Source organism: Chiloscyllium punctatum, chromosome 25, assembly GCF_047496795.1.
Source record: "Chiloscyllium punctatum isolate Juve2018m chromosome 25, sChiPun1.3, whole genome shotgun sequence".
NCBI lineage: Eukaryota > Metazoa > Chordata > Chondrichthyes > Orectolobiformes > Hemiscylliidae > Chiloscyllium > Chiloscyllium punctatum.
Window position 1 is genome coordinate 65,693,969 of NC_092763.1, and position 923,299 is coordinate 66,617,267.

At 42.0% G+C, this 923,299-nt stretch overlaps 3 protein-coding genes and 1 pseudogene across 9 annotated transcripts; 3 read left to right on the plus strand and 1 right to left on the minus strand.

The window, feature by feature from the left end:
* The first annotated feature begins 63,263 nt into the window (after positions 1-63,263).
* LOC140496019 (insulin receptor substrate 2-A-like) lies at positions 63,264-168,705 on the plus strand. Of its 2 annotated transcripts, none has more exons than XM_072595451.1 (2): positions 63,264-66,897; positions 168,575-168,705. In XM_072595451.1, exons 1-2 carry the CDS (start codon positions 63,294-63,296, stop codon positions 168,601-168,603), a joined length of 3,633 nt encoding a protein of 1,210 aa, XP_072451552.1. In that variant the 5' UTR covers positions 63,264-63,293; the 3' UTR covers positions 168,604-168,705. The 2 variants fall into 2 exon arrangements, with proteins under 2 accessions (XP_072451552.1, XP_072451553.1); XM_072595452.1 differs by lacking the exon at positions 168,575-168,705 and adding an exon at positions 158,962-166,322.
* Positions 168,706-207,729: 39,024 nt separating this feature from the next.
* col4a5 (collagen, type IV, alpha 5 (Alport syndrome)) lies at positions 207,730-474,117 on the minus strand. Of its 4 annotated transcripts, none has more exons than XM_072595460.1 (53): positions 473,963-474,117; positions 472,828-472,980; positions 373,399-373,458; positions 370,076-370,165; positions 367,555-367,599; positions 365,467-365,511; positions 363,522-363,584; positions 363,378-363,431; positions 359,157-359,183; positions 358,971-359,051; positions 355,922-355,984; positions 355,364-355,399; positions 355,227-355,268; positions 352,125-352,214; positions 350,898-350,951; positions 350,736-350,795; positions 348,302-348,346; positions 347,356-347,409; positions 338,190-338,231; positions 332,436-332,526; positions 332,299-332,334; positions 331,260-331,424; positions 328,808-328,900; positions 327,254-327,343; positions 321,993-322,063; positions 321,405-321,596; positions 316,081-316,249; positions 314,371-314,463; positions 311,092-311,196; positions 308,442-308,539; positions 307,294-307,444; positions 305,531-305,644; positions 291,986-292,153; positions 290,297-290,386; positions 288,364-288,510; positions 282,090-282,188; positions 276,980-277,069; positions 271,770-271,909; positions 266,785-266,911; positions 266,166-266,246; positions 263,929-264,027; positions 262,456-262,506; positions 261,330-261,515; positions 245,044-245,177; positions 240,017-240,089; positions 237,722-237,793; positions 234,768-234,896; positions 234,511-234,609; positions 232,904-233,116; positions 230,552-230,729; positions 228,720-228,834; positions 212,370-212,542; positions 207,730-209,052 (listed from the first exon to the last, which is right to left on the minus strand). In XM_072595460.1, the coding sequence occupies exons 2-53, from the start codon at positions 472,921-472,923 to the stop codon at positions 208,971-208,973; spliced, it is 5,061 nt and encodes a 1,686-aa protein (XP_072451561.1). In that variant the 5' UTR covers positions 472,924-472,980; positions 473,963-474,117; the 3' UTR covers positions 207,730-208,970. The 4 variants fall into 4 exon arrangements, with proteins under 4 accessions (XP_072451561.1, XP_072451560.1, XP_072451559.1 ...); XM_072595459.1 differs by lacking the exon at positions 473,963-474,117 and adding an exon at positions 473,175-473,311; XM_072595458.1 differs by lacking the exon at positions 473,963-474,117 and having other exon boundaries at positions 472,828-473,296.
* On the plus strand, positions 474,024-892,194 carry col4a6 (collagen, type IV, alpha 6). 3 transcript variants are annotated; one of them, XM_072595456.1, is made up of 47 exons: positions 474,024-474,140; positions 474,331-474,379; positions 599,889-599,972; positions 720,287-720,421; positions 721,923-721,967; positions 726,658-726,774; positions 730,908-730,976; positions 734,957-734,992; positions 736,914-736,976; positions 738,508-738,543; positions 741,449-741,490; positions 747,631-747,723; positions 751,870-751,923; positions 753,165-753,227; positions 760,272-760,316; positions 762,659-762,712; positions 763,782-763,851; positions 767,572-767,682; positions 771,129-771,269; positions 774,281-774,382; positions 780,500-780,660; positions 784,360-784,432; positions 788,631-788,737; positions 791,671-791,854; positions 794,826-794,879; positions 798,154-798,225; positions 798,701-798,808; positions 804,362-804,583; positions 806,711-806,872; positions 814,946-815,116; positions 818,521-818,664; positions 820,132-820,245; positions 830,955-831,136; positions 834,994-835,057; positions 839,345-839,419; positions 842,092-842,199; positions 843,082-843,189; positions 845,742-845,813; positions 849,508-849,633; positions 855,099-855,215; positions 864,872-865,033; positions 868,684-868,782; positions 872,280-872,426; positions 877,075-877,191; positions 880,824-881,015; positions 882,202-882,488; positions 885,875-892,194. In XM_072595456.1, the coding sequence occupies exons 1-47, from the start codon at positions 474,130-474,132 to the stop codon at positions 886,133-886,135; spliced, it is 5,109 nt and encodes a 1,702-aa protein (XP_072451557.1). In that variant the 5' UTR covers positions 474,024-474,129; the 3' UTR covers positions 886,136-892,194. The 3 variants fall into 3 exon arrangements, with proteins under 3 accessions (XP_072451557.1, XP_072451556.1, XP_072451558.1); XM_072595455.1 differs by lacking the exon at positions 747,631-747,723 and adding an exon at positions 748,272-748,373; XM_072595457.1 differs by lacking the exons at positions 747,631-747,723; positions 794,826-794,879 and adding an exon at positions 748,272-748,373.
* On the plus strand, positions 491,137-491,426 carry LOC140495671 (large ribosomal subunit protein eL36-like; annotated as a pseudogene).
* Positions 892,195-923,299: the final 31,105 nt, after the last annotated feature.

Sequence of the window (923,299 nt, forward strand, 5' to 3'; positions counted from 1 at the left end):
TAAAATATTTATTTTTCCAGTACTGGAACATGTAAATTGTGAGTGAGATCCTGAAGTATTCCAAAGATCTGCTGCATGATTCTGCACAAATTATCTTGAAAATACATCAGTGTTGCATCCTTGACTGAAGATTTGAAATAGGGAATGACTACAGCAAACATGGCAGAAAAGTAGATTGCCATGGACTGAAGCAAATTTGACAGAAACAAGTACATTGTGTTCCCCAGCAGTAACAAAACACAAGATAGCTATCAGGCACACTATAAAGACCACTTGTTCCCAAGACAATGTGTCAACAACTTGTCTTTCCAAGGACAAGCCCACAGTTGAACAAGCTGACAGAGGAAACTCGAAAGCTTCAAGATCCATCTTTAGATTATTTACATTTATATGTTTTACATTATCAAGACTACCATTTCAGCAGATCATGTGTGGTTCAACAACCTGACCATACAAATGCTGGGTGCCATGTTAGTCTGTCATGTCAACAGAGCCAAAGTAGAGGTTGAACGTTTGACTCCAATTCCAAATGTCCTCTGAAGTAGACTAGCAAGTACCCAGTTATATAGAAGATGATGGTCATGGGATTAATTAGAGATAGGCAATAATTCTGAGCTTTAGTAATGATGTTCATATCCTATTGTTGGATAAAAATGAGCACACAAAGTTGAGGTGATAATTCCCAGTGATAATTTTCCATTGTTGATTCCTTTGTAATGTCAAAGGATAAAGTACAAAGAAAAGTGTGGGATATTTTCTATGTAGGAAAAGACAAAAAGCAGAGGTGATTGCAAAACCATTATCGTACATCCCGTCGAGTTGTTGTAGGATGGTTTGGCAGACATCTTACAGCAGATTGCCTTGCTACCATCTCCTCTTATTGTCAGTGGTAAATGATGTATGAAAATGCAGAAGATATGGCCAATAACTGCCTATGTTAATGTGCAGTTAAAATTCAGACACTGTTACCTGCTGCAAGTAAGATGATACAACCATTAGAATTTATATTCATGAAAAGCAATCTTTAAGTCAATTATATGTCAAGAATGATCCGAAATAGAGCGTGCAGAGACTGTGCAATAACAGTGACAGATTGGAACAAGCTAAATTATTGCCTTAATGCAAATCAGATAAGATAAAAAAGAGATTGCAAGACAAAAAAAAATGCCAGTCTGCTCTAATCTTTACAACTAAATATTGTCATTGTAAACCTTGAATAGGAATATGCATCTTTTTTATTGCAGTTAAACAAAACTGTCATTTATTTTCAAAGTGAATATCGATATTTGAAGGTATTGAATGATATCATTCAAATTTTCTCAAATTTGTCTCTTAGACATAAATGGTGATGACTCACACTTATTTTTGACAGACATTCAATAAACTTCAGTAAGATGATTAAATACTTATGCCAAAGGTATCAAGCTCTCATACATACTCTCTGATATCCAGAAAAGTTTTAGCTCACATCTAAATGTAGTGAAGTGAAACTTATTTCTGGAAACTTTGCATTTAATCCATTTAATATATCTGTAGCCATAGTTAGTTCAAACACAAATCCTAGATGCCACTAGTATATGAAGATTGATGGGAAAAGAAATCACAGAACCATAACATTAACTACATTTTATTTTGAAATAACAACAACCTTACTTAACCTGTAATTAATTTGTAGAACACAGATTACTCCCTGGTGGTCTTCTGTCAGTATTATTGCAAATTGGTTGATAAACAGGAAGTTAATTAAAAAGTTGGTCCCTTGTTGGACCATGATCGTTCCTGACACTGCATAACCAATGAGTAAATCACTCCATCAAGATTTACAATGTGATAATAGATAAAAGAGATCTGTTTAAATGAACCCCATTGGGACCGATGGAAAACCATTTGCTTCAAAAGTGACTGTATAAATTGGTGGTTTGATAGTTCAATGAGCAATAACAAAAATTTTTGTGCAGTCCACTACACTAAGAAATACAAACTAAAGGTAGTTTTGCATTCATTAAAATGTGATGCTGTGAGCATATGAAATCCTGAAATTAACATTTCCCACCCATCACACATATATAAATAACAGTTAAACATGAAGCAAATTCAGGAGCCAAACAATTTGCTTGTTCTACAATGATGAATTTCTAAACAGAATGTCTTTGAGTTGGATTTTACTTTTGTTTAAGCAGGTAAGAGATGTACTGCCTTTGGATCAGTCAATAGATTGTGGTAAATGCACTGTTCCATTGAAAAGTTCCCTACGGGCATCACGCGTTGGAAAGAGGAGGTAATAGCATAGCGATAATGTGATAATGGCTGAGTTATTCAGAACCCTGGACCAATGTTTTGGGGACATGGGTTCAAATCCCGCCATAACAAATGGTGAAAAATGAAATTTATTGAATTGAATCCAATGAAATCTGGCTTTAAAAAGGTTTTTTGAATTGTAGCTACATATCTACTGTCACTGTTTGAAAAAGCCCACCTTGGTCACTAATGCCCTTCAGGGAAGGAAATCTGGTCTTATCTGGTTTAGTTTACATACAATTTCAGACCCACAAAATGTGGTTGACTTTTAACTACATTAAATGGCTCAGCAAGCCACTCAGTTGCAGGACAATTAGGTTGAGCAATAAATACTAGCCTAGCCAATAATGCCCACATCCCAAAAATGAATTTTAAAAAAACTTCAGAATGTCAGAGTCTAAAGGAAATTTAGCAGAGAGAAAATGAGTGATGCCAGTTATGTGGAGGTTAGAGAACCTGGGATCGGCTTTGTTCAAGATCAGAAATTTAAAGGGCAATTTAATAAAGATGCTTGAAATTCTGTGGTTCTGTAAAACCTGATCCTCAGTCATGGAATAAACATTCTAACCAGGATCAACAGTCTTTCAGACTTTGTGCTCCAGAGAGCAGTGCCATTGAATATTTTTAAGACAAAGGTACATTTACTCATTTGTGTGTCAAGAATCTACAGTTAACAGGAGTTGGAAGGAAGTTGGAGTTGACTGAACAATCAAATCAATCATAATCTAATGGAATGGCAGAGCAGGGTCAAAGGGCCAAATAGTCTACTCCTATTCTAAATTTGTTTGTTCATACCTGTATGTAAGAAAATCATAGTGCTAGAAACTTAGAATACATTTTGACATTAACAATTTTAGCTAAGCATTTGATAAACTTCAACACAAGAAATCACTAATTAAAATGAAGACATACTGAAATGCAGGCAAACCCATTTATTGTTTCAAAAAATCATCCTGGTACAGTTGCTAGCAATCCAAGAGAAAAGAAAGATGTGTGCATCTTAGCCTTCTCTAACTGTCACAGAAGGAAGTGATCATTCTTTCACATTATCTTCAGAGTAAATGCTTGATGGCTTCTGGAATTGACTTTGAGTAATTCACAATACAGGTCTTATATGGTTTGGAACTGATAATTTTTAAACAGCATGAACCCTATCCTATATAAATGATTTGCTTGAAAAGCAATACTTGTCTGAAGAGAATAGACAAGTTCAATTTAGCAACTAATGGGAGCAGTGAAATGACAAAATGTTTATCTGCTTTACTGTACAGTGACTATTCTTCAAATGTGCTTCACTGGCTGAGAGCACTTTGAGACATCTTGAGATAGTGAAAGGTACTATATAAACTTAAGTCTTTATTTTAATTTTACTCAAATTCTGTGCATGTTTGCTGAAAATGTAAAAAGTAATTTGCATTGTAGTTAAACCATACATTACAGAAATTTGTGAAAGAGTAAAATCTTACCCAATTTTATTTAATTTCATAATATGTAACAATGTTATTATTATCACAATTTTAAAAACAGTTGTTTACTCAGAACAAAAGTGCTTAAATGTTTGCGCCTTCGAAAGGGTTTGTTAACACAACTAGGAGATATAGAATGAATTCAGAAACAGTATGGGTTGCAATATGTAATTTTCCCCCAATGAGATTTGGCTTAGCTTGTTGTGTTTGGTTTTCTTCTGGTGGTGAGTTACGGAGGGGGTGGAGGTAATGGCCTCAAAGTAAGTTCAACAGCCAAGAATAAGTTAACCTCAATGTTGTAGCGGGCACCATTTTGAAAGGAACCTACCATTGGACACCCAAAGAATTCTCTTGTTTCAAAAAGGGCTGTCAATTTACCCAATAATCTGAAGACTCTCAGAATAAAGGGTTCCTTTCCCAAACACTCTTCTGCTCTTTAGGTTGTTCAAACCATAGTAACCAGCAGTTCATGCTCCATCCACTTCTGTCTGACTTCAATATTGGATTTGGGAACAGTATCACAGTCACAAGGTCTGCTGCAGACACAAAGGGTGGAAATTTTATAAAATAACTAGGAAGACAATAAAGATTTGAAGAAGACATAAACGGAATGGGCAAATGCAGTTAAAAGATGTAATGAGAAAGTATGAATTAATATGTTCCAGGCAGAAAATAAGGAATTGGTTTTGACACAATGAAAACATGTTGAATGTTGAAATATATATTTCTCTGAAGTCCAAATGCTGAGAAACATGGTAATAAAAAAAGTAATAACAATGAATTTATGATTCGGCCCGCAGTGTGATCAAAAACCATAATAAATTTGGACAAGAGAAAATAAGCAATAATACCAAGCAGAGTCAGATGAGTAGTGACTGAAAGCAGCTGCACTTTGTCATGCATACTGTATGATGGTGAGATTTCAGTGAGAAGCGACAAGAGTGCAAGATAGCCCAGACATTACTGGAAGTTCCTTCAGCCTCGCTACATGCCTTGCCCCTGAAGTGTGTTCTTTTTGAATGGTGAGAGGAAGTATCCTCTCCTCCTCTTGACTATTGTTTGCAAATTAGGCCTATAATAAAGAAAGGTGAGTGTTAAAATATTGTGTTGAGTATGTGCATAAATATAGATAGCACATAGCCATATATCTTGGTAAATAGATTTCCAAAAATAGCCTCCAATATTTCTTAAAAGTATAGTATAAGTCACCATAGTCACAGAGGACCATAGAGCTGTCTTATTAGAATATTCTTCATTGTCACGTGTACTCAAGTACAAAAGTACAGGAGTACAGTGAAAAGTTTTACAATGTTGCCTTTTATGGCACCATCTTAGGTACAAATACCTAGTTGTAATTCTTAAATATGAAAAGAGAAATAAAAAGAAAAGTAGTTGCATTACTTTACAGTGATTCATAGCATAAGTTAGAAATCAGACAAAGGTACCAATAATGATCCATAACAATTCACTGTGAACTGTATTCTAGTTTGACCACCAGGAGAAATATTTAAAGTTAAAAATCAAAAAATACCAGGGTATAGTCCTACAGATTTGTTTGGAAGCACTAGCTTTCGGAGGGCAGTTCTTTCATCAGGTAGTTGTGGAGCAGGATTATAAGACACAGAATCTATTGCAAAAGATCACAGTGTCATGCAACTGAAAAGATATATTGGACAAAACCAGATAGCTGTTAACTTTGTCCACCACAGTCCAACACTAGCATATCAGGGAAATATTTAAATGACTGAGCTACTGTACAGAAGAATTACAAGGCTGATCTCGAACATCAAGTTAATGATCGACAAGGAAAGATGGATTACGCTTTGGAAGCCTTTTGAAACCAAGGTGAAACCAAAGGTAAAATGAAAATGCAGTACAATTTTAAGACATCAGCAGTAAGGAGTACTGGTTTGAATTAGTGAAGGAACAATGTGAGATGCATATCGTGGAGAACCTTTTGAATTGATCTTCAAGTTAAGATAGGCAATATTAGTATAAAGGAGAGAAGTGTACATTTTTTTTTCTTTCCAAAGGTGAAATCAGTATTATTTAAAATTATAAAATGAGATTAAGTTGGTAAAATTATTCCACAATAATCATGTTGAGAATGTGGTGGACCTTGTTAAAGAAAGCCAGAGATGCAGAAATAAGTAAACACAACACAGGTGAGGTGCCGGAAGACTGGAGGTTGGCTAACGTGGTGCCACTGTTTAAGAAGGGTGGTAAGGACAAGCCAGGGAACTATAGACCAGTGAGCCTGACGTCGGTGGTGGGCAAGTTATTGGAGGGAATCCTGAGGGACAGGATGTACATGTATTTGGAAAGGCAAGGACTGATTAGGGAAAGTCAACATGGCTTTGTGTGTGGGAAATCATGCCTCACAAACGAGATTGAGTTTTTTGAGGAAGTAACACAGAGGATTGATGAGGGCAGATCCGTAGATGTGATCTATATGAACTTCAGTAAGGCGTTCGACAAGGTTCCCCATGGGAGACTGATTAGCAAGGGTAGATCTCATGGAATACAGGGAGAACTAGCCATTTGGACACAGAACTGGCTCAAAAGTAGAAGTCAGAGGGTGGTGGTAGATGGTTGTTTTTCAGACTGGAGGCCTGTGACCAGTGGAGTGTCACAAGGATCGGTGCTGGATCCTCTACTTTTCATCATTTATATAAGTGATTTGGATGCGAGTATAAGAGGTACAGTTGGTAAGTTTGCAGATGACACCAAAATTGGAGGTGTAGTGTACAGTGAAGAGGGTTACCTCAGATTATAACAGGATCTTGATAAGTTTGGCTAATGGGCTGAGAGGTGGCAGATGGAGTTTAATTCAAATAAATACAAGGTGCTGCATTTTGGGAAAACAAATCTTAGCAGGACTTATACACTTAATGGTAAGGTCCTAGGGAATGTTGCTGAACAAAGAGACCTTGGAGTGCAGGTTCATAGCTCCTTGAAAGTGGAGTCGCAGGATAGTGAAGAAGGCGTTTTGTATGCTTTCTTTTATTGGTCAGAATGTTGAGTACAGGAGTAGGGAGGTCATGTTGTGGCTGTACAGGATATTGGTTAGGCCACTGTTGGAACATTGTGTGCAATTCTGGTCTCCTTCCTATCGTAAAGATGTTGTGAAACTTGAAAGGGTTCAGAAAAGATTTACAAGGATGTTGCCAGGGTTGGAGGATTTGAGCTATCGAGTGAGGCTGAACAGGCTGGGGAGCTGTTTTCCCTGGAGCGTCGGAGGCTGAGGGGTGACCTTATAGAGGTTTACAAAATTATGAGAGGCATGGATAGGATAAATAGGCAAAGTCTTTTCCCTCGGGTGGGGAGAGTCCAGAACTAGAGGGCATAGGTTTAGGGTGAGAGGGGAAAGATATAAAAGAGACCTAAGGGGCAACTTTTTCACGCAGAGGGTGGTACATGTATGGAATGAGCTGCTAGAGGATGTGGTGGAGGCTGGTACAATTGCAACATTTAAGAGGCATTTGGATGGGTATATGAATAGCAAGGGTTTGGAGGGATTTGGGCCGGGTCTGGCAGGTAGGAGTAGATTGGGTTGGGATTATGTTCGGTATGGACGGGTTGGACCGAATAGTCTGTTTCCATGCTGTACATCTCTATGACTCTATGACTCTAAAGGATTGAATTTACATGTATTTGGAAAGGCAAGGACTGATTGGGGATAGTCAACTTCGCTTTGTGCATGGGAAATCATGTCTCACTAACTTGACTTAGTTTTTGAAGAAGTGACCAAGAGATTGATGAAAGCAGAGCAGTGGACATTGTAAATACGGATTTCAGCAAGGCTCATCACGGTGGACTGGTTAGCAAAGTTAGATCATATCAAATACAGGGAGAACTAGTATGGATAAAAACCTGGCTCGAAGGTAGAAAACAGAGGGTTTGTGGAGGAGGGTTGCTTTTCAGACTGGGCCAGTAGCCAGCAGTGTGCCACAAAGTTTGGTGTTGGATCTGTAGCTTTTTGTCCTTTATATAAATTAGTTAGGTGTGAACAGAGGAGGTACTGTTAGTAAGTTTGCAGATGATACCAAAATTGGAGATGTATTGGACGGCAAAGAAGGTTACTTCAAAGTGCAATGGGATCTGGATCAGATGGGCTGATGGACTGAGGAGTGGCAGATGGAACTTAGTTTCGATAAATGTGAAGTGCTGCATGGAAAGGCAAATCAGGGCAGTACTCATACACCTAATGGCAAGATCCTGGGAAATGTCACTGAACAAAGAGACATTGGAGGACTTGGGAAGGTCCTGGGGAATGTTGCTGAACAAAGACACCTTGGAGTGCAGGTTCATTGTTCATTGAAAGTGGAGTCACGATTAAACAGGATAGTGAAGAAGGCATTTGGTATGCTAGTTCTTTTTTCAGTGCTTGGGAGGTCATGCTGTGGCTGTATGGGACATTGGTCAGGCCACTTTTGGAATACTATGTTCAATTTTGGCTTCTCTGCTATAGGAAGGATGTTGTGAAATTTGGTAGGGTTCAGAAAAGATTTCCAAGGATATTGCCAGGGTTGGAGGGTATAACCAAAAGGAGAGGTTGAATAGGCTGGGGCTGTTTTCCCTGGAATGTCAGAGTCTGAGTGGTGACCTTATAGAGATTTATAAGGTCATGAGGGGTATGGATCTGGTAGATGGACAAGGTCTTTCTCCCAGGATGGGGGAGTCCAAGACGAGAGGGTATAGGTTTAAGGTTAGATGGGAAGGATTTAAATGGCACCCAAGGGGCAACCTTTTAATATAATGGGTGGTGTGTACATGGAATGAGCTGCCAGAGGAACTGGTGGAGGCTGGTACAATTACAACATTTAAAAGACATCTCGATGGGCATATGAGTAGGAAAGGTTTAGAGGGATATGACATGATGCTGACAAGTGGGACTAGATTAGTTTAGGATACCTCATTGGCATGGACAATTTGGATTGAAGGGTTTGTTTCCAATACTATACAACTCTATGGCTCTTTCACTCTAAGTAACAGTATCAAGAATATAGAGAAAGATCAAGAAATTGGGATTAAAAAATAAAGAACTGCCATAGTTAGTGAAATTACAGAATAGATTTACTGGGCCAAATATCCTAGGCAAATTTACATTGCTGTGTTCAAAGCCAATAAACTATAACTTATTAGATAACACAAAATATCAAACATCATTCTCTCTGCCTAATTCATTGTGAATTGCTGAATGACATGGAAATTGTAATTAACGCCTCTTACGTGGGATACAGAGCTCATGAGTGTAGTGGGTGTGAGTGTGTGTGCGTATGTGTGTGCGTAAAAGTGGGAATAGTGGCATAAATAGACTCCTAGCAATCAGCCTGTACTTTTATAAGACATAGTTTCATTAATATGTGGACACAGAAGCAGGAGTAAGCCATTCAGTCCCTTAAGCCTGCTCTGCCATTCTAGATAATCTTGATAATATACCTTACAGCCTTATTCCTACTATCTCCATATCCTTTGATATCATCAGTAACTGGTAATCTATCAATCTTGGTCTTGAATTTATTTAATGACTGATCTGCCACTGCCCTCTGGGGTAGAAAATTTCAAAGATTCACCACCCTCTGTGTGAAGAAGTTCCTCCTCATCTCAGTATTAAATTTATTCTGAGAATGCATCCCCTGCTGTGGAAACACTCTAAGAATTTTGTGGATTTCTATGAGATTGCCTTTCATTCTTCTAAACTCCAGAGAATACAGGTCCAACCTCTTCAATCTCTCCTCATAGGTCTGTCCCACAATCCCAGGAATCAGTCTGGTGAAACTCTGCTGCACTGTTTTCTTTGGCAAGTATAACCAGCCTTAGGCAAGTGGACTAAAACTGCACACAATATTCCAAGTGCAGTCTCACCAGTGTTATGTACAACTGAAGCAAGACTTCTTTGCTCCTGCATTTTAATTCTCTTGCACTAAATAATAAAATACTATTTGCCTTCCCAATTGCTTTCTGTAGTTGCATACTAGCTTTGAGTGACATCTGAACAAGGGCACCCAGGCCCCTTTGAATATCAACTTATGCCACCCAAATCTTTGTAGTGGTTAAGAATACTAATATCATAGTCAAAAATTGCTGATTTAATTTGACACTGAAAATTGACCTGTTATATTAAAGGTAGAGTACGTCTTTGCTTTTTTTTTTAATACTTTAAAAACATCTTGCTTACAAGGACTGCAAGAAACTCATGTTTCCATGAAAACCTTTTACTACATAAAATTATGCAGACTAAGTGTGTCGGACAAATTTAAATTTGAAACAATAAGCACTGGCAGTTGATTTATTTTGCAGATGAGATTTTGTAGTTAGGTTGTTAAGTTACAAAATAATTTTAGGAGGGTTATTACTGGTATTAAAACAAGTCCAACTGGAAACTATAGGGTCTGGATTTTACAAACATATAGTAGCACAGCCACTGGCTGGCAAGACAGAGGGAAACTATCTCCCTTGGCTGTGGAATGAACAGGCAGATTTTATGGTGGTCAGGCAACTCATTGCTTGAGGTTTTGCCTTTCCACCATTCCCCATGGTGGAATGATGGAGGATGTTCTATCTGAACAGCAGCCAGCCAATCAGCTCTCCAGCACGAGCAATTGCCACCAGAAGTAGTGGCGACTGATGAGACTGCAGTTAGTTTATAAGCAAGAGCAGTCACAGAGCTAGAATTCGAAGTAAGTTGGAACATCTCATGAGGGTCAGACAGGTGGCCATTAGCAGTGCAAGAAGGGTCGTGGCAAATAAGAATCTAATGGAATTCAAGTAGGGGTGGTCTTTTGTTGGCAGGGCTCCCCTTCAAACACAAAGTGTCTGTAAAGTAGATCCCACCATTTCCCAACCCTGGAGTTTACTTACCAGTCTTGCAATGTGATGTATCCATCCCCTATTAGATTCAAAGAGTCATAGTGATGTACAGACGCTTTAGTCCAACTTGTCCATGTTGACCAGATATCTCAACCTAATCTGGCCCCATTTGCCAGCACCATATCCCTCTAAACCCTTCTTATTCATATACCCATCCAGCTGCCTTTTAAATGTTGCAATTGTACCAGATTCCACCATTTCCTCAGGCAGCTAATTCCATACACATACCATCCTCTGTGTGAAAAGGTTGCCCCTTAGGTTCCTTCTGTATTTTTCCCCACTCACCCTAAACCTATGCCCTCTAGTTCTGGACTCCCCCAGCCCAGAGAAAAGACTTTGCCTATTTATCCTATTCATGCCCCTCATGATTGCATAAGCTTCTATGAGGTCACCCCTCAGCCTTTGACAGTCCAGGGAGAACTGCCCCAGCCTATTCAACCTCTCATAGAGTCATAGAGATGTACAGCATGGAAACAGACCCTTTGGTCCGACCCGTCCATGCCTACCAGATATCCCAACCCAATCTACTCCCACCTGCCAGCACCCGGCCCATATCCCTCCAAACCCTTCTTATTCATATACCCATCCAAATGCCTCTTAAATGTTGCAATTGTACCAGCCTCCACTCCTTCCTCTGGCAGCTCATTCCATACATGTACCACCCTCTGTGTGAAAAGAATTGCCCCGTAGGTCTCTTTTATATCTTTCCCCTCTCACCCTAAACCTATGCCCTCTAGTCCTCGACCCCAGGGAAAAGACTTTGCCTATTTACCCTATCCATGTCCCTCATAATTTTGTAAACCTCTATAAGGTCACCCCTCAGCCTCCGACTCTCCCTGTAGCTCAAATCCTCCAACCCTGGCAACATTCTTGTAAATCTTTTCTGAACCCTTTCAAGTTTCACAACATCTTTCCGATAGGAAGGAGACCAGAATTGTACACAATATTCCAACAGTGGCCTAACCAATGTCCTGTACAATCACAACAAAACCTCCCAACTTCTGTACTCAATGATCAGATCAATAAAGGAAAGCATATCAAGTGGCTTCTTCATTATCCTATCGACCTGCGGCCCCACTTTCAAGGAGCTATGAACATGCACTCCAAGGTCTCTTTGTTCAGCAACACTCCCGAGGACCTTACCATTAAGTGTATGAGTCCTGCTAAGATATGCTTTCCCAAAATGCAGCACCTCGCATTTATTTAAATTAACCTCCATTTGCCACTCCTCAGCCCATTGGCCCATCTTGTCAAGATCCCGTTGTAATCTGAGGTAACCTTCTTCGCTGCCCACTCCATCTCCAATTTTGGTGTCATCTGCAAACTTACAAACTATACCTCCCATGTTCATATCCAAATCATTTATGTAAATGACAAAAGGTAGTGGACCCAGCACCGATCCTGCTGGCACTTCACTGGTCACAGGCCTTCAGTCTGAAAAATAACCCTCCACCAACACCCTCTGACTTCTACCTTCAAGCCTGTTCTGTATCCAAATGGCTAGTTCTCCCTGTATTCCATGAGATCTAACCTTGTTAACCAATCTCCCATGGGGAACCTTGTCGAACGCCTTACTGAAATCCATATGGATCACGTCCACCACTTTGCCCTCATCAATCCTCTGTTACATTTTCCGAAAAACGCAAGTTTGTGACACATGATTTCCCATGCACAAAGCCATGTTGACTATCCCTAATCAGTCTTGTCTTTCCAAATACATGTACATCCTGTCCCTCAGGATTCCCACCAACAACTTGCCCACCACTGACGCCAGGCTCACCGGTCTATAATTCCTGACTTGTCCTTACCACCCTTCTTAAATAATGGTATTACATTAGCCAACCTCTAGTCTTCTGGTACCTCACCTGTGACTATTGACAATACAAATATCTCAGCAAGGGGTCCAGCAATCACTTTCCTAGCTTCCCACAGAGTTCTAGGGTACACCTGATCTGGTCCTGGGGATTTATCCACCTTTGTGCGTTTCAAGACATTCAGCACTTCCTCCTCTGTAATATGGACATTTTTCAAGATGTCAACATCTATTTCCCCACATTCTATATCTTTCATGTCCTTCTCCACAGTAAACACTGGTGCAAAAATCCTCATTTAGTATCTCCACCATCTCCTGCAGCTCCACACAAAGGCTGCCTTGCTGATTGAGGGGCCCTATTCTCTCCCTAGTTACCCTTTTGTCCTTCATGTATTTGTAAAAACCCTTTCGATTCTCCTTAACCCTGTTTGCCAAAGCTCTCTCATGTCCCCTTTAGGCCCTCCTGATTTCCCTCTTAAGTATACTCCTACTGCCTTTATAATCTTCCAAGGATTCACTCAATTTTTCCTGGCTATACCTGACATATGATTCCTTCTTTTTCTTAACCAAACCCTTAATTTCTCTAATCATCCAGCATTCCGTACACCTACCAGCCTTTCTTTTCACTCTAACTGGAATATACTGTCTCTGGATTCTTGTTATCTCATTCCTGAAGACTTCCCATTTTCCAGCCATCCCTTTACCTGTGAACATTTGCACCCAATCAGCCTTTGGTCAAATATCTGCAGTGATGGGAGGTGGTTATATTTGGCCCAAAGTGGCGAGAGGGACAGGTTAATTACCACTCAACATCTGCCTTGCCACTTTGTAAAATATTAATAGAGACAGACAGTACAATTTGGATACAAATTTATAAGTCCTCTCTCCAGCCACGACAGCCATGCCTGCAGCCTACTGACTGGTATAGGGACAAGCGTGGGGCACAGCATTGGGCAGTGTGATGGTACTGGATCGAAGTTCCACCCTAGATTTTGATAAATGAAAATTCAATCACCTAATTTAACAAACTTATGCCTGAATATGGAATAAGATATGAGAGCTCATCAATGAAGTGATGTAAATTGTGATAAACAGTGTTGTCAAGCAGTACCTGCTCAATAATAACCTGCTCATTGACGCCCAGTTTAGGTTCCACCGGGACCGTCAGCTCCTGACGTCATTAGAGACTTGGTTCAAACATGGACAACAGTGCTGAAAAGAGGTGAAGTAAGAGTGAAGCCCTCAAGATCAAGGCCTCATTTGACTGAGTGTGGGATCAAGGAGCCCAAGGAAAACTGGACTCAGTGGGACTCAAAGGGAAAAATCTTCACTTGTTGGGGTCAGGCCTGACACATAGAAAAATAGTTGTGGTTGTTGCAGGCCAGTCACCTCAGCTCCAGGACATCTCTGCAGTAGCACCTCTGGGTAATTAAGCTGCTTCAGCTCCTTCCATCACAAGACCAGAAATGGGGATGTTCACTGATGCTTGCACAAGGTTCAGCATCATTTGCAATTCCCCAGTTGAAACAAATGCAACAAGATCTGGACAATATCAAGGCTTGGGCTGAAAAATGGCAAGTGACACTTGTGACACACAAATGCCAGGTAATGACCGATAAGAAACAATCCACCCAATATCCCTTGACATTACAATCACAAAATAACAAACTATCAACATTTTGTGTATGGGGCTGAGGTTACCATGAACCAGAAACTCAACTGGACTTGCTATTTAAGTGCTGTGGCTCTAAGAGCGGCTAGAGGCTAGGTATACTGCAGCAAGTAACTCGCCTCCTGAATTCCCAAAGCCTGTCCACTATCTACGAGGCACAAGTTAGGAGTATGATGAAATATTCCCCAGTTGCCTAGATTAGTGCAGCTCCAACACTCAAAGGCTGGACACGAACCAGGACAAAGCACTCTGTTCAATTGATATCACATCGAACAATATCCACTCCATCACCAATGCTTAGTAACAGCAGTGTCTACAAAACTACCTACAGTAATTTGCCAAAGATCCTGAGACAGCACCCTTTAAACCCCCAAACACTTCCATCTATAAGACCAAGAGCAGCGCATACACAGGATCACCACCTGCAGGTACCCCTCCACGCCACTCACAATCCCGACTTTGAAATATATCACCGTTTCTTCCATGTCACTGGATCAAAATTCTGAAATTCCCTTCCTGACAACATTGTAGGTCCAATGGTTTCAGTGAAAAATGGTTCTGTAGGATCCCTACTATTTCTTCATAAGTTTTGGAACCCGGCTTCTCTGGCTGTATCCGAATCCTCAGGAGTTTCAAATGTTTTCCCCTCATAATACTGAGGAATGCAAGGACAAAGACATCTCCTACAATTTTGTTAGCTTGAACAAAATAATGGAACCTCTCATGTAAGTATTTCAGCTCTCTATATTTTCATCATACGGGCCCACAGCACCACAACTTCCCATTTTTTTTAAAACAGGAAGTGCCTGCACATGTACCATGCACATGATGTACTACCTTGTTTAGCACTACTTTGCTTTTCCCATTTAAAACAAAGTATTTCTGAAGTGGTCTTGTTTCCAAGTCTATCTCCCTAGCTCAAAACATTTCCTTCCATGTAGGGGTATTCATTACCCACAGTGTTCCTTCAGGGTGGAGCACATAGTGAGCTTCTTCTGTACTGTTCACTTCTTCCCTGGGGTGAAATTCATGACTGTGCCTGTCTTTTTTTTTTCAAAGTGCCTCTGAGATCTGTAGTGAGGATCATGACTTTTTTTTTGTGAATCAGTGGATCACCCCACTGGATCTCAAAGCAGCTTCTGTCCTCGTTGCCAGATTGTTTCTTGTGTGAGATTTCAAGGAGGATTTGGGGCCACAGTGTTTAAAACAACAAGTTTTTATTCAGGAGGTGTTCACTCTAAAATATACCAGCCTCCAAAACAGCTCACATCACATGATAAACTCTACCCATCAGAATATAAAAGACTACTTCTGGGGGGAACCAACTAGTTTCTGAATTCCAAACTAAAAGTCTATTCAGTTACTATGTAATAAACTTATTCTGTTTATCAAGATTGAGCCAAAGTACTGCCAAAGATGTAAGGGAATTCTTCCCCAAATAATGTCAATGACAGTAAAACAACACAAGGTACTTAGATGGTTTTGCCGGCCACCTTCTCAGGACAACAGGGGATGGGCAATAAATGCTGGCTCAGCAATGTCACCACATCCCATGAGCAAAACAAAAACATATGCCACGCTTGCAGTGGTGTGAATTTCTTAATATATACCAATGGTAAATTTTGCAAATTGGACAACAAATTCCCTTATATCTTTGCCAGTACAATAACAGAAAATGCCCAAGACAATTAATAATGTAGTACAGTATAATACTTTTACACAACATTCTTAAGTTTTTCAGTACAGCTAAACAGAAAGAAAAATAATACACAACTTATACAGAATCTTTTAAGAGAACAAACAGTATTAAATAATTAGGTACATTAGATTCCTGCAGTATTAAAGCATAGCACTAGAGGATTATTCATACAAAAGAATGTGTCATCATGAATAACAATCTTTTATATATCAATGCTGGGCTTTATTTAAATATCAATTATATTTAAATAGCAACTATCAATTACACGAAAAAAATGACTGGCTGGATTTGTTGAGCTCAACAGCTCCATTGCCAGAAGTGCCAAGTGGATGAATTGATTTGAATTAAATTGATTTAAATGGGCTTTATTGTTACATGTACTCAAATGCGTACAATGAAAAATTTATACGTCGCTACTTACAGCATCATCTTAGGTACAAAGGTGCCTAGGTACAGCTTCTTCAGTTACAAGATTAGTTACAGTGTTACCAACACACAGAGCCGTCTTAGATAGTACCTAGGTACAGTCCTTTGTCAGAGAATAGAGGACTGAAGAAAATAAAGTTACATTGGTTATACTGTGTTTAGCTGTAAAGGACAGAAAAACAAGAAGCAAAGTTAAAAAGACAATTATCACAGTCTCCCTCAAACGGCTTTCTGCAGGAGATCAGTGCAGGGGAAATCCTCGTAGTCTGACTGCTGTCTGCAGTCTCACTTTGCACCAGGCCTTAAGTTGTTGACTTCCCACTTAAGACATGCTTGTCACTGGTGTCCCTGCTTCTGGTCGCCAAATTAAAAGCACAACAGAGAGGAAAAGAGGGAGAAAAATAAGAAAAGGCCCAGTGGATGAGCTCCGACTGAAGCATCCTACTCTGCTGACATCTTACTAGAAGTATCAAATAGCCCATTTGATCTCCTCCTCAGGTAGATCATAGAAGCCAGGTTTCAACCAATCTGAATCACTTCACTGAAGAAACAGCCAAAGGTGTTGGATACAGACAAGTCTATAACCCTTGGATAGCATCCCAGCAATACTGCTGAAGATTTATGCTCCAGAACTAGCTGTGCCCCTAGCCAAGCTGTTTCAGTATTGCTACAACATGAGCATCACCCAATGATATGGAAAATTGACCACAAAAAGTACAATAAAAAGTAGAACAAGTCCAAACTGACAATTTACAACCCAATAGTTTCCTTTCAAAGTGATAGAAGGCAACTTCGACAATGTTATTCATCAATACTTGCACAGCAATATTCTGCCCAATGATTATCATCTGGGCTCCATCAGGACCATTACACCTTTTACCCAATTACAGCCTTGAACAAGACAGCTGAACCCAAGAGAAGTGAGAATCACTGCCCTTAACACAGAGGCAACAGTTGAACAAATGTTATATCAAGGATCCCTAGCAAAACTGAAGTCAGCAGGAATCTGGGGAAAACTCTTTGTAGATTGGTGTTGCGCATAACACATAAATTGTGGTGGCTGGAGGTGAATTACCTCGGTATAATTGTTCCTCCAGTTAATGTCCCAGGCCCAACCATCTTCAACTGCTTCAACAATAACTTTCTTTTTATCATGAAATTTGAAATGGCAATAATTGCTGATACTTTCTCCATGTCAGCACCATTTGCAACTCCTCAGACTGAAGCAGTCTGTGTCCATATGCAAAACCTGGACAACTTTCCGGCTTGAGCTGGTAAATTGCAAGTAACATTCAGGCCACACAAGTGCCAGATAATGGTTACCACTAACAAGAGAAAATCTAACCATCTCCCTTTGAAATTCAATGGCATTACCAACATGCTATCTCCTGCTATCAATATCCTTGTCTTAGCATTGACTAGAAAATAAACTGGGCCAGCCACATAAATACTGTGGTTTCAAGAACAGGTCAGAAGTGGGAATTCACCTTCAGTCTCCCCAGAGCATATCTACCATCTATAAGGCACAAGTCAAAAGTGTGATTTAACGCTCTCCAATTGCATGAACAAGTGCAGCTCCATAAACACAAGAAGTTCCACATTGTTCAGGACAAAGCAAAATGCTCCATTGACATGCTATCCACCACTTTAAGCATTCACTCCACTCACTACTAATGCACATTAACAGCTGTGTGTACAATCTACAAGATGCACAGCAGCAATTCACCCACATTCCTTTGCAACTTCCAAACCCATAATAACTACTACTTCGAAAAGCAGCAAACACATGAAAACATAAATAAACTTGTAACTTATTTTCCATGCCACACACCATCCTGACTTGGAACAATATGCCACTCCTTCACTGTTGCAAGGTCAAAAACCTGGTGCTCACTTCCTAATAGCATGGATTTAATTACTATACCCCAAGGACTGTTTAACAGTTCAAGATGGCAGCTCATGACCAGCTTCTCAAGGGTAATTAAGTGTGGGCAATAAATGCTCATTGAGCTACTGACATTGACATCCCATTAATGACTAATAAAACAAAACTGTAGCTCTTAGCTACTATACTCTGATAATAAATACCAACATATCATTTGACTTGATTGCTGACTGTAACTGCATGTTAACATTCAATAACTCATGAACAAGTACATCTAAGTCCCTTTAAAGTTTAACAATGCTCAAGCCTTTTGCCATTAAGTAGTCCGTAGCTCTGTTGTTCCTACTAAATTGTATAAACTTATAGATCTCCACTCTATATTCCATCTGCCAAATTTTTGCCCACTCACTTAGCCTCTCTAACTTCCTTTGAAGTGTCTCTGCTTCCTCCTCACAACTCCCACTCTCATCTAGTTTCATAACATCTGAAAATTTGGAAGTATTTCATTCATTCACCATATCCAAATCATTGATATAAATTGTGAATAGCTCAAACCCAACCACTAATCATTGCAGTACTCGGCAAGTTGCAGCCTGCCAATTTGAAAATGATACTTTCTTTTCCTACTCATAGTTTTCTATTAACCAGTTCTCAATCCATGACAGTATATTTCCTCTAATCCCACATGTTGTAATTTCATTTCCTAACCTCTTGTGTGGGAATTTACCAAAAGCATTCTAAAAATCTACTCATACAAGTTCCCTTTCAAACCACTCACCATCCTGATTTGGAAATATATTGCCCTTTGGTCAAAATCCTGGAATTCTCTCCCTAATGACACTGTGGGTCAACCCACAACAGGTTCAGGTAGGCAGCTCACAAACATCTCTCAATGGCAACTAAGGATGGGAAATAAATGCTGGCCAGCCAGCAATGCCCACATCCCATGAGTGAATTTAAAAAAATACATCCACCTGTTCCCCTTAATTTATTCTCATAGTTACATTTGCAAATACATCAACAAGTCTGTCAACACATGACTTCCTTTTTACAATCCATATTGACTCTGCTTAATCCTACCATTATTTGCAAAGTGCTCAGCTATCATATTCTTTATACAAACAAAGAATAAGACTTGGCCCTTTGATCCTGCTCCACTATTCAATAACATCATGGCTGATCCGATTTTAACCAGAACTCTATATCCTTTCATATCCCTGATAATCTTTCATGCCCTTGGTAATTAGAATTTATCAACATTTGCCTTAAAAATATTTTAAAATTCTGTTCTCATACAAGAGGTTACTAAATGAAATTAGAGCACATGGGATTAGGGAAGAAATATGTCATGGATTGTGAGCTTGTTAATAGACAGAGAAAAGTAGGAAAAAATGAGTCATTTTCAAATTGGCAGGCTGCAACTTCTAGGGTACTGCAATGATTACTGCTTGGGTTGCAGCTATTCACAATCTATATCAACAATTCGGATACAGGGAATATGTATGATATTTCCAAGTTTTCCTTTTGAGGAAGAGGATTCCAAAGACTCACAACCCTCTGAGAGAAAAAAAAGTTTCCTTAGCTCTGTTTTAAAAGGGTGCCCTTTATTTTTAATGTATGATACCTCAGTTCAGATTCTCACACATGAAGAAACATGCTTTAAATATCCACTTGATCATTCCTCTGGAATCTTCTAGATTTTAATTAAGTCAACTCTGACTCTTCTACACTCCAGTGGATACAGGCATAGGTTGATTAGCATTTCCTCACAAGGATTTCCTCACATTGTCTTCCTCACATTGTCATCTTTCCATAAGTACAATGACCAGCAATGTACACAGTACTCCAGATTTGGTCTTACCAATACCTGCATAACTGAAGCATAACTTCTCCACTCTTGCATTCAATTCCCCTTGCAATAAACCTTAAGGTTAATGTAGAAATATATAACTTAGGCGCAGAGGTAGGCCACCTGGTCCTTCAAGTCAAGATTAGAGTGGTGCTGGAAAAGCACCGCTGGTCAGGCAGCATCCGAAGAGCAGGAAAATCAAAGTTTCGGGCAAAAGCCCTTCATTGGAAAAGGCATTCTTGATGAAGGGCTTTTGCCAGAAATGTTGATTTTGCTGCTCCTCGGATGCTGCCTGACCTGCTGTGCTTTTCCAGCACCACTCTAATCTTGACTCTAATCTCCAGCATCTGCAGTACCCAATTCCGCCATCTGGTCCTTCAAGCCTGCTCTGCCATTCAACATGATCATGGTTGATCATCTAACTCTGTACCCAGTTGCAGCTTTCTCCCCCACATCCTTTGATCTGATTAATCCCAAGGACTACATTTACATCTTTCTTAAAAGTCATAATTGAATCATAGAATTCCTACAGTGTGGAAACAGGCCCTTTGGCCCAACAAATCCACAACAACCCTCTGAAAGAGTAATCCACTCAGACCCATTCCCGTCCCCTCTTATCCTATATTTACCCCTGATTAATGCATCTAACCTACACATCCCTGATACTGTGGGCAATTTAGCATGGCCAATTCACCTAACCTGCAACATCTTTGGATTGTGGGAGGAAACTAGAGCACCCAGATGAAACCCACGCAGAAATGAGGAGAATGTGCAAACTCCGCACAGGAATTCGCCCGAGGCTGGAACTGAACCCAGGTCCCTGGCGCTGTGAGGCAGCAGTGCTAACCACTGAGCCACCATGCCACCCCTGCTTTGGTCTCAGCAGCTTCCTGTGACAGAGAATTCTACAGGCTCACCACTCTTTGGGTGAAGAAATTCTTCCTCATCTCCATCCATTCTGTTTTTTTTGTCCTTATTTCCTTGCCATCTGACTCTCGAAAGGTTCCCATCCCCCTGCCATTTTCGTTGAAATTTTCTCTGACTGCACTCGTAAAAACATTCCCAAGGACATCAGTTCTGGTCCTGTCCAGGTGCAGAACTGCTTCCTCAATTTTAGGTATTGGAATATTGCCTTGGCGCTTAAAGCTATGATGAATCAATGCCTCATTGCACTTGCAGTTTAATTTGTCATCTTTCCAGACCGTAAAGTTTAAAGTTATTTCTGTCAGCGTTTTTCATTTGAAAAATGCAGAAAAGCTTTTGTCACTGCTCTTAGTTGGTATACAATGAATGAATGCAGAGTGAACACAAATGCCTACTGATGACGGAAGTGTTCTTCCCTGAAAAAAGAGTTAAATTAACAATTTTAAATCTGAGATTGACAAGTGATTATTAGTACCTTATGGTTTTATACTCTTACAAAGGCATAAAAGAATATGCCAAAACAGGTCGAAGAGTTAGGATGCAGGTTAGAGATAATCTAATTAAATGGTGGATCAGGCTCAAGGAGCTGAATGGCATATCCTGTTTCTATGTTATTCTTTCTAAATATGGTTGATTTTTTATTAACTTTCATATGTTTGTACAGAACCAAATTTCAGTTAGTAACCCACTCTCCAATTGGTGACGGCCATGTCTACTATCATTAAGGATTCCTTTATTGGTCAGAGTATTGAGTACAGGAGTTGTGAGGTCATGTTGCGGCTGTACAGGACATTGGTTAGGCCACTGTTGGAATATTGCATGCAATTCTGGTCTCCTTCCTATTGGGACGATGTTACGAAACTTGAAAGGGTTCAGAAAAGATTTACAAGAATATTGCCAGGGTTGGAGGATTTGAGCTACAGGGAGAGGCTGAATAGGCCGGGGCTGTTTTCCCTGGAGTCAGAGGCTGAGGGGTGACCTTATAGAGGTTTACAAAATTATGAGGGGCATGGATAGGATAAATAGACAAAGTCTTTTCCCTGAGGTAGGGGAGTCCAGAACCAGAGGGCATAGATTTAGGGTGAGAGGGGAAAGATATAAAAGAGATCTTAGGGGCAACTTTTCACGCAGAGGGTAGTACGTGTATGGAATGAGCTGCCAGAGAATGTGGTGGAGGCTGGTACAATTGTAACATTTAAGAGGCATTTGGATGGGTATATGAATAGGAAGGGTTTGGAGGGATATGGGCCGGGTGCTGGCTGGTAGGAGTAGATTGGGTTGGGATATCTGGTCGGCATGGACAGGTTGGACCGAAGGGTCTGTTTCCATGCTGTACATCTCCATGACTCTATGTCCTAGATGGTTTAATAAATACCAGTCTGTCTTAGATGGAATAAATAATATGAAAATAAAATGTCTAAGTATGACATGAGTCAAATATGATGTTAATCTTGTTCCTTAATAACATTTAAAATTTGTAATCCAATAAAGGAAGGGAAATTGTTATTGGGTTTTTGAGGCACACCACCCCTTAATTATTTTCTTTTTCCCATTATTATCTACTTGGGTGGTGATCCTTAGTCATATTGTTAAATGTGAACTAGTATTAGCTGTACAGAAATTAACTAATTACATCTGGGCACCAAATACACCGAAGGGTAAATTGTCCAAAATGTTTAATCTGATTAACACATGTGTTCTGATAGTGAAATGCTAAAAATGGGGTGTCCAAATGTAATTCTTGGAAATTAAGTAAAACTCATGATAATACCAACCCCATACCCCACTTTATTTCCAAACTATAATTGTGTCTGCAGTGCAGTGAATGTCCAAATAATGCAAGCTAATATCTTCTTAGTACAAATAATCTCCTTATTGTTTTATAGCTGCAACTTGTCTTAAAGATAGGTATAATTCCACTAGACAACTTCATGGTAGGTTCAGAAAATGTTTGTAACTGTAATGGCCCTTGTGCTTTTGGGGGAGAAATATGTATTTTAAGCTGAGGTGATGTTCCTTTAAGAATTATATTTCTCTGCAAGATATTTCTTGTAAAAACAACTTTTTTTCTAGTAACTGATATTGTGACCAAACTGCCTGGAAAAATAAACAATAGTAAATCAAATGGGACAAACAAGAAGTTACAAGGGAGAATAGATTCCGGTGTATGGTTATGTTTTCAAGAAGTTTAGTTCCGAACAAGTCTACTTTCTTTAAAGTGGAACTCAGTTGAAATCCCATGTGCCAAATAAAAAGTTTTAAAACTCTGAAGAGCTCTACCTGAAGAGCTCTATAGAGAGCTTAATTTCAGCGCTAGCCAAGATAAGGAAGAAAGGAAGAGTTTCTAGGTGCAAGAGTTCAAAGTTAAGGAACATTGGAACCATGAAGTTTTTGTCACAAGGTCGCTAGCATCACAAGAATCTAGCAGTACTTAGGATGCTTGTGACACTTATGATGAATCATGAGCTAGCAATCATGGGGCATTACAGGGAGATTTGAAGAGTCAACCTTACCGGAATTAAGAAGACAGCCTAAAAAATTTCAACGCTTTGAAGAATCTTGAAATGTTCCTCAGACCAAATGATTAATTTCCTATTTCTGATAACTATCTAAATTACGTTTTTGTGGGAGGGTGCAAAGCAAATCTTAGAAAAAGGAAATATGAGCAAATAAATTCATTTCAGAACATAAGCAGCTGTATTCATTGTACTTTTAATATATTTAAGAAAATCAAAGGTGGCATAGATTTTAGCACTGTGCCAGGGAGCCAGGTTTGAATCCAACCTTGGGCAACTGCCTCTGTGGAGTTTACACGTTCCCCCGTGTCTGTGTGGGTTTCCTCCGGTTTCCTCCCACAGTCCAAAGATGTGCAGGTCAGGTGGATTGGCCACAGTAAAAATTACCCCGTAATGTTCAGGGATGTGCAGGCTAGGTGAGTTAGCTTTTGGGGTTACAGGGATGGTGTATAGGGTGGGGAGGGTGTGGGTGGGATGCTCTTTGGAGGGTCAGTGCAGACTTGATGGGATGAATGCCCTCTATGTGCACTGTAGGTATTCTATGATTCTATAACATCCTTGAAGCATTCCGTTTGCTCTTCTGGTGAATGCATGCAGTGATTGCGCTTTCAGAGTAGACGTTTATTTTGGATGTCTTCTGTCAAGTATACTCATGGCATGGTCCACCCAATGCATCCAATCGACCATAACCAATGTTTTGATGTTGGGGATGTAGGCCTGACAGAGGCTACTAATACTGGAGCGCATTTTCACTTTGGGATTTACAGGATTTTGTGGAGGGATGCTATTGATACTTCTCTATTAATTTGAGCTCTCTGATACACATTGTCCATGTCTCCAACACATACCAAAGGGCAGATGACATTGTTTCCTGTAGACCACATGCTTGTTCCCTTAAAAAATGCAACAACCCCACTGACTCGTGGAATCTATTGCTCTCCAACCCAAACTGAAGGAGAAGCATCTGCAAAAATACCAACCATCTCAGAAAGGCCCAGATGGAGGCCCAATGTAAAGACTAGGATCACATGAAAATCTGAACATCCCACCTGTTCACCTCATCAAACAACACCTGCCTCACTTACAACAGGATGTGTGAATTCAGCACTGGGCTACTTAGTTCAGACTTAACACCCACAACATCTGAGTGGAAAAAAATCATCCTAGGTCCCAAAGGAAAAGAGCAGATTTTTAACATAACTACTTAATATAGAATGCACTTATTCATGTTCATGTTCTTTGATTTTTGTGCAGCATAACTCTTATGTTTCAAACAATAAGCTTTGCGGCTTTGTTCATTTTGAATTTCCAAAAAAAAACGTTCCTGATATCTACCAAGATCATAATATGAGAAAAGTGAAATGGTTTTAAAGGAACAATTTAGCTAATCCCTTATTTTATTTTTCATTTTTTTATTTTCATTACTTGTTTAAGGTCAAACACTAAATAAGTACAGCTAGAATTGCAACTGTCAAAAATTATCAACACATCTGTACACACTTCTGCCTTATGTTCATGTGCAACCAATAGTCAAAAGAGGATAACAGCTGATTGTGATTACTTGTAACAGTCTTTGGGACTATCATCCAATCAGCTTGTTTGATACTGACAACTTCAAATTTCAATGATAACGCTGTTTGTTTCTTGCAAAATGTTAACAATTCTATGGGTTAAAAGATGGCCAGCAGCTTAAAAAATGGATAATTTGTTTACTTGTTTCAAATCTCTGTACATATCACAGTTGGAAAGATAAGCAGGCTGATAATCAACAATTTGTAAATCACACCATGAATGCTCCTTCTGATGTAAACTGGTATGTGTAAAGTATGCTCACGTACAAGACTCTCAAGTAGCATGAGGAACAAGCAGATCATGATACAGCTGATTTGACGCCATGCTGCGAGTTTGGACTTTCACACCCCAGCTCACACCCTTGCATAACCTCAAACAGCTGAACCAAGCAATGGTTGAGGCTTGTAATGTAGTTGTAGGATATGGTATTTGAGGATGCTTTTATTGCTATAGATTAATTTTGTGAATTAACTGCACTCTTTGTAGATAGCCTAGGTCATTGCAACTGTACTCCTGCATTACTTCTGCAGCTATCTATCTGCCTTCCCATCATGTATCTGGTACGTCTCTTGCACCTTCAGGCAGGAAAATAGCTCTCATAATGAAGCTAGACATCATTTTAGGACAATAATATTGTATAATAACCAAACTCATACAAAGTACTTACTTAACTGTTGAAAATTAAAAGAGAAACCAAATTCCTTCTAAGCAGTTTCCTGAAAGGTTGGAATGGGCGGCACGGTGGCACAGTGGTTAGCACTGCTGCCTCACAGCGCCAGAGACCCGGGTTCAATTCCTGCCTCAGGCGACTGACTGTGTGGAGTTTGCACATTCTCCCCGTGTCTGCGTGGGTTTCCTCCGGGTGCTCCGGTTTCCTCCCACAGTCCAAAGATGTGAAGGTCAGGTGAATTGGCCATGTTAAATTGCCCATAGTATTAGGTGCAGGGGTAAATGTAGGTGAATGGGTGGGTTGCGGGTCGGTGTGGACTTGTTGGGCCGAAGGGCCTGTTTCCACACTGTAAGTAATCTAATCTAATCTAAACAAAAAACCTTCATGGAGTGCTGAAGACTGTTTAACACTTACATTGGCACATGTAATAGCATAACCTAGAAGAATCTATGCCTCTAATAGCCTACATAAATGTGCTGTACTCAACTTATTGTAGCTTGAAAAATAAGCAAATAACAGTAGGTCCAATAAATTTGTTGGAGTGCTAGACATTCATTGCCCATTTAAAATAAGCTATGCAAAGCATATCTTTCCAATCATGCTATAATTTGGTTTTACTTCTTTGACTCCTTGCAAATAGTTTGCTAGATTTATTTCCATCTATTTAGATGCCATGGTAGGATGACTTTCATTGTATTTTTACTGTTAAAGTACATATGACAATAAATTCTAATTCTAATTCTAATTCTAACCATTTCATTACTGCTTTGTTGATTAGTCTGTTGGTTTGAATCCAAGAGTGTTGATAGCTTCTCAAGGCTTTGCATTATCTGTTTGCCTGTTCTTGAAGGAGCTGGTATTTGACCTGGTACAATGTGATACATTTAGCTTGCAGTTAAAGAGCAACCCTATTTCAGGTAATAAGATCCAAATTTGCACAAAGTCGTTACTTTGCTGGGATGTTTTCAACTGGCCTAGAGCTCTGTCGACTTTTACATTTTTTCTTTTTTCTGCTTTAATAAAATGTTTCTGGTTGTTATAATTATTATCAAGATTCATCCCATCTTCTTTAAACGGCTGTGGTGGAAGGCTTGTCCCAGACCAGTGAGGTAGCTTCCAGCAGTCTGGCGTGGAAGTCTTGACCCGATGGGGAGGTCTTCTTCAGCATTGGCTCCCAAGTATTCCAACAGCCAACAGGTGGTGTTGTCCAGGAGTGGCTGTCTCGGCCTGGTATGGCGGTCTCAGCAAAGACTTCCATCCCAGTATTCCAGTGGCTTGGCATGGTGGTCTCGTCCCAGCTGCATCTTCAAGGTATTCCATCATTCCTTAAACAGCTTTCCCAAGGCCAGGAGCAGTTAAACTGAACTGCGATGAACTTTGTCTTAATTTTATGTTTTCTTTTAATTAGTATGCTTAACTTCTGTCATTCATATAGGTGTTGTGACAGGGCAACTCACGAAACATTTCACTGTATTTTTCATTAAAAATACACATGAAAATAAATTTATATTCTGTTCTCTATTTTAAGATTAAAATGCAAGATGGGTGTGGTTGGACCTGAAGTGATTGAGCAGTACTTGTCCATGGATATATCCAGGGCTAAATAATTGTACCTTAACATGCTTTAAGATTTAAGGGGGCTGAAACTAGCCTATACTAGCAGCACAAAACAGACTCAAAGTGAATTGGAAGCCTGGGTATTCACTCCCACAGCCATGACAACCCCGTCATGGTACTTTCATTATTTCAAAGCTGAAAAGGATGTATGAATGGCTACTAAGTAATCGTTGTCGCTCACCCTTTTGGAAAACACAAGCCTCAACACCTAAATACTAAATAACAAGACACAGGAAAAATAACATATCTTCCTGTGCTAATTCTCAATATTAAGCTGATCAATCACTGACAATCAATGGCTTCCTAGTGACTTATGTTTAGTTGCAATACAGGGAGAAAGTGAGGACTGCAGATGCTGGAGATCAAGCCTCATTCCTGATGCAGGGCTTATGCCCGAAATGTTGATTCTTCTGCTCCTTGGATGCTACCTCTCCTGCTGTGCTTTTCCAGCACCACACTCTCGACTTAGTTGCAATAAAGCCAAGATATATATTCAATGTTTTGAAGATATTTAAGGAAAAATTCAGTTAAAAATTTATTTATCTTAACTACATTAAATAATTGACCTTTAATCAGCAAGATACATTCCATAGCATGAAAAGAAAAAATATAGATAAGAGGAGCAAAGATGCTATGTCATAGGGTAAACATCGGGGGAGATAGTTAAAATTTTTATCAAAAAAGTAAGTTTTGAGAAGAAGACAAAGATTAAAAGACAGCATGGTAAAGGCAGGGAATTTTAAAAGATTTTCAAAAGAAAAATATCAGTCATTGTGTACTATTTTTAAACTTTCAACTGACCTCGATATCTGCTTTTAATTGGCACAACAATTAGACACTATGGCTTTAAAGTTATATAATCCACCCAAACAGCTGAATACATTGAGCATTCCGTGTTATACGTTATGAAGCAAAGGATCTGTCACAGGATCTTCCATAGCAATGCCATAAAAGATGCTTCCCATTATTAAAATTTCAGATGTTTTAAATTCCAGTGCACATTACCATCTGACAGCTTTTGTAAATTACAGTAGCAGAATCACCCTAGATATCCTTAATCTAGATTTACTGTAGATCATGGCACAGCAGCTAACACCGCATTCAAAATAACCCAATTTTCTGAGTGCCAAAATGCATGCTTAGGTCTATACCTGGCAAAGAAGTCAAATCCCACTGATATTTTCAGCTCATAAATGCATATTTAGGATGATGCTCATTGGGAGTCAGCTTCAATTTTTCAACTCATAAGTACATGTAGAGGATTATACTTGCTTTGTTAGTTGAGATCAAGGAGGTTTGAGATTTTGGACAAGACTTGTAGCTCAGGTTGTGGATCAGGTTGTAAGTTTGCTCGCTGAGCTGGTAGATTTGTTCTCAGATGTTTTGTCACCATGCTAGCTAACATCATTGGTGAGCCTCTGGTGAAGCGTTGGTGTCTTGTCCCGCTCACTGTTTACCTGTCTGACCAACTATCACTGGTATCTATACACACACAGACAAAGAGGGACAACCAGTTCAGTTGTGACCATACATCCATCCTGGGACAAGCTGAACAAAGACAGGCACGGGAATTCAAACCAGAACTCCATTAACAAACATGTAGGTTTGGACCCCATTTGCCAATCTCTCAGAAACAGAAGCGGAAATGATATTACCTTCCACAACAAACTGAGACAGATAACTAGCAAGCAGGATATGATACCAACTCTTCACCGGAGGCTCACTAATGATATTACCTAGCATGGTGATGAAACATTTGAGAACAAATCTACTAGTTTAGCGAGTAAACTTCCAAACTGATCAAGGAGGTAACATGGGCCATGATGCAAAGACAATGTACTAGAGTCTTAGTTCACACAGGGTAGACTGCACATGACAGGTTTGAGTCCACCTGCAAAATGAATGAAGTATAAAGTTGGCTTCAAACTAAGTATCATAATATTTGTGAACTCATCAAATAACTCGTATGTTATTGAAAAACTATTGTGAAAATTATTTTGGAAGAAGGAATTTTCCCAAAAGAGGGTGCATAAGACCAAGTGTGCTACGATAACAGGGACCAATTGCCAACCTGACCTGGAGAACCATAAATGGGAATGGATCCTCAAAAATGATGGAATGGTTATATTATCACCAGAAATGTCATATATATGTATATATATTCACTGTGTTCCAAATCAAACCCTAAATCCACCAAAGATTTCACAATAATTGCAAATTGGTGCAGGCACTTTACAGAACAAAGATATCTTGCATTGCTCAGAGTCAAAAAGACACTGATGCAAAAATCTCTAGCAATTCATCATCAACAGCTGCAAAACATAAGCAACAATTATGTCACATCAGCAACATATATTTTGATATGGCCAGGAACTGAACTGCAGAGTGGAAAGGTTTTGGAAACAGCCCAAGTGAAAACTAACTTGTATCAGATCTGAAGTTGATGAATTTGATAGATTTTAAAACATTATCTTTGGAGTTGAAACAATTTATGCTTAATTATTTAATTAAATAAGACATACACGTTGATTTATTTTGAATCACTGGTGTTTTGCTCTTTTAATCACATTCCAAAATGGTGACCACTTATGCTAATACTGCTGGTTTACATTTTATACTTTGCAGGATATTTCAAAGCTTCAAAGTTCAAATTATGAGCTACAATCTTTAGCAACAACAAATGTTTAACTTGTTTTTATAAATGTATTAAGTGTCATCTTGGAATTGATAAATCATGCCTACATATGTAAGTTCTGATTTTTCAGTACGTACCAGGTATGCAACTTCTTGTCTGACTAATAACTACAAGACAAAAAGCTGATTACTCAGCAGGAAGCAACTAACACGCCTACAAATTAATTAGCATGATTGGCCAATACCTATTATAAAACTGGTGGAAATGAACCCATTGCACACAGAACAATCTTGGAATCTTACAAAAAAAAATTACACTGTACATTGTACACATGGGCTCTTTGAATGAGGTATTCCATCAGTTTCACTCTCCTGATCATTCTCCACAGCTCTGCAAATTTTCTGAAAGTTGCTTCACCTTTTCAGGCAATGCATTTCAGAAAATGAAATAAAATGACAGTAAAACATACTATGTTCAGAAAACTGTTTTCATTGTAGTTTATTTACTTTGATCGTTGTGCTATTCATTTTATTATCTACTAAACAAAATCAACAAATACTTATATTAAAAGAAACTCTGATCTCACTTATCATTCACTGTCTAATGCAGACCTAAAACATATCTATTTTAATGAAGCAAAAAAGTTTAAATTAAAACAAACAGCTCATGTTGATCACTTCTGTAGTTTTGAGAGTTAATGAAACATTCACAAGTAAAATGACATGCAAGGAGCTTACAGTTAGCAGTAATTCACAAATTGCTGAACAGCCGGACATTTATCTGCCTCACTTAACACATTAAACAAATTGTTTACAAACAATTGGAGCTCATCTGTAAATCTTGGTATCCCTGCCATGGCAGGGCTGACATTTCAGCTGTTGAGATTGGTATACAAAACAGACCAGTAAAAATATGAAATCTTGATATTGTGGTCCAAAATCTTTTAGATTAGATTAGATTATTTACAGTGTGGAAACAGGCCCTTTAGCCCAACAAGTCCACACTGCCCCGCCAAAGCGTAACCCACCCATACCCCTACATGTACATCTACATCTACCCCTTTTAGCATGGCCAATTCACCTGACCTGCACAGCTTTGGACTGTGGGAGGAAACCGGAGCACCCGGAGGAAACCCACGCAGACACGGGGAGAACGTGCAAACTCCACACAGTTAGCCGCCTGAGGCGGGAATTGAACCCGGGTCTCCGGCGCTGTGAGGCAGCAGTGCTAACCGCTGTGCCACAGTACCGCCCATGAATTTCATCAATAATTAATTTCATCAATACTACAGTTTTATTCTGAAATAAAACAGAAAATGTTGGAAAAATTCAGCAGGTGTGGAAGCATCTGTAGAGAGGAAAACAGTTAATGTTTGAGTCCAACGTGACTCCTCTTCAGAACTGCAGTCAAAACATTAACTCTGTTTCTTCTTTTAGTTTTAATGTGAAGTTAGATTTTGGACATGTTAGCTTTAGTTTGTTACACACAGCAAAATGATAGGAGCATTGTTCTTGCAGCCTTCAAACAGTTTGAAAAATAAAATCTTAACCTCTCATGCACATCCAACTTTGAAGTCTAGCTCATAAAACCTTTGTAAATTCTATGTAAGTGGTAGCGTACCTAGAAAAATGAAAATGGGATTTGAAGAGTACATACCTCTGCCATTTATGTTCACTCATTGTTATTACAATTGCACATCCTTTCCTAGAAGCGTTTTGGCTACCTGGTTGAAGTTCTGTCACTACAAAAAAGAAACCTTTTTTGATGAATCTCCATCTCACTGAGAAAACTTCAGGTCAATCCAGCTTGCTCTGAAAATGCTCACATCTTGTGACAAACTGCATACAGCAATTAAGTCGATCCTCAACTTCCTAAAACAGTCAACAATAGTCGAAATGATACACCCAAACACAAAACATTTTAAAAGAAGAATCAATTCATCACATTCTAATTCTAAATTTAATGTTAATGATGCCTTTAAATCTGATCCTGGATCTGTATTTGCATCTTTGTCAAAAACATCAGTTCTTCCTTGGCACATACCACATCTGTGAACCAAATGTTTTCTTGAAATGTGTCCATTCGTCTTGGAGATATATTATGAACAACAAACAGACTAACAAAAGGAGCAAAACCCTTACCACACCTTCCAAAAACATTGATTCCTGTACATATTAAGAGTTATGTTCCGTGATCGTAATATTGGAAGGAAAATGCAAAGAGAAAGATATGCATTTCTATAATTACTTCCATAATCTTGGGTCTTCCCAAGCACTTTGGAGTCAATGAAGTGTAGTAAACGGTGGGAATCCAGGAAATATTGTAATTTTCTCTCTGTTCCTATGGGAAAACAACTGAGCCCAGGTAATCTGGCTGAAATTAAGTGTTTTAATTCTTCAATGAACTCAGTATTCTCAAATTATATATTTCAATTATAACACCATCAAATAACTTAGCGATAGTTGCTTCGTGGTACAGAATTTGAATATTGCTGAGAAAAAGAGGTAGCTGTTGAAGAGAGCAAGTGTTCCACTAAAATGGAATATGTGTAGGTTAAGATTTGTTTCTGCTTTGGGTAACTAGGAACGGGCAACAAAGTAGCCTGATCAGTTTCTAGAAACATTCTAAAAAATGTTTTTAAAATACTGCTTTTGCAATTAATGACCGGCAGTTTAAAAGAAAAGCATCAGTGTAATCATAATATACAAAAACTAACCACCTTAGCTCACAGGGTTGTTGGCTGGATGTTGGCAAGGTTGGGGGATTTGAGCTACAGGGAGAGGTTGAACAGGCTGGGGCTACTTTTCTTGGAGCTTCGGAAGCTGAGGGGTGACCTTATAGAGGTGTATAAAATCATGAGGGGCATGGATAGGATAAATAGACAAAGTCTTTTCATGGGGTGGGGGAGTCCAGAACTAGAGGACATAGATTTTCGGTGAGTGGGGAAAGATATAAAAGAAACCTAAGGGGCAACTTTTTCAAGCACAGGGTGGTACATGTATGGAATGAGCTGCCAGAGGAAGTGGTGGAGGCTAGTACAATTGCAACATTTGAAAGACATCTGGATGAGTATATGAATGAAAAGGGTTTGGATGGATATGGGCCAGGTGCTGGCAGGTGGGACTAGATTGGGTTGGGATATCTGGTCGGCATGGACAAGTTAGAGCGAAGGGTCTGTTTCCATGCTTTACATCTCTGTACGTCTATAATCTCCTCTGCAGATGACATTGTACTGTAACCAGAAAACAACTGTATTTCACACTATCAGTGAAATGCAGTATACACACGCATATAAATGAGGTTCTCCATAGTAAGTTTTGAAGAAGAGTCACAGGATTCAAAATATTAATTGTTTTCTCACCATAGATGTTACCAGACCTGCTGAGTTCCTCCAGCAATTACTAGTTTCAGACCTCCAGCGTTTACGGCTCTTTGTTTTATTTATCTCCATAGTGAGTTATTAATTATTCACTTCATTCAAATATTGCATCCTCTTTAGTCATAGGAGAGGTCCAAAATGTTGGAGAATAGTCAACATTGCTCTTCTATTTAAGAAGGACAACAGGGATAATCAGGGAAATTACAGGCTGGTGAGCCTGACATCAGTGGTAGGGAAATTCTTAGGGATAGAAATTAATCACATTTAGAAATATTTACTCTTATTAGCAAAGGGCAGCATTGCTTTGTGCAGGGGAAGTCATGTCTCATGAACTTGATTGAGTAATTTGAGAAAGTTAGGAAGATGATTGATGAGAGCAGAGCAGTAGACGTTGTCTATATGGAGTTTAGCAAGGACTTTGATACAGAAGTCAGGGAAAGCGGTTGAAGAGTATTTTTTTCTGACTGGTGATCTCTGACCAGTTGTGTTCCACAGGGATTAGTGCTGGAACCCCTGTTGTTTGCAATATATATTACTCATTGCAATATATATTACTCAAAGAGTGGTAAGTACTTGGAATGTGCAGCCAGAGGAGGTGGTGAACATAGCAAGGGTTCAGAAGCATCTTGACAGATACATGAATAGGCTTGAACAGGAACAGAGGATTATGACTGCATAGAGGCTATAGGTTTTTCATTTAGAAAGGCATCATGTGTTGCTACTGTCTTGGTGGGCCAAGATGTCCATTCCTGTACTGTGTTCTTTATTATTCTAAGAGAAAGTGGAACTTGTTTTGGGGAGGAGGGGGGTGGGGTGTGGGGGGGAAGGGGTGGGATGGGGTAAAATGGCATTATGGTATTGTTCTTGAATTAGTAATCTAAACACCGAGGTAATGTTCTGGGAATCTGAGTTCAAATCTCACAATGGCAAATGGTGGAATTTGAATACAATAAAAATCTTGAATTAAAAGGTTATTGATGACCATTAAACAATTCTCAATTGTTGTAAAAATTTAGCCGGTTCATTAATGCCCTCTAGGAGAAGAAAACTGCCAAGTCTACCCAGTCTGGCCTACATGTGACTCCTGATACATAGCAATGTGGCTGACTCTCAGAAGTAGCCCAGGAAACCACTCAGTTCAAAGGCAATGAGAGCTAGGCAACAAATGCTGACGCAGCCAGTGACTCCCACAACCTAGTAATGACTTTTTTTTGAAGTATGCATATTTCTGGACATTACAGGACAAGTGCTGCTAATTTTGGAAGAATCATAGAATCCCTAGTGTGGAAGCAGACTATTTGGCCCATTGAGTCCACACCACCCTGCCCCACAAAGAGCATTTTGCCTAGACTGAACCCCCTACCCTATCCCTATAACCCTGCATTTCCAATGGATAATGCACGTAGTCTGCATATTCCTGCACACTGCAGGCAACTTAACATGGCCAATCCACCTAGGTTGCACGTCTTTGGACTGTGGGAGGAAACTGGAGCATCCAGAGGAAACCCACACAGACAAGGGGAAAAAGTGCAAAATTCACACAGTCACCCAAGGGTGGAATTGAACCTGAGTCCCTGGTGCTGTAAGGCAGCAATGCGAATCACTGAGCCACCATGTCACCCCATAGACCATGAAAATATCACCTCTTTCAATCAAATCACCAAATACCTAATCATATGCCCTGCCCCGCATGTCTTTTATGAACGTATCAAGATACTTCAACCCTGTCCATTATAATTTATACGTCTGCTTTTCGAGCTCCACTTCCATCCAGAACCATAATAAGGCCCCATTTTTCTTTAATTCCACTCAATTAGCGTTGGTGTTCAATGGATCATCTTCTGCTATGTCTGCAACCGCAAAAACATTTCTTACAATCCCCTTTCAGTATTCTGAAGGGACCATTTCTGCATTATATCTTGTAGATAGTACACACTGCTGCTACTGAGCAATGGTGATGGAGGGAGTGGATAATTTGTGGTAGTGGTGCCAATCAAGCATATGCTTTGTCTTGGATGGTGTCAAGCTTCTTGAGTGAGTTGAAGCTGCATCCATCCTGCAAAGTGGTGAATATTCTATCACACTCCTGACTTGTGATTTGTAGATCGTGGACAGGCTTTGGGGAGTCAGGAGGTGAATTACTCTCCGCCATATTCCAAGCCTTGTCACATATTCTTGTAGCCTTGTTCCTGAAGAAGGGCTTATGCCCGAAACATTGATTCTCCTGTTCCTTGGATGCTGCCTGACCTGCTGTGCTTTTCCAGAAACATACTTTCAGACATGTTCTTGTAGCCAGTGTGATTATGTAGTGAGCCCAGTTGAGTTTTGAGTCAATGGTAACCACCAGGCTGTTGATAGTGGAGATTCAGTGATGGTAACACCATTGAATGTCAAGGGGCGGTGGTTCAATTGTCTCTTATTGGAGATGATTATTGCTTGGCATTTGTGTAGCTTGAATGTTACTTGCCACTTGTCAGCCCAGATCTGGATAATGCCCAGATCATGTTCCATTTGATCATGGACTGCTTCAGTATCTGAGGAGTTGTGAATGGCGTTGAACATTGTGCAATCATCAGTGAACATTCCCACTTCTGAGCTTGTGATGGAGGGAAGGTCACTGATAAAGCAGCTGAAGATGGTTCGACCTTGGACACTACCCTGAGGAATTCCTGCAGAGATGCCCTGAATAACCTTGATCAACCACAACCATCTTTCAATGTGTTAAGTATGACTACCAGTGGAGAGTTTGTGCCTGATACCTATTGATTCCAATTTTCCTTGGGCTCCTTGAAGCCACACTCTACTGAATGCAGCCTTGATCTCAAGGACTATCAAAAAACAAAGAAAATTTACAGCCCAGGAACAGGCCCTTCGGCTTTCCAAGCCTGAGCCAATCCAAATCTACTGTCTAAACCTGTCGCCCAATTCCAAAGCATCTGTATCCCTTTGTTCCCCACCTACTCATGCACCTATCCAGACACATCTTAAATGGATCTACTGTGCCTGCCTCTACCACCTCTGCTGGCAATGCATTCCAGGCACCTACCACCCTCTGTGTAAAGTACATGCTGCATGTATTTCAGAGAGGAGGTGAGACTGTCAAACTCACCTGCCCTCTGGAATTCAGCTCCTTCATCCATGTTTGTAGCAAGGTTGTAATGAGGTCAGGAGCTGAGTGGCCCTGGCGGAACCCAAACTGGGTGTCACTGAGCACATTATTGCTGAGCAAGTACTGCCTGATAGCACCTTTGATACCTTCCATTTCTTTACTGATGATCAACAGCAGACTGATGGGTTGGTAATTGGGCAGGTTGGATTTGTCCTACTATTTATGTACAGGATGTACCTTGGCAATTTTCTACATTGTCAGGCAGATACCAGTGTTGTAACTATCTGGAACAGCTTGGAGCATAGGTCTTTGTTATTATTGCCACAATGTTGGCAGGGCCTACAGCCTTTGTACTATTCAATGCCTCCAATCGTTTACTGATATCATGTAGAGTGAATCGAATTGTCTGAAGATTGGTATCTGTGATGCTGGGGACCACTGGGGGTGGCAGAGATGAAACATCTACTTAGCACTTCTGGCTGAAGGTTGCTGTGTAAGCTTCGGCCTTACCTTTTGCTCTGATGTTTCGGCCTCTTCCATCATCGAGGATGGCGATATTTGTGGAGCCTCCTCCTCCAGTGAGTTGGTTCATTGTCCACCACTGTCAATGACTGGATATGGTAGGACTGCAGAGCTTGGATCTAATCCATTGGTTGTGGGATTGCTTACCTCTGTCTATCACTTACTGCTTATGCTGTTTGACGTGCTTGGTAGGTTCACCAGGTTGACACCACATTTTTAGGTCTGTCTGGTGCTGTTCCTGACATGCCCTCCTGCAATCTCCATTGAACCAGGGTTGATCCCTTGGCTTGATTTGGTAATGATTAAAAGGGGCATATATTGGGCTATGAGATTGCTATTTGTGCTGAAGCATAATTCTCCTGCTGTTCATGGCCCACAGCACCTAATGAATGCCCAGACTTCAGTTATTGGATCTTTCTGAAAGCACAGTATAGTACCTCAAATCCAAAAATATGCAGGTTAGGTACACTGGCTATGCTAAATTGCCCATAGTGTTTAGGGATGTGTAGGCTAGGTGCATTAGTCAAGGGTAAATGTACAGCAATAGTAATTTTTAGGTGAATGGGTCTGGGTGGGTTACTCTTCAGATGGTCGGTGTGGACTTGTTGGGCCGAAGGGTCTGTTTCCACACAGTAGGGATTCTATGATTCAATGATGTTGAAACATGGAATATAGGAGTAGGTGTAGGCCATTCACTCCTTTAAGCCTCCTCTGCCATTCAATGTGATCATGGCTGATCATCCAACTTAGTACCCAGTTCCTGTTTTCTCTCCATATATTTTGATTCCATTTGTCAGAAACTATATCTACATCTTTCCTAAAATTCTCCAATATTTTAGCCTCAACAGTTTCCTCTGGCAGAGAATTCCATTGCTCACCAGTCTTTGGATGAAGAACATCTTCACCTTTGTCCTAAAAAGTCTACTTCTTATCCTTAGCTGTGACTCCTGGCTTTGGGCTCCCCAGTCAATGAAAAGATCTTTTCTGCATCTAGCCTGTCTAATCCTGTTGGAATCCAATAGATTTCTACACATTCTTCCCTCATTCTTCTAAACTCTAGTGGATACAATCCTAACTAATCCAGTCTCTCCCCATACATCAGTCCTACTATCTCAGGAATCAGTCTGGTAAACTTTGTTGCACTCCTTCAATATCTGAAGAAGGATGTTCTCACCAATGACCAAAACAGTACACAATACTTCAGGTGTGGTCTTATAAATGTTCTGTACAATTGTAGCAAGTCAACCTTGTTCTTTTACTTGAATCCCCTTGCTATGAAGGCCAACATACCACATACCTTCTTCACTACCTCTTGCACTTGCATACTTGCTTTCAGCTTAGTGTACCCAAATCTCATTGTGACTCCCATTTTCTCAATCCATGCCCATTCAGATAATAATATGCCTGCTTGTTTGTACAATCAAAGTGGATAAACTCACATTTATCCACACTATGCTACATCGGCCATGTATTTATTCACTTAAGTTGTCCAAATTGTACTGAAGCTTCTCTGCATCATTGTCATGGGATACCCTTCCACACAAATTTTTGTCATCTGCAAGTTTGGAAATATGACACATAATTTTCTCATCAAAATCATTAATATATTTTGTGAATAGCTGGCGTCCAAACACTTATCCCTGCAATACCCCAGTAGTTGCTGTCTGCCACTGAAAAACACCTATATAATCCTACACTTTATTTCCTGTTTGTTAATCAATACTCAGGCCATTTCAGTACAAGACCTCCAATCCTATGCACTTGAATTTTGCATGCTAACCTCTTATGTGGGACCTTATCACAGTCTTTTGAAAATCCAAGTAAACCACATTCACAGATTCTCTCCAATCTACTCTACTGGTCACATTCTCAAGAAAATCCATTAGATTCATCAAGCAGAACTTCCCCTTCAGAAATCCATGCTGACTCTGTCCAATTCTGTCACTTTCTTCCAAGTGCTCTGCTAATACATCTTTCATAACGGACTCTAGCATTTTCCCCACTTCCAATATCATGCTAACAGCTCCATAATGTGCTGTTTTCTCTTGCCTCTCTTAAAAAGTGCGGTTACATTTGCTTGCTTCCAATCAAAATAAACTGTTCCAGAGTCTGCAGAATTTTGGAAGATGAACACTACACATCTGTTATGCCTTTGGCTACTTGCTTAAGTACTCTGGGATGAAGGTTGTCAGGCCCTGGAGATTAATCTACACCTAACCCTGTTAGTTTCCCCAATATCAATTCCTTATTAATTAAATTCTTGCAATTCCTCCTTGTCAATCGACCCTTGAATCCCCCATGTTTTTGTGATTTTATTTGTGTCTTCCTTTGTGAAGGAAAAACTAAGGCATGTATTTTATTGGCCTGTCATCTCTTTGTTCCTCAGTGAAAATGCCCTTATTTCTGAGTCTAGGGCATCTATATTCACCTTTACTAAGCTTTTTCTCTTCACATACATAACGAGACTTTTACAATCGGATTGTATGTTTCTTGCAAGCTCACTCTCATACTTTATTTTCTCCCCTCAATCAGTCTTTTGTTTCCTTTTGCTGGAATCTAAATTGTTCCCAATCCTCAGGTTTGCTTTTTTTTGAAGCGACTGGTGGAATTACCAGTTTAAATATCATCACATTCCTCCTATCACAGTCTTAATACTAAGGATGAAGAACTTCAGTTAAACAGATCTAACATCTATACTAATCCCACACTAGGCCCATAACCTAGAATGTTATGATATTTCAAGTGCTCATAGAATCCCTACAATGTGGAAGCAGGCCATTTGGCCATTGAATCCACACTGAACCTCCAAAGAGCATCCCACCCAGACCCTACACCTTACCCTAACCCTGCATATCCTATGGTTAATCTATCTTGCCTGCACTTCCCTGGACACTATGGGCAATTTAGCATCGCCATTCCACCTAACCTGGAATCTTTGGACTGTGGGCGGAAATCCATGCAGACATGGGGAGAAGGTGCAAACTCTAAAGGTTGGAACTGAATCCAGCTCCCTGATGCTATTAGGCAGCAGTGCTAGCCACTGTGCCACTCTACACACCTTTTAAAAGGTTGAGAAGTTTTCCCCCTCTACTGCTCTCATCTATGCATTCCAGATTCCCACTACCCTCTGGGTGAAATTTTTCATCAAACCCCCTCTAAACCTCCTATCCTTGTTGCTTCATTATTGACCCTTCAACAGTGTACATTTAAAGACAGGATCTTTAATGTTATCTTTTATTCTTTTTGTCTTTTCAAGAAGGTTGAGAAGAGATTTAATATAGCACTTCAAAAGCATGCAAGAGCTGGATAGAATACTTGGCTGGGAAGCGGGGAAGTATCAAGAAACATGTCACAGATTTATGGTGATTGGTAAAAAGAAGTCATAGCAAAATGAGGCAGGTTCAATTGAAATATTCAAAAAGAAATTAGGTTATTTTTAAAATGGAAGTGTGCAAAACTAAAGGAAATAGCAAAGAGTGGCTTCTTTTAAATGGCCAGGACTGAGTCAAAACTGGTTGATTGACCCCATTCTGTGCTCTAACTTTATGCTTTTAAGATTCTACATTTCAAGCATTTTTCAGTTTCAATGGTTAGGGTTAATGTAGAGTAATAAGGTAGGGCAATGGGTCTAGGTGGGATTCTGTTTCAAAGGGTCGGTGTGGACTTGTTGGATCAAATGTCCTGTTTGCACACTGTAGGAATTCTATTCTATTCATTATTCATTGAACAGTCTTGCAAACCACCATAAAGAAATTCAACTGAGATATCTTGCTCTTACTGTTAAGTGCTAAATTTGAATAAAATGCTTAGGTTACGGAAAGAGTCTATAATTTCACAGAACACATCCATATCTTTCACCTTAAATTTATTCAAACTTCTTTGAAGAAACTCAAGTAAACTTCAAAATCTTTACTCAGATATAGGTTATGTTGAGTTTTTTTTTAAAAAAAGAGCGAGGCTATATATGTGGGAGTTTGCAAGGAAGAAAGTGGCTATTTAGAAAACAGCTGCTTTTAGTACATGTACTTGAAACTTTGCAAAATGTTTAAACTCATTGAATTTTCAACCTAACTTAATTCATTTATCACCCATGTCGTTTTGTCTACTAAAAAAAGTAAACCTTCCAATTACAAGCAAAACCATAGACCATAGAAAATCAGCTTGGTCAATAGCACAGGAAAATTGACAGTAAATTCACTTTCAGCATGGTTTTCTTTTCAAAAGAAAAAATGACTGTGGTGTAAAACAAGACTGCTCATTACTTGTCCCTGTCAGCCCACCCTATGCTCTATGTCTTTTTTTTAAAAAGAGAATTTTCTGGAGCTGAAATTTCTGAGCTGAAATTTGGCAGGTTTTATCAGTGTTACTAAATGAGAAGTGATGCATTTTTTTGGCAAACAGTCATGCCAATGGCTCATAACTGCAGAATGCTGATAAGTGTTCTTTTTAAAGAGGACTGCTACAGCCAAACAAATGACTTTAGATGTAAATTCTATGGCCACCTGGGGGAGGAAGCTGTTGAATTTCACACTTGGTGAAGTGTCAAGGAAATGGCGGCACGGTGGTTAGTACTGCTGCCTCACAGAGCCAGGGAGCCGGGTTCGATTCCAGCCTCAGGCAACTGTCTGTGTGGAGTTCGCACATTCTCCTCAGGTTTCCTCTGGGTGTTCCAGTTTCCTCCCACAATCTAAAGATGCGCAGATTAGGTAAATTGGTCATAGTGTTCAGGGATGTGTAGGTTAGGTGCAATAGTCAGGAGCAAATGTAGGATAATAGGAGAAGGAAATGAGCCTGGGTGGGTTACTCTTTGGAGGGTCAGTGTGGACTTGTTGGGCCTAAGGGCCTGTTTCCACACTGTAGGGATTCTATAAAATGTCAAAGGGACCGAATGTAAAGGCATTACAAACAGAATTCTAATTTCCTGGGAATTCTATCAGACTGCGAACATTTGGAAATGTTACTACATGAGATAAACCCCTCTGCTAATTTAAACCCGACATATAGAGAAGCTAACCTTCTGCTGAAAAGTTAAATTTCGGGAGGCAAAGAACTATCCCAGTTGTCACTATTTAAAGTAAAAATTAGCACTTTTATTCTTTAAGTCCAACAGAGAACATTAAAACACCAGCTATGTACAACTCCTTTTTCTTAAACCTATCTTTTTTCTCCCACTCTACAAAACTGGCCCAATATTAAAAAAATCCTGATTAAGATTTACACAAAAATAATCACATTTCAAAATCAGTCAGCTTTGTTGATTCATTGTAGATTTTCCTCTGTTATTTTCCTGGATCATCTCTTCTGCTGCACAACTTTTCTTATGGTCAGGTACCTTTCAGAGAGCTATTTGGCTAGCAGTATGTTTTGTTGGTGCTCATTGCAGTTCTCCCCCTAACTGTTCAAAATGTTTGGTTTTATACCGCAAAAGATCAGATCATTAATTGGTTTGAGGTCATCCCAAATAGTAAAATTCAAATTCAATTGGATTTTGGTATCTGGGGCATAATTTAAACTGATTGGCTGAATTTCAATTTGTTTTTGTTCCATGGCAACACAACTCCAGCTATTCGTTTCAATCAAATATTGCATTTTTAAATTGTTCAGCACTCTCTGTGCTTTCAGTCAGTCCTTGCTAGCTTCCTCTCTCTCTTAAAGGTACAGTGCACACCGACACCTTCGTAACAGAAGAAAAGACAATAGTTTGGGCAAGAGACATGTTTTGCATCTTCCTTTTTCAAGAATACACAAAAACAAGAATTAAAAGCCATCATCTGTGTATGCTAGCTGAAGTAGGTAAGATGGTGAGCTGAAGTATTCATGTGGAGTAAACTGAGTTCAAGTGCTGTGTGCTGTGAAGTTTAAAGTTGAAGCATCACCCATTAATCATCCCTATGCTGTCGTTAAATGACTTCTTTTGCTCTAAAAGCTGCAACTACTCACCATCAAAAATAACAGTCAAAAGAATTAGGATCAAATACAAATCCAAGAATATTAATCAATTGCTCAACTATCTACTTTCCACCATGTATTGTTCATGAATGACCCAGAGACTGAACTACTTTTCCCTTTAATAAACTTTTATCTTTATTCCTTACTCACTTCTGTGTATGTACGATGCATTAATATTTATTCTCCCATTTAGTAACTAATAAATTCACTCTTTTGTTAACTCAAAAAAGCTAGGTCAAATTGGCTCCTTTTAAAATATGAATTCATAGATCTGGGAAAAAGATATTCACAGAGAGGGGAACCTCCCTAAACTAACCTTCCTGAATTAACCCATGACCAAATGAGGGAACAGGTTAAAAAAAATCAGTTTCTCCCTCCTCATCCAGAAGCTTGACAACTTGCGAGGCCTGCGACCAGTGGTGTGCCACAAGGATCAGTGATGGGTCCACTGCTTTTTGTCATTTATATAAATGGTTTGGATGTGAATAGAAGAGGTACAATTAGTAAGTTTGCAGACAACATCAAAATTGGACATGTAATGGACAGCGAAGATTACCTCAGAGTGCAACAGGATCTTGATCAGATGGGCATGGAGTGGCAGGTGGAGTATAATTTAGATAAATGTGAGGTGCATCATTTTGGAAAGGCAAATCAGGGCAGGACTTACACATTTAATGGGAAGATCCTGGGGAGTGTTGCTGAACAAAGAGATCTTTGAGTGCAGGTTCATAGTTCCTTGTAAATGGAGTCACAGGTAGATAAGATAGTGAAAAAAGGTGTTTGGCATGATTTCCTTTATAGTCAGTGCACTGAGTAAACGAGTTGGGAAGTCCTGTTGCAGCTGTACAGGATATTGGTTAAGCCAATTTTAGAATACTGTGAGCAATTCTGGTCTCCCTCCAATATGAAGGTTGTTGTGAAACTTAAAAGGGTTCAGAAGGCCAAGTGCTGGTAAATGGGACTAGATTAGGTTTGGATATCTAGTTGGCATGGATGAGATGGACTGAAGGATCTGTTTCCGTGCTGTTCATCTCTATGACACTTTGACTCAAAATGATTTACAAGGATTTTGCCAAAGTTGGAGGGTTTGTGCTATATATAGGGAAAGGCTGAATTGGCTGGGGCTGTTTTCCCTGGAGCGTCAGAGGCTGAGAAGTGATCTTATAGAGGTTTATAAAATCATGAGGGGTATGGATAGGGTAAATAGACAAAGTATTTTCCTTGGGGTGGGAGAGTCCAGAACTAGAGGGCATAGGTTTAAAGGTGAGAGGTGAAAGATTTAAAATGGTCCTAAGGGGCAAATTTTGCAGAGGGTGGTGATTGTATAGAATGAGTTGTCAAAGGAAGTGGTGGAGGCTGGTATAAGGCATCTGGATGGTTATATGAATAGGAAGGATTTAGGGGGATATAGGCCAAATGCTGGCAAATGGGACTATATTAGGTCGGGATATCTGGTCGGCAGGGACGAGTTGGACCGAAGGGTCTGTTTCCGTGCTGTACATCTCTATGACTCTATAACTTACAAAATTTCATCTGGAACCACGAGAACTTGGGAATCTTACTTAAGGTCTGGTTGTAAAATGTGAAAGCTGTTATGACAATGAGTAGAAACAGAGTGATGAAAGGGCAAAAGGATTTGAGGGTATTTATTTACTGAACATTAAAGGCTGTATATGAGATTGCTAAAAGTGTGAAAAATGGTGATTGAAACCTACAACAGAATCTTATGGTCCCAGATCCACTTTGCTTTCCCACCTCCACCCAAAATAAAAGTGGCCAATCAATGACCTCTTATATTCTATATCTCAAAAAATTAAGCCCAGTATTTAATTAACCATCTTTATCGTCTTGGCTCATGATACGTTAATAATTGCAGTATTGACATTCTCAGATCCCTTTCAATCTTCACTATTTAGATAGGAATCTGTTCTATCCACTTTAGGTTCAAAGAAGATAATCTTATATTTTCCTACACTGAAATCCAATTCATCCATAAACTTAATCTGAATCTGAAGAAGAAATGTATTGGACTTGAAACATTATCTTTAGTTCTCTCCCCACTAGTGATATCAGACCTACTGAATTTCTCCAGCATTTTCTGCTTTTACTTCAGATTTCCAGCATCCACAGCACTTTAGTTTTCAATTAATATAACAAAAAAAGTCACCATTTGCAATTCTATTTTTCAGTCATCACTAAATTTAGATATATAGATCTTAATCTAAAAACCTAAGTGATTAATACAAATATTGAATAGTTAATGCCCCAACTCAGACTCTTGCCAATCATAGCACATATCTAGTAACCTACTTTGTCATTTTCGCCTCAGCCAATTTCCCAAGCAGGTCAATACTGTAGCTATGGCACCTGCCACACTCTCAAGAACCTCCAAAGAAACCCTGAGACAAAATCACCCAGACCTGGAAATTTGCCACTGTTTAGTGCCATTATTTTCTTAATTACTTTTTCGCATAAATTAATTTTGATTTCTCTTTTTTCAGATTCAATAATTATTTCCGTGGGATAGTCAGGACATTGTACTTTTAGTTCAGAAATAAGATAAACACAAAGTAATGATTCATAATTTTTAGCATTTTCTTATTTTCGTTGACAGTGGTAATCCAAGATGGAGGATGGGAAAAATTTCTGGCTGTAACAACTGCTCCTTTTTTGAGGTATTTTAGTTGTTGGAGGGGATTTCCTCAAATTCCAGGAGCAGCAATTACTGTTTTATATGCTGTTGCATTGTTTTGGGACTTTGAAGAAAACAAAAGTCAAAACAACAGCACTTTTAAAAGGGAGAAGAACAGACAAAGGAAGCACATGGTGAGGTCAGTGCAAGAAAGAGAGAGAGAAAGAAACCCACATTGCTAACTGATAGAGTTAGCAGTTACTGCCTTTGCTGTTGAATTCAAATATCACTGGACATCGGTGTGCGTCTGGGAAAATTTTAAAAAAGTGAAATTCACAACTGATCTTGGAGGAACCTGTCTGGGAGATTTTAAGCGGATTTTAAGCGCGGACTTAAAATAAGTCTGCAGTAGTGAGTAGAGTGGGTTATTTCTTGATTATATGTTTTATGAGCTATGTCTCTTGCTTAAATTTAAAATGTAAGCCATAAGTATTCATTTAACCTGGATGCAGTGTTTTATAGAGGAATAAGTCAGTGCTATTTTCTGGGTCTGAAGACTGAAAGAAGCAAAAATGGCCCTTAGTAGAGCGATATGCTCTTCTTGTAGGATGTGGGAGTTTAGGGAGAGTTTACGGGTTACTGAGGATTATATCTGCAATAAATGCCATTGGTTGCTAATCCTTTCAGATCGAATGGATCGGTTGGAGAGGCAGTTAGACGTAATGAGGAATTTACAAGGGCAAGGGAATGTGATGGATGGCAGTTATATGAAGGGGGGGAAAGTCACCGATACAGTTACATAGATGGGTTAACTCCACGAAAGGAAAGAGAGGTGGGCAGGTAGTGCTGGGGTCTTCTGTGGCTATCCCCATTTCAAACAAGTATGCTGTTTTGGAAAATGTATGGATTCTCAGGGGAACACAGCACGAACAGTCATGTTTCTGGCATTGAGACTGGCTCTTATATAATGAGAGGTACGTCAGGTTCCAAGCGATCGATTGTGTTAGGGGACTCTCTAGTCTGAGGTGCAGACAGACGTTTCTGTGGCCAGCAGCGAAAAATCAGAATGGTGTGTTCGCTCACTGGTGCCAGAATCAAGCATGTCTCAGAGAGGGTGCAGAATGTTCTCAAGGGGGAGAGGGGCCAGCAGGAGGTCATGGCTGGGGGTTGCGCTTCGGCGGGTCAGTGTGGACTTGTTGGGCCGAAGGGCCTGTTTCCACACTGTAATATAATCTAATCTAATATCCGGTCGGCATGGATGAGTTGGACCGAAGGGTCTGTTTTCGTGCTGTACATCTCTATGCCTCAATATCATCATTTGTTTTACCAGTTTTCATTCAGCCCATGTTGAACCTGGCCATTCTATTTTTCTATTGTAATTGTCAACATTTGTATGATGCCTTTTGGACCAGACCAAACCCCCTTCAAATATCTAAAGGAAATAGCTTGGACACTAAGCTTAAAGGCAAGGTGCTGTCTTCCAAAATGTAATTCAATCAGTCACGCTACTGGGCTTTAAGCAAAACACACTTTGTTCTTACACCCAGTTAAAAATAAACAAAAAGAAAAAATTTGGTATAACTTCAACTCTATTGGAAAACTTAACAGAGCAATAGACTACTTAACTACCTATCAGCAACTGTTCAAATTTAGTTACATCCCATAAACAAACCCTTGCAAAGCCAAATTCGGTAAAATAGATTGTCTCACATGCAATGTTCTCCAGTCCAGGAAAAAGAACACCAAGAGAAAACACTGTCAGAGACAGAGAACTCAAGTTTTTTGCCATAGCCGAGTGAAGTATATTAGCTTCAAAACAACCAACTTCAAAACCCTAACAACCAAAAGCTAAACTAAAACCCTGGTTCTGTGGGTGTCTGACTCCACCCAGTCATGTTGCTTCTATTTTTCTAATTTAAAAAAAAGAACCTAGGCCTTCACAAGCTGTTTACTTTATTGGCTTGGAAGAGTCAACACATTACCTGTCTCAAAATCTCTCTTCAAAGAAAAGGGACCAAATACACCTCTTCCAGCTATAGTATCATCATTGTTGATTTTGCACATTCATTTTAATACACAAATTTTTATACTTCTTGCCAGCTGTTTTCCCAGTTTTCAAGATTTTTGCATCTGTCAGGATCTGTGCTTTTTGTTTTGCATTTCACATGCATTCCATTTAAGTTTTGTCTTGACTTTCTTGCAAACACAGCTCATATCCTTTGGGGTACAGAACTAGTTTATACAACAAATGATTTATTGAACATCTTCCAGTGATCATCTTTTCTAACCTATTAATAGATTTGTCCAATTTACTACAGTCTTTGCCACATCACATCAAAGTCAGTCTTACCAAAATCTAAAAGCTCAAACACGAGTTGAGCGCAATCATGTTATTACTGCTATTTAGTTAAATATTCCCTTATTATTAAGCTGTTATCAATGTCAAATTTGGCATGCCTTGATGGATTAGGCCATATTGTCTCAGAAAAGTATCCTGGATACACTTAAGAAATTTGCCACCTTTCTGAAGTCTGCTTGCTTGCTTATTCCAATGTAAAAGTTAAAATTGCCCTTATTAAAACTATCCAGCCTTTGCTAGATGCTGGTCTGTTCTCTGCATTTGTATTATCGACCATATCACAGCTGGTCCCAGGAGACCAATAAAACGGCCTACATTTTAAGTTTTTTTTATTTCTACTCATTGTCACCACTACCTACTTAACTTGAATTTTGAAAGTTCTAATTAGCACAGCTTTATCGTATATTTGTGCATGTGTAATAGGGTAAACGAGTGAAATTAAACATGCGCAGACATGCTCAAATGAGAAAAAAGCAAATACATACCCAGACTCAACCACTAAACACCAAGCACAGAATTCCTTGAGAAGGCACAAGTCAATGCTTGTGGGTCTGTTTCAGCATGCAGCCCCGCCTTCTTCTCGTGTGCTGACTGATATCAGAAACACACCAGTAAGCAAAATTTCAACTAATTCCTCGCTAAATAAACTGCAGTGCAGCTCTGCATTGCATAGTTCTCCCAAACCCCAGATTTGCCCTCCATCGGCTGCCAAACTCCAGCATTTCTATTGAAACCTATTTAACAATGTTGCCAAAGCCTAGTTCTGTCTCTACTTCTCTGTAGGTTATGACCTCAAATGGTTTCTTTTAAAATCAAATATCTAACTCAATTATTGCATCTTGTATACGGTTTAAATAAAAAAGGACTCTACATTTTCAACATTAAAATAGTTAGGAGTAAAACTTATAGTACATAAAATATGAATATTAACCATTCATTTATGGTTTTCACAAATAATGGCAGTATTGTTAAATTCGACTCTCGGAACACTGAAAATCACAGAATATGTTTAAATAACAATGGAATTTTAATTGTTCAAATACTGTAAATCAGTGCTTCAGGTAATATCTCTGGATTTGTAAGTATTCCTAAGCTTCTAAAACAGCGAAGCCTCTGAGTCAGGCAATGTCATGGGCGATCCTTTTGTAACATATCGAAAACCTTCACCTGTCTGTCTGCTTTTTCAAGTCAAGTATTGCTACAAAAATAAAGGCAAGGATAATCATGCTAACTATTATCAATGCGCTGATCTGACAACAACTTCTGGTTGGCGCATTTGTACAATTAAACTTTAAAACCCAGAAATTCTTCTTGTATTGATATGATTATAGATTGTCTTGTTGTTTTCACAATTTGCTGAGATTGTTCTTGTGCTAATCAGAAAGGTCTGAAGGTTACTCACAGTCTCATTCTTAGCCCTAAGCTGTACAGCTACTTGAGAATCAATCAACTGTTATTGGCAGGCAGAGGGTCTTTGTCATCAATAACTGGTCATGAGTCCACATGTGAATCAGCTACTTGCTGCCAGCTGAATCTCCAATTATGTACACGCCTCAGCTTATCAGCAAACTGCACAGCAATGATGTTTGCCATTTTTCTTCTGTCCATAACATGCTTTTTTTCCCCTTTCTATGTTCATGTGTGTATGAGTGTGTGAGACAGACAGACAGACAGAGAGGGAGACAGAGACAGAGAGAGGGGGGATGTTTATAAAAGGTTTCGCTTTTTAACTAGTGGTTATATGTCATCTGTGACTAGAGTCTATTTATTTTTAATAGTCATTCTTGTTAAGTACAGAAACACGGTTTGTGTTTCCGTTCAACCTGATCTGAAAATCAGCCACATTTGGGAATTTTGCAAACTTTTGTGATAATTCTTGGAAAAGCGGGCCTTGATTTCCACTGTGGTACGCCAGTGAGCAGAACAACATTCAGAGCATCGTCATGACAAACAGGTGTCCATTTCGCACCTGTTGTATGATCTTTGTGCGAGACTTAAGCATTTGCAGATTGAACAGGATGCTGTCTGTCATGTACTTAATATGTACTCCTATCTCAACATCTTTGAATGCATACAAGAGCATGGCCACAAAATAGATGGCAAACTAAACTGAAGCCATTATGCAATCTTGCTGGGTGCCACTCACAGACAATGAGAGAGATATCTGTTCATGCACCATTCTGCATCATGTTGGCCATCATCCAATCATTAATTGAACAAATGATACCAATCTTATTCTCAGGGCAACCATAGTCCACAGCCCAGTTTAAACTTTCTCAGTTTGCTATGTCATGTATTTGAACTGTTTGCACACTTTTGCTTGAATGTTACATGCATCAAGCACCATGTCAATTATTTCTCATGTAGCACAAATGCAACATTGCGTTTCTGGGACTGCTCAGTCCAGAAGATCAATGACAATCTTGTTGAGCATAACTGCAGACAAAAGTGAAATATCACTATGCTTACCATAGATGGACTTGTTTCTGTAACTCATCTGTAAAAACCAAAAGGAAGCATCACTGTAACCTTGGGATACAAGACCCTGATTTTAGATTAAGCAGGAAAGGTTAGTGAGCTTCTTAATAATGCAAACCCACCCTTGAATATTTTGCATGGAATGTCATCGCTTCCCATAAAGTTAACCTCAGACAGCTGTTTAGAGTCATAGAGATATACAGCACAGAAATAGACTCTTCGGTCCAACTTGTCCATGCCGACCAGTTATCCTAAATAAATCTGGTCCCATTTGCCAGCAGTTAGTCCATATCCCTTGAAACACTTCCTATTCATATACCCAGATGTCTCTTAAATGTTGTAATTGTACCAGTCTTCACCACTTCTTCTGGCAGTTCATTCCATAAACGCACCACCCTCTCTGTGAAAAGGTTGCCCCTCAGGTCCCTTTCATATGTTTCCCTCCCACCAAAAACCTATGCCCTCGAGTTTTGGACATCCCCCATCCCGGGGAAAAGACCTTATCTATTTACTCTATCCATATCCCTCATAATTCTATAGACCTCTACAAGGTCATCCCCTCAGCCTCTGACACTCTAGGGAAAACAGACCCAGCCTATTCAGCCTCTCCCCATAGCTCGAACCCTCCAACCCTGGGAACATACTTGTAAATCTTCTGCCCCACTGCCTCCAACCTAGTAGTCTACCAACACCAGGCAGCCCACTTCTACCTCCTTCCCAAAATCCACAAACCTGACTTTCTCAGTAGCCTGTTCCTGCCCCAGTGAGCTCATTTCCTCCTACCTTGACTCCATCCTCTTTCCACTTGTACAGACTGTGCCCACCTACATCTGCAATTCCTCTGATGCCCTCCATCATATTGACAATTTCCAGTTCCCTCATCCTAACTGCCTCCTGTTCACCATGGATGTCCAATCCGTCTATACCTCCCTTCCTCACCAGGATAGTCTGAGAGGTCTCAGCTTCTTCCTTGACCAGAGGCCCGAACAATCCCCATCCACCACCACTCTCCTCTGCTTGTTCTCTCATTAAACAATTTCTCCTTTAATTCTTCTCACTTCTGCCAAGTCAAATGAGTGGCTAAGGGTACTTGCCTGGGTCCCAGTTATGCCTGCCTCTTTATGGGATATGTTCCAGAGTTACAACGGCCCCCTCCCACAACTTATTTTTCAGTACATCGATGACTGCTTCAGTGCTGCTTCATGCTCCTGCTATGACCTTGAAAACTTCATTCATTTTGCTTCCAATTTTCACCTTTATGTAATTTTTACATTGTCCATTTCCAACACTTCCCTTCCTTCCTTTGACCACTCTGTCTGCATTTCCGAGAATAAACTGTCCACTGCCATCTACTTAAAGTTATGGATTCCTATAACTACTTTCACTGCAGCTCGTTACACCCCATGTCCTACAAGGACTTCATCCCATTCTCCCAATTCTTTCACCTATGTCGCATCTGCTAGGATGATGCTTTCTTCCAAAACAGCGCTGCTGACATGGCTTGTTTCTTCCATGACCCTAGTCTCCCACCCACTGTGGTTGACAGGGCCCTCAACAGCATTCAACCTATCACCTGTGTTTCAGCCCTTGCTCCTTCCCATCATTCACAATAGTGTGATCAGGTTCTGCTTTGCCCTCACTTTTCATCCCACAACCCTCTGCATTCGAAGGATTATTCTCTGCCATTTCAGACAACTCCAGCTGAATGCCACCACTAAACATTTCTTCCCCTTACTCTCCTATCCCCACTTCACAGGGATTGTTCCCTCCGGGACACATTAGTCTATTCTACATCCACCAACACCACCCCCACCCACACCCTCTTGGTACCTTCCCATGTAATTGCAGAAGGTGCAACGACTGCTCCTTCACCTCCCCCCTGCTCACCATCCAAGGGACTAAAAATACTTTTCATGTGAAGCAGCATTTCACCTGTACCTCCTCTAATCTTGTGCATTGTATTTGCTGCACCCAATGAGAATTACTCTACATTGAAGAAACCAAACACAGACTGGGTGACCACTTTGTAGAACATTTCCGGTCAGTGCACAAGCAGGACCCCAATCTTCCCATAGCTGGTCATTTTAACACAGCGTCCTGCTTGTATTCCCACATGTCTTTCCTCGGCATGTTGCATTGCTCCAGTGAAACACAGTGCAAATTGGAGGAACAACATCTCATCTTCAGATGAGGAACTTCACAGCCTTCCAGATTTAATATTGAGTACAATACCTTTAAATTGTGAACCACCCATTTTATTTTGTTATCATGTCCTCCCCTCCCCAATCTCATTTATTGTCCTCAAGTCTGGCAGATGACTCCTTGTTCTGCCATTCTCACATTTGATCACCTAATGTGAACTACCTGCACTTTACATCCACTATGCCCACCACCACCCACCTGAACTATAGCATAAATGCTGTTGCTCCACACTTCATTCCAGCCCTGATGAAGGGTCACCTGGACTTGAAACATTAGCTACTCTCTCTCCATGGATATTGCCTGACCCACTGTGATCTCAAAAACTTGTTGTTTTCAGTACAGATTCCAGCATCTGCAGTAATTTAGTCCTACTCATTGTAAATCTTTTCTGAACCCTTTCAAGTTTCAACATCCTTCCTATAGCAGGGAGACCAGAATTGCACATAATCTTGGAAACTTCAGCTTGAGATAGATCGAGGGTGAGCTCCGTGGATTCTTAGATTCAGGAACTTGATAAAGTGCTTTGTTTAATTAGACAGAATGCCATACTTATTCATCAGGAGCTGATTTATGTCTAAGAGGCATCATACTGTTTTGGGAACCATGGGAAAACCAGAGACCTTCATGGACAGCCTTCAAGTCATATTTATCAGTTGCTTCATGAAGTTTTGTAGCCTGGTTCTCATCATTTGTTTTTCATATCTCTTAGTTTGGCCTGTAGTATCTGTTTTTCTTAATGATATCTGGCTTCTCTAGTTGGTGACTTTTTTAATCCAATAAATAGGTTTTGCAATCATTGTATACATCTAGTGGTAGTTGGATACATCTTGGTGCTTGTGTTTAATAAATTCAAATATCAAGGATGCCATGATATGTGTTACATCACAACTTCTTTTTCAATAATTTTCAATGTCTATGTTATGTTCTGAAATGCCAGCAAGCTTGACAGCTAAGTTTTGTACCAGTTCCCATCTTTTGGTCAAGTCATTTAGGATAGTTAACTCAAGCATCCTCTGTGGTTTGACTGTATCATAGCATTTTATTGATGTTAACTTCAAGGACATGATGCTCCTGACAAGCCAATGATCTGATTACTCAAAGGCTCTAAGGCACCCAGGTACAATGAAAGCATTTCCTTGGTGTCACAAAGCGAGTCCCTCTTTTTCTTAAAAGCAGTCCCTCGGCTCAAGGAGACTCTGTCCTTGATTTTTTTCAGAGAGGCAATAAACCGGGACGGGCTCCAATCAGTCTGGTGTGGTACAGAAGTGAAAAGGATTTTGAGAGGCTTTTTGTTTCCATGTAAACAGATGAGACTTCAGGCCAAAGCGGTCATGTTTTATAAGTGTTCTGTATAATGAAAGGGGAGTGGTCAGCTCTCTAGCAGTTTTAGTTCCATCTTGAACCGGTTGTAAATTCAACAGGGAGCTGTGTGGAAACTCTCTCTCTTTTCTGACCTTCAACTTCAACCTGTAAACTTGCGTTCCAGTTATACGGGTTTTTAAAGGGAGAGTGCTTATTGGGACTGTTGTGTATATTCGAAACAGCATAGTTAAGTCAAGTTGGATAGTAGTCAACTAGCTTACTCCAGATAATGTTCACTGTACACTTACTGAAACAAATTGCAAAGTCATGGCCTGGGGCTGTCTGCTTAAGAATGTTTTGAGTGGTCTGACGTAGTCCATAACATTGGTGTGTCTCTGTTGTTTTGAAGATGTGGGTGAACTATACCTTTTCAGAGAGTTAAAAGCTAGCAGCAACAGCATCAAGTGTTCTCAATCAGACATGATGTAATATGTGCTTCAGCTACTGGAGTAGCTGGTTGCCTGGAAATGACAAAAAAAGATTTAAATTAGGCCGATCAGTTTAAATTATTCCCCGAAAAAATACCAATTTCCAATCAAGATTGAATTGAGATACTGACAATCTTAAAAGCAAATGACACAATCGATGCTCTTGGGTATAAGACCGGGGAAAATTGAACAGTTGGGAGGAGAACTGCAAAGCCACAGCAGGTAGAAGACTGCCTGAAAATTAGCTCTCTTAAAAGTGCCTTTTTGATCAGCAACCTGTGAATCAGAATTCCTAAGAAGAAAAGAAGATACAAGAAGATCCAAATAGAAGAACCAAAAGCTGCCTAGTTTCGAGATAAGAAGTGTGGTTTTGTAAATTTTAATTGAGAGTTTTATCAGACTAGTATTATAGAAGGGAAGGTAAAAGATAGGTTAGAGTAAGGACTTGTACATAGCTGTTAGTTAATTATTCTCTGTTATACTTTAAGAAATAAAGTTGTTAATTTTTACTTTAAGTAGTTCTTGGCCACTCAAATTTTAACAGATAAATTCCACAGGATAAATCTTTTCTGTGTTGCTGGTTTTAAAATAAGCAGGAGAATTTACCCTGTGTCGTAACACTGTTGAAAATAATGTAGTTCAACATGTGCCAAAGTTTTTAGCATACGTGCATTCACGTTGTTTTCAGTTTGAAGCTTGTTGTTTTATCACTTTGCAAGGATATTAGTGATTGACTCATGGTACTTTGAATAAGGTTTTTTAGAAGCCAGTATGCAATACTCAGCAGTGCCTGAACGCCAACAATGACATGCAGAGATGATATCAAAAATTTACATTAGCATAATCAGAGGAGCATCTCACCAAAAAAAAACTCATCACTTTTGATGATTACAATACCTGTGCCGGTATAAGACAAGTAATGGAACACTATAACATTGGTAAACTGGACAAAATCACCTTTCTGTAGTGAGTTTGATTTTTACCATCTTATACACAGGGGAGAAGTTTACAAAATGAAGGCAGCAGGATGGTGGTGTGGGGAGTGGTGTGAGATAGTACAATTGTGGGGATCTGAATTGGATTGGCACCCTGACGGGTTTTGTTGCCACGGAGTTTGCCAATGGCAGAAAAAGGCCACAGTCAGACATCCTGCTACTGGGGAGATGTGGAAACATATCTAAATATCCAAATGCCCTTGAAAGAGCATTTAGTATGGTTGTTGACATTTTGCCAACTGACCCCTGTCAGTTGGGAGGCCAACAGTAGGTGCCATAGTAGCAGCTCAGGGTGACAGGAGACATGTTTTTGTCCAATTGGTGCAAGGATTTCCTGTCCAACAAGTTAAGTTTTAATAAATTTGTCCACCCTACCTAGAGATTGCTGCAGGATATGCCTTAGTAGGGTCACTACTTCTAGTGGGATTGATGAATCAACCCTTTGATTGGGTCAGCAATTCAGGGAGGCAGGCACAAATTCATATATAATTACAAATGTTCTTAATATGGCTATTTAAATCCATGCAACATTGGTTCAATTTATTCCAGTTTTAAAAGGAGAACCAGTGTATAATCTTAAAGGTTAAAAGCAATACCATGAATGTTGAAATAAAAACAGTATATGCTGGAAAATGCACCAGTCCAGTCAGCTTTCAAGAAGACATCTCATACTTAAGGTAGAACTGTCACTCAGGAGTGGACAGAATTCTCTACACAAAATATTAAAATTTATTTCCTCTTTCTGAATCCTGCAAAAAAGATTCTTTCTTTTTAAAACAGTTTATTTAGAATGAATTATCCTACTTTTGGTTTTAGGAAATAATATATCACTTTCTTAGTGACATTTTCTAAAGAGAACAAATAGAAATATGCGGTCTGAGGCTTGTTTGACTCAGAGTGCACAATAATGGTTATTGTGACCTGTCTAGAGATAAAGCCTTGTCATGAAGCACATTACTACCACTATAAAAGGAAAATTGGGAGAAGTACAGTTATGGAAATGGCACTTCTATATTTCATAATATCTCTAAAGTAAATTACTTCTCAGCCTAACTACTTGGCCACTTGGCCAGCATGCTCAGTCAGTTCAAAAGAGAATTAGATGATAAGTTGAATAGAAACAATGTACAGGGCAATGGGAAAAAGGCAAGAAAATGGCACTAAGCGATCATATTCATTTGGAAAGCTGGTATACCCATGACTGGACAAATGGCCTCCTTTAGCACCATAACAGTTCTGTGATTCTGCATGATTCACACCTATTTGGTTGCTTCCTGACCCAAATAATTCACAGCCCACCTGTTTGTTCCCCATCTCAATCTATTTTCTTGCCCACACATTTTACCAAGATATGAAACAGGGAGTTGGAAGATGAATCAAAAGATGTCTATCAAAATCTTAAATGTGGAAGGGAAAGAAATGTGGGGGAGAAAAATAGAAGTAGAAGAGGAAAAATATAAGTGTGTTGGAAGGGACAAAATAATTAAGTGAACAGCAAAAATTGTATTTGCAGCCTTAACAGTATATTATCCTTATCAAGTGGGACATTAGCTTTTGGTGAAATTTTCAAGTGAATAAAATTGTTTTTAAGAGAAAATTATCAACAAGCGTAGATATGTAAAAAAATAACATATCTTCTCACAATTAAATGTTGGTAAATTTCCCTGATGAAATGCAATGGCTAAACACTAATTGGCAAGACACCAACACTGAAAATCTGTTCTCTACCTATAAACTCTTCACTATCTCCTCACCTACATGTCTGCTAATGCACTTCTTGCCTACTAATTAAGCAAAGTTCAGAGTCTTGCCACGAACTAGAGCACTGGATTAGCACCTTCATTGTATATGCTCTTAGCACTTAACTCAGTTCCGAGCTTTAGTCACGTCCAGATCAGGACATGAGCTTGGAACTTGGTTGCGTATTCAAGACTGCTTTCCCACTCTTCATGCATTCAACTCCAATTTTTTCCCTTCAGTATCCACACAACACACTACTTAGCCATGCACTTGCACTTGATGCTTTCATCTTAACTCATTTCATGCTCCAGCTACCCTCACTAGTCCCAGTTTTCAACCTGAGAGCCCAGCAAGAGTACAAAAAAAAAGTTTAGCTTGAAGACATATCTTGTATTTCCAAATGCTTTGAGACAATCACATTGAAATTGCATTCAACTCAACAGTTTGCAGTGTGAAATACTCGACACATACTCATCGACTATTCTTATTAAAAATCTTACATCTGCAAGTACTTGTTTACAAAAACATTTGCCTGTTGTTGCACTATTGCCTCAGTTTATAAACTCCTATATCCACAATTATGATGGAAACCGTACCGGGCACTCAGTAATTACATAATATCATCACCAGGTGGCACTGTATTAATTTCCTCTTTCCTATCGTAACATTTTTGACTTTTTTTGTCATTTCTATTTTCCTTGGTAACTGAAATTTCTAAAGTCCAGAATGAGAGTTTATCTACATGTTCAACAATAACACAAATACATTTGTTCTTTGAATTTCCTTTTATGTAATTATTACTTTTGATAAATGATCCTCTTGAAGGCTCACTTTGTTTCAAAAGCTGAGCTTGAACCCGGTATTTATGCCAGGAGTATTGATGCTATTAGATAAGTGTTAAGTGTGCAGTCTGAACATGTGGAGACTCCAGAGTAGTCTCAGCAGACTGGAGGTTAACAAAAATAACACCACTATTCAAGAATGAAAGCTGAGAGAAAACAGAACTATAGGTCAGTTAACTGTCCTCAATCAACATAAAAATATAATATTAAGGAACTCTTACATAGTGGTATTTTGGTATCTTATTTGAGAAACATTTGCACCTCAAAAGCTGAATTGCAGTGTAAGTTGCATCTAAAAATTCATAATGTATAAAAGTTTGCAGATGATACAATAAGTGAGGTGTGAATGCAAGCTGTGAGGAGGACCCAGAGAGACTGCAAAGGGATATAGACAGGGCAGATGAATAGATGACAAGGTAGCAGATAGAGCATAATATGGGAACATGGGGTTGTTCACTTTGAAGTTAGAACAAAAAAAAGCAGATTTTTTTAAAGGCATGAAATTTGTAAATATTGATGTTTAGAGGCATTTTGTGTACTTGTTAGTATGCGGGTACAGCAAATATTGAGAAGGCAAATCACTTGTTGGCCTTTATTACTGGGGAATGGAGTACAAAATTAAGGGAGTCTTGCTATAATTCTACAGGCCTTTAATTAGATTATGTGTGGAACACTGCATGGAGTTTTGGTTTTTGTATTTAATTGAGTCCATTATTTCAATAGAGGCTGAGAGGAGATTTGAGGAAACATTTTTCAATCCAGAATACCCTGAGGGTAATAGAAGTGGGAAACCTCACAACCTTAAAAAAGTATATGGATGAACACTTAAAATGCTATAATATACAAGGCTATGGACCAAGTGCTAGAAAGTGGGATTAACGAGATAGATTGGCACAGACTCGAGGGACCAAAGGACATTTTCTATGCTGTATGACTCTCTATGACTGGATTGATTTCTAGGCTGAGAACATTTTTGATCTATGATAGCAGCTGGGTAAACTGGGCCTTTACACTGGAATTTCCAATGATAAACAAAGGTACAAAAATTGGCTTAGTGGGAAGAGACAAGGCTATTTGTGTGACTGGAGACTGGTGTCCAGTTGCATTCAACAGGGATCAGTGCTGGATCTCTTACTGTTCATGATATATATAAAATATATAGATGAGAATGTTTGGGAGATGGTGAGTAATTTAGAGATGACAAAAAGATTGGCCAGGTGGTTAACAGTTAACAGAGGATGAATGTCTTAAGTTACTTGTATGGTAGATACTGAGGTTGTTTCTCATGGTTGGGGCATCTAAAACATGGGACCACTGTATCAGGATAAGGGGCCAGTCATTTAGGACTGAAATAATAAATTACTTCACTCCAAGGATTGTGAAATTTTCAAATTCTTTACCTCAAATTGTGATACCTATAATTGAATAATGGTGAACTGAGCAGAGTTTGGTTTCTCAGTGGATGAAAGGATGTGGGGAGTGGACAAAAGTAAAGTTCTGGTTGAAGATCAGCTAGATATAGTGAATAGCCAAGCAGGTTCATTGGGTCATATGACCTTCTCAAAGAATCACATCGTGGAAAAAGACCAAGTGGCCCATTGAGTCCACACCAACCCTCCAAAGAGTGTCCCATCCAGATGCAGACCCACCTTATCCCATAACCCCACATTTACCAAGGCTAATCACCTAGCCTGCACATCTTTGGACTATGTGGACAATTTACGTAACTTGCATATCTTTGGATGTAGGAGGAAACTGAAGCATCCAGAAGAAACCCACACAGACAGGGGGAGAACATGCAAACTCCAAACAGACAGACATCTAAGGCTCTGGATTAGTGGTTGTGGGAGAGCACAGCAGTACAGGCAGCATCCTGAACTGCTGTGGTCTTCCAGCACCACTAATCCAGAATCTGGTTTCCAGCATCTGCAGTCATTGTTTTTACCTAATAGACATCTAAGGCTGGAATTGAACTTGGGTTCCTGGTGCTGTGAGGCAGCAGTGCTAACCGGTAAGCTACCATGCCACCCTTATCCAAGTTCTTATGCTCTTAAGTTTACAAGTGAGGTGTTGATAATGCTATTTATAATCCCCTTCACTATTCTTGTTCGTCGCTTGGCTGTCCATCATAATTTGCAGAAATGCCAAGGCTTTTGAATTTTCCTTTGATCCAACAAATTTTATCTAACAAATTTGTACCTCATTCTAGTAAATATTTTGTGTTGCTTTTGGCATTTCCTTGTAAAGTTTTCAATGAACTAGGAAAAAAAATCTTGGTTTTTAGATTTTCCAAAAGTGAGATAAAGGACAAATAAATTACAAAATTTGGTGGCAATCCATTACTGATAGCCATAGCGCTTTACAAATGTTCAGCTTCAGGCTTCTGGATATGTTCTTAGCTCATTCTGTGTTATATAATGAAGGTCAGTTAATATGGTAACAAAATTTTGTTTTTACAGTTACTCCTAACAATCCATGAATGGACAGATTTGCCTATCACAGATGGGTTTGCAAGCACAGGATTATTATGGACTGGATCAAACCCTCTCAAAATATATCAAGGACATAATCTAGACCCTGACTTTTAGTTAGAGGCAAGTGTAAGGCACTATGATTCCAGATATGGTTTGACTGTTCAAACTACTAGGTTTTAAGGAAAATACTCATTATTCTTACAGCACAGTTAAAATACAAACAAAAAAGACTTGGCATAATTTTATTAAAATACTTAACAAAATAATATGTTATTTAACTACTACTCATCAACTGTTCCAATATAACACCATCCAATAATCACACCCTTGCCAAAGGCAAATTCAGCAAAACAGATTTCCTTCATTTATTGTCTTTTTCAGTCCAGAAGAAACATGAACAGAATGAATCTAGCAGCAGAGAGAGTGGGCTCAAGCTTTTGTAACAGCAGAGAGAGAGAGATGTATCTAGCAGCTTCAACTCCAGAAACCCCAACTTCAGCAATTGAAAGCAAAACTGTGTGAGCCTGACTCCATCCACTCATGTTTCTTTTGTCTAATTTTAAAAAAAACTAGAGCTATTTACTCTGCTTTCAATGGAGCAGATACCTTGGCACCAGGTTTACAATACAGCCCTTCAAGAGAACCAAGACAGCCAAATCTCTCTTAAACACATATCGTCACAGGATCAAGTAGTTTACTTCTTCATTACTTCACAGTGCAAAACGGAGTCTCTCTCTTTCAGGATTTGGCCAGAGGTCAAACTACTGGTCTATTCACTGTTAAGGATAAACATCAAAGTGTGCCAGGCCACATACATCCTGCATTACTGCTTTCCTAAAAGCTTCCTCCAGGTGATGTTAAACATCTAAGAATAATGCTTCATCTTTTTTTTGGGGGGGGGGAAGCAGGTGACATAAGATATAGATCAGATAGAGGTTTTCCTGATCTTGATTAACCTGAAACTGTACAACTTCATGGTATGTCATCAAGCTTGAAGAATCCTGGGAACACACATACCTGATTGTTTACTACTATTTAACCATAGATCGATCTTTCAGGTTATGTGGCAAATACTTACTTCTCATAGGTTGTAACTATTCATGGGTATTGATTGTTTTTATCAAACCTCATTTTTGTCATTGAAAAAACAAATAAGTGATATCATGACATACAAGTTGATATAAGGACTGACTGTTACACTATTTGTGTTGAAATATGATTGCTATCACATAATTTTTTTGTGCGCATAGGATAACTAATGCGTTTTCATCAATCCATTGGTTAGTTTCCCACTTTGGAGAAGGGTCGTTTGTCCTTGAGGTAAACGAGTGAAGCAATATTTCTTTAGTATTGCATTTATGCACACATTTTAGGAGTTAGGAATATGGCTCTTATTCAGTAAGATAACCTTTATTTTAAGAATCACAGATCTGGAAAAAAAATTCCAGATGGTTTATCTTATCAACCTAGTGTTTCTTTAAAAGAAACACTCGGGAACAACGGCTTATAAATAAGTGCTGTCCAAGACATATTTAAAGTTATCAATGAATCAATAATGTCAGAACAACTCGTGTAAAGGTAACACCCATTTATCCACCCTTTTCCCTGTTAGTAGAAGGAAGCTTAAAAAAGCGTGAAAAAAAATTCAGAGTAAGAATATACAATAAGCTGTGGTTAGTAATGTAGACATGATTCATCGTCCTGATTTCTAATAGATCAAAATACGCAGGCAGGGAGGCGACAGCATCTCTTTTTCATTGCATACACGCACCAAATGCTTAATCATCTTGATTTTTGGTGTAAACAACACATGCATGCGGAGGGGGTGGGAGAAATCAGCACGCTTGCGCTTGCACTGCTTTCTGGCAAATGCAGTTTTCTCAAAGGATTCCCTTCCGCGGAAAAGAAACGTGTTTGTCAACTACAATTCCCGGGTGGGCTTATCACAGTGTGTCGTCCTATTTATTCAAACAATGCACCAAACAAAATTAAACCGAAATATATTATACAGAACAACTTAATTAAAACTATACATAAAGCGAGAGATGGTGATGATGATGCTACGCTACGCCCCACCAATTGATAGTTAGTTCTGCACCCCTCACACCACATTTGTTTACCTTTCATTCCCTCCATTAAGTAAATCAGTCGTCGATGGTAAGAGAAATGGGTACGTGCTGGATGAATATGAATGAGGGAAGTTTTTTTTAAATGAAACGTGTATTCAAGCTTCAACATCGCCACTTGCCTCATGGCCAACAAGAAGCGAAATTGCACAATCTGAAACTGATTTACACAATACCTCGCCCTCATCAGCAAAGCTTTGCGGGTCCAACTAACTTGGCACAGGGAGAGGGTTAAGACACACAGAAAAGATACACACCAGACACAGGTCCCGCCCTCCTCTCAGGCCATTGGCGCGTCACGCGCCCTCACGGAAGCGTCCCGCCTTCTCCCATGCCTAACTGGCCGTCGGCGCTTGACTGGCAGCTCACCTGGCGGAAAGCCCGCTTGTAATTGGCCGGTACTCTTGTCCGTCAATGGCAGCCTCCGCCCTCCCGCGTTAGGACCAGCGAGTACGGTCCGCTCCATTAAGGGTACGTCACAGGTTGTTTTTTTTACCGTGATTGAGAAAGGGGAGTGTGTGTTTGTGTGTGTGAGTGAGTGAGTGTAGATGTGTGGGGTTGTGGGGGGAGGGGAGGGGTAAAATCGGTCCATTTAGATGTTTGTTTTCTCAACGGGCAAGTCAGAGAGATGTTTACGGAGCCAGAGCCTTGACGTGAAGAAAGAGAGAAAAACACCCCACAGACAGCCGCGCGGTGAAGAGGTGGCGGGGTTTCCTTCCATCCGCAGGCGGCGGCGGCGGCGACGGCGGGGGAGGGGGTTGGGAGGGAAGCACCCGGTACAATGGCGAGTTCGCCCAATTATTACCACCAGGAGCAGTTATTACTACACCGGCACTACAACAACAGCGGGGACAATGAAAACGACCGACGCGCCGGGGATACGGCTACGAGGAGAAGAACGACGGCGACCAGGACAGTAACAACAACAACAACAACAACGGCGGCGGCGCCAGGATTATTACCAGCAGCGTCGTCGTCGTCGTCGTCAACGGTTAGAAGCGGGCACGCGACGACGGAGCTGGCACAGCGCGAGATTCCGGTCGATCAGCAGCCCCCGGCACGGCTGGAGCGGGGGATTAACGTTACACAGCCTTGCAATGTGCGCGATGCCGCCGTCAGCGACCACCACAACAGCAGCAGCGCGCGCGAGCCGGCGGTTGGCTCCATGCAGCGCGAGACGGTTGCCCCCGCGGGGCGCGAGGTCTCGGCGGCAGCGGCGGCGGCGGCCAGCACCACCGCGACCGCCACCACCTCGACCACGATGGATTGTTACGAAGACGTGAGGAAGTACGGCTACATGAGGAAGCAGAAACACGGCCACAAGCGCTTCTTCGTCCTGAAGGGGCAGAGCCACCTGGGTCCGGCCAGGCTCGAGTACTACGACAGCGAGAAAAAATGGAGAAACCGATCGACCGCCCCCAAGAGGGTCATCCTCCTCTGTCAGTGCTTTACGGTCAGCAGGCGAGCCGATGCCAAAAGTAAATACCTCGTAGCCCTGTACACAAAAGATGAGTACTTTGCCATGGTGGCAGAGAACGACCAGGAGCAAGAGAGCTGGTATTTGGCCATAAGTGAACTAATGAATGAAGGGAAGAAGGCACCGCTGGAGCCCGACGAAGTCGAGAACTATAGTAATTTAACTCCAGGCACCGTCTTCAAAGAAGTGTGGCAAATTAATGTGAAGCCCAAAGGGCTGGGGCAAACCAAGAACCTGACGGGGGTGTACAGGTTGTGTCTTTCTAGCAAGATGATCCATTTTGTTAAAATCAATTCTGACGTGCCTTCTGTGCATTTGCAGCTGATGAACATCAGGAGGTGTGGTCATTCTGAGAACTTTTTCTTCATTGAGGTTGGCCGTTCTGCCTCTATTGGGCCTGGTGAGTTGTGGATGCAGGTGGACGACTCGGTAGTGGCTCAAAACATGCATGAGACGATTTTGGAGACAATGAGAGCTTTGAAAGCTTTTACTGAGTTTCGTCCCAGAAGTAAAAGCCAATCCTCTGGAACAAACCCCATATCATTTTTGACTCGAAGACATCTTGGTAATTTACCACCAAGTCAGACTGGATTGCAAAGGCGCTCCAGGACTGAGAGCATGACTAGTGCCTCTGCATCAAGAAGTGAAGCATATCGTTTTCGAACATCCAGTGAAGGTGAAGGTACAATGACACGACCTTTTGGATCTGTAACTGGAAGTTTAATCCACTTAAATTCCGCAAGGATGGGCATAAGCAGGGGTGACGGAGGTGGACGATATGTAAAGCCGCCTTTTGGTCCCTCGAACCATAGTCGGTCGGTGTCTCTGCCTGTGACATACCTACCATCTACAACAAGCCCTGTAAGTGTTTCTTCCAGCAGTGGACATGGTTCTGCATCTGATCCTCTTACACGACCATCTAGTTCATCCATTTGTGGTTCTCCAAGTGACGGTGGATTTATTTCCTCTGATGAATATGGATCAAGTCCTGGGGACTTTAGATATTTCCGTGTACGGAGTAATACACCAGATTCACTTGGTAACACGCCACCTATTCAAGAAGAAAACTGCTTGTGTGATTATATTTCAATGGACAAACATTTAAATGCTGTAAATCATGAAGGCAGAGCAAGAGATGATTATGTGGTTGCTGAGAAAGGGTACAGAAAGAGAACCCATTCTCTGACCAGTTCCGGTGCCGTCGTAATGCATCAAAAAACAACACAGACAACTTCATCTTTGGATGAGTCTAATGTTGATTCAAATGGTGTGGTTATTAATAGCCAATTGTCATGTTCTGCCTCACCAAAGTTGACCTGTAATTCTTACCATGAAGATTACAGTGATGTTGAAATTGGGCCATCAGTAAACCAAAACCAAAGTAAAGCAGGAGGTGATGGTTATATGCCAATGATGCCTGGTGTTGCATCTGTTAGCCATAATAGAAGCCACGATTATATGCCAATGAATCTTAAAAGTATTTCTGCTCCAAAACAAATTGGTTCTTTGTCACCAAGTCAAATAGACTCCAGGGGATACATGGTGATGACCCCCAATGATAGCAGCTCTCCAGTGCGATGCATGTTTACGGAGTACAGTTCTAAACTCGGGAGCAACAACGAAAAATTATCTAGTGAATATATGGATATGTCCCAGAGAAATCTGAATACACAGAAATTATCCAATGATTGCTTCTATAGTTTCAGTGGACCTGATGCTTCTAAATCCTACAGCTCATATTATTCGTTGCCTCGATCATTCAAAACTCCTTCAGAGGAAAATAGTGAGCATGATGAGTATGTTCCTATGTGTTCACCAGGAAAGTTGATGTATGGTGAAACATCAGTGTTTACTGGCACTATTGGTAACAGGGGTTTAGTTCATGATACTTCTCAATCTTCAAGGACACAAAGCCAAGATGAGCGTGTTTTACAGAAAGGAAAGGTTGAGAGACCAACAAGATTGTCCCTTGGTATGCCAGAAGTAAACACTTTGCCAAGACTGTTTGAGCATAGTTTGCTGCCAGAGCCAAAAAGCCCAGGGGAATATATTAACATTGCTTTTAATGAAAAAGCTAGTAATACACCATATTCTCTATCAGCTGAAGGCTCCCCCTCTTCACTTGGCTCCAGTAGTGAACACCGAAGGTCTCCGTTGTCAGACTACATGAGTGTTGATTTAGATGTACTATCACCAAAGCCAGGTATTCTTTCCTCCAATCCTTTGACTAGTATGACCATTGCTTCAGGTTCTAGTATAACCAGAAGCCAGCCAAATGATGCCTACATCAGTGTTCCTCTTGGTGCCACAAGTGTCAACACACCTGCTGAGGTGGATGATTACACAGAAATGACATTTAATTTGGCAGTAACAGCCTCTCATCCTGTTTCACCCAAGTCGAACAGTGTAGAGGTGACAAGCCCTACAGCCATTGTGAAGAGGTTGTGCATTATTGATCAATATCCCAGTATAAATACATTTCCTGCCTCCAAACCTCCCTCTGATGCCAGTCACGGTCCGAAGGTAATCCGTGCTGATCCACAGGGAAGAAGGCGGCACAGCTCGGAGACATTCTCATCTACGCCCACAATGGCACCCTCTTCTCCTTTTTTTGCTGATGGTGGCAAAAGACATAGTTCTGCTTCATTTGATAATGTTTGGCTTAAGCCAAATGACTGCCTTAGTGATGAGCATCGGAGTACCATGTGCAGAAATACGTCTGCTGGATTTCAGAATGGATTGAACTATATTGCATTGGACTTGAGGGAAGATCACGGATGTTGTGAATCAAATGGAAGTGTGCAGACTTCAAATCCCCTCCAAATTGCCAGCAGCGCAGACTCTAGAGGTTATGCCAGCATAGACTTTACCAAATCAGATGGGCTGAAATATGCATCTACAACTGAAGGTTTGTTCTGTTTTTTGTTTTCTATATTTCAGGTGATCAAAATGCAAAGTTGTGTGAGGCTAAGAAATATTAACTGGACACCTAAATGGTAGGTGGAGGTTTTGTAGTGACTTGGTAGGTTGTAGGAAGTGAAAAAGTAGTTTTTCATCCTGATGCACTTTAAACCTTATTTATAACGTTAAATACTATTTTTGATGGGAGGGGCTAGTATCAAGAGGGAAGAAACTAAATTTTAACTTTCTCCTGTGCTAACAACATTTTCTTTGCCATTACTGACCATCTTTTTTTTTGAAATAATTTTCTGGAAGTAATGAATTAAACTTAATTTGTTATGAGTGTGTACATTATATAAATGAATGCACTATGTGCTGATACTGGCTGTGGGTTTAATGTGAGTTTGCATGACTAGTTCATTTTTCTGCAATGCATACCTACATTGGCACACTGGACAGCCCCTTTGGAGTTTGCAAGAGCAAGCTGGAGATCTAATTGTGGTTATATTGTTCTTTGTGGAAGTAGTAAGAGTGAATAGTTACAGTTAACAGGAAACCATCATTACATGTTTCATATCTTTCTGGAATCATTACTTGCAGTAGTGAGGGTGTGATAAGTAATTTTAAACTTGTGAAGTCAGGTAAGTAATGTAATGTGTTTGCAAATGTTAGAAATACTCTTCAATATGTACTGACACTGGTTTCAGAGACAAAAGTTTGGTGGTCTGCAGGTGATTTTGTGATTTTCAAGGAAAGTAAGCACATGTTGACTTTAGATACTTATTTCAAATTAATTGACCATATTTTAGTAAATAGTTTCATTTTCCAGTGGCTAGCCAAAAAGGCATTTAACCCAAAATGGCAGGAAGAAATTGCTTGTAGCCATATGTTTCACATAAACAAATGAAAAAAGCATGGTCTTGAAAATGTGGATAGAAGATTGTCATACTGTTGCTTTTTTTTAATGCTCTACTTATTCAAGTTAAAATTAGTTGCTGTGACATTTTGAAGCTTTGACATATCCATATTTTCAAGATTTGAATAAAGTTCTGATTTGTATAAATGACTGGGATTCTTGGGTAACTGCAGACTGTTGCTAATGAGATGTGTTTCTGTTAACTTTTTTAAAAAAAAATCTATTGTCTGCTGAATTAATTGTTGTCTGGATCATGTTGAAAAAGCTGACTTGGCAATCTGTTTGCTTATTGATCCATGAGCTCAAACTGCATGAAGAGGTCAAAAGCTGTGGATTTAGTGATAAATAAAAAGAGAGCAAATGTTGCATAATTTCTCAACTTATTGAAACAGTACGTGCATTAAAAGAGGAGGGTTATGAGTTGTCATGTACAGAGATGATTAAGGTGAAATGTTCAGTTTTCTTGTTAAGAATTTTTAACTTATTCTTTCAATATACTTTTAGGTATTTTTATTATAGAAAAACTTTATTCTACTTTGTCTAATTTTTAAAAACTGTATATAGGGCTGTTTAAATGCTTGACACATCAGTATGTGTTTCTGTAGAAGGGAGGCAAATTATGAAGTCAGTGTCATAAAGCTTGATGTGGTATTGCTTTCTGGCTGTGAATAATACTATTTGACAACAAATATATCATTGTTTTATCAACCTGGTGGAAGGCTGAATTTAATTTGAATATGTGAATAAGTTTCCTACTTTTGGAATCTTGTATCCAGTAGCATTACATAATAGATGTCTTTGAGTTAATCAGCATAATGGTTGAAGAAAAGGTGAATTTGAAAAAAAAAGTTTCCTTTATTAGAAATGATTACTGAAATGCAAAGATTTATTTCCCCCTTTTTATTAGTACATGGCAAAAACAAGTGATTGAGAGGATAAGTGAATGTTGATTATGAGCAAGCAAATGACATTTTAAAAAAAAAAGACATTTTCCTGCAATTGTATAAGGCGTTGATGAGACCACATCAGGAATACAGTATAGAGTTTTGGTTTCAACTTCAGAACTGGTATTATTAGAGGCAGTTTAAAGAAAGTTAATTCTACTGATTCCGAGAATGAAAGGAGTATCTTTTAAGGAAAACTTTGAGGAATGGAAGCGAATAGAGTCATAGAGATGTACAGCATGGAAACAGACCCTTCGGTCCAGCTCGTCCACGCCAACCAGATATCCCAACCAAATCTAGTCCCACCTACCAGCACCTGGCCCATATCCCTCCAAACCCTTCCTATTCATATACCTATCCAAATGCTTCTTAAATGTTGCAATTGTACCAGCCTCCTCCACTTCCTCTGGCATCTCATTCCATATACGTACCACCCTCTGCGTGAAAAAGTTACCCCTTAGGTATCTTTATATCTTTCCCCTCTCACTCTAAATCTATGCCCCCTAGTTCTGGACTCCACAACCCCATGGAAAAGACTTTGCCTATTTACCCTATTCATGCTCCTCATAATTTTGTAAACCTCTATAAGGTCACCCCTCAGCCTCTGGCCCAGGGAAAACAGCCCCAGCCTGTTCAGCCTCTCCCTATAGTTCAAATCTTCCAACCCTGGCAACATCCTTGTAAATCTTTTCTGAACCCATTCAAGTTTCACAACATCCTTTCCATAGGAAGGAGACCAGAATTGCACACAATATTCCAACAGTGGCCTAACCAATGTCCTGTACAGCTGCACGATGACCTCCCAAATCCTGTACTCAATACTCTGACCAATAAAGGAAAGCGTATCAAATGCAGCCTTCACAATCCTATCTACCTGCAACTCCACTTTCAAGGAGCTATGAACCTGCACTCCAAGGTCTCTTTGTTCAGCAACACTCCCTAGGACCTTACCATTAAGTGTATAAGTCCTACTAAGATTTGCTTTCCCAAAATTTATCTGAATTAAACTCCATCTGCCATTTCTCAGCCCATTGGCCCATCTGGTCAAGATCCTGTTGTAATCTAAGGTAACCCTCTTCGCTCCACTATACTTCCAATTTTGGTGTCATCTGCAAACTTGCTAACTGTGCCTCTTATGCTCGCATCCAAATCATATATGTAAATGACAAAACGTAGTGGACCCAGCACTGATCCTTGTGGCACTCCACTGGTCACAGGCCTCCAGTCTGAAAAACAATCCTCCACCACTACCCTCTGTCTTCTACCTTTTGAGCCAGTTCTGTATCCAACTGGCTCGTTCTCCCTGTATTCCATGAGATCTAACCTTGCTAATCAGTCTCCCATGGGGAACCTTGTCGACCGCCTTACTGAAGTCCATATAGATCACATTTACGGCTCTGCCCTCATTCTTTGTTCTTTGTTGTCAAGTTTGTGAGACATGATTTTCTCATGCACAAAGCCATGTTGACTATCCCGAATCAGTCCTTGCCTTTCCAAATACATGTACACCCTGTCCCTCAGGATTCCCTCCAACAACTTGCCCACCACCGAGGTCAGGCTCACTGGTCTATAGTTCCCTGGCTTGTCCTTACCACCCTTCTTAAACAGTAGCACCACATTAGCCAACCTCCAGTCTTCTGGCACCTCACCTGTGACTATCAATGATGCAAAGGTCTCAGCAAGGGGTCCAGCAATCACTTTCCTAGCTTCCCAGAGAGTTCTAGGGTACACCTGATCAGGTCCTGGGGATTTATCCACTTTTATGCATTTCAAGACATCCAGCACTTCCTCCTCTGTAATATGGACATTTTGCAAGATGTCACCATCTATTTCCCTACAGTCTATATCTTCCATATCCTTTTCCACAGTAAATACTGATGCAAAATACTCATTTATTATCTCCCCCATTTTCTGCAGCTCCACACAAAGGCCGCCTTGCTGATCTTTGAGGGGTCCCATTCTATCCCTATTTACCCTTTTGTCCTTAATGTATTTGTAAAAACTGTTTGGGTTCTCCTTACTTCTATTTGCCAAAGCTATCTCATGTCTCCTTTTTGCCCTCCTGATTTCCCTATTAAGTATACTCATACTTCTTTATACTCTTCTAAGGATTCAATCGATCTATCCTGTCTATACTTTTCATGTGCTTCCTTCTTTTTCTTAATCAAACCCGCAATTTCTTTAGTCATCCAGCATTCCCTATACCTACCAACCTTTCCTTTCACCCTAACAGGAATATACTTTCTCTGGATTCTCGTTATCTCATTTCTGAAGGCTTCCCATTTTCCAGCTGTACCTTTACCTGCGAACATCTGCCGCCAATCAGCTTTTGAAAGTTCATGCCTAATACCGTCAAAAATAGTCTTTCTCCAGTTTAGAACTTCAACTTTTATATTTGGTCTATCCTTTTCCATCATTATTTTAAATCTAATAGAACTGTGGTCGCTGGCCCCAAAGTGCTCCCCCACTGACTCCTCAGTCACCTGCGCTGTCTCATTTCCCAAGAGTAAGTCAAGTTGTGCACCTTCTCTAGTAGGTATATCCACATACTGAATCAGAAAATTGTCTTGTACACACTTAACAAATTCCTCTCCATCTAAACCCTTAACACTGTGGCAGTCCCAGCCTATGTTTGGAAAGTTAAAACCCCTACCATAACCACCCTATTATTCTTACAGATAGCTGAGAACTCCTTACAAGTTTGTTTCTCAATTTCCCTCTGACTATTAGGGGGTCTATAATACAATCCCAGTAAGGTGATTCTCCCTTTCTTATTTCTCAGTTCCACCCAAATAACTTTCCTGGATGTATTTCCGGGAATATCCTCCCTTAGCACAGCTGTAATGCTATCCCTTATCAAAAATGGCACACCCACCAACCCCCGCCCCCCGTACACATTAGTACATATCACTCTATTAAAGGCCAGTTCTGCTCCTTCACAATCTACAGACCCAGAAAATAACACTGTCTTATTCCTCCACAAACACTGCCCCAGGTTAAATTAATTGTTGTGGCTTATATTTTAAGTTTAATCAAGAGACATATCTCCAAAAGCATATAATCAAGAAAGAACCTACTCTACTCCCTTCTGCAGATTCTCTGTGTCCACACTTAAGTTAATCGTTGTTTTATCTGATTCTGTGCTGTGAGCCCAACAGTTCCTCCAAGATCAGTTGTGAATTTCACTGTTTGATCATTTTCCCAGATGCACTCCGATGTCCAGCAATGCATGAATTCAAACATCAAAGGTGTTCCCCCTCCACCTCCCCATGTGCTTCCTTTGTCTGTTCTTCTCCCTTTTAAAACTACTGTTGTTTTGACTTTTTTTTTCCAAAGTTCCAAAGCAATGCAACAGCAATCTTGAAATATATAAGATCCTGGGAAGAATTTAGAGTGAATGCCACAAAAATGATTTTTCCATTTGTGGGAGAGCCTGGAACTATGGAACAAAGCTCATATTTTAATGCTTAAAAATGTGTTGCTGGAAAAGTGCAGCAGGTCAGGCAGCATGAAAGGAATAGGAAAATTGATATTTCGGGCATAAGACGAAGGGCTTACGCCTGAAACGTCGATTTTCCTGTTCCTTTGATGTTGCCTGACCTGCTGCGCTTTTCCAGCAACACATTTTTAAGCTCTGATCTCCAGTATCTGCAGTCCTCACTTTTTCCTCATATTCTAATGCTTCTATTCAAGACTCTGAGAAATTTCTCTGACAGTTGTTGATTTGTGATGCTCTCCTCGGAAAGCAGTCAAGATCATGTCACTGTTTTTAAGGCTGAATTAAATTCTTGATTACAACAAAAACAAAGGACGGGGGAAGGAGGTAGGAAAGTGAGGTGAGATTTTAGTCAGATCAATCATGTTCTTATGGAATAGCAGAACAGGCTTGAGGAGCAGAATGGGTACTTTTCTGATCCTATTTCATATGCTGTCATGTTCTTCATTGATTGTGGTAGAGAACTCCTTTTTTGGTTTACTGGTCAACTGCATGTTAGAACAAAGATACTAACAACATAAAAGTAACATGCAATTACATAGTGCTTTAAGAATCTCAAATTTGAAGTCATAATCCGACTAACATAAATACTTACACTGCAATAATGGGAGTGATTATGTAGAGATTGGTCAAATATTTGGGTGGTAAAGATGACCTTTCGAGGAGAAGAGGTAGATGGAGATCAGTGTGCAGAGACGTCTTGAGCAGGGACACAGGAATGTGGCTGGGAGAAAGGGGGCAACAAACCTTCAGTAAGAACAGTCTGCTGGGAATCTTAAAGGGCTTGGTGCTTGGAGGAGATGGGGTATGATAATGAAAATATTTGGACATGAAAATGAGAGTTCTTTTACATTGGAGTGTTAGACAGAAGAACAGGTCAGCCAGGCCACATTGTCGCAAAGCCAGACTTTGTGCAGAATAAAACTACAGGGAGCAAAGCATTTGATAGTGAAGTTCATTGTATCTGGAGTATGGGAACCTGAAATTCATTAAATATTGATTTTCTTAGTTGTTAGAACACTGTTAATGGGTATTACTACATGAGTTTTGTATTTTGTAATTTTACTTAAAGAATTTCTCATGACTTGTATCATATGATCTTCTAACGTACAAACTTATAACTAATACTGTTACTTATTGTAGATTGCTCAAAGGAAAAGTTTTGTAAAGTACACCTATGTGCTGTACAGATATCATAAATGTGCACATAATCTGATTTTCAAAACAAAGGAAGACAATATGGATTGGACTCTTGAGATCTTGTGGTTATTACATATCTTCTGTACTTCAGCACCCATCAGTTTTTGATTCATTATGGGCAAGGAGCACGGTCACCAGCATATTAATGACCAATTATATTGGTCCACTGAAAACACTGGGCATCAAAGGTTGAGCAAATCCTGTAACGAGGCACAAACATTATTCTATCTGTTCCTCGTTGCCAACAATTTTTGACTATTCCTCCATCCTAGTCAACATGAATAAATCTACATCGATGAGCATATGTTTTTCAAATTTACTTAATTGATGTGCTGTGTTGAGCAATGGTGTAATATCTTTTTTAGCTTTGTCTTTTTAAACCTGTGGCTTCGTTTGGCAGTTTTATGTTTCCTTCCATGTTGGCCTGGAGTTTTTGCTGGGGTCAATTTTTGCACTGTGGTTTTGACTGTTTTTGGCCTGCAAAAACATTTTTAAAACATTAAGAACACTTGTCTTCAATGGGGTTTATTTTTTCTGAAATTGAAGTGGTACTCACTCCCTCTGTGTTGATCGTGTTTTTCTTTCACACTCCGATTCTTTCTTCCTGATGTGTACAATCCCTCATTTTGAATCATTTTCATCATTTATATAAATGATTTGGATGTGAGCATAAGAGGTATAGTTAGTAAATTTGCAGATGACACCAAAAGACAAAGCTAAAAAAGATATTACGCCACTGCTCAACACAGCACATCAAGTAAGTAAATTTGAAAAACATATGCTCATCGACAGCAAAGAAGGTTATTTCAGATGACAACGGGCTGTTGATCAGATGGGCCACTAGGCTAAGAAGTGGCAGATGGAGTTTAATTTAGATAAATGTGAGGTGCTGCATTTTGGGAAAGCAAATCTTAGCAGGACTTGTATACTTAATGAAAAAGTCCTCGGGAGTGTTGCTGAACAAAGAGACCTTGGAGTGCAGGTTCATAGCTCCTTGAAAGTGGAGTCACGGGTAGATAGGATAGTGAATGGCAGGCGATGATCAGTGGTGTGCCGCAGGGATCAGTGCTGGGACCGCAGCTTTTTACAATGTACATTTAATGATATAGCTGAAGGTATTAAAAGTAATATTAGCAAATTTGCTAATGACACAAAGCTGGGTGGCAGTGTGAAATGTGAGGATGTTAGGAGAATACAGGGTGACCTGGACAGGCTAGATGAGTGGACGGATGCATGGCAGATGCAGTTTAATGTGGATAAATGTATGGTTATCCACTTTGGTGGCAAGAACAGGAAGACAGATTGCTACCTTAATGGAGTCAAATTAGGTAAGGGGGCAGTGCAACGAGATTTAAGTGTTCTTGTACATCAATTAATGAAAGCCAGCATGCAGGTACAGCAGGCAGTGAAGAAAGCTAATAGCATGCTGGCCTTCATAACAAGAGGGATTGAGTATAGAAGCAAAGAGGTCCTTCTGCAGCTGTACAGGGCCCTGGTGAGACCGCACCTGGAATATTGTGCGCAGATTTGGTCTCCAAATTTGAGGAAAGACATTCAGGCTATTGTGGGAGTGCAGTGTAGGTTCACGAGGTCAATTCCTGGAATGGCGGGACTATCTTATGCTGAAAGATCGGAGCGACTGGGCTTGTATACGCTTGAATTTAGAAGGCTGAGAGGGGATCTGATTGAGACATATAAGATTATTAAAGGATTGGATACTCTGGAGGCAGGAAGCATATTTCCGCTGATGGGTGAGTCCTGAACCAGAGGACACAGTTTAAAAATAAGGGTTAGGCCACTTAGAACAGAGATGAGGAGAAACTTCTTCACCCAGAGAGTGGTGGGTGTATTGAATGCTCTGCCCCAGAAGGCTGTGGAGGCCAAGTCTCTGGATACTTTCAAGAAAGAGTTGGATAGAGCTCTTAAGGATAGTGGAATCAAGGGTTATGGGGATAAGGCAGGAACAGGATACTGATTGAGGATGATCAGCCATGATCATAATGAATGGTGGTGCTGACTCGAAGGTCAGAATGGTCTAATCCTCCACCTATTGTCTGTTGTCTATTGAAGAAAGCCTTTGGTGTGCTTTCATTTATTGGTCAGAGTATTGAGTACCGGATTTGGGAGGTCATGTTGCGGCTGTACAAAATATTGGTTAGGCCGTTGGTGGAATATTGTGTGCAATTCTGGTCTCCTTCCTATGGGAAGGATGTTGTGAAACTTGAAAGGGTTCAGAAAAGATTGACAAGGATGGTGCTAGGGCTGGAGGATTTAAGCTATAGGGAGAGGCTGAACAGGCTGGGGCTGTTTTCCCTGGAGCGTTGGACGCTGAGGGGTGAACTTAGAGGTTTATAAAACTATGAGGGGCATGGATAGGATAAATAGACAAGGTCTTTTCCATGGGGTTGTGGAGTCCAGAACTAAAAGGCATAGGTCTAGGATGAGAGGAGAAGGATATAAAAAATGACCTAGGGGGTAACGTTTTCACTGAGGGTGGTATGTGTATGGAATGAGCTGCCAGAGGAAGTGGTCGAGGCATGTACAATTGTAACATTTAAAAGGCATCTGGATGGGTATGTGAATAGGAAAGGTTTGGAGCGATATGGGCCAGGTGCTGGGAGGTGGGATTAGATTCAGTTGGGATATCTGGTCGGCATGGACGAGTTGGACTGAAGAGTCTGTTTCCATGCTGTACGTTTCTATGACTATATGATTAATTGGGTATGCTGCTCTCCTTATTTCAACAGTTTTGGAGTAAGGTGATGTAGTGTAGAGCGCACTACTCGGAAGATCTTGCCAAACTCCCACATCCATAAGGTTGAAGTAGGGGGAAAATGTGATGCACCGACCAGAAGTACAAGTAACAAAGGAGTCACTAGGGCTTTGCTGACAGGATAGCTCTGACTTGCAGGCTGCATGTTGAACTTGCACCATAGTCTGGTTATCTTCTAAACTTTAAAAATTGCAAAAATACTCTTTATTCATGGAAGCAAGTCTTTATATGCATACTAAGTTGGTAAAGCAATTTGGTTCTGTATAGTCTTTGCATATGAAGAAGATTGGGTTTGACTTTCTCTACAGTTGGCAACAAGCCCAAAGCCAGTTCTTACTTATGCAGGATACTATTTACATGTATTTGAGGCATTGGGAGGGTCTGATAACTGAATGGACCCCCATTGTACTTTGGTACTAAGGCCCTAGATGGTGGCCATGGCAGCAGCTGCCCCAAGCTTTAGTGTGTCCCTTAGGACGTTGGAATGTCCCTTAGGACGTCTGTAATACTTAGTCATAGATTCACACAGCACAGGAAAGGCCCTTTGGCCCATTGAGTCTGCAACAACATAATTACCACTAAAGGCATACTAATCCCAATTTCCTATACTTGTCCCATATCCTTAAATGCTATGATGTTAAAACTGCTTTACCAAATATCTTTTACAATTTCGGCCTCCACTACCTTCTCAGGCAGTGCATTCCAGATGCCTACAATCCATGAAAATGTTTTTTCAGATCCCCTCTGAATCTCCTGCCCCTTACCCTAAAGCTATGCCCTCTCGAGATTGACCCCTAAACTAAGGGGAACAGCTTGTCTTGATTCACCCTGTCCATTTCCTTCATAATCTTAAACACCTCAGTTATGGAGATATACAGTACAGAAACAGACCCTTCGGTCCAACTCATCCATGCCGACTAGATATCCCAACCTAATCTAGTCCCATTTGCCAGCACCTGGCCCGTATTCCTCAAAACCCTTCCTATCCCTATACCCATCCAGATGCCTTTTAAAGAATGCAATTGTACCAACCTCCCCTTCCTCGAGTAGCTCATTCCATTCATGCACCATCTTTTGTGAGAAAAAGTTACTCCTTAGGTCCCTTTTATATCTCTCTCCTCTCACCCTAAACCAATGCCTTCTAGTTCTGGACGCCATCATCCCAGAGAAAAGACTTTGCCTATTTATCCTGTCCATGCCCTTCATGATTTTATAAGCCTCTGTGAGGTCACCTCTCAGCCTCCGACGCTCCAGGGAAAACAGCCCAGCCTATTCAGCCTCTCTCTATAGCTCAAATCCTCCAACCCTGGCAACATCCTTGTAAATCTTTTCTGAACCCTTTCAGGTTTCACAACATTCGCCAGAAAACTCGAGGTTGGCTAACGTGGTACCAGTATTTAAGAAAGGTGGTAAGGACAAACCAGGGAACTATGGACCAGTGAGTCTGACATCAGTAGTGGGCAAGTTGTTGGAGGGAATCCTGAGGAACAGGATGTACATGTATTTGGAAAGGCAAGGACTGATTAGGGATAAGCTGAAAATGTGTTGCTGGAAAAGCACAGCAGTTCAGGCAGCATCCAAGGAGCAGGAGAATCGACGTTTCGGGCATGAGCCCTTCGGAAGAGAGCTTCTTCAAGGAAGGCATCCTTGCAAGAGGATTCGCAGTAGGTTAAAATCTTCTAGGAGAAAGTGAGGACTGCAGATGCTGGAGATCAGAGATGAAAATGTGTTGCTGGAAAAGTGCCGCAGGTCAGGCAGCATCCAAGGAGCAGGAGAATTGACGTTTCGGGCTCAATGTTGATTCTCCTGCTCCTTGGATGCTGCCTGACCTGCACTTTTCCAGCAACACATTTTCAGCTCTGATCTCCAGCGTCTGCAGTCCTCACTGATTAGGGATAGTCAACATGACTTTGTCCGTGGGAAGTCGTGTCTCACAAACGTGAGTGGGTTTTTTGAGGAAGTGACAAAGAGGATTAATGAGGGCAGAGCAGTTGACCTGATCTATATGGACATCCGTAAGGCATTCAACAATATTCCCCATGAGAGACTGGTGAACAAGGTTAGATCTCACGGAATACAGGAAGAACTAGCCATTTGGATACAGAACTGGCTCGAAGATAGAAGACAGGGTGGAGGTGGAGGGTTGTTTTTCAGACTGAGACCTGTGACCGGTGGAGTGCCACAAGGATCTGTGCTGGATCCACTGCTCCAGGACCTGATCAGGTGTACCCTGGAGCTCTGTGAAGCTAGGGGAGTGATTGCTTGGCCTCTTGGTGAGATATTTGTATCATCGATAGTCACAGGTGAGGTGCCGGAAGACTGGAGATTGGCTAATGTGGTGCCACTGTTTGAGAAGGGTGATAAGGACAAGCCAGGGAACTATAGACCAGTGAGCCTGACGTCGGTGATGGGCAGCTTGTTGGAGGGAATCCTGAGGGACAGGATGTACATGTATCTGGAAAGGCAAGGACTGATTAGGGATAGTCAACATGGCTTTGTCCATGGGAAATAGTGTTTCACAAACTTGAATGAGTTTTTTGAAGAAGTAACAAAGAGGATTGATGAGGGCAGATCAGTAGATGTGATCTATATGGACTTCAGTAAGGCGTTCGGCAAGGTTCCCCATGAGACACTAGTTAGCAAAGTTTGATCTCACAGAATACAGGGAGAACTAGCCATTTGGATACAGAACTGGCTCAAAGGTAGAAGACAGAGGGTGGTGGTGGAGAGTTGTTTTTCAAACTGAGACCTGTGACCGGTGGAGTGCCACAAGGATCCGTGCTGGATCCACTACTTTTCGTCATTTATCTAAATGATTTGGATGTGAGCATAAGAGGTATAGTTAGTAAGTTTGCAGATGACACCAAAATTGGATGTGTAGTGGACAGCGAAGTGGGTTACCTCAGGTTACAACAAGATCTTGTTCAGATGGGCCAATGGGCTGAGAAGTGGCAGATGGAGTTTAATTCAGATAAATGTGAGGGGGAGCTGCATTTTGGGTAAGCGAGTCTTAGCAGGATTTATACACTTAGTGGTAAGGTCCTAGGGAGTGTTGCTGAACAGAGACCTTGGAGTGCAGGTTCATAGCTCCTTGAAAATAGAGTCGCAGGTAGATAGAATAGTGAAGATGATGTTTGGTATGCTTTGCTGTATTTGGTCAGAGCATTGAGTATAGGATTTGGGAGGTCACGTTGCAGCTGGTTAGGCCACTGTTGGAATATTGCATGCAGTTCTGGTCTCCATGTTACCCTTCAGTCATCTCTGCTCTAGAGAAAACTATCCAAGCCTATCTAGTGTCTGCTGATAGCACAATTTCTCCATCGCAGGCAATATTCCACTGTGTACCTCCTCTCATGCTGTTATATCTATCTTGTAGTGTAGTGACCAGCGCTGCACACTACTCCAGCTGTGTCCTGACCAATGCTCTGTGCAACTCCATCATTACCTCATTGTTCTTATACTCTATGCCATATGTGATGAAAGCAAGTGTCCCATATGCTGCCCTAACTGTCCCATTCACGTGTTCTGCCAACTTCAGGGATCTATGAATAATTACCCCAAGATTTCTCTGTTCCTCTGAGCTATCCAGTGTCCTGCCATTCATGAAATACTTGCTTGTTTCTTCCAAAGTTGCCATCTGCCTCTAGTCTGTCCACCTGACATACCCATCTACATCTTCGTGTAACCTATAATCATCTTTGATGTTAACCAGTCTACCAATCTTCGTGTCATCTGCAAATTTACTTAACATCCACATCATCATCATCACCACCACATTTTCATCCATAACATTTGTGTATATGTAACAGACAATAAAAGTCCCAGTACTGATTCTTTTGGTGCACCACTGGACACTGCCTCCAGTCACTCAAACAGACTCTACCAGTACCCTTTGTGTCCTATTACGAAGTCAGTTTCAGATCCATCTTGCCATGTTTCCCTGAATTTCATGTGCTTTAACCTTCTCAATTAATCTCCCATGTGTGACCTTGTCAAAACCTATGTTAATATCCATACAAACTGCATCAACTGAATTTCTCTCATTCACCCGTTTGATCACATTTTCAAAAAGTTCTAATAGATTTGCTAGGCATGGTCTCCCTCTGTCAAAGTTATGCTGACTATCCCTAATTATCCCATGGCTTTCCAAGTAGGTATTAATTTGCTCCTTCACAATTTTTTCATATAGTTTCCCTACCATTGATTTGAGAGTCACCAGTCTATAATTTTTTTTGTTCATATCTACCAACCCTCTTTAAAAAGTGGAACCACATTAACCGTCCTCCAGAAGGCCAGAGAGGATTTAAAATTTTGCCTTTGAGAATGCCTCACCTCTCACAGCAGCCTGGGAGGCAATTCATCTGGACCAGGGCATTTCTCTGTTTTCAAGCCTAACAGAACCTCTGATACCTCCCCATTTTCTCTGTTAAACTACAAGTTACTCTTAGACCATTTTCCTGAATTCCGTACCAATACCTTCCATTTTCAGAGTGAAGACTGAAGAAGTGTATTTATTCAGCACCCTTCTAATATCCTGCAGTTTCATACACAGGTTGTTCCCTTCAGTCCCTCAGAGGCCCTACTCTTTACCTGGTTAACCTCTTCCCTTTTTAACATATTTATAAAATATTTAAAGATTTTTCCAAATCCTATTTGCAAGTTCTTTTCCATACCCCCGTTTTGTTCTTCTGATTGCTTTAAGTTCCCTGCTGCACTTCCTGCATTCTGCTCTGGCCTCGGCTGAATTGCTCCCTTTATTTTGTGAAAAGCCAAATTCTTCCTCATCCCGATCTGAATTGTCCCAGACATGCAGGGTTTTCTGAAGTTGTTGCTCCTACATTTCCCTCTAAAGGGTACATGTTGGACCTTGTATTCTCCCCCAGCTCTTTTCTTTTAATGCTCCCTATTGCTCTGCTGCAGACTTATCCACCAGGACCTGTTCCCAGTCTACTGTGACCAAATAGTCATACAGCATGGAAACAGACCCTTCCGTCCAACTAGTCCATGCTGACCATGCTCCCAAACTAAACTAGTCCCATTTGGTTGTTTGGCCCATATCCCTCCAAACTCTTCCTATTCATGTAATTATTCAAATGTCTTTAAAATGTTGTAAGTGTACCTACATCCACCACTTCCTCTGGCAGTTCATTCTATACACAAACCACTCTGTGTAAAAATAAAGTTGCCCCATCTATCCTTTTTAAATCTATCTACTCTCACCTTAAAAATATGCCCCTAGTTTTGAACTTGCCCACTACAGGGAAGAGGCCCTTGTTATTCACCTTATCTATGCCCCTCATGATTTTGTAAACCTCTAAGGTCATCCCTCAACCTCCTATGCTCCAGTGATAAAAGTCCCAACCCCTCCAGCCTATTTTTGTAAATCAATACACTCCATTCCCAGCAACATCCAAGCAAATTTACTCTGAACTGTCTCCAATTTCATAATATCCTTCCTGTCTCAGGGTGACTAGAAGATGCCTCCTCAAATGTCCTTGACAACCTCAACATAACACCTGCTTTATTTTAATACAATTTGTCATACCCCAGTCCAAAGCCGTCTTTTTCCTTGTCCAAGTTGAAGTCAACTCTTTGCACTTGAAGACCAACAAGTCCCAGGCAGACCAAAGAACATCTTTCAGTGAGCTGATGATCTCTCGGACACAGTCAACATTTGTCTCTGTGTGATTCCGGGAAACCGCCTGTAGAGTTAAGAGTCCTACATGACAAAGTTGACAAATCTCAACAAAACACCTGAACCTGCCTTCAGAGTGCCTTTTGCATCGGTACCTTCCAGAACACACGCGCACACACACACACATATATATATACATACACACACACACACACACACACGCCTTCTGTTAAGTGCCTCCGATATCTGCTCAGCGCACACCTGGACGCGATGGGGGAGGTGCTAAATGAGTATTTTGCATCAGTATTTACTGTGGAAAAGGACATGGAAGACAGAACATGTTGGGAAATAGATGGTGACCTCTTGAAAAATGTCCATATTATAGAGGAGGAAGCATGTCTTGAAATGTATAAAAGTGGACAAATCCCCAGGACCTGATCAGGTGAACCCTAGAACTCTGTGGGAAGCTGGGGAAGTGATTGCTGGGTCTCTTGCTGAGATATTTGTACCATCACTAGTCACAGGTGAGGTGCTGGAAGACCAGAGGTTGGTTAACGTGGTGCCACTGTTTAAGAAGGGTGGTAAGGACAAGCCAGGGAATTATAGACCAGTGAGCCTGACGTCTGTGGTGGGTAAGTTGTTGGAGGGAATCCTGAGGGACAGGATGTACATGTATTTGGAAAGGCAAGGACTGATTAGGGATAGTCAACATGGCTCTGTCTGTGGGAAATCATGTCTCACAAACTTGATTGAGTTTTTTGAGGAAGTAACAAAGAGGATTAATGAGGGCAGAGCAGTTGACCTGATCTATATGGACATCCGTAAGGTGTTCAACAATATTCCCCATGGGAGACTGGTAAACAAGGTTAGATCTCATGGAATACAGGGAGAACTAGCCAGTTGGATACAGAACTGGCTCAAAGGTAGAAGACAGGGTGGAGGTGGAGGGTTGTTTTTCAGACTGAGACCTGTGACCAGTGGAGTACTGGGTCCAGTACTTTTCTTCATTTTATATAAATGATTTGGATGTGAGCATAAGAGGTACAGTTAGTAAGTTTGCAGATGACACCACCAAAATTGACGTGTGGTGGATAGTGAAAAGGTTACTTCAGATTACAATGGGATCTTGATCAGATGGGCCAATGGGCTGAGAAGTGGCAGATGGAGTTTAACGTAGATAAATGTGAGGTGCTGCATTTTGGGAAAGCGAATCTTAGCAGGACTTTATACACTTAATGGTAAGGTCCTAGGCAGTGTTGCTGAACAAAGAGACCTTGGAGTGCAGATTCATAGCTCTTTGAAAGTGGAGTTGCAGGTAGATAGGATAATGAAGAAGGCGTTTCGTATGCCTTCCTTTATTGGTCAGAGTATTGAGTACAGGATTTCCGGGAGGCCATCTTGCGGCTGTACGGGACATTGGTTATACCAGTGGTGGAATATTGCATGCAATTCTGGTCGTCTTCCTATTGGAAAGATGTTGTGAAAGATGAAAGGGTTCAGAAAAGATTTACAGAGGAACCTCGATTATCCAAACACCAATTATCTGAAAATCAGATTATCCGGAGGAGATCTCGAGGTCCTGGTAGAAACATTGCATCAAAGATGTGTTTCCAACAGTGGTGGCGTCTTTTGTTTACAGTGATTAAACAGGCAGTCTCCAAATGACTAACCTCCCACCGTCTCTCTGTCTCCACACTTTTTCCCTGAAGTTCTAAAGAGGGGTGTACCCTAAACTCCTTTCCCAGCTCACCCCCAGATAATCTGATCAACATTATCGTGTACAGGGCAGAGGTGGAACCTGTCAAAAAGTTGTGTGTAAGGCTGTAGCTGTGTGTGAATTGTTGGTGTCCAGTCTGGATGCCCTGGAGAAGGGGTGGGGGCAGTGCTGGATGTAGATGGGGGTGGGGGGGGTGTTTGACAGATGAGGATCGGGGGTGGTGTTGGACTGGGCTGGGAAGTGGGGGATGGTGTTGGGAGGGGGGTGCGGGGTACCGTGTTGGGGGTTGTGCCGGGAGGGAGTGGGGGAAGCAGGGAGAGGTGCTGGGGGTGGGGGGGGGGTGGAGGTGAAGGACAGGTTGGGGGACAGAGGTAGGTGTCGGGGGCAATGTTGGACTAGGCTGGGGAGCGGGGGATGGTGTTGTTGGGGAGGGGGGGGGTTACAGGGGCAGGTGCCGGATGGGGTGGGGGTGAGGTGCTGGACGGGGTTGATGGGAGGGGTGGTGGGATGAGGGGAGGTGCCGGACAGGGTTGGGTGATGTGATGGATGCTGTTGGGGAGAGGGGAGAGGTGCTCGGGGACGGGGTTGAGGGGGCATGGGGAGGTGCTGGACGGGTTGGTGGGGGTGGGGCAGTGCCAAATGGAGTTGGGGGCGTGCAGGACTGCGTGGGGGTAAGTAATAGACGCGGTTGGGGGGGGCGTGGGGATGTGCCGGACGGGGTGGGGTGGGTGCCGGATGGGGTGGGTGGGGCGGCGGTGCCAGTGTGTGGCGGAGGTGATGGACTGGGTAGGGAGACAGGGGCGAGGTGACAGGGGCTGGTGTTGCACGGGGTTGGGGGGCGGGGGTGCAGTGGTGCCTGGGGGCGGGGGAAGATGTTGGACGGGGTTGGGGGGAGCTGTGCTGGGGGTGGCGGGGTGATGTGTTGGACTGGTTTGCGGGGAGCAGTGCCAGGGGGCTGGGTGAGGTGACCGACAGTTGGGGGCGCGGTGTTGGACAGGGTGGGGCAGTTTTGGACGGTTGGGGGACAGGGTTGGCTTGGGGCAGTGTTGGACGTGGTTGTGGGGCCAGAGGAAGGTGTTTGTGGGGGGGGGGGGGGGGTTGGATTGGTGGCAGTGGCGGTGATGTGGGGTTGGTGGGGTGGGGGGGGGGGGGTGCGGTGATGGAATGTTGGGGGGGGGTGACTTTGGACGGTTGGGGTATGGGTTTGGCTTGGGGGTGGCGTTGGATGTTTGGGAGGCAGGGGGCGGCGGTGTTGGTCGGGGGAGGGGTCGGTGGCGAGGGCTCGCGCTCCATGTGCTGCTGCTAGTCTCCTGAATGGGGAGCAGACTTTTTAAAAACTCGGAGCCCCAGAGGAAAAGCATTTAGTCAATTAACCGAATAATCGATTATCCAAACGAAACAGTGCCCGCCCATCCCGTTTGGATAATCGAGGTTCCTCTGTACATAGATGTTGCCAGGGTTGGAGGATTTGAGCTATAGGGAGAGGTTGAATACGCTGGGGTTGTTTTCCCTGGTGCGTCGGAAGCTGAGGGGTGACCTTATATAGGTTTATAAAATCATGAGGGATATGGGTAGGACAAATAGACAAAGTCTTTCTTCTGGGGTGGGGCAGTCCAGAACTAGAGGGCATAGGTTTAGGGTGAGAGGGGAAAGATATAAAAGAGACCTAAGGGGCAACTTTTTCAAACAGAGGGTGGTATGTATATGGAATGAGCTGCCAGAGGAAATGGTGGAGGCTAGTACAATTGCAACATTTAAAAGGCATCTGGATGGGTATATGAATAGGAAGGGTTTGGATGGATATGGGCCGAGTGCCGGCAGGTAGAACTAGATTGGGTTGGGATATCTGGTTGGCATGGATGGGTTGGATCAAAGGGTCTGTTTCTGTTCTATACATCTCTGACTCTAAGATCCACCCTCTTTTTTTTTTTTTCCCCCCCCGCATGGACTTGATGCTATGTGCTGACCGTTGCTTGATGACCATGTGGTCAAAGATGTTTTCTTTCATTATTTTTTTTCTGAGAGACAGGTGATGGGGAATGCTCCAACTACTTGGAGTGTTCCTTGGCAATGAGGTCAGGCCCATCCTTTGTAACATTGGGGGCATGGACAACTTTAGTTATGTGTTTATGTACTGAGGGTCGATACACAACCTGATGCAGCCACACATGAAGGTGCTTATCAGGATGAGGGTGGCATCTGGGACCTTTTTTCTCTCCTTCCCTCCATGTCACATTCTTCTCTCCCCACCACCTCTCAAAATAAAATAAGCAGCAAGTGCAGGTGAGTGTAGAATCTGTCATTGAACAAGCTGGAAGAGTTACTCTGGCACGTCCATGGTAACATGACAACAGGACGCCAGGCTGTTCAGAGAGATGTGTACTAAATATCCATCAAAAATGGATGGTTGGCAGTATCGTGCAGGGCCCAGTGTACCTTTGATCTCTCCTTTTATTTTATCTCTGCCCCCAATACAAGATTCCTTCACTGGTACTTGACCTTACACTTTCCAACATTAAATTCCATCTGCTAAGTCTTTGCCTGTTCGTTCCACCTATCGATATATCCTTGTAGATTCCTTATGTCCTCCTCACAACATGCCTTCCCCAGTGTTCTGTATTATCAGCGAATTTAGATATATTACACTCTGTCTTCTTCTCCAAATTAATCATATAAGTGGCAAATAGGACTGATCCTTATGGTACTCCAAAAGATTTTAAAAAGACAATTAATCCTAACTAGTTAATGCACAGAGGGCATTCTTCAAACCACAATGGTCTAAGGGCGCTCATCATGTACATTAACATTTCCCAATCTATCACCATATAAGTAAGTAAAAAAACCGTTCTGTTTTTTTTCCACCAAAGTAAATAACTTCACATTTATCCACGTGTACAGCTACATATCCGCCCACTCATTCGCATCTATCATTTTACAGCTTACTCACCATGCACAATTCCACCCAGCTTTGTGGCATAAAATTTGGAAATATTATTATATTTTACTTCCTCATCCATTAATACCTGTTGTGAACAGGTGGGGTCCAAGCACTGGTCTCTGGTATCCTGCTAGTCTTTCACTGTCTTTTACTCAAAGGACCTTTTTTTTTCTTGCTCTGTTTCTACCTATTAACTAATTCCCATTGTATACCAATGTGTTACTCCTAATCTCAGTGCTTTAATTTTGTCAGCGAACCTATTAGATGGAACTTTATCAAAAGCTTTCTGTAAATTCAAGTACACTACAATGCAACGTCCAGATTATGCATGTTATACCAGAACTGATCACAATAGATCACCATTACAGCGCAGTACAGGCCCTTTGGCCCTCGTTGCATCCACTGTGCAATTGGGCGGCACGGTGGCACAGTGGTTAGCACTGTTGCCTCACAGCGCCAGAGATCCGGGTTCAATTCCCGCCTCAGGCGACTAACTGTGTGGAGTTTGCACGTTCTCCCCGTGTCTGCGTGGGTTTCCTCCGGGTGCTCCGGTTTCCTCCCACAGTCCAAAGATGTGCAGGTCAGGTGAATTGGCCATGCTAAATTGCCCGTAGTGTTAGGTAAGGGGTAAAGGTAGGGGTATGGGTGGGTTGCGCTTCGGCGGGTCGGTGTGGACTTGTTGGGCCGAAGGGCCTGTTTCCACACTGTAAGTAATCTAATCTAATCTAATCTAATCTGATGCCCATCTAACCTACACCGTTGCATTATTATCCATATGTGTGTCCAATGCACTTAATGCTGGCGAGTCTACTACTGTTGCGGGCAGGCCGTTCCATGCCCCATCTACTGAGTAAAGAAACTACCCCAATATCTGTCCTAAATCTTATCACTCTGCAATTTAAAGCTATGTCTTCTCGTGTTAACCTTCACCATCTGAGGAAAAAGTATCTCACCGTCCATTCTAACTAACCTTCTGATTATCTTATACATCCCGGTTATGTCACCTTTCAACCTTCTTCTCTCCAACGAAAACAGCCTTAGTTCCCTCAGTGTCTCCTTGTAAGGCCTTCCTTCCATACCAGGCAATATCCTGGTAGATCTGTCTAAACCCTTTCCAAAGCTTCCACATCCTTCCTATATGCGGTGATCAGACCTGCACGCAATATTTCAGGTGCAGCCTTACTAGTGTCTTGTACAGCTGAAGATGACTTCATGGCTCCGAAACTCAATCCCCCTACCAATAAATGCCAACAAACCATATGCTACTTTAACAACCCAATCAACTGAAATCCGTATACACCATATCAACTGCTTTACCTTCATCCACCTATTTTGTCACCTTCTTGAAGAACTGAATAACGTTAGTGAGGCACAATCTACCATTCATAAAACTATGTTGACTATCCCTAATCAAATTATTCCTTTCCAGATGATTATAAATCCTATTTCTTAACCTTTTCCAAGACTTTACCCACAACCGAAGTAAGGCTCACAGGCCTGTAATTACCAGGGTTGTCCCGACTCCCCTTCTTAAACAAGGGAACAACATTTGCTATCCTCCAGTCTTCTGGCACTATTCCTGTCAATAATGATAACGTAAAGATTGAAGCCAAAAGCTCTGCAATCTCCTCCCTGGCTTCCCAGAGAATTTGAGGATAAATCCCATCCGGTCCAGGAGTCTTATCTATTTTCATATCTTCCAAAATTATTAAAACCTGCTCTTTGTCTACTGCAATCCCATCTAATCTAGTAGCTTGTATCTCTATATTGTCACAAACATTGCCCTTTTCCAATGTGAATACTGACGAAATGTAGCGCTTCCCCTATGTCCTCAGATTCCACACACAACTTCCCACTACTATCTTTGGCCCTAATCTTACTCTAGTCATTCTTTTATTCCTGATATACCTATAGAAGGTCTTAGAGTTTTCCTTGATCCTATCCACCAACAACTTCTCATGGCTCTTCTAAGCCCTCTCTTTAGATCTTTTCTGGCTAACTTATAACGCTCAGCCTCATATAAGCTGCCTTCTTTTTCTTGACAAGAGCTTCAATTTCTTTAGTAAACTCATGGCTCCCTCTCTCGACAACTACCTCCCTGCCTGATAGGTATATACTTATCAAGGACCCGCAGTAGCTGTTCCTTGGATAAGCTCCACATTTCAAGTGTGTCCATCCCTTGCAGTTTCCTTTCCCATCCTATGCATCCTAAGTCTTGCCTGATCGCATGGTAATTGTCTTTTCCCCCAGTTATACGTCTTTCCCTGCAATATACACCTATCCTTGCCCACTGCTATTATAAACATAACCGAATTGTGGTCACTATCACCAAAATGCTCACCTATCTCCAAATCTAACACCTGGCCAGGTTCATTCCCCAGTACCAAATCCAATATGGCATCATTCCTTGTTGGACTGTCTACATACTTTGTCAGAAAACCCTCCTGCACATATTGAACAAAAACTGACCCACCTAAAGTACTTGAACTATAGTATTCCCAGTCAATATTGGGGAAGTTAAAGTCCTCCATAACAATTGCCCTGTTACTCTCGCTCCTGTCGAGAATCATCTTCGCTATCCTTTCCTCTATATCCCTGGAACAATTTAGATGCCTATAGAAAACTCCAATAGGGTTACTTCTCCTTTCCTGTTTCTAACCTCAGCCCAAACTACCTTGGTGGATGAGTCCTCAAATGTTAGCTCACCTGCTGTAATACTACCCTTGATTAACAATGCCATATCCCCTCTCGCCTTTTACTGTTTTCACTGTTCTTACTGAAACGTCTAAATCCCGGAATCGGCAACAACCATTCCTGTCCCTCCTTTAGCCATGTCTCTGAAATGGCCACAACATTGAAATCCCAGGTACCAACCCATGCTGCATGTTCACCCACTTTATTCTGAATACTCCTGGCATTGAAGCACACACTTTTCAAACCAATATCCTGATTGCAGGTACTGTCTCGCGACCTTGTAAACCTATCCCTGACTTCGCGACCCTCAACCTCCTGTACATTGGAACTACAATTTAGATTTCCATCCCTCTGCTGCATTAGTTTAAACCCCCACAAACAGCATTAATAAATTTCCCATATTGATGCCCTTCTGGTTCAGGTGAAGACCATTCTGTTTGATAATTGGAGCTGTTTCTGGGGAAGGTAGGACCTGTACAAAGAATCCAAAACCTCCCTCCTGCACCATCCCTGCAGCCGTGTGTTCAGCTCCGCTCCGCGCTCTTCTTGTTCCTTGCTTCACTAGAATGTGGCACGAGCGACTAACCAGAGATGATTACTACATTTGTTCTAGCTCTATAAGCTTCCACCCTGGGTCCCTGAATGTCTGCCTAAGATCCCACCTTTCTTCCTACTTCTGTCATTGGTGTCTATGTGGACCATGACTTGAGGCTGCTTCCCCTCCCCCCCTCAAGAATCCCAGAAACACTATAAGAGACATGAACTCTGGCACCTGGGAGGCAGCACACCAATCTTGAGCATCTGTTATTCCCATAAAACCACCTATTGTCCCCCTAACTATGGAGTCTCCAGTGACTAAAGCTCTGCTCCTCTTACCCCTTCCCCTCTGAGCAACAGGGATAGACTCTGTGCCAGTGACCTGTGTCCCATTGTTTACCCCTGGTAAGTCCCCCAAACAGTATCCAAAGTGGTATATTTGTTGTTAAGGGGAACCACCACAGGAGATCCCTGCACTGTCTGCCGGTTCCCTTTCCTACCCCTGACGGTAACCTATCTGCTTTCACGTGGCGGTGGAATAACTGCCTGCCTGTAACACCTCTCAATAACCCCGTCTGCCTCCCAAATGATCTGAAGTTCATCCAGCTCCTGCTCCAGTTCCCTAATATGGTTCTCGAAGAGCTGGAGTTACGTGCACTTCCCACTGTTGTCCCATTCTCCATCCCCGCCCTCCACCCACTCACCCTCTTAGTCAAAGCAAAATGCTCTGTGAGACAGTAGTTTTACCTGCTTCATCTTTATTCTGGTGCCTGGAGGGAGAGAGAACGATCACCCACGTATGCAGGGACATGAGTTTATGGTCTTCGCTGGAACAGCAGTTTCTCAATGAACTATATAGTCATTTTACAGGGAGGAGCATCCAGATAAGGCAACATGCATATTAATTGAGTGACTGTTACAATTTGCGAGCATCAACAGTAAAGATTAAGCCATTTGCTGTTATACAATGAATAGCTGGCTTCACACACTGAATACTTTTCACCTTGTTAAACTGACCTCAGATACTAAATGCTACCTCATCTTGTTAAATGGCTGTACATAATGAATGCTTTTCCACCTTGTTAACCCACTACCCTTGCCTCCAGCACTCCATTGTTAACTGTAAGTTCTTATCTGAGTCATGTTCAGCTGAACATCTTGTTTCATAAAACTCAGAACATGACTCTTCCCTACCTTCTCATATCTGATACACATTCTCACCACAGCTGAAGTCAGCAGGGCCCTGGAGGGTGACCCTTACCTCCCACTTTACTGCAAGAGGAACATTCAACTGTCAAAACCTCCATTCCCACTATTCTAAGTTCCCATATAGACCACTGAAAAAAGGAAACCTAGAAAGAAAACAGTTGTCACCTTTCCAACCGACGCACAACTTTTGTTTTGGTTAGAGGAGGAGGATGGGTGGGAGACACTACACAAGTAGAGTTTTGGGTAAAGCAACTGCCCAAATACGTAACCTCGTGACCTCTCCGACTGCCTCCAGGAACTGGTCAACGCCCGGGCTAAAAGTAAGTCATTTATTCCGTATTTTCACGTATCCCACCAGGCTCCGCTGCTCCTTGGTGACCTCATGACCTCTCCAACTGCCTCCAGGAACTGAACCTCTGATCTAACTTTCTCCCTCCTATACCTTGTCAGCAGCCACGTACACCTCCATCTATTTTCCTATTCCTGATCTCACTAGCACATGGCTGCTTGAGTTATCCTGAAATTGCTACCTTTTGAGATTTTGCATTTTAATTTATTTCCTGAATCCATATGTTCTGCTTGCTGGACCTCATGCCTTTCTTTACCTATGTTGTTGATACTAATATGTTGCAATCTTTGGGTGTTTACCCTCCACCTTCAGGATGTCCTGCAATCACTCTGACTTTCTTTACCCTGACACCAGTGAAGAGCCATATCCTGTTGGTGTTACATCTAGGTCGATAGATATATGTATGTGTTCACCTCCGGATAGGATCATCTATCACTGTTGTTCACCCACTACCCCTACCCAATCAGTATCCAAAACTGATCATCTGTTGAGTTGGAGAAGAACGTAGACGGTTCCTGCAGTACCTGTTAAAGTGATCTTACTCTGTTTGGTAATTACCAAACACTCCTATTCTCCCTGTGCATTCTTACCTGCTATATGCACTATCCATAAAGATCTCAGTGTTGCTGATGCTCAATGGAGTCTAGCTGCTGCTCCTCATCTAAAATGTGATTTCCAGTTGTAGATGCACCCTATACATTTGGTCACTTTGGGCTCTTGTGGCACAGTGGTAGCGTTCTTCCCATTGCCTCCCTGCTCTGAGCCAGGAGGCAAGTCCTCCATTCAAGTACCACCTCTTCCAGAGATGTCTAATAACATTTTTTTAACAGGTTGATTTAGAAAATATCATCCTGAGCACTAGAAGTGTGCTTGACTTCCTGTGTGTGAATGGAGGAGACTTTTGTGTGCCTGAACTGTCCTGTTGTGACTTGGCCTTAAATTACTCATTTGCTTCATCTAGTTTAAGGAATATTAAATAAATAATAGGGACTTACTTTACTACTATTCTTTAACCGCTATTTAATCTAAACTGGAGTTCAATTTTTACTTTAAAGACTGAATAGTAGAAATAATCACTTGGTTCTACTTACCAAAGCCACTGTTCTATTCATCACAGCTCCCAGTCTAACTCAAACTTATGTTTCCACTGTGGTATCACTTTAGAATGTTTCCTAAAAACATTTCCCTTATGCAGCTTTTAAACGTCTGGCCGTTTTTGTTTCTCTTTGATATTACTTTTTCTTTTTCCAAATCAGGTCTACTCCCAGACTGAGCATCAGCTCCGCTCTTGGGCCATTCTCTCAGACTTCTGTTTTCAAGCTGCAAGATTCCTTCTCATCTGTACTATTCTGTTTTGTATTAGTCACTTATGTGCAGCTTCTTTAAACTAGCTCAAAAGTCCACTTATAAAACAGTGCTGTATTTCTGCTCCATTCACCATATCTGTCACATTTTGTGCAAGAACTTTGACCAGGCTGGCCACATAAAATATTCCTATTTGCATTCTGTGTTGGTGTTGACTATTTCTAGTTCACTTAATTTTAACTTAAATATTTTGTCACTTTCTGTGATGCACTTGTTAAACAGACTATTATTCAGGTTAATTTTATATTTTGGCATACTTTTAAGAGAATAACTGGACTGGAATATTATTTCAAACATGGGCACCATGGTATTTTTATTGAATGTGAAATGTTGTTAGAGACTTAAGTATTATGTATTTATGTGCTGAAAATCTAGAGAAATTGTACTGGTATCCAACTGGGTAAGCTGACTTTCTGTACCCAAGTGCAATTCTTTGAAGCTGTAGTTTAGCAACTGTGTACCTTTTTATAGTAATGACAGATTTTCTTTCATATTGTGTGTTTTATCAACCAATAAAATACTTTTGAAGTATAGTTACTGCTGTATTATGGAAAGAAAGATTCAGACAGATTACATAAGTAGCAATTACTTGAAAACTTTGTTTTAGTGATCTTGATTGAAGGTAAACAATTGACCAGGATAACCTGCTTTTGTTCAAAATAAGGCATGGGATCTTTCTCTTGCATGTGAGATAACTGGTAGGACTACTGTTTGAAATTTGATTTGAAAAACAACTCTGGCAGTAAAGTATTCCCTCAGTACTGTGCTATGTTGTCAAATTTGACTTTTGTGCTCCAGTCTTTGAAATTATACTTGAAGTATTAAATGTATTTTCTGGAAGAGTATGACGTTACAAGAAAATCATTTTATGAAGTTTAGTAGCTCGGATTCTACCCCGACTCTTCTGATTGATAAACAATATTAGGCTATAGCAGTAGTAGCAACACTCTGTCTTTTTCTATGAATGTGGTAATCTTGCTTTAATACTAGCTGTTTGGGAGCTATGTTGCATTTCTTTGTAACCACTGGCCCTTATTGGGAGAGATTTTTGAATCCGCCTGTTCAGAGATGTTATTACACCCCTCCAAAGCAGGTGGGGCTTTAACCCGGCAGGGTCTCCTGGTTCAGATGTAGAGATACTATCATTGCATTCTAAGAGCTCTTTCAAAGTTGGCTAAAGAACTGTTTAAATTCAACAAACAGCAGGAATGTTCTATTCGGGGTGTAATGGAACCAAAAATTGATGAGCACAACCAAATAGAACGTTGGGTGATCTTGGAAGAAGAGACACTTCAAGTACAAGCTAAGAACATGACATGACTGCAAAGCTCATACCGCATGAGTGTATAGAAAATAAATAACTTTATAAAATGTACATTGCATGATGGATGAATTATTCAAGTAGGAACTGGGTCAAGTACTGTAGGCTGAGGGTGGACATGAAGAAGAGAGACTGAGAATAGAATGACAATAAAAAAAAACGCAAAGATCCGCTACCAGTATCTTAATAGTAAGCCCATACTAAGAGGTGGAGTGGATCTTACATGCCACGTATGATCACGACCTTTGTCCATAGTGTGAGGGAGAGGACATGGTTTGAATTCGTGGCTATTGAGGAAGTAGATGCTGACAAAATCTATGAGAAATTGAGGTTGTAGAAGTATTGGATGAGGTATTAAATTATTAGTCAGCCTTTCCAGCACATCCTGTCTAAATCACCATTTCTGAATGGTTTGTATTCCCGGTTGCAAAAGAAGTCAGACTGGAGGTAGGGCAAGGGCTTGCCACAACGTTCCAGATTTCACCAGGCATTGGGAGGTATCAGAGGATTAGAGAGTGACAAATGTGACACCCTTACTCAAGAAAAGGTGCAAGGATAATCCTAGTAACTACAGTCTGGTTAGTTTAACATTAGAGGGTGGGTAAGGGTATGAAAAAAAGACTAAAAATCAATAGGTACTGGAAAGAGGAGTTAGTTAAGAGCTGTTAACACCAATGTGGTGGAAAGGCCAGTTCCTAGTTGCCTAATTGATTTTTTAAAAATTGAAATAATATTATAGGTGGCTGGGGTGAATGCAATGGATGTTGCATGTATAGATTTTTGAGGAAGTGTTTCATACAATACCAAATTAAAGGCTGGTTAACAAAAGTATGGCTGATGGAAAGCGAGGGTCAGTGAATGAAAAGCATTGGTTTAAGGCCAGAAAACAACAAATCACAGCTTATGTTGGTTATCTTTCACGTTGAAAGAGTGGTGTTCTCCAAGGATCAGTTGACAGTTGCTTTTTGGTTGATAATCATTACTTTGATATTGGAACACAATAAAATTTCCACATTTGCCAAGAAAACTAAAATTGAAGGAGTGCCAAATAGTGAAGATGATGCAAAACAAGAGCAGCAGAGTATTGGTTAGTGGAATGGACAGACAGGGAACAGGTGAAATTTAGTAGGGGAGTGTGACATGGTCATTTTTGTCAGTGTCAATAGGGATGGGCATTCAAAATACTCAGGGGTGGTGGACAAATTTGCAGCCGAAATGTCAGTCACAAGCAATCAATTTTTCTTCCCCACTCCTCCATACCTTCTCACCTCTTGACTAATAAGCAGTATCCACTGACACTCCCTGTTTAATGGACAACCTGATTTATGCGAGTTTCCTGCTACTCTTGTATGTTGAGAATGTAGTGAAGCAACAGGTTTTGGCTAAAATCTGAGCTTTCCAGGAGGTGGGGAAGGTGTGATGAGCAATGATGAGATTGGGTGGTAAGACAGCCAAGTTCTTCCTTTCATTATATAATATTTAGAAAGGTTAGTATTTACTCTTTAAAAGTCTTAACTTCCCATGAACAATAGCAAGGGAATTAACTATTCAGGTATAAACAAGCTTTTACAGCTCTGTTGAGTCCAAATAAAGTTGGCTGGTCAATACAGGTTGGTGGGTTGGGTTGGGGTGGGGGAAGTTTAATTGGATCAAAACATGTAACTAACTAAGAGAAACGTGGGAAATATGGCTCCATCAGGTTTGGATTTTGTATAATGTAATTAAATTCTATATAAGACTTTGATTTTTGTTTTGTTGATAGTTGAACAAAATTTACAACTGTTTGAGAAGTAGAGAAGTGGTTCAAGCAAAGAATGTTTTCTTCTGGTTAGACTGAGGAACTAGAAAATGCAAAACTTTAGCAGCTGCTGTGTTTAACCAGTAGAAGGGTATAGTTGTGTTGTGGCAACTCTACATAGATTCTTGTTATTACAAAATATGGGTATAGAAATTGCTAATACAAAATGTTAACATGTAATAAAACTGTAACAAGAAGTTAAATTTATGACTGCAGATGTAAATTGGATGCAGAATTATATTCATACACCTGAAGTGCTTTACTATCATTTAAAGCATTATTAGTCCAGATGTTCCATGGCATCCTTTCTTTATGGATGCTGCACTGGAATTGAATTGGCTGGAGTGATGTTGGTGGGGCTCCTGGCTTCGTAGGCCTGACACATGGACTCTTGGAATGGCAGCAGGGCATTGGCTGCAGCGATGGCAGACGAGGAAGTCTTGGCTGCAGTAGTCCGGAGCGTGGACTGTTGGTGGCGGGGTCATCGACTGCATCAGTGTCAGTGCCTGGAATGGGGTCTCCTGGCTGTGGTAGACCTGAGGTGGGGACATTTTCAGATGTCCTGGAGCCATGTTTGTGAATCCAGCCAATGAACATGAACTCTATTTAGTACGTTCTCCTCCTCTTGTATGTCAAAATGGCTTAATATTGTGGCAACAGAACAGTTTTCACTATCTCCATAGATATGTGACGATAAATAAATCATTCATCATCATAGTTTTGCCAACGGTCAGAATTATTAATTTTTAATCTACAGAACCTCTTTTCCAAAGTATTCCAGCTCAAGCATAGATTGTCTAGCTAATTGGATGATAAAACTATTCATTAGATTTTGTTATATATTAACCAGTGGAGCTAGATGTTAGGTAAGTGAACCAAGACAATCAAATTTCTCAATTAATAAGGAAGCAGGAAAACTCAGCAGCAATTGTCCTTTCTCCTCTGTTTAGTTTGGCCTCACTGTCGAAGAGTTCTTGTTTTTACTCCTGTGTATTTGTGTGTCGTCTGACCCCCTCAGTCCCCTGCCAACACATCTTCGTGTACATTACTATTTCTATTCTGTGCATCTGAATGATGACCTCCTAATGCTACCATGCACTGCAACTGTATGCATCAATGCAGATAAAGCTTGTGACACCCTTTTTGAGAAATGTCACTGCCGTACTTGTACACATTATGTCTTTTAATATAGGTGCAAAACATTTTTTTCACCTTTTTAAGCTAGCGTTGCTACAAGAAATATAAAATTCTTGATCACACATTTTGTATTACGGAGTAAGTGGATCACATTAAGATCTTGCTTAGTAAATTTTGTGAAAAGGTTTAATTGCCATTTTCTAGTGTTGTACATGCTTATGACAGTTGAATATAGGAACTGTGCAAGCTGCTCATCGCATTGCATCTGCCTAGTCATGGTTGATCATCCCTTCAATGCCATTTTCGAACATATATCCCTTAACGTCGTTATTCTTCCTTATAGACAAGCAGGAGGCTGGAAGAAAACAGCAAGCCGGGCAGCATCCGGATGTGGAGAAGTCAGTGTCTCTGGTGTAATCCTTACTCTTCGTTAACCTATCAATTTCTGTTTTGAAACTGTTCTGTGATTGAGCTTCCACAGTTTGCTGCTGTAGAGAATTTTAAAGACTCATCGCCCTCTAAAGTGAAGAAATTTTCTCCACATCTCAGTCTTAAATAGCCTCCTCCATATCCTAAAATTATGACCATGGTACTAGAGTCACAAGTGAACAAAAACATCTACAGTATATCCAATCCATTTTGCTCTGCAAAAATTTTGTAAGTTTCAATGAGATACCTTGGGCAGCATGGTGGCTCAGTGGTTAGCACTGTTGCCTCACAGTGCCAGAGACCCGGGTTCAATTCCCACCTTAGGCAACTGTCTGTGTGGAGTTTGCACATTCTCCCTGTGTCTGTGTGGGTTTCCTCCGGGTGCTCCGGTTTCCTCCCACAATCCAAAAATGTGCAGGTTAGGTGAATTGGTCATGCTAAATTGCCTGTAGTGTAAGGTGAAGGGGTAAATGTAGGAGAATGGGTCTGAGTGGGTTGCACTTCAGCGGGTCAGTGTGGACTTGTTGGGCCGAAGGGCCTGTTTCCACACTGTAAGTAATCTTTAAAAAAACTCTAGAGCATTTGGACCCAGTTTCCTCTGTCTCTTTGCAAGACATTCACACCATCCCAGGGATTAATCTGGTGAACCATCTCTTTTGGCAAGTGTACAAATTTTTTCAGAAAAGACCATAATTACAGTACTTCAGGTGTAGTATACAAGTTATGTACTACTGCAATGAGATACCTTTATTTCTGTACTCAAATCCCCTCAAAATGAATGCCAGCACACAGTTTGCATTTCTAATGCCGTACTGCACCTGCATGCAGCTTTTAGCAGCTCATGGATACCCATATCTTTTGCATTTCACAACCTCTCAACATTTAAGAAACATTCAGCTTTCTGTATTTTCAACCAAACTGTGTAACTTCACACTTACTCAGCCTATTCTAGCCAATTCACTTAGCTTGTCCAAATCACCTTGAAGCCTTAATTGCATTCTCCTCACAGCTTGTGTTTCCATCCAGTTTGGTGTCATCAACAAATTTGAAAACATTACAGTTGGTCCCAGCCCCACATCCAAATCATGTGTATAGATTGTGAACAGTTCTGGACCTACCACTCACCCTTGCAGTACCCCACGAGTAACAGCCTGCTCTCCCAAGAATGATCCATTTGCTCCCACTCTGTGCTTTCTTTCCAATAACTAATTCTAGAAGCATGGCATTCCAACAAGAACTCTATCAACAAACACATTGAGTTAGACCCCATCTACCACCCCCTGAGAAAAAGAACAGGAAGTGACTTCACCTCAGGAAATAACATCACCAAAGGAAATTACATCACCAACCCAAACATATAAATAGAAAGCAGGAAGTTTCAGTATTGCTTTGCATAAAGTCCACTGAAGATGTTACCCGGTAAGGTAATGAAACGTCTGGAAATGAACCTTTCAGCTCAGGGAGTAAACCTACATCCAAAACCTCAACCTGAGCTACAAATCTTCTCAAAACTCACTAAGTAATTCTCAATCTGTACTAATATATTGCCCCAATATCATGTGCTCCAATTTTATTTGCTAATCACTCCTTTGTGACTATCAAAAGCCTTCTGAAAATCTAAATAGACCACATCATTGGTTTTCATTTGTCTATTTTAAAAGTAACACTTCAAAAACTCCAAGAATATTATCTGCATAATTTCCCTTTGATAATCTCTAACTCCGCCCAATTTTGCCATTTTTTATACTTTTCAGCTATCATATCCTTTTAAATAAGATGCTAACATTTCCTCTACTACGGACCTGTTAGTATGATCTCTACGGATCACCACTCTCCCTCTTCCTCCCTTCTTTAAAAAACCCTAATCCTTCTTAAATAGTGGGGTTGCATTTGCTGCCTTTCTGTCAGCAGGAACCTTTCTATGGTCTGTAGAATTTCAAAAGATGAACCATCAACACTTTCACTATCTCTGCTGTTTCTGTCAATACTCTGATGAAGCTGATTTGGTCCAGGAGCTTTATCAGCCCTCAATCCAGTTAATTTTTCAAGTGCTATTTCTTGACAAGTTTTTAGCTTTTCTTTTGCTCAAGTCCCTTGACCATGACTATTTCTCGGAGACTTTCTTTATTTTCCATGAAGGTAAGCACAAATTAACTTCTGTATGGCGACCATTTTTCTGTTCACTGCAAATTCTCCTAACCCCAAAAATTATACACTCATGTTTATCCTTGCTAATTGCCTCTTCCCCTCTCCATATATCAATAGGAGCTATAACTATCTGTCTTTATGTTCCTCACTAGCTTGTGATCATATTCTTGGTTATCTTTTACTGTTTCTTATAGGCTTCTTGAACCTTTTTTTGGTCTGCAGCCTGATTGGCTCCAATTCTCAGGCTTACCATCATTTCAGGCATTTTTATAAGCTCTTTCCTTTTAATGCACTTTTCAACCATAAAAAAACTGAGAACTGTGGATGCTGAAAATCGGAAGCAAAAGCTGAAATTGCTGGAAAAGCTCAGCAGGTCTGGCGGCATCTGTGGAGAGAAATCAGTTAACATTTTGGGTCCAGTAACTCTTCAGAACTCTGTTAACTCTAATTTCTCTCCACACATGCTGCCAGACCTGCTGAGATTTTCTAACAATTTCTGCTCATATTATGGTTTTCAATTTCTTGTGTTAACCGTACCCTTTTCCTTTTGGCTGCTTATGGCTTAGCAGGAATATATATCTGTTATAGACCTTGTAGAATTGCTTTAAAGATGAGTCATTGAGTGTCTACGGTAAAATCCTTTTGCATCTTTTCCAAATCCAACTGAATCAACTTGCCCCTCCATATATCCTCATTTCCTCAGATTTAAGACCCTAATTTCAGAATTAAACTGTTACATTCAGACTTCAGAACTGCACTGTTTCTGTAACTGGATATGGTTCAATAACCTGAAGAAGCTTTCAGTTGTTGCCTCCTACCTTCCACATTAACCGTAGATAAATCTAAAGAACATTTTCTTCAGGTATTGAGCTTTGCTTGTGTACATCAGTAATTGTTTTGACTAAGGATATCGCAATTGTGTATTTCTGGTTACAGTGTATTGCGAATTCTTCATTTTCTTGATTTGTTAATTCATAGGTCTGAGTTTGGACCTCAGAAAGCTTATTGTTTTTTATGAAGAAATACCCATCGATAGCTGCTCATTGCATAGGAACAGGAAAGGACATAACGTGTCGAAGCTGAATTAAGCCATTTTGAAATGACTGATATATTTCTCAATCCCATTCTCTTGCCTTTTCCCCTTACTATTCAAGAACCTATCTATCTCTTGTCGAAAAGACACTCAATGGCTTGGCCTCGATAGCCTTCTGCAGCAACAAGTTCCACGGATTCACCACCCTCTCAGTTTTGCAATTTTCAATTGATTTAACCTCAGCAACACTGGGGAGAGAATCCCAGTATTTATATGCTTAAAGTGAGCAAGCCCTTACTAAAGGAATCAGCTTTAGTAAGCCTTTACAGCTTTAGTCAGCTGTAATGCCTTTCCAATGTAAGGGAAACTGGTGATGTTGTGATTCTGTCATTAGGGTAGTAACCCAGAGGCCCTGACAAATTATGTGGGGATACTGGTTCAAATCCCAACAAAGTAGTTGGTAGAATTTTAATTTATAAATCTGGAATGTAAAGCTATTGTCAGTAATATTGCCACAAAGTTACTGTTGATTGCTGTTTTTTTTTAAAAAAATCTTGTTCACTAATGTTCTATTGAAGAAGGAAATGTACCATCCTTACCTAGTCTGGCCTCCTTTCAAAAATTAATACAAATCTGGAGGACACTGTTCAGCCCTTGAGCCTACTTTTGTCATTCAGTAAAATCATGGATGATCTGATTGTGACTGCAAATTTACATTCTTGCCTATGTATAAAACCTTTCACTATTTAATATAAATCTATCCATTAGCACAATTCATAAAAATGGTCAAGGTTTTTGTTTTGTTTTTTATTCATTTCACTGGCCAGGTCAATATTTATTGCCCATCCTGAATTTCCCAGAGGGCAGCTGAGTCAACCATATTGCTGTGGGTCTCCAGGAATAAGTAAACTTTTGAACTTTGTCCACAAAATTGCACTTAGTGGCATAATCTTGCACGTAAAAGAAGAAACAAAGTTGATACAAAAGTAGGTGGAGGGGCAAGTAGTATTGACGAGGTCCAGAAGCTGCAGAAAGATTTAGACAGGTTAGGAGAGTGTGCAAAGAAGTGGCAGATGAAATACAGTGTGGGAAATATGAGGTCATGCACTTTGGTAGGAAGAATAGAGGCATGGACTATTTCTAAATGGGGAGAAAATTCAGAAGTCTGAAGTGCAAAGGGACTTGGGAGACCTAGTCCCGGATTCTTAAGGTAAACCTCCAGGTTGAGTCAGTAGCTAGGAAGGCAAATACAATGTTGTCATTCATCTTGAGAGGGCTTGAATACAAAAGCAGGGATGTACTTCTGAGGCTCTGGTCAGGTCTCATTTTAGAGTATTGTGTGCAGTTTTGGGCTCCATACCACAAAGGATGTATAAGCCCTGGAGTGGGTGCAGAGCATGTTCACAAGAATGGTCCCAGGAATAAAAGACTTATTGTTTGACGAACACTTGAGAACTCTGGGACTATACTCTAAAGAGTTTAGAAGGATGAAGGGGGTCTGATTGCAACTTACAGAATATTGAGAGAATGTGTTGCTGGGAAAGCACAGCAGGTCAGGCAGCATCCGAGGAGCAGGAGAATTGAAGTTTCGGGCATAAGCCCTTAATCGGGAAAAGCTTGGACAGAGTGGATATTGGGAAATTGTTTCCATTAGCAGGAAAGATGAGGAACTGCGGGCATAGCCTAAGAGTAAAGGGAAGACCCTTTAGAACTGAGATAAGGAAAAACTTGTTTGGCCAGAGAGTGGTGAATCTGGAATTTGTTGCCACAGAAGCCTATGGAGGCCAGGTAATTGAGTATATTTAAAACAAGATAGAAAAGTTCTTCATTGCTATGGAGATTAAATGTTATGGGGAGAAAACAGGAAAATGGAGTTGAAAAACCTATCTGGTATGATTTGAATGGCAGAGCAGACTTGATGGGCCGAATGGTCTAACTTTTGTTCCTATGTCTTATGGTGTTAAGATAACTTTTTAAGGTCAATTTTACTTTTACTGAAACTGAACAGAGGTGCAATGTCCACTTCATTCATTCGTCCACAGGATGTGGGCATTACTAGCTAGGCCAGCATTTATTGCCCATTTTTAATTGCTCAGAGGGTAGTTAAGAGTCAACCACATTGCTGTGGGTCTGAGTCTCACGTTCGCTAGACCATAAAGATGACCGATTTCCTTGGCCAAGGACATTAGTAACCAAATTGATTTTTCTGATGATTGGCAACAGTTTTGTGGTCATCATTAGATCCTTAATTTCAGATTTTTATTTTTGGTTGAATTCAAATTCCAACATCAATCGTAGTGGGATCTGAACCTGAGATTAATAGTTTAGTGATAATATCACTCAAAGGCCATTGCCTCCTCTAATTCCACCACTTTCAGGAAGAGAGCTTCAAAGGTTCACCATCCTCTGAGAGAAGAAACTCATCTGTTCAAAATGATACCTGACTTTTAAACAGTGACTCTAGTTCTAGATTCTCCCATAAGAGCTAATGTCCCCTCCATATCTACCTGTTAAGATACATCAGGATTTTATTTGTAATCAAGTCACTTCTTTCTTGTAGAAGCCTAAGCTTGTCCATCCTTTCCTCACAAGACAGCCTACCCATTATCGGTATTAGTCTGGCAAAACTTCTCTGAACTGCCTGCCTATCATACATTTACATCTTTACCTTTAAATAAGGTGACCAATATTGTATGCAGTACTCCAAATACAGTCTCACTGGTGCTTGTGTAACTGAAATTCAAAAATGCTACTTTTGTATTCGGTTTCCTCATGATAAATAATGTTGTATTAGCTTTCATATTTACTTGCTGTACACACATACTAAACTTTTGTCATTCATGAATGAAAACCCCAGATTCTTCTGCATGTCAGAGGCCTGCAATCTCTCATTTAGTTAGGAAGAATGAAATGGCATACTATCATAATGGATAAATTCACATTTTTTAAAGTTATTATCCACTAGACACATTTCGTCCACTATTTTGGAACCTCATCATCATCATTTACATTATTATGTCTTAAGCAAATTTGGCAACGATACTTTCATTAAAGTCATTTGTATAAATTGTAAACAGTTGCAGTCCCAGCAATAGTCCTTGTGGCTTACTACTCATTACATCTTGTCAAAAAATCGAGAAGACTGTGAATATTGGAAATCTGAAACAAAAACAGAAATTGTTGGAAAATCTCAGAAGAACTAAAGAAGGTGTGAAACATTAACTTTGATTTATCTCCACAGATGTTTCAGACCGCCTGAGATTTTCCAGCAGTTTATGATTTTTGTTGCATCTTGACCTACTCTTCTCTTCATATTAGTTAGCCGATCTTCTCTCTTATCACTCTGTTACCCCATATAGCATGAGCTTTTATATTTTTGATATTACCTTTGTGGTACCTGATCAAATGCCTTTTTGGAAATCCATTATTCCCCTTTTATCCACAGCATGTGTTACCTTCTTAAAGAACTTCACCAGACTGATCAAACGTGGTTTAAATTTCACCAAGCCATGTTGACTTTACCTGGTCAATATCATAGACAATAGATGCAGGAGTAGGCCATTCTGCCCTTCGAGCCTGCACCACCATTCAATATGATCATGGCTGATCATCCTTAATCAATATCCTGTTCCTGCCTTATCTCCATAACCCTTGATTCCACTATCCTTGAGAGCTGTATCCAACTCTTTCTTAAATTAATCCAGAGACTGGGCCTCCACTGCCCTCTGGGGCAGAGCATTCCACACAGCCACCAGTCTCTGGGTGAAGAAGTTTCTCCTCATCTCTGTCCTAAATGGTCTACCCCGTATTTTTGAGCTGTGTCCTCTGGTTCGGCGCTCACCCATCAGTGGAAACATGTTTCCTGCCTCCACAGTGTCCAATCCTTTAATAATCTTATATGACTTAATCAGATCCCCTCTCGGTCTTCTAAACTCAAGGGTATACAAGCACAGTCGCTCCAGTCTTTCAGCGTAAGGTAGTCCCGCCATTCCAGGAATTGACCTCATGAACCTACGCTGCACTCCCTCAATAGCCAGAATGTCTTTCCTCAAATTTGGAGACCAGACCTGCACACAGTACTCCAGGTGTGGTCTCATCAGGGTCCTGTACAGCTGCAGAAGAACCTCTTTGCTTCTATATTCAATCCCTCTTGTTATGAAGGCCAGCATGCTATTAGCTTTCTTCACTGCCTGCATGCTTACCTTCGTTGACTGGTGTACAAGAACACCCAGAACTCTCTGTACTGCCCCTTTACCTGAATTGATTCCATTTAGGTAGTAATCTGCCTTCCTGTTCTTGCCACCAAAGTGGATAATCATCTTTAATAATAGCTTATGACATTTTATCTATGACAGATGTAAAGTTAACTGGCCTGTAGTTTCCTGCTGTCTGTCTCCCTTTTTGAATAAAAGAGTTACATTTCCAATTGGGAATGGTCCAAATCCAGGGAACTTTGTAAAAATTTAAAACCAGTACATCAGTTATCTTAAGTATCTTTAACATTCCACATTAATCAAGGATGCTGGGTCCAATCATGAAAATGTTCTTTGCTTGTCGGAATGTATCTGTTCTGTACGTTACATAATACATTGCTTGTCATTGCAACTCTACTGACCTACCCTTTAGCCTAATCTGCCAATTCACTTTAGCCCCTCTGCTTTTGTGACTCCATAATTGCCCTTATTAAATTTTTGAACAGTAGCCTACTACTTCTGTTGAACTGAATGTAAAATTCAATCATATTATATTCACTGCTATCTGTGGTGCCTTCACTATGAGATTACAAATTCAATCTCCTTGCACAATGTCAGGTCTAGTATAACCTTGCTAGTTAGGTCCAGAACATACAGTTCTAAGAAACTATTCTGAAAAGATTGTATGAGCTCCTCACCTAGGATGCTTTTGCCTACCTGATGTTCCTAGTTGGTATGTAGATATAATTATCACTGCACCTTCCTGACAAACTCTTCAGTTTTTTCCTTTATGGTCCATTTTACTATGTGGTTACTGTTAGGGAGTCATATGTTAAAGTACCTATTCGAGACAGCTCAGGGATTCCCTGATGGACTCTGCCTGTAAGCCTCTCTTGGTTCATCTGGAAATCGTACTCTGTGGTAGTCTGGAATATAAAACTCTTACAGGCAGTTTAGTTTCAATTATTATCTTTTTATTTACCATTGGCATCAATGTTACACTATAACAGAGCTTAAGCCTGGCTTGTAGGTATCTAAGTTTCTAAAACCATTAGGCAGAATAGTGGCGCTAACTCTTACCCCTAAGAGCTCTCTCAAGCTACTCGCCTTCTTGCTGCAAACAAGCTGCCTTTAAACAGAATTTGGTATTAAAATTACAAAAACGCCACGTGTCCTTAATCGGATAAGCAGCATTAAAATAGCACAAGTTTACAGAGGAAGAGAAACTCATTGCCCAGTCTGAATACGCTTGACTAATTAAGCTACATGCATATCAAAGTGGATGTAGCTTAATCAAGCTCTGCCAAATGGTCAATTGCTTTGGCTAGTACATCATAACGAGAGACTTGTCAAGACTATGTGGAAAAGGTTATGGGGTAACCTTGCTCAACTAACATGTCCAGTATCATTGTCCTACAAAATGGCTTTTTCTTTTAAAATCATCTTAAATTCCCAGAATGTAAATTAAATTCCCAAATCTCGAGCTCCAGGGAACAACACACAAACTTTCGATCCATGATAAGCCAGTGTTCACTCAGATCAGACCACAGAGTTGATCTTTTCATCAGCTTCTGTTCTCGCTCTCTCGCTCTCGCGCTCTCTGTCTCTCTCTCCCTCTCTGTGTCCCTTGAACCCTTTGGTCAATGAATGTAATTTACAGAAGAATGTTTTCTCTCTCTGACTCACACATGAATATCTTCAACTTCCTTACTATGTCAGTTTCAGCATTCATGTTTTCCTAGCCTGTAATGAGACATTCATATTCCGGAACAGTCAAGATGAGGAAGCTGAGCTTCATGAATTCAAATCTGTTCAGTGTGGTGTATATGAAAATGTATCAGGATTGTTCTATTACGTGCATATTCCAGTCAACTTATTAAATTACAAGTTCTTTTCCTATTGAGTATGAGTTCTGTTAAGAGTCTTCGCTATAACCAGAAATTTCTAACCCATTTTAGGATAACACACTGCATTCCATAATCCTTATAAAATGAATCATTTTGTGTTCCTTAGATTATGAGGATTCCAAGCCCAGGTTTTAATGCATTGTTGGACTGTAAATGCCAATTTGTATGGGATACCAAATTGCAGCCTGTTGTTAGTGAGGTGGGAGGAGTGCATTGAATTTTTTCAGTTCCACTACTCAACACATCACAATATGAACTTAATTGTTTAACTTTAATTCTGATATAGATAGTTGTGCATTTTTCTCTGTTCAAATTTAAAAAGATTCATTGGCTAAGTTTATTTAATAACCACACAGTTATTCATTTATTAAAGAAATTTATAAAATGATACAAAATTGAACACTCCATATGATAATATAAATGTTTACATCTTTAAGGAACCGAACAACTCAAAATGTCCATCTACGTGCATGAAATAAAGGGAAAGAACAGATTTTTCCTTGCAGTGTTTTACAATGGGGTAGGAAAAAAGGCACTTTAAACAATAAGCCTGAGTTCATGAAGGTAGAACAAAGAGGATTAAATTCAGGAATTGTAAGTCTGGCATTTTGGCACCCAAAGATGGATATCACCAAATGTATGCAGTTGTCTCTGGGATCTTTCCAGACGAAGGGCCTGTGGACCTGGAACATTGACTCTGACTCTGCTGTGTCACCACAGACACTGCAAGGCTTCCTGAGTTTCAGCAGAAATTTCTATTTTTGTTTCAGATTTCCAGGATCTATAGTTTTGTTTTGTTCTTTACCCAGCTAATTTGAACTTCCAAGATTCACTATTGTTCTTTCTCAAAATTTAAACTAGGTAGCTATATGGTTAATCTAAATTCAATTAACAAAATAATTAATCACTAAATCATTTGAATACGTGGATTTTCTTCAGGATATCAAGAACCTGAAAATTTTGGTTAAGTCATGAACGTGAATACTCTGATTTGAATCCTAGAGCATAATAATAGTGACCTTGCTATTTGCCTTGTAAACTGTGCTGAAATAAAAACTAAATAGTTGGAGCTGCACAACAGAGTTTTCCTCTTTCAAATGCTGAGAGATTACTGTTTCACATATGACTTTTTTTTTCATCAAAACTGTAGGCCATGCTACTTGGTCTTCCATGAAAGTCAAATTGTGTCTTGGACTCAGTAGATAATTTGTCTATGAAAGAAGCTTCTACCTTCCCATCAGCTTATATTTATATTTTTTCAACAAGGAGATTATTGCTGTGTTCAAATGCCAGAAGTGCACATTGGTTAATTCACTTACTTGCAATTTCTCACTGTCATTATTATTCTGTTAATTGAAGACTGGCTTATGCCCGAAACGTTGATTCTCCTGCTCCTTTAATGCTGCCTGACCTGCTGCGCTTTTCCAGCAACACATTTTAAGTTCTGTTAATTGGTCTCAGTTACAATTGTGTTGTGGTTGTAATACAGGACTAGTAATCTAGAGGCCGGGATAATTATCCAGAAAATGTAAATTGAAATTTCGCAATGAGATTTGAACTTACTTTTAAACTTTTTTTTAGAAATTAAGTATTTTTAACAGTTAAAATAACTAAAGTTGTATTGTTGCTTTAAAAAGCCACCTGGTTTTAGAAGTCAAATTTGGGTTAAATCTGACTCCAGTATCAAGCTGATGTGGATCAAACTAAAGTGCTGTCTGAAGAGGACTAGCAGACTAGTTTGTTAAAACAAACTGCAACAAAGATGGTTGCCCATTATCTCCTTCTCTGCAATAGATGTAGGTGTTGATTACAATATTTGGGCATCCACTATAGGATAAAGGTGAAACACTGGAGATAGTGCAGAAGTGATTTATAAGAATGATTCCATGAATGAGCATAGAGTGAAGATGTTCTTCCTGGAGAGAACGTGGCCTGGAGGAGAGTTGATGGCATTTTTCAAAATCATGGGCGGACTGTAGAATAGATAGGCAGAAGCTGTTCCTGCTCATTAAAAAGAAATGGCTCATTAAAAGGAAAAGAACAAGAGGGTGTTGATTTAAAGCGATGTGCAAATGAAGAAAGGGTAATGTGTGACAAAAGCTATGTATGTGTGGAATGCATTACCTGGAAGAGTGTTGAAAGCAGGTTAAATTTTAGGCATTTAAGAGAGCATTGGGATGGTTATTGGATCGAAAAAGTTTGTGGGGATGTAGGGGCAAGGCAGGAGATCGGCACTATGAAATAGCTTGTTGTAGGTACAATGAGCCAAGTGGCATCTTTCTATAGTGTAACAATTCTGTGAAATTACAGCCTTGCCAGTAATGCATGTGTCCCTAGAAAGAAGCTTATTAAAAATTTAACTGAGTCTTGAACTTTACAAAAGCTACTTCATTAACTATTCTTCCTCCATTTCTCCCGAGGGTAGCATATCTAGCTAGGGGAGAGAGTTATGCCTAGAAAAAAGGGTGTTTCTCAATACCATTCAGCTTTTTAGTTCCTATAAAACTTACTCATTAATTGTACTTCATGGAATGGGGCAATCAGAGCTGCTGATAATGCAGATTATAATCCACTTGATTCCTGAACTACATAGAATGAAGTATGATATCCAGTTGCAAGTGGTAAGTTGTTGATTATCACTTAGTAATATCGGGCCGATAGTGATTGCATCTGGTCAATCTACAGGTATTATACAATTGTTATGTTTTAAAACAATTTCTTCATTGGGTGTGGGCTTTGCTCTATCGCCCAGCATTCATTGACCATCCTTAATTGCCCAAGAAAGTGTTGTTGACCCATCTCCTTGCAGTTTGTGTGTTGTGGGAGCACCCACAGGGCGATTGAGAAGTTTCAGGATTTTGACCCATGACAAAATTGAAGTCAGAATGTGGTGTAGATTGAAGGGAGCTTTTAGCTGGTGGTACTTCCATGCAACTACTGCACTCCTAATTCTAGTTATTGTAGGTTGTATTTTTTTAAGATGTATTGAAGGAATTTTGATAATTTGCTTCAATACATCTTGCACCTGGTACGCACTGATCTCATTGTGCATTGTTGTTGGAGAGATGAATGTTGGAGGTAAATGGGATGCCAGTTAGGTGGACTGTCTTGTCCTGGATGGCACAGAATTTGTTAAATTTTGTCGGCTGCACATATTATGTGGACTGTCTTTGAACAGGAGGTGTGTTACTCACCACAGAATTTCTTGTCTTTGACCTCTCTTAGCTACAGTATTTAACAGTATTTTTTCTGGTCCTGTTCAGACTCTGATCATGATGTTGATCAGCAATGGCAATAGATCGATGGTCAAGGAGTGATGGTTATGTTGTCTGCCACTGGAGTGGCATGATTTTTACTTGCCATGTATCAGCTCAAGCTTGTATGTTGTCAGTTCTTGTCATAATGAGTCATAGAGATGTACAGGATGGAAACAGACCCTTCGTTCCAACCCATCCATGCCGACCAGGTACCCCAACCCAATCTAGTCCCACCTGCCAGCCCATATCCCTCCAAACTCTTCCTATTCATATACCCATCCAAATGCCTCTTAAATGTTGCAATTGTACTAGCCTCCACCACATCCTCTGACAGCTCATTTCATACACGTACCACCCTCTGCGTGAAAGTTGCCCCTTACTGATTGCTGCCGTATCTGTGGATTCGCAAACCATGTTAAACTTCGACTGAACGTCAATGAACAGGTCATACAGTCATAGAATAATAGATATGTACAGCATGGAAACAAGCCCTTCACTCCAACTCTTCCACGTCAACCAGATTTCCTAAAGTTATCTAGTCCCATTTGCCAGCATTTAGTCCATATACCCCTTCATATACATATACCCATCCCGATGCTTTCTAAATTTTGTAATTGTACCAACCTCCACTACTTCCTCTGGCAGCTCATTCCATACGTGCACTGCCATCTGCATGAAAATGTTGCCGCTTAGGTTCCTTTTAAATCTTTCCCCTTTCACCCTAAACCTATGCCCTCTAGTTCTGGACTCCCCCACCTCAGGGAAAAGGCCTTATCTATTTACCTACTCCATGCCCCTCATGGATAGGGTAAAACTTGAATAAGGTCACCCCTCAGCCACCTCCGCTCCAAGGAAAGAAGCCCCAGCCTATTCAGCCTCACCTTAGAGCTCAAACCCTCCAATCCTGGCAACGTCCTTGTAAATCTTTTCTGAACCCTTTCAGTTTTCATAGCATCCTTCCTAAAGGAGGGAGACCAGAATTGCGCACAATATTCCAAAAGTGGCCTAACTAATGTTCTGCACAGCCACAGCGTGACCTCCCAACTCCTTTACTCTGTTCTCTGACAATAAAGGAAAGCATACCAAACGCTTTTCTCACTGACCTATGAACCTGCATTCCAAGGTTTCTTTGTTCAGCCACACTGCCTAGGACCTGACCTTTGCATAATTCTTGCCCTGATTTGCCTTTGCAAAATGCAGCACCTCACATTTATCTAAATTTGAACTCCATCTGCCACTCCTCAGCCCATTGGCCTATCTGATCAAGATCCCATTGTACTCTAGGGTAACCACCTTTGCTGTCCACTACACCTCCAATTTTGGTGTCATCTGCAGACTTGGTAACTATACCTCTTATTTTCACATCCAAACCGTTTGCATAAATGACGAAAAGCAGTGGACCCATCACCGATCTTTGTGGCACACCACTGGTCACAGGCCTCCAGTCTGAAAAGCGACCCTCCACACCACCTACTATCTTCTCCTTTGGAGCCAGTTCTGTATCTAAATGGCTAGTTCTCTCTATTTCATGTGATCTAACCTTGCTGACCAGTTTACCGTGAGGAATCTTGTTGAGCACCTTACTGAAGTCCATTAGGGTCATGTCCACCGTTCTGCTCTCATCAATCCTCTGTTCCATCTTCAAAAGACTCAATCAAGTTAGTGAGATGTGATTTTCCATGCACAAAACCTGTTGATTATTCCTAATCAGCCCTCGCCTTTTCAATTAAATGTAAATCCTGTCCTTCAGGATTCTCTCCAAGAACTTGCCCACCACCGATGTCAGGCTCACCAGTCTATAGCTCCCTGGCTTTTCCTTACCACCTTTCTTAAATAGTGGCACCACAAATATCTCAGCAAGGGCCCAGCAATCACTTCCCTAGCTTCCCACATATTTCTAGCATGCACCTGATCAAGTGTTGGGTATTTATCCACCTTTTATACGTTTTAAAGCATTCTAGTGCCAACTCCTCTGTAATCTTGTCCCTCAGGATTCCCTCCAACAACTTGCTCACCACCAAGGTCAGGCTCACTGGTCTATAGTTCTCTGGCTTGTCCTTACCACCCTTCTTAAACAGTGGCGCCACATTTGCCAACCTCCAGTTTTCTGGCACTTCACCTGTGACTATCGATGATACAAATATCTCAGCAAGAGGCCCAGCAATCACTTCTCTAGCTTCCCACAGAGTTCTAGGGTACACCTGATCAGGTCCTGGGGATTTATCCACCTTTAACCGTTTCAAGACATCCAGCACTTCCTCCTCTGTAATCTGGACATTTTGCAAGATGTCACCATCTATTTCCCAACAGTCTATATCTTCCATATCCTTTTCCACAGTAAATACTGATGCAAAATATTCATTTAGTATCGCCACCATTTTCTGTGGCACCACACAGAGGCCGCCTTGCTGATCTTTGAGGGGCCCCATTCTCTCCCTAGTTACCCTTTTGTCCTTAATATATTTGTAAAAACCCTTTGGATTCTCCTTAATTCTATTTGCCAAAGTTATCTCATGTCCCTGTTTTGCCCTCCTAATTTCCCTCTTAAGTATACTCCTACTTTCTTTATACTCTTCTAAGAATGCTTCCTTTTTCTTAACCAAAACCTCAATTTCTCTAGTCATTCAGCATTCTCCACCTACCAGCCTTGCCGTTCACCCTCATGGGAGCATATGTCTCTGGACCTTCGTTATCTTATTTTTGAAGGCTTCCCATTTTCCAGCTTCTCCTTCATCTGCAAACATGCACCCCCAATCAACTTTTGGAAGTTCTTGCATAATACTGTCAAAATTGGCCTTCCTCCAATTTAGAACTTTAACTTTTAGATCTGGTCTATCCTTTTCCATCATTATTTCAAAACTAATAGGATTATGGTTGCTGGTCCCAAAGTACTTCCCCCACTGACACCTCTGTCGCTTGCCTGCCTTGTTTCCCAACAGTTGGTCAAGTTTTGCACGTTCTCTAGTGGGTACGTCCACCTACTGAATCACAAAACTTTCCTGTTCACACTTAACAGATTCCACTCCATCTAAACCTTAACACGATGACAGTCCCAGTCTATGTTTGTAAAGTAAAAATCCCCTGCCATGATCACCCTTTGAACAGATTTAAAAATCTCTCAATGCCAGGTTATAGTCCAAAAGGTTTATTTGGAAGCACTAGCTTTCAAAGTGCTGCTTCTTCAGGTGATTGTGGAGCAGGACCATAAGACACACAATTTATAGCAAAAGTGTTATATGGCTGAAATATAGTAAACAAACTTAAATTATATATTTCAGCCGCATGACACTATAACCTTTTGCTGTAAATTGTGTCTTACGGTCCTGCTCCACAACCACCTGATGAAGAAGCAGCACTTCTAAAGCTAGTGCTTCAAAATAAAACTGTTGGAGGATAACCTGGTGCTGTGATTTTTAACTTTTTGTCTACCCCAGTCCAGCACTGGCTCATCAATCATTCCTACAGATAACGGAGGTCCCTGTCATCAATAGTGAAGGGCTAATTCCCTTGTGATCATGCTTTTAACTTGTACTAACAAAATGTAATATAATTAAGGTATTGAATTTCAACTGGTGATGAGGCACAGGTTGCTGTAGAAATGAGAGTTTTTAACCTCAAATGCTTTTCTCTCGCCAATCAAATATTCAGTTTAAAATCATTTTTCCAGTCCTGTGTAATGCACAGTACAATTTGATAAAATTGACAAGTTTATAGTTGTGCTATTCCACTTCTGGGTCTTTGTAGTATAGAAGAATGACCTGCCCCATTTCACTTTATTCTGCAGTTGAGGCATCTGTCGATTATGGTTTCCACAGAAGATGTGAAGAGCAAAGTAGCTTTCGTTGTCATGGGTTCTAGTCCTGATCTAATTTATGTTGGGACAATTCTCAAGTCCGAAAACATAATTAGTATTCATTTTAAATTTATCAAAAGATAAGTACCTTTGTCTTCAGTTTTTTAAAAATTAAAACACCAATAGCATTAACCTCTACATATTTGTCCTAGCTTCTGAATGCCTCGATTTTCCTTCATTTTTAGAGTCTTGAGTGTTTTAAGACCATAAGAGACAGGAGTGGAAGTAAGGCTATTCGGCCCATTGAGTTCACTCTGCCATTTAATCATGCCTGGGCATTTCAACTTCACTTACCCACGCTCTCCCCCATAGCCCTTAATTCCTTGTGAGATCAAGAATTTATCAATCTTGGCCTTGAAGACATTTAATGTCCCGACAATGAATTCCACAGGCCCACCACACTCTGGCTAAAGAAATGTCTCCTCATTCTGTTCAAAATTAACCCCCTCTAATTCTAAAGTTGTGCCCACGGGTCCTAGTCTACCCGCCTAACGGAAACAACTTAACAGCATCCACCCTTTCCAAGCCATGCATTATCTTGTAAGTTTCTATTTGTTCTAACCTCCACCTTCTGAACTCTAATGAATGCAATTCCGGAATCCTCATTCGTTCATTCTATGTTAGGCATACCATTCCAGGGATCATCTGTGTGAATCTCTGCTGTACAAGTGCCAGTATGTCCTTCCTGAGGTGTGGGGCCCAAAATTGGACACAGTATTCTAAATAGGGCCTAAGTAGAGATTTATAAAGTCTCAGAAGCACAACGCTGCTTTTATATTCCAATCCTCTTGAGATAAATGACAACATTACATTTGCTTTCTTAATCACAGACTCAACCTGCAAGTTAACCTTTGGGGAACCCTGTTCTAGCACTCCCAGATCCCTTTGTACTTTGGCTTGATGAATTTTCTCACTGTTTAGAAAATAGTCCATGCCTGTATTCTTTTTTCCAAAGTGCAAGACCTTGCATTTGCTCACATTGAATTTCATCAGACATTTCCTGGACCACTATCCTAAACTGTCTAAATCTTTCTGCAGCCTCCTCATCTCCTCAATACTACCTGCCCACCCAACTAACTTCACATCATCTGCAAACTTTTGCCAAAGTGCCCCCAGTCCCTTCATCTAGATCATTAATATATAAAGTGAACAGTAGCGGCCCCAGCACTGAACCCTACGAGACACCACTTGTGTCACAGCTGCCATTCTGAAAAATAACCTTTTATCCCAACTCTCGCCTTCTGTCAGACAGCCAATCTTCAATCCATGGCAGTAGCTCACCTTGCACACTATGTGCTCTCCCCTTACACACTATGTGCTCTCCCCTTACTCAGCAGCCTCCGTGAGCCACCTTATCGAAGGCCTTTTGAAAGTCTAGATGGATAACATCTACTGGGTTTCTCTGGTCTAACCTACTTGTTACCTCTTCAATGAATTCTAACAGGTTAGTCAGGCATGGCCTCCCCTTATTAAATCCATGCTGACTTGTTCTAATCTGACCTGCACTTCCAAGAATTTAGAAATCTCCTCCATAACAATGGATTCTAGAATTTTACCAACAACTGAGGTTAGGCTAATCGGCCTGTAATTTTCCATCTTTTGTCTTGACCCTTTCTTGAACAAGAGGGTTACAACAGCAATTTTCAAATCATCTGGGACTTTCCGTGACTCCAGTGACTTTTGAAAGATCACAGCCAATGCCTCCACTATTTCCTCGGCCACCTCCCTCAGAACTCGAGGATGTAGCCCATCGGGGCCAGGAGGTATATCAATTTTTAGACCTTTTAGCTTTTCTAGCACTTTCTCTTTTATACTGGCTACCATACTCAACTCTGCCCCCTGACCCTCCATAATTGTTGGGATATTACTCATGTCTTCCACTGTGAAGATTGACACAAAGTACTTAAGTTCTTCAGTTATTTCCTTATCTCCGAGCACTAGCCTTCCTGCATCAATTTGGAGCAGCCCAATGTTTTGTTTTGCCTCTTGTTTGTTTCTTATGCATTGAAAGAAATGTCTACTATCATTTCTAATATTACTGGCTAACCTATCTTCATATTTGATCCTCACCGTCCTTATTTCTGTCTTTGTTATCCTCTGGTTGTTTTTATCGTCTTCCCAATCCTCTGATTTCCCAGTGCTCTTGGACACTTTATAGGCTCTCTCTTTTTCTTTGATACATTTCCTGACTTCCTTTTGTCAGCCATGGCTGCCTAATTTAGCCCCCGCCCCCGGATAATATTTCTTTTCTTTGGAATGAGCCTCTGTACTGTGTCCTCAATTATACTCTGGCACGAGTTTCTTTGTTACTCTACTGTCTTCCCCACTAGGCTCTGCTTCCAGTCGATTTTCATCAGTTCCTCTCTCATGCCCCTGTATTTACCTTTATTCAACTGTAACAGGGAGAACTGTACAGGGAGAACTAGCCATTTGGATACAGAACTGGCTCAAAGATAGAAGACAGGGGGTGGTGGTGGAGGGTTGTTTTTCAGACTGGAGGCCTGTGACCAGTGGAGTGCCACAAGGATCGGTGCTGGGCCCTCTACTTTTTGTCATTTACATAAATGATTTGGATGCAAGCATAAGAGGTATAGTTAGTAAGTTTGCAGATGACACCAAAATTGGAGGTGTAGTGGACAACGAAGAGGGTTACCTCAGATTACAACAGGGTCTTGACCAGATGGGCCAGTGGGCTGAGAAGTGGCAGATGGAGTTTAATTCAGATAAATGCGAGGTGCTGCATTTTGGGAAAGCAAATTTTAGCATGACTTATACACTTAATGGTAAGGTCCTAGGGAGTGTTGCTGAACAAAGAGACCTTGGAGTGCAGGTTCATAGCTCTTTGAAAGTGGAGTCGCAGATAGATAGGATAGTGAAGAAGGCATTTGGTATGCTTTCCTTTATTGGTCAGAGTATTGAGTACAGGATTTGGGAGGTCATCGTGCAGCTGTACAGGACATTGGTTAGGCCACTGTTGGAATATTGTGTGCAATTCTGGTCTCCTTCCTATGGAAAGGATGTTGTGAAACTTGAATGGGTTCAGAAAAGATTTACAAGGATGTTGCCAGGGTTGGAAGATTTGAGCTATAGGGAGAGGCTGAACAGGCTGGGGCTGTTTACCCTGCAGCGTCGGAGGCTGAGGGGTGACCTTCTCGAGGTTTACAAAATTATGAGGGGCATGGATAGGATAAATAGACAAAGTCTTTTCCCTGGGTTTGGAGAGTCCAGAACTAGAGGGCATAGGTTTAGGGTGAGAGGGGAAAGATATAAAAGAGACCTAAGGGGCAACATTTTCTCTCAGATGGTGGTACGTGTATGGAATGAGCTGCCAGAGTATGTGGTGGAGGCTGGTACAATTGCAACATTTTAAGAGGCATTTGGATGGATATATGAATAGGAAGGGTTTGGAGGGATCTGGGCCAGGTGCTGGCAGGTGGGACTAGATTGGGTTGGGATATCTGGTTGGCATGGGCAGGTTCGACTGAAGGGTCTGTTTCCATGCTGTACATCTTTGACTCTCTGACTCTATGTAACGCCGTTGCATCCGATTTTTGCCTTCTCTCTTTCAAACTGCAGACTGAACTCTACCATATTATGATCGCTGCCTTCTAAGTGTTCCCTTACTTTAAATCTTTTATAAAGTCTGGCTAATTACATAGCACTAAGTCCAGTATAGCCTGCTCCCTTCTGGGCTCCATCACAAGCTGTTCCAAAAAGCCATCTTGGGATCCACCGGCAACATTATTCACCCAGTGTACCTGCATATTGAAGTCCCCCATTATCACCGTGACCGTACCTTTCTGACCTGCCCAATTTATTTCCTGGTACATCATGCGCCTCAGGTCCTGACCACTGTTAGGGGGTCTGTACACCACTCCCATTATGTTTTTTTTGCCTGTTTGGTTCCTCAACTCCACATCATCTGGTCCTATGTCATCCAGTGCCATAGATTTAATCTCATTCGTAACTGATAAGGCAACCTTCCCCCTCTGCCCACCTCCCTGTCTTTCCAATAAGTGGTAAATCCTTGGATGTTTAACTGTCAGTCCTGAATCCCTGCAACCACGTCTCTGTGATGCCTGCCACATCATAATCATTCACGATGATTTGTGCCATTAATTAATCTACTTTGTTACAAATACTACGAGCATTCAGATAAAGTGCCTTAATGCTAATTTTCTTATCCTCATGATTTCCAAAATCTCTAGTAATATGTCCTGTTATCCATCCTTTTTTTTGCTTCATTCCTAGTCTGCCTTGAACTTAAATCCTGAACAAATGCTAACCTGCTGCTTATCTTTCTACCTGACCTCACACTCCATTGCTTCCCTTTCCCTCTTTTCCCGCTCCCCCCCCCGCCACCCCCCATCCCCTCCCAGACTCAGAAGTTTAAAGTCCTAGTGGCCACCCTATTTATCCATTTCGGTAGAACACTGGTTCCAGATCGGTTCAGGTGGAGACTGGCATCTGTACTAATGGGACAATGTCCCAAGAAATGGAATCCCTCTTTCCCGCACCACAATCTCTTAGCCATGTGTTTACTTCCCTAATTTTCTTATCCCTATGCCAATTAGCACATGGCTTGGGCAGTAATCCAGAGATTATGATCCTCTAGGACCTGTTCTTCAGTTTCCTTCCTAGTGCTTGATAATCCCCAAACAGGTCCTCCTTCCTAGCCTTGCCTATGTTGTTAGTGCTAATGTGGACCACAATAACTAGATCTTCCCCCTCCCGCTCCAATATCCTTTCAAGGCGGTTGGAGATGTCCTGCACCCTGGTACCAGGTAGGCAACACACCATGCTGGACTCCCGATCCGACTGGCAAAGGGCACAATCTGTCCCCCTAAGTATAGAATCCCCTATAATAGCTACTCTTGTCTTTTTGCTCTCCCCACTTGAATGGCCTTCTGCATGATTTCTGATTGGTACAACTTTTAATTGTCATCAATTTTAAATTTTGAATAGAAGTGCTTCATTTCTCACATTCACCTTAAAATTCATAATGAAGAAAAAAAGTACATGTTACACCTACATCAGGGGCTCACAGGTTAGCACAGCTACCTCACAGCACCAGGGACCTGGGTTTGATTCCATCCTCAGGTGACTGTCTGTGCGCAGTTGGCACAATCTCTCCATGGCAGTGTGAGTTTCCTCTGGGTACTGCAGTTTCCTCCCACAGTTCAAAGATCTTCAGGTTTGGTGAATTGGCCATGGGAAATGCAGGGTTACAGGGGTAGAGTAAGGGTAGTGTATCTGGGTGAGATGCTGTTCAGTGGGTCGTGTGGACTCTGAGCCGAATGACTCCTTTCCACACTGCAGAAGTTAAACAGAAGTCTCTCATTTTCTGCTTTATTTTTGAGCATTTGAAAATAATTTCTGATTGGTACAACTATTTTAATTGCTTGAAATTCAGTTTTAAATAATGAAGCGATTGAAAACTCTCATTCACCTCAAAATGACTAAAGACAGCAACTACATTTATAAGAACAGGTCAAGTGTTGGGCTTCTAAAGACCTGGACATTTAACAGCCATTTATTCAATTGAACAAGGAAAGCTTTCTGCTAATTATTATCTTCTGTGTTCCTGTTCTCTCTCTGGATGCCTCTAAATGACATTGCATTTGTATTCAGCACGAATAAATATAAGATGGTACATTTCAGAAGAGAGAACAGGGAGGTCACATGTTAGTTGAAAAATGCTAGTATTGGTGGGGAGAGGAAAAAGGACCCTCTGTATACAAATGCATACCGAGTAGAGTTATAAAAAAAAGCAAGTCAAACATCAGGCTTTATTTCGAAAAGGAAAGAAGTAGAAAATAGGGCAATGACATCAAACTTTATATAAACCTTGGTTAAACGACACTTAAAATTCTACACATGGTCATGGTCACTATTATTACAAAAATGGCATAGAAAACGTGGGATGTGGGGAAACTGCACAGAAGGTTTACAAAAATAATAACTATTGGGAAAGAATGGACAGACTAGATCTCTTACGACAAAAAGCTGAGATTGGCTGAACAGAAGTCTTTAAAATTATGAATTAGTTTTGATAGATTGGATTTTAAAAATGTTTCTTGCAGCAAAGAGTATAACGAGAGGCCGCTAAAATAAGGTAATCACTGAGACGTCTTAACAGAATTCAGACGGAACATCTTTATGCAGTAAGTGACAGGAATGTGCAACTCCAAAGGGTGAATCAAACCCTTTGAACTCCAGTTGGACCAAAAGTGTGATACATTTAAGTGGAAACTAGAAAAGCATGTAATGGAGAAGTGAGTAAATGGGCTTACAATGATCTAAATAAGAAAAAATGGGCAGAGGCTTGAATTGTGCCTGTTTAAAATGGCATGGACTGGTTGGTCTGAACGGTACTTTTGTGCTGTATATCCTGTGTGTATTTATCGGAATCACTTCTCTGAAATGGGTATAAGAGGGCCACCCTTCTGAAGGACAGCATTTTGATTCCTCTGAAGATATCAAGAAAAGAAATCTGCTTTGTATAGAAGCTTATACTTGTTGATGTTTGCAAAACATTTGAGTTACATCAGCAGTAGCTGGTATTGGATGGCTGCCAATGAAGGTTGAGATGTGCAGTCTGATGAGTGATCATCAGCTCAAAGTGTTAACTTTTTCAATCCGGGGATCATGTCAGATCCATTAAGTATTTCCATCATTTTATTTTCATTTCAGATTTCCAGCACTGCAGTTTTTTGCTTTCTGGAATGTGCCATCTTGTCAAGCCAGTGTAACTCAAATGTGTTGAACCTTAATCTTAACAGATCTGTTGAAATGAGCGTTTGAAAGGAATAGGAACTATTGGCGTTAAAAAATGGATTACAGAAAGTTGACCATGAGCCAAACATCTAATGAATGTCCAGACATTGTGTTTGGAAACGGTAGGCGACAGAGTGTAAATAAAGCAAAAATCAGAGTAGGAGCCAATATGTAAAGAATCGTCAATTATTTTCCCTCTGCAACACTCCTAATGCATCAATTTTAATAAAGTAAAAACTAATTACTCTTGAATAAATTGTATTTAAAATAAACTTGTATGTTGTCCAAATTGGAACACACCAGTATTACTTGCTCACCAATTCATCTCTTCTTCCCACCTACGCCCCCCCCAAAAAAAAATGAGGTTACTAAAAGCAGGTTTTGTTTTTTGAAGCAGTTGGATTGCTGAAGTCTTCTAGGTGTCTCACTGGCTCTCGGTCATTAATCAAGACCAGTACACTGACAATTTTAAACCTTAAACGTATTTCCAAGAAAGGTGTATTAAATGTTATTAATGTTGCCATATATTATATCAGGGGACAAATAGTGTAATCCTGATTTGTCACAAGTTTCCGAGCAATTGAAATCCACTTGGACACACTAATTAAGACAGTGTAGATGGAGGGAAACCGTTCCCATTGGCAAAGGGTCAATTATTACAGGATAATGTGAATGGCAGAATAAGCAAGGGCAAAGTGGGGAAAAAAAACTTTTTATGCAATGAATGTTTAAGATCCATTTTTGCTTTCTGAGGAATTGGTTGAAAAGATGCAAAAGGGAAGAGTCTTGTAAGAAAAGAAAAGGGCAGGAGAAATTGGGACAAGTTTTGTAGCCTCCTGGTCTATAACCATTCTTTTGGTTTGAATTTGTGCTCTTCCTGGCATCAAATGATGATACTGGATTAGTGGTGCTGGAAGAGCACAGCAGTTCAGGCAGCATCCAACGAGCAGTGAAATCGATGTTTCGGGCAAAAGCCCTTCATCAGAAAATAGTATATCAAATGATGATATACTATTGCCACTTTAAGAAGGTCCAGTGCAGGCCTTACTTTCAGTCGTCTATACTGAATCAGCTGCTGTGAATTACCTCAAAGGAGGACAAAGTGATTTGCTGTATTTTTTAATTTGATCTTTTAATTTTTTTTCTGGCTGAAATGGAATACTGGACGTGAAGAGGTTTTTTTTTGAGAATATATGCTATACTGTAAAATTTCATTCTCACTTATAGAAGGGAAGATAGTGGTGTAGTTCCAATTTTATTTTGCATGTTGCAGCTTGAAAATTGAGACTATGAATATGCAACACAGGGTGTCTCTAATTGACTTCACAGTAGAAGGAGGTAATATTTTAGTGCTAATACCACTGTGTTAGTAACCCAGAGCATCGAACACAGTACAGCATAGGAACAAGCCCTTCAGCTCACCATGTCTGCACTGGATATGATGCCATTCTAAACTAATCCCATCTGCCTGCATGTGGTCTGTATCCCCTTATTTCTTGCCTGTTCATTTTTCTGTCTAAATGCCTTTTTTAAAAATTGCTGTTGTATCCAGTTCCAGTACCTCCCCTGGCAGTGCACTCCTGGCACCTACCACTCTCTGGGTAAAAAAAACTTGCTTCACACACCTTCTTTAAACTTCTTTAAACATCCTGGGGAAAAAGACTCCTCCTATCCACCCTATCCATGCCTATCGTAATTTTGTGTACTTCTATCAGGTCGCCATTCAGCCTCCGATGCTCTGGCAAAACAGTCCAAGTTTGTCTAACCTGTCCTCGTAGCCAATATACTTCAATCCAGGTAACATTCTGGTCAACCTTTTTTTTTGTACTCTCTTCAGAGCCTTCATATCTCTCCTCAGGTGTGGCAACTAGAATTGCACACAATACTCCAAATGTAGCCTAGCTAAAGTTTTATACAGTTGCAACACCCTGACTGATGAAGGCATAATGTCATTATAGACAATATCCACCACTCTGTCCTCATCTATTTGTCAGTTCCTCAAAAAACTCAATCAAGTTTGACAGACAAAATCTTCCTGTCACAAAACCTTGCTGACTACCCCTAACAAATCCATTATTTTCCAATTGTGAATAAATTCTCACCCTTAGATTCTTCTCCAATAATTTCCCTACTGTTGATTAAGCTTTACCAGCCTATAATTTCCTGGATTATGCCCTTCTTAAGCAAAAGAACAACATTGGCTATTTTCCAGTCTTCTTGGACCTTACCTGTGGCTAAAGAGGATACAAAAGTTTTGTACAAGGCCCCATAAATTTCCTCCCCTACTATCCTGGGACAGATCCTATCAGGTTCTGGGGTCTTGTCTACCTGAATATTTTCAAAACACCCAATACCAACACCTCCTTAATATTGACATGACCTGGAGTATCAATATACCCTCTGCCCTAATCTTAGCAACATCCATGTCCTGCTCCGTGAATGCCAATGTGAACTACTCATTTAGGACCTCATCCTCAAATTCACCAAAGATCCTCAGACAGCACCTTCCAAACCCACGATCACTTGCATCACGAAGGACAAGGGCAGCAGATACCTGGGAATGCCATCACTTTCAAGTTCCCCTCTAAGCAACTCACCATCCTGAATTGGAAACCTATTGCCTTTCCTTCTCTGTCACTGGGTCAAAATCCTGGATTTCCCTCCCTAATAGCATTGTGGGTCAACAAATGACAAGTGGACTGAAGTGGTTCAAGAACACAGTTCACCACCTTCTCAAGGGCAATTAGGGGTGGGGAATTAACACTGGCTGGCCAGCCAGCAACGCTGTCATTCCACAAATTTAAAAAACGTTTGTCTGACTGGATGCATAAATTCTCTCCTTTGTCCTTGAGTGAGCCTACCCTTTCCTCACTACCCTCCTGCTCCTAATACACATATAAAATGCTTTGGGATTCTCCTTAGTCCTTATTTCCTTTAGCTTGCCAAGGATATTCCATGAGGTAAAAACAATGACTGCAGATGATGGAAACCAGATTCTGGATTAGTGGTGTTGGAAGAGCACAGCAGTTCAGGCAGCATCCAAGTAGCTTCGAAATCAACGTTTCGGGCAAAAGCCCTTCATCAGGAATAAAGGCAGTGAGCCTGAAGCGTGGGGAGATAAGCTAGAGGAGGGTGGGGGTGGGGAGAGAGTAGCATAGAGTACAATGGGTGAGTGGGGGAGGGGATGAAGGTGATAGGTCAAGGAGGAGAGGGTGGAGTGGATAGGTGGAAAAGAAGATGGGCAGGTAGGACAAGTCCGGACAAGTTATGGGGACAGTTACTGAGCTGGAAGTTTAGAACTAGGGTGAGGTGGGGGAAGGGGAAATGAGGAAACTGTTGAAGTCCACATTGATGCCCTGGGGTTGAAGTGTTCCGAGGCGGAAGATGAGGCGTTCTTCCTCCAGGCGTCTGGTGGCGAGAGAGTGGCGGTGAAGGAGGCCCAGGATCTCCATGTCCTCGGCAGAGTGGGAGGGGGAGTTGAAATGTTGGGCCACGGGGCGGTGTGGTTGATTGGTGTGGGGTGTCCCGGAGATGTTCCCTAAAGCGCTTTGCTAGGAGGCGCCCAGTCTCCATGGTTCCTCCTAATTCCTTGGTTAAGTTTTTTTTTCCCTTCTTCCTTTATATTACTTAAGGGGCTTTCTGATTCCACTTGCCTAAACCTTACATATGCTTCCTTTTTCTTTTTGATTAAACTTTCAATATCTCTTGTTATCCAGGATTCCCAAATCTTAGTCATCCTTGTCTTTCATCCTTCCAGGAACATGCTGGTCCTGAACTTTGATCAATTAGCCTTCAAAAGATTCCACATGTCAGATGTGGTTTTGCCCTCGAGCAGCCATGCCAATCTAATTACTCAAGTTCTTAATATTATTGCAATTAGCACCCCTTCCCCCCCCAATTTAGCACTTTCATCCAAGGACCAGTCTTATCCTTATCCATAACTATCTTAAAAATTGCAGAATTATGATCACTGGACCCAAAATGCTCCCCCAAAGAAACTTCGATCACCTGCCCAGATTCATTTCCCAATACAAGGTCTACTACAGCCTCTTATCTATTTGGATTATCTACGTATTGTTTCAAGAAGCCCTCCTAGGTGCACCTAACAAATTCTGTCCCTCTAAGAATTTGGCAGTAAGTGAGTCTCCGCCAATATTGGGAGAAGTTAAAATCACAAAATACAACAACCCTGCTGTTTTAGCATCTTTTCAAGATCTGCCTACATATCTGTTCTTTCATTTCTCTCTCGCTCTCGCTCTCTCACTTTTGGAAGGCCTATAGTATCACCCTATCATACTGATTGCATGTTTCTTATTCATGAGTTCAACCCGTTGCCTCACTGGATTAGCTTTCCAAGATGTTCTCTGTTCGTAGAGCTGTGACATTCTCATTAATCAGTAACGCAACTCCTCCACCCATCTTCTATCCCCCTCTATTGTGCCTTAAATGTCTAAATCCTGGAACAAGGAGCTGCCAGTCACGCCCTCTTCTCAACCAAGTTTTTGTAATGGCTACAACATCATAGAGCCTGAATTAGTACCTAGAACTAAGGTCATCTACCTTACCTGTTATACTCCTGGCATTAAAATAAATGCATTTCAGATAGCTAGTCCTTTTCTTGATAGACTTACTTGACTTGACTTGACCTCTAATTTCTCGTCAATCCCTCCACATGCTGACCTACTACTCTGGTTCCCATCCTTTGGCAAATAGGTTTAAGGCAAATCCAAAGAGATTCTGTAGTACATTAAGGACAAAAAGAGAGAATAGGGTCCCTTAAAAATCAGCAAGACCACCTATGGGGGAAGAGACTAAACAGGTATTTTACGTCAGTGTTTATTGTGGAGAAGGATGTGGAAGTTAGAGAATGGGGGGAAATAGAAAGTGACAACTTGAAAAATGTCCAGATTACAGAGGGGTGGTGCTGGATATCTTAAAACACAAAGGTAAATCCCCAGGACCTGATCAGGTGTATTTGAGACCTCTGTGGGAAGTTAGGGAAGTGACTGCTGGCCCCCTTGCTGAAATATTTGTATCATTGGTAGCCGTGGGCAAGGTGTCAGAAGACTGGAGGTTGTGGTCCCACTATTTAAGAAAGGTGATAGGGAAAAGCCAGGGAACTATAGACTGCTGAGCCTGACATCAGTGGTAGGCAAGTTATTGGAGAGAATTGAGGGACAGGATTTACATGTATTTGGAAAGGCAAGGACTGATTATGGATAGTCAGTCAGTGTGGCTTTATGCATGGGAAATCATGTCTCACCAACTTTATTGTGTTTTCTTGAAGAAGTAACACAGGAGTGATGAGGGCAGACCGGTGGATGTGATCTTTATGGGCTTCAGTAAGGCATTTAACAAGGTTCCTTATTAGACTGGTTAGCAAGGTTAGATCACATGGAATATAGGGATAATTAGCTACTTGGATCCAGAACTGGCTCGAAAGTATAAGACAAGGTGGTGGAGGGTTGCTTTTCAGACTGGAGGACTGTGACTATGTGGTGTGCCGCAGGGTTGGTGATGGTTACACTGTGTTTTGCTATTTATATAAATAGTTTGGTTGTGAATATAGGAGGTACAGGTAGTAAGTTTGCAGATGACACCAAAGTTGGAGATGTAGTGGATGGCAAAGAAGGTTACCTCATTACAACTGGATCTTGATCAGACGGGCCAATGGGCTGAGGAATGGCAGATGGAGTTTAATTTAGGTAAATGTGAGGTGCTGCATTTTGCAAAGGCAAATAAGAGCAGGAATGGTAAGGTCCTGGATAGTGTTGCTGAACAAAGAAACTTCGGATTGCAGGTTCATAGCTCCACGAAAGTGGAGTCGCAGGTAGATAGGATAGCGAAGAAGGTGATGGCATGCTTTCCTTTATTGGTCAGAGTACTGAGGACAGGAGTTAGGAGGTCACGTTGCGGTTGTACAGGACATTGGTTAGGTCACTATCGGAATGCTGCATGCAATTCTGGTCTCCTTCCTGTCGGTAGGATGTTGTGAAACTTGAAAGGGTTCAGAAAAGATTTACAAGGATGTTGCCAAGGTTGAAGGGTTTGAACTGTATGGAGAGGTTGAATAGACTGGGGCTATTTTCTTTGGAAATTCAGAGGCAGAGGGGTGACCTTTATAGGCGTTTATGAAATCATGTTGAGGGGTTTGGACAGGGTAAATAGACAAGGTCTTTTTCCTGGGGTGGGGGAGTTCAAAACCACAGGGCATAGGTTTAAGGTGAGGGGAAAGATTTAAAAGGAATCTAAGGGGTGACTTTGTCACACAGAAGGTGCATGTATGGAATGGGCTGCCAGAGGAAGTGGTGGAGGCTGGCACAATTCCAACATTTGAAAGGCATCTGAATGGGTATATGAACAAGAAGGGTTTAGAGGAATATGGACTAAATGCTGGCAAATGGGACTAAATTAATTTAGGATATCTGGTTGGCATTGAAGAGTTGATCCTAAGAGTCCATTTCTTTTTTGTATATCTCTAAGATTCTATGACTCTGCCACAATTAGTTTAAACCATCTGGAGTGGTCCTAGCAAACCTCCCTGCCAGAATATTGGCATCCCTCCAGTTTAGGTGCAGTCTGTCATCTTGTACAGGTCCCTTCTGCCCTGGAAGAAATTCCAATAATCTAAATATGTGATCCCAATATCCCTCTTACACCACACATTTAATTGTATTATCTTCCTATTTCTGACCTCACTAGCACAGGCACAGGGAGTAATCCTGAGGTTACAGCCCCAGAGGTCCTGCTGTTCAACTTTCTACCTCACTCATTAAATTCCCTTTTGCAGAACCTCTTCTATCTTCCTCTCTGTGTTGTTAGTACCAACACTGCCTATGACCTCTGGCTGCTCACCCTCCCTTAACAGAATATCCCTGTGCCCACCCAGACATCCCTTTCACCAAGGAGGCAACACCCTATCCTAGAGTCTTGCTCGTGACCACAGAAAGCCTATCTGTTACCAACTGTAGAATCCCCTATCACTACTGCTCGTCTGCATTTCGCCCCTCCTTGCTGTACATCAGGGCCATTTGTGGTGCCAACCACCTGACTGCTGCTGTTAGAACACTGAACAATACAGGCGCTTCGCCCCTTGATGTTGTGCCAGTCTTTTATCCCAGTCTAAGATCCGATTAGCCTACATGCCCTTCATTGTACTAACTTCCATGTAGCTATCCAAGAGTCACTTAAATGACCCTAATGTATCTGACTCCAATAGCACTGCTGGCAGTGCATTCCACACACTCGCCACTCTGAGGAAAGGATCTACCTCTGACATCTCCCCTAAATTTTCCTCCAGTTACCTTAAAATTGTGCCCCCTCATGATAGACATTTTTGCCATGGGAAAAAATCTGTTGCTTTACCAGAGATGATATCCCACCTCCCCCAGCTTCACTACCTCCCTCCATAACAGTATCCAAAAGGGACCTAAGGGGTGACTTTGTCACACAGAGGGTGCATGTTTGGAATGGGCTGCCAGAGGAAGTGGTGGAGGCTGGCACAATTCCAACATTTGAAAGGCATCTGGATGGTTTATGAACAAAATGACATACTTGTTTGAGAGGTGAATAGCCATTCTGGGCTTCTGTACTGCCTGCCTGCTGCTCCTGGTTGGACCTTTGATGTGACAACACCCCTGAAGCTCCTAGTTAGTGAGTCCACCTGTCACTCCAACTGATCCATGCAGTGTGAGAGGAGCTGCAGGTGGACACAGTGCCTGCAGGCATTATTGTCAAGAACATTTAACTTCTCCCTGATCTCCCACATCTACAAGGAAAAGCATACCATTCCTCCAATGGCCATTGGTACCCTTCTGGCAATTGTTGGATGAAAAACAAAGGTAAAGACCTTGCCTTGTCTTGTCTTGTCTTAATGCAGCTTGCTTTCCTCAATGAAACCTGACACTTACCAAAGTCTGGATTTTGACCTCCGCAGTACTTGACCTCTCTACCACTTCATGGACCTTACCTCCCTTTTATATGCTTTTCCTCCCTTTTCTTCCTTTGATAAGGAGGAAAACACTTCACTTCTCCCAAAATTATCCTTCGTCTCTTCTCACTACTGCACTCAGTTGACTGCTCTTGCATAATTGCCTTCCCCTTTGGGTGAGTGAGCTGACTTCTCCCAGAATCTTCCTTGGTCACTTCTCACTCCCACCATGGCAGCGAATGAAATTTTATCATAAAGGAATGTTAAATCATAGAATCCCTACAGTGTGAAAGTGGGCCATTCAGCCTATCAAGTCCATATTGACACTCCAAAGAACATCCCACACCTCATCCCTACGAACCCTCCATTTCCAATGACACATCCACCTAGCTTGAACTTCCCTGAACACTGGGCAATTTAGCATGGCCAGTCCACCTAATCTGCACATCTTTGGACTGTGGGAGGAAATTGGAGTACGGAGGAAACCCACGCAGACATGGGGAGAATGTGCAAACTCCATACAAACAGTCAACTGAGGGTGGAATTGAACTGTGTCCCTGGTGCTGTGAGGCAGCAGTACTAACCATTGAGCCACTATGCCACCACCGTTTTAATTCATCCTATAAATCTATAATCTAATGATGACAACAAAACCATTGTCAATTGCTGTGGGGGAGATAAAAGAGCCCTGTTCATTAATGTCATTTAAAGGAAGGAAATCTGTCATCCTTATCCAGTCAAACCTGCATGTAAATCCAACTTAAATTGTTATTGAGACTTAACTGCCTTCTAACATGGCCCTGTGCTACCAAAAGATGCCATAAAATTGAAAGAAAGGATTGAAACTGGATGGACCACCTGACATCAGCACTAGAAAAGAAGATGACAAGCCAATCCCTTTCAGCCCTGAAAAGTCATCCTGACTAAAATCTGAAGGCTTGTGCCAAAATCGGAAGAGATGTTTCACAGGTTAATCAAACAGCCTGATATATAATGAAATTGCATCTTGCAGACCATCTCCAGGATACCACCATATGTTCTGCCCCACCAGCGATGGCAGCACATTGTTATGTAATCGGTAAGGAGGACTTTGCTTGTCTTCAAAATTGACTCCAGATCCCCGAAATCTCATGGCATCATGTTAAACATAGCATGATAACCCACTGCTGATTACCAACAACGGGCTCACTTTGATGTAGCAGGTGGCAAGGGCAAAGAGCGTACTCTAGGTTGGGAAGTGCAACGTCTGTCACAAAGAGTGGCTAGATAGCGCCACAGGGGGAAAATGAGGACTGCTGATGCTGGAGATCAGAGTCGAAAAATGTGGTGCTGGAAAAACACACCAGGTCAGGCAGCATCGAGCAGCAGGAGATTCAACGTTTCAAGCATAAGCCCTTCATCAGGATTGTGGGGAGGGGAAGGGGGCTGAGAGGTAAATAGGAGGGTGGAGCTAGATGGGAAGGTAGCTGGGAAGGCAATAGGTAGATGGGGTGGGGGTGGTTGATAGGCCAGGGATGGTGGAGCAGATAGGTGGGAAGGAAGATGGACAGGTAGGACAGTTCAAGAAGGCAATGCCTAGTTGAAGGGTTGGATCTGTGATGAGGTAGGGGGAGGGTGGATGAGGAAACTGGTGAAATTGACAATGCCACGTGACTTGAGGGTCCCAAGGTGGAAGATGAGGCGTTCTTCCTCCAGGCTTGGATTTGGCAATAGAGGAAGCTCAGGACTTGCATGCCTTTGATAGGGAGGGGGCCGCAGGTCGGGGAGGGGTTTGTTTGGTGCACATGTCCCAGAGATGTTCCCTGGAACATTCTGTGAGTTGGTGTCCCCTCTCCCCAATATAGAGGAGACCACATTGGGAGCAACGGACACAGTTGATGCATTGTTTGAATGTGCAGGAAAATCTCTGCCAGGTGTAGAAGGATCCTTTGGGGCCTTGGACCAAGGTGAAGGGGTAGGTATGAATGCAGGTTTTATACCTCTTGCGGTAGCAAGGGAAGTTGCTGGGAGTGGAGGGTGGGTTGGTGGGGGGAGTAGACCTAACAAGGGAGCAGCAGAAGGAGTGGTCTTTGCAGAATGCTGATAAGGTTGGGGAGGGAAATATTTAGCACCGCAACTAACCAAACCTGAAAGAACATTGGATCCCTCACAGATGTAGCATCAACAAAGAAGAAAAAAATGTACTTGACCTTGTACTCATCAGTCTGCCTGCAGCAGATACATCTGTCTATGGCTATATCAGTAGTGATGACTGCTGCAATGGTCCTTGTGGAGACAAAATTCCATACTCGCATTGAAGATATTCTTTGTGTTGTGTGTCACTACGACTGTGCTGAATGGGACAGAACTGCAAATTCAAGACTACAGCTATAACGTACTGTAAGAATGTCAATGGTGTTCAACCACAATCTGTAACTTTATGGCCCAGCATATCTCACTGTCTACCATTATTATCAAACCAGGAGATCAACCCTGGTTCAATGCAGAATGCTGGTGGAGGGCATAACAGAAACAGCACCAGATTAGAGTGTGCTAGAAAAGCACAGCAGGTCAGGCAGCATCCGAGGAGCAGGAAAATCGATGTTTTGGGCAAAAGCCCTTCATCAGGAATAGAGGCAGGGTGCCTGCAGAGTGGAGATAAAGGAGAGGGAGGTGGGGCTGGGGAGAAAGTAGCATGGAGTACAATGGGTGAATGGGGGTGAGGATGAAGGTGATAGGTCAGAGAGGAGGGTGGAGGGGATAGGTGGAGAGGAAGATAGGTAGGACAGGTCATGAGGGCGGTGCTGAGCTGGAAGGTTGGAGTTGGGGTGAGGTGGGGGAAAGGGAAATGAGGAAACTGGTGAAATCCACATTGCCATGGGGTTGAAGTGTTCTGAGGCGGAAGATGAGGCGTTCTTCCTCCAGGCGTCGGGTGGTGAGGGAGTGGCGGTGGAGGAGGCCCAGGACCTGCATGTCCTCGGGAAAGTGGGAGGGGGAGTTGAAATGTTGGGCTACAGGGTGTTTGGGTCAATTGGTGCGGGTGTCCTGGAGATGTTCCCTAAAGTGCTCTGATAGGAGGCGTCCAGTCTCCGCAATGTAGAGGAGACTGCATTGGGAGCAACGGATACAATAAATAATATTGATGGATGTGCAGTTAAAAGTTTGGATGTGGAAGGCTCCTTTGGGGCCTTGGATGGAGGTGAGGGAGGAGATGTCAGCGCAGGTTCCTTACCACCCGTTGCCTAGAGGGACAATGTCTCATCTTCCGCCTCGGAACACTTCAACCCCATGGCATCAATGTGGATTTCACCAGTTTCCTCATTTCCCCTTCCCCCACCTCACCCCAACTCCAACCTTCCAGCTCAACACTGCCCTCATGATCTGCCCTACCTGCCTATCTTCCTTTCCACCTATCCACTCCACCCTCCTCTCTGGCCTATCACCTTCATCCCCACCCCTATTCACCCATTCTACTCTTTGCTACCTTCCCCCCCCCCGCCTTTCATTTATCTCTCCACTCTGCAGGCACCCTGCCTCTATTCCTGATGAAGGGCTTTTGCCCAAAACATCGATTTCCTGCTCCTCGGATGCTGCCTGACCTGCTGTGCTTTTCCAGGCCCACTCTAATCTAGACTTTGGTTTCCAGCATCTGCAGTCCTTGTTTTTACCTAGAAACAGCACCAGGCAAACCTGAAAATTGAGGTGTCAACCTATTGTAGTCGTATCAGAACAACTTGGTTAGGAACACCATTTGTTCCAGAGTACAAGTCTTCACTATGTTTTCATGACCCATTGCCAGTGCCTTTAGCCTTTTCTGAAATCACATGGCATGAAATGAATTGACTGGAAACTCTATGCTGGGGACCTCAGGAGGTGTTGGAGATAGATATCTGTTCTACTTCTGACAAAATGGATGCAAATGCTTCAACTTGGTCTTTTACACTGATATGCTGACTTTCCCCATCATAGTAGAGATTCACAAATATTCCTATCTATGATCGGTTGTTCAATTGTTCATCACCAGTCACAACTGGATGTGACAGGACTATACAGCTTAGATAGGTTCAAACCATTGCATAGGTTCAAACCATTCCACAACCAATGCTGCTCCTTCTGGTTGCCTCAAGCTATAAACTTCAAATGTTTAACTCTAATATATTTTAACTTCATGCGAAATGCCAGAAATCTTCTGTGGCGAAAGGGCAAAAATGACCAAATGTGGCCTAAGTATTCCCATGCCATTACTTTCTCTCTTAGGATAGAGAATGTCAAGTCCCTCATGGTTAAATAAGTATTTGCAGCCATATTTGAAGTTTTACTACCTTTTCTGCACATGAACATAGTTTTGTGTGTTGAATTTTAATCCATCTCAAAAATAGTGTGCAATTCTTATGGATTTGGTGGGGGTGAGGGGTGGAATTAATGGGACAAAGAGAGGCTCATTATTAATTAGGAATCTGTGATGGCAGAGGTCCTTTGGTATTTCATTTTTATATCAGAAAAGATGCTGGCAATGATGAACAATAATGGAAGTGAGCAAATTAGGTTAAAATCAGTTGGTGAAATCCAGATTTTGAGGCTAGATTACAAAGGATAGCAGAAGTCAGATTATAACAATTTGTATCAAAATGTTGTGCAATTGTGATAAGCAATAAATGCTGTTTATATGGATAGCTTTAATGTGCAACAATGTTACAGAGTGAAATTCAAAGTAGTTTTAAATGCAGACCTTTAATATTGCAATTCTACATATCAAAAGCGCAATCATAGTTCTGCACCCATGCCATCTCTTCTTTCCCCAACCTGAGGAGGTTTAGAGAATGACTTTGCTGTATAAGAGAACAAGGTATAGGATTTGACCTTGGTTTGTACTTTGCTAGCTAATTGCCACTGGATCTTTTCTGGCATAAGGTTTTTCAAAGTGTGTCTTTGTTAGGAAGGAGAAAGTCTACCACTCGTTGCATCAACCACCTTAGTTTATATGGTGGCTTTATTGGAGTAAATGTTGTTTGACAGAAGCATAATCAGACTAAAATAACATTACAACAGAGATATTAGACAGTTTAAGAATTAGGTCAGCAAACACACATGATAGGTGAACATGTTGGTTTTGCAACAAACGGATACATATATCATGTGGTTGAAACGAGTATGAGCAGTATCTGATTTAACTGGTAATTTTTCTCCAGGTTCAATATCTGTATTTATTATTGGGAGTGAGGATCTTAAATTACGCAAACCTACTTTCATTTTGGAAGGCCTTGCATTCACAAACTATTATAAATCATAAGAATTTGTCAGTTTTACACTATTCAGAGTATAAGATCAATTGGATATTAATAACGAGGAAATCCCAGTCTGCTGTTCTTTTTTGGTTTAAATCCGCGTCCTTCTAGAAATGGTGGGCTGTTGCTTAAGGAATCTTGCATAGGTGCTTCAAAGGATGGTTTCTGTTTTAAAGTGAGTTATGGGCTTCTAAATTTTGAAGGGCACCCATGACTTTGGGGAATTTCAGGTGGTTAAAACAATTAAGGTTTGTAAATTGAAGGACATTTTCTGAGGCAGGAGCTTCTCCTCACATTGTCCTGAACCTTCTCCAACTTAATTGCTTTCTCTCCCTAACACTGTTTCAGGCACTTCTTTGAATTCATCTTGCCTTTCTCTCTTCTGTCTTGTCCTTAGGAAACATGATTAATCTGACTGTATTTAACATCTGAAAATGCATCCTGCAGCCTGGATCACTGCTCCCACTCAAAGAACTGCTGCCTATGACCCAAAAGGTTCTCTGTCTGTCAGTGACTCTGACATCTTCCTTTTCTAACCCGGCTGCCATACCCATTTTAACAAGAGCACATCAAGTATTTGTCCTTCCTGAGTTTTCTTTCCTAACAGTTTACAACTCTGCAATGAAACAAATGCTCATCAGCATCCAATAATGTTGAGAGATATGCAGCCAAAATGTGGTTGCAGTTGGTCAGTGAAATAAGTTGCTGAAAGGGCTATTGATCACCATTTATTAAATTTGCTGCAAGTTATAATCACATTTGAATGGCAGAGCAAATTCAGTGGCTGGATTGGCCTAAAGACACAGTACAGGTTGTTCTGCTAGAATGTGACAGTTGTGTTCCTCTTCAACCTTGTGCTATGGAAAACTGCTACTGAAAATTTCGCTGTAAAAGATCGCTAATAAAAAATTGCTGTACCCATTCAGTAGAAAGTTTGCATTCCAAACTGTTTGTCAATCTCGTTATAGTAAATTTGAGCTGTTGAAACGCACGTTATAGCAGAGTGACACATACAGTACAGGACCAGGCTTTTTGGCCCACCAAGTCTGTTATGACACATGACTCCTTTCAAAACTAAAAAAGCTTTTGCATCCAAGCAGTCCATATCCCTCTCTTCCCTGCTGATCCATGAATCTGTCAAGATGACTCTTAATTGTTGCTACTGTATTTGCTTCTATAACTTCCTCTGGCAGCACATTCCAGGCACTTAACAGCCTTTTGTGTTTTGAAAAAAAATTGCATCAAACACCGCCTTTAAATTTTCAACCTTTTGTAGTAATTGATAATTCTACCCTGGGCGAAAGATTCCAACTATCCATTTTTTTTTCAATGCCTGTCATAATTTTGTAAATGTCCACACCTAAGTTCTGCTATAATGTGGTCGTTCTGTTCTTGTGTAATCCTGTATCATAAGAAAATCTCACAGCAGCACCATTTAAACTAATGGGGCTGAAATCATGTTATAATCAGTACACACTTTAAAAGTTTGTGTTATGGAAAGTGTTTAAAAATGTGTTGCTGGAATGAATGGAGAAGGGCTTATGCCCGAAACGTCGATTCTCCTTCTCCTTGGATGCTGCCTGACCTGCGCTTTTCCAGCAACACATTTTTAAGCTCTGATCTCCAGTATCTGCAGTCCTCACTTTCTCCTTGTTATGGAAAGTGTCCCCAGTTCATCACTTGCGTTAATGAAGCATGCGTTATAGCGTAACGACCTGCATCAGATCACCGTTCAGCCTCCAATGTTCAAATGAAATAAACCAAGTTTGTCTAATCTCTCATCATAGCTAATACCATCTCAAACTAGACAACGTCCTGGTACCCCCTCCGAAGCCTCTAGAACCAGAACTGTATACAGTATTCCAAATAAGGCCTTTCCAAAGTTCCATACAGCTGCAATGTGACTTGCCAATGTTTATACTGGATGCTGCAACCAATGAAGGCAAGCATGCTATGTGCCACCTTAACCATTTATTCATTTATGTTACCACTTTCAGGCAATTATGGACCTATACGCTTAAATCCTTCTATGTCAATCTACCTAAGAATTCTGCCATTTATTATGTACCTCTCTCCTGCATTAGACCTTCCAAAACACATCACTTAGCATTCATCCAGATTAAATTCCGGCTGTTAAGTCTCTAGCCTATCTGTACCCGGCTATATCCTCTTGCAATCCTCCTCACTGTCCACAACTCTCCCAACTTTGGTGTTACTTGCAAGCTTTCTAATCAAGCTACCTATATCGTCTTTCAAATCATTTCTATATCTCATACAACAGAGATCCCAGCACTGATACCTGTGGTAGATCACTGATCACCGATCTCTAGTCAGGAAAATACACTTCCATCACTACTCTTTGTCTTCTGTGACTTGGCCAGTTCTATATCCATTTTATCAGCTCACCATGATTCCCATGTGACTTTACCTTCTGCATCAGCCTGTTATGAGGGACTTTGTCAAAGGCCTTGCTAAAGTCCATATAGACAACATCCACCACTCTGTCCTCATCTATCATCTTTGTCACTTCGTCAAAAAGCTTAATCACATTTGTGAGACAACCCCCTCCCCCTCAAACAGCCATGCTGCCGGATATTAGTAAGTTCATATTTTTCCAACAGTGAATAAATCCAGTCCCTAAGGATCCTTACCATTGTCATAGGGCTCACTGGCCTGTAATTTACCTGATTATCCCTGCTGCCTTTAAACTAAAAAACAACATGGCACCTCACCTGTGGATAAAGAGGAAACAAAAATTTCATACAAAGTCCCACTAATTTCCTCCCTTGCTTTCCCCAGCATTCTGGAATAGATTCTATTAGGTCCTGGAGACTTGTCTACCTTTAATACTTTCCTAAGCAGCCAACACCACTTTTTTTTTATTTCAGTATGCCCTAGAATCTCAACATATCCCTCTTTCAACTCCAAGATCCTTCTCCTTTGTGAACACCAATGCAAAGTATTTGATAAGAACTCACCCACACTCTTCAGCTCATTATATTAATTTCCTCCTTTCTCCTTGATGGGCCTCCCCTCTCCCTAGTCCTCTTCATGCTCCGATGTGCATACAAAAAAAGACTTGTGATTTTCCTTAATCCTGTTTGTCAATGTCATTTCATGGCCTCTTTTAGCCCTCCTAACTCCTTGTATAAGTTATTTACCGCTTCCTCTATATTACGCAAGTGCTCTGTCATCTTTTATTAAACCTTGAGTAGCATCCTTTATCTTTTTGACTAAACTTTCAATATTTCTTGAAGTCCAAGGTTCCCAAATCTTGTCACCCTTATCCTTTGTTTTCACAGGAACATGCTGGTCCTGAACTCTAGTGAGCTGGCCTTTGAAAGATTTCCCACATGACAGATGTGGATTTACCCCTAAGCAACAGCCCCAATTTACAATCCTTGGTTCCTGCATAATATTGTGGTAGTTAGCCTTCTCTCAATTTAGGACTTTCACTCACAGACTACTCTAATCCTTATCCATAAGTAACTGAAAACTTACTGAATTATGGTCATTTGCCAAAGTTTCCCCCCACCCCCCAAGGAAACTTTGATCACTTGGCTGGTTTCATTTGCCCAATACCAGGTCTAATATGGCTCCTTGCTTGTTTGGATTATTTACATATTGCATCATGAACTCACGTCAGTCCATGCAACATTTTATCTTTTTCGACTTTGGAAATAGAACCAGTCTGACTCTAGGTTAGGATACAGACAGCCTCTAACCTTACACCTTTTAATGCATTGTCTGAGCTGAGATGTCACTTTTTTAAATAAAATCTTAAGTTATCTCGGAAATGTGACTTGAAGTAAGTTCTGAGATTTACTTAATAATGAATCAAAACCTGAAACCCAATTCTAAGTGATGAAAGACTTCGCAATCTAGGTTTGTTCCATACTTCATATCAGTTGTATGACACTTTGATCTTTTACTGTAAATTCTGTGCCCTATGATCCCAATAGCTACCTGACTAAGGAGCAGCGCTCTGAAAGCTTGTACTTCCAAATATACATTTTGGACTATAACCTAGTATTGTGATTTTTAACTCCCTCTGGACAGTTGCTTTATTCTCCCTAACGAATAATGCAACTCATCTGCTGGTTTGACATCCCCTCAGTCTGGCCTAAAACATCTAAATCTTGGATCATTAAGATGCTTGTCTTGTACCTCTTGCAACCAAGTCTCTGTAACAGCTATAGTATCTTAGTCAAATGCACTAATCCAAGTTTTGAAGGGTCACCGGACCCAAAAAGTTAAATCTGATTTCTTTTCTCAGATGCTGCGAGACCTGCTGAGTTTTTCCAGCAACTTATGTTTTTGTTTCTAATCCAAGTTCATTTGCCTTACCTGTCAGGCTCCTCATGTTAAAGCAAATGCCTGCTTCTCTTAGTGACCTACTCCTGATGAAGGGCTTTTGCTCGAAACATCGATTCTCCTGCTTCTCTGATGTTGCCTGTCCTGCGCTTTTCAGCACCACAATCTTGACTGCTTCTGCTCCTATGTCCTTATGATCTCTGATGTGAGATTCCTAATAATTTCTGATTGAACAATGACTAGTTTTATAAGTATCATCACATTATAATCATAATCTTGTCTAATTTAAAAAAGGAACAAGATGTAGAGAATGAAAGGGCATGTGGCTGCAAGTAGAGTATAGGGGGAGGAGTGGGGGTTGCCACAAGACAGTGGATGTGGCAGTATTTCAATAGAGGGAGAACTACTTTAAACATATTAATTTAAAAAAACAACAAAATGGGATCCAAGAAACATTTTAATCTCTGAGGTAATTAATTTCCTGAAAATGAATGTGGCAATTCTAGTTAATTGTGTACGTTCATAAACCATAAAAAAAAGCCTTGATCATGCTGTAATAAAGAGTTGATTATTAAATTAGATCTGCGGTACAATTAAAAACAGTAGTAGTTGCTTAGTTAAAATGTTGCAGCTTTGTGTATATGCGATGGAAGTGCATCAGTTGTGACTATTTCAATCAGTCAGTTTAGAGGAAAAAAAGTCATCTTATGCGAGTTACTTTATATCTAATTAAATATAGTTGTATCTGGGAAATTACTGTTTTCCTGTGGCTTCCAGTTTAATCGATCCTTGGTTCTTATAAAGTATGTTGATGACTTCTTTTTAGTTCTGTTTGTGAGGGTGCAATATCCAGTATGTCAACATAAATGTGAAAGGTATAGAGTATTTACCCTACTTCTGTGCCTTCTGTCAGCGAAAAACATTACTTTTATGGTTTTTAAAAATTTGAACACCTCTATCAAACCTTCCCTTGACTATCTCTGCTCTAATGAGAGAACCTCTAGCTTTTTCTAGTCTTTCCATAAACAAATTTCTTCAACCTTGGTGTTATGATCCCAGCTGATGTTATTACTGGGCAAGTCCAATCCTAAAATAAAGTCTGGCTTGATGGATCCTATGTTTTGTTTCTTTGTTACTTTTATATGGTTGTCTTTCACTGAAACAAGGTAGCATAAGGCATCTTAAATTCTTAAGATAGAATAAGAATAAAATTCTATCTTTAGAATAAAATAGAAGCTTATTGGACAATATAATGCTGGAAATCAAAATTCAATTTGTTCTCCAACACCACTTTAAGTTTATCAAAATCCAAAGAAATTATTTTCCTATTAAATCTGTTCTCTGATCCAAACCAGAGAGCTATGAAACCATTTCCTTGATAGTGTCACAACTGAAATCTTAAAGTTGCTCAACTTTTAATAACCATTGCAGATTTCTAAACCAAAAAACACTTGGTGTGGAAGTTTCACAAACTGCACTGTTTCCCTGAGGTAACTTGTTTCTTTAACTGCTCTGAATAATCTCCTTTATGCAAGGAAAGCCTTTACTTTTGATCTCAGTCAGGTCTCTTTCTGACAGCCTAAAAACCTTTGAACTAAATTAAGGACAAACTTGCTCATCTTAGATTCTGTGCGAAAATAACAGGATTAATGTTTTCTCTCTCAGGTTGTAAACATGCATTAACTCATTTTAACACTCCGAGAGTATGGTTCCAGAAAGACTGACTTAGTTACTTTTTAAATCCTTTCACTAAAATAGATTAATACGCATATGTCACTAGTTTGAAATCCAAACTTTAATTTTAAATGATATTACGGTATATAAGTAGCACATTTTTCATCACACTAGTAAATTTATAGTAAAGTTTCTCTATACCATTGAATTCTTACCTAAAATAAGGTGTGTAGAATTGATCATGATACTCCCAAAACACTTAACCATGCTTTTGTACTCTGTCCCATTGTAAAGTCGAGGATTTTTCTCCTCCGATGTCTTAACTTGTTCTGCTACCTTCAAAGACTTGTGTACGCACACCTTCGAGGCCTCTCTGTCCATGCACAATTAAATTTGCACCATTTAGGGAAATGGTAACTGATAATAGACCCTACTAAAATGAAATACTTCACGCTTGAGTTATACGTCAAATGTCTGCCATTTTGTCAATGTCTATCTTCCTAAGCTTTTTTACTACTATCCTTTCACTGTTTACGGCATTTGAGTTTCATGTCAACTGTAAACTTGAAGTTATGTCTTTATATCCAAGTTCATATCATTTAGAACAGGGAAGGTAACATTACATGCTTGCTTTCAGTCTGAAGAACTGTTTGTGAATTCTGTTCTTTCCTGTCCTTTCATCATAGAACATAGAACATAGAACAATACAGCACAGAACAGGCCCTTCGGCCCACGATGTTGTGCCGAACTTCTAACCTAGATTAAGCACCCATCCATGTACCTATCCAAATGCCGCTTAAAGGTCGCCAATGATTCTGACTCTACCACTCCCACGGGCAGCGCATTCCATGCCCCCACCACTCTCTGGGTAAAGAACCCACCCCTGACATCTCCCCTATACCTTCCACCCTTCACCTTAAATTTATGTCCCCTTGTAACACTCTGTTGTAACCGGGGAAAAAGTTTCTGACTGTCTACTCTATCTATTCCTCTGATCATCTTATAAACCTCTATCAAGTCACCCCTCATCCTTCGCCGTTCCAACGAGAAAAGGCCGAGAACTCTCAACCTATCCTCGTACGACCTACTCTCCATTCCAGGCAACATCCTGGTAAATCTTCTCTGCACCCTCTCCAAAGCTTCCACATCTTTCCTAAAGTGAGGCAACCAGAACTGCACACAGTACTCCAACTGTGGCCTAACCAAAGTCCTGTACAGCTGCAACATCACTTCACGACTCTTGAATTCAATCCCTCTGCTAATGAACGATAATACTCCATAGGCCTTCTTACAAACTCTATCCACCTGAGTGGCAACCTTCAAAGATCTATGTACATAGACCCTAAGATCCCTCTGTTCCTCCACCTGACCAAGAACCCTACCATTAACCCTGTATTCCGCATTCTTATTTGTTCTTCCAAAATGGACAACCTCACACTTGGCAGGGTTGAACTCCATCTGCCACTCCTCAGCCCAGCTCTGCATCATATCTAAGTCCCTCTGCAGCCAACAACAGCCCTCCTCACTGTCCACAACTCCACCTATCTTTGTATCATCTGCAAATTTACTGACCCACCCTTCGACTCCCTCATCTAAGTCATTAATAAAAATTACAAACAGCAGAGGACCCAGAACTGATCCCTGCGGAACTCCACTTGTAACTGGGCTCCATGCTGAATATTTACCATCTACCACCACTCTCTGACTTTGACCGGTTAGCCAGTTTTCTATCCAATTGGCCAAATTTCCCTCTATCCCATGCCTCCTGACTTTCCGCATAAGCCTACCATGGGGAACCTTATCAAATGCCTTACTAAAAATCCATGTACACTACATCCACTGCTCTACCCTCATCCACATGCTTGGTCACCTCCTCGAAGAATTCAATAAGACTTGTAAGGCAAGACCTACCCTTCACAAATCCGTGCTGGCTGTCCCTAATCAAGCAGTGTCTTTCCAGATACTCGTAAATCCTATCCCTCAGTACCCTTTCCATTACTTTGCCTACCACAGAAGTAAGACTAACTGGCCTGTAATTCCCGGGGTTATCCCTATTCCCTTTTTTGAACAGGGGCACAACATTCGCTACTCTCCAGTCCCCTGGTACCACCCCCGTTGCCAGTGAAGACGAGAAGATCATTGCCAATGGTACTGCAATTTCCTCTCTTGCTTCCCACATAATCCTAGGATATATCCCGTCAGGCCCGGGGGACTTGTCTATCCTCAAGTTGTTCAAAATGTCCAACACATCTTCCTTCCTAACAGGTATCTCTTCTAGCTTATCAGTCCGTTTCACACTCTCCTCTTCAACAATACGGTCCCTCTCGTTCGTAAATACTGAAGAGAAGTACTTGTTCAAGACCTCTCCTATCTCTTCCGACTCAATACACAGTCTCCCACCACTGTCCTTGATCGGACCTACCCTCGTTCTCGTCATTCTCAGGTTTCTCACATACGCATAGAATGCCTTGGGGTTATCCTTGATCCTATCCGCCAAGGATTTTTCATGCCCTCTCTTAGCTCTCCTAATCCCTTTCTTCAGGTCCCTTCTGGCTATCCTGTATCCCTCCACTGCTCTGTCTGAACCCTGTTTCCTCAACCTTATGTAAGCCTCCTTCTTCCTCTTTACTAGACATTCAACCTCCCTCGTCAACCAAGGCTCCCTCACACGACCATTTCTTTCCTGCCTGATCGGTACATACATATCAAGGACACTTTCTCTTTCATTCACCTGCTGCTGTTTTTTTTAATCCCATGAATATTTTGCTAACAGGTTTATTATGCTTGACTTAATAACTGATTTTTTGAAAACTTGGAGACAATTGTACACCCATTTATTACTACTTTAAAAAAGCTAAGGTTACATGATTAAGTATCCATTGTCGAGGAAGTGTAACACTTATTATGTATTCTGATAAGATGGGCGTGTATTGGCTAATCGCCAACATGTCTAATAGATGGTTTCTACTGATAATCGCAAAAGATTATGGGCGGCACGGTGGCACAGTGGTTAACACTGCTGCCTCACAGTGCCAGAGACCCGGGTTCAATTCCCACCTCAGGCGACCGACTGACTGTGCAAACTCCACACATTCTCCCCATGTCTGCGTGGGTTTCCTCCGGGTGCTCCGGTTTCCTCCCACAGTCCAAAAATGTACAGGTTAGGTGAATTGGCCATGCCAAATTCCCCGTAGTGTTAGGTGAAGGGATAAATGTAGGGGAATGGGTCTGGGTGGGTTGCGCTTCGGCAGGTTGGTGTGGACTTGTTGGGCCGAAGGGCCTGTTTCCACACTAAGTAATCTAATCTAGTCTAATTTGAATGTGATTGTTTACTGTTTTGGTCATTTGCTCGCATTTGAAAAATAATTGACTTATTCGGGATAGTCAGTATGGCTTTGTGCCAGAAAGGACTTGTCTCTCAAATCTGATTTGCGCTTTATGGAAAAAATGACAATGTGATTGAGGGTAAAGCAGCAGATGTTGTCGATGTGGCGTTTAACTAAATCATTAGATAAGATCCCTCATGGTAGGCTGATCCAGAAGATTAAGTCATGTGATGAGTTTGCAAGTTTGATAGAAAATTGGTTTGGTCATAGACAGAGTAGTTGTGGAGATGTGTTTTTCTGACCAGAGGTCTATGACCAGTAGCCTTCCTCAAGGATCACTTCATGTAACTCCGTTTCTAATATATTTAAAGGATTTGGATGAGATTGTATGTGGTCTGATTAGTAAGTTTGCAGATGACATGAAAATTGATGAAGTTCAGGATAGTGAGAAAGTTGTCAAAGGATCCAGCAAGGTATAAATCAGTTAAAAGGTTGGGTGGAGAAATGGCATACTGTGTTTGATCAAATGTGTTGAGGTGATGCGTTTTAGGAGGTTAAATGCAAGGGGAAAGTATACAGCCTTTTATCTTAGCCTGCTTGGCACATCCTCCTCATTCCTGAAGAAGGGCTTATGCCCAAAACGTCGATTCTCCTGCTCCTTTGCTGCCTGACCTGCTGTGCTTTTCCAGCAACAGATTTTGAAGTATATGTCAGGATCCTTAGGAGCATTGTGATGTACAGAGGGATCTTGGGGTACAAGTTCCTGAAAGTGGCAACAAGTAGAAAAGGTGGTGAAGTCGTATGGTAAGCTTGCCTTCATCGGTTGGGACGGGAGTATATAAGTTGGCCTGTCATGCTGCAGTTATATACGACTTTAGGCCGCATTTGGAGTACTGTGTGCAGTTCCGATCGCCGCACTGGAGGAAGGATGTGGAGACTTTAAGGGTGCAAAAGAAGTAGAGTTCCCGTTTGGAATATGAAGATCAGTTTTTCAAAACCTTTAACATTCAGGAGACAATGTTTCACTGGAGCAAGCCGATTTTAAAGCTCTAAATTATAAGAACAGCCTGAGAAAGGAATGAATGGCTTTCACTGGGTAAAACAAACCAACTTATCATAAAACTGATGCGGAAAATTGGCTAATACAACTTTGCCATTAATCTTCACAGGATTATGAGACATAAAATTAATCCCCTCTGTACTTGTGAAAATAATTCTATTTCACATGTTAAGTGTACTCTGATAAACATATTTTTACCTTGTGGCCAGCAAGCAAACACTAACCTGAAAGTGGGATTTGTAGCCTTATATTTGCCCATTAACACTTGCAATGTGGAGACATCATTTTAAAGCTGACCTACTTCTTGGTGTCCAAAACACCTGTCTATTTTAGGCAATGGATTTATTTTAATATTGAAGTTGGAATCCTGTGATATAAGTAGGACCCAGATTGTTGTTCAAAGAAAGAACTGGTCAGAGTCTCAGCAGAATGTGTAGTGAATGTAAATGAGGCCAGAACCTCAATAATGTGGTCACGTCAGAAATTAGCCCAGTCAGTCAATATGAACTTCAGCCAATGCTGATTCACTGAGTTCCTTGCAAAAGTTGAGGCTTTTTTTTAAACATATAAGATTCTGAGGGAACTTGACAGATCCAGTTATTGAATTGTTTCCATTAAGGAGCATAGTTGCAGAATAAGGGGATATCCGTTTATAACTGAGATGAGAAGGAATTTCTTCTCCAGGAGGATAGTGATTGTTTGGAATTTTTACCCAAGAGAATTGTGGAGGCGAGATCGATGAAATGATTGGAAGTGAAGATGAATTTTTAAAATATGGGGGAGTTGAGGGCTGTAACGAGCTGGCACAAAAGGGGAGTTGAGACTTTAGGTTGATCTGAGAATGTATTTAGGGTATAAGCAGGTAGGAAAAGAGTTAAGTTTTGAGTTTTGTGAAATGAGATTCAGCTGAGCATGACTCAGATCAGATAAGAACTTCCAATTAACAATGGGGTGCTGGAGGCAAGGGTGATGGGTTAACAAGGTGGAAAGGCATTCATTATGTAGAGCCATTTAACAATATTGAAAGCATTCCGTATACAAGGTCAGTTAACAAGGTGAAAAGTATTTATTATTTGAAGCTGGTTAACAAGGTTAAGAACATTTATTGTGTCACAGCAGATGGCTTAATCTTTACTTTAGATAAGTTAATTATAACAGTCACCCAATCAGTATGTATGTTGCCTAATCTGAATGCTCCTCTTTGTAAAATGACGAGATAGTTCATTGAGAAATTGCTGTTTCCAAAGAAGACCATGAACTCCTGTCCCTGTGCACATAGGCGATTGTTCTGTCTCCCTTCAGGGCCCAGAATAAAAATGAAGGAGGTAAACCTACGCTGTCTGTCTCTGAGTGACTGTGCAGGATGAAGTGCTGAATGGCTTACTCCTGTTCTATTTCTTATGTTCTTATGGCAGTGTGTGTGTCTAAGCGTACTACCTCAAATTATTGAGGCAAAGTTATGAGAACACTGTTCAGTACATGATTAAGGTGGAAACTTGTTTTGGCCCTTTTACAAAGTTTTGTCTGATGTATTAAACTAAGCTAAGAATTTTGGATTGGCCCATCTGTAGTTTAGAGTCAAAGTGTGGCACTGGAAAGGCACTGCAGGTCAGGCAGCATCCGATGAGCAGGAGATTCGATGTTTCAGGGATAAGCTGTTCTGTAGTTTATCCATGACACACTGACTCAAGGGTCTGACTCTTAATTGTGAGTCAGTGGTCCATTCAGCATGTCGATTCTTATGTGCCTTTTGATAAGATCATGGGTGTTCTGATTGTAGCCTCAACTTTCCTACCCTATCAAAAACATTCCAAACTTCACGTGAACATGTTCAGAGACCCAGTTAGAAAAAAAATTCCATAAACTAACAAGCTTTGGAGAAAGTTTCTTTTTCACTGAGTTCAAACTAAGACAGTGTTCCCTTGTTCTAGACTCCCCCACAAGGGAAAATATCCACTGACAAAATATTGCAGGTAGTTGCTATGTTTCAATAACATCACCCCTCGTTTTTTAAACTCCAGTGGATACAAGTGCAGTCTGTCCAACCTATCCTCATAAGACAACTCACTCATTCCAAGGATCAATCTTGGGATCATTGTTACATTGAAGAGAATTGACTTTGTGAGCTGAATGGCGTTTGAATGGTATCCTCCTGTTTCTCATCAAAGATTTTAATTTCAAATAGAAATGTTTATTTGGGTCTTCCTCTTAGTTTCTTTCTCGAGACTTTGTCTCTTTCTTCAATTTCATGATTATACAACCCTCTTTACTCCTCCATAACTTTCCGCCTATACTTTTCTACAGCACCACTCCTTCATCTTTTCACGTGGGACTTTTATGTTGATGAGCATTCATTATTGCAGAAATCTACTGTTTTAAATGGGTGCTTGGGAAGACCTGTAATAAGATTGCATAACTTTCAAAGGCCCAGATCTTCTGATATGGGTTGGAATTTCTGATAGTTGTCTTTGGAGAGTTCTTTTATACTTAGGTTTCCCAACAGAAGCAGCCTAATCAAGCCTAACCATGGAGCAGATAGGCATTGAAACAATTTTCCTTTTTCAATGCTAGTTACAAATTTCTGAGTCGTAAAAGTTAAAAATCACATAATGCCAGGTTATAGTTCGACAGGTTAATTGGAGGCAGTAGCTTTTGAAGTGCTGCTTCTTCAGGTGGTTGTGGAGCAGAAACATAAGACACAGGATTTATAGCAACAGGATTGCAGTGTCATGGAATGTAATATTAAACAAATTTAGATTAAGTCTTTCATTTTCTAGAATGACCATGTTAAGACCATAAGACCATAAGGAGCGGAAGTAAGGCCATTCGGCCCATCGAGACCACTCCGCCATTCAATCATGGCTGATGGGCATTTCAACTCCACTTACCCACATTCTCCCCGTAGCCCTTAATTCCTTGTGACATCAAGAATTTATCAATTTCTGCCTTGAAGACATTTAGCGTCCCGGCCTCCACTGCACTCTGTGGTAATGAATTCCACAGGCCCACCACTCTCTGGCTGAAGAAATGTCTCCGCATTTCTGTTCTGAATTTACCCCCTCTAATTCTAAGGCTGTGTCCACAGGTCCTAGTCTCCTCGCCTAACGGAAACAATTTCCTAGCGTCCACCCTCTCCAAGGCCTGTATTAATCTTGAAAGTTTCTATTAGATCTCCCCTTAATCTTCTAAACTCCAGTGAATACAATCCCAGGATCCTCAGCCGTTCCTCATATGTTAGACCTACCATTCCAGGGATCATCCATGTGAATCTCCGCTGGACGTGCTCCAGTGCCAGTATGTCCTTCCTAAGGTGTGGGGACCAAAACTGGACACAGTACTCCAAATGGGGCCTAACCAGAGCTTTATAAAGTCTCAGTAGCACAACAGTGCTTTTATATTCCAACCCTCTTGAGGTAATTGACAACATTGCATTCGCTTTATTAATCATGGACTCAACCTGCATGTTTACCTTTTAGAGAATCCTCAACTAGCACTCCCAGATCCCTCTGTACTTTGGCTTTACGAATTTTCTCACCTTTTATAAAGTAGTCCATGCTTGTATTTTTTTTCCAAAGTGCAAGACCTCGCATTTGCTCACATTGAATTCCATCAGCCATTTCCTGGACCACTCTTCCAAACTGTCTAGATCCTTCTGCAGCCTCCCCACTTCCTCAGTACTACCTGCCTGTCCACCTAACTTTGTATCATCGGCAAACTTCGCTAGAATGCCTCCAGTCCCTTCATCCAGATCATTAATATATAATGCGAACAGCTGCGGCCCCAACACTGAACCCTGCGGGACACCGCTTGTCACCGGCTGCCATTCCGAAAAAGAACCTTTTATCTCAACTCTCTGCCTTCTGTCAGACAGCCAATCCTCAATCCATACCAGTAGCTTACCTCGAACACCATGGGCCCTCACCTTGCTCAGCAGCCTCCTGTGTGGCACCTTATCAAAGGCCTGTTGGAAGTCTAGGTAGATAACATCCACTGGGTTTCCCTGGTCTAACCTGCTTGTCACCTCTTCAAAGAACTCCAACAGGTTTGTCAGGCACAACCTCCCCTCCCTAAATCCATGATGACTTGTTCTAATCCGACCCTGCTCTTCCAAGAATTTAGAAACCTCATCCTTAATGATGGATTCTAGAATTTTACCAACAACCGAGGTGAGACTAATTGGCCTATAATTTTCCATCTTTTGTCTTGATCCTTTCTTGACCAAGGGAGTTACAACAGCGATCTTCCAATCATCCGGGACTTTCCCTGACTCCAGTGACTTTTGAAAGATCTCAACCAACGCCTCCGCTATTTCCTCAGCCACCTCCCTCAGAACTCTAGGATATAGCCCATCGGGGCCAGGAGATTTATCAATTTTAAGACCTTTTAGCTTTTCTAGCACTTTCTCTTTTGTAATGGCAACCATACTCAACTCAGCCCCTGACTCCCTTTAATTGTTGGGATCTTACTCATGTGAAGACTGATGCAAAGTACTTATTAAGTTCTCTTGCTATTTCCTTATCTCCCATCACTAGGCTTCCAGCATCAGTTTGAAGTGGCCCAATGTCTACTCTTGCCTGTCGTTTTGTTTCTTATGTATTGAAAGAAACTTTTACTATCATTTCTAATATTACTGGCTAGCCTACCTTCATATTTGATCCTCTCCTTCCTTATTTCTCTCTTTGTTATCCTCTGTTTGTTTTTGTAATCTTCTGATTTCCCAGTGCTCTTGGCCACTTTATAGGATCTCTCTTTTTCTTTGATAGATTTCCTGACTTCCTTTGTCAGCCATGGCTGTCTAATCCCTTCCTGGATAATCTTTCTCTTCTTGGGGATGAACCTCCTGTACAGTGTCCTCAATTTTACCCACAAACTCCTGCCATTTTTGCTCTACTGTCTTCCCTGCTAGGCTTTGCTTCCAGTCTATTTTTGTCAGTTCCTCTCTCATGCCCTCATTAGATTAGATTAGATTACTTACAGTGTGGAAACAGGCCCTTCAGCCCAACAAGTCCACACCGCCCCGCTGAAGCGCAACCCACCCATACCCCTACATTTACCCCTTACCTAACACTACGGGCAATTAAGCATGGCCAATTCACCTGACCTGCACATCTTTGGACTGTGGGAGGAAACCGGAGCACCCGGAGGAAACCCACGCAGACCCGGGGAGAACGTGCAAACTCCACAGTTAGTCGCCTGAGGCGGGAATTGAACCCAGATCTCTGGCGCTGTGAGGCAACAGTGCTAACCACTGTGCCACCGTGCCACTCATAATTACCTTTATTTAACTGTAACACCATTACATCCAATTTTGCCTTCTCTCTTTCAAAATGCAGACTGAACTCTACCATATTATGATCGCTGCTTCCTAAGTGTTCCCTTACTTTAAGATTTTTTATAAAGTCTGGTTCATTACAGAGCACTAGGTCCAGAATAGCCTGCTCCCTCTGTGGGCTCCATGACAAGCTGTTCCAAAAAGCCATCCTGTAAGCATTCCATGAATTCCCTTTCTTTGGATCCACTGGCAACATTATTTACCCAGTCCACCTGCATATTGAAGTTTCCCATGATCACCGTGACCTTGCCTTTCTGACATGCCTTCTCTATTTCCCGGTACATGTTGCGCCCCTGGTCCTGACCACTGTTAGGAGGTCTGTTAGTTTCGGTTCGTTCATATGTAAAGCCCACAACTTTTTTAAAGTTACATTCTCAAGATAACAGCTTCCATTTCATTACTGAGAGATAGGACAGAGGAGTTCTCACAATTGCTCAATGAATTTCATTTTTTATTTTTAAAAAAAATCTGCTCATTTAGCTATTGCTGCTTGTGATATCTTCAGGTGTACAGATCGACTGCAGTGTTTCCTGCATTTCAATTGTTATTAAACTTCAAATGTACTTAATTGATAATAAAGTACTTTGGGACTTCATGAAAGGCATTATATTAATGCAAATTACTTTGTTATTCCCTTTCCTCTAATTTTACATGAGTTTCTATGGAGGATGTTATTAAAATGTACTGATTGTAGATATCTACTAAACCAAAGTTGTTGTTCAACAAAAACAATGCTATTTCTTTATCGCTATTCTGGGCAAACATTCAGCCACTGTTCACCAGTATCAATGAGTAAATACGATGTGTGGGTTTATAATACTTGTAAATTTGGTGACCAGATTAAAAGTGTTGGCCATAATACAGAACATTAATAGAAAACAAGTGTACGTTGCAAAACCTTCTTGCCTTAGGCAATAAACAAAGATTTTTCACGTCTAGACTGCTGCAGTAACACAAACTAGTTCAGTAAAAATTAATCTCTACATGGTGAACTGTCAAATTTGCAGAGCCCTAATTTTTCAAAGTGACATTTATTATCTGGGTTTTCTGAGTAGGACTGTTCCTGCTTAAGTGTAGGATCATGTGCTATTATTTAGTCAATCTTTCCTGCCCTGCAGTAAATTACTCAATCAAAACTTCCTGTTTTATTGTGCCAAATGTGTGGATTAGCCACTTCAATATCAACATACCAGCATATGAATTTCCTACACTATAAGCCATTTTGTTAGCTCAACATAAAATGTTGAGATCGTGAGCTTAATTCTGTTCTGTATTGTATTTGTCATGAAATCTGATTATTGTTGTTACCATAGTATAAAAAGGAAGTCTGGGAGTAAAACCATTCTATGGCAGTGACAACAGTTGGAACAGATTTGGCTCAAGCCAAAATCAATTTGATCTATCAAGGAGATGGCTGGTATCAGAAATTGGAATACCCTATACAATAGAAGATGTGATTTAAGGTTGTGTTTGGAAAACATGTGGCCTTGAATCTAGATATCTTAACCGCAAAATGCATATTCCACATTGATGCCCTTCTCTTGATTGAGTACTAATGTTAATCTCAAGATACAGAAGCAGAATTAGACCATTCAGCCCATCAATCTGCTCCACCATTCGATCATGGCTGATATCTTTCTCAACCCCATTCTCCTGCCTTCTCCCTGTAACCCTTGCATGTCCTCCCTTATGTCTTTGTAGTTACTTTTAGTCAATTGTAATACTGTTACATCTGATTCTATTTTCTCCACGTGAAACTGCAAGGTGAATTCTAACCTATTATGGCTACTGCGCCCTCAGGGTTCTTTCACCTTGAGGTTGCTAATCAAGTCTGCCTCATTACATATGACCAAGTCCAGAATTGCCTATTCCCTAGTGGCTCAATACACGCTGCTCCAAAATAAAATCTTGTAGACATTCCAAGAATTCCTTTTCTTGGGATCCGCAACCAATATGATTTTCCCAGTCCACCTGCAAATTGAAGAGCCCCATGATGATTATTATAGTGCCTTTCTTACATGCTTTTCTAACTCGTGATTTATTTTCTGACAACTGCTAGGCAGCTTGTACATAACTTCCATCATGTCTTTTTCCTTTGCACTTCCTCAATTCTCCCCATATAGATTTTACACTGTCAGTCTATTTAACTTTTTGCAATTGGTTTAATTTCATTTCTTAATGACAAGGCAACCCCACTTCCTCTGTTCGTTTACCTGTCCCTTCGATAGACTGCAAATCCTGGGTTATTTAGTTCCCAACCCTAGTCGTCTTGCAGCCATGTCTTTGTGACATCCACAAAATCTTACTGACCAATTCCAATCTGTGTTACAAGCACATTTACCTTGTTTTGTATATTGCGTGCATGTAAGTAGAGTATCCTCATTCCTGTGTTTCCATGACTGTGTCCTCTTAGTCTGGAAACTTTCAATAACTTCTGCTGAGGTCAACCCCCAATTATTTTCCCGAACACAACCCACTTCACCCACTCCCCCACTATTTTGTTTAAAGCCTATCAATGGCCCTAGTTATCCAATTCAACAGGATCCTGGTCCCAGTATGATTCAGGTACAGCCCGCCCAAATGGAATAGCTCCCTCCTTGCCCAGTGCTAGTGCGAATCCGTTCCTCCCACACCAATCTTCGAGCCAATGTTTACTACTTTGATCTTGTTTACTCTGTGCCCAATTTGCTTATGGCGAAGTTAAGAATCTGGAGATTAGCATCTTTTTGGTCTTGCTTTTTAATTTAACCCCTAATTGTCCTGTTCCCTCATCAGAGCCTTTTTACTACATGAGGTAAACTCCCTCTGTTAATTTTAAACCAGCAACACAAAAAAGTTTAGGGTGTAGGTTTGCTCGCTGAGCTGTAGGTTTGATATCCAGACATTTCATTACCTGGCTAGGTAACATCAGTGGCAACCTCCAAGTGAAGCAAAGCTGTTGTCTCCTGCTTTCTATTTATATGTTTGTCCTGGATGGGGTTCCTGGGGTTTGTGGTGATGTCATTTCCTGTTTGTTTTCTGAGGGGTTGATAGATGGTATCTAGATCTATGTGTTTGTTTATGGCGTTGTGGTTGGAGTGCCAGGCCTCTAGGAATTCTCTGGCATGTCTTTGCTTAGCCTGTCCCAGGATAGATGTGTTGTCCCAGTCGAAATGGTGGTTTTTTTTCCTCTGTGTGTAGGGCTACGAGGGAGAGAGAGTCGTGTCTTTTTGTGGCTAGCTGGTGTTCATGTATCCTGGTGGCTAACTTTCTTCCTGTTTGTCCTACGTAGTGTTTCTGGCAGTCCTTGCATGGAATTTTGTAGACTACGTTGGTTTTGTCCATGGGTTGTATTGGGTCTTTTTAAGTTTGTTAGTATTTGTTTGAGTGGGTTTGTGTGCTTCTAGGATTCCGAGGGGTCTTAGTAGTCTGGCTGTCATTTCTGAAACTTCTTTGTTGTATGGTAAGGTGGTTAGGATTTCTGGCTGTGTTTGGTCTTCTTGTCATGGTTTGTTCTTGAGGAATCTGCGGACTGTATTTTTTTGAGTATCCGTTCTCCTTGAATACGTTGTATAGGTGGTTCACTTCTGTTTTCCGAAGTTCATCTGTGCTGCAGTGTGATGTGGCTCGTTGGAATAGTGTTTTGATACAGCTTCATTTGTGTGTTGGAATGGTTACTGGTGTAGTTTGGTCAGTATTTGTCGGTTTTCTGTATACGCAGGTTTGTAGTTCTCCATTGTCCGTTCTTTCGACTGACTTGCAGGAATGCGAGTTTGTTGTCGGTTTCTTCCTCCTTGGTGAACTTTATGCCTGTGAGGGTGGTGTTGATGATGTTAAATGTCTCTCCTATCTTGTTTTGTTTTGTGATGACAAAGGTGTCATCTACGTAGCAGACCCAGATTTTTGGTGATGGTTGGTAGGGCTGTTTGTTCTAGTCTTTCCATTACCGCTTCCGCTATGAATCCTGATAGCAGAGATCCCGTGGGTGTGCCGTTGGTTTGTTTGTAGATTATGTTGTTGAAGGTGAAGTGGGTGGTGAGGCACAGGTCCACTAACTTCATGATGTTTTCGTTGGTAATGTGATTGGTGGTTGGGGTCTATGTGATGGTCTCTTCTAAAAGTGTGGTAAGTCGATGTTGATGAAGGTGAACAGTGCTGTTACATCGAAAGAGATCATTGTTTCATCTTCCTCTATTTTGGTGTTTTTGATTATTTTTGTGAATTCCTGGGTGGAGTGGATGGAGTGCTGTGACTCTTCTTCTAGGTATTTCAGTCTTGCGTGTAGTTTTTTGGCCATTCTGTAAGTTGGTGTCCGGGTAATGAGACTATGGGTCTGAGGGGGGGGGGGGGGCTCCTTGTTTATGGATTTTTGGTAGTCCGTACAATAGTCCATGGACAAAACCAACGTCGTCTACAAAATTCCATGCAAGGACTGCCAGAAACACTACGTAGGGCAAACAGGAAGAAAGTTAGCCAACAGGATACACTAACATCAGCTAGCCACAAAAAGACATGACCCTCTCCCTCGTAGCCCTACACACAGGAAAAAAAACCCACCATTTCGACTGGGACAACACATCTGTCCTGGGACAGGCTAAACAAAGACATGCCAGAGAATTCCTAGAGGCCTGGCACTCCAACCACAATGCCATAAATAAACACATAGATCTAGATACCATCTATCAACCCCTCAGAAAACAAACAGGAAATGACATCGCCACAAACCTTAGGAACCCCATCTAAGACAAACATATAAATAGAAAGCAGGAGACAACAGCTTCACTTCACTTGGAGGTCGCCACTGATGATGTTACCTAGCCAGGTAATGAAACGTCTGGATATCAAACCTATAGCTCAGTGAGCAAACCTACACCCTAAACCTCAACCTGAGCTACAAACCTTGCACAGAAAAAAGTTTTAAGCCATGCAGTAATCTGAAATTTCGGGAGACCAAGAACTAGTTAAAGTAAGAAGTAGCAATTTTACTACTTAAAGTACAACAGTGAATAATTAATTAAAAACTATTTACAACTCCTACCTCTAACCTATCTTTTACTCTCCCTTCTATAATACTAGTCTGGTAAACCCCCTGATTAAAATTTACTAAAATTCAAATTTCAAAACCAGGCAGCTGGTGTATCTTCCCTTTGTATCTTCCTCTGTAGATCATTTTTGTAAGATTTCTCTTTCACAGGTGGTTGATAGGTAAATGTACCTACAAGAGAGCTATTTGCTGGGCAATCTGCAGATGTTGGTTACTTGGCAGTTCTCTTAACTGTTCATGGTTTCCTGGTCTTATACACCCAAAACATCGGATTGTATCACTGGTTTTTCATATTGTCAATATAATAAATTCAATCTTGGTAGGAGTTTGGTAATGTTTTGGGGTATAATTTAAACTGATGGGCCTAATTTGAATCTGTTTTTGTCTCCTGGCAACCAGCTAACTAGCTGCTGGATCAAAAGGGTACATTGTATCTTGTTCAGAACACTTGGTGCTGTCAGGTACTTCTGCTAGCTTTTAGCTTTCTTAAAGGTAAAGTACACCCACATCTTCATAAGTCTGTTTCCACCCATACCATTGGTACCTATGTGGGCCACAACAATTGGATTTTTCCCCTACCACTGCAAGTTCTTCTGCAGCCCAGATGAGATATCCTGAACCCAGGCAGGTAGCACAGCCTTCAGGGCTCTCAATCCTGGCCATTCAACAGTGTCTATTTCCCTGACTATACTATTCATAATTACAACTAGATTTCTCCTCTTTTTTTTCTCTTGAATGGCTTCCTGAACTATGGTGCTATCAGTTTGCTCATCCCTCTACAACCCCACTTTCATCCACATGGAGCAAGAACTTGACATCTGTTATGATAAGCGCAAGAGCTGAGGCTCCTTCAGCACTATCTTCTGAATCCCTTGACTTGCCTCACCAATAGTTGCAAACTCCTGTCCCTGACCACTGACTGAATTAGAGGTAGATACTCGAAGGGGTCTGACTGCCTCCTGAAACAGCCTCCAGATAACACTTTCCCCTTCCCTGATGTGATGGTGTTTCAAAATTGATCGTCCAGCTCATCAAGCAACCAGCACTTTTACTGATGTGGTTCTTACAACCACAATGGGCTCCATCAACTTCTATATCATGCAGAGACAACAAATCACCTGGCTGTACATTTCTATTTACTTGTTAATTTGATTTTTAAAAATTTCCAACTGCTTGTTTAATTTTTAACGTGAATATTTCCCCTTTTTACCTTAAGTTTGAAAGTAACCTGGAATAGTCAAATTTGTAACTGTTGCCAGCCAATGAACTTTTTTCCTGATGTGTCCTCCTTTCATTTGTTTTGGGCCCACAATCCTGAGCTTCAATTTATCCTTTTAAAGACCTCATAAACTATGACCCGAAAAAGGAAACAAAAAACACCTCTTCCCCTCTACATTGAATTGCCACACTGCCTCAAAATTCTCTGAACTATGTACAGAGGAACATCAATTATCCGAAAGACAGGCGGGGGAGTATTTTGTTCGGTTAATCGAATGCTGCATAACATAGTTTAGCCAAGCATTGGGACTTTGCGACCTTGCCAGATAATCCGATACTCGGATAATGCCCAGATGTGCATCGGTCTTTTGAAGGTGGCACCATTATCAGGACTGTCAATATATTTCAGATTCTTCTGATTACAATGGGTGATGAGAATTGGGCTAGTATCAGACAAGAAGGATGCCATGAAGACGTGTGTAGCTACCGAGTTGGATTTGTGGACAGTTGTTTGAGAGAAATCTCTAGGCTTTACAGAGCCTCCATGAAACCCTGTCAGTCTGTGTCAAATGGCTAATAAATGTATAGTGTATTGCAGAACATTAATATTTTTCAACATTTCTTTAAATTCTAAAGTTATGAAAAATAATACATTTTCATTGGGTTTTTCGATTGTTGAAAGAGAAAAGCAAACTTTGTTTGCCAAACTATTATTAGTTACAAAAATGCTCATACGCATTAAACCAAATTAGTTTGCCTTGTGTATTATGATTGAACGATTCATCAATGATTGTAGGAGAGGGCGATGAAGAGTTTTAGGGAGGAAATTCAAGACTAAAGTCTAGGTGACTAATGGAATGGCATATCGTGGTGTGACTGAATAGAAGTTGCACAAAAAGTTTTCTGGGGTAAATGTACCAGTGGGAGAGGTTACAATAATGAGCTGGGAAGTTGCAAGAGCCTAGGCCATGAACAGAATTTTGCAAATCAATGACAGTTTTAACTTTGAGACATTGAGGGACGTGGAGCTATAATTGGTCAGCAAGGTGAAGGAATCATGGGTGAGTGGAATTGAAGCAGGATAGGATACCAGAAGTTGTTATAGATGGACTGAAGTGTATTGAGACAAGTGGTGATTGAAAGCTTTGAAATAATCTACTCTGAAGGAAACAAAGGTATGGATGATATCATCATAATAGATGCACAATGTTATGAATGAGGAGGTAATCAATATTTGTGGTAGAGAGTGTGAGATCCACAGTTCAACTGAAGTTTAAGTCTGTTATACAAAAAACTGAAAAAACTGCGGATGCTGAAAATCTGAAACAAAAATAGAAATTGCTGGAAGATCTCAGCAGGTTGAGCAACATCTGAGTGAAATCAGAGTTAACGTTTCGGGTCCATTGACCCTTCACAATATAATAGATTTTTGTCCTGAAGAGAGGCTGAGTCTGAGAGGGTTGCAGTTGAGTGGTAGAATCAGCAGGAATTTTACAGGGATTACAGTGGAAGCCAAAAGCAGATTTTTCTTTTTGCTTCACCCTACAATCTTTTGGTGGCATCGTTGTTTATCCAGAACTGCTGAGCTAGCAAATTTTACAGTATAGGCAATGAATGAGTTAAAAATTATAGCATAGAGATCAGCATTCAAGCAGAAGCCAACCTTGTCTATCATTAACTTGGTCAAGGAAAAGTATGGGACAAGTCATTTGAGGCAATGACGCAGGGGCATGAAGCCAGACAGTATGCTAGGTTCACAATTGGGTATGTAAAACTACTGTTTGTGTCAACTGTTCACAACTTGAAATATTAGACCGTGTACTGTAAAGGGATGGAAATTTATCACATGTGGCACTAAGATCTGGAGTTCAAATTTGTGTGTGTACTATTCATTCTGGATGCAGCGCTGTAATTGGCTTTAATACGAATATATAATGCGAAATATGGCTGTCCACACTTGGTCCATGTAGATTTGCCATAAATCTGTTTGCATTAATTGTAAAAGAAAATCATTAATGCCTTTAAAGCTCAAAAAGTCAGCTGATATTGTCCAAGTTTTTCTCTGTAAGCTCTGAGATAGAAAACTATTTCTGATGCCCATACTGTTAAAGTTCAATTAATACTATTAGGAAAGAGCAAGGGATGCAAATGTAAGCATAACGCATTTTAGGATGAGTGTGTGACAATACTATGGCTTTAAGAGGTGTATTTTGTCCTTCTGTTTTTGGAGAGGTTTTACGACCAATAAACAGCTTGTGAGGACTTTTTTTTTCCCCAAGTTGAAACAATAGAAGCAATCTGAATGGGTGGGGTCAAGCTCCTCGAGAGCCACGATTTTTAGTTTTAGTTTCTCAGCAGTGTCTGGGCTCTTGAAATTGGGTTTAGAAGCTGCACTCCATCTCTCATTGTTACTTTCTCTGTCAGTTTTCTCTTGATGGTTTTCTTCCTGATTGTCTCGGGCAATTCTCCAATCTATTTTACTGAATTGTCTTAGCCAAGGGTGTAGTTAGGGGATGTTATTCTGTTGGAACAGTTACTGTGTAGTAGTTAAATATTTGATTATTCTGTTAAGTTTTCCAGTAGTGTTGAGTTTTCCAAATGCTCCTTTCTTTTGTTTTAACTATGAATAAAGTATGTTTTGCTTCAAATATGATAGTTTCACCAATCAATTTACATTCGGAATGCAACACCTGGCACTTGCCTTTAAAATAAGAAAAAGTTAGGGTCTAAATGATCTTAATAAATTTTGAGGGTTTGATCTGGTCTGTAATAAGTGTAGCTAGATATTTTCTAATCATCTGTTACATACTTCTGAAGCAGGTGCAACTTGAACCCAGCCTCCTGGCTCAGGCTAAGTGTAGATATGCTGTGTCAGGAATAATAGGTGTTGATAACTACTGACAATCATATAATTGTAAAGATATGAAAAGAGTTATCCTGGGGCACTAGTGTGAATCACCTGCAGGGTAATTTCATAGTTTGGGAAAATAATGTAAATGTTCTGCATCAAAAGAAGGCAAGTATTTTCTTTAACACAAAAATAAAATTTTGCAAAAACTTACTTGGGAAAATTGAACAAAGAACAGACCACACTTACAGAGCAGTGCTTTGTAATCAGTCACTTGCCCAATTTGTGTTGGAACAGTGTTATTCAGATTTTTAGATCATGAAACTGATTTGTATCTGGAATATGTTTGATATTCAAATTAGACTAGAATATTGAATTGAACAAGGCAGAGTTTGCTGCTATACTAACTTCTATAGTATTAAGTTTTAACTATATAAATATTCTGTTTTCCCACAGACTAAGTACATCAATGTGGTTTAAATCCGTGTCCACAGAGGAAAGGGCTGAATGCACCTTTTTCCCATGGTACCTACCATGCAGTTTTAGAACTCGCTGGATGGAATTGGTACTTTCTGAAACAGTCACCTTATTGTAAGAATACACAAGACCTATTTCCCGTGAGGACGAATGGGAAAAGCCAACGTGAATCTCAACAGAAACACAAATTGCTGCCTTTTTGGTACTTCCTTCAACAAAGACACCACTTCCTGCAAGTTTCAGCTGAGCAAAAAAAGAAAAAGAGCCATAGCTAATGTGAACCTATTTACCGAAGTGTTTTCAATTTAATTGCATGTAAACAAGTAACATTTAAATGTTTTTTTTCTAATACAGCTGTTCATAAAAATACCTGCTATTGATCATCTTTAAAATGTTCCCCAGGACAAACAATGAGCTTTTTTATTTTGACTAGTGCTATAAAGGTAATCAATTGGTGTGACTGCTATCCATTCCTGATGGAGCATGAAAAGTGTTTCTCAAGTGGTTTGTATACAATGTTGCAACCAATCATGGAACATCTATATCCCATGCCATACTTTAAAGTATATTCTGTTTTGCTCTGTATCCAGACTGGAGTATTTTGGAGTGGTAGCAGATTTTTAAATTAACTCTTACTAAGGACTAGTGGGTTTACTAGCCCCTTAAGTACATGCATTGCACCTTTGAAAAACCAGAGTCCCAGAGTATTAAGCAGCTTTTCAGAAGAGTGTACATAGTTCTTTGCTTTCTTTAACTTGTAAGTTTCAAGCGGTCATTTTGCAATTCTTGAGGCCAGCAGCCAACTCGGCCAAATTGTTAAACCTCAAGTGTGAATATAGCATAGGCTGACTTAAAGTTTAGATTTTTACAGGTGAGTTATCTTCTCCTTGAGGTTACAAACAACAAAAAAAAAATTGGCACTTAAGTTTCACATATTAAATATTTGACGGATTCACTGCCAATTATGCCTTGGTGAATTTCCTTTTTCAGGATATATTTTTGTTTAAGAAGCTGCTTAATTTTGCATTAAAAGCCAGGTTGTTGGTTCCTGATCCACATAATCATTATTTAAATGTAAACGAAATTCCACTTTCAGTATTCCCAACTACATGGCATGTCACACACTGGTAGAATTATCCTTACTTAACTTCTGGGAGAATAAAATTTGTATACTTATCATGGAACATGACTTTAAAATTTGGTCATTAACTGTTAGTGTTCCTTGGAGCTGTCTTTTGTAGGGTTAATTAACTTTGTGTGACACTGCATTTGTGATGTAATTGATATATCTCCACATCCTCTTCGGCACAGCTGCAGTGTGAATGATGCCAAATATCTATCAATATGGTTTTTCTTTTCCATACTCCCTTCATTCTGTTCGTTCACAACGTACATCTTAAAGATTAAATTTGATCTGTGTGTGAGAAATGTCATTTCTGTTTTTTTTGTCAGAAACAGTTGCTAGCTATTTTAAAGGTGCATTTCTTTTCACGTTGGGTGTGGTTTTGGGCAGTTGAAGCTGCAGAAAATACTTCTTTATGTTTAAAACTAAGAAATGTGAGAAGACTTAAGCATTTTGCATGTATGTATTCTGAGAAAGGTATAGTGCAGATAAAATACTTGTGCAGAATGGACTATATTTATTCTAGGTTTAGGAAATTAATTTTGGTTCCAAATGAAATTTCACCCAAATTCTATTGCCACTCTCAAATACTGCTTAAGAATGCGCAACAGCAGTACATGAGTTTAATCAAAACACAAGTTAAATGGACTGTTCTGGATATAATCACAAATGATATGGTGTGTCCAATACAGAAAATCCCACTTTTTAAAAGCTTAGTTTTTCAAAAGGTTTCTTAGTTGGTCATAACTTGCAAATTTTTTTTCCCTATTGAGTAGATCTATTTTGAGTGACTAAATATTGTTGTTTTCCCATCATTTCATGTTCCTCTTTCATTGAAACATAGTTTATTTTTATGAAGATCATGGACTACAATGTTGCCCTTCAGTAGTGTGTTGATCTAGAAGGAAATATGAAATCCCTGGCTACTTTTAAAAGGTACACTAATGCTCATGTGTAAGCAATCAGTAAAGCTCCCACCAAGTACAAATTAATCCAAGCTGTTGGGTGTAGTATTCATTTTGCACTGTTATTTGTAAACTTATAGTTTGTATGTACAAAATCATCCAGCATTTTGTGTGGTTTCTATAAATTGTATAAAAATTTTGAAAATCAAATTAATCAAAGTTCTGAAAAGCTACAAGATTAGATTTCGGCAGAGCCAGCTTGCCTCTGGAGGCTATTAAAAATGGTGGGTGGGACGTTTTAGAGATTCCCAGGCTGGTAGTTTTGTTGGTACATAATTCACTTCCATCCGTAGCTGGCTCCATTGAAAGCACAAGCATCTCATCCTCGTCCTCCTCCACCTCGCCCCCACACCTTTGAAATTTTTTCATAGAATTGGACTAGCTTCTCAAAGAGATGTGGTTCACAGTCCCTCAGCGGACTTGTTAAACTATTGTCTGGATTCTGCAACTCTTTTTAAAATATATGATTAAAAGGTCTTACCCACATTGCCTTTGCATCCTATATGCTCATCTGGAGAAATGGATACCTGGCCATTTGTTCCAGATAACATGGCTCATAGCCGCGTTATGAATGCTTAACTGAATCTAAGGCTTCGTATTTGATCAGTTCCGCAGGGGCCTGTTTTCACAGTTGGGAGTGGAGTCTGCTTTGATTAAAAGACAACCAATTTGTTTGTTCGTTTTGATTTATTTCTTTCAGTATTTGTTTATTTGGATAAAGTTAAGTGTGAAATAAGGTAAAGTTTATTATTTGCTTTTGTAAGTGCAACAATTTTTTTTCAAAGCAGATTTCTGAATGGGTGATTTTTATTAGTGTACTTTAAGACTTGCCATTGCCATTATATGTCAAGTTGGTGCTATACTGTACCGGGTGAGTGGGCATAAAGGATGTGGGGTCTCATGGGAGAGTCTGAGGGCTGAGAGCTAGAGGAACTTAATAGTCTTTGATACAAAATCCCTGAGAAGCAAGGCCAGCCTTATAAACAGTCTGTTTCCAAAGAGGCCTCCCTATAGCAATAAAATAGTGGTCAAGGACCCATTTTAAAGACACATCTGTTGAGTTGGGAAAGCTGTTTGGAAATCTGACTCCTGGTTTCACAAAGTCTGATACACAATAAATAAAGACTGTTGCATAAGCAAAATACTGAAATGCTGAAAATCTGAAATACATGAAAATTTTGAAGCAGCAAGTTTGACAACATCTGCAGAGATAGGAGCAATTAACATTTCATGTTGTCACATTTCGGACCAAACGGGGAAAGTTTGAACAGTAAAACTTCTAAGTGATACAGGGGGATGTGTGGAAAATTTCAAAAGGCTAGGTCTATTGTGAGAAATTAATTAATGAGAGTTGATGTGACAAAGCTGAGGCAATTGGTAATAGGGGAAGATAGGCACGTGCAAAGAGAAGGAACCAAATGGGCCACAGAGATTACAGTCTAAGTTATGGAATATAATCTCTGGCTCACATTTTTGTTTCTTTTACTTTACAAATATCAATCTTGTCTTTCCAGTCAAACACCCTTTCACTGTTCTGCCATTTGCACTGATCTGGACCCCACTTTTTTCTTTTTGTTCCATTACCATTACCTTTGGTTCTTCCCCCACAAATATTTTTGGCAGTTGATATCTCTTGTCTTTCCACCTTATCACAGACATTACCTTTTGGTTAGTTTCCTACTGTTCCCCCATTTCACCTCGTAAAAGCTCTTACAGTTCTAGGATTTCCCAGTTCTGATGAAAAGCCATAACCTGAGGCATTAACTTATTTTCTGTTTCCACTGGAGTGTTTCCAATATTTTTAGTTCGAACACACTGTTCTATATTTGCACCATAATCCTTGCTGACAGTAGGCTATTTTCATTTTGATATATAGTTCAGTTATAATGAAAGCTCATCTTAATTGGGAAGGGAGGGCATACAAGGAAGGGGTTGAGATGCTGACCTTTTATGGTGTAAGATGGGTTAGTTTGTCATGCCACAAAGTTATAGGAAGTTAGTTTGATTATCTTTTTAATACTGTATCGCCCCCTGCTCCCCACCCAGCTCCGATTGGGGGGGGGGGGGGGGGGTGAAGTGAAGAGGGGAGGGTTCATGGTCTTGCTATCGGATGCTGCATTGAATGCCTGGTAAACTGAATCACTTCCCCTAGATGTAGACTAAGACAAGAGTGGAATTTTGTTGGATTCTTTTTGCACCTTAGTAGTACATGCAATGCATGCATTTCCCTGCTTGCTTGCTCCCTTGGTTTGAGAATAATAGTTCTGATGGAAGACAATATTTATTTGAATTTATGTAGAAAACAATTTGGGTGATTGGCAAGGGATTAAGTAACTGATCTCTATTCTATCTGCATGCAGAGAATTGGCTATCTTGTTTTATCTACCTTTATTAAGTATTGTTCTGACTGTATTGATACCCTGATATCTATTGAGACAGTTAACCGGTTTGGTGACTTTCTGTAATGAGGCGTGTTTCAAAATACGATCAGTCAGGTTTTAATACAACAATATTTATTGCAAGAGATACTGCAAAATAAGTAATTATTAAGGTGAAATAGTTTCTTCAGCCGTTCAACTCTAATGTCATTAATTTCTGATGATAATTGGCTACACTTTCTGAATTAAATTTTCTACAAGTGCGTCCCACCCCTTTCCTAATTACAGTACTCTAATTTGAATAAATATGTTTTCATGTAGGGTAGATCCAAAAATATTTAACTATTCTCACCTTCACCTTTTTCAGTAATTATTATAACTTCCGATTAAAGGTTGCTCTTTTAAGCTTTACAATTTAAATGGGATTGTACTGTTTGAATGGATACTCCAGTTGGGGGTCTTTATTATGTTCAGTGATTTTTAAAAATGCCCCTTTTCTTTGAGGATTTCTTTGGATTTCTTTGAGGTGCCTTGTATTTTCTTCTTTTCATTTGAAATTGGAACACGTGAATGATTCAAGCAGATGCTTTTAGTGTCTTCATTTTCTAACATTGATGATTTTGTGAACTGAGACTGATTGCTGCCCATCATATCTTTTAACTAATGTGGATGGAATGGTCTGAGAGTAGATTAATTGCACCAATTTCTCTATTAGGAAATTTGGATATTTCAAGCAATTTTTTGGCCTATGTTACAATGCCAATCTGCACTACTCTTTTGAGTCCACAACATCTAAATTTTAAAAAAAATCACTTACTACAACTCAAAAACTGCACAACTGTTTAAAGAACAAAATTATATCTCAGCCACAATAGAAATCGAAAGTTTATCATCGCCCACTTTTCTAATTCAAGCTTCAACCAACCCCATTAAAAATGTTGTAAAGGTGATCTGCATCAGTAAGGATATATATATGTTTTATTGAATTGTGACTCACATTTAATTGACCAGTGATATTATAGTTGAGAAAAGTTTCAATTAATATCAGCAGTACCTGACACTTGTTTACTTTCTTCAACTTCTGGCTACACATATTTATGTACTAAATAATTTTAAAACTGTGATGAGGCTGATGATAGAGACCGGCCATGTTCTTGAGAGGTAGTAAAGCTGATTGTCATAATTATAATGTAGTGCAACAAAGTTAATTGTTATTTTCTCCACATCATATTACTGGTAACTTCTACAGTAGTATGTTGGTACAAATAACTGACCATATACTTGTACCCAGATAATGCAGCTCTGTCGTTTGTACCATTGTCTGCAGATTGTACCAGTAGTAACAATAGTACAAATATACATGCTCGCTTCGTAACACAGACAGCACTTTGTGGAATGCAATAGATACAAATTCTAGATACTGACCCATCCCAATGAGTACTTTGTGATTCCGTGATAATTGTAGACACCAGATACTGCATGAATCTGGAATAATAGAGATAGGAATACCACACTAATTAAGAGGTCTTTACTGGTTTTCAAAAAAAAAGGTTGGAGGGTGATTCGTGGGGTTCATGCTACGCATTCACTCTAAGCCCACAATAGTCCTGACTTGAGGATTTTGAAACCTATATAGTCTCCTAAATTTAGTATAGCTAGAGATAATATAATACACTGGTACCAGTAGGTACGGAATGAAAAATGTAGCAGATCTATGTAGACTGGTACATTTTGGTACTAATTTTTTTTTTGGTTGTTTTTTGTTAATCAAGAAATAGTCAACACATGCTGAAACAGGACTACCAGCATCATCATGCAGTTTAGATAATAAACACCTAGGTACTGAAGGCTACTAGTGTACGAAACTGAGCACTGACTACCTGTGTTATGATTTTATACAGTAACCTCAAGCCAAATTCTGGCTAAATGGGTATGGCATACACAATATGCAATTTCTCTTTTTCTCAAACTATTTGTAGCTTATGAGTTACTAAATTATTTCAGTATTGTGCTGGAAGTCTATTTCCAGATAAAAAGAATTTACATATCATTTGATAGGTACAGAAGAAATTATTTCTTAAAATTAGTAGTGGAAGGCAACCTAAAAACAAATGAGGGCAGGTACCTGCTTCCATGTTTAAAGAAAAAGTAAATTATGAAGTTAGTAACTTGTTGGTTTCGTCGGACTTTAGTAAATATGTTGCATCTTTTTTTTCATATTGATCAGTAGTTCTCAAACTTGTGCATGGAAAGGAAACTTTCATTGTCCTTTTTCTTTCCATCATGGTTGGAAATTACACACACACCCTGGAAAAGCAAATGGGAGATGTGGAGAGGGATGAAGTACAAATCTCAATAATCATCAGGTTTTTATTCAGAAGTGATTGTCCAAGTTATTGTCACTGCTATAAAATACACTTAATTTGAAAAAAGGACAATTCCGAACCATTGGCAGAGAGATGGAAATGGAGAATTCCTTTCTAGTATTCCATGTGCAGGTACCTTTCCTCATCTCAAAGTAAAAGTTGCATCTTCCAGACGATAGTATGCTGCTGTATAATAAAAAAAAACAAAGGTGGAACAATTATATTCCTTCTGTAAATTAATTTGACAAATGGACATAGTTTTTTTTGGCTGTACAGAAAAGTAGACGGTTGATGCTCTATATATTGCAGTTCCTGCACCACACATGACAGAAGGTTTAAAATATCTAATTTTATCTTGCTGTGTCTTCCACTGTAAATATTGTTTAGCAGTTTAATGTTAATCCACCATGTATGTGAATGGGAGACTGGCTTAGAGTTCTGTATAGTGTTTATATTTATCACAAATGCTTTCCATAGAGCTACATGCAATAAAATTGTGTTCATGTTATTGCCAATTTACCATGCTTTCTTCATTTCTACGTTGATTTTATTTTCACAAATTCCACAGGTTGATGGTGTGAAAGTTAACTTCTCCCAAACCCCTCATGATAAGAACACGAGTCAACCTTTTCAGTTTGTACAATAATAACTCTTGATAGTCTACTGTGTGCCCTGGCCGCTTGTTAATATACTTCCTTTACTCATTTCATAGTAAATGCCTCTCTATCTCTGACATAAGTAAGGTCAAAGTTCTTGTTTTGCAATGCAATTATGTAAATCATTGAAACATCACACGTTTGGATTGAACTCGACAAAGTTTCAAGTGTTCTGCAGCATAATAACAGACACACACTTGCTCATTTCTGTGTTCAATAGGAAATGCTATTTTAGTTTTTCTTAACCAGCTTGTAGAGTGTGGAGCTTGTATTAATGTACAAAGAGAAATTGGCATTCCTATATTGGTCATTTTCACTATCTGGTGCTTTAGACAGGTTTCTCCACCTTGTTACCACAGGGCTAGAAATTAGAAGTAGGCCATTGAGTCTGCTTCATCATTCAATGTGAATATGGTTAATCTGACTCCACATTTCTGCCTTATTCCCTGGACTTCTTGATTCCCTGTACAGCGTATTTTTTTTGATTAACTATATGCAGGCTGTGACAGAGATTTTTAATGACCCAGCCTCTACTGCCCTCTGTGGTAAGGAATTCCACAGATTTATTGCTCTCAGAAGAAATTCTCATGGTCTTAAATGGGCAGCGCCGTATTCTGATATTATGCCGTCTGGTCTAAGACACTCCCTCAAGAGAAAACAATTTTTTGCGTCCACTCTGTCAAGTCCCCTAAGAATGTTGTTTGTTTCAATAAGCTTGTGCCTCGTTCTCCAACAAGTACAGATCCAATCTCCACAACTAAGGCAGCCCCTCCATACCTGAGATCAGACTAGACAATGTTCTCTGGACTGCCTCAGTATATCTTTCCTTAGATAAGGAATTATTCACAGTATTCCAATGCTGACTAGCAGAGTCATAGAGATGTACAGCACGGAAACAGTATAATTTTAATCAGACCCCCTTGTTTTATACTCTATTCTCTGTAAAATAAAGGTCAACATTTTTTGTTTACCTTTCCTATTATCTGCTGAACTTGTATACAACATTTTTGTATTTTATGCACAATATCTGTCTACCAGCTTTGTACAACAAATCTATCACCTCTGTATTTTGATGCTTCCATCCACAGCAAAATCTTTACTGTCTTCCATTGTAAATATTTCCCCTGTTATGGTCCCCATCTTCATTTCTCCCAAGTTCAGCAGGTATAAATGTGAACATCTGCCACAAAACTGGCTTGACTATTCATTGCTCTTAAGCCAACTGGTGCTAAGCCATTGAAAGATGGAACATCAGAAATAAATGCATGGCTTAAGTAGTAACAATAGAGTGCATAGTAGTGATTTGCAGTACAAAATTCCTATTTGTGTCTGTTATTTGTGATCACAATGGGTGGCAGTAGTACACAACTGACTTCTCCAGTGGTGACCAAGCAGATTTAACTACATATGTTAGTACTGCTAAAGGTTTAAAACCATTCTCCCTAAATATGAAGTTGCGTTGAAGCACATCTTGTACAGTATTGTTTTGTAGTGTGCCACTTGTGTTTATAGAGCTTTATGCAATCATGTAATTTCTTTTTTGGTTTGTAGGACGTGCAAAGTAACAGCATGTTATCTAACAAACTCAGTCACCAACAAGGAACTGATGTCATATCCTTTGGAGACAAACGTTTTCTTTGTTTCAGCACAAACAGCAGGGTAAAGACTGGCCTCAAGTTCTGGAGAAATGAAAGTTACAACATCCTTTTTTTACCTCCCACGACAGTAATTGAACAAATAAAAGTTACCAAATTACTAGTTTGCTGACCTAAGCTGTTAAAACAGGTCAACTCCACAGATATTGCACACATGGTATATGAGCCTCAATGTTGACTTCATTTTAAAGTTTTTTTTTGCACCCTGATCTTGAAATCGCATCCTATATAATTATGATTGTGATAATCTACTGCTCCTAATTCTTCTGCATAGCCTTTTTTTTTGTACTAGTGACTCATCTCACCTGGCTTTATTCCTAACCAATTATAGCCAGAGAATCTCCTACAAGAACATTCTACTCCTGCACTATTTCCTCTGATGTTTCTTTCTCCACACTTTAACCCTCCCTCAAAAAAATGTAATTTTGGATTGTTCTTGTTTCTCATAGACCTGCTACAGTTCAATAACAACATTTGAAAACACGACACAAAAAAGCAAAAAACTGTGGATACTGGAAATCAGAAATAACTGTTCCTGAAAAAAACATCAGGTTCAGCAGCATCTGAAAGCAGAATTTACTGGATGTCGGTTTGCTCGGTAAGCTGGAAGGTTCATTTTCAGATGTTTCATCACCATACTATTTAGCATCTTCAGTGAGCGTCTGACGAAGCACTGCTGATGTTTTCTGCTTTCTATTTATATGTTTGGGTTTCTTTGGGTTGGTGAAAGTGAGGACTGCAGATGCTGGAGATCAGAGCTGAAAATGTGTTGCTGGAAAAGTACAGCAGGTCAGGCAGCATGCAAGGAGCAGGAGAATCGATGTTTCGGGCATGAGCCCTCCTTCAGGAATGAGGAAAGTGTGCCAGCAGGCCAAGATAAAAGATAGGGAGGAGGGGCTTGGGGGAGGGGCGTTGGAAATGCAATAGGTAGAAGGAAGTGAGGGTGATAGGCCGTAGTGGGGGTGGGGGCAGAGAGGTCAGGAAGAAGATTGCAGGTTAGGAAGGTGGTACTGAGTTCGAGGCTTGGGACTGAGACAAGGTGGGGGGAGGGGAAATGAGGATACTGGAGAAATCTGAGTTCATCCCTTGTGGTTGGAGGGTTCCTAGGCGGAAGATGAGGCGCTCTTCCTCCTGCCGTCGTGTTGCTATGATCTGGCGATGGAGGAGTCCAAGGACCTGCATGTCCTTGGTGGAGTGGGAGGGGGAGTTGAAGTGTTTAGCCACGTTGGTGTGGGTGTCCCAGAGGTGTTCTCTGAAACGTTCCGCAAATAGGTAGCCTGTCTCCCCAATATAGAGGCGGCCACATTGGGTGCAGCGGATGCAGTAAATGATGTGTGTGGAGGTGCAGGTGAATTTGTGGTGGATATGGAAGGATCCCTTGGGGTCTTGGAGGGAAGTAAGGGGGGGGGATGTGAGGGTGCAAGTTTTGCATTTCTTGTGGTTGCAGGGGAAGGTGCCAGGAGTGGAGGTTGGGTTGGTGGAGGGTGTGGACCTGACGAGGGAGTCACAGAGGGAGTGGTCTTTTCGGAACGCTGATAGGGGAGGGGATTGAAATATATCCTTGGTGGTGGGGTCCGTTTGGAGGTGGCGGAAATGATGACGGATGATACGATGTATATGGAGGTTGGTGGGGTGGTAGGTGAGGACCAGTGGGGTTCTGTCCTGGTGGCAATTGGAGGGGCGGGGCTCAAGGGCGGAGGAGCGGGAAGTGGAGGAGATGCGGTGGAGAGCATCATCAATCACGTCTGGGGGGGAAATTGCGGTCTTTGAAGAAGGAGGCCATCTGTGTTGTGTGGTATTGGAACTGGTCCTCCTGGGAGCAGATGCGGCGGAGACGAAGGAATTGGGAATATGGGATGGCATTTTTACAGGGGGCAGGGTGGGAGGAGGTGTAGTCTAGGTAGCTGTGAGAGTCTGTCGGTTTATAGTAAATGTCCGTGTTGATTCGGTTGCCCAAGATAGAAATGGAGAGGTCTAGGAAGGGGAGGGTGGAGTCGGAGACGGTACAGGTAAATTTGAGGTCTGGGTGGAAGGTGTTGGTAAAGTGGATGAACTGTTCAACCTCCTCATGGGAGCATGAGGCAGTGCCGATACGGTCATCGATGTAGTGGAGGAAAAGGTGGGGGGTGGTGCCAGTATAGCTGCTGAAGATGGACTGTTCCACATAGCCAACGAAGAGGCAGGCATAGCTGGGGCCCATGCGGGTGCCCGTGGCTACTCCTTTGGTTTGGAGGAAGTGGGAGGATTGGAAAGAGAAGTTGTTCAGAGTGAGAACCAGTTCAGTCAGTCGAAGGAGGGTGTCAGTGGAAGGGTACTGGTTGGTACGGCAGGAAAGGAAGAAGCGGAGGGCTTTGAGTCCTTCGTGATGGGGGATGGAGGTGTACAGGGACTGGATGTCCATGGTGAAGATAAGGCGTTGGGGACCGGGGAAGCGAAAATCACGGAGGAGGTGGAGGGCTTGGGCGGTGTCTCGAACGTAGGTGGGGAGTTCTTGGACTAAGGGGGACAGGACAGTATTGAGGTATGCAGAGATGAGTTCGGTGGGGCGGGAGCAGGCTGAGACAATGGGTCGGCCAGGGCAGTCAGGTTTGTGGATATTGGGCAGGAGGTAGAAACGGGCGGTGCGGGGTTGTGGGACTATGGGGTTGGAGGTGGTGGATGGGAGATCCCCTGAGGTGATGAGGTTATGGATGGTCTGGGAGATGATGGTTTGGTGGTGGGAGGTGGGGTCATGGTCAAGGGTGTGTTGGTCTTCTCAAAGCTCGCTAGTAGAGTTTACATTTTGAAAATGTGATATTAGTTTCTATATGTAAATTAACCCCTGACTCTGGACTCTACTGTCTGATTTATCATGGCTTGTCCATCATACAGAATTGGGTGACAAATTTCCTGTAATCAATAATGAATAACTGAAACAATTGGTTTAGTTCCCTGGCAGAAATTTGGTGCTCTCATTGCCAAACCCAATCATCTCATTGGCCACTATCTGGGACTGAACTGATTATTTAAATCCAAGCATCCTAACTCCAGCCACAAGGCAAATCGAAATGTCCATTTTCACCATATTCTAACTTTCAGTGGAAGAAAACCAACTAGTTCTGGAATGAAAGATAATTGGGATGCTGCAATTTAAGCCCATTTTGTGGCATAGTGAGTTATTGATTCCTGACCCTTCCTGATTTAAGCATTCATCACTATTGGGAGAACAATGAAAAATAAATACTTTTCTCTGTATTGTTGAATTGTTTTCTGTAAGATTTCACCTTCCAGTCTACAAGGGTCAGAGTTTTGGACAAAGGAAGCTTTCCAGTCACAAGTTGCAGTGTCCAATATTTGTCTGAATTTAGTAATGAGTTGCTGAAAAGCTGTTGATCACAGAGGTTAACACCTAACCCATATGTTCCCTGAAATTATTTTCGATATACAGTCCTGAAGATTGGAAAGCAGAATACTGTCAATGCTGAAAATCTGGCATGAAAGCAGGAAATGCTTGGGTCAGGCAGCATTTGTGGGGAGCGAAACAACCAATATTTCAGGCATGTTTTATTTGAAGTGGGACACATTAGAAATGTAATAGGATTTGAACAGGAGATGGATTAAACAGTGTTACAGGGCAAAAAGCAGGAGGGATTGAAATACAAAAGAGCTAGCCTTCCAGGGACAAGGGAAGTGATGAGGGGCCAACAAGTAACAAATTATGCACCTAGAATAGGTATGCTGCTGACTGAAAGCAAAATGTAAGGGAAAACCAAACTCTGCAAATAGGGAAAAACAAAATGGGGCAGAGATTATAGTGGAATTGTTAACTGCAGAAGGCTGCAAATGTCTAATTGAAAGATGAGGTGCTACACATTAATTCTTACATTGTGTTTCAGTAGGCAGAGGACAGAGGGGCTGAGACAAAGTGTTAAAATAACAAGTCATTGAAAACTTGATATCATGCAGCCAGACAGTATGGTCATGCTCCATTCATTTGAAATTGTACTTGGTTGATCACTGGGATGGTGGGGGTGGGGAAGAGAGGTGGGCAGGCTATCATGAGGAAAGGCTGAACATGTTCCTTTATCCATTGGAGTTTAGTTGAATGAAAGGCAATATTATTGAAATGTAAGATTCTGAGGTAACTTGATTGGATGGATGCTGAAATTATGTTTGCTCTTTTGGGAGACAGACCTAAGAGATCGTGTAAAAGTAGGCTCTCCCATTTAAACAGAGATCGGGATACTGCTTTTCCTCCTCCTGCTGTGAGTGTCATGAGTCTGCAGCTGTTTTTCCCATACAGCAATGGAAGCAAGTTTGAGTATTTTTAAGGCTGATTTGGATTGACCTTATTAGTCAAGAATTCCAAGCTATCAGAGGTTCTAGATTCTATTTTGAAATTTGGTGACAAATGTGTCTCAACAGAAAAACATGAGTTTGTATGATATCTTGACTTTTAAATATGTTATTTCTTCATTGTTCAACGATGAAAATTATAGAACTCCCTACTTAGTGACTTCACTACAAGTTGCAGCGAATAAAGCAGACAGTTTTCCCTACCTTCTCAAACATAACTAGAAATAGGCAATAAATGTTTGCTAATGGCCACATTGCAAAAATTGTTGTCAAATGTGGTGAGTTTAAGCTGCTCTTATGATATGAGTCCTAGGCTGTGGACTTGATTCTAAGCAATTATATATACCAGCGTGTAAACAGCAACTATTCTACAATGTAGCTACCTAGTAATACATTGAAATACATTAGTACAGTGTGACCTGTGGGAGAAAGAATACTTTCCACTTTATTACATTCATCATTGCTGTAATGCCTGCTTTAAATTGAAAAACTTACTTTAAAATCAGATTTTGTTGAAAATATCAGTTCAGCTGTCATAAAAATTCCAAGAAAGCAAAACAAGATTAATCTGAACTCTTATCCAACTACATCTAGGAAATTTGGTGTTAGACTAGAATTAGGCATGTGTAGGTTTACTCTCAGAAATATAGGGAAAAATATTCTTATCCATTTTCTTCACATACAAGATAGTTCTGTGTTTATAATATTCTGGGCATGTGTTCCTGGTCTTTATCGCTGCAAATCATTGTGTGCCGTGGTGCTGTTAACAATCCCGCCACCTATTGATATTAATTAGAATAGCAGCTGTGAATTGCTGTACCACTTAATTCTGTTGATGTAAAATCTAAAGTTAAAACCATAACTTCATGAGTGTTATAATATTAGCATTTTAGGTGTAGAATGAGGTATGTTCACAGAATTGTTTTGCTGTAGAAGGAGACCGTTTGCATAATTATGCCGACAATAGTGGCAATCTTCTGCCTTTTCCACTTCTCCCCGCATCCATTTCTATCCAAATAATCATCCAATGCTCTTTTGAATGCAACAGTTTAACCTACCTCCACCGTATTTCCAGCCAGTGCATTCCATGCCCTAACTACTTATTATATGAATGAGTATTTACTCTCATCACCATTGCATCTTTTGCACGTGGATAAAGTAGATAGCTTCTCTCTATCTACTTTATCCAGCCTGCTCATGATTTTGAAAACTTCTATCAAAACATCTTTCAGCTGCCTTCTTTCCAAGGAGAACAACTCAACTTCTATATTCAATGCTCATGACTGAAGTTTTTAGTTCCTAGAACCACTCTTATAAATCATTTCTGAACACCCTCCAATGCATTTTCCTCTATAATAAAGTGCCCACAACTGTACACAATATTCTAGCTAAGTGTTTTGTACAAGCTCAACATCATCTCCCTGCTCTTATACTCCTGTGCCTCTATTAATAAAGCTGAGAACACTGCTTTATTAACTATTCTCTTCACCTGTCCTGCCACTTGCAATGATGTGTGCACATATATACCCAGGACCCTCTGCTCCTGTACCATCTTTAAAATTAAACCCCTATTTTATATTGTCTTTCAATTTTCTGCCTCATACATCTTTGCATTGAACCTTATCTGTCACCTATCTGTCAACTTGTCAATGTCCTTTTGGAGTCTCACAGTTTACAATTCTTTCAAATTTGGTGTCAACTGCAAACTTTGAAATTGTCAGTTTCACCATGCTAAAGGAAGAACTGGAAATGGGGCCGAAAAGATTTAAAAGGATGTTACTAAGACTGGAAAGTTTGTGTTATAAGGATAGGCTGGCACTTATTCCCTGGACTATAAAAGACTGAGGATTGACCTTATAGAGGTGTATAAAATCATGAGGGGCAGAAGTAAGATGAATTACCAAAGCCTTTTCCGCAGGGTAGGGGAGTTCAAAGTTAGAACGCATAGATTAAAGATGAAAGGGGAAAGTTTAAAAGGAACCTGAAGGGTAACTTTTTCACAGAATGAGCTGCCAGAGGAAGTGGTAGAGGTAAGTACAATTACAACATTTAAAAGACATTTGGACAGATACACAGATCGGAAAGGTTTGGAGGAATATTGGCCAAACACAGGTAAATGGGGCTAGTTCAGTTTAGGAAACCAGGTTGGCATAGAGGAGTTAGGCTGAAGGGTCTGTTTCTGTGCTGTATGACTCAATGATATTGTCACATGGCTAGTAATCCAGAGACCTAGGCAACTGCCAAAGGGACTTGGGTTCTAATCAAATGAAGGCTGTGGTTGGATTCAATTCCATTAATGAAGTAGCAAGTAGTCTCAGTAATGGAAACCACAATGACCATTGTTTGGTTGTTGTAAAACTTCTTCTGATTCACATATGTCCTTTAGAGAAAGAAATCTGCCATTCCACCTCACCTGACTTTCAAATTTCTTGAGATTTGCAGCAATATTGAAGACTTCTGCAATAGCCCAGCAAGCCACTCAGTTCAAGGGCAATTAGGAATGGGTAACAAAAGCTAACCTTGAATTTAAAATAGCCCCCAAATATGCATAGAGAAAGATGGGCACATTCACAGAAATGGAATATCCATCTATTTCCACTTCTATGAACATCATGTCCCAAATAAAATGGTCAAAGTATATACTCCAACATTCAATATGCACTCACTTCTATATGTTATACAGTAGTCAGCAGCATCAGGCTTTCAGTGGTTGTAAAGTCTTGTGATACTTTCAATTTGCAATAAACAAGATACAACTAGCAGTCTGGCCCTGGCAAAGTTCTCTCTGGTATCTTGTAAAGTGATAATTGTATCCTGTGTTCTGCACTCCACTTCAGCTTAGAGCACACAGGGAAGTCATTGAGTGCTGGAACTCCCTTCCTGTTCCCATTTAGCAAATTGAGTCAATCTGATTCGGAAGTTACAGCTCAGCCAAGACTAATTTGATTGTAGATGGCATTGTGCCTGGAGTTAAGTAAGTCTAGCCAGATTAGTTTACATTAAAGGGAAACTGTTTTAGGATTAAATGTTACCACTTGTCTTCAAAAGTAATGAAAGAGGAATGCTACTTTTTTTTTGAAACCTGTTAATTGTGCCCTTTATCGCAATGTTCAACCATCCGCTTGACAAAGTCAAGAAAGTGATAGTTTACAAATGAAACATACTGTCATTAAAAGAACAGAGCAGTTGCCTTGGAAATATGACTTGCCCAATAGGGACCTCTTTCGTTTCTTTCAAATTAGAAGTTTCATACAAAAAGAAGCCACACTTCTAACTGATTCTTATCAGTCTGACATGGAGAAGAGGGTGTTGAGTGCTGAGGGTACGTTATCGGTTAACAACATTTATCATTTTGTGGGGAGAGGGTTCCTCAGGTGAGACCGAATGGCTCTGTAAGGTATGAGATAGGGAGCTTGACTCTGTGATCTTTTCTGAGAAATGGGAGGATAGCTGGGAAAATGCAAGAAGGATCTTGATTTGCAACAGGACCCATGCCTTGCAATTGAAGATTCTCCACAGAGCTTATTTAGCCCCAGACCGCCTCACTAAATTTACAGGGGGAGCATCTCCAATGTTCCTAAATGTAAAGTGATCATGAGAACACTTACTCATTGTCTTTGGTCCTGCTACAGACTGCGAGCATACTGGAGCACTGTGGTAGGCGAAATAGAGAAGGCCTTGGGGACGGAGGTGGAGATGGACCTGGTATCTCCTCTTCTTGGCTTTGGTAATTCACTTTCATTAGATGCACACAAAAAAGGCTTTTCAGCATCCTCACTTTTTATGTAAGAAACAACATTCTATTAGGGTGGGTGTCAGAAAATCCCCTGGGGCTAGCAGGCTGGCATAAACTAGTCATGGGGCATATCCCCTTGGACTTTCTTACAAGTATGGTGCACCATAAAACTGAGAATTTCTATAAGATGTGGTGGCCCTTTTTGGACTACCTGGGTACAGATTTGTCTGCCATACTAATAAAGCCTTTATATAACCATAGTAATTATATTAAATGAATCTGGTATCCAGAGAGGAGGAACTACACACCTATGGATATGTATAAACGTATGCGCTCGATGATCAAGGGCTATTGCTTTGTTTCCCTGAGCTGTGTTATGGTCATTGTTATTGTTAAGATTTTCATTTTTTAGCTTAGCTAATATTTATTTATCTATGTAATTAATGGGTTTGTTTTTTAACATTAGTTTGAATGGTTTTGTATTTGTACTATTCAAAAGAAAAAAATTTCCTTTTTTAATAAAAATACAACAGAGCGATGTGACATGGAAGTATCAAACTAAAAACTTTATACAGTGGTTGGTTTGTCATCTTAGCTACCTGTTTTTCAACATTGCCATTCCTTATGGAGGGAATGAATTAGTCGCGTTGAGATTTTTTTTAATTTCAAAAATATACTTTATTCATAAAATTATTTTGATGTCTATACAATTAGTGATGCCATACATATATATACATTCCATTTCTTTACGTACAGAGATCGGAATTAATCATTCATATATACAAGTCTGTACATTGACCATCCAGATATTTTGCTGAGATGTCAGCGGAGCCAAACTACTGAGTGGGCCCCTGTTGTTCTTAAGCAGACAGACTTTACACTGTGGTCTTTCCCCACCGCGCCTTGGCGGCAGCTGCCCCAAGCTTCAGCGGGTCCCTCAACACATAGTGCTGGACCTTGGAATGTGCCAGTCTGCAACACTCAGTCGGGGTCAACTCCTTCAGGTGGAAGATCAACAGGTTTTGGGTGGACCAAAGAGCATCTTTCACCAAGTTGATGATGCTCCAGGCACAGTTGATGTTCGTCTTGGTGTGCGTCCTGAGGAGCAGACCGTAGAGCACGGAGTCCCGCATTACTGAGCTGCTCAGGATGAACCTTGACAAATTGAGGGTGGCACGGTGGCACAGTGGTTAGCACTGCTGCCTCACAGCGCCAGAGACCCGGGTTCAATTCCCGCCTCAGGTGACTGACTGTGTGGAGTTTGCACTTTCTCCCAGTGTCTGCGTGGGTTTCCTCCCACACTCCAAAGATGTGCAGGTCAGGTGAATTGGCCATGCTAAATTGCCCGTAGTGTTAGGTGTAGGGGTATGGGTGGGTTGCGCTTCGGCAGGGCGGTGTGGACTTGTTGGGCCGAAGGGCCTGTTTCCACACTGTAAGTAATCTTAAAAAAAAAACACAACTGCATTCCTCTCCAGACTTCCTTTGCATAGGCACATTCCAGAAGATGTGTGACAGTCTCGTCTCCTCCATAGCTGCTTCGAGGGTAGCATGTGGTGCGGCAGAGAGTCCGGGCATGCATAAAGGATCTCGCAGGCAGAGCCCTTCTCACCACCAGCGAAGCCATGTCTTGGTGCTTGTTGGAAAGTTCTGGCGATGAGGCATTCTGCCAAATGACTTTGATAGTCTGCCCAGGGAACCACTCGTTAGGATCCGCCCTGTCCTTTTCCCGAAAGATCTCAAGGATACTACGTGCTGACCACTTCCTGATGGACTTTTCGTCAAAGGTGTTTTTCTTCATAAACTTCTCCACGAAGGACAGGTGATACGGAATGGTCCAACTACCTGGAGTATTCTGCGGCAACAAGGCCAGGCCCATCCTTCGCAACACCGGGGACAGGTAGAACCTCAGTACGTAGTGACACTTGGTGTTCGCGTACCGGGCATCCATGCTCAGCTTGATGCAGCCACACACAAAGGTGGCCATCAGGGTGAGGGTGGCATTGGGTGTGTTTTTCTCCCCCCGTTGCCCAGATCTTTATACATGGTGTCCCTTCGGACCCGGTCCACCTTTGATCTCCACATAAAGCGGAAGATAGCCCGGGTGACTGCGACAGCACAGATTCTGGGGATAGGCCAGACCTGTGCCACATATAACAACACTGACAGTACCTCACACCTGATGACCAGGTTTTTTCCCGCGATAGAGAGCAACGTTGCTCCCATCTGCCTAGTTTCTGCCTCACTTTACTGATACGCTCCTCCCAAGACTTGGCACACCCCCCAACCCCTCCAAACCAAATACCCAGCACCTTCAGGTGATCAGTCCTGACAGTGAAGGGGATAGAGGATTGGTTGGCCCAGTTCCCGAAGAGCATGGCCAAGCTCTTGCCTCGGTTTACCTTGGCCCCCGAGGCCCGTTTGAACTAGTCACATATGCACGAGTCTGTGCACGGACAGCGGATCCGAGCAGAAAACAGCAACATCATCCATGTACAGGGAGGCCTTAACCTGTAGGTCCCCGCTGCCAGGAATAGTCACCCCTCTCAGGCTCGCATCCTTCCTGATGGACTTGGCAAATGGCTCTATGGAGCACATAAACAAGGCAGGAGAGAGAGGGCAGCCCTGCCTGACTCCAGATCTGACTGGGAAACTATCTGATTCCCACCCATTGATGGAGACTGCACTGACAATGTTGGTGTAGAGCAGTCTGAGCCAATTGCAGATTCTCTCCCTAAAGCCCATTTTGGAGAGAACATCCCTCATATGTGTGTGATATCCTGTCAAAGGCTTTCTCCTGGTCCAGACTGATGAGGCAGGTGTTTGCCCCCATGTCCTGCACATAGGCAATCGTATTCCTGAGGAGTGCGAGACTCTCAGTGATCTTCATGCCTGGTACAGCACAGGTTTGGTCAGGGTGAATCACCGATCCCAGAGCAGACCTGACCCTCATGGGTTGGCGATGACCTTTGACAAGATTTTGTAATCTCTTGGACCAGTTAGTTACAAATGCAAATCAGCCATTGACTGAGGTTGCCATGAAGGATTTTCTTCCTCTCCCTTTGTCCTCATCTGGGACGTGGTGACCCTCACGTTCAACCACCACCAGTGGTCTCTCTCTTCAGGAGAGAACAGCCCTATGGTCCAGAAGGGCTTAGCTGACTTTACAAATGCAGACGATAAAGTTCATTTTTAACTCAGATGACTTACTGTCTGATTGTACAGAGTATTATATTAGTTGTATGTTGGTGTGAAGCATTTTAACTGGTGGTCCTGTTTGTGAAAATTCAACTTAAGTTTGGAGTTGGGGCAATGTGGAGTGAGACTTCCTAAGGAAATGGACTTTAACACTGCCTTTGTACCATGCAAGCTGCTTCATACCACTGTTATATTTTCTGGATTATCTTGTGCAAGATTCCTACCTGTAGCTGGAAGGCTGTCATCAATGATCACTGGTTGGATCTAAAAGGGCAGGTAGTCTTGTTCAAAATAAATCCTTGTACAAATGTTGATTTGATAATCCATTGTGCTATAATTATTTTATTCCCTGGACATTTCCCATGTAAATTGTTGGTTCTGGTTTATATTAAAACTGCCGGGTGTCTCTTGTGTACAGATGGTGTTGACAGGCAACACCATCAAGGCAGCAATGATAGAACATGTGTCCCTTCATCATGTCTTTAAAATATGCATTTCCAATTTTAGGTATGATCTTCCAAAACAGCTCTTACTCCTGGTGGAAAATCAAACACATTTGAATATGGTATTAAAAGTGGTCTTTCCAGAAATCTTTCATTGGTGTACCCTAACAGTTCAGTGAAGTCATGCAATCGTAGAAAGATCTGCAGATTAGCACTTTATAAGGGCTGGCAACACTCTCACCACATTAAGAGAATCAGTCAGAACTCATGGCTGTATGAGTAGATGCTTTAGAACACAATATATTGTAGCTATTAGCTTCTGCCTCCCTGCTCAACCACTCTATCATATCAAAGTTCAAGATAATCCAGCTAAAGTACACATCTTCCCACCTGCTATTCAGCTATTAGCCTGCTGAATGTCAGGTTTGTAAATAAATTTTTGCTACCCTTAACCCATTTGTTGCTGAAACATCTGCCTTCAATACCTCCAGACAACGCTGTCCTGGTCAGGCACCAATCCCAAACTGTATGCTTCAGCCCACATTCTCCATCACAGCATTTTATCCTAGCTGATGCTTTTAATTTACAATTTTATGTTCTTACCCTTGCCAAGGATTTTCCATTTTGGAATTGAAGATGGTTGGTGGCCATCTTAGAGGGTGTCGCATCCACCATGCCTTGCTGAGTTTTCTGGAGCAATAGTTTTCTAGACACTCGACACTCATTGGGAATGATCAGCCATGATCATATTGAATCAGTATCCTGTTCCAGCCTTATCTCCATAACCCTTGACTCCACTATCTTTAAGAGCTCTATCCAATTCTTTCTGAAATGAATCCAGAGACTGGGCCTCCACTGCCCTCTGGGGCAGAGCATTCCACACAGCCACCACTCTCTGGATGAAGTAGTTTCTCCTCATCTCTGTCCTAAATGGTCTACCCCGTATTTTTAAGTTGTGTCCTCTGGTTCGGCACTCCTCCATCAGCGGAAATATGTTTCCTCCTGCCAGAGTGTCCAATCCTTTCATAATCCTATACGTTTCAATCAGATCCCCTCTCAGTCTTCTAAACTCAAGGGTATACAAGCCCAGTCGCTTCAGTCTTTCCGTGTAAGGCAATCCTGCCATTCCAGGAATTGACCTCGTGAACCTACGCTGCACTCCCTCAATAGCCAGAATGTCTTTCCTCAAATTTGGAGACCAGAACTGTACACAGTACTCCAGGTGTGGTCTCACCAGGGCCCTGTACAGCTGCAGAAGCACCTCTTTGCTTCTATACTCAATTCCTCTTGTTATGAAGGCCAGCATGCTATTAGCCTTCTTCACGACCTGCTGTACCTGCATGCTTGCCTTCATTGACTGGTGGACAAGAACACCCAGATCTCTCTGAGCAGCCCCTTTACCTAATTTGATACCATTGAGGTAGTAATCTGCCTTCCTGTTCTTGCCACCAAAGTGGATAACCAGACATTTATCCACATTAAACTGCATCTGCCATGCATCTGCCCACTCGCCCAACTTGTCCAGGTCACCCTGTAATCTCCAAACATCCTCATCACATTTCACCCTACCACCCAGCTTTGTATCATCAGCAAATTTGCAAATGTTATTGCTGATACCATCTTCTATATCATTTACATATATTGTAAAAAGCTGCGGTCCCAGCACGGATCCCTGCGGTACCCCACTGGTCACTGCCTGCCATTCCGAAATGGAGCCGTTAATCACTACCCTTTGTTTCCTATTAGCCAACCAATTCTCTATCCAATCTAGTACTTTGCCCCCAATACCGTGTGCCCTAATTTTACTCACTAACCTCTTGTGTGGGACTTTATCAAAAGCTTTCTGAAAGTCCAGGTACACTACATCCACTGGATCTCCCTCATCCATCTTCCGAGTTACATCCTCAAAAAATTCAAGAAGATTAGTCAAGCATGATTTCCCCTTCATAAATCCATGCTGACTCTGTCCTATCCTGTTACTATTATCCAGATGTGCCGTAATTTCATCCTTTATAATAGACTCCAGCATCTTTCCCACCACTGAGGTCAGACTAACTGGTCTATAATTTCCTGCTTTCTCCCACCCACACTTCTTAAAAAGTGGCACAACATTAGCCGCCCTCCAATCCTCAGGAACCGACCCCGATTCTATTGAACTCTGGAAAATAATCACCAGCGCATCCACGATTTCCCGAGCCACCTCCTTCAGTACCCTGGGATGCAGGCCATCAGGTCCCGGAGACTTATCAACCTTCAGACCTAACAGTCTCTCCAACACCAAATCCTGGCAAATATAAATTCCCTTAAGTTCAGGTCCTTCAGCCACTGTTACCTCAGGGAGATTGCTTGTGTCTTCCCCAGTGAACACAGATCTGAAGTACCCATTTAATTCCTCTGCCATTTCTTTGTTCCCAGTAATATATTCCCCTGTTTCTGTCTTCAAGGGCCCAATTTTTGCCCTAACCATTTTTTTGCCTTGGACATACCTAAAAAAGCTTTTACTATCCTCCTTTATATTCTTGGCCGGTTTACCTTCGTACCTCATTTTTTCTCTGCGTATTTCCTTCTTACTAATCCTCTGTTGTTCTTTAAAAGCTTCCCAGTCCTCAGTTTTCCCACTTATCTTCGCTAAGTTATACTTTTTCTCTTTTAACTTTATATGTTTCTTTACTTCCCTCGTCAGCCACGGCCGACTTGCCTCTTCCTGGGATCTTTCTTCCTTTTAGGAATGAACTGATCCTGCAACTTCTGCATTATACACATTGTCTCATTTCATATGTATGAAATTTCTATGGTGGCTTAAATAGCAAGTTGCATGTGGATGGTAGGTGGACGTTCTCATCCTTCACCAGCACCTTTCAGGACCAGAGGTTCTGCTGTTATATTTCAAGGTCACCTGAACAACCTTCACATCCTGCAATCCAGAATTCTAAAACAGATAATTGCTTTTATCAATATGGAAAAATGGCTTTAATGTCTCATATGAGCTTCTGCCCCAGACCATCTGCCCAGAAGGTAAAGAAAAAGAAACCCTCCCCAGTGGACCCACTCAGCCTGGGCTCATGGCACACAGGAGGTCAACACCTCCAATACACATCAATGCAGAAAACTCAAGGCAGAAAGAGGATGAAAGATCTCCTAAACTCTGCAAAAGTAAATGCCACCAACTTCACACTGAAACCTTGCACTCACAAAGCCATCAGCCAGTCTGAAGCTGCCAATATGCAATAGAATGATCAGTGGCTGCTGGATCTGAACACAAACCTGTACTCTGTCATCATAGCTATGTGTGTTTAGCATCAATGACAAGGGACCTTAACCTCACTGCAGGACGCCTCTAGGAAAGGGTCGCACCACATAGGCCCACCACGAGCTTCGTCTCAGCATACTCCAGAAGGGCCTTGCCTCTACACCTCCCCTCTATCAATGGCACATTTACAACAGCAAATTGGGTTAAGTAGGCTGCAGTCAGGTAGATAGGTTATCTCCAGGAAAGGTAAAGGGTGTGGCAAGTAGTGCAGGAGTCTCCTGTGGCTATCCCCATTTCAAACAAATATGCTGTTTTGGAAAATGTAGGGGATGATGAGAATGTAGCAAGAACAGCCAAGTTTCTGGTAATGAGACTGGCTCTAATGTAATGAGGTGTACGTTGGGTTCCAAGTGATCGATTGTGAAATGGGACTCTCTAGTCAGAGGTACAGTCAGACATTTCTGCGGCCAACAATGAAAAATCAGAATGGTATGTTGCCTCCCTGGTGCTAGGATCAAGGGTGTCTTGGAGAGGGTGCAGAATGTTCTCAAAGGGGAGAGGGACCAACAGCAGCTCATTGTACACATTGTAACTAATGATATTAGATTCTGAGGGAGAATATAGAAAGCTCGGCAGGAATTTAAAAAGGAGGTCCTCAAGGGCAATAATATCCGGATTACTCTGGTGCCACAAGCTAGTGAGGGTAGAACAAATGAATGCGTGGCTGAGGAGCTGGTGTAGGGGAGAAGGGTTCATATTTCTGGATCATTAGAATCTGTTCTGGGGTAGATTACACCTGAATTGGAAGGGGACTATTATACTAACAGGGAGATTTGCTAGACCTTATTAGATTCCCCTTAGTGTGGAAACAGGCCCCTCGCACCAACCAGTCCACACCAACCCTCCGAAGAGTAACCCACCCAGACCCATTTCCCTGTGACTAATGCACCTAACACTATGGGCAATTTAACATGGCCAATTCAATTGGAATGCACGTCTTTGGACTGTGGGAGGAAACCGGAGCACACCCACGCAGGCAGGGAGAATATGCAAACTCCACACAGACAGTCACCCGAGGCCAGAATCGAACCTGGGACCCTGGTGCTGTGAGGCAGCAGTGCTAACCACTGAGACCAACTGCTCAGGAGAATTTAAACTGGGTGGGGGTGGGGGTGGGGGGTGGGGGTGGGGGTGGGGGGTGGGGGTGGGGGTGGGGGGGGGGGTGGGTGGGGGGGGTGGGGTGGGGGGTGGGGTGGGGGGTGGGGGTGGGTGGGGGGGGTGGGGGGTGGGGGGTGGGGGTCCCAGGGAAATAGGGAGGAAGGAGATCAATCTGAGATTGGTACATTTGGGAAAAAAGAGCAAGGCAAACATTCAGGGCAGGCAGGAACAAAGCAGAGAATAATGTAGGACAGATAAATTAAACTGCATTTATTTCAATGCAAGAGACCTAACAAGGAAGGCAGATGAACCCAGGGCAGGGTTAGGAACATGAGACTGGGAGATCATAGCAATTATAGAGATGTGGCTCAGGGATGGACAGGACTGGCAGCTTAATGTTCCAGGATACAAATGCTACAGGAAGGATAGGGAGGCAAGAGAGGAGGGGGAAGTGGCATTTTTGATAAGGGATAGCATTACAGCTGTACTGAGGGAGGATATTCCTGGGAATACATCCAGAGAGGTTATCTGGGTGGAACTGAGAAACAAGAAAGGGATGATCACCTTATTGGGATTGTATTATAGAACCCCTAGTAGTCTGCGGGAAATTGAGAAATAAATTTGTAAGGAGATCTGAGTTATCTGTAAGAATAATAGGGGATTTTAACTTTCCAAACATAGACTGGGACTGCCATAGTGTTAAGGGTTTAGATGAAGAGGAATTTGTTAAGTGTGTATCAAAAAATTTTCTGATTAAATATGTGGATGTACCTACTAGGGAAGGTGCAAAACTTGACCTACTCTTGGGAAATAAGGCAGGGCAGGTGACTGAGGTGTCAGTGGGGGAGCACTTTGGGACCAGCGACCATAATTTTATTAGTTATAAACTAGTGATGGAAAAGGATAAACTAGATCTAAAAGTTGAAGTTCTAAATTGGAGAAAGGCCTATTTTGACAGTATTAGGTAAGAACTTTCGAAAGCTGATTGGAGGCAGATGTTTGCAGGGAAAGGGACGGCTGGAAAATGGGAAACCTTCAAAAATGAGATATCGAGAGTCCAGGGTGAAAGGAAAGGCTGGTAGATGTAGGAAAGCTAGATGAGTAAAGAAATTGAGGATTTGGTTAAGAAAAAGAAGGAAGCATATAAAAGGTATAGACAGGATCGATTGAGTGATTCCTGAGAAGAATATAAAGGCAGTAGGTGTATGCTTAAGAGGGAAATCAGGAGGGCAAAAAGGAGACATGAGATGGCTTTGGCAAATAGAGTTAAGGAGAATCCAAAGGGGTTTTATAAATATATTAGAGATAGAATAGGGCCCCTCAAAGATCAGCAAGGTAGCCTATGTGTGGAGCCACGGGAGTTGGGGTTGATACTAAATGAGTATTTTGCATCAGTGTTTATTGTGGAGAAGGACATGGAAGATATAGATTATGGGTATAGTTGAGAAATGTTAATATTTATGTATCTCATGATATAGGAAGCACCCTCATTGGGAGCGTGTAGTCATTGCAATGGTACAGTTTAGGATCCTAACATTTCATAGGACTGCACTGTAAGATAAGACAAGACAAAGGACAGAAAGGGATTAATGTAATTGGGAAGGATATCACAAAGTGGACTGCTCCAGGATCAGCCTTCTGCTTAGTTTGTGGGCTGGCCCTGGATATCATGGGCCTCTATGATATCCTGGTCGTAGGTGTACCCACTGTCAGAGGCATGCAGTTAATACAGACCTTAGAGGTTTCTCGGGTCTCTTCCTACCTTAAAATAACCACATCACATGAAGATAGAAGAAGATCCTCATTTTTATTCCAAACACTGGTGCAAAATGAAACCTTCCTATTCAAAGGTATATTGAAGAGGGTGCAGTAACTTCCCAGCCAGCTGGTCGATGACAAACAGAACAGTTAAAGAAATACATCACTGTAGCTCAGTCCTCTCGGGAAGAGGGCGGCTACAAGATTGTCACATATGGCTTGTCGGACCTTAGCCTTTCAGCTTGGTGTCCTTCAGGACAATCCTATACTATCACAGAACACTCAGGCGAGATCTCTTGCTCTTCTATCATGTCCGATCGCAAGACATCCCCCTTTAGCCAGGGGTGCAGCAAATAACTATGATGGTAGGGTATGCTGCCCCACCTGACTGGTCTAGGCATCTCAATCTCACTGTGTGGTATGGTCCTCTAGCCTACTCTACAGTTTTCCTTGTGGAATCTTGAACAATGTCATATCTTGATATCAGTCTGTGGATTCTTGTCAAGTTTGAATGGTAGCCCTTGTCACTGACCAACCTTTCTGTGTGTGCCAAAGGTATTGGAAGTTACAGGCACCTGTGAGTGTTCCAGAATGAAGGTGGTGTGACAGCTCCTTGGATAACCTTCACCGATCTGTAACATCTGGCTGGTGCGGTCATAGATGATCTGAATACTCGTGGAGTGGAAGTATTCTCTATTCACGAACATGGCTAGTTGCTAATAGTACACTTATGTGGCAACTTGCGCAAAATCAATTGCAGCTTGTATTGCACAAATCCTGCAATGACAACACAGAGACTGCCCTGACACACATCATCCAAGGGGAAATGAATCATTGGATTTGATTTAGCAAACAGCGCACCAAGATCTCTGATACATTTATGAATCGATGCCTGTGAGATTCCACAGAGGTCTCCAGGATCTTCCTAAAATGACCCACTGGCATAGAAATAACTGGCATGTGATTTCTTCCAAGTCCGTGAGCAGCTGCTAGATGTAGGAGATAACCTCCCAGGGTATCCGGAGACCTTGTCAACATTGATAATCTGTCATAGACGGTTAGCTACATTGAACCCTGGGAACTCTGGGCTTACGCCCGAAACGTCGATTCTCCTTCTCCTTTGATGCTGCCTGACCTGCTGCGCTTTTCCAGCAACACATTTTTAAACTCTGTTTTGGCCCACCACATGCCATCTTTTGTGCAAATTAATATCACCACCTCTGTCTCTTTATCTAGTTATCATATTGTTATGAAACACTTTGGGTAGTTTTGTTGTACAAATGTAGGCTGTTACTGAATTTAAGCAATTGTTCACTCATTTTCACTCTTGCTGACTGGTTCTGTTTCCCATTGCTCTGGCTTTAACTTTGCTTTTCAAGTCCAGTTACTTTCTCTGCGCCACTCCCAAACACATTTCTAGGCATCAGTGTAGAAAAACTACTAAGATTGTTACAGTCTTAAGATGACAAGTTTAGTGAACAATTGAAGCTTCCTTATGATAATAAAGATTTTTTATTGATAAATAAACTGTCAGTATCAGAAGTTGACCCCATTGTTTCTTGTTATGTGAAAATAAATCTGTTTAATACGTAATATAGCTGGATCCATTTGGTAACCCACGCACAATTTCTGGAGTCAGACATTAAACTGATGGTGTCAAAAATGAATAAAATATGGTTGCACTCAACTAAAAGTACAAATTTGATTTTCATTAAGGGAGCCTTCCTATTTAGTATAGCTGAGCCCTGCACTTTATTTACAAAGACAATTGAAGTGGATTTGAGTTTATTGTTATACATTGCAATATTGACAAACTACTTGATCTCCTTCCTCCTAATTCAAACTTTTATTTTTCATTCAGTCCATTCCCAAATAAGATCACATATCTTATATGCAGTGGACTCATGATTTAACCTGTAGTTTACATCAATTTCCTGTATTCAATTTCGAAAAGTTAGTTCGTTCACATCAAGGTGGAAACCCAGCTTCTCCAAACATCAGGTGTATTTTTTTGCCATCCCTGTTTGTCACCCATGTCCTGTGAATGATAAATAGATGTAAGCACTTATTCTCTATGTCTCTGATCTTTGTCAGTGGTACCAGCAAAAGATATGTTCCAATTGCTAGTGAAGCTGGAAGCTTGCCTGATTAACATTGGAGTGTGCAATCATTTTTAGGAGTAGAACACATTCTTTCACTATTAATGTAGAGGTCAAGAAATGGGCACCACATTAACAGAAGTTTACCTTTTGCTCTGGGAAATGAATAGGCAACTTTGTTCCTGTGACATTAGCTGGCAAATCTTCCTGATGGTGGTGATTAGAATTGGATTTCAACAACCTCCAACCTCAATTATAATCTCCATTATAATCTAAGCAGAAATCATAAAACCTTTCTTGGAAAGATAAGGGGAGGCATGGTGACTCAGTGGTTAGCACTGCTGCCTCACAGCGCCAGGGACCCGGGTTTGATTCCTCAGATGACTGTCTGTGTGGGTTTCCTCCGGGTGCTCCGGTTTCCACCCACAGACCAAGGTCAGGTGAATTGGTCATGCTAAATTAGCCATAGTGTTAGTTGCATTCGTCAGGGATGAATGTAGGGGAATGGGCCTGGGTCGGTTACTCTTCGGAGGGTCAGTGTGGACTTGTTGGGCTGAAGAACCTGTTTCCATACTGTAGGGAATCTAATCTGATCTAAGAATATCAATCTTTTGTATAGCCCACAATACTGCAATTAAGTAGTTCAATTCCATCTCTCTCCAGCCATATATCTAATTGTGACATGGGATCCATTTCATTGTGTGCTTCAACTGTTTTAAGAAATGATGTGGAGGTGCTGGTGTTGGGACAAGGGTGGACAAAATTAAAAATCACACAACACCAAGTTATAGTCCAACAGGTTTATTTACAGCAAATTCTGTGTCCTATGATCCTGCTCTACTCGGTACCTGACAAAGGAGTAGCACTCCAAAAGCTTGTACTTCCAAATAAACCTGTTGGACTATAACCTGGTGTTGTGTGATTTTTAACTATGTTTTAAGATACCAAAACTTATCTTTGTTATGGGTAGAGAGTGAGGATGACAATTCCTGGTAATCTCGTGTAACACTGGACAGGCTACTGTAATGTCCATGGGGACACAAAAATACAGGTCGTTCTGCTGTAATGTGCATTTCGTCAACATGAATTCGCTGTAACGCAATTGACAAATTGGGGGTGCTGTTTCTAAAGCACAAACTTTTCAAACGTGTGTTGGCTGTAACACAATTAAATTGCCAACACTTTAAATGCTGTTTCTAAAGCGCAGTATTGCACAAAAATGCAACTATCGTGTTATAGGAGAAATGATTGTACTACAAATTGTTAAAAACTATAATTTCCTTTTAGATCCATAGAGTCATAGAGTCATACAGCATGGAAACAGATCCTTCAGTCCAACCAGTCCATGCTGAACATAATCCCAAACTAAAGTGTCACACCTGCTTGCTCCTGACCCGTATCTCTCCTGGCTTCATGACTTAACCCTTTAATCCTGGCATCATTCAGGTGAACCAACACCACTCCAAAGCCGACATGCCTGAGGTGTGGTACCCAAAACTGAACTGCACTCCAGATGGCAGGAACAGGATCTGCAGTTTGAGAAGCACTGGCCGTTTAAAAGTAAAATACTTTGGATTTCCTCATTGAATTTATGCACTGTTTTCATCACTTATGTTATTTGAGACCGGGCTCACATGCCCAGGTTGAATACAGACTAATCTGGAAGTATGGAATTTACCAGATCTGTTTTTCTAATTTTTTGTAAAATTATTAGTTTACAAGTTTATTTAGTGTTTACATACTTATCCCCGACTGGCAACAATTAATTTACATTAACTCTAGGTATTCCTAGTTAAGTTACCAATTAAGAAATTTCCTCTCTATGTGTGAGCTGTCTGTAAAAAATTGTCTTGCTGAATAATTGGACAAAATCAAGATTAGATATGTACAATTCCACACGTGCAAAGAATCACTCAATGGGGTCAAAATAAGAACTAAAAAGATAATATTCGAATGTGATTGATGGAACATGTGTGGCATTATTTGCACAAAATATGTGCCAAAGTAAAAAAAAATTCCCTTAAACTTGACCATTTTCCTCTGATTTTTGAATATCTCTGCAGACTGGCTTAAAACATGCGAAATGTGTCTTCCAGTCTGTAAAAACAAAAACGACTGACAAAGAGATGCGTTAGAGCTGAAGAGACAAACTAAAACCATCTCAGAGAAAAGCCCATTGGAGTGGCAATGAAATAAATTTTATTTCAATCAAATTCGAATGCATTTCTGTCCTTCCTGTTTCTCTTCCACATTTTGATGACAAAGGTCTGAACACACTACATCAGTGGCCTTCAAGTTGCCTGGGTAACGTGTATATCTTGCTGACAACGACAATTACATGCAACACAGGTACAACAATTTAGAAGAATGGTTTATTTTGTCGTCTTGTTTCTGGTAATAAGGCATTTATATTTGTTAGAACTTATATCACAATTAGCAGTCTAAGGTTTGTGTTAAAGATTTTCTGATCGCAGATAAGGGAGGCACTGGATTTTTTTTTAAGGGTGACTCCAACTGCTGTAATTTAATCTGAAATCTTGGTTCTGCACACACATAGGCTAAATTACTGCCAGGTTTTCACTAAAGTTACAGCACTGGAGAATATGAATGAGGAATGTACCACAAACTGTTAGGGGAGGTGAAAAATTAAGGTCAAACATTTCCTCAAAGGGAGAGGAAAATGCCTGAAGATAATCATCTTGGATGATGCTTGGAGCTGGTTATATGAAAGTACTTCTAGAGAACTGAGTGAAAATTTTCCGCTGTGTTTTAGAGTAGGGTAAGTATGTGTACAAGAAAAACATTGAGGGAGAAATACCCAAATAGTCTAAGGCATCAGACGTTAACTAGTGGGACATTAAAACACCTACACAGTTACATCCCCAAGTGTGATACTCATCCACATATGGTAAGATGACATCTACATTCATCAGATTTAACATCAACAGGCTTTAATAAATGTTGCTATTTACGAGGGATAGTAAGAGAGGACATGTTTTGGATTTATTTCTCTATTTTCTAAGATCTTGTAACTAAAGAAGCTGTACCCAGGTACCTTTGCACCTGTACTAATTTGAGTACATGTGACAATAAAGCTAATTCAATTCAACTTTGCTGAATCAAGCTCCAGTTCCATGAGATCTGATGTTACAATGATCTAGTTTCTTTTGCATATGCTCAGATTAAGGGTACATTGCAGGTCATAATTGGCCCACGTTTAATCACTAATCTATAATATGTTAACTGATCTTGCCAGTGAAACATCGGAAGTGTTGCAATTGACAGAAGCACTCAGACGAGAATGTAGAAACCATACGTCACAGATAAGAACTTTCAAAAGCTGGTTGGGGGCAGATGTTTGCAGGTAAAGGGACGATTGGAAAATGGGAAGCCTTCAGAAATGAGATATCAAGTGTCCAGAGACAGTATATTCCTGTTAGGGTGAAATGCAAGGCTGGTACATGTAGGGAAAACTGGGTGACGAGAGAAATTGAGAGATTGGTTAAGAAAAAGAAGGAAGCATATGTCAGGTATAGACAAGATAGATCGAATGAGTCCTTAGAAGAGTATCAAGGCAGTAGGAGTATACTTAAGAGGGAAATCAGGAGGGCAAAAAGGGCACATGAGATAGCTTCGGCAAATAGAGTTAAGGAGAATCCAAAGGTTTTTACACATGCATTAAGAACAAAAGGATAACTAGGGAGAGAATAGGGCCCCTCAAAGATCAACAAGGCGGCCTTTCTGTGGAGCTGCAAGAAATAGGGGAGATACTAAACGAGTATTTTGCATCAGCGTTTACTGTGGAGAATGACATGGAAGATATAGAATGTAGGGAAATAAATGGTGACATCTTGAAAAATGTCCATATTACAGAAAAAGAAGTGCTGGATGTCTTGAAACATATAAAGGTGGATAGAACCCCAGGACCTGATCAGGTGTACCCTAGAGCTCTGTGGGAAGCTAGGGAAGTGATTGCTGGGCCTCTTGTTGAGATATTTGTATTATCGATAGTCACAGGTGAGGTGCCAGAAGACTGGAGGTTGGCTAACGTGGTGCCACTGTTTAAGAAGGGTGGTAAGGACAAGCCAGGGAACTATAGACCAGTGAGCCTGATGTCGGTGATGGGCAAGTTGTTGGAGGGAATCCTGAGGGACAGGATGCACATGTATTTGGAAAGGCAAGGACTGTGTGCAGTTTTGGTCGCCATACTATAGGAAGGATGTGGAGGCACTGGAACGGGTGCAGAGGAAGTTTACCAGGATGTTGCCTGGTATGGTAGGAAGATCCTATGAGGAAAGGCTGAGGCACTTGGGGTTGTTTTCATTGGAGAAAAGAAGGTTTAGGGGTGACTTGATAGAGGTGTACAAGATGATTAGGGGGTTAGATAGGGTTGACAGTGAGAACCTTTTTCCACGTATGGAGTCAGCTATTACAAGGGGGCATAGCTTTAAATTAAGGGGGGGTAGATATAGGACTGATGTTAGGCGTAGGTTCTTCACTCAGCGAGTCATAAGTTCATGGAATGCCCTGCCAGTAGCAGTGGTGGACTCTCCCTCTTTATGGGTATTTAAGCGGGCATTGGATAGGTATATGGAGTATAGTGGGTTAGTGTAGGTTAGGTGGGCTTTGATCAGCGCAACATCGAGGGCCGAAGGGCCTGTACTGCGCTGTATTCTTCTATGTTCTATGTTCTATAGTCAACATGGCTTTGTGCGTGGGAAATCATGTCTCACAAACTTGATTGAGTTTTTTGAAGAAGTAACAAAGAGGATTAATGAGGACAGAGCGGTGGATATGATCTATATGGACTTCAGTAAGGCATTCCACAAGGTTCCCCATAGGAAACTAGTTAGCAAAGTTAGGTCTCATGGAATACAGGGAGAACTAGCCATTTGGATATAGAACTGGCTCAAATGTAGAAGACAGAGGGTGGTGGTGGAGAGTTGTTTTTCAGACTGGAGGCCTGTGACCAGTGGAGTGCCACATGGATTGGTGCTGGGTCCACTACATTTTGTCTAAATGATTTGGATGCGAGCATAAGAGGTACAGTTAGTAAATTTGCAGATGACACCAAAATTGGAGGTGTAGTGGTCAGCGAAGAAGGTTACCTCAGGTTACAACAGGATCTTGATCAGATGATACTGAGACGTGGAAGATGGAGTTTAATTTAGATAAATGCGAGGTGCTGCATTTTGGGAAAGCAAATCTTAGCAGGACTTTTACACTTAATGGTAAGGTCCTAGGGAGTGTTGCTGAACAAAGAGACCTTGGAGTGCAGGTTCATAGCTCCTTGAAAGTGGAGTCGCAGGTAGATAGGATAGTGAAGAAGGCATTTGGTATGCTTTCTTTTATTGGTCAGAGTATTGAGTACAGGAGTTGGGAGGTCATGTTGTGGCTGTACAGGACATTGGTTAGGCCACTTTTGGAATATTGCATGCAATTCTGGTCTCCTTCCTATCGGAAAGATGTTGTGAAACTTGAAAGGGTTCAGAAAAGATTTACAAGGGTTTCTTCCCTGGGTTGGAGGATTTGAGCTATAGAGAGAGGTTGAATAGGCTGGGGCTGTTTCCCTGGAGCATCGGAGGCTGAGGGGTGACCTTATAGAGGTTTATAAAATCATGAGGGGCATGGATAGGATAAATAGACAAAGTCTCTACCCTGGAGTGGGGGAGTCCAAAACTAGACGACAGAGGTTTAGGGTGAGAGGGGGAAGATATAAAAGAGACCTAAGGGGTAATTTTTTTCTTGCAGACGGTGGTACGTGTCTGGAACGAGCTGCTAGAGGAAGTAGTGGAGGCTAATAAGATTACAACATTTAACAGGCATCTGGAGGAGTATATGAATAAGAAGGGTTTGGAGGGATATGGGCTGGGTACTAGTAGGTGGGATGAGATTGGATTGGGATATCTGGTTGGCATAGACAATTTGGACCGAAGGGTCTATTTCCGTGCTGTACATCTGTATGACTCTCTGACTCTATCTCTTTTGTGGTCACTAACATGATCAAAACCCCTGCTGTAACACAGCTGTAATGTTTGTGGAATCGACTGACATCATGAATTAGCATCTTCAGCAACAACAACAAAAATGCATTTATATAACACCTTTTCACATAAATAAAGTGTGGCAAGAAACTTCACAGATGCGAATGTAACAAAGAGTTTCAGACTGGATGGTGATGGTATTTGCAGGAGGTTACGGGGATCGAGAGGGCCAATGTCATTAATGGCTTGAAATTCAAGGATGAGAATTTTGAATCTGAGGTCTGGATGACTCAAACGTTAACATAGATGTGCATGCACTGAGTGAGGTGGGGGAGCTGTGATTTGATGTTGTATTAGGGAACAGGGTGGGAGAGCACTGGGGGAACAGGGAGGGAGCGCACTGGGGGAACAGGGAGGGACACACTGGGGGAATAGGGTGGGCCAGCACGGGGGTGCAGGGAGGGACAGCACTGGGGAAACAGGGTGGGAGCCCACTAGGGGAACAGGGAGGGAGAGCACTGGGGTAACAGGGAGGGAGCGCACTGGGGGAACAGGGTGGGACAGCACTGGGGGCACAGGGAGGGAGAGCACTGGGGGAACAGGAGGGTCAGCACTGGGGCAACAGGGAGGGAGAGCACTTGGGGATTAAGGGGAGACTTAATAGAGACGTACAAGATAATACATGGCTTGGAAAGGGTGGACACTAGGAAATTGTTTCTGTTAGGCGAGGAGACTAGGACCCGTGGACACAGCCTTAGAATTAGAGGGGGTAAATTCAGAACAGAAATGCGGAGACATTTCTTCAGCAAGAGAGTGGTGAGCCTGTGGAATTCATTGCCGCAGAGTGCAGTGGAGGCCGGGACGCTAAATGTTTTCAAGGCAGAGATTGATAAATTCTTGTTGCCTCGAGGAATTAAGGGCTACGGGGAGAATGCGGGTAAGTGGAGTTGAAATGCCCATCAGCCATGATTGAATGGCGGAGTGAACTCGATGGGCTGAATGGCCTTACTTCCACTCCTATGTCTTATGCTCTTCTGGTCTTATAGGACGGAAAGAACAGAGTTTAAGGCAAACTGAAGTTTATAGAGTTTGTATTGAGAAACCGACCAGGAGGACATTAGGATATTGAAGATTAGAAGTAACGAAGCCTCAGACAAGGGCCCCCAGTAGATGGATTGAGGTAGTGATCTAATCCACGTAATGTTTACAGGTTGGGATAGATTTTGTTCCTGCCTGAACGTGAAGAACTTAGAGGCAAATCAGGAAAGAAGGATTGTATGCTTATAGAGGAGCCTGCCAGGTTTTCACAAAGGAAATCCTTTGTGCCTATGTACAAGTAGAAAGAATTCTGCTCTATAAAACTTTATCTTACACTAGAACAGCAAATGATTACAGGTGGATTTTAAATATTTTTCTCAAAAAACATTTTTCTTTAAGCTTAAATCCATTAATTCACCCTATATTATTAAGATATAGGACATGGTGCGATACTGTACATTGTGTTCAGACATGCAAAAATGTTTTTGTAACATTCCTTACAATTCTGCACAAGTTGCCATAGAGATTTGCTTGCTGAAACAAGTAAAGGCTAACCAATAATACTGTGACAAATCTGTGTGGGTGATAGTGAGAGTAAGGGCCAGTATGACTCATGGCATTGCACTTGTTCACTCAATCTACTCTGCACGTGATTTATTCCCTCCCTTCTCTGCAAGGAATGAAATGTGCATTATTTCCGAACAGCAACTATTCTTCCATATAAAGTGGTGAAAATTCATTTGTTCCCTTACATTTTGGACTTGAGGTATAAGTTAGAGCCAAGTTTGACAAAGTTAGTTTACTTCTTTGAATGAACATCTTTGAGTCAAAGCCACATTCTCAATGGCAATTAAGGATGGTCAACAAACTCTGACCTTGCCAGCAAAGCTCACATCCTACACATGGATAAAAACAAAATTATCCTCGCCGGTCCGTAAATGCATTCAAGAAAAAAAACATACATATATCTTGCTCATTCATATAGTCAATTCAGTTGTGGAAGCTTTACTTTACAGAGGCCCATTTGCCGAGAGCATAAGCAAACTATTCAGCCCTTAGAGTCTGCTCCGCCTTTTAATGCCATCATGGCTGATCTTTAATCTTCATGTCCACTTTCCTGCCTCTGACCTATAATCTTTGATTCCCTTACTAATTAAAAACCAGTCTATCTCAGCCTTGAATATACTAATGACACAGCCTCAATAGCCTTTTACAGAAAAGAATTCCAGAAACTCACAACCCTCCCTGAGAAGAAATTTCTCTTCATCTCTGTCTGAAATGGGCAATCCCTTATTCTGAGATTATGCTGTCTGATACTGGACTCTCCCAGAAGGGGAAACCAACCTCTCTGCATCTACCCTTCAAGTCCCCTATGAATCTTGTATGTTTCAACAAGGTTATTCTGAATTCCAATGAGTAAAGGCTGACCTATTCAACCTCTCTTCAGAAAAAAGCCCCTCCACACCTTAACCTCCATACTTTACTGCACCGTCTCTGAAATACCTCCTATGCCAGTGTATCTTTCCTTAGGTAAGGGTAGTATGATTAGTATTTCATGAGACCAAGTAAAATACTGCACATTTAGGAAAACTAAAGTAAAAAACACAGAAAATGCTGGAAATATTGAACAGATCAACCACACCAATGGTGACAGAAACATTCAAACTTCAACATACTCCTGACTTGTGCCTTTTAGGTAGTTGACAAGCTTTGTAGAGATGCCCTGAAATATTTACTATGTTTGTTCCTCCACAAATGTCTGACCTTCTGTGTATTTTTAGCTTGGTAAAGTGGATCAGGAAAGCAGTACAATATAACTTTGTGACTCCAAAATGAAAGTTTAAGGTCAAAGTGATGATTGTGTGCCACAAATATTGAAGTTTTGTGGTTTAGAGATTTGGAAGTGTTTTATTTCTCAGAAAACCATTGTGGAATGAATGCTCACTATGCTAGGAGAAAGTGAGGACTGCAGATGCTGGAGATCAGAGCTGAAAAATGTGTTGCTGGAAAAGCGCAGCAGGTCAGGCAGCATCCAAGGAGCAGGAGAATCGACATTTCGGGCATTCCTGAAGAAGGGCTTATGCCTGAAATGTCGATTCTCCTGCTCCTTGGATGCTGCCTGACCTGCTGCGCTTTTCCAGCAACACATTTTTGATGCTCACTATGCTGTTAACCAAGGCTGTGCTTTCTTCCAGTTCTGGTGTTAGTTGCTTTTGACAACTGTGCTAAACCTTCCTTAATGTGAAAAGACACAGTATTTTCCTTCTGCAATAACTTCAGGTTGCTGTGAGAACTGATATAGTACTCAGTCTTTTTTGGTTTCATCCAGCTTGTCAAGCAATTTCTTCCACACAAAGTTTAACTTTCCATTTGGCAGACAGGAGAAAAGGCTGGATAGTTTTCATCTTCACCATCTCAGTCGTATTGTCAGCATCTGTTGACAAGACAAGGTAACCAACTCTGAGGCCCTTGACTGTAATTGTTCAAATAACATACATGACTAAGTCAATGACATCTCCATCACATCAGGTTGAGCCTGATCATGTTGCATAGCATCGTGGTGGCTTGGTTGCAAGGGCTGATAGCTGGTGGCATGGTAGCATTGTGGACCATGACCATTGACTATGTTCAATATGACAGCTGCTTATCCAAAGACTGTCTGCTAGGTTGGACTGGGAACAATGTCATATCCTGCTGAATGCCTACACTCTTGCTACAAGTAAAATGGTAAGTAAGATATGAAGGTGGTTGACATGGACACTGATAGCTTCGGGACCTCCGCAGTTTGAGTGCTCGGAGTGGCATTAGAAGAGAACTGAAAAGCTCAATCAAATGAGAGGAGCACCCCCCCCCCCCCCCCCCCCCCCATCACCACCCCCCCAACAAAAAAAAGATAATGCACTACCTCTACTTACTAACTTCTTCTGGAGAAAATGTGACAGAAACTGCAATTCTAGAGTGATGTTCCTGCATCACACCAGGTTAACTCAGACTTGATCATCAAAGTGCAAGTTATTGTAACACGATACAAATGGTTGCAAGAGAGGTATAAGAAAGCTTTCAGAAGAAAGGTCATTGACCAAAACATTAACTTTCCTTTCTCTCCAGAGATGCTGCCAGAGCCACTGAGTTTCTCCAATAATTTCTATTTTTGTTTCATATTTCTATCATCCACAGTTTTAAAGAAGAGAAAGACTTGGATCCACAAGGTATAATTTCAAAGTGGGTAGTTGATATGACACTTAGAAACATAATAAACAGTGATTGGGATACTGACAAATATCAGAAGGACATACGCTGCTGAAATGGATAGATACCATTAACAGATGCAAGTTAACCCAAACAAGTATTAAATATTTCATTTTGGTAGAAAGAATGAAGAGAACCAATGTAAATTAAGTAGCACAATTTAAAAATGTTTACAGGAACAGAGAAACATGGGTTGTGTACACTCAAGTCTTTAAATATTTTGGGGAAACTTGGAATGGTAACAGATCTGAAAGAACCTATCTACATGCAGGAGCTGAAGTACCTAGGAATGACCTCTTGCAGGGAAAATTTGATTGAGGTGTTCAAAACACTTTAATCAAATGTTTTATTGAGTAAATAAAGATAAACTGTTTCCATTGGCAATGCTCACTAATCAGAGGGCACAAATTTAAGTTGAATGGTGAATGAAGCAAAAGTGACACGAAGAAAATAAATGTTGAAAAGAATTGTTATGATATTTGCACTAAAGGGTGGGGACACCAACGTTCAAGAATAACTATTAAAAAGAAATTGGATAAATACTCTTGAAGAAGAAACATTTCCAGGGCTAAGAAGAATGAGAAGGGGTGTAGGACAAACTGCATATAACTTTCAAAGAGTCAATGTAGACACAATGGACACAATAGCCTCCTTCTCTACTGTATAATTTTAGGACTTTGTCTGTTATATCAGTGGAATCTGGTAGCACATACATTGTCTTGTTCACAATCATCTAAAAAGTTCTGAAAATTCACCACATAGGAAGAGAGAATTGATAGCTAGAAAGAAAAACATTGTTCAACTGCCACACCTCCCCTGGGTTTTTCAGCTTTTCCAGCCATCTGTAATGTCATGTTTTTGCATTGCTGGAAGACTCAAATTTGTAGGTGAGTAGGTCAAGTTACCAGCTCTGAGGAGAAAGTGAGGACTGCAGATGCTGGAGATCAGAGCTGAAAATGTGTTGCTGGAAAAGCGCAGCAGGTCAGGCAGCATCCAAGGAACAGGAGAATCGACGTTTCGGGCATAAGCCCTTCTTCAGGAATGAGGAAAGTATGTCCAGCAGGCTAAGATAAAAGGTAAGGAGGAGGGACTTGGGGGAGGGGCGTTGGAAATGCGATAGGTGGAAGGAGGTCAAGGTGAGGGTGATAGGCCGGAGTGGGGTGGGGGCGGAGAGGTCAGGAAGAAGATTGCAGGTTAGGAAGGTGGTGCTGAGTTCGAGGGATTTGACTGAGACAAGGTGGGGGGAGGGGAAATGAGGAAACTGGAGAAATCTGAGTTTATCCCTTGTGTTTGGAGGGTTCCTAGGTGGAAGATGAGGCGCTCTTCCTCCAACCGTCGTGTTGCTATGGTTTGGCGATGGAGGAGTCCAAGGACCTGCATGTCCTTGGTGGAGTGGGAGGGGGAGTTGAAATGTTGAGCTACGGGGTGGTTGGGTTGGTTGGTGTGGGTGTCCCAGAGGTGTTCTCTGATACGTTCTGCAAGTAGGCGGCCTGTCTCCCCAGTGTAGAGGAGGCCACATCGGGTGCAGCGGATGCAATAGATGATGCGTGTGGAGGTGCAGGTGAATTTGTGGTGGATATGGAAGTATCCCTTTGGGCCTTGGAGGGAAGTAAAGGGGGAGGTGTGGGCGCAAGTTTTGCATTTCTTGCGGTTGCAGGGGAAGGTGCCGGGAGTGGAGGTTGGGTTGGTGGGGGGTGTGGACCTGACGAGGGAGTTACGGAGGGAGTGGTCTTTTCGGAACGCTGATAGGGGAGGGAAGGGAAATTTATCCCTGGTGGTGGGGTCCGTTTGGAGGTGGCGGAAATGACGGCGGATGATACGCTGTACATAGAGGTTGGTGGGGTGGTAGGTGAGGACCAGTGGGGTTCTGTCCTGGTGGTGGTTGGAGGGGTGGGGCTCAAGAGCAGAGGAGCAGGAAGTGGAAGAGATGCGGTGGAGGGCATCGCCGACCACGTCTGGGAGGAAATTGCAGTTCTTGAAGAAGGAGGCCATCTGGGTGGTACGGTTTTGGAACTGGTCCTCCTGGGAGCAGATGTGGCAGAGACGAAGGAATTGGGAATATGGGATGGTGTTTTTACAGGGGGCAGGGTGGGAGGAGGTGTAGTCTAGGCAGCTGTGGGAATCGGTTGGTTTATAGTAAATGTCCGTGTTGATTCGGTCTCCCGAGATAGAAATGGAAAGATCTAGGAAGGGGAGGGAGGAGTCTGAGATGGTCCAGATGAGTTTGAGGTCGGGGTGGAAGGTGTTGGTAAAGTGGATGAACTGTTCAACCTTCCTCATTCCTGAAGGAAGGCTTATGCCCGAAACGTCGATTCTCCTGCTCCTTGGATGCTGCCTGACCTGCTGCGCTTTTCCAGCAACACATTTTCAGCAAGTTACCATCTCCTACTCTATAGCTTGTGAGGGGAGATTTTACTCTTTGCTGTGTCTGAGGAGCTCTTAATTTCTTGTGGCAGTGACAAGGAATTAAAACAAAGTCCTGCAGTAGCAGGTACATGGCTATAATATTGCGAGGGATATATCATTGTTTCTGAAGTAAGCATAATTGCACAAGTAGGAGCAGTTAGCGTGTAAAGCAAATGGCTGTCTCATTCTTAGCCTTACACTTCATTTATGTGGCTAGTGTAGTCCACCAAATGGAGGTCCACTCCAAAAAGCTGACTTTTCCATTTGCACTATTGCATCTACATAATGCCCCCAAAACAAACTCATCTGACTGCAGATGAGTTCAGTACCCATCCATCCCATCCTGTGAGGTATATATCATTTGGGTCTCTGAACCTGGCATATACCAATAGCTACAATGTGCCTGCAGATGTCTCCAGGTTGAAGCTCTTGTTCAGTGCATTGTCTGGACCTCGTTTCAAGTTATGACTTTATTGATACAATGCATCTCACTTGCAATATACCCAGCAAGATGTTTCCAAAGAAAACTTGGCTCTTGGAAGCTTTATAGTGTGGAACTCTATATAACTTCTTTGTCTGCTTTCTCCTTTACAATTCTCATACCATTGATTTAAGTGTAAATAAGTGCAGCACAAATGTGGTAAATTTATTTTGTGAAGTCACCATATGTGAACTGCACATAATTACAAACAAAGAATAATTTTTAAATTGTGATGTGGCCAGGTCATCCTAATGTGTTGGAACGTATCACTCAAAGATATTCCTTACACAAAGTCTAAGTATCTCTGGAATGTGTTCACGTACACAGTGAATGTTAATAATCAAATAATAGGGCACATCTCATGACTTGTTATACATTGGAATGTTTGAGTGAGGTTACTGAATTGGAATTCTGTGTTTGAGTCTGCTTGTACTCAATTATATCAGAAGTTAAAATTTAGACAAATCACATTTCACTTTGAAAATGTCTTAATTCTCTAGAACAAAATCATGTTTAGTGTTTACTGCAGGACAAATGGCTCTTGCTATTTGAATATGTGATATTGGAGGCAAATGATATCACTCCACAAGAGAGATAGAAAACACTTTCTGAAAAAGTTTGAATTTCTGCTTTTCAACGTTTCAGCTCTCTTTTGTAAGTGCTGATTCTCACAATTTTGCAGACTCTTGTTGTGGTTCTGTTCGCCGAGCTGGGAATTTGTCTTGCAAACGTTTCGTCCCCTGTCTAGGTAACATCCTCAGTGCTTGGGAGCCTCCTGTGAAGCACTTCTGTGCTGTTTTCTCCGGTATTTATAGTGGCCTGTCTCTGCCGCTTCCAGTTGTCAGCTCGAGCTGTCCACTGTAGTGACCGGTATATTGGGTCCAGGTCGATGTGTTGTTGATAGAGTCTGTGGATGAGTGCCATGCCTCTAGGAATTCCCTGGCTGTTCTCTGCTTGGCTTGCCCTATAATGGTAGTGTTGTCCCAGTTGAATTCATGTTGCTTGTCGCCTGTGTGTGTGGCTACTAAGGATAGCTGGTCGTGTTGTTTCGTGGCTAGTTGGTGTTCGTGTATACGGATCGTTAACTGTCTTCCTGTTTGTCTGATGTAGTGTTTTCTGCAGTCCTTGCATGGGATTTTGTACACTACATTAGTTTTGCTCATGTTGGGTATCGGGTCCTTTGTTCTGGTGAGTTGTTGTCCAAAGTTCTACCAAACTTTGCAGATTCTTGTTACCATTCATTAACTTGAGTAAAGTTCATCTTTCTTACCAGGTGATAAAGAGCAGGACCACTGCAAAGGTTTGGCTAAGTGCTGAATCATAAAATGTTAAGAAATCTACATGGTAACACCCCACAACATTTAACTCTGAATGCAATAAGGTTTTGATGTTGCTGGTATATTTTTTGTAATCTTCTGAATGAGTCAGACAGATTACTCATTTACTAGAATTCCTTGGAGGGGTGTGCTTGAATACTGTTTATATCAAAGTCTAACTTTTCTGAGGCAATTCTGTTGATTGGGCAACTTGTTGGAGTATGCTTGAAATGTTATTATTAAACATTAGTAGCTTTGCAGATATTATTACTTCAATTCTGGAATTCTTTTCAAATGTGATTCTCCAACTATTGATAAACATAGATAAAAAGTCATTACCAGAATTGAAGGAGAAATAAATCAGTAAGCAATGATTAAAGAATATAGAGCTAATCTCTTGTAGATTTGAAAATTCTAAAGGAAATAAAAGACAAAGAAGTTGTTTTGAGTTTTTTTATTTGCTCATGGGTGTCGTTAGCTGAGCCAGCACATAGAAACTAACAATTAAAAAAAAACGAAATTTAACTTCTAGGTGAAAGAATGGCATGGCAAAATCTCACATTTTTTCATGTTTTCATTATAATAAATGACTATAAAGCACTATAAACTCTTCTGTAGGTAACTTATCTTTAAACTATAGAAAGAAACACTCATTAAGAAATTTTTTTAACTTGTCAGCTTCTACAGAGATTACAAGTTGAACATCTTTGAATCACTCAAACGGACCAAGGGAAAATAGACAATAGACAATAGATGCAGGAGTAGGCCATTCTGCCCTTCGAGCCTGCACCGCCATTCAATATGATCATGGCTGATCATTCCTAATTAGTATCCTGTTCCAGCCTTATCTCCATACCCCTTGACTCCACTATCTTTAAGAGCTCTATCCAATTCTTTCTTAAAAGAATCCAGAGACTGGGCCTCCACTGCCCTCTGGGGCAGAGCATTCCACACAGCCACCACTCTCTGTGTGAAGTAGTTTCTCCTCATCTCTGTCCTAAATGGTCTACCCCGTATTTTTAAGTTGTGTCCTCTGGTTCGGCACTCCCCCATCAACGGAAATATGTTCCCTCCTGCCAGAGTGTTCAATCCTTTCATAAGCCTATACGTTTCAATCAGATCCCCTCTCAGTCTTCTAAACTCAAGGGTATACAAGCCCAGTCGCTTCAGTCTTTCCGTGTAAGGCAATCCTGCCATTCCAGGAATTGACCTCGTGAACCTACGCTGCACTCCCTCAATAGCCAGAATGTCTTTCCTCAAATTTGGAGACCAGAACTGTACACAGTACTCCAGGTGTGGTCTCACCAGGGCCCTGTACAGCTGCAGAAGCACCTCTTTGCTTCTATACTCAATCCCTCTTGTTACGAAGGCCAGCATGCTATTAGCCTTCTTCACGACCTGCTGTACCTGCATGCTTGCCTTCATTGACTGGTGTACAAGAACACCCAGATCTCTCTGAACAGCCCCTTTACCTAATTTGATACCATTGAGGTAGTAATCTGCCTTCCTGTTCTTGCCACCAAAGTGGATAACCAGACATTTATCCACATTAAACTGCATCTGCCTAGTGGGAACAAACTGATGAACTAAAATGACAGAAGACTGAAAACTCAGGATGCCTGTGAATGAGCAAAAGTGATCCGTCTGTTTTGGTCTTCCTAATGTGTAGAAGACCACATCATGAGAAAATAAGTAAATCAAATTGAAAGTACAAGGAATGCTATTTTGGCCAGAAGGAATGTTTGGAGTTTTGGATAGTGCTGAAGGTGCTGCACCTCCCACTTTTGCACGAGTAGGAAAGGGAAGAAGGTGACTGGGAGTGGATCCGGGTCTTTTAAACAGCCACTTTATAATTGTGAGAAGGAGGGGAAGATGTATTCAGTGGTGATGTCACACTGTAGGTGACAAATTAGCAGCAGATGATGCATTGAAGATGTAGGCTGGTGGAGTGGGAAGCAAAGTTCCCTCAAAGCTACGTGGCTGTGCCACTCCGATCAGTTTTGGCACACAGATTGCAGCATTAGCTTCCCATTCTGGAAGGTGTTGCTGTGCCCAAACCTCAGAGGCTCGCCTGACCGGTAAGGAAATGAACAGGAAGTGAGGTTAATGGAAACCCTATCATGATACTGGGAGGAGAAGGGGTGATAATGGAAGTATGTGAAATGGGATGGTCATAGATGAGAGGCCTATCAACCAGAATGTATGTGGAGCTCCCTCATTGAGGAAGAAAGAAGCACTAGCATAGATGGATGCATATTCATAGGAGGTTTTGTAGGAGGTCAGAGCATTACTGCAGAATTCTGATAGATATAACCTTACTCAAGATATGAAACTTGAGTCAGAATTTCCAACAACTTCAAATTTCCAATACCTTCAGATTTCCAATCGCAAATTCTTCTTTATAAATGTTGTACTTGATCCAAAGGTGGACATCTTGCTGAAGAATGGAATCTCCTGTTTTGCTTAAAAATCTGATGTTGTATTGAAGCTTTTGAAAATATATACACTTCACAATACAATAAAAAAACCTTAATGTATCTAGAGTTACAAACAGTCATAGGAAAGTGGGAAACAGTTTAGTCAGTAACAATTAGAATGTAGAATTACTAAGTAAAATGTAAATCACAAGGAAGTCTTATTGAGAAAGCATGTCCTGGCTCTTGCAACATTTGTTTGCAATAGCAGCTACTAACAGCCTCATTGAACGGTTTCTTTGGGTGGATAGATGAATAGTGAATTAAAATCTCTCCACCTTGCTCCCTTTTCTCCTGTGGAATGTGTACAATGTCAGTGTAGTGAACCATGTCCACACCTGCCTTCAATTCAGTCTAGTAGCCAAATAAACGAAAATGGCATAGCTTTTGATTCTCCTCTTGCAAGTTTTCTCAAATTGGTTCCACAAATTTAGCGTGATCAATCAACCACACTCAAATGATTCTTTTCATGTCATAGATGTGCTGCCTTAGGATGCTGCGAGGCAGGTAGAAATTCAATAATATCATGCCGAAAGATTCACCAATAATCAGAACAGCAGCAGATGATGAAACACATGTCTGGGTTCACACCCTTCCCCAGCCAGCTTTCCAGTTTCTCCCAATAACGTAGGTCAATTGAATAACAATCTGTTCCTTTCTGTGGAATTGTATCTGTGCAAACTGTATTAAAACGGTTTCAAGTGGGGTGACACATTAATATACGAAGGACTAGATTCACCCAATGTTGGGAAGCTTTAAATTGCAAATATAGAAGAAACTCAGATGAGAACAGCGCCATGGTCTAAATATCATTTCAGAATTCAAGCTGAAATAAAACTATAATCATGGAAAGCATTTTCAAATTAAATCGTTTTTTTGTAAATCAGGCTTTTATGAGAGAGGTATTCATCACTGTAGGAAAACAACCCAGAGGAGAGTTGGGTATAAAGTTTTGTGATGTCACATGCAACCAGCCTGAAGTTACTTGATCTGCATGATCCTCCTGTAACAGTCAAAACACCGACATAATAATTGGATATAATGACATGCAGAATTGTTTACACAATTTTTCAAGGGCCTTTTAAAATTGAGTGGAAGGATAGCCGTGGCTGTGCATGATATATGAATCATAGTCATATTTTAAGCATCTCCTGTGGCTGCAATAAGTAGACATTTGGTCCCTATGCAAGTTAATGAGAAGCCTATCACCTATTTTAAGGCTCCTGTGCTACGTCAGATAGTTTAATGTAGAACAGGAGCCACTATTCTGGAGACAGGGGTGTTCCCAGTGATTTCAAAGTATTGACAATCAGTTCATTCCATTGCTGGTCCAGCCTCAGCTCTATGCAGCTTTGCAGAATCACAGAATTGCTTTGGTCATTCGGCCCATCGACTTACCTTCGTACTGTTGCTGGCAAGGCAAAGGCTCGATATTCAATAATGTAAATGGGTGGATGTACCTGAGGAGGTGTGGAAAGTGCTAGTAGCTAGTCCAAGTAATGTCCAAGTGAACCAAATTTCAGTTGATAACCGTCAGTGCACCATCATTGGTTGTGTGCGCAAGAATGGACCAGAACAAATTTCTAGGTTACAGTCAGCTAAATGAAGAGAGGCAAAGGGTCTCCAACAGATCAGTAGCTGTATGGCACCATTTTTTAAGAGCTGGAAATAATAGTATATCTGGGCAAGCACAGGATACAGTAAGCAGGCTGTGCAGCTGGCACATGGACTGGCACTGTATGTTTTGTGTTGTAGGAATTTGGATTACTGTTGTCATTCATCAAAAGGCTGCAATCAATGGTGTTATGAAGGTGTGAGGGGTACTGTACCTTTAAGAGTTAGAAGCTAGCAGACTACCTGACACAGCACCAAGTGTTCTGAATAGGGTAACAATGGAACATTTGGTTGAACAGTTAGATTAGTGGGTTGCCTGGAGATGACAATACGAATTCAAATTCAGCCAATCAGTTTAAATTATGCCCCAAAATACCTAAACTCCAATCAAGTTTGAATTTAGTATTTTGACAATGTTAACACCAATGAACTGATCCAATGCTTTGGGGTATAAAACCAGGGAAAAAAATTGAACAGTTGGAGGAGAATTGCCAAGCCACCAACGTATGCAGACTGCCTAAGAATAACTCTCTGAATGGTACCTTTATCTATCAATGACCGGTGAAACAGAAATCTCTTAAGAAGAAAAGAAGACAGAGGAAGATACCAAGAGAAGATTCAACAGCTGGCTGGTTTTGAAATTTGAATTTTTCTGTAAATCTTAATCGGGGGAAAGTATTGTAGAAGGGAAAGTAAAAAATAGGTTAGATAAATGAGTTGTAAATAGTTGTTAGTTAATTATTTCCTGTTAGACCTTAAAAAAATAAAGTTGTTAATTTTTTCTTTAAATAGTGACTTTTGGGATAATTCTTTGCCTCTCAAATTTTCACAGATTATAGGACGGGGTGAATTTATTTCTGGGTGTTGAGTTTAAATTAGCAGAGGGGGTTTACCCCGGGTCATGACAGTGGGGCCATGAGACATATGGTCTGTGAAGGTGGGAGATGATATATGGTGGGATGTGATGTGGATGAGAATGGAAAATTTGAACTTGCTTAGAGAAGAGAAACAAATTATTTTACGAATCACTTTTATAAGTTAGTAAAAAGAATAGTTAGACAATGCAACTTTAAGTCAATATTTCCTTTATTTCAGATTTGTGTATTTTTTTGTATTTTTTGTTTTATAAAGTTGTTTGGAACTGTTCTGGATAATATACAAGAAAGAACACTTTTGGAGAGAGACACATCTTGGCTGAAATAAAACAAAAGAACCTTTGGTAACCTTTTTGTGTTTGCTGTATGGTAACAATGCCAGGAGGAAGGCAGAGTGCTGAGATACAGTGGGGTATGATTTGATTGCAAATTGTTTATAAACACAGTTCGGTCTCTCTTCACAGGCACTTCTTATGGCTAATCATTTTACATAATTTCAGACAGTACAAAAAAGTATATTAAACATTTAAAGGCCTTTTAGGAAAGCTGTAATTGTGTAGCACAGTGTATATTTTTCCATTTTAAAAACCCTGATCATAACTACAAATACAACTTTTTACAATTTCCAGAAAAGTTTTATTAACTGAAATCTGCAGCCTATAATGTTTTAAAAGGACAAAGGGGTGGGAGGAGGGATAATTTTCAAATTGTCTTTAAAAAGCAAAAAAAAATCAGTAGTTTGATAGTAAAGTGGGAAATCCCGTAAAGTGAATCCAATAGTATAAAATACTGCATTTTTTTCCACAATTCTGCTACTTTTAACAAAAATAGATAAAAATGCTAATTGAGCCGGTAATATGTGAAGCATAAGTTGGTGTTATTGGTGATAATTGTGATGCTGAAATTCTTCAAGTGATTAAAGCCTGGATACATCATATACACATTTTCAGTACTTACAAAAAAAAACAAGGAAATAACAGGTTGATTATTAATTATTAATATTTAAGAACCTGGATGCAGTAGTTGGTTAGTAGCACCATGAGAAAAAGTTGCTTTCAAAAACAAACAGAAATATAACGTTGGTGTAAGCAGTCTTGTTGTTGTAGTGTTTTCAGTGCATTACTCTTGAAGAAAGTGCCATTACGGGGGTCACCTCTTCCCACTCAGAAGAATAGGAGGCACCACTGTTTCTCATTCCACAACACTGCAGTTTCTCGCTTGTTCCTTTCCAAAATGCACTGATTACTCTTTACATGAGGTACGTATAAACAAATATTATGTATGAACAGTTATTTTTTTTTGTGTTTGTTTTTGCTTCGCACAGTAGCACCATTGTAAATGGAAGACAGAGCGCCCTACAGTTTTTACTTATTGAGCTGGATTTCTTCTTCTCAGCCGATTTCACTTGTTGTCTCAATGCCGGAAGCCAATGCATTACGTCCTTTTCATACATACTTGACAGCGGCTCACACGTGTTCGGAGTTCGCCAGCTTTTAGAGTCTCCGACTGCGGTTTACTGTTGTAAGAAAGAGATAAAAGCAAAAAAAAAATCCTGAATTTCTCGAGAGGCATCTGCACAGAAAACTCACCCTTCTATACATCCCAGCATTAACACATCTTCCTCCCCATAAGGCACTTGCACAAACTAGAAGACATGCCCTGAAGTTTTGCAGGCTGTTCAGTTGCAGCCACAGTAGGGGGAAGATTATAACATGCCAACTTGTCTAAATATGAACAAAAGAGCTGAATTCAAGAGGTGAGAGTAACAGGGCTCACAATCAAGGCAGCATATGATCATGTGTTGCATCAGGTTCTGGCAAAGTTGAAGTAAATATAAATTGGAGGAAAATTGCCCACTGGTTGGATTCACACCTAGTACAAAGGAGGATGGTTCTGGTTGTTGGAGACCAATCATCTCAGTTCTCAGGCATCACTGCAAGAGTCCTCTGGAGTGTGAATTTGTGTCCTTGGCCTAAAACCCTTCAGCTGCTTCATTAATGACCTTCCTTCCCTCCAACACAAAGTTAGGACTGAGAGGATTGGTTGATGATTGTACAGTGCTGAGTACCACTTGCAAGTTCTCAGATACACAAGCAGTCTACACTTGGGGGCAGCAAGACTTGGATAACCTTCAGGCTGGGGCTGATAAATGGTAAGAAACATTTCCATCGTAGAACTACTAGTTAATGACTATCTCCAGGATGAGGAATGAATCTGATCATCTCCAATTAACTGCAATGCCATCACTTAGTTTCCCACCATCAACAGCCTGAGGCTTGCAATTGACCAAAATCCCAACTGGACCAGCAATATAAATAATAATGCTACAAGACCAGTTAAGAGGCTGGTAATTCTGCAGTGAGTAACTCACCTGACTCCTCAAAAGCTGTCCATCATTGACAAGACACAAGTCAGGAATGTTAAGAATATTCTCCACTTGCCTGGATGAGTGCAGCTCCAATGACATTTTAGAATCTTGGCACTACCCAGGCCAAAGCATCCTATTTGATTAACAACCGATCCACCTCCTTAAACATTCTCACTCTTTCACCACCTGTGCCTTGATCCAACAGAGTGCATGTCTACAGGTTACACTGCAGCAATTCACCTAGGCTCCTGTGACAGCACCAACCAAACTCTTAACCTTTACCAGTAAGGAGAATAAAACAGTAGATTTATGAGAAATCTCCACCCACAGGTTTCCCACTAAGCCATCCTGATTTGAAACTATATCCTTTGTCCTTCATAGCCAAAGTCCTGGAACTCACTTCCTAACTGAACTGTGGGTGTTCCTCATCACATGGACTGCAGCAGTTCTAGAGTACATTTCACCACCACCTTCTTAAAAGTAAGTGTAAATGGGCAACAATTGAGGACCTTACTGATGAATAAAAAAAGTAGAAATAGTTGAGACATTGCAGAGTCAATTTTCAGGACTGTGCACAGACATGGGAGACAGTGGCTTGGTTGGGGGTTGGGGAGTACGTGGCAGGTTCAGCCAGCTTGGAGAAGCAGTGGCAAATGTAAGGAACATAGAAAACAGGAGCAGGAGGAGGTCATTCAACCATTTGAGCCTGTTTCACCCTCCAATATGATCACCTCTAGAGTCAGTTTAATTTTATTCATGGCAGTACAATCTCATTTTCAAAATTATTTGTACTGGGGAGTTGGTGGAAAATAGCTGAAAATGTGTTGCTAGAAAAGCGCAGCAGGTCAGGCAGCATCCAAGGAACAGGAGAATCGATGTTTCGGGCATCGATGAATCGATGTCCAGCAGGCTAAGATAAAAGATAGGGAGGAGGGACTTGGGGGAGGGGTGTTGGAAATGTGATAGGTGGAAGGAGGTCAAGGTGAGGGTGATAGGCCGGAGTGGGGTGGGGGCAGAGAGGTCAGGAAGAAGATTGCTATTGCAGGTTAGGAAGGCGGTGCTGAGTTCGAGGGATTTGACTGAGACAAGGTGGGGGGAGGGGAAATGAGGAAACTGGAGAAATCTGAGTTCATCCCTTGTGGTTGGAGGGTTTCTAGGTGGAAGATGAGGCGCTCTTCCTCCAACTGTCGTGTTGCTATGGTCTGGCGATGGAGGAGTCCAAGGACCTGCATGTCCTTGGTGGAGTGGGAGGGGGAGTTGAAGTGTTGAGCTACGGGGTGGTTGGGTTGGTTGGTGTGGATGTCCCAGAGGTGTTCTCTGAAACGTTCCGCAAGTAGGCGGCCTGTTTCCCCAATATAGAGGAGGCCACATCGGGTGCAGCGGATGCAATAGATGATGTGTGTGGAGGTGCAGGTGAATTTGTGGTGGATATGGAAGTATCCCTTGGGGCCTTGGAGGGAAGTAAGGGGGGAGGTGTGGGCGCAAGTTTTGCATTTCTTGAGGTTGCAGGGGAAGGTGCCAGGAGTGGAGGTTGGATTGGTGGGGGGTGTGGACCTGACGAGGGAGTCACGGAGGGAGTGGTCTTTTCGGAATGCTGATAGGGGAGGGGAGGGAAATATATCCTTGGTGGTGGGGTCCGTTTGGAGGTGGCAGAAATGACGGCGGATGATACGCTGTACATGGAGGTTGGTGGGGTGGTAGGTGAGGACTAGTGGGGTTCTGTCCTGGTGGCAGTTGGAGGGGCGGGGCTCAAGGGCGGAGGAGCGGGAAGTGGAAGAGATGTGGTGGAGGGCATCGTCGACCATGTCTGGGGCTAAATTGCGGTCCTTGAAGTAGGAGGCCATCTGGGTTGTACGGTTTTGGAACTGGTCCTCCTGGGAGCAGATGTGGCGGAGATGAAGGAATTGGGAATATGGGATGGCGTTTTTACAGGGGGCAGGGTGGGAGGAGGTGTAGTCTAGGTAGCTGTGGGAGTCGGTCGGTTTATAGTAAATGTCCGTGTTGATTCGGTCGCCCGAGATAGAAATGGAGAGGTCTCGGAAGGGGAGGGAGGAGTCTGAGATGGTCCAGGTGAATTTGAGGTCGGGGTGGAAGGTGTTGGTAAAGTGGATGAACTGTTCAACCTCCTTGTGGGAGCACGAGGCAGCGCCGATACAGTCATCGATGTAGCGGAGGAAAGGTTGGGGGGTGGTGCCAGTTGGTGGAAAATCTCATCCAATCTCAAAATGTAAAACACTAGAGTCTTAACATTTACTGCCAAGATTTACACATAAATACCGACCATTGAAGTGAGTTGCCAGAGGTTTCTTGGTGATGTGGAAATGCAACTTGACGAAAGGCAACAGCTTCATTTATGAACAGCAGCAGTAAACAGTTCAGCAATTGTACCATTAGCTAAAGGCAGATAAGTCGTTTGCACTCAAAGGTGCACATAACTCATTGCTCCAAGTTAAGATATTTCTTACCTGAACATCTCCGTTGTTTCGACAGTAGCTAGCCAGAAACTGTACGAGTTGGCATAATAGTTGCAAGTGCCACGACCATGGCATTCGATGAATGGTGCAGATCGGAATTCCTCCAGGCAGGAACCAGGAGAAGCTAAGGCTTGGCCTGATCCTTCAGCACCAGCACTGGTGTGCTGTGAACAGCAACAACACCAAACAGAAAACATTTCAACTCATTTAATAATTAGATGTCACAATATTATTGTCATTGCCCTTAGAATGAAAGTTTGGGTGTAAGCTAAGTATACCATCGGCAGGCATGGAAAATATGTCCACACAACTGCCTCACATGGGTGGTGTGTTCCAAAATGTTTCACAGGAGTTTGGCAGTTTGGACTATCTGGCAATTTCAATTCCAACAACATATACGCTGTTTAAGAAGGGCGGTAAGGACAAGCCAGGGAACTATAGACCAGTGAGCCTGACCTCAGTGGTGGGCATGTTGTTGGAGGGAATCCTGAGGGACTGGATGTACATGTATTTGGAAAGGCAAGGACTGATTAAGGACAGTCAACATGGCTTTGTGCGTAGGAAATCATGTCTCACAAACTTGATTGCATTTTTTGAGGAAGTAACAAAGAGGATTGATGAGAGCAGAGCAGTAGATGTGATCTGCATAGACTTCAGTAAGGTTTTCGACAAGGTTCCCCATGGGAGACTGATTAGCAAGGTTAGATCTCATGGAATACAGGGAGAACTAGCCATTTGGACACAGAACTGGCTCAAAGGTAGACAACAGAGGGTGGTGGTTTTTCAGACTGGAGGCCTGTGACCAGTGGAGTGCCACAAGGATCGGTGCTGGGTCCTCTACTTTTTGTTTTTTACATAAATGATTTGGATGCGAGCATAAGAGGTACAGTTAGTAAGTTTGCAGATGACACCAAAATTGGAGGTGTAGTGGACAGCAAAGAGAGTTACCTCACTTTGCAACAGGATCTTGACCAGATGGGCCAATGGGCTGAGAAGTGGCAGATGGAGTTTAATTCAGATAAATGTAAGGTGCTGCATTTTGGGAAAGCAAACCTTAGCAGGACTTATACACTTAATGGTAAGGTCCTAGGGAGTGTTGCTGAACAAAGAGACCTTGGAGTGCAGGTTCATAGCTCCTTGAAAGTGGAGTCGCAGGTCGATAGAATAGTGAAGGCGGCATTTGGTATGCTTTCCTTTATTGGTCAGAGTATTGAATACAGGAGTTGGGAGGCTGTACAGGATATTGGTTAGGCCACTGTTGGAATATTGCATACAATTCTGGTCTCCTTCCTATCAGAAAGATGTTGTGAAACTTGAAAAGGTTCAGAAAAGATTTACAAGGATGTTGCCAGGGTTGGAGGATTTGAGCTATAGGGAGAGGCTGAACAGATTGGACCGTTTTTCCTGGAGCGCCGGAGGATGAGGGGTGACCTTATCGAGGTTTACAAAATTATGAGGGGCATGGATAGGGTAAATAGGCAAAGTTTTTTTCCCTGGGGCCGGGGAGTCCAGAACTAGAGGGCATAGGTTTAGGGTGAGAGGGGAAAGATATAAAAGAGACCTAAGGGGCAACTTTTTCACGCAGAGGGTGGTACGTGTATGGAATGAACTGCCAGAGGAAGTGGTGGAGGATGGTAAAATTGCAACATTTAAGAGGCATTTGGATGGGTATATGAATAGGAAGGGTTTGGAGGGATATGTGCTGGGTGCTGGCAGGTGGGACTGGATTGGGTTGGGCTATCTGGTCGGCATGGACGGGTTGGACCGAAGGGTCTGTTTCCATGCTGTACATCTCTATGACCCTATGACTCCATATAAAGCAGGGTCTAGTTATGGTGAAAGAAATTCCGAAGCCTCACCAGGGTTTCTCAAATACGGAAGAGGCTCAGTAGAAAGTTGTGGGATCTTCAGTCTGGACAGGAAGAATGCACGTCAGAGTTAGGCCCACAGCCCCCCAAAAAAAACCTAAGATGGCCTTAGGATTGGCCAAGTGTCAGAGAGGCTGGTTGAAAGGTCTGCCTTTGTTCCCTAGGATTTCTGTCCCAGTTGTTTGATTATATGTTTGGCCCTTTAGCCCTCACGTGAGAGGAGGTGATGGTCCAGAGCTAGTGTGCAATTCAGAGTGGTGCTAACAGCATGGGTTAGATCCCAATTCCAGTTAAGGTTGACTAGGGGCCTGCCTTCTCACCCAGCCCCTATAGCAAAACCACTCGACAACTCTCACATTTGAGGATTTCAAATAGAGAGTGGTAATCCTTCACACCTGTCGCTCTTTCAAACCCCATCCACCTTCACCTCCTCCATGCTCCCAAGCAAACAGATGAATAGGCATGTCAGGCCAAGAGTTAGTTTGGAGAATTTGATGGGCAAATGGAGTATGTGGAGTGGGGAGGGTGGGCAAGCGTTTGCAATGATTTCACATAGAGGCTGTAGAGGGCATGGGTGAGGGCGGAGGAGTTGATTTTGAGTTGTTATGGAGGGTAATGGGTCAAACATTTTGAACATATCTTTGAAACATTGTCAAATCCATGCTAAGGTTTACAGTTCCTCTGAGGGAGAGTGAACCACACTATGGAGAAGCTGGACAAATTTTATGAAGACTGTGCTTCCCATTATCTCAATGTTTGGATGGAAATTATATTAATGGGCTCCTTGCACACAAGACCATGATCATAAGACATAAGAGCAGAAATAGGCGACCCATCGAGTCTGCTCTGCCACGGCTGATCTGATAACCCTCATCTCCAGTTTCCTGCTTTCTGCCCCATAATGGCAGGAGATGAAGTTTTAGGAGTTTGACCACATGGAGAGGTCGGTGAATGGATCTAGAGATCAACAAGAATACATGAAAAGAAACAAGCAGTGAACTTTCACAGCTGACTGACTGTGAAATTACAAACATCTTTGGAGATCGGTCAAAGGAAAACAAGTGCAGTATAATAGTTGACCTTGGGAGACCTTATTATCAAATCCCCACTCCACACAGCAGCTGGGAGTGATCAGTGACCTCAAAGCCTGATCAGTTTAGTGTTTTATTTTAAGACTTATAAAACACATAAATCTTAATCTGTTGGGGTTTTTTGTAAATCCACAATAGCAGGTAGGAGGTTTTTTAAAAATGTTTTACTGAGATTTGTCTCTTGATTAATTTTTAATATAAAAGAAATGCATTTAGTTATCCCTGGGCAGTTTTTTTGAACAGTAAGACTGTGCTAATGCTGAGTTTTTGAGAAGCGAGTTGTGATTGTTTTTTTGAGTATGTACTTGGTCTGTAGATTTTTTTAAGACACAGAGATGGGTTTTAATCGAGTAATGTGTTCTTCCTGTTGGATCTGGGAAATTATGGAGAATTTCAAAGTTCCTGGAGGTTATGTGTTTGGTTGCAAATCCGATTGGATCACATGGATCAGTTGGAGCTCCAGTTAGAGGCAATGAGGAATTTACAAGTGAATGGCAGTTTCAGGAAGATTGAAAAACTGCAGATACAGTCAGGTAGATGGGTTACTAATAGGAAAGGTAAGAGGGGTAGGCAGATAATACAGGAGTCTTCTGTGGCTATCCCCATCTGAAACAAGTATACTGTTTTGGATAATAATGGGAGTGATGGCCTCTCAAGGGAATATAGCACTGACAGCCAGGGTTTTGGTACTAAGACTGACTCTACTCTCATGAGGGGTATGTCAGGTACCAAGTGATAATTGTGATAGGGGACTCTCTGGTCAGGGGCACAAACAGATGTTTCTGTGACTGACAGCGAGACATCAGAATGGTATGTTACCTCCCTGGTGCCAGGGTAAAGGATGCCTCAGATAGGGAGCAGAATATTCTCAAAGGGGCAGAGTGACCAGCAGGAGATCATTTTACACATTGGTAGCAATGGCATAGGAAGAGAAAGGGACAAGGTTCTGCAGAGATAACACGGGAAATTAGGCAGAAACTTAAAAAGTCAGTCCTTGAGAGCAGTAATATCTGGATTACTGCAAGTGGGTTAGGGATAGAAGGATAGGGCAGATGAGTGTGTGGCTGAGGAACTGGTGCAAGGAACAGGGATTCACATCTTTGAGTTATTGGGATCTCTTCTGGGGTAGAAGTGACCTGTATAAGAAGGACAAATTGTGCCTGAATTAGAAGGGTACCAATATCCTGGTGCTAGTGCTAGTCAGAAGGCTTTAAGCTAGTAAGGGGGAAGGGGAGACTCTAAGAGATCATGACAAAAGAGATAGGTTTGCAGCTGATACAGTAGGGAAGAGGAGCAAGTTACAAGTCAAGGCAGGCAAGACATTGGCAGAGAATGAGGTAAGCCTGATAAGTTAAACTGCACTTACTTTAATGCAAGAGGCCTGACAGGTATGGCAGATGAACTCAGGGCATGGTTGAGAACACTGGACTGGGATATCATAGATATTACAAAAATGTGGCTCAGGGAAGGGCAGGACTGGCAGCTTAATGTTCAAGGGTACAGATGCTACAGAAAGGAGGGCAAGAGAGGAGGGGGAATGATGTTTTTGGTTATGGAAAACACTAAACCTGTACTCAGATTAGATTACTTACAGTGTGATAACAGGCCCTTCGGCCCAACAAGTCCACACTGACACTCCGAAGAGCAACCCACCCAGACCCAGTCCCCTACATTTACACCTTCACCTAACACTACAGGCAATTTAGTATGGCCAATTCACCCTAACCTGCACATCTTTGGACTGTGGGAGGAAACCGGAGCACCCGGAGGAAACCCACGTAGACATAGGAAGAATGTGCAAACTCCACACACTCAGTCGCCCAAGGCGGGAATTGAACCCGGGTCTCTGGCACTGTGATGCAGTAGTGCTAACCATTGTGCCACTGTGCTGCCCACGGAGGATATACAAACAGAAAAAGTACTGAGGAAGGGTCACTGGGCCTGAAACGTTAACTCTGATTTCTCTCCACAGATGATGCCAGACCTACTGAGTTTTCTAGTAATTTCTGTTTCTGTTGGGGAGATTGTTCCTGGGCGATGTCCAGTGACTTAATATGAGTGGAACTGAGAAATAAAAAAGGGATGATCACCTTATTGGTATTGTACTATAGGGCTCCCCCAAAATAATCAGCAGAAAACTGAGAAGCAAATGTATACGGAAATCTCAGATATGTATAAGAATAATAAGATTATAATGGTCGGGGATTAAACTTCCTGAATGTAGAATGAGATTACTGTAGTGTTAAGGGAGAGGATGGATGGAGACGAATTTATTAAAAGCGTACAAGAATATTTTTTTATTCAGTGCATGATATACTTACTGGAAAAGGAGCAAAACTTGACATTCTCTTGGGAAATAAGGCAGGACAAGTGACTAAGGCATCAGTTGGTGAGCACTTTAGAGTCAGTGATCATAATTCTATTAGTATTAAAATAGTTATGGAATAGATTAGACCTGATCTAAGAGTTAAATATCTAAATTGGAATAAGACCAATTTTCACAGTATTAGGAAAGAACTTTCAAAAGTTAATTGTGAGAGGCTATTTGCAAGTATAGGGGCAGTGGGATACTGGGAGGCCTTTGGAAATGAAGTGACGAATGTTCAGATGCAGTATGTTTCTTTTAGTGTGAAGGGCAAGGCTGGTAGGTACAGAGAATGCTAAATGACTGTAGAAACTGAGGCTCTGGTCAAGAAAAAGAAGGAGACATATGTCAGGCATAGACAGCTTGGATTGAATGAATTCCTAGAGAAGTCTCAGGGCAGTCCGAGTATATTTATGAGGGTTATCAGGGAACTCAGGCAGGCAAAAAGGGGACACTTGATATCTTTGGCAAATAGGGTTAAGGAGAATTCAAAGCAGTTCTACAAATATGTTAATGTAAAAGAGTAACTAGGGAGAGAATAGGGCGCCTTAAAGGTCAACAAGGCTATCTATGTGTGGCAGCACAGGAGATGGGTGAGATATTTGTAGTGATTGTAATGAGGTCGGCCAGGTAGACCTGTATAGATTGTGAGTTCCCTGACTGTGGCTATAAATCTGATCCAATCAGGGAGCCCTGTATCAATGTCAAGGACTCTCCACATAAAAATAAAGGATGACATGGTGCTGGCATTTCAGCCTCTATCAAGTTATTTCAATAATAAATGAGCATTTCACTTCAGTAGTTACTGTGGAGAAGGAGATGGAAGGTAGAGAGCTTGGGGAAATAATTAGTGATGTCTTGAAAAGTATCTATATAACTGAAAAGTAGGAGCTGGACATCTTAAAATGCATAAAGGTAGATTAATCCCAGGACTGATCAGGTGTGTCACAGAGCTAGTCCCTTTTTTTCTAAACGCTGTTCCTTGGCTCAAGGAGACTCTGTCCTTGATTTCTTTCAGAGGGGCAATAAACTGGGCCGGGCTCCGATCAGTCTGGTTTGGTACAGAGATGAAAAGGATTTTGAGAGGCCTTTTGTTGATGTGTAAACAGATGAGACTTCAGGCCAAAGTGGTCATGTTTTAAATGAGCCCTGTATAATGAAAGGAGAGTGGTCAGCTCTCTAGCTGAACTGAGCAGTTTTAGTTCAGTCTTCAACTGGTTGGAGGTTCATCAGGGAGTTGTGTGGAAACTCTCTCTCTCTCTTTTCTGCCCTTCAACTTCAACCTGTAAGCATGTGTTCCATTTATACTGGTTTTTAAAAGGAGAGTGCTTATTGGGACTGCTGTGTATTTTCGGAACAGCATAATGAGGTCTATTTGGATAGGTTGACTTCTGTAGGGGCTCTTTATTCTGTTCTTTGTGCTGCATTGTGTAATTTTGTGAGTAAATTTTTGTCTGTTTTAAAATCTAGTAGTCAACCTAGCCAGCTTACTCCGGGTAATTCTCACTGTACACTTACCAAACAAATTGTAAAGTTATGGTCTGGGGCTGCCTGTTTAAGAATGTTTTGAGTGGTCTGGCCTAGTCCATAATAGATGAATCCCAGATTTTTGTGGGAAGCTATGACAGAGAGATTGCTGGGCCTATTCCTGAGATATTTGTTATCATCGATAGCCACAGGTGAGGTGCTGGAAGACTGGATGGTGGCTAATGTGCTGCCATTATTTAGGAAAACCCAGGGAACTATAGAACAATGAGTCTTACATCAGTGGTGGTTAAGTTGTTTGAAAGGATTCTGAGGGATGGGATTTATATACATTTGGAAAGGCAAGGACTGGTTAGCGAGATTCAGTATGGTTTTGTACATGGGAAGTTGTGTCTCACTAACTTGATTGAGTTTTTTGAAGAAGTGACAAAGAAAATTGATGAAGGCAGAGTGGTAGACATGGTCAACATGGACTTCACCAAGGCATTTGACAAGATTCTGTATGGTAGACTGGTTATCACATGGGATCCAGGTGTAGTTACCAATTGGATACAAAATTGACTTGTAGGTAGGACACAATGTCAAGGAGGGCTGTTTTTTGGATTTGAGGCCTGTGACCAGTGGTGTGCCACAAGGATCGGTGCTAGGTCCACTGCATTTTGTCTATTATATAAATGATTTGGATGTGAACACAGGAGGCATGGTTAGTCAGTTTGCAGATGACACTAAAATTGGAGGTGTAGTGGACAGTGAAGAAGCTTACCTCAGAGTATGACAGAATCTTGATCAGATAGGCCAATGGGCTAAGGAGTGGCAGATGGAGTTTAATTTAGATAAATGTGAGGTGTTGCATTTTGGGAAGGCAAATCAGGACAGGGCTTATACTGTTAACTGCAGGGTCCTAGGGAGTGTTACTGAACAAGGGACCTAAGGTGCAGGTACATAGTTCCTTGAAAGTGGAGTCACAGGTAATTAGGGTGGTGAAGAAGGCATTTGGCATGCTTGCCTTCACTGGTCAGCATTGAGTATCAGAGTTTGGATCAATGTTAGAGCTGTAGAGGACATTGATGAGGCTGCTTTAGATAAGATGTTGTGAAACTTGAAAGGGTTCAGAAAAGATTTACAAGCATGTTGCTGGGATTGGAGACTTTGAGCTACGGGGACATGCTGAATAGGCTGGGGCAATTTTCTATGGAATGTCAGAGGCTGAGGGGTGACCTTCCAGAGGTGATAAAATCATGATGGGCATGGAGAGGGTGAATAGCCAATGTCTTTCTCCCAGTGTAGGGAATCCAAAATTAGAGGGCATTGGTTTAACATGAGAGGGAAAAGATGTACAAGGGACCTGAGGGGCAATTTGTTTCACACAGAGTATGTATGGAACAAGCTGCCAGAGAAAGTGCTGGAGGCAGGTACACTTAGAACATTTAAAAGGCATCTTGATGTGTACATGAATAAAAAGGGTTTAGTGAGATATGGGCCAAGTCCTGACTAATGGGATGAGGTCAGTTTAGGATATCTGGTCGGCATGGACAAGTGGACCAAAGAGTCTGTTTCTGTGCTGTATAACTCTATGACTCTATGATTAAGGATCTATCTCCTGCATAGTGATAGGGTTTGTTTTGTATTATAGGATAGGTTAGTAGTTAGTAGGCAGTTGTTGTGTTGTAATTTGTTTTTTTTTATTATAATGATATTATAATGATATTTGTTATTGATTGTATTTTTCAATAATTTTATATGTTTGTAAAGTTTAAAAAATTTGCTAATGAATATATTTACAAAAAGAAAGAATCTATCTCCATCTTGAATAGACTTAATGATCCAGCTTCAACAACTGAACCCTGCAACTGAGCAGGTTGGTTAAAAGTTCAGGTTGTGGGCTTCCTATTTGCATTCTTCTCCCATGCAGGAGAAAACTGCAGGTGTTAGAAATGGGGCAACGTGTCCCACAGTTGTGCTCTACCACCATTTTTAAGTGTCTCTGGAGTCCTTTTGGCTCTGAGAGTAGCTGGCCAGCCTTGTAGCTCAACTGAAACCCTTGTCCCTTTGTCCATTGCACAGATAGTATTATCATACTAGCTACACCAGGATGCTCACTTTTCTTCCTCTAGGTCTGACAGATGACTTGAAGTGAAAAAGAGCAAGATACAGCATTACTCTTTCTGTGGAGCAGGTATTATTTGTAACGTCGATGCTGTATATTTACAAAGACCATTTTGCAACACTGTTACAATGTGAGCGGTTAGCAGACATTGCACAATGGACACAATAACAGTTGTCTCTGCCATTTTATTCACATCCTTTCCCTTAGAAAATTTAAGGACTCTGACATTTCCGCCTTTCACCTTCCATTCCACCACCACGAATCAGGACTCCTGCACAACCAACTTATATCAATGATTCAGCTCGAAGACAATTGCACTCAACAGCAGACATAACTCTTTGCTCCAAGTTAAGCTTTTTCTCACCTGAACATCTCCATGATTAGGCTAATCAGAAACTGTATCAGTTGGCATAACAGTTGCAAGTGCCTCGAACTGGCATTTGGTGAATGGTGCAAATCGAAATTCCTCTGGCACCTCCATGTGTAGTCTGCGTCTCACATGCAGTACAACACAATTATACATAACACTTTGGCTTAGCTATACCACAGGAAGTCTCATATCCATATTAGCATTTGAATTGTTGTTTTACAGATTTTTATCACATGCTTAATTCTAAATTGGGGTGAGGGTAAATGCTGACATAGAATAGTCTGGTTAAATTACCTGTGTTGTAATTTCTATTGGGTTGCTCACTATGGACCTTATAGTTGTAAATCAGTGCTCACATACATATACAAGCTCACACACACATTCTCATGAACACACTGCAAGCTCTGCTTGGCAATGCATTATTTACTATTGTATTGCATTGTATTAATCCCATTGAATTTTGTAATTGTTCTTCACTTTCATAATAATAGATATAAGCTGGTTGTGCAGGAATCCTGTCTGATGATGCTGGAATGGAACATCAAAGGATAAATTGGTACACTTGCTGATGAATTGCATTGTGGATTTGAGAAGATAAAGGCAGAATGGGCAGTATTGGTAAAGCCACAGACTTGCTTATTTTTAAACTGTTCTGGAACTAGGAGGGAACTGTGACCCATTATTTCTATGATGATAATAATGCCTTCTTCACTCAACATTGGAAATTAATAAAGATGTCAGAGATAACACACCAGATGATCGTTTCTATTTACTTCAGCATAGCCTTGAAAAGAGGCCCAGGAAATGTACATTTGGCAACAGCTTCAAAGTAGTTGAAAACCAATTAAAGGATCAGTAACAGGTATTATAAGACACACAGTCATCACCAGGGAAAGGTGGAAAGTAAGAAATATTGGAAAACAACAATGTTGCTGCAGTCAGCTGAGCAGTTTGGTCTCCTGCTCCAAAAATGTACCTGGAGATCTGCAACTGATTAACAACCTGACACAGATCCAAGCTTGCAGGACTTTCAAGCAGCTGTGAGCATGTACTGTTGTTTAGGAGTTTAATGAAAATATACCACATTGAATGGAATAGCATGGAAGTTACTGTGTGCCATTGATATCTGAGTCAGAAACCTTGGACTAAATAAAGAGGTCTGACATAGTGTCTGTGTTGACAAGTATATGTGGATGCTACACAACTGTCATAAAGCTGACCAATAGTAGAGCCCAGAGATTCAATCTTGCACTTTTCTTTTCCAAGTTAAACAAAGGAGAAATTGAACGCAAGAATGTAATAATAGCATCATGACAATAACAACTTACTTGGTTCTGTGTGCGTAAATTACAGACTGATGCGCAGTACCTTGCAAATCTGGAACACTTGCAGTCAAGCATGTTCAATCAATGATGCTTTGATCATTGGGGTATTATACAATCTGAACAAACATCGTCAAGCTCTTTGTAGGTGTTGAATCAAAAAGTGAGAAAGCCATGTACTCTTGTGCAAGGCATGATGCTTCTAAGGATTGCAGATTCACCAAAATTACTGCTACTTCAGGGGCAGTCTGGAAACAGACTGGAACAAAGATTTACATGGCTGCAATGAGCATTATGACAACAGGCTGCTTGCCCTGGAGGTGGACTGCAAACATAGAAAATAGATGCAGGGTTAGGCCATTCGTCCTTTGAGCCTGCACCACCATTCAATATGATCATGGCTGATCATGCAATCTCAGAATCCTATTCCTGTCCCTTCCCCATACTCCTTGATCTCTTTAGCTGCAAGGCCCATGTCCCGCTCCGTCTTGAATGTATCTGATGACCTGGCCCCAACAGCTTCCTGTGGGAGACAATTCCACAGGTTCACAACTCTGAGTGAAGAAATTCTTCCTCATCTTAGTCCTGAATGGCTTTCTCCTTATTTTTAGACTGTGACTCTCAGTTCTGGAATTTTCCAACATTGGAAACATTTTCCCCACATCTAGCTTGTCCAGTACCTTCAGGATTTTATATGTTTCTATGAGACCCCCTCCCTCATTCTTCTAAATTCCACCAAATACAAGCCCAGTCAATCCAGTCTTTCCTCATATATCAGTCCTGCCATCCCGGGAATCAGTCTGGTGAACCTTCGCTGGACTCCCTGAGTAGTAAGAATGTCCTTCCTCTGACTAGGAGACCAAAACTGCACACAGTACTCAAGGTGTGGCCTCACTAGGACCCTGTATAATTGCAGCAAGACATCCTGTCGCTATGAAGGAGAGCATGTCATTAGTTTTCCTCACTGTCTGCTGCACCTGCATACCAACCTTCAGCGACTGTTCCACCATAACACCCAGGTCTTGTTGTGCCTCACCTTTTCCTAAACTGCCACCATTCATATAATAATCTGCCTTCCCATTTCTGCGACCAAAATAGATAACCTCACATTTATTCACATTATATTGCTTTTGCCGAATATTTGCCCACTCAGCCAGCCTGTCCAAGTCACCCTCTTAGTATCCTCCTCACAGCACATACTGCCACCCAGCTTAGGATCAGCTGCAAATTTGGAGATATTGCATTCAATTCCTTGTACAAATCATTAATCATCTCTCAAGCTGGCATCACATGCTCGTTTGAAAAGCATTGCTTCCTCCTACGTAGGTTGTTAGGCAAGTGCAAGGTCTCAAATTTGCAGATTGTAAAGAAAAGAAGTTCGAACAGGAACAGGCCTTTCAGCCTCTTGAGCCTGCTCCATCTTCGAGTAAGATCCAGGCAGATCTGGTTATCACCCTAACAACACTTTCCTGCTTGCTGTTCGGAACCCAATACTTTCTTGTTGATAAAAAAATCTGAACATATTTAAGGCTGAGTTGCATAATGACCTAGCCTCCACTGCTCGTTGTCAAATATTTACACCCCTCAGTGAAATAATTCCTCATCATTTTAAATAGGAGGCACCTTATACTGAAACTATTCCTCCTAGTATTAGACTCCTCTATGTGAGAAACAGCATTTCATTTTAGATTAGTGTAATTTTGATTTTCTCTTGTATATTTTTGCATCTAACATTCTACTTTTATAGAAAATCCTATCTGGAAATTTGATTGCAATGTTACTTAGATGCAGACTGAGGTTAGTGTATACCTCTTGAGCATAAGGGTATAAAATATAGGACAGAGGCTGAATAGTCTGGGGCTGTTTTTCAGGGAGCATCGGAGGCTGAGAGGTGACCATATAGAGGTTTATAAAATCATGAGGGGCATGGATAGGATAAATAGACAAGGTCTTTTCACTGGGTTGGGGGAGTCCAGAACTAAAGGGCATAGGTTTAGGGTGAGAGTGAAAAGATTAAATCTTTTAAAGGGACCTAAGGGACAACTTTTTCATGCGGAGGGTGGTGCGTCTATGGAATGAGCAGCCAGAAGAAGTATGGAGGCTGGTACAATTACAGCATTTAAAAGGCATCTGGATGGGTATATGAAAAGGAAGAATTTGGAGGTTAATGGGCCAATTGCTGGCAAATGGGAAGGGATTAGGTTAAGATATCTGGTCAGCATGGACGAGTTGGACCAAAGGGTCTGTTTCCCTGGAGTATATCTCTATGATTCTAGTCCTCTGCAGTAAAGAATTCCACAGATTTACAACCCTCTCAAAGAAGAGATACTCCCTCACCTCTCTTAAGTGTACAATCCCTTATTCTGAGGTTATACGCTCTGGTCCTAGACTCTCCCACAATGGGAAACAACCTTTCTGCATTTACTCTACCAAGTCATATAAGGATCTTGTATTTTTCAATAAGGTAGCCTCTAATTCTTTTATATTCCAATGACTATCAGCCCAATGTACTCACTGCTCCTCAAAGACATCCTTCCACACCTGATATTAGCCTAGTGAATCTGGTTTGTACCACCTTGAATGGCAGTGTAGCTTTCCTTAGAAAATGGACCCAAAACAGTCCATAGTATTCCATCTGTGGTCTGACTAGTGACTTGTACAGTTTTAGCAAACCCTCCCCACATGTATATTCCATTCCTTCTGAAATGAAGGCCAACATTCTACTTGCCTTCCCTATTACCTGCTGAACTTGGATGCTAGCTTCTTGTGATTCATGGACAAGGGCTTCCAAATTGCTCTGCTCTGTAGCTTTCTGAAGTCTATCTCCTTTTAAATCTATTCAGTTCCTCTATTCTTCCTACCAAAAAGCATAATCTCACATTTTCCTACATTATATTCCATCTGCCAAGTTTTTGCCCCCTCACTTAACCTATCTATATCCCTGTGTATCTTTGTGACATCTTCACCAGCTGCCTTCCCACTTATTTTTATGTCATCCACAACCCTGAGCATAGTATGTCCACTTTTCTCATCCAAGTCATTAATACAGGAAATGATGTTGGCCGCAGCACTGATTCCTTTGGTACTCTACCAGTTAGCCATGTGATCTCTGACATGGGACAATCACTACAACCTTCCACTTTACAAATAATTTAATAGAGGGAGAGAACAATCAAGACTGTTTTCCCAAGAGGTGGTAACATGGTACCAGAATGGCACTGAGATTGAATGTTGAAGCACAGCTACTAAAAGTAGAGTCAGGAACGTTCAGATCTGCTGAATCTACTGCAGGTCACAAGAACCCACAGAAAAGGAACAGAGAAGCAGGTTACTGCAGGAAGACTGGGCAATACCTATCGGTTCTTCTCTTGGTGTCTCTTGAATTTAAAGGCAATATGAGCCCAAACTGCCATTTTGCTATGAGATATTGACAGATTTAATTAACAACCCAGCACAGCCACAACTGTTATTACTGTTGGAGAGAGACTGTTAAAAAGCATTTTCCACTTTAATCACTTCAAAGAGCAGAAAAAAACGTTGCAGGAATTTTTAAAGCCTTGAAGGCCCCCTTTGAACTTAAGTTGAATGCAACATCTGAACAGAATGCGTTCACTAGTAAGCTGTAAGTGAACAAGAACCCACATTCTACAAAAGGTTCATTGAGCTGCTGCATCACTGCCTGGTTCAGGAATTGCACCGTCTCGGATCGTAAGACCCTACAACGGATAGTGAGGACAGCTCAGAGGGCCATCGCAGTCTCTCTTCACTCCATTACAAATATTTATACCACACGGTGCATCCGAAAGGCTAAGAGCATTGTGGAAGACCCCACCCATCCCTCACTCAACTCTTCTCCCTCGTGCCATCTGGCAGAAGATACCAGAGCATTAGATCTCTCATGCCAAGACTGTGCAACAGTTTCTTCCCCCAAGCCATCAGGCTCCTTAAATTAGGATGATCAGACTCTCTTCCATCTGAAGCTCTGCATGACTTCAAATTGCTACTAGAACAATGTTTTATTAATTATCATTCTTTTATTACACTGTAATTTATACACCATTGTGCCTATTGTCTTGTCGTGTCAGGAATTACTGTGCTGTCTTGTGTGTTTTGCACTTCTTATTCACTTTATGTCACCCTGTGTATGATCGTGTAGTTTGCACTGTCCATGTAGCACCTCTGGTCCTGGGGGGATGCTGTCTCGTTTTTACTGTATCCGATATATATGGTAGAAATGACAAAGCTACTCTTGACTTGACTTGACCTTTTCATAGATATATGACTCCATTAACATGGCTCACCAAATCTTGTGAGTGTGGACACCCATCTCAGGCACAAGAGATTGATGGACAACTGCTTAGAAAAATATCTCTCCCTTGAAGAAGGAGGTATAAACATTTGCAGAAGCTCTGAGCTTTTAAGTCAATGGCAACAAAGCATACATGCAACAACAGACAGGTTTGTCCACAATGTGGAGAAACATTTCAGACCTGTGAGTTATTTTGATAAGCAGCCCAGGCCTACACATTATGTTGGACCTTTCAAGGACGACAGTATAGAGAAAAGCAACAAATAACCACAGAAGGGCCAGCAGAAAGATCAAGGTCAAGAGGCAAGTTACAAATATTGTGGAGGTCAACACGTAAAACAGAAGGAAGAATGTTCAGTGTGAGTAAAATACTGTTTTAACTACGAGTTTTGAGATAGGAAGACAACAAGTAAGCCTACAGAGACAATTGCCACAGAGATGGCAGAAGACAATTCTGTCAAATCAATCATGGCTACAGGAGAGAGTCAGATGAAGGTTCAATCTTCACTTCAAGCAGATTAACAGTGTCAATTCTAAAGGAAATGAGTGGTTTGTAACCTTTGTGACAAACAGAGCAGAATCAGAATATTGAATGAATATGAAATGCCATACTGATGCTAATGCTTCCTACATCTTTATGAGCTTTGCAGACCATGTATAGTTACACTGACGGCAACTCAAAAATGAAATTTTCAGAAGTAAAGTTGATGTGTTGACATGGAACAATGCTCAACCGAGAGGACAGATTAGTCTGACAGCCCAATGCAAGACATGACTGCTAGGCTTCATTGACTGACAAACAGACAAACAAACAGCATGAGACAGAAAGCTGCAGGAACATAAAGGAAATTGATACCAAAACTAAAAAACAAAAATGACAGGAAATGCAACTAAAGGAACGAGGTGGCAAATATAAATTGGAAGGGTCAACTGAGAAGATTCTGAAACAAAACCAGACAGCACATCACACAATAGAGCAAAAGTTGACACCCTACATGCTGTAAAGAGACTGACAAAAAACAGACTAATGCTAATAATGTATGGGGTTTTACTAATGCATGAGAATAATTGATTGGGCACTGGTAACTTGGGTAACTCGGTGTAAAAGATAGTCCAAGTATCTTGTTTTATTTTGTTTTTCATGAAGGAGGAGAAAGTTTGGTTGGAAATCATACCACGGGGTTTCCTGGCTTGTGACAGTCATGTGACTTGTCTTGAGGCACTCACTGCCAGCGTTCATCTGACAATCAGTCCAATAGCAGGAAGTACATGCAAGACTGTTATCCTCTAAGTTCATAACACTTAGCAACTTTGGACTGCTTTGAGGCCTGTCTGTCTCACAGTCTTTGTAAAGATGTGTTGAGTATCCTGGAAAAAGGAATAATTGAGATAGATAGACAAAGAAGCAATAAAAAAATGCCTACCATCATGAAGGAGTATCCAATCCACAGTGAGTTCCATCCCTCTGGACACGGTGGGATCTGAATAGTCTGACTATGAACTGCTATTACTAAGGCTGGGGCTTCACAAACAGTGCACCTATAACAAGTAACATCAAGATTAACATTTATATTACTGTTTTTCTCTTTTCACTTTAGTTTCTTTCTTTAGCTATGGCATCACAACCAAATTGGCCAACATGTCTGAACGAAAAGTTAGGCCTTTGCTTCTACTGTTTGTATATTCGAGTGAGGAATGATTATGTCTGAAAATGTTCTTTATGATCCACAGTCTACAACTAAGTGGTATTCCAAATAAGGAAGAAAAGATCAATCTCAAAAGTGTTAGTGAAGATTGAATCTACTGTGAGTACATTTAATAGCAAGCAGCCAGCCAGATCCTTCTGGCTGGAGACCCATTCCATTTAAAGGGTTAGGACACCTTTAACATGTAAGTGGACTGAGTTGCAGGAAAGAGGTTGCTTGTTGGTTTCAAGCTGCTGTGTTATCAATGGCATAGAACCATTCTGGCTGCCAGAAATATTTTGGTCCATTGGGTGGGCGGAGTCTGGAGCAGCAGCAGTTCTCACTCTTCATGTGGAGGCTGAATCACTTGTTCATCCTTTTCAGATCTCTTTACTTTACCAGCATGCTTTCCTGCCTGGGTGTTAACAACATCTGGGCCACTTGGGATCTTGCATACATTGTCGGTCTACTTAGAGCCCTAAGGGTCTTGCTTATTTTGGGCAAGAATTTTCAATGGTGTTTTTGAAATGCGAGATTTACTCAGTAGATTGCAATGGTTTGTTTCTGGTCCTGATGTGTTTTCAACACTAATAATTATTTAGCAGAGTTTGGAAATATTAGACAATTGAATATAGTACAACACTAGACTTGGCCAAGGTAATTGAGTTGTGCAGAGCATGAATGACTCTGACAACAATATGTGTTGCATTATCTGATCTCAGTTTAGATGACAATAACAGAACTCTCAAGTGTCCACAATGTGACTGGGTTGGTGGGGATAAAATATTGCAACAGTTCCCAATTCTGATCATTAACCAAAGGTCCCCAGTGAAATACATGGAAATTGGACGTAGATACAACAGGATTTAATTTTTATTTATTCATGGGATGGACGTATCACTGGCTAGGCCAGCATTTATTGTCTATCTCTGAAGGTGGCCAATTAGGGATATGTAATAAAACAGGCCCAGCCAGTAAAACCCTATAGAACTGTTGATGTCTTGAGGAGTCACCCACAGTGCTATACATCTAAATGACGATCTCACTACAGTCAACAAGACTGTTGGCACTTAGTGTAGTAGCCTCACATATGGAACAATGAGTAGTGTCCTGAACACATGGAAGTATACTTTAACATGAGTCAACACCTTCAGCAGAGGAAAGGAGATGATTGGATTAGGAAATAAAATACATTAATGGTGTTGTTTACTGAAGTACAAAGGAAGTAATCTAACAGTCTACCAAGTTGTGAACCTCAGCACTCTGTAGAAGAACACCTGAGGACTGTACAATTTAGAACAACATTGTTGGAGACTTTCATCAGTCCCAATTCTCAGACTCATTAACTAAATGAAGAACTACACTTGGAATCTGATAAAACAGAAGAGGAGGAACATCTTTTTAAAAAGCTTCATACATATTGTGGAGCAGTATGATGGGAATACATTGTGTGCTGTATAGCATAAGTGCATCTTCCATACCATGCAGAAAATGATTGGATTAATATTAAAATGGTGAAGTGCACTATTCTTTTTCCCATTATGCAGGGTAGTATAGGTATATAGGCTTACCTGCTAATGAAGGGTCGGATGTTCTCCCCATTTACTGGGGCCATACTCATTGGCATTGGCTGAGGTGTTGAGAGCCAGTAGGAGTAGTCATTCCTTGAGGCAAAGTTACAGACGTTGTTGATGTTACAGAACATAAATGGCATAGTACTGAAACGCCGCAGACAGCTCCCAGCAGTTCCTGAAACAATGCAATGTTATACATAGAATCATACAGAACAAAAGCAGACCATTCATCCCATTATGCCATTGTCAGTTCTTTGGGCAAATTATTCTTTTAGTTGCACTCCTCTGATCTTTCTGAATTGCTCACCAAATATTTATTTTTCAAGTATCCAATTCTCTTTTATGAGATAGTCTTGAATCTGCTTCCTTACTCTTGTAGGTAGTGCATTCCAAATCATAACAAGGTGTTGCTTAAAAACATATTGATTTAAATCTGTGTCATCTGGTTACTGACCATGACCATATTGTAATGGACAAGTGAACATTCAACTCAAGTGTGAATAGAATCCCTAGTCAGTTTATCAGTTAGCTTTGTCCCCTATATAGATGAAGGTTCAGGATACTCTTTTACTTTGCACCTTCCTCCCATTTCAACATTGCAATCTTTTTCTTTTTAAGCCACCGCATTTGGCTACGCAATTTCTCATCATCAGATGTTTCCGCAAATGTTTACCTAACTAACCACACCTTGGCTAGTCCTGCTAATGCTTGTTATTTCTGCTTGGATCTGCCTCATACTTAGAAAAATATTCCTGAAATGGTCATGTTAAATACACTATGAAAGTGTAATGTTCTTATTGTGATAGCCTCATTAGATTCCATTAGACGGATATATTTGGTGCAATGGCCTTTTCTTTATCATAACTTGTTCTGGCTCTTACTATTTTAATGATAAATAATGTAATTAGAAACATTCAAATAGAACCCACATGTTTAAGTAGCCCCGTTTAAAGCACATTTGAATAGGGTGTGCTCATTTCAGCATGGTTACTGCTCTGTCTTTTAAAACTAACTTCTACCTCTCACTTTCCCACACCCCTTCAACACCTTCCCATGCAATTGTGGAAGGTGCAATGCTTGGCTTTTATCTCCTCCCTCCTCAGTACCCATGTTGTAGATATACCTTCCAGATGAAGCAGTGATATACCTGCACTTCACTCAATCTAGTCTACTGCATTTGCTGCTCACAATGTGTGTTGTTACCTCTATACTGGAGAAATGACATGCAGACTGGGAGTGACCACTTTGCAGAGCACATTCTGTCCATAAAAATGACCCTGAGATTCCAGTTGCCTGCCACTTCAACACATCACTGTGGTCTCTGGTCAGCATTTCTGTCTTGGGACTGCTGCAGTGCTCCAATGTGCAAGCTGAGCAGCATCGCATTTCCAACTGGGGACTATATGGCTTTCAGGACTCAGTGTTGAGCTCACTAATTTTCAAACATGAACACCACTTACCCTGTCTTTTACTCAGCCTCATGTCCCAGGCCCTGTCATGTGACATGTGCTACTTTTAGCACAGCCAACCCATTTTCACATACTCATGGTCTCCATTATCAGCTTTTTTTTCTCTCTGGCATACCACCATCTATGCCTTTGTCTCCTCTCTGAGCTCTATCTCTGCCTATTTGCTCACTTCCAACATACAAATACACACACACACATACACAAACACAATCTCTCCTTTATCACCCCCAATTCCGCCCCAATCCTAACCATTCATTACAGTTCACATTAAAGCTCACCACTCCCTCGACCCATCCTTCCAACCCCAATACTCCAGCTCACCACGACTCTTCCTCAACTCCTGCTCCCTCCCCAACCCTATTGCTCACTGCTACTTGCCCTACTCCTCCACTCCCCTCACAGTGTGACTTGAAAATGAGGTGACTAGTTAAGGTGAGTAGGAACAGCAGGGGTTGGGGAGAGAGAAGCAGGTGGATCGATTGGAGTAGCATGTGGACGTGTTAGAGAGCAAAGCAACAAGTGAGATTGGGAAAGGAAGTCGGAGATTCAAAGAGGGTTGTGGGAAGTGGGAGGAATGGGGAAATGGGAAACAGTTGGCTCTAGATGAGTAGTAAGAGTTGGAAGCTAATAAGAGCGAGCAAATTAGTACAGGGACTTTGGGCCAGATAGGTTCAAGGCAATAGGTTATTAAATGTTAAAATGACAAGTCAAGAAAATTGCCTGATGTTATTAAATTTTCTTATAAGAATCACTTTTTGTTTAACACACTAATTTTTCAGAACACATTTCGAGTACTAAAGGAGGGATAGGACTGTTCATTAAAAAATAGTTCATTGGGATAACAGCTCCTCATTGTCATATTATATGATTTAATTCTTACCCAAATCTTGACCATGTGCTCTCTCATTCCCTTGTACATAAAGCAGAGAGTACCCATCGTAGATGTTTAAAGTTCCAGGAGGACAACGTGGCACTTCTGTTGACTGACTGTGTCGGGTAATCAAGAATCCGTGAGCTACAGAAGCAGATCCAGGAAGCCCTGGCACTCCAGGGGTACCGTCTGGACCTGGTGGGCCTGTAAATCCTCTGTCACCTATTTCAAGAACATGCTGATATCAGGTACATTTGGCTGACTGGAATACTAATGCAACATTATTAAAGAAAAGTATAGGATTTCAAAAGGCTGCATGCATGAGATAATGGGGATACAATTTAACTTTGATTAAGACAAAAAGAAAGAAGAGTTAGTAGTTAAAATGATTTGCAGTGTTTTGCGTCATGGTCAAAGTTATTTCCAAGCTGTAAATACGTAACAAAATTGTAATTCTTATTGAAATTGAGGAGGTGATGGCCTAGTGGTATTATCTCGGCTATAAACCCACAGCACCTAAGGTAATGTTCTGGAGGCCTGGGTTCAAATCAATGACAGATGGTGGAATTTGAATCCAATAAAAATCTTAAATTAAGAGTCTAATGATAACCATGAAACCATTGTCAGTCAGGAAAACACACTTGTTTCACTAATATCCTTCAGAGTAGTAGAGGTGTGTGTGAAACAGCCTTCCTGCAACAGTAGTAGACTCACCAACATTAAGGGCATTTAAATGGGCATTGGACATACATATGGATAATAATGGAATGGTGTAGGTTAGGTGGGCATCAGATTAATTTCACAGGTTGGTACAACATCGAGGGCCGAAGGGCCTGTACTGCACTATAACGTTCTATGTTCTATGGTACCAATGACACTTGCTAACATTTGTATCGATACGGACATTCTAAGGATAGTACATTATCCATGACTGAATTGTCTGCTGATATTTTTTAGGCTGATCTGTGAGGAATGGCTATTTGTTGCATGTAACTAAGTAAGTGTTCATTATATCCACTGTAGCCAGGTCAGAAGATTTGCATGGGAAGTACACAGCAGTGGTATGATTCAAACCCAGAGAATGCTGGAGAAACTCAGCAGGTCTGGCAGCATCTTTGGAGAAAGAAACACACTTAATGTTTTGAGTCTGGTATGAATCTTTCTTAGAATCAAGAAGAATCACATCAGACTTGAAACATTAGTTCTGTTTCTCTCTCCACAGACTTGCTGAGTTTCTCCAACATTTTCAGATTTCTAGAATCCACAGGTATTTTGCCTTTATTACAGCAGTGTGATTGATTGGATTTGATATAATAGGATCAGACCTATATCCTGAGTAACAGATTGCCTCAGTGGGCCATTATGGAAAGGCACTAACCAGACAGTGGTGTTTCCCTATTTTAGTGGAAAGTGGAAGGACAATATTTCCACAAATTGCTGTAACTACTCACACACTTCAATATTACAATCATCAAGGTGCTGGAGGAATGAAAGTAGATGAAAGTACTCACCTGGGTTGAAAAATATTCAAAATTACACTGAAATATTGGAAGGAAAAATAAACCAGCCACACCCCCATAACAAATGATGAGAATAAAATATTCTTCTCTTCTTACCTGGGCCCCCTGGAAAGCCTCTATCTCCCTTTTGTCCACTTGGTCCATTAAACCCAGGAATACCATCTTGACCTGGGTCACCAGGGGGTCCTGCTGGACCTAGACAAATGAAAATACATTAAAGAAAGGAATGTAAACTTTTCAAATACTACAATTACTGAACAATGATCTTAAGCTGGCGAGAGAATTCCGGTAAAGTCATGGGGTCTACATCCCAACAAACAAAGATCTCTTTGTGCTATTTGCTGATGTCTTACCTGGAGGCCCTGGTGGACCAGTCGGACCAGGTAATCCTTTATGGCCAGGCAGACCTGGTGGTCCTGGGTAACCCCGTTCTCCTTTGACAATTCGAGCTGGTACTGGTGGACCAGGTTGACCAGGTGCACCTAAAAAGCAAAGATTGTAGGTTAAAGTGGGGAGTTCCAAATCAAAAACATTCCTGTTCTACTATTTATAATTTTTTTTCACCTCTTCCAGCATGCAATGCAATTGGACATAGCATTTTTTCTCAATTAGTTGGCAAATGTTTGAATTCAGAGTGGAGATTTTCAAAAATGTATTTGTTCTTGCAATGTGGGCAACACTGGCAAACCTCACTGCCTGTGAGAAGGTGGCAATGAGCAGCCATCTGTACCTACTGTGTCAGACCTCCTCACCAGGTTTTCAGATAAATTTGTGCATTCTTTGCCTGAAAATGCTATTACGGGTTCTTTAAAGCCTGATCAAAATGATTATAAGAACACACGTGCACTTCAATATATAGTTCATTAATTGGGTTAAAGTACTTAATTATATGAATTAATAATTGTTACTTTATACTATATAAATTAAAACTAAATGATTTGATTAAACTACCAAGATATATATTAAATAAATAAGTCTCACATTGCCTTTCTGCTGATCGGGTACTTAGGTGACAATGGCTCTTAGATCTCTATCTTAGATTCCATGGCACAATTCTTACAAACCCCAGCCCGATAGTGAAAAATCCAATGAGTGGGACAAAGTCCGTGGTATTATTACTATTCCCAAATCTAAGGTGACATGCTGTATCACCATTTTGTACTACTTTCAGTACTTTTCCATTGTGCAGGAAACAACTTGAAAACACCTCCACGTGGCTCTGTGTTAACTGCATAAAAGAATGGTTCCAGCCCCTGCCCACCACTCTGTGCAGTTTGTCCAGCCAGAACAGGCCGTGGCTGCACTCAGCCGGATTCTGTGTCATTTTCTACTTTCTTCAAATGCTCATTGTCATGTTCAATTAACCATAACAATGCACCCTGAACGGTCTGGTTTGGAGGTATCATCTTTAATCCCAACATCATAACATGTTTAAACCTTCTGCCTAGCCACCTAACATGATGACAAGCTGCCCTTTCTGCTTCTCCACCACCTTCATCTGAGGTGTTGGTACGGTGGAGTTATTCACCCATGGTTCAGGTGCACGTGCATCTCTGTGCGTCCTTTCTATATGAAAACAATGAAATGAAAATGGGATAGCCTCCCCAAGGGGCATGTTTGGAGTTTGAAGTTGCCATTGATTCAGTTTCATTTAAATGTCAGATTATTTGAAAATCTTCATGAAATTGTTTCAGACATTTCAGGCAGAAATCTGCGTTTTTGTGAATTTTTACTTTCACAGCGTGCATCTTTTGCACTTGGTGGAGTCATAGTGTCATACAGCAGGGAAACAGACCATTTGGTCTAACTCATCCACACCGACCAGACGTCCCAATCTGACCTAGTCCCATCTGCCAGCATTTGGCCCATATCCCGCTAAACTCTTCCTATTCATGTACCTATCCAGATATCTTTTAAATGTTGTAATTGTAGCCAGCTCCACCACTTCCTTTAGCAACTTTCCATACACGCATCATTCCTCTGTGTTGTAAAGTTACCCCTCAGGTCCTTTTTGAATCTTTCCCCCCTCACTTTAAATCTATGTCCTCCAGTTTTGAACTCTCCAAACCTAGGAAAAAGGCTTTGGCTATTCACCCAATTCATGCCTATCATGATTTTATAAAATCAGTATAAGATCACCCCTCAATCTCCAAGGAAAACAGTCCCAGCCAACTCAACCTCTCCCTATAGCTCAAACCCTCCAATCCCGGCAACATCCTTGTAAATCTTTCATGAACCCTTTAAGTTTAACAACATTATTCCTGTAGAAGAGTGACCAGAATTGTATGCAGTATTTCAAAAGTTTCCTCATCAACATCTTGTACAGCTACAACGTGATATCGCAGCTCTTATACTCAACGTTATGACCAATGAAGGCAAGTATGCCAAATGCCTTCTTCACCATCCTGTCTACCTGCAACTCCACTTTCAAGGAACTACACACCCGGTCTCTTTGTTCAGCAACACTTCCTAGCTCCCTACTGCGTAACTCCTGACCTTATTTGCCTTACCAAAATGCAATACCTCACATTTATGTAAATTAAACTCCATCTGATACTCCACAGACCATTGGTCCATCTGATCAAGGTCCCATCTTACTCTGAGATAATCTTCATTGTCTACTACACCACCTATTTTGGTATCATCTGCAAATTTACTAACCATGCCTCCCATATACACATCCAAATCATTTATATAAATGACAAAAAGCAGTAGAATCTGTGATAATACCACGAGGCCATGCCTCCTCTCCCTTTTAACCACCCATTTCTGGCAATGTGCAAGGCAAGCATTATCACAGGAAATTTTGCACTCTTACCTGCAACACTCGACATTACCCCATATTAGGCAATTTTAAAACAGATTTTGTTGTGAAACCGGTGAATGGATATCCAATGCTTTACACCTGTGTCAGTAGGCCAGATGCTAACACTTTATCCTTTGAGGAGTTGCTGGGGATCATGTGTCACCAGTGACCCAGTGAAGCTAACCCCTCATTGATCATTGAATCCTCCTGGTCTTCATCCCATGGGATCCTGTCAGTCCGTGGTCTCAGCCTTAATGGAAGGGAATGTTGGTGGGCTGTGTAATAGTTGATTGGTTCACCGCTGCCTACTTTCAGCCCAATGTTTAAATAACCCCTATATAACATTTACGTGCAGAGTTCACTGGTTCATTTACGCAGCCATCTCTATTAAACATTAGCAAATATTAAACAGCTGCAGTTCCACAACTGTATCAGAGATGTTAATTTTCGAGAGGAATGTAAGAAGGCCAAGAGTGAATATTCAAGAAAATCAAAACCTACCTCGAGGGCCATGTGGGCCCCTATCACCTGGCAAACCCTTAGCACCAGGAGACCCAGGAGATCCTTTCATTCCTGTGAAGTAAATGAGAGAATGGATGAAAACTAGCCTTCTGATGGGAGTGAATATTTAATTAGTATATCATACATTGTACATACATATGCATAGCACCTCAACAGCCAATTACAATGAGATCTCAAGTTGACTGCTACAAATCTTTTAACTTTGTGAACAGACAAGAAAGGTCCTCCCAACTATGACCATCAAAGCTCTTGGTCATGTGAACCTTCCTGGTGACTGTTATTCAATGACCATGTTGTTTCTTATTTTTCAGGACCATATGCATTTCATAACATATGCGTTAGAATTGGCTAGAAACACTCAGTAGATCAAAAAACCACTGCAGAGAAAGAAACAGAGTTATAATCAATCAGTGCATCAGTTCTGATGAATGTTTGTTGACCTGAAACACTGGGCAGTTTAAGGGAGGCAACAAGGGTTTTGCTCATTGGATGCAGGGCCAGCAACAGAAGACCCACCGAACTAAGCACCATTTAAGCCGCAATATAGGTAGCAGTGGGCTTTCTGTGGGATCAGTGCCCAAGTGAGAGGCAAAGGGTTGGAGCCGCAGTCTCCAGCTGATACTACATCCAACTCAAACCCAGATACAGGCAAATGATGGAAGAGGGAGTATAATGGGAATCAATAGCAAGGATAGTGATGTGGCTCTCGAAGGACAGTCTCTTTCCCAATGTTTGGTCCCTCAGTCAGGCCCTTCTAAATGAGGAGTAACCCTGGAAGTGAGCAAGCAACTCTTAAAGGTTTTGGTTTTGCCCATGGTAATCCTCTGCCTGCCACTGAATAAATGCCAGAATGAAGTCCCTAAATAGATATTAATTGCCTTCCACATATTTCCTGGGGCAGTACTGGGAGGTAACACACTATCAGCCTCCCACCTGATAAATATCCTCACTATCAATCTTGCCACAGAATAGAGCATTACAATTGTCCTATTAATTGTGTCCCTCTCTCCACAGATCCTGCCTAAACCAATGACAGCCTCCAGCATTTTCTGATTTTGTTTCAGATTTCCAATCTCTATCTTATTTTGCTTTAATCCCACTCAATAATGCACAAGGTTTCAAATAAAAGACTTTGCCAGCCCTGCAGCTAAGAGCCATTTTATGAGCTAGTTGCTATGGGAGTACATACTGGAAATTCACATTGTTGTGCCATAATTTTCCACAGAGTCATGGACAACATGTACCCAATCTTTCTGTAAGGGCAATTACTGGCCAAAGCCTCCAATGGAGCACAAGCATAAAATTATCACCAATACTTGATTCTGCTTATCCCAATTCCAATCCTCAGGATGTTTATTTATATCTTTTCACTGAGCACTTAACATTCACCACAAAGAGCTTTATATTTCTTAAACAAAAATTCAGCAAGAATAGTCACGTGTCAGATTTGGACCAATTAAATGGTTCAGTGTAAATTGAGGTTAGCCACAGTTCACTGACTGTGTGTGTGTGTGTGTGTGTATTTGACTCCCACTCCAGAATCTGAAGCACATAATTTAAGCTGATAGTTCATTGTTGGGCTGCACTGTCACTGGTGCTGTCTCTCAGATAAGATGCAATAGCAAAAACCTGTCTACCCTCGCAGATGAATGTAAAATATCCCCACTGCAGTATTTTGAAAAGAAGCAGGAGAATCCTCCCCAGTAGCCGGGCCTGTATTAATCACCACATCAGATTCATAGGATCTCATAGAATGAGTGCCGTGGCATTTCATAGAATCCCTACAGTGTGGAAAGAGGTCATTCAGCCCACCAAGTCTTCACCAGCCCTCCAAAGAGCATCCCACCCAGATCGACCTTATTTCCATAATGCTGCATTTCCCATGGCCAATCCACCTAACCTGTACATCTTTGCACTTGCAGGAGAAATCTGGAGCACCTGGAGAAAACCCACACAGACAGTCATCCAAGGCTAGAATCAAACCCAGGTCCCTGACTCTGTGAGGCAGCAGTGCTAACCACTGAGCCACAGTGCTGTGATTACCTTGCCATTATCTTAACCTGATTTTGTGACCTTGCAGTGTGCAAACTGATGATCATCTTTCTTCAATAACAAGATGAATATGATAATAAATTGCCTTCAGCAGGTGACCCCCACTGTTGGGGTGGCGTATGCTGGGGGACCTCCACAGCTCCAGGGGCCTAGAGGCCCCATTGAGGTCAAACTTTCTGCCCCAAATAAGGTCAGGGAAGATGTTGGTGTCTCCACTCTTACCTGGAAAGCCTGGCAGGCCTGCTGGACCTGGGTCACCTTTTTGTCCTGTGAAGCCTGGTTGTCCTGGGCCACCCTGAAAGGAAGACAACAAACAGTTCTAACAATGGAAGGGATAAGCAGTTAAAATGGGCTGGATTTTTATCAACCCTTTGGACATAGGCTAGGAAATGGGATGTGGAGGGGCTTATGGGGGAGCAGAATGCAATGGTGAATGAGGGGTGGACTATCCGTCATCTTCCATCCGACCATTCTGAAGAAGGGTCACTGGACCCAAAATGCTAACTCTGCCTCTCTCCACAAATGCTGCCAGGCCTGAGTTTTCCACCATTAACAACTGAGGCCTCCGCCACGTAAGGGAGAGACTGACTAATGAATTGTGGTGGCCCTCCTGTGGACGCTGGAAGGGGAAACCTTGATCTTAATTTGGGACTCATGGCACAGGAGTGGGTGGACTAAGCCATGGCAATATGTCAACCCTCCCTCACCGACATTCCCGCCTTCTGTGAAGTCCTATTGGCCCCAGTGCCTCCTGAATCCCACTTACCTGGCCAGAAGGAGCCTGCTCCAAAGGCACCCTATTAAATGAAGGGGGAGGTGTGTGTGTGTTTGTGGGGGGGGGGGAACTGGGTGGGGTGGGGTGACAGCCAAGGTCACATGATGCTTCTCGTCTGCTGGCCCTCAGATTGGACAGCCCCCCTTAAGGTGGGCACTGGTCTTTAACGGGTTGGGAGGGTCACAACAACTGACTAGTTGTAAAGACAGCTGTAAAATTGTGGCTGAGGAAAGTATAACTGACAACGAGGGAGCCGTCCCAAGCTTTGAGGATTGTTCTTTGGCTCCACTGTGCCAACTAAATTCCACATTGATGAAGTCAGAAGTTGCACTTATTTAATATGATTGTGAGTATGTTACCAATACCATGTGTTCAGAGCAGCTTATTTTCACGAAGGGAGCATAAAACAGGTGTGATGCAGCTCACTAGCATATAAGGCCCTTGTTGCCCCTATGGACATCTAAATGAAAAAAAGGCCCAGTCATGATGGGAATAAAATAAACTGTGTAGTTGTCTGTAAGAGCACTTCTGGATATAAAAGAACTAAAGAAAAGACTCTGTGAATATGTTGGTCAGACTGGGTGCAGACCATCTGACACGCAAAATAGATAACTTCACTCTTGCAACTCATAACAGCTACTAAAGCTCTTGGTTTTTATGTTGCATTAATCATTTTCTTCATTTTATTAATTCCAATGTTTTGCATGAAAATTAATTCAAACAGAGATGCCACACTTACTAATATACACCAGTAGAATTGTGATATTAGGATATTGGTTAGTTTATAAATATATTCAACAATTTCTCCATTGGGAAAGATTTTCAAAGTCACAGAAACACAGCACCGTGGTCACTCAGCCCATCATGTCTCTGCCAGCCCTCAGAATAAAGCAATTCGCTTTGTGCCAAATCCATCTTCTCTCTGCAACTCTGCACATTCTCACTTTTCAGATGACAGTCTGAATTGTTCAGTTGAACCTGCCACCATCAACCTGCCTCCATCAAATGCTCAGGCAGTACATTCAGATCTTAACCACTCCTTGCATGAGAAAAAAAATCTTCTTCTGGCATTTTTGTTTCTTTTACCGATTACTTTAAATCTCTTGTTCTTTACCACTGCATGAGTACAAAATTTCTTCCTATTTGTTCTGCCCAGACTCATCATGACTCTGAAAATCTCAATCAAATCCTCTCTCAGCCTTCTTTTCTCCAAGATGAAGTTACTTTGGAGAAGTTATCTTCATAACTGAATTTCTTGATCCATGGAACTTTGCTCGTGAATATTTTCTAATCTGTCTCCAGTGCTGTTCTATCTTTAATAAAGTGCAGTGCCTGAAGTGAGACCAAATACTCGCTGGTTCAGCATTGTATACATATTCACAATATAGTATGTACATAGAATAGTACAGCACAGTACAGGCCCTTCGGCCCATGATGTTGTGCCTAGCATTTATCTTAATCTAAGATCAACCTAACCTACACACCCTTCCATTTACTGCCATCCATGTGCTTATTCAGCAGTCGCATAAGTGTCCCTAATGTCTCTGACTCTACCACCACTGATGGCAGTGCATTCCACACTCACCACTCTGCATAACGAACCCACCTCTGACATCTCTCCTATACCTTCGTCCAATCACCTTAAAATGATAAGCCCTCATGACAGCCATTTGTGCCCTGGAAAAAGTCTCTGGCTATCTACTCGATCTATGCTTCTCATTACTTTGTACACCTCTATCAAGTCACCTCTCTTCCTTCTTCACTCCAGGGCAAAAAGCCCGAGCTCACTCAACCTCTTTTCATAAGACAAGCCCCCAGTCCAGGCAGCATCCTGGTAAATCTCCTCTGCACCCTCTCTAAAGCATCTACATATTATAATGAGGAGACCAGAAATGTATGCAATATTCCAAGTGTGGTCTAACCAAGGTTTTCTAGAGCTGCAGCAAAACCTTGCAGGTCTTAAATTCAATCCCCCTGTTAATTAAAGCCAAAACATCATACGCCTTCTTAACAACTCTATCGACTTGGGTGGCAACTTCGAGGAATCTATGTACGTGGACCCCAAGATCCCACTGTTCCTCCACACTGCCAAGAATCCTGTCTTTAACCCTGTATTCAGCATTCAAACTCGGCATTCCAAAATAAATCATTTCGCATTTATCAAGGTGAACTCCATCTGCCACTTCTCAGCCCAGCTCGGCATCCTGTCAATGTCTTGTTGCAGCCTGCAACAGCCCTCAACACTATCTACAACACCACTGACCTTTGTGTCATCGGCAAACTTACTCATCCACTCTTCCACTTCTTCATCCAAGTCATTTATAAAAACTAAACAGAGCAGAGGCCCAAGAACCGATCCCTGCAGGACACCAATGGTCACCGCCCTCCAGCCAGAATACTTTCCATACCACTTGCTATCTTCTTTCGGCCAGCTAATTCTGTATCCAGACAGCCAAATTTCCCTGTATCCCGTACCTCCTAACTTTCTGAGTGAGCCTACCATGGGGAACCTTAACAAGTGCCTTCCTGAAATGCTGTATTAACTGGGTTCTTCCACCTTAAATGGTTTATATATATATATATATATATATACACAAATGCCTCTTTGCTCTTTCATCAGTTCCATTGGTGTCCATTGCTGTGTAGGCAGTACAACTAATTTATGATCTAGTTGTGATAATTTGGCCTCTGATATTTTCCCTCTTTCTGAGGCGGAAGCCTATTTTAAATAAGTTTGTAATATCATATTGAAGATTGGACGGTTAGTGTGTGAAGAGCATACACAGTCTGGTTTCCCACCTTGGACTAGTGTGAAAAGATGTAAATATCATTCTGAGCACTTTTTAGTAGATTCTGAGGAAGTATATTACAAATTGTTAGATATTTATGTTTACTTTCATATCCAAACACTGCACTTCCATATGCAGGAAATTATTTGTTCTTCCCATTTAGCTCAGTAGGAAGGAACTGACCATTTCACTGTTCTCTAATCTTCCACTCACATTCTCTAGCAATTTGGCAATTCAGCCTTAATCTGAAGCTTTTCTCTTATTTTTATTCACTTGTAGGATGTGGGCATTGCTGGCTGGCCAACGTTTATTGCCCATTCCTTGTTGCCCTTGAGAAGGTGATGGTGAGCTGCCTTCTTGAACAACTGCAGTCTACCTGCTGTGGTTACACCCACAATACCATTAGGGAGGGAAGTCCAGGATTTTGACCCAGCAACAGTGAAAGAACATTTTCAAGTCGGGATGGTGAGTAGTTTGGGGGGGAACATGCAGGTGGTGGTGTTCCCATGTATCCACAGCCCTTGTCCTTCTAAATGCATGTGATAGTGCATTTGGAAGTTCTGTCTCAGGATCTTTGGTGAATATTTGCAGTGCATCTTGTAGATAATATAGACTGTTGCTACTGAGTGTCAGTGGTGGAGGGAGTGAATGCTTGTGTGTGGTGCCAAACAAGCAGACTTCTTTGTCCTAGATGGTACCAAGGTTCTTGAGTTTTGTTGGAGCTGCAACCATCTAGGCAAGTGGAGAATATTCCTGACCTGATCTTGTAACCACTATGTTTCTGTGACAAGTCCAGTTGAGTTTCTAGTTCATGGTAACCCCTAGGATGTTGACAGTATGGGATTCAGTGATGGTAACACCAATGAATGTAAAGGGGCAGTGGTTGGATTGACTCTTATTGGAGATGGTCATTGCCTGCCATTTGTGTGGTGCGAATATAACTTGCCACTTGTCAGTCCAAGCCTGCATATTGTCCAGATCTTGTTAAATTTGAGCATGGACTGCATTTAAATCTGAGAAGTCATGAGTGGTGCTGATCATTATGTAATCATTGGCAACATCCCCTCTTCTGACCTTATGATAGAGGGAAGGACAGTGATGAAGCAGCTGAAGATGATTGGGTCTAGGACACTACTGTGAAAAACTCCAGGTGTCCTGGAGCTGAGATGACTGACCTTCAATAGCCATGACCATTGCAAAACAATGATGTCAATCATCATGGGGCAGTACGGTGGCTCAGTGGTGTGGGGTGGCACGGTGGCTCAGTGGTTAGCACTGCTACCTCACAGTGCCAGGGACCCCAGTTTGACCCCTGCCCCGGGCGACAATCTGTGTGGAGTTTGCACATGCTCCCTGTGTCTGCGTGGGTTTTCTCCGGTTTCCTCACAAAATCCAAAGATCTGCAGGTTAGATGAATTGGCCACGCTAAATTGCCCATAGTGATAGATGCATTATTCAGGGATAAATACAAGGTAGGGGAATGGGTCTGGGTGGGTTACTCTTTGGAGGGTCAGTGTGGACTTGTTGGACTGAAGGGCCTGTTTCCATACTGTAAGGAATCTAATCTAATCATTTTGTTGAAAGTTTTCCTCAGCTTTTTAACCAAGAGTTGAAACAAGAGAAACTTACACAAGGTTCAGTGATCATGGTTAAGAACACACATATACATCAAATTCTTCACTTACTGGCAGTCCTGATGGTCCAATTTCTCCTTTTATTCCAGGGAACCCTGGTGATCCTGGAAGACCAGGATTGCCTTTTTCTCCTTTGATACCCCCAAATCCTGGTGGACCTCGTGGACCCACTGGACCCTGTGGGCCTTGAAATCAGAAAATAAAATGTCTTTAGATATTAATATAGCTGCATTAACAGTCTTTAGTTAAGTTTCGCTCTAGTCTCATATTGGACAGTTATTTCACCAAACTATAATTATAGTTCCCAGAGTTAGGTACAAGATAAACAAAGGTTATATCCAGATTGCATCTTATTAAAAGTCAAATCCACCACACAGGAGCTGTAAACTATTTGCATAGGACACAATTTTCCTCAATATTCTTCTGAATTGACAGATCTTTCCTTATCCTATTTGTACTAGCAATCCTTCATTTACTAATCAAACAGACCATTCTTACTGTGCTAATGTAAAGTCATTGCAAAAGAGGAATGAAGTTCCAAGTCTGACCTTTTTCTTAGCTAGTGTATATTCTCTCGCAGGGAACACTGCATTATGATCAGGAGATGGAATGCTGTGTGGCTTTTCATATCCAGGACGCCGAGCTATTGAGGTCAGTTATCACTCCCAATGCAATTACAGGGAATTGTGGAATGACACGACACATTAAGAAGTTGTTCAACTCGAATGGCTATGCTGGCTCTTTGAAAGAGCTATCCCTTCCCTCATAGCCGTGCAAAACTTCTCCTTCAACTACTCATCTAATTTCCTTTCGAAGATTTGAAAAAATGAGTTATAATGGTTGATATCATTGATTATACCTCTGTACTTCACATGTAAATATCATTTGTTCATGTAATTGCTCTCATGCAAGACCAGATTATTATTGGCAGATCTGCAAAAATACTGGCACATATATAAAAGTGATACTGTAAGTGTGAACTTGTCATGAAGTGTAAATGGTAGCTGCTCCAGGTAAATGGGGTGCAGCTACAAAAATGTCTGATTTTATAAGTAACCTCCCTTCCTTCACTCATCCATTAACTTCTGAAATAATCACAAATTTCTTTTTATTGAATGTACTTAATGATGATGCAAATCTGTGGCTCTGTAGCATAGAGAATTCCAAAGATTCACATTCTTTTAATTGGAGATTAGATTCTCAAACATTCACTGAAACTAATCATTGGCCACATATGATTATGAAGTCATGTCAGGGCTCATAAGCAAAAGGCTACACCACACAAGCCACCATTACTTCTTTCTCCATCATGCATTTGTCCTTTTCCCGAAATCTTCCCGCTCTAATTTTCCACCTTCCCATGACTGATGCTGTTATTTTCCCTTCTTTTTCTTTGTCCTTCCACCCCTTCCCTTCATGTGGCTATTAGACTTTCCCTTCTTCAGTCCTCTGCCCCAGTGCCAATCCCTGGTGCTCTCTTTCTCTACCATATTTTAATTTTCATATTTTAATAGAAGATTCAGAGCAAATGCAATACATTACAATGGTCCACACATTCATCAATGAAGCAGAACAAAATATATCAATGAGATATTTACTTGTAAAGAACATAATTACAATCCAAGTTAAGAATTCTTATCGCTTGGCACACTTTTCAATTCAGAATAATGTTTATAAGGAATCTGCCCAGATATTAAAAACGTAATGGGTAATAGCTTCATCAATTAAGCATCTTGTATAGCCTGACCTTTTCAAAAGTATCCTGCACAGTGTTAAAACAATCCATTTCACAAAGTTGTAGTACCTTGTTTTATAAAAGAAGCATTAAAACAGAAGTTATTTCTAAGAAATCTGTACACAGATGGCAAGACTTTGAGAGAGCCTTGAGTATTCATCATAAGTAAATTCTTAAAAGGGGTAATCACTCAAAAGTCAGAATCAAGGGCAAAACATATCCACTGTTCTTCTCCCAGTGGGAAAATTATAAACAAAAACTCTTGATCCAGTGTATCTTAGCTAGTTTCACCCTTCCAAGTTTGTTGAGTGACAGAAACAATATTGAAGCTACAAATGCTTTTTTTTTGCCTGGGGAAGTAAAGTCAGTGGCAATTTTCACATGATTGAAAACATTCAAATGAAGGTGTTTTTCCCAATTGGTGCAAGATGTTCTTAGGAGTCCTTCACCATTTCTATTGTCTTAAAAATGGAAGATGTTTAATTGGCAAATAAAAGTATAGCAGTACTGTAACATTAATGATTTTACCAGAACAATTAAGGCAGATTGTTCTTTCTTAATATTTCAATGCTTTCAATTCATTAGTCATTACTTCTCCACATGGCATTCATCATAATTGTTATTCCCCCAAGAGTTACATGGTTAATTCCACCACCTTGAAAACACTCACAGTATGCCAAATAGCAACCACTTACAGAGTTAAAAATCTAACCTTGAGGACCTGGGAAGAGTCAAAGTTTAGTAAGATCCAGGGCCATCGTTTGGTGAGTCAGTCACATCGCACAATACAGAACGAGAATGCTGGTTAGAAACTTCATTAGCCTGTTACAGGACTATTTCAAAAGCAAAAATCCTCGTGGTTTTAAGCAAAGAGAGTAACATTTTTGCTTCATTTATCATGACAAGAACAAGGTTAACCTTTCCACACCTTCTACAAGATTAAAGCTGGCCAATACTTTCTCTACAAAGTGAATTTGCAGCATTTTTAAAGAAGATAGCAAAACCTTGTTTGAGCAGGAAGGAATTAAACAAGGTTAGTCAATAGAAATTACCAATCCAGTTATCTAAGGAATTTTAATTTTAATCAACATTTTTTTAAAAAGCATGCAAATAAAGCATTGCTGAAACAGTAGTATATAATATTATAATGTGAGAATTATATATAGTATAAAGATTTGAAATAAAATTAGTGATAAAAGTAGGTATGCCAAATAACATTACAACTTTGATGAATATATTAAAAACTAGGGTAGGTAGACAGAGTTTTAGTCTCTTGGCGAATCAAGGGAAGTCGGGAGAGGATATGAAAGGTGGAAGTAAAACCCAAGATCAGACATGATCATTTAGAATGGCAGAGAAGGAATTATGAACTGAATGATTTATTAGAGCTCCTAATTCTTGTGTTCTTGTGTTAAAAAAGATCAGCTTCAAATGATAGGACCAAAATTCAATTACCCTTATTGTTAACTGCCACTTAAAACATTTCCTTCGAGTTGAATTTACTGTTGATGACTTTGTCATATCAAGACTTGAGTTCCTCTTTCCACTGTTTTAACAGTGGCATTCCTGTATATTTTAAACAAATTTGTGTTTCTATTAAAATAACAGAGTGAGGAATTAGCTGCTTTTGTAAATGAATATTGACGGCAGTTTCTACGTATAAGATAATGGACTAGCTGCACTGAATGCCAGCTGTTATTGGGGCAGACGATGCATGACAACATCTGTCACTGTAGAGGGTCAGTTCCATGTACTCTTCTGATGATCAATGATATGATTTTCACACAGGCTATTGGTTGGATCAGAATGGTGTTTCTTCATGTCATTGTGGCTTATTGCAGTACTTGCACCTTTAAGCTAGAATAGAAAATATAAGCTAACCCTTCAGGTCAGTACTGAGGGAATGCAACATTGTTGAAGATGCCTCCTCTTGGATGAGGTATCAAACCGAAGGCCCATCTGCCCCCTTAACAGGACATTAAGGATCTCATTGCATTGTTTTGAACAAAGAGCAGTGTATCTCAATCTCCTGGTTAAGATTTATAGATCAATGTTATGATTAAAAGAACACATGCAATTATCAAAATTGGCAAGAAACTTCCCTACATTTCCAACCCCCCCCCCCCCACTCCTGTCATTGTTCCACATCTTTCCTAAAAACATGAATGCTCATCAGGGCATGGTTCCCTGTGGCGTCACATCAGAATGCAATTGGTTTACGTGTGAGTAACAAATAGGGAGACAGCAAGGCTAAATTTTCAGGAGACAGAAGCCGACCAACTCTCCCCTTATTCACCCATGGCACCGAGTCGACTGGACCACTCTGACTACTGTTGAAAGCAAGATTAATGCAGCAATTAAACAGCTGACTAAAGTGGGGCATATCACTGTCAAAGAAAATTGTCAGTGGAAAACTCTCAGCATCAGACTGTTCACAACCTGTCTGATTTTGGAAATTAAATCTTATAATATCGTAGAATTGCAGAATTACTATGGTGCAAAAGAAGGTTGTTTGTCCTATGACAACTGCACCAGATCTCTGAAAGAACATTATAACTTTGATTCATTCTCTTGTCTTTTGCCCAAACCCAAGCATATTATTTCTATTCAAATAATAGACTAATGTCCTCCTGAATGCCTTAATTAAACCTGTCTTCACCATATTTCCAGGCATGACATTCCCAAGCCAGCTGAAGTGAGAGGAACATTTTTTCTCACATTGCATTTTCTTCTTTTACAAATTGCTTTAAATCTGCACCCTCTCATTCTCAATCATTTTATGAGTGGGAACTGCTTCTCCCTATCTAGTTTGTCCAGACCCCTCATGTTTTTGAAAGCTTCTATCAAATCTCCACTTGGCCTTCTCTTCTCCCAAGTAAAATCATCCCAACTTCTCTCAACTATCTTCCAAATGGAATTTACATCCCTGAAACCATTCTTGTAATCTCTCCTCCACTCTCTCCAATGCATTCACATTCATGTAGCTTGGCGCCCAGAATTGTACACAGTATTCCAGCTGAAGTTGATTCAGTTCCTTATACAAACAGATGTTTTCCTGCAGATTTCTTTCTTGGTTTTCCCGCAGCTGCCAAGTGACCCCAACTCAGCTACATTTAACTTTCTTTCAGCTTTTTGTCTCTTTTGACAAACTTCCACTGCACCACACTCCCAAGACCCATCTACTCATCACCCATCAACTTTGTTGCTGCTGAATCCATCTGTCTTACTTCATCTTTTGATGGCCTTGTTCTTGTCAAAGTGTCCTATCTTGTAGTCACTCACACTGACCTTGCTGCTATTCACATCAGCACTTCTGCTGCAAGTGTTGCTAAATCAATCTGACTTTGGAATAAAATATTCACAAGCTTGGGGTGGCATGGTGGCTCAGTGGTTAGCACTACTGCCTCACAGTGCGAGGAACCCAGGTTCAATTCCAGCCTCAGGTGACTGACTGTGTGGAATTTGCACATTCTCCCTGTGTCTTATTTTGATCATGAAAACTGTACAAAATTAATTTTCCAGAGCTGTAGGATCTGAGAGAATGTGTTTCATGGAAAGAAGCTCATCAAGGGCAGCCAAGCAGCTGCTGTGCCTCCATGATTAGAGGTCATGGGATCAAAACTAAAGAACAGCATTTGATTTTAATGATTAATACAGAACATTGGACAACTGATACCAACAGGTGACTGCAGGAGGTCTAGAACCTTTTTTGATTTTACTGGAGAATCTCCATTGAAATGACACATTGCAGACTCCCACTCAATAGTTGACCAGATTTCAACCTTTAATGATAGACTCATTCGTGCCTGTAAAATGATAGATGGGCAGGGAATGGTTAGGCTGTCTGATCTGAAATTCTGCATCCCACCTGTCAAGACCCTCTCCCCGCCGTGCTTAAAATCAAGAACTATGTTTTTGACATTAAGCCTATGTCAAGAACACAGTCTAGAGGTGTTTACATCAAATCAGTTCTATGAGTCCACACTCAGTCAGTTGGCATACCGAAAAAAGTGCAAGTTATCCATTCCTGTGCCCTTTGCTCTGCCTTCAAAGCTCATACCACATTTATTTTTACATTCCTCAGTGGTGCAATCTTATTTTGTTTAAAAATTAACAGAAAGGTACAATTTAGGAAGAGAATGGCCCACTCTTCAAGTTGATGATTCGACTTCAAATTTCATAGCATTAATTTTGGAGGAACAATATTGTGTACTATTTGCAAAGTGTGCAGGAATAGTTCAGCTTTTGCTTTAAAAGGAAATGAATATTCACATTATAGTCTATTGCTTAATGCTGTATACATTAGTGCTGTTATAATCCCAACTCATCCAAGTTAATTATTGCTGAAAGATCTAACCTGGAGGACCTGAGGAGGGTCAAGGTTCAACCAAAGGTCATCATTAGATGCGTCAGATATACCATATCACAAAACAAGACTGTTGGTTAGAAACTAAATACAAGCAATTAAAGTACAACAGCAGTATTCCCAATTTTAGGGGGAAAGGAGGACCCAGCCATCTCTAAATTATTGTTTAAGGTGTTTGATCAAAAACACAATGTTCCATTTCATATTGAGAATTCTGCAACTTGAATCCTCTTCAATCAGCAAAGATCTTCCCTTTAGGTTATTGAAGTGTGTCCAGCAGTACTCACCTGAGTGGGTGTCATTCTACGTGGCTGTGCATGGCGTACTACACAGCACTGTTTTCCTCAGGGAATGGCCATGTCACCAACTATCAGGTGAGAAGTTCAACAGCAGCAGCACAGGAGGGAGGTATAAGAGAAGCAAGAGGAAATGGGGCTTTCTAAAAACTAGTTCATAGGATGTAGACACCTCTGGTCAAACCAGCACTTACTGTCCATTTGGCATTTGTGAATGAATGATGATATAGTTTCAAATCAGGATGATTTTTGTGAGTTGGAGGGAAACTTGCAGGTGTGTGTTAAAATGAATTTACTTTTGTTGTTCTTCTAGCTGGAAGGAGTCATGGGTTTGGAAAATGCTGTTGCAAGGATCTTGAAGAATTAATGCAGTGTATCTTGTAGATGGTGCATACTGTTGCCACTGTGTGTCAGTAGTGAAGGGAGTAAATGTAGAAAGTAGTGGATAGGATGTCAATCTCCTGGATGGTATCAAGCTTCTAGTATTATTGGAGCTGCACCTAACCAGGAACAAGGAATGTATTCCATCACACTCCTGTCTATGCCTTGCAGACACTACACAGCCATTGGAGAGGTAGGAGATGAGTTACTCGCTGCAGAATTCCTAGCCTCTGACCTGTTTTTGTAGCCATTGAATTTATATGGCTGTTTCAGTTCTATTTCTGATCAATGGGATATTCCTTGATGTTGGTAATGGGTGATTCAATGATGATAGTGTGATTTAATGTCAAGGGATGAGGATTAGATTCTCTCGTTTGAGATGGCCGCTGCCCAGCATTTCTGCGGCCCAAACATTACTTACCACTTGTCATGGCAAGCCTGGATATTGTCCAGATCTATCTGCTTGTGAAACCTGAGCTAGTTCAGTATCTGGAGAGTTGTGAGTGGTGCTGAACATTGTCCAATGATCAGCAAATAAGTCCACTTCTGAATTATGCTGGAGGAAAGGTTCTTGATCACACAGCTAAAGATGGTTGACCCTAGATCACAACATGGAGGAACTACTGGAGAGATGTACTGGGGCTGAGATGATCGACTTCCAACAGTCCACAACTATCTTCCTTTGTGACTGGTATAACTCTAACAATGGAGAGTTTTCTCCCAGATTCTTTTTAATTCCAATTTTGCTCAGGCTCCTTGAAGCCATATTCTGTAAAATACTGCCTTAATGTCAGGGGCAGTGACTAGAGTCTCTGGAGTTCAACTCTGGTGGCACAGTGGCTCAGCGGTTAGCACTGCTGTCTCACAGCGCCAGGGACATGAGTTGGATTCTCGCCTCAGGTGACTGTGTGGAGTTTGCATTCTCCCCATGTCTGCATGGGTTTCCTCTGGGTGCTCCGGTTTCCTCCCACAGTCCAACGACGTACTGGTCAGGTGAGTTGGCCATGCTAAATTGTCCATAGTGTTAGGTACATTAGTCAGGGGTAAATGTAGGGTATGGGTGGGTTACTCTTTGGAGGGTCAGTGTGGACTTAGAGTCATAGGGGAGTACAGCACAGAAACAGACCCTTCGGTCCAACCCATACATGCCAACCAGATATCCCAACCCAAACTAGTCCCACCTGCCAGTATCCGGCCCGTATCCCTCCAAACCCTTCCTATTCATATACCCATCCAAATGCCTTTTAAATGTTCCAATTTTGTGTGGATCTGCAGAAAATAGGAAGATACTAAACGAGTATTTTGCATCAGTATTTACTGTGAAAAAGGATGTGGAAGATATAAACTGCAGGGAAATAGAGTGTCTGTATTATAGAGGAGGAAGTGCTGGATGTCTTGAAACGCATAAAGGTGGATAAGTCTCCAGGACCTGATTAGCTGTACCCTAGAACTCTGTGGGAAGCTAGAGAAGTGATTACTGGACCTTTTGTCCTTAATACATTTGTAAAAAACCTTTGGATTTCCTTAATTCTATTTGCCAAAGCTATCTCATGTCCCCTTTTTGCCCTTCTGATTTCCCTCTTAAATATACTCCTACTTCCTTTATACTCTTCTAAGGATTCACTCGATCTATCCTGTCTATATCTTACATATGCTTCCTTCTTTTTCTTAACCAAACCCTCAATTTCTTTAGTCATCCAGCATTCCCTATACCTACTAACCTTTCCTTTCACCCTGACAGGAATATACTTTCTTTGGATTCTCGTTATCTCATTTCTGAAGGCTTCCCATTATCCAGTTGTCCCTTTACCTGCGAACATCTGCCCCCAGTCAGCTTTTGAAAGTTCTTGCCTAATACCATCAAAACTGGCCTTTATCCAATTTAGAACTTCAACTTTTAGATCTGGTCTATCCTTTTCTATCACTATTTTAAATCTAATAGAATTATGGTCGCTGGCCCCAAAGTGCTCCCCCACTGACACCTTAGTCACCTACCCTGCCTTATTTCCCAAGACTTGTTGGGCTGAAGGGCCTGTTTCCATACTGTAGGGAATCTAATCCTTTGTCCATATGTGAACCAAGGCTGCAATGAGTGCAGTAGGCGAGTGACCCTGGCGGAACCCAAACTGAGCAGCAGTGAGCAGGTTTATTGAGTGAATGCTGCTTTGAAAGTACTGTCAATGATCCCTTTTGTTACTTTGCTGATTAATGTGAGTAGATTGATAGGATGGTAAGTGACCAGCTTTGGGTTTGTTCTGCTTTTTGTGTGCGAGACATTCAGGGGTGATTTTCAATATTGCTGAACAGATGCCAGTGTTCTAGTTGCACTGGAGTAACTTGGCTAGGGGTGTGGCAGGTTTTAGAGAATATGCCTTCAGCAGTCTTACTGGAATTGGCTCATAGGTTTGAGGAATGCTACAATAATGGAGCCCCTTTCTGCGTGGGAAAACTAATTTAAGTTTGTGCCAGTAACCTCGACCCCAATTCTCCATGCACCAATAATTCCACACTTCATTCCTTCACTTTATCGCAGACCTTCAGTGTCCACTTGGCCCCAGTTCAAATATTAGAGCCTTACATGATGCATATTTTAGAAATAAATAAACACAAAATGAAACTCGTCGCCCCAGTTCAACCTCTTGCCTGTCTTCCATGTGCCTTTTGTTTACCTTACTAATTCCCAAACAGTGTGATCCCAGTGATGCAGCATAGCTAGTTGACGGCTGCTGACTTTCAATGGAGAGATCATAATGCTCTTTGAGGATGACCTTGAGAAGCATTGAGTCTCAGAGGTTTTGATGTCACATTGAATTGTCTTAATATGGGCGATAGTGGTCTGGGCTGGCAAATGGAACCTGGTAGAGAGGTAGGGCTGGAGTAGAAATGCTTTCAGCCTGAGAGGAGCTGGACTGCACTGCTGTGATACCTTGCAAGTTCCTTTGAAAACTGGTAAACATCACCTTGATGGCAGTAATCTGAGTGTGCATGGTGACAGGTCGAGCAGGCCTGTGTACAAGCTGTGAAGTATGGAGGGGAGACTTGTAACAATGTGTAAAGGTGAGGCCATGAAGATATGAATGTTTCATATGAGTCTTGATTGTTAGAAGGTTGTAGGTGCGTGAGTGATTCACATGTGGTGAATTGAGCAGTAGGTGAGACAATGGGTGCCATTGGTGTAATATGGCATCTACTCACACCTTGACTACTCATGTACAGTCATTAAATGTCTTCCAGCACTGCAGACAGGTCCTTGGGACTGCATTCCTGGCAGTCACTGTCTTGGCTATTTGCCCATCACCTTTTGACACTTAGTATGAATGACCTCTTGATCCTCCGCAGATACAGGACATCTCTCCTTCTTTCTATCTCCATCACTATAATCTTCAATGCAGTGTCTGAAAAAAAACTGGATACTCTTCCTCTCTCATGTTCAGCCATTCATCTCTTTGGTCAGATTTGGCTGACAAAGCATGTGCTCTGGCCACAGTACAACTCCTCTTTAAGAGGTACTGGCTAGCTTTAATTCATATTAATGCACTGTATCTGAGCTGTCTGTGGAAGTGTGGAGCTAGTTGGGGAGAATTATACTGGCTGCACACAGAGATCATGCTAATAAGCAGCAGCACAAATGCTTGTGGGTCACTTTAAACTGAAAGAGTGGGCACTTAATTTGACATTTTGATCCTCTTCCCTGTTCTGTTTATTGGATAGCGGGGGGGTGGCAGAAGCCACTTCAACTCCATGTACTTTCTCAAATCCAGCAGTGTTCAGATCAATTCTAACTTCCAAAATCTAACTGTGTTTCAGGTGAAGTCATTGGGCAAAATATTCAGTCCTCTATTGAGGCATGTTTTAGTGATGGTGGACCATTTGATTGGGTTGGGCACCACCCTCAGAAGACACATTTCACCAGCTGAGGCCTATAAATGGGCAATTGATGGCCATTCAAAGATCTTTCCCACCACTGCTGCTATTAATCTTTTGCCGAGCAGGAGACATGTGAAGCAGGGAGCACAACAGGTCAACTCCAGATTGTTTGCTTTTAAGTTCCTGGAGTGGAATGTCTCTCACTCGGGAGTGCTCAGTGCCTGACGGACTCCTGACATCAGAAAGGGTCAGCGGTGGGGCAGTGCAGTGATTGTAAGGAGACCAGCTAGGTGGACTTCATAAAATGAGTTCCCCGCTAACCTAGTCCAATCAGGGAGCCCTGCCTGACAAATATAAACAGGTTCCGTTCACTCTGAAAACTAGCTGTGAGGAAACTGGACCAATGTCAGGTACTGTGCACATAAATGATGATTTGGTGATGGAATACCAACCTCTGTGGAGTTATTTCAGTGGGAAGAGAGTGGCAACGCTTTACAAGGCTTACCCAAGGTCATTTATCTTGATGATGTGCTAATAACAGGGAAGACCAATAAAGGTCATTTAGAGAATTTAGAGATAGTCCTTAGATATTTCTCCAAGATGGGCATATGCCTTAAAAGAGAAAAATGTGTGCTCCAGGCACCTGGGCTACCTGGGCTACAGAGTCAATGAGACTGGGCTATCCCCATTGGAAGATAAAGTGAAGGCAATCAAAAATGCCCCAGCTCCCACATCTGTACAAGAGCTTAAGTCTTTCTTTGAATTGGTGAACAATTATGGAAAGTTCATAAGAAACCTGGCTTCCATCCTGGCACCCTCAGTATTGATAAAGGATCCACCTTGGAGATGGTCTCACAGCCAAAATGGAGCCTTTAGGGAAATGAAGACGTAGCTAACATTGTCTAAGGTGTTGGCAATCTATGATCCCAAGCGAGATCTGGTGTTGACATGTGATGCCTCCCTGTACGGTATCAGGTTGGTGTTGGCTCACAGGTGGCCTAATGGAGAGGAATGCCTGATAGTGTATGCTTACAGGACTTTGGCTGATGCAGAGCGCAAATACACCCAGATAGAGAAGGAAGATTTGGCGATCATCTTTGGTGTGAGGAAGTTCACCCAATATCTTTATGGTCATAAATTTGTAATATTAACAGACCACAAACCCCTGTGAAGGCTACTCAAAGAGGACAAAGCTGTGACGCTATAGTTTTAAGTCACATTCAGTGGGAGGCCATCATTCTGAGTTTGTACGGATACAAGTTGGAAGAAATGGAGATGCCTGGAGCTGCCTCCTGGTGGCAGATACCCCACCAGTGGTGTCACTGTTGGAGGAATCCATTCAGATACCCCACCAGTGGTGTCACTGTTGGAGGAGTCCATTCAGATATCCCACCAGTGGTGTCACTGTTGGAGGAGTCCATTCAGGTTTTAAACTTTCTGGACATCCTTCTGGTCAGCGCTGGCAATATCAAACTGTGGACACAAGAAGATCTGGTGCTGGCGAAACTTAAACAGCTGGTGCTCTTGGGAGAAACAAAAGAGCCATTGCAACCAGAATTGAAACCTTTCTCAGCCCGGCAAGACCAGATCATTTTATTTTGGGGAGCAAGAGTGAGTATTCCGAGCCACATACTGGCTGAACGCCAAAAGGGTCATCCAGGCGTGTCCAAAATAAAGATGTTGTCGAGAAGTATGTCTGATGGTCAGGACTGGATGCAGATATGGCCACATTGGTGGGGCAGTGCCCAGAGTGCCAACAAGGTCCAAAATTATAGCCAAATTCGTGATAATGGCTGGTTTAAAATGTTAACGATGCCAGCCCCTTCACGGACTGAGCGTTCTTAGTCATTAGTGGATGCTCACTCAAAATGGCTGTATGTTTATAAAATTCATTTGTCAAACATGGGGATGACAGTAGAAAAGTTGCAATACATGGGCTCCTGGAAGCGTTGGTCACAGACAAAGGGCCATTACTTACCAGCAGGGAATTCAAGTATTTCCTAAAGTTGAATGGCATTCGTCACAAAGGATGACTCCATACTATCGTTCAGTGGTCTGAGTAGCCCAAACTTTGAAGGCAGGCTTAAAGCAACAGCCCACAGCTTCACTTGATACCAAAGTGTACCTATTTGATTAATGGACCATCCCTCATGCAACTACAAGGATAGCTCCAGCAGAGCTGCAAACAGGGAGATGACTTTGCACCAGGACAAATCTGATTTTCCTGGAACTGATGGTAGTGGTGTTGGGGGTGTGGGGGTGGAGGTGAAATGGCATCAGGAACACCAATGCCAGGCAGAAAACTCTGTTAAGTGAGAGAGAGTTTGCTTCAGGGGATGACATTTGGTGTCAAAACCTTGGGAATAGCCCTGCATGGGTAAATGGCGTGGGTGACGCGAGGTCAAGTCCCATGACATACAAAGTTTGGGGAGGTGAGGCGATCCTGAACAAGCACATGAAACTGCAAACTTGCAAATAGGGCAGGAGCAAAACATACCCGCTCCCTCAGAACAGCCAAATAGGCTGTTGGAACCTGTAGGTGCTCCCCCTCCATCCAGTGTCAAAGATATCTCAGAGTCTGAGATAGACCCGGGAGATGTTGCAGCCATGACACCTTTACTGTCTGAAGAAGAGGATGAATTTATTCCAAAATGCACCATATGTGAGAGATAGTCTATGGTCCGGTACACGCCTCCCATATCTGAGGTTGAGTCGACGGAACTGGACCCAGTGTGAAAGCGCCCCAGGAAAGAACAAGTACAGGCCTACATCCCTGAACCTAGAGAGGGAAGGATGTAGAGATTGTAATGAGGTCATCCAGGTGGGCATGATGGAAAAGGATTCCTGACTGGGGCTGTTATCCTAGTCCAATCAGAGAACCCTGGCTGACAGATATAAACAGGAGTGTCAGAAGTTCTGTTCACTCAGAGCTGGCTCTGAGGAAGCCACACCAGTGTCAAGTACTATGCACATGTAAATAAAGGGTAACTTGGTGAAGGGATACCAGTCTCGATGGAGTTATCTTAGGGGACACTAAGAGACAGCCCCTTAAGCAGCCCTTGAACCTCTTATCATACACCTCTAACCTGGCATCCTGGTCATTGTATGTGTCTGGTACCAGCGGTGGCCATTGCCTCTGAGGTGGTGCTGATGTTTAATTGAGCTGATTGGCCAGCAACTCTTGGCAAAGCAGCACTTCTACCACCCAAATCCTTGATCCTAGTGGAAGGCCCATAGATGGCCTGTAAAGTGCCTGATTGGCACACGATGCAGTGGGCTGTCCAGAACAGAGGCACTGTGGGGCTCTGTAACCAGTAGCCAAGACATTCATCTCTTCCCGCAATGTTCCATCTATTGAACTCTGTGAACAAAGCATGAGTCTTTAAAAAAGGTTCCATTCCATCTTGGGCAGGAGAGGGAATTACTTGTTTGGACACTGTGGGAGCTAAAATCATATTCTTAAAATAGGTTAAAAGCCTAACAGCATATCTTAAAGGCAAACAGTTTGAACAACTTACTAAAATGGAATGTCTCCCAATAAATTAAGGAATTGAATAAAAATCTTAATTTCAGGCTGGGTTCCCCTTTGCATATTAAGAAGGCAAAACAAACTCAATATTTCACCTTAGGTTGCAGGAACTATAATGATGTTAGTCTATAAAAAGCCAGCCATTCAATTGAAGCATTTTTTAATTGCATTATCATGCAACAGATATGCAGATGGAATTAACTTGCTGAGCAAATATTTATTGGAATCCCCGACCTACTATTGGTTCAGTTCTGTTTTTTTTCCCATTAACTATGAGGAGATTTTACTCAGAAGTGAGGTTGAGCATGCTCAGCTATTTAATTTTATTTCTCTTTACTACTTTCAGTATTGAGCTCCCTCTACTGTTCTCCAAGAAATCTTCCACTCAACATTTGGAGAATGTTGCTCCCATGTGATATTTGCATTTCCCCAAACCAGCTTCCCTTCATTCTGCTCAATAAGAGCAGATTTATATGAGGATTGATGTCGACTTCATTCAACTTTCTACAAACGCCTGGTCCTTTCACCTCAGCAGACTGGGCTGAATCCTCAACTCCTCGGGTTTAACTCCATATCAAAATAACACAGCAACATAAAAATAATCTTCCTTTTGAAAAACGGACACAGAATAAAACTGCAATCTTCAAACTCAGGCCCACTGCTTTTACCAACATGAGTTTGTTAACAAAAGAAAGCACAAACTTGCTTCTCTGTCTAAAACCAGAGAATAAGGTTATTTTTAAACTTTGCGCGGGTTCCCAGGTAGGTCTGGGTGTGGTGTGTAATTTTGGATATGGTCTGATTGAGAGATTGGCTCGCTGTTGGGTCTTTGGCACAAGGATGTAGCCTGAGACAGGGATAGGGAAAGGACTGCGGCCTGGTACGTTGGGGACAGGAAGCTTGGCAGAAACGGAAAGCAATCTCTGATTTGAAGCAGGTGGGGGATCAAAGCCCAGAGGCAAACCTGGGAGGGGCATACCACAAGGAAGATCCGAGGCAAGAGGGGAGATTAGAAGCTAGGATCGGGTCAGTTGGAGACCTCCTGCTAATGATCATTTAAGATTATTTGAGTTTGTGTGGGTATCAGGTTGTTGGGGGAGGGGAAGAGGAGAGGACACTGGGGCTAGGGGGATTGATGAGGACATTGTCAGAAGGGAGTGCAGAGAAATCAGAGAAGTTGGTTAATGAGGTGGGATGTGAGATTGAAGCGTCAGGAATGGGCAGATTGAAATTGCCGGATGGGGAGGGGGGTGTGTGGGGAAGATTAGAAACACTCCTGTCGGGTTTCAATCCATGAATTTGGCTGGTTCCCCATGCAGCCCCCTCCATCCCTCCTCATAAACATCTCAACCTCTGCATTCTGTTGGCACATATTTATAATTCTAATATAAATAACAAGCTAAGAAACTGCCCTCAAATATATTTATGAACACATCACACAACTGAATCAAATGAATTCTTAACCTGGTGTTTCAACTTCAAACTCTTAACCTTAAACTTTGAACAATCACCCCAGTGACCTTCTCCTGCTTAAGGTATTTATTTCTCTGTAGTTTTACAGAGGAAATAGTCACTTCTTGCAAAAATGCATGAGGCTTACTTAGTGTTCAGATACAGGTGCAGAAATAAAAGCTCAAAACTGACTACAGTACTTAAGCAAACATCTTTCTTATTTGAATATCGACAAAGATTGATGAACTGCCCTTGTGCTGCCACCAGTCCCACAATCTTTTTGTTTAGCTAACTGATCTGCTAACTGATATATTAAAAGAACAAGAACTATTGTAGTAGAAGCTACAGATGCTCAAAACATTTAGAATAAAAAAATGCCCCACTGATCTGCCCAGGGATGGGACAGTCCCCCCAACGAGATGACCTGAATTGAGACTGCGCCAGCAAGCAAAGTGAAATGAAATGAGAACACAACATTGTGAAGATGCTCTACAAGGATGATGTAGAATAAACAAAGACAAATGTGACTGCATTTGCCATTAAGAATGTTTGACGATGAATGACACTGTGCTGTCTGTGATCTGTGACTCACATTAAGCAGGTACATTCTATACATGCGGAACAGCTGAATGAAAATAGTGCAAAATGGGTGAGGCAACACGTTAGACTCTTCATCCACTTTGGAAAGAAATACCTTTTTTCTGATCTTACCTGGTCTTCCTGGCTGCCCTGGAGTCCCTGGTGATCCTTTTGGGCCCTCAAATGATTGCCCTGGTGGTCCAGGAGGTCCTGGTGGGCCTTGCTGACCTGTGAATCCTGGAAATCCAGGATCACCTTTAAGACCTGGAGCTCCAGGACCCCCTGGGTTACCTGGAACTCCTGGATCTCCTTTTGGTCCTGTCATGAGGAACACATTAAATGGTGAGTGGCTTGGAATCACCCAGTAATTGAAATACATTTCACAAGTCGACAATAAAGGTCATTCATGAGCATTTTTCTCATGATAACCATTATCCTTTCCACCTTTAGATAGCTTGGACAGAATTTTGATATATTTCATTTTATCTAATTAGAAACAATAATGGATTTTGGAGAACTGAGGCAAAAAGTTAAAAATACTTCTGTAAACTCTACAGTATGCAGATGACAGTCATAAGTCACTAAAAATTTGTTCTCACAATTTATGCTTCTGAACCATTGTATTAGGGGGGAACCCATGCCTATTTCTCAGGAATTAATTATTTTGATTAGATTCTGTTTGAACTATTGGATTCCATTGCACAAATATTACTCCTTGACATTTGTTATTCAACAAAACTATCATTTTGAACATTCAGTTTGGTTGTACACTACAACTCACTCTGGAAATCCTTCTCTCGGCATTATAGCCTCTTCTGAATAATACAACAGAACTCTGCAAGATGACCTTACAGTAGCCTCAGTGTTTGATCAGTGCTGCTTCAGCTTCACTTTTAGCTGTCATTACAGAGGATTTCATTTTACTGAATCAGCAGTATACACTATGTAAAATGTATGATGCATGAGAAAGGCTAAAGGGCCATATTGAATTTCAGGGCTCAGATTAATTTACAGCTTTGTTATTCACTTTTGAACACATATATAGTTCTGCATTGTCAGCAGATCCTGCATTACAGCATTTATCACTACAAGTCTAAAATTAATCTTCACTCTGATTATTGTTGGATTAAAAGGTAAATTCAATGGCAATGAAATCTTTGAATTGAAAATTAATAAGACTGCACAGTATTGCTGCTGTAAAATTAAAGAGATGTATCTTTCAATTTTGAGTTGAAGATTTTTCTAATTCATTATTTACCTGGAATTCCTGAAGGACCAGGGGGTCCTGGACGTCCTAGACCTGGAGGACCTACAGACAGACATCACAATCATGAGGGCAACGAAAAGAAACACTGGACAAAAATGAAAGCACACAGTTTGACCTTTAATAGCTCAGATTTTCTTTTAATTGTTGACACACCTGAGACAAAAGCTGCTTTGGGGAGAAGCGAACTTTACAGCAAAACTGACCTAACAGTGATTCTTCCAGGAACTCTAATTATCTGCTAAGATGGTATTTATCTCCCCTTGAAATGCTTGACACCTGGAAAGTCACCTTGAGGAGGAGACATAGATTTTTACATTTCCTCTTCCTTAAATCAGACACCACAAACTTTTGAAGCTGCCAGGCCCCACAAATGCTGTTCTATATAAAAGGCGATTCAATCAATGAAGCCTTCTTTGAATCTTGCCAATTTTGCTCTTTCTGTGATTCTGTTTGACACATGTAATCTCCGTAAGATTCTACCAAGTCTCCCTGTGAACTAACAATGCACTGTTTGCTTTTGCTTATAGGTATGTTATTTAGTCTTGGAAGAATGCGTCATAATGGGCCAGTGTGTTGCCATATCCCAAGTCATATTACCCATTTTGAGGGTATCCTTAAACAAGAGGCTGGAAGTTACAGGGGCATGAGTGGATGTACCTCACATGGCCCCTCTACACCTGAAAGAAAGCTGGCAGCCAGTTGACTCTGAAGTCATAAAGTACTGCTGGTGTGCTAAACAAGCTCCTTGAGAAAGCCCCATTCTCTCTTGTCAATATGTTTGCTGGCAACTCCAACAACGCCAACAATGCTAGAGTTGAGTGGTGGCCTTTGTTGGGATTGCAGTCAGGCTCATGCAAGGTGGTTCATGGATTCTGAAGGAAGGTAAACCTGGTAGCTTTGAGTGGGATGGAGTGGGAGTTGAGCAAGTGAGTTTTGTACAATGGGTAGACAGGAAGGAAAGAAGGGTGTTTACATCTTGGGGGTGCCCCAGATTGGCAAGGAAAGCCCTCCAATGATAACATTCCATCCTTCCATTCTGCTATTTCAACATCTTGGAAAACGAAACCATGATTGCCCATCTGACAATGCCAATCATATTTTGGCATGGATAGAATAATATTATGGTCAGCTGACCTGTTAACAATCTCAAGTGACCCTTAATTATTTCATTACATATGATGGGCGGGCTATTGGTTTTGGGGCCCGTTTATCCCAAGTGTTATTGGGTTGAGTTTGGGATTGGGTGGGAAGTTTCCCAGAAATCCCTCCATAAACTTCTTTGCTTCCTTGTCCTTTACAAAATTGGACCTTTTCATCAAGCCTTTGGTCATCAATCCTAACCTTCACAAGATCTGGTCAACCTATCTGTAAACCACTGTAGTATTTCTTGTATAAATGCATATTGTCAGAGAGTCACAACATCGATTCACACTCAAATCCATTCATTTTAGGAAGTAACTGAACCTGAATCTCCCTTTGGACCAGCTCGGCCTGGGATACCATCGCGGCCTGGTTGTCCTTTCTCTCCTGGAATCCCTGGAATTCCAAGAGGACCTGGTTCACCTGAAAACAAAATAATTGATTAAAGCTGTTACTAATCATGATATTTACAATGATTTTGGATAATCCAAAATAAAAATCAGAAACATGAATCAAATAACAAAATTTAATGAAAAAAGTTGAATTTGTTTCTGGTCTACTCCTTTTATCCCTCCACACCCACCTAGGGCCAATCGTCAATGTAATTGGACGTGTAGTCTCCTCCCAAATCCTGTACCAAAATACTTTGTTCCTAGTCACTGAGAGAGATTTATGAACATTGCTGTCAAATGCCTTTAGATTTTCCCATTTTCCTTCAGCATGTTTGACATCCTTCCATCTGCAGGATGATGATGTAATGCATCCTCAGAGCAAGGAGGCCAGATGAGATTATCCACTATACTGCTCTTGATGGTTAAATAAGACAATTCTGGAACAGCAAAATTTGCCACAAGTACTGTACATGAAGTTGTCCCTTGTTGGAAATGCAGAACAATCTCTGCTGATGTGTTGTTTACATGATTGACATGTGCTTTGAAGCTTCTGAAACCACACGTCAAGATGGTGGTAAATTACTGCTCATAGCTGATGTTGCAAATTGGATTGACCATTGGCTATTATTTTAAAATAGTCATCACTGATGTTGAGGGCTTTTATGTCTCTTTGACAACATTCCTGATTTGGAATTAGAGTGCCCATCGCACTAGCTACCTTCCTGTATCGCATATCTTTGGAAATAGAGGCATCTTCTAACTTCTGCGCATGCCAGGCCAGAAAATTGACTTGGCTCAATTAGTACCAGCATGCAAAGCATATTTGCCTTAGAAAGGGGTGCTTCATAGGTAATTTTGAGGTGAAGGTTTCTAATTTAATGTTTGAGATTCTAAGGTTGAGGTGAATGGGCTTTTGCTTTTCAATTTTGTGGAGGTGACTTTTATTTAATTGTTAGAAATTTACCATCACCTGAGATCACAGCACTTTTGTCTTTCAAGGTGATATCAAGTATGTGTGGTAGATGGAGGAGATTAAAGCTATTGAACTTTTTTACTTTGCAAATGTAAGCTGTTCAGCTTTTCATGTCACTTGATGATGTGCTGAGGATGTAGACATTCTAGAAAAGAAGGTTGCGTGGTCAGGTTGCTGCTTTTCCATGCTTGCTATGTTAGTCAGCCACTGTTTGTAGCTGTTTCTCCAAGGTCTGCTGAACTCGTCATCATGAGACCAAGGTGCCTGTCACTGTGGATCAATGGAAGTAAAATTTGCTGACTCTCTCCAGTGATGTGTTATTAAGTGTGTTCATCAGAAGATATACAGCATCTGATCCCATAACTATGGTTTTCATCACACTAATGGTGAAGGAGAAAATGACACAGGCATACGATGAATGAGCTATGAGCCTTTGGAGATGGTCTACTGTCTGAGCAACCAGTGTGATATCATCAGCATAAAGTTCTCTGATTATAGCATGTTGCACTTGGGTTTCAGCTTTCAAACGTGATAGGTTGAGAAATTTCCCATTTGATTGTGTATGTAGAGGTAAATCCTTCCATGTTAACAGAAAAACCATAGTCATGAAGACAAAGAAAAAAGATTCCTAACAGAGTAGGAGTCTAAGACTATATCACCCCATTGTTGATCTCAAAAGGCAGGGGTAGCACATCGAACTGATTGGTGCTGTGTTTGTTATCATCAAATCAGCATGAGACTGCAAAGTTTGGGATGGCAGCCAATTTTCTCTGTTCCGAGGTAAAGGCTTATCCTGCTCACCAAACAGGGAGATGAAATGATCGATTACCTTGATTTTTCCTTCTGCCAAACACCTGTCTCTAATCAAGATGTTAAGTAAGATACCTGTTCCTAAGCCTCATCTGATGTTTCTGTTGAACGTGTTAGTATGGGATACATATTTATAGAAAGGCATTAGGCACTACATGACAATGTGGCCAAAATTATGGGACATAAATCACACATCACTTACTTGCATAGCATTTCAGAGTTTAAACCAACTGCCATTTGGGGGACTATTTTTCAGTTGGGTTATTAATTCTGAGTCAGAATCAAACTGGCATTAATGGTCTGTGTCCAATGCTAACAACCTGATTAATGAACAATTCTACCTAAGTTTCCAAACCATGGTTTACTTTACATTGTCCTCAACGTACCTGGTGAACCAGGTGGTCCAGTAAGGCCAGGAGGACCTGGGAAGCCATCAATTCCCTTGGGACCAGGAATTCCAGGTGTACCTGCATGTTGGGAAAAAAACAAGATGTGGCTTGCATTCACATATTTAATTGGTCCACCTTACTTTTGGACTAATACCAATGAGACTTAAAAAATTGATAAAGATAGGTACCTCCAAAAATATGGTCTGAAACTTAGCCCAAAATTATATACATTCCAGCAAATTCTTTCTGTTCTCAAACAGTACTCTCAGTATTTCCTTGCTATTTCAGACATGTCCTAACATTACAGTTCCTCATTTCCCAAGTATTGATGCTAGCGCCCCTAAATTCAAACCCACGCCTCCCACAGCAAATCTTAAGATACACCTTCCGTTCTCTCATTTTATTTACCTTATGCCAATTAATTTACAGCTATTCCTTACAATCTTATTTCTTTTTGGTAAAATTATCTAGCATGCAAATCTGTCGCCAGTTAAAGATCACATTGCAACTTTTCTTCCAGCCCAGCTGACATTTCAGTTGAACGCATTTAATTTTTCTCAGTTTTAAACACAAGGTATCAAATTCTTGTGGAAAGCAGTTATTTCTTGGGACTTACCTGGGAATCCTGATTGACCAGCATCACCTTTAGGACCAGGCGCACCAGGCAAACCAGGAAGGCCAGGGCTACCTGGTACACCCTTACTTCCAGGGTTACCAGGGAAACCAGGAGAACCTGGTTCACCCTTGATTAAGAGAGAATCAGAGTGTGAGAAAATAGAGTGATAGAAGATAAAGGTATCAATTAACATCTGTCACAGGAACACCAGGGTTTCAGATTAATATACCCAACTTTATAACAGGTAAATCATGCACAAACAACACCGACTTTTTTATTGCATGTCAACTTGAAGTGTGAGAAACATCCAATTATTAAATAAATTATGTAGATTGCCATTCGAAACATGTACAGTATCTGGAATGAGCATCTTGCATTTAGTTAAAGTGATTTTGGTTCTAAATCTTTTGCTGATGGTGATAATGATGGAAGCATTTGGAGATTAAGCATGAAGTGTACAATACAGACTTATCATCACAAACTTATACCATACCAAGTGAACCAGTATATCTTTAAACTTCTTCACACACAAAAAAAGATTAATTCAAAAATTCGCAAAAACAGTCAGAAAAAGCTCTGCATTTAATTTTTAAATTATTTATAATTGCCTTAGCTCCAGTGCCTGCCATAACCAAACTCACTTATATACTCTGGGTCCCAGCCCAAATCAGTCCCATGGTTATTCATGAAGAAAGGCTCACAGCAGATGCAACTTCCTTCACCCCCACATTCTGTTTTGGCTTAAACCATTCTGCATTCTCCTGCTTACTCAAAGATGTGACACTTTGCTGTGGCCATCCCAGTAGCTTATAACTCCTATCCTTCTATAGAATGATCCCGAGGATAAAAGGCTTGTCATATGAGGAGCAGTTGAGGACATTGGGTCTGTACTTGATGAAGTTTAGAAAGATGAGAGGGAATCTGATTGAAGCTTACAGAATACTGAGAGGCCTGCTGGAGTGGACATGGAGAAAACGTTTCCACTTGTAGGAGAGACTAGGACACAGCCTCAGAGTGAAGGGACCACCCTTTAGAACTGTGATGAGGACAAATTTCTTCAGCCAGAGGATGGTGAAGCTGTGGAGCTCATTACCACAGATGGCTGTGGAGGCCAAGACATTGAGTGCACTTAAGACAGAGATAGGTTCGTGATTAGTAAGATGATCACTTGTATCATTGATAGTCACAGGTGAGGTGCCGGAAGACTGGAGGTTGGCAAACGTGGTGACACTGTTTAAGAAGGGTGGTAAAGACAAGCCAGGGAACTATAGACCGGTGAGCCTGACCTCAGTGGTGGGCAAGTTGTTGGAGGGAATCCTGAGGGACAGGATGTACATGTATTTGGAAAGGCAAGGACTGATTAGGGATAGTCAACATGGCGTTGTGCGTGGGAAATCATGTCTCACAAACTTGATTGAGTTTTTTGAAGAAGTAACAAAGAAGAGTGATGAGGGCAGAGCAGTAGATGTGATCTATATGTACTTCAGTAAGGCGTTCGACAAGGTTCCCCATGGGAGACTGATTAGCAAGGTTAGATCTCATGGAATACAGGGAGAACTAGCCATTTGGATACAGAACTGGCTCAAAGGTAGAAGACAGAGGGTGGTGGTGGAGGGTTGTTTTTCAGACTGGAAGCCTGTGACCAGTGGAGTGCCACAAGGATCGGTGCTGGGTCCTCTACTTTTTGTCATTTACATAAATGATTTGGATGTGAGCATAAGAGGTACAGTTAGTAAATTTGTAGATGACACCAAAATTGGAGGTATAGTGGACAGCAAAGAAGGTTACCTCGAATTACAACAGGATCTGGACCAGATGGGCCAATGGGCTGAAAAGTGGCAGATGGAGTTTAATTCAGATAAATGCGAGGTGCTGCATTTTGGGAAAGCAAATCTTAGCAGGACTTATACACTTAATGGTAAGGTCCTAGGGAGTGTTGCTGAACAAAGAGACCTTGGAGTGCAGATTCATAGTTCCTTGAAAGTGGAGTCGCAGGTAGATAGAATAGTAAAGAAGGCGTTTGGTATGCTTTCCTTTATTGGTCAGAGTATTGAGTACAGGAGTTGGGAGGTCATGTTGTGGCTGTACAGGATATTGGTTAGGCCACTGTTGGAATATTGCGTGCAATTCTGGTCTCCTTCCTATCGGAAAGATGTTGTGAAACTTGAAAGGGTTCAGAAAAGATTTACAAGGATGTTGCCAGGGTTGGAGGATTTGAGCCATAGGGAGAGGCTGAACAGGCTGGGGCTGTTTTCCCTGGAGCATCAGAGGCTGAGGGGTGACCTTATAGAGGTTTACAAAATTATGAGGGGCATGGATAGGATAAATGGACAAAGTCTTTTCTCTAGGGTCAGGGATTCCAGAACTAGAGGGCATAGGTTTAGGGTGAGAAGGGAAAGATATAAAAGAGACCTAAGGGGCAACATTTTCGCACAGAGGGTGGTATGTGTATGGAATGAGCTGCCAGAGGATGTGGTGTAGGCTTGTAAAATTGCAACATTAAAGATGCATATGGATGGGTATATGAATAGGAAGGGTTTGGAGGGATATGGGCCGGGTGCTGGCAGGTGGGAGTAGATTGGGTTGGGATATCTGGTAGGCATGGACGGGTTGGACCGAAGGGTCTGTTTCCATGCAGTACATCTCTAAGATTCTATGACAAGGAGAAGGCAGAAGAATAGGATTGAGAAACATATTAGTCATGATCAAATGGCAAAGCAGACTTAATGAATCAAATACCCTATTGCTGCTCCTATATCTTATAGTTGTATATCTCCAGTTTCTGAAAGAGTAAATTTGAGAGAAAAAGATGCTGCAACTGATAACAGATGAGAGAGCAACATAGATGAAAACATAGAAGAAGAGGAAAGCAAAAGGTGTAAGGGCAGTCAGAAAAAAATACAAAATGAAAGGCAGCACATCAGTGATCAAAAAAAAATTTAGAATTAGAAAAGCCAAAGGCTTAAACTTTGGATAAGATCTGATTATAATTTACAGAATACCGAGCAACTTGGATAGCGTAGGTGTGGAGAAGATGTTTCCATTAGTAAGAGAGACTCAAGAAACAAAGTTGAGCAGAATATCCAACTTTTCATATAAACATACAAACTAACTGCTAGGGTCATCAATGCACAAAGGGCAGCTAGATGGTACCATGAAGGATATGCAAACAAGGTTTGAGCTAATGGAGACACAGAAACATGCACTGGTGCTCTGTTGCTCCAAGATAGCTCAGGGCCCCTAGTTTTTCACAGCCTCCTCTAAAAGGGGCAGGATTTGAGCAGAAGTGGGTACCGCTACAGTTTTGACTTTCTATGGCATATATGCTAGTGGAGTGCCTTTGATATGATCAGAATATTAAACTAAAAAGGCTGAAAAGCAAAGTGGAAGGAGAAAGAAATGAGGAGGGTGGGGGAGTGGGGAAGTGGATAGGAATTCTTCCAAAGGCCCACAGACCCTTTGAGCCAACACTGCACAACATCTGCCGACAAGACAGGCAAAATGTGTCTATAGAAAATTCTGCCCAATTCTCTGAAAATTTTGGAAAATCTTCACCACTGGAATTAGTTCAAATTCATCTTCATGGCCCAATTCTAACCTTTGGGTTTTTCTCAGTCTCTACACTTAGTTCTGAAAAACACAGTGGTGGGGTGGTGCAGTGGCTCAGTGGTTAGCACTGCTGCTTCACAGTACCAGGGACCCGGGTTCAATTTCACCCTCAGGCAACTGTCCGTGTGGAGTTTGCACATTGTCCCCGTGTCTGCGCAGGTTTTCTCCGGGTACTCTGGTTTTCACCGACAGCTCAAAAATGGTAGATTGGCCATGGGAAACATAGGGTCACAGGGATAGGGTAGTGGGACGAGTCTGGGTGGCTTGCTCTTCAGAGGGTCGGTGTGGACTTGTTGGGCCAAGGGACCTGCTTCCACAATGGAGGGATTCTATTCTAAAAGAAGCTTCTCTAAACTCTCCAGAAGCTTTGAAAAACAATAATAGGTCTTTGATCACAAAACAGTGACAACAGTAATTCAGCAGAAGTAACATATACTCAGCACACAGCTCTATAACCCAACCTAACTGTCCGCAACTTAAATGTCATAATATCAGGCCTTCTTAAAGTTTTGTGACAATGATAGTGAGTGTTCAAAGAAATAAATACCAAAGGCACCAAATTCCACAGACTGCGATTACAGCAGTTATGGTGGAATTGTCTTAACAGGTGTATTTTAACTCAGACCCAAGCAGAGTATGCAGGGTCAGATGGATGGTATCAAGACAGCACAGGACCAGGAAACCTCAATGACACCATTCAGACAGCTTAGGCGCTTAGGAACCCTCCAACCACAAGGGATGAACTCAGATTTCTCCAGTTTCCTCATTTCCCCTCCCCCCACCTTGTCTCAGTCCCAAGCCTCAAACTCAGCACCACCTTCCTAACCTGCAATCTTCTTCCTGACCTCTCCGCCCCCACCCCCACTCCGGCCTATCACCCTCACCTTAACCTCCTTCCACCTCTCGCATTTCCAACGCCCCTCCCCCAAGTCCCTCCTCCCTACCTTTTATCTTAGCCTGCTGGGCACACTCTCCTCATTCCTGAAGAAGGGCTCATGCCCGAAACGTCGATTCTCCTGCTCCTTGGATGCTGCCTGACCTGCTGCGCTTTTCCAGCAACACATTTTCAGCTCTGATCTCCAGCATCTGCAGTCCTCACTTTCTCCTACACATGTGTATAGCTGTGCAGCTTAGAGGGAACACTGTACCTAAATTGCCCTCAGAGCAAGATATTGGAATGCACTATGAAAAATAAACTTGCACCCAAAACACCTGAATCGAGTTACAAATTGAATCAGCTTCAGCAACATCTAAAATATTTTACTGCTTATTTAAATGCTGGTTAAAGCCTATTAATTTGCATTTACTTTCAACTATAAATAAACCTAGCTTCTCATAATAATTATGTTGCCTATTGCCAGAAGAGAAAGTCTTACCTTTTGACCAGGGGGGCCTGGAGACCCTAGATCTGGTAAACCTGAGTCACCTTTATCACCCTTTAACCCTGGACGACCTGGAGAACCTGGCTGACCTGGACGACCAGGATTTCCCGGAGAACCTTTCCCGCCTAGTGGACCTATCCGGTACAGAGCAGAATTATCATGATTTCACTTGCCATGAATGCAAAAGATGAATTTTCAACTCACAGATTTCATTATTAATATTGGCTGGATGAAACAACAAAGCATAGGTTGCTTTAGTATTAGCTCTGTCTGATATGCTGTTTAGTTTTCTTTATTTTAAAACATTGATGATGAGTCTTCAGGGAAAGATTTTAACATGAGGAAATGCATGAATTTCTTATTACTTAAATAATGCAATCTCATTGCCTCTAGGGTCAAGTACAAGTTAGATACACCAGAAAGCTCCCTCCATTTGGCTATCCAACAATGCACGAATGGTAATACTTTTAAGACAGAGCAGACGTGTGCACTGCTGATACTGAAGATTAGAGTCAAGGTTAGAGTGGTGCTGAAAAAACACAGCAGGTCAGGCAGCATTTGAGGAGAAGGAAATTCAACGTTTTGGACAAAAGTCTGATGAAGGGCTTTTGCCTGAAATGTCGATTTTCCTGCTGCTCAGATGCTGCCTGACCTGCTGTGCTTTTCCAGCCTTACTCTAATCTTGACACATAGACACTCCACCCACAAAGATCCAAGGTTAAATTCCAAGCCCATGTTGAGATGGCTGATTTTAGCAACTTTAGGAAATGGAGAACTAGCCAGGATGATGCATACTGGAATTTTGCAAGTCAGATGAGTAGCAGTTATGATTATTCTCATGTTAATTGATTAGGTGTCACTAATTAATAAAATCCACTTTGGAGAGGCATCGAACAGAAATTGCAGTCTTTAGCACCCATCTCTGTAAGTCCATATGGAGTCACAGAGTCATAGAGATGTACAGCATGGAAACAGGACCTGCGGTCCAACCCATCCATGCCGACCAGATATCCCAACCCAATCTACTCCCACCTCCCAGCACCCGGCCCATATCCCTCCAACCCTTTCTATTCAAATACCCATCCAAATGCTTTTTAAATATTGCAATTGTACCAGCCTCCACCACTTCCTCTGGCAGCTCATTCCATACACATACCACCCTCAGTGAAAAAGTTACCCCTTCGGTCATTTTTTATATCTTTCCCCTCTCAACCTAAACCTATGCCCTCTAGTTCTGGACTCCCCGATCCCAGGGAAAAGACTTTGCCTATTTAGCCTATCCATGCCCCTCATAATTTTGTAAACCTCTACAAGGTCACCCCTCAGCCTCCGACGCTCCAGGGAAAACAGCCCCAGCCTGTTCAGCCTCTCCCTGTAGCTCAAGTCCTCCAACCCTGGCAACATCCTTGTAAATCTTTTCTGAACCCTTTCAAGTTTCACAACATCTTTCCGATAGGAAGGAGACCAGAATTGCACGCAATATTCCAACAGTGGCCTAACCAATGTCCTGTACAGCCGCAACATGACCTCCCAACTCCTGTACTCAATACTCTGACCAATAAAGGAAAGCATACCAAACGCCTTCTTCACTATCCTATCTACCTGCGACTCCACTTTCAAGGAGCTATGAACCTGCACTCCAAGGTCTCTTTGTTTAGTAACACTCCCTAGGACCTTACCATTAAGTGTATAAGTCCTGCTAAGATTTGCTTTCCCAAAATGCAGCACCTCGCATTTATCTGAATTAAACTCCATCTGCCACTTCTCAGCCCATTGGCCCAACTGGTCAAGATCCTGTTGTAATCTGAGGTAACCCTCTTCGCTGTCCACTACACCTCCAATTTTGGTGTCATCTGCAAACTTACTAACTGCACCTCTTATGTTCGCATCCAAATCATTTATATAAATGACAAAAAGTAGTGGACCCAGCATCGATCCTTGTGGCACTCCACTGGTCATAGGCCTCCAGTCTGAAAAACAACCCTCCACCATCACCCTCTGTCTTCTACTTTTGAGCCAGTTCTGTATCCAAATGGCTAGTTCTCCCTGTATTCCGTGAGATCAAACCTTGCTCATCAGTCTCCCATGGGGAACCTTGTCGAATGCCTTACTGAAGTCCATATAGATCACATCTACTGCTCTGCCCTCATCAATCCTCTTTGTTACTTCTTCAAAAAACTCAATCAAGTTTGTGAGACATGATTTCCCATGCACAAAGCCATGTTGACTATCCCTAATCAGTCCTTGCTTTTCCAAATACATGTACATCCTGTCCCCCAGGATTCCCTCCAACAACTTGCTCACCACCAACGTCAGGCTCACTGGTCTATAGTTCCCTGGCTTGTCCTTACCACCCTTCTTAAACAGTGGCACCATGTTGCCAACCTCCACGTCTCCGGCACCTCACCTGTGACTAGCAAGAGGCCCATCAATCACTTCTCTAGCCTCCCACAGAGTTCTCCAGTACTTCTTCCTCTATAATTTGGACATTTTGCAAGATGTCACCACCTATTTCCCTACATTCTTTACCTTCCATATCCTTTCCACAGTAAATACTGATGTAAAATACTCATTTGGTATCTCCCCAATTTTCTGCGGCTCCACACAATGGCTGCGTTGCTGATCTTTAAGGGGCCTGATTCTCCCCCCTAGTTATCCTTTTGTCCTTAAAGTATTTGTAAAAGCCCTTTGGATTCTCCTTAATTCTATTTGCCATAGCTATCTCATGTCTCCTTTTTTCTATACGGATTTCCCTTTGGGGTGGCATGGTGGCTCAGTGGTTAGTACTGCTGCCTCACAGCAGCAGGGTCTCAAGTTCAATTCCAGCCTTGGGTGACTGTCTGTGTGGAGTTTGCACATTCTCCCCGTGTCTGCGTGGGTTTCCTCCGGGTGCTCTGGTTTCCTCCCACAGTCCAAAGATGTGCAGGTCAGGTGAATTGGCCATGCTAAATTGTCCATAGCGTTAGGTGCATTAGCCAGAGGGAAATGGGTTACTCTTCGGAGGGTTGGTGTGGACTTGTTGGGCTGACGGGCCTGTTTCCACACTGTAGGGAATCTAAAAAAAAGTATACTCCTACTGCCTTCATGCTCTTCCAAAGATTCACTCGATCTATTCTTCTTTTTCTAAACCAAACCCTCAATTTCTTTAGTCACCCAGCATTCCCTATACCTACCAGCCTTCCCTTTCACCTGAACAGGAATATACTTTCTCTGGATTCTCATTATCTCACTTCTGAAGGCTACTCATTTTCCAACCATCCCTTTACCTGCAAACATCTGCCCCCAATTAGCTTTTGAAAGTTCTTGCCTAATACTGTCAAAATTAGCCTTTCTCCAATTTAGAACTTCAACTTTTAGATCTGGTCTATTCTTTTCCATCATTATTTTAAAACTAATAGAATTATGGTCGCTGGCCTCAAAGTGCTCCCCCACTGACATCTCAATCACCTGCCCTGCCTTATTTCCCAAGAGTAGGTCAAGTTTTGCACCTTCTCTAGTAGGTAATCCACATACTGAATCAGAAAATTGTCTTGTACACACATAATAAATTCCTCTCCATCTAAAACCCTTACACTATCTCAGTCCCAGTCTATGTTTGGAAAGTTAAAATCTCCTACCATAACCACCCTATTATTCTTACAGATAGCTGAGATCTCCTTACAAGTTTATTTCTCAATTTCCTCTGAGGGGGTCTATAATACAATTCCAGTAAGGTGATCATCCCCTTTTTGTTTCTCAGTTCCATCCAAATAACTTCCCTGGATGTATTTCGGGAATATTCTCCCTAAGTACAGCTGTAATGCTGTCCCTTATCAAAAACACCATTCTCCTCCTCTCTATTCTCCCTTTCTATCCTTCCTGTAGTATTTGTATCCTGGAACATTAAGCTGCCAGTCCTGCCCATCCCTGAGCCATGTTTCTGTAATTGCAATGATATCCCAGTCCCAGTCCCATGTTCCTAATCATGCCCAGAGTTCACCTGCCTTTCCTGTTATGCCCCTTGCATTGAAATAAATGCAGTTTAATTTATTAGTCCTACCTTGTCCCTGTCTGTCCTGACTGTTTGTTTCTCTTCTGTTCTCAACTGTACTAGTCTTAGATTGATCTCTTTTCTCACTATCTACCTGGGTCCCACCCAGCACCCCCCTCAATAACTCCCTCCTCCTCCCCACCTTCCTAGTTTATCTATTGAAATTTTGAAGAATTGGGAGTGGTAATAAAACTAAGGCTGACCCCATTGTTTCTGCTGACTGTTGAAAGTGTTCACTAATTTTCCATGTAGTCATATATTTCCTCATTTTCCTCATTAGTCTCTGAGAAAAAAAAGACTAAATTAGTGCCCATGCTCTCTGGTTACTGGATTGGGATCAATCACATTCAGTTCATTGAATTGGTACTGATGAATGTTAGAGATATTCATTCCATCAGCATGGTACTAGAGGTGAAAGAACTACAACACAACCCTATTTTAGTGACCATTCCAGCCCCAGGTGTCAGGGTGCATATGATGGGTGCAGGTTCACATCATTACTTTTTACTTAATCTGTTCTGGAAGGAAATTTATGCTGCCTGTTTTCACTCCCAGACATACAAGCCAGAGATACATCTTTTAGACTACTCCAAAGTGTCTGGGATAGCTGGGGACAGGCAGAGCTGAGTCTAACCCTGCAGCAGATGTAGGCCCACTAACCCCATGGCAGTCAGAAAGTAAGGGAACACATTTCTTCCTCTCTTTTCTCTGTGTTTTGTACCAAGAACTATGCATGATTTGTGGGACTCTCAGGAACAGCTTGAACAAAGAAGCTGACAATAAGCTATGTTGTTTCCTGGTTTTCACTAATACAATCTCCAGGCGTTAGGGTCGCTGGCAGTTTCCAGTGGCCAGGAATATAACTGCAAGCTTGTAGCTGTAATGTCTTTACTTGTCCTGCTTTCCAGCATGCAGCACAACAGGAACTATGTTCCTAGTCAAGCAGAAGAAACCTCATTGTTCGCAGACGAGCAAAATTGGCTTTATTTCATGTAAAATCATATAATGTGTGTTGTGCTACATCAGCAAATTAATACCTCCTTACTGAAGGGGCAGTTTGTATAAAATACAATAATTATTGGAAGCATAACATTGATCAAGTTGGAGCTCTGTTATGTGTTTTATTGCTATTGATAAATAAAATGGCTTTGATTCAAATCTGTTCTGAACTTACCTGGAAGACCCATTTCACCCATTGATCCTTTTGGTCCGGGTAATCCCGGAGATCCTGGTTGTCCTGGGTACCCTGGGTCTCCTTTCATCCCTGCAAAAGTAATGTATTAAAATGTATCATCATAAACATTGCATATGTTCTAAAACAGAATCCTAACAGTGAAAACTGTCCCCATTTGATTAAGAATGCAAAGAAATTAGTAAGTTTTGAGACGATTTGTAGCTCAGGTTGAGGTTCTGGATGTAGGTTTGCTCATTGAGCTGGAAGGTTCATTTTCAGAAGTTTCGTCACCATACTAGGTAACATCTTCAGTGAGTCTCCAGACGAAGCTTCATTCAGAGGCTCACTGAAGATGTTACCTAGTATGGTGACGAAACATCCGAAAATGAACCTTCCAGCTCAGTGAGCAAACCTACATCCAGAACACCAAGGAATCTGACCTGTGATAGCTCTAAATACCTGATTTAGCATTGCACATTATAATGTCAATGTTGCAGGATTTGGTGCGGTGTGGAGTTCCCCTTTACTGATGTTAATTTGAAGTTGGGGCGTGATAATGGGTATCTCCTAGCCCCAAACATGTTGAAAAGACTTTGTACACAGCAAATCAGGAAGTAACAAGCACAAGATTATCATTCAATATCAGTGGACTTTACAGGGAAAAAATAAATATAGGGTCATACACATTAAAAGCTGAGGGAAGTCTGGAAATTTCTCCTCAGTAACGTATTCTCCACCTCAGGTTATATGGTGTTGCGTTCATGAGCTGAAGAAGATGAGACAATGCAAGTTCTTAACTATTCAGAAGTTTATTAAAGAACTAAACACACAACTCTCGGAGGCAATAAATCACAGGATTAATAGTTCTTGGGAAAGGCAGAACATACAATCTATTTCCAGTGGAGAATCCAGTTTTTATATTCAATTATTGTTACAGTAAAATATTTAAATAGAAGATCTATCACTCAGTAAGATAATATTTACTTTAACTCCCCAAGTAAAGACCACAGAGATAATAAGATGACTTTGTCACAATTAAGGAGAGAATTACCATTGCCTTGGAGCAGGGCCAGAAATCACAGACTCTGGTACTGTTCCTGGTATGAACTACTGACTCTGGATGAGTGGTGCTGGAAGAGCACAGCAGTTCAGGCAGCATCCACGGAGCTTCGAAATCGACGTTTCAGGCAAAAGCCCTTCATCAGGAATAAAGGCAGTGAGCCTGAAGCGTGGAGAGATAAGCTAGAGGAGGGTGGGGGTGGGGAGAAAGTAGCATAAAGTACAATGGGTGAGTGGGGGAGGGGATGAAGGTGATAGGTCAGGGAGGAGAGGGTGGAGTGGATAGGTGGAAAAGGAGATAGGCAGGTAGGACAAGTCCGGACAAGTCATGGGGACAGTGCTGAGCTGGAAGTTTGGAACTAGGGTGAGGAGGGGGAAGAGGAAATGAGGAAACTGTTGAAGTCCACATTGATGCCCTGGGGTTGAAGTGTTCCGAGGCGGAAGATGAGGCGTTCTTCCTCCAGGCATCTGGTGGCGAGGGAGCGGCGGTGAAGGAGGCCCAGGACCTCCATGTCCTCGGCAGAGTGGGAGGGGGAGTTGAAATGTTGGGCCATGGGGCGGTGTGGTTGATTGGTGTGGGTGTCTCGGAGATGTTCCCTAAAGCGCTCTGCTAGGAGGCGCCCAGTCTCCCCAATGTAGAGGAGACCGCATCTGGAGCAACGGATACAATAAATGATATTAGTGGATGTGCAAGTAAAACTTTGATGGATGTGGAAGGCTCCTTTAGGGCCTTGGATATAGGTGAGGCAGGAGGTGTGGGGGCAGGTTTTACAGTTCTTGCGGTGGCAGGGGAAAGTGCCAGGACGGGAGGGTGAGTTGTAGGGGGGGCGTGGACCTGACCAGGTAGTCACGGAGGGAACGGTCTTTGCGGAAGGTGGAAAGGGGTGCGGAGGGAAATATATTCCTGGTGGTGGGGTCTGTTTGGAGGTGGTGGAAATGTCGGCGGATGATTTGGTTTATGCGAAGGTTGGTAGGGTGGAAGGTGAGCACCAGGGGCGTTCTGTCCTTGTTACAGTTGGAGGGTTGGGGTCTGAGGGCGGAGGTGCGGGATGTGGACGAGATGCGTTGGAGGGCATCTTTAACCACGTGGAAAGGGAAATTGCGGTCTCTAAAGAAGGAGGCCATCTGGTGTGTTCTGTGGTGGAACTGGTCCTCCTGGGAGCAGATACGGCAGAGGCGGAGGAATTGGGAATACGGGATGGCATTTTTGCAAGAGGTAGGGTGGGAAGAGGTGTAATCCAGGTAGCTGTGGGAGTCGGTGGGTTTGTAAAAAATGTCAGTGTCAAGTCGGTTGTCATTAATGGAGATGGAGAGGTCCAGGAAGGGGAGGGAGGTGTCAGAGATGGTCCAGGTAAATTTAAGGTCAGGGTGGAATGTGTTGGTGAAGTTGATGAATTGCTCAACCTCCTCGCAGGAGCACGAGGTGGCACCAACGCAGTCATCAATGTAGCGGAGAAAGAGGTGGGGAGTGGTGCCGGTGTAATTATGGAAGATCAACTGCTCTACTTTGCCAACAAAGAGACAGGCATAGTTGGGGCCCATACATGTGCCCATGGCTACCCCTTTGGTCTGAAGGAAGTGGGAGCATTCAAAGGAGAAATTGTTAAGGGCGAGGACCAGTTCGGCCAAACGAATGAGAGTGTCGGTGGAAGGGTACTGTTGGGGACGTCTGGAAAGGAAAAAATGGAGGGCTTGGAGGCCCTGGTCATGGCGGATGGAGGTGTAGAGAGATTGGATATCCATTGTGAAGATGAGGCATTGGGGGCCGGGGAAATGGAAGTCATGGAGGAGATGGAGGGCGTGGGTGGTGTCTCGAACGTATGTGGGGAGTTCCTGGACTAGGGGGGATAGGACAGTGTTGAGGTAGGTAGAGATGAGTTCAGTGGGGCAGGAGCATGCTGAGACAATGGGTCGGCCACCAGGCTTGTGGATTTTGGGAAGGAGGTAGAACCGGGCAGTGCGGAGTTCCCGGACTATGAGGTTGGAAGCTGTGGGTGGGAGATCTTCTGAGGTGATGAGGTTCTGTATGGTCTGGGAGATGATGGTTTGGTGATGGGGGGTGGGGTCATGGTCGAGAGAGCAGTAGGAAGATGTGTCCTCGAGTTGGCGTTTGGCTTCAGCGGTGTAGAGGTCAGTGCGCCAGATTACCACAATGTCCCCTTTATCCGCTGGCTTGATGGTGAGGTTGGGATTGGAGCAGAGGGAGTGCAGGGCAGCGCGTTGTGAGGGTGAGAGGTTGGAGTGGGGGAGGGGGGTAGACAGGCTGAGGCGGTTAATATCCCGGCGGCAGTTGGAAATGAAGCGGTCGAGGGCAGGTAATAGGCCAGCGCGGGGTGTCCAGGTGGATGCAGTGTGTTGGAGGTGGGCAAAGGGGTCCTCGGAAGGTGGGTGGGAATCCTGATTGTGAAAGTAAGCTCGGAGGCGGAGGCGACGGAAGAATTGTTCGACGTCACGGCGTGTATTAAATTCATTGATGTGTGGGTGGAGGGGGATGAAGGTGAGTCCTTTGCTGAGGACTGATCGTTCGTCCTCAGTGAGGGGGAGGTCTGGTGGGATGGTGAAAACTCGGCAGGGCTGGGAGCTGGGATCTAGTGTGGGTGTAGAGCTGGGAGTGGGGGCGTAACCTGTAACTGGAGTGGGTGTGATGGGGGGAATGGGGGTGGAGTCATGAGCAGGCGTAGTGTTCCCCTCGGGGTTCTGGGGGGGTGGGGATAGTGACAGTGGGGTCTGTGGGAGGCATGTCAGCAGAATGCAGGTGAGTGGTGCTGGTCGGGGCGGAAGTGGTGGTGACCACGGCAGTAGGGGTGGCAGAAGTCACTGAGCGTGTGACATCAGCGACATGGGGGCGGAAGTGATGTCACGTGTGATGCATGAGGAATTGTGAAGGGTGGAAGTGGTTGTGGGAGTGGCCATGATGGGGGCGGAAGTGACGTAATCAATCAGCGTGGGGGTGGCAGCTGCATCAGCCGCATGGCTAATGGCGTCTGAGTAGATTGTGAGGCCAGGGGAATCTTCTGGAATGTTTGAGGAGCGCTGGTTATGGAGGTGGGTAGATAAAAGTTTGTTGTACTTACAGTTTTTGATATTTGAGATGGACTCTGCCCAGGCCAAGTGGCTCCACCCCTGAACCAAGTATGGCAGGCCCCATAAAGACTGAATTCTGGTTACTGGATCTTGATGTGTACCTTGACCCAGCCCTCACCATTGCCGAGTAGTCTTGTCTTTACTGTGCTAAATACTGGACTGAATCTAAAAATCCAGGGTGTACTTTCAATATTTGTTGTTTCTTGTTTACGTATAACTAATTTCTTATATATGCAGTTGCTGTCTTAATTATAATTGCATTTGGTCCCTTTATATGCCAAATATAGTTGTATTACTGTTATTGATTTTCTTTATTATTCATCCAGCTCTGCTTTGAGATTATAAAGTAGTTTGTGCTGGGTTAGCTCTTAACAAAATCAGCTATTTGTAGTTTAAATCTATTGGCATAAAACCACTTTAACAACTATTACACTGTTGTAGCTCTTTGTGACAATTTGCAGGAAAAAAAATGGATCCTTCTTATTACTCTTGTGACTATAAAAAGAGGAAAATCTCTTAACATAAGGAAGATTAATTGATCCTTATTATGTTTTCAAAGATTTCATTCTTGGAAAATGACTCTTTAAGCCTATAACTATTTAACATGGAAAGATCCCTTCACCCCGTTCATGAGGGGTTCCACAGTGATGCCTCTGGAATTCTAATTTTAATTACGCACGCGTGAACACCTGATGTTGCAGTCAGTTTTCGAGGTTAATGTCAGTGAATGCTGACAGTTGGGCCAATTATTATAACTATAAAATCCAGGCCAGAGGAAATATGAACATTCAATCTGAAAAAGTATGTTACTTGTGAATCTACAATGGAAAATTCAACAGACAAAACAAGCATCTTCACTAACTTCACCTCAGGGGACATGGATACCCCCAGTGTTGTCTCTTGTCCATTCCTTCCAATCATAATCCTAGTGTACTCTGGAGCAGAAGTGCTTTTTTTTTGCCCTTACCTGGACCTCCTGGCAATCCTGATAAACCATCTTGACCTGGCGCTCCTGGGTCACCAGGTAGTCCTGTGAAACCTTTTGCGCCTGGAAGACCTGGTGAACCTTTGAGATAGAAGCAAAAATTGAAGATTCATTCATGAATCCTTAGAAGTGGTTAACCGATCAATTAAATAACTGTTTATCAGACAGTCTTATTCTCATAGAGATAGGCTTTGCATGTATGTTAAAATTCTAATCAATTCCGACAGCTTATTATAATATTCCAACCAACTTCATTATAGATCCTACCAACCAACATGGATCACTTTCAAGAACTAGTGTAACACAGTTTGATGGAGGAAGATATTGCCCATTCTTCATTGACTTAACTTCAACAATGTACTTCTAAGTGCAACAGGACAATGCTATATACCAGATGAAAATGTAGGAAACTATAAGATTATATTTTGATTATATTCCCTAGTGTGGAAACAGGCCCTTCAGCCCAACAAGTTCACACTGACCCTCTGAAGAGTAACCTACCCAGACCCAGATCCCTCTGACTAATACGCTGAACACTATGGGCAATTTAGCATGGCCAAATCACCTGACTGCACACCTTTTGATCGGGGGAGGAAATTGGAGCACCTGGAGGAAACCTGCGCAGACACAGGGAGAATGTGCAAACTCCACACAGACAGACAGTCACCTGAGGCTGGAATCAAACCTGGGTCCCTGGTGCTGTGAGACAGCAATGCTAACCACTGTGCCACCCTCAAACTGATATATACATGCTTGAGCCATGGGGACTTCATTTACATTGTGGCATTTTCTTTCCTGCTGTCATATGCCTTTAGTTCAACCTCAGAGGCTACGTGCTTATTTATTATCCCGCTTTGCTGGAGGTTATTGATAGTTTCACATACCAGGAGGTAAGGCTGAACAGCTTTCACTTTTTCTGTCTCAAGACATATCCTTTGAAGCTCTTAGCAGCACAAGAATACAAATTCTGAGGTTCAGGGTATGCAAATATCAACAGCATACACTCATTGCTAAGCCAATGACATTTGCACTAGATCAGCTATATTTATTGGATGATTATGATTGTAAAGGCTAAACAGGTTGGGACTCTATTCATTAGAGTTTAGAAGAATGAGAAGTGATCTTATTGAAACATATAGGATTGTTAAGGGGCTTGGCAGGGTAAGTGCTGAGAGAATGTTCCCCTCATAGGAGAACCTAGGAGCAGAGGACATAGTCTCAGAATAAACGGACACCAACTTAAGACAGAGATATGTAAGAATTTCTTCTCTTAGAGGGTTGAATGCCTATGGAATGCCTTGTCATAGAAAGCTGTAGGGATAGAGTCCTTGTGAATATTTAAGTCCTGGGTTAGATAGATTCTTCATCATTCAGGGAATCAAGGGTTACAGGAAAAAGGTAAGGTATGTTGGATCAGTCATAATCCTATTGAATGGTGGAGCAGGCTTGAGGGCCTACTTCTGTTCCTATTTCTTATGGTCTCAAAACCAATGTCCTTCCATATAGTGAATTGGCTGCTGTATCACAACCTACCGTGTATCCACAACTCCACAACAAGGACATCTGAAAGTGAGATATGAGGATGAATTTTGACACTGACAGTTGGAAGACAGTCTCTGATAGTCATGATTGCTCATGTCTGACTGTTTAGAGGGGCATTGGAAGAGGTGAGGAGAAATGGAAGCTCATTTGGCTGAGAAGAGACCCTAGAGGAAACGGGAATTACGTTTTGTGGACCTTCTCTGCTCACTTTCTTTGTCTGCAGCAATGGAACTATGTAAGACACTGGTTAGGCCACAGCTGGAGTCTGGTCACCACATTCCAGGTAGGGCATTAATGCTTTGGTGAGAGTACAGAGGAGATTTACAAAAATGTTGCCATGGCTCAATAATTGCAACTTTGAGGAAAGATTGGACAGGCTAGAGACATTTTCGTTAGCACAGTGGAGGCTGAGGGGTGACTTAATTGAGGTGTACAACATAATGTGGGGCCTGGACCAAATAGCCAGCAAAGACCTGTTTCTACTAAAAGAGAAGTCAGTTATCAGAGGGCACACAGTTAAGGTGACGGTGGAAGGATTAGGTGGGTTGTGAGAAAAATCCCCGCCTCAGGTGACTGACTGTATGGAGTTTGCACATTCCCCCCATGTCTGCGTGGGTTTCCTCCCACAGTCCAAAAATGTGCAGGTTAGGTGAATTGGCCATGCTAAAATTGCCCATAGTGTTAGGTGAAGGGGTAAATATAGGGGAATGGGTCTGATTGGGTTGCGCTTCGGTGGGTCGGTGTGGACTTGTGGGCTGAAGGGTCTGTTTCCACACTGTAAGTAATCTAAACAGGCAGGTGTCAAACGTTACCTCACACACAGGGGCAACTAATAATAAGTGCTTTGATATTCCAGTTTGGTAACAAATGTCCCTTCAACTTTATTGTTTGAGAATAGATTTCGAAGACAGAACGCACTAAATGCCAGTACCACCAACCTCCCACAGATGGGCAAAATGAAAATGATGAAGGTCTGGAGGCTCATAAAACTGCAAGGTTGCCAAGGAGCACAGAAGTAGTAAAGGCACAAAACAAATCACATTCCAAATGGCCATGGTATGCCATGCTATGGAATTCAAGAGCATAACCTAAATACTACGTCCCTACTGAAATGTGCTGCATGATTGAATGAAGGGAAAGAAACAAACTAGTAGAATCTATATAAACAAGAACAACAATCTACACCTGCTGTGTCTCGTTTCATGTATTGTCCTTGCTGACTGAAGATTGCTATTCATGGCTTAAGCTCACATACCACTAAATGGCAAAGTGAGGAGACTCTATCAGCTGTACTGATAGAGTCATAGAGTCATAGAGATGTACAGCATGGAAACAGACCTTTCGGTCCAACCTGTCCATGCCGACCAGACATCCCAACCCAATCTAGTCTCACCTGCCAGCACCCGGCTCATATCCCTCCAAACCCTTCCTATCCATATACCCATGCAAATGCCTCTTAAATGTTGCAATTGTACCAGCCTCCACCACTTCCTCTGGCAGCTCATTCCATACACGTAACACCCTCTGTGTGATAAGGGTAATATGTTTAAGTAATGCACATGGACTTCAACAAGGTTTTGATAAGAGTCATAATATTTAAGCAGTATCGAGATATTCACTTACATTGCCATAGTAACTGGAACAGGGGATCAATGTGATCGGATCTTTGTGGACAAGTGTGGACACAGTGATAGGCTGAAAAGCCATGATGTTCTGTAGTGTCTATGAGACTGATGAGGAGACAGGTCCCAAGAACTACCTCAGCAGGTAAAAGCACTGAACCCACAATGTTGGCATTATTCTACACAACACATTAGCAAACCAAACTACCTGATTTCCCATGTTTATATAGCACCTTTTAATAAAATAAAATGGCCAAAGATGTTTTGCAGGAATGCTATAAAGAACTAAAGCAAAATGCTGTGGGTGCTGGTAATCTGAAACAAACATAGAAAATGCTGGGGAGATGTGGCAATGTCTGTGGAGAGAGAAACAGAATTAGCACTTCGAGTCTGGTATGACTTCTTCAGAACTCAAAGGAATTGGAAAATGTGTTAAAGTGTCACATGTGATGACATTCGAGCAAGTGATCAGAAGTCTGGTTATAAGGGAGGCCACAAGTTGTGACTGAAGGAGTAAAGAGAGACAGTGAGGCAGTCAGGTTTTTGAAGGGAACTCCATTGACTGTGCTCCCATCAGTCGAAGACCTGAGACATGGTCACAAGGATGCAATGATTAATACTGGAAATGCTCAAGAGCCAGAACTAGATAAATGTCGATATCTTAAAGAGCTGAGGGTCTAGAGAAGATTACAGTGTTGGTGATAAGGTGGGGAATAAGGTGAAGAGGTGTGCTGGTGGTCAGGCAAGGCAGGACATATGGAGACTAGGGGAATTTCCAAAGACATCAGTTTTAAAATTGAGGATCTAATATCAAGCTGTGAGCACAAGGATGATGAGTGAATGGGATTTAGTGTAAGGATGTGTGTTCTAGGATGACTTCAGGTTTATAGAGGTTACAGGAGGGGAGGCCTGAATAGGATATGCTGGAATAGTCAAGTCCAGAGATAAAAAAGGGAATGATGAGGATTTCAGCAGCACATCAGCTGAGTAAAGGGCAGGGTAGGACAATGTTACAAAGTGGAATGAGGCAGTCATAGTGATGCTGCGAATATATCATCGGTAGTTCATCTTAGGATCAGTTATGAAACTAAGGTTTCAAAATCTCGAACAGCACTGCTTTGTATTTCTTGGTGCCATATACACACCATGTATGTAGTACTGTTACTTACTCAATGGTTGTGTAACCTGAAACCTGACTTTTAGTTTCAAATTCTGGAAGACAATATAAAGGGAAGAGGAAGGATATGAACATACTCAACAATATTAAGAAATAAATATACAGAAATCACCCAAACTCCCTGGGGAGAAGTCAATCACTCCTGTTCCTGTTTGCAAATGATTCATAACTATTAAGGATGATTAGTCTTTTCACCTCCGACTTCTCTGTCGAAATCTAACTAGGCAGGTGCAAGTTATTTTCCATGAATTTCTTGTTGCTTATGCTTTGAGGTAGTAAGGAGACAAAAAGGAGTCATCTACCAGTAGTCTCCGACTCAGACACAACAGTATTTCATTTTGAGAATTTAACTGAGAGTGTTGACAATGCTGTGATTCTAAACTAAAAGCAGAAAGAAAAATAACCAATCGGAAGTGATCACATTAAACACCTTTGAATATTAGATATTTCAAATGAGCTTTTGAATTCCACTGATAAATTACCGCCTCTGGGGAAATCGATGAAAACTAACGTCTGATTCTGATTTGCTGAAGTTCGGTTCCTCCTGGTGTTAGATGTCAATATATGCACATGCTGCGTTAGTGATTTCATCACTATGTTCTTTGAGGGTATATATACATAATGATTTAGTCTACAATGATATAACTTATGCAAAGTTTGCATATTCCATGACTTGACTATTGGATCTGAATTCTGGAATGGATGTAATTTGAGGAAAATTTCTCCTTTAGAAGTTAATAAGAGAGAATTTCAATGTTGTTCATACCTGTGACACCAAAGGATTAATGCTGGTGATTCTAGAGGCACTAACACAAGTTTAATAAGTTAATACACTAAACATTGCAGGTACTAGCCTCAAATCCAGTGATCAACATACGGAAGATTCAAACAAGGTGACAACATCTCTAATTTAGAAATGAAGAAGAAAGGAATGAAACATGTATCAATGTCCATCCATTCAGAGCTTTCATATTGGCAAAGATAACAGACCCCAAAGCAAAATTTACAAAATGATGCATATATGAATAACTTTGATTCTGATTACAGCTAATGTAACAAAATAGGTGGACTACATATAATGGTAGCAATATACTACTCTTTGCAATTGTAGAAAATACAATTTTAATATTTATTCTTTCATATTTGTTTAGCTTTAGAAATATAATGGCACTATGCGCTGTTACAAAAATACCCACAGTGTAGATTCACAAACACTATAGATTTTACTGATAGAATATCTTGACAATGATTGAAATCATGGAAACTTATATGACATCGTCAACACTTGTATCTCATTTCGAATAATGTTCAGGTTAAAATGGGGTTTTATTTTACCATTCTTGACAGTCAGACATATCAAAAATCCCCTGCTTTTAAATTGCTAATTAAAACTAACAATAGAGGTCCTTATCTACACCTTTGTGCTTCGATATCAATTTTCTGCCAAGTCACCAGCATTGAAGACTACATACTGAATTTCATCAACAATCAATGACACAACAGCCTTCTCAATCTGTTTTGCAAGTGCACAAATCAGGGTGTATTATAAGTATGTATATTTGTGTACTGGAGCTTGTGGTACAAGGTCACATGGACAGAAGTTCGGACACTGATTGCATAATGGATTTTAGGCATTTGACATATACCCACACAGATGCTGAAGAAACACATTGGCAGGACAACTCCAAAGCACATTACTGGAAGACAGACAAGGTGTCTGAAGTTGGATCTGGTATTCACAAGCATTGTGAATATGATGATACCATTGTCAGGGTAACATTTATCAACATTCAAGGGGCTGGATTTGTATTCCAAAGAAAGAGAGATATTTTTAATCCTTCTCTCCTGCACTGGTTCTCAAGCTACACGTGCTGGTTAAGTTCACACAGCCACTCCACAAAGATAATCCACATACCTGGGATACCCGGCTCTCCTTTCTGTCCTGCAAAGATCTGACCTGGCTCAATTGTTCCTGGGGCACCTGGAAGGCCAATGTCACCTTTGTCCCCTTTATAGCCAGATCCGCCTGGGTTTCCGGGCCTACCTGGGATGCCGTCATTACCTGGAACAGATAGAACAGATTTTTTTTTATTAGAAAGCCTGGGAAATAAAGTTACTAATTGCTAAAATTCACCTGGACAGTTAATTTAAAACTCAAGTTTCTTGCAAAGATGAGCCATATGAGACAAGTAGTAAATTATTAGGGAATAATTTAAATTAAAGCAGTTTGTTGGTGTTATTTATGTTTATCCTCAACTCCATCCAATGTGACCCAGATACTGAATTCTACTTTGACATTTTGAAGTGGAATTTCCTCCCCGTGAGTGTCATGTGTTGAATTTCTTGGGAGTTTGAGACCCATAAGTAAAAGCTTTCAGGTGCTGCTGAAGTTGGGTCTGGAGATGGATGAAGCTTGAAAAAGCCAGAGAGGGCTGCTGTGCCAGGAACCCATGCCTAAGGCAGTTGGTGAGGCAAGTTCAGATTGGGCAGTGAATTGGGCATGCAAGCCTTATCAGGAGTATGTGATGGAAGCTAACTGGGTTTTTCAGCCATGCTCTAGTTTCCTACTGCTGTCAGGACGTGGTTGTGGTGGTTGTGAATTCAACATTAGACAGAATGACAGTGCTCCAGATATACCTTACAGGCTCTCCTTTCCTTCCACAGTCTGGGTGAAGCCAAAGGCTGTCCCCTTGAAGCATTTCTGCACCACATCACAGTCATACCACATGCCTTACCCCCAAATGGTGGTTTGGCTGCTTTTTACAATGTTAAACTGAAGCTTAAAACTGTTCAGTATTGCAGCCAGCTGTTCCTCTGTATTCAATTGCCCTTCCAGTCTCCAGGGACTGCTCAATTCTGTTATTTGAACAGGGTACCCATTTCTCTGCCAATTAAGTGATCACCAAGGTCAATATCTTAATGGGATTTTATTTGTCACCTTGGAAATGTTACAACTGGCCCCAAATCACTGATTCTTGTGACCAGGCACAATGTGCACACCAATACAGGATTGGTTTAAAATGCTGTTGGGTTTCATTTAGGTATTGGGACATCAATTTGCAGTTATTAATAAGGCTCCCAGCAGGGAATGAATTGCATTAAAATTATAGATTGGCAGGAGCAAATTGGGAACTGCAAATACTATTTTTTCTCCCGTGCTACTTACCTGAAAGTCATGGAGAGATGAGCTGCTGATTGCAGGTTTTTTTTTCAGAATGGAGACTAATCTTTTTATTTGCCTACTTTGGATTTGACCAGCTTCACTCCCCACTTCTGACACAATAGCAGCTCCACCTCCAAGCTTATGGACACCTCAAAACCCCACTATTTGGCAGTCTTGAGACAAAGTTAAAAACAGAACACAGGATCCATCCATCCCTGAATTCTAACCTTCAACATTAAAATTAGCATCATTCTGGTAATCACCAGAGCCTGAACATCGCCATAATTTGTGCAAATCAAAAACTGGGCATGGAGTGTTTGGTGGGACCAAACCAAAGTCTTATACAGGGTAGGAATGATATTTTGAGTTTGCTATGTAATAGTTATCTAAATATATATCCTCATGCAAGATTTCCTCATCCCTCCAATACTGGACATCATCCATGTGTTTCATGAACCATGACCACTCTAGGTCCATCTCTTGTTCCATGACTATAAATAGTCATTGTGAATCATACACACATAAGTGGTACTGTGCAAATGATAGAAATACAGAAAAAAAATAGAAAAAAATGCAAGTATCATACTCAATTGATTGAATTTGAATGCTTTGTGTCTCTGGGAAGCTACTGCTGGAAGAAGGAAACCAAACTAACAAATTCCAGAACTAGTGTAGCCGTGCTAACCTTTTGCTCCTTGAAAACCTGGAGCACCTGGAGGACCAGGAGAACCTGGAGGGCCTGGTGTTCCCATTACACCCATATCACCCTTAGGACCTAGAAACAGACAAGAAATTAAGCATTAAGTCTAAATAACGAAACTGAGGAATATCACAGTCCTGTAAATTAATCTGTAAAACTGTTTAAGTTTAGAAGTAGAGTAGGGATGGTAAACTGGGCAGCTGGATTTCATCATAATACTTGCCAGGAAGTGCCAGCAACGTTGTTTGGGTGCTCCATCTTAATTTTCTGCTGCATGCCTTTGGTCTCTTTCACATTCCCACTCTCTCTTATAACATGAAAACTGCCTGATTCACTCCTTACTGATTGCACTTCAAAACTGTGGCACATGATGCTGGATAGTTTTGTGAAAGGTTTTAAAAATAACCAAGATTAGGGTAGTGGTGGAAAAGCACCGCAGATCGGGCAGCACCCAAGGAGCAGGAAAATCAACGTTTTGGGCAAAAGCCCTCCATCCTGATGCCTGAAACATCGATCTTCCTGCTCCTCAGATGCTGCCTGACCTGCTGTATTTCTCCAGTTCTACTCTAATCTTGACTCTAATCTTCAACACCTGCAGTACCCACTTTCGCCTAGTTGATTTTAAAAATAACCAGGTCATTCAAGTCCTTCTGATCAAAACATTGATCTAATCCAGTAAATGGCAGAAAGCAGGTACTTCTCGACTATTAATGGAAGATTGTTAATATTGTGCTGGGTTTATGACAGGGCATGTAAACATTGAGAGCCATAGTCTGCTTTTGATTAAGGATAATCAAGCACTGATTTCCGGAAACCCAGAAATTGGAAGTTTTTGAGCAGTTTAGAGGAGTACTGACTGGGGCCCAAGGTACAATATAACTTTCCTCCTGGAAAGAAAAATGTGGAACAGTTTGGATTAAATTACCTTGGTAGAAAGTTAGTTTGTGTAATTACTGTACCAAAAGTGTTTGGTTAGAAATCTGCAGGCAATTGAAAGCTCTCAGTTTTGTCAGTATTCACATAAGATGACTTCACAACTTACAAGAAAGATTTGGATCAAATTTAAAGATTTGAGATAAAGGAATAATCTCTCGAGATTTCAATCACTGTAAAGTGATGGCAGTGTGAAATAAATGAAACCTTGTTTTGGTGTTTATTTTAAGATCTTTTAAACTGTATTCTACATTTAGGTAGTCTGGTTTGTTTTATCATTTTTCCTTCTTTATAATAAACTTCTATTTTATTGTTAAAGGACGTCTGCAGTCTTGTATGTTTATGGCTCAGTGACTCCCATGCTAACTAAAATAACAGAAGAAAATCTATCTATCCAGGTTTCATTCTGCAATCTGACCTGTGCAGTAGTAACATTAACTGGGATCACTTTTATCAGAAAACACCATGTGCATCCTATCAAACCCTTCCCAATCTATCCATCACACAACCAACTAAATGGATCAGCCATTTCTCTTTGAGTAAAACATGTGAAAGGCAAGAACTTATTCCATCACAATGGAAGAAAAATTCAATGACCAACCATCCCATCTAACTAAAATTTGAAACACTGTCCAGCAAGAGAACAAGAAACAAAAAGATGGCTTAGTTAAGTATGCATTCTTCAAATTGGAAACCATATCCAGCTTCAAACGTTGCTTCTCACCTTTAGTTTTGTCTTACCTGGTGGACCTGGTAACCCATCCCTTGCTGGTATTCCAGGTGTTCCTGGAGGGCCAACTGGACCTGGACTGCCTGGGAATCCTGTGTTTCCCTTCTCACCAGAAGGGCCAGGGATATCTAATCCTGGAGGACCAGGATCTCCCTTTTCACCAGCGCGACCTGGCAATCCTAATTGACATCAAAGAGCAGATTAGCACCAATGTACATAACGGTAAACTCATGCCATGACACCATGAATTCAAAACTTCAGTGAACAATTTGGATTCTGCTGAATATTTTCTTTACTAACTGATTCTATCTTGCGGTATCCTGTTACGCACTAAAGTCATTATTACCCCTCAGTATTCCAGCGGCATCTTATCTATTTGCTTGATTCTGGAGACTCTGGGCCCACTGTTGGTGTTCTCTGCAATAAACTCTTTCTATGTACCAAGGAACTGTATTTGCAAGGAACTGAACCAAGACTGGACTTCAAATTGATATCCTGTAATAGATTCTGATACTGATTTGTTAATACAACAGTTAAGGATTTAGTCCTAAACATAAAATAATGAATTTACCAATCCCACTCTTTCCGTTCCAATAGGAAACAGCTTGGAAACAGCAAGACCTGCAACACCGCAGTGCCAATTCTCTGACCCTTGTATACTCCTAACACACATTTCGCTTGGATGCATGGAATCAATGGACTTACCAGCATCTATCCATAATATAAAAATATGAAGGTTTATGTAACTATCATGTTTAGTTTCCAAAGACTTGAATGTGAATACACACATGGATAATTATAGATTGACAATCTCAAATTGCGATATTTACTTTCTCCTCTGATGATTCAATTTGATATTGAAATGATCAAACAAATCAATGGAAATCCACATGTTGTGAGAAAATGCACTAAAAGAAAACCGACACAACTTCACAGTGAATAAAGTGGCAGATGTTCATTCGCCCTGCCTTAATTTACTGATTAAGCAATACATTCTACATAAGTAACACCTTGATATGTAGCAAGATGCTGTTTCATCTGATCTTCCCCTTCCTGTTTTTCCTGTGAGCACTGTGGGAGCTGTTTTCATGCTTATTGTGACACAGGAGAGCAGTGTCCTCTAATGAAATATTTTTCAACAAGTGCCAAGGGCTGGCACTTCCAATTTAATTGTAGCATGAATCAGACAGATTGAGAATAAAGCTTCTGGTGCCCTGCTCCAACAATGCACATAACATCTGTCTTAATGGAGCACCAATGTGTGATGTTCACATTTCTTTACGAGACGTCCTTATGAGTTCTCCGACTGAGGCTTATTTCCCTCAGTACAATGCCTTGAAAGCTGAGGAACTTTGAAAATAGCATTTTGCATCCAGAAAGATAATTTGCTTATTCTGAAGTCAGTGCTCAAAGGATTGCAGAGTAAGGTGCAATTCAGACTGAAACAAGATTAAGACAAAAGCAATCAGTTAACATATCCCCAAAATAAATTCAATGGTAGACCATTAAACCGCAGACACGTTACTGATGCAAGTACCTGGTTGACCTGAATGGATTCAAGATTCACGGCATTGGGGCCACCAGGGAGACGGGAGTCACCAAGCAGTTACAAGTTGCGTATAAGAGGAAAGCCAGTCATTAATTAGAAAAAAGAAACCAAGCAGGTTGAAGTTAAACTTCAACTTCAAGTACATGCTAATAAAACATTTTAGATTTCTGCAACTATTTAAAATAATTCAATAAATCTCAAGTATCAATACTGATGTTTTACATTTTGAGGAAGATCAGATAGCTTCATTAAGTGTTGCACATTCAGACTGGCATTGCTCCTGTGTAGTAGCTCAGTTGGTAGCAGTTGTACCTCTGAGTCGTAAGGTTCTCAGTTTGAGTCCCACCCAAGAATTTGAAAACAAAACTTAAGGCTGATTCTTGAGTGCAGTAAAGAGGAAGTGTTGCCTTATAGAGCTGCTGTTTTTTGGATAAGACATTAATCAATAGCCCAGCCTTCCCTCTCTGGTGCACATAAAACAATATACAGTACTATTTGAAGAAGAACAAGGAAGTTTCCCCAGTTACATAGCCAAGATTTATTCCTCAATCAACATCTAAAAAATGGATTATTTACTCTGGTCCATTTCCCTTTGTGGAAGCTTGTTGTGTGCGGCATTTTCTGCACTCAGTAGGGGTGACTCAATGGCACAGTGTTTAGCACTGTTACCTTACAGTGCCAGGGACCTGGGTTCAATTCCACACTCAGGCAATTATCTGTGTAGAGTTTGCACATTGTCTACGTGGGTTTCAGCTAGGTGCTCTATTTTCCTTCCACAGTTCACTGATATGTAGGTTAGTTGGATTGACCATGGGAACTATAGGGTGGGATGCTCTGCACAATAGGGATTCCATCATTCTGTTATAATGGTGACTACAATTCAAACGTACTCCATTGCCTATAAAATGCTGTGACGTGTCTTGTTACTGTGAAAAGTACAACATATATGAAAGTTTTCATTGCTACACTTAAAACCATAGAAATGCCAGGGCACAGGAAAAAGCTATTCAGTTTATCATGTCTGAGAAAGCTGCTGCTCACTTTAATCCAACCGTCCAGCCCTTAGTTTGTAGCCTTGCAGGTTACAGCTCTTCAGCTTCATATCCAGGACATTTTTAACTGAGTTGAGGGTTTTTACCTCAATCACCAATCCAGGCAGTGAATTCCTGACACTCACCACCCACTGGGTGAGAAGGATTTTCCTCATATCCCATCTAATCCTTCTACCACCACCTTAACTGTGTGCCCTTGATAAGTGACCTCTCTGTTAGAGAAAACAGGTCTTTCCAGTCTACTCTGTCTGGGCCCCTCATTATATTGTACACTCAATTAAGTCACCCCTCAGTTCCTACTGTACTAAGGAAAATGACTCTAGCCTATCTAATTTTTAAGCTGACAAAATTCTTAGAATTCTCTGTAGTCTTTCCAGAGCAATCCTGTAATGTGATGGTGGAAAATTCCATCTGTGGTCTAAGCAGCATTTTACAAAGTTCCAGAATTACACCCCTGAGTTTATATTCGATGAATTTGTTTGCTTTACCATCTTTCCCAACTGACCTGTGAACATGCACTCCAAATTCCCTCATTTCTTCTACCTCTCTCATCCTATTAATTATACATTCTCTCGCTTGGTTTGTCCACCTCAAATGCATTGTCTTGCAGTTTTCCAGTCTGAAATACACTTGCCACTTTGCTGCCTACTCAATGAAACCATTCTGAGTTAACAGCTATCCTCCAGTTCATCAATTTTTGTCTCAACTGCAAATTTCTCTATCATAACCTCCGTATCACTAATATGTGCAATGAAGAGCAAGGCCACCAACACTTGTAAACGTATGTCAATGACATGATCAGTGCTGCTACCTTCTCTCATTCTGAACTGGAAAAGTTTGTCAATTATGCTTCATTCAGTCCATCTCTGACTCCTCCCTTCCTCAACATCTCTGTTTCCATTCCTGCGAATTGCCTGATCACCAATATCCATTACAAACTGATCAACTCCCACAGTTATATGAACGATATATCCTCACAGGGAGAAAGTGAGGACTGCAGATGCTGGAGATCAGAGCTGAAAATGCATTGCTGGAAAAGCGCAGCAGGTCAGGTAGCATCCAAGGAGCAGGAGAATCGACATTTCGGGCATGAGCCCTTCTTCAGGAAGGGCAGATATATCCTCACACCCTGCTTCCACTAAGGACTCCATCCCATTCTCCTAGTCTCTCTGTCTCAGTTGCATCTATTCTGACAATGTTACCTTCAGCAGGGGGCCTCAAAACTGACCACCTTTTTCCGTACTACTGTGGTCAACAGGGACCTTAGCCATGTTTACCCATCTCTCGCACTTCTGCCCTCACCCCTTGATTTCCCTCCAGTTACAATGATAGGGTTCCCTTGGTCCTCACCTATCACTGCACCAGCCACTGCATTCAAAGGATTGTGAACCACCATTTCTGCCAGTTCCATCACCTCCAAAAGGATGCCATGACCAGACACATATTCCTCTCCCCTCCCTCATTGGCATTCCATAGGTAATCTTCTCTCTAGGACATTCTGGTCCACTTCTCTTCCATTCCCAACACTTCCCCACACCCCCAAGGGACTTTCCCATCACCTTAACTGTGTGCCCCTGATAACTGACCTCTCTGTTAGAGAACGTATAATACCTGCCTGTTTATATCTTCCCTCCTCACTATCCAAGACCCCAGGTATACCTTCCAGATGACGCAGTGATTTACCTGTACTTCATTCAATCTAGTCTACTGTATTCACTGTTCAATGTGGTTTCCTCTACATTAGGGAGATGAAACACAGACGAGGTGATTGTTTTGCAGAATACCGACGTTCTGTTTGCAAAAATGACCCCGAGCTTCCAGTTGCTTGCCGCTTCAGCACACCACCGTGTTCCCTGGCCAATATTTCTGTCATAGACCTGCCACAGTGTTCCAGCCTCAGCCCCAGTGCAAGCTCAAAGAACAGCATCTCATTTTCCGCTTGGGGACTCTGTAGCCTCTCGGACTCAACAGCGAGTTCAATAACATTAGAGTCTGATTCCATCCTTTCAGACTTTTTACACATGCCACACCCAGTCCGCTTACGACATGGATTGTTTTCAACAGTCACCCATTATTATGTATTTTGAGGCCTTTTATATTGGTTGCTTTCAGTACAGCGCACACATTGGCTCCTACTCTTAGCTCTGATTATTACTTATTCAGCTTTTCTTCTGCCTTGGCCTGCTATTCATAATCTCTATATTTACCTATCCCTTTCATATCTCTATTTGGGCTCCATCTGCACTTATTTGCTCACTCCTCCTTCCATCCTCCTTCCCAACCTCATCTTTGGCATAAATGCCACTTTTTTCCTAGCTGCTGACAGTTCTGATGAAGAGTCACTGCACTGAAACATTAACTCTGCTTCTTCCTACAGATGCTGCCAGACTTGCTGAGTTTCACTAGCAATTTCTGTTTTTGTTTCAGATCTCCAGCATCAGCACTTCCTCGTTTTATTCTGGTAACGGTCTCACCTTCCCAAGAACTGGTCCCAATGTTGCACAAATCTGATGTGTGTCCTCACCAACTCCACCCCCTCCCATCCCCCACAAGTCCCCTCCACCCCCACCTCAATACCAACACACCAGCTTACCAAGCACACATTCACTCACTTTATTTCTATTTTCAATAGTATATTGTATTTGGAATAGTCTTCAGATCATCACTTTAGATGCCCTTTCCAATCAAGTGATTTTCAATCTCTTTCTATAAAACCTGCTTTCATGACCTCATCGCCATTCTCATATGAGTTGAGTAGCACAATGGCTCAGTGGTTAGCACTGCTGCCCCATAGCACCAGGGACTCAAGTTTTATTTTACTCTCGGGTGACTGTCAGTGTGCAGTTTACACATTCTCCACATATCTGCATAGATTTGCTCCCACAGCCACAAAAATGTGCAGGCTAGGTGGATTAACCATGGGAATTGTGGGGTAATAGGGTAGAGGGGTGAAATGCTCTTTGGAGGTTTGGTGTGGACTTGATGGGCTGATTGGCCTGCTTCCACACTGTGTGGATTCTCCGATCCATATTGGTACCTACATGGGCCCCAACCTCTTTCTGATCGCAATCTCCCAGAAGAATGTCCTGCAGCTGTTCTGTGGCATCTTTGACCCTGGCACCAGGCACACAACACACCATCCTGGAGTCTTGTCTATACCAACAGAAGGACCTCTCTGCACCCCTAACTAGTGTATCACAACTGCTCTTTTCCTCTTTTTATGAACCAAGGCTTGTCAAATCCTCAGGGGAAACCAAATTACTTTATTTGAAATACATTATTAGCCCTGTATCTGTAGCAGCCAAACAATTTACATCAAAACAACAAGTTTGGATAAATACCAGTTAATTTGGTTTTTGTTCCAGTGATTTTCGTAGAGGAGAACAAAATGTTTGCTAGGCTAAATGAGAGAACTTACATAATAATATTATCGCTTGAAGAGGCTGATAGGGTCATGAGGGTTAAGATACAGTCTGCTATAAGCCTCTTCTGTCCATTAGTTGATGGATAAGGATGTCTACTGCAACGAGTCCAACCTTCCCCCAATAGCCCTCTCTGCAGAAAAAGTGATTTACAGTCTCTATTTCCATTATAAAAACTTACTTTGTGTAAAGGTCCCCTTTATGTCCCCTTTCAGTATCAGTACCAACGCATTTTATTGCAAAACTAGATCCTCTTGATCAGTATTTTGGTGAGATGAGTAAAGTAACAAGCAGCTCATGTCAAGTGCCCTATCACTTTTGTGTTTAACAAGCCAAAGGAAACTGTTATGAAAGTAGGATCTGATGACGATTGTCTGCTAAATCCAATCCACCAAACCACAACAGTATTGATACTTGAACATTTTTCGACTATTGAACAAAACACACTATAAATTAAGAGGAGCATGGAGAAGCAAAAGGTTTCTGTTAGCAAGTGCAATATATTAGATGTCCAGCTGAAGCCATGCATCCAAGTGTACACTGTTGTTGGGAAGGCTCTTGTGATAGTGACCCAGATACAAGTCCCAACTGCTCCAGAGGTATGCAATAATATCTGAACAGGTTGATTAGAAAATTATACTGTTGTTGGTAGTTACATGCATTAATCTTGCAGTGCACATCGCTTTTAGAACTTTAATAGGGATCTGCTCTTTAAAGATCTTTGTACAAGGTGCAATGGTTTGTTACTGTTTGTTGACTCAGATTCTGTGGCTGTGCATCAACACATCAATCCAGCACATTCTCTTAAATTCTTGACACATTCTTAAACAGTCTCTGATCGTAACTGTAAACTACAACTGATTGATATGTAGATATCTTTACCATGCAATTTATATGTGATAATTAGGATTTAATTCTGACATAACTGATATAATAATTTCAGCCATGCGCACAGATAAGCAAATGACAGCTACAAGACAATGATTTATGTACCAGGATTAAAAGGGTGGTGATTTTCATGTCTGGCAAACTTTACTCCTGAGTTCAAGTTCACGTAGATGTTTACAAATACATCATACACATCCACCTCATGCAGCAAGATTGCTATATTCTACACACGGCTTTGTGAGAGTGAAAATTCTGTTCTCTCTCCACACACACAATCAAAGTTTGCCAAACATCTCAGGACATGAGTGCTCCATTATCACAATCAACTTATGGCAGTTTAACATCTCAAACACCATTCTTAACAAAACACAATAATGGCAAATTACATCATAAACAAAATAGTAACAAACCTATTTCTCTAACTTGTTCTTTTTACAAAAATCTAGGAAACTGCGTGACAGCTTGGGACGAAAGCAGATTTTGCACACCGCACTGGACAAGACAGACTAATTCCCAAGTTCATGACACCTTCAAAAATCACAGTTGCAGTTTCATATTATTCCTCTTTGACTGTCCTCAGGGGCTGTTTGCAGCATATGATCAGTAAGCTTCGCACATGAGCCATTGGGAGAGAGCACATCCTGAGTGAGTCACAGCCAGAGTGAGTGCATGTATCAGGGAATTTGGAGTGCAGTGGGAATTGAACTGTTAACTGTTACTTTTTCATTTTTTTCCCAGGTATTCTTTAAAGTTAAGTACTCCAGTTAAAAAGGTTAATAAGATAGCTGATCAACTGTCAGTCATCTGAAACAGAAAAAGAGCCTCAATAGGTGTTGATTACTATTAAAGCTTAATTGGCATGAGCCACCTTAGCTCAAGTTAAGAAAGGGATTGTTGGAGGTGTAAGATCAGTAAGCCTCATGCTCAAGCATTTGGGAGAGAGCACATACTGAGTGAGATGCAGCAAGAGTGAGTGTGTGTATCTGGGAATTTTGAGCACAGTGGGAATTCAGTGCAGTCGGGGAGAGATAAGTTTTGCTTTTCTTTTAGCTTATAGTTTGTAAGGTTTCTTTTGTGTTTGATAAAATGTACTTTATTCTGTAATAGCAAGGACCAGGGAAGAATGACCCGAGAGTAGGTGATTTCACTTAGTATCAAGCATCTTCCAAGAGGTTTAATTAAAAAGGGGTAAGTCATTCGAGGAGAGCTCAAAGCTGTGGTGTGCTCTTCCTTGCTCTTGGTGAGATCATTTCCAGTGCCTACAACCAACACAGCTGTAGCTCCTGGTTTTGGAGTTGCAGCAGTGGCTGGTTACACTGTGGAGCATCTGTAATATGGATAGTATTGTGGATAACATGTGGAGACTCCACAGAAAGGAAGGGAATGGATGATCACGATGCAGAGCAAGAGGACTAGGCAGGCAGTGCAGGAGTCTCCTGAAACTACTCCCTGTAAAAACAGATATAATGCTTTGGATATTGTTGAGGGAAATGGTGTCTCGGGGGTAGCACACCAGACAAATTTGTTGCACCACAGTCGGCTCTGCAGCACAGGAGGGGTGTTAAAAGTGTGGGAATGTAATAGTCATGTGGAATTCAATTGTAAGGGGAATAGACAAGCATTTCTGTTTCCACGAATGAGACTCCAGGTCTCCCTGCTGCAAGGGTCAAAGATGTCTCAGAGCGACTACAAGATATTCTGAAGGGGGAGGGTGAACAGCCAATGGTTGTGGTACACATTGGTACAAACGACACAGGTTAAAAAAAAAGGATGAAGTCTTGAAAGCAGAAGAGTTTAGGAAATAAGTTGAAAAGTTAAATAGCTGGGGATAATTTCTCTGGTGCTGAGGAATGACCTTACAGAAGTTTATAAAATCATGAGGAGCATGGATATGGTGAATAGTCAAGGTGTTTTCCCCAGGGTAGGGGAGTCCAAACTTAAGAGGGCATAGGTTTAAGGTGAATGGGGAAAGATTTAAAAGAGATGTGAAGGGCAACTTTTTCACATAGAGGGTGGTACGTTTATGAAATGAGCTGCCAGAGGAAGTGATGGAGGCTGGTACAATTACAACATTTAAAAGCCATCTGGATGGGAATACGAATAGGAAGGATTTAGAGGGATATGGGCCAAGTGCTGGCAAATGGGATGAGATTAATTTAGGACATCTGGTCGCCATGGACAAGTTGGTCCCAAGAGTCTATTTCTGTGCCAGGCATCCCTATGACTCTAAGTTGGATCTCAAAGGTAGTGATTTCAGGATTACTATCTGTGCTATGTTCTAGGCAGAGTAGAAATAACTGGATATATGACATAAACGTATTGCTGGATAGATCATGCAAGGAAGAGTGTTTCAGATTCCTGAGACTGGTTGTGGGGGAAGTGGGACCAGCACAAAATGGAGAGATCACATCTAGGTGTGAGGTACTCAGGGAAGTATTTGCTAGAATGTTTGGGTAAGCTTTATAGGAAAATAGTAAGGGATGGAAACCAATCAAGGAGTCAGAGAAAGAGGAATCAAGGACACAAGCAAAAGACAAAAAGAGGAATAAGAAGAGTGATCTGCAGAGAAATCAAGACCAGGGTGAAACAGAGCCAGTAACAATAAAATAGGAATGGGACAAGTAGTGTTAAAAAGACAAGCCTTAAAGGCTTTGTCCCTTAATGTGTAGAACATTCGCAATGAGTGGATGAATTAACTGTGCGAATAGATGAAAACAGGCATGATATAGTTGTTGTTATGGACATTAGTGTGGATTGTATATAGACCCCAAAACTGTAGGGGTGATGTTGAGAATGACATTTGGGAAAATTGAGGCACATGTAATAAAGGAACATCTGTAATTAGGGGTAATTTTAAGTTGCTTATAAATTCGGTCAATCAAATTAGTAACAATACCGTGGAGGAAGAATTCCTGGAGTGTGTATGGGATGTTTTTCTGGCCCAATATGTTGAGGAACCAATGAGAGAACAGGTCATCCTAGACTGGGTGTTATATAATGAGAAAGGAATTAATCAGCAATCTAATTGTCTGAGGGTCCTCGGGGATGAGCATGTGATGGAATTCCTCATCAAGATGGAGAATAATGCAGTTGATTCTGAGATAAGGGTCTTCAATGTAAAGAGAGGTGACTACCATGACACGAGGAACAAGTTAGCTATGATAAATTGGGGAATATTACTTAAAGGGTTGATGGTGGAAAGGTAATAGCAAACATTCAAAGAGCACATAGGTGAACTTCAACAATTGTTCATTATTATCTCACACAGAAGTAAAATAGGAAAGATGGTCAAACCATAACTTACAAGGGAAATTATAGATTGTATTATATCCAAGGAAGAGGCATACAATTGGTGAGAAAAACAATGGACCTGAGGATTGGGAGTGGTTTAGAATTCAGCAAAAGAGGACAAAGGAATTGATTAAGAAAGGGAAATGAGCGTAAGCTTGTGAAGAACATAAACACCGTCTGAAAAAATTTCTATTGTTATCTGAAGAGAAAAGTATTGGTGAAAAATATTGGTAGGTTCCTTATAGTCAGAAACAAGGAAATTTGTAATGGAGAACAAAGACATGCAAAATACATACTCTGGTTCTATGTTCACAAAGGACTACACAAACAACATTCCAGAAATGTTAGGGAACACAGGGTTTAGTGAGAGGGTGGAACTGAAGGAAATCAGTGTTAGTAGGAAAATGGTGTTAGGGAAATTGATGGAATTGGAGGCTGACAAATCCTCAGGGCCTGATAATCTATATCCCAGAGTACTTAAGGAAGTAGCCTTAGAAATTGATTTTTGATTTGATTTATTGTAGTCATATGTATGTAAGTTTTGTTTTGTGAGCAGGACAGGCAGATTGTAGTAAGTAAGGACATACAGTTCATTGGGTACTTATAGAGAGTGAAGCAAACAGGTTACACTGCCAAGGAGGTGCACAAAGGAAAATTAATATCAACAAGATTAACATTTATTGAAATTAGAGAATCCATTCATCAGCCTAAGAATGGCAGAAGCAGCTGTTCTTGAACTAGTGGTAGTCTCTATTCTGGAACAGTTCCTACAAATTGAAAGTAGCTAATGTAATCCTTCCATTTACAATGGAGTTAGAAAGAAAACCAGGGATTATAAAACAGTCAGCTTGACATCAGGAATGCGGCAAATGCTGGATTCATAAAAGATTTAATAGCAGACCATCTAAAAACAGTAGGAAGATTTGACTTCCGCAACATGAATTTATAAAACAATTATGCTTGACACATCGACTGGAATTTTGAGGATTTAACTAGGAGAACTGATAAAGGGGAGCAAGTGGATGTGGTTTATTTGGACTTTCAGAAGGCTTTTGATGAAGTTCTATGTAAGGGATTAGTATATAAAATTAAACTGCATAGGATTGGGCAGAGTGTACTGAGATGCATAGAAGACTGGTTGGCAGACAAGAAAGAAAGAATAGGAATAAACGGGTCTTTTTTGAAGAGTAGGCAGTGACAAGTGGCATACTGCAGGGATCAGAACTAGCACCCCAGTTATACCAAAACTATATTAATGATTTAGAGGAGGGAATGAAATGCAATATCTTTGAATTTGCAGATGATATACAAAGCTGGGTGGGAAGGTGAGCTGTGAGGAAAATGCAGAGATGCTTCAGTGTGATCTGGAAAGCTGAGTGAGTGAGCAAATGCAGGGCAGATGCAGGATAATGTGAATAAATATGAGGTTGTCCAATTGATAGCAAAAATAAGAAAATGGATTATTATTTGAATGAATGCAAATCAAGAGAATGGAATGTGCAGCATGATCTGGGTACCCTCGTATACCCAGTCACTGAAGATAAGCTTGCAGGCAGAACTGGCAGTGAAGAGGACAAATAATATGCTGGCTTTTATAGCAAGAGTATTTGAGTACAGGACCAAAGGTGTCTTGCTGCAATTGTACGGAGCTTTGGTGAGAGTTTACTTAGAATATTGTATTTAGTTTTGGTCTCCTTAAGTGAAGAGGATGTTCTCACTACAGCAGGAGTGCAGTGAAGGTTTACCAGATTGATTCCTGGGATAGCAACACTGACATAAGGATTATATTCACTGGGGTTCAGAAATAAGCAGGGGGCATCTCTTTAATAACCTATAAGATTCTAACAGAACCAGACAAAGTGGATGCAGGAAGGATGTTCCTAATAGCAGGGGATTCCAGAACCAGGGGTCACAGGCGAAGGACATTGAATAAACCATTTAGGACTAAGGCGAGGAGAAATTTCTTCACAGAGTGGTGAGCCTCTGGAATTTACTGCCACAGAAAGCAGTCAAGGCCAAAACATTGTAGCATGTCAAGAAGGAGTTGGATACAGCACTTGGAGCACCAGGGATCAAAGGATATGAGGTTAAGAGAGACCAGGCTACTGAATTGGATCATCAGCCATGATCAGATTGAATACTGTGTCAACAGGCTAAATGGCCTGCTCCTATATTCATGCATTTTAGGATTTTGTCAACAAGTAGGGATTAGGCTTACCATAATTTGATATTTAGTCCCACTGGAAAAATCATGAAGCAAATACATTAAGGTCCTGAATTTCCTTGAGAGAACTCACTGAACACTAGCCTTAGATTTGGGTTTGGTGGGATTAACTAGTTAAAAGCCAGCTTTATGTTGGTCCAAATATTCATAAGATGCATAGCTGAAATTCTCCAAGGCTTCTTAGACTGCACCCTCAGAACCCAAAACTACTACAATTTAGAGCGACAAGGTCAGCAGATATGAGAATACCACCACCAGCAGGTTGCCCTCCAAAACACTCACCATCCTGACTTGAAAATATGTCACTGTTCCTTCACTGATGCCAGGTTAAAATTGTGGAACTCTCTCCCTAACAGAATTATCGGTTTACCTACACCAGTGGTACAAGAAGGCAACTCACCAAAAGCCTTCTTTGGGGAAGCTAGGGATGAGGAATGAATGTGGACCAGCGAATGACTCTCATGTCCCATGTGAGCATAAAAAAGACCCTTGCACACCATTACACAGCCAATGGCTTCTGGTGATTAACAGTGGTGAAACATTCATTGAACTACTTCCATCCATGTGGCCTAGGCACACCCACAGCACTGTCAGGGAGTGTGTTCTAGAATTTTGATCCAGCAACAATGAAGGAACAGGGCTGTAGTTCCAATTTAAAATCGTATGTGGAGGAGGAGAATTTGCAGAGTGTAATGTTTGCATTTGGCTGCTGCCCATGTTTTTCTAAGTGGTAAAGGTCATGAGTTTGGAAGGTGCTGTCAAAGGAGCCTTGGTGAGTAATTGCAGAGTACCTTGTATACGGTATATGCTGCTGCAATTTAATGGAGGAAGTGAATCTATAAGGTAGTGGTGGGGTCCAATTAAGTGGATTACTCCTTTTTGGATGATGTGGAGCTTCTTGAGTATTGATGGAGCTGCGTTCATTTACGCAAGTGGAGTTGTATTCCATCACATTCCTGACTTGTGCCTTGTAGATAATGAACTGGCTTCGTGTGCCAATATAAGGATGATCACACGTACATAAAAATTACATGGTTGGCACTAGCTAACTGAAGTAACACCTTCAGAGTAGGGGAGATTTCATTTCAACCTGGGAGGGTTGAATGACTTGTACCTATCAGAATTCATACCTGGTTGACCTGGAAGCCCAGGTGGGCCTTGTGGACCCGGGACACCTCGCCCACCTAATCCAGGGGGGCCGACTGGACCAGGAGGACCTGGAGCGCCAGTGAAACCTGGATCACCTGAGAAAGGGAAGAAAAAAGTTACAAAACAACCTGGGATTTTCTGACAATCAATGTTCTCTCTAGCACAGACTCCCAACCCTTGAAGTATTTTCATTTGCCCACGGCTCATCTTAAGGCAAAAGCAGCTGGTGGTTTCTGATTGAGATGTCATGTTTTGAAACTCAGACAGGCAAAACAGGTATAGCTTGTATAAAAGGAAGAGAGTTACAATGAATCATCAGTCTATCCTTTCCTGTCTGGAAGATTCAGCTTAATGGATTTGGTATGGGTAGTCCTGATCTGTCTCTGGTTCTGTCTGGTCCAATCCTCTCTGAGGCCATATACAGGCAACTGGCATGTAGACAAAGAAAACAAGAGTAGAGTCATTTGCATATTTGAATGATGGAAGTTGGGATTGACTATTATCATTCAATGTTCAGATGTCAGCACAGGATTAAATAGAGAGAAGAGACCTGTATAATTGGACAGCCGTAATTGGACAGGTGGTAAAATTGTCAGTTTGCTTATGATTTTCCTCCCCATGCAGAAAAATAGAAATACCACCCTCCAGTCATGACAGATACAACAAGTTTCTGTAGGCAGACTGGCACAATTGTCAGGTAAGGTGAAGGAGGCCACTGTCTACATGGTAATGGTAACAGGGTCAGTAATAATCAGTTTCAGAACATTTGCAGTGTAGGTGGAACTACAGTCCCTCAGTGCTATACTGGAATGTGTCGCAGTTAAACAGAGGGATGCAAATAGCCTTTGGCAAAGGGATGACTGAATATAGGCAACAATTAGATCACTGTAGTGCCAATATTTTTGTTTGCTTGCTCTGTATTGTCTGCTTGAAGCACTGCATAGTTCTTTAAAGACTACTGCACAACGTCTTAAAGGAAAGGTTAGTGGTGCTTGGCGGGAATGTTGCAATGTACAGATTGCTGTACAACTGTGCACCCCAAAGGAAAAGACTGAGCAATACAATTGCTATGATGGTAATCAAAACTTAATGGGGATGAGAAGACTAACATGAGTCACTCTCAGTTGTGAAAGATACTCACTATGTCATATTCTGGGATTGAAACTACATGGCATTGTGCAACAACTATTCACATAAGTAAACTGTAGAGCCTTGTATCTTACTAGGACTCATCTTAATTTACACTTAAGATTCTATCTGCATACTGAGTGGACTATGTTTGCTAACGTGTGTAAGGGAGATGGCCATTAATATTTACAAAATATCAAACTGATTGTGCCAAAAGTAACCTGACATGGAAGGTATATGCTGGAGTGTAAGGCAACGTAGGTCTCTGGCCTTTTCCTGCAATGTCAGTTGGTAGACGAGTGTTGGACAGCCACAAATTTACAGGAAAAGTGAAAGGACAACTTAGTAAATTAAAATCAAAAACACAGTTATGTGTGAAATAGTGAGTAGAGTTCTACATTCCATCATTCTGCAGGATTGGAGGTGGAAATAGTCTCAAGAGTTGTGATTGACCAAGTCACTGATTCAGACTAAGTGAGCAATGCTGCTGTAACTCATCAAGAAAATACCACAATGATCTCATCTGACACTCACTGCATTGCCTTTATAGTGTCTCTATAAAAGACAACCAAGACAGTTTGTGAGATTCTTTCAGGCGATATGTCATGTACAGTACCTTTTGATCCAATTGTGCCATCTATTCCTGGTCGCCCTGGTTGGCCTGGTAATCCAGGGGTTCCTGGATCACCTTTATGACCTGGCAGCCCATTGATCCCTTGTGGACCAGGTGGACCTGGTGGTCCAGGAAGCCCAAAGCCAGGATCTCCCTGTTTGGAAATGGCAAGAGTCATAAGGTAGCTCTTATGAGTTACTTTTCTATGTTTATTTATTATACAACCAAATTTTACAGGTACAGTATACAGAAATGATTGTTCAATATCGAAAGAGAGCTGAAACAAGTTTCGATCAAATTAAATAGTGAAAAATTCAGAAGGGAATCAAGGAATCCTAAACCTCACATTGAGGATGTCACAGAGCGTCAAAGGACTTGATTAGATTCCCTACAGTGTGGAAACAGGCCCTTCGGCCCAACTAGTCCACACCAACCCTCCAAAGAGTTACCTACCCAGACCCATTTCCCTCTGCCTAACACACTTAACACTATGGTCAATTTACCATAGCCAATTCACCTGACCTGCACATCTTTGGAATATGGGAGGAAACCCACGCAGACACAGAGAGAATGTGGAAACTCTACAGACAGTTGCCCGAGGCTGGAATCAAACCTGAGACCCTGGTGCTGAGAGGCAACAGTGCTAACCACTGAGCCACCGTGCTGTCTTTGGAGGGTGTATTGCTTTTGAAGTATATTCCTGCTGTCACCAATCACTGCTTGAAACAAGACACCAATAAGGTATGTGCTGCATGACTAGGTTCGAGGAATCTAATATTCGATATAAAACTTTACTACTTTTAGTTCCTCACCTTCAGTCATGATTGAGAGATAATGCAGCAAAGTTCCCCAGTGAAGGAATAAATGATTGTGACATGTTTTCCAATGACTTCAAGGGCACTTTTGGGAAATGTAGCAATTTGCTTGGAAATCAAATTATAGTAACAGCTGTGGATGATGTATGAAAATTAGCTTAATCATTCAGGAAATCCCCGAACAAGAAATGTCTGAATAAATAGTGGGTTACATCTGCAAGCATAGATTACCAAGCAATTCTACAATTCTGAAAGCACAGATCTTGAAATCATTGCACTAGCACTGGGACTGGACCATTCTGAAAGTCAATTGTTCACCCAATTGTAAATACATACCTTTGGTCCTGGGATTCCCGGTTGACCTGGAGTCCCATCACGACCTGGTCTTCCCGGACCTCCTGGAGCACCTGGTGAACCTGGTAATCCTGGCAAACCTGCAGAAATATAAAACAAGCAGCTATGAAATTCCATAAGGCCTTTACACCGTCTAAGTTGTTTTTGGATCGCTACAAAAATGGCAAGCTAAGAGGTTGGATTTTTGTTAATTAGACAAGTAGCTTGTATCAGGAATTTTCTAACTTGGCAGAACCTGTCTCGATTAAAATGGTTGCATTGAACCCAACCTCAACTCCAGAGATTGGGATTGTGTTGGACCCACTGACTCTAGAAGAAGAGCCCAAATGGCCATGGTGGGCCAGGGAGGTGGCAGCTGATGATGCATTATCCTTAAGGTAGCTGGCTCATTTGCCTGCCTCAGTCCTCTGGAGCTTCACCACTCATGACACCCACCTACTCTCCATGTTTCCTCCATATCCTCAATTTCGCGAACACGCCACTTTCATTCTCATTCACCCAGTAGGCAGAAAAGAATATCACCTTTTCCCAGCTGCTTACAATTCTGATGAAGGATCACCAGAGTCGAAACATTAAGTCTGCATTCTTCCCACAAATGCTCCTGAGCTTCACCAGCACTTTCTATTTGAGGCAGAACAGGACCCCTGCTTAGTTCATGGATCTGTGAGACTTGGAGTTCAGCCGCGCATTAATAGTGAGGCCATCTGGAAAGTATTTCAGTCTAAACAAAATGGTCAGGTGTTACCTATGGAGGAATGGAGGGTGGTGGAGGGGGCTTAAAGCTGAACCAGGGGGACACAGAATTACCAGGGAGGGGATGAAGGGAGCGTGGAGGGAATGAAGATGGGATGGGGAATACATAAGCAGAGCCGGTAAGATATTTTGAGTTTACCTTTCAAAGACTCCGGAATTCATACTATTGTTCATGAATCCTCCGTGGGTTCATGAACCACATATCATGGAAACGTTGCTCTGACTTTATGAAAATTGTAGGGGCGGAGACAGTAAATGTCCGCTTTCCTAGTGGAGCATGTTGGGGCAGAGTGTGGGTTCACTACTAACACATTTCACCCAATCCAGTCAAACTCAGGGACTCAGGGAATGAGGCTGATAATCCCAGAATCAAGTTCTGCCTGTTCTTTCTTTCAATGACTCTGCAAAATCTAGGTCACTCACAGAGTTTCTTGCAGAAAAATAGGGAAATTGGGAGAAACAGATTTAATTTTACAGTTATTTTTAGTCAGGTCACTTTAGCATTTCACAATTTCATGTCCTCTTTACTCTCAACTTCAATTATCAAAGACCCTGAAGCCTCTTCAAGCAGCAATGGGCTGGTGCTAACCAATATTCATCTCTCTCTAGAAAGGCGCTTAAAATATTATAATCTGTAGAGTTTGGGTAAAACCATGATAATAGTTTTATGAGCATAAACACTATTAATAAAACCAATTTTCCATACATACAATCTTAATAACACTGAGTTTGCAATCTTCACAGCCAGCTGATGATACACCTACAATTATTGTGACTGCGTTTGGCCATATCCCTCCAAACCTTTTCTATTCAAGAACTTATCCAAAATGTCTTTTCGACTTCAGAACTGTGTCTGTGTCCATCAATGCTGCATTTCAATCACTGACCACTGTGTAAAAATCTTACCCCTCGTGTCCTTTCTAAATCTTTCACTTCTCACCTTAAGAAATGCCCCCTGGTTTTGAACTCCCCCAAACAAAAGTGACGACTGCAGATGCTGGAAACCAGAGTTTAGATCAGTGTGGTGCTGGAAAAGCACAGCAGGTCAGGCAGCATCTGAGGAGCAGGAAAATCGACGTTTTGGGCAAAAGCCCTTCATCATGAAGAGAGCCTTCAGGGCAGAGGAGATGACCTGGGGATTGCAGTGAGAGAGAGACTCACTGAGATTCTTGTGGAGATGGGAGGAGAACTTCTTCAAGGTAGGCATTCCTGATGAAGAGCTTTTGCCCGAAACGTCGATTTTCCTGCTCCTCGGATGCTGCCTGACCTGCTGTGCTTTTCCAGCACCACTCTGAACTAAACTTTGAACTCACCCACCCTAGGGAAAAGACCTTTGTTATTCACCAAATAATTCCTAATATAATCATTACAGTGGCAAAGGAGATCATTCAAGTGCAACAAGTCAGTGCCATCTCTCAGTAGAGCAATACAATCTGTCGCATTTCCTTGTTCTAGACCTGTAAGGTTATTTTGTACTACAGCCAATTTGATTTTCTTCAGAAATAATTCATTGTCTTTGTTTTCATCACTCACTTAGTCGTTGCAGATCATTACTGCTCACTGCATAAAAATTCTTCCTCACGTGCTGCTTGCTAACAACTCTAAAGCTGTGTCCTTTAGAGTGTATACCAGCAGCTAATGCTAACAGCAGTATTCCAAAGAACAGGGATCTCACCTGACAATGACCTTGTCAATATCTCGACTAACCATAAACAGTTAGCTGATGACTGTGTCTGGAGCCTTGACATGAACAGAGTCATTGGTTAAAAGGAAACGAGGCACTGAACACTTCAGTGATGTGGTAAAGGGCTACATGAATGCAAGGTTTTTCTATCACTATTACAATTTCAAAATCTATTATCAGTGGATAGGCGCCTACCTTTTGTGCCTGCTGGACCAGGGAATCCAATGCCTGGTGTTCCCCTATCCCCTTTTGGTCCCTGGAGTCCTGGTAAACCTGGTTGCCCTGGTTGCCCTGAGTCACCTTTAGAAAGGAAAACATATTTAATACATTATTGAAAGCACATGAATGGCAGGAGAGCTTTTTAAATTATTTTTCCATCATCCCTTTCATAATTTGAAGGACTATGCATGGCTACTAACAAATGAATATATTAACACACTATTGGGAATTAATAAATAAGTAATTTTAACAGAGAGAATCTCATTCCTCAGTGCCACCAAATCCTTTCACTATGCTACAAACATTATGTCATAATTACTATCATATAATCCATTTTTCCTACTGACTATGCATTTAAAGCTATCAACTATGGTCAACTCTTTTTTCATATTTCTCTTGAAGAGGGTGACAACTATTGAAAGATTGGCAACCTTAAAATATCAAGTGATTCTTTTGAGGTGGCTTGGGTCTAATCAACATTTTAAGTATGAGAAGCATAACAGCGAAAGTGGAGCAGGTCCTTTATCAGGGACACACTGGTGCACACACTTCCAAACATACTTTCCAATGTACTTAACACAAATATATGTGCCATATGATTGTGTACTGTAGCAAGCAATACTTTTAACAACTCAATCTGCATTCCTGATGAAGGGCTTATGCCCAAAACATTGCCTTGCCTGCTCCTCGGATGCTGCCTCACCTGCTGTGTTTTTCCAGCATCATTCTCTCAACTCCTCCTCAATCTTCAAATAGGATGCTTCAAAGTATAAAAGACTTGGCCATGATTGAAGTCAAGTCTCTTCAAAGATCTTGGAATCTCAAAAACCAGATAAGCGTTGATAGCAAAGATATTGCAATGAACTATTTGCTGGGTTCTGAGATCATTATGATTGGACAATACAGTTGTGATAGATCAAGAAGCAGGGGCTCACCCACAGATTTGTGTTAAGCATAATTTTGAGATAGTAACCTGGTTGGACTCAAATGAAAACACAGTAATGTAGTCAATCTGTGAAAAATGTCTACATTTTTCCATTTTTTTCACACCTTAAAATGATCTGGCATCGTACAGTAAAAGACAGGGTAAAAGATTGCGACATAGCTCTGGAAAACTCAGTAAACTTTTTCAGCTCAGCTCTGAAAGACTGTGATACAGTCCGCTATGTTGTCAATAAAGTAAGCATATTTTCCACATTTTCCAAAGCTGCTTCATTAAGGACATGTATTGTGCGGGTAATGTCCTGGCATTTGCACTGCAACACAGATTCTTAGATTTTCCTATCACTGAAAGCCGAAGCTTTTCAGTGTCATCATGTTGGCAGCATATTCTTTGCTTCACTTTATTCATCATTACATGTTTCATCTTTAGATATTGAATAGCAATGTTGCAAAAGATAGTGTGTAGTACCTCCCCAGACTTTGAACCAAGTGTGCAATTCTGAGTCAGTTGTTAAGATTGGAAAAATAAGGTGGTCAACATTGGGAAAACGTTTCCACCAATGGTTAACAGCAAGAGGAGTATTTCTCCATTGAGTTGGGAGGGGTCCCTTAATATCTCATTATTACCTATTCTTGTCTCATTTATCAGCAGCTTCCTAGTCTCTCACATGGCAGAGAGGAACTAAATAGATTCAATATAAAAGTGGGTACCCAGGCACCTCTGAGCTTTCACCTTTGCCAGCTGTCTCAACATCACAGGACGTGTTCCATGGGTAGCAACTGAGGGCACCCCATGTACAGATATTGGCATTGGACACAGGGCCAGACCTACTTCATCAACATAGCCTTGAACGGTGATTCCTATTAATCGGGAACATTCTATCTGCATTTACTCTGTCTAGTCATGGGCATGTCTAAAAGTCAGAAAATGAATGAACCTCAGCTACGTCAAAGGATCTGTTGTCAATCTGGATGGACAGGGTGTAGCTCAAGAGCATCATGTGATATCAGCCCAGGGGCTTCAACACAGTCAGTCAGCTGCTTGGTATGTTCACAGCCAGACATTCTATCCCATTATAGTCCAGAGCGTGGGCCACAGACAGTCCTGCATGTCTAGTTATTCACCTTTTTCCCACATTGCTGGGCACTCCCTGGGCAGTGGGCACCTCACAGACCAGGACGGCAACTTCAGATCAGGCTGGCAGGGTCTGGTGCCATTGTCCCATCTGTTATCCTGAGGAACGAGGATGGCCCTCCTATCCATCAGCCCATCCACCACGACTACCAGGACCCTGCTGGTGAAATGGGATGCCAACTTCACTTCCTCAGCTACAACCTTAGAACTGTGCAGCATTGACAATAGTATATCCTTGCCTTCAGCAAACTAGCAACAGATGTGATGCACAGTTAGCCTTCAAACATGGACAGAAGTCTCAGAAGTGGTGAGTATGTCTGTTATCGTTGGGCAGAAGGCTGGAGGCTCCCTGTCTTCATTCCTGATGAAGGGCTTTTGCCCGAAATGTCAATTTTCTTGCTCCTCGGAAGCTGCCTGACCTGCTGTGTTTTTCCAGCACCACACTAATCTAGATTGTTGTTGTTGGGTGTGAGTTAGTACAGGAGCAGCATCATCGAGGTGTGATTATTGAAATTAGCAGCAGATATAACTGATAACATAGAGGGAAACTCTCCATGAAACCCACTGAGACACTGAGGTGACCTTTGGTCATTTTCAGCGCAGTAAAACAGTTTGGTTCCATCAGCATTAGAAATGTTTTTTGGTACGTTACTGTCAGGACACAGGCAAGACCATTTTGCAGCCAATCATCTGTCATTGCCATTGTAACTGTCCCTTGTGCACTGCATCCTGTGCAGAAGATGTTGCCATGCCTTCTCCTGAACTGGCCCAACCACTCATTGCTGAGGTAATCATCTTGTGGTCTGAATCCCTTCCCTGCAGTATTGTACAGGAGGTGAGAACATTCTCTGCTCAAGCTGCCATCAACCATGTCAGCAAGGCTTCTTCAATGGCAGTAAAGGCAGCTGTTCTTAGTTGCTGGAGAGGTTGCCTGCTTGACAAACTGTTCAAGATATTTAGCTTCCAAATGCTTGACAAGTTTTACCTCCCCCTCTTTATCGACACCCATTATTCACTTTACAGCACAGATTTCCATTTGTTGTATCAACTTCACTCTGTCTCCAATCAGAAACATTTTTAACTAGCATAAATCCCCCCCCTAGTTAATTTGTCCTGGCAAAGTAGGCACAAGTAGGGACAAAGTTCTTCATCTTGTACAGACAGCTGAAGCATCTTACCTGGGCGACCTGCCAATCCAGGTTCACCTGGTATCCCCGGTGGACCTCTTGGACCAGGCTCAGAGACTGTTTGACCAGAATCACCTTTAGCACCTGGACAGAATGGCAAAGGATTAATGATGGTTCCCACAAACACCAAGTGCGATAGAACATTAGACAACTCTGCATGGGCTAAAAAGCACTAACAACTCATGATCGCTGAAAAGGTGGTGGACACTGTCACCATGCATAATTTAATAAGGAATTTTGATTGGTACTTGACAATGAGGGAGTTACAGAGTCTGGACAAAAATGGAGTATGGCGCTAACTACTCTATCATTGAGACAACATGGTCATGATAGTCCAAATTATCTCAACATGAGCTCTGTGATCTCAGGTGAAGCTTTTAGAAAGTTGGAACAAATTAAAGATGCTTGGCAAAAATAAAAACAGAGGTGACATGAGCAATCATGCAGTAAGTGATTTGTGTTTGAAGTCAATGTCTGATAACATGGTGGATTTTGATTCAAAAAGGCATTTGGAAAAATTAATTGAAAGAGAAAACATTTCAAAGATATAGGGTAAGAATACGGGACTGCTGCAAACTTGATGGATTAAATGGCCTCCTTCCAGAGGGCAGTGAATCTGTGGAACTCATTGTTGCAGAGGGCTGTGAAGGCCAAGTCATTCTATACACTTCAGACAGAGATAGATAGGTTCTTGATTTGTAAGAGGATCAAAGATTACAGGGAGAAGGCAGGAGATGGGGGTTGAGAAACATATCAGCCGTGATCCGATGGTGGAACAGACTGGATGGGTTGAATGGCCTAATTCTGCTCCTATATATTGTAGTCTTAAGCTATTGTGTAATGATTTCATGAATTTGGTGAACAATATCAAATAAGTTGGATCCCAACACACACCGGTTACATTAGTCAGAGGAAGGGGTGCATCAATATTCGAATACTGCATGATTTTGCTCAAAAGAGAGTTAAGGAGTTACAGTTGGTTTAGTTCAAAGGATGAAAATGTTTTATTGATAAGTGATAGTTCGAGTATAGCACAATCAGAATAGACAGCAGACATAACACCCAAGGCTGGTGTCAAGTTTTAATGGTGACTAGATCACATGTGTAGAATTCATTGGCCCTGTTGTGTGCTGGAACAATTTCTTCTTTAAGCTGATAGATGTTGAGTTAAAGCTTGTAAACCCTGAATAATTCCCTCCCTTTGTCCACCTTCCCATTCAGTTGCCTAAATGTCAAGGGGCAGTTGGGAATGGTGAGACCTTTATCACAGCCTCCTTTTCCCTCTGAGATCACCTTGTAGCAAGAATATCTTGTCCTTTCACAAGTACAGGCTCTATCCTATCAGGGACAGGAATGTCTTCATAAAGGCCTGTGCCTGAAGGAGCTGTGTGCCCAATGTAACACCCATCTAGAGGATGTTGGACAATTGACTGTGCTGTGTCTTTAATAAGTTTCTCAACTTGGCACAGGGAGAGAAACTGAAGGCTAACAGATCACAACCATTTAACACAACCATTCCTTTCAAACTGCTTTTTTCTTATGTTAGTAAATGCAGCATTTTATTAAAGCACCTACCTTGAGAAGGAAATTATCATGGACTTTCACAAGCTATTTCTAAGTTATGAGCTCATTTTCCTAATCTTGTAATTGAGAATGTGTCTAACATAGCAGAGTGAAGTTAATAAGATATTGTTGACTTACCTGGAGCTCCAGGGGCTCCAGGGCGACCTGATACTCCCTGAGCACCTTTCTCCCCTGGATAGCCTGGTGGACCAAATCCTGGTGGGCCTGGGGGACCTCTCTCTCCTGGAAATCCAATTGGGCCTGGGTCTCCAGGGAGTCCGATTGCTCCTTTGAAGGCCAAGCCACCCTAAAAAAGTTCCATGTACTTATTAATACCGAGGGGAGGTAGAAGATTCCACCTTCCACAGCCAGCACATTCCACAAAAACAAAAATCTGAACACCCATTTATTTGGAATAAAAATCACAAAAGCTTTCAAGTAATGATTAAAATGAAAGATTATCCACTCCATTACAAAAGCATGCTGATTATCTCTATTTTGGGCGGCACGGTGGCTCAGTGCTGCCTCACAGCGCTAGGGTCCGGGGTTCGATTCCAGCCTCAGGCGACTGACTGTGTGGAGTTTGCACATTCCCCCCTTGTCTGCGTGGGTTTCCTCCGAGTGCTCTGGTTGCCTCACACAGTTCAAAGATGTGCAGGCTAGGAGAATTGGCCATGCTAAGTTGCCCATAGTGTTCAGGGATTGTAGGTTAGGTGCATTAGTCAGGAGTGAATGCAGAGTAATAGAGCAGGGGAATGGGTTTGGGTGGGATACTCCTCAGAGGGTCGGTGTGGTCTTATTGGGTTGAAGGGCCTGTTTCCACACTGTAGAGTTTCTAAGATACTTAACTCAAAACCCTTCAAGTGTATGTTGATTATTTCCCCCAATTGATGTTGCTCTTACCCTCTACTGATGTTGAACAGAGCTTCGAAAGTCTCTAGATACAGTAAGAGTAGTCTGACATCCAGCTCCAGATAGCTCTCTTTTCAGTAACATTTCAGTAGCAGCGATGCACACCAACTATGAGACAGACTACAGAAATTCACCAGAGATCCTGCAACAATACCTTCCAATCCCACAAACTCTTCCAGCTGGAAGGACAAGGGCAGCAGATACATGGGGACATCACATGTGAGTTCCCGTTCAGGCCATTCACCATCCTGACTTGAAAATATATTGTTGATCCTTCAGTGTCACTGGGTCAAATTCCTGGAATTCCCTCCTTAACGATGCCATCAATCCCCTTATCCCATGTGCGAAGAAGAAAAGAGTTTTGGAAACATGTCTGGATGGCAATAGTGTGCTGAAAATTCAAATCCTCAGGCAGTTTTCTAGGAGCAGTCGTTTGAGCCAACACAACCACAGGAAATTGATGGTCAGGAAAACACAAACTGACCCACCAAGCCTATCCATATTACAGTGGCTCGTGCACCATGAAGAGAAACATCTTTACCTCTTAAACCTTCGCTGCACACTTCACTTCTATAGCCTGTACTCACCTGGAATATGACAAAAAGGGAAATACCCAATGGACATTAAAGTAAAAAGATAACCTCTGTTCATCAAAACTAAGACCATAAGACATTGGAGTAGAAGAAGTAAGTTTTTTGTCCAATCGTATCTGCTTTTATATTCATTGAAAATATGGCTGATGAGATCATCCCCAACATGATTTTGCTGCCTTTTCCTCATAACCCTTGATTCTCCTACTAATTAAAAATCTGTCAATCACAGCCTTGAACTTAAACCAACCTCAAAGGATCTCTGTGGTAAAGAATTCCATCAATTCACTAGCTTCTGAGACAAGAAATTTCATCTCATCTCTGACTTCAATGGGTGACCCCTTACTCTATGTTTATGCCCTATGACCTCGACTCTCTTGCTAAGGGAAACAACCTTTCCACATCTACCCTGTCAAGTACTTGATGAATATTCTATTTTTTTAATAAGGGTGCCTCTCATTCTCTAAAATCCATTGGTTACAGGCCCAGCATACCCAACCTCATATGACAATCCCTCCATGCCTAAATCAATCGAGTGAAACTTCTCTGTACTGCCTCCAATGCCTGTATATATTTCCTTAAATAGGGGGCCCATAACTGTTTACAGTATTATAGCTGCAGTCTGACCACTGCACTGTATAGTTTTAGCAGAACCTCTTTATTTTTCTACTCCCTTCCTTCCAGAACAAAGATCAACAGTCCATTTGCCTTCCCTATTACCTGATGAACACGGATGTTCGCTTTTTGTGATTCATACAATGAAGACCTCCAAATCCTTCTATGCTGTAGCTTTCTACAGTCTTTTTCCATTCAAATAGCATTCAGTTCTTTAATTTTTCTTGCCAACGTGCACACCCTCATAGTTTTCCACATTATATTCCACTTGCAATGTCTTTGTCCTCTCATTTAATCTGTTTGTATTCCCCTATAGACTTGATGGGCTGAATATTACGTTTTTATGGCTACATGCAAGTTGTGATGGGTTTTTTGAAGTGTTTCTTGTTGTGAGGCCAAGTTTTTCCACCTTATCTTATAAAATATATCCCATTAGTTACCTACCCTGCACCTATGGCATCCTTTTCATCCAATTCAAGCCCCATCCTAATGCACACCGTTCTTGGAACAATTCACTTCTGCCCCCATATTCTAGAATTGAACAGCACCCCTGGCACTAGTGTTATATTTAAAAGGCTGTTGCACCTCTGTGAGTCCAGAACTTCCCTGCAGGATTCCTGACAGTTACTCCAGACAGGAAGAGTTCATCACCCCACTTTGTGGGCAGGGCCCTACTGGATGAGGTGGTGTACAGGTGGGATTTCCTATTTCCCAAGGAGCAGCAGATTACATCAGAGCATGCTAAGGTCACCCCAAATTACCTCCTAGGTCAATACTTTTCTTAGAATCCCAACAGTGTGGAAACAGGCCCTTTGGCCCAACAAGTCCATCATGACCCTCCAAAGAGCACCCCACCCAAATTCATTACCTTACCCTACTAGTCTACATTCACCCCTGACTAGTGCACCTAACCTATGCATCTCTGAACACATGGGCAATTTAGCACGGCTAATTCGCCTAACCTGCACATCTTTGGACTGTGGGAGGAAATCAGAGCACCCGGAGGAAACCCACACAGACACAATGAGAATGTGCAAACTCCACACAGACAGTCGTCTGAGGCTGGAATTGAACCTGGAGTCCCTGGCGCCATGAGGCAGCAGTGCTAACCACTGAGCCACCGTGTCGCTGTGTCAGCCAATTGGCTGAATGTCCAGCAACGTAAGAAGAAGGTCAACAACCTTCCTGATGCCACCAGAATGAGTGCCACCATCTCCTTTCGGATACCTGTTACCCACTCGATCTCTGCTACCATACTCATCTCCTCTTCAGGCTCACCCTCTATCATACTCACTATTGTCTACAATATCTTTCCACACTGCTGTCATCTACCTCAACCCTGACAACACTAACCCTGTAGGTCCTCTGTGCTCCCTACTCACTCACTCAGGGCAAATTCCTAAAATTAACATCTGTGCCATCCACTTTCATCTGCTATGGTACCACCCTCTCTCTTATTCCAGATGGAAATTGACACCATCCCCCTCCCTTGTCTGCTCCCCCTCCATCAGGGAAGACAGAGTCAAGTCAGGTGATAGGCTGCAGGGCATATAGCTCCTCGTCTGTTATCAGAACTGTATCCTGAATCTGACCACCTCAAACGGCTGACCCTGTCCATGTCCCTCATGATTTTATAGAGGTTTAAAAAATCATGAGGGGCATAGATAGGATAAATAGACAAAGTCTTTTCCCTGGGGTGGGGGAGTCCAGAACTAGGGTGAGAGGGGAAAAATATAAAAGGGACCTAAGGGAAACTTTTTCACACCGCGGGTGTTGAATGTATGGAATGAGCTGCCAGCTGAAGTGGTAGACGTTGGTACAATTGCAACAGTTAAAATGCATCTGGATGGGTATATGAATAGGAAGGCTTTACAGGGATATGGGCCAAGTGCTGGCAGGTTGGACTAGATTGGGTTGGGATACCTGGTTGGCATGGATGAGTTGGACTGAAGGGTCTATTTCTGTGCTGTACATCTCCATGTCTCTGACTGACTGAGTGAACCCCAGGACTGGTATCAGAGGCTGCCCTTGACTTATTTGGGAACCTACTTGCCGAAGACTATTCCTATTGACTTGACTGATGACTCTGACAACTATGACACGCTTGCCGGCTTGGTTTGTATCATAATGCATGGCAATACAGCAGTCCTACGTATCTGGCTGATGGGGAGAAACATAAAAAGTCAAGACAAAACAATGCAATCCAGGGATGCTGTGAGCATTCGGGTAGGCTCAGAGTGAATGTGTGACTGTATGCCAACAGCCAGGAGGTGGCCCAACCCATGAACTGGGTGCATGTCCTAAGCACAGCACCCTTCCTGCAATATTACAAGGATAGTTGCTGGTGCTGCCCAAGATGTCACTTTGAAGTGCAGAAGTGGCCTGCAAGTGGATCAGAAATGGACCATATAGGCTGTTAGAGGCTGGCACGTGTCGGAAGCCAATGTCGGTTAACACGGGGTACTTGTGGCTGGTAACTATGATGGAGCATGGTGTACAGTGTCTAACATAGTCTTTGAAGCAAGTAGTAAGCTGATTGCCAAGTACCCACTCTAACTTCCAACTGGAGAATTCTCAGTCTCTGGTTTCTTTGGCACATTGAGTAGCTAAACATTAATGAGGCAAGTTATGGCATTAATAAGGCAAGTTGTAATGCCGCTTAGTTGGCAACTCACCACTACCTCGTGAGGAACTCACCTTATTGCTGGCAAATACATAAAAGATGGTGTGATGTTTTTTGAGATAAGCCTCATTGGACTAATCACACTATTCTGCCACAATTCACCCATGTCATTCGGCCCCTGATGAGTGGCTATCCTTTGTGTCATCTACACTACTCGCTTTCCTACTTTTTCCATGAGATGACATGGATAATGCAAGAACTGCTCCAGCTTTGTTTCAAAGACATACTGAACTCATGACACTAGACTGTGGTATGTTTCTGAGACTCATTACTCTTTGGGAGTATTCAAAATATTCCGACTCTTAGCTTGTTTAAACTCATATACCCTAGCCTTCCCTAATAGTATTAACCTGGAATAATCTACCAAAATGGATCGCATCAAGCCCTTTAGCAGTTTTCTACACCTCTACCAGGTTGGCTGTAAGTTCATGTCTTTTTAAACTAAATAGCCAAAAGCCACTAAACCTCTTTGAATAGTTAAATTTCTATAAGCCGGGAATCAGTTTTGCAGCTCTCTTGTGGATCTTTACCAAGACCTTTATATAAATCCACCATGTAGGAGAACAGTCAAAGATACTCAATTATCCTCCCCTGACATAGCAGATCATTGTTAGTCACTTTCTTTAAGAAATCTGAACTGAAGTAGCAGAATAATTACTCACGGGTACACCTTTAGGACCAGGTGGACCTGGCAGGCCGTTTCTTCCTGGGGTGCCATCTAATCCTGGAAGTCCTGGGGGTCCTGGGAAACCAGGATTCCCTCGATCACCTTTTGGGCCTGGAAAGCCAAAGCCGTCTCCACGGTCACCTTTCGGGCCACGGGCTCCTGGAATACCAGGAGGGCCTGGCAAACCCTAGAAATGGGGAAGACAGAAAGACTGGCTGTGAAGTTAGATACTTCCATTAAGAACTGAAAATGGTCTTTAATGGCCACAGGATTATTAACCAAAGCCTTAGATTTTCAAAATGTATATGACTGAATTGAGGAAATTTAAAACATGCATCCAAGATCAAATTCAAAGAAAGCAAGGGAGAAGTGGAACATAAGTAATGCACAAAGGTGCAAATCCTTTTAGTTTTAGAGGCCATAATACTCTTTATTGATCCTTGACTATAGGTCTCTAGCCTGGAGCCCATATTGTCAATTAGATCAGCCAATGGACATCTAGTGTTACCATGATAGGCAATGAAGATCCATTCTACATCTTCTCCCACCCCCCCCCCCCCCCCCCCCCGCCCCCAGCACTTACAGGCGGTCCCAAAGTTCCAATTGGACCAGGTAGCCCACGATCTCCTTTCATTCCTGGCAATCCTGGTTGACCTGAAATCCAAAAGCAGACGCCTACTAGTTTCTACACAAAAGCTACACAACAGTTGAAATAGTCAGATAGACTAGAGATGATGCATTATATCGAGAGATCCAGATTGTATAACTGCAGTCAGCTGTCATTTCTCTTTCTGCCCTGGACAGTCTGAGGGTCTACACAAAAGGCTCGAATTCCAAATTGCCACCAATTGTTGCTTAGAGCAGTGAGATTACCATAGCAGTTATCCTTGTGTAAAATCAGAGAGATAAGGAGTCAGGAAGATGAGTATAAAAGGTTAAGTCTGACTGCGTGATATGCTAATGAGTCAAGATTATGTTGCTGGAAAAGCACAGCAGGTCTGGCAGCTTCCGAGGAGCAGGAAAATCGATGATTCAGGCAAAAGCCCTTCATCAAGAATTCCTGATGAAGGGCTTTTGCCTGAAATGTGATTTTCCTGCTCCTCGGATATTGCCTGATCTGCTGTGCTTTTTCAGCACCACACTCTCGACTCTAATCTCCAACTGTTTGCAGTCCTCACTTTTGCCTGATATGCTAATGAGACAAACTGTACGTCAGAGGAAGTGATACAATGTCACATGATTTCACTCTGTTACGCAGCCCTGTGGCAAGATGAAATCACAGAAAAATCCTTCAATAAAAATCTTATAGAGTCATAGAGTCATAGAGATGTACAGCATGGAAACAGACCCTTCGGTCCAACCTGTCCATTCCGACCAGATATCCCAACCCAATCTAGTCCCACCTGCCAGCACCCAGCACATATCCCTCCAAACCCTTCCTATTCATATAGCAATCCAAATGTCTCTTAAATGTTGCAATTGTACCAGCTTCCTCCACTTCCTCTGGCAGCTCATTCCATACATGTACCACCCTCTGCGTGAAAAGGTTGCCCCTTAGGTCTCTTTTATATCTTTCCCCTCTCACCCTAAATCTATGTCCTCTAGTTCTGGACTCCCCAACCCCAGGGAAAAGACTTTGTCTATTTACCCTATCCATGCCCCTCATAATTTTGTAAACCTCTATAAAGGTCACCCCTCAACCTCTGATGCTCCTGGGAAAACAGCCCAAGCCCGTTCAGCCTCTCCCTGTAGCTCAGATCCTCCAACCCTGGCAACATCCTTGTAGATCTTTTCTGAACTCTTTCAAGTTTCACAACATCTTTCCGATAGGAAGGAGACCAGAATTGCACGCAATATTCCAACAGTGGCCTAACCAATGTCCTGTACAGTCCCAACTCCTGTACTCAATACTCTGACCAATAAAGGAAAGCATACCAAATGCCTTTCTTCACTATCCTATCTTCCTGCGACTCCACTTTCAAGGAACTATGAACATGCACTCCAAGGTGTCTTTGTTCAGCAACACTCCCTAGGACCTTACCATTAAGTGTATAAGTCCTGCTAAGATTTGCTTTCCCAAAATGCAGCACCTCGCATTTATCTGAATTAAACTCCATCTGCCACTTCTCAACCCATTGGCCGATCTGGTCAAGGTCCTGTTGTAATCTGAGGTAACCCTCTTCGCTGTCCACTACACCTCCAATTTTGGTGTCATCTGCAAACTTACTAACTGTACCTCTTATGCTCGCATCCAAATCATTTATGTAAATGACAAAAAGTAGAGGGCCCAGCACCGATCCTTGGAGCACTCCACTGGTCACAGGCCTCCAGTCTGAAAAACAACCCTCCACCACCACCCTCTGTCTTCTACCTTTGAGCCAGTTCTGTATCCAAATGGATGGTTCTCCCTGTATTCCATGAGATCTAACCTTGCTAATCAGTCTCCCATGGGGAACCTTGTCGAACGCCTTACTGAAGTACATATCGATCACATCTACTGCTCTGCCCTTATCAATCTTCTTCGTTACTTCATCAAAAAACTCAATCAAATTTGTGAGACATGATTTCCCACGCACAAAGACGTGTTGACTATCCCGAATCAGTCCTTGCCTTTCCAAATACATGTACATCCTGTCCCTCAGGATTCCCTCCAACAACTTGCCCACCACCGAGGTCAGGCTCACTGGTCTATAGTTCCCTGGCTTGTCCTTACCACCCTTCTTAAACAGTGGCACCACGTTTGCCAACCTCCAGTCTTCTGGCACCTCATCTGTGACTATCGATGATACAAATATCTCAGCAAGAGGCCCAGCGATTACTTCTCTAGCTTCCCACAGAGCTCTTGGGTACACCTGATCAGGTCCTGGGGATTTATCCACCTTTAACCGTTTCAAGACATCCAGCACTTCCTCCTCTGTAATCTGGACATTTTGCGAGATGTCCCTACAGTCTATATCTTCCATATCCTTTTCCACAGTAAATACTAATTGCAGAATATTCATTTAGTATCTCCCCCATTTTCTTTGGCTCCACACAAAGGCCGCCTTGTTGATCTTTGAGGGGCCCTATTCTCTCCCTAGTTACCCTTTTGTCCTTAATATATTTGTAAAAACCCTTTGGAGTCTCCTTAAGTCTATTTGCCAAAGCTATCTCATGTCCCCGTTTTGCCTTCCTGATTTCCCTCTTAAGTATACTCCTACTTTCTTTATACTCTTCTAAGGATTCACTCATTCTATCCTGTCTGTACCTGACATATGCTTCCTTCTTTTTCTTAACCAAACCCTCAATTTCTTTCATCATCCAGCATTCCCTATAGTTACCAACCTTCCCTTTCACCCTGACAGGAATATACTTTCTCTGGATTCTTGTTATCTCATTTCTGAAGGCTTCCCATTTTCCAACCATCCCTTTACCTGCCTCCAATCAGCTTTTGAAGGTTCTTACCTAATACCATCAAAATTGGCCTTTCTCCAATTTAAAACTTCAACTTTTAGATCTGGTCTATCCTTTTCCATCACTATTTTAAAACGAATAGAATTATGGTCACTGGCCCCAAAGTGCTCCCCCACTGACACCTCAGTTACCTGCCCTGCCTTATTTCCCAAGAGTAAGTCAAGTTTTGCATCTTCTCTAGTAGGTACATCCACATACTGAATCAGAAAATTGTCCTGTACACACTTAAGAAATTCCTCTCCATCTAAACCTTTAACATTATGGGAGTCCCAGTCTATGTTTGGAAAGTTAAAATCCCCTACCATAACCACCTTATTATTCTTACAGAAGGCGGAGATCTCCTTACAAGTTTGTTTCTCAATTTCCCTCTGACTATTAGGGGGTCTATAATACAATCCCAATAAGGTGATCATCCCTTCCTTATTTCTCAGATCCACCCAAATAACCTCCCTGGATGTATTTCCGGGAATATCCTCCCTTAGCACAGCTGTAATACTGTCCCTTATCAAAAATGTCACTCCCCCTCCTCTCTTGCCTCCCTTCCTGTAGTATTTGTATTCTCGAACATTCAGCTGCCAGTCCTGCCCATCCCTGAGCCATGTTTCCGTAATTGCTATGATATCCCAGTCCCATGTTCCTAACCATGCCCCGAGTTCATCTGCCTTCCTTGTTGGGCCCCTTGCATTGAAATAAATGCAGTTTAATTTATTAGTCCTACCTTGTCCCTGCCTGCCCTGACTGACTCACTTCTGTTCTCAGCTGTACCCATCTCAGATCGATCTCTTTCCTCACTATCTCCCTGGGTCCCACCCCCCCATCTAGTTTAAATCCTCCCAAGCAGTTCTAGCAAATTTCCCTGCCAGTATATTAGTCCCCTTCCAATTTAGGTGCAATCCGTCCTTGTACAGGTCACTTCTACCCCAAAAGAGATTCCAATGATCCAAAAATGTGAATCCTTCTCCCATACACCAGCTCCTCAGCCATGCATTCATCTGCTCTATCCTCCTATTCCTGCCCTCACTAGCTCGTAGCACTGGGAGTAATCCAGTTATTACAACCCTTGAGGACCTCCTTTTTAAAATTCTACCTAACTCTCTGTACTCTCCCTTCAGAGTCTCAACCTTTTTCCTTCCAATGTCATTGGTTCCAATGTGGACAATGACCTCCTGCTGTCCCCTCTCTCCCGTGAGAACATTCTGCACCCTCTCTGAGACATCCTTGTTCTTGGCAGCATGGAAACAACACACCATTCTGTTTTTTCTCTGCTGGCCACAGAAACGTCTGTCTGTATCTCGGACTACAGAATCCCCTAACACAATTGATCTCTTGGAAGCCGAAGTACCCCTCGTTGCATTAGAGCCAGTCTCAATACCAGAAACTTGGCTGTTTGTGCTACGTTCCCCTTAGATTCCATCACCCCCTACATTTTCCAAAACAGCATACCTGTTTGAAATGGGTATATCCACAAAAGACTCCTGCCCTAGGTGCCGACCTCTCTCATCTTTCCTGGAGTTAACCCATCTATGTGACTGTATCTGAGACTTTCCCCCCTTCCTATAACTGCCATCCATCACATACTGTAGCTGTTGCAAATTCCTCATCGCTTCTATTTGTCTCTCCAACCGATCCACTCGATCTGATAAGATTCACAACCAACAGCATTTATGGCAGATATAATCCGAAGTAACCCTTAAACTCTCTTTAAACTCCCACCTCTGACAAGAAGTACATATCACTGCAAAGGCCATTTTTGCTCCTTCACAATCTACAGACCCAGAAAATAACACCGTCTTATTCCTCTACAAAACAGTGCACCAGATTAAATTAATAGCTATGGCTTATATTTTAAGTTTAATCAAGAGACTTATCTCCAAAAACATATAATCAAGAAAGAATCCACTGTACCCACTACTGCAGCCTTTCTATTGGACAGATTTAAAACAACAATTTACTTATCGGATTCTGTGCTGTGAACTTCACGTAACAGTCCCTCCAAGATTAGTTGTGAATTTCACTGTTTGTTAATTTTCCCAGATGCACTCCGAAATCCAGCGATACACGAATTCAAACAGCAAAGGCGGTAACTGTGCAGGTTTTCTCTCTCTCTCCTGCACTGTCCTCACCATGTGCTTCCTTTGTCTGCCCTTCTCCCTTTTAAACGGCTGTTGTTTTGACTTTTTTCCCCAAAGTTCCAAAACAATGCAACAGCATATAAAACAGTAATTGCTGCTCCTGGAATTCGAGGAAATCACCTCCAACACCTAAAATACCTCAAAAAAAGGAGCCAGAAATTTTTCCCATCCTCCATCTTGGATGATTTCCTTACTTTAGCAGCACAACAAAACCAAGAATATTCTAATACACAAGTTCCTCGTTGCTCTGATGTCGTACCTGGAAGTCCATGTGGTCCTGGAGGTCCTGGTAGACCAGTAGCTCCGTTGCCAGTACCAAAACAGTTAAAGCATGTGTCTCCCTTATCCCCTATCAAGTCAAAGGGGGAAAAGAGAGTGTTAATAATGTGTAAATGCTATTGAAACCTCTGGATCTCTAAAATCTTCTATCACATCATAGATAATTCTCTGAAATAAATGAAATGGTTAAGTGTGTGAAAGTTTCATACATTGTTCTTTTTAACTATGAGGAACACCATGCAGTTGGATTAGAGATTCTGTATTTATGACACTTGGGTTACATGTAGCGATACATTTTGAACTCCTGGATGAAACATATTTAGTTACTGGTGGCGTGATCAATTTGAGGTGGCATATTAAAATGATTTCAAAAGGAACATGTTGCACACTATTAAAGGGCAATAGTACTGATTTGCTAAATAGTCCTGCTGGCAAAACCTATACAAGCCATGAGTTCAAGACACTCAGTTTAAGCATATCATTGTTATAATGTTTAAGATTCTGATCCCTCTTCCTTCGTATCTGTATGATTTTTGAACAATGAACTTTACTGATAGATGCACATATTATTAACAACTAGGCCCTTCATTTGATAAAGGTGGCAGCAAATTCAATGAAAGGAATAAAAAACTTAATTTATACCATCTACAAGTTGTGATTACTTTCCTGAATCATCAGTGAATACACAGTGACATAACATTTAACCAATTGTAGATTGTGCTAATCCAAAGCAAACAAAAATAATTCCCATTATGGAATGGACAATCACAGCCCCAATCATGAGGAACTGCTTAGACTGCTGGCCATCATGCAGTATGGTAAAACATGCTAATAATGTCAAGGTCGCAATGCAATTCCTGTACTGGCCAACATTGTTGGTTTCCAAGCCCAAGGAAGTGGCAGCATTGTAGCAATGTCACTGGACTAGTAATCTAGAAACCAATGCCAATGTTCTGGAACATGGGTTTGAATCCCACCATGGAATATGACTGTAACAGATGGTGAAATCTGAATTCGGTAAACAGCCAGACCAATGGCAAACATGTAATTGCTGCTAGTTGTCTGTAAAATACCCGGTAGTTCACTAATGTCCTTCGAGGAAGGAAATCTGTTGTCCTTACCTGGTCTGGCTGACATGTGACTCCTGACCCACAACAAAATGTTGACTCTTACTAGCCCACTGGGCAATATGAGATGGGCAAAAAGTCTAGCCTAGCCAATGACACCTGCATCCCAGGAACACACAAAATACAATACATATTATCCATGCATTTCTAACACAGTAAAAACAATATTAGCTTGATATTACTCCTACAGGTGGATCACAATCAAGGGCCATAATCACCAATGTTCACAAGTTCTAGAAATATAGCAATTGGGCAATGCTTGGGTACACCTGTTTGTAAACTGCATTTTACTTTTACTGCATAGTGTCCAACTATAGATTGGTGTGACCTCATGTGGTAAATACAGTCTTTCTATGGTAGAAGCTGACTGATCAGAACAATGCAACATGTGCATAGGAAAGTCTTACCTTTCAGTCCTCTCTCTCCTGCAAAGCCAGGTGCTCCTGGTAAACCTGGTGGTCCTGGCTGCCCTGGCTGACATTGCAACCCAATGCCTGGACCTAAATAAATTAAAGGATTAATTTGAAACTACTGTTGGACTGAAAATTCATGAAGCAGACATTTCATAGATTTGACAGCCAAACCTATTTTAGGATATGAACTGTATCCTACAAATTGAGTTGTAAGGAACTGTCTAGTAAAATGTGTAAATTGGTTTTCAATCACCTATTATAATATTATAAAAATTGCACAGAGGCTCTAGAGAAGGGTTAAAAACATGATTTGCAAGATTAATACAGATATGTAATACCAGTCAAGAACAGGCTGAGTTGGGAGGTAGGGTCATTTGACCCAAAACGTTAACTCTGATTTCTCTTCACGGATGCTGTCAGTCTTGCTGAGTTTTTCCAGCACTGTCTATTTTTGTCTAAGGACAGGCTGGGATGTTAAAACATGAGGAATTACCAAATAGTGTCATTGAAAATTTGGAAACATTTGACAGGGTGTTTGCAACTGTAAAGGATAGAAAACCCAGTGGCAATTAATCGAAGATCACCACTGAAGAATCAATTTGGGAACTGATGTGGAACTTGCTACTGCAGGAACTGATTGAAGTGAATACTGTTGATATATTTAAGGGGAAGCTGGATAACATAAGGGGAGAAGGGAATAGAGTGAAATTTTCTCACAGTTATTTAAGGACTGGAAAAGGTTTAAATCACAGTGACCTTGGTAGCTCTACCTTAATTTACAGGAAAATTTGCAACTTGCCCCGCACAGCCTCTTCAGCAAATTTCTGAAGTTTCACACTGTTTTTTTTCTGGCTGCATTTCTTGTTTAGAGACATCTTTCAAGTCTGGTTAGATGTTTAGTGCAGCAGGTAATAGATCTGATGTTCCTTTCCTTTGGTCAAAACTATTGTACTTCAATACATTTACGCAAATCTGTTAGTTGCCTTCAATGTTTCTTGGCATATTAAATCATTCATCCTTCTCAAAAAGAAGTGTCATATCTTTCCTGATGAAGATTCATGATCAGCAATCAATGGGATATTATTACGAGATAGAACTTTCATCAGGTTTCTTCCATTGTAATTTTACACATAAAACATGTCAACATAAGAACACAGGACTTAGGAGCAGGAGAGGGCTATTTGGCCCTTCTAGCCTGCTCTACCTTCAATAATACAGTAGTTGATCTGGTTGTTGTATCAACACCATTTTCCTATCTGCGCTCCATAACCTTGGACTCCTTTTTTTATCAAAACTTCACCAATAGCTGGCAGCATTATCACCCCCTTGCCAGAAAGAACTGTCTTCAAGTCTCACCGTGAGACACATCTAAACTGACTAACCGGTGCCCACACCACTCCCCTCACCTCAGTCCAAGACCCCAAGGGATCCTTCCACATCATGAGAAATTCATCTGTACCTCTACCAATGTCATCTACTGCATCCGTTGCACCCAGTATAGTCTCCTCTACATTGGGGAGAGAGGACGCCTTCTTGCGGATCGTTTCAGAGTACATGTCTGGGACCCCCACACCCACCAATCCCACTGCTGAACACTTCAACATCCCCTCTCACTCCGTTAAGAACATGCAGGTCCTGGGCCTCCTCCGCCGCCAAACCATTACCACCCGACGCCTGGAGAAGGAACATCTCATATTCTGCCTTGGGACCCTGCAACACACAGGATTATTGTGGATTGCAACAGCTTCCTCATTTCCCCTCCCCCTACATTATCCCAATCCCAAGCCTCCAACTAGGCACCGTCCTCCTGACCTGTCCATCAATCCCCCTCTGACGTATCACCTTCTCCCTCACCTTCATCCATCTATTGCTTTCCCAGCTACCTTCATCCCATTTATCTCCCAGTCCTGACCCATAAGCCTCGTTCCTGATGAAGGGCTTATGCCCGAAATGTCAATTCTCCTGCTCCTCAGATGCTGCCTGATCTGCTATGCTTTTCCAGCACCACACTCTCGACTGTGATCTCTAGCATCTGCAGTCCTCACTTTCTCCAAATCTAAACTGATGCTTTAGTGCAAGAATGAAGGGTGTTGCCCTGTCAAGAGTCAGAAATTATGCTAAACTTAAGCTCCAGCTGCCTGTTTAAGCTGACATAAATGATCACATGGGATTATTTAAAGAGGAGAGCGTCTTTGAACAGTCAACATCATCCACAAATTGGTCATTTTATGTAAAACAATCTCTTGTTTTGAAATTGAGCATTGAATGCAGAATATAACTGATTGGTTGTGAGAGCCAATAGGATGCCCTGAATATTGACTATCTGAAAATACAACTGTTGTCTTCTCCAGAGGAAATCTTCCTTTATGTTGATCTGGTATGGAATGTATATAATTACTTATTTTAGCCCATGTGTGACTAATAATAACGAAGTATGTAAATTTACCTAAATGCCCTGGTAGACCAGGAGGGCCTGGAGGACCACTGGGACCTGGACGACCAATTGCTCCTTGTGGACCGGGCAGTGCAAATCCAGGAACGCCTTCTTCCCCTTTCTGACCTCTTTCACCTGGGAAACCCGGGGTGCCTGGTGGTCCTATACTGGGCTGACCTGGTATCAATGATGAGAGGAAAAAAAACAGGTTTAATTTTCACAGTGTCAAAAAAATCTTTTGATCTCCATCTTGAATATCTTTAGCCACTATAATATCGAGAGCCTTTTGGGGTATAAAACTGTAAAGTGTGTGAAGGAATTTATCCTCTTTTCAGTCTTAAATGCTGATCTCTTATCCGATGGTAGTGACTATAGAGTTTACGCTAAGGGAGCCATCTTCAGGCCATGCTATCAAGAAGCGTAAAGTTGAGAAAATGGAGTTAGTACCAATTAGCACTGATCTAAATGGATGGCAGAGCAGACTGAAGGAGCTGAATGATCTACTCTTACTCCTATTGTTGTATTGATGCCAATCTGCATTCATAACAGCAAGTGATGCCACGCTCCTTGGATGTATTAAAATGTGAAGCTATTTGTACCAAACATGTTCTAATCTCCTTTCTCAGTCGGCCCAGGTTCCTACTGGAAATTTAGGATTTGCAAATATACCCATCTGAATGGTCCTCGCAATGTAGCTAGTGGCAAAACAACAAGATTCTGTTTTGTTTGATGTTACTAAGTACTCACTGGAAAACATAAAGTTTAGAACAAAAAGAATTCAGATCGTTTAGTGGATAAATTTTAAAGTCTTGTGTTCTACCAGATCTGAGCATATCTTGGCATGGATCTCAGCTTCAGTGTTGATGGCAATGTCTATGGCTGGCAGGAATGATTTGTTCTTTGTTTGAAAGTATTAGTGTCATCAGCTTCTAGCTTTTTCTGTAAAGCATGTGACAACCATTAGAGTTTGCATGCACTCTTTTGAGTATGAGTTGGGAAAGCAAGAGATGTTCCTTTTCAAGGAAATGTCCCAATGATTGCTGTATTTCACCTGGAGGACCTGGTTGTCCTGGTATCCCTGGAAGTCCTGTAAGAAAAGAACCAACAGGATAGGACACAGTCATTTTGAAGGAAAACTTTCAATGGGAAGAATATGCATGCTTTGCAGTATTAAAAATGTTTAGTAACCTGGGGAACCTCGATCGCCTTTTTCTCCAGAAGCACCTGGAAAACCTGGGTCACCTTTTTGTCCAATTGTAACACCCGGTCGTGGAAATGTCTGCAACAAAAAAAATTACAATAATTAACAGCAATACTGCATGAAGATTTAAGAATTTAGCAACCCAATGTCATCAGCTGGAGTGAATGATATCATGGGTTAAATGCAGCAATAGTGTTACCCCAATAAATGTGCGTGAAAATTATATTTTGCTGCTTCTAACAATAGTTAATCAACTGTCTAAACTTCTGTGGTGACATACGAAGTGAGGATTCAGTCAACTTCTCATATTTTCTATTGGTTCAGCTGGACCTTTCTTCCAGCCATTTGGAAAGAACTTAATCCACATTGTTATACTTGTTGCAACATTACAAGATCTTGAATTGATTCCCTGGGGTAGTCAGACAGTCTGCACTTTTCATTGGTATTGGGATAGAATGTGCATGATGTCAATGTATTATTTAGGTGTCTTTTTGGTTATTTTTCATTCAGTCAGGGTCTCTCTGGCTGGGCCAGCATTCATTGCCTGTTCCTGGTTGCCCTTGAGAAGGTAGTGTCGGGCTGCTTCCTGAACCACTGCAGTCTGTGCTGAGGGTAGATCCATAATGCCATTAAGGGAGAAATTGTAGGATTTTGTCCCAACAGCGTTGAAGGAACGACATTATGTTTCCAGGTCAGGATGGCGAGTTAATTGATGGGGAACTTACAAGAGAGAGGCGATGGCCTAGTGGCATTATTGCTGGATTTGTATTCCAGATTTCCAGGTAATGTTCTGGGGACCTGGTTTTAGAACATAGAACATAGAACATAGAACAATACAGCACAGAACAGGCCCTTCGGCCCACGATGTTGTGCCGAACTTCTATCCCAGATTAAGCACCCATCCATGTACCTATCCAAATGCCGCTTAAAGGTCGCCAATGAATCTGACTCTACCACTCCCTCGGGCAGCGCATTCCATGCCCCCACCACTCTCTGGGTAAAGAACCCACCCCTGACATCTCCCCTATACCTTCCACCCTTCACCTTAAATTTATGTCCCCTTGTAACACTCTGTTGTACCCGGGGAAAAAGTTTCTGACTGTCTACTCTATCTATTCCTCTGATCATCTTATAAACCTCTATCAAGTCACCCCTCATCCTTCGCCGTTCCAACGAGAAAAGGCCAAGGACTCTCAACCTATCCTCGTACGATCTACTCTCCATTCCAGGCAACATCCTGGTAAATCTTCTCTGCACCCTCTCCAAAGCTTCCACATCTTTCCTAAAGTGAGGCGACCAGAACTGCACACAGTACTCCAAATGTGGCCTAACCAAAGTCCTGTACAGCTGCAACATCACCTCACGACTCTTGAATTCAATCCCTCTGCTAATGAACGATAATACTCCATAGGCCTTCTTACAAACTCTGTCCACCTGAGTGGCAACCTTCAAAGATCTATGTACATAGACCCCAAGATCCCTCTGTTCCTCCACCTGACCAAGAACCCTACCATTAACCCTGTATTCCGCATTCTTATTTGTTCTTCCAAAATGGACAACCTCACACTTGGCAGGGTTGAACTCCATCTGCCACTCCTCAGCCCAGCTCTGCATCATATCTAAGTCCCTCTGCAGCCGACAACAGCCCTCCTCACTGTCCACAACTCCACCTATCTTTGTATCATCTGCAAATTTACTGACCCACCCTTCGACTCCCTCCTCTAAGTCATTAATAAAAATTACAAACAGCAGAGGACCCAGAACTGATCCCTGCGGAACTCCACTTGTAACTGGACCCCATGCTGAATATTTACCATCTACCACCACTCTCTGACTTCGACCAGTTAGCCAGTTTTCTATCCAATTGGCCAAATTTCCCTCTATCCCATGCCTCCTGACTTTCCGCATAAGCCTACCATGGGGAACCTTATCAAATGCCTTACTAAAATCCATGTACACTACATCCACTGCTCTACCCTCATCCACATGCTTGGTCACCTCCTCAAAGAATTCAATAAGACTTGTAAGGCAAGACCTACCCTTCACAAATCCGTGCTGGCTGTCCCTAATCAAGCAGTGTCTTTCCAGATACTCGTAAATCCTATCCCTCAGTACCCTTTCCATTACTTTGCCTACCACAGAAGTAAGACTAACTGGCCTGTAATTCCCGGGGTTATCCCTATTCCCTTTTTTGAACAGGGGCACAACATTCGCTACTCTCCAGTCCCCTGGTACCACCCCAGTTGCCAGTGAAGACGAGAAGATCATTGCCAACGGTACTGCAATTTCCTCTCTTGCTTCCCACATAATCCTAGGATATATCCCGTCAGGCCCGGGGGACTTGTCTATCCTCAAGTTGTTCAAAATGTCCAACACATCTTCCTTCCTAACAGGTATCTCTTCTAGCTTATCAGTCCGTTTCACACTCTCCTCTTCAACAATACGGTCCCTCTCGTTCGTAAATACTGAAGAGAAGTACTTGTTCAAGACCTCTCCTATCTCTTCCGACTCAATACACAGTCTCCCACCACTGTCCTTGATCGGACCTACCCTCGTTCTCGTCATTCTCAGGTTTCTCACATACGCATAGAATGCCTTGGGGTTATCCTTGATCCTATCCGCCAGGGATTTTTCATGCCCTCTTTTGAATTCTGACACAATAGTTCATGCAACTTGAATTCAGTAAAACATCTGGAATGGAATCTAATGGTGGACAACGATGAGGGTTACCTCAGATTATAACAGGATCTTGACCAGATGGCCAATGGGCTGAGAAGTGGCAGATGGAGTTGAATTCAGATAAATGCGAGATGGTGTATTTTGGGAAAGCAAATCTTAGCAGGACTTATACACTTAATGGTAAGGTCCTAGGGAGTGTTGCTGAACAAAGAGATCTTGGAGTGCAGGTTCATAGCTCCTTGAAAGTGGAGTCGCAGGTAGATAGGATAGTGAAGAAGGCGTTTGGTATGCTTTCCTTTATTGGTCAGAGTATTGAGTACAGGAGTTGGGGAGGTCATGTTGCGGCTGTACAGGACATTGGTTAGGCCACTGGTGGAATATTGCATGCAATTCTGGTCTCCTTCCTATCGGAAAGATGTTGTGAAACTTGAAAGGGTTCAGAAAAGATTTACGAGGATGTTGCCAGGGTTGGAGGATCTGAGCTACAGGGAGAGGCTGAACAGGCTGGGACTGTTTTCCCTGCAGCGTCGGAGGCTGAGGGGTGACCTTATAGAGGTTTACAAAATTATGAGGGGCATGGATAGGGTAAATAGTCAAAGTCTTTTCCCTGGGGTTGGGGAGTCCAGAACTAGAGGGCATAGATTTAGGGTGAGAGGGGAAAGATATAAAAGAGACCTAATGGGCAACTTATTTCACACAGAGGGTGGTACGTGTATGGAATGTGCTGCCAGAGGATGTGGTGGAGGATGGTACATTTGCAACATTTAAGACGCACTTGGATGGGTATATGAATAGGAAGGGTTTGGAGGGATATGGGCCGGGTGCTGGCAGGTGGGACTAGATTGGGTTGGGATATCTGGTTGGCATGGACGGGTTGGACCGAAGGGTCTGTTTCCATGCTGTACATCTCTATGACTCTATGACTAATGGTGACCAAGAATCCATTGCTGATTATTGCCAAACACCACTTTTTTCACTGAGGTCCTTTAAGGGAAGAAACTGCTATCCTTTCCTGGTCTGGCCTACATGTGACTCCAGACCCACAGCAATGTGGTTGATTCTTAACTGCAGCCTGTGATAGGCAATAAATTCTGGCTTAGCCAGCAATACCCTCATGCTACAAAAAAAGAGTGGTATTCGCCTTATAGATGGAAGTGTCCAACATTTTGGAAGGTGCTGTCTATGGAACTCTGGTGAATTTTTGTAGTACATCTCGTAGATGGATGAACACTGCTGCTACTGAGCATCAGTGGTGGAGGGAGTGAATGTTTGTGGATGTGGTGCCAATCAATTGAGCTACTTTGTCTTGGATGGCTTGGATTTCGATTCTTGAGTGGGAGTTTTGTGAGAATAAGTTTTTTTTAACAGGTCAGAATGTCATTTGGAACGCTGACTTACATGCATAATTTCCAAGAAAACATGATGCTGCAGTTAAATGCTTGGCTTGACCCCTGTACTGGTAATGCAAGGAATGTTCGTACTGCTGAGTTTATAACTGATCAGAAAACTACCAACATAGCTTTTGAGTTCATTTCAGAAGATTCAGGAGTTCTGTTCAGGAGGGAGAACAATTTGTTTCTAGCAGGCGAATCAAGCTTTCATTTCAGGGAGCTGGTCACTGTAACTGAAGGATTTTAGCTTGTGGAGCCTTCTTAGAATTGAGAACATTTCATCCTTCAGAATTCTGAAAGGTTATTGCAGTAGACTTGGGAAGGAATCATAAAACTGTCTCAGCATTCCAAGGAAAGGGAACTGGGATGAGTCATTTAAATTAAATCTTAAAGAGCTGAGATAGCAGTGAAATCTCTCTGGAATTAAATATCTGTAAAAAGATAGTGTTGTGGAAAAGGCAGACATGTCGTTTTGCTGTTTATGTTAAGATCTTTCAAACTATCCTATTTTTAAAACCTTGACCCTTTAAAATTGTTTTGCAAAATAAACTCATTCTCTGTTGTTAAAGAATATTTGTAACCTCTTGGGAATGTTTCAGTGACTAACCACCATAGCAGAGAACTGCAAAAGTTAACCATATGATTGATCAAGCCAGGTTTCATTCTGTGATCTGACTTGTCCATATTACCACCAGCTAGAATCATAATAATACTATTAATGAACCCTTTGCAGGTCAGACAGGTTGCAGCATGTGTATCTACCCTGGAGGATGAATGGAGTCTGTGTAGCACTGCTAGCTGTGACGCTAGGCCAATTAATTCCTCTTCACATAAACAGTGTTCACTGCCTCAGAGCAACACCCGACCTTGCTGCATTAAAAGTAGACCTTTCTGCACTCAATGTGATTCAGTGTAAATCTGTCAAATTGCAAGCATTTCTCTGCTGCAGGTTTGTGACCCATTAGAATCTGCTCTTGCAACTGAAGAAGAAAAGGTCACAAAACCCATTACCCTGAGCCAGACTTAAATGCAGATTCTGGAAATGAAAAGGTACTTTATTAGACCAAAATTCCTACACTCTCATTTCTCTTTCGGTTTATATCACATCCTTGAAAACTGAAGGTTTGCTCATCCTGCTTTATGCTACATTTTCATTCCGGGGCTTGGTAGATGGTCTCAGCAACTATCTCTGAAACTATAGAGACCAAGCCCAATCCTTTAGTGATACTCTGCACTACTCGCTAGCTTATTGGGCTCACTGGCCTCGCTGCTCTTGGATTTTGTTTAACAGAATAGAAATATTTCTAATAGCTGCTAAAATACTCGCACCAGTTGCCACTGCTTCTAATTTATAACATAAATTTGATCATTTATTTGGTAATGGATAAATTGAATATGATTGATAAATGGTTTATCCTTGCATGAATTTGCACGACGCGAGACCCCAAATTGCCATGGAACGAGGGGCTTCCATTATTCTGTAATTCCGTCAATTCTTGCCTGAAGTAAAACTTAAATTTCAGAGCTTTGTGAAGTGGTTAACGAGATCGACATTGTCCATTTGAGTTCACTAATAAAGTATCAAGTTATGACGGCATAATTTTTTATCTTTCATTAAGCATTTAAGGCAACTGGAAGGCAGATATTGAATATTCAAACTTGGATACTCACAATGCCTGGAGGACCAGGGAAACCACGTTCTCCTTTCTGACCCTGTTTACAGATTAAATAAGACAAGGATATAAAAATTCTGATAGAAAACATCAGTTTTTGTTCATGAAATATCCACTCAGTTGCTATATACAAATGTGCAGATTTAAAGTGTAATTATTTTTAATGAGGTTGTTCGTCGGTAGTTGACATCTTTCAATTCTGTTCATTCTCATAAAATCCATCAACAGGATGGCATGGTGAATCAGTAGTTAGCACTGCTGTCTCATAGTGCCAGGGACATGGGTTTGATTCCACACCTGAGGCAGCTATCTGTGTGGAGTTTGCACATTCTCCCCATGTCTGCATGGGTTTCCTCTGGGTGCTCCGGTTTCTTCCCACAGTCCAAAGATGAGCAGTTCGATGAATTGGCCATGCTAAATTGCCCATAAGGTCCAGGAATGTGTAGGATTGCTGGACTAACCATGGAAAATGAAGAATTAAAGGGATAGGATGGGTCTGCATGGGATGTCTTTGGAGGATCAGAATGGACTGCTCTCACACATTAGGGATTCTGTGATCAAACCATTAACTTACTGCAAATTGCTATTTCTTTCATTAGCTCAATCCTCCACTCCAATCCATTGTGTGTTTTTAATCAATTTGTCATTAAATACCAGACAACAATCTTTCTCCATTTCCGATATCAATGCTTTGTGCCATGGTATTCATGGATCACCCAGTCAGAGAGTGAAATTTGATTTAAAAAGGCAGAGCAGTGATTTCCCTTTCCTCACCTTTTTGGCAGAAAGGTACTTCATTCCAGTGTTGGCCAAAAACCAATGAAGCCTGCTCAACATTGACTGAGTTACAGACAACCTTGACCTAGAATATTCAGTTTTTCATGACATTCTGAAACCTACAACTTCCAAAACGCCCATTTATATTTGAAATGTACAATGTGAGAAAATAAACACGAGTGTATACTTCAACACACAATTTGAACAAAATATTTTAGATTCATTTTGACTAAGGATGCTGTTGTCAAACTGGTACCCACATTAACACATTCCATTATCTGTTTTAAAAGCCAAATGCTCAGATGTTTCAGGTTGAATCTAGAACTCAGTCCATTGTAGTCTAGCCACCAACTAGCCACGAAACGACACGACCAGCTATCCTTAGTAGCCACACACGCGGATGACAAGCAACATGAGTTCGACTGGGACAACACTACTAATATAGGACAAGCCAAACAGAGAACAGCCAGGGAATTCCTAGAGGCATGGCACTCATCCACAGATTCAATCAACAAACACATCGACCTGGACCCAATATACCGGCCACTGTAACAGACAGCTGGAACTGACAACCGGAAGCGGCAGAGGCAAACCACTATAAATGCCGGAGAAAAGATCACAGAAGCGCTTCACAGGAGGCTCCCAAGCACTGAGGATGTCACCTAGACAGGGGACGAAATGTCTGCAACACAAATTCCCAGCTCGGCGAACAGAACCACAACAATGAGCACCCGGGCTACAAATTTTCTCACAAACATTGTCCTGACAAACAGCAGGGATAAAACAAACAGCCAGCATGTCCACTCTAGATGTCTATTCCATAATTTCTGTTGGAAAGTGCACGAGTGTGGAACTGAATTGGGGACAGACTGAGTGATAACCTCATGGTGAACAGCCTGATATGCAGACTGGCCAATTAGGGAACACTATCTCCCCGAAACAGCTAGCCCAGAAGGATTAAGCATCTTCAGATACAAATAACCATAAAGTATTTTTTAACAATGAGGAATTTTGACATCAACATTCTGACAACATGCTGTTCCTACTCATGTTGTCCCTGACTCTTACACTTGCAAGAAGTGCGTCCATCTGCAGCTCTTGTTTGACCACATGACGGCTCTGCAGCTGCGGATGGACTCAGTGTGGAGCATCCGCGATGCTGAGGAGGTTGTGGATAGCACTATTAGTGAACTGGTCACACTGCAGGTTAGAATTGCTGAGGGAGACAGTGAATGGGTGACCAAAAGGCAGAGAAAGAGTAGGAAGGCAATGCTGGTGTCCCCTGCGGTCATCTCCCTCCAAAACAGGTGTTTCGTTTTGGATACTGTTGGGGGAGATGGCTCACCAGGGGAGGGCAGCAATTGCCAGGATCATGGCATCGTGGCAGGCTCTGCTGTTCAGAAGGGCGGGAAAAAGACTCGTAGGGCCATAGTCATAGGGGATTCTATTGTAAGGGAAGTAGATAGGCAGTTCTGTAGCCAAAAACGAGACTCCCGGATGGTATGTTGACCTTCCAGGTGCTCAAGTCAGAGATGTCACCGGTTGGCTGCACAGCATTCTGAAAGGGAAGGGTGAACAGCCAGTTGTCGTGGTGCATATAGACACTAATGATATAAGTAAAAAAAATGAGATGAGGCCCTGAAAGCAGAATTCAGGGAGCGAGGAGAGAAGTTAAAGAGGAGGACCACAAAGGTAGTAATGTCAGGATTGCTACCAGTGCCACGTGCTAGCCAGGGTAGAAATGAAAGAATAGGCAGGATGAACATGTGGCTTGACAGATGGTGTAGGAGGGAGGGGGTCAGATTTGCGGGACGTTGGGACCGGTTCTGGGGAAGGTGGGACTATTACAAATTGGATGGTCTACACCTGAACTAGACTGGAACTAGTGTCCTTAGGGGAGTTTTTGCTACTGCTGTTGGGGAGGTTTTAAACTAATGTGGCAGGGGGCTGGGAACCAGAAGATAAGACTACTAGACAGTGAGGTGGAAACTGGAGACTGTAAGGATCATGAAGTTAGCATTACCAAGGGGAAGAGTAGGCAGAGAGCAAATGAACGCAAAAGAACTGGCGGCCTGAAATGCATATATTTTAATGAAGGAGTATAGTGGGTAAGGCAGATGAACTTAGTGCTTGGATTGGTGCCTGGGAGTATGACGTTATTGTGATCATAGTTTGAAAGTTGGAGGAAGGGTATGATTGGCAACTAAATGTTCCAGGATATGGATGCTCCAGACAGGACAGGGAGGGAAGTAAAAGGGGGGGAGGAGTTGCATTGCTGGTAGGGGATTATATCATGGTTGTGCTAAAGGAGGACACTATGGAGGGCTTGAGCAGTGAGGCATTATGGGTGAAGCTGAGAAATAAGAAGGGTGCAGTTACATTGGTGGGGCTGTAGTACAGGCCTCCCAACAGTGAACATGATTTAGAACAAATAGGTAAACAGATTATGGTAGATGTAGAGGCAACAGGGTGGTGGTGATAGGAGATTTTAATTTTCCCAACATTGACTAGGATACACTTAGCGTCAGAGGTCTGAATGGGGCAGAATTTATAAGGAGCATCCAGGAAAGTTTTCTCGAGCAGTATGTCAATAGTCTGACAAGAGAAGAGGCCATATTGGACCTTGTGTTGGGGAATGATCCAGGCCAAATAGTAGAGATTGCAGTGGGGGATTTCTTTGGTAATAGTGACCATAATTCTGTAAGTTTTAGAATACTCGTAGACAAAGATGAGAGTGGTTCTAAGGGAAGAGTACTAAACTGGGCCAAGGTCAATTATATCAAAATTAGGCACGAGCTGGGAAATGTGAATTGGACACAGCTATTTGAAGGAAAGTCCACATTTGATATGTGGGAGGTTTTCAAAGATACATTGAAGATGGTGCAGGATAGGCATGTCCCTTTGAAAACAAGGGATAGGAAAGACAAGATTCGTGAACCATAGATGACAAGAGAAATCGTGCAGCTAGCCAAGAGGAAAAGGGAAGGGTACATAAGGTCCAGGCAGCTAAGAACAGAACGGGCCTTGGAGGAATATCGGGAGAGTAGGACAAGTCTTAAACGAGGAATCAAGTGCATTAAAAGGTGTCACGAAATAGCTTTAGCAAGCAGAATTAAGGAGAATCCCAAGGCCTTTTATTCTTATATAAGAAGCAAGAGGGTAACCAGAGAAAGGGTTGGTCCACTAAAGGATAAGGAAGGAAGGTTGTGTCTTGAACCTGAAAAAATGGATAAGATTTTCAATGATTACTTTGAATCAGTGTTCACTGAGGAGAGGGACATAAGGAATGTTGAGATAAGAGATAGAAGTTTGTTTACTCTGGATCATGTTGACATAATGAGGGAAGATGTGTTGGGTAGGCAAAAGGATATTAAGGTGGACAAGTCCCCAGGACCGGATGGGATCTATCCCAGGTTGCTGAGGGAGGCAAGAGAGGAAATAGCTGTGGCCCTGACAGGTATCTTTGTAGCATCCTTAAACACAGGTGAGGTGCAGGAGGACTAGAAGGTTGCTTATGTTGTCCCCCTGTACAAGAAGGGTAGTAGGGATACTCCAGGTAACTACAGATCAGTGAGCCTGACGTCAGTGGTGGGAAAATTGCTGGAGAAGGTACTGAGAGATAAAATCTATTTATATTTGGAAAAGAATGGGCTTATCAATGATAGGCAACATGGTTCTGTGCAGGGTCGATCGTGCTTTACCAACTTAATAGAGTTCTTTGAGGAAGTGACCAAGTTGACAGATGAAGGAAGGGCAGTTGATGTCATATACATGGACTTGAGTAAGGCATTTGATAAGGTTCCCCATGGTAAACGAATACAGAAAGTGAAGTCACATGGTGTGCAGGGTGTTCTAGCTAGGTGGATAAAGAACTGGTTGAGTAACAGGAGACAGAGAGTAGTAGTTGAAGGGAGTTTCTTGAAATGAAGAAAGGTGACCAGTGGTGTTCCACAGGGATCAGTGCTGGGGCCACTGTTGTTTGTAATATACATAAGTATTCTAGAAGTGGGCATTGTTGGTCTGATCAGTATGTTTGCAGATGACACGAAGATTGGTGGAGTAGCATATGAGTAACAAAAAGCTGGGGTACTGGGTTAATGGTCAGATACTTGGTAGTGTGGATGAGCAGAGGGATCTTGGTGTCCACGTACACAGGACTCTGAAAGTTGCCACCCAGGTAAATAGTGCGGTGAAGAAGGCATATGGCGTACTGGCTTTTATTGGTAGAGGAATTGAGTTCCGGAGTCCTGAGGTCATGTTGCAGTTGTATAAAACTCTGGTGCGGCCGCATCTGGAGTATTGTGTGCAATTTTGGTCGCCATACTATAGGAAGGATGTGGAGGCACTGGAACAGGTGCAGAAGAGGTTTACCAGGATGTTGCCTGGTATGGTAGGAAGATCGTATGAGGAAAGGCTGAGGCACTTGGGGCTGTTTTCATTGAAGAAAAGAAGGTTTAGGGGTGACTTGATAGAGGTGTACAAGATGATTAGGGGTTTAGATAGGGTTGACCATGAGAGCCGTTTTCCATGTAAGGAGTCAGCTATTACGAGGGGGCATAGCTTTAAATTAAGGGGTGGTAGGTTTAGGACAGATGTTCGGGGTAGATTCTTTACTCAGCAAGTCGTGAGTTCATGGAATGCCCTGCCAGTAGCAGTGGTGGACTCTCCCTCTTTATGGGCATTTAAACGGGCATTGGATAGGCATATGGAGGATAGTGGGCTAGTGTAGGTTAGGTAGGCTTGGATCGGCGCAACATCGAGGGCCAAAGGGCCTGTACTGCGCTGTATTTTTCTATGTTCTATGTTCTATAAAGCACAGGGGATTGTCAAAGAATACAGGAGAATATAGATAGGCTGGAGAGTTGGGTGGAGAAGTGGCAGATGGAGTTCAATCCGGGCAAATGTGAGGTGATGCACTTTGGGAAGTCTAATTCTAGAGCCAACTATACTGTAAACGGAAGAGGAATGGGAAAAGTTGATGAGCAGAGAGATCTGGGAGTTCAGGTCCATTGTACCCTGAAAGTGGCTGCACAGATGGATAGAGTGGTCAAGAAGGCATATGGTATGCTTGCCTTCATCGGACAGGGTGTTGAGTATAAGAGCTGGCCGGTCATATTAAAATTGTACAAGACATTGGTTTGGCCGCATTTAGAATACTGTGTACAGTTCTGGTCACCACATTACCAAAAGGATGTGGACGCTTTGGAGAGGGTGCAAGAAGGTTTACGAGGATGTTGCCTGGTATGGAAGGTGTTAGCTATGAAGAGAGGTTGAGTAGGTTAGGTTTGTTTTCATTAGAAAAAAGGAGATTGAGGGGGGACCTGATTGAGGTCTACAAAATCATGAAGTATATAGACAGGGTAGGTAGAGATAATCTTTTTCCCATGGTGAGGGATTCAATAATGAGAGGCCACGCATTCAAGGTGAGAGTTGAAAAGTTTAAGGGGGATATACGTGGCAAGCACTTTACACAGAGGGTGGTAGGTGCCTGGAACATGTTGCCTGCAGATAGTAGAGGCAGGCACAGTAGATTCATTTAAGATACATCTGGACAGATGCATGAATAGGTGGGGAGCAGAGGGATACAGATGCTGAGGAATTGGGTGATAGGTTTCGACAGTGGATTTGGATCGGCTCAGCTTGGAGGGCCGAAGGGCCTGTTCCTGGGCTGTAAAGTTTTTGTCCTTCTTGCTCTAAAATATAACTTAATGAGATCATTGCTGAATGGCCTGTTGTTGAGCTGTAAATGTCTCTGCTATGTTATGTCGGCACATAGAGTCATAGAGATGTACGAGGAGAAAGTGAGGACTGCAGATGCTGGAGATCAGAGCTGAAAATGTGTTGCTGGAAAAGCACAGCAGGTCAGGCAGCATCCAAGGAGCAGGAGAATCAACGTTTCGGGCATGAGCCCTTCCTGAAGAAGGGCTCATGCCTGAAACGTCGATTCTCCAGTCCATGGATGCTGCCTGACCTGCTGTGCTTTTCCAGCAACACATTTTCAGCTCATAGAGATGTACAGCATGGAAACTGACCCTTAGGTGCAACTCGTTCATACTGACCAGATATCCAAATCCAATCTAGTCCCACCTGCCAGCACCCAGCCCATATCCCTCTAAACCCTTCTTATCCTTATACCCATCCAGATGCCTTTTAAATATTGCAATTGTACCAGTCTCCACCACTTCCTCTGGCAGTTCATTCTATACACGCATCACCCTCTGCATGAAAAGGTTATCCCTTAGGTCTCTTTTGCATCTTTTTCCCTCTCACCTTCAATCTGTGCCCTCTAGTTCTGGACTCTCCCACTCAGGGAAAAGACTTTGCCTATTTACCTTATCCATGCCCCTCATGATTTTATAAACCTAAATAAGGTCACCCCTCAGCCACGACACTCTAGGGAAAATAGTCCCAGCCTGTTCAGCCTCTCCCTATAGCTCAAACCCTACAACCCCGGCAAAATCTTTATAAATCTTTTCTGAACTCTTTCAAGTTTCACAACATCTTTCTAATAGGAAGGAGACCAGAATTGCACATAATATTCTGAAAGTGGCCTAACCAATGTCCTGTACAGCCGCAACATAACCTCCCAACTCCTATACTCAATACTCGACCAATAAAGGAAAGCATACCAAATGCCACATCCTATCTACCTGTGCTCTACTTTCAAGAAGCTATGAACTAGGACGAGGAGATATAAGCCATTTGGTCTTCAAGCCTGCTCCATGATTTCATAAGATCATGTCTGATATGGTTGTCTGCCCCTCCCCCAACCCTTGTTTATCAAACATTGATACAACTTTAGCAAGGCCCTTGATAAGGTTCCATACGATAGACTGGTTATTAAGGGTATGTCACATTGGACCCAGGGAAAGCTAGCCATTTATATTCAAAACTGGCTTGATGGTAGGAGGCAGAAGAGGATGGTGGTAGAGGATTCAGACTGAAGGCCTGTGACCAGCAGTGTGCCACAAGGATTGTTGCTGGGTCCAGGGTTGTTTGTCATTTATATAAATGATTTGGATGAGAATATAAGAGGAATGGTTCCTAAGTTTGTGGATGACACCAAAATTGGTGGCATTGCGGGAAGTGAAGAAGGTTATTTAAAAGTACAATGAGATCTTGATCAACTGGGCCAGTAGGTGAGGAATAGTAGATGGAGTTTAATGCAGGTAAATGCAAGCTGTTGCATTTTGGCAAGACAAACCAGAGCAGGGCTGAAACAGTTAATAGTAGGGCACTTGGGAGTGTTGTCAAACAGAGAGACCTAGAGGTACATAGTTCCTTGAAAGTGGCTTCACAGATGGACAGATTAGTGAAGGCAGCGTCTGGCATGCTTGCCTTCATCAGTCAGAGCAGAGTATAAAGGAGATGCGTGTCATGTGTCATGTGGGCGGTATGGTGGCACGGTGGTTAGCACTGCTGCCTCACAGCGCCAGAGACCCGGGTTCAATTCCCGACTCAGGCAACTGACTGTGTGGAGTTTGCACATCCTCCCAGTGTCTGCGTGGGGTTCCTCTGGGTGCTCCGGTTTCCTCTCACAGTCCAAAGATGTGCAGGTCAGGTGAATTGGCTATGCTAAATTGCCCGTAGTGTTAGGTAAAAATGGGTACATGTAGGGGTATGGGTGGGTTGCGCTTCGGCGGGTCGGTGTGGACTTGTTGGGCCGAAGGGCCTGTTTCCACACTGTAAGTAATCTAATCTAATCTAAATTAGATGTACAAGACATAGGTCAAGCCACATTTGGAATACTGCATATAATTCTGGACTTCCTGTTATAGGAAGGATGTTATTAAACTAATAATGGCACAAAAAAGATTTACAAGGATGTTACCAAGACTGGAAGGTTTGACTATTAAAGAGAGGCTGCATAGGCTGGGATTCAATTCCCTGGAGTGTAGGAGGCTGAGAGGTAACCTTATAGAGATTTATAAGATCATGAGGGGCATAGGTAAGTAGAATAGCCAAGGTCTTTTTCCTAGGTTAGGGGAGTCAAAACTAGAGGGCACTGGTTTAACGTGAGAAGCTAAAGATTTAAAATGGACCTGAGAGGCAACTTCTTCACACAGAGGGTGGTGTGTATATGAGCTGCCAGTAGAAGTATAATAGGTGTTTACAATTACAACATTTAAAGACAAATTTTCAGGCATATGGACAGGAAAGGTTTAGAGGGATATGGGCCAAATGCAGGCAAATAGGATTAGTTCAGTTTAGGAAAACTGATCGGCATGGACAAGTTGGGCTGAAGGGCCTGTTTCTGTGCTATACGATTATGCCTCTATGACTCAGCTTTGGATAAATTTAATGACCCAGCCTTCACTGCTTTCTGGGGAAGAGAATTCCAGAGGTTAAAAATCTTCTTAGAGAAATAACTCTGACTTAAATCTTACCTTGGATCCATCTCTACCTGGAATTCCTGGTTGACCTGCATTTCCTGGAAGACCCTACAAAACAAATGATAGAATGCATTCACCTAGCAGCTCCTGGAATGGTCCTGTTAGCAAACGAATGAAGAACTGCTACTTCTTGCAAAGATGCCAAGTTGCCACTGACACAGGTCATAAGGTAAAGGTTCTGACAAGGCAGCCAGGAGAGACTGCTGAAATTTACTACCAGAATCGCAAAGGAATCTCATCACTAAATAAATCCAAAATGTGGTCAAAAAGGTTTTCTTTGTCCAAAATTCTAACAGAGGCTGCTGTGCTGAGAAAACTGCAGGGCGAACAATTCTGTACTATCCCAAACAACGTTCCTCACCCTACCTCCAGCCCAGGACTGGCCTGCATGATAGAGGAGGGGTGTATACTAGGGAGGTATGCTGCCTCCAATGGTATTTTCACATCAGCCTGGTAGGGAGGAGGGCCCCACACCTCATAGAGATAGGACCCATGCTCAGTGCCAGTGGTTCCTCCTGTACTCAGGCACCCTGTACTCTACGGAAGGACACCTAGTGACAAAAGAAACCACCGTTGCCCATCCATCCCTGTAGCTAGTCTCACGATTATAACCCTTCCTCCCCATTCCCCAGACAGACTTACCAGACTGGTCTGAGCTAAGTCATCCCACCATCATGGTTGTCCCAAACCATCATTGTTCCTCAGTAGCACTGCTACCTCTCTGATCAGTTGACAGGTCTTATAGGTGGGGCATCCTCACACATGGTGCAACCCCCTCCCCCACCCAAAACACCGTTAACACTGGACCATCATAAAATGTAATCATGCCTCCTCCAGCCCGAAAATGCCAAGCTCACATCCAACTTCCCAGCCAGTGGACAGAGCCCGTGTGATGAACTGTGGACACAGACTCAGTATTATTAAGTATGTAAATACTTACATCAAATCCAGGGCTACCTGGTTCTCCGTCCTTTCCTGGTTTACCCTGTTAAGACAGAAGTAAGAGATGGGTATGCAGGAAACAAATGTTTGAACATTGGCAGCTACACTAACCAGAGAAAGATTAACCAAAAGTGCCTTGCTGTTACAATCTTGTTTTTGAGCAATTTATGTACAGAATCATATACTGTTACTTAATGTCAAATTATAAAATATAACCAGCCTTTTTGACTCTGAAATTTACTTGTTTTCTGCAGAGGGAATCTTTCTTTGTTACGTCTTACGGGAATTATAATCTTGGGATGCTTTGCTACATTATAGTAGAAACCTCCTATTTTCCAGTTGAGAAGAACTCTATCTGCATCTACTGGAGAGTAAATGTCAATGGACATCAAATAATGGCTCAAAACGTAATGTGTCCAGTTATCACTTCATCAAATTAGTGCGACCATGAGTAAGGTGATGGAAAGTGTTGTCAACATCCAAACAGCATTTACACAATCACAATCCGCTCACCAAAACTCAGTTTGGATTCCATCAAGGCAACCCAGCTCCTGACTTCATTATAGCCTTGGTCCAACTACGGACAGAGAAACTGAACTCCACTGGTGAGCTGAGAATGACTGCCTTTGACTTCAAAGTAGAATTTCACTGAGCATGGCCTCAAAGAGCCCAAGCAAAACTTGAGTTCAATGGAAGTGAAGGGGAAACTGTTCAACTAGTTGGGGTCAAACTTGGCACAAAGCAAGTTAATGAAGCTAATGATCTAAGCTCCAGGTCATCATCAGAGGGGTTCTTCAGGGCAGTGTCCTAGACAGAACATTTCCAGCTACATAAGCAATGACTTTCCCATCTTACGGATGTTTATTCATTCCTCGTTTACTTTAGTAAACCATATACAAATGCAGCAAGACCTCCAATATCCCAGTTCATGCTGATTAGTGGCAAGGAACATTTGTGACACACTAGTGCCAGGCAATCACTGAGTCCAAGAGAAAATCTAACCATCATCCACAGGACCACAACTATTCATATTAAAAATTAACAATCTGGCCAAAGGAACTTAAGGCATCATTGCTAGGTTTGCAGATAACAGAAGGATAGGTGCAGGGATAGATAGTGTTGAGAAAGCAGGGAGGCTGCAGAAGGACTTGGACGGATTAGGAGAATGGATGAGGAAGTGGCAGATGGAATACAGTGTGGGAAAGTGTAACATTATGTACTTTGGTAGGAAGAAATCAGACATAGCCTATTTTCTGAATGGAGAATGGCTTCAGAAATCTGAAGCATCGACAGATTTAGGAGTCCTAGTTCAGGATTCTCTTAAGGTTAACATACAGATTCATATGCAAGTTAGGAAGGCAACTGCAATGCTAGCATTCATTTCAAGAGGGCTAGAATACAAGAGCAGAGATGTACAACTGAAGCTGTATCTGTCTCTGGTCAGTCTGCAATTGGAATATTGTGAGCAGTTCTGGGCTCTGTATTTAAGGATAGACATTCTGGCATTTGAAGGTGTCCAGAGGAGGTTTGCAAGAATGATCCCAGGGATGAAGAACGTGTCATATGAGGAGTAGTTGAGGACCCTGGGTCTGTACTCAATGGAGTTGAGAAGGATGAGAAGAGATTTGATTGAAACTTACAGAACATTGAGAGGCTTGGACAGAGTAAGATGTGGAGAAGATGTTTCCAATTGTAGAAGAGACTAGGACCCAAGAGCACAGCCTCAGAGTAAAGGGATGATCCTTTAGAACTGAGTTGAGGAGGAATTTATTCAGCCAGAGGGTGGTTGATCTATGGCTCATTGCCACAGACAGATGTGGAGGCCAAGTCATTGAATGTATTTCAGACAGAGGTTCGCAAGATGTCTTCTGAGATAGTCTGCCAATTTCTCAGCAACAAACCCAAACAAGCAGACAAAACACGTTCAGAAACCCTAGCCACTCTCCCCTACATTAAAGACATCTTGGAAATGATTGCCAGACTACTCAGACCTCTTGGCATCATGATAACCCACAAACCCACCAACACATTAAAACAGCAGCTAATGAACTTGAAAATCTCTATACAGACAACAATAATACCACCAGTACTTCATCTGGAGACTCACTGATGATGTTATCTAGTATGCTGACGAAACATCTGAAAATGAACCTTACAGCTCAGCGATAGGTTATTGGGATCAAGGATTACAGAGAGAAGGTAGGAAAATGGGGTTGAGAAATATATCACCCATGATGGAATGGTGGAGCAGACTCAATGGGCTGAATGGCCTACTTTTGCTCCTATACCTTATGGCCATTAAACTGCATTAGTCTGGATGTACCACACTAACGTTATCCAGCTGGAAACTTCTTTTTTAGCCCAGTAGCATTAGCTGAGCAAGTTCCATCTGAAAAGCTCTTCATTTGGTTCTGTTCGATTTCCTTACTTACTCTCTTTCCTGGATCTCCAGGCTCACCCTTCTCGCCTTTGCCGCTAAAGCCAGGGGGGCCCTGTAACAAATAGAATAGGGACTGAGTGGCAACCTACCAGAAACATTGTGCGCAAGCAATGCTTCAAACACATTCTGTCCAAAATCTATAGATAATACTTACAGGAGGGCCGGGGCTGCCCCTCTCCCCTCGCAAACCAGGCGGTCCTATCTCACCCTAGTGAGAGCAAAATAGAAATTAAACTCAAGGCATTGCCTGCCAATATATTATTATAACAGGAAGGAAAAACAGACATTCTCACTTTGTGTGCAACTGTTGGATTGTTACTGAAGTGCAATCTGTAAGATATAGAAAGATTCAGCAGCCAATTGACCCTACAGTGAGGCTGCACAGACAGGATATTAATGCACTGTTGACTGGGTGAGAAAATTTGTCTGAAATACCAGGAGGACTCTTTGCTTTTCATCCAAAAGCTTCTGAATGGATCTCTCAAATTTTGAAATTTAATGTTGATCTTGTTTTTTGTGCACCTTCTTTGCTGTGCAGCTTGTATTCCTTGTTCTGTTCAGTCACCCTATGATCTTTCTATGCAATGATTTGCAGGCAAAACAACACTTTTCACTGTACTTAGGCACACTTGACAACATTAAATCAAATCAAAAAAAAGGAATTGCATTTCTACACCCACTTTAATGGGTAGAAGGGGATGTTAGTCACGGGAATAACTGAATCTCCAATAACTCCTTCAGCACAGTAATGACATTTCAGAAGAGCTTAATACTCTGTATACTTTATCTTTTTTCTTTGCACGTTGTATCTGAAATTAAATTGAATGGGATCATCCAGTTGTCTCAATTAGTAAATATCTTCCTAATTTCCTGTGGTGGTGTAAGTCAAAAAGGCTCCAGTTCCATCGCTGGCCTGTGTTGAAGGGATGGTAACAGGATTGAGAGCTTTGGCTTTCACACTTTCATCATAAGTTGGGCTTTGGGAGGTAGTGGGAGATGTGGGATAGGGACAGTCAGGGGTTAGATTAGAGTGGTGCTGAAAAAGCACAGCAGTTCAGGCAGCATCCGAGGAGCAGTAAAATCAACGTATTCCTGATGAAAGGCTTTTGCCCGAAACGTCGATTTTACTGGTCCTTGGATGCTGCCTGAACTGCTGTGCTTTTCCAGCACCACTGTAATCTAGACTGTGGTTTCCGGCATCTGTAGTCATTGTTTTTACCCGGATAAGGAGAGTCAGTCAAGGAAAGAGGTTTGGAAGTAAATCCTCTTTTTGGTCCACTGTTGGGTGAATTCTTTCAATTGCCTCACCTTGGGTAGCAATCTGATGTCATTTGAAGGTTGGTAAAAGCCCACAATCTATGGCAAGTGATGAAACAGTTACCTTTTCTCCTTTCTGGAAATCAACACCAGGAGAATTCAGCTGTTCCAACTGTCCTGGGGGACCTGGGGGACCTTGAAGACCTGGATCACCCTGGAAAAGATGGATGTATGATTATTAAGCAGAAGAATAGCCAAGATCACACTTCATGCTATTGACAGTTCTCTGATACAGTGCTTGACTACAGGTAGATTACTCATATTTTGCAAACAAATATTTTATGCAGGATTCTGGAAACTACGGCCTAGATTTTCATCGTCGAGTTGGGCAGTGGGAGTAGGGACAATTCTAGGCTTGCCTGGACCACCTCGGGGATAACGTGGCTCTGGAAGCGCAAACTTGTTTTTTTGTTTGTTCGGAAGGGTGGGGGTGGGCATGAGCTGCAGTTGGGGCCAGCTGACTGGGAAAGAGTTCCAAGGCAGTTCCAACGCTGAGATGGCCTGTTTGTAAGGTCAGCCTCAGTGTTGCAAGACTTTACTAAATTATAATGCAAAATGGCCATCATTCCTTTGCGGCCTCTCTCCACAAATCCTCCATGATCCTACTCCCATTCATGATCCTACTCCCATTCATCTCCATGGACATTCACAGAACCCCATGCCAAACTATGCCAACAATTACAGCCCCTCATACCCACATGTCTGGCCAAGGCACATCACGTCTAATCACCATGACACATTGTATAAAAGCAATAAACTCTTTAGTAACAATAGGATAAAATAGTCCAACAAAAAAGCTTCTCCATTCACTACTTCCTAGATTCTTGAAAATAAATTAAGTGTGAGTCATTCAGACCCTTTAAAATATCAATAGCAGAGACTGCACTCACTTAAGACTTGTTAATTTCATGCAATAAAGAAAGTGTGTAACTAACAAAATAGATAAAAGATTCAACTGTTTTGAGAAATTAGTGGGTGTTTGGGCTCTCAGCCAAGAAAGTCCAACAAGGCTTGGTTGACAGCTCAGATGTTCATGAGCCTATTGAAACAGGTGAGTCCCAGGAGCAACATTGCCTGATTGAGTGCTCTAGCTCTCTGATCCACTCATTAATTTTCAAATGTTTTCTTACAAATGATGAATATATTTGCAAATTTCTGCTGGATATTTTAAAGGCTCTGGATGATTGACACTTCTATTTTCTAAATTCAACATGGGATGTGGCTGCTGTTTACGAAGCCCTTATTTAGTGCACACCCCTGCTTATTCAGAGGTAGTTTAGGGGTGCTGTACTGATGTGGGTCTGGATGCCAGACCAGGTAAGGCTGGATGATTTCCTTTCTAAAGGACATTAGCAAACTAGATTTTTTTTTGACAATAGATAATGGTTACATCAGCACCATCCCAGATTTGTGTTCAAATTAAACCACAATCTGCGATGCATGGCCCCACAACATTACATTGAGGTTCTGGATTATAACATAATAATGGCTTGCAGATAAAAGGCATTTTTCAAAAGGAAGTGTGGAGCACTGACTAAATGACTCAATTTTGTAACAGATCCCATTGTCACCAAAAGGTTTAATGCTCCTATATCATGTACAGTCAGTGAATGGGCATAGTTTAACATGGGTGCATGAGGTGCCACTGAGCAGATAGGCATGTGTGGGGTAATGGCAGGCAATGGGGAGTGGGTGAGGCATAGCCTGGTATGAGGAGAAACTTTTGAATTTATCTATCCAAAGGTTTTCTCGTGCAAATTATGGTTCACAGCACCTCTGAGGTGCATTAAGAAATTATTCTCTGTAAAGCTGGCCAGACTCCATGAAACGTGCAGAGGAGTAGGTCGCAATATCTTTGCAATGGAGCCGGCCTGTTCCAGAATGCCCTTCTGAAAATCAGAAAACATGGCAATAGGGTCAGCAATCCTCGAATTGAGACCTACCTGCCATTCTTAAAGTTGTCACTCTAGGGTGCTTTGCTTCTATACCATGTGTGGCCAGTGAACAGGCATAGTAACATGGATGCATGAGGTACCATTGATTGGATAGGTGGGGAGCATAGCCTGGCAGTTATGGGGAGTGATGTCATTTGGCAAACGTCTAGGCTAATGTTAATCTTAGCGCCCACATTGGCCCTTCATCAACAATCATTTACAACTGACTTTGTCCGCATTCCAGTGATGAAAGTCATCCTAACTGCAAAATCCTTATCCTTTGCATATGAACCCATGCTCTCATCATCATTAGCCACCTCTGACGGCTCTCTGGCTTCTGACAAGGTGACTTCTCATATGCTTGTCCCTGCTAACTGAGTAATTCTCTCCAGTGACACTACAAGTTTTCACCTTTCTCGTCTTCCAATCTCAAGTTACAGGTAGTTCTGCCATAGAACATATAGAAGCAAAGAACCCGAGAGTGACAACTTTATGAATGGCAGGTAGGTCTCAATTCTAGGATTGCTGACCCTATTGCCATGTTTTCTGGTTTTCAGAAGAGCTTTTTAAGGTTCTAAGTGGCTTTGGATTGCAAGCTCCCATCTGGCACTCCGGAACAGGCCGGCTCCATTGCAAAGATAGTGCAACCGACTCCTCTGCACGTTTCATGGAGTTTGGCCAGCTTTACAGAGAATAATTTCTGAATATTTTGTCAACATGAACTGGCTGTAATGTGACTGATGAATAGGGGACACCGTTTCCAAAGTGCAAACATTTAAAATGGGTGTTAGCTGTAACACGATTATATCGCCAACACTTTCAGTGCTATTTTTATTGCACGATTTTTAGATACGGTGGGCTTGCACAAGAATGCAACTATTGCGTAACAGCAGAACTACCTGTACCACTTATTACCAGGAGGAGACTTTTCAGCCATGAGGTCCCTACCTCTTGCATTGTAAACACCATTAAAAAATGAATCATTCTGAAAGCCCTTCTCTCTCCAAGGTGACGTTGCTCCAGATTCCCTCATTCCTTGTTGGAGGCTCATTGCTTGCATTCTCAGTTTCCAAGGTCTGATATTAATTGTATGTTACAATCCTATAAAGCAAACACTGAACCAGACATAGGCAGGAACTACAGCCATGCAGCGACAGACCACAATGCAAGGATATGAATACTGAAGGTACCAAGTCTTAATCACCAATAGGAATAAATAAGCACGTTCTCACCTTCTCCCCTTTGGGTCCTTGGAAATTCAAGCCCATGTTTCCCTACAGCAAAATGGAGGAAAGGAAAAGCAGTGAATCTTTGGATGCAAATCCTCCATTTAACAAACAAACAGTCTGCTTTCCTTCCGTGAGCTTACCTTTGGACCAGGTGGACCGGGAGAACCTGGAAACCCCTGCAAAAGATGAAGCAGTTTCACATGAATTTAACAAGGTACGGCTGTAATGGCTCCACTCTGATAAACAATGTTTAGGCCTGCAAATAACCAAACCCTCCAGTTCTATCAGGATACTTGATAAACCTTGCCTGCCCCCACCTACTCTTACAAACCCACTGTCCTCTTCAATGCAGGTTCCAGATATCCTGACCTTTGTTACTTAAATGTTTGTGAATCTGATACATTGAATAACCTAGGGAGTTCTGAATTTGCTGCAACAGATACCATCCTCATCTTCACAATGGCTTTTGTTATATTTCTACAACGAGATGTCTTAGCGTCATGGTGCCCATTGACTATTGTGCTGAGAATTGCAAACTCTAAGGAGCGGGGAGGAGACCTTTTATATTGCCTCTGTGTTTGAGGTTCTGAGAAAATAAATGTAATCGCTCATTTGTGATGTGAGATGTGCACATTGCGGTAGGTAGGGCGATGAAAGCAATAGTTTGTAACACCTAACTTTGCTGCAACTTTACTTACCGGCTGACCTGGTGGACCGAGTGGACCAGAATTACCTGGTGCTCCCCGTGACCCCTGGGGACCCTGTGAAAGACAGAAATTTGTTAGCTTCATGCTTAAATCTTATGTCAAATGTAGCAATAGTTTAACAGATCGTTCAAGTTCATTTGGCTAATGTCGACTTCAAACACTCATGTCAGCCTTATTATAACTGAGTATTACAATTTGCACATTTGTAAAAAACGTCCTGCTGCCTTCAGTCGCCTGCTAACCACAAGCAGTTTGTAATATAAATTTTCTTATTTTTAAAAAAATACAGTGGAATACACATCTTCCACTTCTTCTGATGGTGGACTTTTACTTTATAAGATCTGCCGTAACACTTCGATAAAGTTAAACTAGAAGTAGGGCTTATTTCACACTCTTAGATGCAGGGAACACTTTGCAAACACAGGCACACTTGCAAACAAGTACATTGAGAAGGAATTCAAAAGGTTAAAGAGATTATTCAATTCAAGTAAACAACGCAATAGAAGAATATCAATTTAACAATGCCCTTGCTTTTAAAATGGAGTCCAAAAGTTCAAAGCTGGGGCCAGGAGTTTGGAAATCCTTTGTGGTTCTGGTCGATTGCCTGTTTTCATTAGCAAATTCTGTGGAAAGGAGTTTTGGGATGTCTTGATAATTTTAAAGAAAGGGGCTTCCTATGATCCCCAAAAAAATTGGCAAATATAATTTTAGAATCTCCTCTTTGTGGCTCCTCCATTGCCAAATGCAACTTTAGTTAGCCTCAGCTGATGTAAAACTTTCCTTACTCAGGACACTGGTTAAAGTAGCAACAGAAACCATTGAAGCTATATTTGCATATTTAAAGGACCCTACAGTTTCCATAGGTATCACTCCTGATCTACTCACTACAATAAGTTAACTCTCAAAGGCTGCAGAAATAGAGTGGATCAGTGATCAGGAAATATCCTGGATGATTTTAATTGCTCAGTCTTCAGGTCTCTCCTGAGCTGATTGACTTGCAATTGTCCTCTTCTCTCAATCTCAGAGTAGCACCTCTTATTGCTGCTAAAGAGAAAGATGTTTCTGGTGTATGCTGGCTGCACAGTGGTTCGAGGAGTCACAGTGCGGCAGATGTACGTTATGTAGAATTGATTGTACAAGTCACAAGCCCATTCTGACTTTGATGGCAGGTTTCGCCCTTTCACTGCAGCTAACAATTGCAAACAAGGGAATCCTCGCTGTAATAATCATATTCCACTCACACCTGTCACCAGGTTCCTATCCTAAAATGATTACCCATTTTATATTCAAATCTGATGAAAAGACATTCAATCAAAACATTCACATTTTTCACCCTCCACAGATACTGTGAGGCTTGCAGATTGTTTCCAGAAATTCAGATTTTTAGCAAACAGTTTTTAGTCATTTCCTCTCTCCAGAACCAGTCGCAATTCTAGTTTAAAAAACTAGCAGTTCAGCCAGTCTAGTTACTGAGGCTTCCCATTTCTCATCATTCCTCTCCAAGTAAAGCCAACAGGAACCTAACTATACACAGGGCAGAGAGAAGCCTGCTTGTAAAAATGTTATCTACTCAGACAAATCAAGCATCAAGTCCCATTTTGTCCAGAGCTAAGTGTTGCTGAATTATAACAGTTCTAAGAGGCAGCTATTTTTATTGAACTTGTACCTGATATAGAACCATCGCAGCACTGACAGCAGCAATGGTTTACCATGTCTTAAAACCCCTTCATCAGCCAAATACAACATTTACAACATGCTAGTCTCCACAACTGATCAAATATTAAAATTATTGAACTGCATAAGAGAAATCTATTCCAAATGCATTTCATTTTGTCAATAGTCTCATTTTTAAGAGTTATTTTTGTGGTGCCATTTCACCTCATTACAAACCAGAAATCAATCACATACCCATCAATCATATTTATGTCCACTTAAACATTACAAACAGGCAGGAAAACCAACCTGAAACTGATTGTAACGAACATAGACAAATGGATACAAAATTAGTTTGATGGTAGGAGACAGAGGTTGGTGGTGGTGGAGGGTTATTTTTCAGACTGGAGACCTGTGACCAGTGGTGTTCTGCAGGGATTGGTGCTGGGTCCACTTTCATTTGTAATTTATATAAATGATTTGTATGAGGATTTAAAAAGCATGGTTAGTAAGTTTGTGGACAACACTAAATTGGTGGTAGTGTGGACAGTGAAGAGGATTATCTCAGATTACAGAGGGATCTTGATCAATTGGACCAATAGTCTGAGGAGTGGCAGATGGAGCTGGAGGTATTGTATTTTGATAAAACAAACAAAGGCAGGACTTTTACAGTTAATGGCAAGGCCCTAGGTAGTGACAGAGAGACCTGTTTGACACGGACACAGATCGTTGAAGGTTGCATCACGGGTAGACAGGGTGGTTAAGAAGGTGTTTAACATGCTTGCCTTCACTCTCAGACCTTTGAGTAAAGAAATTGGGACGTCATGTTGAGGCTGTACAGAATGTTGGTCAGGCTATTTTTGGAGTACTGGGGACATTTCTGGTCGCCCTCCTATAGAAAGGATATTATTAAATTGGAGTGGATTCAGAAAGATTTACCAGGATATTGCTGGGAATGGAGGTTTGAGTTATAACGAGAGGCTGGGACCTTTCTCACTGGAGCATAGGACATTGAGGGGCAGCCTTGTAGAGGTTTATAAAATCATGAGGGGCATGGATAAGATGAATAGAAAAGGTCTTTTCCCTAGGGTGAGGGGGTTCAAAAATAGAAGGCATATTTTTAAGGTGAGAGGAGAAAGATTTAAAAGGGACCTGAAAGCCAATTTTTTCCACAGAGGGTGGTTCTTTTATGGAATGAATTGCTAGAGGAAGTGGTAGATGCAGGCACAGTTACAACATTTAAAAGATATTTTAACAGATACATGAATTGTAAAGGGATATGGGCCAAATGCAGGCAAGGAAGACTAGCTTAGCTTGGGAAATTTGGTTGGCATGGATGAGTTGGACCGAAGGGTCTGTCTGGGTGCTGTATGACTCTGTTACTTACTGGTAAACCAGGGACACCGGGCATTCCTGGATCTCCTTTGTACCCAAACGCCTGTGATGACAGCACCTCACCTGGTTCACCCTAATGCAGGAAGAGAAGAAACACAGAAAAGAGAAGTTAGACAAGTGAGCGTGGAACTTTTACATAAAGAAGAAACAGATGAACAAGTCATATTTTAGAGCTTACCTTTTGGCCTGGAATCCCAGGGGGTCCCTGAAAAACATTCACAGATTATTAAAATGCTCTTGAGATTTACTTGTCAACTGCCACAGAATTTAATGCAATCAAGATTTTCTGGGTACATGTGTCTCAAAGAGTTTAAACAGTACTTGGGTGTTACATCTTTAGGGAGCTTCCTTTCCCTCCTAGCTTTCATCCTTTCTTTGCAGCAGGGATTGACTTTTGCTGGGTGGACACACACACACACACTGCACAGACAGACAGACAAGCAAACAAGACATATCTGTCTGCAGTTAATGGTTTGGGTCTTGCAATCCATCATAGATTTATTGATCATGGTCTGGGGAAAACGGCAAGTCCAGCAATTAAAAAAAGGGACAAATAGTCTAAACTGTCACTTGGGGTTGTTCTGATGCCTCTCTCAGTGACAGTTATCAATGAGATGTGTGAAGTCTATACCTGGCTGATTTATTACCCAGAGACACCAAGGTGAAGAAAATAACTAAGAAAGAAGTCTGTTTATCACAAATAAGTAAAGAAGCGTTTGGGCTGCACTTATTGCAGGTGGCAGGAGATACGGCTTTTGCCCGAAACGTCGATTTCAAAGCTCTTCGGATGCTGCCTGAACTGCTGTGCTCTTCCAGCACCACTAATCCAGAAGCTGGAAACAGGGTCTAGGAATGCTGAGCTGAGCAATCATATATACATACTTCATAAAAATCTTCATGCCATGGTTGAGATGTGCAGACAACTACTGCTCCCACTGAATTAATTCAAAGTCACTCCACCTCTGCTCCCAAAGTTATCACAGGATTCATTTTCACACTGCATTCACAAAAGTAAGCTGGAAAATCACCCAGCTGTTCAGTTATTGACTGCGTCCTTCCAATTTGGAATTGTTTCTGGAGGAGGCACTATCTATCTAATGTTGGGTTGATGAACAATGATCGCAATGGAGGAGTACGGAACAGTCTCGATTATCCGAATGAGATGGGCGGGGAGTATTAGGTTCAGATAACTGATTGTTCAGATAACTGATCTGATCATAAGCAAAGGAAGCATTTACGGGACCCTGAGATCTTGTTTGGACAATCTGAAATTTGGATAATTGATGTTTGGCTAACTGAGGTTGTTTTGTAATTTCAATCAAATAAGGATCGCAGAAAAAAAATAAATTTACTATTAAAGCATGAGTTTCTCCCCCTTTGGAATGTCAGCAACATGTCATCTTTCCAAACACAAGTCATTGCCATGTGACAATCATTATATGGGGGCACTAGCTCATGACACTATGCATGATGAAGGTTCCTATGATTATCCTTAGTAAGTGGAGTAAAGTACTGGGCTGTTTGGCCGATTGTGATCACAAAAAAATACATTCTGGACTTTTCAATACAAAGGTGGTCTTGAGGTAATGTAGACTGAAGTTGCACATCACTAACAACTCTGATCTAGAGTCAGAGACTACAGTTTGGCAAACACGTTCCAAGTGCATTGAGGAAAATCTAAAACACAGTAAAGAGATTTATGATGTTTGTTAGAAGAAGTTTGTGTGTAGGGATGCATCGTAAAGGACTGGAACCTCTACTGTTTACCATCTGAAATAACTGCACAGAGGCTGGTATCCTGTCACCAATTCACCCTTCATTTGCTTGGCCAGCCAGCACAGAAGTCAGTTCCTGAACTGATCCAACAGCAGCAGCAGCAGTTACACACTGACTGTGACCCAGCCAGCACAGTCAGTTCCCTAATACTGAGGAGATTCTAACTCTGCTAGTTATATATTTTGTTTTTTCTGAGGGAACTCTAAATCTCCTCCCTACCCCCACTAACACCGAACTGTGGTAGTGCTTATAGTTTCCCCAGCACCCATGTTGTGTGTGGTGCAGGTGTGAGACACAGTGAAAGACACAAGGTACACAAATCTTTATTCAGTTTCCACCACCAGGAAGCAAAGAAACACCCGAGTGGCCAGTGACAAGCAGTGCCCTTCACATCAAAGGGCAATGTTGTGTGACCAAACAGTGAAGGGGAGGGCAGGGATTAAATCAAAATAGAGTCTCTCCTGGTTATATTGGTCAGCCAGGGCTTTCCTGATTAGCCCAGGTTAACAACCATAATCAATGACCTCATCTTCAATGATGTCAACCTGGTTCCTATCTCTATAAGAAACTGAACTGGACCAGCCATGTTTGTATAGTGGCTATAAAGGCAAGTCATAGGTTAGGAAATCTATAGTAAGTAACTCATCTGATGGTCCCCAGTGATTGTCCACCATCTACAGGCACAAGTTTGGAGTGCGATGGAATACTCTCCACATGCTTGGGTAAGTGCAACATTCAAGCAGCTGTTGAGGACAAAACAAGCCATTTGGCCAGTATCCCATCCACAACCTTCAACACTCGCTTCCTCCACCTCCAACATAGTGGCAGCAGCAGTGTGTCCTGACTACAAGGTATACTACAGTAACTCATTGATACTCCTAAAAAGCACCTTCCAAACTTGAGACCTCTGCTACCTAGACCATCAGAGCAACCAATGCATGAGAACACCACCATGTACTAGTTCCTCTTGTCACAAAGCTGGTCTTTTTTTTCTAAAAACTGTTCCTTTTCTCAAGGATACGGTGTCCTTGGTATTTTTCAGAGAGGTCATAAAACAGACCAGGCTCTGAATCAGCTGGTTTAGTATAGAGATGATAAGGGTATTCTGAGGCCTTTTCCTTTTGTACATAAACAGGTGCGACTTTAGACCAAAGCCTTTATGTTTTAGTAGTGATCTGTATAATGAAAAGGGAGTGGTCAGTCTAAAAGCTGAAGTCTTGTTTGAGTTAGTTCAACAGTAGGCTGTGTGGAAACAGGCTGCTAGACTCTCTCTCTTTCTGCCCTTCTAACTTCAACCTGTAAGCCTCTGTTTTAGTTTTACTCTGTGTTTAAGGGATTTGTTTATTGGGGCTGTTTTGTATTTCTGGAACAGCATTATTAAGTCTAGTTTAGATAGATTGAGTTCTGTGGGTATTCTGTAGTCTGTTCTTTATGTTTCATTCTATAATGAATACATTTTTGTCTGTTTTAAAACCTGGTAGTCAACCTAGCTAACTTACTCTGGGTAATTTTCACTGTACACGTACCAAAACAAAATGCAAAGCTACCTGCTTAAGAATGTTTCAGTGGTCTGCTCTAGGCCATAACACTCTCCCAGTTACAAACCATCCTGGCATGGATCTCACTGTTCATTCACTGATGCTGGGTCCGAGATCTGGAATTCCCTCCTAACAGTACAGTGGGTGTTCCTACATCCCAAGGCCTGCAATAGTTTAAGAAGATAGTTCACCAGCACCCAGCCCAGGGCAATTAACAATGGGTAATAAACACTGACCAAGCTAGGGCAATTAGGGATAGGTAGTAAACATTACCAACTAGGGCAATTATTGGTAGGTAATAAACACTACCAAGCTAGGGCAATTAGGGATGGGCTATAGACACTGACCAAGCCTGTGACACCCTAATTTCTTGAGCAAAATAAAAACTTTGACAGAGACATCATCAGAATGATGCTGATTTTTGATGATGATACCAAATTAGGAAAAAGAGCAGCGACTAAAGGAGAATGTTGGAGGTTAGAAGACAGAGTTTAACAGAGCAGGTGTGGAGATAGCTGATACGAACATAAGAGAGAGGGAGGAGCAGACCCGTCTGTCTTTAAAGTTTGACAGAAATGGAGCTGTGTTTCCTACTCCACCAACCCCTCACCCCCTAAATAAAAGCAGCCAGCAAATTATACCTAAAGGGAACACCATCTAAGACACATTGACTTGACTGAATTTAAATTGGTCAATAGTTTCCCTTATTATTCCTAAGTATTGGTAAATCCCTTCAGCTGGGAATAAGGGAACAGCTGCAGGAATATGTTGCTGAGGTCTACAGTAATCAAAAAAGCTGAAGCAAGATTCAAAGGAATATGATATCAAAAAAGATTGAGAGATTTTCACTGAGACACGGTTGATTAAAGGGAACACAGTCAAGGTTTTCAGTATCTATGTCCCTCAGCGCTTTGAAGCTTTGGATCAACTTGCTGTTTTAGATCAATATTTCCTATTCTCTGGGATAAACAGGATCGAAGTTAGGACCACCAGCCACCTTAAGCTGAATGCAGTAAAACAAACACATCAGAGTCCGTGTGCAGTTATCTTATTTAACAGTGCAGATGATGTTTGGATTCACTTACTGGACGACCCTGTGCCCCAGGATGGCCAGCACCACCTGGAAATCCTCGTTCGCCCTGTGCAACAGAAATAAAAATCCACAGGCATTAGAAAATGTTTAAAAATATGAAATGAGAAATGGCTAAAATAACTTGAGAAGAATGTACCTTCGTTCCATTACAACCTGGGATGCCTGGAGGACCCGGAGGACCATCCTGACCTGGTAACCCCTGGAAAATAAAATGGAAAATAAATAAATGATACGTTACTCGTGGCTAATTTAAAAAAAAGAGGGCAGTGTGTGCAGAAAAAAAAGGAAAGGACTACTTTTCCAGACAAGATCACATGTTTTAATTCAATGTTTTCCAGTCAGGGATGGCATGGCATAGCAAGAAAATGAACAATGTCAGTTGGGCCTTATGGAGCAAAAGGACCAGTGAGGAAATAAGCTGCCTTAAATGTTTATTTGTGTTTGCATGAGGCTATCCCAGACTGAAAAACCTCAGTTTACTTCATTCTTTTACAGGGCATGCACACTGCTGGCCCATTGGCTACCCATAGTGCTTTGAGGGCAGTTAAGAGTCAACGACCTTGCTGTGGGCTTGGAGTCAAAAATAGGCCAGACCGGGTAAAGATTGCCTTCCCTCGAGGGCATGAGTAAACATGACAAAGCTGATGACAATCCATGATGGTCTCATGGTCACTTTTACTGAAACTATTTTTCTTTCTTTTTTTTCTGATTTATTAAGAGAATTTCACTTTTTAGAAGAATATATTCCTCTATGGGCATTGCCTGCTGGTCCAGAGTTTCTTGCCCATCCGTAGTAGCCCTTGAGAAGGTAGTACTTAGCTAACTTTTTGAACTGCTGTTACAGAGGGGGTTCTAAGATTTTGAGACCACACCCCATCCAACAGTGAAGGAATGCCAATACAATTCCAAGTCAGGATGCCTTGGAGGAAACCATTCCAGGCATGATTCATCTGTGTTTCAGCTCCTTCACCTTTCCAGGTGTTGGAGGTCACAGTGGGATTCCTGTAGTGGGATTTGAACCCTGGGGATTATCTTTGGTATCTGGATGACTAGTTCCATGACTTTAACACTATGCCCACCGTCTCCCCGAAAAATATCTGATATTTTTTGATGTACATGGGCTCTTTTCAAGTAACTGCAATCATTGGGCTAATCTCTTGATTTTTGCATTGCTGATTTTGTGAAACTAAATGAAAGGGACAAATATCACCTGTGTTACTATCCAATTGGAAAATGCATGCTTGCATTGTCAGGTGAGAAGCCTTTCGGTAAAGGTGCCATTTGATACTGAGTCACACAGTTCACAAAACAGAATACAAGTAAAATGGCTCCATAAATTTGCTGTGAAAATGAAGCCAAATTTGCTACTGCAAACATTTGAAGCAAACTTTGGACATTTACATTTAAAAGGCATCTGAATAGCAAAGGTTTAGAGGAATATATGGACCAAATACTGCAAATAGGACTATATTAATTTAGACTGTCTGGTCAGGCATGGAAGAATTGGACCAAAGGGTCTGTTTCTGTCCTGTACAACTCCATGACTCTGAGTGGTGGGATATACGTAGCCCAACTCTTAGTTTCCTTTTGCTGTTACTCCCACATTCCCCATGTGAAACCTTAGCGATGGTCCCAGATTCATCATCCTGCACAGTGCCAGAATTAAACAGAATCAGTTGGACAGTATGTGAACCTGAATAGGGTGGATAAATCTGCCAACAAAAAAACAAATCAGACGATAGCTGTATGGATGGAAAACCAAGGGTCTATCAGAGCCTACGGCTTTGAGGTCCCAGTAAACATGAGATGAAACAGTGCAGCAAGTCTTCAGTTCACCATATTCAACGGGGGAGGAACTAAAAGTACACCTGGACCTGAGGAGGCACAAGAAAAGGATATGGAGGGAGCTATGAGCAAACCAATATCCTGCCCTGTTACATTTTCTGAAAAGTTTTTATTTCATTAAATTGGATCCTAAGGCCAATTTAAAAAAAAATTAAAACATTCTCATCAGATATCATTACTTTTAAAATCAATGAGGAAAGCACACAGTGAGACATTGCAAAAACTTTCATACTTACTGGAACACCAGGGGTTCCGGGAAAGCCTGGAAGACCTGGAGGTCCCTGTCAAACCATGAAACAAAGGTCAAGTGAACAGGATAAACTCACGCCAGGATCATTTTGATAACCAGCTCATGAAGAGTCAACAAATGAACAGTTGTAAACGAGTCACTTGGTTATGTGGTGCAGCATCCCCTCTAATCAGATGAAGATATGACCTTCACCTTGTAGTGCCCTCAGTGATGACATCACTGCCAGTGCAGCAATATTCCTGACACATGTTTAGCTTTCAATTTGTGGGTACAGCCCCTCTAACTCTCAAAGGTAGAGCCATATTAACTCAATATATCCATTCACAGTGGGTAGTGCTAGCTGAGACCAACATTTCACACAGAGGGGGGGGAGCTATAAGAGCCCAACTTAGTCCATTGACAGATGGGGTACTCCTCGTTCACACTATTATTTAATAAAAGACAAGTATCAAGATTACACAAATCAATCACCAAAGGACAACTCAAAGGATACAACGGTACATTCACAAAGAGGGCATGTCAGAGAAGACAGCAACTCATTTACTAAAGGTTAGGTCCAGTGTACACAACATCCATACGTGGGAAGGCAGAGTACTTATCCAGACATACAGAACATACCAGGCCTTCACCAGCTTTGTAAATATCAAAGTCAATGTTCTCTCTTCAGGACGCTGACCTCTGTGTCATCACTCTGACCTTCCATTCCTCACCCATCCGATCGTGTAGAGAAAAGAGACTCTCCCAACATACCGTCACTGAACTGCACTGTTTCAAATTTCCATGGAGGTCAGAGAGTCACTGACTTTTGGCCTCTGTCTGACAGGTCAGCTGGAATGAGGAATTCAGTCTGGTTTTATCTATCCATGAGTGACAAGCAATTTAAACAGTTCTAGCCTCATTCCATTGTGAAACACAGCTGATGACTGTGCAATAAAGCCTGCACTATAGTGGATGTTCTGTGATATTTTCCGTGACATGGTACAATGTTTGTGTGAGAATTACATAGGGCTTAGCGAGTTTTGAGAAGATTTGTAGCTCAGGTTGAGGTTTTGGATGTAGGTTTGCGCGCTGAGCTGTAAGGTTCATTTCCAGACGTTTCATTACCTTACCGGGTAACATTCTTCAATGGACCTCATGCAAAACAATGCTGAAAATTCCTGCTTTCTATTTATATGTTTGGGTTTCTTTGGGTTGGAGATGTCATTTCCTGTGGTGATGTTATTTCCTTGGTGAAGTCACTTTCTGTTCCTTTTCTCAGGGAGTGGTAGGTGGAGTCTAACTCGATGTGTTTGTTGATAGAGTTCTGGTTAGAATGCCATGCTTCTAGGAATCCTCGTGCATGTCTTTGTTTGGCTTGTCCTAGGATGGATGTGTTGTCCTTCCTCATCCGTATGTGAGGATACTAGTGAGAGGGGGTCATGTCTTTTTGTGGCTAGTTTGTGGCTAACCTACATCCATTACATAGGGCGTGTAACACCAGTGAGGCAGCTGGATGGTAACATGTTAAACTTATAGTAAAGCACAGGATGTTATGGAGCCACTACAATATGCCAACAGGCAAGTGGCAAATCCTAATGCCCATTTCAAAACCTTTCTCACACTATGAATCTTTCAAGTGGAACAGGAATTAAACCCTTTCCTAAACAGAATGTATTGCATGATTACTGTGAGGTTGAGCTTCAGAAAAGCTGCTGGTTTGGTGCTGGCTCCATTCTAACCTAGCTGATGTGGGCACTGCATCTTTTCTACAGGGGCTGAGTGCTTCCCCACAACAGGCTAGACACTTGTCAGTGTACACACATGGTATTGGAGAGGTTTGGTGCAGTAATAGTAAAGTCCTGTGGGCCTGAAGGTCAATTCAATCCCCTCCCATCATGAAATTGTGTGATAAAATGTCCAAAGTCATGGGTTAAAGAACCCTTTACTTTCCACATAACAGGTGGTATAGTAACACAATGGAACTGTGGGACTGTCGGTCACCTCCCACATTGCATAACTGTGGTAAACCTTGATGTCAAAGTGTTTAATTTGGCACCACCTGAGGGTCAGCCTCTCCCAGGTCTCTGTCACTTACTCTTATTCCTTTAGGTCCTGAAAACCCAGGTGGTCCAGTGTCACCCTGAAACAAAAAGAGAAAATTGAAACATTTCTTGGTCCACAGATTGAAGTAATAACATGCCTCATGCCTTTAGCAGATCCAGGCAGGAATCAGGCCTGGCAGTCTACCGCCAATTGGAATCTAGTGCAGGCAGCCCGCCACCAGTCAGATTCAAGGCCTAGCAGCTAACTGCCAATCAGACTCCAGCCTGATGACAATCAGAATCCCAGCCTGGCAGCCAACTGCTAATCATCACCTGGGCCTAGCAGCCTGCCGCCAAGTAGAATCTGGGCCTGGCAGCCTGCTGCCAATCAGAATCCAGGCCTGGCAGCCTGCTACCAAGCAGAATCTGGGCCTGGCAGCCTGCTACCAAGCAGAATCTGGGCCTGGCAGCCTGCTGCCAATCATCACCTGGGCCCAGCAGCCTGCCGCCAAACAGAATCTGGGCCTGGCAGACTACTGCCAATCAGAATCCAGGCCTAGCAGCCTGCTGCCAATCAGAATCTGGGCCCGGCAGCCTGCTGCCAATTCAGAATCCAGGCCTGGCTGCCAATCAGAATCCAGGCTTGGCAGACGGCTGCCAATCAGAATCCAGGCTTGGCCAGCTGATGACATGACATGGACTTTTAGATGAAGAATGGCTAAAGGTATGGGAGTCAGATGGCTACCAGGACCTGTGGGAAACAAACATCTGCGCTCCACTCCCCCTCCCAATTCAAAAGACGATCAGAAAAAAAACAAGATTATCAGTTCAAATAACACCCGTCCCTGAGTTAACAACATTTTAAGAACAAAAATCACAACTTCATTCATTCCCAGAGGTGTTCATTTGGTTGTATCTGAAATAATTCCACAGAGGCCAGTATCCATCACCAAGTTACCCTTTAGTCACATATGGAGAGTCTCTGATACTGATCCAGCTTCCTCAGAGCCAGCTCTCAGAATGAACAGAACCCCAAACTCCTTTTTTTCCCCCTTTTTTTGTCCTTTTTTAACAGTGAAGAACAACAAGTGTGCAAATCTTTTTTTTATATTCCACCACCAGCAAGAAAGGAAACACCAGAGTGGCCAATGACGAGCAGTGCCCTTCTTGAGAGAGGGCAATGCTGCGTGACCAAAAAAAAAGTGAATGGGAGGGTAGGGATTAAATCAAAATAGAGTTGAAGGGGGAAACACTCCTGTTTTTTTTAAGGCAGCTTTCAGAGTGAACAGAAACACTCTTGTTTAGTTAGTTTCTTTTTAAACCCCCACACTAACGCCTAACTGCGGTAGTGCTTATTTTTTCCCCAGCACCCATGTTGTGTGTGTGTGCAGGTGTGAGACACAGTGAGAGACACAAGGCGCACAAATGTTTATTCAATTTCCACCACCAGGAATATATGAAAAACATCCAAGTGGCCAGTGACAAGCACTGCCCTTCACATCAAAGGGCAATGATGTGTGATCAAACAGTGAAGGGGAGGGTAGGGATTAAATCAAAATAGAGTTGGAGGGGGAAACACTCCTGTTCTTATCTGTCAGCCAGGGCTCCCTGATTGGACCAGGTTAACAACCCCAATCAGGGAACTCATATTCCAGGAGGTCCACCTGGATGACCACATTACAATCACTACAATACCAGACTCTTATGTACGCATTAAACCCTTGCGCACCCATTGACATTGAATGATCCCGCTAAGGTTGTGAGACAGAAAAACATCAAGCAACTCAAATACTTTCAGGATCTGGAACTTTCGAAAGTGAACTAACATAATGAGCAAAGGCTAGGCTTTTGAGTAAACCTTCCATGTCAGGAATATTGGGAAAGCTGTCAGAAGGATGTAGGTGAAAACTCAATTTGCTATTGCATAAGTAACGAGAGAGTGCATACTGATGTATGCTGTGGTACCAAATATTAGTGTCCTATGGTCAGGGTGGAGCGTTGACTATTATAAATAAAACAATTGATGCCACAAAGTAGGATTTGCAACCCTTGAAGAGAACTATAACAAAAATACAAATCACAAATAAAATGTACAAATTTAAATTAACATTCCACTTTGGTTGGAGTACTGATACACTGCAGCACCCCCAAGGCAATCATTGGTCAGATGAGGCATGAAGCGTACTAGAGGACACAGTGTGCTCCCTTATCAAGGATACTCTGATGTGGACGTAACACCAAATGGGAGGCAGGCAGGCAGTGCAAACATCCCCTCTCTGCCTGATAAATCCTCTTCTCTACTATTGTGATATAACCAAATTAAACTACGTTATGGTGAAAGCCCCCTGGCGAGCACTGCAAGGATACATTCAGAGGATACTTCAATTAAACTATCATTACGGGTTCTGGGGTTAAATGATGATGCACTCCAGCCCCTGTGGTGCCCACCAAACTAACAGTGTGTTTGTAAAACTAACCTCAGTTGGAGATTTGAATTTGATTTTAAAAACAGAATTAGTCTCAAGCACTGCCCAGAGTGAGCTGAGAGTGCAACAGTATATTCCTTCCTCCTACCTTAAGGCCTCTTGGTCCCGGTGGCCCCTCTGGCCCTGGGAAACCAGGTAAACCCATGTGGCCCTCCAGTCCTGGCAGACCCCTCACACCCTGTAAGGAGAAATACCATGAAGTTCACATTTGCCCATTGGTTTCATACTGCATACTGAAACACAATCCTTCAATCACACAACGAAACGCCTGCTATTATTTGGTTCATTATGCCCTCTGTTGTTTGGAACTGACTCCAATTTCTGACTGCATTCCACCGAAACAGCAGAGCGCGGGCAATTGATGAGCGACTTGTTCACGGGGACTGACGGCAGTGGCACATTTGGACAAGTTGGAGTTACCATCGGCTGCTGCAACGTGCTGCTGTGTGATCTCATTTCAATTCAGTGCACAGTTTCTCTCTGTAGGAGAGAGCTGTGCGGAAGAGGGGGAATCCAGGAATTCTGACTGTACACACAGCTTTATGTCTGGATATGAAATCTCCGGTGGGAGATAGGTGCAGTGGGATAAAAGTTAAAAATCACACAACACCAGGTTATAGTCCAACAGGTTTAATTGGAAGCACACTCGCTTTCGGAGTGACACTCCTTCATCAGGTGATAGTGGAGGGCTCGATCGTAACACAGAATTTAAAGTCTCCTTTAAGCTACTCTTCACCTGGTTGCTAAGAGACAGCAGGGAGCCATGACAACAGCCTACTGAGCCTTCTCCCACCAAGACAGTGACGATGACTGAGAATTCAGCTAGGGAGTGGAAGAGGACGCAAAGTGTTCTGAGGAATATGTGCTTCACTCTACCAAGATGTCCCAGACAAACAGTGGGGTACAAACCTCCCTCGGGATTTAGAAAAACAAGCACTTCTGCCAGAATTACTCTTCCAATCACTTCGAAAGACTTCCAGACTTCATTAACTTTCATTCATTGTCCATCTGGGACTGGTAGAAAGTGAGAACTGCAGATGCTGGAGATCAGAGCTGAAAAATGTGTTGCTGGAAAAGCGCAGCAGGTCAGGCAGCATTCAAGGAGCAGGAGAATCGACGTTTCGGGCATTAGCCCTTCTTCAGGAAAGCCCTTCCTGAAGAAGGGCTAATGCCCGAAACGTCGATTCTCTTGCTCCTTGGATGCTGCCTGACCTGCTGCGCTTTTCCAGCAACACATTTTTCATCTGGGACTGGTGATGAGCAGCTGAGGTTGGTGAATGATTCAGTAGTAGTGAAGTCATGGAAACGTCACGTGAACTGGTGTTATGCAACCTCAGGGGGAAGTCAGGGCCACTTGATATTGAGGGAGAGGTTCAGAGAGGAGGAGAGGGCACTGAGATCACCAAAGTCATTCAGTACTAAGGCTGAGAAAAGGAGGGCAAGGGAAAATCTCTTGCTGGGGTTGGGAAGATTTTGAACCCGAGACCACTGGATGGGCTAAGGTGGAGTTATTGAAGGTAGACCAGGAGTTTGGGGAGAGACCAGGGTGTTTCTTTAACCAATCAGGTCAGTGTTACCCATTTGGGCAGGGCAGGTGGTGGAAAGTGCAGCCAGATGGACATGAGACAACATGGCCACGCAGAGTGGTTTCATCTTTATTGGGAGATTACTGCCACATGAGTGCCATCTGGTGGAATATGTCTGCACTGCACTGTATTGGAGCCTGAGGGTTCAGACAGTCTGTAAAAACACAACACTCAAGGCCTGTATGATTTTACAAACACTATAAGATATTACCAAGCAGCAAGTAATATTGCGAGAGAGGCAGATGACTGCATTAAGCCCAGGGATGAGTCAGTTTGTCAGCAAGTTGGCTATCCTGCTAAGTTTCTGCTCTTGTGATTCATTGCTGATGCACACATGATGGGCTGAAGGGCCTCCTCTAAACCATGATAGTTCTGTGATTCTGTAACTTTCTGGGGCAGACATGGTGGCAAAGCAGCACAGGTTGAAGTTTAACGAAGTAAAACTGGTGACAACAGGTACTCCGAACAAGAAAATGCCAGGCACCTTCTCAAAGAGATGGAAGAGGAGACTTTGTCATATGACCAGGAAGCACTTGGCCATTGCTACTGTAGCTTGGACCCCAGTGCAGGCTGAACTTATAGCAGGTAGCGAAGAAAGAGTGATCGTATCAAGGATGCGTGGTCCTGATTAACTCTCTGTGCTGGACATTGGCTCAAATGGCCTGACCATATCTCGCTTTTCAACCAACACAAAGAATGGCCACTTCTGAGGGACTGAGGAACTGTCAGTGTGGAATGAGAGGGGCAGGGGAAGCATTCTAAATGAACCCTGCTTCATGAGCAAGAGAATCTCAAGGACACATCAAGTACTTTATGGTGAAAATGTGCAAAAACGTAACATCCTGCAGTCTGAGAATGGAAAACTATTAGAACAGCAGAACTGTCCGTGGTCTTACACGCAGGAAGGTAAGTATATTTAAATCAAATTCAAGCCTGCACTTGTAGTGAGAGATTCATTTCAATTAATCCACTCCTTAAAACTCACACTCCACTGATTACTAGCTCCCCATTTTTATACACCCAATTGGCACCCAATATGCCCATAGCCTGCCAATGACAACATGGGTGATTTACTGGTGGCAATTATTAGATGAAAACATGCCACAGGTGATTGAGGGAAAAAAACAATCATTTAGCTGTGTAACAGATAGAAAAAGGGCTCCTGTTGTGTTGTAGTAGTCCCTACCTATGAGCCAGGAGGCCTGAGTTTAAATCCCACTTGGTTCAGGTGTGTGTAACAACATGGCTGAATGGGTTGATTAGAAAATACCTGTTGCTGTCACCTGTTCCCACATTCTGTCAGGTCTCAGGCATTCCTTCAGATACATTTGACGATAACACCCTGTTGTACTGATTCACAATGAAGGGGAAATCTTCCTCTGGTCCCATGCCAATTCTGACAGAGCTGCCCATGGGAATGCTCCACCTGGTGGGCAAAGCCTGTGTCTGCAAGTTCAGGACAAAACTGACTTTGGAAGGTATTCAACTACTCAATCAGAAAGACATTTGGACAATATATGAAGGAAAGAAGAGAGAGGGGACTGTGATCCAGAATTAGCTGACATTATGATGGTGAGGTCAAGTTTACTGTGACTTTCACAACATTACAATGTTTTGTCTGGAAGAAGCTTAACCATAGGATACTAATGTGTTCATTCAATATTGCATCTTGATTGTCCCTTTCCACGATACATTCAGTGGGGGCTGCTTTTCTGAAGAGGTGGATGCTTCAGGTCAGTGAAAAGTGGTGCACTGTTTTCCTGGGAAGAGCCACCTCCAAACTCACGTTACTTACCTCCCCAGGAACAGGGTTTTAGAAACCTACCTTTTCACCTTTCACTCCACTGCAGTCGCAACCTGAGGCTGGCGCACACCCATGACAAGCCTGAAAAAGATAAATAATAGGTTTTTTAATGACCATAACTGCAGAATGCAAAAAAGCTGTCATCTCAATTCAAACAATTCTGTCGATGTGAGGAGTGAGCATCATCATTTATTGATACAAACTGTTAACCAACTCCTATTGAACAGATCAGAAAACCTGTATGCACCTGCTACTTAGATTTCCTTGCTAATGCTGGAATGTTTTGACTTTGGTAAGTACTGTACCTGTCAGAGATTCCCTTTGTTATGACCCACTTGGGAAAGTGTTCTGCTTCTCAAGCCTCATTACTTGCACAGCCACTACAAATGTTATTGATTCAAACGAAGCTTGCAGATATCCCTATTTCCCTCTGTTGTAATTAACAGACATCAGTCACCAGCTCCCTGTACTTAACAAGAACCACTTTTTGTTATAAATAAGCACATTCTAATCATAAGTAAACTGCTATGAACCATCAAAAGGGTCATAGAGTTATGCAGCACAGAAACAGTCCAATGAGTCCATACCAATAATAATCCCAAACCAAACTGGTCCCACCTGCCTGTGCTTGGCCCACACCCCTCCAAACATGTCTTCTTCATGTAATTACACAAATGTCTTTTAAACTGCACCCACATCCACTACTTCCTCTGAAAGTTCATTCCACACATGAACCACTTTCTGGATTAAAAAAACTGCCCTCAGGTCTTTTTAAAATCTTTATCTTCTCACCTCTAAAATATGCCCTAGTCTTGAAATCCCCCAAGCTAGGGAAAAGATACTTGCCATTCATTTTATCTATACTCCTCATGATTTTATAAATCTTGATAAGGTCCCCTCTCAATCTTCTATGAAAGAAGTCCCAGCCTATCCAATCTCTCCTTATGATTGAACCCTCCATTCCATTCAACACCTGATCCTACTGAGATGCTGTACATATACATACAGACAGACACAAACAAAAAAAACCCACTGGTTTTATGGGTGGGGAAAAAAATTGAGAAACACAGTTCAATAGCACCAGTCCACAGGGCTCATTTACATGCTCCTTCTGAATTGCTGGGACTTACTGTTTTGCAATGTCCATTTCTCTTATCTCTTTCAGTTTTTTGCACAAAGTAGAGGGTGATTGACACATTGTTAAGAAGACATTTGGTGTTTTAGCTTTTATTGGTCGAGGGATAGAGTTTCGGAGCCTTGAGGTCATGTTGCAGCTGTATAAAACTCTGGTGCGGCCGCACTTGTAGTACTGCGTATAGTTCTGGTCACTGCATCACAGGAAGGATGTGGAAGCTTTGGAAATGGTTCCGCGGAGATTTACTAGGATGTTGCCTGGTATGGAAGGAAGGTCTTATGAGGAAAGGCTGAGGGACTTGAGGCTGTTTTCATTGGAGAGAAGAAGGTTGAGAGGTGACTTAATAGAGACATATAAGATAATCAGAGGGTTAGATAGGGTGGAAAGTGAGAGCCTTTTTCCTTAGATGGTAGTGGGCAGCATGAGGGGATATAGCTTTAAATTGAAGGGTGATAGATAAAGGACAGATATCAGAGGTAGTTTCTTTACTCAGAGAGGAGTAGGGGCGTGGAAGGCACTGCCCGCAACAATAGTAGACTCGCCAACTTTAAGGGCATTTATTTGGTCATTGGATAAACATATGGATGAAAATGGAATTGTGTAAGATAGATGGGCTTCAGATTGGTTTCAGAGATTGGTGCAACATCGATGGTCGAAGGGCCTGTACTGCGCTATAATGTTCTATGTTCTGTATTAACTACAAAGTTCATTAGCTACTGGTTAAGGACAACAGCTTACAGCAACTGGTAGGAAGAAAATTTAACATCCTTCAGGCTTCAAGTATTTTTACTTCAGAGAGAGACATAACCTACCATCCAAATAGTCCGAAGGCTTCTCACTCTATCTTTCACACCCACACACTGTCTGTTAAGCAGGAACCAATCAAGGAATTGTCATCAGGCTGATGACTATGGGGGTCTACAACTGGTCACAATTGCATAAACCAATCAGCTACTTGATGCAGGACAAATAATTCTCTGCACACACCCCTCTCTGCCTTGCTGTCTACAAACATCTCTCCGTACAGCTTGACGAAAGCAGTACCCACACACAATGAACTTTAGTAACTGATTTTGAAAAGTTCAGCATTTTCATCCACAATCCCGGTTTTTAAAATAGTCTTTTTTTTTCCATTTTCGTCCATCATCAAAAAATACAGCAAGTAAACGATATGGTCTCATTACAATGGCCTTTCCATCTTATAGGTGGACATCCAGGCAATGAAATGTTTAAATGCAAAAAATGGTTTAACATAAAAGCTGAGTACATGAAAGAATCTAAATATTAGTTTGTGTTCTACCCCTGATTCTTGCTCCTCCTCTCACAAAGCTGATGCTTCATTGCAAGCCACTGGTGCCAAGGTACAAGCACCCTCAGGTACCAAGGGGTCTGAGTTTCATTGCTGAGCCTGGCAGAGAGCTTGAGGGAAGCAAGGCAGCAACACTGATTTAGCCTTTGCTCAGTTTTAATGTTTATACACTATCAGCCACTCAGGTCACTGGAGCTCAATTGCAAGTTACAAACAAGCAAAAAGACTGGCAATTGTACAGCACCTTTCACTACCTCACATTGTCCTGAAACACCTTCCAGCTAATGAACTGCTTTATGGCCAATGACTTTTGGATTGTAAACTGCAGCAAGCAATTTGCACACAGCAAGCTCCTTCCCAAAGTGAGATTGACTAGATACTGTGTTTGTGTGATACTACAGTCGAGGAACCAATGTTGCCTGCGACACCACAGAGAACACCTTTTCTTTGAAATGCTGCAACTATTTAACATCAAGGAACAAATGGACCCTCATTTTATTATCTCATCTGAAAGACAGTGCCTCTGTTGCTGTGACACTTGGTCAGCGCCGCACTGGAGTGCCAGCCTAGACTGTGTGCTCAAGAAGCGAGAGTGGGACTTGAACCTAGAGCTTCTTGGTTCAGAGGTGATGATGCTAACCAAGGAACTTATTACTGGCTTTCAGAGGGATGTTATCCATGCCCCCCTACACATTTACAGCACAAAGGTGGAATGAATGGAGAGTGTCAAGCTTCTGGGAGTGGTCATCCACAGGTTTTCTTGGACTCTTCATCTGGATGCACTGGTTACAAAGGCCCAACAATGTCTCTTCTTCCTCAGGTAGCTGAGGAAATTTGGCATGGTGGTGAATATCCTTGCCAACTTTTATAGATGTGCCATCGAGAGCATTCTGTCTGGGTGTATCACTACCTGGTATGGCAACTGTACCATTCAAGATCAGAGACTATTACACAGAGTGGTGAACTCAGCCCGGACAATCACAAAGGGCAACCTCCCATCTATAGAATCCATCTACCAGGCCCACTGTCAAGGAAAGGCCGCCAGCATTCTCAAAGATCCATCCCACCCTGGCAATGTTTTTCTACAACCTCTAACATCAGGGAGAAGGTACAGAAGCCTGAACACACACACCAACTGGTTTCAAAACAGTTTCTACCCTACTGCTGTTAGAATACTGAATGGACTCACAAACTCTTAACATTCAACTGTACCTGTGTTTTTGCTTTGTCGCTGTTTACCTATTATTTACTATCTATGCTACTTAACTCTGTGATCTGCCTGTATTGCTCGCAAGACAAAGCTTTTCACTGTGCCTTGGTACAGTTGACAATAAATTCAATTCAATTCAATTCAATTCACTGGAGCATCAGAGGCTGAGGGGTGATCTTACAGAGGTTTACAAAATCATGAGGGGCATGGATAGGATAAATAGACAAAGTCTCTTCACTGGGGTGGGGGGAGTCCAGAACTAGAGGGCATAGGTTTAGGGTGAGAGGGAAAAGATATAAAAGAGATCTGAAGGGCAACTTTTTCACAGTGGTACGTGTATGGAATGAGCTGCCTGGGGAAGTGGTGAAAGCTAGTACAATTGCAACATTTAAAAGGCATCTGGATGGGTATATAAATAGGAAGGGTTTGGAGGGATATGGGTCGGTTGCTGGCAGGTGAGACCAGATTGGGTTGGGATATCTAGTCGGCATGGATGAGTTGGACTGAAGGGTTTGTTTCCGTGCTGTACATCTCTATGACTCTAGTTAACACTACCCTTGCCTCCCATGGCACAGCAACAGATAAGGAAGAACACTGGGTGGGACTGGTTAATAATTATGGACTGTGGATGGATCTGGGATCAGCAAGCTGAGTCAGCCACTATCCAACCGCACAGTGGAATTACGCACTGCATTGTCAAACCAGTGATTTAGCAAATCAGAGAACAAGGAGGATCATGACTGATACCAACCTCAACTCCACATCGCGTTTCATCCCCATATTCCTCAATGCCCTTAATGCCCTCAAATTTATGGCCTCTCCTTGAATATACTCAAAACTAAGCACACACAACTCTTTCAGCTCGAGAATTCCAAAGATTCTTTGCCCTCTGAGGAAGAGAATTCTATTCATCTCAGTCCTAAATGGCCACCTCTTATCCTTTGACCCCTAATTCTAAACTCTCCAGCCTGGAAATAGTTTCCTGGCCTTGACTCTTATCACACTGTTGTATGTTTCAATGAGATCACTTCTCCAGAAGGGATAGGAGCAGAATTAGACCACTCAGTCCATGAAGTTTGCTCCACCTTTCGATCCTGGACGATAAACTTTCCTTCCTTCTCTAAACTCCGGAGTAGAGAGCCCAATCAATTCAGCCTCTCTCCAAATCTCAGTCATCTCATTCCAGGAATTAACTTTGCAAATCCTTGCTGCATTCTGTTTGGATAAGGACACCAAAATTGCATGTAATATTCAAGATGTAGCCTCACCAAAGCTCAAAATAACTGCAGCAAGATCTCCTTTACCATTATACCACAATCTGACAAGTTAATGCTTCTTCAAAAGACATGGATATCTCTGCAGCATCTTTACAATCTCCTCACGGCCTACTTGTTATCATTAACAAACTTGGACACATTACAATGGGCCCCATCATCAAAGTCATGGATTATCGATTGTGAACAGCCAATGATCTTCACAACTCTGCATTGCTTAATGTGATCTACTAATTCCTGCTCTGTTGTCTTTCCATTAACAATCCTCAAATATTACCCTCAATCCCATGAACAAACCTGGTCATCAATGCCTTCTGAAAATTAAATTACACTACATCCTCTACTCATTAAACCTTTAAAAACCTTAAGGGGTGCGTCAAGGAAGATATTGTCAGTGCCAGTTACATTGTGTTGATTAGAAAGGGATGAATTAGGATTGAAAGTTTAATGAAATGTCTTGCTTTCATTTCCCCAGTTATTCTCACTGATGAAGGAGGAGGATGTAGACAATTGCGCCACCCAGTGGACGGAGGGATGATTGAAAAGTTCTTTCATGAATGGACACCACACAACAATCAACAGACAGGAGTGTTCCCTCCCAGTTGGAGAACACTTCAGCGGTCCAGGACATTCAACCTTGGATCTTTGGATGACCATCCTCCAACACGGACTTCAGGACATGCAACAGCGAAAAGTGGCCGAGTAGAGGCTGATAGCCAAGTTTGGTGCCAGCGGGGATGGCCTCAACTGGGACCTTGGGTTCATGTAACACTACAGGTGACCCCATTGCACTGTACACACAGACAGACAGACACAGACACATAGACACTCAAACACACACAGAGACTCCTACACACACACATACACTCCTACAGACACACACACTCTCCTACAGACCCATACACTCACTCTCTCATACGCTCACACATACACTCCCACACCAACACACACACACACCCTCTCACAGACTTATATACTCACACTCACACACATACACACACTCTCTCACAGACACTCATAATCCCCCCCCCCCGCCCCCCACACACACACATACATACACACACTCCCACATGCACACATACACATATAAGTTGTGGGGTGAATTTGTACTTGCAGAATTACATTTTACTTTGCTCAAAAACTGCATGAATCCATGCAAGATTCCGTAAATACATTTCTTAGACTAGAATCAGTCTGAACATTGTGGCACAGACAGTCTCACACAAGGAAGCGCACACCTTAAATGCATTATCTGGGCCGACATGACACCAATTGTTAAAGTTCACTTGAGAATGTAACGTTTAATGTTCTGTGATTTACATATGAAAGAACTGAAACCAGCATGTTCATTCTAAAAGATGAGAGACTTAACAAACAATCCAGGTCTTTTTCAATCTACGATTTCAGTTACATCACACTGTAAACATTTGCTATAAATTCTGTGTCTTATGATCGTATGCTCCACAACCACCTGATGAAGAAGCAGCGCTCCGAAAGCTAGTGCTTCCAAATAAACCTGTTGGACTATAACCTGTTGTGTGATTTTTAACTTTCTCATCAAAGTGTTCCTATGGGCAGCCTTGTGTGGCAGTTTATTCAGAGACACCCCTGTCTGGATGAATAGCGGTCACACATCGCTTGGTCATCATATCCTGGAGTATGACTTGAACTTGGAGTTTCTCAGAGGCAGAGATGCAATCCATTGTACAACAAGATCTCCCTCACCGCAGACATATTACCAATTAATCGAAGTGATGGATCATTGACAATGGAGCTCTTAGCTAATGTCAGATCAGCACAACAGTTCGTAGTGTACCTGGAGTGCACCAACATTACCACCATAACCACCCTTATAGTCACAGTGTTGCCTGGATTCAGTCACAGGCTCAGAGATAAACAGGTAGCATGTTAACCCAGTGGTCCAGTGCTTTGGTCAAATGTAATCAACATTTTAAATCAACATCTAAAAGATTAGTCACTTTAAGCTCTATCTCACAAATGCTTTGCTGTCAATGCAGTGTAGATTTGACATTTATCTTTGCAACTTGTACCACCTGGTGGTCACATGCTGAAGTGCAACATGACAACACTATCAGAAATGGGTGAATAACCTTAGCTTCTAATTCCAGTGTATAATATGTCAGACAATTGTTGTCCATGGTGATTTCAGGCAAAACTAATGTTTTCTAACCTGACAGAAGACACGCACCTTTCTGTCTCTCTCACTTCCACTCTAAGATATCCTGGCACCAACCGAGTGTCATGTATTTGGGCTTCTCTATCAGGTTAATGGGACCTTTTACCTTTTACCTAGGTTAATGGGACCGACAACTTTGCTGTTTCAAAAGGTCTAGAATTGCAAACGTATCTTCTGCTGTTTATTCTTTCATGGGACAGGCAGCATTCATTGCCTATCTTAAATTGCTCTTGAGAAGGGGGAATGAGCCACCTTCTTCCTATGATGAAAAGGTCAACTACAACAGGGCACAGGTGCAAGGTGAGAGGGGGAAGGTTTAGAGGTGAAATGCAGAGAAATGTTTTTCACAAAGAGGGTGGGTGCCTGGAATGCCAGTGGAGGCAGGCACATTAACAATGTTTAAGGTGTATCTTGATAGACAGGTGAACGGAAGGTGACCAGAGGGATAGACACTGCGCATGAGCAATTATTAGAGGGTCTAAATAAGGAATAAGAATCAGCAAGGTTTGATGGTGTATTGTTTTCTTGAGGTCTTCATGGTGCAGGTATACGTAGAGTGCTGCTCGTAGGATTTTGCCCCAACAATAGTGAAGGAATGACGATGCGGTATTCCGTCAGGATGTTTAGGAATGTGAAGGACCCAGAAAAGAAGACAAGATAACAAATAGGAGAGGATAATACAGGAGATAGAGGATTTCGAATGTCTGAACTTTTAGCATGAGATGTTTAATTGCTTAAACACTTAATTGTTTTAATTTTATTAAGTTAAGCAGATTTTATATTTATCTTTATGAAATCTGAAAGAATTGCTTTACCTTGTGCTTTAAACCTACATTGAGACACTGCAGTACCTTAAGCCGTCATGTCTGTACATACACTGTACATGAGGCTGCTTGTCTGTAAGTAAATCTTTTCAACTCCTTTTATTTTGTAACACTCCCTCACTTTACACCTGTACATAGCAGGTTATCCAACTCAGCTCTCTAGTGCAATGTGGAAGGCCTCTCTCTTCACATGCTTATTCTAAATTGGTGTCTCCTAATCTATTGATGTCAAAGTTAAGATTATTGCCATCACCAGAATCCCATGATATCACAACCATCAGCTGTGAGATTTTAACCCAAGCTATATTTTTGCTTCACTGACAGTTCAATTCCCAGATACATTCTCCGCGGGACACAACTGCTTATCTTTCCTTTTTTGGGTAGTCTGCAGTTTCACCTGGATGACCACACTCAACTTGTGGAATCTGAATGTCCAAGGACATAATCACAGATAATCAAACTAATGCTGTACAGTTAAAAGTAACATGGGAAAACTTTACAGCAAATGATTCATTTTTATCAGGTCTGGGAAATCTTGCTCCCATTACCTTCCTCCCAAACCAAAACAAACCACTGGTACACTCAGGAAGTTAATAATTGCTCACCTGGACTAACAGAAGTGCAAGCTATAATTAAATGTAACATATTGAAAGAAGTAGTTAACCACAGCTGCCTGTACTCTGCCCACTGAATTCTGTATCACGTAACAGGCTTGTTACTTCGACGCTTTGTAGCTTCAATGGTCTTTGAAGAAGGAGGAAGAAGGTGAGACAAAAAGAAAGAATGAACGAGAACAAAACAGGAATGGAAGAGAAAGAAAGAATGAAAGTGAGAAATCAAGAATAAATAGAAAGAAAGTGAACTGCTCAGTTCAATCTAAGTGACATTATACAATGAACTATTTTATAAAGGTGATTCAGAGACAAAATGAAAGGTACCTTTGATGATTGGAGAGAGTGACTGGTTTCTGGCATTCCCCCCTGTTTCTTGTTAAATACTCAAAACTATACAGAGATGATGTAGATGATGACTTGCTCCTTGGTAAATATTGCTACTGAGTGAGCATGAGGATTTTTACATCCTCAGCAGAATTAGCTCTTTTCTAGTCCTATGAACCTATATGTCCCATCGTTGAGCACATTTAGACCATTTATTAAACCTTGTGCCCCATGTGTGAACCTGTTCAGATTTGCTGCAGTGTAAGTAGGCTTGAACACACAAACACTAAAGACTCATTAGATATCTTGATCTGTTCTCCTCCCTTTATTATCTCATGGGCCTCAACTGTTTACCATTTCTAGTTTCGATCAAGGCTTTTTGTATGGTCAATGTTGCTTTTTCTGTCCTGATCTGATTTTGCAATTGACAAGTCATTTTTTTCTCCACTTCAAAATCAAAGTTTCAGCTCAAGTCCCACAAGCAGCACGTTGTAGTACAACCGTTGAATTGATGCGGGAGATGTTGGTGTATTTACTCCAGAATGGTCTTGAGTACTGATCCTAGATTACACTGACGTAGCCAGTCATGGCGAGAGCCAGCAACAGGAGATTGTCGATTCTTCAGAAAGAACAGATCCGCTAGCATTCCTGCTCTCACCTGCTATTTAATTAAACTTGCTGGAACTTGCATGTTTTAACAAGTGAGGGAAAGACTGGTTTAATTGTGAAGTCCCCAGTGATGAAACAGACAATGTATTCAATGTCTGGGGACATAAATAATGATGAGGCAAGAGCGCTGCAGCAAAAAGACTAAGATCAGTTTTATTTTTATAAAATAACATTTGACGATACAGGTATTTATTAATACATAGCATATTGATCCCTGATTAAACAGTGCCTTAATTTTAAGTTTTCATTCTTGTTATCACATCGCTCCACTTTCTTGCATTCACTATTGCTGTATTCACCTCCAGCGCTACAAATATTCCCATCTCCAACAATCAGGGGGGCCCTGTACATCAGTGCAACAGACAAGGTTGAAACATTTGAATCCTTCTTCAATTCCAAACACTAGATCTATCTCAGTGTCGGTCCTGTGTCCCCCAGTTTCACAGATGCCAGACTTCAGTCATTTTCATTCACGCCAGATGATACAATGAAACAGCTAAAGATAAAGCAAAATGCTGCGGATGCTGGAAATCTGAAACAAACACAGAGAATGCTGGAGAAATTCAGCAGGTCTGACAGCATCTGTGGAGAGAGAAACAGAGCTAATGTTTCAAGCCTGATATGGCTCTTCCTCAGAACAGACTGGCTGATGTAAATGGATATTGTGAAGGCTATGGGCCCTGTGAACATTCTGGCAATGGTAGGCAAGACCTATGCTCCAGAACTGGCGGGTCCCCTCACCAAGCTACTCCGGTACAGTTACAATACTGCCACCTAGCGGGCAATGTCTATAAAAAAGCAGATTCAATTTCCTACAATGTGGAAACAGGCCATTTGGCCCAACAGATCCACATTGAACTCCGAAAAGTAACCCACCCAGATTCATTTCTCTCTGATTAATGCACCTAACACTAAGGGCAATTTATCATGGCCAATTCACCTGACCTGCACATCTTTGGACTGTCAGAGGAAACCCACACAGACACGGGGAGAATGTGGAAACACCTCACTGACAGTCACCCAAGGCTGGAACTGAAGCCAGGTCCCCGGTGCTGTGAGGCATCTGTGCTAACCAGTGAGCCATCGTGCTGCCCAAAATCAGTTTAGAAACTGCAGCACTGCAATGGCCAGGAATCAAATCTGGGTCAACTGATTGGAAGGCAGCTGTGCTCACCACTATAACACCAAGACAAATCCAATCTGAGAATTACTCCCCTTGTCCATCTACTCTCAATCAGAGGCAAAACTGATAGAAGGGACTGTCCGCTGAGCGATCAAGCAGCATTTACTCAGCAACTTGATCAGTGATGCCCAGTTTGCATCGCCAACAACATCCACATCCTGTGAAAGAAAAAAATAACTAGATGGATATTTGTCTCTTTTCTGTTGGCAGTTCCTATGATCACTCGTGAAACTGCAGTCCAATAGACAGCTGTGTTTTCAGAAGGAGTAGTTGAAATTTAGTTCTTGAACAATAATCTGAACTTGTAAAATACATCCAACCACCAGAGGGCGGTGAAATATTTTTCTGAAAGGCTTCATCCAACTCCTATGTCCTGAGAGGGAAATGTCCTGCACTACAATCAAACAACAAACTGTTCTGGCTACAATAAGAGCATTCGAGCGACAAAACATCCTAGTTTTGCTGGGACACTCTTGGATTCTTAACAAAGTTCCATTTACTTGGGTTGAAATACCATGGTGTATAAGTGTTTGTTCTAGTTTCCCATAGTTATATGATCTCTACTATGAGGAACACACCCTGTAGGCAGACGTCCTAAGTTTCACTTCAATAGAGTCCTCATGCTGAGCACACTACTGTGTTGTATACTCAAAACATGGTGTCAGAAGTGCCGAGTGTTGAGAGCTGAAATAAAACACAGCTGTAGAACTGAAAAAGAAAAATAAAACCCAAAGATCACAGTGAAAACACTGCTTGAGTGAAAATGGCTACAGCTTTTTCCCTACTAGGTCCTGTTGAAATGACTGAGGACATGTGGCAAAAGCTGGGTATTATTCCTCAAAAAAGGGCAAAATTAGGTAATAGCTATGGAATTGTTGAATAAATCAGAACAAGTACAAGTTACTGCACTTTTATTGCGGTTAGGAAGTTATTATTCAAAATACATTCCACCTTAAATCTCTCCAAAGAGCAAAAAAAAGACAGAAATTTTAAAAGCACTGAAGGTACGCTTCAAGCTGCAATTGAATGTTATATATATGAGTGGTACACATTGAAAACTAGAGAACAAAGGCAGAAAGGAGTTTATTAATCAATAATGAACACAGATAACTTGTCTTGCAGTAACTTGTGAATTTGCGCAATTAAAGGATGAACTAATTAAAGGATTACATTGGGAATCAGGGATCCAAAAGTGAAATTATGTCTACTGAGAAAAGACAAACTTGACTGTGAATCAACAGGTACAGCCTATTCGTGGTAGAACAGACCAAGGCTTGCATGATGCTCCAGGCACATGGCAGAACAGTCACTGAATAAAGGGCAGGCTGCAAATACTGCAGACATCATCATCCAAAAGGAAAGAACCGTGCCCTTCTACCTACTTGGAAGTGACAGGTGAGTCTGGCCACAAGCCACTACAAAGCTTTCATCAAGCCACTACTATCTGCTCCAAAGAGTTTGCAAATAATGTTGTTCCAGTTACAGCGATATCATCAGGACAGAGCATACAAGCAACACGATGTGTTTTTCAGACATGCTGTCAAGAGCAGCCCTCCTAATGAAGAAATTGAACGATGATAGGGCAGAGTGTGAACTCTTCGAGATTCCGCAGCTTGTTATACTTTGGAAGTCATCAACCCAGCAGAAGCACTGCTTCATGGAAGATTGGGAAATTCAATACTATACCTCATCTCCACACTAGTCAAATGGGAAGACTAAGCAAGCAGTGGAAATCACAAAGAAGCTAAGCAAATCCTGTTCAGGTGTTTAAATCCTCAAGTGGAGAAACACACCTACTGAAGGCACAGAACATAGCCCATTACAAAGACAAGCATCACTCTGCATGCTACCCTTCTAATTAACAGAAAAAAGACAGAAGTAGCAATAGGTGCCAATAAAAACATCATGGTGAACTGCAGAAAGCCAAATTTCATTGTGACAAGATTACTAGACCATTGCCAGAGTTGAGTACTGGCGAGACAACCAGGGTACAAACATTCAACAATCTCATCAGAAGCGAGTGTGGAGCAGTTGATACCTCGATTGAATGCCACAGAAGTGAACAATCAGATACACCCTCACAACCTGCAGGCATACATGCCCAATTGCAGAAGCTGCTCCTCAATTGCAGGCAGCTAATCAGAAAGGAGTTAGCACATCACCGACAGAGAACTACATAAACCACAGAAAACCAACATCAGAAATAGAACCATAGCTACACAGCAATTAGGAGTGACAGAGGAACAGTACTCCCAGGAGAAATAAAGTCAAGCAGGTGAACAGCTAATGAGAACAATACAGGCACCAATCACAGATCAGCACAATTTAACAAGTATGTGTGCACACTGAGATTGATGGGACAAAACATTGCAAATCAATACGAACAGTACTGCAATATTTGGTAACTTGGGTAACTACAAATGAACATGATAATACTTATTTTTTGTATAAAAAGGGAGATGTTTGGATTGAAATTAGATCTCATGGAATACAGGGAGAACTAGCCATTTGGATACAGAACTGGCTCAAAGGTAGAAGACAGAGGGTTGTTTTTCAGACTGGAGGCCTGTGACCAGTGGAGTGCCACAAGGATCGGTGCTGGGTCCACTACTTTTCATCATTTATATAAATGATTTGGATGTGAACATAGGAGATATAGTTAGTAAGTTTGCAGATGACACCAAAATTGAAGGTGTAGTGGACAGTGAAGAAGGTTACCTCAGATTACAACAGGATCTTGATCAGATGGGTCAATGGGCTGAGGAGTGGCAGATGGAGTTTAATTTAGATAAATGTGAGGTGCTGCATTTTTGGAAAGCAAATCTTAGTAGGACGTATACACTTAATGGTAAGGTCCCAGGGAGTGTTGCTGAACAAAGAGACCTTGGAGTGCAGGTTCATAGTTCCTTGAAAGTGGAGTCGCAGGTAGATAGCACAATGAAGAAGGCGTTTGATATGCTGTCCTTTGTTGGTCAGAGTTTTGAGTACAGGAGTTGGGAGTCATGTTGCGGCTGTACAGGACATTGTACAGTGTTAGACCACTTTTGGAATACTGCGTGCAATTCTGGTCTCCTTCCTATTGGAAGGATTTGTGAAACATGAAAGGGTTCAGAAAAGATTTACAAGAATGTTGTCAGTTTTGGAGGATTTGAGCTTTAGAGAGAGTTTGAATAGGCCCAGGCTATTTTCCCTGGAGCTTTGGAGACTGAGGCGTGACCAGATAGAGGTTTATAAAATCATGAGGGGTATGGATAGGATAAATGGACAAAGTGTCTTCCCTGGGGTGGGGGAGTCCAGAAGTAAATAGCAAAGGTTTAGGGTGAGAGAGCGAAAGATATAAAAGAGACCTAAGCGGTAACTTTTCCACACAGAGGGTTGTATGTGTATGGAATGAGCTGCCAGAGGAAGTGGTGGAGGCTGGTACAATTGCAACATTTAAAAGGCATTTGGATGGGTATATGAATAGGAAGGGTTTGGAGGGATAAGGGCCGGGTGCTGCTAGGTGGGACTAGATTGAATTGGGATATCTGGTCGGCATGGACAAGTTTGACCGAAGAGTCTGTTTCCGTGCTGTACATCTCTATGGCTCTACGACTCTATAAATGCAAGTCATTTACAAGATAGTTGTCCTAGATAGTTGTTGTCATGTGACCTTGATGATGAGCCAGGCATCTCAAACTTCATTTCAATAAAACCTTGGTGTTGAATTGTACACCCGATAAACCAGCATCTCAACAATAACTTCAGAATGTAATAGATGTCCCATTATCTGCTTTCCCACTAATTCTGCAGGAGCAAAAGGTGTCTTAATTAAAGTTAGGAAAAAGTGAGGCCATCAGATGCTGGAGATCAGGCAGCATCCGAGGAGCAGGAGAATTGACGCTTTGTGATGAAGGGCTTTTGCCTGAAACTTCAATTTTCCTGCTCCTCGGATGCTGCCTGATCTGCTGTGTTTTTCCAGCACCAGACTCTCAACTCTGAATTAAAGTTAGGTCTGTACATGCAGTCAGACAACCCTACCCGGGCCCTACCATTAATTGTGTAAGTCTTTTACCCAGCACTCTCTATGTTCAACACTCCAGGAATTCAAGCAAAAGCTCCCAGTTTCACCTTGCATGCATCAAGTCTAACAGTGACACTTCCAGACAAGAAGGGATTTCCCGAACTGTTGTTTAAACCTGTTCTCCACTCCCTACCCAATCCTCGCCCAAAGCTCTTCCTTCTTAAATCAAGCATCACTGCAGATTATTGATTTCAAAAATACAAATAAACCTTAGTGCTATCTGTGCTAAGACCAACTTGGTTGGCAAACCACCAGACAGCTGTCGGCAGAACCTCACAGGAACAGACTTCCACCTACTGTAGAACCTGGCACCCACTGCTCGTACTTGGCACCCAGCCCACAGCCGTAGGACAGCTTCAATTACTAGCTTGTACGGCTAAAGAGCAGAGAGCATGCAACACTCTTTTAAAAACCGGCTAATCCCAGTGTAGTTCAATGTGCCAAGTAATTGATACCATCACAACAGACTGAAACACACATGCACCAAACCATTCTGTGGCTGTAATAATGAATAGGATTGTGGTGGCATTGAGTTGGTAGAACACTGGGTGGAGCTCCTTCCTACTTGCTGGAGGTAGGAGGGATACCCATCTCAATTGCAAGGGATTGCAGAGCGCAGAAATGATACTTCGACATAATGTTCTTGTTTAACATCACAAACAGAAGTGGTCAATTTCTAGTCACGCATTTGTAAAAAGAAAGTGACACAGCGCTGTCCACACTTTATTATTGGGGAAAGAAGACTCCGTGATTGAGGAACTTTCACTTAGGTCAACACAACTATACATTGCAATTGTGTTTGAATGCATTGACATTAGTTATAAAACCTGCTTTGTGTATGGTAGCCCCTCAGAACAATTATGACACTTCCTCACGATGGTGTCTGTACTGGCACGGCCAATAAAGGACTCAGAGTGATGAGGGCATCGATAGTGGTGAGATGGTGCTGAATAATGGCAACTTTCATTTCAGTGACAGCAGCACAGCAAAGGGGACTCGTATCTGGCCACCAGGTCCCTGGCCCACGGCCGAGCAATTAATATGAAAGATTGTAAAGTTCAACACTTTTTCTTTGTTTCCTTGTTTTTTTGCCTTTATATTCTATGTTTCAGTTTATTTTTCTGTGTTTATTTTCTACGCAACACTTTACACTGAATTTTGTAACAATATATGCGTATATCCTCAATCTGAATGCAAATCCTTTGGCTAGGAGATATGATACTACACTGCAGCAGATAACTTCCTCATCTACTTGCTATGTTCCTGTACCCAGGCTTGTCCTGTTAAATATCCACCTAGAAAATGCAGACCAGCTCACCACGTGCTTTTTTCAATCAATCCAAAGGCATGTAATTTTGCAAAGCTAATCCCTTATCATGTGAATACATCCTAAATTCATCAATTGCAAATCAGTCTCAAATGACTGATAATTTATGGTTCTAGGTCAAAGGTTTCTTCCACAAATTTGGAAGCAATATAAAGATGATAATGGGTTGAACACAGAAAATTCACAATTTCAATGCTACATTTGGATATACCCCCTCCTATATCATTGGACCAGATCTCCTTGAAAAATAACAGCAAGTTTACAGCAAACATCCCTCAACCTTATGAAGAACTTGCTAAATTTGTATAATAATATACATTAAAAACAGCTAATTAAAAGCGTAAGTATATTTTTTAATAAATGTGTGAATTGTTTCAGCAGTGTTAATCAACCTCTCTGGTCTACAGTAGGAACAATGCAAACTGTAAAATCTTATTCCAATATACGATCAATTATTATGCAATTTCAAAGGAATGACCCCTAACTTCCTACACCCCCCCCACATATTTCTGATGGCTATGCTCGCTGTCACCCAAAAGCATAGATCAACAAAAACCTATTTTCAATGTTTCTAGAATGAAAATCAAATAATGAAAGGGTGCACCAGTTAAGAGAAATGAAACATTAAAGAAAGTAAAACTTTTATTCTCTTTTTAAAAATTGGTTTCATATTGTTGGAAATTATCTGTAGGATGCATTTAAAGTCAGCAATTATCATCAGAACATTGGTGTTAGCAAAACCCATATCCATATCATTTATTTATCAGAAATTGATATGATTGCTATATATAAATCTATATGTACAAATTTCTTCACAGATCCTAATGGGTTCCTTTTCACTATTGAAGTGGAGCATTCTAACAAGCTCCTTTTCCTCAATGTATGTTTGATATTTGAGCACATTTCAGCTCCAGGTCATCACTGAAAAAGTTCCTCAAAGTAGCGTCCCAGGCCCAACTATCTTCAGTTACTCCATCAATGACCTTCCCTCCAACATAGAGTCAGAAGTGGGATGTTTGCTGATGGTTCCCCAACATTCAGCACCATTTGCAACTCCTCAGAAACTGAAGTGGTCCGTGTTCAAATGCAGAAAGACCGAGACAATATTCATGCTTGGGTTGGCAATGGACAAGTAACATTTGTGCTTCTCAAGTGCCAGACAATGACCATCTCCACTAAGGGACAATCTAACCACTGCCCCTTGACATTCAATGGTCAATGAATCTCATACTGTAAACATTTTTGGGGTTACCATTGACCAGGAAATCAATAGGATTCACCACACAACACAGGTCAGAGGCTAGGAATAATGTGGTGATTAAATCACCTCCTGACTCCCCAAAGCCTGTCCATCATCTACAAGGTAAATGTCAGGAGTGTGATGGAATACTCCCTACTTATCTGGATGAGTGCAGCCCCAACAACACTCAAGAGGTTTGACACCATCCACTTAATTGGCATCACATCTACAAGCATCCACTCCCTCTGCAAGCTGTACTCAGTATTAGCAGTGTGTACTATCTGCAAGATGCACAGCAGAAATTCACCAAAGATCCTTAGACAGCTGTTTCCAAACTGACAAGCACTTCCATCTAGAAGGACAAGGGCATGAGATACATGAGAATACTACCAGCAAGTTTTGCTCCAAACCAGTCACCATTCTAACTTGGAAATATTTTGCCATTCATTCAGTGTCACTGGGTCAAACTCCTGAAATTCACCCCCTATTGACATTGTGGGTCAAACTATGGCACATGGACTTGGTGGTTCTGGAAGGAAATAGTTTTTTCTTAGATTCCCTACAGTGTGGAAACAGGCCCTTCAGCCCAACCAGTCCACACCAACCCTCCGAAGAATAACCCAGCCAGACCCATTTCCCTCTAACTAATGCACCGAACACCATGGGCAAATTAGCATGGTCAATTCACCTGATCTACACACCTTTGGGCTGTGGGAGGAAACCAGAGCACCTGGAGGAAACCCACGCAGACACGGGGAGAATGTGCAAACTCCACACAGACAGTTGCCTGAGGCTGGAATTGAACCTGGGACCCTGGTGCTGTGAGGCTGCAGTGCTAACCACTGAGCCACTGAGCCATTGTGCCACCCATATCTTTCCCTGCTAACACCTTGAAGACTTTGACCAGATCACCCCTTAATCTTCTAAACTCTAGAGAAAACAGGCCTATTTTGTATAATCTCTCCTCATAACTTCATGATTTGGAGATACTGGTGTTGGACTAGGGTGGACAAAGTTAAACATCACACAACATTAGGTTATAGTCCAACAGGTTTGTTTGGAAACACTAGCTTTTGGAGCGCTGCCCTTTCATCAGATGGTTGTGGAGAATAAGATTGTAAGACACAATTTATTGCAGCGTGATGTAACTGAAATTATATATTGAAAAAGAGATTTGTTAAATCTCTCATCTTTTAGAATGGGCATGTTGGCTTCAGTTCTTTCATATGAAAATTACAAAACTTTCTTAAAGTTACATTCTTAAGTGAACTTTAACAATTGGTGTCATGTCGGCCCAGATAATACATTGAAGGTGTGAGGTGTCCTGTGTGAGGCTGTCTGTGTCAATGTTCAGGCTGATTCTAATCTAAAAAAAGGATTTACAGAATCTTACATGGATTTAAGCAGTTTTTGATCAAAATAAAATGTAATTCTGCAAGTACAAATTCACCCCACACAATTATATATGTGTGTGTGTGTGTGCGTGCGTGCGCGTATGTGGGTGTGTATATCGTCCTTGTGAACCTCCCAGGTGAATAATTCCTTCCTCACAGTCCTCCAAGCAGGGTCTAACCAGGGGTTTGCTGCACTGGAACTTCTGTATCCTTATATTCCAGTACTCTAGATATGAATACCAGCATTCGATTAGCCTTCCTGATTATTGTCTGCACCCGCTCATGACATTTAAAAATCTATGCACTTGAACTCCCCAAGTGTTACACCAGAATTTCAAAGAATCAGCTTGCAGAGTGACCATCACCAAAGAGGAGGTGCTGGGGAAGCTGAAAGGTCTGAAGGTGGATAAATCACACAGGCCAGGTGGACAACACCTCAGAGTTCTGAAGGAGATAGCTGAGGGGATTGTGGAGGCATTGGTTGTGATCTTTTAAGAATCACTGGAGTCAGTGAGGGTCCCTGGGGCCTGGGAAATGGCTAACATAACACTCCTGCTCAAGAAGAGAGGGAGGCAGAAAACAGGAAAATATAGGCCAGTTAACCTGACCAGGCTTTGTGGGTAAGAGTTTAGAGTCGGTTATTAAGGATTACATTGTGCAGTACTTGGAAGTGTATGGGAAAATAGAGCTGAGTCAGCAAGTGAAGGTCATGCCTGACAAATCTGTTTGAATGTTTTGAAGAGGTAACAAGCAAGTTACAGAGCCAATGAATATGATCTACTTGAATTTCCAGAAGACCTATGACAAGGTGCTGCACAGGAGACTGTTAAATAAGATATGAGCCCATGGTGTTAGGGACAAGGTATTAGCATACATACAGGATTGGCTCACTGGCAGAATGCAGAGTGTATGGATAAAGGGATTTTTTTCATGATAGCAACCAATGACTAAAGGACTTCTGCAGAAGTAAGTATTGGGGCCACGCCCATTTCAGGCTATACATTAACAATCCGGACAAAGGAACTGAGGGTATTGTTGCTACGTTTGCAAATGACACAAAGATACATGGATGATCAGATAGTATTGAGAAGGCAGGGAGACTGCAGAAGTATTTGGTTGGCAAATGTGGTGCCACTGTTTAAGAAGGGCGGTAAAGACAAGCCAGAGAACTATAGACCGGTGAGCCTGACCTTGGTGGTAGGCAAGTTGTTGGAGGGAATCCTGAGGGATAGGATGTACATGTATTTGGAAAGGCAAGGAGTGATTCGGGATAGTCAACATGGCTTTGTGCATGGGAAATCATGTCTCACAAACTTGATTGAGTTTTTTGAAGAAGTAACAAAGAGGATTGATGAGGGCAGAGCAGTGGATGTGATCTATGTGGACTTCAGTAAGGCATTCGACAAGGTTCCCCATGGGAGACTGATGAGCAAGGTTTGATCTCATGGAATACAGGGAGAACTAGCCATTTGGATACAGAACTGTCTCAAAGGTAGAAGACAGAGGGTGGTGGTGGAGGGTTGTTTTTCAGACTGGAGGCCTGTGACCAGTGGAGTGCTACAAGGATTGGTGCTGGGCCCTCTACGTTTTGTCATTTACATAAATGATTTGGATGTGAGCATAAGAGGTACAGTTAGTAAGTTTTCAGATGACACCAAAATTGGAGGTGTAGTGGACAGCGAAGAGGGTTACCTCAGATTACAACAGGATCTTGACCAGATGGGCCAATGGGCTGAGAAGTGGCAGATGGAGTTGAATTCAGATAAATGCGAGGTGCTGCATTTTGGGAAAGCAAATCTGAGCAGGACTTATACACTTAACAGTAAGGTCCTAGGGAGTGTAGCTGAACAAAGAGACCTTGGAGTGCAGGTTCATAGCTCCTTGAAAGTGGAGTTGCAGGTAGATAGGATAGTGAAGAAGGCGTTTGGTATGCTTTCTTTTATTGGTCAGAGCATTGAGTACAAGAGTTGGGAGGTCATGTTGTGGCTGTTCAGTACATCGGTTCAGCCACTGTTAGAATATTGCGTGCAATTCTGGTCTCCTTCCTATCGGAAAGATGTTGTGAAACTTGAAAGGGTTTAGAAAAGATTTACAAGGATGTTACCAGGGTTGGAGGATCTGAGCTACAGGGAGAGGCTGAACAGGCTGGGGCTGTTTACCCTGGAGCTTCGGAGCCTGAGGGGCAAGCTTATAGAGGTTTCCAAAATTATGAGGAGCATGGATAGGATAAATAGACAAAGTCTTTTCCCTGGGGTCGGGGAGTCCAGAACTAGAGGTCATAGGTTTAGGGTGAGAGGGGAAAGATATAAAAGAGACCTCAGGGGCAACTTTTTCATGCAGAGGATGTTATGTGCATGGAATGAGCTGCCAGAGGATATGGTGGAGGCTGATACAATTGCCACATTTAAGAGGCATTTGGATGGGTATATGAATAGGAAGGGTTTGGAGGGATATGGGCCAGGTGCTGGCAGGTGGGACTAGATTGGGTTGGGATATCTGGTCGGCATGGACGGGTTGGACCGAAGGGTCTGTTTCCATGCTGTACATCTCTATGACTCTATGGCAGGCTAGGAGAGTGGGCAAAGAATTGGCAGATGGAATTGGTAAAGTGTAAGGTTATGCACTTTTGTAAGAAAGTAGAGACATAGACTATTTTCTAAATGCAGACATTTATGAAGCGCAAAGAGACTTAGAAATCCTAGTTCAGGGTTCTTTTAAGGCTAACATGCAGGTAGAGTTGGCAGTTAGGAAAGCAACGTTAGTACTCATTTCAAGAGGGTTAGAGTACAAGAACAGAGATGTATTGCTAAGGCTGTATAATGCTCTGGTCTGACCATATTTGGAATATTGTGGGCAATTTTGTATCTAAGGAAGGATACGCCAGACTTGGAGGGGGCCCAGAGGAGGTTTACAAGAATGACCTTAGGATGAAGGGCTTGTCATATGAGACACAGTTGAGGACTCTGGGTCTGTATTCAATTGAGTTTAGAAGGATGAGGTGGGGATCTGATTGAAACTTACAGAATACTGGGTGGATATGGAGAAGGTGTTTCCACTAATAGGTGAGACTAGGACCCGAAGACAAAGCCTCAGAGTGAAGGTACATCCCTTTAGAACTGAGATGAGGAGGAATATTTTCAGTTAGAGAGTTGTTAATCTGTGGAGCTTGTTGCTGCAGATGGCTGTGGAGGCCAAGTTATTGATTATCTTTAAGACAGAGACAGATAGGTTCTTGATTAGTGAGGGGATCAAGGGCTTCGGGGAGAATACAGGAGAATGGTTTTGAGAAACATATCAGCCCATGATCGAATTGTGCAGACTCAAGGGATCAAAGGGCCGAATTCTTGTCCTATATTTCATGGTCTTATCGAATGAATGGTCTTTGATGGGAGAAATAGACCGTGGTATCCAGTTTCTGTCAAAGAATTTCAAATAATGCTCATAAGAAAACTTGGTCTGTCAATGTAAAAGCAGATGGATATCAATTCTCATGAACACCACACAGCACCACCGGGGAGCCCAAAAAAAGCAACTTCTAGAGCATGGCCACTTGTTAAATGGTGGAATCATGCATTTCTTTGTAAATTAACCACTTTATTTATTTTCCACTCTCACGAGCTAGGGGAACGCAGGGAAACATAAAGAAAATATCAAAACATCCAAGTAGTCTCACAAGAAAATTCTGCCCATTAATTGTGATCAGTTATTTTGTAACATAATGTCTCACACAGTATGTCCGTAGCTTTCCTACGTGAAGATTCCAAATTAAAAGTAGCAGTTCTGGCTCTTTTGTTGTTCAGAGGGAGATTGAACCAATCTTAATACTGATTGATCTTCAGGAGTACTAAGGTGACTGACAGAAAATTAAAAGAAATAAAGTATATTCAGATAAGAGTTCCAATATTGATCACTATCTATTGACCTCTGCCGCAACAGTATGCTTGTGTGTGGGATTACATGATGGCTCTAAAGTTGAATAGTCGAGCAGGACTTAAAATTTACATGATTTGGAGATGCCGGTGTTGGACTGGGGTGTACGAAGTTAAAAATCACACAACACCAGGTTATAGTCCAACAGGTCTAATTGGAAGCACACTAGCTTTCGGAACGCTGTTCCTTCACCACATGATGAAGGAGCAGTGCTCTGAAAGCGAGTGCTTCCAATTAAACCTGTTGGACTATAATCTGGTATTGTGTGATTTTAACTTTAAAATTTACACTGTAGGTGAAGAATGTCTGCTTATGCAGAACACAAGAAGTTCCATTGGCTGAAGTACGCCCCAGCATAACATTGTGTTGAGAGGACGGAATTAGTGTGCAGAATATAGTACTTTGGGAATTAATCAAGTTGCCCATTATATGTCTCTCTCAATTTGCATTTCATCAGTTAGGTGAGTTGGATATTGAGGGGTGAATCAAAATTTCCCATTTTTCACTATCGTGCCAGCTCAGAACATCACCTTTAATTTATGCTCCAACTTGAAATGTCCACACCCAGGACATTTGTAGATTATTTATGAGTAACAATTAGGTTACTAGGCCAAACTCAAAATAACCGGGATCACAAAGTTAAAGCCCTGACAACATCTGGGACAGAACAAAACAAACATACATGAATGGAGACCAACTGTCTACAGATAGTCTTCCTCTGTGGAAGATGATCATTTCCACTGGCACTGAAAGTGATCAGCACCTCACCTGTGTGGATGGCAAGCATATTTCAGTCAATGTGTGAGAGTGGCGAGGGAGGGGGAGGAATGAGGAGTGCAGGACATCAAAGTAAGGGCTGCACTGGCCCTCAAAACATCTACCAGTGATCAGTGAATACTGATTGTTGGTTTATACTGAATGTCCCCTTTGAACTCGATCACTGAACACAACTTTCGCTCGTCCTTCTCCTACCACTGTAAATGTTTTAAAAGGCAACAAAATACTGAAGAGAAAGGAACAAATAAACTGTGAGGGTAAACTAGCAAGTAATAAAGTGGACAGTAACAGCTTCTTTCAGTATATTAAAAATAGACATCAAATGAACACCTGTCCCTTAGAGAATGATGCAGGGAAAATAATGATGGGAAACCAGGATATGACAGAGCTGTTGAATAAATATTTTGCATCAGTCTTCATGGAAGAGAATACTAATAACATTCCAGAGATACTAAATCATTAAGGGGCTATAATGGGAGAGGGAGAAACAGATACAATAACTATCATTAGAGAGAAAGTAAAGGAGAAACAATGAGGGCTAAAGGCCATCAAGTTCCCTGGACCTAACTGGGTGCATCCTAAGATATTAACGGAAGCACCTACAGAGATAGTGAATGTACTGGTAGTAATCTTCCAGGAAACCTTAGATTCCTTGAAAACTGTTAATGTAACACCCCTATTCAAAAAGGAAGGGAGACAAGAAAAACAAGTAACTGTAAGACAGTTTAACATCTGTCATGGGGAAAATGTTAATGTCTATTCTGAAGGATGAAATAGCACAGCATTCAGTGACATTTAATATGATCAAGCAGAGTCAGTATGGCTTCATAAATGAGAAACCGTGCCTGACAAATTTATTACAATCCTTTGAGAAGGTACAATAGATAAAAGGAAACCAGTAGAGGAAATATATTTGATTTTCCAAAAGGTGTTTAATAAGGTACCGTACATAAGAGCACATAAAAATGGGGATGGTGTAGTAACATGGATAGAGGATTGGCTACATAACAGAAGACAGAGCTGGGTCAAAGTGACATTTACAACATGGCAATCTGTAACCAAAGGAGTGCCACAGGCATCTTTTCTGGGGCCAAAATTTTTCACAATATAGATTAATGACTTAGATGGTAGAAGTAAATGTCACTGGTCAAAATCCTAGCCTTCCACTGCTAATGGCATTGTGGATCTACCTACAGTACGTAGACTGCAACGGTTCAAGATGGTACCATCCCCTCAAGCAGTTAGAGACAAAAAAAAGACTGCAGATGTTAGAATCCAAGGTAGACAAGGAGGAGGCTGGAAGAACACATCAAGCCAGACAGTATCAGGAGGTGGAGAAGTCAACATTTCATACTTTCATCCCAAACTCACCTCATTAACTCGGTACCACGCTCCTTTAGTAATTCGCTTTCCCAAGTCCCCCTCATTTACCTAAACCGTCATCTGCCTAATTTAACCCCCTCCCCAGCCATAGGTACTTCAAGTCGGGGGGTGGTTCTGAAAAAGAGTCATATGAGAATTGAAATGACAACTGTTTCTCCTTCCACAAATGCGGACAGACCCTGCTGAGTTTCTCCAGCATTTTCTGTGTTTATATTGATTAAACATGTCAGATCCAGTAACTCACTGTTTCTGCATCGACACCAGAGCATTGCTGTCTGTTGATGAGCCCCTCTGAATTACCCCTTTCACTTCAATGTCCTTTTATCTCCACCCCTTATTGATTAAGCTCCCCATCACAATTGTAATCCTCTCTGCAACCCAGCATCTGCCTCCAATCCCAACAATTATGTCCCCTGATTCCCTGCTGTAGCTGTGGTCCCTTACAGTCCTCCTTGATTTTTGGTGACCGCGGACTATCCATGACACACCCCTGACTGATATTCTTCAACTCTTTGACTGTCTTCCCTTGACATCCCGGATTGTTGCACTGGTCTTGATCTGGAGGAAGGATGGCACATGTTGGGTGCGTATAACATTGGGCACCCTGAATGTGTTAAAACGTCCAACTCCTGTCCCATCCAGAGGTCTTTTACCCACAGTGGAAAAGGCCTCAGGCAACCCGCATGCTCTTGTTTCTTCGGAAGCCCTTAAGTGGCCAACTAATGTCATTCTATTTCATTAATTAACAAATAACTGCTCGAGTCCTACCTGTGGCAGGGGAGGTTGGTCTAAGGGTCCAACTTTGCAGGTAAAACGCGACACAATTCTGGCTGGGTTTGGGGATGTGTCTCCTTTCTCAGGCACTTAATGCACATTGGTGACCCTGCATGACAAATTGTTTCTCCACCCCCATTTCTGCAATCAGACTCACACTCCCCCAAACCCATCCCCATCAGGATGATGCGCACATAAAACACAGTCTCCAAGTTGGGCCGAAGGGTCTGTTTCCGTGCTGTACAACTCTATGACTCTTAAGTATTGAGAGCCAAGGAGCTTGCAAGGCCATTAGAAAGGATTGTTAAGAGTCGGCTCCATTGACATGAATCTACAACCATGATCTGACCAGATCGGATACGAATGGCAGGTTTTGTTCCCGAAGAGATTGGGATGAAGTAGTTTTCTTTTGGAAAAATCTGATAATTTGTTCGATTGATGAACAACCACTTGAAAAGGGTATCAGATGGCAGTTGACTCCCTTGAAAACACTCTGTGCCCTTGAGAAACAAAGCTGACAGAAAATAGGAGAATGGAAAAGACACAAAATGTATCAGTTGAGAACAACACAGACTTATCATTTACTGCTTAAGCATCCTGACCACTGGCAGGTGCAGATGTAGAAAGGACTGGAGTGGGGGCAGAGGGATGACACACAATAAGTACCATCCTTGTTCAAGATCAAAAAGGACCGATTACATTCCTAATTTCACCAGAGGCCAATAGATTTAACTACAATGTACTGGAAGAGAGTAAACTAATCTCCATTATTATTACTGAGAAAAGGCCTCCAGGCTGCATTCTTCAACGTTAAAAAGATTTTGTCTCTCTTTCTCTCTCTGTATGGGCAACAGTTACTGTATCTGGGAATCCTCCCAATCCACATTCCTGACATTTATCCATAGTTAGGTGATCATATTAAGCTGCAGCCTTGGAACACAAGGAAGAACTCATTTGTTACTTCCCCTTCTCATGTGCAATAACCTCCTGAAGAAAACGACCAGGAAACACTCAAGAAGCATTCCCTATATAAATCTGACCCCAGCACAGTCACCACAGGGGCCGGCTATAGCCCCTGGGGTCAATTACTGTCACTGTGAATGCAATGCTTGTCCAGAGGCACTCAGCGCTAGCATGGCAATGTGAAAGGAGCGATTTCTCTTCCTCTTTTTTTTCACAAGCACACAGACACAGATGCAGAATCCACACAAAATCTCAAAACAACCAAAGCATTGGGAAATAGACTGTTATTTATCAAGGCAAAAACACTTGTATCCACATAAAGTGTTTAGAGTGAGAATGGAGCTGTGAATAAAATCCGCCTGGTTTCAATTTTATAAGGCTCTAAGATTTATTTCCTTCCTCACCTTGCTTTCTTGCTCTCCAGAAGGATGTAGCTGGTTCTGAACTGTGGTTCTAAAGCTTACTTTGTATTCAAGGCCAGCAGTGAATGCCTGCAGGCAATGTGACCGTGACACTCGTAATACCAACAGACCTGACCTCTGGCCTCGCCCAACAGCGAATAAATTTGCAACTTCCCCACTGGGATTGCTAGTTAGCAACCAAGCAATTGTATTGAAGCTCATCATTAACAACCTGCTGACTGAAGAGTCTACATTTGGGTGGAAATCATAGTCTCAAGATAAGGGCCATATGAGCACAGAAACATACAAATAGGAGTAGACTATTTTTCAAGCCTCAATGTAACTTTCTTGCCCAAACCTGATACTCTTATTGTGATTTGGAGATGCTGGTGTTGGACTGGGGTGTACAAAGTTAAAAATCACACAACACCAGGGTATAGTCCAACAGGTTTAATTGGAAGCACTAGCTTTCGGAGCGCCGTTCCTTCATCAGGTGGTTGTCAGGAAGACTATAACTTGGTGTTGTGTGATTTTTAACTTTATTTTTATTGTGATTGTTTAAGACTAACTTAGAGTCATACGATACAGAAACAGACCCTTTTGTTCAACCCGTCCATGCCGAACATAATCCCAAACTAAATTAGTCCCACCTGCCTGCTCCTGGCCATATCCTTCTAAACCTGATCCAAATGTCTTGTAAGTGTTGTAATTGTGCCCACATCGACCACTTCCTCAGGCAGTCAAGATTAGAGTGGTGCTGGAAAAGCACAGCAGGTCAGGTAGCATCCGAAGAGCAGGAAAATCGACGTTTTAGGCAGAAGTCCTTCATCATTTGCCCAAAATATTGATTTTCCTGCTCCTGGGATGCTGCCTAACCTGCTGTGCTTTTCCAGCCCTACTCTAACCTTGACTCTAATCTCCAGCATCTGCAGTACCACTTTCGCCCACTTCCTCAGGAAGTTCATTCCACAGGCAATTCACCCTCTGTGTAAAAGATCTGCCTCATGTCGTTTTAAGTCCCTCTCCTCTCACCCTAAAAATACGCTCCCTAGTCTTGAAATCCTCTATCCTAGGGAAAAGACACCTACCACCAACCCTATCTATACCCCTCAATATTTTATAAACTTCTACCAACTTTTGTAAATCTCCGGTGAAAAAAGTCCCCATCTATTAAACATTTCCTTATACCTTAAACCTTCCATACCTGGCAACATCCTAGTAAATCTCTTCTGAACCCTTCTCCAGCTTAAATAATACCTTTCCTATAACTGGGCATCCAGAACTGTACACAGTATTCCAGAAAAGGCCTCAACAATGTCCTGTACAACCTCAGCTGGTGAAGGAGCCTTGTGAACCTTTAGAATTTTCAAATCCAAAGGGTTTGTATCATTGCAAATAGTCCAGCTTGAGACAGACACATGTTCAGATCTAGAAGAGCGAGAGGCCATGGTGTTTGGTTGTTAAGCTGGTATTGAGGTCAGGGGTTGGCCTTTACTTTATACAACAGGGGAGCATGTTCAAGGAGCTACACTGGTGATCTACACTGCCATAACCAAGACAGAGTTCCTGTGATAAAATGAAGAGTCCTGGAAATTTCATGCTCGTCCTGTGATAAAAAATGCTGGTAATATTCAGGTGGTTTTTACACGGTACCTACCAAAATCACCCACATAAAAAGTAGCCCATTCACCATGGATACAAGAGCAGTAAAGGTCAGAGATGCTACACCATCAGCAACCAACTTACAAATTAAGAGCAGAAGCAAGCCATTTGGCCCCTCAAACCTGTACTGCTATTCAATTAGATCATGGCTTAGACCACATTCCAATCTACCCCCAAAAAGCCTTTGCCTCCCTTGGCTAATAAGACTATCTACCTTCACTTAAAAATATTCAATGGCTCCACCTGCACTGCCTTCTGAGGCAGTGTGTCTGAGGGAGGCAGTGGCACAGAAGTAATGCCACTGGATTAGTAACCCAGAATCGCAGGCAACTGCTCTGGGTTTGAACTCTACCATGGCCCATGCTGAGATTCAAATTCAATAAAAGAAGACTAAAGCCAAATGGTGGCCATGTAACATTTTTGGCTTTTGTTAAAAAACCATTTGGTTCCCTGCAGTTCATTATGGGAGGATATCTGCCATCTTTACCCAATCTGGCCCACGTGAGACATCAGACCCACAACATGGTCATAGAGTCAAAGAGGTCTCCAGCATGGAAACAGACCCTTCAGCCCAACTTGCCATGCTGTCCAATTTTCAGAATTAAACTAGTCTCACTTGCCTGCGTTTGGCCCCATCCCACCATAGTTATCCCATCTATGTACCCGCCTAAATGCTTCTTAAATGACAAAATTGTACTCGATTCCATCACTTCCTCTGGCAGCTTGTTCCATACACTAATCACCCTCCGTATGAAAAAAATACCCCTCTGGAGTCTTCTGGGATATGGATGACTCTTGAGGATTGGCAAAAAAATGCTGCCTTAATCAATAATGCCCACATCCTGTGAATGAAATTTTTTTTGATTGAAAAGAATTTCCCCTCATCTCCGTTCTGAAAGGGTGATCCTTAATTTTTAAACAATGTGTTGCACTCAACCACAACATGAAACATCCTATCAACATCCACCTTGGCAAGACAGTTCAGGATCTTTTTTCTTCAATCAAGTCACTCCTCACGCTTCTAAGCTCTAGTGGATTTATGCCCAAACTGTCCGATCTCTCTTCATAAGACAAGCCGTTCATTCCAGGTATCAATCTAGTGAACTTCCTCTGAACTGCCTCCAAGAGAAGGCAGTGAAGCAGTCAGACATAAGACAAAGTATAGAGCCAATAAATGTGGAAGGGTGGCAAGTGATTTCCTACTGCAGGCTATCTCTGTATATCTGCCCAGCAGGACAAATATGAACAGCTGACTCCAGTGGAGATAGAATGAACAGCAGACTGCAAACAATGGAGCACTGTTTATTGAAAAGGCAGGGGTCTTTTTTTATATATAAAGTACTTTGCCTCTTCTCCTCCTCAAAGGGCAGGGAGTATATTCAGTGCACACAGTTTAAATAGATTAACATGACAGGAGAGCTCAGGGGATTAAGGGAAAAAAAGGTTTGTTGCATTCAAAAATAAGATATAAAAAGAAGCTGCTGTACACTGCATTGCAACAAAGACAGTTTCCATGGCGATTATCTGTCCTGTGGATTTTAATTTGAGTTTGGTGTATCTCTGAATAGCATGATTTGTTTGTTACAATGGGAAGAGAATGCTGGTGATTTTTAGATATAATCAGGCTACATTGTGCATTGGACAGAAAGAGGCATGCAGCATTTGGAAGGAAATTAGCCAGAAAAACCCAGAGGACGCACTGTGTAGTTAATTTGATAGCGTTTGGACCTTGAGAATTTGCAAGTGTATTAAACCTGATGGGCATTCACATCCTGCTTGAGCAGGAATTAAGAAATATTCACTTAGCTCTGGGAAGCGAATTAAGAAGGAAAAGGACACACTGTTTGGATCCCTGTTTGTTTCAGAGTCTGTGGTTTTCAGATGCTGCAGCAGTGCAGGATGTTGTAATTCACTGCAGTGCCTCAGACTTGGGAGAGACCCCTACTGCCAGGGATACCGAATACTGCAGGAAGGTATAGGTGTGGCAACAGTCAGACAAGGACTGGGCTCACACGCACACATACATACACATGCACGCACACACACACACACACATTAGATTCCCTACGGTGTGGAAGCAGGCCGTTCGGCCCATCGAGTTCACACTGACCCTATGAAAAGCACACGTGAGATTTTGGCACTGGTGACATCACTTCGACTCAGTGTGCAGAGCAAAGTATCTTCCTACGGCACAGGAAACTGTAAACTGCTGAGTTGTTCAGTTTGGTTATCTGCTTTAGGAATCCTTGAGATAGGCAATAAAACAGAACTGGGTAGAAAGTGTAACTACTCTTCTGCGGTGATTCACTCAAGGTCATAACTGTTTATAGAGTAGCTCCGAAAAAAAGTAACCTTCAAATTCTTGTCAGGTTAGATTAAAGACCAGGGGTTAGACTAAATGGGGCACTCACTCGACCCAATTTTCTTTATGATGAAAGTGGTTCTGTGCACGGTACGTGGGTGTGACACTTTGAATCTGGAATTTTCTTCTGGGTGTTTTACTGTCTCACTCTCATCTAAACTTAGTGGGTGAGGGTGACTAAAATTCCACAATCCTCCAGAGTGGCCACATTTGGGAAACAAAATAGAGTCTGAAAACCAAAATAAAAGTAAGCCTGAAGCACTGCTTAGTCTGTCTTCGAAAATGAAAAGAACAACATCAGTTCAGCTCCCTTATTAGATTGGATGACTTACAGTATCAACATGCCACTTCTTAAAGGCTCACTTTCTAAAACCCACTTAATATGAGTGAATAAGCTGTGTATCAGGCGTACAGACATGACCAAGGAGCTACCTTAATTGTGTCATGCTTTAAAAGTACTTTTACTTTCTAAAAGCTCCCATTCTGCAACCTCACTGTGACCTTTCACATGCATTTTCCATTGCCCTCACCTGACTGTTAGCAGCCATGCTTTTAGCTGCCCAGGCCTCACACTGTGGTATTCCGTTCCTAAACCTCTCCACATCCATGTCTTCTTCAGAACCTTCCTCCAAGCCTTTGGTCACACAACCTTATGTGCATTTAGATTAGATTACTTACAAGGTGGAAACAGGCCCTTCGGCCCAACAAGTCCACACCGACCCGTCGAAGCGCAATCTACCCAGACCCATTTCCTTACGTTTACCCTTTCACCTAACACTACGGGCAATTTAGCATGGCCAATTCACCTAACCCGCACATTTTTTTTTGGATTGTGGGAGGAAACTGGAGCACCTGGAGGAAACCCTTGCAGACACGGGGAGGATGTGCAAACTCCACACAGACAGTTGCCCGAGGCTGGAATCGAACAAAGGTATCGAGGTAAAGAGTCTTAAGTCTTAGGGAAGAAGAAATAGAAAAATAAAGAAATAAAAGTCCAGTGTTACAGATTACTTCAGTCAAGTTGAATACCTTATTTCTGCTCTTTACACCCCAGAATTCTTTTGGTTTTATGTCTAATTTTCCTTATGCTTGAATTGTCATGAGATGTTTGTCTACAGTAAATGTATGTTTCTGCAATAAATTATGAAAGAAAATGCTCTGATTTGATGCTGTCCATTCATGCCATTGCTAGAAATCCAGTGAAAGGTAACAGACAATTCTCTGATGTAAGTTTGTGTCTGTTAATAGGAGAGCTAGAGTGACATTACTATTACATAAGTTTCAACACTCAGTTGTCCTTCTTTCAAATGGAGTAAGTCTGCGCACATTCCTGTGAATATATTCCTGTTTTACATTCAAAGATTTACCAGGATGTTGTCAGGAATGGAGGGTTTGAGTTATGGGGAAAAGCTAAGTAAAACAAATCCAGCAGCCATCTAGCCAAATGCGCTGACACTTCTCACAGCCTCCTGACTATGACAGTGGTCTCATAATATGAGACTTTCAGTTGAAAGTGTTGAGAGCGTGGTGCTGGAAAAGCACAGCAGGTCGGCAGCACCTGAGGAGCATGAAAATCGACGTTTCAAGCCAGAGCCCTTGATCAGGAATGACAGCTGAAACCTTGCTAAGGCAAGATCAAAAAATGAGTTCAGGAAATTTGTGGGCAAGAAATGACAACAAACTTGGTTAACTTCTTATTTAAAATATGAATTTAGATTAGATTACTTACAGTGTGGAAACAGGCTCTTCGGCCCAACAAGTCCACACCGACCTGCCACCCACCCAGACCCATTCCCCTACATTTACCCCTTCACCTAACACTACGGGCAATTTACCATGGTCAATTCACCTGACCTGCACATTTTTGGATTGTGGGAGGAAACCGGAGCACCCGGAGGAAACCCATGCAGACACGGGGAGAATGTGCAAACTCCACACAGAGAGTCGCCCGAGGCGGGAATTGAACCCGGTCTCTGGCGCTGTGAGGCAGCAGTGCTAACCACTGTGCCACCGTGCCACCCACTGTTTGATTTGTACACTTCGGGGGGCGGGGGAAGCCAAGCCAACTCTGACATATCTGATCTCCAAGTAACAGTCATCCCCCACAATGTGGTTGACTGTCAGGGTTGGGTAATTAATCCTAACTTGTCATTGTTTAAAACAAGCTTAACTAATGGAGGAGAAAGTGAGGACTGCAGATGCTGGAGATCAGAGCTGAAAATGTGTTGCTGGAAAAGCGCAACAGGTCAGGCAGCATCCAAGGAGCAGGAGAATCGACGTTTCGGGCATGAGCCCTTCTTCAGGAATGAGGAAAGTGTGTCCAGCAGGCTAAGATAAAAGGTAGGAAGGAGGGACTTGGGGGAGGGGCGTTGGAAATGCGATTGGTGGAAGGAGGTCAAGGTGAGGGTGATAGGCCGGAGTGGGGGTGGGGGCAGAGAGGTCCGGAAGAAGATTGCAGGTTAGGAAGGCGGTGCTGAGTTCGAGGGATTTGACTGAGACAAGGTGGGGGGAGGGGAATAGAGGAAACTGGAGAAATCTGAGTTCATCCCTTGTGGTTGGAGGGTTCCTAGGCGGAAGATGAGGCGCTCTTCCTCCAACCGTCTTGTTGCTATGGTCTGGCGATGGAGAAGTCCAAGGACCTGCATGTCCTTGGTGGTGGGAGGGGGAGTTGAACTGTTGAGCCACGGGATGGTTGGGTTGGTTGGTGTGGGTGTCCCAGAGGTGTTCTCTGAAATGTTCCGCAAGTAGGCGGCTTGTCTCCCCAATATAGAGGAGGCCATATTGGGTGCAGCGGATGCAATAGATGATGTGTGTGGAGGTGCAGGTGAATTTGTGGTGGATATGGAAGGATCCCTTGGGGCCTTGGAGGGAAGTAAGGGGGGAGGTGTGGGCGCAAGTTTTGCATTTCTTGCGGTTGCAGGGGAAGGTGCCAGGAGTGGAGGTTGGGTTGGTGGGGAGTGTGGAACTGATGAGGGAGTCGCGGAGAGAGTGGTCTTTTCGGAACGCTGATAGGGGAGGGGAGAGAAATATATCCTTGATGGTGGGGTCCGTTTGGAGGTGGCGGAAATGACGACAGATGATACGATGTATATGGAGGTTGGTGGGGTGGTAGGTGAGGACCAGTGGGGTTCTGTCCTGGTGGCAATTGGAGGGGTGGGGCTCAAGGGCGGAGGAGCGGGAAGTGGAGGAGATGCGGTGGAGGGCATCGTCGATAAACCGACCGACTCCCACAGCTACCTAGACTACACCTCCTCCCACCCTGACCTGCTGCGCTTAACTAATGGAGGCCCTGAGAAGCATAGGATTGTAAGTCGGCTGAAGACCACAATATTGGGGAGAGAGCAAGGGACCAGAAACAGACCCACACTCATTCCGTTTTCGTATCAGAGAAATCAACTCTTTCAGTGGTACAGTTCCATACATTCTAGCAATTAAATCACATCTCAAAGATAAACTGGGAGATGTCACAGCACCTCTGTACTTTCTAATATGCATATAATAGCCTAAGCCAGAGGCATCATTACTACCTTGTAATCTGAATTGAAAGCTCATCCCATTCACATGTATATAACTTCAACTCTCTTAATGTAAGTATTAGCTGAGACAAGTTAAGATCCCAGTTGTCAAACTGCTTTATTTCATAGCGAGTTGACAGAGGTCAATAGTCATGATCTTATTCAATGATTCACAACTTGCATTTCTCTTAGACCACAGAATAATGAACATAGTGATCATCATATCACATCAGTGTCTCGTTTTGCTTTAATTTAAAGTAAGTCCTAAACGGCCCCCAGCATTCTAATCTTCTCACAGCCTTTGCTACCCCAACTGATTATTCATATCTCAGCCTTTGTCATTTGCATTTATTCTGTTCACAGCTGGGAAAGAATCAAAGTCTAATCACAAAGTTACACGTGAGGTGTTATTGTCAATTATTGGCAATACTGTTGGATTGGGAGGTGGCGCTGAATAACAGCAAAGCTTAAGGGTTGAGGGAAAGGGTGAGAGCAGTAACAAATTAAAAATTCTATATATGAATGCACGAAGCATTAGACACAAGGTGGATGAGCTTGAGGCTCTTTTGGAAATTGGCAGATACGATATTGTGGGGATAACTGAGACGTGGCTTCATGGGGACAGGGCCTGGGAAATGAATATTCAAGGCTACATGTGCTATCGTAAGGACAGACTGACGGGCAGAGGGGGTGGGGTGGCCTTGTTGGTAAGGGAGGATATTCAGTCCCTTGCGCGGGGGGACCTAGAGTCAGGGGATGCAGAGTCAGTGTGGATAGACCTTCGAAACACTAAGGGTAAAAAGACTCTCATGGGAGTCATCTACAGGCCCCCAAACAGTAGTCTGGATGTTGGATGTAAGTTGAATCAGGAGCTGAAATTGGCTTGTCGCAAAGATGTTACTACAGTTGTTATGGGGGATTTTAACATGCAGGTAGACTGGGAGAATCAGGATGGTATTGGGCCTCAAGAAAGAGACTTTGTGGAGTGCCTCAGAGATGGATTTTTAGAGCAGCTGGTGCTGGAGCCGACCAGGGATAAGGCGATTCTGGATCTGGTATTGTGTAACGAACCTGAATTGGTCAGTGACCTAGAAGTGAAGGAGCCATTGGGAAGTAGTGACCATAATACAATAAGCTTCAATCTGCAATTTGAGAGGGAGTGGGTACAATTGGAAGTGACAATATTTCAGTTGAATAAAGGGAAATATGGAGCTATGAGGGAGCAACTGGCCAAAGTTCAATGGTGCAATACCTTAACAGGGAAGACCGTGGAGGAACAATGGCGGATATTTCTGTGTATAATGCAGAAGTTGTAGGATCAGTTCATTCCTAAAAGGAAGAAAGATCCCAGGAGGAGACATGGGCGGGCGTGGCTGACGAGGGAAGTAAAGAAACATATAAAGTTAAAAGAGAAAAAGTATAACTTAGCGAAGATAAGTGGGAAAACTGAGGACTGGGAAGCTTTTAAAGAACAACAGAGGATTAGTAAGAAGGAAATACGCAGAGAAAAAATGAGGTATGAAGGTAAACTGGCCAAGAATATAAAGGAGGATAGTAAAAGCTTTTTTAGGTATGTCCAAGGCAAAAAAATGGTTAGGACAAAAATTGGGCCCTTGAAGACAGAAACAGGGGAATATATTATTGGGAACAAAGAAATGGCAGAGGAATTAAATGGGTACTTCAGATCTGTGTTCACTGGGGAAGACACAAGCAATCTCCCTGAGGTAACAGTGGCTGAAGGACCTGAACTTAAGGGAATTTATATTTGCCAGGATTTGGTGTTGGAGAGACTGTTAGGTCTGAAGGTTGATAAGTCTCCGGGACCTGATGGCCTGCATCCCAGGGTACTGAAGGAGGTGGCTCGGGAAATCGTGGATGCGCTGGTGATTATTTTCCAGAGTTCAATAGAATCGGGGTCGGTTCCTGAGGATTGGAGGGCAGCTAATGTTGTGCCACTTTTTAAGAAGGGTGGGCGGGAGAAAGCAGGAAATTATAGACCAGTTAGTCTGACCTCAGTGGTGGGAAAGATGCTGGAGTCTATTATAAAGGATGAAATTACGACACATCTGGATAATAGTAACAGGATAGGACAGAGTCAGCATGGATTTATGAAGGGGAAATCATGCTTGACTAATCTTCTTGAATTTTTTGAGGATGTAACTCGGAAGATGGACGAGGGAGATCCAGTGGATGTAGTGTACCTGGACTTTCAGAAAGCTTTTGATAAAGTCCCACACAAGAGGTTAGTGAGTAAAATTAGGGCGCACGGTATTGGGGGCAAAGTACTAGATTGGATAGAGAATTGGTTGGCTAATAGGAAACAAAGGGTAGTGATTAACGGCTCCATTTCGGAATGGCAGGCAGTGACCAGTGGGGTACCGCAGGGATCCGTGCTGGGACCGCAGCTTTTTACAATATATGTGAATGATATAGAAGATGGTATCAGCAATAACATTAGCAAATTTGCTGATGATACAAAGCTGGGTGGTAGGGTGAAATGTGATGAGGATGTTAGGAGATTACAGGGTGACCTGGACAACTTGGGTGAGTGGGCAGATGCATGGCAGATGCAGTTTAATGTGGATAAATGTCTGGTTATCCACTTTGGTGGCAAGAACAGGAAGGCAGATTACTACCTCAATGGTATCAAATTAGGTAAAGGGGCTGTTCAGAGAGATCTGGGTGTTCTTGTCCACCAGTCAATGAAGGCAAGCATGCAGGTACAGCAGGTCGTGAAGAAGGCTAATAGCATGCTGGCCTTCATAACAAGAGGAATTGAGTATAGAAGCAAAGAGGTGCTTCTGCAGCTGTACAGGGCCCTGGTGAGACCACACCTGGAGTACTGTGTACAGTTCTGGTCTCCAAATTTGAGGAAAGACATTCTGGCTATTGAGGGAGTGCAGCGTAGGTTCACGAGGTCAATTCCTGGAATGGCAGGATTGCCTTACACGGAAAGACTGAAGCGACTGGGCTTGTATACCCTTGAGTTTAGAAGACTGAGAGGGGATCTGATTGAAACATATAGGATTATGAAAGGATTGGACACTCTGGCAGGAGGAAACATATTTCCGCTGATGGGGAAGTGCCGAACCAGAGGACACAACTTAAAAATACAGGGTAGACCATTTAGGACAGAGATGAGGAGAAACTACTTTACCCAGAGAGTGGTGGCTGTGTGGAATGCTCTGCCCCAGAGGGCAGTGGAGGCCCAGTCTCTGGATTCATTTAAGAAAGAATTGGATAGAGCTCTTAAAGATAGTGGAGTCAAGGGTTATGGAGATAAGGCTGGAACAGGATACTGATTGGGAATGATCAGCCATGATCATATTGAATGGCGGTGCAGGCTCGAAGGGCTGAATGGCCTACTCCTGCATCTATTGTCTATTGTCTATTGTCTATTAACTCATTCCCATTTTAACCATTGATCATGGTCACTTTTTGAAAGTGCCATGTTTTAAGACACATACAAACGTTATATCAAATTCTTTGCTTGGGAAAAGTAACCTGAAAATAATAACAGGCCATTTGCTTGTAGTAAAGTATCATAGATTCATAAGAATTTTATAACACAGAAGGAGGCCACTCGACCCATTATGTCTGTACCTGTCTCCTGAAAGAGCTACCCAGCTAATCCCATTCTCTAGACCTATCTCCAAACGCCGCTAACTTCCTCATTTTCAACTGTATATCCAGCTCTCCTTGGAACTTTGTCTAGAATCTGCCTCCATCACACTCCCAGGGAGGATACTCCAAATTCTAGCAACTCTGAGTAAAAAGATTTCTCCTCAGCTTACTTGTTGCTGTCTTGAGATTGAAACTGTGACCCCTTCATTACCAACTAGTGGAAACAGAATATCATAGAATCTCTACAATGTAGATGGAGGCATTGAGTTTGCATCCCACGTACTGCAATCCACCCTATCCCCGTAACCTCTGTAACCCCACATTTCCCACGACTAATTTACCTAGCTTGCACATCCCTGGACACTATGGAGTAATTTTTTAGCATGGCCAATCCACCTAACCTGCACATCTTTGGACTGTGACAGGAAACTGGAACACCTAGAGAAAACCAACACAGACACGGTGAGAATGTGCAAACTCCACACAGACAGTTGTTCAAGACTGGAATTGAACCCAGGCCCTGGTGTTGTGAGGCAGTAGTGCTAACCACTGAGCCACTGTGCTGCTGTTTCCTTCTTTTCCCTGTCAAAATTGTTCATAATTTTGAATACGTCAATTAGGCCAGCTCTTAATTTTCTCTGCTTCAAGGGGAATAAGCCAAACTCTCTAATCTTTCCTTGTTTCTAAAATCCCTCATTCTTGGTAATATTCCAGTACATATCTTTTGCGCTGTCTCCAGGGCTTTACATCTTTCTTCAGGTGTCCAAAACTGAAAAGAACACTCCAAAATGTGGTCTGACCAATGATTTGTAGAGGTGTAGCATCACTTCCTTGCTTTCATACTCAGTGCTTCTGTTTAAATACCCAAGAGTCCTGTAGCACTTCTGCCTCACAGAGCCAGGAACCCAGGTTTGATTCCAGCCTCGGGCAACTGTCTGTGGAGTTTGCACATTCTCCCAGTGTCGGCATGGGTTTCCTCCGGGTACTCTGGTGGATTGCCCATGCTAAATAGCTCCATAGTGTTCAGGGATTTGTAGGTTAAGTGGATTAGCCGTGGGAAATGCAGGATTACAGGGTTAGGATAGGTCAAGTCTGGGTGGGAGACCCTTCAGAGGGTTGGCGTTGACACAATGGGCCAAATGGCCTGTTTCCACACTGTAGAGATTCTTAGCCTACTTTGGACATCGCTTGATTGATTAAACCCAGACAGGGCTTTTGCCCAAAACGTCGATTTCACTGCTCCTTGGATGCTACCTGAACTGCTGTGCTCTTCCAGCACCACTGATCCAGAATCTGGTTTCCAGCATCTGCAGTCATTGTTTTTACCTCCCAGACATGTACACACCTACTCCTGTGTGAGCAGGGATCTTTGCCTAGTATACACTCTCTAATCCAGGGCTAATCAGGCTAAATGTAGTACTTACAATGGAGACTAATATTGCAACATAATAGCGACTGAATGCGAGACCTTTCCCACTCTGATGGGTCAGTTCCACACCGGATTAGCTGCATGAAGAGCTTACATCAAAACTTACAAGTAGCATTGGTATTGTAACGTTTCTCAAACCAGGCTGTTCCACAAAGATACAACTTCTAAATATAATCTGAGGTGCTAGAGGAAGGCCCAACCTGATTCCTGTACTTTGCAGCAGAATATGATCTCTGTAATATTGCCAGAATTCTATTCCAGATACACAAGAGAGATTTATAATAATGTGCATCTGAGCTCATGTGAATCCTGTCTAGACAAGTACAGCACAGGTGTGGGTTAATGTCAGCTTTATCAACAGCTGAGTTATTATCCACACAACTTACTTCAGTGATGTGTATCGTTCTTTACAAGACTGTATACAAATTAACCCTGTTTTGATTCACTCAAGCCAAGTTCCAGGCCATTCCCACATACACTTTTCCAGTTGCTTCAGTTGGAAAACATTTGTGGAACAGATCAGGCTTAAATCAGAAATCTTCCCCCATAGTTCAGTAGGCACTTCCTTAACTTGACTTTGAACTAAACACACAGACCATGTGACACTTAGGCTTGATTAGCAATCTTTACCAGGTTGAATCATCTCGCAGGTTGAGTGGTTAGGACAATCCAAAATAATTTAACTGCTCTGTCACACAGTATATCAAATTTTTGACTGACCTTTCCTGGAAAGTGTGCAGGTTAAAATAGCCTTGGCTACGTTGCCCCTTGCTCTCTGCAAGAGACAGTTTGATATTAGGCCAGACAGATGCAATTATCTTTTTGGAGTTGAGGGTTCTCTACAAGCATGGGCTAATCCACCCTTGAGAAGAGCAGCGTCTCACACTGAAACCATCATCAGCAGGTGCTCAAGAACAGTGCTGTAGGGAGGAATGTGATTTTCTCTGGTGTATAAGGATATTCACTAAGTCCAACAATAGACTTAGGTTGTTCAACAGGTTGAGGTCATGTGTATACCTCACTTCTTTCCATAATGCAGCAGGTAACTTCTGTGTTGAACAGGGTGGCACTGGAAACACACAGCGGGTCAGGCAGCATCCGAGAACCAGGAGAGTCCACGTTTCGGGCATAAGCTTATGCCTGAAACATCGATACTCTTGATATTCAGATGCTGCCTGACTTGCTGTGTGTTTCTAGCGACACACCTTTTGACTCTGATTCTCCAGCATCTGTAGTCCTCACTTTTTCCCAGTTAATTTGTGCACCATACCTGCCATCCTGAAAAAAAATGGATCATTTAGAACTCCCATTTAAAATCTGCTAAACCACAGGATTTCCTTTTTCTGTGGCATTACCTGAGTCATAAAGCCAGGTGTATGGTGATTGGTACTGTCATCTTTAGAAAAGATCAAGCGATTATGGTAACAGCTGGTCAGAAACCTGACCAAGATTCCACTGTAAACCGTGCTGTAAATCTTACTTAACCAGTATGCAATGTGCCAGGTGGTTATTTAAGATTTCCTGCCCTTTCTCATTTTGATTATTTATACATTTAATCATACTGTACACCCAGACATCCAGGGACAGATGACAAATGCCTCCAAAAAGCCCACTCAATGCAGTTTGTTTAACCTTTTATCCTTTTGATTTACACAGAACATTCCAGCACTGGTCAATCATTTCAACATGAGCACGCAAGCACTGCAGCTGTTAATGCCCCAATAGTTCTGTTCAAGGTTTATTAAACTGAGCACATCATTACATTCCCCGAAAACTAAGACACACACGCAACCATTTGATTCATCTATCTGAGGGCCAGACTGTGAAAGACTCAGCTGATTTTTGAACACGTATTTCAGCTGGTTCAACCTTTGGATTCTGTCCACTCTACACATTTTTGTCCAAATCAATTTCTTTCCGTCCTTACGAGATTGGCTTATTTAAGTGAAATGGAATCTGATGCAGTTAAATGGTTAATGGCCATCTTTTTGAATTTGAAAATGAGCCCAAGTCAATGGGTGAAGACTGGTTAGGATGGTGGTAACTAATCAGTATTTGATACAATTGGAATTCTCTCTCAGCTCCAAATTGGAATGTCAGGGATTTTTTTGGACTACTTCTGTTTGGTGAGAAAGACCTCCCTGGTAGAAGTGAAACAATTCCCTCTCCAGGGTACTCATGGTCAGCATCAAACATTCTCAGGTCAGGTCACAAAATGATCAGGAAATAACATTCAGGGGTGAGAGGCTGTTTTATCGAGGTGAGCCATTCAAACACATTTCCTGCTGTTCCTTTAATTCACTTGGTTATTAAATACTATCAGAGCACAATTCAAAGAGCAGTGTTCCCTCAGTGTAGAGGCCAACACTGAATGAATATTCTTGAATGAATATTACTAAATAAAACACAAGGAGAATCTTGCTGCCCTGTGCTTTATCATCCACCAAAACCTCATCCAACTAAGTCCCCTATCTGTTACTTAACAGGCAGCCTCCAGGCTATGCGTTTCCAGACACTAAACAGGACCCTCCTTTTGACTGTGGTGGGCGGGAAGCTGACTGGTGAGATGTAAATAGAGTAAAGGCACAAGGGTTAAAATAGCCTGGACCTCGAATTGCTCAGTGGAGGTTTTTAAACATGCTTCACCACACCTGAAATCCACTTCCAGTTAACAACTGCTCTTAAATCTTTCCTTTTGAAAGCTTTTGTGACAAAGGGTAGGGACCAAAGTTCCTCAGGGGTTCCACTGCTCTCCTGGAGCTGTGCCTCTATTGTCTCTGTGACTTCACAATTTATCTTGCAAGGTACAGAAGCTGTGCCTACTCCTTTACAAAGTTGACACTGCCAAAGGGGAAGGGCTAAGAGCATGATGTATCTGTGGGGGAGCAGTGTGTTCACTAAATTGAGGTGTAGTGGTAATCACGTGGAAAGTTGTGGACCTAATAAGTTAAAGGCAGTGGACTACACAAGTCATAGCCACTTTCATCACACAAAATTTCCAAATTTCTCCAATAATTTCATCCATTTCACAAGTACAATTTTAACTGCAGTTCAATGGGAAGATAATTGAAATACCTTCCACCATGCCGGCAACTTTTATAAATCCCTGACTTTGGAGTTGTGGATATTGTAACTGGGCAACACAGATGTCAGTGGCGATGTATACATGATCAAACGCACTGCAAGACAACCCTCTCACCTGTAAGTGCCAGCATGAAGGAACAACTGAAGTACTGTATCAACAACTTGTCAGCTTTGCTCAAATGAGTAATCACCCAGCCTAGAGAAATGGAAAATGTTCTGGAGTTTATCAATTAATCATGCGTGTATGCACCAAATTTGGTCAAGTCAGCCCTTTGCTCCTGAGAGACAGGTATTTCCTGGGAGAGAACCACACGTTTTGCCCGGTTCACATACAGCCCACATTCCACTCACTGTTGCATGACTTTCACTGTATCAACAATGTACCGCAGGCATCAGGCAGGTTAAAAACTAACTCTTCAAGCCACTTCATTGTTTTTTGAGGCCATCTTGAATTTCCATAAAAAAGGAGGACATGAGTGACACAACAGAAAACTTCCTGAGTGAACACATTTGCAGTAAAATTGTTAAATCACAGTTTCATCACTGATAACAAAAGGTTGCTAATGATCTTTCCACAGCAATTAATGGCTTCATTCAGTGAATGGAAAACATTTACTACTGTTACTGTGATACTGTTACTTGATCTAGTCAATTTCATGGTGTTTGGTGTCTGAGAGGCTAAATTTGGCCTCCCTCTCCCAGCAGCTGATGTAGAAATTGGATTTGTGGTTTAAAACTCTCTGGATTTGGACCTGTTTGGCAGTCATAAGAGACTAAGTGGCTAATATTAGGACAGGCTACAGCATGTGTGCCCCACCTGTCTGTTGGTAAAGATCCTGTACAGGCAACTTGTACCTGGGCCTTAAACAAACACTCAGCCTTTTGAAAGCACAACAACTTGTTTGATGTGTCCTTCGCAAAATCAGTAAGTGAATACTGTTCTCAACAGCAGTCCCAACACTCTCAGCACCCCGGCTAAACCAGTTTCTTTTGACCAACATGAGCTCTCGTAACATTATAATACAGATGGCCTAACTTTAAAGGGCATTTCAATAAAATGTTGAGTTTCAGTGATTTTTCAGTAGTTTTAATAATATTAGGAAGCAGACATCAAACCTATGAAATGACAGCTATTAAGAATCCATATATTGTAATAGTGTAGCCTAGCTCAGCCACTTTCTCTACAAAGAATTTAAAAAAAGCGGACTTTATTACAAGATCATGGAGATATCCTCCTTGGTGATGAGAACTCCAAGTAACATTGCTGACTAATATGTTGTGATATTTCTCATAATTCTAAAGAAAGACAGAATTATACATAGCGTAACCAATGTTGCAATTTAGGAAATTAAGGCATTGCAAAGTTCAGGAACAGAAAAATAAGACCAGATACTTGTTTTTTGGTGAACAGTTGAGGGATAACAATTGGCCAGGATATTGGGGAGAGCTTTGCTGCTCTTTTTCAAAGATTGGTGTTGTTCTTTTACATCCATTGGAGGGGCAGCCATGGCTTTGGATTTGTTGTCTCATCTGAAAGGCATCCCCTACCACAGTATTGCACTGATCATGCAAACAAAGCTTGGAAGAGAGGTATCAACTCAAAACCTTCGGACTGTGAAGAGACAGGTCTATTGGTCTCTTCACGTTAGTAGAGCTATCATATGACTGATTGAGCTATGGCAAGAAAGGGCCGAGTGCTAGGGCTCCACTCTATAGGTCTCTGTGTCCACAGGGTGGATGCCAGAGCTCACAATCTTGGCTATCCAGCAACCATCCATAAAGAGAAATGGGTATGGGATGAGCACTGGGTCAGAATTTGGGCTGCAATGGATTCTCACATCATGAAAGTATCAATATCTTCGGGAGACCTGGGGAGAAAACTGAAAAGAACTTCCTTGAAAAATTGCTGCCTATGTTTTCTTTAGAGTACTGTACCTGCTTTTTTTGTGGCTGTAGAACAATTGCTCACAATTAAGCCAGCATACAAAAGAAATAACATAAACACCACAGCTTTGAAGCAGATAGCAGTTCTGGAGTACTGACATTTAAAAGAACACAGAACATACCCACAACATGTAGCATTGCCATAGTCTTTTGTGTAGAGCAAATTTGCCCTGCCCATAGCCTCAAGGTGGAATATAACAGCTCACTGGGCTAACTAAGCAACATTAGTACTGACAACCCTCGCCAAAACACAGACACAGAAATCTAATCTTGAGGAATGTCAATTATTTGCTTTTTCTTTGATAAAAGAGACAACAAGCAATGTTACAGTAATCACTGTGCCTATTTTTCTATCCCGTCCTTCCTTCCTTCCTCTTCTGGAGAAGCTGGGCTATCGATCTATAAGTGCTGGTCACTACCAGTTTACCAGTTGCCATAGGACCAGTTACCATACCCAACCAGTTTAAGTTAGCGCAAGGGAAAACCCTGAGATCTCAAGCCTGGTCGTGCACCAGCAGGAAAGTGCAGCTGGGGCTGGGGAGAATCAGGCTGGGATGCACTGACAGAAGAGTTGAAAATGAGAGGTCAACAATTTAAGGTGATTAACAAAAGAACTAATAGCGACACGAGAGAGAGAAAAAACTATCTTTTGCTGCAAGTGGTTAAGATTTTGAATGTACTTTTTAATAGGATAGTGGAGCCAGATACAATCACGTCTTTCAAAGACATACTAGATAACTATCTGAAGAGAAAGAATTTGCAGTACTATGAGGAAAGGGTGAATGAGTCAGACTAGCTGAGTGGCTCTTGTGGAAAGCAGGCTTGGACACAGCAGGTGAGTGGCCTCCTCATTTACTGTAAGCTCTCAATGATTTAGATGGAATGCCCTGCAAATACCCAAACATAGAGAACTGTCATTGGACTTGGTAAACAGGGATGACCAGCTCACATTTATACTGCAGCATAACTATGACTTTGAATTGAAATGCAACTGTGAACAAATGTCTCTCCTGATCTGCTGCAGTCATGTGACCACCATCATGTCTCACACACACACATAGCGAGCCAACTTACAGACAGTTCAATAAAGAATTCATTCTGATAAGAACATGATGTCAGAAGTGCAGCTGAAACTTTTTTTTAATTTACTCTTGGAATGTGGGCATTGCTGCCCTAGCCAGCAATTTATTGCCCATCTCTAATTGCCTTTGAGGAGGCAGTGGTGAGCAGCTTTCTTCAACCACTGCAATCCATTGAGTGCTTAAAAAATAACATTACTCACAGGGCAACATAAGAATGTTCAGGTTAAGAGTTCTGAAAGCAGTCATAAGCAACTGAAATAAACTAAAATACAACAAAGAAACAGTGAGAAAATTGGCTGCGCTTATCTACTCTCTCAGAAACAGTTGGAAAGAACAGTGACATGAAACAAAACTAGCAGTTTTTTTCACATAAGGTGGGAAATTATAAAATTGCAACAGAGAAGTTACACATCACTGCACTCTTGTCAATGTTGGAAGGAGACTGTTTCAAAGTGTATTCCACTCTCAACCTCTCTGAATAGAAATAAATAGACAGTAGAAATTTTGAAAGTCTTGAAGACATATTTTGAACCCAAAATGAATATAACTTATAATAGCACCTGTCATTTATGAAGGCCAAGTGTGCATTGGTGAATATGTGATCTGATTAACTACGTTTGCAGACTCCAGTGGATTTTCAGAATTAAAAGATGATCTAATTAGAGACAGGATTGTATTTGGTAGAAAAAAATCCTGCATTGAGAGCACATCTATTGATTGAGTTCACTCACAGGACCACAATTGATATGTGCAGAACTGCTGAGGGTGTAAATCTGCATCGTGAACATATTCATGCTGGAATTGACCAATGTTTGCAATTTACAAAGCCTCTGGGCACAAAGGGGAAGCAATAGCAGGCAAAAGGAAAGAATGCAAATGCTGCAAAGGAATAAGGAGAAAAAGACAAGTGCGCGAGGGGAAAGCAGTGTCCTTATTGCAAGGAACTGAATCATTTTGCACACAAATGTATACCTAAAAGGAAGCACAAAAAACAAGTATAGACAGCCACTGGGGAGATATCAGCTGAAGATTCTGAGAGATCACTTGACACCATACAACAGTTTGGTTCAATTAGGGTGATAGGTGATATATGACCAATGATTGTTGAAATGATGGCTGCAGAAGGTGGACATCAAGTCAACATTAAATGTCAGATGGATCCTGGTGCTTTATGCAACATTATCACCTTCACACGCTTGTGCGAAGCTGCTCAATATGGCTCAGAAATGAAAGCCTCAAAAGTAAGTTTAATGATGGAACTGTGCACAGGATGAGAGGACAGATTACTTTGTGAGTCCAATGTGACAGCACGAGCTGAGATCTGGAATGCCAGATCATAGGTGGTGAGCAAATGCCACTTATCTCAGCTAAAGCAAGTCTAAAGCTTGGTCTGGTGACCCTCAACATGCCAAATGAGATTTGCAATATGTCACAGCACACTCAATTATTGACCGTGGAACACATTCAAGATGATTACAAAGATGTACTCAGACAGTTAAGATTCTTTCAGGAGTATGTCATCTTGAAATAGACCAATTCAGCATCAGCCAAGAAAAGTTGCAGGTGCCCTTGAATAGTAAGATGGAAGAGCTCAAAAAGTGGGTGATAACCCCTACAGAATGGAGTCGCAATGCAGTAGCAGTGAAACAACTTGAAATCCAAGAGTATATATTGAACCAAAGTATCTAAATAAAACTTTGAAGACAGCAAACTAACCCAGGCCAACCATCAACTAGCAAACACATAAGTCTTCACTAAACTTGATGCAAAGGTTAGTTAATGGCAAGGGAAGCTTGATGAAAGCAACTGTTTTGGAAACACATTCTGGATGGTCTTTGAGAGATATTAATACTTGTGCATGCCTGGAGGACTCTTAATATGCACAACATTAGAGAATTGGTGATCTTCTGGAGTGGAAGCTGTAGTGGATGATCTGCTATTCTATCAATGTGGCGACACAATGGAACAAGCTGTTGCTGAAGCTGAACAAGGAAAGACAACATTTAAAGAATCCTGAAATCAAGTACAGGGGTCATGTGATAGCAGTAAAGGATCCCAAAAAGATGCGAATTATGGCAGCAATATAAAGACCAGCCAATATAAAAACACTACAACAATTTGTTGGGTTCTCTAAGTATTTGGCAAAAGACTTGGTCAGTTTGTCACAATAGTGTGAATCATTATGCCAACCACTGGCCAAGGATGTACAGTGATATTGGCTCTAGAACATGAAGCAGCATTCACAAACACCAAGCCAGTCATTAGTGACAGTAACACCAGTGTTGAAATATATCATTCTGCAGTGTGATGCCAGCAAGACAGGACTTGGATTAACATTCATGCTGCAAAGGACATCTGTTTGTATTTCCATCCAGGGCATTAACATATGGAATAATGTTATGCTCAGATTGAGAAAGAGTGTTAGGCCACTGTCATCGTGGGAGACCATTTTCATCAACACCTACTTGAAAGAGATAAAGTGCCAGTCGAGTCCAACTGTAAGCCACTTCTTCAATCTTCTGGTAGCTGATCCAAAATGCCTTCAAAGAATGTTATTCAGTTACAGAGATACCACCAGGGTCTGCTATACAAGCAAGAGAAGCAGATGTACGTTGCAGATGTACTGTCAGGAATAGCTCTCCTAATGAAATCCACAACCTGGAAGCGGCACTGAATATAATCAGCATCACGGTGGTTCACTGGTAGTGGGTAGCACAATGGTTCAATGGGTAACACTGTTGCTACACAGCGCCAGGCTTCCGGGTTCGATTCCACCCTCAGGCAATTGTCTGTGTAGACTTGGCACATTCTCCCCATGTCTGCATGGATTTCCTTCAGGTGCTCTGGTTTCCTTCCACAGTCTAAAGATATGCAGGTTAGGTGGAGTGGCCATGGGAGATGCAGGGTTACAGGGATAGGATAGAGGGGTGGGTCTGGGTGGGATGGACTTCAGAGGGTCAGTGTGGACTCGATGGCTGAATGTCCTATTTCTGTAGGGATTCTGTAACAGGCATACACCTTACTCAAATCAAGCAAAGTACCCAACAAAATGCTACTCTCCAAGTGTTGCAAAAAGCAGTGATAACAGGATAGCCTAAAAGTATCAAAGACACATCAATTACTATAAACAGCAAGTTAGGCTTACAGAGATTAACTGACAATCCAGTATGGCATAATCCCTCTGGAGCTGAGAGAAGATTGCTAAACCTTATCCATCCAGGCTGGCAAGAAATTGAGTCAGTTTTGGAAAGCAGGAGATGCGCTCAACTGGCCAAAGATGAGCAATGAATTCAAGAACCACATCAGCCAGTACAGGGCTTCTAAAGATTAATAAGTTAAACAAGCTGGAGAGCCACTGATGACACGTGACATCCCAAAAGATCATGGATGAAGCTAAGAGTTCTTCACTTTTGCAGGAACTGACTATTTTCTCACAGTAAATTACTATCCTGACTATTAGGAGGTAGATAAAGAGCTTGTCAAGAGCCTGAAGGCACACTTAGCCATTCCAGCTATCCAGACATTATGATGAACAACAACAGCCCTCAGTGAAGAAATCAGATACATCATAAATGATTGAGAAATCCAACACAACACTTAATCTCCACACTCTTCCCCATCAGATGAAAAGGCTAAGGCAGCAATGAAAATTGCCATAAGAGTTATAAAAAGCATCAAACAAATTTCACACAGATATAAAGAAGGCAATCCTCAAATGGAGAAACATGTCAACAGAAGGTATAGAATGTAGACCTGTACAAATACTAATATCACATTGCTCCCAAAATGTTCTTCCAGTAACAATAATGGTAGATGTAGCAACAGGTCTGAATGACTAAACTAAGGGGAAATGGCAGAAACCAAACATAATTCAGTGTTTATTGCTTAACTCTTGCTGGAGTTGAGTATTTGAGACTAGATTAGAGTGGTGCCGGAAAAGCACAGCAGGTCAGGCAACATCTGTGTAGCAGGAAAATCGACGTTTTGGGCAAAAGCCCTTCGGTATTGGAGACCCAGTCAGGGCACCACACTCAATACTTCCAACATAGGGGCAGTGGATACATTGGAATACTGCTACCTGCAAGTTCCCTTCCAAATAATATATCATCCTGATTGGAGCTATACCATCATTCCTTCAGCGTTGCTGGGCCAAAGTCCTGCAACTCTCTCCCTCATAGTAATATGGAAGTCTCTTCAACCTAAGGACTGAAGTGATTGAAGAAGGCAGCTCGCCAATACTTCCTCTAGGGTAATTAGGTATGGGCAATAAATGCTGGCGTGGCATCGCACAAACTAATAGAATGAAATGAAGCTTGAGCTCATCGCAACAGCAAGTGACTCTTAACAGATTTACTGATGCATATAAGATCTTATTCCACTGGTGACCTGAACAAACTTGGATGAGGTTGCTTCAGTGATGTGGTAAGTAGAATGAGACCCATTCATTGGGACCATAACAACATGAAAACTCCTTTGCTGGTTTTACTCAAAATTTGTCCAACCCTTAGGGAGTTAGATGAGCCAGAATTTACAACAGTTTGAGGAAGTCTAGTTTGTGATCTCTTGCTCTGTGGGAAACATGTTTCTTCTAATCTCTCGTCATGCTTACGGCTTGCCAACTTTCTACTCAATACTTTGACTTCAACAAGCAGACTTGAATATTAAGTGACATGTTCACAATCTACATGAGCTATTGTCACCTGACACAATTACTTTAATCAACTCTAAGCAAAGCAAGGGACCTCTTGTGTATGGTGTTTTCAATAAAATGATACACAGCTTTGCCGGCTAACTTATATTCCCCACAAGAACAAAAAATTGCTTTACCATTCAATGTCTCACATAGCTGCCAAATACAAGGACTTGGAACAATCCCCCACTCAATCTCCCTTTTCTCCAAAGACAACAAACTCAGCTCTGCACATCTATTTTTACAACTGATGCAGTTTTATTTTTGTTGTGCAAGAGCTCACTTCACTGTCCTGACCATTTGGGGCGAAAAACACATGTAGATTTTGAATTTCAGCCTGGAATAGGGCTCAGGCTCATATAAGGACTGAGCTAGGATCCAGAAGGAGGTGGATCCAAGCCTTCCTTGAGATTTGGGACCCTGTTTAAAAGTTGCCAAATGAGCAGGGCTGTGAAGGTGTGGGGGTAGGGAGGTGGGGAGGGGTGGGGGGGGGGGAGGTGTGGTGGTGGGGGCATGATTCTCAAGAGCGGCTCGAGCATGAGCTAGTGTCTGGTTATAATATCTTCGCTGTATCAAAAACTCTCTTGCTGCCTGAGCTACTTACGTCTGGTCATTTACATTTTAAACTCAGCCAACAATGGGAGCTTATCATCTTGTGACCGATCTGTTCTAAATCTGACCAATAGAACCAGGATTTATTGCCCATGCCTAGTTGTCTATGAAAAGATGGTGATAAGCCATGTCGTTGAACTGCTGCAGTCTCTTTGGTCCAGCCACACCCATAGTGCTCCATTCCAAATATAGAATCCCGAGAAGTCAGAAAGAGGAAAAACAACCCATTATAATTTTCATTACATTGCTTTGAAGAAACACCTAGGTTGAAATCAAGGTTCAAGCCCCACCCCAGAAACTTAGGCACATAATTGAGACTGACCCTCTCGGGCTCCACTGTAGACAGTGCCACCTATCAGAAAAGATGGCTGAACCCTATATGCCCTCTCAGTTTGCACAAAAGAAACTAGAGTTCGGACTTTAAAAAGCAGAAGAGTGACTTTCTTCACAAATTGACCAACATTTACCACTGAATCAAGATTGCAGAGACAAATTATTTGCTTATGTATCTGTGGGTTATTTTTGTGGAAACTTGCTGTCTGTCCAATTAACTGGTGTATTTCCACATATTGCAACAGTGTATATAAGTACATAATTTGTTCTAATTGCTTCGGACATCATGAGATTCTGAAAGGCACTATATGAATGCAAGTTCCTTCTAGTCCTTTCCTTTCTATTAGCCTTAATAGTGAGCCTTAATAATTAACAATGGAAATGAATGATTGCGGACTCCGACTGTAGGCTGGGATAAATTCATTACGGATGCACCCAGCACCCTGGGGAAAGGGAAGACAGGCAGACATAATTAAACATAAACATCCAGCAGGAATTCAACTATTTCCAGATTAAAACCTCCTCCCACCCAGAGCGGGCTCAAATAAAAACAGATCATTACACAGAATGGCCAAAGATTGCCTGTCAAAATGAAAGAGAGATTTAAATCTGTCAGCTAATAGTTACAGTTTAAACAGAATGTAATTTTGCAAAAGCAATTGCTCTCTTCTAATTGATGTAAATCTTGATACTTCTGTAATTGTTAACAAAAGGACACAATCATAACTACCAAAGTCATTTTGTTGTAGGGAAAACAGCAGAAGTATGAAATTTTGCCCTGAGGTTGGACTTTATTCCCTCTTCATTTTTTCCCTTTAATCTCCTTTCTCCACAGGGCAGTCTAAGCACTGGTCATCCTCAGCTATGTGGGCCAAGGTGGTCGTTATCAATGCATAATCTTGACAATAAATTTGGAGAGACTGACAGCCCATCCTAATCTCATTGTATTCAGTGTCCATGTTCTTTAATTGGGGCTCCATCAGAAATGGGAACTGAAACCAAACCTTCCCCTCCTTACCAAAGTGGTGCTGAAACCAACTGTCGAGCCCTCAGCACAACCCAGGCCAAAAATGAAGCAATTTGGCCCAGACTAATGCTTGGATCTTTCAGATTGGTAAATCCCAGAGCCTCTCAGCATAAAGCCAGTCGAAGCACTTTTGGTCAATTAATTTGACAAATAATTCTGTCTGGCTTCCACATTCAAAGATTCACTGAAGCAGAGGTGGTCCATTTGGCACATCCAGATAACATCTTCCGTAGACATCTTTTGTCCCTGTCTGCCAATTGTCCTGCATTCCCTCTTCCCTCCCACCAGTGCGACATGTTCCATTTTCTAAAATCATTTTCCTTCGCTTCAAGATAGTTGCTGCTCAGACCCTGTTTATAGCTTTCCACAAGTACATGGTGCACTCTTGCACAACAATGAAATAACCCTTGAAACAATGGAAGACAGAGTGTTAAATGGTTATTTACAGTATTAGCCAGTACGTTAAAAGTTCAGAAACAATACAGTCAAAGAGTTTTCAGCAAACTTAAGGCCTTTTCACATTATCTCCAGCTGCAATGCTAATACTGTGCTGTGTTTAATAGGTAATGCTAGTAGTATGGCTGCCTGGTGGGCTGGTGAGGAAATTGATAACTCACGGAGACAGTGGGTCACCTGGGCCAGACAATGCCAGTTCTGCTTTCTGCCCCGATTGCTATTCGATATAAAAACTATGTTAGAAAATGTACAGGTAACGATAGGGTACGTCCTGGCAGTGATCATCCTTACAGTGCATTGGTGAGGCAGTGACCTAGTGGTATTATTGCCGGACTGTTAATCCAGAGACCCCAGGTATCGTTCTTGGGACTTGGGTTCAAATCCTGCCAGCAGGCAGAAGGTGGAATTTGAATTCAATGAAAATCTGAAATTAAGAGTCTAATGGTGACCATGAATCTATTGGTGATTATCAAGGGAAAAACCCATTTAGTTCACCAATATACTTTAAGGAAGGGAACTTCGATCCTTACCTGGTTTGGCCTACATGTGACTCTTAACTACCCTCTGGGCATTAAATACTGGCCCAGCCAGTGACGCCCTCATCCTATGAACGAATAAACAAAATAAAATTCTACCAACAATCATGGCTACGCTCAAGAAATGGAGAATTGCCCATACTCCAGCAGCTTCAGAGAAGGAGAGGGATACCAGAAAGATCAGTGTTAGGGGAAAGTACAGTTTTTAGTTGAACTAGTGAGATAGCTGCCTTCCTTCACTTCCCCACCATTCCAAGAAACGGCACTGACTCTTGAATGAACTACAAACCTGTAGCTCGATTTTTTGTCTCTGTGTAGATAACCAAAGTTTCAACCTGCAGCACTTCTGAGTCATTTTCAGCATGACAAGATTCACATGCCAATTTTACTCCATTCCATTTTGGAAGTAATTCCACAGACTGGAGCTCCCCCCTCCAGATATCAGTGTACCTGATGCACTCTGTAGCTGAATCAAGACCCTACTCTCCAGGATTTTAGCAAACTGTGTGGTCAAAGAGTAAACAGTCACGGGAATGAATCCTGCCTGGGTCATTAGATGGCAATTGGAATCCTGAGAATATTTCCCTTCAATTTGCTAAGGGATACTGAAAGTCAACTGTGGTACTTTATCTTAGGAACACAGGAAGTAGAGGAGAGATTTTACCAAAGTGTCCAAAATTAGGGCATGTGAGAGAGTGAGCGAATTTTAAAGCCCTAGTTCTGTTAGAAGAACTCAACAACCAGGGAGCTTAGATTTAAATTAATTTACAGAAGAATTAGAGGAGAAGTTTGAAGACGGTGATGGAAATCCAGATCTGGCTGTCTGTAACCTATACATAATGAAACAAGAGCATGGAAGTGGGATTAGATTGAATTGCTCATTCTCATCTGGCACTGACACAACTGGCCAAATGGCCTCCTTCTCTGCAATACATTTTTGTTGCAAGCTATACATTAGCCCCTGATGCATTCAACAACACAAGATTGAGAACGCAAACTGGATGCGGTTGTATTGCAGTGAGTTACCTATGAATTCAGAACAAACAAATTTGTATATTGCCATGAATTTATTTGTAGGCAATGAAGCAAAAGCATAAAAGCATGGATTTTAACACTAGGTCTATTATTCCCAGACTATTTACTATCATCTCTATTCTAGCCAATTCAGTTAATCCCCACAAGGCAAGTTCTTCAAACGTTTCTGTCTTTTTCCTCCTCCTTGCTGACTCAATTGATCACTTTGGACCTGACTTAAAGCTATTCTAGTTCCAAGATTACAGAAGAGCCAGAGGTAAATATTAGTTTTGAAGGACTGTGTCTGCACTGTCATTTTATCCCAGTTTAAAGGAAGGTACCTCAGGGTAGGTTTAAATGCTGGGATCCATCTGGATTCATGGGTGGTCTATGTATCTCCTGCTCCTCTGGTTTCAGAAACCCACACAGGCATTGAGCCCACAATCCCTCCATTTCCATTTTGCAAGTTGAATGCAGACTTTTATGAGGCAATATAGATATGCTACTGATCGTGTGCTTAATCCTTTAGTCTTTAACTACTTTGGTTAAACATTGTAGTGGCAGACACATGATTGCATAAACGCTTCATACAATAAAAAGTAGCACCAGCAATAATCGTATCAATGATGAAGTCTAAAAAACACATACAAATAACTAAAAATGCACATGCTCCCCAGTGTAAAACTCACTGTTGTTAAGATCCTGTCAGACAAGCAGCAATTAGATGTATGGAACGCATGGAATTACAGGGCTTTTGAATCTATACTAATCTATTTTTAAAAAGTTGATACAAACAAATCTTGGACGATTATGTTTATAATGTTCCAGGAAACAACTCCTAAAGGCATATGTTTACAATGTGCCAAGAAACAAAGTTTACCTTTAATTTTTGGATAAATAACTTGCTAGTGATGGGTTCCATTCTGTGTTGAGTGGAGTTATGTGTAAATATTGGCTAAAACTCTGGCAAAGACTTCTAAACCACTAATCCACCCTCAGCCTAAATTTACTATCCAAATTTACAAGAGTCCTAATCACTTGGCTCATGTCAACACAAAGACATCATGTCATCTGTTCCACCACAATAAATATCACTATCTTACAGTGAACAAAAGAGCATAAACTATGATTTAACCAAAATGGTGAAACAGAAAATTTGCTTCCTTTCCTCCTCCAGTCAGTGGTAGCTTAGATTGGAAACATCACCTTGCTGGTTGCCCACACAGCTGGTCATTCTTTTTGCATAAGGTTCACTGGGTCAGGGTACTCAAGAGATTTCATGATCTGTGTTGATTCATACTATATTGCACAGTGCAACACCACAAGGGAAATACAGGTCAACTTTCCATTTTCCATTTTTGCTCCTGTCAGACATTCCCCTTACACTTTTCTGTGACTATTCCTGATCACTATATCAGTGAGTACTGCTGCTGTTTAAGAATGTGGTTTTGTGTGTGTGTGAATAAAATTTAGTGGATACATGTGAGTATTTCAGCACACGTATTTATCCTTTCATGTGTACACGCTTGTGCTTAAATGCATCCTTCTGTGATTGTGTGCATTTGCTGCATATGTATGTGTGTATGTGCATCTATGCATTCACTTCTTCTGAGTCTGTGTAGAGAGCGAGGCATGTAACTGCATGAAACTAAGGATTTGTGTGTGATACGCATGTACATCAAGTGAGAACAGTGTCACATAGTGGCCTTACCAGCAACCCTCTAATCAGCTAGGTACACAGATGAGAGACCTTTCACACCTCCTTTGGAATGTGACTGTTCCAAAAGGAAGGCCGATCAGAGAAGTGGAGCTGCAATATTCCCGCTGACCTCTGCTTCTTATATGTGGGAGCTCGGACTGGATCCATAAAGATCTGATGATAGACAGGTGATTACTGACACCACTGTAACTATGCTCTTGCAGCAATCACTGCCTTCAAGGATAAAGTTAAAAATCACACAACACCAGGTTACAATCCAACAGATTTATTTGGAAGCACTAGCCCTATAACCTTGTGTTTTGTGATTTTTATCTTTGTCCACTCCTGTCCAACACCGGATCCGTCACACCATGTCTTCAGGGAAGCAGAGAAAGTAGCTTGAGGGGAGAGGAAAAAAAACTACCCATTTCTTTGGAACTGATGTGATCACCCTGCAGGCTCCAACAAGCCATCAGCACCTTCAAGTTATGCAAGTGATTCAAATCCAGTGCCAAAAAAAAGGGAGCCGTTGATATCTGCAGGCTGTGTTCTGCACGTGGGGGACAGAGTGAAGCAGTTTAGTCTCAGGTCTCTGCCTGGACAAGTTTCAGTGAAGCGAAGGAAATGAAATGCCAAAAGTGCAGATCTTGCAACAATGAAACCAATCTATTCACACTCCAAGAGTCTCCAAATTTGACACCGACTGCCAATTTAAAAAAAATATTTCTTTGTCAAGTGATAAGTCCCTTTAAATCTTTGTAGGAGAGTTAAGCCAGACCAAGACAAATGCCACCAGCTCATATGTCAAGGATTTTCACGCATTTTGAATAAAATACTGAAAACTAAATAAAACCATTTCTCCTCAGCCCTAAACCTGTTAAGCAAAAACAGTGTCCAAATTGGCTGGAATGAGAAAACTCAAGACTGCAGCGAAATCTGGATTTTTCATTGACTTGAAGTAACACTTAGTTAATTATTTATGAGAATCATGAGTTGTTCAGGAATTCCAAAAAATCTTTTCTATTTCATGCTCCAATATCAGCAGATGTAACAGACTCCAAGGTCGTCTGTCATTCTATGTAACATGAAAGTCTCATTATAGGGCCATTAAGTGGTGAAAGGAAGAGTGACTAATGACATCTGCGGTAGTAGAATAATACAATTTTTACATGTTAGTTTACTTCAGAGGCCATTACAGATCTAGTCACCAATTTGAAAGTTGAATACCTTTCTCTAGTGGCACACTGCTACAATGTGGATCATGAAGGGGCATTGCAACAACTCACACAGGCTACTAAATCAGAGCCTCCCAAACTAACAACCTTTTTCAACTGGAAAGACAAGTGCAACAGGCTAACCTAACCCTCAGCACTCCAGTATCATTGCTAGACCAAACTTCTAGAATTCCCTTATATGGGAGCAAGTTCACCACATGAACTGCGATGCCATAGAATCATAGAAATGTACAGCTTGGAAACAGACCCTTCGATTCAACTCGTCCATGCCGACCAGGTAACCTAAATTCATCTAGTCCCATTTTCCAGCATTTGGCCCATATCCTTCTAAATCCTGAAAACAAAATAATGCTAGAAATCACAGCAGGAGTGGCAGCACACATGGAGAAAGAGCAAGCTAACATTTCGAGTCAAGATGCCTCTTTGAGATTTGCTCCGCCCGCTAAACCCTTTCTATTCATGGACTTATCCAGATGCCTTTTAAATGTTGCAATGTTTTAAGACAGCCTTCACCCATCACTTCGAGTCACAGAGTCATAGAAAGCTACAGCACAGAAACAGATCCTTCAGTCCGACTCCTCCATGAAGATCACATATTCTAAATTAATCTAGTCCCAGTTGGTCCATATCCCTCTAAACCTTTTCTATTCATATATCCATCCAGATGCTTTTCTCAAGGACAACTAGGGATGGGTAATAAATACTAGCCTTGCCAGTGATGCTCACATGCCATGAATGAACAAATGAAAACAATTAATGTGAGACTGCATGAAGTCCAAACTGTATATGGATAGCAGGTTTTCTGTTGTGCAGGAGATTGTGAATCAGATGATATTTTATGCTAACCAGATGTCCTGTAGGCAGCTGTTCTGGTGCTAACCTACAAATTACTAGTCTTACTGAATTCAATTTGCAATGGGGGTTCTTTAGATGCGTAAATCCCAGGTTGCTAATGCAGTATCATACATAGCTTGGAAAGGGTGGACGCTAGGAAATTGTTTCCGTTAGGCGAGGAGACTAGGACCCGTGGACACAGCCTTAGAATTAGAGGGGCTAAATTCAGAACAGAAATGCAGAGACATTTCTACAGCAAGAGAGTGGTGGGCCTGTGGAATTCATTGCCGCAGAGTGCAGTGGAGGCCGGGACGCTAAATGTTTTCAAGGCAGAGATTGATAAATTCTTGTTGTCTCGAGGAATTAAGGGCTACGGGGAGAATGCGGGTAAGTGGAGTTGAAATGCCCATCAGCCATGATTGAATGGTGGAGTGGACTCTATGGGCCGAATGGCCTTACTTCCACTCCTATGTCTTATGATCTTATGGTCTTATACCCTGGAAATGCCAGGCAATTGGCATTCTCAATTGAAAGGGAGGGGTTTTCCTAGCATCGCAGATAACACACTTTCTTTCACAAATATCACCAAGAACAAAACAGATTAACTGGTTGTTAGCACAGTCCTGGTTGTGGGCTACTATAAAATGGCTGCTGTATTTACCAATTATTCACTGTGAGAAACACTTAAGGTATTTCAACAATGTGATAAGTTCCTCCATGAATGCAAACATTTTCTTTCTTCCACACTGATTAGAACAAAACACTTGTGAGAACATTCTGAACTAGAATATTTCAGTTAACTTTGGATTTAGGGGAATCAGGGAAGAACTGATGTATGAAGTCTTCAAAAAGTATCATACAAATAGAACAACTTCCAATTGAGTGGTCAGGTACAATATCAACAAATGATATTGCCCAAAAGATGTTGCAATCAACCAATTTTAACTGAATATACTTCTAAAATGTGCCCCAAATTGTAACACGCAAGCCATGCCAGATTTAACAGCGTGAAAAATGCCTTTTGTTTAATAAGCTAACTTATCAATTTCAAATAAAGATACAAGTTATGAATATAACAGTCCGTAAGGCTGCATTTATATTTCTCTTTACCCATAATCACACTTGTCAGTGCATTCAAAGTAACAAAACAGTACACTGGTAGCTCTGTATATAATTATTAGATGACACCAAGTTTTGGGAAGTAGATAGGGCTCAATTAGTATGGGGAGATGGGAGACAGTCACCCATCTGATCAGGACTCAATTGAAACAGGTAAATCGAGGACAAATTACGTTTTTGAGATAAATGGCCTACTCCTGCTATTGTGTTCCTAAAATTACACAAAATATGAGCTTGAGTGAATTTCACTTTCTTCAAACAAATGTTCCCTTCAACATAAAATATTGCATGACTTGAATTACTGATAGTGTTGCCTCAGAGGATGGCCAATCACTCTAGGGTTAAATAACCAACCAACACTGTCTGTCTCCCATCTCCCCATGGCAAATATTTAACTAACACCCACTGTCTCCCATCTCCCTATGGCAAATACCCAAACAACACCCACTGTCTTCCATCTCCCCAAGGCAAATAGCCAACCAGCATCCACTATTTCCCATCTCCCCTTGGCTAATACCCAAACAACACCCACTGTCTCCCATCTTCCCAAGGCAAATAGCCAAACAGCATCCGCTGTTTCCCATCTCCCCTTGGCTAATACCCAACCACCACCCACCATCTCCTATCTCCCCATGGTAAATATCCAACCAACACCCACTGCTTTCCATCTCCCATTGGAAAGTACCTAACTAACACCTACTGACTCCTATTTTGCTATGACAAATATCCAACCATTGCCCAAAATCTCCCATCTCCCTATGGTAAATACCCAACCAATGCCCACTGTCTCCCATCTCCCCACAGCAAATACCCAACCAACACTCACTGTCTCCCATCTCCCCATGGCAAATACTCAACCAACACCCACTGACTCCTCACCATCCAGTGACCAAAGATAAAGTCAATACACATTAACTTTATTCACACATAAATAATGAACACTTGACACAGAACATGATGTAAAAACAATGACTGCAGATGCTGAAAATCAAATACTGGATTAGTGGTGCTGGAAGAGCACAGCAGTTCAGGCAGCATCCAACGAGCAGCGAAATCAACGTTTCGGGCAAAAGCCCTTCATCAGGAATAAAGGCAATGAGCCTGAAGCATGGAGAGATAAGCTAGAGGAGGGTGGGGGTGGGGAGAGAGTAGCATAGAGTACAATGGGTGAGTGGGGGAGGAGATGAAGGTGATAGGTCAAGGAGGAGAGGGTGGAGTGGATAGGTGGAAAAGAAGATAGGCAGGTCGGACAAGTCAAGGAGGCAGTAACTGAGCTGGAAGTTTGAAACTAGGATGAGGTGGGGGAAGGGGAAATGAGGAAGCTGTTGAAGTCCACATTGATGCCCTGGGGTTGAAGTGTTCCAAGGCGGAAGATGAGGCCTTCTTCCTCCAGGCGTCTGGTGGTGAGGGAGCGGCGGTGAAGGAGGCCCAGGACCTCCATGTCCTCGGCAGAGTGGGAGGGCGAGTTGAAATGTTGGGCCACGGGGCGGTTTGGTTGATTGGTGCGGGTGTCTCGGAGATGTTCCCTAAAGCGCTCTGCTAGGAGGCGCCCAGTCTCCCCAATGTAGAGGAGACCGCATCGGGAGCAACGGATACAATAAATGATATTGGTGGATGTGCAGGTGAAACTTTGATGGATGTGGAAGGCTCCTTTAGGGCCTTGGATAGAGGTGAGGGAGGAGGTGTGGGCACAGGTTTTACAGTTCCTGCGATGGCAGGGGAAAGTGCCAGAATGGGAGGGTGGGTCGTAGGGGGGTGTGGACCTGACCAGGTAGTCACGGAGGGAACGGTCTTTGCGGAAGGCGGAAAGGGGTGGGGAGGGAAATATATCCCTGGTGGTGGGGTCTTTTTGGAGGTGGCGGAAATGTCGGTGGATGATTTGGTTGATGCGAAGGTTTGTAGGGTGGAAGGTGAGCACCAGGGGCGTTCTGTCCTTGTTACGGTTGGAGGGGTGGGGTCTGAGGGCGGAGGTGCGGGATGTGGACGAGATGCGTTGGAGGGCATCTTTAACCACGTGGGAAGGGAAATTGCGGTCTCTAAAGAAGGAGGCCATCTGGTGTGTCCTATGGTGGAACTGGTCCTCCTGGGAGCAGATACGGCGGAGGCGGAGAAATTGGGAATACGGGATTGCATTTTTGCAAGAGATAGGGTGGGAAGAGGTGTAATCCAGGTAGCTATGGGAGTCAGTGGGTTTGTAAAAAATGTCAGTGTCAAGTCGGTCGTCACTAATGGAGATGGAGAGGTCCAGGAAGGGGAGCGAGGTGTCAGAGATAGTCCAGGTAAATTTAAGGTCAGGGTGGAATGTGTTGGTGAAGTTGATGAATTGCTCAACCTCCTCGCGGGAGCACGAGGTGGCGCCAATGCAGTCATCAATGTAGCGGAGGAAGAGGTGGGGAGTGGTGCCGGTGTAATTACGGAAGATCAACTGTTCTACATAGCCAACAAAGAGACAGGCATAGCTGGGGCCCATACGTGTGCCCATGGCTACGCCTTTGGTCTGGAGGAAGTGGGAGGATTCAAAGGAGAAATTGTTATGGGTGAGGACCAGTTCGGCCAAACGAATGAGTGTGTCAGTGGAAGGGTACTGTTGGGGACGTCTGGAGAGGAAAAAACGGAGGGCTTGGAGGCCCTGGTCATGGCGAATGGAGGTGTAGAGGGATTGGATATCCATGGTGAAGATAAGTCGTTGGGGGCCAGGGAAACGGAAGTCTTGGAGGAGGTGGAGGGCGTGGGTGGTGTCTCGAACGTAAGTGGGGAGTTCCTGGAAGAGGGGGGATAGGACAGTGTCAAGGTAGGTAGAGATGAGTTCAGTGGGGCAGGAGCATGCTGAGACAATGGGTCGGCCAGGGTGGTCAGGCTTGTGGATCTTGGGAAGGAGGTAGAACCGGGCAGTGCGGGGTTCCCGGACTATGAGGTTGGAAGCTGTGGGTGGGAGATCTCCTGAGGTGATGAGGTTCTGTATGGTCTGGGAGATGATGGTTTGGTGATGGGGGGTGGGGTCATGGTCGAGGGAGCAGTAGGAAGAGGTGTCCTCGAGTTGGCGTTTGGCTTCGGCGGTGTAGAGGTCAGTGCGCCAGACTACCACTGCGCCCCCTTTATCCGCTGGCTTGATGGTGAGGTTGGGATTGGAGCAGAGGGATTGGAGGGCTGCACGTTGTGAGGGTGAGAGGTTGGAGTGGGGGAGTTGGACGACAGGTTGAGGCGGTTAATGTCCCGGCAGCAGTTGGAAATGAAGAGGTCGAGGGCAGGTAATAGGCCATACTCTATGCTACTCTCTCCCCACCCCCACCCTCCTCTAGCTTATCTCTCCATGCTTCAGGCTCATTGCCTTTATTCCTGATGAAGGGCTTTTGCCCGAAACGTTGATTTCGCTGCTCGTTGGATGCTGCCTGAACTGCTGTGCTCTTCCAGCACCACTAATCCACAGAACATGATGTGTCTCGGGGTACAGTGGTGCTTTATTCAAGGGACAGTCACCATCTTCAGGACAGAGGAAGATTAAAAGCATTAAATCTGACTGTCCTTTTTTAAATTATATTTCATAAGTTTCCTGACTGCAAACTGTCCTTGAATTTGTGAAAAGATTCCAGTATGCAATATCCCAGAGATAATGCCACTTCAGAAGCTACTGGCGTATTTGTAGCATATACACTCAAAATAGCTACTTAGCATTCTAGCAGTGATTTCCCATGTCCATGAACCATGCCCTTCTTTTTTCACCTTTAATTTTAACTCTCTATGTATTTGCATACCAAAAATGTTGCACCACCGTATGATGCTGCTCCATGTGGATGGAAAGAAAAGACCTTCCTGTCTTAGGTTTGCATAAGCAGAGCCTTCTCAGGAACTTCACATCCATTGTCGAGTTTCTGTCAACAGTCAACATTGGGAAATGTCCCTGCGCAAATGTAAGTAACTGAGTCATATAGCAGGAAAGTGCATGAACTGGTGTGGTTGAGGAGACAATCAGTCAGGCATCAGCAGGATTATTATAACTGACCTCAGTATCTTGAGGCTAAGAAAGGAGGAAGGGGAAATTTATTTTTTCCATTGATCCTGGCTAGAATGTGTGCATGTGTCAATAACTTGATAAAGAAATGGAAGAGGAACTATGTCTGATTTTGTCACACGTGATTTTTCTTCCCTTTGAAAGGACCAGTTGCAGAAAAGCTTACTTTAGAAGGAGTTCAAAACCAAGTAGCTGGTGGGGAAAAGTTAAGGGTTTGAGGGAACAGTCATGGAGACTGGAAACTTTGCTGCTAATATTAAGGAAAAGGGGGATATTGCCCAAGAAACCAGTTTTAGAGGACTGCAGTGTGTGGAAAACTAAAGAGGTTTTGTGAATTAAGCAGGAATGAGGCTGGAGGGACTTGAAGTGGCTCAGTGGTTAGCACTGCTGCCTCATAGCTCCTGAGACCTTGGTAATAGAACAGATTGAGGGATACGTTGTTACAGCTGCAGAGAGGATCCACAAAGACTGAGATCAACATTTAAATTTAAAACTTGAGAGGATAGCATCCAGACGCTTTGGGCTTGGATATAACTTCCAACCTTGTTGGCTGCAGAACGTGTGTTAGCAACATGGCCAAACAAGTTGATTACCAAACCTTTAAATCCTTCTGATACACCAGTGGCAGGTACTTCAGTATGAAATAATCTCGTAGTCAGCCATACTTTATGTGGAGTGGTGTCCTTCAGGCTGCATTTGTTACAGGAAAAGTCTAGCTATGAAAAGAAACATAAGCACATTCACTGTTGAACTCATACACCACCAGGCGAGACAAGAGCACAGGAGTTTGGTGGGACAAAAATGTGGTGATGCATTTAAAAAAATACAGAGGCAGGACATTTCCAAAACAATCTATAAAAGAAACTCTCTTGTCAAATCTTTCCTTCAAAATTGAATCAATGCCTTGTGACAGTGAACCTAATTTTAAGTTTTTCAGCTTATCAGTTAAAATCACATACCATTGTGACAGCAACCAGGAACAAACAACAACTGGCCTAATCTGTGTTACCAGACTCATACTTGCTTTGTTCCTTGTTGAGATCAGGCCAATCATATGGATATGTGGGAGTCTGCATCTCTCTTTTCTTTGACATCACACCCCCCACCAACCCACTGACCAATTTTCTTCCCATCACAAACAGATAGCCAAGTCTGATTCTGTTAATGTTGACAAAGGTCTTGACCTTTGTAAGATTTCCTTCAATGGCCACATTATAAAACCTGACCTGCTTGAAGAGCAAACATTCACAAAGCAATTCGAGAAAGTAAATACAGGACACCATAGAGAAGAAGCTCAGTGCCTTTGTGAAATGGCAAATTATATCTCATTCACATGGCAGGGGTTCCTGCTGCCTGGGCAAATGTTCAAGAGAGAAAAAGATGGTATTATCAACTCCCATATCATTCAATCTCCTTATTACGCATTTATTTACTTTCTGTTTTACAAAGCACATTTAAGCTGCTGGAGATGAATGTTAAATCAGGTCTCCACAGCGGTTAATACACAAGGTGGACAAAGTTAAAAATCACACAACAACAAGTTATAGTCCAACAGGTTTATTTGGGAGCACTTCAAAATAGACCTGTTGGACGACATAATATGGTATTGTTTGATTTTTAACTTTGTCCACTTCAGTCCAACACCAGCACCTCCACATCATAAATACTGCAGGATGTCACCAACAAGGGAAAGCATCAAAGGGCCAAACTGTTAGAAACAAGCAATTTAATTAAAATAAGATAGGCTTTCAAGCAGGAAGACAAAATAAGGAAGCACATTCTGTTAATCCTACATGGAATCCATACTGTGTCGGAACGTCACTGGTTACAGATACATAAGCACTAATTGAAATGAAGAACAACAGATTCCTAGCAAGCATTCAGAGAGACATAACAGAATCAAGGTAGAAGAAAGAATGAAAGACATTATAAATTAGAAACTATAATTATAAAATGTGCGCAGGGACAAAGCAACCTGAGGTTTATGCACATAAATCTTTGAAAGTGGCAGGGCAAGTTATGAAGGCTGTTAAAAACAGAAAAGCATAAGGGATCCTTGGCATTAGAAACAAACCTTTATATATTACTGGTTAGGTCTCAGCTGGAGTAGAGTCCTGTTTAAGGCAATGAGCCTTACAAAGGAAGTCAAGGCCTCAGCAAATGAGTTGAAGAATTTCAATTATAGGGAAGCTGGAAATTCTCTCTTTACAGTAGAGAAGATTTAGTTCAGATAAATGTGAGGTGCTGCATTTTGGGAAAGCAAATCTTAGCAGGACTTATACACTTAATGGTAAGGTCCTAGGGAGTGTGCTAAACAAAGAGACCTTGGAGTGCAGGCTCATAGCTCCTTGAAAGTGGAGTTGCAGGTAGATAGGATAGTGAAGAAGGCATTTGGTATGCTTTCCTTTATTGGTCAGAGTATTGAGTACAGGAGTTGGGAGGTCATGTTGCGGCTGTACAGGACATTGGTTAGGCCACTGTTGGAATATTGTGTGCAATTCTGGTCTCCGTCCTATCGGAAAGATATTGTGAAACTTGAAAGGGTTCAGAAAAGATTTACAAGGATGTTGCCAGCGTTGGAGGATCTGAGCTACAGGGAGAGGCTGAATAGGCTGGGGCTGTTTTCCCTGGAGCGTTGGAGGCTGAGGGGTGACCTTATAGAGGTTTACAAAATTATGAGGAGCATGGATAGGATAAATATACAAAGTCTTTTCCCTGGAGTCGGGGAGTCCAGAACTAGAGGGCAGAGGTTTAGGGTGAGAGGGGAAAGATATAAAAGAGACCTAAGGGGCAACTTTTTCACGCAGAGGGTCTTGTGTGTATGGAATGAGCTGCCAGAGGAAGTGGTGGAGCCTGGTAGAATTGCAATATTTAAGAGGCATTTGGATGGGTATATGAATAGGAAGGGTTTGGAGGGATATGGACCAGGTGCTGGCAGGTGGGACTAGATTGGGTTGGGATATCTGGTCAGCATGGACAGGTTGGACCGAAGGGTCTGTTTCCATGCTGTACATCTCTATGACTATGACAGTCTGCAGCCAAAGATAATTGGCAAAAGAATTCAAGGTCCAATTTTAGTTTAGCTGAGTGAGTTGATGTAATTGGGAATGCATTGCCTAAACAGGTGACTCAGTAGTAACTTGCAAATGAGAACTGGATAAAAACGGAAGTATAAAAGGTACTAGGGCATAGGGAAAAGCAGGGCAGTGACATCAAGTTGATATCTCTTTTGAAAATCAAGACCATAAGCTTGATTCATTTCCTGTTCTACAAGACACTGCTCAGGATTCAAATAAGGTATGAGGCAATCTGGGAAATGTCATGTGGCTTCATATGTAAATATGAAAAAAAAATTTAAAAACTGTTTGTGGGCATAGGGACTGAGAACACTTGTTCCACACCTCTAAGTGTTGAAACATTGGATGTCAAGTCTGAGAAGCTTCATGACTTAAACTCTTTGGAGGCAATTTTCTGGCAGATTCATGACCCGAAGTTCAGAGGCTTTGAACCCTTTTATCAGTGGTATAACCAGGGGAAGTGGCTTCCTATTTGATCCATGTCATGTTCTTACTAACAACGAGGCTGTAAGTTCCATTAGAGGTACAAAGATACTATCAAGTCACCGGTCTCCCTGGGAAAAGTGGGTGCTTTTGAGGTGGAGGTATCCACTGTTGCCCTGTGTTGAAGTTCTCAAACAAAGAGCTCAGACACTGATAGGGTTTTAGATTAAAACCCCTCCCCTGTAGTGTTACGGCCTATTATCCTCACGACTCCATTCCTGGGTCACAGAGTCTCTGGCTAGCCTCTGGGCTCCTGCTTAGGTTGAAAACATGCAACAAGAAAAGAGTCACTGTTGGGTGCAATGGCTTCATGCCTCCTGATTTGAGAACTTCAATGCAGATAACTGATGCAGTGGCCTGCTGACTCAGCAGTGTCCACCTCTTCCTGTAGATTTACCAACCTGACAATGTTACTCATCCTGTGATTGGGCCAGTAGCCTCAGGAACACAACTGAGACACTCTGATGGCAGTGACTGGCAACACCACTGCAAAAAAACAGTCCCCTGAGTGGGGTTTTAATTGGCAACCTCTCTCTTGGAAAAAGGCAGCCAAAACTGGTTGCTCACCCACCTATGTCTTGTAACAGCAGAAAAGCATCAAAGTTGCATCACAACACAGCTCCCCATTACTTTCCTGGTCCCCAACCATGTCCCTATATTGCTGGGAAACTTCAACCCCACGATGATGCTGAAGCTATGGGAGAGATTGTGTCTGAATACTCCTAATAACTCAGAGAGATAAATCAAATACATGAACTAAACAGATCAAGCTGAATGCCTTGTCGTTCAGCTAACTCAACTCAAAAGAAGGGCTATTACAAATTTCAGTATCCATGGGCTAGGGAGGTAGAGTTGTTGGAGGAATGGAAACAGTCAAAGTTTCTTTTCCTGATCATTGGAATCTGCTGGCAAGTACTGTTGGAAAAGGACAGGATGAGGCTGTATACTCCAGCAACGATCCGTACCACCAGAATACGAAGGGAAAATGAACAAAAATAATCATTGTAATAGAGGTTGGTGACTGGAATCTGCCTGGGCAACCAATGAGGTAGCACAGACAGTAAGGAATAAGTTACTTAACAACGCAGCGGCTGACAGGATTGTATTATGCTTCAGAGACTGAGTGCGACAACAAGAGAGCAACACATGCACTATTACAACAAAGGAGTTCTCCAGGCACAGTAGCTACTCAGCATAGTAAGTATTCAAAGATATATGTGCCAGTATCAAAGATGGCAGTACCACCATAAGCTCTGTTTTCATTTGACTGCTTTTAATGGCAGGGAGATCAGCAGACTGATCTCAATGCCAGACTGATGGCAGCACCAGATGGCTCAAAGCACTGTTTCTGGTCACAACCATGGCATAGAGCTCAGAACTTTGAAACATTAATGCTGTTCATAGTTCCACGGAAACCACTGCATCCACCCACACAACCTTTTTAGTTGCTCTTTAAAGAAGGAGCATTTTATCATTACAGAGATATTACCAAGGTTACAGGAATAGGGTGGGGGTGGCTCTGGGTGGGCTGCTCTTTGAGGGTCGCTGTGGATTCATTAGGCTGAATTTCCTGCTTCCACACTTCGGGGATTCTATGATTAACCTATCTGGGTATTCTCAATGTACACATGAAAGTTGATTACATAGCTTTAGATGATTTCACAAATGTGCTAGCAACAAGTGGAAGGTGTCAAAGATGAAGCCTTAAGGGATTTTCTAGGTAAGGGTTCTGAATGGGAATGGAATGGCTTTGTGTTCACATTCATATTGTTTGGGTGACAATGATATGAAGGTTCTCAGATGTTGTGCTTTTCCAGTGCCACCCTTTGAGATTCTGTCTCTCCTGCATCTGCAATCCTCACTTTTGCCTCTCTCCTTTGACAATGATATGCTGCTACTGAAAAATGAGATTTCATTTCTATCTTGTTAGTCCATCCATTCCATTCCAGTTTTCCAATGAAATAAAAGCTAGATCTATGGTACTGGCAGTATGCGATTTCTAACTTGTGTCAGATAGTTCAATACTGTCTAATCTAACAGTCTGATTGCTTAATATTTTTAGAGAAGGGATAATGTGAATATAGCTCCGATACTCCTGTGGGGATTACAGTCTAAGCAATCAAATTCATTGCTGGTTAAGATGAAAAAACAGAAAGCATTGCGATAGTTCCTACCTCATTTGTTTAGGTAGTGTAACCACTGGGTACCTCACAGTGTAATGTATAATTATACCACCATGTTACAGGTGCACTCTAAGAGCACAGATTTCAGAATGTTATCGCTTATTTTTAGAAACAGAATTAAGGCCAGGACATATGCCCACAGATTCTTATTCCAGAAACTTTACTGGATATCAAAAGTCTGACATGACTGAGAGAAACAAGGGGATAGGAAGATGGGCATGAGTGAGTTAACTTCAAATACTACTCACGCCACATAGCTAGGCCTTGCAGTTACTAAGCAACAGTGAAGCTGACACAATAGTGATTTGGGAGTAGCCATATTTTGCAGGCTTACTTCACAGAGAGGTGAGTTTCTACAGCTGTCATTACTGAACAGTGCATTACTTTACAATAAATAACTTTTATTAGGATTGCTATTTGACAATGAAATGGCAAACATAAAAGTTGCAACCTAATTTTAATCCTAGTGAAATCTTAGTTGAAATGTGATTACCAAATATGCTACTGAGCAATAACTACTATATAAATCCCTTGTTCTACATCCGGTCCAACTGACCTCAGTGACAGGAATACTACAACTAGCCTCAGCATCCCTGAAAAAAAATAAGAAGTCACATTTGAGATTTTTGAACACGTCACAAATTAATTATCAAATTAACTATAAATTAATAAATCATCAATTGTAATTTTCTTTTTTTTAAAAAGCACTAAACAGCAGTTAAATGTCATGTGCTATTTTTGCAAAGATAGTTAGTATATAGTGGAACACGAGGTGCATACATTCTTAGGTGCAATTGATACACAGTCCAGGTCTCTCTTGTTTTGCCTAATCTCCAATGTTTTTCCTTAAAAGCTATTTATCTGTAAACTCTGAATAAGGATTTATATCAGAAACACCAATATAAATGTTATCTCAACCCTTGCTGTGTGACCTGCTGAGTGTTTCTGATAGTAACCAGTGCCCAGTATGTTCATTTATTGTCCATGAAATAAAGCAGCTTTATGGTTTGTATCTGGCCACATCTTTCTAAATGTTTGCTTAACCTTCCTTTCAAGAGAATGGAGAGGTGCATGTGCAGGTAAGTTTGAAACATATGCTTCAAACTAGAAGGAGTAACACTCCTAGGTTATGCAACTGTAGACCACCGGCCCGGGTCACGTGCACTGTTGGAGAGGTGGAGCACGAGGTGCACATGTTAGGACCCAAAAGGTAGTGAAGTATGCCTGGGCAGGGTGAAGCCAGAGGAAACTCTGGTGGAGGCCTGTAGCAGTCCTGATTTGCAAAATCAGTTGTCCAACCTTGGGATGAGGTGAAAGACTAACCAAACCATCTGGTTCCCTCCGAGGTTTCCCTCAGGAAAGATAGCTGGGAAGGCCATAGGTAAATGCAGGTGGGGGGGCTGATGGTGATAGGTCGGAGAAGAGGTTGGAGCAGATAGGTGGGAAAGGTGATGGACTGGTAGGTCAGTTCAAGAGGGTGGTGCCGAGTTGGAGGGTTGGATCTGGAATAAGGTGGGGGGGTGGAGAGATAAGGAAACTGGTGAAATCAACATTGAATCCGTGTGGTTGGAGGGTCCCAAGGAGGAAGATGAGGCGTTCTTCCTCCAGATATTGGTGGCTAGGATTTGGTGGTGGAGGAGGCCCAGGACTTACACGTCCTTGACAGAGTGCAGGGGGAGTTCACTATCTCCTAGTCTCTGACTGAGACATTGCCAAGCTCAAATAGCAATTAGCATTCACCATTTAATTGCACACATGGACAACAATCCACGAGCAACCTTACTTTCAAGGGATTGGGGATGAATTGAAAGGAGAGAAAACTGTGAAATAATTTTTAAAAACTAAACAAATTTACCTTTTGAATTCCATCATCCTGTTGTTTACAGCTCTTACAAAATGTTGAGGAGTATTTTCAGTGTTTTGCTGAGAGATTCATAAGAACTTACAGTGCTGCAGAAGATCCAGTCAAAGACCCTCTGCAAATCCAATCTCAAATTTGGGAATTTGTGTACAGAATACATATATGCTTCTGTGCAGGCCACCTATTATTGAAAGGACGAGATAGAAAGGCAATCTTCCGTTTGAATTGTACACAATCAAATTGGTTTGGGCTGGCGATTTTGGCACCTCATCCTCACCAGCTGTTTGCTGTTGGGCAAGGACCTCTGACAGAATATAATTAAAGACTAGACGAGAGATACGTAGTCTAGACCAGATAATTACTGCCATTCTGCTACCAATCACAAATATGCTAGTTACCTTTTTCAAAGATCACATTCACTTTTGTTAACTGGACAAAACAATCACAATCCTTTTTATGAGACTGAGTTGCCTAGTTATCTTGGTTCAGATCAGGGTTAACATATTTTGCAATAAGAGGAGCTTTAGCAAAATCTGATCGAGTTTTTAAAAAAAATGAGCTTCACATTTCATGACAGAGATTAAAAGACACATACCCACTGGCCAGACTGAGACATTCAAGATATCAAGAAGAAGTATTCTGTGCCCTAACATAAATTTTGTTGCTTCTCCCCCTATTTTCCTCTGAATCACACTGTTATCTGCAGACGCAGACTAATGAAATTGTAGTGCGATGACAGGAGTGCTGGTAGGCAGATCGCTGTTATCTTGTCCAAGTAACAATTCACCAGGTAGAAGCCAATGCAGTGAGTGCCTGCAGGTTGTTTGTATGTAGTGACATAAAAGGAATAACAATATATGTCTAAGACTGGATGTTGTGTTACTTGGAGGTGATTGTGTTCAAAAGCATGGGTCAAATTGCTGGAACTATCTTCCTAACAGCACAGAGAGTGGACCTACACCTCATGGAGTGCAGAGCTTCATGGTAGTAGCTCACAAAGCATCTTCTCAAGGGGCAATTAGGGATGAGCAATAAATGCTGGTCTCGTCAGCAACATTCACATCTCATGAATAAATACATCTTAAAAACAGTAATGGTATATATCCTGACCTTATATACAATGTTTAAAACTGATAATATAGACCACATTGCAAAAATGTACACAGCTCCTCTAAAAGTCAGGATGAACTGTAGGAATCAGATTGCTATCTTCTACAAAATATGTGTTTATGTCATTTTCCTAAGGTTATGCTGACCACACAAAGTTACAAACACCCTGATCTCTTCAGATTTCATCAACTTTACCAAAGCAATTCACTGACATTTCAATTTGCTTCTCTTTCCCTGTTCATGTCTCATCCTCATATAATCACCATGAACCAGCCCAAAATCCTGCATTTACCATCTTGTTGGAGATGTTATAGTCAACCTCAATGTACCCAGTTTCAGAACAGTGAATTCAAGTAGAATTCCAGCTTCTGGTTTCGACATATGACCACTGTTGAGTGTGCATTTGTGTGACGATCAAATGCAAACAGTTCGTACAAAAATCGACTCACCACTCTCTGCACATTAAATGCTTACAAAAATCCTGCATCATCCACCATTATTATATGTACTATCCCTTAAGTTGTTCCCTCTCCAAGAATCTGACACTTCCTACTTCTTGTGGTCAACTTTATGTTTAGATTAATGCTTTTATTAGGAGACACTACAGCAACATACTTCAACAAATGAACTTAGCTGCATGCATATAGAACATAGAACATTACAGCGCAGTATGGGCCCTTCGGCCCTCGATGTTGGGCCAACCTGTCATACCAATCTGAAGCCCCACCTAACCTACACTATTCCATGTACGTTCATATGCTTGTTCAATGACGACTTAAATAGACTTAAAGTTGGCGAATCTACTACCATTGCAGGCAAAGCATTCCATACCATTACTACTCTCTGAGTAAAGAAACTACCTCTGACATCTGTCCTATATCTATCACCCCTCAATTTAAAGTTATGCCCCCTCGTGCTCGCCATCACCATACTCTGAAAAAGGCTCTCCTTGCCCACCCTATCTAACCCTCTGATTATCTTATATGTCACTATTAAGTCACCTCTCAACCTTCTTCTCTCTAACAAAAACAGCCTCAAGTCCCTCAGCCTTTCCTCATAAGACCTTCCTTCCATACAAGGCAACATCCTAGTAAATCTCCTCTGCACCCTTTCCAAAACTTCCACATCCTTCTTATAATGCAGTGACCAGAACTATACACAATATTCCAAGTGTGGCCGCACTAGAGTTTTGTACAGCTATAGCGTAACCTCATGGTTCCGGAACTCGATCCCTCTATTAATAAAAGCTAAAACACTGTATGCCTTCTTAACAACTCTGTCAACCTGGGTGGCAACTTTCAAGGATCTGTGTACCTGGATACCGAGATCTCTCTGCTCATCTACACTACAAAGAATCTTACCATTAGCTCAGTACTTTGCATTCCTGTTACTCCGACCAATGTGAATCACATCACACTTGTCCGCATTAAACTTCATTTGCCACCTCTCAGCCCAGCTCTGCAGCTTATCTATGTCTCTCTGCAACCTACAACATCCTTCGTCACTATCCACAACTTCACCGACCTTAGTGTCATCTGCAAACTTACTAACCCACCCTCCTACACCCTCATCCAGGTCATTTATAAAAATGATGAACAGTAGTGGACCCAACACCAACCCTTGCGGTAGACCACTGGTAACTGGACTCCAGGATGAACATTTCTCATCAACCACCACCCTCTGTCTTCTTTCAGCAAGCCAATTACTGATCTAAACTGCTATGTCTCCCACAATCCCATTCTTCTGCATTTTGTACAATAGTCTACTGTGGGGAACCTTATCGAACGCCTTGCTGAAATCCATATACACAACATCAACCGGTTTACTCTCATCTACCTGTTTCGTCAACTTCTCAAAGAACTCAATAAGGTTTGTGAGGCACGACCTACCCTTCACAAACCATGCTGACTATCCTTAATCAAATTATTCTTTTCTAGATGATTATAAATCCTATCTCTTATAACCTTTCCAACACTTTACCAACAACTGAAGTAAGGCTCAGTGGTCTATAATTACATGGGTTGTCTCTACTCCCCTTCTTGAACAGGGGAACCACATTTGCTATCCTCCAATCTTCTGGCACTATTCCTGTAGACAAGGACGATTTAAAGATCAATGCCAAAGGCTCAGCAATCTCCTTCCTGGCTTCCCAGAGGATCCTAGGATAAATCCCATCTGGCCCAGGGGACTTATCTATTTTCACACTCTGCAGGATTTCTAATACCTCTTCCTTGTGAACCTCAATCACACCTAGTCTAGTAGCCTGTATCTCAGTAATCTCCTCGACAACATTGTCGTTTTCTGGAGTGAATATTGTCGAAAAATATTCATTAAGTGCTTCCCCTATCTCCTCTGACTCCACACACAACTTCCCACTACTATCCTTGATTAGCCCTAATCTTACTCTCGTCATTTTTTTATTCCTTAAATACCTATAGAAAGCCTTAGGGTTTACCCTGATCCTATCCGCCAACAACTTTTCATGTCTCCTCCTGGCTCTTCTGAACTCTCTCTTTAGGTCTTTCCTGACTACCTAGTAACCCTCAAGCACCCTAACTGAGCCTTCACATCTCATCCTAACATAAGCCTTCTTCTTCCTCTTGACCAGAGATTCCATTTCCTTCTTAAACCACGGCTCCCGCGCTCTACAGCTTCCTCCCTGCCTGACAGGTACATACTTATCTACGACACACAGGATTCTGGATTAGTGGTGCTGGAAGAGCACAGCAGTTCAGATGGCATCCAAGGAGCTTCGAAATCAACGTTTCGGGCAAAAGCCCTTCATCAGGAATGAAGGGCTTTTGCCCGAAACGTCGATTTCGAAGCTCCTTGGATGCTGCCTGAACTGCTGTGCTCTTCCAGCACCACTAATCCAGAATCTGGTTTCCAGCATCTGCAGTCATTGTTTTTACCTTTTAGGACACACAGGAGCATTTCCATGAATAAGCTCCACATTCCTAATGTGCCCATCCCTTGCAGTTTCCTTCCCCATTCTATACTTCCTGAATCTTGCCTAATTGCATCGTAATTGCCTTTCCCCTAGCTGTAACTCTTGCCCAGTGGTATACACCTCTCCCTTTCTATCACTAAAGTAAACATAACAGAACTGTGATCACTATCACCAAAGTGCTCACCTACTTCCAAGTTTAACACCTGGCCGGGCTCATTACCCAGTACCAAATCTAATGTGGCTTTGCCCCTTGTTGGCCTGTCTACATACTGTGTCAGGAAGCCCTCCTGCACACACTGGACAAAAACTAACCCATCTATAGTACTCGTACTATATAGTGTTCCCAGTCAATATTTGGAAAGCTGAAGTCCCCCATGACAACTACCCTGTCTCTCTCACTCCTATCGAGAATCATCTTTGCTATCCTTTCCAATGGGCATTGACCCTTTGATAACATGTGACATTAATAGTTATACCTCATCTTACAGTCAGGTAACATCTATTTTCCTTAATAAATATTGCTATGGACCAAGGTTGACCACATCAATACATTTCAAGAAAGTAGCCTGGATCTTAACTTGGTTAGTTGTTTTAAGCAGGTGTAGAGTGGATATTCCAGGAGGGATGCAACTGGCCCAACCATGTAAATTTAAATAAAGCAGAATTTATTTGCAGCATTACAGAATGAAACACAAACAAAAGGGAACAGAGTATAGAATAACTCAACCTATCCGAAAACCCAACAGATTATCCCAACTTAATGATGATGTTCCAAATTCCTGCAACAATCCCCAATCAACACCCCTTGGCACAAAAGGTAAAATTCTAAACATAGGTTCTTACAGGAGAGAGAGAGAGAGATGGCAGAGAGAGTCAGCATGGAACACCTTCTTCCATGTCGCTGTTTCTTTGACCAGCAGCCTCAAAACTGACTGACTACGTTCTCTGAACAGCCAGACTGTTAAAACCCAAACCAAACCAGAGAAAATCTGAGCTGGGAGAACTGTCCACATCCCTTTCATTGTACAAATGTTTTTTTTAAACTTAAAAGCTTCTTCAAGTAGATCAAGCCAGACATTTTGAAATCTGTGACACATAAAACTCTTTTCAAAAAAAACTAAGGACAACACAACCTTGTTAAAGGAGTAGCATCATCACAATATCACTAAACCATGAACTGTTGCTGGATCTCTATCTAATTTTTTGTTGCCTAATCCAGGGTACTGAGGACAATGGAATCGCATCAACTGCTGTCTGTCTATGATAAACTGATTTGTCCACGGGGCTCCATATCTCGTCATGGAGTACTCCCTTAATCGCAAGTATAAATATACCAAACAAAAGCTGCTAAATCTAGGAGAGCTGGCACAATCCTGTCTGAAATCAACAGATGAGAAATGTGTCGTTGCATTGGGAGTAAGGGAATAGAACTAGTCCAGATCTTCTCAGGAAAGGATCTTTTGTGAGAATGGTCCCGAGTGGAAGAAAATTGCTTTTGAAGTGCAGAAAGATGATCTTATTGAAAACGTATATGATTTGGAGACAATTTGACCAGATTTATGCTGCAAGAATATTTCTCTTAGTGGGAGAGATTAGAACCAGGACACAGTGTAACAATAAGGGTCTCCCACTTAAGATGGTAAGGGGAGAAATGTTTTCTGTCAGAGGATGACCAGTCCACATAGCAGGGGAGGCAGAGTCTTTCAACGTTTTTAAGGCACAGATAGATAGATTCTTGATGAACCAGAGATTCAAAGGGTACTGGATCTTAAGGGAAGTAGAGTCGAGGCCATGATTAGTTCAGCTACAATCTGACTGAATGGTGAAGTTTTCCAGAGGGGACGAATGGCCTGTTCCTGTCTGTAATTCATACAGTGGCATACTTGTATGTATAAGAGGGTGCTGGTGTACAGAACATTTGACAACCATATTGTGTCCAGGCAACAATGTGCCTCACATCACATTGCATTTAAAAACGTATTTATGCAAGACTTATACAACATCATTTACTTTCAGTAAAAATTTGAGTTAATGCAACGAGATGTTCTGTTCAGTAGCTTGTGATACCTCTCTTTTCCTCATCTGCATGTCAACGTTCACTTGACCAAAGCCAAATCTCATTTAAAAATGCTGATTCAAGACATAATAGCTGTTTGACATTGACATCACAGGAGTCAAACAGATTGACCGTATCACTGTTTTAAACATGTATGACAGTCACTGAGCAGTAGCGGTAGACTAAACATATTTTCTTTTTCAAAGCCACAGTAACACAGAGATTGTTTTGAAAAAGGCAACAGGAATTTTACATTTTGTTCAAAAGCATGGCAGCAGCACTACTCTGTTGCAAGCCCGCCCCTAAAGTTTCCTAAACCATGGCAGGGGACACATTGGCCACCTTCACTTGTTTGTGGGCTGATTGAGAAATTTATGTGGTAATTTAAGGGCTACTCCCATTGGCACTGAGATTTTACCCATGGCAGGAGAGGGAAGCACCAAATGCCAAACAACAACCAGATGAAACTTGGTGGCATGGTGGCTGTGCCCAAGGTTAGGCTCGGGTTTCTGTGCAGGCAATCAGTGCTGTCTGGAAGTGCCCCCACAAGGTACCACAAACTTCCCCTTCTCCATGGTCCTGTTGATCCCAATCCTCCAGCTACTCCCCTGCTCATACGCTGGGGACCTGCCAGCTTGACTCTGGTGAAATACCTGGTTACCCTCTGTCTGGGCTCCTGCTTCCACTACTTCAGGTTCCAACAGTTGGCCACTGCTCCTGGTGTCAGTGAGATCAAGACAGCACCTGGTCATTTTCTCGAGCTGGAAGGCCCATCTCAAGTCAATTAGAGGTCTATCAACAATTAAATAACTGCAGGATGAGGCAGACAAGTGCAGGTGGGCTTGCCCCCAATGTTTACACTTGACCGTCTGTATAAAATTCAGTCTAAAAGTTCCCTTCATCCATATTTTCTGCAGTTGTATAGTGCAATAGTGAGACTCTACCTTGAATACAGTCTCTGGCTTTCATCTCTTTATCTGAGAAAGAAATTCATTGGATTAGAACAGTTCAGCGAAGGTTTGCCCAATTGATTCCTGTGATGAGGAGAGTATTTTATGAGAGATTTTGACGAGTGAAAGGTGATCTTGTTGAAATGATTGTGATTCTGAAAGAAATTGATGGTGTAGATGCAGAAAGAATGTCATAGGATCATAGAATCCCTACAGAGTAGGAGCGGGTCACTCAACCTATCGAGCCCACATTGACCCTCCAAAGTTCATCCCACCCAGACTCAACCCCCTCTCCTATCCTTTCAACCCTGCATTTCCCATGGCTAATCCAACTACCTGCACAGCCCAGGTCACTATGGGCATTTTAGCATGGCCAATCCACCTAATCTGTACATCTTTAGACTATGCTTGTGGTGAGAATAGAACATGGAACAGAGTTTAAACACATGGGGTCTCTCATTTGAGATGAAAAGGAAGAAAAGCTTTTTCTGCTAGCCAGCAATGAGACAGTGGAATTCTCTTCGCCAGAGAGCAATAGAGGCAGGGTCCTCGAGTGTTTTTAACCCACAGGCGGATAGAATTTTGACTAACAGAAGAATCAAAGAGATTTGGTGAGAACAAAAGTGGCGTTGAGGCCACAATTAGTCGTGATCTTATTTAATGGTGGCAGAGGCTACAAGGCCCAATGGCTTAGTCCTGCTCCTAAATTACATGATTATACATTTGTACGATTGCATCTGAGGAGATGGTGTTGATAAGAGACCATTGTGACAATCATATTATTTCCAGATCTTTGTAAAAATGTCCTTCATACAGTAGCGCACTAATATATCTATTTTTTGCAAAATTCATACTGTATAGAGGATCCAGAAAATGTATCGAATAAATGATATAAGTATTTTCTTTCCAAGATCTGTTCAACGTAACGTTGCCTTCTTGGATGAAGTGGTTCTAAAATAGAAAGGAGAAAGCAAAAATGCTAAAATTTCAGAAAGTATGGCTATTTGGAGAAACCAAAGAGAATTAAACGCAAATAATACCTGCCATGAAGATCTAACTGGCAGAAAACTGCTTCTTCTTGGAGAACTTTGTGGCAAAGTGAATTAGAACTCTCACACATCAACTCTGGGATCTGGATTTTAGAGTTAACCTTAACTGCTTTTTTGGTGATAATGTGGTTCTCTTTTGAATATGTGGAGTCAAGAAATTGTCAATTCACACGTTATTCATACAACAAGCCCTTGATTACTTTTTTTCACATTGTATAATTTAGATTACATGGAGTTCTTGGCTGTTTGGAAGTTAACGTCCGAATCAAAGTTAACTATTGTGCGCCTTTTCAATGGGAGATCTTTGACAGATGCAATATACAAAGTGACTAGATTTTCTAATCTGTTTTATTTAACAGCAGGGTTAACACATTTTGAATTAGTGGGTTTATGCCAACATTAAAATAATTCCAAATTGAAACAATTGTCTACATCTTTAGGCATGGTACAATTGTAATTGTAAACGATCTATACTTCACATTGGTATATGGCCAGTATTTTCATTATTCATATCAGAAAATAAATATTGTGGCCGTCATTAAATAGATAATTATGAATGGATTGTGGTTCATAAATTTGTTTATCCACACCTATTGCTCAAATCTAGCATCTGATAAATGGTTTTGGAACATTTAGCGTTGATTGTACAAGTTTTCCTGCAAAGATTTCTCACCATTCTTAAGGACTGACTTGGTTAGCAAGGTTAGATCTCATGGAATACAGGGAGAACCAGTCATTTGGATACAGAACTGGTTCAAAGGTAGAAGACAGATGGTGGTGGTGGAGGGTTGTTTTTCAGACTGGAGGCCTGTGACCAGTGGAGTGCCACAAGGATCAGTGCTGGGCCCTCTACTTTTTGTCATTTACATAAATGATTTGGATGTGAGCATAAGAGGTACGGTAGTAAGTTTGCAGATGACACCAAAATTGAAGATGTAGTGGACAGCGAAGAAGGTAACCTCAGATTACAACAGGATCTTGACCAGATGGGCCAATGAGCTGAGAAGTGGCAGATGGAGTTGAATTCAGATAAATGCGAGGTGCTGCATTTTGGGAAAGCAAATCTTAGCAGGACTTATACACTTAATGGTAAGGTCCTAGGGAGTGTTGCTGAACAAAGAGACCTTGGAGTGCAGGTTCATAGCTCCTTGAATGTAGTGTTGCAGGTAGATAGGATAGTGAAGAAGGCGTTTGCTATGCTTTCCTTTATTGGTCAGAGTATTGAGTACAGGAGTTGGGAGGTCATGTTGCGGCTGTACAGGACATTGGTTAGGCCACTGTTGGAATATTGCATGCAATTCTGGTCTCCTTCCAATCAGAAAGATGTTGTGAAACTTGAAAAGGTTCAGAAAAGATTTACAAGGATATTGCCAGCGTTGGAGGATCTGAGCTACAGGGAGAGGCTGAACAGGCTGGGGCTGTTTACCCTGCAGCATTGGAGGCTGAGGCGTGACCTTATCGAGGTTTACAAAATTATGAGGGGCACGGATAGGATAAATAGACAAAGTCTTTTCCCGGGGGTCGGGGAGTCCAGAACTAGAAGGCATAGGTTTAGGGTGAGAGGGGAAAGATATAAAAGAGACCTAAGGAGCAACTTTTTAATGCAGTGGGTGGTATGTGTATGGAATGAGCTGCCAGAGGATGTGGTGGAGGCTGGCAGAATTGCAACATTTAAGAGGCATTTGGATGGGTATAAGAATAGGAAGGGTTTGGAGGGATATGGGCCAGGTGCTGGCAGGTGGGACTAGATTGGGTTGGGATTTCTGGTTGGCATGGACGGGTTGGACTGAAGGGTCTGTTTCCATGCTGTACATCTCTATGACTCTATATGTGTTGATGAGCGAAGAAAAGAGATTTACGATGAATACGCTTCTTTAAATTGTGTTTCATTTTCGATTTTCTGACCTGTCTGCTCTATAGCACAGGGTCAAGTAGCCTTTCCATGATTCCACATTCTGCAAGTTGAAACACATCCAGAATAGGTCGTACGAGGATAGGTTGAGAGTGCTATGCCTTTTCTCATTGGAACGACGAAGGATGAGGGGTGACTTGATCGAGGTTTATAAGATGATCAGAGGAATAGATAGAGTAGACAGTCAGAAACTTTTTCCCCAGGTACAACAGAGTGTTACAAGGGGACATAAATTTAAGGTGAAGGGTGGAAGGTGTAGGGGGGATGTCAGGGGTAGGTTCTTTACCCAGAGAGTGGTGAGGGAATGGAATGCGCTGCCTGTGGGAGTGGCAGAGTCAGAATCATTGGCGACCTTTAAGCGGCAATTGGATAGGTACAAGGATAGGTGCTTAAGCTAGGACAAATGTTCAGCACAACATCGTGGGCCGAAGGGCCTGTTCTGTGCTGTATTGTTCTATGTTCTATAATATCGTGGTTTACACCATTTGGAGATAGACTGTCACTCACAATCATGAGGAGTTTGTATATCAGGCTGTGCCCTTCAAAAGACCTTCTGTCAGATCACAATCTTCTATTGAGTTACATCCTAGAAATGACCTTCTGTATCTTTACTTACTAATCCAATGACCTACCTCTGTCCTCCTTTAACTGTAACTCAACTTATGTAGTTGGACAGGTATGGAGACTGGAACCAGCTGGATTGTGTTGATGACATCCTTGATTGGGATTGTGAACATGGACCAATCAGGAAAGCTAATCAGAGTTGACACACCATTGGAATTTTGGAACTGATTAAACTGAAGAGCATGCTTTCCCAGCTTAAACATGCACTCAGAAGTGGTTGCTGTATGGTGGCTAGGGGCTGCATTTTAGAAGCTCATACAGAAAACAAATCATTTGGAAATTGGTTAAGTTATTTGGGTGGAACTGAGAAATAAGAAAGGGATGATCATCTTATTGGGATTGTATTATAGACCCCCTAATAGTCAGCAGGAAATTGAGAAACAAATTTGTATGGCGATCTCAGTTATCTGTAAGAATAATAGGCTGGTTATGGTAGGGGATTTTAACTTTCCAAACATAGACTGGGACTGCCATAGTGTTAAGGGTTTAAATGGAGAGGAATTTGTTAACTGTGTACAAAAAATTTTCTGATTCAATATGTGGATGTACCTACTAGAGAAGGTGCAAAATTTGACCTACTCTTGGGAAATAAGGCAGGTCAGGTGACTGAGGTTTCAGTGGGGAGCACTTTGGGGCCAGTGACCATAATTCTATTAGTTTTAAAATAGTGATGGAAAAGGATAGACCAGATCTAAAAGTTGAAAATTGGAGGAAGGCTAATTTTCATGATATGAGGCAAGAACTTTCGAAAGCTGATTGGGGGCAGATGTTCACATGTAAAGGGACAGCTGGAAAATGGGATGCCTTAAAAAATGAGATAACGAGAATCCAGAGAAAGTATATTCCTGTTAGGGTGAAAGGCTGGTACGCACAGGAAATGCTGAGGGTTCCCTATGCTGAGAAATTGAGGGTTTGATTAAGACAAAGAAGCATATGTCAGGTACAAACAGGATAGATCGAGTGAATCCTTAGAATATAAAGGCAGTAGGAGTATACTTAAGAGGGAAATCAGGAGGGCAAAAAGGCAAAAAATGAGATAGCTTTGGCAAATAGAATTAAGGAGAATCCAAAGAGATTTTACAAATACATTAAGGACAAAGGGTAACTAGGGAGAGAATAGGGCTCCTCAAAGTTCAGCAAGGTGGCCTTTTTGTGGAGCCCCTGAGAATGTGCAAACGCCACACAGACAGTCGCCTGAGGGAGGAATTGAACCCAGGTCCCTGGTGCTGTGAGGCAGCAGTGCTAACCACTGTGCCGCCCCTTTTTGTGAGGCTGCAGGGGGTGGGGGAGATACTAAATGAGTATTTTGCATCAGTGCTTACTGTGAAAAAGAACATGGAAGATATAGAATGTAGGGAACTAGATGGTGACATCTTGAAAGATGTCCATATTACAGAGGAAGAAATGCTGGATGTCTTGAAATGCATAAAAATGGATAAATCCCCAGGACCTGATCAGATGTACCCTAGAACTCTTTGGGAAGCCAGGGAAGTGATTGCTGGGGCCCTTGCTGAGACATTTGTATCATCATAGTCACAGGTGAGGTGCCAGAAGACTGGAAATTGGCTAACATGATACCACTATTAAAGAAAGGTGGTAAGGACAAGCCAGGGAACTATAGACCAGTGAGCCTGACGTCGGTGGTGGGCAAGTTATTAGACAGAATCCTAACGGACAGGATGTACATGTATTTGGAAAGGCAAGGACTGATTCGGGATAGTCATCGTGGCTTTGTGCATGGGAAATCATATCTCATGAACATGATTGAGTTTTTTGAAGAAGTAACAAATAGGATTGATGAGGGCAGAGTGGTAAACGTCATCTATATGGACTACAGTAAGGCGTTCAACAAGGTTCCCCATGGGAGACTGGTTAGCAAGGTTAGATCTCATGGAATACAGGGAGAACTAGCCATTTGGATACAGCACTGGCTCAAAGGTAGAAGACAGAGGGTGGTGGTGGAGGGTTGTTTTTCAGATTGGAAGCCTATGACCACTGGAGTGTTACAAGGATCAGTGCTGGGTCCACTACTTTTTGTTATTTATGTGAATGATTTGGATGCGAGCATAAGAGGTACAGTTAGTAAGTTTGCAGATGACACCAAAATTGGAGGTGTAGTGGACAGTGAAGAGGGTTACCTCAGAATGGGCTAAGGAGTGGCAGATGGAGTTTAATTTAAGTAAAAGTGAGGTGCTGCAGTTTCGGAAAGCAAATCTTAGCAGGACTAATACACTTAATGGGAGTGTTGCTGAACAAACAGACCTTGGAATACAGGTTCATAGTTCATTGAGAGTTGTAGGTAGATAGGGTAGTGAAGAAGGCGTTGGTATGCTTTCCTTTATTGTTCAGAGTATTGAGTACAGGAGTTGGGACGTCATGTTGCAGCTGTACAGGATATTGGTTAGACCACTGTTGGAATATTACGTGCAATTCTGAACTCCTTCCTATCAGAAAGATGTTGTGAAACTTGAAAGGGTTCAGAAAAGATTTACAAGGATGTTGCCAGGGTTGAAGGATTTGAGCTATATGGAAAGGTTGAATAGCCTGGGGCTGTTTTCCCTGGAGCGTAAGAGGCTGAGGGGTGACCTTATAGAAGTTTATAAAATCATGGGGGGCATGGATAGGATAAATAGACAAAGTCTTTTCCCTGGGTTCGGGGAGTCCAGAACTAGAGGACATAGGTTTCGGGTTAGAGGGGAAAGATATAAAAGGGACTTAAGGGGCAACATTTTCACACACAGGTTGTGTGTGTATATGAAATGAGCTGCCAAATGAAGTGGTGGAGGCTGGTACAATTGCAACATTTAAAAGGCATCTAGATGGATATATGAACAGGAAGGGTTTGGAGGGTTATGAGCTGGGTGCTAGCAAGTGGGACTAGATTAGGTTGGAATATCTGGTCGGCATGAATGAGTTGGACCGAAGGGTCTATTTCCATGCTGTACATCTCTATGACTCTACGTTATGCCATGACCAGTGCTCATAAGGGCGGAGTGGGACATGCACTCCCCCTCTGTTGAAGGAAGTATTGACCTTCTGAAGCAGCGCCAGTGCCTAGTAGTGGGCATTGCTGGAACTGCATGAAGATCAGCCCATGGATATCGAGGGTGAAAGATGCAGGATGTCGTGGACAGGGAAGGAAGGCATCTTTGGAAGTCAGTGTTGGGGCATTAGGGTTGTTGGTTTTGCAGTGCAAGCAAAGAGGTAAGGGGTGTACTAATTCCCAATATGGGTACTTTTCTGGCATAGCACCTTACTTTCTTCCGGTCATTTTACAAACATTTTTAACGTTTGGTTGCACAACCATCCATGCCAAATATATTGTTGCATGACCATGGAAATACTGGTCAGCTGAGTTTTCAACCACTTCGTGTGACCTTTAATTATTTATTTAAATATGTATGGCTGAATTGTGGCTGTTCTTTTGCGCTTCCCTTGGGGCAATAACAGCAAGTTCAATTACAATAGCCATCCAACTTTAATAAAGCAATCTTCTGTAGCTAAAGAAAAATGTTAGTTAGGCCACATTTGGAGTATTGTGTGCAGTGCTGGTCACAACATGATAGGAAGGATGTGGAGGCTTTGGAGAGATTTACCGAGATGTTGTCTGGATTGGAGCGTATTAGCTATAAGGAGAGGTTGGACAAACTTGAATATCACTGGAGTGTCAGAGATTGAGCAGCGACTTGATAAAGCTATACAAAATTAAGAGTGGCATTGATAGGATAGATAGAGACTTTTTTTAAAGGTGGAAAAGTTAAACATGAGTAGGCATAGGGTAAAGGTGCGAGGGGAGAAATTTAAAGGGGATGTATGAGGAAGGTTCTTCTTACACTGAAGATGGTAGGTGTCTCAGAGGGCATTTTGACACGACACAGGCAGGGAACAGTGGGGTATGGACCACTTGCAGGCAGTAATAATGAAATTAGTTGACATTGGCATCATATTCAACACAGTTAGGGTGGGCTGTATGGCCTGTTCCTATGCTGTACTGTTCTTTGTTCTATGCTTTCTTAACTGCACACAAAGCACATGAAGACCACAAATCTCGTAGGAATGGTGGAATTATTACAGTTCTCAAAGAGTCAATTAAAAAGTATGACAAATATGAACTTGGTCTCTTTCAGGCATCATCATTTCACCTTGTCTTCTCCCCTATCCCGTGAAGATACAATTGACTTTGGAATTCCCTCAGAGATTCTGAAATGATGCAACAAGGCAACATAGACAAATTTATCAAATGCCATCACTGCATGAAAGAGATAAATGAACAAGATCACTAACCGAAAGAAAAGCATTGTGCTTTTGGATTTAATCCCCAGAAGATAACTTGTTCATTTACTGTTGAATGTTTTGCTTGTCTCCAAGCAGATTTATTTGCCACACATGAACAAGTCAAATCAGCAAGGAGGATTACTTTTATATGGGAAGGCATGCGTGAGTGGCAGTGTACACACATTGGAAAGATAATCTGATTCACTCAACACACAGTTGTGGTAAATGGGGGTTATAATACCACTTTTTAAAGTCTGTTCATTTATGGGATGTGGGCTTTATTGCCCATCGCTAATTTCTTTCGAGATACTGGTGCTAAGCTATTTCCTTGAACTGCTGTAGTCTATGAAAAGTACGTATGCCCAAAAATGCTATTAGGAAGGAAATTCTAGCGGCTTGACCCAACAACACTGAAGGAACTGTAATTTAGCTCTAATTAAGTATGGGATTTGGCTTAGAGAGCAACTTGTCATCTATCTGCTGACCTTATAATTGTAGTTGATAGGGGTTGTGGATGTGGAAGGCACGATTCGTGAATTATTGCAGAGCATCTAGTGGAGAGTTCATACTGTTTGGTCGGTGATGCGAGGGAGTGAAAGCCATGTTTTGATGGGTATCAATCTTCTTGAGTGTGTTGGATCTACACTCATTCAAGCAAGTGGGGAGTATTCCATCACACTCCTGACTTAGGCCTCATAAATGGTGGATGGCATTCGGGGAGTCAGGAGTTGAGTTGCCCACTGCAAGATTTACAGCCTCTGACTTGCTCTTGTAGCCATGGCCTTTATAGGATTGGTCCAGTTCAATTTCGAGTCAATGGTAACTCCCAAGTTGATGATTGTGGAGACTCAACTATGTTAATGGCAAATGGTTAAACTTTTTCTTATTGGAGATGGTCAATAATGGCAATCTTGTGCCATGAATGCTATATGCGACTTATTAGTCCAATCTTGAATATTGTTCAGGTCTTACTGCATATGGGTATGGACTGTATCAGTACTCAAGGAGTCACAAATGATACTGAACACTGTCATCATCAGAAAACCTCACCACATCTGACCTTATGATAAGTGGAAAGCAATTGATGAAGCAGCTGAAGATGGTTAGGTCTAGGACTCTTCCCTGAGGAACTCTGTAGTGACATTCTGGAACTGAGATGACTGACCTCCAACAACCACAACCATCTTCCTTTGTGCTAGGTATGACTCCATTCAGTGGGGAACTCTCCCCCCTAATAAACCCCACACCACCTCAGTTCCCACTGACTTCAGTTTTGTCAGGTGTAGTTGATGTCACACTCAATCAAATGTTGCAGTCACTCCCACCTCACCTTGTGTGCTCAGTTCTTTGGTCAAAGTTTGGCCCAAGGCTCCAATGAGGTCTGGAGCCGATTAGCATTGGAGAAATCTGCACAGAGCATCATCAAGTAGATTATGGCTGAGTCAATGTCACTTGGTAGCATGTAGATGGCTCCATCACTTTGTTGATGATCAAGACTAGACTGACAGGGTGGTACTTGACCTGATTGGATCGATCTTACATTTCATAGACAGGGCATCCGTGGGCAATTTTTCACATTGCTGTGTTATGCTAATGTTGTATCTGTACTGGAGTAGCTTAGCTTGTTCTGGAGTACAAGGCTTTAGTGCTACTGCTAAAATATAGTCAAGGTGAATGACTTTGCAGTTGCACTTAATTTACTTCCAACTTTTTGGGAGTGAATGTTTGTGCTGAATGAATTAAGACACATTAGCATTTGGAAGCATAGTTCACATTTGGCACCTTAAGATAACATTGAGTGGTCACAGGTCAGATAACCTGGCTTTAGAGTCACATTTGAACATCTTAAACTTAGGAGAACGCAGTTCATCAAGTATTCATCATGTAGGAAAGGGAAGTTTTTTTTAATCTTCTGGGTTTATTTTACAATTTAGTATAATTTGCAGCATATCTTTGATATCAACATTTCAAAGTAGCAATTCAGGGTTTTTTTTTGCTACACAACAAAACTTATTAAGCCAATATATTTTAACGGTGCATTGATGCAGACGTGTAAAACTCAATTTATCATGTTGAATTACTACTGGAATCAATTACCTCTGTTTAACCTCGAGTATTTTTACAGTTTAACCTGCTCTCATGTGGCACAATTTGAGTTTGAAAGCTTGAAATCTTGAGGAATTTTCTTTGTTCAAGCAAGAAATGTATGGACTTCCCACATACAAATGATAATGCCTAAGTAAAATCCTAGTGATACAGCTGATCATATGTAAAAAAAAAGGCTGGTATTGTTAAGAGTATCTCATCATATTACAGAGCACGTAAAGGTATAAGGCTAAATAGATCTCACTGTTCAACATATCTCAAAAGGATGCTGCAAACATAAATTTAGAAAGCAGACATCTAGACATATATCACCTGCACTTCTATTCCCCTTCATTACAATAATAGTAAATATATATACATTTATATTTATATTTAAAGTAATAAAATGGACAAGAGATACTCCAATGGCATATTATTCGACAACATTGAAGCACATGAGTTATTAGCATAAGTAACCAAAAACGTGTTCAAAGAGGGAGGTTTCAGGCAACATCTTCAAGAAAAAGAAGGTTGACAGGCAAAGATATTAAGGGAGGAAATTTCACAGCTTAGTACCTTGGCAGTTGAATGTACTACTGCCAACAGCAAAGTGATGGAAATTGGGACTGTACAAACCAAGAGGAATGCAATTTTCTTGGATGGATACAGAACTGGAAAAAGCTCCAAAGTCAGAGAGTGGTGAGGTCAGAAGGAATTTGAAGACACTGATGAGAATTTTGAATTCAAAGCATTGCTGAAAGAAAGCTAAGCAGTGATGGAAAAACAAGAGGTGCGAGTTGAGCTCCAGACAGCTGCATTTTGAATGAGTAGGTGTTTATGGACAGTGCAAGTTGGAGGCTAGCTTATTACATATTGGAATAGTGAGTTTCAGCAACTGTAGATCGGACAAGGCAGGGTGGAAATGGTCACTATTCTGGTAGTTGGTACCATTGGTGTTAAGGTGGAGATGGGGTCAGAAGCTCAGCTCAGGACAAAATGGAGCATGAGACTGGGATCAATCTCATGGCGTTAACACACGCTTGGACATGGATCAATGGCTGAATTGTGAAACTTCTTTGATTCAAAAGATTGCCAATTTTCACTGCCTGCGATAACATAATGATGCGGGTGTTACAGTGTAGAATGTTTAAGTTATTAGACTAATAATCCAGAGGCCTGGACCAATGTTCCAGTGACATGAGCTTAAAATTGTTAGAGAAATTTTATCTGACTCTTTAATGTCGTTTAGCCAAGAAAATTTGCCATTCTTACCCAGCTTGGTCTGTATGTGAATCCAGATCCACAACATTGAGGTTGATCATTAATTTCCCTTCAAAGTGGGCTATAAAATCTCCCAACTGCACTTATTTTTCAAAGGTAGTCAAGGATTCACTGTAAGAATCATAGAATCCCTATAGTGTCGAAATAGGCCCTTCTGCCCAACCAGTCCACATTGACTCTCCAAAGAGTATCCAAGGAGCAGCGAAAGCCCTAGATTCCTGATGAAGGGCTTTTGCCCGAAACGTCGATTTCGCTGCTCCTTGGATGCTGCCTGAACTGCTGTGCTCTTCCAGCACCACTAATCTAGAATCTGGTTTCCAGCATCTGCAATCATTGTTTTTACCTTTCCGAAGAGTAACCCACCCAGACCCATTCCCCTATCCGATATTTACCCTTGACATACCTGTGTGCAAACTCCACACAGACAGTTGCCCAAGGTTCGAATTGAACCCAGGCCCCTGATGCTATGAACCCAGGCCCCTGATGCTATGAAGCAGCAGTGCTAACCACTGAGCCACCATGCCACCCCACAAATGCTGACCTTAGCAGTGACTCCCACCTCTTGAATTTAAATTAAAAATGGTTACTTCGAAAAGATACTTGAAGATAATACTGTCTGTGGAAATAGATCCAAGTATAAATCACCCTGTGAAGAGAAGGAGGAAAATAACTCCTCCCTCAAAAGACATTATATTCTCACAAAATGATTACTGCACAATTGAAATAATTATTTCCACATTATTTAATACACTTACACTTCACATAAACAGGAACACCAAAACGTTGACTTTTTATCTCAAGGTTGAGGAAGAATAAGATGAAAGGAGCTTTTAATCTTAAATATTGCAAACATTTCTTTTGATATAGTCAATTCTTATACATGCTCAGCAATCCATTGAGAAAGCTGTGGCATTGATACTCATGCTGAGTAAGATTGTCAGATGATCAGCAAGGGGAATGACGCACAAAAGATCTGATCAAGAAAAAAAACCAGACATGTACACCACCATTATCATTAAAAAAAAACAAGATAAGGGCTTTGTTGCACTGAATCAGAACATAACTCTTACAGCTCCTTGCAAGATCATACAGATGGAAAAGGGGCACCTCTGCTTTTCCTTTGAAGATTTCACAAATTTGAACAATTTATCTTTAATTGTGAATGTAAATTCAGACTACAAGTTGCATGTGCTTATGTACGAATTCTCATCATTCTCCAACAAACCTTCAAACCAGACCAAAAGCCCGCACCTAAAACAAAAAAGTTCCTGTTTACTTGAGCTATGATCAATATAATGAAAACAAGTTTAAGCGCTTGGCTCCTAAAAATAACTGGTATCAAATATTTTAATTTCCATTAGTGATGGATTAACATTTTTAAAGATCCCCATTCCCTCTTCTGACATGTTAATTCAATCAATTATTTGTTTCCAGAAGTTACCTATATCAAGGTTGGGACTACAAACTTTAGTTGCTAGCTTTACATTTTGAATTTCTCCTAAGATCTTGCAATTAGCAAGATATTATTCTGATAATTGCTTCCTGATTAGTTTATACAATACAAATAACTTATGACATTTCTATGTTAGTTAATGATAGGAGATGTTGTTAAGAATATATACATTTATAAAGTACTTTTAGCAAATTGCACGATGACCTTAAGCATTTCATTTGCCATAGAAATAAATGTGTGTGGCTAAAGCTGCATTTTCGTACCCACATCTGTGCCTTAGAAGGAAATCCTGTTGCCCAACACTGCGCGAAGTTATAAAGGGGTCGATCAGTTTGTCCTGCTCTGTCTGGAGGAACTTCCCTCCATCCATGCAAAGTCAGGAGATGGTACACCTGAACTTTTACATCCTTCCTTCTCACTGTCCAAGGCTCTTAATGTGTCTTCCAGGTAAAATTATTGGCATAATGTAATGCTCCTCAAAGTAGTCAGTTTGGAAGCAGAGGTGGACAATTTGTTGGAGGGAGCACAGCAGATACCTGCCTCTAGCTGATTAAATTTGGAGTAGAGAGTCTTGTGCATGGCCTTTTTAGTCTAGTTGTTAACTGAAGCCCGTCAGTGGGAAACGATTGCCCACCTTAGCACTTCACCCACCAACGGGTGGTAATCAATCAGTGGTTGAGACAGAACTAGCCACGTGGAGTGATCAAATAAAAGGTTATTGAGTAGGCTGCAGGGTGTTGCTCGTCAAGCACACTCATTACCTGAACTGGGGACCTGGTATTAGGAAGAGGATAGGATGCTTGTTGAAAGCCAAACTGTCTTGTATTCCACACTGTTCTATCCCAGACAGCTCTCCCCTCCTCGTGACCCATATCACTGATCAATGGCTTGGTTCTTGAGCTGTTCTAGGCCTCTTCCTAACAACTCTACTGCCAGGAACCACTGCTTTGGAACCACAACTAATCAGAAGCCAGCAGCGCTCAGCAGGCAGGACTTATGTGCCTGGTGTCCAGAGACCCAGAGAAGACCCGATGCTGGCCAGTTACGTACCTGACAAGCACTCAATTCCATTGGACCCTTCCCAATGGGGGCCACATCAGACTCCCACCGCTTCTCCAACTTGCGGATGAGATACTTATTGCCATTTAAATCAAATTAAGTTCCATCTTGGGATTTACTTGCAATTAGTTCAATTGAGTAAATTGTTTACACCTGTCCATTTTGCAGTCTCCGCTATATGGGAAGGTGAAAAGCAAATGATGTGAATGCTTTAAGGAACACCTTCATGCAGTCTGTCAGTGTAACCCAAGTTCCCAATTAACTGTCACATTTAATTTTCCATCCCATTCCTGCTTTGACTTCTTGGTCCTCACTCATCTGCTATTGCTCTATTTAAGCTCAAAGTAAAAGCCTGAGGAGGTCCTTACAGCCTTTTAGGCACTGAATGTTGGGTACAATAATTACAGATTATAAATTCCCCTTTGCTGTTTATGCAGCTGTTGGTGAGGATTCTGTTCTTCCTATTTACAATTCCTTTGGCGCAATCTTTTATTTCGTTCTTGCCTTACATCATCATCTCTTTTCTCACATAATCTCTCCAGTTCTCTACACTGTCATGGACACCACCTTTTGTTCCCTCCAATCTTTCGCTGCCTCGGGAAACAGTAGGTCAGATGGATTCAAGCTTGATAAAAGCGGAAGTGTTTTTAAAGAGCAATGTAGGAGATAAAATAAATAGATTGACGGATGGAATTCCAACGTTTGGGGCCCAAGGACCAGAAGGCACAGTTGCCAATGATGAAAGGGTGTAAACTGATGATGTGCAACAGATCAGAGTTGGAATCACAACTTTGTTAATTTTATTGTCTTGTGCAATTAAGCACAGGAAGCTTTTCCAGGGGAGTCCTCTTTGATTAAGTTTTTACTATGCAAGATTTAGAGATGCCAGTGTTAGACTGGGGTGTACAAAGTTAAAAATCATACAATACCAGGTTATAATCCAACAAGTTTAATGGGAAGCACCACCTTTCGGAGCACTGCTCCTTCATCAGCACTCTGAAAGCTGGTGCTTCCAATTAAACTTGTTGGACTATAACTTGGAGTTGCGTGATTTTTAACTTTACTGTGCAAGTTTCTGATTGTTTGATTTTGCCTATTTTTTCTTAGATTTGTGCCCACACACTTGTGCAGACAATATATATATATATTTGTACATGCATCCCCAATTGTCAATCTTGAGGGCAGACAATTTGTGTTCTCAACCACTGGCCAAGATGAGCTGACAGTTTACCTCAGCAGTTCAACTTGTTTCTGCTCAGGATTAGTGGTGCTGGAAGAGCACAGCAGTTCAGGCAGCATCCAAGGAGCAGCGAAATCGACGTTTCGGGCAAAAGCCCTTCATCAGGAATAAAGGCAGTGAGCCTGAGGTTTCTGCTCAGCACCACCCAACTATTATTTTCAGTTTGATCCTTGGTATCTGTTTTTTGAACGTTTATCTATTCTGAGTAATGCTCCTGCATTGACTTTGCCAATTCTTTTCCATTATTCGGAATGCTTTAATTCAATCTCCTCAAATCCTTCTCACCCCTGTCTGAAGAGAACTAACCAAACTTCCCTAACCTTTCTTCATAAATCACAATTTTTGATACCTGGAATCATTGAGACTATTCACCTCTGAATCTCTCCTTGCTCAACAGAAACTTGTTCAAGAACTGGGATTGCACATTGGCAAAATGAGGAATTACATAAATTACTTGGGTTTCACACAGTTAATTAATAAAAAGTTCAAGCGGCCTAACCAGAGTCCTGTAAAGCTGCAACATGACCTCCCTACTCCTATACTCAATGCACTGACCAATAAAATTAACAAAATAAGGAAATAATAGGTCAGATGGATTCAAGTTTGATAAAAGAGGAAGTGTTTTTAAGGAACAATAAAGGAGAGAAAATAAATAGATTTATGGATGGAATTTCAGCGTTTCAAGCCCAGGGACCAGAAGGCACAGTCGCCAATGAAAGGATGTAAACCGATGATGTGCAACAGATCAGAGTTGGAGTCACAATGTTGCTAATTTTATTGTCTTGCGCAATTAATCATAGGAAGCTTAATTGACTAAGCTTGAAATGAAAGGTGTAAAATATATTTTGCTGCAAATCCAGAAGAAGTTCTGACCATCTTCTTATATTTCTGGTTAGCTTTCTCTCATTCTCTAATTTTGCCCTCTTTATTATCTTTTTAGTCATTTCTTGCTTTGTTCCACATTCGGTCTGATTTTCTGATCTGTCACAACTCTTTGAAGAATCACATGCTTTTTCATTCAATTTGATATTATGTTTAATTTAATTTGATAGCCATGGGTGGTAATTCCTTCCCTTGGAGTTGTCTTTTCTTATTGGAATGTACCTTTGCTGAATGCTATGAAAATGAACAGACAATTTAATATTTCTGTGATGTTGATAAAGGGATAAACATAAGCCAGAGCACCAGAGATAACTCCATTAATCTTGTTCAAAATGATGGACAGTAGACCTCTCACATCCATACAAAAGGGCAGATGGTTCCTTGAATTTGACAGGCAGCATGCCCTCAGTATTGCATTGGAGTATCAGTTGGACTTTTGTGCTCAAGAACTGGAGTTTAGACATGAACCCAGATTCTTGGGTAAGATTGTTACCCCCTGAGATGGTACCCCCAAACAGTTAACATTCCATATCTCTCTCCTCTTTAAAAGCTGTTTAACATCCATCTGATCAACCATTTGGTCACATGTCCAAGTGTCAGCTGGCACGGTGCCAATTTTCTTTCTGTCTGATTAGGCTCCCTTGATATGCCTTAAAATGTTTTACTATGATAAAAGCACAGAAACAGTTTGGTGTTCTTGAATAACACTAAATCAAAGTTACGAGTGGTGACAGGTCTGTTATTCCTGCTGTTCGTGGTGAGGACAATTTCAGGTGATGAATTAAGAGGACTATAGAAGATGAACATTACACAACTTTAATAGGCATGGATTAAAGTGTGGTTGTTTTTACAATGTACTGGTAACAGTATCCTAACTGGGTCAAGCAGACTCTCAACAGTCAGTGGTACTTTTTTATATACCAGCATTGATGGCTTTTTTCAATTGAAGAACTGACTGACTTTTCTTCTGAAGTAGTCTATTTTTCTTCTTTCCCTCCAATTCCTCCATAATCTAAACTGACACCTGAACTACTTCAAAATGATCCCACAACTGATCTCTGAACAATTGTAACCCTGTAGTTGTAAGTTAAAAGATAACTTTAAGGAGTTAGGATAGCAAGTACATGCAGTTGAGCAGTGTAGCTGAACTAAGAGGTTTGTATTCTTCAGCTGACTATCTCAGCTGGTAGGAACACAATAATGAATATTCACTATCTCAGCTGTTGGGAACACAATATTGAATATTCACTATCTCAGCTGGTGGGAACACAATATTGAATATTCACTATCTCAGCTGTTGGGAACACAATATTGAATATTCACTATCCCAGCTGGTGGGAACACAATATTGAATATTCACTATCTCAGCTGGTGGGAACACAATATTGAATATTCACTATCTCAGCTGATGGGAACAGAATAATGAATATTCATTATCTCAGCTGGTGGGAACACAATATTGAATATTCACTATCCCAGCTGGTGGGAACACAATATTGAATATTCCCTATCTCAGCTGGTGGGAACACAATATTGAATATTCACTATCTCAGCTGGTGGGAACACAATATTGAATATTCACTATCTCAGCTGGTGGGAACACAATATTGAATATTCACTATTTCAGCTGGTGGGAACACAATAGTGAATATTCACTATCTCAGCTGGTGGGAACACAATATTGAATATTCCCTATCTCAGCTGATGGGAACAGAATAATGAATATTCACTATCTCAGCTGGTGGGAACATATTCACTATCTCAGCTGGTAGGAAGACAATATTGAATATTCACTGTCTCCGCTGGTAGGAACACAATATTGAATTACAGTCCATACTCAAACAAAAATTCAAAATGCATAACTAGTGACCGACCTGCATTTACAGGAAAGCAGCAAAAATGTTGCACTTCTGCAAAAAGCACTGGATTTACTGTGTTACAACATTTTCACTGCCATGTAATCTGGAATTACAATATCGAAGCTTAGTAGCAATGTACAGATTTCCTAAAAAACCAACCTACTCAGACAGGTTATGACGCATCTCTGGAGCAAGTGGGACTTGAACCTAGGACTTACCAGCTCTAAAGTTAAGGACACTGTTACTGAACAACAACACCTTCCACCCCAACCTCAAATTCACCTGGACCGTCTCAGACTCCTCCCTCTCGCGCGACCAAATCAACACGGACATTTACTATAAACCGACCGACTCCCACAGCGACCTAGTCTACACCTCCTCCCACTCTGCCCCCTGTAAAAATGCCATCCCATATTCCCAATTCCTTCGTCTCCGCTGCATCTGCTCCCACGAGGACCAGTTCCAAAACCGTACAACCCAGATGGCCTCCTTCTTCAAGGACCGCAATTTCCCCCAGACGTGGTCAACTATGCCCTCCACCGCATCTCTTCCACCTCCTGCTCCTCCGCCCTTGAGCCCCACCCCTCCAACCGCCAACAGGATAGAACCCCACTGGTCCTCACCTACCACCCCACCAACCTCCATGTACAGCGTATCATCCGCCGTCATTTCCGCCACCTCCAAACGGACCCCACCACCAGGGATATATTTCCCTTCCCTCCCCTATCAGCGTTCTGAAAAGACCACTCCCTCCATGACTCCCTCGTCAGGTCCACACCCCCCACCAACCCAACCTCCACTCCTGGCACCTTCCCCTGCAACCGCAAGAAATGCAAAACTTGCGCCCACACCTCCCCCCCTTACTTCCCTCCAAGGCCCCAAGGGATCCTTCCATATCCACAAATTCACCTGCACCTCCACACACATCATCTATTGCATCTGCTGCACCCGATGTGGCCTCCTCTATATTGGGGTGACAGGCCGCCTACTTGCGGAACGTTTCAGAGAACACTTCTGGGACACCCGGACCAACCAACCCAACCACCCCGTAGCTCAACACTTCAACTCTCCCTCTCACTCCACTAAGGACATGCAGGTCCTTGGACTCCTCCATCGCTGGACCATAGCAACATGACGGTTGGAGGAAGAGTGCCTCATCTTCCGCCTAGGAACCCTCCAACCACAAGGGATGAACTCAGATTTCTCCAGTTTCCTCATTTCCCCTCCCCCCACCTTGTCTCAGTCAAATCCCTCGAACTCAGCACCGCCTTCCTAACCTGCAACCTTCTTCCTGACCTCTCCGCCCCCACCCCACTCTGGCCTATCACCCTCACCTTGACCTCCTTCCACCTATCGCATTTCCAACGCCCCTCCCCCAAGTCCCTCCTCCCTACCTTTTATCTTAGCCTGCTGGACACACTTTCCTCATTCCTAAAGAAGGGCTCATGCCCGAAATGTCGATTCTCCTGTTCCTTTGATGCTGCCTGACCTGCTGCACTTTTCCAGCAACACGTTTTCAGCTCTGATCTCCAGCATCTGCAGTCCTCACTTTCTCCACTGAATCCCAAAAGCCCCATTCATTGCAACTTACAAACTTTTTGACCCAAATTTTTACACTTGGAACTCACTATGTTAATTTGTTTCATTTTATATTATCAGTTTAAAAATTACTCCAATTTCCACCCAATGACCAAAAACATCACATTGCTTAGCACCAAATAAAACATTGACAAACTGGTTAATGTCAGGGCTGTTTCATGCTTTAGATACATTGGCAAATCTTCCCTGTTATTGAAAAGAACTCAATTCACCATTCATCACTGTCGATTGTATTTTCACAAAATGAAATATTGAGTTCTGGGGGAATGTGATACACTCTAAAATACTGCATTTGGAAGAAAAGTCAGTGAATATGGTGACATAATCAATTTTCACAAGTATGTTAAGGCAACTAATTCTCCCTCTCCTCTACCTCTTAATATTTTACTGTCTGTGTATGGTCCCTTCACATTGCCAGGATTGTTTGTCTGACATCCAGTGCTGAATAAGCATAAATTTCCTTCAATAATTGGAAAACTGAAGACATTATCTCTCGTTCCTGCCACAGTTTTCTAGTCATTGGCTTAATTAGTCTCTATCTCTTGGCAGTTGCTGAGCAGTTACTTTCAAACATGCTGTCCTATCTGACACTAAGATGAGTTTCTGAGCACATATCGTCATTACTGTGTGCTGCGTATTTCTACCTTAGAGTCATAGAGTCATAAAAATGTACAGCATGGAAACAGACCCTTCGGTCTAACCCTGGATTAGTGGTGCTGGAAGAGCAGAGCAGTTCAGGCAGCATCCAAGTAGCGGTCCAACCCGTCCATGCTGACCAGATATCCCAACCTAATCTAGTCCCATCTGCCAGTACCCAGCCCAAATCCCTCCAAACTCTTCCTATTCATATATCCATCCAAATGCCTCTTAAATGTGGCAATTGTACTAGCCTCCACCGCTTCCTCTGGCAGCTCATTCCATACACGTACCACCCTCTGTGTGAAAAAGTTGCCCCTTAGGTCTCTTTTAAAATTATTTGCTGCTACCTCTGCCTCAGGTCATCTGCTCCCGAAAACTTGCAAATGTTAGCCTGGATCTGACTGTTTCAATGCACTGCTAACTGGTCTCCTCTAGTCTACCCTCACTAGACTTGAGGTGATGCAAAACTTAGCTATGCAGGCTAACTCACACCCATTCCCGGTCACCGTCACCTCTGTACCTACTCACTAACTTATATTGAATTTTATAAAGTCTCGTTGTCATTTTCAAATCCCTCCACGGGATTCGCCCTCCCAAACCTCTGCAATCTGCTCCAGCCACATAACTTTCCTGAGATCTCTGTGCCCCTCCACTTCTCGACCTTCCGTTTTAATTGCACCCTCGCTGATGGCCATGCCGCCAGCTGTCAAGGCCTCTTTCTCCCTCTCCAGCCGGCCTTCCACTTTTAGGATGCTCCTCAAAATCCACCTCGTCGCTCAAGCTCAGGCCATCTCCCTTAGCTGCTCAGTGTCAGGTTGCGTTTGTGAAGCCTCCTGGCTCCTTTTTACTCCAACCAAAGGCGTTAGACAAATGTAAGGAGCTGGTGCCATTCCTGGATGTATAGAGGACACACCGAGCAGAGTGATGGGTGTGGATCCAAGGAAGAGGAATCTTTTGTCATTCGTACCTTTGAGCAAAAAGTTTTCTTGGGCAAAGTAGCGGAGATGGCAATGTAAAATGCAAAGGTTGATTACCCCTTTAGCACCTAATAGAACTCTGCCTCTCTCCTCCCGTACACACTCTACTGAGAAGTTTGTACAACGATTCTAACTTTAGATGAAAACACACGGGCTTTATTTTTAAATGGGGGGGGGGGGGGGGAGTGGACAGAATACGGAGTTCTCACCGACAGTTCGGCCGGCTCATAATGTAAGGGACTCAGTTCCCACTCACTGTTACGAGTTCCCACAAGTAAGACAGCAACCCAGACGCTCTTCAGAGAACATCAGAACCGTCCGTGAGGTGCACTTCTATTTGCAAAGGGGACAACTTAACGCCACAGTTGGAATCAAACCAGTCTTGCACTCACTAAAAAAAAAGACAACCCTTCAAACATCTCCAGCAGCCCGTAACAAAAATAGCGACTACAGATCTGCAGTTGCAGTTATGTTTAAACGTAAACAATTTTCTGGCCGCCGCTGTTTGTATCTCAATGATTGTTAGAAGGGGGGGGGAACAAAACCCAGAGGGGTAAAGAGAAAGAACATATCAAAATGTAATACTCACCGCTGCTTCGGAGTTCTCCACCAAAAGTGTTAGCGCCGATAGCAGCAAAAATATCCGAACGCTAAGTCGGTCGAAGGAGGAATACTTAAGCCTCATTTTTTTTCCTCCCAGGCTCTTTGATCAACTGTTTGAAATTGCACATCCACACATGTTCTATTCGGAAATAGAGAAAAGGATTGATATTCCGTAAAGAGAGAGCTGTGGTGAGGGGAGGTGGTGGTGTAGAAATTTACTGAGAATGTGCTGCTATAGCCTGTATGTGTGTAAAGACAGTGAAAGAGACAGAGAGAGAGCGAGAGCGAGAGGGAGAGGGAGATTGCAATAGCCAGTGACTCTATGCCTCTCACCTCACTATCTAACAGCCCAGGCACTGTCTCCTCCCTCCCCCTCCAATCTCCACAATCCGGCAGCACTACTTCGCAAACTGTACCACTTCGCAAAGGGGGAAGAAAAAGAGAATAGCTTTAACCTGCTGTGTTCAGAGTTGGGGGGGGGGGGGGGGGGCGCGGAGCTGAGAGAAATAAATCAAAGCACCTCCAATAGGAGCTGCCGCCCCGCCCCGCCGTCCTGACCCCTCCTTTGTTTCCTCTTGGCTTAACTTTATTTTCTAAAAAAAAACAAGAGGGGGAGTGGAAAAGTTGGCAAACTTTCTTTGAGGGACTATTTTACTTTAGCGGTTATGAATGCAACTGCGCTTGCAAAAGGGATTGAGAGACATTGCTGAACACTCCGGTGAATTAAGGGGGAGCAAACATTTCGATGCTAAATGATAAAAAAATGGAGCAGCTTGTGAGTATCGCCTTTCATGTATATTGTTACATCGCTTCATTTAAACCGTTTAGACAGCCCGGTGGCGTGATTCTGATGGTGCTATTAATGCACTTGCCTGTGTTATTTTTTTGATGGGAAGCTTGTAATATTATTGATTGGGAGGGGGTTAATTGGAGTGGGTTTTTTTGTCTGACCCAGAGCTCTGAAAACTCCGCCCCTTGCCCCTATCCCCCGGCTTTTTATGGATCAGACTACAAGGAGAGGGAACAGGGATCACCCTCAGTTCATTTCTCAAAGCCGCCTGCACTTCCTCCGTTCCTAAAAATAAAACAAAACACGAAGTAGTGTTTATTCTCTAACGCACCGATTGTTTTTCTGCTGTTTCCATTTCTGCTGTTCTCACTCTCACTCTCTCTCTCCCGAAGGCGGTGGTCTTTCAATGACCGGAGTGACACAGAAACAAGAGATCTGAAGCCGGTTGTGAGACTCGCCCCCAGTACCGTTGATTTGTAGCAGAACGAATCCACCAGGATGACCGATTGGTATGTGAGAAACTCTCCCTCAGCCTCAGAGCGAATTGAGTGTCGGATTTTACTGAAGAGTCATGTAACAGACACGACAGCAGAGAACGCGACCTCACTTGTAACTGTGATATCAGAATCTCTTGTGCTCTGAGCTCTTGCTGGCGCAGAATGGAGCCTCTTTTAAAAAGAGAATTGCTTTTTCTTTCAGGATCCTACTTGTGGTCCTCGGCTCTTTGGCTGCTGACTTGGTCCGAGCGGTGAGTTGCTGGGGAGGTGTGTGTGTGTGTGTGTGTAAATGTCATTCCCATGTTAAATTATTCAACTGCATTTTGTCCCCTCTGTGTTCGGGGATCCATGGACATGCCTCATCTTTACAAAACATGGCAAAGGTCTGTCTTCAAAACAAAAATCCGTGTAACTTGAGTTTCAAAAGGATGTAATTGTTGCTGCTATTAATGTTCATCATCTCGAATATTTACTCTATGGCTCGGTCTAAGGAAATGCATTTGAATTTAGAACTGTGTATTTTTAAAAAATAATTAACAATTTTGAAACAAAAACCTCAACAACCGCACGATGAAGGCTGCGTGTCCCGCTCAATATGATGCGGATTAAACTTAATTAAAAATGAATCATTTAAAAAATAATCGTTGCATGTTCAGTGTGAATTGTGCCCCTCAGTATTGACGTGCTGAGGAGCTGGGCAGAAGTGTGTCACAACTGAGTTCGGTTTTGCCCTTTCAGCCTGTAACGAATGCAGACTTTCGTGTTAAATTCAAAGCCTTCGCTCGATTTGACCCACTGGCAGTAAGCGGTGGGATCCGCACTTGAAACATTGCAGCAGGATGTAAGGTTTAGCTTTCTGTTGAGGAGCAACTGATTGAACTGGGCACCAAGTTAGCCGCCGAGCCCATGGCAACAGCTTGCAGGAACCAATGAGTTTCAGAACCAGATTCAATTGAAGGCCCGGGTAAAACACAGCGTTGAAACGTGTCTGTGTTCGAAGAGTTCAGATTGCTCGACTTAGCCCAACACAAAGACTGCGCGTTTATACCTGAGCAGATAAATGTGCTTTATAAATTGAACCTTCTGTGAACTGCCATTCTCTTCGTCTGAGCCCCGAATGGAACTCTGTTTTGAGAAAACAGCAGTGGCGCATCTGAGTGTTAGAAAAACATTGATGCACCTGCCAATCATATAGGTATCCCATTGAAACAAAGTGGGTGTGAAAACGAGGACAAGTGAATACAAAAATGAACACACCAGTCCTGCCCACATATTGGCCAATGTAACAGTCTCAGTTTTTCACTTACAGCATAAGTGACTGGTATACCTGACTGACTCCCCACCCCCCATCAATCCCATGTTATGTTGATAGAGCACCCACTGACCCCAGCTATGATTTCATCTGCAGTTCTCACTTTTGCCCAGTTATGATTAGCCTGTCCAGACTCAGCAAGGACAGAGTCTGGACATGGTCTCCAGGGCTAAATGACAGAATAGGCAATGCTTTCGCTAAATGAGCAACAGGAGTGGAGTGAACCTGGATTGGGTGCAGCTACTAGTGATTATTGCATCCTTCCATTTATAAAGTCTATGGAATGTCTCAATTGCAAGACTATTTCCCATGATGTGTTGGACAGGAAAAGGACAATCTTTTTTGTACTAACAACTCATGGGTCAAGTGGAACAAAAAACAGTCAATCTTTAAACATGGAAAACTGGAAAGAATGGTGTAAGTCAGTTTTACTTTATCTTTCCTCCTTTCCTGAAGGTGCTGATCGTGGTGAGGTATTTATTTGGGCACCAGCTGCTATTCAATGTATTGTCAAAAGGGTTGGCTGTGAATCATCATGAGAGGTAATGGCTGAATTGGCAACTGGCTATAATTTCCAATGGGGTCACTGGGTAGCAGTTAGGAGTATTGGACATGATGTCTGATTTATAGCCAACGTACGGAGGGTTGTCTGAGCCAACTGTTGTCACCCTTCCAATAGTTTGGATGATCAACTCATTTCAGACAGACTGGACAATTGGATTTAAACGTTCTCTTTACTACATGGCTCAGCTCAATCATAGCAAGTACATTTATTTATAGAGGTAGCTCACTGCACTATCATGTAGTCACAGTCAGATTTTTTGTGTAAGCATCCATTCAGTAAGAATCCATAAGGATGTAGGAAGAAACTTACTTTGTCTGAATTTGATATATTTTTTAACTATAAAAATTGGCCCTATTGAAGAAGTGATTGCATTTGATTAATGTCTGGGTCACACACCTTTGAATAAAGAGAATGCACTCACTGCTTGTGAGATAATGCAGATTAAAGAACAGTTACATGGGCTGATTATAGTTTATATAGGCAAAATATGTTGCTACTGTGAAAGGTATTTGACAGTAGACAATACATTCTAATTAAAATTGAGTGCTGTAACTGGATCAACTTGTACACATCAGGCTTGTTAAATAAATGATCTTTTGTGCTTGTACATGGTTCCAAAATGTAGGCAAATAAGCAGCTTTGCTATCACATCTCTATAATTATTGAAATAAACTTTAAAAATAGACTTCAGTATCGGCATTGAAACTAAAGGCCTTTATTATATAAAATCTACGCCACGGAGCAGGTTATTCAGTTCAATGTGTCTATGACACTATTAATTCTCTATATGAGCTTTTTCCCACTCTTCTCATCCAGCTGCATGTTCTTCTGTTCATTTCTTCATTATGTTCTTATCTAGCTTTTAATTAACTGCATCCATGCTCGTCACCTTAATCAATCCATTAAGTAACAAGTTCCACTTTCCCATCACTGGCTGAGTAAAGAGATTTTCCCTGTTGAATTTATTTCTGATGTAAATATCTTGAGATAGTGTTGGTCTAGAGTATGATGAACAGCAAAAATTCCAAACAGCTACTCAGTACATATTTCAGTTGAATTAGAAATGAATTACAGACAATTATCTTATTCCTAGGTTCCAATGACAGGTCTGATTTAAATTTTTGTCACTTCTGCTTCTTTTATTGACTTGTTTCAAGGGACTACCATTACTTCAACTGATTAGTGCAGGGAGTACCACCATCACATCTGTTCATGGTGGTGTAAGAGCAGTTGGAGCATGGAAGATGATGTTACTGAATATTATATTAGCCTTAGAATTAGAGGGGGTAAATTCAGAACAGAAATGTGGAGACATTTCTTCAGCCAGAGAGTGGTGGGCCTGTGGCATTCATTACCACAGAGTGCAGTGGAGGCTGGGACGCTAAATGTCTTCAAGGCAGAAATTGATAAATTCTTGATGTCACAAGGAATTAAGGGCTATGGGGAGAATGCGGGTAAGTGGAGTTGAAATGCCCATCAGCCATGATTGAATGGCGGAGTGGACTCGATGGGACAAATGGCCTTACTTCCACTCCTATGTCTTATGGTCTTATGGTCTTATAAGCCTCTGAGGGAGCTTGTCAAGGAAGATGTTGAGAAGATGTTTCTCCTCATGAGGGAATCATTGTCTAGGCTCATTCATGAGATTAGTAAGCATTCTGAAGCAATGCATGCTCAGTTGATGTGGAAGAGGTACAAAAATTTGAAACAGATCTGTCATAGGAACCTAGAGCTAGGGGACATAGTTTCCAAATAAGAGCATCCAATTTAAGACTGAAATTAAGGGGAATTTATTTACATGGACCACCATTAATCTTTGAAATTCTGTACTTTAGAGAACAGTGGAGGCTGAGTCATTGAATATATTCAAGGCTTGGTTAGGTAGATTTCTAATCTACAGGAGAGTTGAGGATTATAGGGCGGCCAGTGGGAAAGTGAAATTGAGCCATTGATCAGATCAGCCATGACATGTGGAGCATGAAAGCAATAACTTTTTTTGTGCTTCACTTTTTATTACTCTTAGGTTCAAACTGGAATTGAAATTTTGCATTATTTTTCCTTCCCTAACACAGTAACAATGATGTCAGTAGTATCACTGCCTCCCTGAGTGAGACCTATTGACTCACTTTGGACTAAGAATGAGACCTGGGATCTTCTCATCTGTCTGGCTAAGTTGAACAATGCTTCCATCAACTGAGTCACCAGACGACTTTCAGATACAACTCAGAACCCATTCTCTTGATTGTTCAAATCTGCAAGTCTACTGAAACCTGAAATTTCACTCTAGGTGTTTAATCTTTATCAGACAAACTACTTGACTTGCTGGATTGGTTTAGAACAGTACCATACATTACTTTTCACTATCAGTTTTACGTTTAATTAGAATAGGAGCCAAATCAGTGATTAAGTTCTCACTGATCTCATGAAACAACTCCATGGGAGCTACATGGCAAAATGGTAATTTGTTTAGATTTAGATAAGCTGCAAATTGAGTTTTCCATTAACATGAACTCCTCTGGGTGGTCCGGAAGTGCAGGAATTTCCATCTCCCCATATAAATTGCAATGAGTAATGGATGCAGTAAGCAATTCATTTTAAAAAAAAGGTAACTTCTAAGAGTGGTGTTAGTGGGATATAACTGACAAGAATTTGGGAGAGAAGATGCCAGGTTGAGTTACTGATCACCCTTATCATGGTCATCAGCAAGTGCAAGGAAGAGATTACTTCTCTGGCCTGAGAATTTATGGAAATGGGAAAAAGAAGGAAGTGGAATTTTTAAAAAAATAACCAGGTTAAAAAGAAATGGTAACCATGAAAGAATGTGAATAAATTTGGTAAGATGTAGTAATGAGAAAATCATCATTTGTTAGTACAAAACTTGAGGATTGCTGAAAAAAGATTTGTTTTGACAGGGCTTATTATCTTCCACTCAACAAGACATTTACAAGAATACCATTGTAAGCTGGAACAACATTTAACACTGTGTGAGAGGAGAGTGATGATTGCTTGGGAGGTGGACTCTGATTGTCATGGAAATGCACTAGTTAGATGATGACTAACAGTTAACAGCCAAACCTTGTTTTAATTTGATTTATATTCAAGCAAAGTTTGGCAGTTAACTGTCAGTCATCATTTAATGGTTGGCACGGTGGCTCAGTATGGGTGGCATGGTGGCTCAGTGGTTAGCACTGCTGCCTCACAGCACCAGGGTCCCAGGCTTGATTCCAACCTCAAGCGACTATCTGTGTGGAGTTTGCATACTCTCCCCGTGTCTGCGTGGGTTTCCTCTGGGTGCTCCGAATTTCCTCCCACAGTCACAAAGATGTGCAGGTCAGGTGAATTGGCCATGGTAAATTGCCCATAGTGTTAAGTGCATTGGCCAGAGGGAAATGGGTCTGGGTGGGTTACTCTTCGGAGGGTTGCTGTGGACTGGTTGGGCCGAAGGGCCTGTTTCCACACTATAGGGAATATAATCTAATCTATTCTAAACTGATGCCTTTTCCTTGGAAATCTCTTCTGACTAATGTCCATTTGCCAACCAAACAGCAGTAATTTCTCATGCAGTATTAAAATGTTGTTTGCTTTCACAATGTGTAAAAAGGAAGATATTGCTTTAAACCAAGAAGACTGTAAAGAGCTGGCTGTTTTATATATATATAGAGGATAAATTATGAGTTGTATACAATGTTGACTTGGAGCAATGAGAGCAAAAACAGACAGTATGGAGCTGATTGGTTCTGAATGAGGAGGCAATGGCTTGACAACAATAATCTGATTGGTACCTGACCAGGAGAACATGACTTGTGTGGAGTCAGAACAGCAGAAATGCATCTGGAAAGCCTACAAAAGGACAATGTCAAAAATCTCTCTGCACTTCTCTCTTGTGTGGTATTATACCACAGAGTCTCCAGGCTAATTGTCTTCTGCAGATTTTTCCTGCAATCCCCCTGTTGAAAAGGGATAATTACTTAAGTGATGCGAAAAGGGCCAAATTCTCAACCAGTGAATGAAAGACAGCATCAATCTGTCAACCACTTTGTTTTGTCAGCAAAGAATTAAAATGGAATTAGAAGAAACCAAAAGAAAATAATTTACCTCCGGTCCAGCTTGGTGCTATTGAACTGTGTTTCCGTAATTACTTCCCTTTCCCACTCTTAATTTTCATGCCTTGTCACTCTCTTGTGTGTCTGTTTGTGAAAAGGGGAATTCAAAAGGGATATACAGACATATTAGTCAGCAAGTCATGTTTCTTTCCTGCCACAATCTGTTTGCAATACATGGCTGTTTAATTGTTAAGGCGAAAGCCCTGGTGTTTTCGTTGGCCTGTGTTCATCTGTCAGGTAGACTGGGGACTTTGGATAGTTTTTTCACACATTGGTGATGACTCCAGGAATAGTGGGGTGTGATTTCCAGCACACCAGCCCAGTAAGTTATAATAACTAGCATTCTTATGACTATCCTGATGAGTGCAAGACAAAAGCTTCAATAAGTGTATCATTTTTCAGTAATATGAGGAAATGATAGATACATAGGGATCAACTTGAAGAAATGGACCGCTGTTTTTTTTAAAGAGTTATGTAAGTCAAGATTAATTCAGTCAAAGTTAATTTGACTGATTCCTGGGATTAATGTATTACCTTGTGATGAAGGTTTGCGCAGATTGGGCTGATAATCTTTAGAGTTTAGAAGAGTGATCTTATTGACATATACAAGATCCTGAGGGGACTTGACAAAGTAGACACTGAAAAGATATTTCCTTTTAGATGAGAGACTAGAACTAGGTGCTCAATTTAAAATCGAAGGGACTTCCATTTAAGACAATGTGAGGAGTATGTTCTCTCTCAGAGGATCTTGAGTCTGTGGAACTTTTTCCCCCACTGTGAGTAATGGAGTCATACAGCAAGGGAACAGACCCTTCAGTCCTACTCATACATGCCAGCCAGACATCCTGATCTGACTTAGTCCCATTTGCCAGCATTCGGCCCATAACCCGCGAAACCCTTTCTATTCATATACCCATCCAACATTTGCCTTTCAAATGTTGTAAGTGTATCCTCCTCCACAACTTCCTCTGGCAGCTTGTTTGTTCCACACTATCCTCTGCTTGAAAAAGTTACCCCTCAGGTCCTTTTTAAATTTTTCCCTTCTCACCTTAAACCTATACTGTCTAGTTTTGGACACCCCCCACCCCAGGAAAAAGACCTTCACTCTATCCATGCCTCTCATGATGTTATAAACTTCCATAAAGTCACCCCTCAGCCTCTGACACTCCAGACATATCCAGCCTGTCCATATAACTCAACCCCTCCAGTACTGGCAGTATTTTTACAAATCTTTTCTGAGCTCTCTCAAGTTTAACAACATCCTTCATGAAATATTTAGGAGATAGGTTGACTCTTGGCTAACAAGGAAATCGAAGAGTATCAGGAGTCGGCAGGAATATGGCTTGTACCACAAAGAGAGCAGCCAAGCTCTTTTCAAATGATGTGGCCAACCACAGCAGCCAAGTTACCTGCTGCAACTCCAAAGGCATATCATCACGTATGTTAAGATCTGTGATATTATTATAGTGAATGAGTATAATGCACTTGTTGGGATATTAGCCAATCTCCAGTGGTGATGAGGCAAGACAAAACGTAAGTCCAAGTGAAAATGTGAGGATGATATACGACAAAGAATGAGAGCTGATCTCATTCAAATGTTTAGGTTTCTTGATGGGCTTGACAGGATTCAAACAGAGAGGACGTTTCCCTCATGGGAGAGTCTAGGACCAGAGAGCATTGCCTCAGAATTAAAGGGCACCAATTTAAGATTGAGAAGAGGAGGAGTTTCTTTTCTGTAACGGTTTTGAGTCTTTGGAACTCCTTGCCACAGAGAGCTGTGGGAATAGAGTCCTTGTGTACATTTATGCCTGAGATAGATAGATTCTTCATCAGCAAGGGAACCAAAGGTTAATGGCAAAGGGTCGGAAAATGGACTTGCGGAATGTCGGATTAGGAGTGATCCTGTTAAATGTTGGAGCAAGCTTAACAGGCTGAACAGCCCATTTCTCTTCCTATTTCTTATCGTCTTTAACAAATAAATTACATCTCCAGTATAAGGTGTTATGCCTTGCTTCAGTTACACACACTCACCTTTTGTGGCACAACTGTGCAGGAGGATGCAGTTATAGTATGACACATTTACCAGGACAGTTTTTACCAGTTATGAATTGTAACAAGTTGACAGTCATTAGATTTACCACATTTGTTCAGATTTGGAATGTAACTTTTGTGTAGTTAACTCATAAATTTCAGAATAGAGGGGTAGGTGTAAAAATTCAGGCTGGCCATGTTTGCACATTCAGCAGGTCCTTTTGCTGTTCCGGCTGGTTTACTTGTGTATTCACTTCAGTGTGAACTAAATTATGGAAGAAATCACTCGATCTTTTTACCCAAATTTTGTTAACTGGTGGATCTTTTAGAGCACTGTGAGACATCGACATTGCTCAGAAAAAAATTTGTTTGTTCTATTGCATATCAGCTTTCTTCAAATTCTCACTTTGCCTGAAGTATTGATTCTTCTCACACGATGACACCACTGACACCTGCACGTCTTGGCGAACTGAGACAAAAGATTTAAGCATTTTGGTCATCACAGCTGCTTTTTAGCCAGTTCCCAACATGGCCACACAAACAAACATACATGAACACACATAGATGTGTGTATCATACACACACGCACACACACACACATTTTATTCTTCTTTGACCAGAGCTTTGGGACACCTCTCGTGTCATTCTTTGGCAAAGATCAGGAACTTGGCATAGACAAGATATTAAAGTGATTCCATCTCTATTCAGTTGCTTCTCAGCTCTGTGCTTTCAAATCAAGAAATCTCTGAACACAAGTACAGTGGAATGTTAGAACATTATGATTATTTAAACATCTCACTGGTACTCAATCATAGCTTCCTCTTAGTCACAAAGGTTGAGTTGTAGAAAGCTTGACTGTAGTGGACAGCGAAGAGGGTTACCTCAGATTACAACAGGATCTTGACCAGATGGGCCAATGGGCTGAGAAGTGGCAGATGGAGTTGAATTCAGATAAATGCGAGGTGCTGCATTTTGGGAAAGCAACTCTTAGCAGGACTTAAACATTTAATGGTAAGGTCCTAGGGAGTGTTGCTGAACAAAGAGACCTTGGAGTGCAGGTTCATAGCTCCTTGAAAGTGGAGTCGCAGGTAGGTAGGATAGTGAAGATGGCGTTTGGTATGCTTTCCTTTATTGGTCAAAGTATTGAGTACAGGAGTTGGGAGGTCATGTTGCGGCTGTACAGGATATTGGTTAGGCCACTGTTGGAATATTGCATGCAATTCTAGTCTCCTTCCTATCAGAAAGATATTGTGAAACTTGAAAGGGTTCAGAAAAGATTTACAAGGATGTTGCCAGGGCTGGAGGATCTGAGCTACAGGGAGAGGCTGAACAGGCTGGGGCTGTTTTTCCTGGAGCGTCGGAGGCTGAGGGGTGACCTTATAGAGGTTTTCAAAATTATGAGGGGCATGGATAGGATAAATAGTCAAAGTCTTTTCCCTGGGGTTGGGGAGTCCAGAGCTAGAGGGCATAGGTTTAGGATGAGAGGGGAAAGATAGAAAAGAGACCTAAGGGGCAACTTTTTCACGCAGAGGGTGGTATGTGTATGGAATGAGTTGCCAGAGGATGTGGTGGAAGCTGGTACAATTGCCACATTTAAGAGGCATTTGGATGGGTATATGAATAGGAAGGGTTTGGAGGGATATTGGCCGGTTGCTGGCAGGTGGGACTAGATTGAGTTGGGATATCTGGCCGGCATGGACGGGTTGGACTGAGGTGTCTGTTTCCATGCTGTACATCTCTATGACTCTATGACTCTAAAACAGTTGTTTTGCTATTGACGGAAATTAACTTTGATTTCAGTTAATTTGATATACCTGCATGGACAAATGGCATATCATTGAGATAGTTCCTAATCTCTTCACTGGCTGCATGCTGACTGTTGGTCAGTTTTAGTCTTGTAGCTACTAACTGTCTTAAGCACCTCACCTGAGATTATTCTCCAAATTTGTAGCTGACATTAAGGGTGGAAAATGATTAATTCATCTGATGCACTCCTTCACCAATTCTAAAGGGAGACATTTGGTTGAAGTGTAGATATGTTGATCTCAGCCAAACTGTGAGATTCTGCTGGGCTTTGGAAGGGACCAGAACTTCCAATACTGGGAGTTTCCAACTGGACTCCAAAAATGTACCTCCCCAATGCAAGCCTAAGTAGTGCCTGAACATTTGAAGATGAGAAATCCATAAGTACTTTGTGGTGGTGGACTGTGGGAGTGGTTTAAAGTACATAGGCATCATGACTGATCTAGACTGTAAACCAGATTGTCAGTCAGCTACTGCTGAAGTCTTTGGTAAAGTGAAAGCACTACAGGTTTGTTCCACCTGACTAGTGAGAACTCTTCACTGCAGAACCCATTGGCCATGGCTGGGTGCAAGAGCAGTTCTCACCCACTAGGAAATCTCAGCCCTGAGGTTTGATAATGAAAATGGATATGGTAATAGCTGAGCAGTCCTGACTTTGCATTCACAGGTATGCACATTCCACCCGGACTCACCACTTTGTGATCAAGGCTGGGAAGCCTGACTGATTTCCTTTTTCCCCAACTCAAAGGTGGTTCGATCTGCTGTCATCACCATTGACATCACTTAACCTAGAAGAAAGGGAAATACCAGAAGGGCTCAGCTACAAAAATGGGCAATGGGCAGGGAACCAAGTGAGCCATTGCGAATGTCAGCCTGTCTTTGGTGAATTTGATTGTATTGTAACTTTGCATTTGTATTCCCTTGACAGAAGATAACATTATGGTAGATGAGGTAAATGTCATGATAAATAGAACCTGGAGAACCAACAATAGTCTGGTTCAGATCAAGAAATACTTTATGGGTGAAACAATTACAGTTTTTGCAGTGACTGATGCTTAGCTAGGAAAGTGAGTGATTTTGTCTGGGCACTTTAAAAGCAGTCCTTGAACTCATTTAACTGTTCAGGCCTTCGATGGGAACAATGTGTCAAGTAAACAGAAAAGCTGGGTATCAAATGTTGCTGACTCATCAGGAGAGCAGTGAAAAATGACATAAACAAAAATCCAGCACCATGTATGTGAGCTCGGAGAATTAAACTATCAAGAAGGTGAAGGCTGTTTCAATTTATCTGATTATGGAACACTCTACTTCTTCCAATATCCTACCTCCTTAAGTCCATGGAACTGAAGCAGAGCTTGACAACAGTAAGAGCTTTGAGATAATCACTGTGTGTGAGTTATTGTGAGTGTTGAAGCAGCTAAAACTCATAGCTTACTGGGCAGAGTACTGGTAAACATCCTGTTATTCTCCAGATAAGACTCATTGAGGCCTTGGCTTGAGGGACTAAATGATGTTGAGTGATAGGAATTAACCACATGATTATTTCTCTAGTCAAATTAATGGTCCAAGTGACTGATCAGTCCTTAGTATTATGTACCTTCCTGGTTTAGGTATTGTGTTACCATGCTGCAGTAGGTGGTTGACTTGGCTTCAATCTTCCAACACTAAGATTGTCATCTTGGAACCTTAAATAGCAAAATGACCATGCTGGCCTCCTCATATTACCAAATAACATAATCGCTGCAGAATAAGCATAATCTGCCATTGCCTTGCTTGGCTGGGTTTATTATAACACGAACCTTGATGATAGACTTTGGCTTCAATCCACAACTAAGGTGAAAGATAACAAGTCTAATGGACGTAATGATTCATTTAAAATTCTACACATTGCAGAACAATGTAACCAAATGCAGACTGCCTGGAATAAGCACACACAACACAGCTTTTGCTTGTTCTGTTGATCATTTCAAGGAGGGTTTCATATGAAAACAATAATATTCCACACCCAGCTACTCTTCAGAATCTGCAATTGTTCTGAGGTTTCTTGTTGTCAGTTGTTTGCTTTGATCCACTCACAGTCACACAGCTGGGCTTGCTTACGGATCTTTCACAATGCAGGACTGTCTGCAGGTGCACCTTAACTGTCTGCATGCCACACATTGCCACGCACAAAAACACAGGCTACCATTTACTCCTGAGGCAAAATCTGGCAAGTGCTGGTATGCAAATTAACACTTATTTGTTTCACTCTTTTTTTTTGTTTGCTTGTGAAGTTTGCTGCTAGGAAAGGAGAGGAACACTGGATGCTTTGAATTCTCAAAACCAGCTCTGAGCATCCCATAATTGGTAGGTCATTTTTGCACAGCACCTTCTACTGCACCGGTGTGGCATTACCTGTTTTCCCCACCCACCAACCTGTGCCTGGCTGAATGGCACTACCAATAGCCATCAGTCAGTGAAACATCAGGCCAGTTTTGTGCTGCAGATTGGGACCTCTTAGAATTGGATTGCCAGTGGCCATCAGACAGAAGGGTCCTTTAACTCAACTGCTGAAGTGCCACAGTTAAAAGGCTGTGTGTTGAACTAATCCCTTACCAGCATCAGTACATTTAGAATATTATCTGAATGGTGGCAATTTAGGAAAAGGTGAGGTGCAACAAGACCTGGGTGTCATTGTGTACCACTTGTTGAAGGTTGGTATGCAGGTGCAGCAGGCACTGAGGAAAGCTAATGGCATGCTGTCCTTCATAGCCATGATGTAGAGGTGCTGGTGTTGGACTGGAGTGGATAAAGTTAAAAATCACACAACACCAGGTTATAGTCCCAGAGATTTATTTGGAAGGACTAGTTTTTGGAGCGCTGCTCTTTCATGAAGTAGCTGATGAAGGAGCAGCACTCCAGAAACTAGTGCTTCCAAATAAACTTCCTTCATAGCAAGAGGATTTGACTGTCGGAGTAAGGATATCTTGCTGCAGTTACACAGGGTTTGGTGAGACTAACACCTTGAGTATCATATGCAGGTTTGGTTTCCTAGTCTGAGGAAGGTCATTCTTGCTATTGAGGGAATGCAGTGAAGATTCACCAAGCTGATTCATGGGGTGGCAGGACTGACATATGAGGAAAGACTGGGCTCGTATTTGCTGGAATTTAGAAAGTGAGGAGGGATCTCATAGACACATTTAAAATCCTGATGGAACCGGACAGGCTAGGTGTGGAAGAATGTTCCCAATGTTGGGGAACCCCAGAACAAGGGATCACAGTCTAAGAAGAAGGAGTAAGCCATTCAGGACTGAGATGAGGAAGACTTTCTTCACTCAGAGAGTTGTGAGCCTGTGGAATTCTCTCCCACTGAAACAATTGCGGCCAGTTCATTAGATATATTCAACAGGGAGCTAGACTGTTGCTCGTGAGGCTAAAGGCATCAAGAGGTATGGGGAGAGGACAGGAATAGGATGCTGGAATTGCATGATCAGCCATGATTGTATTGAAATGTGGTGCAGGTTCGAAGGGACGAATAGCCTACTCCTGCACCTTTTACCCAGGGTGGTAATAAATTGGGAAAGGAAGAAGTACATTGGAAATTTATGATGAAGTTAATCTTAATGTCAGGATTTAAAACAAAGGGAAACAAGAGGGTTTTGCATTGATAGTGCTTTATTTAATCATGGCACCTTCCCAATGGGACACTGAAAGCGCAAGATGGGAGTAAGTGACAGGCCTGTAGATCAGGAGAGGTGGGAGGGTGCTAAGATAGATTTCAATGTGGGCTGAAGATCCTGCAAAAGTTGAATAAAAACACTTTAAAAAATGCTCTCAACCTTGAAGAAAAAACGTGGCAGAGTAAAGAAGAGAGAGAATTCTGCTGTTGGTGGCCATCTTCATGTAAACCTCTTTTGGTTTGTGGAGGTTTCTCTGATTCTGCCAATTCCACATGGTAGACCACTATTCCCTCCTTGATCTGTGGCAAGGGAGGGGAGACAGTGTGGCTCCACCTCACTGTAGTGATGGGCTTGCTTGTCCATGGACATTCTATGCCCTGTGGTAGGAAAGGATGAGAAGTATTCTTCCTTGGTGAAAAAGGTAAAGATACTGCCGTGTGTATCCCCACCTGATTTTCCCCTACTCTTTGTCATTCGCTACAAAACAAGAGAGGATCAAGTGAGGAGTGCCACCAACAACAAAATTCTGTCCCTCCCTTAATCTGTCATATTCTTTAATGTTTAATTGGCCCACTTAGAAGATTTTTCAAAATACTTTCTCCAACTCTTGCAGTATCTTCAGCCCACATTGAAGTCTACCACTGCACCCTTCCACCTCCTCCTCTGACCTTCTGCTGCAGCCTTGTCACTTCTTCCTACCTTTTGCTGACAAGGTCCTTATGGTAATAATTCACTGTCATTTTGTTTGATATAATGGAGGCAAACACATCCTTCACTGTGTTATCATCATACAGGAGCAGAATCATTAACTCTGTACTTCCAGCAGTTAGTCTGCCCCAGGTTGATAGGTGACTGTTGAGGTTTTACAGAGATTGGGCCACAACACACATTGGTATTGGATATCTGAGCTATGATGACCTTGTGTGTGGCTGTCCAAAATCAGTGATCTTATCCTATTAAGAAAGTCTACTCATGAATGACCTCAAAGTATAGCAGAAACCTTCTGGAAAGGATGAGGGAAAGTTGCCTGGATGTCATGATTTGGAGATGCTGGTGTTGGACTGGGGTGTACAAAGTTAAAAATCACACAACACCAGGTTATAGTCCACCAGGTTTAATTGGAAGCACTAGCTTTCAGAGCGCTGCTCCTGATGGTCACAACCACCTGATGAAGGAGTAGCACTCCGAAAACTCGTGCTTCCAATTAAACCTGTTGGACAATAACCTGGTGTTGTGTGATTTTTAACTTTGCCTGGATGTGAAGAAGTAAACAGAAGATTATGAAGTTAGCTGTAGTTTGTTGGAAATGGTTTGATTGTGAAAGGTGTTGAAGGTTGAGCTGCTGAGATCTTTGAGCTCCATTAGTGACCAGAAGACTCACAATCCCAATCCAGTCTTTTGGCTTGAAATTATATTTTGACACAGGAAATCCGAGGATATCTTTTTAATATACATTTTAAAATAAAACTCTGAGATTCTGGGATATATATCCTTTGAAACTGCATTTGAAAATCTAATTAAAAACCACGCCAGAGTATACAGGAACCATTCAGATTAGTGCAGCCTTTCTCCGTTCCTTATGTAAGGCTGTAATGGGGGATGACAAAGCTTTAATTCGAAAAGCTATTATTTTCTCCAATGAATCTACAGTATTCCAGGTGCTGCAGGTGCTCAGCATAAGACATCTGTACAGATCAGGTTTATAAAGGTAAGATTGGGCAGGAGGAGAGCGTAACTGATTGCCGCAGGCTGGAGCCAGAAACAGTGTTAGACTTCAGTCATTTTCAGAAGTTTGGGGTCAAAGAGCAGGATGCTGCGTGCCCCTCTGGGTATGGTTTTGGCTGGGGGTGGGCATGTAAAACGTGTGTGATGCTCAGCTTGCCACATTCCCACCCATCTGCCATACCTGCACCCACCATATGTAAACAAATTATTACATATCTAAAACTGACTTCTACAATAAAATGTCTGTGCCAAAATACGTTGTGGGCAGTTGAGTTGCCGTGGGCAACACAGATGTAAAATTCCTACATGTACAAAAGCAGGAAGGAAGAGGCTCCACTCATCAAGGTGTTTACTGCACACATTGGGGCAGTGCCCCAGCCCAAGTTGCTTCTTTAGCCCTCCTTGGAATGAATCACTTGCCCTAAAGTCCTGTGAGTTGCCCATCTGGGGCAGCCATGATCCTCTTCAGACTGGCCTTCGTTGCTTCTGAACTCTGGTGCTGCTGGGAATGATGGAGCTCCCTGGGCCCTCATGTTGGTAAACACGTCCCAAGGGCAGTACTTGTTCAAAAGTAAGAGGTGCAAGTCCCATAATTAGCCACGTGATCCCACCCACAGCTTGTTACATTTGTAAGGTAGGCTCCACTAAATGAGCTGCCTGTTTTCCATTACCCGATGTCCAAAGTGTATTTCTTTATTCTTCTTTCCCCTAAAATAATTGAATAAATTTGAATTTAATTTTGGGTGTGCTTTTCAATGTCGGGAGCTTATTTATGATTTCCAGTCACATATCTCTTCTTCCATCCATTCATTTATTGTGTTCACTGCCCGATCTCTGACAGTAATCTGAACAAGTTCTCTTGGTTCCTCTGTCCACGTTTTACTTCCATCCCTCACCTGGCTTTCTGTCTGTCTTTTACTCATCGCTTTTATGTTTTGCTTTTTCTTGTTCTTCTCTGAATCACTACATCAGTGAGAGCTCAGAATGTCAATGTTCAGACATGTATCTATTTCTCGGCTTCCTCCATAGGAAGTGAACAACTTTCACTTCATATCTCATGATGGGTCACTAGAGATTTGGAAGTCGATCTTCTGAAACCACCTACTTATTCTTGGAGTTCAGTTCCATGAACAACAGCAAGCTCCTGTACCTTGCTAAGCTTTTATAACATCACAGGCTCTGACAGTAATTGTTAATGTAGGCTGTTGCTCATAAGAACATAAGAAGCAGGAGGAATGGAAGACTATTCAGCCATTGAGCAAAATCATGGTTGATTGCTTATCTTTCTGTACTATCCCTATACCTCAGTATCTATTGATCTCTGTGTCGATAATACAAGAACAAAAGAATTTTGACCAGCTCAATGACCACAACACACAATTCCATAGACTCACAATCCTTCAAGTGAATACATTTCTGGTCATCTCTGTCTTAAATGGCCAACCCGGTGTCAGAGTTGGAAATACAAATCCTTTCAAGGCTCAAAGGGATTTTGTTTTAATCAGACTCAAACAGAAGAGCTTTCAGAGATGTTTGAGAGCAGCTGGCACTTGTGAGATGTTAGTATTTAAAAGCTGGGTTCGACACGTTATTTAATAAGCTGAAAACAGGGGTGATTTAGCGGTGATGGATAATAAATGAAAAGTCCCATGGGTGATTTGGCAGTGGGAAAACAGACAGTTGGTTGTGTGTGATAACACTGTTGGATTTAGCAAAGCTAAAGAAAAAAAAATAATAAAAGAAAAAAAAGAGAAAAAAAGGATAAAACAAATGATCTGGATTCTCCCCATCTGCTGCTGATGCTGTAGGAATGGTAATCAGATGTCCTATGGCATTTGCCCTGCACAAAAAGATCACTGTGTCACCAAGAATGAGACTGACCCAAGAAACTGCCATTGGAAAGGGTGCCTAACTAAGCACACCCAGTTTGTCAGAGTTCTGAATCGCAAGGCCTATGGCTTTGCTGGTGGTCTCTAAAGACAAATGTGTGCTCAAATTAATCAAAAAAGGGAGTTGGTGCTCATATCGTGTGAAGAGGAAGTGAGAAGAACTCAGCAAGTGCTGGTAGCAAAGAAAAAGGCCGCTATGAAGAAAGATTAATCTGGACAAAACTGTTACATTTAAAGTTCTTAAGTTGAAACAAAAGGTGCATTTTGAAAGGAAGGCATCACAGGGGCTAGAGACTCCATTTTAATTTGGTCCTGTCCCTCTCTTCCTATCCTCCCAAATTTTGTTGTTCTGGCACTGTCGATGCTGGACAACGCTTGTAGTTTGTTATTGTTTCATTAGTTAACTGGATGGTTTGGGTGGTGACTTTTTCTAAATTAATAAGAAAACCTAGATTTTTATCTTTGGCTTACTCTTGGGCCTGGCTGAAGAAGCCAGCAATGGGCACAGGCAGTGGGTATCTTTGGAATGTTTTTTTAGGAAAGGAAGACAAAGCACAGCTGGATTCTGCAGAGGTGGCCTTACAGGCGGATTGGAGGACATTCCCTTTGGCCTGTTTGTGGGCCCTGTCTACTTCAGGTAGTGGGCCGTGGAGATAGTTATAATTCCCGACTGCCTGCTTCTCTTCTGCTGCTGTATTCGTGCCTGAGTGTCCTTTTAGAGGGAGCACCCTCAATACTTTCAAAGAGAGATGGGCACCGTATGGGCTGGAGTGCATTATCTTCCCTTCCGAACACTATTTAGTCCCAGCCTTGTTTCCTTCCCTTTTGTTTTCATTTTTATTATTGCTACACTGCTCCTGCTGACAGTGTTTATAATTTGTTAATTGGGTGTTTAGTTTAATTGGTGGTAGGTTTCTAAAGTAAAAAAAAATGAGCTGGCTTCTTCCCTGGAGGGGGTTGATTTTGGTACAGGGAATGGGTCCAGAAAGGAGAAGTGAAACTTTATGTTGTACTACACTGTGTATTTACAATAAAACTCTTGTAAATTCTTGGAAAATCTTTTGCCATCTAATTTGCTTTATCGATATCAGTATATATATATATATACATATATATAAAAAACCTGTGCTGGGAAACATCTTCCTGCCACCTACCTTGAAGATTTTATATGATTTAATCAGCTCTCCTTCTACCTTCTATGGGATATGGTTTGAGTTCATTAAATCTGTTCTTAAAGGACAGTCCCTTCACCTGAGGAATCAGATTTGTAACTTTTGGTTTTACTCTGTCCAAAGTAAATATGTTCTTCAGAGGCTAAGAAGTACAAAACTGTATAAATAGTGTTTCAAGTGTAGTTTCACAAATGTTCTGTACAATTGCTGTGTGAACAAACAAACAAGGAGCAGATGTAGGTGTATGGCAGATGTATGGCTTTTTCAGCTGGTTCCATATTTTAATATGATCATGGGTGAACTGACTGTGATGGCAAATCCACATCCCTGTCTATCGTGATATCCTTTCTCCACCTTAATAAAGAATCTATCCACCTCTTCATTAAAAGAGTTCAAAGATACTGTCTTTTCAGGAAATTAATTCCAAATCCTCCATGAGCAAGATATTTCCCTCATATCTATTTTCAATGAGTGTAATCTTATTTTTAAACAGTAACCCTCTAGTTATAAATTTTTCCATAGTCCTCATAGTGCCAAGAGTCTTGAGGACCTTATATGTTTCAGCCAAGAGTTGCTCTTAATCAGGGAATCTGTTCAGCTCAGTTGGCTGGATTGTTGGTTTGCAGGGCAGTGTGATGCCAGTAGCATGGGTTCAATTCCTATCACTGCTTTGAGGTTACCATGAAAGACTCTCCTTCTCAATCTCTTCCCTTGCCTGAGGTCTGGTGGCCCTCAGGTTACAATCACCACAGTTGCTTCTCTTCAATAACAGAGCAGCCCCATGGTCTGCTAAGACTATGGCAACACAGCAGGTCTTATTCTTCTCAATTCCAGCAGATACAAGCCTAGACTATTCAATCTTTCTCATAAGACAACACGGCATTCCTCCCCTCCAATTCAGTCCAGTATCCTTCCCTGAAACGTTCCAACACATTGGCATCCAATACTATACACAGTACTCCAAATGTGGTATCTGAAGTCCAACTTTTATATTAAATTTCCTTGCAATAAATACTTCAATTCCATTAGTATTCCTAACTACTTGCGGTACCTCCGTGTTAGCCTTTTAGGAATCATGCAGAAGGATTCTCAAATCCCTAGGAATCTTAGCTTTGCAATCTCTCATAATTAACAGGACAGCAAGTGTTATGATGGGTGACCTCAGGCAGAATGAGGCCAGCTGGGGTATATTGAAATAGTCAAGTCCAAAGGTGACAAAGGCATGGATGAGATCTTTCTCAGCACATACGCTTAGGAAAGGATGGTGTCAGGGATGTTACAGAGATGGAAGTAGACACCTTTAGTGATGGTGTGGAAATATAGCCAGAACTTACTTTATAGAGTTCAAGAGTGATACCAAGGTTGCAAGCAATCTCTTTCAGCCCCTGACAAGTTGTGAGGCAGACAGATAGAGACAGACAGAAAAGGGTTTGTGTCAGTGATCAAGAAATGCGGTCGCAGTCATCCTAATATTAGAGGAAATGCTGCTCATTTAGTATTGGCGATCAGATGAGCATTGTTACAATGTAAAGACAGTGGAGGGGCTGACAGAGCTGGGCATCATCAATATGCAAGCAAACATTGACATTAGGGCAGCATGTCGATGAGAAATAGAAGGGGGCCCAGGATAAATCTTTGGGATACTCCATCTTAGGTGCAAAGATAAGTAGGAGAAAGTGAGGACTGCAGATGCTGGAAATCAGAGCTGAAAAAGTGTTGCTGGAAAAGCGCAGCAGGTCAGGCAGCATCCAAGGAGCAGGAGAATCGACGTTTCGGGCATGAGCCCTTCTTCCTGAAGAAGGGCTCATGCCCAAAACGTCGATTCTCCTGCTCCTTGGATGCTGCCTGCCCTGCTGCGCTTTTCCAGCAACACTTTTTCAGCAAAGATAAATAGGTTCAGATTCCTGAGTATAAATTGTCAGGGAAAAACATTTAGAAAATAAAGAAATAAAAATAAATACATAAAATGGTGGAGCAGTTATAATTGGGAATATTCAAGAAATCAGATGGATGGAAATATCGGAGATTAGAGGGGAGAGGAATTTGTGAGAGGCACCGTGACCACCATTCCCAGTTCAATCACATTCAATCTTGGTGAAGAATTGCAAAGATCATTGGATGACCATCATGAAACTCATCCCTGATGAATTTATTTTCTCCATTCCTGAACTTGAATACTGTGGACAATCAGAGCAGCCTTTCCTGTTACATCGCTGATTCAATCTATGCTAGATTCGGTATCATTTCCACAGCACAATGGTGTATTCACTCACTGAAAATCCAAGGAAGTCCCTTTGTCTATTTTAAATGGAACTAAATATTTTTACAGTGCTTTTGGACAATGCCCATTGTTAATTCTTGCCAGATATGGAATATAGAGGCCATTTTGTTCACTCTAGGAGTAGTGTTTTAAACTTGAATAATTTTCTTTTGAGCATCCTATCTGTTGACATAGCAACTGTGAAGCATTATCATAGTTTTGATTGTGGTAGTCTCTATGTGCATTGATCATTGTAGCTTCTCTTTCTTTTACCCGAATTGTTGGCTAACGTCTACGTTACAAAGTGCTGAAGGTTAACTTGTAAAATGTGAGGCTGAAGGTTGCTGAGCCTCCCAAAGACATTGAAAGTGAGAGGTCTGGTTGGAAGCACCTTGTCAATCTCACATTCTTGGCATACCTGCTATCTCTGTCTTCTGATGTTGTCCAGGTGTTCACCCTTCACTCTGAGATATGCTCAAACACAGTGGAACAGGAGCTTGGGTCAGTCTAAGCTGACTCAGAAAAGAGACAGAAAACAGATGCTGGTCACGTTATTAATCTTCTGTTCTGCAGGATATGCAGTGGCATGTGGTTCTTAATTTGCTTTTCCTGAGGTGACTCATGCTGTATGCTGTATGTCAAACTATTGCACTGCACCAATGCCTCCAGCTACCTGGTGCAAGTGTATATTGACACTTGCCCCAGCAATGTTTGACTGTGAAGATCATTATAGCTGAGTCTGGATCAGTCCTTATCCAATATTTTCATGTGTACTTCCAGGTAATGCTACCGGGAATTGCCAGGTTTTGGGAAAAGACAGGGGCAAATCCAGAAATGTTGCTGCTCTCTGGCCAATGGAAATTGGGGATCTTTATGTTGATTTACTCACAGAATGTGGACATCATTGGCTTGGCTTATGTTTCACCATCCTTTACATCATCAGTTGACTGAGCTATCGGTGTTAAAGACGTGCTGTATTGGCTTGATTCTGTTGTATTAAGGCATTAATGATTCTCCTCCTCTTAGTGCTTTTAGTAATAATAAACTTGTTTCCTTCAAAGATACTGTTCCCAATTTATGAACAGTTATTCAAATATAATTGCTGACCATGCGATATTGTTTCCTATGTGAAGTAATTAATTGCTGATTTTTTTAAACATAGTTTTACCAAAAACGCGATAGCCAGCAGAAGTTAATGCAACATAGTCATCATAAGTCTGATGGGAAATTCAGGAGAAACATTTTCATGCGGGGGAGTGGCTAGAATTTGGAACCTGTTACCACATAGATTGGTGGAGGCAAAAAACATTGACAGCTTTTAGTGGAATATAAGTACATGAGGAAGAAAGGAATGGTATGTTGGTAGTTTGATGTGAGGAAAGGGAGGGATGACATAAACTCCAGTGTGGATCTATTGGGCTGAGCGGCTTTTTCTGGAGGTTATTTGTAATTTTGTGAAATGTTCACTCATGGGAGAATGCTTGGAGTTTGGTGAGATAACTAACAATTGAAATGTTTGTTGCTGCATGGGGAATTTGGAGTACACCATGCAGGAATTCTGTCCTTAATTGTGTTGTGAGATTACATATAGCAAAAGACAGCTCATTACCACCTTCTCAAGGGCAACTTGGGGCAGGCAATAAATACTGGCCTGTCAGCGATGCCCATATCCCATGAGTGAATAAAAAAATGACCCTGACTGAGTATGTCTTTCAAGCTGCAGGGTTGTAGTATACTTGGGATTTACCCAAGTTCAATGTTGAGATGCTGAAAGGCACATGTATGGACTTTGCTGTTCACAATGTAAGACATATACAATGGTTTCACTACAAGTACCCAACTTCAGGAGCCTATTACATTAGACAAACATTTTCTTGATTTGAAATTGTGGACAAGAATAGAAACAGTTTAAAATGGAATATTCTAAAATAGGAAGTGTACTTCAGGAGCCCTCCAGTAATAACTTTTCCATCCTTCTAAAAATAAAATAAGCACCAAGATGCTGGGTAAAGATCCTGTTTGTTGAACAAAGTTACAGGTTGAGCTTCCCACAGGAAATGTATTCCATGTCCTAAGGTTTCTTGCTGCCTCTCTATGAACCCAGAATTTGGTGTAGTCACTGTTATTTTTAACTTGCTAAGAGGATGCTTCATGAGCAGTTTCAATTTGTTTATATTCCCACGGGTAAGGCTGACCTGTCACCTCTACAATAGTCAGAAGTGAGATAATGTAACAATGTGCACTGTTCCTGTCCTCACTCACTCTTTTACAAGTCTTCAAAACTGTCAAGCTCCCTATTGCCCAGTGTCTGGCTCCTTCTTCCAATAGTCTATTGTCATTTTTTAACCCAAGCTTGATGTCACCAACTCATTACTTTGTTTAAGAGTCATGTCTTCTGTCCTTTTCAAAATGCCAATGGCATTTTGGAATATGAGATTTAGCACTTGTTTTAAGTTAAATTGCGAATTGCTTGTGTCATCTTTCTGTTGCTTGTGATATTATTTCTTTTTCATTAATCAATTGTGCATGTCTAATATGAAACTATAAATGCAGCATATTCATGACTTGGGCTGATAAAATGCATCAAAATGTAATGTGCGAACCATCAGTTAGTTCTACATCACTGTCCTCTCTGTCAGCCATTCTTACATTACCACAAGAAACAGCTGTAGGCTTCGATAGGAACAAAAAACAGTTAAGCAGCAAGTTTCAGCTGGTGACTTTGATCATCCTGGTTATGCTGATGGTTGATAATCAATGCACTACCTTTTGATTTAACTTCCAAAATGTGCATCAAATTCAGGAACTAGTGTTGGTGTCACTACATGCATCCAAGATAATAACTCACCTGCATTAGTGGGCGGCATGGTGGCACAGTAGTTAGCACTGCTGCCTCACAGCACCAGAGACCCAGGTTCAATTCCTGCCTCAGGTGACTGACTGTGTGGAGTTTGCACGTTCTCCCTGTGTCTGTGTGGGTTTGCTCTGGTTTCCTCCCACACTCCAAAGATGTGCAGGTCAGGTGAATTGGCCATGCTAAATTCTCCGTAGTGTTAGGTAAGGGGTATGGGTGGGTTGCGCTTCGGCGGGGCGGTGTGGACTTGTTGGGCCGAAGGGCCTGTTTTCACACTGTAAGTAATCTAATCTAATCATATATATATATAGTCTTCCAGTAAAAATGAGTAAATCTCTCTGCAATCAGAGGTATTCCAGGAGGAGTCTTTACCAGGTATGTTGCAACAATATACAGAAATAAACCTTTTAGTACAGCTTCTTTTATATAGTTCCTGAAGACATTGACTATTGGTGTGTGGTTTCATGGGTATCGGTTTTGCCAAGTGTCCACTTGCTATGTGTGAGCGCGGATAGTGAGCGATGGCCTCCCATTAATCTTAGAGGGCTCGACACAAGAACCTAATCTTGTCTTCATTTGACATCCACAGATGTATGCTTCTCTGTGGAATAACTGTTTTTTTATTGGTCTTTAAGTAGGAGATGTTGAGGTTAAAATCATTGCTTCTGACGATAATGAGGTGAGCTGATTTGTCACAAAACAGACATCAAACTTGGCACTTTCCTGTCCTATAGAGCTCAATTCCATGCTAGGCCACACAGTTACAATTGAACCATTTCGCAGACCAGCTCCTTAAAACAGCTGTTGCTTCTGTGTACAGCAGTAGGGGATTGACATTTTAAATTTTGATGATTACAATAGCCAGATGTTAGTAATCACAGCCAATGAATAGCTTGTTCCAAGCAATATTTGGTGAAGGAGAACTGCTATTATCCTAGCGATTGAATGGATTGCCTACACCACTACCTTCCTAAAGGCATATTACTCCAAATGGATACTCACATGGAAATATTATTTAATCCATTAAGTTTGTTTAGTCAACTATTGACAACTACCTGCTCATAGATGAGCTACAAGTTACTTACAATGGAGCTTTCATATTTGAATGTAATGTTGAGAAATTCTCCCTAAAGTTATTCCTGAATGAAGGCCTTTGCCCGAAACATTGATTCTCCTGCTCCTCAGATACTGCCTGACCTTTTCCTGTGCTTTTCCAGCACCACACTCTCGACTCTAATCTCCAGCTTCTGCAGTCCTCACTTTCGCCTGAGAAATTCTCCAGCCTGCTCATTGAAATGTTGGATAAACAAGAATACTTAAATTTTACTCACACTCCTATCGCAAATTCAGTCATAGGTATATAGACAAACATAATACATATACCACAAAGTAAACGTAATCCTTCTCGAGAGATGAGATTAATGTATATCAGAAAGGATGAAGTTAGTGTTCGTGGGCTGTGCAATGAAGCAGAGTGCTGCACAATACTTTGTCATGTAAAAATTCGGCTGGACAACCAAAGAAGTGGATAATTAGAATCATAGAATCCCTACTATGTTGAAGCAGGCCATTCAGCCCATTGAGTCCACACTGACCTGACAAAGAACATTCCACCCAGCAGACCTACCCACCACCCTATCTCTGTAACTCTGCAATCCCCACCCTGCACATCCTTGGACACAATGGGCAATTTAGCATGGCCAATCCATTCACCCTGCACATCTTTGGACATGATGGGCAATTTAGCATGACCAATCCATTCACCCTGCACATCTTTGGACTGTGGAAGGAAGCTGAAGCACCCGAAGCAAACCCACGTAGTCACAGGGAGAATGTGCAAACTCCACACAGACAGTCGCCCAACTGTGGAATGAAACCCAGGTCCCTGGCGCTGTGAGGCAGCATTGCTAACCACTGAGAACCATCCTATTTCTAATGAAAAAAAAACAAGCATTTCAAAAGGTTTTCTATGTCCTATAAAGATAATTGAGTGAAAACAATCAATCAAATATGTCCATCTATGTTCTCCAAAGTTACAAAGCTATTTGACAACCCCATGGGTCCAATGTGATTGGAAAGGGAAAGGAACTTGCATTTCAATTGTACTTTTCAGTAACGTTTCAGGGTAGACCCCCTCAAAACATTTTGAGAAAGTAGCCCAGACCCTAACTTTGCTAGTTGTTTTAAGCAGGTGTAACATTGATATTCCAGGATGGATGCAGTTAGTCAAACTACGTAGCTTTAAACAAAACCATTTTTTTCACAAGATTACCAAATAAAACACAAACAAAAAAGAACAGAATACTGAATAGCTTAGCCTCTCCGAAAACCCAACAGATCATCCCAACTTAATGAGGCTGTTCCAAATACTTGCAACAATCCCCATAAACACCCCTTGGCACAAAAGGTAAAATTAAAAGGGTCTTACAGGAGAGGAGAGAGGAGAATCAGCCTGGACCTGCTTTTTTGGGTCCAGTGGCTTTTACATCACTGCTAAAAACCAAACCAAATCAGAAAAAAAGCTGACATGGGAGAACTGGCCACTTCACTTTCATTGTACAAGTTTTTTTAAAAACTTGTAAACCTGAAGCTTCTGCCTGAGGTAGTATCTGTTAGCTATAATCAAATTGGATCTGAAAATCTTCATCCCCAGACTTTTCGAAGTCTGTGTCTTTTACGACATCTCTGGAAAAAAAACCAAGGACAACATGACCTTTATTAAAGGAGTAGCATCATCAGAAGGTTAACATTTCTTTTAATTTTTGCATATTCCTCCATTGTGCTTGCCCCTCCTTATCTCTGTAATCTTCAACTCTTTGATTACATTGCATACCTCCAATTCTGGTCTCTTGTATGTTCCCCACTTTTTTGACCTTACTGTTTGTGGTTTGCCTTCAACAGCCCAGGCTCTAGACTCTGTAATTCCATCGCTGTGTCTCTGTTGTGCATCCCTCTCTCTATTCAATTGTCGCTTTAAGTATACTGCTTTGATCAAATCTTTGGTGACCCATCATAAAGATTCCTTATATTGACTCAGTCTCAATCTTTCTTTTATTATGCTCCTTTGGTCTGTGTTCTGATATTTTACTACATAGTGCAGTTAAGTTATGCTCATTGCTTTTGAAGTGCTACTTATCTCAGCATGTTTCATTGAAAGAGTCACATTTATGCTTGTGTTACAATCTGTGCCAATAATACCAGCTGGTACTGGGTTTGGGAGCCAGGAACCATAGCAGTATGGAGATATTTGGGATGCAAATTGAATGGCCAGCAATTAAACTGCTTTCCATTGATGTATAAGTAGCTCTTATGCGAAAATTAGTCAAGCACCAAATGTAATATTTCGATTTTATTTGAACTATAGAATTGAATCATTAATGCCAAGATACAAAAGGCTTGAAAGTGATAACTTCAGAAGTGGTTCAATCCAGTTTCTAGAGCATTCAACCAGTGGAATAGAAACTCTAAATCATCATAATCAGTGTACTTAAAAGGTGGCTTGTAGTTCAAGTTCATGAGTTAAATGGCTGGTTTTCCATCTCTGCCCTGAGCTGTGTCCGGAAGATTACATCAAAGATTACGCCTTCAACCAGATGCCATTAACTTTCCTAGCCTCAGGGCAATTGCTTCTTATCAACATATAAGTGACATTGCAGCTGTCAGCTCAAGTGTCAGGATTGACATCTAAACTGAATCAGGATTGCAGTAGATTAGTATGCTATAATCTACAACGTTTCGCCAGTAAAGAATCTTTAGTATAAATTCAATTAAGGAACTGTTGGATCTCGAAAAGCTTATTTTGTTTCACACAAGAAGAATGGCTTGCCAAAATGAAGTGAAAATCAACAAATCAATTATAGGAATAATACTCGAGTATGAATATATGGCTTTTGTAAGCTTTGCATAGAGGAATGTGAAGTCACTCAGGATTGGATGTGGGTTGTACACACTTAAAACAGAGGGAGTGACTGGATTAATAAGGATGAGCTTGATCACATATTGTCATAATTTAGGTGGAGCCTAGCCTCACTTCTTTGGATCTTATCACTGAGGGGCTGCATGTGGATGATGTCCTGCATGTATGAAAGATATTATATAAATGTAGCCATGATTTGGAGGTGCCGGTGTTGGACTGGGGTGTACAAGGTTAAAAATCACACAACACTAGGTTATAGTCCAACAGGTTTATTTGGAAGCACTAGCTTTCAAAGCACTGCTCCTTCATCAGGTGGTTGTGGAGTATAAGATCGTAAGATACTGAATTTATAGCAAAAGTTTACTGTGTGATGTAACTGAAATTATATATTGAAAAAGACCTGGATTGTCTGTTAAGGCTGTCATCTTTTAGAATGACCATGTTGATTTCAGTTCTTTCATATGTAAATTCTAGAACTTTTTTTTCAAGTTACATTCTCAAGTGAACTTTAACGATAGGTGCCATGTCGGCTCAGATAATGCTTTGAAGGTGTGAGGTGCCCTGTGTGGTTCATTAATTGCAGGATGGCTTAGCTCTGTCTATCATTTGTTGCTTCTATTGCTTGGCATGCAAGTAGTCCTGTGCTGTAGCTTAAGCAGGTTGGCATCTAACACATAGTTATAGGATAGTTCTGCTCCCAGTCTGCCCTTCTGCACTCTTCATTGAATCAGAGTTAATCCTCCGGCTTGGTTGGAATGATAGAGTAGGGTGTGCTGAGCTCTGAGGTTACAGACTGGGGATGAATTTGATTCAACTGCTCCTGATGGCCCATAGCACCACAAGAGTAACCAGTTGTTAGATGAGTTGTTAGATCTATTTGAAATTTGTACCATTTAGCACAGTTGCTGAGCCAGACAACATGCTGGAGAATATCCTCAACATGAAAGAGAGTATTTTATTAATAATGTTATGGGCAACTGCATCTGCTACAGAGAGATAGGTAAGAATGAGGTCAACTAGATCTTCCTTCTTGTTGATTGGTATTCCCTCTTGTTCCCTAGACTTGTAACTATGATCTTCAGACATGAGACTTAATGGGTTTCAACATTGAGGGGTTGAGGAATTGCAGGGCAACTCCCTCCTGACTGTATACCACTGTATGATCACTGATGAATGGTCTCCCTGTTAAAAGGACAGGACGGACTCAGAGATGGTGATGCTGCTGTCTGGGATATTGTAAGGTATGCTCCGTCAGTATGACTATGTCAGACTGTTGCTTGACAAGTCTGTGAGACAGCTCTCTCAGTTTCAGCACAAGCTGCCAGATGTTAGTAAGCAGGGCTGTGTTCCCCCCTTGTTCAATGACAGGTGATCACCTGGTCCAATGAATCTGAGCCCAATTGAAAAGCTGCCACTAGCTCCCATATTGAGGTCACCCAATTCAGTGCAGCCAAGGAATCGCATATGTTTATGAAAGGAGCAATTTTAACTTATCCCGCATGCCGGGAAGTTTGAAAGGATTTGTTTCTCCATTGGTTCTGGTCCTCCCACCCTCACCCCCAGTTGATTTTACTTTTGTTTACTCAGTGAGGTATCAATGATCTCTGACTAGTTTTGTCAAAGTGTCCTGGAGCTCACAGTTTGTCAATGACTGTACTGGAATCTATGATCTGCAGTCTGCAGCGCCAGTGAGAGCATATGTGAACTGTTCTCTGAACAGATGACTTGTTGAATGCTCTGTTGAGTGCCCTGACCTTGATTTCAGTACTTGTATTTTTTGGAGGCAGATCCTAACTAAAAAGCAGATTTCATATTACATGAAACAGAAAATAACGTTTGTCGCGAAACAGAAACTGATTCAGGGCAGCACGGCAGCTCAGCTGCCTCACAACGCTGAGGACCCGGGTTTAATTCCACTCTTGGGCGAGGGTCTGTGTGGAGTTTTGCACATGCTCTGTGGGTTTTCTCTCACAGTCCAAGGATGTGCAGATTAGGTGGATTGGGCATGGAAAATGCAGGATCGTAGGGTTAGGGTAGTGTGGGTGGGTCAGGTTGTGGACTTGATGGGTCGAATGGCCAGCTTCCACACTGTAGGGATTCTATTACTGAAACCATGCAACGATGTCACTCCCTGGTACAGTGCAGACTGGCTGAGGAGCCAAGGACTCAATCCAAGAGGTGGCAATAGGTAAATACAAGCCTGCTGTAGCTGTTTTTATAACTTCAGGCAATTGACTGAGAAGGCTGACCGTGCTCAAAGTTGTTACTGAGGGTTCAGATCAATATAACACTGATCAATATCATGGATACCGTTCTGAGCAGAGCTAAGATGGTTCTGGAGAAGTTTGCTGTTTTGTTGAAGAATTTGTGTTGACTGTCCGCTGCTGTCAACCAAGATTCAGTGGCAGAATCCTGGAAGAAAAGCAATTAGATTTCTACCTGAGGAAGATTAAAGTCTTGAAGGACTTTGTGGCCAAATTTGGCACCATGTCTGCAGAGTGGACTGCCCAAAATCTGCTACTTTATATATAATTGATAATAGACATTAACTGATGTTTGTCTATCATTTGATTTAACTTTTAAACTAGTTTTAAAGAGAAAATCCAGTCTACTGTTTCTATTGGGCACAGAAGTAAATTTGGTTGTTTTGATTTGTTGGGAATTGTAACAGTGGTTACAGTTGGAGAGAATGATTAAAGTGATACCATTTCCCCCACATTGTCATAAGTTTATTGAATTTCTGAAGATGATAATGTACATTAACAGCTCCCAGTAAGCATGTGGCCTATTGCTACTGTTGTGGTAAGGTAAGGCTCATCGCTAAAATAATTGCAATCCAAATAAGACAGCACAGCTCCTTCCACATCCCAGAGGAACATACTGCAAAACTGATATAGCAAGCCATAATGAAACTCTCCATGCAAAGGCTTGCCTGCCAATGTGTTTCACATTTCCGACTTTAGGTGTGCCTGCCTGTCTGCAGCGAATTTCCACAAGTTGTTTTGTGGTCATTAAAAGTTTCCTTGAATGAAGAAACTGTGATCTCAAGGGGAAGTCACTGAAAGGGAGGCAGCCTGCCTTTGTTTAATTCTGTTTAATTGGTAAGCAATTAGGGAGTGGTTTTCTCAGTGGTTAACCATGACCATACCACAGCTTCTGGTCATTTTGTGGAATGATGTCATGTGTAGGTAAGAAAGGAGTGTGGAATTTATAGATGAGTAACAAAGCAAGCTGGGAGAGCTGTTTGCAAAATGGATCTTTTAATAAAATCAAAAATAGTTGCAGTTTGACTGTGCCGAATAATGGCATACATACTGCCTGGTGAAACTGTAGAGGCAGTGCCCACTATTGTAACTGCACCAAGTTAGAAAGAAATATTGATTAGTTTACAGCTAAGTTTGGGATTTTAAAACAAAGAAAGTGATTTCCTCTGAACAAAACACAAAAAGTGCTGGAAAAACTCAGCAGGTCTGGCAGCATGTATGTAGAGAGAGATAAGGTTAATTATTTCCATTTAGAATGACTTCTTGTTTGCTTGCAGAGTCATCTTATGATTTCTGTAGTACAGACACATCCAACTTTGTGTGGTAAATAGGTGAGATAAATTCTGTGTTAAAATTAAAGATATTTACCTACCTTTTGCCTATTTGGGAAAGAATCAGATAATTTTTGTTTCTCTTTTCCTTCCTCTAATGTCCATTTTGCCCTGTTTTTAGATTAGATTACTTACAGTGTGGAAACAGGCCCTTCAGCCCAACAAGTCCACACCGACCCATTCCCCTATATTTAACACTACGGGCAATTTAACTTGGCCAATTCACCTGACCTGCACATTTTTGGACTGTGGGAGGAAACCAAAGCACCCGAAGGGGAGAATGTGCAAACTCCACACAGAGTTGCCTGAGGCAGGAATTGAACCCGGGTCTCTGGTACTATGAGGCAGCAGTGCTAACCACTGTGCCACCATGCCACCTTTTGAAAGGTCTGGGTTTCTGCTGAGATTTGTAAATGCTGTTTTTCATTACCACACTTATAGAACTACTCATGGTGAATTCTTGATTTCTCCATTCTGACTTGATATTTATTAATGTTTACAGCTCATAAGGAGGCCATTGGGTCAATTGTGTTTGTATCAGCTAACAAAGATCTGACTATTGAGAGAAAGTGAGGACTGCAGATGCTGGAGATCAGAGTCGAGACTGTAGTGCTGGAAAAACACAGCAGGCCAGGCAGCATCTGAGGAGCAGGAGAATCGATGTTTTGAGCATAAGTTGTTCATCAGGAAGAGCTTATGTTCTTCCTGATGAAGAGCTTATGCTCAAAATGTCGATTCTCCTGCTTCTCAGATGCTGCCTGACCGGCTGTGCTTTTCCTGCACCGCACTCTTCGACAAAGATCTGACTACACTAATTCCATTTTCCAGCTTTTAGCCCAAAGCTCTGGAGGCTATCTATGGCAATGCAGGTGAATACTGCTTAAACCCCTCAAGAGTTTCTGACACAATCGTCCCTTTTAGGCAATGAGTTCCAGACTTCTATCACCCTCTTACTTAAAAACTTCTCCTCAACTCTCCTCTTAGCCTTCTACCTCTTATAGTAAATCTATGCCCCCCAACCCCGCCTCTGGTTATTGACCCTTTTACCAATGGAAGGAGTGGCTTCTTATCCACCCTATCTATGTCCCTCATACCCTTATACACTTCAGGTCCCCTCACAACCTTCGCTCCTGTTAGGAAGACAGTCCTAACCTACCCAGTCTTTCTGCATTACACAGACCTTCCAGCTCAGGCAGTGTAAATCCTCTCTGCACCTTCTGTAATGTGTTATTGCATGCAGTACTCTAGTTGGGCCTAATCAGCAACTGTGCAGGCACTAGCATAACTTCACTATTCTTGCATTCTGGGTTACCGTTAGTAAAGACAATGATCCCATATGCCTTCTTGAACACCCTACCTACACTGCTACTTTCAAAGATTTGTGGAAATGTGCACCAAGGTGCTTCTGATCGTTCGTACTTTCCAGGGTCCGACAATTTACAATATAATCTTTTGCCTTGTTAGTCTTCTCCAAGTCCATTACCTCACACTTTTCCAGACTGAATTCCACTTGCCATTACTCTGCCTGTCTAACCAGTCCGTTGATATTGTCCTGCAATCCACAGCTGTTCTCCTCATTATTTACTGCTCTACTATTTTTTGGGTCATCCATAGACCTCTTGATCATATTTTATATACATTTAAGCCCGAGTCATTGACATATACTACAAACAGCATGGACCCCAGTACAGAGCCCTGAGGAAATCCATTGAAAACAGATTTCCAGTTCCAGAAATTTCACTCTACCATTAGCCTCTGCTTCCTGCCAAAGAAAATACATTGATTGTATAAAAATGATAATCTATTCTAAAGGAAAAATAAGCTTTATTTCCAAACCAGTTAAGTATGATTGACAGTCAATGTCAATGATAAAATATACCAAATATAAATAAAATTATAAGATATCAGAATTTAAAATGTGAAATCCCATTTTTGGCCAAATGATTTATCAATGTCCCTTAAGGAAGGAAAACTGGAGTCCTTCCCTGGTTTGGTGTACATGTGACCCCCAAATTCAAAACCACAATTGTTGTCTCTTAGCTGTCCCCTAAAGTGGCAAAATAAGTCAGTCAATTGTACCAAGCCTAATATTTCAGGGGAAGATGGGGGTCAGTTAGTTCAGTTGGCTCGACAGCTGATTTACATGGAAAAGTGGATGCCAACCACATGGATTCAATTCCCATACCAGTTATAGTTACCATGAAAGACACTCTTTCTCAATCTCCCCCCTAGACTGAGGTATTGTGACCCTCAGGTTAAGCCACCGCCAGCCATTTATTTCTAACGGGAGGGAGGACCATGGTCATTTCCCTTCATTTAGAGATGTGTGACAAATGTTGGTCCTGCCTTGCCAATGATACCCATTTAGAATCATGGAGTCATAGAGATGGACAGCACAGAAATAAACCCTTCGGTCCAACTTGTCCATGCCGACCAGGTATCCTAAATTAATCTAGTCTCATTTTCCAGCACTTGGCCCATATCTCTTTAAACCTTTCCTGTTCATGTACCCATCCAGATGCCTTTTAAATGTCGTAATTGTACCAGCCTCTGTCACTTCCTCTGGCAGCTTACTTCACCAGAATATTGTTTTTTCAAAAAAAGTAATAACATTGTTTGTCTGTACTGACTAGGTAATGAGTCATCACAGGAAGACTAGATCTACTGAAATGTAAAGGGGTAGATAACTTAACTTACTCTTAATTTAAGGGTGATGAAATCAATTGTAATTTAAACATGACACTTTTGGATATTTCCATTCAGCCAAAATCACTCTGTTTGGACACATTTATAGTGATTGGAACCAGGAATGAGATCCTTGATTGGGGTTGTTAACCTGGTCCAATCAGGGAGCCTTGGCTGACAGATATAAACAGGGGATTCAGAGAGTCTCCTGACTTCAGGGAGTGACTCCAAGCTGGCTGGCCACAACCAGTGTACTGTGCACATGTAAATGAAGGGTGACTTGGTGTCAGTATATTAGCCTCTGTGCAATTATTTTGATCAACTTTTAAATTCCTTAGGGCAGCAGCAGTCTGAAGTTATTTTATGCAGCAAGGTACTCCTGCTCTTTCCAACTCCACAAATCAAATCAACCTACTCTCCACCCCATTCCATCTCTACTCCAGAGAAGAGAGAAACCTGGGTGTCTGGAAGTCTCTTGAATCAATTATGTGTTGGGCTTGTCTCTCGGAGTTAGTCACAGACAAGAATCCTGTTTTGTCCATTTCATGCCCAGAAAGCAGCTGATTTGTTGTTGGATGAGATAGTAAGACATTGTAATGATCTGCCACTATCATGCTGTGATACTTCTGTTAGCCCCATATGAAATGTGTGTCACATAGTACTGAAGAATTCAGTGACCTTTTATTGCAGCCCTTGGCATTTACATATGTATTCTACAATTACAGGCACTTGCATGTGAGGCCTTAAACTAAGCAATTTGGATGTACTACAGCAAGAATGTCATGCTGCAAGAGGACAGAGCTCAGTAAGATGCAGACTGAGAACTTTGTATCATTAGGCCACATCCCATTATATGATACTATTGTTATGAATATATTCCTTAAAGGAATACAATTGCTGCAAGACATAACACAACATTGTCTTCTTTATTTTCCTTTTCTTCATTGAATTCTCAGTGAGATCAGAAAAAGTAATCCAACTTTTATCTTACTCTGCACTATCATCTTGCAACATTGCTAAAGCAACAACCAAAAAGTTAGTTGTGCTCTGACTTATGATAAAGTATACTTTCAAACTTATGTACTGACAATTCCACATACAAATAAAACTCAAATACAGGCAGCTAAACAGTTTTTCAGCAAAGAACGATTTAATGTTTATCATTATCCCCACACTGACCAAATGTAGTGCAGAGGTGGGCAAGCCAGCGATGTTTGCAGTGCCGTGTCAGGGTTGGTGATTGCTTTTGGGTGGCACGGTGGCTCAGTGGTTAGCATAGCTGCCTCACAGTACCAGAGATCTGGGTTCAATTCCCCCCTCAGGCAACTGTCTGTGTGGAGTTTGCACATTCTCCCTGTGTCTGTGTGGGTTCCCTCTGGGTGCTCCGGTTTCCTCCCATAATCCAAAGATGTGGAGGTTAAGTGAATTAGCCATGCTAAACTGCCCGTAGTGTTAGGTGCATTAGTCAGGGGTGAATGTAGGGGAATGCATTTGGGTGGGTTGCTCTTCGGAGGGTCAGTGTGGACTTGTTGGGCCGAAGAGCCTGTTTCCACACTGTAGGAAATCTAATCAAAGCTAGGAGATAGATCCTCTTCATTCTGTAGAATGAGTTAATCTTGTTGGAATGCCAGAAATGTTGGCCTGCACACCTGCCTTTGTTTCAAGCAGCTCAAGACTGGGCAGTCTGACTGGATAAAAAGATTGTAGTAATTGATATTACTGTGCTTTCAGCAAATTATTAATAGGAGAATGAATGAGGCTACTTTCATTTCAGTGCTTGGACGGAAATGTTGATTTCTGATGGTTTTTGGTACTGTTTCAAGGTGTTACATTGCAAATGTGGAATGAGGAAGGCAGGAAACTTTACAACCGATAGTGGTGGGCTGAGGAGAACACTGCAGTAAGTTGGAGAGAGGTGGGAGGAAGGAACCCTTCATTGTGAAACCCCTTTCTGCTGTCTTTTTCAGTTGAGGGTGAGTACAACTGCAAGAGAATAGGTGTGTAGTACTCTCACTCTCCTCCCTGTGTTGTCATCAGGGAACATGTCATGGTAACATCTGCCAGAAACCCTGCTCGTTCTACTACATTTATCCCAGCACAAAATATCCCTACATCTTGCAGGAATAGATACTTGTGTGACAGTCTAACATTCTAGTGTAAGTGGGTCTGCTTTGCCAATTCTATAGCCGAATGATTGCTTTCAGAAAAGCAAAAGTGCTCAGTGGAGCAGATTGTTAATTCAATAAAAAGCAGTAATGTTCATTCAGACCACTGTTAGGACACCTCACTCTCCATATGTCCCTTGCCCCTATTATTGTCTCTATTGCTTTCTATTATTCAGCAGGCATTTAATCCATTTTTAATATTTGTCCTCATCCCCATGAATTCAACTCTAGGAAAAAATTCCCACGACAGCACCACACCAGGTTATAGACCAACAGGTTTATGTGGAAGCACTAACTTTCAGAGCAGTGCTCCTGCTTTAGGTGGTTGTGAAGCAGGACCATAAGACACAGAATTTATAGCAAAAGATTACAGTGTCATGCAAATAAAATGATATATTTAACAAACCTATATTGTTGTTAGGTCTTTCATCTTTTAGAATGAGTTACAGGTTTCAGTTCATTACTATGTAAATCCCAGAACTTCTTTTAAGTCACATTCTTGAGATGACTTAAAGTTTTATGAAAAAAGGTGACACCTCAACTCAGATAAAGTATTAAAGGTGTGAGGTTAGAGTCTGTCTGTATCCCAATCTTGCGTCAGACTGATTCTATTTCCAAAGTGGAATTTACAAACCATGATATGGTTTGACAGTCTGCATTGACTGTCTGCCGATTGTGCATTTTTTTGAGCAAAGTAGAATGTATCTGCAAATATAATTCTGCAAATACAAATTCAGCCCATAGACTTATATGTGTATGTGTGTGCAGGAGAGAGTGAAAGAGAGAGAGAGAGAGAGAGAGAGAGAGAGAACGAGAGAGAGAGAGAGAGAGAGTATGCATGTGAGTATGTGTGAGTATGAGTGCACGTGAGAGTATATGTTTGTGTGTGTGCAAGCTTGGTAAAGTCTGTGTTTGAGTGGGATGGGCTGTAAGCCTGTGAGAGGGTACGTGCGTGGGGGGTGTATGTGTGTGTATGTAAGAGAGAGGGTCTGCATATGTATAAGTATTTAAGAATGTGTGTGTGTATATGTGCGTGTGTGTGTCAGAGATTATACGCTCTCTGACATACACACATTCTTACATACTCACACACTCATGCAGACCGTCTCCCATACACACACCTCCCATGCACACACAGTCTCACAGGCTTATAGCTCATCTCACTCACACGCACACTTTACCAAGCTTGCACACACACAAGCGCGCACTCTCATGTGCACTTATACTCACACACACTCACATGCTCTCTCTCTCTCTCCCCTGCACACACATATACATATAGGTCTATGGGTAGAATCTGTATTTGCAGAATTCTATTTGCAGATACATTCTATTTTGCTCAAAAATGCACAATCTGCAGGCTTTCAATCCATGTAATATTTTGTAAATTCCACTTTGGAAATAGAACCAGTCTGATTTAAGATTGGGATACAGACACTAACCTCACACCTTTAATGCTTTGCCTGAGCTGAGATGTCACCTTTTGTTATAAAACTTTAGGTTATCTGGAGAATGTGACTTAAAAGAAGTTCTGGGATGTACAGCTTAATGAACCAAAACCTGTAACTCATTCTTAAAGATGAACGATTTAACAATAATCTAGTTTTGTTAAATATATCATTTTATTTGCATGACACTGTAATCTTTTGCTATAAATTCTGTGTCTTATAGTCCTGCTTCACAACCACCTGGTGAAGGAGTAGTGCTCCGAAAGCTAGTGCTTCCAAACAAACTTGTTGTACCACACTGGCTCCTTCACATCATCCCACAACTAGTTCAAGCTGCAAGAGGGAAACAGTTTTTATTTGTTTTGTGCTCGGCTTTCTTGTTGTAGAGTGTGTGTGCTGCCATTGCCAAGATGGTTGCTGGAACATGTGCAGTTGACTGCAATAACAGCACACAGGGTTTGCCCAATGTCCCCCGCCACGCCGCCCTGACAACCCCTTATTGCACACTTTCCTCTTCATTCAGTGAGTGAAGCCTTAATTTAGGTGGTGGCTGAAACACCGAGCACCCTTTCTCCAGGTATGCATCTGGATCAACAATTTTCCAATTCATTTCAGAGGCACCTCTTATGTAGGTACTTCAGCGGCACACACTGACAGGTCAGGTCTGCCAAACAGTAATGTCCATAGTGAGTTGTCATCCGACAGCAAAGCTGTTGTTTCCTTGTGCGTTTGGTGCTGTGCCAGTTATTGGTGGCATTGGCAATATACATGGCCTTCTTGTCGACATCTGCCAGTGCATTTTGGAATCTAGGCACATCACATCATCAGTATCTCCAGAATCTACATAGGCTGTCATTTCCTCAAAACAAGTGGGAAGATTGATCGATCACACATGAAGTCCCTCTCCTGAATTCATGTGGACTGTGTAGGTTACTGTTTTATAAATAATTAGATTAGATTCCCTACAGTAGGGAAACAAGCCCTTCGGCCCAACAAGTCCACACCGACCCTCTGAAGAGTAACCCACCCAGACCCATTCCCCTACTCATGCACCTATCACTATGGGCAATTTTGCATGACCAATTCACCTAACGTGCACATCTTTGGACTGTGGGAGTAAACCGGAGTACCCGGAGGAAACCCACGCAGACACGGGGAGAATGTGCAAACTCCACACAGACAGGAATTGAAGCTAGAATTGAACCCAGGTCCCTGGTGCTGTGAGGCAGCAGTGCTAACCACTGAGCCACCATGCTTCCCATAATGTTTAAATTTAGAGCTGACATGAAATGTTATTCATCTCATGAAACTGAAAATATGTCTAAAAGTTTGACTTTCACACCAGCTGTCCGCTACCCCTATCTGAGTCTTGTGCAACCTTCCTGTGCATTTATCTTTGTGAAAAAGGAGGGGAGAAAGAATGCGAGTGACGTGAAAGAATATTCCTGCCAATACCCGTGCTTGGCGATTGAGTTCAGGGTAAAGGTAAGCATGGGAGAGACTTGATTAAAGTTGGGAGTTGACTCACTGAGCAGAAAGCAAGAACTTCAGAAATGATTTGAATGCTGTAATAGAAGCACAATGTCGATATCTTTTCTCTCTGACCCGTGTCCTTCTGTTTCCTAAGCCAGCAAAATGCTCAACCAGCTGAAACTGTGGTCATTTAATAATGGGGTCTGCACAGTAAGGGGAGCGCAATTGTTTTTTGTGAATGCATTTTCTTTGAAAGTCATGACAGTAACTTTGATTTTATAATCACAGCCTTTTTCTATTCTGAGCCAGTGATTGATGGCAGGGCAGCATTCTGAAAGTCACATGGGGGAGGATTGTGGCAGCATTGGCAATCCATCTCTTGAGGTGGCTCTCTGTGCTGCCAAGGGCAACAGTTTCCTCATTAATACTATAGTGTTACTGTTGAAATGTTACAGCTCCATTTCTAGAGTGTATTATAGTCTAAGTAACATTGATGTTCATGAGTGCAGCACCTCTGTCAGATGGAGGCTAGATGGATGGTAAACACCCTGTGATTGCAAATGGAGATGGAAGAGACAGCAATGCACATAAGCAATTTATTGTAAAAGTTAACCCTGTCTTTTAGCTTGGCTATGGTTCAAGGTATTAATCTCAGTGTCTAAATGTGATCCAGAAGTAATTGATAAAAGGTGGGAGGAAGTAATTGTGACTCCCCTGCAAAATACATATTCCCTCCCTCTGCATGACCAGTGGTTGGTGTTGTCTTGTTAAAGGAGTGGCTGCATTCCGGAAAACATAAATAGCAAAGAATTCAAACTTCTGCCTCGCCCTCTCCTCCTAACATATATATTTTAATTTTTCATTTCTAAAGGAAGGACAATCTTTGTGGTTTGAGAAAATTTGGCACAAGGTTTTATATTAGTGATTTATTAAAACTGTACTTATAAATTGTCCATGAACAACATTTTGCTTCTGACTATTGGCGTGTTGGCTTTACCGATCAGGTAAAATGGAACATTGTTGTTCTGATTCCAACCTGTTTGTATCTCTTTAAGGATAATCAATGGTATTAATGTAAACATTCAGTTGTCCACAAAGAGATGGCAGGAACACATTGTCTATATATAATTTAATTTCCCTACCAATTTCCTCCCTCTGCTGCTGAAGTTGCTGATTGACTCATGGTCCAATACAGTAACAAACTCTATCTTCTCTCTTGTACCTTGCTCAAATAACTATTATCCATGAACTACCTTAAGTGGTGAAAGTCACCAGTCTAATCAAACATGCATCCATTTTCTAGCTGCAGTCTCTATGAATGAGAATTGTAATGTGGTCAATCAATTAAGGAGGCAATTTCTCCCAGCATGCAGCTGATTCAGGAATCACTTCAATTAATCCAAGTTTTATTTGAAGTGCATGTTCCAATATTCCACAATAGTCCAAATTGAATTCCATCGGAGGGTCTGAAATCCAAAAGCGTCTGACTCACTCGGCAATAGAACAGCTTCATGACAAAATCCAGGACTTTTAAAAAGATAAGATTCTTTTCCATACCCATTTGTCAGTCAGTACTGAGCACATTTAGCCAAAAAGATTTGAATTCATGTTCAACACAAGCATATTTTAAAAATTTGTTCATGGGTATGATTGCCATTGCCGAACTATTATTGCCTATCCCTAATTGCCCTGGAGTTTGGTGGTGTGCTATCTTCTTGAACCACTGTCGTCTTTGAGTGGAGGGATGCCCACAATGTTGTCAGGAAGAAAGTTCCAGATTTTAACCCGGTGACAGTGAAAGAATAGTGACATAGTTCCAGGGTCGATGGTGTGAGGCTTTGAGCGAAACTTGCTGGTGATGGTGTTTTATGTTCCTGCTCCTATTTTCTATGTTACTATTCAGACTGAAATGAGGAGAAGTTTCTTCATCCAGAAGGTTGGTGAGACTGTGGAACTCTCTGCTGCAGAAAGTGGTTGAGGCTAAACCATTGAATATTTTCGAAGAAGGAGTTAGATATAATTCTAGATACAGAATGATGTCAAAGGTTATCTGGAGAAAGAAAGAACAAACTACTATGCTGGTTGATTAGATTGAATAAAGGAGAAGGCTTGAAGAGCTGATTGCCCTACACCTGCTTCTACTTTTCATGTTTCATATCTGCAGCCCTAGTCCTTTTATGTGGCAGTGGTTGAAAGTTTGGAGATGCTGTTGGAGGGACATGGGTGAGTAGCTGCAAATGCATTTTCTAATTGGTACACATTGCTGTGACTGTATATTGATGCTGACGGGAGTGAAGTTGAAAGCTGTGGGTGAGGTGCCAACCAGGTGGGCTGCTTTGTTCTGGATGTTTCTTGAGTGTTGTTGCAGTCACACCTGCCAAAGAAATACGGAATATTCCATCAGGCACTTGATTTGTGCCTTGTAAATGGTGGATAGGCTTTGAGGAAACAGAAGGTGAGTTACTTCCTACAGGATTCCTAGACGCTGACCTGCTCTCGTAGCAACAGTATTTAAATTGCTAGTTGAGAGTGTAGTGCTGGAAAAGTACAGCAGGTCAGGCAGCATCCGAGGAGCAGGTGAATCGACGTTTTGGGCATAAGCCCTTCATTAGGAACTTCCTGATGAAGGGCTCATGCCCGAAACATTCATTCTTCTGCTCCTCGGATGCTGTCTGACCTGCTGTGCTTTTCCAGCACTACACTCTTGACTCTGATCTCCAGCATCTGCAGTCCTCACTTTCTCCTATTTAAATTGCTAGTCTAGTTCAGTTTCTGATCAGTTCTAACTCCCAGGAGGTTAGTAGTCAGGGATTCAATGAAGATAATGCACAAAATAACCGGGGGGGGTGGTTAGATTTTCTGTTGTTATAGATAGTCACTGTCTGGCACTTATATTTTGTGAATGTTACTTGTTACTTGTCATCCCAACACTCAATATTATCAAGGGCTTGCTGCATTTGGGCATGAACTGCTTCACTATCTGAGAAGCTGTGAACAGTCAAAGAGTTCAAACAGCACAGAAACAGGACCTTCAGCCTATTGTGTCCAACAGATATCTATCTATTCTGTTCATTGTGCAATTCTCAGTAAACATTCTCACTCCTGACTTTATGATGGAAGAAAGGTCATTATTGAAGTCACTACAGATGATTGGTCTTAGGACCCAATCCCAAGGAAGTCCTGCAGAGATGTCCTGCAGCTAACATGACTAACCTCCAACAACCACAATCATCTTCCTTTGTGCCAGGTACGACTTCAATGAAATCAAACACAAAAGACAAGTCTGAAAGTCCAGCGCAGGACTGAGGGGATGCTGCTTTGGTGCGGGTGCTGCTCACCGTTTCACCTGATGATGAAGTTTTCTGGGCAATATTTTGAAGAAGAGCAGTGCTGTTCTCCCTGTTGTCTTGCCCTATATCAATGAGCAGCGCAAAATCAGACCATCTGATCATTATGCTATGATCCCAGCTGATGTTATTATTGGACAAGTCAAATCCCAGACTGCAATCTGGCTAAAAGATCATATTTTGTTCATTTTTCATTTTGATGAAGAAAATTTCACTGAAACACAAACATGCAGTGCTATAGTTTTCATTTCAGCAATAAACAGAAGGTTATAGATTAGATTACTTACAGTGTGGAAACAGGCCCTTCAGCCCAACAAGTCCACACTGACCTGCCAAAGCACACCCACCCGGACCCATTCCCCTACATATACCCCTGCACCTAACACTACGGGCAATTTAGCATGGCCAATTCACCTAATCTACACATCTTTGGACTGTGGGAGGAAACCCACGCAGACACAGGGAGTATGTGCAAACTCCACACAGACAGTCGCCTGAGGCGGGAATTGAACCCAGGTCTCTGGCGCTGTGAGGCAGCAGTGCTAACCACTGTGCCACCGTGCTGCCCTTATCACACAAAAGAAATGAAGATAAAATAGAATAAATCAATCTATTTGCAAATGACACACATTTAAAGATTTTAAAACACATTGTATTTTACAGCATGACTTTGCAGTATTTACATCAGTAAGGTAGCACATAATACTAGAGAATTGAATCTATAGCTAAGCCAAATGTCTTAAGAATCTATTGTAGAGTTTTAACCAAACACATCTGGTCTAGAAATTAGTTTAAAACTAAATCCCTTGCCCTGTGGTAACTTATTTCTTCATGGTTCCAAACTACCCCTGTCTCTCAAGAATGATTGTTTGACACATCCAATTTCAGACAAGACTACGACAAACCCAAAGAGAAACCCAAAAGTTTTTCCAAGGGTGTGTCTCCTAATCAAATGATAGGAAAAACTGAAATGTTAATGCACAGCTATTTACTTTGTTCATTCATAAATCTCTCCCAATGTAAGCATACTCAGATTAGCCCTCAAGAAGGATAAATCCTTCTCATACTGTATTTTCCTTAAAAAATGGTCATAGCTACAGAAATGCTTACAAGTTAATCATTAAACCCTTCAGACACAGACCAAAACTCACATGCTACTAGCTCAAATCCAAAATCTTAAACTAAATTATATAAAAATAAAGATAAAAACACCTGGATGGATGAATGAATAGGAAGGGCTTAGAGGGATATGGGCTGGGTGCTCGCAAGTGGGACTAGGTTAAGTGAGCAGAAGAGGTATAGTTACAAAGTTTGCAGATGACACCAAAATTGGAGTTATAGTGGACAGCGAAGAAGGTTACCTCAGATTACAATAGGATCTTGATCAGATGGGCCAAGAGGCTGAGAAGTGGCAGATGGAGTTTAATTTAGATAAATGTGAGGGGCTGCCTTTTGGGAAAGCGAGTCTTAGCGGGACTTATGCACTTAATGGTAAGGTCCTAGAGAATGTTGCTCAATTTACTTCACAATTAGCAAACTACTGTTTGTGGTAGCTTGCTGTGCTCAAGTTGAATGTCATGTTTCCTGCATTGCAACATCAACTGAACTTTAATATTATTGCAGTGCCTTCAGAAAACCTTGGAATGTTCTGAGGTCAGGAAGGGCACTACATAAATAAAAGTATTTTTTTTGAATGCTGATGGACAGTGGGTTTTTTTTCTGACTTTACCATGACAAAAGCTCAGAAGGAAAAATATTCTGAATATCTGACCCATGCTTACACTTAAAGAACAGTTACAGGGCCAAAATACCATGTGCTTGATGATGCATCCAGAAAATCATAACAGTCAGCACAAAAGATTGACAAGAATGTTGCCAGGGTTGAAGAATTTGAGCTGCAGGGAGAGGCTGAATAGGCTGGGGCTGTTTTCCCTGAAGTGTCGGAGTCTGAGGGGTGACCTTATAGAGGTTTATAAAATCAAGAGGGTCATGGACAGGATAAATAGAGAAAGTCTTTTCCCTGGGTTGGAGGAGTCCAGAACAAGGGTGAGAGGGGGAAGATATAAAAGGGACCTAACGGGCAGCTTTTTCATGCAGAGGGTTGTGCATCTATGGAATGAGCTGCCAGAGGAAGTAGTGCAGGCTGGTACAATTGCAGCATCTAAAAAACACCTGGATGGATGAATGAATAGGAAGGGCTTAGAGGGATATGGGCTGGGTGCTCGCAAGTGGGACTAGGTTAAGTTCAGATCGAGGGAAGTGATTGCTGGGCCCCTTGCTGAGATATTTGTATCAATGATAGTCACAGGAGAGGTGCCAGAAGACTGGAGGTTGGCTAACATGGTGCCAGTATTTAAGAAAGGTGGCAAGGACAAGCAGGGAACTATAGACCAATGAGCCTGATATCGGTGGTGGGCAAGTTGTTGGAGGGAATCCTGAGGGACAGGATGTACATGCATTTGGAAAGGCAAGGACTGATTCAGGATAATCAACATGGCTTTTTGTGTGGGAAATCATGTCTGATAAACTAGATTGAGTTTTTGAAATGACAAAGAGATTTGATGAGGACAGAGTGGTGCATCTATATGGACTTCAGTAAGGCAATTGACAAGGTTCCCCATGGGAGACTGGTTAGCAAGGTTAGATCTCATGGAATAAGGGTGAACTAGCCATTTGGACAGAACTGGCTCAAAGGTAGAAGACAGAGGGTGGTGGTGGAAGGTTGTTTTTCAGACTGGAGGCCTGTGACCACTGGAGTGCCACAAGGATCGGTGTTGGGTCCACTACTTTTCATCATTTATATAAATGATTTGGATGTGAGCAGAAGAGGTATAGTTAAAAAGTTTGCAGATGACACCAAAATTGGAGTTATAGTGGACAGCGAAGAAGGTTACCTCAGATTACAATAGGATCTTGATCAGATGGGCCAAGAGGCTGAGAAGTGGCAGATGGAGTTTAATTTAGATAAATGTGAGGGGCTGCCTTTTGGGAAAGCGAGTCTTAGCAGGACTTATACACTTAATGGTAAGGTCCTAGAGAATGTTGCTTATCAAAGAGACCTTGGAATGCAGGTTCATAGCTCCTTGAAATCCTTTATTGTTAGAGTAATGAGTACTGAAGTTGGGAGGTCATGTTGCGGCTGTACAGGACATTGGTTATGCCAGTTTCGGAATATTACGTGCAATTCTGGTCTCCTTATTGGAAGGATGTTGTAAAGCTTGAAAGGGTTCAGAAAAAATTTACAAGGATGTTGCCAGGGTTGCAGAATTTGAGCTATAGGGAGAGGTTGAATAGGCTGGGACTGTTTTCCCTGGACTGTCGGAGGCTGAGGGATGACCTTATAGAGGTTTATAAAATCATGAGGGGCATGGATAGGATAAATAGACAAAGTGTCTTCCTTGGGGTGAGAGAGTCCAGAACTAGAGGGCATGGGTTTAGGGTGAGAGGGAAAACTATAAAAGAGACCTAAGGGGCAACCTTTTCATGCAGAGGATGGTATGTGTATGGAATGAGCTGCCAGAGGAAGTGGTGGAGGCTAGATTTAAGAGACATCTGGAGGGGTATATGAATAGGAAGGGTTTGGAGGGATATGGGCCAGGTGATGGCAGGTGGGACTAGATTGGGTTGGGATATCTAGTTGGCATGGACAGGTTGCACTGAAGAGTCTATCTACGTGCTGTACATCTCTATGACTCTATGACTTATGGTCGGCATGGACAAGTTGGACCGAAGGGTCTGGTAATCTTCTGTACATCTCTATGACTCTAGGAAGTGATGCAAGAATGTTCAGGCATGGAGCAAAGTAAAGTGAAATGGCACCTTTTTGGTGTCACTGGGTGCAGCGTTATTCAAGAAAGACACAAGTTAGTTTAAAGTGTGTGCCCTTTCATTTATGAATTGTGCATGTGGCCATGGAATAGCTGCATTTCCAAATGCCTTCAGGTGTTGACTGCAGAAAGTAACCTTGCTGCTGTCATCTTGAATGATTCCCATTCTATTCTCATTGTTTGCTTTGTAAGGTGTAACATTACATGACTTCCTGACCTGATTCTGTTACTGTTACACAGTTTACTGTCCTGTGACACGTTTGTCTTAAAAAAACACACACAAAAAAAATGGCCTCGTGGGGTTGAGAGGAATGAACCTTGCCAGAATTGTGTACTGAAGAGATTTGAAGGGTGTAATTTTAATACTGTATAAATTAAAATGGAAAAGCATCACTAAGGAAATGGTTAAGAAAGATCAATGAGAAGGAATCTTGCTTCCAAGCTGCATGTTTTCAAGAAAATTAGCTCACGGCAAAAATAATTGATTGTGAGCTGAAAGGTGCTTATTAAATTGGAAATTAAGATAAACCAGAGGAATTTGGCTCAGGATGGGGTAAATAGATGCCCATTGTTCATTGCCAGACCTGTCAGTTAGTTTTACAAATGAAAGGCAAGATATCAAAACTTTAAACTGAACACAGAAAGGAATAGAAAAGATTTGGGTTTGGGAGTGGTTGCAGCATATTACTCTTATTAACTTGAGTCAAACTGACAACTCCAATCAGCAAACGTTGGATCTTCAATGGGATACATGTTGACATCAAAAATCTGGGCACATTTTCTCAAAACTAAACCACACGATGGTTGGCTTTGCTCCTTTTATAAAACCATTGTGCATTTTGAGCATGCAATGCAATGGCATCTCTACATTCCGGATTCAACTGTTTCATGCTTGGATCTACAGAACAAGATTACCGTTCTAAGTAGTTTGCTTAGAAGCATTTCTGTTGACATTTCTCTCTGTTGTTTGCAAAAGTTAATGGTGTACCAGAAATGATCAAAGAGCTGGGCAAACAATGAATGAGTCTCGGAACCAGATTAACTATGTAAGCAATCAAGAAGGACAGTCTAATGGGAATGCTCTCTCTCACTGATGAGATTAAATGGAGGCATATGAACCATTGAGCTCTTTGTTTAAGATCAAGTATTTGTCATGCGTTTCATTTCCAGGTTGGCTCTACTTGATTAAAGCAGACATTTATTTTTCTGAGGGACTGTTCTGTGTGTTACAGAAGAATCACAGGAAAGTTTGGTGCCAGAAAACTTGGACTAAAACATTAATTTAGGTTTGCATTACCCAGAATCTTTTAACTTCCATGGAGAAGCATTCATCCAGAAAATATCTTTAAACTCCATTCAGTGACCTTAGTAGAGCGTAATTTTAAAAACAACATTAGCTGACTTTCACTGTTATGGACATGAGACAAGACACTGAGAATAAAGTGGGTTTTTCCTGTTTATTGCCTTTTTTTCACGGAGTCTGTTGCAAACATCTCTTTCCCATCTCTGGATCTCATTCAATGTCTTGGCCTTATGTGACTTTCCTCTGTCAGTGCTAAACATCTCCCAGCAATGTAACAGTTATGAGACCTCTGAAACATTGACATTTCTTGGGGATGTTGACAGGATAAATGAGGAGAGGCTGTTTTCCTATATGGGAGCATCTGGGAATGAGGGGATATCCTCAGAGTTAAGGGTTGTCATTTAAGACAGAGATGAGGAATTTCTTATCTCGGTGGGTAGTGAAACTATGGAATTCATTACCACAGGATGCTGCAGGGGCTGTGTCTCGAAGAACATTCAAGGCTGAGGTAGACAATTATTTAATCGGTAAAGGAATCAGAATTCTGGTAAAAGACAGGAGAGTGGAGTTGAGGGCTATCAGATGAGCAATGATCTCACTGAATGATAGAGCAGACTCAATAGTCTGTATGTTCCACTTCTGCTTCTAAGTCTTTTGGTCATTGCTAATACAATACTGAACTGTATAGCCAGAGCCAGAAAAAACTTTGTCCTGATCAGAACCCACTGCAAATAGTGCCTTTAGTTCTGGTCACTGTGACACACAGTGCTACAAACAAGACTGAGCAGAGCCATGACAATGCTTCCTACTGTCAAAGGCCTGAGTAATGAGAAAGTATGAGAGAACTTAAACTTTGCATTTAGTCAGTAGATCCAAGGTTTGTGTAAGGATTTGTAGCTTGGGTGCCAGTTGCAGTTGTTGTGAGTATGTTCGCCGAGTTGGGCATTTGATTTGTCGACATTTCGTTCCCTGTCTAGGTGACATGCCCAGTTCTGTGGAATCTCCTGTGAAGTGCTGCTGTACTTTGTCAGTTGGAATTTATTTGGTTTAATTCCCACTACTTTGGTTGCGGTTGCCAGTTGTTCGTTGCAGTTGTCAGTATATTGGGCCTTGGGTCTTGGTCAATGTGTTATTGGTGGAGTCTGTGGATGAGTGCCATGCTTCTAGGAATTCTCAGGCTGTTCTCTGTTTGGCTTGTCCTATTAATGTTGTGTTGTCCCAGTCAAATTTGTTGTCCTTGTCATCTGTGTGTATAGATACTAAAGACAGCTGGTTAAGATCGTTAGTTATCTGCCTGTTTGCCCTATATACTGTTTTGTGCACTCCCAATCTGCAAAAGGAAGAATACCTCTACAAAGTTTTTGCCAAAAATGGATATCCCCAGAATTTCATTCGCAGATGCCTGGCAGACAAACAAAACGAGGGCATGCCATGACCCAACACACTAATCACAACCTTATATAAGAAACATCTTGGAACTGACAGGCAGACTTCTTAAACCACTCAGATTCATGACAGCACATAAATCGACAGCCAAGCTCAGACAAGAAAGCACCAGAAAAAAAGACCCAATATCCATCGTGTGCAGGACAAATATGGTGTACTAGATTCCATGCGGAGACTGCACGAAACACTGTATTGGACAAATAGGCATTCACGAACATCAATAAACCACTAAACGCCATGACCAGCTGTCCCTAGTATCTATACACACAGATGACAAGGTCCACAAATTTGACTGGAACAACACAACAATAATAGGACAAGCCAAACAGAGGACAGCCCGAGAATTCCTTGAAGCATGACACTCATCCGCAGACTCCATCAATAAACACATTGACCAAGACCCAATATGCCAACCACTGCAACGAACAACCAGCAACCGGAAGTAGCGGGAACGAAACCAAATAAATTCAAATCAACAAAGAACAGCAGCGCTTCACAGGAGGCCCCACAGCACTGGGCACGTCACCTAGACAGGCGATGAAATGTCCACAAACCAAATTCTTAGTCGGTAGGTGTCTGAGACATTATCTTATTGCAGTATATATGCAGGGGGTCAAATAGCTCAGTTGGCTAGAAGTCTAGCAACATAGGAACTGGAGTAGGCCATTCAGCCCCTTGAGAAAATGAGGACTGCTCCTTGGATGCTGCCTGACCTGCTTTGCTTTCCCAGCAACACACTCTCAATTCAGCCCCTTCAGTCTATCCCACCATTCAGTGACATCATGACTGATCTATGGCCTAACTCCAAATACCTGCATTGGCCCTTTTCCCTTAATTCCTCTGCATAACAAAATATTATCTACCTCAGATTTAAAATTAACAACTGATCTAGCATCAAGTTCTGTTATTGGAAGAGAGTTCCAAACCACTAGCACCCTTTATGATTGGAAGTACTTCCTAACATTTCTCCTGCGTCAACTATGCTGCTTAGTTCTGGAATCTCCAAACAGCAGAAATAGTTTACTCTGTCTTTCCCTTATCTTGAAGACTTCAGTCAGAGCGTGCCTTAACCTTCTGGTTTGTGTTGCAGAGTAATGGCAACACCACAGGACCAATTCCTGCATTAGCTGAAGTTACCATTGAAGGTCCTGCCTTCGCAACCTCACCCTTCATCTGAGGTATGGCGACGCTCAGGTTAAATTCTTCACCAATTGTCTCTCTATAAAGGAGGAGCAGCCCTATTAGTCTCTAGGACGATGGCATCTTAACTAACTTTACAGCTAAGGTTGTAAAAGAGATAGATCTAGAATTACCTTTGCTCTTTCCCTTTACCTCATCTGCTAAAGATGTTGGCCACTTGTTAAGATGCAGTTCCTGGACACCTTCAGTTATTTTGGGAAACATCCTTGGGTGGTTGTTCTTAACTCTTCTAAGCCATCTTGTCTCATTAATGCTGTTGCTGAAGTCAGGATTGCTATTAGAAGTACTGTAATCTAGAGGGAGAATGAAGTTGGAGTATCTTCACATCACCCCACTCTACTATATATCTTAACTAAGCCAATCAGAACAATCAGTGAATAGTAAACCCACAATCTGTACTGTTTCTGTGTGCTGTATGAACAAACTAAGAAATGAGATTTGTTTTGAAAAGACAAAATTGGCACTTTAAAAATGTTATTGAAATTGTTGTTTGATGACTTGTGTCATGAATTAATGGCCTCAATTGGCCCATATTAGAGCTAACATAATAGAGGATCGCTTGTTTTTTTTCTCAGCATTTCATATCTACAGTTTGCAGTTTTAGTACCACAGTGTGTGCTTTACCTTTGGACTCAACTTCAAGAACATCTGCAGATCCCTCCATTTCTGTCAGTGGGAAATGGGAGACAGTAAATAATTAGCCTGTGAGAACATCTCATTTTTCCCATTTTAGAGAGGGTGCCCTGAACAAAAACAGCAGGGATAATTATTCCCAAGGTGGTGAGCTCTCTCCAAAGGCAGGAGGGAGAGGACATTTTGGCACTGTGATGTGAAACTCATGCAAGAGCTTAAATTTCTAAGCAGAGTCCTTGACAAGTTTAGTGTGACAGTCAAATCTTTATGTCCAAGCTTTGTCCGCAAATTTTTTTCAGCGGCATTAACAAGAGACAAAGTGCTCCAAAGGCCTATTGAGTTCATTTTGGGAGTAACTCTGCCATCAAGGATGGTGCATTCATAACCTGGCCAAATAGGTTTGCATCGACTTGTAAATCTTTCTGACATATGACAATGGCAGATGGTAGGAACAGAAGAGACTTCTGGTCAAATATTCACAGAAGGCAATAACAAAGAACCACTGTAGCTAGCCAAGTGTAACTATGTGCCAACGCAGAAGTCATGGGTGCAACGCCTTTTCAGGGAGTCGAGCTTGAAGAAAGAGGGAGTTGAGCCATACATACCAAGTTCACTCCCCTTACTGTGTTAAGTTAGTCATTGCAATTTATCTGTGGTAGAAGCTGTTCAATTAGTTCTTGGGTTAACAGGAGAAAATTCTCAAAGATTCCTGAAATATTTGCAATGATTCTTACTGGATGTATGCATTACAGAATTCAGATGAAGGCAGTGATACCTGTTTCACCACCCTGCATCATGCTGTTTTTGTCTGCCATATCACCTGTCGCTTGCCTTTTCTTGAGAATGATTACTTGCTCCTGATCGAACAAGTGTGGAAGTTGACTATCCTCCTGTAGCTCAATTCTCAAGGTGCGAGATGCTGTCTGTGAGCTATTGAATAGATCAAATTTGATTCCTGTATTCCACCAAAATTTGCACATGCACATATTTCAATCTTTTACAGAATAATTGAGAGAATTAGGAATCCTGTTTTTTTCCTAAGCCTGGAATGCTGGAGATTGAACAGAAAGATTATTGATTACATTCTTGGGACGAGGCGGCTGCTTTGAGGAGAGATTTGAGTCAAATGGGCTAATTTTCTTCTATTAGAAGAATGTGAGATGATTTCATTGAAACGTATGAAATATTTAGAAGTCTGGTTTAAGACAGAGATGAGGAGGAATTTCTCATCTCAGTGAATAGTGAATCTGTGGATTTTTTTTACCACAGAAGGCCAAAGAAGATGGGTCTTGAAATATATTCAAAGCTGAAAAAGACAGATTTTTTTTATGAGTAAGGGAATCAGGAGTTATGGGGAAAAGGTGGGAAAATGGATTTGTGGATTATCAGTGATCTCATTGTATGGTGAAGTGGATTCAATGAGCTGAATAGCCAACTCCTCTGTCTTTCTGGTCTTATGTTTAGAAGGCGAATGGTTGTTTCCCTCAGCTGGGGAGTCTAGACCAAAGGAACAGAGTCTCAGGATAAAGGTTTGGTGATTTAGGACTGAGATAAAACTAAATGTTCCCATGAGTGGGTTTGTGTATGTTTGGGATTCTTTGCCTCAGATGGCTGTGATCAATAATTGATTGAAGATTGATGGATTTTTGTGCACTAAAGAACTCAAAGAATGGGGATAGTGCGGCATTGTTGATTAGATGTAAATGTTTAGATATGATCCTAATGAATAATGGAGAAGTCTTGTAGGCTATATGAACTCTTATTCTGATAATCCTTTTGTATTTTTATGAATATAAATACATTACTGGCTTGTCACCTTTATTCAATGCCAAGAAATACCCTAATAATTTTTTCTACACAAACACCACTCTGTTTTCTCCTCTGTTCCCAGTCTTGTCAATCTGTGGCAGCTGGTGGGACACTGCTTCTGGCTTTATGCTAATACTGCTCTGAGGCAACTACCTGGATGCATGTAATCACAGCCAGGAATGATTGTGCTTAAATGTATATTCACCTCCATCCTTGTCAGATCAGGGGTTCCTGCGATAACATGGAAATGCCTATAAATGTGCAAGTCACGATGGAATATGGCTTGGAGGGGCATTTGGAGGCTAATGATGTTCCCATGTCCTTGATGCAGTTGTTATTAACAGGTGAAGAGATGTAAGTTTGGGAAGTTGCAGGTGATTCAAATGTCCTTTACCTTATGTAAACTGAACACATTTTAAGGAGATCGGCTTTTGCCAAATGGTTGTCTGCGTTGAGATTGGTAGAGATTGGCAAATGATCTATTGCACACACCTGGCAGAACGGGAGGAAACCTGGCATAGAAGTGCAAAACATCTGTCAGTAATAACTCATGTTAAAATCCTCAATCACAAAGGAGGTAAAGGCATGTGTTCAAACTTGTTCCAGATAAGGATGCGGTTGGACTTCTACTTAATGTGATGTTTGATTTTGTTCTCCCCCACCAATTAATGCAATGAGTTCATTGTAAGTGCAGTAACTGGTACACTGTGAAACTATGTATATTTAACACAAAACATATTTTTTGTAGTCAACAGAGTTTCCACGTTGAATTAGAGCCCTCATTCCTTTCACTGTCTGAAGTATTGTCCACTCCATCCCTGTGACGTTAATGAAAAATCATGCCAAAAGTCCAATCGATCTTTCAGAAATGCAACTTAACTCTTTCTTGGCTCCTCAATCTCTTGATTATTAATATGTGCAGAATGACTTATTGTCATTGAGATCCTAAAACGATAGCGTCTTCAAAGTGAGGCAAAGCCCTAAAGTAGGAGTTGCAAACAGTTAATTAAGAGTTGCTAGACACTATGAAACTTGAATATTGCAGAAGAAGGAGGCAGTGTTGTTGAAATGTCTCGTTTTGCACTCAGAGTGCTGCATAAGCCTGGTTCCCCATTCAGTTAGATCCTGCCTGGTCTGATGACCCCGCATTCCTGCCTAATCCCAATAACCTTGCTTATCAAGAATCTATCTACCTCTGCCTTAAAAACATTGAAAGACTGTGCATCCGTTGCCTTTTAAGGAATTGAATTCCAAAGATTCATGAATGTCTATGAGGAGTGCTCCTCTTGATTCCAACTTCCAGCTGTAGATGTGGATGTAGATAGCTGAGCTTCCTTATATGTTCTATGAATTTTTTTTCTGGTGAAGCTGATGACTTTTCCACAATTCCCCTCAACCCAATAATTCCATAGCAATGTTGTAATATGAATGGTGCTGTCCACAATATAAGTGTGAAGAACCATGCTGCGAAAAGATGTTTATGACTTATTTGATCAAGATTCCACAAGGAAATGCTTTGTTGATTGAAAGCTAATTTAAAGGCTCCAGTCTCTGATAGACCCATGACTAAAGACCCAGGGCTTGACTCCTGATGACTGCTAAGTAGACTAATTGCAGTAGCAGGAGAAAGTGAGGACTGCAGATGCTGGTGATCAGAGTCGAGAGTGTGTTGCTGGGAAAGTGCAGCAGGTCAGGCAGCATCCGAGGAGCAGGAGAATCAATGTTTCAGGCATAAGCCATTCATCAGGAATGAGGCTTGTGCACCAGGGACTGAGACATAAATGGGAGGAGTGTGGGGTTGGGGGGAAGTAGCTGAGAAAGCAATAGGTGGATGAAGGTGAGGGAGAAGGTGATAGGTAAGAGGGGAGAGTGATGGACAGGACCGGAGGGCGGTGCCGAGTTGGAGGCTTGGGACTGGGATAATGTGGGGGGAGGGGAAATGAGGAAGCTGCTGAAATCAGTATTTATCCCGTGTGGTTGCAGGGTTCCAAGGCAGAATATGACGCGTTCTTCCTCCAGGCATCGGATGGCAATGATTTGGCAGGGGAGGAGGCCCAGGACCTGCATATCCTTGACAGAGTGGGAGGGGGGGGTTGAAGTGTTCAGCCATGGGGCGGTGGGGTTGGTGGGTGCGGGTGTCCCAGAGATGTTCTCTGAAATGATCCACAAGAAGGCGTCCTGTCTCCCCGACATAGAGGAGACCACACCGGGTGTAACAGATGCAGTAGATGACATTGGTAGAGGTACAGGTAATCGCAGTAGCAGCTGAGACTTGTTACTTGTTCTCAGAATATCTCTCTAGGAATGGTAAAAATGACCTCCTGCCTCTGAGTATTGTGCAGTGATTCTTACTGGAAATTGAGGAAAAGCTAGATTTTGGATTTGGGGGCCTCAATTTTTCAGAGTTAATGAGAAAGAAAGACTTGCTTTTCTTTGGAAGTTTGCAACCTTAGGATGTTCTAAAATGCTTTTCAACTGAGGATGCACTTTCGAAGGTTACTTCTGTGTGTAGGAAACACAGAAGTCAACATTGAGCTCCCACAACCATTAGATAAGGTTCCGATCCACAACTTTTAATACTCTGACAGCTCCATTGGTCTGCTTCAGATACTGGCATGGGACCGTTTGGTCCACTTGAGAGAGTGGATGGAGCCTTGGTGTACTGTCTCATCTAGTTGGCAGAGGGAGCAGGAAAGAAATGAATTACAATCTCCTTGCAGGCATGGGAGATGTCACAACTTAGGGTGCACTTTGGATTCTAAGTAGACATGCCCTTAGAGTGCAGGATAGTGAGAGTAGGCAAACTGTGCCTCCTTTCTCACTGCAGACGGTGTTGTATTCTGTAATTTGAGTGTCCAGCAAAACAGACAGTCACTTTGACAGCTCCTGAGAAAGAGCACATTTGTCAGGTAAATATGAGGCTATGGTGTCTTGTGGGAAGGTTGTGAGGTTGGAAGTGTGGTAGGGTGCCGAGTGGGTGAAGTGCCAGGATGCAAAGTTGGAAACATGCCAGGTGATAAGTCATTGATTCTAGTAATTCAGAGTGGGCAGGAGATATATGATCCATTAGGGAGGGGAGCATGCAGTGTCATGTCTGAAAGGGAGAGAGCATGTCCGAGGTCCTGGATAGATGTGGAATGGATGGGATTTCCCTCACATGGAGAAGGGCTGTTGGGATGCATTGGGAAGGGCAGTTTCCAATTTGGTGATAAGACATTGTTGGAAGGGAAAGGGACATTGTCTGATTCAGGGATGTGGGGATGGGGGGAGATGATATTAGGTCCCTGGGCGGAGAAGGAGGTGTCAAGTCCATAGAATCATAGAATAATGGAATCCCTACAGTGCGGAAAAAGGTCCTTTGGCCTAACAGGTCCACATTGACCCTCCAAAGAGTATTCTACCCAGACCCATCCCCTACCCTATATTTGCCCCTGACTAATGCACCTAACAATATGGGTAATTTAGGATGACCAATTCAACTAACCTGTACATCCTTGGATGGTCAAGTGCTGGGGATTTCCCAATTACCAATAGGAGGCAGAAGCAGGGTGTCAGCTCAGTGCTAAGGGATGTAAGGATTCAGAGAAGGAATTAAGGAATAATTGAGGGTGTGTGAGGTACACTGGGGGCTGTGATCCCATTAATTTGCTTGTCTTCTGCACAAACTGCATGTGCAGCAATGACTTCCAAACTTTAGTAAACTACCTCATCTGCCGCACAGCTTGGAGGATGTCATTAGTTTTGAAGTGTGGTTGTGTGGGGTGGTGAGTTTAACAGCTAGTAAATAGTAAAGGCGTTTAATTGTCTAACTTTTCCAGAGTAACAATTTACTTAACTGCAGCAGAACCCTCTGAATTAATTCTCTGACTGAAATGGATACATTCGGAGGCACAGGGATATTGCCCACTGGAATCTTCAAGCTTCCAAGTAAGTCCCTTACAGTCTGCAAAATCAGAGATTCCTCAGGGTCCCAATCAACTCTACAGAGATGACTTACCATTGGAAAATCCAGGTCACTATTCCAGGAGAACTCACACAGGTGGAGATCTCTCCAGAAATTGCTTGAGGGAATTAGGGCATTTTGGATTTGTATTCTAATCGTCAGATTCCTTACCCAGACAGGCACCGATGTTGCACATCTTTCGAAGCTACTCATCCCTTTTCTGTTCATGGTTCCATTCCTACAACTTGCAATGTGGATCCTTTCCTGTCACCCTTGTGGCTGTGGAATACTGTAACGAGGAGATAAGAAAGGAAAACTGGAAATGACACAAAGAAATATAATTCAAAAGGTTGTTGCGATTGTTTGTATAGACCAACATGAAGGGAGGAAAGTAAAGCACATGTCTCCTTATTTAAGCTGCTTTGTTGAAATTGTGAAGCTGGTGACCAGGCAAAGAAAATCATTGATCGTGTGAGAACTGGTGTGTTAAGTGAGTTTGCTGTTTTCAGTGTGCTAGCTGACCTGAGAGTAATGTTGAGGGTCAGGCATTCAATGGGCTACTTAGCTACTTAAACTGATTACTTCTGATTGGATAGAAATTCCACACAAGTAGACTGTAGGAGCCTTTGTACTTGCTGCTCTGATTAACTGGAGCAGGTAGGGACTAGTTTATCCCCTACACTGGATATGGCAGGTGAATGCCTCATTGCAAAGTGACTTGGTTCGGCATTTTTGGAGGATTTTTCAACATTTTTAAGAACAGCATCACAGTGGATTACTATCACACACTAAAAGCACAGCTCACTCGACAATCTCATTCCACACATAGATTTGTTCCACATTCCATGATGCAATAAAATGGCACGACTGTAACTGGTTATGTTTCTCCCCTCCTGCCCTGAAGGCATGGATTCATTCTGTGACGTAGTTCAAATGGCTCCTTCTGGTCTCCATTATGACACACACAAGGCCATCCATATGGTCTCCCATATTGAGTGTTTCAGTGAGGAACAAGGGAGAGCTGGCCATGAAATATTGAATGCACAGCCAGTAATGTTCAGTCAATTTAAATTAATGTCTTGACAGATCATTGGTGGTCATTTCATAATCTATACTCCCTGCCAGTGCCACTCACACCCTACTGAGCTTCTTTCAGTGTTGGCAGATCACTTGGCATTACAGCCAACCCTAATATTCTCTTATAGCGGACATCACTGAGTATTGATTAGAAAGTGAACAGGAATTCCCCTGCTGAGCACAATTTGGTGGTGGCTGATGGGGCTGGACATTGGGGTATATCCAGGCACTAGAGTTGGTGCAGTAAAGCTCTATTGGTTGTTAGATGCGATTAAGGAACTTGGTTATCGTAATCTGCAGACTGTGGTTCAGAACCTTCATACTGGAAAACAGAAGGTAGAAATGCTGAGGATCCTGAGGGAAACTGACAAGATCATTTTCAATGTTTCTCCAAATCACAAACCTACACAAGACAACACTGACTCAAACCCGTGAAGACCCGTGATTGGAGATGGTTGGGGGTTGCTGGTGAAAGTATGTTTAGATTTAAATGCGTTATAACCGAGGTTGGTGAATATCAAGAAAGGCCTGCCAAGGAAGACAGTGAGGGTTATTATAACAACAAATTCCAGACATTATTCGATCAACACAGAATTGGTAGAGGAGAATGAGATATATATTTTGAGATATGATCATTTTTAGGAGTTAAGGTTGGCTATTCATCCCCTCAAGCTTGCTCTGTCATTCTAGATCATAATTGATCTTAATGTCATATATTCCTGCATTATTCCCATATTCCTTGATATCATTAGTGATTAAAAGTGTAAATTTCTGTTTCAAACTTAGTTAAAGACCGAGCTTCTACAGCCTCCTGGTGTAGACAATTCCTACCTCAATCTATGAATTTTAGCTTTTTATTCTGAGATTGTGTCCCTTGATTCTTAATACTACAAACAAGAGAAACATCTTTTGTCCATCTACTCCATATATTGCTTTAGGATTCTTGTAAGTTTCTAGAGAATACGGACCTAGTTACCTCAATCTCTCCTTATTGGAAGTTCCACCATCCCAAGAATCAGTCGGGTGAATCTCTGCTGCCCTTCCCCTATGGAAAGTCTATTCTTCCTTAGTCACAGTGACCAAAACAGCACAAAATGCTACAGATTTGGTCTCACCTGTGTTCTATGCAATTTATGCAAAACCTCTACCAATGGAGTTACCTATCAGGGGAACGATGCCACCTTTTATTAAGGAAAGGCGCAACTCACTTTTCAATGAAACAAGCCAAAAACAGCAAGACAACGAGACCAGCAGTGCAATGGGTCAGTCAGTGCTGGCAGGAACCCTAGTACATAGCATCAAGTGTCTGAGGATACACGCTGTTCTTCAGACCACCCAGAAAATAAAGTAATCAGTCCAAAAGGTGATTGTCAAATCCTGGTTTGTTTGTGTATTTGTGTGTATTACTGCAAGTCACATTTAAGAAATTGTTTAGGACTTAGACAAAATTCCATGTGAAGTGAAACCATCATATGTAAACAGATACATTTCATGCATGCATTGACATGAGGCCAATGCTAATAAATGGAAGTGGGAAAACAGGAGTGGAGAACATTCCATTTAATAAGAATGTAATTTTAACTATCTTGATATTTACTATTATTTAAAGTATTATTTAAATTTCCTTTCTGTGACTAGAAGACAGAATTAATGTTCATTTGACTGGTCTAAGATTTTATTAATTCTGCAACAATGCCTGCAAATGGAATGTAATCCCACTGATTAAGAAAGGAAGGAAAGAGAAAACAGGAACCTATTTGAATAATGTCAGTAATAAGGAATATACTAAAATGTCTTATAAGGGATCTTACTACTGAATATTAGAGAATTGTCATCTGATTAGATAGACTCAGCATGGATTTATGAAAGGGAAATTATGTTTGTAAAACCAGTGGAGTATTTTGAAGATGGTACATGCAGCATTGAGAAGGGGAGTCCAGTCTGTAGTGATTGTAACGAGGTCAGTCAGGTGGACCTCATAGAACACGAGTCCCCTGATTGGGATTGTTAATCTGGTCAGATCAGGGACCCTGGACTGACAGATAAGAACAGGAATGTCAGCCTGGGTGTCCTTGGAGAAGGAGCACGCGGTGTCCACCAACACCCTGGAGTCGTTCAGGGAGAGGTGGGCGCCGCAGGGAGTGGAGTGCATCATTTCTCCCTCCAACTCTATTTTGATTTAGTCCCTACCCTCCCCTTCACTGTTTTGCTCACACAGCATTGCCCTTTGGTTTGAAGGGCAGTGCTTGTCACTGGCCACTCGGGTATTTTTCATATCTTCCTGGTGGTGGAAATTGAATAAAGATTCGTGCACTTTGTGTCTCTCACTGTGTCTCACACCTGCACACACACACCATGGGTGCTGGGGAAAAAAATAAGCACTACCGCGATTAGGCGGTAGTGTGGGGGTTAATTTAAAAAAGATAAAAAAAGAAAGAAAAAAAAAACCTCCCCTTGATCACACAGCATTGCCCTGTGGTTTGAAGGGCAGTGCTTGTCACTGGCCACTCGGGTGTTTTTCCTAAAAAAAAAGAAAAAAAAAGAGAAGAAAAAAGAAAAAAGAAAAAAAGAACAGGAATGTCAGACATTCTGTACACTGTGAGAGTTAGCTCTGAGAGAGCTGAGTCAGTGTCAAGGACTCTCTACATCTAAATAAAGGGTAACTTGGTGACAAGGTATTTCACCAGCATTGCCCTTCATATTAAGAATGCAGCTCCAAACCTCCATCTGGTTATGTGGGACCAATGTCTCTTTTTCAGAGATCTACAATGATCTATCTTTAAATCAGTTGGAACCAATCTCAAAGTAATTTTTAATAAGCCTGCACCTTCAATGTATAATTGCTCAGAAGTTGCTGCTGACTGACACCAAATTGTTAATCTGCCTATCAGTGAAAGATTTCCTGTCAGAATTGGAATTAAAGGTGATTTTGTTTCGAAATCACATATTTCTAAAGTGACTGAAGTGTTTGGCATTGCCTTTAGTTTTTATTGTGTCTTCAGTCAGCTTTTGTAATGACAGCTTAAGTTATACAGACTGGGAAAGAGTAGACTTTTAAATGGTAGATTAAAGGTTTTCCTCAATTGTGATAATATCATGAAAGGCCTCTATGTCTTGTGTGGTGAGGCAAACCCGGTATTGTCACTGTTGGTGCACATACTTCTTTCATCTTTATTTAATCCAGATGCTGAGGCTTTGCCAGAATCAAAAACACGTCTGTTACATGGGACTGTGTTCTTTCTGGAGGAGGGAATTAAGGGTGAAAAACATCCCCACATTTATGAAGAATAAGTGGTAAAAGGTGATGAAATAATGAGAAGCTTTGTGGCATATTCAGATGCAAGTTGTACCTTTATTCTCATTGATCATATAGAACTTCGTACATGCCTTAGACTTCCTTTCTCCTGTGAAAACCAAAGCTTGGTGTCATATAAAACATTACAGCACAATACAGCCCCTTCAGAACTTGATGTTGCGCTGACCTGTGGACCAATCTGAAACCAATCTAACCTACACTGTTTCATGTTCGTCCAAATGCCCGTCCAATGACCATTTAAGTGCCCTTAAAGTTAGCGAGTCTACTACTGTTGCAGGGAGTGCGTTCCATGCCCCTATTACTCTCTGAGTAAAAAAAACTACCTCTGACATCTGTCCTATATTTAAAGCTATTCGTGGCGGCACGGTGGCACAGTGGCACAGTGGTTAGCACTGCTGCCTCACAGTGCCAGAGACCCGGGTTCAATTCCTGCCTCAGGCGACTGACTGTGTGGAGTTTGCACATTGTCTGCGTGGGTTTCCTCCGGGTGCTCCGGTTTCCTCCCACAGTCCAAAAATGTGCAGGTCAGGTGAATTGGCCATGCTAAATTGCCCATAGTGTTAGGTAAGGGGTATGGGTGGATTGCGCTTCGGCGGGGCAGTGTGGATTTGTTGGGCCGAAGGGCCTGTTTCCACACTGTAATGTAATCTAATCTATGTCCCCTCGTGCTAACCATCGCCATTTGAGGAAATTGGCTCTCACTGTTCAACCTATTTAACCCTCTTATTATCTTATATGTCTCAATTAAGTCACCTCTCAACCTTCTTCTCTCTAATGAAAACAGCCTCAAGTCCCTCAGCCTTTCCTCGTAAGACCTTCCCTCCATAGTAGGCAACATCCTAGTAAATCTCCTCTGAACCCTTTCCAAAGCTTCCACATTTTCCTATAATGCGGTCATCAGAACTGTACTCAATGCTCCAAATATAGCCATGCCAGAGTTGTGTACAGTTGCATATGATCTCATGGTTCTGAAACCAATAAAGGCTAACACACCGCATGCCTTCTTAGCAACCCTATCAACCTGGGTGGCAACTTTCAAGGATCTATGTACCTGGACACTGAGGTCTCTCTGCTCATCGATGCTACCAAGAATCTTCCATTAGCCCAGTACTCTGCATTCCTGTCACTTGTTCCAAAGTGAATCACCTCACACATTTCTGCATTAAACTCCATTTGCCACCTCTCAACTCAGCTCTGCAGCTTATCTATGTGTCTCTGTAATCTACAACATCCTTCATCTCTGTCTACAACTTTACTGACCTTAGTGTCATCCGCAAATTTACTAACCCATCCTTCTATGCCATCATCCAGGTCATTTATATAAATGACAAACAACGGTGGACTCAAAACAGATCCTTGCAGTACCCCACTGGTAACTGAACTCCACGATGAATATTTCCCGTCAACAGCCACCCTCTGTCTTTTATTAGCTAGCCAATTTCTGATCCAACTGCTAAATCACCCTCAATCCCATGCATCCGTATTTTGTGCAATAGCCTACCATGAGGAACCTTATCAAACGCCTTACTGGAATCCATATACACCATATCAACCACTTTACCCTCATCCACCTGTTTGGTCACCTTCTCAAAGAACTTAATTAGGTTTGTGAGGCACGACCTACCCTTCACAAAACTGTGTTGACTATCCCTAATCAAATTATTCCTTTCTAGATGGTAATAAATCGTACCTCTAATAGCCCTTTCCAACACTTTATCCATAACTGAAGTAAGGCTCACAGGTCAATAATTTCCAGGGTTGTCTCTACTCCCTTTCTTGAACAAGGGGGCAGCATTTGCTATCCTCCAGTCTTCTAGCACTATTCCTGTAGACAATGACGATACAAAGGGCTCGGTAATCTCCTCCCTGGCTTCCCAGAGAATCCTAGGATAAATCCCATCTGGCCCAGGGGACTTACCTATTTTTACACTTTCCAGAATTGCTAATACCTCCTCCTTGTGCATCTCAATCCCATCTAGTCTCGTAGCCTACATCTCCGTATTTTCCTCGACCACATTTTTTTTAGTATGAATACTGACGAAAAGTCTTCATTTAGCGCTTCCCCTATCTCCTCTGACTGCACATACAACTTCCCACTACTATGCTTGATTGGCCCTAATGTTACTCCAGTCATTCTTTTATTCCTGATATAGCTAAAGAAAGCCTTAGGGTTTTCCTTGATCCTATTGGCCAATGACTTCTCATGTCCTCTCTTGGCTCTTCTTAGTTCTCTCTTTAGGTCTTTTCTAGTTAACTTGTAACTCTCAAGCACCCTAACTGTGCCATCACCACATTGCATCCTAACATAAGCCTTCTTTTCCTCGTGACAAGAGATTCAACTTCCTTAGTAAACCTAAGAGTAGCTTCTCAGTTTTGTTTGTTTTCTCTCTTATTCTTTTTCAATGTTGCTCATTGATTCCCTCCAAATTAATAAAAACAAGATACTTTTCTGAGCATCACTGTAATAGTCCTACAGATAAATGAGGATGTGTTAGTCATGGAACAGTGAAGTACAAGATGAAAGAATATCAGAAAGGAGCAAGCGGTTAGTTGGAACCATTAGTAACTAGATGAGCAATTGGACAAAAAAAAAACTGGTCACCCATGCTTTTAAATGACTGCGCAAATCCACTCGGTTCAAGAATGCGTTTGTCAAACAACAGACAGGCTTAGCCTGATGTCGTGGCAGAACAGAGACAACGGTGCAAACTGAAGTGATTCATCCAGATAATAATCAGTTTGTGTCATTCATGAGTTCCAGACTTTGACATTTGTTATGAGGAAACACAGCCATCCTTTTTGATAATCAATGAGATAAAATAGTTTAGTCTAGGGAGATCACTCCTGCATATATAGTGGGGAACCCATGCATCTACCATTTGTGAGGTAAGTAGTGGGACCTATATGTTTATTAACAAAGCAACCCACAATTTGTTTTTTAACATAAGCTGATTAACCAAACAGGAAAATTAATGAAATCTTTGTAATTGAGTCCTGCAAGGTTTCTGCAACAGTATCAATTTTTGCAGTCCTTGTCATATTAGTCTTGATTACCAGAAGCATCTCTTCATGCTGTAGGAATGAGCAAGAATGTATTTGCATGTGAACTTTATATCATAGGGTATAGATTTGGTCACACAGAGCTATAACTTCTTGCATTAGATTGTGGAAAGTCCACTGATGGAGGAATCAAAGTAATATTTGTTCTTGGGTGACTTTTCCTTTATTTTCTCACTTGCCTCAGTGGTGCAGTTTTGATTTTGTTCACCGCAAGATATTGATTTCTCGCAAGGTCAAAATTACAGACTGATCACCAGCAACCAGCCCTCATGACAATTAATTTGTTTAGACCATGAATGTCAGCCCGAGGGTGGGGGTCATAATCGCACTCGCTCTTCAGGCAAATGTTTTCCAACATGGAGCACCGGACAGGCTAGGGAACTCTTGTATTTCCACACCAAATATCTAACCTAACATTAGGTATAATATTCCAGCTCACTTTAGCTAACTAAACAAAGCCTGTCCAGCTCATGAGGTAAAAATGTGAGTACAAACTGCTATAAAAGCGTTTTGTTTTGAACTCATCAGGACAGCAGCAAGAGTGCAAAATTACTCTGTAATGGCTCTACTTTCCAATCAATCAACGCCCTGCTTTTGGTTTCCTGTTGAAATGCAGTATTCTTGCAGCTGTCTTGATGAGAACATGAATAAAAACTTCAGAATTGTGTCTCATTTCTTCAATGGAAGGTTCTTTAGAGCAGTAATTAATTTTAATTTAAATTTCAATTATTTCCAGGGTGAGTGTCGGAAATATTATCAGTGAGAACACCACCTGCACGAGTTGCGATCTTACTGGTCTCCTTTGCATTTGTTTTATGCCCTAAATAAAGGGGAGCTACATATACAGATTTGTGTTTCTTTTATTAGGCTGCTACATGAATGCACGAGTACATGAATTTTGCATTGCCACTGATGTCTTTTGAATAAGTTGTCATATTGTTCCATTGATTCAGCAAAAGGGCACCATTCTACTATTCAAAGATGGAATTGGATCTTTTTTCTCATGCCCTAGATGACACATCCAACACCACTGAAGTAAGTTAGTTGTTTGTCATTGATTGAAATGGAAGCATGCAATGTTAAGTGGAACGTGGTAAGGAAGTTCATTTGGTGTTGAAGGTCACTGCAGCTCTGCATTAGTTGATGCACCAATGGAATACGTGTGAAAAATGGCATCGGGGGAATTAGAGACCATGCATCCACATCCTTCATGGTTCAACCCCCTTGGCTGATACACACCAGCATAACGAAAAATCTGTACATTCTTAACTAATATGGAAATGACACTATTGAATTGCAAATTATTGTCTTTGGGTCACAAATCAGGCTCAGAAGTGGACAAGCGCAAATGCATAAATGGACAATACCTTTGAAGAAGGTAGTTATTTTCTAAATTCCTTGCCCCGTATGACCGTACGCCAGGAAATAAAATGACAAAAGCGAGATGAAAGGTGCTGGGATAAGCTGAAGAGATAAAACTAGCTGCTGGCCAAGAATTTAGTGTTGCAGTCAAAAAACACCTGGTTTCCCCCAACCCTGTTGCTACAGAGACAGCTGTTTTCATTCCTCTGTCTCTAAGTTAATGATAATGTTTCAGCTACCCTGAACACGGCCCATTTCTTCAAGATGTTTTGAAGTCACAGTCTATGCTTGTGTCCTGTACCTTTCGTCTCTTTACCAACTACTACACAGCCATGCCCTTACCTGTATTAATCTTACCCTTTAATGTTACCCCCCTCCCCCCACAAACATTAGAAAGGACAATGAAGGTCTATTCATGAATGCTTTCCCAAGTTCAATCTACCTTTCCTTGATCAGCCTTAATGACAATGTGCAATTCAGGAAGAAAACCCTTACAAAAGAAAATAAATCACAAGAGGTTGGAACAAAGTAGAGAGGGTGAAACCATTCCTATTTGTAGCAGGATCAAGAACCAGAGAACACGGATTTATTGTGATTGGGAATAGAACCAAGAAAAACGACTTGAGTGGGTGAAGTCTGGGAATACACTCCCTGGAAGTAATGATGGTCCAACTTGCTGGTATTCAAAAGAGAAGTGAATAGTTATCTGAAGAGGAAAATAAATGCAGGGAAAATGCAAGGAGATTGGGCCTACGGTAACTCTGGAAGTGAGCCTGCATGGATCTGACTGGCTGAATGGCCTTCTGTGTTGTAACCATTCTAGGATTCTGTGTCTCATTTCCACACTCCAACCCCTTATCCCTCTACCTTCTAACCAAGCAAAGATCACAACTATTTCCTTTGATGATGGACAGCAATCTGTTAATGCTCCAGCAAACTTAAGGACTGCAGATACTGGAAGTGTGAGTCAATAGATGTGAAGCTGGAGAAGCACAGCAGTTTAGACAGCATCCGAGGAGCAGGAAAGTCAGTGTTTCAGGTTGAAAGCTGGCAGTCCCGATGAAGGGTTTTGGTCAGAAACATTGAGTTTCCTGCTCCTTGGATGCTGTCTGACCTGTTAATGCTTATTTATGTTTCAAATTACTATTGGAAGCAGATTGGCCATTGGTGACTTCATGTGAGGGGCTGACGCCCTCCGTTGACAAGACTGTTTTGGGCACAAAGGGATGTTGTGGAACTTGATATAAAAAAATGATGTAGATATTTCCCTAGATGATGTGAATGAATTCTGACCTGCTTAATCAAGGTACTTTCACCGGCTGGTTCAGTGAATGTGGGTGGCTGTATATGGATTTGATAGGCCAAATGGCCAATTTCTACACTGTAGGGATTTTATGATTCAATGATCTGGTCTGTCAATACTCGATTTGGTAATTGCTTTCAGTTCTCTTGGTGGCCTTCCCTCTGCCTGGGAAGAATATAATAGTGGGATTTATGGAGGTTCTGGGATGCGGAAGGATCAATATCTACATTGACCATTACAGTATAAAACATAGGAGCAGAAATAAGCCTTTTAGCCCACCGAGTTTGCTCCACCATTCAATGAGATCGTGGCTGATCTGATAATCCTCAACTCCTCTTTCCTGTTTATCTTCATCTCTGTCTTAAATGAACAACCCCTTATTCTGAGATAAAACTCTCTGATCATAGAATCACAGAGTCATAAAGCTCAGAAACAGACCCTTCGACCCAACTCATCCATGCTGACCAGGTTTCCTAAACTGAACTAGTCCTATTTGTCTGTGTTTGGTCCATATCCCTCTAAACCTTCCCTATCCATGTACCTGTCCAAATGTCTTTTAAATGTTGCAAATTCCATTAACCTCTACCATTTCCTCTGGTAACTCATTCCATTTGTGTGAAAATGTTGCCACTCAGGTCCCTTTTAAATTTTTCCCTCTCACCTTAAACCTATGCCCTCTAGTTTTGACTCCCCTAACATGGGGCAAAGATTTTGGCTGTTTCAGCTTATCTTTGCCCCTCATGATTTTATAAAGCCCTATAAGGTCATCTCTCAGCCTCCAATGCTCCAGGGTAAAACTTCCAAGCCTATCCAGCCTTTCCTTAGAACTCAAGTCTCCAGTTTCCCTTATAATTTTTTTCTGTACCCTTTCCAATTGAATAATATCTTTCCTATAGCAGGGAGACCAGAATTGGATACTGTATTCCAAAATCGGCCTTACAAATGTCTTATAAAGCCATTGCATGATGTCCCAACTCCAATACTCAATGACTAATGAAGGCAAGCATGCTAAAATAACTGCACAGAGGCTGGTATCCCATCACCAAGTCCCCCTTTATTTACATGTGCACAGTACACTGACTATGGCCAGCCAGTTTGGAGTCAGTCACTTGAAATGAGGAGATTGTAATCTTCTGGTTTTTTAAATCTTCTATTCTTTTCTTTTTTTTTCTAATGTGGGAAGATGGTAGATATGGCATCTATCCTAGTTTATTCGACTGTCACTGAAATATACCTGGTATGGACACATAAATTCCAACCCATGGTTTGCTATTCAGACAGCTTTTCTTGTTGAAATAACTGCACTGAGACTGGGTCCCACCACCAAGTACCCCTTTATTTACTTGTGCATAGTACACTGGCTGTAGCCAGCCAGCTTGGAGTCTGAACTGAGGAGATGCTAATCTCCTGGTTATATATTTTTTCTTTTAATTTTTTTTAAGTCGGTCTCCTGAACTGAGGAGATTTTAATCTCCTGGTTATATATTTTTTAATTTTATCAAACAAAACAGTTGACAAAACAACTAACATTAACAGCTTTATACAGAGAAATAGCAATTCACAAGGGAGAGGAGTGGCAAGGCCTGGCCCCAAACCTCTCCTGGTTATATTTATTTATTTTTTTTACCCCTACACTATCACCTAAGGGTTGTAGTGCTTGTATTTTTCTCAGCAGCCATGTTGTGTGCGTATATAGGTGTCAGACACAGTGAAAGGCACAAGGTGTACGAATCATTTTTCAGTTTCCACCACCAGGAAGAAAGGAAACACCCAAGTGGCCAGTGACAAGCAGTGCCCTTCACAAAAGGCAATGCTGTGTGATCAAACAGTAAAGGGGAGGGCAGGGATTAAATCAAAATAGAGTTGGAGGGGGAAATAATGCACTCCACTCACTGCGGCGCCCACCTCTCCCTGAACAACTCCAGGATGTTGGTGGAGACCGCGTGCTCCTTCTCCAAGGACACCCGGGCTCTAACGTAACCCCGGAAGAGGGGCAGGCAGTCGGCCCTAACAACCCCCTCCACGGCCCGCTGCCTGGACCTGTTTATGGCCAGTTTAGCCGGGCCCAGGAGCAGACCCACGAGAAGGTCTTCAGACCTGCCTTTCCCCCTCTGTACCGGTTGCCCGAAGATCAGGAGCGTGGGACTGAAGTGCAACCAAAAACAGAGGAGGAAGTTTTTGAGGAAATCAAAAAGGGCGTGCAAATGCCCACACCCCATATATACATGGTCCACAGACTACACAGCACCACAGCCTCTCCTGGTTATATATTTTTTTTCTTATTTTTTCTTTTTCTTTTTTTTCTAAACCCCCACGCTACTGCCTAACTGCGGTCGTGCTTATTTTTTTCCCCCAGCACCCATGGTGTGTGTGTGCAGGTGTAAGGCACAGTGAGAGAAACAAGGTGCATGAATCTTTATTCAATTTCCACCACCAGGAAGATAGGAAAACACCCGGGTGGCCAGTGACAAGCAATGCTCTTCACATCAAAGGGCAATGCTGTGTAATCAAAACAGTGAAGGGAAGGGTAGGGACTAATTCCAAATGGAGTTGGAGGGGGAAATAATGCACTCCACACCCTGTGGCGCCCACCTCTCCCTGAACAACTACAGGGTGTTGGTGGATACCACGTGCTCCTTCTCCAAGGACACTCGGGCTCTAACGTAACCCCGGAAGAGGGGCAGGCAGTTGGCCCTAACGATCCCCTCCACGGCCCGCTGCCTGGACCTGTTGATGGCCAGTTTGGCCAGGCCCAGGAGCAGACCCACGAGGAGGTCTTCAGACCTGCCCTCCCTCCTTCGTACCGGGTGCCCGAAGATCAGGAGCGTGGGACTGAAGTACAACCAAAAGCAGAGGAGAAGGTTTCTGAGAAAATCAAAAAGGGGAGTGCAAACGCCCACACCCCATATATACATGGTCCACGGACTCCACAGCACCACAGCCTTTCCTGGTTATATATTTTTTTTCCCGAGTGGCCACTCCCCTGTTTTTTTTTTGTTTTTTTAATCTTATCCCCACACTACCGCCTAACTGCGGTAGTGCTTATTTTTTTCCCCAGCACACATGGTGTGGGTGTGCAGGTGTGAGACACAATGAAAGACACAGTGCACAAATCTTTATTCAATTTCCACCACCAGGAAGATAGGAAAAACATCCGAGTGGCCAGTGACAAGCACTACCCTTCATATCAAAGGGCAATGCTGTGTGATCAAAACAGTGAAGGGGAGGGATCTCCTGTTTATTTTTTTAAATTTTGTTTTCTTTTTTTGATATGAAAAACACCCGAGTGGCCAATGACAAGCACTGCCCTTCAAACCACAGGGCAATGCTGCGTGATCAAAACAGTGAAGGGGAGGGTAGCGTTTCCTGGTTATATTGGTCAGCCAGGGCTTTCCTGATTGGCTCATGTTAACAATCCAAGTCAAAAATCTTGTAATCAATGAGGTCAACCTGGTTCCAATCACTACATGCCTCTCACCCTAAGTCTAGGGATGTAGCTTTTCCTGTGATGTTTTTGCCCCAAGTTCAGTTCCTCTGACGCGGGCGGCGTGAACCAGACCATTTCCTGTTGTTTGCATCCGGAGCGTCTCGGGAGAGTTTCCTCCTCTTCTTCCAGTGGTAACAATATTGAGGCTGCATCCATCTCAGACTCTGAGGTTTCCTGGACACGAGAAGGAGGGGAGAATCTATGGCTTCCTATGGGCCTTCCTCCCCACCTACCCCCACCCCACACCCCACCCTTCTCCCCACCCCAGCTCCAGGTCTGGGAATATCAGATTTAACCTGGCGCAGTCTTTTCCCCATCAACAACTCTGCTGGAGCTATCCCTCTTGATACATATGGGGTGATCCTATAATTGAACAGGAACCTGGACAATTTGGTATCGAGTGACTCTGTAGGCTGCTTCTTTAAGCCTAGTTTCAACATTTAGACTGTTCTTTCCATTGCACCATTGGCTGATGGATGGTACAGAGCTGTCCTTATGTACCAAATGCCATTTGACTTTAAGAAATTTTCAAACTCCCTGCTGGTAAATGATGTTCCATTGTCCGTGACCAATACTTCTGGAAGTCCGTGTATTGCAAACGGTACTCATAGCTTCTCAATCATCATCCCTGAGTTTGCCAAAAGAACTTTATGCATGTCCAGCCACTTTGAATGGGCACCCACAGTGACGAGGAACTTTGAGCCCATGAACTGTACCTTCCTGCTGGAATCATGGAGTTAGAATTGCAGCTCGGTTCTGATATCATGGTCTGATGTGAGGCATATAAAAGGATCCCATTGGCTTTAGATGTGTGTCTTTCCTGCTGTATTGTTGAGCTGGACAGCACTGGTTCATGAGGGCAGTACAACACCAACTAGGGCAACTAGAGATGGTCAAGAAATACTGGCCCAGCCAGTGATGCCCACATCCGTGAGTGAATAGAAAAAGGGTTAAGTTCAAGATCTATCAGCTTCCTGGTGTGGGCAAGTAACCTGCTGCTCAGTGATGGTCTGAGTGGTCTCTTTCTGTACTCTAACGATTCTGTGATACTGGCCAGATTGGGTTTCAGTCACGCCCATTTGGTCAACTGATGCTAAGAATGTTATGATGTGGAGATGTGGGTGTTGGACTGGGGAGGAGAAAATCAGAAGTCGCACGACACCAGTTCATAGATCGACATGTGGCACAGTGGCACAGTGGTTAGCACTGCTACCTCACAGCGCCAGAGACCTGGGTTCAATTCCCGCCTCAGGCGACTGACTGTGTGGAGTTTGCACGTTCTCCCCGTGTCTGTGTGGGTTTCCTCCGGGTGCTCCGGTTTCCTCCCACAGTCCAAAGATGTGCAGGTCAGGTGAATTGGCCATGCTAAATTGCCCGTAGTGTTAGGTAAGGGGTAAATGTAGGGGTATGGGTGGGTTGCGTTTCGGCGGGTCGGTGTGGACTTGTTGGGCCGAAGGGCCTGTTTCCACACTGTAATGTAATCTAATCTAATCTACATGTTTATTTGAAGTCACAAGCTTTCAGAGCGCTGCTCTTTCATCAGTGACTTCACCTGATGAAGGAGCACTGCTCCGAAAGCTTGTGATTTCAATCAAGCATGTTGGTCTATAACCTGTTATTGTGTGACTTCTGGCTAAGGATGTTAGATTGAAGAAAACTGGAATTGTTTTGTAGTCTGTGAACTTTCTCTCCTTCTTCTACCGCATACAAAAACACATCTTGCACACCTATCTTGTGCAAAACCCCAACCTTTAAGTTCTCATGTTGTCTTGGTAACGAGGGGTTGTGAGTAGGCCGGATGTGCCAATGTGACCTTGGCTTTAAAACAAAGCAAGGACAAGAAAGGTTATTATAGAATAAATTGGCCTTAAAGGCATGCAGTACATTTAAAAGGAGGCCATTATTCAAAGGCTGGAAAGCATATATTGCTAAGGAAACAGCTTTTTTGTTCAATTTGGATATTTCTTGTAATTTGTGAGCTTTGACGTACAGTTTTTTTTTGGTCAGAGCAGCATGATTAGTTCAGTGGTTAATTTTTTAAAAATTTTTTAAAATTCAGGTGTCAATATTCCTGAACTGTTACTAGGCCTGTAGAACTTTCCTGTTCCTGAGGCTTAAATGCTACTGACTGAGCTTCTTGCCTTAATACATTTTATTCATACCTCAAAACCTTTTGTCATAAAGGCCAGTTCTGTTCAATTCCTCTCTACATCAGTATACATATTACTTTGGTGTAAAGAGGTGTTGCTTGCTTATAGCACTCCAGGCACAATCCTTGATGGGTCATTAGCAGGGTCACAAGGAGCTTGTGCCAGAAGCTGTGCTGTTACTCAGCAGTCTCCTCACTTGAGCGGTCTTTCCCAGTCACTCCCAGTTTTGGCTGTGATGAGAATGGACCTCACATGTAAGTGATGCGGGTTTGCTTTACACGGTGTTAGCCTTATATGATGTGCTACCCCATTCTCAGCCTTGCTCCCAGTCATCAGTCAGAATCAGACATAATAATAGTTGAATGTTGCAATCCTAGTAATGAGTAAAATGGGGTTTGTGTCCTTGTATCAGGAGGAACAGAGGTATGACAAATTGTGTGTCATGATTTCAATGCCCATTTTCAGACACTGCAAAATTGTGCCCTCTGTGTCAATAAAAGCCAAAGACTGCTGAGGGGACTATCTCTGGAAATTACTCCCAGCTCTGGGATGGAGCTGATGGAGCTAGGGGCTACCATTAAAAGGACGGGAACAGCAATGATTGCATCTTCGGGTAAGGTTTGGGAAATATTTTAATGCAATTATTTCTAAATGACTGAATGTTATAGATCTACTGTTTCTCAAATATGACTGACATTCTATTATGGATTTGAATTAGGAGAAAGTGAGGACTGCAGATGCTGGAGATCAGAGTTGAGAGTGTGGTGCAGGGAAAGCGCAGCAGGTCAGGCAGCATCCGAGGAGCAGGAGAATCGACATTTCGGGCAAAAGCCCTTTATTAGGAATGAGGCTTGTGATCCAAGGGAGTGGGGAGATAAACGGGAGAGGGGGTGGGCCTGGGGGGGGGGGGGGGGGGGAGGTAGCTGAGAGTGTGATAGGTTAATGGAGGTGGGGAGGTAATGGTGATTTGAATTGTACAGCGCAACGTTTTTCAAGTTCTTCCACCATGCCACTACCATATCCACTCCCACCCTCAGCAACTTCTTTTCGTAAAGTTGTAACATTGTGGAAACTTGGAAACATAGAAAAAATGGGCAGGTATCCTATTTTATTCCTGCACCCTGTTGTGGCATGTAATCTATAGAAATGCTGTCCCTCCAAGTACCTGCATTAATTCATCATGCATTTGACACAGAGCTATCAATACTTGATAAAGGTCTTTAGATTGCTGCGGTTTTCTCTCTTCATCCTCATAGAAATATTTTTCCCTTGTCGTGCAGTTTACTTGGTGCCAATAATTCACCCAAGTAGCTGATCTTCATTCCTACTGAGGCAGAGAGGGGCAGGAGCTACTTGACAAGGGCAAGAATCAAACCTGGATTGGGCTTGACCACATCCAGTGTTCACACAGATGTACTTCAGTGTGGATAGTGATCTAAAACAGGAGGCCTGAATGAGTGAAAATTAGGAGTTGAAGGAAATTAGTCATTGTAAACAGTTTCCACTGGAAAGACCTTTGGGCCTGAAAGTTGGTTAGTTCCGTTCTGATCATTTACATCCCATAGTGTTGAAGAAGGTGGCTATAGAGATAGTGGATGCACTCAACTAATCATAGAATCCATAGAAATGTACAGTGTGGAAGTAGACCATTTGGCCCATTGGGTCCACACCAACCCTCCGAAGAGCAATCCACCCAGACTCAGCCCCTTGCCCTATCCCTATAACCCTGCATTTCCCATGCTCATTCCAACTCGCCTGCACACCCCTGGTCATTATGTCCAATTTCCCATGGCCAGGCCACCTAATCTGTACATCTTTGGACTGTGGGAGGACACTGAAGCACCCAGAGGAAACCCACGCAGACATCGAGGAAGAGTGCAAACTCCAAAACAGATAGTTTTGGACTCCAAAACAGATAGTTTCCAAAACAGATAGATATCTGAGGGTGAATTCAAATCCATGTCCCTGGTGCTGAGACAGCAGAACTAACCACTTAGCAACCGTGGTATGATTGCACACGATCAGCAATTTGTGAACAGAACGGTGTGTTTGAAAAAACTCATAGTTTTTTGAGGATGTCACTAACAGATTAATAAAGGGAGTTAATGGATTTATATATTTTGATTTTCAGGGTTTTTAATAAGTTGTCACACAGGATTCACAATTCACAAAAGAAAAACATATGGTCTTGGACATAATAATGTACTGGCATGGATTACGAATTGGCCAATAGATAGAAAACAGCAAACAGGAATATAAATGCCATTCAAACATCGGCACACTGTGACTAATGGGGTACCACAAGGCCCCAGCTGTTCATAATGTATATCAATGATTTGGCTGTGGGGAGCAAATGTAAAATTTCCAACTGTGAAGATAATACAGAGTTAAGCAGATGGTGGTGGTAATGGAGGAGGTTGAGAAGGTCAGTTGTGAATTATATACAAGTTCAAGAACCACACCAACCACAACCAGCCCGGCAAGTGGCACACGATAGGGATCCAAAAGCCCAAGACTTATTGAATTGAACCCCTGGAAGGAGTTGATCCCAAGTTCCTGAGGAACATACAGTTTGCCAATAAAGTAGCTGGCAAGGTTTATTTTCATTCATTGGATGAGGGCATCGCTGTCTAGGCCAGTATTTATTGCACAACCCTTATTGCCCAGAGGGCAGTTAAGAGTTAACCACATTGCTGTGGGTCTGGGGTCACATGTAGGCCAGACCAGGTAAGTTTGCTTCCCTGAAGAACATTAGTGAATCAGGTGGGTTTTCCCCCAATAATTGACAATGGATTCATGGTCATCGTTAAACAATTAATTTCAGATTTTTATTGAATTCAAATTCCACCATTAGCCATGATAGGATTCAAACCAGGATCCCCTGAACATGACCTGGGTGTCCGGGTTAACAGAGCAGCAATAATACCATTAGGCCATTGCCTCCCCCATTTTTTGTTGAACACAAAAAATAAAGTAGCAATTTCTGTTAGAGTGACCAAGAATCTTAATTATTTCACAGCCTCTGTTCTTGAGGATTGTATCCATGTGGCGTTCCGAATTTCAAATTGCTTATTTCAAATACAATTCAGGATGGAACTTCAAAACTGAAGCAGGAATGTGTGTTATGAGGAAGATTTAAAACATTTTAGGAGGATTTGGACAAGCTTACTGAAGAACATGCCAGATGGAATGTAATGCGGAAAAATGTGAGGTTATCCACTTCGGGGTAGGATGTACCAATGTACAGAATATTTCTTAAATGATGAGAGGGTGGAAAGTATAGATGTGCAAAAGGACTTGGGTATCCTTATCAATTAGTCATTGAAGACTTACGTGCAGTGTGTAGCTGCAGTAAGCTATTTGGAAGATGAATAGAATGTTAGATTTTATTGTCAGAGAATTTGAGTACTGCAGTGAAATTGTTGTGAAATCTTCTTTAAATTTTGTAGGAGTTTGATTAAACCATTCTGGGTGCTGTCTTGGTCTCTCTGTCTCAGGAAAGCATTGTCACTCGAGAGGGAGTGCAATGTGTGTTCACCAGGCATGTTCCTGGGATGGCAGGACTGTCCTATAAAGAGAAATTAGGGTAAATAGGACACACCATAGATTTAAAGAATGAGAAGTGATCTCATTTATACCTACAAAATACTTAAAGGGATACACAGGGTGGAGGCAGGTAAGATGGTTCCTTGGTTAGGGAGAGCAATACAATTTAAACATTAGCAGGCATGCCATTTAGCACTGACATGAGGAAAACATTTTTTACTCAGAAGGTGAACTCTCTGCAGGCTGTGCAACTCTCGACAGGCTGGGGAAGCTCAGTTTTTGAGTATTTTTAAAGTGGAGGTTGTTAAATATTTTGCTTACCAATGGCGTACATGGTTGTAAGGATAGTGTGGATTGAAGGTTTGATCAGCCATGATAGTGTAAATGGCAGAGCAGTCTTGGTGGCTGTGAACAGAATGGCCGTCTTCTGTTCCTATGTTCCTAAGATTCTTTCTGCAATAACCTCAATGTACCAAGATGATTTTGAGCACTTTGTTGTTGCTTTGGCCTGAGAGTAATTGACTCAGACTGTACATGAAATCTTGCTCATCTTGCTGAGCTCCGCAAGTTACTGCTTATCTGCTCTCTGGGTGTGTGACAAGGCGGCAATTTTACTGTCCAACTCTCATTGCCTGAAGGAGATGGTTGTGGACTGACTCCTTGAACTGCTGCAGTCCTTGCGATTGAACTCTGTGGAAATGTTACCTTGTTGCTGGAAGAAGTAAGTTGATGCATTCCAGTGATTCCTTCAGCTAAAAATGCCTTAGGTCACACTTCTGGCATCTGGCTCCTTTAATTCAGCATAACACACTGTCTTCTGGGTAGCTCAGCTCAGGTACGACAGTGGGAGTTTTTAGCTTCTGGACATCACCCAGCATTTCCCTATTTAAATACAGTGCTCTGTTATTCAATGTTAGTTATTTCAGTTACTTGTTCCTTTGTTTAACATTTCTCAACGGAGGACAATACATCACATCCTTCTTGTCGTCATGGTTTTAATCCAGCAATATATTGGTGAAATTGGAATTCATTCTGGGCATTAACACTAAATTTACAAAAATCTCTTCTTATTTTCTCAACTAATGGTTCATTCCAGCTGGTCAAATTGTCATCAGATCAGAGGAGATGTTGGATCTGATGGAGGTATCATTTGCTCATTCTGCTTTAGTGGATAGGCTTATCCTGTGTTGTGCACAGGAAGACTCTAACCCATCTGCTTGATTCCTAATCAAGGGGATTATTTTTCCCTGTCTGCTCTCTGGGCATGTAGGAGGAACAGCCACGCTTAGATATGGTGAGATTAAAGGCTGTGATAACAGACCCTTTTGAAGTGGTTACAGGTACACAGGTTCTGATCAGTCATTTTTGAGAGCATATCCCCTCCCCTCAAGAAAAATTCTCATTCTGATAATTGCATGGATACTTTCCTGTGACATTCCATTCAGAGACATGGTCTTATCATTCTCTTTAACAGGTTCAAAACAAAAAGCAATGATTGTATAATCCTCAGAAAAGCTTTTACCCATATTCTCACCCCCTCACAATTTTACTTAAAAGGTACAAGGTAAAGGCTAGAAATACTCATTAGCATCTATGGAAAGAAAATTGGATTTCACGGCCCTACTATGTAGCCGGGAGATTGCAGGGGAGACTGAGGATGCGTGGATCTTGACATTCTTTCCAGCATGGTCTCCCTTTATGAACTTGTCACGAGCTCCCAGCAACAGTCAAACTAACGGAGTCCTCAGGGGTTGGGATGGGCAGAGGAAGGAGAGGAGTCATATAAGAACAAACATGGAGCAGGGAGACTCAGCTAGGAGCCTGTGGGATGACCCAATGTACTAAGTGGGAGATTTGGTTGCATTTCGGAGTGGGAGGGCAATCTGGCTATGACTTGGAGAGTTGGGTGCAGCCATAATCAGGAGGGGAGGATGGTTGTGATCATGAAAAGATCTGGCTGTGATTCAGAAGTCATTGCCAGTTGGGTTCAAGGTTGAATTAGCCCGGAGCTAGGAAAGCCCACGGCATTCTTTCCTTTTAGAGTTCAGTTCTGCTTTAACCACTTCGAATCATTGTATGCTTTTGGAATGCAGATCTGAATTAAATGAATCAATGTAGAGGCAAGATTGGTTAATGTATAAGCAATCTGAAAAATGACCAAACCATCAAAGGTTGAAGGCCAGATTTTCATGAAGTTAGAAATTTGAATCAGGAAATTTACTGGCCTGGCAGACCAGTCTCCAAATAAAGGGTTTTAAAACAGAAATTGCTGAAAATGCTCAGCAGGTCTGAGGAAGGGTCACTGGACCTGAAATGCTCACTCTGATTTCTCTCCACAGATGCTGCCAGACTTGAATAATTTTAGATGGAATTTGATGGAGAGTAGGTAGGAGCGTAGGTTTGAGTTTACAATCAGACCAGCCATGTACTTATTGAATGGTGTAGCAAAGAGCAGCATCGTCTATTCCTAATCCTCATTCTCATGTTTGTGTGTCTACTCTGGATGTTTACATCTCAATAAGATCATTTTCATTTTACTAAACTCCAACATAGGACTAATTTGTTCAACCTATCTTCACAAGATAATCTCTGTTCTGGAAGTAACTTGATCGAAACCTTTATACTTTCGATTTCCAATGTCTTTTAGAGGACCAACTTTTCTTCCATTAAAATGCACATGGAAACTGAAATAACTCCACAGAGTCTGGTTTCCTGTTACCAATTTACACTTCAACAGTCCTTGACTATAGTACTGCCTTACACAGAAAGTCAGTACCTCTGACACTCATCCTTTTTATTTGTCAGTCAGGGCTCCCTCATTGGACCAGAATAGCAGTCCCATTTAGGGAACTCATATTCTATGAGGTCCAGTTGTCTAACCTCATTACAATCACTACAGAAACTTTTACTATCTGTTTTTGTATTACTGGTTCACTTGCTATCATGCTATCTCTCCACTCTGCAGGCACCCTGCCTCAATACCTGATGAAAGGCTTTTGCCCGAAATGTCGATTTTCCAGCTCCTCGGCTGCTGCCTGACCTACTGCGCTTTTCCAGCACCACTCTAATCTAGACACTTGCTATCACATTCTACTTTTCCCTCCCTTTTTCATCATTCTTAGCGAGTTCTTAAAGTAACACCAATCTTCTGATCTACCAATAAACTACATTTTCTTTGAGCAAGCTTGAGCAAATAAGCACACTCTGTCCATATTATTCCCCAAATACACAAATCCTTGAAATGGTATCTTTAGAGAGCACAGATTAGGAATGGATGGGTGTGGCAGAAATGACAGCGACAAGCACATTCTTGTTAGTCCAATTCTTAAGCCACTTTATTCTGTTATGAGTTTCTTTTCTCCTCCTTCTTTCCTTCCATTGTGATTAACCATGCTTCACTGGAAGATGAGGGTAGATAGGTTACTCAAAGTCTTGAAGCAAAGTCAGAAGGCAGAAACCTTCTTGTTAGGATATACATACCCTACAGCTCTACATTCCTTATGCTATTGAAATTTGAGAGGTAGAATTTGAAGTGAAAAGATCACTAGCTTCAGGGAATGAATGCTTCACTGCTTTGTGTCACAGTACCCAAAAAAAAACAAGTACAGTATTGAACCTAGAAGATATTATAACATCCAATGAATTAACCGTTGTTACATTCCCATCATCAAGGTAATGCTGCAGATTCCTTGTTATAAGATAATATGCTGCCACAACCCTGCTCCGAGTGTAAGACCTTGTCCCCATTAATTAAATATCCTGAACTCTTGTCAATTGCAGCAGGATTTTTTTTTGTTCATTGTGAACAATAACTTAAATTTGTACAATGTTCTTAATGCAGTGAAGCATCCCAAGATGATTTACTGGAACATTATAGAAGAAAGATGTCACTGAGTCACATAAGTAGTTACTGGGTTGGAAAGGCTCAGTCAAAGATATAGGTTTTAAAGGGTTTCTTAAGGAAAGAGAGGTGGAAAGCTATGGGGAGGATATTCCAGGATATGAGATTTAGGTAACTGAAACCATAGCCACTAATTTTAAAGCAAATACAATTAGGAATATGCAAAATCCAGAATTTGAAGGCTGAAGATAATTCAGCAGGTTATGAGGGGATTACAGAGAAGGACAGGCATGAATGGAGGAATTTGAATGATGAAATGTTTAAAATCGAGATGGTGCTTGACTGGAGTCTGTTTTGGTCAGTGAGCATGGACGTAATAGCTAGCGGCACTTGTTTCAAGTTAAGACATGAGCAGCAGAGTTTGGAATAATCTCAGATTTACAAAGGGCAGGATGGAATCTTCAAGTCATAGAGTCATACAGCACAGAAACAGACCTTTTTGGCCAAACTTGTCCACATCGGCCAGACATCCCAATCTGACCCAGTCACATTTCCCAGTGTTTGGCCCTTATCCCTCTAAATCCTTCCTATTCATATACCCATCCAGATGCCTTTTGAATGTTGTAGTTGTACCAACCTCCACCACTTCCTCTGGCAACTCATTGTGTATACTCCCATTCTCTGGGCGAAAAAGTTACCCCTCAGATCCTTTTTAAATCTTTTCCTCTCACTTGAAACCTATGCCTTCTAGTTTTGGAGACCCCCACCCTAGAGAAAGAGCTTGGCTATCCACCCTCTCCATGCTGTCTATGATTTTATAAACCTCTATAAGGTCACTCTTGGCCTCTGACACTCCAAGGAAAAATGCCCTGGCCTACTCAGCCTCTCTGTATAACTCAAACCCTCCAGTCTCAGTGATATCTTTGTAAATTTTTTCTGCAATATCCTTGAAAATCTTTTCTCAAGTTTAACAACATCCTTTCAATAGGAGAGCAACCAGAATTGTATGCAGTATTCCAAAAGTGGCCTTAGCAGTGTCCTGTACAATCACAGCATGACATGAGAGGGCAATTGGGTGATCATTGAAATGTTCAAAGCTAGGGATAATGAAGGCACAAATGAGCATTTCAGGAACAAATGAGCTGAGGCAGAGGTGACTTCTACAGTGTAACGCATGGAATTTTACATTGGGATATGGTCCTCAACTATTAGCATTAAACCCTGCAGTCATTTAATGGTTATCAGGCTAGTCAGGCCTTCAGCTGCCATTGGTATTTAATGGCTATCGGTCTAGTTGGATCTTCAGCTGCCATTGGCATTTAAAAGCCTCAATTAACTTGATGCCTAAACCTTTGCAGGTAAAATTATGACGGGTGGGTCAATACAAGAAATGTCAATCAAGTGTGGTGCTCAACCTTACAGCTCCGTCACCTTCCACTGCCTCCAATGTCATCCGATGATTCTTCCAATCTCTAAATGGCTTCAGGATTGGCCTTTTCACAAAGTTATTGCTGTCTCTGAGTTGACCAGCTATGTTCAACAGCTGCACCTTAGCAGCAGAATAATACATTGTGCAGAATGTGGTGTACATCATGTGTGATTACTAGATAACATAGCAGTTGATTTATTGTGAGGGATGCCAAGGGATATATGTTACATTTTGAAAAGTGAGTGAGACATGAACCAGGCAGTTACAGGGCAGATAGTTTGATGTTTGCTATTGAAGGTTTTTTTTTCAAAATGCTGTGAGTATTCAGATTATAACAATCTAGTGAATCAACCAAAACAGCAAAACCCATGCAATCATGTTGCACATTTGACATAATTAAATAGCCAAGTGCCTCACTGGAATCGTACCTGGCAAAATCTAACACCAAGCCACTGAAGGAAGCTATTAGGAACAGATGATGAAAAGAGGTGATTTTAAGGAGCATTTTAAAGGAGGAGAGAGGTTCAATAAAGTGGATTGGAAAGTGAATTCCAGAGTTCATGTTCAAATGTAGCTAAATAGATGGATTTCAGTGAAGTTACATTGAAAATCTGAGATGGCCAGAAGAGCTGACGTGCAGAAATTGTGGAGATACTGAGGTGAATAAGGAACTTGAAAGTAAGCATGAGAATTTTAAAATCAAGATCAAATGTATTTGGAACCTTGATATGATTCTACATTTCTGACTTTTATAGAAAATAAAAAGAAATTGCTTCATTGATAAATTGACAGCATTAAGAGATATAAAACAAGCAAAGAAAACTATTTGGGAGTCACTGACCTGTGCAATTCCACAGGTGTCTGTTATGGATCTACTTTTGCTTATACTGTGAAAAGAAATTGTTAGTACTCATAACATTCTATAAGTTAGTTTCACTAGAAAAAGGAAGATTAAGATGTGATAATATTCACGTCTCGAGAAAGATGAAAGAAATGGACAATAGAGATGTAAGGAAGCTTTTAAATTCTGTTTGCAGTCATGAGATAAGAACATGAAAACATAAGAACTAGGAGCAGGAGTAGGCCATCCAGCCCATCAAGCGTTCAATAAGATCATGGCTGATCTTTTTGTGGACTCAACTCCATTTACCCACCATTATCCTTAATTTCTTTACTGTTTCAAAAATGTCTCTATCTTTACCTTAAAAACCTTCAACATCAAACATTTAATGATGCTAGTTGTCAAAGCCACAAATACATTCCCAAATCTTTGTGTAAAACTCCCATCAGATTTCATGTTACATAAGTACTTGACTTGCTTTTAAGACTAATACATTAAAGAATCTACTTTTTACTGTAAGGAACCACAGAATGCAAACTCTGAGACAGCATAAAAATCAGGAATCCCACACAACAAACGTTGATCTCAATCAGTCATCATTAGCAATTAGATTACTTACAGCATGGAAACAGGCCCTTCAGCCCAACAAGTCAACACCGACCTGCTGAAGCGCACCCACCCACACCCAACACTATGGGCAATTTAGCATAGCAAATTCACCTAACGTGCACATTTTTGGACTGTGGGAGGAAACTGGAGCACCCGGAGGAAACCCACGCAGACACGGGGAGAACGTGCAAACTCCACACAGTCAATCGTCTGAGGCGGGAATTGAACCCGGATCTCTGGCGCTGTGAGGCAGCAGTGCTAACCACTGTGCCACCGTGCCGCCCACAAATTGGCCATGGTGATGGTGATTCTCACAAGAGGCTCAGAAAGTGCACGGGAATGCTTTTCTAGTGATTGCCTACAATCAGAGCTTATTAGTGTTAATTCATGAGCTGCTCTTAAAAAAAATAACTATTGTGCATGAAAGGTGCATTTTTAAAGGATATATTTAGGTCGAAGGTGAATCTCAAGTTTATGGAACACTTTGACATATTCTTTGGCATCTATTAAAATTCGAGAGTGTGGTGCTGGAAAAGCACAGCAGATCGGGCAGCATCCAAGGAGCAGGAGAATCAACGTTTCAGGCCTAAGCCCATTCCTGAAGAACCCAAAACATTGATTCTTCTGCTCCTTGGATGCTACCTGACTTGCTGTGCTTTTCCAGCACCAATCTCTAGACTCTGATATCCAGCATCTGCAGTCCTCACTTTCTCCATGTATTAAAACTGTCCAACAATTTTTACCTTGCTTTGGACTCAATTATGATTCTCCTGCTCTGAATGATTTTCCAGAAGAATTTGGAGATGATGGCATAGTGATTATGTCACTGAGCTAATTATCCAGAGACTCAGGCTGATAATCTGGGGAGACAAGTCAAGTTCTGGCCAAAGCAGTTGATGGCATTTAAATTCGACTAATAGTTAATGGAATTGAAAGCCAGTCTGAGTTTAACGGTCACCATTTTGGCCTGCCATCCACTGTCATATGTACCTATCCGGCTCACTCATGTCCTTTAAGGAAGGAAATCCTTTGCTCTTTACCTATTCTGGTCTGCTTTAGACTCCAGACCCATAACAATATGCCCTCTGAAATGCCCTAGTGAGCTTTACAGTTCAAAGACATTTTGGAATGGGCAACTAATTCTGGCCTTGTTGGCTACACCCAAATAAAAGAATAGCAAATAAATTAATACTTTTCACAACTACAAAACATCCCAAAGCAAATGTACTTTTGATGTGTAATCATGGTGTAATGTAAGTAAAGGCAGCTAGCGATTTGCGTACAGCAATGTCCCCCTAACATCGAGGCACCCCTCCATGCTCATTTTAAAAAAATGCTACCGGTTGAGTGTTCCATTTTGACCAAGGTCTTCTTCAAACTGTGCCAGCATCTCGGAGTTACATTTCTTAAATACGAGGGCTTGCACCCAAGATCTTCTGATTCAGAAATAGTGTGCAACGTTTAGAGAATCTAGCACCTAACATTGGAGGGAATAGGCTTGAAGGGCAAACTGGACTACTCGGGATACTCAGTAGATTTGCATGTGCCCCAACAGTTGTTCCACTACACCAATTTTGTGACCGTTGTGAATTTTCCAACTTCATACCAGAAAAGGTCACATAGACTGATATTCTCAAGGAGGCTTTGCATAGAATACTTCATTGCCTTGAATTTGGCTGCTACTGAAGGAAAATTTCTGGCAGGCATTGACTGCCACTCAATGATGTGCCAGTGTCAAATTCTGGGAACCTTTCCTGCAAAGGCAAGAGGAAGGCATTTAAATGAGGCAACATTCACATGGGGCATTCTGAGGCAAGTTGGATCTGATCAGGACTCAGCACAAGCTGGAAATTTGTAAATTAAATGCACGGATGTGCCCATTAAGGACAGGATCAGAATCTGTCTGATGTCCTCTCATGTTTAAATGGCATGCCAGTCCTGATACCTGAAGAATGATGTTGGGGTCGAGAGTGTGGTGCTCAGGCAGCATCCGAGGAGCAGGAGAATCGATGTTTCAGGCATAAGCACTTCAACAGGAATCTGAAGAATGAAGAATGATCCCTTGGTGTGAAACTGTGGGGTACTCACTGCATGTGATCTCTGAGCCCACCTGACAGGGCAACTTTAATGTGAGGAGAACAGAAAGCAGAAGAATCTATTGGTCAAAAAGTTAAAAGAAAACTGTATGCACGCTAAGTAGTACAAACCTCTCCCATGTGACATCCTGATGTTTTCTCTTGTCTGAATTGATGCGTGAAGTTAAAAACTGTGACTCAATCTCTACTTCCACTGGCCATGAATGGAACAAATGACATTGAAAGTGGAGATGATATCTTGATTTTCTTTTCCCTTGATGGTTTTTTTATATTTTGCTGAAATTTAACTTCTCTTAAATAGACAATAGACAATGGGTGCAGGAGTAGGCCATTCTGCCCTTTGACCCTGCACCAGCATTCATTATGATCATGGCTGATCATCCTCAATCAGTATCCTGTTCCTGCCTTATCTCCATAACCCTTGATTCCACTATCCTTGAGAGCTCTATCCAACTCTTTCTTAAACGAATCCAGAGACTGGGCGTCCACTGCCTTCTGGGCCAGAGCATTCCACACACCCACCATTCTCTGGGTGAAGAAGTTTCTCCTCATCTCTGTCCTAAATGGCCTACCCCTTATTTTTAAGCTGTGTCCTCTGGTTCGACACTCACCCATCAGCAGAAACATGTTTCCTGCCTCCGCAGTGTCCAATCCTTTAATAATCTTATATGTCTCAATCAGATCCCCTCTCAGTCTTCTAAACGCAAGGGTACACAAGCCCAGTCGCTCCAATCTTTCAACATAAGATAGTCCCGCCATTCCAGGAATTGACCTGATGAACCTACGCTGCATTCCCTCAATGGCCAGAATGTCTTTCCTTAAATTTGGAGACCAGAACTGCAGATGCGGTCTCACCAGGGCCCTGTACAGCTGCAGAAGAATCTCTTTGCTTCTATACTCAATCCCTCTAGTTATGAAGGCCAGCATGCTATTAGCTTTCTTCACTACCTGCTGTACCTGCGTGTTTGCCTTCATTGACTGGTGTACAAGAACACCCAGATCTCTTTGTACTGCCCCTTTACCTAACTTATCTATCTTTCTACTCTCACTCTAAACCTATGCCCTCTAGTTCTGGACTCTCCCAACCTATGGAAAATACCTTGTCTATTTACCCTGTTCATGCCCCTCATGATTTTATAAACCTCTAAAAGGTCACCCCTCAGCCTCCGATGCTCCAGGGAAAACAGCCCCAGCCTATTCAGCCTCTCCATATAGCTCAAACCCTCCAACCTTGGCAATGTCCTTGTTAATATTTTCAGAACCCTTTCAAGTTTCACAGCATCCTTCCAATAGGAAGGAGACCAGAATTGCATGCAATATTCCAAAAGTGGTCTCCTCAAAGAATTTTAGTAGATTTGTCAGACATGACCTCCCCTTGATGAAACCATGCTGACTTTTCCCTATTTTGCCATATACTTCCAAATATTCAGAAATCTCATGCTTCACAATGGATTCCAGAATCTTACCATGACAGAGGTTAGGCTGATTGGTCTGTAATTGTCTGTCTTTTGCCTTCTTCCATTTTTGAACAAGGGGTGTCATGTTAGCAATTTTCCAGTCCTCTGGGAACTCTCCCTGATTCTAGCCAGTACTTGGCCCATATTCCTCTAAATCCTTCCTATTCATGTACCCATCCAGATGTCTTTTAAAATCTATATATTTTATCTGTAAAATAATTCCAAAAACAATTTGGTGTTATGGCCGATGTCACACAGCAAGTCGGCCAATTTTGAACCGAAGGCTAAGAATATTCCTGGCAAGCTCTGCTGCCTTGGGACTGAGTTGAGGAAGAACTTCTTCACCAAACTGTTGTGCATTTGTGGAATTTCCTTGCCCAGTGAAGCAGTTGAAGCTGCCTCATTGAATGTGTTTAAGGCAAGGATAGATTTTTGAACAATAATGGAATTAAGGGTTATGGTGAGCGGATGGGTAAGTGGAGCTGAGTCAATGTAAAGATCAGCCATGATCTTATTGAATGGTGGAGCAGGCTCAAGGGGCCAGATAGTTTACTCCTACTCCTAGTTGTTATGTTCTAATGCCTTAACACTGTCAATGAGTCACCAGAGGCCAGTGCAGATTCCTGGTTTACGCACTCTGACGGTGTTATTCTTGAGGAGTGGTAGCAACTTCAATAAAGTTACTGACTGGATTGTGCTTTCCACCATAATGTAGTTACTTCAATGAAGTCAATGAGATGGTTGGAAAATAAAACAGGAAACCTTTGAGCTGTACTCCTCTGCAATAGGCACCCTTATGGGACCCACTGCCTGAAGTAATGGGAAGCCATTGAATGTTCCCAATAAGAACACGGATAAAGGTGGATCAAAGTAGGCAGTAATAAGAAAATGAAATAATCTCACATTCACCATGATTACCACCAAAGCGATATTGCCTGCAACACGACACTGATGTTCAGTCCTGTTCAGGGCAATTGGACAGCTGTGTAAAATATCGTTTAGCCCCCTCCAGCAGCAGGATCAATTTCAGCATGATCCATTTACTCCTTACACCCTGTTAAATTTAATTTGTTTTAAAAAGGGCCTGAATTAGCCCGCAAGCAGCCATTGCTGCTGTAACCATTTACCAGTCCCTTGTTGGGTGGGCTACCTGATGCAGGTGGGATTCTGACCAGGTGCAGATCCACAGGAACTCAGGGCAGGAGCAGGCCTTTCAGCCCTGGAGCCTGCTGTTCCTTTCAGTAAGGTCGTGGCTGATCTGATTGTATTCCTAAATATCACACAATCTTTCATCCCTTTTCTTCACGAGAACCTATATGCCTCTGCCTTCAAAATATTCAAGAATTCTGCTATCACTATATTTTGAGGGAGAGGGTTCCAAAGACTCACAACCCTCCCAGAGAACGAAAAAAATTGCCTCATCTCTGATTTACATGGGTGTAAAACATTGAGTTTTGAACAACAACCCCCAGTTCTAGATTTTTCCGTAAAAGGATGCATCCTCTCCAAATCCAGCCTGTTAAGGCACTTTGTTTCAGTGCCTGCCTCAAACATACAGATTCTGCTGTGGTTCTGGAGTCACATATAGCGCAGAACAGATAGGGATGACAGATTTCCTTCCCTGAAGGATATAGTGAACCAAATGTTTATTTGCAACAGGTAACCGTGATTACATGGCTGCCACAAAGCTAGTTTTTTACTGCACATTTTAAAAAGATAATTCAGATTTCACCATCTGTCATGGTGGAATTCAAACCCCAATCCCCAGAAAGTTAGTCTGGAGATTTGCATTGCTAGTCCAATGACACTATCACCATCATCACTGCACACCCAAGGCAACACAATGTATAGTTTCAGCTGGTGGTACATTCCCTCTGATTCAGAGATTCTGGATTTAAATCCCACTCCAGGTATTCAGCTATCAATCAAGCTGACACTCCAGTGGAATTAGGCGAAAGTGACGACTGCAGATGCTGGAGGTCAGAATCAAGATTAGAGTGGTGCTGGAAAAGCACAGCAGGTCAGGCAGCATCTGAGGAGCAGGAAAATCGACGTTTCAGACAAAAGCCCTTCATCAGGAATCGAAACGTTGATTTTCCTGCTCCTCGGCTGCTGCCTGTCCTGCAGTGCTTTGCCAGCACCACTCTAATCTTGACTCCAGTGGAACTGTTGCACTATTGTTGCTGGCGTGTTATGTTTGAGAACAATGCCCCATTTGGTTAGATGCAGAAGATCTCATGGACCCTGCAGTATATTGATGAAGAGCAAAGTGTTCACCTCAATGTCGTGGTCAATATTTATCCCACAGTCAACACCCCAGAAACTGAAATTTTGTCATTATCGTGTTGTTGATGGTGTTAGTTTGTAGTGTGCAAATTCTATATTGTGTGACATTGCCACAATGACTGACTTCAATGCTTCAAGTAGTTACAAGGTGCTTCAAGACATTCAGTGGCTACTCAAAGCACCATCTAAATGCAAGTCTTCCTTGTGTTTTTCTTTATTAAATCTATTGGGGTCTGTGTTTGGAATATTGAGTGGACAGCAAATCCTGTAATGCCATTTTTACTCTACAATTTTGCTAAAATGACAAATTGCAGTCATTATTTGTTGACTAAGTGTTGTATCATGAAACAGGACAAATTCTGAGTCAAAGCAGAATCGTTTAAAAGTAATGATCAGAGCTTGATAGAAAAAGGTGGGGTTTAAGGCATGTTCAAGACCAGGAACTAAGGAATTTAGGAGAGGAATTCCAAAGAATGGGACCTCATGGCTGAATTCCAAACACAATTGAAATAAAACACCTTCAAAATTTATATATGACTCGGGAATAGAAGGATTGAGTTTTCGGGAGAGTTGGATAGGCTGGGACTTTTTTCATTGGAGAGTAGGAGATTGAGGGGTGACCTTCAATTTTTAAAATCATGTAGGGTATACATAAAATGACTGGCAGGTATCTTTTCCCTAGGATGGGGGAATTTCAAGTCTGAGGGCACATTTTTAAGATAAGAGGAGAAAGGACATGAGAGGCAACCTTTTTACACAGAGACTGGGTTTGTGTGTGGAATGAACTTCCAGAGGATATAGTTACAATGTCTAAAAGATATTTAGATAAGTACATGAATAGGAAAGTTAAAAATCACACAACACCAGTTAAACCTGTTGGACTATAACCTGGTGTTATGTGATTTTTAACTTTGTACACCCCAGTCCAACACTGGCATCTCCAAATCATGAATAGGAAAGGTTTGGAGGGATAAGGCCAAGTGCAGGCAGGTGGGACTAGTTTAATTCAGGATTATGGTCAGCATGGACTGGTTGTTCCGAATGGTCTGTTTCTGTACTGTATGGCTCTATGACTTGAATCCATAAATGAATAAACTTCCAGAACAATTGGGATTAATGAAAGTGATTTTTAGGGCTCCTTATAAAGATACAGTTGGATTTTCATGAACAAGTGCTAAATAAATTGTTCTATCTCATCTTTAGAAAGTAACGTGAGTGAACAGGAAAGGTATTTTGTCAATGAATAATGAGCTGAGATTAATCAAGAGTTTCCTACACCCAACATCTGTTATTAACAGGAGGTGACCCCCAGGACCCTTTGCATGTATCTGATTGCAAACCAACCTGTGGAGTGCAGTGGAAGTGAAGCCATTCTTTGACTTGACAAAGATTTTGGGGGAAAAAGACAAGCAGGAAGCAAGTGCTTTGCCACCAAAGCACTATCCGAGAGATGATTTTAATGCCTTTGAATTACACATGTTTGGAATGCAAAGCAAATTCCTTATGAGCTACGTGCTAAGGTGCTGCCATTTTAATTGGTGGTGTCCCGCTGGTAAGGTCTTTTCCCAGAGAGGTGAAGTTAAGTTCTGTCTGTTAAATAACGGTGACATTGAAGCATTTCAGAACAACTGATTGTGATCAGATCCCCACAAACTAAAATCACCCTCACCTTGTTGAACACAGACCCTGGGATCTATTTTCTCATATTTAAAAGAAAAGTAAGTGTTTTTGTTGCTTACAAAAGACTCGCTGTCAAGACTAATGAAAGGGCATCGTTGTCACCTGCACTGTTGTATCCCATGAAGAAATGGCTAAAGGCTAAGAGAAAATGCAAATAATTTAATGGCTATTGCAGAGTGGGCCTTGTCTTTTGCAGAATGGGCCTTGCCTTTTGCAGAGTGGGCCTTGCCTTTTGCAGAGTGGGCCTTGCCTTTTGCAGAGTGGGCCTTGTTTTTTGCAGAGTGGGCCTTGTCTTTTGCAGAGTGGGCCTTGTCTTTTGCAGAATGGGCCTTGCCATTGTTCCATGTCGAAGTACTGTGATGCTGCAGTCCCGGGACAGTGACTGAAGCAGAAAATCAGGACCACTGCAAGTCAGACCTATTTGATCTGTGGCTCAGATAAAGTCCTCTCTGTACTTTGGAGTGTTTGCTCACAACACTTAAAGTAATTCCTGCCAGATATTCTCCTGAAGTAAAAAAAAAAGCTGCTGGAGAAACTCAGCAGGTTTGGCAACATCTGTGGAGCAAGAAACAGAATTAACATTTCAAGTCCAGGATAACTGTTTTTCAGACTGGCTCTGGAACATTAACCCTGTTTCTCTCTCCACTGATGTTGCCAGACCTGCTGAGTTTCTCTGCACTTCTTGACTTAGTTTCAGATTTCAAGCATCCACAATAGTTTGCTCACATATTTTGAAGTATTATTTTATTTATATTTGAGGTATTCTCCTGATCTTTATTGTAAATTCAGCAATTTTCCAAAATGCCTGAGCAATAGCCTGTGGTGTCTTTACTTCTGGGATTTATGCTCGATTTTGAGTTCAGAGAGTGGGGAACTCCTCTGGAAATGTAGCTCAGCAAGTTTTTAGAGATGGCGCCACAAATCACCGTGAATCTGTCAATGAACCAGGCTTTCTGTAAGTTTATGAGGTGATAAAAATCTGTAGAGTGAAAATCAGTATCGTATACATTAAAATCGTTTATCTAATGCGTTAAATAATGTCTTTTACCAACTTTTCTGTCTCTTAAAGTGTTTCCACTGCCACGCTTTTAAGACTTTTACTACAAGCTTGTGAAAGATGCAATTTTCTGCCACCTTCACCCAAGCAACAAATTCCTGCTGATGTTCAGGGCTTTAAACTTCCCTCTGCATTTGTAACAGAGTTCATCAGCTCTCCCTTCCCAGTTGAGGGATAAGGCTTTTAAGCTGTTCAGTGGCCTGAGACCACACAATCAGCAATGCTCCCAGGAGACTCTTTGCTTATGTATTATTACAAAGTGAAAACATATGAGACCTGAACAAATGGTTCATGAACATGAAAGCTCATGTGACATGTCAACATCTCTTCATAACCTCACACTTATCCCATCACCGCACACCTCGCAAACACTACACTTTTTTTCACCCGCTCTGCTGGGAGTGAAGGGAGTGCCTCATATTGGGGTAATATTCAAAGCTGGGCTCAGTTCTCAGCTGCCAAGTCAAGTGAATAATATTCAGCTGTGAAGACAGAATAAAGCCTAAATTCTCCAGTCAGAATTTCACAATTTGCTGTCATGCATTGATCGGAAAAGTTGCTTCTCTACTCTACCTCAAGTTACTTTGCATTATTGTTTCTGTAGAAGGGCCGCTGGATTTGAAACATTGACTCTCCACAAATGCTGCCAGATCTGCTAAGGTTATGAATTTGTTTCTGGTTTCCAGCATCCCCGATTCTTTATTTTTTTTCATGTTGCATTATACACAGTTTCTCATGAAGAAGCAATGTCAGTGAAGAATAGCTGCTTCAAGCAGGATCAGCATTAATTTTAATACAATTGGATTAAGGTGTGAACAAGGCTTTTGGTGCATGCCAACACCTGGATTTCAGCTGTAATAGACTGCTGTCACCAGTGGCACAGTGGTTAGCTCTGCTGCCTCACAACACCAGGGATTCAGGTTCAATCTACCCTTGGATGATTGTCTGTGTGGGCTTTGCCTGTTTTCCCTGTGTCTGTGGGGATTTCCTTCGGGTGCTCCGGTTTCCTCTCACAATCACAAAGATGTGTAGGTTAGGTGGATTGGCCATGCCAAATTATCCATAGTGTTCAGGGAAGTGCATTAGCCATGGGAAATTCAGGTGTAGAGAGATGGGTCTGAGTGGGATGCTGTTTGGAGGGTCGGTGGGGATTTGTTCAGCTGAATGGCCTGCTTCCACACTATGGTCTGCCATTCTCACCTGTCTTTAGCCATCCCCACGCATCCACTGAAGCCTGTCTGAAACAGTGGAGATCCCTCCAGGAAAACCACTTTGCCTGCCCACCCTCGCCTCCTTTTTGCTTTGACAGTTACCCTCCCTCCCCTTCTACACTCAAGTGCATTCAGAATGATATCTGTCATTGTTTCATTTGTGTTCAACCCTCCTTTATAAAATGGGGAAGATGTAGAAAAGATTGGGATGCTTGAAGTGATTGCATAATGTATTGGTGCCGAGGGCTTTCTGAGTGCCAAGGCAGCAGGGGGCATGAGATCAAACGATGGAACCCCAATGGCTATGGACTTTAAAAGCAGAGGTGGAGAAGATTGAGTTGTCATAAGAATTTTGGAGCTGTCAGATTTGTTTGAAATGGAAACCAAAGATAACAGTTGCAAGAGTGATGACTGTAATGTTGGACTTCTTGTTTTTTTTAAATTTCTTAAGAATTTGGGGCTCAGTAATATGTAGCTCAGCACCTTTCTACCTACGGTGGTGCCGTAAGTGCCAACTTGTAAACTTTTTATTGTCCTCACATGAGTATAAGCAACAAGAAAGCTCATTTAATTCAATTCAAGAATACCTCCCTTGATCTGGCACCTCCTTTATCTGGGGTGGGCGTGGGAGGGGTTCAATCTGCGGTTGCCAAATTGCTGTCAGCCTGTTAAAATGGCCCGGACTGGGGCAGATTTCCCAGTTCTGATTTCACTGCCGTTAGAATTTCCTGCCAGTGATATCCCAACCCATCTCCCCGTGTCCTCACAATGACTGGGGACTTTAGAATCCATTTGTTTGTTTGCTGAAGCAAAGAACTGCAGTGTGCCTTTTCTTGTGGTGTAGATGTGAGTGCTCATGATGGGAAGTATTAACTCATGCAAATATGCCGCTGACTCAGTCTCAGAATGACCCATCATACCTCCCAATCAATGTATTATTCTCAATGATGCCAGCTTGCTTTTGCAGGGAGGTGCAACAGCCAATTTGTGCAGAGCAAGATGTCACAAGCAGGGAATTAGATGGTTTGTTGGCTAGGTAGGGGGAGGGAGGTGGGGTTGGTGATGGAGACAGTGCCTGTCAGGACAAGTCTCTCTTCACAATTTTACACTCTGGCTGACCAGGCAAACAAGCAAATCTTCTGCCTCGGAACCCTTCAATGCCAGGGCATTAATGTGGATGTCACCAGTTTCCTCATTTCCCCTCCACCCACCTTACCGCAGTTCCAAACTTCCAACTCAGCACCATCTTCATAACCTGTCCCGCCTGTCAATCTTCCTTCCCATCTATCTGCTCCACCCTCCTCTCCAACCTATCACCTTTACCCCTTCCTCCATCCACCTATTGCACTCTCAATTACCTTCTCCCCAGCCCCACCCCTCCCATTTATCTCTCTACCCCCAAGGCTTCCAGCCTCATTCCTGATGAAGGGCTTCTGCCCAAAACGTGGATTTTCCTGCTCCTCAGCTGCTGCCTGACCTGCTGTGCTTTTCCAGCACCACTCTAATCTTGTCTCTAATCTCCAATATTGCAGTTCTCACAGGCAAACAGGCAGGACTGAAGAAGAGTCACATTAGACTGGAAATGTTAACTCTCTTTCTCGCTCCACAGCTGCTGCCAGACCTGTTGAGTTTCTCTAGCAATTTCTGCTTTTATTCCAAATTTCCAGCACCCACAGTATTTTGCATTTACATAAAAAACGGGTAGGATCTCAACCTTGGATCGAATCTGAGATCCAGCACTTGTGACAGTATATACATTCCTCAGCATAGCACTGAGCCACAGTCCAACTTGTGCACTCAGACCGTCTAGCTGTGCTTAAGCCCACAACCACTTGCCGCACAGCTGCCTCTGAACCAAGCCGACATTTGAGTCAGATCTTGCCTCACTGTTTGGTATTGTCTTGTAAAAATGGAAGGAAGGGTCAACAAATGTCTCAGTGAATGTCCTTTGACCTGCTGTGATTTATAATTTCAGCACAGACATCCCGCTGTTAATATCACGTAAGCAGAAACTGAGGTTTCTTTATGTAATTTCAAATGATTAAAATTCCTACCAAAAACTCAGTAGGCAACAGCAGTCTTGGACTTGTGAAGATTACATATTTCTTTCCCCACTGCTGCTGCCTGCCCAGGGTTGCCTGGGAGCCTGAGCTCTTACTCACTGCTGCATTCACATCTTTCCCTGGAGAAAAGGGAAAGATTTCTAAATTAATTATTCTCATGGATATTCTGGCATTTATTGTCCATTCCTTCTTGTCCTGTAGCAAGATTGCTTCAGAGGGGAGTTATAGGTTAATGTGTTGGCGCAGGATAAGAATCACATATCAGCCAAGCTGTATGAGGATAGTAATTCTCATTCTTGAAAGGATATTAATGATACCTGTTAAGTTTTGTAACAATCTGACAGCTTCATGATTACCTTTACTGACACTAGAGTTTTCACTTGCTGATTTTATTTTGGAACTGAAATCAAATTAAGAGTCACAATAAGATTGGAACTCACTTTTTTATTGGCTTAGCTCTTTTGGCAAGTTATTAGTTCAAGTCGCTAGACTGCTTGTCCTTTAGTGTAACCATTGCGCTGCCTTGGTGAATGGAAACTATGCTGCAACCAGTGATATGAGACAGTGAACTGCGGGGGCCAAATCAGAGACCTGCAGCTCTGTTAATTAAAATGTTATGAATATTTCACTTTGGTCTGAAACACCCAGCATTGTTTCTTCCGATAGGATCCTGACAAAATGGCTTGTTGAAGTGGGTGGGGGGGGGGGGGTCACCATTTTTCTCAAGAAATTGTAACAACCAGAGGACTTGTGCATAACTTTTTCGCCATATTGACAACACACAGTCAGCAATGCTGCTGTTATAAAGGTGACTGCTTGCTGACGTGAATTCTGCAGCACCTTGGGCTTGTGACACACTCCTGTCAAGTAGACTCCTGCTTGTAGAGATGCTACGTGCAATCAGTGCACAGCATGGTGGAAGTTTGTGTTCAGATTCTCCCCAAGCCTTATCAAGGGTTCCAGTTGCCAAGGTATTTGACAGATCAGGCCCAAAAACTTATGGTCTGGGATCCAAAAGATTGCAATGTTATCTGACTGCGTGAGTAGTGCTCCAACTATTTGCTAGGTAATTTGAAAGCTATTTTCATTCATTGTAGGTATTTATTTAATTTTCTTCCCAGGCATGTTATATTGGTCACTCATCATTAAAACTGTCCAATTTTTATTTCCAGTGAAATGACTTTCAGCACAGGTGCAACTGGTCCTGTTTTGTTCGTGCATTTTTGCAGTCAGTTGTTTGTGTTCATAGTCTCAGACTTTGTATAGGGCTGATTCAGTGATGTGGAGGGCAGCCCTATTAACACACATTGGAAAGTGAAATATAGGTGTGAGATGCGGTGAGGTAGATCCATTGAGAACAACATGAGGCTTTCAGTTATGGTGCAGTTGCTTATTTTCCCCATCCTTTAAAATGGCAAGGTAAATCTGAGGCACTGAGGGGAAGAACACTGGAATCAATGTACATGTGACAATGCTGCCAGGTTCTATTTACAATCCTGCTTTTTCACCTGCAAGCTGCAATGTCAGGCTAGTTAAAGGCAGCAGTAAATGGTAGCCCAACACTTTGAACTAATATCATTTGCATCAACAAGTTCCAGCACATAGACTTGCTTTTGTCAACCCTGGTCCAGAGATCTGGATCTTGTCAGTTTATGTCCCAAGGCAGAGCACATAATGAGACTGCCAGTCTTGTGCAGTGCTGAAGGATTGCTGCTTTGGAAGAGATGACACCTTCTGGATGATATGTTAAACCAAGATCACATGTGCCTCTCTCAGATTAACACTGTGGCAATACCTGATGAGGAGCAGATGAATTCTTCTGACCAACATATACCTTTCAATCAATTCGGAAATACCAGACTATCTGGTTGGTCATGTTATTGTGTGTGGGAGCTTGCTATCTGCAAATGGTTGCAATATTTCCAACATGTCAAGTAACCATATTTCAAAAGTACTCATCAGCAGAAAAGCACTTTGGGAATGTTCCAAGGTTGTGAAAGTTGACAAATAAATGCAAATTAATTCCATCTTATTCTTCTCATATATAGATCAAGTGCTTAAGAAGGCATTTAGCACTCTTGCTATCATTATTCAGATCTTTGAATATAGGAGTTGGGATGTTATGTTGAGGTTGTACAATCCGTTGGTGAGGTCTTTTGGAGTACTGTGTTAATTTCTGGTCTTATAAAAAAGACATGTTTGGAAGGATTTGAGTCAATTGCAGCAGGTGGGAATGGTTTAGTTTGGGATTATGGTCAGCCTGGTCTGTTTGGACCGAAGGGTCTGTTTCTGTGCTGTATGGTTCTATGACTCTCACCCACTACTGAAAAACATCATATTTTGTGAATCCCCTGTGGCCAAAGTCAATCTAGCAAGACTATATTTTATTAAACCCATTATTACCTCTATTTCTGTTTCTCCTGGTGGCACTGGTTTTGTCTTATTTAGGTCCTTGCCTCATTCACTGATTGGCAAGACTAAGGCTGGATCAGCTGTGAAAAGTCATAGTAGGCAGTCTCAGGGGAATGCTGGGTGATCTTAAATGTGTGGCTGTTGTCCAAACAAATGCCTTATCCTAATGTACTGGAATCTTGGCAACACAAGTACTGCTTCTAAGAAAAAAAACAATGTCTAGTCTTTTTGCTTCCAGCTGTGCTCAACCTGTCCTTGATACTGGTCAGTGTTTTGAGGAATAATTGCCAAACCCAGAGTTATGAGCCAACTGGGCGAAGTTGAGCTAATTGTGGAAACAGAAAAGCATTGTAAAAAAGACAGCCTTTTAAGGATGGCCTCTTGTGCATTCAAAATAAACAAAATGAGAGAAAACCACTGATACTGTTGGCAGCAAGGCACGATATAGTTTTCCCAAGAACAAGAGCTCTCTAAACCAATTAAGACAGATGAAAGGTCAGTCTTGGAAGTACCCAGTTCCAATTTATGTCATTTGTTGAATTAGTAGGTCTCAGGAACAGTTGTCAAAATAATTGTTACAATTGACCATGACTTCCTGAGAAAGAGATAAGAAAAATTGGCATGTGACCATAAGCTTGTGATCCCTGCTGGAGTGTGTGTATGTGTGTGGTAGATTGGGCTCATTCCTGAGGTCTTGCACTGTGTACAGTTTTAGCCTCTATACGTAAGGACGAATATAAATGCATTAGATATAGTTCAGGAACGTTCTCTCAACTGATTCCTAGAATGAAGAGGTCAAATAGCTTGGGTCCATACCCATCAGAGATTAGAAAAGTGAAGGGTTATCTTATTGAAACATATAGCATCCTGAAAGGACCTGCAGGGTGGATGCTGAGAGGATGTTTCGCCTTGTGGTGGAGTCAAGAACTAAGGGATGCTGATTTTAAAAGTTTGAGTTTCCCATTTAAAACTGAGATTAGAAGAACTTTTTTTCCCTCAGAGGGTTGTAAAATTTTCATCCCCAAGTGTATTCAAGGCTGAGTTAGATAGATTTTTGATCAACAGAGTGGAACGTGGAGTGAATGTCGCAATCTGATCAGACTGAACGGCGAAGCATGCTCATGGGACCCAAAGGCCTCCTCCCCCTCCTATCATATTTGGTATTCTTGTATTGTCCCAGAACAGGCAAAAGATCACACTCACATACCAGGTTCACACATGCAAAGTAGTGAGGACTCCTAATGCTCATGGAGCTATGCTTGGAGTCAAAAGAGAAAATATTTAACAAATAAAAAAGAAGTTGCAGGTCCTTTAATTCAGTTTTGTTTAACAGCGTGCAAACCATTGGCCTGTGACTTCTGTTGAATTCTTTTCAAAGAGGATGTCAGGGCTTGATGCACAATCCCCTGGCCCATTGTCAAATCTCACTGTTTTGGGGTTCAAGTAAGAAGTTAAGATTTTGTTCTGGTTCATAGTGATCCTCTGAGATAATTGGGAAAGGTTTGAAGCGCTGCACACGTCAGATAAAGATGAATGGATCTTTCTCTTCACGATGAAGCAGATTTGCTCTTTGAGTCCGACCAAAGATTTCCCAGGTTCAGTGATGTCAGTAAATTTTATGTTGATTCACATTTTGTGATCTCATTGAGTCACGGAAACAGACCCCTTGGTCCAACTTGTTCGTGCTGACCAGATATCCTAAATAAATCTAGTCCAATTTCCCAGCACTTGGTCCATATGCCTCTAAACCCACCCTATTCATAAACCTATCCTGGTGCCTTTTAAATGCCGTTCTTGTACCAGCCTCCATCACTTCCTCTGGCAGCTCATTCCATACACACACCACCCTCTGCGTGAAAAAGTTGCACCTTAGATCCCTTTTAAATCTTTCCCCTCTCACCTTAAACCTATGCCCTCTAGTTTTTGACTCCCCCACCCCAGGGAAAAGACCTTGTCTATTTACTCTATCCATGCCCTTCATGATTTTATAAATGTCTAAAAGGTCACCCCTCAGTGTCTGACACTGTAGGGAAAATAGCCCCAGTCTATTCAGCCTCTCCCTATAGCTCAAACCCTCCAACCCTGGCAACCCTGAACTCTTTCAAGATTCACAACATCCTTTCTATAACAGGGAGACCAGAATTGCATGCAGAATTCCAAACATGGCCTAACCAATGTCCTGTACAGCTGCAATATGATATCCCACTCCTATATTCAATGCACTGACCAACAAAGGAAAGCATACCAAATGCCTTCTTTACTATCCTGTCTACTGTGACTCCACTTTCAAGGAGCTATGAACCTGCACTCCAAGGTCTCTTTGTCCAGCACCACTCCCATGCACTTTTGTTTGACCGTGTGATTAATCTGAAACAGCTGAATCAAAGAAAAATCCCACATGACAAAATCTGCCATACATTTTATTGTGATAGTGTTGGTGCCTGGGACAGAGTTACAATCTGTAATCTAACTGAGGAGCTGAGGTAATTTCCCAGTGGCTCTCAAAGACTATTTTTTGTGGCCAATCCTTGTGGGGTCCAAGGACGAGAAAGTATGTCATTTTTATTGTCTTATTGTGGTGGGACGGACTCTGAAACAAGCGACTGGGATGCAGTCAGATGTAAAGGCAAGGTGATGGCTTTCAGAAGCTACCTACCTGCAGCTTATCCATGTCCCCAATTGCCTCCAGATTTAGGTAATGGGAGGGTCTTCCTTGCAACCAGATAGGCAAGTAGCATTAGATTCCCAGTCAGGAAACTAGCTACCTTTCTTTCCTACTTGATAGACAGGTATATAGGGAAGTGATAAATTGAAACCCAAAAGTGGCAATTAAATGTGCTGGATCAAGAAGGTCCCCCATTGGCTTCCTTGTCCATAACCTAATTGACAAGGTGAAAAAAAAGTCAAATATCTCTCTAAGCCCAACTCGTTCAATTATTTTGCCTTCTTGTCATCTCCCGGGAAAGGAAGCTCATCCCCATAGGTCTCACCTCATCTCGATTCTTCTATAGCTCTGCCCCTTTTATAACATTGACTTCTGTTTGTATGACCTCCCCACAGGAAATTATGCTGGAGTAAATCTCTGCCGGAATTGTTATAAAGAAAAGGTTGCCTTAACTTTAAAGGCAACCTTTTTAGTTCGTTTTGTTGCACAGATCCTGTAACAGGATGAGTGTGACATCAGCAATAATGTTAATTGAGGAGCATAAGGAATTGTCAGAGGAGAAAATCAAAGGGTCATCCATTTTACTTCCTGTCATCCTGATACCTGATGATAATAGAGTTGTTGATTAATTGTAACAGTTGAGCTTGTTTATCTAATTGACATGAGGAAAAACACAAATCAAAATCATCTCTTTTTCTCCCAAACACAATATTTTTACTTCATATTGCACTCAACTTATTTTACAATGCACCAGAATGTTGTTTTTTGATTCGTTCAGGATCATAATCACTTCTATACATAGTCTTCTCCAAGAAGTGAAAAATTGGAAGTTTTTTTTGACTGATCTCCTCAAAGTTGGATAGCTTCTTCATACTGTTATGACAAATTAAAAATAATCTTTGAAATAGTTTTGTGCTTTCAACCAGCTATAAATGGGAAACAAAACGAATACTCCAATTAGGAGGCATTTTGGACAAATTCCTAACTGGTCTTTTAAGGCATGCATTAAAAACAAGGTCAGGATTGCCAAAGGCACATTGGTTAAAAGCATTGGGCACTAAGCTACGCTGGTAAAATCCCACAGCTGTGTAGTGGTATGTGTTGCTTTGCTAGTTTCAGCCAGGGCACTTTTGATTATGATCACCTCAGGCAAAGAAAGAAATAAAATTAGCCATGTTTGGGCAGGATTTCCATCCAAGGTCACTATTTAATGATAACTAAGAAAGTGTACCTTTTTTTGGGAGAACACAAGGTTGTGAGACCATTTAGACCCACACGTGAAAAGTTCCAAAAGGCTGCTGTCAGCACACGATCCATGACTTAAAGGAGAGGAGACAAATGAGGGTAAAACCTCAGAAACGACTTGTGGTCAGAGGGCAGTTGTTAGTAGTTTCTGTTGAATTAGTCTATATCTGGTGTGGTTTTGGTTTCAGGACCAAAGTTATACAGTCATCTGTGTGGTGATTTGCATCATCAGCCACATTGCATGTTGTTTAAAACAACCACATGAAATGACTCTTGCATAACGGTCCAGTTAAACTTTAGAAATTGCACTGCAGAAATAAAATTGTGAGACCTTGTGGACTGGTGAAAATAGGGCAATCATTTAATGTTAATAGCAATCACTTTCAAACAATATTTGCTCATTAAAGGAAGGTGGAATTCTTTTATTTTATGCATTGCAACCCCTTCCTTCCCAATCAAAGAACCCTCAAGAGGGTCGGAATATAAAAACACCATTGTGCTACTGAGACTTTATAAAGCTCTGGTTACTGTGGAGTATTGGAGTACTGTGTCCATTTGGAGTACTGTGTCCAGTTTTGGTCCCCACACCTCAGGAAGGGCATACAGGCACTGGAACGTGTCCAGTGGAGATTCACACGGATGATCCCTGGAATGGTAGGCCTAACATATGAGGAATGGCTGAGGATCTTGGGATTGTATTCATTGGAGTTTAGAAGATTAAGGAGAGACTTAATAGAGACGTACAAGATAATACATGGCTTGGAAAGGGTGGATGCTAGGAAATTGTTTCCGTTAGGTGAGGAGACTAGGACCCGTGGACACAGCCTTAGAATTAGAGGGGGTAAATTCAGAACAGAAATGCGGAGACATTTCTTCAGCCAGAGAGTGGTGGGCCTGTGGAATTCATTGCTGCAGAGTGCAGTGGAGGCCGGGACGCTAAATGTCTTCAAGGCAGAGATTGATAGATTCTTGTTGTCTCGGGGAATTAAGGGCTACGGGGAGAATGCGGGAAAGTGGAGTTGAAGTGCCCAGCATCCATGATTGAATGGCGGAGTGGACTCGATGGGCCGAATGACCTTACTTCCACTCCTATGTCTTATGGTCTTATGGCCTTATAGTTTAGATGAGCATGGATGGAGCGTTGCGTGACCAAAATCATTGACAGGAATTTCTCCAGCTCCATGGAGGTTGACAAGGGTAATTTGGGATACAGTGCATTTGGTCAGCTCCCCGGTGTGTTTCTGGTACTGGACAAATATCTGCCTGTGAGTAAAACCACATGACCTTTATCACAGTGACTACTGCCCAGGCAATGAAGATGAGAATGAACCCCCCTTAGTGCCAGCATCATTGATGATATGTGCCTTTACCTATATTAGCATTGGTTTTAAATAGAGCTAAATGTTGAGGATACCTAAACTCTAGCATAAAAACAGACGATGGTGGACTATGTTTAAAAGGTTAGGCAGCACATGTGAAGAGAGAAGCCAAGTTAGAGTTTCAATTAATAACTTGCCTTTGGAACTGGAAGCAGTTAGAGCTTTAAGATTTATTCTTGTATCTTTGAGTTCTGATAGAAGTCAAAGACCTATAGCAAGGGCCTGGGCAATAGATGCCCCTGCCAGCCACGATTTTGGTGGGTGGAATCAGAGGTAACGCCAATCCAGCACCCATCCCTAAGCATGCCCACATAATATGCAGTGTGGATAGGAACCAAAAGCAACAGCCTGCCAGCCAGATGTTAGTAAATAATGAACGGTCAATTGAATGTGTTAATGTTCTGCACATGCCCAAATGCAGTTGGCATTGATGGGTGGGGCTGCCCATTGTTTGGCAAGTATTTTTAAAACAATGGGATTAAACAGAGTACAGTCCTTGAGGGGTTCCCTTTGCATTTCAAGGCTCCAGAGTTTAATAGCTCCCCTTTATTCTTGCCCACTTTCGTTGCAAATTCCGCACCCCCATTTCCCCCGATCCCCCTCCCTAAATCACATCCCTGGTGTGTGACTGCCTACTTTCAGTGCCAGCAGCAGCCACTGCTGAGCTCTGAACCTCCTGACACTGCATGAACTTTGACTGGCAACTCACCCACTGAGAGTCAGGAGGCTCACTGTCACCTTGTTCATACTAGCCATAGCATACCATCCCTGTGGCTGGATTTGGTTTTGATTGGTCATGTTTCTGCCTGATATCTGTTCAGGTCAGTGAGCATTCCATTCCTTCAGTAAATGCAGACCATGAATTGCTGTTGACCAATTTCCAGCACTGATTTTTTTTTTTGTTAATTGCAGCCTGATTCTATTTATGATTGGGAATGTCAGATTGGAGATCTGAAAGTTAATAAAACTTCAACAGTGCAATGCAACCTCAACAATGAATGAAGAAATTTGGCAATGTATTTGTCAAACTGACTTTTTGCAAGATGGGTCATCTTGACCCCGTGTTAATCCCACTGCCTGAGACACAAATTCTGTTATCTTGGCTCTAACACCATTCATATTAGTGACTTCCTAGCTAACATAAAGGCACTCCTTATCCGAACATTGTCTTCTTCTGAGTCCCGCAGGGAGTGATATGGAAGGTGAACTGTCAATGGATAAAATTTCCATTTCACCACCCCAGCACCAAATAATACACATGTGCTCAAGTACTGATTTGCAAGAACTTGAGCACGTATACTTTTTATATATGTGTATGTTGCATCAGAATTCACAGGATGAGCTAACTACACTGTGTCACACATTTCATATTGCAATGTACAGCCAGGCTTCCTGCTAACTAGCAAATGAATGAGTCCACCATTGCAGCCATCTACTGAACAGCAACCTTTTGGTCAGTTCCTACATGTGGGGTAGTGACTTGTGACATGTTGCACTGTCACTATCACAGCTACCACAAAAGAGTTGTAGGTATTTTAATCAGCGTTCTGGACATGTTAGGACACACCTCCAGAGCAGGTTACACTTAAGCCGAGAGGTAGGGACATCATTGTTGCACCACAAGACCCCCCCCCCCCCACAAAATGCGAGTTCTTTCAGTATTTGAACCTGGGATTGCTTCCATGTTGTTGTACAACACATCTCAAAACAGGAATCATACCCCTCAACTGATGAACCAATGGTTGAGTAGTAGGTATATACTGGTCCAGGCAGTCAGGAAGACACAGTTTAATAAGGAGACAAGTCTTGCTGGCTGCAGAAAATAAATCTGATAGATTTATTTGGAAATGGTAGATAGTTGTAAGTTATCAAGGATCAACATGAAAGCTGCTAAATTTGATCAAAGATAGGGATATAATATTTTTTGTTATGACTTAGATAACATTTTCCATTCGATCTGTTTCAGTAAAGCCTAATCAGTCACAACATAATTTCTTCGAAACTTCTCCCTTTCTCCTGACCCAACTTCATCTCCTAACCTCCTCCAATCCTGCAAGCCTCTAAACGTTCTACATTCACTTAAACTCTGGCCACTTGTACATCTTCCACAAGGAATTTTAAACAATTATTGGCTTTGTGCTAAGATTTATCCAAGTAAGGTAAGATGCTTTGTAACATATGTAAACAAATGGTTATCCAACATCTGTAGAATTTGGAAAATAATCATATTCAGTTGATGAATTTGCTCTCATTATGGGAAACAGCCTTGTTTTACTGTGTCCTGTGTTTTACTTTGACAAATACAAAGATGTATATCTTGGCCAGCAAGCATTATGTTGGAAAACCCTGTGGATGTTTGACTGAAAAATGAAGTTGCACAGCTACATTTAAAATTATTTTGAGCCCGGTTGAACTTCAAAGGCAAATCAAGTATATCATGGAAAATCCTGCTCTAGTTCACTGGTTTTATTGAAGCTCTTGAGTTATGAATGGTGATTTGTTGGACCCAACAAAGCTCAAAGTATGCTGAAGACAAAAAATGCTGGAGATCACAGCAAGTCAGACAGTACCCGTGGAGAGAGCAAGCTAACAGAGCTCTGATGAAGAGTCATCTCGACTCGAAATGGTTGCTGCCACCCACTGTGATCTCCAGTATTTTTTGTTTTCAGTACAAATTCCAGCGTCTGCAACAATTTGCTCCTCAATTCAAAGTATAGGTTGTGTTATGCATCCTGATATTCAATTAGCAAAGATTATATTGCTATCTTTGTGTAAAGGAATGAGAATTGTTTTTACGACCACTTGCCCTTTACTTTGAATCAACCTGTTGTGTAGCTTATAGCCTGAAGTAGTGTCTAGGGGTCTAGAGATGACATCTGGCTCCGCCCATTTCTCTTCTGCCAATCCACCTTTTCTTTACAGAGCAAACTTGTACAAGGCACAGAATGCTGGATGCTCTGTCTTGTGGTTCCTGCAGAGCTCCATCTGATTGGTCCCAGCAGCAGAACCACTTCTTGAGCAGTCCAATAGCCTGCCGTATTGCAGCTCTGGCTGAGCCATGAGTAGCATTGGAGCTTTGCTTTGTCCTGGTTTGTGGATTACATTGAAGACAATAATCTGGTTTTCCATAGCTTTCCCCTACACCAAGGAGCCATCCATAGGTGATGAAAGGAGAGTGCACTTCTTCAAACACTTTCTAAAGGCCAACACATTGCATGGGGATTTGAGTCCTAATCTACTCACAAAATACAGGAATATGGATTTGGACTTGATCTGCACACATTACAGACTGTGTATGTAAATTCACACACTGATTTATGAATGTAGAAAACAGTATATCCGACAGTAGGCATTCATAAGGTGGGTTCACTAACTTCTGGAGGTCTGGAGAGACTTTCTTGGAGATCCATGCAGTGAGGTTACAGTGTGAGCAGGGAGTGGAATGTGACCTGCACATGGGCTGACTAAGCAAGGATTTCACTGAGAAGGAGGAATATCTGAGAGTGAGATAACATCAAGTATCTGTATTGTGAAAAGAATGATAAATTACTCATTGCGGCCAGTGCTTTAATGTCATAAGTATTATAACTTAGATAGGGTTGGGGTGAGTAATGAATGTAGTTTGATTGTCAATCAATGTGAGGAAATTTCATAACCTTTGGCAAACTATTTTCTAAACGAATGCCTCTGGCTATCAAGGATATTTAGGAAAGGTATGAACTCTTGTGTATCTGCTGATGTCTCCCTATATCCTGCCCACCTCCCCAACACCCTCCAACTTCATCTTTTCCTGCCCACCTCCCCAACACCCTCCAAGTTCATCCTCCCCTGCCCACCTCCCCAACACCCTCCAATTTCATCCTTTCCTGCCCACCTCCCCAACACCCTCCAACTACATCCTCCCCTTCCCACCTCCCCAACACCCTCCAACTTCATCCTCCCCTGCCCACCTCCCCAATACCCTTCAACTTCATCCTCTCCTACCCACCTCCCCAACATCCTCCAACTTCATCCTCCCCTTCCCACCTCCCCAACACCCTCCAACTTCATCCTCCCCTGCCCACCTCCCCAACACCCTCCAACTTCGTCCTCTCCTGCCCACCTCCCCAGTACCCTCCAACTTCATCCTCTCCTGCCAACAAACACATTATTTTGTTAAAATAAACTTCCTTTCAGCTGCCAAGCATGGCACTTTGGAATAATTTCATCTCTAAAACTCATTGCCAAGATCCATGATAAAACTGGCAAACTATTGATAACCATTCCTAATATCTCCTTATTTGTTTGGCATCCCTCATATTTGAAATTCTGACAGTTCTGTTGGAATTTGTTTTTCTAAATTAACAAAACTACAAGTACAGATTGTTGGAACAAGAAGGGGAGCTTGGCTGGAGTGGAAAAGGTGCAGAGGAAGAGGGTAATGCTCCTGTTCAATCCCAGTGCAAAATATTTATACTGATAAAGGACATTAAGCCAAGGGCCTGTTGACGAGAAGGAGATGGATGCAGTTTCCACTATAAGGCAGTAGCTTTCATTCAGATGGCTGGTAACATCATGAAAAGTAACATCAGATCATGTGACACCTAGTGTGCAGAAATACTTACTCCAACACTGTGGTGCAGGGATGCCACCCTACTCTGTACACAGTGTATATAGTTCACTAAACAGTTTAGATTATCAAGATTTCCTCCATGCCCATCTCTAAGCACATCAACAGCAAAATTCCATGTGGAGAAATGGATTGTTTTTTGGACAGACACAAAACAATCCATTTGGCAAATACACCTGGGAGGTGTGTAATGACTATAAACATTTTAGCTTTTATTTAACATCAGATGGCCCAAGTACTTTATTAGCTAATGCAGCACTATTGAAATGTAGTCACTGATGTAAGGTATGGCATTCAGCAATTGGCTTGCTCCTATAAAAAGCAATGTATAATAACCAAATAATTTGTTTTTATGGTGTTGAGTGATGGACAAATATTGGCTACGGATGACTCAACTGGTCTTATTTGAAAAAGAGCCATGGAATCTTTGCGATCCGCTTGAGAGAGCAGCGTGAATCCTTGATTTAACACCCCATTCAAAAGACAGTGTCTTCAATGGTGCCATACTCTCTCAGTACTGCACTTGAGTCCCAGAATGAAACAACGGTACAACTGCTGAAGGAGACACACTGGTCCAACTTGTATTGTATACTTCAAAATGGAGTGGTAGTGCAATCAGTGCATTTGTTTCCATTTTATACAGTGCTACATCAAGGTTCGTGGAGTAGGGTATCATATTGGCATGGATTGAAGATTGGCTGGCTGACAGAAAGTAGACAGTAGGTATAAATGTGTCTTTTTCAGGTTGGCACAATGTAATGAGTGGTGTCCCACAGGGATTGGTGCTGGGACCTCAACTGTTTACTATTTATATGAATTTACTTGAATTAAGAGATGGAAGAGATGGTTGGCAAATTTGCTGACAATATACATTCAGGTTAGTTATGAAGAGGTCATAAGAAAGGTGCAAAATGATAAAGATGAAGTAAGCAGGCAAAGATCTGACAAATTAATATAATGTGTAAAAATGTAACATAATCAATTTTGGCCGGAAAAAAATAAGAAAAGAAATATCTAAATGGTGAGCGATTTCAGAGCTCTAAGATACAAAGCGATCTGGATGTTTGTGAATCGCAAATGTTAACTCTGATTCCTCTCCACAGATACTGCCAGACTTGCTGAGATTTTCCAGCAATTTTTGCATCAAATTTTTCGGAATTGTGCCATCATGAAGGCACACCTACAGTATTTCATTATTTTGCTGTTTTATAATCATTATGATAAATCTCTGTTCCTCTTGGAGTAATGTAGCATCCATTCACTCAGTCATTGACGGTCCCATGCAGATGAGGATGACTATCTTCCACTCTCAGGATGACTCCTTGGGTTTGGCTACTGCGGGCTCTGTTACCCTTGGGGCATAAAAGGTCCACGTGGACTGGATGGGGCACTGGTGTCACTGTTTTCACCTGGCTTCCACATTTTCCTGAATGCAAGTCTTGAGATGCTCCTCCTCCTCCTCCTGGATGCTCCTCCTCCACTTTGGATGGTCTTGGGCCAGTGATTCCCAGGTGTCAGTGGGAATGCCACACTGTGCCAGTGAGACCTTGAAGTGCTTCCTCTGTCCACTGGGGGCTCACTTCTGGTTTTGAAGCTGTGAGTAGAACACCTGCTTGATGAGTCATGTGTCAGTCATCTGGCATGGCAGCCATGATTACCAGAGTTTAGGTTCGCACTCTGCATGCTGAAGAACTGTGACAGGAATCCCACTGCAGTAATTTTAGAAACCATTATCATAGTATTTCTTTTAGAAAGAGTAAGAAATGGTTTTCAGTACTTTGAAACAGCTGCAAGACTTTGACATAAGAAGAGCACATAAGGTGAAGCCAAATGGATAATAAAAATATGTAACTAGTAGAAAGAAGTTTGTCTACGGAGTATAGTGACTTTACTGGTTTTGGATGAATCTGATCACCACTTCAGTTTCAAAGAAAATTTCTCATCCTGTCTGCTAGCTAAACATTTCACAGCTGTCGTGATTCTCTGGTTATTCCATAACGTTCAAAAATGCTAAACAGAATAGTTTTCTAGCCTTCTGTTTTTCTGTTTCTTGAGAAATAAACACTCCAGGTTTGCAAAGTCCTTTTTGAGGAGCTGTTTGTTAACTGCTTTAACCTAGGATGGAAGAATTTTCAAACTGCATAACTGGCCAAAATGCATCATTGTGTTGATGAGCTTAAGTAACTTGATGATCTTCTGATATAACAGGTGATGTGTGATCCTTAAAAATCATCATTTGATGGTTTTTTTTGTTAGTAGCAGATACTATATGATAACTAATTTTTTAGCAGCTTAGGGGTTTGTTACCTGGATGCAGAGTGATGCCCAACAGCATGGATTCAATTCCTGCACTAGTTTGAGGTTACCACGAAGAACTTTCTTTGAAAAATGGTGAAATAAAACAATTTGTAACATTGGCCACAAAAGGGGAGACTTGCCTTAATTGTGGTTTAGATTCCCAACAGCATAGAAACCGGCCCTTCAGCCCACACCAACCCTCCAAAGAGTAACCCACACAAACCCATTTCCCCCTGACTAATGCACCTAACACTATGGACAATTTAGCATGGCCAATTCACCTGACCTGCACATCTTTGGACTGTGGGGGAACTCCATGCAGGCACAGGGGGAACGTACAAACTCCACACAGACAGTCACCCAAGGCTGGAATCAAACTCATGTCCCTGGTGCTGTGCAACAGCAGTGCTTACCACTGAGCCACTGTACCTTCGCATAGTCTTTAAACACTCAGTAGCCTCATTGTACTCACATCAGGCTTCCTTGCATCTCAGGTTTGTCATATTTGTTAAATCAATACCAACAGCACAAGTGGGAAAATGACATTTGGCTCTGAGATTTTTGTTGAAGCTTAGTATAATATTCCCTACCCCTGGACTGAGGGATCCAAGTTCAAATCCCACCTGTTCCAGAGTGTGTAATAACATCTTATGATAAATTTGGAAAAAAAAGAGTTTCCCTTTCCTATCAAAATCAATTGTGTGGTTGTATGGCACATTTTCACACCTCAGAGTGTCTTTATTCATTGTCTTAGTTGACTTGGATGGCTCTAGCTACAAGTTATAGATCACTAGTACTAGAGTAGATTTATAGGTACTCAATGCAATGGATCAGTGTGAGGAATAAATGTAACCTTTTCCCCTCGACTGTGTTTTCAATTTGAGCTACGTATGCCTGGGTGAAAAGGAGAGTAAAGAGGAAAACTGAGCCAATGACAGTCCATGCGTACAAATGAATTTGGAGTAGATGTAGGTGATTCGGCCCATCGAGCCTGTTCTGCTATTCAGTGAAATCATAGTTAATCTGTTTGCATTTCCAATTACAAATTCCCATCTACTCCAGATCACCTTTGATTCTCCTGACTCTCAAAAATCTGTCTACCTCCAGAGACCTGGACTAAATTTCTAAAGGAGCTGGTTCAAATCCCAACACTCATGCTAGGAGAATGTGAAATTCCGTTAAGTAATAAATCTGGGATGAGAAGCTCCTCTCAGTAAAGATGATCATGAAAATCCCAAACTGCAGTTAAAAAGCCATTGGTTCACTCATGTCCTTCAAGGGAGGGAAATCTGTCATCATTATCTAATCTGGACCGTAGGTGACTTGAGATCCACAGCAATGTGGTGGATTCCTAACTGTCATCTGAAGTGGTCAAGCAAACCTTGTAGCTGAGGGAATTGGGGATGGGAAATAAATACTGGTCTTGCCAGCAATGCCCACATCTCAAGTATAAATATATAAAAAAGTTAACACTCGCCACAGAGAATATCAGGATTTTGCTCTGGAAATGGACTTGTCAGTACAACATATCCGAGCTGTAGCAATCATCGCCTCATAGCAAACTCAGAGATATGTGCCAAAAGATGAGGAAGAATGGAAGGAACATTAGCTGTGGGAAAAGGTGAAGTTACCATTGTCCTACTAGACCATAGGGCTGTTCTGTCCTTACAGAGAGATGACTGGTGATGATTTAACCTGAAGGTCATCATGCCTCAGGCAAGGTGGAAATAGATTGAGAAAGTGAGTCTTTCATATTAACCTCAAACTGGTGCAGGAATTGAACCCATGCAGTTGGCATCACTCTGCATCCAGATAACAAACACCTCAGCTGTTAAAAAATTAGTTATCATATAGTTTCTGCTACAACTCGCATTGTATTCAGAATACTCAAGGTAAGTGTTCCCAATACACTCGTGAAAGGTGTGAATAAAAACGTTACCTATTTTACAAACTCTTTCATTGAACTGTGCTTGGAATAGCTTTTGGGTTTGGCTGCAGTGCTTATAGCAACAGTTCCTTTAGGCAGTGCTGAGGTTATTTACTTTTTGTGGTTTGGGTGTAGTAAAGGTGCTCATTTTCTCAAAGTAAAATCTGCACCTTCAGGTTATGAAGCTTTTGCTGACTACACACCAAAAGCTGATCAAATCTAACTAACCAAGTAGCTGGAAGGCTACTAGTCTACAAGACAGTAGAGACTACTGCTGTAAGGTATAAAAACATAATCTTGTGATAATTAATTCTCTGGGCGCGGTCCCCACATATTAGTATAGTTGGCATAGTTGACTGAATGACAGCAGAGGAATAGGTTCCTTTGTGCTGGAGGTTTTTCTTTTATTTTGCATCAAAGGAATCTATCCTGAGATAGATCTTTAGCCCAATAAGGGTAACCAGTCTCCCAGTGTGGCACTGTTTAAAAGCCAAAATAGAAACCACACACACACACACACACACACAAAATATATATATGCAAAAACCACACAGCATCTTTCACAATTTCTGGAACTCTCAAAGCACGTTGCAACCAATGGTCTGATAGTTTTGAATTGTACTCACTGTTATATTTTTAATTCAATCATGTGGCTGGGTCAACATTTATCATTCATCCCCAAATGCTCTTGAGAAGGAGGGTGGTGAGCTGCCTTCTTGAACTGATGCAGTCCCTGTGCTGTAGTTAAACCCTCAATGCCCTTAAAGTGGGAATTCCAGGATTTTGACCATCGACAATGAAGGAATGGCGATACATTTCCAAGTCAGGATGGTGAGTGGCTTGGAGAGGAACTTGCAAGGTGGTGGTGTTCCCATGTGTATGGTTCCCTTGTCCTTCTAGATTGAAGCACTCATGGGTTTGGAAGGTGCAGTCTAAGGATCTTTAGTGAATTTCTGCAGTGCATCCTGTAGATAGCATATATTGCTGCTACTGAGCATTGGTGGTGGAGGGAGTGGACGTCTGTGGATGTGGTGCCATCCATGCGAGCTGCTTTGGTGTGGATGTTGTCAAGCCTTTTCAGTGTTGTTGGAGCTGCACCCATACAGGCAAGTGGGGAGTATTTCACCACACTCCCAACTTGTGCCTTGCATATGATAGACAGGCTTTGGGAAGTCAGGAGGTGAGTTATTTGCTGGAGTATTCTCAGACTCTGCACCCAAACTGCCCCCCTCACCTCCGTCCAAGGCTCCAAGGGATCCCTCCATATCCAACAGAAAGCTACCTGTACCTCCACCAATATCATTTACTGAATCTGTTGCATCCGATGTGGTCTCCTCTGCATTGGGGAGACAGAACACCAACTTGTGCATCATTTCAGAGAACATCTGCTGGACACCTGCACCCACCCACACCACTGCCCCGTGGCTGAGCACTTCAACCCCCCCCCCCCCCCAACTCTGTCAAGGACATGGAGGTCCTGAGCCTCCTCCATTGCCAAACCCTAACCACCTAACCACCATGCCTCATCTTCCACCTTGGGACCCTGCAACCACACAGGATAAATGTGGGTTTCACAAATTTCCTCATTTCTCCTCCCCCCACCTCATCCCAGTTCCCAGCCTCCAACTCATCACTGCCCTCTTGACCTGTCCATCAACTTTCCCATCTACTTTTTTTATTTTCTCTAGTTGTTATGCCTAAGATTTGTACCTAAATACCTTGTACCTAAGATGACACCATGAGTTGACGATGTTGTACACTTCTCACTCCTGTACTCGTGTTCTGTTGTAACTTGAATATATGTGACAATAAAACAAATTCTAATTCTAATTCAATGAACTGTGGCTGAAGCAAAGTCTATTGGCTACCTACCTAGACTCATAAATGAATATAACTTAAAGGAACAATGTTTAGTCAGTGCTCTGTGATAATACCAACCATGAAGATGAAAAGTAGAAAGTAGTGGAGACTGGTACAATTATAATTTTTAAAAGGCATATGAATGCCTTTTATATCTTTCCCTTCTCACCCTAAACCTATGCCCTCTAGTTCTGGACTCCCCGACCCCAGGGAAAAGACTTTGACTTAGAGAGAAATGGTTTCTGTGGTGCACAACTCCATGTCTTCGAGTTTTCAGATCAATCCATTATGTGTTTCCAACATCTTCCAATCATGAAAATTTCCTTTCCTCCTCACTTTATTTTCTTTCATCCCATGGCCGTCTTTTCAAAATAAAATGCTTTTTAGCTGTCAACCCATTTTTACTCTAAGCTGAAACTCCCCTGCTTCCCCAGCAGACCTGTATTTCTGTTTACAGTGGTTGGGGGAGGGAAGGAGCTGCTATATTTGGCCGTCAAGAATTCAAGCCTGAGAGATAAGGAGCATCACTGTCACCAGGGCAAGCCGGCACTGGAGTCATTTCTGGGCATTAGTGTACCGGCTATTCAGATCTTAAAGATGTCAACAGTGAATTGCTAAGTATATTACAAACATGCAGTAGGAAGTAGTGAGAATCATGACACTGAATATCTGTTTCAACCCTTCAAAAAACATAGATTAGATCATCTCTCATAAATCTTTGTGAGAATTCCTTGCACACCAGGGTTGCTACAGCTACAGACTGATGCTTCTGTGACAAATGAAGAAAATGATCTGTGTTAAATAAAATTTAAGATTGATTGCTTCGGGCATTATTTTTGGTGGTAGTTTAAGATAGTACCTGAACTGTTTTGTTGTCACCAGCTCTAGAGTATCTATTGCAGTGAAAGTGCATGCTCAGCATTTTAGATAAAAGGTCAGCATTTGGGGGTCAAAGACTCATGAGTGCAAAGGTTGTTTTGTTCTGTTTTTGGAAACTAGTATCATGGTTAGTTGCAAAGAAAGTGCTCACTCGATGTTTATATTGGGGCCTTTGCTTTAAAACAGCACATGAAAACTTAATTTTAGATTGCTCCACAACAGGAAGGGCTTATGCCCGAAACGTCGATTCTCCTGCTCCTTGGATGCTGCCTGACCTGCGCGCTTTTCCAGCAACACATTTTTCAGCTCTGATCTCCAGCATCTGCAGACCTCACTTTCTCCCACTACAGTACAGTAAACCTATAGAAGGAGCATGGTGAAAATATTAAACCTCCATCTGCCATTTAATTAATAATCACACTGGCAATGACTTCTTGTTACAGCATAAAAACTGTCTATTTATGTTTAAACAACGCACCATAAAATTGCAGCTTGTTACTAGTTTGTTGACAAAATTTTTCTAAAAATTTTCAATTGTTTTTTCTTGATTACTGCCACTCCCAGTGCAGTGAGAAATGAACTAAAAATAAATCCTCCAGAGCTGTAGGGTATGCAGTCGGTTTGATCTTATCTGCTTTTGCTTTCTGGTAACAAGTAAAGTAGTGTTAAAGTGGGTGCCAGGTGTAAGTTACAGCTGTCTTACATTCACTCTACTGCCTGAAGCCTTGTAGTGCCGTGGCAGTGTTCCTACCTCTGAACCAGGATGGCTCAGGTTCAAGTTCCACTTGCTCCAGAGATGCGTGATAATGTATCTCTGAGCAGATGATTAGTAAAACATCAATTCCCCTTGCTTGGGAGGCTAGCTTAGGTTAGATTAGATTCCCTACAGTATGGAAACAGGCCCTTTGGCTCAACAAGTCTACACAGACCCTGGTCTCCTTCCTATCGGAAAGATGTTGTGAAACTTGAAAGGGTTCAGAAAAGATTTATAAGGATGTTCCCAAGGTTTGAGGATTTGAGCAATAAAGAGAGGATGAACAGGCTGGGAGTGTTTTCCCTGGAGCGTTCGAGGCTGAGGGGTGACCTTATAGAGGTTTACAAAGTTATGAGGGGCATGGATAGGATAAATAGTCAAAGTCTTTTCCCTGGGGTTGGGGAGTCCAGAACTAGAGGGCATAGGTTTAGGGTGAGAAGGGAAAGATATAAAAGAGGCCTAAGGGTCAACTTTTTCATACAGAGGGTATTGCGTGTATAGAGTGAGCTGCCAGAGGAAGATGTTGAGGCTAGTACAATTGCAACATTTAAAAGGCATTTGGAATGGTATATGAATAGGAAGGGTTTAGAGGGATATGGGCCGGGTGCTGGCAAGTAGGACTAGATTGAGTTGGGATATCTGGTTGGCATGGACAAGGGTAGACCGAAGGGTCTGTTTCTGTGCTGTACATCTCTATGACTCTTTGACTCTTTGAAGAGTAACCCACCCAGACCCATTCCCCTACCCTATATTTACCCCTAACTAATGTACCTAACACTATGGGCAATTTAACATGGCCAATTCACCTGACCTCCACATCTTTGGATTGTGGGAGGAAATCTGAGCACCCGGAGGAAACTCACACAGACACGGGAAGAATGTACAAACTCCACACAGACAGTCGTCTGAGGTGGGTATTGAACCCTCTTCTGTTGAAGTGGTAGTGCCCCTACCTTAGTACCAGGATACCTGGTTCAGGTCCCACCTGTGCCAGAGGTGTATAACAACATCTCTGAACTCTTCTTTAGCAAAATAACTTGCTATGTTTACTGAGTAAATGGGAAATAAACTTGCTAGAAAATATTAGATCATTCTCCGGCCCTAACCTTTACGACAATAACTAGCCCCATTCTGGCATATAAGTTCCCAGCCCTTTGGGACTACATGGATCTCTCAAATGGTGAAATACTGGGTTTCCTTGAGACCATCTGACCAGGAACACAGATTAAACTCGGAGCTGCATGATTCGCATGTGGTGTCCAAGCTGCCAGCAAAAAAAGCAGCATTGGCGGAGAAACACATGGGGAGGCTTGTAGCCTTTTAAAATCCCTGGGTTTTTGAGTAGTCTAGAAGGTGAGAATGCTGTCAGAGCCTGGTGAGAATGCTGAGATTTCTGAATTATTTATTATCACATGTATTTTCTCACAAAATGCAGTGAAAATATTGGATAGTGTTGTTACACTCTGGCACCAGCTTAAAACACCGAAAAATAAACCAAAACGTAGACTACAAAGGCTGAAGAATAATGAAATAAAGAAAATGTGTTCATCTTTACAGTCCTTTTTGATAAGTGCTCAGGCATGGGTCTGGTGGTTAGACAGGAGTCCCCTCTGCTGTGCTGCTGTCACTAGAACAGAAGTCAGTTCTGTTCGGCACCATCTTGCTTCCATTGATGCCCTCACCACTACGGGTCCTCGATGGACTGCGCCAAAGCAGACATCACCAGGTACCACTCCGGCCCAAACCCAACTCCACCACCGCCATTAATCTGCTTCGGGCCCACTTCGCCAATGCTGCCGATACAATGAGGTCTCGTACTGGACCCAAACTCATCTTTGCCGCTGCCTCCATGAATCTGTGCAAACAAGCTCAAACTCACCTCCGCTGCCATGTGTCTGCGCTGGGCCCTGAGGGCGCACTGGGCTCACTCACTGTTGCCGTCACTGTAACCACCCTCTTCAACAAGAAGTAAGTCGGCTATCAGAGAAGAGAAAAGAGAGGGAAAAAAAGAAACAAAAAAAAAGTGGACAGAGCAGACGAGCCCCGGGCACAAAAGCCCTACTCCATTGCCATCTTACCGGAACCAAAGAGTGAATCACTCCACCAGCGTCAGGTGGAGAAAAAAATAGAGGCAATGAGCTCTGGGTGTCATATTTGTTGGAAGTCTCGCAGGTCAACATGGATGGTCTCTACATTTGGTTTCTACGTGGTGTGTAAGGCTAATGTCCGATCTTTTTTTATTTCTCCATTTGGGAAGGTGCACCATTCAATTGTTCTTGCGACTGTGTGGCTCATGTGGGTTTAACCCTGAGAGTAATCATTAGGATCAGGATTCTCTTCAAAGTTGTTCCGACATTTAGCGGCCTTCTTCACCATTTCCCAATGGGTGACATGTACTTTCAAAATCAGTCCAGTCACCCTCTATTTTCTTGCCTGTTTGGTGGTGAAGATGTTGGTTTTGATATGATTTATGTCAAGTGAGGAGTGCTTTGGTAATGATCAAACGCACACCTGTGAATGACACAACCTCTCTCCTACATGGATGGGGAAATCTCTTCCCTCTGTACTTGTATCAACAAGATTGTAACTCTGATCTCTAACTGTGTGTCTATACAAGTTCCAGTGCTCCTGTACTGAGAACTTCTGAGCAATGCCCAGTGGGCTCTGCTACAAAATACGTGAGTGTCTGCGTTACGTGAGAAGATGGTTGGTGGCTGCCTGGTGTTTTCTGGTCTGGAGCAATCAGTAATGGAAGTGTGAGTGGCACAGCGCCAAGGTTGATGCAACTTCCAGGATTGGCATCATTTATATTTTACTGGGCAGATGCCAAAAGATTGTTATAGCATCTTTTATGGCTCTGATAACCTAGAATTTCGAAACACTTTAGAACTGCCAACCAATTGCTGACTCTACCTGAGACTATTTAATCCTCCCTAAGCATGTGATGTCTGTGATACAATGGTAATAGCCCTACCCCTGAGCCAGAAAACCCAGGTTCAATCCCTGATGTAGGGCTTATGCCCAAAATGTCGAATCTCCTGCTCCTCAGATGCAGCCTGACCTGCTGTCTTTTCCAGTGTTATACTCTCGACCCAGGTTCAAATCTTTCCTGTTTCAGAGATGTGCAATAGGTTGATTAGAAAATAATTCTCTCTTACAGCCATGAGGGGTGATCATGTACTGGAGCTCCAGTGTTACCATGGTGATCATGACGAATGTGAAAACTGGGTTTAGATTAGATTAGATTACTTACAGTATGGAAACAGGCCCTTCGGCCCAACAAGTCCACACTGACCCGCCGAAGCGCAACCCACCCAGACCCATTCCCCGACATTTACCCCTTCACCTAACACTACGGGCAATTTAGCATGGCCAATTCACCTAACCTTCACATCTTTGGATTGTGGGAGGAAACCGGAGAACCCGGAGGAAACCCATGCAGACACGGGAAGAATAAGCAAACTCCACACAGTTCTTTCTGCCCCTTCGAGTAATATTTTGAGAGTCTCTTCAGGTATCTCCCTTCTCTTCCAGCTCAAAGTTCAGCAGAACTGGTTGAACCACAATTAATAATTTTGCCAAACTGTTCAATGCCAGGATCATTAATAAAAAGTGACCGAAGCATCGCACAGTAGCCTGACTTTACTGTCTGTGTTTGCACACTCAGAGAAAGACAGCTGAAAGAGTTCCCCGCAGGACGGCCAGCACCTGTTCAGCTATAAATCAGCACCTTCGGGTGGCGGGGGAGGAAGTAAAGGGGAAAAGAAGATCTGGTTTAATCCATGAATAGTACACTGTGGTGGGCTGGGCCTCAGAGGGTTAATACAATCACACTGCTTCCTGCCCAGGCCCATTCACATCCACAGTCCTGTTGCAGTTTCAGGGCGAGTGCTGTTACTGAGCTCGACTCGTTGAATGCAGTCCCACTGACAAATGGGCTGCTTCCATTTCCTCCAGATCACATTTCCTGGCTGCTGCCAGGCTTTGTGCAGGGGGCATACGTCAGTGGCATCTCCATGTGTTGGCATTGATTCAGCTGCCTGAAGTGAGCCTGAGATCAGAGTGCACTGTTACCTCAGAAAACTGCTGCTACATTGACGTCCCCACACACTCCCTCCTCCCCAATCAGTTGAGTGATTAAAAGAGTCCATGGGGAATTACTTTCTGTGACCAAAGCATGTCCTTTTAAAAAGTTCTTCTTTCCAGTTTTATCTGTTCCTTTCTTGAAGCAGGGAACTTGTGTAGCTGCATGCTTTTATGAAGTGTGATTTGAATGCCGACATTGAGTTCTGTTTGTTAACCTGCGGCTTTTGGTAGAATGTGTAATATTCTCAGGATTTCTTTCAAATTGCCAATTTATTTATTCATGAGTGCATTTTGGACTGCAGAATCTCACTTGGGTGACCATTCCTGCTATGGTGACCAAATCAATGGATTCAGAGAGGCCCTCTGAAATTCAGCAAGGTTGTTTTTATTTTAGAGAGACCTTATCTGTGAATGTATAAACCAGGTGATGTTTTTGGGTCTGTTCCACCATTCAATCAGGGCATGACACTTTGCCTACTACACATTCCTGCTTACTTCCAATAGCATTTCACCCCATTGTTTATCAAGAAACAATATATATCTGCCTTTAAAATATCTAAGGACTCTTCCTGTACTGCCTTGCAAAGAAGGACATTCCAAGTTTTTACCATTCCCGATGAGAAAATAATTCTCTGCATATCGCTGACATAAATAGCTGACCCCTTATTTTAAGTGATGGACTCTATAGTTCTACATTCTCCAACAGGGGGATGCATCCTCTCTACATGATTCAAGACTCCTCAGAATTGTATGTTTCAATCTAGACGTCTCTTACTCTGCTAACTCTTGTATACACAAGCCCAACTTGGACAACTTTTCTTCAAGACAACCCAACCTATTCCTGGTAGTTAGTCTAGTAAACATTCTCTGAATTACTTCTGATGTGTTTACATTTTCCATTAAAGAATGAGTTTAGTACTATACACAGTATACCAGATGTGGTCTGTGGCCTGTTTAACTGAAGTGTAATCTCTCTAATTCAGTATTTAATTCTCCATGCAATAAACAATAACATTTATTAGCTTTCCTTGTTACTTGCTGCATCAGCCCTCTAATCATTCAGCAGAACTCCTAGATCCTCTGCATTCCAGAACTCTATAGTTTCTCACCATTTAAAGTCATAAGGTCAGAAGAAGAGGCCCTTTGGCACAGCAAGTATGTGCCAATCTAACTACAGTAATCCCACCTTACAGCATTTGGCCCATAGCTTTGAATGTTATTGCATTTCAAATGTTCATCCACATTTTGTTTAAAGGTTGTAAGGTGTCCTGTCTGTATTACTTTCCCAGGCAATACATTCTAGATTCCTACCACACTCTGGATGAAGGATTTTTTTTCTTCAAATCTCCCCTTCACCTTAAAATTATGTCCCCCTCATTAAGGGGAATGCCTGCTTTCTGTCCACCCTGTCCATACCATTTATAATCTTAAACACATCAATCAGGTTCCCCCCTCAGCCCTTTCTGCTCTAAAGGAACTATCCTGAGCCTATCCAGTCTCTCTTCATAGCTAAAATGCTTTAAGAGCATTGATAGATCCTTTGCCCACTCAACCAGTAAGCAGCCCATCATGTATTCGCATGTCATTCTCTCTACGTGGTGAGGCCTCCCACTCACCACTGGGTTTATACCATTGGCTGTGGATGAGACCCTTGAGGGTGGGAGAGCATCTACAGGCTTTCCTGATGTGGGCTTACTCGGGAGAAACAGGAAGGCGGTGAGGTGCTCACTTGTCACTGGAACATAGGATATAGAACATCACAGCGCAGTACAGGCCCTTGGGCTCTTAATGTTGCGCTGACCTGTGAAACGGATCTGATGCCCATCTAACCTACACTATTCCATTATCATCCATATGTTTCTCCAATGACCATCTAAATGCCCTTAAAGTTGGCGAGTCCACTACTGTCACTCTCCCATCTTAATAAGTACTCGCCCCACCACCACAAATTACAACCCGGGAGGGAGTGAAACTCCACCCCATGTTGTAGATTGACCCATTTCTCCAGTCTTATTCAGGTGAATTGTTGACATTCTGGATATTCTCAATAATTGAACTCAAATTAGTACATTTCACTTCACCTCCTCTTCAAATTCTGCCCATAGAAATATTCCAGTACTGCTTGCATGAGGGGTAGTGAGAACAATAGTAGGTGTCAGCATTAATTAATGATTTAGACAGCAAGTCCTGTTGTATATTTGGCAGGTCTCTGCAAGCCTTTGAATCAGAAGAACATTCATACAGTTCAAGGAATCAATCAGTCTTAATCTCAGTGTGATTCAGAATGGGGATTGGAGGAGAGAAGGCTGGGTAGAGAAGGGCATTATTCATAACTATAAGTAAATGTCAGATACCTGGCTAAATTATACGCACCTTTCCCATACTCAACAGGTGGTAATTTGTTGGTTTGAAACAAGTTTTTGTTAAATTTGTGCGTAGGCAACAAAGTTATAGATAAAATAATCTAAAATGAACTGAGCCAGTGTCTCTAGGAAAGTGCTGTTAGCAATTTATCTCCAGAGTATTTCTGAAGCCACAGTTGGTCCATGGGAGCCCTCTTGCTGTCATCTTCAGTGGGTTCACTAAGCCCTTAGAGAAGAAAAATGCTTTTATTTATTTTTCTATCAGCACTTGAAGACACTGCAACCCTGTGGATGTATGGGACCCTGAGTCTGTCGAGGTTTGGTGATGTGGTTAACAATCTCAATTGTAACGACGAAGGATCGCCAATTAAATTTTAAAACAAATGTATCCAGCTGTTGTCTTCTGATGGAACAGTATTTGACAGTGCTGTCAATCAACCGGTTTGATTGGCAAACATCCACTCCCTCCATCACTGGTGCTCAGTAGCAGCAGTACAAAAGACGCACTGCAGACATCCACCAAAGATCCCTAGACAGCAGCTCCCAAACACATGACCACCTCCATCTAGAAGGACAAGGGCAACCGATTCATGGGAACACAGCAGCCTACACGTTCCCCTCCAAGTCACTCACTTGGTGACAAACACTTTGTTTAGATTTATTTTTCTTTCAGAAATATAAGGCACACAACTGTGCACGTGAAAATAAACTCACGAGTAGTTAAGTATCAATACATTTTGAGAGACCAGGAGAAAGTTCCTAAATTGTGAACGTGAGTCACAGAACTGACACTTTTCTAGTGAGGCTGCCCATTGGGATGTTTAACTTGCAACATTGAACTAGCAGTCTTGCCCAGAACTGCTTCCAGCTCAACTCTGCCCCACAGGCTTTGTACTTATTCATTCCTCCTAAATACACTAACACTCTTTCCCTTTCTGAAGATGCCAAGTCATAATACCTTAAGTAGGAGAAAGTGAGGACTGCAGATGCTGGAGATCAGAGTTGAGAGTGTGGTGCTGGAAAAACGCAGCAGGTCAGGTAGCATTGGAGGAGCAGGAGAATCAACGTTTCAGGCATAAGCCCTTCAACAGGAAATGATGAAGGGCTTAGGCCTGTAACATCAATCCTCCTGCTCCTCAGATGCTGCCTGACCTGCTGTGCTTTTCCAGCACCACACTCTTGACAATACCTTGAGTGAATTGCTTTTTATGTATGAATCTAGTCATTTGAATCTGGCAGCTATTTGATCACGATACTGTTGTCACAGAGCGCAGCCGTGACAGCGGGGATTAAAAGGCAGTAATCAGAAAGTATAAACCTGGCTCTTTTTTTCTTTTCACCTTCTTGTGCATGATCAGGTTGTTGGCACCAACTGTCACAGCCCAAGTATAACATTAGCTGAGAATTCAGCACAGAAATCAGGTGAATGCAAACCATTCTGGTCTGATGATCTTAGTTCTGCATAAACCTACTACGTTTATTTTCTCAGCCATTGAGGAATGGCCCATTTAAAAAAACATCAGGTGCTGCAAAGATGCACAAACCTACCGAAACTCTTATGGTGTTGTGAACTGTCGCATACGTTTGCCTACGTAAACATCAGTGAACAGATATCTGGTCATTATATCATTGTTGCTAGTGCATGCTTGCTGTGGCCCCATTTTCTGCTGTTCTTCCTACGTCACAGCAGTGGAATGACGTTTCAAGATTATTTAATTGCCTGTAAAGCAATTTGTGAAGTCCAAAGGCAGTGAAGGTTGCTATACAAATAAAAGGTTGTTTCTTTGTGGTGTGACCAAAGATAGAGGTCAACAACCTGCATTTAGTGTTGATGTGTTCATATGAATTTTGAGCTCTCCTGAATAAGTTGTGATGACTAAGATGGTAGACAGGCACATGTTTGAGTTTGCTCTGTAGCTGAAGATGCTGACCCAGTTGGAGGTCGGTGGAGCTTCCTGGATAGATTGAATTGTTTGATGTCTCCATAGGTTTTCTTGAGAGTCATAAATGTGAATGAATCACCAACCAGATAACTCTTTTTTTGGTTCAAGAAGGAATGTGGACCAGAATACGAGGAGGTCAACCAGTTGTTGGAGATATCAAACTGATCTGAACTGGCGAATGGGATCCATGTGGTTCAGTGTAAAGTCAACTGAAACATAATGCTTATTCAGAACTTGAAATATATAGTAGCTCATGAGGCAGAATCATCTATTGTCACTGGTGGTGAGCTTTAGACGCAGGTAATAACCTGACATTCACACTTCAAGAACAAACAGTTAATTTGGGCCAATAATGACATTTTTTAAAAATCCATTCATAGGTTGTAGGTGTCATTGGCAAGGCTAGCATTTATTACCCATCAGGCAGTTGAGAGTCAACCACGTTGTTGTGGTTCTGGAGTCACATGTAAGCGAGACCACCAGGTTCTTTCCCTAAATGGCATTAATGAACCAGGTGGATATTTCTTGACAATAGTTTCATCGCCATCATTAGCCTCCTAATTCCAGATGTTTATTGAATTCAAATTTCACCATCCACCATGACAGGATTTGAATCCACATCTCCAACGCATTACCTGGGTTTCTGGATTAATGGCCAAGTGATAATACCACTGCGCCTCCCAGTTTGTCACCTTGAGATTACAGGAAAACAAGAAGAGAAAAAAGGCAGAAAAATGTTGAGGTTCCAAGGAAGTATTTGTATATCATGGATGTCTAGCTATAAGGTGTTTGATTGAGATGGATTTCTCCAAGTCAGCATTTTTTTCCCTTAACCTTTAAAAGCAACTCCTGTTTTAACTCCCTTCCCCCAGTCTGGACTGTTTTGAGTTTGCTGCAACCTGCCACTTATCCACTTTATGAGCAGCAGGTATTTCAGATTGTGCGTATTTTTTTCAGAGGCTTTTGAGACACAGTGGTAGTGTCCCTACCTATGAGCATGGAGGCCTAGTTTCACATCCCATCTGCTACAGAGGTGTGCCATAACATACCCAGATACGTTGATTAGAAAAGAATGTTTGTGTATTTAACTGATACTGGGATGTCAGAATGATTTTAATATTTTTTTAACTGACGATATAAAATGAACACGTTTTGCACAGACCAGGAATTGCAACTGAAACTCCTGATTCCGTGTAGCTCAGTACAAAAGCAGTAGGTTCATTTAGTAGCCAATCATATTTTTACACTAAACCTCTTTTCATTGTTTAAAAAACATACTTGCTTGTGAATGTTGGGGCTCACATTATTTGAAAGTTAAAACACCAACTTAACTTCCTTAAGAATATGACCAAAGGTGACTTTTACTGCACATTCTCATTTCTTACACCAGTCACCTTTGAACTTTGTTGCCACTTCGATACAGAGATTCTTGTGTTAGGATTTGATAACAGTGACACTGATGCAGAACTCTATCCAATGACACAGAGGGTGGAGCAGCCTAGCCAGTGGTCCTTAAAGGGACCACAAGGGTACTTCTGTCCTTTTCTTTATTAATTCACAGGATGAAAGTGTCGCTGACTAGGCCAGCATTTATTGCCCATCCCTAATTGCCCAGAGGGCAGTTAAGTGTTCGCCACATTGCAGTAGGTCTGGAGTCACACATAGGCCAGACCAGGTGAGGATGGCAGTTTCCTTCCCTGAAGTACATCAGTGAATCTTAAAGAGTCACTGGGGATTGTTGATCAAAGAGCTAAGTTTTCCATTAGTTACATGTTTTTGTGCTTCCCCACATACTGGTGAAACTTGGACCTCAAAATGCCATCAGATTATAAAGAACAAAGAAAATTTAAGCCCAGGAACAGGCCCTCTGGCCCTCCAAGCCTCAGCCGATCCGAATATACTGTCTAAATCTGTCGGTCAACTCCTAAGCATTCTTATCCCTCTGCTCCCCACCTACTCATGCATCTGTCCAAATGCATCTTAAATGAATCTACCGTGCCTGCCTCTACCACCTCTGCTGGCAATGCGTTCCAAACACCCATCACCCTCTGTGTGAAATACTTGCAATGCGTATCCCCCTTAAACTTCCCACCTCTCACCTTGAAAGCATGACCTCTCGTTATGGAATCCTTCACCTTGGGAAAAAGCTTGTCTCTATCCACCCTGTCTATACCCTTGATGATTTTGTAAACCTCAATTAGGGCCCCCCTCAATCTCCTTTTTTCTAATGAAAATAAACCTAACCTACTCAACCTCTCTTCATACCAGGCAACATCCTCGTAAACCTTCTCTACACCCTCTCCAAAGCGTCCACATCCGTTTGGTAATGTGGTGACCAGAACTGTACACAGTATCTGCCATCTTACAATGGATGAATAGGGTCTCTTGGCTCAGGTCTCTAAGTCACCGCCACATTGTTTTCTACTTAAAAATCAGCTCAGATCCCTAAGTAGAAAGTAATCAGGAGTAAAAGAAAAGACCAGTTCTTGTAAAGAAACTTTTATGACCTTCGGATACCCCAAAAGTGTAGTCTAGCCAATTAAGAACTTCTGAAATGTTTGTTGCAATTTAAGAAACATGGCAATCCATAGGTGCGCAGCAAGATTCTTTGACACGTGAAATGCTTATGACCAGGTAATAAAGTATTAAATAAGTGGAGATTAAGGGTTCAGTTTTGACACCAGTGAGAACTATTCTTTTAATTGGTGCCATGGAATCATGTAAGTCCATCTGAAAAGAGTAGATTTCTGCTTGGTTTATTGAGAACTGGTGGGGATTAAGGATTGAATGATAAAGAGACAGAGTGACTGATATAATAATGGTGTAGACTTGACTTGTGAAAAGATCTACTCCATTTCTTATTTTTTCATGTTGGGTCATTGTCTGCGTTGACTGGCATTTGTTGCATTGTTGTAAAGGTGTTGCGGTTAGCTTTATTGAAGCTTGGCAAAGTGTGTGCGGTGAGGAGAAATTCAGCGAATATTTTCATGTGATTGCTATCACATCCCAAACATAAATATAAGTTGAAGATAGCCCGGCTTTTCCATCAGGCATTACTGTGCAACAGCCGATTGATACCTCATCTTAAATTTTCCTTCTAAGCCCAATTGTAACTCTCACTGCCAATGCAGCTCCATCCCCTACCTCGGTGTAAATCAGTATCGAATCAGGATCTCTATGGCTCATTACTGTCAGATGCAATACATTTAATAACTGGATCTTCAAGAGAAATGTAGTTGCAACATTAATTTTTGGAAAAAACATTGTTGACCAAACGTTGATAGAAATCTTGTTTTGCTTTTGCAGGGGGCGAAGAATGCTTACACCGGGCCATGTGCGGGTCGAGACTGCAGCAGAGGTTGCCAATGTTTGCCAGAGAAGGGGGCAAGGGTGAGTAAGAAGAAAACATTTTGGGGAAAAAAATTTGGCTTCTGTTTTCATGAATGCCCATGTTGGACAGGGTGGTGCACAAAGTCTTTTTGAACGCAAGATAGTCCAGTTTTCAATCTTACTGAGCAAGCATCAACCAGATCCAAACAAAAGCTGTTTTGGAAAGATATTTGAATGTTGATAGCTGGCCCGATAAAAATCCTGATCAGTCTGATGGGGACTCAACATCAGACAATTAACTGACATGTCAGTGCTGTGAGAAAGCCTCTTTGTTCTTGTCTTCTGTGCCAAACTTTGCACATTGAGCTACAAGACTCTGAAATGTTGATGGACAGTTCAGAAAGAGATGGTGTAGTTGCACCTCTTAAATAAAGATGGCAAATGATAAAACAACAAATGCCTGTAAAACAATCTGAATAAAGCGAAATGCTTCACAGCGACCAAAAAAACAAATTCCTCTTCGTTTTGTTGAAAGACTTTTATTCCTATTTGTTTCTCTGTTAAAACCTTAACTCTGTAGTCTTTTAATACCATATCCAGAACAACACAAGGCTCCTTGTACAGGTGGTGACCTTTTGTTAGGGAGATGCAATAGCCTAGTGATGCTATTGATAGACTATTAATCCATGAACTCAACTGATGTCCTGGGGACCAGAGTTCAAATCCCGCCATGGCGGATGAGAGAATTTAAATTCAATAACATGTGTTGAATTAAGAGGCTTCTGACGATGGTGATTGTCAGGGGAAAGCCCATCTGGTTTACTAAACCTCTCAAAAAACTGTTTTCTAATCAACTTGTTCAAGAGATTTTATTATACACCTCTGGAAGAGCTGCAACTTGAACTTGGGCCTCCTAACTCATAGATAGGGATACTACCAATGCACCACAACAGCCAATTGCTAAATCTCTATCCTGACCTGGTCCAGCTGGTCTGGCCTACATGTGACTCCAGACCTACAGCAATGTGGTTGACTTCCAAATGCTGTATGAAATATAAAAAATCACTACAAAGTTCAACAAAGAACAGAAACTGGATGGACCTCCTAGCATCGGCCTAGGCACCAGAATGGACAACTGCAAAAGCAGCCCTGCCAACACTGCAAAGTCCTCTTACTAATAGTTGGGGGCTACTGCCAAAAGCAACAGACCAGTCAAGCAACAGCCTGACCTAGTCAGACTCACGAATCAATGTCCCAGGCCCAGCAGAGTTGGTGCATGGTAGTATACAGTCAGGAGGTAGTTTCCCTGGGAGTCCTCAATATCAACCTGGACGTGATAAACTCTTATGGCGTCAGGTCAAACACACGCTTTTGTGAATAAAGGCATAGTAAACAGAAATAAACAAGTCATTACAATTTAGTACTACAGCCTATAGTTGATAAATTACACTGTAGCTTTGGCAGCTATATTGAAAGAATATTAAAAGCATCAGAATACATTCCAGGGTGATGGCAACTGTAGTTAAGAGGAACTGTTTGTAATACTAGGTGTACTTTCACTTTGAATGTTTAGAATCATAGAATCCCCACAATGTGGAAGCAAGCCATTCTGCCCATCCAGTCCACACTACCCCTCCAAAGACCATCTCTCCTAGACCCAATCCCTTAATTCCCATGGCTAGTCCACCTAGCCTGCACATCTTTGGATTGTGGGAGGAAACCCACTCAGACATGGGCAATTTAGCATGGTCAATCCACCTAACCTTCACATCTTTGGATTGTGAGAGGAAACCCACTCAGACATGGGGAGAATGTGCAAACTCTACACAGACAGTTGCCCAAGGGTGGCATCGAACCAGGACCTTGGCACTGGGAGGCAGTAATGTGCCAGGATTAAGGGGCATCCTACATGCATGATCATAATTCTTGGCAAAAGCCAGAAAAAGATTACTTTTCTTGTTGGATAAATAGAGTCAGTAGTTGGTGTAGGAAATATAATGAACAGGAACAATTTTTAAAGCACATGTACTGAGTCTGGGGAGGGGATAACTGTAGCAAACAAACTTTCATTTTTTATTGCTGTCAGTCAAGTGCTTGTCAGCTTGTGAATTCCTTGGACACAGGCCTCACTTTATAACCAGAGATCTCCAAGATACTGATGAAGAACATGAGCCTTGACAAATTGCCTGTGTGCTACCACAGTGCTATTGATGTCTACTGTAGAGCTTCTCCTCCTGTTTTGACTGTGTAACTCTGTGCACTTTCAGGACTGCAAAGCAATGTGCTTGTGGCAGATTTTCCCACTGAACCTTTGTGTCTGGATGCCCCTGTAAACAATCTTTTACAAATGAAAGAAGCCAGTCAAACAGTCATAGCAGACACACTGGAAGCCTTGGCAAACATAAAGCTTCCCTTTATAGACAAGTGATTGTTCACTTCAGGCACTGATAGACCAGTAGCCTCAAAAAGAAGAGGAAGTGGGAGTGACATACTTCCTGAGTGAAAACAGATAAACAGAAATCTTTCTTGAAAGGGTGTTGTCAGAATTGACTACTAATGTCAAAAACATGAACAAGAAGGAATATTGCTACCACATGACCTTAAGTGTCATGTTGAAGCTTAAATAATGCCATATCATATTCCCTATTTTAACATAGCTATTTTCATTGGGAATGTTTCCTTGGTGTTTTAGGCTCAGGTGGTTTATATCATAAAAACAGCTTTATTCACCAATGCTGGAAAACCAGCTATATTTCAAATTACCTGTATAGTGAGAGGCTTTGTTAGATTGGATTGATCAAATCTAAGAGAATCTGACATCTTTAACCACTGAGGTGGATTAATATTAATAGATATTGGAATTTTGACTAACTCTTCATTCACATTCTGACCAACTATAACATACAGAGGGTATGCCAAGCAGCTCTCTTTAACTTGGAGCACAGTTGACTTTATTTAATGCTTGAGAACTTCCCAATTATTTTGTAATGAACATTAGAGTGAACTGCAAAGCACAGGAAACAGCTAAGTGGTGATCCAGGAACCCCAGATGGAGAAACTGAGGGTTATGAAAGAAAGCAGAAAATTAATAAGAAAATTCAAGAAATGGAACCACATAATCAAGGCTGGATTTCTGATTTGTTTAAACAAAATATTACAGCATGGAAAGACAGCATGAGTGGTTCAGTGGTTAGCACTGCTGTCTCATAGCCCCAGGGACCTGGATTCAATTCCAGTCTTGGATGACAGTATGCAGTTTGCATGTTCTCACCGTGTCTGCATGAGTTTCCTTCGGGTGCTCTGGTTTCCTTCCACTTTCCAAAGATGCGCAGGTTAGGTGGATTGGGCATGCTAAATTGCCCAGTGTGTCCACTGATGTGCAGGCTAGTTAGATTAGCCATGGTCAATGTGGGGTGATGGGAATAGGATCTAGGTGGGTTGCCCTTCAGAGGATGGCCTTTATTTACACTGTAGGGATTCTAAGAAGATTATTTGAACTGTTGGAGCTCTGCTCCATCTTTGACAAAGCTATCCAAATAATCCCATCCTGTGTCCTTTGCCTTCTCCTGAAATCTCTTCTCCAAATTCAGCCTATAACTAAGTACCTTCAGAAAGCTACTGTTGAATATGCTTCCAAATCAAAGTAGTAGATTACAGATCGCAACAATTTGCAGTATAATGTTTTTTTCTCAAGGCGGCACGGTGGCTCAGTGGTTAGCACTGCTGCCTCACAGCACCAGGTCCCAGGTTCAGTTCCAGCCTCAGGCGACTGTGTGGAGTTTTCACATTCTCCTAGTGTCTGCGTGGGTTTCCTCGGGGTGCTCTGGTTTCCTCCCACAGCCCAAAGATGTGCAGGTCAGGTGAATTGGCCATGCTAAATTGCCCTTGGTGTTAGGGGCATTAGTCAGAGGGAAATGGGTCTGGGTGGGTTACTCTTCGGAGGGTTGGTGTGGACTGGTTGGGCCGAAGGGCCTGTTTCCACACTGTAGGGAATCGAATCTAATCTAATCTTCCCCTTTGTTCTTTTGCCAATTTAACAAAAAATGCATTCATTGTTTGTCGATCCTGCTGCCAGTGGAAAATGCTCGTCCTTATCTACTCTAATAGAGTTAGCCTGCAAAAAGTTACCACATGTCAATCAAAATGATAACAGGCACTGCATCTCTGTGTTAGAGGCTTCTTATTTAGCACTGTGATCACCGCTGAAGAATAAGAAAGAATGTATGGACAACAGGTAAGGACAGAATCAAACTTAGCTGTTACCTGCTCCTGCGCAAAGAGCCTATCAGCACACTGACTTCACTCAGAACGGACCACTAGCCTTTTGGAGGCATGATGACATAGAATATCAGCAGACTACAGCCAAACAAGAGTCAGCACCTTTGGAGTTAAAGCAATTTAAATTTGATACATTGTTTAAAAATGAGAGTGGTTATCTCATGGTGGATCAAGAGTGTCCCAACCTAGCCACTGAAACTAAATTTATAATCAATATGACCTCCACCTCCCCCTCTCTATTTATAAAGCCAATTGCATTGTTACGGGTTTAGCTCGGTTCTGGCCTCCTAATGTGGAATGCCCAATCCACATGTATAGCCTTATAACCTAGCCTTGTACTAGTCTCACGGCTGCAGACTAATCCTCCTGCAAGGTTTTCATTTTGCATTATTTTCAAAGTCAAACCATTGGTTTTCATTCTGTGACTCACACTTCACTCCTCTTCCAGAATAAAGCTATCTGACCATCTAACTGCTTGCATCAGTATATTAAGGGGTAACACAAGGCGAGGCGAACTCTTTCAGGGAATAGAGTCAAATTTTTAACTGCTGATCTTAGATAATGTAGATCACAACCAATCCCAGCCTGACCTGGCAGGTTTTAGTGACTTAAATTAACCCCAGGCTGATACTGTGTTCTCATTACAATCATGGCTCTTCAATAATGGTTATCCTATCAGCTTTTAATGCTATTTTCTCTGCAACCATGGGTAAGAGGAAATCCAAATTTGAGCCCAAAGCAGCTGAGCAATGCCTGCCACATCCAAGAAAATAATCATGCACATAAATTCTACATTCCACTTGAGCTTCAGGCAGTAAAGTATTAAAGACAAGATGGCATCATGGGTTTCTTTAAGGCTCTGTAGTCAGGGTGAGGGCAGTTTAAAGGAGTTCATCATCTAACAATGTCAATTAGTTTCCAACAGACAGCCCCACTTACAATAATGGGGGAGGGGGATTGGGGTGAGATATTTGAACTTAGAATTGTGTAGTGCTACAATAATGTAGGCTGCCAATAGAGACCACAGGATTGTGAGAACACCCTTCAAAATGGATCTATTTGAGGGCAAGTTATATGCTGTCCTACATTATAATTCCACTCTCGTTTTGATTTCCCTCATCTTCCTTCACCCAAAAATGGAATGTCCGTGAGCCACATTCACCCTTTGGCATAAATGTAATTTCAATCAAGGCCTGCATAACGACTTTTTTTTAGCATCTAATAGGTTCTGTTCATCAATATGATACACATTGCAGCTTAAGATAACAAGTTAAACAGGTATTGAGTATTGATTTGTTAATTTTACCTAAATGAATGTAAAAAGACTAGGCAGCCAGCACTGGGGAGTGGGATTGTTAGAGCGGAGTTAATTAAAAGATCTGTGGCAAGCAACAAAGAGTTCCCATCACATCATGCTGATCGTTGTGTACAATTCACAATAAGTTTGGAAGTCCTCTAACAACCATCAGAAGACTCTGCAAGCTGGCTACTTCAATTCTATCCTGCTGTGATGTCCACTCTCTAGCAAGAGTTTATTGGTTAGCATTCAAGAGCAGCAAAGGCATTGTATGGCGTGTTGGCGGAGTCCCTATTCTGGGCCAAAAGACTCTGGTTCAAGACACGTTTGCCTTGCAGTGTATCATAATAAATCTGAACAGAAATATTCTCTGTGATCTTGTGGTGCAGTGGTGGTATCCCTATCCCTGAGACAGAGGTGGAGGTTCAAGTCCCACCTATCACAGACATGTGACATAACATGTTCAAACAAGTTGATTTAACAAAAACCTCTTGTTTTTTTTAGACACTGTAATTTGGTGGTTTCAGCAGCGTGCCTTGAATTTGTATTGCTCAATTCTTGGTCAGTTGAGATTTGCCATTTCAGCAAAGACTAGAAGTTGAACTTGAGTCCTTTTAGGCTATGATACATTACATCTTTGCCAAATGGAGTACTAGCCCAACTTTATTGACATAGGTTAAACCTATGATAAGCCGATGGCCAGGAATGCTAGCTTCATTGCATTTATAAGATCCTAAGATATAGGAGAAGAAGTAGGCCAATCGGCCAATTTACTTTGCTCTGCCAATCAATGAGATCATGGCTGATTTGATAGTCTTCAACTGCACTTTCCTGCCTTTTTTCCCTATAATATTTGATTCTGATTAAAAGTCTGTCTGTCTCAGCCTTTAATATACTGAACAACCCAGCTTTGGCAGCATTCAGTGGTAAAGAATTGTACAGATTCACACCCTCTGTGAGAATAAACTTTTCCTCATCTCTGTCTTAAGTGGGAAACCCCTAACTCTGAGATTATGCCCTCTGGTCCAACACTTTCCCAGAAAGAAAACAACCTTGCTTCATTTACCCTGTCAAGTGCCCTAAGAATTATTTATATTTCAATAACATCTCATTCTTCTATGTGTCAATGAGCATAGGCCCAAACTATTCAATCTCTCCTCATAAGATGTCTACACTTGGGATCAGCTTGGTGAACCTTCTCTGGACTGCCTTCTGATGAAGGGCTTTTGCCCGAAACATTGATTTTCCTGCTCCTTGGGTGCTGCCTGACCTGCTGTGATTTTCCAGCACCACTCTAATCTAGACTCTGATTTCCAGCATCTGCAGTCCTCACTTTTACCTGTTGACTTCCAATGCCAGTCAATGTTTCCATAGATAAGGGGAACAAAACTGTTCAGAGTATTCCAGATCATGTCTAACTGCTGCTTTGTATAGTTTTAACAAGACATCCCCATTTTTTATCTTCCATTCTCTTTGAGATAAAGGTCAACATTCCATTTGTTTTCCCTACAATCTGCTGAACTTAACTTTTTGAGGTTTATGCAGGAGGACTCCCGAATTCCTCTGTGCTATAGCTTTCTTCAGTCTTTCTCCATTTAAATAATATTCAGCTCTTTATCCTTCGTGTATAACCTCACATTTTCCCATTTATATGGAATATGGGGAACCACCCCAAGGTATTTACAGAAACACTGTGAGACAAAAGTTTACACTCAGATAAAGACAGAGCCATAGAAATGTACAGCATGGAAATGGATCCTTTGGTCCAACATGAGGATGTTCCAGTGAGATCTGCATCCAAGGAAGTAATTCAGTGAGGGTCTTGAAGATGCTGAGGGAAGAGGATTGGCAAAGATATTTATGGAGACAATTGCACAGTTTAGGGTCTGAAGGAATGCTATAATGGTTTCAGAGTCATGGAGTCATAGAGATATACAGCACAGAAACAGACCCTTCTGTCCAACTTGTCCATGCCAACAAGATGAGTCCCATTTGCCAGTATTTGGTCCTCATCCCTCTAAACCTTTTCTATTCATATACCCATCCAGATGCCTTTTAAATGTTGTAATTGTGCCAGCCTCCACCACTTCCTCTGGCAGCTTATTCCATACATTCACCATTCTCACTGTGAAAATGTTGGCACATAGGTCCCTTTTAAACCTTTCCTCTCTCACCTTAAAACAATGCCCTGTAGTTTTGGACTTCCTCACCCCAGGAAAATACCTTGTTTATTTACCCTATCCACAAACCTCAAGATTTTATAAGCCTCTATAAGGTCACCCCTCAGCCTCCAACCTTCCAGGGAAAATAGCCCCAGCCTTTTCAGCCTCTCCCTATAGTGCAAAACCTCCAACCTTGGCAACATCCTTGTAAATATTTTCTGAACACTTTCAAGTTTCGCAACATCTTTCTGATAGCAAGGAGACCGGAATTGCATTCACTACTCCAAAAGAGGCTGCAACACAGCCTACCAACTCTTATACTCAATGCAGTAATCAATAAAGGGCAAGCATGCCGAATGCCTTCTTCACTGTCCTATCTATCTGTGACTCAATTTTCAAGGAACTGTGAAACTGTGCTTCAAGGTTTCTTTATTCAGCTACACTCCCCAGACCTTACCATTAAGTATACAAGTCCTGTCCTGATTCCCTTTCCAAAATGCCATTATGTGGAGGAACCAGTGTTGGATTGGGGTGGATGAAGTTAAAAATTACACAACATCAGGTTATAGTCCAACAGGTTTCTTTGGAAGTATAAGCTTTTGAGTGCTACTTTGTATCAGTGGTATGACATTTTGATCTTTTGCTATAAATTGTGTGTTCTATGATCCTGCCCCATGAGCAACCTGATGAAGGAGCAGTGCTTTGAAAGCTTGAACTTCCAAATAAACCTGTTGGACTATAACCCGGTGTTGTATGATTTTTAACTTTTTCAAAATGCAGTGCCTAACATTTATCTAAATTAGACTCCATCTGCCATTCCTTGGCCCACTGTCACATCTGATCAAGATCCCATTGTACTCTGACGTAACCTTCTTCGCTGTCCTCTACACCTCCACTTTTGGTGTCATCTGCAAACTTACCAACAACACCTCCTATATTCACATCCAAATCATTTATATAAATGTCAAAAAGCAGTGGACCCAGCACCGATCCTTGTGGCACACCACGAGTTGGGATACATAAGAGGCCATGCTTGTGTAGAATTAGTAGGCATGTTATAATGCTGGAGAAAATTACAGACAGGGAAGGATGAAGCATGAAGGGATTTGAACACAAGAATAGAAGAACAGAGAATTGGAAACCACATGAGGTGAGATGAAGATGGATGATGAGTGAATGGGGTGTGATGTGGCATACATGATTGGTGAAAGAGTTTTTGGATGACTGAGAGTTGGGAGGTCCACATTGAAATGATTGGATGTGGAGGTAATAAAGGCATGAATGAGAATTTAACCAGCAGATGCACAGAGGCAGGATCAGACTCAGAAGGTGGTGGTGAGCATGATGAAGAGAATATTAGGTTGGAAACTCAGATCAGGGTCAAATGGGATGCCATTGTTTGAATGTAGGGCAAGGATAGAGAAGAATGGAATCAGAGACAAGGGTATGCAGTTTGTGGCAGAGTCAAAAATGATGTGTTTGGACTTCTCAGTGTTAACTGGGTGAAATTACAGTGTAGACCGTTCCAATATGTGGCTGTGGGATTCCTCATAGGGTAGTCAAACTTTAGGAGCAATGTAGCAGAGAGGCAGGGCAGCAGTGGTGAGTTAGAGCAAGGGTTATGGCATTGATTTCATAAAAAAGAATGATCATTTACTGCCTTGATATTGATGTTGACTCATTTGCTGTCAGCTGCTTGTAAATGCTTAAACAGGTGACTAATTGTATCCTGTTTTTCTTAGTTAAATTGAATGCAGCTTGGAAATTTTCAAAACTAAAGGCAGCCAACCCAAATGTGTTTTTTCATTCGACCCACAGTTTGTGTTAGCCATCTGTGAAACCCCAGCAACTTGTGGGAAAACAGATTGCTCTTTGATAAGAGTTTGGAAACCTTAAAGGAGTCCAAAGGACAATGTTGTGAAATTTTCAACATATATTTCTTCCTACTGATTTGCCTGATTAAAATAACCATGTATTTAAAATCCCAAATTTAGTCCAGACTGCTTTCTTAAAGGTACAATTTATAGATTGTGATTGTAAACCAAGCAGAACCTTTTCTGCATTGTCATACATACCAGCTTTCTGCTGAGGCATTAAGACAGGGCTCTCATCTGTCAGTTCCTAGCATTCAAGGGGACATTCAAGATCCTATGGAACTATTAGGAGAAGGCAATCGCGATCTTGTTTGTCAGTCACCATTCTTACTAGGGCGAGTAGAACATAGAGTTGAAGATTTCCTGAAGAAGGGCTTATGCCCGAAACGTCGATTCTCCTGCTCCTCGGATGCTGCCTGGCCTGCTGTGTTTTTCCAGCACCACATTTTCCAACTCTGGTCTCCAGCATCTGCAGTCCTCACTTTCTCCTAGTAGAACATAGAACATAGAAAAGTACAGCACAGAACAGGCCCTTTGGCCCACAATGTTGTGTCGAGGATTCATCTTTATGTAAAATAAAATTACTTAACCTACACACCCTTCAATTCACTGCTATCCATGTGCATGTCCAGCAGTCACTTAAATGTCCCTAATAACTCTGCTTCCACCACCACCGCTAGCAACGCATTCCATGCATTCACAACTCTCTGCGTAAAGAACCTTCCTCTGATGTCCCCTCTAAACCTTTCTCCTAATATCTTAAAACTATGACTCCTAGTGCCAGTCAACCCTGCCCTGGGGAAATGTCTCTGGCTATTGACTTTATCCATTCCTCTCATTATCTTGTATACCTCGATCAGGTCACCTCTCTTCCTCCTTCTCTCCAGACAGAAAAGTCAGAGCTTAGACAACCTCACTTCATAAGGCAAGCCCTCCAGTCCAGGTATCATCCTGGTAAACCTTCTTTGCACCCTCTCCAAAGCCTCTGTATCTTTCCTATAGTAGGTCGACCAGAACTGGACACAATATTCTAGGTGTGGTCTCACCAGGGACTTGTAGAGCTGTAGCAAAACCTCGTGGCTTTTAAACTCAATCCCACTGTTCATGAAAGCCAAAACGCCATATGATTTCTTAAGAATCCTATCCACTTGGGTGGTAACTTTGAGGGATCTATGTACTTGAACACCAAGATACCTCTGTTCCTCCACACTGCCAAGAATCCTGTCTTTAATCCTTTTCTTCAGTGTTTGAGTTCGACCTTCCAAAATGCATCACTACGCATTTATCCAGGTTGAACTCCATCTGCCATTTCTCAGCCCAGCTCTGCATCCTGTCTATGTCACGCTGCAGCCTGCAGTAGCCCTCTATACTATCAACGGCACCTCCAACCTTTGTGTCATCTGCAAATTTACTAACCCACTCCTCAACTCCTCATCCAAGTCACTTATAAAAGCTACAAAAGCAGAGGCCCAAGAACAGAGCCCTGCGGGACCCCACTCAACACTGACCTCCAGGTAGAATACTTTCCATCTACAACTACTCTCTGCTTTCTGTCAGCCAACCAATTCTGAATCCAGATAGCTAAATCTCCCTGTATCGCATCCTTCCTGGCTTTATGAATGAGCCTACCTTACCAAATGCCTTGCTGAAGTAAACACCAGAGTAATTGCCAAACAAACAAATAATGCGCAATAACAAAAATTGCTGGAAAAGCTCAGCAGGTCTGGCAGCACCTGTGGACAGAAATCAGAGTGAACATTTCATTAACTGAGTATCTGAGTTCTGAGGAAGGGTCACTTGACCTGAAATGTTCACTCTGATTTCTCTCCACAGATGCTGCCAGACTTGCTGAGCATTTCCAGCAATTTCTGTTATTATTTCTGATTTATAGTATCTGCAGTTCTTTTGGTATTTAAACAAGTACTATGTCTGGGGGCTCAGTTTGCTTGAATAGAGCTTAGTCAATTTCAAACTAACACATTGTTAATAAATGTGTTGAGCTGTTTCTGAGGTGATGAACACTGTGTTAATGCAAGTCCTTTTTCTTTATTAATATTAATATAGCTTTATGAGCATTAATGTAACTTTATGAACATACAAGTAGCTGAACCATACACATGATGCACTGAACCCAAACTGTCACTTCCCATGACTGTTATTACCAGGGAGGCTGTGAATTGTGTGCGAATTTTACCCATTTTGCATATACCTTACAGGGATCTTACCCTGTAAAATTTAACTATCTAACTTCCTCAATCTCTTCGCTTGAGTAAAGCTGGGTGCAGTTCCATGCATACTGCCTAATCTCTAACCCAAATGGCCATTCTTACTTTGTCTATGCTAGATCCTGGAGTAGTTACAGCACAGAAGGTGGTCCTTCACTTTGCTGTGTCCATGCCTGGTCACTCTCGAAGAACAGTTCAGCAATTGTCATTCTCCTGCTTTTTGCCCAAAGCCTGGCAATGTCCTCTTTCCAAGAGTGATGCAGTTTTCTTCTGAAATAGAATCATAGAGCCATAAAAATGTACAGCACAGAAACAGAACCTACTGTCCAACTTGTCCATGCTGACCAGATATCCCAACCTAATCTAGTCCCATTTGCCAGCACTTGGCCCATATCCCTCAAGCCCTTCCTATTTACATACCCATCCAGATGACTTTTAAATGCTGTAATTGTATCAGCATCCACCACTTCCTCTGGCAGCTCATTCCATATACACACCACCTTCTGCGTGAAAACGTTGCCCCTTAGGTCCCTTTTATATCTTTCCCCTCTCACCCTAAATCTATGCCCTCTTGTTCTGGACTGCACCACCCAGGGAAAAGACCTTAGCTATTTACCCTAACCATGCCCCTCATGATTTCTTAAACCTCTATAAGGTCACCCCTCAGCCTCCGACGCTTCAGGGAAAACAGCCCCAGCCTATTCAAATCCTCCAACCCTGGTAAAATCCTTGTAAACCTTTTCTGAACTCTCAGCATCCTTCCAATTGGAAGAAGACCAGAATTATACGCAATATTTCAAAAATGGCCAAACCAATGTCCTGTACAGTCTCAACATGACCTCCTAACTCCTATACCCAATGCTTTGACCAATGAAAGAAAGCATACCAAACGCCTTCTTCGCTATCCTATCTACCTGTGACTCTACTTTAAAGGAGCTATGAACCTGCACTTCATGGTCTGTTTGTTCAGCAACACTCCGCAGGACTTTACCATTAAATGTATAAGTCCTGCTCTGATTTGCTCGTCCAAAATACATCACCTTACATTTATCTGCCACTCCTCAGTCCATTGGCCCATCTGATCAAGATCCCATTGTACTCTGATGTAACCTTCACTACACCTCCAATTTTGGCGTCATCTGCAAACTTACTGATCCTCCATCAAATCTCCCCCCATCACGCTCTTTATGTGTCAGATCCTAACTACTTGTGACAAAATATGTTGTGTTCATGTTACTCTTTCTATTGCTTCTTTCACCATATTCCCCTCATACAGGTGTTCCCTGATTCTGAATTGTTTCAATACGTGTAGTTTCTCACCAACTATTATACCTACAACTCTCATGACTTTTTATTATTCACTCTTGTGATGTGGGTGCTTGTGTCCAGGCCAGTATTTATTCTCCTTCCATAATTGCCCAGGGAACAGTTAAGAGTCATTCACATTGCTAAACAAATCTATCAAGTTACATTAGAATTTTCCCTTTTTTAAGGAGAAGGGTGGTATCGTGGCTCTGTGGTTAGCAGCGCTGCCTCAAAGCTTCAGGGACCTAGGTTGAATCCCGCCCTGGGGTGATCTCTGTGTGGAGTTTACATATTCTCTCTGTCTCTGTGTGTGTTTCTGCCAGGTGCTTCAGTTTTATCCCAAAGATGTGCAAGTTATGTGGATTGTCCATAATAAATTACCAATGGTGTTCAGGGATGTGTAGGTTTGATGCATTGGCCTTGAGGAGTTGCAGGGATGAGTCTGATGGGATGCTCTTCAAAGGGTTGGTGTGGACCTGTTGGGCCAAATAGTCTGTTCCACACTTTTTCTTAAAAAACATTTCCAGATTTTCAAATCAATCTGAATAACTGAACTCTCTTATCCCAGGAACCACTCTTCTATATCTTTTCTGCACACTCTGTATTGCATATTGAAATAACATGCATCAGATTTTGCATTTGTTATGTATGTTAGCAGGAAATGTATTCCTCCCTGGGTTTCAGTTACTTTTTTCTCTAGGATGTGGCTTTGCCTTCAACAAAGATGAGTAGTGATTGTCTCCAGCTATGCCCTTGAGCTATCTGGCCATTTCTTAGAGGTTGTGCTGCCTCAGTAACAATCTGGAGGTGCCGGTGTTGGACTGGGGTGGACAAAGTTAAAAATCATGCAACTGCAGTTGATAGTCCAACGGGTTTATTTGGAAGCACTAGCTTTCGAGGCGCTGCCAAAATAAACCTGTTGGACTATAACCTGGTGTTGTGTTATTTTCAACTCTGCCTCAGTAAGTCCACCTTGCACAGGTGTCCCACGTGAACCTCATGCAAAAAGTATCATAATTTTTCTCATCAATCAGTTTTGTTCATCGAAGATGGTTCCCATGCTGCACCTTCTGAATCATTTTGCCGTCTTTTGTTTGAAAAAAACAGTGTGCTAAGATGCATCATTTTTAAGCAACTTCTTCCTACAAATCTTTTTAAATCATTTTCTGACAACTGTAAAATTCTCTGTCCTGTTACCAGTGGCAACAGTCCAAAGTATACCAACTACTCTCCATTTTAAGACATCTCTGTCATGTCACTCATTATGAACTATACCAAATATGGCAATTATACATGAGTGCTCGGGTGGATGGATTCGAGTGACATTCTGCTGAGGTTGGGATTTTTAATAAATTGTCATTCTAACGTGGGAGCTGAATGTTGCATATGTGGCTATTTTGGGTGGAGTGACTGGAAGGTATTCATAATTCAGAATGGGTTATCTTCCATGAGGTAAGGAAAAGGAGGACTTTCATTTATTTAGCACCATTATGAGCTGAGGACCTTGCAGCTAATTAAATACTTTAGCAAATTTTTGTGAAAGGTGGGTGCCCATCTGCAGGTAGCAAAGGCTAACAAACATCAACATGATCATGACTGATCTGTTCTGGAGATGGTGGTCAAAGGACAACAGCTGGTCAAAAGTACTGACAAAAACTATTGCTGCGCATCTTTGAACTAGGGTCGTGGGATTTCACACATCCACCTCAGAGAGCAGATAAGGCATCAGCTTGAGGTATCATCTGTAAAATTATGCCCCCGTCAATGAAGCACTGGAGTAGTGGGCTACACCATATCTTCAAGTCACTGATCATGAAAGCACAAACTTCTAACTTGGATGTAAGAGTGCCCTTAACTGATCCTCAGCTGACACCTCAAACTCAACCCCTGCCTGGGTACGTGCACGCATTGTACTATTCTTGTGCATTTTTCGGTTAGCAGCATTGACTTGGCACTGGAACCAACATTGGCATCAGCCCTGTCTACCCTGCAAGATCCTCCTTTGTAACAGGTAGAGACTTGTGCCCCCTGCCCCCCAACACTCCTCCATGTTGAACTCCAATTGGAAGAAGCATTGAGGGTGGCACTGATGCAGAATATACTCTTGGTGGAAGTCTATTCCCAAAACTGGCGCAATGGCAACACTTATGACTGAGCTGGCTGAGTCCTAGAGGATATAGCTGCTAAACTGTGCTTATAGTAATTGATGAGAAAACCAACAAGAGGGAAAAATCTACTTGACCTCATCCTGACCAATCCACCTGTCACGGGTGTGGCCATCCATGGCAATACCCATCAGAGTGACTGCTGTACAGTCCATTGTAGAAATGAAGTCCTGACTTCCCATTGAGAATTGGCACTACCATTGTGCAAATGGACAGGCTCCAAATCACATCAGATCTGAGCTCTACAGATCTACCACATCCAGTTATGAGTGGTGGTGGACATTTAACCAACTAACAGGAGGTGAAGGCTCCACAAGTATCCCCCTCTTCAATGATGAGGGATCACACATGGCAGTGCATAAGTCAATGCTGTAGCATTTGCATTCATCTTCAGCCAGAGTGCTGAGTGGATTATCCTTGGCTTCCTCCTGAGGTCCCAGCATCACAGATACCGATATTCAACACATCTGACTCACTCAGCATGATATCAATAAATGCCCGAATACTGCAAAGACTATAGCCAACATCCTGACAATAGTACTGGAGACTTGTTCTCTACAACTTTTCACACTCTGTACTAGTAGAGCTACAACACTGGCATCTATCCAAACAATGTAGAAGATTTCCCCAGACATATGCTGTACTCAAAGAACAAGACAACCCAAAGCTGGCTGCTAGTGCTGTATCAACGCACTCTGAATTATTTATATATTGATGAAAAGGGTTATCTATATATTGATGAAAAGGTGAAAAACCAGAGCAAGATTGTGACAGCAATGCAACAGTCAAAAAATCGCACAGACAAGAATGTCCATTTCCAGGTCCTTTAGGTTATTATTTTGTATGTCTGATGTTTGTAAATTGTCTCCCCGAACTCCAGCTTCCTTTTAATCTCCAAAATCCTGAAATGTGCTGATGCGTCCCTTTCCTGTAATTGATGTTTGAATCAATGATATCAATTGTGCCTTGATGTTCAATGTCATTACCATCACTGAATTCCTGACTAGCAACGTCCTGGGACTCACCATTTATCAGAACCTGAACTGCACTGGTCATATGAACATTATAAGAGCAGGTCAGAGACTCGAAATTTTGTAGAGAGTAATTCAGCTCCCATCTCCCCATACCTGTCCACCATCTAGGGCATAAGTGTAGAGGGTGAAGAATTGTCTGGATGGTTGCAGCTCCAACAACACTGAAGAACCTTGGCACCATCCAGGACAATGAGGCTTGTCTACTACCTTCAGCATTCACTTTCTTTAGCACCAAGACATGGTAGCAACAGTGTGTTACCATCTGCAAAAAATCACTGCAGCGATTCACTAAGTGATTCTGACTGCACCTTCCAAACCCATGAACTCCACCACTTGGAAGGACAAGGGCACTAGATGCAAGTTCCTCACTAAGCTACACATCTTGATTTGTAACCATATCACCATTTCTTCACTAATATGTTATGCCATGACTTTGCTGCTGGTAAAGATGGTGTTGGTGCTACAACAAAATGCATATGCATTTTAGGAACACCCCCTTCGATTGACAAGACTTCTAAGCCATTGTTTTGAAAAAAAACCTCAACCAGAAATCCCTTAATGGTACTTTAACCCATTCCTAAATTAGATCAATAAAAAACTTATCATTCTGTTGTATGACAGAATCAAACACTACTACAGTTAAATTCTAGGTAAAGTTAATATATTGTCATTGTAATAAATCCCATGATCATGCTCATGAGAAATTCAGTAGATTTTCTAATCTACCAGATGCAGCCTGATATTGCCTTTCTGTAATGGTGCTTACAAAATGTTCACCCAGAGGTGAAAAAAGGAATTGGGCAAAGTTGATCACTTGTATCAGTGGCTAAAGTACAAAATAGGACCATGCTAAAAGTCATTCAGAGATTGTATGTTTTAGAAATCAGATTATGCCAGAATTGGGCCACAGCACGTATTGCAGGACTCTGCTTAGGCCAGTACAAAATTGGTTATTGAGCCTCAATTGGTTTCTTGCTCTGAACTGCAGAAGCTAAGTGCAGCCCAAGAGGTAGCTCCAGGACCAGGAAGTACCAAAATTAGCCGGGTCAGAAGCTGGTTGAGGTGACTGGGTCTGCTAATGACATGGAAGTTAATAAGGAGAAGGCTGCGTGGTTGTAGGATAGATGGCAGAAAGTGATGGAAAAACTCAGCAGGTCTGGTAACATTTGTGGAGAGATAAGCAAAGTTAATGCTTTGAGTCCCTTGACTTCTTTGGATCCATTTCTCCAGCACTTCCTGTTTTTACTTTGGATCTTCGGCATCTACAATGTTCCTTCTGCACAGTAAATAAACTAAAAAACTTACAGCTTACATTGAAGGAAGCAGCATCCAGAGATCTCTTAAAGGCTATTGGTTTGGTTACGAAGTGCCTGAGAATGCTAACTGGCACATTCTGCAATAAATCACTAGCATATTTTGTCAGTCACCCAAAACAATAGTTGTGCCCTTTTACTCAAAGAGTCTAATGCCTCTTTCAGGTATGGGTGCTGAGACCTATGCAAGAGCTTGGAGCAATACAATGGACACGACTCATTAGGCACAAAGTACGCTTACTCCTAGCTATTGCCATGTTCGATCTTTATGTATGCAACTTGAACTTGTTACAGGGCACATCAAAATCTCTGGACCGACACTTTGTAAAGCCTCACTTCAAAAAGGCAATATCAAGCTGCATCTTGGAGATTTACAGATCCACTGAATTTCTCATATGTGTGGGCTTGGGATATATTACAGTGACAAAATACTAACTTTACCCAGAATTTTACTGCAGTAGTGTCTGGTTCCATCATACAATTGAACGATAAGTTTTTCACTGATCCTAATTTAGGAATGGGTTAAAGTACCATTAAAGGATCGCTTGTTCAGATTCTCCTCAACGCGTTCTGTGACAGAATGGAATTTGATCTAGTAGGAATGATTAGAAATTTAATCGGGTGGGTTGGGTGGGGTTTGGGATGTGTGGGGACAGGGAATCACATTGATTTAACAGAAGCTTCCAGTTCAGTGTGTGCAGGGAATGAATTATGCATGTGTGGACAAGAAAGCCAAGCAGCTCTTGACTGAACTGGAAATCATTGAGTTCATTTAAAAAACTCAGCTCTGCCAAAAGTGAAAAACCAGAGCAAGACTGTGGCAGCAATGCAACAGTCAGGAAATCGCACAGACAAGAATGGCCATTTCCAGGTGCTTTAGGTTATTATTTTGTGTGTCTATGTTTGTAAATGGTGTCCCCCAACTCCAGCTTCCTTTTGATCTCCAAAGTCCTGAAATGTGCTGTTGCATGCCTTCCCTGTAAATTTGTACTTGAATCCCTGCAAAACGGTTTTCTGCTCCATCGCACCATCAAAGCAATACTTAGCAAAATCAGCAGTGACATCCTTTGTGACAATGACAGAGGTGAGCTATCCTTTCCCATCGTTCTGAACCTGTCTGCAGCCAGTTGCAAACATAAGACATCAGTCAGATAGAAGAGGCCACTCAGCCCATGTCGTCTGCTCTGCCATTCACTGAGATGCAAACATTCTAGATGCTTGGGATCTGGATAATAGTGAGTGTATTTGTAATTGAAACGGAAAAATGGATCAGAAGCTTTATTAAAGCTAATCTAAGACTTACCTTATCAATAAATATAGAATTAACTATCACAGCCAGCTTTACCGAAATTTTTTAGTGATCCTGGCTGCTCATTTTCAAATTGCACATTTATCCTGTGGCAGTGAGTACTTCCAGCTACCCCTAGTATTTCTCACGCAACAGGCAGATTCAGCTAATGGGCACTATCCATTCCTTGTGTATACTGGACACCAAGGAGATGACTATACATTTCATCTGTCAAGTTTTTGTCCATTCACTTAACCTACCTATATCCCTTTGTGAATGTTATTCTCACCACTTCCATTCCCACCTACAGTTGGGTCATCTGAAAATTTGGAAAATTTGATGATAGTACATTCATTCAGGCCATTGATATATATTTTGTAAATAATTGTGACCCCAGCACTGATATCTGTAAAGCACTGACTCCATGACAGATTGCCATCATCAAAATGTCTCCTTTATCCTAACCCTCTGTCATCTATTAGTTAGTCAATCCAGTATCCATGCTAATATACTATTCCAATGCCATTGCCTCACCTCATATTAAATAGCCTTATGTATAGAACATAGAACATAGAACAGAGAACAATACAGCACAGAACAGGCCCTTCGGCCCACGATGTTGTGCCGAACTTCTATCCTAGATTAAGCACCCATCCATGTACCTATCTAAATGCCGCTTAAAGGTCGCCAATGAATCTGACTCTACCACTCCCACGGGCAGCGCATTCCATGCCCCCACCACTCTCTGGGTGAAGAACCCACCCCTGACATCTCCCCTATACCTTCCACCCTTCACCTTAAATTTATGTCCCCTTGTAACACTCTGTTGTACCCGGGGAAAAAGTTTCTGACTGTCTACTCTATCTATTCCTCTGATCATCTTATAAACCTCTATCAAGTCACCCCTCATCCTTCGCCGTTCCAACGAGAAAAGGCCGAGAACTCTCAACCTATCCTCGTACGACCTACTCTCCATTCCAGGCAACATCCTGGTAAATCTTCTCTGCACCCTCTCCAAAGCTTCCACATCTTTCCTAAAGTGAGGCGACCAGAACTGCACACAGTACTCCAAATGTGGCCTAACCAAAGTCCTGTACAGCTGCAACATCACCTCACGACTCTTGAATTCAATCCCTCTGCTAATGAACGATAATACTCCATAGGCCTTCTTACAAACTCTATCCACCTGAGTGGCAACCTTCAAAGATCTATGTACATAGACCCCAAGATCCCTCTGTTCCTCCACCTGACCAAGAACCCTACCATTAACCCTGTATTCCGCAACAGGAAGACAGCGATCTGCATCCATGAACACCAACTAGCCACGAAACGACACGATCAGCTATTAGATTAGATTACAGTGTGGAAACAGGCCCTTCGGCCCAACAAGTCCACACCGACCCGCTGAAGCGCAACCCACCCATACCTCTACATTTACCCCTTACCTAACACTACGGGCAATTTAGCATGGCCAATTCACCTGACCTGCACATTTTTGGACTGTGGGAGGAAACCGGAGCACCCGGAGGAAACTCATGCAGACACGGGGAGAACGTGCAAACTCCACACAGTCAGTTGCCTGAGGCGGGAATTGAACCCGGGTCTCCAGCGCTGTGAGGCAGCAGTGCTAACCACTGTGCCACCGTGCCGTCCCATATAGTACCTCTTTGACTTTTAGAAATCCAGATCTGTTACATCTATTAGTTCCCCTTCATCTATCTTGCTTGTTGCCTCCTCAAAGAACTACAATGAATTTGTCAGGCATGATTTCCTCTTCATAAAACCACATTAGTTCTGTTTCATTATTTATGTATTTCTAAATTCTCTGCTATTGCATCCTTCATAACAGTATCTGACATTTACTCAATGACAGATGTTAAGCTAACTGGTTTATTGTTGCCAGTTTTTGTCTCTCTCTCTTTTGAATATAAGTGTTACATTGTCAGTTTTCCAAGCCTCTGAGACCTAGAAGATTACGACCAGTACAGCACTCTATCTGAAGCTACTTCCTTTAGGATCCCAGGATGCATCCTATCAGGTCCAGGAGTCTTATCAGCCTTTAGTCCCATTTGCTTCCCTTGTCCGTTTTCTCTAGTGATACTTCTTGTATTTATTTCCTTTCCTCCCTATAGTCTCTTGGTATTTTTGGAATGCTATTAGTGTTCTCCATGAAGACTGCTATAAAGTATTTATTCAACTCCTCTGCCATTTACGGTTCCCCATTATTATTTCCCCAATCTCATTCTCTAATGGCCTGAGTTCACTTTGGCCTCTTTTTTCCTTTTATATGCTTAAAGATGCTCTTACTGTTCATTTTAAATATTACTTGCTAAGTTTGCTCTCATAATTTATTTTCTCCCTCTTCATTATTTTAATGGTCATCTTTCATTGTCTTTTACGACTTTTCCAAATCTTTGATTCGTTATTAATCTTTGTGTGTTTTTTTTCTTTTATATTGATGCTCTTTTAGCACAATCCTTGTGTAATAGTAAAATTGCATTGCTAAATTAGTTTTCTCAGGCAAGAACATGCATTTATGTAGATCCTGAGTATTTTCAAGATGTCCTAAAGCAAGTGACCTCATAGCCAATGCTCATAGACAAATGTAGTAGCCAGTTTGTGTACAGCTAGGTCTCACAATCAGTAATTAGATGAAGAACCAATTAATCTGTTTGGATAGTATTGGCTGAGGGATTTTATTTTAAGAAGTGCATTTTGGAAAGTAAAATTGGGCAGCATGGTATAACATGTGACAGATCCCAACTGCGCTTTATTCATGTCGATGGGTACAGTCCATCTCCATCAGCTCTCCAACCTGAGGACTTCACGGAGAGTATTTTTTGCCACGTGAAGTTATGAAATCGAGATTTCTGTAATTTGTACAAGCATTCAAAAGATTGAAGGACATGTTCTTCTCTAAATTTTTTCACATGTCAGTGTCTCGCCTTAATGCTCAAGCGTTAGCATGTTTGGTTGCTTGAATAGGTGCAGTTTACTCTTGTGAAAAGGTCGCATTCCCCAGCCCCCAAAATGTACAGAATGTAACTTAGCTTGTCTGCCAAATAGCTAAAGGCAGTTTATTAAGATTGTTTATCTTCACTGCAAAGGTTTTCTGAAACTGACTATAAGCCTGGACTTGTGTGTCATTCCAAGCTTGTATGAGGTGCAAAGGTGTTCAGAGATGTTGGCTTTGTATTAGATTAGAGATGGAGCTTATAATATCCAAGCCCACAATTAAACAAGTCCCTTTCCCAAACCTTCAAGAATTTCCTCAAAGTATTGACATTTCCTTGGGTACAGGCATCTTACACAAATAGTTGTGCAATGTTCATGACTTGAGACAGCTAGAGACAGTGTAACTACATTGCTGCAGCCTAAGTCCAGACATTGGCAGGACTTGAGCTGGTGAGTTATATTTGTCAACAGCTGTAATAATACAATACGTGGGATTTCCCACTGCAAGAAGGGATGAATATTGATGCCTACCCAAATGCATGAAATACATATTCAAATCCTGCTCTATTGATTGGAATATGTGAATGCAAAGCACATTTTGCCAAAAACACTCATCAGTATTGGGTATCAGAAATGCTTGTATGTTCCTCCAGTACTGCAAAGACACTAGATGTTGAAAAAAAATATAAGAAGCAGCTTGCCCAGTGCAGCCAATTGCATAAAGCATAGTTGATAGATTTTTTTCTGATAAATTCAATACTGTAAATGGCAATGTGTTGGAAACAATTTTTCTTACAACCTCATCTGAAACAAATGAACTAACAACAGTTTCATATCCCAGTGACCGCTGCCAGTACTATCTGAGGTGAGACTGAAATGGAAAATTGACTGGAGTCTGTACTTCGTAGATCAGATGTTTGCAAAATGGTGTTTGCCTGTAAAGCATCTAAACACAGTCATGAAGCTGATTCCTTCCAAGGCTTGTATACACTTTTCAGCAAGGGTACTGCCAAGATGATAACCAGATTTCCCTTCACAGTATCACGTGCATTGACATTTATTGTAGTGTCCCTCTGATGACCCTGGCTGAAATTAGCTCACTCATTTCCGTGTGCTCCGGTTTCCTCCCACAATCCAAATATGTGCAGGTCAAGCAAACTCGCCCGTGGTGTTCAGGGATGTGTAGGTTAGGTGCATTAGTCAGGGATAAATGTAAAATAGGGTAGGGGCATTGGTTTTGGGTGGGAATCTCTTCGGAGGGTCAGTGTGGACTTGTTAGGCCAAAGAGCCTGTTTCCACACTGTAGGGATTCTATGATTCTATGACTACACACCAGAAAATTAATCATGACATTTTGAATGAAAAGATTCAATTATGTGTTTGATTAGATATTGTGAAAACTTGTTACTGCGGAATTGGAACTGAGAAGATTAAGTACTCTGCATAAATTTGCCAAATGCCAGTATTCTCCCGTTGCACATCTCCAATCCAACATCCCAGGGTAGGTGCACCACAGGTACTGTGTAAAGCTCCTTCTGGATGATGTGATCTCCTGAGAGAAAGTTGAGAGAAAGTCAGATAAAGGTATTCAAAATCCTGAGATCTCTGGGCAGTATAGACAGGGAGAAACTGTTCAGATTGTAAGAAAACAATAAAGAATTAGAGGATTTGAAGGGATTGGCAAAAGAACCAAAGGGGCTGTGAGTGAGTTAGCAAAGTATTTTTTTAACAGCAGGCATTTAAGATCTGGAATGCACTGTCTGAAAGTGTGGTGGAGGTAGATTCAATTTACAAAGGGTATAGAGTAAGGGCTTGAAGAGAGTTTTTGGGGGAAGTGCATGGACTATGGGACAAAAGAATGCTGTTGGCTGGATTGTTTTTGCTAAGAACTGACATGGACACAATAAGCTGAACTGGCTTTTTCTGTGCTATGGCCATTCTAAGATTCTATAGCATAGAGCCAGCAAAGGTGATTGAACAAATCTATCCAATCGCTTAAACCAAAATATCCAAGCAAAACACAGTTAGAAACACAAGATACAAATATGCAAAGATCCTTGGATTCACAGTGAGCTGCAGTTGGAGAATATTGTAATTGGGCAAGATCATATAACGTATGCATTAAATGGAGGTAACCTTGGATGAGTTTTTCTGTGAGTTGTTTCAGGTTTCACTTCAGCCATGCAAGGTCTATTATTGGAAGGGTGGGCTAATAATCTGCCCAGGTACATTTGGAGTCAATTATCTGCATCTGCCCAAGAAAGATGAAAGATGTGGGGGCAAGATTTAAAAGGGACCTAAGGTGTAACTTTTTCACACAGAGAGTGGTGCAGATATGGAATGAGCTGTCAGAGGAAGTGGTGGAGTCTGGTACAATAACAACATTTATAAGGCATCTGGATGGGTATATGAATTGGATGTGTTTAGGGGGGTATGGGCCAAATGCTAGAAAATAGGACTAGATTAATTTAGGATATCTGGTTGGCATGGACGAGTTGGAGTGAAGGGTCTGTTTCCGTTCTGTATATGTCTATGATTCCATGACTCTAAATGTCACCACATGTGAACTCCTGAGCTTTGGAGTATTGTCTGTATCCTGCAACTAATTTTGTGTTATGGTAAAGTTGGCATTTTTCCATCTTGATTTATAATAACAGCACTAACAACTTACCTCCTTTCTCCTGACCTTTTGTAAATACTTTGATTCTTGCAACAGTGCAAAATGTTTTGCCAGTCCTTAATAAGAGGGCCTTGAAAAGTGAATTCCCATTGGTTATTCAACACGAGAGACCTCACAGCAGGGCCCAGTGTGGTCATCATCCAATGGGCACCAGTATGTCTTTTTTGAGTCCCCTCTTTAGAAAGCAATAAGAACTGGAAGGCGTGTATGAAATTTTCATCAAATCAGAAAGGTGCATAAGTCAGAGTTCGACCTTCTCAAGAACAAATCATAGAATCCCTACAGTATGGATGCAAGCCATTTGGTCCATTGAGTGCACACCGACACTCCAAAGAGCAGCTCAGCCAGACCCATCTCCCTACCCTATCCATCGAATCCTGCATTTCGTCTGACGAATCCACCTAGCCTGTGGGTAGAATCATATCCAGTCCCTGGTACTGTGAGCTGGCACACTGAGCCACTGTGCCACCATTTAGTTAAGGGCCAGTTAACTAAGCAATACCAGTATATTTGGATCTGAAATCGTGAATGCAGATGGGCAAGAAATATTGTTCTTGCTGTGATGCTCTGAGCCCATTAATTAATTATGAAAACTGTTTCAGCTTGTTACTGATCTCTGGGGGTAAGAGAGACAACAGCAAAAGCCAAAGTGGCCAGGGGTCTCCTGTCAAGCCCTATACATTCACTGATGCTGGCCTGTGCACATAACAAGTTCAGCATCAGCTGTGATGCCCCCTATTGATAAATTCTGACTGGCAATATTTACCCAACGGAGTCTAAACAGAGGTGAAAGTAACTGAGATGAACTCCAGAGAACAAACCTGAATGGTGAATTATTGCTTTGGTCAGAAAAGAGAGCAAGGTCTTAGTTAAACTGGATTACAAGACAGATGGAGCCTGCTGCTCAGTTAAACAATCCATTAAAACCTCTATTTTCGCAAGTCCTCGTTAGATGATAATAGCTATGCAGTGTCTTTAAAGTGCAGAATGACTTAATTTGTATAATTTGTAGAATCGCAAGTATTCCTTTATCATTATCAATCTGCTGGTTTGAAAATGTGTAATTTTCTGATTATGTTGTTTCCTGTTATGAATTTGAAGGTTGTTACTCAAAAACCTCAGCAATTTTGTCATCGCCGTTTTTTTTATTCTTCTGTGTAAATTTCACCAACGTCATGAGACAAACCCGCTTTATTGTTTGGTCTGGTCCTCTTTGCTGTGCATTAATTCCTAAAAAACATCTGAATCTCAAAGACACTGGGAAAATTATCTGTATTTTTGCCATTTTCCCAGGGTTTCTAACACTCTTCCACCTCTGTTACAGTGGACAATTGTGCCCACGAAACGATCTCCCCAAATTAGATTAGATTAGGTTCGATTCCCTACAGTGTGGAAACAGGCCCTTCGGCCCAACCAGTCCACAACGACCCTCTGAAGAGTAACGCATCCATATCCATTTCCCTCTGACTAATTGACCAAAACTATGGGGCAATTTAGCATGGCCAATTCACCTGACCTGCACATCTTTGGACTGTGGGAGGAAACCCACATAGACACGGGGAGAATGTACAAACTCCACACAGACAGTCACCTGAGGCTGGAATCAAACCTGGGATCCTGGTGCTGTGAGGCAGCAGTGCTAACCACTGAGCCACCATGCTGCCCCAAGTAGAAGTGCATTGAAGTGATTTCAAAGTGGCATCTTATCTTGAGAGACTGAAGATGCTCAGTGACATTAGTGGAACATCTAGCTTCCTCCTTCCCCAGTATTTTCCACTTCTGCCCCCAGTATAACTTCTGGAACCTGCCTTATGATGCTGTATGCTTCGAGCAGTGATTGTGTGGACTTCTGATCTGAATATATTGGTATTGCTTAGTTAATTGTTTCTTAACTAAAGAAAGGGCTTCTATTAACAGTGGCACAGTAAAACAAGTAATTTTCTCATTCAAGCTTGTGACATTTTGCTGTTTCCTCCCTCAGTCACTGTTCAGCTATTCATAAAACTCTACAATCTCATTGTGGCTGGGTGAAAATCTTGGATCTCTCGATTCCACAGCATACTGAGGGCAACTGCATCACACTGGCTGCAGTGACTTAGAAAGAAAAGGGAACAAATTTGGGCCTTGCAAAAGATATTCATGTCACTCAATTCATGAACACAATTTCACTCCAGTTATTCTAGTAGGAAATCGGACTGGATCAGATGAGAATGAATCCAACAGAGTATGTAAGTATTAAGTGGGGGTAAAATTTTACATTGAAACATGGTGAAAAAAATTACGTTTTCCATATCAAATTTAGATACTTGCTGTTTGTAGAACATATGAGATACTGGCTGGAATCTTCCATTCTCTTGTAGAAGTTTAATAGTGAGAGTGAGCATCATTTCTGCTCTGGTATGGCTTAGCTTTTCTCACATGATAACAAGGTTGGCGCCATATTGCATGTGGAAGCATGGGATTTTCTCTGTCTCTCATTGCACCTCAATCCCTTCTCTCTCTCCAACTCTGAATGTATTTTCCCTGTCGCCCAGTGTGTGGTACATAAACAGAGAAGACTTGCCAGGAACCATTCATGCATTGGTCCACCAGTACGCAAAATATTTCAGAGTAAACATCAAAATGAAATCTGCCTACATTTCATTGAAAAAAATGTTCAGGCTGCCTTCCACATTTAATTAGTCACTTTTTTCAGATTCATTGTTCTTTCCAATGTTAAATCAACTGGAGGTGCCAAATGGATTGTTTAATATCTGCGAGACTGCTGGACACTAACAAGCAATTTTTGGTGCTTATAATCAAATTTGAACTAAGGCAGCAGTGGTTAGCCAGAGTTAGCCTTCATAACTTTGGCAGGTGACAATTTAGTCAAAGACCTGGATTTTGTTTGCTCAGTAGCAGGTTCTGCCAGGAAATGTGGTACTGAAGACTCTCCCTGATGGTTTTAAGCAAGCTTTTGGTTGGTACTTTCCTAAAACTGTATCTCCTTAAGTGTGGGGGTGTTACATTTTGTTTGATAATGGCCTGGTGAAGCACCTTGGGGTGTTTTACTATGTTAAGGCAATATATTGTTCTTGGAAGAAAGTAAGACCAGTGTTAGCTTTACATATATGTTCTCTCTTGATTCATGTGTTCAGACTGGGTTAACTATCAGCTAGCCTTCACCAGCACAGGTTAGTATGTGTGAGGAAAGCAACAAACACGACATAATGAACGGCATTTCTGGCACTGCAAAATCTGCCCATTTTCAAAAGCAAAGGGTGGTCAATCCACCAGAGGCAACTGATTACGTATTTCCACCAGTGATGCTGCCTCTGTTGGCAGAGGGTAAACATCATGTGATAGTCTCTATTCCTTTGGCACAATGGAGTTCACCAAATCGGGGCTATCACCAAAAGGGCATGCGGGGAAATAAGTGTAAACATTAAAAAATATTTGCAGCTGTAGAAATATCTTTTCACAGATTACCATGTTGCAATGGTTAAGTTTTTTTAATGTGCTTTAAAAATGTACATCTGGGAAAAGCATGCAAGCATTCAGTGTAGCATTAACCTTTTTCGCTGTTTAGGCATGTTTAAGCAAGTGTTTATAGAGTTACTGTAGAGAGAACCTTTTAGATTTTGCAATGCAATTTTTAAAACTAAAGGTACATAATTTTATTATGAAAGATTTAGTTCATCAAGGCCACAGTGTTAGATTCAAGTTGAAACTCTTTTCATATACAAAACTTGTGACATTGGAAAAGCACAGCAATTCAGGCAGCATCTGAGGAGCAGGAGAATCGATGTTTTGGGTATTAACCCTTTAGGTCAGGGGTTACACCCGAAACGTCGATTCTCCCGTTACCTCGGATACTGCCTGACCTGTTGCGCTTTTCCAACGCCACACTTTTCGACTCTAATCTCCAGCATCTGCAGTCCTCACTTTCTCCTTTCATATTGTGTATTACTGGCCCTGCATTGCTGGACATGGGATCAATGAATGGTGGAGGCAGCGTTGATCTACTGTAACTTAATCAGGAGATGAATAAGAGCCCTCGAGAATGACAGAAAAAATATGGTTTTAGTTGTTCACTTCATTTTACAAGGTTTTCATTCAAGTAAGAGAACCACTTTGCAATTTCTGTGTTAAAGTGTCTGAAATTAATCCTCCATGAATACGGAAACACAGGTCCCCAAGGTGACAGGACTATACACTCCAGTCACTCTTTGCAAATATTTCAATTTAATCTGAAATTGATCAGTAGTTTTTTTTTATATTACCTCCTCTATTGATACTTGAGCAATAGGATTGTTCATGAGGACCAGAGGCTAACACACCTTAATTGTGCTCATTTTCAGGTTAATGTCAATCTGTTCTGTGTTATAATTTTCCTTCCCCATTTCCAGTAAGAACGTTCAGAACCTTAAAATTACTAGTCTTTGTTCTGGCTATTTTTTCTTTGACAGCTCATAATTTCTGAGGTTATTCTTAGATTCTTTGCTCTCTTTTTAGCATTTGTTCCCTGTGCCAAACATGTTGGCTATTAATTACTGACTGAATAGCTTCCCAATTATCTAGTTACCTATTGTGTTAAAGCCACACAGACCAGAGGGTCTTAATTTTAATGCAGCAGCTGCTTAATTCATGGCTTTAGGGAGGTAAGGATCAGGCAAATTTTCACTCATAGAAAACTCATAGGAGCTAATGGGACAGAGGGAGGCCATTCTGCCTACGTTACCAAGCTGCATTTTGAAAGACCTATTTAATTAATCTCATTCAACTGCTAACTACTTCAAGGCTGTTTGTGTGGAACTTGCACATTCTCCCCATGTCTGCGTGGGTTTCCTCCGGGTGCTTCAGTTTTCTCCCACAATTCAAAGATGTGCAGATTAGGTGAATTGGCCATGCTAAATTGCCTGTAGTGTTCAGGTATGTGTAGGTTAGGTGCATTGGTCAGGGGTTAAATATAGGGTATGGGAATGTGTCTGGGTATGTTATTCTTTGGAGAGTTGTATTGGACTTGTTGAGCCAAAGGGCCTGTTTAGACACTGAAGCAATTCAATGATCTATGATTCTATGAAATATTTCCTTCTCAAATATTAAAAAAGTATTTTATCTCCTTCTACCAAAGAAATATTCCTAATCTCCCCTCTGATGCTCTTAGTACTTTCTAGAAACTCGTGACAGAAAATCACATTAGCGAGTTTTGAGAAGATTTGTAGCTCATGTTGAGGTTCTGGATGTAGGTTTGCTTACTGAGTTGGAAGGTTCATTTTCAGACGTTTCATCACCCTACTAGGTAATGTCTTCACTGAGACTCTGGATGAAGCACTGGTGGTATGGACCACTTTCTATTTATGTGTTTAGGTTTCCTTGGGTTGGTAATGTTATTTCCCGTGGTGACATCATTTCCTGTGATAATGCCATTTCATGTGGTGATGTTATTTCCTGTTATTTTTCTCAGGGGGTGGTGGCTAGGATCCAAGTCAATGTGTTTGTTGATAGAGTTCCAGTTGGAATGCCATGCTTCTAGGAATTCTAGTGCATGTCTCTCTTTGGCTTGTCCTCAGATGGGTGTGTTGTCCCAGTAGAAGTGGTGTCCTTCCTCATCTGTATGTAAAGATACTAGTGAAAGTGGGTCATGTCTTTATGTGGCTAGTTGATGTTCATGTATCCTGGTGGTTAGTTTTCTGCCTGTTTGTCCAATGTAGTGTTAGTTACAGTTCTTGCAAGGTATTTTGTTAATGACATTAGTTTTGCTTGTTGTCTGTAAGTTCATTAGCTGCTATTTTAGTGTGTTGGTGGGTTTTTGGGCTGCCATGATGCCAAGAGGTCTGAGTAGTCTGGCAGTCATTTCCAAGATGTCTTCAATGTAGGGGAGAGGGCTAACGTTTCTGGACATGTTTTGTCTGCTTGTTGGGGTTTGTTGCTGAGAAATCGGCGGACTGTGTTCATTGGGTACCCGTTCTTTTTGAAGACACTGTATAGGTGTATCTTCCTCTGCTCTGCACGGTTCCTCTGTTGAAATAATGTTCGAATGCAGCTTTGTTTGTGGGTGTTGGGATGATTGCTTCTGTTGTTCAATATTTGGTCAGTATATGTTGTTTTCCTGTTGACGCTAGTTTAAAGTTCCCCATTGGCTGTTCACTCTACTGCGACATCTAGGAATGGCAGTTTGTTGTTGTTTTCCTCCTCTTCAGTGAATTTTATGTCAGTAAGGGTAATATTGATGGTCTTGAAGGTTTCCTCTAATTTATTTCGTTTAGTGATGACAAAGGTGTCATTCATGTAGTGGACCCAAAGTTTGGGTTGGATGGTTGACAGAGCTGTTTGTTAGAGTCTGTGCATTACTGCCTCAGCTAAGAACCCTGATATCGGAGATCCCATGGGTATTCCGTTGGTTTGTCTGTAGGTTTTGTTGTTGAAGGTGACATGGGTGATAAGGCATAGGTCCACTAGCTTGATGACATTGTCCTTGCTGATGAAGTCGGTGGTGCTTGGTGTATGTGTCTTTAGGTCTTCTAATAGTGTAGTCAGTGTTTCCTTGGCCAGGTTGATGTTGATGGATGTGAACAGGTTGATGTTGATCGATGTGAACATGGTTGTTACCCCTATCGGTCTGAGGCAGGCTCCTGGTTTGTGAACATCAACTAGCCACAAAAAGACATGACCTACTCTCACTAGTATCCTTACATATGGATGAGGAAGGACACCACTTCGACAACACATCCATCCTAGGACAAACCACACAGAGACGCGCGCAAGAATTCCTAGAAGCATGGCATTCCAACCAGAACTCTATCAACAAACACATTGACTTGGATCCCATTTACCACCATCTGAGAAAAAGAATAGGAAGTGAGATCACTACAGGAAATGACCGCCAACCCAAGGAAACCTACGTGCATAAATAAAAAGTGGACCATGCCACCAGTGCTTCATCCCAAGGCTCACTGATGATGTTACCTAGTACGGTGACGAAACATCTGAAAATGAACCTTTCAGGTCAGCGAGCAAACCTACATCCAGAAAACTACATTTCATGCAGTTATAGATGGATGAGATATTTGTAGGCAAATTGAAGTTTCTACCCTGAGTTTTGGGATGATTAATGAGAGTTAAAGAACAAAAGAAATGAGCAATGAAATGATTTTCAATCTTTGAGGTCTGATTTGGACAAGGAATACTTTTGTTTTACTAGTGAGGGGAACAGGCAAGAGCATCTGTGTTAGAGACAAAACAAAACTGCAGATGCCGGAATCCAAAGTAGACAAACAGGAGGCTGGAAGAACACAGCAAGCCAGGCAGTATCAGGAGGTTGGAGAAGTCAATGTTTCGAGTTTAATACCCGATTCCTGAAGAAGGGTTTATACTCGAAACGTCGATTCTCCTGCTCCTTTGATGCTGCCTGACCTGCTGCGCTTTTCCAGCAACACATTTTTCAGCTCTGATCTCCAGCATCTGCAGTCCTCACTTTCTCCCACCTCCTAATGCTGCCTTGCTTGCTGTGTTCTTCCAGCCTCCTGCTTATCTCCAAGAGCAGCTATGTGCTTGTTAATATTAACCATATTATAGCAATGATACCTGCCACAGATGTTTTAAAATAAATTAAAACTCTTTATTTGTGTCCAAATGCTGTCAACAAGTAAAGGCCAGTTAACAAGGGCTAATGTTCTCAATTCACGTCTCAATTAATATTTCTGAGTTAACTGTCTCGTAAGTGAAGGCAAATTTATTTAGCTTCACTTGCTATTGTTCAAGTTTCTTTTAAATTTCATACAGTGTTGCTTTTCTCACACAGACATTTGAGGATAAGGCCAGGTAGGGTGTTAGCATAAAGATTTTCAATACTTATTGTCTTGAGTCCATGTAAACTTTTTCCAGAGGGAATTTCCAAGCTACACCTGCGACCTTTGACTACAAAGGCCTGGCTATGACCACCTGTCGGGTTTGTTTGTGAAGTGCATTATTAGAAGAAGGGCTTAAGTTTTCAAAACCAACCTTATTGTTATATTTTACAAATTACCTATATGCACTTAAATTCAGTCGATGGGAAATTAGTCTTTCATTAAGATTCAGGGCAGTCCCCAGCAGATTCTATTGCCTCACCTGCAGAAAGAATTTTACTTCAGCTGAAGGGCTTGTCCTGTCCTTTCAACATTGGAATGCATTCAACCTGCGAAAAGAAGTGGCATGTAACCAAACGTTTCTGGTACAGGCAGGTAAAGAGGACTAAAATTCCAATCGAATGAAGTAATGATTCCCTGCTCTATTTCGAAGGATTGTTTGTATCATTTTTCTGTGCGAAAGGTCGCACTGTCAAACAAGCATTTTCTGGAACTTTACTGTGGTAATGCAGTTTATTTGCGTACTCAGTAGTCTCATTTTTTAATAGCGTCGTTCCTTTTCACCGTTCTCACCCCCCCAATCCCCCACCCTACTCTGTTCCAACATTCTTTGAGTTCGTCTTGCTAATGTTCATTTCCACAAGCTGCTACTGTCTTTAGACCAAGGTTCAAACCTTCACCTGAAGGTCTACGCCATTTGTAGCTCTCTAATTGTGGGGACTACAACAGCATGGTCATGTCAGCATCCAATGGACACATTCATTCACCTCCCAACAGGTCAGATCAGAGATGAAAGTCCTTCATTCTTTTCTGCCTTTGAAAGCTTGGCACACTGAAACCAGTTACAGGCTCATTTGCTCCTCTGATTTTCAAAAAAAACTTAATAGAAACATCAAAGCCATTTGGCCCTTCAAATCTATACTTTCATTCAATATGTTCATGGCAGATTATACAATGCAGTGATCGGTCCCCATGTTCTCCCATAGCCTTTGATCCCTTTCGCTGTAAGAACTGTCTCTAATTCCTTCTTGAAAAGGGGAATGTGGTGTACAAAGTTAAAAATCACACAACACCATGTTATAATCCAACAGGTTTAGTTGGAAACACTAGCTTTCGGAGCGCCGCTCCTTCATCAGGTGGTTGTGGAGGACACAATTGTAAGATACAGAATTTATAGCAAAAGTTTACAGTCTGATGTAACTGAAATTATACATTGAAAAATACCTTGATTGTTTGTTAAGTCTCTCATCTGTTAGAATGACCATGTTAGCTTCACCTCTTTCATATGTAAATCACAAACCTTTTTTTAAAAGTTACATTCTCAGGTGAACTTTAACAATTGGTGTCAGCCCAGGTAATGTGTTGAAGGTGTTAGTGCTGCTGCCTTTGCCATATGTTTAGACTGATTCTAATCTAAAAAATGAGTTAACAGAGTCTTACTGGATTCATGCAATTTTTGAGCAAAGTACAATGTAACTCTACAATTTCAAATTCACCCAACAAACGTATTTTGTGTATGTGTGCATGTAGGTTTTGTGTGTGTGTGTGTGTGTGTGTTTGTGAGAGAGAGAGGTGGGGAGTTGTGAGTGTCTGTGAGAGAAAGTGTATATGTGTCTGAGTGTAAATGGGGTCTAAGTCTATAAGAGGGTGCATGTGTGAGTGTGTATTATATGTGTCTGTAGGAGTTTGTGTGTGTATAGGAGTGTCTGTGTGTATAGGAGTATCTGTGTGTGTGTGTCTATGTGTATAGGAGTGTCTGTGTGTGTACGTAGGAGTGTCTGTGTGTGTGTATAGTGCAATGGTGGTCACCTGTAGTGTGACACGAACCCAAGGTCCCAGTTGAGGCCCTCCCTATTGGTACCGAACTTAGCTATCAGCCTCTGCTCGGCCACTTTTCGCTGCTGCCTGTCCCAAAGTCCGCCTTGGAGGATTGTCACTCGAAGGTCCGAGGTCGAATGTCATGAACTATGGAAGTGTTCTCTAATTGGGAGGGAACCCTCCTGTCTGTTGATTGTTGTGCGGTGCCCATTCATCCATTGCCGTAGCCTCTGCTCAGTTTCCCCAATGTACCATGCCTCAGGACATCCTTGCCTGCAGCGTATGAGATAGACAACATTGGCTGAGTCACATGAGTTGAAAATGTGTTGCTGGAAAAGCGCAGCAGGTCAGGCAGCATCCAAGGAGCATGAGAATCGACATTTTGGGCATGAGCCCTTCTTCAGGAATAAAGAAGGGCTCATGCCCGAAACGTCGATTCTCCTGCTCCTTGGATGCTGCCTGACCTGCTGCGCTTTTCCAGCAATACATTTTCAGCTCTGATCTCCAGCATCTGCAGTCCTCACTTTCTCCTTTATGCAGGTCAGCTCAGATAAGAATGGCAGACTTGCCTTCGATAAGGAATTGGTTTGCTTTTTACAACAGTCACTGAGATTTGTCATGATCACCATCACTGAGACTAATTTCTTATTCCAGATTGTTTTCTTAATTGAAATTAAATTACACCAGCCACAACTCGGGGACAAGAATTTGAGCATCGGTGCCAGGATTGTTAGCATTGTGTATTTCCCCTAGAACCGACTGCTGGAGGTTTTATTTTGTTAATCACAGGATGTGCACTTTATGAACTGCACTTATTGACCATCCATAACTGCCCTGGAGAAAGTGGTTGTGAGCTGGCTTCTTGAACAAAGACCAAAAGATGTAGGAGCATCTTTATGCATTATAGTCTATCTGCAGGTTTTTTTGCATGCTTGGTTAAATTGTCTACTTCCCTCTGCAGACTCTTTGTGTCATCCTCACCACTTACCTTCTCACATATTTTGTGTCATCCGCAAACTTGGCGATAGTACCCTGACTTTCCTCATTAAAGTCATTAAATAATATATAGTAAATAATTGTGACCTAAGCACTGATCCCTGTGGCACTCAACTAATTACAGGTTGCCATCCTGAAAATGCCCCCTTATCTGAACTCTCTGCCTTGCGTTGGTCAGCCTGGACCCGATAACAATATGCTACCTCCAATACCATGAGGTCTTACCTTATTCAGGAGCCCAATCTTTGGTATCTTGTCATGGGGTGTTCCTACACCCAAGGTGCTGTTGGGAAGGGAGGTCCAAGAGTTTGACCCAGCAACAGTGAAAAAATATCTACATAGTTTCAGGTCAAGACAATGATTGGCTTTGAGAGGGATTTGCAGTTAGTGGTGATCCCATTAATCTGCTATCCTAGTCCTTCCAGCAAATAAACACAACATGTTTGGAAGAATGCTGTTTAAGAAAATAATAGTGTTGAGCTTCTTGACTGTTCTCCAGATTTTCTGTAATTTGGCAAAAGACAGACAACACGAGCCTCTGGGCTCGGGTTGACTTTGGCTGGGGCAACAATAGGAAAGCAATATTTAACATCAAACACCCTGAAGAAAAGTCATGCCAGACTCAAAAATGTTAATTCTGTTTCTCTCTCCACTGAGGCTACCAGACTTGCATTTCTCCAGCATTCTTAGCGTTTGCATGTAAATAAGCACCTTCATTCTGTGGGTCAGCTTATTGGGTTTTCCAGGTCCATGTCCTTTCCAGTGTGTGCGCTTCATCAAGAGACAGATGGATTGTCATGGTGGATCAAAGTTAGAAGGATCTGTTGACTGCTATGTTCTTGGATCTAATTTCCAGAAGAGGAAGAGAAGGTTTGGCAGCTTGTGGGCATTTCTATACTTGAGTAGCTCAGCTTGTATTCCACCCTTTCCTCAAGTTTTTCTTGCTTCATGGCATTTTTCAGCAAGTTGCTCTACCTTATGGCCCATTTGATTTCTCCTCAGTGCTAACTTCTGTTTTGATACCACTTTACATAGCATGATGGTTACTTTAATCACATTTTTATTTCTTCACATGGATTGATCTAATATTTGCTCCAGACCTCATCTGCGTTGATCAGAGTGCCTTATTTTACCTTGCCCAAAGGTGGTAGGCTGTCTCAAAACACTTCTTTTTTTTTTAATTACTTCTTGCGATGTGAATGACCCAAGTTGCCCTTGAGACAGTGGTGGTGCACTGAAGGAGTAGGTACTCACAAAGCACTATCAGTTAAGAGACTTCCAGGATTTTGACTCAGCAACCATCAAGTCATGTCCAAGTGAGAATGGTGTTTGGCTGGAAGGAGAACATAGAGCTGCTGGAGTAACAGAGGACCCAGTGAAATGTTGTTGAGGAATTCCAAAATAACAGATCGTACATGGCGTCATCACCCATAGCTTGAAGTGATCTTTGACTTTGAAGTGGTCATGAGAAAGGTAACAGGAAGACCAGTAAAGAGGATTAGAAAATGCTGAAGGTAAAATTTGAAAAGTAATCGTGAATGATACTTTCAATTTGCATTATGTCGTTCACCCAATTCAGAGAGGATTAATAACTTCAAAAAGAAAGTCAGATTTACTTGAGAGATATCAGAGTTAATGTTTCGGGTCGAGTGACCTTCCTCAGTTCTGAGGAAGGGTCATTCGACCCAAAACATTAACTCCACTTTCTCTCTGCAGATCCTGTGAGACCTGCTGAGTTTTTTCCAGCAATTCCTATTTTTGTTTCTGATTTACGGTATCCGCAGTTCTTTTGGTTTTTTTTTAAGTCAGTTTCATTATTGCATTCCAATGATGTTTGTGCAAAATTTAAGTCATCAAAATGTTTCTCGATCTTTCGAATGTTTCTCCGTGAGTCTCAACAACTTATGGAATTCCTGATAGCACTGTACACATGCAGCTGGAAGGCCACCTACCATTTAACCAACTCAGACAGCTTGCTAAAATGTTGGTTGGACACTGTGTAAACAGATCTTTATTCAAATGTTTTTTTAACCTTCATGTTTCCCTTTCCATGACGATGCTCCTTGTTGGGAGTAATCCTGTACAATGCAAAGAGGTCATCCAGCCCATCATGCCTGTGCTGGCTCTTTGGAACAGCTACTCAATTTGTCCCAATCCCTGTTCTGTTTCCCTTTTCAACATTTATGCAATCACCTTGCTTCCGCCACACTTTCAGATGATGCAACTACATCATAAATTTCTCCTCATCTCCTATTAACCCACCCATTCCTCAACGAATGGCTGTTTTTTTTTGATTGAATGTAGACTGTGAGTACCAGCAGGCGTTTTTATCAGGTAAACTATCACTACTGACAGTACTGTACTGTGACAAAGACGTAGTCATGTCAAGTATTATTTCATAACTCATCGACGGAAGACAAATGTTGACATTTTAAGAAGACAGTTTTTGACTGAAACTGGGGTAGGATCTTCCCAGTCTCTGAACAATGTGGGCATCCATTGATGAGAAAGTTAGGAGGATTGTTTGAGATGTCCAGCAAGGAACTTTCCGGCCGTGAGAGCAAAAAGTTCAAGTGTTGGAAGGAGAGATGCGATTCTCTTGAGTGAGCAGAGGCTTACATTGACATCCTCATGATGTTGCCATCTCACCTCATTGACTTGTAGTTCCAATTCTCTCACAGTCTGAGGACTGCGGGCATGTGACTGGATGCACAACTGAGCTTTAAAGATGGTGACAGTGGCAGGAATCCTGGGATATCCCAGCAGTGTTTAGTACTTCAGTCCAAGGCAAATGTGAGAATATCATGTGCAGGCCACCATAGGGGTGTTGTGTGTAGCTATTGAGGTGAGTTTGGGAAGTTAGCTTGAGAAAACCCTTCGAGCTTGCAGACTGAAAGTCTCCATGAAACTCACCAAAATTAACATTTAGGTGAAAATGAAGACTGCAGGTGCTGGAGACCAGAGTCGAGAGTAAGGCGCTGGAAAAGCACAGCAGGTTAGGCAGCATCCGAGGACCAGGAGAATCAACGCTTAGGGCAAAAGCCCTTCAGCCAATTTCTGATAAAATTCAGACCAAGGACACTGTTTGAAACTAAGAATGGCTGCCATAATTTTCAATATTATGCTGTCCATGTTCCATTCATGATTTGGAGATGCTGGTGTTGGACTGGGGTGTACAAAGTTAAAAATCACACAACACCAGGTTATAGTCCAACAGGTTTAATTGGAAGCACTAGCTTTCGGAGCACTGCTCCTTCATCAGGTGGTTGTTCCATTCAATTGCAATGGAGATACAGCCTCACCAGGGAGAAAAAACACCTGATCAAGTGTAAACAGCTTTCTCTCTGTCCTATCAGAATGAAAATGTTCACAGGTTATCACCGTGGAAGAATGGACCTTTCAGAAGTTCATTGTGTAGATAAAGAGCCTTGACTGCACAGTTGTGAGCTATTAAAAGCTAACTTTTGGAATTTATAGTGGATTTTTGATTGCAATTAGAGAGAAGTCAAATGACTAAACAAAGCTTTTTCTGTGGGCTTTGCAGAGTGTATCAACAGCAATGAGGAAAAGCTGATCTCTTCTCCCTTTCTATCATCATCTAAAACAGGACCATGTTTTACAAAATTAGACTGTGGGAAGAGAATAGAGCATATCACAAAAAGACTTATTCAATGTTTGGAAGAAGGCCACAGCTATGACATTAAAAACAACCTCAGCCAAGGATCAAAGTCTCCAGATGTAATGAAATGTCATTCATCATTTTTTTATTCGAATCTTGGGTAAAGTTAATCCCTTGAATTGTGTAACTTGTATTTTTTTGTATGCTTGGTTCGTACATGCATGTTGCACATATTTCGTTATTTTTGATACTTCAGCTAGTTTGGTTTGAGCAGAAGAAAATTAACCTTTTATTTGCTTAATTATAGAAATCCTGCCTGACTAATTCTTTATCATCTGCATGTAAACAGATGATTATGTACTGAATTGACAATACATCCATAAAAAATTAGAATCTTTATTATGATCAAATGAGGAGTGGGAAAAGAGGGGAACTGTTCCACTCCTGCACACCTGGTCATAAAGGCTGAATGCATATGCATTTCCAATGCTCACCCAGGAAGCCATTTGTCCCATTCTTACTGCTGTTCGGAGAGGTGACTTCAATGACGGTGCCCTCTCGGTTGCTGCTAGTGTGTGACATGATAATATTCAGAACTAATAAGAAAAATCATGGTAATTTAGATTTGGAGGTGCCGGTGTTTGATTGGGGTGACAAAGTACAATTCTGGCAATTTACAGTTCTGTAGTGATGCTGACATCCACATAGCCATCTTAAAGTAGTAAACCTCTTTGGTTCGAGTGGAACAGTAATCAAAGATTTCACCTTATCAGTATTATAATATTGTATAATACTCAAAACATGAAAGTGCCACATGTAAAGATTGCTTTAATAATACTTTGAAGAAAACAGAAATTTATTGACTGACAGATTATTGACTTATTGCTTACAGATATTGCAAACTCTCTGCCACTCTCAGTGTTTCTCTATGTGCGCTGAGCTGAGTTAGTTAGCTCACAATATGCTGTGTTTCTGGCAGCCAGACTCCAGCCACCCAACTCTCATCAATTTGTCACCACTTACTCCCATTAGCAATGTGCATTAGTCTGCACATCCTGTGGAAACTGTCTTTAGACACCCAAGGTTTGCAGACCCCAATCTGATTATAAAACCCGGGCAAGAATGGAATGTTTAAATTGGGTGTATGTAGAGATGTGTGACTAGAATATGTTTGCAAAGGACGGAGCATATATGTGGATGTATAACTGCACTCAGTCTAGAGATTTATGAATGGAATTTGCAAGGGAGAGGTATGAATGAATTGTTTGAGGATATATGATTGAATGGCTATGTTTATGTTTGTACATGAAATGCAAGCATTGCTGGCTAGACTAGTATTTACCACTGATTCCTAATTGCCCTTGAGAAGGTGATGATGAGTCACCTTCTTGAATGGCTGCAGTCTGGGTGGTGTAAACACACCATAGTGCTGTTTGAAAGGGGCTTTGATCCAGTGACACTGAAGGAACTGTGGTATATTTCCACGTCAGGATGGTAAGTGTGACATAAAGGGAAACTTGCAGGCGGTGGTGTGCCCATCTCTCTGCTGCCCTTCTCCTTCCAGGGTGGTAGAGGTTATGGGTTGGATTGGTGGAAAGGAGTTAGAGTGGAAGGATTTGAACAGGGGCATTAGGAATCCAGAAGGCATGCAGGCTTTTTGGTAAGTGAGAAAACAGGCTGCTGAGGTCTAAGTGAGTTGGAACTTGTGAGGCACAACCCAAGGATCACTCAGATGCAGAGAGAAGGATGGCAAGCATTTTAAATTTTTCTGATGCATTGTTGTCTTTTGCAGGATTTCCTGTCAAAGTGGGGGTGTTCTGGAAGTCTTCAATCTGTTCAGACAACAGGAGGATTTGTTTGTTCAGCGTTAAAGATGCTTGGTTTGTGAGAAAGGCAAATCACAGACCGGCATATGGTTTCAATCAGTGTCGAGTTTTGTGATGACTGTTGTGGCTTCTTGTAAACTAATTCATTTATGTTGTCAGGCTATTTTATAGCCAACAAGAGGAAAACCAAAAGGAAAATGCTGCATGTAGTTTGTGTCAGACTTAGTACTGTATCTGGTTGCTCTTCATTTAACTATACAACCATTTTGAATACAATAAACTATTCAAAAAACAAGTTTGGTGCACCACCCACTTGGATATGTATGTGTGTGGCACTTCTATACTTTGATTAATAAAATAGACTGTTATCTGTGTTGAAGATAATGGGGATTATTTTATTAACTGCAGAAGGGGGAAATTGATTTATTCTGATGGATTAGTGCCAGTTTCCCGGTGTTGCCTTTTATGGTCTGATAATGGTAGTCCCAGGAATCAGCATACATTGCAAATACCTTGCAGATGGTTTCCAGTGCATTTTTAGTAGGTGGTCTTCTGTGGCCTTATGCTCGTTTTCCTTGTGTCTTTAGTCACAGCTGGGTCAATGAACTTAACTTTGAATGTGCCCTTATCTTTACATTTCATTGCCATGTCACGCATCATATATAGCAACTGGATGAAAAAGTATGTAACATACTGTCTGACTTTATCTATACAGCTCTGACTGTGAATAATCCTTAAACATTTCTCCTCTATCCTCAAAATTTTCTTCCCCACCCTGCATAGGCAGTTGTGGAATCATAGGCTCAATAGCAATACGCATGGGTTAGCATGTGCATCCTCAGTCTTTGATGAGCCTAAGGGTGACAGGAAGGCAAACAATTAGAAATCACCTTGCAGTATTCAGCTCTCTTGCTAATTATAATTTGCACTTTGAATGTTTCCTCAATATTGATTGCTTTTCATAAGGTCCAAAACCTGAAAGTATAAGGACAAAGTATTCACCACTGTGGTACTGAGCATGTCAATGTACTCTTTCTTAGATGTAACTGACTTAAAATGGTCCGAAGATGTTCAGTTCTCCCTTTAAAATGCATTTACCTCTTTTTTTTCTGGCCCCATTTTGCTCCTTATACGCAAATGCTAGAGAGCAAAAGCTAGACAACTGGATCCCAAAATCTCAAATGTACTGTTCATTTTTTTTTGTTTAGTGGACAATGGGGCACAAAATATTTCTTTTCAATGAGTCTTCAGCCTTATTCAGGAGCTGGGTTACTGTTTGGTTTGCAGGTCCTCCTTTTCCATTTTTACTCTTTTATTAGCTGATGCAGACTTAGTAATAATATCTCCTGTACTGGTGTTCACAAATGAAGTACTTACACTCATACAGAAACAGATATAGATACATTACATCAAAACTTCCAATAAGCTGTACAGGACATTGGTTAACCACTATTGGAGTACTGGGCGACCTTACAGAGGTTGATAAAATCATGAGAGGTCTGGATAGGGCAAATAACAAAGTTTTTTCCCTGTGGTGAGAGAGTCCAAAACTAGACGACATAGGTTTATGGTGAGATGGGAAAGATTTAAAAGGGACCTAAGCGGCAACTTTTTCACGCGGAGGGTGGTGCGTGTATGGAATGAACTGCCAGAGGGAGTGGTGGAGGCTGGTACAATTACACCATTTTAAAGGAATCTGGATGGGTGTATGAATAGGCAGGGTTTAGAGAGATGTGGGCCAAATGCTGGCAAATGGGACTAGATTTATCTAAGATATCTGGTTGGAATGAATGTGTTGGACCGAAGGGTTTGTTTCTGTGCTGTACATCTCTATGACTCCATGACTCTAATTTCAAATCCTTTACTACATACAAGGAAAATATTAATTTCTCAGACAGCGCAGTATTTAAGTTGTGGGAAGTCAACAGGCATAAGTTAATGACATTTTCTTTGACAAAATAGCCATCGCACACTTCTACACAAATGATCTATAACCTCAAGCATGCCTTTGACAGACAGAAGAGGTAACAACTGGTGTGTTTCCATCGCAGATGTTTAAAGCTGAAACACTTTAACCAGCCAGTTACATATCTTTATATTGCACCTCAGATCTCAGGAATTTTAAATTTAATGATTGACATAGTGTTCATTGAAATAGTATCCCTACGTTTTTCTCTACACAGTAACTCCTCAAAATATGGAGCTCTAAGCTAGAGGTTTCACATTCATTTGCAAATAACTTGTTACATAAATTTTCCTGGCCCCTAGGTAGCTGAGAATTCCTTTTATGACAGGTTTAACACGGTTCTGTCTCCTTGGCTGTCTCCTTCTCTCCCACCTCTGCCCATCATGCAGTTTCTTCTTCTTCTCTACCTGCAGCCTCCTCCACCAGCCCCCTTCCCCAATGCTCCCGCCTTCCACCCCTTAAAGCCTCATTTACTCCCTCCACTCCAGATTGAGCAGACAGACCTCCTGCATCACCTAATGTGCCACTTCCCATTGCCTTCCCCTCTCCAGCCCCAGCCCCTTTCTGGCTGAAGACTGACCAGCGTCTTGCTCACTCACTTGCCTGTCTTTCTTTCTCACTTACCCCAGCTCCCTGCCACTTCAACTGGAAGATCAGTTCTTAGAGCTCCTGTCTATTCTACCTTTCCTTTCCTTTCCTTTGATTGTGACTGAATTTTCTAAGGCATTTTTGGGACTATGGGGGCAAGTTTGCCTCCATTTGAGCACTGGTGAATGAGTAGACTAGAGACATAGGAAGACGTAAAACTTACATCAAAGAAACAGAGCATTTATCCTCACCAACCTATGCCAGTATTTACCCACCATACAAACAAATAGTACTATTGAAAATTACCACCTTGCTGATCTCCCCCTGCATCCTGTTATTCATCACCTTCTCTCTGCCATTTGCACAGTTCTTGTCTGAATGTAAATGCAAGAGCAGCAACTCCTGATAGATTTGTCTGAGTGCTGCTGGATATGTTAAGTGCTCTTTGCCATCCTTCTTTTGCAGGTGTGCTCTGTGGGTGGTCTTTCTCTTTCACTATCTCATCAATTATTATCCAGTAGTTTGAATGAGTGAGCAAATATGTAATGATAGCTGTTTATTCGGATTTGTATTCACTGGAAGATCCAATTTAAACGCTTATTCAACTGGTGATTCAGGGAACTTGCCTCATAGAATCACTTCATTGACCTTTGTCCAAGTAAGTTAAAATGAATCACTTTAAAAATTGGAACCCCCTCCAAGCCCCAGCCCAGTCAGTGCCTTCTCTGAATACACACTATACCTTCTTCGTTTGTTAAGCCAATCAAAACTAAGGTCAAAGGCTTCTTAGTAAACACCATCACTGTTCTGTTTTTCATAAGATAGTTATGTTTCTTTTGCCAAGGGTATTGTGTTTGTCCTTCTCCAAAAATAAGTGCCTCACTGCCCATTTATATATGCTGATTGGCTGCTGATTTTTTTTTTCAGCAGGAAGTGTACCGATCTTGAAGGTTCGATGCTGAGCTAATTATTTTCAATCTCGGTAGCAGGAGAGTGAATGTTGACTTTAGACTTCCGCGCCCTCTTCGGTTATATGGAGAAAACGTGTAAGGAATTCTCACTCCCATCACTGGCACAAGGGCATTCCTCGTGACTTGTGAAGTTAATCAGTCTGTGGCTAAATCTAAGGCAGAACTTAATAGGTTCATTATGACGCTGACAGCTACAATTTACAATACATTCTTCATATAGTTTTCCTTAATATGATATTTCTTATACTTTTGAAATTATTTTTAAAAATTTTTGTAAGGAAATCGTTTTCAGGCCTTGATTTTACCAGCATTGCTTTTTTTTTAAAAAAAGTGTCTCAAATGGTGCTTCGCTTCTGTAGAAGTGTAAGAAAGAAGCATATGTACCAGGGTTACTGGATATTAGACCACAATGTGTCATGAACTAGAGTTACCTGCTGCATCTTGTTCAGATCCGCTAGAATACTGACTGTATTAACTTTTGCCGCATAGTATGGATACTCAGGTTGCAGTATAGGGGTAGCACTGAAAATGGTTATCAGGCACATTATAGTTTATGGTTCATTTGCAACAAGCATCAGATCACCTGCATAATTACACACGTATCAAACAATTGTTCAGTGCGGTGGTCACCTTTGTATAAGGTAATGGTTCTGAAGAGATTAATGTTTATGTTACAAAGACTCCACCTATTCTGCTAATGTTACACACAGTCTGTGGACGAAAGATATTCCTGAATCAGGTCCTAGTGATCACACCCATAGTTTTACTTTATGTGCAATAAACATTCTTACTATCTAAGGACAGTGTCTCTTCAGTAACTATTCCATGGTAATATATCCAGAAGCACAATGAAAGCTAATTAACAACAAGTAGCTTCATCAAGCAAATACCTTTGCAATTTTTTCTGAACTCTAATCTTGCTCAGGTACATCTCGCAAATAATGTTTGTGTGCTTTTCAGTCCGCACTCTCAGATGTCTGGAACTATTTATGGCACTTGGCTTCTTCTGAGCCCCCCCCCCCCACACAGTTCTCAGGATGTTTCCAGGCCCAACATTGACTGCCTCCTGATTCATAGAACCGCTACATAGGTTCTAACAGTACACAGATATTGAGCTCTTGACTTATCACTGACTCCCTTATGTAGAATCTATGTACAGTAGTTCAATTGCCTCGCCAGCAATACTGTCTAAAGCTGCAATGCCTAATATGGAGTTTACTTTTTCCTCTCAATCTTTCATATATTCACTGACTTTTCCAACCGCTGCAACCTTTGAACGGCTCTTCAGTGGATTTTGAACTGCCCTGAATGATCTATTGTAAATAGTCCACCTCCTATTTCTAGGCAGAATTGCACGAAACTAATATTTTGGAACAACCGAATGGAATAACTCTTGGAATTGACTGTGCCTTGAATGGTATATTCTCACAGAATTCTGGCTACCAGAGCACAGAAAATGTTTACAAAAGAAAGATTCATCATGCTTTATGGCAGTGGATCCTCTACCACTAATTATTAGATAGGCTTAACACAAAGGAAGAAGTGCTCAACAGGCAGTGAACTACTCCAGTACCATTTATTGGTAGATGTAGTGAATATGCCATGACACCGGAAATGCTCATCTGGTAAAGTGCTCATCATGTGTATCAAACAGTTGGCTGGTACATTGGTCAAACTTTAGCAATATTTACTTTTGTGTCCATGTTGAATAACATGACAAGACTTTCCAACATCTTTTAATTAAATCATGAGATATGCACATTGTTGAAAAGGCCTGTGCTTAGTGTCCATTCCAATTGTCCTTGAAAAGCAGTGGTGGTCTGCCATCTTGAATTATAGCAATCCATGTGCAGCTATTTATTTTAAATCTGTTTCGGGTTGTGAGCATTATTGGATAGACCAGCCTTTATTGCCTGACACATTCTTGCAGTGCTGTTATGAGGGAGGGTCCAAGGTTTTAGCTGAGTGATGATGAAGGAACCAAATCAAGATGGTGTTAAACTTGACACAGAACCTGCAGATGTTGATGTTCTATGGTCCATTGGCCTAGTCTTTTGGGCTGCAAGAACACATGGATTAGTCGCGTTGCTGTATGCCTTGACGTGCAAGAGCTACCAGTAAATTATATCACCCATAACTTGATGTGCAAAACCATCGCATGATGAGAATTAAGGGATTTAAACTGCAAGTTGCAATTCAAATATGATTCCTTACTACTTATACGTTGACAGACATAAGGTTGCAATTAAAGAAATACCAGATTATGTGAGGGTTTGGCATGGATAAGCAGTAATTTCGGAACATTTTGTAATGTGAAATCTTCGGATCATCTACAAGTTACATGATGCTCTTCAATGCCCTCATCTTGCCAGGTATTTTAAAGTGTGCAGTTTTCTCCTGTTCCATGCTGCTATACAGAGAGTACGCAGCACTGGGTCTGTGATGCTTGGCCACATCATGGGGAACATAACCTCAAGTATGAAACCATTCAGTTCAATCAGTACACGTTCATAACACAACCCTAAAACAGAGTGCCATAAGCTGCGGCATCTGCCACTTGACCATGGTTCCGAGCTTCAAACATTCGGTTTATCTATCCTTGCTTCTTTCACATGACTTCTTTTCTCCCTTCATGCAGATTGGTGCATTGAAAAGCAATTTTGAGAGTTTCAAAAGGCTGGAAGAACCCCTGTCGCTTTCCCCAAGCTCCTTCTGACTTACTGCCATTTGTGTAAGGCACTGTGGTTACTGATGCTCATAGAACAGCATCCCTGAAAGAAACAACCTCTGGAGGGCATGGGAAGAGAGAGTTGTAACATAAAAAAGATGTTTTTTTTCCCCCTCAATCAAAACTTAAAGCCTTGTTGAACATGGAAAGTAAAAGTTGAGCAATGTGAGATTTGAGCAGGCAGATTCTGATATGGTTGAACTGGTTCAAGAATACTGAGCAGGAATCGTGATTAAGTCTCAGCAGTCAGCTGTTTTTACAAAAGTCCTCTGTTTCCTTGCCAGCATTTTGGTTGCTTTTGTGCATGGAATTGGCTCCTGATAAATCCTAATGTTTATTCATCACTGGTATCTGGCTTCAAGAGAGAAAATCAGCCGTGGATCCTGATCATAATCTGTGTGTGACGTCTGTGCAAATGTGAGAATAGAGTGTTTCGCAGAAGTTCCTTAGATATGGAACTATTGCCTCGTACATAATTCATTATACCAGAAGTGGAGAAAATAAAGAATGAGAGAAGATTCACCAGAATGTTGCCTGGGTTGGAGTGATCCAGCTGTGAAGAGGGACTAGAAAGGCTGGTATTATTTGCCATTGAGCAGAGAAGGCTGAGGAGGTGGGGGGAGGTGGGCTGAGGAGGTAGATAGAGAAGAACCTTTCCTTTTAATAGAGGGGTCACGCAATCTAATCCGTAGTTTTAAGGTAAGGAGTTGGAGCGTAGAGGGCATTTGAGGATTTTTTTTCTCATTCGCGGGTTGGTGGATATCTGGAACTCACTGCCTGAAAAGCTGATAGAGGCAGGAAAGCCCAAGAAAGATTTCGGAAGGATTTGGATGGATTTGACTTCATGGCTTCAAGAAGGTGCTTACTTACAGGCAATGATCTCCTCTTCTGGATTGTCCTATGCCCATCACACTTTGCCAGTAAGGAAATGTGTTCCGGCACCTCTCTAACATGTCTCCATGAAGCCCTCTTTAAAAAGTTGATTTGTTCAAGACCCATTCCTGAAGCTGACTAGCTAATGTAGTACTGAGTCAAAGATGCTGTATTGGAATAAACATTCAGACAAATTAATCCAAAACCCCATCTGCCTTTTCAGCTGAACATGAAAGAGCCTGAGGTATTATTACAAAGTAGAGCACCAGTATTTCCTGGTGTTCAAGTTATATGTTTATTCCCTTAACCAGTATCATGAAAAGTCATTATCTGATCATCTATCTAATTTTTTTATGGGAGCATGTGTGTAACATGGCTTCCCTATTTCCGACTTTACAGCATTGACTGTGAAAAGGTGCCTTGAGACATCCTGAGGCCACAAAAAACACTATTTCACATTAGATTTCTTTCTTTCTTTGTTAAGAGTACCAGTCACTGGAATGGGTTTGAGAACAACCTAGACATGAGTCCAGCTCCATTTATTTCTAATCTTCATTATTCTCACTTCCACCTTCATAGAATGGTGCAATGTGCGTCAGTAGATTCTGAAATATCAGCATCTCAGGAGTTACCATTGAACAGAAGCTAAACTTCCCCAGCCTTATAAATATTGTGGCTACAAAAACAGGTCAGAGGCAGGGAATTTTGCAACAAATAATTTGCCTCCTGATTCCTCAAAGCATGTTCACCATCTACAAGACAAAACTGTGATGAAATTCTTGCGTAATGCAGCCTGCTTGATAGGGACCAGAACCAACACGTTCAACATTCACTCTGTTTACTACCGATGCAAAGTGGAGACTGTGTGTGCCTTTAAGAAGATGCACTACAGCAACTTATCAAAAGTCCTTAGACAACATCTTCCAATTCCATGACCTATGCTACCTCAAAGGACATGGGCAGCAAATGCATAGGAACACTGTCACCTGCAAGTTGCCCTCCAAGCCATAAACTGACTTGGATCTGTATCATCATTCTTCCATAATCATTTGGTCAAAATCCTGGATCTTCTTCTAATGGCATTTACGGCAAATGGACTGCAGCGGTTCAAGAAGGCAGCTCACTACTATGTTCTCCAGAGCAATTAAGGATGGCCCAACAAATGCTGGCCCAGCCAGCAGGGCCCACATCTCACAAATAAATATTAAAGTAATTAGTTGCCCACAAGTAAGTAGCAACAGAGTGGAATATTATTCCTGTAAGTGTTAATCTGTCTTGAATCTTTTGCCACATTCATCTGCTTTCCCCTACTAATCCTCAAGAGTCACTAGTGGGACAAACTTGCTTTCTGGCCAGTGATGAGTCTTTAACTACTTGCACTGTCAATAAAAGTGACTATTTCCAAATACTGTAACAACGGTCATCGCTGTCCCACTGCCTCTGTTCTTCTGCTGATGAATCTTGTGTCTGTACCTTGTTTTCAACAGACTTGAGGAAGTGCCTTCCTGACCACTTCCAACGTTCTACCCTCTGTAAATTTGAGATCATCCAAATAGTTGCCTGTCCTAACTAGCCCAAATTCCATTCACCCATCACCCCTCTATTTAGGGACATAGAGGCATAGAGATGTTCAGCATGGAAATAGACCCTTCGGTCCAACACATCCATGCCAAATTCCTCCAAAACTTGCTTCGCCCTGCAGGGAGGCACAGTGGCTCAGTGGTTAGCACTACTACCTCAAATTGCCAGGGATCTGGGTTCGATTCCACTCTCAGGTGACCGTCTGTGTAGAGTTCGCACATTCTCTCCGTGTCTGCATGGGTTTCCTCCCACAATCCAAAGATGTGCAGGTCGGGTGTATTGGCCACACTAAATTGCACATAGTGTTAGATGCATTAGTCAGATGGGTTACTCTTCAGAGGGTTGGTGTGGATGTGTTGGGACAAATGGTCTGTTTCTACATTGTCGGGAATTTAATCCAATACCCTACAGCTGTAAGCCCTCCTGAATAACTGCAGGTCTGGCCTTTTGGTCATGCCTTGATTTTACTGGCTGCACCACTGTCAGTTGTGCCTACAGCTGCTTAGGCCTTTGGTTTTGAAACTTCCCTCACTAACACTCTTTGTCTCTTGATCTCACTTCCCTTCTATAAGCCACTCCTCATAATTTACCGCCTTTATCCATCTATTTGGTCATGGTCATGGTCATGGTCATCTGAACTAACATCTTTGTGTGACCTGATGTCATACCATGCATCTTGGAAGCACCATCGGATTTTTTTTTACATTAAGAATGTTACATAAATAAAACTTATTGTGAACTATGTTAAAATATATTTTGTTTGCTGCCCTTCTGATTTTTGTCAGCCTCCCATCAGCATGTGGTGCAGGGAGAAAGAGTAGGCTTATCCTTATTAATATCCGAAAAAGGTGAAGAATAGTGCCCCCTTATTTCAGGAATATATGTTCAAGTGACAACCCGTGGAACTGACAGGAATTGTATGTTGTGCCATGGAGGATGTTATTGAGTTCAAGTCCAGGAACAGAAGTAAAATGCATTCCTAAAAGCTTTACATTGTCCTTATTGGTCCTCCAATTGCATTTACCAACTGTTTATGAGACTTTTGAAATATAATGACATCTATTTCATCACTGTAGGGAATCTAATCTAACTATATTTATGATATGGGAAGACTTAGTGGTCTGGTCCAGAATCATAAATATCTAATACTTTAATATTTACGGGAATAAATGAGCAGAAATATAGTGACATTGTGTCTAGTGGCCTGTGTGGAATGTGTTATGTTAATATTTAGTAGCTGTAAAAGTTGGTATTAAAGAGTGGCAAGAGTATTATGTAATTTAGTTTGATTTTTTTCCTTTACTATATCCCTTTCCAAGAGTTGTAATATTCTGATGTATATCACAGATATGCCTCTGGAAAATGCTTTTTTTTTGCACAGACTAACCACAGCTGCTGTGATTGTATAGATGAAGTGCTCCCACCAGTCAACAGTTAGTTCATTTGTTCTCACATCGGGAAGACAGGCCATGTAGGTAGCTTGTTGGATTGCCTTAATTAGAGCACACTGGTGGTGCTGCTCAAGAATGTTATTCCTGTTAGAATGGGTACCTGCATGGACAGTGCAGACATGAGTAACCCATCAACCTGCCAACAGGGATTGTGGTTACAGCTAATCATGAGACAAGCTGTAACATTGAGTGAGGAAGGAAGTGTCATTTAACCCCTGGGTTTGCAGTGTGCTGCAGTAATGTCTATCATCATCAGCTAGGTGAGAGTGACAGGTAGACAGCTTATCATGATGAAATGTAGCCTTCCTGTTTTCCTCAACATGGCTCCATGCCCTGAAATGGTTGATCAATATGGTTGGGTTTTCAGTGTTTGAAACACAATTCAACCAACCTGCAGTTTTTTAAAAACATAGATTTTCCGATCAATCTGTTCGGAGATGTCATGACGCATCTCTGCAGCAGGTGGGACTTGAACCCAGGTCCACTGGGAGGTCCCCAGAGGAAGGTACACTACCACCCTGCAATTCTTTCAGAGAATTGTTTATTGGTAAACAATGAATAAAGGGAATTGAAAAGCAGGGACAAGAAGATAGGATTGACCACCTGATGATGAACCGCAACAGGAGGGAATTCATTAACTAATTAGATAATGACCAACATATGGCAAACTTGGGATTAGAAAGATAGTAAGGATTGTAGAGAATCATACTTCTGACATTGAGATGTTCCAGTTAACAAAACACAATAGAAATGTGGGCAAGAAACACCCATAGTATTTTAATTTTAAAGGGTAAAAATAAAGCTTTTTTTAAAAAGAAAGCAAGTGTCAATAATTTGATATGATTAAAGGTTCAATTAAATCTAGTTAGGCCAGTAGAGTTTCCACCAGCTGGTTGCAATCCAAGAAAAAAACCAACACGACCTTACTTGTGGAATTTCAGTAAGCTGCTCTATTGGAAGGGAATTTTCAAGCCTCGCTTAATACCTTTGGGAAGCACACTGAATAATTGGTCTCAGCTTCAACCTCAAGTAGATCAAGTACCATCCCATAACAGGCCAAGTTCCAATCTGTCCTTCCATTAAGATTTATGGAGAAATCCTTTCAAACATGGAACATTTCTCCTATTCAGGGAGGCACCTTTCATCTCAGGCTGACATAATGCAGAGATTCAACATCACATCCAATCTGCGATTGGTCCCTTTGGATATCTAAGAATGCGAGTCTTTGATGTCCGTGACATCTGTACTGATACCAAGCCTCTTGTGTACAAGGCAGTCTTCCTTGCAATTCTTCAATATGGCTCTGAAACTTGAATTACACAAAGATGCCATCCCAAAGCCCTTAAGAAGTACCATCAACGCACAGTGAAATGGATTTTCTGCATCAGCTGGGAGGACAGGTAAGCTAACATCAGTGACCTTGAAGCAGCTAATCGCACCAGCATTGATGTCATGATGATCTGAAACCAACTTGCTTGGGACAGCCACATGCTCAGCTTGCCTGAGTTCTGACTTCTTTTTCAAGCTCAAAGAAGGCACTTGAATGAGAGGAAGACAAAGGAAGTTTTTCAAAAGCTTGCTGAAAACTTCCCTCATGAAGTTTCATAAAGATGAAATTGACACTCAAAATGTTAATATTATCTCAGACCCCACATAGAAAGAGGTGTGGGATTAAGATGGGCAAGTTCATTATTCAAAACTTGCCATGCCTGGAATGCTGTCTTGTTTTATGATCTTCTTTAATTTATTTGCTGAGGGGTTTGGCAACAAGGTGTACGTTTGTAGACAGAAGAACATTGCCATAAAAGGTCTCCAGTTTGACAGTGCAGTTAAAATGCTAGCTTAAACCAATCCATTCCCATGATTACTTGGCTGTTGCCAAAGACCCATTGTTACGATAATAGATAGCTGTCATCTCAATGGTAAGGAATAATATCGAGAGTCAAAGCCTGAGATATTGAATATGAGAATATGCTCGTTTACCCTGGGTACATTCAACAGACAGCCTGAGAAGACTAACCGCAAGGAGTGTCACCTCAATCACTTTTATTTGTTTGCCTGAGGAAAGTGAATTACCTTTCCAAATTTAAGAAGAGCTTTTATGAACTAGACTCCCCTGAAAGATATTATTTTCTATTGATATTTTCTCTGTGGGTAGCTTCCCATAATGATTCACTTGCTTTGTGTTCTACCCAATATGGAATTGAGCCATGTGCATTTGGAAGAATCCAGGTTTAATCCCTAATTAGAATCATGGAACATTGCAGGTTAGAACTTGGCTTTTTAGCCCACCAAATGTGATTTTTAAAAAAAAAACATCAAGTATAACACATGATTACTGACCCCTGCATCCTTCCTTAGCCTTTGGCTCCCTTTTTATGTAATTAATGACAATGGCTTATGACAGAATATTTTGATTTTTTGATCATCCTCTTTGTAAAAGTAGATTCTCAAGCCACTTTTGAAGTTTCTATGTGGTGTTGAGGGTTCAGCTGGAACAATCACATTGGGCAACAGAACTAGCTACAGAGGCCTTGTGATTTGGGTGAAAAAAAATCATTTCGATTCCAGCTTGCTATATTTCCAATCACTCTGTGTGAGCTTGATGTAGCTTGATGAGCAGTAACTGAATTGTCTGAAAAGTACGCATCATGTTGAGATGATGACAGGATCAGGTCGAGTTGTTTTGAATAGCAGGCCAACTCTCATTGTCAGTTGAAATGAGGGGGAGGAAAAACACAGAACAGTACAACATGGGAACAGGTCCTCTGGCCACCATGTCTATGCCAACCATGTTGCCATTCTAAACTAATTCATCTGCCTGCACATGGTCTGTATCCCTCTACTTCCTGCCTGTTCATGTGTTTGTCTAAATGCCTCTTAAATGTTGCTACCGTATTTACTTCTGCAGCCTCCTTAGCAATGTGAAACAGGCACCTACCACCTATTTGTAAAAACAAGACTTGCCTTGCACATCTCCTTCAAACTTATGTCCTCTCACTTTGAAACAATGTCCCCTAGTCTTTGAGATTTCCACCCTGGGAAAAAAAAGACTGTGACTATCCACTCTATCCATGCATCATTTTAGATACTTCCATCAGGTCACCCCTCAGCCTCCAATGCTGTGCTGAAAACAATCCAAATTTGTCCAACCTCTTCTAACAGCTAATACACTCCAATCCAGGCAATATCCTGGTAACCCTCTTTTGCACGCTCTCCAAAGCCTCTTCCTCCTTTATATAATGTGGCGACTAGACTGCACAGACAATTCTCCAAATGTGGCCTTACTAAAGTGTTATACAGTTGCAACATGACTCGGCAACTTCATAACTGAATGCCCCAACCAGTTACGGCAAGCATGCTATATGCCTTCTTTACTACCTTTACCACCTTATTTACCACCTTATTTACCACCTGTCATTTTCAGAGAACTGTGGGCTCGGACGCCAAGATCTCTGTATATTAATGCTCCTAGGGGTGGGTCATCTGAGTGAGGTACTGGAGATACAACAGCAAAAATGAATTTAGCTTATTCAGGCTACTCACTTGTTCGCTGTCTTTGATCTGCACCTTTTTATCCTCTTCTTAAGAATTTGCAACATGCAATGTATTTGTTGCTTCCTTTTGAGCTGGTGCCAGTTTCTGACATTGGTGGTAACCTGGTAGGATAAACAAAACAGTACAATTGCGCTCAGGATATACCAAGATCTTACGCAATTTCATTTGGCATTTATGCAGCTGATGGTTCCGTGGCAGCAGTCCAGACCTCATCAAAAGTCTATGCCAGGAGAAAGCTCAAAAAGGAGTAGCCTTTAAGGACAACTAAATGATGCCTCACAGACATTCCTCAAGATACTCACATGATTTCTTTTTAAAGTATTGAGGCTGTTGCTATGGAGGTAAATGATCAACAATTTCCATTTAGCAACATTCCTTAAGGACCATGTCGTGTTTTTGGTAATGGCGATTGGAGCTCTATAATTGTCCATTTGATCAGGGAGAACATGTAAGTTCAACACCTCGCTCAAAAGATAAGAGATGATCGATAAGACACAAGTGTTTTGTATCTGTCTTTACAGTTGCGAACATAAAAAACATCCCAATAGTTAAAAAAAAAACACATTAAGATGTGAGTGGATGCTTAAAACAATTCTGATGATGAGTGAGACATATTAGAAAACTAATAGGCCCACTCCCCCCCCCCCCCCCAACCCCACCCCCAGCTGAACTTGATGCCCTTTATCTTCAAATTGTAGTTGAAGTGGCTGTGGAGACAGCGCATGTATCAGTTGTAATCTTCCAAAGTCACCAAGGTTTTGCAAAGATCTTCGTGGATTGGAGAATTTCAAACATGACAGCTCTACTGAAGAACGGAGGAAGTCTGAAAGCAGAAAACCATAGGCCGGATCACCAAATACCACATATTGGGTTAATGCTAGAATCCTATATTAACGACATTGTAGCAGGGTAGTTTTAAAAATAAAGTCACAATACGATCAAGAAAAGTCAACAAGGTTTTGTGAAAAGGTAATTATATTTGACAAGTAAGTACCTCAGTGCCAACTGTGGATCATAAATTAAGAATGAAATGGAAGAGGGTGGGGCTCCATGTTATTGGCCAGTTTTCTCCCTTCCTCTTTCTCAAGGTGTTGATTTATGCTTGAATACAGTTGCGTGTTAACTGGCCACTTTCCAGTACCATTTGCTTAAACAGCTGTAATTCAGGCATGACCACACAAAGTAAATGTCAGGCAGCACAATCCTAGGCCCATTCCTGTCCATACTTGATATTCAAAATTGGTAGGGAGTTTTGGATAATTAAATTCTGAAAGAGGATTGATTTTGTTTTTCTCTCTCCATACCAAATTTAAGTAGTCGTTGTTTGCCTTTTCCATGGTCCCAACTGGTATTGGTAAATCAGTGAAGGTCAAAACTGAGACGTTCCCTCTCAATATGTGCTTGTGTGGGCAAGTCCATTAAAAGGTTTTTTCTAGGGGTTCTGTCAATTTAATTATGTGGTATTTATAACACAGAAACAGACCATTCAGTCCATCAGATAGTTTTTACTGTTCATGTTCCACAAAAGTATTCCCCCTCCCCAAACTGCTTCACCTAACTCCATTAGAAAACCTTCAGATTGGTTTTCCTTAATTGTCTAGCTTTGATTTAACTATGTCTATGCTGTTCACCTCATTCATTCCTGGTTGTTGTGAGTTTCACATTCTAAGTAGTTGCTGGTTTATGAGATTTCAAGTCAATTCACGACTGGACTTATTTGTGATTATTTTATATTTATGCCCCCATCCCAGTTTTGAACTCTTCCACAAGTGGAAACATGAACTCTGCATCTCCTCCATCAAACCCCTCATAACAATCAGGACATCTACAGGTCACTTCATAGTCTTGTCTTTAGCCTGGTTGGGTTTTCCATATAGCTTTGATATAGCCCTTTTTTCCCCCTTTATTCCAGTGGCTGTTTATTCTTTTTATGGTGTGGAAATGAGAACACTGTATACAATGTTCCAAGGAGGACATGTTCATTCCTATATGCAGGCTTCCAAATTTTAATTCCTGTAATTATAAAGTGGGCTTACTTGTGACAAATTGTGCAATTCTAACTAAACTATTATTACACAGTTGAACTTTAAGAACAGAGTTCCTGTACATTGGTGAGAATACTAAGCAAGCTCATATTTCAAAGGTTTAGTTGGCTACAACAAATCTCATGGAAACAATTTTGAAAATAATGCAAAAGCTATTTGAATCCCAATGCAAGGAAGAAATGTAACTTTGGTTAGGCAATAGAGGAATGCAATTCCATTTTCAGCAAAAATTATTGCAAGGCACGTTCCAACTGAGTTGACATTAATCATTATCAGACACCTCAAATTTGATGCAGTTCTTGGCATGTCAATGATAATTTTGAGCAAAGCACAACTGAATTGAAACAAGTCAGTTCTATACTTGAGATTGTACTTGAAATGTGCAGAAAATGGGCCTTAAATGTTTGGAACCAAGTTGTCACATGTTTAATTTTAAACCTTGGGCCCAGCCATATAATTTGCAACTCTCTTTTTACAATTCTTTCCAGTAGGTATTGTCGTTTGTTAGAGTGCAATCCATGGAAACTAGTTCCCAACAGATTTCCTCATGCAGAGTCGTGGATAGTCAGTTTGCATTGTTATTTAGCATTGTTGAGCATTGTCCATGTTTCACCAAATATCCATTTCCATAAGCACGAGGAAGCCTCTCACAGATTGCTATCAGAGTGCCAATATCAAGTTCGATACTGCCCTCACCAAGGTATACTGCCTTATCTAATTAAACCATGGATACCTGTGTTTCCAGGACTTTGTAAACACATAGCAGCTCAAGGGAGACAAGAGCAGATCTGAGAAGACGCTAAATGCTTTCACAGGAAGAGTACAGTGCTTCTCCATTGGACCCATTCTCAAGCGTCCTACCCATCAGATTACATCCTTCGTACATATAAAGATCATGGATTTGTCCACACCATGATCCTCTGTGCTTGACTGCTATTTATACAAAGACTGGTCAAGTTCCAAAGACAAATGTTATTGAGATAAAAATGTACATTCTAGGGTAGGGTGGACTTGTTCTTTTCCTGTCCTCGGCTCTGCCCCACTAATGTAGCCTATCCAGGCTATGTACTGTACACACATTTTTAATTATGGATTGGACCATGATCATTTTAAATGGACATGAATTCAAGTTGATTTTTTTTTATGTGCAGTCATTATGGAGAAGCACTTTTAGGTTACTAATATTTGCATTGAAGTGATGGTCTCTGATATCTAGTTCAACAGAAATAAATAAAGCCTGAAGCTTTTCATTTTGCACTGCTCCACAGGAATTCAATTTAAGGGGGAAACCAACATTTTTTTGCATGAAATGCAAGTAGTAACTGGTTTGTAAGTGCACTTTATTATTAGAGGCATTGCTGTGGGAAATGCACCAGATTGTGATGACTGACATTTAACTGTCAAGCTTATTGGTAACTTTGAGAAGTGTCCTGATGTATGCAAGGTGAATGTCTTGGACAAAATGCATCTTTTACCAGCAACACACTCGTTCTAAAATACCAAATGCTTGTAAAAATAGATAATAGACAATAGGTGCAGGAGTAGGCCATTCTGCCCTTCGAGCCTGCACTACCATTCAATATGATCAAGGCTGATTATCCTTTAATCAGTATCCTGTTCCTGCCTTATCTCCATAACCCTTGATTCCACAATCCTTGAGAGCTCTGTCCAACTCTTTCTTAAATGAATCCAGAGACTGGGCCTCCACTGCCCTCTGGGGCAGAGCATTCCACACAGCCACCACTCTCTGGGTGAAGAAGTTTGTCCTCATCTCTGTCCTAAATGGTCTACCCCATATTTTTAAGCTGTGTCCTCTGGATCGGCACTCACCCATCAGCGGAAACATGTTTCGTGCCTCCAGATTTTCTGATCCTTTAATAATCTTAAATTGAACTAAAAATTAAATTCAATAAGTAATTAGCGGGCTCTTGTGGTGTAGTCACAATGTCTCTATCTTTGAGCCAGGAGGCCCAACTACTTCAAGTAACAACAAATGTAACAACTTTTCTGAACAGTTTAATTTATAAAGAAAGAAAAGAATGAACTACTATATTCTCAGAAACCATGGTGGCCATGCTTGTGGCACTAATATTGTATTGTCTGTACAGTTGTTGAACGAACTTGAGTAGAGTTAAATCACACAGAGTTGGAAAGTTAACTTCACCCGATGATACATCTGGGAAGTAATCAATGTTCTTTGACAGTGAGGAAAAAGCTTTCTTGGTCCTTAAAGGAAGTAAAGAAAACTGTCACCAATTCCAATTGCTCAAAATGATTATTTATATTGCATTACTTTGCTTGTGTGTTGGGGGGAATGTGTGCAGCATGTGAGGGAAGGATTTGTTTTTTTGGCAATCAGTATTCACGATAGAGTAAATGTTGGAAACGTGCAGTACCTGACATTGATGCATTTCGAGATTGTCTGGACAGGTCCAGCTTGCAGTTCAAGGAAAGTCTAATCATTGTTCCCAAACCATTCACCTGCCAGCCAGTCAGTTTTTGCAGTTAAGCATTTATTGAAAGCCCAGCTGTGCTTGTATTGTTTCTGTCAGGCAGAATTCCTTTTGGAGTTTTATTTTGTTTGTTTTAGTTTGAATGCTGATTTTATTTGACTCTTCTGAAAAGAAATGATGATTACGTTTGGATGTTCCCTTTTCAGGCAACATCAAGCATTTTGTATCTTGGAGTGCAAGTTAGATGCAGGATAAAGTTACCTCAGTTCTTCTTGAATAAACTTTAAATTAGATTAGATTAGATTAGACTCCCGATAGTTTGGAAACAGGCCCTTTGGCCCAATAAGTCCACACCGATCCTCCGAAGAGTAACCCACCCAGACCCATTTCTCTCTGACTAATGCACCTAACACTGTGGGCAATTTAGCATGGCCAATTCACCTGACCTGCACATCTTTGGACTATGGGAGGAAACTGGAGCACCTGGAGGAAACCCACGTAGACACGGGGAGAATCTGCACACTCCACAATCACCATTTTTGCTCTTGAAGGAGATTACTAATTTAGTGTAGATTTGTGCTGTGTTCATGCCCCCTTGGTGGTTGGCACATGAGCTTGCAAAGTCACTGTATACAAGGAAGACCATCGTAGTTAATCAGGGCTAACTCTTTATTGTAGTATTGATGGAGTGCTGCATTGTCATCTTAAACTGAGGCTCTTGCCTCGATGATTGGGTAGATGTAAAAGATTACCATGCATGATTTCAAAGTGCATGGGAAATATCCTGGCTGACATTTATCCTTGAATCAAAACAAAAAAAAAATCAGCATTGAGTTCAATAACTTTAAAGCATGAATGCTGTTCTCCACTTCAATAACACTCCTTTCCCACCCACTTTGCTCTAATTGCATGTTTACAGGGATTTGCTTTAATCAGAATTGACCTGTTTTCTATCTGTGAGTGAATCTACTATTAAAATCTATTCTGTATCTATAGCTTTATGATCGTTGCACTCCCTTTGCCTTTTGCTCTGGGTATCTGCACCAGTTGTTCCACTTGCTCCTCCTTCCCTTTTGTCAACAACAGATGATACAATACAACACAGCACAGGAACAGGCCCTTCGGCCCACCAAGCCTGCACCGATTCCTATTCCTTATTTAGACCCGCAACTGATTACTCATGTGTGGTTCCTATTCCTCCCGTTCATGTCCCTATCGATTTACGCCTTAAACGTTCCTAGCATGCTTACTTCCACTACCTCCACTGGCAGTTTCTTTCAGGCACCCACCACCCTCCTTGTGAAAAAGTTTCCCTGCAATTCTCCCCTAAACCTTTCTCCTCTCTAGCCTTGAAACTGTGCCCTCTTGTCGTTGACCTTTCCATCCTGAGAAAAAAATCCTCTGACTATCCACCTTATCTATGCTTCTCATTATCATGTAAACCTCTATGAGGTCATCCACCAGCCTCCATTTTTCCAATGAAAACAATCCTAGTTTACCCAACCTCTCCTTACAGCTAAACCCCTCTGACAAGGTAACATCCTTGTAAGCCAGGGGCGACATGGTGGCTCAGTGGTTAGCACTGCTGCCTCACAGAACCAGGGACGCGGGTTCGATTCCAGCCTCGGGCAACTGTCTTTGTGGAGTTTACACATTCTCCCTGTGTCTGTGTGGGTTCCCTCCGGGTGTTCCAGTTTCCGCCCACAGTCCAAAGATGTGCAGCTTAGGTGAATTGGTCATGCTAAATTGCCATTGTGTTAGGTACATTAGTGAGGGGGAATGGGTCTGGGTGGGTTACTCTTCGGAGGGTCGGTATGGACTTGTTGGGCCGAAGGGCCTGTTTCCACACTGTAGGGAATGAAATCTATACAAAACCTTTTCAAAGGATCCATGATCTTCTGGTAGTGTGGTGACCAGAACTGCATGCAAATGTGGCCTAACTAAAGTTTTGTACATAACTTGCCAACTTTTATATTCGATGCTCCAGCTGATGAAGGCAAGCATGCCTTTTTGGCCACCTTATCCACCTGAATTGCCCCTTTCATGGAGCTGTAGACCTGTATCCCCTGTATGTCAGTGCTTTAAAGGGTTGTGTCAACTTAGTGTATAATTCACACCCGAGTTTGATCTTCCAAAATACACTCACCTTGCATTTGTCCAGATTAAACTCCACGTGACATTTAGTCATGGAGTCATAGAGCTGTACAACATGGAAATAGACCCTCGGTCCAACTATGGGCGGCACGATGGCACAGTCATTAGCACTGCTCCCTCATAGCATCAGAGACCCGGGTTCAATTACTGCCTCAGGCAACTGTCTGTGTGGAGTTTGCACATTCTCCCCGTGGGTTTCCTCTGGGTGCTCCGGTTTCCTCCCATGGTCCAAAAAGTGTGCAGGTTAGCTGAATTGGCCATTGCCTGTAGTGTTAGGTGAAGGGGTAAATGTAGGGGAATGGATCTGGGTGGGTTGCTCTTCGGAGGGTCGGTGTGGACTTGTTGGGCTGAAGGACCTGTTTCCACACTGTAAGTAATCTAATCTAATGTCCATGCCGACCAGATAGCCCAAATATGATCTAGTCCCATTTTCCAGTATTTGGCACAAATCCCTCTAAACCCTTCCTATTCATATACCCATCCAGATGCCTTTTAAATATTTTAATTGTACTAGCCTCCATCACTTCCTCTGGCAGATCATTTCCGTAAACACATCGCCCACTGCGTGAAAAAGGTGCCCCTTAGGTTCCTTTTAAGTCTTTCCCTTCTCACCTTAAACCTATGCCCTCTATATCTGGACTCCTCCACCCCAGGGAGAAGACTTTGGCTATTAACCTTGTCCATGCCCTTCATGGTTTTATAAATCTCTACAAGATTACCCCTCAGCCTCCGATGCTCCAGGGAAATTAACCCCAGCCTATTCAGTTTCTCCCAATCGTTCAAACCTTCTAACGCTGGGAACATCCTTGTTAATCTTTTCTGAACTCCTAGAAGTATCCCAGAATCCTTCCAATTGCAGGGAGACCAGAACTGCATGCAGTCTTCCAAAAGTGGCCTAACCAATGTCCTGTACTGTCGCAACATGACCTTTCAACTCCTATACTCAATGCACTGACCAGTAAAGGCAAGCATACCAAATGCCTTCTTCACTATCCTATTTACCTGTAACTCAGCTTTCAAGGAACTATGAACCTGCACTCCAAGATCTCTTTGTTCAGCAACACTCCCTAGGACACTTACCATTAAGTGTATAATTCTGGATTAGTGGTGCTGGAAGAGCACAGCAGTTCAGGCAGCATCCAAGTAGCTTCAAAATCGACGTTTCGGGCAAAAGCCTTTCATCAAAGTGTATAAGTCCTGCTCTGATTTGCGTTTCTGAAAGGCAGCACCTCGCATTTATCTAAATTAAACTTCATCTGCCCATTGGCCCATCTGATCAAGATTCTGTTGTACTCTGAGGTAGCCTTCTTCGTTGCCCATGACACCTCCAATTTTGGTGTCATCTGCAAACTTACTAAGCATACTTCCAATATTCACATCCAAATCATTTATATAAATGACAAAAAGCAGTGAACCCAGCGCCGACCCTTTGGCACACCACTGGTCACAATCCTCCAGTCTGAAAAGTAACCCTTATTGATCACTCTCTATCTTCTATCTTTGGGCCAGGTCCGTATCCAAATGGTTAGTTCTCCCTATATCCTATGTAATCTAACCTTGCTAACCAGTCTCCCATGAGGAACTTTGTTGAATGCCTTCGTAAGATCCATATTGATCATGTCCATCGCTCTGCCCTTATCAGTGTTCTGTGTTACTTCTCCAAAAAATTCAATCAATTTCGTGAGACATGAGTTCCCACGCACAAAGCCATGTTGACTATCCCTAATCAGTCCTTGCCTTTCGAAATACATGTAAATCCTATCCCTCAGGATTCCATCCAACAATTTGCCCACCACTGATATCAGGCTCACCGGTCTATACTTCCCTGGTTTTGCCTTTGTCACATTTCTTAAATTGTGGCATCACGTTAGCCATTTCTCTGCCCAAATCAGCAAACTATCTATATCTTGCTGTATTCTTTAACAATCATCCTCACTACCTGCCAATTTTAGTGTCATCCACAAACTTACTAATTAGACCATTTACGTTTTCCTCCAGATCATTGACACATATATTCCAAACAACAAACGTCCCAGCACGGATCCCTGTAGAACAGGAGAAGTTACAGATCTCGATTCCAAAGACTACCTTTCCACCATTTCTGTTCTTCCCCAACACTGGACTTGATCTCTCTCCCCACACTGGGCTCGATCTTTCCCACACTGGGCTCGATCTCTACCTCCCACACTGGGCTCGATCTATACCTCCCACAACGGACTCCATTTCTCTCTCCCCACACTGTGCTCGATCTCTCTCTGTCCAGTACTGGGCCCAATCTCTCTCCAGTACTGGGCTCGATCTCTCTCCCCACACTGGGCTCGATCTCCCTCTCTCAAATTGGGCTCGATCTCTCTCTCCCACATTGGTCTCAATCTCTCTTTCCCACTCTGAGCTCAATCTCTATCTCCCACACTGGGCTCAATCTCTCTCTCTCTCTCATGCTTGGATCAATCACTCTCTCCCACTCTGTCCTCAATCTCTATCTCCCTCACAGGGCTCGATGCCTATCTCCTAAATTGGGCTCAATCTCTCTGTCTCACACTGGACCTGAGCTCTATCTCCCACACTGGGCTCGATCTCTATCTTCCACAATGAGCTCGATCTTTCTCCCAGATTGGTCTCAATCTCTATCTCCCACAATGGGCTCAATCGCTCTCCCACATTGATCTCAATCTCTCTCTCCCATTCTGGACTCGATCTTTCTCTCCCCCACACTGGGCTCGATCTCTCTCTCCCACATGGGGCTCAGTCTTTCGTTCTTCCACGCTTGGCTCAATATCTCTCTCCCACACTGGGCTCAATCTCCCCTTCTCCCACACTGGGCTTGATCTCTCCCTCCCACACTGGACTCGATGTCTATCTCCTAAACATGGCTTGATCTCTCTTCCACACTGGGCTCGATTACTCTCCTGCACTGGACTCAATGTTTCTTTCCCACACTTGGCTCAATCTCTCCCTCCCATGCTGGGGTCGATCTCTATCTCTCACACTGGGCTCGATCTCTACCTCCCACATTGGTCTCGATCTCTATCTCCCACACTGTGCTCAAGCTCTCTGTCCCACATGGGGCTTAGTCTGTCTCTCTTTCACACTGGGCTTGATCTCTATCTCCCAAACTGTGCTCGATCTCTCTCCCCAGTTCTGGGCTCAATCTCTCTCCCTTCACTAGGCTCTATCTCTCTCTCTCTCCCCACACTGGGCTCGATATCAATCTCCCATGATAGGATCGATCTCTCTCTCACCGGCTCGATCTCTCACCCACATTGGGCTCAATCCCTCCCAGATCGCGCTAGATCTCTGCCTCTCCCACACTGGGATCGATGTCTCTTTCACATTGTACTCGATCTCTATCTCCCACACTGTGCTCGATCCCTCTTTCCCACATTGGGCCTGATCTCTCCCTCCCACACTGGGCTCGATCTCTGTCCTGCACTGGGCTCGATGCATCTGTAAACTTGGCTCGATCTGTCTCTTCCACACTGGGCTCAATCTCTCTCTCCCACACTGGGCTCAATCTCTCTCCCACATTGGTCTCAATCTCTCTTTCCCACACTGGGTTCAATCTCTTTCTCCCACATGGGGCTCAGTCTCTCTCTCTCTCTCCCACACTTGGCTTGATCTCTCTCTCCTGCACTGGGCTCGATGTCTATCTCCTAAACTCGGCTCAATCTCTCTCTTTCACACTGTCCTCGATCTCTATCTCCCACAGTTGGCTAAATCTCTATCTCCCACAGTGGGCTCGATCTCTCTTTCCCATACTTGGCTCGATCTTTCCCTCCATGCTGGGCTTGATCTCTACCTCCCACACTGGACTCCATCTTTATCTCTCAAAGTGTGCTCAATCTCTGTCTCCAGTACTGGGCTTGATCTCTCTCTCCCATTCTGGGATTGATCTCTCTCTCCTCACACTTGGCTCGATCTGTCTCTTCCACACTGGGCTCGATGTCTATCTCCTAAACTTGGCTCGATCTCTCTCTTCCTCACTGTGCTCAATCTCTGTCTCCTACACTGGGCTCAATCTCTCTCTCCCACACTGGGCTTGATCTCGCTGTCCCACACTGGACTCAATCTCTCTCTCCCACACTGGGCTCGATCTCTCTCTCCCACACCGGGCCTGATCTCTCTCTCCCACACTGGGCTCGATCTCTCTCTCCCACACCGGGCCTGATCTCTCTCTCCCACACTGGGCTCGATCTCTCTCTCCCACACCGGGCCTGATCTCTCTCTCCCACACCGGGCCTGATCTCTCTCTCCCACACTGGGCTCGATCTCTCTCTCCCACACCGGGCCTGATCTCTCTCTCCCACACTGGGCTCGATCTCTCTCTCCCACACTGGACTTGATCTCCCTCTCCCACACTGGACTCAATCTCTCTCTCTCCCACACTGGGCTCGATCTCTCTCTCCCACACCGGGCCTGATCTCTCTCTCCCACACCGGGCCTGATCTCTCTCTCCCACACTGGGCTCGATCTCTCTCTCCCACACTGGGCTCGATCTCTCTCTCCCACACTGGACTTGATCTCCCTCTCCCACACTGGACTCAATCTCTCTCTCTCCCACACTGGGCTCGATCTCTCTCTCCCACACCGGGCCTGATCTCTCTCTCCCACACTGGGCTCGATCTCTCTCTCCCACACCGGGCCTGATCTCTCTCTCCCACACTGGGCTCGATCTCTCTCTCCCACACTGGACTTGATCTCCCTCTCCCACACTGGACTCAATCTCTCTCTCTCCCACACTGGGCTCAATCTCTCTCTCCCACACTGGGCTTGATCTCGTTGTCCCACACTGGACTCAATCTCTCTCTCCCACACTGGGCTCGATCTCTCTCTCCCACACCGGGCCTGATCTCTCTCTCCCACACTGGGCTCGATCTCTATCTCCCACACTGGGCTCGATATCTCTCTCCCACACTGGGCTCGATATCTCTCTCCCACACTGGGCTCGATCTCTCTCTCCCACACTGAGCTCGATCTCTCTCTCCCACACTGGGCTCGATATCTCTCTCCCACACTGGGCCTGATCTCTATATCCCACACTGGGCCCGATCTCTATCTCCCACACTGGGCTCGATATCTCTCTCCCACACTGGGCCTGATCTCTATCTCCCACATTGGGCCAGATCTCTCTCTCCCACACTGAGCTCGATATCTCTCTCCCACACTGAGCTCAATCTCTATCTCCCACTCTGGGCTCGATCTCTATATCCCACACTGGGCTCGATCTCTATATCCCACATGGGGCTAAGTGTCTCTCTCCCACACTTAGCTCGCTATCTCTCTCCCACACATGGCTCGATCGCTTTCTCCCACACTGGGTTCGATTCCTACCTCCCACACTGTCTCTCCAGTATTGGGCTCAATCTGTCTCTCCCACAATGGGTTCGATCTCTCTCTCCCACACTGGGCTTGATCTCTCTCTCCCACACTGGGCTTGATCTCTCTCTCCTGCACTAAGCTCAATCTCTCTCTCCCACACTGGGCTTGATCTCTCTCTCCTGCACTGAGCTCAATCTCTCTCTCCCACACTGGGCTTGATCTCTCTCTCCTGCACTGAGCTCAATCTCTCTCTCCCACACTGGGCTTGATCTCTCTCTCCTGTGCTGAGCTCGATCTTTCCGTTCTCGCACTGGGCTCGGTCTCTTTCTCTCTCTCTCACATTGGGCTTAACCTCTCTCTCCCACAATCGGCTCGAAATCAATCTCCCACATTTAGCTCAAACTCTCTCCCACACTGGACTCGATCTCTCTCTCCCACACTGGACTCGATCTCTCTCTCCCACATTATGCTCGATCTCTGTCTCTCCCGCACTGTCCTCGATCTCTCTCTCCCACATTGGGCTTGATATCGATCTCTCTTTCACATTGAGCTCGATCTCTGTCTCTCCCACACTGTCCTCGATCTCTCTCTCCCACACTGGGCTCGATCTCTCTCTCCCACATTGGGCTTCAAATCAATCTCTCTTTCACACTGAGCTCGATCTCTCTCCCACATTGGACTCGATCACTCTCCCACACTGGGCTTGATCTCTCTCTCTCCTCCCACACAGGGCTCGCTCTTTCTCCCACGCTGTACTCGATGTCTCTCTCCCACACCAGGCTTGATCTCTGTCTCCCACTCTCGCTCAATCTCTCTCTTCCACACAGCGCTTGATCCCTCGATCCCTGTGCCTCCATGCTGCCATGTCAACTCTGTGTGCCATCTGGGCTCACCAGAATCCCTCTGTGGTGCTGCCCCAGGTGCCCAGCTGTTTCCACTGTGCTCTGTACCACCTTCCCCGTGGCTGTCCCCCACTACCCTCACTCTGGGCACCACCCCTCCAGCCACTAAGTTTGCTGCCACTGCATCTATAAATGTGCTTCTGCAGAAAGTCAGTAGAGAAAAAAACACCAACAAAACAAAATAAAATAAAGAAGAAAATAACAAAGAAAGAAAGAAATCTGATTGGAGTGGATGATCTCCAGCACAGAAGCCCTACTCTGTTGCCATCTTGTTAGCCTCATGGATTGTCCAATCCCAGTGTGATAAACTGATGGGATTGTGTTGAGCGGTCTGTATTGGCACAACAATGTCATTTGTCATTTCAGTCCATTTTCACATCGGGTGCCCCTTTTAATGGGGATGGGTTTTCCTGCGCCATTGCTACCATCTGACAGCAGCTACCTTAGCAGAGTGAACTCTGATTTTGGTCTGTTCTGGTCTGGATAGTTTCAATTCTGCAGGAGCTAAGATAGAGTCATAGAGTCATAGAGGTGTACAGCATGGAAACAGACCCTTCGGTCCAACTCGTCAATGCTGACCAGATATCCCAACCCAATTTACTCTCACCTGCCAGCACCTGGCCCATATCCCTCCAAACCCTTCCTATTCATATACCCATCCAAATGCCTCTTAAATGTTGCAATTGTACCAGCCTCCACCACATCCTCTGGCAGCTCATTCCATACACGTACCACCCTCTGCATGAAAACGTTGCCCCTTAGGTCTCTTTTATATCTTTTCCTTCTCACCCTAAACCTATGCCCTTTAGTTCTGGACCCCAGGGAAAAGAGTTTATCTATTTATCCTATCCATGCCCCTCATAATTTTGTAAACCTCTATAAGGTCACCCCTCAGCCTCTGACGCTCCAGGGAAAACAGCCCCAGCCTGTTCAGCCTCTCCCTGTAGCCCAGATCCTCCAACCCTGGAAACATCCTTTCAAGTTTCACAACATCCTTCCGATAGGAAGGAGACCAGAATTGCACACAATATTCAAACAGTGGCCTAACCAATGTCCTGTACAGCCGCAACATGACCTCCCAACTCCTGTACTCAATACTCTGACCAATAAAGGAAAGCATACCAAACACCTTCTTCACTATCCTATCTACCTGTGACTCCACTTTCAAGGAACTATGAATCTGCACTCCAAGGTCTCTTTGTTCAGCAACACTCACTGGGACCTTACCATTAAATATATAAGTTCTGCAAAGATTTGCTTTCCCAAAATGCAGCACCTCGCATTTATCTGATGTGGATCCTTGCTGTGCAAGAGCCTTGAGGTTAGTTCAAGTTGAAAAGTGTGGCACTGGAAAAGCACAGCAGGGCAGGCAGCATCTGAGGAGCAGAAGAGTTGCCATTTTGGGCATAAGCTCTTCATTAGGATTGGGTTGGTTAACCCAATTTGGGGTGTTGTCTTTTTGAAATGAAAATGATGAGTTCTGTCTTGCTCTCTAACTTCTGTCTATTAGGGCTGTATTCCCAAAGCATTAGCCTGATGCTCTGGATATTCAACCAGTTACTTTTCCAGTGTGCAGTTATCTCCTTCACCCATCTACCCATCACTCCCAATATTCCACCAGGAAGTTACCTTCTCATGGTTTATCGGCCAGTATCTCTTATGCATTTCAATTAGCCCCTCAATGAACCTTCCCAAATTGAATTGCATGTTTTCATGTTCATTGTTTGTGAAATAATGTTTCAAAGAAGCAAGCATTGAACAGGCCCAGTTGCTTTAGGCTACCGCACTGACTTCTCAAGCAGATGTCTGAACATTTTGGTCCGGAGGCAACCTGCCACTCCCAATATGCCTGTTTCCAATTGGAACAAGTTTCTACAGTTCTAAGCGTGGCTACTATTATGTAGAGCAAAGGTTTTCCTGTAATTTTAACACACCTTCACTGATTAAACTCATAAATGCACCAAAGCAAAATGTGTACCTGACAAAGAGGACTATTCTAAGGTCTTTTGCTAATCGAGACTCTTAAAATAAACATTTTTACCATATCAAATGGCTCATTGCTGAATTATAATGTTTACTATTTGATAGATGACAATAAATATGCAATCATAAACTCTACATTGAGCCAGTTCTGTTGTTTTGCAGCTTTTTCACACAGGGACTATTGCAATGAACTGCCGTATTAGCAGTGGGTACAATTACAGCATTGAAAATATGCTTGGACAGGTACACGAATAGGAAAGGTTTAGAGGGATATAGTCAAATGGGGTAAGTTCTGTTTGGGGTACCTGTTCGGCATGGACGAGTTGGACTGAAGGTCTGTTTCTGTGCTGTGTGACTGTGGTTCTATGACATAAACCATCGAACCTTATTCCACCACCTGCTTGCTTCTTGTGGTCCTTAATATCATACAATAGCTGTAAAACATTTTGGTATGACTATCTTATGACCATGATAGGTATAATTTAAATGTTATTTCATTTTCTTTTCTTTCTTGAAATTAAAACTATTCTTTCTGAAATCCAATTCAAAAAGCAGAATTCTGTGGCCAATAAAAATCTGAAATAGAGGTAGAAAATTCCAGAAATGTGCAGTAGGCCATGGCAACTCTCCCACACCCTGCTTCAAACCTCTGGGATTTCTCACCTGTCTCAGTTCTTATGAGAGGTTACAAACCTGAAACCTTAACTCTTGTGCAATCTGTAAAGGTGCAGCTACACCAGCTGAATATTTCCAGCATTTGATAATACTGTACCTCAATTATCATGTCCTAAAGCAATGCAAATACATTGAATTATTTTGAAATGCATCTAATCTTGCTGTGTGGGTGAACAGGATGTACAAAGTTCCAAACCAGAAAGAAAAAGGCACAGATTAGATTCACTATAGTGTGGAAACAGGCCCTTTGGCCCAACAAGTCCACATCAAACCTTTGAAGAGTAACCTACCCAGACCCATTTCCCTCTGACTAATGCACCTAACACTATGGGCAATTTAACAAGGTCGTTTCACCTGACCTGCACATCTTTGGACTGTGGAAGGAAACCGGAGTACCCAGAGGAAACCCACGCAGACACAGGGAGAATGTGCAAACTCCACACAGACAGTCACCCAAGGCTGAAATCAAACCTGGGACCTGGGTGCTATGAGGCAGCAGTGATAACCACTGAGGTGTGTTTGTGCAAGTTTGTTGGTGCAAGTGGGAAAGCTGTCCAGGATATCAGTGGAACATCCTATACTTCTTTAGATACTAACATGAAGTTCTCAGTATCAATAAGATTCGGCACCTTATATCCGAAGGACAACACCTCTGTTCAGTGCAACATTGTACGTATAAACGACAGCATAGGATATGTGCTGATCTCCTGGAATGGTGCCTTAAATAAACACAATCAGAGCTATCCCAGGCTGACACAGCAATTACTTGGATTTGATTCCAGCCTTGGGCACCTGTATGCGTGGAGTTTGCACATTCTCTCCGTGTGTGTGGGTTTCCTCTGGGTACTCTGGTTTCATCCCAGAGTCCAAAGATGTGCAGGTCAGGTGGATTGGCCATGCTAAGTTGCCCCATACTGTCCAGGGATGTGCAGGCTAGGTGGATTAGCTACAGGAAAATGCAGGGCGATGGGCTGGGTCTTCGGAGGGTTGGTGTAGAGTTGATGGGCCAAATGACCTGCTCCCACACTGTAGGGATTCTTTGATTCAATATTTACAAAGTGAAAACTGAACAAGGATTTGGAAGGACGATTATAAATGTATACAAAAAGAGTGGTCACTCCACATCATGACAGGCAGGCAAGGAGGCATGTAGAGATAGCAGGAGAGACCATTCATCAGAAAGAAATGAGACAGCAAGTCCAGGAAACCCAGGTCTTCTTGGAGCTGTAGAACAGGTTGATATCTATTTAGTAAGCAACCCAACTGAGTCAGGGATGGATAACTCGAGGGAGAACCACAGGACCATGGTGCACAAGGCCACACTGGGAAAAGAGAGGGAGGCTGGTGGGCACATTGGAAAGGTGGTTGTAGTGGGTGACTTACTAGTTTGAAAGATCGACAATCTCATTTGTAGCCAATCTGGTGAGTCCTGTATGGTTTGCTGCCACTTGTGAGATATATTGAGCAGCTGGATAAAAGTCTAGAATGGGACAGTGAACAGCCAGTGGTTATGGTTGTTGTGGAACCAAAGACATAAGGAGGGACAGCTTGGACGACATTCAGGATCAGTTTCAGGAGTTAGGGAGCAGGTTGAAATGCAGGACCTCAGGGCAGTAATCTCAAAAATGCTCTCTATGCCACAAGCTTAGCCACTTAGGCAAAGATCAGGGAGGTGTAACTACCTAGATGAGAGATTGTCCCCGAAATGTGCTGATGTGTTGAACTAAAACTATGAGTTATAGTTCATAGTGGAGTGTGGATCCATGACCATCTGACTCTGTAGGAAAATTGCCATCAAAGAAGATACAGATAGTTTATTTTCTTCAGCCATTCATGAATTTATTAATGTAAGCCCACTCAACCTGAGAGTGTTGTGAATTTTGTAAGGCACGTAAATCATCAGCAACTCACCAAGCCATGTCGACAGCATCTTCCAATCTTGTCAGCTTGTCCAAGAAGAGAATCAAGTCACTACCACCTGCAAGTTCCCCTCCAAGCCCCTCACTCTCTTGGCTTGGCAATATGTCAGCATTCTTTCGGTGTTGCTGGGTTAGAATCCTAGAAAACCCTCCCTTAGGGCATTGTGCCTGCGGCACATGGAGTGCTGTGTTTCAAGAAGGCAGCTCACCACCACCTTCTCAAAAGCAACTAAGGACGAGCAATAATGCATGTCCAGCCGACGAGGCCCACATCCCAACAGCAAAATAAAAAAAAATCCTTGGAATAGTCAATTATGAAACCCACATATGTGGCACTTGAAAGGACTTGCGAACCAATTTGTATCTGTCCTGCTATTCCTGAAAACATGCACTGTCTCTGATAGTGAAAGCTCTTGCCCAGCATTGCTGTCCTACCTCAGGGAGTGTGTAATGCTGACTGGGCATTGTCTGGAGTTATGTCCTTGGGTCTTGCTCAAATTGTTTGGCTGAAATTGTGTTTATTCTATTCAAATCATAACTTCCCAGGCTTACTGAACAACATGTGAATTCATAGAGGAAGTGTTTATTGTTCCAAGGTTGACCTTTTTTCTCTTTATTTTTAATGAATGAGAGTTTGCTGGCTGCTCCTGGAAGTTCTTTTTAGGGAACAACCTTTATTGTATATTCTGGATCAGATTTATCACTAAGGTTCCTTTGGAAAAGTGAGATAGCATCTTGAGTTTGTGAGTGCTGCTCAACTGTAGGTCCCTACCCAGTCCAAGGTTCTATCTCCCTAGTTTCTGAGCTTTCAGGTTGCAAGTCAACTGTGATTTCTTCCCAATGATCCTCTGAATGCAGCTGCCATAGAGTCGTACACGATGGCTGAGTGGTTAGCACTGCTGCCTCACAGCGCCAGGAACCCATGTTCGATTCCAGCCTCGGGTGACTATCTGTCTGGGGTTTGCATGCTCTCCCTGTGTCTGTCTGGGTGCTCTGGTTTCCTCCCATACTCCAAAGATGTGCAGGCCAGGTGAATTAGCCATGCTAAATTGCCCGTAGGGTATTATTTGGGGGTAAATGTTGGGTCTGGATAGTTTGTCCTTTAGAACAATATAGCACAGAACAGGCCCTTCGGCCCACAATGTTGTGCCGAACATTTGTCCTAGCTTAAGCACCCCTCCATGTACCTATCCAATTGCTGCTTAAAGGTCACCAATGATTCTGACTTTGGAGGGTCAATGTGGACTTGTTGGGCAGAGGGGCCTGTCTCCACACTGTAGGGATTCTAATTCATACAGCATTGAGATAGGCCCTTCTGTCCAGGCTGTCAATGCTGACCAGGTTTCCTCAACTAAACTAATCCCATTTGTGTGCATATCCCTCTCAACCTTTTCTATTCATGTACCTGTCCAAATGTCTTTTGAATATTGTAATTGCATTTGACTCTACCACTTCCTCTGGCATCTCATTCTATACACGCACCACCCTCCGCGTGAAAACGTTACTCCTCAGGTCCCCTTTAAATCTTTCCCCTTTCACCATAAATCTATGCCATCTACTTCAATAACATTGCAGGAATTGATGAAGGATTTGCTCGAATTTGGCTTCTGTGTGGCTCATTCTTTTGGGGTGCTGGAAGTTAATGCCTTGAGTTTATACATTTTCAAACATCTGCTAGTCTGTGCTCATTTTATAAAGAGTGAAATCTTGCATTAACACCTTATCATATCTCTCAGGGGAAAAGCTTTTGTGTAATATCTCTCAAAATCTCAGGAAGTCTGAAACCATTTCCTTTCCCATTATTTTTTAAGTGTATTAACTGTGGCAATCTGGGATAGTGTCAAGCTTCCACCAACAAGATTATAAAAAATAACCATGACAAATGGGTAAATTCAATCAAGTATGTGCTACAGAATTGTGTCATGGAGTCTTTTATATCTATCGGAAAGGGAAGACAGGGACAAAACTTAACATCTCATCCGAAATGCGGTAGTTCTGACAGTGTGGCAGGCTCTCAGTATTGCATTACAGTCTAGATTTTGTGTTCAAATACCAGGAATGGGTATTGAACCCTCAATCTTCTGACTCAGAGGTTGGTTTGATCCTAATCAAAGCACAGTGGACACCAAAAAGATCCGCAATGCAATGTAATTCTCAATCCAGTCATGCAAATTAGTGTCTTTTTGGGTTTGGAAGGGAGCTCTAGTCCATTAGAGCTGAACTATACATGCTGACTGAAGAGATCAGATATCTTTATTTATATCAACTTATGCATGTCTACTTCCATCCTTGCACATCAAAAAATAGATGATGCTATGCCAGTAACTTTCCAAAACAGTTTGTCATCATTCTATAAACTGAACATTGATTCCATCAGCCATTTAACAAATTATAAGCATTAAGTTAGCTTCATTAATTTTTCAGTACGCAATATATTTCCAGTCTGTGTAATCTGGTACAGACAGACTGTTTTTGTCTCTCAAATCCCCCTGTACAAAAGGGTGAAGACAGCAGGCTTTAGAGACCAATGGCTATCACCCTGAATTTGGTTCACTTCCTGCTTGCCAGTTTCAGAATGTCATTACCAGACAGATTCCCAAATTAGCCACTAGGCTGGGATTTACAGGAACCCTTTGTCTGGAACTGTCTGTGATATGAGGGGAAGAATTTTCTTGTCACACAGTGTGTTCATCGGGGACTGATGGGTGTTTAGAAGGAAGCATTTCTAGTCTAGCTCACAAATGCTGGCTTCTGATGATCAGTGATGTGAACACGATGATCTAATACCCTTTCATTATAGTCCCACATCTGCAATCTGTGCCAAGAATGTAATAGCAACAAGTTGCCAGAGCCACGCTATGTTTTTTTTAAAATTTGTTTATGGGATGTGAGTGTCGTTGGCAGGGCCAGCAATGATTGCCCACTCCAATTTGACATTGAGAAGGTAGTGGTGAGCTGCCTTCTTGTACTACTGTAATCTGTATGGTGTAGGAGCACCTACAATGCTGTGAGGGAGGAAGTTCTCAGTTTGTGACCTGGCAACAGCAAAGGAATATTGATACGTTTCCAAGCCAGGATGGTGTGGAAGGGAACTTGTCGGTGCTGGTTTTCCTAGTGTATCTACCAACCTTCTCCTTCTTATTGAGGTCACATCCCGCCACTGTCAAAGGGGCCTTGCTAAGTTTGTGGAATGCTTCCTGTATATGGTGCACACTCTGCTGCTGTGTGTCAATATTGGAAGAAATGATGTTGAACTGGTAGATGGGGTGCTGATCATGTGTTTGCTTTTCCTGGATAGAGAGGAGACTAGCTGAGTAAACAGTTGTTCCTTTTTGGGGACTTAACTTGAGTTTTTGGAGTCTTATCTCATGTTCAAGTGTTATCATTGAAGAAGGCCATCAAGTTACAATCGTAAAATAATGCAGCATACAACCTGTCATGCTGTTATCCAATAAGTCTCAGGCCCCTCCTCTATCTTTTTAAAAGTATACCTCCACGTCTGTTTTTGAAAATTACCCATTTCTCTCCCTCTGCTAGTTTTACAACCAATGGATTCCAAATCATGACTGTTGGTGCTCATTGAGTTTATAAAAAAGGTGAATGCAGTTGTGAAGAATGAAAGAAGCATCATTCTCTATGTCTGAATGTTGTAGGAAAAGAATGTGATTTATATACCCTGTCCATAATGCCGCTCAGCTATATGTAGTATCTGGAATCAATAATTCATTTGTAATACTGAAAAGTAAGTATTGGACGTTTCACTTTCAGTTGAATCATTGAGCAGCTCCTGCCTAGTGTGGTATGAGGCGAACAGATTTGAGAAAGCCTCAAATTCACTTCATGCTTTCTGCTACACTAGTTGATCTCAGCTGGGGTGGTCATTGGCATGGGAATGTCTTTGGGTGCATAAGGAATAAAGCAGCCAGGATTCCTAACTCCTATAGTGTTGGCACACGTATTGAAGAATGTCAGATGTGACCAGTCTCAGCTGTGACATTCCTCATGTTGGGAGACTGTTTCCATTTGGCTTTCATTTGAAGGATAGCTGCTTGAGCTCAATACGTGAGGGTTGCTGATGCTGAAAGAGCCACAATCCAGTTAGACTCCATGGTTTTATCAGAAGAATTATCTGGTGTGGGGGTGAGTATTCCCCTCACTTCACTCTACACAATTTTTTCCTGGAGGGTGTTGGAGGCTGAGGGGTGACCTTCTAGAGGTTTTATAAAGTTATGAGGAGCATGGATAGGGTGACCAGTCAGGGTCTTTTTTCCCAGTGTGAGGGAGTCCAAAACTAGATGGCACTGGTTTAAGATGAGAGGGGAAAGATTTAAAAAGGACCTGATGGGTAACTTTTCCACGCGGTGGGTGGTGCGTGGGGGGAATAAGGTGGTGGAGGCAAGAATAAATACGACATTTAAAAGGATGGGTACTTGAATAAGAAGGGTTTATAGGGCTGTGGACCAAGAGCTGGCAAATGGCAGTAGATCAGTTCAGGAAAACTGTCAGCATGGACAGTTTGGATTGAAGGCCTGTTTCCATATAACTCCATGACTGTATGTCACAGCATACAAGGATTATACAGTATAATTAGTGTGGAGTGTACTGCATGGCCACTCTCCCAGACTGATCCAAGCTTCAGAATCTAACACTTCACCAGACTCATTGTCTGCTGTATGATAACTTTAGTTGAAGAAAGAGCTGCAAAGTATTTGAACTAAGCTGCATTCAGAGCGTTGCATAACCGAGCCATCGGACATGTTCACAGAGGTGGCCCTTGTTTCCCAGAAACCTACCTTGAAAGACTTTTGAAATGAAGCAGGAATATGAGAGCTCTCAAGGATTGAGGCATCATGGCTACTCCACACGGTATGGGCACAGAAGTCTGAGATATGGTACCAGTGATCACACGGAGCTTGCACGTTGATAATGTTTAGAGCCTGGTATGATTTTTTTTCAGAACTGTGTAACAACAATCTTTCTTCCCAAGGAAAATCTCATAATGGAACAATGTCAAAGGAAATGGTCACAGCCCCATCAGTTCAAATCTCATTTTTAAGTTATTTCCATTTAAATGTTTTAATTACAAGGATTACTGATTCAGCATGTCGTAAAGCGTTTATTTTGCCCTGCGCTTATAAATATTGGAGAAGATAGATATTAATCTGTGATTCAAGCACAGCCAAAGCAGAATCGTTTTTCTGATATGGATACTCGTACATTTTTAGTTTGATGGCAATATGTTGACAAGTGAATCCATTGAATGTTCCAACATAGACAGGCCCAGCTCTGACCAAGCATAGCAGGTCAGGCAGCATCCGAGGAGCAGGAGAATCGACGTTTCAGGCTTTGGCCCAAAGCATGAATTCTCCTGCTCCTCAGATGATACCTGACCTGCTGTGCTTTTCCAGCAACACACTCTCGACTCTGATCTCCAGCATCTGCAGACCTCACTTTCTCCCAGCTTTGACCAAGTCTCACGCTATGGCTTGCTTAGAGTTAAAAGCAACTATTCAATTCCTGAACTTTTCCATTGTTAATCCAAGGGCATAGATTATTTTTCCAAACTCGGTTTGTAAAGCAATGCCATTCTGTCCTTTGCCAATATTTAGTTACTGAGTTGGACGACGAGTTAATGCCCTTTTATCCTTGAAATTTCATGAGAAATTGCATCCTGAATTTTCAGCTTTTATACTATTAGATTCACAGATAAATACCAGCACATTCGTTTGAAAATAAAATGAAAAAGAGTTGTTCCTCCTGTTCCCTTTGAAATGTTTCCTCACCTCCTTTCCTGAAAGCCCTCATTGGCTGCGATCCATTCCCATGAACACCAGCTGCCCCTGTGTCTCCTCACTTATTTTCTCAACCTTGTTAGTTCGTGTCATGTGACAGACAGATGGGGAGTCCGTGTCAAAGAAAATAAGTAGTCGTGCAAAGATAAAGACGTCATAGGACAACATCGAGATGTCTGTTCTTGTTCTTCTGGATAAATGACTCACGATCATTCTGATTCATGATGAGGAAACAGTGTCAAGTATTTGGCAGCAGCAAACACTGGCTTGAGTGTGGTAAAGTGCAATTATCTTGTCTTCTGTGGCTGTTTGTTTTACCTGGCTATCCACACGCAAGTTCGGGTCAGAATTGTTGTTTTTACAGGAAAGGGACTTTCTGACGATAAGCATTAGACATATGTGTAGCTCTTCAATCAAGTGTATTTTTTCTCCTACACCTCTTTCTGCTCTGCACAACATCCCTGGTGAAATGGATAGCTTACCTCTGCAATTGTCACTTGTCAATAGGCGTGAAAGCTCTGTAGTGAAATCTCTTTGTTTTCCCGTGTTGTGCAGAGAATTATTTGCCTTTTTGTCAGAAACTATAAGTATCTCCTCATGTAGCTACTTTATATTATAAATGAACCTTGCTAGTGGCTAGTATGGTCAGAGCATTGAGCAATGATGTTATTGCCTGACCAATATCACTTGGAAAATGATTCTCTGGTCATGAAGGGGAGACAATGGTCTAGTTGTATTATTGCTGGACAGTTCATCCAGGGACCCAGAAAATGTTCTGAGGACCCAGGTTCAAATCCTGACACAGTAGATGGTGGAATTTGAATTCAATACATATCTGGAATTAAGAGTCTAATAATGACCATGAATCCATTGTTGGAAAAACCCATCTGGTTCACTAATGTCATTTAGGGAAGGAAACTGCTATCTTTGCCTGGTCTGGCTTTCATGTGACTCCAGACCCTCAGCAATGTGATTGATGCTTAACTGACATCTAGTAGTTGATGCCAATAAATACTGGCCAGCCAGTTATACCCACAACCTGTGAATTAATTAAAAAACAAATGTATCTCAGTGCTATCTGTGGGACCATGCTGTGTGCAATTTGCCAGTCTCGTTTCCTACATTACAGTAGGGACTAAACCTTTGTACTTGTATTTTTACTTAGAAACGTATGGCTTTGTGCATGGGAAATCATGCCTCACAAACTTGATTGAATTTTTTGAAGAAGTAACAAAGAAGATTGATGAGGGCAGAGCAGTGGATGAGATCTATATAGACTTCAGTAAGGCGTTCGACAAGGTTCCCCATGGGAGACTGATTAGCAAAGTTAGATCTCATGGAATAAAGGGAGAACTAGCCATTTGGATACAGAACTGGCTCAAAGATAGAAGACAGAGGGTGGTGGTGGAGGATTGTTTTTCAGACTGGAGGCCTGTGACCAGTGGAGTGCCACAAGGATCAGTGCTGGGCCCTCTACTTTTTGTCATTTACATAAATGATTTGGATGTGAGCATAAGAGGTACAGTTAGCAAGTTTGCAGATGACACCAAAATTGGAGGTGCAGTGGACAGTGAAGAGGGTTACCTCAGATTACAACAGGATTTGGACTAGATGGGCAATATGCTGAGAAGTGGCAGATGGAGTTTAATTCAGACAAATGCGAGGTGCTGCATTTTGGGAAAGCAAATCTTAGCAGGACTTATACACTTAATGGTAAGAACCTAGGGAGTGTTGCTGAACAAAGAGACCTTGAAGTGCAGGTTCATTGCTCCTTGAAAGTGGAGTCGCAGGTAGATAGGATAGTGAAGAGGGCGTTTGGTATGCTTTCCTTTATTGGTCAGAGTATCGAGTACAGGAGTTGGAAGGTCATGTTACACTGTACAGGACATTGGTTAGGCCACTGTTGGAATATTGCATGCAATTCTGGTCTCCTTCCTATCGGAATGATGTTGTGAAACTTGAAAGGATTCAGAAAAGATTTACAAGGATGTTGCCAGGGTTGGAGGATCTGAGCTACAGGGAGAGGCTGAACAGGCTGGGGCTGTTTTCCCTGGAGTATCGGAGGCTGAGGGGTGACCTTATAGAGGTTTACAAAATTATGAGGGGCATGGATAGGATAAATAGACAAAGTCTTTTCCCTGGGGTCGGGGAGTCCAGAACTAGAGGGCATAGGTTTAGGGTAAGAGGTCATGCAGAGGGTGGTACGTGTATGGAATGAGCTGCCAGAGGATGTGGTGGAGGCTGGTACAATTGCAACATTTAAGAGGCATTTGGATGGGTATATGAATAGGAAGGGTTTGGAGGGATATGGGCCGGGTGCTGGCAGGTGGGACTAGATTGGGTTGGGATATCTGGTCGGCATGGACGGGTTGGACCGAAGGCTCTGTTTCCATGTTGTACATCTCTATGACTATATGACTCTATGACACAGAAACAGGCCATTTGACCAAAACAGTCCGTGGTGGTGGTCATGCTTCGCTCAACCTACTCTGTCTTTCCACCAATTCTATCAATATAATTGACTATTCCTTTCTCCCTCAGACGTTTATCCAGGTTCACTTTAAATGCATCTATTAGTCACCTAAGTTTCTCCTTATAATAGCAAATTCCACTTTCTCAGTACTTTCTGTGTAATGTATTCCCTGTTTCATGTTTCAGTGACTGTTCTGTAATGATGGGTTCCACAAGTAGTTACTTCAGAAGAGGTAATACCCTTCCTTTGTCCACTGTATGGTGTCATCAGTGATTTTAAAGATATCTGAGGTCACTCTCAACCTTCTTTGTTCAAGTCAGAAGAGCTAGGTCTAACTTTTCAGTTCTGATGCCATCCTTGTAAACCTTTTTGCCTTCCTTTAAAATGTTCCGACTTTTTTACATCAATAAGAACAGAAATCCAAATGTTGTCATAGAGTCATAGATGTACAGCACAGAAACAGGACCTTTGGTTCAACTTGTCTATGCTGACCAGATACCCTAACCTAATCTAGTCCCATTTGCCAGCACTTGGCCCATATCCCTGTAAACACCTCCTATTCATTTCCCATCCAGATGCCTTTCCAATCAGAATATAATACATAATCCGTATATAACAGAAAACTTTCAATTCTATATTTTCAACAAATTGTTTTTCTGTACCATTTTGTTTTCACTCTCTTTCTTTGAAATGGATGGTGGGAAAATATTTGCATTTAATTTTATCCAACACATGTATGCTTATTTCACCAATTTGTCTTGTCCTCCTGAAGACCGTTACTACCCTTCTCATTTTTAACTACTGGTCTACTGATTTTGAAATATTGCCTTGTGTATGTGAGGCCAGACCATTAATGTGCATCAGAAAGGGCAGTGGTCTTTATACTGATTCCTGAGGAACATCGAAACAAAACAAAGAACTGTGATTGCTGGAGATCAGAAATGAAAACCTCAGGTGAAGAGTCACTGGACATGAAGCATTAACTCTGTTTCTTTCTGCACAGAAGCTGCCAGATGTGTTGAGTTTCTCCAGCAATTTCTGTCTTCGTTCCTGAGGACCATCACTGTACAGCTCCATTCACCCAACTGGAAAAGCAATCATTTGTTAGTTGGCGAGCATTTTGAAATGTCTTGAGACCACCAAAGATAGAAATTTTCTTTTTTACATTTTTTGGTGCAAACCTTTTCAGCAAATTTTTCTTTTCTACTTTTTGACATGGTGTTAGTATTTAGTAAAACTTCACCCAGTCAGTCCACCTGACAAAATTGCTTCTTTTTAAAAAAATCTCAGTAATATGTGCAGGCATTGCTGGTTCAGCCAGTATTTATTTGCCTTTCCAAAGGCAGTGGTGAGCTGCCTTCTTATTTTTCATAAATATTTTTATTGAAAAAAGATTTTGAATTTTTTACAAAATTATAAAATTACTACAAAATCGTATAACAATCTTATAGTATAACAGCATAACAATAAATGAACTACGACTCTACTCCACAAACAGTTTAAAAGGAAAACAAGATTTTAAAAAACTACCCATACTACAATGCAAAAAATAATTAAACAAAATAAATCAAATTGGGTTGAACCAAGGTAAATTAAATTAGATTAAATTACAACACTCAGCGCAAGGCATACCCGTATTTATTTGGGATTCTTCCTCTCAGGGGCCCCCAGCCTGCCAGACACAGTCCCCACAGCTGCACAAAGGCCTTAATCAATATAGTTGGTAAGGCTGCGTCTATGTAGTTCAAAAAGGGCCACTACATTCTATTAAAAAGTTTCATTTTCTAGTGCACCATACTTGTAAGGAAGTCTCGGGGGATATGCTGCATAACTAACCTACGCCACCCCGAAATTCCTGGGGGATTTTCCGATATCAGGCTCATCAGAATGTTCTTACTCGCTCAATACCTTCCCTTGCGCATCTAAAGAAGCCCGATTCAGCAAACCCAAGAGGAGGAACACAGGATCTATCTTGACCTTGGTTCCCAAGACCCCTTCCAAAACACTCGTTATAGTGCTCCAATATGTATGAAGCTTGTGGCATGACCACAAGCAATGTGCAAGAGGACCAATATCTGTCTTACATTTGGGACACATTGGACACATGCTCCTTATTTAAATTTCGCAAGCCTCTCCAGTGCCAAATAAGCCCTGTGAAGGACCTTCAGTTTCATAGCCTGTGTCCCATTACAAACTGAAATCTTCCTCACATTCTCCCAAATATCCTCCCATGCCTCTGATGAGATCTTCACCCTCAATACCTAGGTCCAGATCCCGTTCAATGTCCTTCAAGAAACTGCCTCCCAATAAATGGCAGAGAGTACTGATTGAGAGAGTACCTGTTGACTGAAGTGCTCTCCTCTCCACATCAGACTTATAGGGATTAACCAATAATGTAGTCTTTTTCTGTATATAGTCCCTAATCTGAATATAACAAAAGAGGTCCATACTAGACAGTTCATATTTCTGGTTCAGCTGATCGAAAGACATCATGACCTCCCCTTTGAATAGGTCTCCCAGACAGGAAGTTCCTCTAGACTCCCAGAAACTATAGCCAGAATCCATTGATCTTGGCTGAAATCCTGGCATTCCTACTATGGGAGTAAACAGGGAAGTTTTATATAAATTGCCCTCGCTTTGTCACATCATTCTCCATGCTTTAACTGTGTTAAGGACAATCGGGTTTCTGCAATGCTCCATGACAGTCCTCATCTTGTCCATAAACAACAAATAAATGAGGGGGCTTTTTGCTTGGAAAGCCTCAACGTCCAGCCAAGTTGACCTTGAGTCCCGGCAAACCCAATCAGCCGCATCGGATAATAGGCAATTTAATTGATATTTCTTAAAATCATCCCCCATGCCCTGTGGAAGCTGCAATTTAGCAAGCTTAATAAGCGATCATCTGTGATACCAGATGAAATAACCAAGCCAGCTGTTAAGCTTCCGCAGTGCTTGCCTCGGTAGCATCAAAGGGAGCATTCACATGGGATATAAAAAACGAGGAAGAACATTCATTTTCACCAGAGCTATTTTACCCAACCAAGATATCAGAAGATTTTCCCAATGCCTTACCTCCTCTAGCAACTGCACAAAGTTAGCTTTGTATAATTGATCAAAGGCCGGAGCATCAAAAATGCCTAAATACAGAAAACCTCCCTGTGACCACTTGAAAGGGAATTGGACTCCACCCCCAAGATCGGGTACTCTGACAAAACCCCCCACAGACGTGGCCTCCGATTTCATAAAGTTGATTTTTATACCCCGAGAAAGAACCAAATAAATTAATCGTTTGTATTAAATGAGGCAGAGATATTGTTGGGTTAGTTACATTTTATGCCCCCCCCCCGAATTCCCACGTCCGGAGCAACAGTACTGGGGTCCCTCCGGATAGCCTCTGCCAACAGCTCAATTACGAATGGAAACAGGAGCAGTGAAATGGGGCACCCTTGTCGGCTGCCTCTACCAATACTAAAATTGTCAGACCTTATGCCATTAGTGAGAACTGCTGCCTTAGGGACACTACATAACGCTGCCATTCACCTGGCAAAGTCCCCCCAAGACCAAACCATTCTAGGACATAAAAGAGGTATGGCCAGTCCACCCAGTCAAACTCTTTCTCTGCATCCAGGGAAACTACCAAGCCTGGAATTGACCCTTGCTGGCTTACCTGGACCAGATTCAGTACTCTTCTAATGTTGTTAGAGGACCTGCAACCCTTACTAAAACCTGTCTGGTCCTCCTTTACGATAGAGGGCAAGACCTTCTCCAAACTCAACCCCAGCATTTTCGACAAAATTTTGAAGTCCATGTTTAATAGTAATATGGGCCTGTGTGAGGCACAATCCTCTGGGGCTTTCCCTCTCTTGAGAATAAGGAGATATTAGCCTCTCTCAAACAAACAAACAAACAATTAGCCATAACCATCCACGACAGCCCATGATCCCCCCCGCGCCGGAGAGGAAGAACCCTACTCATAATGCGCCGAGTGAAAACAGTAAAACATTCGTATAAAGTAGAAAATACATCTACAAAAACTACCAAAGCAAACTTCTAAAACCTACTTCTACAATGAACCAACACATAAAACAAATAAGAGGAGACTTTCGCCCTTGCCCACAGGGGGCACTCACACTACCCACTAGCCCCTCCATGGCTCCTTTTAGCTGAAGCCATGCCCCAAACCCAGGCAAAGCAAAGTGAAAAAAAATGCATGTATCTTATGACAAGAAAATTAGCAATGGGCCTACAACCCGTCCCACCCATACTTTGACCCCAGTCAATACTGATTAACAAAGAAACCCCAAATCGCTCCCCCCTCCCCAATCCCAGACCAAGAAAGAAAAAAGATCATGCAATAATAGAAAAGAAGACAATGGGAGGGGAGAAAGAAGAGAAAAAAAGGACCCCCACATATTAAAAGAGTGAAACCAAGTTAACAAGGTAAACTACAGAGAAAACAAAGAAAACATATTACTTGAACGCGTATTACTTGGGCAGCACGGTGGCACAGTGGTTAGCCCTGCTGCCTAACAGTGCCAGAGACCTGGGTTCAGTTCCTACCCCAGGCAACTGTCTGTGTGGAGTTTGCACCTTGTCTGTGTGGGTTTTCTTTGGGTGCTCTGGTTTCTCCCCACACTCCAAAGATGTGCAGGTTAGGTGAATTGGCCATGCTAAATTGCCTGTAGTGTTAGGTGAAGGGGTAAATATAGGGGAATGGATCTGGGTGAGTTGCTCTTCGGAGGGTCAGTGTGGACTTGTTGGGCCGAAGGGCCTGTTTCCACGCTGTAAGTAATCTAATCTAGCCAGTCTATCTTAAGGTGTCCAGGAAGTCCTCTGTCTTTTCTGATGAGTCAAAATTATGCATGGACCCTCTGTAACTAAAACATTGCACTACCGGATATCTTACAGAGTATGGAATATTTAAGTCTCTTGGCCTCTTCTTCACCTCAGCAAAGGCTGAGATCACCTCTTGTGATCACAACCACAGAAAACTCCTGGAAGAATCTAATTTTTGATCCCTTGTATATTAGGGCCTGTGGAACATTCCCCAGTCCTCTGGAAGCTTCCAACACCATTTGCTTATCTCTACATTGCTGGAGTCGCATTAGGACCGGGCGGGGGCACTGGTCTGAGCCAGGCTTGCACACTGCGACCCGGTGGACCCTCTCGATTTGCATCTGGTCTGTCTCAACCTCTAGCTCCAAGAATTGCAGGAGCCATTGCCCCATAAAGCTGAATAACTCGCCTCCTTCCTCCCATTCCAGCACCCCGATCAGACATTTTTCTAACGGCCCTAATTTTCGAGGTTGTCGACCTGCTCCACTAAGGCCCATGGCTGCCTCTCCAGGGCCTGAACCCAACCCACTGAGGATTCTGCCGCGGTCTCTGAAGCTGCAGTCCACTGCTCCACCTTCTCCATGCGTTGCCTGAGATGCTGGATCTCCTGCTCGTGCTTTTGCAGCATGGCTGAGATCGGTTCCAGCCTCGTCCGGGTCTCCTCCATTGGGGAATCGATCTTCTCTCAGAGTTTCATGAACTCTGAGACCAAGCTCTGCTGTGTAGGTAAGTCCACAGGAATGTTCGCGGAGGCCGACACTGCGGCCGTGGGCATATCCGTTGCTGTAGGGGAGTGTCCTGCTTGTTGCGATCCATGCGGCCCCTTTCCTTTCATCATCTTCCCTGATCAACAAAACCAATACACAGCAATCCTAGGGAAGACTGCTGACTTTTGTCACAATAGCTAGAAAAAGGGGGGTAAATGCACCACCTTGCCTGGTTATGGTTCAGAGCTCAGCAGGGCAGACCTACTAGATCGCCGCCATCTTGGGTCTCCGAGCTGCCTTCTTAAATCGCTGCCTTCCATTTGATGTGGGAAAACCAAAATGCTGTGAGGAAGGGAATTCCAGAATTTTAACCCAGCGACACTGAGGGAATGGTAATGTATTTTCAATACAAGATGGTGAATGGCTTGGGAGAGGATGTGTTCCCATCTGTCTGTTGCTCTTGTCCTTCTAGATGGTAGTGGCCTTGGGTTTGTAAGGTACTGTTGGAGGAGCCTTGGGGAATTTGTGCAGTACTTCATGCAGATGGCACAAACAGCTACTGTGGATCAGTGGTGGTGAGATTGAATGATTATGGATTGTGATGCTATTTCAGCATCTGGGATGGTGTCAAGCTTCTTGAGTGTTGTTGGAACTGCACTCATCCAGACAAATGGCGAATACTCCAACACAGTGATTTGTCCCTTGTAGACGGTGGACAGGCGTTGGGGAGTCATGAGGTGAGTTATTCACTGCAGGATTCATAGCCACTGTCCTGTTCCTGTTCACCATAGACTTTAAATGGCCAGACAAATTGATCAATGGTAATCCACAGAATGTTTGTGAAGTGTCATAGATGCTTTTCCAGCACCACACTCTCAACATAGATTATCTGGCCCAAGGTGTACCACAGTGGAATCATTCATCTTCCTTGTTGTCTCAGCAGAAGCCATGGGAAGCAATCAGGAGCAGGAACCATTTGAAATAGCCCTTCTTGGGCTCTTTAACATTGGAAACGGTGCAGAGGAGATTTACCAGGATGTTGCCTGGTCTGGAGGGAAGGTCTTTTGAGGAAAGGCTAAGAGACTTGGGTCTGTTCTCTTTGGAAAGAAGAAGGCTAAGAGGGGATTTGATAGAGACAGACAAGATGATCAGAGGACGTACAGTGAAAGACTTTTTCCTAGGATGATGACGTCAGCTTGTACGAGGGGGCATACTTACAAATTGAGGGGTTATAGACTTAAGACCGATGTCAGAGGCAGGTTCTTTATGCAGAGAGTGGTAAGGGCATGGAATGCCCTACCTGCTAATGTAGTCAACTCAGCCACATTAAGGAGATTTAAACATCCTTAGATAAAAATATGGATGATTTTGGGACTGTGTAGGGGACGAGCTGAGAATAGTTCACAGGTCGGTGCAATGTCAAGGGCCAAAGGGCCTGTTCTGCGCTGTATTGTTCTATGTTCTATGTTCTTTCTGGAGAAGCTTAGGCCACTTCTGGTTTCAACCAAACTCAACTGCTTCTGCAATGAACCCTTCTCGTATGCACATTCCATTTCCACACTGAGAGGAAAGCTCAATGATTGAGTTAAGTGAGGAACCGAGATATTTCAAACTTACTCCGGATTTATTTTGCTCTTATTGCCTCTAAAAATTAACAACCTTTGAGAACCGAATCTGAAAGTAGTTGCTATGTACATAAGAATCTAGGATACCTTCAGAGACAGAAGCGTTTGATCTAATAAATGAATCTTGCAGCTGTCCTGTTCACAAGTGACCTATCAGCAGTTGGGAGTGTGTAGCAGAGGTCCAGGGCACTCTCTAAATGAAAGGATTTAAATTTCAGTGAAAGGAACCTATTTATTAAAGATTGGTAGGAAGCCAGATATGCAACATGTATTAATCTCTGCGCTGTACTGATTATCATACTCTGAACCAGAGCAGCCGTTGTAGCATCCAGAAAGCTTTGGTGACTGCTCAGAGCCAATGTTCCCACTTCTGACAGTCCTGACTGACTTCACTGGAAAGGACAGGACAATGCAGATGGACATTGATACCTCATCCAGCTTTCAGCTATTGAGGACCTAAGTGCTGGAATTTCCATCTTAAACCTCACATAGAGTCATAGTCATAGAATTGGAAAGTGCAGAAACAGACCCTTCACTCCAACTCATCCATGTCGACCAGATATCCTAAATTAATCTCCCTTTAAACCCTTTCTCTTCATGTATCCATCCAGATGCCTTTTAAATGTAATTTTAACAGCCTACACTACTTCATTCCATACACAAACTACTCTCTGCATGAAAATGTTGATGCTTAAGTCCCTTCTAAATCCTTCCCCTCACCTTAAAGCTATGCCCTCTAGGGCTCCTATCCTGGTGAAACAACCTTGACTATTCACCCTATCTATGCCCCTCATGATTTTACAAACCTTTATAAGGTCATCCCTCAGCCTCTGACGCTCCAGGGAAAATAGCTCCAGTCTATTCAGCCTCTGACTGCAGTTCTCTTCCCATCTCTTTCTCAATCATTAAGACCACCCTTAAAACCTACCTGCCTTGCCAGGCTAATTCATTTCTCTTGGTTCTTGGTGAACCTTTGTATGATTACCATGCTGTAAAATGCCTCTGGATCTTTCCACCAAGTTAAAGGCATCATGTAAATGTAAATGTAAATGGTGTATGTGAATTTGGAAAACTGGAGAGGGGAAGAATGTGAGGAATCCTTTGACTCACTGCTGGCTTTGATACGTGGCGGGAAGGTTTTTGCTGGGTACATAGGAGTCTGAGACTATTATAGTAGTGTTTACAAATTCTGTCGTAAGAATCCTGCTCTCATTCACCACAGATGTACCTTCTGCAGCTGCTTATTGTAAACGAATCCTTTTTATTGATTTCTCGCTGAGATCAGTATATACAGACTTGAGCAAATCTAACAATAATTTATTTGGATGACTGTATACATGTCACGCTAAAGGCCATTTTCTGCAACTGTTAGTTTTCCGTTGATGCTCTTAGAGTGAGTCAGCTGTGTCTCGCTGCTGACACTTGTGTCTGTATTGGAGGGTTACAGTTAAATCCTTGCTTTTGAGATCTGAACATAAAACTTGATGTTAACATTTAAATGAAGCAACTCCCAATACTGAGGGAGTGCTGTGCTCCTGTTTAGGAGACGCTGAACCTGTTAGCCCTCTCAGACAAACATTGAAGATTCCCTGGCATTCTTTGAAAAAGAGCTCTTCACATCAACTTCTAGCCCTGAATCAACATCACTGAAATAGATTCTGAAACAACCTGACAGGGTAGTATTGTGTTATCTCTCACAGTCCGTATGCCTTTGAGAGAGATGTTCATGGTAATCACTGTATCATAGCATGTGACCAGAGGGTATAAGGGTTTGTACTCCATCTTTCCATGGATCAGTTGATGCTTGACACACTACTGGAAGTATGCTCCTGTATTGTAACCTACTGGTTTAATGTTAGCCCAGGCAGCTGTGAGCCTGAGGAGTGAAATGTTTGCACATACTGGATAGTTGTAATAGCTGTCTGTTGGATTCACCGTGATATCTGCAGCCACATCAGGTAAGCTCACAACATTCCCGGGCCGAGGAGTGCAGAATGTGAGGGAGAAACCTCAGGATAAGGACCCTTCGTTTAAGACAGAGATGAGAATTTTTTTTCATTCAGATGGTTGTGAATCATTGAAGTTTTCTCTCTCAGAGGGCTGTGTAACAAAGTACTTTCAAGTCTGAGGTAGACAGGTTGTCAATCTCTCAGGGAATTGAAGGAAATGGGATGGGCAAGGTCGTGGAGTTGAGGCAAATAATCAGCCATCATGTTAGTGGTAGAGCAGGCTCGGGGAGGCACATAATCTACTCCTGTTCCTATTTCTTATGTTCTTACTTTGACTTTCTCAATAAGCATTCAGCAAGAAGCTTTATCAGGGTTTATTATTATGCTTGGGACTGAATCACCAAGACTAGGAATCCTGGCTTTTAGCCTGTCTAGCCCAGGGACATTGATATAAATTGCAGCATCCCTAATGCTGTAATCTGTTGGGATGCCACAACTCCCTGAGGTAGTGGGACTTGTCACATGAGGACTCTGGGTCTGTACTTGATGGTATTTAGAAGAGTTGCATCCACTAGTAGGAGTAGCAGAGTGAAGGGATAAAACTGAGATGAAAGAGAATGTCTTCAGCCAGAGGGTGTTGAATCTGTGGAATTCATTGCTGCAGCGGGCTGTGGAGGGCTATCAATGAGTGTCTTTAAGACAGAGGTTGATAGGTTCTTGATTAGTAAGGGGATCAAATGTTATAGGGAGAAGGGAGGAGAATGGGATTGAGAAACATGTCAGCCCTGATTGAATGGTGGAGCATACTCAATGGGCCAAATGGCCTCCTTCTACTCTTGTATCGCATAGTTTCATTCATAACTAAACTATTTTCAGCTACACATGGCCTTGGAAACCATTTAATTGAAGTGTCTAATTCTGCTCCTAAATCTTATGGTCTTATAGTGCACTGAAAATCAAGGTCAGAAATCACACAACATCAGGTTATAGTCCAACAGGTCCAAACTCCACATCACTGACAGTCAAGCCCAACTATTTCTGGAGCTGTTACAGATGTGTAAAGATTTAGTCAAACTAACCAGATTTTCCTGAGTCACAACCTTTTCAATGTAAACACTCACCAGGTTTCTGTACTTCACAAGAAAATAACTGTTTATTCCAAATACATTGTTTATAACCAGTGACAATTAGGAAATAAGAATTGCTAACTTCAAATCTTCCACTTAACCAGTTGACTTTGAAGTGGGGTGACCATTATTAAGACATTCGTCTAATGTTCCTCTCCCTCCCTGCAGTTATTTAAGATTTGAAGGAGATGTGTGCTGTGAGTTACTATTTTAGATTTGCCATTCAGGACTTAGAGTGATTTCCAGTATTGCTTCATGAGGCATGATCTCAGCCCACAATCTTGCTGAGCTCTCAGCTTAGCTTTACCTGCCTGTATGTATTCTCAGTTGCTCTAAGAAGTAGATAGTGCACTACTTTTGGCTGACTGTTTTACAGTCCTGTTTCACTGCATGATTAATGACCTGAAACATTATTTCGCTCTCTGTAGATGCTGCCAAACCAGTTGAATAGTGCCAGCAGTTTTTGTTTTAAAAACTGTCCGGTTCACTGAGCTAATGTTGCTATCTTTTCACATGTACAAGCTTAATGGAACCAAAATAAGGGAGAAAGAATGGGTCCACAGTGCTGGTGTTTTCATTTTCCCTTTTGAAGATGTTTCATTGAAAAAATTTAATGCTTCCACATCATAGCGCAGAGATAAGTTTATTTTCAAAACAGACTTTTGGTCTCATATTCCCATTTTTAAAATTTCTGGACAGGTCCCAGCTGAGCTAGACTATCCGGTCTGAAAGGATGTGTTTCAGCCTTAAACCACAGAGTGACTGGCGCCTGTGTTTGGGAAATGGTGCAAGATGGCATCCAATATCATGGTGATTTGTTGTGGTGGAGTATTAACTGGGAATGGCTTCTTAGCAGGTGGGAGATGAGACTGTGTCAAACACTTCTCGCATAATTTTGAGTTTGAGGCTTGAACTATTTGGATTTTCAGACCTTATTTATATTCCCCCAACCAGTTGTGCGTCCAAAATGGTTGTCGAGTTAACTAGCCAACTAACGATAAAGATTTAGCTTTCTGCCTGGCGCTGGGTTAATTTAGTCATGCAGACATAGAAATGTATAGCATCTTCAGTCCAACTCGTCCATGCCGACCAGATATCCTAAAATAATCTAGTCCCATTTGCCAGATTTAGCCAATATCCCAATAAACCCTTCCTATTCATGTACCCATCCAGATGCCTTTTAAATGTTGTAACTGTGCCAGCCTCCATCATTTCCTCTGGCAGTTTATTCCAGACACACACCACCTAATACGTGAAAAAGTTGTTCATTAGGTCTCTTTTAAATCTTTCCTTTCTCACCTTAAAACTATGCCCTCTAGTTTTGAACTCTCCTACCCTGGGAGAGACACCTTGACACATCACCCTGTCCATGCCCCTCATGATTTTATAAAGCTCAATAAGTTCACCCCTCAGTCTCCGACGCTCCAGAGAAAATAGCCCTAGTCTATTCAGTCTCAAACCATTCACTCTGGCAACACCCTTGTAGATCTTATCTGAACCCTTTCAAGTTTAACAACATCTCCCCTCAAGCAAGGAAACCAGAATTGAATGCAGTATTCCAGAAGTTACCAAAACAACATTCTGTTCAGCCACAACATGACCTCTCAACTCTATACTCAATGCAAGGACCGATAAAGGCAAACATACCAAACATCTTCTTCACTACCCTGTCTACCCGCGACTCCACTTTCACGGAACTGTGATCCTGCACTCCAAGGTCCCTTTGTTTGGCATGGAAGACCTATGGATTTTGACTTAAATCTTGGTTCAATTTTTGAAATCCTGCACACACACTCTATTCCTGTAAGATCAAGCTTCTTACTGATTTTCTCTTTTCCACTAAATGTTGACCCTTCATTTAAACATTGCCATCCTGCCCTCTCCATTCAGTTTTCTCCATGCTCTCTGATTTAATAAAATGATTTCCCAAAGCACCTTTCTTTTATTGGGGTTTTCCTTTCCCAACCTGCTGTTTATTTTTACACCTTCTCCCCACGTAGTTCCTATTATTTTGCACTCTTCAGTGAGCTGAGTTCCTTTGTAACGAGTACTGTAGAAATGCAGATGGTTATCTATTGGTAGTGCTTTTGCTATTGTGTATCCTACACTAACAGTAACTACATCTCATAGGTACCAAATTACCTGTTGAGTACTTTTTGCAATTGTGAAACAGCTGTTAGAAATATAAGCCCTTTTTGAGAGCAGCAGGTCAACCGTATATTGCACGAAGAGCAGAGCTGTTCCCTTAAGTTGGGAAATGCAAGTCTGGCTATTTCCCGAAGTCATGGTCCTGACTTCTGAAAATTAGCCCATTCACCTCGAGTTTTCATCTTTCAGAGTTGGGGCAGGCTAGAGTCATAGCTACCACCTCCCAACGCAGATGTGATGTCCAGTTCACAGTTCTTTTTGTTTTATTCAGATGCTCAGTAGCGTTTCAAAGCCGTATGTCAATGCTGTCAAAGATATTTTCAGTTTCAACAAATCTCTGGATCTCAAATTAATGTAAAGCTCAAACCACAGTGTCTAAGTAACCCACTTAAATCAGATTGTCAATGCTCTTGAATGCAGAAGAGAATTTTATTCATTAAATAAAGCATTCTGGTCGATGTGAACACTAACCCAATGTTCACCAATTTAATGGTCAATAATTTTTAAAGGATAGAGCTATACAATCAAATATTGCATTACAAATACATCAATCTTCATTTACCATTAGATTATGATATTTTAAGTTGGCATTACTACTCTGCAATATTGTTTGCTCAGTTCCCCCAAGGTTCACAAACTGACTTACCCATGTGTGGCACCCACAGTCTTCAGGCACATATGCACCTCAATCAGAAAAAAAATCAATAGCAAGGAAAATTGCATTTGTAATAAGCATTGACGTGGTGCCACACCATCCCCTATGTCACCTTAAATCTGTGTCAATGTGCTGAAATGGTAAACAGAACTTTAGCTTTTCCAGAGTTATTGCGACAGTTAAGTCATTGCTGAGTTATAGCACTCAATTGAAACACATTCACATTCTTTTAACAAAACACAGAAACACATGAAAGCCTGTGACCTTTCTAATCATTAGGACATCACCAGACTTCATTCACTTTTTCCTCGTTTAATTAAATGTCGCTTAACTTCATTTTGATAACTCAGCTAATTTTAGGTAAATATCGATACATGTTCCTTGATATATAAGAGTTGCCTCTTCTTTTGTAGAGTCATAGAGTCATAGAGATGTACAGCATGGAAACAGACCCTTCGGTCCAACCCGTCCATACCGACCAGATATCCCAACCTAATCTAGTCCCACCTGCCAGCACCCGGCCCATATCCCTCCAAACCCTTCCTATTCATATACCCATCCAAATGCCTCTTAAATGTTGCAATTGTACCAGCCTCCACCACATCCTCTGGAAGTTCATTCCATACACGTACCACCCTCTGCGTGAAAAAGATGCCCCTTAGGTCCCTTTTATATCTTTCCTCTCTCACCCTAAATCTATGCCCTCTAGTTCTGGACTCTCCAACCTCAGGGAAAAGACTTTGCCTATTTATCCTATCCATGCGCCTCATAATTTTGTAAACCTCTATAAGGTCACCCCTCAGCCTCTGACGTTCCAGGGAAGACAGCCCCAGCCTGTTCAGCCTCTCCCTGTAGCTCAGATCTTCCAACCCTGGCAACATCCTTGTAAATCTTTTCTGAACCCTTTCAAGTTTCACAACATCATTCCGATAGGAAGGAGACCAGAATTGCATGCAATATTCCAACAGTGGCCTAACCAATGTCCTGTACAGCCGCAACATGACCTCCCACCTCATGTACTCAATACTCTGACCAATAAAGGAAAGTATACCAAATGCCTTCTTCACTATCCTATCTACCTGCGACTCCACTTTCAAGGAGCTATGAACCTGCACTCCAAGGTCTCTTTGTTCAGCAACACTCCCTCGGATCTTACCATTAAGTGTTTAAGTCCTGCTAAGATTTGCTTTCCCAAAATGCAGCACCTCGCATTTATCTGAATTAAACTCCACCTGCCACTTCTCAGCCCATTGGCCCATCTGGTCAAGATCCTGTTGTAATCTGAGGTAAAATGGTGCAGTTGACGTGTCTGATGGATGTCTTTACTAGAGAAGAGGAAACCAGGGGCAGCCCTTCTGTTGTGGTCCCAGATCAGTTCAGGGCGAGCAGTATTTGTCATCTGCCAGGCATTTCAGAAGTCTTTAAACCAGTCAAAAGACACAATTTCAGTGAGAGTACCATTCCTTCCAAGTTTTACTGTCTGTTTAAACATTTCTAAACTATATCCTTTTAAGTTTACTGTGTATATATAACAACATTGTTCAGGTTTTCTTTCCAGCTATTTGAGGTGGTCTGTCTCCCAATGGTTCATTTATAACCTTTCAAAATGAGCCAGCAAGAAAATGATCCCTGTCATGTTTTGGGACTTCATTTCATTGAAGTCTGCTCCCATTGTTACAGCTGGAAATACATTACACTTTTTAACACAATACTTTCTGAATCTCAGCACAGTGCCAATATGCAGTCATGACTGAGATTATTGCAACTCCACAATCCACTAACTCAAATACAACCATTTGGAAAAATGCACCCAATTCCCTCTGTATATTAGATCGAGACTGGTAGATGCCATAGATTAAGAATCCTGCTGCATTGTTTTCCTCCGATCAGCTACTTTTCAATCTGAAACTCCTATTATTGAGTATCTTCATGTAGTTTGCTCATCAAGATGTAAAAATAACTCCAGGGAGTGGTTCAATTCATTGTTTCAGATATCATTTCTAGATATGCTCACTGAGATCTGTATTTTTTCTGTTAGTTATAGCTTTCCTTAACTCAATTCACCATCCTGGTCTAATTGTGTCCTTTGTTGGGAAGAGCTATAGATTTGATGCTTGGTTGGTGAGTTAACTAATCTCGGACAGGGACTAAACCAAAAGCAAACTACTACCGAGACTAGAAACTTGAATCAAGCACAGAGAGTGCTGGAGAAACTCAGCAGGTCTGGCAGCATCTGTGGAGAGAGAAGCAGAGTTTATCACCACGACTTTTCTTCAGAACTGAAGATCCTCTCCAGTATTTTCTGTCTTTGTCTCAGACAGGACTAGCCTCACGGCCCCTGCAGTGTAGAGAGTGGGATAAAATAAATTATCGTGCAAGATTTCTGCTCTTGACTTCCATGTATTGACAACATACTAGAAAGTAGATCAACAGTGACTGGGGCTTTTCAATCTGCAGGGGCTTCTTCTGTCTACAAATGTTTTCACAAACATGATTACATTTAAGACCCTCAGTGTGGCCGTGCACTGAGGACAAGGTAAAGTCTGACAGCTCTCATGTTTGAATACTCCACTCACATTTGCAGGTAGGTATCTCTAAAGGCGGAGGAGAAAATTGGTGGAATGACATTCCACTTTGTTCAATTTAGATTTAAATTAGCCTCTATACACAACCAAAATCACAAACTCCATGTTGAGGTGAAGATCAGACAGTGAATCATGTGGACAAGATGAAATTACCACTCTGAAGAGCTTGTCATGCAGACTTTTATAACCGTCAGAAGCTCAGTAAGTGCAGATCAAACATTTCCCTCATTCATGCTTATTGTTAAAGAGCATCCATTGGCAATCAGTAATAATCTATTGTAATACTGTTTACATAATTGCACAATTGTCTGAGTATTTCGAGTCACTTTTTGAGTTTCCTCAGGTTGGTTTCAAACAGCAGGAGAAAAGTATGCATGAAATGTGCTTGTGATCATGAAGCCTTTTATGATGGTAATTGTGCTGTCAAGCAAAGGGCTTGACTTAGAATTGGCTGATCCTCACAACTGGGTGATGCTAAGAAAGAATTCAATGTTCATGCATTGTGGTATGTGGCAGACTTTGCATAATTTGGATTGGCTAAGGAACGTGCTGCTGTCCTGAGAAATACTCCAGTTTGGATAATTATCAGTCCCTCTAAAGTTTAGATATAAAACTCCATGAGTGTCTCCCTTGATTGCCCGTGCTTATTCATTTCATAGCTACTTGCAGTCAAGGCCACAGTAGAGGGGCAAGTTGACTTCAGGATTAATGTCCATACTGCATTTAATGAAGTTGGTGAACAACTGGCATAAATTGTTACATTGGATTAAGACATAGTTGCGTTAATGGAGACTTACCATCCAGGAAACTGTCATTCTTACTTGGTCTGGCCTACATGTGACTCCAGACCCACAGCAATGTGGTTGACTCTTAACTACCCTCTGGGCAATTAGGGATGAGCAATAAATGCTGTCCTGGATAGTGATGGCCTCACGCCATGAATGAATGAAAAAAAAACCTCAGACCAGGCCAGGAATCAGTACTTAAATATTCCTGATTACCAGGTAATCAGATAGGGAAGAAGAGAAGGGTAGTATTGTTTAAGGATAATGTTACAGTTCTAAATAGAAAGGATACACTAGATGCTACTAGGATTGAATTAAGGCCTGAGTTGAGAAACAGTGTGGGTGTTGTCAGCACTTTTTTTATAGAGCCTGCAAAGAGTGAGAAGGAGATACAGGAGCGAATTTGTGAACACATTTCAAAGGCATGTAACAAAAATAGCGTAGTAATATTAGGAGACTTTAATTCCCTCAATATAGACTGGGAAAAAGATAATGTTAGATTTAGATTTATTGTCACATATGTATAAAAATACAGTGAAAAGTATTTTTCATGTGTTACACACAATGAGTTGCCATGCTCTGGCACCATCTTAAAACAGTAAATGTAATGCAAGATTTTAGTGCAATAGAGTTCAGCTTTCTCTCTTCTTGTTCCTCCCCCCTGCTCCTTCAGTTGTTGCTTGACATTAGCTGGGCTCTCTGTAATGTTCTTCTAGGTTTCTGTAACAGGCTTTGGGGTCTCAGTTACGGACCTCTGCATCTACCCCAATTGTGACTGCCTGGGGATGCGTGGGTTCTATCCCTCCTGTTCCCCATCTGACGCTCGACCAGATACTGCTACCAGTCATGGGTCCTCATGGCCCTCCACTGTTCCTTTCACTTCACATTATTGCTCTTTCAGGTGCCTGGGGCCTAGCTGCGAACCTGGGAGCCTCAGCTCAGCCTGAGAGTCCAGGTCGGGGGAGCCAACTTGGGATCTGCTCCTCACTCACTGGAAGACCCCCAGGCTAGATTGGAGCCATGCCTGGAATATCCCAGCATTGCTGCCACTGTTTCTGCAGGCTTCCTCCTTCACCCACCAGTCTGCAGGCTTTAAAGAAAACATGCAAAAGCAAAAAGAAGAAAAGAACAAGAAAGAAATTCAATGAGCCCTCAGCTCAGCCCTGCTACTCTGCCACCATCTTGAACTGGCTCAGGCTGGGGAAGGGGTGGAATTCCTGATATATGTTAAAGCCAATTTTCTCAAGTCTACAGAGCAGCAAAGTAGGAAGCAGCGTTAGAACTGGTTTTGAGAAATGGAGGGTGAAGTGTGCTTCGGTACGAAGTCATATAACTAACAGAGACAACAACATAATTCTGCTTGAAGTAATATTGGAAAATATTGAAAATGAAAAATCTCAGTGGGGATGGGCTAATGGCAGAGAATGAAGCAGGTCCAAGGTCAGGTGGATTATAAAAGGAAGTGGAGGGTAAAATGATGATGAGGGTTTTCTTGATACTTGTTCGTGGGATTTGAGTGTCACTGGCTTGACCAGCATTTATTGCCTGTCCCTTGAGAAGGTGATTGTCATCTGTCTGAACCATTACAGTCCATTTTGTGCTCCAGATAGATCCACAATGCACTTCAGGAGAGAATTCCAGGATCTTGACCCAATGACACTGAATAACTAGTGACATATTTCCAAGTCAGGATGATGAGTGTCTTAGAGGGGACCTCGCAGTTGGAGGTGTTTTTATTGTGTCTGCTGCCCTCATCTTCTACATGGAAATGGTGGACTTGGAAGGTGCTGTCTTAGGAGCATTGGTGAATTTCTGCAGTGCATCTTGTTGATAGTACACAAGATGCTGCTACTGAGCGTTGGTCTTGGAGGGAGTGAATGCTTGTGATTGTGGTGCTAATCAAGTGGGCTGCTTTGTCTGGATGGTGTCAACTTCTTTGAATGTTGTTGGAGCTACAGCCAGCCAGGCAAGTGGGAGTGTTCCATCACACTCCTGACCTGTGTCTTGTCGATGGTGGACAGGTTTTGGGGAGTCAGGAGATGTGTAGTCTCTGACTTGTTCCTCTATTTAAATGGATAACGTAGTTCAGATTCCCCAGGATGTTGATAATGGGCGACTTGGTGATGATACTGCCACTGAATTTCAAGGAACAATGGTTAGGTTATCTCTTGTTGGAGATGGTCATGACCTGGCATTGTATATGTAATTTTGCCACTTCTCAGCCCGCACCTGGACATTGTCCAGGTCTTGCAGCATTTGGACTTGGACTATTTCAGTATCTGAGAAATCACTAATGGTGAAATTTTCAACAAGTATCTCCATTTCCGACCTTACAATGGAAGGAAGGTAATTGATGAAGCAGATGAAGATTGTTGGGCCTCAGACAGTAACCTGAGGCACTCAAACACAAATGTTCTGGAGCTTAGATGACTGACCACAGCCATCTTCCTATGTGCCAACTATGACTCCAAACCAGTGGAGGGATTTTTACCTGATTTGCATTATCTCCAGTTTTGTTGGGCTCTGTCATGCCACACTCAAGTGAAGCCTAGATGTCAAGGGCTGTCACTCTCATCTATCCTCTGACATTCAGGATCTATTGACCATGCTTGAACCAAGATTGAAATTAAGTCAGGAGCTTGGTGACCCTGACAGAACCCAAACTGAGCATCAGACCAATGGGTTATTGCCTAATCAATAAGCTTGACAGCGCTGGGGATGACACCTTCCATCACTTCACTGATGGTTGAGAGATTAAAAAACACATATGGATTACTTTGGGATGTAAATAACAGAACAGAATGTATCAGCTAAAAGAAAGCCAACACTTTATAAATCATGGTCCAGCTGGAGAGTTGTAGACAATTCTGGCCACCACACTTTACGGATTAGTGAGAATTTAAGGAGAATTTCCAAAAGATAAGATTGCTGTCCTTGGAATAGAGAAGGTTAAAAAGTGACCTAATGAAGATTGTCGGATGCTGAAAGGTTTTGATAGTTAGAGGAAAATAAGTTCTTCTTGACAGCGGGGCAGTAACCGTACATCATAGTTTCAAAATCAGTAGCAAAGAACCTAGAGGGTCGATGGGGGTGAGTCTTTTTCACTCTGTTATTGGGATTGGCATTGACAAGGTAGCGGAAACATACAAAATTTTAAAAGGGAGTTAAAAATGTACCAGAGGATGAAAAAAAGGTTTACGTGCAAAAAAGCAGGGATTTGGGAACCAAATACATCTGTTTTTTTCAAAGTTCTGACAGAGTAAATGGTGCACTTGTGTTCTGTAAGTTCTATAAATTTGGCCACGGTTCCTGCTCCGGACTGCTGCTGGTTATTGGAAGTGAATTTTGGATGAGGGACAAGATCAAGTTGTAATTTGTTTTACAATCAATTTCCTTTCCTCTCTTTGTGCTGGCTACAGTGTTTGGAAACTTAGCACAGCATAATCACTGTTACTCGATTTAATCTGTAGCCCTTCCTTTTCGTACTGGGTGGTGTCCTGGATTTCCTCTTGGCCCTCAGTTATAATTTACACTCGCTTCAGCAGTGCCTGCAGTTGGCATGACTATTGACAGTGCTGTAATATGGGATGGCACTAGTTCATCCAATGATTTGGACGACCAGTTGAATAGATGGCCTCATCCCTGTACTGGAAGCTGGAGTGTGGTAATAGTATACATTGCTACAAAAAAAATCATGACTTTCCGCCTGCTGGTGAGTTCAATCTACGATCAGGCCAGTGAAGGGTTCTGTTGGTACTGCCCTGGATAGATAGCCATCATACCACAAGGGACTTCCAGTTGCTATGATGCAGTTGCACACGTATTAGCACAATTATCTTTTATTTAGTAATGATACTGGATGTAGCAGTTCTCCTATCAGGGAGGACTGCTCTTCCCAAGACTGCAAGAAACCACAGACTCATGGTTTCAGTCTGTCATGCAAACCAGTCTTCTATCGGTCGACTCCATCTATACTGCCTGCTGCCGCGGGACAGCAACTGACATAATCAAAGCCCCCTCCCACCCGGGTTATACTCTCGTTCAACCTCTTCTGTCGGGCAGGAAATAGAAACGTTTGAATACACAAAGAGTCATAGTCATACCATCATTGAGGGCAGAAACAGCCACTTCAGTCCAAACAGTCTATGCCAACTTTAATCCCCCAAAAGCCTCGTCCCATTTGCCTGCGCTTGGCCCATATCCCTCCAAACCATTCCTATTCATGTACTTGTCCAAATGTCTTTTAAATGTTGTAACTGTACCCGGGTCCCACCACTCCCTCTCACAGTTCATACCACACTCAATCCGCTCTGTGTAAAAACGTTACCCTTCATGTCCTTTTTAGATCTTTCACCTCTCACCTTAAAAAATGCCCCCTAGTTTTGAAATCCCTCACCATAGGGAAAAGACCGCCCATGTGAATAGCTTCTTCCATGAAGTTATCAGACCCTGAAATGTTAAATCTGATCTCTCTCTGCACCTTCTCTGTGGCTGTAACACTGTCTTCTGCTCTCTGTTCTGCTACCTTGATGCACGTTGTATGGTACAGTCTATTTGTATAGCATGCAAAACAACATTTTTCTCTATCTCAGTACATGTGACAACAATAAATTAATTAATCAATCAATAAATTATAACAATCCATAGTATTCCTTTCAACCGATATTCTTGCAAAACAAGAACCCTTCACAACTTCCAGAGATGTCTGTTAATTATCTGGTGTTATCCTGGTTTAACACACACATACATGGTAGCACACTAATTAACTGTATGGACCGTAACTGATTCGGTTTACCTTGCATGACACGGGAGGCTGAAGGAGATTATCGGCCACTTGCGCCAGTAACTGCTGTTAGTTAATTTAGCAGACTCAGAAGCTAAAACTGTCCATATCTCTGTAGCTCTGTTTTAAGGTGGACAGTGAGTTACCTTGGAAGTATCTGTTCGAGTTGACCAATAGACCTTTGCTCTCTTGAGTGCAAAGGGTGTGACATTATGCTAGCCTAAAACATCAATGTCTAAAGGAACTGTTGGAAGCATTATGTTTGAATGGAATATCATTCCTGCTGATCTAAATAGATGTAATATTGTTTGAAAGTAGACTGACTACCATATCTCCCTCAAAGTGACATGGTTATCTGGTCTTTTAGTTACTGGTTGTGAACAAATGTTATGTTTTCTAACATAACGGCAGCTCAAGTTAATCTGGGATGTGATAAGATGTGATAATATTCATTTCAACTAAAGCTTCATGTGTGATACAAGTTTCTATGCAAATTCTTTAACTGGTTCAATTTGATAATGGGGTGGGGGTAAGTCAAAAGGTGAAGAACAAATTCGGCCATTTTGCTGGGATAAGTTTACATAGTATTCATTGTTGTTTGGACCAGGTGGTTATTTCTGATGCGGTACTTGTGTTGATTGGAATGGATCCTTTTCTAATGACGTTGCCATTATTTTGAGGTGGCTTATTTTAGATACTCCGAATAAACCTAATGATAGAGTGGCGTTATGAGCATTTTTAAGATATCAACTGGTCAAGTGCGGCACCAGAGCAAACCAAAAGAGAGACATTGACAAAGCAAAGAGAAAATAATCCAAGAATTTATGCAGAGATCTTGTAGAGCAGCCTGCACCACACCCTTTAGATTGCATTTTAATATTATTTACGTTTGTTTGTAGCCAAAGTGCACTTCATTTTAAAAAATTCTATCCTGTGCTTAATTGTGTGCAATATTGAGTTGGAAATGCATTATACAACATTGACTGCAGTAAAATGGATAAGGCGGCAAGTTGTATAATGAGCAGTTAAATGCGTGGTGCAACATGATTGGTTATCACCTGGATTAAAAACTACTCCCAATTTTGGCAAATTTCATGTGAATGATCATGCAAAGAGGAGTGAGAAGGTCATTTGATTCGAGATTAGAGTGGTGCTGGAAAAGCACGTTTGCCCGAAACGTCGATTTTCCTGCTCGTTGGATGTTGCCTGACTGGCTGTGCTTTTCCAGAACCACTCTAATCTAATTTCCAGCATCTGCAGTCCTCACTTTTGCCGAGGTCATTTGATTCTGCCTCTTCTGTGCTTTCTTCATTTCTTTTCAAGTAAACCAGGTCTTTTAATTTTAGAATCATAGAATCCCTACAGTTTGGAAGCTGGCCATTTGGCCCATCACGTCCACCCCGACCCTCTGAACAGCCTGCCACCCAGACCCACGCCCAGCCCTCCCTCACCTACCTGATCCTCGTAACCCTTCATTTCCCATGGCTAATCCACCTCGCCTGCATATCCTTGGACACTATGGGCAATTTAGCTTGGCCAATCCACCTAGTCTTTCAACTATGGAAAGAAACTGGAGCACCTGGAGGAAATCCACGCAGACACAGGGAGAATGTGCAAGCCCCACACTTAAAGGAGGTGCAAAAGAAAAACTCCTCCAAAAATGTTTGAATAAAACAGACTTGTCGACAAAATGCGAACTTTGGAATTACTTAATTTTTTTTAAAAACTGGCCTCGAACAGGAGTTCTTGGGAGGCAATGAATAATATCCCTACCTCTGAGCCTACCTGAGTCCTACTCCAGGACTTCATGGTTACGAAAGTTTTATGTTCATAATTTGACCAAACAATTTGGGAATCAGCTCATAAATCCATCCAGCACATGCCTGTGGCTGGTGGTAATAGTGGAAAGGATTCCTGGTCAGCCATACGCTGGAAAGAAATGGGAGACTCCACCATCACTGTAGCTCCAGGCTACAACATGCATGTCAAAGTGTTTGTTGCCACAGCAACTTGGTGACCTCAGGCAGTCAGTTCACTGGCTGCTCCACCTTGGTGCTAAGGGCACTGGTTTTGATCACCATTTGTCTAGAGGGTGTGTTCTATAGTTTGGACCTGCCTTTGAACAAAAAGACCTGACAACAAGTAGGCACAGCACATCATCTGCTATGGATATCTCTGAGGAATTTCTTCACTCAGAGGGTTGTGAGTCCTCCAGCTACTCCAGTCTCCTCCCACAGTCCAAAGATTTGCAGGTTAGGTGAATTGACCATGCTAACTTGCCCATAGTGCTCAGGGATGTATAGGTTAGGTGCATTAGTCAGGGGAAATGTACAGTAATAGGGTAGGGGAATGGGTCTGGGTGGGATCCTATTTGGAGGGTCTGTGTGGACTTGTTGGGCCAGTAACAGCAGTGTGTACTATCTACAAGATGCACAGCAGAAATTCACCAGAGATCCTTAGATAGCAACTTCCAAACCCACTACCACTTCCATATAGAAGGACAAGGGCAGCAGGTACTTGGAAACATTACCATCTGCACGTTCCCCTTCAAGCCATTCACTGCACTGACTTGGAAATATATCGCCGTTCCTTCACAGTCATTGGGTCAAAATCCTGGAATTCCCTCCCTAATGGCATTGTGGGTCAACCCACAGCAAGTGGACTACAACAATTCCAGAAGACAGCTCACCACCCCCTTATCAAGGGCAAATAGGGATGGGCTATCAATGCTGGCCAGCCAGCGATGGCCAGATCTCACAAAAGAATTAAAAAACGCCCTGTTTCCACACTGTAGGGATTCTATGATTCCTTGCCACAGAACTGTTGTGTATATTTAAAGCCGAAATCAATCTTTGATCATCAGGGAATGAAGGGTTATGGAGAAAGAACAGGAAAGTGGATGGGAGGAATGTCTGATCAGCGTGATCTTACTAAATGGTGGAGCAGGTTTGAGGGGCTGAATTACCTACTCCTGCTCCTATTTCTTATGATAGCACATCAGATCAGATTTTAGGAGTTCCATTTTCTCTTCCTTTCCATCCATTTGATCCTTCTTATGCCTCCTCCCAAAAAAGTTTCTCTGGATGAGTTAATTTGATCAGCACCTGGGAGCTTTGAATTTTACAAGCCGGTGTTTATCACTGAGTAAATCCGAGGAGCTACTTATTGGACATTTCAATTATGTTTTATTCATTTACGGGATGTTGGCATTGCTTATTATCTATCTCTAATTGCCCAGAAAACAGTTAAGAGTCAACCACATTGCGATGGGTCTGGAGTAACATTTAGGCCAGGCCAGATAAGGATGACAGATTTCCTGCTCTGAAGGACAGTCGTGAGCCAGATGGGTTTTTCCAACAATCTACAACAGTTTCATAATGTTACTCTGTCCTTTCTCAAAGGATAGAATTCCAGGGGGCCGAAATGTTTTCTATTCATTCTCATTGGATGGAAAACATTCTCTATCCAAGCATGGTAATGAAGGGCAACAATGAGATCCACATGTTATTTGTTGCTGGATTTGTAGCTGTAATACTCGGCATTAAAGCAATCACATCACATCCCAGCTTATTCCAAGGTATGACCCCAACTGAAGGTAAAACTGGACTAGTTAAATCCAAGAGTGAAACTTGCCTTGAGAGATCATGTTTTATTTTTGACTTTATTCATTCTGATGGTCATCGCTGAACGTACTCACAAGAAGCTGCCATTGCACATTTAACTACAGAACATCAAATTGAAATTGAATTAGCTATATTGTCAAATGTACTCAAATGAATACAGTGAAAAGTTTACAAAGTAGGGAGTGGAGGAGGTGTGGAACATGGTGTCCCAGAGGGAATGATCCCTGCGAAATGCTGTCAGTGGTTGGCAGGAGGAGAAGATGTGTCAAATGGTGGCATCCCACTAGAGGTAGTGGAAATGGTGGCTAATAATCCTTTGGGTATGGATGCAGATAGGCTGGGAAATGAGAACTAGACGGCCTGTGTTGGTGTTATGGGAGGGAAAAAAGGGGTGAGGGCAGAAGTGCAGGGAATGAGTTGGACGCAGTGAAGAGCCCTTTCAGCCACAATGCTGAGCAAACCTTGGTTGAGAAAGATGGACATTTTTGAGGTTATGCATTGTCCACTTCACTTTAATACCCAAGCTTCCAAAAAATATTAATAATCATAAAGAAATAACTTTTATCACATTAGTGACAGAAGTGACACCTTTTATAAATGGTTTGTATAAAAAATTTTTTTTTTCTGTCTCTCCTAATTTACTGATAACACATTGTGCTGTGAATGCTTGCTGGTCAGCTGTACCCATCCTGATGAAGGGCTTATGCCCAAAACATCGATTCTTCCGCTCCCCGGATGCTGCCTGACCTGCTGTGCTTTTCCAGCACCACACTCTCGGCTCCGATCTCCAGCATCTGCAGTCCTCACTTTCTCCTGTACCCATCTCCAATTTAATGTGGGAGATAAACTAAATAAACCATTTCTTAGTTAAACATTTATCAGATTGTTAAAATATTTTGCACCACCCCTGAAAACCCAAAGCTTATGATTCACTTTCAGGTACAATTCTACGCATGCTGCCTGGTTTGTGGAATCTCATTGAAATAGGCATTTCTCGGGAACCAGTCTAACACCCCACCTTGGGGCCTCACCGATGGGCGCCAGTGGTTTTTGCCCCACTCATTTTTCTTGGATGTTCCAAACCGTTGGTAGGTCAGTAGTTCTCAGGAATGGAATATCCAGCTGAACATCAGGAAGTCCAGAGGGAAAGTACACCCAGTGGAGGCAGGAACCCGGATGGCAGCCTAATTGGGATTTAATCCCAACGAGGATGACAGAAAAATGCACAGTTGGTTTGGCACCAGATATTCAGCCACTGGACAGAATCATTGAAACAATCATTATCTTCCATTCATTAGCTTTGAAATTCAACCATTTGAAACAAATGTACAGATACTTCACACAATTTTCCTGTCTGTGCTTTAGCAGGGGCATTCATTCACTAAAAAAGACAGGGGCTTAACATGGAGATGGCGGCCATAGTAGCTTATGACCCTTTGGATGTGGATGCAGATGGGATGGGAAATGACGATCAGGGAAACCCAGTCAGTGTTGTGCAAGGGAAAAGAAGTGGTGAGGGTCTAGGGTCCCCAACCAGGGGTAAGTTTCTATGCAAATAGGAGGGAGGGATTTCAGAACCAGTTAGGTGCCAATACATCTGTGTCCACAGCACCACTCCAAAGTCATAAAGTCTTTTTGAGCTCTAGACAGGTTGAGTGAAAATTGTAAAGTTCTGAGGAAGGGCCACCTGACTGGAAATGTTAACTGATATCTCTCCACAGATGCTGCCAGAACTGCTGAGCTTTTCCAGCAATTTCTGTTTTTGTTTGTGAGTGAAAATTGAATTCATTTCTCCAGACTTTGTGTTGACCAAGCTGCCTACAGACCTTTTTATTCATTATTCCTGAAATATATAAGTAACAATTAAATTAATTGCATTATCTTTGGGTTAATATTGTTGTAGTTTTCTGATGCGTAAACCAATAATTCTGGAGTAAGGTGTAATCCCCACACCCATGACTGATAGCTGAAGGCTATGGTGCACGGCAGCTCTACCTATTATGTTACATTTCCCTCATCAGTCATTTACCTCATCAGTAATCTACTATCCAGGACACCAAAGTTCAGTTGAGCAAGGTTTCTGAAATATTAAGCAGAAATGCAGATGGAATTATGTCGCTGGAAAGTTACTTTCTCAGGAATGTAGACTATCTTACTTATCCTTAACTCTGAATATAGGGAGTCTGCATTATATCTTTGAAAAGCTTGTTTATTTTTCCTTATTTAGAGTTGTAGGGAATAGGACTGCAACAACCAAATTTGGTATAGCATGTGAGTACACCTAGTAACTTTCCTTAAAACCTTGGTTTTGATGGAAAATAAATCCTTGGTGATTTCTGTTGATGTTTGATCTGTAATGCCAGCTTTATGTCCAGGCAGCAAGTTCAATGGAACAGAGGAACAGCACTAGGCCATTCATCCTATCAAGCTTTCTCTTCAATTCAATAGGTTCACCTTGATTGCACTCTTCGATAGGGGTTAGGTAGCTTAGTTGGCAGGATGGCTCATTTGCAATGCAAAGTGACACCAATAGCATGTATTTGATTCCTGCACCAGCTAAGGTTACCATGAATAACTTCTCAACCTTCCCCCTCATCTGCAGCGTGGTGACCCTCAGGTCAAACCACTGTCATTTGTCTCTCTCTCTCTCTCTCTCTCTCTCTCTAATGGGACAGCAGTTCTGTGTTCCTCTGGGACTATGGTGACCTTACTCTTTAATGCCTTTTACCCAGCCCATCCCCAAACACCTGTCATCCATTGATTATCAGAAATCTCTACCTTGAACATTCTCAAATACTAAAGTTCCACAGCCCTTTATGGTAGAGAATTTCAAGTTCCACAACCTTCTGGGTAAAAAGAAATTCTCTTCACCTCAGAGTTTCTTTGTTTTAAAATTGTGTTCCCTGATTCTAGGTTCTCCAACCAGGGGTAATGTCCTTCCAGCATCAACCCTGTTTGTACCTGCAAGTATTTGGAAGCTTTCAATATGAGATCACTTCTCAAACTTTCCTTAGTTGCTCTCCCTCAGTGGCAATGATATCTTCTCTAAGATGAGGAGATGGAAACTCTGCACCATACTCCAGGTGTCGACTAACCAAGCTCCCCCTATACAACTGAAGCAAAGGTTAACCACTCCCGGACTCAAATCCTCTTTCAACAAAGGATAACATTCCATTAGCCTTCCTAATAGATTGGTGCACCTACATGTTTGGGACTTGGGTGTCCTTGTCAATAAGTCACTGAAGGTGAACATGCAGGTGCATCGACACTTTCCAACCTCCCATCGTTTAAGAAATATTCTGCACGTCTGTCCTTCTAATTAAAGTGATAACCTTGCATTTTTCTACATTATATTCCACCTACCATGTTCTTGCTCATTCACTTAGCCTGTCCGAATTCTCCTAAAGCCATTTTAAATCTTCCTCACACATGGGATGGGGGAACTCGAGGCCGTAGGCTTAGGGTGAGAGGGGAATGATTTAAAAGGGACCAAAGAGGCAACCTTTTCACACAGAGGGTGGTGCTTATATGGAATGAGCTGTCAGAGGAAGTGATGGAGGCTGGTACAATTACTTAATTTATAAGGCACCTGGATGGGTATAAGAATAGGAAGGGTTTAGAAGGATATGGGCCAAGTGCTGGCAAATGGGACTAGATTGGGTTGGGATATCTGGTTGGCATGGACGGGTTGGACCGAAGGGTCTGTTTCTGCGCTGTACATCTCTATGACGCTATGTATCCCACTTAGCTTTGCGTCATCTACAAATTTGCAAATATTACATTAGGTCCTCAGCTTCAAATCAATATATATTGTGAACAGCTGGGCTTGAGTACTGGTGCTTGTGATATCCCATTAGACACAGTTTACCAATGCAAGAATGACCCATTTATTCCTACTCTCTGTTTTACGATTGTTAGCCAAACATTAATCCATGCCAGTATATTAATGTTGCCTGTAATTTTCTTTCTGGCTGCTAAGATCCATACAAGGCAGTGACATTCAGAACCAGAAGTCAATACTATAATCACTGATGGCAATTGTCATGTGCGGGCACAATTTAGAGGAAACGTTGCACCTATTCCACATGCACTAGTTTTTCTAACCAGCCTCCAGTGGGGGCCTTTATCAAAAGGCTCCTGAAAATCTAAGTCTACTGGGTCTGTTGGCTCTCCTGCATCAATTTTGTTAGCAACATCCTCAAAGGAATGTAACAAGTCCGTCAAGCATAGTTTCCCATTTGCAAGTCCACACTGACCAAGTCCAGTTAGATCATTACAATTCAAGTATCTATTTATCACATCCTTAATCAGAGTCCAGTATTTTCCTTACCACTGAGGTGAGGCTATCAGGTCTGGAGTTCCCTGTTTCCTCTCTTTCTTCCTCCTTAAAAAAAGTGGGGTGGCATTTGCTAGCTTCCAATCTCAGGAGTCATTCCAGAATCCAAAGAATTTTCTGTGCACATAGTTTACCCACATTGTGACAATTTTGATGGAGACCACTACATTTGTTCATTTACGACAGAGTATATTTATGGTGCATTATACTGGTGGAGATTCTTTGAGTTGGATTAATCAGTATTTACTAATTCACGATGCACACTGCCCTCTAAGGGTAAAGGTTTATAATCTTCTGGACAATTGCTTGATTGTCTTCAACTAAGGCTGCAATGATAGAGTCTATCCATTATCCAATTTCCTTCCATACAATCCTATTTATAAACACTTTGCTCTAGGTACAGTGCAATCACATAGAGGTTGTGTATGGTGTTTCTGGATATATGAAGCCCATGTGATGATCCAGTGTTTCCACACACCACACTTTCCAATTGGTTGAATATGGAATGTGACTTCCTTTTCCTTGCCTATGCCAATATGACTGATGGTTCACACCAATAGGCTGGGAATTCACTTCCTTCTTGTATTTCAGACTCTCGCTGCGCTGAGCAACACTGATAAAAGATGTGCAACCACTGGTTCACACAGCTGGTAATGAAAGGGAAGGCGAATAGGAGATGATTCACTGAGTCACTCAGGGAATAGAGTGGCAACAGCTTAATAAATCTTCTCCTTACCCTGTTTACTCTGACCACTTCCTTCGTGTAACATGGAGAAAATTCTCTAGCTGCTGTGTAACCTGTGTTTCGTACAGTTCCAGCATAATCTTCCTGCCATTATGCTCTAGACCTCAAACAGTTCAGAGAAATATCCTGTATGCTTTCTTAATGACTTGCCCTAATACATTCAGAGGCCTGTACTTCACACCCCTAAGTTCCTCCACATTTTTCAATCTTCTATTATTTATTGTGTGTTTCCTTGCCTTACCTAAGTCATTGATAGGAGCATGAACAGCAACGACTGTACTGACTCCTGCAGAATCTCAGAAAAATACATGTTGATTGTAACTTGTTGCTCCCTGAGTCAATTTTGGATCCAACTTGCCAACTTTCCTTGGATCCCATGGGCTTCAGTCTGTCATATGGGACCTTGTCGAGAGCCTTGTTCAGATTAATGTACACCATGTCAAACATGCTGCTCGCATTGACCCTCCTTCAAAAGTAAAATCAATCAAGTTAGTCAGGCACAACTTTCCTTGTGCAAGTCCATGTTGATTGCCCTTGGTGACAGAGTAACTCTCCAAAGCATGGACTAATTGGACTGAAGGGTCTGTTTCCATGCTGTACATCTCTATGACTAAGTGACAATTTATACTGTCACTCAGAATTGTTTTCAATAACTTGCCCACCATCAAGTTTGATGGACTTGTAATTATTTGGATTATGCTTCATATCTTTTTAAACAATGTTAGCTATTCTCCATCCTCTGAAGCTGTGCCTTTGTCTAAAGAGATTTTGAACGTAATGGCTGGAAGTTTCACTGTTTCTGCCTATTCACAGCCTATTTGCACTTTTTTCTGTTCTGACCTCTCAACTTGTCTAGATACTAAAATTCCTCCCTCTCTGTGTTGAACCAATCCAATATGTCACACTCCTTATTCTTAACTATAACATCTGTATCAGCCCTCTCTCTTGTGAAACACATTCATCACAACCACACCCATAGTTTATACATCCACACACAAGTTATCTTTCTGGTCTCTAATTAACTCCACGCTTTCTCTGTTGTTATTGTTCTTTTTACATATATTAAAAAAAAAGCTCTCTGATCCCCGATGTCCTTCCTGAATCCTCTAGACAACTCCTACTCCTTTGACTCCAAAAACAATCTTACCATGCGCTTATCTCATTAATATTCATGGGACCCTCTTCTGCGCAAATTGACTTCAGTCGAAGACCTCGGAACAATAGTAGATGTTGTTTACTTTACACAAAACACCGCAAAAGTAATTTCTCAGCTTTGCAGTTCGAACTGTGGGATAGCATAGCGACAGATGCTAGGCTATATGCATGCATGTATATTGTGTCTTCAAAGTAGGAAAAGAGATTGGTGAAGCTGTAGATGAACAATTTGTTCTTGTGTTTCATTGTTGAAACATGATTGGCAACCAAACAAGATATGGAAGTTGTGGCCAAATATTGATGGGTTGGTCCTTTGTGCAGGGTGAGTAAAAGAAATGATTGTGTAGCCAAGAAAAGTTGAGGAAACTCGGAAGTTAATAAAAAGCTGAAAGAATGAAAAATTCATCCATTTAAGAATACCTTGGGTCCAACTTTTTATTTTGGAAAATAAGTTGACTGTGGAATCTGAGCAATTGCAGAGCACTGAACATCAAAAATAAATGTTTACACTTGGAGCTCTATCCAACTGCAGGCAATAACAAACATGGACAGTGCAATAAAGCAAAGGGAAGGAAAGTTCAGTACTCCCCAGGCAGCCTCTCTGAGGCATTACTGTGTGGAAGCATTGGCTTAAGATCATTCAGACCATCATAATGATTAGATTAGATTACTTACAGTGTGGAAACAGTCCCTTCGGCCCAATAAGTTCACACCGACCCTCCGAAGAGCAATCCACCCAAACCCATTCCCCTACATTCACCCCGACTAATGCACCTAACACTATGGGTAATTTAGCCTGGCCAATTCTCCTAACCTTCACAGTTTTGGACTGTGGGTGGAAACCTGAGCACCCGGAGGAAACCCGCGCAGACACTGGGAGAATGTACAAATTCCACACAGACAGTTGCCCGAGGCAGGAATTGAACCCGGATCCCTGGCGCTGTGCTAACCACTGAGCCACCGTGCCACCCCGCTTGGATCAGTAAACAGATTTCAGTGACTTTTCATCGATAGGTCATGAATGTTGTCATAAAGTGGATAAATGCATCATCCGTTCTCAGCCCACAATAAAAAAGTTGCTCAATTGTAGTGATAATGTAACAAAAATTGACCGAGAATTGATCATTGGGAAGGATGCAAAAATATCCAAGTGGCTAACTTTGTCTAGGGTGGTGGTGTAAAACATACATTATTGTTTGGAGTCATACCTAGCAGAAATGGTAATATGGTATGGTTGTTGGAAATCAATCAACTTAGTCCCAGGTAATGATCATCTGCAACAGAGAACCTAACTATTGACAGTCAGTGGCATTTTTATTGCTGAATTTTCCTCAATCGATATCTTGGGGTTACAAGAAAATGACCTGGACCTGCAAGGGCAGGTTAAGGCTGAGGGATTTTTGGCAAGCAACTTGTCTTTGAACTTGACAAAGTTTATCTGTGCCCAAAACATCGATTCTCCTGCTCCTCGGATGCTTTCTGAGCTGCTGTGCTTTTCCAGCACCATGCTCTTGACTCTGATCTCCAGCATCTGCAGTCCTCACCTTCTTTTAGAAAGTTTATGTCAAGAATGGGATGGAATACTCAGTCCTTTCCTGAATGAGTTCAGCTTCAACAACACTCAAGAAGCTTGACACCATCGAGGGCAAGCATCCCATGTAATTGAACACTACATCCTCAAACATGTATCCCTCCAAGACTGACATTCAATAACAACAGTGTGTGCTTTCTATAAGAGCACCAGATACATAGAAACACAATCACCTGCAAGAAACCCGTCCAAGTCAAATACCATTCTGGCTTGGAAATATATCGCCATTCTGACAGTGTCATTAGTTTAAAATCCTGGACCTCTCTTCATTACAGCCCCATGACAGTCCCCACAGCCCAAGATTTGCAGCGATTCAAGAAGAGAGCTACCACCACCTCCAGGGAAAGTCTGGAAGGGTGATCAATACAGATTTTGCAAACAATATCCACATGAAAACAGTTTACAAAAGTACTGCCTGTCTTAGATCTAATATTTATTACCATCAAAGCCGACAGACACATTTATAGAGTCATAGAGATGTACAGCATGGAAACAGACCCTTCAGTACAACTTGTCCATGCTGACCAGATACCCTAAAATAATCTAGTCCGATTTGCCAGCACTTGGCCCATATCCCTCTAAACCTTTCCGATTCATATACCCAGCCAGATGCCTTCTAACTGCTGTCATTGTACTAGCCACCACCATTTCCTCTGCCAGCTCACTTCATACACACACCACCCTTTGCATGAAAAAATTGTCCATTAGGCCCCTTTTAAATCTTTCCCCACTCACCCTAAACCTATGCCCTCCAGTTCTTGACTCCCCCAACCTATAGCTTCAATAATTTGCATTTATGTAGTATCAACCACACTGTAAAACTCCATAAGGCAATTCACAGGAGCACCAAAAGCAGGAGACTGAAATCTTGGTCAAACTATCTGTGTTAAAGAGTGACATACAGGGCTTGTGAGGTAGACAAATACAAGGAGAGAATGCCAGAACTTGGGGCCAAGACAGCTTAAAGCATGGCAACCAATGTTGGAGTAGTGGAATATGGAGAATGCACAGGAGATCAGAACCAGAGGAGTACAGGTATCTTCAAAGATTGTAGGGATGGAAGAGGTTACATGGATAAAGAAGTTTGAGACTGCAGAAATTTTTGGTAACTACCATTTCATCCAATCACCCAAAGACAAAATCATCTGGGGTGGAGCGGTGGCTCAGTGGTTAACACTGCTATCTCACAGCAACAGGGACCCAGGTTCAATTCCAGCCTCGGGTGACTGTCTGTGTGGAGTTTGTACATTCTCCCTGTGTCTGCGTGAGTTTTCTCCAGGTGCTCTGGTTTCCTCCCACAGTCCAAAGCTGTGCAAGTCAGGTGAATTGGCCATGCTAAATTGCCCATAGTGTTAGATGCATTAGTCAGAGGGAAATGGGTTTGGGCGGGTTACTCTTCGGAGGGTTGGTGTGGACTTGTTGGGCCAAAAGGCCTGTTTCCTCACTATAGGGAATCTGATCTAATCTAAAAAAAAACCCACGGACTCCTCGCCCACCGTGGCAATTAGAAGATGGTAGACTATTGGTAGAATGGGGTGCTTATTCTGACCTTGAATGAGAGAGTTCAAGTCAACATGTGTTTGAGGTGTATGGAAGAAGTGAAAATGAACTAGCTTGAAATACTCTCTTCAGGGTAATCTTCAAAATATTCAAAAAGTTTAACTTAGTGCAAAACACTGAAGGCTTCTAATGCAGTTTTTTCAGTGACCATCTCTTATTGAACCTTCCAGATTGTTGTCGAAACACTTACTTTGTGTCACTTGCCCTCTGTCCTCAATGCCTGGCCTTACTTGTGGAACTGTTACGTCAGCCACTGCGGTAACAACTCATTCCCACCTCTTGCACCCAGTTCCCTCTCCACGAATCTGCTGTACATCTCCAGGGAATGGATCTCAGATATTTATATGCAATAGGCACTGCCACTGGATTAGAGAGGCCTGTCAGTCATGGTTTGTTTGATTCCATGGTGAAACTGTACTGGAGTCAAAAAGAGAGGGTGGGCAACTTTACTACTTAACTACTGTAACTGACTTAACTACTTGCTCTTCCATTAAACCAATTATCAAGAAGGTTCAGTCATAGAGATGTACAGCATGGAAACAGACCCTTCAGTCCAACCGTCCATGCCGACCAGATATTCCAACCCGATCCAATCCCACCTACCAGTTCCCTGCCCATATCCCTCCAAATCCTTCCTATTCATGTACCCAGCCAAATGCCTTTTAAATGTTGCAATTGTACCAGCCTCTACCACTTCATCTGGCAGCTCATTCCATACACATACCACCCTCTGCATGAAAAGGTTGCCCCTTAGATCCCTTTTGTATCTTTCCCCTCTCATCCTAAACCTATGCCTTCTAGTTCTGGACTCCCCGATCCCAGGGAAAAGACTTTGTCTATTTATCCTATCCATGCCCCTCATAATTTTATAAACCTCTATAAGGTCACCCCTCAGCCTCCGATGCTCTAGGGAAAATAGCCCCAGCCTATTCAACCTGTCCCTATAGCTCAAATCCTCCAACTCTGGCAACATCCTTGTAAATCTTTTCTGAACCCTTTCAAGTTTCACAACATCTTTCTGATAGGAAAGAGACCAGAATTGCATGCAATATTCCATCAGTGGCCTAACCAATGTCCTGTACAGCCACAACATGACTTCCCAACTTCTGTACTCAATACTCTAACCAATAAAAGAAAGCATACCAAATGCCTTCATCAATATTCTGTCTACCTACGACTCCACTTTCAAGGAACTATGAACCTGCACTCCAAGGTCTCTTTGTTCAGCAACACTCCCTAGGACTTTACCATTAAATGTGTAATTCCTGCTAAGATTTGCTTTCCCAAAATGCATCACCTCACATTTATCTGAATTAAACTCCATCTGCCACTTCTCGGCCCATTGGCCCATCTGGTCCAGATCCTGTTGTAACCTGAGCTAATCTTCTTTGTTGTCCACTACACCTCCAATTTTGATGTCATCTGCAAACTTACTAACTATACCTCTTATGCTCGCATCCAAATAATTTATATAAATGACAAAAAGTAGAGGGCCCAGCACCGATCCTTTGTGGCACTCCACTGGTCACAGGCCTCCAGTCTGAAAAACAACCCTTCACCACCACCCTCTGTCTTCTACCTTTGAGCCAGTTCTGTATCCAAATGGCTAGTTCTCCCTGTATTCCGTGTGATCTAACCTTGCTAACCAGTCTCCCATGGGGATCCTTACTGAAGTCCATATAGATCACATCTACCACTCTGCCCTCATCAATCAACTGTTGTCTGATTTACTTTTTAAATCCCCAGACATAGCTTGTGGACTGCAAATTTCAGCTGCAGATCATATACTGAGATGCTGAGAAAACAATTATATTACAGTGATTACTGTAATCGGCCAGCCATCACAAATCACATATATTACAATGACATATGAAGTTGCTAACATTAGAAGCCAATGTTTCCTGGGATGTCCAGGACATCCTCCTCACTATCCACAGCTTCCCCAATCTTTGTGTCGTAGCAAACGTAATAATCAGACCTCCTACCTTCTCTTCCAAATCATTCCTGATTTACTTGTCCCCTATCTAAATAAACTGCAGGCAAAGTTGTTAGAACAAAGAACAGTACAGGACTGCACCAACACCTGATGCCTTTGTAAAACTAAAAACCTTTTACTTCTACATGGTCCATATCCTTCTACTCCCTGCCTGTCATTTATCTGTCAAGATACCTCTGAAACATCGCTGTTGTATCTGCCTCCATAACCTCTTCTGGTCGTGTAATCCAGGCACTTATCACCCTCTATGTGAAAAAAAATCTTGCCTCTCACATCCCCTTCAAACTTTCCCCCTTTTACCTTAAACCTAGGTTCCCTAATAACTAACATTTCTACCCTGGCAAAAAGACTTTGACTGTCTATTCTATCCGCAGCTGACAAAAGTTTGTGAACTTCTATCAGGTCGCCTCTCATCCTTTGATGTTCAAACAACAACAACCTAGGTTTGCCAAATCTGTCCTCATAGCTAATACCCTCCAAACCAGGCAGCATCCTGGTAAACCCTTTCTGTACCCCTTCCAAAGTCTTTACATCCTTCTGATAGTGTGGTGACAAGAACTGTGCACAATACTCCAAATGTGGCCTAACTTGAGTTCTATTCAGTTGTAACGTAACTTGCCAATTTTTGCAAACTATACCCCAGCCAATGAAGGCAAGCTTGCCATATACTCTCTCAATCATCTTATCCACTGATGTTGCCACTTTCAGGGAACTGTGGACCTGTACACCTCAGTCCCTCTGTATGTTGATGCTACTAAGGGTTCTACCATTACTGTATAGTTCTCTCCTGCATTGGACCTTCCAAAATGCATCACCTCCCATTTGGTTGCATTAAATTTCATCTGCCATTTCTCCAGCCTATCTATATCCTACTGTATCTGCTGTAATCCTCCTCACTATCCACAGCTTTGTGTTACTAATTACCAAGCTTACTAGTTAGACCACCTCCCTTCTCTTCCAAATCATTTCTATATATCTCAAAACAAATTCAGGGGTCCCAGCGCTGATCCCTGCAAAACATCACTGGTCACAGATCTCCAAGTCAGAAAAACATTCTTCAATGATTGCTCTCTGTCTTCTATGTCCAAGCCAGTTCTGTATCCATCTTACCAACTCAGGTGTGATTTCACATTTTGTAAGAATCTGCCATGAGGGACCTGTCTTTAGTCTTGCTAAAGTCCATGCAGACATGTTTCTGTGCCTTTTGGGATGTTTGCAGGCACACTAATGAATGAGCATTCTCCAATATTGGGTAACAGTGCTAATCCTGGCGATACCTATTCAGCCGCTTTATATACATCAGACCCAGTCTTTTGTAAAACTTAAATAAGGATGCCACAGGGATCAGTACTGGAGCCACAAGGATTTATAATATGCATTAATGACTTGTCTAAGGAACATGAATGTACATAAATAGATGTGTGAAGGCAAGTAGTGAGGACTCGGGGCAGAATCCTGTGCAGGTATGAACAATGTGGACTACCTCATACAGCCATAGAGATGCACAGCATAGAAACAGACCACTTGGTCCAAGTTTCCCATGCTGACAAGATTTCGTAACATAATCTAGTTCCAGTTGTCAACACTTGACCCATATCCCTCTAAACCCTTCCTATTCGTATACCCACTCAAATGCCTTTTAAATGCTGTAATTGTACCAGCCTCCCCAATTCCTCTGGCAGCTCATTCCATATATACAACACCCTCTGCATGAAAAAGTTGCCCCTTAGGTCCCTTTTAAATCTTTCCCCTTCACCCTAAGCCTATGCCCTCCAGTTCTGGGCTCCCTCACCCCAGGAAAAAGACCTTGTCTATTTAGCCCATCGATGCCCTTCATGATTTTATAAGGTCACCCCTCAGCCTCTGAAATTCCAGGGAAAACAGCCCCAGCCTGTTCAGCCTCTCCCTATAGCTCAAATCCTCCAACCCCGGTAACATCCTTGTAAATGTGGGCACTAATATCTTGGAAAATGCTCCATGAGCACCAACACACCAACTGTGCCACATCCTGGCAAATCTGCCTGAAATTTTCCCCTTTGGCACAATATATATAAAAAAAAATTCTTTAAACGAGAGATTGCAAAGCTCTGAGAGGCAGAGTGAACTGGATGTCCTAGTGCATGAATCGCAGAAGGTTAGTACACAGATAGAGCGAGTAATTAGGAAAGCACGTAGAATGTTATAAATTATAGCATGGGGAATTAAATACAAAAGTAGGGAGGTAATGCTTGATTTATGTACAGCGCAGATGAGACCACACTTGGTACAGTTTAGTTCACCTTATTTAAGGAAGAAAGTAAGCATTTTGAAAGCTGTTGAGAGAAGTTTTACCAAACTGATACCTGGGATGGGCAGGTAGTCTAATGAGGAAAGATTGGACAGGGAAGGGTTATATCTACTCGAGGTCAGAAGAAAAAGAGGTGACCTGTTTGAAACATGTAAGATTCTGAAGAATCTTTCCAGGGTAGTTTTGGAGAGAATGCTTCCTCTTATGGCAGAATCCAGAAGTAGGAGTCACTGGTTAAAAATGAGACAAAAGTATTTTTCTCAGAAGTTCATGATTCTTTCAAACTCTCTTCCTCAAAGTTGGCAGGAGCAAAGTCTTTAAATATTTTTAAGGCAGAATAAATGAAATTCGTGATAAGCAAGGGGGCAAAGTTTATCAGTCACAGAGAGGAATGTGGATTTGAGGTTTCAAACAGATCAGTCATGATTTTATTAGATGGTGGAGCTGTCTCAAGGGACTGAATGATCTACTGCTCCTTGTTTTATGTTTGTTGTCTACATGTAGAATTCATGTATCATATTCACAGACTGAATTGATATCTGGAACAAATTACTGTAGATGCTGGAATCTGTATTGAAAACAACAAATGCTGGAGATCACAGTGTGTTGGGCAGCATCCACTGAGAGAGAGAGAGCAAGCCTAGCGTTTCGAGTCTAGATGATGCTACATCAGAGCTGATGGAGAGTCATCTAGATTCAAAACCTTAGCTTGCTGTCTCATCTTGGATGTTGTCTGACTCGCTACGATCTCCTGAATTGATGTCGCCTGTTTCACACTTGACCAAAGTCAAAATTAAATTGGTAAATTATAATCTGTTGCGAAGTAGACTGTTAGTGATACGCGGTAAAAACAATGACTGCAGATGCTGGAAACCAGATTCTTGATTAGTGGTGCTGGAAGAGCACAGCAGTTCAGGCAGCATCCAAGGAGCGTCGAAATCGACGTTTCAGGCAAAAGCCCTTTTTATTCCTGATGAAGGCCTTTTGCCTGAAACGTCGATTTCGAAGCTAATTGGATGCAGCCTGAACTGCTGTGCTCTTCCAGCACCACTAATCCAGAATGTTAGTGATAGGCGATCGCATATAGCTGTTATGGATTCATATAGGGCTAGACAATGCTGGATCATTCAGGGTTAATACTGACACTCATAAAATTTGACTTTATTGATACAGAAGGACAGAACAACCTGATAATGAAGAAACTCAAAACCATAAATTATCATGTACTATGTAACCTGTGAAAAGGACTCAGTGGATGCTGTGTAAAATGTTTTGTTAATCAAATTTGAAGTCGAGACTCATTTCTGTGACAGCCTGTTATTGTCAGTCTGGCTCATGACAAACTACAATTGATTAATTGTGTCATTGGGCAAACTCTCCTCTGGGCATGGCACAGAACCACATGGATGAAAAAGGTTTGAATTTAATTGCTGAGTGAGCCAGGTATTCCTTGACTTGTGTTTTGGAGCAGATTACAGTGGGTCAGGCAGGTTCTGATGGTCTTTCAGTGATTCCTGCTGTCCAGTTGTATTCTGTGCCCAGTGACTGTGATGCTCCTCCTTGTCAAATAGTCTGCTGGCTCAGGCCGGGGGGATGATCCACTTGGTTCAGGTTTCGGGGGAGTGGGGGATGGGGGTGGGGGTGGGGGGTGAGTTCCTGTGAAATGGTCTTGGAAAAGGAGGGGAGAAGACAGGGAGAATTGTCCTGTGTTGTTATCTCATGCGCAGTGTGGTTTCTTTTGAAATGAATTTGTTCTCTTCAGTGTCCATTTTCCTTTTAAATCTAGGGTCAGCCTGGACTGATTGGGCCACAGGGACGCAGTGGGCCTCCAGGGTTTTCTGGACCAGAGGGATTAAGGGGACCGAAAGGTGAAAAAGGTAACCCTGGTAACCCGGGAGCTGGAGGCATGAAGGGAGAAAAGGTGAGTCCAGGTCAACCTCCAGCATCAAGTCATTGCTTGATGTACCACATAATCCCTACAGTGTGGAAGCAGGCCATTCAGCCCATCGCCAACCCTCCAAAGAGCACCTCATCCAGACGCAATCTAACCCTGTATTTCCCACGGCTATCGCACAAAGCCTGCACATCCCTGGATGCCAAGAGCAAATTAGTGTGGCCAATTCACCCTAAACTGCACATCTTTGGACTGTGGGAGGAAGCCGGAGCACCTGGAGGAAACCCACGGGGAGAATGTGCAAACTCCACACAGTCACCCAAGGCTGGGATTGAACCCCAGTCCCAGGTGCTGTGAGGCAGCAGTGCTAACCGCTGAGCTACCATGCCTTAAAATGAAAAAGGGAGGGGGGTGGGGAGGTTCACTGAGTTGGTTAGACAGTCAGTGTGTGGTTGAGAGTGACGTTAACAATGATAAGGTTGATTTCCTGTACTGGCCGTGGTAGACCTGGAGCGATCCTGGATAAAAGTCACTGCCTTAGCTGTGATTCCATGCCCCCTTGTGTATACCAGGAGAAGGAAGTGAGCCACAAGACTCTTTAGGGGTCTCTACTCTTACATTTCTCTAACACAATCTCACTGCTTAGAGTGACTCCAATGTCCACACCTGATCCCATCCCAAATATTAATCATTTTTTTCACTCAGGACATTTTTGGATGTCCATTAAATAAAAAAGGAGAAACAGAAACTCTTTCAGATTCAGTATTTACAAAGAGAAAAAGCAATTCAGGACTGGTCAGATGAGTGAATGTGAGACTGAGCTGACTGGATTTTTGGATATCTCAAGAAATTTCAGCATACACTCTGATACCTGCCCTTCAGTTGTTCTTCCCAGCGTCATGCCTTTTGTCAAAATGTACCTGAAAATCTTTTTCTGGGTTTGTACTTCCAAACCAATCAAGTAGGGACCCTATTGTGACAGCCTTTTCATGTGTACAAAACACAGACACACACACGTAGACACAGACACACACACGCACACACGCACATATGCATGCACAGAGACACAGAAACACAGACACACACACAGAGACACACACACATGCAGAGACACAGACACACATATACACGCATGCACAGAGACACAGAAACATACAGACACAGAAACTCACACACACAGACACACATATATACACATGCACAGAGATACAGAAACACACGCATACACAAAGACACACATGCAGACACACACACACACACAAAATCAGTCTGATAAATGTTGGGGAATATTTAATGCCTTTCAGTTTGGAGGCTGTTTCAGTTCCACTCACAACTAACCCCGATAGACTGGCATCTATTTAACTCCATCTCTCAGTGGGCTGTGTTACATTGAACCTCATTTCCACCATTTGTACAGCCAACTGGGACTCAACAGGCAGCTTAATTGTTGTTGGGATGATGTCATTGTGATGATGTCGCTGTGGGTTGCCAGTTTTAACTCCTGTTGTGATGTTGTCTGTTCCTCCAGGGTCCAATCGGTGTGCCAGGATTTGTCGGGATGAATGGGATTCCAGTAAGTATGATCTCAGTGTTAAATATTTCTAATCAGCCTGTTCAGGCATGTTATGAGAGCGGGATTTGAACCCGGATCTCTTAGCTCAGAGAGTGGGAAACTACCATGCGCCACAAGAACCTTCCATCCAATCGCAGAGTTATTCCATTCTTGTTGGTGGTAATCACCTGCTGGAGAAACCATTCATTTAAAATCACTGAATTTGACAGCAGGAAAGGAGGCTATTCAGCCCATTATGGCCAGGCCGGCCCTTTAAAGGAGCTTGCAAAGTCGTCTTGGTCTCTTAGCTCTCCTCCCACAGGCTGTGTCTGGTCCCAATCCTAATGTAGTTTGACATAGGTTGAACATTATATTAAAAAAATCTGCTCTCTACAATGAATACTGATGTCATGTTATTTTTTTCTCATAAGCTTGATCTACTTTTTTCTGCAGCAGAAATAAATTCGATTCATCCTGGTCAATCAGGTGGGGAAATTAATTGAAAGTTTGGAAGCTGCTGAACAGAATTAAAAAGTAATCTGTTTGAAAAGATGTAGACTTCTTTTATTCATGGGTGAGTTGGGGAATCAACCATCCATTCCAGTCTTGTCCCGCTCATCCCAAATCCTGACACCTCCACCCCGTCCGACCCCCTGCTGTCCTGCCCTCTGCCCTACCCCAGTCACGCCCTCCCCACCCCTAACTCCCTCCAACCCATCCAACCCTCTCCCCCCCTTTCCAACCCCCTGCACTCCTATCCAACCCCCTCCACCCCCATCCAATCCCCTCCACCCCCATCCAACTTCCTCCACTCCTATCCAACTCCCTTCACTCCTATCCAACCCCTCCCCATCTAAACCCCTCCCCCCAACTAACACCCTCCGCCCCATCCAACTCCCTCCCCATCCAACCCCCTTCACCCCTATCCAACCCCCTCCACCCCCATCCAACTCCTCTACCACTATCCAACTCCCTCCACCCCTATCCAACTCCCTCCACCCCTATCCAACCCACTCCCCATCTAACCCCCTCCCCATCCAACTCCCTCCACCCCTATCCAACCCCCTCCCCATCTAACCCCCTCCCCATCCAACTCCCTCCACTTCTATCCAATACCCTCCCCCATCCAACTCCCTCCACTCCTATCCAACTCCCTCCACCCCAAGCCAACTCACTCTATGTTACTGCCCCCTCCTCCTCCCCACCCCCCCCCCCACCCCCCACACCAATGCCACTGCCAATTCTACAGCCCATTTCCCCTTTCCACACTGTCCTTGGTTCTCCCATGATCAGCTATTCTTATTGGAGAAAGGGATGGCTCAGTATTCAAAATGCAGCTGGAGCCTTTAACTGCATTTACCTTGTATTGAACATGAATAGCTGAGGCCAGTTCTGACACTCCCCCATCTCAAGGAGGAGAAATGAGGACTGCAGATGCTGGAGATTAGTGTCTTGCCCGAATCATTGATTCTCCTGCTCCTTGGATGCTGCCTGACCTGCTGTGCTTTTCCAGCACCACACTCTTGACTCCCCATCCCACTTGTCATTTCAGTACCCTCTCTACTACTTCATGAAGCAGTAATTTTTTTAAATTTCAAAATATACTTTATTCATGTAAATAAATCTTTGGTACTTGTACAATTTTCCATGTCGTTCATAGTTATATACATTGCATGTCTTAACATTACAAAAGAACAAATTGAATTAATCGAATTCACAGTTATCCTATTAACAGTTACCTTTATTAACTATCCAGTCTCTTGGTATTTGGCTGTGGCTTCAGTGGAACCCACCTACTGAGTGGGTGCCCTGTTATATGAAAGCAAATGACACTTCTTCAACCCCCAGTTTATGGGGTTACCATTGTCCATTTGACTGTCTTGTCTCTGGGGTAGCTTGTCTACATCCCCATCGTAAGCACGAACTGCTGGACCTTCGCTTGGCAGTAATATCAATATAGCAGTTAGTTATAGCAGAGAAGGAACTCATTCAGGTCAACCTGCCTCCCACTTCCCTGATCTGTCTCATACACTAACAGTTTGTATTGCCCTAATAATTTCTATTTAATTTCAAATAGATTTTGTTTTGAACATTACTATTCAGTCTGCTTTCATCTGCCTTTATGGAAGCATAGTCTAAATTAGCAACTTGCTACAGAGAAAGAAAAAGATTCTAATTTCTCCCAGTGTTTTGTTGCCAATGACCTGAGTTCTGTGTCCTATCAGTGGGAAGAGCATCTCTCATGCATTGAGAATGCTTCAGTTTCTAACTGCTCCCCCATTGTCAATATATACATGGAGCAATACCACCCTCTGCTGGATTTCAGGATGTAGCACAGCAGCTGAAAAGAAACCTTTGCTGCTTTAACAAAACGATGGAAAATACACAGCAATTTGGGGAGCAGCTGTAAAGTGGAAAAGGAAGTCTCATTCTTCTTGGGTTCCCTACATCAGAATTACTAGCTCAAAGGGAGACACTTTCTTCCAGCACTTGGCCGATAGCCGTGTATTAGATTAGATTATTTACAGTGTGGAAACAGGCCCTTCGGCCCAACCAGTCCACACTGATCCTCCGAAGACTATCCCACCCAGACACATTTCCCTCTGACTAATGCACCTAACACTATGGGAAATTTAGCATGGCCAATTTACCTGACTTGCACATCTTTGGGCTGTGGGAGGAAACCAGAGCAAACCCACACAGACACGAGGAGAACGTGCAAACTCCACACAGATGTGAGGCAGCAGTGCTAACCACTGAGCCACTGTGCCATCCTGCACTTGTCAAGTTGCAAACAATAAGTGGGTCAGGTCAGAGGATGGGGACAATAGAGACCCCTTTAATTGAGAGGAAACCATTTTGTTGAGCAAACTGCATGCTGTGATAAAGAGTTGTGAGATGATATATCAAGTCGATATTAAAAAAAAATCATCTCAGTGGGTGAATGGAAATACATCAAAATGTACAAATAGTATTATTGAGACCCCTGCACTCTCATTACCCTCAATAGCTTTTGCTCCAATGTGCATCTCTTATTCATTTCTCCATTTTCTTCACCAAGGCAGTCTCCCAAATCACCTAATGGTTTTCTATTAAGCAGATAACTGGGGCAGATGATAATATATTTGCTAAGGTCAATGGGTTTGTAATCCATACATCCGAAGTAAAGCTTTGGGATTTGGATTCCCGTCCTATCATGGTAGGTAGTGGAATTTGTATTCAATTAATAACTCTGAAATGTAAACCTAATCAAATCAATTAGATTTGAATTCCAGACTTACTCACTGAACTCAAAATTCCAAAAGCTGCCTTGGTGGGATTTGATCCCATGACCCTGTAACATTCAAAACCAAAGTGCTGCAGATGCTGGAAACCTGACACAAAAAGAACGTAAAATGCTGGAGCTTACGCTGGGTCTGACAGCATCTGTGGGGACAGAAACAGAGTTAATGTTTCAAGTCCAATGTAAGGTTTCTCCTCTGAAGGGTCTGTTTCTGTGCTGTATGACTATATGAGTCATATTGGACTCAAAATGTTAACTGTGTTTCTCTCTCCACGGATGCTGCCAGATCTGCTGAAGCACCATCATTTTCTAATGCCAAAAGCCCAGACTACTAACCCAGTGACATTACCATTACACTATCTATGCCTCTTAACTGCCTTCTAAAGTGGCCGAACAAGCCACTGAGTTGGTGCATGATCGTGGACAATCCCGTGAATGAATAAAGAAAAACATTCTTTGGTCATTGGAAAGATTAATAAAGGTTTTCTTTCAAGTTGACACTAGTCATCCAAAACCTGTGTATAGACCTTATTGTTCCAAACCTTCAAGCTGTTCATAAATAGAGTCAGAAAGTCATACAGAACTGAAAGAGAGAGTGGTAAGGGTGTGGAATGCCCCCACCTGCTAATGTAGTCAACACAGCCACATTAGGGAGATTTAAACAATCCTTAGATAAGCACATGGATGATTTTAGGATAGTGTTGGGAACGAGCTGAGAATAGTTCACAGGTCGGCGCAACATCGAGGGCTGAAGGGCCTGTTCTGCACTGTATTGTTATATGTTATATGAAACAGGCCCTTCAGCCCAACGTGTCCATGTTGACCAGGTTTTCTAACCTGAACTGATCCCATTTGTCTGCATTTGGCCTACATCCCTCTGAACCGTTCCTTTCCATGTGTCTGTCCAAATGCCTTTTAAATGTTGTAATTGTACCCACCTCAACTACTTCCTCTGGCAGCTTGTTCCATTCACACACCAACCTCTATGTGAAAAAACTACCCCTTAGGTTGCTCTCACCTTAAACCTAATCAAGCCCTCTAGTTTTGGACTCCCCTATCCTAGAGAAATGACCTTTGCTATTCACTCTATCTGTGCCCCAATGATTTTATAATATTCTGTAAAGTTGCACCTCAGCCTCCTACACTCCAAGGAAAAAAGTCCCAGGCTACCCAATCTCTCCTTATAACTCAAACTTTCTATTCCTAACAACATCCTGGTCAATCTTGTTTACATCCTTTTCAGTTTTATAACATCCTTCCTCTTGGAGAGCAAGTAGAGTTGTGCGCAGTATTCCAACTATGGCCTGACCAATGTCCTGTACAGCTGTAATAACAGGAAAGTGACAAATCCATGACACATGAACATACAAAAAAATTAAAGATTTTTCCTCTAAATTTCATTTCTGACAAACTGTTCTTGTTTCAAAGGGTCACCCAGGTCAGCAAGGTCCTAGAGGACGCCCAGGTCTGGATGGGTGCAATGGTACCATCGGATCTCCAGGTTTTCCTGGCAGTGCAGGTTTTCCTGGGTCTCCAGGATTCCCGGTAAGCAGAGAACACAATTTGGGATTTGTTGGGGGTTTTAAAAATCGAATTTGTTTTGACTAGTTTGAAAAAAAGGCAGAAAGGTTTGCATTGATATAGCGCTTTCACAATAACTGGCCGTATCAAATTGTTTCACACCAATGAAGTATGTTTTGAAGTGTAATCAGCTGTGTAATATAGGAAACTTATTTGCAGACAGCAAACTCCCACAAACAATGTGCCAGTGATTCAACAGATCTGATACACGATAAACATTGTCAAGGTCACCAGGGAAACCTCCCTTGTTGATCTTTATAACAGTGGACAAAAACAACACTGTAACATCTCAGTTTAACATCTCCCCAAAAGGTTGCCAACTTCAACAAAAGCTCCCTCATTTCCACTCTGGATTGTCAGCCTCGATTTTTGTACTCAAGTAGTTAAAGTGGGGAACTTGGACCCATAACATTTGAGTTAGAGGCTAATGGTGCTACCAGCTGAGGCACATATCACGCAGAGGTCAATCGGTGATTCCACTGTCAATCAACTGGTGGCAAGTTTGTTTCCCCACATAAAGTAAATAAGGATCCATCTATTGGACTGTCATCACAGAGAAAATTGTAGCTGAGTTCAAACTTATTCACGTTCAAAAGGAATAGAATGTCATTGTGTCATGAGACAGGAACTGAATGCTTGAATCAATACTCCTTTACTTTTCTTGTCTTAAAAACTAACACAAACTTAATTTTTTAAAAAATATAATGGGAGAGGACAAACTGGATGTTTAAGAAGGAAATTAAAGGATAAGTTAGAACAAGGGAAGTCAAGAAAGACAACTGTATCAATGAAGCAGAAAACTCAAAAAGAGAGGTTGAGTGAAATAGGGGTTGAGTGAAATAGGGGTTGATAGGAAGGGTGAGGGCAGTAACAAATTAAAAGTATTATATATGAATGCACAAAGTATTAGAAATAAGATGGATGAGCTTGAGGATCTTTTGGAAATTGGCAGCTACGATATTGTGGGGATAACTGAGACATGGCTTCAAGTGGACAGGGCCTGGGAAATGAATATTCAAGGCTACATGTGCTATCGTAAGGACAGACTGACGGGCAGAGGGGGTGGGGTGGCCCTGTTGGTAAGGGATGATATTCAGTCCCTTGCACGGGGGGACCTATTATCAGGGGATTAGAGTCAGTGTGGATAGAGCTGAGAAATTCTAAAGTTAGAAAGGCCTTCATGGGAGTTATCTACAGGCCCCCAAACAGTAGTCTGGATGTCGGGTGTAAGTTAAATCAGGAGCTGAAATTGGCCTGTCACAAAGATGTTACTACAGTTGTTATGGGGGCTTTCAACATGCAGGTAGACTGGGAGAATCAGGATGGTATTGGACCTCAATAAAGAGACTTTGTGGAGTGCCTCCGAGATGGATTCTTAGAACAGCTGGTGCTGAAGCCGACCAGGGAGAAGGCAATTCTGGATCTGATATTGTGCAACGAACCAGAATTGATCAGGGACCTCGAAGTGAAGGAGCCATTAGGAGGTAGTGACCACAATACAATAAGCTTCAATCTGCAATTTGAAAGGGAGAGGGTACTATCAGTAGTGACAGTACTTCAGTTGAATAAAGAGAATTCTGGAGCTATGAGGGAGGAGCTGGCCAACATTCAATGGCAGGGATGACAGTGGAGAAACAATGGTGGATATTTCTGTGTATAATGCAGAAGATGCAGGATCAGTTCATTCCAAAAAGGAAGAAAGATCCCAGGAGGAGGCATGGGTGGCGTGGCTGACGAGGGAAGTTAAGAAACATATAAAGTCAAAAGAGAAAAAGTATAACATAGCAAAGATGAGTGGGAAAACAGAGGACTGGGAAGCTTTTAAAGAACAACAGAGGATTACTAAAAAGGAAATACGCAGAGAAAAAATGAGGTACGAAGGCAAACTGGCCAAAAATATAAAGGAGGATAGTAAAAGCTTTTTTAGGTATGTGAAAGGGGAAAAAACGGTTAAGACTAAAATTGGGCCCTTGAAGACAGAAACAGGGGAATATATTACGGGGAACAAAGAAATGGCAGAAGAATTGAATTGGTACTTCAGATCTGTGTTCACTGGGGAAGATACAAACAATCTCCCTTTGGTAACAGTGGCTGAAGGACCTGACCTGAAGGGAATTTATATTTGCCAGGAATTGGTGTTGGAGAGACTGTTAGGTCTGAAGGTTGATAAATCCCCGGGGCCTGATGGTCTACATCCCAGGGTACTGAAGGAGGTGGCTCGGGAAATCATGGATGCGTTGATGATTATTTTCCAGAGTTTGATAGATTCAGGATCAGTTCCTGCGAATTGGAGGGTGGCTAATGTACCACCTTTTAAGAAAGGTGGGAGAGAGAAAGCAGGAAAGTATAGACCAGTTAGTCTGACCACAGTGGTGGGGAAGATGCTGGAGTCAATTATAAAGGATGAAACTACGACACATCTGGATAGCAGTAACAGGATTGGTCAGAGTCAGCATGGATTTATGAAGGGGAAATCATGCTTGACTAATCTTCTAGAATTTTTTGAGGATGTAAGTCTGAAGATGGACAAGGGAGATCCAGCGGATGTAGTGTACCTGGACTTTCAGAAAGCCTTTGATAAAGTCCCACATAGGAGGTTAGTGAGCAAAATTAGGGCGTATGGTATTGGGGGCAAAGTACTGACTTTGGATTGAAAATTGGTTGGCTGACAGGAAACAAAGAGTAGTGACAAACGGCTCCCTTTCGGAATGGCAGGCGGTGACCAGTGGGGTACCGCAGGGATCAGTACTGGGACCGCGGCTTTTTACAATATATACCAATGATATGGAAGAGGGTATTAATAGTAACATTAGCAAATTTGCTGATGATTCAAGCTGGGTGGCAGGGTGAAATGTGAGGAGGATGTTAGGAGATTACAGGGTGACCCTGGACAGGTTAGGTGAGTGGTCAGATGCATGGCAGATGCAGTTTAATGTGGATAAGTGTATGGTTATACTCTTTGGTGGCAAGAACAGCAAGGCACATTACTACCTAAATGGAGTCAAGTTAGGTAAAGGGGCAGTACAAAGAGATCTGAGTGTTTTTGTACACCAGTCAATGAAGCTGAAAATGTGTTGCTGGAAAAGCGCAGCAGGTCAGGCAGCATCCAAGGAACAGGAGAATCGACGTTTCGGGCATCAGCCCTTCTTCGGGCTGATGCCCGAAATGTCGATTCTCCTGTTCCTTGGATGCTGCCTGACCTGCTGCGCTTTTCCAGCAACACATTTTCAGCTCTGATCTCCAGCATCTGCAGTCCTCACTTTATCCACCAGTCAATGAAGGCAAGCATGCAGGTACAGCAGGTAGTGAAAAAAGCTAATAAAAAGCTAAAAGCTAGCCTTCATAACAAGAGGGATTGAGTATAGAAGCAAAGAGGTTCTTCTGCAGCTTCTGGAATATTGTGTGTAGTTCTGGTCTCCAAATTTGAAGAACGACATTCTGGCTATTGAGGGAGTGCAGCGTAGGTTCACGAGGTCAATTCTTGGAATGGCGGGACTACCTTACGCTGAAAGATTGGAGCGACTGGGCTTGTATACTCTTGAGTTTAGAAGACTGAGAGGGGATCTGATTGAGACGTATAAGATTATTAAAGGATTGGACACTCTAGAGGCAGGAAGCATGTTTCCACTGATGGGTGAGTCCCGAACCAGAGGACACAGCTTAAAATACGGGGTAGACCATTTAGGACAGAGATGAGGAGAAACTTCTTCACCCAGAGAGTGGTGGGTGTGTAGAATGCTCTGCCCCAGCGGGCAGTGGAGGCCCAGTCTCTGGATTCGTTTAAGAAAGAGTTGGATAGAGCTCTCAAAGATAGTGGAATCAAGGGTTATGGAGAAAAGGCAGGAACAGAATACTGATTGAGGATGATCAGCCATGATCATAATGAATGGTGGTGCATGCTCAAAGGGCAGAATGACCTACTCCTGCACCTATTGTCTATTATGATAACATTTATTTATTAGTATTGGAGTCTGAGGTTCGTTCCCTCTTTGAGGTAACTTCACAGAATATGTAGCCATTCTGCAGATCACTCTCCATGCTGCTAACTACCCATGAAGAGACTAGTTAACTATTGATTTCGATCTTGCTTACTCCAGGGTGAAACGGGTCTCAAAGGAGCCAAAGGAGAGCCAATCCAAATCTCAGGCAACCGTGATGAACTCAGGGTGAGTATGTCATATTGCTATTCTGATTCAGTTTTTTGAAGAGGAGTGGGAAATATTAGTACTAGGAAGTTGAACTAGGAGAAGGAGCTGGAAGTTCAAGTTTGAGCCCACATCCCAAAATTGCTGTTACTTACTATGTCCACATGATGGCAAGCTTTGCAATTATATCAGACATTGCTACTCCAATAAATGGTGGGATATTGTACAATAGTATTAAGAACTTGCAGCATATTCACACAGGAAACAAAAGTTGTGTTTGCATAGCACCTGTCACAACTTTGGCACATCCCAAAGCCTTTCCAGCCAATGAAACACTTTGAGGTGAAGTCACATTGCAAGCATCTGCACTCCTTCCTTTCTCAGTGCAAGAGTGTAGCCAATATGTGCACAGCAAGATTTCACAAACAGCAGTGTGAGCCACATCTAATAGCAGAGCTCTCAGAGTATTCCTAGTTCCACTCTCACATATCATTCCATGCAGAATAATGTTAAACAAGCTGTCATACCCACCAATCATTGACCTTGTTGTCACAACCTTCTCTGCATCATTGGAGTGTCACAACTGGATTGTTTGTTAATTTGGGTCAAGTCAACTCTCACAAAAGCGAGTTACTGTGAATGCTGAAGAACTGAAATCAAAAGATGGAAATGCTGTTTGAGCCTGACAGTATTTGTGGAGAAAGAAACAGGAAACTATTTTCAACCAATTTCTGATGATGCGACTTTCAATACAAGCCCTTCAGATATCTCTCCGTTTGCCTCTCAAACATTTCATCCTTCCTGATGAAAGGTTCCTGCCTGAAACAACAACTTGTCCTGCGCCTCTGATGCTGCCTGACCTGCTGTGGGTTGTTTTCTCCAGCTCCACACTTTATCATCTCTGACTTCCCAGTACCTGCAGTCCTCACAATCTCCACGTCAGTCAAATATTTCCACCATAGTCATTGACAGAACTCGCAACCCATGTCCATCCTATTTTCCAGACTTCTACTCACTTCTTCTCTTCCCTCCTGGAAACAAGGAAAGGTTCCCCTATTCCTCATCTCCTGCACCTCCCCCCCCCCCCCCCCCCCCAGCACTCACTATTCAACAGACCATTTTCTCCATGTGTTGCCACTAGCAAACACTTGCCTCCTCCCTCTCAGCGTTTGGTTGGGACTGTTCCCATCTTCTGGCATAGTCCACTCCTTAGTCACCTTCTCGTGGCACCTTTCCATACAAATGCAGGAGAAGCAAAATTTGTCATTTTACTGCTTCCTTTCTCACCAGCTAAACCCAAATATTCCTTTTGGATGGAATTCTCTTGACACGTTGTATTCTCTGCTCCCTGCTGTATGTCAGGGAGACTGAACACCGACCCCAGTGATCTCTCTCCACAAACATTGACCCTGAGCTTTGGATGTTGTGTGATTTTAATTCTCTCCCCTTGTTCTCATGTTGTCCTCTCTGTCCTTGATCTGCCTCACTCTCCCCAAGAAGCTCAACACAAGCCCAAGAACAGGATAACAACACAAAGGACTGTGGGTGCTGCTGATCTGAAACAGAAGTTGCTGGCAAAACACAGCAGGTCTGGCAGCATCTGTGGAAAGAGAAACATTTCAAATCCAGTGACCCTTCTTCAGAATAGAACTTCATCTTTCAATTCAGCACTTACACCCTTCTGGACTCAGAATTGAGCTAAAATGTCTATATTGTAACCTCTTTCCCTACTTTGTTCCTTTCGCTTTACAAGTTTTGATTTTACTCTAGATTTTATCTTGTTTTAATATTGTTTTTCAGCCTGTAGTTATTCATCATTCTACTATTTACACCTGCTGAAGGCATATTTTTAAATGTATTCTTTCCCTGTTCCATTTCCACTCCTTGTTGTGGTTGAATCCCTACACTCTCCCACACCATTGCCGGCCTTCCCATTTGTTCTTTTTCCAGCTCCTGCCTTATGCCGCTTAAAATCTATTACATGTCTAATCTTTCCACATTCTACTGAAAGGTCACCAAAGCTGAAGTGTTAGAAGGAATCTTCTGCTCGCTGTAATATTTGGGTTAGAGGCAGGAGTTTGCTGGGTGGAGGAATACCCAAAGGCTGCTCCCTTCCCACCTCCACCGTGGTTAAGTTCTGGGTTTTGAAGTCCACGATCACCTCTCCTGCTCCACTAACCTTTTTGCTGCCCGTTCAGAACCTCAGTCTGCCATTGCTCAGATTGAGCTAATTATTTGAAAGTGAGGACTGCAGATGCTGGAGATCAGAGTCGAGAGTGTGGTGCTGGAAAGGCACAGCAGGTCAGGCAGCATCCAAGGAGCAGGAGAATTGACATTTCAGACAAAAGCCCTTCATCAGGTGAGGGGGTGGTGAGATAAATGGGAGGGTTTGGGGCTGGGGGGAAGGTAGCTGAGGGTGCAAAAGGTCAGAAGGGAGGGTTGATTGGATAAGTGGGAACGAAGATGGACAGGCCAGGAGGATGGTGCTGAGTTGGAAGGTTGGGACTGGGGTAAGGTGGGGGGAGGGGAAATGAGGAAACTGGTGAAATCCAAATTGATGCTGTAGGGTTGGAGTATCCTGAGGCGGAAGATAAGGCGTTCTTCCTCCAGGCGTCAGGTGTTTAGGGAGTGGTGATGGCACATTGATGCCATGGCGTTGGAGGGTCCCGAAGTGGAAGATGAGGCATTCTTCCTCCAAGCATCAGGTGGTTGGGCCACACCCTTAAGCTAATTATGGGTTGGCCTTTTGCCATCTCCTCACACCCTGATAACTGCAGCCCTGTGGAAAGATTGTCCCCTCAGCGGGTGAGGGTTGCTTAAGACAATCAGCACCTTATTGAGGAACTGGGCATTGAGTAGGGCTTGCCTGCTGGATGCAAATTCCTTGCTTCTATGCACCCCCCTCACCCCGACCTTTGAAACCTCTCCCTCTCCTCCCACATCCAATTACCTTTAATCTGGATCCACTTCAATCCTGAAACTGAGTGGACGTCCTTCTTTCAGTATCCTCTATGGGTGCAAGACCCACGAACTTCAGATTGGCTGGCAGCTCTCCACTGACTAGTATACTTCCTTCCCCAGGATCTTGATTCAAGCTGAAGACCCACAGTCGGCCCTGTTTCTGCCTGATTGGCATGTGGTTCATCAGGCCTGCCTGGCACGAGGTCGCACCGATCTCCATTTGGCCGTTGATACTTGGTACACCTCAACATGATTCTGCCCAAGAACTCTGTTTCTCTCTCCACAGACACTGCAAGACCTGCTGAGTACTTCCAATGGGTCCTGTTTTCATTTCTGGTCAACAGTTACCTGCAGCTAAGGCAGGCTGCTGGGTAAGAGCCAGAGCGTCATCTTATGGCATGCTTTGCCTTATGGGTAATCCTGCCCTTCTTCATCCAAACAGCACAGACAGAGAAACCTCTGTTTCTTCATTCTTGATGAAGGGCTTTTGCCCGAAATGTCGATTTTCCTGCTCCTCGGATGCTGCCTGACCTGCTGTGCTTTTCCAGCACCTCTCTAATCTTGACTCTGATCTCCAGCATCTGCGGTCCTCACTTTCGCCCTGTGACAACTTTTACCCCATCCCATCTATTCACTTCTTTACCATTTAACCAGCAACAAAAGCAAACATTGCTGGAAAAACTCAGCAGGCCTGGCGGCATCTGTGGAGAGAAATCAGAGTTAATGTTTCAGGTCCAGTGACCCTTCTGCAGTGAGGATTGTAGCTGGGAAAAGGTTGTTGTATATGGTAGAGATGGGTTTGGGGGAGGGGGAGGGAGGAAATGGTAGGTGGAGATGAAGCAGAGAGAGAGACAGAGAGACAGTCGGGCAGCCAGAGGTTTGGGTAAATGTTAGCCTGGGAGAATTAATCGCTGCCAATGAGGGTTGTAAAACACTTGTTGGTGTTTCTAACATCTCCTATTTTGTTTGTTGATTAACCCCGCATGCCAAATATAGAGGTGTGTATTTTCATTTGATCTTTCTCCCCAACTTTCCCACAGGGTGAGCCGGGCCTACCAGGTTTGGACGGAGTTCCTGTGAGTATCTCAGGTGGAGGGATTGACAAAGAAAAGCTATTCTGTTAACTCATGTTGCACACTCACCTTGTTTTCACATTGAGTTTCTAGCAGTGGGAGGAACTTTGATTAGAATCATAGAATCCCTACAGTGTGGAAACAGGCCCTTTGGCCCAACAAGTTCACACTGGCCCTCCGAGGAGTAACCCACCCAGACCCATTCTCCTACCCTATTGCTCTACAATTACCCTGACTGGAGCACCTAACCTACGCATCCCTGAACACTATGGGCAATTTAGCATGGCCAACCCACCGAACTTGCACATCTTTTGCTTGTGGGAGGAAACCAGAGCCCCCAGAAAAAAACCCATGCAGGCGTGGGGCGAATGTGCAAACTCAGCATTGACAGTCACTCCAGGCTGGAATTACAGAGTATTACTGGGAAATATCCAGGTCGCCCAGTCAGGTACACTTATCTCTCATAGAGTCATAGTCATAGAGATGTACAGCATGGAAATAGGCCCTTCTGTCCAACCCATCCATACCGACCAGATATCCCAACCCAATCTAGTCCCACCTGCCAGCACCCGGCCCATATCCCTCCAAACCCTTCTTATTCATATACCCATCCAAATGTGTCTTAAATGTTGCAATTGTACCAGCCTCCACCACTTCCTCTGGCAGCTCATTCTATACACTTACCACCCTCTGCGTGAAAAAGTTGCCCCTTGGGTCTCTTTTTATATCTTTCCCCTCTCACCCTAAACCTATGCCCTCTAGTTCTGGACTCCCCGACCCCAGGGAAAAGACTTTGCCTATTTACCCTATCCATGCCCCTCATAATTTTGTAAATCTCTATAAGGTCATCCCTCAGCCTCCGACACTCCAGGGAAAACAGCCCCAGCCTGTTCAGCCTTTCCCTGTAGCTCAGATCCTCCAACCCTGGCAGCATCCTTGTAAATCTTTTCTGAACCCTTTCAAGTTTCAATAAAGAGCAGGAACTGTGTCCAGTGGCGTCTGAATTGATATTTTAAATTGGGGTGCTATAGTTTCTGGATTAGTAATCTGGAGACCCAAGCCAACTCTGTGACCAGGGTTCAAATCTCACAACAGCAGCTGATGGAATCTAAATTCTGTGAATTCCTTCAAGCTTGGTAAAAGTGACCAGGAAACTATCAGCGATTGTCATGAAAACCAAACTAGCTCACTAATAAACTTTATGAAACTTCCTTTAGGGGTGGAAGCTTGCCATCCTTACCTGGTCTGGTCTGGGCCTACATGACTCAAGATTTGCAGCTCTCCCTCTACATTAGCCTGGAAAGCCAGTGAGTACAAGGGATGGCCAACCAATAAAACAAGTAAAAAACAAAATTACATTATTGCTGCAAGTCAAAATTTTAAGGTTGTAAGCCCTGGCGATCCCAGTGCATCAAGCAACCCCAGATCCCACCTGGTATAGCATTGATAGCAGAGAGACACTCCCTCACTCCACTCTTAAACATTTGTCCCATTGCTCCCACTGCAGTGTTCCAAGTGTGCCTACTTCCTTGTGAATTTGCTGAATTATACACTGCTTAAGAGTCTGATAAATAATGGTGCACTCAGTTTACATAAGAAAGCTACTGAGTACAACTCTTAGGCTGTGCTGATGATTAGGCTTCAGCAGGGGCATGTAACCTGACACTGAATATTTAATGAGCAAAGGCATTTCACTTGGCATTTGGAGAAAATGGTCAAGTTAATTCAATTGAAGGGCACAACATCTGGATATGAAAAGGTGTGCAAGTTTTATCCTTCGGATAGTTGGTGTCTGAGTGTTATATATTTGGACTTTAAATATTCAATGACAGCCTGAAAGCCCGCTGAACCCTAATTACCAGCCTGACCTACCTGTTCAGATTTAATCTGGTCCATGGATGAATTGTCTCTTTTTGCCTTACAGGGTCCAGCGGGCTCTCCTGGATCAGATGGTGCTGTGGGTCCCAGAGGACAGCCGGGTCTTCCAGTAGGTATCCCTGAGAGGACCACCTTGTGTCTCATTCCACCTACCTGTGTGGTCACTGATTTGATTTATTTATTGTCACATGCATTTTGTTCCACAATACAGTGGGAAGTGTTGTTGTATAGTGTCACTATTCTTGGCGTCATCTTAAAGCACAGAAAAATAAACTAAAACATAGAATATCAAGACAGAAAAACAAAGAAATAAAGAAAAAGTGTTCAACTTCACAGTCCATCTTGTTAAGTGCTGTTTTTAAGTGCTTAAACTCCTCTGTTTTTCTGATAAAGCAAATAGAGTCATAGAGTCACAGAGATGTACAGCACGAAACAGACCCTTCGGTCCAACCCGTCCATGCCGACCAGATATCCCAACCCAATCTACTCCCACCTGCCAGCACCTGGCCCATGTCCCTCCAAATCCTTCCTAATCATATACCCATCCAAATGCCTCTTAAATGTTGCAATTGTACCAGCCTCCACCACTTCCTCAGGCAGCTCATTCCATACGTGTACCACCCTCTGTGCGAAAAAGTTGCCCCTCAGGTCTCTTTCATATCTTTCCCCTCTCACCTTAAACCTGTGCCCTCTAGTTCTGGACACCCCGACCCCAGGGAAGTGACTTTGTCTATTTATTCTATGCATGCCCCTCATGATGTTATAAACCTCATCCTCCGACGCTCCAGGGAAAACAGCCCCAGCCTTTTCAACCTCTTCCTATAGCTGAAGGAAATCCTCCAACCCTGGCAACGTCCTTGTAAATCTTTATATGTAAGTGATTACCTACACATCACAGTTAACAGAATCTCTTACAATATTCTGCTGACCTCAGACTCAAGTATTTAAACTATTGATGGGGCAGATCCAGGCATGAAATGTTCAGGAATCGTCACTCAGGCCCCAGTGAGCAGTTAGCAGGCCATTAGCCTGTGCCAGAAGTGTTACCAGTTGCCCTGATCTGAGCAGTTCTTTAAAAGCTTGCTCATGCTCGCCTAAACGGTCACAATTTTGCAACGTAATTGTCAAAGCAGCACCAGCAGTTGAGCAAGATGATCTCAGGATCAACCCTGGATCTCTGTGAGCTGGGTTACACCAATATTAATCCTGCTCTCGCTGGGCTCGTGCAGACCATTCGACATCATAGAATATCTCAGACCATATCCCTGTAGCAGAGGAACCGAGAATTCTGGACTGGCTCCCTGCTCTGATCAAAGGCAGCAGTGACAGGGGGTTATAACTGACCTGAACACCTCTTGAAGAGGAAGTCAGCCTGTGTTATTTCATCAGATGATTTTGCAGAGTTCAGTGATAATCATGTGTGTATGGACAGAAGGTTCTCATAGTTGAGTTGAGTATCAATGGGCAAGTTTTTTTGACAGTGATTGTAATGTATTGATTTAGAATCAAATCTTTACCCAGAAATCCTGGTCTTAAAATTAAACGCTCAGTGGTTTGCCAATGGGTGTTATAAGTGGCTAGTCCTTTTTTGGGTTATTTTGCAAAAAAAGCAATTAATCTTTTGATCTCTCTTTCCTCAGGGCCGACCTGGTCCCCCAGGCCTTCCAGGGTTGAAAGTAAGTAGTGCCTCATGTTAATTGTGACTGTTCATTCCAGACTATTTTAGAGGGAATATAATCCACACAGCACCATGTTTCAACCCAAGACTCTATCATATCGATACAGCTGATACATTTCAGGGAATCCCTCTGTCCTTCTCACTGGACTTGACCTTCCTTAGCTCCCTGCGTGAGACCTTGTGTAGGCCACCAAATCTCATCTCATTGCCATTTCCCTGGAATGTTACACCAGACCCCAGTTGAGCTTGCAATGTGGGAAATCCTAAAATAGAAAATTCCTGTCTCTGGCTTCCCCCAAACCCGCTCTCTGTAATCAATTTTAGCAGGCGAGATGCCCGCCCCTTACAAGACTGAGCAGAAGAATTCACAATAGCTGGCTCAAGATGGCCATTTGTTTGGGTTTGTGCCTGAGGGTCTGGGTTTTACATTGGCTGACCATTGACAGGTGCCACTTGACTTTATATCTGGGGTTGTGTGCTATAGATGTGGCGGGTGCCTCTGCCTGTTGCTATCATTGTTTGAAGTCACCTCAAATTGGCTATGATGCAGGAAACAGGAGTTGGTTGTTTTCTCAATCCCATTTGCAGCCTCCTCCACTCACCCCTTTGTGTTTCTGTCTTACTTACAGTTGATTTCCTACTCATCACCAACTGCTATGGAAATATGAACATGGCGATATAAACCACACGCAGTCAAACACACACACTGACAAAATCATACATACACACACACAGTCATACACACGTGCAGACACACAGCCATACACACTCACTCACTCTCTTTCTCACACACACACAGAGTCATATACACACCAAAAAACATGCACACAGAGTCATACACACACACAGACACTCTCTCTCTCTCTCACACACACACACAGAGTCGTACACACAGATACAGTCATATACACAGAGGCATACATACTCACAGTCATATAGACACACAGAAACAATCATACACTCACACACACACACACACACAGAGTCATACACACAAATGCACACAGAGACAGTCATACACACACACACAGTCATACAAAGTCATAGATTAGATTAGATTAGATTACGTACAATGTGGAAACAGGCCCTTCGGCCCAACAAGTCCACACCGCCCTGCCGAAGCGCAACCCACCCATACCCCTACATCTACCCCTTACCTAACACTACGGGCAATTTAGAATGGCCAATTCACCTGACCTGCACATCTTTGGACTGCACATAGATGGAGCAACACACACATACACATTCACATACAGTCTCACACAGACATATGTACATAATCCAAAGATGTGCAGGTTAGGTGAATTGGCCATGCTAAATTGCCCGTAGGTTAGGTGCAGTAGTCAGGGGTAAATATAGGGAATGGGTCTTCAGAGGGTCAGTGTGGATTTGTTGGACCAAAAGCCTGTTTCCACACTGTAGGTAATCTAATGTAAAAAGTAAATGGTACAATTTGAAAAGTGGGCACACACACACCGAATCCTGAAGGTTTGAATCATTCTCTATTGCCCATAGTGTTAGGTGCATTAGTCCGAAGGAAATGGGTCTGGGTGGATTACTCTTCGGAGGGTCGGTGTGGACTTGTTGGGCCGAAGGGCCTTTTTTCCGCACTGTAGGGAATCGAATCCAATCTAATCTAAAAAAAATCTTCTGAATCAACCAGAACACGCTATAAGGGTTGTTTTATAAATAGAGGCATAATGTACAAAAGCAAAGAATTTGTGTTAAATCTTTATAAATCAGAGGTCACTTCTCAAATTGGGGCGGCATGGTGTCTCAGTGGTTAGCACTGCTGCCTCACAGCACCAGGGACCTGGGTTCGATTCTAGCCTTGGGTGACTGTCTAGGTGGAATTTACATATTCTCCCCGTGTCTGTGCGGGTTTCCTCTGGGTGCTCCGATTTCCTGCCACAGATGTGCACGTCAGGTGGATTAGCTATGCTAAATTGCCCATAGTATTTAGGGATGTGCAGGCTAGGTGGGATAACCATGGGAAATGAGGAATTTCAGGGATTAGATAGAGGGGTGGGTCTGGATTGGATGCTCTTCAGAGGCATGGTGTGGACCTGATGGGTCAAGTAGCTGACGTCCAAACTGTAAGGATTCTGAGCATTTTGTCCAACTTGTAAATTCAAATTTGCAGACCATTTTGGCACCACAAGTGCCTTTGTTAGCAGGAGGGACAGTAACCAGAGGCACAGATTTAAGACAGTTGACCAAGGCATTGAGGGGAGATGAAGAGTCCATATTTTTAGATTAGATTACATTACAGTGTGGAAACAGGCCCTTCGGCCCAACAAGTCCACACCGACCCGCCGAAGCGCAACCCACCCATACCCCTACATTTACCCCATACCTAACACTACGGGCAATTTAGCATGGCCAATTCACCTGACCTGCACATCTTTGGACTGTGGGAGGAAACCGGAGCACCCGGAGGAAACCCAAGCAGACACGGGGAGAACGTGCAAACTCCACACAGTCAGTCGCCTGAGGCAGTGAGTTGCTATGATTGGGAATGCATTGCCTGAAAGGATGGTAGAAAAATTATAATAATAACTTTCAAGAAAAGGATTAGACACAGACCTGTGGAAAAATTTGCAGTGTTACAGGGAACGAGCAGGAAATTGAACTTATACCAGTCTCAAAGAGTCAACATTAGAATGATGGGTCAAATGGCAGTATTATTCTGCACTTTTCTCTGAATATCAGAATGACCGTTCTCGACAACGTTGAGCAATATGGTACAGTGTAGCCACGGTGAGGGACTTATAGTGTGCTAACTGATTGGACAACAAAGAATGAACGCACAGATGATGACACAAAGGCCAACTTCACACTTTCTTAAGGTGACAGCCTTTAAAAAACAATCTTTCTAATTTCGAGAAATATTTGTATTTCAGGGTAACATGGGGTTGGGATTCCAAGGACAGAAAGGAGGAAAGGTAAGTGTGTGGCAAGAGCGAAAGCTGTTGCTGGGCTATTTGTAATTTGCTAGTTTTATGACACTACATTATAAATGTATTAATTAAATACTTTTATAATATCTAGAACAAAAACATCTGCATTTTCAGTATGTGTTTTTCAACGCTGGAATCAGTTAACAATAGTCCATATTCACTGCATTTACACAGGGCTAGCTCTTGAAATGCAGAAGGGTGTGTGGGTGAGCCCTTTTTTTTATATATAAAAGCAATCCCACTAGCCTCTCTGTTCATCTGAATCTATTCCCGATTCAGAATCAACAGTGAATATAAACTTTGTTAGCTGTCTTCGTAATCTTATGAGTGCGACCTCAGAATCTGAAGACATCAAAACCAGCTGCCATGATATTGCCTGATAATTTAGATTAATAAATTAAGTTAGTGTTTCAGAGTCACAGACATGTACAGCATGGAAAAAGACCATTCAGTCCAGCGCATCCATGCCAACCAGATATCCTAAATTAGTCCTATCCCATTTGCCAGCACTTGGCCCATATCCCCCTAAACCCTTCCTGTTCATATACCCATCCAGATGCCTTTTAGATGCTGTAATTGTACCAGCCTCCACAACTTCCTCTGGCAGCTCATTCCACACATGCACCACCCTCTGCGAGAAAAAAAAGCTGCCCTTTAGGCCCCTTTTAAATCTTGCCTCCTCACCCTAAGCCTATGCCCTCTAGTTCTGAAAAATATCTATTTACCCTACCCATGCCCCTCATGATTTTATAAACCTCTATAAGGTCATTCCTCAGCCGCTGATGCTCCAAACGAAAACAGCCTCAGCCTATGCAGCCTCTCCCTATAGCTCAAACCCTTCAACCCTGGCAACATCGTTGTCAGTCTTTTCAGAACCCTTTCAAGTTTCACAACATCCTTCCTATAGAAGGGAGACCAGAATTGCATGCAATACTCCAAAAGTGGCTTAACCAATGTCCTAAATTGAAACTAATGTCCAGAATCATTCAATCCCCTCGGTATGCCTACATGATGACAATGTTTATCTGAAGGTAATATGAAAGCTACACCAAGTACAGGAGCTCTGACTAGGGTTTCCACAATCCTCTTTAGATTTGTGTTTTGTTCTTCTGTTTAAATCAAGACAGTATTTTATTTACATTTTCAAACTGTGTGAAGCACAATAATGAAACATTCATCCACTTTAACCTCTCATCTCTTTCCTGATCAACATGCTGTTTCACTCAATTCCATTAGTTCTTCTCTCTGATAGGAAGGGGAAGGAAGTGTAGGATGTTGGGTCAGTGAGGGGAGGGAAGTGTAGGATGGTGGGTCAGTGAGGGGAAGGAAGTGTAGGATGTTGGGTTAGTGAGGGGAGGGAAGTGTAGGATATTGGGTCAGTGAGGGGAGGGAAGTGTAGGATATTGGGTCAGTGAGGGGAGGGAAGTGTAGGGTATTGGGTCAGTGAGGGGAGGGAAGTGTAGGATGCTGGGTCAGTGAGGGGAGGGAAGTGTAGGGTATTGGGTCAGTGAGGGGAGGGAAGTGTAGGATGTTGGGTCAGTGAGGGGAGGGAAGTGTAGGATTTTGGGTCAGTGGGGAGAGGGAAGTTTAGGATGTTGGGTCAGTGAGGGGAGGGAAGTGTAGGATTTTGGGTCAGTGGGGAGAGGGAAGTTTAGGATGTTGGGTCAGTGAGGGGAGGGAAGTGTAGGATATTGGGTCAGTGAGGGGAGGGAAGTGTAGGATGCTGGGTCAGTGAGGGGAGGGAAGTGTAGGGTATTGGGTCAGTGAGGGGAGGGAAGTTTAGGATGTTGGGTCAGTGAGGGGAGGGAAGTGTAGGGTATTGGGTCAGTGAGGGGAGGGAAGTTTAGGATGTTGGGTCAGTGAGGGGAGGGAAGTGTAGGATGTTGGGTCAGTGGGGAGAGGGAAGTTTAGGATGTTGGGTCAGTGAGGGGAGGGAAGTGTAGGATTTGGGTCAGTGGGGAGAGGGAAGTTTAGGATGTTGGGTCAGTGAGGGGAGGGAAGTGTAGGATTTGGGTCAGTGGGGAGAGGGAAGTGTAGGATGCTGGGTCAGAGGGGAGAGGGAAGTGTAGGATATTGGGTCAGTGAGGGGAGGGAAGTGTAGGGTATTGGGTCAGTGAGGGGAGGGAAGTGTAGGATGTTGGGTCAGTGAGGGGAGGGAAGTGTAGGATGTTGGGTCAGTGAGGGGAGGGAAGTGTAGGATATTGGGTCACTGAGGGGAGGGAAGTGTAGGATATTGGGTCAGTGAGGGGAGGGAAGTGTAGGATGGTGGGTCAGTGAGGGGAGGGAAGTGTAGGATTGTAGGTCAGTGGGGAGAGAGAAGTGTAGGATATTGGGTCAGTCAGTGCCTCTTGCTGCCATCATTACACCCCACACCCGTCCTTATCCCCTTGTTTTATTTGACCAGAGATTATTTGAAAGTAATTAATCAAAGAAAACAAAATTATTTTAAGAAGGATATGATGGAAATTCTGGTCAGTAAAATAATAGAGATGCTGAGATTATGAAGTGGAATACTTCTCCATTGCAGTCACCCACTGCCTGAATTGTGTGATCACATGTAAGGTAAAACATGTTTGGACAGAAAGTAGAACTCTCTTAGTTACAATTTGACAGTAACATCAAAGGAGGATCCCTTTACTGTACCATTGAGACTTGGCCCAGACTTCCCCCATCAGCTTTGCTAAGCTTAGTGCGGCAGAGTGGTCATGTCCCAGGGCCAGAAGGCCTGGGTTCAAGTCCTACCTGTTACGGTGAACCTAAGTGAGTTAATTAAAAATTTCCATGAGGGTTGTGTTCAATTGGAGCCAGACCAGGGTTAGTTTTGTAACGTGATCACTTGAAACTGATTCATGGAAACTTATTTCTCAAAGTACCTTCAGGACAAAGGAGATGTACCCAGCATCAGATGGGCTGGCATCAACTCTAACCCTGAAAGTGAAACAAATACTGCCCCACTCAACCCCCAATGATTTAAATCTTCAAACTGGCCTTTTTCTAAACCACTGCTGCCTCCTTCACTTTTGCGAACATTAAACACTTTAACAATAATTTCAGTTTGAGTTCATTCAATTTTTGTGAATTACATAGACTAGATTCTTATATCTTATTAACCCAGAGTGAACTTTATGATATCTTTAATTGCAGTGTTGCAAATCTCCAATCAGAGACGCGTGGAGCTGGTGGTATCCTAGCTCAGCAGTGCCACATACAGGATCCAAATATTACTACTGCCTTGACTGGCAGTTTTTTAAAACACCCGTTAACTCGAACAGGAACAATTTCATTTCACCTGACGTCCTGCTCCTAAAGATGTAAAAATCGCAATTTAATTTATCCTGATCATTTTTTAAACAAGGTGATCATTTTTTAAAAAAAGAGTGGGGTTGGCTGCAACATGGAAGCGTCTAAGAGCAGACCGAGATCAAATCAAAATACTGAGCAACAAAGGTAGGCTGTATCAGCCAACTCTAACAGAAAGGCGGAATTAAAAAGTACTGAAAATGCAGATGACTGTATGAAATATTGAAAAAGAGCAACTGCATTCTTGCTGTCTGTGCTTTTTGGATTAAGTTTTAATAAGCAGTGAGCTACAATGCCTGGATCTCTAACCATCCTAACAAATGCCACACTAATTTCATTCTCATTTGCTTTTTAAACAGATACTGTGTGTGTGTGTGTGTGTATATGTGTGTGTGTGTGTGTGTGCGTGTTTGTGTGTGTGATCCTTCGAACTGCACTGACCGCATAATCACGTTGCCACTGGCTCTCGCTGTGATTACAATCACTGTTTTTAATGATGTGATCCTTATGTTGTGAACAAGGTTTGGCAGTTCTTGGCTTTTTGTGCATCTGTCAAGCGGGAGAGGCTGAAAGGCAGCATGAAAGGCTGTGAGCTGTCACAATACAGTCCCACTGCCTCACCACATTGTGTCACTGTGAAGGCAATGCTCAGAACAGAGTGTTCCAGGGCCCGATCCTGCATGAATGTCCCTCACTTTAGTGACACTCCCTCTAAATTATCATTATTTTAATTCAGGACTCCTCATCTCTCCCAGTATTCTTAGTGTATTTTGTGGGTTGTCGTGGATGAAACCTTCCACAGTTCTGGAAGGTGCCAGGCAAGAGAAGGGAAGAAAATGAAGCTGAGCACCATCTCTGTACAGCTGTTAAACATTAGCAGGAGTTGCTTGGCTATTGGTAGAATGACATTGGCAGTAGACCAGGGGTAACCCAGGAAGGTCAGTGGGACTGGGAAGAAGGGTTTCAAGAAATATTTCAGTTGCCTAGTTTGTAAGAGGAACCAGATGGACGCACTGGACTGACAGTGGAGGAGCTTTAGGTGCACCATCAGGGAGTTAGAATCTTCGGTGATACTTATAAGACAGTGTGCATATCAGGTAAGGACAGGCCCTTCATTTGTGAGTTGTGGCCTGAATGTATCTGATTTCACATGAAGCTGAGATACTGGTTGACACCCATGAATCCCGAGGCCAGCTGAAGTCACTGCTTCAGGAGATGAGGAAAGCAAAGAAGAAATTTGGGAAAACTATTGCATTGTGCTGGTGGTTGTTGAACCAGTCATCTTCTGCCAATAGCTGCCAAGCTTCCTTTCGATTGATAGCTTTAGCATGTATTGTGCTTCCATTGACATCACATGCTCTGTGTCCCAATGTGTTGCTATTTTTGACGTAATAGATGCGATGTGCTGAATCACCCATTTCCCAAACTCTAGCTTATCTTCTGTCCTTCATGTTCAGCTCAGTTAACACACTATACCATTTTGTTGCTGAAATCTCAATCGCTGTGTGTAACTACTCTTGATTGCAGGGGTTGGCCTCTTGTGACAGGATCCAGATTTCCACATCAGTGATCTCGATTCCTTTTTTTGGTTTAATTGAAACAAAAGGAATTGTTGGTCTTCTCCCTCCTATTTGCATCTTCACTTTATTCTGATCTAGCCTTGTTGTGCTGTCTGCTGTTCTTTATCTCATTTGTTTCTGTTCATTTCCTTATCTCTGACACCAGGTCTTCCTTTCCCTCTGTTGTCAATAGGCTTTTAAATCTCAACTTTGCCATCATCTAATTCCCAAATTTTGTCTTATTTCAACTTTGCTCCTCCTCCCCTTGACCACTGTGGCATTTTGCCCAAGAACCTTTGACTTCTTTCCAGTTGGGCAGCCTGGGTTTTTATCATCATTGATGCCCTTCGGATCAGATCCTGCTTGGAGAGCAAGGCCAATCCCTGCACCAGCACAAATTAACCAGAGTATTAATTACACATTTTTCAGAATGTTATTTATGGAAACGTTTGTCAATTATGTTTGGAGAATGAACATGCGTAACCTTTCCACCGCTTTTTTTCCGAGAAGGTTTCTTATTATTTTAGTCTGCCATTCTCACTTGTCTCTGTTTTCCTGTTTGAGTACCCTCCATCCTCTCTCACGCTGTCCAGCATGAGATTAAGTCATGTTCAGTCTCTGTCAGTAAATGTGTGACACTTACATGACGAGGAACAGTTGAGACCAATAGATGGCACTTTTACCAGCCCCTCCCCCTTTCTGTATGGAAACAAGTGAACTTTGTTAATACCCTACACCCTCCTGAAGACCCCATTGAGGTAGTGAATCCAATATGTTGGTAATCGCTGTGGGAATCTATACTGTACACCCCTCTCTGATTGCTAGTCCATTGGGAGAAAGTGAGGACTGCAGATGCTGGAGATCGGAGTCAAAAAGGTTGGTGCTGGAAAAACACAGCCGGTCAGGCAGCATTCAAGGAGCAGGACAGTTGTTGTTTTGAGCATAAGCTCTTCATCAGGAATGTCCTGCTGTTTGGATGCTGCCCCTTCAGCTGTGCTTTTCTAGCACCACACTTTTTCACTGCTACTCCATTGAACTACCTTTGATATGTTTACTTGGCACATCTGTTTCTGAACCATCTTGTTTACCACTGTTTCTTTTTTCCAAGACAAAAAAAAATGATCATTTCCTCTGGTGGTGGGAAGGTGAAAATAGTTAACTTTGCAAAATTGTTACTTTTGTCTATAATACACTAAAACTGTTTCTGACACTAACCGTAACTAACTTTTCCGCCCTCCTCCCTCCCTCCACCCTCCCTGACCCCAGGGTGATGTAGGCCTTCCGGGCCCTCCCGGCCGCCCAGGAACTATCCCACAGGGTTCAGGGCCTGGGCTAAACTTCTCCATCGTAGGAGAGAAGGTAACACTTGGGAGCGAGCTGTGAACTGAGTACATGGCAGTCCTGCAGGAAATGGGGCATATTAGACAGTATCCCTCTCCTAATTCAGGAGATTCAGCCGTACATTCCCTCATTATAAAGAAACTGGCTTTATATCCTTCTTGTTGGTCATGAGCTAATGCGTGCACTAGTTGACCTGCTTAAGGAGCTATGAGCACTTTTAATTCATAGCCATCTGAATAGATTGTGTTTTACAGCATGCCTTTTAACATAGGTCCTTTGGCCTAGAGAGCTAATGTTATTTTTGAATTTGCAATCTATTGATAATTGCACAGGAGATCTGATCCTAATAAGTAAAATGTTCTTGTTGGATGAACACTCTTTGTGGAGTAAACCAAGGCCAGTTAAGAGTTGACAGACATTGGATATGACCCATTCTAACCCTCAGAAACAATGGTACCCCACAGTTCAGTGCCCCATTTCCAACCAGGGTTACCACAATCACAGGTAACGTTTGTTTTGTTTGATTAAAAAAAATGTAAGCTTCCTTCCTGATTGCTACACCTCAGGGAGACGTGGGTCTGCCAGGTCCTCCAGGACCACCACCTGCCACCGGGCAACTTGAGTTTGGTGGACAACCTGGATTTCCAAAAGGGGACAAAGGTGAAAAGGTTTGTGGAACGAAAGAAAGGTTGGTCGCGGCTGGGAAGGGTGAATGACATCTCAGTGTAAATTTAGACTCACCATCCAGGAATAAGTTGACACTTTGAGGACTAAACAGTATTAGCAGTTCTTCCTATGTTAGGACATGGAACTGATTATTATACTCATACTGATGCCCGCTAGACAACAGAAATCTCTTTTCTTTTTGCATCAATATCCCCATCAGGCAATTTAAGAGTCAGAAGCAGAAGGTGTTCGCTACAGGATGTAAGTTCCCTGTACTCAGCCTTGTTCTGAGTCTCTGAGTTCTTTCCTCATTGCTGATTTCCCACTTTGGGCCCATTCTATGACTTCAATAAGTGAGATTCCCAATTATTGACAGTTTATGGACTTTCCCACTGGGTAAGAGTTTGGCTTGTCATGTTTCATTTCATGGAAACATTACAGACATTCAGGGGTTGTTAAAAATCACACAATACCAGGTTATAGACCAGCAGGTTTATTGGAAAGTGGAAGCTCTCAGAGCACTGCTCCTTTGTCAGTGGGCAGGATTGTAGGACACACAGAATTTAGAGTAAAAGATCAAAGTGTTATACAACTGATGTGATGTATTGAACAAACTGAGATTGCTGTTACATCTTTAATCACTGAGAGTGGGGGTGCAGGTTTCGATTGATTAATATGTAAATCTCAGAATTCCTTTCAAGTCACAGCTCCAAGATAACTTAAGATTTTATCAGATCTAAAATAAAGGTGACATGTCAGCTCAGACAATGTATTAAAGGTGTGAGGTTAGAGTCTGTTTGTATCCCAACCTGGAGTCAAACTGATTCTATTTCCAAAGTAGGAATTTATAAAATGTCACACTGACTGACTGCCTTCAGTTTGTGTGCTTTTTGAATAAAATAAAATGTATTTGCAAATACAAACCTGCAAACCCATTCTAGGTGATTGAAGACTTAACAGCAATCTAGGTTTGTTCAATACATTGTGTCAGTTGTGTGCCATTTTTATTTTTTATTATAAATTCTGTGTCCTATCATCCTGCCCCACTAGCTACCTGATGAAGGAGCAGTGCTCCGAAAGCTTCTACTTTCAGCTAAACTTGTTGGACTATAACCTGGTGTTGTGTGATTTTTACTTTCGTCCACCCAGTCCAACACCTACGCCTCCACATCATTCATCTCTCTACAGTGCAACCTTTGAAGTAATTTAGACTTAGAACTTCATAATAACAATTCTCGCTGTCAGACATCCTTCCTGACACTGATGTGACAGTGTTGTATGCTAGTTACAGGACCTATTAAACATGCTGGAGACAAAAAAAAAATGGCAGATGCTGGAATCCAGGCTGGAAGAATACAGCAAGCCAGGCCGAATCAGGAGGTAGAGAGGTCAATGTTTTGAGTGTAACCCTTCCTTCTGGTTACACATGAATCTTTGATTTCTTCACCTCCTGATGCTGCCTGGCTTGCTGCGTTCTTCCAGCCTCCGGCTTGTCTACCCCGTTAAACATATGAGCATACAAATTAGGAGTAGGAGTATGGCATTCGGCCCCTAAAGTCTGGTCAATTATATCATTTGGTTATGGCCTCAACTAACCTTGATACCCTACTCCACTTGCTTTTCATGAATCAGTTCATCATGAAGCTGTAATCCATTATCCCTTTATCTGTGCTTCTAAACAGGGTTTCTGCTTCATAGATCCTAGATTTCCATTCACCACCTGCCTTGTCAGGATTATTATCTGAGCTATCACTTTGTGTCACTTCTACCTGAAATCAATGGAAACTACCAACTGCAGTATGAAACAAGTGGATCCTAACAGCCATAGCACAAAAGGGCCAGATCAAAATGTAATTTAAATAACGTTGTTAGTCCATTTCCTTTCTCTGCCGTTTCCTGTGGAAAATTGCCTGAATTCCTTCCAGCAAATATTCATGGGGAGTATGGACACTGGATCTCACCGCACTGATGGACAAATAGATAAGGGAAAAAGTGGTAGAAGGAAATGCTGCTTGGGTCAGGTGGTGTCAAATGGGAGCATGCTCATGTAGGGCATTGACTATTGTCTATTGACATAGATGCCAGATTAGGCCTTTTAGCCTGAGTGTCTGTATCTATGCTGGATATTTATAGCTAATTCCATGTGGCATTCCCAGGAGTGAACAGAATAATCTAATCTTCAACTAAATGGTGTTAAGTGAGCCTGCTTTGAAACAATAGTTCAAATGGTGGAATTGCAGAAAAGGTCAGTATTTTGTGCAGAAGGGACCAATGTAGTTGGGTGTACTTTGGAAATGCAGAGCTTCCAGAAGATGGCCAGCTGCAGAGCTATCACATGCTGCCTTCCCATGAAATTTGACTGGGACATCTCAAATGTGAGTACGTAGACATCTGCTGAAATGCTGAATTGAGAGGAATGTGATGTAGGCATTGAGTCTACAGAAGGAATAACTGAATAATTTATCATTGAAGGAGTTAATTTGCAGGTAACTCAGGAATTGCCAAACTATGTAGTCAGGTCTCTGACAAACATTTATTGTAAATGTAGTCAATACAGTGGCATGTGAAAATATAGTGTCAGGAATAGCAAGACTCAGATGTGGGCATTTTTCAAATTTTCTCCCTTTAGATGCTGCTTTAACTTTAAATGGCAATCCAATCAGGACGGACAGATGATTAAGGGAGTAATAATCAAGCCATTGTCACTATTAATGTGCTTAGGAAGATATATGATGAGTAAATTGTTTACAAAAGCAGAACAAAAACGTCCTGCTTCACTGAGAGGGGATGGATCTTGCAATAACTTTGCCGAGAGAACTGTAGGGCAAGAAAAATAAAAACTGCTCTTTCATTTAGAAAATGAGGACGAGTGATAGTTTAATCTGAGGGTTACCATGCCTCAGTGAGGGGTAAGGTTGAGAGGGTGGGACCTTTGTGGTAATTTCATCTAGTGCAGGAATTAAACCTACATTATTGATGTCACAATGCACCACAAATCAGCTGTCCAGCCTACTCAGCTAACTGACCTCTGGTTGAAGCATGTAACATAAATCATTTTGAGATCAAGTAATGCAAATACCTTGACAAGAAAAAACAGTAGTGATAAAACACAAAACAATCTAACTATACATGTCTTTTCTGGGTGGGGGACAAATTTTGGTCCAGTAATATTGCTGGCTACAAACCTGTTACTCATAGAGGCCGTGGTGAATTGTTGAATGCCAGACAAGAGAGATAAATTAAACACAATATTAAATAGTCCATTCAGTAAAAATGTGTGTTCATTAGTAAATTTTGATTTTGATGCTTATTGACAATGCTGGCTTCTATTTCTTTTGGAAAGAGATTGTGATCGTAAGGTTTTGACATTGGTGAGTTGGAGGAGGTGGTGTTGGGAAGAGAGGTGTTTGAGTAGGTTTTACAGTTCTGAGCAAACCTTTGTCATTTGAGATGATCAGTACCATAATGTTGTGCCATATTTGTTCTCCTCTCTCACAGGGTGATATGGGATCACCTGGTCCTCGTGGAGAGTTTGGATTTCCTGGCCTTCCGGTAAATGTTTCCTTCTGTCTTTTTGCATAGGGTTTGTGATGCTTTGTACAATCAGTCCATTACTCTCAATGTGGGCAGGGGAGAGGAGTGATGCAAATGTTCTAAATATCTCCGCCTGCCCTGTGGTTTTTCTCCCAGACCTCCTTCTCAGATGTGCTGGCTCTCTGAGTACTGGTGACTTTTCGTGTGTCTCCTCCTCCTCCTGGTTTACTTCAATAGCATGGACATGAGGCCCATCAAGTCTGTGCCAGTCATCAAACACCCAAATTGCTTTAATCCTATTTTATAGCCTTTGACCCTTAACCCTGTATGCTATGACTTTTCAAGCATCCATCTAAATGCTTCTAAAGAGTCATGATAAGTCCTGCCTCTATCACCCACATAGGCAGTGAGTTCCAGACATTCACCACCCTTGAATGAAAATCCATTGGCTTAAATCACCTCTCAATCTTCTATCCCTTACCATAAATCTATGCACCCTGATTATTGACCCCCTCCGCTAAGGGGGCAACTTTCATTCCTATCCTGTCTATTCTAGCCCCTGATAATTTTGTAGACCTCAATCTGGTTCCCCCTCAGCCTTCTCCAAGGAAAACAAACCAAGTCCCTCTAGTCTCTTTTTACAGCTGAATCACACTAACCCAAGTAACATCCTATGAATCCCTCCAATGCAATCACATCCTTCCTTCAATGTGGTGATCAGAATTGGACACAGTATTCGAGCTGTGGCCTAACCAATCTCACATATAGCTCCATCATCACCTCCCTGCTCTTGTATTTCATGCCTTAATGAAAAAGGCAAGTCTAGGGGTAAAATGTGTGTGCGAGTTAAGATAGAGGTTGACTTTGCAGATGTGGCTAAAAGTTTCTTTATTTTTAGCAGACGAGGGAGATGTTTGAAAATTGAAAATTGGTGAAAATCTAATATAGTCAAAAATAAGTTGAAGATAGTGGGGATATTCAAAGGGTCAGGCAGCAGCTATGAAAAGAGAATGATTGGGAGAAGTTAGAGATATGACAGGTTTAAAGCAAGTTAGAGAGTCAGGGGACACAGAAAAAATATGAAGCTCTGTTATCGGGCAGAAGGCAGGAGCAATTACATTAAAAGGGATGAAGTTTGAAATCTGCTTTCTGGTTAGCTTCCTTTCTTTTTGTTTCTCCAATGTAGCTTGTAGTTTAATATAAGCTTTTATCAAAGTGAAGTCAAGCCTCATGTAACTGTTGTCTTCCTTCTTTTCCAGGGATATTCGGATATAGTGAGAGCCAAAGGAGAGAAAGGAATCCCTGGTCTCCCAGGCCCAAGGGTATGGAGCAACATTTTAACTAAATTACCAATTGTCACATGTTCCCATTCTGCTGAGGGGAAATAATGAAAGATGCTCCCTGATCTATCACTTATCAAAGAAATCAGTGTCTTGATATCTATTGAAAGAACCTTCAAAATCATTAGGTAAAGGTGAGAACAGCACTGAAACGTATGGCCTAGCATTCTGAATTAGTGCTTACAATGTGGAGCGTCATCCACCAACAGCATATGTAGAATCCCTGCAGTGTGGAAGTAGACCATTCAGCCCATCGACCACCGCTCCCCACTCTATAACCCAGCTAATCCACCCAACTGTACATCCCTGGACACTATGGGCAATTTACGGTAGTCAATCCATCTAACCTGCACACCTTTGGACTGTGGGAGGAAACTGGTGCGTCTGGAGGAAACTCATGTCGACATGGGAAGAACTCAACAGAGATAGTTGCCTGAGGATAGAATCGAACCCAGGTCCCTAGCACTGGGAGGCAGCAGTGCTAACCACTGAGTCATTGTACCACTGGAAATCACAGGCACATTCTCCATAAGTCTCCTTCATGGACAGCATGTCAGTTGTCCAGTATGCACTCCCCTTCACACGGGATACTGGCATTTAGAAAATAGACCCTCTGATGCTTGCTGTACCAATGGACTAAATGGACAGGTGTAGTGATACAGACACAAATGGTGCTCACTGCTCTGACTCGCATTCTCACTGAGAGAGAGAGGCAAGTGGTGTCCGGGGATACCTTGGCTATAAAAAGCATTGCAAGACGTCAACATAGATTTTGCAGCATAGAATGAGGGTGGTTATAAATGCATGGGAAAATCACTTAAATAACCATTTTAGTATGAAAATCCCCGAAGGAGCTTCACAGGATCTTAGTCAAAGACAACCTGACTAGTGATTAAAAAGGAGATTTTGAGATAGGAAGTGGCAAGCTTTGATGAGGATCTTAAAGAAGAGAGAAAATCGTAAAGGTTTAAGGATAGAACCCCAGTACTTAAGACTTAGATTCCTGCAAATCATCCAGAGTCAAAACATGTGCTAAGGTCAGATGGCCTTCTTTGGAATTCACAAGAGAAGTTGCAATATGATGTAAACATAGATCTATTTATGGAGCTATCTAGGATCATGAATAGCTCTCATTTAATTTCCCTCCGCCTCATTGGTAGGAACAACTGCGACCTGAAGGCACAGCCTTAGAGTAAAGGGAAGACCTTTTAGAATGGAGATAAGGAGAAACTTCTTCAGACAGAGAGTGGGGAATCTATGGAATTCACTGCCACAGAAGGCTGTAAAGGCTAGGTCATTGAGTATATTTAGGGCTGAGATAGATAGGTTCATAAGTATCAAGGGGATCATAGGTTAAGGGGAGAAAGCGGGAGAATGGGGTTGAGAAACTTATCAGCCATGATTGAATAGTGGAGCAAACTCGATGGGCTTAGTTGCCTTACTTCTGCTCCTATGTCTTATGGTCTTATGTTCAGCTAGAGAAAGCCAGATTCAAAGACAGCAAACAGGTCCCCTGACTTAATGAAAGTTTTGGAAACTGTTGAGGTTATTAATATATCCTGAGATTAATGTTCACTGAGCATCATAGAGATGTGCAGCGTGGAAATAGACCCTTTGGTCCAACTCGTCCTTGCTGACTAGACATCCTAAATTAATCTAATCCCGTTTGCCAGCACTTGGTCCATATTCCCTCTAAACCCTTCCTATTCATATTCTCATCCAGATGCCTTTTAAATGTTGTAATTGTACCAGTCTTCACCACCTCTGGCAGCTCATTCCATATACGCACCATCCTCTGCGTGAAAACATTGCCACTTCAGTTCCTTTTAATCTTTCCCCATCTCACCATGAACCTCTGCCCTTTAGTTCTGGACTCCCCCCACGCCAGGGAAATGACCTTGTCTATTTACCATATCCATGCCCTTAAATAAGGTCACCCCTCAGCCTTTTTTTAGCTAGGTTATAATTTTCCCAGGTAGTAAAAGGGATGGGTGAAATTTATCAATAACTTATTCTCACCAAAAAGGGATAAAAGTAGGGCGCACTGAGTACTTAATACAGTAAACTAAATGAAAAGATTTATCTTGGAATGAAAGCACATGCAATTTGATGCTTATATGAAAAGTATAAATTCCGAAACTAGATAAATTCCGAAGGGATAACTAATTGTTATTTATGAAAGAATCCAAACCTCAAATTTGGTACAGGTGTGACTTTTTCTTAAAAGTAAGGATATCCATCAGGAATTAAATAAATAAGAATAAATATTGCTGGAAAAACTCAACAGATCTGGCAGCATTTGGGAAAGCAGAGTTAATGTTTTGAATCCAGTGACCCTTGTACAGAACAGGGTTCTGAAGGTGCAGGTCCTGATGTAATAATAAGTCTTGGTACCATAAATTCTTTTGTGTGATTGCAGTTTTAATTATAAGGCTGGCATTATAAGGATATGTGCCAGTATTGATAGCTCCAGCTAGCACAATGGTTCAGAGAACATCTCCAGGACATACGCACCCAACAACCCCACCGCCTTGTGACCAACCACTTCGACTCCCCCCTCACTCCGTCAAGGGCATGCAAGACCTGGGCCATCTCCACCACCAAATCCAAGCCACCCAATGCCTGGAGGAGGAACGCCTCATCATTTGCCTCAGGACCCTTCAACCACATGGAATCAATGTCGATTTCACCAGTGTCTTCATCTCTCCTCCCCCACTTTATCCCAGATCCAACCTTCCAACTCCTGAAGTGTCCTACCTGTCCATCTTCCTGCCTACCTATCCGCTGCACCTTCCTCTCCAACCTATTACCATCACCCTCCACCTTCGTCTACCTAACACCTTCCAAACTACCTTCCCCCCCAGCCCCATTCCCCCCGCCATTTATCTCTTAGCTTCCTTGGCCCCCATCCCCCGCATTCCTGATGAAGGGTTTATGCCTGAAACATCGACTCTCCTCCTTGGATGCTGCCTGACCAGCTGTGCTTTTCCAGCACGACATTTTTTGACTCAGACCTCCAGCATCCGCAGTCCTCACTTTCTCCTAGTGTGATAGCACAGAGTGTTGAGAACCATCTTTGGTGTGTGTATTTCTCATTGGCAAATTCACATTCTTGTATGGGGAATGAAAAATATTGTGTTTGCCTTGTTGGTTTCGTCACCTGTCAGAAAACAAATCTTGCTGTAAATTTAATTTGAAAATAATTTTGAACACAATCTTCCTGGACAGTATTAACGCTACATATTTTGATCCTTGTTCCTTCACAAGGCTACAAATCATTCAGGTTCAATATATGATGAAGCAATGCTATTTTGTGGTTGAACTGTATTGTTCACAGAAGTGAAGCAGATTTAATTACGCTGCATCTCCTGAGATATTTCAAACCACTGGAATTGCTGTTTTTGCCCAAGGTTTCTCATGGCATATTTTGACAAAGATTATACTTCCTTCACATTGGATCTGCTAGCGCTTAGCCTGGACAGTGCAAAGGCTTGTCACTTGTTGTCCTTTATTCTCCTTTGAGAATGTGGAAGAATTAGATAGAAATTGCAAGTCAGAAGCAAGCCATTTTGCTCAACCTGAACATGTTTGGTTGTTTATCCTCCGTATGGTTTCGCATTCATACTCCATTATCTTGTCTGGTTATTTTCATTGTGTTCAAATATAATTTAGGAGGTCTTCTGGGGCAGTGGCTGCCTTGGATCCAAAAGCTGCAGGTTCAAGTCCTCCTCCAAGACTTGATGGCCAAAGAAGGTGCATTCTTAATGTAGCCAAATAGGTATCAACTGGTAACTCCCTCCAACACGTGCCAATGATGGGTAGTAAAAGCAGGGAATATTCCTGGTCAGCCATGTGAAGGAAAAAAATCAGATCCTTAATGTCCAGACTGCAATGTGGATGCGAAAGTTAGGTAAGTATGTAAAAAGTGAATGTTGCTGCAGCTACTCAGACTCATGGGGGTCTGGTTAGCTTTGTTGGCTGGATGATAGTGTGGAAGGCACTTTATCTGTTCTGTTTGGGATGGATTCAGGAGCTGACTTTCTATCCTATGTGAGGTGAGGTTGCAGTGTTGTGGCCGAGACTTGCTTTTCTTCTTGTCCTACCCCGTGGTGGAGGTCGCAGCGCAGTGGCTCAGCCTTGGGCCTGGGCATAAATATGAAGAAGGAGAGAAACCATTTAACCTATTCTGAAAAATCGACATTGGAATCCAACCAACATGAACGCAGAATCAAACCATAGGATGTTCAACCAACTTTGAATCAGATCCTGCCTCACAGGAAAAAGCAACAGTCCTATGCTTAAGCCAAAAAGCTGTCTGAAATATCTGAACAGATTGAACCCCAAGCACTGGCTATGATTCAAAATCTCGTTAATAGACTTGAAACCATCTCCTACGCTCTGTCGTCAGATGTTCATGGTTTGCACCAGTTCAATTGGGAACTAAGTGCAGCACCTCAGTAAACATGCAGAGGAGATTTACAGCTTGCGGTCATTTGAATCACTAATTCTGATTCAGAGTTTTACAATCCTCTGGGTTGCCTGCCCACCTAAATTTTGTCTGTTTGGGCTGTTAATTCTGTACACTTGTTCCAGCTCAACGCTTCCAAAACGTTTTTCTGTGGTGACTCCATTTTGAGGCTTGAAAATTGTCGTGACCCACTGAGTGAGAACTGATTGGAGGGGGTTGAGGTCCTGTGAGATCCTATGTGTTAGGGTGGGAGGTACCTGTCAGGGTCAAGGTCAGGCTCTGTTATAATGAGAAGACAACTGTTAGAACTGAGAGATTCATGATAGTCAGTGGTGCCTTTGAATTATCGTGAATTCCAGCTCAGGATCTCCACTTAGGGTCCCAACCTACACTTTAGGAAGCTCTGTTATAGATCTTTGAATCATGGAAATAGCCTGCTTATATCCATTCGCTTCCTTCATTGTTTCAAAATCCTTCATCAAATCACTGCTTTATCTATTCTGTTTGACAGCAATGAACTCCAGTTTAAGTCTAGTACAGAGATAGCAGTTACTCAGTTTTGAATTTGATCTTAATGTTAGGCATCTGAAACCTTTGATCTTTTGACTTTCGAAACTGCAAACAGAACAGCATTCATTTATATTTTCCAGCTTTCCTTCCTTGTGAGAATTGCATAAGATCAGAGATAGAATACTATTCGCAACTCGTTATGCACATCCAGGATGACCCAGTCAGAAGGGTTTATTATTTTTGTTCGGTAGTCAAAATCTAGATGCAATAGATGGATGATTTGCTTGCCTAAAGGCATACGAAGGAGATTTCAGGTGGTAGTTTGAGGCAGAGTCAGGCAGTGACAATATGTTGATATAAGCTGCTTCTATCTGCTCTGTCTTAATGCTCTAGGTAGTCCCTCTTTATTTCCAAAACTGCTCTTTGAAAAACATGTGCTTTAGTGCTTTAATCCTTCTTCTGTTGAAATTTCAATTGATTCCTTTCTTTGATTCTTCTAATTATTCAAGAATATGTTTTCTTTTCTGACTCTATTCCTTGATGAATGTCCCTTGATTTGATTCCTATCCCCCCCATACCCATTATTGTTCCTGCATTTGTTTGTTGTTGAAAGCTGCTGTCAGGCCTGTGGATCCAGTGAAACTAGTCCAGGGAGTCCTAGGAACGTAGTTAGGGAGCTGCACAGATATCGGTCAAGGGTCTGGTCACTCATCATTCATTGCTTAAGAGTGTGGGCCACTGTCAATCTGGGGTGTCCGTCCATTAAAAGTCAAAGGGGGAGGAGGGAAAGGGTGATGTTATCAGAGACCACAGCTGTGGGCAAGAAGTTGGGGAATATAGGGGTTGGAGTTGGAAAGCAGTGATGCAGAGGGGAATGATGATACTAAAGGATGCTGATTCAATATGTAAAGGGGGATGTGGTGCAATATTGGAAAGAAAGGGGTCACACAAGAGGGTAGGATCATCGATGACCAATAGCACCCTGGCTTCAAAGGAATGAGAGGGCCAATGCACTACAGATCTGTCTTGTCAACGTTATATGGCTGGGGCTGAGAGAAATAACAGGAGGTGGGCAGATGCTGACCCATGTAGACAGTTTAGGTGAGACTTGGAAAGATGTAAAGCCTTTGGGGTTGGCAGTGGGAAGGGAATGCTGGTTGGAGTCATACCTGGCACAAAGGAAGATGGTGATGAATATTGGAGGTCAGTCATCTCAGCTCCAAACCATCCCTGCAGGAGTTCCACAAGGTAGTTTCCTTCATCTTAAACTGCTTGATCAATTAGCTGCTTCCTACCATATGCTGAGAATTGGGGATGTTCACTGATGATTACACAATGTTCAGCAAAATGTTCATGACTCCTCAGTAACTGAAGAAATCCAAGAAGTAATACTTACCTTTTTAATTTGCCATTTGTCTTGGATTACGAACATGTTTATGTTTAGGGAAGGGAAGTAATTGCTGTAGCAACAAGTGCATGAGGTCACCGCTACTCAAGAAATACCAGAAAAATATTGTATTTAAAGGAACTCAAATTTCCAACATTGTGGATTTGGAAGGAAGGTTGGGAAAATGGAGTGTTCTGAGGATGGTGGTATGTGGTAGGCTGTGTTAAGAGTGATAAGGTGATAGTGTTGGTCTTTGAGACCATGAAAGTGAATAAGATGTTAAAGTTGCAAATAGTTGAGCTCAACCTGACGCAGTGATTGAGGTTGGAGGATGGAACTGGCAGCGAAGGTATGGAGTTTGTGGTGGAGGCTGAGAAAAATGGCATTGGATTTCCTAATGTTTAACTGAAGAGAATGGTGCTTCACTCAAAATAATGTGTCATGCCTGAGAACACAAAATAATAAGGGTCAAGAAAAGGCAGTGGTTTCCTCATTATGCATGTGGGAACTCATGCCATGTCTTCACTTGGTGTGATTTAGGGCATCATGTAAATGGAAGAGAGTGAAGATCAAAGATAGATCTTGATAAACTCCAGAGGTAGGGCATCATCCTGCATGAAGTACCCAAATATGTATTAACACATTCTTCATTCTTCCACAGGGATCTTTTGGTTTAGATGGATCACCTGGAATTCCAGGAAAGAAAGTAAGTGCCCTTGAAATCTGCAAATTGCTGGATCAATATCTTAAAAGACTTACTATTGTATTCATTCATACATGTACCTATTTATACTTAGCTCTCTGCTATTCAAAACTAGATAAATGTAAAAGGCTATTCATCTGTCAGTATTCACGATTGAACGAGTTGTGTATATGATTCAGAATAGATGAATGGCTACTTGTAAAACTTCCAAGAAGAAGAATTGTGAAATAATGCATCTGTCTCTGAATACAATCAGTCACTCTTCATGTTACAATCTACAACTTTATTATTCACCTTTGAACATTTATGCCTCCCCATTGACATTGTTACACTTCTGACATGATTTGAACCAGAATACGATCTCTGACTGCTGTTTCATTGGAACCATGTAGCCTTTTTCTGAAGGAGCTAATCAACATAAAAATTAATTCATTTTGTAAGGGACTGAAGATATGTAAAACTCACTTCCTACAAAATGTTTTAAATCTCTCTCCCCTCACCTTAAAAATGTACCTCCTATTCTTCAAATCCCCCATCCTCAGGAAAGAAACAACGACCATTAAATCTGTCATTACCTCCCATGATTTTATAAACTTCTATCAGGTTGTGTCTCAACCTCCAACGAAAAATGTCCCAGCCTATCCAGCTTTTCTTTCGAAAACGCAAACCTTCCATACCCAGCAACATCTTGGTAAATCTCTTCTGAACCCTCTCAAGCTTGATAATATCTTTCCTGTAACTGGGAAACCAGAACTGGACACAATATTTCAGAATAAGCCTCACCAATGTTCTGCAGAACCTCAACATGTCTTCCCAACAGCTATGCTCATAGGACTGAGCAATGAAGGCAAGCATGCCATACGCCTTTTTAACCACCCTATCTATTTGTCATGCAAACTTCAAAGAATTATGTACCTGCACCACTAGGTCCCACTGTTCTACAACACTGCTGAAGGCCCTGCCATTGATTGTTTAAGTCCTAACGTTGTTTGTTGCACCAAATGCAATACCTCACATTTACTCAAATTGAACTCCATCTTTACTCAAATTTCAGCCCATTGACCCATTTGATCAAGATCTCTTTGTAATCTTAGAAAACTTTCTTCACTGTCTACTTTGCTACCAATTTTACTAATTGTGTCCTCTACGCTCTCAGCCAAATCATTTATATAAATGACAAACAGAAGAGGACCCAGAAGCGATTCCTGTGGAACATTGCTGGTCACAGACCTCCAGTCTGAAAAGCAACGCTCCACCACTACTCTCTGAGTTCTACTGTTAAGTCAATTATATATCCAACTGGCAAGCTCACCCTGAATCTCATGTGACCTAACTTTACTAATTAGTCTACCATGAGGAACTTTGTCAAAGGATTTACTAAAATCCAAATAAACAACATCTACTGCTCTGCCTTCATCAATCTTTTTGGTTACTTCATTAAAATAAAATCAATCAAGTTTGTGAGACACAACTTTCCTCACAAGAAACCATGCTGACTATTCATATTCAATTTTGCCTCTCCAAGTGTCCATAAATCCTATCTTTTATAATCCCCTCCATCAATTTACCTACAACCGAAGTCAGACTCACAGGTCCAGAGTTAAAGGTACATTAGCTACCTTCCAGTCATCAGGCACCTCACTCATAGTTACTGAAATTGCAAATATTTCTGCAAGAGGTCACGTAATTTCCACCCTTACTTCCCACAACATTCTGGGATACATTAGATCAGGTCACAGAGATTTATCCACCTTTATATCTTCAGGGCCTCCTGGTACTTTATTTTCTGTAATGTGAACTGTTTTTAAAACATCAAAGTTTATTTCTCTAGACTCCTTTTCTTTCTCCACAGTAAAAACTGATGCAAAATATAATATTTCAGTTGAATGTTATCGGCAAACAAAATTATTTTTGAACAAAAAGTTTAATGCTCTCTTATCCACCAATGTATTCAGACCTAGGCTGAGTTGCAGCTGTGTATCATGTAGTTAGTACACACTGTATTGATTTGAAGGGAATGCTGTTACTCCAATAGTGTATATCATCAACATTTAAGTGGAATCTTATGCTGCCAAATCCCTGGAGCCAATTGTATAAGCATAGCTTTGGACAAATTCTTCTCAATTTTCTTTTCTTAAAAGTTAATGTTTTTACTGCTGAAGCTGGTCTCCTTGTTGCTGCTCTATGAAACCTCTTTCATCATTGTGGTCCTCCTATTGCTTGTGTGTTGATAACCTCGTCGTTTTCACTTTACTAAGCCAGTAAGCCCCAAGCACAATAAATTCTAATTTGATAGTAGTTTTACAAATTGCTAAATTTAATTTGCAAATCAAAATGTTTTGAAGGGCCAACCAGGCTTCCCTGGAGCACGCGTAAGAGATGGTTATCCAGGAATGAAGGTAGGTTTGAATACCTTTCATAAATAAATATGTAGAAATAATGTATTTTTCTGCTTGACTATTGCAAGCCCTAATGGTGAAGATGTGTAGATTATGAATTAATCTCTTGAATGACATGCTTCAATTCATGTTTCTGTTTCATTGGAATGAAGCTTTCTGTGTTTACCAGTTATGTAGCATGTGATTTAGGTCAGGTAACCTTTGAAGAGAAGGTTAAAAATCACACAACACCAGGTTATAACACCAGCTGTCAACAGCTACCTGATGAAGGAGCAGTGCTTTGAAAACGAGTACTTCCAAATAAACCTGTTGGATTATAACCTGGTATTGTATTATTTTTAACTTTGTATAACACAGTCCAACACCAGCTCCTCCACATCTTTGAAGAGAAGGACTGTTTTAGTCGCCTTCAGCTTCCAGTTCTTTTGCCTTGCTCTAAGGTACTTTTGCCATTTACACATCCTTTATATGTGAAGCTAGAGACTGTGTGTTGGTATGATATTCAACAATGGGACTGTTATTGTCAAGTGAATCCTTATCTTTATAACATAACCTACTTCAGCAGGGGTCACCGCATAGCAATCAAGAGCAGTAAGAAGAGATGTTTCTCTTTCTAGGTCATTTAAGAACTCCTATCTAATGTAAATAATCAAAACGCTGGTATCTGATATAATCCACTTGTTATTGGTATGTATGGCCTATATATTTGGCAGTGAACCAATGCTGAAGTGTATGTGCAACAGTTGTCATTTTTATGGTAGGCAGTCGTTTTGACTTGATGGCATCTTGTTAATGAATGATCTATTGATATTGCTACTGCATAGGAGCAGAGTGAAACTTGTTAAGCAATCACTGGTTTCAGTTGAAATAGAAACTTAGTCAAGTGCCAACCAGTCAGCAAGCTTTTCTCATGCTGCATAAATGGCTGCTCTTTTTGAAACTTGGTGTTCTTGAGATTTTGTCCTAATGAATGCAAGCTGAACAGCTTCAACAGCAGTGCTCAAAACAAATGTAGGTTTTTATGAGAAATTTAACATCACATCTAATGATATTGGTTTTTGCTTTATAGGGTGACCAGGGTGATGTGGGTCCACCAGGACCCCCAGCTTACATAGATGGAAGTGGTACTCTTATTAAAGGTACAGATTAATTAAAGATTCACTTATTAATAATCAAAATTTATACAGACAGTATAAATATTCATTCTACAATCTAGTGAGCAATAATAAGATCCGATCACCTTCCAGTCCATTTCACAAGTGCTTCCCTTGAAGTATTTGATCTTATTTTGGTATCTAAGCAACCCATGTTTCTTTAGAATTTCCAGTGTTATTCTCTGTTTAACAAAGAGAGGACTCGTGGGGAGTGCCAGCACTGTTCTATCTTGGTGAAAGAAGGGACCTGAATGTGATGAGACTTTCCTGCACATCTTTGGATTGTGGGAGGAAACTGAAGCACCCAGAAGAAATCCACGCAGACACAGGGAGAATGTGCAAACTCCACACAGAGACAGTCACTTGAGGCTGGGATTGAATCCAGGTCCCTGGCGCTATGAGGCATCAGTGTTAACCACTGAACCACCGTACTTGACAAACTAAATGGCCTGCTCCAAACTGCAGGAATTCTGTGATACTTTTGAACGGGAGTTATGAGCCTTCTGATCTGAAATCAAAACAAAACTTACTGCCACAATGTGTTTGTCAGAAACCTAACAGTTTAAACATCTTATCCAGTAATGCCACAGGGATGTATCATACAGTTGGTTGAGGGCATATATTTTCTTAGCACTGAGGTCACGATTCTAGAATGACTTTCTGACTTTTCATAAAATAAATCTTTCACAGCGCAAACCAAAATCCCTCTGCCTCTATTTTAAAAGCCACCTTCCAAAAATGATTACATTCTATATTATAGATCCTTCATCATAATACACTTTAGTGTATTGGATTGAACAAAGCCGTGCTTGGTTTGATTATACCCACTACAGAAGTGACAAAACTTGACCTCCTCTTGTGAAATATGGCAGAGTAGGTGACTGAGATGGCAGTGGGAGAGCAGTTTGGGGCCAGCGACCATAATTCTAAAATTGCAATGGAAAAGGATAGACCAGATCTAAAAGTTGAAGTTCTAAATTGGAGGAAGGCTAATTTTGACGTTATTAGGCAAGAACTTTCAAAAGCTGATTGGGGGCAGATGTTTGCAGGTAAAGGGACAGCTGAAAAATGGGAAACCTTCAGGAATGAGATAACAAGAGTCCAGAGACAGTATATTCCTACTAGGGTGAAAGAAAAGTCTGGTAGGTGTAGGAAATGCTGGATGACTAAAGAAATTTATGGTTTGGTTAAGAAAAGGAAAGAAGCATATGTCAGGTATAGACAAGGTAGATTGAATGAATCCTTAAAAGAGTATATAGGCAGTAGGAGTATACTTAAAGGGGAAATTAGGAGGACAAAAAGGGGACATGAGATAGCTTTGGCAAATAAAGTTAAGGACAATCCAAAGGGTTTTTATAAATACATTAAAGACAAAAGGGTAACCAGGGAGAGTATAGGGCCCCTCAAAGATCAGCAAGTCAGCCTTTGTGTGGAGCTGCAAGAGTTGGGGGAGATACTAAATGACTATCTTGCATCAGTATTTACTATGGAAAGGACATGCAAGATATAGAATGTTGAGAAATAGTTAGGGACATCTTTAAAAATGTCCATATTACAGAGGAGGAAATGCTGGATGTCTTGAAACACATAAAAGTGGATAAATCCCCAGGACCTGATCTGGTGTACCCCAGAACTCTGTGGAAAGCTAGGGAAATGATTGCTGGACCTCTTGCTGAGATATTTGTATCATCGATAGTCACAGTGAGATGCCGGAAGACTGGAGGTTGGCTAACGTGGTGCCACTGCTTAAGAAGAGTGGTAAGGACAAGCCAGGGAACTATAGATCAGTGAGGCTGATGTTAGTGGTGGGCAAGTTGTGGACAGAATGTACATGTATTTGGAAAGGCAAGGACTGATTAGGGATAGTCAACATGACTTTGTGTGTGAGAAATCATGCCTCACAAACTTGATTGAGTTTTTGAAGAAGTAACAAAGAGTATTGATGAGGGCAGAGTGGTGGACGTGATCTATATGGACTTCAGTAAGGCGTTCAACAAGGTTCCCCATGGGAAACTGGTAAGCAAGGTTAGATTTCACGGAATACAGGGAGAACTAGCCACTTGGATACAGAACTGGCTCAAAGATAGAAGACAGAGGGTAGTGGGGGAGTGTTATTTTTCAGACTGGAGGCCTGTGACCAGTGGAGTACCACAAGGATTGGTGCTGGGTCCACTACTTTTTGTCATTTATATAAATGATTTAGATGTGAGCATAAGAGGTATCATTAGTAAGTTTGCAGATGTCACCAAACTTGGAGGTGTAGTGGCCAACGAAGAAGGTTACCTCAGATTACAATAAGATCTTGATCAGATGGGCCAATGGGCTGAGAAGTGGCAGATGGAGTTTAATTTAGATAAATGCGAGGTGCTGCATTTTGGGAAAGTGAAGAGCTTATGCACTTAATGGTAAGGTCCTAGGGAGTGTTGCTGAACAAAGAGCTCTTGGAATGCAGGTTCATAGCTCCTTGAAAGTGGAGTCGCAGGTAGATAGATAGTGAAGAAGGCATTTGGTATGCTTTACTTTATTGGTCAGAATGTTGAGTACAGGAGTTGGGAGGTCATGTTGCGGCTGTACAGGACATTGGTTAGGCCACTTTTGGAATATTGTGTGCAGTTCTGGCCTCCTTCCTATCGGACAGATGTTGTGAAACTTGAAAGGGTTCAGAAAAGATTTACAAGAATGTTGTCAGAGTTGGAGGATTTGAGCTATAGGGAGAGGTTGAATAGGCTTGGGCTGTTTTCTCTAGAGTGTCGGAGGCTAATGGGTGACCTTATAGAGGTTTATAAAATCATAAGGGGCACGGATAGGATAAATAGACAAAGTCTCTTCCTTGGAGTGGGGAGTCCAGAATTAGAGGGTTTAGGACGAGAGGGGAAAAATATGAGAGACCTAAGGGGCAACCTTTTCACACAGAGGGTGGTACTGCATGGAATGAGCTGCCAGAGGAAGTGATGGAAGCTAGTACAATTGCAACATTTAAAAGGTATTTGGAGTGTATATGAATAGGAATGGTTTGGAGGGATATGGGCCGTGTGCTGGCAGGTGGGACTAGATCGGGTTGGGACATCTGGTCGGTTGGATGAATTGGACCTAAGTGTCTGTTTCTGTGCTGTACATCTCTAAGACTGTATGACTCTATGGTTGGCTTATTTGGTCCCTGATCATGCTGGGAAATTCTGTTGCCCGATTCAGTGTTATCAGTTGAAGATGAAGGAGGGTAATAAAATGCAGACGTCCTCCTGATTAGAATAAGTGAGTCCTGCTGACCAAATCTACCATCTGGGCTACACTGTAGCCTTACTGCTCAATTGTTTAATAGTGAACATTCACTGACAGGACTTGATGAGCCTCATATGTACAGCACTAGAGAATATCTGCTGTCCAATAAAACATCAAAACAGGGATCATCTTGGAATAATGGCTTGAAAACTTTGAGGGAAAAGCCTGAAATGAATAGAAATTTAAATATTCTGGGTTATAATTGAGGAATCTTGGACCAAACTACTTGAGTAATTAGTTGACATTCCTGACAGTCTAGCAGGAATCTTGCTATTCATAATCCATAAATCAAGGTATTGTTCAGAAATCTCATACATCCTCATATTCACCTTCGATTTTGGAAAGGTGAAATATGTTCTACTCAGAGATGTGTTCAGGTGTGCGAGGATATGACATGAACTTTGACCTTTGTGTTTCCAATTGCAGGTCCCCCCGGAGATTCAGGTTCACCAGGGTTCCCAGGCCCTCCAGGAATCCAAGGCTTACCAGGTTCACTGGGATTGCCAGGATCTCCAGGCTTTCCAGCACAAGTTCAAGGTATGGCTGGGATTTCCCCTTCCCAGTGCAGTATCAACAATTGTGAGGAAGTTGGAAAGCACAGACAGAATGAAAAAAAAATCAAGAAGAAGTTGTGGGCAAAGTGGGTAATTCAAGTTGTAAGGAAGGGCTTCATTTGTACTGGGATGTGGAGGCGGGGGGGGGGATGTGTGGTGGGGTGGGGGTACAGTGAAGACAATTGAATGTAGAAATGTGGGACCTAATATACAACAGGACGGGACTGGAAGCCCCAGGAGTGAGCATGAGTTCCCACAGGTCACGGTCACCCTGGCCTCTACATGAGGACAGTCTAGGGCCATCAAGGACACTGGAATTTCCAATGCTGTGGGCTAAATTGAAGACGGTAAATATAACACGCAACAGAAACAAGGGGAGGCTAAAAGGTTACGTCTGTCTGTGCATTTTGTTTAAATTGCAAATATCTGAGACCATGAGGTCGTCTTCTTCCTGCGGCTGAGCAGGTTCCTAGCATTCTCTGTGTGCCAGAGACCTGGGGTGTGTTTCTGTTTTCCCTCGACCTGCTGCAGTGAACATGTCAGCAATGGGCTCAGCAGACTGTGCTCTGGAGGCGAGTCTAGAAAGAGCATCCAATGAGGTGACCGACTCGGAGCTGGTGGTGTTGGGGGATGCAGGTGAAAGCCTTGCTGGTGAATCTTCACCAGGCCGAGTCAAAGGCTTCATCTTCAGACACTGAGGCACAGCTGAGGGACTCTGGTGCTAGTCTACTCTTAGCAAGCGCTCGCTGAATGCTCCTTGTAGCTGAATAAGAGAAAAGAAGGAATGAATTATCCAAGAGGGATAAACAGTTTTGGTGATGAAGGATGAATTAGCAATGGCGGTAATGGTAGGGCAGCACAGCACAAAGAAGCTTGGTCAGCTATTGCAGTCCGTCCCTTGATTTTGCTCTTCCCTGGCAATGTATTAAGTTGGGAGGAGGGGAAAGTCTGATGTCCACACCCATTGACCCAAAAGAGAGATTGAGTATGAAGTGGATAGAAAAGAGGATTGTGGTGATTCACAGGCAGGAAGAGTGATAAAGTGTCTGCAATGAGTTAACACAGAGGGCAGGAAAGGTTTGTAGTTTGTGAGAATGAGGTGGTTAAGAGCTGTTTAGTGGATATGATACATGCAACAGTTGGAGTTGGACTCCATGAGCCCTGGTGAGAAGTTGGTGCCCAGGCAGAGTTTGAAGGAGCGCTATGTAAGCCGGGCATCCTGATGGACCCACATCACCCTAGTCACCCTATAAAGCAGAAGGATCCGTGAGTGTGTGGTAGCAGAGAGAAGATTACCCATTCACCCACTTCCACCACAGCAGTGATGTCGGGGCTATCTGTGTCCAGGCTTGCTGTGTCTGGTGGGGTGACACCCTGCTCCAGTCTGCAGGAAAAAGGAGAAACCTCTTCTCCACCACCTTGTTCACCCGGTGACCTGGGTTGCGGTCCGTGAAGCTTTCCTTTCTGTACCATAAAGCTCTAGCACCAAAAGATGAAGGGAGTTTCCTAGTTTGCAGCATTTGAACTGATGTGCAGCTGGACTTGAAATACAGGCCAGTGATGCTTTAAATACAGGTCCCAGTAGTGTTGAGGAATTCTGCCTCTCCTGCTATACAATTGCACAAGAAGGGCACCGACCAATGGTACGAGTCATTGTTCTGCTTTGTAAGATATTGTATGTGTGGGTTAGCTTAGTGTAAGTGGGAACTTATGCAAGGAGAGAGAATTCTGCTGATGCAGAACAAGGAGAGACAGGAGACAGCAGAACTGCAAGGATTGGATGTATTTTTAAATTAAAAACCTGAGCCAACATAAAGACTCTAGATAAGCCATAGCTGAGAGCACCAAGGAGACCAAAGCACTCTTGTAAAGATAATGGAATGAAGCGTGGAAGATTGCGTGAGCAATGTCACTTATTGCAAACCTTCTGTTTGACACTGGTTGACTGGTGTTGACAAGTTGGACAGTTCCAAAGGGTTTCTGTACCATCTGTAATTGGGGTGACACGGTGTCAGTGGTTAGCACTGCTGCCTCACAATGCCAGGGACCCAGGTTTGATTCCCACCCAGGCAACTGTCTGTGTGGAGTTTGTATATTCTTCTCTGCGATTGTGCGGGTTTTCTCCAGGTGCTCTGGTTTCCTCCCACAGTCCAAAGATGTGCACGTTAGGTGGATTGGCCATGGGAAAATGCAGGGTTGCATGGAAAGAGTAGGGGGATAGATTGCTCTTTGGAGGTTGGTGTGGATTTGATGGACTGAATAATCAGATTCCACACTGTAGGGATTCTGTGATAACTGCCTTAGGGGATATCTGATAACTCACTACCCCAAAGGATCCCTAACCCAACCACAAAGGATACTGGACCCAGCTATCTGAGGATCTCTGCTACATCACCCTTCCTGCCTCTGATTATATCTGCAGGGATGTTTCAGTTTTCCAAAGGGGAACACTGGCTATCCAAAAGAAATGAACTGCGTCCGGACTTTCTCTTACCTGGTCTATTCTGAACACTCTGGGTCATGCTCTCCAGAGATTCTAAAATCCTGTCTCAGTGAGGCAGCTGGCCATTTCAAATGTCCCATCTCGAATCCCCAATCCCGTGAAAACTAGAGAAGACAGGCAGGGATGGGACTTGCTATTCCCGACAAATTGTGACATCATCGCCATGATGGAGAGGTGCTCCATCCTGGCAAAGGTTGAGGCCTCAAGATAATTGAATGTTCTGGCATTTTGTTTTATTTTAAAATTCAGAACTTGAGTTCATTTTGCTTTCCATGTGCAAAACATTAAAGATTCTTCATTTGCATATTTTGAATTGAGGACGGTGTCCTCGTGTTGATTTAATAATACTGATTGGCATTTATCAGGAAGCTGGGGGTACAGCTCAGTGGTAGAGTATTTAACTGCAGATCAAGAGGTCCCCAGTTCAAATCTGAGTGCCCCCTTTATAGCAGCACCTTCCCTAATCTGAAACAGTTTTAAATTTGAAGTCTTTTCCCTGGGGTTGGGAAGTCCAGAACTAGAGGGCAAAGGTTTAGGGTGAGAGGGGAAAGATATAGAAGAGACCTAAGGGGCAACTTTTTCACACAGAGAGTGGTACGTGTATGGAATGAGCTGCCAGAGGAAGTGGTGGAGGCTGGAATAATTGCAACATTTAAAAGGCGTTTGGATGGGTATATGAATAGAAAGGGTTTGGAGGGATATGGGCCGGGTGCTGGCAGGTGGGACTAGATTGGGTTGGGATATCTGGTCGGCATGGACGGGTTGGACCAAAGGGTTTGTTTCCATGCTGTACATTTCTATGACTCTATGAGTAAGTGTATAATGATGGAGTCAGGCCAGGTTTGATATATCAGTGACATTGTGGCTGTAGGGAGGTTATCACCACTGCACCTTGTCAAAGTTCAGTTTTTGTTTCCATTGATTAGGCTCCAAGGGTTTACCAGGATTTTCAGGTGTTAAAGGACCTAAAGGCGAGAAAGGAGCACCAGGAAGAATGATATTCTCACAACCAGGACCACAAGGGCCACCAGGATTACCAGGCCCACCTGGACCTCCTGGCCTACCAGGTACGTAGCATAATTGAAAGGAATTGTTCAGAATCATGCGTATAAGGTACGAATTTAGATGTTGTTCCTTGCTGGGAATATCATCCGACTGTTTTGAGCAAAGCAGCTGAAAAGCTATCATTTGGGAAGCAATTCATGGCACTGAGGGTTGGTATCCCCAAGCCAAGTCTCAGTCACTATGCCATCCCATCTGTGAGGGAGTTACCCTGGGCAATTCTTGTAGAGTGAGGCAGTTGGCTGAATTAATAAATGCTCTCCTTTTTGCTCACTTGGAAATCTAGATGAAGAGTCATGACCATGAAGCAGGTTGAAAAGAGATGAAGAGAAGACAATATAATCAAGAAGCACTGATTAGGCCACATCCAATTTTTCCTTGGTCCCCAAACTCAATAGTTTTGAGATCTAGGTAGTCTAGCCCCTATCTATACATTGTTCTACTTTGTAAAGATATTATATGTTTGGGTTAGCTTAGTGTAAGTGGGAAAATAGCAGAGTGAGGAGACACAGTTCTGCTGATGCAGAACAAGGAATGACAGAAGGACAAAAGAACTGCAAAGACTAGATGCATCTTTTCATTGAAAACCTTAGTCAACATTAAGACTCTAGATAGGCTGTAACGAAGAATATGATTAGGAGAGACCACTCCATAGATTTGTGGAGATAAGGTCCTCTCTTCATATTGAGGAGAACCTCCATTGTGTTATGGGCACCAGTGCACTGAAAGTAATAGATTCCAGCAGTTCTAACAACTGGACACTGAACAGCCATGGGGTGCTGTGGGTCATCAGCAGTAGCACAACTGTGCTCCAACACACCCTGTAACCTCATGGCTCAGCATGTCCTCCACACTCTCATTACCGCCAAGCTATGGGGTCAACTCTGGTTCAGTGAGGAGTGCAGGAGGTCATGCATGACTGTGTCAGGCTGTTGCTTGACTATGTCAACATTGTGTTATATTTTGGGTAGTGGTTTTGAATTTATTCTTTTATCAAGTAAATGTTATGATCTTGCAAATCAGTGACAGAGGTTTGTGCAGTGGGAATTATATGTGTAAAATTTACAGTCACAGTGTACCTGCCTCTCTCATAGTTTTTTTGCACTACGAGTAAAATTCTGCTTTGACCTCCCTCCTTTAGTTTTCAACGTACTCATAACCCTCTGCTACATACATTCAGTCATGGAACTACAAAATATTTTAGATTTCATTTGGGGCAACTTGTAAGTCTTTTGAATTCTCCAACTTTCTTCACTGTTTCATTAAAACTACCGACTGCTGCCACTAGAGGGTGCATAATTGTGATATGAATTTGGTGAAAATATTTTGCTGTTCAAGACTGCACTTTAATCAAGTGTAAGGTGAAATGTTTATGAGTCAATGAGCTTGCATCTTTCATACTGCTGTTTTGTTGACTTTTTGTATTGTGTTCTTATTGATGTTTGTCCAATGAATTTACTTTTTAGTCTGTGATGGACCCGCAGAGTGTGTGGATAATGGGAATCAGAAAGGTATTAACTAGTTTGGAATATTGCTATGAATCCTCAGTCTGGCAATATTACCAATAAGGACTCAATTTTCTTTCCTTAAACATTCTGCATTTAAGTTTGTAAAATTTTTGACTTTGTTAAAAGTTTGTTGACTGGATCTTACGTAAAAGATCCTTGTTTCAAGTAAAATGAGGAACTATTTCACATACACTGTATATAACAACTTGGATTCTAAGGTGGTCATGCAGTAACTTGTAAAGTGAGCATGAATTTGCACCCTTGCGATCTATTGTAGGTAGCTTTGTTTAAGGAGCATATCTAACAGCCAGGGGTAGCTAATTGGCAAGAGCAAATCTTTGTCATTTTCATTAGTCAGTCAGTGCACACAATTCCTGAATGATGCACAAAGCTTTAAAATATTTTAGGATGTTAAAATTCACAGCTAAAGAAAAGCAGTACTTCTGAAGCACTTTTCACGAGCAACCAAGTTTATTTGAAAAAAAATGAAAGAAATGCAGTTACTGGAAATCGGAAACAAAAACAGAAATTGCTGGAAAAGCTCAGCAGATCTAGCAGCGTCAATGGAGAGGAATCGGAGTTAATGTCCAGTGACCCTTCTTCAGAACAGTTCATTTGAAAAGACTTGGATCTATTTTTGATGTTGGAAAGATGGCAGAAACAAGAAGATCCAGACATGGTCATTAGGATAATGAGCAGAGAGTTTAGGGGTATTATTGAAGGGAAGGTGAAGACCCAAGTCACCACAGAGATCTTTAAAGAGCACATGGGGTTTCTGGCCTTGTGTGGGCTGACAGATTTTCAAGCCTCAGCTACGAGATGATGCAAAACTCACCTCAGTTCTGTAATAACAGACCCAAGCAATGTCCCTTCTAAATATTTGAAAATGTGGCCTGTTTGAAGGCATGATACATTTTAAAAGATTTTTGGGTGCACATTCAATATCTTAAAGGGGGCAATTTCTAAGAAATCTACCTGATAATCTTTGGGTTGCTGTTTAAAGGCAACGTTGGACTGCAGAGTAGAGCTTGAACTTACCATGTTTGTCTTAGAATGGAAAGAGTCACCACTTGAGCCATGGCTGATACCCAGGCAACTGTAGCCAAATCGAGAGAATGTCTTTTACCATTGTAGCTTTTGTGTGAAGAACCACATAAGTTATATTATCATCCATTTTACATTCAGTCAAGTCATTTCTTTAGCAGCTGCAGGCTAACCTAGGGTATAGATGACTGTTAGGACTCCCCTGGATAGTTTGGCAGGCTGGGATCTTCCTCGCCCCTGCATTAACTTGTCTGTGAAGCCTTCCCCCTCATAATTTTGGCCTGATATAGAAAAAGGAAGGAGCTTTGGAGCCTTTGGTATCATGTTTTAATACTTAACAGCAATTAAAAGCACTTTGAATAAAAGAAAGAAATAATAAGAGGTTGTAAAATGTAACCCTCTTTTATTTTCAATCCCCTCTGCTAGAGATGCGTTACTAAGGTCAGTGTACGTTTTTCAATCAGGTCCTTCAGGTAGTCGGACCAGAGTCACTGGACCAGTTGGTCCTCCAGGATTGCCTGGACCAGCCGGACCACCAGGATTCCGGGGAAGTAAAGGCTATAAGGGTGAGTAAATTGACTGGACTGTCCTTGTCTGTGAGTTAATTTGTTTCTTTAATCTCTAATAGAGACCTCTCCCCACAGACCAATTACTCGTTCTCACGAGCACAAGCAGCTCTCATAAGGAAGTATTTTTGAAGTGCTGGGTCTGTTGTCATTGAGAAAAGATGGAAACTAATTCGCATACATTCAGGCCGATAGATAGCAATAAGATAATGAGCAGGTCATTCATGATACTGCTTGAGGTGCGACAATTAGCCAGGCAGCTTGGAATAGAGCTCAGGATTCCTTGACATTCACTCAGACAGGTATATAGAGCCTTGGTTTAACATCTGAACTGCAGGACAGCATCTCTGACAGTCTCAATACTCCATTGGTGCATAGAATTTTTAATTAAACGGAACTTACACATCAAGCCTTCTGACTGAGGCCAGAATGCTATCTGGTAAGTCAGTGCCACTGAGGTTTTATTGTATTTAAGTCTCACTAAGGCTCCCAAGTCTGTACACCATTGCTGCCAAGAGCATTTGACCCCATTTCTTTGCTCGTTTTGCTTTTTATTCTTCAGCACTCATTTGGAACAGGAATAAGAGAAGCTTCTTGATGCAGAAGTTTCTGAATAGCTAAAAGCCTTGTTTTTCATGTCAGTGGTGAAATGTTGCTGTTGCTAAACTTGTTTTTATGAATTTGTTCTTTCAGTTCTTTGGGTTTCTGTAAAATAACTGCATGAGGGGTATGTGGGGAAAGAAAGGTGGGTGTTAGTATTTAGAGTATTTCAGATGATGTTTAAGAATACGAATTGAAACCCACAGACTGATGAAGACTGTGGGACATTATCTGTCAATGACTTGTGAAGTGGAAAGTCAAAATACAATAAGCACTCAACAGGTCAAATGGTATCTAAAAAGACAGAGAAATAGGTTTAACATTTCAAGGTGATGATATTTCGTGATTGACTTAAATCATTAATACTCTCGTGATATGTCTCTCTGTCTCTGTCCCCTTGTCTCTCTTTCACTCTCCCTCCCTCTCTTTCAATCTCTCTCAATTTCTTTCTATCTCTCTCCCTCTCTTTTCCTCTACAGATGTTGCCAGACCATTTTCTGTTTTTTTTTAATTTCCACTCCTAGCATTTACTTTATTTTGCAGCAAACAGCATCTTATTGATTTGTGGGAAAATTTCAACGCATGGAGAACACCAATCTCTGCGGTAACTCTGAGATAACTTGCTCGCTGTTTCTGTAGTAGCGGTGGTTTGCAGATCAAGCAGTCATCTAATGCAGTTTTCAGTATGGCCTGTGCATGATGTAATTAGGTTAAGGAGATAATTTAACTGGATGCACTGAGGTTCAGTGAGGGACTCCAGGCCATGCTTATACTTCCACCCCCTCCCAGCCCCCGCCAGTCCCCAGGGCCCCTCAAGTAAACATTCTACTAATTGTTATCAGTGTCATAATGTGACCCATAATTGGACAGTAATTGGAGTTGGACCAGACTGACCATCCATGAGCTTTCCTGGCGTGGAATGGTTCAGTGGTGGGAGTCACCAAATAGCACCCACACACCCACACACCAATTAAGTGTGAGCTCCAAAACCCTCAAGGCATTCAATTCCAGCCAATGTCATTGTTTCTCCAAGAACAAGAAGGAGCTGCCAAGGCCTGACCTGAAGCTGAATGAGAGTGTGAGCAAGTCATTATACTGTGGTGGGTTGGTGGACGAGGCGTTCGTAAAACAATGTGTCGTACATTATTACGTGGGGCAACTTGGAACAGTGCCCTTCTGACATATGAGCATTGCTGTGAATTGAAATGAATTGGCCGATTTTCAGCTGCCCTCAGTAATTGTAGGGCACCCAAAATGTTCATAGATTTACAGTGTCATAGAATCCCTTCTTTGTGGAAGCAGGCCATTTGATCCGTCAAGTCCACACCAACCCTCCGAGGACCATTTTGTTTTACAGATGTTTTTATTGGAAATTTAACATTTTTACAAGTTTACAAAAATAAAAAAAAACTCTCAAGTACAAACATTGATATACAATTAAATCTTAAATAAATAATAACCAGAATTTAACAAAAGAAAAATACCAAGAGCAAAAAAACAAAACTCAACTAACTACTAGGATCAGCCCGTATAGCTTCTGCTAATGGTTCAATTATTAGTGTAAATAACAATGGCGAGAGAGGACATCCCTGATGGCAGCCCCTACCCACACTGAAGCTATCTGAGCCTAATCCATTGGTAACCACAACTGCTTTGGGATCACTATACAATGTTGAGACCCATTTGGTAAACACCTTTCCAACGTGTAAAACAAATATGACCATTCAACCCTATTGAATGCCGTTTCCACGTCTAATGAAACTACTACTCCTGGTATCTTTCCCTGATGACAGGCTAGAATCATATTCAAAACCCTTCTAATATTATTGGATGATCTACGGCCCTTAATAAACCCCGTCTGATCCTCCTTTATGATATGTGGCAATACCCTTTCTAGTCTCAATGCTAACATTTTAGAAAGGATTTTAAAATCTACATTTAGCAAGGATATTGGTCTGTATGATGTGCAATCTTCTGGGTCCTTTCCTTTTTTAAGGATAAGAGAGATATTTGCCTCTTTCAGTGAAGGCGGGAGACAGCCCTGACTATATGAGTAGTTATACATGTCCATAAGTGGACCAGCCAATATTCCTGTAAATTCTTTATAGAATTCAGCTTGAAAATCATCTGGGCCAGATGCCTTACCGCTCTGAAGTTGCCTGATTGCGTCAAGTATTTCTTGGACTGTTAGGGGAGCATTTAAGACCGATACCTGTTCCGGAGTTAGGTCCGGAAAGGTCAAATTTAAAAAAAATGATTGCATCCTCCTAGTCCTGTCTTCACAATCCTGCGATTTATATAAATCAGAATAAAATTTTCTAAAGAGTGTGTTAATCCTTTTATGATCATGAGTCAAAATACCCGTACTTTCCTTGATAGACGTGATAGTTTGAGGGACCTTTTTTTTCTTTGCAAGAAATGCTAAGTATCTACCCGGTTTGTCGCCAAATTCATATAACCTTTGTTTTGCAAATAATATTTCCCTCTTAGCCGTTTGGGTAAGCGTGGTGTTTAGAGCTGTCCTAAGGGCCGTAATCCTTTGCAATTTGATAATAGAAGATCTACCAGCTTATGCTGTTTCAGCTGCTTTTAAGCGAACTTCGAGCAGACGCTGTTGTTCTCCCTTTAATTTTTTTCTGGGTCGCTGAGTATGAGATGATCAAACCTCGCACGTAAGCTTTGATGGTCTCCCACGTCATTGATGGGTTGATAGCCGTACCTAAATTAATTTCTAAAAACGTTTTAAATTCTTGAGAGAAGTACTTTACAAATTTACTGTCTTTCATCAGGAAGGGGTCCATACGCCAATGCCGAGGGGATGTCCCGTTGTTCCTCGCCTTGGTTTCCATATATACAGCAGCGTGGTCGGAAATTGCTATACTATCTATTTTATGGAATTAAAACAATTGAGGGGGCAAAAAATATATCAATTCTGGTAGGACATTTATGTGGATTGGAGTAAAAAGAAAAATCTTTGCCCTGTGGATGAAGACATCTCCATATATCTACTAATCCTAATTCTTTGTTCAAATCCACCAATTGTCTAGATCTGGGAGAGACTCCTGCAGTACTCTTGGGAATCCTATCTATTTCCAGATCCATAATACAATTAAAGTCTCCCCCTATAATTGTATGATGGGTACCGAGAGCCATCAATTTTGAGAAGGCTTCTGTTATAAATTTGAAAGGATGTGCCGGGGGGCAATACAAATTTAAAATCCCATATTCCTCTCCATTTATAAGGGCTTTAATCAGAATATATCATCCAGATTCGTCTTTTATCTGATTTAGGAGTTTGAAAGGGAAGCTCTTACGAATAAGAATAACAACTCCCCTGCTTTTTGAGCTAAAAGAAGAAAAAAAGGCCTGATCAAATCCATTCTGTTGTAATTTCAAGTGTTCTTTATCCAACAAGTGTCTCCTGTAGGAGAGCTATATCAACCCTTTCTTTCTTGATATTCGATAATATTTTCTTCCTTTTGACTGGCGAATTACTCCCCTTGACATTCCAGGTGCACCACTTAACCGACTGATCAACCATAATCGTCGGGGCAAATACGAGACTCCTCAGGAGCGGAAACCCTATCCAGAACATCCCGAGCATAGAGCATATAAAATTCACAAAACTAAAGGCTCTCTAATACACTCACAACAGTATAATAAAAAACTATTTCTAAATAAAAAAATATAAAACATATTTAAATGGAGATTTTCCCTTGTTCCCAGGGGGTATCACTTCCTTTCCAAAGGTCCATCGTATCCTCTCCCAACCAGTGCCCCACCCTTGACCCAGGCGCTCCTCAATAGGATGAGGAAAATTCAAATATACTACAGAGCTACAGTTAACAGTGAGCACCCTACCCCCACCCCCCCCCCACCAACACCAACAGCTGGATATATTTGGTAATGTTAATACCATGTAAAAACATATATAACTATAAAATTACAACCTCAGCAAGTAATAATTAAATATAATAATACAAAATAACAAGGGAAAACAACCCCGCTCCTAGAGACAGAGGTAAAATAGAATAAGGTAAACACCTCCCCCCACCAACATTAATTAGACCCCCGGCCTATATATATATATATAAAAACCAAGGGGGGGGGTGAAAATCGTTCAGTAGAGAACAAATAAATAAATCCCTCTCCCCACCCCCCAAGATAATATTAAACAGGAAGGTAAAAAAAAGGGGGATATAAACCGGAGTGGGGGGGAAGGCAAACCAACATCAATTATCTCTTACAATTTATCTCAGAGAGTCCAAAAATTCCCTGGCCTTAACCGGCGATCCGAAGTTATACACGGATCCTTCATGGTTAAAGTGTAGCGTCGCTGGGTAGCGTAAGGAGTACTGAATATTTAATTCCCTTAAACACTTCTTTGCCTCATCAAATGCCTTCCTCTTTCGGACCAGAGCTGGGGAAAAGTCCTGGAATAACATGATCTTGGATCCTTTATAGATCATGACTTGGGGATCTTTTCCAAGATTTCTAGAGGCTTCTAGGAGTATCTGCCTCTCCTTATATCTCTGCAGCTGGAACAGGACTGGGCGGGGGCACTGGTTCGAGCCAGGCCCGTGTATTGCAAACCAGTAGGCCCATTTCACCCTTACCTGGCCTGATCCAGCCTCCAGATTTAACAGCTGTGGAAGCCACTGTTCAAGGAACCTTGTAAGCTGGCCTTCCTCTTCCCTTTCGGGAAGGCCCAGCAAACGAATTTTTTTTCGACGATCTCGAGAATCGAGGTCGTCAATGTGGTTCCCTAAGGTCCGGACTCGCTGTTCGAGAGTCCGGACCCGATCCACGGCCGATTGCGCTGTAGTTTCGGAGGTTGCGGCCTTTAGCTCCGCCCCTCCGACTCAGCGCTCGATTTCCTTAATGTCTCGGTCAAGCTTTGCAGCGCAGCCGAGAGTGAGTCCCATCGACTTCGGGATTCTTCAATAAAAGCGTCGATCTTCGCATCCAGTTTGGAGATGATTTCCACAAGGCTCGCCACCGTAGGAAAGTCCCCCGGGGCAGCTGGAGAGAGTGGGTGAGGGGTTCCTGCTTGTTGAGAGCTGCAGGCTCCTTCCCCTTTAGTCATTTTTACTGAAGACTAAATTGTTTAAATTTAATACTAAGCAATTAATCAAATTAAACAGCTATTTTAAATGATTTGGTGAGTGTGGTGGGGGTGGGTGACCCATTTTGCCCAAGTCTTGGGAGGAGCACTATAGACTCAGACTTGCTGGGTTGCCGCCATCTTGGATCCCCCCCCCCCAGACCATTCTACCCAGACCCGGTACCCTATTTCCTGTAACCTCACATTTCCCAGGGCCAATCCGCCTATCTTTGCGTCTTCATTATATCTTTTACATCTTCATGTGAAATTCTATTGACACAGCCCCGATCATAGGTAAGATCTTTCTTATATTCACTATCTAACATCTAGAATGAGGCCAAAGATCTCTCTTCTCCTGGAATTTCAATAATGAGCGTGGTCCTAGCATGGATATTTGTGCTTTCTTTTATCAGGTGAGCCAGGTGCTTGTGCATGCAATGGAGTGATAACTGGGAATGGAATTCAAGGACCCCCTGGCCCACCTGGTGAACCAGGAAAGCCGGGTTTCAATAGTGGCAAAGGCCAGTGTGGAGACCCAGGACCCCCAGGACCTCCGGGGCAAACAGGCCCTCCAGTAAGTAACACTATCCTTTCACAGCTGTCAGGATTACTCCGTCAGGATTATTCAAGATGCTTGACACCATCCAGGACAAAGTCACCTGCATGATTGGCATCACATCCGCAAGATCCACTCCCTCCACCACCAACGTGCAGAAGCAGCAGTGTGTACTATTTACAAGATGCACTGCAGAAATTCACCAAACTCACAAGCACTTCCATCTAGAAGGACAAGGGCAGCAAATACATGGGATCATCACCACCTGCAAGTTCCCCTCCAAGCCACTCAGCATCCTAACTTGGAAATAAATCGCCATTCCTTCACTGTTGTTGGGTCAGAATTCTGGAATTCCCTCCCTCAGGGTGGGTCTACATACAGCACAGCGACAGCAGCAGTTCAAGGTGGCATTTCTCAAGGAAGTAAACGTTGTCTCAGTCAGCCATACAACGAGTGAACAAAACCAAAAGTTGTGCTTGCTGACATTGAGGAGCATGTGCAGTATGCTGTAGGGAGACAGTAGCAGATACACCGGTGAGTGTATTTTGTTGAAGTATTTCAGTATTGTGCTGATTTTCCAACATATGTGACTTTACTGGAGTCAGGAACAGGAATTGGGGATGTGGGGTTGGGGTTTGGCTCAGAACCTGGGCAGATACCAGGAGAACGTGGGAGGGGGTGGGGCGGATATCAGCAACTAGGATGGTGTGGGAATGGGTGAAGATTGGGATCTTGAGGGAGGAGGAGGAGTAATTGGAGTGGTGGGGTGGGGAGCTAGGTGGAGGGAAAAGCGATTGGGACCCTGGGGAGAACCGGAGGAGTGAGGTAATGCCGGAGGGGCGAATGTGTTTGAGGGCTGGGGTGGACATAAAAGCACCTTTAATGTCTCTGCCCCACCCAGACCAGTGTGATATCACCCCCAACTACCAGCCTGATTCCACTCCCTGATCCCAGTCCTGTCTTCTCCCACTCCCTGTCCCCTCATTCCAATGTTGAGTTTGATTTACCCGGAGGAGGTCCTCTCTGCCACTGACCCCATTTCAATGTTCTGCACATACACAGAGCACACTTTGTGCATGGTCAGGAACATTGAGGGTCTGGAATAGTGCACATGCACATTTCGAAGTGAGCACACAAACACAGTTACACAGCAGTCTCAGTGTCAGCAACACTGCCTAAAATAAAAGTATGGAACATGAACAAGCCGTGACTGAACCTTATGAATTTAAACTGGGTTCTGCCCCAGTAAAGAAACCATGACAACTAATTATGGTACTGGGGTTGGCTGACTGTGAAAGTGGGTAATAAGACAGAAAGATGCAAAAATCAAAGATTACAGGTGGTATCTCCAGTGAAATGTTTACATTACCATTTGAAGCATAGCAAGTGTATAGGAATATTTTTTACTTCATTCATAGAAAATAGAACATTATAGCTCAGTACAGGCCCTTCGGCCCTCATGTTGCACCGACCTGCGAAACCAATCTGAAGCCCATCTAACTTATACTATTCCATTCTCGGCCAAATGCCTACCAATGACCATTTAAATGCCCTTAAAGTTGGCGAGTCTACTACTGTAGCAGGCAGAGCGTTCCATGCCCCTGCTATTCTCTGAGTAAAGAAACTATCGCTGATATCTGTCCTATATCTATCATCCCTCAAATTTAAAGCTATGTTCCTTCGTGCTAGTCATCACCATCCAAGGAAAAAGGCTCTCCCTGTCCAACCTATCTAACCCTCTGATTATCTTATAAGTCTCTATTAAGTCACCTCTCAACCTTCTTCTCTCTAATGAAAACAGCCTCAAGACCCTCAGCCTTCCCTCCATACCAGGCGACATCCTAGTAAATCTCCTCTGAACCCTTTCCAAAGCTTCCACATCTTTCCTATAATGCGGTGACCAGAACTGTACGCAATACTCCAAATGTGGCTGCACCAGAGTTTTGTACAGCTGCAGCATGATCTCATGGTTCCGAAACTCAATCCCTCTATCAATAAAAGCGAACACACTGTATGCCTTCTTAACAACCCTATCAACCTGGGTGGCAACTTTCAGCGATGTATGTACTGAGATCTCTCTGCTCATCGACATTACCAAGAATCTTACCATTAGCCCAGAACTCTGCATTCCAGTTACTCCTTCCATTCATGACAATGAGGGCTTCTCTATCTCGGCCAGCATTCTTGCCCAGAGAGCAGTTAAGAGTGAACCACATTGCTGTGAGTCTGGAGTCACATATAAACCAGACTGGGTATGGCAGTTTCCTTCCCTAAAGGACATTAGTGAACCAGGTAGGTTTTCCTAACAATGAACAATGGACTCATGGTTTTCATTAGACACTTAATTCCAGATTTTTATTGAATTCAAATTCCACCATCTACTGCGGTGGGATTTGAACTCCGGTCCCAAGAACATTATCTGGTGTCTCTAGCTTAAAGTCTAGCAATAATACCATTAAACTACCACCTCCCCTCCCCTGAATATTCAGGATTATGAGGCTAGGCTTCCAATTAATTTGAATTCTATAATCAGTGAAGGGAACTTGAGCAGTGGTGCAACATTGACTCACATTTTATCTTTCTTACATATGATTTGATAAGCTCTAATCATTTAAAATCAGAAATACTGATGCATTTTCTATATTATGTTTTCCTCTCCACAATACTTCCCACAAAGAAAGAACTAATGTAAATGCCGATCTGAGGAGGTGGAATGCAGTTCGCTTGTAAGGCACTTGTGGAGTTTTTGACTGTACTTTCTTGTATTGACTCATGGGATGTGGGCATCTTTGGCTGGGCCAGCATTTATTGCCCATCCCTAGTTGTCCTTGAGAAAGTGCTGATGAATTATCATCTCGAACTGCTGCAGTCCTTACATTCTGGGTAGACCGCAATACTATTAGAATGGCAAATTCCAGGATTTTGACCTAACAATGCTGAAGGAACAATGAAACATTTCCAAATCAGGTTGGTGAGTGGCTTGGAGTGGAACTTGCAGGTGCTGGTGTTTGAAACTATTTGCTGCCCTTGTCCTTCTAGATGGAAGTGATTGTGGGTTTAGAAGGTGCTGTCTCAAGATCTTTGGTGAATTTCTGCAGTGTATCTTGGGGTTCTTGATGGTATATACTGCTGCTACTGAGCAGTGTTGAACACTGTTCTCAGTTTTCTTCAGAAACAAATTAACAAACACAACCAATCAATGAGCATAAAACTCTCTTCTTTGCCTTTAAGATTCCAGAGTTATGATTGATAAAACTGCAAAGTCAAATTAAATCATGAGATTTTCACTTCTCGACAGTTTCTATGAATTGGGAGAAATAATATCATACGGTTAATAGAACAGGTGATTGATAGGAGGTCAGTTGATGTATCCCTTTAAATTAAATGCTAGCCATAAATACAGGCAAGTAGATAGAATGCCGGAAGTGAGGAAGGGCGCTGTTACTTCTCTTTGAGTTAGACTGTTATCAGTGTAAAGCACAGTATTTTTATATAAGCATGTGGAAACTCACCAGTCAATTAGAGTACACCAAGAGTTAGATTCTCACTGTGCGTTAAGTGTAGATATGTCAACTCAATCCTTATAAATTGCGTTTGATTTACGAAAGAAGCTTCTCCCTTGATGAGATCAAAATACAGACACTTGAAACATGGTGTTGTGTTATATGGATTGACTGCCTGGAGATGGAGAATGCTGACTTTCCTTTTAATTTCTAGGGCGTTCCAGGTGTGCCAGGAGGATTAGGTCCAAAAGGACAGAAGGGAGACTCATCAGGTATATCAGCAAAAGGTATGAATTATACTTGACCATCGCTACACGTAATCCCATTTGAACCTGAGACACAGATGGTTCAGATATCCATTATAACCAATATTGACTTGGTGTTTATTTCTAAACGATGGCGAAAAGAGTTTCTGCGGCAGGTTTTTTCATTCTTGTGTTTAGACATGATGTGGGATATAATACACTGTGGAAGACCAGAGCAGCCTCCTTCATGCCTGAATGCTTCTCCCACCAGTCCAGCTTACTCAATACAGACCAGCAGTCTGTTTGTCTCTGTCAGGTGAAAGTGAGGACTGCAGATGCCGGAGATCAGAGTCAAGATTAGAGTGGTGCTGGAAAAGTACAGCAGGTCAGGCAGCATCTGAGGAGCAGGAAGATCGACGTTTTGGGCAAAAACCCTTCATCAGAAATGAGGCAGGGAGCCTCCAGGGTGGAGTGATAAATGGGAGGGGAGTGGGACATGCGAGAAGGTAGCTAAGAGTGCAATAGGTGGATGGAGGTGGGGATGAAGGTGATTAGTTCAGAGAGGAGGGTAGAACGGATAGGAAGATTGGCAAGTAGGACAGGTCATGAGGATGGTGCTGAGCTGGCAGGTTGGAACTGAGGTAAGGTGGGGGGGAGGGGAAATGAGGAAACTGGTGAAGTCCAGATTGATGCCCTGGGGTTGAAGTATTCTGAGGTGGAAGATGAGGCGTTCTTCCTCCAGGCTTCGGGTGGTGAGGGAGTAGCGGTGGAGAAAGCCCAGGACCTGCTTGTCCTCGGCAGAGTGGGAGGTGGAGTTGAAATGATCGGCCACAGGGCGGTGGGATGGATTGGTGCGGGTGTCCTGGGGATGTTCCCTAAAAGGCTCTGCGAGAAGGTGTCCAGTCTCCCCAATGTAAAGGAGACCGCATCTGGAGCAACGGATACAATGTTCCTCATTTTGCAATGTCTTTACTCATTAAACCAGTAGGGAACTCTGTCACTTCACAGAATTGGACAGTACTAGGCAAAATATAAAGGACTTCTCCAACAATTGCATTTTTCAAAGCTGTTTCACATGGTTGCCCCACATCATGCCCCACAGAAGATGGGTATGGCTATCCGTGACTTTAGAAAAACAGGAAGGTGCTGCAAAGAGTGACAGAAAAGTCACAATCATGGCACCTCACTCACTAGACTAGAGTTTTCTCTTGCATATAGCACCATTTGAAGAAGTATAGAGAGATCTTCCAGTGTCCTACCAATAGTCTTTTATTAATCACCATCATATGAACCGTGATGACGTAACTTGCCTTTTAGTAGCGGCAACCAAATTTCGAAGTCTATCACAGAATATGATGAATTTTGAGATGCTTCTCAGAGACAGCATTAAGCACTTCATAATTTAAGGTATTTTTCCTTCCCTGTGCCAAGACTGTCTTCCAGAGAATACAATATGCTTCCAATCTGATCAGGCAACAATTCTTCAATAAGTGTGCAACGGCTGTTTCCAACACTGGAGAGCACACATTTCTCAATTCAGCTATTGGGTAATCCTTCAAATGAATAACATTCTCCAGTGCCTCCCCTTCTGTTGGAGATTGTGACACATTCTGAAAGATCACTGCATAGGCACAGGCACCACTCTGGTATCTCAACCAAGGGGCCAGTCTTCATTCCTGAGCACCTGAGTAACAGTAGACTGATCAACCATGGGGATTCAGAAGTTTCACAGAAAAGCAGGGAGAAGTAATTGCTCTGCTTTTGTAAACCCAAACACGTGCATTGGCCAGCAGGAATCGCAGCACCACAATGAATGAAGAAGACTACTTGACCTAAGTTGAGCTTAAAGTCCCAAATATATCTAAGATCTGTTCCACTGAAACATCAGTGCACCTTCTGAATTACTTCAGAGTTTTTGTTACCACAATGCTGCCTGTTAATCATTTCTTTTTGTGTGAAGAAAAATATTCATTCTATCAGTCCTAACATTATCTTTTCTACTTGCAGCCTGTTTATCCTTCTGTGTAGCTTTAGAGCAGTTTTAGAGCTTGATTCTGAGATCTATTCAGTTTGCATCATTCAGGAGATAAAGTGGGGATGTACCTTGTCACTCAGCTTAGTATCACACACCAGCCAGTCCATTTATCACAGGATCTCACTGTTCAGATATCTGAACATTGAACTCATCAATTCAGTATTGAAGTTCAAACATACTTCTTACAGCTGTTGAATTGGGGGGGTCAGTAAGTCTGGCAGCATCTGTGCAGAGAGAAATAGAGTTAATTTTTCATGAGCGATGTGACTGTTCTTCTTCACTGATGTAGAAGTTACAATCTGAATGGTCGGTTAAGAACATTGAAGTGAAACCAGGAATGCAGCGGTTACTCCAAATGCCTGAACAGTAGCAGAATGTGTACAGATAGACCGACAATGTTAGGTAGTGACGCAAAGCTTCAGAGTTAGCCTGTGCCTGCATTGCTGATATCACCATGTTCCATGTGCAATGATATAGCACCAGACCATGCACAGACTGCACCACCTTCATCTCATAGTAATTACTTTTTACAAGAGACAGCCAAAGTTCAGTCAGGAAACAATTGAATCCACCTGATTATTTCGGATCAGCCAAATACTCTAATAGCATGAGTACTACTGCATTACTGGGAGGATTACATACTCACAGGTTGCAGCAAAAATGAGACCCTCGTCCTTGACGAACAACTTCAAACGCAGCAGCAGCATGCCGCTGAGTCGCTGAGTAGACGTCACATAGCAACACTGTGTTCCCGGACATGCACACTCATTGCTGCGATTGGCATTCACAAACCAAAAAAGGAAGTGCTAGAAATATTCAGCAGGTCATGTACTTCACGGCAGAGGTAAACAGAGTCTAGTGACTGTTCATAAGAATAAGACAATTTAAGAGAAATGGAAATTTTTAGCCAATTAATAGTCATAGAGATGAACAGCACGGAACAGACCCTTCGGTCCAACCCGTCCAAGCCGACCAGATATTCCACCCCGATGTAGTCCCACCTGCCAGCACCTGGCCCACATCCCTCCACACCCTTCCTATTCATACACCCATCCAGATACCTTTTAGATGTTGCAATTGTACCAGTCTCCACCACTTCCTCTGGCAGCTCATTCCACACACGTACTACCCTCTGAATGATAAAGTTCCTCCTGAAGTCCCTTTTATATCTTTCCCCTCTCACCCTAAACATGTGCCCTCTAGTTCTGGATTCCCCCACCCAGGGAAAATACCTTGTCTATTTATCCTATCCATTCCCCTCGTGATTTTATAAACCTCTATAAGGTACCCCTCAGCCTCTGATGCTCCAGGGAAAACAGCCCCAGCCTATTCAACCTCTCCCTATAGCTCAAATCCTCCAACCCTGGCAACATCTTTATAAACCTTTTCTGAAAGCTTTCAAATTTCACAACATCCTTCCAATAGGAAGGAGAACCAGAATTGCATGCAAGGTTCCAACAGTGGCCTAACCAATGTCCTGTACAGCCGCAACATGACCTCCCGACTCCTGTACTCAATACTCTGACCAATAAAGGAAAGCATACCAAACACCTTCTTCACTATCCTATCAATCTGCGACTCCACTTTCAAGGAGCTATGAACCTGCACTCCAAGATATCGTTGTTCTGCAACACTCCCTAGGACCTTACCATAAGTCTTGCTAAGATTCACTTTCCCAAAATGCAGCACCTCGCACTTATCTAAATTAAACTCCATCTGCCACTCCTCAGCCCATTGGCCCATCTTATCAAGATCCCATTGTAATCTGAGGTAACCTTCTTCACTGTCCACTGCACCTCCAATTCTCTGAAATGGAGTGAAGAGGCAAAGGAAGGGTAGATATAGGGCAGGAGTGATTAAATGACGAGAGAGATGATGGCATAAGGTAAAAGATTCCACAAAGAAAGAGCCAATTCTGAGACAAAGTTCATTTACCTGAAAGCCTGTTTCTTTACATATGGATGCTGCTTGACTTGCTCAGTGTTTCAGTTATTTTCTCATTGGATGTCAGATTTCTAATGTTGCCACGCTCCTCTGAAATCCTTTAGATTATGATTCCATCAGAGGCTTTTCCTCATTTAATGTGATCAGGCGAATGTTTCTGCTGAGGGTTGAACCATGGACATTTCAAACAAACATATTAAACATTTGTACATGGCAACATAATTAATTGGACGCTAAAAGAAAAATAATTCTGTTTTGAAGGGCAAAAAGGAGATCCCGGTAATCCAGGCCCAAGGGGACCTTCAGGCACTCCAGGGAAACCAGGAAATGATGGCTTCCCAGGTTTACCAGGACCTCCAGGTGAACCTGTAAGTATTATAAGAGTTTGATGTTGCTTGTCACACTAATGTTTTATTGCTGATGATGGAAATTGTTTGAACATTCTTAAGAATTGTTGACCCATTTATACCTTTTAATACCCGATGAAGGGCTTATGCCCAAAAGGTCGATTCTCCTGCTCCTCGGATGCTGCCTGACCTGCTGTGCTTTTCCAGCACCACACTCTCAACTCTGATCTCCAGCATCTGCAGTGCTCACTTTCTCCATACCCATTAATGCACAGCTTTCTGGAAAAACAGTTATATTTACAATTCTGTTCCAGTCAGGTCACTTCTTCACTGCTTTGCTCGCCTTCCTGATGCAAAAGATTGAAGCAAAGTTATTGATGGATTGCTTCACAAATCCTCAGCAAATTAATGGGAATGTGTGATAGTCACTGAACACTGCTCTTGTCAAAGAGATTTGTTTGGTTTTGTGAAGGTCCAAATATTTTGTTGATACAGTATGCTACAATGTTCTCTTCTACACTGTGGCACAACCTGCCTTTGTTGAAGGCTGATGTCATTAAGACACAATGGAATATTGGGAGAAACCACCCTTGCAACTCCAGCGAACAACCATTTCGTTTACATTATGATGCAATTGCACAGATCCATTGAGGTCTGGTGGCACAGTGGGTAGCGCACCTGCCTCTGAGCCAGAAGTTCTGGATTCAAGTTCCACACCAGTTGTCCAAAGAAAGTGTGTTCCTAACCAGGCCACACATACAGCTTCATTGTCAATCTGTAAATCTTCTTAACATACACCGATGGCAGGGACTAAGAACATGAGAGATTCTTGGTCTTCCATATGGTGCTCAGGAAGTGAGCACCTCTAACATTGCTATCAATTGCTATAATGACTACAACATGCATGTAAAAGTTCAAGTTGCTACAGATTATTTGATACACCATAAGGCTAGGAGCAGAAGTAAACCATTCAGCCCATCCAGTCTGTTCTGTCATTCACTGAAATCATGACTGATCTGATAATTCTCAACTCTACTTCCCTGCCTTTTCCCCCATAACCCTTGATTCCCCTCCTGATTAAAAATCCTTCTGTCTGAAAAACAACCTCTGCATGACTTTCTCGCAACAAAATCCACAGATTTACTCTGAGACAAAAAAAATCGCTTCTCATCTCTGACATAATTGGGCGACTCCTTACTCTGAGATTATCCCTTCTGATAAAGGACTGTCCACAAGGGGAACCAACCAGCGTTCCTGCTCATTTATTTCTTTTTCGCATGGAATTCCGAGCTTCATTCCTTGCTGCGACTTCCTAAATCGGATGTGAATGCTGTGAATTGGCCACATTAGTGGCCATGCATGGGCCCTCAGAGGACATGCAGCCATGCAACTTAGAGGGAATGTAGGAAACAACCTTATGGTATCTACTCTGTCAAGTCCCTTAAGAATCTTAGGTTTCAATACGGTCAGCTCTCATTCTTCTCGACTCCAATTAATACAGGCCCAATGAGAGCAGTGTCAGGGGCTCAACTATCTTCAGCTACTTCATCAATGAACTTCCCTTCAATGTAAGAAATAGGGATATTTGTTAATGATTGTACAATGTTCAATATCATCAGTGAATCCCCAGATTCTGAAACAGTCCATGTTCACATACAGGAAGAGCTGGATATCATTTAGTATTGGGATGAAGTCATAAATTGCATTCAGGACCCACAAGTGCCAAACAATGACTATCTTCAACAAGAGAAAAGCAGTTAGTGTTTCAAACTAACCTCTTGACATTTGATTGCACTACCATCACTAAGTTCTATTTATCAACATCCTTGGTGTTAACACTGACCAGAAATTGAATTGGACCAACCAGTTACAAGAGCAGGTCGGAGGCTACAAACCCTGCAGTGAGTAACTCCCCTCTTGACTCTCCAAAGTCTGTCCACCATCTACAAGTCTCAAGTCAGGAGTGTGATGGAATGCTCTTCACTTGCCTGGTTAAGTCTGAGTCCCATATTCAGCACTCAGGAAGCTCAACATCATCCAAGACAAGGTCGCCTGCTTAATGGATATCCCATACACCATCTTAAATGTTCACTCCCTCTACAAACAGCTCTCAGTGACAGCAGAGTGTTCTATGTGGATAATGTGCTTCAGTAACTCACCAATGCTCCTTCAATGGCACTTTTCAAACTGCAACCTCTACCACCTAGACAATCAAGGGCAGTAGATGCTGAAGAAGAACAAGAACCAAGAACCTTCTGGTTCCACTGCACGTCACTCTCCATCCTGACTTGAAACTGTATCACCACTCCTGAATTTGCTGCTGGGTGAAAATCCTGGAACTCTTTCCTAACAGGATGTGCAGTAGTTCAAGAAAACAGAAAGCTCACAACATGCACAAGGGTAATGAGGAATGTGCAATAAATTCTGCCGTGGCTAGCAATGCTGACATCTCATAAACTAATAAAAGAGAAAATATCATTTTTTTAAGCAGCCATTTTTCACTCATAAGGTATAAAGTTATTTTATCCTGTGGATGTATTGAAGACTAAATTATATCTTTTCCAACCTGATTTCTGTGCACCTGGTTTTTAAATGCAAGTTCAACATGTCCTTCTCTTCCCTACTCCAGAGGGATGACAGTCAGTCATATTATTCCAGTCTTTATTGTAACTGAGACCAGTTAGATCAACTCGGTGTTGTGTTCAAACCTAGAAGCATCCTAGTTTGTATACTCCAGCTCCCTACTGGACTATAGGAAGCAACACTTGTTTTTCAAGAATTCCTGCCCACAGATGCATTGAATAGTATTTCATTGGCGAACCTTTTGAGGGTGATCATTCCATTAATCTTAAAAAAGCTTTTGAGGACTTATGACATAAACTACACTGAGTATGATTGTGAATGGCAGATATGGTTTTTCTATTATACTCAATGATTGTGTTCACATTACTCAGGGTGACAGTGGAATAGGCATTCATGGTGCTAAAGGTCTTCCAGGCAGGCGTGGTCCAAAGGGTCCCCCAGGTGAGATGGGTACACCAGGCGTTGGATTCCCAGGCCCTCCAGGTTTCCAGGGTCCTCCAGGTGATCCAGGAATTGATGGTATACCAGGACCACCAGGATTACCAGGGGCACCAGGTATAGAACATAATATAACCTGATATCCATTTGTTTGTAGTCTGACTGAGAAAGTTTGATTCAGTTGTTGGTATGTGCAACTCTATGTACTATGGCTTGTCATCAATGAAATGGACAAGCAGCTTTAAAATGTTGCAGTGATTTGTTTGATAACACTGTGGTTGTTAACATATATTAAACCATAAAGTAATAAGTTACATGGTTAACAACAACATATGTGAATGTCATGTTAACCTGTGTTGGCGTGTGCATCAATATAAGTTGTATCTGCGGTCTGTGAAGTAGTACTTGTGCAATAGTTATAATTTAGCATTTTAATGAGTCTTGTTGTTCTCATTACAATGTACAACATCCATGAAGTACAATGGAAATTGAGTATATTCCAGTTTAAATCTTTTGCAATCCACGTGGAATCCAACATAATTCAGCTGTCTTGGCTTTAGGTGGCAATTGCAGTCAGACTTCAGCTTTTCTGGGAGCGTAGCCAGCCATTATTTAAGCTTGGATAAAATGTTCGAGTGGAGGCAAGATCTGCACCTCAGACCAGCCCCATGACTGGCAAGTGGCATTTAGAACCCAGAAATAATGCAGGGACTCAAAAGGATGGAGTCACTAACATTTCCAATGTTTACCAGTGACGCCTACCACAAGTGTAGCTGGAGTCCCAACAGACTACCCTGAAGAAGTTTGGGTCCACTGCACTTTTTCCTATAGATTAATATGGTATTAAATGGTCTTTCCAGCAAATAACGGCTCATTTGGCCCATACTTGTGTTTATGCTTCTCACAAGCTACCTCATATTCTCCTTCACCTAATACCTCTATGTTTCTTCTCATTTATTTTTCCTCTTTTTTTTGTGCTTAATCATTATTCCTTCAATGCATCAATGTCATTCACTTCAGTTATTCCATGCACTGCTGTCTTCTACATTCCAATCATTGTTAGAATAAGAAGATTACTCCTGAATTCCCTCATGAATTTAGGAGTGGCACCTTGCCTCTAGTCTGGTCTCACCCAGAAGTAGAAATATGTTATTAATGACTACTTCATTTAACCTTTTCATAAACATAAATATGTCTATCAGCTCACTGTACAGTCTTTTGAGCCCCAATCTGCTCACTCATTCTTGTAGGATATAACTTTACAGCTTTAGCACCATTCTCATGTAGTTTCTTTGTACATTTCCAAATATTTCAATAGGAACACCTCTCATACTTCTAAGCTCCACTGGGTATAAGCCTGACCTCCTCAACCTTTTCACATAAATCAACTCATTCATTCCATTAATCAACCAATGAGTTTTCTCTGAACTGTTTCTGTTTCTCCATAAAGAAAGACACCAACATTGTACATATCACAGTCGCCCCGTTGTACCCACAGGGGGATATGTACCATGACCTACCACAGATACCCGAAACCATTGATAGGAGTGAACCCTATTCATTTAAACGGGGGTTTTACCATCCCGGCAACCTCCTGGTCCCTGGTTTCAGAAAGTTCCCTTTAATATGGTCAGCCTGCGGTGAACTGTGGGTAACTGAAACTGTGGTAACTGGACCAACTGATTCAGGGGTCTTCCTGTACACCGGGTGTGATCTCATCAATACCATATATAGTTAGAGAATGACTTGCTTCTTTTACACTCTGTCCCTCTTGCAATAAAGAGCCACATTCCATTTGCCTCCTTAATTATTTGTCATACTTGCATGCAAAAGCTTGTGTGATTCCAGGCATCCATTAACCTCTGTAACTCTGCAGACTGTCTCAATTTACATAATATTCTGCTTCCCTATTTTCCCTGCCAATGCGGACAACCTTACATTTTCCTCGATAATAATCCATTTGACAAAGTTTTGCTAAGTAAACTAACCTGTCTATATCCTTTTGAAGACTCTTATGTATTCTTCTCACAACTTCTTTTTCAATCTTTCTTTGTACCATTCACAAATTTGGCTGCAATACAGTTGGCGCTATCACCTAATCACTAACAGAGAATGGAAAGCTGAGGCCCTGGCATCGATTTCTTAATTCCAGTTTGCAGTCCACTGATTCCAGTTTGCCACTTCAGAATGAACTGCTTATCCTTTCTCTCTCAGTTTTGCATTAGTTTGCCAATCCTCTGTCTGCGCTAATATATCTTCCATGCCATAATACATTATCCTATCTGGTTTTCTTTGTATGTCACCTTACTGATTCCTTTTTGTCAAATCCAAATGGAGTATATCTACTGGTTCCATTTTAGCTACCCTGCTTGTTGCAGCCTTGAAGAACTCTGATACATTTGTCAAACGCAACTTGACGTTCACGTGTTCCACTTGATGCTTCCTGATTGTATTTTGATTTTTTAAAGGCTTTGCCGTTATTTCCCTAAACACTTATTTTTCTTCGCGGAATTTTCCCAACAGCAGATGTTAGGCATCTCCCTCTTTTCTGAAATTGGAATGTCCCATTTGTTGTTCGTTTGACTTTGGAAGCCTTTTCAATTATGAAAGCATGGAAAGGAAGTCCATTTCTGTCCCCATCCAATATCCAACTGTGCATGCACGCCACCCAGAAGAGATCACTGAAGAGTTAATAGGAAAGTGATCCTGCCTGATATTGCTCACTGTCAGTTGCAGCACCTGAATGCAACACTGGTTCTGATCAGCTAATGAAGACCAGACATGCCAGAATCTTCCCTGAACTATGTGAGTCAGAGATGGGTGGACTTGATTTAAATTCCAGGTGTGATTCATTTTGACCAGCATGAGATTTAAATGGAACGCACATCAATTTCCATGTTTGCTATGAATCTGATGCAGTTTGGTTTGAAGAATATTAAGCGAATTGTGACAAGGATTGGTTAAAAAAAGCCCACTAAGGTGAACGAGTTACCTGTTCATTCCTGTCAGAAGAGAGAAATCAATCACATTTCCACTGCTGTTCGTGCCCCTCTTGACTGATTTCACGTCCTTTGCATGGACACTACAGGTGACTGTTGCTGCGGGGAAACCGCTGGGGAAGGCGACCTTCATACAGAGGGAGGTGAGAGGCCACAATCCTCACAACAAAGGTTACCATGGCAATGATGGCAGGAGCTCCCAAACCCTTACATCATTGCCTAAAGACTTCAGTAACCATAATTTGCATGTTACTGTGCACTGCAGTAGTAACTCATGTTAATTGGAAATTAATTGCACCGACACTATTTCACTGTCTTCTTTCATGCATGCTATTAGTGCACACTGTTATACAGACTATTAAATCACTATGTTCTATCTGGGTAAATAGATGAAAGCGTTAATCTATTAATTAACTTTAGTTGTAATATTACTAGCCTGTCATGAAATAGGTGATTTTCTCTTAAGTGTAAAATGCAAATAAAGTTGACCAATGTCCTTGCTAGACCAAATAAAAACCAGAAGAACCACAGATGCTAGAAATCAGAAACAAAAACAGAAATTGCTAGAAAAGCTCGGCAGGTCTGGCAGCATCTGTGGATAGAAATCAGAGTTAACGTTTCAGGTCAAATGATACGTCCTCAGCTTGCTCAACCCTTGATAGACCAGTTCGGTTTTGCAAACAATAATCCTGCCCTTTCAGTCTCCTGTTGTCCAATTCTGAAGATGCTGAATTTAGGTTGGGGTATCTTGTACTACCTTTAGAGTAAGATTAGATTCCTTACAGTGTGGAAACAGGCCCTTCAGCCCAACAAGTCCATACCGGCCCTTTGAAGAGTAACCCACTTCCCTCTGACGAGTGCACCTAACATTCTGGGTAATTTAGCATGGCAAATGCACCTGACCTGCACATCTTTGGACTGTGGGAGGAAACCCACACAGACACAGTGAGAATGTACAAACTCCACACAGACAGTCTCCCAAGGCTGGAATCAAACCCGGGTCCCTGGCGCTGTGAGGCTGCAGTGCTAACCACTGAGCCACTATGCAGCCCAAGGGGTAATGTTATTGGAACCTCCTATTGCTGTATCACTCCTATATGAGCATAGACCTCGGGAGTGCTTCATCCCCTGGTTGTCATGTGCCTCAGGGGCCAATGTTGCAATCTTTTCAGGTCTAGTCGAAATTTCTTTGCAATTGCTGCATTGAGTTAGCTGCTGGAATTGGCTGATCCCAATATTAAGATTTAGGATTAGATTTTCCCATGAGCTTTGAGACTTTAATGCCTGGATGAGATGGTTTTCCGAGTGTTGTCAATCCTAAACTGATTAGTTACATATGAAATTAGACATGAATGTTTGACTCGATGCTGGGCTTAGTGATACATTGCATAATGTGTCCACCAGTGTTTGAGCAGTCTTTCTGTATAGGTGCGCTAGGTGTGTAAATAGATAATACCCTCCATCTGTGTATCTTAATAACTTCATTAACGCACTGTTGACACCAAGCCACATTTACTAGAAATGGCTTGCTGTGCAATTCTCCCTGAAATAGCTACCACATGTGGTGGCTTCATCGCTCACTATCCTATTGGATGTAAGCTGTAAATGCAGTTGGCTGAATCACAGAGTCGGCAACTCGAGTCCTGGCAACCCCCACAGTGAAAGGTAGCTTGTGGGTAATAGGAAAACTTCAATGGTCTCCGAGGCACAGGCTTAAGGTTACAACTCTGTGGGGTGAAGCAATTCCCTCTCCCTTCTGGAGGAGAGGAAACCCCAAACAACTCTTTTGTGCTCCCCTCTACTCGGGATATGGAGCCTCCATCTTTGATAGCACATTCAACCTACTCCCATCACTATATCCAAGGCAAAATGCCAATGAGGCTGCAAGACCAGATCTCTCTGGGTCATAATCATCTTTCTTGTCTGCCCATCATTCTGGTGCAAGTAAATGACCTAAATCCTGCCTGCCCATGGAAAACCTGCCCAGCAGCAAGACTGCAGTGGAGGTCCATCCTGACATTTACCCCTACCTCCTATTCCCCCAGCCCCATCCCCACACCTGGTATTAGTGGATGGGATAAATTCAGACCTTAAGTTTAAACCACCACTGAAAGAGCGTGGGGAGTGCAGACTCCTTGAAACTGTACGACTTGAGTTTGAAAACGGACAAACCAGTGGATCAGAACACTCACTTGCAAATAGAAGGCAAGTTGTTAAGAGCTTAGCCTGTGTTTGGAATGGCATTGGCTTGTGACAGAGCAGCAGTCTGTCCTCACTTGAGTACTTTACAACATGGCTTACAATATTACAGTGAGCAGTTGATGATTTGTCTCTCTGTTCCATCCCGTCCCCGTTTGTGATTTGTGAAGGCAGTTGTACTGCTGAATGCAGTCACAGTGAGTTGATCTTACTGTACAGCTGAGGTCTGAACACTCCGCTTAAAGCAGGGCCCTTTTTATTCGGCATGCAGAATATTGCACCTTTGGGTAGATTTATCCATCACTGGTGTGTCACTAATCCGTGGCAAGTCACTTCTTTAACCACCAAATAGATGAATGCAGATGACCTCTGTTGTTCACTGCACACAAGTAATCTTGGAATTACTCCTTCTGAAGTTCGTACATTGAAGGAGACAATAAACAGCGAAATAATTATTTTTCAATAACCAACAGTGAGGTTATCTGTATCTATAACTCTTTCTGACAATGTTCCATTATAAGTTCCTATGTCAACATTGATAATGAAATTTGCTGATGTGAATTTGTCACATTGTAATTACATATTCCCGCACATGCAAATGCAACCCAAGGGGCTGGACCATGTAAATACAGAATGACAAGGGATAGTTCCTATTCCAAATATAAACATCGAAAATATGAACACAATGACAGAATATACGGCATCAAAATTGAGGTTTACTACATTTCCAAGTCCAGGGCAAATTGTTCCCCATACCCTAACCTTATCTTAAACTCTAATCGTGCTTTACCGAAATCTAAATGGAAAACTTTCTACATTTTTTGTTCTGTCTTGTTCATAGCTTTTCATTAAGGATACAAATTAGTACACTAGTCACCCAGATTTGTCTTGGTATGTTTCACTCATTCATTCTGCACAGTGTCACTGTGATATCTCTTTCTGTAGTAAATGCAAATACTGTGTGCAAATGGTATTCACAGTCATGAAATAGCCATGAGCACAGATTTGCTTCATTATGGAAGATGACTTAGATTATGTTAATGGACTGGCAATGTGTCAGTGTGAGTTTATGTATGCATGGGTCTGCATGCATATGTGTATTTGTATGTCTTTGTGTTTATGTGTATATCTGTGTATATTTTGTGCATTTGTGTGTGAGCTCTGAAACTATATTGAAAGGTAATGTTTCTGAACTCCTTATTCAATGTGATTTTGCAGGAATCACTCTGCCCTGTGTGATCCCAGGCAATGCAGGTTTGAGGGGTAGACCTGGAGTAACAGGACGCCCAGGTAAGCTCTTTGTGCAGCAACATTGGTATGTTATATTACTGTGGTGTTTTCCAGACCAGTCCCTGTCTTTGATAACTATGCTAATCACTCAGTGAATGAGGCAACTTGTTGCCAACTCAGTCTTCATGTTATGTTGTTCAGTTTTCATTCAGATTTTCAATGCTGAAAGAAATGTTTGCAATGACGCTGTTTGCTCATTTGACCCCATTTGCATAACACAACCTGCTTGGGAAGAAACTTAATCTGGAAAAGGATTGCCCCTGGGCTGTATTACCTTATGAAAATGAATCCGTGCAGGCCCTAGGACATTATTTCACGTTACTAGAAGGCGTGAGGAATCTGTTATGCAGCACTGTGGGTTTCAGCCCCTTTGCAGTTTAAGAGTGGAACTTGGAGTATATCTTAACTCATAGTTTCTAAGAAAAATATCAGACAAGAAATGTTTTTCCAATTTGAATTTTGACATGGCTTGTAGGTCCAAAAGGTAGACCTGGCTTCTCAGGTAGTCCGGGACGACCAGGAATTGATGGACCAAAAGGACCCCCTGGAGATCCAGGCTTGTTGGGAGAACCAGGCCGACCAGGTATGTGCCTATCAAACACAATTGGCGTTATTTTCCAATATGCGTGGCTGTTGGCTATCTGTAAGCATTTGTAAGTTGGAATTTACTGAGTTTTTTTATTCATTCATGGTATTAAACTGTTACTGGCTCTAATTAGACATGGCATTTATTGGCCATCCTTCATTACCCAGAGGGCAGATAAGAGTCAATCATATTGCTGGATGTCTGGAGTCACATGTAGGCCAGAACAGGTAAGGATGACAGTTTCCTTCTCTAAAGGGCATTTTTTATTTGGGCAGTTGTATTCCTAACATTTTATAGTCTGGACGTACACAGTCAGTTTCATGAGGGGAAATTAATTTTCTAAATTAATTATAACACCATGAGTTAATGATAATTAATTGTACTTTTAGGACAGGCTTGGCTACCTTTGAGAAAGAGGTTGATAAATTTAGGCCTATGTAATTATATTCATTTATTCAGTTAACAGGATTATCTGCAATGAGATCACCATTTTCTGACAATCAACAATGGTTTCATGATCACCATTGGGCTCTTAATTCTAGATTTTTCTTGAATTTAAATTCTGCCCTGACAGGACTTGAATCTGGGTCACTGGAGCATCAACTGGTTCTCTGTATTAACAGTCCATGATAATACCACTAGGCCATCACCCCCTCCCTCTGTTTTATGGCAATCCCAGGTGGTCAAGGTAAAATGAAATGTGGGCAGAGACAGGTAGATGCATGTAAATGAGATGGTAGTATAGAGTGACATTGTTATCAGTAGCCATCAGTGTTGACCCTACCTTTGGACAGGGAGCATATTTTACAGGTTCCCAGAGTGTAGTGCTGAAAAAGCATAGCCTGTCAGACAGCATCAGAGCTGCAGGAGAATCAACATTCAGGCATAAGCCCTTCATCAGGAATTACTGGAGATCAGAGTTGAAGAATGTGGTGCTGGTAAAGCACAGCCTGTCAGGCAGCTTCTGAGGAGCAGGAGAATCGATGTTTCAGGCATAAGCCCTTTATCAGGAATAATCCTAATGAAGGGCTTATGCCTGAAATGTCGGTTCTCCTGCTCCTCGGATGTTGCCTGACCGGCTGTGCTTTTCCACTGCCACACTCTTGAACGCTGATCTCCAGCATCCTCAGTCCTCACTTTCTCCATATTTTACAGGCTGTACTTTACTAGTTGAATCACAATCCCAACCAACATTAGCCTCAATTCTGTCATGAGGTTTGTCCTGCCATAGCATTTCTTCAGTTGTGACCCTCCCAGGAGACAGCCAGTTCAGGAGCCCCATCCAATTACAAATGGTGATAGCTGTTTGGCAGGTCCACTGGGAGAGTACAACTCTATGACTCCATAAGTGGGGTAGGCAATAGACTGGCTGTGCCCTGGTCAGTCTCACCTGTATACTATAAGCATGTGGTTTTGAGACAGCATGCGAAGCAGTGACAACTTTAAAATACTACAGCAGGGATTTAGAAAAAGTAACAAATATCCTGTCCAATACTCTTCATTGGTTGTTGCTCAAAATATAATCAAATGGATGGAAACTCTGTGGACATAGCCTGGCTCTTTAAATTGCTCAGTGTGATTTTCACTTGCTCCCCAGTGTAAAACACAAGCGATGAAATGATTTCAGAATGATTTAAACAAGATTGAACCCAAAAACCATGTTGTTGGTCAGATGTCTGGGTATCTGTCACTGGAAAGAGATCTGCTCTATGTCTCTCGATTGGCTCCATCAGTGATTTTGCAATGTCTTACAAGGGACAGGAGCATAGGTCATGAACAGCAGAGGTCAGGGAGTCAAAAAGGCAAGGATGATGCATGGGAATGCAATTCTACCTCTTTCCTGACTGATGGGAAAGATTTCCAATTCTGGAAACCTGCAGCCACTGTCGAATGGAAGCTTCCATATTGGAGCCATAGCCCTGCTGCTCAACAGCCCATCACCTAAGAGGACACATCTGTAAATGACACCTTAGATCCAGATGCAGTGATGTCCTTTTCTGGTTGGACCAAAGTGTCTGTTTCCATGCTGTGTGATTCTATGATTGCATTCCTCAAAACGGCCACGCTGGAACTGAAACATCCAAAATAACACTCTGCCTGTGCACTATGAATACTGATTTCTTTTTAGCTGCGCAAAACTGTTGCTGATGAGGAAGGCGACAACTTGACAGGATTGCAAGTGGGTAACATGAAAGATTTATGTTCTAGAATGTTCTGAATCATATTCTCGTGGAAAACACTTTAACGTTTGGCAGAATTCACTTACTGCACCCTTAATTGTTTTGGAGTGCACTGTGATTCTGCAATGAAATCATCGATGGTAGTGATCCAAAGGAGTTCTCATTTACAACCAACCTGCTACTGATTTAGTGAGTGAGATTGAGAACAGGTTTAAACTGGCAATGTGGCAAGTTTGTTTCTCGGGACTCAATCTGGATGGGAGAGATTAGGAGGCAACTCTGAAAACACATTTGTAAATAGTGTGTGAGGTGAAATTCCTCATGTGTTCCTGCCTCAGAGCGATCTAGCCAAAGGCAGAATCTCTATGGCAGCAGTCTGAACTGAATAGCCAATTAATGAGCCTACTCGAGGAAGGGTGATGGGATCTTCTTATCACCAGAGGGTTCCCAAGCTGAGGTTGGTGCCTGTCATCCAAATGGAGGCTATGTGCCATTATTAGGCCAGATACTGCTCAGTGCCACCTCTCACTTATCCAAGTGGCTCTCTCCTGGGGCACGTTGGCAACAATTCCAAGGGTCACTCTTCACCATGATGACTCAACAGCTGCCAGTCAACGTGAGGCAAGTAGCCAATCAAATCAATTACTGAGGCATGTCACTTTGTGCCTCTCCCATCCTGACATGGGTGGCATGGTGGCTTAGAGGGTGGCATGGTGGCTCAGTGGCTAGCACCATTGCCTCACAGTGCCTGGGACCCGGGTTGGATTTCAGCCTCGGGCGACTGCCTCTGTGGAGTTTGCAAGTTCTCCCTGTGTCTGCGTGAGTTTCCTCTGAGTGCTCTAGTTTCGTTCCACAGCCCAAAGATGTGCAGGTTAGGTAATATGGCCATTCTAAATTTCCCATAGTGTTCAGAGATGTGCAGGTTAGGTGTATTGGTCAGAGGAAATGTAGAGTAATAGGGTAGGGGAATGGGCCTGGGTGGGTTACTCTTTGGAGGGTTGGTGTGGACTTGTTGATTCAAATGACCTGTTTCTATACTCTAGGAATTCTATGGTTCTTCTATGATGATTTGAGTGTTGTTGGGACAGTCGCTGCTGTTTTCAGCCTCTATGTTTTGGGTCTCCAGTGTTCATTGTCTTTGCCCTGTTGAGGGGGACGTGATTGAGGTGAGGTTACATAGTGAAGATAAGTGGGCGGCACGGTGGCACAGTGGTTAGCACTGCTGCCTCACAGCGCCAGAGACCTGGGTTCAATTCCTACCTCAGGCGACTGACTGTGTGGAGTTTGCACATTGTCTGCGTGGGTTTCCTCTGGTTGTTCCGGTTTCCTCCCACAGTCCAAAGATGTGCAGGTCAGGTGAATTGGCCATGTTAAATTGCCTGTAGTGTTAGGTGAAGGGGTAAATGTATGGGTGGGTTGCGGGTCGGTGTGGACTTGTTGGGCCGAAGGGCCTGTTTCCACACTATAAGTAATCTAATAATGGCACTGACCGTTGTTACTTTTTGAACTGTTGACAGTGATGTCACTTTTGCTCTTGTCCAACATCAGTGTTGGAAGACAGAATTGTGTAACCTGCTCTCGTGTCATGCTGAGGGGTGGCAGCAGGTAGGTTGAAGATGAGTGAAGTACAACACTGATGAAATGATTTCCAAGAAACTGGCAGTCATTTCTCAATCAGTGATAGTCCCGTCTGAAAAAATCGGCTTTGAATATCCTGACTGTGACAGGAGCTTTTGTGTTCAAATGTCCAACCACCATGATCCAGGCAGAGGGCTGACAGGTAGAGAAACAAGTGACCTATCTGGGAAAGTAAGAATCCAGAGTGAAAGAAACTCAGAATTGCCTATTTAATTGTGTTAATAATTCGAAGCGAGGTCCCCATCCTTCTTGGAACCTGTCCAGGGGAATCCTGGAATGGTATCCAAACTCAATGCTAATTTCAGGAAATTTAACTTTCTGTGACATACAAGCCCACCTTCTCTTGGCTAAGAAAACTCTGCCCCTCTCCCCAAGAAGCCCATTTGGTTTCTAGCCACGAGCTTGGACAATTACAGGCAATGTCAGAAATCCTGCCTTGTCCATGGCATGAATTAGATTAGATTCCCTACAGTGTGGAAACAGGCCCTTCAGTCCAACCAGTCCACACCAACCCTCCGAAGAGTAAGCCACCCTGACCCATTTCCTTCTGACTAATGCACCTAACACTATGGGCAACTTAGCATGGCCAATTCACCTGGCATGCACATCTTTCGACTATTGGAGGAAACCCACACAGACACTGGGAGAATGTGCAAACTCCACACAGGCAGTCACCCGAGGCTGGGATCGAACCTGGGACCCTGGTGTTGTGAGGTAGCAGTGCTAACCATTGAGCCACTGTGCCACCCCAATTTATCTCAAATGAATGCTTGGAGTCCTCTGATGGCTTTTTCCTGTTCATTAGTCAGGGAGAGAGTTAAATTGAGAATGTAACTTTTGATCAAAAACATTTTTGCTTTATGATTTATCATAAAAATTATATTTGGCTCAGTGTACTATCTGAAGTAGCTGCTGTGCAATTATGGCATCAATTTCTGTAGATCTTCCAAAATGTTTGACCCCATATTTGGTTCCTACCAATGCCTGTCTCTCCACTAAAATTGGAAGATTATCACAGTCTTGTCACTTTTTTGATGTGTATACACGAGGAAGTAGTTTTTCAATATTTGTCTAAGAATAAGTTTCTAGAGAGTTGCACTAACCAATATTTTTGCATGTTGAACAACATATTTTAATCATTCACAGGATGAAGGCATTGCTGGCTGGACAAACATTTATTGCCAATCTCTAATTACCAGAGGCCATTTGAGAGTCAACTAAATTCCACCATCTGCCTTGGTGATAAAACCAAAGTCCTGCAAACAGTACCTGAGTATCTGGATTAATAGTTTAGTGATAATGCCATTAGACCATTACCTCCCCACCACATTACTAGATTAAAGTATCTGCCTTCAAATTTTCCATAAGTGCTGCAATTGTCAGGAGGGCATCTTGTGTTGTAAAGCCGAGCAACCTGACCTCTGAACCAGAGACTCTGTGATTGAGTGGTTCTAGAAGGCGCATTCATGACGTGGCCAATCAGATTGAGTATCATCGTAAAGAATCATGCGAAAGGCAGGTGGTATGAGTAGGAAAGGTTTGAGGTTAGCCATATTATGGAAAGATATTGGAGCCTCATTCATCACTATTCAAGGCCTCCAAACTGCAACATGCACGTCAAAGGGTGTGTTGCCACAGCATCCAGCCTCCTTGAGTGATCTGTAACACACCACCACTCTCATTCATTTCTTACAAGGTGCTCCTTGACTTATCTCCGGTTTAACCTTTACAGGGTTTCCTGGACCACCAGGTGACCAGGGACGGCCTGGTCTCCCTGGACTGGATGGAAATGAAGGTTCTCCTGGAAAACGGGGTACCCCAGGATTTCCAGGTCAGAAGGGACGCCCAGGTGATGTGTATGGTGCAGAAAGAGGTGCCCCAGGACAACCAGGTCCAAGTGGAAAACCAGGATTGAAAGGATTTCCTGGAGATATTGGGTTTCCAGGAGCCAAAGGTAAAGTTTGCTTAAAATTAAAACTAATCCTGCCTCAAGACTTTTAATTATTACTGAAACTTCCTTGGAGATTTGGTCTTTGAGTTAATGTGCAGTTAACTGAAAATTAGTTATAGATTGGTTTCAACCTATTCTTGTGCCTGAAATAGGTCAGATGTCAGGAGCACAAGCCAGATTACTGAGACCCTGAAATTTTCCTTGTTGGTTTCTCCTCCTCTGCACTCCTCCTCTGCATCTCCCCCTCTGTACTCCCCCAAATACTCCCCAATGCATCTCCTGCTCTGAATCTCCCTCCCTGCACTCCCCCTCAGCATTGCCTGCTCTGCACCTCCCGCTCTGCACCTCCCGCTCTGCACCTCCCCCTCTTCACCTCCCCCTCTTCACCTCCCCCCTCTTCACCTCCCCCTCTTCACCTCCCCCTCTGCACCTCTCCCTCTGCATCTCTCCTTCTGCATCACCCCCTTGGCATCACCCCCTCGGCATCACTGTCTTTGCACCTCCCCCTCTGCACCTCCCCCTCTGCACCTCCCCCTCTGCACTTCCCCCTCTGCACTTCCCCCTCTGCATCTCCCCCTCTACATCTCCTGCTCTGCATCTCCCCCTCTGCATCCCCTGCTCTTTTTTTCCTCCACAGCAGCTCCCACTCTGCATCTCCCGCTCTGCATCTCCCCCTCTGTATCTCCCCCTATGTATCTTCCCCTCTGCACTTACAACTCTGCATCTCACACTCTGCGTCTCCCCCTCTGTGTCTCCCCCTCTGCATTTCCCCCTCTGCATCCCGCTCTGCACTTCCCCCTCTGCATCTCCCCCTCTACATCTCCCCCTCTGCATCACCCCCCTGCATTACCCCCTCTGCATCTCCTGCTCTGCGTCTCCCGCTCAGCGTCTCCCACTCTGCATCTCCCGCTTTGCATCGCCCCCCTGCATCGCCACCCCTGCATTGCTCCCTCTGCATCTCCCCCTCTGCATCTCCTGCTCTGTTTTTCCTCTACTGCATCTCCCGCTCTGCATCTCTCCCTCTGTATCTCCCTCTATGTATCTTCCCCTCTGCACTTACAACTCTGCGTCTCCCCCTCTGCGTCTCCCCCTCTGCATCCCCTCTGCACTTCCCCCTCTGCATCTCCCCCTCTGTATCTCCCCCTCTGTATTTGCCCCTCTGCACCTCCCCCTCTGCACCTCCCCCTCTGTATCTCCCCCTCTGTATCTCCCCCTCTGCACCTCCCCCTCTGCACCTCCCCCTCTGCACCTCCCCCTCTGCACCTCCCCCTCATGCACCTCCCCCTCTGCACGTCCCCCTCTGTTTCTCCTCCTCTGTATCTCCCTCTCTGCATCTCCTGCTCTGCATCTCCCTCTTTGCATCTCCCTCTCTGCATCTCCCTCTCTGCATCTCCCTCTCTGCATCTCCCTCTCTGCATCTCTCGCTCTGTATCTCCCCCTCTGTATCTCCCTCTCTGTATTTCCCCCTTTGTATCTTCTCCTAAGTAACTCCAACTCTGTAACTCCCACTCTGTATTTCCCCCTCTGTATCTCCTGCTCTGTATTTTTCGCTCTGTGTCTACCCCTCCTGTTTCTCCCTCTCTGTTTCTCCCTCTATCTCCTTTTCTGTTTCTCCCCCTCTGTTCTCCAGCTCTGTATCTCCCACTCTGTTTCTCCCCCTCTATTTCTTACCCTGTGTTTCTCCAACCCCAAATTGGCCTTTGGTCATGTTACACAATTATGGCAAACTGTGGAAAAAAGGTCAACATCCAGAGGCAGCTCGCTGATTGTCTGGCCCATTTAGTTGGACTGGCAATGGACTCTCAGATTGGTATTGGAAGGGTGGAGGTCAGTTTTGTGAGTGAATTTGGTCTTAAGCAGGCCTGCTCAAGGACCTTCTAAAAGCTGTTGACAAATTGTTATATCCCTTCCAAGCAGATCTTCACAAGGAGTCAGGTAGGAAAGTCCTGGTGACAAAATTGATCCACCTCAACCCATTTGCCTCATGTGACCTCCTTTCTTGAGCTACGCATTCTGCAATGACACATTGTGTGATAAAGTTAATTTTTAAATGAAATTTTTCTCACAAGTTAAGAATTAAGCCTTGAGCTTAGTCCATTCCTTTTAAAGTCGAAAGCATTTTTCTTCCAGGTGTTGATGGTCGACCAGGATTTTCAAGTCAAAAAGGTGAAAGAGGAAATCCCGGCTACCCTGGCTCTCAAGGCTTGCCTGGTCCCCCAGGCCCGAATGGACCAGGTGTCATACCTGGTTTCCCAGGAGAAATGGGAAGGCCCGGTGAGCTTGGACAACCAGGTAAGTCACTGAATGACTGGCTGCAACTGAAACTCATTCATCAAGCTCGACTACCATAAACAGTTGTCAGACGCTAGTAACGATCAAATTGCATGCAATTCAGTTGAATGGAATGACCAACAATGGGAAAGTGTGAGGATTAAACCTGTATAAGTATTGCCTGTAGGGTCTGCTGCTTTGGGATTAAAGGTCAGAGTATTTGCAAACAAAATGCACAACACCATGTTTCATGATGAACGAATACACGGTTCCAAATTAATTCTCAGGTCTGCAGCTTCAGTTCAAGTTGTACAGTTCAGTTGTCACCACTAGGTGTTGCTTGTGAGCTCTATTGAAAACAAGAGCATATGATCTTAAAATGCCCAGTCCACGAAGAATCCATCCCTGATCTCAAAGTTCTGAATTTTAACACCTCGAATACTTTTCACATACATTTTTTTCTGCTTTATTGTTAATTCCATTTCCATCCAATGCCACCTTATAAGCTGGCCTGTTTGGAGTGAATTCTTTACCTGGCAGAGCGAGACAGGTTACCCTATGTGTTTCTTGGTGTTTGACCTTAGTAATGCTTTGCATTGGATGGCAGCTGGAGATTGGTGGCCATTGTCTACTGCACTCTGATTAAAACAGAGTGAGAGCCTTTTCAGGGGACCCTTGAACTGTGGGGAGGTGTTGTTTCAAAGTAAGGGGTTGTCCGCTTAAGACGCAGATAGAGAGCAATATCTCCTCTGAGGGTGTGAATTTGTGTGGTTTATTCCCACTCCTGTTTCTTTTACTCTCATGTTAACTCTCTTTTCCAGGCCGGAAAGGCTAGAGGAAACCAGAATGGTGCAGACAGGATTTCACGATGTATCTTCCTTACTGTTCAAGGATAGGGTAGAATACAGAACGAGGAGACCAATCTGAAACCAGGGGTCATTCTTTATGTGGAACAGCAGAATGATTTGAGCTATCCCCAACTATAGTGAGTGATAGAGTATTCTGGATTTTTCATCCATTATTCTCCTCCAACAGGGATTTTCAAAGAGTTCTGGTTACAGGTTTTCTTCGCAATTACAACATTTAAAAGGCACCTGGATGGATGGAGAGATCACCACCCTTCAGGCACTCTGCCTGTATTCCTGATGAAGGGCTTTTGCCCAAAATGTCGATTTTCCTGCTCCTTGGATGCTGCCTGACCTGCTGTGCTTTTCCAGCACCCCTCTAATCTTAGAGGGATATGGGTCAAATGCTGGCAAATGGGACTGGACCACATGGGGCAGCACATTGGCTCAGTGGTTAGCACTGCTGCCTCATAGCACCAGGAACCTGGGTTCATTTCCACCTTCAGGCTACTGTCTGAATGGAGTTTGCATGTTCTCCCCACATCTGCGTGGGTTTCCTCCAGGTGCTCTGGTTTCCTCTCACAGTCAAAAAACATGCAGGTTAGATGGATTGGCCATGCTAAATTGCCCATTGTGTCCAGGGATATGTAGGTTAGCGGCAGTGTTACAAGGATGGGTTTGGGTGAGATGCCTTCAAAGGATTGGTATGAACTTGTTGAGCCGAATGACCTGCTTTCACACTGTATGGATTCTGTTGTGTGAATATCAGTTTGGGATATTTTGGTTGAAATGGACAATCTGGACTGAAGGGTGTGTTTCCATTCAGTATGATTCTATGACTCCAAGTCCTCTCAGTGTCTTACCAAAATCCACATATAGGAGTCAGTAATGACATGGTGTATAGTGAACTGTGTCAGGAGCCTTTTTTTCCCCTCTTTTGCTGCTTGTGGTGGAACTTGAGTGCTTCAATGTGAGTATTTATTGGTCATGGCCAATAAATTGTTGCTGCCCTTCTCTGCCTGAGGAAAGCACATTGCAATCACAGACAACACTGGGGCTTGCTCTTGCTGCTTTCTGGTTCAGGGGTCAGGATCGCAATTTATTTGAGATAACGGTTCACTTGATTGCTTGATTTTGGGGGGAGGGGATCAGTTTCATCTCTTGATATATTTTAAGAGGGAAATTCTTCCTTTTTTTTATCTGACTCTTTCTGTTCATCTGTTCACACATGTTATATTTTTCCATGCTTCTGTTCCATTCATCACCCACCAACTTTCCACATCTGGTCTCAATCGAATTGGGTGTGGTTACTGCATGTAGGCTGCGAAGGTGAGAGGGAGTTGCCTCTAGCATTAAGCGAAATGGCCTAACACTTCTGCTTTATCAAGCTTTGATGTTGCTGTAATCATTCTGTCTGCAGAGTGGAGTCTGCTCATTATAGCTCCATTGTACATTCAAGATTTTTCGAGAGGTACATTCTCTGCCTCTTCGATATGCTCAAAAGCATGGTGGAGTTTGCTGAGGAATTGCAGTTTTAAAATGACAGTTTGGGATTGGGAAAAAAGAGAGTCAGAGAGATGCTCATCACCTTACCAGGTGTAAGAAAAAGAGTTGCAAAGAAATATTCCATTATTACTGTGAGGTAATTTAAAAACAAACACAAAACACACTTCTTGTACGTTCATTAGAAGAAAAACAGGTAACAGAAAGGGATTGGGACTTGGTACTTTTGACCATAAGGGTTTGGAGAAACTCTCTCAAATTATTTTTCAAATAAACAAAATTAGCTTGATTCTTGAAAATTGAACTGAAAGTTGAGTCACCGTTTTGATTTTTTTAAGCCAGTTTTAAAATTCATAATGTTTCAAATTTTCCCCCCAAACAATGAGCAGGCTCCACTGTAATTGTGCTTGTGGCTGAAGCTATACCAGTGGGTGGTCAACCACAGCAGTGAACATGTGGTTAATGTATAATCTTCAGTTACCACCAGACTATTGATGTGATGCTTGTTTTCAAACTGTTCTAGCTTCTTAACATAACAGCTTAAATATCTGTGGTAGTGGTAGTGTTGTCTGGTATGGTGATATTCACACTCGTTCGAACAAAGAAGCTGTCACTTTTATGATTTCAAAATTCTTTTTTGTAGCTGAATGATTTTCAAAATGTTTGCAGATTTAAGAGAATCAAGTGTGCTTTTTTTTTACCCAAGGCATTGCCGTTAGGCAGGTGATCACCTCCTTGATTCAGGCAGTGGCTCAGCCAGTAATATATTCAATACACTTGATCTTTCCTTACTTTTGGAGATTGTTTAGTGTTCCCTCAGTATTTTAGTTTTGCTAATGTGATTAAACTTGGCACAAAGGATGAGGCTCTGAATATAATTCCTGCCACGAGTGGTATTCAGCGCGAAAGTACTATCTTCACTGCTCCTGTTCTGAAGCGTAATGATAATGTTTTACAAATGCGAGTGCCTGACCAAAGGAGTTGTCATTCTTAATGTTTGAAGATATACAGTGAGTGTTGCTATGTGAGTGAACTCAGTCCTGTCTCCCCAGTATTCTTCATTCTCATTAACGTTGTGTTGCAAAAAAGGTTTGTGCGCCCCAGCTCCCTCGCCCAGGATACCCACTTGATGATCTAGGTGAAAGTGAGGACTGCAAATGCTGGAGATCAGAGTCAGGATTAGAGTGGTGCTGGTAAAGCACAGCAGGTCTGGCAGCATCTGTCATTCCTGATGAAGAGCTTTTGCCCGAAATGTCGATTTTCCTGCTCCTCGGATGCTGCCTGACCTGATGTGCTTTTCCAGCACCACTCTAACCTTGACTCCCTTGATGATCTAGTTGAAACTCAGCACAGAGCAGAATCGAATCTGGATATTTGACATCAGGCATGTTAATATGCCAACAGAGTTAGTCTACACCTCTCGACATTATGAGTGGAGTATGAAACTGAACAGGGTTTGTTTTCCTTTAATCTCTGAGTGTTATTAAAAAGCTGTTTTCTAATTTTGCATTCCTAAGAGAGACCTGGGTGAGCACATTAGATACTCAGGCATATAAACATTTGCAGCATATTTCACATTTCTGAATGTGGGCTTATCTTGAGAACAGCAAGTCAGAAAACCATCTTTTTAATTTTATACTGCTACAATTAAAGAGCATACACAGGGCTACACTCCCAGCATAAACACAGGCAAAGTATTGTGGCTATGATGTTTGTAAACCAACCACCAACCAATATAAACCTGTTTTCCATTTGATCTCATAATTTAAAGCCTGCTTTTACAATATCCCATTTTACAATATTTGAGCAAGTTCGTAAAATTTACTTGATTAAATCAGATTCGGACCCATCCTGTAAGTGAGATATATCACCAACTAACATGATTTTAGTGCTTTGTTTTTTGCCATTTCTGGGCAGGAAGCAGGGCCACCACTTTAATTCTCATGTGCAAAGTTCAGTAAACCAATGTCAGATTTTCCTCTGGGTTGGGCCCTTTCTCAGGGAAGTCTGTTCTGAATGGACCCAATCCTGTAAATAGTAAATGTTTGAAGAATGTACATTGCCAGATCCTTGGCCAGATAGTGTCTAGTTCAAAGAAACTCTTGTCTCCTTGTTCCAGAGATATAAAATTGGCTATAAAACTTTGCCACCACCCTATATACCTTTGCTGCATGTTACAGATCCCATTGGGCATTTGAATTGCAGTGGCTACATGCATTTTTACAGGGATATTGTATCCTGGAGCTGTGGGTAGTGATGGTTGAGGCTCCAAATTTGTTTCCATTTTCATGACTAACCAGGACCCTGCCCTACCCTTACCATTTGCTAGTAGTGTGTTGTGGAAAGTTGATAATCAAACTTTAGGCCACGTTATGAATGTACTTTCCTTGGCCAGTCAGCTTTGGGTTGGGATTTAAACCCAGATCTTCCAGCCCAGAGGTGTGGACACTACCCTCTGCCACGCAAGACCTCTAACATCTTTAATGTGTTCTTCCTACAATAAGACATGTTGACTCAACCTTATTTTACCATGCACTTCCAAGTTCTCTGCAATCTCATCCGGAACATTGGATGCTAAAATTTTGCCAAAGCCAAGGTCATTCTAACCAGCCTATAGTTTTCTGTCTTCTGCTTCCTCCCTTCTGAAACAGTGACACTCTTGGCTCTAGTGATTCTTGAAAGATCACACCAATGCCTCTACAATCTCTTCAGCCGCCTCGTCTAGAAATCTAGGCTGTAATTCCTCTGGGCTAGGTGATTTATCTAGCTTTGGTCCTTTCAGTTTCCTCAGTACTTTCTCCTCAGCAATGGGCACAACATTCACCTCTGCCCCCTGATTCCCTCGAACATTCTGGTACACTACTGGGGTCCTCCATTGTGAAAATTGATGCAAAGTACCTATCCAGTTCATCCACTATTACTGCTTCTCTAGCCTCATTATCCAATGGTCCAATGTCCACTTGGCCTCTCTCATACCTGTTAGATGTCTAAAAAAAATTGCAGTCTTTTATTATATCATGAGCTATTTTATATTCTCCATGTTTATTTTTTTATATTGTCCTCTGCAGGTTTTAAAGGCTTCCCATTAATCTTCACCACATTATATGCTTTTTTTACTGCTTTTATACCGTCCCTGACTTCCTTTGTCAGCCACAGTTACCTCATCCTCCTTTTAGTGTCTTTATTTTTCCTTTGGGGTGAATTTCTGCTGTGTCTCCTGAATTACTCCGCGGTCTGCATTGACTGACCCCCTTCTGTTAGTTGTCCCCTTGTCTGCTGTGCTTGAGGTTAGATTCCTGACCCTTTCCATACTCTTTGTCCTATTATTTGTTCTGAAAACTTTAACAATCTCCGTTGAGCCTTCTCCACTTTAATTTTTTCCATAATTTTCCATGCAACTAAGCCTTTTTAGTTTAAAGTCCTACCAGTTGTCATTTACGATGATGACCTGATAAGGACTCCCCTTTGCCCTGAGCACTTGTTGCTATACCTTATTTATGTGTACTGATATTTACATTCTGTCAGTCACTTTTGGCCAGAAGTACTCATGAAATCAGGATGACTGTTGTATACTCGTCCGTCTTCATCTGAAGGTTAGTTTATTATTATTTCGAAGAGCAAAACTTACTTTCCCAGACAGTGCATGAACAAGAGGGTCCATTTGCCCACAGAAATCTTTGCCTTCCAGTCAATGGAGCATCATAATCTCGGTGTAAGTTGCTGAAGAAGTCTTGTGGAGCAGTAGTAGTGTCCCTGCCTCTTTGCCAGATGGGTTCTGGGTTCAAATGCCATCTGCCTTAGAGTTATGTGAGAACAGGTTTACGTTTTTACATGTTATTTTGGATGCTCTTCTGGCGCATTAGAGTGTCCCCACCTCTGGGTTAGAAGACTGGGGCTCATTTCCCACCTGCTCCTGAGTTAGCTCAAAGCACATATGAACAGGTTGTTTGACAATAGCTCCTAGTTTGTTGCTGATAGATTTGTATTGGCTCATTTGCTGTTACTGGGGGAGGTGATTAAATATCAAGATAAGTTTGTGTTTTGAGAAGGACTAATATTGTTTGTGAAGGAAAGTATTACCCTAAGTTTTTGTAGTTTATTTGAATGATCCAGCACAGTAATCCCTTTGTTGGAAAATGTTGTTTCATTCTCTCGTAGATAGGCTAAAATATTGTTTCTAATTTCTTGTAGGCCCAATCTCTGGTACTGAGCATTTGAGAAGCAACAAACACTTGGTCTGAAATATGATCAGGCATTAGTCAAACTTTCTGTTTGTATCCTTCAACTTAAACATGAAGTGGCAAGTATGAACTGTAATCAGATGGACCAAAAGGTGCCAGGATTGATCCTAGTCCGTGCTGAGTTAGCTCATGTTATCAGAGGTTGTGGTCAGAGCAAGCTGTTCCTCTGTAGAAAGGGAACTGAACATAATGTTTTGCATTCCTGCCTTGTTGCTGAATTGAACTGATGGGCTGACAAGTGAATCACAAGTTAAGAAATTTGACTGTCCATCTTTAAAACATTTAAAAGAAACAGGTTAAAGTCCTTTTCTAAAATAGGCTTAATTTCAACATTTATATTTAACCTAGCTCAAACCCAATTCCAATTTAAGCTCTTAAAAGTAATGACATCGTACCCTGAATATAGCAATATACACTAATCATGAATACATGCAATAAATGCTACTAGATGCACATTTTGTTTGTAGACAATGTATTTCTTCAGCTTGTCACTTCATTTGATGACTAAATGCTATTTCCTTTGAAAAGTGGAAATATTGAACCAGTGAATGACCCTTCTGAGACTTTATTTTCATTGGATTTCTTACTCATTTTTTAAAAGACTTTCAGATTCATTTTTTGTATTTTTCTTTACTTATCCCAAGAGATGCGGTCATTGCTGGGGAAAGGGAAGCGAGTGTATTGTCATTATGTGGCAGACATTATGAATGTGGGCCAGGGATTATAGACCAGCTGGTCCTTTACTGCTTCTCATTTTCACACACTCAAGTGTACAGTATGGCACTGAGGAATGGCATGGGATGAAGTTCTGTGCCTATTACATCCATATACCTGCTATCTATTAGAAATCTCAATGGATGTGTACTTGGGTGGACTTGTGTTTTCAGCATTCCTTCAACTTAAACATGAAGTGACAAGTATGAACTGTAATCAGATGGACCAAAAGGTGCCAGGTTTGATCCTAGTCTGTGCTGAGTTAGCTCATGTTATCAGAGGTTGTGGTCAGAGCAAGCTGTTCCTCTGTTCCTGAGAGAGTAGAGGTCAGTCACCGTTTCTGTGTGCTTTGAAATGGACTCACTTGTCAACACTCTCTCGCTGGGTTTAATATAGGGAACGACAAAAGAATGAGGTGCTGGGGGATGGTTGGTGTCTGGTGATATTACACTCTTGAGTTCAGGGGGGTATGGCCTAATAGCTAAGAGTATTTAATAGCACAGTTTGAAAGGGAAGAAAACAAAAGACTTAGATTTTGCTAGTGTCTTTCACTAACTCAGAACGTGTTTGAGAATTAAACGCTCAGTAGAACACAATGTCAAACAGTCACCGCAGAGCGAGTGGATTTTGTCACCCCAGCAAATGCTAACCCATTAAACCAGAAAGTAAAACGAAAAACGCTGCCTACCTTAGTTGCTTCATCGCTTTGCAGTAGTTGAAAATGTTGAATCTTTTCCACCTTTTGTTATCCTCAAATCTTGAAATTGAAAGGTTAATGGTCTTTTCTGCAGGTTTTCCTGGACCAAAAGGTTCAGCTGGAGATCGTGGACCCCCAGGTCCAGCGGGTATGAAGGGATTTCCAGGATTTCCGGGAGATAGAGGTCTCCCTGGATCACCAGGCCGCCCTGGTCCTCCAGGAGAACCTGGTCGTCGAGCTCAATTTAACCGATATGGATTGAAAGGTACACAATTTGTTTCTGCTCTAACAGGTTTATTATTAATTGTAGCAGTACTATTTGTAATTCAGCAAATATTTTTGAGGTTTTAGAGTTTAAGGAGGTAAAGTTCAGTAAAGGAATTAAGGGTTATGGTGAGCGGGTGGGAAGTGCAGCTGAGTGCAGAAAATAGAGCAGCCATGATCACATGCTTTCCCCCCTCTGTCATCCAGACAGCCCTCCACTGCACCACCTCCATTCCCCATTCCACTGCTCTAATCCAGCCCACCCCCCTCCAAATGCAACAAGGACAGAGACCCCCTTGTCCTCACCTATTATCTCACCAGCCTCAGCATCCAATGCATCATCTTAGATTAGATACCCTACAGTATAGAAACAGGCCCTTTGGCCTAACTAGTCCACACTGACCCTCCGAAGAGTAATCCGCCCAGATCCATTCCCCTCAATTTACCCCTGACTAATGCACCTAACACTATGGGCAATTTAGCATGGCCATTTCACCTGACCTGCACATCTTTGGACTGTGCGAGGAAACTGGAGCACCCAGAGGAAACCCATGCAGACACAGGGAGAATGTGCAAACTCCACTGACAGTTACCCGAGATGGGAATTGAAACCAGGTCCCTGGTGCTGTGAGGCAGCGGTGCTAACCACTGAGCCACCAGGCTGCCCCTCATCCTTAAACATTTCTGCCAACTCCAACTAGACCTCACCATCAAGAAAATCTTCCACTCTCCACCCCTCTCTGCCTGCCGCAAGGACTGTTCCCATCGACAGTCCTTGGTTTGCGCTATTCTCCCCACCAACTCCCCGAACCCCCAAGCATCTTCCCCTGCAACCAGAAAAGATGCAAAACCTGCCAGTACAATCCCCCTCTCACCTCCATCCAGGGCCCCAACCAGTCTTTCCAGGTGAGACAGAGGTTCACCTGCCTCTCTTCCAACCTAGTTTACTACATCAGGTGCTCCTGATGTGGTCTTCTCTACATTGGGGAGATCAAATGTAAACTTAGGGAACGGTTCACCGATCATCGCAGCCGGCCCTCAGGGGCCAACTGGACCTCCCAGTCATCGCCCATTTTAATTTCCCTTCCCACTCCCTTTCCGACATAACCATCCTTGGCCTCCTCCATTGCCACAATGAATCATGCTTTAAATTGGAGAAACCATACCTCATCTTCCACCCGGGTGGCCTATAGCCCGGAGGACTCAGCATTGAGTTTTCCAATTTCAAATAACCTCCCTTCCCTTCCCCCGACTCCCTTCCCAGCCCTTCCCCATCCCTTCCACTGCTCCCTGCCACTAACCGGATTCATTCCTCCCACTGTACCCACCAGGTTGTACCCACTGCCTGTCTTCACCTATCCCCACCTCACCACCCTGCCCCTGCTACCCCCTTTATCTGCAGCTCCCTCCCACACCCACCCCGACTCCTGAAGAAGGGTTACACCTAAAAAGTCGACTTCTCCAACTCCTGGTGCTGTCTGGCTTCCAGCCTCCTGCCTGACTAACTTGGATTCCAGCATCTGCAGTTTCTTTGTCTCTAACCAATGATCTTATTGAATGGCGGAGCAGGCTCAAGGGACCAGATGTTCTATTCCTGCTCCTATATCTTATGTTCTTTCTTCTAATGCTGACTCTTGTGGCAAAACAAAATGGTGCAGGTCAGCGCAATATTGGCTACCCATCTTATAGCCCAAAGGAAGAAGAAAATCAAATTGCAAGAAAAGGAGGTGACACAAGCTTTGTCATGACTTTGAGTGATACCAAAACTCAGTTTAAGCCCACAGTTGCCCCAGATGTTTGAGTCTTTTCGTGTTTGTTTTACCTTTGGGCCTATGTGGTTGGTGTGAAGCGTTGTGATTGTCATGAGTTTGACTGCGTGTATAGCTTGGAGAAGATATAGGCGTCTGTCCTGATGTCAGGGCTAAGTAGAGCAAGGCTTTCAGGCAGAGGGAGCATTCCTCCACTTTACATAGAGTTCATCTGGGCAGTATGCATAATTTAGATAAACAGCACGGCATCGGTGCAAAACATTTTCATTTCCGCACCAACTGTGCCCTTTCACTTTCAGGGCTGTGAGCTCAAAAGCTGCTAGAGCACATGTACTTTAATGGAAGCAATAAGCTTTTCAAAGGAAATGCTCAGCGTTCATGTGGATATACTTGCTGACACCAATTTCTATCTTCAAATCACAGCTGGGAGTCAGACACCCATTGAAACTTGTGTTGCTTCTTCCATCACCTCTCTGAGAGGATTAACTGGATGGCGAAATCAGGCTGGGGCAAATTACTTCAATTCTATCACTAAACTTGTTGAGATCATTACAGACTAAGAACATCACCATCCTGTAATAAAGTAAATTTATTACAATGTTATAAAACATACTGATTTTGAGTTCTGATGAAACAGCCCCCGTATATCATGAGTACAAAGTGGCCTGAGTTTCAGTTCGAAAATGATACAAATTTTGGCATATGGCAAGAGTAACAAATGTCTAGAGCAATGTGAATATAGGTAGACCAATGGAAATACCCAGCTAGATAACAGGACTATTCTTCTGTTGAGACTGAAGTTTCAGTACTTTGTTGAAAAGTGTTTAAGGGAGCATTATATGCTGGTAGATTTGCCACACAAGTATTTCAGTACACGCGCATGGAAGTTGTCAGTGTCTGTATGTGGTTCTAGATACAACCTTTGAAGAGTTGGACAACTGGCCCACAACTGTCTGACACAAATATGTTTAGCTGAGATATGACACTGTATGGAATGAAATGAATTCACCAGACGGTTAATAGTCACCAATATGCATAGGATAAGATGTGTCTCATACGTTCCTGTTTTTGCCATGTTGCAGCAAATAACTTGTAAAAAAGGAAAGAGAGCATGTTTTGGACTTGGTGTACTATCTACTTTGTGCAGTTTTCTGTGTCTTTTTGATCTGTATCCTTTCTCAGGTTTGTACCTCATCCATGGACAAAGGTGGATGAAGTATCTTTTCTTTGTTCCATTCATTCCAGTGCTGTCACTTGTGTAGCTGATAAAATCAACGAGCTGAGTTGGCCAGGATCCATTTTCTCAGCGAATCTATTCACACACGTGCTGTACTTCAGCAGTTCTCTTGATTCTGCATTAGTTTAGTTTTTGTCCGTTATGAAAACTGACATCTGTGTGCATGTGTCCTCGTCCTCCACAAACATTCCATTTTTATGTGTTTGCGTGGAGCAGATGAAAAGTTCATCATCATTGCGTGCCTCCACAATTGGGCATTGTATGTCTCTTGTTGGCTCAGTATTTCCTAACCATATTGTTTCTGTTTTAATATTTACTAACTTTCCATTTCACTGCATAGAGTTTGGCCGCTGATTGATGTTTATACTGCATGTTCTTTTGTATCTTGATTTACCACAGGTGAGAAAGGCTCTCCTGGTGTGGTTGGCTTCCCAGGCATTCCTGGTCGACAAGGCCAGCCAGGCTTCGATGGAAGTAAAGGAGAAATGGGCAGCCCAGGTAGACCAGGCTTCCCCGGTTCCATAGGCAGGAAAGGAATGAAAGGTGAGCTGCAAATCCAAAGTTGTTTTACACTTCTGTCCCGCTTCCAAGTGGATGCCATTTCCATCAATTTGTTTCAGGTAGATAAATGACTAAGCTTTTTTGCTGGGACTGTCTTGAATGTTAAGTCAGATGGGCCCACAATGTAAGATGCAACATGTTTATAGCTTGTATTGTGCATACGTAAGGCAGCGTCTAAGGGGGTGATTTTAACTTTGTCAGACTTGTGGAAACTAGTTAATGTATCCAGGTTATTTGGCCACCTAGCCAGAGTCATGTTTCCATATTTTAAGGTGCTCTTTTGTGTGGGACATCCAGCAGTGCCCTTCTTGAAATCTGTAGATCAGTCTTCAATGATGTTACAGGCAATGTTTATCATAGAATCTCGAGAGTGTGGAAACAGACCATTTGGTCCATCAAGTCCACAAAGAGCATCCAACCCAGACCCACCCTTTGCTTATAATGCTACATTTCCCATGGCTAATCCATCTAGCCCACATATCCCTGGGCACAATGGGCAATTTCCTCATGGCCAGTCCACCTAATCTGCATATCTTTAGACTGTGGGAGGAAACTGGACCACCCAGAGGAAACCCACGCAGACACAGGGAGAGCGTGCAAACCCCACACAGACCGTCAGCTGAGGGTAGAATCGAACCCAGATCCCTGATGCTGTGAGGCAGCAGTGCTAACCACTAAGCCATCATGATGCTCTTCTAACCCTCTCCTCTTTGCAGTTCCTCTCCCCTCTGCCAATCCCGCAAATGAGGCTCTCCAGTGGCAGCCTCCTGTATTCAGACAGTGTGCTTCTGCCCATTGATGGAGAACAGCCTCACAGCATAGCAGGTGAGACCTGGGAGGTAAAACTTGCAGTCCTTAAATGAGCAATATCAGGGTGATCTACCTTGCCCCCAACTCCCTGAATCACAGCACTGGTTAAATCAAGGCTTAGAATTGATTTCACATTTATTGACAGAGATAAATCCTTCAGTGCCAAATGACAGAATGTTTTAGTTTCCTTTGTTTTCCCATGCTTGAGTGCAGTGCTCAGTTGTAGTCTGTCTCTGTATTGTTGTCTGATTAGAGATCAACAAATTTTTCATCAAATGTGAATTAAACATTTTTAACTACAAAGTTCAATCTACGTTAAGCATGGCCTCCAATCATTAAGCTAATGGGGAACTTATATATCATAAACTAATTTCAAGTTTTATCTAATTTGATTGGTTTGTGTTAATCAATGAATGTTCAGATATGTAATAATTTCTTTGACGATATTTGGACCAATTCTGAACCACTTTATAATTGAAACCAGTGTAACAGTGTCCAGCTTATGTGGCAAACTGTGATCTGCGCTTTGATTACATTTAGTGTCTTGGATTTCATGTGAATAATTTTGGTGAGACAGTTAAATTCCCACTCATGTCTGCAATTGGCTGTTCACCACTTGATGCCTTTGTTCTCCTCCAGGTGATAGGGGTGATGTTGGATTCCCTGGGCCCCCACCTCCTCTTGTAGGAGGCTTTCCAGGACCAAGAGGTGACCCTGGCAATCCTGGGAAACAAGGGTTTTCTGGGATGAGAGGTAATCTGTTTTAAATTTTAATATCATGCCATCTTGTCTGATTTTCAATGTATGTGGCATTTTGAGGTGGATGCATGCGGTACCTGTTATGATTTCAGTTGATAGTCGCACATTCTTGGATCCATTAACATGCAGTGTGCCAGTACATGCCTATTCATAGAGGCTTCAGAAAGTCTCAGTTTAGGGTCTCAGGCCTCATTTACATCTTCATTCTGCCTGAGACACTAGTGCAGTTATAGTAAGGAGAGCAGCTATCAGTTCGGAGTGTGGAAGGAAGATCAGGTAACTGGGGCTGTGGGAGGGGGTGATGATCATTGAGATGTGGAGTTAGGGTTGGGGAATTGCGCGTCTGTTTCTCCTGACTTCACATACTGACAGAGAACTACAGAATGGAAGGAGGCCTTTTGGCCTATTGTGTCTTAATCCTGGAATTTCTTCCCTCATTGCATTGTGGGTCAACCCACTGCAGGATGGACTGGTTCAAGAAGGCAGCTCACCCCCCCCACCTTCTCAAGGGCAATTAGGGATGGACAATAAATGCTGGCCTGGCCAGTGATGCCCACATCCCAGAAATGAATAAAACAATCAGTGACTTATGTGCTCAAGTCCCATTATCCAGTCTTTGGCCCATAGCCTCATTTATTTCAGAACTTCAAATGCTCATCTAAATACTTCTTAAATATTGTGATAGTTCCTGCTTCTACCATCCTTTCAAGCAGTGAATTGCAGATACCCAGCACCCAAGCATTCCTTAAAACCACTCACCATAACACTTAATTTCTATACTTAAAACCTCCAGCTCCTAAAATTGATGCCTCCTCGTGATTGACATTTGTACGAAGGGGAAGGGCTTTCTTTTCATTCACAGGTTGAGGGTGTCTCTGGCTAGGCCAGCATTTATTGTCCATCGCTAAATTAAACCTTGCTGTGTAATTCAGCCCAGGTTGGAATTCAGTTTCCTTCCCTTAAAGGACATTAGTGAATCAGACAACTGACAAAGGATTCATGATCATTGTTCGAGTTTTGAATCCAGATAATTATTGAATTCAAATTCCATCATCGACTGTGGCAGGGTCTCTGGAATATTACTTGGGTCCCTGAAATAACGGTTCAACGATAAAACACGAGGCCATTACCTCCCCTGAGGTTTCTACTTATCTATGCCCTGCATAATTTTATACACCTCAAACAGGCTCCCCTTCCCCCCCACCCCCCAACCTCCCCCCCCCCCCCCCCCCCCCCCCCCGCCCCCCCCCCCCCCCGCCCTCAGGAAGAAAGACTGGACCTATCTACTCCTAGAGTGTGGTGAGGAAAAACTGCACACTATTCCAGCTGTGACTTAACTAGCATCTTGTACAGCTCTATTGTAATCTTGTTGTTTGTGAATCCAGTAATTAGACCTTACAAAGACAAGTATCCAATACATTTTTTCAGTGATATTAGTCATGTTATCTTCAAGGATCTGTGGACATGCACATAAGGACCCTCTGATCCTTTGTACTTCCCAAGGTCTTTCAGCTCATTGCGTATTCCACTGCCTTGTTAGTCCTTCAAAAATATATTACCTCCCACTTCCCCATGTTAAATTCCATTTATCATTGTTCTGCCTATCTGACCAGCCGTCAATACTGTCCTTTCGGTTAAGGCTTTCCTCGTCCTTATTTACCACACACACACCACCGATTTTCATGTTATTGTGAATGTACTGACGAGATCTCGTCAGAATTAAGGTGAGACCTGAGATGATGCACTATCACATGTAGAAAAATCTGAACACAGCCAGAAAGTAACTAGCAGGATTTGCTATTTGCCTTATCTGGAACAAGTATCATTAAGTTGAAAAGTGCTCAGAGACAACAGTGAGAATTACCTTTGATTGGAAGGCTGAAACAAGGAATATAACATGTAAAAGCATTCAAAGGGATTTCACAGACAATTAATGTGCTAATGTACTGTGCCACCTGCATCCTCCTCAGAAGTACTTCACTGTTTTGGGGGAAATTTAATTAATGTGTGGTTATAAATATTTAATTATAACTGATATCTTTACTTATGTGGTCAACACTTTGAATTAGCTTCAAAGCATGATGAAAACCCTGGAATTAATTTTGTGCTGTACATCTCTATGACTCTATGATGCCTAAGGGGTTCTTTCTGAAAGGATTAAATATTGGCTTCCTCATTCATACTCGCCTTTTAATCTTGTGATTTGCTGGTTTCAATGACATGGACAAGATATACTGGTTTGAGTAGTCTGTTGTTATTCCTGCTTAATCTCTGTACAATATTTCCCTCATAAAATCAGACTACACCATTTAATTCTTCGTTATTTATAAAATTATTGATGATATTCAGAGATCTGCAAGAGAACTATATTTGGAATAAAATTTACAAATTACCTTCCTGGTCTTTGTCAAGTGACCTTTACCATGAGGTGCACAGTGCAAGCACCGTTCTATGGACACCTCAATAAAGACTCTGCTCTAATCAGTCCGCTGCTTGTTCGGCTCAGACCATGGAACTGAAATTGTGTATGTAAAAATTCACAACTACTGACAGAATGACAAAAGGATGTTCAGAGTGAAATCGATAAGCACTTCAAATAAACTAAGGTACAACAAAGGAACAGAATACAGTTGAAACACAGGTAAATGATAATGGCAGCTATTTTACTCTACCAGCTCCAGTCAAAGTGAAAGGTGTAATTTTTCCCACGTGCACTGACTAAATTACAAAATAGCAATGTATATGTTGAAAAATCCAGAGCACTTAAACATCACTTTACACTTATACTGGGAAGAGGCTATTTCAAAGTGTATTCCACCCTAAATCATCTTAGTGAGTTTTGAGAAGATTTTTAGCTCAGGTTGAGGTTCTGGATGTAGGTTTGCTCCCTGAGCTGGAAGGTTCATTTCCAGACGTTTCGTCACCCTACTAGGTAACATCTTCAGTGGGCCTCTATCCTGTATCCTATTTATATGTTTGGGTTTCTTTGAGTTGATGATGTCATTTCCTGTGGTGACATCATTTCCTGTGGCGGTGTCACTTCTGGTTCTTTTTCACAGGGGTTGGTAGATGGGGTCTAACTCGATGTGTTTGTTGATAGAGTTCAGGTTGGTATGCCATGCTTCTAGGAATTCTCATACATGTCTCTGTTTGGCTTGTCCTAGAATGGATGTGTTGACCTAGTCAAAAGTGGTGTCCTTCCTCATCTGTATGTTAGGATACTAATGAGAGAGCGTCATGTCATTTTGTGGCTAGTTAATGTTCATGTATCCTTCTCCTTGAAGAACAGAGTAAACAGACTGCAGAATTCTATAGGCATACTTTGAACTCCAAGTTGATATAATTTATAAATAGCACATGTTCAATATTGGTGCCCAAGATGAAAGAGTCCATTGATCCATATGTTAAGCCATTAAACTCAGCTCACAGAATCCTCATAGTTTGTGCAGCTATACGATTCTCTAATTAAAGACAGAATTGTGTTAAGCTTAAGAGATTCCACAATAAGAGCACATCAACCAAGAGAGGAGATGCTCACTCTTAGGAAAGCATTTGACACATGGAGAAGTGCTGAGGTAGTAAATCAGCAACTGGAGCACATTCATGGCAGAACTGACCAGGTCTTGCAGTAAACTGATAGATTTTCCAGCCATACAGGGCAGAACAGACATGGAGAAAAGCATAAACAGAAATTGCTGGAAACGCTCAGCTGGTCTGGCAGTGTCTGTGATGAGATATCAGGGTTAACACTTCAAGTCGAGTGACCATTCTTCAGAACTCAGTTCTTTCAGCTTTTAATGGGAGAAGGGCAGGATGTAAGTATTGCAGAAAGGAAAGAGAAGTGGGTACAGCATGGAGAAGCAATGATCTCTAACTAAGAAAATGATTCACGTTGCACTCACGTGAAGCTGAGAAGAAGCATAAAACTCAAGTAATGATGGAGAGATATCGTCTGAAGATTCTGACACATCACATACACCATTCAACAGGTGCGTTCAGTCAAGCCGATAGGGGCAGCATAGTTTGTGACTGTTAGAATGAGGTCTGTAGAAGGAGAACAAGATTAGGTGTCACGCAGACGCCAATGTCTGGCTAAAATATGACCTTCATAGAGCTTTACAGTGTAACTTAACACGACTCCAAAATGAAGCCCTTGAAAGTAACATTGAGGCTGTAAAATAGCACCAGAAATCTTTGAGAGAAATTGAGGACTGCAGATGCTGGTGATCAGAGGAAACCCTGATGAAGATCTTTTGACCGAAACATTGACTCTTCTGCTCCTTAGATGCTGCCTGACGTGCTGTGCTTTTCCAGCACCACAGTGCCAATTCCCATACATCTGTGAGCGCAATGCAGTAGCAGGAGTGAAGATCTGGAGTTCCAGATTGTAGATAGTGGCATCTCACATATCTCACCACGTGCCTCAACTGAAACAATTCCAAAGCTTGGACTAGTGATCCTCAACTTGCCAAGCGAAATTTGTTCACATGTCACAACACACTAAACCATTAACTGTGGAACATATTCTGGACAAGTACAGCAATGTGTTTACAGAGTTGTTATGTCTTTTAAGAGAATACGATTTTCAAGTAGATGTGAATGCAAGACCAACTCAGCATCTGCCAACTACCCTCAAGAGCAGCCTGAAAGAGAAGAACTGGAAAACAGGAAAGTAATCAAGGAACCGGCATATCCTACAGAATGGACTAGCAGCATGGTAGCAGTGAAGCAACTTGGAAAGCTGAGAACATTGATTGACCCAAAGGATCTAAATATTGAGATATCATTGCCAAATGGAAACCATCAGAGGAAATATGCCACTACTTGGAAAGGCAAACATTCTCACGACCCTAGGAGGATGGTTACTGGCACGTTAAGCTGAATGGAACAGCAGCTCTCTAACCAGATTCTGGAGGTCCATTTGGTATATCGATGACTCTGGCAGAATAACAGCATAGCCAGCATAAGATTGTCAGCGATCCTCCCAGTATGGAAGCTGTAGTGGATGATTTTCTCATTTCTGGATGTGGAGACACAGTGGAAGAATGCATTGTTGGCTACAATCAGAATCTAGCGTGACCACAAACAGAGATTACAAGACAAAGCTGAAGCTGACAAGAAAAAAATTCAGTTAAAGAAGCCTCAAGTCAAATCAAGTACATCGGCAATGTCCTGACAACAAAATGTCTTTGCTTGCATCCAGAAAAAGTGAGACCTGTAGCAGCAATGCAGCAACCAATAGATGTAAACGCAGTGCAGCGACTTCTTGTCTAAGTTATTACCATAGTGTGAAACATTATGCAAAGTCGTGGTCAACAACAAGCAATGGCATTGGGGCACAGAATCAGGAGCACTGATCGCTAAAACCAAGCAACTACTGATGGCAATCCGTGCTAGTGCTCAAATACTGTGACATGATGATCGCTCAAATCAAACAAACCACCCAACAAGATGCAAATCTCCAAGTGTTGCAAAAAGTAGTGGTGAAAGGATGGCCTGAAAGCATCAAGGACAAATGTGTTGTTATAAAGAGCATATTAGATTAGATTCCCTACAGTGTGGAAACAGGCCCTTTGGCCCAACAAGTCCACACCGACCCTTCGAAGAGTAACCCATCCAGACCCATTTCCCTCTAACTAAGGTACCTAACACTATGGGTAATTTAGCGCTGCCAATTCATCTACCCTGCATATCTTTGGAGCATGGGGGGGGGGAGCCAGAGCACCCGGAGGAAACCCACGCAGAAACAGGGAGAATGTGCAAACTCCACGCGGGCAGTTGCCCAAGGCTGGAATTGAATATGGACCCTGGTGCTGTGAGGCAGCAGTGCTAACCACTGAGCCACCATATTGGCCCAAACTGCCACCCCAGCCTCCACCTTACTTTTGAGGCCTTCATTTTGGAGCTGTGTTAAGTTACATTGTAAAGCTCTGTGAAGGTCATATTGTAGCAAGACACATTGGAGTCTGCGTAACACTTAATGTTGTTCTCCTTCTACAGTATAGTGGTCATATGCAGATGATTTGACAGCCCAAGGTGGCATTTAGTACAATGGTAATAGAGTCATTATCGCAATGGGCTTTGAGAGAAGAGATGTTAAAGTGCTTCCAAGGAAATCATCAAGAAGTTGAATTTAGTCTGAGACAGGCAAGAGCTGTTCTCTATTGATCAAACATGAGCAAAGAAAGTAAGATGACATCAGCCTGTGCTTGTAATGAGTCCCAAACTAAGCGAACTGGAAAGCTGCTAATGATACTTAACATTCCAGACACATAAAGCTAGGCGGAAATCTCTTCACACTTGCAGGAACAGATTATCTTCTCACAATAAACTACAATTCTGACTACTGGGAAGTGAACTAACTGGCTTCAACAACTACTGAGATTGCCAAATGCTGGAAAACATACCTCACCTGTTACAGTATATCCCAGCACTAGGATGAGCAAAATCATCCTTAATTCATGAGTGGAGATTTTACCTGCTTCATAAAGGATTGAAATATTCAGTATCATACTTTTGTTCTATTTGACTGGGGATAGTGTGGAGATGCTGCGGCAGCATTGAAAACCATCAAGGAATCATAAAGAGGTTGAGTGAATTTAACACAGATGTATACAAGGAAATCCTCAAGTGTGGAAAACACACCAACTGAATACATGGAGGACAGTCCTGTACAAGCACTCATATTAAGTTATACCCAATAACCATGTACACGGCAGGTACTCATGTGACTCTGCCAATGCTGTCTATCTCATATGCTGCAAGTAAGGATACCCTGAGGCATGGTACATTGGTGAGACCAAGCAGATGCTACAACAACAGGTGATTGGACATAGGACACAGGACACCGTGCAACATTTGCCTGACAGAAGTGTTCCCTCCCAGGCAGGGAACACTTCAGCGACCAGGGTCTTTTGACCTCGGACCTTCAGGTGACCATCCTCCAAAGCAGAATTCAGGACACGCAAAGAGGCCAAGCAGAGACTGGTAGCAAAGTTCGATACCCATGAGGATGGCCTCAAACAGGACCTTTGGTTCATGTCACACTACAGGTGACCACACACACACACACACACACACACACACACACACACACAAGCAGACCCTCTCTCATATGCACGCTCTGTCATACACACACACATACACCCCCCCACACACACCCTCTCACAGGCTTATACTCCATCACACTCACATACACATTCTACTAAGCATGCACACGCAAACACACTCACATTCTCTCTCATGCATGCATACACACATATAAGTCTATGGAGTGAATTTGTATTTGCAGATACATTCTATTTTGCTCAAAAAATGCACAATCTGCAGGCAGTCAATCCATGTAACATTTTATAAATTCCTACTTTGGAAATAGAACCAATCTGACACAAGGTTGAGAAACAGACAGACTCTAACCTCCTCATACCTTTAATACATTGTCTGAGCTGAGATGTCACCTTTTTTTTTATAAAACCTTAAGTTATCTCAAGAATGTGACTTAAAAGAAGTTCTGGGATTTACATAGTAACGAACCGAAATCTGTAACCCATTCTAAAAGATGAAAGACTGAACAGCAATCAAGGGTTTGTTCAATATAACATTTCAGTTGCATGACACTATAATCTTTTGCTGTAAATCTGTGTCTTATGATCCTGCTCCATGGCTACCTGATTAAGGAGCAATGCTCTGAAAGCTGTTACTTCCAAATAAACCTGTTGGACTATAACCTGGTGTTGTGATTTTTAACTTTGTATAGCCAACCTGTTCTTCAAAAATGCTGCTGAAGCCAGACGTAGCGACAGGTATGGGTGAAAACGTCATGGTGAAATTGTAGGGAGCCAAATTTCATTTTGACAAACTTGCTAAATCATTGGCACAGTACAACATGGGAGAGCCAGACAGGATATAAACATTGAAAAAATATAGTAACTTGGACCTGTGTAGAGTGGTTGTTACCTTGTTCATATGCAGTGGAAGTGAATAATCAGATATGCCATCACAACTGCAAGTACATGTGCCCAGCTGGAGAAGCTCAGGATCACCCTGGCAGGCAGGTGATCAGAAAGATATAAACTCACCATCAGCACTATCTGCAGATCAACCATCATGCCCAGAGATCCACAGCAACCCAACAACCGTGATGGAACAGCAATATCTACCATGGCAATAATAAATGATGCAGGAACAAGACTCCCGGGTGAAGGAAGATCACGCTGATTACCAGCAGAAAACAGCATGCATGTGTCCAATGTACATATGCAGAAACTGATGAGAATAATGAATTGTTGAAGCATAGAACAATGGTGTGTGTATATTGGGAATCTTGATTACCTCAAAATCTACACAATAAGGCATCTATACTTTTTATAGAAAGGAGAATGTTCGGATTAAAATGCAATTATGTACAAAATGTCCATTCTGATCTGCCATAGTCATGTGACCTCACCAATGAGGAACACACACTTTAGCAGCCATCTCACAGATAATTAAATAAAGAATTCATTCTGACTAGACTCTTGGCTGTTTGAGTCAAGATTCAAGTGGCTGGAAAAGCACAGCAGTTCAGGCAGCCACCGAGTAGCAGGAAAATCGACGTTTCAGGCAAAAGCTCTCGGCTCCCTGCCTCATTCCTGGTGAAGGGCTTTTGCCCGAAACATCAATTTTCCTGCTGCTCAGTGGCTGCCTGAACTGCTGTGCTTTTCCAGCACCACTCTAATCTTGATTCTGATCTCCAGCATCTGCAGTCCTCATTTTTGCCTGTTGGCTGTTCAGGCATACTGAGTTTTGGCTCTTTTTGCTCAGTTTCCTCTCTACACTAATGGGCACAGAGTTGGCAGTGATACTAAAGGTGTGATACAAGGTTCTTTTTGTCTGTTTCTGGCCTATTATAAACATTGCAGATAATGGTAAACATAGGCCAATGCCTTGACTGGTATTTTTCACCCAAGTCTATTGAAGTTAAATAACTTAAATGTGCATGGGACAAGTTTCCAGTTTCTTGTTTTTAACCACAAAATGGATATAGCAAACATGCAGGATTCCAAATTTCAAGCACAAATTCAATCCATTGCAAGCTGTGTTTCTGAAAACCTTTCCCTCAGTTTAAAATCTATTTTACTAGAAACTGGTCATGTTCATGAAATTGATTACACTCTCACCAGTGGGATTTTCTGCAAATTGCACTCACTCACAGGTCTTCTACAAGTTTTGAAATCCTTTGAGTGCAGTGACAAAAATGGACACTCTTTACAATATTTTTAATATTCTTTTTATTTACTACGATATAAAACTGACTAATACGCTCCCAATCTGACTAGCAAGTATTTTAACAATTCTCATTTAACCAAGATGGCGGCAGAGTAGGGCTCCTGTGCTGGAGCTTGTCTACTGTGACTACATTTCTTTTCTTTTTTTCTATTTTCTTGGTTTTTTACCTCTTTACACTTTTATTTATTTACCTCTGGAGCTCGGATGGCATCGGTGGTGAACGTCCACGACGTCAAGTGAGCCCAGCACAGAGGGCAGTAGTCCCATAACGGAGGGCAGTAGTCCCAGCATGAAAGGTAATAGGCCCAGCATGGAGGGCAGTAGTCCCGTAATGGAGGGCAGTAGTCCCAGCATGGAGGGTAATAGGCCCAGCATGGAGGGCAGTAGTCCCATAACGGAGGGCAGTAGTCCCATAACGGAGGGCAGTAGTCCCAGCACGGAGGATAATAGGCCCAGCACGGAGGGCAGTAAGCCCAGCACGGAGGACAATAGGCCCAGCGTGGAGGGCAGTAGGCCCAGCGTGGAGGGCAGTAGGCCCAGCGCGGAGGGTAGTAGGCCCAGCGCGGAGGGCAGTAGGCCCAGCGCGGAGGACAACAGGCCCAACGCAGGGAATGGTTGTCCCAGCGCGGAGGACGACAGTCACAGTGTAGAGAATGGTAGTCCCTTCGTGGAGGATGACAGGCCCAGCATGGAGGACGACAGTCACAGTGCAGAGGATGATAGTCCCAATGCGGAGGATGACAGGCCCTGTGCAAAGGATGGTAGTCCCAGTGCGGAGGATGGTAGTCCCAGCACAGACCTTGAGCCTTTGTAAAACTGGCGGTATGTGTGGTGACATGGTAGTCTTTTCACTGTAGTGTTGTACCCTATACTTGAGTACACATGACAATAAAGCCTAAATCTAAATCAGTTTATAGTTTTGAGGAAGGGTCACCGGACCCGAAACGTTAACTCTGATTTCTCTTCATAGATGCTGCCAGATCTGATGAACATTGTCAACACCGTATGTTTTTGTTTCTGAATTATGGAGTCTGCAGTTCTTTTGGCGTTCATTTAGTTTTCAATTTAACTTCAATTTACTCACGAAGTTTTGAACACTACCATTAAAAAACGCTTTGTTGTAAACCCAATATTGCATTTACCAAGATGCTCCACCTTACCACTCTTGAATATATTTCAAAGTATTTCCTATTTTAAAAAGTCAAGTTTTAAAATGTTGCTTAGTCTCGCTAGTTCATGGAAAATTTTATATTTGGTGATATGAAAGTGAGCTTGAAGGAAATTTGGGAGGGGTGAATATTTCTAAGAATATTTTGTTTTAAGTGGACATCATATTATTTGCACATGGCACCCATTTTACCAATTGTACTGAAAGTGGAAATACTACCTTACAGAATTAATTCTAAATGATAAAGCAAATTTTTGTTTTCAAACAGGAAACAAAGGCTTGCCAGGGCCAATTGGTCGGCCTGGACTCCCAGGACCAAGTGGCCATCCTGGGTTCGAGAAAGGTAGACCTGGTGATCAAGGGCCTCCAGGATATCCTGGATCACTAGGACAACCAGGGCCGAAAGGCTCCTTTGGCATTAATGGTTTCCCTGGATCGACTGGAGAAAAGGTAGGGATCCTGCTCAATCTATGTCGCTTATTTGCTGAAGAAGCTTCCTCATTTTCTATGCTCCAGTTGCAAAGGCAGTCAGTCAGGCTGAATTTGGTGATTAATGGGGGCAAAACAAGGCTCTTGTTTACATAACATCACAACCTCTTGGCATCCCAAAGCACTTTACAATCAATTAAATCACTTTTTCTGAAGTGTCGTCATTGATGTAATGTGAAAAAAGCACAGCAATTGATTCCTGCACAGCAACCACCCTAAAACAGCAACGTGATACTGACTAGGTAATATGTCATCGTATTATTTTGCTTCAACCCCAAGGCATCAATATGGACTTCAACAGTTTCTTCATTTCCCCTTCCCCCACCTCACCCCAGTTCCAAACTTTCAGCTCGGCACTGTCCCGATGACTTGTCCTATCTGCCTATCTTCTTTTCCACCTATTCACTCCACCTCCCCCCCCCCCCCGACCTATCACCTTCATCCCCTCCCCCACTCACCTATTGTACTCTATGCTACTTTCTCCCCACCCCCATCCTCCTCTCACTTATCTCTCCACCCTTCAGGCTCTCTATCTGTATTCCTGATTTTGCCCGAAATGTCGATTTTACTGCTCCTCGGATGCTGCCTGAACTGCTGTGCTCTTCCAGCACCACTAATCCAGAATCTGCTTTCCAGCATCTGCAGTCATTGTTTTTACCTAGTATTATTTTGCAGCAGATACTGAGGATAACTCTTCGACTCCTTTTCCAAAATAGCACCATTGGATCTTTTACATTGACCTGAGGACCAATGGGGCTTTGGTGTAATGTTTCAGTCAAAACATCAACGCCACCAGCAAAGTAGTGCTCCCTCAGTATTAGGCTGGAGAGTTAGCCTAGATTCTGTGCTCAGGTCTCTAGAGTGTGCCTTGAACTCTCCACTTTCTGACTCAAAGGCAAATGCTACAAAAGTGAGGAGGAAGTGAGGACTGCAGATGTTGAAGATCAGAGTTGAGAGTGTGGTGCTGGAAAAGCACAGCCAGTTAGGCAGCATCTGAGGAGCAGGAGAATTGATGTTTCCTGATGAAGAGCTTATGCCTGAAACTGTGATTTTCCTGCTCCTCAGATGCTGCCTGACCTGCTGTGCTTTCCCAGCACCACACTCTTGGCTCTGATCTTCAACATCTGCAGTCAAAAGTGACCACAGCTAAAACCATCTTTTATATTTGCATCATTCTTTGTATGTGAATTCAACAGGAAGATAGCTATAGATGGTGGGAGATATATATTAGGAATTGCTGACCTGGAGCAGGGCCCCTGGCTGATTTTTTTTTCTTGGCACAGACCAGGAATGGAATCTGGGATTGTTTTGAACAGTTTCATTCTTTCAGGAATGAATCACGCATTGACCCAGCTTACTACTGTAGCCAGTGCTTTAGAGTTGTTTAAAAAAAGAGCAGAACATAACTCAACCAGGGATACCAGCAACATGTTCATTCCAAATGGTGATCTGGAGGTTACGCCGTTTATTTCAGTGCAATTTGATTGAAATCAGCAAAACCAGTGCAAATGATTGTGGAATTTCATGCTCAAATTAGGTCCAGAGCAAAGTTTCTGTGATAATTTGCATAGGTTCTGCTCACAAAATAAATTATAACTGTAATTTACTTCACCATTATTGCTAGATTCCATTAATTGTCTCTATTTGTAAACCTTTGATGCTTTTAAAGTGATCTTTTAGTCACAAGGGTACTAATACATACAAATTAAAAACTTTGAATAATTTATGGTTTATTTAAAAAAAACTGACTATGGTTCTGTAGAGTTTTAAAAATCATTTTCAGTTACTTAAAATGGTGCTACTCACAGTGTGTGTGTTTGGCGGGGTGGTGGGGGGGAGGTGGAGGGGGGGCTGCGGTGAGAGAGGTCACATTGATTAGATCTCAGAATTCAATCAAACTGAACCAGGTGAGCCTTCTTAAATATATCAAAGAATATTTCTAAAGCCAAAGACAATTAAAAAAAATTAAAATGCAGTCTAGTTTTATGTTTGGTGATATGCAAATGATGATGTGTACTTCTATTACCAACTATGTCCAAAGCAGAAGCTCTACCTCAGAATAAATATGTAAAAATAAGTTTCATTTGTTTGCTAACCTGCATTAAATACTACTGTGTGCGTGCCTGATTTAGGAAAATATATTAAACTTATCTAAAGATCTCTAAAAACAACAGATAAAAACAATTGATTTTGAAATATTTTCCCCAAAACGTTCGAAGGATTTGCATTGCATTTAAAATAATGCAAATTTATTTCATGAAAAAATTACTAACCTTCTGAATATGGGGATAATCCCAAGTGATACTTTTACCATGTGACATTGATTTTGTCTTTGACATTCTGCACCAACATTTGGTTCCATGTTGCCCTGACTAATTTGATTCGCTGAGTTCAAGGTAACATGGTTTCACCCATCTTTACAGCTACATTAATGTAGCTCTTGCATTGCTTGTGAAGACGATGAGTGAATGGTCCACAATTTTCTCGTTATTGGGCAATACCTTTTTATGTTGACTTGGCTGAGCATATCCCACCAACCTTTTGAACTGGAGCACTGAATTGATCAAATTGATCTCCCCACTCCCCTCATTCTATACCAAAAACTCAAGAAAGTGCACATATTGTGACCATTTCAAAGTGGCCTAGTGGTATTATTGCTAGACTATTAAGCCAGAGACCTGGGTAATGTTCTCAGGACTTGGGTTTGAATTCCATCATGGTGAAGTTCGAATTCAATTAAAAGCTACAAATACGTCTAATTGATTCACTAATGTCCTTGAGGGAAAGAAATTGCTGTCCTTCCCTGGTCTACATGTGACTCCAAACCCACGGCAATATGATTGACTCTTAATTGCCTCTGACAACTAGGGATGAGCAATAAATGCTGGCTAACCTGTGAATCAAATTCTTGAAAGATTTTCAGCAGAATGGTGGGGATGGTGTATTTAAGACTGGATGTTCAGCAAAGAGGGAGTTCAAGCCTCCTTCCGTTCACTCAGTAAGACTGCAGGATGAATAAATATCCACCATCCCAATATAGCATCAATAAGTAAGGTTCAAGACTCAGCAGAGTGGAGGATGGAGCTTGTGTCCCACGACACCATATCATCACACAATAGTGCTGAAGCAGTTATACTGACTAATAAGTTGAATCTCTCTGGTAATTATTGTAAAATGCATTCCTGATAATTAGATCATCAGGTTGGGCAATAGTCTGACATAGAGTCATAGTCACAGATATGTACAGCACTGAAACTTATCCTTCGGTCCAACTCATCCTTGCAGACCAGATATTCTAAATTAATCTAGTCCCATCTGCCAGCACATGGCCTATATCCCTCCAAACCCTTCCTGTTCATATACCCATCCAGATGTCTTTTAAATGCTGTGATTGTACCAGCCACCACCACTTCCTCTGGCAGCCCATTCCATACAAGCACCACACTTCACGTGAAAAATTTGCCCCTTAAGCCCCTTTTAAATTTTTCCCTTAAACATATGCCCTTTAGTTCTGGAATTCCCCACCCTAGGGAAAGATTTTGTCTATTTACCCTATCCATGCCCCTCATGATTTTATAAACCTCTATAAGGTCACCCCGCATCCTCCGAAGCTCCAGGGAAAACAGCCCCAGCCTATTCAGCCTCTCCCTAAAGCTCAAATCCTCCAACCCTGGCAATGTCCTTGTAAATCTTCTGTGAACCCTTTCAGGTTTCACAGCATCCTTCCTATAACTGTGTGTGTGGGAATGTTGAATAAGTGTGTGTCATGCATATTGAATGCCCATCTAGAGCTCACTGTACAATGTTGTATCTAATAGGGTAATGATGGTCCGCCAGGTCTTCCTGGATACCCTGGTGAATTGGGTTTTGTTGGTCCAAAAGGTAAGAAATTGGCAACTCTGCTTCCTTCTGATCTCTCATTGCTGTAGGAGGCTTTAAGATCACTGTGAGGCTGCTCCTGTGGATAACATTGGTTGTTCTTAGCCTGTTTGTTCCTTGCATGTTAAGTCCTGGATTGCTGTGCTGTTGCAAACCCACACAGCTGAGAGTGAAGGTCACTCCTTACCTGTTGTTACTTCTATGCACTAAACATTGGACTCATCGCTAGAATCTCTGCTAAAATTGCTACTACAAATTGCAAACTTGTATTTGTTTTGCTCAACACTCAATTTAAGAAACAAATCAAACTGTGCTTGGTAATACCAGCCTGTGTGAGTTACTTGTGTTCCACCCACCTTTGGGATTGAAAATTCAGTAGAGCATGGAATCAAAGCTGTGACTCACCACACAATGAGGTCACAAATTTAACAACATGGGAGGAATCTGTGTCTCTGTTTAGTTTGAAGGAGCTGGAGGAACATCAGTTAACTACTGTATTGTTTAGCAGTGTGGTTTAGAAATATCTGAATTACTTTTGGTTCACAAAGAGAGAAATAGAATCAAAAAACAAATAAAAGATGCCAGAATTTTATAAATCATTAGTTTAGCCTCAGTTGGAGTATTTTGGATCAGTCTGGGTACTACACTGCGGAATGCCCCTATGAAAGCAAAGAGGAGTGTCACCAGAACGTTACAACAGATGAACTTGGAAACGCTAAGTGTGCTCTCCTTGAAACAGAGAAGGCGAAGACGTAACCTTATAGAGATTTTCAAGATGATGGGATAGAGATGAGGAGGAATTTCTTCTCTCAGAGAGTAATGAATCCTTACCTCAAAGGGAAATCAAGACTGGGACATTAAATATATTCATGGCTGCGATAGATAGATAGATTTTTAATCAGTACAGGAATCAAGGGCTATGGGGAAAAGGCAAAGTAGTATTGTAGATGATCAGATCAGCAATGATCTCATTGAATGGCAGAGGAGACTCAGTGGGTAGAAACCTTCTTCTCCTCCTGCATCTTATGGTCTTATCATAGTGTTATATTTGGGAAGGCAAGTGAAATAACTCCACAGAGGCCAGTATCCCACCACCAAGTACCCATTATTTCTAAGTGCAGAGTCTTTAACACTGATCCAGCTCCCTCAGAGCCAGCTCTCAGAGTGAACAGAATCTCTGACACTCCTGTTTCATCAGGGATCCCTGATAGGGGCTGTTAACCTGGCTCAATCAGGGAACTCATATTCTATGAAGTCTACCTGGCTGATCTTGTAACAATCACAACCGCAGGATCAAACACTTGATACCCTGCCAAGCTACACACTGTATCAAATGTGGTGTGGATAGGAGTCCCACACCTCTCCAACTCTCACTTGTGACTCTAAGTAGTTAGTTGTGCACAGGTGAGCAGCCCTTCAGTTTCGGGTGGTGTGTGATCTTCCAGGGAAGAGTTGGAATGACAGATGAGGTGGAAGATCCTAAGAGCTCAGTACAGCAATGGCTTGGAGCACAGAGACCTGGAAGGCGTGTGAAATATTCAGGATATTGTCATGACCCCTGAGGCGCCAATTTTATCCAGTGGCAAAAATAGTGGAAATGCCCAACATTTCTGCCCCGAGCTTATCTCTCATTTTCACCAGGGCAGGAATGAGGACAGGGAATGTTTCATGTCTGTATGTTTTACAGAGGTAACTGTATGTAGATCATGAGTTATCTCCACTGAAGTGGGGATTTGATAGCTTTAGAGTGTGAAACCCAAAGTATGCTGGTTAAATACGGAAAGAGTGTGTCTGAACTCTGTGGATTTGTTTAGTTCGTCAGGGTATACCTTTTGAGTGATAAAGTATTCCTTTCTCTCTGGTGCCAAGGCACCTTTGATAGAGATTGGGTGCTATTTGGGGAGAACTTGAAGAGATAAGGTGACTTTTGGAATATTTTAAAGCAGACATAAATACACATAAAAAGTGTATAAACTCATTACTGTCAAGCTCATTGGAACTGTCAATGCAATTGCCAAAAAGCATATAAAATAAAACTGTTACATGGACCTAGCAAAGGATCAGGGGGAACTGTCAAAATCACCTATCAAAGAAAACTGCCAATGGATTTAAAATACCCATTTATCAAATCATGTCTGGGAGTGTTAAAATATAAAGGTTGCTTGCTGTTCCACTGTGACTTTTTATATACTCCTGAGGTTTCCATTACTGGATTACAGCTGCAGGACTGATTTCACAACCATCCATTCTCACAATAGGGTCCTGGCTATTTTACAGTTTGACAATTATGAGCAGTTTTAGAAGCTTTGAAGCCAGACGATAAGAACATTCCAATGCTTATTATTATAAAGGATTGTGCATTTGAATTAAATGGTTTTCAAAGCCTTTTGCAGTTGAAGGAATGCAAATATAATAATTATAAATGAGACAATGAGTTATAGGAGCAGAATAAGGCTACTTGGCCCATTGAGTCTGCTCTAACATTTGATCATGGCTAACATGTTTCTGAACCCAATTCTCTTTCCCTCTCCCCATCGCCTTGATGCCCTTAATAATCAAAAACCTATCTATCTCTGTCTTAAACACACTGAATGACTTAGCCTCCACTGCCTTTTTTGGCAAAGAGTTCAATAGATGTCATACCCTCTAGCTGAAGACAATCCTCCTCATTTTAATTCGAAAGGGTTGTTCTTTCACTCTGAGGCTGTGCCCCAAGGTCAAGTCTCTCCTACAAATGGAAATATCTTTTCAGTGTACACTCTATCCAGGACTGTCAGTAATCTGTAAGTTTTAATCAGATACTCCCTCATCCTTCTAACCTCCATTGAGTACAGATCCAGATTCCTCAACCACAAGCCTTTCATTCCCTGGGTCATTATTGTAAATCTGCTCTGGACTCCTCCAAGGCCTTGAATACAGGGCTCAAAACTGATTACAATGTTCCAAATATGGTCTTACTACAGCCTTATACAGTCTCTACAGTCTCTGTTCTTGAATTCTAGCTCTCTTGAAATGCTAACATTGAATTTGCCTTCCTAATTGCTAACTGAACCTGCATGTTCACCTTAAGAGAATCATGAACTAGGACTCCTTAAGTCCCTTTGTGCTTCAGATTTCTGAAGCCTTTCCTCATTTATAAAATAGTCTGCATGTCCAATCTTCCTACCAAAGTTTGTAACCTCACACTTTCCCACATTGTATTCCATCTGCCATTTCTTTGCCCACTCTCCTTGCCTCACAATTTCTTCTGTACCATTCCTCCTTCCTCAAAACAACCTGTCCCTGCACATATCTTTGTCTCATCTGCAAACTTAGTACCGATGCCTTCAGTTCCTTTGTCCAGATCGTTAATGTGTAACATGAATTGTTGTGGTCCCAACACTGACCCCTGCGGAACTCCACCAGTCACAGTTTGCCATCCAGAGAAAGACCTCTTTATCCCAACTCTCCCTTCTGTCATTCAGCTAATCCTCTGTCCATGCCAGTATCTTGTTCCTTACACCATTGACTCATCTTATTTAGCAGCCTCCTAGGCAGCATCTTGTCAAAGGCCTTCTGGAAATCCAAAGAGATCACGTCCACTGGCTGTCCTTTGTCTAACTTGGTTGTTACCTCCTCAAACAGTTCTACCAAATTTGAAAGGCATGACCTCCCCTTGATGAAGCTGTGCTGACTCAGCCCTATTTTACCATGCACTTCCAAGTACACCACAATCTCATCCTTCATAATTGACTCTAAAGTCTTGCCAATGATTGAGGTCAGGCTAATCGACCAATAGTTTTCTGTCTTCTGCCTCTCTCCCTACCTCCTGAAACAGGGGAAGCATTAGCTATTTTCCAGTCTGCTGGCACCCTTCCTGACTCCAGTGATTCCTGAAGGATCACCACCAATGCCTCCACAATCTCCTCAGCTATCTGCTTCAGAAATCTGGGACGTAGTTTGGTCTGGGAAATTTATCCAACTTATGACCTTTCAGTTTCTCCAGCACCTTCCCCTTAATGTTGGCCACAGCACTCACCTCTGCCCCAATTCTCTTGAAGTTCTGGACTGCTGCTGGTGTCTCTCACTGTGATGTTATTCAGTTCCTTCACAATTTCATTGTTCCCCATAATTATTTCTCTAGACTCCATATCCATTCTCACCTTTGTCTTACTTTTTAAATATCTAAAAAAGCCTCTAACAATATCCTTTTATATTTCATAGTACCTAACCCTCATCTTCCATCTTTTCCCTGCTTCATCATTGTATTATGAATATACACTTGACAAAAATTCTCTTTTGACTACACAGGTGAACCTGGTGATAGACTAACTGTGATAGGCCATATGGGAAGAAAAGGAGAACGTGGACAACCAGGGTATCCAGGTGAGGTAACTGGAGTTATTTGAGTGTTCTGTTTTTCTCAAATCTCATCCACACACTCATGCATTCACTACCTGCTATTGCTACTGTTCTGAAGGTGCAGACTGTCAAGTCTTTTGGCATCAGTTACCTGACTGGCTGGTGGGACTGGGACTTTGGGCAGCAGTAGACCACCAGAGGCTGGTGGGATTTGTCACCAGCTATAAACCCAGCAGCCCATATTTGCACAGCAAGCTCTCATAGACAGCAATGTGATAACGACCAGATTATCTGTTTACATGGTCAACGGATGAATATTGGTCAGGACATGATAGTCCTGTCATCTCTGGTATCAACCTAGTGATCCTCTGCTGCACTTCCTCTATGGCAAGAGACCAAAGCTGCCTTAATACTCTAGATGTGGTCTCACCAAAGCCTAGTACAAGGAAAATAACGCAAGTCAACTTCTGAACTAAAATCCTCTTGTTCATTCTGGGATGAGGGTATTGGTGGCTGACCAGTACTTATTGCCCATCCCTAATTGCCCTTGAGAAGGTGGTAGTGAGTTGCCATCTTGAACCACTGCAGTCCTCCTGCTGTGGGTTGACCCACAGTGCCATCAGAGTTGGAATTCCAGGATTTTTACCCAGTGACAGTGAAGGAACAGCAATATGTTTCCAAGTCAGGTTAGTGAATGGCTTGGAGGGGAACTTGAGGGTAGTGGTGTTTCCATGTAACTGCTGCCAGTGTCCTTCTAGATAAAAGTGGCCATGGGTTTTGAAGGTGCTGTCTGAGGATCTTCTGTGAATTTCTGCAGTGCATCTTGTCAATAGTACACACTGCTGCTATTGAACATCAGGTGGTGGAGGGTGTGGATGCTTGTGGATGTGGTCCCAATCAAGAATTTGCTTTGTCTTGGATGATATCAAGCTTCTTGAGTGTTGTTGCCTGGAGTCATCCAGGCAAGTGGGGAGTATTGCATCACACTCCTGACTGGTACCTTGTCGATGATAGACAGGCTTTGGGAGTCAGGGTTACCATTTGCTCTACTAATTGCTTGCTGCACCTGCCTGTTTATTTCAATCACCCAGATCCCTTTGTATGACTATATTTCCAAATATCTCACAATTGAAATAATAGACTCCCTTTCTATTTTTCACACCTAAGTGCATAACTTCATATTTAGCCACATTTTACTGCATCTACAATGTAGAAGGCTCTTTGCTACCTCCTCCTCACAGCTCACAATGCCAATCAATTTTGTGTTCTCAGCAAACTTGGAAAGGCTGCATATGGTTCCCTCATCCAGGTCATCTGTACAAATTGTGAATAGCTAGCACCCATGCATGGATGGTTTCGGTACCAACTGGCCACTACCTGCCACCTAGAAAAATACCCATTCATTCCCACTCTCTGTTTTCTGTTTGTCAACCAACCTTAAGTCCATACCAATGTTCTACCCCTTATCCCATGTGCTTACATTTAGCCACTCATTTCGTTAAGAGGGATCTTAGCAAAAGCCTTCTCAAAATCCAAATGCATTTCATCCACTGGTTCTCTCTGATCTATTCTTCCTATCATATCCTCAAAAAATCTCCAGTAGATTTGTTAAGCATGATTTACCTTTCATAAACCCATACTGGTTTTGTCTGATCCTTTAATGCTTTCATGTGTTCTGTTATCATAGCTTTTATAGCAGACTCAAGTACTTTTCCCAGTACTGATGTTAGGCTAACTGACTATGTCTTTCTCGCTCCCTTTTTAAATAGTCAGATTACATTTGCCTCACTACAGCTTGCAGGAACTGCTCCAGTCTCTGTAGAATGTTGGAAGACAGCCACCAATGCATCCAATATTTCCAGGGCCACTCCCTTAAGTACTCTGTAGATTATCAGGCCCTGGTAATTTGTTGGTCTTTAGTCACATCAATTTCCCAAGAAATTGTCGTGTCCCAAGAAATAGTCATTTCCCTACTAATATTGATTCCCTTCAGTTCAATCCTTTCACCAACTCCTTGGTTCCCTAACATTTCTGAGAGTTTATTTGTGTCCTCTTTTGGGAAGACAGAATCAAAGTATGTGGTCAATTCTTCTGCCATTTCTTTATTCCCCATTATAGGTTTCTCAACTTCTGACTGTAAGAGATCTATATTTGTGACTATCTTCACATATTTATAGAAGCTTTTATGATAAGTTTCTGTGTTCCCTACAATTTTACTCTCATACTCTATTTTCCTCTCTTAATCAAGTTTGTTGAACTTGTTTGTTGAACTCTACAACGCTCCCATGCTCAGCCTTGCTGCTTTTTCTGATTCTTACTTGACAGCAGGTAACTGCCAGAGGGTGTTAACGTTATTTACAACTTTTCTCAACCATTCTCATGAGTGTACAAAAATTGTTGAGAAGGAGAAGACTGGTTGCTGTAAATTATGATACTTCATTCACACTGTAAACATTCCCTCCTCACCCTGAGACTTGTAATCCACTGGAAGAGACCGAATGCAAGATTTTTAAAAGGCCAGGCCGATTAGAGGAGAGAGATCTTGAAAATATCTCCTGACCCATCTGATGAAACCTAGTCCAGTAGATCACATTAACCCTGACTTCTGTTCATCGTATCAAGTTGTACCTCCCCATCATTGGAAGTCATTTATTTATTTGGATGCATAATCTTGCTGTTCCTTTCTCTAATTTCAGGTGGAAGAGGACAGACTGGTTTGCGTGGTGACCCTGGTCTCTCAGGTAGCCCTGGGCTCCCTGGACTTAAAGGATTGCCAGGTGAAACAGGTCGACCAGCTGGCCCCGGTAAGAATCCTATAAACTGTTGTTTGACCATGGAAGTATAGCACAGAGGAAGGCATTCTGCTCAACAGGTCAGGGTTATTTAGTCATAGAGTCATTCAACATGGAAACAGACCCTTTGGTCTAACCAGTCCATGCTCTTCAAGGAATCTATCAGTCTCAACCCGTTCCCCTTACTATCTCCATCTGGTGTCACATATTGACTGAATTTCTCCTCTCTCAACATTGTTTGATGAGAGGTGCCTGCTATGTGCAGATTGCCTGAAGACTGCTGGAAGTCAAGATCATGACCTATTTCTCTGATGTCACGGACACAGTGTACATTTTCAAATCCATAGAGTCCCTACAGTGTGGAAACAGGCCATTCGGGCCGACGAGTCGACACCGACCCTCTGAAGAGCATCCTACCCAGACCCATCCCCCTACCCTATCCCTGAAATCCTACATTTCCCATGGCAAATGCACCTAACTTACACATCCCTGAACACTATGGATAATTTAGCATGGCCAATCCACCTAAAGTGCACATCTTTGCACGGTGGGAGGAAACCGGAGCACCCTGTGGAAACCAATGCAGCACGGGGCAAACATGCAAACTCCATACAGACAGTTGGCCAAGGGTGGAATCGAACCTGAGTCCCTGGTGCTGTGAAGCAGCAGTGGTAACCACTGAGCTACTGTGCATGTCGTCACTATGCTATTGTTTTTATGTCTGGTCTGTGCCTACTCAGTAGGTTTGTTTCAGTGAGTATAAACTGATCCGTGTGACCACCAGGTTTCCTGAGGTGCAACGTTTCTCTGCTTTATCATAAGGCACAATGATAAGGATGTTTGAAGAAATATTATTTTGCAATCATCTCACCAATCCATTTCTTCTGTGCTTAGGTCCTCCAGGTCTGCAAGGGATGGCTGGCACTCCAGGATACCAGGGATCTCGAGGATATCCAGGTCCTCCAGGACCTCCAGGTCAACTTTCTCAAGTAGGACAGAAAGGTGCTGACCATTACTGTCCAACTGTTACACTTAGTTATCAGAAGGATTGTAGTCAAGTAAAAATTTATTTTCATTGGTCTAATACCCATATGTTGGGTCAGGGAGCTGGCAAATCATTGTATTGTTAACTTATTTTGTATTTCATATGACTCTTTTTTCTGAATCAGCCATCAATTAATCTCTCTCCAGAATGTGAATCCAAAGAATGCACTGTTTTCTATTTGAAGAGTTGATTCCTTAAAGCTTGAGATTGGTTTGTGTACTCTTTAAACAGTAATAATACTGATTGTCTCCATCCTCTCAATCTGTTAGGATCCCTGCTATGTCCCTAACAGGCATGGCATTGTTGAGACAGGCTGTATCTGCAACTTCAGGGGATTTCCCAGTTGTGGACCTTTGCCTCAGACTCCTGCAGGTTAGAGAGGCTGAGTCTGCCACTGGTGTGTGCCTACCTTGTGCACAGCTTTGACATAAAGACAGGGCTTGTACGAAATGTGCAATGCTCTGGCCGGCTGCTGCTAATTAGATTAGGTTAGTTACAATGTGGAAACAGGCCCTTCAGCCCAACAAGTCCACACCAATCCTCCGAAGAGCAACCCACCCATTCCCCTATATTTACCCCTTTACCTAACACTAGAGGTAATTTAGCATGGCCAATTCACCTAACCTGCACATTTTTGGAATGTGGGAGGAAACCCACGCAGACATGGGGAGAATGTGCAAACTCCACACAGACAGTTGCCTGAGGTGGGAATTGAACCCGGGTCTCTGGCACTGTGAGGCAGCAGTGCTAACTACTGTGCCACCGTGCCACTCATAAATTCTGGAGCAAGGAGAACCCATAGCATTGAGAAGCAGTCAGTTACTCACTACTCACCATCAGGTTGTTCTATGACATCTCCACAAACTCTCAAAGCACAAAGCCCAGCACCAGATCGCTTTAAGGATCCCTTTGCCGAGGTGATCAAGGGCAAACAATAAGGAAATTGAACGAGGAGCCTGGGAATGGATCCTCTCATCTACTCACCTTTCTCAAGACCCTGTGAGACCCAAGCATGGGGAAGGCCCACAAAATCCTCAAGCAAGCTCTCGAAATCCTGGAGCAGGATAGTGGAATTGGAAGAGAAAGAACTATCTTTTTCAATTTAATTCTTTTTTTTGCTGCAATTGGAAAGAAAGCATTCCGCGGGTGTAAAATGATAATGGTTGCTCCTTTTAATAGTTTATACGTAGCACACATTCTGTGGCAGAGTCACACATGTATTTGTGACAGCCATTCCATCATACTTCCTGCACACAGTCAAGTCCAATTATGCGAAAACAGTGCATCCTCCAAATCAAGGTGAGCAACAAATTGGGAGATTTGCTTTAAAGAATAAACTTGGCATCTCTTCCCTAGTTTTCTGAAAGTGAAAGGAGGACAGCCGCATGAGCAACTTTCTAATGCCTTGAATGTCAAAAAAGGGGGCAAGTAGATAAGTTGGTTATTAATGCAGTAATACTGCAACTGGCAGTTTACTTGGGCTCATTGATGCTTGCATGAAGAGTATAAGCCTCTTCAATCTGGCAGGAGAGTGTCAAACAGAGCAGAAGAAGATAGTTTTGTTCCAATTGTGCCCCTCAGTATTCTCACAGAGCTCAAAGACTCTATCCACTGTACACTACCTGTAACATTCAATAGATTTTCCACTATAAACCTCTCCAATTCCATTGAAATTTACTGATATTTCAACCTCACTCAAAGTCTATTCTAAACATTCTAGTTGATCCATTCACTTCTCCCTTTTGCAATTTCTTTCTTGCCCCTTAGTGTCATTCACTGAACCATAATATAATTTCTCAGTTTAAGGATCTGAAATGTCTCTTCTACTTCCTTACAATATCCTTTAATTTGACTTCATTTCCTTCAAGCCTCTCTTCATCCACTGTTCTTTCTGAGGTAAAACCCACTTATCTGGATACAGCACAGCTTGGTATGGTAACTGCTCTGTGCAGGGTCCATAAGAAACTATAGAGTTGGTGACACAGTCCAGTCCATCATCCAGGCCAACCTTCCATCCACTAGTTCCATCTGCACTTCTCCCTGCCTCAGAAAAACAGCCAGTATCATCAAAGACCCTTCCCACCCCAGTTATAATCTCTTCTCACCTCTTCCATCATGCAGAAGATACAGCAGCTTAAACACCCATACCAGCAGGTTCAAGAACAGTTTCTTCTCCATTGATAATGGATTTTTGAATAGATCTCACATATTTCAAGTCTAATGTTGATCTTGCTTTTGTGCAATTTCCTTACAGGTGTAACTTTGTGTTCCTCATCCTATGATCTTTGTATGTTATGATTTGTCTGTGCTGTATTTAGGTACATGTGACAATTATAAATCAAATCAAATAAGTTATTGATACAATAATACTGAACCTGGCATTGATGTTTGAGTAAAGGACATAAACGACTTCAATCTACAGTATAGCATTATATGTTTAGCAGTGTTAATTTAGAACTGTTAATTTAATTCCTTATATCAATAATAATATTTGGTTTTGTTCCACCAGGACTCCCAGGCTCTCCAGGACTAGATGGTTTGAATGGTTTGCCTGGACCTAAAGGACCCAGAGGAACACCAGGTACTTAGCAATAAGAGCTTTGTTATATTCTGTTTGGGATTGAGGTATTACCTCATCCTTTCAGACCATAAGATTTTGGAGCAGAAGTAGGAATCCCAGGACAATATTGACCTAAGATTTCCTGCTGAGGTATAGAGAGGGAGCTTCTACTCTTTCTAGTCTCACAAGAAATGCTTTATTTTTAAAAAGGAAAATGTTCTGTCTTGTTTTAGCTCAGTTTCTGCTACTTTAGGGCAGAAGCAGGGCATGAACAGTTGATTTTAATTGTCAATTCACTCAATTTTAGTCAGGCAATTTTAGTCAAAATCATCACCTTTCTTTGTTTTCTGAATGCGAGAATGCTTTGCACAATGAAAAATGTAAGAAAAGCAATTTATTTAAGCATATTGTGGAGTGTTCACTGTCAATTCATTTAATGGACTGACTCAAGCAATGACACTCGATGAAAATTATTCATAAAAATCTAAAGACCTCTTGGACTTGCTCCTTCCCAAAGTGATTTTTAATCTTGGGCGAAATCAAAAGTGTTGCCAATCATCAGCAGCAGTGAGGTCATCAAGCAGACTGAGCAGCCAATCAGATTAAATTATTCTCACAGACAGCAAATGAGGAAATAAAAATCACAAATCCCTTTATGTTTGATTATAAATTTTACAGATGGAGAGTGAAATAATTGAAGCAAACACAAGAAATTGATTTGAATTGTAAAGTAAACAAACTGTAAATACAAGTACTCTTTGATTTTAAAAAAAGGTGAAGTTTCGTGAAGCAATGGCAAAATTTTACATACGGTAAATTTGAAATTCCACCTTTAGAAGGTATGGCTGCACGATTTATCTGTCCTGGAAGTGTGTCATGGAATGTCTAGTCTGCTTAATTGAAATAATTAGAACTATATTTTCACAGCCACTAAGACTATTCATCAAAAGTTATGAAACGTCAAGACATTGAAAATAGGAACAGGAGTAGGCCATTTGGCCTTTTGAGCCTGCTCCAGTTTAATGCTATCATAGCCAATCATTCACTTCCGTATCCTGTTCCTGCTTTCTCCCCAATTAAGTTAGCCTTCAGTAAAAAAGATGCAACATTTTGAAGGGATTTGACAGGGAGACTGAGAGTGCAAGAGTAGGAGCTCTCATGTCTTCCTTAAATTCTAATTGATAGTGATTTTTGTCATTTATTCATAAGATATAACTATTTAAGTGAGCAGTATTATGCAGAGGATAGCTAAAGGTCCATGTTGCAATAGGTTTAGAGTCACATGAAAGCTAGAGATCAGCAAAGGATGGCTTGTTTTTTTCCTCATGAACATTAATAAATCAGATTACTTTCACAACGATCAGCAGTGCTTAAATGGTTAACATTAGACAAGCTTTTAATGACAGAATTTTATTGATTTAACTTTCACCACCTGCCATATGAAATTAAAACCAAAATTTCCACAACATTACTGGGGGTCAGAGAGTCATAGAGCTGTATAGCATGGAAACAGGTCCTTCAGTCCAACTCATCCCTGCCGACCAGATAGCCTACATTAATCTAGTCCCATTTGCTAGCATTTGGCCCACATCCCTCTAAACCCTTCCTATTCATGTACCCATCCAGATGCCTTTTAAATATTGTATTTGTACCAGCCTCCATCACTTCCTCTGGCAGCTCATTCCATACATGCACTACCCTCTGCGTGAAACATTTGCCCCTTAGATCCCTTTTTAATCTTTCCCCTCTCACCTTAAACCTATGCCCTTTAGTTTTGGAATTCCCACCCCAGGGAAAAGACTTTGGTTATTTACCCTGTCCATGCCCCTCATGATTTTATAAACCTCCATAACATCATGTCTCAGCCTCCAATGCTCCAGGGAAAACAGCCCCAGCTTGTTCAGCCTTTCCCTATAGCTCAAATCCTCCAAACCTGGCAACATCCTTGTACATTTTTTCTGAACCCTTTCAAGATTCACAACATCCTTCCTGTAGCAGAGAGACCAGAACTGGATGCAACATTCCGAAAGTGGCTGAACCAATACCCTGTACAGCTGCAACATGACCGGTTCTGTGTTAAAAATCACACAACACCAGGTTATAGTCCAACAGGTTTAATTGGAAGCACTAGCTTTCGGAGCGCTGCTCCTTCATCAGGTGATTGTGAGGAGCAGTGCTCCAAAAGCTAATGTTTCCAAATAACCTGTTGGACTATAACCTGTGTTATGTGATTTTTAACTTTGTACACTCCAGTCCAACACCAGCACCTCCACATCCTGACTGGTTCTGGATTACCAGTGCAGTGATATTGTCAAGTCACGCTTGTATTTGGGGGATCTTTAACAGCACATCCTCTGGAGAATTACTGGGAGCAACTTCTGGTGTTGAATATTTTAATCTGCATGTGCAAACACAAGAGATTGCTGTTAATATAATGGAGTGGTAATGGTGAAACAAATGAACATGCTACATGAAGAGCAGATGCATTGGTGACTCTCACCATGTTATGTTTGATCTGATTATGGTCTCAAATCCAGTCTCCTGCCTATCCTCTATGTCCTTTAACTCTCTTGTTAGTCAAATACTGATTAAATACAGACTTAAAAATATTTTAAAAATCTTACCTCTACTAATCTCTGGTGAAGAGAATTCCACCAACTAATGACCCTCTGAGAGAAAAAAGTATACTTGTCCTCATCTCTCCCATGAATAAGAAACCCTCATTTTTAAACAATGTTCCCTGTTTCTGCTCTCTCCCAGAATGTGGTAACTTCCTCTTACCATCCACCCTGACAGGACCCCTCAGGATCTTACATGTTTCAATAAGATCACCTTTGATTCTTCTAAACTCCAAAAACTAACTTATCAAATCTTTCCTCATAAGATAACCTCTTCTTTCTAGGAACTAGAATAGCCTACCTTCTCTGAACTGCTTCTAATGTATTTGTATGCTTTATTAAGTGAGGAGACCAAAACTTTATGCGGTACTCCAACATGGTCTCGCCAGTGCCCTGTAGAACTACAGCAAAACTTTCCTTTTTTAAAATTCTATTTACCATTTTAATAAATAACAATATTCCATTTGCCATCCTTGCTGCATTTTTTATTTGTGGGATATGGATATCCCTAGCTAGGCCCGCATTGCTCATCCCTAATTGTCCTGGGGAAGGTGGTGGTGAGCTACCTTTTTGAATCACTTTAACTCTTGGAACTTTAAGACACCCACAAATCTGTTTGGAAGGGAGTTCCAAGATTTGACCATGAAGTAGAAGTGATCTACTTCCAAGCCAAGTCGCAAGCTTCTTACGTCTGATCCGTGTACCAGGACACCCAGATCCCTCTGCACGGCAAAGTTCTGCAATCTTCATCTGCTTAAACAAAATACAGCTTTTTCAATATTCCAGCCAAAGTGGACACATTCACATTTTCCACATTACACTGGTTAGATGCACCATCATTACTGTTGCAAAATTCAGTCAAAAACGCTTTCCAGATTCTGTTCCAGAGACAATAAACAAAGCATGAATAGGTTGTAAATGGAGCAGGGAATTCTTTTTGCTTTAATTCAGAGTTAATGGCTGGCAATTTCTCCAAGAGCTGCTCCCTTGACTTTCCATCACCCATCTGCCCTCGGTATGGCAGGAGCCACTTGGAGGAAATTCCCAGCCATTGGCTCGATAGCGAATGAATATTTATCTCCTGATGTTCTGCTTAGGTGCTGTTTTGGCGGCACCGCCAGGGCCTCCTGGTCTTCCTGGGTTAAAGGGTGAATACGGTGCACCAGGCATTGGTGTAGGCGCACCAGGATATCCAGGACAAAAAGGACCTCGAGGAGATCCAGGTAATTGAGAAAATCGACTGTTAATTGTTTACTATTGTTTTACAGGATTTTCTGCTGCCAAATCTGGTGACAAACTTGACAATTTTGTTCCTGACTATAGTGACAATTGTATTATCACAGGGAACTCGTACCTCAGTATTTTCATTGTAATGTTTCACTGTGCATCAATAAGGCATGATGTTTCACGTGGGGTTCCAGTGCATGTTCCATTTGTGAAAAAATATGCCATTGTATGGAGACTCAATGGTTTGAATCTTGATAGGGAGTGGGAAGATGGGGTGGTTTAGAGTTGTAGAGTCATAGAAATGTACAGAACAGAAACATACCCTTCAGTCCAACTTGTCCATGCCGACCAGATACCCCAAATTAATTTCGTCCCATTTGCCAGCAATTGGCCCATGACCCTTCCTATTCATGTACCCATCCAGATGCCTTTTAAATATTGAAATTGTACCAGCCTCCACCACTTTCTCTGGCAGCTCATTCCATATATGCATCACCCTCTACCTGAAACAGTTGCCCCTTGTGTCCCTTCTAAATCTTTCCCCTCTCTCCCTAAGCCTATGGCCTCTCATTCTAGACTCCACCACCCCAGTTGCTGGCAGGAAATCCAAATGTTTGGATTTCTCCACATGTTTTGGAGTTTTGAGTTGAGTCCCCCACTTGTCTACATTAGCCTAAACAGACTCAGCTTCCCTCTGAGCAGGGAGCACTCCAGAAGAAGCTGCCATTGCACTTCCATCATGTGCTGCCGCTAGTGAGAATTGTGCTGCTGATAGCCGGTTAGTGAAGAAAAACTAACCGGTAGCCTTCACTTGAAAGAGATTTGTTCACAGACTGAAACATTACAGTCATATAACTCCTGACTCTGCTCTACTTTTGGGTCAGTAAATGAAATGAAAGAACAACAGATGCTGTAAATGAGAAATAGAAGTTGCTGGAAAAGCTCAGCATTTCGGGTGTGGTGACCCTTCCTCACTCTGAGGAACCCGAAACATTAACTCTGATTTCTCTTCACAGATGCTGCCAGACTTGCTGAGCTTTTCCAGCAACTTTTGTTAATGTCTCTCTTATCTGTGCTCAAGTAACCATCCAGTCAATGTTTTTGACTTGCATGTACTTATTAATCATCACTTGTATTATCTGAGTTTATGACAGTTAGATTGGGGTATGGGCAGTTATGTAAGGTGGTTTTCATAATTGCCTCAACTGAATCCAACCTACATTTCTTTCGTTCTTACGATTCAACCCACCAAGTTTGATACTGCAATAACTGCAATTCTATCATAAATTGTGCAGATATCTGTTCAGTTGTTACATGTAACCAGCTGATAATTAAAATCAATCAATTTTGAAATAGGTATCTAGCTCCCAGCAGAGACTGAGAAAAGTGAACCAGTGTTATTGTTGCTGATTTTAGCCATTGACTCCTAGTGCTAAATAAAGGAGAGGCTAGATAAGGACATGAATGAGAAAGGAATAGAAGGGTGTATAGATCTGCGGAGGTGAAGTAGGGATGCAGATGGCTTACACAGAGCTTAAATACCAGCATAGACCAGTTGGGCTGAAACCCTCCTGCTGCTGTGCTGTGATTGCAATGCAATTTTGTGAATGGACTATGAGTAAGAGTACTTTAGATGGGTCAGTTTTTGTCCAGTGTGTGCAGGACGGTTTCCTGACACAGTAGACAGGCTAACAAGGGGCAAGGTGACATTAGATTTGGTACTGGGTAATGAACCTGGTCAGGTGTTAGATTTGGAGGTAGGTGAGTACTTTGGTGTTAGTGACCACAATTTGATTATGCTTACTTTAGTGATGGAAAGGGATAGGTATACATCGCAGGGCAAGAGTTATATCTGGGGGAAAGGCAATTGTGATATGATTAAGCAAGATTTAGGATGCATAGGATGGGGCAGGAAACTGCAGGGGATGGACACAATTGAAATGTGGAACTTATTCAAGGACCAACTACTGTGAATGCTTGATAAGTATGTAACGGTCAGGCTGGGAGAAAGTTGTCGAATGTGGGAGCCATGGTTTACTGAGGAAGTTGAATCTCTTGTCAAGAAGAAGAAGAAGGCTTATATTAAGATGAGATGTGATGGCTCAGTTAGAGCACTTAAGTGTTACAGGTTAGCCAAGAAAGATAAAAGAGAGAGCTAAAAAGAGCCAAGAGGTGACATGAGAAGTCACTGGCCGATAGGATTCAGAAAAACCCTAAGGCTTTCTTTAGCTATATCAGGAATAAAAGAATGACTGGAGTAAGATTCGCGCCAATCAAGCATAGTAGTGGGAAGTTGTGCGTGCAGTCAGAGGAGATAGGGGAAGTGCTAAATGTGTACTTTTTGTCAGTATTTACACGAGTAAAAGACAATGTGGTCGAGGAAAATACTGAGATATAGGCAACTAGAATAGATGCATAAGGAGGAGGTGTTAGCAATTCTGGAAAGTGTAAAAAATAGATAAGTCCCCTGGCCAGATGGATTTATCCTAGGATTCACTGTGAAGCCAGGAAGGAGATGCCCAAGCCTTTGGCTTTGATCTTTATGTCATCATTGTCTACGGGAATAGTGCCAGAAGACTGGAGGATAGCAAATGTTGTTCCCTTGTTCAAGAAGAGGAGGAGAGACAACCCTGGTAATAATAGACCAGTGAGCCTTACTTTGGTTGTGGGTAAAGTGTTGGAAAGGGTTATAAGAGATAGGATTTATAATAATCTAGAGATGAATAAATTGATTAGGGATAGCTTTGTGAAGGGTAGGTCGTGCCTCACAAACCTTATTGAGTTGTTTGTGAAGGTGATTAAGCATTTGGATGAGGGTAAAGTGGTTGATGTGGTGTATATGAATATCAGTAAGGCATTTGATAAGGTTCCCCACAGTAGGCTATTGCACAAAATACGGAGGCATGAGATTGAGGTGATTTTGCGTTTGGATCAGAAATTGGCTAGCTGAAAGAAGACAGAGGGTGCTGGTTGATGGGAAATATTCATCTTGGAGTTTAGTTACTAGTGGGCTACTGCAAAGATCTGTTTTGAGTTCACCGTTGTTTGTCATTAATATAAATGACCTGGATGATGGTATAGAAGGATGGGTTAGTAAATTTGCGGGTGACATAAGGTTGGTAGAGTTGTGGATAGTGAAGATAAATGTTGTAGGTTACAAAGAAACATAGATAAGCTGCAGAGCTGGTCTGAGAGGTGGAAAATGGCATTTAAAGCAGAAAAGTGTGAGATGATTCACTTTGGATGGAGTGTCAGGAATGCAGACTACTGGGCTAATAGTAAGATTCTTGGCAATGTAAATGAGCAGAGAGATCTTGGTGTCCAGGTACATAGATCCTTGAAAGTTGCCACCCATGTTGGTAGAGTTGTTAAGAAGGTGTGTTAGCTTTTATTGGTAGAGCAATTGAGTTTTGGAATCATGAGATCATGCTGCAACTGTACAGAACTCTGGTATGGCCACATTTGGTGTACTGCATATAGTTCTAGTCACTGCATTATAGGAAGGATGTGGAAGCTTTGGAAAGGGTCCAGAGGAGATTTACTAGGATGTTGCCTGGGATGGAGGAAAGGTCTTATGAGGAAAGGCTGAAGGACTTGAGGCTGTTTTCATGAAAGAGAAGAAGGTTGAGAGGTGACTTATTTAAGACATATAAGATAATCAGGGGCTTAGAAAGGTTGGACAGTAAGAGCCTATTTCTTCGGATGGCGATAGCTAGCACAAGAGGACATATCTTTAAATTGAGGGGTGATAGATATGGGTGATAGATGTCAGAGATAGTTTCTTTACTCAGAGAATAGTAGGGACATGGAATGCACTGCCTGCAACAGTAGTAGACTCGCCAACTTTAAGGGCATTTAAATGGTCATTGAATAGGCATATAGACAAGAATAGAAAAGTGTAGGTTAAATGGGCTTCAGAGAGCCGAAGGGCCTATACTGTGCTGTAATATTCTATGTTCTATTCTGTGTAAGTGATATATCTATGTTTCATTGTCCAAGAAGCCAATTATGGAGCACACATAAATGTTATTGTAGAGACCGCTTATTCATGCTCTAGTATAAACAGTGTGTCAAGGATAGGAAGAGAAAGAAGACAAAAAGGGGAAATGATAATTGGTTTCTTGGCCTGTTTTCTATCCCTTGAGGTTTAGGCTTTCACTATCATTTATATCCAAAGGTTCCAAACTGTAGAATTACTTATTGGCTGAGTGATATTTACATCTCATTCAGTACTGCTGTATATGGCTGAAATATGTCACAGCCACATTATATTTAAATAACAATATATTTTGGTCATGGACCTATTAAAATGAAACTTACATCCTGGTGATCCAACTAATTGGTACAATAATTAGTGCTATGTAGTAATTAGAATCCTCTAATCATAAGAGAAGTCCAAGGTAAAGAAATCCCTTTCAAATAGGAATGGAAAATTGTAATTCAGTAACTGGGTAACTATGGCAGTAACTTTAATTCAATTCTCATAGTCAGAAGCTTATCAGATCAAATTGGCTACTGATTTCCCACTTTTAAAAAACTTCACTCATTGGTTTGTTGGCATTGCTGGCTAGGCCAGCATTCATTGCTTATTCTTAGCTGTCTTTGAGAAGGTATCGGTGAGCAATTTGTAAGGCTATGGGAGTTCCTGCCAGCCACGCATATTAATAATGCCTCAAGGTACTGCTCAGACTTAATGCATAGTCTCCAGAATTGAGACTGGAAGATGTGCCGATCTTGTATTCCATTTTAGACATCTTTGAACCAGGCAATGAATCCTTCAGGAACACTCAGTTATGTCTCCACTGCAAAACGACAGTACCCCTGCTTCTTACTCAAACACTGTATGTTGGGCATTAGTTGAGGTAAAGGCTAAACACAATTCCAATGCCGTCCCACTCATTCTATCGCTTTGAAATCTGGTCAGAGTACAAAGGGGTCAGATACAATTACTGCAAACATTGCCACCAGTGGAACTCCCGGCAGCTATTTATGTGGGACAGAGACTCAGCAATAATGAGTCCTTTCCTGTTACTGCACTCACTTGCTCAGATTACTCCAGCTGAGCCCAAAGAAAATGTGGGACCGTGAAGTTGAGAGAAGGGCTGAGGAACAAGGTGTTCAGCAAATGTCCATGAAGAGGGTACAGTGTATTATGCAGGGAGAGATGAGGAAAGCAGCTGATTTCTAGGGACCTAATCGTAGTTCTGAAAAATAACCAAAACAGACTTGAATTGTTAACTCTGTTTCTCTCTCCACAGATGTTGCCAGGCTTGCTGACTTTCTGGTTGTTTCAGATTTCCAACAGCTGTCATATTTTGTACTGTTGTACCCTTATTAGCACTTTAAAACTTCCATTGATTTATGCTGTTTGAGAAAAATGGTGAAAAGAGATTAAATCTATTGTTTATAGCTGTGAGTCAAACTGATTGATCCACTCCATAACTCCTTATTGCTCCATTAGGCCATGCTGGATCAATGGGTCCTCCAGGGAAACCGGGTCCTCCAGGATCCACCATCCCTTCAAACATTCCTGGGAAGCCAGGTGATGTTGGTCCTCCTGGATACGATGGTGAACAAGGTAAGGTATTGCTTGCTTCATAAAAATGCACAAGGGGAGTAAATCTTTTCTGTCAGTTTGTGCTGGCGCATGTGTAAAATCAACATAATCAGTTAGTGAGTTTGTGTCCTCATATTCAGGATCGCTAAGAATTATTTCAGGTGTGATATAGTTGCTAACCTCATCTGTACACACAAGCTATTATTTTTGCTTATTTTATATTAACAAGCTAACAGTTATACAGCATCTTTACCGTTGAAAAGATTTATAAAGGAAAAACTAAAGAAAAGCCAAAGCAACAAAGTTTAGAGCTGTAAGCAATGTTTGCTAAAAAGGATAACTTGGCTGCAGGATGTTAAAGGAGCTGAGAGAGGAGAGGATATGGAGACAGCAAAATAATGAAGTCCAATTTCAAACAACAACAGTGACTAAATTGAACTCTATTCAGTCCATATTTCAGGCATCGTTGGTGGTCACCTCAAACAGACATTAAGCCCATTATTTATACAAACGAGAGTCCTGGCAACTAATTGTCTCAGCTCGAAGTTTGGTTGCAACAGAGAAGTATGGGCCTGCACTGCCCAGGATTAGACAGCCATTGCAACCTGAACAGTGACAACGTAAAGAACATTATGTGTTTGTGTTTTTCAATTTAAAATATCTTCCTGTGGAGCCAGAATATGAAGAATATTCCCCAACTCCACAATCATCATGATTCTATCCTCTTACTAGTTAATGCCCGTTCCAATCACTCACATAGATATACCTTTGAGTCACTATTGGTCACAATGCCCAAACTTTGATAATATTTACAGTTCTGCTCAGGATCGCACTAAGCTACTTTGTCCTGACATCAAGCTTCTTTAGTGTTGTTGAAGTTACACCTATCCAGGAAAATGAAGAGTATTCTGTCACATTCCTGACTTTTACCTGGTAGATAATAGATGAGCATAGAGGAGTCAGGAGGTGAGTTACTCACAGCAGATTTCCTCGTCTCTGATCCACACCTTTTGTACTGGTGGTTCAGTACAGTTTCTTGTCAATGGTAACTCTCAAAGAGTCATAGAGTCATAGACATGTACAGCATGGAAACAGACCCTTTGGTCCAACCCGTCCATGCCGACCAGATATCCCAATCCAATCTAGTCCCACCTGCCAGCACCTGGCCCATATCCCTCCAAACCCTTCCTATTCATATACCCATCCAAATGCCTCTTAAATGTTGCAATTGTATCGGCCTCCACCACTTCCTCTGGCAGCTCATTCCATATACGTACCACCCTCTGTTTGAAAAAGTTGCCCTGTAGGTCTCTTTTATATCTTTCTCCTCTCACCCTAAACCTATGCCCTCTAGTTCTGGATTCCCCCACCCCAGGGAAAAGACTTTGCCTATTTATCCTATTCATGCCCCTCATAATTAAGGCCTATAAGGTCACCCCTCAGCCTCCGATGCTCCAGGGAAAACAGTCCCAGCCTGTTCAGCCTCTCCCTATAGCTCAAATCCTGCAACCCTGGCAATATCCTCGTAGATCTCTTCTGAATCCTTTCAAGTTTCACAACATCTTTGCGATAAGAAGGAGACCAGAATTGCAAGCAATATTCCAACAGTGGCCTAACCAATGTCCTGTACAGCCGCAACATGACCTCCCAACTCCTGTACTCAATACTCTGACCAATAAAGGAAAGCATACCAAACGCCTTCTTCACTATCCTATCTACCTGCAACTCCACTTTCAAGGAACTATGAACCTGCACTCCAAGGTCTCTTTGTTCAGCAACTCACCCAAGAACCTTACCATTAAGTATATAAGTCCTGCTAAGATTTGCTTTCCCAAAATGCAGCACCTCGCATTTGTCTGAATTAAACTCCATCTGCCACTTCTCAGCCCATTGGCCCATCTGGTCAAGATCCTGTTGTAATCTCAGCTAACCCTCATTGCTGTCCACTACACTTCCAATTTTGGTGTCATCTGCAAACTTACTAACTGTACCTCTTATGCTCGCATCCAAATAATTTATGTAAATGATAAAAAGTAGAGGGCCCAGCACCGATCCTTGTGGCACTCCACTGGTCACAGGCCTCCAGTCTGAAAAACAATCCTCCACCAACACCCTCTGTCTTCTACCTTTGAGCTAGTTCTGTATCCAAATGGCTAGTTCTCCCTGTATTCCATGAGATCTAACCTTGTTAATCAGTCTCCCATGGGGAACCTTGTCGAACGCCTTACTGAAGTCCATATAGATCACATCTATTGCTCTGCCCTCATCAATCCTCTCAACTTAATACTGTATTTGCCTTCCTAACAACCAACTGAACCTACATGGTAACCTTGAAAGAATCCTGAACTAGGATCCCAAGTCTATGTGCTTCAGATTTCCAAAGCCTTTCCCCATTTTGAATATACCACCTTTAGTCTTTTCACCAATGTGCAAAACCTCACATTTTTCCACTTTGTGTTCCATCTGCCACTTCTCTGTTTGCCCACTCTCATAGTCTGTCCAAGTCCTTCTGCAGCTTTCCTGCTTCCTCAACACTACCTATTCCTACACCTATCTTTGTGTCATCTGCAAGCTTAGTAATAAGGTCCTCAGTCCTTCTTCAAAACCATTATTGTATAATGGAAATTGTCAGGGGCCAACACTTACTGCAGTGGAACTCAACTAGTGACCGCTGCCATCCTGAAAAAGACCCCTTTATCCCTACCCTCTGTCTTCTGCCAATCAGCCAATCCTGTATCCATACCAGTACATTGCCCTAACACCCAGCAGCATCCTGTCTGCAGCATCTTCTCAAAGGCGTAGTGGAAACCCAAATAAATCATGTTCACTGGCTGTCCTTCATCTAACTTGCTTGTTACCTCCTCAAAGAATTCTAACAAATTCATCAGACATGATCTCCATTGGACAAAGCTGTGCAGACTCAGCCATATTTTACCATTCACTTCCAAGTACTCAACCATCTCATCCTTAATAATGGACCATAAAGTCTTGCCAATGACCAAGGTCAAGCTAACTGACCTATAATTTTGTGCCTTCTAACTCCCTCTCTTCTTAAACAAAGTGTTACTTTGGCCAAGTTCCAGTCCTTTGGGACCCTCCCCGACTCCAGTGATTCCTGAAAGATCACCACCAATGTCTCCACATTTCCTCAGATATTTCTTTTGGAACTCTGAGATGTTGTCCATCCGATCTGGGTGATTTATCTGCCTTCAGATCTTTCAGCTTCCCCATCACCTTCTCTTTAGTGATGGTCACTACACTCTCTTCTGCTCCCTGACTCTCTTGAAATCTGGCCTGGCACTAAAGTCTTCCACTGTCAATGGTTAGATTTGGTCTTGCTGCGTACCGATATGAACATACAAACTTAGGAATGAAAAACAGGAATAGGCCATTCAGCCGCCCTATGAGCCCATTCCACCATTCAGTAAGATCATAGCTGATCAGATTTCAACCTCATCTCTGCATTCCTGTATACCTTTGGGAATGAAGGATTTATGTACCACTGCCTTAAAATTGTTAAAGTTAAAAATCGCGCATCAGGTCATAATCCAACAGGTTTATTTGGAAATGCTAGCTTTTGAAGCGCTGCTCCTTGATTTTGAACTTTGTCCACCCCAGTCCAACACTGGCTCCTCCACATCATGATTAAAATTATTAGGGGAGGGGATGACCTCGTGGTGTTATTATTAGACTATTAGTCTAGAGACCTAGGTAATGTTATGGGGATCTAGGTTTAAGTACTGACTTGGCAGTTTGTGGATTTTGAATTCAGTAAAAATATGGAATTGAGAGTCTTCTAATGATCATGAAACATAGAACGTAGAGAACATAGAACATAGAACAATATAGCACAGTACAGGCCCTTCAGCTCACAATGTTGTGTCAAGCATTTATCTTAACTTAAGTTCAACCTAACCGACACACCCCTCAATTTACTGCTGTCCATGTGCTTGCCCAGCAGTCTCTTAAATGTCCTGAATGTCTCTTACTTTACCACCACTGCTGGCAGTGCATTCCACACTTTCACCACTCTCTGCTTAAAGAACCTACTTCTGACTTCCCCCTGTACCTTCCTCCAATCACCTTAAAATGATGACCCCTCATGACAACCATTTCTGCTTTGGGGAAATGTCTCTGGCTATCTACTCTACCAATGCTTCTCATGACCTTGTACACATCTACGAAGCCACCTCACTTCCTTCTTCTCTCCAGTTTGAAAAAGCCCGAGTTCACTCAACCTCTCTTCATAAGACAATCCCTCCAATCCAGGCAGCGTCCTGGTAAATCTCCTCTGCACCCTCTCTAAAGCATCAACATCCTTCCTATAATAAGGTGACCAGAACTGGACACAATATTCCAAGTGTGGTCAAACCAGGGTTTTCTAGAGCTGCAGCAAAACCTCACGGCTCTTAAACTCAATCCCCCGTTAATGAAAGTCAAAGCACCATACGCTTTCTTAACAACCCTATCGACTTGGGTAGTAACTTTGAGGGATCTATGTACGTGGACCCCTGGATTGCGCTGTTCCTCTACACTGCCAAGAATCCTGTCTTTAACCCTGTATTCAGCATTCAAATTCGACCTTTCAAAATTAATCACTTTGCATTTATCCAGGTTGAACTCAACTGACACTTCTCAGCTCAGTTCTACATCCTGTCAATTCTTGTTGTAGCCTGCAACAGTCCTCAACAGGGACATTTGTGTTATCAGTAAACATATTAACCCACCCTTCCATTTCTTCATCTAAGTCATTTATTAAAACTACAAAGAGCAGAGGTTCAAGAACAGATCCCTACGGGACACCACTGGTCACCGAGCTCTAGGCGGAATACTTGCCATCCACTGCCATTTGCTGCCTTTTTTTCAGCCAACCAATTCTCTATCCAGACAGCCAAATTTCCCTGTATCCCACATCTCCTAACTTTCTGAACGAGCCTACCATGGGGAACCTTATCAAGTGCCTGACTGAAATCCATATACACCACATCAAACTTTGTCAACTTGTCTCATCACATCCTCAAAGAACTCAATAAGGCTTGTGAGGCATGACCTGCTCCTCTCAAAGCCATGCTGACTATCTTTTGTCAAACTATGTTTTTCCAAATAGTCATAAATCCTATCTCTCCGAATCCTTTCCAGTACCTTGCTTATCACAGATATAAGACTGACTGATCTGTAATTCCCAGGGATTTCCCTGTTCCCTTTCTTGAACAGAAGAACAACATCTGCCTCCCTCTAATCATCTGGTACTACTTCCATGGTGCGTGAGGATGCAAAGAGCATTGACAGAGGCACAGCAATCTCATTCCTTGCTTCCCATAGTACCCTTGGATATATCTGGTCTGGCCCTGGTGCTTCTCTATCTTGATGCTTCCCTGAATTTCCAGCACATCCACTTCCTGAATATCAATCTGTTCAAGCCTATTAACCTGGTCCATGGTGTTCTAGCTATCAACAAGGTCCATCTCTCTAGTGAATATTGAAGCAAAAAAACCATTTAGGGCCTCCCCTACCTCTTCAGACTTCAGACACAAGTTGCCTCCATTCTCCTGATCTACCCTACCCTTTCTCTGATCATTCTGTTATTCCTCACGTAAGTGTAGAACACCTTTGGGTTTTTTCTCTTCTCCTTCCGGCCAAGGCTTTTTCGTGCCCCTTCTTGGTTCTCCTCATTCCATTTCCTAGCTATCCTGGAAATCCTCCAAAGCTGTGCCAGATCCTTGCTTCCTTAACCTAAAGTGAGCTTCCTTCTTCCTTTTGACAAGGAGCTCCTCTGCTCTTGTCATTCAAGGCTCCTTCACCTTACCATTCCTTGCCTCTCTCAGTGGGACAAAGTTATCCAACACTCGCAACAAGTGCTCTTTAAGCAGCCTCCACATTTCTGTTGTGCATTTCCCGTAGAACAATTGTTCCCAATTTATACTCCACAGCTCCTGTCTACAGTATAATTCCTCTTCCTCAATTAAATACCTTCCCATACTGCCTGTTCCATGTTCTATCCTTCCCATACTGTCTGTCCTATCCCTCTCCATGGCTATGGTAAAGGTGAGGCAGCTGTGGTCACTGTCACTGAAAAGCTCTCCCACCGAGAGACCTTGGACAATCTTTGCTGAGTGTCAGAAAACCCATCTAGTTCACCAACGTCCTTTAGGGAAGGAAACTGCCATCCTTACCTGGTCTGGTCGACATGTGCCTTGCCCATCCCTCTGCATGAAGGCAACAAAAATTTAAAGATTCTGCATCAGCAGCTTTGTGAGACTGGAAATTCCATAGGCTCACAACACTCTGAGAGAAACAAATGTTTCCTCATCTTTGTTTTAAATGGCCACCACTTATTTTTAAACTATGACCAATAGCTCTAGATTCTCCCATGTGGCATTCTCTTATTATGTAGCTCAATTGTTCACTTAGCATGCCTGATTGTTGTCCATGTCTGGCTACATATGGACACTGTTTGCTTCAGTATTAGAAGGAGTGATGAATAATCTGGAGTCATCAAAGAACACACCACTTGTGACCTTCTGAAAGAAATCTAATGAACTCCTGCAATGGAGCTGGGCTCAGCCTTATGGCTGAGATATTGACTTCAAATAATCACACTCATCTTCCTTTGTGTTGGGCATGATTCCAACCAGCGGAGAGCTCTCCCCGAATTCCTGTTAACTCCAGTTATCTTAGAACTCCTTGATGCCACAATTAGTCAAATGTTGCCTTGATATCAAATGTACTCTCACCTCACCTCTGGAGTTCAGACTATCTTACAATGAGAGATATGATTTGGGATATCTTGGGTAGACTTGCTTATGAGTATTAATCTAGGCAATTTATACCATGTGGTGAAAGATGCTCACACGTCATCTGATTGAACAGATGTACTGAGCAAATGCCCCTTGATTGAGGCATCTTTCAACTTGTACATGTTGCAATGTGAAGTAACTGATGTGTAACATCTTTAAATATGTACATACAGCAGTGTGAAGTAATGGATATGTATAATATATATGTTTGTTTTATATATATATATATATATAAAACAATGTGAAGTAAGTGACAAAATGCCACATCATTATTTTAATGGTCTTCAATGTAGGCAACACCTTTCATAAATCACATTTACCTTCAGTGAGTCAACTCTCTGTAATCTCAGCACCCACCTCCTTATGGAAACTGGTATTTCTGAAATTAAGTATTTACACCTCGGTGCTTTCCTTAATAGTCAAATTATTTTTGTCTTGGGTTTTGAAGCAACTTGATGCAAATGAAAAGGTATCAGAAAATATTTGTATCATTCATATTTGCATGAGAAAAGAGATAAATAGAAATTGCTTTTAGCCTCCATCAATTCTGTTTTTTTCAACTGTCATGTTTATCCACCTATTTATTTTTATACCATCTATTCACTCTTTGTTGAGATTGCTGGCCAAACCGTGGTGATGTGATTGTGATAAGGATTGAATTCCCTTTTTAATTCTCCCACTGTGGTGCTAAACCTGCAGCAGGATTTCATCTGAAATCCTGTTCATAGGGGTAAAAGTTTGAGGTAGTGGAGCAGGGAAAAACATTCCAAGGAAATCCATCCCATTGGTTTAAGTTCATTTCACCTGACAACGGAGCAGCACTCTGAAAGCTTGTGATTTCAAATAAACCTCTTGGACTATAATTGGGTCTGACTTTGGCTTCTGACTTTGTCCATCCCAGTCCAACACCAGCACCTCCACATCATAACTTGGGTTTGCTGAAAATATTGCAGTGAGACTTTCCTCCAGTAGGTGGCAATCTATCCCTTGATGTTCAATAGCATTGTCATCTCTCAATCCCCACAATGAACTTCTTGAGGCCAGCATTGGCCAGAACCTGAATGGCATCAGCCATGCAAATAAAAGAGCAACTCAGCTGTTGGGAATTATGGAGCAAGTAAGCCATCTCCTGATTCTCCAAAGCTTGTTTACCATCTATAGGACTCAAGCTTAGAGTATGATGGATTACTCCCAATTGCCTGGATTAGTGCAACTCCAACAACACGCAAGAACCTTAATACCATTTAGGACAAAGCAGCCTGCTTGATAAACACCCCAACCATCACCTTAAGCATTCACCCACTCTGCAACCAGTGACATCGGTGTGTGTCATTTACAAGTTGCACTATATCCACTTGCCAAACGTCTTTTGATAACTACTACCACCTAGAAGTACAAAGGGAAACACATGGCAATACATCACCTGAAGGGGCGATGTCCTAGTGGTATTATCGCTTGTCTATTACTCTAATCATCTATGTTATAATCCACAGACCCAGGTAATGTTCAGGGGACCTGGGTATGAAACCCACCATGGAAAAAGTGGAATTTGAATTCAGTAAAAAAAAATGTGGATTTGAGAGTCTAATGATGATCATGAAAGTATTATTGATTGTTGTAAAAAACCATCTGGTTCCTTAATGTCCCTTAGGCAAGCTAACCACTGTCGTTGCCTAGTCTAGCCTACATGTGACTCCAGACCCATAGCACCAAGGTTGATTCTTACCCAACCTCTGCGCAGTTAGGGATGGGCATCAGTTCCCTAGCCAGTGACATCTTCATCCCATGAATGAATATTTTTTATTTCAAGAAGTTCATCCTCAAGAATACATCATTCTGTCTTGGATCTATTCTATTGTTCCTTCGCCGTGTCAGGGTCAAAATCCTGGCACTCCCTTCCTAATTTCACTGTGTCTCTCCTTATACCACATGGACCCCAGCAGTTTAAGAAGGCAACTCACTATCACCTTCTCAAAGCCAAGTAGAGATAGCAATAGCTGTTGACTTCACCAGTCCAGCTCACATCAGACAAAGGAGGCATGATGACTCCATTTTCCTTTTTGCCCCTCTCCCTCCACTTCCAATAACCCCAGCCTCCTTGTCTACTGAAAATCAGCTGAGCGTTAAAAAAATTCAATGACCAAATCGTCCATCGCTTTTCTAATCTGTTTGAGGGAGGAAAAAGCTCTCCTCAAAGCTGTCTTGAATATGTGACCTCTTATTCTTAAAATTGTTTTCTTCGGTTCTAGTTTCTCCAACAATGGACAAATGTCCTTTCAGAATCTGTCCTTTCAACTCCCACAGGATATTTTGTGTTTCAATTTGATGTCCCATGATTGTTTGACTTAAATTTGTATTATTATCCAGGGGCTTGATGGTGACTTTGTTCTTGGAGTATTGCGTGAGAAAATATTCTGCCGCCTGTATTGTAACTTACATAGAATCTTGGTCAGCTTTTACCCTGTACTTGGGCCCTAATACATTCAATTTAAAATAATCACTCCCATGTTTGTATGTGTTTTGTTGCTCTCTCTCTCTCTCTCTCTAATGTTTTTCACTTCCACAATCTTCTGAAAACATGCATGGATCCAATTCCAGTTCTTCTCTTTTCCCCACGTCCTTCACCTCACCATTGACAATTGTGTTTAGACTTGCTTGGAGACAATCTGCAACTCACTGCCTGAACTTGCTCACCCTTCTTCTCTCCTTTTACATCTCAGAGATCAAGTGTGTAGGTGCCTCTTGCAAAACAGAAATGCATGTCTTTGGTTCAGGTAGTATTGTTTCAAAAGTTAGTTCTCCTGAATGGCTTGTTGAACAATTTACTGAAAAATGTCAATCCTTCATGCTGATGTTGACTTATTTTCATACACTTTGCAGGTCCTTCAGGTCCAATTGGTCCTCCTGGGCCACCAGGCTTGGGTTTTGAAAGAGGAGATCCCGGTGACCCTGGCTTTCCTGGTACCCCTGGGCGACAAGGTGCAAGGGGGGACATTGGGTCTCCTGGACTGCCAGGCGTTCCTGGTCTTCCAGGATTCAAAGGTGACTTTTCTCCATCCTAGTCAAACACTGCATTCATTACAACAAAGGGTTCAGTGTCCACTGAAAACTAAATGTATACATGCCAGTACTCTAATCCATTTTATGTACCTCCCTGTTCAATGTCTGTGATGCTTCACAATCCCTTGAGTTGCTTCTCCATGACAGAGTGAGATGGATGGCAGTACAACATGAGGGAGCCAGGCACAGCATTCTTGATGTACCGTTTGGTACAAAGTAGATTAGGAGAAGGTGTAGTTTATTCTGAAAATGGCTCTATCATTCATTTCTTTAATCTCCTATTTTGTACTGCATAAGTTGCCAAATTTGTGAAACACACAGTTCTTTCTTATTTCAAGTGAACACTTGGTGTTTTTATATTTGGAACGGATGTTTTCTAATTGAGAGTTCTTTACATTTGACTGTAATTTGATACGCTGTGAACTGTACTCTCCAGAGAAACTCCCTGATGGCACATTGGACAAAAATACTTCCTGATGAAAAAATAAGCCCTTGTCCCTTGGAAGGGTTGATTTCTGCATTCAATGATGTTAGCTGGGCAGCAACTTGAGTGCACCATCTGGTCTTGGCTCCATTGGGTAGGGATTGAAAAAAAATCAATAATTGATCCCTTTTGCTTTGATCACTGTCTCGAGACCTGCCCAATAGTGTCTACATATAGATATTGTGATAGACTTGAAATGTTGTTGTCATTGAGTAACTTGCTAATGATTAGATTAGATTCCCTACAGTGTGGAAAGAGGCCCTTTGGCCCAACTAGTCCACAACAACCCTCCGAAGAGTAACCCACCCAGACCCATTCCCCCTAACTAATGCACCTAACTCTATGGGCAATTTTAGCATGATAAATTCACCTGACCTGCACATCTTTGGACTGTGGGAGGAAACCCACGCAGACACGGGGAGAATGTGCAAACTCCACACAGACAGTTGCCCGAGGTTGGAATCGAACCCGGGTCCCTGACGCTGTGAGGCAGCAGTGCTAACCACTGAGCCACTCCTGTTTTTAAATTTTTATTTTAACACAGAACATTGCTTTATTCAAATCAAAGAGCAGAGAAAGTGAAAAATTCAAACATTTTTTGTCTTCACTTTGCCTTTGCTGAAATGGTGCCAGAACAAAATTAACCCAGAAAAGTATATATAATTTTATATATATTTATCCTGCACCATCACCAGCCTCCGTAAAGGAACGGGGTGGTCAAGAAAACAACCCCATTCAATGTAAGGAAAATTGATAAAGGTGGAGTGCTTGGGGTTTAAAAAAAATTGTATTAAAAAACTGGCCCATCTGGACAGAGTTTACATTCTCACCCCTCCCTCCCCAAAATATCTAAAATCAGAACACATACTTATCATTCATTGACATTTTCTTCAAGAAATTACACAATGCAAACCCACCAACAAGATTAGCTACAGATAAATACAGTCTCTAAAAACACTTATTTTTTTCTTTTTAAAAAGGTTTCATTATCCTTCAACACAACACTAACATTTGTTTTTGCAGCCCGGTGGTTACACTGTGCACATTATTTTTTTCTATATATAATATATACAAAGTTAAAGTCAGCAACATACAATAGCAGGCTTCCTTTTTAACACAAGCGACTTGTCTCAGTAATGAGCTTGGTTATGCTGACACGTGCTGCAGGAGTTATTAAAAAAATGCTTTTATAATTCTGATGAAGTGCTGGGCTTTTCCTACTCAAAGTGGAAGGAGGTTGGAAAGAGAGAAATGTATGGGAACTGTAAATTATATTCAGGTCTTCAACAAACACCTTTATTAAGGGAGAATTTTTATTATAATGCAGGCTCACAGACTTGTCACATGAGGGAGTTCTAAGATTTTGTCCTAGCACACCCTCCTTTCACGGCTATTTAAAATTCAATGCCAATCCCATTCCTTAATCCCCCACCACCACCTTGAACACCATCACTGACCAGAACTGATGGACAAGCCATTTAGTAATAGCGCCTACAATAGCACGTCAAAGATTGGGAATTTTTTATCAAGCAACTCACCTCATGACTCCTCAAAATCCTGTCCATCTACATGGCACAAGTCAGGAGTGTGATAAAATACTCTCCACTTGCCTGGATCTGTGCAACTCCAATACTCAAGAAGCTCAACATTATCCAGGACAAAGTAGTTCCAGCCTTGTTGGCACCACATTCACCATCTTCAACCTTCATTCCCTCCACCACTGGCACACAATGGCAACACTGTGTACTATCTACAAGATGCATTGCAACAACTCATTGAGGCCTGTGAAAGCACTGTACAAACCCATGACCAGCACTTAAGTGTATATATGAATGGTGACCATATCAGTATGGTGTTGGAAGTCATAGTTCTAGTGGGTCCATTCTGAACTGTAAAGGTTTGTCTGATGTCATTCCTGAACCCAGTTGTTAAGGTTATACCCCCTTGTTACTGACTTTCCCACCAGAGGAAATAGTTTCTCTCTGTCTGCCTGTTCAGTCCATTAATCATCTTTAAGCACTTTAGATGATCACCTCTTAACCTTCTGTGCTCAAAACAATAGGAGGCCAGACTCCTAGTTGCCCGAGCAGGAGAGTTTCAGATATGAAAAGAGATTTGACAGAGTAAGGTTGTTTTTCTTAGAGCAGAAGAGACTGAGAGGGTAGACAGAGTTCAGAGAGGGTAGACAAGGAAAGCCTTTCCCTTGTTGGACGAGTTTCAGAGGGTTTCAGAGGGTGATAGGAATTTGAATTCACTTCCTGTAGCGGCAGCGGTAGAGGCAGAAAACTTTGTGCCATTTAAGGAGTATTTAGGTGTGCACTTGTGACGCTAAGGCACATGTCTTTTTGACTAGTCTGGGCTTGATGGGCTGAATAGCCTTTTTCTGTGCTGTGGATCTCTATGACATTAGGCAGTTTTTCCCAATGATTTAACATTTTTAGTCCTGGTTTTGTTCCGGTTCCTTTTGGTGATAAATGACCTACATGAAATGGGGTTGCAGAAATCTTAGCAGGTCAGGCAGTATCCGAGGAGCAGGAAAATTGACGTTTTGGGCCGGAGCCCTTCATCAGGAATGGCATCCTTGGAAAAGGCTTTGCAGTAAGGTTGACATCAACTCGTAGACAGTGAGGTCTGTAGATGCTGGAGATCGGAGTTGAGAGTGTGTTGCTGGAAAAGCACAGCAGGTCAGGAAGCATCCGAGGAGCAGGAAAATTGACGTTTCAGGCTTTAGCCCTTTATCAGGAAATGTTGATTCTCACTCTCAACTCTGATCTCCGGCATCTGCAGACCTCACTTTCTCCTTGCAGAAATCTTAGCCAAGTTACACGGTACAAGGCAAAGCTGCTATAAAATGTTCAGAATCTTGCTGCAAGAGGAGTTTTGGGTAGTGATACTGAAGTTATCAAGTAAGAGTATCTACCTACATTTCTTGTTAAAGCATGCTGTGAAGACAAGGCAATAATAAGATCAAGTGGCTGTAAAAACACTGGGAGAGTACCCTTTACTTTGATGAAGCATTACAACAATTGGAAAACTTTGAAATTCCATAAGAACACTTGATTGGGGTTGATGTGGATGACTAGTAAGTTGGATGTTGAGTGGCAATAATAAGCAAAATAATAATAAATAATTAAATTCTTTGTTTTAGGTGAAAGGCCAGAACAAAGTGTCATGGGATTTCCAGGAACAAATGGCCCTCCTGGTGATCCAGGATACCCAGGACCCAAAGGGGATACTGGTCTTGAAGGTAAGAGGTGTCACTATTTCAGTAACTTACACATAGAGCTTTTTCTCTGGGAATCTGTTACTTATGGTAAACTTTGTTCGATCAATAAAGTGTAATCCTGAGAGTTGGGCAATTCGGTAAAATACTATATCATAATTTCTTCTCATTGGGAACATTATACAGTACTGGACTCAACATTGAGTTCAACAACATCAGATCACAAACAGTGAAACCTAGTTAGATTTTTTTCTCCCAATTGACAGTCTGTACCTCGTTTGGCTTCATTTGTTGCCAGTGCAATTGCAGGGAGGGTACTCACTGCACATGCCACGGCAGTGTCTTGGACACCACTGCATTTGAATGGAAATTTTGCAATAGCAATGTGAAGAACACCTCGGCTGTTCACTCTGAAAAATAGCACTTATAAAGACATATTCTCTGCTCTTTAAAATGTATTAATGCGTGAGTAGTATTAGAGATGTAAACATTGCAGGTTTAGCTGTGGGAATTGGGATGTGCCTTGTACACATTGAGGCTAGAGAACAAAGTAGTGAGGTGGCCAGTGAAAGGAGAACAGGGTGGCAAGGCAGCAATGACAGGCCCATTACACCCGGTTGATGTTCCATTTTCTGGTTGCACTGTGGGTGCACAACAACAATGTCAATGTTCTGCTTTAGTGAGTTGGTGGGAAGCATGTCATACTTCTGCATTTAGACAGACATTGCTGTATTCTGAGTCGATAAGTGTGGTGCTGGAAAAGCACAGCCAGTCAGGCAGCATCAAGGAGCAGGAGATTTGACATGTTGAAGAGCTTATGTTCGGAACGCCGACTCTCCTGCTGCTTGGACACTGCCTGACTGGCTGTGCTTTTCCAGCACCACACTTTTTGACTCTGGTCTCCAGCATCTGCAGTTCTCATTTCCTCCTCCATTGCTGTTCCTTGGTTGTGACAGAACGTTCTCATAAGGCCAAGGAGATTGCTTTAGGGATGGCCTCCACCTCTAGGCCAAAACTTTGTTTCTTTGCTATTGCTATTCCCATTGATCTAGACTTTAATTCTGTGACATCTTTGGCAGTTAATCTCTTCCAACCTCTATATTATCATTGGCTTTCTCATGACCTTGCCCATACTTTTCAACAGCAGAAGATAACAACTTCCATTCCGAACTCTCTTAAGTTCCAAAGAAGAGTCCAATGGATTTGAACTTCATTTCTGTCTCAAGAGTTGCTGCTAAATCTTTACAGCACTTTCTGTTTTTATTTTTGATCTCTAGCATTTATAGTGTTTTGCATTTATTATGTCATTTATACTTCATTTCAGAACTCAATGAAAAATTGGTTGAAATTAATTATAATGGGGTAGAAATGAGCTCAAATGCAGCAAAATGCACAACTATATACGGGTCATTCTGATATAACATGCATTTCATCAACGCAAACTGGTTATAATGTAATCGATGAATTGTAGACACTGTTTGGATAATGCAAACTTTCTACTGAATGAATATAACAACTTTCTATAGTGATCTTCCATAGCAATTTTCTCTAGGTTTTCACAGAATGATGTTCTGTCGTCAAAACTTGATTACAAAGAGGTAGGACCTTGTTGCAAAGAATTTCATTCATTTCACACATTTCCTAAGTTGTAAAACAGTCAAATTCTAACTCTAAAAGAGACAAGACAAATTCTGCACCTCACTATTTGCTGCTGAGATAGCTGCACGAGTGTGGCCGGCAGCTTTTTCGCTCAGTAGCTTGGCCAAACACAAGTACCATTTAAATACGTTAATTCGTATTGTGTACCTGAATGGAGAACTTTTTGTAAAATTGATGCCTGTATGTGCCTGAAATATCACTTCCATAACTCGCCCATAAGAATCATTACAGGAACAGTCAGAAAGCAGTGTTCTCATGCAGTGATCATCATTATTATTAAACTGAAGCGTCTGGTCAGTTGTTTTAGTAACTTTTTGACTGGTACTTATGTAGCATGCCCTCAAGACATTGCAATTATTTAGAATTTGAAGGCCGATGGCAGGATCTTAGTGTGGTGATAACTGATTGGGCTGACTGCATTGGGCTGGAGACTGCAGAATATGATTGAATCTTGTTAAATTTCAGGAAGAAATCCCCCTGTAATGTTACAAATCAGTCAAGTCCAAAGGGCAGGGTTTTCAGCTGCTCCAAGGTAGTGGGCTCAGAGTAAGGCCTGGGGTCTGTGTTAGGTTGGCTTGCTCCTCACGTTTCCCTCTTTTTCTCTATATCCAAAAGTACTCTTTCACATCATTGAACGTTTGTTTTCTTTGCATCACCAAATCACCCGTGGCACTTAATTTCATCGAGGAACCACCATTAGTGAGTCACTGGTGTTTTCCAATTGATCAATTTAAAGCCCATTGTATTCTGTGCAAAGAATCAAAGGTGAGGGAGAAGTAGAGAGTGGGGTGGAGTCTAAACGAAAATGGGATTGGAGCTCTCTCATTTCCCAGCTTTAGAACTTGCTGAGAAACTGCTGCCTTGTCAAATGAAGGTGAGGAGCTAATAAAGGCCCTGTGTTAAGAGCCTGTCTGACCTGTCTGCATGTTGCCACAGCCCTGTCAGCCCATGTGGCAAAGCCGCCAGATTTGTGGAGTGTCAGAGCACACAGAGGAGTTTGAGGACAGGGAAAGCAGATTCCAAAGTCCAATGGGGTTCCTCTCCAAACTTAAACCACCTGCAGGTGGCACCAAAATCTCTGGTTTGTCTCAGCACCTCCTGCCTTTCCCACTGATTGGGGCTTCTGACGTCTGATTGGACCAGCAGCATCTTGAGGCCACCTACTGCCCAGAATTGGGTGCCCTGCCAATTGGCATCTACCTCCAGCAGAGTGGCTTAGCCAATCCCACTAATGGCAAGTGCAGGGCCGGGATCCTGCCCTCCCCCTGCCTCCTTGCTTCGGGCGGTGGGGCCCTGAAGTCGAGAGTGAAACTCAGCCAAACAATTTGAGAGATCATCTAAAGTGGCCCCATGTCTTTACGGAGTTTCGCAGAGTAACAGGTGATTCAGTTGAAAAGTATTGAATGCTCGGGGATTTGACACACTGTGAGTTGGGATACTGTGTAGCACACACCCTACCCCTACCCCTAGCTGAACATTCTAGAGTTACAGGCCCTCGACAAGGGATCAGTCATTGAGAAGTAAGATAGGGAGAAATCTCTTCTCTCAGAGAGTTATGAATATTTAGAATTCTCTACTTCAAAGAGCTGTGGGCATATATTCCAGACCAGTATTGATAGATTCTTGGATACAATGTGAATCAAGTGATTTGAGAATAGGGTGGGAAACTTGACTCTGCATAGAGATTCAGGCATGATCATATTGACTGGCAGAGCGGGCTTGCGTGGTTATATGTGACCTGGCCTTCTGATTTCCTATGATCTGACTACATTCTGCTTTTAAAATCATCCTTTTGAGTTGGTATCCAGCCATGCTCTTTCTTTGCACAGTAAATAATCGATGAATCACTGTGTTCTGCGCAGGTTTTCCAGGAGAACAAGGCTTACCGGGAGCGGTATCAGAAATTATACTCGCGTCACCAGTCCCCGGTCCCCCAGGTCTGCCTGGACCTGCTGGTTTATCTGGTTCTTCGGGAAATCAAGGCATCCCTGGTTACTTAGGATTTCCAGGTATGTTTAACTTACTGTTAGATCGCATGTTTTCAATGTCATTGCTTTAGTTGTATTTCACAGTCAATCAAATGGTTTTTGCTCGAGCAAACAGCTTGGGGTTATGGTACAGAAGTCAACAACACAAAAATCAGACAGAAGATGAGCTAAATCTAGACCTTGTGTCCTGCCCGGGTATGAACTTGTAACAATCTTTTTAGAATATAGGAAGAAGGTAGACTGAGGGAGGTAAGGCTTGTCTTCACTGTATGGGTGGATCACCTGTCTGGTCAGGAATCCATTGGGTCTAATGGGATGAGAAAATTGGGCAGTTTCTGTCATGAGTACATAGAACATAGAACATAGAAGAATACAGCGCAGTACAGGCCCTTCAGCCCTCGATGTTGCGCCGATCAAAGCCCACTTAACCTACACTAACCCACTATCCTCCATATACCTATCCAATGCCCGCTTAAATACCCATAAAGAGGGAGAGTCCACTACTGCTACTGGCAGGGCATTCCATGAACTTACGACTCGCTGAGTGAAGAACCTACCCCTAACATCAGTCCTATATCTACCCCCCCTTAATTTAAAGCTATGCCCCCTTGTAATAGCTGACTCCATACGTGGAAAAAGGTTCTCACTGTCAACCCTATCTAACCCCCTAATCATCTTGTACACCTCTATCAAATCACCCCTAAACCTTCTTTTCTCCAATGAAAACAACCCCAAGTGCCTCAGCCTTTCCTCATAGGATTTTCCTACCATACCAGGCAACATCCTGGTAAACTTCCTCTGCACCCGTTCCAGTGCCTCCACATCCTTCCTATAGTATGGCGACCAAAACTGCACACAATATTCCAGATGCGGCCGCACCAGAGTCTTATACAACTGCAGCATGACCTCAGGACTCCGGAACTCAATTCCTCTACCAATAAAAGCCAGTACGCCATATGCCTTCTTCACTGCACTATTTACCTGGGTGGCAACTTTCAGAGATCTGTGTACATGGACACCAAGATCCCTCTGCTCTTCCACACTACCAAGTAGTCTACCATTAGCCCAGTAATCCATCTTTTTATTACTCTTACCAAAGTGAATCACTTCACACTTAGCTACATTGAACTCCATTTGCCACCTTTCTGCCCAGCTCTGCAGCTTCTCTATATCCCGCTGTAACCTGCCATATCCTTCCTCACTGTCTACAACTCCTCCGACTTTCGTATCATCCGCAAACTTGCTCACCCAACCTTCTAACCCTTCCTCCAGGTCATTTATAAAAATGACAAACAGCAATGGTCCCAAAACAGATCCTTGCGGAACACCGCTAGTGACGGCACTCCAAGATGAACCTTTGCCATCAACTACTACCCTCTGTCTTCTTCCAGAGAGCCAATTCCTAATCCAAACCTCCAACTCACCCTCAATGCCATATCTCTGTATTTTCTGCAGTAGCCTACCATGGGGGACCTTATCAAACGCCTTACTAAAATCCATATATACCACATCTACCACTTTCCCCTCATCTACCTCCTTAGTCACCTTCTCAAAGAATTCAATAAGGTTTGTGAGGCACGACCTGCCCTTCACAAAACCATGCTGACTATCCTTGATCACATCATTCTTATCCAGATGTGCATAAATCCTATCCCTTACAATTCTCTCTAAGACTTTGCCCACAACAGAAGTGAGACTCACTGGCCTATAGTTACTAGGATTATCCCTACTCCCCTTCTTGAACAAGGGAACCACGTTTGCTAGCCTCCAGTCCTCTGGCACTACTCCTGTCGACAAAGAGGACACAAAAATCAAGGCCAATGGCTCTGCAATCTCCTCCCTTGCTTCCCAGAGAATCCTAGGATAAATGCCATCAGGCCCAGGGGACTTATCTATTTTCACCCTTGCCAGAATTTCCAACACCTCTTCTCTACATATCTCAAAGCCATCCATTCTACTTATCCGTGCCTCAGTATTCATATCGACAACAATGTCCTGTTCCTGAGTGAATACTGACGAAAAGTATTCATTCAGCGCCTCCCCAATCTCTTCAGCCTCCACACGCAACTTCCCATTACTATCCTTGATTGGACCTATTCCTTCCCTAGTCATTCTTTTATTCCTAACATACCTATAGAACGCCTTAGGGTTTTCCCTAATCCTACCAACTAAGGACCTTTCATGTCCCCTCCTTGCTGCTCTTAGCTCTCTCTTCAGGTCCTTCCTGGCTACCTTATAACTCTCAATCGCCCCTATTGAACCTTCACGCCTCATCTTTACAAAGGCCGCCCTCTTCCATTTAACAAGGGATTCCAACTCCTTATTAAACCACGGCTCCCTCACACGACCCTTTCCTCCCTGCCTGATAGGTACGTACTTATCAAGGACACTCAATAGTTGCTCCTTGAACAAGTTCCACATATCAATTACGTTCTTGCCTTGGAATCTACTTTTCCAATCCACACCTCCTAAGTCATGCCTCAACGCATCATAATTTCCCTGCCCCCAGCTATAACTCTTGCCCTGTAGTACACACTTATCCCTCTCTGTTCTGCAGTTCTTGCAGTTCCCTAAGTTATTAGCTCAAACAAGTGCCTGGTGGAAGCTATTCAGGGAGGTGATGGCCCAGTGGAATTATCAGCCAGCTATTAGTCCAGTGACCCAAGTAATGCTCTTGGAATTTGAGTTCAAATCCTGCTATGGCTGATAGTAATATTTGAATTCAAATAAAAAAGAATATTTTGGATTAAGAGTCTAATGAAACCATTGTCAAGAAAAGCCCATCTGAGTCACTAATGTCCTTTAGGGAAGGCAATTGCCAGAATTTGTTCTCACATGTTGGAGTATAAATGGGTTAGGAATTTACCCCATTCTCTGGCTATTACGTTGTGAATACATGAGGATTCATCTGACAGAATGTAAATGTTCTAAACTTATAAATAACTCGAGGGTGGATTATTCTATTAGTGTTCCCTTGCTGGCACAGAACAGCATTGTTGCTCATATTACACCATTATCTGGTTCCACTTCTAAGTAGCTGTTGTGCACACCAAGACATTGAACCCTGGTGTGATTATGTTCCAGTTGTGATTTGCATTGTTAGAACATAGAACGTGGAACATTACAGCGAAGTACAGGCCCTTTGGCCCTCAATGTTGCACCGACCTGCGAAATTTATCTGATGCCTATCTAACCTACACTGTTCCATCATTATCCATCTGTATGTCCAATGCCCATTTAAATGCCATTAGTGTCGGCGAGTCTACTACTGTTGCAGGCAGATACTCCTCTAATACTCTCTGAGTAAAGAAACTACCCTGATATCTATCCTATATTTATCACTCCTCAATTTAAAGCTATGTCCCCTTGTGTTAGCCTTCACCATCTGAGGGAAAAGGCTCTCACTGTGCACCCTATCTAAACCTCTGATTATCTTATACGTCTCGATTAAATCACCTCTCAACCTTATTCTTGCCAACAAAAACAGCCTCAATTCCCTCAGCCTTTCCTTGTAAGACCTTTCCTCCATACCAGGCGACATTCTAGTAAATCTCCCCTGAATCATTAGCCCAGTATTCTGCATTCCTGTTACTTCTTCCGAAGTGAACTACCTCACATTTTTCCACATTAAACTCCATTTGCCATTTCTCCGCTCAGCTCTGCATCTTACCTATGTCCCTCTGTAACCCACAACATTCTTCATCGCTGTCCACAACTCTGCCTACCTTAGTGTCATCCACAAATTTACTAACCCAGTCTTCTATGCCAATATTCAGATCATTTATAAAAATGACAAATAATAGTGGCCCTAAAACAGATCCTTGTGGCGCGCCGCTGGTAACTGAATATTTCCAATAAACCACCACCCTCTTTCTTCATCAGTTAGCCAATTTCTGATCCAAACCACTAAATTACCTTCAATCCCAAAACTCTGTATTTTGTGCAATAGCCTACCATGAGGAACCTTATCAAACACCTTACTGAAATCCATATACATTACATCAACTGCTTTACCTTCATCCTCCTGTTTTCTCACCTTCTCGAAGAACTCAATGAGGTTAGGGAAGCACGACTTGCCCTTCGCAAAACCATGTTGACTATTCCTAATCAAAATTATTCCTTTCCAGAGATTATAAATCCTATCTCTGATAACCTTCTCCAACACCTTACTCACAACTGAAGTAAGGCTCACAGGCCTATAATTACCAGGGTCCTCCTGACTCCTCTTCTTAAACAAGGGAATAACATTTGCTATCATTCTGGCACTACCCCTGTCAACAATGATGACATAAAGAATGAAGCCAAAGGCTCTGCAATCTCCTCCCTGGCTTCCCAGAGAATTCAAGGATAAATCCTATAGTCTTAACTATTTTCAGATCTTCCAAAGTTGCTAAAACCTCCTCTTTGTCAACTTCAATCCCATCCAATCTTGTAGCCTGTATCTCCATATTCTCACTAACATTGCCCTTTTCCAATATGTATACTGACAAAAAGACAATTGTGTAACTATAAAGGTGTATGGGTGCAGTGTTACAACCGGGCATCTCAAACTAGCTCTACTTTGATACCAACTTAAGACTATTGCTTGCCTCCCTGTGAAAAATGCAAGCATCCACACTGCTGGAATTATGTTGATGATAAATATTTGTTGTCTTCATTGTTAATTTAGGTGTCAAAGGCCAGCCTGGGAAATCAGGTAGAGTGGGACCAAATGGTTTACCTGGCCTTCCAGGTATGTCAGGAGATCCAGGCCTGAAGGGATATCCTGGACCACCTGGATTAGAAGGTAAGCCAAGTATGTAAACAATTTAAAGCTAGCTCTCTGTGCTTAAACTCAACAGGATGGTGCTATCTTAACTCCTGAAATAACTTCATCAAGTTTGAAGAGATATGGATGCAGAATTACATTTACTGGAAATGTTTCTCATGTTGTCAACATCGAACAGTTTTTAAAATTCATTTTGAGATTCCTTTGTACATGAGTTGCCTGAACATCTTGCCACCAATGCAGTTTGTGGAAAATGATCATGCTCATTATTATGTTATTATTTTAAAATATGTTTGCTATACCATTTGACACCCTGTCACATGTTGCGGTATTAGGACTAGTGACCAAGAGCTAGAACAGTAGCTGGATCCTGATGAGAGCTTCCAGACAGTGATAGGCTCACGACAGCTGAAAATGCTACTGGAATCACCAAAGGATCCAATCAGATGGGCAAAGGTGGAAGAGGGGTGGTACGGTGGCTTAGTGGTTAATACTGCTGCCTGACAGAGCCAGGTTCAATTCCAGCCTCGCGTGAGTGTCTGTGTGGAGTTCGCACATGCTCCCCTTGTCTGTGTGGATTTCCTCTGGGGGCTCCAGTTTCCTCCCACAATCCAAAGATGTGCAGGTTAGGATGATTGGCAGTGCTAAATTGTCCACAGTGTTCAGGGATATGTAGTTTGGGTGCATTCATCAGGGCTAAATAGATCTGGGTGGTTTACTCTTCGGAGGGTTGGTGAAGACTTGTTGGGCTGAAGGGCCTGTTTCTGCACTGTAGGGATTCTATGATGATATAGGGATTGTGGGCTGGGGACTGTGAGCAATGGAGAAGGGTCAGCACCAAGGCCCCCCACCTCAAAAAATGGGTCCTCCCCCATCCCAAAGAAGCTCACGAGTGACCCTGTCAGAGTTTACTATGTACCCTCCATTATGGTGAGCTGCCCACCTGGCACTGAGTAAAAATCAATTGCCTATTTAAGGGCTTTAACTGGTAGCAGGGTATAAACGCAGTCTGTAGGAGAGTTAGGAAGGTGATGGGCTCCTTACCTGCCATCTTTCTGCCAGATGAACCCCCTCTCCACCTGCCATCCCCCTCTGCCTGCAAACTCACCAGGAGGCAGCACATTGAAATCCACCTATCTCTTCAGCTCCCTGGTCCTCAGCTCTGAAACTTTCTCCCTAAACCTCTCTGCATCAATCAGCGTCTCCAGCATTACAATGCTCCTCAAAAACATTTTTTATTATTTGATTGATAATACTAATACCTCTTTATCTGACTACTTGACATTTTTTCTGTCTGCAGTTCTATAGCTGAAGCCTAAAGGTTTGGCATATCTCCCTTACATTGGCAGTTGATTTGGCTTTACCTATAAAGCCTAGAAATCTGTCTGCTTCTTTATAGTCTTACCCAGTTCAAAGATTTGGATATGTGAATTCCTCCACCTGACATTTTGGCTGGACCATTTTAGTTTAGACTGTTTCTTGTAAACTTGCCTTTCAAAATACATCACTTCTCATTTTACCATGCTAAATTTAAATGGTCATCTGTTTTGTTTCTTGGTCCAATGGGATGTGTGCCTTACTGACTAGTCCAGCATTTAATTCCCTGTCTTTATTACCTTTGAAATACTGGCAATAGGCAATTTTCTTGAAGTGTCTATTTTCTGTAGATACACCCATGGTGCTGTTAAGAATGGAGTTTCAGAATATTGACTCCATGATAGTGAAGTAATGGTGATATATTTCTAAGTCAGGATGGTGTGTGGCTTGAAGGGGAAATTGCAGATAGTGGTCCTCCCATGTGTCTGCTGATCTTGAGTGTCCAGATGGCAGATGTTGCATATTTGGAAGGTGCTTTTGAAAGAGCCTTAGTGTGTTGCTATAGTGTGTCTTATACATGGTATAAACAGAGGCCACTATGTACCTGTTGCGGAGGTGTCAGTCAAGTGGACTGCTTTGTTCTCAAGGCTATCAAAGGTGTTTGCATGCTGTTAGAGCTGCACTCATCCAGGCAAATGAACATATTCCATTGTACTCTTGACTTGTACCTTCTAAGTAACAGACATTATTTGGAAAATAGGTTCTTTTATTTGGAACAGAAGAGAATTGGGGGGGGACATGATTGAGATATATTAAGCAAAGGCCTCACTTGAAGTACTGTGAGCAGATCTGGCAACCACAGCTTTGTAAAGATATATTGCCTTTGGAGAGAGTCAAGAATGATACCTGGACTTCAGAAGTTATGTTATGAGGAAAGATTGCACGCATTAGGCCTGTTTTCTCTAGAATTTAGAAGGGTAAAGGGTGATTGATCGAAGCCTACAAGATATTAACAGGAAAGGAGAGGATAAAGATAAACTATTTCCACTGGTTGGGGATTCTGAAACCAGGAGGCATTGTCTGAGAATTGGGGTCAGACCATTCAGGAGAGATGTTAGGATGTGTTTCTACACACAAAGAATGGTAGATGTTTATAAATCTCTTCCCAAGCTTGCACTGGATGCTGGATCAGTTGTTAATTTTAAATCTGAGATAGATTTGTTCTGTTAAGCAAAGGCACTTGGGTTTATGGCCAAAGACCGTATGAAGTTATCAGATCAGCCATAAACCTATTGAATGGCTCAAGGGCTGAATGGCCTACTCCTGTTCCTATGTTTATATATGCACTTGTGATGCCAAGGCTCTGGGCCAAGTGCTGGCAAACGAGATTAGAATAGTTAGGTGTTTGCTTTGACTATTGTGAAGATGATGGGTCAAAGGGGTCTTCCTCTTTGCTGTAGATTTCTATGACCCTATGACTGTGATTCTATGAATGATTTGATCATTATCTGGCACTTGTGTAATATGAAGGTTAATTGTGACTTATCAGCCAGCAGTTGTCCAGTCATGCTACATATTGACGCTGACTGCTTCAGTGTCTGAGAAGTTGCAAACAGTGCTGATGCCCGTTAATCATCAGTCAACATCCCCATTTCTTATGACCTTAGGATAGAGGAAAGGTCATTGAGAAAGCAGTTGTAGCTTGTTCAGTCTAAGTCACTACCCTGAGGAACTCCTTCATTAATGTTCTTAATCTGATGTGATTCACTTTAATGAACCACAACCACCTTTCTTTATGGAGAGCTTTCCCCAGTTCCCATTGACTTCAGTTTTGGCTCCTTGGTCAAATGCTTGGCTTCCACCCTCACTCTTAAATTCAAACATGTTTTATCCATGTTTGGAGAAAGGATACTTTACATCCACCCAAGATGGCAGACAGGAGCCCAGATTAACGTCCGATAGTCAGCACTTCAACAGTGCAGTACTTAATGGAGTTGTCAGTTGAGGCTATATTCTCAAGTCTCTGGCATAAAATCTGAATTTTCATCTGCCTGACTCAGAGTCTGGAGCACCACCATTGAGTTCCAGCTTGTGGACAGTGTAAAGCTGAAAGAAATTATTGCCATTAGTGTGGATTTGAATTCCGACATTCATGCAGAGTTTGCATCACTTGAGACTTACATTAACTTCAATAATTGCCAAAAGCACAGTGGTATCCACATCAAATACGCAAGAAAGCAATCAGTAAACATATGGCCTTGGTATTTTGACATTTATAAAACCACAGAAATAACCACTAATTATTTCTTCGTCCCTGCCCCAACTCGCAACAGGTAACCCCGGGAAGCCGGGAACAGCAGGACTTCCAGGAATGCCAGCTCGTAGTGTGAATGTGGGCTACACGCTAGTAAAACACAGTCAATCAGATAGCGTGCCTCCCTGCCCATTGGGAATGAACAGATTGTGGGATGGATACAGCTTACTGTTTGTGGAAGGTCAAGAAAAGACTCATAACCAGGATTTGGGTGAGTGCACAGACATTATGCCACAGAGCAAACCCATTTATCCAGAAATGCTGCTACAGTCATTATATTTTATTTTGCCCGAAAGTCCTGAAGTTCGATTAAATGTCTCAGCTACATTTCCCATAAGTTGCTCAGGTGTCTCAGTTTTCACATTTTCAGTTTTCATCAGCAATAAATTGGTCTTTTAGGAAGAGACCTCTGCTTGAAATTTCATGGTAAACACCAAGTACACTGCATTGCACTGCATACAGTGGACCTGTGCACCACTTACTCTGATATTATCTACAGGGGACACTTCATCTTGTGTCCACAATCCCATTACTGATGAAGCTTTTTAAATATTCTATAGAGTAAGGTTGCCAAACTTACCCTGGCAGATGTCATCACATGATCGCTTGCCTTCAATAATCGTTCCTTCAGACTCCTACCATTGGTTGCCAAATACACCAATCATTGTGGAGTTCCATCCTCCTATGGTTTGTTGATTTGTCCTGGTTTTGACTTTTGAAAATCTGGTCACCCTAAAATTTGTGAAAGCCAGGAACACATCAATGTCATGATGCAAATCTCAATGAGACAGTGTGAGAAAGCTGCAGTTTATGCCTCTGACATCAATATCCACATGAAGCCAGTGTACCATGGCTATAACTCATGATATCCAAATGCTTGTAGACTGTGGTTAACTACCATGTGTGAATTATTTCCCCAGACAGGGATGTCAACATGCATTGTTATGGCAAAAAAATTAAAATCAACAAAAGGAAAAAAGAACATGAGTTTGAAGCAAAAGTTGGTCATTTGACTTTTGAACCTCCCCTGCTGTTTAATCTCATCTCTGCTACTATCTGGGGAAGAGGATTCCATAGACTAACAATTCTCAATGAGAAGGATTATCTTCATCTCAATCTTAAATGGGAGGGATCTAATTCTTAATCTGTGTCCCTGGTTCCAGTACATGGAGAGGAATACCCCATGCTTAAGGCACCTGGAAGAAATTGGGCCTGAATTAATCTGATTATTGATTGCATTTTAAAAGTCAATCATTGATAGTGAGGAATGAGGTTTATGTCATGTACAATGGTTGGCTATAGTATTGCACAAGCGACCATGTGAAATATTCTTGAAACCATGCGAGACAGTGTACAGGATGCAATTTTAAAATAATCTCGTCTTTGCTGTTCTGCAGGAATGGCTGGCTCATGCTTGCCCCGTTTCACCACTATGCCTTTCCTGTACTGCAATGTTGATGAGGTGTGCCACTACGCAAACAGGAACGACAAGTCTTACTGGCTTTCTACCACTGCCCCAATCCCCATGATGCCTGTCTCCAACCAGCAGATCCAACGCTACATCAGCCGCTGCTCAGTCTGCGAGGTGCCATCTCAGGCTATTGCTGTGCATAGCCAGGACATAACCATTCCACAGTGCCCTGAAGGCTGGCGGAGTCTGTGGATAGGTTACTCTTTCCTCATGGTTAGTGCTAACTTCTTTTGGCAGAAATTGGTCCTGCCATTGGCACTTCACTTGTGTTAAACAAGGTGTGGGAGGGATAGAGGGCTTGAGTCAGCAGCAACAAGTATTGCAGGTAGGGTCAGCTCTGCATAAGCTCCTGAGGAGGAAACACCCTCTTCCTACTCTGCTGAACACGTCAGGAGCCCCGGTGCACAAAGTTATTGCTCATGCAAAATCTATCCCAGTTATTAAGCATTAAAATGTGGATTTTTTTCCATCAGTTTTTTTCTCTTTTCTACCGAGTGGACAGATTGTATTGCATCGTTCAAGTGCCCATTCTTTATATAGATAATGAGTGTCAACAAGTCAATTTATCTTGGGTCCATAGTCAAACTTTATCGGGCCCTATGCTGATCTGTCTTGTATTTGCCACTATGCCCTCTATTATTGTATGAATGCAAGTATTTATTTGTTTAATTTTCGCACCCACAAGGTTGAAGGAGAAAGTATGCATAGTTTTAGAGTCATACAGAGGTACAGCATGGAAACAGATCCTCTGGTCCAACTTGCCCATGCTGACCAGATATTCGAACCTAATCTAGTCCCACTTACTAGCACTTGGCCCATATCCCTCCAAACCCTTCCTATTCATATACCCATCCGGATGCCTTTGTAATGCTGTAATTGTACCAGCCTATTCCACTTTCTCTGGCAGCTCATTCCACACGCGCACCAACCTCTGTGTGAAAAAGTTGCTCCTTAACAACAATAACATCCTCAATAACAAGGAGACATAATTTTAAAGTGAGAGGGAAAAGATTTAGAGGTGAAACGTTTGTCACCCAAAGGCTGTTAAGGGTCTGAAGTGTATCATTTGGGAAGGTAGTTGAGATGGGAAACCAGATGAGTACTTGAAGTGTTCTAACATTCAAGACTAGGGACCTAATGAGACAAAGTGGGACTAGTGTAGATAGCAGTATATTTTATGTGGTACAGATTTGATAGGCCAAAGAGCCTGTTCTGTACTGTATGATTCTTCCCTCGTGTAATGTTAACTCATTGCCTGAGTTCACTTGTTCAGTTCACCCCACTTTAAATTTTTTTGGCTGTCGTGTCTTCAGTTAGCATGAAATAAGACTTCCACATCCCTTCAGGGGCAAGTCCTGTTTCATGCAGTTCCTGACCAACTGGGGTCCAGCAGTTCTGCAGCCTCCATTTCGAAATGGCAGGCAGTGACCAGTGGGGTACCGCAGGGATCCGTGCTGGGACCGCAGCTTTTTACAATATATGTAAATGATATAGAAGATGGTATCAGCAATAACATTAGCAAATTTGCTGATGACACAAAGCTAGGTGGTAGGGTGAAATGTGATGAGGATGTTAGGGGATTACAGGGTGACCTGGACAAGTTAGGTGAGTGGGCAGATGCATGGCAGATGCAGTTTAATGTGGATAAATGTCTGGTTATCCACTTTGGTGGCAAGAACAGGAAGGCAGATTACTACCTCAATGGTATCAAATTAGGTAAAGGGGCTGTTCAGAGAGATCTGGGTGTTCTTGTCCACCAGTCAATGAAGGCAAGCATGCAGGTACAGCAGGTCGTGAAGAAGGCTAATAGCATGCTGGCCTTCATAACAAGAGGGATTGAGTATAGAAGCAAAGAGGTGCTTCTGCAGCTGTACAGGGCCCTGGTGAGACCACACCTGGAGTACTGTGTACAGTTCTGGTCTCCAAATTTGAGGAAAGACATTCTGGCTATTGAGGGAGTGCAGCGTAGGTTCACGAGGTCAATTCCTGGAATGGCAGGATTGCCTTACACGGAAAGACTGAAGCGACTGGGCTTGTATACCCTTGAGTTTAGAAGACTGAGAGGGGATCTGATTGAAACGTATAGGCTTATGAAAGGATTGGACACTCTGGCAGGAGGGAACATATTTCCGTTGATGGGGGAGTGCCGAACCAGAGGACACAACTTAAAAATACGGGGTAGACCATTTAGGACAGAGATGAGGAGAAACTACTTCACACAGAGAGTGGTGGCTGTGTGGAATGCTCTGCCCCAGAGGGCAGTGGAGGCCCAGTCTCTGGATTCTTTTAAGAAAGAATTGGATAGAGCTCTTAAAGATAGTGGAGTCAAGGGGTATGGAGATAAGGCTGGAACAGGATACTAATTAGGAATGATCAGCCATGATCATATTGAATGGCGGTGCAGGCTCGAAGGGCAGAATGGCCTACTCCTGCATCTATTGTCTATTGTCTATTGTCTATTGTCACAGTGCCAATCAGAAATGGCAGCCTGTCTTGGTACTGCACCCAAAGTCAGCTATGGACCTGGATCTCCAGATCTCAGGCAGGCCTCAGGAAGGTGGGTGAGATGAGGCAGGGTTTCAGGACATGTTAGACAGAGATGCCGAACACGGGAAGGCATAACTACCAGGAGCCTGTCAGCTTTCAATTAGCACCAAGACAGAAAGTAGGCAACTTTACTGGGCCGCAGTGCACAGGGACAAACCTGGCATTTCCGCATTTCACACATGCCTGCCTGTTGAATCTAATGAGCAGTGAGATGAGGCCTCTCAGTAGCAATTAGTTTGGTATGCTTGCCTTCATTAATTGGTGCATTGAACATAGGAGTTGAGGTGTCATGATGCGGCTATATAGGACATATTGGAGGCCATTTTTAGAATACTGCATTCGATTCTGGTCTCCCTGCTGTAGGAAAGATGTTATTAAACTTGAAAGGGTTCAGAAAAAATTTGCGTGGATATTGCTAGGATTGGAGTGTTTGAGCTATAGGAAGAGGCTGAACAGGCTGGGGCTGTCTTTCCTTGGAGCGATGGAGGTTTTTGCAATCATGAGGAGCATGAATAGCTAAAGTCCTTTTCTGACAGTGGGGGAAATAGAGACCATTGGTTTAAGGTGAGAGAGAAGGATTTAAAAGGGAGCTGAGGGACAATTTTGTTTACACAGAGAGTGCGCATGTATGGAACAAGCTGCCAGAGGAAGTGGTAGAGGCTGGCACAATTACAATTTAAAAGGCACCTGAGGGATGAGTACATGAATAGGAAGGATTTAAAGGGCTGTGGGCCAAATGCCAGCAAATAGGACTTGATTAATTTAGGATATCTGGTCGGTGTGGACAGAAGGGTCTGTTTCCGTGTGGAAAACTCTGGCTCTAGTTGCCCCTCAAATGCCTCAATAGCACCATGGTGGATGAACACTAATAAAATTGCAGCATTGTAGGAGAAGGGGCAGAATTAGTGCAGCATCAATAGTTAAGCAGATACAATTCAGTCCACCTTTTCCTGGCCAAGAGTGGTTAATAGCACCACAGCCTTATTACAGGAGAGAATGCAGTCGCTCGAAGTATCTCTGCTGTCACTCACGTGGATTCTTTCTCTTTCCAGCACACAGCTGCTGGTGCTGAAGGTGGAGGCCAGTCTCTTGTCTCGCCAGGCTCCTGCCTGGAGGACTTCCGCTCCACCCCCTTCATCGAATGCAATGGCGCCCGCGGCACGTGCCACTACTTTGCCAACAAGTACAGCTTCTGGCTGACCATCGTGGAGGAGGGCCAGCAGTTTGTGGAATCGCCACCCTCGGAGACGCTGAAAGCGGGTCAGCTGCGCACTCGGGTCAGTCGCTGTCAAGTCTGCATCAAGTATTTGTAGTGGCCAGCTTGCTCAAAGCTGCCTGACTGGTGTGACTGTTGGTCTGCTGACAAAGGCCTTTTTGATGAATCACCAGCCAGTTTTACAAACTTTGTAAATTAGGAGGAGAAGGTTTCTAAAACAGATTGTATTTTTAAAAACAAATGGCATAACTTGATTCATACAACTATGCAAAGTGCCCCCCACCCCATTTTATTAACCTACTAAGCTTCCACTGAACAAATAAAGAACCAGCTAAAGTCATTATTTACTGGGCCTGCTCTGGTCCAACCTATTTAGTTGCAGTTTATTTTCAGTAGCTTCTTTAAGACTGATCAGGCTGATGCCATGCCTGATTATGGTGTAGTTGGAGTTCACTACATTCTAAAAAGGTGTAGGATGTTGTGAATTAATTTGTGAATAGTAAAGCTAGGGAATGTCTCTTAAGCGTCTCATGTCTGTCTAATGGGCTGTGCCACATGATATGCTACCGCCCACTTGCAAGAAAATGCCAGCTCTTCCACAGGCATTTTTTGAAAACTGGGCATGGGGTTGAGTTATTTTAAGACCTCCTTGCCAATTGTGTTTCTTCATATTCCTGACTGTTCAGTGCAAACTGTTAATGCTCCTATAAATTATCCCTGGCGTTATCACACATGGTGCCCTTTTCCAAGTTGGCATGACACTAAAGCATTTTCCTCTTTGCCATTATATTACAACTTATCTCAGTTGCAGCTTCCTTCCTCTAAGCTGTGGCCCAAAAGGCTTACATCAGGGCTGGGACAGAAGATGGCAAGCTTTAAGGCAAGAGAATCCATTTTTCAAATTTAGTCAGAAACAAATATCTGAAGAGATGGAATAATGTTACTCAGATACCAAAAACAATGAGAAAGAAGACAAGCAGATTCCAAAAATATTTGTTTATTGAATTACTTTTTGAAAGTACAGTGTTAATAAAAGAAAAAAAAAGAAATAACTCATTTAATTGCCCAAAGAAATGAGTTTGATCAATTTAGGTTGGGAGTTGCATGCATCATTAATGAGTTGCATGTGATTCAAGAACCAGAAGTTGCAAACATGGAGACAGGGTATAGGGATGCTGAACAAAAGATGTTTGACAGTTCAAAGTGGTTGCATTTCAGTGTTGGCTACTGAAGATAAACTGGTCTATGTTTCAAAGGCTTTTATATATATACATACTGTAAATACATTTGCTTTATTGTGAAACTTAATTTTAAAAGATGTGTGCTGACCCAACTTCCCCATCCTCATTATATAAAAAACTAAAATTTACTCTCCTGAAATAGGAATGATTTGTGTAATTCGCACAAAGAAAAAAGTATTTTTAAAATACTCATTGTGCAAGATACTTTTCCGCAATAAAAATTGTGTGCAGGACTAGGTTTAAAGCTATCACGTGCACTTCCTAGATCATGAGCCACATTAGAAAAGGCCTGTAGAAGGAATAGCAGGAAACTAAAAATATTGCGGAGGTTCACGTTTACTTATCACAAAGGTGCTCTTACAGTTCACGGCTACCTCAGAAAGTGAAATTGTTGCCTTACTTTCTTTCTGCTACCACAGAATAGATCTGAGTCATTGAAATCAATAAACACGTGTGTACCTGCACTGATATATCTAACTGGCTTTCATTCATATTTGCACAATGGAGTTTCTATTTTTTGTGTCTACTCCTTAAAAAAACATACAGTTCTCTTAAGTGGAGAGGTTGTAAATAACAACCAAAGGCTGTCTGCAATAGTTAATTATCAAATTTATGACATATAACTGGCAGGTGCAGTGAATTTTCCTCGATCACTATTAATCATTAACTCAGAATTCTTTAACACAGAATTATGCCCATCTTCTCCCCTCCCTACCCACAGGTCTAAATGGTTTTGGCACATTTTTGGTGCATTTAACTGCTGCATTCACTGTTAATCATTACGTAATATGTAAATTCCCAGGTGTATTCACTAACAGTGTTGCACTGGTTAAAATTTCAGCATTTAGCAATTAATAGCAAAATAAAAATGAATGCAAATGTGGTATTTCTGCATTCTGGCTTTGATTATAGGTTAAGAACCAGTCAGTAGAGAGATGCCAATAGACAGGGAGGGTTTTATTCTCCTACTTGCTTAGAGAAGAGATTTGGCAGTCTTAGATGAAAGCTTAGAAAGGAACTGGTGCTTGGTATGTAGATCAAATCCAATTAAAAGGGCTCTGTCATACCATGAACTACAAATGCCAGAACTTTTATTTCTTCAATCTAAAACTGAGGAACGTTTGTTGTGTTGGTTGCATGTGACATCAATTTGAGCCATATTTGTCACAACTCAAATTACAGTGATTTACTGTCAGTCATTAGTGTTGCAATGCGGGAATGAATGGTGCTATCAGTTTAGTGAACCACTGATCACTCCACCATTTACAAACCAAAAAAGCCATGGGTCACCAAACCTTTTACTGAATACAGAAACTGTCTTCAATGAACATGCTGCTTTTCTTTCAGAGGTAGCTTTTAGTATTACAATCGAGGGTTTTGTCTTTAATCCAGAATAAGCAACAGGGATATGCCAGAGATAGAAAAGGCAATTAGGCTGAAGCAGAATTTCAGCTAAAAATGAACCTTCATAAAAAAGCTCTGCTTTTGAATTGAATAGCCAGTTCAAATGCACAGTATTTTAGGATGTGGAGATGCAATATTTTGCCATTTTCAAAAGCCAACTGAGAACGTAATTAGAGGCCTGGTAAGGATTTAAATCATGGCTTAAGTTCTGAGGGTAAAATTTCCAAATCCTCAAATGACTTAAGAGAATATTGGAAAATTGTGTGCACTTCAAAACCAGACAGTGGCAAACCCCTGTTGTGCCAAAGAAAAACAACATACTTTTTAAACCCACAAGTGTTTGTATTCAAAATGGTGCTATTTTATATTGCTTCACTGCATTTAGGGTATTCAACTCAATTTACTTATGGCAGGGCATCGTGTATTCAGTATGTAATCTCTTGAACCTGCTTCTGACTCTCTGAAAACTTCAATCACCACAACCCCACCCAACCTCCACCAATTTGGAAAGAATACATTTCAGAATTTAGATGAATTGGTTTTAATTGTGCTCTTGTCATTGTATCTGGAAATGATTTATGTCTGATTTTAAAGAAAATAATTCCAAACTTTATCTCCTTTTTGTTTGTTGTTGCTTAATACCTTGTCACATATAATTATTGTTATCAGGTTTCTATTTTGAATGGCATTTGGTACTACTGAAATTTAAAATTTAAACATTTGTACTAAAAAAAAACTCTGAAGCTGTAGAAATTCAATTTATAATATTTTAAAACAAATAACCAAATGTTAAATGCTAAAAGGGCAACATTACTTTCCCTAGGCCATTGATGTTGCAGAAATATATAAACTGCCGAATGATAGTAAACAATAAATTTATGTATACTTGTCAAAAGGACTCTGTAAAGTCTCCTCTGTCTGCTGACTCTAAAGGACTTGCCGAAACTCTGCTTGAGTTAGTCTCAGCTGAGATCCTGGAGGATGTGAGCACAAATGCAACATTATCTTAAATTTGGCACTGATTGGCAGTTCTGCTCCAAGTGGAATGGGAATGATAAATCATTGGGTTTTGAAGTCCTTTTCTATGACTGACATGAAGGCATTTGGCTGGAACAGAATATGGAAAGCTCAACCAAGCTGGAAACACTTGAAACAGGAGACAGTAACCTCTTCAGTCTGGAATGCTTGTGTCCAACGCATTTCTGGATTTTTACATTTTCTGGATCATAGAATGATACTGGAAGGTCTAACCATCAAGTGTGAGATCAGAAAACAATGTGGATGTAAATATTTGTGTTAACAAAAAAAATGATATAAATAAGAGTTTTCCTCATCTAAACACCTTCTATGGTTTCCCTCCCAAAATATTGTACGAAAGTGACATTGAACAAATGCTCAAAATATTTTCAAATAGCAGCTTTTTTCTGAATGATAGATTTTTGGATTAGAGAGGTTAGAATCTACTAGATTTCCAATTTGAGGGAAGTATTCCATTTCCTAAATTAAAGGTCAGTATTGACATTGATCGAATGGTTATTTTATCTGTTGTATGTTCCATGGAATATCCCTCATCTCAATGAGCTTAAAAGTTCACCAGAAATTAAGGATTGAACAAGAAATGCCTCCATAGCCGTGTAAGGTAAACGTATACTCATACTAACTTGGTGTCATCTTAGGTAATATGTGAGGTGGAGGCACCAGTGGTCTTCTCCTCTCAGTCTTCTCTCTTGCTCTGAAGAAGAATAGGTTGGTTTCAGCTCTTAAGGCTTTTGTTCTCTTCAGGCATTTTTTAATGTCTAGGTGTATCGAAGTGCTGAATTTACCTTATGCTCCCATTTCTTTTAATTACACAGAGTAAAGTGGGATCTAAAACTTCATGAAGAAATTTGATTTAACTATCTTCTATTTGCCTTTTTGATGGTTTTTGTTTCACCAATGCAAAGGTAGCTCATTGAAAGCCTAACCTTCCTAGATCTCCCAGTGTCTGCGTGGGTTTCCTCTCACAGTCCAAAGATATGCAGGTCAGGTAAATTGGCCATGCTAAATTGCTCATAATGTTAGGGACTTTAGTCAGAGGGAAATGGGCCTGGATGGGTTACTCTTCGGAGGGTCGGTGTAAACTTGTTGGGCCGAAGGGCCTGTTTCCACACTGTAGGGAATCTAATCTAAAATCTCTGATTGGAAAGCACTGCTCAATGATCTGCCTGTTCTGCAGCTGAAAGAAATTTTAGCTGAAGGAAGATTGATGTTCTTCCTAGTGTTGGAAATCTGTGAACAAATTTAGCACTGATCAGAATTCCATTGATGCTATTCAAGTCAGATCTAGAGTCTGAATCTAAGGTAAGACAAGATACAAGGAATTTTGTTGGAGAGTTAGTAAGTCAAACCTGATGAAAATACCCATTAAAGAATCTTCACATTTTGTCTGGTGTTCGAGTTTGCAAAAGATTCTGTACCGTTCCTTTGGACAGATCAAATCTCCCAACAACAATTTCTCAATATCCAAAGTTGTTTGGTTATAAAGAATCTGAATCAGTAAGATTTGATAGTACAAAATAAAACAATCATTCTCTCTTTTTTTCTCCGTGCAACTCTCAATTCCATTCCGTTAAAAATATTTTGGCCCTTTATCAGAAATCTACAATTGTAATACAATACTGTGCTATATCTTCACATAAACAACATCGGGGCTAATGAGAACACACTGTAGAGATAGCTAGATAGGATCAGCTGTCATATTTGCAATGGCTTTCAGAGATTTTGCAGTGACAGACTTTCTTGTGTGCGCTTTTGATGATTGCCCCATATAATAATTTGGAAGACAGCCAACATTAAGGGCAGCACGGTGGCACAGTGGTTAGCACTGCTGCCTCACAGCGCCAGAGACCCGAGTTCAATTCCCACCTCGGGAACTGTCTGTGTGGAGTTTGCACATTCTCCCCATGTCTGCGTGGGTTTCCACCGGGTGCTCCGGTTTCCTCCCACAGTCCAAAAAAAATGTGCAGGTTAGGTGCTAAACTGTTAGGTGAAGGGGTAAATGTAGGGGAATGGGTCTGGGTGGGTGCGCTTCGGTGGGTCGGTGTGGACTTGTTGGGCCGAAGGGCCTGTTCCCACACTGTAAGTAATCTAATCAAACATCTATGTTTTGTCAATATTTCTTTTGTCTTGGTGCTAATAGTCATCTCCTTAAAGGTAACTAGCCTTGATGGTGAAAGTACTACCTGCTCCTGTGACTCCTATTTCAGTGCTTAATTTTCTGCCAGATTTTCTTAAATGTCTATTATTAATGTGATTTTTTTTGTGTGGTTGAATATTATTAAGCAGATGATTACTAAACTCTGTGTTGTTCCACGTTGAACATATTGGAGCCATAACTGGGGAAACAATTCTAAGTACTGTATATGTCCTGGACCCTAAATCTCAGCTTTTGGTGTGCTACTATTGTACCAGGAGTGGGTGTGTGTGCATTTTAATGATATTCCAATAAATCATTATACTTTCTTGTGTTTGATACCATTGTGCTTTTCCCTTCACTTTTTAACTTTCTGACTTTTCTTTCCCTGCATTCGTATTGGGAAAAGGTCTGGTTTGTTTTTACTACACTCATGAAATTGCATTAATAGAGAAGCAACTTCATAAGTCCTTAAGTAGGGGATCTCAGTCGAAATGCTGCCGTATGTAATTCTCCCAGCGGACCCGTGTAGCTTCTTAAAGTGTCACGTCCAATTGGGAACATACAGCAGGCGTTCTAAATGCCACTCTTTAAAAAGAAAAGAAGCCTTTTCTAATGAAAGGGAGCTTGGTCCTTGTCTGCAAGTGCTGAATGCGCAGTAATGATACAAAAAAGCCACTTCTGCACCAGTCAGTTTGCTGTTCTATTGATGTTGTCCTTCCACTGCACTCCTTCATTTTTGCACAGCTGGTGTAGTTATTAGGAGATCAAATCAAATAATGTGTTAGCCTCAGTAAATTTTGTGTTCTAGGCAACCCTTTAAATAATCACCATGTTTTAATCATTTAACAACCATGTGGAGATAACTGAATCATTGATGGGCTGTATTAGGTTTGAAGGATTGAATCAGTGTACTAATTCTGAGTAATAAACATTTAATCAAAATCACATTTTGGAGGATTATTTTGATAGTTTAGTCATTGTGCATAAAATGTTTTAGTACACGGAGAAGAATTAAGCACCAAAACATTGGGCCACACTATTTCCTATTTACAGATGGTTAAAAGAAACCCAAAAGGCACAAAAGGTGGGCAAGCTTATTTCATGTTAGCTGTGTGCCATTTTCACGCAAACTGTTCCATGGTATTGAAATCCTTTTGCACATGCAAAATGATATCCCAGACTGAGGCCCTCTTTGCGAAGTTTGCTTGCCATTGAATATATCTTGTGCTGAACTTGTAGTGATAGCACCTCCAAATACCACCACCTTGGTTGTTGAAGTCACAGTGTTGAGAAATGCTGCAGAAGAAGTCGTGAAGGCCTTACATACTGATATAGTGTGAATTATGAAGGGAGTGAGCATTTAGGCTTTAAAGACATGGTACTAATTATGTAGAACACTTTTTATCTGGATAGCATCGAATATTTTGATTGTCATTGCAAATGGGCAAGCGGATGTATTCCATTAGACTTGTGCCTTGTATATTAGATAGATTAGATTAGATTAGATTACTTACAGTGTGGAAACAGGCCCTTCGGCCCAACAAGTCCACACTGCCCCGCCGAAGCGTAACCCACCCATACCCCTGCATCTATATCTACCCCTTACCTAACACTACGGGCAATTTAGCACGGCCAATTCACCTGACCTGCACATCTTTGGAGTGTGGGAGGAAACCGGAGCACCCGGAGGAAACCCACGTTAAGAAGTGAACTATTCCTTACAGATTATCCAGCCCCCAAATAGCTCAAGTACCTTAACAGGTTAATATGGCTAATCAGCTGCATGTTTGGTCACTGATACCAGCTCAGCTTTAATCTGGTAGCACCCATCTAGCAAAGGAAGGAGCAGGAAATGGTTTGACTCCTACATACTGATGGAAAAATATATTCATATTCAAAGGCCATGGAGGACTGGAATAATAAACTATTTGGAGGTTCTGGATTTTAAAAAAAGCATTTACCAATGTTTTACAGAGACATGAGATTTCTTCAATTGTGCACCAATAGTGTGAGCTGTAAAGTAATGTGACTCACCTGATAATTACTGAAAGGTCAGGTAACTTTTGAGAGGAGACAGAGCTTTAAAGAGAGAAGGAAAATTAGGTTTATGGCTTTAATTGCTGGACAACTTCGTTTGAAATGATGGGGTCTATATAATGAGGTTTGCCTGCTAGCAATCTTGTGAAATTGGTTTCTGTTTTTATCAGGACACCTGGGTGCGTCAGTAGAAAGAAAATACATCCAATCTGAGCAGTAAGCAAGTCTGTCTCCTAAATAAAATAAAAAGAAACTTTACAAGGACAAGACAAGCTGCACAGATCACAATAGCCTCATTAACACAGGCTGAATTGTTATTGCTCACTGACTTTCCTTCTGAACTAAAGTCTATTCTGAAGAATTTTCCTCACTCTACAGCAGTCAGTATTTCATTTCCATCAACAGGTGTCTTGGAGAAGTGTGAGAAGTCATCCTATATTTATCCTTTGAGATCAGACCCTTGACCTGCAGCGTTTTTTTTTCAATTTGCTTTTTAAAAAAGATATCACCTCGGCAGAGCTACGTTACTTCAGTTATCACATGAATGTATTTAGATTAAAAGGATATATTTTAATTCTGGATCTCGGCTTAGTTAGCAAGTAGCTTTTCCACTTATTTAAAGAATAAGTTTGCTTATAATAAATGAGTTATTCTTGAGTTTATTAAAGACATCTTGTTAAAGTTTCTTTTCTTTTGGATAACAGTAACACAGAGAAGCAATTTGACGATTTCGGCAACTGAATCCAAAGTGTGTCATTTATTGTATGAGTCATGGAGGGAAGGGATTTGATTACCTGCTCATTTACCCTATTAAAGTCATGGTAACAGGTTTATTCACCGTACTTAATTCAGCATAAGTGACTTAATTTTCCACAGAATGGCCCTGACCAGATGGGGTGGCACGGTGGCTCAGTGGTTAGCACTGCTGCCTCACAGCACCAGGGACCCAGGTTTGATTCCAGCCTTGGGCGACTGGCTGTGTGGAGTTTGCACATTCTCCCTGTGTCCGCGTGGGTTTCCTCCAGGTGCTCCAGTTTCCTCCCACAGTCCAAAGATGTGCAGGTCAGATGAATTGGCCATTCTAAATTGCCCATAGTGTTAGGTGCATTAATCAGAAGGAAATGGGTCTGGGTGGGTTACTTTTCAGAGGGTCGGTGTGGACTTGTTGGGCCGAAGGGCCTATTTCCACACTGTAGAGAATCTATCCTAAAATTTGTTCTTATTCAAGAACCTTTCTACAATTAGCACCATAACTGGAGGATGCATCTATCTATGTCCAATTGATACAGCATTTGAAATGTTGATATTGTTGTTCATGATCTTGGGAATGCTGTTGCATGACAAGGTAAGCTGTTTAGACTTCTTGTTGAAAATGTCCACTTTCTTGCACTTGTAGATGTCAGTTTTTGTTGTAAATTCTTGTGCTTCTGAGGAAGGAACCTAAAGCATGAATATTTTCTTCTCACCCCGGATCATGCTGAGCCTTACTTATTTCATTATCCCCTTTTTGTATCTTAATTCTCATATGGCTTGTGAAATAATTCCCAACACACTCTCAATGAAATCTCACTCACTGGCCAAGAGGTTTCATTGCAGATACCAGTCAGTGTTGACAGTTATGATGTAATTGGGAGGAGTGCACTAATAATTGAGCCGCACTATTCCACAAGTGAGAAATATAGTTCACAAACTGTGCTAAACTGAAATAGGGATAATTACATAGGGATAAGGTTAAATTTGGCTGAAATGGAGCAGAAAGTGTTTCAGAAAAGATGGTGAGGAAGAATGGTAGACATTTAAGAAAATCATTCGTGATTTAGAGCAAATATATATCCAGATGCAGAAGAAGCATGTTAGGAATGTTAAACTGACTATGGTTGCCCAAGAATGTTAAAGATAATACCAAATAGAAAGAGTAAAAACATACAATGGAGCAAAGATTGGAGAAGTTTAAAAGCCAAACGATGACTGAAAGAAAATAATCGAGAAGAAAATAAACTGTGTGGACAAGCTAGCATGTCATTTCAAAGTGATCTGCAAGGGCTTCTTTAAAGATATAAGGAAGAGGTGGGTCAAAGTGAACATAGGCCTCTTAGAGAATAAGATTGGGGACTAGGAAATGGCAGAGGAGTTGGCTATTGGTTGTAATCTTCCAAGAATCCATGGATTCTGTAGATGTCCCAGAGTTTTGAAAAACTGTCAATGTAACAACCTTATTGAAAAAGGGATGTAGACAAAAAAAACACAGGTGACTATAGGCTGATTAGCATAGTATATGTCATTGTGAAAATGTTTGAGTCTATTGTGAAGGATGTCGAGCATTTAGGAATAGATAATATAATTAATCAGAGTCAGCAAAGGACAAATCATACCTCATAAGTTTATTAGAGTTCTCTGAGGAGACATCAGGCATGATAGATAAAAGGCAACCAGTAGATATAATATATTTAATCTTCCAAAAACATATTTAATAAGACACTCACATAAGGTATTTAAATAAGTTTAAACCTCATGGTTTTGTTGGTAGTATATTAACATTGATAGACAATTGGATATCTAATAGAAGACAAGAGAGTTGTGAGAAAGGGAACCTTGTCAGGATGGTGATGTGTAACTAGTGGAGTGACACAGGTATGAGTGCTGGGCCATAATTCTTTACAATATATATCAATCACTCAGAGAATGAATATATTCAATAACAAGTCTACCGTTTTAGATAATTTTTGGGGGGGATGACTTACCAGGGTAAGCGATGGGGTACAGGTCTCTGGCACAGAGTCAGAAGGGAAGGGGGGAGATGAGCAGAGCTTTAGTTACTGGGGACTCCATAGTTAGGGGGATAGATAGGAGGTTCTGTGGGAACAAGAGAGACTCATGGTTGGCGTGTTGCCGCCCAGATGCCAGGGTTAGTGATGTCTCGGGGCGTGTATTTGGGATCCTTGATGGGGAGGGGGAGCAGCCCCAAGTCATGATCCACATAGGCACTAGCAACATAGGTAGGAAAAGGGATAGGGAGTTAAGGCAGAAATTCAGAGAGCTAGTTTAGAGCTTAGAGCTAGAACAAACAGAGTTGTTATCTCTGGTTTGTTACCCGTGCCACGTGCTAGTGGGGCGAGGAATAGGGAGAGAGAGGAGTTGAACACATGGCTACAGGGATGGTGCAGGAGGAAGGGTTTCAGATACCTGGGCAATTGGGGTTTATTCGGGCGTAGGTGGTACCTCTACAAATAGGATTGTCTATGCCTGAACCAGAGGGGTACCAATATCCTGGGGGGAGGGGGGGGGGGGGGGGTGGAAAATGTGCTAATGCTCTTCAGGAGGGTTTAAACTAATTCAGCAGAGGGATACGAACCTCAACTGTAGTTCCAGTGGTCAGGAGGTTGAGAGTAGTGAAGTCAGAAATAAGGTTTCAAGGTCGTAAGATTGCATCGGCAAACAGGAAGGTGGTTTGAAGTGTGTCTACTTCAATGCCAGGAGCATCCAGAATAAGGTAGGTGAACTGGCATCATGCATTGGTACATGTGATTTTGATGTTGTAGCCATTTTGGAGACATGGATAGAGCAGGGACAGGAATGGTTGTAGCAGGTTCTGGGATTTAGATGTTTCAGTAATAACAGAGAAGATGGTAAAGAAAGGGAGGTGTGGCATTGTTAGTCAAGGACAGTATCACGGTGGCTGAAAGGGCATTTAAGGATTCATCTACTGAGGTAGTATGGGCTTAGGTTAGAAACTGGAAAGGAGGGATCACCCTGTTGGAAGTTTTCTATAAGCCTCCAAGTAGTTCCAGAGATGTAGGGAAAGGAGAGCAAAGATGATTCTGGATAGGAGCGAGAGTAATAGGGTAGTTGTTATGGGGGACATAAACTTTCCAAATATTGACTGTAAATACTATAGTTTGAGTACTTTAGATGGGTCAGTTTTTGTCCAATGTATGCAGGATCGTTTCCCAACACAGTACATAGACAGGCCAACAAGGGGCGAGACCATGTTAGATTTGGTAGTGGGTAATGAACACGGCAAGGTATTAGATTTGGAGGTGGGTGAGCACTTTGGTGATAGTGACCACAATTTGGTGATGTTTACTTTAGTGATGGAAAGGGATTGGTATATATCGCAGTGTAAGAGATATAGCTGGGGGAGAGGTAATTATGATGCAATTAGGCAAGATTTAGGATGCATACGATGGGGGAGGAAACTGCAGGTGATAAGCACAATTGAAATGTGGCTTATTCAAGGACCAGCTACTACGAGTCCTTCGTAAGTATGTACCTGTCAGGCAGGGAGGAAGTGGTCGAGCAAGGGAGCCGTGGTTCATTAAAGAAGTTGAATCTCTTGTTAAGAGGAAGCAGAAGGCTAATGTTCAGATGAGATGTGAAGGCTCAGTTAGGGCACTTGAGAGTTTCAAGTTAGCCAGGAAGGACCTAAAGAGAGAGCTAAGAAGAGCCAAGAAGGGACATGAGAAATCATTGGTGGATAGGATCAAGGAAAACCCTGAAACTTTTTATAGGTATACCAGGAATAAAAGAAAGACTAGAGTAAGATTAATGCCAATCAAGTACAGTAGTTGGAAGTTGTGTGTGGTGTCCGAGGAGATAGGGGAAATGGTAAATGAATATTTTTCATCAGTATTCACACTAGAAAAAGATGATGTTTTTGAGGAGAATACTGAGCTGCAGGCTGCTAGACTAGGTGGGATTGAGGTTCACAAGGACGAGGTGTTAGCAATTCTGGAAAGTATGAAAATAGATAAGTCCCCTGGGTCGGATGGGATTTATCCTAGGATTCTGTGGAAAGCCAGGGAATAAATTGCAGAGCCTTTGGTTTCTCCTGGTTAGTAAGGTTAGGTCACATGGGATCCAGGGGAAACAGCCAGTTGCAGACAAATTTGGCTTGAAGACAGAGGGTGGTGGTAGAGGTTTGCTTTTCAGACTGGAGGCCTGTGAATTGTGGTCTGCCACAACGATAAATGCTGGGTCCACTGCTTTTTATAATTTATTTAAATGATTCAGATATGAATATAGGTGGTATGATTAATAAGTTTACAGATGACACTAAAATAAGTGGTGTAATGGACAGTGAAGAAGATTATCTCAGAGTGCAATGGGACCTCGATCAAATGGGCCAATGGGCTGAGGAGTAGCAAATGGAGTTTAATTTAGATAAATGTGAGGTATTGCATTTTGGCAAGGTAAATCAGGGCAGGACATATACAGTTAATGGGAGAGCACTGGAGAGTGTTGTCCAAAAAAGAGACCTAGAAATGCAGATGCATAGATCCTTAAAAGTGAAGTCGCAGATAAGATAATGAAGAAAACATTTGGCTTGTCTGCCCTTGTTGGTCAGAACATTGAGTATAGGAGTTGGGACATCAGCTTGTGGCTGTACAGAACACTGGTGAGGCCACTCTTAGAATACTGCAAACAATTCTGGTCATCCTTCTATAAGAACGATGGTGTTAAATTTGAGAGTGTGCAGAAAAGATTTACAATGATGTTGCCGGGACTGGAAGGTTTGAGAGGCAAGAGGCTGAATAGACTGGGGCTATTTTCCCTGAGGTTTATAAAACCTGAAGGTTTATAAAATCATAAGGGGCATGGATAGGGTGAATAGCCAAGGTTTTTATCCCAGGGTAGGGCAGTCCAAAGCTAGAGGATATAGGTTTAAGGTGAGAGCACTGAACAAGAAGGAATGTAAAGTTGTACTCTATTTCTTTATTTTTCTGCCTTTATATTCTATACTTTGGTTGATTATTATGTGTTTCAAGATGATGCCTGACAGTGGCAACACCTTACAACACTTTACACTGTATTTTGTAACAACACATGTGACAATAAATCAAATCAAATCAAATAAATCTAGACACAAGTAAAGGCATTGCAAAAGACCTATGAGTGGATAGTCAGCTTGCTAGTGGGCATATTATTCTGACATGATCGTGCATTACCCTGGCAGTTCCATTTTTTTTTAAGTGGTGGTTTCAGCAAAAGCAATACATTATCGTCAGAAGCAATTGGCTGTCTGGAATTTTGGAGAATTTGCTAAGGGTCAAATTTTTCAAATGCCCATTTTTGAAGACCATTAAGTGTATCCAACAGCATTACAGTCAATTAACCAGAGTTTGACATATTGTGGGAAGTCATAAATTGGATGATTTTAAGTGTTCAGCTCATAAAGGAAGGCATTTGTTTTTCCAGTTTGAACTGTAAACTGGCGCAGAAGTCAGACACTGCTATGTAGTTAAAATACCAGGAGAGCTTTACAACCTGGAACATCTAATGATTTATATTTTTATCTTAAAGGGGAAGCAAACTTTCAACATCTAAAACAAAAACAAAGTGCTGGAGAAACTCAGCAGGTCTGGCAGAATCTTAGGAAAGAAAAACAGAGTTTATGCGTAGAGTTCAGTGACCTTTCACTAGAACTGTCATCTACCCTGTCAAGTCCCCTAAGAATTCTACATTTCAATAAGATTTCCTCTCATTCTTCTAACCTCCAATGAGTGCAAGCTTATCTGACTCAACCACTCATCATAACATCCTTCCATACCTGGAATCAATCTAACGAACCCTTTTTAACTAATCCCAACACCAATATATCCTTCTTTTGAAAAGGGGACCAAAGCTTTTCAGAGAAATCTAGCTGTGGTCTGACTAGTGAATTGTGCAGTTTTAGTAAACATTCCTTATTTTTATGCTGCCCATCCCTGTAAAGCAAAGGCCAACAGTCTATTTACCTTCCCTCTGAAACTGGCTAATAGCTTTTTTTGACTTTTTCCATTTAAATAATATTCAGCTCTTCTGTTTTCAGCCAAACTGTATAACCTCACATCTTCCTACATTATATTTCATCTGCCAGATCTTTGCCCATTCAGTTAGCTTGTCTCTATAGCTGTGTAGACTTCTGTGGCATCCTCACTACGGGCCATGTCTTTCTGTGCCATCTGCAAACTTAGCAATATTACATTCACTTCCTTGGAACATAGAACATTGCAGCACAGTACAGGCCCTTCAGCCCTTGATGTTGCGCCAACTTGTGGAACCAATCTGAAGCCCATCCAACCTACACTAACCCATTTTCATCCATATGTTTATCCAATGACAATTTAAATGCCCTTAAAGTTATTGAGTCAACTACTGTTGCAGGCAGGGCGTTCCACTACTCTGAGTAAATAAACTACATCTGACAGTTGTCCTATATCTATTACCCCTCAATTTAAAGCTATGTCCCCTCATGCCAACCATCATCATACAAGGAAAAATGCCCTCACTATCCACCACCCTAACTAACCCTCTGATTATCTTATATGTCTCAATTAAGTTGCCTCTCAACCTTCTCTCGAGTGAAAACAGCCTCAAGTCCCTCAGCCTTTCCTCATAAGACCTTCCCTCCATACCAGGCAACATCCTAGTAAATCTCCTTGGAACCCTTTCCAACCCTTCCACATCTTTCTTATAATGCAGTGACCAGAACTGTATGCAATACTCCAAGGGCGGCCGTACCAGAGATTTTACAGCTGCGATATGACCTCATGGCTCAAAAACTCTATTCCTCTAACTATAAAAGCTAACACACCGTATGCCTTCTTAACAACCCTATCAACTTGGGTGGCAACTTTCAGGGATCTATATACATGGACACCACAATCTCTCTGCTCATCTACACTACCAAAATTCTTACCATTTACCAGTAGTCTGTATTCCTGTCACTTCTTCCAAAGTGAGTCATCTCACACCTTTCTACATTAAACTCCATTTGCCACCTCTCAGCCCAACTCTGCAGCTTATCAATGTCCCCCTATAACCTGCAACATCCTTTAGCACTATCCACAACTCCACTGACCTTAGTGTCATCCACAAATTTACTAATCCATCCTTCTACACCCTCATCCAGCTAATTTATAAAAATGACAAACAGCAGTGGACCCAAATCAGATCCTTGCAATACACCTCTAGTAACTGAACTCCAGGATGAACATTTCCCATCAGCCAGCACCCTCTGTCTTCTTTCAGCTAACTAATTTCTGATCCAAACTGCTAAATCACCCTCAAACCCATGCTTCCACATTTTGTGAAACAGCATACCATGGGGAACCTTGCCAAATGGTTTACTGAAATCCATATACACCACATCAACTGCTTTACCTTCATCCACCTGTTCAGTCATCTTCTCGAAGAACTCAATAAGGTTTGTGAGGGACAACCTACCCTTCACAAAACTTTGCTGACTATCCCTGATCAACTTATTGTTTTCTAGATGATTATAAATCCAATCTCTTACAACCTTTACCAACACTTTAGCCACAACGAAGTAAGGCTCACGGGTCTATAATTACCAGGGTTGTCTATATTCCCCTTCTTGAACAAGGGAATAACATTTGCTATCCTCCAGTCTTCAGGAATTCCTGAAGAAGGGGTCATGCCCGAAACGTCGATTCTCCTGCTCCTTGGATGCTGCCTGACCTGCTGCGCTTTTCCAGCAACACATTTTCAGCTCTAACCTTACTAACCAGTTGATCATGCCAAACCTTGTTGAATACTTTGCTGAAGTACATATAGACAATGTCTACTGCTCTGCCTTCATCAATCTTCCTTGTCACCTCTTCAAAAAATTCAATCAAGTTTGTGAGACACGATTTACCATGCACAAAGCCATGTTGACTATCCTTAATCAGTTCTTGCCTTTCCAAATGCATGTAAATCCTGTCTCTTAGAATCCCCTCCAACAACTTGCTCACTACTGACCTAAGGCTCAACAGTCTATAGTTCCCCAGCTTTTGCTTACAGCCTTTCTCAAATAATGGCACCCATTGGGCAACCTCCAATCTTTTGGCACTTCACTCGTGGCTATTGATGATGCAAATACTTCAGCAAGGGGCCCAGCAATCCCTTCCCTCGTTTCCAACAAAATTCTGGAAATCACCTGATCAGGTCCTGATTGATGTGAGGAGTGTTATAAGTTACTGGGTGTTATAATTACTGGGCCAATGTCATTTTTGTAACATTACGACATTGGTGCCAATTAGTTTTCATGCAAAGCACAGGCAATTCCTTTACAAGTAAACATTTTAAAGAAGCTAATGTGATTCTGAGTCACTTTGCATTCTGACTCAAGAACAGCATAAGGAAAGAAAATTAATTCCATATATTCTTTTGAAGAAGTATCCAGACTGAGTGACAAGAAATTGTAGACAATAACTCATCTCAGAGATTAAAATTATTCACAAGATTTTCAAGCTTGATTACATTTTGCTTTTAAACCCAACCATACAAAATCGACTGCTTTGTCGGCAACTATGAAAGAAAGATTTGAATTTACGTGACATCATTCACACACACGTAGAAAGTCAAAAACGATTTACAACCAATGCAATATCTTTGAACTATGGTCATTGTTGTATCGGGAACACAGTAGCCAATTTGTGTGATAATAGTGATGAAGAGAATCACCAAGGTCATCTCTTTAAGGTGGTGATTATGCATTATGCATTGTCATAATTTTGTTGTTAGATCTAGCAGAATGTATCTATGTTATACACATTTCCCCACCAGTGGCTCATGCACGCTAATATCCTTCTTTTTGAATTTGCAAGATCTGTGCACATTCTTGTATGCACACATGTAGTGTGTTGTACATGCACATTATTGTGTGCATATGATATGCAATGATCACAGATTTATGTTATGCAGCCAAAACTATTTAATGCCATTATTGTTCACTTGGGACCAGACAATTTCGACTCCACGTTTTCCCCTTCTATCTTGATTGAGCCTGGACTCACATATAAGGAATTTATAAGTGAGTTTATTGACATAAATTCAGTGAACATTGACTGTTCCATGTGCTTGTAATATTCTCTATGATCTCGTTTGCAATGGTTCAATGGTCATTTGCACAAGCGGTGCCAAGTGCTTATTTTTTTTGCAACCAATAGAAAGTATTTCTCCTCATGTCTACCTTAAAAAAGGAGACATCTTATTGTTAAACTCTGTCCCCTTGTACTAATCACCCCCACAAGAGGAAACCCCTGCATCTGCACCATTAAGTCTCCTCAGGATCATATATGGTTCAACAAGATCACTTGATAAGAAAGGAGGTTTCAAGGTGACACAGGTCTAAGTTCAGAGCAATGCATTATCCATGTTTCATATTTGTTACCTGGATATCATTTTGTGCATATTGCGTTCCCCATCTGTCACGTGTGGATTTTTCAAGGTGAGGGTAGTCTCCCACAGATTTCTATTTTATGAAATAAAAGAGCATCCCGTATTTGTGACGAGATTTCAATAAAAGGCTGTCACAAATAATGCCGAGTCATGCTTCCATTCTGATAGTTCTTTCACAGCACAGAACAGATGGATGGAAGCAAACCACATCACCTCTTCCACAGTGGTCAGCTGCTGTATCCTGACATTTAAAGATCTCAATAGCCTCACTGACAGCTGCTGTAAAGCTGTAAGTACATAAGTTAAAAATCACACAACACCAGGTTATAGTCCAAACAGGTTTATTTGGCAGCACTAGCTTTTGGAGCACTGCTCCTTCATCAGGCAACCAGGTAAGTGTGATGTCGAAGTTGTTATGAAGGTGTAAGGGGTACTGTTCCTTTAAGAGAGTTAGAAACTGGCAGCACTTAGGTCCAGAGAGTCTGGAACAGGGTAACAATGAAACATTTGCTCAGAACAACTAGAGTACCTGGGTTGCTATGAGACAAAAACACATTCAAATTCAGCCAATCAGTTTAAATTATGCCACTAATACCAAATTCCAATCAAGTTTGAATTTAGTATTTTGACAATATTAAAACTAATGATCTGATGCTTTGGGGTTTAAATATTAAATATTAAACAAATTGAACAGTTGGGAGAGAACTGCTAAGCCAGCAACATATGCAGATTGCCTGGAGAAGACCTCTCTTAAAAGTACCTTTATCTATCAATGTCTGGTGAAACAGAAACCCTAAGAAGAAGAAGACAGAGGAAGAGAAGATTCGACAGTTGGCTGGTTTTGAAATTTGAATGTTTCATTAAATCTTAATCGGGGTTTTCATCAGACTAATATTGTCGAAGGGAAGGTAAAAGATAGATTTTAGATAAAGGAGTTGTATATAGTTGTAAGTTAATATTCTATGTTAGACTTAAAGAATAAAGTTCTTCAAAATTTTGGACTTTAAATAGTGACTTTGGGGATAGTTCTTTACCTCCTCTCGAATTTTAACAGATTACAGCATGGGGTGAATCTTTTCTGTGTTGCTGGTTTACATTAGCTGGGGGGGGGGGGGGGGGGGGTGCGGGGGGAGATGGTATTTCCCCTGTGTCATGACAGAGTGCTGGAATGGTAAGGTGTCAGATGGTTGGGGACTTAGGGTGCCAGGTACATAGGGTGTCAACTGGGTAGGGGTAGGATACTGGGGGTTAGAATATCAGTTGGACAGAGGTAGGGTGCGAGGTAAACATGGTTCCAGGTGGATAGGTGTCAGGCAGTTTGACATGGTTCCAGGTGGATAGGTGTCAGGCAGTTTGACAACCAGCTAAGTAAGATGTTAACTGTGGAGTGTGTGCCACAAATAGGATGCAAGAAGGGCACTGGTTAGGGTGTCAGGTAAGAAGGCTGCCATCTGGATGGTGATGAAGGAGATAGGTGGGGAAGATGGCAAATGGGAAGGTGACAACTGCAAGTGGTCCACATAACTGATGCATTGCTTAGGGCAGGCCTTGGCGAGTGGGAGAAAGCGGGTCTAGGTGGATGATTGGGATGGGGGTTGGGGGGGGGGGGAATCATGAGCCCAGTGGGTGTTGGGTCATGGTTCGGGGATTTGAAAGGGTCCAGGGGAAGTATGACGTATGTATGGGAGTCTGTGGAATAGTTACTCAGGAGGTACAGAATTAATTTAATATTCTAACTTTCCCCGAGTAATGAGCAGCATAGTGGCTTAGTGGTCAGCATTGCTGCCTCACAGCACCAGGGCCCTTGGGCAACTGTGCGGAATTTGCATGTTCTCCCTGTGTCTGCGTGGGTTTCCTCCAGGTGCTCTGGTTTACTCCCACAGTCCAAAGTTGTGCAGGTTGGTTAGCTTAGCCATGCTAAATTGCCCATGATGTCCAGGCTAGGTGGATTAGCCATGGGAAATGCAGAGTAACAAGGAAAAAATAGGGGGGGGATTGGGTCTTAGTGGAATGCTCTTTGGAGGGTCAGTGTGAACTCAATGGGCTAAATGGCCTGCTTCCATACTGTAGGGATTCTATTCTATGAAACTGTTTTACTTAACTGCAACCTGCCTAATTCTCTAAATCAAATGGACATTTACAAAGGGTTCTAGGTGTAGAGGATTGTCCAGCTGAATCTTCAATTTCCCAGATAATTCTTTCAGAGTCTGTTACAATTAGAATTCCACAGGTCCCTGTGTCCAACTCCTGTACACACTGCAATAATGACTGGCCATCAGATAATTTGGGGCATCATTTTGGATGTGGAAGCTCCCACAGAATGCAACTTTAGAGTCCTCCTCACCAGAATACTGCACAAACTCTAACTGACACTGTAGCCTTTCAGAAACAAAAGCCAATGTGCAGTGCAACCAAACTGAATGTGCTGCCCTACTGGATCAATGAAAGATTAATATGAATATTTGGATAAGGTGATTGTGAGTGATGAGGTTCATGGTGATCATGATAAAGAAAAGGTTACAAATACAGATTTTCTCAATTTTTTTTAATCAACCTGTTTGGAAATGTAGTTACACATCTCTGGAACAGATGGAACTTATGCAGGCCTCCTGGATCAGAGGTTGGGACATTATCACTGAGTCACATGAGCCCTTTTTTTATTAGCATGCGCCTCCGCAGTCACTTTCTAAATAAAATAAACAATTTACTGCCAATGTTTGTGATATTTTGTGCAATAATCATTGAATGCAACTGCCAGAGCTTTTGTTCGCTGGAACTTCTGTGGGTCAATGTATTTTCCAGAGAGGTGGGAAGAGAAGGCATGGATTGATTGAAGCTCATAGTCTTCATATTCTTCCTACATTCCCTAGGGTCTCTGCAGGGCTACCCTGTCTGAATCTATTCAAGTGAAAACTGCCTAACTGTAAACAAGATAGATTCTGGAGCTGATGATTGATAGTGTTCGGATTACTGGCCATGATGACTAGACTGCATTTAAACTGTCTTGACTAATTCATGCAAACGACAGCTCCGTTAATTGACACATTCATGGAACAGAAGAGATGAATTAGAAAACAGCAGATTCCATCTCCATTAAAAAATGTATACACCATTCCAACATTGTTGAAATACTCATCCCTTCTGGTTTCCAATTTAATGAACACCAACAGCTCTCAGAAAATTATCTGAGCAAATTCTATACACATATATATCATCTAACTATAGACCACATCACCACTCGTAACCTAAGCATTTCTGGCAAAACTATATAGGGTGGCATGGTGGCTCAGTGGTTAGCACTGCTGCCTCACAGCACCAGGGTCCCAGATTCGATTCCAGCCTTGGGTAACTGTCTGTGTGGAGTTTGCACGTTCTCCCCTTATCTGTGTGGGTTTCCTCCCACAGTCCAAAGAGGTGCAGATCAAGGAATTGGCCATGCTAGATTGCCCATAGTGTTAGATGCATTAGTCAGAGGGAAATGGGACTGGGTGGATTACTGTTCAGAGGGTTGGTTTGGGCTGAAGGGCCTGTTTCCACACTGTAGGGAATCTAATCTTAATTGGATGTTTTAAAACATTACTTAATGTGAATATCTGTCCAATAACTGGTATCAAGGCGGTGTAACAAATACATTCTGAAGACTACCCTGAAAAAGGGTTACTGGACTTGAGGCATTAACTCTGCTTTATATCCACAGATGCTGCTAGCTGAGTTTCTCCAGCAATTTCTGTTTTTGTTTCTGGATTCCAGCACCCGCGGTTCTTTGTTTCATTTTAGGTTTCGTCGAGGTTCCTTCTTTATTTCCTTCTTATTTTTCCTTCTTTATTTATTCCACAGCTGAGGACATAATCCAACTCTAATGTTCAAAATGAATGTGATCTGTTCATCTAGTTTAGGTCAGGATGCCCTGACATGTCAATAAGGAAGTATGAAACCACAAGCAGAGACTATTCTCAGGCCTAGGATAAAAGGATAGAGCCTACAGTAAGTTTTAGCTGGTTTAAGTTTATTGTTTCAATAGTAGTTTGCTTTAAAATTCTTCCCACGTTTTTGAAGGCTTAACTTTAAGTTCCTCATCTCTTCATGAAATTAAGTGAATTAGAGAGGTAACCAATTAGTTCCAATTGTACATGACTATTTGATAGGCCAATTGGCCCTTACTATCTGTGATTCATATGTTCTAAGAAGGTTGGCAGTACATCTTTGGCTGTTGGTGGCCAAAAGTGTGGGTAGAATGACAGAACTATACTAAAATGATAGAACTACTCCAAGGACAGTTACTGTCTCTGACTCAGAAGGTTGTGGCTTCAAGTCCCGCCACAGGACTTGAGCACAATAATGAAAATGCAATTAGCAGAGAGTGCTACACAGACGAGAAGTTTCGGAAAGGTCTCATTTGTCCTTTCAAGTACATGTGAAATAATCCATAACTCTTTCAAAGAAGACCAAGGGAGTTAACCCCAGAGGCATAACTAATATTTATTCCTCAATTAATGGCACAATTCAGGTCATTATACATTGTTATTTGAGGTTTTGTGGTACATAACTGCATTACAATAGCAAACTTCACAAGTGCTTCATTGGTGGCAAAGCATGAAAAGATGTTAGAATTCTTTGGCACACTTTTAAAGGAAACCCATTATCGTGGCGGAAAGAGCTCAAATGGAATTCTCCAGTTTGCCAATATGACTCAGAGGACACCAAGGGATAAATGGGGAGGCCAGGCAACTCAACAGAATTTCTCTAAGCAGATAGCCACGATTGGTGATTGAATTGTCAGCTGCCATGACCCAGAACTTTAGAATTCCCTCTTTAGGGTCTTTGTCTCTCTAATTCCTTTGCATCCTCAGCCTGAGATTTGTCTCTTTGACCAAATCTTTTTTATCACTCACCTTCATACTTCCTTATATCACATGATATCAAATTTTATTGACGTTCCTGTGAATTCCCTTGAGACATTTTACCACCCATTAACACTCAGCTTGAATATGGTGTTCCCTTTTGTTCATAAAAGGAAGATCCTGAACCTTGGAAAAGTTGGAAAGAAGGAACACAAGATTGATCCTGAGAAAATTGAAAAATCCAACTGTTCAGGCATGCAATGAGCTGACCAGAAATAGATCTTTTCTGAAGCTAGTAGGTGATATGGAAAATAGAGCACTATTTCAAATTAAGTCATGATTGAAGGACAATGGAATCCAGGTGTAAACTGGTAAAAGGCCAAGGTTTGGGATTCATGTCAAGAAATGCATTTGGATTATGTCTTTTATGTAGAGGCAAAAACTCTTGAATAATTCAATGCTACTTGGAGGCTCAACATTTCTAAGTGAGGATGAGTTATATGAGAAGAATAGTCTCTTTCACTTGCACCGCCACCAACTACTGTCTAACGTTTGAGCAAATTTGATAATTAAACCTAATATAGTATCATGTGGCATCTGAGAGTGTTTCTTAATAAATAGCTACCACTGTTCACCCAGATCTTTAGCATGTCATGCTGCAATAGGTCTTAGTAAAATGGGATACTGAGACCTTTATGATATCAGGTCATACATCATGACACCTCATGAACATGTGATATTGTATATTAGCCGTGAAACCTAAAACAACAAAACACACGGGTCAGAATATTATTCCAGTCTTTAATTAATAAAAGTTTACTTTTGCAAAGATTGTGTGCAACTTTATATCTATATTTTCAAAATCAAGAAGATCTGCATTGGTGCAAGTCCATAGAAACACTGATTGGTGGGACAGGTTGAGTAAGTACTTGCTAGGTAAACTACAGCAGATATATTCAAAACAGTGGTCGGAAGATTACCTTGTAATTTGAAATAAACTATGAACACCAGATTTCTTGCAAGGCAAAATAATAATTTTGCTTCACTTTAAATTTGGGGAAATGCAAGTTAGAAACACACTAAAGGGAACATCCATTTTTTCAACCTTGAAGGGACAAAAAGCAAATTAATATCCTCTCAAGTGAACACAGAAGATCCAAAGGCACTTCATAAGGGTAGTTAAGAAGTCATATGTTGTGTTAGCCTTTAATAGTAGAGGGATTGAGTTTTGGTACTACAAGGTCAAGTTGCAGCTGTACAAAGCTCTGGTGCGGCTGCACTTAGAGTATTGTGTACAGTTCTGGTCACTGCATTGTAGGGAGGATGTGGAAGCTTTGGAAAGGGTTCGGAGGAGATTTACTAGGATGTTGCCTGGTATGGAGGGAAGGTCTTATGAGGAAAGGCTGAGGGACTTGGGGCTGTTTTCATTAGAGAGAAGGTTGAGAGGCGACTCAGTTGAGACATATAAGATAATCAGCGGGTTAGATAGCGTGGTCGATATTGAGACCCTTTTTCCTGGGATGGTGATGGCTAGCATGAGGGGACATAGCTTTAAATTGAGGGGTAATAGATATAGGACAGCTGTCAGAGGTAGTTACTACTCAGAGTAGTAGTGGTGTGGAACACACTGCCTGCAACAGTAGTAGACTTGCCAACTTTAAGGACATTTAAATTGTCATTGCATAGTCATATGAATGAAAATGGAATTGTGTAAGATAGATGGGCTTCAGATTGGTTTCAGAGGTTGGCGCAACATCGAGGGTTTGAGGGCCTGTACTGCTCTGTAATGTTCTATGTTCACTGTTTAATGAGGAGCAGTGGAATTCCTGCAATAGCCTAATTATTCCTTTACCAAAATTGTTTGAACAAATTACCTCTGTTTGGCTGGAAATGCAATTATCTACAAATGTCCTTTCTGGTCTGATGTAGTCATGTGATCTCTACCTTGAGGCAGAAACACTATAGGTATATTGACTTTAAGACTTCTTATTGTACACACTGCTGTGTTGTAAACTCTTCGCATGTTGTCAGAAGTGGAGCTGAAGTGAGTGGTCTGAACTCTGAAGCACAGCTGCAGACAGAGACACACAAGTGTTTGCAAAACTGTGCACTGCCACCCTAAGAAACAACCCAAAAGTGAGATCCTCAAAAGGTAAAAATGAGATTCTGTGAGGGAATGATGCTCCCCACAACAGGAACAAAACAGCCTGAGAGCCCAACACTATGGCAAGACTGAGGATCTGCAATGCCAGGAATTGGACACTAAGATATGCCCAATAGCAGAAACACATTGGAATAATAACCTTAAATGTTGCAGAAGAGATTTATCAGTGTTTCACAGACCACATTGACTGACGAACACACAAACTGTACAAGATGGAGGGTCCAACTGCAGAGACCAAGAGAAACTTGATAGTGAAGTAATAAAGTGGTTTCTTTGTCAGATACAGCTAAGGCAACTAAAGAAATAAGTGTTAGGGCAACAGTGTAAGTCAGCAGAATCAGCTGAGATGATTTTACATCTGAACCAGAGAAAGATTCATTGCAACCAGCAGATGTTAAAGAAAAAGCAGACGCCTGGCATGTTTTCTTTCACAAGGGATAAACTCTTTAAAGACCATGTGTGCAATATGTGTAAATGAAGACAAAAGTGTGGCTAGTTGGAATAACAACAGTTGTTAATGCACAAGAACTAACATTTATATAATCATAACAGGATAAAGGTAACTCATCAGTTATAAAGAGTACATGCTGAGTTGTTTTTGCTTGTTGCAAAAAGTGGGATGTTTGGATGGAAATGCAATTGTGTACCAATGTCCTTCCTGATTTGTTGTAGTCTTGTGATGGCTAACATGAGGTGTACACACACTCTTGGCAGATATTATAGTCTCACTTCAATGAGGACATTGCATTGACAACATGACAGTTTTGCAGATTTGTAACTATCTCATTGTTCTACAAACTTTTTCTGGTCATGGTTCCAATTACAACTGTGATTGGGCTTCAAAAGTGTTTTGCTGGCTTTAAAGCAATTTGGGACATCATAATGTTGTGAAGAAGCTATATAAATGCAAATTCTTTCTTATTCTTTTAATAGTGTATTCTTTACGTGTTGTGAAGAGAAGACTTGATTGTTAGGCTTCTCTTATGATACTTTTGTATTCACATCATCTGGCTAAATCTAAAATAATGCATTGAGTACAGGTTGCAAAGTTGGCAAAAGTCCTTTTGGCATCTTGCATATCTATCGACATTAAAGAAACTTCCAAGTAATAAGACCCAAACTTCTGCTACAGTGAGTCTGAAACTTGTAGAGAGTTAAGGAAATCTTGAGAATTATGCTGGATTTTCAATTGTCATGATCAGAGCATCTTGCATCCAACAGCAACATTGGGTTTGTAGTGAGGTTAGTTATTGGCCTGAAACAGTTGCATGGTGGCTCAGCGGTTAACACTGCTGCCTCCCAGTGCCAGGGATGCCAGCCTTGGGCGACTGTTTGTGTGGAGTTTGCACATTCTCCCCGTGTCTGCGTGGGTTTGTTCTGATTTCCTCTACAGTCTAAAGATAGGTGAATTGGCCATGCTAAATTGCCCACAGTGTTCAGTGTAGGTTAGAACATAGGACATAGAACATTACAGCGGAGTACAGGCCCTTCGGCCCTCGATGTTGCGCCGACCTGTCATACCAATCTGAAGCCCATCTAACCTACACTATTCCATGTATGTCCATATGACTGTCCAATGACGACTTAAATGTACTTAAAGTTGGCGAATCTACTACCGTTGCAGGCAAAGCATTCCATACTATTACTACTCTGATTAAAGAAACTACCTCTGACATCTGTCCTATATCTATCACCCCTCAATTTAAAGCTATGCCCCCTCGTGCTTGCCGTCACCATACTTGGAAAAAGGCTCTCCCTGTCCACCCTATCTAACCCTCTGATTATCTTATATGTCTCTATTTAGTCACCTCTCAACCTTCTTCTCTCTAATAAAAACAGCCTCAAGATCCTCAGCCTTTCCTCGTAAGACCTTCCCTCCATTCCAGGCAACACCCTAGTAAATCTTCTCTGCACCCTTTCCAAAGCTTCTACACCCTTCTTATAATGTGGTGACCAGAACTGTACACAATATTCCAAGTGCGGCCGCACCAGGTTTTGTACAGCTGCAGCATAACCTCATGGTTCTGGAACTCGATCCCTCAATTAATAAAAGCTAATGCCTTCATAACAACCCTGTCAACCTGGGTTGCAACTTACAAGAATCTGTGTACCTGGACACCGAGATGTCTCTGCTCATCTACACTACCAAGAATCTTACCATTAGCCCAGTACTTTGCGTTCCTGTTACTCCGACCAAAGTGAATCACCTCACACTTGTTCGCATTAAACTCCATTTGCCACCTCTCAGCCCAGCTCTGCAGCTTATCTATGTCTCTCTGTAACCTACAACATCCTTTGTCACTATCCACAATTCCACCGACCTTAGTGCCATCTGCAAATTTACTAACCCACCCTTCTACACCCTCATCCAGGTCGTTTATAAAAATGACGAACAGCAGTGGACCCAACACTGACCCTTGCGGTACACCACTGGTAACTGGACTCCAGGATGAACATTTCCCATCAACCACCACCCTCTGTCTTCTTTCAACAAGCCAATTACTGATCCAAACTGCTATCTCTCCCAAAATCCCATTCCTCCGCATTTTGTACAATAGCCTACTGTGGGGAACCTTATCAAACGCCTTGCTGAAATCCATATACACCACATCAACTGGTTTACTCTCATTTACCTGTTTCGTCAACTTCTCAAAGAACTCAATAAGGTTTGTGAGGCACGACCTACCCTTCACAAAACCGTGCTGACTATCCCTAATCAAATTATTCTTTTCTAGATGATTATAAATCCTATCTCTTATAACCTTTTCCAACACTTTACCAACAACTGAAGTAAGGCTCACTGGTCTATAATTACCAGAGTTGTCTCTACTCCCCTTCTTGAACAGGGGAACCACATTTGCTATCCTCCAGTCTTCTGACACTATTCCTGTAAACAATGATGATTTAAAGATCAATGTCAAAGGCTCGGCAATCTCCTCCCTGACTTCCCAGAGGATCCTAGGATAAATCCCATCCGGCCCAGGGGACTTATCTATTTTCACACCTTTAGTAAATGGGGTGGGCGAATGGATCTGGGTGGGATACCCTTCACTGGGTCAGTGTAGACAAGTTGGGCCAAATGGCCTATTTCCACACTGTAGGGATTCTATGATGATGATGAGTAATATTGATGCTGGCCATAGCCAAAGAACCCTCTTGCTTATCAGTGAAGGTTGGATGGTTAACAAATTTCTGAAAGGAAGATCAGGGCATATGCATCAGCAAAGCTCTCCACCTTCAATACAAAGTTGTCAAATAATTACCCCAAACTGTGGATTTTCCCTACAATAATTCAAAGAAACAAGGAGCTGAATAGTGTTTTTCAAAATTATGAAACTGTAAAAGACTTCCTCATCAATAAAGAAATTAGGATGGTCATTTGCAAATGAAGAACGCAAAGCTGTCAAGAAAGGGCTGCAAAGAGAGTCAAAAATACTTCAATGTAATTCACCCAGTGGGATACAGGGACTCCTTCTGAATGACAACTTGATAAATTGTGCAAGAGAAGAGCTTGCTATCAGGCTAGGCAAGAAATTAATGTTAGGAATCAGATTCTGGAACTTCAAACAGACTAACAGCAATATGTTCATAAATACATAGAGTCATAGAAATGTACAGCCTGGAAACAGACCCTTCCATCCCACTCATCCATGCTGACCAGATATCCCAAACCAACCTAGTCCCACGAGCCAGCACCCGGCCCATATCCCTCCAAACTCTTCCTATTCATATACCCATCGAGGTGCTTTTTAAATGTTGCATTGTACTAGCCTTCACCACTTCCTCTGGCAGCTCATGTACCACCCTCTGCATGAAAAAGTTGCCCCTTATGTCTCTTTTATATCTTTCCCCTCTCACCCTAAACCTAAACCTAGTTCTGGACTCCCCCATCCCAGGGAAGAGACTTTGTCTATTTATCTTATCCATGCCCCTCATGATTTTATAAACCTCTGTAAGGTCACCCCTCAGCCTCCGAAGCTCCAGGGAAAACAACCCCATCTATTTAATCTCTCCCTATAGCTCAAATCCTCCAATTCTGGCAACATCCTTGTAAATCTTTTCTAAACCCTTTCAAGTTTCACAACGTCCTTCCGATAGGAAGGAGACTGGAATTGCATGCAATATTCCAAAAGTGTCCTAATGAATGTTCTGTATAGTCGCAACATGACCTCCCAACCCCTGTACTGAACACTCTGACCAATAAATGAAAGCATACCAAAACGCCTTCTTCACTATCCTATCTACCTGCGACTCCACTTTCAAGGAGCTACGAATCTGAACTCCTGTACAGGTAAGAAATTAAGAAAGAATTTTTAAAAAGTAACATTTTATTTTAAGGAATCTGTCAAAACCTATTCAACAAAACACAAGATCTAGAAGGGTAAGTTAGGCTAAAGTTCAAACAGATGGTCAACTCATTTTGGAACAATAAAGGGAATGCTAGAATTCGGCAAAAGGCATTTGCAGATCGCTAGCAAGATCATTAGTAGATTGTAATTGTAAACTGCCTTGCTAAAAACAATAGGATAAGTCCATATTTTAAAATGGACTATTAATAACCTGGAGGGGGGATGGGGAATATTTCCTCAGTTAAGAAATTGTATTCACTTATGAAAAACAGATTTAAGATTTTGCTGCACCCAGGAAATACTTCACTCTGAATAGGAATAAAAGTGGGAAAAGATTCAGAAAAAGCAGATGAATTCACTTGATTCTTCCCTTCAGTCTGAGGACAAATTCAATCCAGCCAAACATTGCCCCATCAATCTATTCTCGATCATAAGCAAAGTGATGGAAGGTGTCAACAGTGCTATCAAGCAGCACCTACACAGCAATAACCTGCTCAGTGACGCCCAATTTGGGTTCTGCCAGGCCACTTAGCTCCTGACTCCCTATAGCCTTGGTTCAAATATGGACAAAAGAGCTGAATTCCAGAGGTGATGTGAAAGTCACAGCCCTTGACATCAAGGCTGCATTTGACTGAGTGTGACATCAAGGTCCCGAGCAAAACTGAAATCAATGGGTATCGGACAAACTCTTCATTGGTTAGAGTAATACCTGACACATAGGAAGATAGTTGTGGTTTTTGGAGATCAGCCATCTCAGCTCCAGTGCATCTCTGCAGGTGGTCCTCAGGGCAGTGTCCTAGGCCCAACCATCTTCAGCTGCTTCATCAATGACCTTTCCTGCATCAAAAAGGTCAGAAATGAGGATGCTCGCCAATGATTGCCCAATACCCAGCACTCATTCGTGACTCTTGAGATACCAAAGCAGTCCGTGAGCAAATCCAACAAGATCTAAACACTTTGTCCAGGTTTGGGCTGACAAGAGCAGATCAGAGGCTAGGAATACTGCAGCGAGTAACTCACCTAACTCCCCAAAGCTTATCCACCATCTACAAGGTACAAGTCAGGAGTGTGATGGAATATTCCCACTTACCTGGATGAGTGCAGCCTTAGCAACACTCAATAAGCTTGATACTAGCCAGGACAAAGCAGCCACTTGATAGACACAACATCTACAAGGATTCACACCTTCCACCACCAATGCTCAGTAGCAGCAGTGTGTACTATTGAGAAGATGCGATGCAGAAATTCAACATCGTCAGGAACAGCAACTTCCAAACCTGTGACCACTTTCATCTAGAAGGACAAGGGCAGCAATTATATGGGAATACCACCACTTTCAAGTTCCCTTCAAGCCATTTACTGGGTCAAAATCCTGAAATTCCCTCCCAAATGACAATGTGGGTCAAGCCACAGCAGGTGGACTGCAGAGGTTCAAGAAGGCAGTTCACCACCACCTTCTCAAGGACTACTATGGATGGGCAATAAATGCAGGCCTAGCCAGAGAAATCCACATCCCACAAAATGAATAAATATGAAACAAAATCTTAGCAAAAAGGATGTGGTGAAACTGACTATTTCAATTCTAATTCTGGCCCCATAATGTGATAGAGTGTGATCTGGTAGATGACAACAAAATGTTTGAGATTAATTAAAAGAATTAAATGAGATTGGCAAATTTCAAAGGACATGTACAGCTTTAATAATCATTATATGCACCCATTTTTTAAACACTTTTAGCAACTCAGTGTACAGCAATGTGAGCTGGTCCAAACATTTAAACTGTTGTGCAATTAATAGACAAAATATATACAATACAAATAAATTATGTCAAAGACTAAAGAACACACCTCAGCACTGACCCATTTCCACACAAATGTATCCCATGATTGGAACAAGATGGCTCCTTTGGCCAATTTGGTTGCTCAAGGATTAACATTCCAGAACACCTAAATTTAAACCGTTATATCATTGAGGCACATTATTATTACTTAAACAATATATTTACAATAAAATACAATACAGAAGCAGGAGCAAAACAGGACTAAGATGCAATGGAACTGGAAATCATCAAGTTTACAAGAAGTCTTCTATCATTTTGACCTTTAATCTTGTCCAGCATCACAACCCGGACTATTTCACCTCAGTCCAATTTATCCCCTTTTAAAAACCAATATCTCTCATTATTACAAGATGTTTGTCAGTTACCAAGCAAGAGCCAATTTGACAATACCAATTGTTGTAATCTGCTTGTGAGTGCAGGATGACATAATAAGGCAAATATTTACTGATTACTATAGGATATGCAATGTAACAGAAGAGTGAAGGAAGAAAACATCAGTGGACTAAGGAAGACCTCAGAACAATGAAAATTATACATGGGCAGATTTGTCAGAATGAGGAGAGACTGGGTTGACTGGGCCTGTATTCACTGAAGTTTAGATCAGAGTGGTGCTGGAAAAGCACAGCAAGTCAGGCAGCATCCGAGGAGCAGGAAAATTGACATTTCGGGCAAAATCCCTTCATCAGGAATAGAGGCAGGAAGTCTCCAGGGTGGATAGATAAATGGGTGGGGGTGGGGTGGGGGGCTGGGGAGAAGGTAGCAAAGAGTACAGTAGGTGAATGGGGTTGGGGATGGAGGTGATAGGTCAGGGAGGAGGATGGAGCGGATAGATGGGAGGGTAGATAGGCAGGTAGGACAGGTCATGGGGACAGTGCAGAGCTGGAAGGAGGGGAATTGAGGAAACTGGCGAAGTCCACATTGACGCTCTGGGGTTGAAGTGTTTTGAGGCGGAGGATGAGGCACACTTCCTCCAGGCGTCAGGTGGTGAGGAACAGCGGTGGAGGAGGTCCAGGACCTGCATGTCCTCAGCAGAGTGGGAGGGGGAATTGAAATGTTGGGCCGTGGGGCGGTGGAGTCGATTGGTGCGGGTGTCCCGGAGATGTTCCCTGAAGCGGTCTGTGAGGTGGTGTCCAGTCTCCCCAATGTAGAGGAGCCGCGTCGGGAGCAACGGATACAATAAGTGACATTGGTGGATGTTTTGCACAAAGGCTGGTGGAATTCTCTTTAAAAGGCCATGGAAGTCAAATCATTGAACATATCTCAGACAAAATATCAGCAATATTTCGAGAGGGTAAGGTGTTGAGGGGTATGGAGAGACAGTGAGAGTATGGCATTGAGACACATGATTAGTTATGATCATGTTGAATGGTTTGATCGTTAAAACGGCCCACTCCTATTGTTATTTTCTATGGTTTGATGTTTACACAGCTTTAGTGGCTGAGAGCTATCTTAACCTCTTTCCCTTTCACTTTTCTGTTCATATTCAGCCATGTTAGCCTAAGAGTATTGCTAACTCTCTGCCCAAATGTTTATATCAGTCAGAACTGTAATTGAATTTTAACTGAGTCCCTACTATCCACATGCCGCAGATAGCAGTGAGTCGAGGACCATTGGGGCTTGGTCTCAGAATTAAGGAGCACCAACCGAGATGAGGAGGAATTTCCTCTGAGAGAGTTGAGTGTCTTCAGAACTCCTTGCCACAGAGAGCTGTGGGGACAGAATCCTTTTGTCTATTTAAGGAGGAGGCAAATAAGCTTCTTGATCAGTAGGGGATCAAGGGTTATGGGGAAAGGGCAGGAAAGTAGATGTGAAGAAAGTTGGATCAGCTGTGATCTTACTGAATGGCAGGACAGGCATAGGAATCTGGTTGGCCTACTCCTCCTCCTATTTCTTTTGATCAGTGAAGATTCATGCGGAAATCCATACTGGCTCTTCATTTTCCAATCCCAGATGCAGCTGTCAATTGTCTTGCTTGCCCTGATCAAACTAACTCACTAAATCAACATGAGTTTCAAACTGCAGCCTTATTGGTTAGTAGAACAAGTTTTATAGCAGGCTTAGTTTTACCAACTGAGATATCAGGAAAGACCATCTATTTAAGAAATAATCATTACATGTACAGAGCTTTATTATTTATGTGTTATTTTCTGATAAAGAAAGCATAAACGTTGACAATTTGTGTCTATGAGATTAGAAGCCATTTTTAAAAAATCACCATATCCATTCTGACTGCTTTATTACTGACACTTCTTTTCAGGTCTGACAAGGGTTAGTTTCCACCACTCCACACTGTCCAAAGTTTCATTTCTTTTGTTCAATTCAGATAATATCAGGAATTTTAAAAGCTGGCTGATTCATTGAGCAAAACACCAACAAATAATGTAGTTTTGATCTATTCAGTGCCACAAGTATCTCCAGCACATCAGCACTTCAGATCTTTATTGTATCTTATTTTTATCTCCATCATGGCCTGACACAGTACCGATTTGATATGGGATCGTCTCGTTAGTTTTTGCTTTCGATCATTTCATTGCAATATGCCACTTCCCAAACATCAGGAGTGACTATGTGAACATGTTCCAGGCAGGGGAATGTTTGTGCATTCAGACTGCACCAGACTCCAGACATCCTAAAACTGTAAAAAAAACATCTATATTCTCATTCTCAGAAACTAGGTGATCAGTGCAGGCATGATCAGTAGAATAGCTTCCTTGTGCATCATAGCAGTTCTGTGATTAACTAATCCAATATTGTGACTCTAGACAAGTTAAAGACTTAGCAGGATTCAAGCATGGCATGAATGCTAATATGATAGAATGATAATGAAGATACTCGATCACCAATGTATTTTTAGAACACATGTTTTTGCAATAAGGGTGAATTATTGCACTTTAATTCACCTGCACTAATGCTAGTTTTGGAAATGCCAAGTAGGAATAACTTTTTTCCTAATGGAGTGCAAAATTACCATGGGACCCTAATATAATCGTTGGTTTCAAGCCAACTACTTAACCGGTCCAAAGCTGGAGTCACAACAGCTTTTCATTTAAATATCTGCAAGGGAATTAGAAGTTGCTTATGTAGTTGTACATGCAAAACTTTACACCATTAGAGTGTCAACTAACATTGCAGAAAATCTCACAAAGCTGTACAGGGTTTAGTGAGAGAAGAAACTCCTTCTGGCACTCGCATGCCAATAATTCATAAGCAAAAGATGTTTGTCAATGAAAATTTTGAATTGGACTGCTTGAGATGGAGTTTTTTCACTTGGTTCCAAGATTACACTTAACTGCATCCGCAGGGTATTTACTGCTTCAATAATATTTTTCCACCATTCACATTAACTCTCTCCTAACAAGGTAGATAAATTTAGGTTTGAATTTGAGGTTAGTTTTGCCATGATCATTAGAAACTAGATAAAGACTATTCCTAAATCCATTTAATATTAAATCCATATATAATCCAAACCTTCTCCTGAGCCCAGACTAGATTTGAAACCTGATCCCAGGTGAAATGATGGCTTAGTGATCAGAGTTTATGGATTCTGCAATTGATAAAATTACTATGAAAATGTTGCCAGAACAAATATTGCAATAATGCAAAAACAAAATCAAAGAACTGTGGGTACAGGAACTGACACTGCTAAACTAGGGTCACTGGACCCAAAATATTAACTCCGCTTTCTCTCCACAGATGCTGCCAGATCAGCTGAATTTTCCCAGCAATTTCTGTTATTGAAATAATGCAATTATGTTCCAACCGGTTTATTTGACAGCACTAGCTTTCAGCGCGCTCTCTCCTTTACCCTGATGAAGGAGCAGCGCTCCGAAAACTAGTGCTTCCAAATAAACCTGTTGGACTATAACCTGATGCTGTGTGACTTTTAACTTTGTACACTCCAGTCCAACACCAGCACCTCCAAATCATCACAGTTATATTGGGAGATTATTTATCCAAACAACAATTCCCTACCAGTAAAAAAGATCCAGAATATTCGTCAGAGTATTGTTCTATATTCTCCCAGAAGAAGCTGCCTGTCTCATTGAGGTCATTCAGCATATTCTCCCTCTGCTTCTTATTTCTAAACTGTCTAAACCCCAGTTAGTGGTGGGGAATTTGCAGTGGTGACGATAGCAAGGCTGTCAGTATTCATTGGCACGATCGTGTAAAACTTGAAGCAATTTCTGCCGTTTTCACATGAGCAGTTAAATCTGGAGAGCCCTAAAGCTGCTGTCAAAGATACAGGGTAAACTGTCAGCAGGTTTGAGATAGAATAAGTGGTAAATCATATGTTTGTCATCAACTTAACTTGCAACATTTATAACTGATGTCAAATTCCCTCAGAACTTTAAGAATGATAGATATTTTAAGTATTTTTTTTTCTGATTTTTATATTTCTTTCTAAAACTTGTGCATGAGTTCTAATTTATGTTTTACTTCCTGTACAATGCTTTCAATGTAATGGGGAGTTCAAAACTTGGGGTGTAGTTTTAAGGTGAGAGGAAAAAGATTTAAAGACAACCTGAGGGATCTTTTGCCCAGAGTGGTTGGTATGTGGAATTAACTGCCAGAAGAGGCGGATGCAGGTACAGTTGCAATGTTTAAAAGACATTTGTATCGGTTTATGAATAAGAAAAGGTTTGGAGGGAAATGGACCAAATGCAGGCAAATGGAACTAGTTTAGTTTGGGAACATGATTGGCATGGACTAGTTGGACCAAACAGTCTGTTTCCATGCTGTATGACAATGTGATAAATATGCTCTCATTTTTACTCTTGGCTTTGCTGTATATAAAATACTTAAATCTGGTTGATCAGCGTGGTTAGGTCCTGGATTCCCTAAATCACCTCTAGAAGAGGGCAAAGGTGTGTAAGCACAGAGGAAGCCTGCTCTCTGGAACCAACTAAAAACTTTGCGGTCAGTTTTGTTTTGAGGGCAGTGGCAAACACCCTTGCTGTGTTAACTGCAAAATCTGGGTTAATATAGTGAACCATTCCATGCCACACACAAACTGAACTAATTACCCTGTTTCTAGTCATGTAGGCCGATATACAAGACCAAGTATGCAGTCAGTTTCGTAACCACCAGCAAAGTGTCTAACAGACCATTACCTATTGCGTTTCTCTTGAAGTAAACGTAAAGCACTCATCCTGCCATGATTGACATTCCATATTCAGGAATCCCTTAAGTTCACTGCGTATATTCGCAGACCCCCTCCTCTTGTAGCTGCAAGGAAAGCCATATTTTGCATAGTTATAATGAAAGCTTGGTACAAGAATAATATCTCACAGAATTCCTAGCATCTGAATTGTTCTTGTAACCACAGTGTTTATATAACTGGTAATACCATTAAACATCAAATGCTAATGGCTAGATTTTCTCTCATTAGGATTGATCATTAACTGGCACTTGTATGGCAGAAATTTACTTGATTCATGAATCATAAGTTATCCAGGTCTTGCTGATTTTGTTTTATGGAAATGCTGGTGTTGGACTGGGTTGGACAAAGTCAGAAGTCACACGACACTAGGTTATGGTCCCAACAGGTTTATTTGAAATCACAAAGATATCACACAGGGGCAAGAGTTTCAGCTTGGTTTAAGTATTAACTCCCCCACTCCCATCTAATGAATCAGTGATCCTCCAGAATGAACACCACTTGGAGGAAGCACTCAGAGGGTGGCAGAGGGGCAATACATCTTCAATGTCAATCGCTAAGGTGACTCTGGAGCAGCTCTGCTGCTGAAGGTGCTGAGTCCTAAAAGACAAAGCTGGGTCTGTGGTGAGGGAACCAACAAGCTGCAAGCTGATAACGGCCTTCTCATGACTCCATGTTACACAGGTAATTTTGTTGTTCTGAGGTCTTAAACTGACAAGGTTATGATACAGCTTGTGATATCTGGATCAATAAGAGGGAAAAATCTACTTGACCTCATCCTATCAATCTGCATGATGCAGATACATCTGTCCATGACATGATCAGGAGAATGGCTGTGTCACAGTCCTTGTGGAGAAGGTGTCCTGACTTCCCATTAATGATAAACTC

Bases quoted from the DNA above. Each gene is read 5' to 3' on its own strand.
- LOC140496019 (XM_072595451.1), top strand. From the start codon at position 63,294: ATGGCGAGTTCGCCCAATTATTACCACCAGGAGCAGTTATTACTACAC. The intron at 66,898-168,574 runs GTTTGTTCTGTT...TGTTTCTCATAG, and splicing joins ATATGCATCTACAACTGAAG to ACCTGCTACAGTTCAATAAC.
- col4a5 (XM_072595460.1), bottom strand. From the start codon at position 472,923: ATGAGGCTTAAGTATTCCTCCTTCGACCGACTTAGCGTTCGGATATTT. The intron at 373,459-472,827 runs GTGAGTATTACA...TATCTTTTTCAG, and splicing joins TGGAGAACTCCGAAGCAGCG to GCTTGTCATGGGTGTGCGCC. The intron at 338,232-347,355 runs GTAAGATTTAAG...ATCTGTAAACAG, and splicing joins CAGGTAGAGATGGATCCAAG to GGTCAGAAAGGAGAACGTGG.
- col4a6 (XM_072595455.1), top strand. The intron at 474,380-599,888 runs GTGAGTTGCTGG...TTGCTTTTGCAG, and splicing joins CTGCTGACTTGGTCCGAGCG to GGGGCGAAGAATGCTTACAC. The intron at 784,433-788,630 runs GTATGAATTATA...TCTGTTTTGAAG, and splicing joins ATCAGGTATATCAGCAAAAG to GGCAAAAAGGAGATCCCGGT.